The 926,491-nt window shown below is 40.1% G+C and overlaps 3 protein-coding genes, 3 long non-coding RNA genes, 4 other non-coding genes and 2 pseudogenes across 20 annotated transcripts; 6 read left to right on the forward strand and 6 right to left on the reverse strand.

Moving 5' to 3' along the window:
* Positions 1-50,708: 50,708 nt before the first annotated feature.
* On the reverse strand, positions 50,709-51,226 carry LOC126931291 (platelet-activating factor acetylhydrolase IB subunit alpha2-like). The gene has a single exon (XM_050749354.1). It carries the CDS (start codon positions 51,147-51,149, stop codon positions 50,715-50,717), a length of 435 nt encoding a protein of 144 aa, XP_050605311.1. The 5' UTR covers positions 51,150-51,226; the 3' UTR covers positions 50,709-50,714.
* A 28,862-nt stretch (positions 51,227-80,088) lies between these two features.
* Positions 80,089-144,493, reverse strand: LOC126931296 (uncharacterized). Its single transcript, XR_007717823.1, has 3 exons — positions 144,427-144,493; positions 135,363-135,428; positions 80,089-80,165 (listed from the first exon to the last, which is right to left on the reverse strand). It is a non-coding gene; the product is annotated as an uncharacterized LOC126931296 (long non-coding RNA).
* Positions 142,063-914,655, forward strand: SLC25A3 (solute carrier family 25 member 3). Of its 5 annotated transcripts, XM_050749349.1 has the most exons (9): positions 142,063-142,066; positions 907,027-907,081; positions 907,359-907,519; positions 908,826-908,950; positions 911,175-911,354; positions 911,849-912,030; positions 912,962-913,134; positions 914,118-914,228; positions 914,315-914,655. In XM_050749349.1, the coding sequence occupies exons 3-9, from the start codon at positions 907,363-907,365 to the stop codon at positions 914,473-914,475; spliced, it is 1,089 nt and encodes a 362-aa protein (XP_050605306.1). In that variant the 5' UTR covers positions 142,063-142,066; positions 907,027-907,081; positions 907,359-907,362; the 3' UTR covers positions 914,476-914,655. The 5 variants fall into 5 exon arrangements, with proteins under 5 accessions (XP_050605306.1, XP_050605304.1, XP_050605307.1 ...); XM_050749347.1 differs by lacking the exon at positions 142,063-142,066 and having other exon boundaries at positions 907,027-907,125; XM_050749350.1 differs by lacking the exons at positions 142,063-142,066; positions 908,826-908,950 and adding an exon at positions 909,123-909,244 and having other exon boundaries at positions 907,027-907,125.
* LOC126931294 (uncharacterized) lies at positions 385,857-593,595 on the reverse strand. The gene is made up of 5 exons (XR_007717821.1): positions 591,811-593,595; positions 589,480-589,654; positions 569,707-569,884; positions 490,272-490,388; positions 385,857-385,950 (listed from the first exon to the last, which is right to left on the reverse strand). It is a non-coding gene; the product is annotated as an uncharacterized LOC126931294 (long non-coding RNA).
* On the forward strand, positions 623,831-624,553 carry LOC126931655 (SIN3-HDAC complex-associated factor-like; annotated as a pseudogene).
* On the reverse strand, positions 628,427-815,306 carry LOC126931293 (uncharacterized). The gene is made up of 6 exons (XR_007717820.1): positions 815,211-815,306; positions 753,167-753,303; positions 750,631-750,731; positions 726,057-726,174; positions 632,249-638,362; positions 628,427-628,684 (listed from the first exon to the last, which is right to left on the reverse strand). It is a non-coding gene; the product is annotated as an uncharacterized LOC126931293 (long non-coding RNA).
* LOC126931952 (U4 spliceosomal RNA) lies at positions 720,437-720,579 on the reverse strand. Its single transcript, XR_007718049.1, has one exon. It is a non-coding gene; the product is annotated as a U4 spliceosomal RNA (small nuclear RNA).
* Positions 762,784-765,840, reverse strand: LOC126931292 (sodium/hydrogen exchanger 7-like; annotated as a pseudogene).
* On the forward strand, positions 814,959-815,030 carry TRNAD-GUC (transfer RNA aspartic acid (anticodon GUC)). The gene has a single exon. It is a non-coding gene; the product is annotated as a tRNA-Asp (tRNA).
* TRNAW-CCA (transfer RNA tryptophan (anticodon CCA)) lies at positions 815,703-815,774 on the forward strand. The gene has a single exon. It is a non-coding gene; the product is annotated as a tRNA-Trp (tRNA).
* TMPO (thymopoietin) lies at positions 821,414-858,391 on the forward strand. 7 transcript variants are annotated; one of them, XM_050749337.1, is made up of 9 exons: positions 821,414-823,302; positions 835,522-835,648; positions 839,612-839,770; positions 845,717-845,814; positions 852,262-852,381; positions 852,480-852,575; positions 852,983-853,093; positions 854,411-854,499; positions 855,621-858,391. In XM_050749337.1, exons 1-9 carry the CDS (start codon positions 823,024-823,026, stop codon positions 855,904-855,906), a joined length of 1,365 nt encoding a protein of 454 aa, XP_050605294.1. In that variant the 5' UTR covers positions 821,414-823,023; the 3' UTR covers positions 855,907-858,391. The 7 variants fall into 7 exon arrangements, with proteins under 7 accessions (XP_050605294.1, XP_050605295.1, XP_050605299.1 ...); XM_050749338.1 differs by lacking the exon at positions 852,262-852,381; XM_050749342.1 differs by lacking the exons at positions 852,262-852,381; positions 852,480-852,575.
* LOC126931910 (small nucleolar RNA SNORA53) lies at positions 912,645-912,890 on the forward strand. Its single transcript, XR_007718018.1, has one exon. It is a non-coding gene; the product is annotated as a small nucleolar RNA SNORA53 (small nucleolar RNA).
* Positions 914,656-926,491: the final 11,836 nt, after the last annotated feature.

A 926,491-nucleotide genomic window follows, 5' to 3' on the forward strand; every position in this document is an offset into this window, starting at 1 on the left:
TTTTTGGCTGTAACATGTACTTAATATTTGAGATTGGTACTTCCAAGAAGAAACCATGGTTAGAATTATAAAAATAAAAGTGACATCTTGTAACCTTGAGACTTGTGCATGAAAACAAGGCTGTGTAATAGAAAGTAGATTCTGAGCCCCTTTTCCTCAAGTCTTAGAGCTGCCCACGGTTTCATCTGTCAGAACATCTGCCATAGGCTGATGAAGAATGATATAAATGTAGCACAATGGTGACATTTTGCTACATTTAGGGTTTGAAATACCTTTTTTTTTTTTTTTTTAATGAAAAAGGACAGATGAAAAGAAGTCCAAGATGAGATTGACAGGTAGACGTATTCCCTGGAGATATACATTGCAATTCCTTGGAGTCAGAAAAATAAGCCAGAATTAATTTGTCTACATAGTTATACTTTCCATTTTTGTGGCATTTTATAATTTATTAAACATTTAGCATGCACTATCTTATTATCTTCACAGCATTCCTAAAGTAGGTCTTTGGGTTTTTGTTTGGGTTTTTGTTTTTTCCTCTCTCTCCATTTGACCAAAGGAAGTCAAAGCTGAATGATTTGCCCAAGGTCACACTACTCTAAGTATCCAACCCATGTCTGTGTACCCAGAGTGCAGTGTTCCATCTAGTGAGCAGCTAGTGGCTTCAGGGAATCCTTGATGGTACAGAGGAAAAAGTGAAAGTTGAAAAGTTAAATATGGTAGAGTGAAATTCCTTATTCATCTCTGCTTGTGCTAGACTGTTGGCAACACAGCACCATTCCCCTTCTGTGTTCCTCCCCTGTGTTCCAGGGACTAGATGCCTGGGAGCACATTCCCCAGAATCCCTTACCAGAGTGTTTCCAGGTTAGGGCAAAGGTAGAAGGGAGGTAGACATGATATTGTTGGTCTTTTGTGCAGAAATGTAGTCTCAGTGGATGTGAGGTTTGCAGCTGCCTCTAGGTGGTTTGCAGTTTTGCACCTGACTCAGTGTCCCAAATGTTATTGACAGTCACTAGTGGTTTCCTGTGATTTCTGCAACTTTCCAACTCTGAGAGCTATCAGTGAACCTGAGAACAAGTAGAGGCTTTGTTTAATCTTTGACCCCTGCCCTTTCCACAGTGTCCTAAACATTTACATTGCCTAAATTAAATTATTTCCTGCTTGAAATACCTTGTGTGGCTTATCATTTTCTGAAAAGTACTAATTGATAAATTTCTCAACCCCACTAAAAGAACACTGAGGCAAGAAAAGTGGCATAAATCTTCAAGGACAAGAATGTGAGTTAAAACAACTGCAGAGACAGCAATATTTTTTTAAGAAGATAGGATTCAGATGACTAATTGATTCAAATGGTAACTGACATATCGGGGAGTAGAACACTGAAACTCAACTGCAGGTAGTGGGGAAATGCTGATAAGAAGGAACCTGATTAATACTGTAACACAGATTCCTGGAAGGTTTCGGGAGTAGAAGGCACCAGATAATTTTGAAGTTGGTAGTGCAGGATAAGTATAGTTTGTGGGCTGACAAAATTTTTCTGTAAAGAGCCATGTATTAGTCTGTTCATGGCACTATAACAAAATACCATTAACTGGGTGGCTTATAAACAACAGAAATCTATTTCTCACAGTTCCAGATGCTGGGAAGTCCAAGATCAAGGCACCAATAGATTTGGTGTCTAGTGAGAGATGTCTTCTTTTGTAATCTCACCTGGTAGAAGAGGGTCAAGGAAGCTCTCTGGGGCCTCTTTTATAAGGACACTAATCCCGTTGATAAGGGTTCTGCCTTCATGATCTAATTATTTCCCAAAGGCCTCTACCTTCTAATACCATCATGTATGTATTAGGTTTTCAACATATGAGTTTTGTGGTGACATAAATATTCATTGTATAGAAGGCCAGATAGTAAATATTTTAGGTATTGTGCATTGTATTAGTCTGTTCTCCTATTACTAATAAAGATATACCCGAGACTGTGTAGTTTATAAAACAAAAAGGTTTAATTGAATCACAGTTCTGCATGGCTGGGGAGGCCTCAGGAAACTTGTGATCATGGCTGAAAGGGAAGCAAACATGTCCTTCTTCACGTGGTAGTAGCAAGGAGAAGAACAAGCGAAGGGGCAGGTGGGGAAAGCCCCTTACAAAACCATCAGATTTCATAAGAACTCACTCACTATCACGGGAATAGCATGGAGGTAATCGTCCTCATGATCCAATTAGCTCCCACCAGATCCCTCCCACAATACCTGGGATTACAGCAACTATAATTCAAGATGAGATTTGGGCGGGGACACAGTCAAACCATATCATTCTGCTCTGGCCCCTCGCAAATTTCATGTCCTCCCATTTCAAAATCAATCATGCCTTCCCAACAGTCCCCCAAAGTCTTAACTCATTCCAGCATTAACTCAAAAGTCCAAGCCTAAAGTCTCACCTGAGAAGAAGCAAGTCCCTTCCACCTTCAGCTTGCAAAATCAAAAGCAAGTTAGTTACTTCCTAGATACAGTGAAGGTATAGGCATTAGGTAAATACAGCCATTCCAAATGGGAGAAATTGGCCAAGGAAAGGGTGCTGCAGGCCACACAAGTCCAAAATCCAGTAGGGCAGTCATTAAACCTTCAAGTTCCCAAATGATCCCCTTTGACTCCATGTCTCAAATCCAGGTCACATTGATGCAAGAGCTAGACTCCCAGGGCCTTGGGCAGCTCTACCTCTGTGGCTTTGCAAGGTACAGCCCCCATCCTGGCTGATTTCGTGGGCTGGCATTGAGTGTCTGTGGCTTTTCCTGGCACATGGTGCAAGCTGTCAGTGGATCTACCATTCTGGGGTCTGGAGGATGGTGGCCTCTTCTCACAACTCTACTAGGCAGTGCCCCGGTGGGGACTTTGTGTAGGGGCTCTGACTCTCCATATCCTTACTGCACTGCCCTAGTAGAGGTTCTCCATGAGGGCTCCACCCCTGCAACCCACCTCTGCCTGTACATCCAGGCATTTTCATACATCCTTTGAAATCTAGGAAGAGGTTCTCAAAACTCAATTCTTGTCCTCTACATATCTGTAGGACCAGTACCACTTTTAAGCTGCCAAGGCTTGGGGCTTGCACCCTCCAAAGCCACTGCCTAAGCTGTACCTTGGCCCCTTTCAGCCACAGCTGCAGTGGCTGGAACACAGGGCATCAAGTCCAAGGCTGCACACAACAGGGAGGCCTTGGACCTGGTCCAGGAAACCATTTTTTTGTCCTCCTAGGCTTCCAGGCCTATGATGGGAGGGGCTGCCTCGAAGGTCTCTGACATGTCCTGGAGACATTTTTCCATTGTCTTGGTGATTAACAATAGGCTCCTCATTAATTATGCAAATTTCTGCAGCTGGCTTGACTTTCTCCCCAGAAAACGGGGTTTTCTTTTCTATGGCATAGTCAGGCTGCAAATTTTCCAAACTTTTATGCTCTACTTCTCCTTGAAAGCTTTGCTGCTTAGAAATTCCTTCCCCCAGATACCCTAAATCATCTCTCTCAAGTTCAAAGCTCCACAGATCTCTAAGGCAGGGTCAAAATGATGCAAGTCTCTTTGCTAAAGCATAACAAGAATCACCTTTAATCCAGTTCCCAATAAGTTCCTCATCTCCATCTGAGACCACCTCAGCCTGGACTTCATTGTCCCTATCACTATCAGCATTTTGGTCAAAACCATTAAACAAGTCTCTAGGAAGCTTCAAACTTTCTTATGTCCTCCTGTCTTCTTCCGAGTCCTCCAAACTGTTCCAACCTTGGCCTGTTACCCAGTTCCAAAGTCACTTCCACATTTTTGAGTATCTTAATAGCAGTACCCCACTCTACTGGTACCAATTTACTGTATTAGTTCATTTTCATACTGCTGTGAAGAACTATTTGAGAGTGAGTAATTTATAAAGAAAAAATGGCTTAGTAGACCAAAGTTCCACATGGCTGGGGAGGTCTCACAATCATGGCAGAAGGCAAAGGAGGAGCAAAGGCAGATCTTACATGGTGGCAGGCTGGAGAGCATGTGCAGGGGAACTGCCCTTTAGAAAACCATCAGATCTCATGAGACTTATTCACTATTTATGAGAACAGCATGGGAAAACCCACCCCTGTGATTCAATTACCTCCTACCAGGTCCCTCCCATGACATGTGGGGATTATAGGAGCTACATTTCAATATGAGATTTAGGTGGAGACACAGACAACCCATATTATGCATCCTATGGTCTCTGTCACAGCTATGTGATTATGTTGTTGCAGTGTGAAAGGAACCATAGACAATATTTAAATGAGTGGGCATAACTGTATTCCAACAAGGTTTTATTTACAAAATAAGAAGCAGATCAGATTGGCCCATAGGTCATAGTTTTACTAACTCCTGTTTGGACTGTTAAAACCTTTCATCAACGTGCATAGGTCTCCCCACTCAGGATAAGACAAAAAGTTTATTCTCTGGAAAGGTTGAAATAAAGATATTATTTAGTTAAGGATGCCAGACATAGCTGGGTTGTGGATATGGAGTGAAAATTTCTACAGAAAATAGAGAAACTATATATAAACCTGAAAACCAAGCCATGTGACCCACAGAGACCAAACTTAGCATGATTTTTACAAAGGATATGTTTTGGAAATATGGAGACAAATAACAAAAGAAACACTAAAGGAAAATTGGAAGTGATTGCCCAAGAGAAGTGAGAATCACAAGGGAATCGCTTTATCAGTATTGAAAACATTGCATATATTATTTGGATAAAATTAAAATTAAAATAAGAAAAAGTAACTGTAGAGGAATTCAAGATATTGCATGCATGTTTCATGAGCCCATGGAGTCATCGAGGTAGATATTACTATCCTGCTTTTCCAAATAAAGAGGCTGAAGAGTCGAACTCCAAAGCTTATTAACATAGAGGAGAAGCTGTTGCTTTGAAGAAGGGAAATATATTGGATTTAGTTGGTATGGGTAGAAAAAGTTATCAGTTAATTTGCGGAAAGTATAGGTAGAAATTCACATATACACAAAGCACTACCGAGTGTTTAAACTTTTGTGAACACAAATGGGAGTCAAGGATATTGTTGGATACCAATAATTCCAATTGAGGTGAAGATTTTGGCTAAGATCAAGTGATGCTGGCATCACTCCTGGTTGCCCCAGCAATGAGTACCCTCCTCATGTTAATGATGCAATAAAAAATGCAAATGGTGCAAAAATAATTAGATGCAGAGTACCATGTGGCTAGTTAGCTCCATCTGAGAGGATGTATTGGAATGAAATTTGTAGGGTTGAGGTGTATGTGCAATAAAGAATGAAATCATTAGGAGATGGGCTTGAGTTATAAATAAATGTGGGCTGGAGACTCTCTTGGTTGCTGACCTGTTCCATTTCTTTCTGATATCATTGAAGTATGTGTATGTTGGTGATTCTTCAATATCTTACCTGTTCCACCTGGAGCCATCACTTCAGGAAAGGAAACTCTAGGACATGTAGATAATAGAGCTCATAACTCACAGCTCATGGCTTTGTAAATTTACTTGGTTTACTAGGCATTATCACAACTTCCTTACCCAATTACCTTTCCCATTTCTTGTCACTATCAAGAAGGATAAAGCCTACTTGAACAGGTATGGATAAGAGAAACGAGGAGCCGATAAGAAATTGGGCTTTAGCAACATAAAACAATTTTTTTTCCTGGTACAATATTATCTTTAATTTGCTGTTGATTTTGCAACCTTTCAACAATAGTATAAGCATAATTTTTATCTGCTTTTACTTTGAACAGTATCATTCTGGATAATGTTTCCTTAGTTTGTGCTTTTGTCTTTCTTTTTTCTGTTTTTTTGTTAACTTCTATTTTAAGTTCAGGGGTACATGTACAGGTTTGTTACATAGGTAAACTTGTGTCATGGGGTATTGTTATACAGATTATTTCATCCCCAAATACTAAGCCTAGTACCCAGTAGTTATTTTTTTTATCCCCCACTTCATCCTACACTTCAACCTCAAGTAGGCCCCAGTGTCTATTGTTCCCCTCTTTGCATCCATGAGTTCTCATCATTTAGCTTCCACTAGTAGGTGAGAACATGCAGTATTGGTTTTCTGTTCCTGAATTAGCTTGCTAAGCATAACGGCCTCCAGCTCCATCCATGCTCCTTCAAAAGACATGATCTCATTCTTTTTTATGGGTGCATAGCATTTCATGATAAGACACAATTCTTAAATATCACGTCTGCCTCTTATAAACTGATGACACTGGACAACCTCTTTAGAGTCTCAGCTTTCTCTTCTCTTAAAAACTATTAGGCGGATTGTGGTGGTTAATTTTACGTGTCAACTTAATTAGGCCACTGGGTGCCCATGTATGTGGTTAAACATTATTTTAGATGTGTCTGTGATGGTGTTTCTGGATGAAATTAATATTCAAATTGGTAGAGTGAGTAAAGTAGATTGCTCTCCCCAATGCAAATGAGCCTTATCCAATCTGTTGAAGGCCTGGATACAACAAAAAGGCTGAGGAATGAAGAATTTGGTCTCTTGCTGCCTGATTTTCTTCAAGTTGGGATATTGGTTTTCCCCTGCTTTTGAACTTCATTTAGAACTTACAACACCAGCTCTCCTGGGTCTCCAGCTTGCCAGCTACAGATCTTGGGACTCAGTTTTCAAAATCATGTGTGCCAAATCCTGATAATAAATATCTTTATTTATATCTATATGTCTCCTGTTGGCTCTGATTCTCTGAAGAACCTTGACTAGTATCTTCTTCATTTGGGTTTCTGAGAAAAGGTTTTATTTAGCACAGCACCTGACCAGTTGTAAGTATATGCACATGGAAAAAAATATAAGTCTTATTATTATGACCATCAGCTGTGAAAAAACATCCCAAATAAAAACCCAGAAGTATAAATGCTTTTTGATTATCCTTTAGGGAGAAGCAGTAGGGAGTAGTAGACTAGGATATAAACATTGGGATTAGATGGAGACCCTGCTCCCCATATATTAAGTGTAGGATTTTGAACCAATTATCTAACCTCATGTCATGTCAGTTTCTTCTTCTATTAGATTAGAGTCAATGACACTTTTTTCATTTGAGGATAAAATGTAATAACATGCACAATCTCTTATTCAGTAAATGGTGATATTATTGTAAGAGGTCAAATGATTACCAAAGACCACACAATTGGTTAGGGGGAATAGGGTCTCAAGCCAAGCCTCCTGACAGTTCAGCCCCAGAACCTCCTGTTTTATCAATACTTTTGTAGCAAGAGAGCCATCCCCTGATTTCACTGAGTGAGAAAGGATTCCTCCGACACTGCCTAAAAGTGAATGCACACTTTTTTATATGATCTTCTTCAACTACACATGTTTAAAGAGGGAAAGAAATCTTCATTTGGCATGAACAGTTCTTTTCTTTCTTCTGCTAACCCCTAAAATAGAACTGTACCTTAAAGAGAGCCTCTGATCTTGTCTTTCTTTTTTCTTTTTTTTTAAATCAAAGCTCTGAACGGTTAATGACCATCCTACCAAGGGTGAGGGCTGGATGAACAAGTCCCTGTTGAACAAGATGCCAGTGGCTGCACAAGCCATCAAATACTAGGCTTCCAAAATATTCATAATTGCTCACAATGATTTCTCAGACTGGCACATATACATTGACCACACACCCATCAAATGCCCTCATCCATCCGAGGCAGCCATGGTGCACTTCCTTTTCAAATAGGAAATGTCTTTCAAGGCTGCATAACTCAAGAAACTGGAACTTCTGCTGGTCAGTGACAAACAAAGATAATTTGTTTCTGGATAAAACCCTAAATCTGTCAGCTTGTTCAGAGTATTGCACATTTCCTGGAATGTAGGCCACAGCTTATCACAGTTCTGTGTAGTTATCAAGAGTGTAGATTTGATATCCTGATACAATGCTCAGGTCACTATTCTACTTTTGATTACAAGAATCTCCTTAAAGCCTCGCCTATGGGTAGATGAGTGCTTTGAAGACTGTAGAAACATTTTAAATGGTTTTTATCTTTTTTCAGGCCTTCGTATTTATTTTATAAAAATAAATTTATCTTTTATATCATAATAAAATAAAGTATCAAAGTTTTTAACTCTTGGAGGATTGGGGAAGGCAGGGCTCAAAGATTCCTTTGGATCCTCTCTTCACACTATGAATGTATGCACACTTACGTGTACACACACACGTGCACACACACATGCATATACACATATGCAGATGTGCACACACAATATGTGCTGGATATTTAGGAATCCAGCTCCCTAGTTAGGAATCATTGATTCTGATAAAGAGATGAAAATAGAGTGAGGAGTAAGATGTTTAGGCAGGTAGAAGAAGGATTCCTGGAAAATGAACAAATCCTGGTATGCATCTTCATGACTCAGTTGCTGAAGAGTTAAAAGTTCCAGATTTAGGTCTTAGAAGGAGGGAGGAAAGGAAGGAAAAAAGGAAGGAAGAAAAAAAAAAGGTGGTAAGGAAGAAAGGAAGGAGGGAAGGAAGGAAGGAAGGAAGGAAGGAAGGAAGGAAGGAAGGAGGGAGGGAAGGAAAAGACTCTGAGAAGCTGGATGGAAAGAAAAGAAGAGGAAAGGAGAGGGGGAGAGATAGAGGATGAGGAAGGCAAGCAGGCAGAGATAATCAGAGAGATTCAACAAATTCATATTGAATATTGCTTTACACAGGCAGGAAGCTAGGAACAGGGCATACCGATATATGTAAACATTGTTTTTATCTTAGAGGGGTTCACAGAATAGAAAAAGCATCAATATGCGATCATTTAGCTCTGTAGAGGGGCACACAAAGTTCTCAGGGAGGACAGTGGGGATGTGCAGGAAAGGCTTCAAAGCAGAGGAGATAATTGAGTTGAGCCTTGAATTATAACAACAATTTTCAGCAGACCACAAGGGTTTTAATAATTTTAGACCTCTTGAATGCCTGTAGATTTGTGCTGGCAACATGCCTAATTCATTGTTTGGAACTCCTTTTTCAACTGGAATGGTTGGACAGATGCATAATGAGCATCTGCTTGAGGTAAGGACTGAGGGAGAGAAAGAAGGAACATCATCTTACATGCCCTGCATTCTGCAGGGACTCAGAATCTAGGGGCCAAGGCAGGTTAACAAGGCTGGTGAGCGCAGAGTGAAGAGGGAGGCCAGGAAGGAGGAAAGTAGGGGGCCAGGGCAGGGGCACACAGGGCAGCCTGAGCAGCTGGGAGGCTTCCTCTGGGTTCAAGTAGTAGCACCAAGAGCAGGAACTGGCAGTTGAATCTAGCAATGGGAGTACACCTGGTTCACTGTCCAGACACCTGGGCTTTTCTAGCAGTGGAAACCTCCAGAAACTTAAATGGGGAGGATTTTCTTCTTGACCTCCTCTTCTCATTTTCTCAATGCTACCATTTAACAAATAAAAGTGGTTACTTTTGGAGTTTTTTTGTAGCAGTTGTTGTTGTTGTTGTTGTTGCTTAATCCTTGGAAAACGCAGGCATGCTCAGAGAAGATCCTTGGAGCCCAGCCTGCTTCTGGTTAGGTTAGCAGAGGGAATTGCAAATATTCTCAAAATACAATGATGGCATTTTTATTTTAAAAAAATAGATTTAAAAAAATTATTTCAGCTGTTAGCCTCATCTTCTAATGTATTTCATTATAAGCAATGTTATCACCTCACACCATTCCTCATTCTCCTCAGTCTTTGGTTTGATTTTGTTACAGGATAGCAGAATAAACTCTTGTCTTGTTCAAAGGGCATCTGAAGCAGAAAGAATAAGAAAGACTAGATCCATTTGGGGACTATTTGAGACTCTTCTAAGAATGTTTTCACTGATCTGTCATTCCACAGAGATTGGTTTTTGAGGCCTACACAATGCCAGCCACAGCTCTAGACACTGAAGATATAGCAGAGGGGGCAAAAAAAATCCAGGTAAAAATCTCTACCCTCATAAAGCTTACATTCTAGCTAGGAGAGATACACTAAGAAAACAGAAAATTAATTAAAATTAATTAAAAATACACAATATTTTAGCTAGATAAGTATTATGAAGGCAAGTAAAGCACGGAAGAGGCATAGGGGATGCTAAGATGGGAGAGGGTGGTAACTTTAAATCAAGTCATCAGGAATGTCTCCCTGAGAATGTGGTTTCTGAGCTACTGACAAAGATCCTGCAAAACCCACAGTCTTCTGTCCTGCCTCAGGAACAAAGTTTTCTGAAAGAGATCTTTTTTTTGGTAGTCAAATATATATAACACAAAATGTGTCATTTAAACTATTCCCCTGTGTACAATTCAGTGGTGTTTATTCCATTCACAATGTTGGGCCCCTAGTAACCTCTAATCCTCTGTCTCTAGGACTCTGCTTATTCTAGATCTTTCATGTAAGTGGGATCATATGATACGTGTCTTTCTGTGTTTAACTTATTTCACTTAGTGGAATGTTTGCAAGGTTTGCCTGTGCTATAGCATGTGTCAGTACTTCATTCCCTTTTATGGATGAATAATATTCTATTGTATGCATATACTATACCATATTTTGTTTATCCATTCATCTGTTGATGAACATATTCATTATTTCCACCTCTGATGTTTATAAAGCATCAGATCTCATGAGACTTACCTGCTATCATGAGAACAGATGGGAAAGACCAGCCCCCATGATTCAATTACCTCCTACCAGGTCTCTCCCACAACACATGGGAATTCAAGATGAGATTTGTGTGGGGACACAGACAAACCAAATCATTATTTTTATTATTGTTAGCTCAATTTCTTTATACTGTTCTAATTTCTGAAACCCCTTTGGCAGTTTCATGGGCACCTTTCCATGGCATGGGGTTTTCAGGCAGAGATAGTTTAGTAGGAGTGTGGAAATGTGTCCTAGGGTTGTGGAGAAGGCTGCAAATTGATACCCATATGAACACACAGGATAACAGCAAGGTGGCATGGCAGACAGCTTCCAGCCTGCCCACATATACTTCTGGAGAAAGGGGCAGTTGGTTTGCAACAAACTGGTTTGACAAGCCTATTGGGTATTTCCTGCTGCTATGATCAAGAATCTCTACTGTGATTACAATGAAGGGATTCCACAAACATGAACACCATCTACTAAACATATGTGATATGGAGGGTCCATTCCAAGATGGCTAAATAGGAACAGCTCTGGTCTGTAGCTCCCAGCATGATCGATGCAGAAGACAGGTGATTTCTGCATTTCCAACTGAGGTACCTGGTTCATCTTACTGGGACTGGTTGGACAATAGGTAGAGCCCACAGAGGGCAAGTCAAAGCAGGGCAGGGCAACACCTCACCCAGGAAGTGCAAGGGGTTGGAGGATTTCCCTTTCCTAGCCAAGGGAAGCCGTGACGACTGTACCTGGAAAAATGGGACACTCCTGCTCAAATACTGCACTTTTCCAATGGTCTTAGCAAACAGCACACCAGGAGATTATATCCCATGCCTGGCTCAGTGGGTCCCATACCCACGGAGCCATGCTCACTGCTAGTGCAGCAGTCTGAGATCGACCTGCGAGGCAGCAGCCAGTGTTTGCCAGTGTTTTTGTTGTGTCCCTCCAGTTCTTTTGCTCTTTGCTTTCCTCTAGGAAGCATTTAGAGTGGCATTTCCATGAATGGCACTCTAGAGAATCAAGTCTTATAATAAAAGCTGAAATATAATGAAATACAAGCACACATATAAACATATGTATGTACATATGTTTATATGTATGTACATTATATGTATATACATTATATGTATGTATATATGTACACTCCCCTGCGAGCAGCAGCCTTGCAGGGGAGTGGTGTCTGCCATTGCTGAGTCTTGAGTAGGTAAACAAAGCAGCTGGGAAGCTCGAACCTGAGCAGAGTCCACCACAGCACAGCAAGGCTTGCTGCCTCTATAGACTCCACCTCTGGGGGAAGGGCATAGCTGAACAAAAGGCAGCAGAAACGTCTGAAGACTTAAATGTCTCTGTCTGACAGCTCTGAAGAGAGCAGTGGCTCTCCCAGCATGGTGTTTGAGCTCTGAGAATGGACAGGCTGCCTCCTCAAGTGGGTCCCTGAACCCCATGTAGCCTAAATGGGAGACACCTCCAAGTAGGGGCTGACTGATACCTCATACAGGTGGGTGCCCCCCTGGGAAAAAACTTCCAGAGGAAGGATCAGGCAGCAATATTTTCTGTTCTGCAATATTTGCTATTCTGCAGCCTCTGCTGGTGATACCCAGGCAAAAAGGGTCTGGAGTGGACCACCTGTAAACTTCAACAGACCTGCAGCTGAGGGACCTGACTGTTAGAAGGAAAACTAACAAACAGAAAGGAATAGCATCAACATTAACAAAAAGGACAGTGCACCTGAAAGTAACAAGGGGAATGAAACCAAGTTGGAAAACACTCTTCAGGGTATTATTTGGGAGAACTTCCCCAACCTAGCAAGGCAGGCCAATATTCAAATTCAGAAAACACAGAGAACACCACAAAGATACTCCTCGAGAAAAGGAACCTCAAGGCACAAAATTGTCAGATTCACCAAGGTTGAAATGAAGGAAAAAATGTTAAGGGCAGCCAGAGAGAAAGGTAGGGTTACCCACAAAGGGAAGCCCATCAGACTAACAGCGGATCTCGTGGCAGAAAATCTGCAAGCCAGAAGAGAGTGGGGTCCAATATCCAATATTTCTAAAGAAAATAATTTTCAACCCAGAATTTCATATCCAACCAAACTAGGCTTCATAAGTTAAGGAGAAATAAAATCCTTTACAGACAAGCAAATGCTGAGAGATTTTGTAACCACCAGGCCTGCCTTACAAGAGCTCCTGAAGGAAGCACTGAACATGGAAAGGAACAACCAGTACCAGCCACTGCAAAAACATGTCAAATTGTAAAGAGTATCAATGTTATGAAGAAACTGCATCAATTAATGGGAAAAATAACCAGCTAACATCATAATGAAAGGACCAAATTCACAAATAACAATATTAACCTTAAATGAAAAATGGGCTAAATGCCCCAATTAAAAGACACAGACTGGCAAATTGGATAAAGAGTCAAGACCCATCAGTGTGCTGTATTCAGGAGACCCATTTCACGTGCAAGACACACAGAGGCTCAAAATAATGGATGGGGGAAGATCTACCAAGCAAATGGAAAGCAAAAAAAGCAGGGGTTGCAATCCTAGTCTCCGATAAAACAGACTTTAAACCAACAAAGATCAAAAGAGACAAAGAAGGACATTACATAATCATAAAGGGATCAATTCAACAAGAAGAACTAACTATCCTAAATATATATGCACCCAATACAGGAGCACCCAGATTCATAAAGAAAGTCCTTAGAGACTGACAAAGAGACCTAGACTCCCACACAATAATAATGGGAGACTTTAACACCCCACTGTCAATATTAGACAGATCAATGAGACAGAAGGTTAACAAGGATATCCAAGACTTGAACTCAGCTCTGCACCAAGTGGACCTAACAGACATCTACAGAACTCTCCACTGCAAATCAACAGAATATACATTCTTCTCAGCACCACATCACACTTATTCCAAAATTGACCACATAGTTGGAAGTAAAGTACTCCTCAGCAAATGTAAAAGAACAGAAATCACAACAAACTTGTCTCTCAGATCACAGTGCAATCAAATTAGAACTCAGGATTAAGAAACTCACTCAAAACCACACAACTGGCCAGGTGTGGTGGCTCACGCCTGTGATCTCAGCACTTTGGGAGGCTGAGGCAGGCTGATCACAAGGTCAGGAGGTCCATACTATCCTGGCTAACACGGTGAAACCCTGTCTCTACTAAAAACACAAAAAAGTTAGCCAGTCGTGGTGGCGGGCACTTGTGTTCCCAGCCACTTGGGAGGCTGAGGCAGGAGAACAGCATGAACCAGGGAAGTGGAGGTTGCAGTGAGCCAAGATTGTGCCACTGCAATCCAGCCTGGGCGACAGAGCAAGACTCCATCTCAAAAAAACAAAACAAAACAAAACTGCACAACTACATGAAAACTGAAAAACAATGATTCAGGAAACTACTGGGTAAATAATGAAATGAAGTTAGAAATAAAGATGTTCTTTGAAACCAATGAGAACAAAGACACAACGTACCAGAATCTCTGGGACACATTTAAAGCAGTGTGTAGAGGGAAATTTATAGCACTAAATGCCCACAAGAGAAAGCAGGAAAGATCTAAAATCAACAACACCCGAACATCACAATTAAAAGAACTAGAGAAGCAAGAGCAAACAAATTCAAAAGCTAGCAGAAGGCAATAAATAACTAAGATCAGAGCAGAACTGAAGGAGAGATAGAGACACAAGAAACCCTTCAAAAAAATCTATGAATCCAGGAGCTGGTTTTTTGAAAAGATCAACAAAACTGATAGACCACTAGCAAGACTAATAAAGAAGAAAAGAGAGAAAAATCAAATAGACACAGTAAGAAATGATAAAGGGGATATTACCACCAACCCCACAGAAATACAAACTACAATCAGAGAATGCTATAAACATCTCTACACAAACAAACTAGAAAATCTAGAAGAAATGGGGGCATGCCTGGACACATGCACCCTCCCAAGACTAAACCAGGAAGACATGGAATCTCCGAATAGACCAATAACAGGTTCTGAAATGGAGGCAATAATTAATAGCCTAACAACCAAAAAATGTCCAGGACCAGACAGATTCACAGCTGAATCTACCAGAGGTACAAAGAGGAGATGGTACCATTCCTTCTGTAACTATTCCAATCAATAGAAAAAGAGGGAATTCTCCCTAACTCATTTTATGAGGCCAGCATCATCCTGATACCAAAGCCTGGCAGAGACACACACAAAGAAGACAATTTTAGAACAATATCCCTGATGAACATCAATGAACATCAATGCAAAAATCCTCAAAAAAACACTGGAAAACCGAATCTACATTAAAAAGCTCATCCACCAGGATCAAGTCGGCTTCATTCCTAGGATGCAAGGCTGGTTCAACATGCGCAAATCAATAAATGTAATCCAGCATATAAACAGAACCAAAGACAAAAACCACAGGACTATCTCAATAGACACAGAAAAGGCCTTTGACAAAATTAAACAGCCCTTCATGGTAAAAATTCTCAATAAACTAGGTATTGATGGAACATATCTCAAAATAATAAGAGCTATTTATGACAGACCCACAGCCAATATCATACTGAATGGGCAAAAACTGGAAGCATTCCCTTTGAAAACGGGCACAAGACAGGGATGCACTCTCTCACCACTCCTATTCAACATAGTTTTGGAAGTTCTGGCCAGAACAATCAGGCAGGAGAAAGAAATAAAGGGTATTCAGTTAGGAAAAGAGGAAGTCAAATTGTCCCTGTTTGCAGATGACATCATTGTATATTTAGAAAACCCCATCATCACAGCCCAAAATCTCCTTGAGCTGATAAGCAACTTCAGCAAAGTCTCAGGATACAAAATCAATGTGCAAGAATCACAAGCATTCCTATACACCAATAACAGACAAACAGAGAACCAAATCATGAGTGAACTCCCATTCACAATTGATATAAAGAGAATAAAATACCTAGGAATCCAACAAACAAGAGATGTGAAGGACCTCTTCAAGGAGAACTACAAACCACTGTTCAATGAAATAAAAGAGGACACAAACAAATGGAAGAATATTCCATGCTCATGGATAGGAAGAACCAATATCGTGAAAATGGCCATACTGCCCAAAGTAATTTATAGATTCAATGTCATTCCCATCAAGCTACCAATGACTTTCTTCACAGAATTGGAAAAAACTACTTTAAAGCTCATATGGAACCAAAAAAGAGCCTGCATTGCCAAGACAATCCTAAGCAAAAAGAACAAAGCTGGAGGCATCACACTACCTGACTTCAAACTATAATACAAGGCTACAGTAACCAAAACAGCATGGTACAGGTACCAAAACAGATATATAGACCAATGGAACAGAACAGAGGCCTCAGAAATAACACCATAGATCTACAACCATCTGATCTTTGACAAACCTGAAAAAAACAAGAAATGGGGAAAGGATTCTCTATTTAATAAATGGTGCTGAGAAAACTGGCTAGCCATACATAGAAAGCTGAAACTGCATCCCTTCCTTACACCTTATACAAAAATTAATTCAAGATGGATTAAAGACTTAAATGTTAGACCTGAAAACATAAAAAATCCTAGAAGAAAACTTAGGCAATACCATTCAGGACATAGGCACGGGCAACGACTTCATGTCTAAAACACCAAAAGCAATGGCAACAAAAGCCAAAATTGACAAATGGGATCTAATTAAACTAAAGAACTTCTGCACAGCAAAAGAAACTACCATCAGAGTGAACAGGCAACCTGCAGAATGGGAGAAAATTTTCGCAATCTACCCATCTGACAAAGGGCTAATATCCAGAACCCACAAAGAACTTAAACAAATTTTCAAGAAAAAGACAAACAACCCCATCAAAAAGTTGGCAAAGGATATGAACAGACACTTCTCAAAAGAAAACATTTATGCAGCCAACAGACAAATGAAACAAGGCTCATCATCACTGGTCATTAGAGAAATGCAAATCAAAACCACAATGAGATATCATCTCACCCCAGTTAGAATGGCCATCATTAAAAAGTCAGGAAAAAAATGGATGCTGGAGAGGATGTGGAGAAATAGGAACACTTTTACACTGTTGGTGGGAGTGTAAATTAGTTCAACCATTGTGGAATACAGTGTGGAAATTCCTCAAGAATCTAGAACTAGAAATACCATTTGACCCAGTGATCCCATTACTGGGTATATACCCAAAGGATTATAAATCATGCTACTATAAAGACACATGCACACATATGTTTATTGTGGCACTATTCACAATAGCAAAGACTTGGAATCAATCCAAATGTCCATCGATCATACTGGATTAAGAAAATGTGGCACATATACACCATGGAATACGATGCAGCCTTAAAAAGGATGAGTTCATGTCCTTTGCAGGGACATGGATGAAGTTGGAAACCATCATTCTGAGCAAACTAACACAAGGACAGAAAACCAAACACCACAGATTCTCACTCATAGGTGGGAATTGAACAATGAGAATACTTGGACACAGGGAGGGGAACATCACACACTGGGGCCTGTTGTGGGGTGGGGGACTGGGGGAGGGATAGCATTAGGAGAAATACCCAATGTAAATGATGAGTTAATGGGTGTGGCAAACCAACATGGCACATATATACATATGTAACAAACCTGCATGTTGTGCACATGTACCCTAGAACTAAAAAGAACCTGGGCTGGGCATGGTGGCTCATGTCTGTCATCTCAGCACTTCAGGAGGTCAAGGCAGGTGGATCACCTGAGGTCAGGAGTTCGAGACCAGCCTGGCCAACGTGGTGAAACCCTGTCTCTACTAAAAATACAAAAAAAAAAAAAAAAAAAAAAAATTAGCTGGGCATGGTGGCAGCCACCTGTAATCCCAGCTACTTTGGAGGCAGAGACAGGAGAATCGCTTGAACCTGGGAGGTGGTAGGTTGCAGTGAGCCAAGATCGTGCCATTGCACTCTGGGCAACCAAAGTGAAACTCCATCTCAAAAAACAACAACAAAAAAAATGTGGCCGAGTGCGGTGGCTCACTTCTGTTAATCCTGGCACTTTGGGAGGCCAAGGGGGTGCAGATCACTTAAGGTCAGGAGTTTGAGACCAGCCTGGCAACATGGTCAACATGGTGAAACCCTATCTCTAATACTAATACAAAAATTAGCTGGGCATGGTGGTGCATGTCTGTAATCCCAGGTACTCGGGAAACTGAGGCACGAGAATCACTTGAACCCAGGAGGCAGAGGTTGCAGTGAGCTGAGATCATGCCTGCACTCCAGCCTAGGCGACAGAGTGAGATTCTGTCTCAAAAAAAAAAAAAAAAAAATTCAAACGTTACATAGTACGTATTCCACTTTTTTAAAAAATTGGAAAACTACTTTTAAAGGCATTAACAAACAAGAAGTTCTGGAGAAATAACGTTTTACAGTCACAACAAACAAACATCAAATGCCTAACCATGTTTTGGCTTGTACTGTAAGTTCACCATGTGGACCTCATGGTTTCCTCTGTTAAGATGGAACTCTTTGGGGGAAACCAGCATGAAGGCAAAAAGAATCACCAGGATCTCTACTGAATCCTTGCCTCGATCCCCAAAGTCACTGTTGAACACGTATGACCGTTCTGGCGACGGGAGGCCATTCTTTTCAACAAGGAGACCAGTCAAAGAATGAATGGGAGGAGGGAAACACTCAGGTAAAACCAACAGGCGTTTGGCAATCACATCATGTCTGACACCAATTCTGTGCTTTTTAGGTTTCCTCCAAACATGAAATGTCAGTAAATGATGGAAATACTTAAAAAAAAAAAAAAAAAAAGGCGATAATGTTTAATAGCACATAGCAGATACCAAAAAAACAACAGAATATTAACAAGCATAAATGTTTTCATGTTTAACAAAGCATAGCACAAAACTTTACGCACTGCCTTTCATTTCAAAAGATGCCAGCAAGTCTGAAACATAAGATGCACATTAGATAACCAACCAAACAAGGAGGAATATCCCAGGAAAAAAAAAAACCTACAAAATATGAATTTGAATTCCAAATTCAAAGGAGCATACTGAGTTTCTATTCTTTGGTCTAGAATCGGAATAACAATGCTATTTATTTAGGTGTAGAAATCAAAATTTAATATAAAAAGGAAGATATTTGATGGGAGAAGATATTCTAGTCTAGAGATATTTAGGGGATAGGGAGAGATTAGACCAAAAACCAGGTCAATATGAAATGGCAGACATCAAATTAAAAAACATGGGTCCCAATGTTGCCACAATAGCAGACCTCCCTAGGGGTCAAAATAAATGAAAAGAGACGAAGATTATAATCTCATTAAGGCAGCAAAATATAGAAAATAGACATGAATGTGCATCTGTGGTAAAATACAGTACTGATGGAAATTTTAGTCATGCTTAAATTTTGCAAGTCAGCCTGTAGCCATTGTTACAAGGGAAGGCAAAGTTTCCATGAGTGGCAAACACTTGACATCTGTGTCATCATTCTCCCCTCCTATAAACATGGTAACCATTGCTAATTCATAGCGAAACTTTCCTTCTTTAATCTTAACAAGTCCTCAGAGGCCTTATCAGCTCAGCATTTTTGGTAGCCACTTTGAGACCATTAGAGTTGGTATGTGTAATGTGACCTATCTGCCACTCTTGAATTGAATTTAATTTGTACTGTAATAGGAAGTGAGAGCCACATTTCCGGGACAAGTTGTACCGTACAAATAACAAGTTTAGATGAAAGAAGGTTCCTGATTTCCAAACCGAATTTAGCACCCACCTAGAGAGGAAAAGAATATGAAGTAATGCCGAGCTGTAAGAAATCCAGCCGGGGTACACAGTAAGTCTTAAAAGAGAAAAGGAGAATAACTACAGCTGATAAAGCGTTTTAATGACCAAATGAATCCCCAAATCAGAGACTAGGTTAAATAAAAGCAGGGCTGATGAAAAGATATTGGATTTGGGTAGTAAGAGATTTTCAAGTAGATCTCTGAGTGCTATTTGTGTGCTGTGACTACCTCAGGAATCCAGGTGGGAGAGGCAATTATGTGTCTGCAGAAAAGGCAGAATGAGTTCTATTTTCAAGGAAACTATGACAAAAATACAAGTGAGGAAATTGGCTCATGCTTAGACAGAAGTTGGTGATCGAGGAAGAATTTTTTTTTAAGTAATAGGAATCACAAAAATATGATTAAAACTCTCCAGAAAGAACCCCAGAGACTAAAGGTCTATTTTATAATAGCAACAGAAAGAGATGGAAAAATCCCAAAGAGAAAACCTGCGGGGACATGGCTGAGCAGCAAGAAATCAGAGGAAATTAATAAGAGACCCGACACAAACCTCACAAACCAAAGACTTCAAGTGGCAGGAGGAAAAATTGCAAACTTTCTGTGAGTTAGGAATGGTGGAGAGGACCAGTGAAAATTAGGGGAAGTGAATTTAAACCGAGCTTTGCAGAGTGAAAGACATACACATCATTTTAGATTAAGATGGGGCTATAACTGAGGAGTTTATGACTTATGAGTAGAGGCCACACATCTATAGTGGCTTTGCCAGGCCATGCTCTGTCATCTCTAGTTTCTCTGTTAACCCTAACATCTTCTTTCCACTCTACTAATTCCTCATGTACTGCCACCCACTCTTTCATGCAACTCAAATGGAGGGAAGAAATGAAGCCGGGTTAATAGTCAGACAGCCCAAGCTTTGAATCTTAACTCCTATGCTTACTTTCTGTTCACAGCCACTGTTCCCTCACTTGTTAAGTGGAAATAGTAATTCATTGCTTTAAATGCCATTATGGGAACAAAATCAGAAAAGATATATAAAGCATCCAGAACCATACTTCATACTGATAGTTTCTTAATAATAACCAGCTATTGTTATTAAAAAGCCAAATAATTCCACTGTACTCTTCTTCTATAGATTAGTGTGATAAATATTTTATTTGACTGACATGCCCAACACTGAAAAATAAATTGAATAACTTCTGCTTCTGGTCATGAGAGAGTAATAGGATCCAGGATCATCCTCCCACCATAAATAATTACAAAAGTAGACAAAATATATAAACAACTGCTTTCAGACTTTGGACCACAGGCAGTACAGGACTGTGATCCTTAATAAAGAAAAACAACAGAGGTGAGTCCTAAAATTGCTCTGGCTTAATTTTTTTTTTCTGGTACAGAGAGGAGGAATCCAAACAGAGCCCCACAGAGTCTGAGAGTTGAAGCAACAGAGATCAAAGATTGGGAAGGCTGAGGCAGCTAAAACGTTCAGGGCAGAATAGCAGAAAAAAATTGAGTGACAAGAGAAAAAGCCCTAAAATTAACATAGGGGTCAATTTGAGTCTTTGACTGAGTACCAGTTTACAGATGAATAAGAAAAAACTCCATGAAATCAAGCACAGAACAACTTTCAGGGAAAGAACAATTCTGGGGGCATATAAGCTAAAGTTTTCAGAGCTCATATGGGGCTAGGAACTATGTATGATTCCGGAAGCCAGAGTGGTGAAACTGTGTTGAGTTCATGGGGCATTCAGTAGAGAGCTCAGAACAGTCACAAATCACTAGTGGGAATAAAGTAATCCCATACTTACTATTAAAAAATGAAAACAATTAAAAGCAAGTCTCAAAAGGATCGAAGTGATCCACAAGTAACTTACTGCCTACCAACACTCAATAAAGGAAAAGCCAAAAAAAGAAAAACCCCAAAAACATTCAACCATTTGAAATTTATAATGCCTATCATCCAATTAAAAATTGCTAGGCATATAAAGAAGCAGTCCTAGAAACATAAAAAAAGAAATAAGTCAATGTAAACAGACCCAGGCGTGACGGAGATGGTACATTGGCAAATGAAGATGTTAAATATGCCCAATAGGCTCAGAAATTTAAGGAAAAATGTTGATGTAACAAAGATAGAAATAAAAGATGTAAAAAAAATAAAATGTATAGAAATAAAATATAAATTATGTGAAAATAAAATTTTACTGGATAGGATTTGTAGCAATTTTACACTACAAAAAAGATCAATAAAATTCGAAACGTAATAATAGAAACTATCCAAAAATTAAATACACGGAATAAAAACATTGAAGAAAAGAGAAAAATTTTAAAGAAAATACCAAGTTGTCTAATACATAGACATCATAGAAGTACAAGTAAAAGGGTGGGTAGGACAGAAAATATTCTTAAATAATAATGGTCAGAAATGTTCCGCATTTCATAAAAATTATAAACTTACAGCTCCAAGGAACTCAAGAAACTTTAAGCAGAAAAAATATCAGAAAGAAAGAAAGGGAGGGGAGGAAAAGAAGGAGAGATGAAGGGAAAGAAAAGTGCAGGAAGACTCATTATAATTGAATTGCTGAAAAACAGAGATAAAGAGAAAATCTTAAAATTAGCCAAAGAAGAAAGGTCAAATAGATCTTAAAGAGCAAAGATAAGAATCACTTCAGACTTTATGAAAATTATGCAAATCAGAGGCAATGGAATGACATATTTAAAGTGTTGAAATTAAAAAATAGCTGTTATCCTAAAATTCTATAACCATGAAAATAGCTTCCAAAAATAAAGCAGAAATAAAGACTTTTTATTTAGACACACAAAAGCTGATGTGAGCAGACCTGCACTACAAGAAATATTAAAAGAAGTTCTTTAGAAAACAGGAACACTGTATCAAATGAAAATCTGAATTTACAAAAACGAATGAAGAGAAAGGAAGTGATAAATATATTGTAAAATTATTTAAATGACACTTGTCTAAAGTAAAAAATATAATTAAATGTATCATGTGGCTTATAATGAATATAAATAACATACATTTGTTAATAGCACAAATTATTGTGCTATTATTATTGGAGGGGACAAATACAAGATACTAACATTATACACGAAGTGATATAATATTGTTTTATATAGATAGTACTTAGTTAAAGATGTAGATTATAAATATCAGAGAAACAACTGAAAACATCCCCACAAACAGATATAGCTAATAAACCAACATGGAGATAAAATGTAACCATAAAAATGTTCAACAAACCCAAAAGAAAGCACAAAAACCAGAAAAATGAACAAAACAAATGGCACAAATAGAAATAACATAGCAAGATACTAGATATAAATTCAACCGTATTGATAATTAGATTAAATATTTTGTTTCATGCTCCAATTAAAAAATAAATATTTGGACAAAATAAGAGAGAAAAACCCACTTTATAAGCTGTCTATAGAAAACTGACTTTAACAGTGGTAGAAAGGAGGCATTTATTTGCACCAAGTAAGGAGGACCAGGTAGCTAACATGTAAATCCTCACCTCCTTGATGGCTTGCAGGTAAGAGTTTTTAAAAGCAGGGTAAATTTCAGGAAAGTGAAAGTTACAGGCAAACTCGTAAATCAGTACATGGAGGTAACACATTGGTTTTGGCTCAAAAGGGCAGGATCCCTTAAAGTGGGGGCATACCGGTCATAGGTACAATAGATTCTAAGATTTTCTGATTTGCAATTGGTTAAGCAAGAGAAGCTTGGTTTAAAATTTGGGGTCAGCAAAAAAGAATGTCAGCTCAGACTCCCTTCAGGCCCCTCAGGAAGAAATTCAGAGCAAAGTATGGTGACCAGAGTTCAGTCCTCAGTTCCCCCTTATCTGAGATCTACATGCCAGCAAATCCATTTGGTGGGAGGTCGGGTTTCTGAAAAACAACTCAGGGACATATGTTAAAATATTATATTTAGTCTCTGATACAGCTTGGATATTTGTCCCCTCCAAATCTTATGTTGAAATGTGATCCCCAGTGTTGGAGGTAGGGCCTAGTGGGAGGTGTGTGGGTCATGGGGCCAGATCCCTCTTGAATGACTTGGTGTCCTCCCCATGGTAATAAGTGAGTTCTTACTCTGTTAGTTCACATGAGAGCTGGTTGTTTAAAAGAACCTGGCACTTCCCCCTCTCTCTCTTGCTCCCTGTCTCTCCATGTGACACATCTGCTCCTCCTCCTTCGCCTTCCACCATAAGTAAAAGCTTCCCAAGGCTTCACAAGAAGCTGAGCCATGATTGTAAAGCCTACAGAACCGTAAGCCAAATAAACCTCTTTTCTTTGTAAAAAAATTAAAAAAACAAAAAAGAAAACTGACTTTAAAAATAAGGATACAGATAGTTTAAAAGGAATGGAAAGATACATGATACAAACTCTATTCATAATATAGCTAGAGTGGCTAAATTAGTATCAAAGAGAGTGGAACAAGGAATGCTATCAAGGATAAAAGTAACATAGCATAATAGAATATTAATTAATCAAGAAGACAGCAAACTTAAATGCATGCGCAGCCAATAACAGCATTTCAAAATACATGAAACAAAAACTGACAGAAGAAGAAAATAAGCAATTTCACAATTATAGTTGGAGATTTTAAAATCCCTTTCTCAACAACTGATAAAACAAATAGACAAAAATTCAGCAAATATATGGAAGATTTGAACATTATCAAACCACTTGACCTAATTTGCAAATATAGAACATTCCATCCAATAAGAGCAGAATATATATTCTTTTTAGATTCACCCAAAATGTTTACTAAGATATTATATTCTGGGTCATAAAAAACATTCAAAAATTTTCAAAAGTAAAATCATAGAAGATATATTTTGTGACCACACAAAATTAAATTAGATGTTAGAATATACATTTTGAAAATATTCAAACATTTGGAAACTAAGTGATAGACTTTTAAATAACTTTTTGGTTAAAGAAAAAGTTATAAGAAATATTAGAAAATATTTTGATCTGGAGGAAAATGTAGATACATCAAACTTTATGGATGCAACTGAAGCAATGATTAAGGAATTGTATAGCTTTAAATACTTACATTTGAAAACCATAAAGGTCTAAAATAAATGACTTAAACTTTCATTTTATTGTGATTGGGGCAGGGAATAAAGGAAAGGAAAGAGACAGAAAAACAAAGAAAGGAGGGAGTGAAAGGGAAGGAAAGAAAGGAAGAAAGAAAGAGAAAAGAAAGAAAGAAGGAAGGAAGAGAAAGAAAGAAAAGAAAGAGAGAGAGAACGAAAGAGGGAGGGAAGGAGGGAGGGAGGAAGGAAGGAAGAGAGAGAGAGAAAGTATGGGAGAAAGAAAGAGAGAGAGAGAAAGAGAAAGAAAGAAAGAAAGAAAGAAAGAAAGAAAGAAAAAGAAAGAAAAAGAAAGAAAGAAAGAAAGAAAGAAAAAGAAAGAAAAAGAAAGAAAGAAAGAAAGAAAGAAAGGAAAGGAAGGAAGGAAGGAAGGAAGGAAGGAAGGAAGGGAAGGAAAGAAAGAAAGAAAGAAAGAAAGAAAGAAAGAAAGAAAGAAAGAAAGAAAGAAAGAAAGAAAGAAAGAAAGAAAGAAAGAAAGAGGAGGGAAGGAAGGAAGGAAAACAGGGAGAGAAGGAAAGAAAGGGGAGAGAGAAGGAGGAAGGAAGGAAGGAAGGAAGGAAGGAAGGAAGGAAGAAGGAAGGAAGGAAGGAAGGAAGGAAGGGAGGGAGGGAGGGAGGGAGGGAGGAAAGAAGGGAGGGAGGGAGGAAGGAAGGAAGGAAGAAAGAAAAACCCACCAAGACTCATTATAATTGAACTGCTGAAAAACAGAGATAAAGAGAAATTCTTAAATGTAGCCAAAGAAAAATGACCAAATGGGTCTAGAAGAACAAATCACTTCTGACTTCACAAAAAGTATGCAAATCAGAGGCAATGGAATGACATATTGAGGATTTAATACAGGACAGGACTTTTGGAAACTTTTCATTCATTTAATCTTCAAGACAATGCTCTGAGGTAGTCTGTGTTTTCCACATTTTACAAAAGAGAAAGCTGAGGCTCACAGAAATAAATCATACATAGTAGTCATTAGCAGTAGGAGCACAACCAGAATGTAATGCAGGTCCACCAGGTGTCCAATACTTGACCTCTTACCTCTTCTCACCATCCCAGTCATTTGTAGCTTTGGTAGACCTGATCATATCAGTGTTATGGTGCTTATTAGGTGAGAAGCACTGTTCTAAGTGCCTTAGAGCAATTCATTTAATCTTAATAACAACTCAATGAGGCATGTCCTACAGTTTTATCACTGTCTTACATGTGAGGAAACTGAGGCACAGAGATGTTAAGTCATTTGCCCAAGGTTAAACTGTCTATAGGCAGAAGGTCCAGAATTTGACATAACCTAAGTAGTTCCAGGGTTGCTGGCCTCAACCACCCTGCTGTACTGCCTCTCACCACAAGCTGTCAAGTACACGTGCATCCTTGCTACCCCCAGGTGAGCAATGCCAAGTAAATCCTGTTCATCAGAGGTCTGATCAGCAGCCACTCCAGAGGCAAGCCAGACATGGATGAATACATCAGCAAAACCTTCTCCAGCTTATTTTTTTCTTAAACTTTTCATAGTTGAGGTAACCACTAGAATAATAGATAATAGACTCCAGTTTTTCACCCTTCAGGAAATGTATTTCCCAGTCCACATGCCAGCACGTATCCCAAGCTGGGATGACAATTGGGTTTTATTTTTCTTAGAAAAGGTGAATTTCACACATGGAGTTGATCTCCATGGGTTGCTTTTGCTTTTGTTTTTATTTTTACTTTTTTTTAGAAAGAAAATATACATTGGGAAGTTGTCCAAAACAGTATAGCAATTATTTACACTGCTTTTGTGCAGACCCTTCTCCCAGCTGCTGCTAAAAAGGCAAGAAGACATTTTACCAAATGTTGTACCTGTGGCAACTCCCTTCTGTTTGTTACCTCTGAAGAAGCAAAGTGAATTTTGCCAAGAAGCAATGTGAAATGTGTTCTCAGAACCGTATCCCTCCTTCTGTTTCCATGGGTAGGTGGGGGTGAATTTTTTCAGACTCCCTTTACTTACTTTGTCCTCATGGAGATGAAATAATTGATCTAATTGCTCAATTTGGGAAGAATTCTGTAACAAGTTCTGTTTCTCTTTTATATTGTCTTGAGCTGCCTTCAGGGCTAAGAGAGGAACTAACCTTAAATTTGTGTGTGGCTCGTTTCACAGCTCAAGAGACAATTTCCCCACAGGATTTCAAGCTTAAGAAGCAAAAACTTTATTTTTACTTCTACTTTACATGAGAAACTGATCCCTCCTGTGATCCCAGCATTTTGGGAGGCCGAGGCAGGAGGATAGCTTAAGGCCAGAAGTTCAAGACCAGCCATGAAACATAGTGAGACCCCATCTCTAGAAAAAACAAAATTAAATATAATTAGCTAGGCATGGTGACACACACCTGTAGTCCCACCTATTGACTACAGGTATGGGCCAAGCGTAGTCAGTCAGTGGGACTACAAATGTGTGCCACCTCTAGAGGCTAAGGTGGGAAGATCGCCTGAGTCCAGGAGTTGGAAGCTGCAGTGAGCTATGATCATGATCATGCTACTGCACTACAACCTGGACAATGGAATGAGACCCTATCTCTAAGAATAATAAAAAGAAGTTAAAATATACTTGAAAGGGAAATCTCTTAGGTCTAAGCAATTCCATGAAGGGAATCAGTGGTAGTGGTCACAGTAACATAAAACCAAAATGCCTGCTCACAAGATTTTGGAGTGCATGGAAGCCAAACTATTGAACAAAGCTCACCCTTCACGAAAGTATCTTCAAAATTCTAGTAACACAAGTCCCTAAGGGGGAATGAGAATTGCGAGGTTCTAAGTACACTTGAAAAAGCAAAGCACTTGAATAAGACCGGTGACTGGAGCTGCCGTCATCTGAATTTCTACACATTGCTAGCAGGTGGAAAGATCTCAAGAGACCGTTTCTGAGAAAGAAGCCAATATGAGGACAAAGACTTTCTCTCACATACATAGTAAATGCAGTGTCCAAAATTAAGCTCTGGTGAGAACATTTCTGCCAACTGTGTCCACATTCATGGATTGTGACTTCAGGACAAACGGCAGCTACTAATCGACATGCTGATGAAGCTAAGACTTCTCTCAAAGGCCATTAAGTTTCTGGGTACCATCTGTGCCAACACTAATTCAGATAATGCAGAAGGCTTGCTAAATGTTGGGGTTTATTTTCTGTTCGAGTTCTGAACAATTTGAGAAAATGTGATACAGAGAACTAAAATACGAGGAGAGACTAAGTTAGGGTGACTAAGTCAAGTCCGGAAGTTAAGTGGACTAACGACTATTGAATTCCAGAATTAGGCAGACCTATCTGCTGGGTCACACCAGTGCTGGGGCCAGCACTTCCAGTCTTCCCTTGCCTCCTTGATGATCTCTAGACCTTTGCTTCTTTTCTAAGGACCCTTAACTGATTCCTCAACTTCTTTATACTGGGCCTGAATGTCAGACACTGGAGAAACAGGACTCAGTTTTCAATCAGGCCCTGGGCTGACTTGCTTCACCAGGCTGCTTTCAGATGAAGAATTATTCGAAGTATTGTGCTTCTCCTCCATCTCCATCCCTGCAGGAACAACAAAGTTAAGCGAAGTATGTTCCCTGCTGGCAGCTCCTCTCAAGAGGAAGAAGAGTGAGCCAGCATGCACACACCCAGTGATGATTCTTCTCCAATGTTCAAGGTGAAGAAACCAGAGAAGAATTCCCTTCTTCATGGAAACTAAGAGTGGCAAAATGGTGTTTCCATCTAGCAAAGTCCAAAGGAAATATTCCTTTTCTTCTCCTACTTTCTGCTTCAGATCAGTTTGTAAAATATTTTATCATAACTTAAGGAACTTGGTTCTTATACTTCAGTCTTTTGTATTTTTGCAACTCTTGTGGTTGTACAGTGCAGTGATTTAGAATAACATTAGCCCTTTACAAGTTTGTAACAGTAACAAAAGGACTATGGTAAAAAGTCATCTTGCTTTTACAGTTCATGGCTGACCTCAAATAATATGTACACCATTTTCTGTTAACATTTCAGTGTAGACCATTATAACTTTTCTGTCAGAAAAGGTGAAAAACACTTTTTCCTATTAATCAGTGGGCCAACAAAATTTTTAAATTTTTAAAGATTTTGGTTTTTTTCCCCAGTGGCCATCAACTCCAGGGATATGAGCAAGGAAGCAAGCATATCACTTTTGCCCTTTGGCACCTAGAAGAGGGATTTCCAAATTATTTTGCTCCATCTATATCACCCAGGTCTCTCCATATATATTGATCTCCCTTTCCATAATCATACATGATTCTGGCTTCTCCACCCCACAAAGTCTTTTCTATCACAAATAGATTTATTCCACTTTTCAATTCTCTAGTATGCTTTCATTGATGAGTAGATAAAATAAAATAAGCTATAACTTTTTCAAAAATACAATTGACATGGTGGGCTTAAACTCAGTGGAGTGTGTCTGCAGAGCTGTGAAAGAATGACCCTCGTTTCTCTTCATTGAAGTGATGGGTCAGTGACAGATATGACCATTAACTGTTGTCCCATCTGGACACCTTAACCATCACGTATGACATCAGCCATAGAATTTCCTAACCTGATCTGCCAATGTTGAAAAGGTTAACGAATGTGATTGCTTAAATTTTACCCCTAAGCTACATTTTTTCAGGTATGTCACATCAACGGAGCTTGAGGAGGATTAACACATGAAAGTTTGAATTTCTGAAAGAATGTCCATTTTTCTCAAGTTCTTCAAGACTTTGAAAAAATTACTGTTTTAAAGACTTATTTTATTTTTTGCAAGACATCAACTCTCAGTAAATGTTTATCTTTAATTTTAACCTGAAACTAAGTTTGAGAAATTCCAGTCCACATGGATTTTATTTTCACAAAACTCATCAAAAAGGCTTACAGAAGACTGCGTCTGGTGGAAAAAAAAAAAGATGAAATTGCTACTTCAACTTCAAGAAAGTCTCGAGTGCTTTATTATTACTGTATGACTCAATTTACTCACAAATCTCCAATTGGTTGAAATCCAATTTAAATAGATGAAGAAATTTCAACACTTTCCAAAAAAGAAAGAAAAAGGAAGAGAGAAAGAAAGAAAGAAAGAAAGAAAGAAAAGAAAGAAAGAAAGAAAGAAAGAAAGAAAGAAAGAAAGAAAGAAAGAAAGAAAGAAAGAAAGAAAGAAAGAAAGAAAAGAAAGAAAGACAAACAGCAAACAAGCAAGAAAGAGAGAGAAAGAAAGCAGGCAGGGAGGGAGGAAGGGAGGGAGGAAGAGAGGGAGAGAGGGAGGGTTACAGAAGATACACTGACTTTCTGAATATCCACAACACTCAAACTATTAGAATTGGAGTAGGGTAGGTCACTGAACTGGAATTCTTTGATAATGCCTTGAAGAAATCCCTCCATTTGGTGGACTCTCAATAAGGACTCACTGTGGTCAGTACCACCAACCACTTTAGCACTTCCCTCTTCATTTCCCTACATTCTCTCCTCAACCCATATTTGTAACAAGGCCAAGGGGCTCACCATCTGCCTGTGAGCATTTCTGCTTTCTACTGAAAGAAAATGAGCCCTACAGCTGACAACAAATACAAATAATGCCTTCCAGCCTTCCCTTGCCTTCTTGATGATCTCTAGACCTTTGCTTCTTTTCTAAGGACCCTTAACTGATTCCTCAACTTCTTTATACTGGGCCTGAATGTCAGACACTGGAGAAACAGAACTCAGTTTTCAACCAGGCCCTGGGCTGACTTGCTTCACCAGGCTGCTTTCAGATGAAGAATTCGTCTAAGCATTGTGCTTTGTCTGCAGGAATCAGCCTGGACCAATGGAGACAGCCTGGGCTTTAGCACCAGAGCGGTCTGAATTTGAATCTTTGCTATTAATTTTATCAGCTGTATGACCCACACTGCAGCCAGGGTGTTCTTTCCAAGATGCAGTTCTGATAAAGTCCCTGTCTTCCTTAGAACACTTCAGTAGCTTACTATTGCTTTTTGGATAAAGGCTGCGATGGTTAGTTTTATGTATCAACTTGACTGGGCCACGGAGTGCCCAGATATTTAACTAAATATTTTTTGGGGTGTTTCTGTGAGGATGATTCTAGATGAGGTTAACAGTTGAATTGGTCGATTGAGTAAATAAGATTGCCTTCCCCAATGCGGGTGGGCCTCATTCAGCTCATTGAAGGCCGGAATAGAGTAAAAAGGCTGAGTAAAGGAGAATTCACTCTCTCTGCCTGTCTTTGAGCTGGAAAATCAGTCTTAATCTGCCTTCAGACCCAGACTCGGACTGAAGATTACACCCTCAGCTCTTCTGCTTCTCAGGGCTTTGGACTTGGACTGGCATGACACCATCGCTCTCAGAGTCTACAGCTTGCTGATTGCAGATGTTGTGGCTTAGCCTCCATAACTATGTTACTATTCTCCTTATAATACATTTACAATTTCTGTTTCTCTGGAGAACTCTGACTAAAACAAAGACCAGACCTTGCATTCTGGCTTGCAGGCTCTGCAGATTCTCTGTCTCAACTCTTCCTTGAGCTTCTACCCATACTACTCTCTCATTCACACTCTAACTCTAGCCCTATTGCATCTCTCTCAGTATAATGAGCTCTTTTGCTTGATTCGAAAGCAGGGGACAACACACTTTTCCTGTAAATGGCCAAATGATAGGAATTTTGTTTAGGCTTTGCAGGCCAAATAGTCTCTATTGAAACTGTTCCCCTCTGCCATTGTGGTGCCAGTGCAGCTGTAGACAACACATACATGAATGGGTGTGGCTGCATGACAATTCAACTAACACATGGGAGATTGGGGCCAATTGGTGGGAATGCAGATTGGGCTGGGCCTTAGTTTGCTGACTCCTACTGTACACCTTCATCCATGCTGTTTATTCTCTCTGCCTGGGACACCTTCCGTCTTCCCTTCAAATGGCAAACCCATTTTTAGCTGTTTTTTTTTTCCTTGCCCTAGTTAGATGCCACTTTCTCCAGAAGTTTTCCTTTATGCCAACTCTAGATTATGTACCCTCTCCCCATGAACTTTTAATGTGCCTTATACTTTCTGCACTATTGGCTCATCACTCTGTATTGCAATTGCCTATTTATGCATTTTTTTTTTAATCTCTCCCTAAACTGTAAAGTTCCCTAGGTCAGGGATTTTTTTTTTTTTTTTTTTTTTTTTTTTTTTTTTTTTTTTTTTTTTTTGAGACAGAGCCTTGCTCTGTCACCAGGCTGGAGTGCAGTGACGTGATCTCAGCTCACTGCAACCTTCGCCTCCTGGGTTCAAGCTATTCTCCTGCCTCAACCTCCCAAGTAGCTGGGATTACAGGCACGTGCCATCACACCTGGCGGATTTTTTGTATTTTAGTAGAGACGGGGTTTCACCACGTTGGCCAAGATGGTCTCGATTTCCTGACCTCGTGATCCACCCGCCTCAGCCTCCCAAAGTGCTGGGATTACAGGTGTGAGCCACTGTGCCTGGCCCAACAGGGACCATTTTATCACTTTATACCCAGTACCTGAACCTAGTAGGCACCCAGTGAATAGTAGTTCTTATTGTTATTATTGCTACGGCATGATTATATTAAGTGAAATATTGTGGGCAAGTCCAAAGATCTAGCTATTCTTCTATCAGAAGAATCAAAATGACAATCATATAGCCAAAAAAATTCTCAAAATAGGGCTTCCTCGAGATCTAGATGGAAGAAATTTTAATATAAACCAAGGCAATAGCCTAAGCCCCAAATCGGTGGTTCCTAGCCTTCCTGTACATTGGAATCACCTCAGAGGGCTTTAAAAATTACTGATGTCCAGATCCTATCTGTAGAAAGCTTTATTTAATTGTTCTGGAGTGCAACCTTGACATGGCATCTTTACAGTCTTCACAGGTGTATTGGTTTGCTAGGGCTGCCTCAACAAATTATTACAAACTAGGTGACTTGAAACAACAGAAATATATTCTCTCACAATTCTGGAGGCCAGGAATCTGAAATTAACTTCTTGACAGTGCTATGTTCCTCTGGAGGCTCTAGGGGAGAATCCATCCTTGCCTCTTCTATGTTCTGGTTCCTGTCACATTTCTCGGTATTCCTTGGCTTGTGGCCACATGACTCCAATCTCTGTCTCCTGTTCACATCTCTGTCTCCTGTGCATGTATTCTCCTCTATGTCTCTTAGCAGGATACTGGGCTTTGGATTTAGGGCTAACTTGGAGAATCCAGCATGATCAAATCTTCAAGACCTTAACTTAGTTACATCTACAGAGACTTTTTTTTCCAAATAAGGTAACATTCGCAGGTTCCAGAAATTAGGATATGGATCTATCTTTTTATGGGCCACCATTCAATCCAATGCAGCAGTTAATTCTGATTTACAGCCACACCCTAAGTAGTATGTACACAGTTGTGGGTGTGCCTGTCATATCTGAGCCTGGGAATTGTGCTGGAATTGACCATTTCTTTTGCCAGGTGTGAATGATTGTTTTGGAGCATTCTTTGCCCCATGGAAAGAGGAACGAGGGTTAAGGATGGGAACGAGGGTTAAGGATGGATGATGAGGAAATTTCAGGCAAGTGTGGCAGAGGGGATGCAAAGCATGCACTTGATAACTAATATATACCTATTCTGCCCTTTATTCCTCTCTCTTTCAGAAGGATTTTTCTCTCTATAGGGGAATCTGTAATATCCATACTTTTCTTTCCTTTAAAAACAAAACAAAACAAAACTTTCCTTGGTTGAAGCATTCTGTCTTAGATTAAGTACCTACAGTCTTTATTATTTCATAATCTTCCAAAGACAACCATGCCCTTCATTTGAGTAAGACTTTTAGACAAAACCCTGAGAAGGCTTTTGGTATGTTTCTGTAGGTATTTGAGACGTTCACAATAATGATACAGGTGAGGCTGCTCTTCTAGGAAGCAAGATCTCTTCTTATATTTTAGTAAAACTAAAACTGCCTTACACTGAGTTTGAATCCTTTAAAAACTTAAAAGGGAAAGAAATGAAATGTGTTTTTTCTCATGAAAATAAGAACCCCTTCATGCCTCTCTGCTGTTTAATTTTCCAAAGTCATTTTCTTTAGCTCTTAATAGAAATAAGTTTGAAAATCTAACAATGTTAATTGTGTTCTGTAAGGAGGTCATGAGGTTGCAGATAGAACGCTCGGTTACCTTTTGAGTTTTCCTTTCTGCCGTCTTTTGGGAACCAAACACCATTAGAAGTTCCAATAATCACAGTACAAGCAGTACTTTCATGGCAGTCCTTCAGCAACCTCCTTGAAGGGAAATGTCTAGTCCTTATTTATAATAACATAATAATGTGATTTTGAAAGAGACAGCATGATTGTGGATTTTGTTTTGACTAAAAAAAAAAAACAGACTCTACATTTTTGTTTTTTAAGGGAGAGAGTAGAAAGTTGTTGGATGCTGTTTAGATAAGTAGTAAAGAGAATATCTTCATTAATGCATCCTGCCTTCTGAGATGCACGCTAATACCCCCCGCGTGCTGGCACCAACTCGCCTCTGCTGTTTTGTTAGAAAAAAAAGAAAAAAAAGAGGAAACACTCATTCTGCTCATTTTAACTTTATTGTCTCATTCTGATTCTAATCCCCAAATAAAAAGGGCAAGGTCTTTCTGCTGAGTCAAGACTTTCAGCAATTTGGCAAAAAGTCCCATTTTTTTTTTCTTCCCAGTTTGGATGAGAAGCTGAGCAACCCCGGTAGATTAATTTAGGTAACTTTTCAGGTGTTCTTACTGAAGTGAGAATTGCCACAAAAAAAAAAAAAAAAAAATACAGAAATGCTAGCACTTAGCAGAAATGCAAATGTGGCATTTGTTCAGCTTAATATGAATAGCCTTGCCCAGGCAACAACAGAAGAGACAATTAGAATGCAGTCATGGTTCCAAAAATTCACCCTTTTATCCAACTAATATGACATTCTTTTTTTTCTTAAAAAAAGCAAAATAAAAAGAAAGGAATGAAAGAAAAAGGAGAAATATATGTGGTTTTGCTTCAGTTACTAACACAAAAATACCAATTTGGTATGGGCTTTATTTTAACTTAAAAAATCTGTATTGTGCAAGTTTTGTCAGAACAAAGTAGCAATAAAAGAATTTCATGCCTGCACTGATTTCATTATGGCTGGATTTTAACAGCAATGGAACATGGGTCAACCTATGTTAGGAATGACAGTGGGTGTTATCCACTGAGGACTGCGGGAGAATAGCCATGTTTATTGCCCATCATTTCTCAATGATTTTATGCCATCATTTGGGAGATGAATAAAATAACTCTGTAGCAGGCATGCATGTAAATAAATTAAGCATTAAGAACCAGCGAGTTGTAATCATCTTTCTTTGAGAATATACTAAATAGTTGTAATCAATGAAAAGGACAAGAAATTGCATTAAATTGCCTTTTCCAGCTACAATAGCACACCAGCTAAAACAAGACTCAGGTTGGAGGGATGTCTGAGGGGAGAGAAGAATGCAGTTGTGTTCTGGGTGTTTCAAGCTATAAAACCACACTGGGCAAATAATGCATAGGTCATTTTACCTTCCTAAATGAAAGTATCTATTGTTGATAAACAATGAGTGAACTCTTTAGCAATATATTACCATCTCCCTCACTTAAGCATTCAAGTCTTCTAGTCCTGAGAACCATGGCAAATATAAAACTCTGGCATCATCATGCCTCTTTCCACAATGATCTGACGAAGATCCTTTGCTTGGCCAAACTTTAATCAGGCTTCTGAACCATTTCCTAAGCTCATCTATGCATTTCCTTGTAAAATCTCATTGTAGCCAAAAAACCTGCTAAGTGAGTTTAGCATGAAACCCCCACCGCTGACATCTGATCACCCTCCTTATCTAAGTTTCCTCATTCGTTAATATCATGCATGAGATGTGTGGTCAACCTGACCGGTCTTCAGCAAGAATCCTGTTAGGTCAGTTTAGCCAGAATTTCCATTACCTCTGAATCTCCCTCTTAGTGACTTTGACCACTCCCCCTGCCTCCTTGACGATAAATTCTTACTTGCCTTTGCTGTATTCAGAGTTGAACCCAGTCTCTTTCCCCCACTGCAAGATCCCATCACAGTGACTCCTATACCTATCACAATGTTTCTAAATAAAGTCTCCCTTACAGTGATTTAAGAAGTATCACTGAATAACATTTTTCTTTAACAGATCATCTTAATTTTTGAAAGATTCCTTTTAAGAATTAAGGTTGAATGAGAATAAGAGGAGGATTTGATAAAGAGATGTAGATCTCTTCCCTTTTTCTTGAGAAGGAAAACAGGAGCTGTATATAGGGAAGCCTTTTCTAATTGCAGGCTAGGCCTCCTCTCCCTCCAACGTGACTTCACCCACATGTGCCAGCAAAATTAGGGGGCTTGAAGCTTTGTACTAGGCACTTTTACATTCCTTGTTTGTTGTTCTGCAAATACATATTGAATCTCTAGTACTATGACCAGAAACTCTTCTAGGAACTAGGGCTACAAACATGAACAAAAACAACAAAAAGTCCTTCCTCTAACGAGTTTTTATTGTAGGGGAATAAATAAATAAATAGATAAAATATCAAGTAAAGATGTGTGCTTATAAAAAACTTATGGCAGGGTAGGCTCTATGGATTCAGAGCATCAGGAGGGGTATATGTTCTGTCATGCAGATTAGAAAAGGCTTTGCATATAAGGTGACATTTGCCATGCTTGACTGAAGTAAGGAGGTGGATTAGGGAAAGTTAACAGTACATGCAAATCCTCTCGGGCAGTGATAAACGTTGCATGTTCTTATTCTAGAAAAAGCAAGGAAGCCAGTATGGATGAAACCAATAAGAGAGGAGGGGAATGTGAGGCAGTGAGATAAGAGAGAAATTAGGAGGACAGATCACGTAGGGTCATTGGCCATGGTGAGGATCTCACATTTATTCTGGAAAAGGTAGGATGCCACCAGAAGATTTGATTGAGCAGAGGAGCAATATGATCCACTAGACACCTTTCATGGTTCCCATTTTTACTTAGAGCAAAAAACAAGCACTCATTAGTGAGGTTGTGCTGGAGAAGCTTGCTGGAAAATGGCAAGTAAGGTGTAATTCCAATAATGTTACTTCATAGGGTTAGGCAGACAAATTGTACTTGAAGGAGGTACTGTGAGCAAATGGCATCTGATTCCTGTAAGGGCAATAACAATGACATTGCCACAAAACAGTTGCAGATTGTTTTACATTTTTCAACATGCCATTATGTGTATGTTCTCCCTTTCTTTCTGTGCATTAGTCAAGGAAGGTAAAGACCTATGTTAAATTTAGGGAAACTGAGGCATAGTAATTTTTAAATGTTAGCCAACTGCAACATTTAATGAATAGTACAATTATATGTGGTAAACATTTTTCTAGACCTATATATACATGGTTTAAACCCGTTCAGTCTTTCCCCAGATTCTATGAGTTGTGCCATTTTACAGATGAAGAAACTGAAGTATAGAGAGATAACATATCCTGCTCAAAGTCATACAGCTAAGAAATGACAGAGAAAAAATTCATCCAGACTGTTTTCACCAAAGCCCTAATTCTTAGAAGATATTTAATTGGTTCAAGGTCACATAGTTTGTAGATAAGTGACTTGATTCTGAGTAGTTGTTTTCCCAGAAGAGTGACTATAATTTGACTCACTCACATTAATTCCAGATCATTATGTAAATGGATGAATGGCAGAGGGTGGGAGACAGGTTTCTCACTGCTGGAGTGAGAGTTTACAAAAAAGCAAGGGGAGGAAGCTGGAGTGAGACATGTAGTAATGATTGAAATTGGAGACATCAGTATGAACTCATACTTAACTAAATATACATGCAGATGATTACATATAGAAATATCTAGGCCAGACATGGTGGCTCACACCTGTAATCCCAGCACATTGGGAGGCCAAGGCAGGTGGATCGCTTGAATTCAGAAGTTCAAGACCAGCCTAGGCAACATTGCAGAAATATGTCTCTACAAAAATTACAAAAATTAGCTGGGTATGGTAGCACACCTGTAGTCCCAGCTACCTGGGGGACAGAGGTGGGAGAATCGTTTGAGCCCGAGAGGTTGAGGCTGCAGTGAACCTTGATTGTGCCACTGCAGTACAGCGTGGGTGACAGAGTGAGACCCTGTCTCAAAAAAAAAAAAAAAAAAAAAAGAAAAAAGAAAAAAAGAAAAAGAAATATCTATAGACACCTGTGTATCTTTAAATCTACATACATATGTATTTCCTTGCTCTTTAAACTCAGAGGGCATAGAGGAGCCAACACTCGAGTAACATGAGCAGAGATCTTGGTTTTCATTCTCCAGTAAAAGAAGCAAGGATTCTATCTTAGTTGTTTGTGTTGCTATAACAAGATACCTTAGAATAGGTAATTTATACACAACAGATTTTGTTTCCTTATAGTTCTTGAAGCTGGGAAGTCCAAGATTGAAGCACCAGCCTTGGCGTCTGATGAGGGCTGCTCTCTGCCTCCCAGATGGCACCTTGTTGTTGTGTCCTCACATGGCAGAAGGTGAAAGGGCAAGAGAGTGCTTCCATTGACCTCCAGCACTTTTGAAGGTTGTCACCTCCCAGAGGCCACACCTCTTAATACTGCTGCACTGGGGATTAAGTTTCAACATAAATGTTGAAGGGGACACCATTACTTAAACCATATCAGGCTCCTTGAAGAACTGGCTTAAAACGGCAGATGTACGTCTGGGGCATGAAATATACGAGAATAGCCTGAAGCATCTTATAGTGCCATAAAATAAGTAAGTGCTCAAAGGACAAACAAAAATAACACACAATGAAAGAAAGAATGCCAAAGGAATACAACTGAAAGAGCTCTAAGTAGCCAGAGTTGAAACAATTTGACAATAAATAAACAAATAAATAAAGTATTGGATGATAACTTTAAATATAAGATAAATATCCACGAGCCCTACTGATATAAGTAAGGATTGATTAAACAAATGAGGGACAATAGACAACTCCTCCATGCAGAAGAATTCCAAATAATTTATGTAAATCTCCACTCTCAAAGATATAGAGCCTAACACCTCATTCTTTAGTGTTGCTGCACACAACACCTCATCCAGGTGATCAAGGGTCAACAACAGTGACGTCATGTTGATAGTACGTATCCATGATATGATGTAGTGAAAAATAGTATTTTTCCTCTGTGGTTTTCCTCCCCTAAACCCATAGCCCCAATCTAATCATGAGAAGAACTTTGGACAAATCCCCAAAGAGACATTGTGTGGAATATCCCACCAGTACTCCTCAAAACTGTCACGGTCATCAAAAACAAAGATAGCCTGAGAAATTGTCACAGTCGAGAAGAACTAAAGGAAGTATGATGATTAAATGTGATATGGTATCTTGGATGGGGTCAGAAGAATGACATTAGGTAAAGACTGAGGAAATCTGAATAAAGTATGGACTTTAGTTAATAAGAAGAAGGAGGTATAAATATTGTTCCATTAATTGTGACAAATGCTAATGTAAAATGTTAATAGGGAAAATTGAAATCAGGGTATATGGGAATTCTATTATATTTGCAATTTTTCTGTAAATCTAACACTGTTCTAAAATAAGAAATTTACATGTATAAGAAAAAGTAACTGAAGACAGAATTCCTAGGTAAAGTACTCAGAGAATAAGGGGTGGGCAACAGGAGAAAGAGAGTTGAAGAAGAAGATAAAGGTAGTTATTTTCTGAGACTTTAACTTGAACTAATTAACAGGTTCGCCTACTTCATTCATCTGTTTACCTAACACATATCATTTGCCTGTCTGTCTGTACCAGGACCTCTGCCAAGAGATAGAGACACAATGGTCAACCAGGAAATGGCATATCCCCTGTCCTCAGGGAACCAAATGAGTAGAGAAGACAAAATTTACTAAAATAAACATTTGAGTAAATGTAGAATTTCAAGGGTCGTTAGAGTTACAAAGGAGAGGTACACACTACCATGAGAACACAAAAGGGGCATTTGTGTCCATCAGAGAAGCTAAGAAACATGTCACAGAACCAACATGAAACCCACAGTGGTAACATATGGACCACTGTGAGAATGTAGGGAAATACTTGAGCTCTTTACCAAATATAACGGCAGCATTTGAGATTTCTTCGCTTCATTTTGTTTGTTGCAGTTAGCCCAGATTGACTGTTGTGCAAACAACTTCCATTGGTTTAGTTTTTGATAACTCATTTTATGATAGGCAGCTGCTTCTTATTTGAAGTGAGAGACGAGGTAAGAAAGAATTCAGAAGATTTGAAAGCTACCTGACAGGGTCGCTTCATGATAACAAACAGCCATTCTCAATGTTTGAAGTGGAGGGCATTACTTCCTCAGGGTCTTGCCAGTTTTTTCTCTTTTGTTTTTTGTTTTTTTCAACTGTGTGCTCCCCCTCCCTATTCCAATGATTTCTCCTATAGATAAGAAATAATTGCTTGTTTCTTGAAGAATTTTTTTAAAAGGGCTATCCTAAGGCTGCATTTCTCATATTTGGTATGAATATGACTAATGTCTATTCTAATCCTTGAGGCATTCTTAAGAAGAGGCAGCAAACGAATTTTAAAAAGGCTTTAACCTTTTTCCTTTGCTCATTATGTAAATTCTATTTTTCAGCTTCCCTTTTCCCCCCACCATCCACCCTTCATGCTTACTCCTCTCCTGTTTATTTTTCTGAATGAGTTTTCTTCTCTTTTGTCTTTTTTCAGGATAGATGTTATCCTTCACATTCTTTCTGGGTGGAGGGGGATATACTAAGCCTATTAATATGTTTACCTTTTTAGCTATTTAGAATATGGTGAAGGACAAGGAAAATAAAATGAGTAAGCGGTACCTTCTGAATAATGCCATGGAGCTTATGGTAATGGCGGAGCCTTTTCTGAGCATTAAAGTGGTAATCTGGCTGCATTGTTAGAGTAAATAGAGTATTCAGCCTTCTCATCTTTCATATGTAACAACAGCCCAAGTATATTAATTATAACTTCAGAAATCAATGTGAGCTTCTAACACACAGGTACCATTTTCCTAAAGGCAGGAAGAAACAGTGTTAGCATAGAAATAAAATAATCCTCATAGTCACTGCTCACCTTTGCCCTCATTTTCATTCCTGGTTTTATTCAGGAGTAACTAAGCAGGTTAATGTCACAGAACTGCCTGTGATTATCTTTAGTTTAAACAACAGTGTCTGCCCAAGATAAATGCACGTGTGAGATAGATTTCACCCCTGAGAGCAGTTCATCTTTCCTTCTGCATGCCATTTTCCCTGTACTGCCCCTCAAATGGATTCTGAACATATAGATTACATTATCACATTAAATGAGGATGAGTAAACTTCAAAGGGTTCAGAGTTAAGATGCACCTGGACGTTTAGATTCTGACTTGAAAGTGAGCTCACATTAACTGATCCATAAAGCTGTGATGGAGACACCTAATGTCGTTGTCAAATTCCTCTGAGTAGTTTTGAAATGAGCCAAACCAAATGCAGGACTTCAGGGCTTGTGAGTTATTCTCTCTAAAGTGATGCTGCAAAGGAACATAACATAATGATTGACAATTTTACTAAAATCATATATTATAAAAGTGTATTTGTATCAGTACTCACAGCCAATTGTATACCTACCCAGTTGTAACCATTTAGTTATTACACAAGAAAAAAATGTGTATAAATCGCAGTTTGGGGGCACATAGAAACAACACTATATACAAATTAAAATTTGTATTCATTGGTTTATTCCTTTGTTTATTCATTCAACAAATACAGATGGGGCTTCCACTGCATCCAACCACCATGCAATCAGGTGAGTCCATGAGGATATCTTTAGCCACCAGGCTGTGAGCTGAAATGACATGTGTCATTTCTGGGCCAAAGATTTTAATTGCTGGTGCAAGACTCTCCAGAGCTCTCTTCCTCTGCTGGGTGACTGAAAGGTTCACACATCTCAGATGGTTCAGTTATAATACCAGGGGGACTATTAGCCTGGGTTCTGAGCGTAGCCCTCACTAACCCACAATGGATGTGTAGTATGGGTGAAAAACAAATCCTTGTTGTGTTAAGCCATGGGATTTTGAGATTGATTTGTTATTGCAGCATAACCTCGTTTTATTTTTGGCTAGCTAGTGGAGTAGTTAATGCCTAAGTGGTAATCATGATTATAAACATTTCCATGTATTAAGTTCATAGCAAAAATCCTGGAATATAGCCATTATTATCTGCATTGCAGAGATGAGGAAACTGAAGCTCAGAAAGTTAAGTTACTCAAGGTTTCAGGGTTTATAAGCAGCAGAGAAAGGCACTGAACCAAAAGCTGTGTCCATAAATGTTTCTCCTATACTCTAAGTATCATAATCAGAAGCTACACATAAGAAGGAAAAAGATCTTTTCCAATATTAGAAAGATAATTGCTAATTCATCTATGTAGTTCAAACCTGTACGGTATCCATAAAACAGAAATACCCCTGTAAACAGTGTGTCCCACAATGCATTCTACAAAATCTTCAAGATATTAATAGAACTTGTTCTATGGTCAAATAATTTTGTGGGGCTATCTATACTATTCGTATAAATAGTATACATCCATTCAGATTCACTTAACTTCCCCTGTCTCCCAGCTGCTACTGTTGTCTTTTTGGCTATAGCTGCTACTACCTCATCTACCAGCATTACCAGCTCTCTTGGCAAGTATCAGACTACAGCAAGGCCCCCATTACTCCTGTTGCTGTGGAGTTAAGACACAGTTCACTGATGTGTCAGCAAGACATACTGGTGCTTGCTAGAAATGGATTGCTACTGCATGGCAGCCACCACATGGGTGAGCCTGAAGCCCTCCCAATGGGCAAAGATGCAGGTAGTATACAACAATTGGCCACAGACTTGATGTAGAGAAGTACCTGTGATATGGATATGCATTGACTTCTCGGCAGCACAAATGGGCTACCTAGTTGGCTCATTAACTAGAATAAACGAAACTAAAGGATCAATAACTAGAGTGTCTGGGATGGAGCTAGGTAAAGGGATCTGTGGAAATGGGTAAAAACAAGCCAGCTTTGATAGGTTTAGAGATCAAAGAAGAATATCTCTAAAAAGATCAGATTTGAGGGAAATACAGTAAGACTTTCCTTGATACTCAATGCCCTCCAGTTGCTCACGACTGTAGCTTTTACCATAGAACCCTATTTCTTCTGATCTCAATATGGAACTAATCTATATTTATATGAAAAGCATCACCCTGCCAAAATTACATGTCTATTGTGTGCCCTTCAAAGGTGTAATGTAAATGAATAGGTGTTGGGGACAGATATCCACTACAGCAGCAAAATGGTAGAGGAACTAGCTCTGAGCAAGACAGCCCTTTGGTGCTTCCTGGATCAGAGTCATCAGTTCTGCCTGGGGAGTCTAATTCTTCAGTAGTATCAGCATCTCTCATGAATTTGCCCATTCTGCCCAGTATACAGGCTTCTAAAAGCCTAAGGACACACTGGGAACTCTTGAGACAGCACAGAGCTATGTAAGGGTATAGCAGGACTGAAATGTTTGATGGGAGAAAGAAGGGCAAGGATAGTAACATTTGTGCTACTAGCAGTGTTTCCTGAAGCATTATTCCTTACAGTTATTTTTCTAGGAAGTAGGGGTCCCTGAAAATGTGATAGTAATGCTGAAGATAAAGTAGTGAAGTCCCCTCAGATGACATGGACTTGAATCCTGGCTATGCAACTTACTCAGTAGGTAACTCTGGGGAAATAGTTTAACCTGTCTCAGTTCTCTCACCTGCAAATTGGGTGTAATAGACAATATCCACTCTGCACGTAAAGTTATCACGAGTTTTAATAAGACCGTGGTTCTTTCATTATTTGTATAATCTTGGGCAAGTCAATTAAATCTTCTGAGTCCCCTTTTCTTCATGTCATCTCTATATTAGAGGCTTAGTTCCAATAATCACCATGATCCTTCCAGCTCTGATATTTGATGTCTATGCAAATGGAAGTGTTCACTGGGAAATGTCAGAGAAATATAAATCTGATTATCCTTATAGTTTATAATATTTGTATTAATATTACTATTTTGAATGCAGCAGTCCTTAGGAACCAACTTCCTCTAAGGAAAGAAAAAGTATGATCTTTGATATTCTCCACCTGGGACTGTTGTCCATGGCAGGGATGTGTCTCTGTAAAGGCCATTGCTAAGAAGCATGGAGCCCCTTTGCTCCTCCTGCTTGAAATTGATGCCCTTTCCTGCTCTAACCACCAGAGGGGAGACATCATCTGTTTCATGTTCTGATTTACACACAGGCGCTACCAGAGGCAGGTTTGAAATTAATGAATCCACGCCCTCAGAAGTCAGAAGCAGCAGAATCATCTATTTCTCATTGATTTCTAGGCAAGAAGAGGAATGAAGACTCTGCCCTCTCACCTTCTCTCCTCTGCTCTCCTTGGAGGATGAATGGGGTACTGCAAAGGAAACCTGGTTTCCAAAGGGTCATAAAAGTGCTCCTGAAAGTCACCATGTTTTCATTCCTTTACAATGATGATAAACTACTTATTAAGTTTGACTGAGGAGTTGGCACTGAGCTCTGTTCTTTGCTAGTATTTTCTTGTTTAATTCTCACAACAACTCCATGAGGTAAATATTCATCTTATACCCAGGACATGAGGGCATATAAAAGGTAAATAACTGAGAAATCAGTAAAATGGGGATTTCAATCTATGTTTGACCCGAAAGAATGAATTCTAAGCCAGCAGTTCTCAACTTTTTTGGTTGCAGGACTGCCTTACCTTATCAAAAATGACTAAGGGTCCCCGAAAGCTTTTGTTTGTGTGTGTTACATCTACGAATATTTATTGTATTAGAAATTCAAGCTGTGAACAATGTAAAGCACAAGAATATACAAGCAAACATTCCACTAGTCATTGGGTGATACCATCACATGTTATTTAGCCTCTGGAAAACTCCACTGTACATTCAAGAAAGAATGAGAGTAAAAGAGGCAAATGACATCTCAGTATAATTATGAAAATACTTTTGACTTTGTGGATCCCTTAAAAGAGTTTGGGAGACCAACACAGGTTCCTAAGCCATACTCAGTAAACCACTGCTATAAACTTCTGCATTTTGCTGTATCCTACTGCACACTATGCTAACATGCTTTGAATGTCTAATGTAATGTTCAAGTTGACATAAGTATCTTCTACAAATCAGACAGTATCTATAATTCTCAAATGTGTTCTCTATAGTAAAGAATGCCCCCTCTCTCTCCTTTGTATTTATTTATGCATTTATATTTTATATTTTTATTTTTTGAAACAGGGTCTTGCTCTGTCACCTGGTCTGGAGTGCAGTGGTGCAGTCATGGCCCACTGAGGCCCCCATCTCCTAGGCTCAAGTGATCCTCCTACCTCAGTCTCCCAAGTAGCTGGAACAACACGAACCCATCACCATACCTGGCTAATTTTTTATTTTTTGTAGAGTCAGGGTCTCACCATGTTGCCCAGGCTGGTCTCCAACTCCTGGCCTCAAGCAATTTTTCCACCTCAGCCACCCAAATCACCATGAGCCACCATGACTGACCCTCTCTGTCTCTTTTAAATGTAAGAGTTAAAGTCTTTATATTTTTCTCCTCAAACAATAATTATGAAAAACCTATACAAATGAAAGATGGTATTACTATTATTGCCAACTCTTCATAATCCTTCCTCTTTACTTATAGAGTTCTGAAAATCTACATGTTACCAGATAATTTTGCATCATTGCATTCTGTACAAAAAGATGCTATTGGAAGTAGTTCATTTTTATCTTCAGGAAGTATTTATCCAGTGCCTCTCATGTGCTCATCACTGAGGTGGACCCCAGGTTTACGATGAACGTAACCCAGTCTCTGTGTTCAAGAAGCTCAAAGTCTGGAGGGAAGGATAAACAAATCAAATGTAATGTATAAAAACAATGTGACAAGATAGAGATATAGGAGCACATCGGAAGGATACCTAATTAAGCTTTCAGTGATTCAAGAAGATTAAAAGATATACTAGTAATTTCACTGCTGTATTTAAAAGTTTCCATTTTTAATTTTCATTCCATTATCTAACTTGATGTCACTTTAAACATTGACTTCCAGTTTCTCCCTGCTATTTAAATGTTGAAGATTTCCTTTTTTACACTCTGACATATCACTTTGCATTTTCAAAGTCAAGTCTCATTGTTATTCCTTCTCTAGGTCCTTTTGTATCATTTCTCTGATATCCCTGGTATTCATAATATCTCCCAAATGAGTACCATCTGTGAATTTCATCAGTGCGCTGTCTGTTCCCTATTCTGGCTTATGAATGAAGATGTTAAATCAGAACAGACATTGTAGGGCAGCTGCTTTCTGCCGCACCCCACCAGGAATCGTCTTAACGTTTATGACACCTCTTCGCTTGCATTCATTACCTTTTGTTTATAGTCCTTCAGGTAGCTTTGAATCCCAAGTGATAAGGATGATGTTCAAGTGAATTTAAAGTTTTGTGATTAAAATTTGAATTGAGACATGGCTTGCTTTCTGTTCAGTTCTGAGTTCTGAAAAGCAGTTATCTAACTTCCTCCCCTCTCTGCCTCTATCCCAAAATGACTCTAGTATTTGCTAATAAACTTAAAATCTGCATGTGGGGACTACTTTATCTCAGTGTACAGGATGATAAAATGGAAATTGGTGTCACATTCTGATGTGAGATGAGAAACCATGATGTGGAATTTGAAAGGAATGTTACTTTTAAAATCTGTTAAAAGATTCTTAGCATGTGCAAGAGGTGAGACCCTATTTCTACACACACACACACACACACACACACACATACACACAAAATAGTCAGGCATGCTGGTGCCTACTTGTGGTCCTAACTACTCAAGAGACTGAGGCAGGAGAATCACATGAAATCCAGGTGTTCAAGGTTGCAATTAGCTAAGATCTCATCACCAGAGTCCAGCATGGGTGACAGAGTGAGACCTTGTCTCTTAAAAAACATGATTCTTAGCCCAGCACCCCAAGAAGGGTAGCAGTAGTTGGATTATTGGAGATTGCAGAGGAGTTTTGGAGGCAGCTGGTGTGTCGTGAGTCTCACTCATTTACTAAAGTGTAGGAGGGGTACTTCCACCTCCACCTCAAGCCAATGGAGAGGGAATTTAGGATGATTCAGAGAACTTGATAACTATCCTCTAAGTTTGTGGGATACTATATTGGGATCTTTCACCCACAACAACATCTGAAGAGAAGAAGGGGTGACTGTGCTAGGCAGCTTGCTCCTCCAGAATTAATCTGAGCTAAAAATGTGAGGTCATGTGTAGGACATACCCAAGAGAAAGCTGCTTGGGCTCATTGTTGGGTTGTCCAAAGGACTCCTTGCTGCTGAAAGGAGTTCAGCAGAAAGAAGCCAACAGCTCCACTCAATTTCTACTAATGAAGAATGAGAGGTAAGCATTCAGCCAGAATAGAAATGCATTCCTTTAGGTCAAGGAAACTGCAGGTGCAGATGGGGTGGGAATTGTGCAATTCTGAAGAGCCCATGTGTATTAGTAAACTTTTGCTGCGTAAAAACACACTTCAAGACTTAGCAGCTTAAAACTCACAATTATTTAGGTCACCAAATTAGGTGGAGCTCAGCTGGGCAGCGCTTACAGTCTTGGCTGGCTCACACATGTGTTGTGGTGAGATGTGGGTCAGTTGAGGGGTCACCAGTCTAATGTAGCCTCATCTGGAATAGTCAGTCTCTGCCTCACATGGCTTCTCATCCTCTAGCAGGCTGTTTTGGTGGCACCAAAGCAGATTTTAAAACTCTTCTTGTGGCTGGAATATCTTTGATTCCTTCACATTCTGTTGGTCATGGCAAGTCACAAGGCCAAACCAGACTCAATGGGTAAGGAAACAGATTCCACTACTTCGTGAGAGGATTGTAGTCTTTTTCTGCATCATTCTGCATGTAACATGAACATGAGCCTGGAGGTACAGCATCCATTTTGTGACCATGAGATTATACACATGCTGAAGAAGGACTCGTGCAGAGGGGGAAATATTGGGGAAACACATGGAGTTTTAATCACATCTTGAGCCCTTACTAACCTGCCCTTACTACCTACCCCCATGCTTTTATTGCATGAGACAAGCAAATCCCTTTCCTGTTTAAGAAATTATGTGTTAGGGTTTTCTGTTACTTGCAGTCAAATATATTCTTGACTGATGCAATACATTTTTATAGAAGATGAGCTAAACTGAGCTGTACAACTAAAGAGGGATCAAATTAAAAGAAGAATCATAAAAGATGAATTAAGAATTACGTGACAAAACATCAAAGCAAATAGAATTTTTCTGGTCAGAAAAGAAAATGCAGAACTTGGAGAGAGAGTTTAGCAAAATTGTGTGAATAGTTAGGTGCAAAAACTTATGAACAGGTTGATCTTTATTTTTTTTTTATAGAAAGAACAAAACAAGAACAAAGATTACTCTGTAAGATGGTTAGATGAATGAATTTATCTTTGATGAGAACAATGTAAGTATTGAAATTCTGTCTTAGCATGGTTCTGAATCTCCTTTTCTAGAGATATTGAAGAATGGAAAAACGTCTTTTCTCCCTAGGATTAGACCTATTTTTATCTTTGTTTTTTTGCACATTAGTAATGAGGCAGATTTTTGTTTAAAGGCTGGCTATTAGAATACTGTTGCCTGAATAGCTATGGTAGATATGAATGTAGTGATATTTGAAGTTTACATACATAAGCAAAGAAGCGGAAGCCCAGCTCACAAAGGGATATTTGATCCTCCGTCAAGAGAAAAGCTAAAATCGCATGCTCAGTTGGGTTTATTTGGACCGTGCTCTCACTCTCTGACAAACAGAAAAAGATCTGGATAGGAAATTGTCTTTGCACACACAAAATTCTGGCTTAATTCTCCTTCCTATACAACTGTACCTCAGTTAAAACAACAACAACAACAATCTGTCTTGAAAAACTCAAGAACCTGGACTACTAAAAATAAAAAGGAAATTTTAACGTAGTAAACAAATTTAGTGAGCACCACGTGTATTTTCTGTTATTAATGAAGACATGATACATTTTTAAAGTATGTATTTTTTAGAAACAAAAAAAAAAACAAAAACAAAACAAATCTAGAGGGAGTCTTGACTAGAAAAAATTCAGCCCAACTTTTATCCCTCTCAATCAGAAGTGGGTTTTAGCACCAATCAGCAACCCCTCCTCCAGCACACAAAGGCACTGCCATTTGCCTTGTGAGCAGAACATAAAACATACACCTTAGCTATTGAATTTGAACATTAAGCAGAATCACTGCAGAGCACATTTTGATGGGTTACTTCAATACCCACCTGGTCTAGTTCACAATATCTGTCTGTACATCCAGTTTATACATATTCTGCAGGCATATTGAACAATATACCGTCTATTGTCCCATTATTTATTTTTACATGGCAGTTCTTGTAGCTCAAGCAAACGTTAAGATCATAAAGAGCTCTCTTGAAGGAAATTCTCAGGTGAAGGTACGTTAATGAGAAACCTTAAAAGTTAAACAAATCTGGTTCTTTTTTACTAAACTGGCGGGATAAAAGCAGAATGGCTATTATGAAGAGCAGTTTCATTTGTTTCCTCATGGGAAAAGACCAAACTTTTCTGGACTGCTTTAATTTAAAAACAAAGTCAATTAAAAAAATAAAATATACACCTTGAGATATTACAAAACTTGAAATAATGGCAGGTATTATGGAATGGGAAGCAGAGTTTTTTTTGTTTTGTTTTTTGTTTTTTTCCAAAAAAGGAAACTATAACAGATTTTAAGGGAAAAACAAACAAAACATACCAGAACTCTGAATACGGGCAGCACTACGCAGACTCTATAGTGCAGAACACCACAAAAGAATCAGTTCTACATTGGTAATAGCATAAGAGTGACGTGGGGGCTAATAGAGAAGAGGAAAGACTGCAGGCATAGGTTTATTATAGACATGATATTTAGCAACATAAAAATGATACCTTCCAGCTGGGCGCAGTGGCTCACGCCTGTAATCCCAGCACTTTGGGAGGCTGAGCGGGTGGATCACCTGAGGTCAGGAGTTTGAGACCAGCCTGACTAACATAGTGAAACCCCGTCTCTACTAAAAACACAAAAAAATTAGCCAGGCGTGGTGGTGGGTGCCTGTAATCCTAGCTATTCCGGAGGCTGAGGCAGGAGAATCGCCTGAACCAAGGAGGCAGAGGTTGCAGTGAGCTGAGATCATGCTGTTGCACTCCACCCTGGGTGACAGAATGAGACTCCGTCTAAACAAAAAACAAACAAACAGAAACAAAAAACCTTCCAAAGGATTCCCCGCATGGGGCAAAATTTGTTTTTCACTGCTAAGCATAGGAAGGATTAAGAAAGTGGAACAAATTCCCTTGTAACTATAGTATCTCTCATATTTGAATCGCAAGCATGTTCAATCTGTTGCTACATGTTAAGAAAATATTGAGGATACATATGAATAAAGCAAAATAAGAAAAAAGGCTAAATTATGATCTTTAAAAATGAGAATAAAAATCTGTTTTTAAGCCAAGTAGGTGTGATTCTGATAATTATTATATATGATATAACCCATAGAAAGCGAGGCCAAGAAATAAATCGTATTGTTCAGTACTTGGACTTGATATTATCCTAGAAAAAACAGTGATAAGTCAACAAATGCATCACACATACAACTAAAAAGTCTCCTTCTGGTTTCATATAAATTTAAACAACAATCTTCCTAGGCTAATTTTTTTTCCTAGGCTAAACCTTCTACATGCAGGACCAGTGTAAATCCCTCTACCCTTTCAAACACTAGATCCGAACATCCAGGAACATTCTGCAATGCAACGTGCCTTGAGAAAGAGATGAATTCTGTAGTACCAATGACATAACTGATCGAGGAAGCTGGGAAGAGATTAACACTGATGGGAGCCAGTCAGGCAATGGTGGTTTGTTTCTCCTTGGGTGTTTCCTCCATCTGCTGCACGATCAGTTCATAGAGGGCTCTGCAGAGCTTTGCATAGCCCTCTCCTGTAAGATGCAGAAAATCAAATATCTCATGGCAGGAGATGGCAGTGTCAGGGTGCATGAAGCCCCCATCTGTATGCAGGACCTACACATGGGCAAGCTTCAGCAAGGAAACCTTGAGAAGCTAGTTCACCTTTTGCCTCAAAGGGTTGGGCTTCTTACCTCAAGGTAACACTTCCAATACAAGAATTTTGCCTTGTGGTTGCCTTATATTGATAAATTGATAGAGTGAATGATGGCCTTGATCCCACCTTCTAACTCTACTGCTGTATTTTCATGGTTGTTTGTTCCTACCCAGACAACAATGACCTTAGGTTTAATATTCTCCAGTTCTCTACTCTTTCGTTTCCATAAAACATGTCTTGTATCTTCCTCAGTTCCAAAATTCAGTGCGTGAAATGGGGAAAAAAGCTCTCGCCATATCTCATGTTGCTGCATTAACTGCACCATGGGGTCTCCAACAAACAGAACATTAGGCTTTTTGTCTTTACCATCCAGGACAAATCTGTTGTGCTGAGATATCCATCTGTCATCTCCTTGAATATCTTCCACTGCATGTGGAATAGCTGCTGTGTTTGAGTCTGCTTGGCTCATTCTACACTCACGTAGAGGGTCCATGGAGGCCCTACAAGGTTGCAGCATTGATGGCTGGTGCGTCTGTCACTCGCTCAGTTCTTGCGGCCCTCCTCCGGCGCGGACCTCCTCGGGCCCCAGCACCAGCAGCGGCCTAGAGATATTTTTATCCCAAAGAAAAAGAATTTAGGTAACTTCTTTATGGGATTTGTCAGCCCTAGATTTCTTTAACAAATTCTTAATTATGCACATAAGAAATAGATACGTATATAAAGCAAACATGATTCCTTCAATAACTCGAGGTAAGCATTCGAGAAGCAAGAGCATATCCTCTGGAATGCTGTGGTAGTAGCTTATGCTTCTATTTCTTTACACTCAGAGTCAGGATCTTGACTTCATGACTCCCCATATGTCTCACACTTAGCTTTATTCAATAAGGGAATCTCTTTTTCTTACAGTGATTTGGTGTTTTTGTGTATCTCCTTCATAATAGAAAAGTAATTCATTTCACTATCAACCATCATAGATTTTATAATTAACATTTTAAATCTTGTTTAAATTTTGTCATAGAGCATATTCATCAGTTTATGGGATCTATTGTCATCATTTCCTTAATTTGCTCTAGTTTCTATGTACCACCTGAAGAGCCCACTATACTTTTAAGCTTTCAGTTCAGAATGTCTAGTTTTAGTTATTGCAAATAGTGTACTCATAATACAGGTGATTCTTTCAGTCTTTGAAATATGTTATCTTTCTGTAACTTGCAGCATACCCAGCAAAAAAGTCTTATTAAGACAGAATACTATATAGGGGCTATTTACCCTCATTTAGCCCAACTTGAACATCAAAATCAGGACTGAAGACTATACTAGTGATGTAGTGTCCATAAAGCTCAGTCACTTGCCCAGAGGATTTACAGACAACAGCAGAATTTGAGAATGACTGAAATCTATACTAAAGGATAAAAACTATAAATGTTTTAAGGTATATTCTTTTTTCCCTTCTTCTTTTCTTTTCTTTTCTTTTTCTTTTTTTTTTTCAAGAGACAGGGTCTTTCACTTTGTTGTCCAGTTTGAACTGTAGTGGTATGATCATAGCTCACTGCAGCCTCAAACTCTTGGGCTCAAGTGATCCTCCTGCCTCAGTTCACCGAGTAGTTGGGACTATAGGAGCATGCCACCATCCCTGGTTAATTTTTGTGTTTTTTTGTAGAAATGGGATTTTGCTATGTTGCCCAAGCTGATCTCAAACTCCTGGGCTCAGCAATCCTCCCGCCTCAACCTCCCAAAGGGCTGGGATTACAGACATGAACCACCATGCCTGTTTGGCAAGTTCTTATATTTAAAAGAAAACCGTTTGTCTGCTCACAACACTTTTGATACCAAAGGCATGGGAATTTTTCTTCTTGTACCAACCAGTTCTCTAACTTTCCAGACACAAACTGAGGGTCCTATAGCTTAATTCAATTCTGACACTGACTATGCATAGTTAAGACAGATCTCATAGGTTAAGGGTTCAGTCCCAAAAGACTGCCCTACTGCCAGTCACAAGTACTGGTTGTCCAGGGTATCCACACTTCTGTCCAACTTAGCTACAAATCAGGGGTTCCCATAATCCTCCCCTCAGGTTCAATAATTTGTTATAACAGCTCACAGAACTCAGGGAAACACTTTACTTAACATTTTTATTACAAAGTATTTTATAAAGGCTATAAATCAACAGCCAGATGAAGAGGTATATGGGGTCATGTCCAGAAGGGTCCTGAACAGAAACTTCTGTTCCCATGGATTGGGGTATGCTACCCGTCTGACACATGGGTGCATTCGCCAACCTAGAAACTCTCCAAATTCCAGCGTTTAGGGATTTTTCTGGAGGCTTTATCATATCGGTATGATTGACCATTAACTCAATCTTCAGTTCCTCTTTCCTCCCCATATGATAGGGAATGGGGATGACAGTTTCAAATTTCTAATCATGGTTTGGTCTTTCTGATGACCAGCTCTTCTCCTGAAGCTATTTATGAGCACACTAAGAGTCATCTCATTAGAACAAGAGATTCTAATGTCACCCAAAAATTTCCAAAGGATTTAGGAGCTCTGTGTGAGACATTTTTGTCAACCCCATCACTCAGGAAATTGCAGGGGTTTTAGAAGCTTTGTGTCAGAACAAGAGACAGAGACCAAATATATATTTCTTATTGTGTCATAATATTCAATAAATTATAAATAAGACACTTTGTGTCTGACAGTAAAATACTGTTTCTTCCCAATAAGAAATTAGATCTGTGGGAATACTAACATACCCATTTGGATTTTTCTTGTAGTGTGTTCTATGACATTCCCATCAGTTGACATGAGAAATGTCTGTATGGTACCTTGCTTTGGGACCCTAATTACTAAGTATGATTTATCTCTAGTCTTTGATAATGCTTTTTCTCAAAGAATAGTCTCTAAATGCTAAGTCATCATCAATAGCATTTTATGGGGGAGCTTAGCTTCCCATCTTTCCTAAGCACTCAGGAAGATACCGGCTTGAAGAGAGTTGGATTTACCATGAAGCTAAGAAACTGAAACTTTGGAAATCTTCAATTGCACTACCCCTTTTCCAAGATTCTGTAAATGTGTAAAATTTGCAAAAATGAAATAACTACCACAATTACTGAAGGCCATGGTTTCTTTCCACTCCACTCTCCGCTGTGTCATACTTTCCTTCAAGTCAGATATTGTTGATGTAGCTGCAGGTAATTTGGGAATCTGACTAAGGGAAAATGGGATTAATCATACACTAATTTGTGTTTAGTGGATGTATTTGTGTAGCTCGGTTCCCTCTGTGTGAAGTCAAGTTATTGCTCGTCTTTCTGTTGATGAAATGGCTTCCAGGCACACTTCTACCATTCATTGCACTAACTCATTTAGCTTCATGATATCAAGGTGCAGGGCCAAGGGCCATATCACCATGATATGAGCATGTCCAGTGGCACAGGAAGAATGTGGGATCCTGGAGGGGAAACAGGTTGCAACTGTGTGGAACCAGGAGCTAGTCTGTGGAAAATTTATTAGCAGACATGTAAAATTGAAAAGGGGGCAATTACTTCTCATTAATGTCTATCAGAACAGAATTTCTCTCCCGTCAGAAATATATTCATTATAATATGGTATTTGCAATCACAAACATTACAAAGATTTTTTTTTTGATGGTGACAGTAAAAAAGAGAATTTATCACATACCAGTATTATAAATAGTGTGTACATCTGTAATAGCTCATATATAACAGAACATGATAATAATTTTCTTAAATTTGTGAGATAGTGCCAGTAATTAGTGTTAAAATTTCTAAATTATTAACAATAAAAACAGATATTAATCAATATTGCTGAAATGATGATTGTTTTTTATTTTCCCTAGAAATAACTACATTTCAAAACTATAGTCATTTGAAGAAACAATTAGAGAATATGCAGCTAAAAATATTATAGAGTTGTGTCAGGCAGTTGAGTAATATAAACTGTTATTTTTCGTGATGTTTGTGGTATTTGTCAGCTTTTAAAAATCTACTGTTTGTTGGATTTCTATTGTAATTCTAAATAGTCATTCTAATTATTAAGTTATTATTTATAACTTTAGGTGCTTTTTTTTTTTTTAAAAAAAAAAAGCCTCCCTAAATTGTAAAAGTTTCAGGATGACAGAAATTTAAATCCATTCGAACAGGAGTTTTTTTTCTCTCTTTCTTTTTCTGCTATTTGCTCTGTGCCACCCTCTTGTTCCCAAGAAGAGCAACCCTACCTGGAATGCAGGTTGACCTCTTGTGTCTGAAAGCACTCCTTCTGATGCATTCATTTTCCTTATCTCTTTCTCTTTGGTAAAATGAAAATTAAATGTATAAGTTACATTTATACATTGGCAAGTTCTTATATTTAAAAGAAAACTGTTTCTCTGCTCACAACACTTTTGATACCAAAGGCATGGGAATTTTTCTTCTTGTACCAACCAGTTCTCTAACTTTCCAGACACAAACTGAGGGTCCTATAGCTTAATTCAATTCTGACACTGACTATGCATAGTTAAGACAGATCTCATAGGTTAAGGGTTCAGTCCCAAAAGACTGCCCTACTGCCAGTCAGAAGTACCGGTTGTCCAGGGTATCCACACTTCTGTCCAACTTAGCTACAAATCAGGGGTTCCCATAATCCTCCCCTCAGGTTCAATAATTTGTTATAACAGCTCACAGAACTGTTGGAACATCTTTCTCACACACACACACATGCACACACACACATAGTTTAGTGCACTAGACCTCTGTGCTCTTTGCAATATGTACAATGTATATATTGCAGGGATGTAAAATATATATATATATAAAATATATGCTGCAAAGGACTATATATAGATTAATAGATCTCTATATGATATATCTATATGATACAGATATGTGGATGTAGATAGATATAGTTAGACACAGATATACACATAGAAGCACTGTGTGTGTGTGTGTGTGTGTGTGTGTGTGTGTGTGTGTGTGTGTGTAGAGAGAGAGAGAAAGAGAGTCAAATCTGGCTTCTTGATATTTTAGTTTAGAAAGGGACATTTCAAAACTCTTTCTGATGTAATAGTCACTTATTGGGGGAAGAGGAAGTGGTGTCTGAGCTGATAAGAGAAAAATAGACTCTTCCATCAGCTTCCATTTTAGCAAGAGGTGTTAACCATTTCACATGAATTATGAATTATTATGTTAGTGACATTGAAAGCAATCTCCTCCTGTATGATTTTTTCTTCTTCCTCCTCCTCGCCTATCACTGCCACCACCTTTAATAAATCTTGTACATTTAATTTTCATTTTACCAAAGAGAAAGAGATCAGGAAAATGAATGCAACAGAAGGAGTGCTTTCAGACACAAGAGGTCAACCTGCATTCCAGGTAGGGTTGCTCTTCTTGTGAACAATAGGGTGGCACAGAGCAAATAGCAGATGTAGAACCCACGATTCAGATTAGAAGAATGTTGATGTCAAATGGCAGGTGGTTGGTTAGGGGTTGGAGGAAGTTCTTTTACCAGGGAAGAATATAGACAGACATAAAGTTTTGATAGGCCTAAGGACAGAGCCAGGGTACTTGAGACACAACTAGAGTCTAAATTAGAGACTGCCGAAGGGATGTGGGATAAGCCCATTGCAAACACTCAGAGACATGGGTTCAGGGAGTCCTACATCCAAACCAGAAATTGATGCAGGATCATGGATGTAAAGCCAATGTCAAGCATTTCTAGGGCATGAATGGCTTTCAGAGCAAGGTTACCAGTCAGTGCCCTGGAAATGGTGGAGCAACTCCTCCAAACTCAATGTTCCCTATTATGAAGGATTGGATTTTGCTGTTGACTGGCCATAACAGCATGAACTCTAGGGAATCAGGTTCTTAATGGTTCCAGGATTAGATACAGATGACATCCTCATCAAGGAAAAATTCCAATTTCACATAGGTATCACTACAACTTTCTTCTCAAACTTTAAGGAGGCAGGTGGCACATTTGTAAGGATATGAAAGATTTGAGGCTTCAGGTTGCAATCTTCTTTCCCAGGATGAAGTCCTTCAACCCCATGCCTCTCTCCACTAACTGATAGCAGCAACTTTTCATTATCCTGCAAGTAGTTGCTAAAATCATTCATTGATATTAGTGAGGTGAATTTTAAAAAATTATTCATTATATTAATAGTATTGGCCTGCTTCAGAGGTTTTTTCATTTTTCTTCTTCATTAAAGAAACATGGCATGTATCCTAGATATTAGAGTTGCTATTATTGGAAGGAATAGTAGCACCATCACTTAATTCTACTTACACATTTTATTATGTTTGTCCAACTGAGTATTATTATGTCCCAGAATAATGGAAGATATTCATAACCTTCAATCTCAAAATAAACCAAAGACTTACAGTTTTCCCCAGATACCTCTAGTCTTGAATTCAAGTATTATTCCTTCTTGCACATTCTTCCATTTTGTTCTATGAGAATTTTAAATATTGCTTCAAACCCCTGAAGGTTTCATGAACTTAATCACAGGCTATATTTGAACAGACTTCACTGATAATTAATGAGTTGAATGTGTTTAACTATTACTCATTGTCCAAATAAATGCAAAATAAAGTACCTTAATTTAAATGTACAAAATACTCATCTATAAATTCATAAGCAATAAAGTTATATAGTTGGATTTGTTCCATTTCTTTGACTAAGATAAAAATAGAATGTTAGCCCCTTGATAATATTTTCTCATACTAAAGAAAGATATCACACTTTTGATTATCTATCAACTTTAATATTTACTGATATGGACAAGCACTAGTGTCTGCTAAATGCGGAGAAGCCTTGACCTACTTTATTTGGTTTTGACATTTTGTATTTTAAAATGCAAGATCAAGAATTGTAGATTTTTATCATCTCTCCTTAGCCTTCTTTATAATAAAGAGAACACAAGGACATTTTGGAAAGAGAAATAATACAGGGCTCGTGAGGCCAATTTGGTAGAAAGTATTATTTTAAATAAATTCGAAAATGAGACACATTGAGACTTGTGCAGGGAGAGACATGGAATTTTCTTCAAATCATGTAAAAAATCAGGTGTATTCACAATGAATGCTTGACTTGCAAAGGTTATTTTATAAGCCAGTGCCTTCCATTCATCCGTCTCTCATAAATCTGCCAGACACTGAGGGACATGAGATATTGGGAATTATCCTTTGGAGTTAATTGGACAAAGGGCTGTGCTTGTCTATAGGGAAAAATCTACTGTTATGTGTCAGATTTGGGGGTTACTGGTAGAGTATTCAACAGACATGGTTAACTGAGGAAATCAAGCAAATCTAAACCACAGAAGAGAAAGACAATAGCATTACCTTCAGGAGACACAGTTAGGTGACAAGACGGAAAAGGAAATAGTTTTGCAGCTATCAGCATCCTGAACAAGAGATTGCATGAAAAAACTCAAGAAGATACTGTCACAGGGAGCTAGAGCAAGAAAGGAGGAGAGCTAATGAAAGGAATGAGGTGTATGGGGCAACTATTGAGCATATGTGATTGCTAGCATACTTCTATAAATAGATATCTGGAAGGGAGAATTAGATTAAGAGGGAAGTTGGAGTTCCTGCAATCATGGATAGCTGCAAAGTCAGAGAAATATGGTTTAATAAAACTGGTGTTATCTATTCCTACCACCCATCGTAGCATGAACTAATACAACATAACTCCAAAAAGAATTTTGGAAGAAATCATGGAATTCCAGACATAGCTTCCTTGTAATTTATTGTTACCAAGGACAGACCTGTTATTCAATTATTAAGCAGTCTGAACATTTTCTGATTTGGGTCTGAATAACTACAGCATTCAAATAAACATATTTTATGCTTACTTGTCTTAGTTAGAACTTCCTCCAAAGTAGATCCTGATTGCCTTTCAAGCACATACCTCTTCATCCCCTACCACTCATGATAAACGTTGCAAATGGATTGTGGGAAAGATATTACAGTGTGATGTTATTGGCATGCTCTTGAGTCAAACTACTGGGTATGTGGTCTGATGTTGCCATTTAATAGTCATGTGGCCTTTGAGTAGTTGCTGGTCCATGTCTTGACATTCTTATAAAAAAATGCTCATATTAATTCACCTCTTAGAGTTGTGGCAAGTATAAAGTAAATTAAAACAAATACCAGGTTAGAATAGGACCTGGTACATGACAAGTGTCCAATAAATATTAGCTCTTTCTATGATGGATTTTTTTCCTTATAGCTTCAAAACCCTTCTCAAAACAGTGTTCCAGGCAGCCACTGCCAAGTAATCAGAGTTGACACAAGAGACAAAACCAATTTGTCAAGTCTCCATCCTCCTTAAAGTGAGAAGATGGCAATACAAGCAGAGGATTGAAGGCTTGGAAATTATAGAATCTCAGAGGCGAAAGAAACCATAAAAGTCAGCCACTCCAACCTCTAACTCGCTCTGGAAATTCCTTCTATAGTGTGCCCTAACACATGTGCATCTAGGGCCCTGCTCATTCAATGCTCATTACATCATTCAATTTTAGCTTTTAGACATTGCCTTAGGCAGCTTGGGCTGCCATAACAAAATAACATAGACTTGGTGGCTAAAACAGCAAAACTTATTTTCTCACAGTTCTGAAGGCTGGGAAGTCCAAGATGAAGACGCCAGCTGATTCAGTTCCCGGTGAGGGTCCTCTTCCTGGCTTGTAAATTCTCATCTCACTATGTCCTCACATGGACTTTTCTTGAGAGAGATGTTTTCCTTTTCTTATAAGGCCACCAATTCTATTTGATTATGATCCTACCCTTATGATCTCCTTTAACCTTAATTACCTTTAAAAAGCACTAGCTCCAAACATACTCACATCGAGAGTTAGAGCTTCATCATATAAATCTGGTTGAGTGGGAGTGAGGAGCTACAATTCAGTCCATAGCAGAAATTTTTAGTTTTTCTTAATTGAATTACGCCTCACTATTAGTTGCAGTTTTGTTACCAGGAGCAACAGAAATGAGACCTTCCAAGTGAACGAATTTGAAGAATTTAAAACACTTAAAATACTCTCCCTAGGTTTTACCTTCTGATGCATTGTCCCCATTTATTTAAATAATTTTTTATCTAGACTTCTCACCATCCAGTGAACACGATATCCTTTGTAAGTTCATATATTTAAAAAGAGTGTCCACAATTGAAAAGTTTCAAATGTGATCTCTGATCAATATAAAATGCCAGGGAATCAAGATCTTCCCTCTTCTTATACCTATTCTGGCTTTGCTGCAAGTTGAGATTGCCTTTATTGTATTAGTTGTTTGGTGACAGTTTATAGGAAGTAGCTTACTGCCTGCACATTAGGTACTCAGTAGACCCTGGCTGAATGAAACTGGAGCCCATTCTGATGGAATTTTTGTTGTCGTTCTTACAGTAAGACATATTTTTCTGAATCATCTCCAGTCGAAAGAACTTATAGAAGACGTCAAGCTAGGCCATTTTAGAGTTCTCTTGAAATTTTTCATTTACATGAAAATGGTAGTAAGGGTCTGGACCAGGATGAAGAACAATTATAATGAACCAATATAGAGAATGCCTGCACTGAAGAAAAACTGAGAATATGTTTTTCATCTCTTTCTAGGACTGCATGGACATAGAGAAAGAGTGAACAAGGGGCAAGCTTCTGTTATGTGTCTTCAGTAATTACTTGAACATGTGACTTGCTGTTTAAGGAATAAATGACATTTACTAAGGATTTAATATATGTCAGCTACTGTGCCAGGCACTTTCACATTATCTCATTAATCCTCTCAACAGCCCTGTAAGGTAGAGGTTATTAGATCCACTTTACAGGGAAGTTATGGGGCTTGCCTAATTTTGCATGCTAAAGGTAATTCTTGCTTTGGCTGCCAAATCCCAAGAGCTTTCCATAACACCCACACTAGTAAAACTGGAGCATACCAGGGGATACTGGAAAGCACAGACAGAAAATGGCACACCATCCTGGGATATTAATATTACTGATGGCAGGTGTATTGGTTTACTAAGACAGCCATAACAAATAACACAGATCAGGTGGCTTAAACAACAGGAATGTACTTCCTCACAGTCCTGGAGGCTAGAAGTTCAAGACCAAGATGTTGGAAGTGTTTTTTCTGCCTTTCCCTCCATTTGGTTTGTAAATGGCCATTATCTTCCAGTGTCTTCACATGGGCTTCCCTGTTTGTGTGTGTCTGTGTCCTAATCTCTTCTTCTTAGAAGGTCTCTAGTCTTATTTGATTAGGACTCACCCCCGATGACCTTATTTAACCTTAATTAGCTCTTTAAAAGCTTTTCTGCAAGTATAATCACATTCTGAGGTACTAGAGATTAGGACTTCTATATATGAATTTCAGGAGCACACAATCCAGCCCATAACGGCAGGTAATTCAAAACACTCTAGAAAGGAAGTAAAATATAATACATAATAACCTGGACTTTGGACTTTGATTGCTTTGGCTGAATCCTGATTCTTTCATTAACTAGGTGAGTAACCTTGAGCAACTCATTGAACCTATCTTCCCCTCAGTCTCCCAGTCTTTAAAATGGAGATGATCTTTTGTAGAATTTTGTGTGTGTGAGAAAATAAAACAAGTTAATACATATTAAGAACTCAGAAGAACCCCTGGAATGTAATAAGTACAGTATATGTAGTAGCTTTTATAGGATAGATGAAAATGAAAAATTCTTTAATTTTTATTGTGTATATTTAAGATGCACATGTTTTGTTATACATAGGCATAGTGAAATGACTACTACAGTCAAGCTACTTAACATACTCATCATCTCACATAGATACCTTTGCATGTGTGCATGTGGTAAAAGTACCTGGTGTCTATTCTATCAGTGAATTTGCAGTATACAATAAAATATTTTTAATTAGAGTCATGTGCCATGCATTAGGTTGCTAGACTTATTCATTCCACATAACTGCAACTTTATAACCTTTGAGCTACATCTCTCCATTACCCCCTTCCTTAACACCTCTGCCCTTGGTAGCCACCATTCTACTCTCTGTATAAGGGAAATCATACAGTATTTTTACTTCTGTGTCTGGCTTATTTCACTTTCACATAATATCCTTAGGTTTCATCCATGTTGTTGGATAAGGCAAGATCCCCTTCCTTTTGAAGGCTGAATAATATTCCAATGTATATATATTGATGTGTGTGTGTGTGTGTGTGTGTATCACAATTTCTTTATCCATTTATCTGTCAATGAATGTTTTGGCTGATTCCATATCTTGGCTACTGTGAATAACACTGCAGTGAACATGGGAGCACAGCTGTCTCTATGAGCTGCTCATCTCATACCCTTTGGATATATCCTAAGAAGAGGGATTGCTGAGAACAGAATACAGACCCAGAAATAAATCCAAGCACATACAGTAAATTAATTTTTAACACGGGAACCAAGAAGACACATGGGTAAAGGGTGGCTTCTTCAATAATGGTGCTGGGAAAACTGGATATCCACATGTAAAAGAATGAAACTGGACCCTTATATTAGAACATACAAAAAGATCAACTAGAAATGAGTTAAAGACCTAAATGTAAGACCCAAAACTATAAAACTCCTAGAAGAAAACATAGAGAAAACATTGGCAATTATTTTTGGATATCCCACCAAAAAATCAGTTGAGAAAAAAAATAAACAAGTGGCACTACCACGAAATAAAAAGGTTCTACACAGAAAAGAAAACAATCAACAAAATAAAAAGGCAGCCTACAAATTGGGAAAAACATATTTGTAAGCCATGAATCTGATAAGGGGCTAATATCCAAAATATATTAGGAGCTTACACAACTCGATAGCAAAAAATACAGTAAATTAAAATAATCTGATTTTAAAATGGGAAATCAATCTGAATAGACATTTCTCCAAAAAAGACATAAAAATAGCCAACAAATATAGGCAAAGGTGCTCAACTTCAGTAATTATCAGGGAAATACAAATTAAAAGTACAATGAGATATCACTTCACACCAACTAGGATGGTTATTATAAAAAATACAGGAAGAGTCAGGCATGGAGGCTCAAGCCTCTAATCCCAGCACTTTGAGAGGCCAAGATAGGTGGATCACCTGAGGTCAGGAGTCTGAGACCAGCCTGGCTAACATGGTGAAACCCCATCTCTACCAAAAATACAAAAAAAAATTAGCCATAGTGGTGGTGCACGCCTGTAATTCCAGCTACTCAGGATACTGAGGCAGGAGTATTGCTTGAATCCAGAAGGTAGAAGTTGCAGTGAGCTGAGATCGCGCCATTGCACTCCAGATCGGGCGACAGAGTGAGACTCTGTCTCAAAAATAAATAAATAAATAAATAAATAAATAACAAGTGTTGGCAAAGACGTGGAGTAAAGGAAACCTTTGCACACTGTTGGTGGGAAGGTAATCGAGTACAGCCATTATGGAAAACAATAAGGAGGTTCCTTAAAAGATTAAAAGTAGGATTGCCATATAACCCAGAAATCCTTCTTCTGGGTATATGTGTGTGTGTGTGTGTGTGTGTGTGTGTGTGTGTGTGTGTGTGTGTGTGTATATATATTCTTTAATTTTTAAGTTAAAACATATCAAAGAATTTTCTTCATTTCAGAAAGCTGCCTCAATCATACATATCTGTTTATTCTCCTGTTTGTTGTTGTTGTTTTTGATTGTTTGTTTTTTGAGGAGGAGTCTCGAGTCTTGCTTCTTCTCCCAGGCTGGAGTGCAATGGTGCGATCTCAGCTCACTGCAACCTTCACTTCCAAGGTTCAAGCAATTCTTCTGCCTCAGCCTCCCAAGTAGATGGTACTACAGGTACCCGCCACCACGCCTGGCTAATTTTTGTATTTTTAGTAGAGACAGGGTTCCACCATGTTGGCCAGGCTGGTCTCGAACTCCTAACCTCAAGTGATCCACTTGCCTCGGCCTCCCGAAGTGCTGGGAATACAGGCCCGAGCCACGGAGCCCGGCCTCATTCTCCTCTTCTAATGAGCTGTAGTAAAGGAAAAAGTCTAAGAAGTGCTTTCTGCTAGCACACATTTGCTCTTCATGCCAGGCCGACTTCTAAGGTGGCTTCCAATGATTCTACTTGATGGTATTCATGTCCCATGAAATCCACTTCCTGTGAATATAGGCTGAACCTAGTGACTCACTTCTAATGAGTAAAATATAACAAAAGTGGTGGAATAGCACTTCCAAAATTTGGTTATAAAAATTAGTGACTTCCATCTTGCTCTTGCTCTTTCTCTCCAGCTCTCTCTCTCGCTCTCACTCTCATTTTCTCTTCTGGCTCCTTTTTCTTGCTTGCTCTGATGAAGCAATTCATCATGTTTTGAGCTGCCCTATGAATATGTCTATGTTTTATGGAACTTGGGGTTGTTTCTGCCCAACAGCCCTCAAAGAACTGAAACCTCTCAATTCAATAGCCCGCAAGAAGCTGAATCTCGCCAACAACTACATGATTGAGTTTGAAAGTAGATTCTTCCCTAAGCAGATTTCCTTTCATGTCTTAGGGTGACTGCAGCCCCAGTTGGCCCCTTTATAGCAGACTGTGGGAGACACTGAAGCAGACGATTCCTGACCCACGGAGACTATGAGAAAATAAATGTTTAAGCCACTAAATTTTGGAGTAATTTGTTATGCAGCAATAGATAACTAATACAGCCTTCCGAAAAGTGGAGAATATTGTGGGAATAGATGGGGACCATCATGATTCAAGTGGACAATGAAATTTGTGTGAGCACAGCAGAAGGACCCAAAGAACAGAGGGCAAGAGAGGAGCTTGGAAGATCCCAACTATTTTCCAAGAATCACCCGCTCAAGCAGTTTTTCCTCATCAGCATGACTGGAAATAACTGTTAATTAGCTAGCTTGCAATACTCTTACTTTGCACTAGTTGCATTTCAAAGTATTTAAATTGTTCAACCTGCTCCAATACATTTACTCCTACTGTTTTCACCATTAATGAGGCATTCAGCTTTTAGAATCTGGGAGATGACCTAAAGATCAAAGTTAATTTAATTTAAAATCAATGTACCAGAAAAGAAAGACCCTGCCTCCAGTATTGACGTTAGGCTGTGGGCTTTTGTAAATGCAGAAGCAAAGGCACATAACAGCATATGCCATGCTATTATTTCTAACCAGGTGAGAATATATTCATGCAGTCACAAAGGTCTACTGAAAAAAGATCCTGATAATTGGTCTCCACCTGATTTAATACCACTTATTGGGCAGACTTTGTTTGATCAAGTGAATTGCAAACCACTTCCTGGATTCATTATTGAGTTTTAAATCCCACTGAGTAGCTAAGACCAATATCAATGAATCCTACCTTCCTGATATTTTAGAGAAAGTCATTCATAAGTGAGATAATCAAAGTGCTTAGATTTATGAGCAAAGTTTCTTATAAAAGACTTATGTTTTTAACTGAGTTCTATTGGCAAAGTTACTTACTCCTGCTGCAAGAAATAAGAAGACTTTGTAATGCAATGTCTGGAGGCATCTATTTCACTTATTATATTTTTAATCCTCAAAGTCTGTTTTCTGATTTGCAATGGTCTGCACTTACATGTTTTCACAGTTAATTATTTTCTATTCATTCACTCATGCGTTTTCTTATTCAACAAATGCTTGATATCTCCTCTGTGCCAAGTACCATGCTATGCCGTGGAGGTTCAAAGAAGTACAAAATAGTACGTCAGTCAAAATAAACTGGTTTTGCTAGTATAACTAACAATATTAAACTTACCTGAATGGCTTATCCCAACCAAGGTCTATTTCTTGCTCACACAGTCTGGGAGGTCCATATGATACCTCCATGCTGGCTTGGGCTTCTAAATTTGCTCAGACAGGGGAAGAACAGACTGGGAAGCATGCCAGTAATTAAATACCTCCATCAGAGAGAGACCCAAACTCTTCGGTTTGCTTGGCCATATCTGCCTCTAAGTAGAAGTGCATTCCCCACAACAGTTTCTTTAGGGAAAGAAGCAGAAACAGAACACACTATTGTCTATCATATACAGACTACACCTTCTGCCCCTTCTTATTTTATTAGCCTATGCAGTCTTGTCGTGGGCATTTATATGATTTCTATAAGACACTTAAAATGTTAAACATATGTTTGTGACTCCCATTATTGCTTTCATGGACAGTTAAGAGAACAGGGACTCCATTTTAGAAATGATCCCCCTGCCTTCTCTAAAGATACCATGGCCCTTACATCCCTCTCTTCTCCTCTGCCTCTGATAGGAAGGCCTGGTCACTCCTAGAGAGTGAAAAAACCAACAAAGGAGGACATGGCTAAGACCGAGTTAGACCCTGAGAATTACCGTGAAGTTTTTCATCATTTCTGTCATCATTAGACCATTTAGCCAGCAGGCCTTGAGCATTCCTACTATGTGATGTGTGCTAGAAATGAAATGTTGATTAAAATAGACATGGTTCAAACTGTATAATGAGGAAGATTGTCAAGTAAACGGACAATCGCAATGCAGTGCGGTAAAAGCTATGCTAGAGAGGCACAGGGAGCTCTGGGAGCACATGACTGGGGAGACCCCGTGGATAAGGGAAAGTCTCTGGAGAAAATGATGTCCAGGCAAAGGCCTCATGCCTGCGTAGGAATAAGCTAGGTAAAATAACTGGGGAAGGAGTGATCATTCTAGAAGAACAATGACTGGAGGAAGGAAAGACAGAGGAAGAGGGACACCAAGAAAGAGAAGAGAGAGCAGGTGGAGCTGTTGGCCTAATCAGGGAGCTGCAAGGAGCCAAAGCATATATTCCAGGTGGGGGGATTTTAAGACATGAGATTAGAGAAATGAGGAGAATCCAAGTTTCAAAGGACCTTGTAAGCTATGAACACAGCTTTGGACTTTTTCCTAAGAGGAGAGGGAAGGCGTTGAAAGGTTTCAAACAGGAAAGAGACTGATATGATAAATACTTCAGATTTGAGGTAACAACTGCCCTTTACAAAAGCCTGGCAGTTATTATGCTGGTAAAGTAAACAACCCAATGCCTGTTTATAGCAGTCCTGGTCTTTGGCTGATTTCCCTAGCAGGATGATTTATGAGGAAGTAGATGGAGGATTTGTGTGTTTGGTATGATTCGGAATACCAGGAGAGCCCTTAACACAAAACTATATATGTTTTCTATTCCCTTCCATAAACACTGAAACCCCATTCTTTATTTCTTTTTTTTCATTTTTCTGGTCAAATATGCATTGAGCACCAGAAATGTAAATGGAATAAAGCTCATGCACTAAAGAAAATGAGATAAGGACATGATTCTTGATTCCAAAAGGCTAAAAGATCTCGTAGCAGGGATAAGATGAGTTTAAGAGTGTGGTGTGTGGGAGGAGAGCAGAGCAATAGGGATCCAGAGGGAGAAACGAACCTTTCAGACCTGGGAGCCCTGGGAAGGCTTTGTGGAGAAAATACCACTATGACTGGGCCTTAAAAGATGAATAAGATTTTCTCAGTGCTGAGCCGTGTTTTTATCAGAAGTCTTTCAGCTATCCACGAGAGAAACTTAACTCAAATGAGCTTAAACAAAAAGAGGGCAGTTATTGGTTCACACACAGAGACACAACCGACTTCAAGCCTAGCTGGATCCATGGCCCCAGTGTTATGATTCAAGCTTGCTCTTTCTCTCTCCATTCCTAGGACAGATCCTCCCTGGTGGACAAAATGGTGTGAAAGGAAAATAAATCCTGGGACCCCAAAATCACTAAGCCAAAGGGAAAAGTCAGGCTGGGAATTGTAGGGCAAGCCTGCCTCCCATTCTATTCCTAATTAAGATAGAGCAAAGATTTAAAAAAAAAAAAAGCTACCTCCCTCCCTCCCTCACAATTTGCTCATAAGGAAATCCCCTGTGGACAAAGGACAGATAGAACTCAAAGTCATCCCTTTGCTCATGTGAGGCAAAAGCATATCTGAGTGCTTCCTTTCCCCTATTGTTTCACTAAGGCTGGCTAAGGTGTAAGTGACTATTCCTCTAGATTGTGTATTCAGTGAAAGGCTAATCAGAAACTCACAAGAATGCAACTGTTTGTCTCTTATCTATGACCTAGAACACCTCCTCCCCACGTCAAGTTGTCCCAGCTTTCCAGACTGAACCAATGTACATTTTACACAAACTAATTGATGTCTTATATCTCCCTAAAATGTATAAAACCAAGCTGTGACCCTGCCACCTTGGGCACGTGTCATGAGGACCTCCTGAGGTGATGTCACAGGAATGTCCTTAACCTTGGCAAAATAAACTTTCTACATTTATTGAGACCTATGTCAGATACTTTTTGGTTCACAATGGCTCTCAACAAACCCAGTGCATTAGTTTCTTAGGGCCACTATAACAAATCACCATGAGCAGAGTATAATAGCTTCAAACAACAGAAATGCATTTTCTCACAATTCAGGAGGCCAGAACTCAGACACTGGAAACCAAGGCATTGGCTGATTGGTTCCTTCTGTGGGTTCCTAGAAGGACTCCATTGCGTGCCTCTCTTCTAGCTTTTAGTGTTTGCCGGAAGTCCTTGGCATTTTTTTTTTTTAATGCATCCCTCCAATCCCTCCCTCCACCTTCGCATTGCCTTTTTTGTGTTTCTCTTCTGTGTCTCTCAGAAGATCTAAAATCTCCCTCTCTTTTATGTTTTGAGGATACCAGTCACTGGACTGAGGGTCCACCATAAATCTAAGATGATCTTTCTGGAGATCCTCAACTCAGTGACCTCTCTATGAATATTTTATTCCAAACAAGGTCAAATTCTGAGGTTCCAATTGTACTTCAATTTTCAGAGGGTACTCTTTAACCTACTACACTCAACAAAACCATTCCACTGTCTATAGCACTGGTACCCAATCTTTTTGGCACCAGGTATCGGTTTCATGGAAGATAATTTTTCCATGGACCGGGTACGGGGGAGGATGTTTTGGGATGATTCAAGCACATTACATTTATTCTGCACTTTATTTCTATTACTATTGCATTGTAATATTTAATAAAATAATTATACAACTCACCATAATGTAGAATCAGTGGGAGCCCTGAGCTTGTTTTCCTGCAACTAGACGGTTCCATCTGGGGGTGATGGGGACAGTGACAGATCATCAGGCATTAGGTTCTTGTAAGGAGTGCATAATCTGGATCCCTCGCATGCGCAGTTCACAAGAGGGCTCATGCTCCTATAAGAATCTAGTGCCACCACTGATCTGACAGGAGATGGAGCTTAGGCAGCAATGCAAGCAATGGGGAGAGTAAATACAGATGAAGCTTCGCTCACTGGTCTGCCACTCACTTCCTGCTGTGTGGCTGGTTCCTAACAGGCCATGGACTGGTGGCCCAGTGGTTGGGGATCCCTGGTCTATAGCACAAAAATCCCACTACCATCAGCCCCTCACGGATCAAGGGTCAAAGCTTTGGTGGAGGTTGGGCTGTGGAGTTCAGCCTCATCAAAACTACATTGATTAGATTCTTAAGAAAAAAAAGCCTTCTGATATCAGAACATAAGGCGTGCTGCAGAAACGTCACTGATAGGATCTTGGAACAATCACTGGAAAAGCCTTCTGGGGGATATATGTATAGCAAGACATTTGGAATTATTATGCCTCCCAACCAAATAGATTCTAGAGGGAAGTTATTCTGTTGGTTTCCATTCTTTTTATAGATGAGGAGCCCAGAAGCACATGGAGAAAGTGATTGAGGGCCCCTCTATCCGACAGCCAGTGGAAGGCATTCTGATGGAGGACAGGTGCCACCTGGCCTACATATGGGGAGCAGGAGGCACCCAGAGAGCTGGGCAAACAGAAAGGGAGAGGAGCAATGCCAGGGACATGAACAGATCTTCAAAACACTTTCTGCATTTATTGCTACAGTTATCCTTGCCTTAGTTTACTTAAGCATTTTACCTATACAGCTAAAAGTTAGACAATTGGTTAGTGATGGTTAATACTGAGGATCAACTTGATTGGATTGAAGGATGCAAAGTATTGTTCCCGGGTGTGTCTGTGGGAGTGTTGTCAAAGGAGATTAACATTCGAGTCAGTGGACTGGGAGAAGCAGACCCACCCTCAATCTGCGGGGGGCACAATCTAATCAGCTGTCAATACTGCCAGAATAAACCAGACAGGAGAATATGGGCGGACTTGACTTGCTGAGTCTTCCTGGCTTCATCTTTCTCCTGTGCTGGATGCTTCCTGCCCTCAAACCTCCAACTTCAGGTTCTTCAGCTTTTAGACTCTTAGACTTACACCAGTGGTTTGCCAGGGGCTCTCAGGCCTTTGGCCACAGACTGAAGGCTGCTCTGTCGGCTTCTCTAGTTTTTGGGTATGGGAAGAGGGGTTCATAGGAGAAGGGCAATGGAGAAGGCTAGGGTGGGTGCGGTAATGTAGAGAATAGTGGTAGATGTTGAAGGTTTTAAGGGTTCTTTGGTGAAGAGCTTTATTGCATCAGCGAAGGGTTGTAGTAATCCGTAGGGACCTACAACATTGGGTCCTTTACGTAGTTGTATATAACCTAGTAATTTTCGTTCAACAAGTGTAAGGAATGCTAAGTTTTGTGACTGGGACTGGCTTCCCTGTTCCTCAGCTTGCAGAAGGCCTATTGTGAGATTTCACCTTGTGATCGTGTGAGTCAATACTCCTTAACAAACTCCCTTTCATCTATAAATCTATCCTATTAGTTCTATCCCTTTAGAGAACCCTGACTAACACAGGTTTTCAGAGGTTACTCTGAAGACCTGTGTGGGAGTCATGTTTGCATTCATCTTCAGTAATATGAGAAAAAGTAAAATAACATAGAACTTTTTAAAACATCAAATTAATTCAAGGTAAAGAAATGTGTTTTATTCCTAATTATATCCTTTCTACCTTTTTGGTATTTGTTAAGCTTTTATTGTATTTAATCATGGTCACAGTAGAAGGTAATTTTGTCTTGTTTGATCTAGTTTTGTGGCCTATATTTAGCAAATGAAAATGATGATGACTCAATATTGGCTTTCCACAGTTTTGGGTGGAGAAAATATTTACTGACTCATGACATCCAAAGGCCTGGGATCCCTAATTTGACTAACTGCTATGTCTCATTAGGTAGCCCCCAAGCTGAGCAATCACAATGAGAAATCAAAGGGACTTCCCTAACCATTTATTTTCTTAAGAGGAGAGTGGCTTTGATTCTGAATGGACTTTTACTACATTTGGCATGTTTTAAGAAAGCTGTTTTGCTGAGGATGAGATGAAGTTTGTTAATTGCATTATGGGTTGCTAAGGGACGTGCCGCTCTGAAGTGCCGCATGCATGTGGCAACTCTTTAGCACCTGTGGCCTAGGGACCTTACCGCCATTATCCTGCATGTTCAAAAACACAAGACCCACTTGTTAGTCAAAGCAGCTGACCTACGAATACCTTCTAAGTCAGTTGAAAAGCTTTGACGATTTTTCAGACAGGAAAATTAGCCAGGTATTGTTCAGAATGGTTGACCTGTGAATTTGATTTTTATTTGTTTACCTACACAGCCATGACACCAAATTAGCAATAAGCGGACTTCAGCCAGACATCATGGCTGGTGACATCTGAGCTGCACATCATCTACCACATTCCAAGCATGTGTGACTTCCCCTCCCCACGATTCCTGCTATTCAGAATAAGTGGAGGCAGGGAGGTCATGGTGAAGGCTTATTAAAAAAAACAGTCAGACATAAAACAATTGTTTCCTTGGACTTAGAAGGACAAATTTTCTTTGCCTAAGCAGGAAGCAAGGAAATATTCAGGAGAGGCTATTGGCCATTGATCATGTCCCTATGGAGACCTGAGTTTATGTGAGTGATACTATTGGATCTACTTTCTCCACCTCTCCCAGACTATTTAAGTTTTGGTCAATTGCAGCAGAATGAAAGGGAGAAGTGTTGAAACTCCAGCAAAGAAAATATATGAGGGTAAACTAGTAGATGAATGCCCTCACCCTCCAGGCCTTAGAACAGAGAAGACAGTAAACATCTCCTACTCTTCTCATTCGTTGATTGGTTCAGTCACTGATGGGCTGACCTCATCATTCATTGATCATTTGCAAATCAAAAATTTTAATAGTGACTGTTATATGCAAATTATTCTTAGGACCATGGGATGAAGAGGTAATAAAAATGAGTCCAAAAGGAAAATGCTTTTAGGAAACTTGTTTTAGGCTAGTGTTGAGAATGTTGGTTTCTTAAGAGCCCTTGGGTATCTTTTTGGCCTCAAAAGAGCTGAGTAGGTTGGAGGTTTCTATTTTGGAAGAGATGAAACAGTCCATCTGGCTGATGAGGGCTCACTCCAGTCTTCATATCTTAAGGGAGAAAAATAAATACATCATTCATGTTTCTTCCTCAGGGCCAGTCAGTTCCCCAGGGAAGAAAAACAGATAAATATTTAGGGCATAAGCTTATCTAGGAAGAGTGGGTATGTCCCCTGGAATTTAAACTCACTGGGAAAGAGAGAAAAAGACCAATCGCTAGCCACCCTGATTCATTATTAACAGAGTTATTGATATTAATAATTATTATTGCTTGTTGGATATTAACAATTTAAGCACATGTTTAGTGTCTACTCATCATCATCACTGGGCTGAAGATACAGAAAGTCAAAGCATAGCTCTTACCCTACCAAAAGTTGCTCATTATCTAGTCAGGGAGGAAGCTTGGTCAAGAAAAAGAAGGCAGAGTCCTGCTTTCAATTGAGCTTTATAAAACACATGAGATGATATAAAATCTTTTCATTCTTCTGGTATGTAATTGGAGGGCTGGTCTATCACAATGAAGATTATAACTGCCATGTGTATTGCATACTTACTATTTGCCAGAGACTATTCTAACTACTTTGCATACATTATCCCATTTACAACCACGTGAAATAGGCAATGTTATTCTAGATTTGCAGATGAGGAAACTGAATCACAGCTAAATGATTTGCATGAGGTTATATGGCTAGTAAATAGTAGAGCTAACATTCATATTCATGTAGAGTGCACCAAAGTTTCCATGCATAACCAATGTGCTATATTGCTTTGCATCTGAGAGATTATTACATCAGAACTATGGCTTAGGAGGCACCAAAGACTGGGCAGAGCAAGCACTTCAGGACAGGTTCTATCAGCCATATCAGCCATAGATGGTTGTGGGCATCACATAATCCAAGAAATCAGCCATGTTGAGGGAGATGAGCCCTGGATACCAGACGAAGAGAGATAAAAAATGGACTGAGGAGATGTGATGTGTCTTTGGAGGGAACAAATGTAGCCACATTGACAGATCACAGAAGAAGGAACTAGGTAGTCCTCTAAGCAGGTGAATAATAACAAAATTAACATATGGATGACTTGCAAATGACTGTGCTCATCAAGTGTTTATTTGGCTCCAAACAAAATAAACTAAATATAAACCATCTCAAATAAACAAGGGCACCTATTAGATAATGAAACTGAAGTGTCTATGGGTACGTTAGCTTCAGGAATAGCTCAATCCAGCTGTTCACATCAAGAATCTGTTTCTTTACCTCTGAGACCTGCTTTTTTTGTTGGCTTTATTCTCAGTTTTTCTTTATGTAGTAGTGTCTTGTTGCTTAGGAACCACAGAGGAAAAAAGTTTCTTTTTTCCAATAGTTTATTATTTAATTAGAGTGCTTCAGGAAAAGGGAAGAGCAAACAAACTTCTAGGATCTGTTTGGTTGGAGAACACAAGCATTAAATTCTGTGCTTTGTAAATAAAGATGTGCAACACTTGGACCATGCATTCAAGGAGTTAATAGTCAAATTGGGGTAATTGACAGGTTTAAAAATAGAAACAGTGTAAGTTGATTGACACTGTGTTTGTTTGTTTGTTTGTTTGTTTGTCAGGGTATCTCTGTTTCCTAGGCTGGAGTGTAGTAGTGCAATCACAGCTCACTGCAGCCTCGATCTCCCGGGCTCAAGCTATCCTCCCACCTCAGCCTCCCAAGTAACTGAGACTACGGGCATACCATTGCACCCGGATAATTTTTTTCTAATTTATTTTTTGTAGAGACAGGGTCTCACTATGTTGCTCATGGCTGGTCTTTAATTCCTGGGCTCAAGCAATCCTCCTGCCTCAGCCTCCCGAAGTGTTGGGATTACATTGTGATGTACCTGATAATAAATTTTAGGGTACACTTGGTACTTAAAAACATGAATCAGAGAAGGCCTCAGTTGGGAATCAAACCTTTTCTTCTGGGATAAAAAAATGTGGAGCTTTCGTCATCACACACAGTAAACAAAATTATGGTTGTGATTTCCGTAACAGGGTCTTTGGTAATTGTTTTGTTTTACTCACAATAAAACTTGTTGAGAATAGCAGGTTATATTTACATCTGCATATCTGCTCAATGATCTGTAGCATCACTCATTGATGTGGTGATGAATCTGAAATCCATCAAGAAAGAATGGAAGAATAAGATTTACTTCACAAAGGTTAACCTTAAAATCCAGCACTGTCTTGTTGCTGTGAATAAAGGAACACTTGCTAAGAATCCCCAACTAAAACCACCAACCAAGCTCACTGTCTCTTTCTGGCTTGCTCTCTTTCTCCCTTATGCACTAAAAAAAAAAGGATTTATCTTTTAATTTAGCTTTAATTCACAATTTCACAATTAATTAAACATCAGCCTAATCATTATACCCACAAAGCATTTAAACTGATGTTAGGAGAATGATGGGGAAATGAATAATGCTTTGAAGGTCCATTTCAAATTAGTTATTTGATTAATGAATATTTCACAAGGGCATTTGGGAGATGACCTCTGTTGATGACTTAAAGAAAGACAAGTCTGTTTAGGTAATGAGACGACAAAGCGAGTTTGAGTTATCTCTGGGTGTACGTTGTGTAGAATTACAAGGATTAATCCATACAAAATGTATTACTTTTCCCGTGGCTCGTTGGAGATAACATAGAATTGTAAGATCAATAAATAAAGTTTGGCATTTTGAAGATGCTGCTTGATGATAAACTGCAATGTGCACCCCAGACCGCCAGCCATGAGCACAAGCCGCCCACCAGAGGCTTATGAAAGAAAGCTGGGCTTGTTCCTGATAAGGCCTGTGGTGGGGCGGGCTGTTTGCCTCATAAACTCTCCATAATCCCTCCTAGCACCTGACCTTTCGATTTCTTAGATGTAGAGGAAGAAAATTGGCTGTCACCAGCTTCCTATATATTCAAACAAATAAGAAACAGCTTACCTTGTTTTGTGGTTTAGAAGGAGCCTTTTCCCAGCAGTTTCATGATCAAAAGCACATATTGCAAGAGGGAATCAAATATAGGTCAAAGACGCTGACTGCAGCACACGATAAGAATAGGACAATGAGGAGGAGGTGGTGTAATCACAACCAGCCTGCCTTCTTTGGCAAGGAACACTTATGGCAATCTCGCTGTCCTCATCTTGGACAGTTAAGTCACTTTTCATTCTTAATTATGTTAAATCTTAGAACAGTCAAAGCTGAATCAAACATGGAGGTCATCAGGGTCCCAAAAGGATTGGAGTTATTTGAACATGAAGCAAATACTAGAAAGGGTTTAATTTTTATGGTAAGCAACATAGCACTGTTTTCCTCCTGAGTTTTTCTTTTTGTCTTGAAACTATGGAAGTGACTCTCCAAAGGCAGAGTTTCTGTTCATTCCACAAATAATAATCCAAAGCCTTCTAGTGCTAAATCACTTCCTCATAGCAAGTTGAGAACTTGAACTCTTATGGACCCTGGGGGACGCCTGGACACCCAGTACAGAGGGTGAAAGCAGAGCCTCTGGTTGCAATACACAGGGCAGGTGAGTGGGGCCAGGATCCAGTGCCCACCTTCGCCCGAAGTATAAAGGATGAGTTAACATCTTCTAAAACCATCTATTAAGCCATTCTAAATGACTCTAACTCTAAGGAAAGACAGACAAATACCCCTTTAGAAACAGGAGACTTTATGACATGGCTTGGAATTTAAGACTAGTTTGGGGTAGTAGAAATTTTTGAAATTATAAGATTAACTGTTCAGCTTTAGGCAAGTCACTTAGTGTCTCTCCTCTAAAAATGCAAGCACTTTTGCAGCTTAGAATTTCCTTTGAGTTCAAAACCTCTCTTCTCCTAAGGTTTATTCCTCGACATGGGAGAAAAACAATTCAGGAATTATGGCATTAAAATTGTGTGTAGTCATTGCCATGTGACCATTAGGCAAACAGATTTTTAGCCTTTTGAGTGGTTGTTTCTTCGAATCTGAGTTCTCAATTTTTGATTTTCATATGTACTTTAACATAAATCATCCAACAGGAAGTTATTTGTTACAGCTTGCATTTATCTGCACTCACTTCCAAATATTATTTGAGACCCAAGTTTCTCATATCATTTCCAGCATTGCGTCATGATTTCAGTGCTTTTTGGCATATTTCGTTTTGGGCTTGAAATATTCTAGCTCATGCATTTCTAAGGTTATTGGCTAGGGAAAATCCTTGCTTTCATTTAGCCTTATAAAGAATCATCTCATGCTGAATATCTCCCAGATAACCTTCCTCCAGGAGATGATTTAAAAGTCAAATGACACGACAAGACTGGCTCTCATTTTCCCTTTTCAAGTCCAGAAAGGCTTTCTCGAAATATTTGGCATCCTACTCTCTGGCAAAGCAGCATCTGGGAATTGCTCAGGATGTCAAGCACTTCTTGGTTTCTTTTCTCTTGCTCTTTCTTCCCTCAAATGGAGACATCCTTGCCCTTGGAATTGATTCAGGCTTGGGACTAAGGGATTTGAGTAAGTCTAGTACCTCTCTCTGGACCTCATTGTGTCTTCCTCAACATGCCTTTAGTTTGGACTTTGTGTCCTGCTCTAATGGTTGATTATATACCATTGTCCTTTCACATTTGTGTCTTCCTGAGAGCGATGGTGTCCTGCTCCTTGAACTGATGGCTAATGACTAGAAATCTCATATTATGACCTGAAACTTTCCTGATGGCAGCCACTTGCCTGGCTTTGTATTAAAAAAAAAAAAAAAAAAAAAAAAAAAAAAAAAAAAAAAAAAAAAAAGATCTTGTTCTGGTTCAGAAGCAGGTTAGATCTCTTCAAGAGTGCCCTCAGGGATGGCAGGTCACCAAGACTCCAGAGATCTGATCACTTCCTCATTTGTAGCTGACTTTACACTTCTAACTTTGGCTGCCCCTGGAATTCATTTCTTGACACTAGTCCAAATCAGAATTGGTGCCTGGCTTTAACATCCTAGTTGATTCCATCCTCACCATCATGCATTACAATTTCAACAAAGGGCACCACTCTCTTATACAAATAGCGTAAGTATTTTCCTTGTTATAAATTGATCAACATGTAAATTCTTTTAGTTTTACTGTTTGTTGATACCTACACCACCTTTGAGGGTCTGTATGGGGACCGAGATTTAACATCACAGATATAATTGGACAGTGACAATCTCAGGTTACGTTCTTATAAATATAGCTGTTGTGCTGCCAGATTAGCCATCATCATATCTGGATGCTTCCACTTCTTGCTGAAAAGAACTACTCCCTCTATCAGCAAGCTCACTGTTAGGAATGTCTGGTTTCTTGTTTTAGGGCCTCTCTTTCTGGCCCCAGTCCAACCAGCTACACCCTACTTGTCCACATGCAAATAATGCCAAGGAACCTGATGGAAAAACAGATTGACATAGGACAGCTTTGCTAGCAAGAAATGTCCTATTGCTCAAAAATTTGAATGCTGCCAGAATCATTCCCCTTCCCCACTTATGCCCATTCTATACCATATTTTCCTTTCATATCTGGTGCTACCTTCTCATTAGTATCCCAGTAGGAAAGAGCCTTCATGGAGAAAGGATGCCGACCGAAGTTGTCCTTGTAGAAACCTCTTCCCCTACTTGCATTTTCATGACTCAAACCTGTGGTTATATTTGCTACCTACCTTTATCACCTGGGCTTTCATGAGAAAGATGCATTTGAGAAGCAAATAAGATTGGAATCTAAAAAGACCAGAAAGTGTACTTCAGGACTGAATCTCCAGCAGAGAGAAGGTGTTTGGGAGAGTAGTTGCAATCTTTATTCAGAAATGGACCCAATTCAGAGGGCTTTTAGTGCAGTAAATCACACACTTGATAATCATCAGACATGATTTTTACAGTGAACTATCATTGTGAAGTCCTATTTTAAGACACTAAACTTATTGTCCCCACTCTGTAAAAGTTCAAAATCAGGGCTATTGTGAGTTTATCATACCTTTAAAATTGGTGAGTCCTCCCCGCCTCTCCTATGCCCAATCCCTAAAACAAAACACATTTTTGCACATACAGATAGAATACACATAAAGAATCCTTAAGATTTTGGCATATGGCAAATGTTAAATTTGGCCTGTGGAGTAACACCTCCTAAGGAAAAGAGAAGTGAGGAAGCTTTGCTGCATAGTCTTCAGTGCAAACCTGCAAAAGTCCTGGGGTCGTGGGTGATTGTGTGAAGTAATCTGAGCTTGTCTAGCTTCAGATCTATTTTTCTTGGACTATCCAAAGTCAGGTACTTATTGGGGTTTAGATGTAAAGAAAGACAGTCTGTAGCATCCCTGGGATCTTTGGCTGTGAGTATTGTGATTTTGGATGAAGAAACTAATCTATTTCTAGCAATTCTTTTTCTTCTTGGACAGGTTCTTAGGATTTGGGTGCAAAAATGAAAGTGGAAGTAGGGGGAGGGTACAATACAGTGATTTATACCTTATGTTTGTGGGTTATCTTCAAGCCATTATTTTTGCTCCTTTTTAAGTAACTGAGATCCTCCCGGAGAAGAAAGAATATAGATAACCTCTTACATTATGGTGCCACTGAAAGAACTTGTTTAAGCACATTTCATTGCAAAGCAGAAAAACCTTCCTAATTAAAAACACAGAAGGGGTCCTAGGACCTACTTCTGTGTAGGAAGTTCAACTATGCTTTATACTTGCTGGCTCTGGGAACATAAAAAGTCAAGATGTTCTTTCTGCAAACTATCTTTCTCTACTTGCCCATGGTCCAACAAGATTTTAATCTTCCCATATTCCTATTACAGTTTGCTTGGCTCAAATTTAGAAGTGTTTCCAGTATCAACGAGGTCTGGCCAGGAGGGACAGATTCTTGTATGCCCAAACCCTAGCACAATGCTGAGCACACAGTGAGTATGCCATATACTTATATCAAATGAATTAATGAATCAAATGATCTTTAAATAAATTAGAGAGATAGCCCTGCAAAATCTCTTCACTCAAAATATCAAGAAAGCAATGATCTCAAGGAAAATAAAAACAGACTTAAATGAGGAACAGGCACAAAAGTTCACTAATGCGAAGACCTCTGACATACTCGGGATGGTGCTACAGAGGGAGGCAGAACAGAAATAGACCAAAAGATGCTGGATGTAAAGTTATTCCTCAGAGAGGAATATGATATTGCAAGAGACCCCCAAAAGCCGTCTAACATACTGGCTTCATGTTTTAGTCAGAAGTATCATGTCTTAAAAGAAGATACTCAAAAGAGGACTACAAAAGATAACATAAAGCTTGATTAGTGTAGAAAACATTTTTGCAGTTAGACTTCCAAACATACTCCATGGAGATGTCCCCAAATAAAGACTCCCTGTTTGGCCAAGTTTAGTCAGATTCCTCTGAGTCCTCTTCTTGAGTAAGCTTCAATTTTTAGCAAGAATCCTGCTAAGTCATGTTAGCTATAATCTCTAGCCTTTGATATCAAATTCCTCACCCACTCCTCTTGATACCTAAGCTATTGGCCCACCTTTAGCAAGCATACTGTTAGGCCAGTTTAGCAATAATCCATCCTGCCATCCTTGATGTCTTGTCTTGGTAATTTTCCATCTACTGATCCCCTCACTCTGGCTATCAATCCTCAGGTGTCTTTGCTGTATTTGGCATTGAGTTCAATCCCTTTATCTTACTGCAATATTTTTCCCCCCATTATGATAGCCTTAAATAAAATCTTTCTTATCTTCTTTTTTTTAAGTGTCAGAACAACTTTTTCTTTGACATCCCCTCTTTACTTACTAGCCATTCTTCCTCCCAGGCTCCCTTTTCTGACCTCTGAAAAAAGAGGGACAATGACTGCTTCTTCCTGTAGCAACATCCAGAATATTATACAGAGGTTCTCAAACTAGTGAGTTTTCTGGCTACTCCTCATTCAAGGGAGACTTGGTTTTCTTGGAGACCATGGCTTCCCTGATATTTTGTGAAATGATATTTTGTGATATTTTTCTAATTCATTTATAGATTATTTGACTCATTTATTCATTCATGTGACAAAAATAACTTGAGTGCCTAGTATTTTCTCATCATCATGCTAGAAATTGGCATACAAAAATTTGTAAAACTCATAGTCATGTATTTTTTAAGTTAATTTTAAATTAACTTTTAAATTGTTTAAAATAATTTAAGCAATATATTAGTAAAAATCTAATACCCTCATGAACACCCCTGCTCTCTCACCTCTAATCTCCCTCCCTGGAGAGATTCTTGTGATTTTTCTCCAAATTCAAACATAAGGGAACACGTTCAGGAGGGTCAACCAGATTTTCTCTCCTGCAATTTGAAATTGAGACCTCATGGCTATTTCATCTTCATGTCTTTCACTGAAAGTTTTAACCTAATCCTGATGTCTGTGAAAGGAAAATAAAAACTCAGGACTCCAATTCACTATGCCAAAAGAAAAAATTGGGTTGAAAATGGAGTCAGGCAAGAAGCTACCTTGCCTTTTGTTCCTTAGCAGACAATTACAGATAAGAGGTTAAATACCTCCCACAAGTAGTATTCTTGTGTTCCCCTTATCTTACATGAAGTACTGGTTTACTGAGCATTAGATGAATACACAATTAACTATTCCCCTTCTCCCTCCTTTTCTCTTGCAACATGTGGATTACCACACCATCCTTCTTTTCCCTCCAGCCCATTTCCCCTCTAAATATTGAAGCCCTCAAAATCATCTCTGAAGAAACAGATCCCAGACTATTTCTGTGATTCTATGTTTATTTCTTCCTTAAACTTGGCAAAATAAACTTCTAAATTAATTGACACTTGTCTCAGACAGTTTTTGGTTTACATGCCAAAGGAGTCAACCTTTACATACAGTGTCTAGTATGCTGTAGGTGCTCCATAAACATTTGTTGAGTGAGTCATCCTCCATATAGACACCTTGGCTAATCCAAGAGCACCTGCTACTCACATAGAACCTTCTATATCTACTTTGCTATAAATGACAGTTCTCTCATCTGACTGACTCTCGTATAATAAATATACCCTTGTCTGTATATTTTCCATATTATTTTGTTAATCTTGTCTTATATGTATACCATGTCTTTCAACTAGAATAAAACCTTCTTGAGTGTTCAAGGGTGCACCTCACATTGACAATGTGCCAGACTTTGGACCAGGTCCTGGGGAAGTGATAATAGTCACTAATACTTATGAGTACACATACTTCATTGAGAACTTCAAGTGAACTAACTCATTTAATTATCCTTACAACTCTCTAAGGCAAGTACTATTATTAGCAACATTTTGCTGCAAGAAAACTGAGACACATCGAGGTAACTTGCCTAACCCTATCCAGCCAGTAAGTGGTGACACACAAAGTAACATGCCTAAGCCTATCCTGCCAGTAAGTGGTGCAGCCAGGTTTCAAACCCATAGGGTTCAACTTCAGATTCCATGCTACTGGTGAGGTCTCTGTTTTAAAGTCTGACTCATGGTAAGTAATAAACACTTTCTGGTAAATTAATTAGAATATATGGAAAGATCACATTTTCCCACCATTCACTCAATCTGAAAAGAACTGTGTTGGAGAACATAGGTTGGCAAGTTTGACATCTTTTTAGCTGGTTTGCTTGAAGAGACGCCTGCTGTTCTGGAAATAACTTCAGCATGACATTGTGTTTTGCCAGCCTCCCAGCTAATTTAAACCGTGTGGGTCACAACTATAAATGCTCTGTCCTTTTTCTTGTTGGGATTCTGAATTTGCAGGGCTTACATAAGTAGATGTTGTTAAGGCAAGGATGAGAGATGATTTGATTCGGATATATTTGCTCAGGAAGGGAGTGCAATAGAGAATTAGCCCTGAGAGGAAGGACATCGGATATCAGTTTTTCATTTTCCAGAGAATTCACTGTGCCTCTAAGCAAGTCATTTTACTTCTGTCGGCCTATGCGCCCTTCTCTAAAATGTGTGAGATAATTCCTATGCCTCCCGGAAGCAGATCAAGAGGCTAGATTATTTAAATACCAGAAAAAATAGGATAAAAAATTCTATTGTTACATGCTCTTATGACACTACGCAACAGCAGATTTACAAGAAGTTTGAAAGACTCAATACCTTGAAGCAGCAGGTGGCACATCCACAAGATTAAGCTCTGTTAAGGCACCATTGGATAAGAGGGGCTGCTTACCTACTTACAGGCACCCACTCTGGATCCCTGAAGTTCAGCTGAAATAGGCTTTGAGAGTCTCTTCTAGAGGTACCAATATAAAGTATTAGGAGGAGCTTTATTTCAGAATCTCATGAATACAAAAGAAATTGTTTAGAACGACATGAATACACATTACAAACAGGCTAGAATGTTATTACATATACATAAAAATGACAAATTCAGCCAGGCGCGGTGGCTCATGCCTGTAATCCCAGCCCTTTGGGAGGCCAAGGCGGGCAGATCACGAGGTCAGGAGACTGAGACCATCCTGGCCAACATGGTGAAACCCCATCTCTACTAAAACTACAAAAGTTAGCTGGGTGTGGTGGCGCGTGCCTGTAATCCCAGCTACTCAGGAGGCTGAGGCAGGAGAATCACTTGAACCAGGGAGTCAGAGGTTGCAGTGAGCCGAGATCGTGCCACAGCACTCCAGCCTGGTGACAGAGCCAGGTTCCGTCTCAAAAAAAAAAAAAAGTTAAAGTCTGTGCACATGAGGTTCTAAAAAACCTCAAGAAATAAACTACCAATTTTTCCTCAGTTAGAAACTGATGACAATGCTTAACTAAAGGGGTAAAAAAAAGAGGCTCTGTTCTCATTTATTATGGATTTGTTTTTTCTTTCTTTTTTTTTTTTTTTTTTTCAGAGTCTCAAAGACTGGTGTCTCCAGGCTGAAATGCAGTGGCGAGATCTTGGCTCACTGCAACCTCTGCCTCCTGGGTTCAAGCAATTCTCCTGCCTCAGCCTCCTGAGTAGCTGGGATTACAGGCATGCGCCACCATACTTGTTTAATTTTTTATGTTTTTATTAGAGACGAGGGTTCACCATGTCGGCCAGGCTGGTCTCGAACTCCTGGCCTCAAGTGATCCGCCTGCCTAGACCTCCAAAGTGCTGGAATTATAGGCGTGAGTGACCACAGCTGGCCTTTTATGGTATGGATTCTTTATTCAGATTCTCCTGGTTGTGTATGTGTGTTTCTCATAACCTGTGCTGAGGTTGGTAGTTTCTTAGTTTCTTTGCATTATTCCTTAATACTTTTTGTAGATGGTTTTTGGTCTCTGTTGATGTGTTGGTAGAAAGTTCATTCTAAGTGACATTTATCCGTTGATAGGGAATTCAATGCCCTCCAACAGGCTCCCCAAGAAGCCTGTAGTCATAATGTTCTACTCCCAGACTCCTACGTCTATTCCCCTCTCTTTGCTCTCTATTGTGCAGTGTCATAGGGAGACATATTTACTCGCCTAGTTGGGGGCCAAGTTGAAGACAAAGCCTCATCATTCAGGACCTTCAAAATGCCATTATTCAACATAGCCCTGAAGTTGCAAACAAAAGCAAAACCAAACATCTTTATGACTAATATTATCATACCTTTTATCATTTTCTTTATTGCCTTAATATCAATATGCCTAGGGGATCTTGACTTTCATCTGGATAATGAAATATAAAACCTGTTGCATGTGTAAGAAAGTGATGAAGTAGAGGGAGGAATGGAGAGACAACTTCAGGAAGTGAAGGAGAACAAACTATGAGTTGAATATCATATCTGGTTTTGCATTAGGATTGTGGCTGTTTTCTTTTCTTTTCTTTTCTTCTTTTTTCTTTTCTTTTTTCGTGTGTGTGTGTGTGTGTGTGTGTGTGTGTGTGTGTGTGTGTGTGTGTGTTGAGAGGGAGTCTTGCTCTGTCGCCCAGGCCTGTCACGCCATCTGGCTCACTGCAACTTCCATCACCTGGGTTCAAGCGGTTCTCCTGCCTCAGCCTCCTGAGTAGCTGGGATTATAGGCACCCAAATTGTGTGCTGTTTTCCAGTTTCCTTCCATCTGAGGAAACAGATATGTGTGATGTACCTTTGATGCAGGGAATTATTTTTGTTTACTTCTATCCCATTCCAATGATTCAACATTTTTCACAATCATCAGGAGTTATTTGGAATGTGAGAAAAAAGAATAATTTCACACTTGAAATTCTGTGGAATAAGAGGGATGGATTAGGTAAGGAAGAGACCCAAATACACTCACCACATAGCTTTCAGACTGGGCTGTTATATTTCAAAGTATACACAGGTATGCTAGTATATGTTATAAATGATGAAGGTTGTCTCAATGCAAGGTAGCTCTTTTGATGTAAGAAGAAGCTGGATCTTGGCATACCCTTTGGCATTTGGATACATTAGCAGTGGACAATGAAACTTAGAAATATAGGCATGGAGCAAAATGAGTCTTCTCCTAGTCAATACGCAATACAAGCCTATTTTACATTTGATTTGGATCAGTGCCTCTAATTTACGTGTTAGTCGGGATCAGGATGGTTTGCCCAGCAGCATTTCCATGACATCACACCTGAGAAAATGCACTTGATGAACTGTTATCTGTGTACATGATGATGGTACTTGTGTGCAGAGGTGAGAAAATTAGTTTTATGCTGTTTGTGGAGTGGTGAGGACAAGACAGTCCTGAAATGCAGTGAACTCGTCTGTGCCACTATTGTTTCATTCTTCCCACAGGTGGGAGGCCAAAATGTCTTGGAAAAGGGTGGGTTCCTAATCCCAGCTTAGTTGACAATATTCCACAGAGCAGTGATGGGTCCTACAGAGTTTGTTGGCCGGGCTGAAACTGGAGTTTTCCATCTGTTTGGGTATAGCATTAGCCGTAGCAGGATTCCTTCTTTTTATGCAACTGTTGGCTATGAATGGAGCAAGAATCTGCCTCAGGGCCAGGTGGTGTGGACAGGCCATTGGAGGGGAGAAACAGAGTTGTCTTCAGAGGTGAATTTTGACTCCTCTGCTTCCCAGCTATGTGAAGAACAGGTCACTTAAATTCCCATAACTTTAGTCTTCTTGTCTCCCAAACACCAATAATAACGCTCACTTTATAAGACTGTTTTGAGGATTTTTATGAGATAAAATCAGCATAGAGGGTGTTTAGGAACTGCAAATTTCCTTCCAAATACTATACTCAAATAATGTTTATTCACTCCAATAGCACACAACTATATATGTGTGTGTATATATGAGGGTACATATACATACATATATGTACATTGATATATATGTATGCATTTGTTTTCCCTTAGAATATGTGTGTGTGTGTATATATATATACATACACACGCTCACAAGACACTAGTGCATTGTCAACAAAGAAGGGGAAGGGGGAGGAAATTTGCCATTCCTAAACACAATTCCTAAACACATATATACACACACATATATAGTTGTGTGCTACTCAAGTGAATAAACATTATTTCAGTATAGTATCTGGTGCCATCCCTTGGATCTAATTTTTTGCTTACCAAAAGCAGACAGTTTTTATCCAGTCTGGCTGCAGAATTAAGTATCACATATTTTAAAATAAGAAAACAATTAAGGAACAGCCATTTATCCTAATTATTATAATAAAACTTTTGTTTTAAAGCAGTTAGTGAAATTTTAAGCATATAAATGTCTTACACACAATAAAAATAGGTTAGGCTTGCTACCAATAATTTCAACCTGAAAACCAAACATTTCACTTAGCCCTCATTGTACAGTATGTTCATTTAGTGGGCTGCTTGAAAGTTATTTTTAAACTCAGCCATTTAAATCATCATGTCTAGCATACTGTCTAGAAGACGCAATGTTTCATTATCAAACAGAAACATTATGTACTGTGGCATATGAGTCATTAAAGGAACAGCAGATATGTTGTCACTTCCAAATAATAAGGCTTGTTACCATTATTGATTATATGTCTTTATAGAACCTCTTATCTGAGAATCTCAAATAACATTATAATTGAACTATATAAAATTCCAATAATGCAGGGATTCTAAAGGATTTTTGTATTCACAGTTCATGCTTTTATTTACTTAACAAAAATGTACTGAGCATCTACTATGTGCTAGATAGAGTCCTCAGCCCTGGGAACTCAAATAAAGAAGACCAAGACAAAGCCTTATGCAAATCAACTAGTATTTACACAAATCTAATTAGACACTGTTTTACTGTCTGGTTTACTTTAACCTCTGGAGTAATCTCTGTACACTAAAAACCCTCCCTCTCTTGTAGAATTAAAAATAGAAGCTGTTGGGATGCAGATTTCAAAATAAAAAAGCAAAGATGATTTCTGAAAACTATGTCATTTGGAAGAAACCAAGAGACCATTCAAAATCTTGCTATATTCTGCTTAAATATATTTTTGGTTTAAGGTAAAAATGGGAGAAAGTTGGAGAAAATCCAAATTGGATTTTCGGGGAAGGGTTCTCCTAAAAAGCTGTCAAGAATATTATGCTTGCTGGAGAGGATGTGGAGAAATAGGAACACTTTTACACTGTTGGTGGGATTGTAAACTAGTTCAACCATTATGGAAAACAGTATGGCGATTCCTCAAGGATCTAGAACTAGATGTACCATATGACCCAGCCATCCCATTACTGGGTATATACCCAAAGGATTATAAATTATGCTGCTATAAAGACACATGCACACGTATGTTTATTGCAGCACTATTCACAATAGCAAAGACTTGGAATCAACCCAAATGTCCATCAGTGACAGATTGGATTAAGAAAATGTGGCACATATACACCATGGAATACTATGCAGCCATAAAAAAGGATGAGTTTGAGTCCTTTGTAGGGACTTGGATGCAGCTGGAATCCATCATTCTTAGCAAACTATCACAAGAACAGAAAACCAAACACCGCATGTTCTCACTCATAGGTGGGAACTGAACAATGAGATCACTCGGACTCAGGAAGGGGAACATCACACACCGGGGCCTATCATGGGGAGGGGGGAGGGGGGAGGGATTGCATTGGGAGTTATATCTGATGTAAATGACGAGTTGATGGGTGCAGCACAGCAACATGGCACAAGTATACATATGTAACAAACCTGCACGTTATGCACATGTACCCTACAACTTAAAGTATAATAATAATAAATAAATAAATAAATAAATAACAAAAAAAAAAAAAAGAATATTATGCTAAAAAAACAAAGACCAACATGAGGTTTATATTTGGACTAGTGATTTAAACCATATATGTTGTCGTTTATTTCAGCTCAGAGGAAAGGGAACATAGTCGAAAGACTATTAAAACATGTAATCTTTTTTTCTGATAAATATATAAGTAATTAGGTTTCTACTGCCAGACAGAGAGAGAAACTCTTTAAAAGTTTTTACTCCCATAAAGCTCTGAGACCCCAAAGTACTAGAAACACATGTACATACATACATACATACATACATATCAGGGGGTATGCATGTAACTGTGTGTGTATAGGTATTGTGTGTGTGTGTGTGTGTGTGTGCGTGCGCGTGTGTACTTCCTCAAGACTTTTGGACTTTTATCATTAATTCACAGCACTGTGAAAAGGTTGCTCTCTATGACTCAGGAGGCCTAAATTAAATTAAGAAAATGTTGAAACAATGATCAATAAATAAAAACCTATTTTTAATAGATTTTGTATTGTTTTACATTTCTATTTTTAAAACGTTTCTCTGAAATGTCTATAACAATTCAAAATGGTAATTTATTTTAAGTTAATATATCTTGTTCATAGATACTGTATTATAGGTCTAATAGGCAATAATGAAAAGATGAAAAACGAATAGAAAATTATAATGTCTAATGTGTCTTCATCACTAATCACACCTTCAGAATAGCTAGCAATAAAGATCACGACAACAAAGTTGAGACTCTATTGTTTTTAACGGACGCTTTATCAAAATTTAGTTCTAGTACTAGGGAGAAAATGAACATTCTTACAGTCATCTTGATGAATAGAAGCATTTTATATATTCACTTAGGAAACATCTATTGAAAGCCCATATTATGCAGGCCCTGTTCCAAGGGATGGAAGTATCACAGCAACTAAGACATGACACACTGCCCTTTTGGGTACACTGTCCAGGAAGACACTCAAAAGCACAGTATGATCAAAACCAATGGAGCATTTACAGCTCCATGAGACTTTGTACCAACTCTTACCTATCCGTTTAGGGAGCGCCAGAACATTCTCTCCCTGGAGTGCCTGTTCCCTTGTTTTCTGAACCAGCATTAATCCTGCTTTCAATCTCAGTTTAAACAATACTTTTCTTTTTTTTTCTTTTTTTTTTTTTTTTGAGACGGAGTCTCGCTCTGTCGCCCAGGCTGGAGTGCAGTGGCGCGCTCTTGGCTCACTGCAAACTCTGCCTCCCAGGTTCACGCTATTCTCCTGCCTCAGCCTCCCGAGTAGCTGGGACTACAGGCGCCCGCCACCATGCCCTGCTAATTTTTTTTCATATATATATATATATATATTTTTTTTTTTTTTTAGTAGAAATGGGGTTTCTCCGTGTTAGCCAGGATGAACAATACTTTTCTTAAGACACTTTCTGTAACCCTGCAGCCAATTCTAGGTCTACCCGTTTGGTCTCCATAGCCCCCCTACTTTCTGTTTTTTTTAAATCACAGTGCCTTAGATTTTTTTTTTTTTTTTTTTTTTTTTTTTTTTCCTGCTTGTGCAGAAATACCACAAAGGCAGAGTCTGTGTGTCTTCCATTTCATGCTGTACCCGACATCGACAGCAGAAGATTCCCATAGCTGTAGGCCCTGGGAGGAGAGCATTAGAAGAAATCTGCGCAATTGGGAACTTCCTGTTTCCTATGAACTTACTCATTTTTATTGGATTCCGGACTTCGCCCAGAGCCTGCTCAGCTCCCTGTCTACTCATCTCTTCTTATCTAGAAACCGGTCCCAAACTGCTAGCCTGTGGGGTGCAACGAATTCGTTCTCTTGACCTCAGAGGGGCACTTGGAGTCTAAACGAATCTTCTCAATTTGGAACGCAGACTCTATTTCCAATGGTCTCCCAGTTATTCCCCCATGTGTGTATCACACTATCCCCCAGAGTCCTATGTTGAATTTTAGTTGAAGGCTTTCTGGTCAGAATTGATGGTTTTGTCAAGTTACAGCGCTGACAGCAGGCCTGGCAAGCACAGATCTACAAAGAGACACCCCACATCAAAGGCTTTGTGTTTGGAATTTTGTTTCTTTTAATATTTAGGTTTAAATATTGATGAAATTTGTATCTGTACAAATTAGATGAGAAAACAAGGAGAGAAAAGGGCTTCCTACATCCCATGAGAAAAATCAAGTAAGAGAGTGTGTTTGCTTCCACAACAGGACACATTTTGCATTTCTGCCCTCATAAATATTAAAATTTGCAGTCTAGCAGCAGTTATTTCTGAACAAGAATAACCAGATTTTTATAATGGGGTAAAAAGACTACATTGGCAATGCAACCAGATTTCTTGGTCTACTGGAAAAATACCAAAAATATGATAATTTCACCAAAATGAAAAAACCAGGACAATGCTTTTAGGAAGTACACACACTAGCTCTCTAACACTATGTTTGTACACAGAGGTATAACAAACACAATTTATAATATAAGTTCCTTTTACTTGCTATCGATAATTTTTCAAAGTATCTATGAAGTGTACATTTCAAGGTATATATTATAATTCCAGTTCTCAAAGGGTTCAAGGGGTTCTTCCCTGAAGAAGGGACTTTTCTACCCAGTCTTCCCTTACAGCTAGGTTTGGGCCAATGTTGCGCAAAGAACAAAATTAATGAATGTGGAAAGTTAGACCACAGCTTAAATTATTTCTTCTTCGAGTCCTTGAGAGTTACATGAGATTAAAGAGATAATTTGATATCTGAAATAAGTTAATTTGCTGACTCTTACAGTTATTTAAAATAAGTTATCTTGTTACCTTTCTTTGAATCAATTAGTAAATATTAAAGAAGAAACACGATATAATTGTCTTCAAATATCTAATGAGAACACAACCAGCTGTTTTTATCTCAACGCCATAGAAAACAAATAAGACAATGCATACTTACCCTGAGATAAGACAGTGAAAAAGAAAAGATCTCAGGAGTGATTGAAATACTAGCAACAAGCACTTTGGGAGGCCAAGGCGGGCGGATCATGAGGTCAGGAGATCAAGACCACGGTGAAACCCTGTCTCTACTAAAAATACAAAAAATTGGCTGAGCATGGTTGCGGGCGCCTGTAGTCCCAGCTAATTGGAGAGGCTGAGGCAGAAGAATGGCGTGAACCCAGGAGGCAGAGCTTGCAGTGCGCCAAGATAGCGCCACTGTGCTCCAGCCTGGGCGACACAGCAAGACTCCGTCTCAAAAAATAATAATAATAATAGGAACAGTAATAATAATAATAAGCTAGAAATCATTTTTGTTGTTTTTATTATCATTATATACTTTTTTCAGATCACAGATGCTGCATAGTTTTATAAAATTACACGTTGCAGAACTAATACCATGAAAAGTGAATGTAACTCCAAAAGATAACTACTCTCAAAGCCTGGGTAGTTCTGCAACTTAATTTTATATATATTAATTATCTTAAATGTCTTTTTATACTGATAATATTTCTTTTTTCTCCATTTTCATTTCTCAACTTTTCCTTTTTTTAATTGCTGTATATTAGTAGTCCATTATAATAGTGTTCTTATATTTTTTAAAACATTTTCCTAGTGATTTTTTTTATTATTTCCATTTATGTTAATACAAGCAATACTGCAATGGATATTTTTGTATGCATTTATATGTATAAATTCTGGGAGTATTTCTGTAGAAAAAAGTTTCTTAAATGCTTGATCTCTTTAAAAAATTATCAGTTACTCTACTACTGCTTTCTGAAATTATATGCCCATTTCCACACACCCTTGCAAGTATGGTATTGTAAATTTTTATAAAAATTCTACTAATTATAAGAATGAAACATCTTGTTTTTGGCTTCCTTTTTTATTTCTTTGCTTATTAGAGATGTTGAGTAATTTGCAAATAATTTTTTCTTTTTTACCAAAAACACTTGTCCTTTTTCTGTCTTTTCTCTCTTTTTTTTTTTTTTTTTTTTTTGGTTTGTTCATGTTTTCTCCTATTGATTTATAGAAGTCCTTTACATAGCTAGTCAAAACCCTCTCCCATTAAATATTTTGTAATGTTTTCTAACAGTATCACATGTATTTTAACTTCAACCAATTATGCTACTTAAAGTTTGCTTGCTCAAAGTCAATGGAACACCAAAGCATGTATTCAGACTTCTTTTTTTCCTTTTGGCTACTAACAGACATATTCATATTATTTTAAGTCTAAGGGTGGAATTAATATATTTTCAGGCATGAATTCTATCCAAAAAATTTCACCTCTGCCGGGTACAGTGGCTTACGCCTGCAATCCCAGCACTTTGGGAGGCCGAGGTGGGTGGATTTCAAGGTCAGGAGATAAGACCATCCTGGCCAGCCTGCAATCCCAGCACTTTGGGAGGCCGAGGTGGGTGGATTTCAAGGTCAGGAAATCAAGACTATCCTGGCCAACATGGTGAAATCTTGTCTCTACTAACAATACAAAAATTAGCTGGGCATGGTGCCATGTGCCTGTAGTCCCAGCTACTCAGGAGGCTGAGGCAGGAGAATCACTTGAACCCCGGAGGCAGAGGCTACAGTGAGCTGAGATTGTGCCAATGTACTCCAGTCTAGGTGACAGAGCAAGATTCTGTCTCAAAAAAGAAAAGAAAAAGAAGAAAAAAATGTACCTCTAAGTCCCCTACTTTTAGGAAGCTACCAGAAAATATTCTCCAAATATTGCAATAAGAAATCTTCCCTGACCCCTTTGCTGGCCTTGCAACAGGGGTACCTTGCTTATTCATCCTGCAGCTCTCAACCCCTTGCAGGAGGGGCAGCATGCAGATGAGCAGGTGCAGGAGCCAGAATGAGTGTATCTGGGTGCCAGCAGGAGCAAAACTCTGTGCAGGCTCCACATTAGTGTCTAGTGGGGGAGTACCCACAGCCCCCAAAGCCCCAGAGGGTGTGTGTTACAGGGCGCTCTTTTAGCTTTGCTGTCCATGGATGGCTTAAGTGTTAAGCAACTCAGTGGGCCCTCTGCTTTTTTGCAAGAGGTGGTTATTCTCTACCAGCGAGGGCAAAGGCGAAGGGTCAGTGTGACAGCCTTTAACATCTGCACTTGTGGCACCTAAGCTCTTGTTCAGTGTCCAGGAAAATTCAGGTCTCACAAAAGAATTGAAGAGTGTGAATGCAGAGGATTTTATTGGTGATGGAAGTGGCTCTCAGCGGGAAGGGGAGCTGGAAAGGGGATGTAGTGGGAAGGTATTCTTCCCCTGAAGTGTTGCCATCAAGCCATCCCTCTGAAGTCATATTGCTTCTTTCTGATATACAGCTATTTCTTCTCTTCTCCCCTTCTCTGCTGTCTGCCAGTGAAGCCTGTTTTTATGGGTACAGGATTGGAGGGGGCGGCGCAGAGTGGGCCATGGGTGGTTTTGAAAAACCATTCAAGTGGGAAACATTCAAGTGGGAAAACAGGAATGCATGTTCTCACTTTGGGCCACAGTTCCAGGCTTGAGGGTGGGGCTTCAACAGGGACCCTGCCCTTTTCTGCCTAGAATTCCCCTGCCTCCTGTCCCTATGAACTTGAATAAGTAAACAAATAAAAAAATAATATGTGGAATCCAAGCCAAAATGAGTTCAGCATGGAGAGGTGTGATGAGCACTCCTAAGATGATGAGTGTGTGGGAAAACCAACTCAAACTGTTTTTTCCTTGGCTCTCACACCACAACAATCAATGCAGAAGACTTCTGTGACCAAATGTGGGAGAGTTTCTTCCCACACCACCAAGCAAGCAATCAATTTTGTGGGGGACAACATCTGGGTATCCCTCAATTCAATTCAATCCTGATGCTATCTACCTGGAGATAGCTTCAAAAACCACAAGCTGAGGGCTCAGTCACATAAAACCACCCTCTCCTTCCCATCAGACCTGTCATGGTCTTTCCAGGGGACCAGCCTCATCCCAAGCTACCTAGGGGCTGCAAATCATCATCAACTCATTGGCATACAAAGACATCATTTGGAAGTTTCTACGGATTTTAGGAGTTGTTTACCAGGAAAGAGAATCAAAGACCAAATATATATTTCACAGTGTCACAGTAGGGAATGGGATTACCAGAATAAGGGTAGGCAACAATTCGAACAGTCAACTGATCCATACTGCAGTATATAGAGGCCTAGGAGAAGAATTTCCAAGGCAAAAAAAAAAAAAAATGGAATTAATGGATTACCTGAAGTATTTTACCATATTGAAGAGAATTTTACATTTCTTATCAGAGTTTGGGGAAAGAATTTGTGATAATTACATTTCAAAATTAAGCAAGCAAAATGAAACAATTTTTAACAGAGTCATACAGTAAAGGTAAACATACAATAAAGCCAAAGTTATAATTTTGTAAATATTAATGAAACTTATAACCCCCCCAATACGAGTAATTAAGGGGAAAGAAAATGAAAAATCGAATTGCCAGCAATGAAATAGGAAGTATCTGTCTACATATACACCAATTAAAAAGAAAATAAAGAAATACTACCATTTAAAAAATAAAAATTGAAAATTTAAATGTAATGTACAAATTCCTTAGAAAATACAACTTATCAAAGTGGATAAAAGAGAAATTTTAAACATTCCAATAGCTATTGAATAAATTAGACCCATCATTAAAGGTTTTCCCACAGAAAAACTAAATAAACCAAAGAACTGATAGCTTCACCAATTAATTATTTCACCAGATAACTTCACCAATTAATTATTTCAAACAATTAAGGAAAAATAACAATCTTATTAAAAACTCTTCTATTCAGAGAATAGCATAAAGAAAAAAATTTCTCAAGTCATTTTATGAGGCCAGCATAACCTTGACACAGGAAAGGAGGAGAGAATACCAGCCCATTATGTCTATGAATATCAGTAAAAAATGGTAAACAAATATTTGCAAATTAAATCTAGTAATATATAAAAAGGAAAATGCATCATGACCAAGAGGCACTTATCTCAGATATGCAAGAGATGTTTAAAATTAAAAAACTAATTAGTATAATTGACTACATTAACAGTAAAAAGAGAAAGTGTATATGATTGTGTCAGTAGACACAAACGAATCAATCTATATAACTCAACATTAATCAGCTATTGCCAAATTAGGAATAAAAGGGTACTATCAAGCCCATCACCAGACCCTCCCCTTTGGGTTGCCCTCAGGATAACCCTCCAGAGAACTGCCAATCAGTATGGGAATCTAGGCCACTGGAAGGCAAACTGCCTCAATGGGCTAAATGGGAAAAGCCTCAAGAGACGTGCCCCCTCTACCATAAGCTTGCTATTGGAAAAAGGACTGTCCCCAGAGCTAAAAAGGCCCCCAGGCCAAACCCCAATCCAATAAAGGCCTTGAGCTGAAGGGGTCCCTGTTGAATTAGTTAGTTTAGATGACAAATCTAAACTTATATTTGCTCCCAGATCATCAATAAGACAAAGCCAAGGACAACTCTGGAGGCTGTGAGTAAAATTATAAATTTCCCTTTTGGGTTCAACAGCTGCCTACTCTGTGCTAATCTTCTCTGAGCAACTTTCCTTCAAATCCTGTAATGGGGGCAAAAGTCTGATAAATAGTATCTACAACACATCATCACTAAACATGGTATTTAATGAATTCTTGAAAATTTTTCCCTGCTAACTGAAAAAAGACAAGAGTATCATTTCTTTTCAACATTGTGTTAGATGTTTTAGCTGATAGGATAAGGCAAGAAAGAGCAATAACATGCATAAGAATTGAAAAGAAAAATAAAATTATATAATATTTGCAAGCGATATAATTATATATATGGAGAAAAACCTTAAGAATCTATAGATAAGCCACTGGAATTTAAAAAGTAAACTTAGCAAGGTCACTGGGTGCAGGAAAATAAACTATGCAAAACTCCTATTCTGAAAATGACAAAACAAAGTTGAGAGAAACTTTTAAAGACCAAAGAAATGGAAATATATATACTATATTCATCATAAATGGGATGACTCAGTATTTTAAAGATATTAATTATCAGATCGCTCTGTCAAATAAGTTAATGCCAAGTGAAATGCAGGAAGGTATTTGTGTGTGTGTGAAAGTTGACAGGCTGATCTTAAAATTTTTATAGTAATGCAGAGTTAAGAATAGCCAAAGCAATCTTGAAGAAGAAAAACAGAGCAGAAGAACTTACATTAGCTGAAATTATACCTTCCCCTGAAGTTACAGTAATTAATATAGTGTAGACTGGTGAAAGGATACTAATAGAGAAGAGAATCCAAAAACAGATCAGCAAAGATAAGGTCATTTGATTAATGAGAAGGTTAACACCATAATGCAGTGGAGACCGGATGATTTTTTTAGTAACTGAGGCTGGATCAATTGAATATCCACAAAGAAAAAAAATGAATCTTTATCCCTATTTCATACCATGCACACAAAAGCAGTTCTAGATGGAGTACAGATCTAAATGTGAGAGGTAAGATGAAGCTTGTAAAATAAAACATAGAAGAACATCTTTCATGACCTTGAAATCAGCAAAAGGCAGGACACAAAATGCAACTAATCTAAACTTATATTTGCCAAAGGACATCATGAAGACAGTAAAAAGGCAAGCCCAAAGTGGAAGAATGTATTTGCAATTCATAAACTCAATTAAGAACTAGCACCAAAAATGTGTAAATAAGTCCCTTGAATCCGTAAAAGGCAGAGTTCTACAGATTTTACTTTCAACCATCCTGGTTTGTTCCTTTTTGCACTTTTTCTTCCTGAGCATTTATTTCACAGGATTTTACTGTTTAGTTTTTTCGTTTCTTTTGGTACTGGTGGGCTTGGGGAGGCCCCCAAAAGCCAGTGGGACCTCCACCCCAGCCAGTGTCCAGGTTCTTGGCAGCATCGCAAGAAGGAATTCAAGGATGAGTCAGAAAATAGTGAAAGAGATTTATTGTAAAGTGGGCAGACTCAAGAGTCATGTGCAAGGTGGATGGGGATTGCTACTTTTATACGCTTCTTTAACCAAGGCGTGGAATATTCATAGAAAAAGGTGGAGATTTCTCAGAATTGTTGTGCTATCCATTTTTATACTAACTATAGGTGTTCTTGGAACTGTCATGGCATCAGTGGGTGTGGGGTTTCTATGTTAATGAGCATATAATGAAGTCCTAGCTGAAACCTAGGTCAAATCCAGCACCATGTTGGGTCCAATTGATCTTAGCCAGCTTGATCCACACTTGGTTTTCAGGGTCTTATTAAAGTAGGTAACTAGACCAACATAAGCAGGGCAGGAGAGCACCCCCCACCCACCTTAGGAATGTCAGGTGACCAACAGCTGATGGTCAGGTGGTTGTTAAACTGTCTCTCTAAAATAATAATTGCTCACAGCTGGTGCCAGGAAAAGGCAGTCTCTCAAATAGATAAAACACCTGAAGCTGGTGATGAGCAGCTTCCTGATAAGGTCTCAGGAGTTGGGTGAGTGGGCTCAAGCACATACACTAAGAGGCAAAAAGCAGAGTTTAACTGGTATATGACCTTCCTCTAGGAACTCTTCACTAATAAGGGAAAAACACCTCATGTGAGCATGCGCGTGACTTCAGTAAACACCTTGCCTGTGCCGCCCCTCCCAAGTGCTGTCGGGCCACTGCACATGTGAACAGTTCACCCCAAGAAAAATCAAGCTACGAGAGACACAAAACCCCAAAAGCATGCCAGGATATAAAACTCCAAGTCAAAGGTTAAACTGGACCCTTGGATCTCTCAAGTCATCTACTTGACCCTCCTCCAAGAGTACTTTACTTCCTTTCATTCCTGCTCTAAAACTTTCTAATACACTTTCACTCCTGTTCTAAAACTTGCCTCAGTCTCTCACTCTGCCTTATGCCCCTGAGACAAATTATTTCCTCTGAGGAGGCAATAATTGAGTTGCTGAAGACCCATATGGATTCGCTGCTGTTAACATCATCAGACCACAGCTGCTAGACATGTGAAACTGCTGTCTGGAATTCTTTATTCTGCTGTGACCACCCTGTGTTATTCCGGTCCCACTTTTCTTTCTTTATTTCTGTTTTTCTCTTTCTTTCTTTCTTTTCTTTTTATTTCTGTTTTTCTCTTTCTTTCTTTTTATTTCTGTTTTTCTTTCTTTTTTTTCTTTCTTTCTCTCTTTTTCTTTCTTTCCTTTCTTTCTTCTTCCATTTTCTTCTTTCTTTTCCTCCTTCCTTCTTTCTTTTCCTCCCTTTCATCCTCTCTCCATCTCTACTTGTTTTCTTCTTTCCTTCTTTCTTCCTTCCCTTTCTTTCCACTGCCTTGGTTCAAATCTCAGCTTTGCCACTTACTAGCCATTCAACTTCAGAAAAATTTATTTACTTTTTGTTAAAAGAAAAACCTTCAACAAATTAAATTTAATAGAGTTGAACTGAGCAAAAGAGTCAAAAATTGGGCAGCCCCCAGTATCCCAGCAGATTCAAAGAGAACCAGCACAGCTACATAATGGAGGATGTATGGACAGACAAAGGCAAGTGACATACAGAAAACAGAAGTGAGGCACAGAAACAGCTGGATTGGTTGTAGCTCAGTATTTGCCTTATTTGAACCCAGTTTGAACAGTTGGCCACCTTTGATTGGTCAAAACTCAGTGATTGGCACAAGTGTAGATTACAGTCTGTTTACATAGCCAATTAGGTTACAGTTCACTGTGCACAAAGAAACTTTTAGGCTGAACTTAGAATATGTAAGGAGGCAGCTTTAGGCTAAACTTGTTAACACCTTTTATGCCCTCATTTTGTCCCTGTTGCCTTTCTTGGAAATTGGGGATTATATATTTCCCTCAAAGGGGCATGATTAGAATTAAATGTGTTCAACAATTGTGCTGTATTTCTATAGATGTAAAAACCCCAGATAATATACTAGTAAATAGAGCCCAGCAGTATAATAAACAAATAATTCCCTATGAAGTAGGGTTTGCTCCCAAACCGCAGGGATACTTCATTATTAGAAGTTTAGGTCTATAATGTGGATACAATCACTATAATTTGGGCATTATAATAGTACTTACCTAATCGAGTTCTTGTAAGGATTAAATGAGATATTTTATGTAATGATTAGCTCAGTACTTGACAAATAGTAACTTTTTATATATTTTAGCTCTTTTTGTTCATAACATTATTATATCATAGATAACATATGAACATCCAGAGAATGGTGATTTTTTGATAAAACATAAGAACTCTTCTTGAATTAAATGTAGAAATTTGTTATAAATTAAGTAGAGAAAAATTTAATAAGATAAAAAATAGTTGCATAGGAATAGCAGTCAATATCATATTCAATGATGAGACATTAACCAGATTATCATTAATCACAAGGATACTTGCTGTGATAGCTGTAATTTAACATTATTCTAGGAACTGTTGCTAATTTAATAAGTCAAGAAATGTATATAAGATAAAAATAGCCAAAAAGAGTGAAACAATTCATTTTTGCCTGTGATACATTTTTCCACCAAAAAAGTCAACTAGTAAGTAAACTTCATAAGTTCGTTGCTGATAAAATAAATAAACATTCAATAGTTTTTCCTATCTTTCAGCAATGACCACTTTGAAATTAGAATAGAGTAAGTTTTCTCTATGGAGCAAGGAAAAACCCTAGCAATGAACTGTGAGAAACAAAGGACACATTGCAATTGAGATTCAAAAAGAAGATTTAAATAGATGAAGAAAAATATTATCTGCCTTCAGAGGAATAAGGTACCTTATGAAGATGTTAGTTTTATGCAAATAACTCATTAACTTTAATAAAATTCTAACAAAATTTCTGAGGAACTTATATACCAAATAAAATTATAATTAAAGGAATATGATATTGTGTGAGGAAATTTTCCAAATACAATATGAAGTGAGGAAAGTAAGTTGGAAAATTACATGCTTATGTCTTTCCATTTTATAAATTAACATCTAGGGGCAATCATTATAAAACACCTGGAAAAAATACTCCCAAAGTGACTGGTGCAGTGGCTCATGTCTGTAATACCAGCACTTTGGGAGGCAGAGGTGGGCAGATCAGGCCAGGAGTTCGGGACCAGCCTGGGCGACACAGCAAGACTCTGTCTCTACTAAAAATACAAAAATTAGCTGGGTGTGGTGGTGCGCACCTATAATCCCAGTTACTTGGGAGGCTGAGGTGGAAGAATCACTTTAACCCAGGAGGCAGAGGCTGTAGTGAGCCGAGATTGAGCTACTGCACTCTAGCTTGGATGACAGAGTGAGACTCTGTCCTGAAAAAAAAAAACAAAAAAACTCCCAAATTATGAGTTAGTAAGGACTGGGATTCTTGGTACTAATTTGCTGTATTTTTTTTCAATTTTACACAATGAGAATGTATTACTTTCTGTATTTTTTAAAAAGGTATGCAACAGAAGTAAATCTAGTAATTTTATCAGTGTGAAACAGGCACACTGTTGATGATGACATTGACATTGTTTTCTGTCAGTCACACTAGGGCCCAGCAAAAACATCATTATCCACACTGTTTTTTGTGCAATGGATAATATATTTAATAATTAACTCTCCACAGCATGTGGAAATTATGCTTCAATACTAAGTTTTATTTCACATAATAGATTTCAGTAATGTGTTTCAGCGCCCACTATAATTAGTTGATGGGGTTATATTCATAAAGACATGGTCCAACATAGAATTGTGTTCCCTTTAAGACCTTTTCCATTTGAATGTATCCACTCTGCCGTGCCTGGATCAATCACACACTCATATACACGCACACAGACATATACACAGGCACCTTTTTATTCAGATGATCATAATTTGTAGCTTTCAGAGAGTGCTTTTCATTTTAATTTTTATTTCTACCTTGAAGTAGAAAAATGTCAAAAGATTGAAAGTCAGGTAAGGTTTAGAAATATTGGCAGTCAGGTGAGGTTTAGAAATTTAAGAAATTAAATGAAAAGAAATGCACTTTTACATATTCTGATATATCTTTTGTTTATATAGATATATTATGATATTCTTATAGAGAATCTATCAAAACCTTTTCACAATACAAAAAAATGATGTTATTACTATCACTTGGGTTTCAATGAGTGCTTTATTTCATAATGCTAGGCATTAAGGTTGACAGTCTTTTGATAGAAAAAGGTGGAAAAATCCATGTTGGTCATTTATACAAAAGCTTCCTTTATATGTTGACATAATAAAATATTCATATTTGGAAGCCAAGTAAACATCTTAAGATATTTTAATAAAGCTTGTTTCTCTATTAGTTCTCAATCTCCATGTTACACTTTCATATATAGTGTTATAGGAATTTTACAATAGTTTAGTGAGTTTGATGTTATTATTGCAATATTACAGAAAAAGAAATTTTAACACAAAGATAATTACACAAAGTAATTTGTCAAGCAACAAAGAAAATAGTAGAAGGATCTAGCCTCAATGCCTGCTCATTATAATGCACAGTACTTTTGTTTTCCATCATATATCATATTCGTATCTGTGATATTTCCTCTGAATTTTTCAATATTTCTTCCGAAGTTATCAGTGTGTTAGTTATCTCGACATTTCCAGGCATTTACATTCAACAAACAAGAATGTCACATAATTTATATCCCTGGGAAGGGAAAGTTTATTTTTCTCCTATGCAAGTGAAACCTGGGGATTGTCTTTGTGGCATCCTAGTGCTCTTAAAATAAGATAGTCACATCCAAGCTCTTTGCCCTGCTTGCAATGCCCTGTATGAACAGGCCCCAAGCTAGCTTTTTCAACCTTCTTTTGTGCTGCCTGCCTGCTCCTCACCCTCCACTCTTCAGCCACGTGGTCTTCTGCTGATGCTCAGAATACCACAAGCTCTTGGCTGCCTCAGGAATATCTTACTTGGTGTTCCTTGGATATGGTTTGGTTTTGTTTCTCCACCCAAATTTCATCTCGAATTGTACTCCCATAATTCCCACGTGTTGTGGGAGGGACCGGTGGGAGAAAATTGAATCATGGATGCAGTTTTCCCCATACTGTTCTCATGGTAATGAATAAGTCTCACGAGATCTGATGGTTTTATCGTGGGTTTCCACTTTTTCGTCTTCCTCATTCTCTCTTTGCCTGCTGCCATCCATGTAAGATGGGACTTGCTGCTCCTTGCCTTCCGCCATGATTGTGAGGTTTCCCCAGCCACATGGAACTGTAAGTCTAATTAAACCTCTTTCTTTTGCAAATTGCCCAGTCTCGGGTATGTCTTTATCAGCAGCATGAAATCTTACTAATACATCCTTCCACCTGGCTCATTTCTCAGCAACCAGCTTCTCATGCTTCAAGTTTCATCTTAACTGCTATAACTGACCACACACGGTGGCTCACACCTGTAATGCCAGTACTTTTGGAGGCCAAGACAGGAAGATTGCTTGAGCTCCTGGGTTTGAGACCAGCCTAGGCAACATATCAAGGCCCTGTCTCTACCAAAAGTAAAAATAAAGAATTAGCCAGGCATGGGTAATGGTGTGCCTGTGGTCCTAGCTACTCAGGAGGCTGAGGTGAGAGGATTGCTTGAGCCCAGGAGGTCGAAGCTGCAGTGAGCCATGATTCCATCACTGCAGTCCAGAGTGGGCCACAGAGTGAGACCTTGTCTCAATAAAAAAATAAACAAAAATTAAAAATTAACTGCCATAACTTAGAGAGGCCTTCCTTAAGCACTAAATTTGAGTAGGGCCCAGCCTTTCATTGTTTCCCAAGGTACCCTGTTTATTTCCTTTCTCAAATATAATACAACCAGTAATACTTTTATGCCTTTGTTTACTCATTTGCTGTCTCTCTTCCACCTTAGAACTTACGCTCAGTAGGAGTAAGAAATTGCCAACTCACTAATCATGGTAAACCATGTTCCAGGCACATTATATGGACCACAGTGGGCCCTCACTAAAACCCGAGGGAATTAATACTTTTTTTTTTTTTTTTTGCGTGATAAACACATGACTGCTGGACAGAAAATTTCAGATACCCATTCTTTCACATAGTCCTAATTTCTCTTGCGAGTTTCAGTAATACAAAAGGCAAATTACGAGCCTTAAGCTAAGGTAGTATTCCATTGTCCTCTAAAACCAGGCTTATGAACACAGACTTATGAAATATTCAAAGAAAAACAAAATTGTGGTCAATCTCATTCACCAGCAAATCTGATATTCGTTCAATTGCTATAATTTTAGTGAATACCACTTTTAAAAAGATACCTTGCTTAAAAGGATATTGTTAGTATTCATATAATGATTTTTTTCTTTTTCTTTTCAGAGTTTCTAGAAGCCTGTGGTGAGGAAATCTTTCAGTTTTCTAATTAGTTTTGTTTTTTGTTTATTATTGGTTTGTTTGCTTTTTCTGAAGAGTTGATTACATTTCAGAGTACATAAGGCAGACAGTACACAATCTCTTGTATCTTCCTCTAAATTTAACTTTGCAGTCAAGGGTCTTTGTTACCCTGTGTTAACTACTTCTGCTTTGGGTTGTTTCAAATTGTGATTTACACTATGGATAAAAATCCAGCTATCAGACTATGTAAACTCTTTAAGAAAGAAAATACAACACGTTGGAAGTTTAGTACTTTATTCTCAGCAGCAGGCATTTATCCTGCTCCTACTATATGCACAGTTCTAGCAAAGAGCAAAAATAATGCAAACGGCTGTAGGGAAATAGTGCCTGGTATATCCTGCTATTTTTTAATAGGCATCTTCAAAGAGATAACCCCCAAAGAAGTGCTTATCTAATTTGAATTGAAAATATACAGGGGTTTCTTATAAATGGACTGACTTGCATTGAAGTTGAAATGCCAGGATTAATTATTAAAATAACCTTTTATTTATGAAATTTTCTAAGTTACATTACTCTAAGACAAACGAAAATAAGAAATAAAATTAGCCAGGAAGCGTGCCATGATTAAAAAACAAAACCCCCAAATCCACTAAATTGCATGCAGCATCTTTCCTTTACATCATTATTCAGAAAACTGGGACTAGGACTTTTTTCATAGGCCAGCAGTAAATACATTGGCTATGACGTCAAGGATCTTTAAAGCAAGCTCAATACAATAAGACTCATTATTCTTTGAGGCACATCGTTATTGGCGTATGGTACATTCATTCCATGACTTTCTTGAGTCAGTGGATTACATTTCTCAAAATAATCCCATTTTTTTAATGCCTAAGCAAGCATGCATTTTAATTTACTGCAGGTCTGAGAAAGTTTGTGTAGAGTGACATGTCTTTAAGTAAATATAAATTTATCTTCGGTGACAAGCTAATACACATCACACCAGAGAATTTGGTATGGATTGATTTCTGTTTGTGGGAGAGAATAATTCTGGCATGTTTATTCTTCTATAAAGTTCATGGGGGAAGGGGATAAAGAAAAGATGGATTTTTTTAGTGGTCTTAATTACAAACAGATTACAACATTGATATTGTATGACAGTAATGGAGAAGAATATGCTTCGATTATGCAATGACAAAGAACGGTGGATTAGGGACCAGTGAGCTGGTGAATAAGTCGGAGGCTAGAGTAATTTGCAGGAAGATCACTTAAAGTCGAGTTTTCCTAGGCTAGGAATAGCCTGAAATTAGGGCAATCATCTGAATAATTCTCTGCCTGACTCAGGACCTGGGGTTGATCAGAATCAACAAATCATCTCAGTGGGAACAGAATGGAAGCATATTTGCTCCATAGGGAATATATACTTCTGCAAGACAATAACAGCTGGAAAGCCCCATTTTTGGTCTTAGGAAATACATAAAACATATAGAAACATCATTTCTCCATTCATCTTTGAACCAGGTCATCAACAAACATATGGTTTTTATCTTTTGTCTATTCTACACACAATGTTGTAAAAATTCAAAATGAATATAATCAAAGAGCATCCAGCATAAAAGTGTGATTATAGGGAGAAGGTAAGAAGATAGCACAAACAAATGCACGTTTTTCCACATTTAGTTTCTGATGTTTGGATATCATGCATTCGTTTTCCCTGTAGAGATATTAAGCTACCAAATGAGAATATGAGGGAAGTCTATGTAAAACATCTCTCTCTTTTTATTACATTTTAAAAGGCTGTCTGTTTTTCTATTTCGAAATTACTTATTACATAAGTTATGCCAAATCTTTTCATTGCCCCTCAAATGGCCCAAATGTAATCCTATAAAGTACAGAGAGATACGATTTAGTGCCCCAGATTTCTACTTCAATTCATTTTTAAAAATTGCTTATATTTAATGCTTCTCATTAAGCCCATGACTACTCAGTAATCCATTTATCACCTGCATTGGGCTCACACTGGGGGCTCAGCATTTGACCCAGATTCCTGTTTTGTTTTTGTTTGCCTGAATGTGTTATGGCCAAACCTAATTTAGCAAAACAAGAGATTAAACTTAGGGACAAAGCTTCAAATTCTTAACTTCTCAAGAAGTCTTTGTCTCTCCCCCTAAGAAAGTAAATAAATGAAGACATAAGCTAGGAAGACATGTTAAAATGAAATAATGGCTGCATTTAAGTATCAAGGTCAGCTCTTGGTTTACAGTGACAATGTGCATACACATGTACATACTGTTTCCACAGTCCTCTTCCTGGGGGAGATTTATGGTCTCTGATGGCTGTTCTGAATTAAGCAAATTGTCCGAACACATCAAATATTAAAAAATTCAATATCCACAATTTTTCATGGATCATAAATGTGCTAAAGTTAATTCTCCCAAGCTCAATGATTATATTTTAGCAGATCTATGTATGTGAAAACTTCCATAATAGAAAAAAGTAAATCATTTCATAATTTTTCCCTATGATAAGGTAATGATAATGGTTTGTCCTAATATTTGTTGCACTGATCATGTGGCAGGCCATTTTATACTCATTATCTCGTCTGATTTTCTTAACTACCTTATGAAGTGGGTTGAATGAATAGGACTTTGGGATACAATCATGAGCACCTTTATTTGTCTCCCCATGTTCCTTTAAAATTTGTGCAGTGTCTCAGTCTATTTGTGCTGCTATAAAAATACTTGAGACAGGCTAATTTATAAGCAACAGATTTTTTTTTTTTTTTTGTCACAGTTCTGGAGGCTGGGAAGTCCAAGTTCAAGGCCTGAGCAGGTTTGGTGTCTGATAAGGGTTGCTTTCTGTTTCCAAGATGTGACTTGTTGCTGCATCCTCTGAGGGGATAACTGCTGTGTTCTCACATGGCAGAAGTATGGAAGGGCACAAGGGCCTACCTATCCTCCTCCAGCCCTTTTATGACTCTCATCCATGAGAGCAGAGCCCTTATGACCTAATCACCTCCTAAAAACCCACCTCTTAATATTGTTGCATTGGGGATTAAGTTTTAACGTAAATTTTGGAGAGGTTGAAACATTCAAACTGTAGCATAGTGAGAAAGTTCTTAGGATTCTTCATGGAAATATAATCAGGCCCCATATTTTTATTCTGACTTCTCTCAAGGAAGCAAAACTCCTACAGTCACTTTAAGCCACAAAATATAAGCTCAATTTTAGTATCTAGTTTATGAGGAATACTTGAAGTAAAAACTACTTTCTTCTGAGTCTAAAAAATCTCATAATTCACATTTAGCATTCCAACCCAGAGCTACTTGCCCATCTGGTCATTCTTATAGGATAGGATCTGAGTAAACCACCATTCCTGAAAACATTCATAACTTCTTATAACAAGCAGCTTAGATCCAATATTTATTAGATACAAAAAGTGTATTTATAAGGTAAGTTAAGGTATAATGACTAATAGGACAAAAATCTCCTATGTATACAACATTAGTATAAGAAATAGAACATTCTGTGTGCCCTTCCTAGTGCCATTATGGTAATGCATCATTGTGCTGGGTATCTGTGGTTCATGCATTATCTCTATATTTTATTGTATGAACTTATTATAATTTATCTTTCTATTTTACTACTAATGGACATTGTACTCTTACATTGCATTTTCATGATTCTTGATGAGATTGAGCATCTTTTCATATATTTATTTTTCATTCTTATTACCTCCTCCTCTGTCTTTTGTGTATTTTTTTATCAGATTGATTTTTTATTCTCTCTCTCTCTTTCTCTCTCTCTCTCTCTCTCTGTGTGTGTGTGTGTGTGTGTGTGTGTGTGTGTGTGTATTTCCTGGTCCTTAACCCATTGACAATTATGGCTATTGATATTTTATGTCAATGCATAGCTTGTCTTTTTATTTTCCTTATGATCGTTTTTAATAAAGAGGTCTTAAACCTAATGCAATCAGATGTACCAATAATTTTCTTTCTGCTTTGCATTTTTTGTTTTAACAATTCTTTATCGCAAGATTGTAAATATATTTTCTTATATTGCCGTCTAAAAGTTTTATAGTTTTGCCTTTCATATTTAAGTCTATAATCCCACTACAATTGATTTTTGTGTGTGGTGTGATATAAAAGCTCAGTGTCATTTTATCCATATGAATGACTCTCCCAACACCATTTATTGCAAGATCCATCCTTTCCTCACTGTTCTGTAAAGCCAGATCTGTTATTAGATTTCCACATATTTGTGAGTCAGCTTGGGGAGTTCTATATTCTGCTCCATTGATCAATTTGTCTGTCCTTGCAATAATGATACATTGTCATAATTACCATAGCTTAAAAATAAGTTTAGATATTTTATATGCCATTCAGCCACAAGGAGTTTCTCCTTCAGGAATATTTTGGACATTCCTGGATCTTTGCTTTTCCATCTAAATTTTAGAACCAATGTGTCACAGTTCGCACATACACAGAATGAAACTAAACAAAATAAAATACCTTGTCGGGACTGTGATTGTGATTATTTTAAATCTGTAGATTCCATTATGCAATCTATCCATCTTATTGATTAATAGTAAAATTATTAATATTATCACAGAATTATTAATTCCATGATTAAATCATGGGATCTCTGGATTTAAGATGACTGCAATCACAGTTCCGACAGAGTGGTGTCCTCATCTTGCCTTTATGACATGTCTTCATGTCAATATCAATGGGGCAAGTCCTTCTTTCTTAACTATGGTTTTTAGTGTTGGCTTGATTAGTTGGGGTTATTAATTTTTCCATAATATTCCATTGTGAAAAAATTTCAATTAATTCCAAATTTTAGAGTGTTAATTGAGTTCCTGGAAAAAAAAATTCAGCTAAGATTGTATTGGGATTGCAAAATTGTGGGTAAATTTAGGGGAGAATTTACACCTTTATAGTAGGTGGTACCATCCAAGAGCATAAATGTCTCTTTATTTACTTAGACTATCTTTTTATTTTTAATTTAAGATCTAAGGCCTTCTCCATAAGTTTTATATCTTCCTGTTTAAGGAATGCTTGTTGCTGTTGATGGTATTTTTTAAAATTATACTTTAAGATCTGGGATAGACAGATTGCCCTCATAGACAATATGAGGGCTGTAATTTATAAAGTCATATTATATTTGGGACTTTTGTTAAATAAGCAGATTTAAAAATATTATTATACTTTAAGTTCTGGGATACATGTGCAGAACATGCAGGTTTGTTACATAGGTATACACATGCCATGGTGGTTTGCTGCACCCATCAACCTGTCATCTACGTTAGGTATTTCTCCTATTGCTATCCCTCCGCTAGCCCCTTACGCCCCAACAGGCCCCAGTATGTGATGTTCCCCTCCCTGTGTCCTTGTGTTCTCATTGTTCAACTCCCACTTATGAGAAAGAACATGCGGTGTTTGGTTTTCTGTTCTTGCATCAGTTTGCTGAGAATGATGGGTTCCAGCTTCCATCCATGTGCCTGCAAAGGACATGAACTCATCCTTTTGTATAGCTACATAGTATTCCATGGTGTGTATGTACCACATTTTCTTTATCCAGTCTATCACTGATGGGCATTTGGGTTGATTCCAAGTCTTTGCTATTGTGAACAGTGCTGCAATGAACATATGTGTGCATGTGTCTTTATAGTAGAATGATTTATAATCCTTTGGGTATATACCCAGTAATGGGATTGTTGGGTCAAATGGTATTTCTAGTTCTAGATCCTTGAGGAATCACCACACTGTCTTCCACAATGATTGAACTAATTTATACTCCCACCAACAGTGTAAAAGCATTCCTATTTCTCAGCATCTGTTGTTTCCTGACTTTTAATGATCGCCGTTCTAACTGGCACAAGATGGTATCCCATTGTGGTTTTGATTTGCATTTCTCTAATGACTAGTGATGATGAGATTTTTTTTTTCATATGTTTGTTGGCCACATATATGTCTTCTTTTTGAGAAGTGTCTGTTCATATCCTTTCCCCACTTTTTGATGGGGTTGTTTTTTCTTGTAAATTTGTTTAAGTTCTTTGTAAATCCTGGATATTAGCCCTTTGCCAGATGGATAGATTGCAAAAATTTTATCCCATTTTGTAGGTTGCCTGTTCACTCTGATGATACTTTCTTTTGCTGTGCAGAAGCTCTTTAGTTTAATCAGATCCCATTTGTCAATTTTGGCTTTTGTTGCCATTGCTTTTGGTGTTTTAGTCATGAAGTCTTTGCCCATGTCTATGTCCTGAATGGTATTGCCTAGGTGTTTGTCTAGGTTTTTTATGGTTTTAGGTCTTACATTTAAGTCTTTAATCCATCTTGAGTTAATTTTTGTATAAGGTGTAAGGAGGGGATCCAGGTTCAGCTTTCTGCATATGGCTAGCCAGTTTTCCCAACAGATGGTATTTAATTTTTATTAAATTTTCTGGTTACTTTTTTTTTTTTGTAGAAACAGCTATTAATTTTTGCCTTTTGGTCCTATATTTAGCCACCTTGTAAAAATATCATATTAGTTCTAATAGTTTTTCACGTTATTTTACTTTATTGTCTTTCTTTTCTTCTAATCTCTATTTCTTTTTCTTTCCTCACACATCGAGAAGAACTCCAGTACCATGTTAATTAGTAGCAACAATATTAGCATCACATCAAGCACTCCTACTCCTATCAAAACCCTTTTTTCTGAGCTTTAGTTATAGGAGAAGGAGTAGAAATACACACAGAACATCAGCAGGTCTCTTTAGGATCATATAGCTTGCAGTAGTTCGAGCTGTGACACAAGCCTGCATCGTTTCATCCCAAAGACTTTGCTTGATCTTCATGCAGATGTATTGTATTTACTACAATAAACACTAGACTTAATTCACTTCAATAAATATTTGTTGATTATTTACTGATAAAAATAAATATTATTCTAGGTCACTTTTGGTTTATGTCTAAAATTTGTATTATAATTTCATGTAATTATACAATTTTGTTGTAGTATGATTACATTCATAAAAATGAGAATAATATAATATAGTACTTCATCTCATCAATTCCTCAAAGAAAATTTAAAAATCGAAATTCTTGAAATATTCTCAGCTAGGAAACTCCTCAAACAGATTAGTTAACCAGAAGATGAACAAGAACACGGCCAGTTTTCAAAGTATTAAATTACCCAAGTAAAAGCGTAACATCAGTTTTATAAAAGGAATATTTTACTTTTCACTTGAATAATAGACCTTAAAAGCTGAAAGTTAGTCATTTCAAGTTTGCTCATCTTTCAGGGTTGTATTTGATTATTCATAATGAGAAGGCAGAGCCTTTGAAAGTGGACTATTAGAGGAAATACAACTTTAAAAAATTTTTCTAGTGACTGCGTGAATAAAGAACCTCATTAATCAAGATGACTCCATTAAAAAGTTGGCTTTAGACACACATCACCATGCAGTTGTCATTTCTACCCCCTTGGGATCTATTTCATTTTCAGATACTTGCAAAACAAGTTTTATCCTCTTTCACTCAATCAAGATTCTAATCCCTTTGTCATCAAGTATTTGGACAGTATTACAGGAGAGAAATGTATTCAACAAACATTTATGAGGTACCAACTGGGCCATAGGTGTTGTGCAAGACCTCACGATATAGAGAAAAATGCAATCATCTCCCGCACTTATCTCCAAAGCCAGAGAAGAGACGTGAATTGAGCAGAGCCTTCCAACAGCAAGAGATAAGTACTGTAATCAAGGCCCGTTGGATGGTTAGAAAGTACAGGTAGAGAATGTATTAGATATCTATTACTGCATACTGATATTACTACAAATTTAGCAACTTAAAAGCAACACAGATATTTTATATTTCAATACCAAGGGATCAGGTTTGGGGGCATGTTTTGACTTTGTCCTCTCCAAAATCTTACAGGGCTACAATCAAGGTGTTGACTTGAGCTGTGCTCTCCTCTGAGGTTTGACTGGGGAAGTATCCATTTCCAAGTTCACATAGTTGTTGGTAGCATCAGTCCTTTGAAGGTGCAATAATTATGGCCTCATTCTCTTGCCAGGGGATAACTGAAGGATATCTCCAGTTCCTTACTATGTGGCACTTTCCGACATTACAGCTTGCTTCTTCAAAGTCAGCAAGGAAGAGAGAGACCCCAGCAAGATAGGGACTGCAATCTTGTGTGACATAATTGAGTGCATATAACCACTTGTTCTGTATGTCTAGAAGCAATTCACAGATTCCACCCATACTCAGGTATTGGTGGAGGATCACATCAGAGCATGAACACTACATAATGGGGGCAAGTTTAAGATTCTGTCTGACATAGATCTCCTAATCTGGCCCTGGGTGCTAACTGATGCCTGAAAACGTGGATGAGCAGGACAAACATTCCAAACAGAATGCATATACTCAGAGTAAGAGAGCAAAGTCTAGTTAGAGAAATTTAAATAGTCCTTGGACTGTTACATGATGGGGAGGGGGTGAGGCTGGGTTGAAAATGGACGGTAATCATAATGACTAGCGTTGAAGAACATTTACCATGGTCAAGTTCCTTTCAGAGAAATTTACATACCATGTTTTCCCTTAATTCTCATAGTAACCCCATAAGGTTACTTCTATTATAATCCCCATTTTGGAGATAAATTGAAGTAGAAAGAAGTTAAGACATGTTTCCCCAGGGAGGTAAACAGAGACCAGGTTATAAATAACCTCATATCACTTGTCAAAGAATTTTTATTTTATCTTGATGATACTTATATATTTATTGAAGATTTATTGGAGATTATGGGGAGTGTGCATGTGTTTGGGAGTTGTCAGTGAATTAGGATCAGGAAACAGTGCAACTCGATTTTTAAGATATTGCAGTAATCTAAATAAATGCTGAGGGACTGGTCTGAGTCAGAGGCAATGAGCTTGGAGGAGATGGGCTAGAATTAAGAGATATTTAGAAGGTTCGGTACCAAGGCACTAGTCTGATATGGGTGTAGAAGGAATTGGGGATGATTCCTAGGATTCTGATGGAGCAATTGAGTGAATGATTGTGCCACTCACAAAGACAGGTTAACAGATGGAGGAATGAGTTTGGAAGAAAGAGGAGATAGTGGGTTCAGTTAAGGAAATTTTAGTGAATTCAATTCTTGTTAAGGTAGGAAGTAAGGTCATCAACTAATGTGGGGTGATTAGGGGACAGTGGCCAAGAATGGAGGACATCTGGAACTGTCACTGTGATGCACACTATAGTAATTTAATCAAAGGTAAATAAAGTCATGGCTGTATATGTAGAGTCTAGGGAGGTTGGAGAGGTTGATTATGGCATCTTGGCTGAATGGGAGAAAAACAAAGCCAGAACAGAGAAGGGACTAGAAGAACTGGCAAAGCATTGACAGAGAATGGAAAGTTCACATAGAAAAAAAATCTAAAGCCCTCACCACGACCTACAGGTTCTACACAATTTTGGCCGTGGTCAACTCTCCAAAAGTCCCAGCTTATTCCTTGACTAGTGTAATAAGTATGTTCCTGCCTTATGGTGTTTGCAACAACTGCTCCCTCTACCCAGATTACTCTTTCCCAAGATATCTCCATGCCCCCCTCTGAATTCCTTCAGAATTCTCTTTCTATGTTGCCTCCTCAAAGTGTCCTTGCTTGACCCCTTATTTAAAATAGCACCTCTTTTCACTACCCATCCCCTTGTTGAATTTTATTTTTTATTTTTAGCAATGATCACTATTAGCTACTATGTGTAATTGCCCAGTGGGTTCTTTCTGCCCATTGCACAGATAAAATCAATCCACTGAGACTACAGCATTAGTTGGCTTGAGGCCAGCCCATGTGAGAGAACTGGAATTATCACTTAAATCAATCTCCCTGAAGGATTGGAGGTTAGGGGTCTTTATGCAAAATTGGTGGGCAGAGGGCTAGGGAATGGGTGCTGCCGATTGGTTGGGAAATGAATCATCTGGGTGTATAAATGGTCCTCATATGCTGAGTTCATCTCTGGGTGGGGCCAAGTGATCAGCTGAGTCATGGGTCATGAGTCCAGATGGGATCAGTTTGAAAAACATCTCAAGCAAACCAATCTTAGATTCTACAATAGTGATGTTATCTATGAGATCACTTGGGCAAGTCACAAATCTTGTGATCTCTGGCCACATGACCCCTGAACAGTAAGGGATTATAGAAACTGCGCCTATGGTTTATCAGAGTTTAGGCCCTGCTCATAATCCTAGCCTTGTGGCCTTTCATTAGTTTTACAATGGTAGTTTAGTTTTGGGAAGAGTAGTATCATCTTTGCTTTAAGGTTAAGTTATGAACTAAATTCCTCCCAAAGTTAATTAGGCCTATGCCCAGGAATGACCAAGGAAAGCTTGGAGGTCAGAAGCAAGATGAAGTCAACTGTCAGATTTCTCTTACTGTTGTGATTTTGCAAAAGTGGCTTCACATATTATGTACTTATTGTCTCTTTATTTTCAATCTCTCCCACTAGGCTATTAGAGCAAAGATAATAACAACTTTACAATACCTTTGATTAAGTAAGTCTTACATATAATTAAAAAACCAAATGATTTTAATGTACAGTGAAAAGTCTTGTAGTAACTCATCTGTTCAGTCCCTCTTCCCTAGAAGATAGCCACATTTATTAAATTCTTGTCTGTCTTTTCAGTTTCCCTATAGAAGTGTAAGCAAATATGAGTAGATGCTCTTAGATTTATTCTTCATTTTTTGCAGAATAGAGAATTCATTAACCATATCACTGGGCTACTGGCTTTCTCCATATTGCAGTTTTCTCCCATCAGTACATACAGAGAGTCTTCAGTTTATTTTTGTTTTGGGGATTTGGAGGTTGTGGATTGTTCAATTTACAGTGGCATAATGTTTCACTATATACCATAGTTTGTTTAACTAGACCCCCACTAATGAGCATTTGGGTATTTTCTAATTTATAAATTTATATCTCTTTATTCAATGAATAACTTTATGTATACATTATTTTGGCTATGTACAAATATAGCTGCAGAAGAAATTCCCTAAAGTGAGAAAAAGGCTACATACATGTGTAATTTTGATAGATAATGCCAAATTGTTCCCCATCGGAATTGTACCAATTTATACTCCCACCAGCCATGTGTAAAAGTTCCTATTTCCTCACAGTCTTGCTAAACAAAGCTGCAAAACAAGAGTCTTGTCAATCAGTGAATTTTTGCCAGTCTGAAAGTTAAAAAAAAAAAAAAATGACATCTTAGTATAGTGTTTTGTTTGTATTTTGCTAAGTATGAGTGAGGCAGAGATTTCTTCCTTATGTGAAGAGCTTTTATATATTTACATGCCCTTTTCATTTCTAGAAATTGTCTGTTCTTTTATTTTATGAAAAAGACTGTCTATTTTCCCCACTGTATTCTCAGCATTTAGGATGGTACATAATCTATAGTGAGCTTGTTAAATATTTGCTGAATAAATGAATAAATGGGTATGACAAGGGTGAAATGCTAGGCTAAAGAAGTGAAGGAAAGAAGAGGTGGAAGCAGGAGGGGAAAATTTTAAGACCATGGTTGTGCTGGTGGAGTGGTTTGAAATAATGATGTGCTTTTTTAGGTGTTACCATGGCAGCAGGGGTCATAGCCACAAAGATCCTTATAACAGAGAAACATGACACCAAGGGATGAGACAGGTCATCAGCATAGATGAGAACATGAAATAAAACATCACACTGTGAGCTGTTCTGGGAAGAATGTGTATCTCTGAGCCCGCTAAAGGATGCAGGTAAAAACGACGTTGTTATTATAATCGGGTGTCCCATTGACTTCACCCAAGATGATCCCCTGGGCACCCAGTCCTTCCTGCTTTTGGTCTAACTGCACTCCTCATTCTCTCACTCTCCTGTTATTTTTCATTCTGTCTCTGACTTGGCTACCTTGGTTTATTAACTCTTCTGCCCTTGGATGCACTCCCTCACCTGTCTCTCTGCTCCTTCTCCTTGTTGTTCAGATTCACCCTCTCTCCTTCCCTCTTGGACCCAGAATTCTGGAACCTGCCCCTCTCCCTGCTTTTTGCCCAGAGGGTTAGCTCTTGGATACAGAAAATAAATTTTATTTTCTTCCCTGCTCTTGTCTTTCATTAGCAAATGGAATCATTTGTAATTACCAAAGCTGCATGTTGGCAAATTCCTCTCTCGCAAAAATGTGGACAACTGTCATAGAAAATGACTTTCTAAAGTAAGATTACTCTTTAACAAATTGGGGTATGACAATCATGAAAATGAAAGTGTACCCTTCCAGTCTTTGTGAAGCAACTTATCTATTCTGAAGTCTTTTTATAGTGTCACTGTGTTTTTAGTAAATATTTCTTTTGTTCACTCTTTATAATAGGAAAAACAATCCTATTACTGCAAATTCAATTGAATTTAGTAAGAATTTATTGAGCACCTAGTAATGTTCCTAGCATTGTGCTAGAAGTTGTGGGGAAAACAGATGAAGTATATGATATACCCTTGCCCTCGAGGAGTGTAGGATTCTAGCAAGAAACAATATGTATGCAAATAATCCAATTAGCCTGGAAACCCACAGAGTTCAAATATGAAAAAGTCTAGAATAAAATAAATCAACTGCATATAAGTTATGCTCCAAACACACTGAAGCATTCATTTTTACTGGACAAACTAAACTTGTCCCTTCTTTAGGACTTTTGTGCAGAAAGCACCACGTCTAAACCCACCAGACGTCTTCTCCTATTTCTGATCACTCATGCCTCTGTAAGACGCTCCATAATGACCAATCTAAATTGTCCAGCCCTCTCCAGCCCCAATCACACTTTCTCTTTTTATTTTCTTTGTAGCATTTCAGTCTCAGATTTTCTGGAGATTTTTCATTTCCTTACTCATTGTCTGCCTTCTGTCACCAAATGAAACTTCCAGAGGCAGAAACTCTTTGTTCTATTCTCTGTTACGTTCCTAGGGACTATACCAGTGCCTGGTTCATGGTAGGACCTCAATAAATCATTTGATTAGTGCAAAAAATGGACAAAATGGGTGGGACCAACTCCTACTAAAAAGATGAAGAGGAATCAAAAGCTGCTGGAATTTCTGGTGTCGCTTCAAGGATGTGGTAAGATGTTAGGTAATATCATATCTGAAGATTACATTTCAGATACTATGAAAGTGATAAATGAAGGTGACATTTCAGTGGAGAAAAAAAAGGAAGGACACTGACTGATTATCCAGTTAGCTGGTAGGTGTCTTACAGGAGAGAAGATTTAGTAAGCTTTTAGAATTATTTCTTTTCACTCACTGTAGAGATGTGTCAAAACCAACGTGATTCACTTCTAAAAGGGAGAGCTGTGCTTTTCAAACACCATTGTATTAGTCTTTTCTCACACTGCTATAAAGGAATACCCAAGACTGGGTAATTTAAAAAGGAAAGAGGTTTAATTGACTCACAGTTCTGTATTGCTGGGGAGGCCTCAGGAAACTTACAGTCATGACAGAAGGTGCTGCTTCACAAGGTGGCAGGAGAGAGAATGAGTGTCAAGCAAAGGGGGAAATCCCTTTTAAAACCATCAGATCTTGTGAGAACTCACTTACTATCATGAGATCAGCATGAGGGAAACCACTTCCATAATCCAATTATCTCCACCTGGTCTTGGCCTTGACACATGGGGATTATTACAATTTAATGTGAGATTTGGGTGAGGACACAGAGCCAAACCATACCAACTGTACACTGAAGAGTTTCCCAAACTGGGAGAGAAGAAGGGCTCCTGTGGCCACTGATAATTTGTAAATACCCATAAGGACACTTGATATTTTTAGCCAATGACAGAACCTCCTTCAGGACTCAAAGATAGACAATATTATTAGAGGACATTTCTTTAAAAAAAAAAAAACTTCATGACTTCAAAACAAGGAGTTTGGGGGAAACTAAATTTAGTGCCTCAGGAGATAACATGGCAGTGTATGGTTGAGTGTATTTCATTGAAATTATTTTCAAATAGAAGGTCAAGCTGTCTTGCTCAAGAAACAACATAGAGACACTGTTTTTCTTCTTTTTTCCTTTCAATCCAGTCAGTCACCAAATATCATCAAATCTGTCTTCTGATAAATCCCTTGAATCTTCTCACTCTCCACCCTTCTCATTCCTATTTCCTCTGTATAATTCTCCGTAGTTCTTACCTGTCCAGCTGCCATGGCTCCTAAGTGGATTCCCTGTCTTCAGTTAGAATATTTCCATCTAACCTCCACATTGCAGCAGAATAAATTCTAAGGAGCAAATCTGACACATCATATCCCTGCTTAAACCTGTTCAGATCTACTATCTTGTAGATAAATTTCACACTATAAATGGTGATAGTTAAGGCCACTAATGATTTATCTCTTTGCCCCACCTCCAGTACCATCTTTCAACATACCCCCAAACCTTTCCCTTATAGGCATATGGAACTGCTTGTTGATCCCTTAACCAGCTGTGCTTCCTCCTAATTCTGAACGTAAGTTATCTTCCACTATTGGCTCTGACCCACAAGTCCTCTGATGCTCTTACCCAAGAAACTCTTCCTTGTCATTGAGGACTCATTGTATCAGTTGCTCTGAGGAGCTTGTTTTGGCAGAATCCCCACTGCCGAACCAATATTGGCTATTCATAGTGCCTACTACCTCCAGGATCCCACTGTACTCTGTACTTCCCTCTGTGGCATATATCATACTCTGTCTTAATTGTTGTTTATCACTCTATTGCCCCAACAGCCAGAGAGGTTCTTAAGACCAGGATAGCCTCGTTCATCTTTGTACCCACAGAATCTCATGTATATCTGGCACAGTACTAATGGACACTCAATAAACAGTTATCTTTCAAAATAGGATACCCATCACAAAAGGCAAAGTGAAAAAATTCACTAGAAAACTCATGTTTGCCAAAAACTGATAGTTGCAACCCTGTGGTATCATTCAAGAAAGTGCAGGTGGGTGCACAGGGTGGGGTTGGGTATAAAAAGTCTATGAGTGCAAAGCTGCCAAGGAGCTGAAGACTCAGCCAAGAACAATTTTAGGTTCTTATTTTCCCAGCAAGGCAGCAGCTGGTGCCTGGCAGAAGGGGAATGGTGTTGCCATGTCACTGAACAGCAATCGTGGAGTGGCCACAGAGCCAGCAGCCTAAATACTCTTCCCTGAGCCAGAACAGTGCTGTAGGGAAAAGGTGGTAGCTCAGTGAGCATCAGCTGGAGAAAGCAGCAGAGGCTATGGTGGCTCCTGGCAGGGAATTGCTTACCCAGGCGAACACTGTAATTAAGACTAATAGGGCACGAGGCCAATCTGAGAGGCTAAATACCCAAAATTTAGAATGTAGCTAAACAAACACACTGTTTATAAAATATCCCAGGCAAGAAACCTGAAAAACATCTTTCCTTTGCTTCCCACCACCTACATCCAGCCAGTCACCAAACCTTGATGATAACATCTAATATATGTCTAAAGATTTCCCCTCTTTCCATCATTCTTTTCGGCATCCTTTATCACTTGAATCTAGACTATCCTTAACAGCCTACTAATGGGTTTCCATGCACCAATAAAATTCCTTCAATCTATCCTCCATACTCCTGGAATTTATATTTCTGTAGAAGTTAAACAGGGTCATGTCACCCTCCTTTTTAAGGATAATTTTGCATCCCTAATTGTCTATAAATAAAGGCCAATCGTTTAGCATTCTTAAGAAATTGAATGCTGGTTTTCTCATTTTTAAAATAGGAAAACAATAGAACTCTTTAAGATTAAAGGGTTTAATATATATGAAGCTTAAAAAATTGTGTCCAGCATGGAGCAAGAACTATAAGAAGTTAGTTATTATCAGTAATAGTATTTTTTTTAATCACGATGGCCTCCAAGATTTCTTATGATCTGGTTCAATCTCATTGGATAAACAAGAAAATGTGTATCAATGCAGACACAGGACTCACTGGTCTGGATTCAAATCTAGAAAGACACTAGCTGTGTGATATTAGGCAAGATACCTAAGTCTCAATTTTCTCATATGTAAGACAGGAATTGTAGTAGTTTCTACCTTAATGGATTTTCTGTTTTGTTTTGTTTTCTTGTTTTGAGATGGAGTCTCTCTCTGTCACCCAGGCTGGAGTGCAGTGGTGCAATCTCAACTCACTGCTACCTCTGCCTCCCGGGTTCACACTATTCTCTGCCTCAGCCTCCCAAGTAACTGGGATTACAGGCGCCCGTCACCAGGCCTGGCTAATTTTTCTGTATTTTTAGTAGAGATGGGGTTTCACCATCTTGGCCGGGCTGGTCTTGTAACTCCTGACCTCGTGATCCACCCGCCTTGGCCTCCCAAAGTGCTGGAATTACAGGCATGAGCCACTGCACTCAGCCAATGAATTATTTTGATAAGTTTAATGCAGAAGGAAAGGCTGGCAAAGATGATCAAGAAGGATATGCCTAAGAATTAGGAGGAGAAAACATGAAGGAATATTCTTCCAAATGCCAAATAAAAATAACTTGAAGAAGAATATGGTTGAAAGCTTTAAATGTTCCAGAAGAATCCAGCTGAGTGAAATTTCAAAGGAAGTCTTAGATTTGAAATAGGGAGAGTAAGGACCTCAAAAAGAACAGTGTTGGAAAATTAATGCAGAGGAAAAGTAATTTCAACGGCTCAGGGAAATGGAAGTATCACAGTAATGTGTTAGAAAAAAGTTGCTTGGAATTCAGGTTTCCCTGAGATTCTTTTGAGCGTCTACAACTTCTGGAAAAACAGGTGTATATAAAAGTTGAGTCCTCAAATCTCAGGCTCAAGATTTGCCACTGACTAAGAAATGAGCAATATGAATCCTAACAAATACATGCCAGGTATAGCATTACTGTGTGTCAGCCTTTGGTTTAAGTGCTTTCGGTATATTCTAATAATCTAATCTTCACAAGCCTGGTATTCCTGTTTTGTGTGTGTATGTGTGTGTGGTTTTTTGTTTGTTTGTTTGTTTTGAGATGGAGTCCTGCTCTGTCACCCAGGCTTGAGTGCAATGGTGTGATCTCACTCACTGAAACCTCCACCTCCTGGGTTCAAGTAATTCTCCTGCCTCAGCCTCTTGAGTAGCTGGGATTATAGGCTTGTGCCACCATGCCCAGCTAATTTTTGTATTTTTAGTAGAGATTGGGTTTCGCCATGTTGATCAGGCTGGACTTGAACTCCTGACCTCAGGTGATCCTCCCAAAGTGTTGGGATTACAGGCGTTAAGACACAGGAATATGGCCAGGCATGAGCCACTGCCTGGTCATATTCCTGTTTAAAAGGGGAGAAAACTGAGGTTGGTAGGTGATAGAGTTAGGATCTAGAACCAGTTAATCTGACTCCAGACATACCGTGTCTGTTCATATGTTACAGCCCTTAATTCAATTCAACTTAAAAAATAAGTTTTGAATGTCTGTATAGTGCCAGGTACTGCTAAAGGCTCTTGGGGATGCATTAGAAAATAAAAAAGACAGCCAGGTGCGGTGGCTCACGCCTGTAATCCCAGCACTTTGGGAGGCTGAGGTGGACAGATCACGAGGTCAAGAGTTCGAGACAAGCCTGGCCAACATGGTGAAACCCCATCTCTACTAAAAATACAAAAGTTAGCCAGGCGTGGTGGTGGGCACCTGTATTCTCAGCTACTTGGGAGGCTGAGGCAGGAGAATTGCTTGAATCTGGGAGGCGGAGGTTTCAGTGAGTTGAGATCGCACCACTGCATTCCAGCCTGGGCAATAGAGTGAGACTCGATTTCAAAAAATAAAAAGAAAAGAAAAAAGACAATGACATATCTTGCAGACACCAAAACTTTAAAAATGTACCTGACTTAAAGGCCTTGATCTACGCTTTTTTACTTTTTATGTCACCAAGTGTGGGCAACATGTCAAGAACATGCCATAATGTCAAGAATATGCCATCATGTCCAAGGATGGCCAACCTTCCTATTTAAGGAAGCTGTTTTTCATTCTTTTTCACCTGTCGAAAAACATTTTAAGTGGTGGAATTCTCCAAAGAAGCTGTATTGGGGTGGTAGTTGATTTGGTATGAGAGTGGTTTCCAGATGCCATAGGCTATTGGCAACTTTGCTAACTTATTTGTTACCTTAGACAAGAGTATGTATTCTCAGTGGTTCCCAGCTATGTGGGGAGAGTCACAGGCAGTTGTGACTAGGGTCAACCCTCAGAAAACTTGCTTCCCTGACCATGCCTGGAGATAGATTCTCTCTCTGTATTGCACCACTTCCTGTACCTTTTATCTAATAACACTTCCGCTCCAGCAAATGGCTTCAGTTTTCTATTGCAATAAAAGCTTAGTTGCTCAAGGACAAGTTCTCTTTGAGCTTTTGATCCTCCCCTGCTAAAGTCTTAAACCTTAGTTTTTCTTAGTTATCAGAAGTGAAATCAACACCTAATCCTCTCAAAACTCCTTTATGAAACCTGCCCTAGTATTTTTCCACACTCCAGGAATTATGCTGTCTGCTTCCGTTTTGAAGTTTGCACTGTATTCTTTATTCAACTTACTTCTTCTTCCCCTATGAACTTGTTCTTCCCCTTTCCCAGGGTGGTCTTTTCATCCTTAGAATCTAGAACAGCAACTGGCACATAGTAGTTTCTTAATGTTTAATAAATTATAAAGAAACTGATATAGTACCCATCATGTCATAGTTCTCACTAAGTAGTGTCTCTTGAGTGTATGAATAAATGAATGAACAAATGAACGAATAAACAAACATAGATGCTAGATGTTTCCATCAGGGACTAAAATGCAAGAGCTGCTAGTATGTCCAAGGAAGACCTGGTGGGTGGTATGCTTTAAAATCAATAGAAGAAACTGGGTTTTTTTTTTTGTTTTTTTTTTAATGTTTAAAAGAAAAGAGAAAATGATCAGTCGACTTGAAAAGCAACTACTTTGCATAATAGTGTTATTAATGTTGTAAGGAATACTGGGCCCATTTGTTGTAAAATGACAACCATTTCACAGAAATTGCTTGGGGCAAGTTTGGGGGATGAAAAGTGTTCATTTTCCCTGTGTGCTTTCATGTGCCATCCCCAGGGACAAAGCGGAGACAGAGCTAACTCAGAGCCTGTTTGGAAGGACTGGTACATTATTAGATACTCCAGTTTCTTTCCTTAAAAGCCTTGAGGCTTGGAATTGACCTCACGAAAGACACACTTCCACAATGTATCACCTGCAACTGGCCAAAACTTAGAATGCGTCAGAAAGAGGAATCTGTGGAAGAAGCCACAGGAAGACAAGAGAAGCCTCACTCACAGGAGAATATAGCAGAGCCGCATGCTGTCACCAGTTGCCCATGAGAACCCAAGAAATAGGAAAAGGCGGGCCTCTGTAATAAAGGGGAACTGGAAGTCAAAATGTAGGCAGCTACAGCCATCCAGGTCCCAGAAAATCTTGCCTTTGCCTTTCTCACGCTTTCTCTCTGACGCTCAGGGTCTTCCCTTTAGAATTCATTTTCTTTATTTTTTCACTCTTTACCCAATTTGACTACCTGACTCTCAATTTTGCAATTCCCGTCTTGACCTATGACTCTAGCCCCCAGCCAGTTTCTGGCTAATTGGTCCTTGCTCTTAGAAATCAGATGCTGTGTTCACCTCTCCAGTCTTTGCCTGTTTCGGGCAATCAGCTCTCCCACACTGCTCTTTTCCCAACTTACATTTCAGCTGGAGCTTGACACCAAAGGCAAGTCATTTAAGCATTTTCTTTCTCTCAGCCCCTAATTGTTTACTTTCTGTCAAGAAAAATAATCTTCAGGCCTGAGAAGGCAGAACTTATACGGAGAAGAGGGAAATGACTGAGCCCAGAATAGATAAAAGAATATAAGGGAGGCAGTAAGATATATAAAAATAATATTTTAATTTATTTATACTCTATTTTTAAAAAATAGACTTAAGGTCATTTTCAGACACAAAAAGAGCATTTCTAACAAGGTTGGAAAAACAGGCAGAAAAAAAAAAGGCCTGTTAGAAAACTTGGATCAGGTTATCACTTAGAATGATATGCAAAGGGTATATCATAAAATCCAATACACTTGTCGGAAGTTAAGAACAAATACAGGCTTAAGCTTTTCCTACTATACATACGGGTTTTTTTTTCTCACTTTAATTTACATCATTAAAAATTTAGCATTTTACTACATTGCCACCATAATAAAATTGTTAAATGACCCACCATGTTCCAGTTTATGGTGTTACTGGCCAAAAAAAAGTGACATCTCTCAGTTTTTATTGCTTACTTTTTCTTGCTCTTAGTTATCCAGGGGATAATACAAAAGAGATTGTTCAACTGGAATAATCTTAGGCCCTTGGTATCAAGGTAATGTCCAGTTCAAGCCTGATTCAAAGAAACATTCACCAAGGCTGTGTAAGCACCAAGAATACAGTCTTCCATAGTTTCTTCCCTGCTTATTCCCTTTCCATTACCATGCAAATCCATGCAATTAAATGGAGGAAAGACACCATCTTGTTCTGGCACCCTAGCCCTTTCTTTGTGATTCCAAAATGTATAATGCGATTGATATGTTCAGCTTTATGTCTTGAGCATCTCAAATTATGTACAATTTATAAGCCACTGAGAATGTTTAATGAGAAAAAAATGAGAATGGGAAAATAGCTGAGTCAACTGAAGTAACAAAAGTAAGAGCAGAAAGATATTATAAAAACTGGATCCCCGTTGGCTGCTCTGCCTTGAGAAGATTTTGCCAGGTACCTGCAGACGCTAGTGCTGGGGAAATGGGGTCATTGCTATTGGGGTTTCTAATGGTTATTGATCTTCCTCAAGATTTTAGTGCACTCACATTTTCTTAGCATCCTCCTAAGTCAGACATTTTGGTGACTTCCAACTTCCTGCTGCCATAAACACATCTACAGAGAACATCCTTACTCATGAAAGGTTTTCCACATTAAGATACTTTCTTTGGCAGAGATTCCCGGTAGAATGAAGAACTTCACCTCTGGACTCAGATTTCCTGCTTTCACATTTTAGCTCCACCATTCACTAGCTGTGTAGCCATAGACAAGTCAGTTGACTCCCCTCTGTCGCAGGTTTCCTCCTTTACAAAACTGGGCTAATGTTGGTGGCTATGCCATGGGGTAGGCTGTAAAACTTAGGTAACGTAATACCTAAAAAGGGCTTAGGAAAATGCCTGCTATGTATATGTATAAGGCATTTTACATAATAAATACCCAATAAACACTATTACTATTTCCTACTTGTGGAGGTTAAATTATGAGCTTTCAGTCGTTTGTAAACTCCATGTGCAGATGCTAAGCCTTGGTTGTCTCTGTACCTTCACACCCCAGAACAGTGCCAGGTAGATTAACAGGTGGGCAGGTAGGCTTCTTCAGGGCAGGGACTGACAGTTTTGTGGACTGTTCAATATCTAGCACCTTTGCAGCATTGGACACCCAATTAGCACTCATTATATTTTTGTTGAATGTATAACTTTTAATAGGACTACAGAAAGTCATTTGAAACCCATTAGGGCAAGAGCAGGAAATAGTTCTGTATGTTTGCTATTGTTGCCTGTGTTAAAAAAAAAAAAAAAAAAAAAAAACTTCAGCCAAATTAAATTTAAAGGAGTTTAATTGAGCAATGAATTATTCACAAATCGGGCAGCCCCCAGAATCACAGCAGATTCACAGAGACTCCAATGCAGTCACATGATGGAAGAAGATTTATAGGCAACAAAAAGTGAAATGATGTACAGAAATTGGAAGTGAGGTACAGAATGGCTGGGTTGGTTACAGCTAAGCATTTGCCTTATTTGAACACAGTTGGAACTCTCAGGAGTGTATGAATGATCAAAGTACAGCCGCTGGGACTGGCCAAGACTCAGCTATTGTTATAGGTGCATACTCCGAAGTTGGGTTTTCAGTCTTGTCTACATATTAAGCTAGGTTGCAGCTCATCCACAAGGACTCGAATATAGAAGTACTGAGTCCTTCTCAGGCCATATTTAGTTCGCTTTAACACCTGGAATGCTCAGACTACGAGACAGGCAAGCATTCAGTGACTCAAGGAGGTGGCCAGAACATGGCCAGAACATGCCCAGAGCAGAAGGGCTGCAGGCTGCCTGGTATTGGACAACACAGTGGGAGCCCAGGAGACACCAAACTTCTGGGGACAGAGAGTGTGTGGCACCAGGAGGAGGATTAGAAAAGGGGGAGGTAGAGTTGCCAACAAAACAGACTTTGCCTCCTTCCTCTAAGGCAGCCATAAGAAAGGAATAAAATTCTTCTCCAGAAGAGTTTCTGAAATTGTCAAACTGTGAAAAGGACTAATTAAGTAGTTTGTATTAAAATAAAGGACTGTCCCATCGTGGAAAGAATAGGGGGAGGGGGCTATGGATCAAACAGGGCCTATTTGCAATTTCACCTCCACCACTCATCAAAATGTGACTTGAAGCTGAGCCTCAGTTTCCTGATCTGCAAAATAGGGCCAATATTGCCTCACTTACGTGGTTGTTGTGAGGGTTAAAACTTCAACCGCAACAGAGAGTCCAAGTTTCACAGTATAATGCCTGGCACCTAGTGGGCCCTAAATAAATGGTAACTAGTAATATTAAAATTAATCAGAGTAATCAGGCCTCACAATAAAAACGAACATAGGGCTTATCAAACGAATTCTCTCTACCGCATGAAAGAAACATGAGAACAAGCCCAAATTAGCTTGCTATTTTCCAGCAGCGAGCCGAGGAGACTGCCGAAGGTCACAGCAGCCATCTCGTAGGGAAAGAAAATGACATGGAACGCTGGGTCCCTGCTCATCGGCAGTGAATACCCACCCAATTAAGCCGATTAAACATTCACTCCTTGTGATGAAAAAGCCCCGTGCAGCTGAGCTAGGCCGCCTTCCCTGCTTCCTCGTCCAGAGCCTCTGTTTGTTAAATCACCCTTCCTTTCCCTTCTACATTCAGAAAATAATTGGCACTTGTTTAATGCCAAATTTACATTTGTTTTGCATGGGAACAAAATTTGCTTGCAAACAGCTATGTGTGTGAGCAAATGGGCATTTGTGCTGGTAAATAAAATAGACATGCAGTTTTCCAGTTTGAAGATGCATTATTCAACAAAACAAGCAGCAATAGCCTTTAATTTTCACTTATTCCTAAGTACTTAAGCACAAACTGTAGCCAGAAAAGCACTTTTTTTTGTCATTTATGCTTGTTCTGAGGTTTTCTTTCACATATGTCCCAAATGCATATATTATCAGAACTGACTGGACTTTTAGCACTTTTGGATTAAATCTTCTCAATGAAACAATTTATAGATTCAACGCATATTTGCTGAGCGCCTACTATGTGCTGGTTTATGGAGATTCACAGATGAATTCATGGTTCCTGCCTTTGGGGGATATTACAAATCATGGAGATTGATTTGTAAGTGGAATATGACCTTGGTGCTAAAATAAGTAATACAAGAATTACCCTAAAAAGGCTCTAGGTGACCAGTTAGGAAGCAAAAACACAGAATAATTATTTCTGCCTGCACAACTGGAAGAGATGATATTTGATTTTGGCAGTGAAAACAAAGAAATAAAGAAATAGGCTTCTCAAGCTAAGGAAAAAACCCAGGGAAGCTTTAAAACAGAATTATTAGAAGGTATTTAGTGAGGGGTGTCAATGCAACTAGGGAGGGATGGTGGGAAGATATGAAGTTGAATTTTAAGGGGCCGTGAATGCTATGTCAAGAGTTTGAACTTTATCAATGTGTATCTAACTTTAATATACATATTGGTCATCTTAGGATCTCATCAAATTTTTATTTTGGGTGGCTGGCAAGATGGCCAAATAGGAACCACTCTGGTCTGCAGATCCCAGTGAGATCAACACAGAAGGCGGGTGATTTCTGCATATTAACTGAGGTACCCAGGTCATCTCACTGAGACTGGTTAGACAGTGGGTGCAGCCCATCGAGGGCAAGCAGAAGCACGGTGGGGCACTGCCTCACCCAGGAAGGGAAAGGAGTCAGGGAACTCCCTCCCCTAGCCAAGGGAAGCCCTGAGGGACTGTGCCACAAGGAACAGTGCACTCCGGCCCAGATAGTACGCTTTTCCCATGGTCTTTGCAACCCACAGAGCAGGAGATTCCCTTGAGTGCCTACACCAGCAGGGCCCTGGGTTTCAAGCACAAAACTGGGCGGCCATTTGGGCAGACGTCAAGCTAGCTGCAGGAGTTTTTTTGCATACCCCAGTGGTGCCTGGAACACCAGCGAGACAGAACCGTTCTGGAAAGGGGGCTGAAGCCAGGGAGCCAAGTGGTCTAGCTCAGCAGATCCCACCCACATGGCATCCACCAAGTTAAGATCCACTGACTTGAAATTCTCGCTGCCAGCACAGCAGTCTGAAATTGACCTGGGATGCTCCAGCTTGGTGCAGGGAGGGACGACTGCCATTACTGAGGCTTGAGTAGGTGGTTTTCCCCTTACAGTGTAAATAAAGCCACAGGGAAGTTCAAACTGGGCAGAGCCCACTGCAACTCCGCAAAGCCGCTGTAGCCAGAATGCCTCTCTAGATTCCTCCTCTCTGGGCAGGGCATCTCTGAAAGAAAGACAGCAGCACGAGTCTGGGGCATATAGATAAAATGCCAATCTCCCTGGAACAGAGCACCTAGGGGAAGAGGTAGCTGTGGGCACAGCTTCAGCAGACTCAAACATTCCTGCTGGCTGGCTATGAAGAGAGCAGCGGATCTCCCAGCAGAGTGCTCGAGCTCTGCTGAGGGACAGACTGCCTCATCAGGTGGGTCCCTGACCCCTTTGCCTCCTAAATGGAGACACCCCCAACCAGGGGTCAACAGACACCTCATACAGGAGAGCTCCAGCTAGCATCTGGCAGGTGCCCCTCTGGGACAAAGCTTGCAGAGGAAAGAACAGGCAGCAATCTTTGCTGTTCTGCAGCTCCGCTGCTGATACCCAGGCAAACAGGGTCTGGAGTGGACCTCTAGCTAACTCCAGCAGACCTGCAGCAGAGATGCCTGACTGTTAGAGAAACAAAAACAAAAAACTAACAAAACAGAAAGCAACAGCATCAACATCAACAAAAAAGACGTCCACACAGAAACTCCATCTGAAAGTCACCAACATCAAAGACCAAAGGTAGATAAATCCACGAAGATGCAGAAAAACCAACACAAAAAGGCTGAGAATTCCAAAAACCAGAACGCCTCTTCTCCTCCAAAGGATCACGACTCCTTGCCAGCAAGGGAACAAAACTGGACGGAGAATGAGTTTGATGAATTGACAGAAGTAGGCTTCAGAAGATGGGTAATAACAAACTCCTCCCAGCTAAAGGAGCATGTTCTAACCCAATGAAAGGAAGCTAAGAACCTTGAAAAAAGGTTAGAGGAATCACTAACTAGAATAACCAGTTTAGAGAAGAACATAAATGACCTGATGGAGCTGAATAACACAGCATGAGAACTTCGTGAAGCATTCACAAGTATCAGTAGCTAAATCGATCAAGCAGAAGAAAGGATATCAGAGATTGAAGATCAACTTAATGAAATAAAGTGTGAAGACAGATTACAGAAAAAAGAATGAAAAGTAATGAACAAAGTCTCCAAGAAATATGGGACTATGAGAAAAGACCAAACCTACATTTGATTGGTGTACCTGAAAGTGATGGGGAGAATGGAACCAAGATGAAAAACACTCTTCAGGATATTATCCAAGAGAACTTCCTCAACCTAGCATGAAAGAGAACATTACAAAGATACTCCTCGAGAAGAGCAACCCCAATAATCGTCAGATTCACCAAGGTTGAAATGAAGGAAAAAAATCTTAAGGCAGCCAGAGAGAAAGGTCAGGTTACCCACTAAGGGAAGCCCATCAGACTAACAGCAGATCTCTCTGCAGAAACCCTGCAAGCCAGAATACAGTGGGGGCCAATATTCAACATTCTTAAAGAAAAGAATTTTCAACCCAGAATTTCATATCCAGCCAAAATAAGCTTCATAAATGAAGGAGAAATAAAATCCTTTATAGACAAGTAAATGCTGAGAGATTTTGCCACCACCAGGCCTGCCTTATAAGAGTTCCTGAAGGAAGCACTAAATATAGAAAGGAAAAACCAGTACCAGCCACTGCAAAAACATACCAAACTGTAAAGACCATCAACACTATGAAGAAACTGCATCAATTAACGGGCAAAATAACTAGCTAGCATCATAATGACAGGATCCAATTCACACATAACAATATTAACCTTAAATGTAAATGGGCTAAATGCCCCAATTAAAAGACACAGACTGGCGGATTGGATAAAGAGTCAAGACCCATTGGTGTGGTATATTCAGGAGACCCATCTCACGTGCAAAGACACATATAGGCTCAAAATAAAGGGATGGAGGAAGATTCACCAAGCAAATGGAAAACCAGAAAAAGCAGGGGTTACAATTCTAGTCTCCGATAAAACAGACTTTAAACCAACAAAGATCAAAAAAGACAAAGAAGGGCATTACATAATGATAAAGGGATCAATGCAACAAAAGAGCTAACCATCCTAAATATATATGCACCTAATACAGGAGCACCCAGATTCATAAAGCAAGTTCTTAGAGACATACAAGGAGACTCAGACTCCCACACAATACTAGTGAGAGACTTTAACACCCCATTGTCAGTATTAGACAGGTCGAGACAGACAACTAACAAGGATATTCAGGACTTGAACTCAGTTCTGGACCAAGTGGATCTAATAGACATCTACAGAACTCTCCACCCCAAATTAACAGAATACACATTCTCAGCACCTCATCTCACTTATTCTAAAATTGACCACATACTTGAAAGTAAAACACTCCTCAGCAAATGCAAAAGAGCAGAAATCATAACAAACAGTCTCTCAGACCACAGTGCAATCAAATTAGAACTCAGGATTAAGAAACTCACTCAAAACCACACAGCTGCATGGAAACTGAACAACTGCTCCTGAATGACTACTGGGTACGAAATTAAGGCAAAAACAAACAAGTTCTTTAATTCCAATGAGAACAAAGACACGAGGTACCAGAATCTCTGGGACAGCTAAAGCAATGTCAAGAGGGAAATTTATAGCATTAAATGCCCACAGGAGAAAGTGGGAAAGATCTAAAATCAAAACCCTAACATCACAATTGAAAGAACTAGAGAAGCAAAAGCAAACAAATTCAAAAGCTAGGAGAAGACAAAAAATAACTAAGATCAGAGCAGAACTAAAGGACATACAGACACAAAAAACCCTTCAAAAAAAAGAAAGAAAGAGAGAAAGAGAGAAAGAGAGAAAGAGAGAAAGAAAGAAAGAAAGAGAGAGAGAGAAAGAGAGAAAAGAGAGAAAGAGAGAAGAGAGAAAGAGAGAAAGAGAGAAAGAAAGAAAGAAAGAAAGAAAGAAAGAAAGAAAGAAAGAAAGAAAGAAAGAAAGAAAGAAAGAAAGAAAGAAAGAAATCAGTGAATCCAGGAGTTGGTTTTCTGAAAAGATTAACAAAAAACGTAGAATGCTAGCCAGACCAGTAAAAAAGAAAAAAAAAAAAAAAAAAAAAAAAAAAAAAAAAAAAAACAGAAGAATCAAATAGACACAACAAAAAGTGATAAACAGGATATCACCACTGATCCCACAGAAATACAAACTACCATCAGAAAATACTATAAACACCTCTACACAAATAAACTAGAGAATCTAGAAGAAATGGACAAATTCCTGGACACATACACCCTCCCAAGACTAAATCAGGAAGAAATTGAATCCCTTAATAGACCAATAACAAGTCCTGAAACTGAGGCAATAATTAATAGCCTACCAACTAAAAAAATCCCAGAACTAGAGGGAGTCACAGCTGAATTCTATAGGAGGTATAAAGAAGAGGTGGTACCATTCCTTCTGAAACTATTCCAAATGATAGAAAAAGAAGGATTCCTTCCTAACTCATTTTATGAGACCAGCATCATCCTGATACCAAATCCTGGCAGAGAAACAACAAAAAAAGAAAATTTCAGGCCAATATCCCTGATGAACATTGATGTGAAAATCCTAAATAAAATACTGGTAAACCAAATCCAGAAGTACATCAAAAAGCCTATCCACTATGATCAAGTTGACTTCATCCTTGCGATGCAAGGGTGGTTCGACATACGCAAATCAATAACGGAATCCATCATATAAACAAAACCAATGACAAAAACCACATGATTATCTCAATAGATGCAGAAAAGGCGTTTGAAAAAATTCAACACCCCTTCATGCTAAAAACTCTCAATAAACTAGGCATTGATGGAACGTATCGCAAAATAATGAGAGCTATTTATGAGAAATCCACAGCTAATATTATACTGAATGATCAAAAGCTGAAAGCATTCTCTTTGAAAACCGACACAAGACAAGGATGCCCTCTCTCACTCCTCCTATTCAACTTAGTATTGGAAGTTCTGGCCAGAGCAATCAGGCAAGGTAAAGAAATAAAAGGTATTCAATTAGGAAGAGAGGTAGTCAAATTGTCTCTGTTTGCAGATGACATGGTTGTATATTTAGAAAACCCCATCATCTCAGCTGAAAATCTCCTTAAGCTGATAAGCAACTTAAGCAAAGTCTCAGGATACAAAAATCACAAATATTCCTATACACCAATAATAGACAAACACAGAGCCAAATAGTAAGTGAACTACCATTCATAGGTGCTACAAAGAGAATAAAATACCTATGAATACAACTTGCAAGGGATGTGAAGGACCTGTTCAAGGAGAGCTACAAACCACTGCTCAAGGAAATCAGAGAGGACACAAACAAATGGGAAAACATTCCATGATTATGGATAGGAAGAATCAATATCATGAAAATGGCCATATTGACCAAAGTAATTTATAGATCCAATGCTATCCCCAGCAAGCTACCACTGGTTTTCTTCACAGTGTTAGAAAAAACTACTTTAAATTTTATATAGAACAAAAAAAGAGCCCATATAGCCAAGACAATCCTAAGCAAAAAGAATAAAGCTGGAGGCACCACACTAACTACCTCACTTCAATCTATACTACAAGGCTACAGTAACCAAAAGAGCATGGTACTGGTACCAAAACAGATATATAGACCAATGGAACAGAACAGAGTCCGCATAAATAATGCCACGCATCCTACAACCATCTGATCTTTGACAAACCAGAGAAAAACAAGCAATGGGGAAAGGATTTCCTATTTAATAAATGGTGTTTGGAAAACTGGCCAGCCATATGCCAGGAACTGAAACTGGACCCCTTCCTTACACCTTGTACAAAAACTAACTCAAGATGGATTAAAGACTTAAATGTAAAACCTAAAACCACAAAACCCCTAGAAGAAAACCTAGGCAATACCATTCAGGACATAGGCATGGGCAAAGACTTCATGACTAAAACACCAAAAGCAATGGCAACAAAAGCCAGTTGACAAATGGGATCTAATTAAACTAAAGAGCTTCTGCTCAGCAAAAGAAACTATCATCAGAGTGAACAGGCAACCTACAGAATGGGAGAAAATTGCTGCAATCTATCCATCTGACAAAGGACTAATATCCAGAATTTACGAAGAACTTAAACAAATTTACAAGAAAAAAATCAAACAATGCCATCAAAAAGTGGGCAAAGGATATGAACAGACACTTCTCAAAAGAAGACACTTATGTGGCCAACAAATAGGAAAAAAAGCTCATTATGACTGGTCATTAGAGAAATGCAAATCAAAACCACAATGAGATACCATCTCACGCCAGTTAGAATGTCAATCATTAAAAAGTCAGGAAACAACACATGCTGGAGAGGATGTGGAGATAGGAACACTTTTACACTGTTGGTGATAGTGTAAATTAGTTCAATTGTTGTGAAAGACAGTGTGGTGATTCCTCAAGGATCTAGTACTAGAACTACCATTTGACCCAACAATCCCATTACTGGGTATATACCCAAAGGACTATCAATCATTCTACTATAGAGACACATGCACACCTATGTTTATTATGGCAGCATTCACAATAGCAAAGACTTGGAACCAACCCAAATGTCCATCAATGATAGACTGGATAAAGAAAATGTGGCACATATACACCATGGAATATGATGCAGTCATAAAAAAGAATGAGTTCGTGTCCTTTGCAGGGACGTGGATGAAGCTAGAAATCATGATTCTCAGCAAACTAACAGAGGAACAGAAAACCAGACACTGAATGTTCTCACCCATAAGTGGGAGCTGAACAATGAGAACACATGGACACAGGGAGAACATCACACACTGGGGCCTGTCAAGGGATGAGGGGATAGGGGAGGGAGAGCATTAGGAGAAATACCTAATGTAGATGACGGTTGATAAGTGCAGAAAACCACCATGGCACGTGTATACCTGTGTAACAAACCTGCATATTCTGCATATGTATTCCAGAACTTAAAGTATAATTTTTTTAAAAAATTTGATTTTGACCTTGTTAAAATCCACCCAGTAGATTTCGGTGGAGCCTGAGATGCTGCATTTCTAAGAAGCCCCTAATTAGATGTATGTTGGCAAATATTTGACAAGAGTTTTGGACCAGTGGTCGGAAGGGCATTTAACAGTTCCATTGTTATAAATACTCCCTCCTCAGCCTATTTCAAGTGATCAATACAATGCCAGTAAACATGGATTTGGACAAAGATGTGCACAATCAGCTCTTTCAGATCAGTTCAAGCTGGCTCCAGGACACCAGATCTCCTAGGTGTTGTCCAATCCTGTTGCTTTAAGGACCTTTGAATAGGCAGTGTCTAGTGCAGTGGTTCTCAACCTTGACTGCACATGAGAGTTACCTGCAGGTGTTTTATTTAAAAGGAAGGAGAAATGAAGAAAACTTCCTCCCAACCCCATTCATATATTCAACAAGTATTTTAAGACACAGTAGTAAAATGGTCAGAATTGATCTACATTTTCCACCCCTTTTTGCTATATTCTTCTTGTATTTCCACTCTCACTCCAAGTGACTAGAATTCTCCATCCAGCTCATTTTGCTGACAAATATTGGTTGTTCCACTTTTTCCAGTAATCCATACATTCTATTTTCCTTAAACCTTTCTGTTTCTAGTTTCCCTAAGAAAAAAGAAAACCTTTTGTCTCAAGAACACAGATTTGGGTTCCATGTAAAGAATAAGTTAACAAAATTTCAATCTTTGCCTGAATGATAAAGGGGTTGCCTTGGGAAATCAAGACATGCATGTCGTTTGAAGGGTTCAAGGAAAAGGTACATGATCACTTGCTGTGAGTGTTATAAGGAATACTCATGCAATAGATGACAGTGGGGCAACATGATATTTAGTGTCATTTCTTTTTTTATTTTATTTTATTTTTTTGAGACGGAGTCTCACTCTGTTGCCAGGCTGGAGTGCAGTGGCACGATCTCAGCTCAGTGCAACCTCTGCCTCAGCCTCCTGAGTAGCTGGGACTACATGCACGTGCCATCACGTCCGGCTAATTTTTGTATTTTTAGTAAAGATGGGGTTTCACCATGTTGGCCAGGACGGTCTCGATCTCTCAACTTCATGATTCGCCTGCCTCAGCCTCCCTCCCAAAGTGCTGGGATTACAGGCATGACCCACCATGCCCAGCCTAATATTATTTCTTAATCTGAGATTATCTGAGCTATAACATGCACAAAATACTGATTCACTTAGTTACCAGGACTAGATCTAGTCAAAACTACAGATAAGCTGGGAGCTTTTTCTCAAAATCTCTACATCTTCCTTACTCCATAATAGTTCTCTTATTTCAATATCCCCTTTCCTCTCTGTACCAGTTCTCACAATAATCATTGTCTCTAAAGCAACAAAGAAAATAAATCTTATTAATTCATTGACTTTATGGGCTTGGGACTCAAACCAGTGATTTCCCCCACTAGATTCTAAAAGGACCATAGAGGAAATACAGTGCTTAAAGCAAAGGAATGAAGGATGCACTGAGAATGGCCTGCCGGAGATGTTCCTCTGCTTTCAAGATACCGCCCTTCTACCACTCAAGGCTTGTGGTTGCTCATCCCCAGTTGAAATCTGCCTTGTCAATAACTAAAGAATATGTGGCAGTCATAGGGAAGCTACTGCGGATGAGAACTTTGAATTTGCTTTTGCAGATGGGGTATACAGCATGATTACCTCTTCTGCTTCTTATTTCAGTTAAATAATTACGACTCCAGTATCCACTGGCATAAGCAGTTTGTTCTTGGTTCATATTTGTTAGTCAGTTGATGTGGTTTGGCTCTGTGTTCCCACCCAAATCTCATCTCAAATTGTAATCCCCATGTGTTGAGGGAGGTACCTGGTGGGAGGTGACTGGATCATGGGAGCGGTGTGCCTCATGCTGTTCTCATGATAGTGAGGGAGTTCTCACGAGATCTGATGCTTTAAAAGTGTTTGGCAGTTCCCCTCGCTCTCTCTCTCTCCTGTCATCATGTAAGACGTGCCTTATTTCCCCCTCACCTTCTGCCATGACTGCAAGTTTCCTGAGACCTCCTCAGCCATGAGGAGTTGTGGGTCAATTAAAACTTTTTTCTTCATAAATTATCCAGTCTCAGGTAGTTCTGTATAGCTGTATGAAAGCAGACTAGTACTTCAATTTTTAAAATATTTATTAGGCACAACTAACAAATACTATAAAAATTGACTAACAAGAGTGATGCAAAAGCTACCCAGCTTCTTGGAAAAAAGAGCATTTATTTAAATTATTTGTAAATCATCTGTCCTAGCCATACAGAAATGTCAAGATTTTCAAAGACATCATGATCACATGTGAAAAGAATACACATTATATCACAAAAATGTAAATGAAAGTTTCCCCAGTGTCTTGATTCAGATCTCATCATCTCTTGCCTGGATGCCTAAAGTAACCTCCAAACAACAGGCTCCTCCTCTGATACCCATTTTCCTCAGTGCCACCAGTCACCTTGCTAGATCACATCAGATCAGGCCACTCTGCCACTTATAAACCTCCAGTGTCTCCCAGTGACCAACAGAATCAAGTCCAGACACTGTGTCTTGCTATGTATCTTTATGATACATAAAGCTATCATAGAAGCTGTACCTTGCCATGTATCTTTATGATACATAAAGACCCTGTATCATGCTATGTATCTTTATGATACATAAAGCTGTCATATTTTCTCAGCAATCCCAATTTAAACTTACCTTTCTTATTTTCTATCCTGTAGAATCTCCCAGAAATGTCAACATCTACCAAGTGGACTCTCATTCCTACAGCAGCAGCAAAAAAAAAAAAAAAAAAGTTTTTGTAAATCTTTTCTTAAACCATGGATCCCCTTTGTTTTTGGAAAGTATTACCACAGGTTTTTAAAAATCCTTTTATAATTGATTTGTTTCTCATTTCCTGACAAACATCACTTCTTTCATCTACACATATACCTAATGGTGAAACTACAGTTAGGTTTCATTCTTCCTTGGATAAGCCGTGTAGTTTTTGCTTCTATGACTTTATGCATTATGTTCCTTCTCTATGGAATGAGGCTTGCTTTTATCCCATCTGGCACACTTCTACTCATCCTTAAGAGCCCAGTTCGAATATTACCTTCCATTTGAGACCTTTCAAAGGCAGAATTCTTTTCTTCTCCTGCTATACTTCCAGGACATTTTGATACCTCCTTGGTAGTATTCATCACATGACATGTTGAGTCTTTACACATTTGTTTTCTGCCCTGGCTTATAACTTCCTTAAGTATTTCCATCACAGAAAAGGTGGTTGTGATATAATGACAGAGCACTGAACTTGGGGACTTGGACTCAATTCACAGCTCTGCTATTTGTGCACAGTTTGAATTGCACTTTAAGCTTATAATATGTAGAATGATTGTGTGAGTTAATATATATTAAAGTGGCACACAATTGCACTTGCTCAATGTTTAAGTAATGTAAGGGCAGATAAAGAAAAATGTCCAGTTGTAGAACTATGAACTATTTTCTGAACTTTACACTTAATCAGGTACATATGGCAGGTACTCAACAAACCTTTGTGAATTAATATTAAATAATAATAATGAACAAGGACATAAAGAGATTAAAGAATAGCCAGACGGTGAATAATTTAGGCTTTGTGGGCAATAGGATCTCACAGTTACTGAACTTTGCTGTTGCAGTGCAGAAGCATTGGGGTGCAGCTCTGTTCCCATAAAACTTTATTTTTAAAAGTAGACTTGGCTCATGGCCCATGACTTGCTGACTTCTGGTAATATGTGTTACAAATCTTTTTACCCAGTCTCCATCTGCTTGGATTGTCTATTGAGATTATTTGTAGGTATTTTGTTATGTGAAAGGCTTTCTTTTTGATGTAGCTAAGTTTATCAAGATTTTTCTGTTGTGTTATGTTTTTCTTTCTTTAAAAAATACACATTATTCTGTCATCCACATAACTTAATGATTGTCTCTTATTTTTTAAAAATAAATTTTAAAATTTGCCTTTCACATTTAAAACTTTGATACTTATAGAAACAATTGTTGTGACTGTGAGTTACAGATACAATTGACTGATTGATTGATTGATTGATTGATTGACAAGGCAATTGTTCCAACATTTTAAAAGACTAGTCCATCTTTCCTCAACTGATTTGTAGTACCACCACTCTTCTGTTGCAAGAATATATCAGTTTCTGGGTTCTCTCTTTAGTTGCATTGGTATATTTGTCTGTTACTGCATCAATTCCACATTGTCTAGTAACACCAATCTACCCTTATTTTTAATTTTTCTGTTATTTTCACATGTATTTTAGAGCCAATTTACTTCTGTACTAGGGGAAAAAATCTGGTAAAATTTTGATTGCAATGGCTTTGACTGTTTATATTAATTGTGGAGAATTTATATCTACATAAAATTAGAAAGTCCCATCTATACGGCTGTTATATATCTCCATTTGTTCCATTTTATGGTCTTTATTAATGTTTCTAATTTTCTTCATTTAAATCTTGAACATTTTTGTTACATTTACTCTTAGATACCCTACTGATCTATTACGAATGGTGTCTTTTTCTAATGTTTATGGCTAGTGTTGAGGAACTTATTGAATTAGACCTTACAGCCTTTCCGCATTCTGAGCCCTCTTGTTAATTTGAACAGTTTTTAGATTTTTCAATACAGACAAGTATTTTATATGCCAATAAAATTAATTTTATCTTTTTTCTATTACTTGCTTTCTTCTTGTCTTCCTCTTACTCCTCTCCCTCTTCCTCTCCCACTGTCTTTCTTTTTAGTCTTATATATTTCCAAGGACTCTGGTATAATGCTAAACAAGTTAATGAGAAATAGTTTTGCTATAGAGATGCTTCTAAAATGTTATCATTAGAAATAATGTTTGCTGTGGGTTTTCAGTAAACAGCCTTTATCAGAATAAGGAAGCCACTTTTTATTCCTGCGTACTAAGATGTTTTCTATCATAAATACCTTCTACCCCCAAGCTCTTGCACTTTCAATCTACATTCTCTGTTAAATGGTATCTCAGATACCTCAGTTGTTCATGACATAGGTATCTCCTTTGCAAACACCTTCCAACTCAACTCCTATACCAAGCCATCTTGATGTTTACTTCCAGTATATATCTTGAATCAATACACACAGGTTTTGTTTCTCATCTCTCTGACCTTAATCCAAGACACCATTATAACATACTATATTATTTCCTCATATCCTAACTGGCTCTCTCCAGCTGCTTTTTTCTCCATCTGGTCCTTCTGCTTACAGTAGCCAAATACAACTTTTTAAGTGTAAATAGGATCATATCACCCTTTTGTTAAAAAAAAAAAAAAAAATCATGATTTCTCATCGCACTTAGAATAAAATCCAAAAAATGTTAACGTCCTTCAGGGTCTTGCATCCTCGATTTCCTCTCCAACTCTTCGTTTCATCCCCAACCAAACCTGGGTTCCCACCACACTGGTTTTTTCAGTTCCTCAAAGCACCCACACTCTTTCCGGCTTTAGGATCTTTCCCTAGAATACCTTCTCCCTATAATAGACCAGGCTATTTCTAATGTATCCTTCAAATCTCGAGCTAAACCCCACTTCCTCAGAGCTATCTTCTCCACCACTTGTTTAGGTCTTCCTGGAATTTTTCTTGAAAGTATTTATTGCAATTTAAAATTCCAAAGGAATTTGTTGGATTGTTGGGGTTTATCTCCTCCTCTACAATGGCAAGTTTCAATTTTCAACTACTATTAAGAACCAATTATATTTTTGAATAAAAAAATTAGATGCTGAAGAGTCACCCATAATTCAAAACCAACATTGTGAATCCATTTTTGTTTGTTTGTTTTTTCACATTTCTTTGTTTAAATAATCCTCTTTCTTACCATTGGAATATGCCATAAAAATCTTCCTTAAAACTGAGGAGAAATTTCTTAGGGAAGTTATGGACCTAAATAGCCTAGTTACACCTAAATAGTCTAATTGCCTAATGACTTTACTAAGTGACAGTTCTCAGAGAGGTCATCCATTAAATCATCTGTCTTTATGAAATAGGTTCAACAATAATGTTTTTGAAGTCAATTAGCGCAGTTAGATATGAACAGAATGCAAATTGTTTTTATTTTAGATGTATTAGTGTTAAGCAGTTAAATAAGTCACATAGCAAGTCCCAAATGTAGCCTTAGACAATGTCTGGAATTTTCATTGTAGTTAGTTGTGTTCCTTGTGTTAGTTCTCTATTAGATAGAATCAGGCAAGAGGAATGATGAGCATTTGACACTCCTAAACTTTAAGCTATGCTGCAGAGATTATAATATCTAATAGTGTTGTGAGAATTAATTAAAATAATATTGGAACTACCCAGACAATGGTACACAGGAGGCATTTAATAAATGGCAGCTACTATTGCTATTTGTTATCATACTATCATTATGATCATACTTCTTACAACAATATGTGAATAGTGTTATTACAGAGCTAATAATCAAAGAGCAATGAATGATGTTACTTAGATTATCATTTTTATGCAACTGCAAAAACCTTAAAGTTTCAGTAACTCTCCATTGCCAATTGGTTAAAGTCCAAGTTCTCTAGCAGAGTTTTCAGAATCCCTTACAATGGTCAAAGAAAATGAAGACAGAAGAGTAATAGCAAAAGGTCAATAAACATCAAATTAATATTTGGCATCACTTAACTAAGACATAGAAAATACAACAATGGCATGTTATGTTTTACTATGTAATTAGCAAAAGTATTTTTGTGCTAATGTATACTGTGGGTGACAAAACAATGAAAGAGGGACTGTCATGTTATCTCTTGCAGAAGTAGAAATCATTAAAACGATTCAGAAAAAAATTAATAATCTATTATCAGGAACTTTAAAGTTATTCTTACTTTTTACCCAATGTTTCAACTTCTAACAATAACAATTGGTAATATTTGGATCAAGTACTGTGCTGAGCACATGATGTACATTATCTGATAAATACAACCCAGGAAATAATCCAAACACTGGAAAAATACTCAGGCAGACAATGGCCATGATAGCATTGTTTGTAATGTCAAATACTTAAAAATAATATAAAAATTCATCAACTAAAAATGGTTGCATTTATTGACAGATTATGATGCAAACATCATTATAATTATGAAGAAGAGATAACACAGAATCATGTACTAGTTACAATTTTTTTTAAGAAAAGCAACAGGCAGAATTTGATTTAATTTCAATTATATGAAGAAAAAAGAAAGCATACAGGAAAGGCTGGAAAGAAATATACTGAAATATTAGCAATGATTTCCACTACATTATGGGATTATGGATTATTTTTTAATGTTTTCCTTTATGTTTTTCTAAAATTTCAATGTTTTACAGTAAGTATGTATTATTACTTTTACAAATAGAAAAAAAAATTGTTAAACTCCCTAACCAAACTGAATACATCCCTCAACAGCAGTCCTTCACCATTCATCCCAGACTCTTTTTTCAGACTCATCTCACGCCAAGCCTCTATGCCAACCCATCCTGAATTAGATGCTGTGCTCTTATATGCCGCTGTGCATTTGTAAGTATAAAATTTCTTTTGTGACGTTCCCTTTGTCCCATTCCCTCCATGACTCATCTTTTGAATTCCAGCTTGAATATCTCCTTCTCAAAGAAACCTTCCTTAAAGACAAGGAGGCTAGGCTCTTCCTCTGAGAGCTCATTGCTCCTTGAATACACCTCCAGAATAACACTCTTCACTCCATCCTATGCTATAATTTGTTAAATTATCCACCTCACAATAGTCTGCAATCTTCTTATGATTCTAGCATGCAGCACAACACTAGACATGATAGATGATAGATAGATAGATGATAGATAATAGATAGAAGACAGATAGTAGATAGATAGATGAAAGACAGATAGATGATAGAGACATAGATGATAAAGAGGCAGATAGATAATAGAGAGATATAGATAGATGATAGATAGATAGATAGATAGATAGATGATAGAGATAGATGATAGATAGATAGATAGATAGATAGATAGATAGATAGATAGATAGATAGATAGATAGATAGATTAGATGAAAGGACATATGGACAAGAACATTATATTAAATAGCCCAAAGCCACTCTACAGTGCAGATGCTGAGTGAAATAAAAGTCAAGGGGGTCTTTGAAATAAGAATGAGGGCTGTACAAAGTATCTAACACTCCTTCATTAAATAATATCAATACTACATTTGTCACACTAAAAAAGACACAAATTTCTCCCATTAAAAATATAGGATTAAAAAATCACGGAAATAGAACATAACCACCAAGTTTTTTGCATTAGTAAGTTTGAGTTGAAAGTCCAATTTCTCGTGTTGGCTCTTTGGGTAGGACACAGCATTGCACTAAGTTGTTTTTTTTTTTTTTGAGTTTTGAAACTAATTAAGGGGTTTCAAGCAGAAGCTGATCTTGAAATGACTTCTGACTAGAGAACTGGGAGATAAACCATTTCTCTGAGTGTGATGCAGACAGCAATACCTTTTCATAGTGTCCAAACATTATTTTTCATCAAACCTGTAGAAAAGTTTTCAACCTGCCCTAATTTTTACCAATGAATCTAATAGACCTGGATTAAACTGCAGGGAAGATGAGAACATAAATTTCATTCCTTTCATTCCTTGTAATATTAGGGTTTGTATTCTTTCCAGTTGTAATAACCTCTAGACTTCAACAAAATTGAAAACCTTTAAATAGCCTTTCACAACCTTTCGGTGGAGTAATGAAGTTTTAAGTGCTCACTGGGGATTTTTCAGTTCAGAAAAATCTAAGCAGCAGTAGATATTAAAATCTAATGTTTACTTCAACTCTTTTACAGCCTAATGGGTTTTTCTGACAGTGTAATTTTTAAAAGGTTGGGTTTCATTTATTAATATAGTGTACTCATGCTGAAAACCTTTCTTCTTTAAGGACTCTGATGGGAGTCTTATGGTTAAACCTCGGTTGAAAGCCAGAGGGATCAGCAGGAATAGGAAAACAGAAACCTGCAATAGGGCTCACAGAGGCTGGAGCCAAGCAGGTTGTTTGGGTTTAGAAAATGGAGAAAAGTCCTCTTTTTATTACTTAAGCACTACAGGAGGTGAAAAGACAAACACGGGATGTGAAGCCCCTATGTGCACGTTAATTATGAGTGTGTGAGTCACTGGGGTCCACACGGTTGCCCACCAACCAAAAGGTCTGCCGAGGAAATCCAGCTGTTTGCTTGGCTGATGGGACTGATACTATTCTCCTGGAGCTGCTCCACCAGGGGCCAGAGGACAGGTATTTGGAAACCAAGGAGAAATTGCAGGGTGAGCAACAGGCAAGCACACACTTACGCAGAGATAGGATGTGATTTGGAAAAATTCCATTTTATATATTGTGCCGCTGAAACCAAAATGCAGGGGAAACCTGAGTGAGCACCCACCAAGTAGTTAAAAAAAAAAAATTGCTACTTCTCATATGCATAATGCCACAATGTAGTTAACAGAGATTTGCAAGATTAAGTACACTAGAGTGGAAAGGGGCAGGATTTATTTCCATTGACTATGATGTAGTGAAGCTGCTCTCAGGTATATATATTATTGAGCATGTTATTTTAAATTATAAAATAAAAGTGCCACTTGAGAGTGTAATTGAAAATCATATTGTAAAGTAAAGGAACTTGATGGTCATAAAGGATGGATAGTTCGGCATGTTTCTCATCTTCACATTTCACAAATAGATGGTTTTGTTCTCATGTGTAACTCCAAAATTGGAATCTTGCCCTAATAGATAAGGCAATTTCAGAAAATGTAGATCACATACTAAATTATCCCTTTAACAATTTTATAATAGTATCAGGATTCATTATTATCACTTGAGAGATGTTCATACTTTTTTAGAGAACTTAAAAAATTCAGATAAGTAAAACCAAAGCCAAAATCTCCTACAATCCCAATAGTCATTTAAAAATCTCAGTATTTGAGATCTGACCTCTCAGTAGATTTTGTTTTCTTTTTTTTTTTTTTTTTTTTTTTTTTTGAAACAGGGTCCTGCTCCATCACCCAGGCTGGAATGCAATGATGTGATTCGGAACTCACCACACCTCCACCCTGCAGACTCAAGCAATCCTCCCACCTCAGCCTCCCAAATAGTGGCAGCAAAGGTGCATGCCACCACAGCCAGCTAATTTTTGTATTTTTTAGAGAGATGGAGTTTCACCATGTTGCCCAAGCTGCTCTTTCTTTTTTTTTTTTTTTTTTTTTTGAGACAGAGTCTCGCTCTGTCGCACAGGCTGGAGTGCAGTGGCACGATCTCAGCTCACTACAAACTCCGCCTCACAGGTTCACACCATTCTCCTGGCTTAGCCTCCCAAGTAGCTGGGACTACAGGTGCCCACCACCACATCTGGCTAATTTTTTTGTATTTTTTTAGTAGAGACAGGGTTTCACCGTGTTAGCCAGGATGGTCTCGATCTCCTGACCTCGTGATCCACCTGCCTTGGTCTCCCAGAGTGCTGGGATTACAGGCGTGAGTCACTGCTGCGCTGAAACTCCTGAGATAATGAGATCCACCAGCCTTGGCCTCCCAAGTGTTAGGATTGCAGACATGAGCCAGAGTGCCTGCCTGGTAGATTTTATTTAACATTACGACATGAAGATTTTTAAATATATTCTCTTCTACAACATAATGATTCTATAATATTGCTTTATTTTGCTTCAAAATTTTGATAAGGGTCCAAATAAAAGTCATTATAAAATGTTTTTCATTCTGTTTGCAAAGCACCTATTTGAATGATTAACTGTAATCCTGATTTTGTCCAGTTTCTTCAGTTGGTCATTCAACAAATGTATTGCATGCCCACTATGGGCCATGCACTGGGGATATAAAACAAAATTGCATCCTTCCCTACCCAAGGAAGTTACAGTCTAATGGTAAGAATACAGATCCAACAATAATAAAATGATCACTATTTGCTACAATGGAGGTATATACAATTACACTAGGAACATAGAACAAGGAACACCTAGACGTTTATGAAAGACTCAGGAAAGGTTCCATCCATCTAAAATAACAATATTTCTATGTCACATTTATATCAGGAAAATTTCTAACTTGTTTCTATAGCATAAAATACAAAACTCTCAGTTTGGCTTCATGGGCCTATAAAATTAACCTAATCCTGTTTCTAACTTTTATACACAAACCCTCCACTCCAGCTAACTCATCTCCCACCTCTGACTCTATTATTGATCATGTTATTTCCCACTCCCTTCTGATTTTCCAATCCTAACTTTTCATCAGGACCCATCTTTTTCATCCAGACCCCCTTGACATACCAGCCAATCTTGATCTTCCTCTCTCCCAGCTTCTAAGGCCATAATGACCATAATGCTTTCCGTTTTGCTTAACTATTCTGTGTGTATGTCTTAAACCCCTAAGTAGATTGTTGGAACCCGGAGAAATGATTTTTTTGTATCTCTGGTACATGGCATAACATTACATATGTCATATAATCTAGACATATTATATTTATTAACTTCTTTTACTGGAAGAGTGAATAAGTAATTATAGGAACTATTTAACTATGCTTTACATAGCTCTTCATTATTCATTTAGCATTTTGTAACTGATTCGTGGTGCATACCACTTGATAATGTTCGCATAATTATTATATATCTACTACTCAGTTATATACCCATCTACTAAGAGAGACTCAGGGAGACTCACTGGCAAGAAACATGCCTTGAATTCATTTAACATTTAAGAAATACAAAATGAGTACCTTCTGTGGAGTGTCAGGCATTGCACTAAGCATTGAGTAGTCTCTGTTGGATAGGACTGCCATGGTGTCTGACCTCCTTGGGCATACACATAGTCTCTGTTGGATAGGACTGCCATGGTGTCTGACCTCCTTGTGATGTAATAAATACTCTGTCTAAGAAACATGTTGTGCTAAAGCAATACACCATGACAAACAGAATCTAACGTAGCCTAGACGATAAGGAAAGGCTTCCTAGAGGCAGTGACATTTAAAATAAGTCCTAAGGGCTAATAGGAGTCAGCAAAGTAGAGGGAAATTGGTAGGTGGCAGAAAGAACAGCAAGCACAAAGACTGGTGGGTGTGATGAGCATATAATTATTGAGGACCCAGGAAAAGTTTAATATGCCTGGAACATAAAATTAGGAAAATGAAAGATGAATCTGGGGAGGTGAATTAAACAGGTAAGTGTCAGATCATGTTAAAGGCTTTGGACTTGACCCAAAGTCTACTTACTTAAGAGCCTTTTGAGAGGCTTAAAGCAAGTGGATCTGTATTTAGAATGTTTGCTTAAGCGAAGTGGAGAACGGAATAGAAGAGAGGAAGACAAGAGTCAAGCAGATTAGTTAGGAGGCTTTTGCTATAGTCCAGGAGGAAGATGATGATGGTCTAAAGTGAATTACTGTGGATGAAATTGAAGTGGAAATTAAAGAACATTTTAGGAGAAAGAGTGGAGAGAACATGGTGTCAGGACACAAACACCACATAACTGGACTTAGAAAACACAAGCGTTCTGCAACCAGGCAGACTTGCTTCAAGTTTTTACTCTTGCTTGCTGGTCCATTTGGCAAAGTTATTCACTCCTTTCTAGGCCAGTTTCCTTATCTATAAAATGGTGATTTTAGCTGGATCTCAGAAGCTGGTACTACGGTCTGAATGTTTGTGTTTTAGTTCCAAAATTCATATATTGAAATCATAACCCTGAAGGTGATGGCACTAGGAGGTGAGGGTTTTGAGAAATGATTAGGTTATAAGGGGGGAGCCTTCATGAATGGTATTAGATCCTTATAAAGAGGCCCCAGAGAGATCCCTCTCTCCTTCTGCCATGTGAGGTTATAGAAAAAAGAAATGGCTGCCTATGAACCAAGAAGTGGGCTCTCACCAGACACTGAATCTGCCAGCACCTTGATCTTGGTCTTCCTAGTCTTCAGAACTATGAGAAATAAAAAAATGTCTGTTGTTTATAAGCCATCTGTCTATTAGAGTTTGTTGACAGACAGCCTGAACAGACTAACACAGATGGGGAAAGGGTGCACTTTAGTAAGTGAATGTAGGCAAATCTACTTCACACAGTATTTAGTACATGGAAGATGCTCAGAAATTATTAGTCTTTTTCCTTTCTTCTCTCCTTCATGTGTGAGCAAACTTTGTCATCAGGACTGGTACCAATTCTCCAGAAAAATCATACATTGTTATGACCTTTTATTGGAAGTCTTTCAGGGCAATTCTTTAGCTCTATTCAACACAATATATACCTGCACAATGGCAGGGCCTTATGCAGATCAAGTGCTATTGATGGATACATTGACATTAGGTGGGAGAGGAGAGTGGAAGAAACTGAAGCAAAGACAAGGGGATATGGAAAAATAGAGAAATAAAAGAAAAATCCATAAGCATAGAGGATGCATAAAATTTATCGCTCAGATGCTTTCTTCAATTTGATCATAAATTTATACAAGAAGAGGATTTTCTTTGGGGAAGACTCAAAATTTACAAGGGAACAAGTTTCTAGCAACTAGCAAAAAAAAAAAAAAAAAAAAAGGTTCTCTAGTAGAACTGTTTTATGGCCTAACCTAGAGAGAGCATATGTTTACATTTGAAGGATTATTTCCAGCATTTATTTATCACTCTAATGAAATGTGAATCCCACATAAATTTTTTAGTTTTACATTTCAGATGACTAATTTAAACCGTGTGGCAAAATGGCAGCATAGTGAAATTTACCATAGTGACCACATTAATCTTTGATTCCAGTGATTAACTGTGGCTTTCGTTTGTTGAACTTCATTGGACTTTTTGTCACCCATTTCTTGCTCTCCGTCATGTGTTTTGAGCTTTCCTAGTTATATTGGATTTATGTGTTTCCAGCATTCCTTTTGAGGATGTCTAGAAATCTAGCTTTCCATAAAAATGCAACATGGCCCATAAGGTTCAAGTACATGCATGATTTGGAATCAGAGTGCTCCATCCACTCTAGACTTGGTAGACACATGACCCAAGCTGGTTTAAGAGCTTTCCCAGAGCCATAAGAAAAGAGGCTTTCATTTCTATGAGATTATGAGATGAAATAACAAGTCAAGCACAAGAAGAGTTTTCTGACCGAGGAAAGCAGAGTAGAGAAATAGAGAAGATAAGACAAAGTCCTGTTTATATTCTTTGAGCACCTGATCCAGACATTCCTGAATCCACTAAGCCCTCCAACGGTTGGGTTATATGAACCAATATGGTTGCTTTTTTTTTGCTTAAGCGTCTTTGCACAGGCTTTCAATCATAACCAAAAGCAACCTGACATGATGACACAATTTTTGTATTCAATAATACAAAAATGTTTGTGTATTGATAAAATATTTGTCCAGAGGTATTTAGAAATGTCTTATTGGAATTCTATCCAGATTAGCCCTTTAGTCATGTTTATATCATATCTTTTTCAGAAGTGTCAATTTGACAGAACTTTAAATATTGGAGCTTTTACTCAATATAAGCTATAGCCATTTACAAAAAAAAAGGAAAATACTTGGTCCATTATAGGTTCAAAATGTTGAGGAAACAGCATAGTTTATTATAAAGGATACACACTTAAAAGTTAGTCTTGGAGTAATATCACATATCAACCACCTAAGAGTTACATAAATTTTCATCAGTTACTAGCTAGACTGCACCTCAGACTTTGCATCAATAAATTGGGAGTGATAATGCTTCCTCATTTATATGAAGATTGAACGGAATCATATTTATAAAGTTCTACCTCCTTAAGGGTAAATAATCTAGTTTTTTTTCCACTTTTCTATCCCTAGGATCTACAACAGTGCCTGGAACATATTAGTTTTTTATTAACTATTTGTGTCAAACAGAAATGTCTAGTACACAATAAGTGTTCAATACAGAGTAACTAGTATGGTGGTGGTGATGATGATGATGATGCCATACACACGGCTGGTGAGCGTTTGTCACCTTTGGGAAACAAAGCTCGTGGGAAAATGGTTTGAGCTATTTCCCCATCTAAAGTAGACTCCTGACATCATGGAGATAGACAAATATATGGCTTACTAGGATATTTCTTTATAACCCCAGCACATGAATAAAAGCCATATGTTATTCATTAGTATTATTGAGCAATAGTGAGCATGTGCTGAGTACAATGCTAGATGCTAGGAACACCATGAGGATCAGCAATGATAACTAACATTAATAGTAATAGCTAAGATTTCCGGAGCATTTTCTTTCTGCCAGGTATTTCTTGGAGCACTTTGTTTTTTAGCTCATTCATTCTCAAAAACGTTCCATGTGGTTGGTAAAACTATTGTCATCATAATTTTACAAAGGAGGAGACTCAAGCGTAGAGCATTTAGAGAACTTGTCCAAGGACAGCAACTGAGTGGAGCCAGATTTTTTAACCCAGTTGGTCTGGCTCCAAGACCCACAGTCTGCTACATTATAAATATTATCAAAGAACCACAAGAATATGAGAACCAGGTTTTAGAAGATGTGGTTTAATAGTAGATACAAGGGTGCTAGTATGCTGTAGAATGGTAGTTTCTTTGTCCTAATGAATGAACAAGATATGGAAAAGTATCCCGAACTCAGATTAGATTTTCAGCTTAATGTCAGGGCCAGATCTAAAAACAATGTGAAGCTGTTTCCAAGGTCACCTCTTCCTCTCCTAAGGCCCCAGGACCCGAATGTTTCTCAGCCCAAGCAAGGCCTTTCCAACCATGTCTGACCTCCTTGGACTTAAAGGTCTTAGAATCTTTCTTCCTTCCTCCCTTTATCCTTATTCCCATCACAAGTTTTTTAATTAATGAATACTATTCCTTGAATAGTTTTTATGTAAACAACTAATTCACACAAGTGTGGAGGATTATTCATGGTACCATGGTCTTTCATCAAAGGGATGAATCTCATTTCTTCCCACCTAAACTATTAATCAGCGCAACAATAACCCACAACACTCAGACCAACTACCACCTAAACTGTTGAAGTAGTTCCCTACCTAATCTTCCAAACTGCAGCTTCTTCTCCCTTTTCCTTGGACATAGCTGAAAGGGTAAGCTTTTCTAATGCTGCTTTTGAGTGAGTCTTCTATTCCGAAATCTGTGGCTGCATACTCAACAACAAAAAAAAGTCCAAATTTTGTAAACCGGCATTTGACACCTCAAAATTTGCCTCTATTAATCTTTTGGAATGCATTTCCCTCCATGAGCTTACACGTGTTTTACTGTTTCCTAGGCATGTCCACGTGATCCCACCTCCTCACCATTTTGTATATTCTTCGCTATACCTGGAATCTCCTTTCCCTCCTTTCATTCAATTTATTCTCCTACATTTTTTGAGTACTTGCTGTAGGCCAGTCAATAGTCTAGGTCCTGGGAGTGCAGCACTAATCTACAGGACAAAGTATCTACTTTTACAGAACTTTTATTCTAATGAGTAAAAAGAGTAGGTAAATAAACAGGAATTTCAGAGAGCAGTAAGTGCTATGAATACAATAAAGCAGGGTATTGGGCTGGAGAGTGAGTTTGGGAGCTGTCATTCCATTGAGTGTCCAGGGAAGAGATTTCTGAGTGGATAATTTTGATCTCAAACTAGAAATCAAGACAGACTCAGCCATGTAAAGATCAGAAAGTTCCAGGGAGAAAACTGAGCAAGTACCCCTGATATTCAAATACTATCTACTCTCAAAGGCCTAGTTCAGATGCAACCTCAGCTTCAAACCTTCTTTTATCCTTCCAGCTTAATTCCAGCCCATAATGTTTTATTGTTGTTGTGGTGTTACTACTTTCTGTCTTGGATTTTAGCTATGTATGCACACTTTTTGACCCTAGTAGAATTTCCAATCTTGAAGATCTATCCTTTTACCACTTACAATGCTTAGCCCAATATTGACATAGACACTCAAATATTTCTTGAGTGAGAAAACAAAGGAATGAATTAATGAACAAAGGAAACATGAGGGAATTTTATTTCACTTGTAGCTGAATGTGGAAGACAGATATTGGTGAAAAGGAGTCATGGAGTGCCTCAAAGCCTGTGGATGATGCTGGTTCTCTTATGGAGAATCAGAACTCTTAAATTTCCAGTTGTCCCTCTTTGGAGGAGAAAGTCCTAAATAAAATCTTTCCATGGTGTTTTTAAGCTTCCATCTTTCACCAGACATGTTAAGTTGCTATATTGGGGCAGACTCTGAAACCACAGGGACATTCTTCAAAGATCTGGCACAGTCTGAAGCCTGGGCATGCTTTGATGAATTTAATCATATAGAGCTGGAGGTAATTGTAGTACCAGTTTCTTAGTAAAGTTGGTATTCAATGAAAGTGACAAGTCTGACAACTTCATTAACAGCATTGACATTAAGCAATGTTGACTGTCTTACAGTTAAATAGGGAAGGAAAAATTATACTTTTGGAAATTTTTTTTTTTTTTTTTTTTTTTTTTTTTTTTGAGACGGAGTCTCGCTCTGTCACCCAGGCTGGAGTGCGGATCTCAGCTCACTGCAAGCTCCGCCTCCCGGGTTCACGCCATTCTCCTGCCTCAGCCTCCCGAGTAGCTGGGACTATAGGCGCCCGCCACCTCGCCCGGCTAGTTTTTTGTATTTTTTAGTAGAGACAGGGTTTCACCGTGTTAGCCAGGATGGTCTCGATCTCCTGACCTCGTGATCCGCCCGTCTCGGCCTCCCAAAGTGCTGGGATTACAGGCGTGAGCCACCGCGCCCGGCACTTTTGGAACATTTTAATCAAATTCTACTGGTAGTCTGTGTCAGATCTGCCCTTGTGTTTTTTTTTTTTTTTTTTTTTGTTGTTGTTGTTGTTGTTGTTGTTGTTTCGAGACAGAGTCTCGCTCTGTTGCCCAGGCTGGAGTGCACTGGCGCAATCTCACCTCACTGCAACCTCCGCCTCCTGGGTTCAAGCAATTCTCTGCCTCAGTCTACTAAGTAGCTGGGACTACAGGCACCTGCCACCACACCTGGCTAATTTTTGTATTTTTAGTAGAGACAGGGTTTTATCATCTTGGCAAGGCTGGTCTTGAACTCCTGATCTCGTGATCCACCCGCCTTGGCCTCCCAAAGTGCTGGGATTACAGGCGTGAGCCACCATCCCCAGCCTGCTCTTGTTATTTTGTGTGCTGTTTTTTCAGTTTGCTCCTCCTTCAAGTGTTACTGGGGAGATGCTCCTCCCCTGCCCCCTCTCTGCATAGTAACCGAAGGAGGTTCAGGAGGAGCTGCTGCATATTGTTCACAACAGATTAGCTGTGAGCTCTCTCTCTCGTATGCAACCTGCCACTCATCGTACCCGACAGACAGTTGCTGACTTTCATCTGTGGAATGCTCGCAGCCAGGAAAGATGGCCTGTCGCAGTGTTTATTACCTTTCTAAAACCGCTTCTGCCTTCAGATTACTTTACTGCAGATGAAATGCCTTTCTTCTTGACTTAGAAGGAATTATAAATAAAGAATTAATTTTACTTCCCCAATTAACCCAAGAAAATAAATATAGAGAATATAGCAGAGAATATTCTATAAGACAGTGAGATGACATGTTTATAGCATCATGTTTCAACAATAAATGCAGTTCATAGTTTAGGAATAATAGTTGAATTTGATTCAAATGAAATCAGGTCTTTTTGAAGTGGTGTGAATGCAAGTATTTTAAGATGCTATAAGGGATTTTTCAAATTTTTCAGTTCCTATATTTATGTTATGTTTGTGACAATAATGCATTTAGTAAGAAATCACCATTTTGACAACATCCCTTTGAAATGTCTTTATTTCATACATTTAATATTTTTGTCAATGCCTTGAATAAGTTATCTCTTTAAATGTATTCTCTGAGTGTGTATGTGTGTGATATTTAATAAAGAACTCCTAAAAGGATATTGTAAAATAATTTGAAATTCATTGTTAATTTTTAAAGTTGCTCAATAAGATTCATATAGAGAGTTTTAAGTTCTATTCTTTCTTTACTATCCTTTAGCAACCCAACATTTTCTCTTTTCAACACAGAAGTAAACTTTGACATGAAATTCTGTCTGAGCCGGATCACATGCCCAAGATTGGTAGTAATGAATCTATTCTCAGGTACAGCTGAGCTGTCACCTCATTTCCCCAAGACATGGTGTCAGAGGGATAATGCCAACATGTCCGCAATGACATAGTTGGGTCTGCTCTATTGGGATATGGTACATTTTTGAGAGTGTTCATGTCAAAAGGACAGTGACTGCCTTCCATCAGGGAAAGGTGTACTCCTACAAAAAATATAAATTTGATGTTCAAATAAAACATGGAAGAGGAAAATGACTGTGTGAAATCTCTTACTGCTTTTGTGCATTTTTTGTCTTACCTTCTGAAGAGATCCCACAGGACCAGCACTAAGCTTCTCTTCATTAGAACCCAGATTTCAATTTAAATTTTAATTAGAATAGACGACTAGAATACTTACCACTCTCTGTAGTTTCTGCATGGAGCTAATCAGCAACTAGAAGCATGTCCTATGTTTTCATAAAAAGATTAAGAACTTATTCCACAAAGATTTACTGCTATCCATAAAATTATTTTATATCCTACCAGACCACTTTTGTTTTTTGTGGATGGGTCATTTCTGGAAGAAAGTGTCTTTTTTTCCACCCCCATTTATACAGTAAGAGAACCAGGTAGGAAACTTCATTTTAAATACATACAAATCTTCAATTTTTGTAGGACCATGGTTTTACTAATAAACATCCCATAGAACCCTGGACTTTTCCCCAGCATTCAAGTGTAATTTTGAATATTATAATCATATATACAAACCAAAGTAAATGTCAGTGATCATATTACACAGGCCATTCTATAACCCAGACTGGTTCCACATTATTCAAGTGATCATTTCAGGGCAACATAATCAACACCTACATGATGATTAAACTATGACTATGTAATCTGCACCTGAATTTTTGACACTTCAGAGTTTACAAAGCAATTGCAGTTGACCAGTTATTCATTCAATCAGCAAATATCTATGGAATTTCTACTCTGTGTCAGGAGCTGTTCTAGATTAGGAGAGTAGGAGATGGATTTAGCAGTGAATAAGGTTGACAGGGCCTGATTACACACAGCTTATATTTTCTCAAGTACTTTGGAATAGAAGTAGAAAAGGTACTATTACCCAAATTTTATAGAGAGAAGGAAGTCAGGCTCAGAAAAGTTATGTGGTTACCTAACAACGCCGCATAGCTGATGAGTGGCCAAGCTATGACTCACACCTACTGTGTCTTTACTCCAACATCAAGCTATTGGATGGCAATAAAAATAGGCAAGAAATAAAAGATTTTCTTTAGGACAGTTCTTTTTTCCTCCATGCTTACTATAAGACAAATCTGTCCTAAGATTACCACAACAAATACAGGACTTAAATGGAAAAGAAAGTTAATACAAACCATGACCATTCTCTGTCACATATAATGCCCCACTCTCTCTTAGTTTTGTTCCCCCAGAATGAAAGTAGATTCGTCATTTCTTTTCATTATGAAAGTTATTCATACTATTGTAAAATAAAGATCAAACATACTAAAAAGAATGAAAAAGAAGTAATTGTCACTATCCAGTCACTGTCTCACTACCCAGACAGCCAATATTGTTCTGTCTCAATACATATATATAATACACATGTATTTATCAAAATTATGAAATATGATACTATACATGCTATTCTATAATGCAAGTGCATTCCTTATTAATAAATATAGATCCAAGTGATCGTTTTTAAAGATTGTGTAGCATTCCATTCTGAGTATGTATCATACTTTATTGAATCAACCTTCTTTTAATGGACATTTCAATAGTTTCCATTTTAATAGTGAAAAGCAAAGCTAAAATTAACATCCCTGCATAAAGATATTTATATACTTGTCTATTTGTTGCCTCGGGATAAATTCTTAGCAGTGGGCTTGCTTGAATATAAAGGTAGACATATTTAATAATTAGGTGTCTCAATTTACACCTTTCAATGTTTACAAATTTACAAACTTCAATGTTGTAATTTTTAAATTTTAATTTTTCATGATTAAAAAATATACATTATAGAGAATAAAGAAAAGTATGTAAATTCACAAAAATAGAACTCAATAATTCTACAACTATCAATGTTCTTCTATATGTCTTCACATCATTTTCCTTAGTCTATAATATTTTTTAATAAAATTGGGATCATACCGTAAACATGTTTTTATGTTCTTTCTTTTTCCAAGTAAACTTCTTAATTGTAGAGCTTACATACACAGACAAAAGTACACAAATTATGATCAATGAATTTTTAAACACACCTACGTAACTACTACCCAGGTTTAAAAAAAACAAAAACAAAAAAACAGAACATTACCAGCCACCCCTAGTTCTACTACTCTGCCAGAAATGCCCCTTGATCTCCGTATCAGTCACCACATTTTCCTCATCAAAATACCGGTTATAATCACTTATATTACCATAAATTAATTTTGCCTGATTTTGGAGGTTACATATATGAAATCATACAGTAAGTATTCTTTTGTCTCTGCTTTCTTCACTCAACAGAATCATTCATGTTGTTGCATGCAGCAGTGCTCTGTTCCTTTTCATTGTTATATTGCTATATTGTGTTAAAGAAAAAAAGTGATTCAGTGATACTTGTTAAACTACAGTGAGGAAGGCTTTATGCAGTTCTTAGCAATAGGTATAGGCAATGCTGCAATGAGATTTTGCAGTGTGGGGAGAGATTGGGTTCGACCCTGAATACCGTCCGGGCAAGTGGGAATTTATAGCCAAGGAGCAAGGTAGGGATCAGTGGGTGGAAAATTACTAAAAGGAAACATCAGGGATAAGGGAGATTCTGACTAAACTGATTTAACTGGATTCTTGCTGAAAACAACCCAGGGTGATGAGACATCACCTGGGGGATGGTGGAGGATGAGAAACCTGATCAGGTATCAAGGGTGGGGGCGTTCTTGCTAAACTGACTTAGCAGGGTTCGTGCAAAAACTGAATTTTACAAGGAAGTGCACAGATGGGCCAAGGAGAAGGTTCAGTAGCCTGACTCCAGGTCAAGCAAAAAATTTTTGTCAGTTGTTGCACGCTTATACCATTTAAAATAAACGCTCTTTTCTGCTTGTGATGAACATTTGGGTTGTTTTCAATTTGGGTTATTACTAATAATGCTAAAATAACACTCTTTCTATTATTATTTTGGTGCACACAGTTATGCTTCTGTATTGGCCTGTGCCTTTCAGTGGGATTGCTAAATACACATATTTTCAGCTTCAGGAGAAACTGACAATTATATTTCCATGAGCAGTGAGAGTACTCAGGTGCTCCAATCTCACCAACACTTGGAATTCTCAATTTTTGGAATTTGTTTTGCCTTTGACATTCAAATGTATATATTAATATATCACTGAAGTTTTAATTTGCATTTCTCTGATGATGTTGATCATCTTTTCATCAATTTATTGACCATCTGGATATATTGTTTATATAAGCTGTTTTTGAGTCTTTTTCCTCAAAAACCTTTGGACACTAACTTCATTTACTCCCCTTTCCACTTTTTGTGCTAATATGTATTTGCAGTCTACATATGTTTGAATCTGTGAATCCTCCATGACTTATCATTTTACATATTCAGTATTTATTTAGATTTGCCCCCACATATTCACTCAAAAAAAGTGATAAAATTCACTCAAAAAGAGTGATGAAAAAAGCAACAAAAAATTGCTTATTGCTCTTCCTTCCTTCCTGTTTTCTTCTTTCCATAAATACAATTTCCCTTCTGTTTGTGTTTCTTTTAGGTTGGAACTGCTTGCAACAAATTCTGCCAGTTTAATGGACTTAAAACATTTTCCTTTTGTCTCATAAATAAAGCTTTTTTAAAAAAAAAATAGAGAATACTTGGTTGGTAGGTTTTTGTTTCATTTCAAAAATGTTATTCTACTGTCTTTTGGTATCCATCATTTCCTCGAATCATTCTGCTATCATTATTTTATTGTTCTTTTGAAGGTAAGGTATTTTTTTCAGAAATGTTAATGTGTGCTATCATCTGTGATTTCCTTTGTATTTTTTTCTTCTTGAGGTTCATAGTGCATCTTGAACCTCATAAGCCATCATTACCTTTGGAAAACTTGTTAGTATTATTAACTGGGAAATTTCTAGCCATTACCTTGTTAAATGTTCACTTCTGCAACTTACTGCTTCTCTTTTTCTTGTGGAACTTCAATTACATGTGTATTAGCTTCAGTCATACATTAGAATATCTCACTATATCTTATTTATCTTTTATGCTTGTTTATATGTTTTCCATCGTGTTTTTCTTTTTCTCCTTCAATCCCTCAGTTTGAAAATTTTCCATTGATTTATATCCCAGTTGAATGATCCCCTCTTCTTATGTATTTAAACTGTATTTAAATCTAAATATTGAGTTCTTAATTTTGTTATCTTAGTCTATAATGTCAATATGATTCTTTATAGATGTCAGCTTTCTGGTAAAATGTTTACGTTGTCATCCATTTTTTTAAAAACATACTAAAATAAATGTTGTAATATTTATTTTAAACTCTGTGTTGTGTTAAACTCCAGTATCTAGATCAACTGGATATTGGTCAATTTCTATTGTTGGTATTTGTGTTGGGTTTTGATCATTTTTGGTCCTACCTTTGGCATTGCTGGTAAATTTTTACATGAATGCCAGATATCATATAAGAAACATTATAGAGGCTATGAATAGTGTTTTTCTTTAGAGAAAATGTATGATTTTTCTAGTAGGTATTTACAGGAGTTGGACATCTTGATGCAGTCATAGATCGAGATGATTTCAGGCCAGGTATCAGTCTCTGTGACGGCTGACCTATTATTCTGGCTGTCTTTAATCCAAGGGCTTAACCTTTTAGATGTTTCAAGAGGAAGCCCAAGTTTTCAACAAAAGCTTTTTTTTCTTGGTAGGCCCTGGACTCCAATGTTTAACCTTTTTTTTTTTTTTTTTTTTTTGAGACGGAGTCTGGCTCTGTCGCCCAGGCTGGAGTGCAGTGGCCGGATCTCAGCTCACTGCAAGCTCTGCCTCCCGGGTTTACGCCATTCTCCTGCCTCAGCCTCCCTGGTAGCTGGGACTACAGGTGCCCGCCACCTCACCAGGCTAGTTTTTTGTATTTTTCAGTAGAGACGGGGTTTCACCGTGTTCGCCAGGATGGTCTCGATCTCCTGACCTCGTGATCCGCCCATCTCGGCCTCCCAAAGTGCCGGGATTACCGGCTTGAGCCACCGCGCCCGGCCAATGTTTAACTTTTTAACCTTTTCAGAATTGTAAAAACGCCAAAAGCTTGGCATCATACTTTAGCCTCTTAGTTCCCACTTTCTATCTGGCTTCTTGGCCTTACTGTGTGTAACTTGCAGATCAACAAGTATCTCGAGGGAAAAACAGCAGAGAATTCCAGGCCTACCCAAATGTGTCTCTTCTGTGGACTCTTGACTGCCTTCAGCACTCTCTATTGTTTTTACACAGGTTTATTTTGAATTCTATCAGTAAAGAGTTGATCTGATACATGCCATTCTATTACAGCTTCAAACAAGTCTCTCATTTTGGCTATAGTTTAAATCTTTTTGTCTATTAATAAAGAAAATATTTTATTAGTTTACTGGTCACTAGGTATTTTTTTAAATTTAATTTTAGTTTTTCTAAATAACACATATAAATAACTTAAAAGTCAAATGATTCTACATTATCTATAATAGAAACTATCATTTTCCTGCCTCATCTCTTTCAACCCTGTAGTATGGTTTTCCAGAGACAATAGTTGACCTTTTAAAGTTTATTATTTTTAAGTATTATTATCTTTTGTGTTACTATATCCTTATTTAAATTGTAATTTTATATGGAACTTTCATGATTTTTTATTTTAGACATCGTTTAGTGACTTTCTAATTAGAAAGAGGAAGGTTTATTTCTATTATACCATTGCCAAAACAACACATACTTTATTCCCCCATATTTTCAATAGTTATATAGCAATTTCTAAGAAGTCAATACTTCTTACATTGTTTTCTACATGAAAATTGTTTAAGATAAGACAAGGCAATCTATATATTTTTTTCTTTTTAACACAATTTTCCCCCTGGAGTTAATTATTTTTATTTTTATTTTGGGCTAGTTTTCTATGGATTTATCAAAAATTCTTCCCTCAAACACTCTGACATAGCAGAAAGTTTAATAAAACATATCAAGTAAACCATCTGTAATATATAAGTGTATAACCTGGAGAAATTCTTCCCAAAATTTCCTCCACCTTCTTTTTCTGGACCAGTTGGTCTCTGGGTCTACTGCACAAGTATTATCCTGGAAATCCCATTTGTCCCTCTCCTGGGTTGGATTCCCACTTCACTAGATCCCATAGCTTCCTCCTTCTTGATTTGCTCTCTTATTATTGTGGATATATGAATATCTCCAGTAACTTCTTGAAAAAGGAAGTATAGGAGGTATATTTTTTGAGATCTTACAGGTTGGAAAACATTTTCTCTGAATCATGAAGGTGCTGCTCTGCTCTTTTTAGCCTAAAATGTTGCTGTGGTGAAGTTCAACTCTATTATTGTTCCTGATCTTCTTAATTCCCAGTGTTCTGAAATTCATGTTTTGTTTTGTTTTCCATTCTGTGAGCTCAGCGTTTATTTGGCTCTTTCAGTAGGTATACCCATGTCCTTCTATATACAAACAAGTTTCTCGAAATTTCATCATTATTATTTCCTCTATAATGTCTTCCCTTGCGTTTCTGTTCTCTCATTCTAGTACTCCTATTGACAAAAAGTTGAACATCTTAGTTTGTGTTCTGTTTTACATCTTGAAAAATTTCCTGAACTTTGTCTCCAACCTTGATTTATGATTGTTTTTCTTCTGGGGAAATTTTCTTAACTTTATCTTCATTTTTCTATTTATTTTTAAAAGTGTTTCTATTTATTTTAAAAGTGTTTCTATTTATTTTTAAAAAGTGTTGTGTTATTTCTAATGTGCAAGCCCCCTTCTGGTTTTCTAATTTTCAAAATAGCATCCTGTTCTTCTTTTATTATTTAAGGCAATAATTTATAGTTTTTAATTTGATTTTTATGTTGCTCCCTTCATTGTCTTTGTTTCCTTCAAATCTTCTTTTAATCTGTTGTTTTTATCTCTATAATTTAGAGAACTCTCTTAAAATGTGGTAATCATAGTCTGTATTTTATACCCAAGTGTGAAGCAAGGCAGGGAGTGGTGACTCGTGCCTGTAATTGCAGATCTTTGGGAGGCTGAGGAAAAAGAGTCTCTTCAGGCCAGAGGTTTGCCAAGATGACAAAACCCTGTCTCTACTAAAAATACAAAAATTAGCCAGGTGTGGTGGCATGGAAATTCCAAGGTACAATTACTAAGAATTTTGAGATGGTGATCACAGAACATTAAGCCCAAAGAGTGGGGAACCCATCGGAGTATGGGACTTGTGTGACTGCACTGGTCACGCACTCTCCATAAAGCTGGCTCTGCCATCCCTGAAAACTTGATCACTTGCTGAAGGGAAAAGGCCTAGAAGTCCCCACTTAAAGATGCCTCATAAGGGTCAAACTCTTGGTCAGAAGCCCAGAGCCCTATCTGCCTGCTCTTGCCCAGCATTTTCCAACCTTTTTCACCAAAAAAGACATGGCCCTAAACTGCTGTAAAACTTAAGCGAAGATTGAATTGGTCTTCAACAAGACAACCCTTAGCTCTGGATCATCTATATTATTGCATATTAAGGAAATACTACTGGGCTCGATCCTCCAATATTGAATTATTCTACTATTTTTCACATGCAACATTTATTCCTTTTTAAAAAGCTGTATAGGTGAATTTCAAAAAGTTAACCACCCATTCATGGTTTATTCGGTGCTACTAATACTGTGAAAGGCAATGCAAAGTGTTCTGATTAATTGATTTTCAATCCCAGTCTCTAAACTTATTAGCTTTATAGCCTTGGACAAGACACCACCTTTCCACGAGCCTCCATTTCATCATCTGTAAAATGGGTGTGATAATATCCAACTCGAAGTACTGAGGTGAGAATGGCAAAGAGATAAGGTGTGTATAGAGCATGGCACATAGCAAGCATTTAAAACATGGAAGCCATTATTTGTGCACTGGTGATAATACCAGTCATTATTATTGGGAGGTGGAGGAAAAATCTTCAGATATGATCTCTAATCTCTGCAAGATTATGAGTTGAAATGGAGAACGAGGTCTAAACAAAAATTGCAAAACCAGACAGGAAAAACTTAGATCCCCACTAGCAGGACAGATCAGGTGGGTTATAGGAGTAATAATGGTTCTGTAGCATTTGGGGCAGAGACACTTCTCAGAGAGTATTTCCAGGCTGTTCGTGAGTTTGCTGACTTTGGAGGTGGACCCTTGTACATATTTTTTGGGGAGAGAGCTACAAAATTTAAATGTACAGCTTTGATGGCCATATATTTGGTGGCTTAGGAACTTACAATGGTGCAATTGTCTATGAAATGTGGATGCAAGAAATAATGTGGTGCATGTACCCACAGTAAATAATAAAAATCAGGAAATGTGAATGGCTTCTGGATATTGCCTTTAGTGCTCAATTCAGCCAGCATTAGTTATATGCTATAGACTCAATGGGGGAAGAAGAAGCATCCTCATAAAATAAACACTTGTCTGCAGATTTTCCAGTTGAAGGCGAGGCTGACTCTTAGTACTGCTGTCACCACTGCATATGATGATTGGACATTAGTGAATCACACAACCTGGGTCAGCCTAAAATTGTCCTATAATGAAATTGAGATATAATGGGAAGTTGTGCTATTTTTGTATTTCCAAAGAAAGAGGGCTCTCACAAAGTTATGCTCCTGTGTTAAAAAGTGACCCTCAAAACAAGAAAATGATACAGGACAATCTAAGCTCTGAGATTAAAAGAGGCAGCAAGACAATCTCGTTTCAGCTCTATAAAAGGATGTTCTTGCAATAGAAATAGCTGTATGGTTACCAGTAATAAGAAAAGATTAAATCAGTCAACTTTCTGTGAACTTTAGTGATCTTATACATAATTTTAAAGCTAGGAGCCCTACTTACATCATCAGGCTGATTTTATGTTTTACTTCAGAAATCTAACTATTTTCGGAGGATCCATGTATAAAAATACAGAAGTCTGCTTAGTTCTATAATGTTCCAGCTGAGTACTGGAATTTTATTTAAATTTAGAAGATTGAAAAGAACAAAACTTGTAGATCTCTTAGTGAATCACAGGACCTGCTATATGTTTGAGTATACAGTTACAAAATACATTTACATTTGACCATGCAGTGTATATGTTTGCCCTATATTGTCTCTAGAAACATACCTAAACTTGACTGCTTGCTCTGCAAGAGAAGAGGCCATTTGCATATTTAAAATGTGTATGCCAAGTTATATTTGTAGACTTCAGGAATTTATTTCTATGACTGTATTGATATGTTATGGTTGCCATACGAAATTATCATAAACTTATTGGCTTAAAGCAACACATTTTTATTATCTTATAGTTCTGGAGGCCAGAAATCTAAAAATAGGTCTACTTGAAGACTCTTCCGAGGATTCTCAAGGAAAATCTCTTCCATCACCTCTTCCAGCTTCTGGAGGCCATCTGCATTCTTTGGCTCACGGCTTCATCTTCAAAGCCAGAATGCAGCATCTTTTCTCTTTTCCATCTCCAGCTCCCTCTTATAATAATCGCGTGATTACATGGGACTCTCCCAGACTATCCAAGATAATATCCCCACCATAGGATCCATAGCTCAATTGCATCTACAAAGTCTCTTTTTCTACATAAGCTAGCATACTCACAGGCTCCAGAAATTAGAACAGCGATATTCTTATGGGAGGAGGGAATTATTCAGCCACCATAATGGCTCTCATCACAATTATTTTCTGCACTTTATGTGCAAGTGCCTATGTTAACTTTATATATCAGCATATAAACAACTTTGAGTCTCATCCATGGTTTAAATAAATAAAAGCCCTATTGATGTTGAATCTCCCTCTAACTACTGTTCCTTACTGCTCTTCCATTCAGTGTCCAGTGACTAGACACACTAACCATATTGACTGTCTCCAAGACATCTTTCTTTTTTCCAGTCTTAAAATCTTAATTTGCTGCTGCCTGATATCTGCCCCCACCATCACTCCATCATAGTTTGGCAAAAGTCAGCCATGACATCCTCATTGTCAAAATCCTATCTTTCTTTAACTTATTGGTAGCATTCCTTACTGTTGATTAGCCTTTTATTCTTGGAACTCCCTCTTTCCTTGGATTTTGTGGTGAACATTTGCCATTTTGTCACCCAAAATTGTATTCTCTCTTTTTCTAGTAAGAGCACCTGACTTTGCCTGAGGGAGCTACACCTCCATCACTTTCAGTCATGCTGAATTTACCCCCCAGTGGCTGGACTGGGCACATGACTCAGGCCTCACCAATTAGAGTATCCCTGTCCTTGGCCACAGTGATTGGTTCAGGGATGAGCAAATGACCCAACCAAAGCCAGTGAATAGCAATCCCAGGATTTTAACTGGGACAATTAAGACACACTTTTTTCAGCAGAATTATAGAAGTTGGCAACTGCTTAACACTGACTAGAGTCTATCAATGAAGCCAACATGGAGGAAAGTCAAAATGAGAGGAGAAAGACTGTGTTGCAATCATTTTATCTCTGTATTTAGCCTTGCCTCAGTTATATCTCTGGGATTTTTGATTATGTAAGCCAACATATTCCTTTCATTTGCTTAAACCAACTTGAGCATCTTTATGATCACTTTAAAGAGAAAGAGTTTCACCTGACATTGTTTCCATCATGACCCTCTTGCCTCTCCAGGCTTTCCTCCTCAGGATTTTTTGTTCTCTCATTTTTCTGCTCTGCTTTAAGATCTCCTTTGTTCTTTCTTGTCCGTCACACCGTCTCCTCTACATTTTCTGTCTGAACCCTGTGCACATTGTCAATTATCATGAAGCTCATGCGTATGTCTACAACCTGTACCCACTCTTGAACTCCATTTCCATTTAATCAACTATGTTCTAACAATGCCTCTTAGACACCCCACTGGTAACTTACATTTAATGTGTCCAAAGGCAAACACATTCTCCTTCTCCCATTACTACTCTGAACCAATCAACTCCCTCTTCTGCATTCCTTATCTTGGTAACCACCTGTTACAGGTTGAATTGTATTCCACCAAAAGTTATGCTGCCCTCCAACACCTCAGAATGTGGCCTTATTTGGAAAGAGGATCATTAGGATCATTGCAGATATAACTAGTTAAGATAAGTTTATACTAGAATAGGATGGACCCTTTAATCCAATAGACTAGTCTCCTTATAAGAAGAGGAGAAAGACCCAGAGAAGAGACAGCCATGTGAAGAGAGAGACACATTTGGAAAGTGCCTTGTGACAACAGAGGCAGGAACTTGAGTAATCCAGATGCAAGTCCAAGAATTCCAAAGATCAACACCTACCATAAGAAACTAGGAAGAAGCAAAGAAGAATTCTCCTCTATAGATGTCGGAGGGATCATTCGCCTCCTGACACTTTGATTTTACATACGTAGCCTCCAGAAATGTGATAAAATAAATTTTTGTTGTTTGAGTCACCCAGCATGGCACTTTGTTCAGGCAACCAAAGAAACTAAAATACCACCCAAATTTCCAAAGTAAGAGAGCTGGAAATCAGACAAGCTATCTTTTCATCTATTATACTTTCCAGGCTATATTTAATCATTAATTCTTTTTTATTTTGTTTTCAGAATAGCACTCATAAGTCTTTATTTCGGTCATAGATGGACTATCAAAGTTATCTCCTGACTCACAGGTCTCCTAATCTTATTGACCCCTTCCAATCCAACCTCCTCATCACTGTCAGAATAACCTTTTCAAGCACACAAATCTGATCTCCTCTGCTCAGAATCCAGCAGTGCCTGCTTATTGCCCTGAGGATAAAATACAAAATTCTCAATATAAATATTTTTATGTATTGAAAATATATAAATACTTATATATTATATATTTATATATTTTATATATTATACATGTATGTAAATATTTTTATATATTTATATATATTGAAAATATTATATATGAAAAGTGGCAAGAGGTAAGGCTTAAGCTGGTGCAGGTAAGATCATGAGGAGCTTATATCAAGCTCCCAAACACAACATCTTGTAGCTGCACAATACTCCTTGCTGTCTAAGGCTCTATGTTTTATGTTCATTGCTCTCTGTGTATAAATGGTCCCTCCCGCTTATATGTCAAACTCTTATGCCATCTTCACATCTCACTAAAGAGACCATTTCCTTGGAGGTACCTTCCCCAATCCCTCCCAGAATCCTCAAGCCTTCTTCCTTTGCTCTCACCACCTTTAGTACATTTTCCATCATAACAACTGCAGTACTGTCCTGAAGATGTTGGTTTGCATGTCTGGGTTCTCGCAGGAATGTGTTCTGTCTGAGGAAAGTAGCTCTGTCCTTAACTTTGCATGCCTTACATCTATCACAATGACAGGGCAGAGTGAGAATTCAGTAAATATCTGTGGATGGTAGGCGAATTTATTTAATTAAGTAAACCAGAACTGTAAGAAATAGTTGGAAGCAATTGAATATATTAGGATTTGGCTTTAATTGGTTTGAAGATAACAGAAGGGAGTCCTCATTTATTATGTTAATGTTTGCCATTCCCATTCATTCATTTACTTATTCCTTCATTTATCAGACATGTATTGTGGATGTAGGATGTATCAGACCCTTGGCTGGCCTGAAGACATGACGACAAAGAAGACACAACACTGCCTGTAAGGAGCTCACAATCACAAAGGCAAACAAATAATTGTTATTCAGTGTTATAAGTACATAGACAATAGCCAGTAGGATACTTTGGAGGCAATAGTTATGGAGCAGGGTGAAGTGGTGGAGAAAAAGTTGAGCAGAATAATTTAATCCTCATTACCACCTTCTTGCAGAAATTATCTCCAATTTGCATACAGAAAAACCTATCCAAAGTAATTAAATAGGAATTCCAATCATTGCTCTCTCTCAAAGAGAATGTAAAAGATTCTAATTGTAATCCAGAGTCCTAGGTGTTAAAATATTTCCTTTTTTATTTTCTCTCCTCTCTTACATCTTTCATACACCATAAGAGCTTGAAGTCTCCCTCTCTCCAGACTCCTCTCTCCAGACTCCTCACTCCCAACCTCTCTCCTCCAACTGCTTCCCATCTCCTGGCTTCCAGCCTCTTGTGATGATTTCTTCCCTACTTCTTCCTTAAGCTCTTTCATCTCCAGGCCAAGGAAGATAACTGGCCCTCTGCTATCCTGCCATGCAGTCAGTGATTCTCTAGGAAAGACAGAAACAGGAGGTTATCTACACCATCAGTTTCCCACACTGTTCCCCAACTCCTTTACATGGTGCCAGGGAACTTCTAAAATGTGAATTGGTTTTCCAGTTCTAACTACTCTGCTAAAAAGAAAACTCGTTCTTATATTAAATTGGACAAAAATTTTCTGAGTATGTTTGGAAAAAAATGTGTGTACATTAATCTACTTTTTCAACTGTTAGTTTTATGAAATCTAAACACAAATCAAGTATTTCACATGAACAGTGCTTAGTACAAGCACTCAGAAAATAAATGAGAACACATGGACACACGGGGAGGAACAACACACACCAAGGCCAGTCGAGAGGTGGCAGGTAGGGGGGAAGGGGAGGGAGATCATTAGGACAAATAGCTAATGCATGGAAAGCTTAAAACCTAGATGATGGGTTGATAGGTACAGCAAACCACCATGGCACAAGTATACCCATTTAACAAACCTACACATTCTGCACTTGTATCTGTGACTTAAAGTAAAATTTAAAAAAAAAAAAAAAAAAGGAAGGAAAGGAGAAAGGAAACCTCCGCTCAGGCAGCAGGGAGGGTTGGTTTATGCACTGTCTTAACTGAGATATTTTATTTTGACATAGACAATATAAGGCTACCATCGTAGTGTGTTCTGCCACACTTTTTCAGCCTTTTCTGTTTTTTTTTTCTAGTCAAAGAGATGTTTCACTTCACAAACTGAGTATTAGAATGTGTGAAATAAAGTTATTTGAGAATCCTTTAAAAAATAACTGTTCTGTAGAGCTTACATTTTAGTTGAGCAATAGATTAAAAAAATAAGAAACATAATAAATATGTAAATTATATACCACACTAGAAAGTGAAGTGTACTATAGAAAAAATTTGAGAGGAACATTTTGGAAAAATAAATGTAAAATGTAAGAAAAGAGTTTCAGAGAGATCGCCCAATTAGAAACTGATAGAATATAATCTCCTTTCCCTACACTCTGCTGCCCTAATTAAAACAGATTATAAAGTCATTATGTATTAATGGCAATATATGAGGGCTTTTAAATGGCAATCAGATTTCTAGACTACATATTCAGAATAACTTGGAAATTTATAGGAAATTTTCCGTAAACACAAATTTCAAATTTGTTCTGGTAGTAATCTTGGCTTTTGATCTATCTTTAAATGTGTACGTTACCACATTTAATTGTAGAAAGCACAAGTTTTCTCTATTGGGAAAAGCATGGGATAAATAAGAGGCAGAGAAGACCTGAATTCTAGTTCCAGCTCTTCCATTAGGTATATGTTTGGCCTTGGGCAAATCACTGAACCCTGTCTGTACCTCAGACAGGCATTGAGCCAAGACCAACTTTAGCATTTAAGAAAAAGGTCTACCTAAAATGATAGAAGTCTATGAAAGCTTATATAAACTTACATATTCAAAGCAGAAACAAATTATTTACATATTTAACTACGTGTTTTCTCAAGTTACCATAAAAATGCCAAAGGGGAGAATTCTAACTTGATCTCTGATGTTGCTTATATGCAGTGGACTATATTCTGTGTACTCTTCTATGCATAGAGCTGGTATATGTCTTTCTATTTTAATTTTAGGGGATCAATGGATGGGACTACCATTCTTTCCTTTTGTCCGTGAAACCTCATTATGTACTATAAAAGTTTATTAACATTAGGCCTTTTGGAGGTCAGACGAAAACATTGACTATTATTACTCCAAACCACATATCTCTTCTATGTCAAGTATTTACATTTCTGCCCCATAATTAAACCTATCTTGTATTTGTGCAGGATTAGTATGACCTCTTTAGGCTCTAAGTTGCAGATCTTTTCATTTATCCCAGCTAGACACTTTCTAAGTATCTTTCTCTTCTGATTCCACCCACCGGTTAGTATAAGAAGGGATAAAGACTGATTAGGATTTCAAGTAACATCTCACCACTGTCCTAGAGAACAACTTCTGCTGCCTTCCCTGAATTAGCTGTTTTTCCATATGTCTCCAAAGCTCTCTTGATTTTTTTCTATCTAAAAATAAGATTTAAAAAACTCATAGTTTATTCCCAATTTTTATTTTATGTTTCAGGACTATGGCCATTCCCGTATTTCTTACCAACCAAATATTTGGGAAACAGTCCAACAGATGAACTTCAGCCTTCTATACAGCAGTCCACTTGGCTAAATGACAGACTGCATCTGGTTCCGAATCTCTTGAATTTTGGTTAGGCCTCATCCAGCCTAAAGATTTCTTCTTGTTAACACTAATCCAGTGAGATCAGGGACTACTTCCAACATTAGCTCTAGTCTCAAGATTCTCATAAAAATAGGCATTTTATTCCATGTTCCACCTTTAATAGTTCCAGTGACATGTACAGCTCTCAACTTGAACTAAGAAAGCTAATCCAGAGGTTCCTTGGAATCAGAGGGAGCAGATAGTTCCTATTGTACTCCTTTTCTTAGCTAATTATATACGGAGGTACAGATCTGCCCCATCTAATAGGGTTGCCACTAGTGACACATAGTTATCATGCACTTGAAACACGGTTACTATAACTGGGAAGCTAGAATTTTTACTTTTATTAGGAAAAAAAGTTAAATTTAAGAACTGACATTCAATTTGGTATTGAAAAACTTTAAAGGAACAACTTGGGTATGTGACTTTTCATGGTCAACTGTTAATTTTATGAAATCTAAACACAGATCAAGTACTCCAGATGGAAATTTAGTGTCTAAATTGAGATGTGCTGTAAGTGTAGAATACGTCCCAGATTTCAAAAACTTAGCAACACAAATATAAAATATTTCATCAATGATTTTATATTTATTTAATATTGAAATATTATTTTGTGCTGGGCACAGTGGCTCACGCCTGTAATCCCAGCACTTTGGGAGGCCGAGGCGGGTGGATCACGAGGTCAGGAGATCGAGAGCAGCCTGGCTAACGCGGTGAAATGCAGTCTCTACTAAAAATACAAAAAATTAGCCAGGCATGGTGGTGGGCATCTCTAGTCCCTCCTACTCAGGAGGCTGAGGCAGGATAATGACGTGAACCCAGGAGGCAGAGCTTGCAGTGAGCCAAGATCATGCCACTGCACTCCAGCCTGCGAGTCTCCGTCTCACAAAAAAAAAAAAAAAAAAAAAAAATTATTTTGTATAAATTAAAATATACTACTCAAATTAATTGTATTTGCTTATTTTTGCTTTTTACATGTGGCCACTAAAAATTTTAAATTATATATGTGGCTCAAATTATATTTCTGTCAGACAGCACTGCTCTTGATCAAGCTTGAGACTATGGAAAATAAAATAAATTCTTCTCTAGTCCATCGCGTTCATATTTATGCTGGAGAATCTGACTTCTGTTAAGCACCTTCCCTACTCCAGAAAGTATTCTAGTTTCTTTACCTGTGTCAGTTTGTTTAGTAGTCATGAGAACTTTGTGATGGAACTATAACTGAAACTTACAAAGATTAGGCATCTGGCTCTCAAAATCACAGCTAAGAAATGGCCGGCCTGGGTTTAAGCAGAGTTCCACAAATACACAATAGAAACTATTCAAAGACAAGATTTCACTCTAAATTCACCAGAGCTCAGGGGGAAAACAGAGAAACTCACTGGGTCCACAGAATCAAGAGAAGCCATGATTCATAAAAGAAATAGTGATTTCAGACTGCACTGCCTCCACCCTAAGCTGGCATAATGCCACTCACAGAGAACTTCCCTAGATCCACAGTTTCTGAGATGAGAGGAGAAAATTGGAGGCAGACACTTGATTTCCACACTGGTCTAAGAACCTTCATGAGAAGCCCACTCCTGTACCATTCCATGGAAACTGGGAGTGCCAAGATGGTTGAGCCATGAGAGTTGAGTTGGAAACATAGAGCAGGGCACTAATCATATTGTCTGGCATGCAGATCTTGGCCACTACTCTGCACTTTGATCAGCTGGGAAGCCATGTTGAAGAGGCTGGCTGGTGCCAAGTGCTGCAGGGGGCACAATCCATGGGAAGACGCCAAATCCTTGGCCCAGTTTTTCACAAAGTCCAGTATTCCTGTGAAGCCTTCTCATGATAGAGAAGAATAACAAAGAGTAAAGAAGGCCTATAAGAACTATGGAACAGCATAAAGCAAACTAACCTCTGCATAACATGAATTCCTGAAAAAATATGAGACAGAAAAAGACTTTGCAAGCATATTTAAGAAAATAATAGCTGAAAATTTCCCAAATCTGGAAGAAGACAATACCATCCAGGTACAGGAAGCTCAAGAGATTACCAATCAAATTCAACTCAAAGAGAAAATCCCCAAGGCACATCACAATCAAATTAGCAAAAATCAAAGACAAACAACAAATGCTCAAAGCAGCAAGAGAAAATAAACATATCACATTTAACAGATTCCCAATATGGCTTCCAGCAGATTTCTCAACAGAAACCCTGCAGGCTAGGACAAAGTGCAATTCAACGTCTCCCTTTAGGTCTACGAATACTTGCTAATATTTAATATTTGCTAATATTTAATATTAATATTTGCTAAATATAGCTGTAGTAGGGGATGTCAACGCCCTGCATTCAACAATGGACGTATTATCAAGAAAGAAAATCAACAAAGAAGCACTGGCGTTAAAATGCACTCAAGATAAAAATGAGCATAACAGACACAGAACATTCCATCCAACAGCTACGGAACAACATTTTTGTTTTTTCAAGAGCCATAGTACATTATCCAGCATAGATCATGTTAGTTCACAAAGCAAGTATGAACAAATTTTTTTAAAATCCAAATCATATCAAGTATTTTTTCTGACCACAATGGAATAAAGCTAAAATCAATAACAGAAGGAACATTGGAGACTGTACAAATCAATAGAGATTCAACAACATACTCCTGAACAATAAATGGTTCAATAAAAAACGTAAAAGGAAATTTAAAAATTCCTTGAAACAAACGAAAATGGAAACATACTAAAAGCTATCAAAGTAAATGCAGTACTGAGAGAAGTTTATAGGAATAAATGCCTACATCAAAAAAGCAGAAAGATTTCAAATAAACAACCTAACAATGCACCTTAAGAAACTAGTAAAGCAAGAACAAGAAAAAACTAAAATTAGTAGAAGAAAATAAAAAATAAAAATCAGAGCAAAATTAAATTGCAACTAAAAATATTACAAAGAGCCAACAAAATGAAAGCTGTTTTTTTTTTAAAGATAAGCAAAACTGGCAAACCTGTAGCTACATTAACTATATAAAAAGAAAGAAGATACAAATAAATAAAATTTTAAAACCCACATTACAACTGATACCACAGAAATACGAAGGATCAGTAGAGATTATTAAGAACAACTATACATCAGCACACTTGGAAACCTAGAAGAAATGGGTAAATTCCTGGACACATACAACCTGTCAATATGGAATCATGAAGAAATAGCAAACCTGAACAGAGCAGTAACATGTAACAAGATTGAAGCAGTAATAATAAGAGCCTCACTGCCAGGGGCAGTGGCTCCCACCTGTGGTCCCAGCACCTTGGGAGGCCAAGGCAGGGAGAACACAAGGTCAGGAGTTTGAGACCAGCCTGGCCAATATGGTGAAATCCCATCTCTACTAAAAATACAAAAATTAGCCAGGCGTGGTGGCGGGCACCTATAGTCCCAGCTACTCGGGAGGCTGAGACAGGAGAATCACTTGAACCCGGGAGGCAGAGTTTGCAGTAAGCTGAGATCACACCACTGCATTCCAGCCTGGGTGACAGAGACTGTGTCTCAAAAAACAAAACAAAACAAAAAAAGAGTCTCATAAAAGAAAAGCCCAGGACCTGACAGCTTCACTGCTGAATTCTGCCAAACATTTAAAGAAGAACAAATAACAATTCTACTCAAACTCTTCAAAAAAATTTGAAGAAGAGGGCTATTTTCAAACTCATTCAACAAGGCCAGTATTATCCTGATACCAAAACAAGAAAAGGACACACAAAAAAGGAAAACTGTAGACCAATATCCCTAATTAACTACAGATCAATATCCCTTGATGATAGATACAAAAAAACTCAATAAATGCTAGCAAACTAAATTCGACAACACAATAAAAAGATCATTCATCATGATCAAGTGAAATTCATCACAGGGATGCAAGGATAGTTCAACATATCCAAATCAATCAATGTGATACATCACATGAACAGAATCAAGAATAAAAACTATATGATCATTCCAATTGATGTTGAAAAAGCATTCAATAAAACTCAACATCATTTCAGGACAAAAATTCTTAACAAACTGGGTGTAGAAGGAACATACCTCAAAACATTAAAGGCCATATATGACAAACCCACAGCTAACATTACACTGAATGGGGAAATTTTGAGAACCTTTCTTCTGAGATCTGGGACAGGGCAAGGGTGTTCACTTTCACCACTTGTATGCAATATAGTAATAGAAATCCTAGCCAGCTCAATTAGGCAAGAGAAAGAAGTAAAGGGCATCCCAACTGGAAAGGAAAAAGTCAAATTACCCTTGTTCAGAGGCAACATGATTCTATATTTAGAAAAACCTAAAAACTCCACTAAAAACTGTTAGAATTCATACACAACTTCAGTAAAGTTACAGGACATAAAATCAAAATATAAAAATCAGTAGGATTTATATATGACAACAATAAACAATCTGAAAAAGAAACCAATAAAACAATTGCATTTATAATAGCTACAAAAAATAAAATATATATGAATAAGTAACCAAAGAAGTGAAAGATCTCTGTAACTATAAAACACTAATGAGAGAAATTGAAGAGAACACGCAAATGGAAATAAATCTCATGTTCACTGATTAGAAGAGTTAATATTGTTAAAATGCCTATTCTGTCCAAAGCAATCTACCTATTTAATGCAATTCCTACTGAAATTCCAATGACATTCTTCATGGAAATAGAACAAATAATACTAGAATTCATATGGAACCACAAGAGACCCTGAAGAGTCAAAGAAATCCTAAACAATAAGAACAAAGCCAGAGGCATCGAACTATCTGACTTTAAAATATACACAAAGCTATATAAACCAAAGAAGCATGGTACTGGCATAAAACAGATACATAAACCAACGGAACAGGATAGAGAACCCAGAAATAAATCCACAGTTACAGACAATTCATTTTTTATAAAAGTACAAAGGACATACATTGGGAAAAGGACAGTCTCTTCAATAAATGGTGCTGGGGAAATTGGATATCCATATTCAGAAGAATGAAACTAAAACCCTATTTCTCACCATATATAAAAGTCAACTCAAATGGATTAAAGACTTCAATGTAGACCTGGAACTATGAAACTACTAGAAGAAAACATTGAGGAAATACTTCAGGACATTGATCTGTGCAAAGATATTTTTGCAGTAAGACCTCAAAAGCTCAGGAAACAAAAGCGAAAATAAACAAATGGCATTATAACAAGCTAAAAACAAACAATCTTTTGTACAGCAAAAGAAACAATCAACAGAGTGAAGAAACAACTTACAGAGTGGAAGAAAATATTTTCAAACTATCTATCTGATAGGGGATTGATAACTGGAATACATAAGGAACTCAAACAACTCAACAGCAAAATAATAATAATAATATCATTAAAAAGTGGGCAAAGGATCCAAGTAGACATTTCTCAAAAGAAGACCTACAAATGGTCAACAGGTATATGAAAAATTACTCAACATCGCTAATCATCAATGAAATGCAAATTAAAAACTCAATGATATATCAGTTAAAATGGTTATTATAAAAAAGATAAAAAATAATGAATGCTAGCAAGAATATGCAAAAAGGAGAATGTTGGTACACGGGTGCTAGTAATGTAAATTAGTACAGCCAATATGGAAAACAATATGGCAGTTTCTCAAGAACTAAAAATAGATCTACCATCTGATACAGCAATCCCACTGCTGGGTATTTATCCAAAAGAAAGGAAATCAGTATATGAAAGAGATATCTGCACTCTATTGCAGCACTATTCACAATAGCCAAGACATGAATCAACCTAAGGGCCTATCAATAGATGATAAAGAAAACATGGCATATATTATAATATTCCTATATATATATATATATATATGTGTGTGTGTGTGTGTATGTGTGTGTGTGTGTGTGTATGTATGTGTATATATGTGTATATATGTGTACAATGTATATATCTCCAGCCATAAAAAAGAATGGAATGCTATCATTTTCAGCAACATGGATGAACTGGAGGATATTATGTTAGGTGAACTAAGCCAGACATAGAAAGGCAAATACTGCATGTTCTCACTCATATATGGGAGCAAAAAAAAAAAAAAAAAAAAAAAAGTCTTATGGACATAGAGAGTAGAATGATTGTTACCAAAGGCTGGAAATGGAGAGAAGGGGAGGATCAAGAAAGGCTGGCTAATGGGTACAAAAATATTGTTACATAGAAGAAACAAGTTCTAGTGTTTTATAGCATAGTACAGTGACTATTGTTACAATAGTTTATTCACTGTTTCAAAATAGCTAAAAGAGAAGACATGGCTTGTTCTCAACACAAAGAAATGATAAATGTTTGAGGTGATGTATATCCCAATTACCCTGATTTGACCATTACACATTGTTTGCATGTATCAAAAAATCACATGTACTTCGTAACTAAATACAAGCTTACAATGTGCTTTTATAGAAGCTTTTGTGTATCTTTTCTCATTTAATCATAAAATTAATTTTATGCTTTGCAAATTGTACCTACCTCATAGAGGGGCTGTGAGTTTGAACCAAGTGGATGAATGTGAAGTACTAAGCATGGTGTCTAGTGCATGTCAATTACTATTAGTTTTCAAATAAAGAAATTACAATGCTCTTTGTCTGATTCCATAGGCAAACTATTTCCATTCTATCATGCTGACTCCAATTTCAGGGTACTTATGATATAAATTGGCATGAACGCATATGCATGTTTTCCAACTCAGTGTCTAACTTTTTTGTTATTGTTTTGTTTTACTTATTGTATTTACTACTCTGATTTTTCTTGACCTTCCTGGTTATTTTGTACGTACAGCCAGTGCCCCCTCAAATTTTAATCCCCAAATTAATCTTCAGCCAAGATTATTTCCCTTTAATGTTGTATATGGGAGAATGTAACCTATGCATTTTATCCCCATTGTCTTATCATCAAGAAAATGGAAGTACCCATAAATTAATGCCTATAAATTTTTAGCTACACTTCAGTCCTCATAGGCAATGCAAAACAAAAATCTCTTGGTGACTCTTCTATGTTTCAAATTGTGTCATATTCTGACTAAGGTAAGCAGGTATTAAAATAGAAACCGAAACTTTCTTTTTTATTATTATTATACTTTAAGTTCTAGGGTACATGTGCACAACATTCAGGTTTGTTACATATGTATACATGTGTCATGTTGGTGTGCAGCACCCATTAACTCCTCATTTACATTAGGTATATCTCCTAATGCTATGCTTCCCCCTCTCCCCACCCCATGACAGGCCCCAGTGTGTGATGTTCCCCTTCCTGTGTCCATGTGTTCTCATTGTTCAGTTCCCAACTAGAAGTGAGAACATGTGGTGTTTGGGTTTTTGTCCTTGTGATAGATTGCTGAGAATGATGGTTTCCAGCTTCATCCATGTCCTTACAAAGGACATGAACTCATCCTTTTTTATGGCTGCATCATATTCCATGGTGTATATGTGCCACATTTTCTTAATCCAGTCTATCATTGATGGACATTTGGGTTGGTTCCAAGTCTTTGCTATTGTGAACAATGCCACAATAAACATATGCATGCATGTGTCTTTATAGCAGCATGATTTATAATCCTTTGAGTATATGCCCAGTAATGGGATGGCTGGGTCAGATGGTATTTCTAGTTCTAGATCTTTAAGGAAATGCCACACTGTCTTCCACAATGGTTGAAATAGTTTACAGTCCAACCAACAATGTAAAAGTGTTCCTATTTCTCCACATCCTCTCCAGCATCTGTTGTTTCCTGACTTTTTAATGATCGCCATTCTAACTGGTGTGAGATGGTATCTCATTGTGGTTTTGATTTGCATTTATCTGATGGCCAGTGATGATGAGCATTTTTTCATGTGTCTGTTGACTGCATAAATGTCTTCTTTTGAGAAGTGTCTGTTCATATCCCTTGCCCACTTTTTGATGGGGTTGTTTGTTTTTTCTTGCAAATTTGTTTGAGTTCTTTGTGGGTTTTGGATATTAGCCCTTTGTCGGATGAGTAGAATGCAAAAACTTTCTCCCATTCTGTAGACATAGTGTTTAAATAATATTTAATGGTGTAAACAAAATCTAGAGTCAAAAAGCAGTTTTTCTTCCCAAGAGACTTATTTCAGAATGGTATCAAACATGACAACTGGAATGCTAAATTCTCAAATTAAGAAGACAAAAAAAATACATAAAATACCATAAAATATAAACCAATGATAATAGTCCTTATTACAGGGACTCAAGCACAGAAACTACAGATGCCAAATACATCCTCCTATTAGAAACAGAATTCCATAAAGCCCAAGTAAAATTGTTAAGGAAGAAAAGCAGATGTTTGGGTTGAGATTCTCTCCTTCTGTCCTTATGACCCCTTATAAATCACTAATAACTTCATTTTGAAAGAAGCCTAGTGGGCTACTGATATCTGAAGAGGGGAAGGAAAATAGTCAGTACTTTTTAAAATACTTTTTACACTGTACAAAGCACATGCACATACATTATCTTATCTTAGCCAAACAGCTACATGGGAGAAAGAGTGTAAAGCCTCATCATCTCCACTATGGCAGTCGTATTCCTTTGCCACCTGCTTTCACTAGAAGTAAACTCCGTAAGAGAAGGGACTTTTTTCTCTGCTCACTTCTGTGACCTCAGCACTTAATCTTGTGTCTGCTCATCTAGTAGGTGCTCAGTGAATACTGAATGAGTTTTGCAGATGATCTAGAAAACCAAGTGGCAGCCTAAGCACAGCCTGCAGTGAAATTGGCAAACCACAGGCAGAACTGAAAGAGGATGCTGTGCCTCTTCACCTCCTGCTCTCCTCCTGATGAACAATGGCATGCTTCTTTACACATGGGGTACTTTCAGTTGTCTCCTCTTCTCTGTGTCTGGCTTTTCAAATGGTTAAAAATGAGGTTCCAGAAAGCATCAAATCTAAGCAAATACCACAGTTGGTAAGTTAGAGCTAATTTGAGTCAACAGGTGAGGAACCTAATTACAAAACCTCATGGCTGGGCTCTCAGGGTGTGGGTCCAAGGTCCCTTCACTCATCATGCAGTGATAATGTCACACAACTGGAAAAACACATTCGAGTGAGCATGTATCCATCTCTACACTGAGTCAGTGCCAGAACTGAACATTTGCATTCAGCTTTAAAGCAAAAGAAGGTGAAGTAGAGGGGAAAGTGGGGAGAAGCCCAGCATAGCTGTCTGGACCTTGGTCTCCTGTGGTGCAGAATACAGCACTTTTAGGGTGCATGTAGGCACTGCCTTGCTGTGAAGCCAGGAAGGACTTACTGGAAAAGGAAGGTTAAACCCCAGGAAGCAAGGAAAGGCATGCACATCTAATTTCCTTTGATTTGGTATGATGTTAAATAAAACGCAGCAAGAGCCAGTGTACTCAGGGTGACACTGACACAGAGGGGGAAGGAGTGATCCATTGTTTATAAACAAGCATATTTCAGAAAAATCCAATCTTTTTTAACACTTTGTAGTCAAGACACTGAAATGTTTAGTTCTTTATGTATTCCTCCTTTCTTTATTTAACAAGTAAAAACTACCATATGCTGATCTAGGTATAGGATGTAAAAGGTAACAAAGACATGTCTCCTCAAGGAGCTTCACCCTGTTACACAGGAGAGACACTGCGATGGGTTGAATGTTTTTGTCCCCCAAATTCATGTGTTGAAATCTTAATGCCCAGGGTATTAGTACACGCTGAGTATCCCTTATACAAAATGCTTGAGACCAGAGTGTTTCAGATTTGGGACTTTTTTTTTTTAATGTTGAGATATTTGCATTATGCTTGCCATTTGAGCAACCCAAATGCAAAAATTCCAAACTGAAAATTCTCCAATGAGTACTTCCTTCCTTTGAGCATCATGTTGACTTTCAAAAAGTTTTGGGTTTTGGCACATTTTGGATTTTGGATTTTCAGATTAGGGATGCTCAATTTGTATTAACAGATGGAACTTTGGGGGAGGTGATTAGGTCATGAGGATAGAACCCTCATGAATGAAATACATGCCCTTATAAAAGAAACCTTAGAAATCTTCCTTGCCCTTTCACTATGTGATATTACAGCAAGAACGCACCATCTATAAACCTGAAAGCCCTTACTAGATACAGAGACTGTAAGCACATTGATCTTGGATTTCCCAGCCTCTAGAACTGTGAAAAGTAAACTCTATTGTTTAGAAGCCACCCAGTTTATGATATTTTGTTATAGAAGCTTGAATGAACTAAGACAGATAGCCATAAGCAAGTACTTGGATTGTAGAGCAATGTCTCTTACATAATTCTAAAATCCTAGTTTCCTAGGGCTGCTGTAACAAATTACAAAAAAATTGCTGTCTTAAAACAAAATACACTTATTCCCTCACAATTCTGAAGCTTAGAAGCCTGAAATCAAGGTGCCAGCAGAGATGTGCTTTTTCCAAAGCTGTAGGAGAGAATCTTTTGCTTTTCCAGCTTCTGGCAGCTCCAGATGTTTCTTGGCTTATGGCAGCATCACTCCAATCTCTGTCTCCCTCTTCACATGGCCTTCTCTTTCTGTCTGTTTCTTTTCTGTGAGTCTCTTATAAGAACATTTTATCATTGGATTGGGATGGGCACCAGATAATCCAGTATGATCTCATGTCAAGATCCATAACTTAGTTACAAGTTATAGTCTTGACATGAGATCATACTGCAAAGACTCTTTATCTGAATAAAATCATGTTGACAGGTACTAGGATGTAGTACCTGTCAACATGACAGTATATGTTGATAGTATATGTTAGAGGCCTCCATTCAATCCACTACAGGTAATATGGATGAATAGTAAAATTAAAGTAAAGTTGTAATAAGAGAGCCTACTTGGAGGGGGAGATTTTTGAGTTACATATGAAATGATATGTAGAAAATAGAGGTGTTTTAGAGGCAACATTGGGACAGTGGTCTTCATTTTAGGCAGAATGCTAGCATGAGCTAAAGCATAAAGACAATAATTGAATATACAACAACGTCAACATCTCAATGTGCCTGGAGAGCAGTGTGAGCAGGGAGGAGCATGAAAGAAGAAGCTGAAAACCAAGGAGGTGACCAACCTGCAAAGGGTTTAAATGCCATGCCACAGAGTAGCCTTCGATCCTGCTGGTCAACAGTTCTTAGCTAGTTTGCCATGGTGATTTGGTGGACCACCAGTGTATAGGTCAGCATATACTTGACTTGTAGGTCAAGTGCAAGACTCGTATTTGTCAACATTGAGGGTGTTAAGGGCATATGTTCCGTAAAAGTTTGAACTAGATGGAGGGTGTGACATGAAGAGTGAAGTCAAACAGTCTCTCTGACATAAGAGGGGTAACATAATGTTGTGCCATGATGTCATGCTGGCCACCAGCATGATGGTATGTTTACCAAGACCTATGAGTATTAGGAGGATATGATGAGGGCAGTGAAAGCTTCTATTTGGAGAGCAACATGGTGCTGAAAAGAAAATCTGTGGGGTTTTTGTAGATACTGTAAGACATTGTGTAGTTGAGTAGTGAGTGTTTTGTTGTTATCATTGATTTATTTAATTATGCTTTGAGTTACCTGATCCTGTCAAGCATGCCTCCCAGACATCTAGTACTCAAAATTAGATCATGTTTAAGTGTCAGAACCAAATTTTATTTTTTATTTTTTCCTCCTTCCCTTCCTTCCTTCCTTCTTTCTTTCTTTCTTTTTCCTTCTTTCTTTCTCTTTCTTTCTCTCTTTCTTTCCTTATTTTAAAAAAAATTCCTTTGGTTATTTATATATTTGTGATGGAGAGGGGAAGATAGCAAGAGTAGAGAGGCAAGGGGATCAGTCAGGAACACTTTGCATTGACATTGAAAGTGATATCCACTCAACCAGTATAACAGGAGTTAAGATATAAAGAGGGGGACAGATGTGAGAAATAATTGGGGAAGTAAAATCAGTAGGGTTTACCAGTTGATGTAAATTAAGTGAAGATAAAGAAAAGAAAGGGACTGTAATTTAGGCAAAAGTTCAGTAAGTGATTGTCTCCCCAAGCCCATGGGAATATTCTCCCCTCCTCAATCTATCCCCCCAGGTGCGCTGAACTACTTTTGCCTCTTCAAACTGGGCATGCTCACATGCACCTCTAGGTCTTGCTACTTATTCTTTTTCCTACCAGGAATGTTGAGTATTATTATTCTCATGTTATAAACAGGAAAATGAGGTTCAGAATGCACCTCAGGACACAGCCCAGGTATTTTGCTTCCAAAATCACTTAGTTGTCCAAACATACTATACTATCAGCCTCAGATAAAACATTCCAGGGATAAATGTTAGGTCTTGTACCTGCATGCTGTATTTGATAAAATGAGATTTCACTGAAAGCAATAAAAGCTCCAAATAATAGTGACTTAAACAAGAATGAAGTTTATTTCTCTCTCAAGTATATGAGATGAGTGGTTCAGAGTTAGCATGGTGACTCTGCTGTCTAAAGTTGTCCTGTTCCCTGGAGTATGGTTTTGTCCTCATGATCTGAGGTGGCTCCTGTTATCAGATCTCTATTCGAAGCATAAGGATAAAGGAAAAGAAAAAATAAAGGACAAAGTGCATCCATCAGATGTGGATTAAGGCAAGTGTGTGGAAGTTGCCTACTAACACCTGGACAAGAATGCCCGCCTTCCCCTGCCACTCAAGCCTGTAGTAGGCAGAGTCAGGGAGAATTATAATGTGTTCCAAATGACTCTGCTCCTGCCTCCGCCTCATGCAACTGTTGGCAGGAGTAAAGAGAGGGTGGTCCAGAATGCGATGCTTCTAGCTAAACCTCTCCCTTGCCCTTTTGTCAACGCTGTGTCACCACCACTATCTGCTCTGCCGTTATCTGAGTATACCTTTATCCCTGTTTACATTAGTCGCCACAAAAACCCTTGAATTCCAGGCCAGTCTTCATCCTCAGGACTCTAATTTCTGCACAACTTTACAAAGAGTAAGGCAATGTCCATCTCTTCATCACTCTTCTATCCTGCTATCGTCCTTCATTTTTCTCCTTAGCATTTGTCATCACCTGAAATAAAGTATTTTCAACTTGTCTATTTCCTCCCGGTAGATTATAAATTCCATGGGGTTGACAAGGGGCAGAGACTATTAAATTTTTTAAAATTCTATTTACTGCTATATATCCCTAAAGACCAGATTATTTTTTAATTTTTATTTAATTTTTATTTTTTATTTTTTGTAGGCACAAGGTCTTGCTATGTTGCCCAGGCTTGTATCAAGCTCTGGCCTCAAGAGATCCTCCTGCCTCCGCCTCCCAAAGTGCTGGGTTTACAGGCGTGGGCCACTGTGCTCAGACTGAGATTATTAAGTACCTTTTTGTTGAATGAAAGAAGGACTCTCATTTGTCAGCATTTATACACATGGTAAGATCTACCTGGGAAGCTGGGAAATGTCACATACACCAGACTAGAACTTGGAAGGAGGGAAGTAAAGATATTGTGAGACAATTGACAGCCTCCACTAGAGAAGGCACTCACTAACTGAGCTCATGTAAACCTTATAAACATGTTTACTCTCAATAAGATAAAACTATAAAGACAGCCTAAAACTACAAAGACAGCATGCATTGTGTCTTCTGAAAAACACGATGGAAAATATGTGACTTAGGGGTTTTGGTTACAGAAAGCCGGGCAGGGAAAAAATTATATATATATTTCATATATACATATAATTATATATAATTTTATAAACATATACATATATTTCATATATAATATATACAATATATTTACATATAATTTAGATACATAAAATATCTATAGTTTATATATAATTTATATCTATACTATATATAGATATAAAATGACACTGTGCTATGCATATGAGCAAACTAATGGTCAAGAAAGTGACACTTGCTCTAGGGCACAAAGCCCATTAACCCTTTTATGCCTGAGGTTGCAATTTTTTGAATTTTTGCCATCAGACCTTGGCGATGACCTCGAGCTGTGGGATATAAATAACTCTCACATGCTTAGCATTCCAGTAATGGAACACTAGGCATAAATGGGTTTTCCATTATTGGAATACTAGGCATGTGGGAGTTATTTAAGTGTCAAAATGAAGGCCAAAACTTTTGGTTTTGTGTTCTACCAGGTATGCCATGAAACGTTTTGCCATACTGTTGCGTTGTTGTTGATTTTCCATAGAAGTCATGTGTGGGGAGGGAAAATGAGTATATACATGGTCAGAACATCCATGTCGTTCACACAGGGTTAAAGAGTAAGAAGTAGAGACAGCTCAGAAGTAATGAGAAGCCAGGGCATTCTGTGTTCGTAAACTGAGGTGTTTTTGGCCAAAGGACTTCTAAAAGACTCCATTAACAACTGTTGGAGTCCCACTAGTTCTAGACAGACATCTTTGTGCTAATCCAATAGCTTATGTGCTGTATTATTTGCTTATCAGTAAGCAAATTGCATATGTGCATCTACATGTAACCCATTTTACTGGATTCAAAGGTAAATTTTCAGGTGAAGTTGCATTAGCAGATTGCCTTCTACATTGCTCAAAAGAGATTAAATTATTTTTTTAAAAAGGAGTTAACTTTCCATTTTTTCCAGCTTCCCTCATAGGGGAGGGTTGCAGGATGAGTGTTACAGGATGTTGATAATTTTGTTGGTGATGTATGAGACTAAGCCAAACTCAGTTTTCTCCCCTTCAGATGTTGAGTTAAAAGAAGTGCTGTCATGCAGGAATAATACTTTTTTGGCAGGCTATTTGACATGCGGGACCATGATCGTTTTAGAAAGCAAGATGGCTTCCTGCAACAGCCCATTCTCTCTACCCCACTTTACCATCCCCTGCACATAAACACACAAGATCAACTTGTTTAAGGTCCTGAAGCCAATTAATAAGTAAGAACAGGGTCCAGAACTGCTCGTGTCTTCATGCTGTGGTTTTAAAGTAAGAAGGGAGGAAGTTCTTCTTACTGGGATCTTCATGCTGTGGTTTTAAAGTAAGAAGGGAGGAAGTTCTTCATGCTGGGATCACAGCCGTCTGATCCCATCTCATCAGAGAAGCAGGACTTGAGAGGTAGTCCCATAACGTAGCACTGTGTTTTCCCCTGCCAGACCCTGTGTATTAGTTCACTCTCACGTTGCTATAAAGAGAAACCTGAGACTGGATAATTTTGTTAAAATTTTTTTTTTTTTTTTTTTTTTTTTTTTTTTTTTTTTAGAAAAAAGAGGTTCAATTGACTTATCATTTTGCATGAAGCATACAAGCTTCTGCTTGTGAGGAGGTCTCAGAAAGCTTCCAATCATGGCAGAAGGCAAAGGATGAAGTTTCACATGGTGGAAGCAGGTGCAAGACAGAGGCAGAGGGGAGATGCTACGCACTTTTAAACAACCAGATATCATGAGAACTCACTCATGATCTGAGAACTGCACCAGAAGGATGGTGCTAAACTAGCCATGAGAAATCCACCCCGGTGATCCGATCACCTCCCACCAGGTCTGCAATTCAACAAGAGATTTGGTGGAATCACATCACCCTGTTACCTGTAATTCCTCTTTTATTAGTCCTCACCTACCTATTATGTGCCCTGTGATGGCAGAAATGGTTTCTGTCTTTTCACACAGACATCTCCAAAACCTCTATAGAGCTTAGTGCATAATAGATACTCAATAACTATTATCAAATTGAATCAATTCAGCTTACACAGCTTAAAGGGAATTTATAAGGGTTGAAATGTAGAGGCATAGAAAGGGTCAAAATTAAAGAAGAAATAAATTAACATAGAGAAAACTCATTGAATAAAAACCCAATAAAATGTATATATCCTCCCATTGAAATTTTTGTCTTCATAATCAGGTGACCTCAGTTTATGAACTATTTTTTTAACTTTTCATATTTTTATTTTATTTATTTATTTGAGATGGAGTCTCGCTCCATTGCCCAGGTTGGAGTACAGTTGCGTGATCTCGGCTCACTGCAGTCTCTGCCTCCCAGGTTCAAGCAATTCTCTTGTCTCAGCCTCCCGAGTAGCTGGGACTACAGGCACCTGCCTCCATGCCCGGCTACTTTTTGTATTTTTAGTAGAGATGGGGTTTCAAGTTGTTGGTCAGGCTGGTCTCGATTTCCTGATTTCGGGTGATCTACCTGCCTTGGCCTCCCAAAGTGCTAGGGTTACAAGCGTAAGCTCTGCATCTGGCTATTTTTTTTTTTAACTTTTTAAGACACAGATTAACACTTAAACTACAAGAGGGAGTGTGAACAACTTAAGTTATTGTTCTTGAAGATGGCACTGGCTTGGGTCAGTGTCATTTCAAGCCTCACAAGAAATAGAAGCAAAAGTTGGTTGTCATAGAAATTAAGAAATGATTCATATTCTTAAAGAAGCTTAATTGGAATTTGGACTTGATTTGCAATTTAATATATTTTTAGTTGATGTTGAGGCCAAACTCAAAATAAAATCTTCTATCAATTAAGTGTGTGGAAGAGTTTTCTTTTTTCTTTTCTTCCTTTTTTTTTTTTTTTTTTTTTTTTTGAGACAGTGTCTCACTCTATCACCGAGGCTGAAATGCAGTGGCGCAATCATAACTCACTGTAGCCTTAATCTCCAGGCTTAAAAGATAACTCTTCTCAGTTTCTCCAGTAGCTGGGACCACAGGTGTGCACCACCACACCTAGCCTTTTTTTTTTTTTTTTTTTTTTGTAGAGACAAGGTCTTGCTATGTTGCCCAGGCTGGTCTCGAAGCACAAGGGATCCTCCACCTCAGCCTCCTCAAGTGTTGAGATCACAGGAGTAAGCCACTGCTCTTGACTGGAAGAGTTTTTAATTAGATTTCATCAAAAATTTATTGTGACGAACTAATGGTAACCTATTTAATATATTTGCTCCAGATTTGCTTCCCCTTCCCCAATTCTACTCTAACTTTTCCTAATTACTCAACCATACACACACACACACACACACACACATTATTGTAGATCTGTAAAGTCTTGCCTTTTATCTTCTAGGGCACTAGAGATCCATTTCAAAAGGTGGTGTTTTGCAAAATGCTCTTAGGTCCTTCAAGTGTGTAAGTTTCCTCCAACTATCAGAGTTATCATCCTGAAATTCTAAGTGGTAAGCAAAATGATAGCTGTATACCTAAACATTTATATTTCCACACATACGTAAATTATGATGACATACGGTTGACCGTTGAACAACACAAGTGCAGACTGCATGGGTTCGCTTATATGTGAATTTTCTTCTGCCTCCGCCACTCTTGAGACAGCAAGACCAACTTTTCCTCTTTCCCCTTCTCCTCAGCCTACTCAATGTAAAGACCATGACGATGAAGACCTTTATGGTGATCTGCTTCCACTTAATAAATAGGAAACATATTGTCTTTATGATTTTCTTCTCTAGCTCACTTTATTATAAGAATACAGTATAGAATGTGTATAACATACAGAATATGTGTTAATCAGCTTTATGTTATTGGTAAGGCTTCCAGTCAACAGTAAACTATTAGAAGTGAAGTTGGCAGGAAGTCGCAAGTCACACATGGATTTTTGACCACACAGAGATTGGCACTCCTAATACTCACGTTGTTCAAGCGTCAACTTTATATTTCTATAAATATAGTACTAAGAGGAAATGTCAGGAGATCTTATGTAAACCTACTGATGCAGGATTTTTTGCTCCTCAGCTCAGCTAAAATCCAGGTTCTTGTGTCACAACCAGGAAAATTAGGCATGCAGACACATTAAGAGGTGAGGAGAGCAGAATTTATTAAAAGAAAGCTCTCAGCAAAATAGAGGGGGTCTTGCCAACAGGATCCCACCTCGCAGATTGAATACCAGGCCACCAACATGAGCTCCACATTTAAGCTCAAGAGGCCTGGCTCCTCCCACTGCATAAGGCACGAACTCCTGGTGGCCCCACCCCCATTCTTCCAGTGTGCATGCGGGCCTATAGTCTGAGCTATTCCACCTTGACTTATTTTCTTTACTGCACATGTGTTAAGGGATGGAATTTTTCACTGCAGGCATGTTTAGGCAAGCCCCCTGTATGACCTGGGTGGCATTTGGCTGTCTTCTGTCTCTATCATTATTATATAAGTATCTTACCAATATTTACCTTTTAAATACTTTTACCTTCTTTAAAAGGAAACTATAAAGGCAGTACAATTAATAAAGAGACTATCTCGACATTTTACATTTTATACATGTTAGACGGGTCATTACAGATATTTTGCATTTCATTTACATCTATAGTTCCTTCTTAACTAAATACTTTTTAAGTGTAATAATGGCTAATATCTATTAAGCTCTTACTAGGCTCAGAGCAACACACTAAGTGTTTATGTACATTACTGCATTCAATCCTTTCATCAACCCTATGAATAGATACTTTTATCACCTTCATTTTACCCATAACGAAATTCAACACAAAGAGGTTAAATAACTTGCTAAGTAAATGGCAAAGTCTTATCTCAGACTCCAAATCTCTCTTTCCCTCTTAGTTTTAGAAAATAACTATAAGTTTGATTCATGCATAATAAAGCACCTTCTGTCTATTTTCAATGACCACTTGATTTGTGATTTTATGGCTTTTAGACTGGTTTTCACTAGACCCTGAATCCCACTTCTGTCACTTTCACTTTCTCCCACTTTAATGGGTAATAGCTTTTTTTTTCTGGTTTGAAGAAATTTATTAAAATTGAAAGACGTGTTTAATCTTCTATCCCATAAGCATCCATCAAGCTGCCTACAACAAAGACCACTCTTAACATTTCCAGATTTCAATTTAAATGATACTTGAGGAACATGGGATATCAGATATTTTATTGTCATCAAGTAATCAGTGATTCCTGGATAATAGTTCTAAAGGCCTATTTTATCTGCTCATAACTTTCTGGTAAAGAAAAAAAAAAAAAGTTCAGTTTCTGCTCTCCCGTCCATTTTGCTTTTTTTTTTCCCATTGCCATTAGAACAAGTATCCCCCAAGGAAAGATTCATCATGACTGTAAACAAGGACAGCTATCCCTAAGAACAACAGAATCAGATAAGATGAAAGATAGGGATCCAAGTTGGACATTGAATGATTGCATCTGTCCTTCACAAAAAGGAAGCCTACATTCGAACTTATATGAACTCCTATTTTGAATTAAGCATCATTTTGAAAAAATGTGCAAATCATTTGATATTGGCAGCTGAATGTAAGGAAAACAGTGTGTGGATCCAGGTTATCTCTTATTTTGGTTGAGTCACTGGATCTTCTGCACAGTGTCACGAGTTGCATGATGTTCCCTAATCCCTGGCTGATTTTTTTTATCCCAGTTTATCTATGGACTGGGGAAAAAAATTAGAGAGCAATAAGAGAATTGTAATTATGAGATACAACCCCCCCCCAAAAAATGTACAAGAAGTATTGAGAAACAAACCACTTGCCAATGTTTCTTTTGATTGTGCTGGATTTCAATGTATTTGAAGGACAGACAACATTTCCTCTCAGCACAAGACATAAGAAATAGGAAGAATTATTCTCCAACTAATCCTCCCCGAAGCTGAAAACTCACTTTTTGGAGAAATTGACAAACTTTGCCTAACAGCAAATTGAGCTAGAATAATTCGAAGAGGATGGGAATGGATTTGGAGATATTACAACTGGGTAACTAGCCAATTGGAAAAAACTAATCTGTCATATTCCGAAAGAATTCACAAGAGGATTTCAAATTCCTGTGGACTCTCTAACCCGTGTTAAAAACTCTCACCAACAGCAAATGGTGCCTTCTATTCAACTGAAGACCTCCATGTTGTAATTTCATAGATTCTTTATATTCTTAAAGTTCTAAAGTATTATTGGAGTTAAATGATGTGTCTCCATCCTCTTGGTCAAAACTTTTTAAAATGCAAGAATTTTAACTAAATTTTTCCTTAATTTTCCTTCCTTCAAGCTGAAAACTTCTAGCCCCTTTAATTTTTTGCTCTTATATTTCTTTTGCTTTGTGTATTAGAACATGTAGATCTGGAAGTGAAATACAGATTTAAATGCTTTAGGCTGAAATAGTTTCACTAAAATGTTCTCCGTTTCAAAAAACACTTTTGGCTTTCATTTTCATTTAAACACCCTTGTAAACTGGAGATTTTTTTTTCTAAAATGGCTTAAAACTTTTCCATCATAAAATGTAGATCACTTGATTAGACGATATTCAATCCAGTGTATTTTAAAAGAGCTTCCAATAAAAGCAGTTTCAAAGCAGCTTCTAGACTATAACTATAAAAACGTCCATTTGCCTATTTAGTCTGCCATTGCTGAATGAAAAAGAGATATAAATGTCATTGAAAGACAGATAATTTATTATATTTTCCCAGCTGCTTGCTAGATTCGTTATTTGAGTCTCTTCTAGGTGTAAAATGCTTTATATTAATAAATTCAAATGATGTCTGTTGTCTTGTACAAACACAGATGTCATTTTTGCAGCTAGAACTTGTTTAAGTATACAAAATTTTTAAAAATATGAATTTTGAATTGACAGAGAGAAACATTGTAGTAAGAATGAAAAGCCTATGCCCAACTCTCATACATTCATCTTTCAGTCCACAGTATAATATTTCAACTTATCACAACCTCCACTAAATAAAGTACTTTACTTTTTTGATATGTTGGCATCTGATGTAATTATTTACATGTCCTATAGACCCTTATAATTACAGTGACTTTTTCTACAGAGGACTGGATTCATAACCTGGTGAAATTTGTTTTTTCTATTGGTCTTTATAAAAATGGAAACAAGCTACGGTATTGGTACATAGGCCAATTGGTCATCTCTCTATTCTCAGCCTTTTGCCTCACGATGATTAAAACAATGGTTCCATCAGAAAATGAGAAGATTAGCTGGACCAATCAACATAACCTAAAAGGTACTTTGAGGACACAGGTCTCAGCTTTTGTTTCCAAAGCAATATAAAGTAATAATACTTCTATATGACTGGAGGGAAACGTTAATATCAGACATTGGCCTGGCTTGGGAATCTAGCTCGAAGCAGTTCTCTACCTATTTCTGCAAGATTTATATTTGCCACCTTTCAGCTTATTTTCAGGAGCCTTGTCCAGCAGCCAGAAATGGGAAGCATATTCTAAAACTGCACTTCTTTTCTCAGAAGCATGTTTGCACACTTTAGGATCACGTTGTTATCACCATATCCTCCTGGAAGGTAAAGTTTATCATGATGATGATGATGGTGGTGGTGATGATCATTTGTGAGCACTGATTTATCATTTATTGAGCCAGTCATTAGATTAAAAACTTTTTATTATTTAACCTATATGACAACCCTATGTGATAGATACTATTATTATCTTTATTTGAAAGATGAGGATAAATAGAAGCTGGGAAGCCTAAGCCTTGCCTGAAATCAGATTCCTATAAATGGGGAAAGTCAGTACTCCAATACAGACTTGGCTGAGTCCAGAAAGCATACTCCTAATCACTATGCTATATTGATTTTATTTGTTAAAGGAACACAAAGTAATTGAGTTGAAGGTTCAAGGACACTATTTTTGTTTCTTTTGAGTCTCCTCTATCACTTCTTGACACCACTGACAAAAGCAATGAAGTCAAAACCTCCATGGTTGCTAAACTCTTTGGAGCTATGTGTTTGAAATTAAAGGAAAGATAAATCCTAGTTGTCTCTTGGGTTCACTATAGAACTTGATAGAGAGTCATCAACCTTCCTGCCAGGATATTTATCATCTTTGTAATTCTAGAGAAGGAGATGATTTTTGCCTTGGACAAATATTTTCCTCAAAGGCATATATTAGGTAAACACTAAATGTCCTCAGTATCATTGAGATCTATTTCAGTACAGCTGTGCTTATGTAAGGGAGCAGAGGAAAGTTCTGACATTATCTTCAACACTGGCCGATTCTCTAGACAAAATGAGAACCCACTCTCACTTCACCTCCTCAGTTTTCAGGTATTCCATGTCTTCATTTTATGCCCAGATATTCACAGCTGTCCTCCACGGCAGCCCCATAAACACAAGTGTCTCCTGTTGTAGTCTTAGCCAACCATTTTTGCCTTGGAAATATAATTTATACTACATCCTCTTACAGCTCTGCTTCATATTAATAGTTGTGGAATTCCAAATTTCAGAGCTGAGTTGGATCATAAATATCATCTGTCATAAATATTATCTATTATCTCCTGATGCCAACAAGAGACCGAAGGCTTAAACACATGCATGTCCTAGATTACCCAACTGATGAGTGGTAAGAGTGGAAGATGCCACACCCTGTCTACTGACTCCCAGTCCAGTGTTCTTTGCACTGCACCGTGCCTTTTTCTTCCTATACCATACTGTTAGCCAGTTAATGTAAAAAGTTCATTTGCCACATTGGCCCTCATGAACAACACTCTCCTTTCCTTTCCAGTTACCATATGCATTTCAGCAGGGAATGCTTTTAGAGACAGGAGCACTGATTAACTTTAGTGATTTAAGGGGCTCCAGGCCTAAGCAGTCCAGTTAGAAAGAGGGCCTCCTAGGCAAGCAATACTTGTATTCATTGTTGAGACACATTCATCATAGCTGTCTTTGGTTAAGTCCAACCTCAGCTCTAGAAAGGTCTTGAAAAGCCACAGACAATTCATAGAATGTCTCCTTTTGGGGGAGTCTTTAGGGTTTTCTATGTATAGAATCATATCATCAGCAAAGAGATCATTTGACTTCTTCTTTTTTATTAGATGACTTTTGTTTCTTTATCTTGCCTGATTGCTCTGGCTAGGATTCCCAGTACTATGTTGAATAAGAGTGGTGAGAGTGAGCATCCTTGTCTTGTTCCAGTTCTTAGGATGCTTCCAGCTTTTGCCCATTTAGTATGATGTTGGCTGTGGGTCTGTCATAGATGCTTCTTATTATTTTGTGGTATGTTCCTAATTTGTTGAGGGTGTTTATCATGAAGGGATGCTGGATTTTATTGAAAGCTTTTTTCTGTGTCTATTTAGATGATCATAGAGTTTTTGTTTTAAATTCTGTTTATGTAGTGAATCACATTATCGATTTGTCTGTGTTGAAGCAACCTTGCATCCCAAGAATAAAGCTTACTTGATTATGGTGAATTAACCTTTTAATGTGCTGCTGGATTCAGTATGAAAGTATTTTGTTGAGGATTTTTGTGCCTATGTTCTTCAGAGATATTGGCCTATAGTTTTCCTTTTTCATTGTGTCTTTGCTTGATTTTGGCATCTGGCTGATGTTGGTTTCATAGAATGTGTTCTCAATTTTTTGGAATCATTTTAGTAAAATTGGTACCAGCTCTTCTTTGTAGACCTGGTTTTCTGCCTTGATGATCTATCTAACACTGTCAGTGAGGTGTTGAAGTCTCCCACTATTATTATGTGACAATCTAAGTCTTTTTCATAGGTCTAGAAGTACTTGTTTCATGAACCTGGGTGCTCCGGTGTCAGATGCATAATTTAAGACAGTTAATTCTTCTTGTTAAATTGAATCCTTTATTATTATGTAATGACCTTATTTTCCCTTTTTTACCGTTGTTGGTTTAAAGTCTGTTTTATCTGTTACAATAATAGTGACCCTTGCTCTTTTTTGTTTGCCTTCTGTGTTATAGGTCTTTCTCCATCCCTTTACTTTGAGCCTATGGGTGTCATTAAATATGACATGGGTCTCTTGAAGACAGCAGAAGGTTAGGTCTTGTTTTTTATTCAACTTGCCACTCTGTACCTTTTAAGTGGGGTATTAGGCTGTTTGTATTCAAGGTAGAAAGCAGGGTCCATGAGAAGAAAGCTTACAGAATTTAGAATCACTAAGCCTGATAAAGAAGAAAAAACAATGAAAGCTATTTTCAGAATTGCCTTCCGGTCAAGGGGATTTATAATACAGAAAAAGTTACTTGTCTTCCACACTAAAGAAAGAGAAATTGGGCTTAAATTGCAACAAGATAAATGGGTGGCCCCATTGAGAGTCTGTGTGGTCAATTAGATGGCCTCTGGAAGCTTTCTGTAGCTCTGCTATAAGGAATGAGCTTGACCTGCACAACGTGGAAAGTCATCTTATTAGAGGCATTGGAGGAGAGGTGTATTTCTATGATGGTCAAGTCAGGCTCTTTACTGAAGGCAGAGGAGTGCAGAGCAGATGGTCTTGAGTCTCCCCATAATCACATTACCTGAGAGTTGATTTTGTTTGCTTTAAAGCTGCTGAGAAATTTTGAGGAATCACCTACCACACACAAGCTTCTATTGTGTGAGCAATGAACACACTATTGTCATTGACAAACGGATCAAATTTCATCCTGTCTCAAAAAGAGCATACAATTTTGGACCATAATATGGTTAAAATAGCATTCTGCAAACAGGTCTCTAAATCAGTTTCTTTACTAGCACAATAAGCTAAGATCTGCAATTCTCCTCTTTGAGTTACTCCAACTGTGCTATGAGAAGCACAAAGTCAATCTTCACTGCTATCAAAATCTGAAGGTTAAGTTTCCAGGAAAGAAGTGGTTCCGAAGCCATGCTCAATCAGTGATGTCACCTGTCAGAAGTAATTTAGCATGGTAGAGGCACTGGACATTTTAGTTGAAGCCTTCTTTTTATTCCTCACTCCAGAGAATCTGACATTCAGTCACTGATTTAAAAAAATCATAGGAAGAAAGATGCAGTGAAAGATAATTTATAATCTGCAGACAATGAAATACCTTTTTTATTGCCATCACTGCTGATTTCTTATACATCAGACCTGCTGGCATTTTCTCATGCCCTTTTGAAAACTTACAATTGTTCTGAGGCTAATGAGTGAGGGGCACTGGGATACATGTAAATCACCAATCAAATTTTTTATTGAGAGATAAATTTTACATTCAAAGTAGGAGAAGATTATTTCATTATTGATTTCAAAGGCAAAATGAATATTAGATCTATTTTTGTTGTCATTTCGATTTTAAAATTAAAGCCATCTTTTCAACACCTAATTCCTTATAGGTAGTCGGGAAAGCCTCCTGTGTAGGGGTAAGGAGGTCATTAGGTATTCAGACTTAGTAGGTCTCATGTTTAAAAATATTCTTTCTTACTGAAAATCCAAAATTAGCAAATCTGAACTATGTAGAGTGGATTATATTTGCAGTGAAAAAGAGGACAGAGAAAGGAATTGAACAGCAGGGGAGATTCCATTTAAGAGATGATCCTAAGTGCAAGAGAGATAAGTTCATATTTGTCAAGTTTTCATACAAGTGGTTGTCTTCCACTGCATATCTGCCATATTTGGGAACAAATACAGTGCTTGACTTGATTATATTCTGCAAAATTTACCTAACTTTTGTGACAGTGTCTTAGTCCACTCAGACTGCCATAACAAAATGCCAGAGACTGAGTGGCTTGAACAGAAATGCATTCCCTCTTGGTTCTGGAGGCTGGAAGTCCAAGACATGGTACCAGCATGGCTAGCTTCTGGTGAAATCTCTCTTCTTGGCTGGTAGACCATGACCTTTTTACTGTGTCCTTACATAGAAGAGACAGAAAGAAAAAGAGAGAGAGGGAGGACCCCGATATATCTTCCTATATGGGCACAAAACTCATCATTAAGATTCCACCCTCATGACTTTATCCAACCCTAATCACCTCCCAAAGGCCCTATCTCCAAATACCATTACACTGAAGGTTAGGACTTCATACAACAGTCAGTTCATAACAGACAGTAAAATCAAAGTTTAATTAAATTATGTATCACAATACAAACTCTGTCTAGGCAAATCTTCCTTTTGTACCTTCAGACTCTTTTAAACATCCTTCAAAAATCCACCTCCTTCATCCCTGGAGCTAAACCTCCCCTGGCTCCTCTCAGCCACACCTGCATCAATCTAAGTGGTTCCAGTTCTCTGCCCCCACTTTCTCCTCTCAACAAACTGCCAGTTCTCACCCAGGAAGCTAGAAAAGGGACGGTGTGTGGTGTCAGAGGAGTGACTGAGCTGCATTTTGTGTTGTTCGAGGGAAATATGACTTTTTATTCTTCTTGTATACCTGTCTTATGTATCTCTCATCTACTTTCTATGACTCAGTAAGGACATGAATCTACACTGTTCCCAATGCCTCAGACCTAATGGGAAAAAGAATCAGATCGAGACTTACATGAGTAAAGTGCCTTATGTCCTAACCATACTTTCAGATACACTGATTTGTGTGGCCCTCACTATTACCTCCATTTCACAGATGAGGAAATTCAGAACAAAGAAATTGAATCTCTTGTTCGAGGGTCATGAAACGTAAGTAGCAGATCCAGGATGAATCCAAGTCCTTTGAACAATAGTCTAGGCCTTCCCATGATTTGCAGTTACCCACCATAGAACAACTTCATGTGGTCGGCAAGACCAGCCAATGTGGTTTGAAAATGTTTTCTTCATAATCTCTGCAATTGTGATACAACAAACTTCCTGTTGCCCCATTATTCTGAAATGCTTTTCAACATAAAAATTGTAAATTTTAATAACTGAAATGATAAACAGGAATGCATACATATGCATATATTCTTTAAAAGTGGAGAACACAAATTACCCTAATGAGCTGCTGTCACATGCTTCTCTTAATTATGGTCTTTCTATCCAGTTGCCTCTGAGCAGAGACTCTTCATTTTTTTGAGCTCTTAACTAGGTACCTGGCACAAAGCTGTATCCCAAGTGAGAACCACAGGTTGCCTACCAACCAACAGCATGTACTTCAAAGCTGGACAAACCTTGGTCCCAAACCTGACTCTGCCAATTAGCCATGTGACTGATCTTGAGCTTTTTTTTTTTTTTTTTTTTCAGGCTCAGCTTTCCCATCTGTTAAACTGAAGTAAAAGTAACAGCTAGTCTTATTGCACATGTTAAATAAGATAATGCACAGAAAGAACTCAGCACAATATCTGACATGCAGTAAATATTACCTGTTGTCATTATTATGGTTACCATTTATTATTAAAGGATAAACAAAGCATAGTTCCCTCAGAAGACTCACAGGATAATGAGAAAACTAAAGTAGAGGACAGGCATAGTGATTCATACCTGTAATCTCAGCACTTTGGGAGGTCGAGGCAGGTGGATCACTTGAGGTCAGAAGTTCGAAACCAGCCTGGCCAACATGGTGAAACACTGACTCTACTAAAAAGAAAAAAAAATTACACAAATTAGCTGGGCATGGTGGTGCACTCCTGTAATTCCAACTACTAGGGAGGCTAAGGCAGGAGAATTGCTTGAACCCCGGGGGCAGAGGTTACAGTGAGCCCAGATCCCACCACTGCACTCCAGCCTAGGTGACAGAGTGAGACTCTGTCTCAAAAAATAAAATAAATTAAATTAAAATTAAATAAAAATAGGCTAAAATAATGCTGCTACAAGCAGATTTCAGATATGGAATGGAGCAAAGAGAAACATAGATTTTCTTCCTGCAGCTCTCACCCTGTTAATTCCCAAATGCCATAACACACTTGCCCTAAGACAGCAAAATCCTGACTGACTTAAACCTTGGTAATTTTTTTTCCCTGGGAAATAGGAATCTCAATGCATGAAAGTACATCTGCAGAAATGGTAAGCATATGGGGTAAAAACCCAAAGCAAAAAAAAAATAAAAATGTATAACAGCTTAGGACTCCAGCTTGATGTAGTGTTGCAATTCACAGCCTTGTCAGTCTGTTTTATAACACCACTGCTCAAATTTGTGACAAAGTCCCAGCCCCAGAATCCTAGAATGAAGAAATTTGGCAAGGGGCAGCCTCGTTTACATTTTCTTCTTCAGAACATTTTCATTTAGAAGTTTCTTTAATTGGCGTTTCTGGAGTAGACACCCTTGGTTACAAGCAGGGAGGTAAAAATATCAAGGCTAAGTGGGACAGAAGTTAAGTTAGGTCCAAGATTATGTTCCCCAACCCCCTGCATGTGCTGGGTTTCCTAAGATGTTCATTAACAGAGGCCCTGCAGGCTGACCAGGCACAGTGATATTTTTCTTTGTTTATCACATACTCCTCATGAGTCAAGAATTGTTTACAGAACTCACAACTATTAATTCATTAACTCTTTTTTTTTTTTTTTTTAAGATGGAGTTTTACTCTTGTTGCCCAGGCTGCTGTGCCATGCATGATCTTGGCTCACTGCAGCTTCTGCCTCCTGGGTTCAAGCAATTCTCTTTACTTAGCCTCCAGGGTGGCTGGGATTACAGGCATGCGCCACCATGCGCAGCTAATTTTGTATTTTTATTAGAGACGGGGTTTCTCCATGTTGGTCAGGCTGGTCTTGAACTCCTAACCTTAGGTGATCTACCCACCTCAGTCTCCCAAAGTGCTGGGATAACGGGCGTGAGCCACTGTACCCGGCCTAATTCTTTAACTCTTATACAATCCTGTGAGGTGGATACTTTCATTATTCTCAGTTTTCAGAGGTAAAAACTAAGGCACAAAGAGATTAATTTACCCAAGGGTGCAGAGATAGTAAATGATGGGGCTTGCACTCCAAAACCAGGCAGGCTCTGGAATCCATACTTTAACCACGTTGCTATGTTTCCTTATGGGGAATGGGGAGTGCTGGTTTTTCACTTCATTACAGCATGTCTGATGTGGTTTTAGTGTCCCAATCCAAATCTCATCTTAAATTGTAGCTCCCATAATCCCCACAGAGGTGATTGAATCATGGAGGCAGGTTTTCCCAAGCTGTTCTTATGATAGTGAATAAGTCTCACAAGAACTGATGGTTTTATAAAAGGGCAGTTCCCCTGCACAGGCCTCTTGCCTGCCATCATGTAAGACACGACTTTGCTCGTCATTCACCTTCAGCCATGATTATGAGGCCTCCCCATCCATGTGGAACTGTGAGTCAATTAAACCTCTTTCCTTTAAAAATTACCCAGTGTTGGGTATGTCCTTATTAGCACCATGAGAACAGACTTACACAATGTCATTTATGAAACAGAGGTTATGGGTACAGACAGTGACTCTGAATGTGAGTTGGGCATCTTTAGGGCCATCTAGCCTGTAGAATTGGAAAGAGTTCATGTTCCATCTCAAGGGTTAAACTTGATTTTTGCACACTGGCTTATAAGGATTAGACTTCCCCTACCTGAACACTGATAGGTTTATATACCTAAACTTTGCCAAAGGTAAATTCCACTAGGTTTATGATTTATGATTATAAATCTTAAGGATGTGGGAATTATTATGGTCTTAAGGAGGTGGGAGGGAGCAGTGAGCATCAAATATAGAACATATGGCTTCTTTTTAAAACAATTTAAGTTGGACTTTATGTAATTTTTCATTTCTCAAATTCCCCTTTCACTCTCAAATTGCAGAGCCAAATTCCACTTTAAACCAGATGATGAGTGGACAGATATTACAGTATAGTCTTTCATTATTTAAAACTGTTGTTAGAGGGGCAAGTAGTATATTCATTCAATAACTTTGTTCTGCTACCATCGAATAACATATCTGAATTCATTCAGCAATTCAGAAGCATTGAGGATCTATTACATACTGGAAAATATGCCCACTGTGTGACCAGTGACTAGCACTTTATAGGTACTCAACAACGTGTTGACAAATAAATGATCCCAGAGTGGAAAAGATAAATATGAGTTGCCCTGCCTTCCCAGGGATCACAGTCTAGTAAGAGTCAGTCATGAAAACCAACGAAAATAAGATGCAATGGATTTGCAGAGCAATGTAGATACATAAGCACTATAAATGACTACTTGTAGTAGTAATATTAAAAATAGAAGTCCTGATAAAGCAGTTCCAAGATGGTCAAATAGGAACAGCTCCAGGCTATAGCTCCCAGAGTGAGTGACACAAAAGACAGGTGATTTCCACATTTCCAGCTGAGGTACTGGGTTCATCTCCCTGGGGTGTGTTGGACAGTGGATGCAGGACAGTGGGTGCAGGCCACCGAGCGAGAGCCGAAGCAGGGTGAGGCTTCACCTCACCCAGGAAGCACAAGGGGTAAGGGAATTCCCTTTCCTAGTCAAGGGAAACCATGACACATAGAAAATCAAGTCACTCCCACCCTAATACTTTTCCTAGGGTCTTAGCAAAGGGCACACCAGGAGATTTAGAGGTGTGCCTGACTTAGAGGGTCCCACACACATGGGGCCTCCCTCATTGCTAGCACAGCAGTCTGAGATCAAACTGCAAGGCGGCAGTGAGGCTGGGGGAGGGGCACCCACCATTGCTGGGGCTTGAGTAGGTAAACAAAGCTGCCAGGAAGCTCGAACTGGATGGAGCCCACCACAGCTCAAGGAGGCCTGTCTGCCTCTGTAGACTCCACCTCTGGGGACAGGGCATAGCCAAACAAAAGGCAGCAGAAACCTCTGCAGATTTAAACGTCCCTGTCCGACAGCTTTGAAGAGAGTAGTGGTTCTCCCAGTACTGAGTTTGAGATCTGAGAACGGACAGACTGCCTCCTCAAGTTGGTCCCTGACCCTCGAGTAGCTTAACCAGGAGGCACCCCCCAGTAGGGGCAGACTGACACCTCACACGGCCGGGTACCCCTCTGAGACGAAGCTTCCAGAGGAACGATCAGGCAGCAACGTTTGCTGTTCGGCAATATCCACTTTTCTGCAGCCTCTGCTGCTGATACCCAGGCAAACAGGGTCTGGAGTGGACCTCCAGCAAACTCCAACTGACCTGCAGCTGAGGGTCCTGACTGTTAGAGGGAAAACTAACAAACAGAAAGGACATCCACACCAAAACCCCATCAGCACATCACCATCATCAAAGACCAAAGGTAGATAAAACCACAAAGATGGGGGAAAAAGAGAATAGAAAAGCTGAAAATTCTAAAAATCAAAGAGCCTCTCCCCCTCCAAAGGAACGCAGCTCCTCAGCAGCAATGGAACAAAGCTGGATGGAGAATGACTTTGACGAGTTGAGAGAAGAAGGCTTCAGACGATCAAACTTCTCCGAGCTAAAGGAGGAAGTTCGAACCCATGGCAAAGAAGTTAAAAACCTTGAAAAAAGATTAGAAGAATGGCTAACTAGAAAAACCAATGTAGAGAAGTCCTTAAATGACCTGATAGAGCTGAAAACCATGGCATGAGAACTACGTGACAAATGCACAAGCTTCAGTAACCGATTCAATCAACTGGAAGAAAGGGTATCAGTGATTGAAGATCAAATGAATGAATAAAGCAAAAAGAGTTTAGAGAAAAAAGAGTAAAAAGAAACAAACAAAGCCTCCAAGAAATATGGGACCATGTGAAAAGACCAAATCTATGTCTGATTGGTGTACCTGAAACTGACGAGGTGAATGGAACCCAGTTGGAAAACACTCTGCAGGATATCATCCAGGAGAACTTCCCCAACCTAGCAAAGCAGGCCAACATTTAAATTCACGAAATACAGAGAATGCCACAAAGATACTCCCCGAGAAGAGCAACTCCAAGACACATAATTGTCAGATTCACCAAAGTTGAAATGAAGGAAAAAATGTTAAGGGCAGTCAGAGAGAAAGGTCGGGTTACCCACAAAGGAAAGCCCATCAGACTAACAGCGGGTCTCTTGGCAGAAACTCTACAAGCCAGAAGAGAGTGGGGGCCAATATTCAACATTCTTAAAGAAATGAATTTTCAACCCAGAATTTCATATCCAGTCAAAGTAAGTTTCATAAGTGAAGGAGAAATAAAATCCTTTACAGACAAGAAAATGTTGAGAGATTTTGTCACCACCAGGCCTGTCCAAAAGAGCTCCTGAAGGAAGCACTAAACATGGAAAGGAACAGCCGGTACCAGCCACTGCAAAAACATGCCAAAATGTAAAGACCATCAATGCTAGAAAGAAACTGCATCAACTAACGAGCAAAATAACCAGCTAACATCATAATGACAGCTTCAAATTCACACATAACAATATTAACCTTAAATGTAAATGGGCTAAATGCTCCAATTAAAAGACACAGACTGGCAAATTGGATAAAGAGTCAAGACCCATCAGTGTTCTGTATTCAGGAGACCCATCTCACTGCAGAGACACACGTAGGCTCAAAATAAAGGGATGGAAGAAGATCTACTGAGCAAATGGAAAACAAAAAAAGGCAGGGGTTGAAATCCTAGTCTCTGATAAAACAGACTTTAAACCAACAAAGATCAAAAGAGACAAAGAAGGCCATTAAATAATGGTAAAGGGATCAATTCAACAAGAAGAGCTAACTATCCTAAATATATATGCACCCAATACAGGAGCACTCAGATTCATAAAGCAAGTTCTTAGAGACCTACAAAGAGACTTAGACTCCCAAACAATAATAGTGGTAGACTTTAACACCTCACTGTCAACATTAGACAGATCAACGAGAGAGAAAGTTAACAAGGATATCCAGGAATTAAACTCAGCTCTGGACCAAGTGAACTGAATAGGCATCTACAGAACTCTCCACCCCAAATCAACAGAATATACATTCTTCTCAGCACCACATCGTACTTATTCCAAAATTGGCCACATAGTTGGAAGTAAAGCACTCCTCAGCAAATGTAAAAGAACAGAAATTATAACAAACTGTCTCTCAGACCACAGTGCAATCAAACTACAACTCAGGATTAAGAAACTCACTCAAAACCAATCAACTACATGGAAACTGAACAACCTGCTCCTGAGTGACTACTGGATAAATAATGAAATGAAGGCAGAAATAAAGATGTTCTTTGAAACCAATGAGAACAAAGACACAACATACCAGAATCTCTGGAACACATTTAAAGCAGTGTGTAGATGGAAATTTATAGCACTAAATGCCCACGAAAAAAAGCAGGAAAGATCTAAAATTGACACCCTAACATCACAATTAAAAGAACTAGAGAAGCAAAAGCAAACACGTTCAAAAGCTAGCAGAAGGCAAGAAATAACTAAGATCAGGCAGAACTGAAGGAGATAGAGACACAAAAAACCCTTCAAAAATCAATGAATCCAGGAGTTGGTTTTTTGAAAATATCAACAAAGTTGATAGACCACTAGCAAGATTAATAAAGAAGAAAAGAGAGAAGAATCAAATAGATGCAATAAAAAATGATAAAGGGGATATCTCTACCGACCCCACAGAAATACAAACTACCATCAGAGAATACTATAAACACCTCTATGCAAATAAACTAGGAAACCTAGAAGAAATGGATAAATTCCTGGACAAATACACTCTCCCAAGACTAAACCAGGAAGAAGTTGAATCCCTGAATAGACCAATAACAGGCTCTGAAATTGAGGCAATAATTAATACCCTACCAACCAAAAAAAGTCCAGGAGTAGATGGATTCACAGCCGAATTCTACCAGAGGTACAAGGAGGAGCTGGTACCATTCCTTCTGAAACTATTCCAATAAATAGAAAAAGAGGGAATCCTCCCTAACTCATTTTATGAGGCCAACATCATCCTGATACCAAAGCCTGGCAGAGACACAACAAAAAAAAACAGAATTTTAGACCAATATCCCTGATGAACATTGATGCAAAAATTCTCAATAAAATACTTGCAAACCAAACCCAGCAGCACATCAAAAAGCTTATCCACCATGATCAAGTGGGCTTCATCCCTGGGATGCAAGGCTGGTTCAACATATGCAAATCAATAAATGTAATCCAGCATATAAACAGAGCCAAAGACAAAAACCACATAATTATTTCAATAGATGCAGAAAAGGCCTTTAACAAAATTCAACCAGTCCTTCATGCTAAAAACTCTCAATAAATTTGTTATTGATTTAACGTATCTCAAAATAATAAGAGCTATTTATGACAAACCCACAGCCAATATCATACTGAATGGGCAAAAACTGGAAGCATTCCCTTTGAAAACGGGCACAAGACAGGGATGCCCTCTCTCACCACTCCAAGTCAACATAGTGTTGGAAGTTCTGGCCAGGGCAATCAGGCAAGAGAAAGAAATAAAGGGTATTCAGTTAGGAAAAGAGCAAGACAAATTGTCCCTGTTTGCAGATGACATGATTGTATATTTAGAAAACCCCATCATCTCAGCCCAAAATCTCCTTAAGCTGATAAGCAGCTTCAGCAAAGTCTCAGGATACAAAATCAATATGCAAAAATCACAAGCATTCTTATACACCAATAACAAACAAACAGAGAGCCAAATCATGAGTGAACTCCCATTCACAATTGCTTCAAAGAGAATAAAATACCTAGGAATCCAACTTACAAGGGATGTGAAGGACCTCTTCAAGAACTACAAACCACTGCTCAATGAAATAAAAAAGGACACAAACAAATAGAAGAACATTCCATGCTCATGGATAGGAAGAATCAATATCGTGAAAATAGCCATACTGCCCAAGGTAATTTATATATTCAATGCCATCCCCATTAAGCTACTAATGACTTTCTTCACAGAATTGGAAAAAACTACTTTAAAGTTCATATGGAACCAAAAAAGAGCCCACACTGCCAAGAGAATCCTAAGCCAAAAGAACAAAGCTGGAGGCATCATGCTACCTGACTTCAAACTACACTACAAGCCTACAGTAACCAAAACAGCATGGTACTGGTACCAAAACAGAGATATAGACTAATGGAACAGAACAGAGCCCTCAGAAATAATACCACACATCTACAACCATCTGATCTTTGACAAACCTGAGAAAAACAAGCAATGGGGAAAGGATTCCCTATTAAATAAATGGTCCTGGGAAACTGGCTAGCCATATGTAGAAAACTGAAACTGGATCCCTTCCTTACACCTTATACACAAATTAATTCAAGATGGATTAGAGACTTAAATGTTAGACCTAAAACCATAAAAACCCTAGAAGAATACCTAGGCAATGCCATTCAGGACATAGGCATGGGCAGGGACTTCATGGCTAAAACACCAAAAGCAATGGCAACAAAAGTCAAAATTGACAAATGGGATCTAATTAAACTAAAGAGCTTTTGAACAGCAAAAGAAACTACCATCAGAGTGAACAGGTAACCTACAGAATAGGAGAAAATTCTTGCAATCTACTCATCTGACAAAGGGCTAATATCCAGAACCTACAAAGAACTCAAATAAGTTTACAAGAAAAAAAAATCCCATCAAAAAGTGGGCAAAGGATATGAACAGATACTTCTCAAAAGAAGACATTTATGCAGCCAACAGACACACGAAAAAATGCTCATCATCACTCGCCAACAGAGAAATGCAAATCAAAACCACAATGAGATACCATCTCACACCAGTTAGAATGGTAATCATTAAAAAGTCAGGAAACAACAGGTGCTGGAGAGGATGTGGAGAAATAGGAACACTTTTACACTGTTGGTGGAACTGCAAACTAGTTCAACCATTGTGGAAGACAGTGTGGCAATTCCTGAAGGATCTAGAACTAGAAATACCATTTGACCCAGCCATCCTATTACTGGGTATATACCCAAAGGATTATAAATCATGCTGCTATAAAGACACATGCACACATACGTTTATTGCGGCACTATTCACAATAGCAAAGACTTGGAACCAACCCAAATGTCCATCAATGACAGATTGGATTAAGAAAATGTGGCACATATATACCATGGAATACGATGCAGCCATAAAAAAGGATGAGTTCATGTCCTTTGTAGGGACATGGATGCAGCTGGAAACCATCATTCTCAGCAAACTGTCGCAAGAACAGAAAACCAAACACCGCGTGTTCTCACTCATAGGTGGGAATTGAACAATGAGAACACATGGACACAGGTAGGAGAACATCACACACCGGGGCCTGTTGTGCGGTAGGGAGAGAGGGGAGGGATAGTATTAGGAGATATACCTAATGTAAATGATGAGTTAATGGGTGCAGCACACCAACATGGCACATGTATACCTATATAACCAACCTGCATGTTGTGCACATGTACCCTAGAACTTAAAGTAAAATTAAAAATATATATATGTATTCCAAGTCAAAAAGAAAAATAGAAGTCCTTCAGAAAGAGGTAAGTTTTTTACTTTTCTTTCTTAATTTTATTAAAATGTTCTGAATTGTAAGGTAATATATGATTTTGTAAAAAAAAAAAAAAAAATGCACAAATGCATGAATTAAAATCGTAATAACCTCCCCTGTTCTCTACCATTAGTCTCAGCATTCCGAAGTAATAAACATTAACTATGTTTCTATATAGAGAGTTGATTTATTCCAAAAATAAATCACATATCACTTTGAATTTCCATAAAAATATCATAAATTAATCTCAAGACCAATATTATGGCTGTAAAAAAGCTACATAATGTTACATGTATTTAATGTACTGTAATGTATTCAATGATCTATTACAGAGGAACAATCAGATTATAGCCTTAATTTTATGTTTTTTGTTTTGTTTTGTTTTTACCTTTAAAAATCACCATATATCTCTCCTTAGATAAAAGTGCTTTTTGTTTGTTTTAGTAAATTTTATTGAGGCATAGTTTATAGTCAATGAAATCCACCCATTTTAAGTGCACAGTTTGATACGTTTTAACAATAATGTATACAAAATATATACAGTCATATAAATACCATCCCAATAAAATTACAGACCATATCCACCACCCTCAAAAGGGTTCCTTGTATCTCTTTGCATCCTAGGCCTCAGCAACCACTGACCTGTTTTTATGACTATAGTTTGTGCCATTTCTAAAATTCCAAATAAATAAAAGCATATAGCTCATAGTTTTTGTGTATAGCTTATTACACTTCACTTTTTAAAAACACAAACAGGTTGTTTACTAGAAATATTCTCTTAATCTGTGGTTTGCCTTTTCATTCTCTTAACAGGTGGCTTTTGAAGAGTAGAAGTTTACAATTTTGAAGAAATACAGCGTAGTAACTTTTCTTTTAGGGCTCGTGCTTTTTGTGTCCTACTTTGTTCTATTCCAAGGTTGTCTCTGCTATTCTAAGTCCTTTGCACTTCCATATAATTTTGAAATTAATTTTATAGAAGCACCCACTGGGAATTGATTTTGATAGCATCAAATCCATAGATATTTGAGGAGAAATGACATCCTGATATATTCCCATATTGTTGATTTCATTCTGTTGATTGGAAGAGTCTGTTGATTAGAATTTTGCAATCGGCAGTATCTCTCTCAATTTATTTAAATTGTCTTTTTAAATTCTTTTTAGCAAGGTTTTGCAGTTTTCAGTGTACAGGCCAGGAACACTGATATTATTAAATTTATCTGATAATTTTATGTTTTTATGCTATTAAAAGTATGTTCAAATTTCAATTTTTAATTATATGTTGCTTATATAGAGAAATACAATTTATTTCTGTATATTGACCTTGTATCCTGTAACCATGTGACCTCAGTTAATCTTTTTATAGATACCTTAGTATTTTCCATTTTCACACTTATTATATAAGAGAAAAAAAAAGTTACTTTTTCCTTTCCAATCAATATGCATTTTTTGTCTTGCTTTATTGTACTGACTAGGCCCCCTAGCACCATGTTGAACAGAATTAGTGAGTATGATATCCTTGCCTTGTACCTGATCTTAGAGGGAAAATATTGAGTCCTTCACCAGTAAGTATTATGCTACTTGCAGTTTTTTCATAGATATCTTCCATTAGGTTGAGAAAGTTTCTTCTAATTTCTAATTTGCTGAAGTTTTTAAAGAATTTTGTCAATACCATTTTCTTCTATTGAAATTGGCACATTTTTAAAAATTTTATTTTTAATTCATTAATTTGGTGAATTTTACTAATTGGTACCCAAATATTATACCAACCTAGAATTTTTAGAATAAACCTTAGTTGATCATGATAACTTATTTTATATATTCTTGGATTTTATTATATTGGTCAGTGCTGTTCTTATCTTACAATGACTTGGTCCGGTTTTGATATCATGGTTATACTGACCTCATAAAGTAAATTGGGAAGTTTCCCCACCTCTTTGCTTTCTGAAAGAGCATACAAAATTGCTATTCTTTTTTTTTTTTCTTTAAATGCTGAGAGAATTGACTAGTGAAGCCATCTGGACCTGGAGTTACCTTTGTGGAAAGAATGTAAATGTAAATATAATTTTATAAATAACAATAGGGTTATTCAGGTTAACTATATTTAACCTTTGTAAGCTTGGCACTTTGTCTTTTTTAAGGAATTTGTCCATCTTATATAAGTTGTCAAATGTATTGACATGAAGATTTTTGTAATTTTTATTTATTGTTCTTTAATGTTTATAGAATCTGTAGTGACATCCCTTCCTTCAATGCTTGATGTTGGTAATTTGTGTCTTCTCTGTTTTTTTTGTTTTCTGAATTAGTCTAAATAAAGTTTTATCAATTGTTTTGCTTTTTTCAATAAACCAGCTTTCAGTTTCACTTATCTTCTCTATTGTTTGTCTAATTTTCCTTGCTTTCACTCATCTTTATTACTTCTTTTATTCTATTTAGGGTTTTTTGGTTGTTGTTGTTTGTTTCTTCTGGTGAAAGCTTAGATAATTTTTTGAGATCTTTTAAATTTTCTCTAATGCAGGTTTTTCATGTTATAAATATCACAAAAATTTTGGTACCTACATCAATGAAATCTAATATTATGTTTTTGTCTCCATTCAGTTCAACATGTCAACCAAACGTGGTGGCTCACACCAGTAATCCTAGCACCTTGGGAGGCCAAGGCAGGTGGATTACTTGAGGTCAGGAGTTTGAGACCAACCGGCCAACATGGTGAAACCCTGTATCTACTAAAAACTACAAAAACAAGCCAGGTGTGGTGGCAGACACCTGAAATCCCCGCTACTTAGGAGGCAGGAGAATAGCTTGAGGGAGGGAGGTTGCAGTGAGCCAAGATCATGCCACTGCACTCCAGTCTGGGTGACAGCGTGAGACTCCATCTCAAAAAAAAATATATATATATATATATATTTATTTATTTATTTATATTTATATATCTCTCTCTTCTAATCTTTCTTGTGATTTTACTTTTGATCAGTTATTTAGAAGTGTGTGAGTTAATTTTTAAATATGTAGTTATATTCTTGATATTTTTCTTTTGTTGATTTAGAATTTATGTTTGTCATAGAATATATTATGTGATTGCAATCCTTTTAAATGTATTAAAAGAGTTGTTTTATGGTCGAGAATGTCATCTTCTGCTGTTTTTTTAAAGTTTATAGAATTGATCACCAAAGTGAGATTGCTATGTCAAAGTGTATGTTTACTTTTTATCTTTAATACATATTGCCTAATTACTTTCCATAAAACATAAAAATTTACACTGCATATTCTCATATTGCCTTTATTGTAAAAAGGTATCAAATAATTTTATTTTTCCCATATATTTAGGGAAAAATAGTGTTTTATTTTTTAATTTTCCCTCTCCCAGGCAACAAGTGAGGTTAAAGGATTCTTCGTAAGTATATTGTCCATTTACATTTCTTCTTTCATGCTTTGCTTACTACTATTCTTTGCCCAACACTTTAAGCATATAAACTTTCAGAACTTCCTATTTTTTTATTTTATATTATTTATTATTTATGTATTTTTTTTTTTACTTTAAGTTCTGGGATACATGTGCAGGACGTGCAGGCTTGTTACATAGGTACACACATGCCATGGTTTGCTGCACCCATCAACCCACCATCTACATTAGGTATTTCTCCTAATGCTATCCCTCCCCTAGCCCCCTACCCCCCGACAGGCCCCCATGTGTGATATTCCCCTACCTGTGTCCACATGTTCTCATTGTTCAACTCCCACTTATGAGTGAGAAAATGCGGTGTGAGGTTTTCTGTCCCTGTGTTACTTTGCTGAGAATGATGGTTTCCAGCTTCATCCATGTCCCTGCAAAGGACATGAACTCATCCTTTTTTATGGCTACATAGTATTCCATGGTGGATATGTACCATATTTTCTTTATCCAGTCTATCACTGATGGGCATTTGGGTTGGTTTCAAGTCTTTGCTATTGTGAACAGTGCTGCAATAAACATATGTGTGCATGCATCTTTATAGTAGAATGATTTATAGTCCTTTAGGTATATACTCAGTAATGGGATTGCTGGGTCAAATGGTATTTCTGGTTCCAGATCCTTGAGGAATTGCCACACAGTCTTCCACAATGGTTGACCTAATTTACACTCCCACCAACGTTGTAATAGCATTCCTATTTCTCCACATACTCTCCAGCCTCTGTTGTTTCCTGACTTTTTAATGATCACCATTCTAACTGGCATGAGATGGTATCTTATTGTAGCTCTGATTTGCATTTCTCTAATGACCAGTGATGATGAGCTGTTTTTTCGTATGTCTTTCAAATGTCTTCTTTTGAGAAGTGTCTGTTCATATCCTTTGCCCACTTTTTGATGGGGTTGTTTGTTATTTTCTTGTAAATTTGCTTAAGTTCCTTGAAGATTCTGGATATTAGCCCTTTGTCAGATGGATAGATTTCAAAAATTTTCTCCCATTCTGTAGGTTGCCTATTCACTCTATTGATAGTTTCTTTTGCTGTGCAGAAGCTCTTTAATTTAATTAGATCCCATTTGTCAATTTTGGCTTATGTTGCCATTGCTTTTGGTGTTTTAGTAATGTAGTCTTTGCCCATGCCTATGTCCTAAATGATATTGCCTAGATATTCTTCTAGGGTTTTTAATGGTTGTACGTCTTATGTTTAAGTCTTTAATCCATCTTGAGTTAATTTTTGTATAAGGAGTAAGTAAGGGGTCCAGTTTCAGTTTCCAGCATATGGCCTGCCTGTTTTCCCAACATCATTTATTAAACAGGGAATCCTTTCCCCATTGCCTTTTCTTCTCAGGTTTGTCAAAGGTCAGATGGTTGTAGATGTGTGGCATTATGTCTGAGGCCTCTGTGCTGTTCCATTGGTCTATATATTTGTTTTGGTGCCAGTGCTATCCTGTTTTGGTTACTGTAGCCTCATAGTGTAGTTTGAAGTCAGATAGCTTGATGCCTCCAACTTTGTTCTTTTTGCTGAGAATTGTCTTGGCTATACAAGCTCTTTTTTGGTTCCATATGAAATTTAAAGTAGTTTTTTCTCATTCTGTGAAGAAAATCAACGGTAGCTTGATGGAGATCGCATTGAATCTATAAATTACTTTGGGCAGTATGGCCATTTTCATGATATTGATTCTTCCTGTCCATGAACATGGACTATTTTTCCATTTGTTTGTGTCCTCTCTTATTTCCTTGAGCAGTGGTTAGTTCTCCTTGAAGAAGTCCTTCACATCCTTGTAAGCTGTGTTCCTAGGTATTTTATTCTCTTTGTAGCCATTGTGAATGGGAGTTCGCTTATGATCTGACTCTCTGTTTGTCTATTATTGGTGTGTAGGAATGCTTGTGATTTTTGCACACTGACTTTGTATTCTGAGACTTTGCTGAAGTTGCTAACTAGCTTAAGGAGATTTAGGGCTGAGATGATGGGTTTTCTAAATATACAATCATGTCATCTGCAAACAGAGACAATTTGCCTTCCTCTCTTCCTATCTGAAAACCCTTAATCTCTGTTGTACGGTTATTTTTGAGTGAGAAGCCTATAAGAATAATATTTTTTTAAAAATTTCATACAAAAGTGGAGAAAGGAAGACCTACCTGCCAGGGTTAGTAGGAAGAAAATTGGAAAATATACGTAGGACACTCAACATGATGGCTAGGAGGTAGTAGGTTACTAATCCAAGATGTTCCTGTACTTCCCCGACCTTGAAATCATAGAGTATGATCCTCATGATGTTAAAAAAAATCATATAAAAGTAAAAATAAGCTATCTTTAAAATAAACTACCATTGGGAGAGAAGGTGAATGAGCACAGAAACAAAACTAATCTCTGGGTGGTGGGATTATAGGTACATTTAGTTCATCCTTCAATTTGAGAAGCAACATAAGGTAGTGGTTTGACTTATGGCTTTTCTTGGCATTGAATCTTGGTTCTGAAACCAACTGTGTGACTTTGGACAAGTTTTACAACCTCTCTGTAATTGAAGGTGGTAATAATACTTATTTGCTTACTAGGAAATTAGTTTACACGTGAGAGGCACATATTAAGCACTATATAAGTGTTTCCAAGTCTCTAATAATGGACTGTACACTTTTATAATGGGAAGGAATAAACCTTCTTTGATAAAATTTAAAAAGTATTACCCTGAATTTAGTAAGTTTTTGCTACACCAGACCCTGTTCTAAGCATTTTATATGGGCCAACTAACTCTCATAACAACCCCAGCAGACAGACACCATTATCATCAGAGGTGGAAACACTCAGAGGGCAGCTGTCACCCATGGAGTTTCTGCAGCCTCACTGTGACACAGGCGGGCAATTTTGCTCATCCCTAGGAGCCTCCCCTATTTTGCCAGGCTCTACAGAGAGCATACCTTGACTCTCATTTGCCCAGAGACTGAGCTGCTCAGGCGGAACACAGATAAAGTGGACTGGCTTCATCTTCTTGTCCTTTACTCTTCTGGCAACTCCTTAGGGACCCAGTATGCATACTCCTTTTACACATCCTGTTATCAAAACTAACTCTCATTTCAGGCTTTTACATAGGGAAAGGGAATGGGTTGATGGTCAAAAGACTTGGTTTGAGTGCTTTCTCTATCTTAAATGCTATGTAACTTTGAATAAGTTACTTATTACAGTCTTAAATTAATATATAAAATTTAGTCCATTGAGAGTTTCTGAGAATATTTTTCAGAGACAGGAAGAGAGAGAGGGAGACCATTATCCATTAAGATGCCAAATGCTTGTTTGTGAAAACTTAAAAGAGGATGATGGTTAAAACGCCAACATCTACTATAGACTTTTGTGCTAGACTTGAAGTGACAAAGATCACTGTGAACTACCCGCCTCTCCCCAACTTCCCACCCCTCCCCATGGTGCTATTATAGAGCAATATAGGAAAACATACTTTCGAGGGTCACAAGAGATTCTAAAATTCAAGGTTAGAGTGTTTGACCTGTTTGATTTCCTATAGTTGCATGGTGCAATGATTTTCATTAGGCATAGTCTCCAGTGATTTAAAACTCAATAAAAGCCCGCAGCTGAAATTTTCAATGTCTTCTGCATATTTGTTGCTACTAAGGAGTAACAGGAGAGAAAGAGAAGATACCTACAAGGTGATGTTTGTTTGCTTTCACTTATTTTTATTATTCAGAATAATCCCAATTTGAGTCTTCAGCCAGAGCACTATCAAATGCTAAAAAAAATGCTCACAACATTTCTTCTCTGCTTTTTCAGAAATTGCCCATTTTGACACTACTTAGAGCAATATTAGTGTTTTCAGAAAAAAATGCTTCTAGGTAGCATACATACAATTTGGTCTACCACTTTAAAAATTACTCTAACTTATATTTTAGGACCTGGTAAATTTATGGCATAAATTTTTTAAAGCAAATGAATAAAAAGGCTCAGGAAAAAACTCCAACTTTATTTTCACCCTAAGCATTTTAAGCCCAAGGGAAAAAAAAAAAAGGAATACATTTGTTATTTCAACATTTTACAGACTTATTTGCCTTGCAGGTTGCTAGTAGTTATGTGTGTGAAGAAACCATTTATCATCCATTTCTTCTCCATAAGATCTTTTATGAAGGTGACATTTCTAATTTTCTGGTTCAAAACATTAGCATCAATTGGTGTAACTGTTTTCAGGGTCACCAGGTAAATATCCACTCAGTATGACAAGCAACAACAACAACAACATAAAACATCTACTGCCTTTTGTTGAACAGTTCACCAGACATGCTACTGGATGAGTTGCATCTATTATTTACAAATTCACAATGACCCTGCAATGGCAGATATTGTTATCCCCACTTTACAGATAAGAAAATTGAGGATTCGAGCATCTACAGATGCTTGATTGAGATCACATAGCTAGCAAGTTTCAGAGTCTGAATTACAAAAACAGGTTGATGTTCTTTCTAATTAATCAAAAATTACCAAGTCATTTTATTAGGTTGGTGCAAAAGCAATTGTGGTTTTTGCCATTCGAAGTAATGGCAATTACTTTTGCACCAACCTAATTAAAAAAAAAAAAAATAGAGAGCTGTGCAGAAAACTATGATTGATATAGAAGTTTACACCGCAAATTTGATACTGCCTCCAGGTTTCTATAGTTAGAGATAGTTAGCAAAATATATCAAAAATAATTTGGGCTTTGAAATTTAGTGGACCTGGATTCAAAATGAGCTCCACCACCTGGCAAGTACATGGCTTTGGAGAAGTTTATTAATAGCTACAACACTACCTTATAAAATTGGGAAGATTAAATTAGATAAATTTCATAAGTATACGGAGCTTATTACCTATACCGGGTCTGAACTTAAGAAGTGGTGTAATCCTAGGAGGTGTCGCCGAAGTAACCGCTGAGCTAAAGCCAGCCCTGGATTAAGAAAATGTGGCACATATACACCATGGAATACTATGCAGCCATAAAAAAGGATGAGTTTGAGTCCTTTGTAGGGACTTGGAAGCAGCTGGAATCCATCATTCTTAGCAAACTATCACAAGAACAGAAAACCAAACACCTCATGTTCTCACTCATAGGTGGGAACTGAACAATGAGATCACTCGGACTCAGGAAGGGGAACATCACACACCGGGGCCTATCATGGGGAGGGAGGGGGGAGGGATTGCATTGGGAGTTATACCTGATGTAAATGACGAGTTGATGGGTGCAGCACAGCAACATGGCACAAGTATACATATGTAACAAACCTGCACGTTATGCACATGTACCCTACAACTTAAAGTATAATAATAATAAATTAATTAAAAAAAAAAGAAGTGGTGTATTTCTTTAACCTGTTATTTTTTTAAAAAACAGAACATACATTTTAAATTGCCTAAAAAATAGTCAAAAGTAGTTGTCTCATGACTTCTTAATGCCACAGTTATTATATTTGTTTTGTTTGTCACTTATCAGCATGGACATAAACCACTTTCTTATAGAGAATTTGCAGGATTTTTAAGAGGAGCTGCCTTCCCTGATGCATGTATGAGAATGAATAACTCTTTTTTTACCACCAGGAAAATAAAGACTACTTTCCTTCTTTAGATGCACAGGTTTCCAGTAGGTGAAAGCAGATTGAATGTGGGTCTGACAAAGTTTGCCATGGGGTCTAATAGGAAATGAAATGGAACTGGAACTCAACATGATTTATCACAGTAATTTTTATAAATACCAAAATGAAAAACTTTTTAGATGTTAGAATAAAAAGATGAATTTACTGTCTCATTAAAGTTCAGTCAGTACTGGCCGGGCGTGGTGGCTCACACCTGTAATCCCAGCACTTTGGGAGGTTGAGGCGGGCAGATCACGAGGTCAGGAAATCCAGACCATCCTGGCTAACACAGTGAAACCCCGTCTCTACTAAAAATACAAAAAATTAGCCAGGTGTGGTGGCGGGCGCCTGTAGTCCAGCTTCTCAAGAGGCTGAGGCAGGAGAACGGCGTGAACCTGGGAGGCAGAGCTTGCAGTGAGCCACTGCACTCCAGCCTGGGCGACAGAGCGAGACTCCGTCTCTAAAAAAAAAAAAAAAAAAAAAAAAAAATTAGTCTACTTTTCACAGGTCATTTGAACTGAACCAAAAGGAAATTAAAAGGAATCAAAATACTGATGTCTGTTAGCGACTAGGTGAAGTCTGGCCAACACCCATATATGTCATGGGGTTAGGCCGAAGCTGCTTTGAATGGTGGACAGATTTGCTTTCCTGAAAGATCATGGAGAACTGTGTTTACTGGGTCCAGGAAGAAGGGGTAGTTGACTTAACACAAAGTGTTCTTGAACAAGGAGTTCAAGAGGGAGAAAGATTGGTGGGGCAGAGGGGATACACAGGCACGCCCAGCTAATTTTTGCATTTTTAGTAGAGACAGGGTTTCACCGTGTTAGCCAGGATGGTCTCTATCTCCTGACCTCGTGATCCACCGCCTCGGCCTCCCAAAGTGCTGGGATTACAGGCATGAGCCACCACGCCCGGCCCAGGCTGAGACCAAAGTGTTGTCTGCAGGGAGGGCTTTGCAGGCATGCCACTGGTCTCACCCAGGGGAAAAGCCCATGGAAAACCTGTCCTCTGCACAATTCTTTTTTTTTTTTTCTGACTATACTTTCCTGACAAATTGCAATATTCCATATGATGGAATTTTTAATCTCTGTTCCATACCTTTTGTCATAATTACATTTTGTAATGGCATCATTCTCATGTGTATTCTGCTGGAGTAGTTTTTTGCTCATGGTTGACTTTAAGAAACTCAATACCAGTAGGAAGTGAAATTTATCTGCGTTCTACCCAGGCATTTGTGTATACAGTGTCTGTGAAGCTGCATAAAGACAGGGGTCCTCACGCCAGCTGCTCTTTCAGAATAATAGTGACATAAAACCCTTCCAAATGTCTCACAGTTTACAGAGGACTTTTCATATAAGCAAAGAAGGAGAGTTGCATACGATGTATAGGGCTCTATGCCAAGTGTTTCATTCAGCCCTCACCATTACAAAGATCACTATCTACATTATTCAGTTAAGAAAAACCAAGGTTTTAGAGAGGTTCAATGGCCTGTTCAAACCACATAGTTAATAAATGCTAAATTCTGGGCAAAACCTCATTTCTTTTAAGTCTAAGCTCAGACTACTAGAGAAAGATAAAGTTAGAAAAGTACATTGGGGTGGGAATATATAGGACACTGGCATCCAGCTAAGGAATTTACACCTTAAAATTTATTTTATATGTGAGAGAAAATCATTCAAGACTATGACCAATGAAATTGAGTCTCTTTTTTTTCTTCATTCTATTCATCCCTATCTACATTTTCTCTATGAACCAGCCATTTCATTCATTTATACTCTTCCAATTCCATTAACTCTATTTTGTGAGTCAGCAAACAGGCTCAGGTAAGGAAGGATGGCCGTGTCTAGAGCCAGGCAGAGACAAGATTAGAACTCAGATCTCGCTGACCTCAATCAAATGCAGTGGATAGCTCCATGTATCCATGCACATAAATATGTTATGGTAATAAGTATTTGAATATATAAGGTCATATAAAATTTCACCTGAGTATAAATTCCACTGCTAAAAGAGAAATTTCTAAATTTTATACATTTCATGGGGAGAATATCCCAAATGCAACCACAGCCTATAATACAAAGAAAACAGTAAAAACTAAGGAATACAAATAATTGCTGCAATAACCAAGCCGAAGTCATGGGATGTTAAAGGTTACTGAACTTCTTCACAAATATCTTGAAAGGAGTGATCCTGTGTTGATGCTGCCTAGTCATCATTTTTCTCAGCTAATATCATTGTTGCACAGAATATCATAAAGTTTAGGAACAAAGAAAATAATTCTAGAATCCTCTACAGGAATTCAAGGAGAAGTGAATTTTTTCCCACTTGTTTTTGCTTTATCATGGCACATTAATTTGATGAAAATTTCCCTTGTGGATATGAGGAATTGTTTTGACCCTATGTACTTGTATGTTTATTTTGATGATTCTAAATTTGGCAAAGCATTATTGTCACCATGGATCCTAGGGAATGATTCACCTGTTAGTGAGTCAATAGCTACATGGGTTTATGATATCATAAGGAATGCTGGCTGTCAAGTTTATTTATAGTAATTGATGATTTTTTAATTGTTCTGTGTTCCTGTTCCTAAAATAACTATGCAGTAAGGATCACTTCAGTGGATGAAGAAAAGGGTTGTCAAAGGGGAAAGGGCTTCAGGTTGTGTATAGCTGAGGAGAAACAGAAACAGGGCATGCCTAAAGAGCCCTTAGAATTGGTCTAATGCTGGCAAAAGCCTAAGCATCCCTCAGGAGCCAAATGAACTTTCATCTCCCATGAGAAATGTCCCTTGCTTTTCCTGCATGAAGTGGTTCTCTCCTTCCTCTGCATCTCTATCGTTACTTGCCCTTTACTGTCTTTTACAATAGATGACCCTCTTCCTCCTACAACAGTGTCTGAGACACAGTGTGTACTCAAAAAGTATGTCAGATTACTGAGTTGGTTTATGAGACTGCTCCTACTGTTATACTGTTCTTAAGTATAAGAACTGTGTGTTTTTATTGACTTTGCATCCCCAGAGCCTGGCTTTGTTCCTGAACTTTCATACCTGCTCAGCAGAAATTTGTTGAGACTTGGTATGGGCAATGGTAAAACTTAGGTCCCATCAGCCAGTGTTCAAATCCTGGCTCTGCTATTGACTAGCCCTGTAACTTTGGGCAAATTACTGACCGCCTGATGCCTCAGTTTCCTCATCTGTGACAGAGAACTTATAAGGGATAACAGAGAACTTACAAGGTAGCAATGAGGGTTAAATGAGTTTCTATATGAAAAGTGCTTAAAACAGAATAATATCAAGAATATCGGTGATGTCACTTACTTCTAGCGGTTGTAACAAGCAATCCTCAATTTCAGTGGCTGAACTAAATGAAGGTTATTTCTCCATTGAAAATGGTTCTTGCCAGGTGGCTATTCTCCAGGTAGTCACTCAAGGACCTAGTTCTTTCTATCTGGTAATGCCATCATCTTTAATGCATGATATCCAAGATTCCATGGATGATGAAAAGAGAGAAAAATTGCATCTGGAAGATTTTCTCAGAGGCCAGGCTTGGTAATGGCATGTGTCACTTACCCTCCGAACAAATCATAAACCCCACCTAGACACAAGAGGACTGGCACACATATTATGTGTGCTGACATAACATGAGTCAAACTGGTGACTGCATAGCATTCTATCTGCACTATTAAGGGTTAAACAGATGTTAGCTTTATATATAGGATCAAAAGCTCTACAAACATATAAACAGGTATAGTTAGCTGGGTAGTTTAGTTTCAATTGCTGAAGTACTACTGTTCTAACTTTAAATTAAATCATTTTCTGCACATCTCTCTACATAATCCTGGCACCAGTCCACTGTTCTTGATGCTACCAGCCCATCTGGACTTTTAAATGAGGAATCACAAAGGCCTACAAAGGTAAGGCAGGTGACATAAATGAGCAATGCAGTGGGGGTAGGTGGGGACTATAGGGCTCTGGGAAGCAGCCCCTGCCCTGCAAAAAGAGCAACTGCTCAACCAGATGCCATGATGGTCATCAGCAGGAACACCATTCTGAACTTACTCAAGTCCTGAAATTTCTCAAGAAAAGCCAGAAGTCAGGATTCTTATGTGAAGTCTCCCAAATTTAAAATGTTGACAACTATTTCCAGTGTTTTAAAAAAACACTGGTTTGGTAAAATATTTGTTTGCCAAAGAAAACAAAGCCTTTTCAAAGAAATGTTAAAGTAACATATTGGACATATTATCTTAAAATAACTGTGAAGGTAATATGTTGATGACAGTTAACACAGTGAAAAAACGATGCTGAGAAAACAGTGTGAAAACAGGACTATGACATGCATAAAGAAGGCAGTCAAAGGGTGGAACCTTTTGTATGAGTTGCCTCCTTCACCAGACAGAGTATGGGCTTATTCTGTCACCAAGCCCTGTGTGTGTTCTCCCTAATATAGGACATGGCCCCTATTCTTCGATGGTGGTGAAGTGCATCAACTCTGGAACCAGTCTACCTAGGCTTAAAGACTGATGCTATAACTTAACCAGCTGTTATCCCGGTCTTCCTGTTTGTAAACTGAGGCTATAAGTAGTATCCATCTCAAAGGATTGCTGAGTGATTGCGATGAGCTAATACATGTGAAATATTTGGAGCATGGCTCATGTGTAGTAAGTTTTCAGTAAATGTTAGCCATTACCTTATTATTATCTCTGACTTGTGAGCTGAATTTGACCTGTGTGCCTTCATGTTGCAATTTAAACCATGGCATCTGAATCTCAACTCAGAAAGCACTTAGCATCCAATAAAACCAAGCTTAGATAATAGTTACTGCTTTTTGGGAATGCCCGGCTTCTCTTGCTTTGCTTTGTCCTGCCCTCACTCTTTGCTCCCTCCTTAATTCTGCTTCTACCTGGCTCTCAAATTCTGTGGCAACATCTCCAATTTTCTTTTTCTTTTCTTTGTTTTTTTGTTTTTTGTTTTTTGTTTTTTGTTTGTTTGTTTTGAGAGACGATCTGGCTCTGTCACCTAGGCTGCCATGCAGTGGCATGATCTCGGCTCACTGCAACCTCTGTCTCCTGAGCTCAAGCAATCCTCCCATCTCAGCCTCCTGAATAGCTGGCACTACAGGCACATGCCCACCATGCCCAGCTAATTTAAAAAAAAAATTTTTAAAGATACAGTCTTGTTCTTGTTACCCAAACTGGAGTGCAATGGTGCAATCTCAGCTCACTGCTACCTCCACCTCCCAGGTTCAAGCAATTCTCCTGCCCCAGCCTCCCAAGTAGCTGAAATTATAGGTGCCTGCCACCATGTCCAGCTAATTTTTGTAATTTTAGTAGAGACAGGGTTTTACCATGTTGATCAGGCTGGTCTTGAACTGCTGACCTCAGTTGATTCACCTGCCTTGGCCTCCCAAAATGCTGGGATTACAGGCATGAGTTACAGACAGTGTCTCACATATTGCCCAGGCTGGTCTCAAACTTCTGGACCCAAGCCATCCACCTTCCTCAGTCTCCAGAAGTGCTGGGATTATAGGCATGAGCCACCACGCCCGGCCGACATCTCCAATTTTCAACTTTGTTCTTGCTTTTTGCATCAACAGCTTTACTTTTCTTGGTTTGAACTCAATTTCCCCTAGATAAGGCTTACTGCTCATCCTGACCTCTCACTCCACTAACCATTAGCACTAATCACTGGCCTGGCCAAGCTGAAACTCCCAAAAGAAATAAGGCTTAGAGACCTTAGGCAATTCAACCAAATTGACACAGCCAATAAGGAAAGGAGCTAGGGCCTGAACCAGGTCATATGACTGCAGCTAGGGATCTCAAACTTTCAGCCATACTACAGTAAATCTTTATTTTGCTGAAACAGAAATCTGAGTCCCAGGTGATTTGGAAGGTAGCTTCCAAGAACAAACCACTTAGCTTGAAAGTCAGACTAACCCAGGAGTCATATCTCAATGGGCATTTTCTGTTCCCAGCTCATTATTGAGGTGTGCAGAATTCCCATGAGGTCATAAAGCTTTGTTTCCTTATTACAAATAGCCATACCACGAGAGATCAAATTTTAGTGCAAGTTAAAAATGCAGTTAGCTATGAGCCACAGAGCTACTTTAGAAAGTTGGTGAATCAAAACAGAATTAAGAAAGCATTCATAAAGATCTGGACATTTCTATAAATGAAACCAAGGGTCTACATAGAGAGTCACAGAATGATGGCCCACCAGCTACACCTGGTGATTTGGGGGAAAGGAGGAGAAAGTTGTTAAAAAGAGTCTGAATGCCGTTAAATGGAACATGGACTCTCCAATATGTGTCAGTTACCAGCACTCATTATTGAAACTTTCACTCACTAACCTATTATATAGGATAAATAAGTGCAATGAATTAAGTTTCTATATATAATCTTTTGTATTTCCTCTAGAGAGACCTGCTAATTTTGCTCCCTTATTACTTAAACAACACATAATAGTCAGTTGAAATAATTTAACCAAATGCCTCCTTTTATGAATTTGTTAACTGATTCAAAAGTATGGCCCTGGAATAATGTCATATGAGGATCGGTGAACCACCTAGTCAGTTCAGGTTTAGTTTTATCTCATGGGATGTACCCAGCATATGCCAGACACAGTGCTAAGAACTTCTCCATCTATTTAAATTACACTACACTAAAACCCAGTGCATTTTAGTAGTATTGTTTCTATTTTACAGTCTGGGAAACTTTGGTTTAAAGAGGATTAGTAACTTATCCAATATCACATTACTAGGAAACGCACTGGGGCTTCTGACTTACCTTCAGTGGTCTTCACCATTTTATGCTGTCTCCTATTTAGCCCTTGGAGATGATTCAGCCCTTGGAGATAATTTTCAGAAAAAAACAAGTAGTCTAGAAAAGTATCCATCCATTAAAAATTATTCCATTGTCCTCTCCTGTTCCTTGTCATGGCTATGATGGAGTTGAGCATCAGTTGTTTGAAATATTCAATAACAATTCCTTGGATGGTAGTTCTAATTTTAGCTTTCTGTGGACCTGGTTTCTTCAGGCAATGAATAATTTGCATGGCAAGTTTTCTTCTGTGCAAGACATTAGAGTTGAAACCAAGGACACTTTGAATAGTTTCATAAGAAAAGTTGGTTTCAGAATTGCATTAAAACTTTCTAAAGATTCAACATTGATAGTATTACTGATTATGCACTTAATGTTTTTATACTTTTTAAGTATCTATTAAATTCTACTTCAACACAATGACCGTTTATATTTCCATAATGATAGTAGTATGACAGTGACTTTTTATGCTCATTTGAAACTCTATTTTTATTCCTGGCAATAACCTTGTCATTCGGAGGCCATTCTCTTTCCAGGATTTTAAAAAATATTTTAAAAGAGTGGTAGGGGACGGGTGCGGTGGCTTACACTTGTAATCCCAGCATTTTGGGAGGCCAAAGCAGGCAGAACGCCTGAGGTCAGGAGATGGAGACCATCCTGGCCAGCCTGGTGAAACCTCATCGCTACTAAAAAAAAATACAAAAAATGAGCTGGGCATGGTGGCATGTGCCTATAGTCCTAGCTACTGGGGAGGCTGAGGCAGGGGAACTGTTTGAACCTGGGAGGCAGAGGTTGCAGTGAGCCAAGGTCACGCTACTGCACTCCAGCCTGGCAAGAGCGCAAGACTCCGTCTAAAAAAAAAAAAAGAGTGATGGGCGTCAGCCAGGACCCAGGTTTTAATCTCATGTCATCAGACTATTTCATATACTACCCAACTTAGTAGTATCAATGACTAACCCTTACTTTACTTCTGTAATTATTGAAAAATTTTTTTTCTTATCTCACAGTCACTCATTTCAATGCTATTTCATCACAATTCTTGGTAAATTCTGTAGATCAGCGTCTGGCCAGGTAATAAATATTCTAGGCTTTGCTGGCACAACAATAAGGATGTCATGAGGTAGTTACATAACAGCAGAAAACTTTTGCCCCCACCCTACCCATCCCATTTGCCCAGAGTGCCACCATTGTCGATTTCATCGTCTGCCCCAGTGACCCAGATTCCAGAACACTCTTTCCTCCTGGAGAGCTCAGCCATCTCAGCTTGGGCAGCTGACCAGAGGACGTGAAGTAACTCACTGAATCCCTGACTCTGGGGATGAGATTTCACAGCTTCATGCCCAGTAGTTGACAGAAGTTTCTGATGGGTAGGTGATGACCAGCATGAGTCTTCAGGAGTGGTGAATTATGGCCACCAGCCAGGAGGCTGGCACTAAGAGAGGAAGTGGGCATGGGATTTGGAGATTCACTGGCTTGTCTCTGCTTCACAATGCTAGGCAGCTTTAGCAGGGCCAAGGCCCATATAAAACCAGTCGGTGGGCCAGTTTGGGCTGTGGTTTGACATCCCTTGGTGTAAATTATCATCTCAGTATCTCCATCTCTTAATCTGTAACCTCTTTCTTCCAACCATCTTGTGCCCACCCAACCTCAGATACTCATTACCATGATTATGTGTTAGCCCTACCAAAAACTGCAACCACTCCCCATAAATCCAATTGTAAGTTTCCACTATCTTACACCACCCCCCATCTTTCCAGAGCATTCCCTTTAGTACTTCAACAATTCTTCAACCCACTGATTCTGACAATCCACTGACTGTACTTTGTTTTCCCTGTTTTCCACCATCTACAGTTTTTCCATATCTGGCTTAAAATTCATAGAAATCACAAGCATCACTCCCTTCTATACAACTCTAATTCTCTTGCCATTTTCTGACTTCATTATCCCACCTGGCACAATCCCAGCCCTGCCTAAATACAATTCTCTGACTGTTCCATACTGTACCCACACAGCTGAACAGAACTGAAGAAAAACACAACCGTACTGGCTGGCTTCACTTTATTATTATTATTTTGAGACAGAGTTTTGCTCTTGTTGCCCAGGCTGGAGTGCAATGGCACAATCTCAGCTCACTGCAAACTCCTCCTGGGTTCAAGTGATTCTCCTGCCTCAGCCTCCCGAGTAGCTGGAATTAGAGGTGCCCACCACCATGCCTGGCTACGTTTTGTATTTTTAGTAGAGATGAGGCTTTGCCATGTTGGTCTCAAACTCCTGACCTCAAGTGATCCGCCCACCTCGGCCTCCCAAAGTGCTGGGATTATAGGCATGAGCAACAGTGCCTGGCCAGTTTAAATTCATATCCCCTACCCACTAGTGGCCGTAGTGCTGCCTGGTCACCCCACATTCACTCATTCTCCTAGATTAACATTACATGTTGCCTCTTCTGCCCTACAAGATCTAATATCATTTTGTTCTCAGCTGATGAATGTGCTACCTATTTCACTGAATAAAGAAATCAGAAGATATAATTCCCATAAGTTCATACCACTGTATCTACCCATCCACTCACATCTGAGCCCAGAGAGTTTCCCTTTACTCCTGGGCATGCTCTGTCCATGTTCCTCCCTAAAGCCAACTTGGGCATTAAATCTCTTCCACACTGCTTATTCAAGAACATGTTGCTGAAATTCTTTTCTCTCTGCTGCCTCACCAACTTTTGCTCTTTATTGGGTCAAATGTACAAACGTACAAGAATGCTGCAATTTCTGTTAGCTCCAAAATATTTCTTAATATCACATGTGCTTAAACTACTTTCTCATTTCTCCATTCCTTATTGATTAATACAGATACTAATGGACACTTACTGGTTCCCAATTTCTGTCTTCCTATTCTGCCATCTATTTAAATCAGGCTTTGCACCCTACACTCCACCAATACTGCTTTAGTCAAGGTCACTTGCTTCCAGTTATTGAAGCCAATAAATTACTCATTTTAGTTTCTCATCTTAGTTAAACTTTCAGTAGCATTTGACACCGTTGATCATTTTGTTCTTCTTGAAGCTTTCTGCACTTATCTTCCAAGAGGCCACACCCATATAGTTTCCTCCCACCTCACTGAGGTCTCTTTCTTCGGAGAGACCGAAGTCTCCTTCCTTTGAAGGAGACTTCAAAGTTTCCTCATCTCCCCACCCTCTAAACCTTTCAGTGCCCAAGAGTCCTTACACTGCTTCTCCATTTGTATTCATTGTTTTGGGGACCTCATCCAGGCTTATGACTTTAAACAGTATCTCCACACCAACATTTAATTTCTATCTTTAGTCCAGATTCTTTCTTTGACTGCAGACTCATAGTACCAATTTTCTGTTCAGTGTCTATTCTTGGGTTTCTAAAAAGTATTTCAAACTTCACATGTTCCGGAGAATTTTATTTCTGATAATAAGATTACCTGGGTACCTGAATCAATCTTTTGCTGAAAAATAAAACTCCTGGATTAAATTTTTCTTAAAAATATAAATAATCAGGTAATAAAGTAACTCTTAGGACTTAAAGGAAGCAGAGATTTTGAATGATTAAGAGTATTGAAGCTTACTTTCACACCCAGGTACATTGCCCCATAGAATAACTATGAGGTTCAATTTCCATGGTTCATATGGTACACGGAAAAGTTGGGGGAAAAAACCCAGCCTGCCAAAGATCAGAAATCGAATAGGCAATGCTCTCCTTATAAAACTGGGACCCCAAAATGGCTACACCATTTATAAGTGACCTAGAAATAAAACCCCTCCCAGCCACTAGACAACTAGTATTGAATGGAAGAGGGAAAATAATCTAAAAATTTCTAACAACAAATCAGTTCTTTCATGATTTTCAGTCTGAATTGATAGTACCTGTATGGGCTGAGAATTTAATTTAGGATGACTGTAGATTTACTGGTAGTACTTCTAGGCATCTAGTAGAAGCAAATGCAAATCTTCTCAGGAAGAACCCGCATTTATCCTAGGCTTTAAAGAATTCCCACAAGCAAAATTCCAAGGTAAATGAAAATATCACAGTTAGAACCAAACAAAAAACAAAACAAAACAACAAAAACCTCTAAATGTGTAAAGAAACAAGTTACCGTGAACAAGAATCAGCAGAAACAACAGTCACTAGAAATTTTATTTCCATTCAGAAAATGGAATTTATTCAACAAACTATGAACTGACTGTGTTAGCTACTTTTAAATAACATTTTTTAAAGATAGCCTTGAAAATATATTCCAGGAACAAGAAACTACGAAGAATATAGAAGAAGTTTTAAAAAGAGTCAAATAAGAATAGAAATAAAAATATTGAAGTTGAAAATGTAATGGATTTATTTATGAGAAGATTAGACAGAGTGTTTCAAAGAGAATCTAAAAAATCTGAAGGATACATTTAAATACATTATGATAAATAAAACGCAAAGGACAAGAAGAAGGAAAATACAAGAGAATATTAACATATATGAAGAATTGAGTAAAATGGTGTAACATTTATTCAGTCAAAGTAACAAAAGGAGAAAAGAAAGAGAATGGAGAAAACATAGGTGATATTTAAAAAATAACAACTCTCTTCCAGAACTTATGAAGGATTCCCATTCAGAGTCCAGTGAATTCCAAGCAGAATAAATGAAAATAATTTCACACTTAATCATATTACATGCAATACACTCAAGACAGATCTTAAAGGCAGAGAGACAAGACAGATTCCCTTGAAAGGAGTGACAGCTGGTTTTACAACTGAGTTCTCAATTGCAGCACGACAAGTCAGAAGACAAAAGAATGATATCCTCAGTGTACTGAAATAAACTTACAATGTCTAAAGCTGAACTCCTGATCTTGCCCCTTTCACAAATCTTATGCCAAATCCACATTTACCACTCTGCTCTAAGTCAATAGATAGAAGACTATAATCACCATGATCTCCTAACTGGTGTCATTGCTTCGACCCTTGCTTACCCACAGCTATTCTCAACACAACATTGGAGTGAATCTTTAAAATAAGCAAATTATATCTTGGCACAAAACCTATCTCTCTCAAAGCAAAGGCTAATGTCCTCCTAATCACCTAAGTGTTATGACCTATGATTTCCCTGTTAGCATCGGACCTTAAACTCTACTTCTGCCCCACTGGCCTCTTTGCCATTCAGCAAACCATCCAGGCATGCCCCCATTTGATTCTATGCAGCTATGTTGCCTCTCCCTGTAATGCTCTTTCCCCTATATCTACATGGCTCACTCTCTCACCTCCTTCAAACTTCAAATCTCTGCTCAAATATTACCTTCTCACTGGAGACTTCTTTAACTACTATTTAAAATTACACTCTTCTCCCCTTTTAGAGCATTCTCTATCCTCTTTACATGCTTATTATTTTAGTAGCAGAATTGCCATCTCATGAACTTTTCATTTTACTTTAAAAAAATTATTTGTCTCTACCATTACCACCACTATCCTGCAACCCAAATAAAACCTCCATAAAGTGCAAGAATTTTTATCTGTTTTGTTCACTGCTATATCCTCAACACTGAGAACAGTAACCAGAACATGGTAAGTGCTTAATGAATATTTTATCTGGATAAATGAATGGATCACTCCATTTGTCTTTTTTCTTGTTTTTTATAGAATCTTGCATTTGCAAACAAATCTCAAGTACACAGATTGATGAAGTTTTAGACAAATATATGTCCATGTAACCACCACCCTGATAAAAATATAGAACATTTTCATGACTCCAGAAAATTCCCCTATGTTCTTTTGTAGTCAGTACCTTGCCCAGAGGTATTCTATCACCACAGATGAATTTTACTTGTTCTTAAATTTCATATATATATATATATATATGGCATTGTATGACATATACCTGATGTCTTTCATTCAGCATAATGTTTTTCTTTTATTAAATTGACATACAATTCACATACCATAACATTTGCCTTTTTAAAATAGACAATTCAGTAGGTTTTAGTGTGTTCACAAAGTTGTGTAACCTTTTGTGCCTAATTTCTTTCACTGAGCACAATGTATTCAAGTCTCATACATGTTTTAGCATGTTTAAGTACTTCATTTATTTTAATAGCTGAATTAGTACACCACATTTTTTTGTACATTCTTCAGTTGGTAGGCATTTGTATTTTTCCACTTCTGACTATTATGAATAATGTTGCTATGATTTGTGTACAAGTTTTTGGGTGACCATATTTTTTTTCTCTCAGGTATAAACCTAAAAGAGAAATTATTAGGGTTTAGAGTACTCCTATCTTTAACATTTTGAGAAATTGCCAAACTGTTTTCCAAAGTGGCTGTATCATTTTACATTACCACTAGCAGTGTCTGAAGATTCCAATTTCTCCACATCTTTGCCAAAATTTTTTATGTCTGTCTTTTTGATTATTGTCCTCCTAGTGGGTATGAAGTGGCATCTCATTGTTGTTTGATTTGCATTTCCCTAATGACTAATGATGTTGATTTCATGTGTTTATTTAACATTTTTATATCTTCTTTGGAGAAATGTCTTTTCAAATACTTCACCTATTTTTAAAATTGAGTAATTTCCTTATTATTGTTGAGTTATATAAGAGTTATGTATAGATTATGGAAAGTAGTTCCTTATCAGATATATGATTTGCTAATATTTTCTCCCATTCTGTAGATGTCTTTTCATTTTCTTGATAGCATCTTTTGAAGCACAAATATTTTTTGTTTTAATGAAGTCACATTTATTTTTCTTTCTTTGCTTGTGCCTTTTTTGTTATAGTTTTAAAATGAGCCAAGCGCTGTGACTCATGCCTATAATCCCAGTCCTTTGAGAGGCTGAGGCAAGAGGATTGCTTGAGGCCAGGAGTTCGAGACCAGCTTGGGCAACATAGCAGGACCCAATCTCTATAAAATATTTTTTAAAAATTAGCTGAGTGTGATGGCCCTTGCCTGTCATCCCAGGCCGAGGCAAGAGGATCGCTTGAGCCCAGCGGTTCAAGATTGCAGTGAGCTGCAGTTATGCCACTGCACTCCACCCTGGGCGAGAGTGAGACTTCATCTCTTTAAAAAGTGAAAAATAAACGCATTAACATTAAAAAATTGAAAACCATTGTCTCATTCACGGCCATGAAGATTTACATGTATGTTTTCTTCTCAGTTTTGTAGTTTTGGCACTTACATTTAAGTATTTCATATGTTTTGAGTTAATTTTTGTATATAGTATAAGGTCAGGGTTCAACTTTATTGTTGTGAATAAAGCTGCAATAAAAGTTCTTAAACAGGTCTTTTCTAGATAAATGTGCTAATTTCTCTTACTATACATCTAAGAGTGAAATTGCTGGGTTATAAGTAGGTATATGTTTAACCTTAGTAGAAACTGCCAAACAATTTTCCGTAATGATTAATGATGTTGAGTGCATTTTTACATGTTTAAAGGGCATTTTGATAACTTCTTTTATCAAATGATAAAAGTCATTGCCCATTTTTATTCAGTCTTTTGATTTTTGGTTTGTAGGAGTTCTTTATTCTGAATACAAGATCTTTGTCAGATAAATGCATTGTGAACATTTTATCTCAGTCTGTGGCAAGGCTTTTTATGTTTTTAATGGTATGTTTTTTGAGCTGAAGGTTTTTTTAATTTGATAAAGTCCATTTTTTCTTTATTGTTAATGCTGTTTGTGTCCTGTTTAAGAAATATTTTCCTGCATTCAGGTCATGAAAATATTCTTTTCCATGTCATTCTAAATGCTTCATACATTTTGCTTTCATATTTAGATTCATGATCCGTTTCTAATAATTTTTGTGTGTGGTACTTCATAAGATTTACTTTTTCCACAGAAATACTCACTAATCTCAACACCATTTATTGAAATGGTTCTATTTTCCTATTGAAATGCATTAGAGTTTTTGTCAAAAAATTTATTGGTTGTGTAAGAGTTTCTATTTCTAGACTTTCTTCAGTTCTGTTGCCCTCTTTGTCTAGCTTTACACCAATACCACACTGCCTTAATTACTGTAACTTTATTATAAGTCTTGATTCTGGTAGTATAAGCAGTCTAACTTTGTTCTTGGCTATCTTAGGTTCTTTGCATTTCCATATAAATTTTAGGATCAGCTTGTCAATTTCTACCAAAATAAATAAACAAACAAATAAATAAATAAATAAATAAAACCTGCTGGGTTTTAATTGAGAATCAATGGAATCTAAAGATCAATTTGAGGAGAGCTGATACTTTAACAATATTATCCATAATGATCTCTTTATTTATTTAACACAGTTTTAATTTCTCTCAGCTATGTGGTAGTTTTCAAGTTTTTATTGTAGAAGTATTGCACTTCTTTTGGTAAAAGTATTCTTATGTATTTGATGCTTTCAAAAACTAATGTAAATGATAACCTTTAGGCTTATTTTTAATGCGTTTATTGCCCTAAGATAAAAAATGTAATGGGTTTTTTTATGTTAATCTTTTATCTAGTAACTTTGCTAAATTTAGTAGTTTTAGTAATTTGTTTGAACATCCCTTTAGGTTCTCGGATTACATTTTCTTTTAACTTTACTGGTAGTAGTCCTACCGATTTGACATTATGTCTATAAGTCAATCTCTACTTCTTACTTTTAATTTGCTGGGAGGAATTGGAATAAGGTGAGAAAGTAATCTAAATGAAGACGCACAGGACCCAAAGATAAAAATAGACAAAATATTATTCTTGTTGACCTTTCTTTTTCTCATCTTATCTTTTTTATTTTTCATTATGAATATACTTCCAGGCTGGAAAATCTCTGGCATTTTCTAGAGGAAAGCAAGAATTTACCAGTGGCATCTCTGGAAATTATTCCCAAATTCTCTCTTTTCTATCTGTTCCCTTGATTGTCTATTATTCTTGAATTCTGAGGACTAGAATATTATACCATATTTTCAAACTTTTCCATCCTTGCCAAAATTGGGAATTACCGTGATGGCAACAGAGATATAATAAAAGGCTAAATCTATAAAATGATTTGAAGGTCTTATTGAGAGATAACATAAAGAAGTTAAAAGAGCCCAGGTTTGGCAAGAACTTAGATTCAAATCTCCTCTCTTCCACTTGCTACATGAATAACTTTGAATACATCACTTTTGTAAATTTTATTTTCTGCAACTCAACAATGGAGATATTAGTTATCTTCACTCAGGGAGACTGTGAGGGCTCGATAAGATGACACCCCAAAACACCTGGCCCCAAGTCAGGTGTGCCATAGACAATCAGTTCTAGTTCCTCCATCCCTGTTTAGAGACATACCACACAAACTCTTCCTACGAACACTTGGAATGTGAGTCACTGGAAATTAATCTGGTATTTTATTTTATTTATATTTTTAAACTCCAACCATATCTCAAAATGTTATTTTATTTCAGAAGAATTTAAAATGTGAAGAATTTGCTATCATCTCTTATAATAGTGGTGATTGAGGGGGCCACTACAGGTTCACATCACTCCAGTTCTGTCAGACCCTGGTGCTTCACTCCTTTCCTAAATATCCCTTTCCCATTCCTTTTAGCAGCTTTCAAATCTTCTCTATTCTTTTCAAGACCTCAAGGATTTCTCATTTCTGTAATTATCAACAAAAGATTTTTTTTTTTTTTTTTTTTTTTTTTTTGAGACGGAGTCTCACTCTGTCACCCAGGCTGGAGTGCAGTGGCGCGATTTCCACTCACTGCAAGCTCCACCGCCTCCTGGGTTCACACCATTCTGCCTCAGCCTCCCAAGAAGCTGGGACTACAGGCGCCTGCCACCACGCCCGGCTAACTTTTTTGTATTTTTAGTAGAGACGGGGTTTCACCGTGTTTGCCAGGATGGTCTCGATCTCCTGACCTCGTGATCCACCCACCTCGGCCTCCCAAGGGATTTTTTAAAAATAAAAACTATCAGCCATAAAACTACCTAGACCCCTTCTCACCTCTTTATCTCTCGGGCTCTTCACTTCTTATTTATTTGCCTTCTCATTTCAAAGTTATTTTCCCCATTCTTTCTACAGAAAATCCCTTTGGTTATCTGCTTTACTTCATACTCTTCAATCTCCCCACAATCTCACTCAATTATGCCTTCCCTCTGTATTTCTTTACACCTTGATTCCTCAATCTGAACAATCTCCTCCCTCTGGTTGTCAACTAGGCTGAGAGTTTGGGTCTAGCCTGTCTTCTCATCCTATGCTAGGTCTTTGAAATTCTCTTGTACTCTGTCCACTCTTCTTTGCTAGTGACTCAAATTCTCAGCTCTGGCTCTGACTTCATGCATGAGCTCAAGACCAATGTCTCCTACTGCTGCCTGCTTGGTGTTCTCACGGGGGTATTCCCATAATTCAAATTTAGTGAGGCCAGAATGGAAATGTTATAATGTTATAAACTCTTCTATGTACCCACCCTCCTTTGCACTTCACCCTGAGGAATGCCAGGGCCTCTATGCTAGTCTAGCAGGGAAAGGCAGGAATTGGAACTAGCAGTCTAGAGCTACAAAAAAAAAAACAAAATAAAACAAAAAACAAAACTCAATGATCAAGCTAATAAGGCTAATTACCACAGGAATGACATATACAAGAGAAACTAACATAGTGGAAGCAGAGATCAGGAGCCTAGAACAATGTGGAAGTTAGGCAGATGGGAGTATATGAGTCATCCCTTGGTCAGGAATATGGTTCCATTTAATGGTTGAGGATGCAAAAGGAGAGCTCCCAGGAATACCAAGCTGACAAATGCTTGTCACAGTTTCCAAGCCCAGCTCAATGAAAGGAGTGGAAAAAAACATAGTTTTCCTTGCCTCAGTGATGGAATTTAGTACACATTGATAGAATTTAGTGCAAGGCTAGGGTTAAGTAACAATAGGACAAATACAGAAAGTATGAGGTGAAGGTTCCCTACAGATTAATTGGGTCAAATGTATTCTCTCAACAGATGTTTACTGGGCACTGTGTACAGAATGATGCTAACCTGGGAACTGGGAATACAATTGGGAATTTAAAAAAATTCAGCCAGACATGGTGGCTCATGCCTGTAATCCCAGCACTTTGGGAGGCCGAGGCAGGTGGATCACCTGAAGTCAGGAGTTTGAGACCAGCCTGATGAACATGGTGAAACCCAATCTCTATTAAAAATACAAAATTAGCTGGGTGTGGTGGCACATGCCTGTAATCCAAGCTACTCAGGAAGCTGGAGGCAGGAGAATTGCTTGAACCCAGGAGGTAGAAGTTGTAGTGAGCCGAGATCGTACCACTGCACTCCAGCCTGGACAACAAGAGTGAAACTCCATCTCAAAAAAAAAAAATCATACTACACAGTACTTTTTCTTATAAGCAGTATGGGGAAAACTATAAAACAGTTAACAGACAATTACAACATGGGGAGTGGGGTATGACACCCAGATGGGGAAGCACAGTGGGTTGGGGGGACAGTTAATCCAAAGTCATAATAAAATATTTTATATAGGAAAAGATTTTAGGAATCTACGAAAAGTTGGTGAGCATTTTTCGTGCTATCTGGTGGTCCAGCATGTTTGAGTCCTGTTTGAATCCAGGGGAAATGTCAAGCCTTATACATTTTACCTCCCCAGTTTATAACCCAGAAAACTTGCCACCCCAGCCTCCTTTACAGCTGAGGCACAGGTGCTTTCCCTAAATTACACCATTTAGCCTCAGCTATGAGAGATTTGAATTTAGAATTAAGAGAGTCAAATACAAAGGCCCCACATGGAACAGTTTGGCCTTCAAGGCACCCAGCTTCTATGTCTATGTCTACACTAGTGGGAAAGCCAGGTGCTTGGCTCAGGCTTCCCATCTATGCTGATGGCAGTGGAAATTCCAGTCAAGTCAGGTTCCTGGCTGTGGTTCATGTCTAGCACCCAAGGCTAGGTGACATTAGTGGTGACAGTTTCCTCATTAGGTGAGTCCTGCAGTATGGCTTGGGGCACTGTCCATGTAAGTGAGACTCGAGCTTGATTAGCCAGCTTGCTCCAAAATTTGACAAGCTGTGTAAGATCCTTTTCTGCTTACTAAGCCAGGTTTAGTTTCTACCAGCTGAAACTAAAAAAATCTCAACAGACACAAAAGGCTTTCTGTAGGAAGTGATGTCTAAACTGAGATGTAAAAGAGAAATAGAGTTTAGCTAGGGAAAGGACAAAGGGAAAGTGTTTGGAGCAGAAGAAACAATAGGAGCCAGTGGGGTGGTAAGGAGAGCATTGTGTATTTAAGGGACTGAATCTCACAGATCACTTTAAGAAGTCCTTCAGCAAGACTGACTCAGCAAATGAGCAGGATTGAGGCTGTGGTTGGAGATCTCAGTGCCAAAACTAAGAGACTGGGACAGGCTTATACCGACTTCATTATTCTCCTAGTCCTGTTTGCTGCTTACAGGAATGATGTTTTCCCAAAACCCTTTAGCCAAGGTTAAGTCTTAATCACCTTCATCTCTGAATGAGTCATTGGCAAAGAGAACATGGAGAGCAAGTTGTCAATCAGGAAATACTTCCCAAAACGGACCGGAAAATGACCTGTGGGAGGTTCATGCAACAGAGGTGTCCAGTGGACAGACCTTCAACACAGCACAAAAGTGTAAGAAAAACCTTTAATCATGTCATTGGCTCAATTTCTCCGTCTCCATGCTTTTACCCAGCTATCCTAGTTCATATTCCATCCACCCCATCCACCACACCTGAAGACCCACTGTTCATTCCAGGTTAGCGAGCACCAGCCACCCAAGTGTCAACTTCTGAGACAGATATAAAAGATTTTATTATAAATTCGGCAACACTGGCCTCAATGGACCGATGACTATTTGGTACTTGAAGACCTTAGAGCAGCATGCTCCCAGGATATTAATATATATGGTTATAAAAGTGGTTCTAAAATCAAACAAAACTGACAAACGCTTATTAAAGCATAGCTTATGTGTTGAGGGACATCTCTGAATTTTTAATGTTCACTGAAACCTCGAAGATGAGGAGAAAGTGTGCAGCATGTTCCAAATGTATTTAACGACTACCGTGCAGGGCTAGTGTCAAGGCAGGTGACCCACAGAATCCATCTCAGGTCATTCTTTCTCCCTGACATGACCCTGAGTCATGTTAAACTGAGTCTCAGGTCAGAATGTACCAGACAAAGAAAGAAACTAACGAACAGAAACATAACTCAGGACGTGTCACTACTCAAATGACTTCTGATTTCACTAAGATGTTGTTTTCCATTTTATGAGAAAGACCTAGCTCCACATATCTAATATTTTCCTTTTTCGCCAGGGCCTTTTACTTCCTTTGTTTTTATTACTAACTTCTTCCCTGTGGTGGTGGTCTTCCTCTGTCTTGTGGAGAGAGTTTCTTCATTAAATTCACCGGGGAAGTCTATACTTCCACAGATCCCATCAGATTTTCACATTCTAACTGTAGGTCTGACACATTTTTCAGTAAAGATACATACATCTAATATAAACAAAATCAGTGCTTTGAGGGGCGTAGGGAAAGTTTAATGAGATAATCTGTTCTTAAAAAGGCAGAGGGTACACATCAAAAATAAAAGTTCAGGAACCAAAGATCAGTTATAAATCAGCATGGAGTAGGTAGCGGAGAGAGAAATCCCAGCCCCTCAAAATGCTATGAATCTGCAGCATGCATGGGGAACCTACTTCCTGATTTGTTGTCTCAACATAGGGAAATGAATCATATTTACCTTGTCATCTGAGACTAGCACACACCAAACAAACAGAGCCTTCCATATTTGCCTGTAACAGCAGTTCTCAAACTTTTACCGGCATCATAACCACTGCAAAAGCTTGGTAAAACTGATTGCTGGGTCCCGCCCCAAGAGTTTCAGATTCTGTAATGCAGGCATTTCTATCAAGTGCCCTGGTGATGCTAACAGTGTTGTTCTGGGAACCACACTTGGAGAATCAGGCCTAGACAATAGCAAACTAGACCCTGGGGCCAACTCATAGTGACAGGCACTTTTTCTTTTTCTTCTTCTTTTTAAGAACATGTGAAAGGCCTTATAGCAAAATGCTAGAACTGCAGATATTTATATGGTCAGAGAGATACAACTGGGTTCAATATGAAATATTCCACTGTCTGAGGTCCTAAAACAATTTACTTACCCTATCCAAACTTCAAGCATCCTATCTGCAAAATTAGATAAAAACAATCTGTTGTGAGGATTAAGTAGGGCAACACCTATGAAGCTCTCAACAGAGATCTTGGCACTCAGTAAAGGGTGATCACAGTGAGTGCTGTTTTGTCAATTTTCAAAGAACCTTGGTGATATCCTAAGCTTCAAGTTCTGAGCAAACAGAGCCTGGGTGTTTTGAATATCATTTATCAAAAATCCAATGGGCAAAATGTATTAAATCTCCAGCCTTCCAGGACACGAACCAAGAATTATTATAGAATTCATCTCAAAATCACTGAAATTATTTTTTGTTGTTGTTGTTTTGTTTTTTTGTTTTTTGTTTTAAAAAAGGTTCCTCTTTGATTGGGGAATGTTTTCTCCAACAGCTTTTGCCTTTAGATTGTTCCCATCAGCAGCAACAGGAGTTAGAATTTGGAGCCTGCAGGCAAAAAAAAAAAAAAAAATGCAGAAGTGTTTCTTTACTCATTACTAATTGAGCCTCCTTAATCTGAAAATTCGAAATCTGAAATGCACCAATGAGCATTTTCTTTGAGTGTTGGGTCAGTGCTCTAAAAGCTTCAGATTTTCGAGCATTTCAGATTTTGGGTTTTCAGATCTGGGATATTCGAACTATACTAATGTTAAAATACTTGCCAAATAAGTAGGTCTCTGACCGAGAACAGTCCTGTATTTTTTGGGCATCCTTGGGTCTCACTGTAAATAAAATTCTTCAGGGTCTTTCCCCCTGATCTGGCCCTCTCTCTCTCATTAGGCTACATTCATGCATGGTACTTCTTAACATTTTGCACAATTGTTATCATTTCTCGAATTATTTGTAAAAATTTGTTTAATGTCTGTTTTCTCCCATCTAACCTGCTTTTCGTGAGAGGACCATGTCTCTAAGTTTTCAACTGTACCCGCTAGAACAAAACCCGGAACGTAGATGGCACATAGTAAATATTTGATGAATGTCAGACCAAATGCCCAAATTCCCATTTTGAATAGCAGAATAAGAAAAGCAATATATTTTTCTTGTGGATATTTCAAGAATACATGTATTTGACAAGAAAAAATTAAGATATAACTCTTCTAACATGTGTTTGATGATTGGATTTTGGAATTTCCCACCAAATTCAGAACTTTATTAATCCAATTTAAGAGACAAAAACAAAAGCTCCTAATACAGGAATTTTTACTTAATAAGAAGGAATGAGCTATTTGGAAATGTTTTATGCACATTGGAAAGTTAAATAGCGGTAAAACATCCACAAAGGATTTGGCAAAATTCGTTTGAGTCAGTTGTATTATTTTCTCTTGAAAACACTGACCTTTTTCCTTATTACTTTGTTTATGCCCTCCAATATGGATATAAATGTAAATGTATTTCTGAGCCTTTGCTTTTCTTTTCTTATTTTAAATTACCTCTCCACTTCACTACAAATTGTATACTTGGAGTTCCATTTGTGGCCAAAATGCAATTGTTTAATTGCGCAATATGCAATTTGTAATATAATTATGCTGGTCAAATTATTTCCTGGGCTTCTCAATTACTGTGATTACATTTGTTAAGTTTACAAGCCACATGCTATTATTCTCCTTTCCCTCTGGCTGGTAAATAGTTTTATTTTGCTTTTAGTTCTAGGGTTCAGGGCTTTGAGTGGGTGTCTTAAGGGGGAGTAAAATTTGATATCTTGTTTCTACCATTACAGCCCCACTTGTGTTAATGAAGATGGGAGCTGAAGCTGAAAAACCACAAATGACTTTTACTGTTATGCATCCACTCAACACTTAGGAAGAGAGATTGATGATAGCACATTTCAAATTCATCTTCCAGAACATTCCATTTCAGATAAAGAAAATGGCCAACATTTATTGGATGCTTTCTATGTGTCAGGCACTAGACTAAGCAAGCACTTTACACACATTTAAATATTTATCTTCAGAACAAACCTGTGAGGTCAATACCATATTTGTCATGGTGTCTCGATTTAAGTCCCCCAAAAAGCAGACAAAGCACTTGTACGCAGGTCATTTATTTTAGGGATCAATCACAAGGGAAAAGAGTGGGGACTGGGAAGAGTGAAACAGGAAAGAATGGAAAGCCAGCCCAAGGGTGTGCTGTTTGGTTAATTTACTGTGTGGTCAACTGGAGTTCTAGCTGGTGAGGGCAGCTCTGAGGAATGGTGCGGAAAGTGCTCCAGAATTATGTGTCTGAGGCTCTGAAGAGGAGAATATTTTTCTCTTGTATCCTGCCATTCTTGGTCAAGATTTTTCCCATAGACTATTAAGGCCGTAACAGTGACAGGGTTGCAATGAGTGGGAGGAAGGAGTCCTGCAGGTAACCTACGTGGCTGCAGCAGAGAAGCCATGGGAAAGAAAGTCAGGTGTTTGAAGGGCAGCTGAGGGGAACTGCCATCAACTATACCTAGAGTAATAAAATGGTGGGCCAAGATGACATGAAGTGAGGCACAAGAGGTGTCCTGTAAGTACTGTTTTTATTTTTCTGACATTAGTATTTCTTTTATTCACCAGCATTTTTACAGCCTTATTGATGTATAACTGATAAACAAAAATGCACATATTTAATATATACAATTTGATGAGTTTGGACACATGCACACACCCAGGACACCATCATCACAATCAAGGTAATAAACATATCCATCCCTCCAAAAGTTTCCTTATGTTCCTTAGCTTGTGTGTGTTGGGGGTGGGGGGCATGGTAGGAACACTTAACAAAATTTTTAATGCATAATGACATCTTGTTATTAACTATAGGCACTATGTTGCACATCAGATCTCCAGAACTTGTTCATCTTGAATAACTATATCTTTATACCCATTGAAAAACTCCTCACTTCCCCTTGTCCCCTTCCCATGGCAACCACCATTCTATTTTTTGCATCTATAAGTTTGACTATCTTAGATACTTCCTATAAGTGGAATCATGCAGTTATTTGTCCTTCTGTGACTGACTTACTTCACTTAGCAGAATATCTTCAAGGATTATTCATGTTGCATAAATGATAGGATTTCCTCATTTTTTAAGGCTAAATCATATTCCAGTGTAGTATATACCACATTTTCTTTATCCATTTGTCTGTATATAGACATTTAGGTAGTTTTCATATCTTGGCTATTGTGAATAATGCTGTAATGAACATGGAAGTATAGATATCTCTTTGAAATCTTGATTTCAATTATTGTGGATCTATACCCAGCATGGAATTGCTGGATCTTATGACAATTCTGTTTTGACTTTTGAAGAGCCTCTATACTGTTTTCTATAGCAGCCACACAATTTTACATTCCAACCAACAATGTACAAGAATTTCAGTTTCTCCACATTCTTGCCAATACTTACTACCTTTTTTTTCTTTTTGATAATAGGCATTCTCACAGGTATGAGGTAATATCTCATTGTGGTTTTGATTTGCATTTCCCTAATGTACCTTTTCATATTTGTGAAGCACTTTTTCATGTACTTGTTGGCCATTTGTATGTCTCCTTTGTATACAAATGTCTGTTCAGGTTCTTTGTCCCTTTTTTAATTGGGTTATTTGTTTTCTCGTTATTATACTGTTTGAGTTCCTTATATATTTATATATTAATTCCTTAACACGTATATGGCTTGCAAATATTTTCTTCCATTCCATGGGTTATCTTTTCACTCTGTTGACTGTTTCCTTTGCCGTGCAGAAGCCTTTTGGTTTCATGTGGTCCCACTTGTCCATTTCTTGTTTTTGTTGCTAGTGCTTTGGGTGTCATATCTATGAAATCATTGCACAAGAACAATGTCATGAAACTTTTCCCTAAAGTTTTCTTATAGGAGTTTTATATTTTTAGGTCTTCCATTTAAGTATTTAACCCATTTCGAGTAGATTTTTGGTATGGTTTAAGATAAGGTTCCAACTTCATCCTGCATGTGGACATCCAGTTTTCTCAACACCCTCTGTTTAAGAAGCTATTCTTTCCCCATTGTGTATTCTTTGCACCCTTGTCAAATGTCAGTTAACCAGCTATGCATGGGTTTATTTCTGGGCTCTCTATTCTTTTCACTGGTCTGTATGTCTGTCTTTATGCCAGTACCATATGTTTTAATTACTGTAGCTTTTTGATGTATTTTGAAATCAGGTAGTATAATCCCTCCAGCTTTTTTCTTCTTTCTCAAGATTGTTATGGCCATTCAGGGCCTTTGTTGTTTCATATGACTTTTAGAATTTTTTTCCTATTTTTTTACATAATACTATTTGGGATTCTGATGGAAATAGCACTGAATCTATAGATCACTTTGTGGAAAATTGACTTTTTAACAATATTAAATCTTCCAATTCATAAACCCAGGATGTCTTTCCATTTGTTTGTGTCATCTTTAATTTCTTTCATCAGTGTTTTTCAGTTTTTAGCATGTATCTTTTACCTCCTTGGCTACATTTATTTCTATTTTATTATTTTAATGTGATTCTAAGTAGAATTATTTTCTGAATTTTCTTTTCAGATACTTCATTGTTAAAATACAGAAAAATGTATGTATATTTCTAACTATGAGATCATGCCATTTGTGAACATAATCTTTTTCTTCCTTTCCAATTCGGATGCCTTTTATTTATTTTGCTTCCCTAGTTGCTCTGACTAGGACTTTCAGTGTTACGTTGATAGAAGAGACAAGTGTAGGCATTATTTACTTGTTCCTGATCTTAGAGGAAAAGCTTTTAGTTTTTCATTGTTGAATTTGATGTTAGCTTCAGGTTTGTCATATATGGCCTTTTTTATGTTGAGGTATATTCTTTCCATACTTTATTTGTTGAGTGTTTTCAACATGAAAGGGTGTTAAACTTTGTTAAAGACTTTATCTACTGAGATGCTTATGTGATTTTTACCCTGCATTCTATTAATGTGGTATATCACATTCACTGATTTGCTTATGTTGAACCATCCTGGAATCCCTGGGATAAATTCCACATGATCATGGTATATGATCCCTTTAATGTGCTTTGAATTCAGTTTGCTAGTAATTTTTTGAGGATTTTTACATCTATATTTATCAGGGAAATTGGTCTGTAATATTTTTCTTGTATTTTCCTTATCTGACTTTGAAATAAAACTTTTTTAAATAAGAAAATTGAGGCTTGGAGAGCTTGTTCAAAGATACAAAATTGGTATCCAGCAGAGTTCACAGTCCTATACTCAGATTTCAGCCTGTATTAGATTACTAGGGCTGCTGTAACAAATCTCCTCAAACGAGATAACTTACAACAGAAATGTATTCTCTCACAGTTCCTTTTTGTAATTATTTTCAAAAGTTTTGGGGGTACAGGTGTTTTTTGGTTACCTGGATAAGTTCTTTAGTGGTAATTGCTGAGATGTTGGTGTACCTGTCACCCAAGTAGTGTACACTGTACCCAATATGTAGTCTTTTATCCCTTACCACCCTTCCACCCAAGTCCCTAAAATCTGTTATGTCTATTATATAATTCTTATGCCTTTGCATCTTCATAGCTTAGCTACCACTTATAAGTGAGAACATACGATGTTTGGTTTTCCATTCCTGAGTTACCTCACTTAGGATAATGGCCACCAGCTGCATCCAAGTTGCTGCAAAGGCCATTATTTCATTCTGTTTTATGGTTGAGTAGTATTCCATGGTGTATATATACCACATTTTCTTTATCCACTCATTGGTTGATGGACATTTAGATTGGTTCCATGTGTTTGCAATTGTGAATTGTGCTGCTATAAACATACATGTGTGTGTGTGTCTTTTTCACATAATGACTTCTTTGTGATAGTTACCCAGTAGTGGGATTGCTGGATTGAATAGTAGTTCTACTTATAGTTCTTTAAGGAATCTTCATACTTTTTTTCATAGTGGTTATGCTAGTTTACATTCCCACCAGAAAAGTAAAAGTGTTTCCTTTTTACCACATCCACACCAACATCTATTATTTTTTAACTCTTTAATTATGGCCATTCTTGCAGGAGTAAGGTGGTATCTCATTATCTCTCACAGTTCTTGAGGACACACATTGAAATCAAAGGGCCAACAGGGCCATGCTCCCACTGAAGGCACTAGGGAAGAATCCTCTTCTAGCTTCTGGTGGTTGCTGGCAATGCTTGGCATTCCTTGTCTTGTGGCAACACCTCTCTGATCTCTGCCTTTATCTTCACATGACCATCCTCCCATTATGTCTGTGTGCCTGTTTTCAAATTTCTCTTTTCTTATAAAGAAGCAGTCATATTGGACTTCAGATCTACCTTCATCCAGTATGCTCTGATCATAACTTGATTATGTCTGCAAAGACTAGGGTCCAAATAAGATTCTAAATAAGGTTTCAAATAAAATTATATTCACAGGTTTTGGGTAGACATGACTTATGGGGGAACACTATTCAAGCCAATCAAAGTTCTTCTTAGGAAATATGTGAAAACTGTGTATTAATATTTTTATGCATGTGTTTCTTTCCTTAATTGAACACTGGGAATGTTTGAATACCATTCCCTAGAGGAGTAAGTTTTTTATTGTTCTCATTTAAAGAAAGCTTTGTGTTCTATATGCCTTCAGCTTTCACAGATGTCTCTCCAAGAAAACAATTCGCCCAGCTGATTAGGAACCATTGCAGCACTCTATTTTATTGCTAATTCAGTCCCAGCCAGAGTTCACCTTGAACCCACAGTTATTGCAAGGGTGACTGAGGCGACTACCTAGAACAGATGGGCAGACACTGGAGAAGCGCCCAGACCTTTACACTGGATTCATCAATTTGAGAAAATTCTTTATTGTCAAATTTTGGTAAAATTGGCTGCTTTAAGAAATTGACAGGAGTTCTGCTAGCATCATTAGGCACGTCAGATTTGATCATGTTTATTTTGCTAGATTTCTGTCGTGGTTGAGTGAAATAGATCAAGTGTTAAAGGTATTTTATGCAGCTATGATTAGACATTGTTCCCTAACCTTTGTATATGTTATATTTAATCTTCACAACACCCCTTGTGAAGTTAGTTGTAAGATAGTTAGCATCACTCCTATTATTTAAGAAAGCTAAACTTCCAAAAGATAATAAATTTACACAAGGTCAGAGTCAATTAATAGTAAAGCTAGGGATTGATACAAGATTTTTATGACTCCAGAACCTGGGATATTCTTTAATATCAAGCTGCTTTTCACCTGATCTACAGATATGAAATGCCTTCAGTAATGCTGTTTAATGCTCAATGCTCACTATTCTTGCTTTCAAAATGTTTACATAAAGATATATGAAAATTATAAACCAATGTAATAGCAGCCATCAACCATCAATAAGTCTCCTTCCATGTACCAAGCACCTTATACAAATAAAGTTGAAAATATTTTTCCTAGTATAACAGAATCAAAACTCAGAGAGTTTAAGTTACTTGCTCAAGTAGATCATAAAGGTGATAAATGCTATACAAAGATTCAACCCAAGTTTTGCTTACTCTTAAGCTTGCCCTCTCAACTACTTCATATATTGCTTCTTAACATCAAAGCTTTAAACAAACAACACGGGAGCTCAAAGTAAACCTTCGTTTTGAATAGGGGAATTGGAACCTTTATGCAGAGGTGACATTTGAGGAAAGTATTAAAGCATGAGAGAGATTATGATCACTAATGAATTGTAAGAAGAGTCCAAATATTCACTCATTCATCCACTCATTCAATACATATTTTATAGAGCACATGCTTTGTACCAGGCACTGTGCTAGTGACTGAATGCACATCATAGCCATGATCTCTGTCTTTGTGGAGCTGACAGGCCCGCTTGGAGAGTAGACAATAGCCAACTGAACAATATCTGAATTCATGACAAATGCTGTGAGCATTGTGTAGGAAACAAAATAAGTTGTGGAAAGGGAACCTTCCTTAGTGAGGGTCAGGTAAGGCCTCTCTGAAAAAGTTACATAGAAACTGATCCCTACCTACATATGAGAAGTAAACAATCCTTCAAGAGCAGAGGGAAGACTGTTCCAATCAAAGGAATCTGTGCAAAACTTGGAGTGAAGAAAGAAACTTGATTCTGAGGAGCCTGGTGAATGAGGGAGAGAGAACAACAGGATGAGCTAGGAAGCAGTCAGGCTAGCACAGGGTCTCAGAGGCATGATCAGGCATTTCAATTTGTTCAAAGGATAGTGGGAAGCTGTTAAAATGTTTCACTAGAGAAGTGAAATTTCCCAAAGATGTTTCTATTATTATTATTAATATTAATATTGTTATTCTTTTTTGAGACAGAGTCTCGCTCTATTACCCAGGCTGCAGTGCAGTGGCAGGATCTGAGCTCACTGCAACCTTCACCTCCCAGGTTCATGTGATTCTTCTGCCTCAGCCTCCTGAGTAGCTGGGACCACAGGCATATGCCACCATGTCCAGGTAATCTTTGTATTTTTAGTAGAGACAGGTTTCACCATATTGGCCAGGCTGGTCTTGAACTCCTGACCTCATGATCCACTTGCCTCGGTCTCCCAAAGTGCTGGGATTACAGGCGTGAACCACCACGCCCAGTTATATTATTCTTATTTTTATATTTTAGAGACAGGGTCTTGCTCTGCTGTCCAGGCTGGAATGTGGTGGTACAATCATAGCTCCCCATTACCTCAAAATCCTAACTCAAGCAATCCTCCCACCTCAGCCTCCTGAGTACCTAGAACTACAGGGACACACCACCATGCCTGGCTAATTTTTTAATTTTTCTCTAGAGCTGGGGTTTTACTATATTTTCCAGGCTGGTCTCAAACCCCTGGCCTCAAGCAATCTTTCTGCCTCAGCTTCCCAAAGTGCTGAAACTACAGGTGTGAGCCACCATGCCCAGTCCCAACTACGTTTCTAAACTATCAGTCTGGTCATCCAGTCGAGAGCAGACATGGAAGACCAGTTAAGAGTCAATAGCTGTAACTCACGCAAAAGATACTGGTATGTGGCCAAGATATGGTTGTGGAGAGGGTGAGAAGGAGTCATTATTTGAGGATAGTGTTGATTATTTGTGCTGACGGATTGGGTATGAGAAGAGGAAACATAAAGACAGAGGAGCAAAATTAAGGATCATACTCAGATTTCTGGCTTGAAATTAAGCAGAGTGGGGTTCCACTAAGACTGCAATAGAGATGGGCAGATCAAATAACTGAGGCAATGCATGTTGAGGGGTGAGGGGAATGAAGGGATCTCTTCTCATCTTATGATGAGTAATTTATTTGGATATACAATGACATGCCACCTCTAAGTCATAAACCAATTAAGACAATGGCTGAAGTTGGGCACCAACTTCCCATTCATCTTCCAAGTCAACCTTGCCCAGCTGACATCTCCTTTAGGCCTGGTTTCTTTGAGTGTCCACTGAGGACAGTGCAGGAATAAATTTTGCAGATGAAAAATAAAGAAAATAATAACAATGCAACTAGCTCAGATTCTGCATGGTAAATGAGAGTGATTGACAGTAGTGAGGGAAAACCAGAAGAGGCAATAACATCTTCTGAAGGGAGAGGAGGACGATGGAAGAAAGCTTTCTACAGGCGGTGAACTATGTGCTGGCTTTGTAAATGTGGAATTGCCACAGGAAGAAGACAAGACATAGCATCCAAGCAGAGTAAAGAGTATGGACAAAGGTGAAGGCACAGTTGTACATGACATTCTTAGGGGGAAAGCTAGCTGTTTTAAGGGAAGGATTTAGGATTAAAGGGATGATACATTTGGGGTCTATTCATAATATCTGTAACCAACCAAATTCTCTATGACACTTATATGTGTATATCCCATTGTTCTCTCGCTCTGTCTCTCATACACACACAAACACACACTCACTCACACACACATACTCACCCACACACTCTCACACACACAATCCTGTAATGCTGTTTCTCATCTTAATGTTGCAAATTCCTCCTCATCTGTGCCTGGAGGGAAGAGAAGTAAGGGAGAAAAAGGTTATGTAGATAAATTGTTCCCAAATGCAGCTAAAGATAGCTCTGAACAGGTGGATCTTAGTGACGACAGCTTTTGCAATTCAGAGCATAATTTCTTTCCCGTTTCCATCAAGACCACCCAGCCGCCGATCTTTACCCCTTCAAATCATCCTAACATCAAGCCAGATTCACCTTCTGGGGAAAATATATCTCACCTGTGTATATCACATCACTCCCCTGTTAAAAATCTTTCCTTAGTTTTCCAATCAAGGAGCTCCTGCTGTTCTCAATAACCATGAAGCCCACCTGAGGGTATATTGCATAAGGTGGGGGTGGTGATCCCTCTAAAAATTTTTAAAGGAAACAGAATTATACAAGGAAGGGCATTGAGTAAATATATTCACCTGAGTATGACTCACCTAGCATTCATAGATAACAGCAACGTATTTGATAGCTTCTATCCTAATGATTTGGGATGTTGGCATGGGAGATAACTGTCTATCAATACCCCCATTTAATATGTTTGTTGTTTTGGAAGACGGTGTGTGGGAGGAAACCTGAGACAGGTGGTTGCACTATATTTACATCTAGCTGCTGTTGTTCCTTCATAATCAAAAGTGACTACCAGCGATAACTGCTATCTTCTGGTGCAGGTGTGAGTGAAAAGACAGATTTGAGCCAATGGTCCCCATGCATGCTGCTTGCCCATAAAGATGGAACCTTGATTTGTGGGTTTTACAGCAATTACTGTCTAGAGCAGCACAATCCAGGGGAACTTTCTGCAGTGACGGGAATGTTCTCTATCTGCGCTGACCCATGTGGTAACTGTGAGCCACATGTGGCTGTGAGCACTATTATTGTGGCCAGCGCAACTGAGGAATTGAATTTTTAATTTTATGTAACCAAAACTAGTTTAAATTAGTATAGCCCTATGTGGTGGCTAATGCTGCCATATTCTAGACCTACCAAGGTTCCCTCTCCTAGTCCTGGGTCGTGTGTGTGTGTGTGTGTGTGTGTGTGTGTGTGTGTGTGTGTTTGTAGGTGGTTGTACTAGTTTAAAGTGAGACTGCCCTAACAAATTACCACCAACCGGGTTGCACACAGCAACAGAAGTGCATCCTCTAATATTTGCAGAGGCCAAAAATCCAAACTCAAGTCATCAGAGTTGGTTCCTTCTGGAGATTCTGAAAGAGAAGCTATTCATGCCTGGCTCCTAGTTTCTGACAGTTACCAGTAAATCTTAGTGTTCTTTGACTTGTAGACACTTCACTCCAATCTCTGCCTCTGTCTTCACAACACCTATTTCTTTGTGTCTCTGTGTTTTTATGTCTCAAATATCTCTCTCCTTTCTACTAGTGGGACACCAGTCTTGGATTTAGGGTCCACCTACATCCACAATGATCTTATCTTCACATCTTTAATTACATCTGCAAAGATCATATTTCCAAATAAGGACACTTTCACAGGTACCAGTGGTTAGCACTTGAATATGTCTTTGAGGGAGACACAATTTAATCCACTCCAGTGGTTTTCCATCCCCTTCTTCCACAAGCAGCCCTTCTCTCAGATCTAGTGCTAATCAGATGCAGGCTTGCACAAGGACTCAAATCACCTTCCTAAGCAGGGATTCGCTTGCTTATCTCCATGATATCCCAAACTACACATGCCTCTTTTACCCAACCCAATTGCTTCTTCCTGTTATAATGTGACTATGATGTTTTTTCTTTTCTCAGATGTGTGAGGACCTATGGATGCTTCCTGCCACCTTTTGTGGAAAGGGGCAGCTACAGACACTGGGAAACTGTGGTTCAAGGGAAGAAAGATGCCCTAATCCCACTCCCAACTCACTATGGGTAGAAGAATTTGATGGGGTAAGATCCAGCATAACGTAACTCCATTATCTCACTCGAGGTGGGTTTAACGGGCAGGTTGGCTCTGTTCTTTGTAGCAACTCTATATTTAGCAAGCTGGCACAATTTTTAGACAGATTTCTCACAAGAACTTGGCAAACATTCCATGTTTCCTTTACTGCAATATGCAGAATTTATATTTATGACAAAATTGCTCACACATCTTAGTGTAACTTGCTTAGTAGTCACACTTTGTCAGTTTCATTTTTTTCCCCAAACAAAAGGAGAAATGATTAATATGAAGTTGAGGGCTGGGAAAGGGAATTTGACCCTAGGTCTCTCAGAATATCAAAGCCTGTCAAGTTTTCCTTTAAGGGGTCACACCCACACCTTCTCAGCCAGTCTCCCATCCATCTTTGAATCATAGCCACATTACCTCCCAGTAATTCTAGAATTAAAATACCCCAACTGCCCTCCCTGTTCTAGGATTCTACCTTTCATTCTGCACCACTCTACTGGGTTCATCTTCTAAAACATAAAGGTGGTTATAAATATTAGCAAGGGGAAGGGGGAATGGTTCTTAGTGACAAATATATCATTTTTTCTGTACTTTGCTTTATACTTGAAATATTCCTAAATATTTATAAATGAAGTTAATGAATATCATAGTGTGTCTGAAACGTAATTTTAGAAGGCTAATGCCACTCTCACACATAATTAGAAGATTAAATTGATAAACAAGAACCTATTTATTTGAAATTTAAAAAATAAAAAACTTATAGTTTCCCCACATTTTAAACTCCTTTGCTCAATATTTAAGGTTCTATAACTTTACTTCCTCCTTTCATTATGATTTCATTTCTCACCTCTTCCTTATACACACCATATTATTCCTGGGTTATCAAAATGACAGCTACTTATTGGGGAAACTGAGACTCAGAAATGTAAATAAGCTTTTTGCTCAAAATCACTCAACTGAGCAAAAAGCCTGTTTTCATTTCTTAGACTCGGTTTTCTCATCTGTAAAATGAGAAAAAATCACCCATCACATAGAATAGTTTTGAAGATTAAATAAGATACAGTATATAATTGAATGCTATTGGCACCCGACAAGTATCAGAATAGACATTTGAACCCGTGTTTGTTTGACATCAGTCCACATTCTTAACCTAACCATAGTGCCTAGCACAACGGTAGCATTCAAAAACTGGTCGTCTTTATTAGACATCATCAGATATAATCACAATCTGTTCTGTTATGTCCTGCCTCCCTGCTTTGGAAGGTCCTCTCTTGAGAAGTTTAATGATTTTTTTTTTTTTTTTTTTGACAGAGTCTTGCTCTGTCACCCAAGCTGGAGTACAGTGGCATGATCTTGGCTCACTACAACCTCCACTTCCCAGGCTCAAGCAATTGTCATGCCTCAGCCTCCTGAGTAGCAGGGATTACAGACGTGCACCACCATACCTGGCTAGTTTTTGTATTTTCAGTAGAGACAGGGTTTTCCCATGTTGACCAGGCTGGTCTCGAACTCCTGGCCTCATGTGATCCTCCCACCTCAGCCTCCCAAAGTGGTAGGATTACAGGCATGAGCCACTGTGCCTCGCCCAGTGGTTCTGATGGCTGTCACTGCATGACAAATTATCTCAAGCCTTAATAACTTAAAACAACCATCTTATTACATTCACAAATTCTGTGCCAGAATTTCAGACAGAGCACAGTGGGTATGGTTTTCCTCTGCTCCATGATATTTAAGGCCTCAGCTGAAAAGACTTAAAAGCTGTGGGTGACTCAATGACTAGGGGATGGAATCATCTGAAAGTACAACTAAATGTCCAGAATGGCTTCCTAACAAGGCTGTCCACCGATGATGCTCTCTGTCAGCTGGGGCTTAGCTGGAACTGTTGACTATAGCACCCACTCAAGGCCTCCTCAATATGGCTGTCTGAGAGTAGTTGGGCTTCATGCATGGAGACTAGCTTCCCACCAAATGAGCACCCCAAAGAGAACCAGGCAGAACCTGCATAGATTTTCTAACCTAGCCTCAAATGTCATAAAGCATCATCCCCACTGTATTTTGTTGATTAATAGGGAGTCACTCAAGCCAGTCCAGTGCAAAGATGGGGGATATAAATCTGTGCTCTTGATTGGTGAGGTGTCCAAGAATTTGCTGACATGTTTTAAATTACTGTATTAGTACTGTACATAATGAAAGGACTATTTCAGTGAGAAGCTGAACACGTGTCCTGGAACCTAAATATTGGAAAGGTCATCTATATTGATGTCAAAGTCACCCATGGTAATGGGAGTATTTGGAGAAAAAAAAAAAAAGGAAGCCTGCAAACCAGGTGCTGGAGACTTCAGAAAAGAGATGTGAAGGAGTTACTCAGGAGGATGGGGAATGTGGCAACAACATTCAGGGGTAGAGGATGTCTTAGCCAGATGGTACTTATTATTAGGCATAATCAGGTATAATCACAATCTGTTTCCTCCTGCCTTCTCAAAGGAGGAGGGATTTTTTCTCATAATAGTAGAGAATTAATGGTCTACCAGGCAATAGGCATCTAGGATAATGACATCCTTACCTTTGATCCCTGTGACATTTGGAGAGCAGAGAATGATATGATTCTCTGAAAGGGCTACAAAAGAATCAGTGCCCTCTGAGGAGAGCCGGGGTGTAGGTTAGGCAAAGAGATGAGAGGTTTTTTTGTGATGACTTCAGAATTATTTACAATGGAAGCCACATTCCAGAAATTCCAGTAAAGTGAGTAAGAAGGGAAGACAGCAATAGGAGGAAGAGTTACAGAAGATTAAAAAAAAAAAAAGAAGTAAGCAATATTTCTGGTCACAAATAAAGTAAAGCACACATAGAGTTAAACCAAAAGGACATTTATCATTATCTAACAAGAAATCTAGACAGAGGTTGGTCCTGGACTCCCCTGATTCTACCAATCTGTCATTTACCATGGTCAGCAATATCTCCCCTCATGGCACAAATATATCTGTCCCAGCTCCAAGTTTCACATCTTCAGACATCAGCATTTACCTTTGAAATGAAGTGAAAAAAAAGCAATAAAGCTTTCTCATTTACCTATCTTTTTAAATCAGGAATGAAAACTTTCTCAGAAGCCTTAAGCTGACTCCCTTAGATCTCATCGTCTAAGACACCATCTCACACCAGTCAAAATGGCTATTATTAGAAAGTCAAAAAATAACAGATGCTGAGAAGGTTGTGGAGAAAAGGGAACACTTATACACTGCTGGTGGGAATGTAAATTAGTTCAGCCATTGTGGAAAGCAGTTTGATGATTTCTCAAAGAACTTAAAACAGAATTACCATTTGACCCAGCAATCCCTTTATTGGGCATATACTCAAAGGAATAGAAATCATTTTACCACAAACACAGGCACTTATATGTTTATCACAGCACTAGTCACAATAGCAAAGACATGGACTCAACCTAAATGCCCATCAATGGCATTTAGGATATCAATGGATAAATAAAATGTGATACATATAAACAATGGAATACTATGCAGCCATAAAAAAGAATGAGATCATGTCCTTCACAGCAACATTAATGGAGCTGGAGGCCATTATCCTAAGTGAACTAATGCAGAAACAGAAAAACAAATACTGCATGTTCTCACTTATAAGTGGCAGCTAAACTTTAAGTGCACAGGGACACAAAGAAGGGAACAACAGACAATGGGGCCTATTTAAGAGTCAGATGGTGGGAGGAGGGTGAGGATGAAAAAACTATTTATCAGGTAATATGCTCACTACCTGTGTGATGAAATAATCTGTACAGCAAACCCCAGTGACATGGAATTTGCCCCTGTAGCAAATCTGCACATGTACCCCAAGCCTAAAATAAAAGTTAAAAAAAAAAAAAGAAAGAAAACTTCATTGTCACTCTCTCATCTCTATATCAATCATTGACAAAGAAAAATGGGATACTTATGCCTTAAACCAATTATAACTCATAACTTGGGCTCGGTACATTGCTACACAAACAACAAAATCATGTCAGCAAGCAGAAACAAATGGCTGCTAGGAAGGCCAGCAACAATGTCAGTCATGTGGAGGGATGGAACATCAAGCAATCGGGAGATGGAAGTACTCAAGAGGGCAGGAGACTTGAAGAGACCTCAGTTTACCTAACTATAAAAAGAAGAGTATTTTGGGAGGCTGAGGTAGGTAGATCACCTGAGGTCAGGATTTCGAGACCAGCCTGGCCAACATGGCAAAACCCTATCTCTACTAAAAATACAAAAAACAATTAGCCAAGTGTGGTAGCAGACATCTGTAATGCCAGCTACTCGGGAGGCTGAGGCAGGAGAATCACTTGAACCCAGAAGACAGAGGTTGCAGTGAGCTGAAATTGTGCCACTGCACTCCAGCCTATGCGAGAAAAGCGAAACTCCATCCTTAAAAAGAGGAAGAGGAAGAAGAGGAAGAGGAAGAGGAGGAAGAGGAAGAAGAGGATGAAGAAGAAGGAGGAGGAGGAGGAGGAGTATGACCTCATGAATCCTTAATGTCCCTCTACTGCTGAGGTCCTAATCTTCTACCCACAATATTTATCTCACTCATACTTTTTTAAAATTATGGCTATTTGTCCATAATTTATCTCCCTAACTAGATTACTGACCTGGTAATGGCAGGGATGTTATGTGGTTTGTCTTTATAATCCACATGGTCAGTAAATATTTGAAGATGAAAGCAATGCCCAACACTCTTAAAACCTGTGATCTTTGCAAAACCAATCTGGTTCTCTCTCAGTAGCTCCCCAAAGTGAGAGATGAAAAGAAGAGGCAATCACTGTTTCTCTGTTCATTGAGCACCCACCATGTGCTCCCCACTGTTGTGGAATCTGAGAAAAATGTAAGAGCCATTGGCATAAACAACTCTTAAAAAGAACAAGTGAGCACATGAAACCCCATGCAGCATCTTTAGCCAGGAGCAGCTGTGCTTTCTCTGCTGTATTCCAGAAAGATGTACCCAGACAATGGCCTGGACACACTGAATAAAGATTTATTTTTCTCTCTGTGGGTTGAGTTGCAAAGAGCTAGTGGATAACTGGGAGAGGGTGACTGACAGAGAGAGCAGCAAAGGAAGTGGAGGGAAGCTGGGGAGTTTCTTGTTTGTGGTACAAAACAAGCCATAAATTTAATTATCATTTAGACATAGCCATACTGTCATTATTCAAGGGATTTTTTAGTTATGGGTTTCATGTTATTTAAAACCTGCTAGAGTTTCTTTCCAGTTGGCCAGCTTCCTATGAGACTCAAATAGACAGAAATGATCAGAGAGAGTAGATGCTTGTTACATAAGAGATTATATGTACTTTTAAATTTAACTCAGTGTTTGAAACTTAATATTACAGTTTCTAAAATGTATAAGCACAGTTGGACATAGAGATTATAGAACACCATGATCTTAAAGTTGGAAAGGACCTTAAAGATCATCAACTCAACCTTCCTCCTAGTGTTCAGATCTTGTCTATAAACAACCTTAACACATCATCCAGTGAAACTTGAGCATCTCCAATGATGCAGAGTTCACCACCTTTCAAGGCAGCCCATTCTATCTGTGGGGACCCAGGATAACTAAAGAAGTCTTCCTTAAATTAAATATAGGATGCTCTAAAACTCCCACTTAGTTGATCTGTGAGACTACTGAGCAAAGTTAATCTTTCTACCCCATGACAGTCCTTCAGCTTGAGAAAATAGTAACATAACTTTTCTGAATCTCTTTATGGTTCTGTTGATGAAAATGAATCCTTTCTGTATTCCTCTTAGTGTACAATGCCCACAAATTGTTAAAATTTTTATATGAGGAAATAAGAGCAAATTTTCTCTTTTTCCTCTGAAATACTGCATACTTGTCATTGGTACATTGATGAAGTACAATTTGTGGCACGACTAAAATGCAACACTATTTTGTCTCCTATATTCCCTTTAAAATGTGATCAGAGAGGGTAAACTTTCTCTATATATAATAAAAAACCATGATAGTTTTCTTGCTCTTAGATAATAGATGTCCCTAAGATCAATTTTAGTCACATAGTTTAGTTCAGCAATTGAAATGCTCCATCCAATTTATTAATTAAAACTGTCAGTTTGATATAACATTATATCTATCTTCTCCACTTCCTCAGCTCAAAGTTGAAGGCCACAGTAGGAAAAAGGTAGTGGTTGCATGTATGGGGAAGGTGGTGGTAGTGGTGGTAGTGGTGGTGTCGGTGGTAGTTGGCTTCTGATCTGTTTCTTTGCTTGCTAGCTAATTTCTGACCTTTTCAGAGTTGGAGTGAGTAAGAGGAAAGAAAAAGCCTTGAATCATAACTTGGCTTTATTCCGTCTGTGTTTGGTAGATGTTTAATGGTTTTTTTGTTTTGTTTTGTTTTTTTCTTATGTGGGTACATTTGTGTGCTTTTGTTGAGAATTTCATCCCTGGAGACTTCTTTTCTGAAAATCTTTTGACCCTATCACCTCTCTCTAATTCAGTTTGTTGTCTTGACCGTTGTTGCCTGAGACCCTTCCACAGCCCTTAGAAATCAGCATTCTCCATGTTCCTGAGCTAAGGCCCTTTCTGTCTTCTAGGTAGACAGATTCAAGATAACCTCGCATCAACTCTCTCTCCTCTGTATGTCCCACCATTGTCTTAATAAACTTTGGGTGTATCAAATGGTCTTATGCAGCCACCTCTAGCCCCAGGTATTAGTCAGACACCCACTTTCCTGACTCACAGTTGTAATGAGCACACACTGAAGCTCTCCAAATGGCTTTATGGAAGCTCTGCATGGTAGGCTGAAAATGAAGGTTATAGTTTTTGCCCAAGAAATTTTCTTCCCACTGTCTGCATTCTGATCTAGTTTGTAGTCATCTCTTTTGCAGTTATACATATAGTGATTTGTGTGATCCTGACTTTGGTCTATAACATCTATTATGTTGGAGTCCAACATGAAATGGAGGGAGGAAGACTTCATCCTTTTCTGCTGCTTTAGACTCGTAAATATGTAACACAAGATATTATTAGCCTTCATATTATTTCAAGCCAAATTGAATGTATTCTTCACTTATACCCTGTGTCAGACTGCCAGAGTCCTCCAAAATCTGTTCTTCCTTCATTCCTAGTAAAAGAATTTTAGCTTGTACCATCACCTGCAGCTGGAAGATGCATTTTCCAGCCTCCCTTGCTGTTAAGTGTGACCCTGTTAATAAGTTCTCACCAGTAGAAGTGAGTTGAAGAGTGTCACTCCATGCATTTAAGGGGAAATCATGAGGTTTGATTCTAGTTAAGATGCAGTAAGCACACCCCATACCCCATATTCCCCTACTTATTACAACTAAAAAGCCTGGACAAAATGCATAAGACAACTATCAGAGAACTCTGAAAACTGCATAAAAACAGAAGGACTGGATAGGAAGCTCAGGACTTAAAAGTAACCCAGCAATTTTGTTATTGTTGTTTTTGACGTGTTGGTACCTCTGTTATGTGATGGCTTGGGTTCTAGGGCAGCTCAAAAATGGAACCACAAAGAGGAAACTCCAAGAGAAGCCTGTGTTCTCTGGCCAGATAACCAAGAGTGGTCATTTCTAAAATTTACTCATGTGTTGAAAGCTCATAGGACTTTACACTCCAAAAAGTGAATTTTACTATATAGTAAAATTTAAAATAATTTTTAAAAGGAAAAAAGATTCTCCCTTTTTTTGTACGTTCTTCTTCCTACACCCTAGGACACTGACATGAAACTGAGTCATTTTTCCATGCAAGCAAAGATAATATCCTAGTGGGTGGCCGAGAAATGGCACACGGAATACAACTGTCCCAGTAGTCTGATCTGCCATCTGTGGGGTCTACTTTTTGTAGCAACTTTACCTCCACCTTCCTTAATGAAACTTGTAATGTTTTTCACATGGGCTTCTGCTAAGCTATGTCTTTGCCATCTAACATGGGTGTAGGCAGCTGTTTAAACTTGGCAGGATCCTGCATACTCAGTCTTGTTAAAGGCAGCTTGTCTTCCAAACCAATCTGAATTGTATTGGATTCAGATTGTGCCAACCAATATACTTGCTATTCTTCCCAACCAAATGTCATCTGAAAATTTAATATTGATAAAGTCATTGGTAAACAATTTGTTAAGACCAAGGGGAGGTCCACAGAGTACCACCGATCCCTGCTTCGAAAAGGGAAAAATGGAGAATGCTCACCAAAATATGGAGAACTCATTAAAACTTTTTGAGGGAAATTTTTACCTAGGATGATATCAGTTATTTTAATAGTTAAACAAGTCATTAATTCATCTAATTATGTCAAGTCTAGCTTATTTTTCCCCCATTTTATCCATGAGAAAATAATGGGAGGTTTTTCATCAGCAACTTGCTAAAATGCAAATATACTCTGTCTCTCACATTTCTCTGGCATTCTAGTTTTCAACAAGGCAAATAAGAAATTAATTTAGTTTAACACAACTTGTACCTAGTATATTTATATTTGATATTGGTGATAAACTTTCTCTAGCAGAGACAGACTGTAATGATCAATTCTAAAATTGTGTTCAGGAGCAAGTGTACCTATCTGAGGTTTTCTGAATCTATACTTTACCCTGTTTTTTAAATCAGAATGACTTCTTTAAAATGTCCATAATGCTCTAGAACATCTTTTCTTCTCCTTGATTCCTCAACAATATGCAATAGAGTTTGGTGAGCTGACTTACAAATTCTCAACAACCACAAGAAATAATCTGCATTCATGTGCAAAAAAAAAAAAAAATTGTCATTTGTGGTACCTCAGTTGTCTGCCTTTCAAACTCTTGTCCAGTATCCAACTGAGGTTTCAGTTCCTTTATACCAGAGTTTATTTATTTCTTACCTCATTCGTTCAATACTTACATACTAACAGCCTCCTATGCACCAAGTATTGATGGAAATGTTGAAGATTCATCAGAAAACAGGAAAAAAATTCTTCAAGGAGTTTACATTTAATTAAATAAAAATGTAGCATTATAGAGTGCCAGAGAGTGATAAGTTGTATGAAGGTAAATATTTTAGGGAAGAAAGAAAAAGAGGCTGGTTTGAGTGTGGATTAAAATTTTAAAAAGAAAGGTCATGAAGGAATTTGCTAATTCATCTGAACAAAGGATTGAAAGAGGTGAAGGAGCAAGCCATGCAGGTATTTATCGTAAGGAGGTTTCAGGCAAAGGGAGCAATAAGTACAAAAGTCCCAAGACAGGAATGTGCCTGACATGTTGAATAAACAGTAAGGACAGTGTTCCCAGAGTGGAATGAATGAGGGGAAGAGGACTAGGAGATGAGGACAGAAGGTAATAAGCAGAAGACAAAATAGAAGAGGGTCTGTTGGAAGTTCTACATATACTTTAACCTCACTGGCAGCTTCTGAGCAAATTTAAGAAATTATTGACAAAAAGTATTACTCTGTCTCCCTTCTTGAGAAGTCTATGTTTTAATTTATTGATTTAGCAAATATTTATTGATCACCTACAATGTGCTAGATGCCATTGTAAGCAACTATATTAAAACTCCGAGGAACCTTACAGTCTATTAGGAAATAAAGCCTTTAGTGTTCATTGTGGGGACTTTCGTTTTTACCCCGAGAGAGAGGGCAAGCACTATTTTGAGCAAAGGGGTGACTTTAGCTAACTTGGATTTTAAAAGGATCACACTGGGTGCCATGCTAAAAATAAATTATAATAGGACAGGAAGGAAAAAGGGAAAACAATTAGAAGGATGATACTGAAGTAATCCAGGCAAAAGATAAGCCAAGATAATAGTGAAGAGACATTTTTAGATTCTGGGTGTATTTTAAAAGCAGAGCCCACAGGAGGGATGTGGGAGTTGAAAGAAACAAGAGTACAGGATAGATCCCAGATTCCAAGTTTTGCCCCCAGCCCACCCTGGAGGGATTGCAGAGTCACCGATTTTTAGCTGAAGGCAGCAGTAGAGGGGAAGATTTGAAATTTAAAAAACAAACAAACAAACAAAAAACAGAAGTTTTGTTTTGAACATTTTAATTTTGAGTGGTTTATTATGTATCCAAGTGCAGATGATGAACAGGCAAGATTTGAGAAATGTCCACACTGGAGATAAAAAATCTGGGCATTGTAAATACATAGATGGAAGCTAAAACCATGATGCTTTATGAAGTCACTTTAATCACCCAGCAGGTTCTTCTTGCCCACTGCACAGATAAAACCAATTCACCGAGACAGTGGTATTGAAGTAGAGAAAGAGTTTAATGATCACAGGGCTAGCCAGGCAGAAGAACAACAGTTTATTATCCAAATCAGCCTCCCTGCAAACTCAGAGGCTAGGGTTTTTATGGATAATTTCGCAAGCAGGGGGTTAGGGAATAGATGATGTTGATTGCTTAGAAATGAAATAAAAGAGATGTGGAAAATGGTGGTCCGGGGCTAAGTCAGCCTCTGGGTGGCGGCCACAGGACTGATTAAATCATGACTCATGGGTCTAGGTGGAGTCAATCAGTTGTCAGAATGCAAAAGTCTGAAAAACATTTCAAAAGACTAATCTTAAATTCTACAATAGTGATTTTTCTTTAGAAGCAATTGGGGAAGTCACCAATCTTGTGACCTCTGGCTACATGTCTCCCCAGCAACAAGGAATTATAGAAAAGCAAGCTAGGGAACAATGGCTGGTTATCATTTAACAATGCCTACATCTTCACAGAATTCAGGCCCCTTCCAAAATCCTAAGTCTCATGGTCTGTCATTTGCTTAGCAAAGGCAGTTTCAGTCCCTGAGAAAGGAGGGGGTTAGTTTTAGGGAGGGACTCTTATTACCTTGCTTCAAGGGTAAACTACAAACTAAGTTCCTTGCATGGTTAGTTTGGCCTCCTCCCAGGAAGGAATGAGGACAGTCAGCCTGTGAGACTAGAAGCAAGATGGAGTCAGCCATGCTAGACTTCTCTCACTGTCATCATCTTTGCAAAGGTGGTTTCATTACCAAGGAAGTGAATGAAGATAGGAATGAAAAGAGACCCAAACTCTGAGTCCTGGGAGACTTGAACACTTCGAGTTTAAGGAAAAGGGGAAACCAGCAAAGAGGGCTGAGAAGAAGTTGTCAGGGAGGTAACAAAAAGAAGTAACCAGGAGAATAAGGAGTATTAGTAGCCAAGTAAAAAGGCATATGAAGTAGGACAGAGAGTTACCAAGAGTAACTCATAGGAAATTCAGACAAGAACCAAAGACTCAGTAACTGGAGGTCACATGTGGTCCTCAACAGTAGTTATGGCGCTGTGATGGTTGTGAAATTCTGATTGAAAGGAATTCCAAAAAGAAATGAAAGAGAGGGATTGGAGCAGCAAGAATAGACATCCCTTTCTGTCAACTTTGTTCTAAAGGGAGCAGAGAAATACAGGGAGATATGGGGCAAGCTAGGCTATTTGTTTCTTTGTTTTTCAGCTTTTTAAGAAGAGAAAAATCATATCTTTGCATGATAATGAAAACGATCCTGTAGAGCATGAAAAATGTATGATTTTGGAGAGAAAACAAAACTTCCAGAATGGTGTCCTTGAGTCGGTGAAGTAATGGAATCTCATGGACAACTGAAGGGCTTCACTTTAGATATCAACAGAGTGAGGCTGTGTGCAGCTTCCAGTCCCTATTTTTTCAAAGTCAATCACTAAGCTCCTCCTCTTGTATTTTTGTTATTCTTTCAAGTCATATATGCTGCTGCTCTCTGTAAACAAGATTCATGGTTTTATTCCTTGCTCCTCCCCTCATATATTGATTATGTGATCAGGTCACCTGACTTTTGGATAATTGTGTAATCATTTTTATTTAATAAGCCTCTTTATTATTCCAGGACTGTTCTAAGCTAAAAAAAAAAAAAAAAAGGCACCTGTACTCATGGAGCTTATACTAACAGGCAAGGAGATATGCAAACAGAGATGATTTCAGATGGTGATGAGGGAGTGACTAAACTACCTTGGGGAGAGAGAAGGTGGGGGACCATTTAGAGTGAGGTGAGGGGTCAAGGAAAGCCTTAATCACTTAAACTGCAATCTTAATTTTGAAAAGGGACTCATTGTGAGTGGGAAACAGGGGTGAGGGATGGAAGAAAGGCGATGCAGGGGGAGAAATGTAAAGAACAAAGAGAAATCCAGTTTACTTGGAATGTAGTGAGCAAGGAATAGGGTGAGGCTGGAGGAGGTCAGATTGTAAAAGGCTTGAGCTTTGTACTCCATGGAAGGAGATTAGATTTTATGCTAAATGTCCTGGTATGGCATTCTTGAGCCATAAGCCTGACCCTTATTCACATTTTAAAGTGATAGCTCTGATCACAATGTGGAGAATGGATCATAATGAAGAATGGAAGCAAAAGAAACAAGGAAAAGTTAGGAGGCTGAGGTGGGTGGATCGCTTGAGGTCAGGAGCTCGAGGCCAGGCCGGCCAGCATGGTGACCATCTCTACTAAAAGTACAAAAAAAAAAAAAAAAAAAATCCAAGTGTCGTGGCGCATGCCTGTAATCCCAGCTACTTAGGAGGCTGAGGAAGGAGAATCGCTTGAACCCAAGAGGCTAAAGTTGCAGTGAGCTGAGATTGCACCATTGCACTCCAGCCTGGGCAATAGAGCAAGACTTTGTCTAAAAAAAAAAAAAAAACAAACAAACAAAGAAAGAGAGAAAGAGAAAGAAAAAGAAAGGAAGGAAGGAAGGAGAGGAGAGGAGAGGAGAGGAGGAAAAGAAAAGAAAAGAAAAGAAAAGAAAAGAAAAGAAAAGAAAAGAAAAGAAAAGGCCATGGCAGTCCTCCAGGCAAAAAAAAAAAATGGTAGGGCCTTGTTCTAGGACAGAGACAGTGAAGATGGAGAGAAGTGGATGGATTTGTTTTCTATTTTAGAGGTTTGACTAGAATGACTTGTTGATGAATTGCATGTGAAGAATAAGAGAAAAAGGGGAATCAACAATGATTCCTAAGCTATTGGCCTGAGTCATTAGGTCAAGTTGCTATTATAAGGATAGAAAAACAACACAGGGGAGATTGGCTTGAGGGAACAGTAAAACCTTCAATTCCATTTTGGACTTAATTTGGAAATACCTGTCAAACATTCAAGTGGAAATTGTAACTGGGAATTGGCCATACTAAGGATAAATGACACTTTTGTGTCATTAACAATGAACTAGGCATGGTTCTAAGCATTTTACAAACATCTCAGCCTAGAATACACTTAAATGATTGGGACTAGGTGAGCTCACTTATGGAGAAGAGACAGATAGAGAAGGAAGCTCATGAATAAGCCTTGAACACACCAGCATTTAAAGGTCAGTTAGATGCCCTTCTTCTCCAAATCCCTAGGTAAAAGTCTCTGGTTACAGGCTTTCACATAATAGATCAGAATTCTAAATTTTATTTGTTGACAACATCTGCACAGACAGCTGCTTACCTCCCATCTCTTAGTTTGCCTTCCAAAGTCCCAGGCATCAGTGAGAGGAATTCACGTAAATACCAGCTGTATATATAAGCCTTTCTGTTTTCTGTCTTAAAAATGATTGTCTCGAAGGATGCCTTCCCCTTAGAAGCAACCTTAGTCTTAGGTTGCTATTTATCTCTATATAAACCTCCATCAAAACTCTTTCTAGTAAGCAACTTGCTCAATTGAATCCTAGTACTGATATATATAATTCGTGTTTCCTCCACTTGGGAAGTACAGGGAGGAGGTTGTGAATTCCCCTGAGAGGCAAAGTCTATAACCAGCACCATCGGTCCCAAAGGAGACTGAGTTAGGGAGGGTTAGTGGCCAGCTCTGGGCATGCAATCGCTATTCTGGGGAAAACAACCATAGTTTCCTTATTACTGATGGATCAGCAGTTGCATCTAAATAGAAAAACATCCTCTACAAATTTCAGCGAATTGCATTCTTAGGACTCATTTAATAGCACTTACTTGAACCATTCTTAATGATGTGGTCCAAGTGCTTCATTGGTAGGGTGCATTACCTTTTCTTCACTATTTTATTATTTGGAGAGATCAGGCTTGGATTGTATTTATGATCAGCTCCAAGAAGCTTAAAAGGGGTTTTGATTCCAAACTATGTACATAAATCATGTTGTTGTGTTTTTTTGGAGATGATGAAAAGCCAATATTTTTCTTTTATGTTTCAACACTTTACAAAAGTCCTTCTGAAATTTCTTAAATAGCAGTTCTTATTAATTACAAGTCAAGTCTTAAAGAAGGTTTAAATAGGAGGAACCAAAACAATTGTGTTGGTGGCAATACTCTATGTCTTATTTCTTATTTTGTGTTCCCTTGCGTTGCATGTGAACCCTCTATCTTTATCTCTCTCTCTCTCTTCTCTCTCATTGTTTCCAATTTACAATCCTTGTTTTATGACATTTCTCTCTCTGATAGCATCATTTCTAACCTCTTCCCTGGGGTTGTCCTGCTGGCTTCTTACCATGGTATCCAGGATGTATCCAACAGGGAAATCAGACTGAAAATGAATCTGCAAGTAAGCCTTTGGTTCATCAAGGAGATAATATGAGTCAGAAAATGTCTCATCTAATTCTCTAGATTCTGCCTTATAATCTGCCCTAAAATATCGAACCCCTGATTTTAAACCAGAACCTGAAATGAATACAAGATGTAGATATTTAAATGGAAATCTTTAGGGGCTTTTCTCTTCCATATAAAATTAATATCTTGATTTTCTGCCAGTTTGTATAGAGATTTCAGATATGCTGATGAATTGGCTTTTTATAAAAGGACTACAGGAATAAACTACTATGGTATGTTTTTATTTGGGGAAACAGCTTCCAATTAGAAAACTGCTTTATTATTATATATATAATATGTCATAAATTAGGTTTGTACAATGGTCTCTTACTCTAAATATTTTACAAACCCTTCTCTGTAGTTTTAGGTAGAAATATAATATGCAGAGCTACAACATTTCATGGAAAAGCAAATGATTCTCGTGGGTCAAGTATTTTAACATCTGAAGTAAATGTAAATTTTTTAAAGAGATGTAGAAGGATATGCTGGTATAGTTGCATGTTGGTAACTATGAAAGCCCTCAAGGATATAAACCCTCTGTTTTGAAGGAACTATCCAGAATTTGTGAACAGCTGGAGGCAAAGGTCTATGGATGAACATGGACTGTTTTCACCAACACTCAAACTTATCAGGACAGGGCAAATACAGGGCAGATTGGATGCAATTTCATATGAATGGGGGGAGAGGACTGGTGCTGATGAAGAAGGAAACACCTATAGAGAAAACTACTAGGAAACTTTATAATATTCTCATTTTCAACCTAGTTCATTAATTCCATTTTCCTAATAGTCTGCCACATGATTTCTAAAATCCATGTGCTGGGTTTTTTAAATAAGAAATTTAACATAAAAATAGCTCTGAGAGCCTGTTCTGAATCTCCTAAGAAAAACACTGGTGTCCTTCTTTGCAGCTTCTCAGGAAGGGGAAGAGAATTATTCTGACCCCAAAGGTCTTCCTGGTCCCTGACATTCCCTTCAAGGATAGAGCTTTTCTAGGTCTCTCAACTTCTCCTTTATCATACTTGCAATGGATTCGTCATTTACCACTTTTTGTTCAGTAGACATCTTCTCCAATAAACTATTTCAGGAATTCAGGAACCATATCTGTCTTCTTCACTTCCCTTATATGAGAATACTGTATGGCATCTAGTCAGTTTTCAAGAAATACTTGCTGAATGAGAAAAAGGAGCTTGCCTTGAATAGCCATGGACACCAAAAGCTGGGAAGCTGAGAATGGAGTCAGGTGAGAAATGAGCCATGGGAGAATAGAGCCTTTTGAGAATGGATCCTTGTGAGAATTGAGCCAGGTGAGAAGGGAGCCGTGTGAGAATGGAGCCGTGTGAGAATGGAGCCACGTGAGAATGGAGCCACATGAGAATGGAGTTATGTGAGAATGGAGCCAGGTGAGAATGGAACTTTGTGAGCATGGAGCCATGTGAGAATGGAGCCTTGTGAGAATGGAGCCACGTGAGAATGGAGCCTTGTGAGAATGGAGCCATGTGAGAATGGAGCCCTGTGAGAGTGAGAATGGAGTCATGTGAGAATGGAACCTTGTGAGAATGGAGCCAGTTGAGAATGCAGCATTGTGAGAATGGAGTCATGTGAGAATGGAGCCTTATGAGAATGGAGTCATGTGAGAATGGAGCCTTATGAGAATGGAGTCATGTGAGAATGGAACCTTGTGAGAATGGAGCCAGGTGAGAATGCAGCCTTGTGAGAATGGAACCTTGTGAGAATGGAGCCAAGTGAGAATGCAGCCTTGTGAGAATGGAGCCATGTGAGAATGGAGCCTTGTGAGAATGGAGCCTTGTGAGAATGGAGCCATGTGAGAATGGAGCCAGGTAAGAATGGAGCCCTGTGAGAATGGAGTCATGTGAGAATGGAACCTTGTGAGAATGGAGCCCTGTGAGAATGGAGTCATGTGAGAATGGAGCCCTGTGAGAATGGAGTCATGTGAGAATGGAGCCAGGTGAGAATGGAGCCAGGTAAGAATGGAATCTTGTGATAATGGAGCCTTGTGAGAATGTAGCCAGGTGAGAATGGAGCGTTGTGAGGAATGAAGCCAGGTAAGAATAGAGCCTTGTGAGAATGGATCCTTATGAGAATGGAGCCATGTGAGAATGGAGCCATATGAGAATGGAGCCATATGAGAATGGAGCCATATGAGAATGGAGCCACGTGAGAATAGAGCCTTGTGAGAATGGATCGTTGTGAGAATGAAGCCTTGTGAGAATAGAGCTTGGTGAGAATGGATCCAGGTGAGAATAGAGCCTTGTGAGAATGGAGCCAGGTGAGAATGTTGTTTCGTGAGAATACAGCCTTGTTAGAATGGAGCCACATGAGAATGGAGCCACATTATTAACAACATCAATAACACCAGTGACCTTCTATTAAATGCTCACTATGAGCTCTGTTGCATAACAATGAGGACCACAGCCCCTGCAGTTCATCTACCTAAGTGTGAAACTGATTACTACCTGGCCATGTGATCTTGAGCATATTCTTTAAACTCTGTGTGTATGTGAGTATGTCTGTTTTCCTATTAATAAAATGAGGATTCTAAATGTAATTGTACTTCTTAGCGTCATTGTGAGAGTTAACTGAAGGAATCTCAAGGAAGAGTTTAGCACAGCATTGGGCCTTCAGTGGGCAGAGCATGTTAAACACTGGGCTGGAGCTCAGAGAACTCCTTACAGAAATGCTGTAGAGCAGGTGGTATTATCCCCACGTTGCAGAAAACAGAGTTGAAGCTCGACAGGCCCAGTCTCTTGCCCTAGGTCACTCAGTGGTAGATCATGGAGCTGGGATTACACTAGAGTGTGCCTGTCTCTCAAAGTAGAATCTTTGCATTATGCTTCACTGACTCAGAGACAGATGCTCACCAACTCCTAACTACTACCATAGTTCAGCCACATTAAAAAGCCAGATCAGATCCTTCAGCTGGTGAGAGTGAGGCATAGCCGCACAGCAGGAATGGATCCAGCGTTGAAAGGGAAAATCTGTCATGAGGCTGTCTCACCAGCAAATAGGGGATAAGGCAACAGAAACCTTTCTTTGCTGCTAAGGTGGTCAGTAGGAGCTCTTCATCCAGCCAGGGAGAGCTCTTCCAAAAAATTTTGCCCCCTTCTTTCCAGCCTCTAGAACTGGCTAGGGACCAAAAAGGTGCCAATAAATAAGTGACTTAAAAATCAATAAGCTTTAGTCGAAGTAATTAAAATAGGTACAGAAAAGTCTGAAAGGCCATTATCTCCCCCTCAGGGGAAAGGCTGGAGTAAATTAGTTAAAAGTTTTAGAAATATAGAATATACATTTACATACAGTTGAAACATTTGGCAAGATATCTCATAGTTCAAAGGTGTATGAAAAATAAGGGACCAACAAAAGATAATAAAACACTCAGAGACATGCAACAGCAAGAAGCCAGACCACGATGGCTTATAGGGGTGGGAAGATGGGAGTGGGAAACAGTGGCATAATAAAAACTAAGAGACATAAGAGAGGGGATAAAAGGAGCTTGGCTGCAGAGGAGCAAAACCACCAACACCTGCACAGCAATACAGATAGGAGCAAGGGAGAAATATCCAGACCTCTCCAACCTCCTCCCTTCAATATCCCACCAGTGTCTCCCGTTGGCCCAATCCAACCAGAAGCCAAAGGGCAAGACAGCCTGGGTGATGCAATCTATAGAGGTGAACTTCTGTAAATTTAGAGAAAAGGTTAAGAATGGATCCAGGGGTGGAGAGGGACTATAAGAGTAATCAGCCTAAGATGTTGTGATAACACATGTTAAAGGAAAACAAAACAGGATAATGTAAGAGGGAGTTCTGAAGTTGGGGGAGGAAGAATAGCTATTATTTTGTAGAGGTGATAAGAAAGGGCCTCAAGCCAGGAGGATAGCTTGAGCCCAGGAGTTCAGGAGTTCAAGACCAGCCTGGGCAACATAGTGAGATTCCATCTCTACAAAAAAGGGGGTCCCTCAATGATAATATGGCATTTGAGCAGACACTTCATGAAAAGGAGCAAATCAGACTGGAATATTCCTGGGACAGAAGCAAGACACTCTGCTTCTCAATCACCAGCTTTCTTGCTATGTCTACCGAACAGCTATATGGCTATTGATTGAGAAGCAAGGTACACAAAGGAAAAAATAGGAGGAGATGAAATTAGGGAGTAGAGGGTCAGAGCTTCAAAAAATTATAGGACATTACACTTTTCCTTTGATAACTTTTCTTCTAACTCAGTTGGGAAACCTTTGAGAGTTTTGAACAGAAGAGTTACAAAATCTCATTTGCATTTAAAAAATCCCTATGGCTGCTGTCTTAAGGTTAGACCATTGATGAGAGAGGGCAGAAGCAAGGAAACCAGGCAGGATGATAGTGCAATGAGCCAAGTGAGAAATGATGTTGGCACTAAACAGGTGAACAGTGATGGAACTGAAAGGACTAGAACGTGGGATGTATTTGAAGCTAATTTGACAAGCCTTAGATGAATTGGATGTAGAGTGATATAGAGAAGATTAAAAGAAGAATCTGAGATTCTTAAAAGAGTACTGGAAGAATGGCAGTGCTACACTAGGGGTGGGTGATCAAGAAGCAGGAGTCTAGTTTTGAACATGTTAAGATTGAGGTTACTCTTGGACAATCAATGTTATATAAGCAGTTAGATATAAGGAGTCTGTAATACATGGGAAAGTCTGGCTAGTAATGTAAATTTGGGAGTAAACAGTGAACAATGGTGGGATGGATTGCAAAATGTGGCCACAAGTTCTCTGTATTTTCTCGCATTAATAGATAGGGTCAATTTCCATATACTTTGAATCTGAGCTAGACTTGTGACTTGCTGTGACCAATAGAATGCAATAGAATGGAACTGAATTACGCAAGTTCCAAGACCAAGCTTCAAGAGGCCTGGCTGTTTCTATTTCTGTGATGGGAATTCTTGCAACACCATGAAAACAGGTTTGGGTTAGCCTGCTAAAGAATGAGAAATCAGATGGAGAGGTCTCCAGCCACTCAGTGATCCTAGCTGAGGCTCAAGACATGTGAGCAAGGCCAGCTGAGAAGAGCTGAGCTTGAACAAACCAGAAAACCACCAGCTGAGTTCAACCTAAATGGCAACCCACAGAATTGTCAACTAAATAAAATGATAGTTATTTTATGCTATTAAGTCTGGGGATGGTTTGCTACCAGCAACAGATCACCAATACAATTGATATTTAATGTCTTGAGACTGGATGAAATACACCATCCAGTGGTATTCAACCTTGTGTGCTATATAAGCTTTTTATTGCACAGTAACAACTACCAATAATTTGGTGACTTAAAACAACACATATTTATTAACTCATAGTTTGTGTGAGTTGGAAGTTCAGGCATAGCTTAGCTGGGTTCTCTGCTCAGAACCTCATAAAACTAGAATCAAGGTGTCAACCGGGCTGTGTTCTCATCTGGAGGCTTGATTGGGAAAGAACCTATTTTCAAGCTCAATTGGGGTGTTGGCAGAATCTATTTCCTCATGGCTGCTGTAGGCCCTGACATTTTGCCACCTGTCAGCTGGAAGTTGCTCAGGTCTTCAAGGTTGTTTACAGTTTCTAGAAACCATCCACAGTTTCTAAAGAACACCCCCACCTCATTGGACTCCCTGACATGACCACTTACTTCAACATGCCAACAAAGACAGCCTCTTGCTCTAGTTTGCTAAGATGGTGTCATATATAACATAATGCAGTCATAGGAGTGAAAGAGTAACATCCTGTCACCCTTACCATATAATGCAATCTAATCATGGGAATGGTATCTCACTATCTTTGCCTTATCCTATTGGATATAAGTAAGTCACATGTATCTTCTGCAATCAGGGAGAGGGTATAAGGATGTGGATACCAGATTTGGTATTTGGGGGGACCCCAGAGTCCATTTGTCACAGTTTTGCATTGAAGTCACCTGGGGAGTTTTAAAACATACTAATACTGGGTTCTGATTTAATTCATTGTTTTAGATGGAGCCTAGATATGATTTTTCAAAGCTCTCTAGGGAATAGGTCAGTTAATGTGCATGTGAATCACCCAGTGATCTTATTAAAAGTCATATTCAGGTTCAGTAGGTTTGGGATAGGGCCTGAGATCCTGTGTTTACAACAAGCTCCCATCTGATGCTGAGACTGCAGTTTCCATAAACTGCACTTTGAGTAGCAAAAGATATGAAATAGACATCCAAGGACTGAGCTGTAGAGCACCCTACTGTTATGAAGTTGGGGAAATAAGAGAGACTTAGCAAAGGAGACTGAAAAGAGATAATTAGTAAGACAGGAGGAGAAGCAGGAGAGTGGCATCCTGAAACCTACGTGAAGAATATGTTTGTCAAATGATTCTCATGGTCAAGTAAGATGAGAACTGAAAAATAACCACTGGATTGGGAACTATGGTGGTCATTAGTGATTCTGAAAAGAGTAGTTATAGTGGAGTGGTGAAAGCAAATCTGGTAGGATTGGGTTCAGAAGGGAATCAAAAGATGGAAACTGAAGAAGTGAATGTAATTAATTTTTTCAAGAAACTGTTGTATAAAAGGGAACAGAGAAATAGTAATAGCTGGAGAGCAAACAGGCTCAAGGGAGGATTTTGTTTTGTTTTTCTTTGTTTTTTTTTTTAAGAGGTAAAACAGATAATTTGTATGCTGATGGAAATTATCTAGTAGAAATGAGAAAATAGTGGTGCTGAGAGGAAGCAGATTATGACTGGAACAATGAGGTTTGGTGAACGAAAGAGAATGTGATTTTGTGCATAGGAAGAGAGTCAGACTTAGATGGGAGCATTGACTATTCATCCATGATATCCAAAAGGAAGGCAGGGTTTCTGGATATAGATGTGGTTGTGTGGGAAGCTTAGATGGTGGAAGCATGTGCAAGGTATCTTCTGAATGCTTCTGTTTTCTCAGTGCCATAGCAAGCCTCAGGAGATAGTGAAGGGAGGGAAAGTGTACTGTAAGTATAAGGGATGAGAGATGGGGTAAAAGGGCGCTTTCAAGCTGCAATGTGCTTATAAATCCCCTGGGGATCTTGTTAAAATGCAGATTCTGATTTAGGAAGTCTAGGGCAGAGCCTGAGATTCTGCATTTCAATAAGACTCCAGGTAATGCAGATGCTATTGGTCCATGGACCACACTTTGAGTAGCAAAGCTCTTGAACAGGGTTTCTCAACCTTGACACCCTTGTTATTTTAAACTGGATGAGTACGTACTGTGTCCTGCACATTGTAGGATGTTTAGCAGAATTCCTGGTCTCTACCCACTAGATGCCAGTAGCACCCTTTTTCCAGTTGCGACAATCCAAAATGTTCCATTTCTTGTCAAATATCCTCTGGGGAAGAAAAATTAGCCTTGGGAGAGACACTTCTTTAGAAAGATATGAAAGTAAATCGATTAGGGAAATGTAGTCAGGGCAATGGGCAGCACAGCAGACCTACTCAAAGCTTATGAATTTATGTCATTGTGGTGCATTTTTTCCAGTGACATTCACCTATGCAGGTGCAGGCATGGAGCAGGATGACAGCAAGATTTGACTAGAAGTGGATGTACTTCAGTTGAGTATGGCAGTGGGAACTGTAAGATAGGAGCTAAGAGTATAACTACTGGAGGATTTCAGGAAGCATTATAGTGAATGACTATGGTGAAGAGGAAAGTTAGTATATAAGGGTATGAGGATTACTGAAAATATGAGACCAACTGAGCATAGATCCTAGTTGGCTTGAAGAATTGTTGGAGTTGGGATCCTAACAGGAGAGAGCTAGAACAATGGCGGGCGGCAGTCAAGAATGAATGTCAGAAATAAAGATTAAGGAGTAGATGCCACGATTGGGAATGAAAAAACCGGGGCATGGCCATGATGATTGAGGTATGTTAGAAGACAAGACCACTAGGGAAGAAGTGAAAGAGTTAAAAGGCCAAAAATTGGGGATTATCTTCTATATAAATATTGAAAGCTCCAAAAATGTTGTCAGAAGAAGTATTTTTCCATAAAAAGTAATGATAAGTTAAAATCTTCAAGGAACAAATGAGAGTGTTTGGGGAATCTATTGATCCCAACAATTAGGAGAAGCAGGTGATATAGTGTGATGATATGCGTTGGGTCAAAGTTGGGTGTTTCTAGGGAGTAGGGAAGGCCAGTGGTGGTCTGGAAGCAGCAATGTGGAGCAGAAAGGCTACTACCAGCACCACTCCCAGGCTTAGACAAGAAGCGATTCCTCAGAGGAGAGTCAGATCTCACTTAGGACAAAGGGTTGAAAAGAGCATTCAGGATATACATTTTGGACTTCAGGGGTATGATGAGCTTCAAATGGCACAAATAATAGATTTTGGATATTGAGAAAGAATGGGAGATGCAATCAGACACAGAGATATGTGAGGTTGATAATTTAAGGGGCAGGGGCTGGGCAGCCTGGGAGTCTTGAGTTTTATAATGCCTGATGCAAATCACACAAATTATCATCCAAACTGGGGCATTCTGAGGTGAAATGGAATGCCAATATTAGGTAAACCTGCACCTGTCATTTCCTTTTGGATAAAGATTATAATAGGGTTGATTCTGACAATCTCTTTGGCAGATTGTGATGGTGAGAATGTGAGCATTGGGTGAAAATGTTGCCAAAGAAATGGGGGCATTCCAGGAACACAAAGTTTTCTGCAACCGTAACTTTACTTTTGCCAGCTGCAGAGGGAAGCCAGGAAAGGGTTGTATACTGCTGAGGACACCAGAGCTCTGAGCTGCCCACTTCAGCTGTAAATTAGGAAAGACTATAGAAGATATTCTTATTTTTGATTAACTGTTTTCAATGTAAAACTACTCAATGATGAGAGAAATATTTTAAGAACATTTTCAGTAAAATATTCTAAGTGCTCACACAGGTCACACAATCCAAAAGCAACAGGGACAGGTGAAAGTTTGTGGTTCCTATCTACTATTTCAAGGGGGGAAAAAACAGAATGAGGCCTTCTACTGGCCAGAATGTTTCCAGGTAGCCAGTTACAGTATCACAGCATGACGGTACTGGAAAAGAGATGTGAGCCATCATCTCATCCCGATGCTTGTTGGTTAAGTAAATGCATGCATAAGGGTCAGGACTATACACACCATGGGTGCACAATAAAAGCTGCACTTAACTCTAAGTCTAGGGGTTGACTCTTACCCAAGAGATACTCTTACTCTGGACACTGCCACTAGAGACCATCCCTCCCCACAAGCCCAGCACACAACAACCTCTCTCCAAACCCGTGTGCAAAGTTTGGAAAGGAATATCTGGGGCCCGGGCCATTTAAAATCTTGTAGGTTAGGTTAAAGATCGTGGTCTTTATCTAAGAGCAATGGCAAGCTATTGAACTATTTCAAGCTGAGAGATGGGGAGAGAGGGGGCTTACTGTTATGTTCAAGTATGCAATTAAGAAATATTGCTGTGTCTTCAGGGTACAGATGAGTCTTTAGGGTCCAGGGAGAATTCATAAGTAGCTGTTATGAGGTTATTGTAGTAGTAAAGTTGAAAGGTAGGACTGGTATGAACTAGGGTAATGGAGGTGGTGGAAGTAGCAAGAAATAAACAGATTCGATGATATTAAAGAGTATATTCAGCAGGAGATGGCAGTGTATGAAGGATGAAGGAGTGGGAAATGTCTAGAAAGACACTAGGTTTGCAATGTGCAGTGTTCACAGAAATAACCCATCAAGAAGACACAGGCTGGGGTGGGGTGGAGGTAGAGCATGAGTTTGACTGTGTATATATTTTGTTGGCATTGCTTTGATTCACACTCTTAGAGATACTGAGTGCGAAATTGACTACACTGATTAGGAGCACAGAAGAGAGGCCTGGACTGGAGGTTGAATATAGTGAGTCATTTGCTGGTGACTGTGTATTTAATGTCTCCTTGGGGAATACAGATGCTTCTCAACCTACAATGAGGTTATATCCCCAAAAACCCATCATAAGTTGAAAATATAATACATCTAACCTACTGAACATCATAGCTTACCCTGGCCTACCTTAAATGTGATCAGAACACTTTCATTAGCCTACAGTTGGGCAAAATCATCTAACACAAAGCATATTAAAATAAAGTGATGAATATCGTATGCAATTTACCGAATACTGAAACTGAAAAACAGAATGGTTGTACAAGTACTCAAAGCACAGTTTCTACTGAATTTACTTTCACACCATTGTAAAGTCAAAAAATCATAAGCTGAACCATCGTAAGTCAGGGATCATCTGTATTTATTTATTTTTTTATTCATTTACTCACTCGCTGATTTATTTTTGGCTCTCCTCAATAGACTCCCCTTCCTGATTGCAACCCGATCCCTTTTTGAGAACCTTGTTGAGATTTCTGCTATGGAAACCAAAGGGCTCAACCAGTTTCCCTCAGCTCAACACTGCCATGGGACCTTCTGTGGGAACTGCCATAGGACTGACCGTGACTTAAGCTTAGCCAGTGGGATACTCTGTGTCAGAGCTCACCCGGGACTCAAGATGGTAGATAAGGCCAGGTGGCAGTCACTCATTAGCTCAGCAGCAGCTCAGGTGGCCTTGAGTCCAGCCTGTTCCTACTTCACAGCGTTTGCTGCAGTTCCTGATGCCCAGTCCCTGCTTCCTGCCCACTATCCAAGCCTCCCATTGAGCCTCTGAGCCTCCCATGTCTTCACATAATTACTTCTTTCTTTTTGGCTTAAATTGAACAGTGTCAGTTTCTTGAAATTAAAAACCCTAACTGATAGCTTTTCTATTTTCTATTTGTTTTTCTTTCTCTTCAATTTCCCTAACTTTCCCCTTTTTCTCTCCTGAGTCCTTATTTCTGATGGGTTGTCACTCTACCACTGCCCTCTTTTCTGTGTTCTTTCTCTTTACCTTTTTCCTCCATATGTCTCTGCTTCCCCAGTTGGTCATAATATCAAACTATTAATGCAGGGTGAAGAAGTAAAGTAAACACACCAACTTCATAAAATCAATGGTTTAAATTTCTGACAAGTTGGAAGGAGAAACTGAAACTGATGGGATGGAATTTAATTTAGATAAATGTAGATTTCTGAGCTTAGGTTCTAAAATGCAGTATAGAAGATGAATGAGCAATGGTTTAACGGAAAATTCTAGTTAAAAAATAAAAAAGAAAACCTTAAGTAGGATCTATGCCGACAAAATACAAGGGACATACTTAGGCTAAGTATCATTGTTTATTTGGAATTTAAATTTAACTGGGTGTCCTATTTCTTTAGTGAATCTAGCAGCCCTCAAGGGAAGGCCCTTGAGGTTCTTTCGAGTTGGTTGAAAGCTCAGTGTAGGCCTGGAGACATGGTTGACCTGAGAGCAAATCAATTGCATAATATATAAATGGAAGGATGGTAACCAGGGGAAAGGAAAAGATCCCAGGATCCACTGATCTCAGTAGGGCATGTCTGATCGTTTTATCCCTTTCCAGGTCCCACTCTTGGAGAGATACTGGTAAACTTGAACCCTCTCCACAATGGAAATTGAAAATAGAAACCACATCTTAGGAGGGATAGCTGAAATTACCTGAGGTGAGAAGGCCTGAGTGGATCATGTAGCCAGAACCCCAGAACGACCATGATTCCTGTGTTTTCTACTGAGCCTTGTGTTCCAGCCTTCTCTTCAATTATGTGAGCAGCCTAATATCTTACCAAGAAACTCCTTTTCTTCTTAGGGTGACTAGAGTCCATTTCTATTGCTTGTGATCCAAAGATTTCAAATAATCTAATGGTTTTTTGCCAATATGTAAATTCCTATCTTAGGTTCTAAGATGCAGTATAGAAGATGAATGAGCAATGGTTTAACAGAAATTTCTAGTCAAAAAGACAAAACAAACAAACAAAAAATAACTTTAAGTAGTATTGCCAGACAAAATACGTGAGACATATTTAGGCTAAGTATCATTGCTTATTTTGGATTTAAAAAGGGGATCTTTTGCAGAAGAGGATTCAGTCATATTTAGACAGCAAAGCTAAGATCTGAGAATGAAAATCAGATTTTCAGTCAACATGGAAAAGAACTTTTTAATAATCTGAACAACCCTGACTTGCAAAAGGAACGTGGATTGGTAGGAGCCCAGTATTTGAAGAGGTTGAAGAAGAGACAGGATGACCAACAAATAAGAGCAAGATTCCTGACCTAGCTGGGAAAAACGATTGAATCAGATGCTTTATAATGGGTTTATTGTTGATGATGGTGATGTTGTTTTTTACGTTAAAGAACTTTCTTCAAATAAAATCTTAAACAGAAATTAAAAACAAAATATTCAAAAGCTGAGCAGCTATGGTGGATGCAGATGGAGACCAAGCTTCTCCTGTTCATTCTTTCCCTAAGCTAACAGTTGTTCCAGAATGGAAGCTAGGACTACTGAAGCACAGTTTTAAAATCAGTGGACAAAAATAGCTAATATATGAGAATTTTCAGTCTCAGACACTGCTAAGCCCCTCTTATGTATTATCTTACTGAGTCATCCCAAAACTCTAAGAAGTGCCATCATTAATCTCATTTTACAGATGAGGCAATGGAGGCACAGAGAGAATAATTGACTTATTCAAGGTCACACAGCTAGTAGACGTTAGATCTAAGATTTAAATACAGGGGTCTGATTACCGAGCCTGTCCCCTAACTGCTATGCAATTTTGCCTGTAAGACCTTAGGACTAAATGAAGTTTGATTTCCAGTGTTTGTCATTCCTATTGGTGTCCGTGTTCCCCATCGTTTATTTATCATCAGGTTAATTTAAGTTTTTCTAGGCTTTTCTAAAATAGCACCAACTCACATGAATTTAGTTTGTTTTTCATGACCCTCAGTTCACAGCTTCCTCCTTTAACTGGTTTTTCTCAATTAGGATTCTTCTCTAAAAAAATAAACAACAGGCCAGGCTCACACCTGTAATCCCAGCACTTTGGGAGGCCAAGGAGGGTGGATCACGAGGTCAGGAGTTTGAGACCAGCCTGGCCAACATAGTGAAACCCCGTCTCCACTAAAAATACAAAAATTAGCCAGGCGTGGTGGCAGGCGCCTGTAATCCCAGCTACTCGGGAGGCTAAGGCAGGAGAATCACTCGAATCTGGGAGGCAGAGGTCACAGTGAGCCGAGATTGTGCCATTGCACTCCAGCCTGGGCAACAAAGCAAAAGTCAGTCTCAAAAAATAAATAAATAAATAAAATAAAATAATAAAAAAACCCCATAGATTCACATTTCCCTGTAAACCAGTTACTTTAAGGTATCAGCTCTTACAGTTGGCTGTAAAGACTGTGTTAGCTGCTGGAGTCAATCTTCATTCCATCAGTTTGCTTCTCATTGTGTTTCTTCTATTTTTTCACAGCAAAACAAAGGGAGGAAAGGGGACTTGGTTTGTTTGTGAGGCTTTATTCGACCAAATGAAGATGGAGATTTCTCTGGCAATGGCAGCCTAGGGAGGCAGGCAGTGGAACAAAGCACCGGCATCCATAATTGCCTTGGTGTTCGCTGTGACCTTTCTTCCCTTCTGTCGCCAAGCGTCAGACAGGTAGGTCGGAGCCAGCAGGAGCAGTCTGACCTAATCAAGTGCTGTCCCAGGCATCCCTAGGAACATCACCAGCTGTGGTTCATGGGAGTCAGTGGCCAGCGTGAGCAGTGTTACTATGACCCGTTCTCCTTGGTTCAGTGTGATCCTTGACTCTTTCATTCTGTCAGCTCTAACCCACTGTTCTCTGTCTCTACGGACAGGCTTATAGAGGCATAAGCCACTAGGACCAGGCTCTGAGTTGGGGGCCTGGGTTCAGGATGGAGAGGTACGGGGGTAGCCTCCCCACCCCCACACTTCTGTGGCTCCCCTGCGGCCCTGCAAATCACCCATATCCATCCACGACTCACCTCCTCACCAGCTCATCATCATCTCAGCTCTCTGTGAGGTGCTCACAAATACTGTTTGTCTAACATCACCTGTGAACTCCTGAAGCATAAGCCTTTATTTCATATTTTATAAAAAGCTGTGTAAGTTCAGCACTCCATAAACATAAACATAAAATGGTGAATAGCAAATTTCCCCCATACCGAAGCCATTTCATTTTCTTCAACAAAACAGCTCCTTTTACTTCCATACAGAAAGCCCAAAGAGGGAAATTTCTTCATTGCTCAGACAGCTACAAAATGTGATCACATTATTTCCCCACAGCTAATGGGCTCTTATGGATAAAATTTAAATTTGAAAGTCTGAGCAGATGGCCTATAAAGCTCTTGTTTTCCCTCTGAATTTAATTTCTTCCTGCTTATAGTGGGATTTTTTAAAAAATCATTTGGAAAGGAACAATAAAATGTTTCTATAAATTGTAATAATCATTATCGTGGTAATTGTTCTCTCCTAAAGTTACCCCAGAAGAAAGATTAGAAGCTTGACACTGGGCCTGGACTCTTACCTGTCCTGTTGTATGAATCTATTCTCACACTGCTACAAAGAAATACCCAAGACTGGGTAATTTATAGAGAAAAGAGGTTTAATTGACTCACAGTTCTGCATGGCTGGGAGGCTTCAGGAAATTTACAGTCATAGCGGAAGGCACGTCTTCACAGGGCGGCAAGAGAGAGAGTGAGTGCCGAATGAAGAAGCCCCTTATAAAACTATCAGATCATGTGAAAACTCACTCACTATCATAAGAACAGTATGGGGAAACCTGGTCCCATGATTCAGTTATCGCCACCTGGTCCCACCATTGACACATAGGGATTATTACAATTCAAGGTGAGATTTGGGTGGGGACACAGAGCCAAACTATATCATCCCACCCCTGGTCCCTCCCAAATCGCATGTCCTCACATTTCAAAACAAAATCATGCCCTTCCAACAGTCCCTCAAAGTCTTAACTCATTCCAGCATTAATCCATAAGTTCAAGTCCAAAGTCTCATCTGAGACAAGGCAAGTCCCTTCCACCTATGAGCCTGTAAAATCAAAAGCAAGTTAGTCACTTCCTAGATACAATGGGGTACAGGCGTTGGGTAAATACACCCATTCCAAATGGAAAAAAGTGGTCAAAACAAAGGGGCTACAGGCCCCATGCAAGTCCAAAATCCAATAGGGCAGTCATTAAAACTTAAAGTTCCAAAATGATCTCCTTTGACTTCATGTCTCACATCAAGGTCACACTGATGCAAGAGGTGGGCTCTCACAGCATTGAGCAGCTTTGTCCCTGTGGTTTTGCAGGGTATAGTCCCCCCTCCCAGCTGCTTTCATGGTTAGCATTGAGTGTCTGCAGCTTTTCCAGGTACATGATGCAAGCTGTTGGTAGATCTACCATTCTGGGATCTGGAGAATGGTGGCCCTCTTCTCACAGCTCCACTAGGTGGTGCCCCAGTGGAGACTGTGTGGGAGCTCTGACCCCACATTTCCCTTCCACACTGCCCTAGCAGAGGTTCTCCATGAGGGCTCCACTCCTGCAGCAAATGTCTGCCTAGACATCCAGGTATTTCCATAAATCCTCTGAAATCTAGGCAGAGGTTCCCAAACCTCAATTCTTGACTTCTGTACACCTGCAGGCTCAACATCATGTGGAAGCCACCAAGGCTTGGGGCTTGCCCCCTCTGAAGTGATGGTCCAAGCTGTACATTGACCCCTTTTAGCAATGGATGGAGCTGAAGCAACTGGGAAACAAAGCACCATGTCCCAAGGTTACACAGAGTAGTGGGACCCTGGGCCCACCCAGGAAACCATTTTTCCCTCCTAGGCCTCTGGGCTTGTGATGGGAGGGGCTGCCATGAAGGTCTCTGATATGCTTTGGAGATATTTTCCCCATTGTCTTAGTGATTAACATTCAGCTCCTCGTTACTTATGCAAATTTATGCAGTTGGCTTGAATTTCTCCCCAGAAAATGGGTTTTTCCTTTTTATCACATGGTTAGGCTGCAAATTTCCCAAACTTCTATGCTCTGCTTCCTCTTGAATGCTTTGCCACTTAGAAATTTCTTCCAGCAGATACCCTAAATTATATCTCTCAAGTTGAAAGTTCCACAGATCTCTAGGGCAGGGGCAAAATGTCACCAGTCTCTTTGCTAAAGCATAGCAAGATTCACCTTTGTTCCAGTTCCCAACAAGTTCCTCATCTCCATCTGAGACCACATCAGCCTGGACTTCATTGTCCATATCACTATCAGCATTGTGGTCAAAGCCATTCAACAGTTCTAGAAAGTTCCAAGCTTTTCCACATCTTCCTGTCTTATGAGTCTTCCAAGTCACTAGGAATTTCCAAACTTGCCCACATTTCCCACATTTGGAGGCCTTTTTCTGAACCCTCCAAACTGCCCCAACCTCTGCCTGTTACTCACTTCCAAGTCACTTCCCCATTTTTGAGTATCTTTATAGCAGTGCCCCACTCTCTGTGGTAGCAATTTACTCTATTAATCTGTTCTCAAACTACTGTGAAGAAATACTCAAGACTGGGTAATTTATAAAGAAAAGAGATTTAACTGACTCACATTTCTGCATGGCCTGGGATACCTCAGGAAACTTACAATCATGGTGGAAGATACCTCTTCACAGGGCGGCAGGAGAGACAATAAGAGCTAAGTGAATGGGGAATACCCTTATGAAACCATTAGATCTTGTGAGAGCTCACTATCATGAGAACAGCATGGGGGAAACATGCCCCCATGATTCATTCTTCACCTGGTCCTGCCCTTGACACATGGGGATTATTATAATTGAAGGTGAGATTTGGGTGGGGACACAGAGCCAAACCATATCACCTGTTGTGTTCATCAGCAACAATTAATACCACCAAATCTTGCCAATTGGGCCCTGATCATTTTGGAATCCATATTCATTCTTACCTAAACTCTGCTGAAATTCGCCTTCTATTAAAAAACAAAAGATCCAGGGATGAAATGACCTAAGCAAATTAGCTGTACACAAGAATATAGATGAAATGTTAGGCTCTTTTAGAAAATATTTTCAAGGACTGTAAAAGCCATTTCATATCATCTCATTCAGATTCATTAATGAGCTAATTATCTTTTTACTAAAGGAGGCTCATAGGACTTCAACTTAGAAATATTTAGTTGATCATCAGTTCGGGTGATTACATGTAACAAAATTATGCTGTTTTCCAGACTACTTTGTAATTCAAATTCTTTCCTAACTTAGCTAACACTTCTTAATATGAAGGAATCAAGATTGACTCAATGTAGTTTCTAATTTATATAAGGCAAATATCCCTGGTAAGACATATATATAGTGTTTTACCTCCTTTTTTTCAATCAGTTACTCCATTCAAAGGTATGTATCTATAAGAAGGCTAAATAAGTTCATAAAATATAGATTGGTATCACCTTTTAATCCCAATGCTATTCGCAAGTTGAATTCATTGACATCAGCCTGCTCTTAAAATGTGCAGGGCTCAGAGGTGAGAATATAAACGCACTACCGCCAACTGTATGTTCATATATTTAAAAGTTATGTTTACTTTGAAAAATATACCTTGTCATATAGTCTTACTTTGGTCTGGAAAATTGAAGGTCAGGTTCAAATTTAAAGTCCTTGGCTCATCAGAGTACTATCCCTGAACATGGCTGCACAGGGTGCATTAGCACCCAGCATGCTACACACTCACCTTCCCTTCCCACCCCCAGCTCCATCCCACACTGCAAGGGACATCAGACATTCACAGAGCATGTCCCTCTTGGCTTACATTTCCAAGCTTCATCGCCACCCCGTCCCTCCCGTCTCTGGAAACAGCTGCCTCTTGGCCACCCTCCAAGTCTAAGAAAGCAAATGCTTGCCCCATAGTCTTTGGTTGGGTGAACAGGGAAGAAGCCCTTCCCTTGACAGAGACTCATTCAGCCTCTGGGAGTGAGCTTATTGTCATTATAATAGGAAATTCTAGGGTCACAGATATGAGATGTATGATCTAGAAAGTACAAAACAGGAAGAGGTTTGGGTAGAATCTTACCTATGTGTCATGTCATGTTCATGGCCTTCTATTGAGTTAACAAAACTTTGAACTCTTTCCCCAAAAGCAGTGCTATAGCCACAAGTGGGCCAGGGGAGGGACTCCTCTAGGGGCAGAACTAGCTGTTTTCCTAGCATTATGAACCAGCCCAGCAGTACTTGTTCTACCTACATTTACTAGGCACTGATAAGTAGCACAATCTATACGCCATACTAAGTGCCACAGGAAGACAAACATCTATGAGATGCATTGCCTGTGCCCACAGAGTTTACAGTCTATTTGGGAAGATCAAAAACACAAAAATAACTTTGCTACAGAGATAAAGTCCTAAGGGACAAAGAAGGGGTACAAATCAAGTCAATGGTTTATTCTTCCCAAAAAGTAGTTAGGGACTAAGAAATATTAAGTGAAGAAGTCTTCTTTAAACACTTGAATGAAATATTGTGCTACCTTTCTAAATCGGCCTTCATGATACTCCTTGGAGGAAGGTTAGTATTATCCTATGGAACACTGTGGAAATGAACAGGTTAAGATGTTGGCTTCCATCCCTGAGCAAATCTGATGCAGGCAGGATTCGAAGTAGAAAGGTTTAGCTCCCAGATCAGCACATTGTGTGCCAACCCATCTGCCTACATCAATGTCTATTTAAAAGTGAAGCAAATCAGACTAGCTCCATCTTCACCTGTCTTACTGATCACCCATAGCAAGGGAGGGATGGAAAGCCCCCAAGTTAGTCTGGAAAATTGAGCCTCCGTGCAATTTCTAGTCGTGTGTCTGCTTGGAGGCATGCAGCCAACAAGGCCATCAATCTGGCAGTTTCTTAACATTGACCCAGTATATATTTGCTGGGCTATTTGAGCCATCTGCCATGCAAATGTCCGTTATGGAAACAGCATAAAGTTGTGGTAATACGTTGTGGGAATACCGGGTTAGAATGCCATTTAGCAGGAAAGCACCACTTTCAGCAGCAATTGTCCACAGGAGAACAAAGAGCTGGGAGAGCCAGGGCAATAAAAAGAGAATAGAGGAGTAGGAGACCAAGGCTCCTAACCTTTGCCTTCACTCCAGGCTTGTTTCTCTATGGCACCTTCAGAGGCACAGGTCTTACTGACAAAGATGCCTTGTATGGCTTCACTGAGTTAAAATATGCACATATACATGTGTATGTGAACTTAGATATATACACACATACACATGTATATGTGTGTACACATATATGTAAAAATGTATATTATACATGTGGGTAAAGAAGCTATGTTAGGGAGATAAAACTATAGGTATTATTTTCCTTCTTGAAAATATGTACACACACACATATATATATAGCTATACTATATATAAATTATATATAAAATTTGTTACATGCAATGTAATTATATGTTATATATCAAAATACAAAATTTTAAGGAGAAAAACAGTATTCATAATTCCATCCCCCTAACATAGCTCCCCAACCCTCCTAAATATTATCTTCTGATGTTGGTCTATATATGAGTAATATTTGTGACTATCTAGTGAGCCCTTACTATAATATGTTGGATACTATATTACTTACTAATTGCAGATTTCTCTAATATTTACATCAACACTAAAAGATTGATATTTCTAATTTTATAGATGCAACAAATAAGGCTCAAATAAATAGTATTTTGATGGTTTCAAGGACATCCAGCTCATAAATGAAAGACCCAGACTTAAATCAGTTCATCTGCTTCTAATACCCATGTCTATTGCATTGTAGCCACCACCGCATGTGTATGCACTCTTTTATTCATGATTAACACAAAAATAAAAACTATTTTGTGCTTAGCTTTGCTTAGTTAACACAACATCATAAATGTTTATGTTTTTATATAGCCTTCATGCTTATCACTTTTATTAGCTGGATAATAATCCATCTAATAATTTATATTAATTTATTAAACACTGTATTATTTTTTAACTTTTATTTTAAGTGTAGGGGTACATGTGCAGGTTTGTTACATAGGTAAACTTGTATCATGGGGGTTTGTTGTACAGATTATCTCATCACCCAGGAGTTAAGCCTAGTACCCATTAGTTACTTTTTTTATCCTCTCCCTCCTACCGCCTTCCACCCCCCGATAGGCCTCTGTGTGTGTTGTACCCCTCTATAGGTCCATGTTAAACACTGTATTTAAATTTTCTCTATCTCCCCATCTTTCTCTTTCTCTCTCGTTCTCATCTTTGTTATTTCTCTCTATGGTTAATACTACAATGAACATGTTGGCATGTACAGTTTTTTGGCTTCTGTTGTACTATTTCCATAAGATAAATTTCCAGGAGCAGACTACTGGATCAAGAGGTATGACCATGTTTATGGCACTTGGTACATATTTTCATATTGATTTTTTAAATTATTCCATTCGAAGCATATGAGTGTTTCAACTAGGACAACCACACCAACACTGCATGTTTCGTTAACATTTCTTGTTGCTGATTTATTAAACTATAAATGGCACCTCAAGCTTCCTTTGATTTGTGACTTTTACTCCAAAGTGGTGATGGCTATTTTCTCATCTACCTGTTTACTGCTGTGATGTCTCATATAACTGTTCTCTTTCCCTAGACCATCCCTTCAAAGGTGCTTTGTGTAAATACATTTATACTCTTCATGCGGAGGAAATATTAACCCTTTTCCTTATTCTCCTATTCTTGAGGAAATGCCAGGAAAAAAAAGTTAACTTGACATATAAAATTTTAGTGACAAATCCTTCTACAGAATGAAGCCTAAAACTGAAATAATCAAGAGATTGAAGCATGAGCAAGCTATTTGGAAACATATAGATAAATATCAAAAGAAACAGCTGAATAATTTTTAAAGTAGTAGCTTCTGGGGGGCATGCATGGTGGGGGACAGGGCAGAGAGCTGCTCTTTTTTGTAAGTCTGACATAACTATTTGACTTTCTATGTGGCAATTACAACTGATGAGAAAGATCAAATTAAATTTATAAATTTTCTCAACAAATGAATTAGCAACTAACATAATCCTCTGTGTGTCTGCTTGAGAAAATATTCCAATTAAGCTTTCTTTTCTCAAAAATTAATTTATGTTTTTCATCTCCTTCCCATTGCTCACAGCCATAGGATGCTAAAAGGAAGGGATAAAATCTGGCCACATTGTGTTCAAGGTTACTGTTACAGTCATGTCTTTCTGAATTCCAGATTCTCTTTATTTCCCTGTTTTAATGTATTTTGCATAGATTTAATTAGAGATCCTACATTGCAGTGGGAATCCATAACAGGAGGGGGGCTCTCTCTCTAGAGAAAAACTGATGCTCATTAACAAAGAAATGGATCTCGAAATTAATTTTATTTATGAAACCCAAGATTCAAATACACAAGAGCTGGGGACTGTCACCCTATTCTCCTATAAGAGCAAATAAAAATGATTGAGATGAATCACATCCACTAAAACCAAGCTTATTTACAATCTGAGACCACCTACATTGAATCTTCACTCTGTCACTTTTCAGGTGCCTCACTTTGGGTAAGTTATTTAACCTTTTTTATCTCCATTTTCTTATCTGTAAAATGGAAATAATAACATTTGCCTCTTGTAGTTTTTGTAAAAATATTATGAGCAAATAACATTTAAAGGGCTTAGAACAATGCCTGTCATACAATAAGAACTCAATAAATGTTTCTGATAAGTATTGTCTTTGTTGTTATTCTCATTTTGGCAGCCTAAGTGTATAGGAAACATTGTCCATGATCGTGCAGCATGGCATAATTATGACTAAGGATCTTTACGGAATTAGAAGTCAAATGTATTTAGATACTAACATTGGCTGTGCTGCTTATCAGCTAAACAACTCTGGGTAAGACACTAATTTCCTCATTTGTACATTGAATCCTGATATCTGGTTCTTAAGGTTGACTGTGAAGATCAAAGATGACAATGTGTCTGAAATCTGCTCTTCCATTTTTGGCACATATATATATATATACACACACACACACACACACACACACACACACACACACACACACATCAGAGATGAATGAAGCAGGGCCATGGGAAGAATTAGAACAGTTACCTGAGATGGTTGGAGCTGAACCATCTTCTCTTGTCTTAATGGCGCCAACTGCAGGTGATTAGTGGAAGAGCAGTGGAGCAGAGAGGATATTGAATATGTTTGTTACTTAACCCACAGTCATTGTTGAGCTGTGCTGTGCTAGGAGGTAAATCAGGTCACTTCCCTCAATGATATTAATGTGGAACAAGAAACAAAGATAAACATAATTAGAATACTGTGTTCTAAGTACTAGAATAGAACTACGCAGATGGCTGCAGAGAGGAGAGGTACCTAGGATGTGGGGAGGCTGCTTGGAAGGGAGGTATATATCTATTGCTGTATAACAAATTGGTCCAAAACTTAGTAGTTTAAAACAGCACATATATATTATCATATTGTTTCTGTGTGTCAGGAATCTGGGCACAGGTTAGCTCGGTCCTTGTTCCACAGTTTCTCGTAAGGCTGCAACCACGATGTGAGCATAAGTATGCAGTCTCATCTGAAAGTTCAAATGGGGATGTATCCACTTTCAAGTTCTCATAGTCATTGGCAGAATACATTTTTTGGTGTGCTACTGGACTGAGAGTTTTAATTTCTCCCTGTGGGATGAAGGCTGCCCTTTGTTCCTTGCCATGTGAACCTATCCGGCATGGCAGCTTGCTTCATCAAAGCATGCAAACCTAGAAGGCAGAAAAGGGAATCTGCTCATGGAATGAACAAAATTGTTTGTAACCTTACCATGGAAGTGACATCCCATCACTTTAGCCAGTGCTTGAAAAATCACTAGGTTTAGCCTACTCTCAATGGGAGGGGACTACCAAAGGGCATGAATACTAGGAGCAGGGACCATTAGGGGTCATCTTAGAAGTCAGTGGACTCCAAAAGAACTCATGAGCTGATTTTTAAAGCAGGAGAACATCATGTCAGTCTACAGGGATGGAAAGTAGGAGGTCATGGAGGAGACAGGGCAAGCAAACAAGAAATGAAAAAAAGATGAATAAGTTGTCTCAAATCTTAAGATATGTTATCTCTTGTGGAAAAAAATGGAAAAATGATAAGCTTCAAATAATCGAATGAAAAGGAGACAATTGATATAGATAAGGGAGAATAGGGGTGAAGTTTGAAGGGAAAAACAAAGACCATTATATTCTTACCTGTGGAGCGGTTTAAAAGCCACATGCTGATGAGGGTTATTTTCCTAAATTCATTTTGAATTGGTGAGTGAAAGAGAGGTCAGTGTGACAGAACTGGGCAGCGCTCATATGGGGATGGCTGATGGCAACATAGCTGTCACAGTCTGTTTCCCTGGCTTTTTATTTTTAACTTATTTATTCAATAAATAGGCCCCCTCTTTAAACTGCATGGCCATTTAATTAATTAATTAATCACAATGTCAGTTATTATACTTTCCTGTATTTTTTTAGTTTTTATCATACCCCATCTTCTCACTTTGTTGTTTCCCTAATGTGATTATAAAGAAAAAGATTGCAAAGATTACTGCCATTATATTGAATATTTCAGGCTAGAACTTGACATTCTCACTGGTCCCCATTATGCCAGCCAAACAAACCGTCAAAACATATTTGAAGTTACAATAATGAGGAAAAATGATTGATAAGTACTCTCCACTGAATTTTTAGATTCAATTTGGTCACTCTCCTTTGCCTCAACGTCTGTAGCTATAAAACGGGAATAACATAACCTACCACCTCTATCTGTTAAAAGAGATAATGTAGTACAGGTGGTTTGAAAATTATGAATTTTATATATAATATACAAAAAAAGTTATTCATTCCAAAAATGGTCATGAGTGCACTGTACTAGTGTCTAATAGAACTGAGTCTGTCTGCTTGAGTGGTTCAAGGGTGGCAGGAATGAAAGACATTTCAACACTTCCTTAGAATACAGTTTCTCAAGTACAATAATGAAGATTTATACAAAAGTGATTAAGGCTATTACTAAATTTATCACATCATATTTTAAATAGTTGCCCTATCATAGTAAAGTCACACATTAGCATTTTAAAATATTATTGAGTACCTTATTATTGAGTACCTAGTTTTGTTTGATGTGTAGTGTGGTGGTTAAACACATGAACTCTGGAGACAGCCTGCCTGAGTTAAAACTCTGGCTCTGATAATAACTGTGTGAGGTTGGGCAAGCTGCTTAACCATGCTGTACCTCAGTAGCTTCTTTTGTAAAATATAGATAATAATAGTTCCTATGTCATAGAGGTGTTGTGAGGATGAAACAAGTTAATACAAGTGAAGTTCTTAGAACAGTAGTTGGCATATAGTAAGCAAAAGTATAAATGTTTGCTTTTATAATATGGTCAAAGCACTATGTCCAGCCCAAAGGATGAAGCAATGAACAAGAATATAGTCCCTTCCATCCAGTACCTTGGAGCTTGATGAATGAGTATCAAGATCCACTACACATCAAATCATCTAGACCAGAAACCTGGAAGTTATCTTAGATACATCCCTTTTCCTGAATTCTACCGCTGTACTCCCAGCCCTCACAGTCAGTCACTGGGTCAGATCATGTACACTTTCCTGTCTGTTCCTTTGTCCCTGACCCCACAGTCCCAGGATTCATCCAGTAATTCATCTTCTGTCATTTTCATCAGTGTCCTTGGTCCCAATGTATCCTCCATGATGCTGGTGGTATGTCTGAGCACCCATACCTCTGATTCCAACCCCTCCAGTGTTTCCTCACTGCCTCCTGGAACAACTACAAATTCCTTAGCAAGATCCTTTATGATCTGTTCCTTGCAGACCTCAACTTGCTTACAGGCTGTATATATAATGGTTAAGGATAGACTCAAAAGTCAGACAATTTGAATCCAGTTCTACCATTGATAAGCTCTAGAATTTTGATCAAGTTACCTAACTTTGCTGGGCACTTTTTCCTCATCTATTAATGGGGATAATATCTACCTTATAACACGTTTGTAAGAATTAAATGATTAGACATATATGAAGTACTCTGGCATGGAGTAAGCACTATATGAATGTTAACAACAATTATTATCTACCCAGTTTCAAATTCTTTTCCCTTAATTCTGCCATCTATTACAGCTATATAGAACATTGTTCATTCCCTACATACTCTCTTATTTATCTGTTGCTCTCTTTCCTCATATCATCCTATGTAGTGGACAGACCTAAGGGGACCTTCAGTCAGTCCTTTATCCTGGTGTTCATACCTTTGTGTAGTCCCCTCCCCTTGGGTACAGGTGAGACCTGTGATTGCTTCTAACCAATAGAATATGTTAAAGGTGATGAGATGTCACTTACATGCTTTTGTTACATTATAAAAAACTCTGTCTTGTCAGGCTAGAGATTCTCCTTGATGGCTTGATAAAATAAGAAACCATGTTGGGAAAGACCACATGGCAAGAAACTGGGCAGCCTCTAGGGAGTGTGGCTGGCCTCTAGGACTGGAGAATTGACTCCATCTCATTGCCTGAAAAAATCTGAGGGCCTCAGACATACAACCACAAGGAAGCAAAAGCTGCCAACAACTGAAATGGGCTTATAAATAGGTTCTTGCCCAGTCAAACTTCCAGATGAGAATGCAGCCCACTTGACATGTTAAATGTACCCTTGTGTGACCTTGAGCAGAGAATCCAAGTAACCCATGCTCAGACTCTTGACCCACAGAAACTATAAAATATAGGTGTTTGTTGTTTAGCCTTCCACATTTGTGGTAATTTGTTACCACCCTCAGCCATCTTCACTTGGTGAACTCCTACTCAAACTTCTGTTTGTGTTATCTCCTCTGTGAAGCCTACCCTAATGCTCCCAGGCACAGATGGGCTCTCCCTCCTGACACCACAATTGCACCTCTTACACCTTTCCATAACAGAACTAGTTGCACTGCATTGTTATTGTTTAAGTTTTAAGTCCATAAAAATAAAGCTGTATTTTATGTATCTTTGATTTCTTAGTTTCTAAAACATAGTGACAATTTTGTAGAGAAAAGAAAAGAGAGAAATTTAACAAAAAAGTAGGAGATCACGGCAACTAGAACTGCTCAATAAATGTTTGTTGATAAGTGAGTGAAAGTATTTTGATTATTTTATTCTCTGGTCTATTGAATTCTACAGAAATGCTTTCATTTCACCCTGATAGGCATCTCAGATATTGAGGCTATCATCGTAATAGAAGAGTGAATTATCACTAACTTGGATTGCCAGCAAAAAATGAAAATAGCATTGAGAAAAGAACTACTACACTAATAAAAATATTTTTATTTAATTGTATGACTAAAAGAAAGCTTTGGTAAAATAAGGTCTAACTATTAGATTAAGAAGTGATGGGGACAATTTTTCAGTACGCCAAGTACTGGAAATGCATATTTTAAAAGATCAGTTGATAGGAAGCATGGTAAAATTTAACCAACTTTGAAAACATCTCATTTAACTTTATTTGATAGAAATAAATAATAGAAGAACTGACAGTTTCCCAATTTCTCAAAATTTTTATAAAAAATAATTTTTAAATATTTAATCTCTTTGAAGGAAAAGTAAAATAGTTAACTTGCCAGTTCTTTTTTTCTAGGGTAATTGTCACTTTGGATTACATAGGTTAATTCATGAGAGGGCTTAAGTTGATTATGCTTATTGTGAAATTATTGTTTACTGTGTGTGTGTTATATTGCATCCGAGAAGAAATAAAAACAGAAGAGGTCCACTATAAAGAAAAAAAAAGGATTAACCCTTGCCAAAGCATAATTTAACCACAGATAAAGTCTGAATTTTTTCCTAGTGTCTGCTTTCTGCAGGTCAGGGCCACTGCAGGCAGGCAGATGATGAACAATCCAGCTGCTGAGATTGGAATGATGGATGGATATATGGATGGACACATGCTGATAACTTTCAGTGACAGCAGCTGCCCTACAGTGTTAGGTTAGTTGCTGAGAGGAATAAAGTAAGTATTAACTTCTAACAATAATAGCTATTTCACATTGCATGTGTGTCCAGCAACTTCTCAGTTAATCCACTGTTGCTTGAGGAGATATTTCAAATGTCAAACATGTAATGCCCAGTGCCCAGCACATGGTAAGGATACATTAATATTACTCGAACATAAATCTGAATTGCTGCTCTAAAACTGTTGCCTGCCTTTGGGAACTGAATGCTTGCCATTGGAACCAGCATTACCTACACTTACATTAATTTGGATGGCATGTCAGCCTGGTAGGCTAAACACTGAAAGTTTAATGATGAGAGTTGAAAGGAAATCTGTTTTAAAACTTATGCTTGCACAATTCCAGTGAGAAAAGCACAAACATTGGATTTTATTATGGTCTTTTGGATTGAAGAAAAAAAAAGACAGTAAGTTGGTGAGGGAGAGGTGAAGTAACTAACAGTTTTAGCTGAGTAGCCAATGCACTATATTGCTCCAAGCTTTGGTTAGCCTCAGGGCTCTTCGATCTTGGGCCACCCTGTGTCTACTGCATAAGAATAGAGATTGCATTACTTTTCTGTTGCTGCTGTAACAAATAACCACAAATATAGTGACTTAAAATGAAACACAGGAAGGGCATCAAGATGGCTGATTAGAGGCAGCTGGTACTCACCTCGTCCACAAAAAAGAATCAAAATAGCAATTAGATAATCACACTTTGAATAGATCATCTAAGAGAGATCACTGGAATTCAACAGAGAAGTGACAGGAAACACCTAAGGCAAGGAATGAAAGGGAAGGAGGCAGCCTACTCTCCCAGGATCAGCTGAGAGCCTGGTGAGGCTTCCCGGTGTGGGGAAAGGGAAGGTGAGAGAACTCTAGCAGCAGTCCATATTCCCACCATGGACTCTTGCAATTCTAGCCACAAGAAAGCTCTTTGAACCTCATAGACCCTGAGACTAACATAAGGAACTGCCTAGAGACCATGCAATAGTACTGTTCCAGAGAGGGAGCTCACGCTGGGTCCCACACACCTCCTGAGTCTTAAGCAACTCTAACATGGCATCATTTTGAGAACACAGCCCCCCACCAGACTGCATCCTGCCCTGGGATCCAATAGGCCCTTCATCTCCACATTCCTGGTGCCCCATGGATATCTGCCACCTGCAGCTACTGCTGCTCCTGGCTGCTGGGACCAGGGCCAACGTGCTTAACTTTGCTGTCCCCAGCAGTGGGGTTGGCATGCATTTACAAGTGCCCTGAGGACAGGCTATGCCACCTGCAGCTGACACATGGAACCAAAGCATACACACTCCCCAACCACCTGCCTACAGCTGCTACCACTGAAAGCAATCCCACCCCCACTATCATCAGGGCCAGAGTGCAGCTGCTGCAGAGCCCCCAGTCTGAGTATTCCTCTAGGGCCTGGGAATCACTGTGCCCCTATCTACCACAGTCAGCACCTCCACACACCAACTGAGGCCCTGAGAACTGGGCCACCTGGCCCAGTTTCACCCACCCCAGTGCCCAAGCACACCACTCAGGGACCTGGGTATGGTCCTGCCCTGTCCACCACTGTTGGCACCTGAACACTCATTTTTGGGGCCTGAGGATGGGCCCACACAATCTGCCACTACCACTACAGCTGGCACGCATATGCTACCTGTGGGTCTGGGGACTGGCCTGCCCAGCTTGTTATAGCCACTCCCAATACCAGTGCAGAGTGCTTGGAAGCCAGACGGTTGTCCTGACACTGCTACTGCCATTATGCATGTCATGCCCACTGCTGAAGAGCATGAGGACCCATCCACCTGCCCTGTCTACCACTGCCACTGTCAACACACATGCGAGCCACCTAGAGGCCCAGGAATCAGCCTGCCTGGACCTGCCAACACCAATGGCAGTGTATGACACCCAACAGCTATAAAATACACCTTTTTCTCATCAGTAGATGAAACATTCTCTGGGATATACCACATGTCAGGACACAAAACAAGCCTCGACAAATTTTTAAAATTTGAAATTATATCAAGTATCTTCTCAAGCCCCAATGGAAGAAAACTAGAAAAATAAAGAAAACTAGAATAAAACTAGAAAATAAAAATAAAAACTTGGGAAACTATGAATACATGGAAATTAAACAACAAGCTTCTTAGTGACCATTGGATCAAGAAAGGAATTAAGGAGAGAATCAAAAAATTTCCTGAGACAAATGAAATTTGAAACACAACATACAAAAACCTATGGGATACAGCAAAAACAGTGCTAAGAGTGAAATTAATAGCAATAAATACCTACATCAAAAAAATTGAAAGACTTCAAATAAACAATCTATCATTGAAGTAGACAAGCAAGAAAAACCAAAACTCAAATTATTAGGAGGAAAGAAATAATAATGATCAGAGCAGAACTAAATGAAATAGAGACTAAAAATAAAAATACAAAGCAACAATGAAATGAAAAGTCGATTTTATGAAACGATAAGCTACATCTGTAAATCACTGGCTAGATTAACCAAGAAGAAAAGAAAGAACACCCAGATAAGTCAAATCAGAAATAAAAAAGGAGTCATTACAATTGATACCACAGAAATACAAAGATAATCAGAGACTATTATAAGTAACCATTAACAAATTGGAAAACCTAGAGGAAATTGATAAAGTCCTGTATACATACAACATACTATGATCAAGTCTGGAAGAAACAGAAAACCTAAACAGACCAATAACTACAATAACTAGTAATGAAATTGAATCAGTAATTTAAGTCTCCCAACAAAGAAAAATCCACGATCTTATGGCATCACTGCCACTGCCACTGCCAAATTCTACCAAACAATTAAAGAACTAACACTAATTCTCCTCAAACATGCAAAAACAATTGAAGAGGAGAGGATTTTTCCTAACTCATTCTACAAGGCCAGCATTACCCAGAAACCAAAACCAGACAAGAACACAACAGCAACAAAAATAAAGCTATGGGTAAATATCCCTGATGAACATATATGCAAAAATCTTCAACAAAATACTAGCAAACAGCACATGTAAAAGATGATACACCATGATCAAGTGAGATTTATTCCAGGGATGCAAGAATGGTTCAACATACTCAAGTCAATAATGTGATATTTCACATCCAAAGAATAAAAGACAAAAACCATATGGTCATCTCAACAGACACAGAAAAAACATTGGATAAAATTCTACATAACATCATGATAAAAGCTCTCAACAAACTAGGCATAAAAGGAATATACCTCAACATAGTAAAGGCCATATATTCCAAACCCACAGCAAACATCATACTGAATAAGGAAATGTTGAAAGCCTTTCATTTAAGAACTAGAAGAAGACAAGAATGTACACTTTCACCTCTCCTATTCGACATAGTACTGGAAGTTCTAACCAGAGCAATTAAACAGGAGAAGAAAATGAAAGCCATTCACCTTGGGAAAGAGGAAGTCAAATCATTCCTCTTTGAAGATGACGTGATTTTACATCTTGAAAGCCCTCCATCAAAAATCTCTTAGATCTAATAACAAAATTCAGTAAAGTTGCAGAATGCAAAAATCAACAAATAAAAATCAGTAGCATTTCTGTGCTGTAATAATGAACTGGCTGAGAAAGAAACCAAGAAGGCAATCCCAATTTATAATAGCTGCCAAAAAACACCTAGGAACAAATTTAAATTTCATTTAAGGAGATGAAAGGCCTCTACAGGAAAAAAAAAAAAAGACCAAACATGGGTAAAATAAATTGAGGAGAACCCACACAAAGGGAAAGATACCCCATGCTCATGAATCAGAAGATCAGTATTGTTAAAATGACCATACTACCCAAAGCAATCTACAGGTTGAATGCAATCCTTATCAAAATACCAATGTCACTTTTTAACAGAAATGGAAAAAACAATCCTAAAACTTGTATGGAACCAAAAAAAGAGACCAAATAGCCAATGAAATTCTGAGTAAAAAGAATAAAGTTGGAAGCACCATACTGCCTGATTTCAAAATATATTATAAGGCTATTGTAACCAAAACAGCATGGTATTGGGAGAAAAACAGACACATAAACCAATGGAACAGAATATAGAATCCAGCAATAAATCCACATATTTACAGTCAACTGATATTTGACAAAGACACCAAGAACATATATTGGGGAAAGAATACCTTCTTCAATAAAAGGTGCTAAAAAATTGGATTACTTATGCAGAAGAATGAAAATGGGATGTCTATCTCTCACCATATATAAAAATCAACTCAAGATGAATTAAAGACGTGAATATAAGACCTAACACCATAAAACTATTAGAAGAAACCATATGAGAAACATTTCAGGACAATAGTCAACGCAAAGATTTTATGACTAAGATATCAAAAGCACAGACAAAATAAAACATAGGCAAGTGGGACTGTATAAAACTAAAATGCTTCTGTACAGCAAAGGAAACAATTAACACAGTAAAGAGACAACCTGTTGAATGGGAGAAAACATTTCCAAATTATTCATCAGACAAGTCTAATATCCAGAATATACAAAGAACTCAAACAATTCAACAGTTTTTTTAAAATCCCATTAAAGAGTGAGCAAAGGGCATGAATAGACAATTCTCAAAAGAAGACATACAAATGGCCAATAGGCATATGAAAAAATGTTCAACATCACTAACCTTCAGGGAAATGCAAATCAAAATCACAATGAGATATCATCTTACTCCAGTTAGAATGAATCTTATTAAAAGGACAAGAAATCACAAATGCTGTCAAGGCTGCTGAGGAAAGGGAACTCATTCACTATTGGCAGGAATAGAAATCATTACTGCCAATATGGAAAACGGTATCGAGATTTCTCAAAAAACTAAAAATAGAACTACTATATCATTCAACAATTCCACTACTGGGGATATATCCAAAGGAGAGAAAGTCAGTATATCAGAAGGATACCTGCACCTCCACATTTATTGTGGCACTATTCACAATAGCAAAGATATGGAATCAACCTAAGTGTCCATCAACAGACAAATGGATAAAGAAAATATGGTATATATACACAATGAAATACTATGCAGTACTAAAAGATGAAATCATGTCATTTGCAGCAACATGATGGGACTTGAGGACATTATGTTAATAGAAATAAGCCAGACACAGAAAGACAAATATTGCTTGTTTTCATTCATATGTGGGAGCTAAAAGTTGATTTCATGGAAGTAGAAAGCAGAACTATAGTTCTCAGAGGCTGGGAAGGATTGCAGTGGGGAATGAAGAGAAGTTGGTTAATAGATACAAACATGCAGTTAGAAGGAATAAGTTTTAATTTTCCACAGTAGAATAGGGTGCTATAGTTAACAAAAATATATCATATATTTCAAAATAGCTCAAAGACACGATTTGAAATGTTCCCAGCACATAAACGTAAAATGATAAGTAAGGTTATGGATACCCTAAATACCCTAACTTGATTATTACACATTCTATGAATATAACAAAATTTCATATGTACCCCATTAATATGTACAAGAATAAATAAAGAAACAAACACATTTAATCTCTTACAACCTTGGAGGAATTTTAAGAACTTCAAAATCAGTCTCACTAGACTGAAGTTAAGGTGTCAGCAGGGCTAGCTCCCTCTGGAAGCTCTGAGAGGAGAATCTTTTCTACACCTTTTTTCAGCTTGTAGAGGCCTCTGCATTCTTTGACTTTTGACCCTTTCTTCCATCTTCAAGACACATTACCCAGTCACTGCTTCCCTCGTCACATTGTCTTCTGCTCTGATAAGGACCCTCGTGAATGCATCAGGCCCACACAGATTATCCAGGACAATCTGCTCCTCAGGATGCTTAAAGTGCAAAGCCTTTTTTGTCATGTAAACTAACATCCCCAGGATCTGGGGGTTAGCACTTGGAAATCTTGGGAGACCACTGTTCAAACTTTTACTGGGATTTGGCCACAAGTCTAGTTGACAGAATATTCAGCGTTAAATAAAATGATGTAAATTTAGGATCAGGACCAAATGTTGAACTAACAAAATGCCCTTTCAAGTATAAATATAGTACATTGCTTTGATGCTTTCAGCCGGTAGTTTCTCAACCTATCTTCCCTCCAGAGGGAAAGGTAGCATGCCAGAACTTATTACAATAAAGATTGCATACTACCTATCCCCATGGTATGACATGGCTGAGACCACTGCTTAAGCCCTCTTAGGGGCCCACAGAGGTCCCTGGAATCAGTAATTTACTAACTTTATCCATGAGGATTATTTTCAGGTACCGTAGTGATCCGAGCACATGAACTTATTTCTGATTGTGCTTGACAAACTCAGAGGGAACTTACATTTATCAGCATAAAAATGTCCCCACATCATGCTTTCTCCTGACTAGCTTCATTTCCTTTCTCAAGCTCAGCCAACACAAAATACAATCAACTCCTGGGCTTTACATTTTGTGATTGTGCATATCGGACCTTATTGTTTCCAGTAGGTGAGTAAAAATTGGGAGCCAGGGGATACTGCATTGCACTGAATATGATTCATTTCCCCCTGGTTTATTTGGCTCCCGATATTGTCAAAGACCAGTGTTCTGTTATACTTCCTATACTATTCAGGAACAGATTTACCAGCTGGGAGCAGTTTGCCCTCCACCCCTGTGATAAATCCAAGTAAAGTTTGACCTGCCAATCTTGTGCCCCATCAGGATATCCATGGGCAGAGTTTCTCAACTTAATTAGAATCTGTCTTAATGGGCTCGCCAGGCCCTGGGAGCCCAAAGATGCTCCTACACAGCAGTTTTCTTTCTCTCCCTCTTCTTCTAGTTTGGCACAGCCTTGTCAACAGGTGTGATCAACAGTAAGGAAGCCTGCAGTGCCAGTGCTCCCATTCTGGTCCAGGATGAGAACCCACGACTGAAAAGATGGTACTCACAGCCTCAGGCAAGCTGCCATGAGATCGTCATTCCTTGGCACTGGTGCCTGTGGCGAGCATCTAGGCAACTTTTGATTGGGCACCATGCCCTCCAAACAGATGGGCATGAATGTAGGCAGGCAAGAGACCATTTATTTATATCAACCGTATTTGCTGAGGGCAGGGTTCCCAGCTGGGAACATCAAAACTGCTCTTTGTCCTGGCCGTCTGCAGCTCTGATGGAGGTGATGCTGCCTTGCAAATTCAGCTGGATTAATTTTGAAAAATAAGAACAATGTTTCTATGAACACCAGGGGACATTCTTGGCTCCCTTCAATGGTTCAGAGCACAGAGCAGGTTGGGCCCAAGTCATTTTAATAAAATCTCCCGTCCCTGTTTGGATTGGATGGGAAAGAGCCAAGAAAGCTTTCCAAATCGGGCCAAATTTAGGTGAACAGAGTTAGCCCCACATGGAAGCCGGTTTTGTGAGTTCTTTTATGCACAAGGCCAAGTAGCTTCCAAAGAAAATTAAGCTGAAGTCACCTGGACTCAAGAGCTAGGAAAGGCATTCTGATACTGCCCTGTTTTTCTAGGCATCCATTAACCTTCATGTTGTCCCTCCTGTAAATGATGAATGGGATCAAGTGTGAGCTGAAAGTGCAAGAGTAGACATTACGGCTGGCTTCAAGAGTTTCAATTGGCTTTAAGGATAAATAGATAAATTTTAAAAAAGAATTATTACCTACATTTAGACATCCAAGCAATTGTAGGGGTCTCTAAAGAGTACAACTTTATTATTAATATCAGTATTAACTACTAAAATATATTGCTTGCTTACATGTCCAGCGTTGTCTTAAGCACGTTACATGCAATCTGTTAATGTTTGCAATAGCTCTATCATCTAATAATAGCTCCATAAAGGTGCTATTATTAGTATCATTACACAGATGAGCAATCTGAAGCTTAGAGAGACTTATTCAAAGTCCTGCAGCTAATGCCTGGGATAGCCAGGGTACAAACCCAGGACTGCTTGACAACAAAGCCTGACACTATGTTCCACTTCCTCCGGAAACACAGGAAGCTGCCAGTCTGTTTGGTAATTGGCTTGCCTAACTCGAGGGTGTTTCGTATAATAGTAGTTTAGGCTGATGCTTGTCAAACTTTCATGTGCCTACAAATTATCCCAGGGGGGAAAGTGCTAAGGTGCAGATTCTGATGCAGTAGACTTGGGAGGATGTCTGAGATTTCTGCATTCCTAACAAGCCCATGATGCTGGCACCCAGCTACACTGAGAGTAGCAAGGTTTCAATTTAGAATGAACATTGGATCTCAACCTGAGCAGCATGTTGAAATGTTCTGGGGAAAGAATTGTGATGCCCAAATAGTACTTTCAGAGATTCTGATTTAATTGCTCAACAACCTTTGGATTAGCAATTCTCTTACCTACCAGCGTTTTGTCATTTGTTTGAAATGGGAATGCTGAATTTTAAAAGTTGCCCTTGGTTACATTCTGTACAGATGGAAAATAAGACAATGAATGAAGATGTGTTGTTGTAGGACCCTCCCAATTCCTAGTCAGTTCATTTTCCTGATGCTGACTATTTATAACAATGCTGGAGGCAGGTGATGGGATAGACCCTGCTACTCACACAGTCATCCTTAATGTGAACAGCTGGGAGCAGGAGCAGACTGAGATCAGCACCACCGTTGCAATTGTTTAAGAGCCAAGTGTTGACAAACTGTATGTTGATGGAAGGGATGAGAAATTACAATTAGAGACATCATCTTTCTATGATAGGGGTTTTTTATTGTTATTTTTGGTTGAGAAGATCTAAATAGGAAAACCTAAGGCCATTCAAATCTAAACCATATCAAACCTTTCTTTAATCAGTTGCACATAACAAGCAATAGGATGGATCAGATGTTCAATGATTGTATTTATTAGAGAAGAACAATTGATTCCATGTTGGCAGATATGTGACCATGGCTCTTTTTAGGGTTTCCTGCTAAGTGTGATCAAACCAAAAGGACTACAGATTATTAAATTCAAATCAATATTTTTGCTGGCAAAAGCAAAGCATTCAGTGAGAAAAAAAAGTATCTGCTTTTCAGAAGATCTCAGCCTCATGTATTATTGATGCAAAGATGATCAGATAAAAACTGGAACTTGGCAAGCTGTCAAATAAAAAATGCAGAGTGAATCAAAAATTTATAAAACAGTATTGAGTTATTACAATTCTATTATAGATACCAGTAATCATTTTTACTGAAACAAACCCCTTATATGACTGTACAGCTGGGACGTTAGGGTATGAGGATTTAAAACTCAACCTCATTTTGAGTGGAGGATACCACAAAATTAAAAATTAAGTGTAAAGAGTAAATTATTTAGGTACTGTTCAGTAGCAGATTGAATAAAAACAATACAGTTTTGTTGTTGTTTTTTTTTTTTTTTAATGGCAATGTTTTCCTTCTTGGGCCACATTTTGCTGACTTCCTTGAAAAATTACTGGCATTAGATTCAGAGCAGGATGAATTGCTTTACAGGATCTGTAAACCTAATCTGAGCATGTGCCAAGCACATGCACGATGCAAGATGCTGGGGAGGAAAAATGACTTGGTGAAATATTTTGTCACTTACGGATTTTCTTTCATAGAAAAAAGATTCCAACTCTATAGTTTTATTAGCTGTCTCATCTTGTGTAGGGCCCTTCTCTCCCGCTTGCTGGAACTAACGTCTGACAATGCCAGAAACATATTCAAGAATGGAAAGATGACTGTCACCATACTTAAATATTCAGAAGATAATTGCCAAAGTTAGAGCACCTTGACATAAAACATCCCTTTGGCCCCCAAGCCAATTTGCCTATCCAAGATCAAATAAATAGCTATAATGATAAAATCATGCAAGTCTGGATACATAATCAGCATTAGAAAAACAGCACTAAGAAAGTTTAACAGCGCCACGCATGATGACTCATATCTATAATACCAGTACTTTGGGAGGCCGAGGCAAGTGGATCACTTGAGATCAGGAGTTTGAGACCAGCCTGGACAACATGATGAAACCCCATCTCTACTAAAAACAATTACAAAACATAGCCAGGCATGGTGGGGTGAGCCTGTAGTCCCAGCTACTAGGGAGGCTGAGGCAGGATAATTGTTTGAACCTGGAAGGTGGAGGTTGCAGTGAGCCAAAATCATGCCACTGCACTCCAGCCTGAGTGACAGAGTGAGACTCCATTAATAAAAAAAAGAGAGAGAGAGAAAGAAAAGAAAAAAAAAAGACGAGGAAAGACAAGAAAAGAAGGTTTAACAGTGAGGCCTGCATTCTGTCCTTGGCTTTTTCTCTCTGCCTAGGCAAAGAACAAAGAGGGTCTCTTGGAGCTGAAAACAATTCCAAAGCAAGGTAAGTATAGAACACAACCGGAAACATTGGCCCTGGTCACTTTGTCTTTTAGAAACAGAATTGACTCCACTTAAATGGATCTTATAAAGAGGCAGAAAGGGAGAAATGCTTTGCTTAATCAGACCCAGAGCCAAATTACCCCATATTATGACCAAGATAAGAAAGTGTGATAAACTTTCATCAGACTTCAATAGGCAAAACTTCCATGTAAATTACATGTTTGCCAATTAGCCTTAATATTGCACATAGAACATTTTACCTAGAATTCTGATGCCAAGAAACCTGCAGGATTCATCAATCACTATCATGAACTAGCACAAAAAAACTCAGATTCTCTGCTGTGATATATGAATTATGTTGAATCATTATTTTTTGACTTAATGTTTCATTCATGTCACCGTGACTGTTTTCAAGAACATAAGGAAAAAAGCGAATACAAGGAGAATTTTAATTTCCTACCTAGAACCAACTTTAAAATGTTCCCATGGCACTTGCATTTGTCTTGGGTAACTGGTTATGTGCTCTGCTGTCTTCCCAATATTAAGAGTTAATTATTCAGTGTTGATTATCCCAATTACTAGGCTAGTGAACTCAACAAGAGCCAGATGAGGGCTGGAGATCAAGTGAGCCATGAGATCTCAAGTAAGAACAAACTCAGTGTTTGAAATGGGTCTGCTATTGCACGCTCTACCTCTGTCAGAATCCAGTGAGGAAAACAGAAGCCACACTAAGTATTTCACACAGAAGAGATTTAGTACGAGGAGTTGATTATATATGTGTGAATAGAGGGCACAGCCTTTTGGACAAAGTATAAATAAAAATCCCTAGGGTGAAATGCTCTCTAACTGCACACAGGAGTTTGGTAGGCTTAGCCAACCACCCTGCTTCGAATTGCATTTCAGCCATTTGGATCTCCTGACTTGCTTCAACTGGGAAGAATAAACTCTATCCTCATTTCCTATCATCTATTGCAGCATGGAGTGACTGAAAATTGTTCAAGCAATTACTAGGTTTCACCAACCGGGTGCCTTTGGCCATAAGGGGCCTTTTGGGTTTGCAATAGCTCTACTGTCATTTCCCTTCTTTGGCTGATTCTGATACAAATTGCTAATGGCTTCCAAAGTATGGTCCTCTATCTCACTAGAAGGGAAGTCAGATTCCTTCAAAAATGCATTTGCTCTTAAGGTATGTGTAGCGATGATGGGAGTGGAAGGGAAGCAGAGGATAGGGACAGAGGAGACACTCACCTGTAACACTAATCAACACCACTGATGAGTCCTGTTGGTTCTGCCTCCTAATTATCTCTCATATTCATCCCTTTCACTACTCCCACAGCCACTGTATTCCTCCAGGTCATTTTCTCTCTTAGCTTAAATATCACAACATCCTCCTAACTGATCCCTCTGCCTTCTATCCAGCTGTCTCCCTATTCATAATTCTCCATAGCAGTGGTTCTTTACCAGGGGTGTACTGCCACACCTATTCCCACCCCCGACCAGCAGATATTTGAAAATGTGTGAGAGTGTTTGGGGTTGTTGTGATAATGGGGGTGGGACATGCTGGTTGACATTAAAAGGCAAGATCAAGGACACTGAAATGGCTACTTGCGTTCATTTCCTATTGCTGTGCTAAAAAAGAAAAAAAGTACAGCAAACTTCACAGCATAAAACACTCATTTACCATCTTTTTTTTTTTTTCTTTTTCTTTTTTGAGACGGAGTCTCGCTCTGTCGCCCAGACTGGAGTGCAGTGGCCAGATCTCAGCTCACTGCAAGCTCCGCCTCCCGGGTTTACGCCATTCTCCTGCCTCAGCCTCCAGAGTAGCTGGGACTACAGGCGCCCACCTCGCCCGGCTAGTTTTTTTGTATTTTTAGTAGAGACGGGGTTTCACCGTGTTAGCCAGGATGGTCTCGATCTCCTGACCTCGTGATCCGCCCGTCTTGGCCTCCCAAAGTGCTGGGATTACAGGCTTGAGCTACCACACCCGGCCTTATTTACCATCTTACAGTTCTACAGGTCAGTGGTCTGACCATGGCATGACTGGTCTAAGATCAAACTTTCAGCAGGGCTGCATTTCTTAACTAGAAGCCCAGGGGGAAGAATCCCCTTCTCAGGTCATTCAGGTTGTTAGCAGAATTCAGTTCCATGTGGGTGTAGGACTGTGGTTCCAATTTTCTTGCTGGCTCTCAGCAGGATTATTCTCAGCTTCCAGGGGACTCCCACATGTGTTGGCTCATGGTCTCCTTCATCTTCAAAACTAGTGATGGATTGAATCTTTCTCATGCCTTGTGCCTCCTGTCCTCTCTTCTGCCATTCCTTTTTCTGGCTTATCTGTCTTCCTCTTCCACTTGTAAAGGCCCATGATTAGACTGGGTCCATCTAATCTAGGTACTCCAGGATAGTTTTCCTAACTTAAGGTTTATAACTCTAATTGTGTCTGTAAAGTTCCTTTAGCCATGTAATGTAACATGTTTACAGATTCTGGGAATTAAGACATGGACATGTTTGGGGAATCATGAATCTGCCAGCTACACCTGGAATGACTGATCTTCATAAAAAAGAATTGTTTCATCCTAAATTCTAATAGCAGCCCTGTTGACAAATACTGAGTGGGTGGTCTTTCTAAAATGCAAATCTGATTGTGCCTCTTTTTTGCTTTAAAATCCTCTAGGAAAATTCCCATTGCCCTGAAGACAAAATCCAGGGCTTACCATGTTTTCAAGAAAGTTCTTTATAATAAGCATCTCTGCTAATCTCTAACTCACATCTCACCATTCTGCCTCTGTGTCTGTCTCCTGGCTCCTGCCACACTGGATGATTTTCTGACCATCCCATGGAATCTCTTACCTTTTAATGTTTACCAAGTCTATTTCTTCCACCTGGGGCACTCCTTCCCCAAACTCTTACCCACCTCCCTTAACGCAGCTAATTCCAACTCAACTTTCAGGTTTCAATTTAATACCTTAGTTCCATGTGAAAACCTGCCACAATCCTATAAGTTAGAGTTAGAAGTCATTCCTATATGTTCTCATAGCATCCACATGGCCACACACACATCATTTATCATACTGCTTTGTAATTTTTTTTTTTTTACCTGTCTTTGAGTCCCCATAAGCTCTAAGTTGTAAGAAGGCAGTGATGGTGTCTTATTTGCTATTTTATCTATAGCACTCAGCTCATACCTAGCATATGTTTACCATCAATAAATGCTTATTCATTAAATAAATTATTTCACCATGTAGACTTTTATACAAAGGGTGCAATAAATTTGGTTTCGACTGCTCTAGAGACATAATTATAACAAGAGTCACACAACAAATTTTGTCATTCAGGAGCATTTCATTTGAACTCTCTATCTGTATTGAAGTAGAAATTATTATTGAGCCAATGTTATGGAGAAAATTGAAACTCAAAAAGGATAGCCAGATGTGGTGGCTTACGCCTGTAATCTCAGCACTTTGGGAGGCAGAGGTGGTCAGATCACGAGGCCAAGAGATCAAGACCATCCTGGTCAACATGGTGAAACCCTGTCTCTACTAAAAATACAAAAAATATTAGCTGGGCATGGTGGCACGTGCCTATAATCCCAGCTACTTGGGAGGCTGAGGCAGGAGAATCGCTTAAACCCAGGAGGCAGAGGTTGCAATGAGCTGAGTCATGCTATTGTACTTCAGCCTGGCAACAAAGCAAGATTCCATCTCAAAAAAAAAAAAAAAAAAAAAAAAACCACAAAACAAAAAAAGGATAAATATCTGCAAGAGCACTTGGTCCTCAGGTGGCAAAGCTAAGATCCAAGGCTAGTTTCTGATTCCAAGCCAATACTATGGTACCTTTCTGAACCAAAAATAGTACCTTATAGTTTATAAAACATTATGCCACAGAGTCCTCATAACCTCACTCTTAAGATTAAAATGTTGATCTCTTTTTTGGACATGAAGAAAGATACTCATCAAAGTTAAGTGACTTGGCCAAAAACACACAGCTAATATGTGGCAAATTCAGACTAAAAGTCAGATATTTTAATTATATTCTTCTTGTTCTAACTACACCATCTACAAACTGGGAAGAGGCTAGAACTTGGAGAGTGGAATAAACTACCTTGGCAGTGTGTTCTCAAAATATTTGTGTCATCATCTCATACCTCCCTGTACACACACAGCCAGTAAAGAACTTAGACCAATGAAAAATCTATTTCGAGAAAAAAAGAACTCCTCTATTCATGAATCACTAATATATTATGCAGGTGGCAAAAAGAGAGAAAATGTTATGTGAATTTAACCTCCAAAAAGATGATAGGTGGTGAACAATGGCAGTTAGTTAGCTTGAGAACAAATGTTGATTATCATAGTTGTCAGAATACATACAAGGTACAGAATCCAACCTTGAGATAAGAAATCTGTCACTACAGTATATGGGTCAGGACTCTGTTGGCTCCACTGTAGCCAGCCTCCAACAGGGCCTCTAGCAGTCTTTCCCTCTTGGTATTCATATCCTTGTGTATTCCCCTCCCATACTGAATCAAGATTGTCCTAGTAAACAACAGAATACTAAAAATGTGATGGTATGTCACTTTCAAGGTTAAGTCATAAAAGACATTTTCATCTTCCACCTTGGTCTCCGGGATCACTTAACTTAGGGAAAGCCATCCACCATATCATGAGAGCCCAAGCGACGTTGGGGAGAGGTTTCTGTGTGAAGAACTGAAACCCCCTACCAATAGTCAGTACAGGCTTATCACCACGTGGCTAAGCTACCTCGGAAGCAGATCTTCTAGCCCCAGTCAAGCCTTTAAGTGGCTGTAGCTCCAGCAAACATCAAAATGAACATTGAGATCTCCCAAGTCAAAATCACCCAACCAAGCAGCTTCTGAATCCCTGACCCATAGAAACTGAGAGATAATAAATGTATAATGCTGTCTTTACCCACTAATTTATTACACAGAGATAACAATACAGGCAGCAAGTGACACAACTCCTATTTGAACTAGCTTTAAACAAAATTGGACCTCTTAACCTCTATAAGTAAGGAAAGTCTCAGGAGACATGGCCTTAGGGAGAGTGGAACTAGGTACTCCAAAGGGGCCAGGCTCCTTTTTCTTTCTCTCATCTCTGCTTCTCTCAGCACATATCTTGCATTCTCTTAGTCTTCCTCCACCTGGCAGAAAACATGGCCACCAACACAATCAGGCATTACATCTGACTTTCTCCCATCCCAAGTTCTAAAAGCATGGAAAGTACTCCAGTTGGCCTAAAAATGGATCACTTGCTTATCCTAGACCAATCAATGGAGGCCTAACTGGTGGAATCAGTAAAAATACCTGTTTCCATCCAAACCACATTATTAGGGTGAGGAAAAGAATGTTTCTTAGAAACAGCATGGGGTGGGCAGTTTCCTTGGAAGAGAAACAAGCAGTCTACTACTCACTGTTTGTTCACATAGGAGAATGAGGACACATACATATGCATGCACAAGGGGTTTCTCTATGCTAATCCTGGGGTGACAGTTAACATCATTATTTTCATGAATTATTTTATCATCTGGCCCTAAGGACAAGCTTCTCTCTAGCCAGGAGACCACATCAGCCAGATTTCCAATGAGAAGTAAATCTTATCTTTCAAAGAGAAAGGAGAAAAAATAGCCTAAAGCAGCCCCAAAGTAGAAAATATTTCTGAGATTTCTTTCCTGAGAACCTAGGGTCTAGATGATGAGAGAGGAATAACAATAATAATGATAATAGATGTCATCTATCATGCACGTGTCAGGTACATTAAGCCACTGGATATCATTTTGACTCATATCACACAACTGATAAATGCCAGAGCCAATGTGACTCCTGAGTCTGTCTGTTGCCAAAGTCTAAACTCTTAATCACTATGCAAAATACCAGAGAAGGAATTACACAAGCCCAAGACTCAACCAAGACCATGGTTAGGTCCTAAGCTAAAGAAAAGCAGAGCAAGCTACCCCCAGCTCAGAAGCTATTTTCTGTAAATTTCATGTCAACCAAGACCTCACCTCAGCATTCCCCTGAGAGCCAGGTGGAAGAACCGAACTCCAGCTCACTCCTGCTGCTCTTGTCTGTGAAACAGAGCAAGACCCAATGCAAAAGTTTTCAGAATTTTGTTATAACAAAATCTCTATTTTTCATTGTCTTCAGAAATAAGTTCTGCAAATCAATTCCAGCTTTGGGTGGCTCTCAGAGGCAGTTACATAAAAAGAAAGCCCATGTGACTCATTCCTGCTGCGAGTGGGCCACTTTCCTCTCTTGGAAAAAGGGGATTTAAGTGTTCATCAAGGCAGGCATGACATCATCACTGACATGTCAGGCCAACCTTCAGATGAGGACCATGTCTGTTTTTGTTAACTGTGTCTTGGGGAAGTTAATACTTCCATGTCGAGGTTTCTTTATCTGAAAAAAAAGTGTGCCTCTATCTCATATTTCACAGGGTGATTGTGAAGATCAAATGAGAAAACACATGTGGAAACACCTAGCAAAGTACTTAATGCTATAGTTTGAATGTCCCCTTCAAACCTTCCATTGAAATTTGATCCCATGTTGGAGGTGGGGCTTAATGAAGGGTGTTTGGGTCCCCGTTGTGGATCCCTCATGAATAGAGTAATGCCCTTCCTTGGGGGTGAGTGAGTTCTCACTCTATGAGTTCCTGCTAGAGTTGGTTTCAAAAAGAGCCTGGTACCTAGTCCACTATTGTTTTTTTTCTCACCATGTGATTTCCGCACACACTGGATTCCCTCACTTTCTGCCATGGGTGGAAGCAGCCTGAGGACTTCACCAGATGCCCAACTTTGAACTTTTTCAAACATCAGAAATAATGTGAAATGACTGAAATAAACCTTTTTTCTTTATAAATTACCCACTCCCACATATTCCTTTATAGCAACACAAAAGGGACTAAGAGACACTTGATAAACATTTGTGGCATTTGTCTTTCATCATCATGGCTTTGTTTAGCTCTATGTTACAGTGCATGCAGCTTTTCTCCTCAAGGGGGTTCTAAGTTCCACTTGGCAGCATCACTGTCTTATTCCCACTCTGTATCCTACACATCAGTCCTGAGCAGGTAGGGCTTGATGTGCTAATAGTGGGTTGTGCTGGACTCCACAGAAAGCAAATTTTCAAAACCAGCAAGCAGGATGTTTTCTGTCATGCCACAATATGCCATCATCTCAACTAGACAATAATAATATAGATGAACACTTGAAAATTTGAACAGATATCTAACCTAATTGACTCAGTGGCTATAAGAAACAATTCTATGGATACATATAAACACTTTAATCCTACATGACAAAAACTGTGTCAATGGGTGTAAGTAGTTAGTTATAGCCTCCACTCTCATCTGGGCAACTATGCCCTTTCTCCAACCCCTGTTGACAAGGCAACCCCAAGGTGGCCACATTGCAAACTAAATGATTTCCTGAAGTTTAATGCAGTTGCACAGTTGGCTAGACCAGAGACATCAAAATATAATGCAACTAGGAATCAGATGAAGATTTGGACTAATCAGATCCTTTCCCTTGAGAACATGAACTTAGAAATACCATGGAACAAGGCAGTGCCAGATGGGCATTCAAACTGAAAGAATACCATTGGAAGACAAATAAGAGCAGGGGATAAAGACTGGAGTCAGTCAGCCTGGATCCATGTGTTAGCTCTGTCAGTTCCTGCCTATGTGATCTTGGGAAAGGTACTTTCTCCAAGTGTTCTCATCTGTAATATGGAGATGATAATAGGACTTCCCTCGTGGAGTTAGCATGAGGATTAAAGAGTAAATGTATATGAAAAGTACTTGGATGGCTGACATATAGTTAAGAGCTATGTAAGCAATGGCTGTCAGTATCAGGTAGACTCCAAGATCAAGGAAAGCCCATACCATGTGCAGACCACGATGAGAAAGTAGAAACTATGAGAATGCCTAGGAAGCTCTGAGGTCAACACTGACAGAAGAGTAGGGTATGTGCATGGGGAACCCATGAGTCACACAGACCTTCTAAAGCATGAGAAAGACACACAGAGCATAAGATATCTTCGAGCTGACCCCTCTTGAATGTCCTTCAGCTCCTTGGAGGAGGGGTCAACCTGCCTGTTCTCTGAGCTGGGAAACCTAAAGAACCTAATATTTGGTGCAAGATGGAGCCTGAACAAACAGAATTGTGTTTTTACTGCAAGTCCACAAAGGCTTCATGAAGATGATGTATCCCAATTTTTTTCAGTGAAGAGATAAAAATGAGGCCATGAAAAAACCACACTGACATGCCCCTTACCTCATCATAAATTGCTGGTGAAAGCCCCAGGTTGGCACATCTGAGCTTTCTCCATCTAGCAAGTGATAACCCTTATCAAAGGAGCAGAGTCTGAAGCAAAGAATGTCTTGCAGCCCCGATAAGCTCCAAGGCGCTGGGCCAGGGTAATGGACCATAGGTGATGGAGCGGGGTCTGCCAAGCTCAATAATACGGCATTGTGGCTGCATTGGAAAATGTTTTAATTTACATTTTCAAGCGCAAAATATTTTCCCCTCATGCTTTAGCTAAATTAGGTAGTTAAAGTCTGTGAAGTGGCAGTAATTGGAAACAATGGATTTTATATTTGACATTTATTATTTTAGTGGAATCTGTTTTACATTTACATCAAACATCTAAGGACCCCTGCAGAAGTTTCCTTTGCTATTGCATTATCATTTGGCTCTAATAATGCACTTTGAATTCCCAGTTCTCAATTATAATTATATCATTTCAGATAGAGTAAGAGATGGAGTAGAGAGAAACCTTCATTGGAAATTGTACCCCTGTGCTTTCCCTTCCTTGTGTTGAACTTTGATACGTTAATAATTTGCTCGATATATTTTTATCCTAATTCTTTACAGTTTCATATTGTTCTCTAATTACTTTATATATTTTGATCTTACTTCTCCAAACACCTACTTAGGGAAAAAGATCATGTTTTGTCCATATATTTGCTTGAATACAAGCACATAATGAGAATCAAGAAATGTTTCTCTACTCAAAATAGATCAGTGTTATCTTATGGGAAGTGGAGAGTAGAATCCAAGGGAGGACAAAATTCCATTTTGTTTAAGGAAAGATTTTCTTACATAGCTGCTCGAGATGGATTAGGCTGATTCAGAAAGTAGTGAATTCTTAGTCCCCAGAAATGTTCAAAGGAAACTTTAAATAATCACTCTTCCTATTCTCTAATTTGACTCAAAGTAAAAATTGTAAAATACATTTGGGTCAGAAGTTCTATAGATAAGTTTGGGCTTTACCTAAAGCTCTGCTGTAATGGATGTCCCATCTGAGACCACTTTGTAACAAGGAAATGGGCCAAGAATGAAAAGGTTTGGAGTCAGAAAGAATTGGGTTTGACTCATAGTTTCATATCTTAATTCCGTGTGATCATGGGCAAAATGACCTAATCTCTCTAAGCTCAAGTTTCCTAATCTTGCAATGGCATTAATAATGTAACTATTAATGAAAATTGAGAATAGGTATCCCTGTAATGAACTGGATGTCCTGAAGAGCCCCCAGTACTTAAGAGAGCCCACTTCTTTTGTGGTGAGGGAAAGTCAACAAGTACCATTTAATTCTTGACTTTCATAATTACAGAAATACAAACTGAGCAAACTTTTGAAGCAGAACTCAAAGACAGCCACCAGAAATTTAAAAAAGAATGGGTACCCTTCAAATCACGGGGAAAACTGAAAGTGACAGAGAACAAAGAAAAAGAAAGGAAACCTAAGACAACAGAAACTATAAAGCAAAATGACATTACAAAAATAACCTATATTTGTTAATGCAAATTAAAGTATTAATGCCAGGAACTAATACTTTAATACTAAAGTAAAGTATTAGTTCCTTATTAAGCATTAGTTCCTGACTAAAGCATTAGTTCCTGGTACTAATACTTTAATTTGCATTATAAAGTCCTTACTTTGTTGGTAAGGACTTTACAAACTTCATCTCCTTTAGTTCTTACAGTGTCCTAGAGACTGGCATTATTTTTAGGCCCACTTTACAGGTGAGAAAACTGAGGCTTAGAAAAGTAGAATTTCTTGAATTTACCCAAGGACAAATATATTTGAAGCCAAACAACCTAGCTGCAGAGTGAATACTCCTAAATATTATACCACCCTGTGGAAGCAAAAGAAAGGAATATAATATATGTGTATGTCTAAATATTATCACATATTTATATGTACAGGAAATAATTGATCATAAAATATGAAACAGTATTTATCTCTAGGTAGTAGGATTATGAGTACTCTTAATTTTTTCGTTTATAGTTCTGCATTTTTCAAATTTTCTGCAATGAACATGTATTTATGTAGTCAGGGGAAATGCCATGAAATTTACAATAGATTGCCCTGCTTCTTGTTATATTAGGAAGCCTAATCATGGTATAAATTCTTGAGATTTTCCTGGGATGTATGCTTTCTGAGGGAAAATGTTTTCAAAATGTTCTCATCATTTCTTCCAGGGGAGCCAGCATTAAAACTAGGAGATGAAGCATTTTGGTTTGTTGTTTCTAGTGTTTTCTATACAGATTTTTAAAAAACTAAAAAGTTTTCAGTCTAAGGCAAATTTATATAACCACTCATCTTATGCTCTCATTTGACTCAAAGTAAAAATTGTAAAATACAGTTGTCAGAAGCTCTATAGGTAAGTTTGGCCTTTACCTGAAGGTCTGGGGCAATGGATGTCCCATCTGAGGAATTCCAAAAGAACTCCCCAATCCAGGGAAGGGTCTCACCTCAGAGGCAATGTGTGAGAGTTGTAGCTACACACATTAATGCAGCAAACAGCAGTCACATGGTCACACAGCAACACATTCTCTTCCAAACTATTTCCATTTCGTTAAATCACAGAAATTGCCAGAAAGGATTGTAGTGTTGAGTCCCACCTTTCCCTCTGTAAGAAACGGAGATCCTGAAATACTGCATCACTCTGTTTCCATCATGACCTTCCTAGACCAAGCTACAGCCATCCTGTCTTCACCTGACTCACACCCAGTTCAGCGCCCTTCAACTCCAGTTACCACCATGATGCTCCCCCGACTCTCCCACTCACGGATTTTTATTGTTCTTAAAACAGAGAAGAATGCTCTTAACATATTTTACAAGGTCTCTCCTAATCTGACCCTTCCCCTCCCACATTTACCTAAATCACTTTTTTTTTTTTTTTTTTTTTTTTTTTTTTTTTGAGACAGAGTCCCCCTCTGTCGCCCAGGCTGGAGTGCAGTGGCGCGATCTTGGCTCACTGCAACCTCAGCCTCCTGGGTTCAAGCAATTCTCCTGTCACAGCCTCCCAAGTAGCTGGGATTACAGGTACGTACCACCACACCTGGCTCCTTTTTGTATTTTTAGTAGAAATGGGGTTTCACCATGTTGGTCAGGCTGGTCTCAAATTCCTGACCTCAGGTGATCCACCCGCCTCGGCCTCCCAAAGTGCTGGGATTACAGGCATGAGCCACTGCCACCAGCCAATCACTCTCTTCTTTAGTTCTCTAAGCCCCAGCTGCACTGTCCAATTTTTCAAACTAGCTGTTCTCTGCCCCGCACCCCACCCGCATCCCCGCACACACACACACACAAAGGTTCCTCTACTGGCCATGCACTTAGATAATTTCCAGTGAGAGGTTTCCTAGACTCCAGTCCAAGTTAGATCCTTCTCTCTTACCGTGTAAGTATCCTTCCTAGCTCTTATCACAGCTGTAGCTTTACACTTCTTGCCTGTATTCCTCCCACTGGATTGTGAATCCAAGAGGCAAGGACATGTCAGTTTCACCCAGCATTTCATCATCAGCACTAACCCAGTGCCTGCCACATAGGATGCTGCATGGACACTTGTTGGATGAATAAATGGGTGGTGCACAGAGAGCCAATGACAGAGCAGGGTCAATGTTTCATTCCACACTATTTCTTTAACACTCTGGGGGAGAAGAAAGGCATGCCTCACGCCCCAGGGATTTGCCTGCTCTGTGTTGTCTAAAATTATTTCTTTCCCATCCTAGAAATATATAGTTTTAGAATCATTTAGCATCCGATGTCATCTAACCCAAGCTTCTTATCTAACAGTCAAAGAAACACAGGCCCAGAGAGGTTATGCAATTCTCTCAAAGGCACATAACCAGTTAGTGATAGAGTCAAGTCTCAAATCCAGGTCTCCAGCATCGTTTTCTGTAGAGCCCCTGTCTCTTTCACACAGAGCTGCCTTTGTCCAATTATAGTTCTAGCCCAGCTCTTGTTTTTCTCCCAGATTTAAACTGTCAGACCTGGTCCTTCTGACTTCTCTCAATGTCGTCCTTCTCCACCTTCAACCCTGCGTCCCTGCTGAATTCCTTCGTCTTACTTAGAGTTGCAAAATTACTTGTTTGTGTTTGTCTCAACACGTTTCCCTGACATTCTGAACTCTCCATAAATCAACCAGTGACAAAAATGTATTCAATCCCTCTTGTATTCTCAGAATGAAGCTGGCTGCTACAGGGAGTAAAAGGAAGACACAAATGTCCTTTTGACCCTTAAGAAACAAAATATCTATTTGAAGAAATAAGGCTCACACATCTAATGCTACTAGGGGAAAAAAACAGTAATAATAGTAATCAAGTTTGTGTAATACAGACTCTGAGTGTTACAGAAATTCAGCCAAGGAAAGATGAAGAATGCTACACATGGAAGGTGGAAATTGATCTGCAGCTTGAAGGAAGTTAAGAACTTAGATCTGCAGAAAGGAGAGAGGAAAAAAAAGCAATTTAAATTGTCATTTTCCAACAAGGGAAAAGGATGGAAGCACCATCAATGATGCTTGATGTTGGGAAGTATCATCAATACATTTTGTAAAGGATCAACTCGAATGGAGAATAAGCCCAGACATGGGGGTGTAAAGAAAGACAAGGGCATAAGGTCTTGTTCCAAATCCTAAAGGGACTGCCAGCAGACAAGTTGGGGAAGCTTGAGGGACAGTGTGACTCTCAAACACTGCTATGGCCTCTCCACTATTCAGATGTCAATGTTAATAGTTAATGGTAAAGTTAATCCTTATTGAACTCTATATGTCAGACATTATATTAAGTGCTTTGCATATGTTATTTCATTTATTCTTACTTAATCCTCTCAATATTCCTGTAACAGCAGGTAGTAGTATTATCCTCGTCTTACATATGAGGAAGCTGAGGCTTTGTCAGAGTAAATAACTTACCAAAGAAGATTATATAAATGGATTACATAGAGCCAGAGTCTCAACCCACGCTCTATACTTGGGAGCCTGAGCAAAAATAAAAACGACTCAAAAATTTCCAATGCAGTTTCTAAAAACCAAAATAATAGCACAGAGTATGAACCCAGAAGTCTACCCATTCTACCTAGTATGTGTAAATCTTAAGGAATTTTACTGAATTGCACAGGCATAGAGAGATGTAAAGGGGTCAGTTCTCACAACTTTATGATATTAAAATTTCATTAGTTTAGAACCATTAAGTCAAAAGGTAAACGAAATATTTTTTTCTAAATGCATCTGAGTTGCTGACTCAGAAATCACATGAATTGCTCTCCATTCTTTCTCTACCCGTGAATATTCTTCTTGATGTCAGTAACAGCATTTTAACATGCCTATTATAGGTAACAGAAAAGGTGATCTAAGTTTCAGGAATGGAAGGAGGGAAGGAAGAGGGAAGGAGGGAGGGAAGGAGGGAGGGAAGGAGGGAGGAAAGGAGGGAAGAAAGGAGGGAGGAAAGGAGGGAAGGAAGGAAGGAAGAAGGGAAGGAAGGAGAGAAGGGAAGGAAGGAGAGAAGGAGAGAAGGAAAGAAGGAAAGAAGGGAGGGAGGAGCAGAAAAATTATCTCCTCTTATTGTCAAATGATGCTTGCCACCGCCTCTTATCTTCCCTCCATCTCCAGTAATGTATGTTGACAATAGTGACACCTCCTGGCGAAAACAAACTTGACCTCCTGCAGGATTTCATTTTGCTCACTCACTGCAAATTACTCTTGACTCTTCTTGTTGCCTCCAGGTGCAATTTTCTTTTGCTTATCTGGAAGACTGTACACTAGAATGGCCATCCTCAGCCTCAGAAACTCAATAACCCAGTGCTGACCTAACTGCAGAACTCTGTCTGACATGCGAAGCCCTGGAGTTTCATCCTAAAAACGTCAGCATGATTAGCCCAGAGACCCAGTTCACAGCCTTCCTACTTACAGCTACATTAAATATAAATAAAGCAAACTAAATACCAGCTACTGAGAAATAGTTCAATTAAATCCTACAGTGAGAGTGCCTCTTGATTTTAATGTGTTTAATCCCCTGGGAAACATAGTTGTTGTATGCCCTTCTTGTAGAATTTTTTTTTTTTTTTTTTTTTTTTGTCTCATACTTGTGCAAATCATACAGCCACCAAAAAGGCTAAAAGCTGTTAGTATTGTTGTTATCTAAAACAGTTTTAAAAAACTGACTGTGAAAGGTTTTGTTTCATCTCATTTCCCAGACATTCTAGGGCATGATCCACATGGTTACTCACCTTGGAAAATATAGTAAAGTATTTTGTACCTACTTTGAAAGCAATCCAGCATTTTGTTTGTTAAACTAGACCCCTAAGCAAGTATAATTAAAGGTGAAAGTAGCTGACTGATCAGAGAGGAAAATGGAGACCTCAAGCCCTATGGCATTTTCCTTTCGTCAATTTCATAAAATAGCTTAGGCCCATCTGTTTTTCTCTCTCTCTCTGAATCATTCAGTGGTTCAGAGTATAAAGAGTTTACCTTGAAACTTGTTTGCTTCTATTCCATTCATAGTCTGCACAAAGAAACCCCTTCATTTGGCCAACTAAACCTTGTAAGTTCACTGGTTGAAAAATGTCTATGAACTTTCCCTTAGTTAAGCTTTTATTTTGAAAAGACTCCTATGAGATACCTGCATATTAAATCTCAGGTGAACTTGCATCCCAAATTAATAAAAATTCAAACCCTTGCTCCTTTCCAGATCTAGTGATTCTTTTGACACATAAACCTTGGAGATTAGATTATATCTTTGTTATTCAAGAACAGAAAAACACTGATTTTTTAAAAAACAAAAGTTCTTCTTGCTGATCAAAAAGAAAATGGTGGATGAGTTGCAGCAGTTATATTTTTGTCTCTGTGTTGTTTTACAGTGAAAATCGTGGTTAAAATTTCAACTGCCTTCTGATACAATAAAGATTCCAAACCTGGGCATTTCAAAACTTCATGCAAAGACAAATTGTGGTGGGGGTGATCAATTTATAAAAGAAAAAAAAATCTCTCTGCTTGCCTTAAAAGAACACACATGAGAGATAGACACTGGAACTAGAAGAATAGCTTCGTGATTAGCACAGCACCAAAACGATAGCTCTGGAACATGTCAGCATATAACACACAAATAACAAATATATATTTGGACTTTACCACATAAGCTTATTCATTTACTCAACAGTGAATAAAGTATTTGCAGTGGGTTAAGCAAAATGGTAGGTGTTAGAAAACAATGGTGAACCCTGCCCTCGAGTGACAGCAGTCTAGTATGAGGTGGTAGGATTGTATGAGACATACTGAAAGATTAGTCATTGTTTACCTGAAATTCAAATTTAACTCAGTGCACTGCATTTTTATCTATTAAATTTGGTAACCTTAACAGAAGGTAAATGGGCAATTTCTTCTTTTTTATTGTTATTTTTCAGAGACAGGGTCTTGCTCTGCTGCCCAGGCTGGAATGAAGGGGTGCAATCATAGCTCACTGCAGCCTCTAACTCCTGGGCTCAAGTGATCCTCCCACCTCAGTCTCCCAAGTAGCTGGGATTACAGGCCAGAGCTACCACACCCAGCAGCAATTTCAATATAGTATGATATATTGAAGTGATAAGAGTGATCTGAACATTAAAGAAGTACATGAGGATATCTCTTTGAAATATTTATTTTATTTCCTTTGGATACATACCCAGAAGTGAGACTGCTGGATAATATGGTAGTTCTATTTTCAATTTTTTGAGGCATCTTCATATTGTTTTTGATAATCTACCAATTTACATTCCTACCAACAGTTCTCTTTTTGCCACATTCTTGCCAACATTTGAGAAGAGCCATCCTAACAGGTATGAGGTAATATCTCATTGTAGTTTTGATTTGCATTTCCCTGATGATTCGTGATGTTGAGTACCCCTTTTCATATACCTGTTGGCGATTTGTCTTCTTTAGAAAAATGTCTCTTCGCCTCCTTTGCTCATTTTGTAATCAGGTTACTTGTTTTTGTTTGTTTTGTTTTGTTGTTTGTTGCTATTGAGTTTTATGAGTTTCTTATACATTTTGGATATTAACCCCTTATCATATATATGATTTGTAAATATTTCCTCCCATTCCATAGACTGCCTTTTCATTTTTTTATTGTTTCCTTTGCTATGCAGAGGCTTTATAATTTAATGTAGTCCTACTTGTTTATTTTTATTTGTGTTGCCATGTTTTTGATTTCATAGTCAAAAGATCACTGCCATGTTCATTGTGGCATTATTTGCAATAGCCAAGATATGAAAACAACCTAAGTGTCCATCAATAGATAAAATGATAAAGAAAATGTGGTGTATAAATACACAATGGAATATTATTCAATCATAAAAAAGAAGGCAGTCCTGCCTTTTGCAACAACATGGATGAACCTGGGGAACATTAAACTACATGAGAGAATCCAGGCTCAAAATACAAATACAGCAGGATCTCACTTCTAAGTGAAATCTAAGTAATTCGGGTTCATACAAGTAGAGAGTTCAATAATAGTTGCCAGGGAAAGGAGGGCGGGGGAAATGGGTAGATGTTGCTCAAAGGGTACAAACTTTCAGTTATAAGATGAGTAAGTTCTGAGGATCTAATGTATAGTATCGTGACTGTATTTTACAATACTATGTTATTCACTTGAAATTTGCTGAAAGAACAGATCTTAAGTGTCCTCATGCCACTCCCCCACCACACACACAAAATGGTAACTATGTGTGGTGATGGGCATGTTGATCAACTTGATTGTGTTTATCATTACACAATGTATATAGATATCAAATCATCATGTTGTCACCTTAAATATATACAATTTTTATTTGTCAATCACACCTCAATAAAGCTGGGGGAAAAAAAAAGAAGTGCATAAGGAGGTACAGGTAACCCTGACTTTGAAATTGGGATCTGAAAGATAAATAGGAGTTAACCAAGAAAAGAGAAAGAGGTAAGTGATTCCAAGAGGAAAGGCAAGTGCAACGTACGGGAGGAGAGAAAGAGACTGACACATGTCTATCATCGTTGTTCAAAATAAATGGGCATAAGGTGATGAAGCAGGAGAGATTAGCAGATGCCAGACCACAGGGAACCTCTAAAGACATTTGGATGTTGTATTTAGGACAAAGGAAAGTTTTAAAGGTTTCCAGGCAGAGGCATTTTATGATCAGATGTGTCATGTAGGAAGATTATTCTGGATGAATGCTGGAAAATAGATAGACATCTGGCAAGACTGGAGGCAAGGAAACCAGTTGAAATAATATGCTTAAGGGACACTAAAGGAGCTAAAATCCTAACCAAACTATGAACTAAAATCTTAGCAGTAAGAAGTGTACATCTTAGTCTAAATATAGATATATAAAGACCCAACAAGTCTATGAATAGGTATTATTATTCCTGTTTTATAAATGAGGAATATGAGATTTAGAGAAAAATAAATAAATAATTGGCCTGTAAAGCTAGTAACTGGTGTAGTAAGGATGATATCCAGGTCTGGAGGATAAGCCATGGGCTGTGAGATGGTGCCACTGACCATGACTGGAAATACAGAAGAGGGTACACATTTGTGAGAAAAGTGCTGGGCTCCTTTTACACTTATTGAATTTCAAGTGCCTATGATACCTGAGGGCAACTGGATAGATGGATTTAGAGCTCATCTCGAGATGAGGATTGGCAAGATGAGCTCATCTGGAGACAGGGATTGGGGAGATGAATCATCAGCCACGCAATTATAATGGAAACTCTAAGAGTATAGATAAGGTGGATTACAGAGTGAAACTAGAAATAGCCCTAGGGAAGAATCTTGAGAAACCCAACATTTAAGGATCAAGTGTGGCCAGGACAGTAGAAAAAAGCCCCAAGAGTATGGTGTCAAACAAGTCAAGTGCTATGGACTGAATGTTTGTGTTCATCCAGCCAAATTCATGTACTGAAATCCTAACCCCCAAGTTGATGATGTTAGGAAATGGGGCTTCTGCAAAATGACTAGGTCATGAGGGTAGAGCCCTCATGAATGGGACTAGGGTCCTTACAAAAGAGGCCCAAGAGAGCTACCTTGCCCCTCCACAAATGAGAATACAGTAAGAAGACACATGTATAAGAAAGTATGCCCTTATTAGACACCAGATCTGCTGGTCATATATTCCTAAGCCTCAAGAACTGTGAGAAATAAATTTCTGTTGCTTATAATCTACCCAGCCCATGGTAGTCTGTTACAGCAGCTCAGATGGACTAAGACAAAATTGGTACTAAGAAGTAGAAGCACTGGCTGGAGGCCATGGTTCATGCCTGCAATCCCAGAACTCTGGGAGGCCGAGACAGGTGGATCACTTGAGGTCAGGAGTTTGAGGTCAGCCTGGCCAACATGGTGAAATCCCGTCTCCACAAAAAATACAAAGATTAGCTGGGCGTGTCGGTGCATACCTGTAATCCCAGCTACTTGGGAGGCTGAGGCAGGAGAATTGCTTGAACCAGGGAGGTGGAGGTTGCAGTGAGCAGAGATCACACCACTGCCATACTCCAGCCTGGGTGAAACAGTGAGGGAGACTCAGTCTCAAAAAAAAAAAAAAAAAGAAAGAAAGAAAAAGAAGAAAGAAGAAGAAAAAGAAAGAAGAAGAAGAAGAACTGCTATACAAATACCTAAAAATGTAGATCTGGCTTTGAAACTGGGTAATGAGTAGAAGGTGGAAGAGTGTTGAGCTGAATGCTAGAAAAAACCTGTATTGCCATAAACAGACTACTAAGGACAATTCTGGTTAGGGCTTAGGAAGGTTATAGAGAAAGCCTCAGTCTTCTTAGAGAATATCTGCGTGGTTGTAAACAGAATGTTGGTAGAAATATGGATGATAAAGTTTATTTTGATAAGGTCTCAGATGGAAATACAACCACTTAGGTATTCACTATTTGAAACTGGAGGAAAGGTGATTCTTATAAAGTGACAAGAAGTGCATCATGTTCATGTCCTAGTTTTTTGTGAAGGTAAACTTGTAAGTAATAAAACTCACAAGATATTTGGCTGAGGAAAAGTCTAAGCACAGTGTTGAAAGAGTAGCTTGGTTTCTCTTGAACGTTTGTAGTCAAATGCAAGAAAAGAAAAATTATTTAAAGATGGATTTTTTTTAATTAATAGGAAGCCAATCTTAAAGATTTGGAAAATTCACAACCTGGCCACACTCTAAGGAATGAGGGAGTATGTTTAGGAGACAACACCAAGGATGTTGTGAAACAACCTTTTGATAAGATTAAAATTGTACTGGTGGAAACCAGGCACTATTCATCAACACAATGGAAGAATGACCCCAAGAGCATTTAAAGACTGTGGGGGTTGTCCTTCTCATCACAGGCCCAGAATATCAGGGCATTGGAGGCAAAATGATTTCAAGGCTCTGCTTCTCTCATCCTTGCCCAGTGATCCTAGGCAGTTCACCCAGATGCAGCATGGACCAAGGTGGCTGCCCCCTCAAGAGGGCACAGACGATAAACCTTGGTGACAATCATGTATTGCCATTTCTACTGACCTATAGATTGTACAAAATATGAGGGTATGGCTATCTCCATCTAGATTGTGAAGGATGGAGCCACCAAGGAGAGTGTTAACTTCAGGGTAGGGCTATCAGAATCCCCACTAGGGCAATACTTAGTGGCACCATAGGGTTAAGACCACCATGGTAACTTCAGACCATTAGAGCCACCAGCCTGAAATTCCAGCATGGGAGAACCACTGGCACAAAATTCCCACCTATGAGGGGCTGCAGCATAGGCTGCACCTATCATAGCTGTGGGTGGGACCACCCAGAGCTCTGAGGGCCCAATCCTTACTGCAGTGTGTTTGGAAGGTTACATATCAATTCAAAAAACATTATTCTGGAGCCTTAAGATTTTTTAACATATTTTTAAATTTCTTTGGCTTTTGGGATATAAGTGATTTTTGGTTACATGGATGAATTGTATAGTAATAAATTCTGAGATTTTAGTGTACCCACCACCCAAGCAGTGTACATTGTACTCTGTGTGTAGTTTTTATTCCTCATCCACCTTCACCCTCCCTCTTCTGAGTTTTAAAAGTCCATCACTCTGTATGCCTTTGTGTACTCATAGATTAGCTCCCACTTATAAGTGAGAATACATGATATTTGGTTTTCCATTCCTGAGTTACTTCACTTAGAATAATGGTCTCCAGCTCCATCCAGTTTGCTGCAAAATATATTATTTTATTCCTTTTTATGGCTGAATAGTATTCCATGGTGTTTATATACCACATTTTATTTATCCACTTATTAGTTAATGGGCACTTAGGTTGGTTCCATATCTTTGCAATTATAAGTTAGGCTGCAATAAGCATATGTGTGCATGTGCCTTTTTCATACAGTAACTTATTTTCCTTTGGGTAGATACCCAGTAGTCGTATTGCTTAATCGAATGGTAGATCTACTTTTAGTTCTTTAAGAAACTGGAGCCTTAAGATTTAATATTGTTTGCTCTGTTGGGTTTTGGACTTGCTTAGGACCTGTCAACTCCTTCCTTCTTCCTGTTTGTCTCTTTTGGAGTGGGAATGTCTATCCTATGTCTGCCCTGTCATTGTGTTTTGGAAGCACATAACATGTTTGATTTCATAGATTAACAGCTAGAGCTATTTGACTTAGAATAACTCATACCTTGAGATTCACCTATATCTGATTCAGATTATATTTAGATAAAACTCTAGACTTTAGACTTTTGAGAAAATGCTGGAACAAGTTAAGACTCTGGGGGCTACTGGGATGGAATGAATGTATTTGGATATTAAAAGGACTCCAATTTGGGGAGGCCAAGGGCAAAATGCTATGGTCTGAATGTTTGTAGCCCTCCAAAATCCATATGTTGAAATCCTAATCCCCGAGGTGATAGTATTAAGAGATAAGGCCTTTGGGAGGTGATTGTGTCATGAGGGTGTAATCTTTATGAATGGAATTAGTGTCCTTTTAGGTGAGGCCCCAGAGAGCTACCTTGTTCCTTCCTTGATGTGAGGATTCAGCAAGAAGTTGCCCTTTATGAAGCAGAGAGTAAGACCTCACTAGACATTAGAGCTGCTGGTGCCTTAATCTTGGACTCCTTAACCTCAAGAGTATGAGAAATAAATTTCTGTTGTTCATAAGCTACCTACGTCATGGTATTTTCTCATATTAGTCTGAACGGAACATTCCAAGATGTAGGTAGTGTCAGCATTATAATACGAATTATGTGAGATGTGCTAATCGGAGAGGAAATTCCAAAGGTCAATCTGTTGTATATAGCAGAAGACAAAAATGTTAAAGCTAGTTGAAAGAAAAAGAGTTAACTTAGTAAACTTAGGGCTAGAATATACTGGTGCACTGGAAAAGACAATTAAAACAGGAGAAAGAGGATGGTAGAAATGTGAACTGCTGTGCCTTCTTGCCAGCCCAGCAATAAGGCAAGTCTAGAACACAGTGGGAGTGTGATCCAGGAGGGTTAAGGTTAATTTTAATAAAGACTAAATTTTACATGTTAATAAAGTTCAATAAAGATCAAACTCACTTCTGGTTGACCTAGTCATGGGGGTCTCCACTACATGCTGTTGGTATTATTATGAAAAATAAACACAGACATGGAGCTATTTTCAGCCAAGTTTGTTCTGCCTTAAGGGAAAGTTTGGGAAGGTGCTGAAAGGAGGGAGGAGAGGACTGTGTGCTACAAACTAAAGGTGTCATCAGGACAGAAAAAATTTAAGCTCTCCCTAAAGAAATTAAATTGAGCCTACCTGCTGGAGAGCTTCTGGGTACAGACTAATCTGTTGTTCTCCTATTGTCTTTGAACAAACTATGCACAATTGTAAAATGTACTGTTAAGAGAGGAAGAGCACCCCTACAAAGAGCTGGAAGACAAAAGGGCTACATCCTCAGTGTAAGAGTAAATGAGAAATAAACTCACAACACAGAAAGGGACGGTGAAGAAGTGTCTCCATCTTGGCAATTTGTGAAGAGGAGATTAAAAACCCTCCCCTAGGTATATAAGCCAAAGCACAGGCTTTGGTCCGAATTCATACCATCAGTGTAGCCAAAAAAGACCTCAAGCAGAAAATGTAGTTTAAAGTGATTTCAGGTTAGTGGACGCAGTGACTGGCAGAAAGAAGGAAACTCAAATCCTTCGGGGAAGTTGGTATCAACCCAGGCTTACAGTGATTTGAAATGCCATGAATTATAAAATATGCTAAAATGTGAAAAAAAAAAAATCTTAAAGTGTATGCAATAATGTAGTTATTTCACCCTTATACCAGTTGGCCTGGAAGGAACTGTGGGTTTCACCTGATGACCTGTGAAGTTAGCTTAGGATCAGAACTTTTAATGGGCTGCCCTAGGATCAGAGCTTAGACTGTTTTTACTGTCTTAGTCTCATTTAGCAGCATTGGGACTACCCAAAGGGAATACTGAGAACAGATCAGGAAGTCAACAACTTGAGTCAATAATCAGGGTAACTGGCACCTTTAGGCCATACTTGTTTCAGTTCACAAGAATTCTCAGGACAGGTGTGTGTCGCTGGGTTCACTGCAGAAACCAGATCACACACTTCTTCCAAGAAGTCTATAAAATAAGAACTAAAGAAATCCAATGGGTTTAACAACTACGTCACTACTCCTCTTTCCAAGAACAATTTTGATGGAGTTGGAAAGAAAGAAGAAAAAATGCATTGGGTTGAAGTTGTAAAGGAGGTTAATAATCAGGTAACATGTAGAACAAAGTAATAATCATCTCCGTTCTAAAGGAGAGGACAGAAATTTTAATTCCCAAACATGGTATCTGTCCATTTTCTCTATTACTTAAGGTCAAGATAATGCATTCCTATAAAACTTTTGGGGATTTCACTGGTGAAGGAACCTAGTCTAAAATCATTTGCTGTTTCCAACCAAAGGCTCTTGAAATGAGGGATTTATTCATGAATGTGTAATTTAGGTGTTTTAAATTGGACCACTGAAGAGGCATAATAAATTCTTGAATGTTAAGTGATGTTTACCTTTTTGGTTCACTGTGAAAGAATGTTTAAATTAATTCAATTTGCTTTATTCCACTGACCAACATTCATGTATATCTTAGTGTCTAGTATGTATGTAGTTAACATCAAAGTGCTCTTTAAAAATTTTCTTCAATCACATTCTCAACTGTCACTGTCCTCTACCACCCTCACATTATTATTCTAAATTAGTGAAGTCTTGTTGCCCATGTAATAACTGTGTTTAGACACACACAGAATATTTCTTAAAGTTCTAAACTCTAAGATTTCCAAACCTGAAGAAGATAACATAAAATAGGTGTTATCCTTGCTACAGGAGTTGCCCGGCAAAAGATCCTATTTCCCTCTTCTCCATAGAAGCAAAAGTCATACAGATATGTCAGAGTTAGCGGTTCATATTTTTTGTGTAGAGGATATATTTTATTCTGGTTTTGCCACTCTAGCCAGAGAAATGTTTTGAACTTGTCTCCCTAAGTAAAATAAAACTGGTAGAGCTAATAGTAGGAGGTCTTAGGAGAAAGTTGGCCAATAAAAACCTCATCTCCCACTTCTGATATAACAGCCCTAGTAGAGAGGACCTTAAAAAGTCAAGACTGGGTTAGTGCATCAATAAGATAGCAGAATATTTTCAGTGTTCATCCTCTTGCAGAAATATCAATTTAAATAACCATCCATGCAGAAAACTTCCTCAAAGGGCTAAGAGATATAGCATCTGGATGGGGTGCAGAAATAAGAAAAAAAACATTGAAGAGTGTAGGACAGGTTCACATTATTTACCTCACCTTTCCACCAATCCCAGGAAGCACAGCATGAAGAGAGGTACTCTCCACATGGAGGAAAGAAAGTGAACATTCAACTTTGCTGCAGATCCAAGCACTAGGCCTGCTCTAGTAAACAATAGTACCAAGCCAGCCTCCATAGAATCAGGACTCAAGCCTGCCACAGTGTCAGTCTGGCCTCCACTGCCCCAGGCTCCAGGTTGCACCCATGGTTTGAGGCACCAAGCCCACCCCTGCAGACCTAGATTCAAGGACCCTCCTCACAGACCCAGTCACCAGGCCCACCCACGTGGACCCAGACTACAGTCCTGCTCCAGTAGACCCAGGTTCCATACCCACCCCCATAAACTCAGGCACCAGGCCAGTCCCTGTGGATCTAGGCACCAGTCCAACCTGCCCAAGGACTCCAGCAGCAAGTCTGCCCATGAACCCCATTAGCCAATCGGCCGAGAATCTCTAGAAGGGTTTTTCCTGTCAAAGGCAGCTTACAAAATTGGGGAGAGGGGTTTGCTTCTTCAGATGTGCAGAAACCAACACAAGACTACAAAGATTACAAATAATCAAGGAAACACGACACCACCATAGGAACAAAATTAAGTACCAGGAGCTGATCCTAAAGAAATGGCAATTTGTGAACTCCCTGAAAAGAATTAAAATAATTATCTTAAAGAAGTTCAGTGAATTCTAAGAGAACACAGACAACTACAAGAAATCAGGAAAACAATACACAAACAAATGAAAAGTTCAACAGAGATTCAAACCATAAAAAAGAACCAACAAGTTCTGGAGATAAAGAACACAATGACTGAACTGAAAATTTTCATTGAGAGCCTCAACAGCATACTCTATCAAGCAGAAGAAATAATTAATGGGCTGAAAGACAGGTTATATGAGACAACTTTAGCCAGTCAGAAGACAAAATGAAAAAAAAAAAAATGAGGAAAGCCTAGGGGACCTGAGACAATGTCAAGTGAACCAAGATTTGGATTATAGAGATCTCAGAAGAAGCAGAGAAAAAGACAGGGACAGAAAGCTTATTTAAAGAAATAATGACAGAAAATGTTCCAATTTGAAGAGGGAAATAATCACTTATATCCATGAATCCCGAAGAACTCCAACACATTAAACATATAGAGGGGGTTCACCAAAACATATTATAATCAAATTCTTCAAAGTCAAAGAGCAAGAGAGATTTTTGAAAGCAGCAAGAGTGAATTGCTTATACAAGGGGTGATTTCCAAGTGACTGTAAGTGGATTTCTCAGCAGAAATCTTGCAGGCTTGGAGAGAGCGGATGATATATTCAAAGTGCAGAAAGAACACACAAAAAAGAACATTCAAGCAAGAATACTATACTCTGCAAATCCGTTCTTCAGAAACAAAAAAGATAAGGACTTTCCTAGACAAACAAAAGCTGAAAGAGTTCATCTCCACTATGTCTGCCTTAGAAGAAATGCTAAAAGGAGTTCTTAAAGTTGGAAATAAAAAGGTTCTAACTAATAACATGATAGGTCGTGAAAGTAAAACTCACTGTAAAAGGTAAGAATATAGTTATATTTAGAATATGTTAATACTGTAATGTTAATAAATCACATTTAACTAGTATAAACATGAAAGACAAAATTACTTTTAAAGTGTAACTACAATAATTTATTAATGGATACACAATATAAAAATATGTAAATTGTGACATCAATAACATAAAATGTGGAAGCAGAAGTTACCACGTAGAGTTTTTGTATGCAGTAGAAATTAAGTTGTTATCAGGTTAAAATACACTGTTACAACTGTAAGACTTTATGTAAGCCTCCTGATAACCACAAAGAAAATATCTGTAGTAGATATACAAAAGTAAAGATAAAGAATTCAAAAACATAATACTAAAAAAAAAGCCTAAATTATTAAATCACAAATTAAAACAAGAGGGGAAGAAAGAAAAAAGGAACTATAAAACAGTCAGAAAAAAATTAACAAAATGATAAAAATAAGTTCTTATTTATCAATAATTATTTAAATTTAAATGGATTAAAGTTGGCTATATGGATGAAATAATAATAAGATCCAACTATATGCTGTCTACAGGAAACTTACTTTAAGGACACACATGGACTGAAAGTGAAAGGATAGAAAAGATATTCCATGCAAATGATAACCCAAAGAGAGCAAGAACAGCTATATTTATCAAACAAAACCAACTTTAAACCAAAATCTGTTACAAGAGACAAGGTCATAATAAAATGATAATGGAGTCAATTCATCAATAGACTATAATGATTGTAAAAATATATGCACCCACCATTAGACACCTAAACACATAAAGCAAATGTTAACAGAACTAAAGGGAAAAATAGACAGCACAACAATAATAGTAGGGGACTTCAACACCTCATTTTCAACAACAGATAGATCATCCAGACAGAAAATCAATAAGGAAACAGTGGACTTGAACAACATTATACATCAAATGGACCTAATAGACATGCACAGCACATTCAATCCAACAACAGCAGGCTGTACATTCTAAAGTTCACATAAAACATTCCCATGACAGATCATATGTTGGACCACAAAGTAAGTCTTAACAAATTTAAGAAGATTGAAATCATATCAGGTATCTTTTCTGACCATAGTGCTTTGAAACTAAAATCAATAACAGGAAGAAAATTGGAAAACTCAAATATGTTGAAGTTATACAACACACTCCTAAACTCCTAGGTCAAAGAAGAAACAAAAAGAAAAAAAAAAAAAACTTAAGACAAATAAAAATGTAAATACACCTCAACAAACTAGAGAAAGACAAATAAACTAAACCTGAGTTAGCAGAAGGAAGGGAATGATAAAATTCAGAGCAGAAATAAATAAAATAGACAATAGAAAAAAATAGGAGGACCAATGAAACTATAAGTTTTTTTTTAAAAAGATAAAATGGACAAACTCTTAGCTAGACTAAATAAGAAAAAATGAAAGAAGACTCAAAGAAATAAACTACAAATAAAAGAGCAAACATTACAAATGATACCACAGGAAAAAAAAATTACACTTGTTCATGTTGTCTGATCTTTGTAAGATCATAAGAGATTACTGTAAGCAATCATATGGCAAAAAATTGGATAACCTAGAAGGAGTGAATACATTTAGAAAAAAGAGCCTATCAATATAGAATAATGAATAAAAGGAAAATATTAACAAACCAAAAATGAGTAAGATTAAGTCAGTAATCAAAACCCTCACCACAAAGAAAAGCTCAGGACTTGACGGCTTCAGTGGTGAATTCTACCAGACATTTAAATAAGACTTAGCAGCTATGCTTCTCAAACTTTCCAAAAATGATTAGGGAACCCTTTCAAAATCTTCATACAAGGCCAGCATTACCTTGATACCAAAGCTAGATAAGGACACTGTATGAAAAAGAAAGTTACAGGCCAACATCTATGATAAATATAGCAGCAAAAATCCTCTACAAAATACTAACAAACAAAATTCAATAGTACAACAAGATTAGACAACATGAACAAGTGGGATTTATCCCTGAGATATAAGGATGGTTCAACATACAAAAATAAATATACCAAATTAACCAAAGGGAAGGACAAAAGCCATATGGTAATCTCAATAGATGCAGAAAAAGCATTTGGTAAAACTCAACACTCTTTCATGATGAAATCTCTCAACAAATTAGGAAGAGAAGGAATATACCTCAACATAATAAAGGCCATATATGACAAGCTCACAGCTAACATTATACTCAATGGTGAAAAGCTTAAACCTTTTTCTCTAAGATCAGAAACAAGAAAAGTATACCTACTCTTGTCACTTCTACTCAACACAGAACTGGAAGTCCTAGCTAGAGCAATTAGTCAAGAAAAAGAAATAAAACACATCAAAATTGTAAATGAAGAAGTAAAATTATTTCTGTTTACAGGTTACATTGTCTTCTTTATAGCAAAACCTAAAAGCTTCACCAAAAAGAAACCTATCAGAAATAATAAACAAAATTCAATAAAGTTGCAGGGCACAACAAAATCAACATATAAAAATTCATTGTCTATACACTAGCAAGAGCAATTAGAAAAATCAAGAAAACAATCCCATTTACAATAACTATAATACATCCTTTAAGGGGTTAATATCTAAAATATATACAGAGCTCAAACAACTCAATGGTAATAAAATAACTCAATTTTAAAATGGACAAAGAATCTGAATAGACATTTTTCTAAAGAAGACATAAAAGTGGACAACAGGTATTTGAAAAATACTCATCACTAATCATTAGGGAGATGCAAATTAAAACCACAGTGAGATATCACCTCACACCTGTTAGAATGGCTGTTATCAAAAAAATAAATAAAAGATAAGTGTTGGTGAGGATGTGGAGAAAGGGGCACCCTTGTACACTGTTGGTGGGAATGTAAATTAGTACAGTCATTATGAAAAATAGTATGGAGGTTTCTCAAAAAACTAAACTCAAACTACCATATCATTCAGACATCCCACTACTGAGTAAATATATTCAATGGAAATAAAATTGGTATCTTGAAGATGTATCTGCATTCTCATGTTTATTGCAGCATTATTCACAATATCCAAGATATAGAATCAGCCTAAGTGTTCATCAAAGGATGACTGGATTAAAAAATATATAGTATATATCATATATACAATTAAATATTATTCAGTCTTAAAGAAGAAAAAAACTTGCCATTTACAACAATATGGATAACCTGGAGGACATTATTCTAAGTGAAATAAGCCAGGCACAGAAAGACAAATATCACATGATTTCACTTATATGTGGAATGTAAAAAAGTAGAACTCATAGAGGCAGAGAGCAGAATGGTGGTTGGTAGGGTTTGGGGAGCATGGGGACAATAAAAAGATGTTGGTCAAAGTGTACAATGTTTACATTAAACATAATAACTTCTGGAGATCTAATGTATAGCATGATGACTATGGTTAATAAGACTTTATCAGATACCTAAAATTTCCTAAGAGTAGATCTTAAAAGTTCTCACCACAAAAAAGGTAACTAGGTGAGGTGGTGAATATGTTAATTAGCTTGATAGTGATTATAATTTCTCAGCATATATATATATATATATATATATATATCTCAAAGCATCATGTTGTATATCTTAAATATATACATTTGCATTTGTCAATTATACCTCAATATAGCTGGAAAATAAAGAAGGAAATAAATCAATTTTTTTAAAAAAATCAGAGCTGCTTTTATTCACTGGGGACCAAAGGTCAGAGGTCAGAGTCCCAGGCAGAGATAGGAATGTGGTGATGTGCATCTTACTGGAGTCACCTGATACTCTGAGACTCAAGTTGACTTCTCATGACTTCCTGTATAAGAATGTGGCAACCAACTGAAAATGGGAACACAGCAGCAGCCAAATCCCGGTCCAAAAAAGATCCATTTGTATCACATCCATTGCTATCTACTTTCTTTCTGAGAAAAACATCTAGGTTGTAAGAAGTGGTACTTTCAGGTCAGAAATAAGAGGAACAAATGAGTTAATGAGTACCTTGTCTCTATTTTCCTTTCGTTGTATAGCCATCAAATCAGTAGGCTTCTTTTCCCTTTTAAATTTTTTGCTTGATAAACACTGAATTGAAATGGATACGTTGGGCTATGCTTCAACTACTTGATCATTTGCAAAAATAGAATTTTTAAACATTGTGTAGTTTCATTTGCCTGGCTGGTGAGCCCCAAAGTTAGAATATTATGAGTGCCTTATTGTATTAATTTCCTATTGCCACCATAACAAATTACTACACTCTTGGTGGTTTAAAACAGCACAAACTTATTCTTTCATAGTTCTGGAGGTCACAAATCCAAAGTCAGTATCACTGGACCAAAATCAAGGTGTCATCAGGGCCACACTTCCTTCAGAAGTTCTAGGAGAGAATTTGTTCCTTGACTCTTGCAACTTCTGGTTGCAAGCATTCCTTGGTTTGTGGCTACATCATCCCAAATCTTCAAGGCCAGTGTCTTCAAATCTTTCTCTGTTCCATCGTCATATCACCATCTTCATTGTATGTGATCACCATCTTCATTGTATGTGTCAAATTTCCCACTGCCTTCGTGTTATAGACACCTAGGATTGTATGTATCCTTATAAGGCTCCTTGGAACCCCAGAGACTAATCCAGGACAATCTCTCCATCTCGAGTCTTAATTTAATCATATTCACAAGGGCCTTTTTTGCCCATATAAGGTAACATTCACAGGATCTAGTGATTAGGACATGAAGATCTTTGAAGGCACGTTTTTCAATCTACCATACTCACTTCTTACCTATTATCTCACAAATACAAAGTCAGGTAGATAGGTAGGTAGACTTTAAACCCAAAACAAAGTAACAAGCTATTGGTTTATTCTTCTTCAAACCTTGCCATGAAAGTGGTAATATTCAATTATCTGGAAAATTCACCTGAGAGGAATTCTTTATTCACACAATGCTGAATGTATAAGATGTATTGAAAAATTTAAAAAAAAAAACTCTCCAGTAGTTTGATTTCAAAGTACAGGATTTACTTTGGGTCAATATTTTGCCATCAGGCTTTAGAAAGAATGTAATAAAGAAAGATGCAAACAGAGAACTGGAATTATGCCGCAATCTCTAGTTGTGGTACACTTACCCTCACTATCTGTCAATTTAGGTAGGTGTGTGAGAAGAGGAGAAACAAAGGAATTGTCCAGCCTTGGATTTAAATTTCCTAAAGAATTTTATCCTTAAATTTATCCTTAAATTCCCTATAGAAACGATATGACAAAGCAAATGCCATTTGCTTTTATACTGGAAGAGGACACGAGTCCCTGGGGTAATAAAACTCAATTCAATTCAATTCGCAACCCAAGAGAGTATACAGAATTGGATTCAAAGTTAATCCATTCAGAATTTAAATACATTTTAATATCTTAAAATGTTTTGGTGAGTCATTCACACAAGATGGTGTGGTGGACAAGATTAAGGGGTAGAGATAGATCCGGGACAATATTATGCCCTTAGAGCCTACAACTCAAGAGGAACCCAAAGTGACCCTGAACCTCAAAGACAGGGAGGAGGAGAAATATTGCCCATAAGGCCCTCAAAAGGAAATCTTTGCTTTTTGTTTCTACCTTTTATTTCTATTCCCATTGAATATTTTCTAGTCCTATAATAAATTTGATGTTCTGAGTGGGTGAGGGTAAGAGGCACTCTGAGATTTAGACCAGAAAGCACTAAACAGAACAACAAATTCTCTCTCTCTCTCTCTCTCTCTCACACACACACACACACACACACACACACACACACACACACACACAGCTTGGGAGGACTGTGTGAGGACATCCATGTACTACGCCTAGGGTAAAGTGACTCATGAAGCTAAATCATGCCGACGTTTCTAATTCCAGATCACCAGGGATTTAAATTGTACAATGAGGAAATGACTTATTGGATAACTTCCAGAGTTTTTCTTAAAATTTAATTGCAGCATACCTAACACTTTTATAAAATATATACATTTTACTTACGTTTTTTAGTCAAAATATTCCTCTAACCTTTTTTTCTTTTTTTAGTAAGTGACGAAAGTGTTCTTGTTGTAATTAATGAAGAACAAAAATATTGGGGAAACATGCCTAAAGGCTTAAACTATAATTCTATTACTAATATGTTCCCTTGGCTTGCCTTTTGAACTCTGCTGCCTCTTGCCTTGCAGCTGTGTTTAATGAGTAGAGAGATTATTCAAATGAGCCCACAGCAGAGCATTATTTCTGAGGCTCTAGCTATCTTGAGCAGGCATCTTCTCCTACAATCAGGCAGTAAAAGCAGACCATCACTCTTCAGTTCCCTGGCCATGTAAAATAATTCCATAGACACCAGATCACATCCCTAGATTGGGAGAGAAGCTACTAATGATGCCGTGGTCTGACAAAAGGACAGCAGAAATAGCCTTCAAGGTGAAAAATGAGAAGGCACCTGCGCTAGGCTCTACCGTGCGTCAGCTTTCAATTTGTCACTACCTGTCAGTGATGGAGACTGTTAGCGGCTAATAATGAAAACATGCAGCCTTACAAAATAGTCTCTTTAAAAATCACTGTTTGTGGGCATATGGCCTTTGTCCCAATAACATCACAATGGGACTCACTGCAAATGGGCAGGCCAATGTTTAATAATTTTTAAGATGTTACAATGAGTTCCTACTCATGTAAGATTTAAAAGTCAGAACAACTCTCTAGGGGAGAAACCCCTGAGACAGTTACAAAGTTGCCAAGAAAATTTAATAAGAACTAATTTTGAGCTGATAAGCATTCAATCCAATATGGTGGGATTAAGCAATAAGAATTCTTCCTGGGAATTTACAGAGAGATAAGCATCTCATGAATAAGTAAATTCTGAAACAGGAGGCTACCGGGTGTTTATTGATTTTGAAATCATTTGTTTGAGAAATTGCCCTTGAGGAAAAACTATTATGGCTGATAATATAATAGTTATATTCAGAGACAACCTATTTCTTTGGCTGATGGCAGAATAGAAAGATTATCCACCCAATACAAAATTCATAAGCAAAACTTTAATCCACAAAATTCACTCATTATTCTAATCTTCCATTTCCTAATTCCTATAAATGTCCAGATATAATTTTTAGAGTCAAAAATAAGTAAAGGCCTAAATAAAACAGAGTATCCAATTTACTAAATACTTTTGCTACAACTGGAATTGAAATGTTTTGCAAAAAGGCTGTGTCCAGAGACATTCAAAGGTTCATACGCATTTATACCAATCCTTTACACTATCTGAATCTACCTCTGCAACTGGGGATAATAATTAAAATTTAGAGGGAACTTCTGTGTCATTTAAATATTTTCAAAACAATTTTTTTCAGTTTATCATTCTCACTAAAGTAAAAAAGCAAGAAAAATTCAATCACTTTTAACAATGGTGGAAGCATAAGTTTTATGGTAAGTTCTGAGTTAGGCAGAAAATTTCATCACAAAAATCTTTTGTTTACTAATAATTGGGTAGTCATTTTTTTCCTGAACATTCCTCATAAAGGATAGCTCCCAGTTGCCCCCTTTTTTGACTGCTATCCAACATAAAGCAAGCTAACAGGATTCAATTTGGTTATCAATAAAGACGCAGTGGCTAGAACAATATTATCTTCCATGACAGTATCATGATGCATCAGTACCTGTATTGGGTTCCACATGAAAGTGAGCTTCCCATCCTCTCCTGCTTACATCTAGTCTCTGGGGAAGAATGAGTTCTCTTCATGGCAAACTCTCCCTCTCTCTGTCCTCTTAATTCCCTCCCTTCCTGTATCTTCCAGGACCATACTGCATCAGTTGTGCCCTCTTCTAGATTTATCCTTGCCCCTTCTGTTTGCTCTTTCTCCTTAGTCTATTAAGAAGTGACCTGACTTCATTAAAAAATAAAACCAACCTCTCTCAATTTGCTAACTCATCTTCATCCACACATGACTTGCCAGATTCTTGAGTAACTAGATTCTAGTCTCCACTTGTGACTCAGCAGGCTGCTTCATTCTTTGATCCATTTTCCACTAGCACCAACACATGGAAATGTCTCCCAAGCCTCAATCATGCTTGACTGCCTCAGGTTCTCATCAACGTTTGATGCTATTCGTCACTGTATCAATCCTTCTCTCTGTCTTCCATGACCTGGTTCTCCTGCTCCTGCCAGGTTTGTTGGGCACTGAGGCCAAATGCCTCCCCAACTTCTCCTCCTATATTAGTCTGTTCTCACACTGCTATAAGGACATACCCGAGACTGGGTGATTTATAAAGGAAAGAGGTTTAATTGACTTACATTTCCACAGGGCTGGAGAGGCCTCAGGAAACTTACAATCATGGCAAAAGGAGAAGCGAACATATCCTTCTTCACATGGCACCAGGAAGAAGAACGAGAGCTGAGCGAAGAGGGAAGCCCCTTATAAAACAATCAGATCTCATGAGCAGTTACTATCACGAGAACAAGATCAGGGAGCCACTCCTGTGATTCAATTATCTCCACCTGGTCCCTCCCATGATGGATGGGAATTATGGGAACTACAATTCAAGATGAGAATTAGGTGGGGACACAGCCAAACCATATCACCCCCTAAAGAAACAGTACACATCCTTCAAAGTCAACCTATAATGCCACATTGTCTGGAACGTTTCTTGACTCCATCCAAGAAAAGAGTCATCCACACCTTGCACATATCTCTATAATACCTCTTCACACATCAAATGGAACTTCTGTTTATTAATTCACCAAATATTGTTGCATTTCTTCTTGATGTGAGGTTCTGGTTTTGGCATTTGGGATGTTTTTGCAGAAAATGATCCCACTACTTAAAATGCCCTCCCCTCCAGCTTCTCAGGTACCCTCCTCCAAGATACAATTCAAAGCCACTTTTCCCATGAACACCCAGTGAATGCCCCAACCAAAGCAATGCCTTACATTTTTAAATGCTCACAACCATTAATTTGCATCTCCAACTCTTATCTGCTTTTTTCTATTTGTCAAGATTATCTGTATGCAGAATTTTTAACCTCTGTCTTCCTGTCTGACCTCGTCTCTGACTTTCCACCTCATCTGAGGACTTTGGCTTCTTTCTGCTCCTGGCAGTTGTTCACTCGTACTGCCCAGGACTTACTCCCTCAAGATCTTCACTTGACTTTTGCATTATTTACTTCCTTTGCATTATTCAGATTCAGGGCTCAGAGAAGCATCCCAGAACTCCTTTCCTGTCCCAGCTACTCTCAATCACATTACTTCTGTATTCATGTTTTTATAACACGCATCATCAGTACCTATCTTATTTGTGGTTTATTAAATTTGTTTACTTGACTGTAAGCTCAATGACAGCAGGGAACTTGTCTGTCTTGTTCACTGCTGACTCCTCAGTGCTCACAGCACTTAGTAGGACTCAATAAATATGTGCAGAGTGAACGAAAACCTTGTGGCCTCTATTAACTTGACAGTTACTTTGAGAACATAGAAGTTCCTTTCTATAGCTTTTAATCCCCCATGGTGTATGGTCCCTTTCCTGAAGGATAATACTCATTTAAATATTTATTGAAGGAATGAATGAGTACATAAATAAGAAAAGAATTCTTTGGATATATTCTGATAAAAAGAACCTTGTAAACCACTGGCTTTCAACCTTCACTGCCCATTAGAATCACCTGGGGGGGCTGTTTAAAAATGTCAATGCCCTGGTCCCACCCCCAGAGATTCTGCTTTAATTAGGCTGGAAAAGCACTTGGGCATCAATAGATTCTTAAGCTCCTCAGATGATTCTAATAGGAAACCAAAGTTAAGAACCACTGCTCTAAACCCTACAGAAGAATGTCAAATCCAAATAAAATGTTGAATTCTGAACAAGACTTAGGCCATTGATTTGATTCTTGAATTGCTCTTCATGAGGAATTGTGAGCAAGTGCCCTCTTTTGCAAAGGCCTACTGAAAGAGAACACTTTGAAGCAAAAAAAAAAAAAGAGAGAGATACTACTTTGGTGCTATATACTAAAGGAGGTGGCCTTTCAAAGCAAACACTACATAGACCCATCTACTCTTCACAAGTTCTTTGGGAAAATCATTGTCTATAGCACATGCAGGTCCCCACAAGCCAGAGCAGAAAATGTATGCTATGTCATAAAGGCATTTAGTATGACTTTGGAGAGATTTGGAGCCTATATGCAGAGGAATGGATTATACCTTCCTATCATGGTATTAATATGAATGGTGTAAGCCTATTGTGTTCAAGATTCAATAAACCTGCAATGATTTAGGCAGAGAGGGTGTTTGTAAAGCAGAAGAAAGCCTGCCTAATTAGAAAAACAAGGAATGGGAAAATAAATAAAGGGGTTGAACGAAGTCAGATCTGGCTTTAATTTGCCTGGAGACATCCTAACATTTGCTGCAAAATAAATCGAATTTTTGCTGTATACATTCAATATTTGTTAATAAGCTGACAGCTAGCGATTTTCTGTATTTCCTGCACAAGCAGGGAGTGGTGTATGTATTGTCAGGTTGGTGCATGCAATGAACCACATGGAGGCAACTTTCAGTCTGCAAAAGCACAGCCTGGTCTCCAGAGAAGACTGCCCCCAACTTGTACATCAAGAGGAAAAAAGACAGCATAGGTGAGATCCATGCGCTTCATATATTGTCTTGGGAAGGAAAATAATAATTTTTAGAGGCCATTTGACAAGGAATTTCTACCCTGCTAGTCTGGGTTAGCATTTCTGAATGTGACAAATAACAGGGCTCTTGGACAGCCCATTTTTTTCTTTATTTTGATACCCTTACAGCAGTAATCATGCCTCTTGTCAGGTGTTATAAAGATAAAGACAAATGTTCCCTATTGCTATTCTGTCAATGCAGCTCAACCAAGCCAAAGAAAGACGCCCCTGCCGGATGTGGGGAATGCACCATTTGTCTTGTTTCCATTACAGATGGAAGCACATCCTGTCCCACCAGGATCCTCAGGTCAGAAAAATAGAAATCTGCTACTGACAGTGTCAAGGCTTGCTTTGCCTGCTCCAGAAACTAGTGCACCTTGCGCATTCCCTCCATGCTGACACCAAGATTTATTTTCCTTTTCTGGGACTATTGATTAGACTGTACAATATATTCATAAGGTCAAATAGCAAAACAACTCCTTTATCAAATAAGGTGGGCTTTGGCACTAGTTTTTTGTTTTTTTTTTTTTAAACAGAAAGACTCCATGCTGTCATTTATTGATGGTAGCAATATTTGAGAAACATAAAATAATTTTCAAAGATGTGGTTCAGGAACCCATCTGAAAAATTGTTGATGCCAAAACAGATGGAGTTTGGCTTAATTGTTGAAATAAATTGCCATATGGAACAAAACACAGCTGATTATTGCATTAACACTAATGTTAATATGTTTCATCATTCTGTTGTCATTGTAGCTACAGTTGTCACCATACTCTAATCAATATGCTTATAAGGAAATACAAATTGTGGAATTTGGGACCCAAAGGAGATTTCAGAGATTACCTAGTTATTTTATAGATAAGGAAACTGAGGCCTGCAGAGGATGAGTGCTTTGTATAAAGGCATGTGCCCTATAACCTAGAAATGAAAGATAGTCTAAAAACATATGGCACATATCAGCAAGGCATTCATTAAAAGCAAGACGATTATAACTCAAGGTGAAGTATCACTACTGGAAATGAGCATGATAGGAGACTTGGTGCAATGAGATGAAATAGACAGGACTTCCCAATTCGAAAAGCTTCTTTTTCATGCTTAGCATCTCTTTGTTAAGACCCAAGATACTCTGTAATGATTTCTTGAACTTTTGTAATGATTTCTCAGTTAGCATCTTCTTCTGAGTATATTCTCCATACAAAATGAAAGCATTTCTGGATGACAGAAAACACACACACACACACACACACACACACACACACACACACAAATAAGCCACCGGAGATGGTGGGGAAAGAAAACGGGACACGAGAACAGAGAGTTCAGTTCCATTTCCAGGTGTGGTGAGTGAAGTTTTTTCCTCTTAGTTTTTCTCATAACTGTTGATCCTTCTGTGGTCCTCTCTTCTCTGTAAAGTGGGAAATGAATGGGAATTGATCTGAAAAGCTATTTCAAAAGTTATTACAGGATTGTCAGTAATCCTTCTAAACCTAACCTCCATCTCAGCTGCCACCCCTACACCTGACACACAAAACCCTTTGAAAAGCTAGTGTTGGAAGTCTGAAGTGTCTGAAGTGTGAAACAGTAAGCCAGTGGCCACCCCTTACCCCAGCCCCAGCTCGAGGTCAGTGACCCAGAAACAAGTGAGAGGAGGCTTCCAAATTCTGTGAAAGTAATTGTACAGGTGCATTGAATGGATGCTCTGTTTCATGATTTGTGTTTCATCCCACTGCAGCAAACTTTTAAGAGATGTCCAAATCCTTTCATTATCTCTGGCTACCACCCCTGACAGAGTCCTCTGTTACAGTACTTTCCACCTTTAATTTCCCTTTATTATTTCTTTTTCTATCTTTTTCAGCTAGTTTGTCAGCTCCTGGCCAAAAAAAAAGAGAGGAAAAAATATGTAATTGTCTATGCAACTCTGTGCTTAAGACAATAGGCAGTAACTGGTACTGAATATATGCATGGATCTAGAATTTGTTGAGCTCCTGAGTTGTAAGTGCTGTATTAGGCAGTGGGTGTTTATATGCTTGTGTCTGCTGTGTATTTGCTAACTATGAGTCAGGGTAAGAGTCAAGCTGCTACAACAAAGAGACCTGAAGATATAGTGACATACTTAACATAGAAGTTTGTTTTTCTCTCACATAACAGACCAGTAGTAGGTGAGTGGTCCAAAGTGGATAAGTGGCTCTGGTCTGCAAAGTTACTTTGGGGCCTGAGCTGGTGGGTTATTTCCGCCATCTTCAACATATGGTTTCCATGTCTGGGCCTCACATGGCTCCATTTCCCAGCCTGTAAAAATGGGGAGGGAAAACGAGAGAGGGAAAGAGTGGAGAGCCAGCAACTTTCTTAGCACACATTTCTTCCACTCACATCCCATTGGCCAAACTTTGTCACATGGGCACACCTTAGTTGCAAGAGAAGCTGGAAAATTTAATCTCAAGCTGGACAGCCATGTGCCTAAATAAAATTCAAATGTGGGAGATGGGGAACAGTATCGGTTAATAAAAGGAAAGAAGAGAAAATGGATACTGAAGAACTAGTTGCCTCCACCACAGTGTTTGTTTTGGAAGAAGAAAATGCAAGAAAAGAAATATAGTTTAGATTTAACAAAATACAATTAATAGAGTTATGAGCTGTATCTACTACATTTTGCTATCCCAAAGTTAGCACTGAAAACACTTATTTGCTCACAATCCTGTGGATTAGCAATTTGGGTTAGGCTCAGCTGGAATGGCTCCTCTAGTCCACAGGGTGTTGGCTGGACCCAATCATGCATGGTCAGCTGGCTGTTTATATGTCTCGGGGTTGACTGGCTTTTGGCAAGGGCAGTTGTCCCAAGAAGTAACTGGTCTTATGCTGCTCATCATCCAGCAGGTAGCCCAAGTTCATTGGACACAAGATTACCAAGAGCAGCAAGGGAGAACAAGGTCCTGAGAGTAAGTACTTTCCAAGGCTCTACTTGCATCAGATGTGCTAATGTTCCACTGGCCAAAGCAAGTCATGTAGTCAAGCCCAAAGTCAAAGAGTAAAGAGATAGATTCACTTCTGAATGGGAGTCGCTGCCAACTTACATAGAAAAAGGGGCATGCATATAAGAAGAAGAAAAATTTCTGACCACATGTGCAAACAATCTACCATGGAAGCTAGACTCAGAATATATCAATAGAAAGTATCAGAGCACTTTCTACAATGCTTTATAAGAGACGGCACTTTCTAAACTTGTTAGCCAAACTTTTTGAAAGGAATAACTAAATGGATATTATCTGTAGTATCAGAAAAGGTACAAATCTCAGTAGAATAAACCATTTTATTCTCTAATTTAAGAAATAAACTTTTTTTTCAAGTATCACAGGAACATTATGAAGACAAAAATAATTCACTTTCTGGGGGAAAAAAGGGTTATGCTCTCCAGAAAGGGGATCTTTTGAACTGAATGAATAAGATTATATTAGCCCTAAAAAAAGTTGGAGAACATTTTACATCTCCCCACCATTTTATCTTTCTAATCCAATTCCATAAGTCTGTGTTGAGTACATACCACATGCTAAGCTCTGTGGCAATTTTGTAATGACAAGGGATATTAAAGTATCATGAATTTGGAAATGCTCTTATTGGATTACTTATAAAGTGAGTTTGGTGAAAGTACTCCCAGTTTTTGGTAAAGAAACTGAATAAGAAGAGTGATTTAGTAAAGCTATCCAAGGATACAGTGGTGGGACCCAGGGCAGAATCCAGAGCCACCTTTGCCATGGACCAGGGCACAGGTGATGAGAATAAAGGCACAGAAGACAGGAGGGGGCTAGATTGGGATATCTCTTATTTTAGGAATTTAGAAATGCAAAATTAGGATCACGAAGAACTAGATGCAAATTATTAAATTAACCCAATGTACTCAGCATAGAAACATTAATAATATGCTTTTGAGGTTTCCCAGCAGAAAAAAATCCAAGTTCTTACATACCCTATAAGGCTCTGCAAAACCTAAATGGTCTATCTCCTACCATATCCTTCTCCCTCTCTCTGTTTCTGCCACCCTGCCTCATTGCTGTTCCTCAAAAACACCAAGATATCCCTTCTCAGAGCTGTGTACCTCCTCTCCCCTCTAGTTGGACCACTTTTCCTTCCCAGAGCTCTGCAAGCCTCCTCCCAAGTTTTAGCTCAGATATCACCTTACTGGAGATTCCCTTCCTAAACGTACTGTATGAAACACAACTTTCCCTCTGTCTTTCATACTCTGTCTCCTTAACATGCTATCTTTTTTTTCTCGCTCTGTCGTCAGGCTGGAGTGCAGTGGCGTGATCTCGGCTCACTGCAACCTCCAACTCCCTGGTTCAAGCGATTCTCCTGCCTCAGCCTCCCAAGTAGCTGGGATTACAGGTAAATACCATCATGCCCAGCTAATTTTTTTTTTTTTGTATTTTTAGTAGAGACAGGGTTTCGCCATGTCGGCCAGGATGGTCTCGATCTCCTGACCTCATGATCTGCCCGTCTCAGCCTCCCAAAGTGCTGGGATTACAGGCATGACCCACCACATCTGGCCCATGCTATCCATTTTTATTCTTAGCATTTCTCATCTCCTGAGTTGATAGATAGTTATTGTCTGTCTTTCCTACTAGAACACAAGCTCTTCAAGATTTGGTCTATTTTGTTCACCATTTTATTCCTAGCACCCAGGATAGTGTTCAGCCTATAGTAAGTGTTCAATAAACATTTGTTGAAAGAAGTATTCTTCACTGATATATATATATAAAATGGATATACATATATGGATATGAAAATTATGGAAATACATATATGCATAGATGTATAGATGTATATATACATATAGGCTCTTCTGTGCCAATGAAGAACAACTGCTACAGTGTGCACCTGAGCTTAATTAACAATCTCTTCTCGTCAGGGCATGATTATCACTCTAAAATTTGTTAACTTTATGTTTTTGATCTCCTTTTGTTACTCTGTTGCATCAGTGTTCACTGATTGTTTGCAATTTGGATTTCACACAGATTCATGAACTTCACTTTTTTGTGAGACCAGGTAGAACTCATTAAAGAGAATCCTCATGACCTAAAATTGCTTAAAATGCACTCTTTCATATAAAGAGAATTTCTGCCTTGAAATACATAGATATTATCTATAAACGTCATTTCTATTGATTTAGATGGTCACTTTCCTATTTGCTATTACGCAGGTATAGACAATAGCGAAAAACAATGCTCCCTGTACCTCAGATGGTGCATAATAAAATGCCGCCACACCCCTGCTACACAATATCAATTACAGATATATAATAAAAATGTTTAAAGCACCTTCCAATGTATTTGTTTCCTGTAAGAAAAGTCTTTCAGATTAATTACTATTTGGAGGCTTCTCCCCATTAAAGAAAAGCTATTGTTTGTTGTGCGATTATTTTCTGCCTCTAAAATATCTCCCACTTAACACAAGTGAGAATAAAAGCTTTCAGCTTCCAAGCTCACTGATGATTGGCATTTAACCCTTTCATGCCTAGACACATGTGGGTTACTGAGTACAGGTGGATCACCACGAAGGAACTCCACGGAGCCTGGGAAAGTCAACAGAAGGGGCCATAGCGGGGAGAAAAGGCACAATGCTCTGGTAACACGATTTCTAAGACAGCATCTACCATCCCAGTTCTCAATTCTGAGCCCTTCTCTCCTTCTGCATAACTACTTCTCCAGTTCAGACCCTTATAATCTCTTACCTAGACTATTCCAAAGCCCCTTAACTAACTTCTTTCCCTGACTCTAGTTTCTCTCTTCTCTAATTTCTCCATGATGAAATCACCTGAGTCTTCTTCCTAACGCACACATAGGATCATATCAGGATCAAACACGGAAACCTTCCGTGTTTCCTCTTGCTGAGTCAACTCCATATTCCTGAGCAAACCCCTAAACCTCCTCATGATTTAATCCAAGACCATGCTCCCAACTTCATCTCCCACTGCACACCCTCACTTAGTCTCAACACTCCATCAAAAGGAGAGCTACGCATCAGTGACCTTTTGTGTTTTCTCACCTTGCCTCTTTTTGTTTCTTTTAGCAAGAATCCATTCCCTTGATACCAGCTCACTTCTCAATGTACAGACCACAGTCAACCTAATTCACGAAAACTTCCCTATTCCTTTCAGTTTGAATTAACCGTTCCTTTCTCTGTGCTCCACAGATTTTGCAAATTTCCCTCTATTGCATGTGTCTCATACTCTGCTTTGTTTTGGGTACAGAATATCTCCTCCACTACAGTGCCAGTGCTTTAGAAATGCATTTATTTCTGTATCCCTTATGGGGCTTTTTACTATATGTTAGAGACGATTTCAAACACGGCAGGTGCCCAGCTAATTTTTTTTTTTTTTTTTTTTTTTTTTTTTTTTTTTTTTGTATTTTTAGTAGAGACATGGTTTCACCATGTCGGCCAGGATGGTCTCAATCCTGGATTGAGGATGGTCTAGTAATTTTTTAACCCTTGTAACAACTCTAGGGAGTAGTTACTCTTATCCCCGTTTTACAAATAAGTAGACCAAGGTACAGGCAGGTTAGGCAACATGTCTACCACAATGGTAAGTGCTGGAGTTAGTCAATCCGACTCCAGAGTCCTTATCTTTAATATGCGAAGTAGATATTTAAGCTTATCTGAACAAAGGCATTTAGATAGTTCCAAAGACTGATAGAAAATACTATAAAATCAGGCAACAGCAATATTAATGAGTAACAGACTAAAGCCCAGAAAAAGTGAGCTGCTTGCCTAAGTTCCCACAGTGAGTTACTGGCAAAGACAAAATAAGATCTGGGTCTCCAGAGGCTGGCCTAGCACTCTTTAAACTAGATAGATCATGGCTCCTGTGTGGTGCCTATGAAGCAAAAGGGCAAGAAAAAGAAATGAGAAATCTAGTCAAGTCTTGTTTAATTGTAAAAGGTAATGAGGAATTCAGGCAAGGATGGGTCTCAAGACACTGCAAGCTCACTCCCTAATAAACACATCTCTGCAGATGAATTTTCTTAAACTATAAAATGCAAAAACCTAAATCCATGGATCCAAGGAAAAACGTGGGCAAAATGCAAATGGACAGAACCTAAAAAACAACAGCTAACTCTTTCTTCAGTACTTAGCATAGGCTGGGAGCTGTATTAGCACTTGATCTAATTTAATCCTCAAAATCAACCCTTCTTTTTTATAATTAGCCTCATTTTATAGAGAAACAAATAGTCACAGAGAAGTGAAGTAAGTTTTCCAAGGTCAACAAGCAGGTAAGAAGTAGCACTGGATGCATATTTCAAATCAGTGAGTTTTTCAGATAATAGAAGCTTATTCCTTGAAGTTCTAAAACCATTTTGAATTTCAGCACTCTCCCACATAGTACACACTTCCCTGTCCTCCAAAAAAGGAGAGATTGGAATAATTTTAATCTATTACTTGGTCCCCAAAGTCATCATTATGCATGTCCCTATGCAGCAGCTCCTTCCAAAATGGTTGTAAAGAAACAATTATCAGACAACAATGCCTTGTTGATTGAGGTATGTCTAGTGTACAGTGTCCGACAATAAATGACCTTTCTTTTTTTTGAGACACAGTTTCACTCTGTCGCCCAGGCTGGAGTGCAGTGGCACGATCTTGGCTCGCTGCAACCTCCACTTCCTGGGTTCAAGAGATTCTCATGCCTCAGCCTCCCAAGTAGCAGGGGCTACAGGCATGTACCACCAAGCCCAGCTAATTTTTGTATTTTTAGTTGAGACAGGGTTTTGCCACGTTGGCCAGGCTGATCTCGAACTCTTGACCTCAGGTGATCTGCCTGCCTCGGCCTCCAAAAGTGCTGGGATTACAGGTGCGAGCCACTACATCCAGCTAGCAATGACCTCTTATATATTTTCTTGGTCCCTTTTCCTGCCTTTATGGTTTTCCCATCCTTTCTCTCATCAAAACATAGCAGCTGCTATTTCTTACAGTTAGGTCTTTCTCATATTCTCCCCTTTTTGTCATGGGCTGGGAAACCACATGGCATGGTTAGAATTTGGTCACAACTTTAGTTATCAGCATTTGAGTGAGAGTCTGAGATACTACACCCCAAGTAAACTGCTTGAGCAGAAGCAAAGCAATGCCTTTTCGTTTGACTCATTAGAACCTCTTTCTTTAGCTGAGTTTCTGATCATTTAAATGTTAAACAAATGCTGGGAGGGGTGTGGCACTGGAAGGAATTGGGGATTGGACGGTAACATTATCTTATAATGATAGATTTTTTAGGGTAAATAAAAAAGCAACCATTTAAAAAAACAGAATATTTTAATAGGATCAGATTATAAAAATTGAAATATTGCTTTTAATCTTTATTAAATATTTAAAGAGGTGCTATGGTGAGATGAAAAAGCCTAGATTTTATACCTAGAAATACCTAAGCTATAATCTCTCTCCACTGTTTTCTTATAATTGACTTTGCACGTTACTTAATTTATCCAAGCTCCCATTTTTTTATTTTTATATCTTAAATTGTGGATAAAGATAAAATATATCTCATAAAGTATGTAAAGTACCTGACACATAACAGTTAGATTGAAAATCCCATATAATAGAGTTGAGATCGTATTTTTATTACTCCAACTTAAAATATGTTTAGCTTCAAATTTATACTTATGGTGTAGAATATATAACTCATAATTTTATAGCAAAAAAGATAAAGAGCTCATGCTGTCTTCTGAAGCTAGCAGAGTTTCATATTCAGAGAATTTGTATGATTTGAACTTGCCAATCATCATTTAAGCATGATGGCTTAAATTTAGAAGTTTCTTGCTAAATATCTGTTGGATGGATGGATGGATGGATGGATGGATGGATGGATGGATGGATGGAAGGAAATACTTATATTTGGGAACAAAGTTAATATTTAAACAGGATAAATTTTTAGATGGATATATACATGTATTAGTCTATTCTCATGCTGCTGATAAAGACACACACAAGACTGGGCAATTTACAAAAGCAAGAGGTTTAATGGACTCACAGTTCCATGTGGTTGGGGAGACCTCACAATCACAGTAGAAGGTGAAAGGCATGTCTCACATGGTGGCAGACAAGAGAAGAGAACTTGCACAGGGAAACTCCCCTTTATAAAACCATCAGATCTTATTCACTATCAAGAGAACAGTATGGGAAAGACCCACCCCCATGATTCAATTACCTCCCACCAAGTCCCTCCCACGACAGGTGGGAATTGTGGGAGCTACAATTCAAGATGATATTAGGGTGGGGACACAGCCAAACCATATCTATCTACCTATCTATCTATGGAAACTCATCTTTGGTAGGAAAACGATTCTGACTGGATTAGAATCATCATTTAATACAAGATCAATTTGGCAATACCTATCTGGACTTGAGTTTAAAGTATGCAGGAGCTCAGCAACATGGAGCTGGAAGAAAGAAATGAGAAGCCAGGTGGGATAAGAATGGAGGTAAGGGTAGCATAGAATCTGGACTACCTCCAGCTACAGAGCTAGGGAAGTTCAGCTAGAGAGTCTAAAGCTTAGAATCCAAGGGGTACAAGCAAACTTGGCACAATTCAGTATAACTATTACTCTTGAGTAAACTAGTCTGACAGATGAAGTGCACAACAAAGGAAAATTCAAAAAGGAGGACAGCAAGAACTCTCAAGATGTGGGAGGAGAACTGCAAAGATGGTCCTAGGGGATCTATTCATTTCCTATAGAGCTGGGGCCTGCAGCCTCAGATTCCAGGATAATGCCCTAGCCCTCAGAGAAAGGAATTAGAAGGAACAAAACAAGCTGATGTTGGGGCCAGAGGAAATAGGCAGAGAAGTATGACTGACAAAATATTGGGGACCAAGGCAAAGGCCCAGGGGAAGGAAGGTGCCAGGCCAGATGAAAGCAATGGAGTAGTCATGTGACAAAACAGTGCTCAGCTCTCGTTTAACTATTAAGGGAAAATTCGAGGACGCAACATGGCCCAGCACCCATGGCTAGCCCCTAGTTTCTGGGTCCCAGGTCTGGGTTTGAGACTCATTTTCAAATCCTCCTGAATACTAAAAGTGAGGCTATGTTTCTGCCTCACTTGGGATTACCTTCAGAATCAGAACATACTTGATGCTGGGTAGGGAGAGTCAACAACACTAGTAATGAGAAATTGAAAAGACAGAAGCAAGAGAAATAATGTTGATAATATGTTTCTAAGATAAATGTATTTTGAAAAGATGCTTGAGATCAGAAACTAAATCTTCTTTATTCATTGAAACTTCATAATGATGCCCTGCACAGGTGGGCACTACAGTCAATCCTCAGCAAAGGTTAAATGGAATCTATTCTCATGAGTACAAATTAACTACTCCAGTCACTAATTGTTACAAGTGCCACTTACCTTCTTTCCCCTGTATATCTATAAACAAAAATATCCTGCCATATCCCCCTTGCTACTCAAAAATATTTTTATAACTTCTGACCTTATCTCCATCTGTGCCCTGATGCTTTTCAAAGAAAAGTGTTAATTATTTCCCCAGCAATTATCTGTTCATCTTAAATCCTCTTATCAAAGATATTTTGACCTATATAGATTAGAGCTCTGAGCTCCTGCATAATCTTCTCATCACAGCATGCTAAATTTAATTAAACAAACATTTGTTTAGCAACTATAATGGGTATTAAGTGCAAAAGAATAGCAAGTATTTGGAGCAAATATGATTATGACAAGTTCCCTGTCCTCAAGAAGCTTTAAAACTAGTCAGATGAGCAAAAATGAAAAAATGAAATAAGCTAAAACCAAATGAAACAAATAATACAACGAAGATACAAAGAATATGGATGAATAGCAATTAATTCCTGCACAAAGTATGTATATTATTAATATCAATATCACCTCCCTTGTGCATTTCCAGGAACCTCAAACAAATTGCATTTATTCTCTGCTCTGGTATTTATTCCAAACTCTCGGAAGCAACTTTGTTAGACTTCCTACCAGCTTAGTCACATGTCATTCGCCTCCAAGTAGACCAAAAGCTGATGCAATCTCTGGCCCAGAGACAGGTTTTTGAACACAGGGGCACCTAATCTCTATTTTTTGAGTTGAACAGAAATATACGTACACATGCAATGAATATCTACTGTTTGAGGAGATAATAATTATTCTTAATACTTTTTGATTCTGAAATATTTCCCCCAAGCATCCAGGATTAACATGTTGATTTAGATAGTTCATTTCCCACTGGTTTCAAAACAACTGCTTCAGCTATTTTTAATAAAGAAAATTTAAAAATTATTATTCAATTTTCTGATGTAGCAGCACAAATAATTTGTGGGGGGATAGCTAAACAAATCATTAATGTAAGATATGCAATGTATAAAATCTATAAAATGAAATTTTAGCTATATCTAGGCACAGGAAATATTAAAGAAAGTTATAAACAACAAAAACTCACTCTTTGTAAAAGGCAATAATTATAATCACTTGGTTATTAGTTTAGGCTAATATTGAAATGTATTAAAAGAAAATTCAATAATGTTTATCATCTATATTAATTTAAAATAATTAAAATCTTGAAATTGAGGCCAAATCCAGAATGTGAAAAGCTAAAACCAATAAGTGCATAATTTCCACTAAGTTATCCTCCTCCGTGGCACTGAATACAGAAGATTTTTGAGGTAAACACTTCATTATTTAAAAACTTCATCTGACCCTTACCAATGTAAACCTCTCCCCCAAGTCATACCTCACACTAGGAATCCAAGGACTGGCTGGTGGTTTCCACATTCAAAGTTCCTGGATCTCCAAACTTTACAAGTTATTTCCCTCAAGAATTTTATAAGCAAGAATGGCTGGATAAATTATTTACCTCGTTATGTGACTGTGGTGAGGCTAGAGTCCATAATAAACAAGAATGAAAGAAAGAAGGAAGGAAAGAAGGAAGGAAGGAAGGAAGGAAGGAAGGAAGGAAGGAAGGAAGGAAGGAAGGGAAGGAGGGAGGGAGGGAGGGAAGGAAGGAGGGAAGGAAGGAAGGAAGGAAGGAAGGAAGGAAGGAAGGAAGGAAGGAAGGAAGGGAGGGAGGGAGGGAGGGAGGGAGGGAGGGAGGGAGGGAGGGAGGGAGGGAGGGAGGGAAGGAAGGAAGTGAGGGAAGGAGGATGGATTCCATTTTATCCAATGGATTTACAATTTCAAAATCTCTAGAAATTATCCTAATGGCATATAGCAAATAAGGAAACATTTATTAAGAAAATCTAATAGATCTTGATAGGAACAGCAAGAATCTGTGGCACTCGAGCTATGGCCCACTTTCTCACTCCATACTCCATCTTAGCACAATGGAAGTTCTACTCTGGGAAGGTGCATCCAAGAAGATAGGCCAAGAAGGAAAAGAGGAAGAGAGGGAGGATGTATTCTATTTTATTCATTGGAGGTGTTCTTGAAAAGTAGTCTATATTAGTTGGTTAGGGCTGCTTTAACAAAATACCACAGATTGAGTAGCTTAAATAACAGAAATTTATTTCTTCACAATTCCAGAGAATAAAGGTCTGAGATAAAGGTTTCAGCAGGATTGGTTTCTTCTGAGCTCTTTCTCCTTAGCTTATGGGTGGCCACCTCTTCTCTGTGTTTTCACATGGTCTTTTCCTCTGTACCTATCTGTGTTCTGATCTCCTCTTCTTGTAAAGATACCAGTCATATTAGATTAGGGTCCACCCCAATAACCTCGTTTAACCTTAATTACCTCTTTGAAGACCCTATAATCATATACAGTCACATTCTGAGGTCTGGGAGTTAATACTTCAACATATGAATTTGCGGGGGCTGGGGGAACAGAGTGCAGCTCATAGCATTGTCCAACATTTTTTAATTAAATGTTTTATATTTATAGAAATAGTTTGACTTGTAACGGCATTTTGTGATAAGTTCTTAGTGAACAGAAAATTACCCACTGCTTTATCCTCTATGTTAGTTGGGGGTTTATATAGTATAATGAACTTGAGAGTTATGCTCAAATGGTTAAGTAACATTTCAATAACTGGAACATAATTTTTTCATATTTGTTAAACTTGGTACTAAAGTTATAATTTATTTTATAATAACATATCTATCCTTTCTATTCCATTGATTTTAAGAACGAGATTTGATTTAATTCTATACTACTAAAATCTTCTTAACTCTAGTACCAAATTAAAACTAAGTTCTGTTTAAAACTGTTGGGAGTCTTTTTAAACATCCAATAGTGCAGCCCTACCAAAAGAGAGAATACAGATGGGATTCTTGGGAATGGGGTATATATAATTTAAAAATCATGAAAGAAATTTAAAAGATAAACTAGAGAATATCAACTTAATGCAAGGAAAGCAATAAAGGAGAAATGGAAGGAAAAAAAAGACATGATATTTACAGAAAACAAACAGTTAAATATAAGACATAAATTCAAACAAATGACAATAATATTAAATATGAATGAATTAAACAATTCAATCAATAGACAGAGATAGTAAGATAGGATAAAAACAAGTTCCAACTTTGTGCTTCCTCCAGGAGACACTCTTTAGAACTGAAAATACAAATGGGTTTAAAATAAAAAATGTGGGAAAGTATAGCAAGCAAACAGGAACAATAAGAGAGTTAGAGTGACTATATAATACCAGACAAAATAGACTTTAAAACAAAAATATGTTACTGAAAATAATGTAGATAATTTTACAATGGTAAATGGGTCAATTCACTAGGAAGATATGATAAATAGAAACACATATGCACCTAACAACAGAGATTTCAAAGTACATAAAGCAAAAACTGATAGACTGACGGGAGAAATAGACAATTCAACAATAATGGTTGAAATCTTCAATATGCCACTTTCAATAATAAAGGGAACAACTGAGGGGAAAAGGGAGCAAAGTAAACTTAAAGCAAGCAGAAGAAAGAAAATAATAATTATAATATATATAAATGAAAGAAAATAGAAAAACAATAGTGAAAAATCAACAAAACCAAAAGTTACTTTTTAAAAAGGATCAACACAATTGTCAAACATGTAGTTAGACCGAGCAAGAAAAAGAAAAAATACTCAAATTACTAGAATCAGAAATAATAGACGTAACTAATTAACCTTCCAGAAATAAAGAAGATTATGAGGAAATAGTATGAAAAACAGTATGCAACAAGTTAGATCATTTAGATGAAACAAACTCCTAGAAAGACATAAACTATTAAAACTGACTCAAGAATAAGCAAAAATCTAATAGACTTACAACAAATAAAGAGATTAAATTAGTAATTTTAAATCTTCCCACAAGGGAAAGCCCAGGACAAGATGGCTTCACTGATAAATTCTACCTCACTTTTAAATAAGAAATAATAGCAATTCTCCACAAACTCTTCCCCAAAAATAGAATAGCAGAAAGCATTTTCTAAGCCTATTCTGTGGGGTCAACAATATCCTGATACTAAAACCAGACACAAACATCACAAGAAAAGAAAACTGCAGACAAATAGCTCTTATAAACACAGATGAAAAAAACCTCCATAAAATACTAGCAAACCACATCTAGACATTAAAAGGATTATTCATCATAATCAAGTGAGATTTGTCTTGGGAATTCAAGGATACTTTAATATTAGCAAAGTATTTAATATAATGTACCCTATTAACAAAATGAAGGAGGAAAGCCACATAATCATCCTAATAAACACAGAAAAAAAAATTGGCAAAATTCAACATCTTTTCATGATTAAAAAAAAACACTTAAGAAAAACACTTACAGCTAATATCATACTTAATGTGAAAGACCAAATGCCTTCCTCCTAAGAACAGAAACAAGACACAGATGTCTACACTCACCACTTTTACTAAACATTTTACTTGAAATTCTAATTGGGGCAATTGGGCAAGTGAAGTAAATAAAAAGCATCAAGATTGGCAAGGAAGGAGTAGAAATATCTCTATCTGCAAATGGCATGATTTTTTATTTAGAAAATTTTAGTAAATCCACCGGAAAATGATTCCAACTAATGTCTGAGTTCAGTAAGGTTTCGGGACACAAGACAAACATACAAAGAAAATAATTATATTTTAATAAGCAAGTTATGAACAATCTGAAAATAAAATTGAGAAAATAACTCCATTTAAAATAGCATTGAAAATAATGTTTAAATCACTTGAGAATAAATTTAACAAAAGAAGCACAAAAGTTATACTCTGGAAACTACAAAACATAAAAAGAACTTAAATAAATGTAAAGATATCCTATGTTCATGAAAGAAGTAAAAGAAGACCTAAATAAATGGAAAGACATCCTATGTTCATGGATTGGAAGAATTAAGACAGCCACACTCCCAAAGCTAATCTACGCATTGAGTGCAATCTCTATAAAAATCTGAGCTGGCTTCTTTACAGAAATGAACAAGCTTAGCTTAAAATTCATATGAAAATACAAGGGACACAGAACAGCCAGACAATCTTGAAAAAGAACAAAGTTGGCAGACTCACACTTACTAATTTTAAAACCTACTACAAAGCTGTATCGATCAGGAAATGTAGTACTCTTACAAGAACATAGAGGTCAAGGGACTAGAACCGACAGTATGGAAATAAACCCTTAATTTGTAATCTACTGATTCTGACAAGGAAGCCAAGACAAATAAATGGGAAAAGAACAGTCTTCTCAATAAATGGTGCTAATACAACTGGATACCCACATGCAAAACAATAAAGTCATACCACATGCTTATACTACACACAAAAATTACTATTGATGACAAATCTAAACATAAGAGGTGAAACTGTAGAACTCTTAGAAAAACAATAGGAGGAAATTTTCATGACCTTGAGTTAGACAAAAGCTTCTTAAATAAAACACCAAAAACGCAAATAACAAAATAAAAAAAGTAAAGTGGACTTCATCTAAATAAAAACCTTTATGCTTCAGGAAAGGTCAAGCATGGTGGCTCACACCTGTAATTCCAGAGTGTTGGGAGATCAAAGCAGGAGGATCACTCGAGGCCAGGAGTTCAAAGCCAGCTTGGAAAACATAACAAGACTTCATGTCTACAAAAAATGTTTTAAAAATTAGCTGAGCATGGTGGCACATGCCAGTAGTCCAGCTACTTGGGAAGCTGAGATGAGAGGATCCCTTGAGCTCAGAAGCTCGAGGCTGCAGTGGGCTACGATCATGCCACTGCACACTGCACTCCAGCCTAGGTGACAAAATGAGACCCTGTCTCAAAAAGAAAAAAAAACCATCAAGAAAATGAAAAGACAACTGACAGAGGATAATATCTGCAAACTATATATATATATATATATATATATACACACACACACACACACACACACCCCTGATAAGGGACTTGTATTCAGCATATATAAAGAACACTTACAACTCAATAATAAAAACATGTTTTTAAATGGACAAAGATTCTAAAGGAGACACATAGATGGCTAACAAGCACATGAAAAGATGTTTGACTCCATTAAACATCAGGGAAATGCAAATCAAAACCACAAGGACATACCACTTCACACCCACTAAGAAGACAAAGAACACCACAAGAGTTAGTAAGGATGTGGAGAAGTCAGAAGCTGCGTACACTGCTGATGATAATATAAAATGGTGCAGCCACTTTGGAGTATAATACCATTTGACACTACAATTATTTTAGGTATATATCCAAGAGAAATGAAAACATACATCCACACAAACACTTGTCCATGAGTATTCATAGCAAACAACTCAAATGTCCATCAACTGAAAAATGACAAGATACAATGTAGTGTATTCATACATGGATTTTATTTGGCAATGAGAAGAAATGAAGTACTGATGCATGCTATGACCTGGATGAACTCTGAAAATATGTTTAGTGAAAGAGGCCACCAAAAAAACACATATTATTCCATGTATACGAAATGTACAGAATAATCAAATCAAGAGAGACAGAAAGTAGATTAGTGGTTGTTTAGTGCTTGGGAGACTAAGGAATGATGGTTAATGGGTACAGGGTTTCTTTTTAGAGTGATGAAACATTCTAAAATAAGATTGTGATGATTGTGACATAATTCTATGAATACACTAAAAACCATTGAAGTGCATATTTTCAATAGATGAATTGTATGCTATGTGAATTATGTCTCTATAAATCTGTTAAAAGCATTTTTAAATCAAGTTTGAGATTGGAGTTTTAAACCAAACTATGCTTTTAACAACTGAAAATGCCTTGAAGGTGATAGAATATCAGGAGACATGGATATAGCAATAAAAGGAATTGTTACATAGCATCCCCTGGGTGCACTCCAGCTTTTTACCCTCACAGGCTAAGAAACCTCTTGTGCTCCAGTGTCTTCCTCTGTCAAATGAGGCTAATAAGAATATTTCTATCATAAAGTTGTGATTATTAACAATATAAATACAGAAAAAGTAATTACAATAGTTCAATATATACTAATTTTTAAGGAACTAAAAAATAAGTTTCACTATAGCCCGTTTGGGGTTGTAATTGGGACAAAATTTTTAAAACTTTTTTCTTTTTTTTTCTTTTTTTTTTTTTTTTTGGAGGTAGAATCTTGCTCTGTCTTCCAGGCTGGAGTGCAGTGCTGCGATCTCAGCTCACTACAACCTCTGCCTCCTGGGTTCAAGCGATTCTCCTGCCTCAGCTTCCCGAGTAGCTGGGATAACAGGTGTGTATCACTACACCTGGCTAATTTTTGTATTTTTTAGTAGAGAAGAGTTTTCACCATGTTGGCCAGGCTGGTCTTGAACTCCTGACCTCAGATGATCCACCCATCTCAGCTTTCCGAAGTGCTGGGATTACAGGCATGAGCCATCATGCCCAGGCAAATTTTTAAAACATTTTATATTTATACCCCTTCCAAGGTAAGGCTCTTTAATAATCTAGTTACAGATATAAAAGTCATGACACACAAAATTAAACCTTAAAGTAGAGAAATATGAGACACAAAAGAAGATCAGCAAACAAGAAAAATTCTTGAAAAATTGGATCTGGAATATGTTGGAGTAGAGACAGATGTCGCTGAGGGTTTCCTGATTTCTTCACCTGGATATTAACAGCAGCGACTCATTTATAACTAATTAGAGTTTTCTCTACAGTTGTGCAACTAGTGATAGCAATTGTTTTAATAAGCTGTATACAGTAATTCCACACCTCCTCCACAAGTGAACTCATTATATTATCAAATAATCTATTTTCATATTAGTAAAATATAAACTATTTCCTTATACTCCCACCTTCTAAAAATAATTTAGAGTTTCTTGCAAGACTACATGAATAATCACAAGATAACATGAAAGTGAGTTAAAAAAAAAAACAGAAATGTAACTGTAAATACATAAATGCCAAGAAATGCAAAGGATTCAAATGTAGTTGTTCAAGATAAAACACTATGGTTCTAATCTGTCTTTTGGTAGCTACTGGGAAGGCAGAACTTTTGATTTTTCACACATATCTGTTTCCCAGCTCTTTTACATTATCACTTAAACCAAACTCTTCTTTCAGCCATAGTATATTGGCAAGATCACAGCCCCTGAAAACATATTCCCCGATGTGATCACTCTTCCATGATACACTAGCTATATGACCTCGGGCAAGTAACTTAACTTCTCTGAACCTATCTCTCCACCTGTAAGGTGTAGATAATGCACCTCTCCCAAAGTTCTTTCACAGAATCTCTGAGATAATGTACATTGATTGTAGTTCCCACTCCCTCCCAGCCCAAAACAGCTGCTCAGTACTTGCTACAACTCATCTTTCTCCCTCCTTTCTTCATTCCCTTCCTTACCTCTCCTAGTTCAATGTGGATGAAATATAAATAGATTCCCAAACACAGCCATCCCTCATATTCATGGGAAATTGGTTCCAGAACCCCCGTGAACACTGAAATTGTGGATGCTTAAGTCTTTTATATAAAATGGCATAGTATTTGCATACAATCTATGCACATCCTCCCACAAACTTTAAATCTTCTCTGAATTACTTATAATACCTAAAACAATGTAAATGGTATGTAAATAGTTGTTTTACTATATTATTTTTCTTTGTATTATTTTTATTGTTGTATTGTTATTTTTAATATTTTTGATCCATAGTTGGTTGAATCCTTGGATGCAGACCCCACAGATACAGAGGGCTAACTGCATTTCCATTCTTTAGATATTTTTATTATTAAGACTGGAATAAAGGGCAGTAGGTCAAGTTATTTTTTTTCATTGCCAACCTTAAAGGACAGCAAAGTAGGAAACACACCCAATGGATTTCCATTTTTGCACCAATTTTGAATTGCGTTGTATCTTCCCGAAACACTTGGAAGCCACATCCAAGTCTATCAAAAAAAAAAATACTTTATGACTTGGTTTCCCATCTGTCAAGTGGGAATAGTTATAATCAAACTTCTTGTCAAATAATATTTTTGTAAGAATCAGATGAGTTAGAAAATGTAAAATATTTAGAAAAATATAAGGATATTGTACTGAAGGTCTTTTTTCAACTATTAATATGGTTCATTCAGTGAGAATTCAAATTTAAAACAATAAGTCCACCCACCCACCCCCATAACTCCCACTCACACCTTCCCCAACCCAAGCCAAAAGGTTATCACCCATTCTTAAATTGAATAAAGATTTTGTTTATTTTTAAGGGGAGCATGCTGTGTTAAATCAAGAGTAATAATTCATAGGCATCTCCCTATTAGCATTTCTAAAATCTTCCAAGTTAGAATTAGAGAATTTATTGCCGCTTTAGGCTATGCTGAAGGTATACCCACAATAATTGATGCCTCTGAAAGCACACACAGAGAAAAAAATAATCTGAATTATTTCAAGCTGTTTCTCTTCAAATTTATGAAATACTGATAGAAAATATAAATAGATATTAATGCTGTTTTAGTAAATATTCGGTCTGGTGGAAAAAGAGCATAATTTATCTCCAACCTGCAGGATTAGCACTAGAGTTGCCACTGATTCTGCATTAATAGCCAGAGGCATGTTTCATAAAATCTCTATGCTCCAGGTTCCTCAGGCAGGAAACGAGTGCTGAACTCTTAAGGTATCACTGTGGAGAACACAGCTTAAAGTCTTCAACTCCTATAGAGTTGCTCTGCCCACAAAACCATGAACCCGACACTCAATCATGTTCTGTTTCCACTGCTTTCCCAGTGTCTGCCTATACTACTCAGGGGTTCCATTCTGTTGCAAGTCTTAGATAACCCAAGTGACAGAATTTAAACACAAGTTCTGAGAGGTAGTTGCCAATGTTAATTTTTTGGGTGATGGATATTAGAGCCATAGTGTCTAATTCTCTTGGCTTTACTGCATGATCATGTCTTGGCTGCTAAAGCTCCAGCCATCATATCTTTATTCTAGGCAGAAAAAGGTAAGAAAGACTGTAGAATAAAGGCATGGAGTTATCCATTGTATCACAAAAGCAAAGGCCTTCTCAGAAATCTCAAGGAAAGCTTCCTATAAATGTTTCCTTGGTCTAAATGATATTTCATAGACACCCATAGCATCTAGGCAGTCTGAAAATGTGATCTTTGCAACTTCTATGAAAGGAGCAAGGGGGAAAAGGTTGGAATGAGTATTTAGAGAGCTATCAAAATATCTGGCTCAGAAGCTCTCAATTAATATTTGACAGAACAAGGTCATCAGAACTGATTCTTGCTCCACTGGAAACTGGTATGGGTCAGATTTTGGGACTTCAACATAGAGTTCCCTCAAACAAACTATAATGGTGAGCCAGTAATACAGACAGTATCTCAGCAGAAAACGTAGATGGATAGATAAATAGAAGATAGATAGATAGATAGATAGATAGATAGATAGATAGATAGATAATATAAATATCCTTTATTCAATGGAATAAAATGTTTTGTTATCAAGCTCAGGTCCCCTAAACAGCTCATCCTCTCCCCACCCACCTCTCCTTCCCAAACACACAAACATCCACACATATACAACAAATATACATTACATTAAGACAGGCACAGTGGCTCATGCCTGTAATCCCAGCACTTTAGAAGGCCAAGGTGGGAGGACTACTTAAGGCCAGGAGTTCAAGACCACTCTGGTCTACATAGCAAGACTCCACTTCTGTAAGAGTATAAAATAATTTTTTAATAAATAGGAAAATAGAGGAAATAAAAGTAAAGAAATGTTAAAGAAAGCCAACATACACACCCAAATCATTGTACACATCTGTATACTTGGGGAAAGGGTACAAAATGGATATGATAAAAACAGTTGTGAATCATACATTTCTGCTCCAGAATGTGGAAGATATTTTGCACCCACAGAAAGGGGAAAAGTAAGTACCCTGTCCCAGCAGCATGAACTGCGGGTCTTGGTTCCTTTCCCACTGCCCACCTTTGTTCTCTTTTTCCCTGTTCCAACTCACCTCTTCTCACTGAAGGGGAGAGGGATGGAGAGAGGGTCAGGCAGAGAAGGTATGTGAGGGCTTAGGGCATCACTCAGACTGTGTTTGGGAGCACCTAGGCTTGCTCCTTCTACCTCTTTAGCATCTCTCAGATCACCAGATTCTATTCCCAGTGACACTTGCTAGGTTCAGGCCTGAGTCTTCTCTAGCCCCAAATCATTGCAAGGGTCACCAGCTGTTAACTGGTCTCCCTGTTCCAGTGCAGATCCACAGTTCTCAGGGTTATTTTCCCCTCATTCTTTAAGAAGCACATATATATATATATATATATGGGTGTGTGTGTGTGTGTGTGTGCTCACATGCACATGTGTATTAGTCTGTTTTCATGCTGCTGATAAAGGCATACCTGAGACTGAGGGAAAAAAGAGGTTTAATGGGCTTACAGTTCCACGTGGCTGGGGAGGCCTCACAACCATGAGACCTCCCTCATGGTGGAAGGCAAGGAGGAGCAAGTCCCATCTTACATGGATGCTGGCAGGCAAAGAGAGAGCTTGTGCAGGGAAATTCCCATTTTTAAAACCATCAGATCTTGTGAGACTTATTCACTACCATGAGAACAGCACAGGAAAGATCCACCCTCATAATCCAATCACCTCCCACCAGGTTCCTCTCATGACACATAGGAATTGTGGGAGTTACAATTTAAGATGAGATTTGGGTGGGGACACAGCCAAACCATATCAGCATGTTCATATATACATGCACACACATCCATGCATGTACATCCATAGACATACATGCATGCCTATAGAGAGAGAGAATTGTTTATATATGCACATACATTTGAATTATAAAAATCAAGTAACAACACAAGGCTTAAAATGACAAATGAACATGGTCTCTCCCTCAACCCACCTCCCAATTCCAGTCCCACTTTCTAGAAGCAACCTTTTCAGACTCTTAGCTCCTTTTTTAGGTAGTTGCCTCCATATTGCTAAGTAACGTATTTCCAACATTCTTCCTTTTCTTTTTTTTTTTTTCTTTTTTTCTTTTTTTTTGAAAAGGGATCTTGCTCTGTCACCCAGGCTGGAGTGCAGTGGTGTGATCTTGGCTCACTGCAGCCTCAACCTCCCAGGCTCAAGCAATCCTCCCACTTCATCCTCTCAAGCAGCTGGGAATATAGGTGTGTACCACCATGCCCGACTTATTTTTTTTTTTAATTCTTGTAGACACAAGGTTTCACTGTGTTGTCCAGGCTGGTCTTGAACTCCTGGCAAGTGATCCTCCCACATCAATTTCTCAAAATGTTGGGATTACAGGTGCGAGCCACCGCACCTGGCTGTTCTTTCTTAATGTATCAATCAGCATCATCTATTTCTGTTGTGATCTTCCTTCGGCACAATTCTGATGGCAGCATCTGTCACTACATATGGCTGTGCAAACTGAGCATTGCTAGTCACCAGGAGGTACCCTTCACTTCCTGGAGACATGCCACATGGTGGCCCTATCTTCCCCTTAGAGGGAAGTTTTGAAAGCTGCATGTGGCCTGGGCCAGAACTGCCATACTCAGTCTCTCCAAGGCCACAGTCAGTAGCCATACACAGTTTCAAAGTAACTGTGATGGTTAACTTATGTATCACCTTGACTGGGCCATGAGATGCCCAGATATCTGATAAAACATTATTTCTGGATATGTCTGTAAAAGTATTTCCATAAGAGACTGGCATTAGAATTGGTAGACTGAGTAAAGCAGATGGCCCTCCCCAGTATGGATGGGCATCATCCAATTCACTGATGACTTGAACAAAAAGTGGAGGAAGGCTGGGTTCTCTCTCTCTCTCTCTCTCTCTCTCTCTCTCTCTCTCTCTCCCTCTCTCTGACTGAATGTTGAACTGGGACATGGATCTTCTGCTCTCCATATTTCTGGTTCTCAAGACTTTAGATTCAGACTAAAATCTATGCCATTGCCCTTCACCTCTCAGGCCTTTGAACTACACTGCCAGCTTTCCTAAGTCTCCAGCTTGCAGATGGCAGGTGACAAATCATAGGACTTCTCAGGCTTAATAATTGCATGAACGAATTATTGTTCGTGTGTGTGCATGCCTGTGTGCATATGTGTGTGTGTGCATGTGCATGTGTATCTCCTATTGGTTCTGTTTCTTTGGAGAACCCTGATACATTTCGCATGTGTCATGCATGAGATGACTATCAGACATGACTCTGGTAGGGTAGTAAGAAATTACTCTAGAACTTGGATATTAGATGAGGTTGCATACAGGTGGTACAAGAGACTTAAAAAGTCTCTTCTCAGGACTTACCAATACCCAATGGTCTCCAGTCTCAACAGGCAAACAATCATCACTACCACACCATTAAATCACTCACAATGAAGCTGGAGGGACTCTGCTCACCCACAGCCCACAATCTGGAAGCCATCTCCTATTCTTTGTGGAAAAAATCCTCCGGTTTGCACTTAGTTCAGGAGGGCATAACTTGTAGAAGGGGTATGTCAAAAGGTGAGACATCTTTAAGCACAGGAGCTACGTCTGTCTTTTTGACTGAAGCAGATCTAGCTCTGAGCCAGGGCCTGGTGGATATGAAGGGAGTGGGCATGCATTCCATGAAGAAGTCATGAAAGTTTGTTTTCTGCTTCTATCTTTTAGCAAGAGCCTTGTCTATTCCCTGAGAGGCTATATCCACTTCCAGGAGGCAAGATAAGAATCTAGGGGTACACAGAGCTCCTTTCCCTCCTCCCTCCCTCTCTTCCTCCCTTCCTCCCTTTATTCCTACCTTCCTTATTTCCTTCCTCTCCTTCTTCCTTTCTTCTTTCTTTCTTTTCTTACTTTCTTTCAAGTTTATGTTTGTTTTGCATACCCATGAAAATTGTGAACTGGGCCTGATCTGAGGCTTGAAATATGGGATACTCTGATTTAAGCAAATAAGAAAAAAAAACCAAGAAATCAAAATACACAAGGCAGTATCTAGTCGGTATAAAATAATTAAAATATAGACTACTTTTTACCCATAAAATAAATCCTAGTGGGTTACAATTTTGAAGCAGCTACAATCTCCTCCATGAGGGAAGGTTCTTTCTCTTTCTAAAAGGTAACTCATTGCTGTAAGAACTCTGGTCGCAAACATAATGTCAGCAAGGTCTCCAGTTAGGAGGATGTTAGTTAGGTCATAAAGGCAGTAGTGACAGGACGTACATAACAGAGAAAGATAGTATACCTATCTTCAAGCACAGATCAAGGAAGTGGTGCCCATATGGCTAGATTTGAAAGAAAATGTATGTATATGATCTGGTTAAATTTATCTTTCCTGGCTGGGGGTGGGGGCTCACACCTGTAATCACAGCACTTTGGGAGGCCAAGGCCAGTGTATCACTTAAGGTCGGGAGTTCAAGACCAGCCTGGACAACATAATGAAACTCTGTCTCTATCAAAAATACAAAATTTATCTGGGCATGGTGGCCCATGCCTGTAATACCAGCTACTCAGGAGGCTGAGGCAGGAGAATCACTTAAACCCAGGAGGCAGAGGTTGCAGTGAGCCAAGATTGCACCACTGTACTCCAGCCTGGGTGACAGAGCGAGACTCTTTCATAAATAAATAAATAAATCCTTCTTCTCGTGCTCTGAAATTTCACCATTAGACATGTAGTCCTTTGTTATTCATATTGCTCACTCCCTGCCGTTAACATGTAGATGTTTCTGAAAGAATTAACACATCTGATGGCTATAAAAACATAAGTATACAAGAGATAGAAACAGGAGGTAAAGTACAACAAAGGCCCATCCTCAAAAGTTTACCCTAGGGTGTTTTTTAATTACATGGCATTTTTTGCAAATGAAACATAATTAAAGTAGAGATCTAGTAAAGGCTTCCATCAAACATTTTTTTAAATGAGCATTCACAATGATATTTGATTAGCATTTTCATTACCAAGTTTCCTTTATCCTTGTCTATAAATGCCAGCCTATAAGCTGGGCCTGTTTGGTTTTGCTTTCCTTCATAGCTTCATGTTTTAAGCCCAGAAAATCTGGCCATCAGAAATTTATTTGTAAATGGATTAAGTGCTCTCCCAGGAGCAATCTTTAAACTTTTCTATCTATATTTTGATAAAACTTCACATGAAGTCAATAACAAATTAGAACATAAATATTTAAGCAGCTCAAAGATAAAATGAGAGCTTCTCTCTTTCTCTCTTTTTAATGTTGCTGGTAATGTGCCAAATAGAGAGGAATTAAGGGTCTTGGGGAATATGTCAAAAGCCTTTGCTTGTGCAAACAAGAAAAACCAAGCAAAAGGTCACTAAACTGAGAGAGAAGTGGGTGTCACCTTGAAGTTGATTTCATTCACTTTAGGAATCTCTAATACTCTCAAACTACTTCTCTCCATCTTTTTCTAGAAGTCTTTAATGCAGGAGGAAAAGCACTAATAATTTTTCCACGGACCTTTTGCCCTTAATGAAGGCATGCTATTAGCACTCTGCTACATTTTTTTAATGTACAGGAAATTTTACTCATTTTCAACGGATATAAAGAAGAAAAGGGCTCTTCGTTTCTAAAGCAATCAGAGGAAATGAGGAGCAGAGCATCCCCCATTAAAAGAAACAAATAATTGGTGAAATAAAACTGAACTGACATGCTAATATATGCAAAGATGATTTCAGAAAGTGATGAACTTAAACAAATAAACCCCAGCATAAGCCACCCATTTGCTAAGAGTCACTCTGAAAAGACTTTACTAAGATCATTTGTGCATGGAGATGGTCTGTCAAGGAATAAATCTTGTCTATTCCATATGCCGAGATAAGATCTCATGCCAGGGAGGATTTTTATCAGGCTTTCATGGTAATTTTAGATATTTGATTGTAAATCAGAATGTTTGTTCTACCTAATGAACAAAAGCGCTGGATTAGTCATAGCTTGTATTAAAAGTTGTTTTTGTTTACAGCATGGTTGAGATTTTAATGTTCTCTGAGTACCCAAAGAACATTCTCAAATGTCATATTTGTCTGACACACAAATAGTTCCCCCTTTAAATGAGCTAGAAACTAACAAATTAAGTCTCTGCCTGCTTTTGACTAACAGGAGCATCTACACTACACATTGTGCTCTCCTTAATAAGCAGGTACAAGGGGCAGTCTGGGAGGCAGTGGTTTGCTCTGATTTGCTTCCATTTCATTAAGGATGAAAGAAGGCATTTGGTGTCATTCCACTGAAGGTGTACTTCCAGGGGTAACTTAACATTGTTTTCATCTAGCCTAAGTGTAATACCACAAGGGATATTGAAGGGGGAGCCAGCCCTGCCAATACCTTCAATCCATGTCCACAGGAAGGCACGACTTGAACTCATTTATTCATTCACTCACTCACTCAACAAATATAATTTAAGCACATGCCAGGCACTGGGTCTGATGTTGCAAATATAACAATGAGCTATAGAAACACACTCCCTTACCACTTGCTCCCTACACATATCTGGGCTTACATTATCCCATCGTATGAAACTTGAGCAAAAATGAACATGAAGGCAACAGTTTTTCTATCCAACTGACAGTTATTAGCAAAGGAGGGAGCTAGTATCTTCCTCACAGAAATCAGAATGTCAGCACTACTGGAAGTGTTGAAATAAGATTAGAAAGAAAGACCTTACTTGGCTTACTTCAGTGGTAAAGTCAAGACTAGAACTCAGCCTTTCTACACCTCCCCACGGGGCCTCCTTCCCCATCCAAGTTTGCTTCAGAGAAAGAGGTCTAATTTTTTTTAATGATGGATGCGCAGCTTACATCATGATGTAGTTAATGATAAAAGCAAGACTTCAATGCACGCGTACTTTAAATAACACATGAGGCTTATCACTGATGATATCTTTAATTATACCAAGGCAAAACTGGAGACCATCTAAGGGGAAATACAGATTACTTGTTAAAATTATTAACAGAGTTAATGTGCTTACATTTGTTTATGTGTACTGGAATCAGCTCAAATATTTGACTGCAATGATAATAAGTGTAAAGATCAATTAAAAGTCATAGAGATGAGATATTAGATTTCCAGACCTTAATAGGATTTCATCTGCACTTGCTATATTATGTTATACAATTATAATTGAGCTTCCGTCAAATCACAGAATCTGTCACCTCACCAATTTATTTTCCAAGCACTAATGAAACTTATTTCCTGTTGAGAATGCTTTTAAAAGCATAACCCTGAGGAAGGGAGGTGCACATGGGCCAACTGGCTTCTATTTACTTAGCAAACTTAAGTAAAAGCTTGGACATAAGTAAAATGAATTTGACAGCGTTAGGAGGGTCCTTAGTAGCCATTTGTTCTTATTATAAAAAGCATGTAAGTGCTCTCAAAAGGAATTGTAAACAACATATATAACTCACGCTCACTTTGAGTCACACATCAGATTAATTCTCTGCCTCTTTATTGTTAGGTAGTCTAGCTAGAGGCAGGGTTAATATAATATTTTCCTCTGAATTTTCCTTATTTTTTCCCCAAATTGCAATCATGCATTGAATTATAAAACAAATTTCTCTGAAAAAAAAAATATAGTGAGGTAGCTTTCACTTGATAAAATGTGAATTCTCATTCCACTTTTGTTTAGAAAAGTAAAAACAGTATCTAGAGACTGCAGTGTAATGCAGCGATAAGATGGCAAATTCCAGAATGACAGAAGCAATGATACTCTTCAGAAACACTCTCAAAGCTCCTGTAATAATAATCTTATGCACTTCATACTGGCTTGAGATAGTATAGCCACGAGTGAGAAACGGATGCTTGGCCTGGGGAGTAAGGAATGGAATTCCTTAGAATCCTTTATTTATGGACAATCCCAAGGGATCCTAGAGATCCTGTGACTTGGCCCTCAACCGGAAACCCTTACAGGACAGATATATGGCTAGATGCACTTGAACATATCCACAAGTAAGGAGCTCACCTTATTAAAACAGTTGCCAGACAACTGTCAGAAGTTCTTTGGGCCTTGCTCATGTCTGCCTCCTTGTATAATAATTTTAATCCTACTATCTGAAGCCATGCAGTCACTTCTGTTCAGTCTAGAAGCATATACGCTGCACCCCTCTGTGCCCAACAGAAACGTTGAATAGGTGGAGCTCAGCGGCTCTCCTAACTCTCACCTCCAGGTTGTGGTGGAGAATAACTGGGCTGATAAACACTCTCAGGCCTCTTCAAACCCCATAATGCAAGGCATGTATTTCATAGAATGTCTTTACTTACTATATTTTGTCAACATAATGTTTTAATTGATGGACTCCTAGCTGGTCACTCTTTCAAATGGAGACAATAAAACTAATCAAAACATTTTAACAGCTATGCTGCACTAAATATTTGAAAATCTCTCTCATGCTTTCCCTTCCCTCTATCCCTTCAAACTAAATGTGCTCAATTCTCTTAATGCTCCTCTTAAAGAGTGTTTCCTGAGGGATACTAGTCACCCTTCACATCCAATCATCACTGAATCTTGTTGAGCATCCCTCCTAAATATCTCTTCATCCCATAGGCCTGCCCTGGTCCAGGCCATGGTCATCTGCCATCTGCTGACTGCAGAAACTTCCTTATGCCTCTCTGTGCCTCCATCCTTGCTGCCCTCCAATTATTACTGTAGACTGTCACCAGAATGGTCTTTCCAAAATGTGATTCTCACCATGCCACACCCCTGCTGAAAACCCTCAATAGCTCCCCGTTGCTCTGAGCATGAAGTTCAAACCCTTTATCACCTCTACCATAAACTCTTCATAATCTCATCTCTCCTTAACTTCTTCCTTCTCAGCTCTCTCCAGTCTGCCCTGGAAATATTAACCCTTAGGCATAGAACTCTCTATCTTGCCTCTAGGCCTCTGCCCATGCTATTCCCTTTGCCTGAAACATTGTCTCCTAAGGCTTCACGCACAAGTCCATCACCTGGCTAGCACATGCTTCCAGTCTTGGCTTAGATGACACTTCCTCAAGGTCATCTTTCTGACCCTTAGGATGCCCAGCCCTGCACTCCAAGGCACACCCTGCATTTCCCCAGGCCTCATGCTTATCACACATATTTGTCAATTACTTATTACGCTGCCTCTCTTCCTCACTAGAACATTAGTTTTCCAAAGGCAAAACCCATGTCATCTTGTTTACTGCTGAACATGCAGAGCTTAGCATGATGCCTGTCATAGAGCAAATACTCAGTAAATAACTTTGGAGGAAAAAAGGAGGGAGAAAGAGAGGGAGAAAAATGGAGAGAAGGGGAAATGCCATCTGCCATTCGAAATCTTACCCACAGCTAAGCACAGTATTCTACCTAGGATCCGCTAAGAAAAGTGAGAAGGGAGGCCAGGCAGTTATCTGGATCTGAGGATGCTGTCCCCTGAAGACACAAAGTTCTAAGGAAGTTTACATCATTTATCTTACAAATATTTATTAGGCATTATGTTATTTTAAAATTTTCATATCATCCCAGCACTTTGCGAGGTCAAGACAGGCAAATCACTTGAGGTCAGGAGTTCGAGACCAGTCTGGCCAACATGGTGAAACACCATCTCTACTAAAAATACAAAAACTAGCTGGGCGTCGTGGTGGGCCTGTAATCCTAGCTACTCAGGAGGCTGAGGCAGGAGAATTGCTTGAACCTAGGAGGCAGAAGTAGCAGTGAGCCAAGATTGCACCACTGCACTCCAGCCTGGGTGACAGAGTGAGACTGCCTCAAAAAAAAAAAAAAAAAAAAAAAAAAAAAATCCCATCATAAATACAGTTTAGAATGGTAGCTTAGGATTAATTATAGAGCCAGAATGTCTACATTTCAATCATAGTTCCAGCACTTAATGTGTGACGTGAGGCATGTTATTTAACTTTTCTGAGTCTCATTTTTCTCATCTGTAAAATGGCAGTTATAGTAAGGACACTTCAGTAGTTGTGATGACTAAAGTAACTCATACATGTAAAGCCCTTAGAACTGGACCTGCCTCATAGTAAGTGCTTTCCTCTCTTCATATCCAGACACCAAGGAAAGGCCACGTGAGCACACAGGGTGAAGGTAGCCGTAAACAATCCAGGAGCAAGGCCCTCGCCAGACACCTAATCTACCAGCACCTTCATCTTGACCTTCCCAGCCTCCAGAACTGTGAGAAATAAATGTCTGTTGTTAACCCACCTACCCTAGGGTATTTTGTTATGGCAGCCCAAGTGACAGTCATGAACTGCTCTGCCTCCATTTCTGGATCTGTGAAATGGTACTAGCAGTGGCTGTGTCTCAAGATGATTGTGAGAGTTGAGCCCAGTATGTCATCTGTGTCATGACTCGGAGGGGAAGGCGCATGAAATAGAACCTGGAGCCACTTACTGGTGCTAGAGTCCTGGGCGCCTCCAGTTTGAGACCGAGTTTCTTCATTTATAAAATGAGAAAGATAACCCCTGCTGATCCTGTTTCTAAAAATTGTTCCAAGGAATCAATGAGATAGCACTAGTGACTCAAATGACACCTTATATTTGTTTTAAAAAATTTAATAAAAACAGAAGCTACAGTTTTGATATCTCAAGGCTAACCACTCACGGCCATGTAGCCAAAACTTCAGTCATCATGATTTCCCAGAAACAATAGTTTTAATTAGAAGCAAAACACAAAATGTGAGCTTTTTATCTTTGTTAGCATAATTCAGTGAAATTAAACCAATCACCTATGGACGAATCAGCTTAAACTGCTCTATTTGACTTTAAAAGAACATTAATGTATAAGAATGAATCACAAAGAAGTCCAAAATACTTCCTCCTTTATGCTTTATAGGCTGTGCTGTAACTACTGTAAGCCAGGCTTCTTACCAGTTTTGGTTCAAAGTCTCCCAGTGCTTAAACTGTTCGTTTGTATGCATAACAAACTTTTAAAAAGTTTAACTTGCTTTGATTTCACTTTTGGCATATTAAATAAATATATAAATATTATACATAATGTCAACATAAATTTTATAATATAAATTATTATATATACATTTAAGAATACAATAATATTAATGGTAAGTGTAATTTTGTGAACACAGACCATATAAATAGCACTATGTTTACTATTTTTGGTTTGTGATATTGCTTCTTAAAAGAGAACATCTACTGTTTATTGAGGTCTCTCGTTGGCTGGGCTCTGTGCGAGGTGCTCCCTTGCTCTAAAAGTAAACCCTGGAGAGCTCTCCTGTGTCGTCGTCTTCTTCTTCTTATAAGGGCACTGATCCCATCATGAGGGTCCACTGTTGTGATCTAATCTAAACCTAATTATTTGCCAAAAACTTTACCCCCAACACTATCACCTTAGGGGTCAAGGCTTCAATATATGAGTCTTAGGAGACACATACATTCGTTCATAACGACAACTTTGCCCGAGGTTGCCTTGCGGGCCAACTGCAATGCTTATGCTCTCAACACACTCACTTCACCAGTGGTCCCAAGAGCCAGTAGAGCATCAGACTTCCTTAGGAAGCACAGGGAGCTTCTCAACTCTCAAGACTCCAATTCAGGTCTAGAATGTGATCCAGAAATCCAATTTTACAAAGCTCCTCAGTAACCCTAAGTCAGTGATTAGGAACCACTGAACACCCACTTCAATGTGATGGGCCTGCTTCTGTAGAACCCCAAGCATCCAAAGGATAGAAGGCTGGGATCAGGGCCACACCAAAGACAAACTCTGCCCTCCTCACCATTTTTCCCAGGGCTGACTCAGCTATTTCCTACACGTTTATTGAGCTCCAATTCTTTAGAGTTGAATCGTCAGCAAAAATTTAGTGTTATCTATTGAATTTCAGCAGAGCTCGATTCCCCTGACATGCACTGTTTGTTTAGAGTTGTTCATCTCTCTTTTGATCTATTAGTGAAAACATTGTTTGAAAAGGAACATTGCTGATCACTGAGGGTGCTATTTGCTTTAAAATTTTCCCTCCAAGCCATGGACATGGGTATGCTTTAGTGTTGTTGAAAGCATCATAATGTGCACAATTCTTGGGGAGGATGAGAATACCTGTTACCATATTTCTATGCTGCACTTAAAATGCTGGAGTGGTATCGGATACACTGTCACAGAAACTGCTCTCCAGCCTCCAGTGACTTGCATGGAATATGGACAAATGAGGACTGCAAGCGAGCCTTAGGAACACCATGGTTACAACTGTAGTTTAAACCCATAAACCACAAATGCATGTCTGACCAGAATTAAAAAGGATCTGAGCATTACATCCTCCTAAGTGGATTCCTCCATAGAAAAATGTTGGAGAAGAGTCTAGCCCCGAGTACTTAACTTTGCAATTCAAAAGAGTTGTGACTTAGCTTCCCTTATATAACATGGGCAGCTTTTCATTATGTTTATTTGATGCAGTGTTATTGAGGCAATATTTCATATGAATAATTCATTTCTACTCCAACTTTATCTAGCAAAGTCAAAAGCAAAATCCTAAATTTCAAAATAGATCAAAGAGTTTTTTAAATAAAAGAAATGCCTTGAGTTGCCCTCTCTCTGTATCTCCCTGTCTTGTCTAGGCATTAAGCAAGCACTTACTATGGGCGACTAGGTACTGAAGTTCTTAAACGTTCACAGCTCTTCCTGCATTTTCTTTGGCGAAGATGAATCTTAGTGCCCCAGTTTTGCACTGTTTCCTCTTGTTCTTATCCAGAAATTGGGTTCTATGAGAGCAAATTACAGCTGAGTAATTTGTTTTTTACATATTTTTAACTTTGGTTGTGCGTGCCTGACTTTCTGAGATCGTCGTAGCCCTGATTACCTTCTGTTCCACTGGGCAGTCTGATGAACACAGCAGGCAAGCTGTGGTGAATAAAACAGAGCAATTACATTTGGATGCTCAAGACTGCCAGCTGCCTGGGGATGCCTCACCACAGCCTCTCCATTGTGGTTATCCTCCTTTCAGATCTTACCAAGTCATGCAAGAAAGTCGCCCTTCAAAATGATTGACATCCAAAGAATTGCCTTGGCTTTATCCAGACACAGGAGCTGCAAACAAGAGTGGAGCAGAGAGAAAAATTAAACATGGAAGAAAAAGAAAGAAAGTATTCAGGATCACTGAATCATACTTAAGCATACTTTTTCATAAAAATAGTTTTAGGCCAATGGGAGAAAAATAAAAATAACTAAAAGATCATTAAAGTCATCAAAGAAAGCTCACTTCATACATGACAGTGTTGGAAAGAACCCCTGGGGCAGTAATTTGGCCATATCACTGCTTCTGAGAGGGAGATCATCTTTTCTGGCTGGGGCAGGTAGACATTTGGGGAAGAATATAGAGACAAGAGTATCAACACAGGGGTCAGAAAAATCTAGCTTTAATTTCTACCTGGGCCACTTACTAAGTAGGGGACTGCTGTGGTTTAGATATAGTTTGTTTGTCCTACCAAAGTTTATATGAAAATTTGATCCCTAGCGTTGGGAGATGGGGCCTAGTGGGGAGGTGTTTGGGCCATTCAGATAGATCCCTCATGAAGGATTTGGTGCTGTTCTATGGCAGTGAGAGCTCTGGCTCTGAGGAAACTGGATTAGTTCCATCAGGAATAAATTAGTACCCATGAGAGTGGGTGGTTATAAAGCCAGGATGCCCTTGGATTTTACCTCTTTCCACCACATGTCCACTTCCGCTTTGACCTTCTCTGCTGTGTTATGACACAGCATAAAAGCACTCGCTAGGCCGGGCGCTGTGGCTCAAGCCTGTAATCCCAGTACTTTGGGAGGCCGAGACGGGCGGATCACGAGGTCAGGAGATTGAGACCATCCTGGCTAACATGGTGAAACCCCGTCTCTACTAAAAAATACAAAAAACTAGCCGGGCGAGGTGGCGGGCACTTGTAGTCCCAGCTACTCGGGAGGCTGAGGCAGGAGAATGGCGTAAACCCAGGAGGCGGAGCTTGCAGTGAGCTGAGATCACACCACTGCACTCCAGCCTGGGCGACACAGCGAGACTCCGTCTCAAAAAAAAAAAAAAAAAAAAAAGCACTCGCCAAATGCCAGGGCCATGCCCTTGAACTTTCCAGCCTACCTGCAAAACCATGATCTAAATAAACCTCTCTTCTTTATAAGTTACCTAGTCTCAGGTATTCTGTTATAGCAACACAAAATGAACTAAGACAAGCTGCTGGGGCAAATTCATATGCATTTCTGGATCTCTATATTAGGAAAATAATGCTATGCACTTTTTGAGATGTTGGAAAAATGTAAATATGTTTAAGTGTCTAGTACATAGTAGGAACTTGTAACTCTTATTCAGCAACCTTGATTATTAACAGTTTACTCTTCAGAATTATGTTAAGATGTTCTAGTGTGCTCTACTGTTGCCTAGTCAACACTACATGTTGAAGATGAATGAAAATATCCACTCCAAAAACATATTCCTTTAGCTGGTTGATTTGTGAAGTAAATATTCCATAGTTATCCAACCTATAGGCAGAGCCTGGTTCCATGATGGTGGCTTGAAATAATATATACTAATTTTCCATAGTCCCTTTCAGCTAAGCATAAACAAAAGTTGTTGGAGACTTCCTGGGAGAAATTATTTTCCTGATAAATTAAAGAGAAATGTGAGGAGAAAACTCTTTTCTACTCTCTCTTCTTTCTGTCATCTAAGGATATCCTTCAAACTGCTGTAGCCATCTTAAATCTTGAGGAAAAAGCCAAAACAGATTCTGACTTTGCTCACTAACATTGTTGAGCTACTGAACTAACCCTGCAGTGACCTAGTGCCAGCTTCTTGTCATGTGAGATAATGAAGTGCTTTTACTATTTAAACCATTCATTATTTATAACTGAACAAGCACAGCCCTTGTTTCCTTGTCTTCCCAGAACATCAAGAGACTCTTTCCATTTTGTACTTGAGTAACTGAGCAGGCATATGCAGGTATTATTTATGAATAACACTAATTCATTTTCAGGGAAGTTGGGTAGCTCATCCAATGTCACAACCATGAAGTGGCAGAAAAGGGAACCTAGGCCAGTCTGCCTCCAAGGCCCATCTCTCCAGCATACTATAGCTACACAAGTAGCTATTAGCTGGTCTGATAGGAAAGATGTTAAGTTGGTGAATGTGATTTTCTATCTTTCTTTTCAGTTTATATACTGAGCTGTGTAACTGCACATCTCCACACTTTGACCTCTCTGAGCAACCTCATGTTCTGAACCTTTCCCTTCTTCTTCCTCCTTCCCATCAAAATGTGCCTTTTCTGGATTCCACTTTCTGAGGAAGCCAATACACTTTATAAGGTTAAAACTAGATAGTTAGTTAAGGGCATTATTTTAATGGGATCCTAGGTGGAGAATGCCTTCAATGTAAGTTCTCAATACTCTAGTGGACCAGAAGAGGAGATGGTCCTTTTCTATCACAAGGTCAGATACTTCCTCATGCACAAAGGTCTGGTTCTTCCATAAAAGCTAGCTGAGATTCGGAGCATGCCTAGAATTCATGTATTACTTAAGCAGGTGCTTATTAAGTGCCTCGCTTACTATACCAGCAATATTCTAGATGCTAGGAATATAGCACTAAATAAAGCACACAAATTTCCTCCTTTCATGACATTTAAATTCTAGTTGGTGGGGGGGGGAGATAATTAACAAATAAATATCTAGTATTCAAGTGGTAAAAATGTTATAAAGAAAAATAAAGTCAGGTAAAGAGGATAGATTGGTGAAAGTGGACTGTCTCATCAAGAGTGATCAGGACACACTATATAAGGAACAGAAGTAAATGTTAACAGCATGACAATAGAACAGTCATGGGAGAAGAAAAGTCAATGGGAAAGGAGAGACAAAGGAAACTACAAAAAGGCTAATACTCTCTTCTTACAAAGTGGGAAATCAAGAAATGCTGCTAAAACTGAACCAAACAAAAAAGAGGACTTTACTGTATTACTTAACGTTCTAAAGTAGAAAATGAAGTCTTGAGAGAAGAAAGCGTAGGAGAAGGAACACTGTAAGGGACTAAATCTTCTTTTTCACTTCTAGGAGTCAGTAGAAACTGTGAAATTGGCAAAATAGGTTTTATCTCACATATTCATTTTCACTGATCATTGGTGGCTGCCTGGGGCCCTCTTGAGTAGAACTTCATATACAAGGCCCAACTCATTGAGACAGTGTGCTGTGATCAGTTAGTGCTATCTGCCCAGGTACAGAAAGGATCAACGACATCATGTATGTCATCTCCACTTGCAGCAACACTGGGTCATCTGAGTACAGAGGGCGAAGAGAAAGCATTAGCAGCAGGAAGAATGGGATATATCAGATTATAGAGAAACACAACGGTGAGGGGCTTAGTAATACAATAAATTCCTATGTGAGGCTTTTTGTTTAAATTGACAACATTCTGAAATATACAAAGGAGATAAGCCATAGAGAAGACTGACCAAAAAATAGAGGTTTATATCTGTATTGTGTAAGAGTTGGGTGTCTTAGTTTTCGAATCCTGCCTTTCCCACATCTTACAGAAGAATTTAAGCAACAGAGTTTTGAAGACAAGTGCCTCCCTTGGCTGGATTGTATCCAGTGACTCATTTAAAGTCAGTGAAATGTATTTTGGGTATTGGAAACCTTCGATGGAAAAAACTTACCATTGCTCCAATAAAGCCCTCCCTGCTGTACCAATTACCTAAACAGAGGAAGCCGAGATAGCACGGTCCCAGCTGTACCATCACGCCAAATCCTGGGAACACAAGCAAAGCTTGAAATCTTACCTCTACTTAAATCATGTGGAGTCTGGTGACTTTGCTGGTCTCCTGCTCAGCTGCAAACCATGTGAAACCCTGAGCAGTCTCCCTTGGTGGCTAATGTCTCTAATAAAAACACAACCCCCAGCCTGTGTCAGTGCTCCCAAGGACTGGCATTAAATAAAGAGGATAGGAACCCTCGCGGTTATCAGAAGGGCACAGTTAGAGAGCTGTCTGCTCACTAAATGAAGCAAGAATAAAGCTTCATATTCTTTATGAAGTACAAGTACCCTAAGTACTTCCTCACCTTTTCATGAAGCAGTATCCAAAGAGGTGACTATTGCAAAGAGTCCTATGCTAGAGTTCTCATTCACACCCCAGCTCTGAAACCTTTATGTATTCGTCCAACCAATATTCACCCTAACCCTGTGCTGAATGATGAATGACCCAGTCACCCCCATCCCTGTACACCAGGCTCCACCAGTAACCAGAGCACCACACTCTGCAGTGTCAATTTCAACAGGCATGGATTGTTTCTGAAGGGCCAGGCAGGTCTCCCTCTGCTGAGGATTTCATTGCACATGTAGGATGATCAGAGGATATTTGACTCCAACCAACTCTCCCACCTGGTCAAGGAATCCTGAATTAAAGACTCATTTCTTAGGTTCCTTATTAAATGCCCCTTTAGAAATGGCTCAGCACAGTTATCAGCCATTAACACCTTAGCATGACATGTTTCCAGATGAGAGCCTACTGTGCGCCAAGAGCTGTGGCAGGTGACTTATTTAGACTCTATAATCCTCAAAAACATTCCAGTAAGGTCTAATCAGTTAATATAAATATATACACATGCACATACATGCACATTTTTGAGGACCTACTATGTACATTGTACTCAGCTGCTGAGCAGGTGAAGAATGGTTTGGTGTGCAGTAAGGGTAAACCATGTACAGCCCTGAGCACCACGTAGTAATAGTGATAAGATGCATATATTAAGCAAATACAATATACAGTGAATGTATTGCCATGACCAAGGCACAAAGTACTATGTTTGGGATTTAGATGTGCTACAGAAAGAACAGGAGGGGTGTTCCAGGCTGGGACGTAGCCATTCATTCACCATGTATTTATTCAGCATAAACAGACTCACTTATACTAGAAACTATGCTGGACCAAAGAGTTTAAGCTGAGAAAAAACAGGATACGTGTGGAATATGTGTGCAGGTGAGAGGTAAAAAAAAAGAAAGAAAGAGGGAGAGAGAGAGAGAGAGAGAGAGAAAGCATGTGTAGAGATCTGTAAGTAATTCTATCAGGATGGGAAGCATAAAAGGGAGAAATGGGATATAAAATTAAAAAGATCTAGTGGAACCAGATCATGAAAGGTTTTGTATGTTATATTAGACAGTTTAGAGCTTATTCTACAGTCAACAAGGAGCCATAGAAGGTTTAGAGCTGGAAATTGATGTAACCAGGACTCTGTTTAATAAAGACTAACTTGACAATATATGGAAGAAATTAACTAAAGATAAATATGGTGGGAGACCATCAAGGAAATTACTGAGTGCCCTAAGACAGATAAGAGCATGAGCTCTTATCAGTGGAAACACAGGAAACAGAGAGAGAAGGGTAAATGCTGGCACCATTGGATTCTGAAATTGGCAACATGAGCAATAAGCCCAAGTTCTGGGTCATATTGCTACCAAGTAGACTGTACAGGGCCTGGCATAGAGTAGCCTCAGGATAAGTGTCAGAGTATAAATAAATGGATGAAGGCAGGACAGGGAGGAATGAAAGATGACTGATGTTTGAGGCTGGATGTCTGTGAATGCTTTTTGGAACAGGTTTGAGAAAACAAACCATCATGGATCAATGCCATTGACCGAGAAAGATGGGAGATAAGAAAATATCTAGATCTAGATCACAGGGCTTGGTGAAAACACACAAGGGGTCTGTGACTTTAACAAGAGAAGGCAGTAAAGGAGAAGAGCAAGGAGCTGCTGCTCAGCTGCCTCCTAGAAAAGGGTGTACAGAGTTGAGAACCTGTGGTTTTGGGGGGTACCTGACCCCCTGAGGACTATCAGGGGCAAAGGAGGTTGATAATCACTGCATCAGGACAAGTCCTGGCATGAGGCACTGGTTACAAAGATGGATTTTGCAGTCAGAGAAAATTCAGACAAGCCTGTACAGGAATTCTGATTATGCCACTTAGTAATCAGGTCACACTATTAGAACATTCCGGGCCTTGATTTGCTCACCATTAAATAGAGATAATGTTACCAAATGAGAGTTCTTTAGAGACTGGATGAGATGGCATATGTCCACCAAAAACTCACTCTCCCCCAAAACTTGCAGAGTGTGAGTTGTTACTGGGAGGAAACTGCTTAGCCAGGCATTGCATTTCTCAGTCCCCTTTGTGGTCAGGTATGACCATATTCCGAGTCTTAGGAGAAGATGGGATTTTTAAAGAGCAGGAGAACCTTCTCCACATACTTTTCTCCAATCACTTGACTGTATGCAGAGGCATCTGGGGACCTGGGGGAGAGTGGGCAGCACCACAGACAAAGCCTGAGTTGCCAGCCATCCTGTAGAAGAAAGCCAGCCTGAGATCATAGCTCTGGCATCAGACAGTCATGTGAACAAGAAATAAGCCTCTATGGGGTCAAACCACTGTAATTTTGTGATTTATTTGTTACGGCAGGAGGGCTCATGCTAACAAATGCAGCAAGGATTACAACTTAAATAACAGATAAAGCATGTAGCTCTTTATCTCCTCCTGGTAAGTACTCAATAAACGTCAGCCAGAAGGAAAAAGAAAGAAGAAAGAAACAGAACTTGTGATGATGAGCAGAGACCCTGGCTCATAGCCTTCCAGGGAGCTCTAAGATCCAGGACATCCAGCTCCTCTTTCTTTCCTTTGACACGTGAGACGTATATTTTGACCTAGTAGAAGTAGAGATATATTTTCTCGTCTAAAGACAAGAATATTTTATAGGAATAAAGGAATTAATGACTCACTGTATGTGAGAGAGTTCATGGGCCTCCTGAACCCTATCTTTGTACAACCTGTACATGTGCATATGTGTGCCAGTGTGTGTGCACGTGTGCATGCGTGCGTGCGCGCGCACACACACACACACTCACCCATCTCATCTCCCCATTTCCAGTCCAGGTAAAGAATCTTTGGCTTGGCATTTGGAGCTGCTGACAGTCTCCCGTATCTGGCCCTACAGTTCACCATCCAGGCCTCTTCCCTGCGGTAGGTAGAATAATGGCCCTCAAAAGATGTCCATATCCCAGTCCCCAGAACCTGTGAATATGTTGCCTTATGTAGCAAAATGGACCTGGCAGGTGTGATTAAGTTAAAGATTAGCCTGGATTAGCCAGGTGGGCCCAGTGTCATCATAGTGTCCTTATAAGTGAAAGTGGGAAGGAGGTGGGTCAGAGTGAGAGGAGATGCAATGATGGAAGCAAAGATCAGAGAATCAGAAAGAGATTGGAAGATGCTATCCTTCGACTTTGAATATGGAGGAAGAAGCCAACAGCCAAAGAATGAAGGTGACCTCTAGAAGTTGGAAAAGGTAAAGAAATCGATTTTCTCATAGCTTCCAAAAGGAACAAGCCCTGATGACACCTTGACTTTAGATCCACAAGACTGATTTGAGACTTCTGAACTCTAGAATTGTAAGATAGTAAATAGGCACTATTTTTAAGCTACTATGTATATGGCAATTCATTACAACAGCAATCAGAAACTAATACACCTCCCCAGAACCAGCAGAGGTACAGCTGCTGGTCTCTTCCTTGCTGTGACTTGCCACACTTGCCACACAGAGATAAGATGCCACTCTGGGCTTACAAGCCTTAGTCCCTAGAGCTGAGAATCAAGTCCCAATTCTGATGTGCAGAGCCCCTTCACAGCACAGCTGTCCAACCCCGTGATCCAGCCATTATCCATCACGGGCCAAACCAACCATGACAGTGCAGTAGATAACTACCAGCTCTATTAAGCTGGGAAATGACTTCTCAGCAACCTAAAGGATTTCACAGTCATCAGATTACTAGTCCATTACCGGGAAGAATTGACATTTTTTCTTTAATTCTTCACCAGGTAGCCAATTAGGCAGAGGACATCATCAGATAATACTATTTTTATTGCAATTTCTATGTCCATTAAAATTGTTTCTTGTGTTCAACAATATAATGGGTGAGTTTCCAAATTTACTTCGTGTTTTAAAAGATTATAATAAGCACATAATGGCTCAAGAAGTAGGATCAGGCTGTTCTTATCCTCCTTCCATTGCTGAAACAGGTGTGTCAGGCAGGGGGTTGTTACGGGCTGAATTGTGTCCTCGCCACAAAATTCATTTGTTGAAGTCCTAACCCCCAGTATTTTAGAATGTGACAGTACTTGGAGACAGGGTCTTTAAAGAGGTAATTAAGATTAAATAAGCTCATTGCGGTGAGCTCTGATCCAATATGACTAGTGTCCTAATAGGAAGAGGAAATCAGGCCATTAACACACAGAGAGAGGGAGGACCATGTGAGGGCACAGTGAGATGGTCATCTAAAACCAAGGAGAGAGCCCTCAGAAGAAACGAAGCCTGCCCAAACATTGATCTCAGGTCTCTAACCTCCAAAATTGTGAGATAATAAATTTTTGCTGTTTAAGTCACTGAGTGTCTGGTACTTTGTTATGGCAGCCCTAGCTAACTAATACAGGGGGCTATCTTTATCAGCACTCGAGAAGTTGCACTAAAGATTTCTCTACTAGGAAAATAGCCAGAATTAATACACTAAGACTTTGTTTCCAATATAGTCAACTCTTTTATAAAAGCAGCAAATCATATCTTATATTTTGTTCATTGCATCAACTAATTAGGTGAATGGAACCAACATTTTTCAAGTGCTTGCTATACACCAGACACTGTAATAAGCTGTTTAGGTCTGTTATCTCATTTAATATTCACAAGAGACATTGTTGTTTCTTTAAAAATAAATAAATAAATAAAAACACAGATAAGGAAATGAAGTCTCAAAGCAGTTAAATAACTTGCCCAAGTCTGCATAGATACTTTGTGGAATTTATATCCGGGTCTATGGGTTCACGGGTTCATGCCATTCCCCCCCAGATTTTCCACAATCCTTTCCAGACAGCTGCATCTTTGTGCTGAAAGTGGTAAGGGCTCCAAAGGTAATACGAAGATTAAGAGGAGCCTTATTTGGTGTCCTTCGAGGTGGCAAGCTATTTCTAGGAAGGGGTTACAGAGTCGTCACAGGAGAAGGAAAAGAAAAGTGTGCTTCTTTTTTATGTACACATAGGAAACAAAAATCTAGCTGCCTATTGAGAGGGTATGCACATCATTTCCCCTCCCTTGGTAATGCGGCTGCTGCTAGTGCTTCGGGAGTGCGATAAACAAGTTGTAATGTATTAGCGCAAGTGGTTGCAGCAGCATGCTTCTATAGCTGGCAGAATTCCTGAGAAATGGCTTTTATGGCACCAATCTCCTTGGAGACCTTAAATAACAGCCTAAAATGTATGGTACAAAGATCACAGGGTTTATTACTTTAGTTTCAGCTGGTGTTCTACAATTTGTAGTTTTCCTGATAAATTGGGATCCATTCGGCTGGTACATATTATGTAGGATGGTAGAATTTTCTCTTCTGCATTGAAGGATTAGAAATGGGCAGATGCCTTGATTGGGTAATAACAGCACCAGCCCAAGTCGTGCGTGTCAGACAGGGCTCGAGTTGAATGTTTGGGCTCATTTTAAAGAGGAATGGGTTCCCGCAGTAGGACTGCAGCCCTTCCTCCATCTCCCAGATACTTTCTAGGCTCAGAGGACCCAGGCACTGAAGTTAGTTATCTCACGCTTTCATCAGGACCTGGCTAAGGGTAAACAAATGCCACATGTCATGGTCCCTTTTCGGGGGTGGGCAGGTACGTGGGGTCCTTACTGAAATATGCAAATTAAAATCCTACTTCAGAATCCAGCAATGAAGGAATGACTTTTTATACAGAACCTATAAATACATTGTTTCCTATTTTCCATGAATTAAATTACACTGAAATCTGCTTTCAGTGGCAGTGGCTGTGGCTATGTCTGCTTTCTATATACTTAATTAATCTGATCTTGTTCAAAATCAGATTTTACAGGCTGTGAAGAAAGAATATTTGAGAGAAAGCTGTGAGTTTGTGCTCATGATTTTCACCCAGTTAATCAGAGTCTGTCAGTTCTTAAAAAAAAAATTTTTGTAAGAAAGAAAAGGGACAGCAATTGCATCTTGTTATTGTTGTCCTTATTGCTGTTGTTCCATTAAAAAAAAAAAAATCAAACTATGATGCAGGAACAGTAACTTTCTCTCAGCTGAAAATCTGGTATAGATTTTAGCATTGGACTTTGGAGCCCTTCCAAGTCTTGTCTGGCTATTAATCTGCAAAGGATGAAGGATTTACACAAAGGGCCTCAACTCTGAAGTGTCATTAAGTTCTATTGGGTCAATAATTCCTGAAAATGAATTAAAACAACAAAGTTCAATAATTTTATAGACATTGTTAGCCTGTATCTTTGGAGAGGAAAAAAAAGGAAAAGAAAATAAATGGGCCTGGGTGTGAGGAATTGGAAAAATGGTTAGGAGAGAAGAACTCTGCCCCTAATAGATTCCAGATATTCCTTTGAGCTCACAAGCCACCCAGTTTTCTGTGGTGAGAAACACTTTCCAACGTGTGATTGCAACTGTGGCTTACTCCTAGGTAGCTAACTTACTTTCTAATGGATCTTTCTAAGATAAGGAAACACCCCCCTTGATATCACTGGATTCCCTAGAAAGAAGATGGGGCAGATGATTAAATGGGCATCCAGTTGCTGGAACTCATGCCTCAATAACATCATTTGCTGCTGTAGACCCATTGAGAGCTGGTTCAGTTAAAGGCTCATATCTAGTCAAATACAAGGTCATGAGCAGCCTCACAGTGAGTTGTATCTAAGACCAAGCTAACTATTCTTGATAAATGAAAAGACAACCCAGGTTGTTTACTGTTTTATAACCTATGGTAAGATTCTCAATGGTCTTGTCTCCTGGGAAAGATGCATTCTGGAAATTAGTCCTCTAAATACAAAGGTTCTGAGTGCAGTGACCACTCAAACAGAGATGGAGGAAAGGGGGAGTGGGGAAGGCAGGAGCAGACAGATGCAGTGATTGGCCCAAGGGGGCTGTCTTAAGTGCCAGGCAGGAAGCATTTCTCCTGGATCTCACAACAACCCCATGAGGTAAGAATTGATACTATTATTCCAATTTTACCCATGAAGAAACTGACACTCTGACAAAATAAATGACTCATTCTAAGGTTCACGAGCACTAAGTGATGGAAGCAGAGTTTGAAATCCGGGAATCTTTCTCCACAGTGCCCCTTTTTTGCATTAGAGTATAACCCTTGGTGGAGAAACCTGAGTTGATTAAGCTCACCAACCAACCTGAGACTGAAATTTGGGAGCACAGTTCATTCATCATTAGGAACTGCTTGTAGAGTCCACATAATTAAAGACGAATTCACACATCAAGACCTACTGATGCATCTACACACAGGAAAAGACCCACTGGGAACTCAAGCATCTTATGGCCGACAGCTAAATGATTGACCATGGCCATTTAAACTATGCTACGGAATCATCAAAAGTGGAGTTGCTTCTTTAAAAACCTCCTCTGTGATATTTTAATAACCTTCCCTCATCTTCTGGTCCTGATTCCCAGTTATCCCTCAATGGCTAATCCCTTTCTCTTGTCACTGGCTCCTTGTACTCTGAACACTTTCAATTACTAGGTTGTTAACTGAAAAAAACACAGCCTCACAGACCCTTTGGGATAACCCAAGAAAAATGGCAATCATCTCTGTAAGCAAGAAATGGCCTCACCTTAAAAGAGAACCAATCAAAAACATGCAGACCTCATACCCTGATGACTTCTCAGAAGAGAGCCAGTCATCCATTGAAGTAAGCTTATTCTTTTTCTCTTTCTTTCTTTCAAGTAAAACTTCCAGCAGCCATGCTCCTAAAGACAGTTAAGCACAGCCAGAAACCTATTAAAATTACAACCAACTACTTGAAGGACTGAGGTCCTTCCAGCTCTCACAATGATGTAAAGTAGCCACTTCCTGAAGAATAAACACTAAGGGGCCTTCTGTGACCACAGGATGAGAAAATGCAACCCAACTTCATTAGCAGCTGTGTCTGGCCTTCCATTCCAAAGCCAAGCCTGCCTGTCCATGGAGAAACTGGGGGAGAAGATTATATATCAAGGCCTTTGTAGCTGACAGCTCTCTCACAGTCAAGGTTCTCCCATACCCATCTTCCTAGTGAGGAATTAGATGGAGAGAGGGTTGAGGGAAAGGTTGAGAAGCCCGTTATCTCTTCTTCATGTTGGAATGGGAGAGAGGACCAGAGACTTATCCACCAGAAGGCTTCCCCGCTTGACATTCTTCCATCAGTTGCTCTGACACTTTCTTGGGGTTTCTTTGAAGAGGGTGTATTAGTGTGTTCTCACACTGCTACCAAGAAATATCTGAGACTGGGTAATTTACAAAGAAAAGAGGTTTGATTGGCTCACAGTTCCACAGGCTACACAGTAAGCATGATGCTGGCCATCTTCTTGGCTTCTGAGGAGGCCTCAGGAAACTTACAATCGTGGCAGAAGATGAAGTGGAAGCAGGCTCGTCTTATGTGGCTGGAGCAGGAGGAAGAGAGAGAAGTTCTGCACACTTTTAAACAACCAGATCTCATGAGAACTCGCTCACTATCCAGTACCAAGGTGAATGGTACTAAACCATTAATGAGACTCTGCCTCCATGACCCAGTCACCTCCCACCAGGCCCCACTTCCAATACTAGGGATTACATATCCAAACTGTATCAGGGGCTATGTTGGATGACCCTCCTAGCCTCCAAAGACAACTCTGGTATGGATTCAGATTATTTCCAAACTCCTTCAGCCAAGCTCTATATCAAGTACCCGTGATATACAAGGCAATGGTAGGAGGCAACACCTAAGACCCAATCCCTGCCATAGCAAGGAGTGCACAGAAGACTTGGGAAAAGAGGTCAATAGACAAAGTATTATACTAAATACAATAAGGGCCATGACAGAGCCAGATGTGATTTCACAGGCACAGGTGGGGATTTGGGGAATTAGCAAATTGGATTGGGGTTAAGAACTAGCAACTGAAGGTGAGGACTAAGCTGAATCCTAAATAACAAATAGGGAGTTTGAAAAGAAGAAGGGGGTGCCATGGACAGATGGTTCAATTACTGTTCTTAACTTAGACATAACATTATCTTCTAAGAGAGAAACTAATGAAAGTTAGTATATCATGAGGATGTCCCCATAAGAGCAGTGATCTTGCCCCCCATGTTAACCATTTTACTCTAGCACCTAAGAATGGGCGCAGACAATAACAAAGATGTGAAGTCAACCCAAATGGCCATCAACGATAGACTGGATTTAAAAAATGTGGTACATATACATCATGGAATACTATGCAGCCGTAAAAAGGGAAAAGATTATGTCCTTTTCAGGGACATGGATGGAGCTGGAAGCCACTATCCTCAGCAAACTGATGCAAGAACAGAAAACCAAACACCACATGTTCTCACTTACAAGTGGGAGCTGAACAATGAGAACACATTGACACATAGGGAAGAACAACACACAATTGGGCCTGTTGGCAGGGATTGGGGGAGGGAGAGCATCAGGAGGAATAGCTAATGGATGCTGGGCTTGATACCTAGGTGATGGGAATCACCATGGCACATGTTTACTTATGCAACAAACTTGTGCATCCTGCACATGTGCCCCAGAACTTAAAAGTTGAAGAGGAAAAAAAATGGGTGCAGAAAAGGTGTGCCATAAATATTTTCTCTGAACATGCGAAGCACACTTGGCCTCAGGACATTTGCACTCCTTCAATGTTCCCACTCCCATCTGCATGGCTCACTGTCTCTCTTCCTTCCCATTATTCTAAATGCCTTTTCCCTACTTGAGCTTTTCTCATAGCACCTACCAACTGATATCACATACGGTTGGTTGTTTATTGTCTGTCCCTCCTACTGGAATATAAGCTCCATAAGAGTAGGAACTTAATCATTTTTGCTCAGTCGATATCTTCATCAACTATTAAGTGCCTGGCACATAGCAAGCACTCAATAAATACTTGCTGAACAAGGGAATGCAGTTGACTACTCCCTTAAAGCCATTCTAATTCCTCCAATTTTCTGTTCACCAAATGACTATAGTTCCTCATTCAGTTCCTCCTGAATGCCAGGAAGAGAACACTCTGAAAAGTGCTCTGGTTTTTTTCACTTTCACATGAAGGCCCAGGCAGTTTTACATAGATTCTAACAAACACGGAAGGGTTTCTCATTGTCAATAAGGTCAGGTCCAAATCTGCTGGAATGTCATACTAAGCTCTCCATGACTGGGCTTCTGTTTTCTCCTCCAGCCTCACTTCCTCCACTTTCTACTTTCTACTTTAGACTTTGATGCACTGAGCCACTGGCTCTAGCGGATGGCTTCATTCACTCATCCAACATTGAATGGGATGACCTACGAGCCCAACACAGTAGTTCCTGCAACTTGAGTGTATTGTTTTCTCTTCCTTACCAGCCTTCCCCTGGCTTTACCAAGTTAATACACACCTGTTCTTTAATGTGCAGATTATCAGAGCTGGGATTCAGTCATAGAGGACCAAGCCACAGGAAGATCAGAGAAGAGAACAAGGCAGGCTTATCTCTGGGTTACCCAGGAGCATTCAGATCATGAAGCCTATCCACAAATGAGGCAGAGGAGACCAAAGACAGCTACCTTCTTTATTTGATATGGTCACCTGATGTTAGCTTTTGGCCTGCATTATCCTTCATATTTGTCACTATCAATGTTTGAAGTAGCAAATTTGTAAAAATGGCCAGGATCATGCAGATCTGATGTGCAGAGGTATGGTCCCAGTGTCTGTGCTGGAGGGGATCTGGTGACCCTCAATTATGCCTCTTATGTTCCAAATCATTTATTGTGGTGCTTAAGGCTAAAAGTCCAAGTATTTTCAGCTAAAGAAGTTAGAAGATAAGTCCCCCAGATACCTGGACATCTGCAGCAATAGGACTCCCTAGGTCACCGGGTTCTTTGAAGGAATGGTAGTATTTATGGTAGCTGGTTCACTACAAGAAGATAAGTGATGGATACATGAATGGGGAGAGCAAGTTTCTGAAGCTGGTGGCCACTATCAAAGCTGGCTTGGCTCAAGGCCAACATGGCCTGAAGGCAAAGTCCAAGGACCTTGGCCCAGCTGTCTTTGCAGAAAGAACTGAAATGCCTCCTAGACACCTGGTCTTTTCTTGGTATTCCTGCAGCCCCTGGGGCATGGGCACAGATAGATATCCCTGGTCTTTGCCTCTGTGAGAGTGTGTGTGTGTGTGTATGTGTGCACATGTATATATCTCAGGAATCTGGCTTTGCACACTAGCTCTGCTTCCCTCCTATTCCCTACCCTTCACCATCTCTCCCTACAGTCTCTCATGTCTCCTTGTCTACCCACTGGAGTTTGGGACAGGTCCTGCTTCAGGCTTCCTTCTCAAGGTGGAGCCAAGAAAGGGAGCAGACTATGTGGGTGAGTGACTGTCTTAGCGTGCCATACATTTGAAATGGTTCTCAATTCAATAAACATTGGATGAGTTGAACAAATAATAATGATGTCACTAATAATAATGGGTCATAGTGATTTAACTCAGTCTATACATTTCTCCCAAAACAGTGAATAGACGGGCATTTTATAAAAATTTGATTTATATTAAATAACAGCAAAACATCATTTTTATTCATGACATGGATGAAATGCATGAAATTGAGATGACATCAAGCATTTCCAAGGATGTGCAGAAGTGAGTCCTCTTTTACATGCTGCTGGAAGTGCTGGAATTTCCTTGGAGGGCACATGATTCAGCAGTTCTGCCCCTTGGCATCTATCCTAGAGAGATACACATAGGTGCCCAAGGAACCTTACAAAGGTGCTAGTATTGTTTTTCATAGCAGAACACTGGAAATGATCTAAATGTCCATCAATACAGAAATAGCTACATAAATTCTATCATACCCATATTATGGAGTGTTACACAGTCATTGAAAAGCATGAAATGTATCTATTTGTACCATATGAATAGATTGCCCATGTAAACTCCATGAACTCAGGTGGTTTGGTTTTCTTTCTCTTGGTTGTCCAATGTATTCTCTGTAATTTGGAACAGTGCCTGGCACCTAGTAGCCACCCAATAAATTATGTGTTCAATAAATGGAAGATGAGTAAAATGCATGTCATGCATAACAGAATGATTCTTTTATATGTGATAATTGTTATTTAAAACAGAAAAAAAAATAGTTTCTATTTTCTACTAATAAATATATGTGTGTTAAGGCTTAGAAAATATCTGGAAGGATGTAAACAAATATAATTCACTGGGAGCAGGTAGGGAGGTCAATAGGGACTTCAGCCTTAACAATAATGTTTTAATTCTCATGAGGAGAATATTCACATATTACTTGGCTAATAAAAAATTAATTTAAAGATTTTTAAAATTCATAATTAAAACTATGGCGTTTGTTTTTGAGGGAGAGAAAAACAATTAGCCCAGTGCTTTTTAATTTTTTCCTTGTCTAGAAGTGGAATGAGTTTCAAGACTTGAAGATAGAATCCAGTTTGCAGGTGCACGAAAATTGGGGTGTGTGAGAGTAGGAGCCAGGCAGGCCATTGCAGGGCTAGGGTGGTGTTCATGGAGATTGGGATGAGGAAATGGGTCCCAGAAATTTTACCTAGGAAAAAGAGAATGGCAGAACTTGCAAAGGGATAAAGAAGAGAGAGACATTATAAAAGACTACAAAGCCAGGGTGACTAACATTGTTGAGTTACCAGCAGGGGGACTGTTCAGAAGAAACAGCTTGCTTTGAAGGGAAACAGTTAGTTTGGTTTGGGAAATTTGGGGCTTGTAGTGACTATGGCATGTCCAATTAAAATCCCTTTTAATCGGGATATTGTACTGGATATTGGCAAGGGATACTGTAGAAATAGTATGGGTGATGCTGATTTGAAAATTATTTGCATAGAGAGGGTAGTGGGTAATGGAGCAATCTAATTAGAATGAGTTCTCCATTGGAGTGCATGTAAGGACTAAAGGAGAGGGAGCAGCTCTCTAGTCTACAACCACCCCCAGTTAGGGTAATGCCCAGGTATGGTGCTTCTCCGTCAGTACCCCTGCATGTCACTCAAAAGGATGTCAACAACTGAACCTGGACCAATGTGAGTAACAGGAAGTATCTATTACCAAGTTCATTAACAAGAGTCCTGTTTATATCTCAGTCGTCAATTGCAGTCAATTGCCTGGACAAAGATGTCCTTAATTGGTAAGTCATTATTGCCCACAAGAGTTACAGCTTGTGTGAAATGCAACAATCTCATATTTCCTGGGAGGGTCCCCTTCCCTTTATGTAATATAGGACTAGTTATTGTACTGTGTCACAAGGGATGATCATCCACAAGAACACTAAATCACTTCATCTATGACATAATTTCAGGATGAGAGTCCTCAAAAGTAGTATTGCATTGATGCTCAAATCTCTACTAAAAGGCCAGGTCCCTTCTGTTTAACATCTGGTTCTCAATTAAAGTGTACATAATCCCCATAGTGATGGCACCATGGAAGCTACTCTAACACTGGAATCAACCCAACTGAGAATCAAATCCCAATTTTACCACTTCAGCTCTTTGAACTTGCCTCTCTAAGCCTCTGTTTGGACAGCTGTAAAATGGAGTGATAATGTGTGTCTCAGAGTTGTTACATAAAATAAAGGAAATGATATATGTGGATCACATAACACATGATAGCCCCAAAATAAATATCCATCCCCCTTTCACTTGTCTACTTTCTGAGGAGACAAAAGGAGACAATTCCTGAAGGACAGGGATGAGAAAGGCACACCTGGCCTGTCACACGGATTTGGTTCATCGTAGAACTACACACTACTCTAAATGATGAGTTTGCTGATAGCTAAACTTTGATGAGATAGGTCTATGATCAACTTGATTTTGAACATAACCAAAGTTTATCCCATGTAAAAAAAATTCAACCTGCACACACTAAGAAAGGAATACATAAAATGAGCAAATGACATAACTCTTGTTTCCAGAATCCCAGGTAAGAGAAGAGGATAAAAGTGGAAGAGTTCTTTCATTTAAAAGGACAGTCCCAAAGCATTCACCATTTCACATTTAAATGCCACCCCACTTAGCTTATCCTGTTGCTCTCCACGACAGAGCCAGTCAGGGCATGTGCTAGAAGTAAAAGGGATATAGGAAGACAAGAGGAGAGGCAAGAACAGTGATCAGAGTGGAGCCAAGATCCCAGGGCCTGCTGTCTTACTGCACCTGCATGGAGCCAGAGCACCTGGCTGCATGGGAGAACAGTTTGGCCATCAGTATGTTCCATCCTTATGGTGCTCGTGGCTTGGGTAGCTCCTGAACTTTTCATGCTGTGTTTGCATTCTTGGCTGTCAAATGGACCTAATCATTCCAGAGGGTTGGAAATAAATTAACAACAGGAAAGAAAAGAATTGCCTCTTCATGTACCTTTCCCAATAACCCCTAGCCAGAAGATAAAACACACATTATTATTACCATGTGCACTATTTCAGACCATTTTAACCAATCCTCCCAGCCTTCCTTAAATTTCATTAAATTATTAATGTATTTAGCCAAATATATGGTGAAATTTAAGTAAATTTTGATAACATAAAGGAAAACAGGTTTGTGAGCGGCCTTAATTCCACAGTCCAATCCTCTCTGTGCCATTTATTAGCTGTGTAACATTAGGCACATGCCCATTTTTTCTGTGCCTCAGTTTCCTCACCTGTAAAGTGGTAAATGGATAATATTACTGCCGTCTTTATTATTAGCACCTATTTCATAGGTTAATTTAAAGGACTAAATAAGTGAACAGACACAAAGCTCTTAGGCCAATAGATTCTACTAAAGCAAAAGCATACAGTTAGAGTTCAGTAATATTAGCTATTATTATTGTTGCTGTTATTAACAACAGTTTAATATCATAAGATTGTGAGGCATCGTAAGAAACCATCTAACTCCTGCACTCTGAGTATTATTTTCAGCTCTATCTCATCAATTACTCCATGACTCTGTTAATTCTATCATTTAACCCATTTTTAGGATTTTCTTGAGTATGTGTATAAATATTATTTACATGTGGCTTTTAGCAACCCTGATAAAGCATGGCACAGTGACCACATGTCCTAGATTTTCTTGGATAACCCAATTTTATTCTTTTTGCATTAAAAGACTTAATTTGTTAAATGCATACCTAAATCGGATTTAACTTTATATCACTGCAAGATTTCCAAATATATAATTTTACAAATCAAGCATAAATCTTTGCTCTTGACTTTACATCCAAAAATGATTATAACGAGTATACGTAATTTTAAAAGAATAGTTTCTAATAATTCCCATGTTAGTAACAACACATCTAAGAATTACAAATAAAATGTGTTGAGGGCTTTTGACCTAGAGATTCACTTTGTCGCTAAGGAAAATTGCTTGCACCTTGACCAGCATAGTGCTTTACACAGGGAGTAAGCAATTAGAGTAAAACCTTTCTGATTCACCCTAATGACCACAAGACCCAAAGAACACATGATCTACTGACTTTTGCTTATTAGTAAGAATGTGAAAAGATGAGATTAAAAACTAAACAGGCTATTTTATACATATGTTTTTTAACTGAGAGATAACATGTGTTTTTATCACATGCAACATGATGTTTTGAAGTATATATACATTAGGGAATAATTCAGTCTAGCTAATTAACAAATGCATTACCTCACATAGCATTCCACTGTGTAGATGTGCATATATTTTCTTTATCCATTTATTTATTGATAGACACTTCTTAGGTTGGTTCCCTATCTTGGCCATTGTGAAGAGGGCTGCAATAAAGAACATGAGCAACAAAAACAAAAATGTAGAATTACATCAAACTAAAAAGCTTCTGCACAGCAAGAGAAACGATAAAGAGACAACCTACTGAATGGGAGAAAATATCTGCAAACTATACATCTGAAAAAGGGTTAATATCCAAAATATATACAAAACTCAAACAACTCAGGAGCAAAAAATAATAATAACCTGATTTGAAAATGGCCAAAAGACTTGAATAGACATTCTCAAAAGAAGACATACAAATGGCCAACAGATATATTTTAAAAATTAATATCGCTAATCATCAGGGAAATGCGAATCAAAACCACAATGAGGTATCCCCTCACCCCAGTTGGAAAGGCTATTATCAAAAAGACAAAAAGATAACAAGTGCTGGCAAAGATGTGGAAAAAAGGAAACTCATCTATACAGTTGGTGGGAATGTAAACTAGTACAGCCATTATAGAAAACAGTGTGGGGGCACTTCAAAAATTAAAAATACAACTGCCATATGATGCAGGAATCCCACTACAAGGTATACATCCAAAGGAAATGAAATCAGCATGTTGAAGAGCTAACTGCAAACAGGCTATTTTATATATTAGAAATACATCTCAGTGTTATTTGCACTTGTTTATTTTCCAATTTAGGATATTTATGCTAAAGGCACTCAGGAATCCAAAACTTCTCTTTTTTTTTTTTATTATTATTATACCTTAAGTTCTAGGGTACATGTGCATAACGTGCAGGTTTGTTACATATACTTGTGCCATGTTGCTGTGCTGCACCCATCAACTCATCAGCACCCATCAACTGGTCATTTACATCAGGTATAACTCCCAATGCAATCCCTCCTCCCTCCCCCCTCCTCACAATAGGCCCCAGTGTGTGATATTCCCCTTCCCGAGTCCAAGTGACCTCATTGTTCAGTTCCCACCTATGAGTGAGAACATGCGGTGTTTGGTTTTCTGTTCTTGCGATAGTTTGCTGAGAATGATGGTTTCCAGCTGCATCCATGTCCCTACAAAGGACACAAACTCATCCTTTTTTATGGCTGCATAGTATTCCATGGTGTATATGTGCCACATTTTCTTAATCCAGTCTGTCACTGATGGACATTTGGGTTGATTCCAAGTCTTTGCTATTGTGAATAGTGCCGCAATGAACATACGTGTGCATGTGTCTTTATAGCAGAATGATTTATAATCCTTTGGGTATATACAGAATCCAAAACTTCTTTAAAACAAAGTAAAGTTTGTCATCCTTGCTATTAATTAGGGTGTGGTGGGGAGACAGTTCTCAAAAGAAGATTAAATTGGCTATGGCTCAACAGAAAAATACTAGAAGAAACTACTCCTTAGGTTTTGAATGAGAAGGCTTAGACTCTCCATTCCTGGCTCTGCCATGGACGACTTGTATGGTTTTGGGCAAATCACACATTCACTCAGCTTTATGATTGGAGTGAAACAGCACTAGGCCCTCTTTTAGAGTTTAGCAGCCTATAAATTATATGACTACTCAGTTTTGTTTTATTAAAAAAAAAAAAAAAAAAAAAAAGCTTGGTACTGGTTGCAGATGTTTCAAAAGGATCCTTCTTTTGACAGTTTATCTTTGCCTTCAAGATTTAATGGGGGTTGCTTAATTGCTTTATCTTGTTTAAATTGTACCCCTATCTCCAAATCCTATCTGGACAGGGCAAAAGAGACCACAGCCCCTATCAACCCATAGAAATTCTCACTGCCACCCATGGACATGAAATCTGTCATAGTAGACCCATGACTTTGTAGTCCATTCAATTCAGCTAATGCATAAATAATTCCAACTTGGAAATCTCCAGTGGGGGCTACAAAGGTCATGTTGTTCTCAGAAAGTAAAAGTCTCCTGGAGAAGAAAAAGAGATAGGTTTATAAATACTTCTACCTCAAAGGACTTTATATGAAATTCTATTGGAGAGGTGCAATGTACTCCAGGAGTTTGAAAAAGACAATAATTCTGGAAGACTCAGGGAAAACCCCATGGAGAAGTTGGGATTTTGGCTAGTTTCCAAACTGGGTTGGATTTAGACCAGTCAAAATGGCAATCCTTCAGGAGGAAGGATTGTTATTATAAAGAAACAGAATCAGAAGAGGAACATATAGTGGGTTCAGTTGTGTACCCCAGAAAATATGTCTAAGTCCTAACCTCTGGTACCTGTAAATGTGACCTTCAGAAATAAGATCTTTACAAATGCAATTAAGTTAAGGATCTCAAAATGAGATCATCCTGGGTTTCAGGTGGGCCCTAAATCCTAAGGAAGTATTCTCAGACAGAAAGGAGAAGGCACACAAAGACACAGAGAAGTCCATGTGAACACTGGAGTGCTGCTGCCATAAGCCATGGAATACAGGACCCATAATGCACAATTTTCCTGAAAGTTCAGAAGCTGGAAGAGGCAAGAAAGGATTCTCCACTAGAGCCTTCAGAGGGAGTGTAGCCCTGTCAACAGCTGGATTTTGGACTTGGAGCCTCCAGAATTGTCAGAGAGTATGATTCTGTTGTTTTATGCCACCAGTTTGTGGTCATTTGTGGCAGCCATCTTGGGGAACTAATACTGGAGGTGTTTCCAGGAATGAAAAGTGAGGGGCCCACCTGGTTCTCTCTTGAGTGGTGTTAATTAAAGGAGTGGAGACTGTGGGGAGAAGGGCAAGAGAATAATGAAGGGATAAGACTTCAAAGACAGTTACAAATGGTGTAGCAAGCTCTTTGAATAGGAATAGAGACACACAAAGGCATTTGAGGCATAGTGAGAGTATCAAGACCAGGTGACTCAAGTTGTGTATAAGACAGACGTGTAGGGGAAGAGATTAGAGACAGGAAACAGAAAGTTCAAGGAAAAGCAACAAGGGATTAAATCAAAGCAACAGCCACAGTGTTTAGACTTGGCAGATGTTGGGCTGAGGATTTCGTGTTTAGCTCAATGGGTTAGGGAGTGGGAGAGAGAAGTCCAAGTGATTCTTATGGAAGCTCCAGTCATAAGGGTTTAGACAAAGGAAAAGAAAACAGTTACTGAGACAAAGAATTCATCAGAGAAGAAGAAAAAGAACCAGTGGAATACCAAAAGAGGCTAGAGACTCAAGTAGGAGGCAGCATCTAATGATACAGACAGATCACACGGGCTTAATATAGAAAGCTTGGTGATTAAGTGGTTTCTGGTGATTTTTGAGAGCCCACTAGCCATGGAATAGCAGAAATGAAATATAATTTATAAGGGTGTAAAAAAAGAAATAAACATACCAAGTTTAGTGTACCCATTTATTTTTGGTAGAATAGAATAATGTGTGAAATGTAACTTAATTAATTAGAGTGGGGTGGGGAGGTAGTTCTCAAAAGAAGACTAAATTGGCTATGCCTCAACAGAAAAATTCTAGAAGAAACTACTCTTCAGGTTTTGAGTAAGAAGACGTAGACTCTCCATTCCTGTCTCTACCACACATCAGTTGTATGGCTTAGAAGTGTCAAGAAAAGGTCCTTTAGTCCTTACTTGGGCTTCAGTATGTTAACATGCTATCTCCAGTGAGCCCCTGCTAACCTGCAAATGACATGCGAAACATTAATTCAATAGCAAAGATACATTTGCCAGATGAGCTAATTGTCACTCAAAAAGAACTGTCATTCAAGGAGGATGCCTGAGAAACTGGAATATTGCACAAATCTGTGTTTACTCAGAAAGAGATCAGGACAAGACCAGAATTTGCTTTAGTAGGGTGTGCAGCAGATGGTCCTAGAGAGCTGGAGTTGGGGAGGGAGGTAGCGTAAAGCCATAGGAAAACTAGAGGTGGGAAGCAGGGATGGAGCAGGGTGAAACAAATGCATCAAATGACAACTTTGCCTACATTGCTTTTCTGTCTAGGGACAGCCTTTGGCTTGCGGGTCCTGCAGTCACTCAGTGATTTGTTCTGGTAATTATCTAGCAAGTATCCCCCAAAGAGAATTCAAGGAATGGGTAATAATCTGAAAGTACACACTGCCTCTGATTTCTGGGCCTTTTTCATATCCTCAAGAGTATTTTTCAAGACTTTTCAAGAAAGTACAAGACAATTGCTGCCAATCTGAGAAGATTTTACCAAAGATCCTCCTGGAGCATCAGAAACAGAGAATTTCTAAGTGGAAGACACCAGAGGTCACCCAGCCCTGCTCTCTGCATAATGCCGCATAGAGCTGATCATTAGCCAATATGCATTCCATAGAACAAGTCCTCAGCTCCTCATTTTCTCCTGCTGTTTACCATCCCAAATATGGAGGACCCATAAAGCACAATTTTCCTGATAGCAGATAATATTCAGAAACACTATTCTCATTTACAGAGAAACATAAATAAGGTTAGAAAATCCAGATACTGGAAAGAAACCCCAGCCTCTTTTCTTCCTATCCCAGGGACTCTGCCTAAACCCTCAAAGACTAGTAAGAACTTACCATAGCTTTAAAATATTTTCTTCAAAATTCCACAGTCATTTTTAGTAGCTGAGGATTAGGTAGAGGAGGTATGAAAAATAGAAATTTTCTATTTTGTAGAATATTAGACAATTCATAATAATAGTTGGCTTGGTTATTGTACACTTTGAAAGGAGGGCATAACTTGAATGACCACCTGTGAACTCTGGGCTTTCAAGGGCTCTGGGAAGTGCCTCAATTTCCTGGGAGCCTCATTGAAGATGACATTAGGGTAGACAGTGGAAATCCTGTGGCTATAATGTGAGGATCTGAACGAAGAAGGGGAACAAATATGTATCCCAACCTCAGAAGTCATTCATTCAACACATATTTACTGACTTCCTTCCAGATATTGGGCTAGAAAGGCAAGGAACTCATTATGGGTTAGGAAGAAAGTAGATGATCCAACTCTTATCGTCATGAATTGTTTTTAATGTGACACTGCACAGTGTTCCTCAAAAGTGGAAAGAATTGTTCTCAAGTTTCAGAATTGGTGAAGTATGAGAGCAATGGCACAGGCTATGGAACAGATGGTAGCAATGGCCCATCTCTGCCACAATTACGAATTGCTTGGAGTGCCTGGAGATGAGGGATGCTCCAGCTTCCCTTAGCAGTAGGAGCCTTCATTGGAAGAATAGGGCCTGGAACTTACTTGGTAGGGAGTAGACTCTGAGACGCTGTCAATGAAAACTCTGGTTGACTGATTGTCTGGCTGTCCAAAGCCTGGGTTCTGCATGGGTGGTCTGATGGATAGCTCTTGTTTTTCCTGTACAGTATTGCTTCTCCCTATTTTGCTAACAGAACCCTTATTTCCTCTAGGAAAGCCATTCCATGCCACTCAGGTGAGGCTAACCCTGCCATAGGTTTAACCTTTCAAAATACTCATCTTCCTGGTTCCTGTGACCAGATATGATTCCTGTGGACAAAATCCTCAAAGAACTTTTCTAGCAGAGCTCTTTTTCTGCTTGGCTAGGGAAAACGCTTATCCATGAGGTAAAGAGAAATATGGAACCATGAAGACATTGAAACACCTGGATCCAGCCTTACCTGAAGGTAAGGTCTATCTCTGGATGTTTTCATTACTTGAGGGTTGGCTGCTTGGAATTGACAAAATAGAACCCTATTGACAAAATTTTAGGTTGTTTCTAGTTTTGTGCTGGTATACATAACATTATAAGCATTCAACATTTTTACAACAAAGCTTCATCCTTAAGACAAATTCTAGGAAGCATAATTGCTTGTCAAAGGGTATGACGTTTTCAAGTTTTTGATAAATGGCAATGAGATTTTTTAAAGACACCCAAAGAAGTTCTCTTTGTCCTTTTTGCACCAGTGGGAAGGAAGATTCACTACTAAGCGACATCTCTAACACAGATGTTTTGGAGTATGTATTGGTTTCCTATTGCTGTAGTAACAAATGTGCCACAAACCTGGCAGTTTGCAGCACCCATTCACTATCTCACGATTCTCTAGGTCGGAAGTCCAGAGGGCTTGGCTGGGTACTCTGCTTAGGATCTCAAAAGGCCAAAATCAAGGTGGTTGACCTGGCTCTTATCACCCATGGAAGCTATGGTGGGAATTCCAGGCTCATTCCAGGTTCATTTAGGTTGTTGAAACAATTCATTTTCATCTCATAGTTTCCATGTGACCACTTCTATCTTCAAGCCATCAACTGTGAGTTGAGTCCTTCTCACCTAGAATGTCTCTAACATCTCTCTCTGCCACATATCTATGACTCCAGTCAAAAAAAGTTCTCTGCTTTTAAGGGCTCACATGATTAAATTGGCCCCAAATAGATAATCCAGAACAATCTCCCTATTTTAATGTCCATAACCTTAATTCCATCTGCAAAATCCCTTTAGCCATGTAATATGATATATTCACAGGTTTCAGGGATCAGTGTGGACACTTTTAGGGTAGCCATCCTGCCTGCCAAAGGGTAGAACCATGAAACCGCATTAAATAACTCTACCATGCACAGTCACCTGACTTACCATCTTTCATCCCAAGGCAATGTTTGGAGGGACTAGTTCAGTCTTTTCAAAGTGGTATGGGGAATTGTTCTCTTCACACCTACTGCTCAAACCCCAGCAAGTTCCCAACTGGACAAAAGGATTGTCTTGTGAAACTTTCTATTATATCTTGTTGCCAGGAAACAGTGTTTCTGGGTTCCTCAGGGGCAGGCTTCCCTTCAGATTTATATTCAGTGCTGTACCATTGTAATAAACTACATTTTGTCATATGCTCAGGCTGTTACCAGTCAAAAAGAATGCAAAAATTCAAGTGATTTTACATACAAATATAAGTCTATGCATAACTGTGTCCCACACATGTGTCTAGGTGTCTACATACATGTGAATATTTTTGTGACTAAGTTGTGTTTTTTTTTCTCCCTTGAATCTTACTCATTTATTTCTTATTAGTTTTCTGCAAAGGTTTTCTTCTTCATGGCTAATTTCGAAGGAAATAGTGTGAGAGTTTTCAGCAAAAGCAGTTTCCATGGTTACACTGAAGTCTTACTAAAAATAGTACATGATGTAATCAGCAAAACTTTAGCTACTTAAGGAACTAGACAAAATGGATCTACATTACTGTATGAAGTTTGTTCTGTCCTTCAAGCTGTGTCTATGACACATGAAGAGAATACTCTGTGAATTATTTTTATTGCCCTGAGATTCCAGCTCCTTAAACACTTTTGTGGGCAGCTCACAAGCTGTTCAGTCTCTGGAATTATTTCTAACACTGTGTGAAGGAAAGGCAGACAGAGACAGGGAAGAGGAGGGATGAAGAGAGAAGGGAAGGACATAAATACTTACCTTATCTTGGGGTAAATACTATACATTGCCTCATTTCTCTCTCTGAGATAACATCTCCCTTTTTTCAAACAGATCCTTTAAATTCACTATCAAGGCTGCATAGTAGAAGGAAAAGGTATTACTCTAATTTGATTAGTCTACACCCTCTAAATTCTACAGCTAGCGACCTACTCCATTTTCTTCACTTTATCTTGTGCACTTTCTTCTCTTGAGTGATTGATTCAAGGTTTGGTACCAGAAGGAATGACAAGAGGGAGACCCATTCATTGTATTATTTCTCTTCTATTATTTCTGCTCGCTCTCTTTTATATAGTGATAGAAGAGTGCAGGCACCTGAGATTAAAACAGCTTCCCTTTTGCGTTTGGAGTTCTTTGTCCTCATTGTGTTTGAACTGTCACTGGGCACAGCTGGGTCTCTGTTTCCAATATCCTTTTTCCACACTTCATATAATTAGAAAGGAGAATCAAGAATGGCAGTCCCACCTGCTTCCAAGGCCATTCTGCTCCCACCACCAATGGTTGAAGCTGGAAGCCAAAGAAGTGGCCACATGGATCATTGTCCCCCTCCTGAGCACCTCACTCACGGTCATCTGTCTAACAACAAAGCCAGCCCAGCCCCCGAGATGACCTGTTTAATTTTTTATGGCATTCCCTCTCTCCTCTTCCTACAGTTGTCAAGGGGCAGGGGGCACTTTCCAAGCAAAATCCAATCTCAAAACCAAGTTTTTACTTGGTTTTTACTTATTCTAGAAAAGCCTTAGAAATATTCCTGGTTTCCTTTCGGAGCCAAAATAACAGTGTTTGTTTCTTGTCCACTTGGGGACTCAGCAGGTACCTCTCAAAAGAACACCATCATTTTATTTAGAATCTATAGTACTGGAGAGAGAGGTGTGGAAACGTTTTTTGAAACACCACAGCTATTGCATATATTGGCAATTTTTAAAATGTATTTCTATATCAGGAATATTAACAATCATAAGGTCAGAGCAATTTAAAAATCTATAGACTATTGCTAGCCTGGACTAACTCTACAGTGTTTCTTTAAAAACACCATCTGCTTAAGTATCTGGCTTTAGAAGGGCACTTGATGCTAATGTTTTTAAATAGCTTTTTATGACATACCTTTAAGATTAATTTGTTCCTCATTACCTTCTATGGAACACTAACTCCTGAATATAGTCTCAGGGATGGTACCATATCTGGCCCAGGAACACTCAAAGCAATACGCACAGGCAATATAATTCAAACATAAAGCACATCAAGTGAGGATGAGATGTGGTGAGTTGAATGTATTAAGTTCCTACAGCTTTTTTTTATTGATGTAGCTACTTGAATGGAGACGTTCAGTAGAAGGTTCTCATTTGAAGCCTAATTAAAGAAATCTATTTTAAAGCGAGATGGAGGTAAGAGGAGAAAAGATAAATGAGGGCTGGAGGCTGATGTTACACAGTAATGGCCATCCAGGTGGGTGGATTGGAAGATGGAAAGAACTACTTCCTACAGGAGTTATTTGTATTGAGAGCAGGTGTTCAGTAGAGAAGTCCCAAAACAGGCAATGTGCCAGATCTTTTTACCAAGTTACTGAGTCCCTCCAAGTGCACTCTGCATCCTCCCCTATGCTGCTCCCTGCCTGGGATAGTGTCAGCCTCCTCTGGGATGAACCACATCAGTGAACTCCTGCACCCACTGGCTTCTGCTTGGGTCAGCCAGTGGGGCTTCCTGAAAGGAGATGTGGGGCATGGGACTGGGAGGAGAGTGAGGTCAGAAGAATTATTTCCCTGGTTCCTTGACTGTGGGGTTTTCTTGGGATAAAACCAATAATTAATTGCTTTTTCTCCGGATCTTTCTTCAAACCTGGGGATCTTACCAGTGACAGCTAGTAGGCCTGAGTTACTATACTATCTCTTGTGGTCCTCACTTCTTTGTTTTTCTTTTTAAAGAAAGCAAAACAAAACACAAAATCTTCTTTACATCATTTTAATCTGAGTGTTTCATCCATTTCTTGTTGGTACTCTAATACCAGAATCTTTAGCAAATGAACTCCTGATCATCTCATATTTAGAGGATCTCTTCTATGAAAGTTGAGTATTAAAAAATAAAACTGTTTCAACATATAACATAAGGAGTTATATGGGATGATCTAAAAGTGATCTTGAAAGAGGGACACTAAAGATAACTACCATTATAGGAAATAAGTTGTTGAGGGCAGGATAGAAATGAGGGTTCATTGAAATGGGATGTGAAATACATAGAAGTGCTTAAAGAATCAAAATAAAAAAGCATGAGGACTTCTGCATGTTGAAAAATGTTACTTTGTGAGTGATTGATTTATTATCCATATTAAGCTCAATTACTCACCTCACATTATTGTTTGACATTTTGGAGACAGATTTTCTAAGCATATTATTCCTTAAAATAAGTTCAATGCTCTGGAACACTATGATGCAATGTTGCTTATCTTGATGTTGATGACGATAGTAAATACCACAACTATGATCCCAGCTGCCAACCACTAAACTCTTATTCTGCTCAAGATGCTAGGCTAAGCCCTTTGTACTCCTTTGTCCTCTCTCACAAGAGTCCTTAGAAATAAGCCTTGCTATTTCTTCCATTGTCAGGAAAATAGAATTGAGAAAGGCTACTAGGCATAGCATGGAAGTGAGGAATTGGCATTCCAATCCAAAGCACCTGGATCCTTGTTTCAGTCATCTTCCAACCTCCTCATTCACTACCCAATGCATGCAAAGTGCATGTGGCCCAAGAAAACACACAGCTATGCTAACCTGTACTATCTTAAGTGACCACAAAGCTTAGAGGTTCCTTGGCACCACCCAGTGAGCAATTCACTCTCCCATTCTCCAATGTTTTTGCCTGACCTCCATGCATAAACTTCCATAAGCTGATCCCTTCTAAATTTCTATCTCTAAGCCTGATTTCTTCCTAAAATTCCAGTCTCAGATATCCAACTCCCTTCAAAACATCTCAGTTTGGATCCCTAATAGACAAATCCAACATGTCCAAAATTTCTGTCAATTTCACCACTCCTCAAAATCTATTCCTTCTCGTGTTTACCATCCCTGTTAGAATGTAGGAGCATTTATCCAGTTGCTCAAACTGAAACATAAGATACGGTCTTGACTCCTCTCTTTTCTCTGTACCCTCCTACAACCCAAGTTAAGTTCTGCCTTGAATCTGACATCTCGCCACTATGACTCACTAGCATAATTCAAAGCAGCATTACATTTTGTTTAGATTACTGCAGGTGCCTTTTCCCTGGTTGTCTTACTTCCATTCTCATGTTTTCAAAGGTACTAAACTACACATCAGGCAGCATGAGCTTTTCAAAATGCAAGTCAGATCATTATTCCTTTGATCAAAACTTCTATATCTCCCAGAATCAATTTCATGGCCCACAGGCCCTAGAGGACATGGCTATTGAGCCATGCTATCCCATTTCTCACCAATTCCTGCCCCATTCACTTTATTCTAGACATGCTGACCTCGTTGTTTCTCCAAAATGACCATCTTTCTCATGCCACAGTCTTTGTACTGACTATTTCTTCTGCCTGGAATGCTCACCTCTGAGACTCCTCACTTCATGCAGGTTTGTACTCAACAGTTGTCTTCTTAGAATGGCCCTCCCTAATGTCTACCAAAAATCGTCACACATTCCCGGCCTTTGTCATTCTCCACCTTCTCTCCTTACTTTCCTTATCTTCGGACACTTTCTATGACCTGATGTTTGTCATATATGTATTTGTTTATTGTTCATCTCCTTCTCTGGAATGTAAGCTCCATGAGGGTAGGGACTTGATTTGTTAAGTTCTCTGCTATATCCTTAGACACTAGAACCATGTTTCAACTATAGAGGCACTCATAAGTGTTTTTTAATAGATTAAAAAAATGAAGGAAGGAAATAAGAAAAAAAGAAAGGAGGGAGGGAGGATGGAAGGAGGGAAGAAGGGAAGGAAGGAAGAAGGGAGGAAGGGAGGGATGGAAGGAAAGAAGAAGGGAGGAGGGAAGGAAGGAAGGAAGGAAGGGAGGGAGGGAGAGAGGGAGGGAGGCAGGGATGGAGGGGTAGGGAGGAAGGAAGGAAAGAAGGAAACAAGAAGGGAGGGAGGAGTCTGGAGCCTATGAGAGGACTTCAGAAAGTTCATGGAAAAAATAGACAAGATAAAACATAAATAAAAATTTTACTTCTCAACATAAGTTCCAGCCACTTTTGTAAGCAATGATACCAGCCATTTAGTCTATCCCTGTATTCGTTAGTTCTCACACTGCTATAAGGAAATACCTGAGACTGAGTAATTTATAAAGGAAAGAAGTTTAATTGACTCACAGTTCCATATGCCTGGGGAGTCCTCAGGAAACTTACAATCATGGTGGAAGGGTAACAGGCATGTCTTATATGGCAGCAGGCAAGAGAAAGCGAGTATATGAGGGAAGAACTGTTATACACTTACAAAACCATCAGATCTCATGAGAATTCACTATCACAAGAACGACATGGAGGACATTGCCCCATGATCCAACACAAGGTCTCTCCCTTGACACATGGGGATTATGGGGATTATATCTCAAGATGAGATTTGAGTGGGAAGACAAAGCCTAAACATATCAATCCCTAAAAAAACTGGGGGTTCTTGGAATTTAATCATGTCAGGGTAGTCTTTTTTACATTATTAACTAAAGAAAAATGGGAGCCCTTTAAAGATTGTTTTAGATTAGGAAACGGAAAGTCAGAAGGAGCCAAATCAAAACTGTAAGGTGGATGCCTAATGGTTTTCCACTGAAACTCTCACAAAACTGCCATTCTTTGATGAGAGGAGTGAGCAGGAGCATTGTTGTGGTGGAGAAGGACTCTCTGGTGAAGCTTTCCCTGGCAGTTTTCTGCTAAAGCTTTGGCTTTCTCGAAACACTCTCATAATAAGCAGATGTTATTGCTCTTTGGCCCTCCAGAAAGTCAATAAGCAAAGTGCTGTGAGCATCCCAAATAACTGTTTCTATGACCTTTCCTCTTCACCAGTCTGCTTTTATTTTGACTGAACCACTTCCACCTCTTGGCACTCATTGCTTTCATTGTGCTTTGTCTTCGGGATTGTACTGGTAAAGCCATGGTCTATCTCCTCCTGTTAACAATTCTTTGAAGAAATGCCTCAGGATCTTGATGGCACTTGTTTAAAATTTCTTTTGAAATCTCTGCTCTTGCCTGCAGCTGATCTGGGTTCAATGGTTGCAGTACCAATCAAGAAGAAAGTTTGCTCAACTTTAATTTTTCAGTCAGAATTGTGTAAGCTGAACCAATTGAGATATGTTTGATGTTGCCTATTGTTTCTGTTGTTAATTGTTGGTTCTCTTCAATTAGAGCATGAACAAGGTTAATATTTCTTCCCAAATTGATATGCATGGTTTGCCACTATGGGATTCATCTTTGACATTGTCTCATCCCTTTTTAAAAGGAGTTATCTGCTTGTAAACTGCTGATTTCTTTGATGCATTGTCCCTATAAACTTTTTGTAGGGCATCAATGATTTCACCAATCTGCCATCCAAGCTTCACCATAAATTTAATGTCATTCTTGCTTCAATTTCAGCAGACTTATGTTTCTCTGATGGGGGCTCTTTTCAAACTGATGTCTTATCCTTCTTAGTGCCTCAAACTAGATCCTGTTCCGACATGTTATAACAAATTAGTAGGAGTTTATTTTGGTTCAAAAAATAAAGTCATGTATTGTTTTTTCATAATATCCATTTTCCATGAACTTTTTGAAGACCACTTATATTGTGGTAAGCAGAATTATTGCTCCTCAAAGATGTACACATCCTATCCTTGGATCCTGTGAATATGTTAGAGATAGAATTAAGTTCGTAAGTAAGATGACCTTAAAATAGGGAGCTTATCCTGGGTCATCTAGGGGGTGGGGGCAATGAAATCACAAAGTTCTTAAAAGTAGAAGATGGCAGAAAAGGAGTACAGAATGGTGTGATGTGAAAAAGGAAGAAAACTCAATCATAGCTTGCTTTGACGATGGAGGAAGGAATGAGCCGAGGAATGTGGGTGGCTTCCAAAAGGTGCAAAAGGCAAGGAAACAGATGTCCCCCTAGAACCTCCAGAAGGAGACATAACCCTGACAACACCTTGATTTTAACCAGTGAGATCTATATTGGACTTTAACCCTTGGAACTGTAAAGATAAAAATGTGTGTTGTTTCCAGCCATTAAATTTACAGAATTTGTTACAATGGCAATAGAAAACTAATAAAATATATGCTCTTATGCTTAGATCTATACCATCCCTCCTGACCTTTCCTGTTACTCTCTTGGTGATTTGGGGATATTCCTTTGTCAGTATAATTGTATAATTATATTCCTCTTTTTCCTAGCACAAGAAAAGGCACAGCCTCCATCTCTTGTCTTTATGTTAGCTATTAATAATGATAACCATATTTTTTAACCAAAAATGTGACGTAAAATGAAAAATTTATGTGTTTCCTAGCTATATGACTTTGGACAAGTTACTTAACCTTTCTGTGCCTCAGTTTCCTCACTTGTAAAATGTGTATTATAAGAATAATTGTTTCTCACACATCTAGAAGTAGATTAAAAATGCTCAATAAATGTTAGTTACTATTATTATTAATGCATCCACTAGGATAAAATACTGAAGTCAAGTCCCTTCCAGAAAATCCAAGACACATAGACTCTACACTATTAAGCCATGTTAACACCAAATTCTATAATTTTCAGAGATGACTGTAAACAGTTTTGCAGGTGATAGTTTTCTTGTGCTTTCAATAATGATTTAAATTATCACTCAATCAAGATTTGACATTACTCAGTATAGGCAAAGGCATACAGGGAAATGAGCACTCTCACACTCTTTGGGCCTCAGTAACCTTCTATCTTAGTTTTGCTTCTCTGTATTGCTCAAATTTTACACAGTAAGTATAAATTGTATTTAACATTAAAATTAAAAAGCTGTTTTTATTTTGAAAAAAACTAAAACAATTTAGCCTTGCCGATTACAATTTGGTAATTGTCTCCTAACCTTCTCTGGGTATATTTGTTGCAGAAAAGCTATAATGGCATATTCAGTGTTCTTGTCCTCAACCCTGATGAAAGATTAGTCCTTTCAATTTCCAAGAAGCACAAAGAAAACAAAAGTTCCATCCTGAGCCATAGGTTGTGAATATGTATAAAGAAGTAATAAAATCTATTGTATTTTTCCTACACAGAATAAGGTTGATGTGAAACTCAGTAATGTGGTTCTTTCTTGAGACATACAAAGTGCATGGGTTATACTGTCAAAAAAAAAAAAAACCACCAAAACAAAAATAAGCCAGACATTTTTTCCAACTGTTTGCATGAACTCACCTCTTTTGAGTAAACAAAATTAATCACCATGTATTATGAGAATATGTGAATTCTACAGCTGCTTCCCACATTTCGTATTTGACACTGAATAGTGCTCATGACAGGTTTCTGATGAGTTATTTCAAATTTGGGAAATTAAAAAATCATCTTCCATGGCTATTCTAATTAGGGAGAATGAAACTAAGGGTGTTGAAATGATCCATAGGAAGATTTTTATTTTTATAGATTCAAGGAGTACAAGTGAAGCATAGTGGTAAATTCTGGGCCTTTAGTGTAGCCATCATCCTAATAGTGTACATTGTACCCACTAAATAATATCTCATCCTTCCCACCCTCCCACTGATTCTCCAGTGCTTACTATACCACTCTCTATGTCCATGTGTACAAATTATTTAGCTCCTACTTATGAGACTGTGTGTTGACTTTCTAATTCACTTAAAATGATGACCTCCAGTTCCATTCACGTTGCTACAAAAAATGTAACTTTATTATTTTTTGTGACTGAGTAGTATGCCACATTTCCTTTCTTCAATCATCTATTAATGTGGTTCTACATCTTTGCTATTGTGAATAGTGCTGCAATAAACATACAAGTGCAGACATCTTTTTGATATAATAATTTATTTTCCTTTGGGTAGATAATAAGTAGTAGGGTTGCTGGGTCAAATGGTAATTTTACTTTTAGTTCTTTGAAAAATCTCCACACTGTTTTCCATAGAGGTTGTACTAATTTACATTCCCACCAACAGTGTGTAAGTATTCCCTTTTCTTTGCATCAGCAGGAAGACTTTTTTTAAACAGTGATGCTTTTCTATTTGTTGATTTATTATTTTATTCACAACTTTATGCATTTATTCAACTATTATTTGTGGACCTAACATTTGCTAGATGCTGGCAATACATCAGTGGACATTCAGATATGGTGGCTTTCTTATCCTTCATGTAAAAATGGAAAAGAAGAGTCAAAACTACAATTTCCCTGGAAACCTGTTGACAAAGACTAGTAAAAACTCACAATCCACATCCTTCGATTCTTCATATTTTGTCAACTTCATTAAAAACAAAGAGGACCTATATATGTCTGCCAAAAAGGACATGATGGATATCTGACAAAATGCATTAAAAAGAGACCAAAGGCAAGCATTTTGTCCATTTATTAATTATTGCTTTGATATGGTTTGGCTGTGTCCCCACCCAAATCTCATCTTGAATTGTAAGTCCCACAGTTCCCATGTATTGTGAGAGGAACGTGGTGGGAGGCAATTGAATCATGGAGGTGGGTCTTTACCATGCTGTTCTCACGATAGTGAGTAAGTCTCATGAGATATGATGGTTTTAAAAATGGGAGGTTCTCTGCAGAAGCTCTCTCTTTGCCTTCTGCCACCCATGTAAGATGTGACTTGCTCCTCCTTGCCTTCCACCATGATTGTGAGGCCTCCCCAGCCGTGTGGGACTCTATGTCCATTAAACCTTTTTCTTTTGTAAATTGCCCAGTCTCAGGTATGTCTTTATCAGCAGCATGAAAACATACTAACACAGTAAATTATTATAACGCCCCAGTAGAATGGTACATTGCTGAAAAGATACCTGAAAATGTGGAAGCAACTCTGGAACTGAGTATCAGGCAGAAGTTGAAACAGTTTGGAGGACTCAGAAGAAGACAGGAAAATGTAGGAAAGTTTAGAACTTCCTAGACACTTGTTGAATGGCTTTGACCAAAATGCTGATAGTGATATGAACAAAAAGGCCCAGGCTGAGGTGGTCTCAGATGGAGATGAGGAACTTGTTGGCAAATGGAGCAAAGGCGACTCTTGTTATGTTTTAGCAAAGAGACTGGAGGCATTTTGCCCCTGCCCTACAGATTTGTGGAACTTTGAACTTGAGAGAGACAATTTAGGGTATCTGGCAGAAAAATCTTCTAAGCAGCAGAGCATTAAAGAGGTAACCCGAGTGCTGTTAAAGGCATTCAGTTTTATAAGGGAAGCAGAGAATAAAAGTTCAGAAAATTTGCAGCCTGACAATGCAGAAGAAAACAAAATCCCATTTTCTGAGGAGAAATTCAAGCTGACTGCAGAAATTTACATATGTAATGAAAAGCCAAATGTTAATCCCCAAAACAATGGAGAAAATGTCTCCAGGGCATATCAGAGGTCTTCACAGCAGCCCCTCTCATCACAGGCCCAGAGGCCTAGGAAGAAAAAATGGTTTCTTGGGCTGGGCCCAGGGTCTCTGTGCTGTGTGCAGCCTAGGGCCTTGGTGCCCTGCATCCCAGCCACCCCAGCTATGACTAAAAGGGGCCAAGGTACAGCTTGGGCTGTGGCTTCAGAGAGTGCAAGCCGCAAGCCTTGGCAGCCTCCATGTGGTGTTGATCCTGCAGGTGCACAGAAGTCAATAATTGAAGTTTGGAAACTTCTACCTAGATTTCAGAAGATGTATGGAAACACCTGGATGTCCAGGCAGAAGTTTGCCACAGGGACAGGGCTGTCATGGAGAACCTCTGCTACAGCAATGCAGAAGAAAAATTTGGGGTCAAACCCCCATACAGAGTCGCTACTGGGGAATGGCCTAGTGAAGCTGTGAGAAGAGATCCACTGTCCTCCAGACCCCACAATGGTAGATCCACCTACCACTGGCACTATGTGCCTGGAAAAGTCACAGACACTCAATGCCAGCTGGTGAAAACAGCTTGGAGGGAGACTATTACCTACAAAGCCACAGGAACAGAGCTGCCCAAGACCATGGGAACCCACCTTTTGGTTGAACATGACCTGGATGTGAGACATGGAGTCAAAGGAGATCATTTTGGAGCTTTAAGATTTGATTGCCCCACTGGATTTCAGACTTGCATGGCACCTGTAGCCCCTTTGTTTTGGCCAATTTCTCCCATTTGGAATGGCTGTATTTACCCAACACCTATACTTCCATCGTATTTAGGAAGTAATTAGCTTGCTTTTACTAGCTTGGTTTTACAGGCTCATAGTCAAAAGGGACCTGCGTTGTCTCAGATAAGACTTTGGATTTTTGAGTTAATGCTGAAATGAGTTAAGACTCTGGGGGACAGTTAGGAAAGCATGATTGGTCTTGAAACATGAGAACATGAAATTTGGGAAGGGCCAGGGAAGGAATGATATGGTTTGGCTGTGTCTCCACCCAAATCTCATCTTGAATTTTAAGTCCCACAATTCCCACGTGTCATTGGAGGAACCTAATGGAGGTAATTGAATCACAGGGGCAGGTCTTTCCCATGCTGTTCTCATGATGGTGAATAAGTCTCATGAGATCTGATGGTTTTAACAATGGGAGTTCCCTGCACAAGCTCTCTCTTTGCCTGCTGCCATCCATGTAAGATGTGACTTGTTCCTCCTTGCCTTCCAGCATGATTGTGAGGCCTCTCCAGCCAGGTGGAACCGTAAGTCCATTAAACCTCTTCCTTTTGTAAATTCCCCACTCTCAGGTATGTCTTTATCAGCAGCCTGAAAACAAACTAATACATTCTTCCTTCATTAAAACTTTTTTGAACATCTACTCTGTGTTTGGTACTTTTCTAGGTGGTAGGGATACAGCAGTGAACAAAACAGATTTCAGGTCCATTGTTTTGGAGCATAACATTCTGAAGAATAACATTAACTGTAGTCTGCCCCCTGAATCTGTGGGCTTTGCATCTACGGATTCATGCAACTCTGAATCAAAAATGTTGTTTTTAATTTCATTTGTGCTGAACATGCACAAAGTTTTTCTTGTCATTATCACCTAAATAATACAGTATAGCAACTATTTATATAGCATTTACATTGTATTAGTTACTATAAGGAATCTGGAAATGATTTAAAGTATATGGGAAGATATGCATAGGTTAGATGCAAATATTACAACATTTTATATCAGAGATTCGAGGATGTGAGGATTTTGGTATCAGGGAATAGTCCTAGAAACAATCCCCCATGGATACCAAGTGGAGACTGTACTTGCATTTAGTAAGATTAAATATTAACATTTAGTAAGAGAGTCAAAAATTTAGGAAAATGGGTTTCTGACTGCCCTTCCCCCTCCATTTTTGCCTGCTGAAACATTGCGCTTTCATGGACATCCAGCTCAAATGCCAAGTTCACCATTTCCCCTCCTCTATGTCTCCTTTATATCTTGCTGTTTCCAAGTTCTTCATGCCTTCATGTTGTTTTGAGTTCACTGTAGATTACAAACCCCTTGCCTTGTTCATCTAATACAGCGCCTAGTATATAGCATGACCTCAATAAATTATTCTTCAATTAAGCAATGTAAATGAAAGGATAAATAAATATCAAAGTGGTTAAGCATATTTATTTCTTTCCAAAAGGAAAACTAGATTCAGTTAATGTTCCTCCAGTCCTTAAATAAATTTTTTTTTTTTGAGACGGAGTCTGGCTCTGTCGCCCAGGCTGCAGTGCAGTGGCGCGACCTCAGCTCACTGCAAGCTCCGCCTCCTGGGTTCACGCCTTTCTCCTGCCTCAGCCTCCCGAGTAGCTGGGACCACAGGGGCCTGCCACCACACCCAGCTAATTTTTTGTATTTTTAGTAGAGACGGGGTTTCACCATATTAGCCAGGATGGTCTCAATCTCCTGACCTCATGATCCGCCGGCCTTGGCTGTCCAAAGTGCTGGGATTACAGGCGTGAGCCACCGTGCCCGGCCAAATAAAATTATTTTTACGATAGAGGTTTTCATCTGCTTTCTGTGTAATATTAGTGTCAATTATATTTGACAAGTCTGTCTAAACAGAGCCAAAACTAAACTTTTTTCTTTGATTTCCAAAACCTACTTCTCCTGTTGTTTTCCTTACATAATTTAATGGCACTGATATCTTCCTGGTTGCTCAAGTTAAAAATGTCAGTTCCTGTTTGTTCATCAGGCTTTTTGTTCATTTACTCTCCAGTACTCACCAATTCCTTTTTATTCTCCTTTGCAAATATTAATTCCATTACTTGAAACTTTCTCTTCCTTTCAGTCTTCACTACTACCCCCTTAGCAAGTCTAAATTGTCTCTTGCCTGAACTGTTGAAGTAACATCCAACAATCTCCCATCAAGATTGCCATCTTCAATCTCACCTAAAGTTGTCTTTCAAATGACACATTTTAGGTCACTCAGTTATAAACATCTTCAGTGAATTTCAAATCACATTGTTGGAAGGTGTTTCACTGCGGAAGTGTCCTCTGGTTAAATAATTTAAGGTAACATTGGCTTACGCACATTTAAACAGATTTCTTTGCTGTAAGACTCCTCAGAAACTGATACTCTACTGTGCATAATGAGTCTCCAAGAAGTAGTAAGTATTTCACAAAATATTCAATTTGAGACTGAGAAGAACTGAGTTATGGGAAGCTGAATGTGATATTGAAGACTCACTCGTCATCCATGGTGACCCCTTTTTTAATCTTTCTCAATTATGGAAGTGGGAAAAATACAAATACTCATGTCCTAGCCTTCCTGGCTGCCAGGTGAGGCTAAGTGACAATTCTGGTCAATATCATGTAGACAGAAGTCACGGAAAGCACTTCCTTTTCACCCTTTTCAATTCTTGTTCTTCCTTCCTGGAATAAAGATGTAATGCTGGAGTTAAGGCAGACACCATATACTTCTACTAAGGATGGGAGAGCAGGAGGTGAGAGTAACCTATTTCCCTAATGGCATTATTGACTTGTAAACCAACCCTGAACTTCCCATAAGAAAGCTAAATTCCTGCATCATTTTAAGCTACTCCAGGTTTTCTGTTGCTTGTGGCTGAATGCAATCCTTGAATAGGATTGCAATCCTAACGAATAGTATCTCACAGACATTGAGCACAGTTTTGGAAATAATAAAATACAAAATAAAGTTTAGATTTCTAAGCATGGCATACAACCCACATTTCTCATCCATCTCCTTTGCTTCTAACTCTTCAATGATACTAAAATGCTTAATATTTCCAAGTATCTCTATGGCTTTATATAATGTGTATGATATGTATGGCCATTACCAGGTCTGTTCACTGTGGGTAGCAGACTCTTGATTGCCATTATTAGTTGTCTTCTTCTGGTTCAGATGGCTTTCTTTAGTAACACTTGTAAGTACTGCTTATTGAACTAGCTATAGCCATATCTGATGCTGTTAGTGACTGAACAGATCAGTGCACATTTGGAAACTTCAGGGAATAGATCTTTCTTTTCCCGCTCACTGTGAACACTAAACCTGCTAACCCAGCAGAGAAATGCCTTCTATTCCTTCCTGAGTTGGAAGTTTTTTTGTTCACTCAGACTGTGTGGCGATGGACCTTTCTGGACAGAACACTGTCTAAGACTGTTGTTCTGTCATTGTCCCCAAGGACACATCTCTGTGCTGCACCATCAAACCACCCCACTGGCTATAGCAGCTAGATTTTACTTTACAGTTATTTTACACCCACTAGCTCTGTCCCTCAGTCTGACCTGCCCTTTTCTTCATCCACCTGGTAAACAACTTCTCATCCTGGAAAAAAAAGAAACTAAGCTGAAATTTTACCTCCCCTGTGAAGCTCTTCCCATAACATCCAGTGTTTGTTTCTCAGGCCTATTTCTTCCCACAGCACGTTGAACGTGCCTCTATTGAAGCACCGATCACTAGGTAATGTAATTTGTTATTTAGATGACTCTCCATACCAATGATCTATAAGTTCTTTAAGAAAATGTATCACATCACCTTTATATTTGAAGCTCCAGAATCCTACAGTGTTTGATATATGCTTAGTGTTCAGTAAGAGTCTGATCAGTGAATAACTGACTCAACCAACGAACGATACATAGTTGGTAAGAATATAATGCTTATAAACAGTTCATCTTGGCCAAGGTTGAATTTCTTCTCTTGCCAATATCATCTTAGTCACCAAGAAGACTAATGAAAGGACAGAACCCAATTCTAAACTGACTACAGTCATTGCTTTATTATACATTAAGCAACACGTTATTTTAATGAAATATCTACAATATGAATTACAGTATGATTGTCATAAAGATATTAAAAACTTTCTGCCTACCTGAAAGAACATATAAGTTATAACTTGTAATGTTAAATGTCACTGGTAAGAAGTGCTCCAAAAGATAACAGTACAAGTAAAATCACATTTCTTTCATTGTTGCCAATAATATAATCGTTTGAGTTATCCCTACCACACAGGAACGAAGGTCAGTATTTTCCTGTCCAGGTGTCCTTGCCAATTGTCCAGGAACTCCCTAGAGCTTTGAAAAGTAAATCACTTCTCTTCCTACTTCAGGGACGCAGAGGACTCTGTGGGTCAGCATCACCCAATGCTGCTGTTTGTCACACCACAGGTGTCAATGCTCATGCTCATCCTCATGAAGTCCCACAAGCCACGGGCTCATGTCTGTTCCAAGTGACACCATGGCCAGTTTCTGTGGTCCTATTCCCTCAATACTCCAAGGTTGTAACTGTAGTGAACAGCTTTTTAAGTTCACATAATTCCCTCTTCCTAGGGCACAAGTTAGTGTAAGAACACCTAAATTCATCTCTCTCCCACAAGGGGATGAGACCTAACCCATTCCTACAACTCCCAAGGAATGAGACCTCCTCCCTACCACTCAAAATACAAAAAGTCTCTTTATCTTCTTTCCTGATCATTCAGGCAACTTTTCCTATATGACTCCACCAAGAGAAGCTCCCAGTGTTTCTCAGGTGCCCAAAGCTACCTTTCTGAAAAGAGCTAAAATTAGTAATTACAATGTGATGTTCAACATTTGCATCCAGATCCCCCAGCTAAATTGCAGTTTAGTACCAGAAGAGCTAGCAGCCCCGTCCTAACAGGAAATATAGGGGAGCTGGATATGTATCTACAGTGTGCCTTTCACGGGATACTTCTGGTATACATGGCGGACGGCTTAATGCCTAATTGTCCAACCTGTGGCCAGAGGTCTTTCAAATGGGAAACTTGTTTATAGTGGCAGATGCTCTTGCGGCTCTTTTCTGACCGTTGATCTGGTGCTGGGAGCCTGGCCTTATATTCTGTCCAGAGTCCCAGGGAAAACCTGTCCTGAGGCAGCTTCTGGTTCTTCAGATGCAAAATGCAAATGCATTAAAACATCACAATAGGGAATATGTTCAAAGATTTGTTAGTCACAGATCCTGGGCAGAGAGGGCACCATGAGTCAGAAGGGCAGTCCTCTGTCCCCAGGTCACATGAGGTAGGAAGGAAGAATCAAGGAGAGAGAGAGAGACAGACAACTAGCAGTACATATAATCACATGGGTGATTTTAAGTTTATGAGCAAATGCCTGAATGGTCCTTTTAAAGGATGAAATGGTAAAAGTGAGGAGCCCAGCCTGCTAGGCAGGAAAGATAGACCTCTAAGTTCTTACCTCTGGCAACTGGCTTGAGCTACTTGGAGTGTGGTATAGTACTGGAAACTGTCAAGACTGACTGAGACATGTTTCTGGTATAAGAAAGTTAAACCTATATTTAGAATGGATGCTGAGGCAACATAAAAGTATAAGAATTCACTACGGCGCCTAGCAGGCAACTTGTATAGCTGCAGGGGTGGTCACACATTTAATCTCAGGCACGACATCCCCGTGTAAGACATTCTGCTACATAAGAAGGAACATCAGGACTTTAAAGCAACAAGAATGGCCATACCCAAACAATAAAAAAATAAATAAAAGAACTAAAAGTAGAACTATGATTTGATCCAACAATCACACTACTGGGTATCTACCCAACGGAAAAGAAGTCATTATACGAAAAAGATACTTGCTCACGCACGTTTATAGCAGCACAATTCACATTTGCAAAAATGTGGAACCAACCCAAATGCCCATCAATCAAGTGAATAAAGAAACTGTGGTGTATATATACATATATATGTGTGTGTGTGTGTGTATGTATATATACACACATATATATGTATCTATATACATGCATATATATATACACACACACACACACACATATACAATGGAATACTACTTAGCCATAAAAAGGAATGAAGTGATGGCATTCACAGCAACCTGGATGGGATTGGAGATGATTATTCTAAGTGAACTAACTCAGGAATGGAAAACCAAATATCATATGTTCTCACTCATAAGTGGGAGCTAAGCTATGAGGATCCAAAGGCATAAGAATGACACAGTGGACTTTGGGGACTCCCTGGGAAATGGTGGGAAGGGGGTGAGGGGTAAAAGACTACAAATTGGGTTCAGTGTATACTGCTCAAGTGATGAGTGCACCAAAATCTCACAAATCACCTCTAAAGAACTTACTCATGTCACCAAATACCTGTTTCCCAAAAACCTATGGATATAAAAAAATTAATAAATTTTAAAAACAATAAATAAATAAAGCAACTTTTATTTCTGCAGAGGACAAGAAATAGAGATGGAAGCCTATCAAGAGATGGTATCCAGACCAAGCAGATGGCTCTTGTCAACAGTGCAATATACATAGATGTGCATACTTGAAGCAATGCATTAACTTTGGACAATGTTCCTGGCTAACTGTGCTTTAATAACTATGTACCTTTGGAGACATGAAGTCAAGCCCATTGTTTAAAAACACTGACTTATATATTCTCATCAGCATGTAGTTTCCCTGCTCAAATCTGATTTAAATTGTCTAGAAACAGAGACTGTGCAGTGATACTGATATATGTCATTATATGCGATTTGCTTGTCAGACATTTTTGCTTGAAAAATAGAAATTTTTCAGATAGTAAGATACAGAATGGACTTGCTAATATTCTACTCCCTGATAAACATTGATAATTTCACTATCTACAAATAGAGTCATCAAGACAGATGCCCTTGGGTGATTGAAATCTCTCTGTGTGAAATGTTATTTACTGGCTGAAGGGTCTTGAAAATGATGCTATTTTTTAAGTCTTTCATAGGTGAGCCATCACCCAGAAGCTACAGCCTGAATGGGGAATCTCGTTCATTCCTCTGATAATTCTCTTTGCAGGTGGCAAAATGTGTCTGTCAAAGGCAGCCTTTTTCCTATAAATCTTCACAAAATAATTTCAGAACCAAAAATAAAAAGCACATGTACATTCTTTTTTAAATAACGTTATTAAAATCCTTTTCAAGTCCATGTATCTCTGAAATCCTATAGAAACTGACTGTGGAAGTAAGAAAGGTAAGAGAAGAGTTTTAAAGTTGATACTTGTAGAACTAATTCTGGCGAACTAAGTTTTCAGCTTAACTAGAACATCTCTAGATTTATTGTATACTCCTTGAGGACCGTGACTGTGTTTGTAGCATACTTTTCTTTGCTATGCCAAAACTATTTCCCACTTCTGGTACTAATTTCCTTGTCTGATCAGGTTATTTAGTCACAATAAACAAAAACAAATTCTGTTACCTTAAGCAAAAATGATTTGATTTGAAAGTAAGAGAGTAACTCCCAGATGAACGACTTGGCTTGAAAAAGCCAGAAACCAGGGAAGCTCTGGGAGTCCAGTTCCAGCACCTGAGAACTAACCCTTCAGGCTGCCGTCACTGGGAAAAATCAGCATTTTGGGCCTTTTTCTATTTTGCTCAGGATTCAAATTCCAAAGATAAATCATACAATTGCCTGTTCTTTGGCCTGTGTCCACTCTGTAAGGGAAATCAGGAACTTGATGAACAATCCTTCCATATTGTATCTGATAAGTAAATTGTAATTACTCAAAGTTAAAAAGGGTACTGTTAAAAAAAAAAAAAAAAAAAAAAAAAACAGAAAAGCAGAGCTGGGAAGCAAAGAAAGGGAAAAAAAGTAAATGAGACAAATTCTAGGTAACCTGAATGCCTCTCAAGAGGCTTTACATGTTTCTGTGGCATTCCCCAGAGGACTAGGCACAAAGTCAGGGCAGAATGCAGATGTACTTGTTATACTCGATATACACTTTATTGATTGGTTCCTATCACCACTCACTAGACTATTACCTCCATGAGTGTGGGGACTGTGTCTTTTATGTATTATAATATCCTCAATGTCTACCAGAGTATCTGGAAGAGTGGGCCCTTAATAAGTATTTCTAAAATAAATAAATAAATTTTAAAAGCTATCTCAATTATTTACATCATTTTTCTTTCCTTCCTCTTTGCACTTTTTTCCATCTCTTTCTATTCATTTTTCTCATTTATTCATTTTTTTGGTTCTTCTTAGCTTTAGCCTGAGGCTAGTTTTTAGATCACAGACATGAACACTCTTGAGTGTCCAAATTTTTAGAAACAAGAAAATCCACAGAGCCAAAGAGATTTACATGAATACCATGTTGGTGGCGGTATGGATTATTTGATCAAATTTCCTATCATCTGAGTGAGAAAGTCTCTAGAATAATACATTTTTTAAAAATCAGCTTGTAAGCAAATTAGAGGCTCTTAACAAAAATTTACTCTCAGCAACTCACCACAGGCACACCACATTCTCCATATGCTTATAATAATCTCAGGGTTCAGAAAATCTGTTTGTTATAGGAGATAGCAACTTGGAAAACCCCTTTTATTGGAGAAACCCCAAGCCAGAAATACCGTATAGATCTGATTTCTGAATTTGGCCTTTAATGCAGCTCAACTTGCTACATTAAAGAGAGCCAGAGGGAGAGAGAAATAATTATGTTCTTGACAGTTCATCTAATAGTTCAAATTTTAATTATATGTTCTTATTTGGAAAGATACACATTCCAAGGAACATTCCTGCCACATAGCTGTTCACCAGCCTTCCAGTCACAATGATTCTAACTAGCCTTTTGTACAATTAACAGAATTCCACGGACCATTGCTGACACTTGGTATGGCCTCTGTGTCTTGACAATGCAACTATTATGTCTAGATTTACTAACACATAGGGTGAAATCCTAGAAGGAAGGCCAAGGGAAAACTTCTTAAGATAGCCTAATTCTTTGTCTTCCATCTTTACTATTTGCCAGATAATATGGGCCTTAGTTCCCTTTGCAATTTTACTGTGTGGTGGATTGGGAAAACAAATCATGAGCGGAAATGGTGAAAAAATTCAACAACTTTAACAGGCAGCACTAGGCTACATCAGTACTTCTCAAGCTTTAATGTGCACACAAGTCACCTCGAGATGTTGTTAAAAATGCAGATTCTGATTCTGTGGAGCTGGCCCAAGAAGCTGCATTTCTAACAAGCTCTTTTGTGGAACAGCTGCCACTGGTCCAAAGACCTCAATTTGAACAGCAGGAACCTGACTAATAAGTTCTGATCTATCCAAAGAATTATAAATTCATCTGCTTAAAACCTCCTTCTCTTTCTGCTAAAACTTTTGACACATACTCCTTGCACACCCCGATTTTCCTTCAGACTTCAGACTGTGAAAATTAGCAGATACAAATAATTTCCTCTTCAATCCATCATCCCGACATGTTTTTGTCCCCGAGTTTCACATCCCACCCTCATTTTGCATGAGCTATGAACCTGATGTTACAGAATTCTAATTGGCCTCATACCTCAAATGTAATACGAATTTGCAATTCTTCATGAAAGTGTAGTGATACTTTGTTCTCTTTATGATATCTTTCTTAATAGAGTTACCTTCACTTTTTATAGGGATAAGGAGCACCCTCAGGTATACATAGGGCATTAAAGTATTTCCTCTATTTGCATATATATATATATATGCAAGAACAGTTAGCATGCCCCACAAGAAGAGCCGTGATAGTTAGTCTGATAATTTTTAAATTTCAACCCACACTCACTGAGGGCAACAGAATCTCTGCTTAACTTTCAATTCTCCCATCTTTTACACCTATTATGCAGCAGTGCTTTTTCATCTCTATTCAGAAATGGAGATGACATTCCATCCACCAGTAAACTTTCCACAATGCAAAGAAATCATTTCAAAGAGGCTCATTAGCTACTGCCTGGCTTTGTACTAACACTGGGCTGAGACAAAAAAGAAAGAAAACAACTCTGCCCGAGCTGCTGCCTTATCAGCTCACAGCACGTCCTTAGGAGATTTCCCTGAGTCCTTCTGGGACCAGAACAGTTAAGTTCACGACTCCTCCTGCCCTCTCTCCCAGACTTGATTGATGGCATGCTGCTTTCTTCCCCTCCAAAGATGACGTTTGTCACCAGACAGGGGGATCAGAATTGTAATCCTTCTTAGATTCTGTTGAATTGGAGTTTACTGCTTTGACCTTTGCAATGATACATATTTTTTGAATGACTCTATGTTCTATTTCTCCAGGGAATTTGAAGTGGTGGGGGCCAAGGAGCCGGCATGGCCGGGGAGCAGTGCTGGAGGAGCGATCTGGAGTGATGGTGATGTGGTTTTTGACCTTCTAGACCAGAGATTTGTACTCTTGTGACTGAAGATATCCTGTGGCTATACAGATTAACATTGCAGAGGTTAAATGGCAAACCTGAATTGCATGTAGCAAGAAACTAGGGAATTTTTCAAGTCCAACCCATACTCTACTGAGGACAATGATCTCATCTATAATGGCTGTCTGGCACACCATATCTGCCTAGATTATTTTTCTCTATTTTATACCCTCTGCCATAAGAGCCACACTGGGCTTCTCCAAATGCTAGGATGGGACATTATTTCATCCAACAAAAAGCCACCCAATACCAGCAGAGGTTCAGCAATGGGTAGACATGGTGACACACAGATGCTCTTGTCATTATCACTGAGTAACGTAAGCCAAACTGGAGAACATAAAGTCACAACATGGCACTACTAATTGCATGCTCTTCTTGTTTCCTAGGTCTGACCTTGCAGGGCAAAACATCCAGAATCAGAGTCTAAACATTTGTCAGGTGCCACTCTGTACCTAGCACTGTCCTGGGCCTGAAAAGGTCTCACAGGCTCCAGAGCCAGCTGGCCTGGGAGCTCACAGATCTTTCTCACCACAAGATCTTCATTAATTCTGTTAATTGTCTCTCCCGTTAAAGGTATAAAATAATTTCTACCTCACAGGATGTTGTGAGGGTTATAATTAGAAGATAGATAGATAGATAGATAGATAGATAGATAGATAGATAGATAGATAGATACTATATCTTGGAATAATATGAGCTATTTTTATCATGGATGTTACATTTCATTTTTATAACACTGAAGATAGACTTTGCTGTACCCATTTCACAAATGAGCAATCTGAGTCTCAGAGAGACATTGAGAGGAATTGCATTAATTTCCTCAAGTCGTTTAATGCCCTGGCGTTAATAAATCCAAAGTAAGATCTCCAGAAGGAATAAAGGACTTTGCAATAGTTCCAGAAGTTGCTGAATATTTCAGAATCCCAGCCTAGGCGGTATTCTGTAAAACTATCCTGTCATTGGCTATGTGCAGCTTTTGCTACTCACCAAGGCTTGATTAATTTGAGGATGCTAGCAAGTTAAAGAAAATTTTTGTGCATTAATACCCAGGGTAAGCATTAATACCTAGCAATCTTAATATCTTACTCCGTTCTCTAACAGACAAAATCTCCCAGATAGAAGTTAACCAGGGAAACACGCAAAACATTGACAACGATTATTGTGTGTGGCCTGAATAGGATCAGGTCTGAGCTTTGTTTTTCCTATTTGTTTATTTTTTTTTACCCTGCTCAGCACCAACTCAGAATATAAGTACCAGCTTCACTGAGGATTCCCATACTTGCAAGGTAAGTCCAAAATTGCAAAATAAGTCTTGGGTGAATAGTAACATAAATGCACCTGTAGAAACTTGGAAAAGTTAGGAAGGAGAAAGAAATAATTTTGTGCCTAAAAAGTACTTATTGGAATTTTGGCAGCAAAGTGAGAATTAGAATTAGGAGTAGGGGCCCACTTCAAAGCCTGGGGTAACAGAATCTTCACTGGGCTGGAGTTTGCAGTCCAGCCTCCTGGGTTCATATTCAATAGGTGATGATTGAGCTCCTGCTCTCTGAAACCCTGTGCTGGGAGTATCCTGGGGATAAGGAAATGAATAAGACACTGCCCCTTTCTCCTTGAGAGAGGAGTACCTGTTAGCCACGTACCTATTATAAAATAGGGTCCTACCTTTCCAGTTCACCTCCCAGTCCTAGCCCACTATTTCTCAATGCTACTCTAAGCTTTTGCCACATAAACCAAGCCACCTGCTCTACTCCATGCTTCAGTTCAATCACATAGCATGGAATTTGGAATGGTTTGGGCTGGACTGCTGGTTTTGTCATTCAGCAGTTGTATTACTTTGGGCAACCTGCTTAAACTCACTGAATTTCAGTTTCCTCATCTGAAAAGTGGGGTTTATAATACTTGCTTCTTTAGAAAATTATTGTGAGTATTAAAAATGGATTATGGCTGGGTGCTGTGACTCAAGACTGTTATCGCAACATTTTGGGAGGCTGAGACAGGAAAATTACTTGAAGGCAGAAGTTCAAGGCCAGCCTAAGCCACAATGCAAGACCCTATCTCTCCAAAAAGTTTAAAAAATTAATTGGGCATGGTGGTATGTGCCTGTAGTCCCAGCTACTCAGGAGGCTGAGACAGGAGGATCACTTGAGCCCAGGAGTTATAGAGGCTGCAGTGAGCTATTTTACTGTGTGGTGGATTGGGAAAACAAATCATGGGAGGAAATGGTGAAAAATTCAACACTTTAACAGACAGCACTAGGCTACATCAGTACTTCTCAAGCTTTAATGTGCACACAAGTCACCTCGAGATGTTGTTAAAAATGCAGATTCTGATTCTGTGGAGCTGGCCCAAGAAGCTGCATTTCTAACAAGCTCTTTTGTGGAACAGCTGCCACTGGTCCAAAGACCTCAATTTGAACAGCAGGAACCTGACTAATAAGTTCTGATCTATCCAAAGAATTATAAATTCATCTGCTTAAAACCTCCTTCTCTTTCTGCTAAAACTTTTGACACATACTCCTTGCACACCCCGATTTTCCTTCAGACTTCAGACTGTGAAAATTAGCACTACATTTACTACATTACTACATTAAAACTACATTTACACCACTGCACTGCAGCCTGGGCAACAGAGCAAAATCTTGTCTCAAAAAAAAAAAAAAAAAGTGTTTGCATTAATACAGTATCCAGTACATATTAAAACGTCAATACATGGTATACTTATCAATATATCTGCTGTAGTCAGGCTTTTAAGTAATTAATAATAAAACCAGTAACATGTACTAGAAAAAACAGATCGTCTTAAGGAAATGAGGTTTATTTGAAAGATACGGCTGTATCCATGTCTGCACCCTGTCAACCCCAAGCTCACATAAGCATCTTGTTACACAAATGACAGCATGCAAGATGGTTATAAGCTCTGAGCCCAGGGTCGGGATTTGATTCTTTGCTGCTTGACTCACAAGCTGGAGGACTTTGAACACATGGCAGAACATCTCTCTGCCTCAGTTTCAACTGTAAGATAAGGTCAATAATAGACCTGGTCTCCTATGAGTGTCGTGAAGATAAAACGACATCACTGTACAGAGGGCTTCTCACCTAGCACCTAGCACAGAGCCTATTTCCCATCAATGTTAACCATGTCCAAGTGTACAAAGTTGCATTGCCTGGGATAATACTTGCTTGGAAGTGGAAAGTTCCAGAATGGAAGTATAAATCAAGTGCCCCTCAGAGTCAAGGTGGCTTTGATTATGCGTGGCCAGAGAGACCCAAAAAGGCTCAGTCATTTCTCCTGCTTTAGTCCCACCCCCTGTGAATTAACAGAGCAGCTGGACGAGGTGGTCTCCTAAGGCAGACGGCATGCCAGGTTTCCTTTGATGTTAGGAAATGGCCTGGAGAATATACTTTTCAGACTCAGTTGTGGGAAAATCCTGTTTGGGTGAATGGGGAGGAGGGTTGTGATGAGGATCAGAAAGAGGGGCCATGTGAGTGACTCCTCCCTTAAACCATCCAACCCCCTCCCCTGGCCAACACAGCTCACATCATCAGCACCCTTATTGCAGTTCTGCTTATTACTTTGCAGAAGTAAGTTGAAACACCTTTCAGCCAAAATGCAGAGTCTGTGACATTATCAAAAAGATAATATATTACCTGTACATTAAACTGTGTGGCCAGATTCTGGCCTAGTTTGTAGTTATGATGCAGGGGAAAAAAAGGCCAAGTAGAAATCAGATTATAAGCCAGTCTGTAGTAACATAAAAACAAATGTCTAAGAGTGTAGACTGAGCCACTCTTGAAGAACAAGGCCCTCACAGAAACAGAAACACAGGTCCTTCTCCACAGTCTTCCCCAGGGCCACAGAGTCAGCTCATAATCTCTGCCTCCATTACCTTTTCAGGTGTTTCGGGTGGTTTCACTTTAATTGTGATTCAAATGATTCCATGGTTCAATTCTACTGTTGTTCTGTGGACTGTAATGACACATTTTGAATAGCATCTTTTGGGCGCCTTTTCCTTTGATTTTTCCAGCTTAATGACATTATTGGGAGGGCTTTGGGGACTGTTATGCAGATGTACTTCCTGGCAAAGTTGCTGCTTCAGGAGAAGTCATTACTTTTTGGGCCCCCCATAGGCCCTCAAGAGGCTGCTCCTACCAACGGCTTCCTGCGACAGTTACCTCATGAAAAATATGTTATGTGTCAAATTAACTTCATAGTGCAGACCTCAGCTAAGCAGACCCAGGACATCTCCCTAACGGAACTTGAAAGGTACCCAGAGTTTTAATTAAAATAAAAAACGTAATTGTGCTTAGTTTACTCCTCAGAGATTATCCACAAAATAATACAAAGCTCTTGCCTTCCATTTCTGACAGAATAAATGAAACTTGATTTCTTCCTCCCTGTAACATTCATTACCAGGAAAACTACATTTTAATTGTTGTTGACAAATATTCTGATTTATGGGGTGCGTAAAATGGAACGCGGTCTAGACAGCGTATGTCTACTTAACTTTTTCTTTGCAAAATTTTGCTTCAGGAAGCTGTGCTAGTTGTCTGTCATGGGTTTTCTTTAGGCCAAAGCAAATTAAAGTAAATCACCAGATTGGATCTCGACTAGTAAAAAGAACCATCTGTTAGGGAAAGATGTGAGTGGTAGGCAACAGAGTCAGTACTTGCCAACACAACGAGGGCGAAAAGATCAACTGGAAGAATGGCAGTGTCCAGGGGTTTCCAGCCAAAAACTGGTTCTCTTTCCAGCATCCAAATCATGCATTTTTAATTCATTGCATGGCAAAAAGACAAGTCAGACACTAATTGGTGCCATAAAAGCAAATTCGCACCATACCAGGAACTGTTCAGCCGGAGAGACTTTGCATCACTTTCTACACGGAGCATTTCGCATTCTGTTTAAAGTTTACAACTGAAACCTGAGGACGTAGAGGTGGTTAAAGAATCCATTGAAATTGCAGGGGCCATTCATAATGCAAGTTTCACTAGAAACTCATTAGGAGGTAAACATGTAGGTGACCTGTTTCCAAAGTTAGAATATAGTAAGTAACTGGCATATATGGAGGGTTTCAATTCACATACATACACATACACACAATGTATACACACACACATATATACAGTGTGTATATATATACACACACACAAATATACACAAACACATAGTTTTTTTATATATGTGTATAATCTTTCAGACATTAATGATGTAAAATATTTATTACCATATCAATAATGTATTGATTCTGACGGTGGGCTTTTTTTTATTATTATTATACTTTAAGTTCTAGGATACATGTGCACAATGTGCAGGTTTGTTACATATGTATACATGTGCCATGTTGGTGTGCTGCACCCATTAACTCATCATTTACATTAGGTATATCTCCTAATGCTATCCCTCCTCCCTCCCCCCACCCCCCAACAGGCCCCAGAATCATGGGCATTTTTAATGTATGTGACTTTAAGGAAACCAGAATAACTACTGATTGCTCATAACACTATATGTTCACATATACATTAATATCTTCGAGAATCATTAAGTGTAAGAATCTTAAGACCCAATGTGTTTCTTTCCACTAGAGGTTGTTAAGTTGCAATAATACATAAAATTACTGTTCTGTTCTCCCAGCTTCTCCTCCTAGAAAAGGCAAAATGGATGTTAATAGAGGGTCCCCAATGCCCCTAGTATGAAGGTGGCTGATTACACACTTTGCATACTTCGGTTTCAAGATTTTTTTCCCATGGCTGCTTTCTCAAACTTACATCCTGACACACTTTGCTTTTTTGCATTTTTAGTTCAAAAAAGCTTTCAGGCATAATTAAATCATTTAATGTTCCTGAGTGTTATTTCCCTTTTTAAGAAATGCAATTTCATATCATTTCTTTAATTGGAACTCCTATTAGTGTTTCTGCCTTAGAATGTACCTGTCTTTATGAAGTTCCTGCAGGTATATTTCCAATGCTCGGGATTTTAAGAAGTTAACTCACTACTGCCCCCTGTGAAGACAGGGACAGACCATCAGATCTCACTACTGTACTTTCTTTAGTGTGTTCTGAGATTTGAACATCACTGTGGGGACTCCCCATTACCTCTCAGGCCCGTTCCCCATCCCTGCATCCTGGGGAGAGAACAATATGATAATCAAACCTTTTCTTACAGTTGCCATTTGCAAGGTCCAAGTAGAAAAATGGAATTCCTCTGCTTCTATGGCCTTAAATTTTTTCAAATCTTATGGCAAGGCTGGGGGAAAAGTTTTAAAATATTGGTTATAGAGACCGAAAGAGTGGTTGGGGGCCAGGAGGTACCATGTGCAGAATCTGGAGGAAAATTTGGTGATAACTGCTCAATATGGCATCTTTACCAAAGATAAAGCACAATAGCTGTTGTATTCGTCTTCTTGGGCTTGATGTGGTTTGGTTCTGTATCCCCACTCAAATTTCATCTTGAATCGTAAACCCCATGATCCCCACGTGTCAAGGAAGAGACTTGGTGGGAGGTGATTGGATCGGGGGGGAAGGTTTCCCCAGGTTGTTCTCATGATAGTGAGTGAGTTCTCACAAGATCTGATGGTTTTATAAGGCAGTTTTCCCTGTTCTCTCTTGCATACCCTCTCTCATCTGACACCACGTGCCTGCTTTCCCTTCTGCCACAATTGTAAGTTACCTGAGGCCTCCCCAGCTATGTGGAACTCTGTGTCAATTCAACCTCTTTTCTTTGTAAATTACCTAGTCTCAGGCAGTTCTTTACAGCACTGTGAGAATGAACTAATACAGGCTGCTATAACAAAATACCACAGATGGGTGGCTTAAACAACAGAAATTTATTTTCTCAGAGTCCTGGATGCTGAAAGTCCAAGATCAAGGTATTGGCAGGTTTGATTTCTCCTGAGGCCTCTTTCTTAGGCTTGCAGGTGACCATCTTCTGCGTCTTCACCGGCTTTTTCTCTGTGCACATACATCCCTGATGTCTCTTTCTCTTCTTATAAGGACACGAGTCCTTATAAGAATAATAGCCCACTCTTATGACCTCATTTAGCCTTAATTACCTCTTTAAACACTCTATCTCCAAACACTGATATTCTAAGTTTCTATGGGTTAAGACTTCAGCAAGTGAGTTTTTAAGCGACACAATTCAATCCTTAGCAGCTGCAAATGTTTTTAAATATGGAGGGAACACTCAGTGAGAAGAAAATCAATACATATACCCAAGATGCAGAGCATCCCACTGGGAAACATGAATAAAGGAAGGCTCATCTTTGGACTTCAAGTGCTTTTTCTGTGCCCAAATGAGCTCCATAAAAATCTATGGGATTCACAGTCCAAGACAATATATTCAAGAAAGAGAAACATTCAAGAAATGGATAATCAAAGTTAAGTAACTGTTCACAGGATGTTCCTGATTAATCTACCCTGAAATTCTTTCTAAGCCCAGAATTAAGGCTTCAGATAAATCTCTCAGCATTTCTAGACTGTGAGCTCCTCCAAGGCAAGGCTTCAGTGTCATTCATACCTTCGCATCCCTCATGCCCAGCAAAGAACTCGACCACATTCTGGGGGAATATGAGTGCTTCCTGAACAACAGCAAAGCCTTTGTTAGCAGAGCAAATGAGGAGACTGTGGAGAGCCTTGAGTCCTGCTGATTTCATTATATTAGGTGGAACTATCTGGTGTTTCTCTCAAATTAGAGCTTTGTCTGCCAGAGTGGTATTTGAAATAGCATGCGTGACAACTGTGAATAAAATGAAGAATTTGCTTTAAAATTCAATTTATTCATTCCTAATGTTTACTCAGAAAGTATTTGCAGAACATATTAAGGCATTAAAAGTTTCAGAGGGATTAACAGCCCCTTGGAACATCAGGGGCTCCATGGAAATGATCTAAATATTTCCTCAAAACGCTCATCAAATTTCAGCACACTACTTCTTTTAAATGGACATCCTTCATTAGAGAAATATATGACATGCTCTTATTCTTCTGCTTCTATATCTCATTAAAATTGTGCCAGATGGAAATTTCCACTAAATTTCCAATTTTGTCCTTTATTCATTTTTATTAAATACCAGCCATTCAACCAACTCACCCTCAGACAAATAATTGTTTTTTAGTAACAAGCTCTGATTTCACAGAGCATAGCGATGAAAGGAATCCTAGAGATTTTCAGTCTACCACATTAACTTTTTACTTGAAGACTGAACTGACGGGCTGGGCGCGGTGGCTCACGTCTGTAATCCCAGCACTTTGGGAGGCCAAGGCAGGCAGATCACCTGAGGTCAAGAGTTTGAAACCAGCCTGGCCAACATGGTGAAACCCTGTGTCTACTAAAATTACAAAAATTAGCCAGGCATGGTGGTGCATGCTTGTAGTACCAGCTACTCAGAAGGCTGAGGCAGGATAATCTCTTGAACTCGGGAGACGGAGGTTGCAGTGAGCTGAGATCGCACCACGGCACTCCAGTCTGGGCAACAGAGTGAGGCTCCATCTCAAATAGACTGAGCTGATGAGCATGATAAGCCCAGGAAAGAATCAGCTCTACCCTCAGACTCCAAGTATTTTCTTAAAGGGATCCCTGATGATGGCTCTACTGTCCAAGGTTCCTTTTACATTTTTCTAAAAACTTGAGCCAATTTCCCACATGTTCTCTTCTATCTTTATAATACGTCTCAGAAAAATCAATTGTGGTGCCCCTGTTTTGCCAATGGAAATGCTCGCATAAGCAGATGTGAAGCATTTTCTTACCAGCTGTGTGGTGCACAGAGGTAGACTCACACTCCAGGTCTTCAATGACTGCAGCACTTTAACAGCTTGGAATGGAATCTTCTTGCAGGCGTCTGTAATCAGCAGAGCTCCTGGCATTTTGTGAGCACACAGTACAACACAACTTGATGTGGCAATAGACTTCAAATCAGCCAAGTTTCAGTGTAAAATTCTCTGCAATGGTTCAAGACCACTTGTTTTTAAAAGCCCTTCTGTAAATATTGTTTTCATGATAGAAAATTACCAGGCAGAGTCACATTTAACAACTTGGAGATGACAGTGGAAGATGTTAATAATCCCTGACCCATAAGGCACAGAATCATGGCAATTATTTGAAAGATAGAAGTGACTTTTTCTCTCCCTATAGACAAGTCATGCATGGCCCACCACAGGACTCTGTGTTAAATGCCTTTGTTAACACTATCTCTAAATGAGGTTTAAGTTGGAACCTTGTGAGCACAAGTCATAGGGCTATAAGGAGTCTTAAGAAGCATCTTATCCAGTATTCCATCCAGTGCTTGAATCCCCTCTATAGTAGCCCCAACTGATGGTCATTCACTCTTTGCTTAAACATTTACAATGCTACAAGGGGCCACTTCTCCATTGGATAAACTGATGAGCGACTTCCATATGTTCCAAAGCCGTAATAATGAACAGAAATGTCTTAGTGTAACTTCGGTCTATTTGTTCTAGTTTTACCTTGTGGGGTCCCAGAGAACTGATCCAATCCTTTTTCCAAAAACTGGTTCCTAAAATAGTTTGTGATACCTATCCTGTCTCTTTGGATCCCAGCTAGATAATCCCAGTTTCTCCAGCCACACTTAATAGGACCTGGATTCATGCTACCATCTCTCGTGTGGTCATTCCACTCAACCTATCCATGTCAATGTTTACTCACTTGACAGATATTTATTAAGTGCTGACTATATGCCAAGAACTCCCCCAGTGTGTCCAGTTCTTCTTGTGTGAAGCCAAAAACTAAATATGCTATAGATGTGGCCTACACTTCTGCTAACAGGCTACGAAACTTTGGTCAAGTCATTTATCATCTTCCTGGATGAGTGTCTTCTGGAATACTATTTCTTATTAATCTGGGCAACATAGTTCTATTAATATAACTGAAGACTTTTTTGTTGTTGTTTTTACTTTTAGTGGTTGTTTTTAGCTAGGAATAATTATAGTCACCATGGTAACAATCCCCAAATTTCCAGGACTTAGTGCATTAATGATTTCTTTTTTGCTCGTTTATCAGTTGACTGAGGTCACAGGTCAAGAGGGAAAGGCTGGAGAGGGACTCTGCTCCACAGAGTCTTTCATGAATCCAGATGTTGGCACCTCCTAGAGACTCAGTGTTCCCTACTGGTTCCAGCCCCAAGTCAAGGGAAAAGTAAGAGTATAAAGAAGGCTTAGAGCTCTTAACTACCTTGACCCAGATGTAACTCATTTCACTTCTTTTCATAATCCACTAGGGAAACAGTCACACGGGAGGGTTGGTAAATAGAGTCTGGTTCCCAAAAAGAAGAGAGATACATGGATTATGTTGGTTACATGCTTGTCTGCCACAGCTTTTTTGGCAGCGATCTCTCACCATGGCTTTATATTGAAATGACAGTTCAGTTAAACTCTAAATCTCTTACAAAAAGTTGCATGAATTGCATGGTGATTAATTTGTGAAAGTGGTTTCACTCAAGAGTAGAACTGTGTCCTTACATTTGTTAAATTTTTATCTGATCATATTCAGACCATTTGTTTTTGTTTTCACTCTTTATTCTGTCATGGGCTATATTTACTATCACTTCCATGTTCATATCATCTTATCTATACACTTCATAAAATTTTTGTTATATTCTCATCAAAGACATTAACGGAAAAGTTAAAGTACCTGAAGCAGAGGACAGAACTCTATGTCACACTATTAGAAACTCCCTTTTAAGGTGACAGAAATGAGCATCTTTTGCAGTCATTCATCCAATTATGAAACTGTTCATGTATATATGTGTACATATTTACATATTTATATGTATTTTTATCTATACATATACATAGTCGTCCTGCTAAAATCCATATTTCTTCATCATTTCCTTACTTGAAGTAATTTATTTACTGGTTGAACAATTTTTATTAACCTTTACTATGGTCCAGGTACTTTTCTAGAATTTTGATATATTTCTCTTTAATCACAACTACCTGTACCTTTGTCTTATACATAAAGAAAGGAAAATGATGAGAGTTAAAGATATCCACTCAAGCTATCTAGTGTGAGTCAGAATTTCAACGTGGTGTCTGCCTCCAAAGCCTGCTTTTGCATGGACTTTGCTGCTTTTCATGCCACTGGATCATCTCTGTAATCTTCCCTCTCTGGGATCTGAGGGGACAGGTTCACGGGGAGAGGAAACCTCAACAGTACACATCTAGCTTATTCTCCAGGGACCATTATATCATTATTTCCCCAAGATCCAATGTCAGATTAACTAAACCATGGATTTCGCAACATCTGGTTGGCTTTTTATTGGCCTCATCTCTAGGCATACTTTTGACACTGTTGGCCACTCCTGCTTTTTTGAAATATTTTCTTTCATTGGCTTCAGTGATATTTCACTTTCCTGGTTTCCTTTTTTCCCTCTGACCATTTCTTCCTTGGTTTCTCTTCTACTTAGCACTAAATGTTATTGATCCTTAAAGTTGGATTCTAGGCCCTCATCTTCTCATTCATGCCTGTGGCTACCTCACCACATTTATGTATATTCCAGACTTTCCTCTGAGCCCCAGGCCCACATATTAAGCTCCTTCCTTGGCTCATCACATGCAATAGCGCAAAAGCAGACATGAGCTTCTCCAGCAAACCCAGTTCTTTCCCAGGGTTTCTTCACCTTCATGAATAGCACCCCCATGTACACCAAAATCTGAGGACCATCTCTCTGCCCCTTACCTGTCAGCATCCTATCATTTTTATGTTGTAACTGTCTTTACATTTATTCCTTCTCTCCACCTCCACTACTCCTGCCCTAATCTAGCCCCTTCCTACTATCTTTTCCGACATAGCCTATTTGCTGATGTCCCCTGGTCTCCTAACAATCCACACTCCACATTGCAACCAGAATGATCTTGCCAAAAGTCTATTTACTTCTTCCCCTGCTTGAAACTCCTCAGTGGCTCTCCATTGTTCCCCAACCTCAAGTCACACTGACCTTTCCTTAGACCCCTCAGGTACCATGCTCCCTCCTGCCATAGGACATTTGCAAATGTAGCTCTTTTTGCCTGAAATGTCCTTCTCTTTTCATCCCACCCCTTGCCTGACTTACATCGTATTCCCACTTCACCTCAGGGCAAACACCACTTCTCAGGGAAGACTATGTTGGTTTCCTTGTCATGTGTTCGCACTTGCATATCTGTCTTCTTTCCTTTGTAAGAGCTACCAGAGTTGTTGTTTTACATTTATTCAGGAGATTTTGTGATTAATAAATATCCATCTGCCCTCCCAGACTGTAAGCTCCATAGGAGCAAGGTCCATGTCTTCTTTTATACCCTGTTGTATTCCCAGTGCCTAACACATACGTGGTGCCTGGCGATTTTTTTGTCTGTTTGTCTTTGAGACAGGGTCTCACTCTGTCACCCAGGCTGGAGTGCAGTGGCACGATCACATCTCACTGCAACCTCAACCTCCTGGGCTCAGGCAATTCTCTCACCTCAGCCTCCAAAGTAGCATATGTCTGTTGAAAAAAAATGAATGATCCAATCCATGCTCTATATCTCATCATTTGATTTCCAGGAAACTGTCCTGATTGCATTAAAACTAAAATATCTACTTCATTATTAATTTGGTCTTAACAAAAATTCATTGTGGATAGGCTGGAGTGGAAGCCAACATTACACCCAACCAGTAGAAGCATATCCATTTGCATGCATGAAATCTACCCAATTGCTGCACAGTGCATGATGAAACATAAACTCCAATGCTGAATGTTTTCCGATCATGAGCTATTAATAATTTAACCAAATTAATTCAGAACACTTCACTCAACAGTGAAACAGAGATGAGGAGCAAATGATGCGTGCACCAGGCTTCCAGGATTGAATTAAATATGGCAAACAAGAAAGGGAAAATCTACTGATGCTTGTTTAGAGTGCAAGTCCCCACTTAGAGTTGAATACAAATTTTATGTCTTTCTAAAGATATTAAAGAACAAACATCAGAGATATAAATAAAAATCTTTGCTTTACACAGGTGAATGATTGAACATGGTAATAGTCATTCGTCGGGTCTCAGAAAAGGAAAGAAAAATTGAAGGGATTTCTTTTTTCCTTTAACATGAAGCAGTAATCAAGTCAAAGAAAAGCTTTCCATAATTATTATTATCAGGAGTAATCATTAGGCATATAAAGTGGGGCAGACAAACCACCAAGCATAGAATTCGCCCCTTCCCAGAGGATCCTACAATTTTCACAACCACAGCATGGGGAAGCAGGACACATTCGAAAAACAGGTGAGCCAGCACTGGAGCAAAGTCTCCAGTAGAAATCTTACTTTGAATAAAGAAAGCAGAGTTCTGCACCCGAGACAAGAGTGAGAGAGAATAATGCTAGGCAAGCAGCCATGATCATTATCCAGAAGGAGGAAGATGAAGGGGAAACGAGAAGTGTAGCCATCACAGCGTAACTCTCACGTCAATGGGAAATATGGGCATGCAGTCTAGTGCTTCCCCAACATCAGAACGTTGCATCACCTGAGAGCTTGTTAAAATGCAGAGGACTGGGACCTACACCTGGAATCTCTGGTTCAGCAGGTCAGGGATGGGCCCAGGAATCTGCATGTCTAACACGTTCCCAGGTGATACTGCTGTTGCCCCTGCTGCCCCTGCTGCTCTGAGGACCTTTCTCTAAAAATCACATGCAAAACTTCTGATAGTAATGTCTACTGTGTGCCTGCCACTGTGCTAAGGGTTTTACATAAGTCATCTATCTCATTTCATCTTTATAGCAACACTGTGGAGGAGGAAGAATAAATGAGGAAACTAAGGCATTAGGTAGCTGGACAGCCCAATAGTGGAAAGTTCTAATTCCCTTTTTTTTTTGTTTTGTTTTTTGTTTTTTTTGAGACAGAGTCTCTCTCACTGGAGTCTGATAGAATGATCATGGCTCACTGCAGCCTCAATCTCCCCGGCTCATGTAATTCTCCCACCTCAGCCTCTGGAGTAGCTGGGGCTACATGCACCTGCCACCATGCCCAGTTAATTTTCTCATATTTTTCATAGAGACAAGTTTTCGCCATATTGCCCAGGCTGGTCTCAGACTCCTGGACTCAAACAATCCACCTGCCTGGACTCCTAGAGTGCTGGGGTTACAGGCATGAGCCAACCGTGACCAACCAGTTCTAATTCCAAAGCCCAGTGATCTTTACTGCTGTGCTGTAGTCTTCTCAGCATCAGACCCAGTTCTGAGAACCTACCTTCAAACTACGGTATTATCAACTCCAAAGAAGTCATCATTAACTAACCCCCCCCTCAAAAAAACTTAAAAATTACTAAATTGGCTTCCAAAGTCTACAGCAGCAGTAAGTCCATAAACACACCTTAAGGTGGCTGTGGTTGAATGTGCAGCAATATCACACTGCAAAGGGGGAGTTAAAGATGCTGTGGACATCCACACCTAACAGTAAGTGAGAAAGAGATGGAATAAGAGAATGGAAAACTCCAGTGGGGTCCCATGAGGGACTGAGAGCTGACTAGAGCAGTATGGACTCCAACACAAATGATTAATACTGAAGACAACCAGGAGACATCAAGGAATCTAAAGATAAGATGGGGACAATCAAAATAGAAATTAGCATTGGTTATAAAAGTTCAGGACAGGAAGAAAACAGCCATGGTAAAACAACGACCCAAGCAAGAGCCAGGGACCAGCAATAGGGTGGTGGAGGAGGAGCTGGTATCTCATATAAATTAATTCTTCTCCCAGTACCCTGTATTGCCCTCCAAAGCAGCACACAGCCTAGAGAATAGGGAGAGGTTAGGAGAATAGCTTTGGAGTTTAAGAGACTCTACCTGGTTGACATTGATTACAAAACCCCTCTATACCTCAATTCCTCATCTGTTTAATGGAACTAATAATTCCTACATGAAAGAGTTGTAAGAATTAAATGAGATAATGTATATAAAGCACTTGGCATCATACTAGCTCAGAATATGTTGGCTTTTTTATTATTGCTATTGTTGCTTTGTTATTATCATTGTTAATATTATCATTCTCAAGGGAAGAACAATTATTTCAAAGGAAAAATACAATGGCCTAGATAATCATCAGTGAAAAGTCCGCGTGAACTCTCCCTGTTAATCAATAGGTTGGCAGTTTGGGTCATGCAGTTTCTTATGAAACAGGTGCTCCTAATAGAATTACCAAAAAAAAAAAAAAAAGTAAAATAAAATAAATAAAGCAGCATTTGGTGCCCTACTTTTCTCCAGTACAGTTTACATGTTCTTCTAATTAAATTTTTCAGTAAACTCAGTTCCACAGCCGTGCTGGGCTCACTCAGATGCACTATAGAATGATTCACAGCATCGATATAAACTTCTCCGCTCCAAGTGCCAAATTCCTTGCTGTAGGTGCAATATCAAAATTCATTTATTATTTCACCCTCGCTTAATTAATTCCATTGCCAGCTACCTGTTGATGATGGAGTTCTGTTGATAATGCTGAACAAAGTTTTAAGGCAAATAGTTTTAATAACTTGTTTACTGCTGGGTGTTCTGCCACTTTTGATTAAACTTCATGAGGATTTATAACCATCTTCTCCCCCACATGCCTGTAACCTTTAAGCAATGTCTAATAAAAAGCAAAGGTCGTGAGTTCCAAAAGCCCTTGTTCTAATAAATATGATAGACAGCTGACCCCGAACATGCAGCTATTTCTCATCCTTTCTCCACTCCCCCATCCCATATACTTATTTTTTACAGCGATTCTCAACAAGGATAAAATTAACACGAATAGAATTAATGGTTTAATTTCACAAGAGGAAGGAGAGAGTTTACGATGTCTCACTGGGGAAGGGGGCTTCTGTCTTTGCTGATGACCCAAACATGTCTGCCAAGGAGAAATATGGTGTCCAGTCTCCCATTGAACTGCCACTGGAATGGATTGGCCATGGCTGCTGGCTTGACAGGTGCAATACATATTAATTAGTGTGCTTGGCTACAGAGGGAGTAATGATATACACTGCTTCTCCGAAGCGTTAAATTGTAGTGTTAGTCTTGATGATGCCTCATCTTCTCCATCACGGCAGGAAAACATTTTGAGTTACACGTATCCCTGTATAGGCAAAGGAATAAGGGCCTGTCTGTTGTCAGGAATTACAGGTGCAAAAAGTGAAGGCTAAGACGGATCATGAGTCAGGCACTAAGCATCCCCTATGTGACTAGGTTTTTTAAAATCAGTATTTCAGGTAGCACAAACCAATTCTAAAATGTTTGCCATTATTAACAGATAAAGTGGAAACATTTTCTTATTGACAAGATATTTGATTACATTGGAAATAGATTTGAAAACCTCCTTGTCTGTAACAACCCCAGAAATATGTATTAAATATTAGAAAAATTGTGCTTGTTACCCAGTATTGATGGATAAGCACCTACAACAGCTTGGGAATGAGATGGTTGTTTGGGGGAACTGAAGATAAATTGCTGTTAAAATTTAGCTCTGATCAGAAACAAACAAAAATATACAAGGAAGCCGCAATAAGCAAATTAACATTAGCACTGATTCTAGGCTTTCGACAAAACGCATTTTGAAATGGGTATGTTTAGTTGTTTACACCTGAAGTTACAGCAAAACAATAGCATTTCACCAAGAAAAGAGGCTCTAATTAAATACTGATTTTTCCAAATCCTTAATTATAATGGCTTACAGTTCTGCCTAAGGGCTTCTCTAGAAGCTAATTTGCTGGAATATCACCACTTACACTTTTCATTTGTTGAAGATCTTGCTCCCTCGCGAATTGCCTTTTTTAGTTTGTTGTTACTGCATTTGGCATTCTCTTTCTGGGAATGCTTCCTGCCCCCTGTATAGAAAAGACTAGCAAGAAACTTGGCAAACAAAGTTTCATCCTGGGTGGAATTCTTTCCCCTCCTGCATGGCTTAAATGTGTTGATATCTGTTTCTGTACTGCAGCTGCAAAGCAATGGTTTTTGGCAATGTGAATACAAACACATTTCTTATTCTCTCCTGGAGCTCTGGGTTCTAGCAACACATCCCCAAGCAAATGTTTCTGAAGCTACAGCTAGCACAGGGAGGCAGCACCCAATGGGCATGAAATATAAACTAATTATGAGTTTCACTAAATCAGCAGGTATCTGGGGACTGGGCTTGACCATTTCTGCAAAGTGCTCCAGGTAATCTTGCAGGACACAGGCAGCTCTTGTCAGTAGGCCATGCTGTTTCCCTATTCTCTCCTCCCCTACAGTACTTCCACCTGCTTTCCTAGAGAAGCACAGAGCCCGCCTTTCACCAGGCCCATAGAAAAATTTGTCTACTCTCTGGAGGTGGGCTCTACAATTATAGTCCTCTCTATCGCCTGCCTACAAGATCCTTAAACACACAGACCACAGCGTGTAGGCAGCTGGCAGGAAGTAGTGACTAATATGTAAAGAGTCACCTCTTCTCCCCAACATGGAGTCAGATCTCTAGAACTTTACCCTTGGTAGAGTGGACCAAGAAGTGAATGGCTGGCCAATGGGATGTGGCTAAATGCTACTCTCTAGCCTCAAGTAAAAATGTGCTCCTCTATGATCACCTAGACTAGAAACTCTGTCTAGTTGTTATAAAACAATTCATAGAGGCAGCTGCCTTTCTGTCATTAAACTGTGGATAGTTAATGAGATCCCTAAAAAAGCCTAACATGTGGATGTTTTTACCCCATTATTAAACACTGCCTTACTAGTGTGCAGTTCCTAGCTACTTTGAAAGATTTCAAAGTTCAATGCCTTCAACAATAATTAAGGTATATCCAAAGGCAAGCCAGGAGATAGGATTCAGGAACATACTGGTCCCATGAAAATTAAAAGTTCACCAACTAAATATTGAGAAAAGTATATCAAAAACTGAGCAAGCTTTGATTCTTCTCTATGAGCTCCAGAGAGTCTTTAAAACTCTACTTTACATACGAAGTTCCATATCTGCCCTAGACCTTGGCTGTGACCTAATAATTGGAATTACAAAGCTTCCCCTAGGCACAGTTAAGGGTCAAACAGAAAAACATTATTTGTATGTAATTATGCTTTTGCCCAGAAAAACAGAAAAGTCCCTATTGAAACCTCTGAAAATATATATCTTGAAAGCATATCTAAATAAGGGAGATTTAAAACAAAAATGCTCATGCAATTTGGAACCAGAAAGATCTGACTTTCCATATGGATTTACCAAGGAGATGTGTGGTCTTGGGTAAGTCCCTTGAACTCTTGGGCCTCAGTTTCCTCAACTGTAAATGGAGGATAGTAGTACCTCTCTAAAACGGCTATTAGGAGGATAAAATAAGATTATGTTTACAATGTCGGCAGAGTGCTTAGTGCTACTAAATAGATATTATACAAGGTAGTTACATGATAATATTAATTGCTATAATTATTGCCATTAAATTCTAAAATCTACCATGACCCATAAAAGCTCTATATCATCGGAATCATCTCCACAATCATCATAGCATGTGGTTGGCTGAATTATGGCTATCAAGAAGATTCATTCCATGCCCCAATCCCCAATCTGAGGAGCTCTCCCCCCCATGAATGTGTCACAGCGAGTAGGTTTAAAGGGCTAATTGACATTAAAATAGGGAGATAATCCTCAATTACCTATGTGGGCCCAATATAACCACATGAGCCCTCAAAAGCAGAGGCAGGTAGGGCAATCAGAGCAATCCAAAACCTGAGGACTTCACTTGCTGTGGCTAGCTTGAAGATGGAGGGTGCCCCAGGGATAGTATGAAAAAGAAATGAATTCTGTCGATGACCACTGAGGAGCCCCAGCCTCAGGTAGAAACTGCAGCCTGAGTCAACATCTTGATTTCAGCCTTGGGAGACCCCAAGCAGAGAATCGAACTGTGCCCAGGCTTCTGACCCACAAAAACTGTGAAATAATAAATGGGTATTGTTTTAGGTAACTAAGTTTGTGGCAGTTATGGCAGCAATACAGCCATCTACCCCTTACCAAAACACACTTTTTGACCATGCCATGTTCTCTCTACCCCAGGGCCTTTGCACAAGCTGCTCCCTCTGTGATCTCTTTCTCAACTCTTCATCTGGCTAACACCAATTCATCCTTTTGGTGTTAGATCAAATTTCACCTCTTGATAAAATTAGTCGTTACCTAAAGTGGGTCCCTCCATTAAGACTCTATTCCAAGACCCTGTTGGTCTCTTTCTAAGTTTTTGCCAGAGTTTGTAATTTTCTTTTTTCTTATTTTTCCTTACTTGGCTATAAGTGCAGAATATACCATGACTCAATAAGTAACTGTTGAATGAATATGAATTCATGCCTTACCCCATTCAATCCTCATAACCAATTTGCAAGGTAGATACTATTATTAGCTCCATTTTACAGATGAGAAACTGAGAAGTAAAGAGATTAAGTAGCATTCCAAGATCACACAGCCCTCATTGATGGAGACCAAGTATGACCCTAAAAGTTCATGGTCTCAGTCTCTGAGCTCTCATGCCCCCAGAGAACTGTAAGTTCTACAAGTGGGAAAACACTAATATCACAGTGAGCCACCAGATTTTATTCTCTAAGTCAGACATCTGGAGCACTCTAAGATTTAACAAATTCTTACATCCGAAATTGTGCCTTATGCACATCGGCTGTAACATAGTGTCTGTAGTAGTGTCCTAGAATTGCCACAAAGTACCACAAATTTACAATTCTGGCATCTAGAAATCCAAAATCCAAATTCAAGTTGGCATCCAAGCCATTATCCTTCTTAGCTCCTTTTAGCCTCTTGTGGGCTGCTGCAATCCTTGCTACTTCTTGGCTGATAGATGTACCATTTTGATCACTGCCTCCACCACAAATGGCCTTCTTCCTTCTGTGTCTATGTCTTTTCCACTCTTCTTATAAAAACACCAGTCATGGCTGAGCACGGTGGCTTACGCCTGTAATCCCAGCACTTTGGGAGGCCAAGGAGGGCGGATCATGAGGTTAGGAGATTGAGACCATCCCGGCTAACATGGTGAAACCCCATCTCTACTAAAAAATACAAAAAATTAGCAAGGCATTGTGGCACGCGCCTGTAGTCCCAGCTGCTCAGGAGGCTGAGGCAGGAGAATCACTTGAACCCAGGAGGTGGAGGATGCAGTGAGCTGAGATTGAGCCACTGCACTCCAGCCTAAGTGACAGAGTGACACTCTGTCTCAAAAAAAAAAAAAAAGCACCAGTCATGTTGGACCAAGAACCCACTCTACTCCAGCATGACCTCAACTTCACTTTACTAATCATATCTGCAATGACCCTATTTCCAAATAAGGTCACCTGCTCAGGCACTGGGTGTTAGGACTTCAATATATCTTTTGGAGGGGTACACAATTCAGCCACTAACAGTCCCCAAACTATAATTTGTGATTTTGATGTTTATCAGAATGAGGTCTGTTCTCTGTGTTCATGTTGATCTATTCCCTCCTCTGCTGATATGTGACTTCTTGTTACCCAGGTAGACCACGGCGGCTAAGGTCAGAGGCTGCCGCTGCTGTGGTGAAGGCTGCGACAGGAGGGAGCAATTAGAGAAAAGGCTTGTTTGTGAAATCTGAACTCTGCGTCCTCATTACTTTCTCCCTGACTTCCTGCTTCATCCTTGCTCTCTGCCCAGGCTCTCGGGTGGTCATTTACGGGAAGGCATGTGACCACATGTGGAAGTGTGATCCCCTTCTTGAACATTTGATTTTGCAAATGACACTTTTACAAAAGCATCTGCAGAAATCTGGTTAACTCCTTTCTTGACGGTTACAACTGGAGACAAAAATAGAAACACGTATAGCAACCACCAAAATTAATGGAGCCAGATTATTAAAACACTAAAATACCCGCTCCTGACTCTGCAGCCAGTCACGACTCATATATGTTTTATCGTACTAGCAAGAGACCACTGCACAGCTTGAAGTGTGACTCTGAGGTCACTAAACACAGGAAATTCTCCAATTGTTTGACAGCTACCACCGGGTATGTGTGTGGAACCTGCGTATCAGCAGGGGGAAAAAAATCTGTGCTTTAAAATTAGCTAGTCAAAATGTTCTAATAATAGAATGTATAAGACAAAATCCATGGAATATGCTATAAGGGCATTGTTATGATCTGGATACGGTTTGTCCCCACCAAAACTCATGTTGAAATTTGATCCCCAGTGTAGCAGCACTGGGAGGTGAGGCCTGGTGGGAGGTGTTTGGGTCATGAGGTCATGGGTCATGAATGGCGTGGTGCTGTTTTTGCAGTACTGAGTGAGTTCTCACAGGAAGGAGAGAGAGTTGCTACAAAGCGAGGCTACTCCTCCTATTTGGTTCTCTCTTCACCCTCTTTGACTTTCCAGCATGCTTTGATGCAGCTCAAAATCTTCACCAGAAGCTGAGCAGATGCTGGTGCCATGTCTCTTGACTTTCCCAGCCTGTAGAACCATGAACTAAATAAACTTCTTTTCTCTATAAATTGCCCAGTCTCGGGTATTCTGTTAAAACAACACAAAATGGATTAAAACAGGTATCTACTATATATTGGGACTGGAATAAAAAACTTCTGGCTTTTTAGTACAATAAATAAGTTCCTTGAGCTGTTTGTTCCCACTCGTCTCAGCCTTCCCTCTAGCCCATTACCATCGAAAGGAAAACAGCGAGAATAAAATCCTCTAATACGTGAACCATGTTGTCTTTTGTGGAGTTACTGGCATTCTGGTATGAGTGTTCCAAAATAATAATTAGACCATAAGATAATGAAAACTGGTATAGCTTGCACACTGGCAAATGTGAATGAACTCTGCCCTTAGCAGTGGGACACAGGCATTAACCCTTTAGTTCCTGGATCTTGGAGGTGGTCTCAGGAGTCCAGGGGAGGGATCAGGATGGCCAGTGCAGCCAGAAGGCTCTCTGGGACACTGGGTCATGGTTACTATGTACCAACAGATCAATTATATCAGTTTGAAGCAGGTAAAGACAGCATTGTCTTTATTTATACCCCAAAGTTCACCTTTAATGTTACAATCCAGAAACACGGTATATTATGAAGGATGTGGGTAGAGATTTTCTTTGGGGTAAGATGTGAGTCCTCCAGCTTTTCCTTGCTACAGCTCCCCAAGGTGCTTTATGTCACTGAGCTGTGGCACAGTTTTACCTGGACCTCAGCCGTCCATGCTAGGAAGGTCTCACTGAGACAGAGGAAACCTGTGTCACAAGAAAATCATCCCCCAACTCACAAAAGGTGGCATTTTCCCAGCCATTTCCAACATAATTTGTAGCATTTTTATAGGAAGCAATACTTTTATAAGAAATAAATATATTCAAAAACATTCAAATTAATATACATTCTACTTGATAATGCTTGCTTGGAATTTAGGTGTCCTTGGGGACACCTGAAGTACGTGTAGGTGTAATGTCTCATTACACCCTGTGATGTAGTTGTCAGAGGTCAAAACAAAATAATAGTTTACTCCTATAGTGAGGAAGGAACAATGAGAAAATCCATAAACTGTTTTTGTTTAGCTCAGAGGAAACAAACTGATAGTCACATGAAAAATCCATATTCTTGAATTAGTTGACAATTAAACTCAAATTTCACATTGAAATACAGTCTGAATTTCCAGATTTTCTTAAAAATTTTCATGATCTGGCCATCCTGCACCTGCCTTCCCACATTACAACAGTCAGAGGAGGAGGGGCTGGCCCAGTGGCCAATCCCCATGCACCGCAATCTCCACCCACTTGACTCAGTTCTATTACCTGTCTGGCTCTGGTGGGCTTTGAGTTTTTGACCCCTGATTTTCATCTCTCCATTACCAAGGCCAATTTTTTTCTGCAAGGAAAGTCTTTTGTATTGATTAAAAGTTTTCAGGACATCAACCAAATTTCCTTTGGTCACTGCATGTGAAATTCAATACTCAAAGTATCCAAAAACATCTTCAATTGGAAATCAAGTCAGATACATTTACTTAAACAAGCAATTAGCTTTGGCAATAGGAGGCTGAAAAGAAATGAAGTTCATGAACATACTTGTTCCTCTCTAGATGATGCCATTAGTTAGTGTCCAAGTATCGACATATAGCAAATATTGTGCCAATTCTGGTACTAAGGAGATTGGAAATAGGAATGTCTAATGTTTCAGAAAACTCAAAGGAGCAGAAGGGGGTTGGCTGAGAAATGGTAAGTGAATTTACTAAACATCTCCTGTGCACACTGTATTCTACCAGGCAAGCTATAAATCAATATCTGGTACAGGCATACCTTAGAAATACTGCAGGTTTGGTTCCAGACAACTACAAGAAAGCAAATATCATAATAAAGCATGTCACATGTAATTTCTGGTTTCCGAGTGCAAATAAAACTTACGTTTACACTATATTGCAGTCTATTAAGTGTGTAATAGCATTATGTCTAAAAAAGTGTACATAAATTAAATTAAAAATATTTCATTGTTATGAAATGCTAACGATCATCTGAGCCTTCGGCAAGTCATAAACTTCTTGCTGGTGGAGGGTCTTGCCCCAATGTTGATGGCTTCTGACTGATCAGGGTGGTGGTTGCTGAAAGCTGGGGTGGCTGTGACAATTTCTTAAAATAAGACAACAATAAAGTTTGCCACAATGATTGACTCGTTCTTTCAAGAAAGATGTCCCTGTAGCATGCAATACTGTTTTATAGCACTTTCCCCTCAGTAGAACTTCTTTCAAATTTGGAGTCAATCCTCTCAGACCCTGCTGCTGCTTTATCAGCTAAGTTTATGTCATATTCTCAATCCTTTGTTGTAATTTCAACAGTATTCACAGCATCTTTACCAGGAGTAGATTCCATCTCAAGAAACCACTTTCCTTGTTCATCCATAAGAAGCAACTCTTCATCCATTCAAGTTTTACCATGAGATTGCAGCAATTCAGTCAAATACTCAGGCGCCACTTCTAATTCTGGTTCCGTTGCTGTTTTCACCACATCTCCAGTTCCTTCCTCCACTGAAGTCTTGAACCCCTCAAATTCATCCATGAAGGCTGGAATCAGCTCCTTCCAGACTCTTGTAAATGTTAATATTTTGGCCTACTCCCATGAATCACAAGTGTTCTTAATGGCATCTAGAATGGCAAGCCCTTTCTAGAAGGTTTTCAATTGACTTTGCCCAAATCCATCAGAAGACTCACTATCTATGGCAGCTATCACCTTACAAAATGTATTTCTTAAATAATAAGATTCGAAAGTCTAAATTACTACTTGATCCATGGGGTGCAGAATGCATGTTGTATTGGCAGGCATGAAAAGAACATTAATCTACTTGTACATTTCCATCAGAGACCTTGGGTGACCATGTATATTGTCAGTAAGTAGTAATATTTGGAAAGGAATCTTTTTTCTGAGCAGTAGGAGGTCTCAATAGTGCAACCTGTTAACCACGATGTAAACAGATGTGCTGTCATCCAGGCTTTGTTCTTCCATTAATATAGCACAGACAGAGTCGATTTAACATAACTCTTAAAAGCCTTAGGATGTGCAGAATAGTAAATGAGCACTGGCTTCAACTTAGTCACCAGTGGCACTAGTCCCTAACTAGAGACCCAGCGTGTCCTTTGAAGCCAGAAATTGACTTTTCCTCTCTAGCTATGAAAGTCCTACCTGGAATCTTCTTCCACTTCAAGGCTGTTTCATCTACACTGAAAATCTGTTATTTAGCGTAACCATCTTCATCATTGATCTTAGGCAGATCTTCTGTATAACCTGCTGCAGCTTCTTCTATGCAAGAACTTGCTGGTGCTTCATCTTGCACTTTTTTTTTTTTTTTTTTTTTTTTTTTTTTTTTGAGATGGAGCCTCACTCTGTGCCCAGGCTGGAGTGCAGTTGCCTGATCTCAGCTTACTGCAAATAAACAAAGCCTGGATAACAGCACATCTGTTTATATCGTGGTTATCAGGTCCCACTACTGAGACCTACTACTGCTCAGAAAAAAAAAAAGATTCCTTTCCAAATATTACTGCTCACTGACAATATACATGGTCACTCAAGGTCTCTGATGGAAATGTACAAGGAGATTAATGTTGTGTTCAACTGGAGTGCAGTTGCATGATCTTGGCTCCAGGATTCAAGCAATTCTCCTGCCTCAGCCTCCTGAGTAGCTGGGATTATTACATGTGTGCACCACCATGCCTGGCTAATTTTTGTATTTTTAGTAGAGACAGGGTTTCACCATGTTGGCCAGGCTGGTCTCGAACTCCTGACATCATGCAAACCTCCTGCCTTGGCCTCCCAAAGTGCTGGGATTACAGGCATGAGCCACCACACCTGGCCCAACTTGCACGTTTTTATTATGAAAACAGCTTCTTTCCTTAAACTTCATGAACCAACCTCTGCTAGCTTCAGACTTTTCATCTGAAGCTTCCTCACCTCTCGCAGCCTTCATGGAATTGAAGAGAGTTAAGTTGTTGCTCTGGATTAGGCTTTGGTTTAAAGGAATGTTGTGGTTGCTTTGATCTTCTATCCAGAACAATATAACTTTCTCCATATCAGCAATAAGGCTGATTTGCTTTCTTATCATTCATGTGTTCACTAGAGAAGCACTTTCATTTCCTTCAAGAATTTTTCTTGTGCATTCACAACGTAGCCAACTATTTGGCATAAGAGGCCTAGCTTTAAGCCTATCTCAGCTTTCAACATGCCTCCCTCACTAAGTTTAACCATTTCTAGCTTTCTATTTAAAATAAGAGACATGTGACTGTTTCTTTCACTTGAACACTTAGAGGCCATTGGAGGGTTATTAATTAGTCTAATTTCAATATTGTTGTGTCTCAGGGAATAGGAGGGCCCATGAAGCAAGAGTGAGATAGAGGAATAGCCAATTGGTGGAGCAGTCAGAAAACACACATTTATCAATTAAGTTCACCATCTCATGAGCACAGTTCATGGTACCCCAAAACGATTATAATAATCATCAAAACTCACAGATCCCAGATGACTATAACAGATAATATTAATAATAAAGTTTGAAATGTTGCAAGAATTACCAAAATATGACACAGAAACACAAAGTGAGCACACGCTGTTGGAAAAATGATACTGATAGATTTGTTCGACACAGTTGTTGCCACAAACCTTCAATTTGTAACATATGCAATATCTGCAAAGTGCAAGAAAGCAAAGTACGATAAAACAAGTTATGTCTGTATTTAAGGTACAGGCATAATTTAAATATTTTATAAATAAGAAAAACAAATTCATTGTGCTACACAAAGAGTGTTTTAGGGAAGATTTATAGATTGTCAAATATATGCACGTATTTCTGCAAAAATAATCAAAACTATCTAGTCGTTTTCACTTCTCTACACGGAAACAACAGCCAGTGTTGCCTGTAGAGTTTTCTCTGTGAAACCTGATTTGGGTTTTCCGAGAGGAAAAAGATGATTCCATTAAATTGCCTATAGATTTTGCCATTGTCTACAGTGAAGGGGAAGGCAGACTTTGCAATAATTGCTCAAAAATCTCTCAGCTCCCTCCTTCCTTTCTCTAAATCTCTATACTGTCTCTATCCTGGAACAAAGACATTCTCTCCAAATCCAAGATCCAATACATGTCCTTTCCTTGGACTGTTATAAGCCATGAACTGGAGCTTCAGCTTACAAAGGTACTTAATCTTCAAAGATAAGGTTTGAAAGAAAGAAACATTTATAAATACACATTAATTTTTGAACATTTACAGATGTTTATTTCACAGTTAAACACATAGTCTTGAGTAAAACAGTCTTGCTAAACCCGAGGAATAAAGTGGAAAAAAAATAGAATAAAATGGGAAAAAAGAATTTTGACTCAATTGCTTTGTAATAGATTAGAGAGGGATGAGTTGGTGTACATTTAACTTATTAAGTAAACATGTTTTAAGTACTTACTCTACGCCTATGTGCTCTAGGCTACGTGCTAAATACTGGGTATACAAAAATTTAGCGCCCAACTTAAAGAAATTTAGTATTACAGGAGAATAGAACACAATAAATGTTACAATAATAATATATGTGAAATGCCATGGGAACAATTCAGAAAGAAGCATAGTGGAAGCATCAGCCATTGCTGCATAAGGTAGCACCCCCAAACTTGGACTCAGAGCATCAACCACTTATTATTTCTCAAAGGTCTAAGGGTCAGCTGAATGATTCTGTTGATTGCAGCTTGGCTCAATTATATATGCGGTCAGGTGGTGGATGGCCAGCCCAGGATGGCTTTGGCTGCATCACTTGGGCTGAGCTGTTCTGTGTCTCATTTTCCAGCAGAATTCCCCACATGTGTCCTCAGAGAAAATTCAGAGGATCAAGAAGGGGGAAAAAAATCAGAAATTGACATGTGCTTTTTTTTCTTCCAGGCCTCTGCTTGCTTCAATTTTGTTACTATTCTATTAGTCAAAGCAAATCAAAGACTAAATTTGATGTCAATTTGGAAAGGTGCCACCAAGTAACAGGACTTAGGTGGCAAAGGCCATGGGAGACCACCTCTTGCATCAGTGTGACCTGGATGTGAGACATGGAGTCAAAGGAGATCATTTTGGAACTTTAAGGTTTAATGGCTGCCTTATTGAATTTTGGACTTGCATGGGTCCTGTAGTTCTTTGTTTTGGCCAATTTCTCCCATTTGGAATGGGTGTATTTACTCAATGCCTGTACCCTCATTTTGTCTAGGAAGTAACTAACTGGTTTTTGATTTTATAGGCCAATAGTCAGAAGAAACTTGCCTTGTCTCCAATGAGACTTTGGACTTGGACTTTTTGGTTAATGCTGAAATAAGTTAAGACTTTGGGGGCTATTGGAAAGGCATGATTGTGTTTTGAGATATGAGGATATGAGATCTGGGAGGAGCTAGGGCAGAATGATATGGTTGGGCTGTGTCCCCACCCAAAATCTCATCTTGAATCACAATCCCCATAATCCCCACGTGTTGAGGGTGGGACCAGGTGGAGGTAATTGGATCACAAGAGCAGTTTCTCCCATGCTATTCTCATAATAGTGAGTGAGTCTCATGGGATCTGATGGTTTTATAAGCATCTGGCATTTCCTCTGCTTACACTCATTCTCCTGCCGCCCTGTGAAGAGGTGCCTTCTGCCATGATTGTAACCTTTCGGGACCTCCCCCACCATGCGGAACTATGAGTCAGTTAAACCTCTTCTTTATAAATTACCCAGTCTCAGATATTTCTTCATAGCAGCATTAAAATGGACTAACACAATAGGACATAGACACAAAGAGTCCATTTAATTGGGGTCATTGACTCAATTACTATACCACAGTGGAGAAAGAAGAAAGGATATGTTGGGCTGTCTTCATAGGATGAATAAATTTTTACATGGTACAGACAGGGAAAGGATACTCCAGGTATAAGAGGAACAGAAATACAGTTTCTCTGTTTTAAAGAATAGATTGGAAGAAAGTGAAGAACTGGAAGCTGAGAGAGCAACTAGGAACTGTTACAGTTGTGTAAGTAAAAAGAAATGAAAACCTGAACCAATGTGACTGAAGCAGGAAAGAAAAGAAGAGGAGAAACTGAGAGGCATCATGACAGCAGAATCCATAAGAATGAATGGATGTCATAGTAGGGAAGAAAGAAGAGTCAAATATGACCCAAAGTAGATATGTTGAGTATCTGAGTTGAAGACAATGCTAGTAACCAGGCCATAAAAGAGAAGCAAGTTTGAAGTCAAAGAGAAAGAATGGTTCTGTTTTTGACATCTGTGTTTAGAGATACCTGTGATAGTAGTGAGGTCTAGTAGTCATAAAGAAGAAAATGTTCAAAGATTAATGAACACTGTTGACAGCAGTTGTAGTAAATTGCAAAGAGATGTGAATATGGAGCTAGAACTGCTGGAGTCCCAGCTCTTCCCCTTATTAGCTGTGTGAAAATATGAGGACAAAGCAGAGAAGAAAATATGGCAACACAGGGGGCTACCAATTGTTAATTTACTGAAGGTTTCAAATTCTTGTGTTTGCTTTTACTTTAATGCTGCCCCTACCCTCAGCCCACACCACCTTGTTCATTTTATAAAAACCAGTTGTGCCTACAAAATTCTAGCATGGTGGGGGAAGGAAAAGATCTCTGTATCCACAGAAACATGCATTTCACCTACAGGTTTCTTAAACCATTTGGTATTTTTTTTATATCAACGAATGCTGTTCAGATAAGCTACTGCTATAATTTTTTTCCTTAAACCTTTAAGTTACTATAATTTTTAAAATAACCTTAGCTCTTTTGCATTTATATTAAGACTTATTTTTGCATTATTTCATCAGGAAAAACTTGACTCAAATAACTTTTAGATATGATTTCTAAAAGGTGACTGAGTTGGTAAACATGATTTTATTGGATTTGTATGCTAAAAAGTGTTCCAGAGAAAGACACGGACAATTTTATGTTGAAAGTGTATGGAAAAGCAGAGAGGGTCAGTGTACCAAACATTGCCTTCACAAATCACCTTCAGTAATGTACCTACCACAGAAATTTAGGTTAACTCTGCAGGGGAGAGAGTGCAGAATTACTAAGGAGTCTTTGGGGTAACCAAATCTAGGCAGGCCAGTCATATTCCTGAACAGGACTAAAATTCAGTTAGGTTTGAGGGAGCAGAGAGATGTAGATTGAATGAGAGAGAGAAAGCAATGCAGAAGAAGGACTGGCAAAGGAGATGGTTCATGATGATGACCAGCAGGTGTTTGCAACTGGAATCAAGAGTGGATGGAGGGCAAAATCCTGAAACCATACATAGCTCCCTGAACTAACCTATGAAGATCACACTCATTAGTTCAGCCTTTACAGCCTTCCTGGGTTTGTTCCTTACCACTCCAAGCTTCTCCTCCCTACTCCAGCCAGATAGGACTACCTGTTATCCTACCAGCCCACTACACCTCAGAACTAGAGTTGACATCAGCCAAAATGTAGGGGGCAGACAATGGAGAATTCAGTCCTCAACACTGGCTGTGCAGTAGTGTCTCCTGTGAAGTTTTGTCAGCCTTGTTGTTTGTTTTTAATATATCTGTCCTCCTGCTCCCAAAGAGAGAAGACAGATATATTAATTTCCTTAGCATCAGACTCTAAGTCTAATGCAAGTTTGTGGAGAAAATAGTGAAGAAAATCAACATTTGTTTTGAGGATAATTTTAGTAAGTCCAATAATGATTGACACTTCCCTACAGAAACATGACACACAGGTCACAGAAAGGGTCACACGTTTCTCCTGCAGGTGGCAAATTAATGACTTTTTGAAAGCTGCCATCTTCAAGAGGCTGCAAAAAGTATCCTAGCCAGACATCACAAAAGAAGAAAAGTCAATGATCCTCTCCCAATCTTTTATCTTTTAGCATCAGCAGAGGCATGCTTGCTCTGTGACTCAGGTATATTTGCTGTGAGGCTGTGCTCTAAAGAAGGAACGTTAGGCTCCTGTTCTCTTTTTTCAAGGTATTAACATGAGAATGGCCTTGTAAGCAGGACAAAACAACAGACCAAATTTGGTTTCCAAATAATCTGCATGTAGGTACCAGCAGCTTCTTATAGGAATTGCTCAGAAAACAAGTTGCAAAGATGAATGCAAGGGAAGCCCTTTATACTGGAAGAAAGATGTTGCTGAGTGTCCTGAAGACCACCCTCAGGTTCAAGGAATTGCTAGAAGGACTCACAGAATTCAGAAAAGCTGTTATCCTCACTGTTACAGTTGATTACAGCAAAAGGATACAGATTATAAGGTTGATTATAGCAAAAGGATACAGATTATAGGGCTGAGTCTAGGGGAAACCAGACACAAGCTTCCAGTGGTCCTCTCCCAGTGGAGTTGTATGGATGGCACTTAGTTCTCTCAGTAATAATGTGTGACGTGTGTACAGAGAATTGCCAAGCAGAGAGGTTCATCAAGACTTAGTGTCAGAGTTTTACTGGGGGTCAGTCACGTAAACATGGAGCACCAGTGTGGCTGAGCTTAGTTACTCAACCTCCAGCACCTCTAGAGGTTAAATTGATACTGCATGGCCCAAGGCCCCCATCATAAATCACACTGTGAATATAAACCATCTCGTGTGGTTCAAGGCCACAGGTGAACAAAGATATTCATGTCAAGCAGGATATTCCAAGGGCTTAGAGGTTATCTCCCAAGAGCTGGACAAGGGCAGAGCCTTTTTTGAAACATGCAGGGTTTGGACATCCTAGTCCAGCTGAGTCCAAACTTTACTGCACAGAAGGGAGCAACTTGGGGTATACCTTCAGGATCATTTACTGGAAAATTCTACTTTTCTTTCCACAAAGGGAAGAGAGCTCAGCTCTGGGGACTCTCACATTCCTTACTCTTATAGTGAAGGTCAAAAGTGAAATCCAATCATACATAGCTTTGAGTTTCCCACTTTATGTCTAATGAAGCACAATACTTTGCAATCTCACATATTATAGTAAAATATAATATATACACTACAAAACAAGAATGAAAACCCGCCTTTCTGTATTTTCTACACTAATTAACCTTCTACTAAACATTTTGAAAAGTTAAGAAATAATGTTTAGCCTTGAAATACTCTTTAGCTTTTGTATTTTCCTTCCTTCTTCTGTGCAGTTGGTTATCAAATACTTGTTAAAATATATAGGAATATTGTGTTGAACTATTATGAGTAATGAAATGCAAGCCAAAACATCTTAATTCTCCCAAAGAGAGATTCATATAATATATACATGAGGATCCTGCCCCTCGGATTACACTCTGTGAAATCTCTGTTATTTTTTAACACAAAACTCTGAAGACATTTATCTGTCTTTTTTCCTGCCTACTTTAAAATAGTTGCAAATTAGATCTGTGCTCTTTGATTCCGCTTGATTTCTGGGTATCTGTATTTAATTCTTTCACAAAAGGGCAAAGGCAGCTTCTGGATATGCTAAGAATCCTTTCTTTTTATGGGTTGAGAGAAAAACAATCCGCAACACTAGGAGAACTAAATAAGGATGGGAGGTTTGCATGGAACCTGGACTCTCCCACACTGTACCCAAGCCCATGCCAAATTTGTACAGGTGTGCACCACATGAACAGATGAGCAAGTGAGATGAGAATAGCTCTCAGGATCTGGCTGAGCCCATAATGATTAATTTCTCCCAAAGTGGACCTAAGCATCTGTTACGTACTTCAAGTATTTGTTTGCTTGATAGCAAAAGGGTACTTAAACTGCTAAGCTTATACCCTATTAGGGATTATGGGGATTTTTTTGTAGTTGTTGCAGTTGTTGTCTTCTTCTTAAAGAAAGAAAAAGGACACAATGAGATGACACATCAGGGGTGTCAATGTAAAGGGAGTACTGAGCCCACTAGAAGGGAGCACAGGATTTGAGGTGTTCTAACACTTAGAATATTACAGTGGTTCTATCACCACCATTTTGTTCTGGGAACACCTTGTTACTTGGGAGGAGTGTTAAATTGTAAAGGTTATTTAATGTGGCTTTTACAATAAGATTTTTTGAGAGAAAAAATGTTTATTTGGAGAATAAGTTTATGAAGGTTGTTCCCTACTCCAGATCCTGGATATTCTTAAAGATATTTCCTCAGGAATCCTCATGCTGTAGATTTTTGCTCTCCTACCAACTTTGCAGGCTCCTGAATCTGATTTTTTTTCCTGTCTAATTTTCCACTCATTTGACAAATGGCTTTTAGTGCCAGACACTCAATTAATCCCTGCCCCCAAGGAGCTTAAATTCAGATGGGCAAAACAGACCATTAATATAATGTATATACAAATTCAGTATGTTAGAATGAGATGAGGGTTGTAGAGAAAACTAAAACAAGATGAAGGCACTGAGAAAGTGCCAAGGGCTTGAACCAAAACTCTTCTTTCTCGTGTTCCTTCTGTTATTCTTTGTACTTCCCAGCTATTCTGATGTGCTGATTCAGCTTGATTTGTTACCAGGATGGATAAGTACATCCTACCTCTTTCTCCTTTGCCTTCTTACTGTGTGTACAATGTGCCCGTAATAAATAATATTTGAATAAAGTTTTCATATCCATTTTGCTTTTAATCCCCAAAACAACATATTTGAAGAAAAACCTCAGAAAAGTGAATGACTTAGTTAAAGTCAAATAGATACTAAATAAGAAAACAGGACAACATCCACTACTTCCTTTTTCAAAAAAACTTAATGAAAACTGTACATCAAATATACCTTTATTGCTCTGAAAAATGAATCAGAATATTATAATATAAATAGTGTAAGATGACTACCCCTATTTTTTCCTTTTCAAAAAGGAAAGACATGTCTATAGGGTTTTCAATGTTTTGAAAAAAAAATGAGAAATTGTCTAATTGTCACTCTTACTGAGGCAGAAATAGTTTGGGCTTAATGTTACAACTAGAATCCCTTACCATACTTACCCTGGTGTGATTATTATGCATTGTATACCTGTATCAAAACATCTCATGTACGCTATAAATGTATACACTACTATGTACCCATAAAAATGTTTTTAAAAACTACAAAAAAAAAAAAGAAAACAGGACTGTTGCACTCAGGTTCTCTGAAACTAACTTGCATGGACATATTTACAGATCGTCGCTCCCATTGTTAGACACCCAAAAGAAAAACTAAATATGAATAATGGGCCAGGTGAAGGAGAGAAATGGTTCAGGCCAAATGGCAAAAGAATCATTCCTGAGGGCAACAGGTAAATTGCTTGGTTCACACAATGGGCACTCAAGAAATTATTCAACAAATGCTTTTTGAGTGTCTATTATGTGCTAGACACTGTGTTAGGTGCTAAAAGTCATCCTCTACTTTGCCTGCAAATCAGATATATTAGAGTCAAATCAATTCAGTGGCAGGCTGAGGAATAGTGTTTTAAATTGAGAAGAGGATATCATATTAATAATTGTCTTTTAAGTCTATTAACTTTAATAGGGGTCTAGAAAAAAAGTTACTCATATATGGAGAGGAAGAAGAAATAAAGGACATAGGAAGTGTAAATAAACTAAATTTAGAACCAAGGGCAGAGTTAAGTGTTAAATTAGAGAAAGTGCTCACCATTACCTTAATAGTAAGTTCAGTAGGGTTCAGTAAGGCAATAGCATTCATCACTGAAAATTCCTCCTAAAAAACCTTAAAGAGGCATGTCATGGGAAGAAGTTACGGTGTAATGGATCAAGCACAAGACTTAATAGTTTCCATCCTGACTCTGGCACTTAGCAGTTTTGTGATCTTTGTCTATAAAAGGAGGTTAATAATCCTCTTCCAGAGGGATTGGGATTGCATAAGGTCACACATGAGAATGTGGCACCAAGTGGGTGTTTTTGTCAGGGCTCCTGAAACTGCGTGGAGAAGAAATGTATCTCAAAACGGTATTTACTGGCTTGTGAAGAAAAAAACAAATGCAGGGCCAGTGCTTTAGATATGTCTAATGGCAAAAACTCAGCTGAGGTCACCAGGATGCCAGCTCTCTCCATCACTCAGTTACGCTCTCATTTGTGTTAACTTCATCCTCAACTGGTGCTTTTCTTGACAGAATGAACTGGAGGTTTACAGCTCCAGACTCAAATCTTCACAGTTACAGAGCTCTTCGATATAATTCCAACCAAATCCCTAATTGAGCCTTCTTTGGCCTAGATTGGATCACAGGATTACCTCTGAACCAGTAGGTGTGGACAAGGAAATTTAGTGCTCTGATTATCCTGCTTTGGGTCATCAGGCTTCTTTGAAGCCAAAGATAAAGTCATCCTCAATCAATCTACACATACTGAAGGACAGAAGGGTGATGTCCCAGAGGAAACCCAGAAAGCTGTTGTGAGATGCGAGAAGATATAGTGGCAAACTAAAGCCACCAATATTGGGTTCAATTAATATGTGTTACTTCTCAATATGTGGGATTTGGGTATTGTGTCTCTGAATAGATCAAAAATTATATATAGAACTTAGCTCCTGAACTAAGCATATTTTCTAAATAATGTTTCTTCTGCAGGAAAATGTAATAATAACCGTACTTGCTTTCTCTGAGCACAGAGAGCCCATTCAAATAGCCTTGTGCTTCAGAAAAAAAAAAAATCATTGCTATGAAAAATGCATTTCTGCTTGGCTCATGAGCTGGAAAGAGAATATTGGAATATTAATATTTAGTGCATGTACCTAGGGATGACCCTGTGTGCATAAATATGCCTTAGCATCTCCATTTATACCTACATCAAGGGGAAAAATTAAATTATGATATACTGCTGTGAAGAGATGAAATGAAACATGAGACATATATTAAACTTAAAGAACAGAAATGAACCCACAACACAAGAAAATTTGGAATCTCACATACTCTGCTTTCCTGTCTGTTTCTATTGACTAGTTGTGAACTTGGTGATATATAAAATTAATAGCTTTTTACCTTTAGCTTGGCCCAAAGTACTTGATAAAGCCAAGTCTCTCCCATATTAACAATAATACTCTCCTTTTCCTAGCACCTGATTCCTCTGTTTCATCACAGCCACAATTCTAGAAAGGGAAGTGTACACTAGCTGTTTCTACTCTCTCAACACCAGCCCCCATTCACACGAGTCCATTGCTATAATTTGCTTTGTCTCCACAAAAACCCATGTTGAAATTTGATCCCCAATGTGGCAGTGTTGAAAGGTGAAGTCTAGTAAGAGATGTTTGGGTCATGGAAGCGGATCCTTCATGAATAGATTAATGCTGTCCCACCAGGGTGAGTGAATTCTCCCTCTGGTTCTAGTGGGAATTGATTAGTTTCTGAGAGAGCATGTTGTTAAAAAAGTCTAGCTTCCTTGGATTCACTCTCTGGCTTCTTTTCTTGCCCTGTGATCTCTTTGCACATGTCAGCTCCCCTTCCTCTTTCTGCCATGAGTGGAAACAGTCTAAGGCCTTCACCAGATGCAGCTGCCCAATCCTGGACTTTCCAACCACCAGTATTGTGAGCCAAATAAACCTCTTTTCTTTGTAAATTACTCAGTATCACATATTCAGCACAAAACAGCAACATAAAACAAACTAAGATGCTCATGAACACCTAATTTCTATGACTATCACATGAACACTGCCCGCACTAGTGAGCTTTTCCTAAGTTTAACAGTTCCTTCCAATTCTGACTCTATTTGTCTGTGACATTCTCTACTTCTGGAAACTCTCCTTGCTGGAGTTCCACTTCTCCAGTCCCTCCCAGGTTTCCCTCAACTCCCTTGGGTGCTCCATTTTCACCTCCTTCACAGCCTGTTCTTCTTCCTCCTCCTCTATCAATGTTATTTCTCTAGGTTGAGGTTCTTGGTCTACATATTATCCCCTAATCCCATGCCTTCACTTACCCCTTACATGTTGATGGAACCCACATTTTTATCACAAGCTAAGACCTCTCACCACTGACTCTCCCACAGTTGCATGGACCATAAAGAAAGAGAAAAGGATCAGGAAAAGAGTTCTGGAAAATAGCAATATGTAAAAGCCACGTGGAGAAAGAACCCTGAGTGAGGTTAGCATTGTATAATGAAAACCAGGAGAGAGTGGCATGCTGACAACCACAGCAAGAGAGACTTTTTGAAAGAAAAGAAAGCACAGAAGGGATTGTGCACTACAACAAGATCAAGTGAAATAAGGACTGAATACTGTCCCTTTAAATCAACAGCTAGAAGCTCCTTAGTGGCCTTGACAAGAGATATTTCAGTGGTTACGATAGAAACTAGACTGTGGTAGATGAAGGAATAAATACAAAGTAGGAAAATTAATACAGAGAACATGAGCCATTCTTCCAGGAACTTGACTGAAGGTGGAACATAGTTAAATGGAGATGAGGAGTGCCAGCGTGTTTGCTGATTTGGTTGGCTGAGTGGGTGGTGGTTTTTAAGCTGGGAAAAAGTTGAGACTGTTTGTTAAAGGGGAAAAAACACCATGAAATTAGAAACTGTAAATCTAGGAATCAGAGAGGGTGGAGGGGATACTCGTGAGTAAACATCCCACTACTGCCACTGTGTTCTATAAGAAACACAGAATTGGATGAGGTCCAGCTGTTTCTCATGCCTTCAATCATTTTTTATCAGGCACAGGTTAAAACTTCATCCTCAGCCTTGCATTCAATGTTCTCCTTAAAGTCTGATTTCATCTCTCCCACATTGCATGCTACAAGTCCTACTCAAAACGATGCTGGGGGTCTTTCTTTACCTCATTCTCTGCTCTCTGCAGGTTTAAACTCTATTTTTTAAGACATAGTCCAAGTTTTATTTCCTCTTGGTTTTCCCAACTACATCCTTGGTTCTCAGCAATCATTTCAGTTACAGAACTTCTGTAGCACTTCTTTTTTTTTTTTTTTTTTTTTTTGAGATGAAGTCTTGCTCTATTGCCCAGGCTGGAGTGCAGTGGCAAGATCTCGGTTCACTGCAACCTCTGCCTCCCAAGCTCAAGCGATTCTCCTGCCTCAGCCTCCCAAGTAGCTGGGACTACAGGTGCATGCCACCATGCCTAATTTTGTTTGTTTGTTTGTTTGTTTTGGACTTTTAGTAGAGATGGGGTTTCACCATGTTAGTCAGGATGGTCTCGATCTCCTGACCTCGTGATCCGCCCACCTCATCCTCCCAAAGTGCTGGGATTACAGGCATGAGCGACCGTGCCCAGCCATTCTGTAGCATTTCTATGGTTATTAATTTTTCCTGACTCATATAGTTATTTATCTAATCAGGTATATATTCTTGCTCCCTAAATCAGCCATAAGCCCACAAAGGGCTTTACCCTCCAACATCTAGTAGAATCTCTAGCTTAAATTGTGGGGCTCTTGTACAAGGGCCAACTGCAAGAGAGTGGTCTTGTAAGCAGTAGCAAAAGCTGAAACTGACTCTGGTCACTGGCACCCTTGTGAGATTAATTGACTGGTAGGGTAGGGAGCAGCAGGAACCAAATAAGACATAAGATGCAGAAGATACCATCCTAACAGGGTCCGAGTTAGACAGTAAATATTTATAGAGCAACTACTATGCACAGAGCACAGCCCCAGACACGAAACATACAACAGTAAACAAAGTAGACCAGGTCCCTGCCCTCATGGAGCTTACAGTCTAGAAAAGCAGATAGACATTAAACACACAATTTCAAATGTGACAAATGAAAGAAAAAGGAAAAAGTACTTTAAAAGAGTATTGTATCCTGTATATTCCTGGTGGCTTGAGCACAACTCAGTACATAATAAGTACTGAAGTGGGAAAACAGACATAATTCCTGCCTCAAGAAGCCTATGGTCTAATAATGGTATTTATTTTCTGTTTATTGCAACTGGTATACCTAAATAAGATTTTAGATTGTAATGAAAACAAAAAGAGGCTTTTGAGCTAGATGAATTCTAGAATGTCTTCATGCTTCTCTAAAATCCAAGACCTCACACATTAGATGTGCACAGATGTTTGTCGAATTGAACTGCCTACATTAAGGTGAGTTTTTTCAGAGCCATAAATGAAGTAGATTAATTGGAGCCACTCACTAATTTCAAATTTTCTGTTTGCAAAGCAAAGGGATATACTTCTCTCATTTCTAAAAAAAGACCAGAATTTGGGATACTTACTGACTTCCAATCCTGGGAAAGGAAAGCAAGATGAGGGAGAGAGAGACCTTCAATTGAGCAGCTGTTGGTAAACAGTCAACTTTCCATATCCACACAGGAAACTGCATCATGTGTCACACTGTCATTTTAATGCAGTAATACAACCACAAGATTACAAAGTTAAATTTATGTAAATTATGTTTTGGAAATTACTGGAGCAGACTGTGGGGGCTGTTTGTACTCAATCTGCTAATGAAAGGGCCCGTTTCACCAACAGAAAATCAAAAGAAGAAAATATTTTGCTGCATTTCCTTTGGTCTATTTCAAAGATATAAATGATTCCATTAAGAATTTTCTCCCCAAAGCTTTAATGTGGAAGAGATGGGGAGCAGAGAGAAGTCTGTGTTCATCTATTGTTAAAGAGGCCACTGTGGGAGCTGGGGAATGCTCCCTTTGGTTTATTGTCTATTCAGCAAGGCTGGTGGTATTTTTGCTGCCAACTGATTAATCTATCAAATCCCCAATGTTTCAAGGAACCATACACTACTCAGGCAGTGCTTATGAGAATGATGTTCCCGCATTATGAATCTAACATTCAGTTTCATAGATGGCAGCATGACTAATGATGATGCCTCATATTTCTATAACAATTTACAGTTTCCAGACCACTTTCACATTCATCATCTCATTTGATTCTCGTGACAATCTTGGGAGGTCTGGAGGGCAGGAATTATTGTCCTTATATTTCAAATAAGGAAGAGGAACTCAAGGCTCAGAAGGGATGTCACTTCCCCAACCAAGTAAAAGGCAAACCCATGACTCTAATATAGACCTTCTGATACTGGTTTCAGTGTTCTTTCCACAGAAAATTTCCCAAAATTTGTTCTGAAGAACATTGGTCTTGAGAATTATGCCATGAAACCAAAATCATTTTACATTATGTATCTCTTGTATCAGTTGTGTCTCAGCATAGGAGACAGAAACCTCTCTAAGTGCTTCAAGCAGAAAAGGAATTTGACATGAGAAATGTGGTGATTACAAAATTGTTGGAAGGGCCAGAGGAACAGAAATCAGGGGTTGCCCCAGTCTATTTATCTCACGGGCCCATCATTATACTGTCACATGACAAAGCCAAAACCGCCTATAAACAATGACTTCGCTTAGCAGCATCAACAACAGTAGGAAAATTGCCTGCATCTCCCTTTCACTTCGCAAATTTTGTGAAAATGCATGTAATCAGCCGACCAGAATTCTCATCCAGAAGCCTAGTTGCAAGGGAGTCTGGGAAATGTAGTTTGTAGGTGGAATGGGCTTGAGAGTGCCAATCACAGTCTCTTAATCATACCCCTTTTAAAAATGCATGGTGTTCATTAACATTTTAAGGCTACAAAAAAAAAAATCCTGCAGTAATGGAAACTATTAAACTTTAACCTTGCTAAATTCAGCTTTTCCCAAAATTGTTTGACCATGGAACTCTATCTGGCAGCCCCTCATTAAGCAGAACACACTCAGGGAAAAGCTGCACTGCAGCAAGCTGGACATAGCCACAATACAGCACACACACGTACGCCAATATGTCCATCAGACAACTAATCAACATAAAATCAGTGAGCATCTGCTGCAGGCCTATAGTAGAAGGCGGACAGCTCCACAGACCAATTCCACTCAAACATGTGAGGCAAAATCCTTTCCTTTGGGGTGATTACAGTAAGAAAACCACCTACAGGCATAGGGCCCAGAAATTTAAGATGCCAGAATCAATTCTAAGTAGCAAATGGGTTTGGTCTAGTAACTGCTATAGAATAGAAATCATCGTCTATCACTGAAGATCAACCAGCCAGCCATTCGAGTTTTTGGAAGCAACTGAGTATTGTTGGATGAGTCAAGCACTCTGCTACAGTACCCACCACTCACTACTGTCTCATATCTATCCAAATCACAAAATTATGTTTCTTCCTCATGCCTGTGGGCATTTGAGTTTGACACACACAGGTAGACACAAACTGTTAGAGAAGTCTTTGTGGAAAACGTGGGAGTTGAATTGAGCCTTAAAGGCTGAGGGGGGCAGCATCTGCAGCAGTATTTCTCCTGGGATTCAAGAGAATATTCCTGTTATCTAGGTTAGTAGGCATGGTGTGGTTAAAGATTAAGCCCTAAATCAGCTACCTAGGCCTCGCTGAGTGCTCTAGCAACATGCCTCTTTGTAGTGGAGAAGTTTTAATGAGAAAGGAAGCCTATTAAAGGGAATATTGAGTAATTAGGAGACTATGTGAGGCTGGTCTCAACTGTGATTCTGGGGAGAAAGTGTACCTTTTCCTAAAGCAAAGAGAGTGCAGAAGGAAGAACCACCCAAAATAACTCTTTTAGTCTATAGGAGAGAAAGAACACATGATATGTAATGGTTATTCCATCTCATCATTATAATGGATTATATATATTCCTTCCTTCCTTTCTTCCATCTATCTTCCAATATATTCCATCTCATCATTTATCCACCATGAATAAAGCAATCTATTCTGCATTCAGACTTAGCTTTTAATCAGCTTAAGTAAAATACTTAAAATATTATTTCCCATGCACCCATATTTGGAAATTGTACCCTATAACAATTTGGGATTTTTCTTTCTGAGTTTTCTTACACTGAGGAAACCCTACACTTGTAGTCTATGTTTTTAAAAACAAAAATCCTTTCAAAAAGAAATGCATTTTCAGGGGAAGTTTTAAAAATCCTAAAGAATATTGGCTGGGCATACTGGCATAGTGGCTTATGCCTATAATCCCAGCACTTTGGGAGGCTGAGGCAGGTGGATCATGAGGTCGGGAGATAGAGACCATCCTGGCAAACATGGTGAAACCCCGTCTCTACTAAAAATTCAAAAATTAGCCGGGCGTGGTGGCGTGTGCCTGTAATCCCAGCTACTCAGGAGGCTGAGGCAGGAGAATCACTTGAACCAGGGAGTCAGAGGTTGCAGTGAGCCAAAATCACACCACTGCACTCCAGCCTGGTGACAGAGAGTCTGTCTCAAAAAAAAAAAAAAAAAATCCTAAAGAGTATTAATTAGGAAATATAAAAATTAATTTTTTTAAAGACAGAAGCATTATTACCCAAGGCCATAAGAACTGGCTTTGTGAAACTGAAGAGAGATCAGGATGAGTGAAAAACTCTTCAATACTATCTTATCAGACCACATTGTCAGAATTATTTTCAAGGAGATCAGCATGGAATAGGAAACTACCCGCTGTAAACATTATCTAACTAGTTTTCTACCATAGGCATCACTGGTAACTTGACTGAACTATTTGAAAACAACCCATACCATTCACTGCTTGGAGACTTAGTGTGTGTTCTAAAGAAAACCATACATTTCATTTGTTACCAGCTTCCTGAAAGTGTAAACCCTTGTCAATAGCAAAGCTTATCCTCAAGGCTCTCAGCAAGCAAAGGGAAGAACTGGGTGCAGGATGTGGAGCTCTGGCTTTTTAGGCCTATATGCGATACAGCAAAAACCAATTCTCCTCAGACGTCAGCTTTTTGTTCACTCAATAAGTATATGTTGATCATCTGCTATGCACCAGGCAGTGAGGCAGCTACTGGGGATAGAGTGGTGTATAAAAGAGATATGTCCCTGCCATCATGGAGTTTACAATCTAGTGTAGAAGTCAGACAAGAAGCCATCAACCAAAGGAATATATCGTTTAATATAATGAATCATGAGAAGAGCTGGAATTCTACTAAAAAAGGGTTTTTCAGGGATAGCCTGTCTGAGGATCTAACATTTAAGCTAAGATCTAAAGGACTGAATAGTCCTAAAAGAGGTCACAACAAAAGTGACGGCTGCACTGAGAAAGAGCTTGGCATGTTTGGAGACCTAACATAAAGCCAGTGGGAGTGAAGCAACGAGGAAAAGGAGATGATAAGGCCAGGGAAGGGAACTATAATAAAGAGCCCCGATTTCATTCTGAAAGTGACAGGAGGCCACAGAACGGCTTTGTGTTACTCTGCTTGGGCTTCCATAACAAAATACCATGGTCTGGGTGACTTAAACAACAGGTATTTATTTCTCCCAGTTCTGGAGGCTGAGAAATTTGGGACAAATTCCATCCCTTCAGTTCCAGGTGAGGGCCATCTTCCCGGCTTGTAGGAAGCATAGAAAGCGCCCTCTCACTGTGTGTTCATAGGGCTTTTCCTTGGTGCACACACATCGAGAGAGTGCAAACTCTTCAGTATCTCTCCTTATAAGGACATTGATATTATCAGATAAGGCCCTACCCTTATAAGCCTATTTAACCTTAACTATTTCCATACGGACCTTATCTCTAAATATGGTCACATTTAGAGTTATGACTTCCACATATGAATTTGGGGGGAACACAAACATTCAGACCACAACAGGCTTACAGCAGGGAAATGGCATGGCCTGATCAACTGATTTCATTTTTTAAAGGTCACTTTGACTAATTTGTGGAGGGTGACTAATAAGGAAAAAGAAAAGAAGCAGAGAGAACAGGAGTTCTGAACAGAGAGAACATGACAGACCAAGGTGGTAAAAGTATTGCATCAGAGAAAAATGTGGGAAAGAATTGAGTAACAGGTATTTTTGTAAAAGCTTGTTTAATATTTAAAGAAAAGGAATAAATAAGATTTGATTATTATAAAGGAAAATTAAAACAATGCCTCTTCTAAGTGACTTTTTAAAACAGTATCTGTAGGCCACCCAAGAGGGACAACCTGTGTGGGTCCCTGTATGGCAATGTTACAGAATTGTTTTGATCATTAGCCTTCTTTCTTGTAGTGTCATTGCGATTCATGGTTATGGGGAAATTCAGGAAGGTTCCAAGGTTCAGTTAAGATAGGCCATGAAACATAAAAATACTTATCAGAATGTACATTAGGTTCCTATTTCTGAGTAACAAATTTCCACACAATTAACAGCTTAAAACAACACCTGTTTATTGCACCAGCATTTCTGTAGATCAGAAGTCCAGGCATGGCTCAGCTGGGTCCTTCACTCAGAGTCTCATAAGGCAGAAATCAAGGTGTCAGCTGGGCTGAGTTCCTTTCTGGAGCTAGGGGTTCTCATTCAAACTCACGTGGTTGTTGGCAGAATTCAGTTCCTCGTAGATGTGTGACTTAGCCCCCTGTTCTTTTATTGGCTTCCAGATGGGGTCCACTTTCATCTCCTAGAAGCCACCTGCAGCCCTCTTTTAAACACTCAGCCCATTAGGTCAGATCTGCCTGATAATGGCCCTTTTGATTAACTCAGCTAATTAGGGACCTTGATTACATCTGCGAAGTTCTTTATGCCATACAACAGGACAATCATAAGAGTGATCTCTCATCGTGTCTCAGGTTCCAGTCACACTCAACAGGAGGGAACCCTTGATAACAAGGGTTATCAGGGGATCTTTTTATTCTGGCTACCATAGAATATCATTGAATCCTTGAACCTTGTATAGAGACTTCACATTATTACAATCTCTTGCTATGCAATGCTTCATAATATACCCCATAATTGTTGAAAATCATGAAGGTTGAAATTTTTGTTAAAAAAAAAAAATCAGTCAACACATTGGCTGGAAAATGAATCTGTTTTAAAATGTTCATGTTTTTAAAGGGTTAACTTCTCAGCTAAACCTTCAGGGCTGTTTCAGATCATCTCAATGTCTTAGATATTGTTTTTTGCAGAAGCTGTCTTTTGGAGTTTGTCTTAAGTGGAGCTCTTTTCTAGAGACTTCGGCTCTCTAAGTTCTATTTTTCCTTCAGTAAGTCATAAGAAATCTATTCAGTAGAATCCAGTTGAACATCTGGCTCTTTGCTTCCTCCCAGTCTCTAGAAGAGCAGTTTCCAAAGTCTGGTTTTGGCCAATCCCGACACCCTGTCAGAAGGTCTTTGAGGTCCTCCTTGTCCAACTATTGGATACATAGCCATGTGCAGCTAGATTTCCTCCACAGACTTCAACCAAAGCAACATATCACAACAAATGGAATGCAGTGTCCTCAGTAAGCCAGACATGAAGATATGCAAAAATTTAAAACAATGCCACTCGTCTCATTCAGTATTTTTGTTTTGAAAATGCCAAATAGAAACAATACCAGACTTAGATAAGGAGTAACTTTATTTGAAAAGACAATTGCAATAAGGACAATGCTTTGACCCCAGGATGGGCAAGTGTCTTAAAATCAAACAGAAAAAGGCTTTTCTTATATAGGGAAGGGTAAGCAGAGATGGCAGGGACTGTATGGGTAAGGAGGACAAGCAGGTGGGTGAACAGGTGGCAAAATCAGGTACTTCAACAAGAAATGTTTCTTTTGTGGTTAGTTCTCAGAAGGAGCTGTTAGGGGAGGATGTTTCATGGCTTAGTGCTTTAGGACTTGCTCAAACTTGGGGGGTTGCCAAAGTTTGGGGGTCCATGGGAAGGAGAGAAGACTGATTAAAATTTGGTTAAGCAGAAGTTCTGTAGATAAGTAATAGATAATCGTGGGTACTTGGTCAAAAACTATAGTCATTTTTCATGAAAATAATTATGTGTTTATAAGCAATGAGTCTGTTATTTTGTGGATTAATATTTTTTAAATGTCTCAGGTTTAAATTTTATGCAGTAAATGTCAAGAGATACAACCCCCATAAACAAAAGCTCTTTGGAGGCCTAGACAATATCTAAGAGTATAAAGGGATCCTGAGACCAAAATGTTCAAAAACTACCGCTCTAGATTATTCCAGATAACTGTGCCCATTAATCCTATAACAATGACAGGACTTAGAGGTTTTTTCATCACTCCTTTCATATTGTAAATAAATTGAAACTTAGGGTGACCATGTGACTTGCCCAAGATCAGTTAGTGAAAAGCATCACTAAGTTTTAAATAGTGATCTCCTTATTCCTAACCCTATGTTTACCCTACTATTGCTATACATTTTCAGATGTGTCTATTTTGTATCCAACCTTTGAAACCAAGTCTCTGTCTTATACTTCTTTCATTTACTTCAGAGAAGCTGGCATACGTCCCAAATAATCAAATGATGGGTGCTCAAAATTCTTCTTGGATGAATGTATACAGGAATAAAGGAAAGAAGGAAAAACAAAAGGGAGAGAAGGAAAGATGGATGGATGGATGGATGGATGGATGGATGGATGGATGGATGGATGGATGGATGGATGGAAGGGAGGGAGGGAGGGAGGGAGGGAGAGGGGGAGGGGGAGGGGAGGAAGGAAAGTCTTTTATGAACCCATAGGCCTTGAAACCATTGCACTCTCTCAGCAACACCCACATACAATAATCTCTTATTTATTTCCAGGCTCCAGGGACACAAAAATCTGGTCTATAAGAAACTCAATATCTTCCTTAAAAGTTTACACTGAACGCTTACATATCCCAAGAAAGGTTCATAGAAGCAGCAAGGCTTGGACCATCCTCATGTGCACAACCTCCCCAGAAACCACAGCAGGAACGTCACTGCTGCTTTGCTCTGTTCCCCACACACCTATGGCTTCACATACTCCTGAAACCTATGGGGGCTCAACTGGACAAAGGGAAAAGGCAGATGGAGCAGTGTGTCAACACAAACAAGAGGTCCAGTCATGGTGTGATGGAGCAGAGGTACCGGGAGAAGCCAGGGTCAGAAAAACAGATGGTAACTCCTCCAACAGTCCGCTTTTAAAAAGCCAAAGAAACAAGAAAGGCTATTGATCTTTTAAGAAAAAGGAAATAAAAGCTAGGAAATAGTTGGGTAAAATCACTTCTTAACAAAGAAACACTGGAGCGCCTGGCTAACTCAGTTAGTAGAGCATGAGATTCTCGACAAAGAGAGAGCATCCCTTCTTGTGTTAAGGCCATACTATTGCACAGGGTTTCATTCAAACTTTGCACAGGATTTTATTCAAACTTTTTCTGCTGTCCCAGAATTATTATTCAGACCTCAGCTCTGGAGATTAGAATGTAAAGGTGGGAGTCTGTGGGTGGTGTGATATTAGCTTGACTCCAATTGCTGACTTCATGACCACTGCTGAGGGCTTCAGGGCAGGTCCATGATGTTCATTTGTTTTCCTTAGTCAAGTTAATGCCTGCTAACTTTGGCCAGAAATTAATTAATCCTGCTCAGGATGCTAGGAAATTCTAGATGTAGCTTGCAGATCTATCTCATTTCTCCACTGTCTTCACTCAGTTCACACAGAATTTCAAAAACTATCTCAAATCCATATATTTGCTTTTCCTACACTGCTAGGGCTCAAATTGCCATTGTTGCTCATCATGTCGGTCAAGATCCAGTTAGGAAAATAAAATCCAAGCTCTGAGTGGAGGAAATTAAATAGAGAGAGCACATCACAAAGGTGTTGGGAGAGCTGCAAAGACAATCAAGGAATGAGGATGTCACCCAAAGATCAGTAGGGAGCCCCTGTCACCTCCAGGGCTGGGGGAATCTTGGAAGGAGATGGTATTGCTGAAATTCAAGAACTGGGGAAGCCAGATAGAAATAGAAACCATGTAGAAGACTGCCCTGCAGGATCTGGGGCCACAGACAACGGAACTATCCAGTGGGTCTACGTGGAAGCAGCTGACACCAAAGAGGACCAGCATTGCTGGGGTTGCCCCATGAAACAAGCATGGGCAATGGAAAATACCCTGGCTTCTCCCTTTTTCTAGGTCTCAAATCTCCCTCCACAGCCTCCTATCGGTACAACCCACACAAAAGCAGGTTGGCTGAGGAGTTTGGGAAATATACTTTGTTTGGTATGAGAAGGGTGGAGAATGGATTTGAAAACAAGCAGGCAAGTGACCAGCACATTCACCAACCCCATGAAAGTTTCCTCCCAAATGGTCTCTTGGTTTTAATTCTTGCTCGCCTCCCATCTTTTCTCTAAGCTGAGATCTCTTTAAATGGATTGTTATCACTTCCCTGCTTCTACCTTTCAGAGGCTTTCTATCACTTTGAGGATAAAATCTAAACTCTACCACGGTATACCAGCCCCTGTGAGGTCCTGCATCTGCCCATCTTCCCAGCCTCATTTCAGTCACTCTCCCCCTCACTCACCAAGCTCCAACCCCACGAGCTATCTTCCACTCCCTCCAACATATCAAACTGCAGGCCTTTCACACCTATCCTTCCATCTGTCTGGAAAGATCTATTCCTGCTTTGGCTAAATGCTACTTTGTCCTGTGGCTTTCAGCTTACATGTCATTTCTTGGGAGAGGTTTTCCCAGACCTTCCCCATTTCAGTTAGATGCAAATTTTGTGGTCTCAATCCCTGTATTATTCCTTCATGGTACTTAACAATATTGATAGGAATATATTTGCTTGTGTCTCTATTTTTTTTTTTTTTTAAACATCGGCTTGCCACTTGTCTGGAACCTAAACAGTGGGGATCTCACCGGGTCTTGTCCCTGAGGTGGCTGTTGCATCTAGCACCATGCCTGGCATAGATAGATGCCCATTAAAGAATGGTAGAGGATAAACACAGAGGGACAGTGTGATGAAAGCATGTTATTTAATTCATAAGCTTTTCCAAAGTCCATCTAGTCCCCGTTCTACCCCTTTGTTGAGAAATCCCGGAACTAACCATCTTTGAATAAAGTCTCCCCAATGGTAAATAGATTTGCAAAGCTGCTATTGCTAAATAGAGCTTCAAGGATACATTTTTTTTACTTCTGTGTTTGTAAGGACAAAAAGTTCATCATGTCCTTTAGAGAATAACTCTTGCTGAGGAAACAGGAGAATTCTGAAGCTGCTGGTTACCTTTGCACAACAACATGGTAAAAAGCTTCCCCCTTTTTATTTCCAATCAACTCTGTAGCTTGTCCTTATTTTTTTGTGTGTGACTATGATTCTGTTACGCTTTGTAATGTTCATTTAGTAACATAAGGATATCACAGTATGTTTATATTATTCACAAAAGACCATACCATTCTCTCTGGATGTGAGCACATTTTAAAAAAGAAAGAAAGAAACAAAACAAACAACAACAACAACAAAGCTCTTTTAAGTAGGTTTCATTTTTCAAACAGGAAAGGCTACTCGTTTAATACAAGTCAAGGATACATCCAGGGTTGTAACCACGGCCCCTCCTTGTGGCAAATCACATGCAATGACTCCAAATACCATCTCTATTATATTCGCTCTATCTAACCTTTATCAGCAAACCAACAGAGAAGCACCCTACCCAGGCAATCTTTGTCTGGAATTTCAGCCATGGCTTTGAGACATTTCTCATCATTTCTTTACCACACTCCCTAAAGCATTTTCTTAGTGGGGCAGCTCTCAGGTCTTTAATTCCAGCTCGTTATTTCTCTTCTTACAGAGCTAAGCATGTTATTAATAACAGCAACAAAAAAAATAAGTATGGTGTGCACACTAATCTAAAATTTTGAGCTGGCAATTAGTTGGAGTGAAATGCAATTAGATGTTTTCCTTCAAGTCCTAATTTACATGCTGGAAAACATGGGCAGCCTTCGCAAGTAATTGCAAAAATAAGCCCTGCTTTTTGTGTTTGTGTACAAATACGAAGCTCCCCAGCACACCTGCCTTTGCCTAAATAGAATAGAGTCCCAGGGGTCTCCTTGCTTTATGATCACTGAGATATACAGCAGAAAAGGAACTGATCAGCCTTTAGGTGAAAATGTGTTTTCTCCCACTGCAGAAGTTTAGTATTAATTGATATGAACGTTACCCATGGAGAACTGGGGTGCATAAATAAGCCTGACAGTTTCTCCATGTAACCCCATGAGGTGAATTGAGGCTCTTCAGAGCTGCAGCACCCCTTTTTGTGCACTCGGAGTAATAGCTAATACAATTCAATCCGTTAAACACTTCATGAGCATCTGCCCTATACAGCACTGCTAGGAGCCCTGGAGGGAACATATCAAATGAGATACTGTTGACATCTTCAAGAGGGTACAGTCTAGTAGACCAGACAAGACACAGATGCAAATACCACCAAGGGATGGGCTCCGTGGGTGTAGAAAGGTTACACCCTGGCAGCTGCACCTCAGTGTCTCCTGAGGAACAAGAGGTGGAGGTGTTTCAGCGAATGTATCAGCACCCTCAAGAAAAAATCTAGTTTCAGCTCAAAGCTCAATCAAGAAGTTATTCTTGTAATACAAGGATATGGAGGGGGAATTTCCTACCATTGCAGAAAAGCAAAGTACAGAAAGAGGAAAGAAAGTAGGGTGATTTTGCAGAATATAAAAGCAAAGGAAAAATCCAGGACTATGTGTTTTCTGCAGAAAGCATTAGGGCTCTGATAGAAGAAAGCAACATCTTAGTACAGATATATGTTCAAAACAAGGAGTTACACATAGAATCCAAGATCCAGTAGAACTTGGGTGATACAAAGAGGAAAAAATAAAGAAGCCAGCACAGAACAGAAAGCCACACTACTGAGAATTTTATTAATTCCTTAGCAAGGAGAAAACTAGCAAACATTGGAATCCTCCCCATATGTAATGTATAAGTCCTTATTTACAAGTAATTTTGCCTTCTAACTCCACATGGTCCTCATTTCATTGCATGGGTTCAGTTATTATTTACTTATCTATACCCCATATTGTTTCAAAAATAATTTAAAGCAGCTAACACTTTTATTATCTTCATAAAGTCCAAAGATAAAGATCTCCTTTTAGATATTGTCATATACACAAAAATCTAAACTGGGGAACCCCATCTGATGGCAGTGATTATGAGAGCTTGTAAATGACACAGTGTCAGGACTTTGTTGTGCCTGAGTGCACGATAGATTACAAAAACGCAGTGCTGTAGTCAGGATACAAACAAAGAAAAGAAGTAATCGCAGCTGGAGAGACCAGGAAGAGCTTCATGTGGGAAGTACCGCTTGCAGGATGGATGGGAGTATAGGAAGAGAGGCATTCCTGACATGGAGAATGGTATGTGCAAAGACATGGAGGTAGGAAAGGACCTGACTGTACACACTGTAGAAAAGAAGAAAACAGAAATGCTTTGTCATTTATGTTCTCAATTTTTTTTTAAAGCCCTTGCTCTTGTTCCATATCAGGAATACTCAGGAGATGAAAGATAGCACAGAACCTTTTTCCCTATGACAGGCAATGAGAAGCTAACGGAGCCAGCCTCACACTAGGTGAAGGTCCACTGCATAGGGTTACGCGTTATGATGGGAATTCAGAGTGAATATTCTTCTTAAAAATATTCTCACTTCCTTATATTCGGCTCACCTTAAATTTCTCTACAGGAGCAAAATGTTTCATTTTATAACTGGCAATAGTGTTTTAAAGGCAAATACTCTTAGAAAAGGCCACAGAGGCCAGGGGTGGTGCCTCATACGTGTAATCCCAGCACTTTGGGAGACCAAGGTGGGCGGATCACCTGAGGTCAGGAGTTCGAGACCAGCCTGGCCAACATGGTGAAACCCTGTCTCTACTAAAAATACGAAAATTAGCCAGGCGTGGTGGCAGGCACCTGTAATCCCAGCTACTCGGGAGGCTGAGGCAGGAGAATGGCTTGAACCCAGGAGGCGGAGGTTGCAGTGAGCTGAGATCGTGCCACTGCACTCCAGACTGGGCAGCAAAAGCAAAGCTCTGTCTCAAAAAAAAAAAAAAGAAAGAAAGAAAAAGAAAAGGCAAGAGAATGACTGTTATTCCCATAACATAGCTATCTATCTGTCATGTCTGGCCAGTTTAGCTAAAGAAGGAAGCTTCAGGCCTGAAACAGGGACCAGGGACCAAGTTAAGGTCCAGGTTTGAGTTAGGATGCAAGCAGGGAAAAAAGGTCCAGAAGAAGGTTGGTAGTCAGAATGACTACTGTGGCCAACTTCCTATGTATGTGGGAATCAGTTCTTGGTACAGAAATGTCCCCTAGATGCCTGAGTCAGGCAAGGAAAATTCAGTCACTAAACATTGGTGTAGCTCTCTAATAACAGCAAGCCTTCCTATAAAACTCAGCACAAAGTTATCCAAAGTCCTCAAAATTGCTTTTCCATTATTTGCTGCCTCCAGGTTTTCATGAGATCTTTTTAGTCTTCAAGGAAAGACCAAAGCTGTGAACTGCTGAACAATTATTTAAAGAAAAACTCATTTTAAAACATGGGCTTATTTTAATTTATTAAAATATGCAAGGTAATGCATGCTGGTTTGGAGGAGGGAGAGGTGCCATAGAAATGAAGAAATCGAAGGACCCCTGCTTAATACCATCCCAGAAGGTGTTTCTAAACAAGAGTGGCATTTTGTGGGAAAAGAAATATAGGTTGGTAAAAATGAGAGCTGCTTTTATAAAGGGAGCATTGCTAAATGGAAAGAGGAGTGTGAGGGCTGTCATCTACCGTCTCACACTCTGCAGGATATGTGAAGAGGGATCACAGGTGATTAGAAGTGTTTTGAGCTAGCTAACTCTCCCACATAAGGTTAAGCTTAGCAAGAAGACCCCTGCCAGACTATGGCTCCAGCTTTGATCTACACTCAGTAAGCAGTTGGCCTTCTGACCTTTATCAAAAGCATGTTTGAATGGTTGAAAACATGATGTGGAAGATAGTAGTTAAGAAGTATCCAGGTATCCATGGTTAATTGCATTAACCCTCACTGGTCTATCTGTACATTGTGTGAAGGTCCTTTCGTTCTTCGTATATGGGTCCTATAGGCACAGAGTATAGTCCAGGGAGCTCCCCACTTTCTTCATCAGTGATCTGGAAATTTACTTATTTCTGGACACCAACTGTATTGTTACAGTGTTAATGTATTTTTTTATGTTCCCTGCTGGGAATGGCTTTCAATAATGACCAACTATCCTAATAGGATAATTTCCTGGTTTAAGTTGACTCATGTCAATAGGCAGGTAAGAAATAGCAGGATCCTGTATCAGGGTAACGATTTTTTTAAAAAAATACATAATTCCTAGAAAAAATATGGATGTTAAAATCCACAGGGCTTGGTTATTCATTGGATTTGGTTGATACCAGGGTAATGATTTTTTTAAAATACATAATTCCTAGAAAAAATATGGATGTTAAAATCTACAGGGCTTGGTTACTCATTGGATTTGGTTGAAGACTACGGGACTGTGAACTGCGGGACCGAACAGAGGATGGTGACATGGGTTGAAGTAGAAAATAGACTTATATGCAAAACTCAAGGTACCTGAGAGTCATTACATTGGTAAAGAAAGGTCAAGCTTTTCTGTGGCAACAAATCGCCTCAAATCTCTGTGACTTAAACTTTTATTTCTTGCTCCTATTATAGCCCAGTGCAGTTTAGACAGCTCTCCTGAAAAACTCTCCTTAAAGGAATGGCTCAGGAATCCAGGCTCCTCCCACGTTATGAATCTACCATCTTGCAGAGCACTGCTTCCAGTCATGAGGACGGGAGAGAGAGATGTGTAGAATCGGTGCATATTACTCCCACTCACATCAATACAAGACCTAGTGTTCATTCATTTGGTCCCAAACTAAATGCAGGAGAGGCTAGAATTTAGTCTTCCTGTGTGCCCAGGAAGAGGAACAGGGTTAGATAAGCATCAAGCCTGTCTCTGCTACAGATACCCAAATGACAATAGCTAGCAGGTAGCCGAATAGACCCATCTAGGGTTCAGGGAGAGGAGGACATGAATCAGAGCTGGAGGTGTAAATGTAGACATGGTCAACCACTTAAACCTAGAAAAATACATGAGATCAACCAAGAAGAATATATATGAGAAGAAAAGCAGGGAAACCTAAGGATCACCAAATTTTAGAGTCAGAGAAGGAACACTGAAAAAGATGGCCAATGTGGAACTTCACAGGGACGAGATGAGGAACACTGAAAGTACAACAAAGAAATTCTCTTCTAGGAATTGAGATAAATTCGGCATTCACTGAAGTGAAGCTAGTGAAGTGACCATATTTACAGACCCAGAAATGTTAGCTCATTCTGACAAGAAATTTTCATTCTTTTTGGGTAATAGAGGAGTTCTGGGATTTGTGGTTTGGATGCTGGGACAATAGCATTTCTAGGAATTTGTAATGGAGTCATAGAAATTATATTAGGATAACAAGAAAACACCTCCAGAACAGTTGGTATCTCTAAAAGGGAAGGTGAACTGAGCTGGGAGCCATAAGAAGTGAGTTCTAGTTCTGGTTCTATGTGGCCATGCTGAGGTCATTTTGTCTCTCTGGATGTCAATCTCTAAATCTCTGAATGTGGGGATGGCCCTTCCAGTAATAAGGGTGACATTCACTCAGTACTCATGGTGTGCCAGAGATTACTCTAAATTCTTTTCAAAGATTATCTCATTTATTCAATTCTATTCATTTCAATCCTGTGAAGGAGAAACTATAAGGATCTCCATTTTACAAATGTGGAAACTGAGGCTGACAGAAGTTAAGTAAGTTACTCATGATCACATGGGAAATTCTGGCACGGGCAGATAGAAACCCAGGCTAATGGTGCTCTCAAACTTTCACTCATTTATTCAGTAAATATATAATGAGTGCTTCACAGACATAGCCCCTGCTCTTAGGGAGCATTTTTCCAAGAAACAGAATGGTAAGCACAGAAGTCTTTGCCCTCCAAGGGGGCAAAGGGGTCTAATCCTCCAGGATTCGCCTGGGCTAATTCTCCAGGCTGGGGGGCTAATCAAGAGCCATGCTCTCCTAAGCACACACCTCCTCATCTGGGTTTTAAATAGAAGAAATGTTAAGCCCAGAAATTGATGGGCCCTCAGTACCCGTGAAAAGGTGCTTTTCCATTTTTTAGAAGACGACTCTCCCATCTTTGTTAGCTGAGTAGTTTGGTAATTAGGTTCTTTATCACTTTGTCAAAATGGAGTAAGAAGAGCTAAACAAAGCTAGACTTCAATGACCTGTATTCCATCAATATGAAGAAAATGAATAAGGTGACCCAATTTCTAAGCTCTTTTGAAGGTAAAGAGTTTAATCTTCTCGCATACAAAGAAAAGGTGTTTTTCTTTTAAATCTATTTATCAATTTATATAGTGTAATATTCTTATTATAATAAACCATAGAATTTAATGCATTCTACAAGATTATCAATATGACCATGTAATGCAAAGTACCAGAAAAAAGCTACAATATCACAATAAATTAAACTGGTTTACTATTTTACTTTTTAATTTCAATTTAAGTGCACTTGTTGTTCCCCTGTAATTGTCAGTAAAATTAAATTCTCATTTCCAATTAGAATAAAATCAAATGTTTAGCTGCTGAGCCTCTCTTAGCTCTCCATAAATCCCATTTAACAGGTAAAATAAAAGCCATGTCTGGCACCCTATCAGTCTCCAACAGTGTTATTATATACACATCACACACAACAAAAAGATGGTGACTTTTTTAAATTTTGAAAACCCAACTCCAAAGAAGATGCCTTGTTAGTGGTGATGTTTTTCTGTATTACCGAGTCTTTTCACTACTATATCCCTAGGGCCTAGTCCAGTGCTGGGTCATGGTACATATGCACTATTTAGTTGTTGAATGATTTGAATAGATAAGGGTATATTATTTACTAAGTAAACAGCAGTAAACAAGGCACATAAGGTCCTTGAAATCAAGAAGTTTACATTTGTATAGTGAGGGGCAAGAAATGTAAAAAAAATAAGATAACTTATTCTGGCAAGAGATTATAGTTACTAGTATGCTCTTGCTTATTAAAAAAAATTCTTATTTATACCATTGGAAGTCATCTTCTTTAACTGAATAAATAAAACTTCTGGAAGAATGAACATGGTATGATAGAAGTAGGCATCCCACCAGCCCATTCTGTCTACTCAAGTCTGGTAATCCACCTTGACCAGCCTTGCATTCTGTTCCTTTAATAAACAGATGTCCACATCACCCCAGCTCCAACAAAACAACTACTAAAATTAGCCTGAAATGTCCAGATGTTGCTAGTCTTTCACACAAGGACAAAAAAAGCAGTTATTCTGTACTGCAGGAACTAAAAATTAATGTTATCTGGATCTATAGATATACAATTGCAATGGTACACATAAGTATGAGTTGTGTTAGCTAGACGCATACCCATCTTAAATGTTTTACTCACATAGTTTTAACTTGTCCCCATCTGGCTGAAAGTAAATACAGTAACCCCAAGCAAAATTAAACCCGAGAAAAGTCTGTCTTAGGTGCCCAGCCTTCTCTTTCTGTACCCGGCTATCTTATGCTCACATAATCACTACATCAGTCAGGGTTTGTGAGGAAAATGGAAACCATTCTAGGTATTTCAAGCAGATTATAGTTTAATTCAGGGAATTAGGTACTTCCAAAATTGTTGGAAGGGCTTGAGAATAGCAAACAATGAACTCAACTAGAACACCAAAGAAAACTATTTGAAGAGAAAAAAAAAAAAAGGCTCAGCTTTTGAAGTTCAATTTTCACATTTAGGCTAAATAAAGTAGCCCTGACTTTCTCAAAGAACAAAAATTGCCCATCAAAAAATCTATTCACATGCTCTGTGCCTTTCTAAGGAATTCTGGCTTCAAAAGCCACTTTCTAAAATTTAAGCCCTTCTTGATAGTCACATCTTTACAATTCCATGGAAAATAGCTATTTACTCTAAAAATGTCATTTGTAATTTGAAAACAGAAAACGAAAAGTTCATCCCCCATTGAGAGAGCTGTTTTCAGCAAAAGAAACCATCCAACAGTCAAAGATAATACAATCATTAATCCCAAACTTTGTCTTTGTCACCATTTTGTGTAGGTTAAAATATTTTGAAAATGCCCCCGGCCCTGCCCTGTACCCTTTTTAAGTCCCAGGAACGTGTAATTTGCTTAAGAATCACAGGTAGTAATATTACTCACTATAATAACACTAGATACAATCTACCTTCTCATTTTCAACAATTTGACAAAATCATTCCCTAAAGCAATTTATGCTGTATCACTCTATTCCCTTTAAAGTAAAATTAAACTGTAAAGAGAAAAAAAAATAACTAAAATAAAAATGCAATTTAGAGCCTACATTACTTCTAGCACCAAAGCCTGTTCTATTTCTCTATTTGTATTTCTAATAAGGACCCGTGGTTTCCAATTCTCTTTGAAGCTCTGCACATGCTGGCATTCCCTGCCATGACAAACACCTATGTCAGTCCTTTGCTTCCAGAGCTGCAAATATCTGCTCTCTTTTCAGATGGTACTTGGCCCCAACTGGCTAAGACTGTGGCCATAATCACAGCTGTGGAAGCAATGCCTCTGTGGGGGATTTTATAATCTCTATGCCTTTTCCTAAGTCCGAAGAAAGAAGATGACATCTGCGCAGCTCCTCTTCTTAGTGCCTTCACTACTCGTTATCCCCATAAGGATTGGTTACTCATTAAGCAGAAGATTGGCTTTACACCTGTCACTTGGCTTCTTCTGTTTTCCTTGCTTTATACTTGGATACAAAAGGGTGCATTCCTTTGCCGCTTAAATATATTCAAGGTTAATTTCCAAAGGACAGGAATATAGTAGACCATCCCTCCAGGGAGCTGGTATTCAGATATTTTGATCCAGATTCTACTTTGGCAAAGAAAAAGACCCCATGACCTTCCTTATCTTTACCATGTCCACAAAAGAACAATGAAAATTAAAAAATAGAGCAGAACCAAAACCCATGAAAAATGATAACAGTACAGGAATTTTCCAAAATGACTAGTCAAAGTACAACCTAAAAAAGTCTTCCTATTTATTCACTTATGTAACTGCAGCAACTGAATACCGTGACTCATCCAAGATCATACTGGAGAAGCACTGATAACGAAATATCTCGTCCCTAATTTCAAAAATTCCACCCAACTACTTGTATATATGGAAGACTATGGTTTTGTAACAATAGTCAGCATCATGTAACTACCAGAGAGTATTGTTATTGTTATTATTTCAAGCAACAAAAACACATTCTGGACAACTTCAGTTAAAACTGCCCTGAGGGAGGGAAGAAATTGGTTGAAAGAGGAATGAAAGAGAAGCCAATGTGTTTTGGAAAGAACGGGAACCCAGCATCTATGGAGATAAACAGCAGGAAGGCATAGGCAGGCTGTTTAGTGAGCCACCATGCAGGGAATAAGAGGAAGCCATTTCCATTTTGGCCCATTACACTGAAGAGTGGAATTTCAGGAAGACATCCTCTAACCAGCTCTGAACTGTTTTTACAACACCACTTCTGGCACCAAATGTGTGGGTTTTCCCTTACACCAACCAATTCTCCATTCTCCAGATACCCACTGGGTATTGTATAATTCAATTCCATTCTGACACTAACTACCCAGGGTTAGCATAGACCCCACAGATTAAAGGCGCAGTCCCACAAGTCTGGGCCACTTGAACTTCTGATCGACCACTCTAAAGCCAGAGGGGTCCCACAACCCACTCCTTGGGTTTGATAATTTGTTAGAATGGCTCCCAGACCTCAAGAAAACACTTTACTTGCTATTACCAGCTTATTAGAAAGGATACAACCCAGGAACGATTACATGGAAGAGATGCACAGGGCAAGGAGTGAGAAGCGTGGATAGGGAAAGACACAGAGCCTCCATACCCTCTCCAGGCTCATCACCCACTCAGCACCAAGATGTGCTTACCCACCCAGGAGCTCTCCAAACCCTGTCATTTAGGGTTTTTTGTTTTGGTTTGGTTTGTTTTTTTAGCAGAGGTTCCATTATACAGACATGATTGACCTAATCATTGGCCATTGATGATTCAGTCAATCTCCAGTCCCCTCCCTCTAGGTCAGTTCTACCTCTAACCACATGGTTGTTTCCTCCGGCAACCAGTCCCCATCCAGAAGCTATCTAGGGGACCACCGAGAATCAATCATTAGCATAAATTCAGGTATGGTCAAAAGGGGCTCACTATGAATAACAAAAGATGTTCTTTTTACCCTATCACTCAGAAATTTCAAGGGTTTTAGAAGCTCTTGTGCCAGGATCCAGGGATAAGCAAATATATATTTCTCATTATATCACAACATCACATCAGCCTTGCTGAAGTCACATACTTACCCCTTGGCTAGTGGAGGACTGGGCACTGTGATTGGCATTGTCACCAAGAACAAGGGGAACTGAGGCTGTGCTGGAGAAAACACAGATGTCACAGGAGCACAGATACACAGGCTTCCAGGTTTCATAATAGGGTGCAGATCAAACTCTGAGAAATCTCAAGTCATGTGATAACCTTTAACAGCCCAATTCATAGCTTAAATGTAAATAATTCTTAGCAACCCTTTGTTATGGACTGGACTGTATCCCTTAAAATTTATATGTTGAAGGCCTAACCTCCAGTGTGACTGTATACAGAGATAGGCCTTTATGAACGTAATTAAGGTTAAATGGGGTCAAAAATGTAGTGCCCTAACCCTATAGGACTGGTGTCCTTATAAGGAGAGGAAGCAACATCAGGGGTGCACAGAGGAAAGCCCATGTGAGGACACAGTGGGAAGACAGCCATCTGAAAGACACAGAGAGGCCTCCAGAGAAACCAAACCTGCCAACACCTGGATTTTGGACTTCCAGCTTCCAGAACTGTAAGAAAAATTAATTTGTGATGTTTAAGCGACCCAGTCTGTGATATCTTGCTATGACAGGTCTAGCAGACTAATACACCTTTGGGATTTTTTTAAACAAAGTCTAGAGAATTGTGTGTCGTTTTCAATAAAAGTTGAAGAGAGACAAGCCTCTTCCGATGCATCACGGCCCCCACAGTCATCCAGATGATCACATAACAAGCCTTGAGAACTCCTCCAAGAGAACATATTCAGTTAAGCAACTGTTCTAATCTTGCTTCCATTTAAACCTCAGCACATCTTATAAACTCAACAAGATGGGCTGTTGAACAATTATCACCAAAATCATTTTCCTCAAAGATGCTATCAGCCTGACTAAACCTTTCACAGTCCAAGTGTAAGATACATACTAATTTAATTCTGTTTAGCAAAGAAGTACCAAATGCTACTGCTTGCTGAGCACTAAACTAGCCTCTGATAATGCAGAGAAAAATCAGATTTAGTCCCTGACCTCGAGGAATCAGAGAGTAATGGAGAAAACAATGTGAAAACAAATCATTAAAAGTCACTCTTACAATATTTATATAAGGTATAACGGCATCACGTTTTTTCAAACTCAAGTGTTATTATTCTACATGGGCACAAAAAATGATGTCAGAGAATACAATACCGAAATTCATAGGGTAAATATGGTTCATTATCCTGCAACCTCAATTGTATTAGAAAACATGGGGACTAAAATTATGCCATTTAACTAGTAAAGAATAGTATTTCTATAATTTAGTCTACAATGAAAAATTCAAGTTGGAATGGCAGACCTCAGGAACTACCATCATTCACTCTGTCTTGTACTGGGGCTATTTGGATAGAAATTTTTGAAAATCACTAAAAGGAATCCAAAGTCATCATTCACTTCTCCCCTTGATTCCCTCTCCTTACTGATAATATAAAGTGGGTGATTTATTCTTGTAATTATTAATAGTTTGTGCTTTTTAATCTTTGTGGAATTCATGTGTATAATACTCAGTTGTTTTCCTCAATCAACATTTTTTTTACTGTGATTCAATGTCCCTTGAAATTAAAAAAAAATTCCACTTGCCCTACTACAATGTTTCCAAAAGAATATTAAAATACATATGCAAATGAATATTTAAATCCCATTAAAATATGCAAACTCCTTTGCAGAGTTTAGTTGTTAATTGAGAAAAATCCTCTCAATAGAAGAGATGTCTGTTTTATATATAAAGATATATATCTAGGAAGCATCTCACCCACCAAGATAAAATGAATTTGGCTAGCATCTAAATACATCCAGATATCTTCACAGGCCAAAGTCAAGTAGAAAATTATTTAAATGACTAACAGAATTTACTATCTGAAGTCCATACTTTTATCAGACTTATAAAACATTTTTTCAAGATACATATTAAACTAGATCGAAATTTGAGTAGTTTCTTCTGGAACAAAGAACTTACCAAAAATAAAAGACACCAAACTGAACAAGGAAAAACTCTCTTTTTTGAGCTGTTTCTCCCATTGTGCATAATCCCTTGTTGATCTCATGATGTTCTACATTTCTAAGTCTTAAAGTCAGTCAATAGACAGGTATTTATTAAGTACCTGTTGGGTACAGCAGCTGGTTCTGAGAACTGTGGGGAAATAAGAAAAGCAATAGAAAACATGCTTCCCCCTGATACGAGGTTTATTTGCAGGGATAAAACCTACCCTCTGCTGCTTAGTATCTCTAGAGGCAAAAGTCTTTTAAAACTGCTTCAGCATCCAATCATATCTTTGACTCTCAATGGAAAGTCAGTTAATGGAGTTTCTAAGAGCCAATCAAGTAACTTAGATAACCTGTAAACCTAAGTAAACCAACAGGGCTTCAGGTGACATAATCTCAACCTCCAACTTCCTTCCAAAGATAGTTTTATTAACTAACTTAAGGAAAAAGCTATATCATACAGTTTATATTTTTATAAACTGCACATTATTTATTAAATTAACCAGAAAATTGTTCCAGGAACTTTCCATTGTTCATGGATATAAAACAGCAATGAGAGTAACTTCTATCTTTATATTATTTTTATTTGCAATACTTGTTTTCATTTTCATTTGCTAACTCCTCATCTTAATGTTCTGGCATTATTAACATTGTTTTATTTTCTACTTTTGAGATTTAGAAATACCAAAGGACATAAATAATCTGCAAAACACAAAAGAAAAACAGAAGTTGAAAGTCTGAGACACTCCTTAAAAATGAACACAAAACACTTGGGTATGTTTGAGCAATATGACATGGACTATGGAAAATGTTTGCTATGATATGCACCAATGACGATGAATTGGTTCTTTTTTCAGAAAAAAATACTGGTACAAACCTCCCTAAACAAATTAATATTCCAATCTTTATTGACTCATTTGATGGGAAAAAATAAGTTATTGTACAAGGGTTTCTTGGTATTTGTGTGTTATGTTGTGTTGTTTATTTGTTTTGCACAAAACTGAGATTATAGGGTTGAACCAAGATTTATTACTGTGAGACTAGGGAAGATGAGGAGACTAAGAGAAGAGAAATAAGAAAAGAGTCATGATTTAAGAAAAGAAGTTTATATTTGAGCTAGTGCATTCTTACAACATATGACTATGTGAAAGATTCTCCTAGGAGGCAAGACATATGAGAAAAAGGGATATTATAACCTCAAGCTAACAATAAACTGTAATATGGCAAAGTTCTCTCATTGAACAACATGGTTCTCCTCACCTATACATACTTTTAAGTCATTTTTGCACAATATGAGAATAAATACAGTGAATCCCTTTGAAGGTGCCCCTACTAACAGACCCACAAATCACAACTGGTCACAGGAGTAGAAGGAACATCAAGAATCTAGTTGAGCAAAACTGTGATTTTTTTTTTTTTTTTTTTGAGAATTCACTCTTTCTCTATAAACATCTACTTCCTCCCTGTTACTTGGATCACTTGTAGCAGTAAGTATCATGGGGCCTATCTTTCTGGATTGAATTCTCGGTTTAGCCAAGATTGCTGCTGAAGATTATTTTGTGAAGACTGAATACGATATGATATGCAAAGTATTTAACATACAGTGATGGCTCAATAAATGTCAGGGAGAGACAAGGACAGGTAAGAGGTGGGTAGGTAGGGAAGAAAGAGGGAGAGAGAAAGTTTTCTCTTCTTTCATTATTTAACTTTCACTTTTGAAATAAAAGTTTATATTACATGGAATCCCAAAGGTGTTACCACATGTGTGAAGTCATAGTTTAAATTTAGGGAGTTTAATTTAAAAACACAGAGGTGTTGGGTAATTTACTGATTGTAATTGAAAATTCTGTTGAGTAGTAATGCTGTCTGGCAGTCTTTTTGTTCTCGGATGAAGGCAACCTCATTCAATAGCAGTCAAACGTTACAATTTGAAATCAGCATCTTTCATTGTTCTGAGCCATTTATTCTTCTAATCAAATTCACTTTTTGGTTAGATAGGATCTTAGTAATAATATTAGGCAAAGTCTCAGTATATGAAAACTGTTAAGAATAAATAATGTGTGTACAATTAAAGCTAAGGTATGTAGATAGGCTTCTGCTTCCAGCCATTACAGAATGGTACAGGCTAGTACCACATTTGCCTCCTGCTAAAGACAACTCTAAAACTGGACAAAGTGCATACATCAACTGTTTAAGACATTGAATAGCAGACAGTACAGAGCTAGTTTCCTTATGAGTAGGAATCTCATTAAGTGGAGACTGGTGGACTCACTGAGCTGAGGAAACAACGGTTGGAATTCTAGGTGATCAAAGTGATTGGAGCAGGGTACTGGAAAGAGAAAGCTGCACAGATAAAATCAGGCTCAGAATGAAGGCAGGGATTCAGAGTGGGTTCTTGGCCAAGGTCTAGATTGTATAAGGTAAAATGGAAGAGACTGCCTGCTTAGGGGCCGAGCCACAATTTTTAAGAAGGTATTTAAGGAGACTTCTAGAAGAAGATAACGGAGGTCATGCAAGGCTGGCCCAGCCAGAACAGAATACTTTGCTGAGTGCCTTGTGCAATTCATTAAACTCTAGAAAGATCATGCATTTGAAGTAAGCATCAGACCATAGAATAAGTCCCACACCCTAGGACAGAGTGTAAAACTAAAATAGACTCAACCTAACAAAAAATAAAACCAAGCCTAGTTGGACTAAAAGAACCAGCCAGTAATTTAACTGCTTGCCACAATAAAACTCAACACCTTCTAAAGGAAGACATTATAATCCAGACTCCCTAAATATATCAACTTTAATGCCTAGAATAAAATCAACACTTACTAGATATGTGATTAAGCAGGAAAACATGACTCAAAATCAAGAAAAAAAAATATGCAGTCAATGGGAATAGACCCCAAGATGACCCAGTTGTTAGAATTAGCAGATTAGAACTTTAAAGCAGCTACAGAAATAAATTCAAAGACTTTTTTAAAAGATTGATATAAGGAGTAAGAAGATGAAGAAACTTGATAGAAAAATGTAACCTATTGTTTAAACCCAGACAATAATTATAAAAGTAAAAAGTAAAATATCTACAATGAAAATTTTACTAGATGGTCCCAAGAGGGAATTGGAGCTTGCAGAAGACAGGGTTAATGAAGTTAAAGGCAAATCAATATGATTTATCTAATCTGAAGGACAGAGATGGGGGTAGGGAAATTAAGGAGACCCAGTTTTTTGTTAAGCATCATCAATCACGTCAGCATACACGTAATTTGAGTCCCAGAATGAGAAGAGAGAGCAAAACAAAACAGCTTTGAAGAAATCCTAGTCCAGAATTTCCCAAATGAGTTTTTTAAAAAAATCTATTTACAAATGCAAATAGCTCAGGTTTTACAGTTGAATATATTTTGGACCTCTATTTCTGGTCCCACTAAGATTCAATTATTTTTATTTAAATTTTTATCTTAGTGTCTAATGCCTTTTTTACACTATGGGTGGTTATAGTAGAAAAACTTCAGGGTGTTTTAAAACTTTTCTTTGCTGTTATTTCTCAGTAAAGATCTAAAACAAAGCTTTTTTTTGTAAAATATAAATTACTATGCAAATATAAAAGAGTAGAGTCTCTATGGCATCTACCCCATTTTCCAAATGCAGATACCACCCTACTGTCACTGTGAAATGCAAAGTCATTTGAAAGTTGAAGTGTTGCCTTCTTCAAGGTACCACAGTGAGAAATACAACTTTTTTTGTGCCACACATTTTCAGCAAGATGGGGAGGAAAAAACTCCCTCTAGTCTTCCTACCATTAATTCACTTCAAGAGATCTCTCTCCCACCTAAAAATAAAATGAATCGGCAAAATTCTTCTTGTTTTCTCTGCCCCCACAAAAATAAAACTTACTCATAAGTGTCTTTTTAAATTTCATGTACAGTTGGAGGCACAGAGAATCTAGTGAATCTTAGAATTGTGAAAACTCTACTTCAATCTTGCAAAAGCCCTGAAGCAAAAATTTAATTCATTATTATTCAATAGCAAAGCAGACCCCATCTGACCTGAAAACCTGGCTCTGACCGCTATAGACACTGCCTGCCTCTACAAAAACACTAACATGCCGGCCGGGCACGATGGCCCACGCCTATAATCCCAGCACTTTGGGAGGCTGAGGCGGGCAGATCACGAGGTCAGGAGATGGAGCTCATCCTGGCTAACACGGTGAAACCCCATCTCTGCTAAAAAAAAAAATATATATATATATATGTGTGTGTGTATATATATATACACACACACACACACACACATATATATACAAAAAAATTAGCCAGGCGTGGTGGCAGGCACCTATAGTCTGGGCAACAGAGCAAGACTCCGTCTCAGGAAAAAAAAAAAAAAAAAGAAACACTAACATGCCTCTTCACTCTAATTATAAAATTTACTTTATCATCAAATTGTTATGTATTAAAGCTAAGTTCTGATGACTTTTTAAAAACCTATCCCACTCAAATATTATTGTGCCATCAAACTTAAAAGAATCTTCTGAAGATATTTAGGCAAAATGAAAGTTCACAAAGCCAGTGAGATCTGAAACTATTATTCTGGGCAGAATATATAAACATTCAGACTTATATTATCCCCCTCTCAAATTAAAAGACAGGAAGAGGCCTGATGTGCCTGCAGCAGCCTGAGCTCCTCCATAACAAAGCACATGGGAGGGTGGGAGTACGCTCCAGTGATACCGCATCTCTTAAACTCACCATTGTATGTCTTCATAACACCATATTTCTCTCCTCTGTTGCATTTACCACAGTTTCCATTTTATGTTTATTTCTGGTAATATGATGAAGTCTTTCTCAGTTACTAAACTATAAGCTCTGTGCTTGATTTTTCTCAACATTGTACCTCCAGCATTGAAGCATGGTGCCTGGTACCTGGTAAGCACTCAAGAAATATTTGCAGAATAAATGACTGCAACCCACCCAGCATGTTCTCCAGAGCTCTTCCTTCATGGAACCCGTCCATAAAGTTCTTGAGGACTCCTCTACTCAGAGATAAATCTATTCCAGGCCAGTAAACTATCCAGGGACTACAGAAGGTAAACAATTTAGAAAGCACTTTCAGTGCTGTTTTACCTTAAAATAGCATCATTGTGACCCCCATGCTATGGTTTGAATGATAGTGTTCCCTCCAAAAGTAAAACTTAAACCCCATCATGGTGGTATTAAGAGGTGAGGTCTTTTTGGAAAGTGATTGAGAGGACTCTGCCCTCCTGAAATGATTAGTGCCTGTAAATAGGCTAGAAGGAACTGGCTTAGGCCCTTTTTGCCCTTCCACCATGTGATGATACAGAATTCAAGATGCCGTCTTGGAAGCAGAGACCAAGGCCCTCAGCAGATACCAAACCTGCCTATGCCTTGATCTTGAATTTCCCAGCCTCCCAAACTGTGACAAGTAAATTTCTGTGATTTATAAATTACCCAGTCTCTGGTACTTTGTATCACAAACAGATTAAGAAAACTCATTTTAGGGATGAGGTTTGAGGCTGAGATTTTAAAGTCTTCTGATACAGTCACACCGAGAACTCCAGTCTCATATTCCAATTTTTGTGGTCCCAATTTACGGTCCTAATCATCTCCTCATGACACCACAGCCATAGGTCAAGGAAAAACAATGCGATTAGTGACCAGGACTGATAGAAGGAGAAGGAATTTTTCTTGTGACAGATCACAAAAATGCAGCCATGAGTGACTGCTGGGTTTGCCCACACGGGTTGTGTTGGGGATGAGAACAACTTAGTATTTCAGATACATAAAAGGGTCTTGAACCTCAGACCAAAGGGTCCCTTTTCTGGCAAAATTTATTTAAACTTTTCTACTTACTAACAACTTAGCTTTCAAAGCAGTTATATACGTTCATCTGTTTTTTAGCTTTCATAAATTAGAGGAAAACCTTACAATATTCTTCCTCTTGAGCTCCATCCGACACTATCCAAAACCAGGGCAAAGTACATGAAACTTCATCATATCTGGCTGAATTTTAAAGATTTCAAGAGCATATTCCCCGGGATTTGCTTGACTATGCACTACCATGCTTCCCTAATACGCTTGTGTAATTATTGTATGAATTATTGATTTTGAAAGATTCATATTCTCTGCAATTTCTCATTGATTAGTCCAGGGTTGATTTTATTGAAGGCTAAACAAGGACCTCCAGGAATTGAAGAAGCACAAAAACGAATGCAATTCTGAATTTCATTGTATCTACTGAACCTTGTGTGATAACTTTGCAAGCATTCGTGAGTGAAGCTTCCTAAGTATCAGCACAAAGCTGGGAAGCTTCTGGCAATTTTAAGAAAGATTTTTAAGTTCCATAATAAAAGTTTATTGAAAGCACCTCTGATTTTCTTTTGCTGCCCTTTTTTTATGGGTTTGGTTGTTTTGCTAAATTAGGTTTGAGGTTTGCTCGCTTTGTTATAGCACCACATTAATGAGGCCAAAATGTCAGGCTCCCATCTCTGTAGTGACAAACTGCGCCCTTAACCTCAGGGAGCTTCTCTGGTTGATGGAAGCAGAGAGGATATTTGAATTCACACAAATCCATTCCACAATACTGTATGAACAATTTTAGGGCCTGAGCAACTGAGATCAACATCACCTTCATTTATACAAAATAGCAAATTGTTCCCCTCTGTTATAAAGCAAAATCCCAGAGGAAATTATTAATGTCATAGAAGAAATGAGGTTGAAAAAAAAAAATTAGAAGGTCCAAAAATGATTAACAGAGAACCATACGATGGTTTAGAAAATGGAAATTTTTAGCCATTTAGATTGAGATGCCCCAGTGATTACTCACATAGATGTGCTAAACAGTCCAGGTTGCACAACGAGTAATTAAAATCTGATTAATTCTTATCAGGTTAGCAAAGGGTGCTGCTTTTTAGCCCCCAAACAAATTGGCAATGCACCTGAACATTAAATTTAATTTGTCATTTTGCACATTTCACTGGTTCTATTGTAATATACTTAGAAGCACATTTGCCACTCTGTCCTCTTCTGACATCGACCCTCCCTATACCATGTACACTAGGTAAATACTAAAATACAGACAGGACAAAGTACTTTTAAAATTCTTTCATTTAAAAAATCGCAATGAAATAATTATGATTCAAGATATCAACATTGACTCTTGGCAGTTGCTACCAGTAGAAAATAATCAAATGTGGATATACAAATCACTATTTAAACAGCAAAAATTTTGATAATTAGCAAATACATTGAGGGAAAAATATGGGGAAAAATCTGAAAGGGGAAAGGGATTTAAATTTAAATAGGATTTCTTTAATGTTTCCCCCATTATGCAAAAGTCAATCTTTAATTCATATTATAGTAATTTGTAATGCTGTGTCAAAATAGATATGCAAAAAGGAGATGCATTTGAATTGTAAATATGATCCCTAAGTTTGAATTTAATATAGTGCCCTAACTGAGTCCTGTATATGGAATAGGAATTTTGAATCTGTTTTGAATGTCACAGGATCAGCAATCATGCATAGTGTTATCATTGTTCATTATCCACCATGACTTGTGAAAAAAACATGAAATGGCATTAATCATTATTTTCTACTAATAATATATTTTCAATGCAAATTTCACCATTTTCCAAATATCTAGAAATAAATTCTTCTCCTTCACCACCCTGGCAAACCACCCCCTCTCCTTTATTCTTGATTTGCCTCTGGGAGCCTTGGTGACTGATGTCCGTTATAACATGAATTGCCCCAAAGGGAAGATTTAGACCTTTAAAGAAAAATTGAACTCTTGACCCCACATTCAAATACCTAGAATCATAAAAACACTGGGCCCCAAGAGACCTTAGAATCATTTAATCCAGTCCCTCATTTGTCAGATAGGGAAATAAAAGTTCGTTTGGTAAATTGACTTGCCCAAGGTCATCCAGCCCGTTAAGGGCATATGGGGAAATGGAAACCAGAGCTCCTGACTTCAGGTCGAATGTTCACTCCCATGCATAGAATGAGCAGCACAACATTACCCTTAGAAATAAGGGCTTTGGGCCAGGCACTGTGGCTCACGCCTGTAATCCCAACACTTTGGGAGGCCAAAGTGGCCAGGTGTGGTGGTACACACCTGTAGTCCAGCTGCTTAGGAGGCTGAGATGAGAGGATTACCTTTGCCTGGGGAGGTCGAGGCTACAGTGAGCTGTGATAGCGCTACTGGACTCCAGCCTGGGAAACACAGTGAGATCCCGTCTCAAAAAAAAAAAAAAGAAAAGAAAAGAAACAAGGGCTTTGGGATCAAGAAGACCTGGGTTTGACTCTTGTTTCTGTCAACTGTTTCATTTAATTTTTTAAATGTGTAAACTAAGGGCGCATACTTTCATAGTATAATTTTGAGGAATATTTTATATGAAAATATACGTACACACACATAGATACACACACACTCACTTATAAAGGCAGGGACCCAGAGTGGAATACTTGCTACTCACATGTGTGAGTAGTCATGGGATGAGAGGGTGTGTGTGTGTGTGTGTGTGTGTGTGTGTGTGAAGCAGACAGAGGAAGCTAATTGCTTAACTAGAAACATTAAGCTTAACTTAGGACATACCAGGATAAGAAAGGGTCCTAAGTACTGTTAAGGCCTGATCAGAGCTGAAATGAGAGAATCGTTGCAGCAGCTGCCAATCTAAAGGGTCCCTAAACCATCACTAGATATGAAAAGAAGTGGAGACAAGTGTATTTACTAGAACTCTCATCAGTGAGAACATAACATGTGCTGAACGATTTGTGAGGCTGTTGGGAAATGCATCTCCACAAAGGTCTTGCTCTAGTATTGCTCTATTAGTCTGGACTTTTTGGTTTTAAATAAGATGGTCATACAATTTATCCTCTCAATCAGACACTTCTGAGCGTGAAATAGGACTTTATTAATAACTATGCTAAGACAATAGGTGTAAACTAGAACAGTCCCAAACAAATGAGGAGTCACCTCACAAGCTTTAAGTGCTGGAAATCAAATTAAATTGGATCAAACAAAAAGCACCATCCATTGGTGCCAATGTTTGAAAAGTCTAGAGGTGTGTCTGGCTTGAAGGATGCTGGGAACTAGTGATATCTCCAAGATTCATCTCCCACTCCATCTCCCTGCTCTGCTTTCCCCTATTCTGGCTTCTTTTTCAGGCAGGCTTGGCCCACGTGATGGTCCCTATCCCCTCCAGGCTTACTTCTTGTATCCTAGCCACCTTGTTTCTTCCCAACACTCTACCAAAGTGTCAGGACAGTTATTTCATTGATCCAGCCTGGCCACAAGCTCATCCTTGACCCAGTCACTGCAGTCAAGAGAGATTGGAATAGGCTGCTTGGTCAAACCTGGATTACAAGGCCACTTCTGGATTTTGGAGAAGAGGAGCAGAAAAGCCATCTACCCAAATGACATGGACAAAGCTTGGGCAATGGATGCTTCCCCAAAGGAAAGGCAAGGCATACATTTGTAAGAAGGGGAATTATGCTGGGCAGGTGGGACCAATATTCACTAATGACAGGACTTTTGTTTGGTGCATAATAATAGACAATATCTTTTATAGGGTACCTATATGCCAGAAAGCATCCTAATGGCTTTATATGGATTATCTCGCCTACATGTCAAAACAACCCTATAAGTTAGATACTATTATTTCATGCATATGGATGACGTATCTGAGATATACAGTGAAGAGTGGTAGAATATGCCAGCCCAGAAATATGCTACTTTGGCATAAGGATTATTTTAAGCCAGAGGCACTTGGAAGACAAGAGATACAAAAGTAACACTCTGCCCTCCATGTATCAGGAGAAAAGAAACACTCTTTTCACCAAATATGGAAAGTGGAGGCTGAGAAAAGTCTGTACAAACAGAAATTGTTAAAATAACTCTTATCTTCCTTTCACTTCCTTCACATTTCAGTCACTTCTCCACAATTGCCACTCTTAGTTCAACCTACTACATAAGCAGTTAGGTTTTGCCACTTATTTGAGTCTTTCTTTTTTTACAAAGGCTCCCAGGCACAACATAAAAATCTGTATGCTTTCCTCCTGTTGATCTATTTTGTGTCAATTGAATTCTCAGGCCCCGCCGGAGGCCCTAAGAGGGTGGAGGTAAAGTTGTTCCTCCCCTACAACAGAAATTAAGGAACTTGTCCAAGGTCACAAGTGCGTGAAAGAACCAAGATCTGAAGCCAGTGAGCAGAATTCCTGGAGTCCCTGCTCTTATATCTAACCAGTGATGCCATCCCATGCAGAGTGTGGCATCCATGTTTGGGGTCAGAGTTCTGTCACTTAGAACAGTACAGGTGAGGATCAGAGCTGCTGCCTGTGGTCTTGCATTTCCAGAGTTCCCATAGCTCTAAATAAACATTGAACAAAAATTTTATTACCAGTGGGAAGCTATGCCCCCAAATTTTCCTGCCCTTTATTGCCGTGCCCAGGATACTAGTGTGTCTTGGTCCAACTCAGAGTGAGTGATACAGTTTGGATGCTTGTCCCCTCTAAATCTCATGTTGAAGTTTGATCCCCAGTGTTGGGGGTAAGGTCTGATGTTTGGGTCATAGGAACAGATAGCTCATGAATGGCTTGCTGCTGTCCATGTGGCAATGAGTGAGTTCTTGCTCTATTAGTTCCCTCAAGAATTGATTGTTAAAAAGAGCCTGGCCCCTCCCCACTCTCTATCTCTTGCTTCCTTTCTTGCTATGTGACATGCTGGCTTCCCTTAGCCTTCCACCATGAGAGGAAGCAGCCTGAAGCCCTCACCAGAAGCAGATGTTGGCACCATGCTTCTTGTATAGTCTGTAGAACCGTGAGCCAAATAAACCTCTTTTCTTTATAAATTACCCAGCCTGCAGTATTCCCTTAGAGCAATGCAAACACACAAAAACAGTGTGTTAGAAGAACCTAGAGCTAGTAAAAAAATAATAATAATAATAAATAATAAATAAATAAATAACCATTCTCTGTATTCATTTACAGCCCCAAAGTCCTGATAGAAATTACCTGAGCACCTGACAGAGTACATAGGCCGAGTAGTCAGCCAACTTCTTAGGATACTGGAAGCCAAAAGCAGCTTTACGTGTCTGGTTTCATCTGTATCTCTAAAATCTCAGGAAGTCACTTAACACACTGGGAGGAAATCCTTCAACAGTGCGACCGATGAATTCAAAAAGTCTTCCATTAACCAACAACAGCAAAAAAAAATTAACCTAAGAGAATGGGGGGAAGAAAATATGGGGGTATCCTTGTAGACTATGTTTTTATAGCAAAGAATTTCTCATTACAGTTATGAAAAAGACACTTAAAAGCTTCCAGAAATAATCTGGTTGTATTGATGCAGAGCACTACTTGGCAACTTTTAATGCCAGTGTATTTAAATACATTTAGCCATGTTTACTTGCACATTCCTAAATTAGACCTGAATAACTGGCTGATAGATACGTAGTACAAAACAGCTTGTTTGTAACAGGAAAATTGTTCAATCTATCTTCCTTTATAACTGAGCCTCAACAGTCTTGATTTATTGGTATGGTTCAGGAAATTTGTCCCACATAGAGTTATAGGGAATCACTTTCATTTGTATGCTAACTGCTTTTGATTTTTTTTTTTTTTAAGCATCGTCAGTGACCTTGGTGATTGATTTTCAGTCTAGCTATAACCAGTTCTCGTTATACATATTCCCCAGTAGGAAAGAGATTAGCTTAGCAGACAGTACATGTCATGGCACAAAGAAAGTTCTGGTCACTCCATTGGCATTTGAAAGTTTCCAAGGAAGATATAACACATGAGCACAGCTTCTGAGCTTTGGAAGAAAAGATTATAACAATGACAAAGACAGGTGATAATTCTTTAATGAAATTATATACATATTCACAATAAAGCATATACCAGCTAAACAATTAGTCAAGAATTTAGATTCTGGGGTCAAGACTCAGGGTTCAAATCCTGGTACCACCACTTAGTTATGTGGCCCTATGCAAGTTGCTTAGCCAGCCTAAATCTCCATTTCCTTACCCCAAAATCATAGCCACTAACAATATCAACAACATTGAGTTGTTTATGGATTAAATAAGGTGGTTTATGCGTAACACATTAGCACAGTTGTTTGTTCATAGGAAGCCCTCAATAAATATTAGTTGTTGCTGTTGTTGTTGTTGTTGTTGCCATTAGATTTACAATGGAAATAAATACACATATACCACTCTGGCCACCAAATACCTAAGAACTTAAGGGGACTCACCCAGACGAGATCTACAATTTCCACTTACCCTGTCATGATCTCTCTACATGTGGGCTACCTCTTTTGGTGATGTGCAACCTACATTTGTCACAATGTCTCAGTCAGGTATGAGGTTGGGCTCATGATTCCCAGCTGCTTTTAACTAGTACAACAATTTACAATAGTAAGTTTGCATTCATTTCAGAGTCTTGCTTCCAGACCCATATGAACAAGGTCTTTGTCCTATACATTGTCTTCTGGTATCTTTTGCCAACCACTACACCACGAAGTCTCCCCCAAAAGACTTGTAGTATTACTAGTTATAACTTGGGACATCTGAGGATGGGCTTCAAATCTCACCTGAGGCAAGTGCAAGACACAGCCTATGTCCTATCCTCATCTCCCAGCATCCCAGAAAAATAAATGAATGCAATGAAAACTGTATGAGTCTCAATAGGTAGTAGGCATTCCTGTGGTTTCTGCCCACAGTCTTTGATGACAACCACTGTATTTTCTTTTGAGCAGTCCCTCTACCCTACTGCATTCTGTTACAGTGAAGTTGTTAGTTAAGGTATGCTGCCTCTCCTGAACCAAGAATGGACCTGACCTGTATTAGTTTCCTAGGGGCACTGAAACAAATCACCACAACCTTAGTGGCTTATGATAACAAAAACTTATCCTCTCACAGTTCAGATGGACATAAGCCCAAAATTAAGCTTTTGGTAGGGTTGGTTCTTTCTAGAGGCTCTCAGGGAGAAACCATCCCGTGCCTCTCTTCCAATTTATGGTGATTGCTGGCAATCCTTAGTGTTCCTTGTAGTGTTCCTTGTGATTTGTAGACAAATCACTCCAATATCTGCCTCTGTTCTACAACATCTTCTTTCCTGTGTCTCTGTGTCTTCTCTTTGTCACTTATAAGGACACTCTCATCATATGTAGGGCCTCCCCTGATCCAATGTGGTCTCATCACCACCTAATGACATCTACAAAGACCCTATTCTAAATAAGGTCACATTCTGAGGTTCTGGGTGGACATGAATTTTAGTGGGACACTTTTCAACCCATTTAATGACCCAACATAGACCAACTCAAATCTCTTCTGAAAACCAAAAGAACTGAAACTATTTGCAACACATTCATTCCACCAGAAAAACTTCTGGTCCCCAACTTTGCATGGCTTAGCTAAGAATTTTCTTCAATTCTGTGCATTATCTGATGTCCTGCTAATAAATTCCCATGTAGCTTAACCAGTTGGAATCAGGTACCACTACTAGAAACTAAAGAAATCTAAATCAGAGACTACAACATTTGAACTCCCTACATCCTGAAATGTACAGGTAAGAACAACAGGATGTCAGGGCCTGTTTTTCCACTTTCCGCTGACTACATATTCCTTTGGTCACAATACATCCACCTATCTAACTCAAAAGATTTTTACTTCTGGAAACCTCCCTTGCTCTGTATAGTAATTTTTCTAAAAGGGCTTAAAAGTTGATACAAGTATGTAGGTGATAGTTCCTGGCATCTTTCCAAATCCTAAAAATGCTGACAGACTGACTAAACTAAGAAGATATCTTATAATCCTAGGGCAGACTAATTAAATCCTACACATTGACATTTTTGGCTAAAATATGATAACTACACTAATTAGCCCGTTAGAAAATGTTCGTATCTCATTGTGCCAAATGAGAGGGGATTCCTTATAATTGTTCCTATAGGATTGCAAGCAACTGCTGTGGGCCTGATTTAATTGCTGGAAACGACGTTCCCTCCCAAGTTCCATCACCTACTTCACTACCACAAAGGTCCTACCCGAACAGTGAGGAGTCATCGAAGCTGGACTGGCTTCCCAAAATCATGGCTCATTACCACTGCACTCTGAAGTTTTTAGGAACATAATGAGTTTTTGAAAGTGAAATGAATCTGGCCTCTGACTTCCTACTGGATCCCACACTGTCTTGAGACACGAGGAAGCCAAAATGCCAACAAACTCGTACAAAGAACAAACAATTAAAACATTATGAACTTTTGAAGACACCATGGAAGCTACACCATATGTTTATGAAGAACATTTGGAGCTTTCCGAAAAGCATTTATTTAGATAGAATCCCTACGGATTTGCTAAATGTCAGGCAGCAAAATTAAAATGTCAGCATATGGCAGAGAGGTCAAAATGGAATTAATAACATGGAGACTTGTTACTCGATTCAATACAATTTAACAAATCTTTATGGACACCTACTGTGTGTCAGGCACTGTAGTAGCCCCTACAAGGGATGCAAAATATAAGCAAAAAGAGCGTCTATGCCCCCAAAAGTTTATAATTTGGAAAGGAGGGTAAGAGAATAATGGAAATTCCAGAAACACAAGAAAACAAATCTAAGTGCTGTAAGAACACAACAAATAAAACACCAGAGAGAAGAGGATTACAACAGCTGCAGGGATGGGGGAGGCTCTCACAGAGTAAGTAAAGCAGGGATCGCCTTCGACTGGCAGACGTAGAAAATATCGACCAGTCAGAGGGTCAACCCAAGCAAAAGGAGACAGATAGAAAAACCCAAGGTGCATTCAGAGACGAGAGATTCTTTTAGTTTTTCTAAGATACAGGGCTCAGTCAAGAGGGCGATACGGCTGGAAAAGTAGGTTGGAGCAACCCCAAAGAGGACAAAGGGTGAAGTGCAAGGTCTTTTTTTTAACTCCTGGAGTACATGAGGAGTCACTGAAGGTTTTTGTAAAAAAGCAGTCCCTACAGGACTCGCCTTAGAAAGATTAATCTTGAGGCAATTTGAATGATAAACAGGAGCCAGAGAGAGCCATCAGTTGGGAGTCTAACTGAAATTTAAACAGAAGAGTTTGGAAAGAAAGCAGAAAGGAAGGTAGGAGGACATACATGCAAGGGGTATGGGAATGTGCAAACCCAGAGTAGAAATTCTCAACCCTGGCTGCGTGTTAGAATCCTGAGGACACCTTCATTCAAATACTGAATCCCAGCGCCCACCCCAGACCAGTTAAATCAGAAGCTTTTGGGGGATGGGGGGCAAGGGATTAGGATATTTGAAAAACAGTTGAGGCCGGGCACGGTACCTCATACCTGTAATGGCACTTTGGGAGGCTAAGGCAGGCGGATCACTTGAGGTCAGGAGTTTGAGACCAGCTTGGCCAATATGGCAAAACCCCATCTCTGCTAAAAAGACAAAAATTAGCCAGGCGTGGTGGTGCACACCTGTAGTCCCAGCTACTTGGGAGGCTGAGGCAGGAGAATTGCTTGAACCCAGGAGGCAGAGGTTGCAGTGAGCCAAGATCACACCACTGCGCTCCAGCCTGGGGGATAGAGCAAGACTTCATCTCAAAAAAAAAAAAAAAAAAAAAAAAAAGAGAGAGAGAGAAGAAAAAGAAGAATGAAAAACAGGTGATTCCAATATGCAGAAAGCTTTACAACTCACTCTTCCAACTGTGGATCCAGGGACTAAAAGGCTTGGCATCACCTGGGAGCACATAAGCAATGTGGACTCTCAGAACAATCCACTCAGAATATGCATATTAACTAGATGCCTGGGTTCCAGTCCCATGCACGTTTAAGTTAGAGCGGCACAAGCAAGTGCTCCTGGGGCAGGCCCTGAGATGTTGCAGTTATAACCAGCACCCAAGTGAAGCCAAATGCAGGTCCACAGGCCACATGTGAGAAAATATTAGAAGTCCAAATCTTGAGATGCTACCCCAGACTTACCAAACTATCAGCTCCAGGGATGGGTTTCAACAATCTGTGGTTCAACAAGCCTTCCAGATGATTCTGATATAAATTCAAGTTTGAGAACCACTGGTCTAAAGCCGTTCTCAGGTGACTCTGATAAAAGAATATTTTAAAAATTAATGATCTGGAGGAATTGACTGGTAAAAGAACCACATTTTAAGAATTAATGATCTAGAGGAATTGACACTTGTGGGAGTGTGTGAGGAAAAGAAGAGAAAGTCACCCTAGATGATCACAGTTAAACTCCCTCTTAAACTCTTTTACCGGGCAGTAAAGCTAAGCTGTGGTTTTTTCCTTGCAAAACACCAGAAAGAATCCTTGTCATTTTGAGGCTCTGCCCTAGGGCTGATCAAGCTTTCTGTTCTCCAGTTTCCTTTTCACTGAGAAAGGACCCCAGCTGAGCATAATAGTAGCTTATCTTGTTTGGACATGTGCCCAGAAGACAAGCACAGTATTCAATACTCTCCCACAAAAGTCCCTAATGTGGAAGGAAGAGAAAGGCAGTGAGAGCGTGAAAGCAGGTTTGGTATGTGGAGATAGGACAAGGGACCTCAGACACAGGAGACACAGACACGGCCCGTAGAGGTTCTCATTCTTCACCTCCGACAGTGCCCTGCAGAAGCTGATTCCAACATTGGTACATGTTTTGGCTGGCTACGGCCAATGGGAGCAAGAGAACTAAGTGCCTGGTCAACAGTAGGCTCTCCATAAGCCTTAGCTCCCTCCTTCCCCATCTTTGGCTAACATCTGAAGATAATCCTAGAGAAGCAGCCATTAAAGGAGGATGAGTTTTAGCAGTAGACACATGTGGGTTCTAATCCTAACACTGCAACTCACTAGTTGTGATGTTAGGCAAGCTGCTTATAACTTTTGTAAGCCTCAGTTTCCCCATCTGTAAACTAATAGTATCCGTATCTGTAAAATAGGTAATATCTGCTAATATGAGAATTGCAGATTAGATAAGCAGTGTATATGGAGTGTCTGGTAAGTCATACTTATGGCTAATACATTGCTCCCTATACTTAAAAAAGCACTAATCTAAGCTTCTTATAACTCACTTAGTCCACACAAAGTATTTTATGATGTGGACTGCTATTATTTAACTCACTGTACAGAAGAGGAAATGAGGTATAAAGAGTCAAGGAACTTGCCCCAGGACACACAGAAAATGGTGGAGCCAGAGTTTGAAATCAGGCAGTCAGGCTCCTTGTCTTTTTTTTTACTGTCTTCACAAAATACAGCTATTTTTTTTCATGTGTTTAAAGAAATAGCATCTTGACTCCTTGCCTAACTGAACAGATGACTTCATCTTGGCATTTACTTGGCTTTCCCAGTAAAGGTCCAACCCCTCCTCTCTTTCCCTAAGAGGGAAATTCCAAAGGCCACTTCCATGTGAGTCAGTGCAGGTTCTACAAACAGAGAAGTGAAGGTCCCAGGGAAGGTGATAAAGAACAATCAGGTATACGAATCCCCATCACTTATATTAAATCATCAAAAGAGGTGAACTCGCAGAGACAGCAAGTAGATGAGAGATCATCAAGGGCTAATGGGAGAAGAGAATGAAGAGTGATGTCTTAATGGTTACCAAGTTTCTGTTTGAGGTGATGAAAAAGTTTTAGAAGTAGATAGTGATGATGGTTGTGCAGCATCATGAATGGAATTAATGCCACTGACTTGCACACTTAAAAATTGTTAAAATGGCAAATTTTATGTTACATGTACTTTTCCACAATTTAAAAAAATGAAAACCTCCGTCTCTACCATTTAGCTAGGTGTCCCAAGCCTCCTGCTCCAGTTCCTAGCCCTGCACCTTATTTTTGGACTCCTCTCATCACCTCAAATGGTGTTCCCTGAGCTCCAACCTAAATTCACACTGACACCGAGAAGATCAGGGTCTTTACTATACCTGGATACCTCAAATCTGAACACTTGGCCTTTGATCCCAGTCCTCAGAGCATTCAGGTTGTCACATTCCTTTCTACTTATTATGAAATCATTGGTCTATCTGTCAAGGACAGGAGCCAAAAGTCTTTTTCAGACAGTTTTAGGACATTCTTAATGCCCAGAATCCATGAGACCTAAAATGACCAATATGAATTGAATAAAAATATAAGTCCTCTCTTGCATTGTATGGACTCTCTCCCTGAAATGAAGAGGGTCCGGCTTGATGCTTGGTACAACAGCAAATTGTTCTGGGCAAATTTTCCAGAGCAGGCCAAGATCCCTGCATCCCTCTACGTGAATTGTCTACTGTGGTGACTTAATTTCATGTTCTTAGTTTTAAGGAGAAGGGATTTGGACAAATGTTCTAATGCAGTAATTAGCGGTTACATTAATAGCATTGATTTCCCATTATGTTGTCCCATTATTCTAATTATATTTCTCTTTAAACAATTTTCAAACTGTAATCTTCTACTCAGATGAGCCTAATACCCTGAATAACCTCCCCTCTCCATTGTGCACCCTAACTTGTTAATGAGTGCTATTTAACCTCACATCACACAATTGTAAGAACCACTCCAGAAGGCCCTGGGTAAATGTCCTCTCTGGGGCAATTACCACCAGGACCCAGAACCAACATTGAAGTAATCAAAACAAGTAGTCATTTGAAAGGGCTCTCTAAACAAACAGCTCCTTGACATCCCATTAAGATGCTTGAAATCTCATCCCTGAAGAGCCCTTTGGGGAGATCTTTTGTGGGTAAGGGGGGATTCAGTCTACGAGGATACTGAAAAGAATAATGTTTTAAATCATACCAATCAATGACCCGGAGAAAATACCACTTATCCAGAGCTAAATATGTACCAGATACTCTGGGATTAGCGCTGACACTTGTATATCATTTATTCTATGTTTCTGGCACTATTCTAAGTGCCTTAGATATACCAACTCATTTAATTTCCCTGCAAAACCTCTCTGATGTAGGTAATATTAGGATGCCCATTTTACAGATAAGAAAACAGAAGCTCATTCAAGATCATTTAGCAACAGGAGACACAACCAGTATTCAAACCCAAGCAGCCTGGCTCCAGGATCCATGCTCTTCACCTCTGTCTGATACATTTCTCTTTAAGTCATTTCATGAGGCAGGTATTTTATACCTGCTTTGACAGACAAAGAAGCTGATGGTCTGAGGGGTTAAATAACTCACTCAAAGGCACGTCGGGAATACATGCCCCAGTTATGATATAAACCCAAGTGTGTCTTATTCCAAGAGATTCACCCCTTCCCTTCTGCTGCCCATCCAAGAAGAATGTATCATAACCTCAAACTATGATGGCTATTTAGGAACAAGAGATAAACAACTGGGAAATGAGAAATCATGTAACAGGACACATGGTCTAATAACTAAGGGAATTAATGACAAATAGGTATTGCAGTGCCTACTAGCTGATCAACAAACTATTTTCTTTCCTCCTCAGCATACAGACTGCATTTCCCAGCACCCCTTATTGTCAGGTGTGATCAAGTGACTGAGTTTTGGCCAGTGGAATGTAGGCAGACAGATCTTGTAGTACAATTCTCTTTCTTTCTTTCCTCTACTTCCTGGCTGAATAGGGAGTCCCCAAAAATTTAGATGAGGGAGGAATCTAAATTTCCCGGAGTGAAGGAGCCTGGGTTCCTATTGACCACATGGAATGCTGTCCAACCACAAACAGGTTCAAGGGACCATGGCAACAAGAAGTAAACGTGTACTGTTTTAGGTCACAGAGATTTTATGTTTATCTTATAGCAACCACTACTACCTTAACCAATATACAAGTTGAATGCCATCGTATAAAAACTTAAAATATATTATTGATTTACAGTTGGGTTGTAGGTAGAAGAGAAATTAATAACTTGAGCTGGAAAGCTGGAGACATGGGATCTGTATCCACAACACTTTTGGTAAAATTGTCCCCGCAATAACAGCTCCCATGCCTGCAGGCTTTTACTCCAAATAACATGGGCTGCCACTGGAGATGTTAAGAAGCAAAGTGACATGATTGGACCTTATTCGAAGGATAAGTCTGGCTGTTGTGTTCGGTCAAGAGCAGAAGCAGCACAACCATTAGTGAGTCTACCGCCACTGACCACAAAGAGAAAATTCTCGGGTTGAAGATTTTCCTGTTATAGCCAAATGACGCTTGGCTCCCCTAAAGAATATGTCTGAGCCACCAGGCCAGGCAAAGGTATTACCATCGGTTCTGAGAATATCACTCTTTCCAATCAGTGACTGATTCCAAAAACAAATTGAATATGGAGAAATGACCTGTATCACAATATTCAAATTTTTCTCTTTGTTAAAACTTTCTTGCATATGGTCTTAACATTATGTTTACAATAAAAAGAAATTCCGCAGATGTCCAATTTATGTAAAGGATTCTTAAATACCTAGTTTTATTGCCTACAGAATTGTGACTTCTCTAAATTTTGGATGCATGAAAATATAAATGATCCTTAGGAATCTGCCAACAGCAACAGGGGCTGAATGATTTACACTTAGCCACCCAGAGATAGACATACACAGTTCACTTCTACCACTGAAACTCCCCAGTTCATAAGCATGGAGCCCATAAAGCCAGATAGTATAAACATCATCTTTAATGCTTCTTGGGATCATTTCTCTACCCCACTCCTCAAGGAAGCCCAGAAAAGATGTTCCTGTGTGGATACACTGCACCTGTTTGCCAATTACAAATGGCTGAATCAAGTTTATTTTATCTCTGCCTAGAACTATTATCATATACTAGTAAATTCTAACAGACTCACAGGGCCAACAGTAGGGTATTTGGAAGACTATGAACAAGTAAGAACTTGAGCAAACAGTGTTTCTCCTTCCCTTGTACCCAAATTCCAATTTAGTTAGTAGTTAACAGAGAAACCACAAGACTTCGAGTACCTGCCTTATCCCAAAGGGTAGGCATGTTTGTCCATAACTTGTTCCAATCCATGTCATCACTGACATGTTCATTTTAGAAGCTCAAGCTTTTGTGGTAGGGATTATTTTTAAAACTTTTAAAAACTAGGTGGATGACCAGAGAGCCATGGATTTCCTCAGAGAGGAGAGAAAGGACTCTTATCCAAGTCAGTATTCAGACAACACACACACCTGTCAAGGATGAAATGATCCCTTGAAGGTGCTGAGAAGGAAAAGCTAAAATGGGACACCCACTGTTTTCCTGTTTGTTGGACATCATTCAAAGGTAGAGTTAGCCATTATTGAAATAACTTACACTGTGGAGAAAATATCAAAATAAGCCTATTACACTAGGACCCAACCATTACAGCCAAGGAAGTAATACAATAAATCCTTTGAAATGAAGAAATATAGCAAGAGGCACTTGAAAACTGAGAGATGTTTTGTCACTAAATTGCAGCATTAATAGTGCTTTGATGCTCCTTGCTAAATTGTATATTTCTGACACTCAAAATGAATATTAAGAAAATCATACTTATTTTATAAGACTCATTAGAAAGGAAGAAAATAACATGATATTTTAAAACCATAAATCTCCTTTATAACTAACTGTGAATCTGACGCTATTGGGAGAGGGAAGCAAATTGAAGGGGAAAGAATGATGCTAAACTGCGTTTATAATCTTGGGTGTAAATGAACTATTATCTCATCAGTAGAGGAGAAGGCCTATTTAGAAGACTAACTACAATGCTGAAGGCTGGCAACGTTTCTTCCCTGATAATGATAGGAAACTAGGAGTCACTGAAGAAATTATCTCTTTTCTTCATTATCAGCAGGACCCTGGTATCATTTTTACATACCTGCGGTCTTTTTTTTTTTAACCAATTTTTCTTCACTATAGATACACACATTTATCTCAACTAATGAAATACCACTTGAATTTACTCTATTTAATAATAACCATAAATTCAAATAATCCAAAGGAAACTGGATGCTCACAGGCTCTCAGCTTCATAGACGAGGCCTAGCTGATCACTTAGACCATTTTCAGACTCTCCTTAATGTCTGCCTGGCATTCTCGATGTCTGTTTACCCAATCTCATTTTAATATGTCAAAGGAAGTGGAAGTCATGACTCAGCTCTAATGTGGCAGCATCTAAGTATTAAACAAAAATGCAAATCTAACAGGACGTTCCGTAATGAGATGTAGCAAGCTTATTTTTCTTCATATCATTACTAATTCAGTCTCGTTCATTTGGGGGAGCATTTGTGTGGCACACAGTCATGCTTAAACTTTATTTTATTACTCCTAAGCTACTCTGACATCATCAGTCAACGTGAAGGCCCGATTCTGAAATGTGTTGGCTGAGACACGTGTAAACACTTGGGAAGATATTTTTTCCCACACAGCCACTGTACTAAAAGTGGGGAAAGGTCTGTGCATAAAAGCAGCACATGAATTTCAGAGTTCCCAGAGTATTCAGACATACGCAATGATGCTTTCTTATCTGTCTTAGTTGTTCATTCTAAATTCCACATAATTCTGTCATCAGTTAACATAAGGAAGTTGTCCCAAAGGGTATGTGGTCGTCCTTGAGTTCTCCAGAGCCTAACACAAGCTCTTGGGTGAAGGTAGTATTTGTGAGGTGATCTCAGAAACACCAAGAGCAAATGGGGAGAGCAAGAGGGAAGGAAGGAAGACCAGTATAGGGTGGATTAGTAAGTGACTACACAGTGGGCAACTGCAGCTCTGTCCCACTGGGGGCCCTCTGAGAGGCTGAGTAGACAACACCTCAGAATTGTTGAAATACGAAGAAATGAGGTGTTAGTTTTTCCCTTTCCAACTTCAGTGGCTGCGAGTTACTCTTTTGGGGGGCTCAGTAGCCAGAGAACACCTGAGGGCAGAGCAAGGCAAAAGCCATCAGTAAGTAAAGGAATTTTATGCTGATGACATCCAAGAGGGCCAAAGGAATATGGCAGCAATGGTGAGCAAGTGCTATGGTGCTGGGATTTGGCAGGAAGATGCCAGATGTGGGTTTGAAATCTGGCTACCCTCTTACCCACTGCATGACTTACACAAGTTACCACAGCAGGTCGTGCAACAGAGAAACAATTCCATCTCTCTCTCTTTCTCTTTCTGTCTCCATCTTAACTCATCAGAATCCCTTGTTACATCCAAAACAGAAATGTCATGTGATAAAGTCTGTGGGCCACGGATGTTGACATTATCTAAGGGAGAAACTGACTCTGATTTCTATTATCCTTAAAGGTAAAACTCTCTTCTCTAATCCTCCAGCAAAGATACAATCCTCTTAGGCCAATGGTAACACCAGCTCTAATTGTACCAGTCACCTTTGTCCCAGCTTCCAGACCATTGTCTCTATAAGGTGAAAAAGAACAGTAGCTATCATCAGGTAGTCCTGTCTGTTAAATAAAAGGAACACTGCTTCTAAGTTCTAGTGAGCGTTTGCTGATTTTTTGATAATGCCTAGCTTTTCATATTTTGCTCTTACTTTGTTTCTTCTGTTAAAAAAAAAAAAAAAAGTCAACAATCTATGCTCCCAAGGCTACTCTTTAGCCAGTGTCTCCTTATATCTGGGTTCTGCTACCATTTGCAGAGTGTCAAGAAAGCCCTCGTTTCCATAGGCCATCAGAAAATATGACCCTCACTTCTATTTGTATATGTAGGTAAATATTTCTAAACTGTTCCTTCCAACTCTGTACTTGCAAACTAATACTTCAGAGAAGAATTATAAATGAAAGCAACGTGCTGTCTTCTTCCCTTGCACGAGCTGTACTCCTGACATTTCAGAGGAATGGTAGGATTGGAGGAAGAAGAGAAAATAGGGCAGGCAATGGAAAATCACGTCATCCATGAATTTATCATTTCATACATTTATTTGCATTGGTGACACCCGTCTTTCTATCACATTGGGCACCTACCTAGTATACTTACTCATATTTACTACTTTACATAGGAAGACCAAGGTGAAAGAATTGTTTGTATGGCCCTCAACTTTACAAAAAGAAATGAATGGTTAATGAGAATCTACCCACTTGGTGAATTTTCATATTCCATTCTGATGTGGCTGCATGTCTGAATGGCAGGCTGAATTATAAATAGTTGATGCTCTGGTCTGATGCTGCAATATCTAATGAATTGTTGCCACTATAAACTTTTTATGTGTTGCACTGCAGAAGTGAACCAATTAAAAAGTTTTGCCAATTTGGGTCCTCTGCATAAAGTATCTTCTGCAAGAAGATAAATGTCTTTGATGTCTTTAAATGTTTGGTGAGCTAAGACTTTATTCAAATTGGCTGTGTAATATCTTTAAATACACTTTCCTGTGATGTTTTGCTCTTGCATTTGTACTAAATGAATATTTGGACATCATTAAACAGGAACAACTTACTGAATTTTTTTACCCCCCTTTTGTAAAATAAAATTCCAAGACAGACTTTTTAATTTGTTTTGAGTCTCCCTTTTATTAAATTTGTTTGTATCTCTAACTATTTCATTCTGACCTCCCTGGCATCATTGTGAAGAAATGCTTTCAGAAAAAGCTGATAGTTATGTTTCATGGAAGCCAAAGTTCTTCTTGCAAATTAAAATTACATTCCACTTTGCTGAACACTAAGAAAATCGGCTTTGGAAAATTACCTCGGCTCTAAAGATTGAACTGCCACTTACCAGTCAAACTCTGTTCCACTAATGCACATCTATGAGCAAATATGCTTGGCTCTGACTCACACTGGACTAAACAAAATCTCATTAATAGACTTGGCCTAAAGAAGCACTTGAAAAGACAGCTAATCATGTTCTACATGATGGAAAATGTCACACAAAATCAGAATGGAGGTGAATTTTTGGACAAGTACTTCTATCACAGGACTGTACCATCTTCAAAAAAAGAGGTTAAGATGTGTCGAAGCTGATCTTCCAAGTCTTCCCAGCACTTGACTCAGGTTGTTTTAACAAGCCATTCTTAAGATGAGGACAAGTAGAAAAAAGAAAGTGGGGAAGGTGGCAGCATGCATGCAACAGAGAGAAAAGTACTGTAACAATGGCCCAGGCACTAGAGTGGGCACTGAAGTTACAGATGTGAATGGGAAACCAACTCTGCCCTCCAGGGGGGCTTGCAGTTTAGAGGAGACAGAACAACAAATGACCCAAAACAAAAGAGCTATTATAAAACCATGAAAGCATTGTTTGCATTGGGACTTAAACAAATGAAGAATCTCTAAAGTCAGTTTAGGGGAATCAAAATCTTACAGAAGAGTAATATTTGAGATGAAGCTTCAAGATTAAGTGATTCCTGAAGACAAATACAGGAAGGGCATGGTAAGCTTAGGGAGCAGCGTGTGTATATCTAGTGTTGCGAAAGCAGAGGTTTGGAAGGCTAAAAGGAAGACGTAAAGCTAGGCAGGTGACATGAGGCTGCCTCAAGAAGGACCTTGAATGCCTTGAAAAAACTTGAATTTGGCTCTGCAGCTAATCTAAAGCCAGTTAAGATTGCTGTGTAGAGAAACAGCATAATTATACTTAGTTATTTGAAAAATCTCTCTGTTCACAGTATAGAGCAAAGATGTGATAGTCGCAAAAATACAGTCAGGCAGACCTCTGGGAAGGACAGGGTCCCTACCACAGATATAACAATGTGCTTCATGGGACCATGTCTATTAGCATTCCCCAGCAGAGGGTGATGACAAGAAACAGCCTAGATAACTAAAAGCAAATGCTATGAGCAAGCCAATTGGTCTATATTCAGGCTTTCTAATGGTGCAGTTTAAATCAGAGAATAAACTGTAGAACTGGAACTCTCAGTCAATTATCACAAACATTATTTCTTAAGTCAAGCTTTTGGTAAGTTTTAGGCAGCTGTGAGTCAAAGGTTCTACTCCCTGACACTTTCCTGGCACACATGGATTCCTTGTAGGTGATTAAGAACATCCACATGCTTCAACTTCCGTGCCATGCTATCTCTGACAGATCTAACCTCCCCAGCCATTTTAGACTGTAACTCAGTAGTCCTCAACATGCTTCAGTTGTGAACTCTAGATTTCCTTCACTGTCAAATCCTGATCATCCAGGTGCTATCTTGCCTTTATCCAACATCGACTTCTCAATAACTGTATCAGTCCAATTTGCTTTCCCTGAGCACCTTTGGCAGGAAAAAGCAAGAAAAACATAAAGAGATAATGCTTAAACGATACATGTCCCTATTTATCTGTGCTGAAAGCAGGTTAGGTGAGGGAAAATGTAGAACTTCCATGAATGTCACCTTAACTAGGTCTTTATTACTCAGATTATATTGTTGGTCCGTCTAGTAATATCATACCTAGGACAGTGGGTGGTTTATGAGCAGGAGCTTCAAAGAAATAGAAGCTCAGAGAGGTTGATTAGCACCTGGTAAGCAGCAGAGTTAGAATTCTATCCCAGGTTTTCTTGAAGCTAAAGTCTGGGATGTTTCTTTAGGACATTCCACCATCTGGGAAGTACTGCTCCTTCCTAATTATGTTTTGGCTTTCACTCAGGAATATAAATAGATTTCATAAAAAAGAGGATGTGAGCAAAGAGTGGGTTCAAACTGCCCAGGTGTGTCCCTACACCCAAGTTCCCAAAGTTTAAGAACATACCAAGCAGTGTGGTGTTCATAGTTTTTCATTGTCTTTCCCCCAGTCTTTTTCTGTTTTTCTAGGTAACAAGCCAATTTCTATACCACTTTCTTATTTCAAGAGTTGGGCTTTGTATGTGTTATGCCAGTTAAATATTCCATCTTCTTATAACTAGATATAAAAACCAGTAAATGGAGGTATGAATTTCCACAATTTCACATAAGAATGCATCTGCCTTTGGTTCCATCAATTTAGATGTGGTTATTTCTTATCCTAAATAGGCTTTCAACTGTCAGGATGATCCTTTTCTCACACATTTCCCAGACAAAAATTTTGTACAGAGCTATCTGTACCCCCAAGAAGCACGAAAAATATAGGTTTCCTGACAAGGAAGAAAACATGATAATTGATGACTGAGATAGGCTGCCCTTCTCTAGAGGTTTTTAATTACCACCTTTCATTTACATAACACTTGAAGCTCCTCCAAGAGCTTTCAGGTACATTATCACACTTGTTCTTCAGCAAAACCCTGCAAGGAGAGAGTGCAAATATCACAATCATCACTTTCAAGAATAAGTCACTAAGATTGAGAGAGGTAAAGTGATTTGATGAAGTCACACAATTTGTTAGGGATGGAGCTAGGGCTAAGACTCCAGACACCTAACTTCTACCCCAATATTCTTTCTACCACTCCTCCTATAGAGCTAACTAGAAAGATCTGTGTATGGCATCTCTTAGAGGTCTGAGGCATATGAGTTGATGGCCAAATTAGTATGTTAATTTCTTTTATGAGCATTTCTCTTCTTTCCACAAGACACATCAAAAAACTATGGTTTTACTAGAAAGAGACATGGAGTGGGGTTGTGGGCCTCTCTTCAAGAAAAGCCTGTTGGCCTTGAAGTCAGACAGTCTTGGAGTCAACTCAATCACTTGCTAGCCATGAGACTTTTGAGCTTCATTTTCCTTAGCTATATACATGACACTAGTACCTATCTCATGGAGTTATTGTGAGGACAAGAATGATGCATGTAGAGCACTTAGCACCATGCCTGGCACATAGTAAGTGCACAATAAATGATTGCCGCTCTGCAGAAGGTTGCTGTTGTCATCATCAGCATCGTTATTATTTGTATTATAGATCACGCTGAGTGTAATTCTGAACTCTGTGGGTAATAAGCTCCACATACTGCTAACATGTCATCTGGGGGTCCTGTGGGCCTGTACTTTCCTGGCCCTAACTCAAATAATGAGGTTTGCAATTTCATTGACTGGGTGTGCTAATTAGAAGCTTTTAAAAGATTTCTCTTGTCCATTGAGGCTACTAAATAATCTCCACATGGGTCAAGCTCTGTAATCACCCCGTTGCCTCATTGATTGTATAAGTCAGCAGTTGGAGCCATGATAGAAGATCTATGGTGAACAGAACAAAAAGCGTCCAAAGACCCGAAATTGAGCTTGTCTGTGGGCTGTTTCATTCTTTCATTATACCCGAAACTCAACTTTCATCTACATGATGATTAAATAATAGTACATTTTCTTAACCAGCATCCTGTCCATTTTTAAATACATCTTTTATTAGATGGTAGAGCTTATAAAATATTCATCAACACAAGCTACTGCAGTTTTTTGTTTTTTTTTTTTTCTGCTGACCTAACCTCAGAGCTGCTCAAGTGGAAATTAGATTCTTTTTTTTTTTTTTTTTTGTTAACTCGCTGAAACTGTCTGCATTTGCTAGATTTCCTAAGGATCAGGAAAAAAGTAATTCCATAGGATTAATAAGGGCAACGTACATTCTATTCCAAAGAGACGTACAAAAAGGAGGCAGAAATGCTATTCAGTGAGGATAATTGATATTGTAGGATGATGTTCTGCCTCAGCTCATTGTGTTTTGAATGAGTACACAGGTTTTTTGAATCCCTATGGAGAATACCTTCTGTGTGTCTCACATCTTACCTTGAATTAAGGAAGACTTTTAGGGACCTTGTGAAATACAAGATGCTTGTGATGTTGATCGGCAAAAACAGACATCTGATAGCATTTTCAAAAAGAACAAGAGAGATTTTGTGGTTTCGTCGATTTTGCTCCTAAGGTAAAGGTAGGAAGACCTAATAACTGTTCTTTATCTGAACTCAACTTCTGCATATCGTCTGTATTCTTTCCATTCTCTCTTCTCCCTTCTGTCCCCTTTTCTCCTTTATTTCTCCCTCTTAATTAAAAAGTTCAAAGTTCCAGAAAGTTATTGGATTGATGCTGAAAGTCTTGCTCATTTTTTTTTTTTTTTTTTTTTTTTTGAGACGGAATCTTGCACTGTCGCCTGGGTTGGAGTGCAGTGGCATGATCTTGGCTCACTGCAACTGCTGCCTCCTGGGTTCAAGCAATTATCCTGCCTCAGCCTCCTGAGTAGCTGGGATTGCAGGCACCTGCCACCACGCCCAGCTAATATTTTGTATTTTTAGTAGAGACGGGGTTTCACTACATTGGTCAGGCTGGTCTCAAACTCCTGACCTCATGATCCACCCACCTTGGCCTCCCAAAGTGCTGGGATTACAGGCATGAGCCATTGCGTCTGACCCATTTTTCTCATTCTTTTGTGGCCACTACAATGCCAGGACCTCAAAGAACACTCTCGATAATCCCATGTCTTAACCTCATCATCCTGGTTTTGAGAAAAACTTTGCTGCGGATACATGGAGACCCTTTTGATAAGAATGCTTCTCAAAACACTAAAAATAAACTAGAATGCTCAACTTCATCAAACAAGTCTCTGGCTCCTCCACATTAAAAAAGTGACCAGGCGCCCCTCACCCATGTCTAGTGTCTCAACCATGACATGAGCTTAAGTTTAGTTTCCCTATTTTAATAAGATTAATTGGTTTTGTTTTTTGTTTTTGTTTGAGATGGAGTGTCATGCAGGCTGGAATGCAGTGGCGCAATCTCGGCTCACTGCAACCTCCGGGGTTCAAGCCATTCTCCCACCTCAGTCTCAGCCTCCAAGTAGCTGGGATTACAGGAGCCCACCACCAGGCCTGGCTAATTTTTTGTAATTAGCAGTGATTGGGTTTCACCATGTTAGTCAGGCTGGTTTTGAACTCCTGACCTCAGGTCATCCACCCCCCCTTGGCCTCCCTAAATGCTGGGATTACAGGCATCAGCCATCATGCCTGGCCTTTAATAAGTTTTGTTTGTTTGTTTGTTTGTTTGTTTTTTGAGACAGAGTTTCGCTCTTGTCAGCCAGGCTGGAGTGCAGTGGAGTGATCTTGGCTCACTGCAACCGCTGCCTCCCAGGTTCAAGCAATTCTCCTGCCTCAGCCTCCCAAGTAGCTGGGATTACAAGCGCCCACCACCACACCCAGCTAAGTTTTGTATTTTTAGTAGAGACAGGGTTTCGCCATGTTGGCCAGGCTTGTCTTGAGCTCCTGACCTCAGGTGATCCACCCACCTCAGCCTCCCAAAGTGCTGGGATTACAGGCGTGAGCCACCGCACCCAGCCGATAAGGTTTAATAAGAAAATCCACTCAGCATTTACATCTCTGAAAGGAAGGTAACTTGGAGTGACACAGAAGAGCTTGAAACCCTCCTTCATGTTAGCAAGCATTGCACCAACATTTTCTTGCAAAGAGATATGTTTCCTGCCCACTCAAACACTAATTTTAAGATAATTGAGATTTATGCCATTGATTATTAAGAAAATTAAACTCTGTAAAATGACAATGTAACACAGTACTATCCTAATGGTTAAGTTTTCTGTTTGTAGTTTATGGTCCTCAGGGACACATACCACTAATTTGCCTGAATTTTTTCTATCTCTGAAGTAACCTTAGCAACAGGATAGTGCCAAAGAGTGGTATTTCCACTGACACATTTTTTTCCATTTGATTAGAATGTTTATTTTAGGTTCACGATAAAATGGAAGTGGTGGTAATGGTCATGCCCTCTTGGGAAAGCTTGACTTTTTCATTTTAGTCTCCTGTCTTCATGTCACTTTCTCTGCCTCTCCTCTTTGGAACCCTCAGAAATGGAGAATTTGTGTCACTGACTTCTACTCAGTGAGCTACAAGCTTTTGGGAGACCTTCAGAGTTGCTACAATGGGTTGAAAATCCAGATACCTTGCTAGCATTAGCCCAGTTTTGTCATCATAAGCACCTAAAGTGACTGAGCCTGCAGTGACTATACCCTCCAATTTCCTGAGTAGGGCTGAGGAGATAACCCCACTTCTGAATAGAGCTCAGAACTTGGCGGGGTGGGGGGGGCTGTTCTTCTCCGTAAGACCTCTAAACTTGACCACATCCATCTGGCTCAGGTGATATGTCTGAAGACCCAACCCAGGACCCAAGGCTGTGAAGCTCAGTGCTCAATTCTACCACCTTGTCCATCAGACATCTGCCCCAGAAAGAAGAATGTCCTGGCTGGAGATGGAAGTGGAACAATGAAAGGGGTGAGTTGGTGCCAGCTGCTTATTTTTTCCACAATATTCAATAAACGGGCTTCTCCTCGCCCCACTTTTGTTTTTAAAGTTCTTGTCTTAATCATTCACTATGGAGCTGGGTTAAAATTCTATTTACTACAATATCTACTATACTTTTTTTCTTTTCATATTTCAACATTTCTGAATTCTTGAAGTACTTAAAAATGAACATGATCATTGATTATAGTATTTCTTTCCTAAAAGGCTGCTATTAAATCAAGGAGTGCCTTATAATCTGTCATCTTAAAATGGCTGAAGGCATATCTTCTTCTGACTAACCTCAGAGCCATCTGGATCAACACCCAAAGGTCTGCTTATCTCCGAGGATGTTTATGCCTTCCACAATCCTATGAGAAAGTCACTCGACTCTGTAAATTCAATCTGACAGCTGGACTCTGTGCCCAATCCAGCTCCCTCCATCCTGCAAAATCTCAGCAAACACAGGCCATTTCAACACCCCATTAGGGTGGCTTACAGTCCTAAATTCTTGTCATATCTTGTTTCCTCTGGCAATGTTCCCCTACCCCCACCTGTTTGTTCTGGGGTTCCTGCAAGTCAGTAAATGCACTTCATCTCTGCTGAATATCCATTAGCTGTCAGATGTTCTGCTGAGTATTTCTAGGCATGGAGAAAGAAGAACTTCATTGAACTTTTTTAAACTTATTTTTGATGTTTTCTCTTGATTTTAAATTGACATGACTGGCGTATTATAATCTCTGCAGCATGTATGACCTCTTAAGAACACCCCTTAAGTCTTACCCTCTGTCTTTTGCCTGTTGGCAAATTTTCACAACATCCCCAGTTACTAACCTCTTGGGGCACTCACCGTTAGCCACATCTTGACCTCATAGCCTTTGCTGCCCTCCTGCTTGGCTTTCCCCTGCCTCCTACTGATGGGTCACCACAGCCCCATCCTTGGCTTTGTGCTGTTGGATTTCCAGAATCCACACCGGCCATCTCACCTTGGGCAGCCTTGTTTATAAGGCTTACTCATTGTCTCATGAGTTAGCTGAGGTAGGGTGGCCTCAGTATAGGGGATCAAAAGCACAGATATAATTCACAAGAATGGGGTCATGTTTGGGTAGGCTATTATTTCTCTGAACTTTAGTTTCATCTGTAAAATGAGGATAACGGTAGTAACTACCATTAGCATTATAGGAGAATAAGAATATGTAAATAGTTGAACACATTTTCTTTTTCATTGTTATTATTATACTTTAAGTTCTAGGGTGCATGTGCACAACGTGTAGGTTTGATACATAGGTATATATGTGCCATGTTGGTTTGCCGCACCCATCAACTCATCATTTACTTTAAGTATTTCTCCTAATGCTATTCCCTCCCCCAGCCCCCCAGCCGCCAGCAGGCCCGGGTGTGTGATGTTTCCTGCCCTGTGTCCAAGTGATCTCATTGTTCAATTCCCACCTATGAGTGAGAACATGTGGTGTTTGGTTTTCTGTCCTTGTGATAGTTTGCTGAGAATGATGGTTTCCAGCTTCATCCATGTCCCTGCAAAGGACATCAACTCATCCTTTTTCATGGCTGCATAGTATTCCATTGTGTATATGTGCCACATTTTCTTAATCCAGTCTATCATTGGTGGACATTTGGGTTGGTTCCAAGTCTTTACTATTGTGAATAGTGCCATAATAAACATACACGTGCATGTGACATTATTGTAGTATGATTTATAATCCTTTGGGTATATACCCAGTAATGGGATTGCTGGATCAAATGGTAATTCTAGTTCTAGATCCTTGAGGAATTGCCACACTGTCTTCCACAATGGTTGAACTAATTTACACTCCCACCAACAGTGTAAAAGCAAATAGCTGAACACGTTTTCTATCATACTAAATACTCTATGTTTTAATCAGTAGCAATGATTAGCAGTTATTATTAGGTGATTTGCGCAAACACAGAGAGCAAGCAGATAAAATTCTAAGCCACCAACTTTCCCTGGTTCATTTTCAGAACTGATCCAGTAGTGTTGATCTGTTGCCCAACTAGGCAGCTCTCAGTCTTGGAACCCTCTGATCACTGTGGCACAACATGGATTTTTCAAGGGCAAACTCTGGGTCTCCTTTCCCTTTCTCAGGAGAAAAGTTGTCATGAGAAAGAGTAATAAAACTTACCTTGTATTGGTCATACTGAGGACAACTTGGATCTATTGAAGGAAAACAGAAATTGGCTTAAGAAAACAAGAAAGTTCTAATCATCTGTGCTAAAAGACAAAGGAACAGATTGTTGTGGAAGATGAGTCCTCCATCATTCAAGGTGTTCAAGCTAGACTACATGCTCTAGAAGGATTGAGAACTGACCACCCAATCCTTATGCTTCTTTCTAACTCTGAGTTTCTAATGTGTAGAAAAAGGCAACCTCTCAGGATTCATTCATTCATTCAATCTTAACTATCAAAAAATACATGACTCCAAGGGGTGGTTTGGTTTGGAGATGTCAAAAACACTTTTTTTTCAAACCACTGTAGATGGTCTCTGTCTCAAACACCAGAAATTAAACTATGGTTTGTACAGTGTTAGAGAATAAAAGGACTTTTCTCTGAATGGCCAGAGTATAAAAGCCTAGTGAGTTCATTCTTCATTTATTTATTTCTGGTGTGATTGACAATAAGTTCAATTTATGACTATAACTGTTTTCTGCATTAGCCTTGTTTTATGCCTTTTTATCATTATCAGAGTCAGACATGCCTCACAAAACTTGATATCTATACAAATTCCTCAGATGGGTAAAGACAGACTATCATAAAACAGCTTAACAAAAGAACTCGCATATTTTACATTACATAGAAATAGATATATTATAAAAGAAAATTATTACTTATGATAGAGTAAATAAATGATTAAACTTAATTCTATCTGGATTTTTCTCTTTGGTTCATGGGTCAGTCCAATAAGGCTTTTTGTTTAGTTCATTGGATCATAAACAGAGCTTCCACAATGGAACAAGAAAAGATTTTCAGCACATTTCCCAAAACTAAAGTATTTTCATGGCTAAAAGATTGGCATTGTGGCTTCCTTTCACTGAAAGCTGATTCCATTATTAAAGGATAATCAGATTTCTAATTTCAAGGGTTTTTTTTTCAAAGAACAGGTTTGTTGGCAGATGCTGTTACTGTCCTTCAAGATCCCTCTCCCTTTCTTTCATAAATACTAGAATCTCTGATTTTTATCTGTACTCTTGGTCCCCAATAATGAGACAAACTGCCAAGCCTCCTTGCAGCTAGGCATGACTGTGTGACTAATTCCTTCTGAAGTGATGGGAGAGGCAATGATGGATTCAACTTCCAGCTTGTGCCTTGAAGGAAAGGCTCATACCCACCCTCTCTTCTTCTCCTTTGCTGCTGGATAGAATGCCAGGAGCTAGGGCAACCGTCTTAGACTGCAAGGTGCAAGTCATGAGTAAGAAGAGCAAAGCAACAAGCCAAAGTCCCGAAGAAGACCTCCAAAGCCCTACACAACCTTGCATAACCTCTCTTACTTCCGCTCCCCCATCTTCCCATTGATCACTCCACTATAGCCACACTGGCCTCTCTGCTGTTCCTGTACAAGCCAGACATGATTTTACCACAGGGCCTTTGCACTTGCTAGACACTCTTTCCCCCCAGGTAACCACATGGCTCACTCTCTCTCTCTCCAGGTCTTTACTCAAACACCATCATTCCAGTAAGATATTCTCTAACAGTGGTGACTGGCAAGATGGCCAAATAAGAACAGCTCCAGTCTGCAGCTCCCAGCGAGATCAATGCAGAAGGCAGATGATTTCTGCATTTCCAACTGAGGTACCCCGCTCATCTCACTAGGACTGGTTAAACAGTAGGTGACAGCCCACAGAGGGCAACCAGAAGCAGGGTAGGGCGTCGCCTCACCCGGGAAGTGCAAGGGGTCGGGGAACTCCCTCCCCTAGCCAAGGGAAGCCCTCAGGGACTGTGCCGTGAGGAATGGTGCATTCCAGCCCAGATACTATGCTTTTCCCATGGTCTTCGCAACCTGCAGACCAGGAGATTCCCTCGGGTGCCTATAATACCAGGACCCTGGGTTTCAAGCACAAAACTGGGTGGCCATTTGGGCAGACACCTAACTAGCTGCAGGAGGATTTTTTCATACCTCAGTGGCACCTGGAACACCAGCGAGACAGAACCATTCACTCTCCCGGGAAGGGGGCTGAAGCCAGGGAGCCAAGTAGTCTAGCTCAGGGGATCCCACCCCTACAGAGCCCAGCAAGCTATGATCCACTGGCTTGAAATTCTCGCTGCCAGCACAGCAGTCTGAAGTCAACCTGGAACACTTGAGCTTGGTGTGGGGAGGGGTGTCCACCATTACTGAGGCTTCAGTAGGCAGTTTTCTCCTTACAGTATAAACAAAGCCACTGGGAAGTTCGGACTGGGCAGAGCCCACTGCAGTGCCACAAAGCCACCATAGCCAGACTGCCTCTCTAGATTCCTCCTTCTGGGCAGAGCATCTCTGAAAGAAAGGCAGCAGACCCAGTCAGGGGCTTATAGATAAAACTCCCATCTCCCTGGGGCAGAGTGCCTAGGGGAAGGGGCGGCTGTGGGCTCAGCTTCAGCAGACTTAAACATTCCTGCCTGCTGACTCTGAAGAAAGCAGTGGATCTCCCAGCACAGTGCTCGAGCTCTGCTAAGGGACAGACTGCCTCCTCAAGTGGGTCCCTGACCCCCGTACCCTCTTACTGGGAGACACCCCCCAGCAGTGGCTGACAAACACCTCATAAAAGAGAGCTCTGGCTGGCATCTGGCAGTAATCTTTGCTGTTCTGCAGCCTCTGCTGCTGATACCCAGGCAAACAGGGTCTGAAGTGTACCTCCATCAAACTCCAACAGACCTGCATCAGACGGGCCTGACTGTTAGAAAGAAAACTAATAAACAGCAATGAATAGCATCAAGATAAAAAAAAAAAAAAAAAAAAAAAAAAAAAAAAAAAAAAAAAAAAAAAAAAAACAAAGGACGTCCACATAGAAACTTTGTCCGAAGGTCACCAACATCAAAGAACAAAGTAGATAAATCCATGAAGATGAGGAAAAACCAGTGCAAAAAGGCTGAAAATTCCAAAAACCAGAACACCTCTTCTCCTCCAAAGGATCACAACTCCTCGCCACCAAGGGAACAAAATTGGATGGAGAACGAGTTTGACAAATTGACAGAAGTAGGCTTCAGAAGATGGGTAATAACAAACTCCTCTAAGCTGAAGGAGCATGTTCTAACCCAATGCAAGGAAGCTAAGAACCTTGGAAAAAAGTTAGAGGAATTGCTAACCAGAAAAACCAGTTTAGAGAGGAACATAAATGACCTGATGGATCTGAATAACACAGCATGAGAACTTTGTGAAGCAAGCACAAGTATCAATAGCCAAATCGATCAAGTGGAAGAAAGAATATCGGAGACTGAGGATCAACTTAATGAAATAAAGCGTGAACACCAGATGAGAGAAAAAAGAATGAAAAGAAATGAACAAAGCCTCCAAGAATTATGGGACTATGTGAAAAGACCAAACCTACGTTTGATTGGGGTACCTGAAAGTGATGGGGAGAATGGAACCAAATTGGAAAACACTCTTCAGAATATTATCCAAGAGAACTTCCCCAGTCTAGTAAGATAGGCCAACATTCAAATACAGGAAATACAGAAAACACCACAAAGATACTCCTCAAGGAGAGCAAACCCAAGACACATAATCATCAGATTCACCAAGGTTGAAATGAAGGAAAAAATGTTAAGGGCATCCAGAGAGAAAGGTCGGGTTACCCACAAAGGGCACTCCATCAGACTAACAGTGGATCTCTCAGCAGAAGCCCCACAAGACAGAAGAGAGTGGGGACCAATATTCAACATTCTTAAAGAAAAGAATTTTCAACCCAGAATTTCGTATCCAGCCAAACTAAGCTTCATAAGTGAAGGAGAAATAAAATTCTTTACAGACAAGGAAACGCTGAGAGATTTTTGTCACCATAGGCCTGCCTTATAAGAGCTCCCGAAGGAAGCACTAAATATGAAAAGGAAAAACCAATATCAGCCACTGCAAAAACATACCAAATTGTAAAGACCATCAACACTATGAAGAAACTGCATCAACTAACAGGCAAAATAACGAGCTAGCATCATAATGACAGGATCAAATTCACACATAATATCAACCTTAAATGTAAATAGGCTAAATGCCCCAATTAAAAGACACAGACTGGCAAAATTGGATAAAAGAGTCAAGACCCATCAGTGTGCTGTATTCAGGAGACCAATCTCACATGCAAAGACATACACAGGCTCAAAATAAAGGGATGGAGGAAGATTTACCAAGCAAATGGAAAGCAAAAAAAAAAAAAAAAAGTAGGGGTTGCAATCCTAGTCTCTGATAAAACAAACTTTAAACCAACAAAGATCAAAAAAGACAAAGAAGAGCATTACAATGCAACAAGAAGAGCTAACTATCCTAAATATACATGCACCCAATACAGGAACACCCAGATTCATAAAGCAAGTCCTTAGAGACCTACAAAGAGACTTAGACTCCCACACAGTAATAGTGGGAGACTTTAACACCCCATTGTCCATATTAGACAGATCAATGAGACAGAAAATTAACAAGGATATTCAGGGCTTGAACTCAGCTCTAAACCAAGCAGACCTAATAGACATCTACAGAACTTTCCACCCCAAATCAACATAATATACATTCTGCTCAGCACCACATCACACTTATTCTAAAATCGACCACATAACTAGAAGTAAAAACTCCTAGGCAAATGGAAAAGAACAGAAATTATAACAGTCTCTCAGACCACAGTGCAATCAAATTAGAACTCAGGATTAAGAAACTCACTCAAAACTGCACAACTACGTGAAAACTGAACAACCTGCTCCTGAATGACTACTGGGTAAATAACAAAATTAAAGCAGAAATAAAAAGTTCTTTGAAACCAATGAGAACAAAGATACAATGTACCAGAATCCCTGGGACACAGCTAAAGCAATGTTTAGAGGGAAATTTATAGCACTAAGTTGCCCACAGGAGAAAACGGGAAAGATCTAAAATCAATACCCTAAGATCACAATTAAAAGAACTAGAGAAGCAAGACCAAACAAACTCAAAAGCTGGCAGAAGACAAGAAATAACTAAGATCAGAGCAGAACTGAAGGAGACAGAGATACAAAAAAACCCTTCAAAAAATCAGTGAGTCCAGGAGCTGGCTTTTTGAAAAGATTAACAAAATAGACCACTAGCCAGACTAATAAAGAAGAGAAAAGAATCAAATAAACACAATGAAAAATGATAAAGGGGATATCACCACTCATCCCACAGAAATACAAGCTACCATCAGAGAATACTATAAACACCTCTACACAAATAAACCAGAAAATCTAGAAGAAATGGATAAAATTCCAAGACACATACACCCTCCCAAGTCTAAACCAGGAAGAAGTCAAATCCCTGAACAGACCAATAACAAGTGTGAAATTGAAGCACTAATAGCCTACCAACCAAAAAAAGGCCAGGACCAGACGGATTCACAGCCAAATTCTTCCAGAGGTACAAAGAGGAGCTGATATCATTCCTTCTGAAACTATTCCAAACAATAGAAAAAGAGGGACTTCTCCCTAACTCATTTTAAGAAGCCAGCATCATCCTGATATCAAAACCTGGTAGAGACACAACAAAAATATAAAATTTCAGGCCAATATCCCTGATTAACATTGATGCGAAAATCCTCAATAAAATACTGGCAAACCGAATCCAGCAGCACATCAAAAAGCTTATCCACCACGATCAAGTCAGCTTCAGCCCTGTGATGCAAGGATGGTTCAACATACACAAATCAATAAACATAATCCATCATATAAACAGAACCAATGACAAAAAACACACGATTATCTCAATAGATGCAGAAAAGGCCTTTGATAAAATTCAACACCCCTTCACACTAAAAACTCAATAAACTAGGTATTGATGGAACATATCTCAAAATAATAAGAGCTATTTATGACAAACCCAAAACCAGTATCATACTGAATGGGCAAAAGCTGGAAGCATTCCCTTTGAAAACCGGCACAAGACAAGGATGTCCTCTCTCACTACTCCTATTCATCATAGTACTGGAAGTTCTGGCCAGGGCAATCAGGCAAAAGAAAGAAATAAAGCATATTCAAATAGGAAGACAGGAAGTCAAATTGTCTCTGTCTACAGATGACATGATTGTATATTTAGAAAACTCCAGCATCTCAGCCCAAAATCTCCTTAAGCTAATAAGCAACTTCAGCAAAGTTTCAGGATACAAAATCAGTGAGTAAAAATTACAAGCATTCCTATACACCAATAATAGACAAAGAGCCAAATCATGAGTAAAGTCCCAGTCACAATTGCTACAAAAGAATAAAATACCTAGGAATCTGACTTACAAGGGACGTGAAGGACCTCTTCAAGAACTACAAACCACTGCTCAAGGAGATAAGAAAGGACACAACCAAATGGATACATTCCATGCTCATGGATAGGAAGAATCAATATTGTAAAAATGGCCATACTGCCCAAAGTAATTTATAGATTCAATGTTATACCCATAAAGCTACCACTGACTTTCTTCACAGAATTAGAAAAAACTACTTTAAATTTCATATGGAACTTAAAAAGCGCTTGTATAGCCAAGACAATTCTAAGCAAAAAGAACAAAGTTGGAGGCATCATGCTATCTGACTTCAAACTATGCTACAAGGTTACAGTAACCAAAACAGCATGGTACTGACACCAAAACAGATATACAGACAAATGGAACAGAACAGAGGCCTCAGAAATAATGCTACACATCTACAACCATCTGATCTTTGACAAACCTGACAAAAACAAGCAATGGGGAAAGGATTCCCTGTTTAATAAATGATGTTGGGAAAACTGGCTAGCCATATGCAGAAAAATGAAACTGGACCCCTTCCTTACATCTTATACAAAACTTAACTCAAGATGGATTAAAGACGTACACATAAGACCTAAAACTATAAAAACCCTAGAAGAAAACCTAGGCAATACCATTCAGGACATAGGCATGGCGAAAGACTTCATGACTAAAACACCAACAGCAATGGCAATAAAAGCAAAGCTTGACAAATGGGATCTAATTAAACTAAAGAGCTTCCGCACAGCACAAGAAACTATCATCAGAGTGAACAGGCAACCTATAGAATGGGAGAAAAATGGCTGCAATCTATCCATCTGTCAAAGGGCTAATATCCAGAATCCACAAGGAACTTATTCACACACACACACACACACATACACACACACATACACAAAACAACCCCATCAAAAAGTGGGCAAAGGATATCAGATACTTCTCAAAAGAAGATATTTATGCAGCCAACAAACATGAAAAAGAGCTCATCATCACTGGTCATTAGAGAAATGCAAATTAAAACCACAATGAGATACCATCTCACACCAGTTAGAATGGTGATCATTAAAAAGTCAGGAAACAACAGATGCTGGAGAAGATGTAGAGAAATAGGAACGCTTTTACACTGTTGGTGGGAGTGTAAATGAGTTCAACCATTGTGGAAGACAGTGTGGCGATTCCTCAAGGATCTAGAACCAGAAATACCATTTGACCCAGCAATCCCATTATTTGGTATATACCCAAAGGATTATAAATCATTCTACTATAAAGACACATGCACACATATGTTTATTGCAGCACTGTTCACAATAGCAAAGACTTGTAACCAACCCAAATGCCCATCAATGATAGACTGGATAAAAAAAATGTGGCACATATACACCATGGAATACTATGCAGCCATAAAAAAGGATGAGTTGATGTCATTTGCAGGGACATGGATGAAGCTGGAAACCATCATTCTCAGCAAACTAACTCAGGAACAGAAAACCAAAACCGCATGTTCTCACTCATAAGTGGGAGGTGAACAATGAGAACACAGGGACACAGGGAGGGGAACATCACACCTCAGGGCCTGTCAGGGAGTGGGAGGCTAGGGGAAGGATAACTTTAGGAGAAATACCTAATGTAGATGGGTTGATGGATGCAGCAAACCAACATGGCACATGTATACTTATGTAACAAACCTGCATGTTCTGCATATGTATCCCAGAACTTAAAGTGTAAATTAAAAAAGAAAAAGAAAAAGTGAGGAAGCCTTACCTAGGGAAGGAGACAGAACACTCTTCCAGACTGAGGGAACGGTACATGTCAAATCCCTGTGCCGGAGGAAGATTGGCATATAGAATAGCCCAAGGGAGGTCCATCAGCTGGAGCAGACAGTGGGAGTGCACGTCCTGAGGAGCTGCAAAACTAGAGCTAAGGAGTTTTGACTTTTTCTCACAAACAACACGAGCCGGAGAAGTGGGTTTTTTTGTTTTTGTTTTTGTTTTTGTTTCTGTTTTTGAGACAGAGTCTCACTCTGTCACCCAGGCTGGAGTGCAGTGGCACAATCTCAGCTCACTGCAACCTCTGCCTCCCGGGTTCAAGTGATTCTCCTGCCTCAGTCTCCTGAGTAGCTGACAAGAAATGTTTCAAGCAGGAGAGTGACATGAAAGGTATCTGTCTCCTGGCTTTCAGAAACATCTCTGGAACCTTAGCACCTCTCTTCAATAGAGATGCTCCCCGGAGACAAGGAAAGACTGGAAGCTTTCAGGATGGGATCTCACTCCATTATGAGTCTTTTATTCATTGCCTCACAAATTAGTTGCAAGAACTTGCCCTGCAGACAAGGGGATGCAAATGCAAGTGACATGGAATTGTAATAACATAAACATTAGGAAACAATGCAAACCAGTTGGGCCTCCCGCAGAGAAATAATTTCCCCCGCACTCCTTTTCAAATTGTCTTCATGGAAATTTCATAAAATTTGCCATTATTAAAACTGAGTAGCAATTATTTCTTTCTTTGGTTCATCAGTTGTGGGAGAAAAATTAATTGTGTTCTCCTTCTTTTCTGGAGTTCATCAGACAGCAATAAGGCAACAAGGATTGACAGGACCGGAGGCAGGAGAACTTGGGGGGCGTTATCACAGATGTGGCGTGAGAGGCAGGAGCGGGTATGAGAGTGGTGGCGGCAGATGCGGCCCTGGCTAACAAGTGTGCTCAGGAAGCCCAAGTCATTACGGTGTGTTGACATAACATTTGCCAGCTTCACGGGGGCCATCATTGTAAATTAGATTTAATATTGATCAGGCCCTTCACAATCAGGGCCAGGAGAAAATTGGACACAGAGTTCTTAGTCAAAATTGGCTCTTAAGATTCTGCTTTCTAATTAACATAGAAGAACAGAAATCCAGGGCCTGTCTCTCTGACCCAGCGTGGCATAACCACTTTCTTGGTCTCTGAGGGCAGTGGAGAGGTGACAGCGATTCCCACTGTCTTTCTATTTCCCCTCCCAGGTTGGTTCTGCTGTGCTGCAGCCGAGGAGGAAGACAGCGTGAGAGGCGAGCTGTGGCGAAGTGGATGAAGGGTTGCAGAGCGCAGACGGCTGTGATTCTCCTCTTAGTCTTCATCTCGGAAAACCAAAAACCTTCATTGAAAGAAATCTGGTTTGCCTTTAGTTTTTTTCTTTTTTAAAAAAAAAAAAAGAAAGAAAAGAAAAAAGAAAGAAAGAAAAAATTTTTAAGAGTTCGTTCATTCAGGGTCAGGAGTTTAAAGAAGTTACCAGTAAAACTCCCACCAATACTGGCTTCCATTGACCCCTCATGAAGCTTTGCGGTAGAGGGGCATGAGTGTGAAATCCTGGCTTTGGTACCTGAGGCTGTCTGACCTTGGGCCAATGACTTGGTATCTCTGAACTTCAGTTTCTTCCTCTACAAAATAGAAATAATAATATTACCTCCCTCAAACAGTTTCTGTGGAGGGTAAACAGAATAATGCATTTATGGCTGGGTGCAGTGGCTCATGTCTGTAATCCCAGCACTTTGGGAGGCTGAGGTGGGTGGATCACTTGAGGTCAGAAGTTCAAGACCAGCCTGGCCAACATGGTAAAACCCCGTTTCTACTAAAAATACAAAACGTATGTGTGGTGGTACACACCTATTATCCCAGCTACTCAGGAGGCTGAGGCAGGAGAATCATTTGAACCCAGGAGGCAGAGGTTACAGTGAGCTGAGAACACACCACTGCACTCCAGCCTGGGGAACAGAGCGAGACTGTCTCAAAAATAATAAATAAATAAAAGAATAATGCATTTAGGATACATTGAGCAAATAAGAGCCATATTTATCATTATTATATGTGTATTCTTACCATTGTTATCATGCTTTGTTCTATTAGATGATAATATTACCAACACTAATAATAACAATAGGATCATCACATCTAGTTTTTTACTTTAGAAACAATGACTGGCCAGGACAATTTCAAAGCAAGTATCAGAAAGTGGCACCTCAGTACATTTTAGCCATTCATGCTTCTCTCTACCAACTTCAGTCCCAATCTGGGGGCCTTGAACTTCAAGTTTCCCTTTTTTTTTTTTTTTTTTTTAACATTTCTGTGAGCTTCAGTCAGACCTAATACTTCCCAACGCTTACTGTGACCTTTCATGGACTTCCCAGGCAGGGAAGTTACTAGAGGCAGAGATGATGTCTCATTTATCTTTAGACCTCTGACACCTTACATAGAACTTGGCCCATAAAAGCAGGCCCCAAACGAGGGTAAGACAAGTGAGGCTCCCTAGGCATAAAATCGAGGGAGGCAATCACTCTCAGGCACCGACTTGATACTTTCATAACCCTGAGAGTAAGCATTTCCTTAAATCTTGTTCCCCAGGAGCCTCGCCTGCCTTGCCTAGTCCTGACTTTGCTTAGAACAGATGCTTCATCAAAATGACATGAATAAGTGAATGAAGGAAGCATAGAATCCCCCAGGTGTTCTCTTATCCAAACTTCCAGCCCTGGACCCACAGACAAGACTGCAACCTTTGCCAGCCTCGGTACTCATGGGAAGATTCTGAGACCAGAAAAATCTTAGGAATCTGCTTTATCAAAAGTCAATGCCAAAAGTAGCTATTTTTGAACATCTAAACAGCAGTTCAGGTTTATCTTACCTGCGAAAAGTTCTTCCTCCAAGTTTCATGGAGTTATTGGTTTTCAGAATTAATTGCAAAACTCAAATTCAGCCAGAAACATCTGCTGCCCTTACATATAAGGCTAACCAGGGAACTGAAAGAAACAGGTCCCAGGGCTCAGCTTCCCATTTATTAATTTATAAACCCTGCTTCCGCCTGCTCCCTTGAATGATTTCCAGGAAGAGTCAGTCAGCCCTATGCTCCTGTGGGGTTTTATTCTCTGTCCCCCAGGAGCATTTCTTGCACAACAGACATCTTTCTGTAAGAAAAAAAAAAAATTGTATTTCCCTTTGACTGTAACCCTTGATTCAATTCCAGCCTCCTCCTTCAAGTCCATTAGATTTCTTCCCTTGGAGACATGGGCCTCCAATCCATCCCTCTTGTTTCCCATTTTAGTGGAATTATCTGCCCTGGGACACAAAACTGCAACTATGAAATTTGTTTCCAGAGTAATCATGTGTTAAAATTTTTTACTATTTTATCAGAAGTACAATGCATGTGATTAAATGTGCATATATGAAAAAACATCTGGATGATGATAAACCACAAAAAAATCTCAACCATTTATTGTGCATTTACTATGCGCCAGACCTTATTTCAGTTTGTCCTGCCACCGATGAACTCAGTTTTCGCTCCTATAAAATGTGCTGTGTGTTAGGTTCGTGACTACACCAAATGTCATGCTCAGGGTCGGGTTTGAGCCCATGCTGCGGTCCCAGGGGAGTGGGTGGATGGACAATAGCTGAAAGAACACTCAGGGGGCTGCAGGCAGGTGAAATGTGGTTTTATTCAGCAGCTCTCTCATCAGCAGCTCTCTCATTAGCAGCTTTCTCACTGTCTGCCTCTGTCTCAGCAGCCAGCTCCCACACACCGCTGCACGGCTGGCCATAGTGTTAGCAGCTTAACTCTTCCCCTCTCTGTGCACGAGCCAGTTCCTGGCTCCCCACTGTATGTCTGCCAGTCGGTCACTCTCCCTTACAGGGGTCAGTAGCTCCGTTCTCTCTGTGTGCCAGCACCTGCACAAGAGCCATGCCAACTCATGCTATGCTGAACCGAGCCAAGCCATGCCCAAGAGCCCTGTGCACAGTGTCAGCAGGGCAGTTATACCTTCTACAGACAATAGTGGCATAGAGCCAAGTATGAGCTCACACAAACAGATTATATAACAAGTGGAGTATGTGTCTGTGCCCTAAACTCACTGAGTCACTCTGGCCCGGATGTCTGCCTCGGCCTATCCTTGACCAAAGCATATCCATGTACCTTACACTGTGTGATAAACCTTCTCTAAATTTGAAGGCATGCATTGCAGGGCTACTCCAATGCTCTTAGGTGCTAGGGGCCTGACTTAGTTATACATTCGAGTGGATATCTTATTTTTTCCTAGTTGGCATCCATTCCCCTGTTTTTGAAAACAATGCCACAATTTTCCTTCAGAAACCACCTCTCTCAGGCCATGCACACTGGGTGAAACAAAGCCTTCTGTGGTGTCAGAGGTGAATATGGGCCTTAAGTCTGGCCAATCAGAATGGTGCCACATCTTCCTACCCCCTGTAATTGTCCCAGCATGGGCATGCAATTGGAGCCAGAATGGTGGCAATGCAGTCCCAGCCCACTAGCTGAAATGACCAGAGAAGAGATTCTTTTTCTGCACAGGATGGCAACAAGCTGGGTGCTGCTGTGTGGCCACTTTGCCAACATGCCGAAAGACCCTGCCTGCAGAAAGCAGACCCGGAGCTGGGAGAGAAAGATTCCTAAACACCTTCTGTGCACTTCTGGAGCCATCTGTGCCAGAAATTGGACTTTTAAATTACATAAACCAATTTATTTTTACATAAGCCAATATCTGACCTAGGAGACACTCATTCACAATAGTCACTGAAGCAGTGATTTAAATCAGTTAAAGAGCGGTGACTTCCATAACAACCCAACACCTTGGCCCAGACCAGTTACTGCCACTGTCTTCACTATCAGATTTGTTGGTCATACACCCATGTGATCAGTCCAAACTGACCCTAAAACAAGCTGTTGCCTATTTCTTCATTAACTATCCTTAAGTATGTGGAGGTGGGGTCAGGTGGATCCCATCTTCTTCCACAGAGAGAAACTTCAGCACAGAGAACATCACGTGATTGATTATTACCTCCTGCTGGGATTGACCTGCATCTAGAAACCAAGATTTTTCCACCTCCAGTTAAATACTCAAGTGGCAAGAGCAGGGGTGTTCTATTTTGCACTCCAGAATGGTTGAGATTAGGTGAGCTGCACCTTCACACCCAGGAGCTGCAGAGGCTAATGAAAGCCGAAATGAGCCAGGGGCCAGCATGCTGAGCAAGAGGAAATGGATGGACTGGAGAGAGTGGCTGCTGCAGGGAGCCCCTCCCAGGCAGCCATCGCTAATTGTATGAGCAATAGCTGACACCACGGGAGGCTGGAGGCTTGGCAGAAGTCGAATGTTGCCTAAATGAGACCACCTCAAGTTTTTAAACTTCACACTTGGTCAATAAGACCTGATCGGCCCATGGACAGGGGGCAATGATAAAATGGCATTTACATAAATATTCAACCCATAGAGCAGATTCCACTAGAAAGTTCTAGAAGCCCATGATAGCTAAGGGCACAAGGGCACTCCTAAAGGACCTGAAAGCAGACTTAGTTGAACCTTTTATAAGGTTTCTATGAGATTTCTGGTTCTATTTAGGTCCTCCTCTACATGTATGTCTTTTCTTTCTCTTTGCTTCTTTGAACTGAGGCATCGCTGCTGAACAGTGTTAGTAAGAAGCAATGTTGGATCGAGTAACACATTTTTAATGTGAAACAAAGCTTTAATCACCATAGTTTTTTTGCAAGATAATGTCTTCCTTGCATTTGGTTTAATAGCACTTTGTCCACAGCTTTCATCAAAACAACTGCCCATGTGACTGACTGGGAAATTGTACTAAATGTCAGAAGATCTCCCCAGACTCATAAAGTGCTTCCTCGTCAATCAGGATTTTAATTTTGGATGGGGAAATAATAAATACAATAATTATTGAACACTATGACATTAACTGATAAAGATACCTGCTTTCCTTGAATTATCAATTTCACATTGGCATAAAAAATAGATTAGTGACAATTTAATCCTACATCTGGTGACCTTTAAATAACGCTGTTAACACTCCTCAGCTTTGTCACTAGAATGTCATCAGCCTTCTCTCTAAAAGTAATGCTACCTAAATATTTCATTTTAGAACTGTCTCCAAAGTTTGCTAATGTTCAGTATCTAATAACAAATCTAGACGAGTATAAAAGACCCAGACATACCAGGCGACTTTGCCAGCAGCAATTTTTAAAATAATTCTATCATAACTTACCACACAAGAGAGAAGATTAGCTAGAGTCAAAAACACCTAGAACCATAATGTACTTGGTGTCCACAGAGACATCTGCTCACTGTCATGCCCTTTTGCAGGGCAGGTATATTGGTACCAGCACTGAGAGGCCGATTGGCCAAATCCATCAAGATTTCAAATGCATACCCCTTTCAACTCCGTGATTCTACTTCTAGAACCCTTCTCCTATGGGTATATTTATTTATACATGGGCACAAAAGACTGTCCATTGCAGCAGCATTACTTGTAACATCAAACATATTTTAAAATTCTAAATAGCCTTAATTTCCATTAAAAGAAGAATTATTAAAAACATTGATATATCTGTAAAATTGTGTTTTATGCAGCCTCTAACAAAGAATGAGCTTCTCAATGCACTGACATGGTAAATTCTTCATGCTATATTGTAAGCGGAAGAAAGCATGCTGCAGAGTGGCACTTAGATTTCTGTCTGGAAATTGAGAGGGTCATAACATCACCCTCCACACAGAGGTGTTAGAAGGAGGGAATGGGCTCCTGATGCCGAGTATTCAGAACCAGGCTTGCTCCAGCAATTCTGTCACATCATCAAAGATTCTCTCTCTACTGGATTATTTTCAACAGATGAAAATGCTGCTTTTCCTTCCATGTAATAAGCAAACAAACATTCTCCTAACCCCACTTTCCCCACTGCCTGTTCTCTTACTCTATTTTCCTCAGAAGCAAACTACTTGAACCCTCTGTTTCTATTCACTACTATCTTTGATTCCTCCCTAAAGCCCACTCTGACCCAGATTTCAGTTCATACTCTTCCATGTCTGCTCTCTCAACACCTCTGTTGGCCTGCTGGGCAGTTCTCGGTCCTCCTCTCATTTGACCTGTCAGGGTCTGACCCAGCCATCACCCTTCCTGCTCTACTCACTGTGTTCACTTGGCAACTAGGACCCCACACCTTCTGAGCTCCTCTCTTACCTCACTGCTTGCTCCTTCTGTTTCCATTGCTAGTTCCTCTTCTTCTAACTGTTTGAGATTGGAGTGCCCTGAAATGCAGTTCTCAGACCTCTTCTCTCACTGCACTCACTCCCCTGGCGATCCCAGTCCATCTTAAAGTCTTGACATGCCACATATATGCCCTCAGCTCCCAGCCCAGGTCTCTCTCCTGAACTTCTGACTCAAACTCTCAACTTGCCTTGGATGTTCAATTGACATCTTAATCTCAGCATGTTCAAAAACATGTACAGATGCAATCCCCATCCAGACGCTCTCCACTTCAGCTCATCTCTTCTCAGCTGATGCTGATTCCATACTTCCAGTTACTCAAGCAAAACCTTTGGTTAGTTGTCCATGATGCCCTCATTTCTTTAGTACCCCACATCCAACCTATTAGGAAATATTATTGGGCTACTTCTAAAATACTAGGACCAGAATCCAACTACTTATCACTACCGCCTATGCTACCACTGTGATTCAAGCCACCACCATCTCTCACCTAAATGACTGCAATTGCCTTCAACAGTCTACCTTTTCTCCAAAAGGACTATTCTCAATACAGCAACAAAAGTGATCTTGTGACTTCCAATTTTACTTAGCTTTAAAAACCAAAGTCTTCACAATAGTGTACAAGGCCTTATATGATCAACTCACTCTTCCTGAGTCAACAATTACCTCTCTGACTTCATATTCCTCTACCTGCTCCCCCATCCCACCCCGTGCTCACTCTGCTTTCACCCAGCTGGCTTTCCTGTTATTCCTCAGTCATGCAGAGTCCTCAGGGTCTTTGCATTGGCCATTCCCTCTGCCTGGAACTCTCTTCCCCAGAAACCCACAGCCCATTTCCTCACCTCCTTCAAATCTTTGTTCAAGTACCACCTTCTCAGTAAGGCCCACCTTGATCACCATATGCAAAATTACAACATGTCATCCTCCTGACGCTCCTGATCCCATTTGCCTTCCTTTTTCCCTTCTCCCATAGCACTTGTTCTCTTTAATCCACTGCATCATTTACTTATCTTCTGTATCAGTTGCTTATTGGCTATATCCCCTCTCTCCACTAAAACATAAACACCTAAGAGCAGGGATCTTTGTGACCTTTTGCTCACTGATGTATCCCAAGAACATCGAACAATATATGGCACATAGTAGGCACTCAATAAATATTTACTAAGGGCCAGATGCAGTGGCTCCTGCCTGTAATCTCAGCACTTTGGGAGGCTGAGGGAGGCGGATCCCTTGAGCCCAGTAGTTCAAGACCAACCCGGGCAATGTGGTAAAACCCCATCTCTACAAAAAACAAACAAAAAAAAATACAAAAATTTAGCCAGATGTGGTGATACATGCCTGTAGTCCCACCTACTCAACAGGCTGAGATGGGAGAATTTCTTGAGCCCAGGAAGAGGAGGTTACAGTGAGCCATGATTATGCCACTGCACTCCAGCCTGGGCAATAGAGTAAGACTCTGTCTAAAAAAAAAAGACATGATAAAATTAGCTAGGATTTATTAAGCACAGATATTCTTATAAGCACTCAACTAAGTACTTTGCATATATGATCTCATTTCATCCATGGTAGGAAGAGTAGGAAAGGCAGGTGATAGGGTGGGGAGCGAGGTACTATAGTTCCCATTCTCATGCTGAAGAAAACTGAAAAACCAGAAGATTAATAACTCACCAAGGTCACATTCTAGCATGCAGCAGAATGAATGAAGGGAAGGAAAGGAAGTTGAATGCAAGTCTGCCAACCTGCTAAAAAGGAGATCTTTTCCCTACTGCTCCTCTTAACAGAACCCAACCAGTCAAAAGCTACATATCCACGCAACATCTTGCTGTATCCTTTTTTTTTTTTTTTTTTAATCTTTAGACGGAGTCTTGCTCTGTCGCCCAGGCTGGAGTGCAGTGGCACAATCTCAGCTCATTGCAACCTCCCCTCCTGGGTTCAAGCAATTCTCCTGCCTCAGCCTCCTGAGTAGCTGGGATTACAGGTGCGCACCACCGCGCCCATCTAATTTTTGTATTTTTTAAGTAAAGACGGGGTTTCACCAGTCCAGGCTGGACTTGAATTCCTGACCTCGTGATCCACCCACCCCGGACTCTGAGGTGCTGGGATTACAGGTGTCAGCCACTGCGCCCAGCCACTCTATCCTTTTTTAGATTTCCACAATGCAAACTATTCAGATGAAGGTCACTCAATCGAATAGTGCTTTAACTTTATATACATAAAAATTAAGTGTGGTCCTAGGTAAAACGACAGATAAGGTCATAAGTCTTTATGTTTCTTTCAAGTTTTGTGACCTTATTATTAAGTTCCAAATAACCTTTTGCCTCTAGGAGTGGTAATTTGGTTTGTTTGTTTATGCTGTGAGAATCTGTATCTCTCCCTTTGGCCCACCTTATTAGTTTTAGTCATAAACAGCAATCAGTGAAACATGAGGTTTTTTAATGAGATAGTTAATTCCAGTTTGGAACTCGCTGGCATTTTGGGAAATTTTTTTAATGCCAGCACATTTGCTTTTGGGTCTATGAATATTATTTTGTTCTGGAAGCTCCTATTTAATGTGTGAGATTAATATTAGGGCACTGCCAAAAAAGAACACACTATCTTAATAGGTAAAAAAAAAAAAAAAAAAAAAAAAAAAAACAATAATTTCTCCTCCATACACTGAACAAGCTCTGATTTTTTTAATTAACTGGTAAAACATCTAGGATCTAAGTGGCAAAATTAAGTTGGAATGTTTTAAGGAGGAAATGCACAGATTTCTGTAGAATTTTTCTAGGATCAGTCATGCTAACATTAAGTACGAACTCATAATGCTGATTTGGAGACCTCACTGCATTAAAATGTTGGGTGACAAGGCAGATTCTGTGGATGCTCCACCCATATCCTTCCACACCATACCTTCTCCTTAAATACCAGCTCAATTTCTAAAGGCTGGCATCTGCATCCCCTGCCTGAGAATTTTCTTTGGCTTTCTGAACCTTTTCTCCCCAAGCACACAGAAGTGTCAGGAAATTTACACCTCTGGGAGCAGTCTTCAACTAAGGATTGATAGGAATTAGTACATAAATACCCCAGCTCCAAAACCCCACAGGATGACTCTGAGGTGCCTGTCTTATACTGGCTTCTACCATGGCCCAGGGATGTTCCAGGTTCTCACAGTGGTAACTTGCCTGACAATCTATTATTTATTAGCTGTGTCTCAATTCTCTACTCTCTAACCAGTGTACCCTGGGATCACCTTCCAAGTAATCTACTTGTATTTCCAGGAGCCCAGAAATATGCCACTCCAAAGTATGCCTCTTCTGGTGTAAGGATTACTATCTGAGACCATTAGAAGAAACAAATACAGGAAAGCTCTCTATTCTCCTCTATTTGCATAAAAGCAGGACACAGATTTACAAAGACAAAAGATGTCCCGGCCCCCGTTTCTACCAGGGAGAACAAAGGTTGGCCACTGAAGAACTTTAGACCCTTATCAGCCTAGAGATGGTACCAGAGGAATCTACATTAACCAGCTTTATTAACAAGACTTTATCTGCCAGTTATTTGCCTTCCCCAAGTTGCTGCCCCCCAGAAACTCAAAATCCTTTCCTTTGTGTTGTTCCTACTGTGCTTTGTTGAAGATGTTACCTAAGCTGGAATTCAAAGCCACCTCTTTGAGAACTACCCATTTCCTGAGTGCCTCCCATCTACATAAAATATGTATGTTAATAAACTGTTTGTTTTTCTCTTATCTGTTACAGGGGTCTGTTCCAACCAAGAAATTATGAAGGTTGAAGAAAAAAATCATTTTTCTTCCCTACACATTTGAACCCTTATATCAGAATCTGCTTCAACGAGAACCCAAACTAAGACACCTGCCTTCATTTGGGGCTTAGCCGTAAGTCAGCCACGGCTGTTATTCATTCCTTTTTCAGGGAATATTTTTCAAGCACCCATGACATTCCAAGCATTGTTCTTGTCATTAGAAATCCAGCAGTGACCAACTAAACAAAAATCTTTGCCTTCATGGAGTTTACATTCTCATGCAAGGAGACAATAAACTATGTAAAATATATCGTAAGGCAGATTTTGATAAGTAGAGGAAAATAAAGCCAGGCTAGATAGGGAATGCCAGTGGGTAAAGTGTGCAATTGTAAATAGGTAGCCAGTGAAGGCCCAAACAAGAGGGTAAAATGTGAACAAAGACTTGAAGGGGTTGAGGAGTGATCTGGGAAGGAAGAGCATTAGTCTAGGTGGGAGGAAACAAGTGCAGAAGGGACTGGAATATTCCAAACCAGTAAGGTCACTGGGGCTGGAGCAGAGTGAAGGAGAGGGAAAGTGACAGGATGAGTCATATCTACTATTGTTAGGATTTACTGTTGTTATTTTTGTCAATATTACTATTTAATAGCCTTCATTTGTTTTAGCATTTTCTTATGAACATTACAGAAAAGTTAACAATTTTTTACAGTGAACACCCATCTACTCACCACCTGGATTCTACCATTTTGCAATACTTCCTTTTCATGCATCTATCCCTCTATCCATCTCACTATCCATTTACCAAGCCATCGTTTTTAACGCATTTCAAAGTAAATTGCAGACATTTAGCAAATGCAGCCATTATGGAGATACAGTTTCTAAACCTGACAGCATTGCAAGGTGGATACTATCTCCCCATTTTACAGAGGAGGAAACGGAGATGCAGACAGGCTGAATAACTCTGCTAAGGCAGTAACACAAACACATGGCTGCGTGGGGATTCCAGTGCAGGTCTATTTGATGGCAGTGCTCATATTCTTTCCACGGTGAACCAACTGCCACCCTCGACCAGTGGATTAATGTGGAAGAACAGACAAGGAGTTGGGAGTAGCTATACTTGTCTCTAAAGGAAGCTAATTCCTCTCACTATTTCCTCTGCGTCTGAAAGGCAAAAATTCAGTGATGTGCTGGTAAATGTTTACCACACAGCTCTTTGGATAGAGGTGCAGAGATGAGGAAAGCCTTGTTTGCAACATTCGCCAATTTCTGTGGCATTAACATTCCTACCATGGCAGATTTCAACCTACCAGCCTGATGTCAGGTTGCAAGCTGGTATGAGCTGGCTCCAGCACACCACTGTGGATTTTTTAGTGTCATACTGTAGTTAACAAGTATCACTTGTAACAAGTAACAAGCACCAGATTCAGGATCAACATCCGGTGTCTATACCCAGTGAATGCTCAGTAAATTTCAGTGGTGGTGAGGACAAAGATTGGCAGCCTCCTACCCACACCCAGCATCAGATATCTGGGCACATGCATACACGCGCACACACACACACACACACACGCTCACCCTTTCTTCCCAAGGTGGATAGTAGTATATTTGAATAATGAATACAGGACACTATGTATAGCACATTTGTGTAAAGCAAACTTCTCCACAAAAAAGCAAATAAACCTCTTTCTCCGTGTAAATCCCAGTTCTTGATCCACTACTCTGGTTCTTTTTTTTTTCTTTCTTTTTTTTTTTCTGCTCACCACTTCTACAGTTCCTTGCACATTAACAATGTTTTTCTTTGGCAAGAACAGCCTTGTTGTTCCCTGGCACCAGAGAACATCATATTTTTGCATGGGTTGAAGTCATAAATCACTTAGAAAGCAGACAACCTGTTGGAGAAGTTAGCCGTTCTTTTTCTTTTTTGAGCTTCCTTTGATTGAGATGTTCTTTCACCTTTGGAACATGTCCCAGGGCTGCCCCTGACTCATGCTGCCTGTTCCTTTTCATCATGCCAGCTGAGGACCCCCTGAAAGCCTGATTCCTTTTATCCCTCAACCCTAAATGTTCTCTGCATTCTTCACTCAGATTTCCCTCTGCAGCCTTTCTTCAGGGGTCTCACACACCTCAGATCACATTCCTGACACCATTACCTAAATCCCTTTCAGTATTGACTTTCAGTCTTTCAGTATTGACTAAAGCCATGTGTATTGACCTTGCTAGGTGATTCTAGGTTCGACTTTGCAAAGACAGGCTTTTCTGAGTTGACTCTTGGGTTATTTTCTCCTTCCCTATGACATCCCATCTTCACCCCAGTTCCCTCCTATCCCATATTCTTACTCAATGCAGGGCACATCCCCAGCAGTCTGTAGTGCAAATAACAATCATCTCTAACAGAATCAGCGCGAACAAAGTCTGACACTTATGACTTTAAAGCATTTTTTATAGTACGGCAAATCTGGTTACCATGCAACAAAGAACAGCTAATTGTTAAGAATTAATAATGAGAAATAAGTATAGATAATGGTTTAGCTGACACTGTCATATTTTAGTACAATATGTTCTGAAATATTTGCTCCTTTGGGTTGTGAATGTGCTATTTTTGTCACTAATAAGCCTATAGAAGCCTAGTGGAAATGAGAAGTTTTCTCAAGGAAAGTGAGGCATTCTGAGATTTCTCTGATAAGGGGAAAGGGTCAATGTGCCTGTAGTTTCTGTGCTTCATTAAAATTCTGCTTCCGTACTGTATAATGTGAGTAATATTAATTTTCTAAACATTCATGTACAGCAGCTGCTAACTAATTTCCATAACAGTGTTCCTATTCTACAGGCATTTTAAAAAGGGGAAAGAAGATGACTGCTGACTGTCTGCCAAAAAGAAAGGCTCAATCTAACCCAGTTCTGAATCATTCCAGACCGAAAGAAGGAAATCATTAGGGACACTGACTTCCCAGTCAGGGGACTGTCTGGAATTGAACAAACTGCCTTAGCCTCTGGGGATGACGCACCTGGTATAAGCTGGGGGCTCATTCACTGGGCAGTCCCCTTCCTCTAAATGCCTTCATGGTGGCCCAGTTCATGTGCTCCGGACCGCCAATGATCAGAGCATTTCTGCAGCCCCTGTCATACTGGGTTCAGCTACTTCCCCTTTCTTCCTGATCCATGCCACTGAAGTCCCAGCAAAACAAGTGTAGTTAAACCTGTCTAAGGTGCTTCAGGGATGGCAACATACCTGGGAAACTTTGGGCCCCTTGTATTTCAGAAGCTTGCTCTCAGGGTATCCTCTACCCACTCTTCTCCAGAAAACACTGGGATGCCAGCCTCACAGTCAGGATATAATTCCTAGTGTTATATACTTTCTCAGGCTGAACTTTTCCTCCCCTTCTATCCTGTACTAAGATGAAGAACAACTAGTCTCATGAATTTGAATACTATTAAATCTTCCTCTAATTCTCTCCAGCAGTCCTGTCCTTTGGGGGATATTTTCTAACTCTGCATCCATTCACCACATTTGCAATCCATTGTCTTTCTCTTCAGACTCTGGCCCAATTTGTCTCTCTAACCTTACCTCCCGCTACTCCTTCCCAAGTGTCCAGCAATCCCACCACACCAGTCTACTGGCCACTCCTCCAGTGTAAACTACATCAAGTTAGTCCTCCAAGTCTTAACTGAACCTGGAATCTCTGAATAGATAACCCACCCTCCTTCAACCCTAGTAAATTTTTACTCTTCGTGTCCTCCCGACTTCCACAGACAAAGTTAATCACCTCCATTTTCAAGCTTGCCTAGTCTTTTATTCAAACCAACCAACTTAACATTTGTCTTATTGTTGGCTACTTGGTTGGTTGGTTGGTTGGTTGGTTGGTTGGTTGGTTGGTTGGTTGGATAGTCAGTTGGTTGGGTCAGTTGGTTATATGCAAATCTGCTTCCTTTGCTTATTTGTGGCTGTTAGAATGCATGAGCCTGTGTTTTACCCATGTTTATATGCACTGTGCTTGTAACAATGTAGGTACTCTATAGATCCTTGTTGAAAGGAATTTGCCATCAAAATACACCTACACAAGGATACGTAAAAATAGGTGATCATAAATTTTGTCAACTCACATACACCCATAATTAGAGTCACCTCAGGTAAAACTAAATTACCTTTGCTTCTCTTTTATAGGTCTCCTTATCTTAAAAATGGCTGCTGTTTACTGATTATTTGCCATTTACATAGATTAGTAAGTGTTTTAATCAAGGTCCTCCAGAGAAACAGAACCATCAGAATGTGTGTGCGCATGTGTGTGTTTAAAGGGATTTATTGTAAGGAATTGGTTCATGCTCAATTCCATTATGGAGGATGAAAAGCCCCACAATCAGCCATCTGCAAACTAGAGACCCAGAAAAGCCAGTGATGTAGTTCCAGTATGAGTCTGAAGTCCTGAGAACCAGGAGCACTAATGGCATAAATCCTGGTCCCAGGCAGGGAGATGACTGATGCCCCATCTCTAGCAGTCAGGCAGAAAAAAGCAAATTCTCCCTTCCTCTGCCTTTTTGTTCTCTTGAGGCCCTCAACAGATTCAACGATGCCCACCCACATTGGGGAAGACCACCCACTTTACTCAGTCTACCAAGTCCAATGCTAATCTCTTCTGGAAACACCCAGAGTAAGGTTTAATCAAATATCTGGGCACCCTGTGGTTCAGTGAAGTCGACACATAAAATTAACCGCCACAGCAATAAGTCAATGCTAATATTCACTGACAGTCCTACAAGATGTTTATTATTACCTCCATTTTACAGATTTTGAACTGAAGAGTCAGGGAAGTGAAGCCACTTGGCCTAAGTGGCACAGCCAGTGAGTGGCAGAAATGGAACTCCAACCTGGGTCTGCTTGGCTCCAAAGTCTATGCATCTCCCATTCCACCTACTACCACTCAGCACAAAAAGGCTACCTCTGCCACCTCACTTCACAAAGCAGTCCCAAGACAGAATCAGGAAATAGCCAAGAGAGGAATTGCTCCTTAAAACATTTTTCTCCCCTACCCACGCTCCATGTGATCTGCTTTTCTGGAGTACGTGACCAGGGCTATGTAAACCCAAACACCATAAATAAATGTTGAATGAGCACTGTTGCTGCAGAAAGGCTATAACAGAGTATCATAGGAGCTTCGGCCAGGCCCTGGAAGAAGTGACATCTATTTTCATACTTGGCATTTTTCCCCATGCTGTCCTCTCCTCTGCCTTTCTGTCTCCTCCTGTATCCTCCCACATTGGCCCCACTACTCTCATTCTGCTCTCTGTTATCATGCATTCATCCCTTCCCCCTTTTCATATTTTAAAGCTCACACAGCTGGTCCCCAGAGTCAATGCCTTCTCAAACTGTCAAAATTGTCCAACACGAAAAATTGAAACAATAAACTAAAATGAATGCAACTGAAAGTGAAAACTACATGTGTGAAAATGGTCAAAATGCAAAGTTATTGTTCTCTGGTCTACTATGACTGAAAATTCAGTGACTAACGTTTTCTTCATTCTTTACTCCAAATGTAGTACTGGCCTCAACACACACTAACACAGTTGGGGGGGGGGGACATTCTGCACACAATCTCCTTTGGAAGCCAGCTAAGTGACCGAGGATGAGTTATTTATTAACATCAGAGCTGCAAGTTCACCAGGAGTCACAGCAATACTAGGTTCTAAATAATAAAAGTAAGAGATGGACTCCATAATTCATTTGGTGAAATCTCCATCAGATTTAACTGTTACCTGAGGGTTGGTGGATTATTTTATTTTTTAATGACTTCCTTTTTTGAATACATAGAATATAAACACCCTTCCAAGGTACACTTACAGTGAGACTAGCAAAGAGTCAGGAGCTTAAGAAAGGGGATGCCTGAACAGCTAGATCCAAAAAACTAGGCATTTACATGGTGAAGAAAGGGCTAAAAAAGAGATGGCCCAACTTCAAGAAGACTAGGAAGAAAACCAGCCCAAAGATTCTGGAAAGAAGATCCTCAACCCAAAATGTTTCCTCCAGCAACTGGCACAGAATAGATACTCCATATACATTTGCTGAATGAACACATGTAAAAAAAAATGAACACAGAGTAAAAAAGTTAAAATGATTAAGGGTATAAAATGTAATCACTTACTTCACTAATTGTTTTAACATTTCAAAACCTTGCAGTGAAGTTTATTAAGCATTCAGGAATATCTCAACAGAAGCAACATTAAGATGACAACTAAATATGTTCTGTAAATTTTGCTCAATAAAACGCTTTTGAGAATTTACTGTGCCCCCATGGCCAAACACAAGACTTGGGAGGATTCTAAGATAAATTGGAGGTGGTCCTCGCCATGCAGATGACCATCTGGTGGCAGTCCCTTGAGCAGGTAAGGCAGCAATTCCATTTCAAATGACCAAAGGAAAACGCCTCCGCCCAATGCTATTTTTCCATTATCCCTCACAGGGCCTTAAATTATATCATTACAGATTAATTCTTTCAGGTCTTGAAGGTTAATTGAATCTCTTAAAAAAGGTCAAATACTCCTAGGACAGGTACCTTCTTAAGCCATTATTACCTGAGATCGGACCCAAGCATTCAATCATAGCTGGCAGACAGCATACTAGACAGAAAGGATGGGGGAGCAATGGAGGGAGGGGTTTCAAGAAGGAGGAATTTGGGAAAGGAGGCACATAAGAGCCTCATTGATTAACTTTATTTGCAGGTTTCCTCATTTTTCCCATGTCCTAACCTATTGAGACTGGCATAGAAACTTCATACAAGCCTGCACCAGCATCCCCCATACATCTTTCTGAAATATCTTTTCCAGTTCGTCACAGCTGGGTTTCTAAGCTCGACACCTGCATTTCCTATCCTGCTTCTGGTTCCTGAGACAGTACTAATGCTAACAGGAAATGCTTACTAGTTACTTAGTTTGAACCAGCCAGTATCCTACGAGCTTCACAAGAATTATCTCATTTAAGCGTCCCAGCCATTCTTTTCTCATTGTACAGGTGAGAAAACTGAGGGTCAGTGATATGGTTTGGCTCTGACCCACCCAAATCTCATCTTGAATTGTAGCTCCCATAATTCCCAGGTGTTGTGGGAGGGACCCAGTAGGAGATAATTGAATCATGGGGAAGGTTTCCCCCATACTGTTCTCGTGGTAGTCAATAAGTCTCATGAGAACTGATGGTTTTATAAGGGGAAACCCTTTTACTTGGTTCTCACTTCTTTCTTGTCTGCCGCCATGGAAAATGTGCCTTTCACCTTCCACCTTCCACCGTGATTGTGAGGCCTCCCCAGACATGTAGAACTGTGAGCCCATTAAACCTCTTTTTCTTTATAAATTAGCCAGTCTCAGGTATGTGTCTATCAGCAGCATGAAAACGGACTAATGCAGTCAGAGAAGTAATTTGTCCCGATCACCTAGCTTTAAATTGCAAAGCCAGAATTTGAATATATTTAAGTCTGATTCTAGAGCCCAAACTCTTAACCTATAACTCAGGTTGAAATCATTACAATAACCGTATTAATCAGGCAGATCAAGGAAGCAATGGTCCCATCCTAACTTGGGTTCAAGGTCCAGTTCGACTGTGGGACCTTGGTCTTTAGCATTCTCATCTCTAAAATAGCATTAGTAAAATCTACTTTGTAGGGTCATATGAAATCAGATGAGTTCATAAAGAAAGTGTTTGGCACAGAGTCAGTATTTCATAAATAGTAGCTGTAAGCTATGACCTTGCCACGAGCGCTTCTGTTCTGGTAATGTTCCTGTTGGCCTCCAGGGGATGCTCAAACTTCTAATTCCTCCTCTTGCAACATCCAATAGTCAGCAGTTCTTGACCTGACTATGCATTCAAATCTCCTAGGGGTAAATACATACCTTTGTGCGTCTGCATTATATTTATAAAATATGTATCTGTGTCTACATACACGTATATATGAACACATACATGTCCAGGGAAGAAGACAGGACATCTCTCTTTTATAGGTTCCCTAGCGTAATGCACAGCAGTGCAACCCTAACTCACAGCAGGGTTGAAAGCCGCTGCAGTTGAAGAACGGCTAGGAAGGGTCAAGGCCAAGGACTTTGGAGATGATGCAACTAGGAAATGGATGTCTCTGAAGGAGATGTGAAGTAGTTAAAAGTTCTAGTGCCCAAGTTTGGAGTCTGTTCCTCAGGAATCCTTCATTTTAGATTCTGTCTCTTTGTAGGAGCCCTCTCTTGGCTTATTAAAATCCTAGCCATACCCCAGCTCCTGGACTCTGAGCTTGCCTCTGCCACTTTCTTGCTGCCTGGATTCCCTGATGAGAGGCCCTGACTCCCTGCAGGGACCCAACTTGTCACTGGTGCTGTCTTTAGCTAGTCCTGGGTAGAGGCTGTGGATGGCCACAGAAGCCAGGCCTGCACCTCATGGCTGACCTTCCAGTAGCAATACCAAAGTACAGAATAGATGTCCTGCCTTTTTTTCTTTTTTTTAGACAGGGTCTTGCTCTGTCACCCAGGCTGCAGTAGAGTGGTGTGACCATAGCTCACTGTAACATTAACTTAGACTCAAGCAATCCTCCTATCTCAGCTTCTGAGTAGATAGGAATATAGGTGCATGTCACTATGCTCAACCAATTTTTCAATTTTCTGTAGAAATGGGGTCTCACTATGCTGCCCAGGCTGGTCTCAAACTTCTGGGCTCAAGTGACCCTCCCACCTTGACCTTCCAGCATGCTAGGATTACAGGCATGAGCTACCACACCCAGCCTAGATGGCCCACTTCTATCCACCCAAAAACATGACAAGGACCAGATTGGTCTTGTTTCAGGTAAAGACCCCTTTAAGTCCCAGGCTGAGATAAGACCGCTAGAAGCACAATCTCTTTCCCCAAAATGAAAAATAAACATGTATTAGACAGAGTTATTGACTACTACAGGCTGATCACACACTCACAGTTGAAAATCTTGTCCTTGTCCACCCTCAGTTCAGCTGACAAGGCCATTAGCCTACCCCAGATGGGCCTGCTGCCCTCATAATGAGCAAAATGTAAATATTCTTTCCCCTCCCCCTTCCGCTCCAGATTCTTCAGCTCCTCGTTTATTATTTTCCCAAACTATGAAAGACCCGCAGAGAAAAGCATGCTCACTACCCTCCCCCTGCCCTGAATTAGGAATCCAAGCAGTTAATAAATTATCTGCATGCATATAAGAGCCTTACAGGTTTTTTTTTCATGAGAGGTAAAATGTCCCCATTTATTCACTCACTTGTCACTCAAACGGGGCTGAGTACATATTCACCAAACTTGGCAGCATTTCACTCTGAGACTGAAAACAAACATGATAAATTTCTCCTCCAGAGATAATTCTGGTGATGTGTATAGGCCACTGAAAATGAGAATGTTATGACTTTAGTGCTGTGATAATATATGGTAGTAATTATATTAACAAGGGAAATTACATCTCTCTTCAGCAATTTCAGCTCATACCACCCACATGAATAGTGGGCAGCAGCAAAAGTGCTGAAACGGTGCTAGTAAAATAGGAGGAGCAATATTTGCTGAATTTAGAACCTACTTTAATCACTTTTTTAAAGTGTATTGAGCTCCTACTATGTGCCAAGCACCCAGTGAGCACAGTGGGAAACATGAAGATGAATCAGACATGGTCCATGACCTTAAGATGCTTACCACATATCAGGAAAATAAGAGAGGCACATACATGATTGTAATGCCAGGTAGGAAGTGAGAGATGGTGAAAGGGGAGGTGCAGATAGAGTTCTATGAGGACTGAAAAGAGGAAGCTGTCGCTTCTAGATGAAAGTATGATGAGGCTCTGACTTGCCTGGAAAGCAATCAGGCACCCCAGAGGTGATGGACAAGCAACACCTTGCAGTTTTCCAGCATCAAGATAGGACGCAGACAATTAACACTGGAAATTCTGCCCCCCGACGTAGCCCCAGAGAATATCCACCAGAATGCTCCACAGTTGGATGGCAATGAAAGCAAACCCCATATTCCATAGCTTCAAAAATCCTTCTGAAAAGCCTTTCACCAAGAACTTATAAATGTGTGGATTAATGGACTATAAATAGGGATTAAATGCACGAGCAAAATTCCATAATTCATTCTGAAGTTTTATTGGAACAAAATTTGAGATACTCACTCTGTTCACTTCTAGTAATTTGATCAGCTTTTGTTTTCTTCCTCCCATGTGCAAGAACACATAGGGAATTCCAGAAGAAATGAGACACAGTCCAGACCCAGGGGCTTGGAATCTCATAGAGGAGAAAGAAGCATGCCCAAAATGATCATAAAGATAATCTTCTATTTTAACAACATGATCTAGTGAAAACAGTATATGGTTTGGAATCAGACAGAATTGGGCTACATTCCTGCTTTGAAGCCTATCAGCTTTGTAACCTAAAAAAAAAAAAAAAAAATTATTGACTCTCTCTAGGTTGACATTCCTTTATCTGGAAGGCGTTCAAATCTTAGGACTGCGGGAAGGATTAAGTAGTATAGCATTATGGGAGCATTTTGTCTAATGTCTACAGATGTCTAATGAATCTGTTGAAAAATATGTCAAAAATGGGATGTGTCATAAAAAAATTATAAAGAAAATCAGACAATTATCCTCAAAGAAAGAGACCACCTTAGAGTTGGAAGAACAGGGAAGGCTTCATGAAGGTGTCATTTATTTGAACAGGACCTTGGAGGACTGGTAGGGATTTGTCAATATGTGGTCCATTTTGGCTTAGGAGGATAGAGCAAGCATGGCTGTGCCGAGATATGACATTGTATTTTCAAGCGGCTAAAAATGTTGTATGGCAAAATATTTGCCTGAGTGATTCACTCTAGGCAAATCAGTAATTAAACACGTATTGACCCCAAAATATCATACCCTAAATAATCAAAAATCCAATCATGGCCAGGGCAAAGAACACCAGACAAGACAAAGAATGACAATTCTTCCAGAACATAGAAAAAAAGAGCTTCAAGATCTAACATAACATTTATGCCACAATTTTTAAAAATTCAAACAAAAGACCAATCCTTCTTATAAATATTAATGTAAAAATACTATAACACATGGAGAAACAGAATTCAGAAAGCATTATAAAAGGATAAAATATCATAACCAAAGGGAGTTTACTCCAGAATTGAAGGAAGGCTAGGGTTAAATATTAGGAAATCTATTTATAAAATTCAAATTTAAAAATTAAAAATTGTTTAAACAGATGAGAGGAGAAACATATTACCATCTCCATGGGTACTAAAAGGTCATGTGATAAAATATAATCTCTATTCTTTAAAAAAACTGATAAAATATTAATAGACACCCCATTAATATGATAAATACGTAAACATATATATTAACACAAAAGTTAATATCACAATTAATAGAGAAATACTAGAAGATTCCCACTAAATCTGGAACAAGTTCACTTGTGCCATAGTATTTCATATTACCCTGGAGCATCTACCTAGGCAATGAAATTAGGTAAATGAAATAAATGACAGAAAAAAAATGATTTGCAAAGAAAATGATTGCCTAGAAACCCAAGAAAATAAACTGAGGAATTATTATAAACACTAAGAGAATTCAGTATGGTACTGCTAAAAAAATTAATATATAAAAATCAATAGCCTTCATGTATACACATAACCATTAGAAGAAATAATGGGAAAGACCCTTATTTTACAAAAGCAAAAATATATGTAATATACTTATGAGTAAACTTTATAACAAATGTGCAGGAGCTATATAAAATAGTGTTAAAATGTCTTTAAGGGTGGGCATGGTGGCTCACACCTGTAATCCCAGCACTTTGGGAGGCCGAGGCGGGTAGATCACCCGAAGTCTGGAGTTCGAGACCAGCCTGGCCAACATGGCAAAACTCCATTTCTACTAAATATACAAAAATTAGCCGGGTGTAGTGGCGGGCACCTGTAATCCCAACTACTCAGGAGGATGAGGCAGGGAGAATTGCTTGAACCCAGGAGGCAGAGGTTGCAATGAGCCAAGATAGCACCACTGCACTCCAGCATGGGCAACAGAGCGAGACTCCTTTAAAAAAAAAAAAAAAAAAAAAAAAAGTCTTTAAAAAGGCCCAAACAAAAATGATTTAAACTAATGGAAACTCTTACCATCATAAGATGTTAATTCTCATTCCGATTAGTAGTTTACACAAACCCAAAAATCTACCAAGGGGATTTTTTTTGAAATAACTGATAAAAAGTTTATAAGGGAGAAAGAAGGAAGAATAGTAGAAGATTCTGGGGGGGGAAAGGAGAATTAAGATATAAGATTAGCCCTACCAAATTTTAAAATGTAAAATAAAGCTACAATAAGTAATATGGCACAAAAACATAAAACAAATACACAGATAAATAAGACTAGAAAAGACCTGAGAAACACTCAAAAGCAGATTGAAATGTATATATACTAAAGATATTTTTGAATCAGTGGTAAAGATTAAGGATAAGTGAAACCTGGGGATGGTTTCACTTCCCAATACTAATGGGACAACAAAATATCCATCAGAGAAAAACATTACATTGGATACCTACTTCACAATTTCCACAAAAGTACCTCCCAAACTGATAAAAGATTTGAAGGTGAAAATGAAACCTTAAAAGAATTATAAGAAACAATGAAGAGGCATTTTATTTTTATTTTTTATTATCTTCAAGTGCAGAAAGGCATTTCTAAGGATTATTTTAAAAACCCAAAAGTTATTAATACATTTGCTACATAAGAAGATTTAAAGTCTCCATACAAAACAAAAAACAAGTTATGAAACCAACCTGAGAAAAATTTTTGCAACTCATAACAAAAGGATTTTTCTAATATATGAAGAGCATCTACAAATAAATAAGTAAATGATGAATAATCCAATAGAAAACAATTAGCAAAAAATATGAACAATTTACTAGACAAAATATAAATAGCAACGTAAATACATGAAAAACTGCTCACCTTATCCATGATAAGAGAAATGTAAATTCAAACTGCAGCTCTATATTATTTTTCACCTAACAGATGGGCAAAGATCTGTAATGTTTGACAAAGCACTCTTAACAAGGATGTGGGGAAATAGCCATTCTCTAACATTTCTAATGAAATTGTAAATTGCCACAACCACTAAGGCGAACAATCTGGTAATATCTATCAGCACTTAAAATATCTATACAGTTTAACACAATTGGATTTTTAAGAAATCGATCCTGCAACCACCATAAATTAAATGCTGTATGCTCAGAGATATTCACCACAGTACCATCCCTTTGACAGGGGCAAAAAGTGTCCTTTTGGACTGTTTGAGAAGGCCCTATTTATCACACACACAGTAAGTCAATTAAAGAGCACAAGGCACCTTTGTCACACAAAATCTGGCACTTAGCACAACATGGCACAAATTGTAATCCTATTCACACGCCAAACACCATTCAGGTCCCAAGGAAAAACTTCTCCACATTTTTTGCACTATATCCTCAAAACAAAAGGTAACTGTGTACAAATACTATGGAAATTTGTGGGTTTCGCCACTACAGGGAAGAAATAACCACTGCTTTGAAGAGCAGGAAAAATGTAAGCTATGGAAACATTCAGGCAGGAGCAAAGACAAATTAATTAACTTGTCCAACCTTCTCAGCAGGAACGCAATAGATTTTTCCGCGCCCCAACTTGAGATGGAGTCTCACTCTGTCGCCCAGCCTGGAGTGCAGTGGTGCAATCTTGGCTCACTGCAACTTCCGCCTCCAGGGTTCAAGTGATTCTCCTGCCTCAGCCTCCCAAGTAGCTGGAATTATAGGCACGCACTGCCACGCCTGGCTAATTTTTGTATTTTCAGTAGAGACAGGGTTTCACCATACTGGCCAGGCTGGTCTCAAACTCCTGACCTCAGCTGATCCACCCACCTCAGTCTCCCAAAGTGCTGGGATTACAGGTGTGAGCCATTGCACCCGGCCTGCAATAGAGTCTTGCATTCTTTCTTTACAGCTGATCACACATTTTCTTGCTTTCTGTTTTTGAGGTTTTCTTCAAATTACGATAGTATCCACAGCAGCTGCTGAGTAACAATTGGTTGAGGAACATTTTCCAACGTAAACAGTGAATGTTACTTATTACTTCTAATTGTAACATGATGTGGATTCTTTACAACTGGGCCACTGAATGAACATTGAACACCAGAACTAAACAGTTTTATTTTTACACTAAATGAGATTTCATTTAAATTAAAACATTTTAGTAATGTAATATTAATATTTTAACTAAAATATTAAATGAGATTTAATTACATTTTAAAAATAAATATCTAAGGCATTCAACTAATTTAAATTTTTATTTTTTATACTTCATCATTAAAATTTTCTTTTTTTTTTGAGATGGACTCTCACTCTCTCACCCACGCTGGAGTGCAGTGGCATAGTCTTGGCTTACTGCAACCTTTGCCTCCCAGGTTCAAGCCATTCTCCTGCCTCAGCCTCCCGAGTACCTGGGATTACAGGCACCTGCCACCACACCTGGCTAATTTTTGTATTTTTGGTAGAGACGGGGTTTCACCATACTGGCCAGGCTGGTCTTGAACTCCTGACCTCAAGTGGTCCACCTGTCTTGGCCTTTCAAAGTGCTGGGATTACAGATGTGAGCCACCGAGCCCAGCCTAAAATTTTCCTTTTTAAAATTAAAAGTTTTTATTTAGATGGTTATTGTAAAAGAAAAATAACTCTTTGAAGACATACAAAGATTAATTTTAATCAATGTTTACATTATTTAATATTTACATTTTGATGACAATGTATACAAATTTTGTACACTATTTTTTTTTTTCTGGAAACAGGATCTTGCTCTGTCACCCAAGCTGGAGTACAGTGGCACTACCATGGTTCACCACAGCCTCAACCTCTCAGGCTCAAGCAATTCTCCCACCTCAGCCTCCTGAGCAACTGGGACCACAGGTGCACATCAGCACACTCAGCTAACTTTTTTTTTTTTTTTTTTTTTGGTAGAGATGAGGTCCCCCTATGCTGTCCAGGCTGGTCTTGAACTCCTGGGCCCAAGCAGTTTTCCTGCCTCAGCCTCCCAAAGTGCTGAGATTACAGAACTGAGCCACTGTGTGGGCCTCAATTACATTTTTTATCCAAAAATCATTATTGTCAATAGAACACAAGTATATTAAAATCTCGACTATAATAATGTAATAATTTTCTTAAAATTAAGTTGAGAAGTTTTATAGAATATATAATAAATTGTTAATTACACGCTTTATTGTTAATCCAAATACTGGTAGTTCATTGCCAGAATACCCAGACATCTACAGTAACAATTAAGCTTAGTCGTCTATATTTTGACAATGTTCAGTTGTGTAAAATTATAGCTCTATGCACATTTTTTCATTTCCATTTTGACAAATATATTTGTCAATGTAAAGGGATAGGACATATTTTAGTTTCCAGTTTGTGAGCTTGATTCCTAACTTTGAGCTTGATTCATAGCTCAGACACCTTGTGTGGGGGCTCCATTTATACTCTTGCCCTGAGCACCACAACTGTTAGGGGAGGCTCTGAGTACAACACTGATTTTTTTCTGAGTAGAAAAAATCCCACTGGATACTAAATGTCGACTATCATAGCACTTGCTAAATATACTATATGTAAAATGTTTTGTTTAGTTCTGGCTACTATAACAAATTACCATAGACTGGGTGGCTTCAACAACAAACATTTATTTCTCGCAGTCTAGAGGCTAAGAAGTTCAAGGGCAAGGTGCAGGCAGATCCAGTATCTTGTTAAGCAGGGCCCACTTCCTGGTTTACAGATGGCCATCTTCTGGTTACATGCTTCCATGGCAAAGCAGAGAGAGTGCAAGCTCTCATGTGTCTCGTTATAAGGGCACTAATTCCATTCTTGAGGGCCCCACCTGCATGACCTAATTGCCTTCTAAAGGCCCTGCCTCCTAATATCATCACATTGGAGGTTAGGATTTCAACATATAAATTTGGGAGAGACACAAGCATTCAGTGCATAACATTTTTTAGAGGATGTATGTGTTTGTGTATGGGCAGATATATGCAATATCTAGAATGATACACAAGAAACAGGTATCAACAGTTGCCTATGGGAAATGAAACCTTCCAGAGTAAGGACTGCAGTGCCCCTAACACCAGATGAGTTGCCATACACATGGTAGATGCAATAAATAAATGTGTCAAATGACTCAATCAATCAATCAAAAAGGGGAAAATTGGCAAGGCATGGTGGCTCACACTAGTAATCCCAGTCCTTTGGGAGGCCAAGGCAGGTGGATCACTTGAGGTCAGAAGTCTGACACCAGCCTGGCCAACATGATGAAACCCCATCTCTACTAAAAACACAAAAACCTTAGCCAAGCATTGTGGCAGGCACCTGTAATCCCACCTACTTGGAAGGCTAAGGCAGGAGAATTGCTTGAGCCCAGGAGGCGGAGGTTGCAGTGAGCCGAGATCACGCCACTGCACTCCAGCCTGGGTGATGGAGTGAAACTCCATCTTAAAAATAAAAAAAAAAAAGGGTGGTGGGGAAATCAGCTCATGAACATTTTACTAATTATCCTTTTGCATATGTTGAATTTTGAACCATATACGTGTTTCCCTAATTCAAGGGAGGAAAATTCCAATGACTGATAAATTTCAACATTCCAAGTAGTTCTGATATTATCATCTCACAACCAAATTCCATCAGACTTTCCTAACCATAAATTCTACTATTCAGTGTCCAGAAATTGGAATTACCAGTGGACTTATGCATACCACCTTACATATGTCTGGTTCTTTATAGCTAATCACTTTCTATTATAAGCACAGTATGGTTCATACATGGAGATTTCGAGAAAATGTCAATATCTCTAATCACAGATTAAAAACCTGCTAAAGTTTATACGACTTCAGTGCTAAGTTCTGTTCACTTTCCATAACCCACATGGTTGTTATAAAACACATTCATGGTCGATCGTTTACATTGCTCTGGGAAGACAGCTTTGTTCTGTGGAACAGACAGTAGATTCACTTCTTCACTAAATGGTCAGCGTCCATTAATGTTACAGCATCCGCTAAAGCTGAGTTGGGAGCTAGTTCCAAATTCACAGTTTATGAAGAGAAAAGAGAAAATGTGTTTTGCCTTCTCTATTGTTTATTTTATAGTGTCTTGGTTTAGTTATAAACTTTGTCTCATAATTATAGTAAAATGTAATAGGTTTGCCTGAAAATTCTTCTTAGGTGATGAAACTTGCTTTTACAAAAATCCTCCTTTCCTCGCCAATAATTTTTTTCCTTTGTAATCTACTTCCCTCTGACTTTTTATTGAAAACATTTCTTTTTCTAGGGTTACATTATCACATTTTCCTTAATTCCATAATCCTTTCAACTCGCTCATCCTTTATGCACTGTGTTTTTGTATCCTTTTATTTTTAAGTCCTTTTCATGTTGTCTCCTTTTTGTTTTATTTCCACTGGAGCTTTTATTGTCATCTTAGTCTTTATTTTTCAGCCTGACCTAGCAGCAAGGAATGAAAAGGGAAAGTACTGCAGCCACACTTCCATGGAAGTGGCAGACAGGTGTCAAAGAAGAGCACATCTGGAAAAAAAAAAAAAAAAGGCTGGATCAGGTCCTGATTTTTTTTTTTTCTTTCTGGTCTCCAAAGTGTAATACCTTTGAAGATGAAAAATAATGACATTTACACAGGAACATATATAAAAATGTGTCTTGGTGAACATAGAAATGCCAAGAAAACAGGTTCCTTTAATTAGAATCTAGGTTCAATGTCCAATAGACCGAGTCAAATTTACTCTGAAGGCATGAGAGCATCACCCTGTAGGAAGCCAAACTTGACAAATTAACTCTGTCTCTATCTCAAAACCAGCTCACTAGTAAGTGAACTCCAGAATTGCACCTGAAGTTTGTTAATGTTGATTTAGATGAAGCAAGCCCAAACTCCTTAAAGATCTCTAAAGCAAGATACCTCTTCGATAAATCAGTAAAAGTGGTCACAGTATGATTCTCAGGCAGGAAGATCAACAATCAATATTAGAAATTTTGACAAATAGTTGTTCGCATCTCTATTTAATAGGCATTTTTGTGTTTCAGATCCAGCCGCTTACTCACACTCTTTCCCTGGAGTTCATACTCATTTAATTTATCTTTCACCTGCCTGTCTTCCCACAGGCAGTGCCTGCCTCTTGCATTCATCTATAATGCTACCCCGACTACCTCAGAACTTCTAGAGCAGCCACAGATCAAGAATGAACAATTAAAAGAAGAAATGATCTCTCTTGAATGGGAACACCTACATTTTATAAAGTTTTTGTTGCCTTTGCAGTGAACCAAACTAAATCTGAAAATTTATCTCACAAAATCATGATGAGGAAAAGCAAGGCAGTTGTGTGTATGTGTGTCCGTGTATGCATGTGTGTGTGTTCATAAGTGTGTGTGTCTCTGTGTGAATGTATGCCTTTGTGTCTATATTCGTACATGTGCCACAAAAAGGTAAAAAGGAAGAAAACCAGTAAATCAGACAGTGTTTTAACTACCCGGTCCTAAATTTCTAGTTATTTACATATATGTAGGATTGAACTTTTTATTTAAAAAATGAAAATCTGGATGTTAAGCATACATAGTAAATTGAATGGCTTTCCCTTTGCCCTAAACTCTTTTTTTCATTTACTTTTCCTTCCCTCGCCTGCCAACTTTCACCCTCATTTTCCTTTTCCTATCTGGTATTTCCTAGATGTTCTGTTCAGTTTAATTTATCCAAATGTCATACCCAATAAGTTCCTGAATCTCCACTCCATTCCGGCTGAATTATTGTATTACTTTTAAATAACTTACATCTGCTCCTGATTCTCCCATCTGCTTCTCTTCCTCTTTACTTTCTCATCATGAAGACTGGCTCTAGTTAGGGACAGTGGCCAAGCACTAACTCAAGCAGTTACTTCATCAGGCCGGACTTCACCGATTTTTCATTTCTGAGCTGCTGACACCAAGTTAGTCATCCTTCCTGAATCTCTCTGAAAAAGCTGGCCCTAGGCAAATTTGTAAAGTAGGTCAGATATATATGAGTGCTGCCATACACACTTTCAGTGCTTTCTCACTCGCTTTTGTCACCCTTCTGCAGGGGTACCCCCCACACATTGGACTTTGCAATTTTCTCCCTTTACTCCCATCCTTCAGGAAGTCCATGTCCAGTGTCCTTTTTTCCATTGCGTCATTTCTAGGAGAAATCTGGTAGAAAAATTCTAGCAAAATGTTACTCATAGACAATAAACATTTAGTATTTCATCCTCTATGGAATGAGTTTCAAGATTTATGTTTCTGTGTTCTGTTGCTAATATAGGCACGTGGGACAGCCCCAGCAAAGTCATCAGCTGAAACTGTGAGTTGAGGCACTTGTAAGTAGAGTTGGCTGCTCTCTTAAATGCTAGAATTTGAAGGAATTTGATGGCATTTTTTAAAAAGAAAGGAAACTAACATTTCTCAAGTTTTTGCTACATGCCAGGAGAAAATTAAGATTTTACCCTCATTTTAACCAATGAAAAGGTAGTATACTTGCCCATGCTGGAAAAAAAATCATATGGCTATAAGAAAAAGAGATGAGATTTGGACCTGGGTAAAACCCATCAGGAGAGACCACCCTCCAAAAATCATATGGTTATAAGAAAAAGAGAAGAGATTTGGACCTGGGTATAACCCAGTAGCATAATCCCCCAAAAAAAATCATATGGCTATAAGAAAAAGAGATGAAACATGGACCTGGGTATAACCCGGCAGCAGAGACCCCAAAAAATCATATGGCTATAAGAAAAAGAGATGAGATTTGGACCTGGGTAAAACCCATCAGCAGAGACCACCCTCCAAAAATCATATGGTTATAAGAAAAAGAGAAGAGATTTGGACCTGGGTATAACCCAGTAGCATAATCCCCCCAAAAAAATCATATGGCTATAAGAAAAAGAGATGAGATTTGGACCTGGGTAAAACCCATCAGCAGAGACCACCCTCCAAAAATCATATGGTTATAAGAAAAAGAGAAGAGATTTGGACCTGGGTATAACCCAGTAGCATAATCCCCCCAAAAAAATCATATGGCTATAAGAAAAAGAGATGAGATTTGGACCTGAGTACCCAGCACCATAGCCCCCCCCCAAAAAAAATCATATGGCTGTAAGAAGAAGAGACGGGATTTGGACTTGGGTATAACCCAGCAGCAAAGCACAGTGTTCTGTCTGCGTCACCATTCTGCTCCTTGGGTTCAGGACCGTAGAATGTTAACTTTCCTCTGTTTGGAGTTTCCAAGCACCCAACACACATGAAGTGAGCACAATTTTATGCGTCAAGATAAATGAATGGAAGTGAGTAAAATATTGAGGTGAGTAGGGAATGGCTGCTGGAGCGTAAAGTCTGGATCAGAGATATGACCCAGGAAGTGCTCTGCTAGGACACTTTCTTGAAGTCTTTGTAGCACATGAAATGGATCTCAGACTTTACACAAAAGACATGGGGGAGCTGGTCATTCTATAAGCTATAAAGCCTATAAGATACAGGCTTTGAGAGGGACGAACCTAAAGTAGTGTGGCCAGCTGGGGAGCTACATCGCTGTTAGCCAGGCAAGAGTTGACAATGGGCTCCAATGAGGCAATGAAGAGAAAGGGAAACAGCATTGAGGAGGCAACATAGGTAGGACTTGGTAGTCACTTGGATTTATAAGGAGCAGAGCAGAGAAAGAAATCAAAGATGTACATTTTTATTTTGTGTATTCCCAAGTTCCACATCCTTTTTCTAACTCAAGGGAAACTATTGTAATAAACTTAGATGCCTTAGAGCAGATTCCCAAGCTAAATTTATAATTATTTGGGACTGGCAAAATTCTGCCTAACTTAACCAGTCATGCATTCATCAAGCATAATTTTTGACCAGAAAAAATACTGCACTCACACAATTAAGGTATGATTTAACCCTAAGAAAAGGTGAGAATTCTCTTACTTGGAACCTTGTCTTTTCCTACCTCAAGAGGTGTTCCTGACAGAGACAGTCTTTATAATTCTCAGTTATGTTTATGGCACTTTGATTTTAGAAATCATTCTAAACACAGATATTTCCATAGTAAATATTCCCAACTGCTATCCTTGGAAGAGGTAATTTGATTAGTGGTATTGTATTGAATTGCATTATAATTGCTTTCTTCAAATAAAGCCTATTACTACATTTTTAAAAAAAGAAATCAAGAACTAATGTCTAGGTAATCTGCTTTGCACAAAAGTGATAGCAGGATGGGGTTAACAAGTGTTTATGGAGAGATAACTGGGAATGATGAGCTCTCAAGTTTTGATGTTTATTAAAGAGTTTATTGGAATCTCATAGAGCAGTAACAAATGATCTAATAAAACAAATGAGATTAAGCAGTTCCAGTAAACAAAATTACACTAAAACTCCAGAAGAGTAGAAGCAAACCATTTTTATTTCTTTAATTCTCACAAAACTCATATTAATATTTCCAAATCTTATAAAGAGTTCTGGAATTAGGAATTTGTTTAAGCATGGGCAAAAGTGTTCAAATCATGATTCATGTTATTCATGAATTCATTTAATTGACTATTTAGCAATGTTAGCAAACTTTTAAAAGGAAAATAACTTTTGCAGGCATAATATAAGGGAAAAACCTCTGAAAACTCAGCCACAAATAAGTGGTGTAGGCTGGCACTGTTTTCTTAGAAAATGAAAACTAAATAAACAAACTTGAATTAAAGAGAGGAGGTGGGGTTGGTTAAGTTAGAAAAAATCAACTTCCTGAAGAAAGAAAGGCTTCCTGAAGGAAGTTGTGAGACCTTAGGAGATGTTACCAGCAGGCTCCTTTGCTGATCTTTTTAATGGAAGTTAATGGCTGCAGAGCAAATACAGGCAGACAGGACCATGAGCAGCTTCCAGGAATTCCCAAATCTAACATGGCCCAGCAGCAGAAAAATGACTGTTGTGTCCAAACAAGGTTCTAGCTAACAGAGCAAGCAGCCTGAAAGAGTCAGATGGACAGAAACAAGGGACATCTCAGCAGCAAAGGAATGGACCATGTCTTCAACCAACAACAGACATCCAAGTGGGCTCTTTTGTCTACAGATAAAATTAAAAGACCAAAGACTCACTAGATATGGTGCTGTTATGTGATACACCCCAGAATCCAGGCAGTGATGATGTATTCACTGACACTGTGTTTCTACCACCTTGTCCGTGGGAACTTGCACTATAATTAAGTTGTTCTAGGGAAATAAAAACAGTTCTCTTTCTTGCCCACCTGAACAGTGGACTGGGATTTATACCTGCTGCATGCAGGAATTTTTGTGCAAAATATTTACACCAAGAATTTAGGGCCTAATTATTTTGAGATGCTTGGCCAGATATGCAGGATAAGGTGGGCTCTTAGAAGCCACTATTAATTTTAGAACAATTGAGAGACTCTGATGAGACAGAGTTTAAAAGAATATAACATAGTGCTTTAAATCTCCTAAGCAGATGTGGTCAGCTTGGTAGAAAGAAAAGAAGGTAAATGCAGTCTAGTAAGAAATCAGGAAAATTTACTGGAATCCAAGAAGGTGCCCAGAAAGGCCTATTGCTGGTAATTTTTAAGGACCCCATTTGTGGTTCTGCATTTCTGAACCTCTTTCTGGACAGGGAAGTGTAATTATGAGATGCATGGGTATGTCCTCCCAAAATTTAATATGTTGAAACTCTAACCTCCCACTCCATTGGGATGGTATTAGGAGGGTGGGCCTTTGGGAGATAATTAGGTTAATATGAGGTGATGAAGGTGAAGACCCATAATGAGTTTAGTGTCATCTGCCATGTGAAGAGACAGCAAGAAAACAACCGTCTGTAAACCAGGAAGAGGGTCCTCACCAATAACCGAACCATGCTGGCACCCTGATCTCTGGAGGCTTCTAGCCTCCAGAACTGTGAGAAATAAATGTTTGTTGTTTAAACTACCAAGCCTATGGTAATCTGTTACAGCAGCCCAAATTGATAAAGACAAAGGGCTGTTCCAGGGGGACATATGAGGTTTGCAATTAGTGCAAGACTTACTTAGGTTCCTAACTGTAAATCAGACATTGAGCTTTGATTTTTATCTCTGGGCTGTTTGGCACTCAAAAGAAATGAGAAATATTAATATAAATAAATTATGTGACTCACAGCTTTTTTGAAAAAAAAAAAAGCAATATATGCCAGTTCTTCCAGACGCCAATTTAAAAAATTAAAGAAATACATTATTTTTGCCCTTATTCCATGGATACCGCTCATTATAAAACACCATGTTTCCTATAATGGAAATGCTTCCTTTTATTCAAAAAATAAAGGTAAAAGTTTTATAACTTTTTTCTTGCTTCAACTTTTAATAAAATCTTAAATCTTAATAGTGTCATCCATCTTTGCTATGTTTATAAAACCATCTTTTCTCTTGTTTTCTGCTAGAATAGGGTCTGTAACTTATGACAGAAACCAAGTTCCCAGCACGGTGGCACATATAAGTGCTTCCCAAATGTGTTAAGTTTTATCAACAGTAAGTGATACAGTGGAATTACTTTGATGAAGAGGGGTTGCTAACCTATACTAATAAACTCCAGCTATATAAACTGTAGGGATCTGTCTTAGTTCAGGCTGTTATAACAAAATACCATAGATTGGGTAGCTTAGTTCTCACAGTTCTGGGGACTTAGTTCTCACAGTTCTGGGGACCAGGAAGGTCCAAGATCAAGGTGTCAGCAGATTCCATTCTTGGTGAGGGCACACTTTCTGACTGGTAGATGGCTGCCCACTTGGTGTATCCTCACATGGTGGGGAGAGGAGGGTCTGGTGTCTCTTCTTCTTTTTATAAGGGCACTAATCCCATCACGGGGGCTCCACCATCATGACCTCCTCTACACCTAACTACCTTTCAAAGGCCTCACCCCTAACACATCGAGTGTTTTAGGGCTTCACCATATGAATTTGGAGAACACAAACATGCAATTCACAATAGGATCTAACTTGAACTATCAATAAAACCTAAAACACCAAAAGTCTTTTAAGTAGATATCTTTGCTAATACACATCAAACGGAGCTTATTATATCTACAATTTCATTTCTAGATACATAGAAATGTTTTCTTATTCTGCACTAAGGCAACAGCAGTCTTCCCATATTCACAGATTTTTATTTTTAATGGTGGATCTTTGGTTCATTTACAAAGTAAAATTTGCGGAGTCAACGTAAAAGCATCTAAATGTCTTAGAAATATAGCCCAATCACTAAACCAATATAAAAGAATCTATTTCCATACCTTTGTTAATTACACAACATGGACACCAGCTAATCAGAATGGATACCAGCTATAAACAAGTGCTATGATCATCTGGGTATGCGTCAGGAAATACCTGTGGGTTACCAATGGGTTTAAAACCCAAAGCGCTCAATAGCTATTTGTTGGATGACATTGAACTGAACACTCCCTGCCATGCTATAAGGCAAAAACTGGGTTAAAGGCAAAAACTGACTTTTAGTCATTAGGTATCACTTCTACTGCCTAGTACTGTACCTGATAAAGAGTAGACAGGGAATAAATAAATAAATAATTGTGATTTTATTCATACAGAGCTTTCTAGAAGTAACAGCTATAAGAGCATTCCTATCAGAATTTAAAGTCTTTGCTCAGGTAGAAATTGATTTCTTTTTTTAACCATTGAACCACATAGACAACAAAGTTATAGATGTAATTTGAACCTCAAAAGGGCATTCAGATTTTCCCAATACAACTAAATGTTGGGGCTAATGAGGCAGAGACAATATTTTCTTATACAAACAATTTTTCAATTATACAGGACAGTAGCATCTAATGACTGCTACCAACACAAAATCACTGGGTGGCCAGCTTCTATTTTATGCAGTGAGGTTAGCAATTATTCTGTAACACTTAATTTCCTGTTACTAATGCTTTCCCAGAAGCACTTAAGCATGATGGCCTTATGAATATAGTTATTAGTGGAACCTCACCCAGTGTTTGGATTCTTTTAGAAATTTGATAGAGATAATATTCTCCCAAAGGTTACTGTCCAGGTAACAAGTCATTTTATCAGCAGGCCTGAGCTTCAGCCAGCTGTCATTAAGAGTGTCTCGTTAACCAGTGAAGGACTTTGTAGCTGGGTCAGGGCCGTTGAAGTCTGGGGCAAGGTTGCTAAGGTAACGAATCTGTCCAAAGACTTCTCTCAGCATCAGCCTTTCATCTTGTTAAATTTATATAAGCAAAGCACTGTGAGAAGAATGCTAATATACCAAATGACAGAAACAATTGCACAAAGATATTTTTTAAACTTGCTAGGTGTGTGTTTAAGCTCCTTTCTAAAGATACAATATGTGTGGGTTTGGAGAAGTTCATGGAAATGAGCTAAATTACCCTGGGTTCATATATTGTTTACATTAGCATGTGAAACACATGGCTCTACAAAGCACAATTTAATTCAACTATACACATTGATTGAGTGCCTGCTTGGTACCTGAATTCATTTTTCAGTGTTACATTTGAGTCTGAGAAGAATTAAATTCTAAGGAAAGTGAAGCTTAGCACCCTTCCAAAGTGTCCTGATTCAGTGACATAGAATAGCTTCAGTTCTTACATTAGGGAGTAATGGTGATGTTAACTTGAGGTTGTTATATTAAAAATATACAGGACATCAAAAACTAATGGGGTCATGTGAGAAGGATATGAGAACCGATTTGAACCGCCCCTTCTGGCTTGAGGTGGGACAATGTGAACATCAAAAAGAATAATGATAGCAATGAACTTAAACATATCAAATACATAAAAATCCGTGAGTTCATACTGGTACTAAAAAAGAAAGACTCACTGGTCACTACTAGAGGTTGCTAAAGCCATCAACTCATTACTGAAAATTGACAAATAATGAGAAAGAAAGAAGCATATATCTTGCCTTTCCTGCATGAACTGTATTCCTACATAACCAAATAGCTGATAAGTTCTTTAAAAATAATTTCATCTAATAATTGCATACGAAATAATGGGATTAAAAAATCACTGTTTTGCAACACTTAATGAAGTAATGAATTTCGACAACATATATCAAGGAGTGCCAAAACAATTAGATGAAAAGACTGTGGGGAACTTAATGATGGAGGGATTATGTTGACAACTCCTGAACTCACTAATCAATCACAATGACATTAAAGATGGGACAATCAGACATGAGGCGTCTCATTATGTAATGCAAAGAGAAGTGCACACATCACCTAAGAAATAGTCTTGCCTAAAAATATTGAACCTAAATCTAATCAACCCTCTAGTTCTAGCTACAAGGAATAGAGGAGGAAGTTAAATATCACAATCTAAAAATTGGGACATTCCAAAGACAAATGACCCAGTTTCCCAAAAAAATCAATAGCATGAAAAGAAACCAGGGAGGGGAGCTGCTTTAGAATAAAAAAAGCTGTAAGAGACACAACAGGCAATACAGTGAGTGGGTCTTTTATGAAATCTGAGTTGAATAAATCAAATGTAAAACAACATCTTTGAGAAAACTGAAAAAAAATGGATATAACAGATTTAAATGATATAAAGTTATTATGTGTGTTAGGTATAATATTTGCTGGTTACATTTTGAAAGGTTCCTATCAGTTAAAGATGCACACTAAAGTATCTACAGGTGAGATAAAATGGTGTCAGCCATTTACTTTGTATAAGGTAAAGAAGTTGGATAAAACAAAGTTGGCAAAATGTTTATAATCATCAAAATTCTGGGAAAAGAAACAACTGTGGAAAACTGGGTGCCTCAATTACACTGTTGGAACTGCCTGACTAGCATGTTTAAAACCTTTAATATTGGGAGAACCAGTAGGGCCTATTGCTTATATGAAATATTTTTACTTCTAGCAAGAATCTGTGCTGAATAGAATCAGCCAACCTGCAGAGTTGAAAAGTTTATATTTGTCCTGGCCTTTATTCTGAAAGAAGACAACATGTCAGTTCCTAAGGATAGTCTGAACTCTAAAACTTGTCCTTATCAGAAAATATGAACAAAGGAAGAATTTGATACATTGGAAAAGCACTGTCCCAGGATAAGGTTAAATGATTTGGCAACCAGAAAAGCATACCATCTAATCACTGTCAGTTACCTCTGAGGAACCTAAGCTTTCTGCTACTTCAGGCTGCTGCAAAGCAAATGAAGCAGCTTCCTCACCATGCCAGATATTCAGGTTGCTGACCTCAACACAAAAAAGCTAAAGGTTAAAAACCAAAACCACATTGCCACTCTTCCTATTAAGATAAACTGAAATTACAAAACAAGTATTGATGTGATATTATTTAAGATCTTCCAAAGAATTAAGTTATTTAGAATGTGACAGTGATACTATATAAAGAGCTCTTACAAGTCAATAAAAAAGATGAACATCCCAAAAGAAAAGTAGGCAAAGGACACAAAATCAATAGAAATATAAGTGGCCAATAATAAACATTTTATAAATGATTTTTTTCAACATTTAAAAAATCAACCTCAATGAAAATCAATGAATGCAAATTAAGACAAGGAAATACCATTTTGTCTATCAAGCTGGCAAATGTTTTCAATGATAAATAATATTGACTTTTTTCTAGGAAGCAGTTATAAAAATTGGTTCAACATTTCTAAAGGTCAATTTGACCAAATGTATCAAAATCATTACCTTTGAACCAAAACTTCCATTTTCTGAAATTAATCCAAAGTAAATAATCATGAAAATGCAAGAGGAGTTAAGTAGAAGAAAGTCCATTCCAGTATTGTTTATAATAGTAAAAATTAAAAATAACATAGATATTCAATAACAGGAACTGGTTAAATAAATTATGATGCATACATGAAATAGAACACTAGCCTGCATTAAAACTATCCAAATATTGAATGATTCAGAAACATGTCTATACTGTTAAACTGAAAAATAGGATTATTAAAAATAGTATGTATTATGTGTACATATGTAAATATATGCAAAATAGCTATCAAAAAATATTTACTTCCAAATGGGAACTCTCTTTAATGTGATTGTAATTATTTTACCTAGAGTGTTTACAGTGAACACGTAAGTATGAGAGCCGTGTTTTTAAGACTGGAGAGACAGAACTTTCCAAGCACTAGCTTCACTGCTGCAACTGTGCTCAATTGTTCTGTTACTCAATCTGGGTTTATTGTACCCTACTTCCTCACTGATGGAACATAGGAGGGAAGCCACAGCCTGCCATTTTACCTGCTGGCCCCACCAAGAGCCCTAGGGAAGAGACTTACTGGTAGTTGGCCACTAAGTGTGAAAAGCCTTTATCATCCAAGTTGCTATACTTAGCATTTCATTTTGCCTCTCAACTGTTGCAGCAGTATCAACCCCTCTATATTAACTCCCTGGCTGAGGCTAAAATTCAACCAAAATGGAGCCCCCATGTCCTTTTCTTCCCTGTCAATGGTTGTCTATCAGAAATATCCTGCCATGGAAACATTCATCCATCTAGCCTGACTTCCATTCCAATAAATGCTTAATCTACTGGTTACAATTTTTCCATAACCTTGGGCTCCTATTTCCAGGGCAAACCTATATTACCTCTTAGCTGTATCCATTTGGGGCTCTTAAACAGATAATGTCTTTTTTCTTCTCTGGTAAATTTGTTCAAAATGTTGGAACTCAATAAACAGTTTTTAAACACAGGAAATAATTGTTTTCTCATTGAAAGTTACTCTATTTCCAAATTAAGACATAGTTTTTAAGCCCTTATCCTTAAAATTAAAAAAAAAATTAAGGTCATAAAAATAAGTTAAGTTGGACATTGTACAAAGTAGTTTAAGGATGTTTAATCAATGCCTTCTGGGATCTTCACATTTCAGGCAAATCACTCCCATTTGTACAGTATGACTGTATAATTCTATACGTTCATTCAACAAGCATTTGTTGAATGCCTACTAATGGCCAGGAACACCCCTTCCACCCAAGTCCTACAGGTACAAATGTGAATAGGCACAGATACTATCTGAGGTGCCCACGGATTAGTCAGGAACATACTGACATGTAAGCAAGCAACGTAATCCAATGGATGAGTACAATAATGGAAGTGTGTACAAGGTGTTATGGGGACAACTAAATATTCACTTAATATTCACTAACAGAGAGTTTCTCAAGTGAGGTTTTACTTCAGGTATTAGCAGGTGATGCACAATTTAAAAAAAACAAAATGTTTCTTTAAGCCCTGAACAGATTAGGCTAAAGAGTTAAACGTGCTTCTATACTGTAAGACTTAATAGAGCTTTTTATATCTAATGTTCATTGTGAATTTCCAAGGATGTTTCTGAAGATAGTGTGCACAGCATTTCCCAAACTTATTTGACCACAGAAAGCTTTCTTCACAGATCATCTTGACCAAGAACTTTAGATTTTACAAAGTGCTTTTCTATGATATGCAATTTTATGTGCCCAAGACTACGAACATCTTATGAGGAAGAACTGGAACTACTTTTCAGGTCAGGGAATTGGAATGTATCTTATTCATCTTGTATCTCCAGAGTCCAGCACAGTGTTCAACACATAAAAGATGCTCAATAAAAGGCTGAAAAATTCACAACTGAGTGCATATTGTCATTTGCACCACCACAACCTGGGGGAATAGTTCAAACATGGATTATCCTCATTTCACAGAATAAAGAATGAAGGTCAGGGACATTAAGTGACCCAGCTGAGATCTTAGAATGAGCTAGTGATACAATGAAGATTGGAAACAGGATCCCCTCCCAGGTCCAGTACTCCTCTTCTATTTGTATGACTATACAACCCTCACATTTCCTAGCTAGTCATAATTTCAGATATTCTGTTCTACATTTAAATCAGGCCAGGTAACATTCCAGTTTTTCATTTGGAAAAGAGTTGCAGGTAGAGAGACTATTTACGTTTTACAGACATAAAAAAGATGACTACCTAATAAATAAAGGAACCTGAAACACAATCATGATATAAGTGAAATTCACATAACATTGAGTATAAGTGATTAAACATTAACGTCCTTGAGCTACAATTAGCTTATTTTGGAAGACAGGGGTGTTTACAATGATGGGAAGATCTGATTTCTGTTAAGATTTTATGCAAGAAGAGCCACAGCCTGGCAAAGAAGCTGGAAGGTTTCTTCCACATAAACAACACTCAGAAAGAGAAGGTGCCCATGAGAGCTTGATGCAGGTCCCTCCGAAATACCACAAATACAAGCACTATCCAGATATTTCTCAGCTAACAAGCCTGGTGACACCCTAAGACTGCATGTGAGGAAAGCATAAAAACAAAGAAGAGACCAGAACAGAGTCATGAATGTACTGAAGCAAGAAAGCACCTGAGCAGTACCAGTTTCAAAGGATTATGACAGGAGGAGCCTCCTAGAAGATACTCCATATCAGACCAGCACTAGGGTTATTTGCTTAGCTACACATGTTGAGGGTTATCACTGGTCGCTTAGTGAGAAGAACAGTGGTGGACATCAGAACATTCTCTTTTCTGTAGTCAGAGTCTCACTGAGTTAGAACCCTACCTCTGCTGTGATACTTGGGCCAAGTGACTTTCATCTATTACATGGGAATAATGATTTTAGCTTCCTCACAGGATTATTGTGGTATACATGAGATAAAAGCACAAACATTTACCAGAAGGCCTAGAACACAATGGATGCTCAATATTTTTACCATAGCAAAGTGTTATTTTGATAAGTAAATAATTCTAGTATCTTAAAACATAAGACACATTCAGCCATGCAATCATTCTCACTACTGAAGGTAACTTGGTCATTCTTAATAAATGCATTCATATCCTCCATAAAGCTCCTAGTTCCAGGACCTTTCCGGGAATTGATAAAGAAATTAAAGTAAGTTGACACTGTCTAAATGGTAGAGTCATCACTGGGTACCCACAGTGGGTAGAAACATGGAAGTAACCTCCTTACAGAATGCTATCTCAACAAGTCAGCTCTGTTTGGGAATTCCAAGTAATAAGCACTGGTCCAAACAACCAAGCCCTCAAATAGATCAGGGACAGCATATTTATTCAACTATGAGCTTTAGCAAAAGGCCTCTCTCTGGTAATTCTTCTCAGCAAAGATCATCTTGCTCTTCAAACACAACCACAATACATGGAATTGTGGCATTTCTAGGGCTAGGATCACTACTCAGGTTTCTTGAGCCACAAGGTTTTGTCTTACTTACACAGTGTTTCTTTATTTTAGTTTCCTTATCTAAATAGAAATCCCTGATAAAATAATGTTTTTAAAATAATGAAGGTAACAGGTTGATGAGCACAGCCTTGATCAGCCAGCATATAATTCCAGCTGGGTCTCTTACATCTAAGCCATGTATTGACTAATAAGCACCCTCTCCTGTCACATGCAATGGCTTGCATGCATCACAGAGTTATTTGCAAGTTAATATATATTAAAATCACATATGCCCACACACATTACTTCTGTGCATCAGGGGACCTCAAGAGATAATACATCCATCTTCATTTGTGACAGTGTATGCACCCATAGTTCATAAATGGTGATAAATGAATTGTCATGCCATCCCAATGGCATAATACACTTATCCCCTATTCTTTCCATATTAATACATGTTCATTTCGGCACCAGTCAAACCTTTAAAATGAGGGATCTAACATTTGCCTCCTATTGGTAACCACAGAAGAATGCTAATTTCACCTCTCAACACCCAGTATAATTTGTTTGGTATGCAAATTGTCAGAAGAATAGAGGAACCAAAAAGTAATAATAATTTCAACTAATTATGCCTTTCGGATATGCCCAGACAAATCTAGATGAAAAATACTTACATGGTTTATATTTCAGTAAGTCCAAGAAAAGGTAGGCATCAGCATCTACCCCGTTCTAACACAGGCACCAACACAACAGGGAAGGGAATCGAGGCAGGCGGAACTGTTCAGGCTGATGAATGTGCCTGTGAACTGTTTTCTTGTTGTTGTTGTTGTTGTTGTTGTTATTGTTTTTGTTTTTGTTTTGAGACAGAGTTTCGTTCCTGTTGCCCAGGCTGGAGTGCAATGACATGATCTCGGCTCACTGCAACCTCTGCCTCCTGGGTTCAAGCGACTCTCCTGCCTCAGCCTCCCAAGTAGCTGGGATTACAGGTACCCACCACCACGCCCAGCTAATTTTTGTATTTTTAGTAGAGATGGGGTTTTGCCATGTTGGCCAGGCTGTTCTTGAACTCCTGACCTCAGGTGATCCACCCCCGACTCAGCCTCCCAGTGAACTGTTTTTAAAACAGCCTAATTGGTGTGTTTATAACTTTAGCATCTGCCTCGTACTAAGTGGTTACTCACTAAAAATTGTCATCCTTACCTTATTTTTTACAGCCAACTCTCTATTTTGGGGGAGCTAATGGTGGTTTGGAGCTTAACCCTGTCCAGAGCCTTTGAAGAGTGTGTAATACCTTTCGGCCTTTATTTTTTGAGATGGAGTTTCGCTCTTGTTGCCCAGGCTGGAGTGCAATGGCGCAATCTCAGCTCACTGCAACCTCCGCCTCCCGGGTTCAAGCCATTCTCCTGCCTCAGCACCCCCCCAAGTAGCTGGGATTACAGGCATGCGCCACCATGCCCTGTTAATTTTGTATTTTTAGTAGAGACAGGGCTTCGCCATGTAGGCCAGGCTGGTCTCAAACTCCTGACCTCAAGTGATCTGCTGGCCTCCACCTCCCAAAGTGCTGGGATTGCAGGCGTGAGCCATGCCATGCCCGGCCCTTTCAGCCACTTCACACTTTTGGCACCTGCACCCAGTGAGGGCTGGCAAAGGAGATAAAACCTGGGGTCACTGAACCACAAGGCTGAAAGGGAACGTAGGCATCATGGGCTCCATGCTGCCTGCCCACAGTCTCCTCCACTTCTCTTTCCACTCTCTCTACCTCCCTCCCTCATGTCCCAGCCTCACCCTCCCTTCTATCCCTCAAAGCTTTCAGTCTGTTTAGCTGGTAAAATAATATTTAGGACTAAAGATAAAAAACAAATGGCTAAAATGAGGAGTTGCATTAAGAGTGAATCTTGTAAACTAATTCTCATGAAGAAAGACGACCCAGCACTAATTAGTTGTTTCCAAAATTTTCTGATTATGCATCCTATGGGCAAAAAATAAATAAATAAATAAATAAAAATTAAAGCACACACTATATATATAAATACATTTCATATATATAGGACTGTCCTAAAACATGGTGTACATTTAAACAGATACCAAAAGGAGATAAAAGTGGGAATAGAGCCTGTAATCCCAGCACTTTGGGAAGCCAAGGTGGGTGGATCACAAGGTCAGGAGATTGAGACCATCCTGGCTAACACGGTGAAACCCCATCTGTACTAAAAATACAAAAAATTAGCCAGGCGTGGTGGCGCGTGCCTGTAGTCCCCAGCTACTCGGGAGGCTAAGGCAGGAAAATCGTTTGAACCCAGGAAGCGGAAGTTCCAGTGAACGGAGATCGCACCACTGCACTCCAGCCTGGGCGACAAAGTGAGATTCCATCTCAAAAAAAAAAAAAAAAGTAGAAATATAATTTTTTTTTTTTTCACAAGCACCCAGCTTGGAGAACACAGACCCTTATGAGCCACTCACTTTCATGAGTGTCTCCCAGATCCGGGGTGGTTCAGTTTGCCACTTCAGGCGACATCCTTGTGACGGTGTCTTGTGAAGGAGACCTTTGGACACACTCCTCCTCAGTCAGAGTGCTACAGACCCTGCAACGCATCTTTTCGTAATCCTTTGTTTACCAGGGGGTTTGTATTTCAAAGCAATATTCTGTTTTTGGTGAGCATAGAAGCAACACTTAGGAAACATAAGTCAAACCTTCTTAAACTACATTCGCATTAAAAAACGAATGCTTTCTCTCAATCACCTCTCTATGTGGGACTAACAGGTGGCCCTGGGAAGCAGCCAGGACCAAATAGAGGCTTCCATCAAAACCAAACAAAGAACAGGTGAGGCTTCTCAAAGGGGTGGTCTCCAGGGTTGCTGAATGCACAACTCTCCGAGAAAAGAACGCTGGAGGAAAACACTGAACTGACAAAGTCGGTGATTTATAATCTCTCATTCCCATAAAATGACTCTCGTTATTCTTGGGAGCTTTGACTCTGAAGCGAGCTGTAATGGGCCACTGGGCTAAAAATGAAGTGCAGATTTATTTCTATAATCACCACCAGTCAAACCCTTCCTGGGAAATCACTAACTTGGCTTTTAAAGTGCTGGGATACCTTTAGAATGCTCGAGATTTGTCTTTGGGATTGAGTGCTTGTGTTGTTCTGGGAAATTCTAACTGAGTTGTAGATGCCTCCATCAGTGGACTGGGGAGTTTTGGAAAGACAACAGAGAAATAGGGCTTCACTTCCCTTTCACACTCAGTTCTGAGAAAATTCCTATGCCGAAGAGATGGTAAGTAAACAGCAACTACAGATACATCAAATACTGGGCTGAGACTCCCTGATTCAGCTGCTATCCAGAAGGCCAAATAAGTTCAACCTCAAAGTAAATTTAAATTCTGAAATTGAATTTGATTCATGACAGTTTCCTACATTCACAGCTCTTGGCCATCAACAAGCTGAAGGTGGGGTGCTTCCCTTGCTGTGCAAAGAATCGTTGGACCTAGAAAATATTCTGATATACTCGTATAGCAATAAATCTCAAGAGTTAAGGTACAAGATACTTACAAAAAAAGTAAAACAACTAAATAAATAAGAACCACAGGATCCTTAGTGTAATTCGAGCTCACAGCACATTATATAACACTGCCCTTACTCCAGCACACAGGTGATCAAGCAGCCACTGGCATTCTCACTAATGCCTCTTGGCAGATGTCTTAACTCATAATAAGTTCATTTATTGCCTGCATGCATGCAGTGTCCTTTCCCTGACTTTTGCTTCATCTTTAATGAACCTTCCCAACTTTCGACTTCCTATGATAGTGAAGGAAACTCCAGGCAGTCTCCAGAACTGCAAACTACAAGTCTCTACTGTGGACCTACCATTATATTCAGAGAGGAATTCAAAAATCAAAGAAATTGAGAACTGGGAAGAATATGGGGGCGCACTTACACCACTTTTTGACAACAACTTTGAAGCCCGGTAGGAAAAAGTCAGTTGCCCAAGGTCACCCAAGCAATCAGTGGCAGTGTTGGGAGTAAAATCTGGTTCTTCCAGCTCTGCCATAACTCCTTAAAACATACTAGAGGATGAAAGACCCTGAGGAATGAGAGAAAAAAGACATGTCTTTGCTTTGAATGGGTCAAAGGTCTGAGCAGGTCAGAAACTGTTCCCAACATCTAGAGCTTTAGCCCATAACAAGGCAAGACTGCCAGGATTTGCTCTAACATGGCCTCTTCTCTAACTGGCCAATTAATTTTTTAAATGATTTATGATGATTCTCAAAGAAAATGCTTTTCCTGCAAGAGGAATTAATATGCTGAACTTAAAATATTTGCACTAATTACTAAAGGTCAAAATGGGATTGTGCAGAAACATTAATCAGGGGGCCCAAGGGAATAGGAATACATTGGACAAATAGTGTAAAGCTCTAATCAAAATATTGAGAAAGGTGCACTGTGTTGCTTATGCAATTGCAAACTGGAGCAAGGACATTCTCTCTTAAATCTAGACCATGGAACCAATGATGACTAGCAAATACCCATATTTCAGTGGCTCCTAAGGCCCTTAAGAGAAACTCCAAAGTCAGTTATTAATGTAGTAAAGCTCTCCCTCCTCATCAATTTCTACCATTGTTTTCTTTCTATCCATCCACCCTGACCTACTTGCAGTCCCTCAAACCTGCCACTCCTCTAGAGCTACCCACTTACTGTTTCTCCTGCTTAGAATACTTCTCCCCTGACTATCCCAGCCACTCCCTTTCAGATGGATGAATCCTATTCATCCTTTAGGTCTCCTTAAATGCACATCCTCTATGTAGTGAGGTCACATTGCTCACCCCAATTCGTCATACTTCACTGTATTCACATACTTTTTTTGGATGACTTTGAAATTTCTTCCAATAGTGGGTTAGAGAATATTTCCCCAGACTTTACATTTCAGTTCAGCCCCATGACTTTCTTTAGCCAATAGACTGAGGCAGAAGTAATAATGTCCCAGTTCTGAGCCTAAGTCTTAAAAGGTGTCATGTATTTCCGCTTGCCTTCTTTGATTCTGCCATAGCCGTGAGAACATACCTGGGCTAACCTGCTGATCCCAGGAGGAATATAAAATCATCTGGAGTAGAACCATCCAGGCAAGCCTCATCAGCCAAGCCTAGACCAGATCAGCTATTCCACAGATGACCATGGACACATAAGTGAGTCCAGAGAAGATCTGCAAAGTTCCTTGGCCTCGGCCACCCAACGCGCAGATACCTGAGAAATTACAAATGATCGCTGTTTCAAGCCTTTAAATCTGGGGCTGACTTATTACACAGCAAGAATACTTTTTCCCATCATAGAAGTCATTACACCTTATTAAAATCCTTGGATTAATTTCCTTTCTCTTGAGGATTGCATATTCCAATACAATTGAAACTGTGCCTACCTGGCTCCCCATATTATTTCATGTTTTAGCACAGTCTATTGGTACACAGTGGAAACCCATTAAATAAGTGGTTGTTGAATGAATACCTTATCTTTGTGGAACATTTTCTTTAGAGTCTCTCTCTAGCCCTGATAGCAAACTGCCCACCTACACTTTTCAAAGCCCTCCCACACTCGGTACTGCATTTTAACCTGACAACAATCCGCAAACTAGATTATGCTTATTTGATCACATGCTAGACAAAATGCTTGTGAATACAAGGTGCTTTTTTGCTCATCTCTTATTGTTTAATCTCATTGTGGTTTTATAGTCAGTACTAAACAGATGGATGAGCATTTACAAATAAAGCTTATTCTTACATTTGGCATCAGATTCTCTGTTCCTCCAAATCTCTCCAACCTGTATAAATTACATTCAAAGTCAGTCTTTGAATACATGCAAACCTGTTAGGAATTAAGATCCCGTTCTGCTGTAAATGATTATTGGAAACCTGAATACAGGAGTGAAAATTGCACTTACATAGTCATCAAAGAGCCCATGTCATGCACCTGTTTCTTCATGGTGCTTTGGAAAAGGGGGAGATACAGGGAATTTAACAATCCCTTGTGCCTTTATATCACATTCCAACTCTTCACTTGCACTGAACATTCATAATTCTAAGAGTTTAGCATTGTCAAGGACTCAGCTACCATGAACTAAGAGAAAATGGAGATTCGATTCATTTACTTTTTTTTTTTTTACTCTTTATTATTGTGGCAACAATGTGAGTGTACATAAAGCCACTGGACTGTACATTCATTTGACCCACCTTGCTGCTGTAGAATCACCAAATCCTTCACCTCTATGCCACTTAAGGTAAGAGATTTTCTCACCTTCACCTCTATGCCATTTAAGGTAAGAGATTATGTTTGAGAGGAACAGTGCCTGTCTCCCTGGTGGACAGCCACACTTTCTCTTCTTCCATAATCTCTGCTCTACAGTCTGCCCAACACAGGAGAGGGGAGTGAACAAAAAATAGCCTTTGTGCTAGAACATTCCAATCAACCATGAAGAATAAAATCCTCTGGATACAGCCACCAGGACCAAATGTGTGCTGAAGAGAAAAATCATGACCAGATTATTCCATCAGCCGGCTCTCTTCTTAAGAGATCAACACATCCTTAGCACTTGTTGAAAGAGGCCTAATTCCTGAAAATTATTGTTTCAAGGCTTAGAATCTTACCAAAAAAATAAATAAATAACTTCTTAGAATATGCATGTGGGGCTAAAGAGGAAAGAAACACTCCACCTCCTGGAGAAATGTAGGCCCCTCTAGAAATGCCTGGTCTGGCTCTGCTAGCAAGTGGCCATTGAGATCATAGAAAACTTCATGAACCGGGAACAAATTTGCCCCACATGCTCAGTGCTCACCAACAGGGAGGGGGGTACTTCCACATTTGGGGTGCTGCAGAGTCACCTTTGGCATCTCAGAATGAGTTTTAGAGATCATTCAGATTCTATTGCATTAGACCCGACATCTATATTTTAAACAAGCCCCCTGGTAGTTCAGATGGAGGTGATCTGTGGACACTTTAGAAACATCTCTATCCCTGTCTTTGAAGCAAAACAAACTAGATGCAAAAGGAAACATCCCCTCCGTGAGGCTCCCCATGAGACTTACGTGGAACCCGGAAATAATAACGACATGTATGTCCTAGTACGAGCGTGAGGATTAGACTAGATAACACACGCAACAACTCAGAAATTTGCCTGGCCCATTGAAGGCATTCAATAAACGTCGGCTATTATTTTTATGCAACCTTTTATGAATGGTTGATTCCTGAGGCACAAACAAGCCACTAACTTCTTCCAACCCTTCACGTGAGAAGGTGAAAACCTTGACTTCAATTGAGGTCTGTTTTTCTTGGTAGATTAAATGCCTTTCCTCCCTCCTTTATCTTGTGAACTCCTTGTGGATCTTGTCTTTTCAAGATTCTTTTCCAAACAATGCCTCTTCCAAGGAGTGTCCTCACCTTCCACAGGGCCAGCTCCTACTCTCTCAAAGGTGACCTGCGGACTCACACATACCTCCTTTTTAGGGCCTGTTGCGTGGCGCTAGAACACTTTGCAGACTTGTCTTGCCACTTGATTGTGACTGGCTCAGAGTAGAGTTCATTATTTCTCTAAATAAATGCTTCTGGTTATCTACTTGTACCTCCCAGTCGCCCAGTACAGCACCTGGGACCCACAGGTCTTTAGAAAATGTTTGGGGAACAGTGAAGGAAGAGAAAAGGAAATAGACTAAAAGATTGGATGTGACGATGGCTCTAGAAATGCCAAAGTCTGTGTCCAGAACCTAAAGTAGAGCATAAACCAACGCAGGGTCTCAGCATCCAGGTGATGAGGCTGGTTAAGAGCAGGGCTCCAGAGCCAGCCTACCTGAGCTTGGATCTAGACCCTCCCCCTTACCAGCTGGGTGACTTTGGACACTTAGTCACATCTCTGATCCTCAATTTCCTCATTTGTAAAATGGGATAAAAACCACTGATACCCTCACATGAGGCTTATGTGAGGGATGTATGTGAGGGTTAAACAAAATAAATAATAGGAATTATGTACACACAGGTAAGTGTTCAATAAATGTTAACGACTGTTGTTGTTACTAATGATGTAAATTGCAGGCTATGGAATCAGACAGACTTGAATTTAAATCCAAGTTCTACCACTTACTAGTTTGTGTGACCTTGGGAAAGTTTGTTACATTACATTTTGTAAACATCAGCTTCCTCATCTATAATGTGACAATAATACCTGTATCAAGAAAAGAATACACTTTAAAAAATGGTTAGCAGCCTGACGCCTGACACCCACCAAGTGCTCCACGAAGAGTCATTATCATCAAGGCAGTCACTACAAAAAGGGCAAACTGAGGCAGGGACTGAGAATGGAATCCAGATAGAACGTAGACCAGTGTCATGAGATCCAGCCAAAGAAATAGTGTCCTGGGTCTACTGAAAGTGGCCTGATTGTCTTCTACTCCACTTAATGCTTGTGGACAAGTACGTGTAGGGATTGCCACCTCCCAGAGCAGGGCAGAATGCTTCGAGGACCTGATATCCTGCCCCCTACCCCAGATTGGGCATCCTCTGCACTCCCACAGCTGTGTTTCCTCCATGTTGTTCTCAACTTAAATGTATCTATCTGGGCGTCAGTGTCATGCCTCACATCCTTGGCTTCCACACTGCCAGGCGTATTTAAGGAACTCAATAATGTTCATGGACTTGGCCTGGACACTTGAACAGCACGGATAGAAGATGTGTTGACATAAAAGAGTCTCAATCCCAACACAGGTTCTTCAGCCATCAATTTAATGCTGATGTCTACATGAGCTTGTGTCATTTATTTTGCTTTAAGAATTTTGAAATTATCTCCCCCACAGTTACCAAGCAAATAGGTTTCAACTCCTCGACCTTAGACTGCATAAGATTTCTGAGGTTCACAAACCTAAGGGAAAAGTCAAATTTCCTTCTGTTACTTTCTCACCTCCACACCTTGCTCCCAAAACATGAAGTTTCTAAAAAGTCTTTCTGGTGGCAAATCAGCTGTTTAAAAGTAGCTATTTTTAATCAAGTTTTCAAATCAATCTTCCCCCAAGAAGATGGGGAGAAGAAAGCAAACACATTGTTTCACCATCATATATACATACACACACGAAGAAAACTTAGTTCCTGTTAGTGAAGTCTATCTCTGTGTGTTTGCGAAAACTCAATTTGCAGCCAGGTAAAGTGATATTTATTTGAAGGAGCTTATTGCTGAAAGTGAATCATAAATCTGCTGGCTGTTGAGACTTCAAGGCAGGAAGAACAGAGGCAATTATTAGTCTGAATGTTCCACTGACGATATGAAATCTTTGTCTTTCAAAGCATTTGTTTAAGTAAGAAAAAGTTTGCCCAGCCTGGAGAACATTCTATTGTGGGAAATGAAACTTCTGAAACCTCCAAAGCTTATTTATATATTTGCTAGGCTTCTCTCTGCCAACTTTCTCCTCTCCCAGAGCGTCCGTTAATGCTAAGAAAAGCCTCCGAAAAGCACACATTATAAGCAGGGAAAAATCTTAATGAATGTAATATATTTGGCAAATCTGTTTTATCTACTGAGGAGATTTCCTTCCTCTCTTCATCACTCTTCTCTTTTGTTTCTTCTTTTTCTAATGTTGTTCCCCTTGATTTGTCCTTCTTCCTGTGGAATTCATTTTTCTCTCCTCCCAAAAATAAAAAATAGAATCCCAAACAATATCTTGACATTCATTCTCTTGCCATTGTGTTCTGTTTCTTTCTACCTACTCAATTTTCTTCCTTGGGAGAAGAGGGAGACCTTAAGAGCACAGCGTTATCTTCCCCTCTCTAGCCCAACCAGAGGAGACATATCCAGGGCAAAGCCAGCTCCCAACTATGCACAGGTAAGCTGTACACTTCATAGGTGGTCCTTGGCCAAGGAACACGGCAAGCTCACCTCCCGTGCCACTCAGCATGCCCCTCCCCTGAGCTGGTGTGTACTCAATAAGTACTAAGCCATCTTAGGGCCAGGCGCAGTGGCTTATGCCTGTAATCCCAGCAGTCTGGGAGGCCGAGGTGGGCAGATCACTTCAGGCCAGGAGTTCAAGACCAGCCTGGCCAACATGGAAAAACCCTATCTCTACTAAAAATACAAAAATTAGCCGGACATGGTAGCACATGCCTGTAATTCCAGCCACTCAGGATGCTGAGACACAAGAATCGCTTGAACCCGGGAGGCAGAGGTTGCAGTGAGCCGAGATCACACCACTGCACTCCAGCCTGGGTGACAGAGTGAGAATCCGTCTCAAAAAAAAAAGTTACTAAACCATCTTAATATAGGCCTGAACACCCCAGCATCAGCTGTCAGCCATAGAAAGCAAGTGTTTACTCATATAAGGCATTCCAAATCCAAAGTCAAAAGATTGGGAGTTATCTGGACAATTTCTCTCTGACACTAATAAGCTTAAGTGACAGCAGAATGTGTTTGTATATCTTTGTACACAATTTGATTCTCCTTTCTATTGAAGCTGTGCAACCTAAGAATACAGCTGTGACCTGAGATTCTCTTAACACCTTGCTAATCAGAGCATAGTACCCAGGCCAGCAGCAGCAACATCACCTGGGGAGCCCTAGCCTCAGGCTTACTGAATCAGAAACTTTATTTTAACAAGATCTCCAGGTGGCTTGCTTGCACATCAGGGTCTGAGAAGCTCGGTTAACACCAAGCATAAAAGTGGCACCTGAAGATTGGGTTTGAGAAGTGAGGGGCTGCACCTGCTAAGCCTGCTGCTTCTGCTTTGTGAACCCTCTGCAGGGTGGTTGGTACCTCTTAGGTGTCACCATGCTCCCCATCCCCTTCCCTGACTCTAGTTGTTGTCACCTCTCCATCTGTTGGCTACACCAGACTACGAGGGCCTTGGTCTTGGTAACTGCAGGTGACACTTGTGCATGGACCAGCCATGCTCTTTCCTTCCTCCCGGGTCTGCCTGTACCTGTGTGAGCTGTTATCACAGAGACTGATAACTTGACATTTACAGTTTCTTTCCCAGAGAGGAACACAAGGCATTTCATGAAAGCTGCACATAATCCTTCTCAATCCTCTGTAGAATGGGGAGGGAAAGTGCATTTTAAATTCCATTTTGGTTATCCCACCTCAATGCTATTCTCTCCCCTTCTAGAATAAAAGAAAATAACTAAAGAGGCATTGCCCCCGGAGAAGTGTGTGTGTGTGTGTGTGTGTGTGCGCGCGCACGCAATAATTCTGAGTTTCAGGGAAGGCTTCTAGGTTGAAGTAACTTCTGAAACAACTCCAGATTCTTCACGGGATTTCTTCTGACTCTCAGATGACAGGCACTTATTTAGGTACTCCTCTTCCCCACACCTCAAGCCCTGGCTGCCCCCAGGAGCCCATATTCCCACGGGCACAAAGACTGGAGACAGTAACAAACTGGTCCCTTGAGCTTTGCCTCAGCTTCACCCTAAAACACAAACCCAAGCCACATCTTTAGCCTTTCTGCCAACAATTTCCCCACTCAGGTGTTCTAAGCACTTCTCCGAAGGCATTCTCATGCATTTTAGTTTTTTTTTTCTCTCTCTCATCATCCCAAGCAGCCTCCCTTATTAGGTGATTATCTTGGAATTACAACCTCTTTATTTCTTTTCTTTTAGGCCCATGAGGACATCGCAGGGCAGGGACTGACTGGTTCAAACAGTGAACTTCTCCCAGACAGCAAGGAGTCCAATCAGTTCACTGTGGTTTTCCCCATGAGTAAACACAGTCCCTGGAGGCCACAGCTCCTCTTCTGGACACCCAGCACCTTGGCCAGCCCAGTGAGGAAAGCAAGGTCTGGAAGCCTCCCAAGGGGTCACATCTCCTGTTGGGTCACTAAGTATTCACACCTCCTCCTAGCGACACCTATAAGTGCTGTCAGAGTGTGTACTCCCATACAGGCCTAAGATTTTTAATGCCTCCAAAAACAAAAATAAAGAGAGACACTCTTCTACCTCAACATGGCCACAAACAGAGTTCCACGTTAGCCTCCTAGAAGGGCAGGAATAAGGGAGGTGAAAATGGAATAGGTAAGGAGTAGGACTAGACAACTCAATGTCACACAGAGGTACTCACCATTTGTAGTTCATTGAATGAAGCATCTGGGTCTCCAAAGTCCTCTGGCATAGCCTCTTTAAGAACACAACAGTGACTTCCTGAACTCAGCACTGAGCCATCTAATATTCGCAGAGCTCTTCCTGCTTCTTTCTGAAGCCCCCATCCTATCACCAGATGATAGAAGCGCCTTCTCTCCCTGCCACCAAAATGAAAGTTGCCTCTCTGAAATAAAATCTTTCACCTGAGATTCCATTTAATTTAAATCCCGTTAATTCAGCTGATACAGAGATGTGTTACCAACAAGAAGGAATGCCTTTGTTTGACTGAGCCCCAGCTGGGAGGCATAACTTCGACTCTGGCCTTGTGGGCGATTTTTCTGTGAGCCTCGGGGGCTTGAAGAAAGAAATTCCAATTTGAATATCTTAAAATTCTTGGAAGGATCTGGCTAGCAATAGGGAGTGCCTTGCTTCCCACAGATTAACTCAAATGGACAATAAGATCAGTCCAAATGGTTCCTATGCATATTTCTGGAATAGTTCAAAATGGAATGTCCTTTTCCACAATGCATGTTTTAACACATTCTTTAAACCTACTAAAGAACAAAACCTAAGAATGTACTTCATTTTAGTCTTAATTCATTCCATAGTTAGAAGCTATAAGATTGGATGGAACACGATCTTAGATGATTATTATTTCAGTTATGTGCAAGAAATATTTGCTGTTTCCACTAAGTGCTTGGAGGCATCATGTAGGACACCAAAGTGTGAAACTCAGTCTGCTACATGTGGTTGTAACCCACATAAAGCCAGGCTGGTCTTTTCTCACCTAGAAGTCAGCCTCAAAGAAATACAGTCAAAAATAGCCAAGAAGCAATTTAAATCTTTATTGAAATCTATTGAAATTTACCCAAAGAGATCGCACTCATAACACACAGCAAAATGTATTGAAACCATTCCTCCTGCCACTTTCTCTCTACATTAATATCTTATTTGTGCATGTGTGTGTGCATTCATTTGCCACTGCACCTGCCCCTAAAGCCTCTCCTCTCCCTCCTATGCTCCCCAAATCTCTCAAATTTAACTCACACAAGACTTTTTTCTCTGCCTCTCTTCCCTGTGTCTGTATCTGTTACTTTTCTCCTGTCCGTAGCTCTCTGATATTTTCCATGTAAACCTGGGTGGTCTCTCTCAACTTCTCCAAGTCTCTTCAACAGCCACAATCATATACAATTGACCCTGGAACCCACCTGGCAAGGCCCTCTCCCTAGGAGAGGTCAGAGGGAGGCAGACTGCTTCTCCTCTGCAAGCAGAGGAAGGGAAATACTGTGACTATTTGAATTACAGTCTTTCTCTGCCAGAAGGGAACTATTTAATAAAAATTAATTGAATACTTATTTTTAAATCCTACCCAATATGAACTTTATCATGAAAATGGACATGGGCCCTGTCATCAAAGAGCTTACTCTCTAAGTAGGAAGGCAATGACCCAATAATTGAATAATTACTATTATGATGAGTGCTGCGGCCACCAGCAGAGTATGACTCTAATCCAGATGTCCCCTTAAGATGTCAGTTAAAATGGTCAAACACCATTGTGTATCTAGTGGAAAGTCCAGAGCCCTCTTCAAGATCTCTGCAAAATTTCTGCAGAGAGGCAGATAGGGGAATGGGACATGCTTTCCTGCCTCTGCTGAATTCTCTCCCATTTCCTGCCTCTGCTGAATGCTTGTTTTGTGTTCCATGCCTTGAGGTCAATCTTTTATCTTCCTGTCTTCTCACTCAAGCAACCGGGGAACAAAGCTTGTGATGTGTAGCAAAACTTGCACATTTCTACAAAACTTTTCTAGGTCACTGCCAGAAAGTTACATTTCTGCATGATACAGCAAATACTTAAAACTACATATCGGTCATGTCTCATCTTGGAACTCATCATCACGTAGGGGATTTCTCACTGGTCTTTCTAGTCTAGCACTCAGTCCTTGACTTGCCGTTTCTCTGTCTTCTGTCTTTCACACACACACACACACACACACACACACACACACACACAGAGAGAGAGAGAGAGAGAGAGATTGTCCAAGTCATTGCACATTCCTCTCACCCTATTTTGCACAAAAATTTAGCACTCTACAACCCTTATGTCTAAACTCAGTTCCAAGCCTAACCTTGAATAGCCAACACTTTCAAGTAACCAGATGAGCAAAAGAGCTAGCTGTGTGTTCAAAAGCAAAAAGAATGGCAAACTTATAGGATCCACCCTCCTATATTAAGTGACTAAAATAATTATACTAACACTGAGAGAGATAAAAGCTATCCCTACCTGTCCAAATAAGAAGATTAGACCAAATACTTTCTAAGGCCCACTAGATGATATGTTCTAAAAGATCAGGGACAGTGTCTTGTTATCTGCTATACCCACTATCTAGCACAGTGCTATCTTTCTCAACAAACAAGTGCTTTTTGAATAGTATATTAACATCGTTTTCAGTGCTTACGTTCTGTGAGTTCTTTAATATTTGCAGTTCTTTTACATTGGTTAGGATTATGTCAGCTATGAGTAACTGATGCAACAACTCGAAATGGGTTAAATGATAAGGGAATTATTATCACACAAAACGCAAAGTCTAAACATTAAGTTGTTTTAGTGTTAATCAAATCAGCATTTGGTAATATTTTCAATACCCAGGTTCTTTTTGTCTTTCTTCTTCTTTTTTTTTTTTTTTTTTGAGATACAGTCTCCCTCTGTCACCCAGGCTGGAGTGTAGTGGCACAATCTCTGCTCACTGCAACCTCTGCCTCCTGGGTTCAAGCAATTCTCCTGCCTCAGCCTCCTGAGTATCTGGGATTATAGGCATGTGCCACCACACCCAGGTAATTTTTTGTATTTTTAGTAGAGACGGGGTTTCACCATGTTAGCCAGGATGGCCTGAGTCTCCTGACCTCATTATCTACCCACCTCGGCCTCCCAAAGTGCTGGGATTACAGGCGTGAGCCACTGCGCCCAGCCTGTCTTTCTAATCTACCATCCTCAGTGAGGTCCTCAAGAATATTCCCTCATGACTGCAAATAGTTTTAGCTCTTTCAAATGTCATACCCACACACAACAATGCCGGTTTCCAGTCCTTCATCATGAGCAAAGATAACTTTCTCAGAAGCCACTTTGTAGACTTTACCTCATCTTACATTTCACTGGCCAAAATTACATTACATGCTCAGTCCTAAATCAATCAATGGCAAGAGACAAAACCTAAGACTTATCAGGATTCAGCTCTTGGAGATAAAACTCCAAAGTCCTTGAGGAGCACAAAGCCCCTGAAGAATTTAGCCACTCTTTTCATGAACAAAACCTGGGTTCTGTTAGCAAAGATAAAGAAATTAGTATCTGCTAGGTAGTCAACAAACAGCATATGTCATAATTATGATCTCATCAAAAAAAGCCATTCCAAATGTGATAAGAATTGTTCTGAATACAGTACTGATTCCAAGTAAATGAGTGAGCCACTGAGATGCAGTATAGAGACTTCTGATTCCAAAATGGTGGTATACACACAAGCTGGCTTCCATCCCTATCCTCACACCCTACAGAAAAATAAAACCCAATATGCAGCACTGAGATTATCACCAGTGATATCCCAGAACTCAAACATAAGGATGAGTCCATTCCTGAGGACACAGAGAAGTTTAAAACAAAACTCTGAGCAGATAGAAAATCAGATTCTCATATCCTTCACTCCCCTCCCCAAATTTGCTCTACCCCAAACACATGGCAAATGTCCTTTGACTTATGGTTTCTACACTAGAAAAAGTAAGATAGAGGTAGACAACCAATTTCTCCACCATCTCAGGCTCTTTGGCAGGAGACCTGTCTATGCCTTAACCCACAGGAAGCAGTCTAACTACCTGAAGGGAGACATATCCCTGAGGACAGGCAACAAAAAAAGGGGGCAAAGTTGGACCACCATCTCTAGCCTTGAAAGCTCTGCTCTATAACTCAGCCAAAGGAGACACCAGAGGAGAGTGGCTGTTCAGCAGCACTATGCTGTAGGAAGTATGTTTCATAGGTCCCCTGAAAATGAACCCTTAGCCAGCCTTTCCATACTGTCAGGATAGGCTTTTTTGGGGACATTCCACATTCTGAACAGGCAGCACTCTAATTATTTGCTAGAGCCAAGACAAACCTGAGCTTTAGGCACCATCTAGTACCAAAAAGAAGACAGCGGCCTAACAGAAAAAACATATATAAGAAATCCAACAGGTAAATTACAAGGAATCTCTAAGCAACATAACCAATAAAAAACAAAACAAGCCAGACAGAGAAAACTATAATAAATAACTAATTCTTCAATACAAAGATATAGACATCCACACGAAACAACAGGAAACCATGACCTCACCAAATGGACAAAGCAAGGAACCAGTGACAGATCCTAACAAGATGGTGATATGTGAGCTCTCTGATCAAGAATTCAAAATAGCAGTTTTAAGGAAACTCAGTGATCTCCAAAATAATACAGAAAATCAATTCAGAAATGTATCAGAGAAATTTAACTAAGAGATTTAAATAATTTTTTAAATCAAACAGAAATTTTGGAACTGAGAAATACATTCACTGACTTGGAAAATTCACTGGAGGCTCTCAACAACAGAATGAATGAAGCAGAGGGAAGAATCAGTGAACTTGAAGACAGGCAATTTGAAACTATACTTTCAGAAGAGAAAAAAGAATGAAAAGGAAAAAAGATTGCCTACAAGATATAGAAAATAACCTCGAAAGATCAAATCTAAGAATTATTGGTGTTCAAGAGGGAATAGAACAAGACAAATGGTTAGAAAGATTATTTGAAGATGTAATAACATAAAACTTTTTTTTAAAGACAGAGTCTCATTCTGTCACACAGGCTGGAGTACAGTGGTGTGATCTTTGCTCACTGCAAGCTCCGCCTCCTGGGTTCACGCCATTCTCCTGCCTCAAACTCCCAAGTAACTGAGACTACAGGCACCTGCCACCATGCCCAGCTACTTTTTTGTATTTTTAGTGGAGATGGGGTTTCACCGTGTTATCCAGAATAGTCTTGATCTCCTGACCTCATGATCCGCCCACCTTGGCCTCCCAAAGTGCTGGGATTACAGGCATGAGCCACTGCACCCAGCCAATAACAGAAAACTTTCTAAACTTTGAGAAAGATGTAAGTATCCAGGTTCAAGAAGTTCAGAGATCTCCAGATTCAACCCAAATAAGACTACTCCAAAGCATGTAATAATCAAACTCTCAAATGTTGAGAACAAAGAGAGGATACTAAAAGCAGCAAGAAAAGGGAGCAAATAACACATAAAGGCACTCCAATTTGTCTGGCAACTGACTTCTCAATGGAAACCATACACACCAGGAGGGAGTGGAACAACATTTTCAAAATACTGAAAGAAAAAACCACCAACAAAGAATACTTTATTCAATGAAGCTATCCTTCAAGTATGAAGGATAGTCCTTCCCAGACAAACAAAAGCTAAGAAATTCACCACCAGACCTGTCTTACAAGAAATGCTAAGAGCAATTCTTCAATCTGAAAGAAAAATCCACTAATGTACAAAACAATTTGAAGTTATAAAACCCACAGGTAAAATTCAGAACAGAGAAAACCCCAGAATACTCCAATACTATAATAGTGGTGTGCGATCCACTTATAACTCTAGTATAAAACTGAAAAGACAAATTTATCAGAAACAATAATGGCTGTAACAACCTGTCAAGGGCTAAGCAATATAATAATATGTAAATTGACACAACCAAAACTCAAAATGTGAAAAGGTGTTAGAGTTCAGTGGTTTTTGGGTTTCTTTTTTTTACTTTTTTCTTTGTTTGTTTTTATTCTCTTTTTATGATCTAAAATAAATTATTATCTCTTTAAAGTAACTTCTTGTGTCTCTAAGATCTTTTTGTAAGCCTCACAGTAACCACAATGAAAAAACCTATAATAAATACACTAAAAATAAGAATAACAAAGTAAAACATATTACCAGAGAAAATCACTTAACCACAAAGTATGACAGTAAGAAAGGAAGAGAGAAGACCTATAAAACAAACAGAAAACAAGCAATAAAATGGCAGTAGTAAGTCCTTACTTGTTAATAATAACACTGAATTTAAACGTACTAAATTCTCCAATTTAAAGATATGGAGTGGCTGAATGGATAAAGAAATAAGATCCAACTATATGCTGCCTACAAGAAAGCCACCTCACCCATAAAGACACACACAGACTGAAAATGAAAGGATAGAAAAAATATTCCATTCAAGTAGAAACTAAAAAAAAAAAAAAGGTCAGAGTAGCTACAGTTCTATCTGATGAAAAGGACTATAAGTCAAAGGCTGTAAAAAGAGACAAAGAAAGTCACTATTTAATAATGAAGGGGTCAGTACAGCAAAAGGATATAACAGTTATAAATATGCACCAAACACTAGATCTCCCAAATATATAAAGCAAACATTAATGGATCTAAAGGGAGGTACAGCCTGCAATAAAATAATAGTAGGGGACTTCAACACCCCACTCTCAATAATGGACAGATCATCTAGACAGAAAATCAACAAACATTAAAGTTAAACTACACACCAGATCAAATAGGCCTAACATTTATAGAACATTTTACCCAATTGCTACAAAATACACATTATTTTCATCAGTACATGGAACATTCTCCATAATAGACTATACTTTAGGCCACAAAACAAGCTTCAACAATTTCAAAAGAGTGAAAACCATACAAAGTACCTTTTCTGACCACAATGGAATAAAATTAGCAATGATAACAAGAGGAACCTCAGAAACTACACAAACACATGGAAATTAAACAACATGTTCCTGAATGACCAATTGGTCAATTAAGAAATTAAGAAGAAAACGTTAAAATTTCTTGAAACAAATGAAAATGTAAATATGCCATACCAAAATCTATGGGATACAGAAAAAGAAGTACTAAGGGAGAAGTTTATAGCAATGAACACCTATATAAAAAAAGTTGAAAGACTTCAAATTTAAAAACCTAATAATATACCTCAAGGAACTATAAAAACAAAAACAAACCAAACTCAAAATTACCAGAAGGAAATAAATAATAAAGATCAGAGCAGAAATAAATAAAATTGAGACTAAAAAATGCAGATCGAAAACATAAAAAGTTGGTTTTTTGAAAAGATAAAATTGGCAAATCATTAGCTAGACTAAGAAAAAAGGGGAAAAGACACAAAGAAAATATGAAACAAAAAGAGAAGATGTAATAACTGAGACCATAGAAATCTAAAAAATAATCAGAGATAATTACAATTACATGACAAAAAATTTGAAAACCTACAAGGAATGGATAAATTTCCAGACAGATACAAGCTACCAAAATTGAACTATGAAGAAATAAAAAATCTCAACAAACCAATAATGAGTAACAAGATTGAAGCCATAATAAAGGTCTCCCATCAAATAAAAGCCAGGATCTGATGGCTTTACTGGTGAATTCCACCAAACATTTAAAGAAAAATGAATATCAAACCACCATGGCACACATTTACCTATGTAGCAAATCTGCAATCCTGCACATGTACCCCTGAACTTAAAAATTGAAGAAAAAATAAAATAAATTAAATGATAATATTTTGCATATATTGGGTTAAATGAATATCTATTAAAATTAATTTCACCTGAAAAAAAATGAATACCAATTCTAGCAACACTCTTCAAAAACTGAAGAAGAGGAAGTACTTCCAAACTCATTCTATGAAGCTCTGATACCAAAACCAGACAAGGACACACACATACACAAAAAATAAACTACTAAGCAATATCATTGATGAACATACATGTAAAAATCCTCAACAAGATGTTAGCAAACCAAATTCAACAACATATTTAAAACATCATTCACCATGATTATGTGGGATTCATCCCACATAATTATATTGATTATTGATACACAAATCAATAAGCATAATATATCACATTAACAGAATCAAGAACAAAAACCATATGATCATTTTAATAGGAGCTGATAAAGCACTTGATAAAATTCAACATCCCTTTATGATTAAAAAAATCAACAAACTGGGTGTAGAAGGAACATACTTCAAAATAATAAGGGCCATATATGACAAAGCCACAGTCAACATCATAATGAATAGGGAAAACTTCAGAGCCTTTTCTCTAAGATCTAGAACAAGACAAGTATGCTCATTTCCACCACTTTTATTCAACATAATACTGGAAGTCCTGACCAGAGCAATTAGGCAAGAGAAAGAATAAAAGCCATCCAAATTGGAAAGGAGGAAGTCAAATTAAGTCTTGTACACAGACAATATGATCTTATATTTAGACAAACCTAAAGACCCCACTTAAAAAAAATTAGATCTGATAAATATGATAGAGTTTTGACTTATAAAATCAACATACAAAAATCAGTAACATTTATATACACCAGTAGTGAACAATCTAAAAAGAAACCAAGAAAGCAATCACATTTATGATAGCTACAAAGAATATTAAATACCTAGGAATCAATGTAACCAAAGATGTGAAAAATCTATTCAAGGAAAACTATAAAACAATGATGAAAACACTGAAACAAATTGAAGAGGACACAAAAAAATTGAAGAATATTCCATGCTCATGGATTAGAGGAATTAATATTGTTAAAAATGACAATATCATCCAAAACAATTTACAAAGTCAATGTAATCCCTATCAAAATACCAATAACATTCTTCACAGAAATAGAAAAAAATCCAAAATTGATATGAAACCACAGAAGACTCCAAAAAGCCAAAGGAATCCTGAGCAAAAAGAACAAAGCTGGACTACCTGACTTCAAAATATACTACAAACCTAAAGTACCAAATCAGCATGGTCTTGGAATAAAACAGACACACAGACTAATGAGACAGAATAGAGGGCCTAGATATATATCCATGCATTCACAACAAACTCATTTTTTATAAAGATGCTAAGAACATACAATGGGGAAAGGAGAGTTTCTTCAATAAATGGTGCTAAGAAAATGGGATAACCATATTCAGAAGAATGAAACTGTACCTTCATCCCCCTATCTCTCACCATATGCAAAAATCAAATCAGAATGGATTAAAGACTTTAAGACCTAAAAACTGTGAAAATACTAAAAGAAAACACTGGGGAAATGCTCCAAGTCATTGGTCTGGGCAAAGAGTTTTTATGTAAGACTTCAAAAGCACAGGCAACTAAAGCAAAAATAGACTAACGAGATTACATCGAGTTAAAAGGTTCTGCACAGAAAAGAGAACAATCAAAAAAGTGAAGAGACAACGTACAGAAAGGAAGAAAATATTTGCAAACTATCCATGTGACAAGGTATCAATAACCAAAGTATATAAGAAACTCAAACTTAATAGCAAAAAATAATAATAATAATAATCTGATTTTAAAATGGGCAAAAGATCTGAATACACACTTCTCAAAAGAAGAAACTCAACAGCCAACAGATACATGAAAAAAATGTTCAGCATCACTAATCATCAGAGAAATGCAAGTCAAAACCACAATCAGATATCATCTTACCCCAGTTAGAAAGGCTTTTATCAAAAAGACAGGGAAAAACAGATGCTGGCAAGGATATGGAGAAAGGGGAACCCTAGTAAAATGTTGGTGGGAATGTAAACTAATATAGCCACTATGGAAAATAGTATGGAGCTTCCTCAAAGAAAGGAAATCAGTATATTGAAGAGTGTCTGCACTCTCATGTTTATTGCAGCACTATTCACAATGGCCAAAATATGAAATCAACTTAAGTGTCCATCAGTGAGTGAAGGATAAAGAAAATGTGATACAGCCAGGTGTGGTGGCTCATGCCTCTTCTCCCAGCACTTTGGGAGGCCAAGTACTATCCTGACCATAGTAACCTAAGGTCAGGAGTTCAAGACCACCCTGAATAACATGGCAAAACCCTGTCTCTACTGAAAATACAAAAATTAGCCGGGTGTTGTGGCGGGCCCCTGTAATCCCAGTTACTGAGGAGACTGAGGCAGGAGAATCACTTGAACCCAGGAGGCGAAGGTTGCAGTGAGCTGAGATTGTGCCACTGCACTCCAGCCTGGGCGACAGAGTGAGACTCCATCTCAAAAAAAAAAAAAAAAAAAAAAAAAAGAAAGTGTGATTATATACACAATGGAATATTATTCAGCCATAAAAAAGAATGAAATCCTGTCATTTGTAGCAACATGGGTGCAACGAGAGGTCATTATGTTAAGTGAAACAGGCAAAGCACAGAAAGATAAATATCCCACATTCTCCACTCATATATGGGAACTTAAAAAGTGGATCTCATGAAGGTAGAGAAGAGATTGGTGGTTACCACAGGCCAGGAAGGGCAGTGGGGAGGAATATATAAAAAGAGTTTGATTGATGGTTACAGATATACAGTTATATAGAAGAAATGGGACCTAGTGTTCAACAGATCAGTAGGGTGACTATAGTTAATATTACTTGATTGTACATTTCAAAATAGCTGAAGAGAATAATTTGAATGTTCCTAGCATAAAGAAAAGATAAATATTTAAGATAATGAATATCCCATTTACCCTTATTTGCTCACATGAATGTATCAAATTATCACATGTATACCAAAAATATTTTTAGGTAGCAATATAAATAAATAAACAGAGTGAACCACCGAATAACCTAAACATGTCAAATATTGATGCATTCATCTCTTTTACTACAAGCCTTTAATAATGTTCTGCATGCAAAATAATTGAGTTTTAAGAGAGTTAAAGATTGTCAATGTCTGTCTCTTTTACTTTATTTAGGACTTCTGTTTTAATTGAAAACTTTTCAGAGGAATCTATTCCCATGCCTTATACCAATGGCACTGAGACAAACAAAAACCACATACAATGGATTATACCAAATTCTAAGCTTTTGTGTTTTTGTTTTTGTTTGTTTGTTTGTTTGTTTTTTGAGATGGAGTCTCACTCTGTTGCCAGACTGGAGTACAGTGGCACTATCTCGGCTCACTGCAACCTCCGCCTCCTGGGTTCAAGCGATTCTCCTGCCTCAGCCTCCAGAGTAGCTGGGACTAAAGGCAGGCGCCACCACGCCTGGCTAATTTCTGTATTTTTAGTAGAGGTGGGGTTTCACCACATTGGCTAGGATGGTCTTGATCTCTTGACCTTGTGATCCGCCTGCCTCAGCCTCCCAAAGTGCTGATATTACAGGTATAAGCCACCCCACCTGGCCTTTAAGTTGTTTTTCATTTCAAATACTATATAACGTCGTACCTTAGAAGAAGTCATTATCTTTTGGAAGTTTTTCTTCTGGATATTAAAAGAGAACTCCTAAGAGCTAGTCATTAACAGCAGTGAATACAACAAACATGGACAGGCACTGAGGCTACAAGTATAAAGTGCCAAGCCACATAGTGGAGTTCCAACAGGGAAGACAATCCATTTCCACCAGACTTCATGAATCAAAGACTCCAATCTAATTGGACCAAAGCAGGACTTTTATTGACTTATCAGAACATTCTTTGTGATTCCCCATAAACAGGAAACTTCTTTCTGATTGAAATTTTGGTATCATCTTCTTTCTGAATTTTTATTTTTTCAGAAACAGCAAAAAGTTTAAAGGCTTCCTACTTGCTTGCCAAATAGCACAACATGATAAATATGACAGCACCCAAATTACCATTAGCAGAGTCCCAGTAGCTCACATCTGCTTGCGGAGTTCCCTTTACAATCAATCAGGTGTATTGAAAAGGTCTTTGTGATGCAGAAGGGAACAAAAGTCACCTGTGTTTTTCAGTTTACTCTAATTTGTACACCAGATATAATTTGCTACTCCGCAGGTCTCTCGCTCAAAGAGGTTCAAAACAACAAAAGTAAAAATAATCACTGCTCTTCTGAGAATGAGATAAGTGATAGAGAATCTAGCTGTGATCAGCTGGGAATTACATTAAAGCTAAACCAGATGCAGGAGCGAAGACTTTCAGTGGAGGAAAATGCCTTTAAGTTTACCCACTGTAACCCCTCATTTCACAGACAAAGAAATGAGACCAGTGGCCTTGTGGTTAACAGGGCTAATTGGAGACAGAGGGTGATTTCATTTCCTCCTCAGATGAAACTAGACTGTCAGTAAAGGGATATGAAAGGTATAAATCCTCCAAGCGTATAAGAACAGGAGAGGAGACAATAGATGCCAGACCAGAGAGGGACACGTGGCTGTCACAGACTTAGCAGACAGAAATCTGGGAACTGCCTCCAGAAGGAAAGGCCACTGGCAAGAAAGTCTGCTTGTACCTCTGAACTTCAGAAAGACATAGGAATTGGCGATACCAGGTACGTCTGAAGGGGTGAGAGGTGGGGATGAAGACCTAGAAGATTGATTAAAAGTCAGACTGAGGAGCTGGGAAGTCCCCTAGGTCCCCTTCGCAATTCAACTCACAAGGAGATTGTTCATTCTCCACTTTGGCAGAAGGTTGGAAACGGTGAACCAGAGAAGCTTCCACACTAAGGCAATAGAGGGAGGCACGAGGCACGGCAGGCGAACTGGACTGAAACAGTAATTACGACGATGATTACAGTAAAACATGTACTTTATTGAGCTCTCATGACATTTCACATTGTAAGTAGTTTATATGTATAAACTCATTTAACCTTAACAATAGTCCTATAACGTGGGTACCATTAGTATCCTAACGAGGCAGGAAACAAGTTCCACAGCGAGTCACAAGTGACGCAGCACAACGCTGGAAACAGCCAGCCTGATTTTAGTCTGATTGTTAACAATGGACTCTTATGCCTTATGGTTTCCAGAAAGCCATCTTTCAGTTGCACCAATCCAAAGTAATCAATTAGATTATCCATTCTTAGAGAAGTCAGGAAACCACTGAGGAAAGATCTATAGGCCCCTGCCTGACCAAAGCCACCAGTCAGCCAGACCAACCAAGCACCCAGAGCTTTTACTCAACTCTGTAGAAGCTTAACATTAAATATGAACAGACAGCCAAGGAAACAATAGGCTTGAAGAAAGTCTCTAATGTGAAAAAGAAGAACCTAAGCAAATGGGAAAAAGGAAGTTCAGAGAAAACAGAAACAATGATTGTAGAGAAGAAAAACTAAAATGAAACTAGTATATCCTCAGTGAAATAAGATATCGTATCCAAGAAACAAGTGCAGAGTGCTATTTTAAAATTAATAAGTATATATGTAATGAGAAAAATATTTTAATTTTAAAAAAACAAATTTAAAACTCTAATGAGAGAATTAGCAGTTAAAGTTGAAGAAATTAGAAAATAAAAAAACAGATGATAGAAAAGATAAGAAAATTATATAATCTATCTAGGACCCCAATATCTTATTAATAAAAGTCCCATACAGAAAAGGGAAGGAAAGAAATTATCAAAGAAATAACACACGATGCTGGGTGCTATGGCTCATGCCTGTAATCCCAGCACTTTGGGAGGATCCCAGGAGTTTAAGACCAGCCTAGGCAACATAGTAAGACTCGGTCTCTAAAAAAAAGTAAATAAATAAAAAATAAATAAATAAATTAGCCAGGTATGGTGGTATGTACCTGTAGTCCCAGCTATTCCAGAGGCTAAGGAGGGAGGATTGCATAAGCCTGGGAGGTCCAGGTTGCAGTGAGTCGTGATTCTGCCACTACCCTCCAGCCTGGGTGACAAAAAGAGACTCTGTCTCAAAAAAAAATTAACAAATAAATAAAATAATAATAATACTTTAAATTGCACAGAACTGAAAAAAAGAAAGGGCCTATTGAGTGTCCAGCATAGAATGACAAAAACAACTCCAGTGTATATTTTTACAAATTTTCAGAATATCAGGGATTAAAGAGAAGATCCCAAACACTTCAGAGAGAAAAAGAAAAAACGTACAAAGGATTTAAAATCAGAATGACATTGGACTTCTCAAGAGGAACTCTAGAAGTTGGCAGACCAGAGAGAAATATCTTCAAAATTCTGGAGAAAAACTATTTCCAGACTAACTCTTGCTATTTATTTCTGCAACCTCTGCTCTGCCTGACCCTGCCCTGCCAAATCTAACTTGTACTCAGCTTCAAATCAGGATGAAATTAAGCCTATTCCTGGGGGGTCAATGAACTGCCCACCCTGACTTAGTTAGGATGGCAGCTCCAACCAATCCCCTAATTCCACCACTGCCACTGTCACCATCCCAGGGAATCCAACCCGTGTAACTTTTCGGTGGCATCCTTTCTGGGGATTTTCATAGTCTGTAGCAGACCCAGGCTATTCCACGTTCTTTTGTTTTGTTTTGTTTGTTTTGTTTTGTTTTGTTTTGTGACAGGGTCTTGTTCTGTTGCCCAAGCTGGAGTGCAGTGGTGTGATCTTAGCTCACTGCAACCTCCGCCTCCCAGATTCAAGCGATTCTCATGCCTCAGCCTCCCAGAGTAGCTGGGATTACAGGTGTGCACCACCATACCTGGCTAGTTGTATTTTTAGTAGAGACGGGGTGTCACCATGCTAGCCAGGCTAGTTTCGAACTCCTGGGCTCAAGTGATCTGCCCCTTGGCCTCCCAAAGTGCTGGAATTACAGACGTGAGCCACTGCACCCAGCCTATTCCACCTTTTATAAGTTTCTAAAAACTAGTCTTTTGGAACTAGTAAATTAATTTATGTATCTGTATTCTATTGCTGCGGCAACCAATTACCATAAACTTAATGGTATATAACAACCCAAGTGTATTATCTCACTATTCTGTAGATAGAAGTCCAGGTTGACTAGACTGTTTTTTTGGCTATGCGTCTCCTAAGGCTGAAGTCAAGTTGTCAGCCAACTGGAGAGCTTACCTAGAGCTTCGGGAGAAGAATCTGCTTTCAAGCCTGTTCACATTGTTAGTAGAATTTGGTTCCTAGCAGATGTAGGGCTGATGTTCCTGCTTCCTTACTAACTGTCAGCCAGGAACCCCTCTCAGCTCCTTGAGGTCCCTCTCCGTCCTGCATACATAGCCACCTACTTCTCATGGCTGGCAACAACACATCAAGTCCTTCTCACACTTTGAACCTCAGTGCTTCTGCTGCCGCATCTCTTCTGCTTCCAGCCAGAGAAAGCGATCTGTTTCTGAGGGCTTATGTGATTAGGTTGTGCCCAACCAGATAATCCAGGATGATCTCTCTATTTTAAGATCTGTAACCTTAAATACATCTGTAGAGTTCCTTTTGTCATGTTACATAATATAGTCACAGATTCTAGTATAAGACATCTTGGAGAAACCATTCTGTCTACCACAATTTCTAAAGGAAAACCCAATTTCTTATAGCAACAGATAAATCTAGCCAGTCCCTGGCCCCTCACGTTGGAATGGAAACATTTACACTTTTGTATTTTTTGATAAGAACAGTGATTAGTAATGTAACAAAATTTTCTGAGTGCCTACAATGTGGCCAACACTGTCTAGGCCGTGGGAATTCAAACATGATTAAGAAACAAAGTCCACTCTCAAGATACTCACAATCTAGCAAAGGAGACAGAAAAATAAACATAAGATATGTTGAAAAGGTACCTGAAGATAAACTCAAAATTTTTTTTAAAGCACAGTAGTATGGACCAATCTGGCCTTGGGCACGGGGCAAGTGTCTTAAAGGAGATAACACTGAATTGAATGTTCAAGGATAATCGGGAAGAACTAAGGGGTTTGGGAAGAGGGAGAAGAAGGAAAAAGGCAGAAAAATATAAATATTTACATATATATAAACACATATATTTTAAAATACAAAATATACAACTGAAAGCAGCAATTCTTCTCTTAAACGTTGTAGGATTTTCTGGACAGGACAAGTTCCTAGAGAATGGTATGAATATTAAAGAAAAGTGTAACTTCTCTAATAATTTGACAGCATATTGTATTCACACATGCTTCGAACGTTTTCTAGATACTTGCATACATGACATGTTATATTTCATCAGTCCTGTGAGATTAGAACAGCAGATATTGTTATTTCCATTTTATGGATGTGAAATATAGAGTTCAGAGGAATTAGGGGTTTTATCGGAGATGACCCACTTGTCACCTGATGGGACTCAGCCAAAAACCAGGCCTTCCAGACTCAGGAAGTCCAGTACTTATTTCATTGCAGTGTGAAAGTTCTGTCCAAATTTATTAAGCTCTTTGCTTCATTTTTAAATGCATGTGATATAATTATGGATTTATGAAATCCCAGAAAAGAGACCAATTGATTCTTACTTTTTGCCTTTGAGCTTATTGCACAAAGAGGAAGCAAAATTATATTCTCACTCAGACATTATTGCTTTGTTGATTTTCATGTTTCCCAAAATGAATAATTTTTGTTGTTTTAACACCCCATCATTAAAGAAAGAGAAGATCTGATCTGTGGAAGCATCGTGATTGTCGCAGGGAAGCCTCCTAGAGGAACATGCGGGCTATTGATATTCTCTCCTCAAGCCGGAAGCTGTCTCTAGAGATCCATGAGAAACACGGAATCACAACAAAGACTGGAAAACAAATTGATAGAATCAGAGATGGCTGCAGACCCGTGAATAGCTTTTCACGCTGTCGCTGTTTCAGTTTAGATTCAGACTTAAGTTTTGCAAATTGATGGGGGAAAAAAATCTAGTTTTATCTCAGCATTTTACTTTCCAGTTAAAGACCAAAGTGTAGGCTTCTACATTCAAAATGGTTCCTTTTTGTTGCTTTGTTAAAGAAAATCACAAAGCGCCTTTAAATTTTTCCCCCTAAAGAGGCCCATATATTACATTGCAAGATTGGGAGCAAGCTCAAAAAAGAATATGACTTTCTTTGTACAGAGGTTTTAATATTTTCATAAAGATCCTCTCTTCAACTCCTCAAGCATTTGCCTTTCATTTTGTTTTATTGAATTAGGCTGCAAAGCACTCGAGCGTGAAGCTCTTTGTCATCTCTAACCAGGCTTACATTGATTCCACGTATCCGTGTGCCTAGTCGGGGTTTATTAATCTATACATCTATTCCACTGAAAAAGAGAACTCTCTAACTTATTATGTAAAAGGATAAACCACCTCCACAGCCCATTTGCATGCAGGTATGCTTAAAAGTAGATTTGTTTCCTCAGACTGAGAGCTGGCTTCTTTAACAGCATTAAACCAAGGGAAAAATGAAATTATATTATGATTTCTCATGGTGGATTATAGTACAACCATGACAAAAGCAGGCCAATAATTCCTTTTCTATTTCCTTAAATATAAACACATTTTAATATCAAGAGCTCCAGACAAGTATAAGCAAGACTCTGCACACACATGCCCTCAAAAATGCAAATCACACCGTTAATTCACCACCTGCTACTCATTCAGGTCAGAGTGCCCACAGCCAAAGCAGAGGATTTGCTGAGGTGGCCAATGGCTTTATCCAAGTGGCCAAACAACTTGTTTTCCTCCTAAATATTACTCCTCCCAAACACTGAAGAGAGAAATGTATAAAATGGGCAGCAAAATAAGCAAGAATTTCAGAGTCAGAAGACCGTGGCTGTTGTTTATAACAGGTTGTCAGCTTAACTTCTCTTCAATGTTTTTGCACTTGAAGCAGGATAACTAAATAATATGTGCTGATAGCCCTTCCCTTAGTCAAAGAAAGTTTTTAGGTATTTCTTAAGCTTCTCCTTCACCTGATTTTGATTCAGAGGCAACTTCTCTACTACAAAGGACAGGTATCTGGCTCATCCATTCTATAGATATGTGTTTAAATGAACTTAATGTTTGTGATTCCCAAAAATTCATATGTTGTAATCCTGACCCCCAGTGTGAAGGCATCAGAGATGGGGCCTGTGGAGGTCACTTGGTCATGAGGGTGGAGCCCTCATAAATAGGATGAGTGCACTTACAAAAGTGATTCCAGAGAGCCAGCTTGTCATCTTTCCATCATGTGAGACTATAATGAGAAGACAGCCCTCTCTGAACCAGGAAGTAGCCCTCAGCAGACACCAAATCTTCCAGCACCTAGACCTTGAACTTCCCAACTCCAAGAACTGTGAGAAATAAAGGTCTGTTGTTTAAGCCACCCAGTCTATGATGACTTGTTACAGCAGCCTGAACTGATGAAGACATTTATTGAATGCCTCCTCTGTGCCAGGTCCTAGTCTGGGTGCTCAGAGTATGGTGATGAGCAAGCCAGATGAGATCCCTGTTGCCATGGAAGATGGACTGCAAACACATGAATGACTTAGAAAACTTTAACACAGTAAATTCTATGAAGAAAATTCACCATCACAAGGTGAAGACAATGACTGACGGAGCAACATTACATGGGGTAGTCAGCAAAAAATCTAAGCTGAGATCTGAATGAAACAAGTCAATCAAAGAGGGGAAGTTGTCTAGGCAAGACAACAGCAACAGCCTCAATGGTGTCTTCACTGCTTGCATATGTTGTGTATATGAACTTTCTTTTGCGCCTCCTTCCCTGCATAACACATTTCTCAGATTTTTCTGAATGTGTACATTGGGATTCCACCTCTCCATGGACTCTTCATCTCTAACTCTTCCTTCATCCTTCCCACCAGGAGGAAATGCCTTTCCACAAAGACTATTTTGAACCCTTTTCTTATCCTATTATCAGTCCTTCTCTAGGTTGTTTTAATCTAACTTTGAAGAATATATTGGTTAAAATCAAGAATTTTATTATTACTTGAATTTTTTTTTTAAAAAAAGCAAGCTTCAGTAACAACTACGTATTCCTGTCCCACAGTCCCGAACTGGATAACTTGATTTTTTTGCCCTTTACCCACAGCATGTGTAAATGAGGGATTGCTTCACCTACCCTATGTAGCTACCATTTCTCCACCTCAAAGATACAAAACTGTGGGCCTCTAATCATAGAAAATCTTGTGAATCAGTCTCTTCTCACACTGCTATAAAGAACTGCCTGAGACTGGGTAATTTAGAAAGGAAAGAGGTTCAATTGACTTATAGTTTTGCATGGCTGGGGAGGCCTCAGGAAACTTACAATCATGGCAGAAGGCAAAGGGGAAGCAAGGCATCTTCTTCACAAGGCCGCAGGAAGGAGAATGAACTCGAGGAACTCCCAAGCACATAAAACCATCAGATCTCATGAGAATTCACTCACTATCATGAGAACGGCATGGGAGAAACTGCCCCCATGATTCAATTACTTTCACCTGGTCTCTCCCTTCATATGTGGGGATTATGGGTATTACGTATGGGGACTACAATTCAAGATGAGATTTTGGGTGGTGACACAGTCAAACTATATCACCTTGTTTACATTTTACACATAATTAAAATTTTTCTGCTTTTTGCAAATGTGTTCCATCTCTCAGTTTGATTTATTTCATTGGCCCCATATCTTAAAGGGGCTCTGTTCAACATTTGGTATTTGATAGATCCCATGGGTCTTTGTTGCCGACAATGATGCTGCCAGCTCCAAGGCTTTTTATAGACAGATGCATATGTGTCCCTAATTGCTTTTCTTCTTAATGGGAATTCGATGAGAAAAGTTCTTAGATATTCTAAAACATTAATCATAAAATAAGTCCCTGTCCCAGAATTGTGCTCAAAACCTTAAGTCATTTTAAGATGTGTCGGCTGGGGTGTGAGTTTTGTCCATCCTTATATTTGTTGAATATAAAAATCAATAACACCACTACTCTGCACATTTATCTAATGTAATAATCAATATCAATACCTTTCCTGATATTTACTTAATATAATAATCAATAACAATACTGTTTGTTTATTTGATGCCATTGACCAGGGTAGAAGACCAAATGTATGTGCCTTATCTACCCTATTTACCTTCACACTGGGCCATCCACTGCTAACATCTCTTCTTTGTCCTGCTTCCCACTCTCCAGACCTGAGCAGAACATCATCCTACTTCTCTTTGCTCTGGAAGGTGACAGTCAGTACATTGACATTTTGGAGGAGGCAGCCAGCATTGATGGAACCTCTGTCTACATTATTCTAGGTACTGTGAAGGAAACAAATATAATATAATTCACCTCTATATTTGTTAAAGTAACACTAGCTACTACCCTGAGAAGCCCTAAGACCCTGGAGGCTTAATACGTGGTAAGTTGGTAAGTTGGTTGCTTATCCTCTAACAGCATAATGTAGTTATTCCTTGTTGGTGGAATATTTTCCTATAATACTTCAGAGACCTAAGCCCCTTCCATCGCAGATTTGCCCTCCCCTAAATCCCTCAATCCTCTACATTCAGCCAGTATATAGGAAAAGAACATAGAGGACCATGTGTAGGATATTTTATGTCAGACCTGAAAGTAGTGTTCATCACCTCTGCTTATATTGCTTCAGTTAGAACTCAGCCTCATGGTCACATCTAACTGCAAGGCAAAGCAATCTGAGGACATGGTCTAACTATATGCCCAAAAAGAGGAATGGATTTGAACAGTTAGTCAGTCTCTGCCACTATCCCACCCTTGAGTTGCTTATAATTCAAAGAGGAAGACAAGATGAAGGATTATACATATAATATGTGAGGGATCACTAGAGGCAGAATTAGTCAGTGAAAAGTTTCTAAGGAAAGAATTTTAAAATGGGTAGAATAAGGAGATAAACATAAAGAGTCATCCCATGAAGTAAAACAATGCAGTATGAGCAAAACTAGAGGTAGAAATAGGCACACATCGGCAGGGGAATGTGAAGCAGTCATTTTGACAGGTGCACAGAGTCAATGCCAGGAAGCAGAGAGCAACATATCTGGCTAAGGAGAATAGGATGAAACCACCCCAACTAAGACCACTGACTCCTCCACCTCGAACCTGTGTTTGCCTTGCACTAGAATTCTGCTGGTCCACTCAAAGGTACTTTACTACCTTTTTATAAGTAATCTCTAAATCTCAGCTGACATTTCACGTCTGACTGGAAAATGTAAGCATTACCCAGAGAATGTCCCTCACTAATTTTGAATTTTTCAAAGAACAAATGAAAAGTAATTGGCAGATTAGAAGAAACTGGTATAACCTAAATAACCATTACACTTATGAATCAAACTACAAGTCTTTGTGATACAACAAAGCTAATAAGTCACGGAGAACCACATGCTCCAGTCAAAGATATACATAGGAGTAGATAATTAAATGTCTTGACCAGGGACATGGAGTTACAGCAAAAGCAAAGTAGAAATAAGATGCAATAGTTCTTTCCTTGGTTCAACCTCTAAATACCTAAAGAATTAGGAGGACCACAGCTACAATCCAATCCACCCAACAAATTCAGAAGTTCCTAAAGATTAATTCAAATGTGGTCACAAGGAAAGCCCTTATAGGTGTGTATTTCTGAACCTACTTATAAGGACTCTTTTTGCCATGGGAACATATCTCTCTCCCACCTGTACTGATGTTCCAATGTGCTCAAATACTCACCTTATTGAAATGAGAACTACATCAACTCCAATATATTTTGTATACAAATTAGGACTGTCCTGTCCCCTTGTAGAAATTTTAGGATAAATCCCTTTTGGTGATTTTGAATAATTTTGAAAATCCAAAGAAAGCTATGGCTCCTGTCACTCCCTTAATCCCCTAGATAAATTCACATACGCATATAAAAGGTATTTCAATTATATGTAAGGGAAGCATTCCTGAGAACCTCTTATAACTTAAAATCCCTATTTTTCAGCACCAATTTCCCTTAGGAACACCATAGACTCCTATGAGGCAGCACAACACTCTACAAAGACTATTTGCTTCCTATAACAACTCAAATTTCCCAATTTTGCAATTAAGGAAAATAATGCATAGAGAATTTAAGCAACTTCTTACCATCACCCACCTCGAACTGACAGAGTAGACCTGGAAGTCATGCTGTCTATGTCTAAAGACCTTGGAAATACATATAACCAAAGTGAGACGCTGCCCCCACTCCCATCCCTCTTCTAGTAATATATCCTTTCTACCAAAAAAGAAAAAAGGAAAAGGAAAAGGAAAAGAACCTATTCTATCTTACTTCCAAAAACTTCAGAGTGGGATCAAATACTGTGCCTCCTCTCTCCCAAACTCAATCCAGGCTACTTATTTTTATTCTTGTGCTATTTAATTATTAAACTAACAATCTGGATATCCCATTGTTTCTTCATTTTTAACCTCCTTGAATTTCAGGTCTTACATTCAAGACAAAGCCCTCCTGGACCTAGTATTGTTTTACACTCTCCAAACACTGTCACAGGAACAGCAGCATTCTTCTCTTAATTTGTTGCAACTCTGGAGTCCCTAAGGTTTGCTGTCAGACATCTCACTGATTGGAGAAAGAAAGACTATAATCAAAGCTCTTTCTGTCCAAGTTAATAAAGATCTTCTTTCGTTTTTAATTTAAATTTCCTCTTCTTGGTATTATATGAGGCAAAAGCTCAGGGTCATATCAAATTAAATTGAGAAACTTAAATGTTTTGATTGATTTTAGTCTATTTTCTGAAATCTTAAGCAATCCAATATCCCACACTTGATTAGGTCAACTGTCATGTAATTCAAAATAAACCTAAACATTATTTAACACATTTTAAATTTAATCCAGATGCAGAGGTGTTAAAAGATATGTTTATCAAGAGTTCCTTTCCCCCACCTCTTAAGAGAGGCACTGTGGCTGATCAGTACCTTTATATATTATTCCAGACTGCATATTTAGCTCCAACCACAAGAGGAGGTTTGAGATGATTTTCCCCCACCATTATTTCTGTCAGCACTTCTCAATATACTCCAAATAAACACATATTCTAAGTAAAAACACTGTTATGACTGTTAACCACAATTTAAAGACCATATCATATTTCCATCAGCCTATCTCCAAGCTCTTCCAAATAAACATGCAAATAAAGTAAAAGTACTATGTTTGCTATACAAATTGCAGTTACAACTTTAAGACAGATTCTTTAACAGGCTCTACCCTCCTTCCAGATAGAAATTTTAAAGTTCTCATTAGTGCCAAACACTCTCAATAGCAACTCTATGGCTTACTTTCACATTTTTCTTAACTAAAAGTATTGAATGTGTGACCTGAATTAACATTACTTAAGTGGCATGAGAATGTTTGTAGCCAAGAAACTAACATTACAACAGATTCAGAGCCATGGGAAAACACAGAGCCCTAGGAAGGACTTAGGCAACAGTCCCTAATAGAGGTGCCTCTTCAACTCCAGGCACAAACAAGGCTTCCCAAGGAGACAAAGCCAACTGATGATGAGCTCATAATCCAAAATTGTAAAACACACAGGGAAACCCAAAGCCCTGAGAAAGCAAGCATGATAAAGGGGGAATTTATAGCTGGGAAAAATTAAGATAATTGAACAATCTAAAATGAAATCTTGAAAATAAGTACATTAATAATGTCCCACAAGATAAAGAAAGAAAAAGTATTAATAAGACAAGACCAAGGTGCTTTGGAAAAAGAACAGGCAGACTCGAGAAAGAAAAATCTAAACAAAACAAAATTTTTAGAAATGAAGACTGCTATGTCTCCGCAAAATCCAATGTTGAAATCCCAACCTCCAAGGTGATAGTATTAGTGGGTAGAGCATTTGGGAAGTGATTAGGTCATGAGGGCTCTGCCCCCATGAATGGGATTATTTCCTTATAAAACAGATCTGAGAAAGCTCCCTTGCCCCTTCGGCCATGTGGGGACACAGCAAAAAGGTAGCAGTCTTTGAACTAGGCATTGAGTCCTCACCAATCACTAAATCTGCCTCCTTCTTGATCTTAGACATCTCAGTCTCCAGAAGTGTAAGAAATAAATTTCTGTTGTTTAGAAACCACCCAGTTTATGATATTGTATTACAGCAGCTCAGTCAGATTAAGACAAAAACCGTAGTCATTCAAATAATCTATTGATGAGTTAAACTATACACTAGACATAACAGAAAAGGAAATTAGTGATCCGGAAGGTAAAGAGATAAGGCAATCACCAAAAATTTGGGGAAGAAAATAGTTAAGAAACAGAAAGGATAGAATAAGAAGCTTTAGTATACATATAATAGGGTTTTGTAAAGAGAGATAATGTCTTTAGAAAGAGACAATATTCAAAGGGATGACAATGAAATGTTTCCTGAAATGAATAAAGGCATAAATCATTAGATTTTAAAGGGCATAGTGAGTTCTTAGCAGAACTTTTTAAAAAAATATGCATCATAGTGAAACGGTAGAGAAACAAAAGTAAAGACAATTTTTAAAACTACCTGGGAGAAATGACTGTTTACCTACAAATAAACTACAATCAGACCAACAGCACACTTGTAATCAGCAGAAACACCTGTCAGGAGACAAAGCAAAATTATTTTAAATGTGCTCAGTAAAATAACTGTCAACCTAGAATTCTCTACCCTGTGAAACTAATACTCAAAAGGTGAGAGTAAAAAAAAAAAAAAAAAAAAAAAAAGACATTTTTAGGCATATAAAGAATAAGGAAATTTGTGATTTATAGACAAGTCCCCTGCCCTACCACACTATGAAAGAATCACAAAAAACTGAATTTGAGCAAAAAGCAAAAAAGCAACAATGGAGTGGGATACAAGAAGCAACTGTGGGAAAAAAATCTATTTTTATTTGCAAATCTGAATAAATAGAGGCTCCATAAAATAATAACCACAGTGACTAATTTTGAAAGGTAATCTAATAACACAGTAGAGCTAAAACATGAGAACAATATATAGAAGATGGCATTTTCTTCCGAGAAAAATTACAGCATTCTAAGTTTCTTGCCTTTTTTCAGGAAAACTATCGAGGGGAAATAAGCCAAGTTGGGTTATAGACGGGGAAATGTACTTAAGATTTATTTTTTTCTAAAGCTTCTGACAATAAAATCATACTCTTCTCAAACAAGATTAATATCAATTGCTTGAAGGGCATTTTTCAAATAATATTCTTCCCATTGGAACAGATTAGCATTTTTCAAGAAATTGAAAGAGAATTGCTTATGTCCAGAAATGAAGAAAGTTAATCTGTTTCCTCCTTACCTGTTTGTGAGCCAGTTCCAACAGAATTAATTGTGCTATTCAGTTTCCAAGATTAATATTTATCAGTGACCCAAACTCTAAAATTCTTTATCAAAATAAAATAATCTCAGTATTTTCATGTACTTTACAAATTCAAAACATGTATATATATGTTTCTCCTAAGAATTGCAAGTCCTAAAAGCCCTCAAGAATGGCATCTCTCATATTCATCTAAAAACCTCCTCAGGTGCTCCTTTCACTTTTCGTGGGGGAAAATCTACAGAAATAGTAATTATTGACTATTATTTATGAATTAAATAATTAGTCAGAATCAGCACTGCCCTAACACCAAGGAAGTCTACTCTCACCTGAGAAAAATAGGTGCAACTGTAAAATGATATTCTAGGGGCTTATTGCACTAACTACCACTGCCTTAAAGAATCATTTGTATGTAAACACAAGTTACGAAAAATTTAATTTTGCTTTTTCTTTTGGTGCTTTTGAGAGACTAAGTTGCAACTCACAAAGACAGTTGTTAAGGTCTGAATAAAAAAGGTTTAGATTAAAAATACCATGTTCACATTCAAGAATCATTGTAATCAGTCCATTAAACAGCAGCATTGCCTATATTTTTACTTGCTTCATTACTTAAAACGAGATAGCAGTTATTAGCTATGTTACAGTGGTTAAAGATTTTATTGTTTGTTGATGCTGAAAGTTAGCTTTCTATCAATTTGTTGAAAATTTATTCTATTCATTTAATATTGATTAACTGATAGATGATAGTTTGAATTGTTTGCTTTTATATCAAGTTTTTTAAAAAGGAAAGTTAGAAATATTCCGATGAGAAGGGTGATTGTATTCATCAAGATAGAATGGGTTATGAACAAGAACAAATAATCTGAACCTCTCAACAACAAGGGTTTTTCTCTTCCTTGTAGAAGCATCAATTGTTGCTTGGCTGTGGATCTGCTGCCCATCAGCTTCACTCTAAGATCTAGAATGATGAAACAACCTTTAACTCAAACAAAACAGGTTTCCATAGCAGGGAGGGAAAAAAGCATACGGCAAACCATGAGATGGCTCTATAAGCTTATGTTGAAAGTGCCACATATCACCTCTGTTCTTATTTTATTGGCCAAAGCAAGTCACATGGGCCAAGCCTAAGCTCAACAGGAAAGAAATGTATCATCCTCCCACAGGGAGGGAATCACAAGGAGAAGCATCAAAATATATGGTGCACAGAACACACCATAGTGAGCATGCCAACATTTTTCACAAAAATTATGAAGGAATCACTGCAATACACCACTTGTTTTCCAGGGCAAAATTTGTCCTGTTTCTTTGTTGAAGAGAAAAAGTGATTATCATTTAACAAAAAAAATTGTTCAAATAAGTCAAACTTATTAAGTTGAGACATTAGACAATGTAACAAAGAATGAAAAATGTTATCCTCTACTAAAAAGTAAAATTTTTGGTTCAAGATTACAAAGACTCAATTGTCCCGTGACTTCCTACTCAATATGGAATGAGAGGAAATAGAATGTCCACTGTAAGGCCGGGCGCGGTGGCTCACGCCTGTAATCCCAGCACTTTGGAAGGCCGAGGCGGGCGGATCACAAGGTCAGGAGATCGAGACCATGGTGAAACCCCGTCTCTATTAAAAATAGAAAAAAATTAGCCGGGCGCAGTGGCGGGCACCTGTAGTCCCAGCTACTCGGGAGGCTGAGGCCGGAGAATGGCGTGAACCCGGGAAGCGGAGCTTGCAGTGAGCCGAGATTGCGCCATTGCACTCCAGCCTGGGCGACAGAGCGAGACTCCGTCTCAAAAAAAAAAAAAAAAAAAAAAAAAAAAAAAAAAAAAAAGAATGTCCACTGTAGCAGAAGACTTTAAAGATATGATCATTTATAAAAAAGAAATTTTCCAGAGAAATCTTCTAAGCGCATTTCAGCAAAAGAAGCATATATTTTAATTTCATTTTGCATAAGCAATGGAGAATTGGCTTAAGAGGCAGAGGTTAAAAAAGTGAAGTTTAAACTAATTTTGACAATTGAGCACTGCCAAAATCAACTGCCATACCAAGCATCCTTATGATTTGTACTTCAAAATCTTGGAAGTGTTTAGAAAACTAAGAGTATTCATCTTAAGTCTCAAAAATATTGTCGTGTTGTGGGCAATGGTAAGAAACCCCCTAATTCTAGAACAAATTATCAATATTTAAGCCTGATCTCTTTTGTTTTTATTTGAGGAAATAAATTTTATCACAGCAGTTACTTGGGACAATTAGAGCAGGGTCACAAATTAGAAACTATATCTTTGGTTTGTTTAAATGCCAATAGTCCCTTGCCTTACATAGCTTTAGGAAGTTGATGACTATTGAGACCCTGTCTATTTTATGACTATATAACAAATTCAAAATTAAATCAATGTGAGATTCCTAATGTTCAGATTCAGAAAACGATATAGAAACTTTTAGCACTGTAATCACAATAAACCTCAGGAACACAAATAAGTTCAAAAGTGTAACTCACCCTCAAGTTACACATTTCAACATTTAACATTCAAGTCAGCATTAAATGAACTTCAGTGTTCATTCATTCAATAAACATTGGTTGAATCCCATTAATAAGCAATTCTGTTTTATTTTTCTAAGAAATTTAACTTCAGCCACATCAGCTTTTCTCAGAGCACATTTTGTAAACTGATAGTCCCATAGGATTTAATTGATGGTTATACGGCAAATAGATAATCAAATAAGTTTGGGAAACACCAAATTAAACCAAGTAAGTTCATTTATTGAAAAGTTCTCAAAGCTATTAAAAAACCAATGTGAATCAAGAATCTCCAGGACAGAGCTGCAGCATGCAGTACTTCCAAAACTTATTTGACCACTGAATCTTTTTTTTTTTTTTTTTTTTTTTGAGAACACCAAACACCAACATGTTCCATGGAATACACTTTGAAAAGTGCTGAATTAGACTTTTCTAGATAATGCTTACATCAGGTGATTCTTGGAAATATTATCTAGAGTTGACACTGTCAATTTGTTCAAAATTATTAAATCGCTTCATTTAAACAGAAAATGACTAATTAGACAGTAAAGACCATCACATAGCTGATTCAACCCTCATCGCCTTGAGACCAAATTTAAAGAACAATTTGACAATGTGCTCAAATGCTCCATTATCAGGAATTTATAAACAGAGGGGAAAGCAAGAAGAAAAAATTAATTGATGAATGTTTTCGTTACCCATATTGTATCATATAGACGCAGGCAATGCTAACCCAATCAATCAATGCTAACCCACAATGATCCTGTAACAATATCTATAAATGACAAGAAGTCGCAGTTTCCCCAGAAAACCAGTTCAGCTAGAGCAGGAGCTGCTCACATTTTGTGAGAAGGAGCTAATCTTTATCTTCCTCCAAGGCTCTAAGGAGTCAACAGGATTCAGACTCTGACAGGGAAGAACATAAACTGAGCTCAGCAGCAGCAGCCCTCTCCACTCAGCGGTAGAGAAGGAAGAGATGTCAGCCGACTTACCTTCCTTACCAGCAGGGGGCACAATATAAAAGAAAAGGTGATGGCACAGTGTCTCTAGTTAATGACGGTGTGACATTATCAAGTCCTGTTGGCCACCAAACCAGAATACCTTCTCAATGAAGCCTACCCTGACCACCCCATTAATACAGCAACCTACCCCTTCCCCACCCAGAGAACTCTCACCTACCTTGTCTTACATTTTTCTACAACTTGGGTTTCATCCTAACACATTGTATAATTTGCATATTTATCATGCCTAATGTTTATTGTCAGTTTCCCCCACTAATGTAAGCTACACAATGGCTGCATAAATATTCATTGAATTAATGAAGAAAAATAAATGCTCAAAACTTCGGTCCCGGGAAAGTTTCTCTTATAGGCTTTCTGGAGATGTCCATCCCGACAGTGCCTGCCTCTGCCTGTACATTTCCCTAAGAGAGAAAAGAAAAATGGAGAAGGCAGCTGAGATTTCTGCTCCTCCACCACCACCACCATCCCCAGGCCCTGACCCACTTCCATGTGCTGAAGCCATTGTCTGCTATTACCTTTACCGTTTTGTTATTTACCCCCTTAATCAAAACACATTAAAAGGACGAGAAGGACAGAAGTCCCTTTTCTGACAGTGTTCTCTAACCAACTGTGAAGCAGAACACAGTTGCAGCCTAACTGTGTTCAGTCCTCACTGGACGCCCCGCATCTATACCTCCCTTCAGTCTATTCTCCACACATCAGCCAGAGTGGTCCTCTGAAACGTAAGTCAGATCACATCACTTCTCAGCTCAAATGGCCCCTATTTCTCTCAAACCAAAAACCGAACTCTTCACAGTTGTCTACAAGACCCTATATAATCTGGCCTTCTGTTTCCTCTCAAATCTCTTTTCCAGTTACTATCCACTCCCACCCCCTCACTCCACTCCAATCTCCTCACTGTCTCTCAAACATGCTAGTGTGCTCTCAGCCCAGGGCCTTTGCACCAGCTGTTTCTTTGGCCTCAAATGTTCTCCTCTCAGCAAATATCCACCTGGCTCATACCATCACATCCTTCAAAGTTTTGCTCAGGTGCCACCTCATCAGAGAGGCCTTCCCTAACCTCCCTACTGAATACACAACCTTGTCCCTGGCTGTCCCCACCATGTGCTCACTGTATCTTACCCTGCTCCATCGTCTTCTTACCTATCACACATAATTTACTTACAGCACATAACTTAATATGTTTATTGCCTATCTTCCCCATTAAATTATTATTATTATTATTACTATCATTATTTTTTAGAGATGGGGTCTTACTCTCTCAACCAGGCTGGAGTGCAGTGGTGCAATCATAGCTCACTACAGCCTTGATCTCCTGGGTTTAAGCCATCCTACTGCCTTTGGTTCCCAAGTAGCTAAGACTACAGTCACAAGCCTAACATTTAAAAAGAGAGAGAGAAAGAAACATCATCTTCAGGACAGCAGGGAATGTTTGTAATTTTTGTTCACTTTTTCATCCCTAAGGCCTGAAATATTATCTAGCACACAGTGAAAGCTCAATACTTGTTGAATGAATAAAGAGTGGTTAAAACAATGGATTTTGGTTACACAGTTCTGGATTTTGATCCCAGCTCTACCATGATCTTTGGTAAATTTTGAAAAATTCTCGCAACCCCAATTTCCTCATCTGTGAGACAAGGATAACAATACCCAACTCATAGAGTGCAGTGCCTTGTATATCAAATAAGTGGAGGCCACTATTAACGCAATGCGGACCTGCTGGAAGCAGAATATGAGAGCAAATACATGTTGGGATGGATTTTTGTTATGTTGGGAGATAGAAAATGGAGAGAGAATGTACTGAAGTTCCCATGCAGCTCTAAGTGTGTACCTGTAAAATCAACATGGATTAAGGATAAAAATGGACATAATGTAACCAAAGTGATCTTCTACATAGTTGATCTGATGAATAATGCAGGCAACAGTAATTAAAGCAGCTGACCAATATGATGGTTTGAAGATAAAATAGTTGCTTTATGGACTTCATAAAATATGGTCAGTACACACTATAAGGTATTTTTCTTTTAAACACTTCAGAATCAATACTTCTATAGTATCTCAAGGTTATTCAGGATTCCATTTCATGCATTCTAGAATGTCATTATTGACTTTGCACTTGACATTCTTCCCTGTGTCTGTTAGACTGGCCTTGGCAGCAAAGAAAGGCCATATGGTGCCCATCCATATGGATAGGCTGGCTGGATTTTAGAATCTTATTCCCTACTGATGTTCCTGTTGTGTGAACAGAATAACTTCTATTTAAGAGTAAAACATGTGGGATTCCAGCCCTGCATATTGTATCAGTTAGAAAATGTGCTCAATTGTGAAGAGCAGAGACCTGAAAACAGGGCTTAAACACACTAGGTGTGGTACGGGGGCTCCGCAACCTCATCGTAGACTTTCCATCCCTCTTCTCTGCCATCTTTGAGTTGTGACTTCTTTCCTCAAGGCTGCCTCATACATACAAAGTGGCTACTAGAACTCCAAACAGCATTTTCTCATTCCTGGTAGGAAGAAGGGAAAACACAAGGAACAAAAGGAGCATGCTGGCTGAGTCATTGCCTATTTTTAAGGAGCATTACCAGAAGACACATCCAATAACTTCTGTTTGCATCTCATTGGCTAGGATTTAGTCTGATGTACCTCTCATCTTCTAGGAATCCTGGGAAATCTAGTATATTTCAGGTAAGCAAACTACTTCTCCAATAAAATCAACATTGTATACAAGAAAAAAGGTGATAGTCAATATTGAGTAGGTATCTAGCAGTCTCTTCTCCAGATAAATACTTAATTTCTGCAATAGAGGAATCAAAAAATTATGAGCTATGGTCATAGCTCACTAATGACTTTCTAGTTACCTTTGCACGAACCTAGAAATTAAAATCTTTCTATTAATTCTCCAAGTGGTGACTTAAAGAAATTATTTTCTATTAAAGAAATCTTTTTTAGGAAAAGATTTGGTGTCTACACTGCTAGTACCCCAGTTCAGCTTTCGCTGAACATGACTCTATTTGGCTAACTGCATAGGTAATCTCAATTGTTCCTCACTAGGCTGGGTGTGGTGGCTCATTCCCGTAATCCTAGCACTTTGGGAGGCCGAGGTGGGTGAATCACTTGAGGTCAGGAGTTTGAGACCAGCCTGGCCAACATGGTGAAATCTGTCTCTACTAAAACTACAAAAATTAGTTGGGCATGATGGCACATGCCTGTAATCCCAGCTACTCGGGAGGCTGAGGAATAAGAATCACTTGAACCCAGGAGGCAGAGGTTGCAGTGAGCAGAGATTGTGCCACTGCACTCCAGCCTGGGTGACAGACCAAGACTCAGTCTAAAAAAATTTTTTAAAACTTTAAAAAAAAATTCTCACTGAGCTCTGTAGAAAGAAATAGCTCTCAGAACTTCATTAGAATCATCATTGCTGCTGCAATGCTCCACAATCAAAAGCCCTTCGTGTGATCAAGAAGCTTGCCTGCCTCTTACCCCTACACAATACATGCTGTAGAATTCATATTAGAGGAGTCATATTTGTTTTTGCACGTAGGAAACTCTAAGAATACTTTAAGAACTCACTGGTTCTTTCAGGTCACCAGGGAACGATTTTGGTAATTTCACCCTAGCTAACAACTTCTCTGAGTACCATTTCAAGGACTAATTTACTAAATGGTCCCTCTGTTGCTTGAAAGAGTTACAAAGTTTCACAAAGTGTCTCACTTACTCCCTTGCAGTAGCCCATGTACTAAGAAGATCTGGCTTCAAAAACTCATTATAGAATTCCTGTGGTTGCTAGTTATTTTCTAATACTACTCGAGGAATGGGAAAGTATGCAAGTCAACAACTTGTTCAAAAGACCAAGTGCATAGCCACTTGAGACAAAGCAATGAAAAACACATTCATGTACACACACCCCCACATTTTTCCTCTCTTCCAAGTTCAATGCTTTCCTTTTGTTCTCTAAGCAAAATAGACCCCACACCCACACGATAAGCCTTCGATTTTTGGTCTGACTTTTTTTCCTCCTTCATGGAGATGGCTCTATGGGGCTTTCAACTTGTCAGATATAATCTATTCTGGCCACACAGTCTTGAGAGGACGACAGCCACAGAATCTGTGGTGTCAGATGAAAATGGCGTAGAATTCAAGTGCAAAGCATCGCAGAGGTGAGGAATATGAGGTTCTCCCTCCCTGAGAAGGAATGAACAAGATCCAGACCTGGAAGAGCAGTTGCAACAAATGACAGGGGCCTCTGTGGACAGAGTGTAGCCCAGAGCCTCAGCTGGCCAAGTGGACAATTCCCAAAGGCTGCAAGTCCTCACATCTCTCTGTCACTCCCACTGAGACATTTTGAAAAGAAGGCCAAATTGCCCTTCATCAGGATATGCTGATTCAGACAGACAGCTAAGCCAAAGTGGCTTTGGTGAACACACTCTATGGGATGAAATGAGTTCCCCTGTGGTCTGCTGCCCTGTTGCTGTTAAACTGAAACTAGAGAAGCTCAGAGTTGCTAAGAGATTGTCACATTGCTATGGGAAGAATTTACACAATTGGCGCCCTCAGGCAAGTAGTGCTGAATCTGTCAGTATTCAAGACTGTGTAATTTTTTCAGCTATTTCTTTATTCCAGTCTATGTGGAGCACAGCCTTTTCTCTGCACCTTCAGAGTGAGCATTTATAGCACTGCCAGTTCTGAGGAAGAATGAAGATTGGCTACCAGAAGTGTGGGTTCACGAACTGACCCCAGGGGCAAAACTGGGAAGAAGGCAAACTGTCAGCACTAGGACTGTGGACAGCTCCAAGAACAGAGAAGGGGAAAAAACCTGCAAGGTGAGCCAGGGCAATGGTAGAAGTAAGGAACTCTCCCTAAATATTAGGAGTCATGACACAGCTAGGGTCTGAAACTTGCTGAGCAGTTCAACTGCTGAGTTTGCACTAGGAATAAAGATCAGGATTAAATAGCAGGGCGACACCAAGGTGTAACATCAATGTTACTCAATTTGCCCTTCCCCTTCTCTGGTAATCAGAGAATCAATATCCATAGCCCCAACTGAGGGATCAGGGTGATCATGTGAGTTACATACCTTTGCCACAGATCATTGGATCAGAAGAACATCTGACTCAAATGCAATCAATTCATTAGCTGACTGGAGATGCATCTGATCCACTCTCTCAAGAAGTTAATATAAACGATATACCAATTGTAGCTAGTCAAGTAGTGCTGGACACTAGATCTCAAAAGCCACAGAGATTAAGCACCAGTCGACACCACAACAACTCAAAGTCACATGCAATCCAGGGTCATGAAGGAGCAGAAACTGAAAGCCTTCGAAAGAAGCTGGTATGGGAAAGAACAAAGAAGATATGCAGAGAGTGGCAAAGATGAGACACCATGTGATCCAAGAAGGAAGGGAAAATGGGCAGATTAGCTGTCTGACAGCTTTCAGGTTCTCAAGAGATCTTGTGGTTATTCCTTCACTCGGGATCTCTGAGATCTCCTACGTCTTTATAATCTAACCAGGAAATCCTAATCCTGCAAGGTCCCCCACAGTCAGCATACATCTCATTGTTGTATTTGGCCAGTTGTTCCAGATTCTTTGGATTGCAAAGGTCAGGAGACTCACTTCAGGGGAAACACTGGGAAGAAGACCAACTGTCAGCACTAGGACTATGGATAGCTCCAAGAATAGAGAGGGAAAACATCTATCCTAATAATGAGTGAGTTATCATAAAGATACTCATGAACTGGGTTCAAGGCCAGAGAAATGTCTAGGAACCAAGACAGGTTAAGAACAAGCTGCTCTTTATCTCCCTGTCTTGCTCAGAGCCTTCACAGTCTCTCTCTGACAATGTCTCTGCTCCTCGCTGTGCTGCTCCTCTATACCAATTGGTTTATTCTTTCCCCCCATTCTGTGTAGCTTTCCTCAACTTCAAAGATTCTGCTCTCTCATAGCTTTTACTTTTTCATTACTTCAGCCTGTTGTGACCCCTCATGGTCCTACCTTACCTCATAGCTTCTCGTTATAGATTCCTTCTGTTTCAGATCCCACTGCTAACTGTATTTTCAAGTTCAGCTTCAAAAAAGGGAATATGATCAGCCCTGCTCATCCTTTTGCACCAGATCATGGGCTGCTGGCCAGTCTCTGATCTGAGTATTCTTAGATCATTGCTCACCCCTTATACAACCAGCTCCAGCCAGTAGGGCAGGGTCACATAGTACAAAACATAGCAATTTAAGACTATCCATTCAGAAGAGGCTATGAGCGTGACAGACAATTTGACCAACACGTTTGATATTCCAACCTCTCCTTATCACAAGTATTGTTAAGATATTGTCCTCTGTTTTCAAAAAAATTATGTAATAAGGCAATCTATCTTGTAATATTGGTAATTATGTTGTAATTTTTTATCTTCTTCTTTTACTTTCTGGAAGTTTCCAAATTTTCCATAAGTAATATGTTCCAATTTTACAAATATATTCAGAAATATTACATTCACTATTAAGAAAATAGATATAGCATCATTTATACAACAAATGTATGGTGTGCATCAACCATGTATCATGCTAGATGTCATAAATACAGCAGTTAACAATAAAGGGTCTCTTGTCATGGAACACAGGTGATCACATAATTTGTCAGCCAAGTCAGGACACTTTTGAGAGTGAAAGCATTGCTATTAATAATCAGACCAAGACAAAACTAGGACTATGCTGAGTAAACCTGGGCAGCTAATGAATGTTCCCATTTAAGTATGCCAGCTAACATTTTAACATTTTGAGCAGAGGACTAGCAGATATAGAGCCTTAACTCTCCTCTCACAAATTAATTTCTAAAGTAAGGAAATTCTGAGAATATGCCAGGCAAGCATTTGGGGATAGGAAGTCCTTTAAATCTCAAGATCCTCATTCTACACTTTGGAAAACCTCCATGGTCCTACCTCAACAAAGAAGGACAGGGTAAGGGAAGAGTTGGTAAGAGGGGGAGCACACATTGATTGATCACATACCATGAGCCAGCTGCGGGGTTGGGTGCTCTCCATAAGTCATCAAAATTAATCTCATGACAACTCTGTATTGTAGATATTGTTATATACCCATTCTGCTGATGAAGAAACGAAGACTCAGAGAGTTTACTTAACCAAGATAGCACATCTAACATCAAGACTAAAATTGGATTCCAGCTCTAGCTAACCCCACTATATCAAGCCACCTTTCAAAAGTTAAATTTGAAGTATTAAGACACTGAACCATTATAACCTCTAGTTTCCCCTAACAAAAATGTGATTAGTTATGAGTTTGTCATAAGAAGTCAAGTTATAGTGGTCATTTCTTTCATATTACCAGCTTCTCAGCTTACCCAAAGCAGAAATGTAGAAAATGAGCTTAACTGGATGCTGCTTCTTGGAGCATTTCTCATGGTCCTTATGTAGGTGGTATCTGAATTTGCCATGTAACTTGAAAATGAGATTTTTGAAAGCTATTAAAAGAAAAATTCCAAAGAGTATGGTTAGCCCAGGGGAAAACACCCAAAATGCTAAAAAGCATTTGCAACTAATTTCCTATCAATTGAACCAAAAGAGAGTAATTCTATTGATACCAGATTGGTTAATTAAAGAGATATGTCAAATCTGTTTTGACAAATACCAACAGAACTCAAGTCTCTATTCACTTTAATGGGATTTGGCCTGCATCAACTCTTTCAAAGCATGAAAGTGGAGTAAAGTAGATTTTGCTGGGATGGTTTTACTATCTTTGTTTTGGTTTTTCCAATAAGTATAGCCTATATGTACATATAGTTTATTTGTCAAAAAAAAAAAAAAAGGTATTCTGATCAAACACAAGTGGGGAATAAAAGTCTCTTGAAATAAAATCACCTGTGAGATGTTTTTCACCGCCCCATTAGCAAAATGCATTTACAGACTAACAGTCAAAGAATGTCAAAAACATAAAAACTTCATGGAAAATCGTATTGTCTCTGTGATTTGTTTTATCGCTGCTTCAGATCACAATCGTACATTTTGGACTAAATGTCTTTGGAGAAGCCGCATTGAAGATATTGCAATTGGAAGACCCCTCTGAAACAGAAAATCTCTTTTTATCCTAAGGTCTCTCTTGGAACAAAAGAGCTTCCTAGCAACATATTTTGGAAATGCTGAAACTGAAGTTCAGGCTTATGTCCTTATGTACTTAAAATATGAGAGATGAGAAGATAAAAGAATAGAGTGCTAAGGAATGAAAATTTCTTTAAGATGTGAATGTTTGGGCTAGGTACATAAATAGAAAGGGTAATTTCATTTAAAGCAAAAGAAAAATGAAATCCCTTTGTCTCACATAAGTAAACGATGTATCTGTTCCAGAACTTACACTGCTCTTTACCTTTAGAGCTCAAGCTGCAATTTAAACCAGTATTTTAAAATACTCAGGGTCTTTATTCTCCCCTTCAGTTTCTTCCTTTAGCAGGGAAGTACAATCTTCTTTCGTGTGGAGTAGCTGATAACAAAAAGTGGCTAGCACAAGAATGCCCCCACCGAATTCACAGTTGGCTTTGCAGAGCTGAATTACATAGAAATAAAGGCGACTACTTACTGTCTCACTGAATTATGGATTTTAGAAAACTGTTTAATAAGGAGGAAAACACTTAAGACAGCTTCTATTGAATTTGGCACACACAGAAAACTAACGAAACCAGAACTGATAACAGATTTTGTAGGGAAAGTAAAATTCTAATTTTATGATAGTGTAGAAGCCAAGATATCTTCACAAGGACAGATCCCACAATAACCTTTATGTTAGTAAACTCGGAGGTGTGTGAAATTATATTTTTAAGTGTTCGATCTTTCTTTACCTGCAACTTTAGATTAAAAACTTTTGCTACGTCTCTGTCCTTTATTAGGCTGCCAGATTTATAGAAAATAATAAACCCTTCAAATCTTTGCCAATTCCTCTCCTTCAATTGTTCAATTGTTCAGGAGACTGGATTATCATCAGAATCAGATTGTAAATCCCTCACCAGATGGTAAGCTTCTTAAGACTTGTGTCTTAAAATGTATTCATCTTTACAGAGCACTTAGTTAGTTACAGGCGCAAAGCAGGGTCTTAGAAAGTGTTTTTTAACTGATTTGAATTTATACAACAGATTCAAAAACTCACAAGAATGTTTGTGTTTGTCATTTTTTAGTTGTGCATTCATTTAGGTTTGCTGATAGCTCACCAGATATCGGCTACTCTGCTAAATGAACAGAGTGAACCAGACACAGTCTTCATGCTGTAGTAGCTCTCAGTCTAATGTAAGAGAGGCAATAAGTGAACCAGACAGAACAATACTGTGTGATGCACATCAAACATGTTGAAAGAACATGACAGAAGCATCTTCTTATTCAAAGGAGGAGCCAGAGCTTCTAGTAAAAGGTGATATCTAAACTGAAACTGTAAGCACATCGTGGAACAAAGAGGAGGAAGGAGGTTCTAGGCAAAGGGAAAAGCATACTGCCAAGGTCAAGACATAAGAGGAAAACCACGTGTTGGGAAACTGCAAACAGTTCAGTGAGAGGGGAGTCTACAGTGCTCTGTAGGCAGGGATGGGATTTTGGAGGGCTTCGGGTACCATGCTAACTCAGTCTTTGTAGGCAACTTTGGAATACTAATAATGGTGGTACTTCTGTGTGCTTGTTCATTGCCAAATGTTTGGACTTATCCAAGCTCTCATGATGGAGCTATTACTAGGGACAAAGAAAAAAGAGAATATGCTTTTAAATAAGGTAAAATAATTCAAAATAATGCTTTTAGTTTAATGGTTTTCGCATATAGACACAAGTGCATTATATACTTCTTTTCCTACTTCCACTCTTTCTTCTTTCCCCTCCCTTAATCTTTGCTAGATTCTGATCCCAAGCCTATGAAGTCATCCTATGAAAGTGAGTAGTGAGGGGAGGGATGTGGCAGTTGAGCAGGAATAGGTATAAGAGGATATCAATTTTGAAGACAGTTGTGCACAGGAGTCTTCCCTGATGAGCCCCCAAGTTATTAAAAATAATTAAACCTTTCTGTTCTATATGTTGAATCGACACAGAAGTAACCTTTCAGTAAGCTTCTGACAAATCGTGAAACATTTTAACAGTATTGCTTTTTTATCAAACTGAATATATTCAGAATAGGCCTTTGCTGTGAACTAAATAAAATGAAATCACCTTTCTAGTGAGCAACTGAACAAAATATAGCAAAACTTTAAAACTTTGTATACCTTGTATCCCAAAATCTTACTTCTAGGAAGCTACCTTAAGAAATAAACAAAAGACATGCACAAAGATTTGACTAAACATTATCATGTTTTGATGATCATCATGGTGATGACTAAACATCATCAAAAAATATTCCCATCACGACCAGCTTCAGTCTACCAACATAAAGTCACTGAACGCTGAGTTGAGAAGAGATACACATATTGGCTCCAGCACACCAGCGAAAAGGAAACACACAGAGCTCTCGCTCCCTGATTTCTGTTTTAGAAACAACACACACACACACACACACACACACACACACACACACACACACCCCACTTCATTCACAGCTCATTGGCCAGAATTACTGGCGTGGCTTTGCCAAATTACAATGGGATCCAGAAGGAAGAAACTGAATATTGGTGAGCACGGCAACGTTCTCCACAAAGCCCAATCCTTGGGCTTCCTCTTTCATGCCTGACAAGTCCATCATAGAATTCTTTTAAACAAAAATTACCCTCTCCCTAAAATAAATTCTACAACTAGCTTCAAAATAATGATTCATTTTTACCTGTTATGTATATGATGATACACACATATGAAGAAAAAAATTAAATTATTTCTGGATGGATGGGTTTAGAAATTTTATTTTCTTTTTATTAGGCTGTATTTCCTAATTTAACCATAATAAATATGGATTGCTTTTATAGTAACAACTTTTTTATGTTTAATTTGTGTGTATATTTATATACACATATTATGTATACATGATAAACAAACCTATATAAATATGTTCTCCTTGCATAGTTCCTGCAAATTCTTCTTATTTTAACTCTAAGAAGAACCAGAAGGCAGAATACAGAAACATTTGGTTATCAGTTTTCTGGTCATTCCCAGAACCCGGGGCAATCTACCTTTATGGTTTCTCTCCCATTTTGTCTTAAAAACCTCGTTTGGCATTGAATGACACAGTTAGTTCAAATCTAGATAATATTATATATTTCCCTTTACTCCAGTCAAATACTACAGTCTCCTCTCAATCACTGTGCCTCAGGCAAACCTGACCAGTGTCCTCTAAACTCCTCCCATACCCACCGGTTAATGTCAAAAAATGGAAATATGAAAATTATTCAAGGAAAAATTTTTCTGACTTCTTCCATTAAATTGTCTGAAGAAAAAAAAATACTGTAATGAAAAAAAAATTTGAGAGCCAATTCTTTGATTTTCATTTTCTATCTCATTTCCATGGTCTAAAATTTAATCCTCAGGGTACACAAGGGAGGTTTTCTCCATCTCTGAAAACCCAAGTGCTGAGAGGATTGCTCAACTGGAAAAATTTACCCTAAATGAGCAAAGTGTAGAAGTGTACTTATAAAATCTAAAGTTACAAATAAATAGGAGGTATTATTACTACATTTCAATACATCCAATGCTGCAGTTTGTACACAGTATACATGAGTTTTCTAGAAAGAAGTGTTACTTGTGCACACACACACACACATCTATTTATTTTAATATCATCCTTCCACATAGTGCCTTTGCTATTTATTGTCTGCAGTATTGGAATAATTGGAAGAATAAAGATTTGCACCTTTATCTTTAATCTGGAATAAGTTAATTGTCATCTCTCTTAATTGTTGACTTGTAACAAGTTTATTATCAAAGTGGATGCTAAAATAAATACATAAATTCATTTTTTTATTGAAGGTAAAAATAAAGCATGGCCAAAAAAATTTATAAACACTTTAGAAGATGTTTGACACAATTTTATTACCTCTGCAACGTTCCCCTACATGTCAGGTACCCATATCCCAGCACTGGGTGTTTTGTCAGATAATGAAGGAATATTCATTGAATTGAAAAGAGCTGGAGTACGACATTAGATTACAACTTTTATATCCAAGAGAAGTACATAAGAGCAATGCCTTTTCTTCTTTTTATCTGCTTCCCCTTTCCCTTCAGGCAAAAATATAAATGAAAAATACCTTCTACCTTCAATCAAATACCAAAGATAAAATGCCCGATTGCTTGCTTGACTGCTTACAATGGAGGTCTAACAAATGTTAATCTATTTCTGCAGCCAACAGAGAGGGGCAGCTGCAAAGAGGAGAAGAGGATTAGAAGAGCTTTTCCTCAGTGGCATTTTTGAGACTTCAAAACGCTCTTAGAAGCTACTTAACAACAAAATCAGTTGATCCTATTGTTGCAGCTCAGAATTCTGTTTCAGTATATCGCAGCTAAGTAAGGAAGCTAAGGTGCTGGAGTGGTATTAATGCATCGCCCATGGATATATCCAAAAGCTCTTAATTATAGCACCTTAAAGAAGTCTTACAAAAATCCTCCAGCCTTCCACAAGACCTGGGTCTCCTGGGGCCAGGCCCACCAAAGAGAAAATAAAATCCCAGATCTCTGAGGGTCCCACCAAGTTGTATTTCCGGAACTTCATCTCACTCCACTTCCACCCACCCACCCCTATTCTAATTTCAAGCCCCCTTTATGGTGAGAGTGTGTGTAGAGATCCTATTCCCGTCCTCATGGGGTGTGGATGGCTGCCTGTTGTGCTGCTACAGTTTCTGGTCTCATTCCTTTGATGCAACCACAAGTGCCCAGCTTTGAACATTAACACCTGTGACCCACCACTGCCTCCACTGAGGTGTCAGATGCTGCCCAGCGGCTGAGGAAGAGGAGGGAAAAGAGGGGGCATGTGAGAGGAAGCAACCTTTCTCCCTCCCTCCTGCTATGGTTAATTGTATATGTCAAGTTGTCTAGGTCATGGCACTTAGTTGTTTGTCCCCTCCAAATCACGTGTTGAAATGTAACGCACTGGTGGGAGGCATTCTGATCACGGGGGCAGATCCCTCATGAATGGCTCAGAACCATCCCCTTGGTGATGAGTGAGTTCTCACTCTGGTAGTTCACAAGAGATCTGGTTGTTTAAAAGAGTGTGTCACCTCCCCCAGCCTTTGCTCCCTCTCTTGCCTTATGATACACTGGCTCCTTTTCACCTTCCACCGTGATTGGAAGCTTCCTGAGGCCCCTATCAGAAGCAGATGCCAGCACCATTCTTCCTTACAGCCTGCAGAACTATGAGCCAAAATAAACCTTCTTTTCTTATAAATTACCCAGCCTCAGGTATTTCTTTATAGTAACACAAGAATGGACTAACACAGTATTATTCAAAGGTGATTAACATTTAAATCAGTCCTTTTTGAGTAAAGCAGGTTACCCATCACAATGTGGGTAGTCTTTATCCAATCAGTTCAAGGCATTAAGAAAAAAGACTGAGGTTCCCCCAAAGAGGAAGGAATTCTGCATCCACATGGCCTTAAGATTGCAATAGGCAACACGGACTCTTGCTGGAATGTCCAGCCTGCCGGCTTGCCCTACAAATTTCACCGTGAACAGTCCTACAGTTGGATAAGCCAATTCCTTAACATAAATCTCTCTCTCCTCTATTTCTCTCTCTCTCTCAGTCTCACTCAAAGATAGATAGATAGATAGATAGATAGGTAGATAGATAGATAGATAGGTAGTCATGTGTCATTTAATGACAGGAATACGTTATGAGAAGTGTTTTTGTTAGGCAATTTCATCATTGTGTGAACATCATACAGTATTATATTTACACAAACCTAGATTGGTCCAGCCTACTACATTCTGAGGCTACATGTATAACCTATTACTCCTAGGCTACAAACCTGTACAGCATGTGACTGTACTGAATACTGTAGCCATTGTAACACAGTGATTGGTGTTTGTATATCTAAACATAGAAAAGGATACAGTAAAAAGATGGTATAGAGATTGTTTTAAATGGTATACCTGTATAGGGCACTTACCATGAATGGAGCTTGCAGGCCTGGAAGTTGCTCTGGTTGAGTCAGTGAGTAGTGAGTGAATGTGAAGGCCTAGGACACAACTGTATACTACTGCACTGTAGAATTTATAAACATTGTATACTTAGGCAACACTAAATTTATGTTTTTAATTTTTCTTTCTTCAATAGTAAATTAATATTAGTTTACTGTAACTTTTTTACTTTATAAACTTTTTTAACTTTTTGATCTTTCATAATAACACTTGAAACACAAACACATTGTACAGCTATACAACATTTTTTGTATCCTTATTCTATATGCTTTCTTATTTTCAATTTTTTTCTTTACTTTTTAATTTTTTAAAAAAAACTAAGACACAAACACATACATTTGCCTAGGCCTACACAAGGTCAGGGTCATCAATAGTCTTCTCTTCCACCTCCAAATCTCATTCCACCAGAAGGTCTTCAGGGGCAGTAACACTCATGGAGCTGTCATCGCCTATGACAAAAATGCCTTCTCCTGAAATACCTCCTAAAGGGCTTGCCTGAGGCTGTTTTACAGTTAACTTTTATGTTATATAAGTAGAAGGAGTACTCTAAAATAACAAAAGAAATATAGTATAATAGTACATAAATCAGTAACATAGTCATTTTATTATCATTATCAAGTATTATGTACTGTATATAACCATAAGCGCTATGCTTTTTATATGACTGGCAGCTCAGTAGTTTCTTTACACAAGCAACACCACAAACATACGGGTAACGCATTGTGCTCTGACATTACAATGGCTACAGCATCACGAAGTGATAGGAATTTTTCAGCTCCATGATAAGCCAATAATAGGACCACCAACAATATGCAGCCTATTGTTGACTGAAACATCGTTCTACAGAACGTGTGTTTCTGTGTGTGTGTGTGTGTGTGTGTGTGTGTACACCACTGGTTCTGACTCTCTAGAAAACCCTTACTAACACAATTCCCCAGCAGTCAAAACTTTCCTCTCCTCATGGGACAGCCCATAGGGCCTAAAAGGTGGAGTTGTATGCTCAAGATCCCAACCCCTTCAATGAAGGCATCATCCAACCCTTCACAGGTACAGGTTGTGAAGCCTAATCTTGTGGCTGGACTCTGAGTAACCTTCAGGGCTTTTTACACTGGCCCACACCCTAAAGTTTGAAAGAAAATCAGGTTTGAAAGAAAATAAGTAGCTAAAGAGCATTCTCTTCCTCCCACATTCTGCCTCAGAGCCAAAAGGGACCAGGGGAGCTTGCCTGGTCTCCCAACCCAAGAGGATACTTTCCTTCTCTCTCTCCCCTCGGTCATGGCTGCTGAGGAGAAATAACTTTCTGGTTAGCGAGAATTTGGAAGTCAGCAGACATATGTCTGTATCCACCCTACACTTCATGGTGATTGAGCCTTGACACAGGCAGGGGTTTTCTTCAAGATTACAAAGAGGATAGAGATCTTCTGTGGACATTATAAGACCAAAATGAGCATCATTCCATTTCTCTGTTTGCCACTGATCTGGAGTTTGGACAGGAGAACAGTCTCAAATTCTACCTTGAGCCTTTCCATTGTTGCTGGCTCCTTAGTATGAAAGCCAAGTCTTTCTTTGTGAGCATAAATCAAACTCTAGTGTTATCTTTCAAATTGTTCATTAGTAATTCAGAGGCATGGCTCTCCAAACAAAGATGAATCTTCCTGGCCTATCCCCTTTCCATGTGAATTTAATGTGCTTTATTGCCCTTCATCTTGTATGGGTCAAAACCAGTGTCTCATATTTCTTACCTTTCCCATTCTCTCTTGGATATTTTGTTATTGTTGTTTAGTCTCTCCAATATGCAATTGACCTGAATTATTTCAAAAACTGCATTTTCCTTCAACTTCACATTTGCTCTAGAAACCAAACCTCAACATATTTCATCTCCATTCACTATATTTTAGGGATTTCTTCTCTTATATCATGAGTTCGTGGACAATCTGAGGAAGCTTGAATTACAAGTAGCCAAATGGCCTATCTACCTCATTTATATTTATTATCTTTATTCACATACACAGGGCACCAAATTTCTCTGGGAAATCAGCTGTGCTACTTTTAAGGTACAAAAAAAATGTGTAAGATTGTCTGAGAGATTTAAAGCTGTCGTCTTAGTAACTGCGAAATTACCACCTAAAACCACTCCACTGAGGCCTGAAACTCAGTTAATTATCACTGCTTAATTAATCCAAGAGGCTCTCTCACTGAATGCCCAGCTGGGTTGTGAAAATAATCACTAAATAACCCAAAGGTCTTCCAGAAGCCAGGAGAACAGCACTTTGGCCTGCCTGTAGAGGCAGAGATTTAATTCATCCCTCTGGTCTCCTTCTGGTTCACTGGAAAGCTGGTTACCACTAAGGAGAAAGGAAAGGTTCAAGATCTCTGAACAAAAGAAATTCACACAGAAAGGAGGCACTCTCTAGAATGTGAGCCACATTTCCTGGAGAAAGTGCAACATCCCATGACCATGAAGCAGAAAGAAAGATCTGCAGACAACTAGCAAGTACCTTGGCTCCAGAAAGAAAAGATAGCCTAAAAAATTACCCTAGTGATATGTATGGAGGTGCCCCAATAAGCTAAAAGTATAGTTTCTGCCCAGCAAGGCGAACAATTTTTAAGAATGCAAGGTACAGAGATAGGCTGAGTTCAAATTCTAACTTGTCATTCACCTGATGGGTCATCTTCCTGAGCTTAACTAAGCTTCAGTGTCTTTATCCGTTAAGTGGGAGTCATCCTAGAATTGTGTTGAGGATTAAATGTGCTCATCTAAATTAAGTACTTAACTAAACATCTACCACATAGTAAATTCTTCATAAATGTTATAACTGATTATTATATACGAAGAATCCCATTATCTCATGCTCCAACCACTCCTAACAGTTGCTGAATAATTTGGAAGCAATTGTGACTTCAGAAAAAGTCTTGGATTTTGAGATACTGGACAAAAAAAAAACTGAAGGAACTGGGGATAGCATTCTTATATTTAATCCCAGGGAAAGGTAAGAAATTTGAAAGATAAAAGAGGAATGAATAGCAGGAAATGAATAGCAAGTATTATTAGATGGGGACAGAGAATGCAGTTTGGCATCCTGAATGATTGTTCAAATTCTCAAAACAACAGACCCACCTAGCTAGGGAAATGGTTGATCTATAGAAGAACCCACTGTCTGTCAACAGGAGAAAGAGTAAAGAAATGTTATAGTCACATAATGAAATACTACTCATAATTTTCTTTAATTAAGTACTAAACACACAACACGTGGATGAATTGCAAAAACATTGTGAGTAAAAGAAGTCAAATACAAGAGTACATATATATACAAACGTATACATATATGAAGAAGTTCTGTAAAAGACAAAACTAATCTAATAGTGATGGAAAACAGAACAGTGGGCCGAGCATGGTGACTCACACCTGTAATCCCAGAACTTTGGGAGGCCAAGGATCACAAGGTCAGGAGTTCGAGACCAGCCTGGCCAACATAGTGAAACCTCATCTCTACTAAAAATACAAAAATTAGCCAAGTGTGGTGGTGGATGCCTGCAGTCCCATCTACTCAGGAGGCTGAGGCAGGAGAACCACTTGAACTTGGGAGGCAGAGGTTGCAGTAAGCCTAGATTGTGCCACTGCACTCCAACCTAGATGACAGAGTGAGACTCCATCTCAAAAGAAAAAAAGAAAAGAAAAGAGAACCGTGGTTGTCTCTGGAATGGAGCAGGGCAGGAAACTGACTGGAAGGAGGCCCAAGGGAATTTCTTAGGATGATAGAAATATCATCTTAATATCTTGCTTTGGTAGTAGTTTGTCAGAACATATGGAACTGAACTCTATGTATTTTATTATATCTTAATTATAACTTAATTTTCTAAAATAGTGAGAGCAAGCTAAGACATTTCAGATTAACAATGACTGATACTGAAAAAAAGTTACCATACACAGGATCTTCTTGAAAAAAATACTAAAGGATGTTTCTTAAGAAGAAAGAAATTAAACCTACAATGAAGAAATGAAAGTAAAGAAAGTGAAGAAATAGTTGAAGCACTGACTGTATAAAACAATGCCAAAGGTATTGACTGATCTTGTGCATGTGTGTTTTTAAAGACGGAATTAAATAATATACAATAATAACATGAAAGGAAAGAGCTACTGCTTTTTTATGTAAAGAATAGACATATTGATTACATTTAGATTTTTTAGGTCAACTATGCATGCAAAAAAGGAAGGTAGCACCTAAAAAGATAGAATAGTATGCAGTGTCTGAAGGAGAAGGTTATATGGGTAGCTACACAGGAATAAAGAAAACTCAATCAATCTAATAGACCCCATCTCCCCCATACACACACACATGAGAAAGTGAGAGAAGAATCCAAGGGCTATGCAGTAGTTATAAACTATAAAATGAAATGGTAGAAATAGAGACATCAGCAATCACAATAAATATGCACATACTAAACTCACCAGTCTTACACTGGTTTTTTGGCACATACACTTTCCAATTATATGCTATTCATAAGAGACACACCTAAAACCTAATTCCAAAAATGTTGAAAGTAAAGATGTGAAAAATTACATAATGCAGTAATACTTACCAAAATAAAATAAATACAGTCAGAGCCAAGACGGCCAAACAGGAACAGCTCCAATCTGCAGCTCCCAGCGTGATCCACGCAGAAGATAGGTGATATCTGCATTTCCATCTGAGGTACCTGGTTCATCTCATTGGGACTGGTTGGACAGTGGGTGCAGCCCACAGAGGGCAAGCTGAAGCAAGGCAGGGCATCACCTTACCTGGGAAGCACAAGGGGTTGGGGGATTTCCCTTTCCTAGCCAAGGGAAGCCGTGACAGACTACCTGGAAAAATGGGACACTCCTACCCAAATACTGTGCTTTTCCCAAGGTCTTAGCAACCAGCAGACAAGATGATTCTCTCCCATGCCTGGCTGGGTGGCTACCACACCCGTGGAGCCTTGCTTACTGCTAGCACAGCAGTCCAAGATCGAAATGCAAGATCGTAGCCTGGCTGGGGGAGGAGCGTCCACCATTGCTGAGGCTTGAGTAGGTAAACAAAGCAGCCGGGAAGCTCAAACTGGGTGGAGCTCACCACAGCTCAACAAGGCCTACTGCCTCTAGACTCCATCTCTGTGGGCAGGGCATAGCTGAACAAAGGCAGCAGAAAACTTCTGCAGACTTAAACGTCCCTGTCTGACAGCTCTGAAGAGAGCAGTGGTTCTCCCAGCACAGTGTATGAGCTCTGAGAACGGACAGCCTGCCTCCTCAAGTGGGTCCCTGACCCCCGTGTAGCCTAACTGGGAGACATCTCCCAGTAGGGGCCGACAGACACCTCATATAGGCAGCTGCCCCTCTGGGACAAAGCTTCCAGAGGAAGGATCAGGCAGCAATATTTGCTGTTTTGTGACATTTGTTGTTCTGCAGCCTCCGCTGGTGATACCCAAGCAAACAGGGTCTGGAGTGGACCTCCAGCAAACTCCAACAGACCTGCAGCTGAGGGACCTGACTGTTAGAAGGAGAACTAACAAACAGAAAGGAATAGCATCAACATCAACAAAAAGGTCATCTACACCAAAATCCCATCTGTAGGTCACCAATATCAAAGACCAAAGGTAGATAAAACCACAAAAGTGTGGAGAAACCAGAGCAGAAAAGCTGAAAATTCTAAAAATCTGAGCGCCTCTTCTCCTCCAAAGGATCGCAGCTCCTCACCAGCAACAGAACAAAGCTGGACAGAGAATGACTTTGATGAGTTGACAGAAGTAGGCTTCAGAAGGTTGGTAATAACAAACATCTCCAAGCTAAAGGAGGATGTTCGAACCCATCGCAAGGAAGTTAAAAACCTTGAAAAAAGATTAGACAAATGGCTAACTAGAATAAACAGTGTAGAGAAGACCTTAAATGACCTGATGGAGCTGAAAACCACGGCACAAGAACTTCATGACACGTGCACAAGCTTCAATAGCCTATTCGATCAAGTGGAAGAAAGGGTATCAGTGATTGAAGATCAAATTAATGAAATAAAGTGAGAAAACAAGGTTAGAGAAAAAAGAGTAAAAAGAAACAAACAAAGCCTCTAAGAAATATGGGACTATGTGAAAAGACCAAATATATGTTTGACTGGTGTACCTGAAAGTGATGAGGAGAATGGAACCAAGTTGGAAAACACTCTTCAGGATATTAACCAGGAGAACTTCCCCAACACAGCAAGGCAGGCCAACATTCAGATTCAGGAAATACAGAGAAGACCACAAAGATACTCCTCAAGAAGAGCAACCCCAAGACACACAATTGTCAGATTCACCAAGGTTGAAATGAAGGAAAAAGTGTTAAGTGCAGCCAGAGAGCAAGGTTGAATTACCCACAAAGGGAAGCCCATCAGACTAACAGCAGATCTCTCAGCAGAAACCCTACAAGCCAGAAGAGAGTGGGGGCCAATATTCAACATTCTTAAAGAGAAGAATTTTCAACCCAGAATTTCATATCCAGCCAAACTAAGCTTCATAAGTGAAGAAGAAATAAAATCCTTTACAGACAAGCAAATGCTGAGAGATTTTGTCACCACCAGGCCTGCCTTACAAGAGCTCCCAAAGAAAGCACTGAACATGGAAAGAAACAACTGGTACCAGCCACTGCAAAAACAGGCCAAATTGTAAAGACCATCGATGCTATGAAGAAACTGCATCAATTAACGAGCAAAATAACCAGCTAACATCATAATCACAGGATCAAATTCACACATAACAATATTAACCTTAAATGTAAATGGACTAAATGCCCCAATTAAAAGACATAAACTGGAAAATTGGATAAAGAGTCAAGACCCATCAGTGTGCTGTATTCAGGAGACCCATCTCACATGCGAACATGCACATAGACTCAAAATAAAGGGATGGAGGAAGATTTACCAAGCAAATGGGAAGCAAAAAAAAGCAGGGGTTGCAATTCTAGTCTCTGATAAAACAAACTTTAAACCAATAAAGATCAAAAGAGACAAAGAAGGCCATTACATGCTGGTAAAGGGATCAATGCAAGAAGAAGAGCTAACTATCCTCAATATATATGCACCCAATACAGGAGCACCCAGATTCATAAAGCAAGTCCTTAGAGACCTACAAAGAGACTTAGACTCCCACACAATAATAATGGGAGACTTTAACACCCCACTGGCAATATTAGATATATCAACGAGACAGAAAGTTAACAAGGATATCCAGGACTTGAACTCAGCTCTGCAACAAGCAGACCTAATAGACATCTACAGAACTCTCCACCCTATATCAACAGAATATACATTCTTCTCAGCACCACATTGCACTTATTCTAAAATTGACCACATAATTGGAAGTAAAACACTTCTCAACGAAAGTAAAAGAACAGGAATCACAACAAACTTCCTCTCAGACCACAGTGCAATCAAATTAGAACTCAGGATTAAGAAACTCATTCAAAACTGCACAACTACTTGGAAACTGAACAACTTGCTCCTGAATGACTACTGGGTAAATAATGAAATGAAGGCAGAAATAAAGATGTTCTTTGAAACCAATGAGAACAAACATACAACATACCAGAATCTCTGGGACACATTTAAAGCAGTGTGTGGAGGGAAATTTATAGCACTAAATGCCCACAAGAGAAAAAAGGAAAGATCTAAAATCGACACCCTAACATCACAATTAAAGAACTAGAGAAGCAAGAGCAAACAAATTCAAAAGCTAGCAGAAGGCAAGAAATAACTAAGATCAGAGCAGAACTGAAAGACATAGAGACACAAAAAACCCTTCAAAAAAATCAATGAATCTAGGAGCTGATTTTTTGAAAAGATCGACAAAATTGATAGACTACTAGCAAAACTAATAAAGAAGAAAAGAAAGAAGAATCAAATAGACACAATAAAAAATGATAAAGGGGATATCACCACCAATCCTACAGAAATACAAACTACCATCAGAGAATCCTATAAATACCTCTAAGCAAATAAACTAGACAATCTAGAAAAAATGGATAAATTCCTGGACACAGGATTCAATTTCAGAGCCTGTTATTGGTCTGTTCAGAGATTCCACTTCTTCCTGGTTTAGTCTTGGGACTAAATCTGAATAGACCAATAACAGGCTCTGAAATTGAGGCAATAATTAATAGCCTACGCACCAAAGAAAGTCCAGGACCAGATGGATTCACAGCCAAATCTTACCAGAGGTACAAAGAGGAGCTAGTACCATTCCTTCTGAAACTATTCCAATAAATAGAAAAGGGGGAATCCTCCTTAATGCATTTTATGAGGCCCACATCATCCTGATACCAAAGCCTGGCAGAGACACAACAAAAAAAGAGAATTTTAGACCAATATCCCTGATGAACATCAGTGCTAAAATCCTCAATAAAATACTGGCAAACTGAATCCAGCAGCACATCAAAATGCTTATCCACCACGATAAGTTGGCTTCATCCCTGGGATGCAAGGATGTTTCAACATATGCAAATCAATAAATGTAATCTATCACATAAACAGAATCAATGACAAAACCACATGATTATCTCAATAGATGCAGAAAAGGCCTTCGACAAACTTCAACAGCCCTTCACGCTAAAAACTCTCAATAAACTAGGTATTGATGGAACGTATCTCAAAATAATAAGAGCTATTTATGACAAACCCACAGCCAATATCATAATGAATGGGCAAAAAGTGGAAGTATTCCCTTTGAAAACTGGCACAAGACAGAGATTCCCTCTCTCACCACTCCTAGTCAATATAGTGTTGGAAGTTCTGGCCAGGGCAATCAGGCAAGAGAAAGAAATCAAGGGTATTCAGTTAGGAAAAGAGGAAGTCAAATTGTCCCTGTTTGCAGATGACATGATTGTATATTTAGAAAACTCCATCATCTCAGCCCAAAATCTCCTTAAGCTGATAAACAATTTCAGCAAAGTCTCAGGATACAAAATAAATGTGCAAAAATCACAAGCATTCCTATACACCATTAACAGACAGAGAGCCAAATCATGAGTGAACTCCCATTCACAATTGCTATAAAGAGAATAAAATACCTAGGAATCCAACAAAAAAGAGATGTGAAGGATCTCTTCAAGGAGAACTACAAACCACTGCTCAATGAAATAAAAGAGGACACAAACAAATGGAAGAATATTCCATGCTCATGGATAGGAAGAATCAATATCGTGAAAATGGCCATACTGCCCAAGGTAATTTATAGATTCAATGTCATCCTCATCAAGCTACCAATGACTTTCTTCACAGAATTGGAAAAAACTACTTTAAAGCTCATATGGAACCAAAAAAGAGCCTGCATTGCCAACACAATCCTAAGCAAAAAGAACAAAGCTGGAGGCATCACGCTACTTGACTTCAAACTATACTACAAGGCTACAGTAACCAAAACAGCACGGTACTGGTACCAAAACAGAGAGATAGACGAATAGAACAGAACAGAGACCTCAGAAATAACACCACACATCTACAACCATCTGATCTTTGACAAATCTGACAAAAACAAGAAATGGGGAATATAAATGGTGCTGAGAAAACTGACTAGCCATATGTAGAAAGCTGAAACTGGATCCCTTCCTTACACTTTATACAAAAATTAATTCAAGACGGATTAAAGACTTAAGTGTTAGACCTAAAACCATAAAAATCCTAGAAGAAAACCTAGGCAATACCATTCAGGACATAGGCATGGGCAAGGACTTCACGACTAAAACACCAAAAGCAATGGCAACAAAAGCCAAAATAGACAAATGGGATCTAATTAAACTAAAGAGCTTCTGCATGGCAAAAGAAACTACCATCAGAGTGAACAGGTAATGTTCAACCTACAGAATGGGAGAAAATTTTTGCAATCTACTCACTGAGAAAGGGCTAAAATCCAGAATTTACTAAGAATCAAACAAATTTACAAGAAAAAACAAACAACCCCATCAAAAAGTGGGTGAAGGATATGAACAGACACTTCTCAAAAGAAGACATCTATGCAGCCAACAAACACATGAAAAAATGCTCATCATCACTGGTCATTAGAGAAATGCAAATCAAAACCACAATGAGATACCATCTCACCCCAGTTAGAATGCAATCATTAAAAAGTCAGGAAACAACAGATGCTGGAGAGGATGTGGAGAAATAGGAATGCTTTTATGCTGTTGGTGGGAGTGTAAATTAGTTCAACCATTGTGGAAGACAGTGTGGCAATTCCTCAAGGATCTAGAACTAGAATTACCATTTGATCCAGCAATCCCATTACTGGGTATATACCCAAAGGATTATAAATCATGCTACTATAAAGACACATGCACACATATGTTTACTGCAGCACTGTTCACAACAGCAAAGACTTGGAACCAACCCAAATGCCCATCAATGATAGATGAATTAAGAAAATGTGGCACATATACACAATGGAATACTATGCAGCCATCAAAAAGGATGAATTCATGTTCTTTGCAGGGACATGGATGAAGCTGGAAACCATCATTCTCAGCAAACTATTACAAGGACAGAAAACCAAACACTGCATGTTCTCACTCATAGGTGGGAATTGAATAATGAGATCACTTGGACAGGGAACATCACGCATCAGGGCCTGTTGGGGAGTGGGGGGCTGGGGGAGGGATAGCATTAGGAGAAATACCTAATGTAAATGATAAGTTGATGGGTGCAGCAAATCAACATGGCACATGTATACCTGTGTGTCAAATCTGCACTTTGTGCTCATATACCCCAGAACTTAAAGTATAATAAATAAATAAATAAATAAATAAATAAATAAATAAATAAAAACAGTCATATTAAATCAGACAAAAATAAATTTAAGGGAGAAAACATGATGTAATGATAAAATGAATAATTTGTAAAAAAGATATAATAGTCTTATAACAGTCTCTAATAACATGGCCTTAAAATATATAAAGTAAAACCAAAGACTCACAAGGAGAAATGAACATATCCATAATCCTGGAAGGAAGATTTTAACATCTTACAATACTGAATAAAAGCCAGAAAGAAAATAGACACTTAAGTAGTACAATTAATAAACTTTACCAAACAGATTGCAACTTATATTCTACACCAAAAATTAAAGATTGCACTTTATTTTCAAGGACACATGAATAAATTTACTAGAGACTCTTCCTCACAAAGCAAGATTCAACAAATTCAAAACATTGTGCAGCAGACCACATTTTGTGATCAAAGTACTATAAAATTAGAAACCAATAGTAGAGAAATAGACTTTAAAACCATATATCTTAGAGAAATCTTTAATGTCAATGTCATGTAAATAATTTATAGGACCACAAATAAATCATAAAGGAAATTATCAATATTCAGACTTGAATAACAATAAAAATATTGCATATCTAAATTGATGGATGCAACTCAGTCAGCACTTATGGGCAATTTAGCCTGAAATGCATTTATTAGATAAGAAGAAAGGTCAAAAGGTAATGGGCCAATCTTTGTAGACAAGGCAGTTGAAGAGGGAGGGCTTAGAAAGGGACTGGCCTGGCGTGCACTCTGCACCTCCGGCATGTTGTTTCGTATGGAATGGATGCTTCTGGAAGATTTGGAAGACTATTGCCCAGAAGAAAAGATGTTTGGTTTTTCCCAAGCCAAAGATGTACCAAAGTATAGAGGGCTGCTGTGTTTGCAGAGTTAAGTCCTCCAGTTCTCGCTTCACTGACAGTAAACGCTATGGAAAGGACTTCCAGAGCTCTCTGGGGCTGCATGAGACATCTGCAATGCCTGTGTCCTGTTTGTGAAAAGATGGAAGACGTTGCCAGCAGGATCCAAAAACCCTGGATTCACGTGGCAGATGCAGGGCTGGACCCAGTCTAAAGACTACATTGAAACCAAAGAGAGTGAAAACTGTATCTGGGAAGAGGATAAAAAGCAACCAGACCAATAAACTGCAGAAGGAAGGTAAAGATCACAATGATGATGCTCACAGTACCACCTCAAGTGCCTCCTTGTAACAGCAACCAGTCAGACGATGGCTCAGTTATGGAGATGGCTTCTGGTTCTACCAGAACACCAGGTGTTTTCCTTTTTAGATCTCACGGACTGAAAAAGACAGAAGATATGTAGTGGGTCTGTTTATAAAGGCCATTTTGGGGAAGTCCTCATCAACTCACATCTGTTCAAGCCTTGCCGCAGGAATACGAAAGCAACTACCGAGAAATCCTAAGGGCAGGGGCCAGAATCTCTGCCCACCTCACTCAGGAGTAGAAACGGGGAACAAAAAGCAATTTAAACTTTGAAAAGACCACAAAACAACTAACTGTTCCTCCTATTTTTAACTTGGATACCTGCTACTCTGCCAAAAAAGAAATTCTAGAATAGTTTTGAATGGGTTATTTTCCCACCAGTCTCACAAATTCTGAAGTCAGTTTCCAGCTTCACAAAAAAAGAATTGTAAATAATATTTAAGATGCTGGATATTTCACAAGAAAGCCAAAGGCTGCTATAGGTCTTTTTTAAATACCCCTCTAAGGAATGAAACTAGGGGAATTTCAGGGGACAGAGATGGGATTTGTCATATGCTAAACGGTATGTGGTTTTAGTCCTTCTATATTGAGAAGCAGTGGTTGGGCATTTTTTAAGGTAGCCGGCTACACTTGTTTTCCCTCATGATAATAATTTGTCATAACTCAGTAACATGGACTTACCCCTAGAGGTAGTTGTTAATAATTTTGAAATATTAAGGTCTTGCCAAGGTTCCAACGATTGAAACCTGTACTACTGATTATTAAGCAGGACAGACTGTGCTTTCTGTTGCAAATACCTTAAAGGAAAAAGTAATTTCTAAATATACAGAAAGGAAAGATGACTGTATATGTTGCATCCTGTGCCACCTCTCTTGATATTAATATTTGATAAAGATTTCAATTTTTATGAAACTTCTAAAGCAGAATCAATGCTCCTCTTGGGGAAATAACAAGTCTTTAGGGTAGCCAAGACCCTATATGAACAGTACCAAAGCATTAACACATAATAGAGAACACATTCTATTAAAAATGTTGAACTATCGGCCGGGTGCGGTGGCTCCCGCCTATAATCCCAGCACTTTGGGAGGGCAAGGCGGGTGGATCAAGAGGTCAGGAGATCGAGACCATCCTGTCTAACACAGTGAAACCCCATATCTACTAAAAATACAAAAAATTAGCTGGGTGTAGAGGCGGGTGCCTGTATTCCCAGCTATTCGGGAGGCTGAGGCAGGAGAATGGCGTGAACCCGGGAGGCAGAGCTTGCAGTGAGTCGAGATCGGGCCTCCAGCCTGGGTGACAGAGCAAGACTCTGTCTCAAAAAAAAAAAAAAAAAAAAAAGTTGAACTATCGGAGTCCAGGTGTGGTGGCTCACACCCATAATCCCAAAACTTTGGGAGGCCAAGGTGGGTGGATCACTCGAGGTCAGTAGTTTGAGGCCAGCCTGGCCATGGTGAAACCTGTCTCTACTAAAAATATAAAAATTAGGCGGGCATGGTGGCGCATGCCTGTAATCCCAGCTACTCAGGAGGCTGAGGCAGGAGAATCGCTTGAATCCGGGAGAGGGAGGTTGCAGTGAGCCAAGACTGCACCACTGCACTCCAGCCTGGGCGACAGAGAGAGACTCTGCCTCAATTAAACAAACAAACACAAAAGTTAAACTATCTCAAAACTAAAATGTGTAGTCTTCAGGATGGCACAAAACAAAAACTAATGCTTCTTGGGGCACATTTCTTAGAGGAATTGCTGAGTGTGTAAATAATTGACTTCTGTTTGTGTTACATAACTGATGACTTCCTTGAAAATCTGCACAGGTCAGTTTTAGGTCTGGATTACTTCAGCTAACTTTTGTGAAGGTTTTGTCTGTGAAGAGTGGGTGTTTGACTTGGTTCAGCCTATTAGGGTTTTTTCCCACTCTATATTTAAAGTAAAATTTACTAGAAGAAAAGAGGGGTGGTATTAATGACAAGTGGGTTGGGTTTGGTTTGGCTTCTTTTAGTCAGGCTTTCTGAACATTGAGACATCCTGAACTCAGGGCTCTTCAATTCTAAAATGTTCATTAAAAGCCTCTCACTTGAACCCAAACCAAAGTACTCTTATTGCAAGAAAAAAAACATATCACCAGTTCAGATTTCATAATGAGGAAGAAGCATTTGCCTGCCCTATAGTAACATAACTCAGTGCTTATTTTTTAAACAGGATTTTTAAAATTGGATAGTGTAACAATAAGGAGTTAGTCACCTTTTATAGGCACCCTGTAGTTTTACAGTTAATCTAAACACATTTTATATTTCCTCCTTTCAGAAAAAACTACATGCTACAAGCCACCGTATGCACAGACCGCACAATGACTTGGGTTGGCTCTCCCACAGTCTTTGAGGTGAATTATAAGAGTCCAGCCGTTATTATCCTCCAGAGTTATTCTGAAAAAATTTGTTTGTAATTTTGGCTGTAGTATCGGTGGTAGGATATCCTCTAGTGTGAATCATCTCTGCTTCTGTATTTATTTATTTTTCACTAGCCCTCAACCACAGTCTTCTTTTTCCCCTTCCACCTCTCTTTACCTGTAGGATGTACCGCATGCAGTCATGCACTTTTTATTAATATATTCAAACTCCACAGGTCTGTTTTGTACTTTTTGTATTATTGGATACTTACAATCACAACTTTCATGAGGATATTGAATGCATTTAGTCTTAGAAAATTTTTAAAAAGTAATGAACTTCATCTGATTCAAAAAAAATAGAAAAAATCAGTAAACTCAAATGAAGGAGTAGGAGAAAGGAAATAAGACATTTAAGGGTAGAAATTCATCATATAATAACAGAAATAAATAAATAAAAGAGGATCAACAGAGCAAAACGCTGAATATTTGCAGTGACCAGAAACAAGCTAATCCTCTGGTAAGATTGAATAAGAAAAAGAACTAAGGTACAAAGTATCCATATTAGACATGAGAAAAGATACATAATTACAGACACATCAGAAATTTAAAACATCTTAGGAATACTATAAACAACTTGATGCCAATAAATTTGAAACCCAGACAGGCATACATTTTTTAAAAAATTAATTACCAAAATTTTCTCACAAGAAATATAAAAACCTGAATAGACATGCTGATATAAAAAATTGAATCCACTAATTAACAATCTATGCTCTTCCTCACGGCCAAATAAGGGCTGAAATGATTATTCAAGTATATTTCAAACCTTCAAGGAATAGTGTTTCCTAACTTATTCAAACTGTTACTAAGCATATAGAAAAGAAAAACTCCTTGGTTTATTATATAAAGTTAATGTACTTAGTGCCCAAAACTGGAGAGGGATCATATAAAAAGAGAAAATTACAGGCCAAGTTCACTCATAAACATAGATGTAAAAGACTTAAATAATTTATTAGCAAATAAATGCAGTGAGGCATTTAAAAATGGATACCCCATGACTGACTAAGGCCTATCTCAGGAATGCAAAGATTATTTAATGTTAGAAAATCAATAAAGGTAATACACAACCCTATTGATAAAAGAAAAAAAAAGCCTATATGATAATCTCAAAAATGCAGGAGAATAGATAAAATTCAATATCCACTTATTATAAAAACTCTTAGACACCAGCACTCAGGGGAACTTTCTTTACTTGATAAAGGTATTTACCAAAAACCTTTGGCAAATATCATGCTAAATAGTAAAATGTTTAAAACATTGCATTTTAAAGAACAAGGATGTCCATTAGTGCCACTTGTATTCAGCACTATCCTGGATGTCTTAGCTAAAGCAAAGACCAGAGGGAGGAAAAAAGAGATGTAAAGATTGGACATGAAGAATCAAAACTGTCATTATTCACAGATAATAGTATTGTCCGTGTAGAAAAATCTATGAGAATATATAAACTATTAAAAGCAGTAAGAGCTTATTGGATATAAAATCATATACAAAAATCAATAACATCTCTATACACCTGCAACATCCAATTAGAAAATGTAATTTTAAAACTGTATCAGTCACAGCAGCAACAAAAATATAAGGTACATAGGAATATAACTGGCAAAAGAGATATATTAATATTATGAAAACAGTATAAAATTTTATTGAAGGATGTAAATTTTTAAAATCTGAAAAATAATGGAAAAATGCAGCATGTTCATGAGTAAGAAAGAAGCAATATTTTTAAGTTGGCAATTCTCTTCAAATTAATCAATAAAGTCAATGCATTGCAGTCAAATCCTCCTGGGTTTTTCACAGACTTGGTCAAGCAGATGCTGAAATTCCTATAGAATAAGAAAGGGCAAAGAGAATAACCAAGACAATGCTGAAGAAGAAAAATGTAGGAAAACTTACACTCAAAGATGTCAGGATTCATTGTAAAGTCATACCACAGAGCAAGGCGACACAGTGACAACTGGAACAGAATAGACAGACAGGAAACAGACTTGGGTTTACGTATTGCAACTTCATTTATGACAAAAACAAAAAAAAAGCCTTAAAAATTAGTGGGGGAAGTATGGTCTATTTTTTCACAATGTCTTTCACAAAAACTTTTTAAAATAAGTTTATTAATACAAATTGTTGGCAAGGATGTGAGAAATGGAAATTCGCATGTGCCTAGTAGGAGGACGAATTGTTGTAGCTCTTTGGGGAGCAATTCTGCTCTACCTAGTAAGCTGCTAAGCTGATGCATCCCACTATCAGTGGAGCAGTTCCCCCTTTGGGTAGCTACCCTAGAGCGGCTACGTGCTTATCAGGATGGATAAAAAAAATGTGGTCTGCTCCTAAAATGGAACACTTTAAGCTATTACAATAAACTAAATCTTTTTTGGTTTTTTTTTTTTTTTGATACATTATACTTGTACATATTTAGGGTTACATAAGAAATTTTGTTACATGCATGAATATGTAATGGTCAAGTCAAGATATTTAGTATGTATCTTTTCTATGTGTGTTGGGTACATTTCAGGTTTACTCTTCTATTTTGAAAAATACATTGTTGTTGACTACAGTGGCCCTACTCTGCTATCAAACTTTAGAAAGTGTTTCTTCTATCTAATTGTATTTTTGTACCCATTAACCAGCCTTTCTCCATCCTCCCTCAACGCCCACACATACACCCTTCCCAGTCTCTGGGATTTATTATTCCACTCTATACCTCCATGTTATCAATTTTTTTAACTCTCACATATGAGTGAGAACATGTGGTATTTGTCTTGCCTGGTTTATTTCACTTAACCTAACAGCCTCCAGTTCCATCCAGCTATCCATTTGTTGCTGCAGTTGACAGGATTCCATTCTTTTTCATGGCTGAATAATATTTTATTGTGTGTTTATACCACATTTTCTTTATCCATTCATCCATTGGTAGGCAATTAAGTTGATTCCATATTTTGGCTATTGTGAATAGTGCTGCAATAAGCATAACAGTGTAGATATCTCTTCAATATATTGATTTCTTTTTCTGTTTTTATGATAAATACCTAGTATTTGGATGATGGGATCATATGGTAGTTCTTTTTCCAGGGTTTTAATTTTTACTTTAGATTGAAGGGATACATGCACAGGGTTATTTCCTAGGTATATTGTATGATGCTGAGGCTTGGGTACAAATGATCCTGTCACCAAGGTAATGAGTATAGTACCCAATAGTAAGTTTTACAACCATTGCCCCCTTCCTCTTTGTCCCTCTAGTGGTCCCCAGTTTCTATTGTTGCCATTTTTATGTCCCTGAGTACCCAATATCTAGCTCCCACTTGCAAGTGAGAATATGCAGTATTTGGTTTTCTGTTCCTGTGTTATTTCACTTAGGATAATGGCCTCCAGATGAATCCATGTTGCTGTAAAGGGCATGATTTTTTCTTTTTTATGGCTTTGTAGTACTGTAGTATGTATAGGTATACCGCATTTTCTTTACCCAATCCACCATTGATGGGCAACTAGGTGAATTCCATGTCTTTGCTATTGTGAATAGTGCACAATGAACATAGCAGTGCATGTGTCTTCTTGGTATAATTTTTTTTTTCATTATTGATATGGTTTGGCCCTGTGTCCCTACCCAAATCTCACCTTGAATTGTAATAATCCCCAAATGTCAAGGGCAGGACCAGGTGGAGATAAATAAATCATGGGGGTGGTTTCCCCCATAGTGCTCTCGTGATAGTGAGTTCTCACAAGATCTGACAGTTTTATAAGGGGATTCCCTCTTTGCTCAGCACTTATTCTCTCTCCTCCCGCCCTGTGAAGAGGTGCCTTCTGCCATGATTGTAAGTTTCCTGAGGCCTCCCCAGTCATTGGAACTGTGAGTCAATTAAACCTCTTTTATTTATAAATTACCCAATCTCAGGTATTTCCTTATAGCAATGTAAGAACGAACTAATCCAGATATACACCTAGTAATGGGAACGCAGTGTCAAACAGTAGTTCTGTTTTAAGTTCTTTGAGAAATCTCCTAACTGCTTTCTAAGTGGCTGAACTAATTTACATTCCCACCAAGAGTGTACGTGTTCCCTTTTCTCCACAGCCTCACCAGCATCTGTTGTTTTTTGACTTTTTAATAATAGCTATTCTGACTGGTATGAGACGGTATCTCATTGTGGTTTTGATTTACATTTCTCTGATGATTATTTTTAGTTGTTTGAGGAACCTCCATACTGTTTTCCACAGTGGTTGTACTAATTTACATTCCTTCCAACAGTGTATAAGTGTTCCCTTTTCTCCACATCCTTGCCAATTTAAGGGGTATTTTTTTTGTCTGTTTAATGATAGCCATTCTAACTAGGGTAAGATGATGATATCTCATTATGATTTTAATTTGCATTTCTCTGATGATTAGTCTTTGTAGGATTTCTTTGGCTATAAACAGCACTGGTGGTATCTGTGATTTCCTCAACGACAGGATGCAGTTTGCTAGTGGAGACTGTGAAGAAGTTTTGCTGGGGTCTGGGACACCAGGTAGGCCAGTCTTCAGGCCCCAGCGGTGGCAGCAGTGGGTGAGCATGCCTGTCCTAGGGCCCTAGAGCATCATACATACTGGTGTTAGCTGGTCCAGGTAGGCTGATTCTTGGGCCTCTGGGAGGCTTGTTCCCAGGAATGGCAGCTGTGGGCCAGGCATGTGAGCAGGTTCCCAAGGCCCTGGGCAGTGGATGTGGTATGGGTGATGGCAGTAGCAGCAATGGACATCCCTCTGGGATGCAAGTGGTCCACACTGGTGTTGGCAGTGGCTGTGACAGGTCAGGCTGGCCAGTCCCCAGACCCACATGTGGCACCTGCAGGTCAGTGGCAGTTGTGGTGGTAGCAGTAGGTTGAGTGGGCCCAAACTTAGACCCCAGGAGGAGTGCTCAGGTGCCACTGGTGGTGGAGAGGGCTGGGCAATCCCCAGGCCTCTGGATGCTGTGCTCGGTACTGGAGAAGGTGGAGCCAGGCTGGACACCCTACTGGTTCGTATAGACGCTGGCTGTCGTATGCAAAGGTAGGGTGAGCCGTAGCCAGCAAAATGCTCTGGTGGAGGCAGCAGAGGCCCTGCTACTAGGGAGGATGGGTTGCTTTCCCTGGAATCTGCCGTAGGCAGGCAGCCAGGGAGCATGGACTTCCCCCTGTGCCTCGATCACCTGCAGTCCGCAGCCACAGCAGCTGTCGGCAGTGGAATTTGCCCATGGGGCATGTAAGAATGCACAGCTGCCCCTCTGCATGGGGCCAGGGCAGGTGTTGGGGGGAGGGTGCGAAATTGCTGCCTCATCCTGGTTGCCAGGCAAAACACAGTCCAGTGGGGGCTGGGCTCTTAACATGGCACCGTCAGACCACTGCTTAGGGATGTGTGAGACCCAGGATGAGCTCCGTCTCTAGAGCAGTGCCTTCCCACAGTTTCCAGGGAGCCCCCTATGTTAGTCTTGAGTCCACTGGGGTTGAGAGGCTCTCCTGTTGTAGGATTGCAGGAGTTCATGGTGAGAATGTGGACCACTAGGGATCTCTCATTTACCTTGTCCTCACACTGGGGAGTCTCTCCCAGCTCCCAGCTGATCTTGGCCAAACAGGCTTCCTCTCTTCCCTCTCCCTCCTTGCTTTAGGTGTTTCCTGTCATTTCTCTGTTGAATTCCAGTGCTCTCTCTTAGATAATCTATTTGAAGTGCGATTATCTGCTCACTATTTTGGTTCTTCTTAGAAGAGGCGAGTAAGAGATGCCTCTACTCAGCCATCTTGAAGTCCCTCCACAATAAACTAAAACGAGAGAAAATGTCGATGGATAAAAACAAAGTACAAGATAATCTGTACGGTATACACAGGTTTGCTATTTACATAAATGTTTAAAGACACAAAACAATACTACATGTTTACTTAAAAAAAAAAGAAAGAAAGGAAAAACAACCATGGAAACAACACCCACTCACTTTAAGACTTCTTTTTCTGTCGAGGGCTATTATCATCCTTGCTCTAAAGTTAAACAATAAACTAAATTTCTTCCATAGTTAGGTTAGCCTATATATAGGAATGAACAAAGACAGTTAACTTGTGAGGTTAGAAGCAAGGTAGAGTCAGTTATGTTAGATTCCTCATTGTTATAATTTTGCAAAGGCAGTTTAAAGGCCCCTATAACAACAACAACAAAAAAAGATTAACAAGAGAAAAGCATACAAATTTATTTAATATAAATTTTAGGTTACACAGGCACCTACAGAAATGAAGACCTATAGAAGCAGGGAAGACTGTATTTTTGTGGGCAGTTGGGCTGCAAAAGGATGACTGGGAAACAGAAGGGTGTGATACAATGGTAATAAAGCGGGGTAACTCACCAAAACCTATTTGTTCAGATTCTTCTTGGTGTCTCTGTGTCTTCAGAGAGGAGGACATTTCTTTATTTTGTTTTGGGTATAGGGAGAGAAGCCCTTTATCTGAAACGAGGATTTTCTGACCTACTTTCAGAGGAAGGTCAGCTAGGTTTTATGGCCTGCTTCAGGGAGGAAGCGGAAAGAAAGTGAGAGAGAGAGACCTTCCTGCTTCTGTTGTTTTCTGAAATGCCATGTGCCATTTTTCAGAATAGCATGCCCTGAAACTCATCTCTCTCTTAACAACAAAAAGCTCCTTCTCTAGAAGCCCCTAGTAAACTTTTTCTGCTGTCTTACTAAACCAACCAGGCAAGGCGGAGGGTCTGACATCATGACTGGATGAAACCAGAGGTTCTCTGCATGGTTCCTAAACCAGCAACATCAACATCACCTGGGCATTTACTGGAAAACATTCTCAACCTCACCTTATACCTACTAGAGAAGTGGTCCAGGAAAAAAAAAAAAATAGGGGTGTGTGTGTGTGTGTGTGTGTGTGTGTGTAACAATCCCTTCAGATTATTCTGATGACACAACAGTTTGAGAAGGACTGGGTTTGAATAATCAGGACCTCCCTTACAGCTCAGATCAATTAGCCTCTCTTGAGGCACATGGGCTTCATGGAGGAGGGGTGGAAACATGAACAAAATTAACATGATTTTAAGAAAAAGGAAGGGAGCTGCCAGGTAATCAGTTGAATGTGCATTGACATTGCTTAAGCATCGGCTGGGTGCAGTGGCTCATGCCTGTAATCCCAGCACTTTTTTTTTTTTTTTTTTTTGAGACAGAGTTTCACTCTTGTTGCCCAGGCTGGAGTGCAATGGCATGATCTCAGCTCACGGCAACCTCCGCCTCCTGGGTTCAAGCGATTCTCCTGCTTCAGCCTCTCCAGTAGCTGGGATTACAGGCATGTACCACCGCACTCAGCTAATTTATGTATTTTTAGTAGGCATGAGCAAACCCAGCACTTTGGCAGGTCGAGGCAGTTGGATCGCCTAAGGTCAGGAGTTTGAGACCAGCCTGGCCAACATGGTGAAACCCCATCTCTACTAAAAATACAAAAATTAGCCAGGCGTGGTGGCACACGCCTGTAATCCCAGCTACTCGGGAGGCTGAGGAAAGAGAATTGCTTGAAGCCAGGAGGCGGAGGTTGTGGTGAGTCAAGATCAGGCCTGGGTGACATAGCAAGATTCCACCTCCAAAAAAAATTCCTTCAGCACCTATTATAAACCAACCTTGGGTTAACCATTTTGCATACATTATGTAACAACTCTATAAGGTAGGTACTATTTTTATACATATGATACATGTAGAAATGGAAGCACAGAGGGTTTATGTAACTGATTGAAGGTCACACAACTAATTAGTGGTGGAGCCTGGATTCCCATCAAACAGTCTGACTCTAAAGATTACCTTCAAAACCATGCTACTACATGTATTTGTTTTGGTTTGTTTGTGTTTCCAACATTTCTCTACTTGCAAAATGGAAGACCAACCCCTTGTCTATGATGAGCACCTGCTCTCCCACAAAGGAAGCCAACCACCTTAAGTAACATCTGCAGCTTGCCTCTCTCACTTTACAGAAAAGTAAACTGCAGCTAAAAGAATCGAAAATACTTCCCAAAGCCACTGAGTCAGTCAGCACCATGGTCAGAACTTGACATTTTATTCTCTTAGAGTAAAAAGGTTTATGATATCTGGTTAAGGTACAACTGTCTTACCATCTAGGGAAGTTTACTTTCTTTTTGTATTCATTTTATTTGCTTTTAACCTAAAGTTTTCAACAATTGAGATGCTAGCAGTTTCTTGAGTAGAGTAGAAGCTGTTGAGGAGAAATGATCTTAAATGAGCAGCTTTTATTTAGAGAGAAAAGATCCCCTTCTTTCTTCATAAGTCCTCTATAAAAAATTGCCATCTGTGCTGAGGTAGCAGCTGTTCTATTGTCATATTTGACTCCACAGGGACTAACTTTGGACTCCTTTTTTAAAATTGGAAATCAATGTCAAATCAGGTGATGGAGAAAGCCAACGAAGTTCTTTTGTTCGTATTCCCTTGGTGGGGCACAAACACTCTTCTCTTCGCTAGCATTGATCTGATAGCAGACAGCTCTGTGTGTTTCTGCTTTGGGCAACCAAGATCCTTCAAGCACTCTTAGCCTGGCATAGGCTGGTCTTCCTTTGGACTAGAAAAAGAAAATCTATATATCTCTTTCTAAAACTTTTACTTGAAACAGTATTCAAAAGACTTGTACTGCTTCGGTCAAATTGGAAGACTCAGTGTAAGACATCCACTCTATTTTCTGAATTACTGCCCATAAATTCCCAAGTTGACCAAGGAGCAGAAAAGAGTCAGGACAATCAGTCAGCTGACGAAAAGGCCAGCAGAATGACCACTGCTCCAATTATCACTGCAAGAGATTGGTTTTTCCTTCTCTCACATGCTCACTCAATGCAGCACAGAAGGTGTACTAGTATGTTCTCACACTGCTATGAAAAATACTACCTGAGACTGGGTAATTAACAAGCAAAGAAGTTTAATCAACTCACAGCTCTGTAGGCTTGACAGGAAGCATGGATGGCTAAGACGCCTCAGGAAACACAATCACGGAGGAAGGCAAAGGGGAAGCAGGCACCTTCTTCACAAGGTGACAGAAGGGAGTGTGAGAGTGCAGGAAAAAAAAAAAAAAAAAAACTTCCACTTTTAAAACTATGAGAACTTGTGAGAATTTACTCACTATCCCAAGAACAGCATGGGGGAACCGCCCCCATGACCCAATCACCTCCCTCCCTCGACACATGGGGATTACAATTAGAGATGAGATTTGGGTGGGGACACAGAACCAAACCATATCAGAAGGTTTCTGTGACCAGGCATCTGTTGGGTTTACCACACACCAAGCAATTCTCCAGCAGACACCAACTGGGTATCCTATAACTTCACTCAGTTCTTCTACTATCTACCTGGGGATAGCATCAGACTCTGCAGGTTAAAGTCACAGTCCCACAAGACTTCCCCCAACTTCAGATGCCAATGGCAAGCCCCAGGTTGTGACCTGTGCTTCTGACTGACCAGCCATAAACCTGGGTTCCCACATCCACCTCCTCATGTTCAATTAATTTGCTAGAGAGGATTACAGAACTCGGGGAAACTCTTTACTTGTTTTACCCATGTATTATAAAGGATATTACAATAGATACAGATAAACAGCCAGATGGAAGAGATGCACAGGAAAAGGTACGAGGAAAGGGGCATGGAGCTTCCATGCCTCCCTGGACACAGCCCCCACCAGACGCCTCCAAGTGTTCAGCAACCTGAAAGCTCCCTGTACCCTGTCCTTTGATTTTTATGGAGGCTTCATTACATAGGTATGGTTGATTATATCATTGGCCATTGATGCTTGCCCCTCTCTTCTCCCATCGCTAGACTTTGCTGGGGGAGAGAATAAAACTCTCTATCAAGCTAATATTTTTGAGTCTCTGTTAATCACAATTGGTCCTACTCCTGACTGTTGGGAGAGAGCACAGACTTTACCCAGAAGCCAGTCTCAGTTAAAGTCAAAGAAGAAGATGACCTCGGATGATATCTGGGTCACACCTATTTCAAAGATGAAGAAACAGAGGATCAAAGAGGTTAAGTGACCTGCCCAAGCTAGCTAAGTGGCCGAACTGGAATTTCAGCCAAGGTCTACCTGACTACATTTCTGCATTTTTTTGTCACCCCAAATTCTAATTTATCTCTTCCTTCTTCCATCTTTCCTGATTTCTGCCTCTCCCTTGGAGCTGACATTAACACTGCTTTTCAGATATTAAACTCAGTTCCCTTCTCAGATACAATCTGCAGTTTCACTCTTCTCTTCCTCTAATCATGGTCAGCCTCCAGACCCCTGAGAACACTGTCCCCTCCCCAGTCCAGTCAAGACTAGCTCCTTTGGCTCTATCCCAGGGTATATGCATATGACCAGTATTCCTGCTGGATTTCCCCAGCACAGGGAATTAGACATTAATTCAGCTACATGTTCCATAAGACTTATTAAAAGTTAGGCACAAGTGCATTTTTGCCTTTGAGTTGAATCACAGTGCGATTGAAGAGAATTTCTAAATATAGGAGGATAATACATTCAAATCAGTTATTAAAGGAAGCTAGAGGTGTTTAGGGTATGTCCTTCAACCTCCTGAGATTGATATCAGGGGAAAACATGCCCTTTCAAAAAAAATTCTAGAATGCCACTGTGAGAGAGAAAATGCCAAGTGGCTTGACCCTTTTGCATTTCTTTGGTTCAAGTTTAATAAATTCCTTCTTAAAATATTTTTTTCCTATTATAAAAGTAGTTCATGTTCATTTAGAATAATTATAAAATAAAGAATAATTCTAACTCAGTAAGAATCACTGTTAATATTTTGGTATTTTCTACTTGCAGTCTCTTTGCTTCATACATTTTTTATATCCTTGCGATCATATGTCACATAAAATACTTACATAGAGTGATTATTCACAGCAACTATTTTATTTTTGAAGCTATGAATACAGATTGTAAAATATATGGAAAATAGAAAGAAGTATGAAAAAATAAAATCATCCAGAATGTCAATGCCCAGAGAAAATTAAAAATAAACATTTCAGTGTTTGTCCCAGGAGTCTTCTTGCTATATATTTTTACATGATAGAGATCAAACTGTAGAGTCTAAATCTTAAGTAAATTCAATACAGAAACACCTAGGGTATATATAGAAGATGTTGCAAAGAGTCTTTCCCTTAGAAACCTGGTATCTATGATCATTAATATGAATTTTAAAGAAGGAGAAAATCGTAGCTAAAGTTCTTTGGCAAAGAAAATGCCTAATATATTGCTCTTTGCAACTCTGATTTTATAGAAGGAAAAAATACTATTTGTTTAGCAATTTTTCTAGCATGCTATCCCCAGCATGTAAATAGTTTTGTCATCCTTGGTAAGTATAGCAGAATAACAACAATTATTGTTTCAAGTGGTCTTCAAACCTGGCAACAGCGTCCTTCTAAATTTTGGTGGGAAGAATGCAGCCCCCAAAAATACATTTCTTGGCACTGGGAAAAGGGGAAAAACAAGAAGGGAAGAGCTGAGAGACCCACTTTCTTCCTTGTCACATCAGCCATGTGGCTTTTCTTCCCACCTTTTCTCTTCATCCTGTCTACTAATAGATCTGCTGTCTCCATGCACAGAGGACATAGCTTCTTACTTCATCTTTGTTTCTGCCTTCCTCTTTTCTGCTTCCATGGTTTTCTTGGAATGGCATCTCCTGAAGAAAGGAAGACAGAAGGAGGAGGCAGTGGCTCCCATGGTGGACCTACACAGAGGTACAGCTGAAACCCTGACACAAGGGTCCTCCAAGTTCCAGAGCTCTGGAATTACATTTGTGATTAAATGAACCCCACAGAAAGCCCCAGGACCACTGCATGCCCTGTAGAGTCAGCCCATTATAATCATAATGCATATAAAGTCCCTATACTACAGCTTCAGAGCAGTCTCATGTGTAAAGAAGCAGAGCCCAGGAGTTTTTAATCTTCTTTCTTGTCTCTTTCAAATACTAAAGAGTATCCACAGCAGCTCATTATAACTCCCAAGACTGCCTCTTTCTACTTCCCCATAAGATCCCTTTGTCTCTCTTTCATTTATACCTCCCATCCCTACCAGCCTGGTGCCTCAATGGCCTCTTTCTTTCTAGGTCTCTAGGAACAAGCTGTTGACACTCTCGTCTGCCACTTGACCTCAGGGAAATTGATGTTCTTCTAGGCTTCTGGCTTGTTTTCTCCTGAGAAGCCCCTTAGTGTGTCTGGGCCTCTCTTGGAAGAGGAAGGGGTAGGAAGCTAAGAGAACAAAGGGCAGGTGAAAGAAAAATGTGGTTTCCATCCCATCATACAGTATGAAAGTGGTCTTGGAAAAATGAGATGTTGATGGTGTAAGGTAGGAAACTCATGAGATCAGAGCACAAAGCATCACTACTCAAGGAACACTGTGGAGTACAAAGCATTCTTGTGAGGCTTGTCCGTCCTTCTCAAGTTCCAAAACTCTTGCACAGAAGTCTGGATTGGGGACACTGGGAAACAAGTCTAGACTGGGGGACATTAGTAGACAAGCCTGTGGAGGAGCTGGCATGAAGAAAAAAGGTAAGAGCAACTCATTCCATTCCTCTCCACCAGTATTTGACTTATGTGTTTATCTTTAACTATATTTGTTTGATTTCTCTTATCAGAATCTGACATTGGGGGACATTCATGTGCAAAGTTCACACAGAGAGTAATAAAAGCATATATTACACTGGAGATGTAGCACTAACGACCTCCACCAACCCTGCACACCTCCACCTCTTCTTCAGCTACCTCCAGCTGCCACCAATGACACCACCTACATCACTAACAGTGTGCACATTACTAGTTTTTTTGTTGTTGTTGTTGTTGTTTGTTTGTTTTGTTTTGTTTTGTTTTGAGATGGAGTCTCGCTCTGTCACCCAGGCTGGAATGCAATGGCAACATCTCGGCTCACTGCAACCTCCACCTCCCTGGTTCAAGCCATTCTCCTGCCTCAGGCTCCCAAGTAGCTGGGACTACAGTCATGCACCACCACACTCAGCTAATTTTTGTATTTTTAATAGAGATGGGGATTCACCATGTTGGCCAAACTGGTCTCAAACTCCTGACCTCAAGTGATCCATCTGCCTCGGCCTCCCAAAGTGCTGGGATTACAGGTGTGAGCCACTGCACCAAACCTAGTTTTTTTCTTTCTTTAAAGATAATTTTTTTTAACGGATTCTCACTCTGTCACCAGGCAGGAGTGCATTGGCGCGATCTCGGCTCACTGCAGCCTCCACCTCCCAGGTTCAAGCGGTTCTCCTGCCTCAGCCTCCTGAGTAGCTGGGACTACAGGCTCGTACCACGCCCGGCTAATTTTTGTATTTTTAGTAGAAAAGGGCTTTCACCATGTTGGCCAGGATGATCTTGATCTCATGACCTTGTGATCTGCCTGCCTGGGCCTCCCAAAGTGCTGGGATTACAGGCATGAGCCACTGCACCCGGCCTAAAGATAATTTTTTAATATGAAATATATAGAGAATAAAAGTACCAGTGAAAATAGATTATTGTTAACATACTGTTATGCATTTTAGAGTCTTTTTATGGTTTTATTTATGTTGAGTCAGTGAGACAATTTGCATGATTTGGATTATAAAAAGTATGAAAGGATTTAGAGTGAAACTCTCCCCCTTCACCGCTGTTGCCCCAACATCCAGTTCTCTGCCCCCAGAGCCTACCATGTTTCAAATATTTTCAAAATGAAAGAAATTAAACACTGTAGATACAGTTAATGTCTCCTTTTCCTCATTCTTCTTCCATGCTCCCTAGAGGCAGCCATTATCATAAATTTGATGAATCTTTTCAATGCCTTTTTATAGTTTTTGCATACATATGCATGTACTTATGAACAGTAGAGAGTATTGTACTGTGTGCTCTTTTTTTGTGTGTAATTTACATCAATGTTATCATACCTTTTAGCACTACCCTATGCTGCCAGCTCATTCTTTTTAACTGCTGTATGATATTCTGTTGTATGACTATATTATGTTTTATTCATCTATTTTCCTATTGCTGGGAAGTTCTTTCCTATTTTCCAATGGTATAAACAATGCTGCCACTTTGCTGTTTTCTAAATTAGAAGAACTGTTAGGTCCATTTCTCCCCAGATGAATTGATAAATCCCAAATAACCCAATCGACGCTTAATAAGATATTTTATAAAAATTGATAAGCTAATTCTGAAGTTCATCTGGAGGCAAAAACAAACAAAATTGGCAAATATTTCTTGGAAAAAAAAAGTGGGGAAATTTGCCCTGTGGTTTCATAATCTGCTTTTTTTTCACTTCGTGTATTATTCACAGGAGAGGAAGGAGCAGTTGGAGTTTCTAGGGAGGAGGCGTGGCTCTTTCTCCCTGGAGGTTGTTTTGTCTAGACAGGATGCTAGAAATGCAGCAGCCATCTTGCTACCAGACTGAGGATAATGCCAACACATCAAGGTCCAAGCAAGAAGCACCAAGAAACTGAGATATACTTTGAAATTCCATATCCGGAGCCAGTTCTACCTCTGTATTTGTTTAGGTAATAAATGTTGTATCACCTAATAACCTAATTTAAAGAGATAAGGAGGAAGGAAGGATTGTCTCATTTGCAGCAAAAAGCATGCTGACTGATATGTTTTATAATAAGGTCTGATTTCATCAATCCTGGACTGTTGGATTTTTAAGCAATTTCCAATTTTCTTTTATTCCCTTCAAACAAAATGCTCCATGGAATACCCTTGTTACTCAGTCTCTGTGCAAATCTATGATTTTTTTCATAGTATAGATTCCTAAGTAATTCCTACTTAAGTGGAATTACTCAACCCAGAATATGGGGAAGAAAGAGATTTGTCTCATAAAATACAATGTAACAAATTCTAATTCAGTAGAGGAAAATATGGAAATTCTAAATAATCTCTGAGTCCTAACCCGAGGCTCACTGTATCCTGTTTTACCATCTTGGGAAGGTTAGAATGTCTTCTTCCCCTTTCAGATCTCAGGGCCTCTATTATATTTGCTGCCTGTAGAATAACAGTAACAACAATAGTAATAACAATCGTTAAGACGTTTAAGCATCTTTTCTGTGCAACCAAGTATTCATACATATCTCATTTAATGTTTATAACAATCCTTTTGAGGAGATACAGTTACTAGTCCCACTTTACAAATGAGGAAATGAGGCTCAGAGTGAGTTAGTGACTCATCCACAATCCTGCTGCTACATGAAGGGGCTGAGATTCCAAACTGGGTCTCTTACTGTTCATGATCCTGTTTCTCAAATCTCTCCCAAGGTCTTTGCTGAGAGCCTCACTTCCAGATCTTTCCATCCAGTTTCCTTCCTCTGTTATGTGGTCTTTTAATCGATATTAAAAGAACATTCCAAGAAGAAAGGAGGCAAGTCAACAGATATTTTCCCAGCAGGGTAGCCTGCTCCGTAAGTTACTCTGCAGATGTGCAGACTCACCTGAAGTAAAGCTTTGGTCTTCGTGGATTTGGACAACAGAAAACATTTTTCAGGAATTTGCTTATGTTATCACTATCATGATCCTTCCTTCTCTCTCAGAACTAAGTCAAAACCCTCAGCAAGTGCTACCAAAGGTCACACACAAAAATCTTCTGTAACAGACACTGTTGTCTTCCTAGCCTCTCTTCCTCCCTTTCTCCTTCCCCAGAGCCCCTTAGCTTAAAAATTCTCCCACTTTTTTTTCAACGGAGTTGAATTCAATCTCTCTACCCTACTGCAATGTATCTTTGGCATTCTCAGCATTTTTCCTAGAACTGCTAAGACAAAGATAATATCTCACTAGATGTGAACGAGGAAGCATAGCATCCTGGTGGCCACTAACAGACACCCTGGGATCCAGAGGGAAGCCAGCCTTGGGATGAAGCTGGCATCACAACGTATGGAAGATAGAGTGAAAATATCAGCAACAAAAGTAGCCTGATTTATTCATGATGCACTGGATCAAGTCTTACCCCAAACCCTCTCTCCCTCCCACTTTTCAGATACATGAGCTAATACATTCCCTCTACTGTGTAGGCAAATCTGGTCGGGTTTTTGTTCATTGCAACCAAAAGTGTCCGGGCTGGTCCCTTTTCTCTGTGGCGCTTTCTAGCACAAAACTTGGATCACAGCCTCCCAATACAAGCAATGTTAACATTTATGTAGCACCTAATGTATGCCACACACTATCCTAAGCACTTTATTTTATATTTTGGCTCATTTAACCCTGACAACAGCCCTATGAGCTAGTTTGGGGGGGATTTTTAAGCCCATTTTTAAAATGAGGAAAATAAGGTACCAAAAAAGGTTAAATAACTTTGCCAGAGCTAACAGATGGTTGAGCCAGGATTTAAACCCAGTCAGATCTTTTGATCCAGAATTCTTGCTCTTAACCAGTTGGCTAGCAGCTCTCAAGTGCTGTCCTGGGCTCCCTTGCTGCAGGAGTCTAAGAGCATGCATATTGGACTGGGGGAGTTGGGAGTGGGGTGTGGGTGGGGAAGATGCAAATGTTCATTTTCCACTTATATTTTAGAGAACCCGAAGGTACACGTGTCAGTTTTCATTATCCCAAAATCAGGACAGAGAATTTGACTGTGTCACTCCCCCCAGTCGCTGATGAAACTTCTTCTGCCAGGTTATTTCTCAGCTGCTGACAGTTGCTGTCTACAGCTGGGTCGATATTTTCATGTCTACTCATAATCCTGTGTGTCAAGATCCCTGAAAAATAAATGCCAGGATATTTTCTTCATGTTCTAGCCTCTGTTTTGATTTTAGACACCATATCTAAAGTCTACCTCTCAGGTATTATATGTGCAGAATTCAAGAGGTATAAATTCATATAGGATTTATTCACATAAACGTGAGTGAGGTCTAAACCATGATGCCTTTTTTTGTCTTTGTTTTTTAATTTTTTGAAATAATGGGCTCTTGTTATATTGTCTGGGGTGGTCTCAAATTCCTGGGCTCAAGAGATCCCTCCACCTTGGCCTCCCAAAGTGCTGGAATTACAGGCATGAGCCACCACACTGAGACCTATTGTGCTTTTGAAGCAAAACTGTCTGCGCAGCATCTTCATTTTTGCTAAGGTGGCTGCAGAAGCTTCAATCAATGATAGTTGGACTTCAAACTCTGCCTTTGTCTTCATGCCAAATTCTCTTAAAATTGTCATTAAATAGGAATTAAACACAGAGTGCCGCAAAAATTTGCCTTGCCATCAGGAGCTTGTGATGTTTTAGATTAATAATAATCCGCTTACCATAACTGAACAGGTACCATTTTATTACTTCATCTCCCCCCTCTTTGGTTGGTTGTTTGCTTGCTATTTAATTTCTATTTATTATTAGTTCAACCATGAAAAGGGCCTAATAAGCAAAAGAAGAAAAAAAAGTAGGCAATACTTTCAAGTTCAAAAGACTAGCTGATGGGAGATCACAGTTCATCACAACTGCAAGTCTGAGATGGAATGTTTAAATATGTACATTTCAAAGTGAACCAGAAACCTTTCCCTGAGAGCCAGTAGAGGTGAAAGGAGGTTTTCAATATTCTTGCCCTATGTAAATGATTCTCAGAGTGGTCTGTGGGATTAATCTAAGTCCTTCTTTGCAACCAGATCTTGGATGGAGACACCTGAGTAGCCCTTCTAACAATTTAGGATTAACCTTGTTTGTCTGAACAACATAATTGGGTTCAGACATTATCCCATCTTGTTTCCAAGGCCGCTAGCCAAAAGCAGAACCAAACATGTCATTTCTGGAAGCCAGAAGAAAAGCATTGACCTCCAAAAACCTATAATTTGGCCACAAGTACACAGTGTAATCCTTTTTTTGTTTGTTTGTTTGTTTAATAATAGACGGCTATGATGGCTAATTTTATGCATCAACTTAATTGAGCTAAGAAATGCCCAGACAGCTGGTAAAAGATTATTTCTGGGTGTGTCTGTGAGTGTTCCCAGCAGAGATTAACATTTGAATCAGTAACTGAGTGAAGAAAGTCTCCCTCACTAATTCAGGTGGGCATTATTCAATCCATTCAGGGCCTGGATAGAACAAAAAAGCAGAGGAAAGGCGAACTTACCCTCCGCTTGAGCTGGGACATCCATCTCCTCCTGTCCTCAGACACTGCTACTCCCTATTGTTAGGCCTTCTAGCTCAGATGGAGATTGTCGCCATTGGCTCCCCTGGCTCTCTGGCCTTCAGGTTTGGGCTGGATCTCCACCACTGGCTTTACTGCTGTATTAGTCTGTTTTCACGCTGCTGATAAAGACATACCCGAGACTGGGAAGAAATAGAAGTTTAATTGGACTTACAGTTCCACATGGCTGGGGAGGCCTCAGAATCATGACAGGAGGTGAAAGGCACCTCTAACATGGCAGCGGCAAGAGAAAAATGAGGAAGAAGCAAAAAACGGAAACCCCTGATAAACCCATCAGATCTCGTTAGACTTACTCGCGATCAAGAGAATAGCCCAGGAAAGACCGGCTCCCATGATTCAATTACCTCCCCCTGGGTCCCTCCCACAGCTTGTGGGAATTCTGGGAGATACAATTCAAGTTAAGATTCGGGTGGGGACACAGCAAAACCATATCACCTGCTGTTGCAGACAACTGACTGTGGAAATTCTCAGCCTCCATATCTTCATGTGCCAATCCCTCAGAATGAGAGAGGAGAAAGGAAAAAACCCATCAGGCAGGCAGTTAGGGCGGGTCCTCGGTTGAATCCTTTCAAACCAAAGAATAGCCTGCAGGCACAGATAAGGGAACTTGCACAGAGGGGCTTGCCGAAGACATGGCCACAGCTGCACAGATAAGAAAGGCTAGGGCTGGGCGCGGTGGCTCAAGCCTGTAATCCCAGCACTTTGGGAGGCCGAGGCGGGCGGATTAGGAGGTCAGGAGATGGAGACCATCCTGGCTAACACGGTGAAACCCCGTCTCTACTAAAAAAAAAAAATACAAAAACTAGCCGGGCGAGGTGGCGGGCACCTGTAGTCCCAGCCACTCGGGAGGCTGAGGTAGGAGAACGGCGTAAACCCGGGAGGCGGAGGAGCTTGCAGCGAGCTGAGATCTGGCCACTGCACTCCAGCCTGGGCGGCAGAGCGAGACTCTGTCTCAAAAAAAAAAAAGAAAAAAGAAAGAAAAGCTATACAGGTGACTTGCCCAGACATGCTCACAATGGAAAATTTCATCCCCTGACACATGTGCAGTAAGGGAAACGAAGCAATAGGGAAGAACTCAAGCTAAGGGCCCGCATGTACACTAGGAGGACAGGGTGAAGCTACCAGAAAGGTGCACCTTATGCAAATGAGATGCCCAGCCCTCATGGGTTTCTTATAGAAGCTTTGCATTCAGCTGTAAAAACGGCGGCTGTCTTCTGGGTCCCCTCTCTGCAGCAAAGAGCCTTCTTCATTCAATTATTAAACTTTCGCTACAACCTCACCCTTGATGTCTGTGCTCCTTAACTTCCTTGGTTGTGAGACAAAGGACCCAGATACTACTTCAGGCAATGAGACTACTACATTGTGGTGCATTAGTGAGGCTGTAACAATAGTAAATCTCTTTCTATATATCTATGTATAGCCTATTGGTTCCTCTGCAAACTGTTTTATCAGCAAGGCCTTTAGGTCTTGTGCCGACCTTCTATCTCATCCTATGACTAAGAATGCTTTAACTTGCTGAGAATTCAGCTGAGCAGGTCTCAGCCTTATTTTACCCAGCCCCTGTTCAAGATGGAGTTGCTCTTGTTTAAACACCTCTGACATTTCCCCCCCCCCCCTTTTATAAGAGAATCCTTAATCCTAACGCTTCTAGAGGGATCAAGACCCATCTTCTGAAACTTCTTCAGGCTGAATAAGGGGAGACGATATGCCTGCCTAACTATTAGGTCTCTTGCATTCAGGGTAGAGCAGAGCTCAGTCAGAAAGTGCTGGTATGGCAAGGGCCATTAATAACTCCGAGTTCCAACGAAAGGTGATATCAAAAGTCAGCCAATCAGTGCTGCAGTCTATTTCCTTTGGGTCGGGGGTCTCCTCGGTGTCCTCCTTTCCACGGTTTGCCAGAAAGATGTTACTGGAAAGGAGTCCTGATCCAGACCCCAAGAGAGGGATTTTAGATCTTGCACAAGCAATAATTCGAGGCAAGTCCATAGAGTAAAGTGAAAGCAAGTTTATTAAGTAAAGGAATAAAAGAACAGTTACTCCATAGGCAGTGCAGCCTAAATGCTAAGTTGTAAACAAGATATTTTCACCCTCATTATCTCATTTGAAATAGAACTTGAAAAAATGAAAGCTTGTGAATTGGTAGTCATCTCACTGTAAAGAGGAGGGAGCTGAAGAAACAAGTTCTATTGCAGTGAGTAACATATAGGATTGATGGACTTTTTGTCACCACGCTGCTTTACTGCAACAATCCAAAAACACACGTAGCCCTCCTGCGGTGGCTCATGCCTGTAATCCCAACACTTTGGGAGGTAGAGGCAGACGGATCACCTGAGGTCAGGAGTTCGAGGCCAGCCTGGCCAACATGGTGAAACCCTGTCTCTACTAAAAATACAAAAATTAGTTGGGCATGGTGGTGGATGCCTGTAATCCCAGCTACTCGGGAGTCTGAGGCAGGAGAATCATTTGAACCTGGGAGGCGGAGGTTGCAGTGAGCCAAGATCTGCCACCGCACTCCAGCCTGGGCGACAGAGTGACACCCTGTCTCAAGAAAAAAATAAATAAAGCAAATATGTATCCTATGGATGTTTGATATCAAGACATACAGAGCCAATGACTTCAGCACAAGAGACAAGCCAGTATGAGATAGGTCTCAGCATGGAAGTTATTTTCTCCCATCCTCAGACAGCCACAGAAGGCAGACATATTTGCAGAAATTGAATTACCTGTATCTAAAGTTCCAGCACTACATAAATTAATGCAGTAACTAATAAAAATAGGACTACAGTGTTACAGAAAGACAGCTGATCGTGATCCCATGCTTTAAATATAATTATTAAAAATGTATAGGCTGATGACTGACCAGTCTGCACACGGTACAGCAGCCTTGGATATGTGCATCACAGGCCAGCATGGGGCCTGAAAACTGAAAACACAGACCCAAGATGCCAACAGAAGGAAAGGATCCAAGCAGGACCAGGATGTTTCCCTTAGGTAGATTAATTATATTACATTATATTATATTAATATATTAGTCTAGCAGATTGGTAGGAAATACTAGCTTTAGTGCTACGCTTTGATCAGTATAATTTGTTTGCAGCTTAATGTTATGTAAACGATGCCATTCTTTCCTTGGCGTAGACGCTCAAATAAACATTGAGCATCTTTTATTTGAGACATTCTCAAATAAACATTGATGATCTTTTATTTCACTTTTTATAATTTCAACTTTTATTTTTGATTCAGGGGGTCCATGTGCAGGTTTGTTACATGGGTATATCTGTGACATGGAGGTCTCGTGATCTTCTAGAATTCCATGTTAAAAGAATTCAAATAAGAAGAAGATATAATAAGAAGAATTCAAAGAATTCGAATACTCCAAATAAGAGAGGAATTCCATAAATAAGGCTGCCATTTCTACTGCTGTTGCTAAGACTGGTCAGATCCAATTTACAAGTGCACTGAAAATTTTGGTGCCTAGAGGAGAGATCATATAAACAGCATGAACTCTTCCTGACCAAGTTTCATTTCTGTTTGACCTTCTGAACAAGTTCTATTACATATAAAATAAGCAGTATTTTTAAACCTCCAGTGCTAAAAGCAAGATTTCAGGAAACTATCACTAACTTACTAAGAGTTACGCTTGAAAGTCTAATGCTTCCATAGATAAATCAGAGATTTAAATGTGTTCTTTCTATTACTCTTCCATCGCTTTCTAAACTCTGGAAGGAAAAATACAGGAACGTATAGATGCCGGGGACCATTTTGTACCATGAATGATTGATGGCCAAAGGAGATCCCAGATTTTTCTTAAACATACTTCATCTTAGAAAAGTTTGTATAGTTTGTACATATATATTCCTGGTTTTCCTTTATAAAAAATGTGTCCTTTCCAAGGCCAACTCCAGGCATATTAGTCCCACACCTCTCGTTGATTTCTTTAACACATTCTCATAAGTTCCTGGCACACTTTCAGAGTGTAAGCCTTGGAGAAAGAGGCTTTGTTTTGTTTTATGCAAAACCTTTGACTCCTGTAATGTGGAGTTTACACCTTTAGTGTCAGATAAATGACAAATAATCATTGTTAGAGGCAATAACACATTCAGATGTGAAGTTTTACAATAATCTCTGTTTTCCCTGAGCTGCTAAAATCATTAGATGTATGACATTGGTGGATTAGTGGAACTGTATGCCTCTGCTCTGTTTACTTAATTTTTGAATGGACTGGAACGTGCTTTTAATGTGGAAATCGTATTACAGTGTTCAAATAATCTTGTACTCTGAACAAGATTATTAGCTGTAGAAACCAAATGGGATTTTATCCATTGTCATCATCCTCTATTTCCTTGACATGCTCATCCCATCTATTGACAAACCAAATTTGATGTCAGAATCTGCTCCAAAATCCTAACAACATGATTTGTAATTACAGAGCTAACACCTATGAATAATAAAATTGCAAACAAGCAGAGCACCATCAAAAATTCAACATGATAATTTTTTAATGATAATATTACTTCCCGTGTGTGATAGTATACAAAGCATGGAGCATTGTCTTTCTCAAGATGGAATTCTAGTGAATTTCTGAGCCTGAGCACCATGAGGACAGAGGCAATACGTTTCCCATCAATCTCATGGTAACACGGGTCTTCAAAAGCAGCAAGTCAGTTAAGAGAAAAATATTCTTCCCTCATTCTTCATCTTCCCTCAAACACTAAAGTTAATTACATGAAGAATGCATGAGGAATTAAATGCCCTTAGCCTCCAGCACGATAGCACTGTTCAGAACTCCAACTCTAGTCCTGTCATTGATCTTCTGGATTTATTTACATGCCCTTTAAAATCTATCTCAATTTCAGTTTGCCCTAGAACCACGAAATGTTAGAGACCACCTAATAGTCTAACACTTTCATTTTTAAGTGAAAAAACCAAGGCCTCCTTAGCTTAAAGGACCAGGCTAGAGTCATCCTCCTTGATTCTATACAGCTTATTCCAAGTTCAGACCCATCCAATGCTACATAGCAAGTCTCCAAACCCTTCTTAGACTTGTTCCCAAACTGCTCGCCTTGACCCTATTTGAGCTCCACAATCCAACTCTCTTTCAACCCATTGCCCTGTCCTCTTATCTCCCTAACTTCAACTCCAACAGCAGGTCCGTTTTCCTTTAAGTTACTCTGTTAAATTGCAAATACTCTGGAAGGTGAAAGTGCCTTATTATCCAACAATATCTACCATTTATTGAATACTACTTATGCCCCAGACACTGTATCAGGCATACCACAAACACTCTTCCACTTAATCCTCACAACACTCTGAGATTGGTGTCATTATACAGATTGGAAAACCAAGGTCCAGGGAACATAATTAACTTGCCTAAGGTTACACAACCTTCAGCAACCAGAATCTGTAAGTGGTAACAACCAGAATTCGAACCTACCTCTGTCTGGTACTCTTAAGCACTGTGCTTACTGCCTGTAATTTCCTACTAAAGAATTCGGCCATTCATTCATTAAAAACACACATGTCAACCATCAAATATATGCCAGGTGCAGTCCTGGAAGAACAGGGAGTACAGAGATTAAAGAACAAGGGGCAGCAGTAAGGGGCAGACACATGAGACCCAAACAATTATTCCCCAGAGCAGTGATGAGGGTGGATGACCCTCATCACACCACGGGGTTTACCAAAGGCAGAGCCTAGGATTATTTCAGGCAATGCTAAATTAGGCCTGGTCCGAAGAGGACATTCTTCTAAGCCTCCGTATACTCAGGAGGCTCTACAAATTCCAAATATTTTTTACTAAATTTCCTTCAAGCCCTATTTGATATTCCCCTGCAGGCTCGTTTTGCCTGAGTCTCTAAGTGTAAGGAAACATGTGTTTTCCCCCTGCATACCTAGACAGGATGTTCAGTCATTCACTCTTCTCTGTTTTTATTTGCTATGCACTCACACTCTGTGGATGTTTTATAAGTTGCTAATGTTTGCAAAATTTGGTTCTCAGACTGCTTCTCCGCCCCTTCACTCATTCCCCAACTGCCGATGGAGTGACAGTTCTTCCTCCTGTATTTGAACACTGGGTTCAAGCTTTCCTTTTTAAAAGTACTTCTCCTGGGCCGGGCGCGGTGGCTCATGCCTGTAATCCCAGCACTTTGGGAGGCCGAGGCAGGCGGATCACGCGGTCAAGAGATTTGAGACCATCCTGGCTAATATGGTGAAACTCCATCTCCACTAAAAATACAAAAAAAATTAGCGGGGCGTGGTGGCGGGCGCCTGTAGTCCCAGCTACTTGGGAGGCTGAGGCAGGAGAATCGCGTGAACCCGGGAGGCGGAGCTTGCAATGAGCCGAGATTGCGCCACTGCACTCCGGCCTGGGCGACAGAGCGAGACTCCGTCTCAAAAAAAAAAAAAAGTACTTCTGCTGTCAGGTCATTTAGCAGCATCATTTATCTATAGGTTTGGGCTCTGCTTTTATAAAAAAAAAAGTTTCTTCCTTCCACATAGCTTTCGAAGATAGGGTTCAGGGCTTATCACACTGTGCTCTGGTCATTCAGAACTTGCATCTCAAATATATTTCCCTTACTGCATGTTTTTTTCTGCTGCCTCTTCCACGACTCAGATTTGTGAAGTGTTTTGTAACTGTTTATGCAAGACAGGGTTGGGGGAGGTGAATTGCCTGTGTTTCTGATTTCTCATTTGAGTCTCCATGTTTGTCTTAAATGGTTTCCTTGAGCTTGGGAAAAACAGCAATCAAAGCCACAAAGTGTCCATGAGACAAGCAAAGCTAAACAGTTAAACCCTACAAAGATGAATTATGAAAAAGGAACTATGATTTACTCATAGCAAGAAATTAAAAAGTCAAACAGAAAAGGGACAGTGAAGTGTGAGAAGGAAATGCTGACAGCTAAATTGCCCTTCAAGTAAAGGAAGACAATTCTCCTGCCTAGATGAGGGGGCATTCATGCCAGAGCTCAAATATAAATTCCAACAGCCTGTATGGGCCTTCAGACCATTATTTGCTTTCTTGTATTCAGTTATCAGCTCTTTCTTCATTGCTTAAATGTTTGGATACATTCAGCCAGAGGCTTTTTGGATGATGAGCACATTTCCACAAAGCAGAAAAAATAAACATGATATGGTTGCTGCCTACTTCAAGAACCCCATATGGCCACTTTTAGACAGGGGTGTCCACCTCTGGAGGCCAGCTTCCCATATGAAAGGTTGTTTGTCTCATTCTGAGATCAGCTTTATAAATCAATTACAAAATTCAAATCTCATTCTGTCACTCACTTCAGCCAAGTAAGAAAGGAAGGGGAGACAATTTTAATGACTCTGGAAATTTCCATATGCGTAAAAGCTGTAACTAGCAAATATTCATTTTCTTTCTTGGCAGATGACTCTGGTAATTAAGGTAAACTACTAATAACCCTTTCCAGAGTGTAGGATAGATTGTTCCCAAACATATTGAGAGGAATCATATTGAGCAGCTTGAAGCCCAGACAGATCCTTAGAGAGAGCCCTGCCAAGAACAGAATCTCCCACAAGGAAAAGAAAAAAAAAAAAAAACCTGGAGAAATCAAAACCCCCGAGTCTGTACCAAGGTTTTAATCTGCCTAACAACTTCTATGCTGCACCCTTTTATGATCATTTGCTGCAAGTCAATTTATCTCAAAAGTTGATGTACATATTATCCTTTCTTAAAGCAGGCATTTTAGTGGCTGTGTTTGCCAGTCTTGAGCTGTGGTTGGCAATTTTGGGCTGTAAAGGGTCAGATAATCAATATTTTCAGCTTTGCCGGCCATACAGTCTTTGCAGCAACTGTCAACTTGGCCATTGTGGGGAGAAGCAGCCATAGACAACAGCAAATAAGTGAGCGTGGCCGTGTTCTAATAAAACTTTATAAACATAAAAGGTGGGCCATATTTGGCACGGGGGCTGTAGCTACCTGATCCCTGCTCTTGAGGATAAGGTAACAGAGAGTGTGACACAGAGTAAGCCAGTGGCTTTCCCTCCCCAGGGCCCAAACTTCCTGGCACCTGACACAAGCTATATCACCCAGAGAAGATGAGCTCAGCCTATGGGGAAAACAACCCATTTTGAAAGTCTAGACTTCCTGAGCCCTCTGACAACTATGACACATCACAGCATTATTTAGTCTCTCGCGCATTTACAATGAGTCACTACTTGATTTGCAAGACTCCCCACTTCAGTGATAATATTGAAAGCCCACTAATATTAGTCACAGCAAGAAGCTGCCCCTAAAACTGGGAGAGGAAATTACTTTACAGTTTTAATTTCAGACTTTGAACTAAAATGACTATATATCAAATGGTTTTTAATGCTGCCTTTGGTACTAACACAAACAAGAATGATCACTTTCAAGTCATGCTGTTCTCCACAGCAGAACACTGTCTGAAGTCTTGAATTAAGAGATTTGCCCAGATATGCCATGCAATGTAGAAACAGGGCAGGGACTTTTGACTCAGACACATCTGGATTCTGGTGCCTGCTGGGCTGTTTACTACCCACGGAACCTGGACGAGTTGTTCAGCCTCTCTGAGTTTGTTTCCCTGTTGGCAGAATAATGCAATAAGCCCTGCCCTGACTGTCTCTCTGCTTCACGGGGTTGTTGGCCATGAATTAGGGGGTTGAGAGCAGAGGGCTATGAAATGAGATCACAGTTAAGGAATCACTTTGTCCATTGTGCAGTGTTCCTCACATAGGAAAGAATTATAATTTTTAAGACTGGAACTAGCCACTAGACACAAGAGCACTGATTAATCACTGCCCCCTACTTATACTGCATCCATTTGTGCCTCTGATGTGATCCTCAAAGTAGATTTACCTGTTGAAAATCTGTCTGATCTCACGGATTAAGTTCCTTGAGGAGCATCCTGATGACCACATATTGAGACTGAAATATATTGGAGCTCAGTCCTCCCGCACCATTTCCCATCTTCAGAACTTAGAGCAAAAATGACTAAATAAATCTAAAGATAGAAAGGCAGGCAGGCAGATAACACAGGCTCAAGAAGGAAGTCACTTTCCCCCCATTCTGAACTCCCTCCTGTCTATTTCCCCTGGAAATATGCAGAAAGATGGTGAACCCTATTGTTCTCTTGGGGACTGACTTTTCCTTAGACCAACCATTTTTCCCCTAGGAAAATTTTTCTCCTCAACTTCAGATGTCTCATGTCTTGATTTTTTCCATTTCTCCTGAATATATCAGTGCTCAAAAAAACTTTTAATTTATTTTCTGCCATGGTATTGTGCCTTCACAGTGGTGAGAGGCAATGGGTCAGTCTGAGATAGGTCCAGGGATAAAATAGCATTTATCAAGAACTTGCTTTAGAAGAGAGAATGCAATTTAAATGGCATGAGAAGTAAGGATGCCCATTTTGTTTCTGGTTGATAAAACTAAATATTGTCAAAGTATCCATTTCCTACCTAGTTTCATTTCTATTTTTTACATAATTCTCAATCAAAATTCCAATTTGAGGCGGGGCACGGTGGCTCATGCCTGTAATCCCAGCACTTTGGGAGGCTGAGGTGGGTGGATCATCTGAGGTCAGGAGTTCGAGACCAGCCTGGCCAATGTGATGAAACCATGACTCTACTAAAAATACAAAAAATTATCCAGGCGTGATGGCGGGCAACTGTAATTACAGCTACTCATAGGCTGAGGCAGGAGAATCGCTTGAACCCAGGAGGCGGAGGTTGCAGTTTGCTGAAATTGCACCACTGCACTCCAGCCTGGGCAACAAGAGTGAAATTCAGTCTCAAAAAACAAAACAAAACAAAACCAAAAAAAAACCAATTTGAGGAATTCTAAAGTTCATATGATGAATAAACAGATGAAACCAGCTAAGGAAGGTACAGGCATTACCTAACATCTTTGGTTTTAAAACTGTGATACTCACATACAAAATAAAAATTGAAAGCCAGCTCAGTGGAAATAATTTCACACTGAAACAGATTCCAGTGTAGTTGTGGTAAAGGACAAAGGATGTATGGTAAAGGTAAAAGGATAAAAGTGAGGGATAGAGAAGGTAAAGGATAAAGATGAAGAGCTACCTCCTACAGGAAGCCCTCCTCAGTTTCTCAGTTCTGAATTAAAAGTTTCTCTTTGGTAATCATATATTATTTTGTGAATGCTTATTTTTCTTTCTATATTAAAGCATGCCATACATACAATTGGGTGCAAAGCATAAGGGTATATCTCAGTGAATTCTCACACAATAAACACATCTATGTAGCCAGCACCTAGGTCAAGAAACAAAACATTACCCAGAATCCCAGAGGCCTCCTCATTTCACTCCTGGGGAAAAATCCCCACCCCTAGTATCAAGGTTTTTTGGGGGTTTCTTGTTTTTTGTTTTTGAGACAGAGTTTCACTCTTGTTGCCCAGGCTGGAGTGCAGTGGTGCAATCTCAGCTCACCACAACCTCCACCTCCCAGGCTCAAACGATTCTCCTGCCTCAGTCTCCCGAGTAGCTGGGATTACAGGGGCCCGCCACCACACAGGGCTAATTTTTTGGATTTTTAGTAGAGATGGGGTTTCACCATGTTGACCAGGCTGGTCTCAAACTCCTGACCTCAGGTGATCTGCTCTCCTTGGCCTTTTTTGATGGTCACAATTATCTTGACTGCTAACACAGAGCTTAGTTTTACATATTCTTGAGCCTTCGACGAATGCACTCAAATAGTTCATATTCTTTTATGCCTGGCTTCTTCAGCTCAACATTATTTTTCTATGATTCATCTGTGATGTTGGAGCTCATTTTTCCTCATTGTTGTATAGTATTTCATTATGTGAATATACCATGCTATATTTTTCAATCTGTGGTAGATGGATATTAGTCTTGTTTCCCTTTGGGGGCTACGTGCTACTATGACTGTTCTTGTGCATATCTTTTGGATGATACAAATGCACATTTCTTTTGGTATGAGCCAGGTAGTGGAAGTCATAAGGTCATTAGGTATGTGTTCATTTGGCTTTAGTAGGCAATGCCAAACAGCTTCTCAAAATGTCTGTACCAAAAGGAAACCCACCTCACATCTTTGTTTTTAAAAACACCAGAGTTTCCTTTTGCTATAGACAATGTTTTCATCCCCTCAAAATTCACGTGTTGAAACCTCATTCCCAATGTGATGGTACCAGAAGATGGAGCCTTTTGGAGATGATTAGGTCACCTCCCAAATAGGATTAGTGCCCTTATTTAAAAAAAAAAAAAAAAAAAAAGACCCCAGGGAGCTCCCTTCAGCCTTTCCATGAGGACATAGTGAGAAGACCGCCATATACAAACCAGGGAGTGGAAACCTCTCCAGACAGCAAATCTGCTGGCAGCTTGCTGTTGGACTTCCAGCCTCCAGAACAGTGAGAAATAAACTTCTGTAAGCCATTCAGTCTCTGATACTTTGTTATAGTCCCACAAACAGACTAAGAGACCTTCACTTCACATCCTCAACAACACTGGTATTGTCTGTTTCGTCTTAGTCATTCTGGTCATTGTTCTGGGAATACAACTAAAATAACACTATCATCCTTTATCTGTTTATTTGGATATCTCCATCACAAGTTTGCAGGCATCCATTCTACAACCTAAGAAACTAAGACCCAGAGAGACTGGGCGAATGCCCAAGGTCTGTAAGTATTCTTTACAACACAGAAGTCTCTGATGGGTAATGTTCTTATAGCCTGAGGACAGGCTGCCTTCTTTTAAAAGAGTTGGAAACTTGCTTCCAGATAACTAATGCAACTTGCTCATATAGCCAGAGATTTACTCAGGCACACACATGTGTGAGCACACACACACAGATATGCACATTCAACATTTCTAACTGGAAGGTTTAATTTGGAAGCACACCGCTGTTAGCTAAATGATCCTGCAACCAACAGCTACACATCTCTCCCTTATCTCCCTTTGGTTAATGTTTGGAAATAACTTTCAAATGGGGTTGGCACAAATGACAGCTCTTCATTTTACCTTGTTTCTGTGGATGCCATTTGTGTGAATGTTTTATGGTTCTGTTAATTACCTACATCAAGAGGTTATTCTTGCTAGCCTACAAAATAAGCTAAAAATAAAATAAAAAACAAAGAGGTTATTTTATTGTTTCTAGAGAAGTAAAGTCATAAATGTAAATATTCTGAGGCAGCAAATTTCTTCAGCAAACTAAAATTAGGAGTTCTTGATTCTGTATGAATCAATGCATATATTTAAAATGTTGTGTTATTTCAGTTACTATCAATATCTCAAAATATTTTTCAGGCACAGGTCTATGCATGAAAAAAACGGAGGCAGATGCTATGCTTTAAAAGCAGACTGGAAGTTCAAAAGATGTGAGCTCTGGTATTTCGACAATGCCTTTAACTTCTCTGGGCCTTAATTTGCTCATCTCCAAAATGGGAAGTTATAACACTGTCTATTAGTATTGTTATGAGGTTACATAGAATATTGCATCAAAAGATCTGACAGTAATAAATGCACAAGGATTGCTAAGTGATGACTGAGAGCTAAGGAATTCTGTCACGATGAGGAACTGCATAAAGAGCTTATGGCATATGGCTAAGAGTTTAAGTCCTGGGGCAGTATCACCTAGGTGTATGTTCTAGCATAAAGTGTTCATAAGGTATGGCTAAGTGTTTGAGTCCTGGAGCAGTACTGCCCAGGGGTATGTTCTGACTTCACCAGTTACTAGCTGTGCAGCTTTGAGTAAGTCACTTACACCCTCTGTGTCTCAGCTTCTGTGTCTCCAAAATGGGTAGCAACAGCAACAGTTTCATGGTGTTGTGAAGATGAAGGAGATAATCCAAGAGACCTGCTTAGAACAGACCCTGACACATAGTTGCCTAGAGAATAATAAATGTTAGCTGCAGACAGGTGTGGATTGCCCCAGGATGATCAGGGATGATGCCGATGACCTGACAGTGTGGAAATAGGCTGATTTCCTTTGTTGCATTTCACCTGTCCCAACCTGGCCAGCGCCCTTCCCATCTAATTTTTCTTCCACCGCGGTCACCCAAATAGAAGATAAATGCCTTAATTACGAATAAAAATGGAATGTTTCTCTCCTGGGTGTCAACAAAAATGATTATTTTTTTCCTGAGGAAATAAAATATTCTTTAGCCCTCCTGGCAAATCCCAGCTCCAGAGTCTTGCTGTGCTCAGCATGAGGGCTCGGCACTTGCTAAGAAGCTCAACATGCATGTGCCTCCGCGGCTCTCGGTGCAGCAAGGGGCTTCCGCAATGACAGCCGTCAATATTCCAACACAGACCAGTATCTCACCTCAGAGTCCTTACAAAATGAGTGCCAGCAGGGATGGCCTCTCCGGGCAGGGCCGCCAAGACACTGCTTTGATGGCAACACGTCTCCACCTTACCACTGCCTCGCTGTGGGTGGGACAACTCAATTCCAGGATGGGAGGAGAAGCCCAGATTTGGGAACCAGTAGGACCTGGGTTCAAATCCCAGCTACACCATTTAGAATAGCATGACTCAGGGCTGGTTATTTACCCCCTCTGGACTTACCTCAACATCTCTCATGGAGGGGTGAGAATACTTACCTCAATGACTATAGTTAGCAATAATATACGGTTTCAAGTAGCTAGAGGATATTGAATGCCCCCGAAACAAAGAAATAATCAGTGTTTGAGATGATGGATCTGCTAATTACCTTGATCTGATTATTATATATTATATGAATCAAAACATCACTGTGTACCCCCATGAATACATAGTTATTATTTGTCAATTTAAAAAATTTAAATAAATAAATATTTTAAAAAGAATACTTCAGAGGTCATTGTGAAAGAATAAATGAGATAAAGTAGGTCCAGCACTTCTGCCAGGAGCAGGCACTTGGGAGTTATGATTATAATTTTCCAGCCCTCAGCACTAATATATCTGGATCATTCCACATACCAATTGTCCAAGAACAGTGAAAGAAATGGAGGTTCCTAGGAAGAGCTGGGATGGCATCTTTCCTCCTGCTTGGTGGAGCATAGAAGAAATTGGGTTTTTTAGTCCCAAAAGACCCCACATTATCAGATCCTCATCAGTTTAGGCTGGACGCCTTGGACAGAGGCAGTAGAGCCTGCCTTAGCACAGCTCAATCACCTTTCATCTTTGCTTACAAACTAGCTAGATTTCCTTCTCATAGAAGTGTGCTAAAAACGTCAAGAAGCAGCCAACACACATCATTGTTCTGATCTTTTTCAACCACTTCCCCTAGAGGTACAGGCTCAGGAGACCCACGGTCTCACTTCCACGGTTGTTGCAGGCAACGGTTTACAAATGTTTCACCACATCAGAAGAAAGGTAACCAACTTCCCAGCCTGCAGTCTCTTCATCCCCATTGTCCAACACTCAACACTTGCCTGGAAAGCCAAGAACACACATTTGGGGGCCAGTGGTGAGGTATGTTACAACAGTGTTTCATTTCTGCCTCCAAGTCCACATTAGAAAGGATTCAGGTTTCCACTATTGTCACATATCAGAAACTGAAATGGGATAAAGGCTCTGGAGTCGATAGTCGGGTTTCATCCAGATTCCACCGTTTACTACCACATGACCTTAGACATTTTACTTAAGTGCTCTGAGCCTCAGTTTCTTCATCTGTAAAATGGAAACCCTCCTTATGAGGTTGTTGTGAGTTTTAAATGAGTTGATGTAAAGCACTTGGTGCCAGGAATGTGATATGCTCTTTGTAAATGTTAGATCTCGTTATTACTAAACACTTATTATGTGCTAGGCATTGTGCTATTTGTTGGAAAGATCATGGTTCACAGGCTATCCATTGTCCATGTCCTCATGGAGTATACGGTATAGAAGCACAAATATTAAACACATAATTACACAGATAATTATTAATACAGCAAGAATGCTTAATGCTATGAAGGAGATGTTCCAGATCGTTCACATCCTTGGTAAACTACGTCCTCTAAGTGGAAAGAAGTATTGCTGAGGTTATATAATGATACAAAACCAACATTTGTAACATTTTCCATGGAAATAAATCTAGAAAATTCAACTCTTTTCTCATTCCATTTTACATAATGCTTTAAAGTAGTTTGCATGCATTTTCACATCTGTACAGAAGCAGGGTGATGTTGTGACTAATAGCCTCACCTATCAGACTGCCTGAGTTCAAATTCAAGCTCTACCACTGACCAGCTCTGTGACCTTAGTCAGTTTCTATACTTCTCTGTGCTTCAGTTTCCTCATCTGTAAAATAGAAATAATAGCTCCACCATGTTACTGGGAAGGTTAAGTTAATTAATACCCCTAAACTACTTAGAACAGTGCTTAACACATAGTAGGTGCTCAATAAATAGTACCTCTCATTATTTTCTCTTTTGAACTTCTGAACACAGAGAAAGGTAAGGTATTAGGTTGGTGCAAATGTAGTTGGCAGTTTTTGCCATTGAAAGTAATGGCCAAAACAGCAATTACTTTTGCACCAACCTAATAATTATTGTCTTCATTTTATGGATGAGAAAGCTCAGACTCCAAGAAATAAACGAGTGAAAAAGATCAGACCAAATCCAGGTCTCCCAGCTCCCCACATATTGTTCTTTCCCTACCACCAATGGCCTCTCAATTGACAAAATGATGTTATCTTTGAAAAAGTCAATACATAAAGAGTGTAGGCTAACGTGTTTCATGAGGAGAGAGGGTGTCATGACATATAACTGGAACTGAGTAAAGTAGCAAAAGAAAGATAAGACAAGCCAAAGGTTTTGTTTTTAAAGATAAATGAGTAGCAAACAAGCTGGCTTAGAATGAGAGAGGTTAAGAATATTTTCCTGCATAATTAAATCTCTAAAGATTTGGTTAGAGCATCATAGTTTAGATCAGGTTAAAACAAAAGATCATATTAGCAATCACACAAGCTTATATGCAGTGCCTTATCCACACAGCAACATTAATAAGTCAGTTTTAGAGAGTCTAATCAAACTGTTCCTGTAAGATAAAAGAAGCAGACATTTAGAGGGCAAAATTTTGAATGCAGTACACACACAAAACTGCATTTATTCTATCGCCAGTACTTATGTAGGAATTATCATTTTTTATTTATTTTTTCAATTTTGGTGATATATCCATAACATCAAATTTACCAGCTTAACCATTTTAAGCGTGCAGCCCAGCAGCATTGAGGACATCCTCTTGTTGTGCAACCATCACCACCATCCATTTCCAGAACTCTTTTCTTGCAAAACTGAAACTTTGTCCCCATTAAACAATAGCTCCTCAATTCCTCCCTCAGAATTACAATTCTTAAATCAAGTAAGTTTTTGAATCAAGATCATTTTCTTTCAACTACTTAGTTTTTGTTTGTTAAAACAACATTTAGTACAATTTAAAAGCTTTTTGAGAATTCCAGTATGATGCAGTTTATCCTAATCAGAAAGGCATCCTTACTCACTTCAAAGCATTTGGAGACTGATCCCTGTCTAAGGCTATGCCATCATTTTTATGGCTACAACCAACCATAATTTCTACTTTAGAAAGTTGAACAACAGAAGAGAGTTGTCTGTAAATCCAGACCAGATGACAAGAACAGAAGTTTTTGGAATCCATTACAGAAACGGCTTATCGCCTGATGTCAGTCCCATTTCCATTCAAATAGGATAAAGAAGGGGAAGTTTCCTGAATACACAAAACCCATCGACTATCTGGTCTGGCTGGGAGAATGTACTGGTCACCCCAACCCACACCCCATAATTATGCCTTCAAACATGTCTGCCACACGAGGCAGAATATTCTAGCTGCTATCAGAGCCCTCAGACAGACTTCATAACATCCAGTTCAACAGATAACAAGTCACAAAGAGACACTATTCTTTGCAAATGACAAAGAATTTTTCATCTCAGGCTTTTAATGTGTAAGGGCATATATCTTGAAGGGAAAGCTTTTATTACTGCTAATCAAAGAAAAGAGGCTTTTTTTAAAAGCAAAATTTATCAGGAGTTTCTACAGGACAAACGGTGTGACCCAGAGCTTTGTTCCTGGAGAAGATGTGTCTTTGAGGACAATAGAAACTGCAACAGGATTGTCTGATGGTCCTCCTCCCCATAGGCACAAGACAGCCCCTTACAAACGGGCTCCCACCCTGCTGCGGAGGTAGTGATGAAAATAGTCAATCACCTCACATTTATTTGGCATTGTGTGGTTCCCCCGGGTATCATTTCTCTGCTCTGAGCTTTGTAGGCACTGCTGTTCTGCTTGCTAACGACATTAACAGGAGTATGATGTCTCATCTATGGGCAGTGACCATTTTTAGCAAACGCACTTGGGTGTGGAAAGCTCCAAATTCACCAAATGATACACATTCAAAGGGTTCCTTTAGAGCAAACTGTATTCCCACCATTTGTTACTTTAAAAAGAACTGAGGTAGAAATATCCTTCTGTGCGTGTTTGTGTGTGTGTGTGTGTGTGTGTGTGTGTGTGTGTGTCTGTTTCATCCTATGTGCCCTGTTTATTGATTACACATCGAGCACTTTGACTCTTTACCCTTTTCTTAAGGAAACCGGGTCAGGGCTCACTGTAGCCTGACCACCCTGCCTCTCTGGTGAAGCCCACCTCCTTAAGCTCTGGCCACAATAATTTTTTTCCATCTGCTGGCCTCAAAGATTTGATGAAAATAAAAACATCAGAAGCATCTCGTTCAGGCAGCACTCACTTGTGAAATATTCACTTTAATGATACTGTAATGCCGCGCCCCTTGGTGTGCCATTTATTGTGAGACTTAATCAAAGGCAAAAGGAAAGAAAGACGCCTGGCTTAGGGGCAGGTGCTTTTTTCTGTGTGTTCCTGTGGGAGGGGAGGGGGCCCTCAGGAGTAGGGTGTTATGCACAAAGCCTTAGCTGCCCAGATTGTTGGCAGTTGTTTTTCCGTGAGTCCAGAGGTTTGCTGTTTCTGTGTGTGTGCTTTGTATAGTCTTTTATATATACACCCCAGGACTAAGAGAGAAAAGGAGAGGGATGGAGACAGAGATTAAGAGTGGGAGAGAGGCCGGGCGCGGTGGCTCAAGCCTGTAATCCCAGCACTTTGGGAGGCCGAGACGGGCGGATCACAAGGTCAGGAGATCGAGACCATCCTGGCTAACACGGTGAAACCCCGTCTCTACTAAAAACACAAAAATTAGCCGGGCGAGGTGGCGGCGCCTGTGGTCCCAGCTACTCGGGAGGCTGAGGCAGGAGAATGGCGGGAACCCGGGAGGCGGAGCTTGCAGTGAGCTGAGATCTGGCCACTGCACTCCAGCCTGGGCGACAGAGCGAGACTCCGTCTCAAAAAAAAAAAAAAAAAAGAGTGGGAGAGAGAATGTGTCTTGGAGCTTTCCACAGCTCTCTGCAGAGGCCCTGGGGTTACACCCATATGCTTGTGGTATGTGCATGTGCACATGTGTGTAAGATGGAGTAGGGAGAGTTTGTGTAAATGGTCTGTACGTGTGTAGTTTATGTGTTGTGTGTGTATGCATAGTGTCTAGTTGTGTTGGGGAGTGTGTGATGTAGTGGTGCATGTATGATGCATGTGTGTCTGTGTTTGTGTGTGTCTGTGTGTAGTGTATGAGTATATATGGTGTGTGTTTGTGCATGTGGTGGGGGTGTGCATGGTTTGTATGTGTGATAGCTGTGCATGCATATGGTAGTGTATGCCTGTGGTGTTTCTGTGTGTTGTCTGTATGTGGTGTATGAGTATATATGGTGTGTGTTCACACATGTGGTGGGGAGGTATGCATGGTTCGTATGTGTGCATGCATACATACATGTATGGTTGGTAGGTGTACATGCATATGGTAGTGTGTGCACGTGTTTGTGTGTGGTCGTGTGCTGTCTGTGTGTGGTGTATAAGTATATAGGGTGTGTGTTCATGCAAGTGGTAGGGGTGTGCATGGTTTGTATGTGTGGTAGGTGTGCATGCATGTGGTAGTGTGTGCATGTGGTAGGTGTGTGTATGCATGAACACACACTCATATGACCATATATTGCTATGATCTACAGAGTTATTCACAGACCCTGGAATTCAAGTGTGTTCTAGAAGTGTCTTATATATCTGTGGCACATGTGTCCATGTGAGCTGCCTGTGGCTAGACACTGCCTATACTACTGCATTAGGGCCAATCATAGCTATTTAAGAGAAAAGACAAAACACTTAACCTAAGTGCCAAACGCACAGTGGTCATTCCATTTGGTAAATGTATTTGAAAAAGAAAGGCAAGAAGAAGAAAAGAAGATTCCAAAGAATCTCAAAAGTAGGATTTCTCCTCAACAAGAATGTTAGAATTTAAGGGATAATGCTAATTAGTCACACCTCTTCCCTTACGGGTTCTGAATCCATTGAGGAGATAGACTCAGATCTACGGAGCTGAAATGATCAGTTATGTTTCCAAAAAGGCTGACTTGGAGAACTTGCCTTGACCCATGACCAGAACCGACTTGCCAACCAGGAGGCCAGGCCTCCCCTAGCTCCAAAGAGCAGAGTAGCCCTACTGAGTCTAAGAGACAAGGAGGTAAGAAGGGGACAAGTGCTGAGGACAGGTTGCTGGGAAAGAGAGACCCAGAGGGGCTGACCTCCACACCCCATGACCTTCTTCCCAGCCAGGGTAGGGACAGGAAAAAAGGACAGGGGCTTTCTTCCCAAGTCTTCCATTCTTCCATAAGGTGGAAATTCTTACTTCAAGAATCAAGGCAGGAAAAACAAAACAAAAGAGAAAGAAAATGATTTTTTTTATGACTCCAAAGATACTGTTTTCTCAATTCACCAGGCTGAAGCATCCAGGCTGTGGCCAACTAAGACTGAGTGTAGGGTGTGGAGTCCCCATGGTGGAGTTGCCCGTGGTTAACCCAGACACCCTCATGAGGCCACTTCTTCAACACCAGTCACCAATCCTCTGTTTCCTCCCGGGATTGCTGGTGAGTAATTTAGCTTCTGCCTCCAAAGGAACAAAACCTGTTCATTAAATAACCCACAGGGTTATTTATTTAATGAGCCCACACATTTCATTTCCAATTCTATTCTCACCTTTAATCATGTCCAGCAATGTAAAGTTAAGTTCGTTTCCTTCTTGTACTTCTGCATGTTACTGTGTCCTTCTCATAGAGTAAAACTCCTGACCCCTCCTGCCCCTTGCTTACTTCCCAAACGTGGAGAATCCAGACATCTGCTTGAATGAGTGGGAGGAATCCACATTTACTCCCCAGATGGCTTACATCACATGTCTCCTTCATGTGTAGCCTCTCCGTCCACACCATTGGGGACACCACAGCTGGCCAGAGCAGTCACTGACCCAGACTCTCCCCACGGTGGGTTGTCCCAACACCTCAGCTTAAGAAAAAAGGATAGAAACCCTGTGTGGCAATGGTCCAAAGCTATCTCCTCCAGTCCACTGCTAGCAGCAAAAAAATCCAATATTTTGCCTTCATCTAAGTTCTACATTTTTTTCCTCAATTGATTTTTAACTAAGAGGAGAATCAGAAGTAGGATATTAATGATTCCCTTGAACCTCGATAAAAGATGCCAATTACATAGACTAGGGAAAGAGAGAGAGGGGAGTCTGCATTTCCATCAGAGTTGGTGTGATGTTGATATCATTTTTCCCAGTGGCTTTCAGGCTCATGAAGCCCACCGATTCTTCATAACACCTCTCTTTGTGCTCATTCCCCTTCATTTTCATCATCATTTCCAGCCTTTTATTGCGTCTCAACAGACTTTTGCCACCAGCTCTGTATTAGTCACATTGCTAAAAAGAAATACCTGAGACTGTGTAATTTATAAGAACAGAAGTTTAATTGGCTCACAGTTCCACAGACTGTAGAGGAAGCATGGCAGCATGTGCTTTGGGAGAGGCCTCAGGAAGCTTCCAATTACAGCAGAAGGTAAAGAAAGAGCCAGTAATTTACATGGCCAGAGCAGGAGGAAGAGAGAGGGTGGGGAGAGGCACCACACACTTTGAACCAACCAGATCTCATGAGAACTCACTCACTATCACCAGAAGAGCACTGAGGGGATGGTGCTAAACCATTCACGAGGACTCTGCCTCCATGATCCAATCACCTCCTACCAGGCTCCACCTCCAAACATTGGGGATGATGCATATTAAAATCATATCAACCTCCAACTGGGGTCCCAGAATCTAGTGTTAAGCCCCCCTCCAAACTAGCATACACATAATTGTCATATTTAATCTCCCTAAAACTTTTCTCTTTAAAGGAGAATCCCCTGGTCAGGCATATGCAAAGACACCTGTCACCCTAGAAGACTGAGCCCCAAATCCTATCCTACTTATCACAATTCTCCACCACCAGGTCTCTTCCAAATGCACCTATCTTTCTGCAAATCCTCTCCTCCCAACAAACCCAGACATACTCATGTGAGTTCCTATCTCTCTACTTTTACACTAATGTCACATATTAAATAAGTTAAACCAATTAGAATTCAGCATTATGCAATCTTCCCACCACTCCAATCATTCCTCCATTCCACTGTTTGGCCCATGAGACAAACATAGACGATGTCGCCTTGTGAATAATCTTCATTCTGCTGCTGACTGTTCTCCTCCTCTAACTCAACACCAGCACCTCATCCTCGCTCTTCAATATTTGACATGCATTGAGATCAGCATAGCTAGAAGCATCTGAATGTAGTAGACATGATCACTCCTCCAGCCTCCAGCTCACTTGGGCTTGTCCTCAGCAAACTGAGAACTCAGTGATGCCAAAGTACAGTCCACAGAGGTGAAGGCCCACCTTCCTTGCTCTTCCACCAGCCTTGAGTTGCCTCATGGATGTGGTAGTACAAATATCTTGCCCTGCTGATTTGACTCCAGTGACTAAAGCAAGGCTATTTTTGTTCAATGCCATTCCAAACACAGACCAACTATAGAAATGTGAAAGCTAGAAGGGGCAATGTAGTTCAAAGAAGTAGCAATCTATACTAACTCTGCAGGGAAGAGTGACCGTGCTGAACTTGAAGACAGAAGCCACATGCACATCACAGAATTGATATGAGAGCTTATACTTTGTGGTGTACTTCAAGGAATTTTAAGAGTAAACTCTGACTTTCCATAAATTGATAGTAATGTGCTCCCCTTTTGAATGTAACCCTTACATTTCCTATGACACTACTGTGCCTGCTCCAAGTGCCCAACCTGATCTCCCCATTTCAATGCCCAGTTGCAGTCCCACCTACTTCTCAGTCCTCACACTGACCACTGAGCCCACGGTGATCTCTCTCTCCTCTGAACTCACTTGATACCAGTAGCATTTCCCTGGCATGTAACTTATGCAACCTTGTATCATTATCCATCTGATTACGGGGGGTGTATGTGTATGTAGTCAATCTCTCTGAAGACATTATAAAGCCCTGAAAGACAGAGACCTTATCTCTTAGTCTTTGCACTTCTACTATCCAGCTGCAGTAAGTTCTGGGTAAACATGTGTGACGATAATGAATAAATTTAAAAATCCAGTTCTTTGGAAAGACCCCAAAGTCAAGGTGCCAAGAAAAATGTTTGCATATTCTGTCTACCTGAAAAATGCCTGCTCATTCTTCATGATCCAGACCAAATGCCAGCTCCTTTTTGGTGTCATTGAAACAAATACAGACTTTGCAATCAGCTAGACAGGGATTCAAATTTTCTGCACAATGACTGGATAAGTGACTTCGAATGGAAGTTGTCACTGAGCATTGGTTTCTAGTTCTGTTAAATAGAAATAGTGAATCCACCTGAGAGAGTCTGAAAAAATAAAATAATATATAGAGAGTATCTAGAACAAGGTAGGCATGAAATCAATGGCAATTAGTAATATTCACTGTCTTTCTCCTGTGCTCCCATGCACTTTGCCCATGTTGCACCACTTTACACACTGCATTGTGAATATCTGCATCTGCGTCTAGCTCCTCCACTCTTCTGGGAGCTTTCCAAGGAGAGGGATTATCCTACCTCTGTGAGAGTTTATTTCATGTCAGGCTCTGTGTTAGGCTCTCTACATACACTATCTCATTGAATCTTCACAATAAACAATTATTCCCGTTTTATACATAAGAAAATTGAGCCTTGGAGCATTTAAGGAACTTGACCCTGTTCACACAGGTACAAGCAACAGATCTGACCTCTGCACCAATGTTACCCCAAATCCAAACCCTTATCATCTTACTATGCTGGGAGCAAGTATGCCTTAGCTATGCCATGTCAGCCTTCCAATACTAGCACATGAGTGCACAAATAAATATAAACAAAGTGATTATTTCATAAATAACAGGATTCTGATTTCATTTAAATGAATATCTTTGTTTCACTTTGAGATGATCCAACATCTGGAACAGTGCCTGAAACATGACTGTTATGGCATAAGTCACTTTTTAAAAAAAAATTGTTCTACATTTACCAGCCTCCTGTTTCATAAAAGGCACACATTTAGTTCATGAAGAAAAACCATGGTTTAGATCCCAAAGAGATTCTCCCACAAGTCCTGAGGGAGGATGTTCATTGCAGCATTATTTGTGGAGGCAGGAAATTGGAGTATCATCCCCGGGAGAGTGGAGAGGGAAAATGTGATAGATGTTCACCCCGGGGTACAGCAATCAGCTGAACGGATCACAAGTGGACACAGCGACATGGATGCTTCTTAAAGGCAAAGTGCCGAGTGGAAAAGTAAGAAACAAAGCAAGATTTATGACAATGTTATTTATACACTACCATTTACAGAAGTTAAAAATCCATACACACAAAGAACAGGATACATTTCAGTAGTTGCTGATTAAGAGCATGGATTTCAGCCGGGCGCAGTGGCTCACACCTGCAATCCCAGCACTTTGGGAGGTCGAGGTGGGTGGATCACCTGAGGTCAGGAGTTTGAGACCAGCCTGACCAATATGATGAAATCCCATCTCTACTAAAAATACAAAAATTAGCTGAATATGGTGGCATGTGCCTGTAATCCCAGCTACTCGGGAGGCTGAGACAGGAGAATCTCTTGAACCTGGGAGGCGGAGGTTGCAGTGAGCCGAGTACAGTTGCAGGTTGCCATTGTACTCCAGCCTGGGCAACAAGAGCGAAACTCCATCTCAAAAAAAAAAAGCATAAGAGCATGGACTTCAGGGCTCAGTTGCCTAGGTTCAAATTCCAACTTCGTTGCTTAGTAGCTATGTGACCTTAGGCAAGTTACTTAACCTTTCTATGCCTCAGTTCCTTCATCAATTAAATGGGAATAATAAAGGTAAGTAATTCATAAGGTTGTTAGGATAATTAAATGAAAGATTACATATAAAGGACTTAGAACAAAGCCTGGCACAAAGTAAGGTCTATATAAGTATTTACTATCATTCATATTTTGCAAACACCACACAAGGAAAAAATGCATATTAAAAACATTAGATGACTGGTCATACGGAATGTGGACGGGACAAAAAAGAATAAGCAGACAAATAAAAGGAACTGTGCACACAACAGTGATGTTAATTTACCATTAACTGAGAAGTATGATTAATTTAATCCTCTTCAGTTAATTTTTTTTTTTTTTTTTTTTTTTTTTTTTTTTTTGAGACAGAGTTTCGCTCTTGTTGCTCAGGCTGGAGTGCAATGGTGCAATGGTGCAATCTCGGCTCACCGCAACCTCTGCCTCCCAGGTTCAAGCAATTCTCCTGCCTCAGCCTCCCAAGTAGCTGGGATTATAGGCACATGCCACCACACCCGGCTACTTTTGTATTTTTAGTAGAGACGGAGTTTCTCCATGTTGGTCAGGCTGGTCTCAAACACCCGACTTCAGGTGATCCACCCGCCTTGGCCTCCCAAAGTACTGGGATTACAGGCATGAGCCACCGCGCCTGGTCAACATTTTTTTTAAATCACTAGCATTTACTAGTCAAGCTGTTACAAACCACGTACCTTACTGGGAGTGATCTGCAAGTGGCATTTGTGACAAGTTAACTTTCCAGAGTTCAAAAAACTCACCGTATACTTAGAACCAACATTATACTTAAGATATGACCACAGCTAAGCCCACTTTGCCTCAACATCCCTTCTCAGCCAATCCTGGCCCTGGGTGAAAAATTAACAAGCATTTATTCATTGGCTACAATCAAGAGAAATAAAGCCATTGAAGTGCACTTTTAAAATATAAAATACTAAATTGAAGGGCAAGTTGAGTGGTACCTACTATATCTGTTGAAATCCATTCAAAAGTCCTTCCAGCTGGAATACTGGGGAACCCTTTGCAGAGACAGTGGGAAGCAGGGCTAGCCCCAGCAGTTGCTTGAATGACTCCTAATGGGTCTCCTTATTAATGGAAGACCAAGAGATACATAGGAAAGGAAGACTCATAACAAAATAATTCCAACTGACTTTAGCCTCCAGGTTAACTAATACCTCGTGAAATCTAATTACTACAATTAAGCTGGGCCCCTTCCCTAGAGGGTGAGCCAGCAGCATCCGCACCATGGACAGCAGGTAAACGTGAAGTTATTATTTCAGAAACTGAGGGAAAAAAATAGTTTTTAGACCAGTTACTTTTTAATGTTATCAAATCATTAAAAATTACTAAATTGTCAGCAATAAGATGCAAATGCTCAGTGATATGATTATGCTGTGAGTACAGTCCTGATTTTTAAAATGTGTTAGTACAAATATCAAATCCATAGGTATGGTTTTTGCAATACCACACAGCATTCCAAAATCCAGTCCAAAGAGAAGTCCCATTATTTCACCATCCTCTTATGATTCTCAGCAATTTCAGACTGCAATGGCCAAATTGATGCCGAAGTTTAGAATATAGAAACCTGTGCATGCTGGCACTATCTATGTCTCTTTCATAGGTAAATTATGTGAAATCAAAGCTTTGACTTGGCCAGCCTTCATATTGGAACCCAATAGAATAGAAGTGGTTGTTTTCCTCCCTTATTTTGATTGAATGGCATTTTTAAAAATAAGTTATTGTAAGGAACCCACATTCCTCTTGGGCCTTGATTTGTGTCTTAAAATGTTGAAGTCCTTTTAAAGCCATATCTTTCCATGACTGTATCCATGATGAAATAATGATTACGATCAAGTTTTGTGGCAAGTGACTAAAGCCCACTTGGCTTTGGAAAGACAGGTGTATGTTCTCCCTCCAATAAGCATTGGATGTCCAGTGCTGGCAGCTCCACAGTCCTCAGAAACTCAGGCTCCTCCATCCTTAAACAAGGCCTTCACCTTGGGGTCCAGATGACTGCTCCACGCAGTACCAGGCATCACATCAACACTCCAGGCAGCAGAGAAGGAAAGGGGAGGAAGAGAGTACGCAATCTTTCTTCAAAGAAACATCTGATGGGTTGCACACACTATTTCCTCTTACAGCCCATTGTCTATGGCTACATCTAGCTTCAAAAAAAAGACTGGGAAATGGAGTTGTTATTCCAAGCAGACGTGGCCCATCTAAAATGAAAGATTCTATTGCAACAAAAAAGAGGAGAATGATTTTAGAGGAAAATTAGCAGACTCAGCCACACTGTTTCCGAATAAAATAGTGATTTTTTATACATTCATTTCCCATCTTATATATGCCCTAGTATACTGCACAATTCCCAGTGTTACTATTTCTATCACCAAAAGAATGAAAAAGAAAAATAATATTAGACTATTTCTAGTATTCAAGAAATATTAGGCATTGTACTGGTACATTCACATTTGTTAACCCATTCAATTCTCACATAGCCTTAGCCTCATTTGGGGAAACTGAGATTCACAGCATTGATATGTGAAATGGGAGCATTTAAGCTTAGAGCCCCTCCCAGTTTTCTCTCCCTATAACATGTATTTAACTAAATTCTTTTCTTCCTTAGAATCCATCAACTTCTTTATTCAACTCTCCCCACAACCAAGACCTTTCTTCTGAAGCACCAATAAATAAATCAGGATTCTGCCATGCATCTGTGGATGGATGAATTGCCAGTATTCTCGATGTGGAATGGGGGTGCCCAAATGTTTCCATTCCTATTTTAAGTGACGAATTCATGTTCTTCATGCCCCCATCATTTAGCAAGAGCTTTTATTTTACCGTGTGCCATTCAGAACATTCAGAAGTACTGCATAACATTAAGGCTTGTGCTCGTGCCATATAACATTGGAATGGGTTCATTTGGCTTCCACCCTAGAATAACACCCAATTTTCAGGATGTGATTTAGCAGTCCTTCCTTCCTCTCAACTCTAAGTATGTGGCATCTGTATCACTGGAATTTCAAGGTAATTGAATTCATAATTATAGCAGAAGATATTGAGTGTGTAATATGTGCCAATGATGTGGAAATGATCTATGAGATAGAGTGGGTTGCAGTAATTATTATTGTCCCCATTTTACAGATGAAAACACAGGACCTTAGAAAAGCTAACTTGCCCTAGTTCTCATAATTAATATGTAAAAGAGCTGTGACTTGAACTTCTTTTTGACCAAATAGTTCATACTGTCAACCTGCCTACTATGAATTAGGTACCAGTTAGATTGTTGGCAACACAGCAGGTACACAAGAGTCAGTCCTTGTTCTCAAGGGATCACAGTTCAGTGGGTTAAATAGAAATGTGCCTTCAACTGCACTGCACTACACTGAAACAAGTGCTAGTACTGGATAAGACCCAGTTGTTGGCACTAACAAGAGAAGTAGCTAATGTCACATTCAGAGTAGAAGACCTTGTGTTATAGCCTTTTATGCGTATGGCCTGTCTCTCTACCTAGGAAGCAGAGTCTCATACATCTTTGTTTCCTTATTCCCTTATACAATTCCTGACACACAATAAGTGTCCATGAAATACAACCAGCTCTTGCATAACCCAGAGTGAAAACCAACTACCCTGACAAATCATACTATTTAGGACTGAATCCACACTTTCTAGCTGAGATGCAATCTGCACAGAATTATACTAACTTCATTTTTCAACCCATGGTATTTGAAGACACATGAACTAGTTGGACATGAAAACCCCAGACTGAACAGCAGCTGGACTGTTTTTAATTTCTGGGGCAGGATAGTAGGGACAGGCTTTAGTCATGTGATAAGGGAAGCAGCCACAATACAGAAGGCTTCTGAGCAGTGGGGAAGATGTGCTGTGCTCAGGACTGAAATTGCTTTCTTTCTTAAAAATGCCTGTCAGATGTCTAAAAATCCTCTCTCTAGCAGCAGAGGTGAAGGCATTATCTAATGACCAAAGTAGACACTGAATCAAAGTGGACATTTGAGAGTAGCAGTGGACAGGCAACTGTAATAGCAAATTGGAACAGAAGTAGCTAAAGCTATAGAAACACAATTCATCAGTTGATGAAGTCATCGTGATTTAAGTTTGTACTATGAGCAATTTTAGACAGAGAGACTGAGAATTCTCTGCAGTTGAAATGTCAACTCAAATACAGAAAAAAAAAATGACTATTCCAACATGTAAACCATATAAATCAGCATAGTAAGTAGATTGATGTGGGACATGAAAGAGATTCAGCATAGACCAAAGAAAATACATGGTGACCAATGTGGCAACAAATGAAAACCAACAAAACAAGAACAAGCAAAGACTCCTTATTCATTCAGAGCTTGTTATATAGCAAGGGAGCAAGCCACTGTCACTTGCATTTGGCAAAGACTCGAAGGCAGAGGAGTGAGAAAGCTTCATCGTGGAGAAAAGGGAAGGTTTCAGGTGTGCCCTGACTGGAGGCTTGTTGGCCTGGGGAAGGTGGAGACAGGCTAACTACAAGTGGAGCTTCCTACCTGATGGGTTTGGGACATATTTGGCTTACTCTGGTTATTTCTATACTGGAAACAAGGACAACAATTAGAGATACTGTCAGTTGTTAATCAAGCTTGGCAGTTTGGGGCCAATGGTTACGGGGTTATTGTTTCGCTTCCTGGACCAGTTTCTAGAAACAGTGGTTAGACTTCCTGCAAGTTGATTTAGAGATAGCAGGCTGACTTCCTGGGCTAGTTACTAAAAATAACAGATTAGTTTCCAAGGCTGGTTGCTGCAGATTGTGGGACAGAGTTCTGTTTTTGCATATTCAGTTTCTCACCAGGGAAACACATTTTAGGAAAATCTAGTGTAGGGCTGAAGTCAATGTACCATGAGCAGGACCAGCTTCACCTGCCACTTTCTAGTTGTGTGATTTGTGCCAAGGTGCCAGACTTCTTTCACCCTCAGTTTCCTCATCTGTAAAACTGAGATACTGCATAAGAGTTTGATGAGGATTAAATAAAACAATATACATAAAGTCCTAAGCATAGTGGCTGAACATGGAAAGCAGCAAATTAATGTCATCTGCTGTTAATGTAATCTTACTACTATCTTTTTTTACCTGACTTACTCCAGGAACTTTACCGGAGAAAGGGGATAAAATTCCAAGGGATAGCATTTCAGGGAAAATCCACTGGAGAGGTTTCATAGGCCATGAAGCATATATTGAGTGCTCTGTGTGATAATAAAAAGACTAATTGGGAAAAGTCTGTATATACCTCACCCCAAGAGAAGGATACCATCAGAGAGTTGCCTTTAAATATTTAATATCTTATGTTTGATTGATAACTAATCTGCCTGAGAATAAATTTACTCTAGAGACAGTTACATGGCAGCATTGTGGAAAAAAAAAAAAGTACAGGAGAGGTTAAAACAGTCTGCAAACTTTTGAGAAGAGACAACAAAAGAATGCACAATAATAAATAAAAATCTCATGAGGGCCTCAGAGATAGGCACTATGATTATGCCTGTTTTACACACAAGAAAACTGAAGCAGGGAGGGCTCAGTAACGTGATAGTCATAGTCAAGATTTAAGGAGAAAGCTTCACAACTAAGTAGGAAGTTGCAGCCAAAAAAAAAAAAAAAAATTGTTTGGGTGGCCTGGATGGTTCTGTTAAGAACACACCACAGAGAGATGATGCTTAAGTACAAATGGACTGAGAGAATGGGACAAAAAGTGTATAATCACTAAGTTCCCCAGTCAAACTTTCTCCATATTATAAAACACTGGCATCTTCCATTTTAACACATAGGGAATTATTGTATTTCATTTTCCACCTGCATTTTGTATGAAGTTTCTCTGACATATTATTCACTCCCTAACGGAAGAAGATGTCTGAAAGAAGCAAATTATTCTGTTTTTAACAGGACCAAACCTGCAGCCTTGGCCCCCAAGGTTCTAAGGACATCGTGTAAGCAGCCAACAGTAGGGCAGGCTTTGGTTCAAAGAGCCTGAGTTTGTAAGAAAACAAGAGGAGTATCCGCTAAAAATGTTTGGTTGATTTAACAAAGCAGTTTGTACCTTCTGAAATGTACAAGTTGCTAAGAAATTGCATTGTTTTCCTCTTTTTGTAGAGTACATTCTTAATGTGGTATTTTGGTTTGTGTTTTATGAGAGGTGCTATAGTTTCAGGGTTTGAATATGGGTTTCATTAATCCCATAATTTGTGCCTCCACTGGAAGGAACTGAATATTCTAGACTTGGTGCATAGTGCCCTCTCCTGGATGAAGTGAAATCTCCTTACCTAATATGCAAACCTAGAGATAACAAAATGGATGCGAAAAGACAAGGGAAGGCTCCAGAGGCACATGGTGAGAACTGCTATCTCCCCTGGGGATACAGAAAGAATTTGCCCATCCCCAAGATGGTCTGCAAGATCCAGTCTCAGTCCTATCCTATTGAAGGATGAGAGAGTGCAAGACATCTATGACTTAAAAGGAAAAAAAAAAAAAAAAAAACAGGCATGAGAGGATATGGTCACTGTCTGGATTCAGAAGTCTAACCAGAAATCTACACACCTGAGAATGAGTTGGATGGATGAAACTAATCTCACCAGATCAGTTCAGGGACCCAAACAGAATCTTGGTGGTCTGAAAAAAAGAAATGTCATGGCTGGGTGCGGTGGCTTACGCCTATAATCTCAGCACTTTGGGAGGCTGAAGCGAGTGGATCACCTGAGGTCAGGAGTTTGAGACCAGTCTGAGCAACTTGGTGAAACCCCGTCTCTACTAAAAACACAAAAATTAGCCGGCCGTGGTGGAACGCGCCTGTAATCCCAGCTACTCCAGAGGCTGAGGCAGGAGAATTGCTTAGAACCCAGGAGGCAGAGGTTACAGTGAACCAAGATCGCACCACTGCACTCCAGCATGAGCGACAGAGTGACACTCTGTCAAAAAAAGTCACATACTCACTATTTAGAATGACTCCCGGAAATTTGATCCTGTTCATCTCCTACATTTGTTTAGTTCTGATCACAGCAATTGAGTTGCAAAACATGTGGACTGCAGTTAATGGATGCTTTTTGAAGAAGTGCTGATCTAGAAATACCAGACTTTTCTAAAAAGAATAGGAAATGGGTGTGTCATCAATGGTGCTGTCCACCGATGTTTCTGGTTCTCTTTCTGGGCACAAATGAGGACTGCACTTTCTGTACCTCCAGGAAGTTAGGTGTGGCCCTATGGCTTGCTGTGGCCAATGAAATCTGAGTGGAAGTTAAGCCTTAAAGAGGTGCTGCAATATTCGCCACATTTCCTTCCCCTCGCCACCGCAAGGTGGGCAAACTACACTCCCTGCAGACCAAATCCAGTCCACTGTCAGTTTTTATAAATAAAGTTTTATTGGAACACAGTCATGCCCATCTCGTCACACATTGCAGCTGTTTCCATGCTATAATGGCAGTTAAACAGCTGCAATAGAAACCACATGATCGGCAAAGCTGTGTATTGTACTGTCTGACCCTTTACAGAAAAAGTTTGCCAACCCCTGCTCTTGGTGGTGGGGTCCCGGAGAGCAAACATCATAGAGGGTAGCCATGCGGAATGTGACGGACATGTAAAAGAATGAAATAAACCTTTATTGTCTTCGAATAGTGAGATTTCAAAGTATTTTTGCTACTGCAGCATAGCCGAGTCCATCCTGACCCTACACGGGATAAAGAAAAATCTCTGATAAAAATACAAAAAGAGAAAGTATAGAATTGAAAACACCTTGAAAGAGATTCCCCAAACATTAATGATAGAAAATATGTAAATTCAATGGCATTGACTTTATCTTTTAACCAGGTGGGGAATAAGCATGATCCCCACATACCAATGAGGCTATTTTTCAGTTAAGCCAGACAAAGACACGATGTTTTTCCCCAAGATTCTAAATGAATTCATTTCTATATCCAAGGAAGGCCAGCCAGCTTTAATCAGACACTGGTTTGTTTTATGAGAGGAGTGAAGAGGCTCATTACAGCAAATCCCAGGCACACGTTGATAAATTCCTAAAGTTGTACTCTCATAAAACTCAGGAACACACTTCCCATTCCACTCTTCTTCTGAATCACTGAGCCAGAGGCAGTGCCTGATTTGTGACCTTCAGCTGTCCGCCATCCCTCGTAGATCACTTCCACCTAATAGAGCCTTAAAATTGTCATCATTTTCTTTCCTTCCACATTTGAAAGAAATGCTAAAGATTGATCCACCACTGGGTTAGCTATTTTGCAACTTCTCCCACCTGGTTAAGAAGGAAGCCATTGTAAATAAATGCAGCTTTCCAGGACATTTTAAATGGTAGCAATCACGGCAATTTCAGCAACACAGAGGGGAGGGGAGCAGAGAGGAGCGAAAGTGGATATAATGGGCTATAGGTAACATATTTCACCTCTAGGGAGCCAGGGTAAGCCTTTTCCCAGTTCCCTCAGATTGAAAGTTGTAACCACCTAATAGCTAGTCAGGAGCTTGGAGGAAAAGAAGTGTTCCCTGCCTTGTTTCCCATCAGCCTTGACATCACATCTGGCTAACTCTAATCACCCCTTTGTGTACCAAGGCAGGATGCAGAGGAATGAAGAGACACGGCTTCTTGTAGACTGGACCCTAGTGGAGAGAGATAACAGGTACCAACATAAGATCATTGCAGATAAACAGGGGACTTTCATCAGAAAGGCCTCTGCGCACCTAAGAATTAATTCAACTGAAACTGGGGTGGGGACAGAAAGAGTGGCAGGAGGGTGTGCTCAGTCTCAGGGGTCAGCCTCCAGGCATTCTGTAAAGCAGCTCCATCTTCCCAATGCTATGGATGTGTGATGCTCAAAACTGCTTCATCCAAATTCAACTCAGAATGGAAATTCTTCTAACACAGAGCTCTCCCTCAGGCTGTGACAAGTGTTCTCTACAGGCCCAAAGACTAAGGAGAAAGAAGGGAAGGGTTTTTTCCTTCTGTCGCTAGTGCCAGCCTTCTCTGCGAGCCTGTCTGATTCCTTCCAATCTATTCCAGAATAATAAGTAGAAATGAGCTCCCCCATCCCTACAAGGCAGGTAGGAGCCACAAGAATGAAAATAGAACTAGGAGCCCCAGTTGAGGAGTTAAACAAGGTCCAACATTTTGGTTTTATCAATTGCCTGGGCTTACTTGTTAAGTGCACAGATGACTTCTAACTAGGACAGCTGCTGAACACACTGGAAAAACAAAAGTTCAAAACAGCCTCACTAAATTAAAGGTGAGATCCAAAGCCACCAGCAAATGCAGGTTAATAGAGAGCCCCTACCGCAGCTTAGGTTAAGGGGAGAACAATAAAACTACCCAGGTACAAACAACATACAAAAGTGCTGGGCATGTGTGTATGAAAGAAGATCTGGAGATCTTAGTGGACAAGTTCATTGAGTCAGCAATATCATAGAAGTGTTAATAAGAATATAAAAGACAAGCTATAGAAATACCTTCATAGATGCATGCATTCTTTTATTCAGCAAACTTTATCAAATGCCTTCTATGCTCCAGGTATTGTGCTAAAATCTAAGGCAAAGCTCAGTAATCTACAGCAGCCCACCGGTCATACTATTTTTGCATGGCCCTCGAGCTAAGAATGATTCATACATTTTTAATATAAAATATAAAACAGAGTATTAGCCTTTTGGAGAGAATAGTTGCTCAAAGAATACATTGCCTCTCAGCCCACAAAGCCTAAAATATTTACTATCTAGCTCTCCTCAGAAAAAAAAAAAAATTTTTGCCGACCTCTGATCTAGGAATACAAAGTTGAATAGGAAGTGGCCCCCACCCTCAAAGAACTCACAGTTTGGTGTGAACTATATAATCAGTATCATAGTACTTTGTTCTCCTGGCTTCACAAGATAGAAAATTTGAAGAAAGCTCATAGAAAGTGATAAAGATTAATAAAAGAATGGGAAGAAGAATTTATGAGAAAAGTTTAAAGGAATTTAGATTATTTACTCTAGAGAAAAGGAGTCTCTGGGGAGACTTAAGAATAGTCTTCAAATATTTGAGGGAATATTATTAAGCAAAAGGCTTTCCGTCATGAACAGAAAGATTAATAGAACATAGGCTAAAAAAAATTTTTATTATAGAGATGGAAGAATTTCCTGAAAAGCTTTTAAACTTCTACAATGAATTAGAATTAGATGAGATCTAAATTCAATGAATTGAGAAATCCATTTTCTTTAAGTCTCTAAACCTAGAGTATTTTCTCATCTGTCTGGGAGTTTTAAGGGCTGTTTGAGCGTTGTCCAAGCTGACAGTGAAGGGTAGACTAGATGCCCTCTGTCTGGGTCTAGCTCTCCAATTCTTCTCTTCAGAACCTGGGGCTTTTCAGAAGCAGCAAATCTTTTTACCTCTCTGGGCCTCAGTTTCCCCCTCTTGCAAAATGAGAGACTCACGTGCTCTGAGTCTGATTTCTTAAGCCAAAACCTTGAAATGGTTCAGCAGCCAAAGAAAGTAAAGGAGGTTAAATTATCTCATCTCTCAAGGGAAGAGGCAATAGATGCTGTTTTATTCCTGATGTGAATAAGGAAATTTAGACTTAATATTTGTTTAAGTTAAAGGTAGCTACTAGTTGGAAAAAGCAGAATATGTTCACTGGAGGGAAAAGACCAAAAGAAACTTGAAAAAGTGACTCAAGATTGTAAAAGAAAAAGGGGGAAATGTCAAGGAGGCATATACAAAGAAAGACATAAAGTAGGATAGCAGTAAGAACAACATTCCATAATCACAATCAATGTGATGGGATTCTATGCTTCTCTTTAAAAGACATACATTCTTAGATAAGATCTAAATTCAAAATTCAACTGCATGTTGTTTGCAAGAGAGGGTACCAAGGGACACACATGTGTAAAACATAAAGGGTTCAATATGGAACTTGGTTAATCATATGCACACTGCGGTCTTTAGGAATGAAGTTGTCTTATTTGGATGTGACCTGTGCCTCTGTCCCAATGTGACCATCCCTTGCTTTTTAGGGAAGGTCACAGAGAAGCATGGTTTAAAGACAGTTATTAGGAACTGATGGTATTTGAAGGTATGGTATTCTTTCCATATACTGACTGATATCTAGAATTCTCCATCAGTAGAAGGACATTGGTGTTGGAATCGCATAAAGTATTATTTCACCCCAGTTCCATCATGGTCATGTTAATTAAATGTTGGCTTTTGATCAAAGAGAGATATGCTATAACGTTGGAGATGCTATACGCCATGCAATAGAACTCAACATCTCCACCAATATCTAATAAGCACCTTACACTAATGCATTTAAACAGAATTCCTGATGCTGCACATCAAATCTGCTTCTCCCACAGACTCACCATCTCAAATGGGAAAATTGCTCAGGCCAAAATCCTGGGAGCCATCTCTTTCCCCTCTCTTTATCTCATACTTCGAATATGCTGCAAATCCTGTTGGCTCAACCATCAAAATATACCCACTTCCAATGCTACATCTCTGGTTTCAACCACTATTGTTTCTTCTTTGGATTGATAAAGTAGCCGTGGAACTGGTTTCCTGACTGTAAACCTAGGCTCCTCTAGTTTGTTCTCATCACAGCAGCCAGACTGATCTACTATGTGCAATCAAGGCACTATGGTTGATCATTGTCATTCCGCTGCTCACAACTCTTCCATAGCTCCCCATTTCAATCAGAGTTAAACCCAAAGTTCCCCAGTGGCTTTGAGGTCCATCTGTTGCTAGCTCTGTGGCCCCTCTCCTCCCACTCGCCCCCTTGCCCACTTCACTTCAACCACAGTCTCTTTGCTGTTCCTTAAACTGGCACTCAAGCACATACCAATCCCAGAGCTTTTGCTATTCTTTCTTCCCAGAACTCTCCTCCCCCTGATATCCAGATGATTCCCTACCTCCTGTTCTCACTTCTCTGCAAAAATACTGTTAGACGTTTCCTGCCCACCTATGTGAAATGGCAACACCATACTCCCTAGTTTCCTTCTTCTGCTTTATTGTTTTCTATAGCACTTACTTTCCCTGGTATCTTGATACTTACTTGTTGTTTTATTGTCTATATTTTCTGCCTCTCATAAAAAAACTCCAAAAAGTAAGGCGCTTTATCTCCATCACTACTGAATGCTCAGAACTGGAACAGAACCTGGCACTTTTTTTCTCCTCAACAAATATTTGCTGAAGGAATATGAACGTGCTTTGAAAATAATAAAGCACTATATATATGGATAATTATTATTTACATGGGTGGGCAAAATGAGATTTTTTCTTAATTTCCAGTTCATTTTTCACTGCAAGATATCCTCTTGGCTCCATCATAAGGAGATTCTTCATCTAACTACCTAAAGATCACATACTGCCAATTTTGGTCATGAGACACCCAGAAGTGACATTCAGAATAGCCTACAACCTGTTCTGAAGGAAACCATGGGAGTGGACCCAACAACCCATCAAAATGATTTCAGCTGAAACCAGCATATACTGCCAGAGCAACAGCAGCCTGGAGAAACTTAAGACTACTGATAGCAGTTCTACTGCACCATCATCTTGTAAAACTTGTAGAGAAATAAGCACTGAACTAGGAATCAAAAAACCTGGTTTGCTGCCACTTCCCCAACTCAGGGTTTCTTAACCTCAGCACTACTGAAGCCACATGATTCTTCGATATAGGAGATATCAGCAGCATTCCTGGCCTTTGCCCACTAGATTCCACTAGTATCTCCTCCCCACTCCTACCCCACCACCAGCTGTGGCAGCCAAAGTTGTCTTCAGACATTCCCAAGTGTCCCTTCAGGTTGAGAACCACTACTCCAACTCCTAGCTATGAAAACTGAGATAAATCAGTAAACCTCATGAGTGTTAATTTCTTCACTTGTAAAATAGGAACAGTAACACCTATCACATGCAGTAGCTTTAAAGACTCAAGAGATAATATATATAACAAGCACTTCACAAATTTTACTATATTATTATTATACCTATTAGTTTTCACGCCTGACAAATGACTGGAACAAATTATCTTGCTCTGATAAATGACTGCTTACGTAGGCTACACTGACGATGGGCATATTGCCTTTCTACAGTCATAAAGTTGAGCTTTTGTGTGCCTTATCTGGCCACACCTGCAAGACACAAATTATCTCCAAATCCATTCCCTGGTTGGTTTCTCCCCTTAAAGAGCATGCCCTTTAAAGAGTACATTTAGAGCCAGCCTGCTCACCCATGGTTAATTCTGTGGGCTGTTTATCTACAGTAGGATTTATTTGAGTCTATCTTGGTAAATGTAATGAAGCCTGGGTGTGCTTTTATGGGGATGTGAGGTGAAGCTAGGGACAGCAGAGAAAAGTCTTAGGTTAGTTTTGGAAATGTCATTTCAGAATCACTTAAATTGGAAAAGTTCTAGACAGTTCTAAAAGGAAAACTCCAATAAACAAACCCATCACAACAAATAAGACAGAAAACCCACGTCTGCTTTTTGGAGCAGAGAATAGTAGAGCATTTGATGTGGATTCTATCTTGGAAACTATTAATAACCTGTTCTGCCAATTTTTCAGTCCTCTGCCCCCAAGGACTAGACAACTGAATTGTGTGGTAGACTGTATCTATTGTGATATTAATTTGGTCTTTCTCTGGTGAAAAGACATAAATGAATGAATGGTAGAAATCTAGGAAGATGGATATAATTACCCCATTTTGCAAACGAAGAGACTAAAAGAGGTTTCATAGCCTGTTCAAGGTCACACAGATAATTGATGGAGCCAAGAGATGAACTCAAGTCAGCTAGCTTCAGATCCCAGCTCTTTTCATTAAACGGTGCTAAAATACCTTAACATTCTTGTAGTTCATTTACCTGCCCCATTATTTCACCACCTGCCCTAGAGAAAGGAATGGCAGAAAATATAAGCAGTTTTTAAGAGGATTGGCACATTTACAAAGGGCAAAGCCCAAAAAAAGATGTTGGGTTGATGTTGTTGCTACTGAAAAACAATCAGGTCTTCCCTGAAGCTACCACTGGTGAACCAGCACCAGGCAGGAGCTTCTTCATCTAAACCCTCAGGAGGATTCACATCTTCTCTTACAGAAAGTTTGAACTGGCCAGGCGTGGTGGCTCATGCCTGTAATCCCAGCACTTTGGGAGGCCAAGGTTGGTGGATCACCTGAGGTCAGGAGTTCAAGATCAGCCTAGCCAATGTGGTGAAACCCCGTCTCTACTAAAAATACAAAAATTAGCTGGGCATGGTAGCAGGCACCTGTAACCCCAGCTACTCCAGAGGCTGAGGCAGGAGAATTGCTTGAACCCGGGAAGTGGAGGTTGTGCTGAGCTGAGATCAAGCCACTGCACTCCAGCTTGGGCGACAAGTGCAAAACTCTGTCTCAAAAAAAAAAAAAAAAAAGAAAAGAAAGTTTGAGCTTATTGAACCTTAGCCTGCCAGGTAGGATGCATACCATGATGAAAGCTGCCTCCACCTAAGAGTGAGATTCAAAGTGTGCACAGAGTGTCAGGGGAGATAACTGATACAAAATTTCAGGGAGAATAAATTCAGGAGATCTACTGTACATCATGGTAACTATAGTTAATAACAACATATTGTATAATTGAAAATTGCTAAGAGAGGAGATTTTAAGTGTTCCCACTATGAAAAAAATAAGTATGTGAAACCCACAGCCAACATCATATTGAACGGGCAAAAGCTGGAAGCATTCCCCTTGAAAACCAGCAGAAGACAAGGATGCCCTCTCTCACTACTCTTATTCAACATGGTATTGGAAGTTCTGGCCAGGGCAATCAGGCAAGAGAAAGAAATAAAGGGTATTCAGATAGGAAAAGAGGAAGTCAAATTGTCTTTGTTTGAAGATGACATGATCCTATATCTAGAAAACCCCATCGTCTCAACCAAAAGCTTCTTAAGCTGATAAGCAACTTCAGCAAAGTCTCAGGATACAAAATCAATGTGCAAAAATAACAAGCATTCCTATATAGCAACAACAGAGAAGCAGAGAGCCAAATCATGAATGAACTCCCATTCACAATTGCTACAAAAAGAATAAAATACCCAGGAATGCAGCTAACAAGGGAAGTGAAGGACCTCTTCAAGAAGAACTACAAACCACTGCTCAAGGAAATCAGAGAGGACACAAGCAAATGGAAAAACATTAGATGCTCATGGATAGGAAGAATCAATATCCTGAAAATGGCCATACTGCCCAAAGTAATTTATAGATTCAATACTATTCCCATCAAACTACCATTAACATTCTTCACAGAATTAGAAAAAACTATTTTAAAATTCATATGGAACCAAAAAAGAGCCTGTATACCCAAGACAATTCTAAGCAAAAAGAACAAAGCTGGAGGCATCATGCTACCTGACTTCAAACTATACTAGAAGGCTACAGTAACCAAAACAGCATGGTACTGGTACAAAAACAGACACATAGACCAACGGAACAAAATAGAGAACTCAGAAATAAGACAACACATCTATAGCCATCTAATCTTTAACAAACTCAACAAAAACAAGCAATGGGGAAAGGAGTCCCTATTTAATAAATGGTGCTGGGAGAACTGGTTAGCCATATGCAGAAAACTGAAACTGGACCCCTTCCTTACACCTTATACAAAAATTAACTGAAGATGGATTAAAGACTTAAATGTAAAACCCAAAACTGTAACAACCCTAGACAACAATCTAAGCAATACCATTTAAGACATAGGCATGGGCAAACATTTCATGATGAAACCATCAAAAGCAATTGCAACAAAAGCAAAAATTGACAAATAGGATCTAATTAAACTAAAGAGCTTCTGCATGGCAAAAGAAACTATCATCAGAGTGAACAGACAACCTACAGAACAGGAGAAAAAGTTTCCATCTTATCTATCCTAACCTGACAAATGTCTAATATCCAGAGTCTACAAGGAACTTAAACAAATGTACAAGAAAAAAAACAACCCCATTAACAATGGACAAAGAACATTAAGACACTTCTCAAAAGAAGACATAAATGCAACCAACAAACATATGAGAAAAAGCTCAGTGTCACTGATCATAGAGAAATGCAAATCAAAACCACAATTTACCATCTCACGCCAATCAGAATGGTGATTATTAAAAAGTCAAGAAACAACAGATGCTGGGCAAGGGTGCAGGGAGATAGGAACACTTTTACACTGTTGGTGAGAATGTAAATTAGTTCAACCATTGTGGAAGACAGTGTGGCAATTCCTCAAAGACCTGAAATCAGAAATACCATTTGACCCAGCAATCCCATTACTGGGTATATACACAAGGGAATATAAATCATTCTTTTATAAAGATACATGCATGCATAAGTTCATTGCAGCACTATTCACAACAGCAAAGACGTGGAATCAACCCAAATGCCCATCAGTGAAAGACTGCATTTAAAAAATGTGGTACATATACACCATGGAATACTATGCAGCCATAAGAAGAAATGAGATCATGTCCTTTAAAGGGACATGAATGGAGCTGGAAGCCATTATTCTCAGCAAACTAACACAGGAATAGAAAACCAAACACCAGATGTTCTCACACATAAGCAGGAGCTGAAGAATGAAAACACCTGGACACAGGGAGGGGAACAACACACACTGGGGCCTGTGGGTAGGGGGATGAGGGGAGAGGGAGGGGATCAGGAAAAATAACTAATTCATGCTGGGCTTAATACCTAAGTGATGGGTTGATAGGTGCAGCAAACCACCATGGCACACGCGTACCTAGGTAACAAACCTGTACATCTTGCACATGTACCTCAGAACTTAAAATAAATTTTTTTTGAGACACGGTTCACTCTGTCGCCCAGGTTGGTGTGCAGTGGCACGATCTCGCCTCACTGCAACCTCTGCCTCCCAGGTTCAAGTGATTCTCCTGCCTCAGCCTCCTGAGTAGCTGGGATTACAGGCACATGCCACCAGGTCTGCTCATTTTTGTATTTTTAGTAGAGACGGGGTTTCACCACGTTGGTCAGGCTGGTCTCGAACTCCTGACCTCGTGATCTGCTCTCCTTGGCCTCTCAAAGTGCTGGGATTACAGGCATGAGCCACTGCACCCAGCTCAAAATAATTTTTTTTAATTAAGCATATGAGACAATAGATAAGCTAATTAGCTTGATTTAGCCACTCCACAGTGTTTATATATATGCCAAAACATCATGTTGTACATCACACATATATCCAATTTGTCAATTAAATTTTTTTTATTTTTTTATTTTTAAACAAAATATGTACACCTAGTTCAAGAGAGTAGATGCTGGCCCCAGAGACTTTCTGCTATACTCACCCCTTCCTTACACTTTACACAAAAATTAACTCAGGACCTCCACACTTCTTAGATTCGTGACCTTACATAAATGACTTAACCCTTCCAAGCCTTCATTTCACTTATTTATAACATGGAGATGATAACATTGCCTATCACCCTGAATTGTTGCAAGGATTAAATGAGATGCAAGCAAAGTGTCATGCACTGCTGCCAACCCATATTAGATGCACAATAAACATAAGCTATTGTTACTATTAAAGGAGAAAGATTAAAATAGGCAATATTTCAATTAACTTTAGCAAAAATGAACATGATTCTCCTGTACTTAATGTGACTATTTCCTCAGGTCAGACAAACATGAGATAGGCTACCCCTCACTGAATCATAGCTTCCAAACCTGGTAACTGAGTCAACATGATTCCCTTTAGGTTCAATTCCAGGCCCTCGTACTAAATTTGTCCCCAGTTAAGACAAATAGGTTGACCTGTCAACAGAGAGACTTATGGAGTCCATCTTGATTAATTCTGTTTCCACCAGGGGCTGAGCCCCATGGCTTACATGTTTAGTTTTTCCACTGTAAAGCCTCAACCTTCCCAGTCCCTGAAAGCAGAGTTCTATGCCCCAGCCACTGTGGCTACCTTTCCTGTCTCTCAACACCTATCACCAGCTCCCTGACTACTTTTTCCTGGCTTTGCCAATGCTAGTGCCAGTTTGATTTGAACTCAGCCTCTTCAAAGCTGTGGTAGTCTCATCTCAACAATTTTCAGATCTTGCATCCCTAGTAGACCCTGGTTAAAAGGTTCAGGAATCCTACAGATTCTTTCCCGGACAAAACTCCTTGAGAGGGATCTTCGAAACTCACATCCCTACGTGCTAACCCTGGATGTACTACATTTGGCTCCCATCTTTGACTGACCTAGCCTCCAGACAGTAAAGCATGGCATTTATGAACCCAAAGGCTGCAGTCATACAAGGAGCATTTGAGTCCCAGGTCTGCCACCTACTAGCTGTATGATCTTGATCAATCACTTATGATGCTTTCTGAGCCAAACTATAAAATAGCGATAAAAACTCATACCTCTCAGAGTTGTTGTAAAGACTGAAAGAGGTAAATTAGATTTAGTTCCGTAGTTGTCACAGAGAAGCTTTCAATAAGTCAGTGTTATTCTTGATGGAAGGGATCTTCCTCTGTAGCATATCCCCCCTCCACTGCAACTTGATGTCTAGCCATTTTTCACCTATCTAAACTAGACCCTTAACGAAACTACTTAGAAATTACTCAAAAGCCTAGATCATGACAATACTGATACAGGAGCTAAAAAGAAATTATTTAGGCAAATAGGGAGGGTAAGATAGTTCCTCGGTAAGGTATCCTTTAAAAAAAAAAAAGCAGCCCCAAAATCATTTCTTTTCTAACAAAAAGCAGCCTGAAAAATCAAGCTGCAAGCATAGATAAGCAAGCTAAAAGCTTGCATGGGTAAATAACCTGCAGCTATGCCAATAGAAAAAGGCTACCTGTGGGCCAGGCATGTTCAACATGGCGGCTCCCTCGTCCCTTTTCTTTGTCAACCAGGTTCAGTAAGGAACAGAAAACTTGGAGCCGCCAGCTAGAGAACGCATCTGCATAATAAAAGACTAGGGTGGGGTGGCCAGCTTCTTCACAGGCTATGTAAATGGCACACCTGGTCCAACCATCTTTGGGCCCTATGTTAATCAGACACTGCCTTGTCAAGCTCGTCTGTAAAACCCTGTGTTTGACTGGAACTCAGCCTCTTCAAAGCTGTGGGAGTCTCATCCCAACAGTTTTCAGATCTTGGATCCCTAGTAGACCCTGGTTAAAAGGTTCAGGAATCCTACATATTCTTTCCCTGGACACAACTTCACCATGAAACCAGAAGACCCACTCAGGCACCCCTCTCTCTCTGCAGAGAGCTATTCTCTTTTCTCTTTCTTTGGTCTATTAAACCTCCGCTCTTAACCTCATTCCATGTGTGTCCGTGTCTTTGATTTCCTTGGCATAGAACAACAAGCCTCGGGTATTACCCCAGACGAACAACGCTGCTTCAATACTTCTAGGTCCTTCAAACCAAAGTTATCCAAAATCAAATTTGGACATACACGGTTGTTTAATATTTATTTAGAACTTCATTCCTTCAACAAACATATAATGAGCACCTACCCTATGCCAAGCATTGGGCCATGTGAGTATCAGACAGACATGGTACCTGCCCTCATGGAGGTTACAGTCCCTGTTTCCCAAATCAGAATTAAAGAGATCCTTTTTTGTGGAAAATTTTTTACTAATCCAGATTTGTGTCTAGCAGAGTGCTAGCTGGTAAAATCATTCTTTTGCTAGTAATTCCCTGTTTTCCAATATTTTAAATGTATTTTTGTTCTCATTTTAAAACTTTATTAAAATTGAAAAATGTGGCCAGGCTCTGTGACTCCTGCCTGTAATACCAGCACTTTGGGAGGCCCAGGTGGGCGGATCACCTGAGGTCAGGAGTTCAAGACCAGCCTGGCCAACATGGTGAAACCCCGTCTCTACTAAAAATACAAAAATTAGCCGGGCACGGTGGCAGGTGCCTGTAATCCCAGCTACTCAGGAGGCTGAGGCAGGAGAATCGCTTGAACCTGGGAGGCGGAGATTGCAGTGAGCCGAGATCATGCCACTGCACTCCAGCCTGGGAGACAGACCGAGACTCCACCTCAAGAAAAAAAAAAAAGGAAAAATGCTTGCTGACTGTCTGCATGAAGGTAACCTTTGGAAGCAGGGAGGTCTGGCCATCTCGTTTTACTACCCTCATGTTTCTCCCAAGTAAACCTGAGCAAATGGCCACCACTGGCTCCTGATCTGTGGCCCAACATCTACTCTCCTCCCTCGAGGTCCTTTGCCATTTTCTCTCTTCTGGAACCTTCCAGTATTCCAAAATAAATACTGTATTTTTAAATCTGAAAATTTAGAACACATACCAGTTACTTATCTGGATTTTTTTAAACAAGAAAGGACTCCCAATTGCTGCAGTCTTTTATAAAAGCAAAGAAATTTCTCTCTTGGGGAGTTGCTACATATGACGCTGCTCTGTTTTGAAGGGTCTTAGATAAGTCTTCAATTTTGTAAAGTTTCAAGATTAATAATACCTTAGGGGGAAAAAATGCTGAAAGGTAGGCAGGTCTTGTCACAGTAAAAGAAAAGATTCTTTCCTGCTTTGCTGTGATTAGCTGCATAAATTGTGGTGCGAGTTCCAGTGCTAAATGAATTAGTATGCATCCCACCCAGAGTACTGTATTTGTTGAAGTAAAATGCTTACAATCTTTGCTTGGGGGAGGAAAAAAAAAAGGGTATGTCATTGAGTGAATATGAATTAATCAGTACTTTATAGACAGAACCCATAATTTTAAAGCAGGGAAAAAAAGCCGAGGCATTTATCAGGGTCCCACTCAGCAATCTCCCACTGTCATTGCTAATAAATCTTTTATGAAATGGAGTTTTGCAATCTTTGCAGGAACATTACCCACCCCCACACACACACTTTTCCTTTGCAGGAAAAAAATAAGTTAGCGTCCATCTCTAATATTTTACCCTCCCTTCCTTATTTGAGTGTCCTGTACTCAGAAAACATCTCTGAAGCTCTTTAATTTTAAAGCTTTTTTCTCCCCCAATTTATAATGTTAAGACCTCTTTCATCAGAAGAAATAATTCATATAAGTCTTCTCCCGGGAGATTTAAGGAAAGAAGCCGAGTTTCAGGTGAGGAATGCAATATTTTTAATAGGTATAATATCCCAGACCTGCTAAACAATCAATATTTATAGATGGAGTGATAAAGTCCATCGGGAACTAGAGTTTGGAGATGGGTAAGAGGATAATTAAAGGATACAACCTTCCAATTCAAATGTTTTATAATTTTCCTATCTCTACTCACAGAAGCAAGATTCTGCTGAATTATAGACAGCCTGCCAATAACCTCATGATGCCCTGATTTAATTAGGATTTTGTGTTCCCACCTGAAGGTTAGGTTCATTAGCTGTAAAATAAGCCACTGGATGTCTGGATTAAGAATTAAAGGGAACCCTAAATGTAGAGTGGCACATAGCCAGTTTCTAGCCACTTAAACCGTGCAAATGGACGTGTGATCATTCTCCCCGAGGTTGGTAACTTTTTATTTTTAGTCACAAATCCACAGGCCATTTCTCTTGGTTAGGGCTGGGACCTGATGGCTGGTCGAAAGCTTAAAAAGGTACACAACTGAGGAACAAGTTGTTAAGAGGCTATTATGAAGGATTGACAGGAGGGGGTGGGAGGCGCATAATGATTTTGCCATTAAGCTTTCGTTCCATTTTACAGCTTGGATTTATTTATAACAACAGGTGGTGGTATTTGTGGGGAATTGCTTGTTTTTTCATTTGAGAAGGGCAGCTCCATACATCTGCTGGGAGGTGAAACAAAACCTTTTCCAAACACCCGTTTCCTCGCTTTGTGCATCACCATTAGGAAGGAAGAATTTGTAGCAAAAGGCCACCCTGCCATTATTTCTTCCTGATGACACTCATTTAGCAGCCATTAAAATGCAAATAGAACTATGATTTTTAGATCACAAAATTAACATTAACGGTTGGATGATTGATTAAAGGTCATGGCAACGGTATAACTTAATTTCTTAGATAATTGTGTTCGGTTTTCTGCAGACTGTTTGGGTTTCCGAATTAATTTTATCTGTTGTTGAACACTGACAGGTGCAGTAATTGGCACTATCTCCTTTGGGCTCATTTCTTCCTGTGCACCTCGCCCTCTTCTCTTCCCCGAAGCCATTGCCTACAACACAGAAGAGAAGGCCAAACTGGCCAGCTTGCATCAGCAGACTTATGCATCCGGGTGAGGTCACTGGAGGGGTTATTACAGAGCTGCAAAGCCCCAGATAGAATTTCATTCGGTGGCTAACGAGTTTTCCCTCTAAGAACTCCCTGCATCAGGCTCACTGTGGTAAAGAATGACCCCTGCCCCTCCCCTGGGCCTGAGGCTAGCCTCTTCAGATCCCTGACCAAAGGATCCCATCTCAGACCCATTTTTCTTTAATGGAGGCAATAAGCCATGGGATAGAGGTAATAATAACCCCACCGACTTTTCGTGTCACCTTTCTATGTGAGAGTTCAGGCAGTGACCCAGGAAACTGAGATGGGAAGTGGACGGAGATTGGGTCTATCTGCAGTGCTTCTCAAATGTCAAAAAATAAAATACAGATGATGCTTACCTGGCAGGCTACATACCTTCCTCAATCCCAATAAATACGGAACCCTGTATTGTAAAGCCAAGAATTCACAGGAGCAGCACCATAGTGCTGAGAGAATTAAGTTAAACTTTATTATAATTATTATTATTACTATTAACTCTCAAAATGATTTTTCCTAGAAGTTTCAAAAGACTTCATTTTATCATGATGGATTCTATTTTGCAAACTTCTGTCCATCAGCTAAATTCTAACTCAAATCATATCCTCTCCTTATAAAGTCTTAGACTAATGCTTCACAGCCAATTCCTAACTGACTAGTCCTGCCCTCTGAGAGCTTACAGTCTGGTAGGACAGGAATTGCACATGAAGCAATTAAAGAATAATGCAGAGTAGTATGCTAAGCCGTTTCCAGATGTAAGATCCTTAAGGTCACAAGCATGTCTCATCAGGCTTTAATTCAACACACGTATTCATTCAATAAACATATGTCAAACACCTTCTATGTGCCAGGCTATGTCCCCCAGTATCTAGGATACTCTAGAACACAGTCCCTTCAGAATGTAACTTATAGCCTCTGATGGGGTTCATGGAAGGGGTAATAAGCAATAGACAATATTTAAAAGTGAGCTGAGGCCAGGTGCAGTGGCTCACACCTGCAATCTCAGCACTTGGGAGGCCAAGGTAGGAGGATCATTTGAGCCCAAGGGTTGAGACCAGCCTGGGCAACATGGTGAAACCCCCTGTCTACAAAAAATATAAAAATTAGCTGGACATGGGAGTATGCACCTGTAATTCCAGCTATTAAGGAAGCTGAGGTGGGATGATCACTTGAGCCCGGGAGGTTGAGGCTGCAATGAGCTGTAACTGCAACACTGCACTCCAGCCTGAGTGACAGAGCAACATCACATTTCTAAAAAAATAAAATAAAATAATAAAATAAAAGTGGCCTGAGCATAAAGGGAAAGGAAGAAGTACTGTGGGCACTTGTAGCAGTCTTTGTATTCTCTGTGCCTCGCACAGTTCACAATAGGTCCCAAACTATTGCTTGTTGAAGCCATCAATCTCTTTACGAATGAATCAATAAGAGGCTATAAGGCGCCAGGCACAGTGGCTCACGTCTGTAATCCCAGAACTTTGGGAGGCCCAGGCGGGCAGATCATGAGGTCAGGAGTTCAAGACCAGCCTGGCCAACATGGTGAAACCCCATCACTATTAAAGATACAAAAAATTAGCCGGGTGTTGTGGCATGCTCCTGTAATCCCACTACTTGGGAGGCTGAGGCAGGAGAATCACTTGAACCCGGGAGGCGGAGGTTGTAGTGAATCGAGATCACACCATTGCACTCCAGCCTGGGTGACAGGGCGAGACTCAGTCTCAAAAAAAATAAAAAAGGCTATAAGGATATAATTCTAAGTTCTAGAAGAGTCCATGGGAGAAATGGGACTTCTAGGCCACCACACTGGCTACTGTCAATTCCTGAAATGCACAATACTTCTCTTACCCAAGGGACTTTATTCATGGCACTCCTGCTGCATGACACTCCCTCTCCTCCTATAGGCCTAGTTAACATCTACTCAGACCTCAGCCCAAAGGCCAGGACTGCAGGGAAAGCTTCTCTGACCTCCCCGTCCCCATCCGCAGAGCAGGTCCAGGGCCCAGGTGCAAAGTCCCAGCCAGACACTGAGGTGAGAGTTCCCACAGACCCCACCACCCTAACACCCTGCTACCACTCCCCCAGGGTACTGCCTGCATGGCCCACACCACACAACTTATGCTGATTTACATGATTGTTTGATGTAACTTCTTTCCTCGATCTGAACTCTAGGCTCCATGAAAGTCTGGCGATGTCTGTTTTGTACCACTGGGCCCGTTTGGTAGGCCTTCAATAAATCATCATTAACTGCATAGATAACATTTGCTGCATTCGATCTTGAAAAACGGAAAGCACCTAAACAAGCACAGAAGAAGAGGAGCAAGCAGGGAAGGTGGAAAGAGTGCAGACAGAGTGTGTTCCCTGGGTCTGTGCACAGTGTACACAAAGTGTTTCACTAGCTGTCTGGCTGGGGCTCAGATTGAGCAGAGCAGACAGTGATAAGGCTGGTGCTTCCTGGTTGCCAGCTGTTAACCCTTGTTTAGTTGCTAGGTTGCGGACAGATGGATGAGTCCCAGGCAAAAGCACACCTTGGTTTGTGGGGGTGACAGTGCTTCTGGGACAGCAGCTATCTACCAGTGGTTTAGCAATCTGAAGACTATGAGAGGGTACCAGCGGATGAGAGCAATCTTGAGACAAAATCTGCACCCCAGGGGGCTATACCCATGTGGCCAGAAAGGAAGATAAGCTAAATTATGAGCAGACTTAAAACTCAGGCATAGGCTTTTGAGCTCGAGTGCAACAGGCAACATAGGAAGTCACTGTAGATCCCTAAGAAACGGGAAAATGAAGAAAGGCGTATTTTTAGAAGGACTGATTTCAAAGTGCAAGCCAGATAATATGCTGGGCACCAGAGAACAACAGGTGATACACAGATTTAGGCTTTTCCAGAACTAAGTTTCCCATTTAACAAAGTTTCTGGGAGATTCTGAATTTCCCGAGTTCAAGTCTCCACGCTCAGCTGCTAAGAAGGTGGTTTCGTTGGTTTCCTCTTCTGGTTTGTAAGCTCCCTAAAAGCAACTCCCCACACCCTGAATGATGAAGACAGTGTCTAGCCCTTAGTAAATGTCTGTTGGATAGATGAATGAGTGAATTGTTCTATTAAAACACAAACATAAAAAGCAGCCCTAACTCTGTGCTGTAATGCAAATCCTCCCTCCTCTCCAATTATTTCCTTTTTTTCTTTTCTTTTCTTTCTTTTTTCTTTTTTTCTTTTTTTTTTTTTTTTTTTTTTTTTTTTTTTTTTTTGAGACAAAGTCTCACTCTGTCCCCAAGGCTAGAGGGCTAGAGTGCAGTGGTATAATCTCAGCTCACTGCAACCTCCGCCTCCCGGGTTCAAGCAATTCTCCTGCCTCAGCCTCCCAAGTAGCTGGGATTACAGGCATGTGTCACCACGCCCAGCTAATTTTTGTATTTTTAGTAGAGATGGGGTTTCACCATGTTGGCCAGGATAGTCTCAAACTCCTGACCTCAGATGATCCACCTGCCTCAGCCTCCCAAAGTGCTGCAATTATAGGTATGAGCCACCACGCCCGGCCCTCCCTAATGATTTCTTAAACAAGTTTCCCCAACGAAGACTTGTCTTTTATCAATGTTGCCAGGACCAAAGGCAGCCTAAGCTTTCCCCTCCCTCGACTGCAATTTAATACAGCTCCTTCCTGAATTGAGACCAGTCCCTCTCTGAATTCAACACAGTCCTCCTCCTTGGCAAACACTAACTTGGTAAGTTGTATTTCATGAAGTTAACCAGGCTCATTACAGAGAACATATTTCCAGGAGGAAGGATGTTAATTTCTTCCACATACAAAGAACAAAAATCAATATCGTAAATCCAGGAAATCTCCCCTAAATGTCTCCCCCATCATCACTCTCTCCTGCGCTCTGTGTAAATATCATTATGACAGGTTAGCTATATTTCTACTCAGGCAATATGATATTGAGGTGACTGCAAGACAAGTCATGCTGCCGAAGTGAGGAGTATTGGCCAAGATGTTATTCCTCAAGGAATTTTGTGACATTGGAATTCCGTCAAATGGAGCTGAATGTACGTTCATCTTTTAAACTAGCCCCAGTTCTGATCCTCAGCCTGCTTAGAACACGCTGTACTTGAAGAGTGACCTATAGATTTTCATCGTGAGTTAGAGGTGGATAAAAAGGAAGCGGTTTTCTAGGGCATGTTTGGATCTCAATATATGCATTTACTGGAATATGTAATAAACACAAACTACACACACTGTGTGAGTGATACATTAAAAGGAGGGATGCAAGCATCAATTTTGCAGGAACTGACAGTCTAAGTAAGCAAATAGAGTTGAAACTAAGACTTAGTTTTAATTTGAAAACACACACATCAGAGCCTAGTAAATTCCTATGCAGAAATGTGAAATCTCCAAGTAATGTTTTTTCTACCACCTTTTGAGAGCCCCTTAACCTCATGTAGCCCCAGAGGGAAGAACACAGCTTCATTTTAGAAGTAAATAAGAATCTAATTTTAGAAATCCTCCAAGATGTTGACCTTTGTATTGGGATCTGTCAGTCTAAGACCCTGGGTCTTGGATGGGTTATTATAAATTAAAATCTAATACGTCTTCCTTCTCTCTGGATCTATAATGCCTCATTCCATCAGCAACGTCCAGCTTAGGTGTGCAATACAGCCCCATGAGATAGATTGCAAAACCTGGTGACTTCAGCATCCCAAGGGCATAGACAAAATTAATTAAGGCGCTGCCACAAATATTAGCCCTCCTTGAATCCTCCCTCCCAAGTTTATTTCTAATTATCTCCCATTGAGTCGGGTCTCCGATGAGTCAAAATTTTTATTAGATTCTAGAAGCCTATCTCCTGACAGCTTCAAAGGATTTTTATATTTTAGCGTAGTTGATTCCCTCTAATATGCTTCCATCTCTTAACTAATCTCTGTCTTGAATCATATGATAAAACCGTAGAGTAGAAAGAGTCATTTGAGGTCACCTAGCCCAATTCCATCTGATTATAGACAAGGAAACTGAGGCCTAAGGAAGTCTGGTATCTTAAAGAATATGAGTAAATCACCAAGGCAGAAACTATGCTACAGAGATCCACTGTTGGGTAGTACCAAGACCAAGTTGGAAATGGTCTAGAGTAAAGGCCTACATACTTCGACATTTTGGACTATTTCATCCGAAGGTTAGCCTATGCCCAATCATCCTACATAAGGCCCTCCTGTCAACAAACCCAATCCACACACTCAGAGCCTCCAACTGACATTTGGTGCCTGCTTCATGAATGTGGACAGACCAATGTCTTCAGGCTTCTTTTGTTTTGCTTGTTTTTAGTATGCTTTTCTTTCTCTTAGGACAGGAAAACATACTGAAAACAAAGCAAAACAAAAGGAACCTAGAGACAACAGAAAATTCAAGAAACTGAAGAAAATCTCAAAAAACATAAATCCTCAAGGCAATATTTCATACATAAAATATGATGCTGCAAAAGGGAATCTATTAAAGAACAAAAATGAGCTCTTAGGAAGACCATGAAAGCAAATAAACAACTGGAGTTTGGACAATCAAGCCAAAAATCTCACAAATAGTAAAACAAAGAGATAAAGAGAGGAAAACTTGGCCAAAAAATGATGAGTGCTAGGGGGTTAATCCAGGAAGTCGACCATGCAACCAACAGGAGTTCCAGGAATTTGACACAAAGAAAAATGGAGGGAAGGGAATTACTCTAGGCATAAAACAAGCACATTACCCAGGACTGTAGGTAGAAGGCTCTGCTGAGAGAGCTCCATGTGGGCTCAACACCACAGTACAGCCCTGTGGATTCCGGAAGGCCAGAGATAAAGAGAATTGGAGAGCTTTTGAGAATAGAAGTAGGGGTGTTCAACAAAGGATCTGGAATCTAGATGACTGTGGACTTCTAGACTTTGGAAATAAGAAAATAATGGAGCAATGCCTCCAAAATTGAGAGAGAAGATTACCTGGGCTGGGCGAAGTGGCTCACATCTGTAATCCCAGCACTTTGGGAGGCCAAGGCAGGTGGATCACATGAGGCCAGGAGTTTGAGACCAGTCTGGCAAATATGGCAAAACCCTGTCTCTACTAAAAATACAAAACTTAGGCTGGGTGTGGTGGTGTGTGCCTGTAATCCCAGCTACTTGGGAAGCTGAGCCAGGAGAATAGCTTGAATGGGGCTGTGGAGGTTGCAGTGAGCCAAGATCGCGCCACTGCACTCCAGCCTGGGGGACAGAGCGAGACTCCATCTCAAAAAAAAAAAAAAAAAAATTACAAAAATACAAAATTTGGCCAGGTGTGGTGGCACATGTCTGTAGTACCAGCTACTTAGGAGGCTGAGGCAGGAGAATTGCTTGAACCCGGGAGGCAGAGGTTGCAGAAAGCCGAGATCGCACCACTGCACTCTAGCCTGGGCAGCAGAATGAGACTCGGTCTCAAAAAAAAAAAAAATTATTTGAAGCCTAGCATTCTATTCCAACCAAATGATGAGTCTAATGTGAGGATGGAATATTGACATTCTCACACAAGGAAGGTTCAGCTTGTATCTCCTACGCATTATCTCTTAGGAAGTTACTGAAGGATTAGGCTTTTGCAAAAGGAGAGAGAGAAAGCAAAAAGAGGAAGACAGGGCTTTCAGAAAAGTGACCCACCAAAGAAGGGTGGTGGAGGGAAGTCCAAGGGAGAGAGCTGTGAAGCAGGCCATGGAGGAAATAGCAGGACAGAGGACTCATTATCATATTATTTTTGATTTCGGGAGAGGGAGGCACAGTTGACTGCCTACCCACAGCCATTTCCCACCTTTGTCCATGCCACTGGATTTTGTCTGGGCAGCAATCTGCCCAGCTCCCATGGATGAACTGAGACTGGCCTAAACCTTACACTAAGACTTAGTTTTAATTTGAAAACACACACATCAGAGCCTAGTAAATTCCTATGCAGAAATGTGAAATCTCCAAGTAATGTTTTTTCTACCACCTTTTGAGAGCCCCTTAACCTCATGTAGCCCTAGAGGGAAGAACACAGCTACATTTTAGGAGTAAACAAGAATCTAATTTTAGAAATCCTCCAAGATGTTGACCTTTGTATTGGGATCTGTCAGTCTAAGACCCTGGGTCTTGGATGGGTTATTATAAATTAAAATCTAATACGTCTTCCTTCTTTCTGGATCTATCATGCCTCATTCCGTCAGCAACATCCAGCTTCGGTGTGCAATACAGCCCCATGAGGTAGATTGTTGTGGTTGCCAACAATTCATCTAATAAAGGCATGTGACCAATTCTGGCTTATGAGGGCAAGACTTCAAGAGGATTCTAAGAAAGAATGTGATCCCTAGTCAAAGAACAACAGAAGGCAAAAGCTCCGTTTTGGCTCCTGCCATCCTCTTTCCTGCTTCCTGCTTATGTAGAATAAGAACACGCTCCTTGGAAGTGCAGCAGGGGTCTTGGGACCACCAGAAGAGATCTTGCCAACATACTGAGGATGGAGGAAAAAAAAAAGACAGGGACAGCCAGGTCTTTACCTATCCCAGAACCACCTACAGCCATGATTCTTATTTTATGAGATGATTCTATGTCTTTGTTTTTGGTGGTGGTGGTTGTTTGGGGGTTTGGGGGGTTTATTTGTTTTGTTTCTGTTTTTGGTTTTGAGACGGAGTCTTGCTCTGCTCTATGGCCCAGCCTGGAGTGCAGTGGTGCAATATCGGCTCACTGCAACCCCCGCCTCCCAGGTTCAAGTGATTCTCCCACCTCAGCCTCCCGAGTAGCTGGGATTACAGGTGCGCACCACCACATCTGGCTAATTTTTTGTATTCTTAGTAGAAACAGGGTTTCACCATGTTGGCCAGGCTGGTCTCAAACTCCTGACCTCAGGTGATCCACCCGCCTTGGTCTCCCAAAGTTCTGGGATTACAGGCATGAGCTACTGAGCCTGGCCATCTTTGTTATTTAAGCTATTGTTAGTTGGGTGTTCTGTAACTTGAGGCCAAAAGCATCTTAGCTGCTATTAAAAATATCATGGGCAGGCTTTGTTATGTGAGAACACTTATTTAAAAAAAAAAAAACTAACAATGGGTACACTGAAATCTGAGCAGATAAAAATGAGCCCATCATTTACTCCACAAGGAATGGCCAATGAACTTGTGGAAAGATGTTCAGCCTCACAGGTAAAATGGAAACACAAAATTGAAATCACATTTAGATACCATTTTATGCCGATGATACTGGAAAAAAACGAATAATAAAAATCTGATCGTTCCAGAAAAACCCTCAGGCAGGTAGGCAGGGAAGGGAACCTCGGGGCTGTGGCTGTCAGTGGCCCGGGAAGCCAAATTTGCAGAGTTTCCTTTTGATGCCACCTGCCGCTGGGTCTGAGGCTTCCCTCGGCTTCCTCTCCACTCATTCCTGACTGAGCCCCAGGCAGAAGCTGCGAACGCGAACTGGCTTTGGAAACATACACATGTAACCACATTCTCACCCTTTTGAATTTAATTCCACAGTATAATTAAGCACATATACTGCACACGCACGGCTATAATACCAGCTGTCGGTTCAATTTGAAAGTGTACATTAAACAAATCCAAGTAAGAGGCAACAATCTCTGAGCCTTAGGCCTGGGGGAGGAGCCACTCGGCAGCCCCACGGAATGAACATTCCGTGTGACACACTGCCACCCAGTGGCCACAATGGAGACTGTCAGAACCAGGAAACTGATCCGCGCTTTGGTTGTCCTTGGACCTGAAGCGCCTTGCAAATGCTCAGAAATATTCTGAACTAAATTGAGTTGAATTAAATGTAATTGGGCCAGGCGTGGTGGCTCACGCTTGTAATACCAACACTTCGGGAGGGCGAGGCGGGCGGATTATGTGAGGTCAGGAGTTCAAGACCAGGCTAGCAACATGGTGAAACCCTGTCTCTACTAAAAATATAAAAAATTAGCCGGGTGTGATGGCGCACACCTGTAGTCCCAGCTACTCGGGAGGCTGAGGCGGGAGAATCTCTTAAACCTGGGAGGCGGAGGTTGACTCCATCGCAAAAAAAAAAATGTAATTGAGTTGCAGTAAAGTGAAGTGAATTGAATTAGCATAAAATGAACAGGGGTATTTTGGGACAAAGACCAGGCTTTGGTGAGCTATTCCTAAACCGATGCAAGCACTGTATACTTTAGGGCAAACGGAAGCAGCCTCCCTGCATCTTGCACCAAGGAGAGGGTTTCGTCAGAAAATATCTCAAAAAGTCAGGTGTCGGTGTATGTTCTGGCAAAATGATGGTCAGATGGGGTCCACCAGGTCTACAGTATAAAGCCAGTTTCTAACACTTTACAAATAAATACTGAATAAACAAATACAGGCCAAGAGCGGTGGCTCGTACCTATAATGCCAGCACTTTGGGAAGCCGAGGAGGGCAGATCACCTGACGACAGAAGTTTGAGACCAGCCTGGCCAACATGGTGAAACCCCATCTCTAATAAAAATACAAAAATTAGCTGGATATGGTGGTGCATGCCTGTAATCCCAGCTGCTCAAGAGGCTGAGGCAGGAGAATCCCTTGAACCCGGGAGGCCAAGGTTGCAGTAAGCGGAGATCACGCCAATGTGCACTCCAGCCTGAACAACACAGTGAGACTCCGTCTCAAAAAAAATAAATACAGAAATAAACAAACACGTGCAAACAAAATACAAACTCAAACCTTAATAAATAGGCTAAAATAAAATCAGCTGCCACCATCAGTCTTGGGAGCCCCTTCCTTGGTGTCCAGCTGCACCTAGAACCCTTGACTCCCATTCCAGCTATTTCTGCTTTGTGTTATGGTAGCGGGTTTAAAGACCTCTCCCCACTTGGGTTATGAACTCCCACATTTTCTTAGCACCATGCCGATAATATAACAGACAAGAAATGGGAGGGAGGAAGGGAGGAAGGGAGGAAGGGAGGATGGGAGGATGGGAGGCAGGCATGCTTACTGTAGCACTGATATATAATTTCAACAGAAACCATTTCTTCTGTCTGTTTTGACACAGGCCTGTGATTCCCTAAACAGAACTTCTGCCATTTTCCTGAGGCTTTCTGGCTGTAGGGGTGATCACAATTACAAGCTCTCCAAGTTCTTATTTGGCTTCAAAAAGATCCCCTAGTTTTTCTTTTGCTTTTTGTTTAATTTGGCCTAGTTTCTTCCTGTTTTCAGGTAGCTTCCGAACATGCTGCATGGTGTGGAGTAAATCTATAATGAGGTGGAAAAATAACACCCAAAGTTCTTGACAATTTACAAACATCTCATTTGGGACTGCAGCGAGACAGGGACACCGTTTCACAGATATGGAGACGGAGACCCGAGAAATTAGAGGGCTTGCCCTAAGTCACAGGCAAAGTCCGCAGCAGAACAGGGACAAAACTGAGGTCTCCTCACTAGCTGAGGCCACCTTCATACCTAGCAAACTTCTGCAGGTTCAGTGCAGTAGGGCCCTCTCACTAGTTTTACTCATAGACACAGGGTTTCAGCAGAGATGTTATTCTAAGTCCTAATCTGGGACCTATTTTTGAGGCATTTCTTCTTTGTCTTTTCAAAAAATCTACACCACAGAAGCCAAAGGCCTGCCTTTGAAGCTGTGATTGACCTCCTGTTGAGGGCTCAGCTGCTCACACCGGGCCTCTCTCTCTGCTGAGTCATCCTTCTTTCCTTCCCACTTCCCCCCATGGCATCTACACTCAGAGAACTTCAAAGTCAGCTGGGGCTTCTCAGATCTTTATGCCTTCATGGTCCTCTAGAAAACTATTTACCAGAGATAAACTCCCACGGAGAAATTTTGTTAAATCAGACATGAATCACAAGTAAGGATGGTTTTAAAGGAAATAAAGGCATTCTAGGGAGAAAAGAAGGGCAGGGGAGTCTTTGTTGGGAAGAGTATTTAAATTAAGATTTTCATTTACAGCGCCGATGAGTCCGAAATGAAAGCAATCACCACCATGAGAAGAAGCTATAGCTGCATATTAATATTTTTTAATTCCTCTTTTCTTAAAAGAGTCATTACACACACACATACATACACACACATTGCGTGCACACACACACACATACACACACACTGCACCTACACGTCTGCCATGGAAACTCTCCTCTTACTTTAGGTAGTTTAACTCCTCTGTGAGGTTCTCCCTGTTGGCTAAAGTACCCCCTCTCCTGCCCACATCCCTACCCCTTGCACACCCTGCTTAATCCTTGCCTATATTTTGGGCGCCTCACTAGCCTATAAGCTTCCTGAGGTCAAACATGCCGTGACAGAATAAATCATCCCCCTTCGGAGTTCAGAGAACAATCAAAATGATTCTAGACAATTACTAATCCAGTCACACGCTCACACCTCTGCCTGAACACTGCACTGGGCCTGATTTATTGGGCTGAAAATCAAATCTCTTACAAATACATCATCCTCTCAGACACAAGCTTGCAGCGATTGTCTAGGGAAGGAGAATACCCATCCATGCGCCCTTGGAGGATGTTACAAAGACAGGATAAAAGAGTCTTCTTTTAATGAGAGGGGTTCATCTGTTACTGGCTGAGCCTAAAGGATTTAGTTTTTAACTCTTATAAAGTTCTTATCCCCCGTTACCCCAGAGTGTCAGTTTTTAGGTTATGAATTTACAAGCTCCTTGAGGGCAGGGACAGACTCTTCTTTAAAAACCTAACAGTGTAGCTGGGCATGGTGACTCACGCCTGTAGTCCCAGCTACTTAGGAGGCTGAGGCAGGAGAATCGCTTGAACCCAGGAGGCGGAGGCTGCAATGAGCCAAGATCATGCCACTGCACTCCAGCCTGGGCAACAGAGTGAGAACCTGTCTCGAATCAAACAAACAAACAAACAAAAACTAACTGCAGTTCTTAATCTTTTTCAAGACACAGGGTCTGCTGAGGTTTTAGAGAGCCCCATAAGTGACTCCCTGTCTTCCCTTCTGAATTCTAAATCAAGTAAGGAGTAAGGTACAGGAGTCCTGGTGATAAAATTATAATAGCTATCATTAATAACATTGTGTTCTAGGAACCATGAGTACTTAGATATGTTAAGTCATTTAACAGTGTTACCCAAGCTTTACAGGATAGGAAACTGAGGCACATGAAGTTGAATCATTTGCCCAAGGTCGTACACCTAGTAGGTGGCAGAACTGGAATTTGTACCCAGCAGTGGCCCACACTTACAACCACCATGCAACGCTGCCTCTCAAACACCGGCCATGCCAATGGAGCTAGGGGGAGAGCAAACCTTGGTTCTATAGTCAAAGGGGCTTCCTAAAACATCCCTTGTAAATTGAAATTTACTCCTCCAAAACTTCAGGCCTCCCCTTGCAAGGGCAGAGCCTTCCCCTTATTGGAGAGCAGATGACAACGTGCCCTCTCAGGCAGGACTGGCTGCACAATTTTCAAGGATCAGTGCCAAATGAAAACATGGGGCCCCTTGTTCAAATGTTGTTAATAATTTCAAAAGGGCAACAGCAGGACATTAAACCAAGCATAAGGCCCTTCTGAACAGAGTGCCCTGTGCAGCCACACAGATCACACACCCATGCAGCTGGAGAGGAGCCAAGCAGGCACTCAGAAACGCACTCTCAGTTCCTTCCCTAACCAGAGAAATGGCCCTCCAGGAGGAGTGAGCCAGGTGGCCGAGGGAATGAAGGAGGGAATGTTCCCATGCTTTGTGCTTCTGGGGAGTAAAATAAAAATTCCTCTCCCCAACAGTAAATAAACAATGGGGAAGAAAAAAAGAAAACAGAAAAGAAAAAAATAAAGAATGGGGAAGAAACGATCACCATACAGGGACCTATTGTGAGAAGATGGTGAAAATTGTACATACGCACACTTCATTTTGCACACAATTTCATGGGTTTCACAAATCCCTTGAGTATATCTCTGCAAATCCTTCTATGCTTAAATGCCTTAAGCATAGAGGGGATGAGATGGCAATACACACACAAACACACACACATACACACATATATATATATACACACACAATATACGTATGTATATGTACATATAATACACCACGCACACACACGCACACACACATATATATACACACACAAGAGATCTCTCAAGGTCCCTTCTGGCTCTTGGATTCTTTGGCTCTGACCATCACAACTTAATCACTAGCTGATCTTCCTGAAACTTTAATCCCAGCAGAGTTCTATCTAGCTCAGAATGAGTCAGCTCATTTGCTTCAACAGGTAAAGGTCAAACTGTATCCATTATTTGTGCATAGGCATCTCCAGTCTCTGTCACCCATGGCTGTCAATCCAAAGACTGGATTTATACTCAATGTGGTCTGGGTTCTCATTAACCTTGAATCGTCTCCTCCTCCACAGAGCTGTGACATTTAACATCTTATCAGAGTACTCTAAAACAACCATCAGATTGAACCTTCGGGGGATAAAATAAATGATCCATAAGCCCAGGATGAGAATGAAATAAAAACAGACCTTAAAGAAGTAAGGTCTCCATCAAACGCATCACTCACAACACATCATTTTGTGTTGGTCTCTGTTTGTGCTCTACCTGGAATTAAATGATATTCATCTAATTTAGCCCTTCAGATGTAATTCTGGTTCTGAACGCCACCTTGAAAACAGTGACCAACCAAAATTCCCAAGAAGAAGGATTGTCATTTTTAATGGGTTTCAAAAAAAAAATGTTATACAAGTTTCAAAGACCGAGGTCTTATTTTTTTTAATGATGATTCATGTAGGCCATCTCAAAATGGATTGATTTCCCAATATTTTTATACCACATCAAATATATCTCTTTGCCCAGCCAGGTTGATGGGCAATGTGCATCATTTATACACATTTCACTGGTTGAAAATTTATGGAGAACCTACTGCATGTCAGATGATGTGACAGGAACTAGGAATGGAAAGATAAATAAAAACTGGGTTCTGTCTTACAGGGTTGCCCCATGCAGTGAAGGGGACAGCCATAGGGGATGAAACGCAGTGATAGCAGCATGTGCACAGTACATGCTCTCAAAGCCTGGAAGAGGCACTGATAGAATCTGGCAAGGTACATTTTGATGGGGAGAATGTTCTAGGCAGAGGAAAGAGGATGACCAGAAACACAGCGGTACAGACCTGAATGCCAGTTCAGGGAACCTTAAATGCACTCTAGTATTGTGTTGGACAGATGGGTCTTGATTCCGCCATTTTGTAACCTCATGACCTTGAGTCAATCAATTCAAGTCGATCACTTGACTTTTCTGACCCTCAGTTTCCTTGTCTGTAAATTAGAGTCATTACCACTAGTCACTGAATTGCTATGAGGTTCTAATGAAAATATATATAAAAGTGACTTGCAAGCCTGATGTACTATTCAAATGTCAATCATGCTTGTCTTTTATTTTAAACCTACCATGTCTTGTTCCTCTTCAACATGAAAGTGTGGACTCTCAGAAGGGATTTCATGGACTGCCTGGTCCAAGTCGCTCATAAATAACAAAACCAAAGCCCCAAGAGGTGGTTGCCAGCATCACCATTATCAACAGCAACAGCACCAGCATGACATCATGATTGTGATAGACACCATTTTTGAGTCCTTGCTGCCTCCCAGGCTTTTTGCTCTCATCTCATTTACAACTCTTTGTGACCAATAATGATCTCCACTTGATAGAGGAAGAAACTGAAGCTTGGGGAGGTTAAATAGCGGGTCCAGCAACTCAAAGCTGGTAAATGACAAAGTCAGAATTTGAACCCAGGTTGGACCCCTTGACCCAAGCCCTTAACGTTCTGTTATAATGCCTCTTTCTGCTTTTCCTTTACCACCATTCTCCTCTCTCTCCCTCTCTCTTACTTTCTTCCTTGACATGAAAGTAGGCCACTTCTAAATACCCATCATTTCCAAGGACAAACTTTTCTGGAAGGAAGTGAAAGGAACGAACTGGTAGAGAGGCCCTCAGCTGCAAGTATCTGAGCCCCACGTGACCTGTCAACAGAAGAACACCACAGGACACAGGAGAAGTGCTGGCCTCTTGCCGGCATAGGAAGCAGGAGCTACACAGTGGGAACTCAGAGCAGATAGTAGACAGAGTTGCCTGTGTAGTAACTTTCCCTAACCCATTAGCCTTAGCATATTGTCTCATCTGCAGGGAGGAGGCAGGCAAAGGAGGCTCAGCAGCAGTGCTTGCTTTCCTGCTTTTTTTTTTTTTTTTTTTTTTTTTTTTTTTTTTTTTTTTGAGACGGAGTCTTGCTCTCTGGCCAAGGCTGGAGTGCAGAACGACACCCTTACCTAACCGGCAAGAAGAAACAAGACAAGACAGAACCACAAACAAGGTAGAACCAGGACAAAAGACGCAAAACAATAACAATAAAATATGAGAGGAAAACATGCGCCAAACAACTAAAACACCACCTAACTAGCTGAAAGAACAAGGACCGAAAAAGAACTTCGCGAGTCCACACCCACCGCACAAGGGCACAAAAATCCTTACGTATGTAGGACCACCCTACACGCCCAAACGCGACGAAAATCCAGAACTCCAGGAATGATTCGCCCCGCCAAATGAGACACAGGTGGCGCAATCTCGGCTCACCGCAAGCTCCGCCTCCTGGGTTCATGTCATTCTCCTGCCTCAGTCTCCCAAGTAGCTGGGACTACAGGCGCCCACCAGCACGCCCGGCTAATTTTTTTGTACTTTTAGTAGAGACGGGGTTTCACTGTGTTAGCCAAGATGGTCTCAATCTCCTGACCTCGTGATCTGTCCACCTCGGCCTCCCAAAGTGCTGGGATTACAGGCATGAGCCACCGCGCCACTTTCTTGCTATTTTTAACCCACTCAGTTGGTCCTCCCCTTCCAACAGGCTCTGTTCCTTCTAGGTTATTCACTTCCTCCTAAGGGATTTTGTTTGTTTGTTGGTTTGTTTGTTTGTTGTCCTACTACTTTTTGACTTGTGGAATGGACTCATCGCTTCCTCTCCTTATTATAATACATTATAACAGACATTTATTGGGATATTGGGAGAATATGTAAACACCTTTGCTTCTGTGGTTTTCTTTGGAAGGCAAGGGGACATGTGATTGTCACTTCGTTAAAAGCCTTGTGTTCCAGGAACCAAGTTCAGGTACCAAGTTCAGGCACCATTGCATAGTTTTATAAATAAGAATGGGCCCCCTGGGGACACAACTCAAAGGAGAATATAAAATTTATAATCTGAAAGGAACTCATCTGTAATGGGTTTGAATGCCAGAGTTTCAAAGGACAAGCCATACCTTGAGGAAAACAGGTGCCTGCCTCTGGGGGAGCACTGGAGTCCAGTATGGACTCTGCAGTGGATCTGCTTCAAGTTCCTATTTTAAGAACCATTCCTAGGTTCTGGCCTCTCAACCCTAAGCCTCAGGAAGGCAGTGTTCATCAGTAAGACCCAGCACCTGGCACTGAATAGCTCCCCATAGATATTCACGGAATGAATAAATGAAGACATTGACGGTCCTAGTAAAATGGTAATTATCTCATGGAAGTGGTACATGAAAGGCAGTCATGCTCCCCACCAAGAATTTGGACTTGCCCTCTGGGAATAAAACTGAACATCAGTATGTAAGTCATCGTAAGCAAGGATAGACTTTAACCAAACTTGTGACCCAGGGAGAGAAGTCTTTTACATTCAACATGCCAATTCCAGTCAAATGACTGGTTCCCTGGAGTGCTGCATAGAGAAGGATTTTTGCGACTTCTTCTGAGTCTAGCAGGAAAGAGAGCTACAATTGATTAGTAATGTCTGCCATGCACACAAGAGGGGGAATTATGGCAAGGATAGCATATAAATGCATCCCTTTGTTGACACATCCAGAAAACTGTGACTCAGAAGTGAGATTGACTGACCCCAGGAGTATGGAAAAGGGGAGCCACTGAGGCAGATGGGGGCACTGCCCAAGGAGCCCTAGAGCAAGTATTTTTCCAGCTAGGAAGAGCCCAAAGCAGAAACTATGTCATTAAGCACAGTACTTACACCCTGATACTGATTCCAAGTTTACCAAGCAATGTCTTCTGTGCCTTCCCCTGTAGCATGCCTTTAGGGAAAGAATGTTCTGGGTCAGGACACACCTAGAGTCCAGTGGCCAGTTCGCTTGAAATTAATAGTTCTTGATGGAGGTTATGAAGAGTCTTTCTGGTTTCATTGATGACTCTCTGTGGACTTGGTTCATGTGTGCCCATCCCAGAAAGATGAATCTGCTCTCAGGTACCCTTGGTCAATCAGGTCTCTGCGACCACAAGGCTAAGGACTAAATCTTGGACTCTGGTAAATTCACCAACATAAGGTCCCCCTACCAAGTCTTTTCCTGGGCTTGTAATTGCATTCCCTTCTGCATGCCATGTTCATTTGACAATCACCATATGCTAAGAGGACTATGGAGTGGAATTAAATCGCTAGTGTATTTTTAGAAACGTGGCTAGCAGGTCAGTTGAGTTCTGAAGGTGGGGACACAGGATTAGTCATTTTAATAAGGACAGAAAGGAAGTAAACTGTCTAAAACCTGGAGATTGGCAGACCCAGATGGAGCCTGTAAGCTCTTCAAGGTCAGAGACCATGTCTTAGTTATGTACATATCTATTCTCAGTGCACAACACCACTCTGAGACATGGCAAGTACTCCATAAATATGTGTCGAGTGAATGAGTTTATTGAATGAGCGGCAGAAGTTTCCAGAAGTGTTGGGGAAGGAGCGGTTTGGGTAAGAGAATGAGCTGAAAGGGCCAACAGGAAATACCAACAATAAACCACAGGCTTTACAACGTCGCCTTAAGCCTACCCACCCAGTTTAGGAAGTTTTCACCTTCAAGTCAGCAATATCGCTGTTTATACAATAACCTTGAACCTTTGCGTACGCTGTTCCCTCTGCTTGGAGTATTCTTGCTACCCTGACTATACACATGAATTTGCGCACATGTGCACGCACACACAGACACATACATTCACAGAACTGCTTCTTTAGTTGTCACCTCTTCAGAGACATGTTTTCCAATTGTTCTAAGTTCTCCTCCTCCCACTGCCTTGTATCCTCTAGCTCAACCCCTTTCATATGTTCTTCATAATATTTGTCACCATCTGTAATTATCTTAAGTGTTTTTCACTTATTTCCCATTTGCTTCCTCCCCTAGGGCATAAGCTCCATGATTCAAGGACTGTATTCTTTTATTAACTGTTGTATCTCCAAGCGCTGAGCTTGGTATCTGGTCATAGCAGATACTCAAAAAGTATCTATTGAATAAATATGAATGAACAGTGCTTTTACACTTATCGCCTCACTGGTACAGCACAATAGGCTTTTATGAGTTAGACTTCAGTAAAAGGAGACTGAAGATAGCACTCCAGTTATTTTAATCAGAAAAATTTTAATCCAAAAAATTCATCTTTTTTTTTTTTTTGAGACGGAGTCTCGCTCTGTCATCCAGGCTGGAATGCAGTGGCATGATCTCGGCTCACTGCAAGCTCCACCTCCCGGGTTCACGCCATTCTCCTGCCTCAGCCTCCCGAGTAGCTGGGACTACAGGCGCCTGCCACCATGTCTGGCTAATTTTTTGTATTTTTAGTAGAGACAGGGTTTCACCGTGTTTGCCAGGATGGTCTCGATCTCCTGACCTCGTGATCCACCCCTCTCGGCCTCCCAAAGTGCTGGGATTACAGGCGTAAGCCACCGCACCTGGCCCAAAAAATTCATCTCTTACAAAATTATTGGAGGGCTAGAAGAATGGGTTCTAAACTGGGCCTCCAGGAATGACCACCTAAACAACACTGTTGAACTGGTACCCACTTTGCCAGAATCAGTTACAAGGGGCAGTGGAGAGGCCACTCCTGGAACTATTGAGTTCAAGGACATACCACGGAGCTTGCAAAACAAGGACAGGGAAGTCATTGGTGCTGCAAATACCTCTCAGCACCCTCAGAACTAGGTAGTAAGCACTGGAACATTACTGCAGGGGGGAAATGCCTCTGTGACCAGGCTCACCAGCCCAAACAGTCAAAGCAGCAAAGCAACAAGAAGATGGCTTCCACCTAACGTCCATCTTTCACATGATGAGTTATTGGAACTAGGAGAAACCTAAACCACGGTTGTAACCCTAGCTGCAAGAGAGCCTTGGAAATGTAGTGCCTACCTTTCCAGTTTCTGTGGTTCTGGAAGGTGCCCTGTGGAGGTTGGAAAGGATGATGATGAGTTCCGATACCAAACCACCACAAGCACTGTGAGGCAGGCAGGGAAAACTCCATCATTGCCTGGTGGTGTGGTGGCTCATACCTGCAATCCAAGCACTTTGGGAGGCCAAGATGGGAGGATTGCTTGAGCCCAGGAGTTCAAGACCAGCCTGGGTAACATACAGATACCTTATCTCTACAAAAAAAATAAAAATTTGCTGGGCATGGTAGCTCATTCCTGTAGTCCCAGTGACTCAGGAGACTGAGGAAGGAGGATCTGCTTGAGCCTGGGAAGTCAAGGCTGCAATGAGCCATGATCACGCCACTGCACTCTAGTGTGAACAGAGGGAGACGCTGTCTCAAAAAATATTGCATCATTGCCACTTTCCAGATGAAAAACCTGAGTCTTCAAAAAATTAAATGATAATCCCTATTAATTGGTTCTCAAAATTATTTGTGGAATGAGTGAGGATGAATTATTTTCCCAGAGTCAAAAAGCAAACTCCTATTGTCCTTAAAGACCCAAGTGAAAGGGGTCTCCTCTATGATGCCTGACCTAACTACCCAAGCTAAAGTAAATGCTACTGTTTATGCATACACACCTACACACACACACATCATGACATGGATATGTTCATCATGGTACCTACCACAATGTATTTTAAGGACCAATTTGTGTTTCTGTTTCCCTAAGCAGACAATTAAGACCTCAAGGGCAAAGATGGCATCTTAGTCTTCTCACCAACCTGGGTATCCACTGTGTGTAGCTCATAAGAGGTCAAATTAATACTTGGTTTATTGACTTAGTAAGTGTAGTGCTCTGGGCTCTTGACATTAGGCCAGTGCTCTTTCCACCATGCCACACTGCTTCTACCCAACGTTTTCTGAAATCTACTGGCTTTGTTATTCATTTGCTCATTCACGCAAGAAATATCTATTAAGCACCCGTAATGAATCTGTGTTTGACACAGGAGATGTAATAGTGAGTGAAAAGAGACAGTCTCATGGCCCATAAAGACTACAGTCTAGTGGGGGAGATGGATATGAATTAGCTGATCACACAAATAAATGTGTAACTACAGCAATGGTGACGACACCATAAAAGGAGGTGCATTGTGGTCTGGGAGTATGTAATAGGTTTGAACTGTACAGGGACATCAGAAAAGGTTTGTATAAAGTGATGATAGCTGAGATCTAAATGATAATAAGAGTTATACAACGCAAAGAGGTCAGAAAGTCAATTCCATGAGAAAGGAAATGGTCATGCAGAGGCCCTGTGGTAGGAGGAAGGTGAAGAAACAGAAGAATGAGGATGGTATTAGGTAGGGCTGGAAAGTGAGGAAAGGGTCAGACCCTGCAGAACCTATAGGTCAAATGTAGGATCTTTTTCTTTATTCACCTGGGGAAGGGGATGACATGCTTATAGGTGTGCCTTAGAAAACTTCAATGTGTGGCCAGGCGTGGTGACTCACGCTTGTAATCCCAGCACTTTGGGAGGCTGAGGCGGGTGGATCACTTGAGGTCAAGAGTTCGAAACCAGCCTGAACAACATGGTGAAACCCCGTCTCTACCAGTAATACAAAAATTAGCCAGGTGTGGTGGCATGCACCTGTAATGCCAGTTACTCAGGAGGGTGCTTGAGCTCAGGAGGTGGAAGTTGTAGTGTACTGTGCTCCAGCCTGGGTGATAAAGCGAGACTCTATCAAGAAAAGAAAAGAAAATTTCAGTGTGGCTGGGCGCAATGGCTCATGCCTATAATCCCAGCACTTCGGGAGGCTGACACAGGAGGATCGCTTGAGCCCAGGAATTCGAGACCAGCCTGGGAAACATAGGTAGACCTCATCTCTAACTAAAAGAAAAAAAATTAAAAAGAAATTTAAAAAATAAGAAGACTTCAATGTGAAGAATAAAGTATGGCATAGCATACAATCATTCAGCCTCCCACAGTGCCCCACTTTGAGCCAAGCACAAAACTGTGAGCTAAGCCATCTGCAGCAGAAGCCCCCTCTTCTTGGTCCGTCTTTCCAAGATTGCATCATGTGTTGAACATCATGTAAATGTATGCTATGCACAAGAAAAACATGCATTTCCAAAGAATACTCTGGAGAGAAACAACTTGCTTATGTCATTCACATACAGAGGCACAGGGAGGTTTATATTGGCTTTTGGCTTTTTAGCATTTAATTTATTTTGCAGGAAGAAATTTAAAAGTCTTTGGGACTGGAGGTTTCCTTTGAACTAACATCAAACTACCAGACCTGCTAAGGAAGGTTCAGCCAGGCTTTGATATGCCTCAGCACACACTGCTTCTGCTTTGGACATGCAAAGGGAGAAAAAAATAGTACTCTGCCTCATGAATCCCTCCTTATTAAAAATAATTATTAGAGATAGTGCATAAGTCACTTTTAAACCCCTCCCTTTCTTTAATTATCCTTCTAAATACATACCAAGACCTAGTCACCAAAGACTGCCCTGGATATTTTAGAAAACGTCTTTTTACTCTACCCAACAAAAGTTTAAGCAAGAAGTTATTTTCGCTCAGGATAAGTGAAATAAATAATAATTAAACTGACTGCTATGGTTTACATGTGTCTCCCAAATTTCATTTGCTGGAAACTTAATCCTCAAGTTCATATGTTGATGGAATTTGGAGGAGGGATCTCTCAGAAGTAATTAGGATTAGACATGCTCATGAGGGTAGGACCCCTGTGATGGGACTGCTGGCTTTATAAAAAGAGGAAAAGAGACCTGAGCTGGCACACTCTTGCCCTTCACCATGTGATGCCCTCTGCCATGTTATGACACAGCAAGAAGGCTTCCTGATGCCAGCACCACGCTTTTGGACTTCCCAGCCTCCAGAACTGTGAACTAAATAAATTTTCTTTAAAATTACCTAGTCTGTGGCATTCTGTCATAGCAACAGAAAATGGACCAAGACACTGACTTTTTTCCTTGTTTTTCAATCTCACTCCTTTTCACTATTAAGTTTTGTCGGCCATGTTTTAGCTGAGAATTGATCCTCCTCAAAATTAAAATTTTATTAGAAAGTGCAGTTAAATCCACAGCCACCATCAAAGTTTCATGGGATTTTGTGTACTTTTCTGAAGATTCTGCAGAAATTTTGCACAAAACAAGAATGTGTACTTTGTGGGATACATTTTTTAAAACCTATCTAACCCCTGACTTTCTATATACTCTAATAGCAATACCAGTAAGATCATTTTACATTCATGGTCATTCTAACCTGGCTGTTCTGCTTATCAACCATGTGACCTGGACGAGGCACTTCACCTGTTTGAGATTTGGTTTGTTTGCCTTTAAAATGAAAATAATTATTAAGCTTCCATTTAAGGACAAGTTCAAAGCAAAAGGTGAATTGGGCCTATGTTTCTGAGTAATGCTGAAACTGCTCTAGTTTTCCAGAACCTTGATACCTTGGCCGTACTCTCTCCTTAGCATACCCCACTTCTGCTCCACTTGTTTTAAAACAAGTCGTCATGCTTTTTATTGTTTTTTGATGCTTATTCCCCTCTGCCTGAAAATCCCCAACTTCTCTATCTCAAGTTGATCACTCCTTACTCTGTTTCATGACAGCTTATCAGCTTATCTCATCATATTATAGTTATTTATTTATGTCACTGGTCCTCCTAAATAGATAGTTTGTTCCTTGGGGTGGCAAGAAGGTCTTATTCATCACTATATCCTTAGTCTCTAGCAAATTTTCTGACATAAAATATGCATTGACTGAATAAATGAATGTATGACAGTGCGTCAAATGTCTAGTAGAAACATGCCAATTATGGGGAGACTAAAAATTCTAATAGTATATATCAAGGAATCACTATATGTATTAACTATTGGTTTTGTATCTATTCAAATATCATGAGCAATTTTAATTAATGGTAGAATGTGCAAAGATGAGAACTTCTTTTAACCAGATTCATTCTATGTAAAGTCACCCTCTGTCTCTTATTCTTCACTTCTCTTATTTCCATCACAGGAATAATCACAATTTATAACAATTTCTTCTTATTGTTGCTATCTTTCTCCTCTAGAAGTTCTTGATTTTGTCTGTCTTGATCATGGCTGAGGCATAGTCCCAATACACTGTAAGTGTCCAGAAAATATTTGTTCAGGGCCGGGCACAGTGGCTCACACCTGTAATCCCAGTATTTTGGGAGGCAGAGGTGGGTGAATTGCTTGAGCTCAGGAGTTCAAGAGCAGCCTAGGCATCACAGTGAAACTACATCTCTACAAAAAACGCAAAAATTAGCTGGGTGTGGTGGTGTGTGCCTGCAGTCCCAGCTAGTCAGGAGGCTGAGGTGGGAGGATTGCTTGAGCCCAGGAGGTGTAGGTTGCAGTGAGCCGAGATCACACAACTGCACTCCAGCCTGGGTGATAGAACCCGACCCTATATTTAAAAAAAAAAAATATTCAGGAAATGAGTGAAGCCACCAAGTATGGAACAAAGTGTCTTATCGAATCTCTCCATGCCATCAACTACTTGTATTAAATTCCCAAGATGATTAAGGGAAGTCAGAATTTCAGCCTTTTGGGGGAGTCTAAAGAGACACAATAAATAACACTCTCTTCTCTTTTCTGAACCAGTTGAGTACTGAAGCAAAGGAGCTGTAGTTAGAGGATCAAATTTTTACCTTTATTAACAATCAAGCTGAAATAAAAAAACTTGGTAAGTGACCCCATCATACTCAATCTCACAATTGTATAAACTCGACCTCAAATCTCAGCAGTCTCTGTTTGAGGTTGGAGGAGCTAATTTTTTCCTTAAAAATTATGGTGTAGGAGAGCAGAGGAGAATGCAGGTTTCCTGGACAGCTCATCCCAAGAACAAGGGCAGCAAAGTGTGGGTCCTAAATGCACAGTTTGTGAGTCCACGCTCGCTGATCAAAGGCAGCACTTCACCTTCCACAGGCAGAGGGAGGGAAGAAATCAAAAGACCAGTAAACTAATGGGGCTCCCAGTCTCTCCAATGAAATAAAACATCAAGACTGGAGTTTCCCCTCTCCTACTCCCACCTTGCCTTGACTTCAGATACACCTATTTTCAGATGCTGTCTGTAGAGAGCCTGAATTTGGCTGTGTGCATTAAGCCCATCAGGCCAATGTTAATGATTACAGGAGAAAGCATCATTCTCATGTCAACAAAATAAACAGAGGTTCAGGCAGCCTAAATGATTTAGCCTTTTTTCATCAGTATTGGAATGCACAATACTATTGGCCAGTAATATAACTATAAAAAAAAAAAGCCCTCTGAAATATACTTTCTATCACTTCCATTGATGCATCTTTGGTTGCATGGCTTGCTCTACAGCTTCCCAGCCAGCTTGCTCCCTGATTTGGCCCAAATCACTCCCAAGCCACTGAGCTCCTGGTGAAGGTAGTAGGAACCTTGCCTTGGTCAGCAGAGGCCACACAGAATAGCCCTTTCTTAAATACTCAAGATCCTCTGTCTTGAAGTTGTTCTTTTCCTGGATGGCCAAAGATCCTGAGGAATTCTCTGACAGCATTTCTCTCTGGCTGACAAAGCAAGATAGAGGAAGACAGGAGAAGAGCAAGGAAGAGACCCTTAACAGTCTTCAAAAATACTTCTTCAAGATGCCATGAGGAGAGGCATTTTCCCCAGATCTCCCAGCCTACCAGCAGGCAGAACTTCTATGGAGGGGTTAAAAAGAATTTTATCACTTGGATAAAACAGACAGAAAAACCCATATGTAAATGTGTGAAGACTTGGTCTTTTCAGGTGCCTTCCCTTTGAACTCGAAGGGGAAAGAGTAAAGGGGGAGAAAGGCCCTTAAAACTACCATGGAGCTTTGGGGTTTTTTTCTACTTTGCTTTTCCCTTGTGTAGAGCAAACTCTTAGGTTACATCCTAGCCTAGAATAAATCTTCTGGGCTGAATGATAAATCAGGGATTGTAATGGAAATCACTATTGACCTTTAAAAGGGCACTGTCTTTATATTTTCACACTATCCTGTTTGAAATGTCGACTCAGAATCAGGAAAATAATATGCCATCGATTTCTCTCCATACTTCTTATAACAGAGCTTGAAATTGACCTAGAAAGCGTTGGTATGGGTTTTCTCATTACGGTTTTCAACATCATCGGAAATGGTGATTAATGATTCAGTCTTGGGAACAGCATTGTTAGACCTTGTAATTACTGTGTGAATCATGTCCAAGCAGCAACTAGCTTACCCTATTTATACCACCCCCTAGAAGTGGGGGTATTTTAACCTTCATGTGGTAAAACTTCATGGTTCTCGATTAAAAGCCTCTACTAAATGGGAGTATTATTTCCTCACATTATTGTTTACCATGGTTACCATCTTCTCCTTGTCCATTACTCCGTTTTTTCTTTCCATTTCTCAATGTGCCACATTTCTCTGCCAATTCATTATAGTTTTTAATTCTCCTTTTTCTTTTTTCTCTCTTTTCTTTTTTTTTTTTTCCTGAGATGGAGCCTGGCTCTGTCACCCAGGCTGGAGTGCAGCGGCGCCATCTCAGCTCACTGCAGCCTCCGCCTCCTGCATTCAAGCAATTCTCCTGCCTCTGCCTCCCGAGTAGCTGGGATTACAGGCGCCGCCACCACACCCGGCTAATTTTTCGTATTTTTAGTAGAGACAGGGTTTCACCGTGTTAGCCAGGATGGTCTCAATCTCCTGACCTCATGATCCGCCCGCCTTGGCCTCCCAAAGTGCTGGGAGCACAGGCGTGAGCCACTGTGCCTGGCCTCTTCTTTTTCTTTCTAATTTCCCTATTTTCCCTCCAATTTCAAAATCTCTCCCCCTCTAATTTATCTTTTTTGTATTTTTTCCTTTTTCTGTCTGATTTTATATATCCCATCTCTCGTTCACTCAAGAAGGACCTTTTAAAGCCATGCAGATTCTCTTAGCCTTGCCTCTTCTGACGGACTATATGGAAGGTCTTTTCCTTTCTGGCCTTTATCCTCACATGTGCTGGCCCGTGCAGGATGACCAAGTCACTCTCTGCCGTCCTTCCCACCAGCTCTCCTTTGGATCTTTTGAGGAAAGCACAGTGAAGTACCACTGAGAGGTGTCCACAGACTTTCAATTAAACATGGAAACTGACAGCACGACCTCTCTTCATTTTAAAAATAGCTAGGAAGGAAGACATGGTTAATATTTTCTCTGTTTAAAGAATTTTAAATGGCTTTTAGGGACCAGTTGTAACCACTCTGCAGAAGCAGGAAGGACCCCCACTCGAAATTTGGTCTGGACGTCAAGATTGATAAAGCCATACATATACCAACAGAACATGAAAAGGTTTATCATCTACATAATTGAGGCTTTTCTGGGGAGAATATGGCAGGCCTTGCAAACAGGTCCCAAATGGCTTGAAAACACAAGCAAAGGGACTGGCTAGGTTATGTGTCATGTAGGGACTGGGGCCAGGGTGAGGGTTCCCACAAGCTGGTAGGGGCCAACAAAGAAGAAAAACTCACCTGCATTCAGATGAGGTAGTTGGCCACCCACAAGATGTAATTTGAACAGCACAGGTAGTACTCCCTTGCCCAAAAAGTGTTCTGCCTCAGGAGTGCCAATGAGCCAGACACACTCAGTAAGCTCTCCTTCAAATTCAGAGATCAAACATACCCATAACATTTGGAATAACTCTAAAGAAAAAGCATATTTTGTGGACCTAGATCCAAGTCCCTTTTTTGCCAATTTTGAGACTTTGAGAAATGCACTTATTTCAGAGGCTCAGGTTCTGCATCTGTACAATGGGGATAAATAATACCTATTCCATTTCATCAATTCTAAAATGCTTTCTTCCTCTCGTTTTAGTGTCTCTGAAAACTGGATACAATTCAAGGACTTCTTATAAATGTAATTAGTGGGTTTTTTTCTTGATGGCACATAAAATCACAATGGTGTTTCTTATAACTGATGGCATCTTAGATTATATCAAATACAATACTTCATAGGGCTGTTGTGAAGAAAGAAAAAGAAAATACGAAAGCATTTTATTCATTTTAAGTGCTAAATAAATGTTTTATATACCCCTTTGGGCCTTAGTTTTTCTTATATGTAAATTGGGAGTAATAATAATACTGACTGCATGGGGTTGTTGTGAGGGTCAAGTGAGTGAATACATGTCAAGTGTTCAAAACTATGCCTGAACCAGAGTAGGAGGACTTAGTCTTATTATTAGTCCAGGACCTTCTGTGACTCATCTGAAGACAAGCTGGCCATTGATTTATCCCCCAAACACTGAATGTTTGGTGGGTGCCAGCAGGGCTCTAGAGTCATCCTGGCTCTGCCACTTAATAACTCTGAGCAATTTCTGTAGTTTTATACAAATGCCTCCTCTGCATCCAGATATGAGAAGAATAATTGCACCTACTTTGCAAAGTGCAGATGAGCATTAAATGGGTCAATCCACGGAGACAGCCTAGTGCAGTGCCTGGCAAGTAAGAAGCCTCAAAAAATGCTAGTTATTTTTAGTACGAGATTAGCCCAGAAACAGAAAATTATAATACCACAAGCTAGGGGTGGCCCCTCTTCACATACACTACCTTTATGTAAGACCCATCAATGCCCTCAAGTCAAAGACCCTCCAAGAACGCATCTGATGTCAAACAGAATTGGGTTTGCTCTTGATGGTGAGATCAGCTCACACCATGAGGATCCATGAAGCGTCTCAGAAAGAGGGTGTTAGAAAGGGCTTGTTATGAGAGTGTTTCAGATTTCAGCTGAATCAGTGTGTTAGCTGATTTCAGGGAGCACTCAAGGAAGTGGGGGATCTGTGCGGGATGGAAGCTGTCAGATACAACGTAGGGAAATTTAATGATTATCTTCATTTTGATTTAGTGGGTAGGAGAGAAGTAGGGCTAGAGCTGGCCAGGCGAGGTGGTTCATGCCGGTAATCTCATGTAATCCCAGCACTGTGGGAGGCTGAGGCAGGCGATCACAAAGTCAGGAGTTCGAGACCAGCCTGGCCAACATGATGAAACCCTGTCTCTACTAAAAAAGAAAAATACAAAAATTAGCCAGGCATGGGGGCATGCGCCTGTATTCCTAGCTACTCAGGAGGCTGAGGCAGGAGAATCACTTGAACCCGGGAGGCAGAAGTTGCAGTGAGCCGAGATCGCGCCACTGCACTCCAGCCTGGGTAACAGAGCAAGACTCCGTCTTAAAAGAAAAGAAAAGAAGTAGGGCTAGAGTTGTGATCGAAGAAGAAGCAGTAGTCACTCCCGTTAGCCAGAAGAGGGGGGTGTTTAGTCATTTTTGCAGCTGTACAGTGTGTTTTTATCTCTGTTCAGGCGTAATTACAGAGTTGTCTTGTTTCTGTCTTGTTCCATCACATCCTTGAAAGTCCTCATCTGATATCAATATTCTGCCTGTGTTCACCAAGGCAACAGCATGACCCAACTGGCAGCAAATAAGCCGGCAATTAGCTATTAGCTGTAGGGTGACCAACCATCCCAGATTGCCGAGGACTGAGAGGCTTCCCAGGATACAGGACTTTTCACTCTAAAATGGGGAAAGTCCCAGGCAAACAGGACTGAAGTCAGTCCCCAAGCTGCCAGGGCTTTCTTCTTCTCTCTCAGCCTTCACCTTTTTAATAACACATCCTATGAATTACCCAATTTATATTTTTCTTTATTGACTCATTTGTCTGCATATGAAGATGTGCTTTGGAGGCAGACAAGTCCCATCTCTATCACTTACTGGCCATGTGACCTTGAGCAAGTTGCTCCATGTCTCTGAGTCTTGGTTTCCTCCTCCCTAAAATGAGGCTGGTGCGTACTCTATGCAAAGGCTTACTCAAGATAATGGCATCTTCAGCAATGCCTTGGACATCGTAGATGCTCCATTAATGTTACTCCTGTCCTCCCCAACTCCCATCTCTACCCTATTCCATATCAGCTTTACACCATTTCGTGCAAAGGCCTTGAATCTACAGTGGTATCTCTGAACCTTATTTTTATAGTTCTTAGCATGGCTCCAGGTGCCTAAAAACACTTAAAAATTTAATTTAAAGGATGTTATTTCTGCTCCTTTTTCTGTTCTTCAGTTCCTCCCCTTATTTCCTTCTTTTTTTTTTTTTTTTTTTTCAGTTCAGTTTCAATACAGACTGCAAAAATTGCCCATGCTGACTATATTTTAAATCATCATGGCAGGGTATTGGGAAACGTTTTCAACTAGCCATAATCAGGCCTCGGATAAACCTCATGGGCTACCATACTGCCACTGTGCAAAGCTACCATTATTTCTTATACTTCTCTATCCCCTTTTCCTGCAGGAAATTCAGACCTGTAAGTAACAATAATTGTAATAAACTACATTTCTAGACCCCTTTGCAGCTTATAAAATGCTTTTGACCAAAGGAAAAAAAAACTGAGAGGCAAGTACTATTACTCTCCTGTTTACAGATTAGCAAACTGAGGCTTAGAGAAGCCATGTGCCTGATTCAAAATCACAAGACTAGTAATGAATGAGAACCAATGCTCTGAGTCTCTGCTGTGCTCTAAAACAACTTTCCTCAGATACTCCAACCTGGATGTCAATGCATCCCCATGCTTCACATACCAAGGGCCATGGATCAGGACTCTTGACCAGATGTTGCTATTGAGACAAGCAGCTGTCATTTGTAATATCCTGCGCTGTCCCCCAGGGTTCATGGCTCAATTTCGCTTAAATCCAGCCATGGCTCTTGCCAGACCAATGAGAAACTCCCATTTGAGGTGGAACCACTGAAATCTGATTCAGAGCTCTCTGCTAGTTCTTCCTCTGACTGTCGATTCAGCTTAAGCCCTGGCAGCTGGAGTTAGTCGGGGCTGAATAACCCTAACTTCCCTTGACTTGCCATCTCCTTCCCCACTGCCCCAAGAAGGAATGACAAATGGACTCACACTTGTCGCCCTTTGGAATCCTTTACGTGTCATAGCCTAAGCAGAATTACAAATAAGGCTTTGGTATTTAATTCAGACCAGTACCAAAATATTTCCGTGTCTGGAGTTCATCCATGAAGAAAGCATTTATAGTATCCAGATGGTGGGGGCGTGGGCCTGCAGGCGGCCCAGGAATGCAAGTCAACAGCCTTGAGTCCTACTAGAAGAGGGGTGTGGACACAGGGCGCCTTTCCAGGGTAACCCAAGCAGGTGGAGTTTGTGGTAAGGCAGAAAAAGGCTAGGACTTGGGGCCAGCAGAGCCAGGTTTAAATAACAGTTCCTGTGTTGACAGGGTAAGTCGCCGCATGCTAAGCGTTCAGTCTCTCCTAAGCTCTCCAGCAACGCCTGTCCCACCCTTCTCTTTAGGGTGGTCTCAAGGTAATGGACATAAAAGCCCTTTAGAACCTGGAAATCGCCAGACAAGCGTAGGCTGTTAATATTACAGTGCAACGTCTAAAGTCTGTAATACATTTTTCAGGCAGATTCACTATGCATTCCAATTCTCTTTGGTCTTTGTTTTTCTTCCAGTTCCCTTAATCTGTCTTCCTGCACAAGCTCAAAGTTGCCGAAGAATAGGTCTGCGTTTGTTTCATATTTCATACACTTATTCAAGAAATATTCCAACCCAAAAAGATAGTCTGAGGAAGCTTAAGTGATCGAAAGGAGAAGAAAAACACGTGGCTCAAAATATGATTTTTGGTTTTTGTTTCTCTAGTCTAGAGAGAAATTTTAGATTTTGATTTGGAGGAGAAAAAACAGAAAAGTAAGAGAAATTGAGGCCAGGCATGGTGGCTGATGCATGCAATCCCAGCACTTTGGAGATGTAAGGAACACGGCTGTGCTGCAGCCAAGCAGGCATATGGCAGCAGGTATAGACCGAGGAAAACAGCCTAGAAGACTCAGCGGGATTGGGGCGCACGCACACGCTCCCATGTCTCATATAATCATACCCATGTAGATACAACATAGAGAAGCTCCCCGCCTGGCTCTCAGCCCCTATTGTCTGTGTAGGCATAAATGTAACACTGACCCTGTGAGGGGCTGCTGAGTAAAACCATGTCTCCTCTACCTGCTGTCTCTCCAGTGTTCTTCCAGCTCCCTGCCCCACGTCCACTCACTCCCTTCAGCCCTCAGCTGCGGCTGGAACCTGACCCTGAGCATGAAAATTGGCAAAGTCGGCAGGATGAGGTGAGAGGATCTTCAGCTCTTGGGGCTCCCGGCTTGGCTATGTGGCCACAGCGTGGGCTGTGATGTCCGGTGGCAGAGGTGCTGCTTGCATGGGCCCTAGTGGAAATGTGGGAGGCAGTGGACGGGTCTCCCGCGAGTGTGGAGACGGCACTGAAGCAGTTGGAAACTCACAACACCATGAAGGAATGCACCTTCGCTGGCAGAGTCGGATGGGTGTTTCTGACTGCACTAGGCAGAGTACATGCTCAGTCCCACAGGTGAGGGACCTCCTGGCGCAAGCCACGTGCCTGGGGGCCCAAGTGCACAGCTTGGAGCAGGACCTGGGGGTGGGGGACCTGCAGGCATAAGCAGGGTGCTTGGAGGCCCAGATAACAGCCTGGAACAGGAGTTAGCAATGGCTGTTAGTGCGATCTTCAGCCAGTCCTCCCAGTCAGACACTTCCGTTGGGTCTGATGCTAAGGAGGAGGGGGCTATTCCGCTGCGGGCTCGCCCTGTGATCCGTCAGAAGGTAGAACATGAGGAGCCGATGGGACCCCAGGGGAGAGCCCAGGGCTCCCTCCTCCCCAACAGTGGTGAAACACACCTCTTATAGTGCTTATACCCCCACTGAGTTGCAAGAGTTGGGTAAACAGTGTCGGAGGTGCCCAGGGGAGCCCCTGCCAGCCTGGCTACTCCGTCTTTGGGATGAGGGTCTGACAGCATTTCTTGCTCTGCCTCCAGGAAGGAGAAGCCGGCCTCTATTGCAACTCACTCTTCCCTTCATCAGCGGCTGCAACTGTGCCAACGGTTGGCACACAGGCAAGGTGTGGACATTAATAGAGTGGCTGATGGCAGCCATACGGACTGTTTGGAATGATGCCAGAGAGATACCAAAAATTGTGAGTAAATGGCAATCATCTGATTTGATGCAGGTACTCTGGGAGATGGGCAGGTGGCAGGCTATGTTTGATCTGAATATCCAGGGGCCAGATGATGAGTGTTTTACCTCCCACACGAGGGATCTTGTGCTGGGCTCAGTACCCCCGAGTGCTTTTGGCTAGAGTGCTTTTGGCTAGAGTGCTTTTAGCACCCCCACATATGGGGCGCCGCATACATGAAGTGACTACTGACTGAGGTAGTAGACACAACACAGCGGAGCTCCCCACCTGGCTCTCAGCTACTATTGTTTGTGTAGGATATAAATGTAACACTGACCCTGTGAGGGGCTGCTGAATTGGCTTGTAGGCCATCGGCCCATTTGGTGCCAAGCGATGTGGCAAGACCTCTGGAAAATACGTCATCAGAAAGATTTAACTATCATGTGTCAGGTCATGTGCCTTTGGCCACCCCCTGTAATGATGAGGCAGATGCCTTAGCCAAGGTCCGATGGTTAGAGTCGGCACCTACACAAGATGTAGCTTTGTGGCTACACAGGAAACTGGGACAAGCAGGGAGTGAACTGATGCAACAGGTCAGTAGGCACTGGGGCCTGTCTTTGCCTTTGCAGGACATTTTGGAGGCCTGACAGAAGTGCCCGGTGTGTGCCCAGGCATACCCCAGACGGAGACAGCTTCCCAGTGTAACACAGCAAGTGATGGTAGGACGGATGCCCTTTAGCAGATGGCAAATAGATTACACTGGGCCACTGCCAAAATCACAGGGCTACACATATGCACTGACAGCTGTAGACACAGCCTCTGGCTTGTTGTTCGCCTACTCTTGCAAGATGGCCGACCAGCAACATACCATTCAAACCCTGCAACACTTACGTGCTCTATAAGGCCATCCCCTGGCCATTGAAAGTGATAGGGGAACACATTTCACTGGACAGCAGGTAAAACAGTGGGCACTACAGATAGACATACGATGGGGGTTTCATATTCCTTATAACCCACAAGCTGCTGGCATGATTGAGCGATATAGTGGACTCTTGAAGAATGGGTTACGGTTGCATCTTACTCCCCCATCTTTGCGGAGCTGGAGTTCCAGGTTGGACCTGGTGCTTCAAATTTTGAATGAGTGGCCATGGAAAGGTGGCCCAGCCCTGGTGGAGGCACTGTTATACTGGACCACTGCCCCCATCCAGCTACAGATACACATCTAGGATGACCTCCTCCACAGACCCATAAACTCCCATCCAGTGCTGCATCCAGCTTCTGTGAAGAATTGGACATAGCTAGAGACTTGGGTCCCACAGAAATGCATGGGATGCAACACAGTGGGCTTTGGATGGGGGCATCGCAAACCTCATGGTGAGCCTTCCCCCGGCTGACTCGCAGTGTCCATGATGGATCGGGCTGGCTAATGGGAGAACACAGGTGGCCATTAGCCAGCACCAAGGTAAAGTCACTGTAGGATGGTTGTCTGCTGAGGTTTGTGCAAATATAACATGTGTCACCACACCAAGGGTGTGGAGGAGCAAGCGATCTTACCAAGGCTGGGCCCCCATAGACTTCATGCGCCCTGGGAGTTTATGGGTCTGTGGGGACACAGGATGGCCATATCTACCAGCCAATTGGACTGGACGTTGTACCTGGGGGTGGCCTTATGTGCCTGCCATTGTGCTTCCCACATTGCCTAGTCACCCACATAATTTGGAGGCACTGCATTTCCGCTTTTTCTGAGTGCGGGGCGCCCCCTGGTGGTTTTATCTCTTAGCAATCCCTATCCCTGGAGCAGGTGTCATTACCGTGATAAAGCAAATTACAGCCTTTGCAGAGCACACAGCTGGGGCCCTGAATTACACCCAAGTTCTCTCCTTTTGTTAACTAATGAAGTTGACAAGGTCAGGAAGGTGGTGCTGCAAAACAGGATGGCCTTAGACATAGCCTTAGACATGCAAGGACATAGGTGGCCCCTGTGCCTTGTAGGGACACAATGTTGTACATTTATCCCTGAAAACCACCCGAATGTAATGGCAGCTTTGCAAGGGGTGTCATAGGAGATTAAGGCAATTGAGCACCTTACTGACGACCCCCTGCAGAGATGGTGGGCGTCTTTTGGGCTCTGGCCTACATTGGGCTCTCATAATCATAAGTAGCACAGCAGGATATTCCTGGTAGGTTGTTGCTCTCTGTATGGTTGCTGTGGCCTATGGGTCCAGGATGCTGCCGTATGTGCACACGTCTCCACCAAGAGGATCCCCTCGGCCTAGGGGATGGAGTGTAAGGAACATGGCTGTGCTGCAGCCAAGCAGGCATAGGGCAGCCGGCATAGGCCAAGGTAAATAACCTAAATGACTCAGAGGTGTTAGGGTACACGCGCACACTCCCATGTCTCATACAGTCATAGCCATGTAGACACAACATAGAGAAGCTCCCCACCTGGCTCTTGGCCACTATTATCTGTGTAGGTATAAATGTAACAGTGACCCTGTGAGGTGCTGCTGAATAAAGCCATGTCTCATCTACCTGCTATCTCTCGAGTGTTGTTCCACTTCCCTGCCCCACATCCACCCGCACCCCTCAGCCCTCAGCTGGGGTTGGAACCTGGCCCTGAGCATGACAGAGAGGCTAAGGCAGGATTACTTTAACCAAGGAGATGGAGACCAGCCTGTGCAACATAGTGAGACCCCGCCTTTGCAAATAATAAAGAAAATTAGCCAGGCATGGTGGCACATACCTGTGGTCCCAGCTATTCAAGAGGCTGAGGTAGAAGAATTGCTTGAGTCCAGGAGGCCAAGGCTGCAGTGAGCCATGGTCGTGCCATTGCACTGCAGCCTGGGCAACAGAGTGAGACCCTGTCTCAAAAAGAAACAGACAAGTTGAGAATTAAAAAGGAAAATTACATCTCACATTTAGGAACGATTGAAAAGAGGTTACATTTATAAAGTTAATTGACAGAGTCAAGTAGGAGTTGTGAATTTGCAGCACGAAGAGATAAAATTGTTAAGGCAATAGTCCAAGTACTTATGTATCTTTGTTAAGCAAAGATACATTTACTTATCACTACTCAAGTCATAATTACACAACTCAAGTACATTATCATCTCTAGGGCTTGGGTCCAGGGAAAAAGAGATTCTTAGAAAACAGGACTCACCTCTGCTTCACCACATCTTAACATTATTTTACCCACATAGGGCTTAATATGTGTTCTGGAAACTGACCATATTCTTTACAAGTAATCCACAAAAGACTGAGACAAGGAAGGTTCAGAAATATCTTTCTGAATATTGCCCTTCCAATATGGCCCTGCTTCGGTTCATATAGCTCCATGTTATACGCTTCCAGCAGAATTGTTTTAAGACCTTCCACTGCAACAAGGGAATTTATAGACAAGCCTGTCTGTCAACAGGTGATGGGCTGGACATGGACTAGCCATATAGTATGAAACCCTTCTGCAACACTAACCACCTCACATATATGGAATTTGGATTTTGCAGTTAAATCTTGGACTCATTCCAGAAGATTTAGTTCAGGAAATACCACAGGTTCTCACCGCCATGCAGCAGCTTCACTTTCAAGGCCAGACGGGGTTTAGTGTCAGGAATGCAGACACTGGGAGTCAGAAACTTTCCAGATGGCCACCAGATGGCCTCACTGTTCAGAACCACATTATACTGCATGTTTAAGTTACAGTTTTAGTCCTTGAAGCCAGATGATAGGCCCAGAGGTTTTAAAGGTTGCCACGAAAATCATAATCATCAAGTGACAGATTTTTTCATTATTCACTAGATTTTTAACCTAGTTTACCAATAACAATGCCGGTGTCTAATATCTAGACTCTCCAGGGGAAATAAATAGAATATTAGACATTTTTTACTGTAATCTTAAAGTCAAAATATTTTCTGTACAACGTTATGTACTTTTGTTGAGTTTCCCTGGAATCTTGATGACATTATTGACCATAATGATCAATCTACTATTTAATGAGTATATATTTTTAAAAAGTGATATGCTGAAGGCCCTTTAAACATATTATAAATTGCTTCTGCAAAAGGTTGCAATTAGTTTTAGACTAACAGACAAGATGAGAATATCCATCACCTGTACTTCATCATCATTCAGTATATCATTTTTTTTTTGAGATGGAGTCTCACTGTGTCGCCAAGGCTGGAGGGCAGTGGCACGATCCCAACTCACTGCAACCTCTGCCTCCTGGGTTCAAGCGATTCTCCTGCCTCAGCCTCCCAAGTAGCTGAGATTACAGGCACCTGCCAACACACCCAGCTAAGTTTTCTATTTTCAGTAGAGACAGGGTTTCACCATGTTGACCAGGCTGGTCTCGACCTCCTGACCTCAGGTGATCTTCCCGCCTCGGCCTCCCAAAATGCTGGGATTACAAGCGTGAGCCACCGCGCCTGGCCCAGCATATCATTTTTTAAATATTTCTTTTGTGTACAATATTCCCTAGGGTTTGGGTGAAATCTCATATCACGTGCTATGAGCTAGGGAATCAGCTTAATTGGAAAAAGAAGAAATTTTCAAGGCCAGGTTCAGCTCGACAAAAGCCCCCCGCAGCGGGTCCTGTAACCTATAGAGGCATATCAAGGATGTTGGCTGGCTCTTCCTTCTTCTATAAGCATGCAAGGACGGCCTTATCAGTAGACCAAGAGGTGTGGTTTAGGGTTGCCTGCTATTTACAAGAGTTATTTAGAATGTCAGACACTCGGCACCTAGGGACTCTGGAGCCTGTAGGATGTTTCAGCCCATTGCCAACACGCCGTCAGCAGGGAATGAAAGCACCAGTTACATGAGAAGCCGAGCTTGGGCACTGCCCCTCCAACCGAAAGAAGGGCAAGACCCTGAGTCTTAATTACCCTTTGGCCAGGCCACCCAGATAAGCTCACTGGGTTATGTGGGACAATTATACTCCCTGCATAAAATGTAGCCATTTGATTAAGCAAAAAGCACAAATAATCATTTTTACTTGCATTTCTTTGATTACTAACTTATATGTGCTTTTTTACATTTTTATCGGCCAGTTGTATTCTTTCAGTGATCGATTTATGCACTTTGCCCACTTTTCTTTGGGGATATTCATATTTTACTCTTTAATTTGTAAAATAATTAATATATAGTAAGCCTTTTAATCCAATAAGATCATCATGTAGTTTTTCTTATTAGATCAATTGATAACATGTTTTGCATTAATATAGAGGATATTGTGGATTATTTCCTCAGTATCCACACTCGCCCCTTCTCTGTAGTATCCTAACGCTTGTTTGGGGATCCAAGTGGTACCAGAAAAGCTGACTAGACCCCCAACTCCAGGTGGGGCATAAACCTTGACCAACCAAGTCATGGCCCTCACCAACATGGTTGGTACAAGGCTAGGCATGTGACCCAAATCATTCTAATCAGGGGAAATCTCAAAATTCTTGCTATAAACGCTGACACAAAGAGACAATCCCTACTTCTTGCTAAATAAACAATTGATGCACACAACCTCAGAAGCCACCGGCAGCCAACCTGGGGACTCAGTTTAGGATGAAAATCATAGGAAGGAAAACAGAGCAGAGAATAAATAGTTTTTGGCATAATATTATTGATCTACCAGATCAAGCCTCACCTGAGGAGCCCCTACTTCTGGATATTTTAGTTCCATAAACCCAAGAAGATATACTGAGCAGTGCACACTGGAATAGCCATCCTGGTTGGACATGGGTGACATCATTCTTTTTTTATTTTAAGTTCTGGGATACATGTGCAGGATGTGCAGGTTAGATACACAGGTAAACGTCTGCCATGGTGGTTTGCTGCACCTATCAACCCATCCCCTAGGTATTAATCCCGGCATGCATTAGCTATTTTTCCTGATGCCCTCCTCTCACCCCTCACCCGCCCCCCACAGGCCCCAGTGTCCATGTATTCTCATTGTTCAGCTCCCACTTATAAGTGAGAACATGCAGTATTTGGTTTTCTATTCCTGCATTAGTTTCTGAGGATAATGGCTTCCAGCTTCACCCATGTCCCTGCAAAGGACATAATCTCGTTCCTTTTTATGGTTGCATAGTATTCCATGGTGTACATGTACCACATTTTCTTTATCCAGTCTATTATTGATGGGCATTTGGGCTGATTCCATGTCTTTGCTATTGTGAATAGTGCTGCAATGAACATACATGTGCATGTATCTTTATAACAGAATGATTTATATTCACATCATTCTTATTACTCAGATGCCTACTCTAATTGGTTAATACCTATGCTGTAGTGGTTGTTAAATATTTTTAATATCATCCTTATATGTGCCAGGAATTCTCTTTATTATTAAGTTAGTTTGAGTAAGGTTTGGCTTTTAGTTTTTGTTGTGTTTTTTCTTTTTCATCTACAGCATATTCAGCAATACCTCTAAGACACCAATTTTTTCAAAGTCTAATAGAAGCTTTCATTAGGCTGGGGCTGGTGGCTCACACTTGTAATCCCAGCACTTTGGGAGGCTGAAGTGAGAGAATTGCTTGAAGCCAGGAATTCAAGACAAACCTGGGCAACATAATAAGACCCCATCTCTACAAAAAAATTTTAAAATTATCCAGGCATGGTAGTGTGCACCTGTAGTCCTAGCTACTTCAGAGGCTGAAGGAGGAGAATCACTTGAACCCAAGAGTTGTAGGTTACAGAGGGCTATGATTGTGCCACTGCACTACAGCCTGGGCAACAGAGTGAGACCTTGCCTCAAAAAATAAAAATAGTAACAATAGCGGCCGGGCGCGGTGGCTCACACCTGTAATCCTAGCACTTTGGGAGGCCGAGGCGGGCGGATCACGAGGTCAGGAGTTCAAGAACAGCCTGGCCAATATGGTGAAACCCCATCTCTACTAAAAATACAAAAACTAGCTGGGCGAGGTGGCGCATGCCTGTAATCCCAGCTACTCAGGAGGCTGAGGCAGAAGAATCGCTTGAACCCGGGAGGTGGAGGCTGCAGTGAGCCGAGATCATGCCACTGCACTCCAGCCTGGGTGACCGAGTGAGACTCCATCTCAAAAAAAGAATAGTAATAATAACAATAGCTAACATTTTTACTGGGTAATTACCATGTGTCTAGACACTATTCTAAGTTTTATAGATGTTAACACCCCTAAAACTATTACCATCCCCATTTTAGAGATAAGAAAATTAAAGCACAGAAAGGTTAAATAATTTGTTCAAAGCTTAACATCTAGAAGAGATGGGATTTGAACTCAAGAATTCTGGCTCCAGAAGCCATGCTTTTATTCACTATACTATAACACTCTGCTCTGAAAGACGCTTGACAAAGTGAGGAATCATTAAAAATACACATACTTTAAAAATTCTGTTCTAACTTAAAACATGTAAGACAACATTAATTTGCCAATTTGGGGGAAGGATTACTGCAGACTGAGTATCTCTTACCCAAAATGCTTGGGACCAAAATTCCAAAATTTTGGATTTTGGAACTTTTTGGATATTGGAATATCTGCAAACACATAATGGCATATTTTGGTGATGGGACCCAAGTCTAAACACAAGCTTAATTTATATTTCTTGCATAAGTACTGACACAAAGACAATCCTTATTTCTTGCTAAATGAAAATATTGAAGCACATGACCTCCTTCTTTTAATCTATACGTATACTTTACACACATAACCTGAAGGTAATTTTATACAATATTTTTAATAATTTTGTGCATGAAACAAAGTTTATGTTAAGTACTTATGCATGGAGTTTTCCATTTGTATCATCATGTTGACAGGCAAAAATTTCAAATTTTGGAGCATTTCAAATTTCAAATTTTCAGACTAGAAATGCTCAACCTGACTGAGCACGGTGGCTATGCCTCTATCCCAGCACTTTGGGAGGCCAAGGTGGGCAGATTACCTGAGGTCAGGAGTTCGAGTCCAGCCTGGCCAACATGGTGAAACCCTGTCTCTACTAAAAATACAAAAATTAGCCAGACATGGTGGCAGGCGCCTGTAATCCCAGCTACTTGGGAGACTGAGGCAGGAGAATTGCTTGAACCTCAGAGGCAGAGGTTGCAGTGAGCCAAGACTGCACCATTGCACTACAGCTTGGGCAACACGAGTAAAATTCTGTCTCAAAAAAAATTAATAATAATAAAGGAATGCTCAACCTGTATTCTTCTTTGTTTCCACTTCTTCCTGGGCACATGGCGAAATCACATTTCTCATCTTGCCTGCAGTTAATATAACCATGTGCCTGAGTTATAGCCCTTGAAATATGAACCCAAGTGATGTGATCACTTCCCAGGCTTCACCCACCCATGAGAACTTCTACATGGTAGCCTTCGTGCTTTCTTTCCTCCTGTGGCTTAATGCATTAGAGCATGGCCACCTTGGAAGCCAATATGTTGAAAATGTCAGAGCCAAAAGGTAGAAGTAGCCTGATGCCTATCCACCAGGAACCCATTTTAGACTTGACGTAACTAACAAAAGTGCTAATTGTATTAAGCCATTGAGATTTAGGGGTTTGTCTAGTATAACCAAAACTAGCATTGCCCTAACTAGTTTTGAAACTAACTAACTAATAACTTTTCTTTAAGTATCAGTTTCCTAATTAGAATTCTATATCATCTTTCTTACCTAAATCAAACCCCTAATGCATTGTTATTTCTGATTTAGCTTCTTCAAAGAAAATCATTTCAAATTGCTCTTAAAATAAATACAGGATTCTCCAGGCGCGGTGGCTCATGCCTGTAATCGCAGCTCTTTGGGAGACAGAGGTGGGCAGATCACAAGGTCAAGAGATCGAGACCATCCTGGCTAACATTGTGAAACCCCGTCTCTACTAAAAATACAAAAAATTAGTCATGTGTGGTGGTGGGCGCCTGTAGTCTCAGTTACTCAGGAGGCTGAGGCAGGAGAATCATTTGAACCCGGGAGGCGGAGGTTGCAGTGAGCCAAGATTGCGCCACTGCACTCCAGCCTGGGTGACAGAGCGAGACTCCGTCTCAAAAAAAAAAAAAAAAAAAGTACAGGATTCCAGAGTTTTGTGACTTGTTCCCAAATTTTACAGTTGTCTCATTCTCACCTAATTTAATTTTTAATGGATCACTTGTATTGAGTTCATCTGAAACATTCAATTTAGTTTTCATAGGAAAAATTCTTTTTCCATGCTCATATTTCATCAGTTTACAGAAATATTTAATTAGATTCCATAAATATATTAACAAGTACAATTGACATAAACTTGTTTGGAAACCTGTTATTACAGGAACTGAACTGCCAGGGAACATGAGGGCAAATTAGCCATAAGGATTCATCCTTCTGTGGACAGAAGTCAATGTTTCATAGACAAAATGATGAACTTTTCTTAATCTGGTGAATCAGTTAAGTAGAGACTGATCAAATGAATATAATTGAGTTTAATTTTCCTATTTTTTTCATTACAAATTTCTCATATGTATTTGCCCATAAAATTATTCTATAGTTTGATATTTTTGTTGTTTATATATCAGGTCCAAATGGTGAGGCTGTGCGAACTGTATAGAATGAATTTGTTGGTATCATTTATTTCTATGTAATTAACAGAGCATAAGATTTATATGTTTCTTGAAGAAACAAATAAAATAATCAGATCTGAGAATCTCTCTGTGGGGTAATTATTTTATAATTTCTTTCCGGGTTGTTTTTCCATTCAGATTGTCACTTCTTGAGTCAATTTTATTAATATGTGTTCTCAGAAAACCATCTACTTCATTAGGGAGATTTTCAAATGTATTAGCATTAAGTCAAGCATAACATTCTCTTCTAAATTGTTTAATTATGGAAATTGTCTTAATCTGTTTGTGTTGCTATAATGAAATACTTGAGAGTGGGTAACTTGAAAAGAGGTTTATTTTGCTCATGGTTCTGCAGGCTGGAAAGTTCAAGGGCATAGCTTCTGGTAAGGCTTTCAGTGCTGCATCACAACATGATGAAGAAGGTCAAAGGGGAAGCAAACGTGTGAAGACACAAACCTGAGGGACATCCCAGCTTTATAACAACCCACTCTCTCAGGAACTAATCCATTCCAGTGGGAACTAAAAGCTAATCAGTCTCACCAGTGTGAGAACTCACTCACTACCTTGAAAAGGAAACCAAGCCATTCATGAGGGAGCCACTCCATGAATCACTTTCCAATAGGCCCACCTCCAAACATTGCCACCCAAGTGACCAAATTTCAACATGAGTTTTGGTGACGACAAACAAACCATATTCAAACCATAGCAGAAATGCTTAAGCATACATATAAGTGGTTAGAATAGTATAATGAACACCCAAGCACCCATTACCAGCTTCAAGAGTAATCATTTTTGCCAATACTCCTTTGCCTATTTCCCTATTACTTTTTCAAGTGGAGCACTGTGATTTAAAACAAATCCCAGACTTCCTATTACTTACCCATATACGTTTCAATAATTCTCACAGAAAAGAACTTTTTTATATAAAAGTTTAACCTCTTCTTTGTCTAAAATTTTACCTCATTTTTAATTTTTTGTTTTTTCTCTTCTATTTTTCCCAAGATTTTCTTAAAGACATTGGTTTCTCAGAGTCATCTCTTGCATTAATATCAACTCTGTAGTGCTTCTGTTTTCAGTGATTTCTGTTAAGTTTATTTAATACTTCATTCTTACTACTGCTCTCTTTGAGTTGGTTCAGTTTGTTTTTCTCAGGTTGAATGCTTGCTTGTTAAATAATGAATTCCAGTTGGGCACAGTAGCTCAGGCCTGTAATCCCAGCACTTTGGGAGGCCAAGCTGGGTGGATCACTTGAGGTCAGGAGTTCGAGACCAGCCTGGCCAACATGGTGAAACCCTGTGTCTACTAAAAATTTATAAATTATCTGGGCATGGTGGCACACACTTGTAATCCCAGCTACTAAGGACACTGAGGCAGGAGAATCGCTTGAACCCAGGACATGGAGGCTGCAGTAAGCCAAGAATGTGCCACTGCACTCCAGCCTGGGTGACAGAGCGAGACTTCATGTCAGAAAAAAATAAATATAATAATAATCAATTTGCTTCTGAACACACCTTCAGCCTCATCCCTTATGATGTTCTCATCTTCCATGTTTTTCAAATACTCTATAATTGTGGTTTTTAATTTCTACTTTAAACTATAAATTATTTAAATTGTTGCTTCTCTTTCCTTTTTTCTTATTTCTAAGTGCATGTAAGTTTTTTAAATGTTTATGTTAATTTTGTAGTATTTATTTCCCTTTTCCCACTCCCATGTCCTAGCATTTATTATTATATCACATATAATAATGCCACATTATTATAAAAATATATATTTTTGAAACAGGTTTTTACTCTGTCACCCAGGCTGGGATGCAGTGATGTGATTGCAGCTCACAGTAGCCTCAACCTCCTGGGCTCAAAATATCCTCCCACTTCAGCCCCCTGAGTAGCTGGGACTGTAGATACATGCCACCATGCCCAGCTAATTTCTTAATTTTTTTTCTAAAGATGGGGTCTTATTATGTTGCCCAGGCTGGTCTCAAACTTGTGGCCTTAAGCGATCCTCCTGCCTCAGCTTCCCAAAGTGCTAGGATTACAGAAGTGAGCCATCACACCCAGCCAAAAATTATTTTATTTATTTACTTATTTATTGAGATGGAGTCTTGCTCATCGCCCAGGCTAGAGTGCAGTGGCACGATCTCAGCTCACTGCAACCTCCACCTCCCAGGTTCAAGTGATTCTCCTGCCTCAGCCTCCCAAGTCGGGGGGGATTACAGGCACGTGCCACCATGTTCAGCTAATTTTTTGTATTTTTAGTAGAGACAGGGTTTCACCATGTTGGCCAACCTGGTCTCAAACTCCTGACCTCAAGTTATTCGCCCACCTCAGCCTTCCAAAGTGCTGGGATTACAGGCATGAGCCACCGTGCCTGACCTATTATTTGCTAAATCAGCAGGAGAACTAAAGCAATAGAATCCAGATCTGTGCTGTTCAATACAGGAGCCAAATGTAATTACTGAATACCGCTTACCCTTGAACAACACAGGTTTAAACTGTGCAGGTCCATCTATACATGGATTTTTTTCCGCCTCTGCCACCTCTGAGACAGCAAGACCAACCTCTCCTCTTTCTCCTCCTCCTCAGCCTCCTCAACATGAAGAGGATGAGGATGAAGACCTTTATGATGATGTACTTCCACTTATGAAGAATACATATAATTTATCTTCCTTATAATTTTTAATAACATTTTCTTTTCTTTTTTCCCTAGCTTTTCCTATTGTAAGAATTACGGTATATAATACATATAACATACAAAATATGTGTGAATCAACAGTATGTTAGCAGTAAGGCTTCTGGTCAACAGCAGGCAATTAGTAGTTAGGTTTGGGACAGTCAAAAGTTATACATGAATATTCAACTATGTGAGAGGTCAGCACCCCTGGCCCCATATTGTTCAAGGGTCAACTTGAAATGTCTCTAGTCTCAAATGAGATATGGTTTAGTATAAAACAAAAAAGAAGGTGATATATCTCAATAATACTTTAATATTGACTACATTTGGAAATGATAATATTTTAGATATAATAGGTTAAATAAAATATATTATTGAAATTAAAGTCAAACAAGGGCACTACAAAAAAAGAAAATTACAGGCCAATATTCCTGATGAACATAGTTGCAAAAATTTTCAACAAAATATTAGCAAACCAAATTCAACAACACATTACAAGAATCATTCACCATGACAAATGGGATTTATCCCTAGGATAATTAAACATATGCAAATTAATAAAAATGATATTCTATATTAACAAAATAAAGGATATATAACATATGATCATTTTAATAGACGTGGAAAAAAGGCATTTGGCAAATTTCAAAACTCTTTTATGATAAAAACTCTCAGCAAATTAGGTATAGAGAAAATATACCTCAACTCTATAAAGGCCATATGGGAGAACCTATAGCTAACATCACATTTAGTTGTTAGGAAACTTCTTTTTAAAAAATAAAAAATAATAATAAAATTAAATTTAATTTGAAAACAGTGAAAAATTGAAAGCTTTTTCCTCCAAGATCAGGGACAAGAAAAGAATGCTCATTTCCACCACTTCTTTTCAACGGTGGAAGTCCTAACCAGCACAATTAGGCAAGAAAAAGAAATAAAAGGCATCCTAATAGGAAAGGAAGAAGTGAAATTGTATTTGTTTGCTGGTGATATAATAGTATATATAGAAAATCCTAAAGATGCCATTAAAAAAGCTGTTAGAACTGATAAATAAATTTAATAAAGTTGTAAGATACAAACTCAACACACAAAAATCAGTAGTGTTTCTATACACTAATAACTAACTACCCAAAAATTAAATTAAGAAAACATTCCCATTTACAATAGCAACAGAAAAATAAAATACTTGGGTATAAATTTAACCAAGGAGTTTTGAAAGACCTATGTGCTGAAAACTAAAACACACTGATGAAAAAAAAAATTGAAGAAAACACGAATAAATTGAAAGATAATCCATGTTCACAGATTGGAAGAATCAACATTAAAATGTCTCTACTGCCCAAAGCATTCTACAGATTCAGTGCAATCCTTATCAAAATTCCATTACATTTTCACAGAAATAGAAAAAAGCAATCCTTTAAATCCATATGGAATCACAAAAAACTGAACAGCCAAAACAATCTGGAACAAAAAGAACAAATCTAGAGGCATCCCACTCCCCGATTTTAAAATATATTATAAAGTGATTCTAATTAAAACAACATGGTACTGATATAAAAAAAAAAAAGATACATCAAACAATGGAACAGAATAGAAAGCCCAGAAATAAACCCCACACTTGATAGCCAATTGATCTTTGACAAAGTTGTCAAGAGCACACAATGGGAAAAGGACAGTCTCTTCAAGAAATGGTGTTGGAAAAACTGGATATCCGCATACAGAAGAATAAAATTGGAATCTTATCTCACACTAAATACAAAAATCAACTCTAAATGAAATAAAGGCTTATATATAAGACATGAAACTGTAAAACTACTGGAAGAAAACCCAGGGGGAAATCTCCGTGGTATCAGTCTGGGCAATGACTTTTTGGATATGATGCCAAAAGCACAGGTAACAAAAGCAAAAATAGACAAATGAGGTTGCACAAAATTAAAAAGCTTCTGCACAGCAAAGAACACAACTAACAAAGTGAAGAGACAACCCACAGAGTGGGAGAAAATATTTGCAAATTATACATCTGATAAGGGGTTAATATCCAAAATATAGAAAGAACTCAAATACCTCAATAGCAAAAAAAAACCAATAACCCAATTTAAAAATGGGCAAAAGACCTGAACAGACATTTCTCAAAAGAAAACTTAAAAACAGCTAACAGGTTCATGAAACATTGCTCAACATCATTATCATTAGGAAAATGCAAATTAAAACTTCAATGAGACAGCACCTTTTAGAGTGGCTATTAACAAAAAGCTGAAAGATAACAAGTCTCGGTGAGAAGAGAGAGAAAAGGAATCCTTCTACACTCCACACAACCTGTAGCACATTGAACAAGTTGGATGTATTACCAGTTGCAGTGGGAGAGAATGCAGGCTGTTGGGAACCATGGGGAATGTCAGCATGAAAGTGACAGAAAGGACTTGCTATAGGATATGGATTTTTGGATTCTCTCTGGATTTGGCAGTGTCAAAAAGCAGGGGCAATTCTATAATTGTGTATCTCATTAAGTCCTATTTATAGGAGGGCAGGCTAGATCAAGGCTAGAGATTTTTTCTGCCTCTGTCATCCCTGAAACAGCAAGACCAATCTCTCTTCTCCTCCTCCTCAGCCTACTCAATGTGAAGATGACAAGAATAAAGACTTTTATGATGATCCACTTCCACTTGATGAATAGTAAATATATTTTCTCTTCCTTATGAGTTTTCTTTGTTTTTTTTGTTTGTTTGTTTGTTTTTTGAGATGGAGTCTCACTCTATTGCCCAGGCTGGAGTGCAATGATGTGATCTTGGCTCACTGCCACCTCCACCTCCCAGATTCAAGCAATTCTCCTGCCTCAGCCTCCCAAGCAGCTGGGATTACAGGCATGCACCACTATGCCCAGCTAATTTTTGTATTTTTACTAGAGACAGGATTTCACTATGTTGGCCAGGCTGGTCTTGAACTCCTGACCTCAAGTGATCTGCCCGCCTCGGCCTCCCAAAGTGCTGGGATACAGGCATGAGCCATCACACTCAGCCCTTACAAGTTGCTTAATAACATTTTCTTTTCTCTATCTTACTTTATTTTAAGAATTCAGTATGTAATATAGATATATCACACAAAATATGTGTGAATCAACTGTTTATGTCATCAGTAAGGCTTCTGGTAAACAGTGGGCTATTCGTAGTTAAGTTTTGGAGAAGGCAAAAGTAATTTAAAAATTTTCAACTCTCCAGGGTCAGCAACCCTAACTCCCACATTGTTCAAGGGTCAGCTGTAGACAGACCAACATCTACATCTATGTATACGAACTGGAGCTAGTTCAGGGTACAATGGCCCAAACTAGTTTGAAGCTATTTTAGGGCAAAGTCCATAGTTTTAAGCAGAAAGACTTAAATCCATGACATATGGGGAACAGCTGATGGAATTAAAGATGCCCATTGTAAAAAAGAAAGGATTTGGTGGCAGGACTGGAGGGTGGGGTTCCAGTGGTAGTAGAAATATAATGGTCTTCATATATTTGAAAGCTATCATATAGAAGGGAAATTGGCCTTGTTCTAAATGGCAAGTATAAGGTAAAAACCAGAACTAACAGGTGGGAGCTTTAAGAAAGCAAATGTGGACCTTCTAATAGAGGTGGCCCCATTTAGGACAGACCACCACTGGCAGTGTCTTCGTGCAAATAATGAACAGCAGGGATTTTGAGAATCCACAGGATGATTCATGTAGAAGACCTTTAATGTCCTTCCCAATCTTAAAATTAATGATGCAAAGAAAGATTTAGAAAGAAACTATGAAAACATGACAACTAAATGTAATGTGGGACCAAGGGTTGGATTGTGACCACAAAAAGAATGTTCATTAGGAAAATTGAGGAACCTCAACATTTGAATAAGGTCTATAGACCTTATTGGTTAATAATATTGTATTGCCAGGCACAGTGGCTCACGCCTGTAATCCTAGCACTTTGGGAGGCTGAGGAGGGTGGATCACATGAGGTCAGGAGTTTGAGACCAGCCCAGGCCAACACAGTGAAACCCTGTCTCTACTAAGACTACAAAAATTAGCCTGGCATGATGGTGAGAGCATGTAATCCCGGCTACTAGGGAGGCTGAGGCAGGAGAACTGCTTGAACTTGGGAGGCGGAGGTTACAGTGAGCTAAGATCGCGCTACTATACTCCAACCTGGGTAACAGAGCAAGACTCTGTCTCGGAAAAAAAAAATAAAAAATGTATCAATGTTACTTTCCTAGTTTTAATAGTTATAATATGGTTATGTAAGAAGTTAACACTAGGAGTAGCTAAAGGAAGAATATATGGGATTCACTGTACTATTTTTGCAACTTTTCTGTAATTGTAAAATTATTTCAAAATAAAAACTTTTTAAACCCTATCTCTGCTATTCATTAGCATCATTGTATTGTACAAGTTGGTTAACTTCTCTGACATACAATTTCCTTATTTTTGTAGAATAAAGATAAAATTCCTATATTGCAGAATTGGTGAAATTAAATGAAAGAACATTGCAATGCATTTTGTCAGAGTGCCTGCACATAGTAACTGGTCAACAAAGGTTATTATTACCTTAAAAAATTAAATAACAATATCAAAAACTTTAAAACAAGTCTATAATACCAAAGTTCTAGAGAATAGTGTGTTGCCCAGCTATTCCTTGGGACTAGCCTCTCTAGAATGTACCTAAAATTATTGTTCACTTATTAAGTTTATCAGATGAGCTAAGCTCATTAGTGTACAAACAGAAAACAGTTTCATGTTTCTCTGATAGCCCCTTCAGAATATGATCCATCACAGCATCCTTCCCCACCTCTGGGAAATATCTCAGGCTTCTCTCATAGATTTTGAAATTACTTTCAAAAATGAAAACTCATTAAACATTTCTATTAAAAACTTCAGACCAGGCACCATGGCTCATGTGTGTATTCCCAGGGCTTTGGGAGGCCAAGGTAGGGGGATTGCTTAAGGCCAGGAGTCCAACACCAGCCTGGGCAACATAGCAAGACCCCATCACTACAAAAAATTTAAAATTAGCTAGGTATGGTGGTACATTCTTGTAGTCCTAGCCACTAAGCAGGCAGAGGCAGAAGGATCTCTTGAGCCTAGGAGTTTGAGGTTACAGTGAGCTATGATCAGATCACTGCACTCCAGCCTGGGCAATTGAATGAGACCCTGCCCCTGAAAAAAATAAAAAGAAAGAAGAAAAAATACTTCAATCGTGTACTCAGTACAGTCTCAGCCTGGTGTGGTGACCTACAGCATGGGAAGGAGGAACTATCTGCTCTTCTTCCATCTCCTTCACATGCCTCCCTCTCACTCTGCTGTGTCTGGGCTCTCCAGGGTCCAGTCAGGGAGCAGGGGGATTAAGGGAAGAAGGGCAAATATATCTTTGTGGCAGATGCTCTTGTAATACAGTATGCCATGGCCTTGGGGTAGGAGGAGCCCACATGCTGGCTCTCTCCAGTGGGAAGAATTTGTGGGACTTTTGAAGGCTCTCTGTGGGGACCACCTGGCTGAAAAACTCCCTTCAAAGCCAGTACACTCTCCCACTTCTCCCAGAAATTTCTTTTTTTTTTTTTTTTTCTTTTCGAGACAGAGTCTCTTTTTGTTGACCAGGCTGGAGTGCAGTGGTGCAATCTCAGCTCACTGCAACCTCCTCCTCCCAGGTTCAAGAGGTTCTCCTGCCTCAGCCTCCCGAGTAGCTGGGATTACAGACATGCACCATCACACCCAGCTAACTTTTGTAGTTTTAGTAGAGATGGGGTTTCGTCATGTTGGCCAGGCTGGTCTCAAACTCCTGACCTCAAGTGATCCACCCATCTTGGCCTCCCAAAGTGCTAGGATTACAGGCATGAGTCACCATGCCCTGCCTTCTCCCAGAAGTTTCTTGCAAATTTCTCAGCTCCTGCTCAGAGGTACAGCATGTAACAGCTCATTGCTGGGGTCTCTTCACCCCATAGGCAACACTTCTGATTCAAAGCCAGCTGTTTTCCATTGTAGCTCCTCGGAAACGCATGCCCTCACCATTACAAATTCTGGCAGTGTAAACAGGTTCCACTACAACCTGTTCAGGATTCCCTGAATCCCCCACAAATCCCCCACAAATCCCCAACTCACCAGGCAGGAAGCAAACCCTAGTTTCCATTCATTTATGTCCCTAACTGCCGGAAGACACATACCCACTCCATAATCTCTCCTCCTCCACTCGAATCCCAGGACACCACAGGAGCCCTGAACTCTCTCAAGAGTTTCCCCAGAGGAAGAGAACAGGAAATGCCATGACACTATCCCTATCCCAAAGCCACTTTCTAATCCCCTTCCTCCTTTTCAGCTGGAGGATATGACTGAGGTTGATAATCACCATACTAGTTTTGCTGCCGTTTCATAATTTCTACATGGATATGTCTGTGCTAATATCCTATTCAGAAATCTGGGGATAATTATCACCTTTTGCTTTCAACGTTGGGGATTCAGATAAAATTTCAAGACACCATGAAAAGTCCCATTGGATATTCTGTTACACTTAAAACACACCATGACACTTTCCATACGAGCTCTCAGCCCTCGTCAGGGCTGTCTGCAGATGACACAATGGGAAACAGAGAAGCTGTGACTATTGGCAGAGTACTGCGTCTGAGCTGCTGAGATAAGACTTTTGGAAAGATTCAAACCACAGGCTTTTGCAATAGTTACACAATCACTTCCACCCCACCCTCAAGCTGAATGCCTTCCAGAAAGCTGAACATTCTTTAGGAGGTGATTATATAACTAAAACAGAAAAGGTTGTAACTGATGTGTGGGAATATCATTTAAGGGTTTGAAAATATATCAAATGAGAATGAAACACTTAATTAGGACAGGATAGCTTCTTACAGTTAAAGGTCATGCTGTAGAGAGGGGATTTAAATCATTCTGAATTACCCAAGGACTACCTTATGGAAACTACAGGGAAGCCAGTTTGGGACTCAAAAATACGCATTCATTCATTCACTCATTCATTCACTGAGTTCCTGTGAGGCTTCAGGCTCTGAGCTGGCGTTGATGTTGACGCAATGGTTAAGATTTGTTCCCTGCCCTCAAAAGAACTCAGAGAAAATCTCCATAACAGAATAAGGTGCCACCAGAGAATAAATCATTATTTGAAAAAGATACTTGCACATGCATGTTTATAGCAGCACAATTTACAATTGCAAAATCGTGGAACCACCCCAAATGCCCATCAATCAATGAGTGTATAAAGAAACTGTGGTATATACATATGATGGAATACTATGCAGCCATAAAAAGGAATGAGTTAACAGCATTTGCAGTGACCTGGATGAGACTGGAGACTATTACTCTAAGTAAAGTAACTTGGGAATGGAAAAGCAAGCATCATATGTTCTCACCGATATGTGGGAGCTAAGCTATGAGGACGCAGAGGCATAAGAATGATACAGTGGACTTTGATGACTTGTTGAAAGACTGAGAGAGGGGTGAAGGATAAAAGACTACCAGTATGGTGCAGTGTATACTGCTTGGGTGATGGGTGCACCAAAATCACACAAATCACCACTAAAGAACTTACTCATGGCTGGGTGCAGTGGTTCACACCTGTAATCCCAGCACTTTGGGAGGCCAAGGTGGGCAGATCACCTGAGGTCAAGAGTTGGAGACCAGCCTGGCCAACATGGTAAAACCCTGTCTCTACTAAAAATACAAAAATTAGCCAGGTGTGGTGGTGGGTGTCTGTAATCCCAGCTACTCAGGAGGCCAAGGCAGGAGAATCACTTGAACCCGGGAGGCAGAGATTGCAGTGAGGTGAGACCGCATCATTACATTCTGTCCTGGGCAATAAGAATGAAATTCCATCTCAAAAAATATTAAAAAAGAGAATTTATTCATGTAAGCAAATACCGCCTGTATTCCAATAAATGGAAAATTTTTGAAAATTAAAAAAGAAAAAGAAAAAAAATTTTTAATCATTAAAAAAAAATTAATTTATATATTTTTTTAAAAAATAAGTACTGAGATCCCCTACGGATATATGCCATATATGTATCCTGGAAGACCAATGAAGAGGGAGGATTCAAGTCCAAAGAGTGGGAGAAGAGAAGCAGTGAAACAGCTGATCTTTAGGGTGCCTTCTATCCTTGCAAACCTGAGGCTCTGTTTGTGCTCTGGAAGGCTCAGGCATGAGCCATGATGTCCTGCTGGCTATGTGCTGAAAGAGCTGACTTGGTCAGCTGGACATTTGCTACACAGGAGGTTTTTGCAGAGTAGGACTGGCTAGGTCAAAAAAAAAAAATAGCTCTCAACTTCTAGCTCCTCCCACCTGTCTAATCCCAGAGCATCTAGCAAGTGAGACAAGAGGTAGAGAGTGGGGCTGGGCATGATGGCTCATGCCTGTATCCCAGCACTTTAGGAGGCTGAGGCAGGTGGATCACCTGAGGTCAGGAGTTCACAACTAGCCTGGCCAACATCATGAAACCCTGTCTCTACTAAAAATACAAAAAATTAGCCAGGCGTGGTGGCAGGCGCCTGTAATCCCAGCTACTAGGGAGACGAGGCAGGAGAATCACTTGAACCCAGGAGGCAGATGTTGCAGTGAGCCAAGATCGCACCATTGCACTCCAGCCTGGGCAATAAGAGCAAAACTCAGTCTCAAAAACAAACAAACAAAGATGGAGAGTGAAAGAAAAAGCAGATCTTACCTACTCCTTTCCTACTTCAAGCCTGTGGGAGAACATGGGAGGAGAGGTTTTTAATTAGAGATATGATTAAAGATTTTATTTTGATTAAATAAAATTAATTTCAGACAGGCAATAGAACCAACAGTGCATAGTCCAACATCAGAGGTATGTTCATTAAAATGCAGAGGACAATCAGTAACAGTATTTCCATGAAGTAGACCTCATGCAGGCAGAGGGAATTCAGGTAGCTGGTGAGGAATAGAAATGCTTAAAAATGGTCTACATGTGCTTGCACTGAAACATATAACAAGGGACAAAGATTTGTGAAATGTGTCCAACAATGCTATATGAGACTTTTCCTGCCTCTACATTGTGAATAAGACAGTAAGATCTGGACACATCAAGAAATCCACCTCCAGCCTACAGCCTATATATAAGAGTGAGGACAACAAAGTTGTCAATCCATGGTATAGAGAAACGTGCTGTTGGCCAGGGGCAGTGGCTCACACCTATAGGCATGATTACAATCCCAGCACTTTGGAAGGCAGGCAGGTGGCTCACCTCAGGTCAAGAGTTTGAAACTAGCCTAGCCAATATGGTGAAACCCCATCTCTACTAAAAATACAAAAATTAGTTGGCGTGGTGGCGCATGACTGTAATCCCAGCTACTCAGGAGGCTGAGGCAGGAGAATCACTTGAACCCAGGAGGCGGAGGTTGCAGTGAGCCGAAGTCGCGCCACTGCACTCCAGCCTGGGCGACAAGAGTGAGACTCCATCTCAAAAAAAAAGAAAAGAAAAAGAAAAACATTCTGTTGCCTTCCCAAACCATGCAGGAGGAGTCACAAGAGAAGCAATGGTAGAGAATGGAAGCAGACAGTCCCTGCCAAAAAAAAGAACACCATCTCACCATCTTCTTACCTGCCTGCTTACTAAAAGGCAGAACTGGTAGACCCAGCGAGAAAATCTGCGAGTACATTAGTTTTTATTGCTGCCATTAAAAAAATTGCCACAAATTTAGTGGCTTAAAACAACACAAATGTATTATCTTATAGTCTGTAAAACAGAAATCTAGTAGGAATCTCAGGCTAAAATCAAGGTGTCAGCAAACTGAGCAGACTTCTAGAAGCTCTATGGAATAATCTGTCTCCTGATCAGTTAGGTTGTTGGCAAAATTCAATTACTTGCAGTTGTGGGATTGAGATACACGTTTTCTCTTTTTTTTTTTTTTTAAGACGGAGTCTCACTCTGTTGCCCAGGCTGGAGTGCAGTGGCGCAATCTTGGCTCATTGCAAACTTCACCTCCCAGGTTCAAGCGATTTTCCTGCCTCAGTCTCCCAAGTAGCTGAGATTACAGGCGCCCGCCACCTCGCCCGGCTAATTTTTGTATTTTTAGTTGAGACAGAGTTTCACCATGTTGGTCAGCTGGTCTCGAACTCCTGACCTCAAGGGATCCACCCGCCTAGGCCTCTCAAAGTGCTGGGATTACAGACATGAGCCACCATGCCCAGCCGAGACACATGCTTTCTTGTTGGCTGTAGCTGAGGGCCTTTATCAGCTCCTGGAGGTTATTCACTGACTTGGCCTGTGGCTGTTTCCTCCATCTTCAAGTCAGCAATGGCAAGCAACATTTTTCTCATGTCATATGTCTCTGCCCTTTTTCTGTAGTCACATCTCTCTCCCTGACTATAGCCACCTAAAAAGGTTCTCCACTTTGAAGGATTCCTGTGGTGAATTAATTAGACTGGGCCCACATGGATAACCCAGGATAATCTCTCCTACTCAAGGTCCATAACCTCAATCACATCTGCAAAGCTCGTTTTGCCAGGTAAGGTAACATATTCACAGGTTCCAGAGATTAGGGTGTGGACATCCGTGAGACACTCTTATTCTGCCTACCACAGAGGACTGACCTGTGTTCCCTGGAGTTTGGGAAGTACAGAGACGGGTGCCTGATTCTCCCCTAGAAAAGTCCAAGCGGGAGAGGCTGGCTGGCGCTGTCTGTAATGAAGAAGAGAGAGCATCACACTTTCAGAGCTTAGTGAGGCAAAATGCAGAGCAGATGCTGCAGAGACTCCACCCAAGAAGGCTGCTGACCAGCGTCCAGCCAGAAAGACGTGACGTGCTGTAAATTGCTGAAGTAGGGACGAGGGCATGTCATAAGAGGGCACCATATCAGGAAATTTTGCACTATCAGAGGTCTCCAATGGAGAGTCTCCAAAGAACCCACAAAAGCCCCTTATTGAAAAATTATCAGTATTTAGATGTTTGCTACTAAGGAGGTTTTTGCAGACTAGGACTGGCTAGGTTAAAAAATATACCTATATATAGCTCTCAACTTCTAGCCCTTCCTACCTGGCTAACCCCAGAGCATCTAGCAAGTGAGACAAGAGGTAGAGAGTGGAAGAAAAAGGCAGATCTTACCTCCTCCTTTCCTACTTCAAGCTTCTGGGAGAATAAGGAAGGACAGACTTTTAATTCGAGATGTGATTAAAGTTTTTATTCAGATCAGTCTGAAATTTATAATAGCTGAAACTATTCTGATCCCTAATGTCCAGAAAAACAAACGGCTCTGCCTGAGACACCATCCAAGATGCTGGAATGAAGTTTATTTGAGGATTTTATTTGAAGGCAATGGTGACAAAGAATACAATGGTTTCCTGCTGGAATAGTACCTGTGATGGTTAATTTTGTTTTTTGTTTGTTTGTTTTTTGAGACGGAGTTTTGCTCTTGTTGCCCAGGCTTGAATGCAATTGCGCAATCTCAGCTCACTGCAACCTCTGCCTCTCAGATTCAAGTGATTCTCCTGCCTCAGCCTCCTGAGTAGCTGGGATTACAGGCATGCACCACCATACCCGGCTAATTTTGTATTTTTAGGAGAAATGGGGTTTTATCATGTTGGCCAGGCTGGTCTCAAACTCCTGACCTCAGGTGTTCCACCCACCTCGTCCTCACAAAGTACTGGGATTACAGGCGTGAGTCACCACACTCAGCCAATGTGATGGTTAATTTTGTGTCAACACGACTGGGCCATGGATTGCCCAGATTAAACATTATTTTTGGTGTGTCTGTGAGAGTGTTTTGAGGTGAAATTAACATTTGAATTAGGCTGGGTGCAGTGGCTCATGCCTATAATCCCAGAACTTTGGGAGGCCGAAGCAGGTGGATCACCTGATGTCAGGAATTTGATATCAGCCTGGCCAACATGGTGAAACCTTGTCTCTACTAAAATTACAAAAATTAGCCTGGTGTGGTGGTGCACACCTGTAATCCCAGCTACTCGGGAGGCTGAGGCAGGAGAATCAATTGAACCCGGGAGGAGGAAGTTGTGAGCAGAGAGAGATTGTGCCACTGCACTCCAGCCTGGGTGACAGAGCAATACTCCATCTCAAAAAAACAAACAAAAAAATATTTAAATTAGTAGGGTAGTAGGGTAGAAGAGCAGATTGCTTTGGTTGGGCCTCATCCAATCTGTTGAAGACCTTAAGATAGAATAAAAAGTCGAGAAAAAAATAATAATTAGTTCTCTGCCTGTCTTCAAGCTGCAAAGTCAGTCTTCTCCTGCCTTTGGACTTGGACTCAAACTAGAACTTATACTATCAGTGCTCCTGGTACTCAGGTCTTCACACTTGGACTGGAAATACATTACCATCTCTTCTGGGTCTCCAGCTTGCTGACGGCAGATCCTGGGACTTCTCTGCCTCCATAATCATGTGAGCTAATTCTTTATAGTAAGTCTCTTTATAGAACTCCTTTTGGTCTGTTTCTCTGGAGAATGCAGACTAACACAGCATCCAAGGCCAGTACATTCAATATACTGATCACATTCGCAGTGGCTCATCTAGGATCCTTTAAGAACAAAGATATTCTGTTCTCTATGAGCTCTACACTGTGCTTTGTTTTGCTTGATGTCAGACTCAAGCTAAAATTTTACAAGTGAGTTTAGTTCTAATAAGTAAAGAAAGGAGGAAAGCATCCCAGGAGAGAAGCTTAGACATAGAAAGAAGCAAAGGCATAGCAGATAGGAATGAATAAGGCAGTTGCAGGGAAAAGAGAACAGAGCTACTTGATTGACACAAAAGGTGGGTGTCCAGGAAGCAGGAGAAAGAAAGTTACCTAAGTAAGACGAACTCTCTAATGCTAGAAAAAAAAACTCTGGGCTTGTTGCAATGTATAATAGAGAACCATCAAAGTTTCTATAACTTACAGAGTTTCTGTAAGCATTGGCACATATAAGCGTTTTGTTTTGTTTAAACAAAAATAAATGATAATATCTAATAGATAACATCTTCTAATAGAAGAGAGGAGTAGGGTTGAGAACACCAGCTAGGAATCTGCTACTGAATTCCTATGCCGACTCTACCTTCTGAACAGAACTTGGGAGCTGCAATCTGACAAGTAGGAATGTACATGAGTCAACATAACAGAATATTTGAATTGAGGACATCCCAGAAAATCTCTAGTTATTGTAAGTACACCAGACATGTGGCAATGAGGTGGAATGATTTCTTAACCCTTCCTTCTCTGTCATAACATGTTGTAAGATGAAATCTCTCCCAATCCTTCTGCAATTGGTCCATTTGGGGACAAGCAGGAAATTACTAAGCAATGGTTGCACCATTGTGAGATTTCATTCTTTCCTGGAGTTGTGTTTTATTTAGACTTCTATTTAAAACTAATTTATAGGCCGGGCGCGGTGGCTCAAGCCTGTAATCCCAGCACTTTGGGAGGCCGAGGCGGGCGGATCACAAGGTCAGGAGATCAAGACCACAGTGAAACCCCGTCTCTACTAAAAATACAAAAAATTAGCCCGGCGCGGTGGCGGGCGCCTGTAGTCCCAGCTACTCAGGAGGCTGAGGCAGGAGAATGGCGGGAACCCGGGAGGCGGAGCTTGCAGTGAGCCGAGATCGGGCCACTGCACTCCAGCCTGGGCAAGAGCGTGAGACCCCGTCTCAAAAAAAAAAAAAAAAAAAAACTAATTTATTTCAAGCAAAACAAAAACAAAAAATAACATTTTGAACAGGAATAAACTAGTTGGCTTAATTTCCTACAATGCACCAGGCTCCCTACTTCATTCTTACTGCACAGTCGGGTCTCCTGGTACCAGTCACACTGAAGGTATTAGTACCTCCCAGGAAGGGCAGTATAGTTCCTCTGTGGGAAGATATTTCTCTCTCTTTCACACACACACACACACACACACACACATAACAATACGACTATTGTATGTGGCAATACAATATTTCTCCTAATTTTCTCAAAGAAATATTCCAAGCTCTTGTCTCCCATCAATCCCCAACTCCTCACCTGAGAAAATCTGAAGTGCCCTCGGGGACTTGGGGATACAGGAGAATGACTGAGAGAAAACCCCCACGTGGTTGAAGGCACAGAAAGTGAGCAGCCCATGGGGGCTCCTGTCCCACAGACACCACGTTTCCTCACTCACCAGTCACATCCTGGCTCAGCATATCCTGCATCTAGGGACCCTCCCCTCTCCCCTGGCTCCAACCTTTCCTCACTTTTCACTCAGCTGATTTCACCTCCCAGAAGCTCTTCTTTGCAAGGACCTGCCTATCTGTGTTGCCTCTTCTCCCTTCCCATCCTCTCCCAGCCTCTGGGTGGCCGTCTCATTCCAGAAAATCCTTTTTGCTCAATCATTCTCTTCATGCCTTTTTTTTTTTTTTTAGACAGAGTCTCGCTCAGTTGCCCAGGCCAAAGTGCAGTGGTGTGATCTCAGCTCACTGCAACCTCCGCCTCTAAGGTTCAAGCGATTCCCCGCTTCAGCCTCCGGAGTAGCTGGGACTACAAGCATGTGCCACCACACTCAGCTAATTTTTATATTTTTAGTAGATGTGGGGTTTTACCATGTTGGCCAGGCTTGTCTCAAACTCCTGACAGCAAGTGATCTGCCTGCCTTGGCCTCCCAAAGTGCTGGGATTACAGGCGTGAACCACCGTGCCCGGCCCCTCATGCCATTTTTGAACTGAGACCAAACTCACTACCTCCAATTAAAAGACCTTAATCCCGACCAATATGCTCAGCAAACAGTAAATGTGGCCATCTCCCTCCTCATTGTCTAAGTGCTTACTTTTCCTCAAGCATCAACATTCATCTATTTTTACACCCTTTTCTCAGTTTATGTTTCTATTCTTTACATGTATTCCTTTTGTAAAACTATTATTGGAAATGTTTCTAATTATTTCTAATGACAGTAAAACATTTCTGCTATATTATGGGCTTCAGTGGGCTGGTCTAGGAGTCTTAAACACCATTTTATAGCAGTTTCTACAAGAAAATGTATTTCAAATTCAAATAGCTGAGTTGTAAACTTCAAAAACACAAACCTTTTAAAATCAGAGAATGCTGATCAATAAGACATTCTGAGACCGTGAGACTTAAGGTAATTGCCTGTTACAAAATAAACAAGATGCATAATTACCTCTTTTAATGGATCTTCTTCTTTCATTCAATGAAGGCCTCCAACGGGTATCTAAACAGGAGTTGGAGCCAGCTGCTGTCTTTGCCATTGTGAAGAGAAAGCTTTAAAAATACACGCAGGGACAAAGAAGAAACAAGACAAGGATGCTAAGGAAAGTGACTGTGCAAAGAATTTCAAATATGGGAAACAATAACTGACAGAACACAATGAACAGTGAAACAATTCTTGAGGATTTCTTTTTAATGGAAAGTTCATTGTTATGCAAATGCACATCCACATGTTATCGTTTTGTTTGTTTGTTTGAGACAGGGTCTCCCTCTGTCACCCAGGCTGGAGTGCAGTGGCGCAGTATCAGCTCATTGCCTCCCAAGCTCAAGCGATCCTTCCACTACAGCCTCCTGAGTAACTGGGACTACAGGCGCCCACCACCACACCCAGCTAATTTTTGTTTTTTGTTTTTTGTTTAATAGAGACAGGGTTTCGCCATGTTGCCTAAGCTGGTCTCAAACTCCTGAGCTCAAGTGATCCACCCACCTCGGCTTCCCAAAGTGCTGGGATGATAGGCGTGAGCCACCATGCCTGGCAACATTTTATCATCTTTCTTTTTTTTTTTTTTTTTTGGTAGAAAGAGCCTTACTCTGTCTCCCAGGCTGAAGTGCAGTGGCAGGCTCACTGCAGCCTCTGCCTTCCGGGTTCAAGTGATTCTCCTATCAGCTTCCCTAGTAGCTGGGATTACAGGCGTGCATTACCGTCCCCAACTAATTTTTGTAGTTTTAGTAGAAATGGGGTTTCACCATGTCGGCCAGGCTGGTTTCCAATTTCTGACCTCAAGTGATCTGCCGGCCTCAGCCTCCCAAAGTGCTGGGATTATAGCTGTGAGCCACCACGCCTGGCTTTATCATCTTTTTAAAGACATAGCCACATGAGGCCGGGCGCGGTGGCTCACGCCTGTAATCCCAGCACTTTGGGAGGCCGAGGAGGGTGGATCACGAGGTCAGAAGATCAAGACCATCCTGGCTAACATGGTGAAACCCCATCTCTACTAAAAATACAAAAAATTAGCCGGGCGTGGCAGCGGGCGCCTGTAGTCCCAGCTACTCGGGAGGCTGAGGCAGGAGAATGGCGTGAACCCAGGAGGCGGAGCTTGCAGTGAGCCGAGATCGGGCCACTGCACTCCAGCCTGGGTGACAGAGCCAGACTCCATCTCAAAAAAAAAAAAAAAAGAAAAAAATATACAGTCATCCCACTCTGCTAGCAAACATTAAACTTACTTCCTTTATCTTTCTGTATATTTGCACCCTTGAACTCACTTGTCTTCATCCTCTCCCCTCCTCCCCACTCTCCCTTCCCAGTCTCTGTTATCTGTTTTTCTACTTTCTACCTCCATGTGTTCAAATGTTTTAGCTCCTACATGTAGTGAGAATGTGCAATATTTGTCTTCTTGTGCCTGGCTTATTTCACTTAAGATAAGGTCCTCCATTTCCATCCATGGTGCCTCAAATAATTTAATTATTTCTTTTTTATGGTAGAATAGTATTTCATTTTGTATACATAGTACATTTTTATTTTTATTTTATTTATTTAGAAACAGAGTCTCGCTCTGTCGCCCAAGCTGGAGTGCAGTGGCACGATCTCAGCTCACTGCAACCTCCGCCTCCTGGGCTCAAGTGATTCTCCTGTCTCAGCCTCCTAGTGGCTGGGACTACAGGCACCCGCCACCACACTCAGCTAATTTTTTCTTTTTAGTAGAGATGGGATTTCACCATGTTGGCCAGGCTGGTCTCCAACTCCTGACCTCAAGTGATGTACCCGCCTCAGCCTCCCAAAGTGCTGGGATTATAGGCATGAGCCACCACACCTGGCCCATACTACATTTTTTAATGTATTCATCTGTAGACAGACACTTAAGTTAATTTCATATCTTTGTTATTGTGAACAGTGCTGCAAATAAAAATGCAAGTACAATTTCATTGGCCGCTAGAGTCATATAGCAAAGTAGGAATGAAGTGAGATCTTTCCATGTGCCATGAAAGAGCAAAGCAGGAAATACTTAGTTTGCACAGAGCTGATAATTCTCACAGAAAACGACATTCATTCCAGTGGAAGACAGCCAAAGCTGACAATGCTAAAGAACTTGACTCTACCCTGGGTCTGAATGAGACCCCCTGAGATTAAGCAGAATGACAAACTGGTAAGAGCTGTAATTTTTTTGCACTTTAATTGATAAAAGAAATTTTAATTCTTGGACTTTGATTTCTTCCTGGGAATTTAGTAATGGGAAAGCTTCAAATGTTTATTGTTTTAAAGTGGGATGATTTTATTTTGCTGATGTTATATTACTTAAGGTGTTTTTATGTCATCATCTGGGCTCTGATATTCTACATCAGCTACCACAGCTAGGCATAAATTGAAATGTAAAACAGCATAGCGATTTACTTTCAGCCAAGAGTGCAGAACAGCCTTGTTGGTAATTTAATTCATGTTCCTTTTCCATCCCATTTCAGATCCTTCCATTAGCAGAAGATAAACCTCCTACCTGTGGTCACAGGAGAACACTCAGAGGAGCCATGGTTATATTAGGAATGTGTTCTTAGGAAGGCAGAAACGGGAACATCTGGAGAAACTGATGGTCTCCTCCACTGAGGGAAGTCGCCACACTGGACATGGAAAACCCTAAGGATGAATAAAGGAACAAAAAGTTGGGGAATAGCAAGGAAAGGCACTACTTACTCCCTTGGGTGAGTCGTACCAAGGTCTAGGCTTGGAGGGATGTTACTGAGAAGCCCAATGGCTGCCATAGGTCCAGGCTATAATCCCTAGTGGGGGTTTATCATTAATAAAGCTAATTTACAATCTCCATCTGCATGGAATAAACGCTGCATTTGCTTCTCAAATGATTTGAAAGTTGGAAGTCAGAGAAAAGCTGTAATTTAAACCACAACAGAGACCTTTAGGAAAACTTAAAGCAGGATACTTATTTCAAATATAATCTTAGAAACTCAAACTATAAAACAGATCAAAGTGGAGTTCTTTTAGTGAAAGGGGAGAACCGCGAGTTGTGGAATCCATCCACTCAGCATCCCCCTTGCCTCCTTTGGGGTCTCTTGAGTGCTCCTCTGAGCACAGCTTGAAAATCACTGCCTTAAGGAATCAGAACCACTGGCCACTTTCCATGACAAAGAGGCAGTCACAAGAGCCTAACTCCTTCATTATCCCAGAAAAAAATACTCCCAACTTCTCCTTTCAGAGCATTACAAGAATGAGGACTCTCCATTTCCTCGCGGTCAATATTGCGCACTCTTTAAGTTCAATATGCAGAAGAATCACTTGGCATTCCTGTTTGCCATATAGATTCCTAGGCCCCACCTGCAGAGGTAATAGTCACTGTTTCTAGGGATGATTTTCTTTTTCTGTTTTTTCTTTTTTTGAGATGGTACCTCCCTCTGTCGCCCAGGCTGGAGGGCAGTGGTGCAATCTTGGCTCACTGAAACCTCCGCCACCTGGGATGAACTGATTCTCCTGCCTCAGCCTCCCAAGTAGCTGGGGGTTCTGCAGGTTCAGGAGGAACCTGCACTTTCAAAAGCACTCAGGTAAATCTAGGTTTGTCATCCTGAGGACTACACTTTGAGAAATACAAGAGTCAAAAAGAAAACTAATGGAGAATATATTGAAAGTATCCAGTGGGCCTGGATTATAAAGAGACTTGAATGCCAAGCAAAGACATTCAGACTTTATTCCATGAACAGCAGAAAGCTACTGAAGTTATTTGAGCAATAGGGTAGTATCAGCAAAGGTGAACTTCAAGAAAGTCAACCTGGGCCCCGCACGGTGGCTTATGCCTGTAATCCCAGAACATTGGGAGGCCAAGGAGGGTGGATCACTTGAGGTCAGGAGTTTGACATCATCCTAGCCAACATGGTGAAATCCCTTTCTACTAGAAATTTTTAAATTAGCCTGGTGTGGTGGCGGGCACCTGTAATCCCAGCTACTCGGGAGGCTAAGGCAGGAGAATCACTTGAGCCCGGGAGGTGGAGGTTGCAGGGAGCCGAGATCGCTCCACTGCACTCCAGCCTGGGTGACAGAGGGAGATTCCATCCCCACCTCCACCCCCAAAAAAAAGAAAGAAAAGAAAAAAGAAAGTCAATCTGAAAGTAGGATGTGAAAATAATAGGAGAAGGAAAAATAAGGTAAGAGGCTGTCGTGTGGGTCTGAGAAAGAAATGAGGAGTTTCCAGATTTGGACAGTGAAGGTGAAAATCAAAAGAAGAGAATAGGTTATAGTCTTTCTTCTATGGAACTGTAAGAAATAAATTTCTGTTGTTGAAGCCACCCAACCTATGGTATTTTCTTATAGCAGCCTGAGCTTACTAAGATAGTCTGCAAAGAATCAATATGATTTGGCAGAGGTTGGAACTGAATATTAAGAGGAAAGATAGATTCAAATATGAGGCCAGGGTTTCTTATCCAAACAGAAGGCGAGATGGTTGTTCCTTTAACAGAAATGGGAAGGAAAGAGATTGGACTTTGGGACTGTATTGGGCATGCCAGCCATTGTGCTGCTCAGCCGCTGGCCCTGCTGAAGTAGTAAGGGCAGTTCTCAGGAGCCACATAATCCCTCCAACCACAACTGGTCAAGCAAGTGTGGACCCCGACCTAAAGGCAACCAACCTATAGATTGACCAGAAACCTCGGCATTTCCCTAGTTCAAAAACATAGCACAGCCAATCAGATTACCTGTCTCAGGAACTTGAGGGGAATAAAAGCAAGGAAATGAAGCTGTCAAGTGTAGATAACCCTGAAAAGATATTGAGAAGGATCATGGGCTGAGTGCAGTGGCTCACGTCTGTATTCCCAGCACTTTGGGAGGCTGAGGTGGGAGGATACTTGAAGTCAGGAGTTCAAGACCAGCCTGGTCAACATGGTAAAACCCTGTCTACTACAAAAAAAAAAAAAAAAAAAAAAGTAGCCAGGCGTAGCAGTGCATGACTGTAGTCCCAGCTACTCAGGACTCAGGAGTCTGAGGCAAGAGAATCACTTGAACTTAGGAGGTGGAGGTTGGAGTGAGCCAAGATCCTACCACTGCACTCCAGCCTGGGTGACAGATTGAAACTCCATCTCCAAAAAAAAAAAAAAGGGTCATGAACTTAAGAACCATAAGCATAAGTAAAATGAAGATGCAGAAACTGTGAGAGAAAGGGAAGACCTAAGCTAGCAGCTAAGACATGAGGAAGCAGACGTGCAGAAAGTGAGTCTCACCAACAGCACTAGAGTAGAACTGAGGTCCCATAACTGGGTGTTTTGGGATTCCCTCCTTACCTGGCACATAGTAAGCACTCAAGAAGCAGGTACTTTTAGAATTTAAAATAGAGGCCATTTGAGTCCTGCTCCATTCCCCAGTTCCTGCTCTTCTTAAATGCTTGATGTCCACTTTCACCAGGTTCCCAGGCACATTCATTTCACAACATACCGCCTCATTGCTTGGCAACTTGAATGAAAATTTGGTCATAGTCAAGCAAGTGTGTAAGGCAAGGACATACGGTATGTAGGGAACTTTCAGAAAATCAAGGTATAGAAGAAAAGACTGCTGGAAACAGAACTGGAGCTCAGGAGAGAGTCAAGGCAAAATGTTGATTTGAAGGTCATGTCCACAAAGCATTAAGTAAGGGCCAGATAATGACAAAGCAGATCACATATATCGCAACAAGAAGAAAGACAAGCATAAATCCTGAAGAAACTCTTCACTTAGAGGGTGGGAAGAGAAAGGAGGCAAAAGAGACAGAACATTTCTTAATGGCTTAAACAGCAAACATTTATTTCTCACAGTTCTAGAGACTAGGAAGTCCATAACCAAGTCAGTTCCTGATGAGGGTCCCCTTCCTGGATTGCAGAGGCCAGCTTCTCACTAGATCCTCACATGGCAGAGAAAGAATATCGCTCTCAGGCCAGGCACGGTGGCTCATGCCTGTGATCCCAGTACTTTGGGAGGCCAGAGAGGACAGATCACCTGAGATCAGGAGTTTGAGACCAGCCTGGCCAACACAGTAAAACACTGTCTCTACCTAAAATACAAAAAGAAAACAGGCATGGTGGCGCATGCCTGTAATCCCAGCTACTCAGGAGGCTGAGGTGGGAAAATCACTTGGATCCAGGAGGCAGAGGTTGCAGTGAGCTGAGATGGCACCATTGCACTCCAGCCTGGGCAACAGAGTGAGACTCCATCTCAAAAACAAAAAAAAGAAAGAAAAGAATATTACTCTCTCCTTCTCTTTTTATAAAGACACTATTCCCATCATTAGGGGCCCACCCTCACAACCCCATCTAAACCTAATTACCTCCTCAAAGACCCCCACTTCCCAATACCATCACATTAGGGGTTAGGACTTCCATCAGTGAAATTTGGGAGGACACAATTCAACCCATAGCACAGAGGAAGAGGGGAGGCTGCAATGCAAACACAGCAAAGCTTCACAGGACTGCCAGATTTAGCAAATAAATATACAGGATGCTCACTTAAATCTGTAAGGTGGGGCAAAGTAGTTCATGCCTATAATCCCAGCACTTTGGGAGGCGGAGGTGAGCAGATAACTTGAGCCCAGGAGTTTGAGACCAGCCTGGGCAACATGATAAAACTCCATCTCTCCAAAAAATTAGCCACGCATGGTGGCGTGCACCTGTTGTCCCAGCTTCACAGGAGGCTGAGTTGGGAGGATCACTTGAGCCCTGGGAGGTCAAGGCTGCAGTGAGCTGTGATTGTGCCACTGTACTCCAGCCTGAGTGACAGGGTGAGACCTTGTCTCAAAAAAAAAAAAAAAAAAGACCAGGCGCAGTGGCTCATGCCTGTAATCCCAGCACTTTGGGAGGCCGAGGTTGGCAGATCACGAGGTCAGGAGATCAAGACCATCCTGGCCAACATGGTGAAACCTCGTCTCTACTAAAAATACAAAAATTAGCTGGGTGTGGTGGCACATGCCTGTAATCCCAGCAACTCGAGAGGCTGATGCATGAGAATCGCTTGAACCCAGGGGCAGAGGTTGCAGTGAGCTGAAATAGTGCCACTGCACTCCAACCTGGAGACAAAGTGAGACTCTGTCTAAAAAAAAAAAAGAATGTTAGATAAACAGCAAAAATAATAATAAATGTCCCATGCAATATTTAGAATCTATAAATACCAAAACAATTATTTGTAGTTTACCTGAAATTCAAATGTAACTGAGCATCCTGTATTTATTTTATCTGGAACCCCTAAGGCCTCAGCCACCCCACAGGGCACTCTGAAGCTGGGCTAGTTCTTTTTTTTTGTTTTTTTTTTGAGATGGAGTCTTGCTCTGTCGCCCAGGCTGGAGTACAGTGGTGTGATCTCGGCTCACTGCAAGCTCCGCCTCCCAGGTTCATGTCATTCTCCTGCCTCAGTCCCCCAAGTAGCTGGGACTACAGGCGCCCGCCACCATGCCCGGCTAACTTTTTTGTATTTTTTAGTAGAGACGGGTTTTTATTGTGTTAGCCAGGATGGTCTCGATCTCCTGACCTCGTGATCCACCCGCCTCGGCCTCCCAAAGTGCTGGGATTACAGGTGTGAGCCATCGCACCCAGCCAAGCTGGGCTAGTTCTTTTAGCCTATCCTGAGTTGGGTATGGGCACAGAATCTTTAAGTATGAATATCGTAAATTATGTAAATAAGTATGAATATTGGCAAGGTGGATTTATACCTCCACATAGACCAGTCATTGGATGCAGCTGCCCCTAGGAGGAGGGCAGAACTTTGAGTAAGGTGGTTCTCGTCGGCCACAGACAGTTCCTGGGAAGTGCCAGCTGCTGGAGAGTGTCAGCCAACTATAATCCCAGCAGCTGGAGGGGTAAGTCCTTCAGTCCTGGAGGGAGGATCTGTGTGGTGTAACAGTTACCTACAGCTCTCTCCCCAATTAAAACCTCCGACGATACATAATTTATTTATTCCCTTCTGTGTTTTCAGCAATATGCTAGGCCCTAGAGTCACCTCTCCTCTAATTGTAAACTGTCAGTTAATGAAAAGAAAGAGAGAGAAGCAAATCTAAATATTTGGTCATTTTTAATATTGAAAGTGTCATTTATTTTCCTTGGTTTTCTGAGATGGATGGCTCCTGTGATACCTTTTCTTTTAAAAGATATTTTTCTGATGATACAATTAATTCTCCATCCATTTCTAATAAAATAATTTACAATAAACTAGGAAAAGATATTTTCTTTTTCTTTTCTTTTTTTTTCCAGATAGAGTCTCACCTCTGTCACCCAGGCTGGAGTGCAATGGTGCGATCTCAGCTCACTGCAACTTCCACCTTCCGGGTGCAAGCAATTCTCCTGCCTTAGCCTCCCAAGTAGCTGGGATTACAGATGCCCACCACCACACCCAGTTAACTTTTGTATTTTCAGTAGAGACAAGGTTTCACCATGTTGGCCAGGCTGGTCTCGAACTACTGACTTCAGGTGATCTGCCCGCCTCCCCCTCCCTAAGTACTGGGTTTACAGGTGTGAGCCACCACACCCGGCCTGAAAAGGGGTTTCTAACAAAAACCTAAAATAAGTCTTGTTCTTTTTTTTAATTTGACTCTTTATAGAATTTAACTCTTTTATTATGGAAATTTTCAAACATACACAAGCATAGAGAAAATAGATTAATGGTTGCTATGGACCTGTCATTATCTTCAACAATAATCAACATTTTGCCAATCTCCAAACATCATTCTAAAGAACAAAACATTAGACCACATCTCCACAGAACTCAGAAACAACACATAATGATGCCTACTTTTATCATCGATAGTAGACATTGTCCTAGAGTTACCAAGCAATGCAAAAATACCAGAAAAAAAAAGAAATAAGTATGAATATTGGCAAGGTAGATTTATACCTAGAAAATCCAGTGAATCACAGGTAATCTATATGGACTAATTAAAACTTTCAGAAAGGAAACAAGATTAACATATAAAAATCTACAGCTTTTCTAAAATCAGAAAATATCTATTTAAATATGTAATAGAAAAGAAAGCTATATTCAATTTCAGTAGACCTTGGGTTATTTAGGAAAAAAACTTAAAAATATGAAAGCTGTTGCCAGGCATGGTAGCTTATGCCTGTAACCCTATCACTTTGGGAGGCTGACGTGGGTGGATAACCTGAGTACAGGAGTTCAAGAACAGCCTGGGCAACGTAGCGAAACCCAGTCTCTACAAAAAATCAGCCAGGTGTGGTGGCACATGCCTGTAGTCCCAGCTACTTCGGAGGCTGAAGTGCGAGGATCACCTGGGCCTGGGCAGTTGAGTGAGCAGAAATTGTGCCACTCCACTCCAGCCTGGATGACAGAGTGAGACCCTGTCTCAAAAAAAAAGAAAAGAATATTGTTGAGGATAACCATATAATTTTAATGAAGGCCATAAAAGATATTTCTAAATGAAAAGACTCAATAGTATGCAGATATTATACCCCCAAATTAAATAACAAATGTAACATAATTTTTATCAAAATTACAACAGGATACTTTATAGAAGTAGCAAGTTAATTTTAAAGTTCATCTATGAGTTGTGCCAAAAGAGTTAAGGTTCATTAGAAAAAGAACTTTACCAGATGTCAACTATGTTGTAAAGTCACAATAATTGAAATAGCACTGGGAAAAAATAGACCTATAGATCAATATGAATAGAATAAAAAGTACAGAAAATATATATATATATATACACACACACACATATATATGTGTGTGTGTCCATTTGTGTGTGTGTGTGTAATCTTAGTATATGTTAAAGGAGACACTTAAATTACTTGGGAAATGACAGACTAATAGATAGTGTTGGGACAAGGAGCTATCCATTTGGAAGAAAAAAAACAAATTAAATCCCTTTCTAAGACTGGGCACAGTGGCTCATGCCTGTGATCCCAGCACTTTGGGAGGCCAAGTGGGGCAGAACGCCTGAGGTCAGGAGTTTGAGACCAGCCTGGCCAACATGGTGAAACCCTGTCTCTACTAAAAATACAAAAAATAGCTGGGTGTGGTGGCCGGTGCCTGTAATTCCAGCTACTCAGGAGGCTGAGACAAGAGAATCGCTTGAACAAAGGAAGCAGAGGTTGCAGTGAGCCAAGATGGTGCCACTGAACTCCAGCCTGGGAACAGAGCAAGACTCCATTTCAAAAACAAAACAAAAAAAATCCCTTTCTCATACCATACATAAAAATAAATTTGTCTGTTTGTTTGTTTGTTTGTTTTTTGAGACAGGTTCTCACTCTGTTGCCCAGACTGGTTACCAGTGGCATGATCTTGGCTCACTGCAACCTTTGCCTCTTGGGCTCAAGCGATCCTCCCACCTCAGCCTCCCAAGTACCTAGAACTGAACTAAAGGTATGTGCTACCATGCCTGTCTCATCTTTGTGTTTTTGTAGAGACAGGGTTTTGCCATGTTGCCCAGTCTGGTCTCAAACTCCTGAGCTCAAGCGATCATCCTGCTTCAGCCTCCCGAAGTGTTGGGATTATGGGTGTAAGCCACTGTGCCCGGCCTCAATTTTATTTTATTGAACCATATGAAATTGCCACTCCTGTTTTTACAAAATGGTTGAATATCAGCAAATTCATATGGCTCGAATTAATTAAATAGTTTCCTGATTTGCACACATCATCAATTCGAACACAAAGTTGTGAAGCAGGCCGGGTGTGGTGGCTCATGCCTGTAATCCTAGCACTTTGGGAGGCCAAGGCAGGTGGATCACCTGAAGGCAGGAGTTCAAGACCAGCCTGGCCAACATGGCAAAACCCCATCTCTACTGAAAATACAAAATTAGCCAGGCGTGGTGGCAGGTGCCTGCAATCCCAGCTACTAGGGAGGCTGAGGCAGGAGAATCACGTGAACCCGGGCGTGCAGAGATTGCAGCGAGCCAAGGTCACACCACTACACTCCAGCCTGGGTGACAGAGCAAGACTCCATCTCAAAAAAATAAAAATAAAAAATGAAAACGTTGTGAAGCAATGTCTTATTTAAAAATTAACCATTAAACATGCTAATTGAGAAGATTAAATGGCTGATTTCATTATGGGTGGACTAGACTGGGACACTATTTTTTCTGCCATAATAAGAAAATGCCCACGTTATTGAAAGCATTTTTTAGAAACTGGGTTGCTAAAAAAAAAATGCTACTGCTGAAGCACAGAAACATGGGGAGAAACTCAAACTTTTCCCAAAAGGTCTTTCAGTATTTCAGCACTACAGGTGTGGGTGGACAGAATAGCTCATACAGGAAGAACCCAAACTGAAAACCTAACTTTCAAATCACACCCACATGTTAAGCTGGTGCAGCAGCCTCCCCAGATAAAGGGAAAATGACCCTTCTCTGCACAGCACTCAATGGCATAAAGATACTCGGATTCTTAAACTTACAGAAGACAGGACCTTCTAGTGGGTTGAAAATACTTAACGTTCCATTGACTCGCCTCTGATTCCTCATGTGGCCACTGAAATCTCATGCATTTGTCAGCTCAAAGTTCGGAATTCTACCCAGTTTTGAGACTACTATCTTGTATTTCTTTGCAGTTAATTTTTTGCATAGAGATTTATTTCCCTCTGAATTCTAGCCTGTTGCCTTGCAGGTTTCTTGCTGCCTTCCCTTCCCCAGATAATAGCATCCTACAAAGTTTGGTGCTATTTCTAAATCCACTGTAGATACCTCAGTCTTACAATTTCCTAGGCTGTCAGCTCATATGGTAGCCCTCAAAGTTTAATGCTTTTTGCAGTGATACCATCGTCAGTTTCTAAATACCTCCTTTCTTCAGATTAACTAAAAAATAACAGTGTAACGCTATTTGCCTTTGGTTATTTAATTTTATTAATTTTATTTATTTATTTATTTAAGAGAAGTCTCACTCTTGTCCCCCAGGTTTGAGTGCAATGGCTTTATCTAGGCTCACTGCAACCTCAGCCTCCCGGGTTCAAATGATTCTCCTGCCTCTGCCTCCCAAGTAGCTGGGATTAAGGCACCTGCCACGTTGCCCGGCTAATTTTTGTATTTTTTAGTAGAGATGCGGTTTCACCATGTTGGCCAGCTGGTCTCGAACTCCTGACCTCAGATGATCCGCCTGCCTCGACCTCCCAAAGTGTTGGGATTACAGGTGTGAGCCACCGCGCCTGGTCTGGTTTCAAACATATTATAACTACTTCTTTATGGACATCTCCAGAGAAGGAACTATAATTCTTTTTTACATGTTGAAATGTTTGTGGATGTATTTTCAAATCTTCAGTCTAGAAGAAACACAGGTAGCATAAAAGTCAGGAATCCTGATATGAGGTTGCAGTCACACAGCCTTCATTGCCAGAGCCTCCACTCATATTATTTTTTCATGTTTTCTGTTCCATTTAACAACAGTTTCCCATAATCTCTGGAGGTCCAATCTCAATTGCCTTCCTTCTCGATCTTTCTTCCAGCCTGTTCTCCCCTAACTTGATATTTCTGTGGTCACCTTGACTTGCACCACTGTGTACTGACATGCAGCCTCTCGAAAGAGGAAGCCCTCCACACAGCACCTGCCCTGCCTTGTTCAGATACTGACCATTAAAGTATGCTATTTTTTTGTTTGCTTAACTGAAACAGTGCACTACTATCTGAAAAAAAAAAGGTAGAAATAGGTCTACGTTTGTCTGAATTTAGAGACACTTTTGCCTCACCATCTGCATCGTGAGTTAAATTTTAAGTGTTACAATAGCTTCAGACCCCAACAAAATAGAAAAGTTAGTTCAATCTAGTCACTGCCCCACCTCAAGCAACACTAGGGTTTGAAGCTATCCTCACCCCTTTGGAAGCCTCCTCCATCGTGCCAGGGTTTGGGGGGAAAGTCAAACATTATCTTCCAGAGGAAACACTAGGTGGGCACCCCGGCTCGAAACCTTCTGGTTTCCCATTCCCAGGTCCCGCTCCAGCACTTCCTCTGAGCTGCTCTTCATTCTCCAGCTGCCCTCCAGACCCGTGGAGGCAGTATGGGAACCTGAGGAGCCATTTGCAGTCACTGTGCTGTCCCCGTAGGTCAATGTGAGGTCGCCTTCAGTCAGAATAAAATCAGAGTTTCCCTCTCTCAGTGGCTTTTGGTTATCGTACACCTCCATGACTGGTCAGACATCGAGCTAGCAAGCTACACCAGGCGGGAGAGTGGCGGTTAGGAGAGCCGCTGTGTCTACACCAGGCGGGAGAGTGGCGGTTAGCGGGGAGCCGCTGTGTCTACACCAGGCGGGAGAGTGGCGGTTAGCGGGGAGCCGCTGTGTCTACACCAGGCGGGAGAGTGGCGGTTAGCGGGGAGCCGCTGTGTCTACACCAGGCGGGAGAGTGGCGGTTAGCGGGGAGCCGCTGTGTCTACACCAGGCGGGAGAGTGGCGGTTAGCGGGGAGCCGCTGTGTCTACACCAGGCGGGAGAGTGGCGGTTAGCGGGGAGCCGCTGTGTGTGAGGATGGGCTTCAGGTAATTACGATCAAAGCTGTACCACAGCCTGAATATCAACGTACTCTCCTGTTTTGTCCGATTTCCTCTGGCAGAATCTGGGCTGTCCCCTTGTAAGACTTGAAAGCTGTGGTTGTTGGCTGGTGGATCTTGATCGGGGTCAACACCAACTCTGAAGTACTGCCAGTGGTGTTCATTGTGGTCCTCTTTGGAGGGCTCCTCGAGGCCAACTCTGATATTAAGCCATGACAACATGGGTGTCGTGCCTCCTCCAATGATCCAGATGGTGAAGAACACGATGAAAGGCATGGTGGTGAACATCATGTGGCGAGCATAGGATGCCGTGTCACGGATGGCCAACGCAAACGCCATTGCTCCTGAGGCCTGAAAACATCATCATGTGTTGGAAATTCCAGCCAATCTTATGCCTTCTGCCCAAGTTGAGGAAGAGGGAGAGCAGGTCGATATGGGCAGCTCTGCCCAGGAAAACGGCAACGAAACCTCCAATGATGAAAATGGGGCTGAAAACACGCTTCTGGAAGGTAAATAGCACCAGGACCATGCAGAAGAAGATGAAGTTTTCTGCCAGGAAATGTAACACCTCAAAGAGCTGCTTGGTTTGACTTCTTGATTCCACGGACAGATTGTTGTAGGTGTAATGAGCTTGTGTGATTCCACAGAAAAGGACAGCTACAACGCCTGTAAATTCGTAGGCTTCTGCCAAGAGAAACGTGCTCCAGGACACGAGGAAGAAGAGCGCCCTCTCCAGCAGGGGGAAGCAGTCCAGTTTGGTAAACTTGGTCACCAGTCACAGCTCCCATGGTAAAACAGCCACTAAATATGCCTAGAAAAATGCCAACTGACTTTAAAAAGACAGCAGCATCAAAGGCGTGAGTTGAAGTTCAGTCCTGCTGACTGGTAGGCAACAATAGATGAGGAAAGTACAAGGGCAACAACGTCATTTAGGATGCTCTCTCCAAACAGAAGTACATAAAGATCCATGTCTGCATGCAATTCATTAAATATCGCCAGCACAATCACTGGGTCAGTGGCAGAGATGATTGCTCCTAAAAAGAGACAATGTGCGTAGTAAAATTTATCTGAGAGCTGTCCCATAATCTTCATGAGCTTCACCATACCATACATGAGATTTCCAATAAGGAAGCATGAAACAACAGTCCCCAAGAAGGTGTGACCCGAGATTTCCAAAAAAGTGTCTCTTTAAGCTGTATCCAACATGGAAAATAACTGGAGGCAGAAGAATGTTGAAAAATACCTCTGGGTTGAATGTTACCTTCCATAGCGTGTCATTCTGCTCTACGCTGTTGATCTTGCCAGGGCTGATCTCTCCTTTCAGAGTGTATTGGAAGAACTTACCTCTGACATTCACTACTAAAGTGCTGAAGGCCCGATCTTCCTGAGTGCAGTTCAATGATTTGCGGCCACTGGTGGAAGGGGTACCATACCTCAGGATCACCCCAACGATAAGCCCACAGATCATGGCCAGCCCGGTCTCATGCAGTAAGTGCTCCAGGCAGTGCTTGAAGAGCCATATGGTGAGGATGGTGAGCGTGAGCAGCAGGACGAAGGTGAGCAGGCTCACACTGTCTGGCCGGTGGCTCTCCTCCGCCTCCTTCCCAGAGGAGGAGGCCGAGGCCGAGGCCATGACTCGAAGTCCCCGACCCAGCAGCAGCTGCAGCAGCATCTGCCGCCGCGGCAGCGCCTAGGCAACCCGACCCGGGCCTGGGCGCGCCGCGTCACCGGGCTCCATGGTCCCGGAGCCGCCCGCGCCTCCTCTGCCCGGGGACCGGCAGCACCACCGCAGCTCCTCCTCCTACTCGCGCCGAGTCGGAGCTGGGCCCAGAGCAGCGCCTCCATTCGTATTTAAAATGTAGCTTTTAGAAGAATAACCAAGGCCGGGCGCAGTGGCTCACGCCTGTAATCCTAGCACTTTGGGAGGGTGAGGCGGGTGGATCACTTGAGGTCAGGAGATCAAGACCAGCCTGGCCAACATGAAGAAACTCCCGTCTCCACTAAAAAACACACACACACACACACACACACACACACACACACACACACACAAATTAGCCGGGCGTGGTGACAGGCGCCTGTAATCCTAGCTACTTGGGAGGCTGAAGCAGGAGAATCGCTTGAACCCAGGAAGCAAAGGTTGTGGTGAGCCGAGATGGCGCCATTGCACTGCAGCCTGGGCAGAAAGAGCGAAACTCTGTCTCGAAAAAATAAAAAAAAGAATAACAGAAAAAATGGGAAAATTTATTTAAAACCTTGGAGGGAGAAAGCTATCTTTACAAAACAGAGAGCCAAATTCATTCACGGATGACAGAAGGTACATAAAGTCGAGAAGTATCTGAATTATTACATAAAATATTTGCAACTGGTATAACAAAAATGTATACCTCACTTTATTTTTTATTTTTTTATTTTAGTTATGGAGATAAGAGTTTCGCTCTTGTTGCCCAGGCTGGAGTGCAATGGCGCGATCTTGGTTCACTGCAACCTCTGCCTCCTAGGTTCAAGTAATTCTCCCGCTTCAGCCTCCCAAGTAGCTGTGCTTACAGGCACACGCCACCACGCCCAGCTAATTTTTGTATTTTTAGTAGAGATGGGGTTTCACCATGTTGGCCAGGCTGGTCTTGAACTCCTGCCTTCAGGTGATCCACCTGCCTTGGCCTCCCAAAGTGCTGGGATTACAGGCGTGAGCCACCACACCCGGCCTATTTTATTGTTTATACATATAATATATTTAACATTTTATCTGAATTATCTAAATTTAGCTAAATATTTTAGATATATGTTTATATAAAGAACCTATTGATCAGGCCAGGCACATGGCTCATACCTGTAATCCCAGCACTTTGGGAAGTTGAGGCAGGCAGATCACCTGACGTCAGGAGTTCGAGACCACCTGGCCAACATGGCGAAACCCTGTCTCTACTAAAAATACAGAAAAATTAGCTGGGTGTAGTGGTGCACACCTGTAGTCCCAGCTACTCGGGAGGCTGAGGCAGGAGAATTGCTTGAATCCGGGAAGCAGAGGCTGCAGTGAGCTAAAATTGCTCCACTGCACTCCAGCCTGGGCAACAGAGCGGGACTCTGTCTCAAAGAAAAAAAAAGAACATACTGATCAATAAAAAACAACCAAGTAGAAATCTACTATTCAATTAAAAATAACCCGGCCAGGCACAGTAATCCCAGCACTTTGGGAGGCCAAGACCGGAGGATCACGAGGTCAGGAGATCGAGACCATCTTGGCTAACACGGTGAAACCCTGTCTCTACTAAAAATACAAAAAATTAGCTGGGCGTGGTGGTGAGCACCTGTAGTCCCAGCTACTGGGGAGGCTGAGGCAGGAGAATGGTGTGAACCCGGGAGGCGGAGTTCGCAGTGAGCCGAGATCACGCCACTGCACTCCAGCCTGGGTGACAAAGCGAGACTCTGTCTCAAAAATAAAATAAAATAAAATAAATAAAAAACATAAAATAACCCAGTTAAAAAATGGGTAAAGAATATAAACAATTTGCAGATTTGTTTATATTTGTTTATACTGCAGATTTGACAAGACACAAATGTTCAAAACCACATATAAAATGTTCATATGAATAAAACAAATTAATAAAATAATGAGAAATAAATCAAGTTAATAAAATCAGTGAATGAAATATGAGATATCAATTTTTGATCATGACTTTAAATCAGAAATTGAGACGAGTCTGCAGTTTTACCCTACCTGCAAGCTAACAACTTTTAGCCTACCACAGTTTTTGGGTTTTGTTTTGTTTTTTTCTTTTTTGAGATGGAGTCTCACTCTGTTGCCCAGCAAGGAGCACAGTGGTGTGATCTCGGCTCACTGCAACCTTTGCCCACCTCCCGGCTAGGATTATAGGCATCTGCCGCCATACCCAGCTAAGTTTTGTATTTTTAGTAGAGACGGGGTTTCACCATGTTGGCCAGGCTGGTCTTGAACTCCTGACCTCTGGTGATCCACCCGCCTCGGCCTCCCAAAGTACTGGGATTACAGGCGTGAGCCACTGTGCCCGGCCCACAGTTTTTATATCTATTTGCTGATAGAAGATAAAACTCCTAGAAAAACAAGATGCTCTGATCAGCAAATACATGTATAAAATCTGTTTGGTGCTTATGTTCCTAATTTTAAGTTAATTAATTGGCATTCTGGTATATGCAACGGTCTCTTATAAGTTTGGTTAGAGTGAGTCAGTTGCCAAGAGCATAGTATGATCAACTCTGAATATTAATTAACTGATAAAGTGAAATCCTTGCACCTGCAAGACTGAAAACAGCGAGGACTCAAGGTACTGTCAACCTATCTGGACAGCCTTTCCCAAAGACATCTACCTCTCTGACCCCTTGCATGCCTTCATGAAACCAAAACATTTTCAGCTGTTTCTCTCTTGAGATTATTTCTCTCATCATCATAGTTATTTCCATTTTGTCAGTATCTCTGTTGAAAGGTATCATCCGAGGCCGGGCGCAGTGGCTCACACCGGTAATCCCAGTACTTTGGGAGGCCAAGACAGGCAGATCACGAGGTCAGGAAATCCAGACCATCCTGGCTAACATGGCAAGACCCCGTCTCTACTAAAAAATACAAAAAACTAGCCGGGCAAGGTGGCAGGCGCCTGTAGTCCCAGCTACACAGGAGGCTGAGGCAAGAGAATGGCATGAACCTGGGAGGCGGAGCTTGCAGTGAGCTGAGATCGGGCCACTGCACTCCAGCCTGGGTGACAGAGGAAGACTCTGTCTCAAAAAAAAAAAAAAAAAGAAAAAGGTATCATCCGGGCTGGGCACGGTGGCTCACACCTGTAATCCCAGTACTTTGGGAGGCCAAGGCAGGTGGATTACCTGAGGTCAGGAGTTTGAGATCAGCCTGGCCAACATAGTGAAACCTCGTCTCTGCTAAAAATACAAAAAATTAGCCAGGCGTGGTGGTGGGCGCCTGTAATCCCACTACTAGGGAGGCTGAGGCAGTAGAATCGCTTGAACCCAGGATGCAGAGGTTGCAGTGAGCCAAAATTGTGCCATTGCACTCCAGCCTGGTCAACAAGAGTGAAACTCCATCTCAGAAAAACGTAAAAAATAAAAGGTATCATACAAATTTGAACACAATACTGCAGATGCAACCAAAACAGCACAGAATGTATGCACTGGATGCCATTTTTGTATAAATGTACCCTAAATCTGAATTGAGGGCTTTTTGCAAGCTGCTATACTTGTAGAATCCTATCAAGCTTGTATATAACTCCAACTTCCAAGTCTTTTTCACACAGGAAGGTAACACAGTAAAAGTAGATGAGAGCTTATACTCTGGATTCATACTTCCTGAGTTTGAATTCCTGCTCTGCCATGTGCTGACTGTGTAACCATGGACAAGTCACTTAATCCTCTTAGTTTTCTCATCTGTAAAATAGGAATGATGAGCATACCTGCCTCAAAGCATTGTTGTAAAGATTAAGTAAATTGCCTCAATTAAAATACTCTGTACAGGGCTGGGTGTGGTGGCTCATACCTGTAATCCCAGCACTTTGTGAGGCCGAGGTGGGAGGATCACTTGAGCCCAGGAGTTCGAGAACAGCTTGGGCAATATAGCAAGACCCCATCTTTACAAAAAAAGCAAAAAAATTAGCTGGGCATGGTGGCACATGCCTGTAGTCTCAGCTACTTGGGAGGCTGAGGTGGGAGGATTGCTTGAGTTCAAGAGGTCGAGGCTGCAGTCACCGATGTTCAGGTCACTGCACTCCAGCCTGGGTGACAGAGCAAGACCCTGTCTCAAAAATAAAATAAAACAAGTAAAATACTTGGTACAATGCTGGCCATATCCCATGAACCCTCATTGTATGGATATATTTCATCATACTTAATCCTCCCAGGAATTCTATGGGGTACATACTACTGCATTCACTTTACAGATGAGAAATCTGAGATGTGTAGAGTTTAAGTACTTTGCCTTAGGTCAACTAACTGCTAAATGGCAGAGCCAGCCAAAGTTGTAATAAGACCTGCCTGACACAAAAGACCAAGTTCTTTTTCTTGTACCATTTAGTAACCTTCTTCCCCTTCCTGTGTTTCTACTTTTTTTTTTTTTTTTTTTTTTTTTTTTGACAGTCTTTCGACCTCCTAGACTCAAGCGATCCTCCCACCACAGCCTCTGAGTAGCTAGGACCACAGGAGCATGCCACCATACTTAGCTAATTTTTGTTTTGTTTTCTGGTTTGGGGAATTTTTTTGGTAGAGATAGGGTTTTGTCATGTTGCCCAGGCCAGTCTCAAACTCCTGAACTCAAGCAATCCACCTGCCTTGGCCTCCCCAAGTGCTGGGATTAAAGGCAGGAGCCACTTCTCCTGGTCTATACATTTTTTAAGCTTTCACATAGCACAATACAGAGGTTAAGAACAAAAGCTCAGCTGGGCTTGGTGGCTCACACCTGGCTCACGCCTGTAATCCCAGCACTTTGGGAGGCCGAGGCCGGTTGATTACCTGAAGTCAAGAGTTCAAGATTGGCCTGACCAACATGGCAAAACCCCTTCTCTACTAAAAAATAAAAAAATTAGCCAGGCGTGGTGTACACGCCTGTAATCCCAGCTACTAGGGAGGCCGAGGCCGGAAGAATTGCTTGAACCTAGGAGGCGGAGGTTTTAGTGAGCTAAGATTGCACCACTGCACTCCAGCCTGGGGGACAGAGCAAGACTCCATCTCAAAAAAAAAAAAAAAAAAAAAAAAAAAAAGAACAAAAATTCCAGACTGGGTGCAGTGGCTCACACCTGTAATCCCAGAACTTTGGGAGGCCGAGACAGGAGCACCACTTGAGCCCAGGGGTTCGAGGGCAGCCCGGGCAGCATAGGGAGACTCTATGTCTACAAAAAATTTAAATATTTGCCAGGTGTTGTGGCATGCACCTGTAGTCCCAGCTCCCAGTTACTTGGGAGGCTGAGGTGGGAGGATCTGCTTGAGCCTGAGAGGTCAAGGCTATAGTGAGCCATGATCATGCCACTGCACTCCAGTCTGGGTGACAGAGTGAGACCTTGTCCAAAAAAAAAAAAAAAAAAAAAAAAAAGAGAAAAGTATGCCCGCTCTAGGGATAGACTGCCTTGTTCAATGATCTTGAATGAATTATTTAATTTCTATTTACAAAATCTGGGACAAGTCACTTAACTTCATCAAGTCAGTTTCCCCATCTGTAAAATAAGAATTTTAATAGTAATATCAGCCGGGTGCAGTGGCTCACGCCTGTAATTCCAGCACTTTGGGAAGCCGAGGTGGGTGAATCACCTGAGGTCAGGAGTTCAAGACCAGCCTGGCCAACATGGTGAAACCCCATCTCTACTAAAAATACAAAAATTAGCCGGGCGTGGTGGCAGGTGCCTGTAATCCCAGCTACTCAGGAGGCTGAGACAGGAGAATTGCTGGAACCCAGGAGGTGGAGGTTGCAGTGAGCCAAGATTATGCCACTGCCCTCTAGCCTGGGCGACAGAGTCAGACTTCATCTCAAAAAAAAAAAAAGCATTTTAATAGCAATATCTACATTCAGGAGTTTCAGCACTGATTAAATGAGATAACATTTAACACAGTGCCCACCCATTTGCTAGCGAACAATAGATTTTACCTCTATTATTCCCTCTCCATTTTATATTGCTGGTTTCAGACAAGTACTTTGAGTGGTCAAAGTAATTCTGAATCCCAGAAAATCCATGCAACTCCTGATTATCAAAATATTCTCCTTTAAGTGCTCACATATCATCTGCTTAGTAAACCATCCTAGAGCATTCCTAGAAATTAACATTGAATTCACAAAGGTTTTCCTACATCTAAGATAGAAGTCAGATTGCATCTAGAGTTCTTTCCCTCACTTTTATGAACTGTGACATGATCATATTGAAAAGAGAAATGAAGGACATTGTAACTCATTAAATGCATGATAAGACCCAGAAATAATAGAAAGTTGACTTCAGCTGTGATTCATCAGAGGTTCTTTGCATCAGTTCCTACCACTTTACCACAATTCACTTCCCATATTGCTCAGCCCTATATATTTATCACTGGCAACCCACATTTGAGGCCAAAGATTACAAAATGTTCTTTTGTACATCAACTCAGCTGCCAGGAGCCCACCCCCACCCCTACACTCAGCAGAGTTGGTTCAGATAACTAAGCTTTTGATATTTCAAGGCTGAAGGAAAATAACTCAATCCCCACATAAGTCCTGTGAGATATTTATTACTGTTCCCATTTTTACTGCTGAGGAAGATGGGGCTTCTCAAGGCCATTATTCGTATTTTACCCAAAGTCACAGAGTTATTAGGAATGCAGATAAATGTTGACCTAGATCTCCCACCATGCCACTACAGGTTGAAGGAGCCACAGGCTGCAAACAGCAGTGTTTTTCCAAACTGCTTATCCATCCATGAACCACTCACAGCATTTTTGCAATATCTCCCTACCTCCTATGAAATTAAGTTTTTTAATCAATGCACTTTTTGCTGCCTAAATAAATTTAGGGACTATTAGTCTAAACATTAACAGCTGAGAAATCACAAGTTTTATAATACCATCATGTTTATTTTGTGTAATATATTTTTAAATGGCCAGGCACAATAGCTCACGCCTGTAATCCCAGCAATCTGGGATACCGAGGCAGGAGGATCACTTGAGCCCAGGAGTTCAAGACCAGCTTGGGCAACATAGAGAGACCCCTGTCTCTACAAAAAATATATATATATATATATTGTTTAAATTATCTGGGCATGGTGGTTCATGTCCATAGTCCCAGTTACTTGGGAGACTGAGGTGGGAGGATTTCTTGAGCCTGGAAGGTTGAAGCTACAGTGAGCCATGATCTTGCCACTGCACTCCAGCCTGGGCGACAGAGTGAGACCATGTCTCAAAAATAAATGAATGAATGAATGAATGAATGAATAAATGCATTAGATTCCTAGGGCTACCATAACAAATCATTACAAACCTAAGTGGCTTAAAACAACAGAAATGTATTCTCTCACAGTTCAGGGGGCCAGAAGTCCAAAATCAAGGTGTTGATTTTCTGGAGGTTCTCAGGGAAAAATTGTCTGATGCCTTTTTCCTGGCTTCTTGGTGTTCTCGGCTAGCAGACATCATTCCAATCTCTATCTCCATAGTCACATGACCTTTTTCTCCCTGTGTGTCTTTGTGTCCAAATATCCCTCTTCTTTCTTTTATAAAGATACCAGAGATCAAGATCCTTGTTTAATTACATCTGCAAAGGCCCTGTTTCCAAATGAGGTCATGTTCTGAGGTTCTGGTTAGACATAAATTCTGAAAGGGAGATTATTCAGTCCAGGATAAGTAAACGATGATTAAATCATTTGAAAGTGTATCCATGCACCACCTAAAATCATCTTGCATCTTGCCAGCGGTTTGCAAACCACACTAGAGAGATGTCAGTGAACATGACATTTCAAGGTGCTTGAGTCCCTCTCCAGTTTTACAGTTAAGATGGTTGCAGTTCCTTTACTGCATTTGAACCAATATATTTTTGATAAATCAAGAAGCTGATCCCCTAGATAGGCTCAATTCTCTAGTTTTGAAAACTCAGGACATGTTGTTTTGTTTTGTTTTGTTTTTTGAGATGGAGTTTCACTCTGTCACCCAGGCTGCAGTGCAGTGGCACAGTCTTTTTTTTTTTTTTTTTTTTTTTTTAATTTATTTATTATTAAAGTGGCACAGTCTTAACTCACTGCAACCACTACCTCCCAGGTTCAAGCAATTCTCCTACCTCAGCCTCCCAAAGTGTTGGGATTACAGGTGTGAGCCACTGTGCCCAGCAGGAAATGTTATTAATAATAAATTACTTCAAGTGCTATTTTAAGAAGATAGATGAACACTAGTTGATTGCATGACTCACTGTTTTCCGAATTCAGCACATGTGCATGTATAGGTCTCTGTGGGGTTGTATTTGGGGATTTACTAAGTTTTCTCTCCATAGAGACAACCAAGGATGGTAAGGTGAATTTGCAATTTAAAGAAGCCATTAGGTAACACCGGACATTGTAAAACTCCATCTTGTGCAGCAAGGCAGGATGCCTAGGAACACTGTAAACAGGAACTCAGAGTACATTTATAGGAACCCAAAGCCCGAATGTTCAGTCCATAGAAAAAGGATGAAGAGGAGGATTTTATTTTCAGCAGTCTCTATGAGACCTAGACCTCTGTGTGAATCACAGGTTGAGTAAACTTGGGCTTTTCCATTTGAGATAATATTCAGAAAATCTTATTCTTCTAAATGCACAGACTTCAGCTCTTTCTAAACAGCATGCACTGCATAATGGAAATTAAATAACTCAGAAGACATTTTATTGATCATTCTTATTTTTAATTCAGATGCTTTTTTCTTCCCAAATATTAAACATTATCATTTATCAAGAACATAAGAAGGGAAACTGTCTGAAAAAGAAAACTATCAGATGGTGGAGATCAATTATTGTATAGGCTCCATGCAAAATAATATAAAAGATGCACAAGAGCAGATGCTGTGCTTGGAAACGACATCTCAATAAGCACATTTCCATAAACACATATGGTGTAGACTCTTTCACATACACACCACCTCAGTGTTTACTCTGAGTTAAATAATTCAAGATGGTATAACCAGCTCACAGAAATATGATAAAACACTTTAAATAAACTGAGTTGCTGCCATGACAAATAACCTACACAAAAGAAATAACAACAAAGTCACACTGATGAGAGGAGATGGGGTAAGTCCTAAAACTGGAAGGTCTCGTATTTGTTGGCAAAAACCGAAAGTATAAGATGTTACTAACCTGTACCTTGTTTCCCCCACACAAACATATCTTAAAGAAGCAGCCCAAACTCTCACGTGTGAATGATTATTGGCCTGCAAATAATATTCATGACTCAGTATCATCCAGCACCATGGCCAATATAGAGAGCTTTGTAAAATTTCTCTTGCAGAACTTCCTCAGAATGACTACCCACCTTCATGAGACAATGTGTTCCTTTCCTTTTTAATCACTCCTAGGTTTTCATGATGTGTACTGAACAAATGGACAAGAAGGCTTTGGAGGGTCAAGAATGACCAACTCCAGATGAAACTGTATTGCTTTACCAGAAGCTTATTTTTCTTTTTCTTTGTTTTGTTTTGTTTTGTTGAGATAGAGTTTCACTCTTGTTGCCCAGACTGGAGTGCAATGGTGCAATGTTGGCTCACTGCAACCTCCGCTTCCCGGGTTCAAGCGATTCTCCTGACTCAGCCTTCCATGTAGCTGGGATTACAGGCATGCACCACCACGCCTGGCTAATTTTGTGTTTTTAGTAGAGACGGGATTTCTCCATGTTGGTCAGGCTGGTCTCGAATTCCCGGCCTTAGGTGATCCACCCACCTTGGCCTCCCAAAGTGCTGGGATTACAGGTGTGAGCCACCGCACCCAGCCTTTTTTTTTTTTTTTTTTAACGGGGTCTCATTCTGTCACTCAGGCTGGAGAGAGGTGGCATGATCATGACTCACTGCAGCCTCAACCTTCTGGGTGCAAGTGATCCTCCCATCTCAGTCTCCTGAGAAGCTGGGACTATGAATATCCACCACCATGCCCAGCTAATTTTTTTATTTTGTTTGTAGAGACAGGGGTCTCACTATGTGGCCCAGGCTGGTCTAAAATTCCTCAACTCAAGTAATCCTCCCACCTCAGCCTTCTAAAGTGCTGGCCTTATAGGTGTGAGACAACACACCTGGCCAGAAGCTTATATTTTTAACAGGAGACAGGCAGCAGTCTGATATGCTTCTAGAGGGAAGGAAAGAGAGATGGCAGAGGGGAGAAAGGCCCACTAGAGGAAAAGCTGGAGAATGAGAAAGAAGCTATGCTGGCTGGGCGCAGTGGCTCACACTTGTAATCCCAGCACTCTGGGAGGCCGAGGCAGGTGGATTGCTTGAGACCAGGAGTTTAAGACTAACCTGGCCAAAATGGTGAAACCCCGTCTCTACCAAAAATACAAAAATTAGCAAGACGTGGTGGTGCACACCTGTAGCCCCAGCTACTTGGAAGGCTGAGGCATGAGAATTGTTTGAACCCGGGAGGCAGAGCTTGCAGTGAGCCGAGATCATGCCACTGCACTCCAGCTGGATGACAGAGACTCTACCTCTAAAAAGAAAAAAGAAAAAAAGAAGGAAGCTGTGCTATGGTTATTTATTCTATCCCTCTTTCAGAAATTCAAAGTGAGGCCGGGTGCAGTGGCTCACACCTGTAATCCCAGCACTTTGGGAGGCTGAGGCAGGCAGATCACTTGAGGTCAGGAGTTCGAGACCAGCCTGGCCAACATGGTGAAACCCCATGAAATCCCATCTCTACTAAATACAAAAATTAGCCAGGCGTGGCAGCATGCACCTGTAATTCCAGCTACTCGGGTGGCTGAGGCAGAAGGATCCCCTGAACCCGGGAGGAGGAGGTTGCAGTGAGCTGAAATCATGCCACTGCACTCCAGCCTGGGTGACAGAGCAAGACTCCTTCTCAAAAAAAAAAAAAAAAAAAAAAAAAAGATGTTGTGGCTTTCACCTTGCACTCTCTTGGCTTGTTCACCCTGAGAGAAGGCAGCCACCATGTCATGAGAACACTCAAGCTGCCTGTGGAGAAACCCACATAGGGAGGAACTGAGTGAGCTCACTCTTGTGTGCCATCTTAGAACTGGATCCACCAGCCCCGGTCAAGCCTTCAGATGACTGTAGCCCCAGCCAACACCTTGACTGCAATATCATGAAAGACCCTGAGGCAGACCCACCCAGCTAAGTCAGTCCTAAATTTCAAACCACAGAGACTATGTGAAATCATAAATATTTATTGTTGTTTTAAGCCACGAAGTTTGGGGTAATTAATTACGCAGCAATAGATAACTAGTACAGGACTATTAACCTAAAGTACTTGATGTTAATCGTTTTGGTTTGTCATTAAATCATCATACAGCTTTAGTGTGGCATATGGTTTTGCATTATTCTACTTCTCCAGGAACACTCCATTGATGCAGGGATGGACTCATATCTCTTTTTTATTTTTTATTTTTTGAGACAAAGTCTTACTCTTGTCCCCTAGGCTAAAGTGCAATGGCGTGATCTCAGCTCACTGCAACCTCTGCCTCCCAGGTTCAAACAATTCTCCTGCCTCAGCACCCCGAGTAGCTGGGATTACAGGTGCCTGCCACCACACCCGGCTAATTTTTGTTTTTTTTGTAGAGAAAGGGTTTTACCATGTTGGCCAGGCTGGTCTAGAACTCCTGACCTCAGGTGATCCACCCACCTCAGCCTCCCAAAGTGCTGGGATTACAGGCATGAGCCACTGCGCCTGGCCGGATGGACTCATATGTAAAGCCAATCAATCTTTGTCATTCCCTAGGATTTTTGTAACTGAAGCTGAACAAAGATTTATTTATTCTCTGTTGGTGAGGCCAGGAGATGGTGAGATTTCAGGAATTGCCAGTGACCACATTTCTTGCTATGTAAAAAAAGTTTTTCTAAGAGAAAGAAGTTAACAACACAGAGAGAGAAGCAGAATTGAGAGACTGAGAAAAGAAGACCTAGCAGCACTCAAATCGCCTGTTCCAATGACCTTGATACCACCTGCCACTCATCCTTCTCAGTGTGAGCCTTCTAATAAGTCTCCTTTTTTTGCCTAAGTTGGTTTAAGTGGGGCTTCTAGAGGGTCGGGGGTGGGAGGAAGGAGAGCATCAGGAAGAATAGCTAATGGATGCTGGGGCTTAGTACCTAGGTGATGTGATGATCTGTGCAGCAAACTGCCATGGCAGATGTTTACCTATGTAACAAGCGTGCACATCCTGCACATGTACCCCTGAACTTAAATAAAAGTTGGAAGAAAAGAAAACTTGCAACAACCCCTAAAACATAAGTTGGGTTTCTAAACCTTGCCTCCAAATGGGTCTTGACTGATGTATTCTCACACAACTCTATGCTTCCCCTAGCACAGCACTGATGACTGAGCTGTAATTGCTGGGTGCTTGTCTACCTGTCTACCTCTCTGTCCAGAGGACAGTGGCTTTCAGGTTCATGCATTCTGCCCATCTCTGGGGCACTCAACTTAGAGGGAAGGAAGTGGGGATACACTCAATACACACAGGTAGGATTGCAACAACCAAGTGCAACCTTAACCCCGAACCACAGATGATTTACTCCAGCTGGGTCACAGTCTCCCCATAGCAATTTGGGACTGGTCATACAAAGACTGGACACTGAAACTCCTTCACACAAATAATATCACTCTTCAGAGGATGTTATTAACCTCTGGCTAGTAAGGGGCCCCAAGCTGTCTTCTGCAAATTCTCTAAGAACCTCTAATATTCTTCCAACAAGCCTGCAAGGTCATTTCTGCTTCCTAAAGCCAAAAGAAACTGAAGTAATACACACCCCCACCTATTGTAGTTTCTATGTGAGCAGGAACAAAGTGTTCCTCATTATAGCTCCAAGGCCAGCACAGTCCCTAATCAGAACTCACTGAACATCTGATGAATGCCTGAAGCTCACTGCACTGAGTGGGAGATGCTCTTCCCACTTAGATTTTTTTTTAACTGTCTTGCCTTCAAGGTCCTGCACACATCTGCCTGGTCCTGGTCTCCCTGTGTTGTCAAGCTACAGGGGCCAGTATGTCCTCTGTAGGGTACATCACACCCCTACTCAAGAATGCATGTTAGAGACTAGAAGTACCAGGCCTCTCATCATCTAAGAAACTTAACGCTTGACTACCTGCCCAAGGTAATCAGGCCTATCCTACTGGTTTTCCTATACACCTTGTGTGTGCTGAACTAGAGTCGTAATGATGAGTCCATTTCCATGGCCAGTGTTGGGTTTTTTGTTTGTTTGTTTTTTGTTTTTGAGATGGAGTCTCACTCTGTCGCCCAGGCTGCAGTGCAGTGGCGTGATCTTGGCTCACTGCAACCTTCACCTCCCAGGTTCTAGCGATTCTCCTGCCTCAGCCTCCTGGGTAGATGGAACTACAGGCATGCGCCACCACACCCAGCTAATTTTTGTATTTTTAGTAGAGACGGGGTTTCACCCTGTTGGCCAGGATGGTCTCTATCTCTTGACCTCGTGATCCGCCCGCCTCGGTCTCCCAAAGTGCTGGGATTACAGGTGTGAGCCACCGCGCCGGCCAAGTGTTGGTTTTAAACTGGCCATGTTGGCCGGGCGCGGTGGCTCAAGCCTGTAATCCCAGCACTTTGGGAGGCCCAGACGGGCGGATCACGAGGTCAGGAAATCGAGACCATCCTGGCTAACACGGTGAAACCCCGTCTCTACTAAAAAATACAAAAAAATAGCCGGGCGAGGTGGCGGGCGCCTGTAGTCCCAGCTACTCGGGAGGCTGAGGCAGGAGAATGGTCTAAACCCGGGAGGCGGAGCTTGCAGTGAGCTGAGATCCGGCCACTGCACCCCAGCCTGGGCGACAGAGCAAGACTCTGTCTCAAAAAAAAAAAAAAAAAAAAAAAAAAACTGGCCATGTTTCTGGGATGCTCTGACCCTCAGATCGTATTGTTCCTCTGGTCCTTGCTGTCAGCATTCTAGGAGGGGCTTTTTGTCCCGGGCTTACTGCTTTGGGCAGGGAAGAATGGGTTCCAGGGAAATTTCCACCTTTCTACAGAACGATACTTGTATTTAGTAAGAAGAGCCGGGCGCGGTGGCTCATGCCTATAATCCCAGCACTTTGCAGGGCCGAGGCGGGCGGATCATGAGGTCAGGAGATAGAGACCATCCTGGCTAACACAGTGAAACCCAGTCTCTACTAAAAATACAAAAAAATTAGCCGGGCATGGTGGCGGGTGCCTGTAGTCCCAGCTACTCGGGAGGCTGAGGCAGGAGAATGGCGTGAACCCGGGAGGCGAAGCTTGCATTCAGCCGCACCACTTAACTCCAGCCTGGGCGACAGAGCGAGACTCCGTCTCTAACTAAAAAAAAATAAATAAATAAGAACAGACCTCTTATGTGAATAGAATGAGAAGAGTTAGTAGGGAATGGGACAGGGCATGGGGATTATAAATCAAGTTCAAGAGGTTCCAATTGCAGGAGAAGCTAAGAAATCATGATTAGCAGAGGATAAAGAAGCAAGTATAGTGGACAATTGTAGGCTTGACCATGCAAAATTCATTCCCCATTTTCTCCCGCTTCTAAAAGTATTCCAGAGTTTCCTTGAAGAAAACGCCTCTTTGTGCTTAGCCATGGGTGGAATTTATACCATTTTAGCTGCTCCAGGCCCTTAATGACCTGAGCCAATTATGTGGCATCTCACAGATCCTAGCAATTGCTGAGCACATCACCTAAACTCATATAATCAGAGTGAAGCCCAGCATTTCCTTTGATAGTTGGAGAAGAAAGTATAATTTTCTCTTACATGGAGAAGTATGTAGACCCAAGAGCTGTTGACAGCCATCTTGCCCCCATGAGGGTAGGTAGCCTTTGGATAAAGCTGGTACCATCGAAGACAGAATTGAAAATATAAACTAAGCTCTGGATGACATCACTGAGCTCCTAGATCGAACTCCTAGACTGCAGTGGCATACGCCAACAAACTCTAATAAATTACATAAGTTTGAGTTCAAAAGCATATATATAAGCTTGAGTTCAGTTTTCTGGTACTTAATGTCTAAAGGATGAACCAATACACAAAGGCTAACTAGGAAGCACCACATGCTAGAGTCTACACAGAATTGTAATAGGGATGATTTTCTACTCTAGAAAGGACTTTTTGGCAGGGCACAGAGGCTCACATCTATAATTCCAGCACTTTGGGAGTCCGAGGCAGGCAGATGACTTGAGCCTAGGAGCTTGAGACAAGCCTGGGCAACATGGTGAAACTCCATCTCTACAAAAAAATACAAAAATTAGCCTGGCATGGTGGCGCACACCTGTAGGGAGGCTGAGACAGGAGGATCACTTGAGCCCAGAAGTGGAGGTTGCAGTGAGCCAAGATTGTGCCACTGTACTCCATCCTGGGCAACAGAGTGAGATCCTGTCTCAAAAAATAAAAATAAAATATAATAAAAAATAGAAAGGACTTTTCCACAGTCTTTCAGATCTGCCCCCTCAGTGAACATACACCTATTGGTTTTAAAAGTGTGGATTTAGAACCACAAAGTTAACAGAAATTTGTAGAATTGTTGAGATATATGTAATAATTCCAAAGGTTAACAGCATAAAATATCTTATAATTTGGGCTGCATTTAAAATTGCCATATCTGGCCGGGCGCAGTGGCTTATGACTGTAATCACAGCACTTTGGGAGGTCAAGGTAGACAGATCACCTGAGGTCAGGAGTTCGAGACCAGCCTGGCCAACATGATGAAACACCGTCTCTACTAAAAATACAAAATTAGCTAGGCACGGTGGAGCACGCCTGTAATCCCAGCTACTCAGGAGGTTGAAGCAGGAGAATCACATGAATCTGAGAGGTGGAGGTTGCAGTGAGCCGAGATCACACCACTGCACTCCAGCCTGGGCAACAAAGGGAGACTTTGTCTCAAAAAGATAAATAAATAAAAATTTAAAATATAATAAAATAAAATTCCATATCTGATGTACTTGATTAAACATGTAGCTTCTTCACAAGCAAATAAAAACATACTAGCTACATTTGCTTCCAAGTTTAAGTGTTGGGAACTGACAGAGGCTACTACCTACTATTGAACTACACAGAATATAGGAATTTCTTGGGTTTTTCCAGTTTATAAGATACAGGCAAAACTTGAAGCGGGGAGGAAGATGACCAACATCACAGGAAAACATAAAAATATCATTATGATCATTATGTTTTCCTGAAATCCCAGAGAGGAGGTAGAGGGTAGGATGCAAGCATCCTTCCAGTCGGCTCTCTCCCAGAGCCCTGCATTTGATCCCATTTGGGGCATGTTCCACTTCCCTCCCATCACACCCTTTGCTAAGCCTGACCCATGAAAGGCTGTACCTAGGGAGGATGCTCTTGAGGAGAGTGATTCTGCATCAGGCTGGGAGTCAGAGACCAGGCAAGGCTGTGTGACCCAGGCAGGCCCCAGGTCCATCCCCTTCCCCAGTGCTCTCCAACCCATCTCTCCATTCTCTGCTGAGACTCTGATCTATCAAGTATCTAAGATTTATCTCCAACCTCTTCTTTTCTTCTAACTCTTTCACTTCATCTATAAACATGCTCATGCTTCCCCTCATCCTTTGAGAGACAGAGAGGGAGAGAGAGAAAAAGGGAGGAGGGGAGAGGGGAAAATAATATACTAGCTAGGCGCAGTGGCTCATGCCTATAATCCCAGCACTTTGGGAGGCCAAGGTGGGCAGATTGCTTAAGCCCACGAGTTTGAGACCAGCCTGGGCAACTTGCCAAAACTCTGTCTCTACCAAAAAGATATATATATAAAAAATTAGCCTGGCATGGTAAAACATACTAGTGGTCCCAGCTACTCAGGAGACTGAGGTGAGAAGATAGCTTAAGCCTCAAAGGTGAGATTATAGTGAGCCAAGATGGCACCACTGCACTCCTCAGCCTGGGTGACAGAGTGAGACCTGTGTCAAGAAAGAAAAGAAAAGAAAAGAAAAGAAAAGAAAAGAAAAGAAAAATGAAAAGAAACAAAGGAAAGAAAAAGGAAAGAAAGGAAAAAGAAATACTAGGTCAAATAGTGTTCCCCAATAATTCATGTCTACCTGGAACCTCAGAATGTGACCACATTTGGAAAGAGGGTCTTTGCTGATATAATTAGTTAAATTAAGATGAGGTCTTGGTAGGGTGCAGTGGCTCACACCTGTAATCCCAGCACTTTGGGATGCCAGGGTGGGAGGATCACCGGAGGTCAGGAGTTTGAGACCAGTCTGGCCAACATGGTGAAACCCCATCTCTACTAAAAATACAAAAATTAGCCAGGTGTGGTGGCACATGCCTGTAATCCCAGCTACTTGGGAGGCTGAGGCAGGAGAATCACTTGAACCCAGGAGGCGGAGGTTGCAGTGAGCCAAGATCACGCCACTGCACTGCAGCCTGGGCGACGGAGTGAGACTCCGTCTCAAAAAAAAAAAAAAAAAAGATGATATCCTTTTAGATTAGGATGAGTCCTCATCTAATGATTGGTGTCCTTATAAGAGAAAACAGACCCGGAGGAGACACACAGGAAGAACACCCTGTGATGATGGAGGCAGAGATTGGAGGGACGTGGCTACAAGCCAAGGAACATCAACAATTGCCAGCAACCACCAGAAACTAGGAAGAGGCAAGGGAGGGTACTCCCGTAGGGCCTTCAGAGGGAGCACAGCCATATTGACACTCTGATTTCAGACTTCTAGCCTCCAGAATGATGTGAACAGAAACAAAAACAACATTTGTGTAGTTTTCAAGGTACCCAGTTTGTGGTAATTTGTTACGGTAGCCCTAAGAAGTGAATACACTTTCCATTTTGTTATTTTCTTTCTGCTCATCTGAATTTCCTAATTTTTCTACATTGAACATGGATTATTCAGAAAACAAAAGCTTAAAAATTCCAAGTTCTTCCTTGATTCTGCATCCTCTTGCTCCTTCCCTGCGTGGTCCAGCTTCCCTCACAGGCTGAATGCATTCAATGTCTAACTTGCTCTCCTCCCAAACAGGCCCCTGCTTGGTGCAGTCTGGCTTCTACCCCCACGACCCCAAGAACCTGCTCCACCAAACATTGCCACTGGCCTCCACACTACTAAATCTTCCAATGTGCAACCCTTCTTATTGACCATCTCTGCCACATTTGTCAAATTCTCTTGCCTTCTTAAAAAGCTCTCCTCCTAATGATGCACACCATGGAGCATTCACAGCAATTAAAAACTATGAGTTGGGGCTAGGCATGGTGGCTCACACCTGTAACCCCAACATTTTGGGAGGCCAAGGCAGGTGGATTTCTTGAGCCAGGAGTTCAAGACCAGCCTGAGCAACATGGTGAAACACAGAATAATTAAAAAATTAGCCAGGCGTGGTGGTAAGTGCCTATAATCCCAGCTACCCAAGAGGCTGAGGTGGGAGAATCGCTTGGGTCAGGGAGGTGGAGGCTTCAGTGAGCTATGATCAAGCCACTGCACTCCAGCCTGGGCAACAGATTGAGACCCTGTCTCAAAAAAAAAAAAAAAAGAAGGAAGGAAAGAAAAAGAAACCTCAATGAAATTTTCCAGCAGGGACCTACACTGTAAATACAGACACTAGGACAATTGTCTTATTCAACTTTAGGTTCCCAATAAGGCTACACACTTAAGAATTGCAGGAATATTTAAAATAATTGAATTATTTCCATCTCAAACCATTTCATTTTATAGTATCAAAGCCATAGAACTCTATATAAAATCAGTAGATTTATTCAGAACACTTTATTATTTCAACAAGAAAAACTGAAAGATTGTGTTCTTATATTTCCAGGAATTTAAAGTGGGAAAAATCTTAAACTTTAAGGACATTGTTTTAATATGATTTCTTGCAATTGATATTTATAATAATAAATTTTTTTCACTTTCCTCATTATTAAAACTTTAGAAACAATGAACATAAACCTTTAGAAATCAAAATGCTATTAAGGTTTTGTTTACACAAGCAGGTCTTGAGTTCCTAGAAAAAAAAAAAAACAGAAAACAAAAAACAAACAAAAAAAATCAGAATCAATAAATCAACAGGTCTATTCAAGAAAAACACATCACCTCTTTTTCTATCTAAAAAGTTCATTCCTAGATTATCTCCGTGGCTTAAATCATGATATTATACAGATTTCAGCAGCTTGGAAGCTTCCTCTGATCCTCCCTTGATATAAGTTTTCCTCTGATTTCCCATCAAGTTTTTCAATTTGTTTTAAAACACAAAATCAAAACCACACACACACAAATTGCACATCCTCCTCTCCCAGGGCTCTCCTAATAATCTTATTTTTCTTGTTCTTTCTTTCTTTTTGTTTTGTTTTTTGTTTTTGAGCCAGAGTCTGGCTGTCACCCAGGCTGATGTGTGCAGTGGCGCAATCTTGGCTGACTGCAGCCTCTGCCTCCCAGGCTCAAGTGATCCTTACACCTCAGTCTCCCAAGTAGCTGGGACTCCAGGCGCATGCCACCACATCCAGCTAACTTTTGTAGTTTTTGTAGAGACGGGGTTTAACCATGTTGCCCAGGTTGAAATCTGATTTATTTTCAAGGAGATTGGCACCTCTTAGGGAATCTTCATTTTCTCTCCGTGCTTCATTGTCCAGGAATGCCAAGCATTCTCTCTCATAGACAGGCGTGTCTTCCTGGCAGCAACAGCGCACTCCAGGCTGAAGCAACTGCAGAGACTGCCAAGAAAAACAGCACCCCCATATCCCCTCCCTCAGGGACTATATGAGCCTTAACCAAATTTGTAATCTGACTAGGATCCAAATTTTTACCCTAGAGCAAACCAACAGCTCCAGGCCAAGAGCCTAGGATTCTTCTGTCCTGGGAATGACCCACTAGGTGAGTTAAAACCTACCAATCTAAGCTAACCTAAACTAGGAGCTGCCCCTAAACTATATCAGCATTTACTCTTCCTCGATTGACTTCATCCTCTTCTGATAAAACTAATCAAAGAAGGCCGGGCGCGGTGGCTCAAGCCTGTAATCCCAGCACTTTGGGAGGCCGAGACGGGTGGATCACGAGGTCAGGAGATCGAGACCATCCTGGCTAACACGGTGAAACCCCGGCTCTACTAAAAAATACAAAAAACTAGCCGGGCGAGGTGGCGGGCGCCTGTAGTCCCAGCTACTCCGGAGGCTGAGGCAGAAGAATGGCGTGAACCTGGGAGGCGGAGCTTGCAGTGAGCTGAGATCTGGCCACTGCACTCCAGCCTGGGCGACAGAGCGAGACTCCGTCTCAAAAAAAAAAAAAAAAAAACTAATCAAAGAGGTTCAACTGGGTTATAACTCTACTCTTTTAAACATACTTCTTAAATTTCCCATTGGCAATAATACACTAATGATTAATTGAATACTATTGTATTATAGTAATTAGATTCATATCCTGGGATTATTTGATATTAAAAAATATTGATCGATCCTGATTATGTGGATTGAAAAATTAATCCTATAAGTAAACAGCATATAAATAGTATATAACATAGTGTGTATATATACACATAAATAATATATGTCCTTATAGTATAAAAGTTAGAAATACAGATAAAAAGAAATGGGGGAAAAGTCCCATATTTTCTTATAATCCAGAATGTACATTTGTAGCATTCCTATGCACATGTTGCAAGCTGATATATAAAATGTTAACTAGGCCAGGTACAGTGACTTACGCCTGTAATCCCAGCACCTTGGGAGGCCAAGGCAGGCAGAGCACCTGAGGTCAGGAGTTTGAGACCAGCCTGACCAACATGGCAAAACCTCGTATCTACTAAAAATACAAAAATTAGCCTGGCATGGTGGTTTGTGCCTGTAATTACAGCTACACGGGAGGCTGAGGCAGGAGAGTCGCTTGAACCTGGGAGGCAGAGGTTGCAGTGAGCCAAGATTACACCATTGCACTCCAGCCTGGGTGACAAGAGCGAAACTCCATCTCAAAAAAAAAAAAAAAAAAAAAATTAACTGCTTTGGTTTCTAAGACTATGTGTTGCCTTACCCCTCACCAGCTCTCCCCACTTCCCCACCCCCGAAAAGAAGCTATTCTAAAGTGTTAGGGCTTTAAGTGACTAAGAAACCACTTAAGTCAATTGTGATTATCTGGAAGCAACTAAGTGTCATTTTCTGTATCAGAATGAATGGGCAGGAGATGGACTCTGGAGGTAGAAATACAGGGAAGGAAATCACAAACTGAGGCCAGATGCAGTGGCTCACACCTGTAATCCCAGCACTTTGGGAGGCTGAGGCGGGTGGATCACTTGAAGTCCAGAGTTCGACACCAGCCTGACCAACATGGTGAAACCCCGTCTCTACTAAAAATACAAAAATTAGCCAAGCGTGGTGGTGCATGCCTGTAATCCCAGCTACTCAGGAGGCTGATGCAGGAGAACTGCTTGAACCAGGAGGCAGAGGTTGCAGTGAGCCGAGATCATGCCACTGCACTCCTGCACTCCAGCCTGGGTGACAGAGTGACACTTCATATCGGAAAAAAAAAGAAAAGAAATCACAAATCGAGTTTTAGAAAATAATTAAGTTACATTTCTAGCACACTGATATGGTTTGGCTCTGTGTTCCCACCCAAATCTCATGTGGAACTGTAATCCCCACATGTCAGGGGAGGGACCTGGTGGGAGGTGATCGGATCATGGGGTTGATTTCCCCCATGCTGTTCTCATGATAGTGAGTGAGTTCTCACAAGATCTGATGGTTTTAAAAGTGTTTAACAGTTCCCCACTTGCTCTCTCTCTCCTACTGCCATGTAAGACGTGCCTTACTTCCCCTTTGCCTTCCACCATGAATGTAAGTTTCCTGAGGCCTCCTAGCCATGCAGAATGGTGAGTCAACTAAACCTCTTTCCTTTATAAATTACCCAGTCTCAGTTCTTTATAACAGTGTGAAACTGGACTAACACACCCATTTTTTGTCCTTGATACATCATACCCACTACCCACATGCACACACACACACACACACACACACACACACATACACATATGACTTTGCATATTTGTAAGCAAAAATGGAGTCATACCATACGTGTTGTTCTATAACCTGCCTTTCTCATGTAATAACATACCAAGCTTTCAATGCCAGGCTGAAATAGGCTCAATCACCCTCACCCTATCAGGTTATGGGAGATTGCATTTTCCAAAGAAGCCTCAACAATATCTTCTTTCCCATATGTTCTTCAGCAATGTGACTTTGTCACTCTCCTCTCAAGAAGTGTAGTCTAATTCACCTTCCCTCAAATTTGGTTTGGTTTTAGTGACTCCCTTATACCAATAGATGGTGATAGAAGTGACTACATTGTGATTTCTTTTTCTTTTTTTCTTAGAGACAGGGTCTCATTCTGTTGCCATGGCTGGAGTGCAATGGTGCAATCATAGCTCACTGCAGACTCGAACTCCTGAGCTCGAGAGATCCTCCTGTTATGGCATCCCTTTGTGAGGATTACCAGCATGAGACACTGCATGCAGCCAAGAACATATGTTGACCTAAAACTGGCATTCTGTGATTGTAATCGAAAACAGATAAAGCAGGAGGAAGATGTAGGAAGATGGTGAGTTGAGAGAGGCATTTATAAATTATCAGAATATTAGTACTAATCCTTCTTGGCTTTTTTAAACCAGAAAAGGGAGCTCTGAATTTAATTCCCAAACTGTAATTCCTGGGACAGAAACTACCTAATGTGCTATAATGGTTAAATTTTATATCATCAGCTTTGATTGTCCTACATAAACACCAGTAACAATACCAACAAGAAGATCAATAATAATAGTAATATAAGCTTGTAATCAGTGACTTATTCACCATGCACTAGGTACTAGGTTAAGTGCTTTATGCTTTATCTCATTTAAACTTTTTTTTTTTTTTTTTTTTTTTTTAACACAGGGTCTCTATCACCCAGATTGGAGTGTGGTGGCACAACCATTCCTCACTGAAGCTTCAAACTCATGGCCTTAAGTGATCCTCCTGCCTCAGCCTCCCAAGTAGCTGGGACTACAGGTGCATGCCACCACACCCAGCTAATTTTTTTATTTTATTTATTTATTTATTTATTTTTGAGACGGAGTCTTCTCTGTTGCCCAGACTGGAGTGCAGTGGCGCAATCTCTGCTCACTGCAAGCTCCCCCTCCCAGGTTCATGCCATTCTCCTGCCTCAGCCTCCCGATTAGCTGGGACCACAGGCACCTGCCACCACGCCTGGCTAATTTTTTGTATTTTTAGTAGAGACGGGGTTTCACCATGTTAGCCGGGATGGTCTTGATCTCCTGACCTCGTGATCCTCCCGCCTACGCCTCCCAAGGTGCTGAGATTACAGGCGTGAGCCAATTTTTTTATTTTTTGTAGATACAGGGTCACACCATGTTGCTCAGACTGGTCTTAAACTCCTGGACTCAAGGGATCCACCTGCCTTGGTCTCCCAAAGTGCTGAGATTATAGACGTGAGCCACCGTGCCCATCCTTTCTCATTTAATTTTAATAGCACCTCTGTGATGTAGCCACTATTATCATACATATTTTACAAACGATGAAACAAGCTTACAAAGGTAAAGAAGTTACCCAGAATGACTCAGGCGGGAAGCTGTGGGGCTGGACTTGAACTAAGGTATACCTGACTGCATGCTCTTAAGCCTGTTACTCAATTTGACATGTGTTCTATTCACAGATGCTGTATTAGTCTGTTCCATTCTCACATTGCTATAAAGAACTACCTGATCACCCACTACCCACACACACTTTGGGAGACCAAGGTGAGAGACTGCTTGAGCCCAGGAGTTCAAGACCAGCCTGGGCAACACAGCACAACCCCATCTCTACAAAAAATACAAAAATTAGCAGGGCATAGTGGTGCATGCCTGTAGTCCCAATTACTCAGGAGGCTGAGACAAGAGGACTGCGTGAGTCCTGGAGGTAGAGGCCGCAGTGTGCCAAGATCTCATCACTGCATTCCAGCCTGGGTGACAGAGTGAGACCCTATCTCAAAAAAAAAAAAAAAAAAAAAAAAAAAAAAAAAAAAAGAACTGAGACTGGGTAATTTATGAAGAAAAGAGGTTTAATTGACTCACAGTTCCACAGGCTGTATGGAAGCATGACTAGGCCTCAGGAAACTTACAATCATGGCAGAAGGGAAAGGGGAAGCAAGCACATCTTACTATGGCAGAGAAGGAGAGAGAGAGAAGGGGGAAGTGTTACACACTGTTAAATCATCAAATCTTGTGAGAACTCACCCACTATGATGAGAACAGCAAGGGGGAAACTGCCTCCATGATCCAATCACCTCCCAACAGGTCCCTCCCCCAACACTGGGAATTACAATTCAACATGAGATTTGGGTGAGGACATACAGCCAAATCATATCAGCATCTTTTGCTCAGAATTCCTATGTCTGGAGAATTCTCCACATTATAAGTCTCACCTTCAAAGGTGGAAATCAGAAACTGGACTTCTCAGCCCTTCTTGCAGCCGGCATGCTGACTTGTGGCACAGGCCTTACTAGCCAGATACACCCATATGAAGATTCAATTTGCAGAACAGTACAAGAAAACAGACGGTGCACAGAACCCATGCTTCCAGGGAGGGCTCCAGTGGAGGTGCCATTCCCATGAAGGTCTTCACAACAGACAGCAGTGGAAGGGAGGGTGCTCTAACAGGGTCTTCAGTGACAGACACTGTCATGAAATCTTTGCTGTATCCACCAAGTCATTTGTTTCTGACTGTCAAGCTGCCAAGTCTAACTCTGGCCCTCCCAGAGTTTCTGTGAGCTCTAAGTTAGACCTCAATAATTTCTTTTTTTTTTTTTTTTTTTTTTTTTTGACATGGAGTCTCACTCGGTCACCCAGGCTGGAGTCCAGTGGCGCGATCTCGACTCACTGCAAGCTCCACCTCCCAGGTTCAAGTGATTCTCCTGCCTCAGCGTCCCGAGTAGCTGGGACTATAGGCACGCGCCACCATGCCTGGCTAACTTTTTGTATTTTTAGTAGAGATGGGATTGCACCGTGTTAGCCAGGACGGCCTTGATCTCCTGACCTCGTGATCCACTCACCTCAACCTCTCGAAGTGCTGGGATTATAGGCATGAGTCACTGCACCTGGCCTATTTCTGCTTTAACTAGCAGATGTTATTAGTAACATGTTTTGTTACATGGGACTAATAACCTGACTAGCATAATCTCTTCAAAACTCAAGAACTAATATTTCAAGCAGAAGTACAGATATCTGTTTGTTCTGTTTTTCACAAGTTACTATCAATTTCATTATTAATGATTTGTTTTAAATGCACACAGCTTTTTCTAAGTGGGTGAGTCTTCTAATAATTCATCAAAAGTAGCAGGACTAGCTAACCTCGTCAGCTACATAGAGAAGTCTGCTGACTTTTCCCCTAACTGAGAAGCATTTCTTTCATGAGTAGAAATCCCAAAACACTTCAAATATACTTTTTACGCTTTGGATATATCTTCTTTCTTTGCTTCTTTTGCTATTAACATTAATGTAATATATCTGGTTCTAACTGTGAATTTAATCAAATTCTTATTCTTTTGTCTTCACTTTATTCCTAAGGCCAACTCTGAAACTTTTGCTAATTCCTGTCAGATATTTCATTCTTATAAAATGTTACCTTCATCGTCTCTCCTACTGATGGATTAAATGACATTACATAATTGTGAGGAATTTAGAACACTTTTTAAAATCTGGTTTTTCCTACTGGTTGTCCACTGATCAACAGTCTGCAATGTTACATGCAGTATCCTTACATGAGGAACATGGCAGACAGAGTTAGTTGCCTTCTTAACAGCCATTTCCCCTTATTTCTTGCTCGAAGAGCTTCAATTTGTGCAGGCATAGGCAGAAATATGCTCTCCCCCCAGCCCCAGCTAATTAATCCTGATGGTTTCCCTTTCCTTTTGCTGTGATTTAGGGGTAGGCATGAGGTAGGTATACAAATTTGCCCAATCACTGCGGTCTAACTTTGAAACAATTTATGCTCCTGATAAAATAAGACGAATGCATGAAGAAGAGCATCTGTACTCTCTTTTTCCTATTTTAGACGTCATGCACGGATGTGATGTTTGCAGTTGCAGCAGGCATTTTGTAACCATGAAGAATTTAAAAAAAATAAAAAAATAAAAAAATAATGGCCGGACACAAGGCTCACACCTGTAATCCCAGCACTTTGGGAGGCTGAGGCGGGCGGATCACCAGGTCAGAAGTTCGAGACCAGCCTGGCCAACATGGTGAAACCGCGTCTCTACAAAAAATATAAAAATTAGCTAGGCATGGTGGCATGTGCCTACAATCCCAGCTACTGAGGGGGCTGAGGCGGGAGAATCACTTGAACCTGGGAGACAGAGGTTGCAGTAAGCCGAGATCGCACCACTGCACTCCAGCCTGGGCAACAGAGTGAGACTCCATCTCAAAAAAAAAAAAAAAAAAAAGAGCTAAGTGTTGAGGATGTGAAGGTCAGCAGAGCAGCCAGTAGAAGTAAGTGATTCACAGAACTTCACCTGCAAGCCATGGAAAAATCTCAACAATCTAAGGCAAGCCACTGCCTTCAATCCCAGCTGCTTATAGCACCCAAACAGGAAACTCTCAAGATCTTGCCTTCAGTCCACGTGTCTGCCTTCAACTGCCTCTGTTGAACAATGGTTTTTCTTTTCTGCCTTGCTTCTCACGCAAGTGCATCTCACTGGCAAACTCCAACTTGGAATCAAATGAAGGAGGGGATTCTGGCACATGTAACTACAGGTTTCTCTTTAATGCAGAGTGAACTCTAGAAGGAATAATGGAGATATATAGCTGGACAACAGACAATCTAGCACAATGAAAGTGAAATGATGCCTTCAAAATTTTGAGGGCCAATAACTTCCAACTAGAATTATATTCTCAGCTAAGCTATCAATCAAGTATAAACATAAAATTGAATCCAGTCATGGTGGCTCACACCTGTCATCCTAGCTGCTTGGGAGGCTAAGGCAGGAGGATCCCTTGAGCCTAGGAGCTCAAGGTTACCATGAACTATGATCACGTCACTGCATCCCATCCTGGGTGACAGAGCAAGATCCTATATCTAAAAATAAAAATATAAAGGTTTTTTTGGCCAGGCACAGTGGCCCACACCTGTAACCCCAGCACTTTGGGAGGCCAAGGTAGGCAGATTGCCTGAGGTCAGGAGTTCAAAACCAGCCTGGTCAACATGGCAAAACCCCATCTCTACTAAAAATACAAAAAAATTAGCCAGGCATGGTGGTGGGCGACTGTAATTCCAACTACTCGGGAGGCTGAGGCAGGAGAATCACTTGAACTCAGGAGGTGGAGGTTGCTGTGAGCCAAGATCACACCACTGCACTCCAACCAGGTGGCAGAGAGAGACTCCAGCTCAAAAAAAAAAAAAAAAAAAAGAGTTTTTTAGACATAAAAGGTCTGAAAAAATTTAACTTCTGTGTATCCATTATCAAGAAATTTCAAGAAGATTGACTCCACCAGAATAAGAGGAAAGCAAGAGAGAGTGTGAATTAAGAGTGAAAAGGAAGAAATTGCTGCAAGAAAGAAGCAATCCAACATGAGAGAAATAAAAAGGATCCTCAGGAGGATGATAAAAAGAGGTCCTTGAATGACAGCTATGTGTCAGATGCAGAGGACAGTCAATCCAGATTGGAGCAATGTGACACAAGATGCAGACATCACAGGAGCCATCTCGAAGATACCCTTTGCCATTGGACCTCTTTTTGAGGCCTGGTGAGTCTGACCTAGATTTTGTCTGTGCTTGGCACATCTTGACTATGTACCAGTGGAGTTTCTGCTCTCCTCACTGTGACAAGCAGAATTCTAAAATGGCCTCTATAATCTCCACCCCCTAGTTATGAGTAGGGTTATGTCACCTTGCATGACACAAAGTTTTGCAGATGTAATTAAGGTGACTAATCAGTTGACTTTAAGACAGAGGATTATCCTGGTAAACCTGACTTAATCATGTGAGCCCTTTAAAGGCATTTTAAGAGCATTTTCTCTGGCTGGTAGCAGAAGAGAAAGCCAGAGAGATTCTAAGCACAAGGGAGACTTAACATAAGGGAGACTCATCATAAGGGAGAGTCTCCATTGCTGAGTGGAGAAGGCCACCTGAGAGCAGCCTCTAGGAGCTGGCAGCAGTCCCCACTGACAGCCAGAAAGAAAGTGAAGGCCAGGCGCAGTGGCTCACGCCTGTAATCCCAACACTTTGGGAGGCCAAGCAGGCAGATCCCTTGAAGTCAGGAGTTCAAGACCAGCCTGGCCAACATGGTGAAACCCCGTCTCTATTAAAAATACAAACATTAGCCAGGCATAGTGGCAGATGCCTGTAATCCCAGCTACTTGGGAGGCTGAGGCAGGAGAATCGCTTGAACCCAGGAGGTGGAGGTTGCCATGAGCCCAGACTGTGCCATTGCATTCTAGCCTGGGCAACAGAGAGAGACTCTGTCAAAAAAGAAAGAAAGAAAGAGAAAAAGAGGGACAGAGAGAGGAAGGAAGGAAGGAAGGCAGGCAGACAAGACAAGACAAGACAAGCCTAGCCTAGCCTAGCCTCCGGTGCTACACCTGCAAGGAAATGAACTCTGCTAACAACCTGAGCTATCTTGGAAAGAAATATTTCCCTAGTGGAGCCTCCAGAGGAGGAGGCAGCCAACCAATGTCTTGATTTCAGCCTAATGAGACCCTGAGGAGAGGAACCAGCTAAAATATGCCAGGCTCCTCACCTGTAGAAACTATGAGACAATAAATGTGTGTTGTTTTAAGCTGCTGCATTGGTGATAATTTGTTATGTGGCAATAGAATACTAACACACCCACCATGACCAGCTGTCTTCCTAAACTGAAGAAATTCACCTTACCCCATAGAACGGGTTTTCTTTGATTTCTTCTTGAAAGTAGGTAAGAAACCATGGAGAGCTTGGGAGTTGCAGACAGAGCTCCCACTTCTTGACTATGTTTCTGCAGATATCCATTACCTGACCCCAACTGCAGCCCTGCCAGATGTCCCAGCTGTGATATATCCTGTGTTTCCCAGAACTCACTCTTGACCCTGACCACAGACTTCCCAAAAGGAGCTCTTGCATTCTCTCAGGAACGCTACCACTGAACTTGACCCAGAGCTTATCTTTTGAGAGCCTGCCGCAATGGTTGGGCTTGCCACTCAGTTGTCAAAAATAAGCAATATAAGGCCAGGAGCCATGGCTCACGCCTGTAATCCTAGCACTTTGGGAGGCTGAGGCAGGCAGATCACTTGAGTCCAGGAGTTCAAGACTAGCCTGGACAACATGGTGAAACCCTGTCTCTACAAAAAAAAGAAACTACAAAAATTAGCCAGGCATGATGGTGCATGCCTGTAGTGCCAGCTAACTGAGGGGCTGAGGTGGGAGGATTGTTGAAGCCTGGGAGGGGTCAAGGCTGCAGTGAGATGTGACTGTGCCACTACACTCCAGACTGAGCAACAGATCAAGACCCTGTCTCAAAATAACAACAAAGATATTTTTTGTTCTCATCAAATACAAAAAATAAATAACATTTAAGAATAGCCACATAGGTGGTAAAACTATAAAGCAAAGCAAGAAATAATTATCAAAAAATCAGGATAGTGGTTACCTCCTGAGGAGGAAGAAGATGATTAAAGTAGAGCAAACAGGATTTTCAAGTCACTGGCAAAGTTTTACATGTTCATCTGGATAACAGGTACACAGGTGTTCGTTTTACCATTATTCCATAAACTCTCTGTATTTTTATACAGTCTTTTGTAGTATTATACTTAACACATAAATACTTAATAAAAGATAGCATTATTATAAATTGAGGAAATGGAAGACATGAAACTACAAATTAAAATTCCATCCGGCTGGGCGCAGTGGCTCACACCTGTAATCCCAGCACTTTGGGGGGCCAAGGCAGGTGGATCACGAAGTCAAGAGATGGAGACCATCCTGGCCAACATGGTGAAACCCCGTCTCTACTAAAAATACAAAAAAAAATAAAATAAAATAAAATTAGCCAGGGGTGGTGGCAGGCGCCTGTAATTCCAGCTACTTGGGAGGCTGAAGCAGGAGAATTGCTTGAACCCGGGAGGTGGAGGTTGCAGTGAGCCAAGATCGCGCCATTGCACTCCAGCCTGGGCAAAAAGAGCAAAACTCTGTCTCAACAACAACAAAATAACAATAAAATAAAATAACAAAAAATAATAATAAAATAAAATTCCATCCTGACTGATTTGTCCTTGAGTTTCTTTCCCTAGAATTTACTAGAGTGTTAAAAGTTTCATAGGAAATAGTCTCTGTATATCACGAACCCTTTAGAGTTTCCACCAGTGGGGAAAAGATGAGCTATTCAATAACAATATTAGATTTTATTCATATCTCAAATCATATCACCAAAATAAATTTCAGATAGATCAAGACTTATATGTGAAAAAAATGAAAACTTGGAAGTAAGACAAGAAAATATGGGAGATTTATTTTACAATCTGGGAAAGCCTTTCTAAGCATGATGCAAAATATAGATGCAATAAAAGGAAAGAAGCTAAATATAAATACGTTTTAAATTCTGCTTAGTAACAACACCAGAAACAAACTCAAAAGGCATGAAAACCTTGGAACAACTATTTGTATTCCTATAGATTGATAAGAAAAAGACCAGTAATTCACTGAAAAAAAAAATGGGCAGAGGATATGAACAGACAGTTCTTAGAAATTTCAAATGGCTTTTAAACATATGAAAGTATGCTCTATCTTTCCATAATAAGGAAAATGTAAATTTAAACTACCAGATTGGCACAGATAAAAATTTTGATAACACCATGTGGGTGAAGGTTAGAGAAACAGATGCTCTCACATATTGCTGGTGGGAGTGTAAACTGGCTCAACCCCTGTGGAGAACAACTTGACGATATCTATCAAAATCTAAAACGCATGTTTTGGCAGGCACCATGAGTTGTATACCCCAAAATCATAGCTCCATACTCCTTGTTAATAGAATCCATTTGTTCAAGTGGCAATGTGCCAAGCCCCAAGAAATGAATTTATGTGCAGATGCATTCATATTCATTAAGCACTTACTAGGTGCTGGGCACTGTTCTGAGCTCTGGAGATACAACAGAGAAGGAAGCAGAACAAACCTCACCCTTCATAACAATCCTGAACCCACTGATGAAGATACCAGAGCAAAATGGCAATAGTGGTATTTTGATGTGTATTTCAGATAATAAATGACCACCATATAATTTTTCAACAAAACTCACACACTTTTGAGATTGAACACAATGCATATACTAGGGCCAGGCGTGGTGACTCACGCCTGTAATCCCATCACTGTGGGAGGCCAAGCCGGGGGATCACTTGAGGTCAGGAGTTTGATACCAGACTGGCCAACATGGCAAAAGTCTGTCTCTACTAAAAATACAAAAATTTGCCAGGAGTGGTGGTGCATGCCTGTAATACCAGCTACTCAGGAGGCTGAGGCAGGAGAATCACTTGAACCCAGGAGGTGGGGGTTGCAGTGAGCTGAGATCACGCCACTGCACTCCAGCCTGGGTGACAGAGTGAGAGTCTGTCTCAAAAAAAAAAAAAAAAAATGCTAGGGCAAGAGGTACAAACAGGCCTTGTCCCAAGCAAACTGGGAAATATGGTTACCTGTCATCCTAAAATATTGATGATGTCAACACTGCCTCAGTTGCTATGATGCCCTTCAATTCTAAAATGACTCCATCAGGAAAGTGAAGAAAATCAAAACCCAAACCAGCTCTAGAGAAAAGATACTCAACCTCTTTAATAATGAGGAAAATATAGAAACAAATCAATAATAAGATGCCTTGGAAGGATTTGAAAGACAGGAATGATAGGTTCAGAATGGTTTCAAAACTTATCCAACTTTTCTAACATGGTGATGTCTGTGTAAAAAAAAAAAAAACTTGTACAGCTTTGATTTGAAATTGTAATGCAGTTTTCTGGATGTATCTCCTGAAATAGAAATGATGAAAACATTATTGCTGAATTGAGGAAAAATGGTGTTATACTAATAGATTTCAGTTCTTACACCCAGCACAGAAAACTAGAATACAAAAATAAAAAACCAATATTAGAATCACTATTCATACCCTTTTGCCTGACAGTCACTTTCCCAGCCTCTGTGTGGCCCAATAGTGGTTAATGAAACAGGAAAACAACTGTCAGGGTTTCCCTGGAAAGGTTTCTCCCAGTTAAAAGGGACATTCAAAAGGAAAGGGTGCTGGAGTTGCCTCTTCCCTCATGTTCCAGCCTTGAAACTGGCCATGATGGCTGCAGCAGCTACTTTGCAGACATGAAGTGACAATCATGAAAAAGAAATGTCCTTTTGCTAAAGGTAGCAGACAAAAAAGACCCAGAACAAGAAGAGAATACTCAAAGCCTATGATGGCCTTGTTGAGCTGCCAGGCCAACCCCAACATCACTCAAGAGAATTGCTGTGAGTTAGAAATGGGAGAGAAGCTGGGCCTGATGGCTCATGCCTATAATCCCAGCACTTTGGGAGGCCAAGGCAGGCAGATCACTAGAGGCCAGGAGTTCGACACCAGCCTGGCCAACCTGGTGAAACCCCGTCTCTACTAAAAAATACAAAACTTGCCCGGGCATGGTGGCGTGCCTATAATCCCAGCTACTCTGAAGGCTGAGGCAGAAGAATCGCTTGAACCCAAGAGGCAGAGATTGCAACAAGCTGGGATCACGCCATTGCACTCCAGCCTGGGCGACAGAAAGAAGCTTGTCTCAAAAAAAAAAAAAAAAAAGGAAAGAAAAGAAAAAATGGGAGACTTTCGTCTGTATACCTTATACCTTCTGGCATCTGGTACTTTTTGAACTTTGTTCTGTGTGCATGAATTGCCTATTCAAATAAAATTGTAATGCCTGAGGTTTGCTGCTGTTGTTTCTTTTTTGAGATGGAGTTTCACTCTTGTTGCCCAGGCTGGAGTACAATGGCACGATCTTGGCTTACCACAACCTCCACCTTCCAGGTTCAAGCAATTCTCCTGCCTCAGCCTCTCAAGCTGGGATTACAGGCGCATGCCACTATGCCCAGCTAATTTTGTATTTTTAGTAGAGATGGTGTTTCACCATGTTGGTCAGGCTGGTCTTGAACTCCTGACCTCAGGTGATCCACCCACCTCAGCCTCCCAAAGTGCTGGGATTGCAGGCATGAGCCACCGCGCCCAGCCTAATGCCTGAGATCTTATCAATCAAATATTTAAACTAAAAATATTTTACATCTACATTTTTTAGTGGAAATATAATTTTAAAAAGCACAGTTTAGCCAGGGGCAGTGGCTCACACTTGTAATCCCAGCACTTTGGGAGGCTGAGGCAGGCAGATCACCTGAGGTCAGGAGTTGGAGACCAGTCTGGACAACATGGCGAAAAGCTGTCTCTACTAAAAATACAAAACAAACAAAAAAAATTAGCCAAGCGTGGTGGCAGACACCTGTAATCCCAGCTACTCGGGAGGCTGAGGTAGGGAGAAATGCTTGAACCCGGGAGGTGGAGGTTGCAGTGAGCCGAGATCGTGGCACTATACTCCAGCCTGGGTGACAGAGGAAGACTCGGGCTCAAAAAAAAAAAAAAAAAAAAAAAAAAAAAAAAAGCACAGTTTAAGACCGGGGCTCGCACATGTAATCTCAGCACTTTAGAAGGCTGAGGAGGGAGGATCTCTTAAGCCCAAGAGACCAGGCTGGGCAACAAAGTGAGATCTCATCTCTATAAAAACCAAACAAAACACCTTGGTGAAAAATGTGATAGAATGAAGTATATTACAGACAAAAGGGGCCTTCAGTATCAACTCTCACATATTGATTGTCGATGAAGAAAAGAGTCAAACTCTGTAAAATATTTGAAGAGACTTATTCTGAGTCAAACATGAGTGACCATGGCCAGTGACACAGCCCCAGGAGATCCTGAGAACATGTGCTCGAAGTGGTCGGGCTACAGCTTTTTATTACACATTTTAGAGAAACATAATACATCTAAGATGTACATCAGTTCCCTGCAGGAAGGCGGGACAAGTCCACGTTGAGTGAGGGTGCATGGGGCACTTCCAGGTCATGGGTGGATTCAAAGATTTTCTGATTGGGAGTTAGTTGAAAGAGTTTGTCTAAAGACCTGAAATCTACAGAAGGGAGTGCCTGAGTTAAGATAAGGGGTTGCGAAAATCAAAGTTCTTGTTATGCAGATAAAGCTTCCAGGTAGCAGGCTTCAGAGAGAACAGATTGTAAATATTTCTCAGTCTCCCTCCACCACCCAGGCTGGAGTGCAGTGGTGCAATCTCAGCTCACTGCAGCCTCAACCTCCCAGGTTCAAGCCATCATCCCACCTCTCAGCCTCTGGAGTAGCTGGGATTACAGGTGTGCACCACTACGTCCTGGTAATTTTTGTATTTTTAGTAGAGACAGGGTTTCACCATGTTGCCCAGGCTTATCTCGAACTCCTGGGCTCAAGCAAGCCACCTGCCTCGGCCTCCTGAAGTGCTGGGATAAAAGGGGTGGGCCACTGCACCAGGTCAGATTGTAAAACTTCTATTTTTTATTTTTATTTATTTATTTTATTATTTTTATTTATTTTTGAGACGAAGTTTCGCTCTTGTTGCCCAGGCTGGAGGGCAATGGTGTGATCTCGGCTCACTGCAACCTCCACCTCCCAGGTTCAAGCGATTCTCCTGCATCTGCCTCCCAAGTAGCTGGGATTACAGGTGCCCGCCCCCATGCCTGGCTACATTTTGTATTTTTAGTAGAGATGGGGTTTCACCATGTTGGCCAGGCTGGTCTCAAACTCCTGACCTTCAGGTGGTCCACCCACTTTGGCCTCCCAAAGTGCTGGGATTACAGGTGTGAGCCACCATGCCCAGCCAAAAATTTTATTTTTTACCTTTTTAAGGTGCAAGACTCTTAGTTAATTCTCTCCTGGTTAAGGAAAAATATCTGGAAAGGGAAGGGGATTCTCTACTGAAAGTAGATTTTCCCCACAAGAGACACCTTTGCAGGGCCATTTCAAAATGTGTCAAAAATATATACATATTTTTTTTGGGGGGGGGCGTAAACTACTTCAATTTACTTAAGGGCCTGCTGTCTGTCATGTTCGTATCTTATTGCTACAAAAAGCCTGCTTTGTCAGACTTCAGGTTTAATGTTAATGCTGGTCAGATGTGCCTGAATCCCAAAGGGACTCTCTCCCAAAGGGAGGAGAGTATAATGAGGCTTGTCTGACCACTGTTCCCATCATGACATGAACTAGTATTTCAGGTAACTTTGGAATGCCCTTGGACAAAGAGGCATCCATTCAACTGATTGGAGAACTTAGAATTTTACTTTTGGTCAACATGGTAAAGCTTAAAGTTGCAGAAATCATTATCCTCAGTCAAGCTAAAGTCTAGGTATCCAGACCTCTCTTTCACCTAATTTATTTGCATTTAATCCAAAGTACTAGGCCAGGCACATTGGCTCATACCTGTAAACCCAGCCCTTTGGGAAGTGTGGAGGATCACCTGAGGTCAGGAATTCAAGGCTGCAGTGGGCTACGGTTGCACCACTGCTCTCCTGCCTGGGTGACAGGACAAGACTCTGTCTCTAAAGTACTGGTTTATGCTGTATTTATAAAACAACATATGTAGTACGATTTTCTTAGTTTTAGAACCCAGAAAGCTGTGCCAAATGCTTTGAGAATTGACATTTCCTATTAGGTTTTTTAAATACTTGCAGCCCAGATACTGCTTTTAATTTTTTAAAAACCAGTAACCATACTTACAGACTTTGATTAAGTTTCAAAGATTAAGCCTGCCGTGCTTGTCGGTGTGTGATTCCTTCCTCTAAGATTCCCGACATTCCCGTCCCCAGGCATCACTGTGTCGGGGGAGCGCTGTGTGAAAATGGCTGTGATCTTTGTGGGGTTTGTCCGGTTATACCTCATTGGGACACCAGAGGGCGCAAGGAGGGCCAGCACTTGTTTTTCTTTAAATCTCGAATCAAAGTCGGTGCAGAGAACAACAAAAGACCCGGAACACAGGGGCCTTGAGACAAAGGGACTCAGGGCAAAAGGCTGCACGCCCTGTTTTACTGAAATGGAATTTGCTTCTTCACTCTCCTCACCTCCTCACCACCTTAAGGAACTAGAAATAAACAACTTAAGCTGCAAAATAATGAAATCTTTGGCTAACAAGGAAAATCAAACTAGAATACATTACTCAACATGTAATAGGCTAAGAGGACTATCACAAATGTACATTTGAGCTATTTGCTTTGCCTAATATTAGTAACTTTAAAGAAAATTTTATTGTTTGCTTTTCTGAGTTCAATATATGCACATAGTAGAAAATTCAGAAAAGGTGAAAAGCAAAAAGAACAGAGATCATCAACACACTGTTACCCAGATATAACTACTTCTAATATTTTCAGCTACTTCTTTCCAGATGTTTTCTTCTTTATTTTTTTATTTTTATTATTTTTTTCTTTGAGACGGGGTATCACTCTGTCCCCAGGCTGGAGTATAATGGCGCGATCTAGGCTCACTACAACCTCCACCTCCCGGGTTCAAGTGATTCTCCTGCCTCAGCCTCCCGAGTAGCTAGGATTATAGCCACCACACCCAGCTAATTTTTGTATTTTTAGTAGAGACGGGGTTTCACTATGTTGGCCAGGCTGGTCTCGAACCCCTTACCTCAAGTGGTCCTCCCGCCTCGGCCTCCCAAAGTGCTGGGATTACAGGCATGAGCCACCGCGCCCGGCCACCAGATGTTTCCAATACTTACAAATGCATAGAAAAAAAAATGGGATTCTGCGTGCTATTTTGTGCAGGTTCTCTTCTTATTTACTAGATCACTAACTTCATTTTATTGATAAATTCTGATAATAAAACTTTGCTAATCACATGAGTTAATCACAGGTAGGAGAATAAGAAATTTCAAAAGCACTACAGGCAGCTTTTTTCCAAAATAGCAGCAACTTGAATGCCAGACCTGAGTCATGCATTTGAAGCAGGAGTTTTTCTGTTGCTTTGTGTTTAGAAAGCAGGGAAAGACTAAAGAAAAGGCCTGGCGCAGTGGTTTACACCTGTAATCCCAGCACTTTGGAAGTCTAGGGCGAATCACAAGGTCAGGAATTTGAGACCAGCCTGGTCAACATGGTGAAACCCTGTCTCTATTAAAAATACAAAATTAGCCAGGCGTGGTGGGCCGCACCTGTAGTCCCGGCTAATCAGGAGGCTGAGGCACGAGAATTGCTTGAACTTGGGAGACACAGGTTGCAGTGAGCCGAGGTCACACCACTGCACTCCAGCCAGGGCAACAGAGCAAAATGGGTCTCAAAAAAAAAAAAAAAAAAAAAACCCCAAAGAAAAGAAGTAGAAACTGTTTCACCCCACCCCAAATAGGCTGAATAATGTGTCCTTCCGGGTAGCCTGAGGACTGAATGCCAAAGGGCCAGGGGGTGTGGGTCACCAGGCCCCTTTGTTCCTCACACTGGGGCTAGTGCTTGCCTTAAGGCTAGACAGATCAGTAAAGCTATTAACACGGATAGGTCAGCAGGTGGTCAGTAGGTCAGGAAAAAAGTCAGGAACAAGGAGGTCACTGATCTCCTGTTGGGTTGGGGCCAATGATGGCAGGCAGGTTCCTCAAAGGACAGGAAGCTTAGGCCAGCCCAGGAACAGATAACCCTAAGGAAAGTGATGGCAAGATATGAGGCCCTGGAAACCTCTGAGGGACACCTAATCAATAAGCCCACAGATTCCTTAATTTACAGCAACAGATAAACGTGATGCTCTTGGCCACAAGAACTTAGTTAAATCACTGGAGCTGTCTGGCCTCAGTTTCCTTATCTGTATAACAACAGGATCAAGAAGATCGGTAAGGTTCCTGTCAGTTCCTCAAAGACTGTGATGTTTAATTCTCCCCAATCGTGCATTACAAATGAAAGGTTCCTGCCCCATGCCACGCCAGTTCCCTAAGCAGCAGCCCCTCCACCATACACTCTTTACCACATTGCCACATTTCCCACATTGCCACAGGCTCTGAGCCTTTGTATGAATGTTTCTCTGATCACTAAGTGCTGGAAAACATTTCCCCATTCTTTTTCTAAGTTCATCATCATTCTTTGGAGGCCCAGCTAAAAATAGGTCTTTCTTTGACTACTCCAGCCCTTCCCTCTCTGTAATCGGTAGTATTCTGCACATACTTTCATCACTTTCTACCTCTGTAGCCTTCATCTTCCAGTGCCTCAGTTTCCTCACTGTAAAAAGGAGAAAATTATTATAGCAAACTCATAGGATTTAAATAAGGATTAAATGGTATTAAATAAAATATATAGTAAATCATTGGTTTGAATTGAGTTCCTACACTTGCCCAACAGACAAACCAAAATAGTCACTCATGCTGGAGTTCCACACAACCAAGCTGAAAATAAGTTGCTTATCTGACCTTCCAAGAAATCAGGAGGGGGCGGAGCATGGTGGCTCACACCTGTAATCCCAGCACTTTGGGATGCCAAGGCAGGTGCTGAGCTTGAGCTCAGGAGTTCAAGACCAACCTGGGCAACATGGTGAGCCCCCGCCCCCCAACACCACCACCATCCCTCTACAAAAAATACAAAATCTTAGTGGCACAACGGCACATGCCTGTGGTCCCAGCTACTCCAGAGGCTGAGGTGGGAATATCGGTTCAGGCAGGGATTGCAGTGAGCTATGATCATCCCAGCCTGGGTGACAGAGCAAGACCCTGTGTCTAAAAAAGGAGAGAAAAAAAAAAGAGAGAAAGAAATCAGGAGAGAGATATAATAGTCAAATCCCCAAGTAGGTCAGTTTTCACTGGAATAAGAAGTTCCCTCTGCTTTAACCTTTAAACAGAAAATAACTTTAAACACCAATCCACTTTGTGTTTTCCATTTCTGCTTGCTCAACCCTTTTTTGTCTATAAAGCCAACCTTGGCCGGTCAAGGTGGCTTATGCCTGTAATCTCTGCATTTTGGGAGGCCAAGGCAGGTGGATCACCTGAGGTTAGGAGTTTGAGACCAGCCTGGCCAACATGGTGAAACCCTGTCTCTACTAAAAGTACAAAAAATTAGTTGAGCGTGATGGCAGGCACCTGTAATCCCAGCTACTCGAGAGGCTCAGGCAGGAGAATCCCTTGAACCCAGGAGGTAGAAGTTGCAGTGGGCTGAGGTTGTGCCATTGCACTCGAGCCTGGGCGACAAGAGCAGACAGAACTCTGTCTCAAAAAAAAAAAAAAGCCAACCTCTTCTGTTCAACTCACTGAAATACTCATTCTATTTTATGGAATGAGATGTTGCCTGATTTTAGAATCACAAATGGAAGCCAATTAAGATCTTTATATCTGTTATAACTTTGTCTTTGGACAATGGTTAATATTATATAAGGCACTTGAAGCCTAAGGCATAGCAGGCTCTCCATCAGCATGAGCTATGCCTCCACCACAGCACTTACAAAATTGTATTGTTGTAACTATCAGTTAAAAGTCCACCTCCCTCAAGAAATTTGAGTTCCTTGAGGGCAAGAAGTGAGTCTTACTAATTTTTTGTGCCCAATGCCTATCTCCATGCTTGGCACAAAGGATAAATCAATAAAGATTTATTTTTTTAAAATAGGGAGGGAAAGGAAAGACTAAGTGTTGGTCGAGCTGAAGGGAGACAGACTTTTGCCTCTCAGTTTTTTGTTTTTTGTTTTTTTTGAGACAGAGTCTCACTCTGTCGCCCAGGCTGGAGTGCAGTGGCGTGATCTCGGCTCACCGCAACCTCCACCTCCCAGGTCCCAGTTCAAGCAATTCTCCAGTAGCTGGGATTACAGGCATGTGCTACCAGGCCCAGATAACTTTTGTATTTTTAGTAGAAACAGGTTTCACCATGTTGGCCAAGCTGGTCTTGAACTCCTGACCTCGAGATCTGCCCGCCTCCTCTCGGTTTTAACTTTAAATTATTGTTTAAATAAATTAGAGGCTGGGCCCGGTGTCTCATGCCTGTAATCCCAGAACTTTGGGAGGCCAAGGCAGGCAGATTATTTGACGTCAAGAGTTTGAGACCAGCTGACCAACATGGTGAAACCCTGTCTCTAATAAAAATACAAACAACTTAGCTGCTCGTGGTGGTGCACACCTGTAATCCCAACTACTCAGGAGACTGAAGCAGAAGAATCACTTGAACCCTGGAGGTGGAGGATGCAGAGCCGATACGGCGCCACTGCACTCCAGGCAGGGCAACAGAGTGAGACTCCGTCTCAAAAAATAATAAGTAAATAAATAAATAAATAAATAAATAAGGCTAGGGAATAGTGACATATGAGCATCTCCAATATCTCCCCCACCCCTCACTTTAATAATCTAAACATGTATCCATCTAAGTTGCCCTCCAGGCCCAAAAGTCATAAACATCCGCCTTTCAATTTGAACGTTTATGGACAGCAAGTTCTCGTAATTTCCCATGATGTATTAAACCCAAATTTCCAAAATTTGGGTAGTTTCCGGTTTTTGATTATTATAAATATAGCCATTATAAACATAACTGTGCAGGTTTCTTTGTGGACATAGGTCTTCATTTCTCTTGGGTCAATATCCACGAGTGGTGTTGCTGGGTCTTAGGATAAATGTATGTATGTTTGTTTGTTTGGAGACAGTGTCTGGCTCTGTCACCTAGGCTAGAGCGCAATGGCTCGATCTCAGCTCACTGCAATGTCCACCTCTCGGGCTCTAGTTCTCCTACCTCAGCCTCTTGAGTAGCTCAGACCACAGGCACACGCCACCACAACTGGATAATTTTTGTATTTTTGTAAAGATGAAGGGGTCTTACCATGTTGCCCAGGCTGGTCTCAAACTCCTGGACTCAAGTGATCCTCCCACCTCAGCTTCCCAAAGTGCTGAGATTGCAGGTTCGAGTCACTTTGCCCAGCCTACATCTTAATTATGATCAAAATTAATAGACTAGTACCCTTAAAAAGAGTAAATTTTACCCTAATAAATTATAAATTATACCTCAATAAACCCTAAAAATAGTAAATAGGTAAGTGGAGATACATACATACATATATACATACATACATACATACATACATAGTAGATAGATGATAGATAAGATAGATAGACAGATAGATAGATAGAAATAAGAGGCCCCCCAAAAGTTCTCAACACAGCCTGGAAGACTCTGCATTGTCCTACTCCCATCAGCCTTTTCAGCCTCATCTCCCCATGATCCTGCCCACCCTCTCTGCTCCTCTCTAGTCACTTCTGCCTTCTTTCACACCCTCTACCCACCACATTTCCTCTGTTCCTACAACCTTAGTACATCCAGTTCCATCTACCAAAGAAGCTCTTTCTTTTGCTCTTCCCCATCATCTTAGTGACTGTCACAGTTGTAATTTTACTTTTTTTGGTTTGTTTGTGTGTTTTGGATACATAGTCTTGCTCTGTCGCCCAAGCTGGAATGCAGTGACATGATCTGCGCTCGCTGCAACCTCCCCATCCCAGGTTCAAGCAATTCTCCTGCCTCAGCCTCCTGAGTAGCTGGGAGTACAGGGGCCTGCCTCCATGCCCAGCTAATTTTTTGTATTTTAGTAGAGACGGGGTTTCACCGTGTTGCCCAGGCTGGTCTCAAACTCCTGAGCGCAGGCAATCTGCCCGCCTCGGCCTCCCAAAGTGCAAGGATTACAGGCGTAAGCCACTGCACCCGGCCTGTAATTCTACTTTTTTTGTTTTTGTTATTCTTTTACTAGTGATATGCATCTCCTCCACTAAAATGAAAGCTCCTTGAGACTAGGGTCTTTGTTCATCACTGTATCTCCAGAACCTACTACTGTGTTTTACCTACCCAATGAGTGCTTAACCATTATATTCAACTGTGACTACTTTATGTCTCAACCTTAACACATCCAAAACTAAAATGTTGACCATCCACCTGCTCCTACCAGGGTCATTACTCCACATGCAGGGCTGCCATAGTGCACAAGTCCAAGGAGTGCCATCCACAACGCAGTCTATGGATGGCACCTTGCCTCTGTAAAGCGAACTAAATATAGCCAGAGAAGGACTCCGTACTTATATATTTGAGTCCTTGTGGACAACTGTAACCTAACTTAATGGGTAGACAAGATTGAAAACCTAATTTAAGGCCGGGCGCGGTGGCTCACGCCTGTAATCCCAGCACTTTGGGAGGCCGAGGTGGGCGGATCACAAGGTCAGGAGATCGAGACGACGGTGAAACCCCGTCTCTACTAAAAATACAAAAAATTAGCCGGGCGCGGTGGCGGGCGCCTGTAGTCCCAGCTACTCAGGAGGCTGAGGCAGGAGAATGGCGTAAACCCAGGAGGCAGAGCTTGCAGTAAGCCGAGATCGCGCCACTGTACTCCAGCCTGGGCGACAGAGCGAGACTCCGTCTCAAAAAAAAAAAAAAAAAAAAAGAAAACCTAATTTAGGAGTATGCAACTCTAACAATAGCTGAGTCTTGGCCAATCACAGCAGCCATACTTCAACCACTCATACACTGCTGAGTGTTCAAACTGTGTTCAAATAAGGCAAACGACAACCTGAAACCAATCCAACTGTTTCTGTACTTCACTTCCGATTTCTGTACCTCACTTCCCTTTTTTTGCCTGTAAATTTGTTCTGACTACCAGGCATCCCTGGAGTCTCTCTGAATCTGCTGTGATTCTGGGAGCTGCCCGATTCGTGAATAGTTTATTGCTCAGATAAACTACTTTATATTTAGTTATTTATTTTTATTTATTTATTAAGATGGAGTCTTGCTCTGTCGCCCAGGCTGGAGTGCAGTGGCTTGATCTTGGTTGACTGCAACCTCCACCTCCCGGGTTCAAGTGATTCTCCCACCTCAGCCTCCCAAGTAGCTGGGATTACCAGCACATGGCACCATGCCCAGCTCATTTTTGCCTTTTTAGTAGAGACAGGGTTTCACCATGTTGGCCAGGCTGGTCTCAAACTCCTGACCTCAAGTGATCCTCCCACTTTGGCCTCCCGAAGTGCTGGAATTACAGGCATGAGCCACTGCACCTGGCCAAACTCCTTTACATTGGATTCAGCTGAAGTTTTTCTTTTAACAACTTCTTCCCAGTTATGCCCTTCACATGACTGCCGGTACGAATGGTGCCCTCTGGAGTTGTGAATTACTCTTCTCAACCTCAGTGATGGCAACTCCATCCTTCCAGTTGCTCAGGCCAAAAATTTTGGAGGCATCCTTGACTCTTCTTTTTAACTCATATCTCACATTTACTCTACCAATAAATTCTATTGACTCAACGTTCAAAATACATAGCACTTGGGGCCAGGCACAGTGGCCCAGGCCTGTAATCCTAGCACTTTGGGAGGCCAAGGTAGGAGGACCCTTTGAGCCCAGAAGTTCGAGACCACCCTGGGCAACATTATGAAACAGTCTCTACAAAAAATACAAAAATTAGTCGGGCGTGGTGGCATGTGCCTGTGGTCTCAGGTACTCAGGAAGCTGAGGTGGGAGGATCTCTTGAGCCCAGGAGGTTGAGGCTGCAGTGAGCCCTGATTATGCCACTACACTCCAGCTTGGGTGACAGAGTGAGATCCTGTCTCAAAAAAATAAACAAAATACATTGGCACCTCTCACCTTCTCCATTACTTTCACTGAAGCCTGAACCACCCACCAATATCTCCTATATGGATTATTGCAATATACTTCATATTTCTTGCTTCTGCTCTTGCCCTCCTACAATCTACTCTCAACCCAGTAGCCAAAGATCCTTTTTTTTCTTGAGACAGAGTCTCACTCTGTTGCCCAGGCTTAAGTGCAGTGGATCATAGCTCACTGCAGCCTCGAACTCCTGGGCTCAAGTGATCCTCCCATCTCAGCTCCCCAAGTAGCTGTGACTACAAGTGTGAGTCACATCACCCAGTTATTTTTTTTTTATTTTTAACAGAGACAGGGTCTTGCTATGTTGCCCAGCCAAAGACCCTTTAAAACATAAATCAGACCATATCAGTACTCTGTTCAAAACCCTGCAGTTCGGCCGGGTGCGGTGGCTCAAGCCTGTAATCCCAGCACTTTGGGAGGCCGAGACGGGTGGATCACGAGGTCAGGAGATCGAGACCATCCTGGCTAACACGGTGAAACCCCGTCTCTACCAAAAAATACAAAAAACTAGCTGGGCGAGGTGGCGGGCGCCTGTAGTCCCAGCTACTCGGGAGGCCGAGGCAGGAGAATAGCGTAAACCCAGGAGGTGGAGCTTGCAGTGAGCTGAGATCCGGCCACTGCACTCCAGCCTGGGCGACAGAGCGAGACTCCGTCTCAAAAAAAAACAAACAAACAACAACAAAAAAAAAAACCCTGCAGTTCTCATGAAGTTAGGGTGGAATGACACTTACCAGAGGCTGGGAAAGGGCAAGGTGAGGGAGATGAAGACAGGTGAGTCAATGGGTATAAACATACAATCAGATAGAAAGAATATATTCTAGGCCAGGCACGGTGGCTCATGCCTACAATCTCAGTACTTCGGAAGGTGGAGGCGAGTGGATCACCTGAGGTCAGGAGTTTGAGACCAGTCTGGCCAACATGGTGAAACCCCATCTCTACTAAAAATACAAAAATTAGCCAAGCGTGGTGGTACATGCCTATAATCCCAGGTACTCGAGGGGGCTGAGGCAGAAAAATTGCTTGAATCCGGGAGGCGGAGGTTGCAGTGAGCCAAGATCAAGCCACTGCACTGCAGCCTGGGCAACAGAGCAAGACTCCGTCTCAAAAAAAAAAAAAAAGAAAGAATAAGTTATAATGTTGAATAGCACAGTAGGGTGACTACAGTTAACAATAATTTATTGTATATTTCAAAATAGCTACAAGACGGGATTTGAAATACTCCCAGCACAAAGAAATAATAAATGTTGGAGGTGATGGGTATGCTGAATATCCTGATTTAATCATTACACATTATATGCATGTAGTGAAATATCACATGCACTTCATAAATATGTATAATTATTATGTATCAATTTTTTTTAATGTTAAAAAAATCCAACAACCCTGAAGTGAGTCCCCATTTCCGTAATAATAAAAGCCAAAGTCTTTCCAATGACGTCTAAGGCCCTCAGGCCTCCCAGACAGCTGCATGACTACATCTCTTACTTCCTTCAACTATGTTCAAATTATCTTTGGCCAGGCGCGGTGGCTCATGCCTGTAATCCCAGCACTTTTGAGAGGCCAAGGCGGGTAGATTACCTGAGGCCAGGAGTTTGATACTAGCCTGGCCAACATGGTGAAACCCCATCTCTACCAGAAATTAGCCGGGTGTGGTGGCACAGCTACTCAGGAGGCTGTGGCACAAGATCACTTGAACCCGGGAGGCCAAGGTTGCCGTGAGCCAAGTTCTCACCACTGCACTCCAGCCTGGGTGACAGAGCGAAACTCCCTCTCATGAGGCTTACCTTGACCTATTTAACTGGCTACTCTCCAACCCCCCTTACTCTGCTATTTTTATTTCTGCTCTTATAACTGTCTAACATACCTATGTATGATGTATGTATCCATTTATTGTATTAATTGTTTATTATCTGTATATCTTCTGTAGGATAAAAGATCTAGAAGAACAAGATGTATTTATGAAAACCTCCCCATGCATCTAAAACAATGTCTGGCACATTGCAGGTTCAATAAGTTAGTGAATAACTACAGTGTCTGCCAACTAATTAAAGATCAGCAGGGGCCGGGCGCGGTGGCTCAAGCCTGTAATCCCAGCACTTTGGGAGGCCGAGACGGGCGGATCACGAGGTCAGGAGATCGAGACCATCCTGGCTAACACGGTGAAACCCCGTCTCTACTAAAAAATACAAAAAAACTAGCCGGGCGAGGGGGTGGGCGCCTGTAGTCCCAGCTACTCGGGAGGCTAAGGCAGGAGAATGGCGTAAATCCGGGAGGCGGAGCTTGCAGTAAGCTGAGATCCGGCCACTGCACTCCAGCCTGGGCAACACAGCGAGACTCCGTCTCAAAAAAAAAAAAAAAAAGGTTAGCAAATATTAATATAGGAACAAGAGTGACACATATGTTGATACTAGCTATAAAGTTTTTCTCTCCATTGCATGTACTTATTTGTTAAAATACATGTATATGGAACTGTGCAGCAGGGTGAAAATTGCAGATTTTGCAGTCAGAGCTTGGGTGATTCCTGGCCTTTCACCACCTCCTATCCGTGTGATCTTGCAGAAGATTCCCAAATAGGAATAAAAACACTTGTCCCATTGACCTAACAGGCTGTTGAGAAAATAAAATGAATGTGAATCATTTAGCAAGGGGAGATACACAGCATAGTTCTTTAGGAAGAGCAGGATATGAAACTTTCAGTAACACTCATTGCCTTCATGCCATTTATTCCCAAAGAGAGTTCCATGCCCACTGTACTGCCAGTCAGATTTTAACCTTTATTTTTGCCCAGTGCTGACAGGGAGGAATCTCTGAGCTCCCTCACCCTGTTCAGGTTAATTGCCCTCTCTTTTCCTTTCCATTTTCGGAAGATGGACAGCAGGTGCTGTGTTCCCTGCTCCCTGATCTCGCTGACTCAGGCTGCCTCTTACTTTCACCAGGGATGAAAAAGGAGCACTAACAACACGTGTGTGAGCACTAGCAGAGCTTTACGACAGCTTCGGTGGACAGGATGTCTCTTCTAAAGGAGGAGATGAAGCTGCTTCTCCCAAGAATGCAGAACACAGGGCAAACAGTTGATTCAGGAGAACTGGGTTCACTGCCCCATAGCTCTACCCACTGAGAGACTTGGGGAAGTCCCTTCGATTTTACCAGGAAAAGGACATCATCATCGCTATCACAGTGCCCTTTGGCCCTGGCAAAAGTTTTTGGAGGGTCAAAGTGGAAGGAGGCCCCGGCACACTGAGTTTGTTTTGAGGCTTTTGGTGTAGTTAACAGTGAAACAGGGGCCAGGCCCAGTGGCTCACGCCTGTAATCCTAGCACTTTGGGAGGCCAACGCGGGTGAATCACCTGAGGTCAGGAGTTCTAGACCAGCCTGACCAACATGGTGAAACCCCATCTCTGCCAGAAATACAAAATTAGCTAGGTGTGGTGGCGCATGCCTGTAATCCAGCTACTTGGGAGATTGAGGCAGGAGAATCGCTTGAACCCAGGAGGTGGAAGTCGCAGTGAGCCAAGATTGTGCCATTGCACTCCAACCTGGGCAAGAGAGCGAAACTGTGTCTCAAAAAAAAAAAAAAGAGAGAGAGAGAGAGAGTGAAAAAGGGTTGAGCGCGGCCGCTCGAGGCCGAGGCGGGTGGATCACTTGAGGTCAGGAGTTTGAGACCAGCCTGACCAACATGGTGAAACCCCCGTCTCTACTGAAAATACAAAAGGAAGTGGTGGCGTGCGCCTGTAGTTCCACCTACTCGGGAGGCTGAGGCAGGAGAATCACTGGAACCCAGAAGGTGGAGGTTGCAGTGAGCCGAGATCGTGCCACTGCACTCCTGCCTGGGCGACAGAGCAAGACTCTGTCTCAAACAATAATAATAATAATAATAATAATAATAATAACGGCAAAAAAGAAAGCCAAAACATGCCTCAGAAACTGCCATTTGTTTAATATCTGCATTAAAAACGTATCCCTTCCATCAGATGAAAAATACCTTATAATTTATTATTGATAATACATTAATTCATAGCATACTAGAAACAAGGGATTCCTTAAAACACATATGTAAGTTTGTTGTTGTTGTTGTTATTTTTATTTTATTATCTTTAAGGTTAATTTGTTGGGTAGGGGTCAGTGAGTACTGATCGGTTGGGTTGGAGACAAGACACATAAGTTTAAGTTCTATAATGAAACGCTTTCAATCATGTCAGTTTATCTGTGCCTATAAACACACTCCTTTAGAGAATAGTCAAGTTTACGGCCGGGCGTGGTGCCTCACGCCCGTAATCCCAGCACTTTGGGAGGCCGAGGTGCGTGGATCACCGGAGGTCTGGAGTTCGAGACCAGCTTGACCAACATGGTGAATTCCCATCTCTACTAGATATACAAATTGGCCTGGCGTGTTGGCGGGTGCCTGTAATCCCAGCTACTCGGGAGGCTGAGACAGGAGAATCCCTTGAACCCAGGGGGCGGAGGTTGCAGTGAGCCAAGATCGTGCCACTGCACTCCAGCCTGGGCAACAAGAGTGAAACTCTGTCTCAAAAAAAAGTTTACATATAAGGCTCTCCCAGTATCCCTGCGAAGAGGGTGGATCCTGTCTATGAACGGGTTTAGATTAGTGCACTTTCCTAACCGTGTTTAATCAGTGGCACATCCTGGTTTTGAATTATTTAAACGTATTATTACTTAGCCATTTACATACTTATGTTGTTCACTTCCAGGTAAACTGTAGCCGCCTACAGAGACCGAAACAGAAGTCGGCTGATAACATTTTGATAAAATTTCATTTGACCCCAGCTGGTCATTTCATTGAGCGCTTTTGTATTACAAAAGTGTGTGAATTGGCCGGGCGTGGTGATTCACGCCTGTAAATCCCAGCACTTTAGGAGGCCGAGGCGGGTGGATCACTAGAGGTCAAGAGTTCGAGACCAGCCTGGCCAAAACGGTGAAACCCCCGTCTCTAGTAAAATACAAAAATTAGCCAGGCATGATGGTGCGTGCCTGTAATCCCAACTACTTGAGAGGTTGAGGCGGGAGAATGACTTGAGCCTTGGAGGTGCGGGTTGTAGTAAGGCGAGATCGCACCACTGCACTCTAGCCTAGTCGACAGAGCAAGACTCCCTCTTAAAAAAAAAAAAAAAAAAAAAAAAAAAAAAAAAAAAAGGCTTACGAATTGTTGTTTGAAGAGACAGGAGACCGCGGTGACCCTAAGTGTTCCAGACATCTGGCAGCCATATGCTATCCTTGAACTTGAACTTCAGAGTGAAAGTATAAATTTGTAAGGGGAAGGCTCTGCCGCAAGTCACATACCACTGGTCAATTTAAAAAAAACAAAAACAAAAAACAAAAAACCTCAGGTCAGCAACCTAAATCATTTAGAAAGCGTCAAGAGCCTGGGAAAAACCATTTTCACACACTTCTCCAGCACTAACATGGCAAGCGCGTTTGCTTCACATATTCCAAACCTTTTATTCTTCCCACCAACATCAAGAGTACAAGGCGCCCTGGGAGGACAATAAGCCTAGCAACGGCTCCAAGAGACCAGACCTTCCTACTTTCCGGGGGCAGGCGACAGGTGACGGAGCGCTAGAAGGGTCTTACCGCTCCTTGAAGATACCTCCCAAAAAATCTTCACGCAACCACTCCTCGTTAGTATAGTGGTTAGTATCCCCGCCTGTCACGCGGGAGACCGGGGTTCAATTCCCCGACGGGGAGATACGACTTTTTTGTCAACCGTTATTATTTTCTGTATCGTTCAATGACAGAACGCTCCTGTTAAAGATAATGTGCTAAACTAGTTCCCTTAAGTGCACGACCATGTCTTTTCAAAATGGTGACTTTTAAGCTTAATGCCCACCATGAAATGAAAGCCTCCCCTGAGAGAAAATGCCTTACATTGTTTGCAGGAAGAGAGGAAAGGGAAAAAGAAAACGCTCTGAAAGCCTCCGCCCTTGCCTCCAGCCGCCATCTTGCGAAGACCTGCGCCGGCGTACTGGCGCCTCTCCAGATTACAACTCGAGGTCGCGAACTCAGCGCGAGGAACCTGTTGGGGGAGGGGAGAGAGGGAGGAGTCTCGCGCCTAACGGGGCGGGGGCGGGGCGGGTAAGAACGGAAATCATTTGGTAAAGAAGAGGAAGGGCCAATTTCCTTTGATCCTGGAGACCCGACTAAACGGGAAGCCCGGTTCTCCCGCCTCCGCTGGTTACGTCCCAGCCTTGGTTAGAGGACTAGCAGTCAGGAAAGTTTGGACGCTGAAGGAATCGGGCTCCTGGTTCCACAGATACTGGGTAGAGGGGCAGAGAGTAAATGGAAGAGAAAGACGGGTACTCTTGGAAGGAAAGCCATTTATCGGTGTCCTAAGAAACTGCGTGAGCCACAGCCCAGCAGGACCTCGTGGCGCAACGGTAGCGCGTCTGACTCCAGATCAGAAGGCTGCGTGTTCGAATCACGTCGGGGTCAAGTGGTGTTTTTGTTTCCCATTTCTCTTACGTTATTTTAAACTACCGACTCCTAGAAGCTGAGGTGTATTCCCGCCGCCAGTTTTCTTGAATGTTAGAATTTTGTCCTCTTTCAGGTGTTATGGTACTAATCCTTGGTTTGCAGGAAGATACGATTTACTCTATATCGAAGAGCCTCAAGGCTGATGTTTTTATCATTTGGCCTTTTAAAGTGAGTTTTTTTTTTTGTCACTTAACATGCATAATGTTTAAAGAGGTGGACTATTACTGCTGTGCATTAGTGGGTGTTATCAGTCCACTAGTCTATCACAGGAAGTGTACAATATACCGTACAAGCTGTTTTTTCCAAAGTTTTAGGCTGTTTGCCTTTCGAGAGTACAATAGTGTACAATTTCTAATTTTGAATGTTATACTAATCAAATGTCTTAGCCCTTACCGTGTGCCAACACTGTGAACAACCTCACAATGTGTGACTATTATCCCACTTTAACAAATGTGGCTGTGGCTCACAGGGTTAGTGACCTGCTAAGGGTCACCCAAGATTCTGAACCAGGTGAACAACTCTGGATCCCTCTTTATAAATACTTTATAATAAAGGTAGAAACAAGCAGTTGAAAGAATGTGTGACGGCTGGGCTTGGTGGCTCACGCCTGTGATACCAGCACTTTGGAAGGCCGAAGTGGGTGGATCACGAGGTCTGGAGTTCAAGACCAGCCTGGCCAACATGGTGAAACCCCATTTCTACTGAAAATACAAAAATTAGCCAGGCATGCTGGCAGGTGCCTGTAATCCCAACTACTCAGGAGGCTGAAGCAGGAGAATTGCTTGAACCCAGGAGGCAGAGGTTGCAGTGAGCCAAGATGGCGCCACTGCACTCTGGCTTGGGTAACACAGTGAGACTCTATCTAAAAAAAAAAGACATGATTAAGTAAAAATGAAGCCATTAGGGTGGGTCCTAATCCAGTCTGACTGGTGTCATACTTATGAGAGGAAATTTGGACACACAGACACCAAGGACGTGTGCACACAGGGGAAAGGCCATGTGAGGACACAGCAAGAGAGAAGCCATCTACAAGCCAAGGTCTAGGAAGAAGCCAACCCTGCTGGCCTCTTGATCTTAGACTGCTGGCCTCAAGATCTCTAAGAAAATAAGTATCTGTTTACTTTTATTGTGGTAGCCCTTGACAGCTTCCGTCAAGAACTACTAGTTCTGCAGAATGGCTGGAGAGGTAAATAGGAATCAGCATACAGGACCAGTGTGCCATTCCAACTAATTTAGATTTTATTCCGAGGGCAATGCAGAACTATAATTCATGACTGAGACAATCCAACCAGCTTCACAAAGACTAAAAAATGGCCAAGAACTGTTCCTGGACCAGCATTCTGGGAATAAGTTAGAAATGCAAATTTTCAGGCCTTACGTCAGACCTACAGACTCAGAAAATTGGGTGTGGGGCACAGCAACAAACCTTCCAGGCCATTTTGATGCAAGCCAAAGTTTGAAGACCTCTGGCCTATAAAGCAAGGCAAGACTACAGGTCCTACTTACCCCACAGGTTAAAAGGATCAAATAAGATAAAATACATCAAAATGTTTTCGAAGCTGTTATACATGTCATTATTAATACTGTTATGGCTCTATAACTGTCACTTCCCAGGTCCCAGAGTCTTTCCCAAGGCTGGGCATCTGTAGTTTTTTAGAATGCTCCATCTGATGACTTTCTATAACTTTGAAAAGACTGCAAATCCAACACTTTTTAACTTAATTTTCTACACTCATGATATAGGGATGATATACGGAAAGAGTTTTATAGTAAAGGTAGAAACAAAGAGCTATCAAGAGCTATGAAGTGTCAGGATTTAAACTGAAACATGGACCTGTCTAGAAAAGACAGCTTTGTGGATTTGTTCTATTTCACTAAGAAATGTCTATTTATTCTTATTTATTTATTCTTCTTCCAAGAGGACTTCTTTATTCTTCCAAGAGGACTTATCCACTACTACAGAATGCTCTGCTCATTTATTTCACCTGTTTAATAGCCTAGCTTTTTTTTTTCCTGAGATTATTTTAGTTACTTAAGTCCTGTGAAAGAAAAATAAATCTCGGTATTACCAGGGTCCCGATCCAGACCACAAGAGAGGGTTCTTGAACCTCACACAAGAAAGAATTCAAGGCGAGTCCATAAAATGAAAGCAAGTTTATTACGTAAAGGAATAAAGAATGGCTACTCCATAGGCAGAGCAGCCCAGAGGGCTGCTGATTGCCCATTTTTGTGGTTATTTCTTTATTATATGCTAAACAAGGGGTGGATTATTCATGCCTCCCCTTTTTAGACCATATAGTGTAACCTCCTAACATTGCCATGGCATTTGTAAACTGTCATGGTGCTGGTGGGAGTGTAGCAGTGAGGACAACCAGAGGTCACTCTCATTGCCATCTTGGTTTTGGTGGGTTTTGGCAGGCTACTGCAACCTGTTTTACCAGCAAGGTCTTTATGATCTGTGTCTTTTTTTTTTTTTTTTTTTTTTTTTTTTTTTGAGACAGTCTCACTCTCGCCCAGGCTGGAGTGCAGTGGTGCAATCTCGGCTCACTGCAACCTCCACCTCCCGCGTTCAAGCAATTCTCCTGCCTCAGCCTCCCAAGTAGCTGGGACTACAGGAACGCGCCACCATGCCCGGCTAATTTTTGTATTTTTGGTAGAGACGGGTTCATCATGTTGGTCAGGCTGGTCTCGAACTCCTGAACTCATGATCTGCCTGCCTCGGCCCCCCCAAAGTGCTGGGATTACAGGCGTAAGCAACCGCGCCCAGCCTATGACCTGTATCTTGTGCTGACCTCCTATCTCATCTTGTGGCTTAGGATGCCTTAACTGTCTGGGAATGCAGCCCAGTAGGTCTCAGCCTCATTTTACCCACCCTCTTTTTTTTTTTTTTGAGATGGAGTTTTGCTCTTGTTGCCCTGGCTGGAGTGCAATGGCACAATCTTGGCTCACTGCAACCTCCGCCTCCCAGGTTCAAGTGATTCTCCTGCCTCAGCCTCCTGTGTAGCTGGGATTATAGGCATGCACCACCACGCCCGGCTAATTTTGTATTTTTAGTAGAGACAGAGTTTCCCCATGTTGGTCAGGCTGGTCTCAAACTCCCGACCTCAGGTGATCCGCCCGTCTCAGCCTCCCAAAGTGTTGGGATTACAGGCGTGAGCCACCGGGCCCAGCTCCAGATGATTTTTTTTTTTTTAAGTCATAGGAAAGATTTCTGATTACAAAAAAAAAAAAAAAAAATTGCATCAGGCCAGACGCAGTGGCTTATGCCTGTAATCCCAGCAATTTGGGAGGCCGAGGCAGGCGGATTGCCTGAGGTCAGGAGTTCGAGACCAACCTGGTCAACATAGTGAAACTCTGTCTCTACTAAATTACAAAAAAATTAGCTGGGCATGGCAGCAGGCGCCTGTAATCCCAGCTACTCAGGAGGCTAAAGCAGAAGAATTGCTTGAATTGGGAGGCAGAGGTTACAGTGAGCTGAGATTGTGCCACTGCACTCTAGGCTGAGCAACAGAGGGAGACTCTGTCTCCCCCTCTCTCTAAAAATTGCATCCTCCGTGCACAGTGGCTCACGCCTGTAATCCCAGAACTTTGGGAGGCTGAGGCAGGTGTATCACCTGAGGTCAGGAGTTCGAGACCAGCCTGGTCAACATGGCGAAACCCAGCCTCTAAAATGCAAAAAAATTAGCTGGGGGGTTAGTAGGCTTCTGTAATTCCAGCTACTCAGGAGGCTGGGGCAGGGAGAAATGCTTGAACCCAGGAGGCAGAGGTTGCAGTGATCCAAGACTATGCCACTGTACTCCAGCCTAGTCTCTGTTGGACATTCTGACCAGTCAGAATATTAAGATTTCTCAAAACTCTCATTTCCCTGTGAAATTTTCTGAATTAAAACGACTTGGTATTTTATTTATTCAGAGACAGGGTCTCACTCTGTTGCCCAGGCTGGAGTGCAGTGATGGGATTATGGCTCACTGCAGCCTCAGCCTCCCTAGTAGCTAGAACTACAGGTGGGCACCATGCTGGCTAAATTTTGTATTTCTTTTGTAGAGATGGGGTTTTACTGTGTTGCCTAGGCTGGTCTTAAACTCCTAGGCTCAAGGGATCTGCCTGCCTCAGCTTCCCAAAGTGCTGGGATTACAGGCGTGAGCCACCATGCTTAGCCTTTGTGTTTTGTGTGTTACATTGATCAAACACTTTAAAAATTATCTTTTATGTTGAAACAAGTATTAAGGAGGTGATGGAAAGAGTCAATTCCTTGAGGAGGGCAAGAGCCAGAGTACAAGTGGTAGAATTTGCTTCTGACAGGACACATCTTTCACTGAAAAAAAAAATGCAAGAGAAAATGAATGCAGATTGGAAAGTCTGACGTTGAAGCATTCCCCACAGGTGGTTTTTATTTTCTGAAGTTGAGGCAAGGTCACCAGCTAAAAATGAGAGGTGGGGAAAAAGGATGTGAAATTTGAGGAGATGTGAACACATGAATGGTTAATCCAGAGACTGGAATAGCATTGCCAGCCAGTGTTGAGTGCTCCTGAGAGGACTGAGGTCATGAATTAAAACCAGTTAGCTTGTTATATGACTGACTGACTTTTCTCCAGCAGCTTTTGCTGTTTGGATTCAAGAAATGAGAAAGTTCAGCTGGAGCATGGTTTAGTCCAAGCAAGGCTGAGATTCTTTCAAGCAAAAAAGGAGACATTGAGATCAGAGTTGAAAATGTTTGTAAAAGAGGATGAAAAGGACTGATCAGGGAATTTAAGTCAGGTGACTTGCAAAATGATTATATGATCACAGAAGCAGAAGAGTTGAGTTTTTTTAAGTGTTGGGGTTAATAGAGTGGAGGTCTTAATTAGGTAATTGAGAGTACAATAAATTAGCTGGGAAAAAAGGGCTAGTGATTGACAAATTGGGAAGCTTGAAACTGAGATTTCAACTGATGACAAGGTTCAGAATCTGAGTGACACCGAAGTGGTTAAGACGCAACAGAGGAACAAATTCTTGGAGATGAAGAGGTCAGAGGTCTAAGAGGCCAAGTGTTGGTGTTGCATGGGTCACCTACAAGGATGTTGAATTCAGATAGAATGTAGACAAGAGGGATGGTGAGGAAAACCTACGACAAGCAGCTCTATAATTTCTGGGAAGTGGCCAGGAGGCTCGTGGATGATGGCAGTAAGGAGAGTAGAAGGTGATTTGGCCAGAAGATATGAACTTCAAGTATTTTTGAAGGAGAAAAGAGCAGAAATAGTTTGGAAGTAGCAATCAGGACCAAAGAGACCACCCAATCTCAATAGCCTAACCTCTTTGTGTTAGGGTATGCTGAATCTGTTAAGTGTAATCTCAATTTTGGAGCTCTACAGCAGTAAATCCGCAAGTATAACCACCTGTAGCTAATGTCCAGGGATAAGAAAAAGATAATGAAAATGTTTTTGCCCAGGAAACATTAATTGCAGGCATCTAGAACGCAGTTCTTGCATTATACGTACTGGGTTACCAGTCATTGCAAAATCATGGTCCTTTGCCTCTCAGCTCAGTTCCCCTTCTGAAGATAAAAACATTTGCCTATGTGTCCAGGGAAGCCGTAGGGGCAAAAAACCAAGCAACTTTTACAAGGGATCATAAAAATCTACCTAACAACTTGCTAATTAAAACCTGATTTTTAATTTGCATTATTGAGCTTAATACCATTGCTTATATATGGATACTGAGATTTTTATAAACTAGTTACCTCTAGGAAAATATCACTAAAAGAAACATCTCCTCAATTTGAACAAAAGTAAGTCGCTTAAATCATAGGAAACATTTTTAGTGAAAGCGTTTGTTTTAAATATATTCTAACCTAACAGTGTAGAAAGCAGGCAAACCAAAAAAAATGTAATCAGTTTCTAAAATATAGTTTGGAGCTCAGATTCTGGGGAAATTATTAACACATTCTTGATCCAAGGTCTCCTTTCTTTTCTAGAATCTTTAATCATACATATTCATCAGAAATACAAATATTTGTCATTAGTGATACTAATTTTCAGGCAAACATTTTAATTGCAGTCACTACCAGGTTTTAATTTGGATTAGTAATACGGGTTTGATTAGGGTTCTAGGCCTAATTATAGGTCACTAGGCTTCCTTTAGGACTATGCAACATCCGCTATTTTAAATTGACCATTGAGGGGGTTCCCAAGGGTTCGGCTTCGTTTTGTTATCAAACGTTAGTGGGATCCAAAGCCAGGATCGGTTTCAACAAAAATGCAAGCGCGAATTTGTCTTGAGTCTCAACGCACTGTTCAAATTAAACAATTTAGACATGCCCCAACTACGAGACTAAGAAGTGAACGGTATAGTACACTTTTGTCACAAATTCAAGGGTAAAGTGCCCGATGGTAGAGGTCTGGCTTCTCCCGGGTTTCTGGAACAAAAGAAGCGTTCGCGAGTAGACAGAGGGGTAACTCCCTGCCCTCCCCCTCCCAAAGTAAATCAAATCAAGGAATATGAGTGCCTGCAGACAAGTCTCGCTTCTTTTCTTCCCCTTCATGGCTAGCGTTTGGGGAAGGCAAGGCTGCGGCTACTCTTCGGTGCTTCAGTGTCCCGGGAGGAAGAAAGGCCCAGACAAGGGTCCTCACAGCCGGCGTGGAATTCGGCCGGTTCGTAGGCGATCGACCCCAGAGACGAAAGCTGCTTCTCAAGCTGGGGGAGGGAGAGGAAACGGCGCACAAAAGCAGTACGACCTGTCCCTTATCGGCGTCTAAGGGGAAGGGTGGAGAAAATGAAAACAGAAGCGGGCCGGGCGCCTCGGCTCCCGCCCCAGCGCCTTTTAAACTGCGTTTCTACCTCCTCTCGCTCAGCGCGGCGGCTAATGGAACCCGCGCGGGCCGTCCCGCCAATCACCGCCGCGCTTCCTCCCGTCGCCCGCCAATGGCGCCGCGCGTTCTTGGGGCGTGGGCGAAGCAGGCTGCTCGCCTCCTGCCTGTAGTGTGTAGGCTGGGGTTGGTGCGGGCTTCCAGCTTGGCTGCACTTCGTCCGTAGTTCGGCTCTGGGGTCTTTTGTGTCCGGGTCTGGCTTGGCTTTGTGTCCGCGAGTTTTTGCTCCGCTCCGCAGCGCTCCTACTGGGCAGGAGCCGTGAGGCTCGGAGGCGGCAGCGCGGCCCCCGGCCAGGAGCGAGCGCGCCGGCGTGAGCGGCGGCGGCGAAGGCTGCGGGGAGGGGGCTTCGCAGATCCCCGAGATGCCGGAGTTCCTGGAAGACCCCTCGGTCCTGACGAAGGACAAGTTGAAGAGTGAGTTGGTCGCCAACAACGTGACGCTGCCGGCTGGGGAGCAGCGCAAAGACGTGTACGTCCAGCTCTACCTGCAGCACCTCACGGCGCGCAACCGGCCGCCGCTCGCCGCCGGCGCCAACAGCAAGGGGCCCCCGGACTTCTCCAGTGACGAGGAACGCGAGCCCACGCCGATTCTCGGCTCTGTGGCCGCCGCCGCGGGCCGGAGCCGAGCAGCCGTCGGCAGGGTAAGGACGCGGGGCCGGGGCCACAAAGGCGGGCGTTTGGCGGTTGCCGCGCGCGCTCGCCGCCGTTTGCAGCCCCTCCCTCCCGGGCGCCCCCTTGGGCCTCCCAGGTGCGGGGCTGTCCCTGCGCCCCCTCGCGTTGCCCCTTCCCCGCGGGGCTGCAGGCGCTGGAGCGGAGAGGCCAGAAGTTGGGGCACCGGGATTCGCCTTCTTTGACGTGTGTGTCTGGGAGGTGTGGAGTTGCGTTGGTGGCGGTTGTTTTGCACGCGGGCGACGCGGCTTCCCTGGACCACCAGCTGCCGGCAGCGGGCGTTTAGACGGGGACTTCCGTGGCCTTTCGAAAGCTCTGGAGGGGTGGCCCCAAAATGCTATAGGTTAAGTTCGAGCGTTTTCCCGCTTTATTAACTGAAATGACTCGCAGCAGAGTCTCACAGCGCTCCCTGGAGGGCAACTGATGACACACTAATTTCTAACCAAAATTTGAATTAAGGAAATTCCCGCCTTTTTATACTTTTGCGTATGGAGGGCTTTTTGAACCGTTTATGTTTTCTAGTTTAATTTTTCCCACCAACAGGACATCTTTTGGCGGGACGGCTTCACGCAGAATTGAAAGGAACAGTTTAAACTACATTTTAAAGCGCCTATTATAATTTTTAAATATTTATTTATTTTTGAGATGGAGTTTCGCTCCTGTTGCCCAGGCTGGCGTGCAATGGCGTGATGTCGGCTCACTGCCACTTCCGCCTCCCGGGTTCAAGCGATTCTCCTGCCTCAGCCTCCCGAGTAGCTAGGATTACCGGCATGCGTCGCCACGCCCGGGTAATTTTTGTATTTTAGTAGAAACCGGGTTTCTCCATGTTGGTTAGGCCGGTCTCGAACTCCTGACCTCAGGTGGTCCACTCACCTCGGCCTCCCAAGTTCTGGGATAACAGGCCTGAGCCACCGGACCCGGCCCTATAAACAAATATTTGAAAATTACTCACAGTTTGGATTGCGTTTTTCTCCCTTACTGGTAAATTTTGCTTGAGGAAAGGAAAGACTTAGGATTCAGGAAAAATTTATTGCATGACATTCTGGTGCAACAGTATTGCAATTTGGAATGTCTGATCCTGGTTAAATCTCAAATCGGCTCCAGCAAAGCATGTTTTGTTTGAGAATAGTTTGCTTTTTTTCCTGTGGATTTTAATATGCTTTTTGTGTGTTTGCTTATGCCTGCCGAGTTACCAGGCTTCAAGTCGTAGTAGGATGAAGCTAAAACTAGTAATTGGTGTAACATAAAATGCCTTGTAAGAGACAGTGAATGTGGTGTTTGGGGTTGTTGCGAGTTATCACTAGTGTAAACCGAAATTACTCCTTCCTTCAAAGTTTACTTTAGTTTTTAAGGAACCTGTCTAATGTGTTTTCCCAGCTACTCAGGCAAAAATGAAAGACAAATGTAATAGACACATGTAAATTTAATTGAAAATCTTATCCTAAGTTTTAGAGAAGTTGAACGTCTTAACAAACGTCTTAAGTCCGGTGTGTGACACATAGTAGTGCAAAATATTTGTACAATAAATAAAAGACCTATCACACCTTATTGTTTCAACGTCTTGTTTTGTGGAAAGCTACTTTAATTTATTAATAAACAAATTTACTTTTGAAGTAAAGTGTGCCCTTTTACCCATTATGTTCCCCTGTTCTGAAAAAGAAGGTAGTATTTAAACTCTTTCAGTAGACGTTGGTTGAGGCCGGGCGCGGAGGCTCACTCCTGTAATCCCAGCGCCTTGGGAGGCCCAGGCGGGTGGATCACCCGAGGTCAGGAGTTCTAGACCAGTGTGGCCCACATGGTGAAACTACTAAAGAAAAAAAAAATACAAAAATTAGCCGGGCCTGGTGGCAGGGGCCGAGGCAGGAGAATCGCTTGAACCCGGGAGGCGGAGGTTGCAGTGAACCGAGATCACGCCATCGCAGTCCAGCCTGGCGGACAGAGCGAGACTCCGTCTCAAAAAAAAAAAAAAAAAACAAAAACAGTTGTTTGAAAATGAAATATTCAAATCCGCACACTTTATTAAAAAACCTAGTTGTTCTATAGAACCCTTTATCGGTCCTCTGTGCAAATGTATTAAACTGTGAAGTTTTTGGTTGTATGTTTATAATATAATTACTGGTTATTATTTTTAGGCAGGATCTCGCTCTGTCACCCACACCAGAGTGCAGGAGTGTGATCATAGCTTACTGCAGCCTCAAGCTCCTTGGCTCATGAGAGCCTCCTGCCTCAGCTTCCCTGAGTAGCAAGGGCAATGGGGCATACGCCACTATGCCCGGCTAGTTTTTTTTTTATCTTTTTTTCTTTGTTTTTGTTTTGTTTTGTTTGTTTTTACACAGGCTTTCTGTGTTGTCCAGGCTGGTCTAGAACTCTTGGCCTCGAGCAATCCTGCCTCAGCCTTGGTTCCTATTTGTTTTGAGGATGATTTCTTTTACACAGAAACAACCGTCTCAGTTTTAATGTTTCCTATCAGTCACTTGGTAAAAGAGAGTTTATGTCCCAATCTACCTTGTGTTCTTTGGGGGTAAGAAGACCTAAATGTAAAAATTTTTTGATTAAGATTATCCAGCAATTTTGAGTTCCTACCAAGTGTTTTTAACTACTGGGTTTAAAACTTTGGGGATTTAAAAATGAATTGTGTTTATTTACTCGTATGTGCAACTCATGTGCTAATTGAAGTTGGTCAGCATCATGTAAATGTTGAGTAAAATGAAATAATTTTTTTTTTTTTTTTTTGAGACGGAGTCTCGCTCTGTCGCCCAGGCTGGAGTGCAGTGGCATGATCTCGGCTGACTGCAAGCTCACACCATTCTCCTGCCTCAGCCTCCTGAGTAGCTGGGACTACAGGCGCCCGCCACCATGCCCAGCTAAGTTTTTTGTATTTTTAATAGAGATGGGTTTTCACTGTGTTAGCCAAGATGGTCTCGATCTCCTGACCTCGTGATCTGCCCGCCTCGGCTTCCCGAAGTGCTGGGATTACAGGCATGAGCTACCACGCCCAGACAAAATGAAGTAATTTTTGTTGTTGTTGTTTTGTTTGTTTGTTCTGAGATGGAGTCTCCATCGCCTAGGTTGGAGTACAATGGCCTGATTTCAGCTTACTGCAACCTCCGCCTCCTGGGTTCAAATGATCCCAAGTAGCTGGAATTACAGGTGTGCGCTACCACACCCGGCTAACTTTTGTATTTTTAATAGAGACGGGGTATTGCCTCCCGAGTAGCTGGAATTACAGGTGTGCACTACCACACCCGGCTAACTTTTGTATTTTTAATAGAGACGGGGTATTATTGCCATGTTGGCCAGGCTGGTCTCGAACTCCTGACCTCAGGTAATATGTCCCCCTGGACTTCCCAAAGTGCTGGGAATGCAGGGATGAGCCACGGCACCCAGCCTAGAAGTAATGTTTTTTAGAGTACTTAGTAGGTCTATTGGCATGGTAATTAAGCTTTTTATATTTCATTTATTTCGTCCATACAAAGAAAACTTACTTCATAATTACAGGTTTAAATGTCTTCTACCTGGAGTATTTAAAACTCAAGAGGTGTTTACCCTTGACTGGTCTTAATAGCCGTGCCAACAACTTGAAGAAAAATATCGATAGTCAGTAGCATCATTTTCTGTTTTAAAGTACGTTAAGTACAAGTGAGTTAGGAGTCTGGTCAATGTTTTTATCAGCCATAGGAAAAAATAATTTTGAATTTACAGGAAAAGAGTCTTAGGACATTTATAATAATTGATGTATAAAGTTATTCATGTCAGATTCCTTTTATATGTACTATATTTTATGTTTTGGTCATTTTTAGCCCCATATAAAAATAATACTAGGTCATATTTCTTTTCTTTTTCTTTCTTTTTTTTTTTTTTTGAGACGGAGTCTCGCTGTGTCGCCCATGCTGGAGTGCAGTGGCGCGATCTCTGCTCACTGCAAGCTCCATCTCCCGGGTTTACGCCATTCTCCCGCCTCAGCCTCCAAGTAGCTGGGACTACAGGCGCCCGCCACCTCGCCCGGCTAGTTTTTTGTATTTTTTTTAGTAGAGACGGGGTTTCACCATGTTAGCCAGGATGGTCTCGATCTTCTGACCTCATGATCCACCCGCCTCGGCCTCCCAAAGTGCTGGGATTACAGGCTTGAGCCACCGCGCCCGGCCTTTTTCTTTCTTTCTTTTTTTTTTTTTTTTTTTTTTTTTGTGAGATGGAGTCTCAGTCTGTCACCCAGGCTGGAGTGCAGTGGCATGATCTTGGCTGTCTGCAACCTCCGCCTCTCATGTTCAAGCAATTCTCCTGCCTCAGCCTCCTCAGTAGCTGGGATTACTTACAGGCACACACCACTACACCTGGCTTAATTTTTTTATTTTTAGTAGAGACAGGGTTTCACCATGTTGGTCAGGCTGGTCTGGAACTCCTGACCTCGTGATCCACCTGCAAGCTCCGCCTCCCGGGTTCACGCCATTCTCCTGCCTCAGCCTCCTGAGTAGCTGGGACTACAGGTGCCCGCCACCACACCTGGCTAATTTTATGTATTTTTAGTAGAGATGGGGTTTCACCGTGTTAGCCAGGATGGTGTTGATCTCCTGACCTCGTGATCTGCCCACCTTGTCCTCCCAGAGTGCTGGGATTACAGGCATAAGCCACCGCACCCAGCCTCAGGTCATATTTCTTAAAGAATATTTACAATCTTCTACATAATGGGGTGGTAAAAAAGGAATAAAAGAATATTTATTGGCCGGGCGCGGTGGCTCAAGCCTGTAATCCCAGCAGTTTGGGAGGCCGAGACGGGCGGATCACGAGGTCAGGAGATCGAGACCATCCTGGCTAACACGGTGAAACCCTGTCTCTACTAAAAAATACAAAAAACTAGCCGGGCGAGGTGGCGGGCGCCTGTAGTCCCAGCTACTCGGGAGGCTGAGGCAGGAGAATGGCGTGAACCCGGGAGGCGGAGCTTGCAGTGAGCTGAGATCCGGCCACAGCACTCCAGCCTGGGTGACAGAGCCAGACTCCGTCTCAAAAAAAAAAAAAAAAAAGAATATTTATTTATTTAGAATATAGGAGAAAGCCAAATTACGTTTGAGAGTTGCAGATAAGGGAGATTTTTAACATTTTAAGACAAATCAAGTGTTAATGTGGATTTGGCCAAGATGAACTATTTGCATGCATATACCTTCTATTTAATCATGAGTTTATTTTTTTTTTTTTTTTTTTTTTTTTTTTTTTTTTTGAGACGGAGTCTCGCTCTGTCGCCCAGGCTGGAGTGCAGTGGCCGGATCTCAGCTCACTGCAAGCTCCGCCTCCCGGGTTCACGCCATTCTCCTGCCTCAGCCTCCCGAGTAGCTGGGACTACAGGCGCCCGCCACCTCGCCCGGCTAGTTTTTTTTGTAGTTTTAGTAGAGACGGGGTTTCACCATGTTAGCCAGGATGGTCTCGATCTCCTGACCTCGTGATCCACCCGTCTCGGCCTCCCAAAGTGCTGGGATTACAGGCTTGAGCCACCGCGCCCGGCCCTTAATCATGAGTTTATAAGGATTTGTTGTTGTTTTTTTTTTTTGTTTGTTTGTTTTTGAGACGGAGTCTCGCTCTGTCGCCCAGGCTGGACTGCGGTGGCGTGATCTCCACTCACTGCAAGCTCCGCCTCCTGGGTTTATGGCATTCTCCTGCCTCAGCCTCCTGAGTAGCTGGGACTACAGGTACCTGCCACCACGCCCAGCTAATTTTTTGTGTTTTTAGTAGAGACGGGGTTTCACCATGTTAGCCAGGATGGTCTCGATCTCCTGACCTTGTGATCCTCCTGCCTCGGCCTCCCAAAGTGCTGGGATTACAGATGTGAGCCACTGTGCCCAGCCTATGGGGAATAGTTTTAATTAAAAAAGAAGTTGTTTCATTTCAGCCTCTACCATAGTCTCTTGGATTCACTTGGTGTAATGTGACAGAACTTTACATGTTAAAAGTTTTGTTTTGATTTTGTTTTCTTATTTCTAAGCTTTTTATGTGTCTTGCTACCAATATTTTTATGTGTTGAAGTTATCTAGATTGTGTACACAAAAATAAACATGTACAGAGTTGGCCGTCTGCCTTTTTGTTCTAAGAGGCAGAACATGAAGGTGTAGCTATTTGGATCTAGTGGAGCATAATATTCTTGAATGATCTGGTCTGGTGAATTATGAGTGTTTATTTGTTTGAGAAGGAGTCTTGCTCTGTCATCCAGGCTGGAGTGCAGTGGCGTGATCTCGGCTCACTGCAACCTCTGCCTCCCGCGTTCAAGTGATTCTCCTGCCTCAGCCTCCTGAGTAGCTGGGATTACAGGCGTGCACCACCACGCCTAGCTAATTTTTGTGTTTTTGGTAGAGACTGTTTCACCACGTTGGTCAGGCTGGTCTCAAACTCCTTTCTGACTTTGTGATCTGCCTTCCTGAGCCTCCTGAAGTGCTGGGATTACAGGCGTAAGACACCGCGCCCATCTGTGTGGTGTGATCGTAGCTCACTGCAGCCTCGAACTCCTGGGCTCAAGCCTCCGGAATAGCTGGGACTACAGGTGTGTGCCACCATGCCTAACTATTTTTAAAAATTTTATAGAGATAGTCTCACTATGTTGACCAGCCCGATCTTGAACTCCTGGCCTCAAGTGATCCTCCCGCTTAGGCCTCCCAAAGTGTTGGGATTGTAGGTGTGAGCTACTGCTCCTGGCCAAATTACGAATTATCAATAGGAAATATTTGAAGACTTGGGAAAGAACAATAAAAAGTATGCTACCAATAGGAAATGTTAATTATATCTCAAATTGACCACCAGTGTATAATAAGGTGTTAAGTTTACAGACTTGTGACTCATAGAGTTATAGATTCAAATTCCGGGTCTGCCCCTTATTCATGACACTGAACAGTGTCTTAATCTAAGATCCTCTCTTTTCACCTGAAATAGAGGAATAATCTAATAGCTGCTTAATCAGATTGAGGAGTACATGCCGTTGCATATGTGAAGTGTCTAGTGCTTAGTAATTAATACCTATTACAAGAAATGATTTCTGAATTTTTGTCTTTAATGTTAGGGCAATACAATGCAAAGTTACTAAAATATAATTTCAGGAAACAAGGTAGATACGTGAAAGTGACGTGTATATCATAGCATGCAGATTTCCTGAATTAGTGAAGTGCATACTTGAACCTCAGTTTTCTGAGTTGTCAGATGGAGATATTAGTATCTTATTCCATAAATTTTTTGGATTCGGTAAGTTAATGCAAAGACATTTGGAACACAACTCAGTACATGATATATAATAAGTGCCCGATATAATCTGTTATAATGTTATGGTTCAGCATCTTTATACTAGAAGTAGAGATTAAAGGTATTACAGTAGCTCATAGGTGATATCATAGAACTGTTGGGTTTTAAAGTTGAAAAATACATTAGAGATCATCGGGTGGCATAGTAGGTACTCACTATTTTTGAGTGAAACTCTTAAGTGATCTACTTAAAGGAACAAAGTTTTCTGGAGGCAGAATTTAATGCAACTAATGCTTCCTTTTTCCTGACTGAAACTACTAATCATGTATAGCACACTGCCTCCTAATTTTTTATCCTTATTAAATCTGGGATTTATAAAATGACATCACTTTTCTGGAACTTTTTTCCTGACAGATTAAAAATCACATGTTTGGCCGTGCGTAGTGGCTCACACCTGTAATCCCAGGACTTTGGGAGGCCGAGGCAGGTGGATCACCTGAGGTCAGGAGTTTGAGACCAGCCTGGCCAACGTAGTGAAACCCTGTCTCTTCTAAAAATACAAAAATTAGCTGGGCGTGGTGTGCGCTTGTAATTCCAGCTGCTTGGGAGGCTGAGGCAGGAGAATCGCTTGAACCTGGGAGGCCATGGAGGCCATGCCACTGCAGTCTAGCCTGGGCAACAGAGTGAGACTACATCTCAGAAAAAAAAAATCACATTTTTGGTTTTCATCTGTCTGACTTACCTTGTGTAGGTTTGTTGGTCGCTTATTTAAGATATGTTTGTTCAGTTAAAGTTTTTCATTGTGTTTGAGGGAAATAATAAGATAATTGATTTTCTTTCTCTTTTTCGTTCGTTCGTTCGTTCTTGCTTGCTTGCTTTTCTTGCTTTGCTTTCTTTCTCTTTCTTTCTCTGCAAAGTCTGGCCTTATCACCCAGGCTGGAGTGCAGTGATGCAATCTTGGCTCACTGCACTCTCTGCTTCCCCAGTTCAAGTGATTCTCCAGCCTCAGCCTCCCAAGTAGCTAGGACTATAGGCGTGTGCCGTCACACCTGACTAATTTTTCTATTTTTATTAGAGATGGGGTTTCACCATGTTGGCCAGGCTGGTTTCAAACTCCTGACCTCAAATGATCCTCATTCGTCGGCCTCCCAAAGTTCTGGAATTGCAGACGTGAGCTGCTGCACCCAACGGAGAATTGGTTTTCTACTTAGATTTGATAGGCCTGCTATTTCTAATAAGAAATGGATTTTCAAAAATAAATTACATTTTCCTTCCCCGGATTTGACAAAACATTTATTGGGGACTATTCCTGTATCAATCTTCTTAGAAATTTTTAGATGCTTGGAATAAAATATAAGGATGATAGTGCTCCTGCTTTCTGTTGCTTGCCTCAATGCTGCATCCAGATCACCTGGGCTACACATTACAAACAGATTCTCTGGCCCGAGGTAAAGAATCAGAAATGGGTAAGACCTTTCCAAAATAGTGGTTAATAAGAGTTAAGATTTTGGGCTGGGTGCTGTGGCTCAGGCATGTAATCCCAGCACTTTGGAAGGCTGAGGTGGGCAAATCACGAGCTCAGGAGTTTGAAACCAGCCTGGCCAAAATGATGAAACCCTGTCTCTGCTAAAAGTACAAAAATTAGCTGGGCGTGGTGGCATGCACCTGTAGTCCCAGGTACTCAGGAGGCTGAGGCAGGAGAGTTGCTTGAACCTGGGAGGTGGAAGGTTGCAGCGAGGCGAGATGGTGCTACTGCACTCCAGCCTGAGCAACAGACTCCACTTTGAAAAAAAAAAAAAAGAGTTAAGATTTTTTTTGAGACAGTCTTGCTCTATCACCTACGCTGGAGTGCAGTGGCACAATATCAACTCACTGCAACCTCCGCCTCCCAGGTTCAAGCAATTCTCCTGCCTCAGCTTCCCAAGTAGCTGGGATTACAGGCGTGTGCCACCATACCCAGCTAATTTTTGTATTTTTAATAGAGACAGAATTTTGCCATGTTGGCCAGGCTGATCTCGAACTCCTGACCTCAAGTGATCCACCTGCCTTGGTCCCCCAAAGTGCTGGGATTACAGGCATGAGCCACTGCACCTGGCCCAGAGAGATTTCTTGAAAACCTCTCGGGCAGGTTTGAAAAGTTGGAATTTCCTGGATGTTTTATTGATAGTAAATTGAACATTCTCATGGTAGCGGGGATTGTGTACAAATAATTTGAACCTGATTGATTGTTTTTCCATATTTTATTTTTATTTTAAGCATTATTTTAGTTTTTCCCTACTACCTGACTGCACTTTTTGGAAAATTTGAGTAAGTCAATAACATAGGATTAAGTTTGATTAAATCTTTTCTTGAAAGAAATAAGTCTTAGAACTCTTAGACTCTAGGCAACTATTTGGATATTACGGGTGTGGGTTGCTTCCAGATTTGAGCCTGACAGGTCTAGGTCAGTGTAGTATATGTGAAAGTTGACATAATTGTTCTTATGAGCAGCTATCTTTTTGGTGAGGGTTTTTGGCTTCTGATTATAGAATGATTAGCGATTAGCAGCTTTAAGAAGAATTTCTTGTATCTTGCTTTATTTGAAGTATTTCAGGCCAGGCTCCATGGTTCACGCCTGTAATCCTAACACTTTGGGAGGCTCAGGGGGGCATAACATTTGAGGTCAGGAGTTAAAGACCAGCCTGGCCAGCATGCTGAAACCCCATCTCTACTCAAAATACAAAAGTTAGCCAGGCATGGTGGTGTACACCTGTAATCCCAGCTACTCAGGAGGCTGAGGCACTTGGACCTGGGATGCAGAGGTTGTGGTGAGCCAAGATTGCGCCACTGCACTCCAGCTTGGATAAGAGTAAGACACGGTCTCCAAAAAAAAAAAAATTGAGCCTGACAATTCTAGGTCAGAACATTTTTATTTATTTATTTATTTTGTTGTTGTTGTTGAGACAGAGTCTCGCTTTGTCGCCCAGACTGGAGTGCAGTGGCCGGATCTCAGCTCACTGCAAGCTCCGCCTCCCGGGTTCACGCCATTCTCCTGCCTCAGCCTCCCGAGTAGCTGGGACTACAGACGCCCACCACCTCGCCCGGCTAGGTTTTTGTATTTTTTAGTAGAGACGGGGTTTCACCGTGTTAGCCAGGATGGCCTCGATCTCCTGACGTCTTGGCCTCCCAAAGTGCTGGGATTACAGGCTTGAGCCACCACACCTGGCCCATTTTTATTTTTAAAAACAGGAATTCCAGTACATAGCCAAATAATGCCTGATTTTTTTCCCCCTAATATGTTTGGAAAGTGAACATTCCATACAACTTGATAATTTTAGCCTTTTTCGTAAAATTTACTTTGATGTTGCCATTGTTTAGCCATTTTTTTTGTTTGGCACTCTGATGTTTTTTCTGTGATCACTGAGGCATTTGTCAGGGTGTTTGCCACAGCCTTAAAAGGTATCCATTCTTTTGCTTCCTTTTTATTTGTTCAACCTTGGAAATTTATAGTTTTTCCAGTAAATATTGCCTTTGTATAAATTAATTTTAAAACTTTTAAATTTTCCCTCAAAGTTTGTTTCAAGTTATTTTGACTATTTTTAGTAAACTGGTGGTACAGAAGTTAATCTGGTGACTAAACTGTGTCAAAGGTGATAATGTAACCATGAAGTCTGTCAGATTTCCTTCCTAAGTCATAAACTAGCTACTAAAATAACTATGTTACAAGGAGTTTACAGTCCTGTCTCCTATCCTTGGGGTGGAAATTGGTTCCGGGACCCAGCCATGGATATCAAACTCGGGATGCTTTAGTATGTCCCTTAATATAAAGTGGTGTAGTAAGCTACATACATCCTCCCTTATACTTCAGATCATCTCTAGGTTACTTATAACGCCTAATACAATGTAAGTGCTATGTAAATAATTGTTATACTGTATTTTTATTTGTATTTTTATTGCTGTATTGTCATTTTTTTCCCCCAAGTATTTTTGGTCTGTGGTTGGTTGAATTCACAAATGTAGAACCCAACTGTATTCATTTGGGAGAATGGAGAGCCAGCTGTATTCATTTGGCCTTCTTAAGTTCTCATATGCTGTTTAAAGAAAATCATTTCTGTATATATATCCAAGTGTAAGCCTGTATGGTAAAGTCTTAAACTTTCCTGGATTAATTTAAACTTTGAAGGATTATCAAAAAGTTAGTAAGTAGCGTTCATGATCATTTAGATGAAAATTTTTAAGCCCAGCCTGGCTTTACTTTGCAAGTTTCATGCTGATCTGTTTCCCTTGCCATTGGAGTATATGCTTTAAGAAATGAAATATAATTTGTGGTTATTTAGGCTATGTGCAGTGGCTTACACCTGTAATCCTAACACTTGTGGGAGGCTAAGGTGGACTGATCACTTGAGTCCAGGAGTTTGAGACCAGCCTGGGCAACATGGCAAAAGCCCCATCTCTACAAAAAAAAAAAAAAAAAACATGCAAAAAGCCAGGGGTGGTGGTGCGCACCTGTAATCCCAGCTATTTGGGAGACTGAGGTGGGAGGATCACTTCAGCCTGGGAGGTGGGGGTTGCAGTGAGCGGAGATAGTGCCACTGTACTCTAGCCCGGGTAACAGAGCTAGACCCTGTATCATTTAAAAAAAAAAAAAAAAAAAGGTTATTTAAAAGAAAGTGTTAGCCAAAGTCAGTTTTACTCTTATTTGTTCTTTTGCATTTTTGATGCTATTACTACCTCTTTTAGATAGTCCAAAATGGACTATTTTAACAACAGTATCTTTAAAATTTAAGTTACTTGCTTGGCTATGCGGTTTGTATGATTACAGTTCAACTTAGGAAATGTTCTCCAATAATGAGTTGCTCTTAATTTAATCAAATTGCTAAGGCCTAATAGTACTATAAACCAACTTGGTGGTGAGTTTGCATGTTTATTTTATTCAGATTATTATCTAGTAAGTGAACACTTTAATTCATATAGAAATGATTACTGGACTTTGTTTACAGAAAGCCACCAAAAAAACTGATAAACCCAGACAAGATGATAAAGATGATCTAGATGTAACAGAGCTCACTAATGAAGATCTTTTGGATCAGCTTGTGAAATATGGAGTGAATCCTGGTCCTATTGTAGGTAAGTTGATAAAATTTCAAATACAGTATCTTTTCTCTGAAGCAGGACCCCAAATTATTTTTTCCTTTTGCTTAGCAGTTAGTTTAGGTTCTAAGGACTGGTTTGTCATTAATCATTTGTATCAGCAAAACCTATGTTTCTTTGACTCCAAATGAGTGAAATAAAATGAGAGGATTGAATTAGATAATCTCCAAAATTACCTCTATTGTTGAGATTGTTTTATACAGTGCTTATATCGTTCTTCTTTTTGTTTTGTTTTTTGGTTTTTTGAGACGTAGTCTTGCTCTGTCACCCAGGCTGTGGAGTTCAGTGGCGCGATCTCGGCTCCCTGTAAGCTCTGCCTCCCGGGTTCACGCCATTCTCCTGCCTCAGCCTGCCGAGGAGCTGGGACTATAGGCGCCCACTGCCACGCCTGGCTAATTTTTTGCATTTTTCAGTAGAGACAGGGTTTCACTGTGTTAGCTAGGACGGTCTCCATCTCCTGACCTCGTGATCTGCCCGCCTCGGCCTCCCAAAGTGCTGGGATTACAGGCGTGAGCTACCGTGCCCGGCCACTTACATCGTACTTCTGCTGAGACATGGGTCTTATATGACAATTGAGGAAAATCTGAGGTAACATAGCTGGGCAGAATTGCCCAAATAAATGAGTTAGTGGCCGGGTACAGTAGCTCACTCCTGTAATCCCAATACTTTGGGAGGCCAAGATGGGAGGATTGCTTGTGCCCAGGCGTTTAAGACCAGCATGAGCATCGTAGGGAGATCCCATCTCTGCAGAAAATTTTAAAATTAGCACGGTGTGGTGTCACAAGTCTGTTGTCCCAGCGACTTAGGAGGCTGAGGCAGGAGGATTGCTTGAGGTGGTAGGGGGTTCAAGGTTGCAGTGAGCCATGATGGCTACTGTACTTTGGCCAGAGGCAGTGGAGGAAGACCCTGTCTCAAAAAAATAAATAAATAAAGGAAAAAAGAAAAAGTGAGTTAGTGACAGACTTCTTAATGAGGTTATTAAATTCCTAGCATAGTACCTTTCTTTTTTTTTTTTTTGAGACAGGGTTTCACTCTTGTCGCCCAGGCTAGAGTGCAATGGCATGATCTTGGCTCTCTGCAACCTCTGCCTCCCAGGTTCAAGCAGTTCTCTAGCCTCAGCTTCCCGAATAGCTGTGATTACAGGTACCCGCCACCACGCCTGGCTAATTTTTATATTTTTAGTAGAGATGGGGTTTCGCTGTGTTGGCCAGGCTGGTCTCAAACTCCTGACCTCAGGTGATCCGCCCACCTCAGGCTCCCAAAGTGTTGGGATTACAGGCGTGAGCCACTGCGCCCAGCCCCTTTTTCATGTATCATTAAAAGTACCCTTTTGAAAATCCTGTCTTGATTGGAATTGAATAATTATACCCTTAAAAAACAAAAACCTAGAACTAAATACACTGGATTTCCATTGTTGGATTACTTTTAGGTGATGAAGATTTTGCAGTGATTATTATGCCTTAGTTTTGGAGTGTCTTAGCAATAACCGCAGGATGAGAAAATTCCATTTTGATGGTTTTTTTTTTTTTTTGAGAAAAGGTCTTGCTCTGTTGCCCACACTAGAGTGTAGTGACGCAGTCGTGGCTTACTGCAGCCTCAACCTCCTGGGCTCAAGCAGTCCCACCTCAGCCTCTCAAGTAGCTGGGAACACAGGCATGTGCCACCATTCCTGGCTAAATTTTGTATTTTTTGTAGGGATGGGGTCACACTATATTGCCTAGGCTAGTCTTGAACTCCTGGGCTCAAGCAGTCCTGCCACCTAGGCCTCCCTAAGTCCTAGGATTACAGGCATGAGCCATTGCATCTGGTCTTGATCTTCTAAGTTACATAAAATTGTGGACACTAGAGATTTGGTAGGTTTTGCTGTAGGTATAGTTGCAAATAAGGATTTGGAATATTTTGTTTTAATGTATAAGCTGCTTCCAAATAATCATAAGCTTATTCATATACAATTACCAACAGATATATAACACTTTTAAAAAATTTTTTGTTTAAAGTTCTAAAAGGCCTGGGCATGGTAGTTCATGCCTATAAATAATCCCAACATTTTGGGAGGCCAAGGTGGTGGAATTGCTTGAGCTCAGGAGTTGAAGAGCAGCCAGGGCAACATAGTGAACCTTGTCTCTATTTTTTAAAAAAATTAGCCAGGCATGGTGGTGCACATTTGTAGTCCCAGCTACTCAGGAGGCAAAGGTGGGAGGATTGCTTGAGCCTACAAGTTGAAGGTTGCAGTGAACTACGATCACACCACTGCACTGCAGCCTGGGCAACAGAGCAAGACCTTGTCTCGAAAAAAAAAAAAAAAAGAAATTCCAAAAGGGAGACACTGAAAAATGTGTGTTATAATGTCAGCCTACATTAAATGATATGTTGATATATGACCTGTTCATCTTAAAGCTATTTCTATAACACTTCTGGACACATGTTGCTTCTAAAAAATATCCATTGTCATTTTGCTCATCTTACAGAAGTTAAGGAAAGATACACAGTTAGTGTAAGACAAAATCTATTTTGGTTTTAAACTGCCACTGATGTTCCAATGTGTTAAGAATTTGTAATCAGTTTTGCTTTGTGATATGTGTTTTCCATAAAAGGTCATTTTAACTGCAAAGTTGTTATATTTAAATCTGATTTGTAGAACTTTTCTTTTCCCCATAACTGAATACAGGCATATTAATGCCTTAGATTTGTGGAAGTTTAATCATAGTTATTTTTCATAGAGGTACAATCTGCTTATATGTGATTTTTCTATGTTGGCAAGTACTATTATGTGGTAGTAGAGAAAATACACAAGTGCAAGACTTCAGTCAAAAATAGTCATACATGGCTTTTCAGTAGATGGTCTACAGTAAGGCCTATATTAATTTACTATGTATTTCATGCTATTAAAAGAAATGTCGTTTCCAAAAAAACCCACCTATTATAAAAACAGTGCATTATATAGTTCTGTGGAATGCAGTGGTGCGATACCAGCTCACTGCAGCCTCTACCTCCTGGGTTCAAGCAATTCTCCTGCCTCAGCCTCCTGAGTGGCTGAGATTACAGGCGCCCACCACCAGGCCCAGCTAATTTTTTGTATTTTTGGTGGAGATGGGGTTTCACCATGTTAGGCTGTCTTGTCTTGAACTGCTGACCTCAGGTGATCCACCCACCTTGGCCTCTGAAAGTGCTGGGATTACAGGCATCAGCCACCACGTCTGTCCTTTTGTTTGTTTGTTTGAGATGGTGTCTCACTTCGTCGCTGGACAGTGGTATGATCTTGGCTCACTGCAACCTCTGCCTCCCAATTTCAAGTGATTCTCCTGTCTCAGCCTCCCAAATAGCTGGGATCACAGGCATGTGCCACCACTCCCGGCTAATTTTTGCATTTTTAGTGGAGATGCAGTTTCACTGTGTTGGCCAGGCTGGTCTCGAACTCCTGACCTCAAGTGATGCACCCGCCTCGGCCTCCCAAAGTGGTGGGTTTACAGTCGTGAGCCACTATGTCCGGCCGCATTATATAGTATTTTTAAGAACTTGAGTTTAGCCGGGTGCGGTGGCTCAAGCCTGTAATCCCAGCACTTTGGGAGGCCGAGACGGGCGGATCACGAGGTCAGGAGATCGAGACCATCCTGGCTAACACGGTGAAACCCCGTCTCTACTAAAAATACAAAAAAACTAGCCGGGCGAGGTGGCGGGCGTCTGTAGTCCCAGCTACTTGGGAGGCTGAGGCAGGAGAATGGCGTGAACCCGGGAGGTGGAGCTTGCAGTGAGCTGAGATCTGGCCACTGCACTCCAGCCTGGGTGACAGAGCAAGACTCCATCTCAAAAAAAAAAAAAAGAACTTGAGTTTAAAAAAAGAAAGAGTGAAAATAGCTTAAAATGTTGCTGAATATAGTGTCTGAGCTGCACCCTAAATGAAGCAATACAAGTACTAAAGCAAATTCTGCCTTAATCCAGGAACAACCAGGAAGCTGTATGAGAAAAAGCTTTTGAAACTGAGGGAACAAGGAACAGAATCAAGATCTTCTACTCCTCTGCCAACAATTTCTTCTTCAGCAGAAAATACAAGGCAGAATGGAAGTAATGATTCTGACAGATATAGTGACAATGAAGAAGGTAAAATTTTAAATGATGTTAATCAAATGTACGTAATTTTTTCACACTCAAAATACAGTGACCATGAAGAAAGTAAAATTTAAAACAATATTGACAAGATATACAAATTTTATTCATGTCATTAGAGTAATTCTGTAATTTGATTTAAATACTTTTTATTGAAAATTATAAGAAACAACATAGTACAAATTTATAATTTTCTGTCACCTGAAATTGCAAGTTAACTTTGTCTTTTTTGCTTCAAACCCATTTTTCTGAGAGAATAAAGTATTACAAGTAAAGGCAAAGTTCCTTGTACTTATCTGTACCTGTCACCTCCACAGAAGTAACTACTAATTCAATGCCCATCTTTCAAGTTTGTTTTTATATTTCACATACACATCTGTCTAATACATGGTATTATTTTATACTTTAAGAATACAAAATTTATATAAACAATATGCTAAATCTTATCACTTGCTTTTTCTTACTCCTTTATTTTTGAAATATAATCTGATTAGTTACATATCTGTTTATTCCGCATAATACATAGTAGCATTTAAATATGGCATATTTTCTCTATTCTCTATTGATAGGCATTTAAATTGTTTACAGTTTTTGTTGATCTGACCTGAAGGCAACTTTAAAGCAAATATTTTGACTACAGTTTTAGTAGACTAGATAGTATCTTAAAATTTGATTATGATGTTGAAATATTTTTTGAGGATAGGACGTGAAATAAATGTCCTTTAAAAATTGTAAGTACAACTTGATTTTTGTAAACTTTTAATTCATATGACTTGTGGTTATTTATTTTGATCCAGATTGTTTATATCTCAATAAGCTGTGTCTACCAGGGCAAATCTGGCAGATTAGTTCAGAATATTAAATTATAGAGTCTTTTCCTTTGACAGCACTATTTTTAGCAAAGAGGCAAAGAATAAAATCAGCTCAAACACAGGTAATGCTTAAACTTCCTGCCTCTTTTGCCTCTACAGGAAAGAAGAAAGAACACAAGAAAGTGAAGTCCACTAGGGATTTTGTTCCTTTTTCTGAACTTGGAACTACTGCCTCTGGTGGTGGATTTTTTCAGGGTATTTCTTTTCCTGAAATCTCCACCCGTCCTCCTTTGGGCAGTACTGAACTACAGGCAGCTAAGAAAGTACATACTTCTAAGGGAGACCTACCTAGGGAGCCTCTTGTTGCCACAAACTTGCCTGGCAGGGGACAATTGCAGAAGTTAGCCTCTGAAAGGAATTTGTTTATTTCATGCAAGTCTAGCCATAATAGGTGCTTAGAGAAAAGTTCTTCGTCATCTTCTCAGCCTGAACACAGTGCCATGTTGGTCTCTGCTGCAGCTTCTCCTTCACTGATTAAAGAAACCACCACTGCTTGCTATAAAGACATAGTAGAAAATATTTGCGGTAGAGAAAAAAGTGGAATTCAACCGTTATGTCCTGAGAGGTCCCATATTTCAGATCAGTCGCCTCTCTCCAGTAAAAGGAAAGCACTAGAAGAGTCTGAGAGCTCAAAACTAATTTCTCCGCCACTTGCCCAGGCAATCAGAGATTATGTCAATTCTCTGTTGGTCCAGGGTGGGACAGGTAGTTTGCCTGGAACTTCTAACTCTACACCCCCACTGGATGTAGAAAACATACAGAAGAGAATTGATCAATCTAAGTTTCAAGAAACTGAATTCCTGTCTCCTCCACGAAAAGTCCCTAGACTGAGTGAGAAGTCAGTGGAGGAAAGGGATTCAGGTTCCGTTGTGGCATTTCAGAACATACCTGGATCCGAACTTTTGCCGTCTTCTTTTGCCAAAACTGTTGTCTCTCATTCACTCACTACCTTAGGTCTAGAAGTGTCTAAGCAGTCACAGCATGATAAAATAGATGCCTCAGAACTATCTTTTCCCTTCCATGAATCTATTTTAAAAGTAATTGAAGAAGAATGGCAGCAAGTTGACAGGCAGCTGCCTTCACTGGCATGCAGATATCCAGTTTCTTCCAAGGAGGCAACACGGTTATTATCAGTTCCAAAAGTAGATGATGAAATCCTAGGGTTTATTTCTGAAGCCACTCCACCAGCAGGTATTCAAGCAACCTCCACTGAGTCTTGCGATAAACAGTTGGACTTAGCACTCTGTAGAGCATATGAAGCCGCAGCATCAGCATTGCAGATTGCAACCCACACTGCCTTTGTTGCTAAGGCTATGCAGGCAGACATTAGTCAAGCTGCACAGATTCTTAGCTCAGATCCTAGTCGTACCCATCAAGCACTTGGGATTCTGAGCAAAACATATGATGCAGCCTCATATATTTGTGAAGCTGCATTTGATGAAGTGAAGATGGCTGCCCATACCATGGGAAATTCCACTGTAGGTCGTCGATACCTCTGGCTGAAAGATTGCAAAATTAATTTAGCTTCTAAGAGTAAGCTGGCTTCCACTCCCTTTAAAGGTGGAACATTATTTGGAGGAGAAGTATGCAAAGTAATTAAAAAGCGTGGAAATAAACACTAGTAACATTAAGAACAAAAAGACACCTATCTTATATTTCAAACTTTTATGCCAACATTTTCTTTTCTGTTAAGGTTGTTTTAGTTTCCAGATAGGGCTAATTACAAAATGTTAAGCTTCTACCCATCAAATTATAGTATAAAAGTAATTGCCTGTGTAGAACTGCTTTTCTTTTTTAAAGATTTGCATAGGTAGGAAACCTGGTACAAACAATTTAAAGCTTTCTAGATCACATATTAGTCTCCAAATTGTTTTCTATTTCCTGCTTTACGTATGCTTTTACAATTCTCCAAAACTAAGAAAATTCTAATTAGGATATAAGGAGTCTTTACTGTTTAATAGAGTAATATGCATCCTCCTTTATACCTAGGACAGGTTTAAACGTTTGTTACACATTCAGAACAGTGATTTTGTTCTTTTTGATATTTTTATCTCAGTATCTTTTCACATTCCATAACTTGTCCATATTTTTGCTCATATTTTGTTGCTTTTGTTTTTTTACTCATGTCTGCAACAGCAATCATAGTAGTCTAGATCAGTGCAACTCAAACTACCAGTCTACGAACTGTTACTTATCCACAGGCAAGATAAGCATGCACAATAATTTAAATCTAGAGATACTTTTTAAGTCAATGACAGGATTTATTTTTTAGCAAAATTGTATTAATAGCTAAAGCAATGTATTGATTTACACTCTGATGCAAGTAATGTATCTCTTCATTGACTGGTAGCAACCAATTCATGGACCAGTACCATGGACCACACTTTGAGAAACACTTCTTTGGATAATAATAGATATCCTGGGATAGTGCATGTTCACCATCTATTTTATCAGATAATGGGGCTTTTTAAAAAATACTACTTTGCTTTCATGATATATTGTATTTTGTGGAAAGTTAAGTTTAACAATATAGACTCTAAAAGCAAATTTAATTTGTTTAAAGCCATAAGAAATTATACTATATCCCAGTATCTGTGTGTCTGTATAAAGCAGTGTATTATCATCTTTTCATTTCTATGATTGTAAGATAAGAATCTAACTGCAGAGGTATTGTGGAAAATAGTAGCCTTAAGCATAATAAAATATGGTCTCTTGGGTACTCCCTCTGGCCATTACCACATTCTTAGATTATACATGTCCCTCTTTGCAACTTTCTGAGAGTAATTTTATTTGTTGTCTTCTGAAATGTACATGTATACATGTACCTATTGAGTGCTGTGTGATTTTTAAAAATGTATTACTGTAGAATGCTTCTGCAAATTCAATAAAAGTTGTTAAATTTGAACAGTGTTGTGTGGTCTCCAGAAACATGTTGTTATGTGTGCTTTATTCTTGGAGTTGCAACAAGTTAAACATTTGTATATGAACACCCTTTTTCCATTTCATCATTGAAACTCACTCTGACATTTCAGCAGTATGATTGAAAATACTCTGATTATTGTATGGTTTTTCTTCTGTTTGAGGACCATGTTTTTATTGACTGTTGGAATTTAAATTTATAAGAGGAATTGATCTGTAACCAGATACTTTATTTGTTTAATTGATTTCTACTCCACTACTGATGGTTTTTTTTTACTTTGTGCTTTCTAGTTCTTAAAATCTGAGTTAACAAAGCCTAAAGTAAATTTTATATTGCTGGGGGTTGTATCAAACGTAGATATATTGATAGGGCCATTGATAGAAGTGTTGGGAGATAGACTTGAAATCTTAGTCCTAAATATTGAACTGTTTAACATGATAAAAATCACTGGTTTTTTTTTTTGGGAAACCTGCAACTATTAAATAGATTCTGGACTAACTAATATTAACAATGGAAAGTTAGCAAGACACATATAGATGTCTAACACTTTTTTGCACAGGTTCATCATGGAGTTCATGTAAAACTTTAGAATTGACTTCCTTTCTGTCTCTTTGATAAAGTAATCTAATTTTTTTTTTTTTTTTTTTTTTTGAGACAGAGTCTCGCTCTGTCGCCTAGGCTGGAGTGCAGTGACTGGATCTCAGCTCACTGCAAGCTCCACCTCCCAGATTTACGCCATTCTCCTGCCTCAGCCTCTCGAGTAGCTGGGACTACAGGTGCCCGCCACCTCGCTAGTTTTTTTGTATTTTTTAGTAGAGAAGGGGTTTCACCGTGTTCGCCAGGATGGTCTCAATCTCCTGACCTTGTGATCTGCCCGTCTCGGCCTCCCAAAGTGCTGGGATTACAGGCCTGAGCCACCACGCCCAGCCTTAAATTTTTGGTAGTAGAAGTTTTAGAAGTAATCACTGACTTGACTTACTAATTTTGCTATACCATGATAAATGTCTACAAAAAGGAGGAAATTTTTTTTTTTTTTAAGAGGAAGTCTCGCTCTTGTCCGCAAAGCTGGAGTGCAATGGCGTGATCTCGGCTCACTGCAACCTCCACCTCCCGGGTTCAAGCGATTCTCCTGCCTCAGCCTCCCGAGTAACTGGGATTACAGGTGCCTGCCACCACGCCTGGCTGATGTTTATATTTTTAGTAGAAACGGGGTTTCACCATGTTGGCCAGGATGGTCTTGAGCTCCTGACCTCAGGTGATCCGCCGGCCTCAGCCTTCCAAAGTGCTGGGATTACAGGCGTGAGCCACCACGCCGGGCCAGGGATGTTAACCTAAAATCAGTCTTTTCAAAACCTAGATTTTCAAATGATAATGAATTTAAGACTAGGAGACTGGAATATTGAAGCCTATTAAAAAATACATATCCTTGCATTGTTAGGTTAATAATAACTATCATGGTGACAAGTCAAGTAATATATAAATATTGGCTTCTCTTCAAAGAAATGTTATTTTTATTTGAAGGAATGGGACGAGACCTGTGATTGGTCGTATTCTGTGAACAAGATTCATTACCTGAGTTGTACCTAGGTTTTTTGTAACTACATCAAAAAAACTTTTATACTGTACTTACTAATGTTATGGCAGTTATCATTTATTGTTATAGAAGCTTGGTATACTATATGGGTTTTTTCATTTTTAAAATTTCCCTTCTGTGTTCCAAATTTTAATTTAGTAAGCCAACCTTTGCTGTACAGTAGTAGTATACTGTATGGACAAAACAATGGTAACAACTATGTATTTTAAGTGGCCTTTTTCCACATCTAAATTGTTCTTAGTGAAAAGCTTTCGTGGGAGCATTTTGAATTCACTTCATGTTCAAAGCTATTAGTCCCAGATAAAGGAAAGGAGAATAGGAGGAAGTGGTTGTCAGATGAAAGGGTAAGGGAGATAAGCAAAAATGGGATAAATAATGAAACAGTTTTCAAGACAAATTGCAGTTAAACAATTTTGGACTAGTGAGGTATTACCAGTAGACTCGTTTTTTACCTTTTAATGTGCCTAAAACCAGGGTTCCTGATTAATATTAGGATAACATCGTCATTTATTGGGTGTTTCAGAGAGTAACGGTTTCTCTAATGTTATTTCCAGACTCTAAAATAGAGCTCAAGCTTGAGAAGAGAGAACCACTAAAGGGCAGAGCAAAGACTCCGGTAACACTCAAGCAAAGAAGAGTTGAGCACAACCAGGTATCTTTAGTTTTATTTTAATCACCGTGTACAGGTATAAATAACCTCCTGACAACACTAATCCGTGTTTTAGTCTTTAATTGTTGACACCCAGATTCCAGCACGTTCAATAAATTTAATTCTGTTGTTAAATGATACTAAAAATCTAAACTTTATGGGTTTTGTCAGTAGTGTAGCCTGCAATTACGGCAAAAGCAACTTTTTAATAAATGTCTCATTTGTGTTTGAGTCTGTGCTAAACGTAGTTCAAAACCAGTTATACAGCATTTTGAAAGAAATATTTTAAAAGTTGGAAATATCTAGACACTTTTGATACAATTTCTTTAAAAAGCAATAGAAGGGTTTTATATTTGTGTCTTTGTCTCTAGATTTTTGACTTTGATTTTGTGTTTGCCTGTCTTGTCTTCTGTGATTCTTCCCTAAACTCAGATGCTAGTCTGGTCCTAAGACTACAGTTTTCTTTCCTTATGTCAGATGAAAATTTACCTTTTCTATTGTGGGAGAGGCATTTCAGTTTTTCAAAAGGGAAATGTAGGAAACTAAGGAGAAAATAAGCATAGGTGTAAATGAACAGAGAACAAATTATTGACTAACCTAGTATTGTTTACAGAGAACAAATTATTGACTAACGTAGCATTGATTTGGCTGATGCTTTATAAGACAGCTATTCCTAGAGTCATTTTCCTTACCCTTACTATGTCTAGCTGGAAGATTTGTCTAGTTGGTTATCTTTTCCATCTCCTGTTTGTCACTTTTTTTGTTTGTTTGTGATGAAGTTTTGTTCTTGTCATCCAGGCTGGAGTGCAGTGGCGTGATCCCAGCTCACTGCAACCTCCAACCCTGCCGGGCTCAAGCGATTCTCCTGCCACAGCCTCCCAAGTAGCTGAGATTACAGGCACGTGCCACCACGCCCAGCTAATTTTTGTATTTTTAGTAGAGGCGGGGTTTCACTGTGTTGGCCAGGCTGGCCTCGAACTCCTGACCTCAGGTGAGCCACCTGCATCAGCCTCCCAAAGTGCTGGGATTACAGGCGTGAGCCACTGCTCCCGGCCTGTTTGTTGTTTTAAAATTAAATCCTTAGAGGAGTTATTCTTGATTCCTTAAGCCAAGTCTCTCTCTTCATTTGATGTAGTTGATAAGTTGAATTTCAGAACCGTTTGTTAGAAATGAGCTTTGTTACAAAAACGTACAGAGCATTGAATAAATGAAGATTTTGTTAACATAGAACCAAATACTGGAATACATATTTTATTGCCCTTTTATGTAGTAGTCCTAACAAATAGCTTCAGGAGCATGCTGAAGAATAAGGAAATAACAGGAGAACTTAGGAAAATTTGGTGAAGCACACTGAAACCGACAAGCATGGAGAATTTTGGTCCAGAGTTTGAAGTGAAGATGATGTGGTGCCAGCAAGAGCATGTGACTGATCAGATACTAGGTTAAAAGAAGGGGAGGAGACATAGTATTAAAGATGGTCTAAGGGATAATTGAGTTGACTAATCTAAACTGAGGGGCAGAATAGTCAAAGGAGTGTAAGTTTAGATGACAGGCAGAGTTAGACAGTGGCTTTATTGCAGAAAATTTAAAACATGTAGAAGAGTGGAGGAAGAGTTTAATGACCCTCCAGTCATAGATGTGCCGCAGTTGTCAGGGTTTTACCAGTCTGGTTTCATCACCCCACACTCTCCAGCTTTTTAAATTACTTTTTTTTTGAGACGGAGTCTCACTGTATCGCCCAGGCTGGAGTGCAATGGCACAATCTCGGCTTACTTGCAACCTCCGCCTCCTGGGTTCAAGCAGTTTTCCTGGTTCAGCCTCCTGAGTAGCTGGGATTACAGGCTCCCGCCACCATGCCTGGCTAGTTTTTGTATTTTTAGTAGAGAACAGGTTTTCACCATGTTGGCCAAGCTGGTCTCGAACTCCTGACCTCAAGTGAGCCACCTGCCTTGGCCTCCCAGATTGCTGGGATTACAAGCATGAGCCACTGCGCCCGGCCTTAAATTGCTTTTGATTTTTTTTGTTTTGCTTTGTCCTGGAGTATATTAAAGCAATCTTTGACATGTTTCACACATTAAAAAGTCAGCATTGTAGCATATATCTCTGAAAGATAAGTGCCGTTCCAGTGACAATGCCAATATCACACGTAATAAGATTAATAATTTATTCGTGTCTAATTCATGTTTAAATTCCTCTAGTTTCAGTAATGTTTCATTTATGATTATGTTGTTCAAATCAGGATCCAAACAGGATCCACATATCTGGTTTGATTTTTGGTTGTTTTTCTCTCTCAAGTCTGTAGCTATTACCACTGTAACTGTTTCTCTTCCCTCCATTTATTTGGTGAAGAAACTAGGTCATTACAGAATTTCCCAACATTCTGGATTTGTTAGGTTGCTTCTTTATGTCATTTAATTAGCTTCTGTATTCGCTGCATTTCCTGTAGAGTGGGTTAGATCTGTAGTGAGGGTATGTAGTAAACCTTTCTGTGATAGAAATTTTTTATATCTGTGCTATCCATTACAGTAGCCACTAGCTATTGAATACTTGAATGGTGACTGGTGGGGCTGAGAAACTCTCAGTTTTTCTTTGTTGTTGTTTTTGTTGTTTTGAGATGGAGTTTCACTCTTTTGCCCAGGCTGGTATGATCTCAGCTCACCACAACCTCTGCCTCCCAGGTTCAAGCGATTCTCCTGCCTCAGCCTCCTGAGTAGCTGGGATTACAGGCATGTGCCACCACACCCGGCTAATTTTGTGTTTTTAGTAGAGACGGGGTTTCTCCATGTTGGTCAGGCTGGTCTCAAACTCCCGACCTCAGGTGATCCATCCGCCTCAGCCTCCCAAAGTGCTAGGATTACAGGCGTGAGCCACTGTGCCCGACTGAAACGATGTTTTAATTTTAATTAAATTTAAATGGCCTCATGTGGCTAGTGGCCTACCATATTGGACGGCACAGATCCAGGGGGTTGGTCAGATCCACATTCAGTTTCTTTCACAAGAATACTTAATAAATGATATTGTGGCCTTCCTGTTACATCGTTTCAGGAGGTATAGAATGTCTTTCTGACGATGCTAAAATTAGTAATTGATTTAGGTGTTGAAAGCTTAATCCATCTGTTACAAAGTTCCACATTGCCCTTTCATTTAATGTTTCTAACAGTCATTGATGATGATTGCCTAGGTCTATTATTTTGAGGTTTTTTATGTATTGGATTTATGATCAGTTACAGTCATCATTCTTTTTTGATGTTCACATTGCGCCATCTCTAGCCATTAGGAATTACTAAGTTGGTTCCTGTATTTTTTAATTTCTTCCCCCATTTATCTTTGATATTTGATAGTTCCTTGTTTTCTGGAACAGTAAGACATCCCAGGCTCGTGTATGCTTCCTGCGTCATACCTGGAATCAGCCATGTTTCCAAGGAACCCTGATCCTTTTAATAGAAAATACTATTTGGAAGCAACAATTTGGATGCTGACATGTTCATTCCTAGTGGCTGTCATTGTTTCTGGGTCTTTTCAGTAGGTAGTGCTAGGTAAATCATGAATTAATGTAAATCATGAATAAATGGTGAAATTTCAAATTTTTAAATACAGGCTAATTTTGGGCATTATACTTGTATCTTTTTTATCTTATGCTGAATATCTTGGTTCTTCAAATGATATTATTACTTACGTAAGTATCACATGTATGTGTTTCTAAATAATACGGTATTACTAGTAACAATAAGGCTGTTAAATGCAATTTGGGATTTTGTTTTTCTTGTCTTTAGGACATATCCCACTAGAATGTAAAGTCAAAATACTGTACTTAAAGTCACTTGAAGTAATTTTTGTCTTTGTGTCATGCAGCCACCAACTTAATAGATTTTTTTTGTTCTCTAATACTAGGATTTTTTTTATTATTATTATTTAATTGTGTTGAGAGTATAATATAGTTTTATATAGACAAAATAAGGTAGAGTTGGAATTCTGGCTTCTGTCCTTTTCCCTTCCATCTATAGATAACCATTTTTATTAAGTTTTGATTATATTTTGTTTCTTTTTGAAAATACAAGTAAATATATAGATTTTTATATGCTCCCCTTTTACATAAAATGCAGCCTGCTTTGTACATTTCCATTTTTAACCTAAACACGTATCCTTGAGATCACTCCATATAAGAATGTAGCCATTTTCCTCATTGCTTTGTACAACTGCATTTTATGTGTTGCATTTTATGGATGTACTGTAATTTATTTAACCACTCTCCATTTGGTGAATATTTGAGTTGTTTTCAGCTGTATGTTATTATGAATAATGCGAGGATGAACCATAGAGCAACATTTTGCATGTGTCATTGCATATTTTTTGCCAGTTTATCTTGGGGAAGCCTACAAGTGAAATTGCTAGGTAATTTCACCATTACATTTCTCTGCATATGAGTTGAAGCATTTTGCATTCCCACCCGCAATGTTTGAAAGTACTGTTCTCAAATGGAGGAATATGAGGCTGGTGTTTTTTGTTGTTGTTGTTGTTGTTTTTTAATAAAGTTAGTATGAGTAACCATATTGGTCATGTTTTACTTAAATTGATAGTGAGGCCTTTAAGATGGCTTTTACTTATCTCAGGAGCTTTAGAAATTATATATTCCCAGACCCTGATGATATTCGATCTAATTGGTTATGGTAGTTGGGGGCATTTGCTTTTTTTTTTTTCTCTCCTTGATGGTACTGTGCCACAAGGATTGAGAATCTCAGATTATAATACTACCTTTCCTTCTATTCAAATAGTAGGGAATTTGACTATTAAAAAGCACATACTCTGGTCAGGCACAGTGGCTCACGCCTATAATCCCAGCACTTCGGGAGGCCCAGGTGGGTGGATCACCTGAGGTCAGGAGACCAGCCTGGCCAACATGGCGAAACCCCGTCTCTACTAAAAATACGAAAAATTCAGATAAGCATGCTGGTGCGTGCCTGTAATCCCAGCTACTCAGGAGGGTGAGGCAGGAGAATCGCTTGAACCTCGCAGGTGGAGGTTGCCGTGAGCCGAGATTGCGCCACTGTACTCTGGCCTGGGCAACAGAGCGAGATTCTGTCTCAAAAAATAAAAATAAGAAAGCAGTTACTCTGTGTATGTCTGTAATTTGTTTACAGATTTCTCTTTTGACAATAATTTTGCATTCAGCAAATATTTCCTAGTTGATAGGATAAGGAACCCAGAGATTCAGATTGTAACTTAAAACTCTTATAATGTCAATTCTAAATATAGATAAATACAAAACAATGATTTATGAGACTATGTCTGTAACTTTTGGGGTTTTGGAAGTATTACTTCTAGCCATTTAGGCGTATTTATTGGATGACCACTCCTGTCACAGGATTAAAGTTTGAAAAAAAAATCTGTCTTTAAATTTAATAGACACTGACTTGGACATAAAACCATCAGTAATCTAGGTTAAATATTAGCGTGAAAGCAGAAGTGACAACAGAAGCACACTCTACTATAATACTGATCATTGACCAATGTTCTCTAGTTAAAAGAATTTAAAAGAATCATCTGGTAATAGCGGCTTCAAAACTGAAAACCTTGCTACTTGGAATGTGGAATTTCGGGCCCTACCCAAGAGCTACAGAATCAGAATCTGCATTTAACAAAAGCTTCAAGTGATTGATAGGCACATTACAATTTAAGAAGAACTGATCTAATGGGTTTTAAACTAGTATGTAAGAAATGCTGGATTTTTAAAAATGAGGAATGGTCAGTGAAACGTAGAAATTAATCTGAGACTGAGAATCTGAGACAGCTGTTTTCTATCTTTCTGTAGTGACATGGATAGCGTTGAGATTTGAAAGTGACATTAGGCTTACATGTTCATTAAAGAGTGACCACAGGGTTTTTGTGGCTACCTAATTTTGTATCTGTTTCCAAGAAAAGTTTGACACTTGAGAATTTTTTAGTTCAAGTAAGCTATGTGTGGGATTATAATTTAAACTGAGTCTACAAAAATGATTCTAACCATATGAAAATAATGTTTAGTCTATGCTAACAATTACAAAAGTTTGTATTTTTGTTCTAAAAGGAAACTGACTTATAATAGATGACTTTCTTGTAAGTCATGATCAGTCTGCTTTTTGTTTAGTCAGAGATGTATCTCCAATACTAGAACCAAATAGAGAGTCAAAAAGGGAACTGGTGATAGTTGATGTGCTTTTTTTTCCCATCATTTTTATAATTTGTGAGCTACTATAGGTGGATTCTTTAGTGTATTTTACCACTTTTTAAGTGTTTTCTGATGCCTAAATATCAGTTCAATTAATACATTTAGGAATATTTTGAGGGCATAGCATCGTTTGTAAATGCTGGCATTTGGAGACTTATTTCCTGGCTTCTCAGTGTGCCAGTATGGCCGTTATAAAAGTATTTGGTGTTAGAATATGACTTTTTAATGTGTTGATGCTTGAATAGAGCTATTCTCAAGCTGGAGTAACTGAAACTGAATGGACAAGTGGATCTTCAAAAGGCGGACCTCTGCAGGCATTAACTAGGGAATCTACAAGAGGGTCAAGAAGAACTCCAAGGAAAAGGGTGATGCAAGGCTTATTCCTTAGAATTGGGTTTTCAGATTGGTAGGGTTTTAGTATTATTTTATATTTATTGTTTTTGTTTTGTTTTCAAACTAACAGGTGGAAACTTCAGAACATTTTCGTATAGATGGTCCAGTAATTTCAGAGAGTACTCCCATAGCTGAAACTATAATGGCTTCAAGCAACGAATCCTTAGTAAATATGTTTAATAAACTATACAAGTGGTATTCTTTGTAAATTACCCTTTAATTGGAAATGGGGAGGTGGTGAATTTTCGCAAATCTCAAATTTACATTTTTTTTAACAATTTTAAACGGATTTTCCCCATGTAGTTCTGAATTTTAGGATTTTCCTATAATATCCAATTTATGTAAAGAAATCTAATTCATTGTACAAGAAAGTATAAGGATATTTTTTGTTAAAATATTTGAAGAATGAGGCTTCACATGTGAGGCACTAAGTTGTGTTTGTAGGCTCTGTTGCTTAAATCTTTACTAAGGGAAAATTTCTAATATTACAGAGATAAAATATCTTTCTTTTCTTTTTAAGTGTCTGTGTTATGTTTGGATAATTCTGAGTCTGAATAATTTGAATCTTGGCAGGTTGTCAATAGGGTGACTGGAAATTTCAAGCATGCATCTCCTATTCTGCCAATCACTGAATTCTCAGACATACCCAGAAGAGCACCAAAGAAACCATTGACAAGAGCTGAAGTAAATGAATACAATTTAGATCGATGCTATCATTGATCTTTCAAAGAGGAAATATTTCTATTTGTTTTTTTTTTTTTTTTTTTTTTTTTGGAGTGGGAGGGAGCAGAGCTTTCTTTGTTGGGTGGAGTGTGTAAATATGCATAAATTATTTTAAGGACACTTTTATTAGTGAAAACAGAAATTAACTAATATAGTATGACATGCTAATACTATCCTCTTGCCACTGTATCCCTCTTAAGTTCCAGTTTTCAAGGGAGTGGTCATTTGTGTTCTGCTTATAATATGTTCTGTTTGTCGTGGATGCAAGTTTGAAAGTGCTGCTGGGCTGTGAGGGAGGCTACACTTTATTTTGTTGACGGGTCAAATAAGATACTTTAAGATAACTTTATATGGTGCTGGAATGGGTTAACTCTTGTATAAGCTTGAAAGTACTAACTGCATGATGCATTTTAATTTGAATGAATCTTTACAAAAGGAGCTGAAACATTATTTTGTTCTGGACATAAAGGTAAACAGCAAAACAAGCTAAACATTATTTTATATTTTTTTAATTTGGGCATATTTCATTGACTATAATTTTAAAACATAAAATTTGCTAAAGGTTCATGTTAATTATCTTCTGTATTTTATCTTTTACTACAGAATTCTTAATAAATGAAGAAACAATATACTTTTTGTTATTATTGGAAACAGAGTCTTGCTCTGTTACCCAGGCTGGAGTGCAGTGGCGTGATCTCAGCTCACTGCAACCTCTGCCTCCTGGGTTCAAGCGATTCTCCTGCCTCAGCTTCCTGAGTAGCTGGGATTACAGGTGCCCGCCACCACGCCCAGCTAATTTTTGTATTTTTAGTAGAGACAGGGTTTCACCATGTTGGTCAGGCTGGTCTCAAACTCCTGACCTCAGGTCCACCCGCCTCAGCCTCCGAAAGTACTGGGATTACAGGTGTGAGCCACCGTGCCTGGCCCAACGATATACTTTAATAGTAAAAAACAGAAAATCAGTGAGGGAATTAGCATTGCCATGTTAGATTACTGAATTTTTTCCCCCCAGTTATTTGAATGTGTAGCAGTTTTTCCACTCCAATAACCACATATATAAGGTATCTTCAAGAAATTTGAAGTTTTTCAAATTTGAAATTTGAAATTCCAAGAGCCTTGGAAGCATGTGGATACCTAGGTATTAATTTAAAAATGGCAGTTGTAAAATCTGTGATAGATGTAAGGGCATTTTGTTCTCTAAAACTTACTATTTATGTTTTAATTATTGCACGTTTACACTAAATTTTAACTTGTGGTTGTTTGTTTGTTTCTTATTAGGTGGGAGAAAAAACAGAGGAAAGAAGAGTAGAAAGGGATATTCTTAAGGAAATGTTCCCCTATGAAGCATCTACACCAACAGGAATTAGGTATTCAGATACATTGAAACAAGTACTAGCGTATTCTAGTAGGGAATCTTTATTTTTAATTATTCATCGCAAAGTTACTGTACCTCTGCTCAGAATTAAGCTGTTCTTTTGGAGCCAGGTGCAGTGGTACATGCCTATAGTCCCAGCTACTCAAGAGACTAAGGCAGGTGGATCGCTTGAGCCCAGAGTTCAAGACCGGTCTGGGCAACATAATGAGATTCTGTCTACTCCCTGACTCTTAAATAAATAAGAGAATGAACTGTTCTTTTGGGAGCAGTTTAATTCCCCTAAGCCCACCAGTAAATATTCTTGGAAGTTGAATGAGTTTCAAAATTGCAGTTGGTAAATGGAGGATTTTAAATAAATCATTTACTTACTACTTAATTTATATGTTAAAATCTAAATGGAAATCTAGTGAGAAATACTTTTTCCCCCTGAATTTCTCTTTAATAATTGAAAAGACTGTGTATATATATCTTAATTTTTAACTGAAAGAAACACAACCAAAACTATGTTTTGTTTTTCCTCTTTACTCCTAAACATTAGCTTTGAAGAGCCTTTCAGAAGGCAGTTTAGTGACTATTTATCAGTGTTCTGAATATTCTTTTCTAATAAAGGATGCATCTAACTTTTTTTTTTTTTTTTTGAGACATTGTCTCACTCTTGTTGCCCAGGCTGGAGTGCAGTGACACTATCTCAGCTCACTATAACCTCCACCTCCCAGGTTCAAGCAGTCCTCCCCGCTCAGCCTCCCGAGTAGCTGGAATTGCACCTACCATCATGCCTGGCTAATTTTTGTATTTTTGTAGAGACAGGGTTTCACCATGTTGGCCAGGCTGGTCTTGAACTCCTGACTTCAGGTGATCCGCCCACCTCAGCCTCCCAAAGTGCTGGGATTAACAGGCGTGAGCCACCACACCTGGCCCATCTTTTAAAATAGAAAATGTGTAGAAGTTTTAAATAGGCTGACTGACCTCACTGCTTTGTATGTATCAATTTTCTCTACTGTTATCTCAGGGAATGTGCTTGGAATTAGGAGTGGCAATGACATTTTATGTTATTTCTCTAAATCATGCCTTTATCTAAAATTATTTTTCTCTTCCTCCTTTCACTCCCAACAGTGCTAGTTGCCGCAGACCAATCAAAGGGGCTGCAGGCCGGCCATTAGAACTCAGTGATTTCAGGATGGAGGAGTCTTTTTCATCTAAATATGTTCCTAAGTATGTTCCCTTGGCAGATGTCAAGTCAGAAAAGACAAAAAAGGGACGCTCCATTCCCGTATGGATAAAAATTTTGCTGTTTGTTATTGTGGCAGTTTTTTTGTTTTTGGTCTATCAAGCTATGGAAACCAACCAAGTAAATCCCTTCTCTAATTTTCTTCATGTTGACCCTAGAAAATCCAACTGAATGGTATCTCTTTGGCACATTCAACTTGGTCTCCTATTTTTAATAACTGTGTTGAAAAACATTTGTGTACACTTGTTGACTCCAAGAACTAAAAATAATGTGATTTTGCCTCAATAAATGTAGTATTTCATTGAAAAGCAAACAAAATATATAGGAATGGACTTCATTAAAATGTTTTTGAACTTTGGACTAGTAGGAGATCACTTTGTGCCATATGAATAATCTTTTTTAGCTCTGGAACTTTTTGTAGGCTTTATTTTTTTAATGTGAGCATCTTATTTCATTTTTGAAAAAATGTATATGTTTTTTGTGTATTTGGGAAACAAGAAGGGCGAAACATGGTAGTGTAATGTGAAGCTACACATTTAAATACTTAGAATTCTTACAGAAAAGATTTTAAGAATTATTCTCTGCTGAATAAAAACTACAAATATGTGAAACATAATGAAATTCAGTAAGAGGAAAAGTAACTTGGTTGTACTTTTTGTAACTGCAACAAAGTTTGATGGTGTTTATGAGGAAAAGTACAGCAATAATCTCTTCTGTAACCTTTATTAATAGTAATATTCTTGTAGCCCTGTCATACTCACTTTTTAAGACACAGTATCATGAAAGTCCTACTTCAGTGAGACCCATTTACATACAGTAGATTTTTAGCAGAGATCCTTTAGTGTAACATACATATTTTAGAGAATTGTTAGCTGGCTATACATGTTTTGAAAAGCTGTTTGGCTAGCTATAAGGCTATAATTGGAAATTTGTATTTTTTATTTACAGCAAAACATTTATTCAGTCATCCAGTTTGCTACCAAAATACCTTTTAGATAAGTGTGTGTATGTTTGTTTAGAAGTTAGAAATTGTAAACACTGGTCTTATGTTTCATTTGGATTCATTATTGCATTGTCTTGTTACCAGAAACAAATTTTGCCAGGCTTTTTTTGCCTTATATTTCCCAGCATAATTTGATTAGAAAGTACAAAATGGGCTGGGCGCGGTGGCTCACGCCTGTAATCCCAGCACTTTGGGAGGCCAAGGCGGGTGGATCACGAGGTCAAGAGATCAAGACCATCCTGGCCAACATGGTGAAACCCCGTCTCTACTAAAAATACAAAAAAAATAGTTGGGTGTGGTGGTGCACGCCTGTAGTCCCATCTACTAGGGAGACTGAGGCAGGAGAATCATGTGAACCCAGGAGACGGAGGTTGCAGTGAGCCAAGATTACATCACTGCGTTCCAGCCTGGCGACAGAGCGAGACTCCATCTCAAAAAAAAAGAAAGTACAAAAAGGACTTGCTTTTATATTATATCATAAGCAGTAGTTAATAAAGTTGTATACTCTGAATAAGAGATGGGCATTATGTTTTTTTTGTTTTGTTTTGTTTTTTGTTTTTTTTTTTTTGAGATGGAGTCTTGCTCTTGTCACCCAGGCTGTAGTGCAGTGGCACGATCTGGACTCAGTGCAACCTCTGCCTCCCAGGTTCAAGCAAGTTTCCTGCCTCGGCAGAGTGGGGGTTTCACAATGTTGGCCAGGCTGGTCTCGAACTCCTGGCCTCAAGTGATCTGCCTGCCTCAGCTTCCCAAAGTGCTGGGATTACAGGTGTGAGCCACTGCACCCGACCGGCATTATGATTTTGTGTACTCTTGAAATGGTTATCTTTGTGGTTTTTTTTTTTTTTTTTTTTTTTTGCTGAAACTTACCTCATGAATAACTTGGTTACGTAAAGTAGTAAGTAGGTGATTAAAATTTCAATAGAATCAAATAAGACAAAAATTTTAAACTGACTTGAGTTTCAACTTTACAGTCATTGGCCATAAAGCACACTAAAAATGTAAGTTATTTTTAAATACATCTGAAATAAAAATACTTAATAAAAAGGAAGAAGCTGAAGATGTATATTTAGACCAGCACACAATTTTGATTTCAATTAGCCTTATTCTGATATTTAGCTTTTAGATCTTTCGTACACATTTTCATGTACTTTGCAGTTGAGACCAGAAAGACTTGTAGGTCTTTCTGCAGAATGAGTGGGTCCTTCTGCAAAGTGAGTGGGAAACTTACTCCTAGATCAGAAATGTTTGCCTGTCTGAGTAAAAGTGTTTCTTTGAGATGAGCCATAGAAGGGGCATCTTTTACCCAACTCTTCTTTGTTTTTAAACTTTGTTTCCCATACTGTTTTCAGCCTTTTGTTTATAATTAGAAATTGTGAGAAGCTTCATTTAGTGTTTAAAAATGTGGGAAGGTAAATCAGACTTAACATGTATGTAAGATCAATTCACTTAAAAGTATGGTCCAAATAGCAAAAATAGGACCAGGTGAAACATGTAGTCATTTTTTAAAAACATGTACTTGGTCTTTTGTGTGTGTCTGTTTTATTCCATTAGAATAAATGTGTCCTTGATGTAAATGCAAAGCATTTCTTCCTGATTCAATTGTAGATGTAGACTTTACAATATAATTCAATAATAAAAAGTAATTAACCTCTAGTTTTGTCGTTGCAATAAATGGTTTTCAGATAGCATAAACTGTGATTTCTGGATAACATTTCTTATGTGGTATTATGGATTATTGTGTTTTATTTCAGTCTGTTCATATGTCTTACTTCTTATCATTATAATCAGGTTCTCATTTATTCAAAGGTAAGCAATGTGTCACAATTGTACTCACAGAATGACATTAAGAAGTGCTCCAAGGCACCTCTCCCACACTTGGTTCCTTTTCCCCACCAGTTTTACCGCCTTTAGTATTTACCTATGACCCTTAGGATTGTTAGTCTTGCTTTGAGACTAAGCCAGTGTCACTGTGATATGTCATGGAGCTGTGCTCACAAGATGAAAGTGCCATTATGTCTTCGTCATTCATGTGTCCCAGAGGTGTTTCTCAAGGTAGTATAGACACCATAATTAATAAGAAAGCAAATCACATCAAAGACTTAAAACAACAAGTTTTATTCATGCTTACCATGTGCCTGGGTACTTTTCTGTGTGCTTAATATGTATTCCCTCAATCCTCACGATAATCATATGGAGTAGGCATTTTCGTAATCTCATTACAAATGAGGAAATTGATGGTTAGAGGTGTTAAGAAACTTCGTCATGTTTGCATACAGCTGAGAAGTGATGGATCTGGTTGCATGTGATATGGCAGGAGGGAACCTAAAAGACCAAACAATTCTGTTTACATGCTTTAAACCAGTTCTTCTGTGTTCAGCCCTGCTCCTTTCACAACTTTGGTGGTGCCTTTTAAGTTTCAAACTTCTGAAGCGTTCTTTTGGGTAAAGTAGCTCACCCCTAGGTTTTTTTGTTTTTGTTTTCTTTGAGACAAGGTCTCACTTAATCTTTCTCTGTGGCTATTTAAATTTAAACCTGGCCGAGTGTGGTGGCTCACGCCTGCAATCCTAGCACTTTGGGAGGCTGAGGCAGGCAGATCAGCTGAGGTCAGGAGTTGGAGACCAGCCTGGCCAAGATGGCAAGACAATTTTTAATCTCTACTAAAAATACAAAAATTAGCAGGGTTGGTGGTGGGTGCCTGCAATCCCAGCTACTCGGTAGGCTGAGGCAGAAAAATCACCTGAACCTGGGAGACGGAGGTAGCACTCCAGCCTGGGTGACAGAGTGAGACTCCATCTCAAAAAAATAATAATTAATAATAAATTTAAGCCTTTAATTTTGTTAATTCTTTTTCTGTTTCTTAATCTCTTTTTTGACGGAGTCTAGCTCTGTTGCCCAGGCTGGAGTGCAGTGGCACCATCTTGGCTCCCTGCACCCTCTGCCTCCTGGGTTCAAGTGACTCTCCTGTCTCTGCCTCCCGAGTAGCTGGGACTACAAGTGCGCCAACATGCCCAGTTAATTTTTGTATTTTTAGTAGAGACGGGGTTTCGCCATGTTGGCCAGGCTGGTCTTGAATGCCTGACCTCAGGTGATCTCCTAAAGTGCTGGGATTACAGGCGTGGGCCACCACACCTGACTTTTTTTTTTTTTTTTTTTTTTTTTTTTTTTTTTTTTTTGAGACGGAGTCTAGCTCTGTTGCCCAGGCTGGAGTGCAGTGGCCGGATCTCAGCTCACTGCAAGCCCCGCCTCCCGGGTTCACGCCATTCTCCTGCCTCAGCCTCCCGAGTAGCTGGGAGTACAGGCGCCCGCCACCTCGCCCGGCTAATTTTTTTTTGTATTTTAGTAGAGACGGGGTTTCACCGTGTTAGCCAGGATGGTCTCGATCTCCTGAACTCGTGATCCGCCCGTCTCGGCCTCCCAAAGTGCTGGGATTACAGGCTTGAACCACCGCGCCCGGCCTTTTTTTTTTTTTTTAAATCTTCCAAGCAGCTTTTTGAAGTATCTTTTGCTATCTCACTCTACCTTTTTGTCATTGTGTTAAACACTTTTTTATTCCCTTGCCAGTATTCAAGTCTCAGTAGAAAGAGGCTGTAAGCCTGTCACCTTGAATTGATGGTCACTGAGAGCTTTTCAGAATTCACGTATCATCCTTTCCACCAACGATTTGTGGAGAAAGTAGAGGAACAGACATAGGGTTTGAGTGCAAGGGGACTCCATGTGTTCTGTTAAGTTCTCCTGATTATGGAATCATTAGTTGAACTGACAACATTTATACTATATTTACAGTGTTTTTAAATGGATTGAAATTTATTGGTTACCAAATTTTGACACTTAATGCAACAGCCATTTGATGCTTCCTCTGTGGTAAATACAATGTGTAGTTGATGGTGCATGGGTGCAGTTTTAGAATTTTCTTTGAACTTACGTTGAGGCATTCTTTGGGGAAGTTGTTTATTTTAAAAGCATTTGATGTGTGGTAGCGCATGCGTGTAATCCCAGCACTTTGGGAGGTGGGAGGCAGAGGTGGGCGGGTCACCTGAGGTCAGGAGTTTCAAGACCAGCCTGACCATGGTGAAACCTTGTCTCTACTAAAAATACAAAATTAGCTGGGCATGGCCGGGCGCGGTGGCTCACGCCTGTAATCCCAGCACTTTGGGAGGCCGAGGCGGGCGGATCACAAGGTTAGGAGATCGAGACCACGGTGAAACCCCGTCTCTACTAAAAATACAAAAAATTAGCCGGGCGCGGTGGCGGGCGCCTGTAGTCCCAGCTACTCAGGAGGCTGAGGCAGGAGAATGGCGTAAACCCAGGAGACGGAGCTTGCAGTGAGCCGAGATCGCGCCACTGCACTCCAGCCTGGGCGACAGAGCGAGACTCCGTCTCAAAAAAAAAAAAAAAAAAAAAAAAATTAGCTGGGCATGGTGGCACATCCCTGCAGCCCCAACTACTCAGAAGACTGAGGCAGGAGAATCGCTTGAACCTAGGAGGCAAAGGTTGCAGTGAGCCAAGATCGTGCCATTGCACTCTAGTCTGGGTGACAAGAGCAAAACTCCATCTCAAAAATAATAGGCTGGGCGCGTTGGCTCATACCTGTAATCCCGGCACTTGGGGAGGCCGAGACTGGCGGATAACCTGAGGTCAGTTCGAGACCAACCTGACCAATATGATGAAACCCCATCTCTACTAAAAATACAAAAATTAGCCGGGCCTGGTAATTAGTCGGGCGTGGTGGCATGTGCCTGTGATCCCAGCTACCCAGGAGGCTGAGACAGGAGAATTGCTTGAACCCAGGAGGCAGAGGTTTTAGTGAGCCGAAATCTTGCCATTGCACTCCAGCCTGGGCAGAAAGGGCAAAACTCCATCTCAAAAAATAATAATAAACATAATAAAATTGAAGCATATTGTCTATTAACTAATAACTTATTTAAATATTGCCATTGTATTATATTGAGAGAAACTAATAATCACCTTATAGTCAAAGAACTAAAAATTTGCTTATTTGGAATAAATAAAAGCTGAGTATGAAAATTCAGTCCTGACAATAGACCACTAATGACTTTATTGTCCAGAAATTAACACATTGGTCTTGTGACAGTGAATACATTTTCCTTCCTTTTGGAGGAAGGGGATGTAAGCCTTTAGCAGCTATAAATGCATTTCCAACTTATGTTTATGGTGAGTTTATTGGGACATATACCCCATCATAAGTTGAGGAACATCTGTACATGTCACATCATGATGGACCCAACAGACAATGTTGAATGGAGCTAGCCGGGAAAAAGTAGGGCATTATTCCATTCAAAATTCTTTTTTTTTTTTTTGAGACGGAGTCTCGCTCTGTCGCCCAGGCTAGAGTGCAGTGGCCGGATCTCAGCTCACTGCAAGCTCCGCCTCCCGGGTTCACGCCATTCTCCTGCCTCAGCCTCCCGAGTAGCTGGGACTACAGGCGCCCGCCACCTCGCCCGGCTAGTTTTTTTTGTATTTTTTAGTGGAGACGGGGTTTCACCATGTTAGCCCATGTTGGGATGGTCTCGATCTCCTGACCTCGTGATCCGCCCGTCTCGGCCTCCCAAAGTGCTGGGATTACAGGCTTGAGCCACCGCGCCCGGCCTCCATTCAAAATTCTTTATGTAGAAAAGCAAAAATAGTCCATGGCAATAGAAGTCAGAATACTACTTACCTTTAGGGAGGAGTATGAGAGATTCTTGCAAGGTGATAGAAATGTTTCGTGTCTTGGCCAGGCGTGGTGGCTTTTGCCTGTATTCCCAGCTCCTGGGAGGCCAAGGCAGGAGGATCACATAAGCCCAGGAATACAAAACCAGGCTGGGCAACATAATGAGACCCTATTTCTTTTCCTTTTTTTTTTTTTTTTGTAGGAAAAATACAGGTGTGGTGGCGCATGTCTGTAGTCCCAGCTACTCGGGAAACGACCCTATCTTAAAAAAATATATATATATATCCAAACTGAAGCAGAGAGGACAAGGCTAAAAGGAACCTCAACAAAGCCTCAGTAACCTGTGTGTGAGACAGTATCTAGCAGTCTTTTTTTTTTTTTTTTTTTTTTGAGATGAAGTTTTCACTCTTGTCGCCCAGGCTGGGCGTGATCTCGGCTCACGTCAACTTCCGCCTCCCAGGTTCAAGCGATTCTCCTGCCGCAGCCTCCCGAGTAACTGGGACTGCAGGCATGCGCCTCCACTCCCGGCTAATTTTGTATTTTTAGTAGAGACGGGGTTTGTCCATGTTGGTCAGGCTAGTCTCGAACTCCTGACCCCAGGTGATCTGCCCACCTTGGCCTCCCAAAGTGCTAGGATTACAGGCGTGAGCCACTGCGCCCGGCCAATATCTAGCAGTCTTTCATAGATGTAATGGTAATACCAGGGGAGGAGAGAGAGTGCAGGGAGAAAAAGTTTCTTAAGAAATGGCTGAAAATTGGCCGGGCGCGGTGGCTCAAGCCTGTAATCCCAGCACTTTGGGAGGCCGAGATGGGCGGATCACGAGGTCAGGAGATCGAGACCATCCTGGCTAACACGGTGAAACCCCGTCTCTACTAAAAATACAAAAAACTAGCCGGGCAAGGTGGCGGGCGCCTGTAGTCCCAGCTACTCGGAGGCTGAGGCGGGAGAATGGCGTGAACCCGGGAGGCGGAGCTTGCAGTGAGCTGAGATCCGGCCACTGCACTCCAGCCTGGGCGACAGAGCGAGACTCCGTCTCAAAAAAAAAAAAAAAAGAAAAGAAAAAAAAAAGAAATGGCTGAAAATTTACTAACTTCGTAGAAACGATATAAGCCCAAGTATAGGACATTCAGGTGACCCCAAAACAAAGTCAAACAAGGCAATTTTAGTGAAGCTTTTCAAACAATGAAAGACAACTTAGCAACTGGAGAAAACTATATAAATGACATGGGTAAACAACAATTAGTTACTACTAATTAGTAATAGTGCGAGTCAGAGAGTAATGAAACATCTTTAAAGTGATGAAAGAAATACCACTGTAGATACCCAGCAAAAATATCCTTCAAAATAAAGGTATCTTCAGGTAAAACTACAAATGGAAAAGAATACTAGATTTAAAACTGGAATTACACAAAGGGATGAAGAGTGCCAGAAATGGTAAATTCATGGCTAAAGACTTAATTGTTTTTATTTCTTTAAAAGGTAGTTTACTGTTCAATACAAAATTGTAATCTTGTATTGTGGGATATGAAATGTAAAATACATGTCAATAAAGACAATGAATATTGTTATCAAGTTCTTGTATGTAGATTAATATTATTTGAAGATAGACTGTAGTAGGTTAAAGATGCATATTGTAAACCCTAAGGTAGCCATTAATAACAAAACAGGTAAAGCTAGTAAACCAATGGAGTACATAAAATGTAATACTAAGAAAAAGACTCAATCCAAAATAAAATGGGAAAAGAGGAAAAAACACTGGAGGGATGGGAAAAGTAGAAGACAAGTAATAAGATGGTAGTCTTAAATCCAACAATAGATGCTCCTTGATTTACATTGGGTTTATCCAGATGTTACACCATCATAAGTCAAGGGGTATACTCAACTTGTGTTGCTTTAGCAGCATCATAAAATCGAAAAATGGTAAATCGAACTATCTTTTTCTTTTTTTTTTTTTTTTTTTTTTGAGGAGGAATCTTGCTCTGTTGCCAGGCTAGAGTGCAGTGGCACAATCTTGGCTCACTGCAACCTCCCTGTCCCGGGTTCAAGCGATTCTGCCTCAGCCTCCCGAGTAGCTGGGACTACAGGCATGCGCCACTATGCGCAGCTAATTTTTTGTATTTTAGTAGAGGGGGTTTCACCATGTTGGCCAGGATGGTCTCGATCTCCTGACCTCGTGATCCATCCGCCTCAGACTCCCAAAGAGGTGGGATTACAGCCACCGCACCCTGCCTCGAACTATCTTAAATTAGGGACTGTCTGTATATCATTGTATTAGAAGTGATTTAGGAAAGTTTATGGATTTGTGTTGGGCCACATGAAGCCGTGGGCTGCAGGTTGGACAACTTTGGTCTAAATTAAAAGGTGGAGATTGTCAGATGGGATTTTTTAAAGTAAGATCCAACTATATGCTGTCTACAAGAAACATTTAAAATATAGAGTTACAGGTTTAAAATGAATGAAAGAGTACACCATGAAAAAAACTATAATAAATCCAGAATGGTTACATTAATACCGAAGTAGACTTTAAGAAAAGGATTATTACTGTAGATTTTTAAAAAGACACTCGGGCCAGGCATGGTGGCTCATGCATGTAATCCCAGCACTTTGGGAGGCCGAGGTGGGCAGATTACGAGGTCGGGAGATGGAGACCATCCTGACTAACATGGTGAAACCCCGTCTCTACTAAAAATACAAAAAAATTAGCTGGATGTGGTCGTGGGCGCCTGCAGTCCCAGCTACTTGGGAGGCTGAGGCAGGAGAATAGCGTGAACCCAGGAGGTGGAGCTTGCAGTGAGCTGAGATGCCACTGCCCTCCAGCCTGGATGACAGAGCGAGATTCTGTCTCAAAAATTAAAAATGAAAAGACATTCATAAAGGGTCAGTTTATTAAAAAGACAAAATCCTAAATGTGTACGCACCCAGTAACAAAACTTCCAAATACATGAAGCAAAACGTGACAGAATCAAAAGGAGAAATAGACAAATACCAAGTCTAATTGGAGATTTTGACACTCTTCTTTCAGTAACTGTTATAACAAAAATTCAGCAAGTTTATAAAAGACATTAACAATACCTTCAACTAGGCCGGGCTCGGTGGCTCAAGCCTGTAATCCCAGCACTTTGGGAGGCCGAGGCGGGTGGATCACGAGGTCAGGAGATCGAGACCATCCTGGCTAACATGGTGAAACCCCGTCTCTACTAAAAATACAAAAAACTAGCCAGGCGAGGTGGCGGGTGCCTGTAGTCCCAGCTACTCGGAGGCTGAGGCGGGAGAATGGCGTGAACCCGGGAGGTGGAGCTTGCAGTGAGCTGAGATCGCGCCACTGCACTCCAGCCTGGGAGACACAGCGAGACTCCGTCTCAAAAACAAACAAACAAACAAAAAATACCTTCAACTAATTTGACGTAATTGACATTTATAGAATGCTACATCCAATGACAGCAGAATACACATTCTTCTCAAAGGCACATGGAGCATTCATAAAGATACAATTTTTGTTGGGTAATACCTCTCAATGAAGTCTCAAAAAATTGAAACAAACTATACTTTCTCATCAGGATAGAATTAAAAGTCAACAAAAAGATACCTGGAAAATCCTCAAATATTTGGAAGTTAAATACCATAATTAAATCCATGGGCCAAAGAAATCACAAGGGAAAGTATTTTGAACCAAATGATAATGCAAATAATCAAATTTAATATAATTACATGTATCTGCATACACAGAAAATATTTGCATTATATAAATCTGACAACTTGTATTCAGAATATATAAAGAAAACCTAAAGAATTGGCCAGGCATGGTGGCTCACGCCTGTAATCCTACCACTTTGGGAGGCCGAGGCGAGTGGATCACGAGGTCAGGAGTTTCAGACCAGCCTGGCCAATATGATGAAACAATCTCTACTAAAAATACAAAAGTTAGCCGAGCATGGTGGCGCGCGCCTATAGTCCCAGCTACTTGGGAGGCTGAGGCAGAAGAATCACTTGAACCCGGGAGGCAGAGGTTGTAGTGGGCCGAGATTGCACCACTGCACTCCAGCCTGGGTGACAGAGCAAGACTCCATCTCAAAAAAAAAAAAAGAAAGTCGAAAGAATTGCAAGTTTCAGCAGATATTTAACAAAATATAGGAATGGCTAATAACTACTGGTGCAACATTATTAGTATTCAGAGGAATGCAAATTAAAATTACAGTGAACTACGTACCCATTGGAATGGCTGAAATTAAAAAGCTTGACAACAAAATATTGATGAGGATGTGGAGAAGCTGGAACTCATACGTTGCTGGTGGGAGTGTAAAACCTTTGAAAAACAGTTTGGCAATTTTTGTATATTGTTAAGCATACACTTACCGTAAGATGCAATAATTCCACTCCTAAGTGGAAACGTCTACAGATCTTTTATTCGTAATAGCAAAAGAACTAGAAACAATCCAAATATCTAACGAAGCAAAATGGTTAAATTCTAGTATATGCATTCAGCCAGATTTAAAAAAGAAGTATTGATACACACAACAACATATGTGAATCTCAAAAATGCTGAGAAAAAGAAGCAAGGTGTTGCCGGGCACAGTGGCTCACGCCTGTAATCCCAACACTTTGGGAGTCCGAGGCGGGCCAATCACCTGAGGTCAGGGGTTTGAGACCAGCCTGGCCAACATGGTGAAACCCCGTCTCTACTAAAAATACAAAAATTAGCTGGGCATGGTGGTGTGTGCCTCTAATTCCATCTACTTGGGGGACTGAGGCAGGAGAATCACTTGAACTCTTGAGGCTGAGATTGCAGTGAGCCAAGATCACACTACTGCACTCCAGCCTGGGTGAAAGAGCGAGACTCCTGTCTCAGAAAAAAAGAATAAAAAGGGGCTGGGCACAGTGGTTCACGCCTGTAACCCCAGAACTTTAGAAGGCTGAGGCAGGAGGATTGCCTGAATCCAGGAGTTCAAGACCAGCCTGGTCAACATAGTGAAACCTCATTTCTATTTAAAATATATATACTTTTAAAATATATGAAGTTATACATACATACATATATATGTAATTTTTTTCTTTTGAGACAGAGTCTCACTCTGTTGCCCAGGCTTGAGTGCAGTGACCGGATCTCGGCTCACTGCAACCTCTGCTTTCCAGGTTCAAGTGATTCTCTTACCTCAGCCTCCCGAGTAGCTGGGATTACAGGCGCATGCCACCACGCCCAGCTAATTTTTGTATTTTTTAGGAGAGATGGGGTTTTGCCATGTTGGCCAGGCTGGTCTTGAACTCCTGATCTCAGGTGATCCGTCCTCCTATGTGTGTGTGTGTCTGTGTGTATATGTATATGTGTATATATATAGAGAGAGAGAGAATCAAGAGAAGTGGAAACGTGCGTGCGTGTGTGTGTGTGTGTGTATATATATATATATATTTTTTTTTTTTAGTATAAAAGGAGAGGAGACGTCCATTAGTTCACTAGACAGTGACACCTCCCCAATGTTGTAGGAAGTAATTTTGCATGGGGGTATTTGGTTATTGTATAGCAATCGATAACATATATACAGAACACATAACAAAGAGAGGATGCATGTTGTTTTAGTTTTCTATTGCTACCATTGAAAGTCTAGCAGCTTGAAACAATGCCTACTTAATATCTCAGAAGTTCTGGCTCTGTGTGGCCCCTCTAGGTTCCTTGCTTAGGGCCTGGTAGGACCAAAATCAATGATCCAGCAGAGCTGCATTGTTTACTAGCGACTCTGGGGAAGAATTCCCATACAAACTCATTCAGGATGTTGGCAGAATTCAATTCCTCCTTGGGGTTTCCACCTGGTCCCCTCTGTCTCCAAGCTAGCAAAGGAGGATTGAGTCTTCATGCTTTTTTGAATCTCTCTGACTTTCCCTTCTGTCTCCTTCTTCTGCTTTTCAGGGTTCATGTGATTATACTAGGCCTATCTGGGTAACTCAGAATAATTTCCTGATTTTAACAATCACATCTATGATATAAAGTCCTTTTGTCATATAATGTAAAGCATTCACAGGATTAACACCAGCGGCTGAAGGTCATGGGAGTAAAAATTCTGCCTACTGCACATGTTCCTGGAAACATTAATCGGAATTGACCATATGCTGAGCCATAAAGCAAGATCCCAAAGTTTCAAAAGAGTGCAGTAATTCATAATATGTTCTCTCAGTACAGTGGAACTGAACTGGAAATCAATAAAGAACGATATTGATAAAATCCCCAACTGCTTGGAAATTAAGCACTGCACTTTCAAATAACTCATGATTCAAATAAACAATCGCAAAAGAAACTAGAAAATATTTTGATCTGAATGATAATAAAGATACACGGGGTGTAATCAGTGATTAGAGTGAACATTGTGTGGTAAAATTTGGAAAGCTTTCCATTTGAGATCAAGGATAAGACAAGGATGTCCACCATCACCAGTTTTATTCAAGATTGTATTGGAATTGATAAAATAACAATGAGGCAAAAAAAAAAAAAAAATAGTCCTGAGTCGCTTAACAATGGGGATTCTGAGAAATGAATCATTGTCCAAACACTGTAGAGTATATTACACAAACTTAGATGGTATAGCCTACTACACACCTAGCTGATATATAGCCTATTGCTCCGAGGCTGCAAACTTGTACAGCATGTTATGGTACTGAATACTATAAGCAAATGTAACATAGTGGTAAGTATATGTGTATCATATTTAAACAGAAAAAGCATAGTAAAAATACTGTATGAAAGATTTAAAAAAAAAAAAAAAAAGGTACACCTATGTAGGGCAGTTACCGTGAATGGAGCTTGCAGGACTGGAAGTTGGTCTGGGTGAGTCAGTGAGTCAATGGTGAGTGGATGTGAAGGCCTAGGGCAGTTCTGTATGCTACTGTAGACTTTATAAACACTGTGCACTTAGGCCACATTCAATTTATTTTTAAATTTTTAAATTTTTAAAATTTTCTTTCTTCAATAGTAAATTAACAGCTTACCAAAACTTTTTTTTTTTTGAGACTCATAATCTTGGCTCACTGCAACCTCCACCTCTTGGGTTCAAGTGATTCTTCTACCTCAAAGCCTCCTGAGTAGCTGGGACTACAGGCATGCGCCACCACACCCAGCTAATTTTTGTATTTTTCATAGAGACGGGGTTTCACCATTTTGGCCAGGCTGGTCTTGAACACCTGACTTCAGGTGATCCGCCTGCCCCAGCCTCCCAAAGTACTGGGATTACAGGTGTGAGCCACTGCCCCCAGCCAACTTACCAAAACTGTTCTACTTCATAAATGTTTATTTTTTTAAACTTTTTTACTTTTTTGCGATAACACTTAAAACACAAATACATTGTACAACTGTACAGAAATATTTTCTTTCTTTGTATCTTTATCCTATAAGCTTTATTTCCTTTTCTTTTTAAAATTATGGTATGGGTTTGCTTTTCCTGTTATAAGCTTTTTTCACTTTTTAAACTTCTTTGTTGAAAATGAATACATGAACACATACATTATCCTAGGCCTACACAAGGTCAACATCAATATCACTGTCTTTCACCTGCACATCTTGTCCCACTGGAAGGTCTTCAGGAGTCATAACACACATGGAGCTGTCATTTCCCATGATAACAATGCCTTCTTCTAGATACCTCTTGAAGGACCTGTCTGAGAATGTTTTACAATTATCTTTTTTTTTTTTTTTTTTTTTGAGACGGAGTCTCGCTCTGTCGCCAGGCTAGTGCAGTGGTGCGATCTCGGCTCACTGCAACCTCTGCCTCCCGGGTTCAAGCAGTTCTCCTGTCTCAGCCTCCCGAGTAGTGGGACTACAGGCATGCACCACCATGCCCAGCTAATTTTTGTATTTTTAGCAGAGACGAAATTTCGCCATGTTGGCCAGGATGGTCTCGATCTCTTGACCTCGTGATCCGCCCGCCTCTGCCTCCCAAAGTGCTGGGATTACAGGCGTGAGCCACTGCACCTGGTCTTAATTTTCTTTTAATAAGTAGAAGGAATATACTCTAATGATAAAAATTACAGTAAACACATAAACCAGTAACAGTCATTTATTATTATCAAATATTAAGTACTGTACATGATTTTGCTATACTCTTATATGACTGACCACACAGTAAGTTTGTTTACACCAGCATTGCCAGAAATATGTGAGTACTGAATTGTGCTACAACATTATGATGGCTACAGTATTGCTAGGCAATAAGAATTTTTCAGCCTCTTTATAATCTTATGGGACCGCTGTTGTGTATGCGGTTCATCATTGACCAAAACATCGTTAAGCAGTATATAACTATAAAAAGAAAGCCTGGAAAGAACGCCTCCTGGGTTCATGTCATTACTCACAGATGACATGATCGTAATGCAAAAAAGCTGAAAGAATCTGTAGAAGAACTATTCTAATTAATAGGTTTAATTAGAAAGGTCTCTAAATATAAGATTATTACACTAAAACCAGTTGTGTTGCTGTGTCAACAAGAAACAAATAGAAAATGAAATTTTGAAAAGTATCACTTATAATAACACCAAAATATATCAAAAAACATTAAATCTAACGATGTCAAAGACCTTTGCACTAGAAACTACAAACCATTGAGAAAAAAATAAAATAAATACCACATTTATAGATTGGAAGAGTTAATGTTGTAAAGATCTTATTTCTTCCCAAATTGATCTACAAATCCAATGTAATCCCAGTTAAAATTCCAGCAGATTTTTGGTGTGGAAATTAACACAACATTTTGACTTAGTTGATTCTAAAATTTAGATGGCAATGCAAAGACCAAAGAATAACTAAGGCAAACCTAAAGAACAAACCTGTAAAATGACACTGACTGCTTGATAGCATGCCCTATTATAAAGCTGTGGCAATTTAGACACTGTGGTTTTGTTCCAACAATAGACAAAGGGGCCAGTGGAACACAACAAAGAATCCACAGACAGGCTGAAGGGTCACCTGACAGATGACAAAGTCAACACTACACAGCAGTGGAGAAAGGCTGGTCTTTTTTGGGATGGGTCAATTGACTATCCCTGTGGAAAAACATTAAACTTGATCCCTACCTCACAATCATTTAAAAGTTACTTTTATTATTTATTTATTTATTTATTTATTTATATATTTATTTATTTATTTATTGTTGAGATGGACTCTCGCTCTGTCAACCAAGCTGGAGTGCAATAGCATAATCTCGGCTCACTGCAACATCTGCCTCCTGGGTTCAAGTGATTCTCCTGCCTTAGCCTCCCGAGTAGCTGCGAGTACAGGCACCTGCCACCACGCCCAGCTAAGTTTTATGTTTTTAGTAGATACAGGATTTCACCATGTTGGTCAGGCTGGTCTTAAACTCCTGACCTCCTCAAGTGATCCCCAACCTCGGTCTCCTGAAGTACTGGGATTACAGGCGTGAGCCACCATGCCTTGCCTAAAAATTACTTTTAAAAAAAAGTTAGTTTCAGAAGTATTATCCTTAAAATTGGAAAGGTAAAGCAATAAATATTTTAGAAGAGAGCATAGGAGAATATTTTCATAAATTTTGAGTAGGTAAAACTTGCTTAAATGTTTTTGAAAAGCAGTAATCATAATTAAAATAATTCATACATGGGACTATAGTAAAATTAAAAAACTTCTGTTCACCAAAAGACATCACTGAAAGAGTGGAAAAGCAAACCAAAGAGTGGAAGAAAATATTTGCTATACATGGGTCTGATAAAGCAGTCATATCGGAAATACATGAAGAACTTCTACAAACTGATCTAAAAAAAAAAAAAAACTAATATAAAAGTCATCCAAAACTGAGGGATTTCACAAAACTGGATGCCTAAATGTTTGATAAATATTCAAAACATATAAAGAACTTCTACCAATAGGCTGGGCATAATGGCTTCTGCCTGTAATCCCAGTACTTTGAGAAGGCAGAGGCAGGAGTATCACTTGAGCCCAGAAGTTTGAGACCAGCCTGGGCAACATACTGAGACCCCATCTGTATTTAAAAAAAAAAAAAAAAATTCCAACAAATAAATGAAGAGACAATCTTTTGCCAAAAATGGGCAAAAGTCTTTAACAAGCAGTTCACACATAGCTAATAAACATTCAAAAGTGCATGGCATGACTGGTAAATAAACCACAGAGAGATATCGTTACACACCCATCAGCCTGCTAAAAATTAAATCATACAATAGCAAAAGAGTATGTGGGGCCAGGAACGTTGGCTCACCCCTGTAATCCCAGTACTTTGGGCGGCTGAGGCGGATGGATCATTCGAGGTTAGGAGTTTGAGATCAGCCTAGCCAACATGTCGAAACCCCGCCTCTACCAAAAACACCCCAAAAATCAGCCGGACGCTGTGGCGGGTGCCTGTAGTCCCAGCTACTCTGGAGGCCGCAACAGGAGAATCACTTGAACCTGGGAGGCGGAGATTTCAGTGAGCTGAGATCGCGCCACTGCACTCCAGCCTAGGCGACAGAGCAAGACTCCGTCTCAAAAAAAAAAAAAAAAAAAAAAAAAAATTAAAAAACATAGAAATTAGCTGGATGTGGTGGCACGCACCTGTAATCCCAGCTACTGAGGCAGGAGAATCACTTGAACCTGGGAGGCGGAGATTTCAGTGAACTGAGATCACGCCACTGCACTCCAGCCTGGGCCACAGAGTGAGATTCCATCTCAAAAACCAATAAACAAACAAACAAAACCAAAAGAGCATGTGGAATGATGGAACAAAAATAATAAGCGATTACAGGCGTGAACTACCATTCCTGGCCCCACATACTCTTTTGCTATTGCATGGTTTAATTTTTAGCAGGCTGATGGGTGTGTAATGATATCTCTCTGTGGTTTATTTACCAGTCATGCCATACACTTTTGAATGTTTATTAGCTATGTGTGAACTGCTTGTTAAAGACTTTTGCCCATTTTTGGCAAAAGATTGTCTCTTCATTTATTTGTTGGAATTTTTTTTTTTTTTTAAATACAGATGGGGTCTCAGTATGTTGCCCAGGCTGGTCTCAAACTTCTGGGCTCAAGTGATCCTGGGGGCATACCCAGGTGCACTGGTGGAAGTATACATTGGAACAACTCTGAAAAGTGGTTTGACATATATATTGAGTATAGTGTATCCAACAATTGAGTAATACCACGATTAGGCACACACCCTATGTAAACTTTTTTTTTCTTTTTTTTAAACAGTCTTGCTCTTTTGCCCAGACTGGAGTGCAGTGGTGCCATTTCAGCTCATTGCAACCTCCACCTCCCAGGTTTAAGCGATTCTCCTGCCTCAGCCTCTCAAATAGCTGAGACTACAGGCACACCACCACCACACCTGGCTAATTTGTTGTATTTTTAGTAGAGACAGGGTTTCGCCATGTTGGCCATACTAGTCTCAAATTCCTGGACTCAAGTGATCAGCCCACCTCGGCCTCCTGAAGTGTTGGGATTACAGGCATGAGCCACCATGCCTGGACACACTTTCTGATTTTCAAACATATCACAAAGCTATAGTAATCAAAGCAGTGTGGTACTGGCATAAAGACAGACATATAGACCAATGGAATAGAATAGAGAACCCAGAAATAAACCCTAGCATATATGGTCAAGTAATTTTCATTAAGTGCACCAAGACTGCTCATGGGGAAAGAACAGTCTCTTCAACTAATAGTATTGGGAAACTGAATATCCATCTGTAAAAGAATGAAGGTAGACCCTTTTCTTGCACCATGTACAAAATTTAATTCAAAATAGATTAAGGAGGCCAGGCAAAGTGACTCATGCCTGTAATCCCAGTGCTTTGGGAGGCCAAGGCAGAAGGATCTCTTGAGCCCAGGAGTTCAAGACCAGCTTGGGCAACATAGTGAAACCCCATCTCTACAAAAAATAAAGAAAATTAGCCAGGCCTGGTGACACGTGTCTGTAGTCACAGCTACTTGGGATGTTGAAGTAGGAGGATCAAGTGATCACATCCAGGAGGTCAAGGCTGCACTCCAGCCTCCATAACAGAGCAAGACCCTCCCTCAAAACAAACAAACAAAAACAAACAAACAAACAAAAACCCAAAAGATTAAGGACCTAAACATAACACCTAAAACAATAAAACTCTTAGAAGAAAACATAAGGGGAGGCCGGGCGTGGTGGCTCAAGCCTGTAATCCCAGCACTTTGGGAGGCCGAGATGGGCGGATCACGAGGTCAGGAGATCGAGACCATCCTGGCTAATATGGTGAAACCCCGTCTCTACTAAAAATACAAAAAACTAGCCGGGAGAGGTGGTGGGCGCCTGTAGTCCCAGCTACTCGGGAGGCTGAGGCAGGAGAATGGCGTAAACCCGGGAGGCGGAGCTTGCAGTGAGCTGAGATCCGGCCACTGCACTCCAGCCTGGGCGACAAAGCGAGACTCTGTCTCAAGAAAAAAAAAAAAGAAAGAAAACATAAGGGGAAAGCATCATGACATTGAGTTTGGCAATGATTTTTTTTTTATATGGCACCAAAAGCATAGGCAACAAAAGCTAAAATATGCAAATGGAGCTACATGAAACTTAAGAACATCAGTGCATCAAAAGACAACCTATGGAATGGGAGATACATATCCAGAATATATAAAGAATTCCTGCAATTCAACAACAAAAAACCCAAATAATCTAATTTAGAAATAGGCCAAAGACATGAATAAACATTTCTCTGAAGAAAATAGACAAAGAGGCCAGGCGTGGTGGCTCACGCCTGTAATCCCAGCGCTTTGGGAGGTCAAGGCGGGCGGATCACCTGAGGTTGGGAGTTCAAGACCAGCCTGACTAATATGGAGAAACCCCGTCTCTACTAAAAGTACAAAATTAGCCAGGCATGGTGGTCAATGCCTGTAATCCCAGCTACTCAGGAGGCTGAGTCAGGAGAATCACAGGTGGAGGTTGCAGTGAGCTGAGAGCATGCTGTTGCACTCCAGCCTGGGCAACGAGAGCAAAACACCATCTAAAAAAAAAAAAAAAAGAAAACAGAAAATAGGCAAAGGGCCAATAAGCGTATGAAAATCATCATTAATCATTGGAGAAATGATTAGAGAAATGCAAATCAAAATACAATGAGGTATCACCTCATACCTATTAGAACTATTGAAAAAACAGAAAATAACCAGTATTGGCAAGTGTGTGAGAAATTAGAACTCTTATGCACTGCCGGTGGGAATGTAAAATGGAATAGCCATTATGGAAAACAGTATGGAGGTTCCTTAAAAAATTAAAAATAGTACTGCCATATGATACAGCAAAAACACTTTTGGGTGTATATCCAAAAGAATTTAAATCAGGTTGGGCGCGATGGCTCACGCCTGTAATCCCAGCATTTTGGGAAGCCAAGGCGGGCAGATCACGAGGTCAGGCGATCGAGACCATCCTGACTAACACGGTGAAACCCAGTCTCTACTAAAAATACAAAAAAAATTAGCCTGGCGTGATGGCGGGCGCCTGCAGTCCAAGCTACTCGGGAGGCTGAGCCAGGAGAATGGCATGAACCTAGAGGCAGAGCAGTGAGCCGAGATCACGCCGCTGCCCTCCCTCCCTCCCTCCCTCCCTCCCTCCCTCCCTTCCTTCCTTCCTTCCTTCTCTTCTTTCTGACGGAGTCTCGCTCTGTCGCCCAGCCTGGAGTGCAGCGGCGCAATCTTGGCTCACTGCAACCTCTGCCTCCTGTGTTCAAGCGATTCTCCTGCCCCAGCCTCCTGAGTAGCTGGGATTACAAGCGTGCACCACCACACCCAGCTAATTTTTGTATTTTCAGTAGAGACTCGGTTTCACCATGTTGACCAGGCTGGTCTTGAACTGACCTCAAGTGATCCGCCTGCCTCAGCCTCCCAAAGTCCTGCGATTATAGCGTGAGCCACTGCGCCCAACCAGAGTTAAGTGATTTTCATGAGGCTACACATCTAGTTGACAGAGACTAAAGTTTTGAATCCAGATTTGCCCCAAGGGTTTACATTTCTTTTTTTTTTTTTTTTTTTTTTTTTTTTTGAGAGAGAGTCTGGCTCTGTTGCCCACGCTGGAAGGCAGTGGCGTGATCTCAGCTCAGTGCAACCTCTGCCTGCCTCCCAGGTTTACATTCTTTCTTGTGACAACAGCAAAGAAATATCCAACCAGGCAAACTAATGAAGATAAACAACTCCAAACATTCAGACTCTACTCTTTAGTTAAGTATGCATTTGGTGGGTAGCTCTTTTTTTTTTTTTAGAGGCAGGGTCTCACGATGTTGCCCAGGCTGGTCTAGAACTCCTGACCTCAGGTGATCTGCTGGTCTCGGCCTCCCAAAGTGCTGGAATTACAGGCATGAGCCATCACACTAGGCTCTGGATATCTTTGATTAATGGAATGAAGGCTGCCACCATCAGATAACAGAACATGTGGAAGTTTTTCTTTGATTAAAGGACCAGAAGAGATTCAATCAAGTGAGGTTTATTCAGGTATGTTTTCAGGTATCATAACAGTGACAGTTTTTTTGTTTTGTTTTGTTTTTTGGAAATGGTCTGTTGTTATGTTGCCTAAGCTGGATCTCAAGCTCCTGGCCTCAAGTGATCCTCCTGCCTCAGCCCTCCAAGTATCTGGGATTACTGGCATGAGTCACCACAATCAGTTCCTTAAGGCTATTTAAAGTAGACATAATAGCCAGGCACCGTGGCTCACGCCTGTAATCCCAGCACTTTGGAGGCTGAGGTGGGCGGATCACCTGAGATCAGGAGTTCCAGACCAGCCTGGCCAACATGGCGAAACCCCATCTCTATTAAAAATGCAAAAATTAGCAGGGCGTGGTAGTGCGTGCCTGTAGTCCCAGCTACTCTGAAGGCCGAGGCAGGAGAATCGCTTGAACCTAGGAGGCGGAGGTTGCAGTGAGCTGAGATTGCACCACTGCACTCCAGCCTGGGCAACAGAGCACGATTCCATCTCTAAATAAATAAATAAAAATAAAGTAGATGTAATAGAACTGGGTTCAGTGGTGTGTATCTGTAGCCCCAGCTACTCAGCGGGCTGAGGCCAAAGGATCCCTTGAGTCCAGGAGTTTGAAGCTCCTGTGTGCTATGATCACATCTGTGACTAGCTCTACTGCACTCCAGCCTGGGCAATATAGTGAAACCCTGTCTCAAAAAAAGTCACAACAATTATTTTAAATAAAGTAGATATAACAGAAAAACATTATATGTTATTATCAATAAATGTTTACATATAGATTGTTTTGTTTTTATAAATAAGTCACTTTGGGGCTATTGTACATTTTTAACCATACCAAAGAGAATGTCTGATAGCAGTTCCAAGGTATTTGCTTATTATTGTCTGGTACTCTTTTGTTAGTCAAGAATGTCGCTAATATTTTTACTTGGGTAATTTCTAACTTCCCAATATTCTACAAATAGAATTTTAGTTTTGTGTACAGAGATCCTTCTATACTATTTTCATACTATACTACCCTGTATTAGGCAGCTTTGAATCGAGGAAAGAATTGCAGATGAATTCATAACATTCCTGATCTTTTTCTCATTACAAACTGTGAATTTTACGGTAAAATTTTAAAGCAACCAAAAGTAACTATTTTTAGACTGCAAAGTCAAGTGCTGTAGTAAATTCTAATCCAGCTAAAACATGGACAGTGAGAACCCCAAACATTTTGCACAATAAGAATTAATAAGCAGGTTTTGGTTAGGCCATTTACATCAGGATTTTAAAAATAATGCCTAGACGACAGGGCGCGGTGGCTCACGCCTGTAATCCCAGCACTTTGGGAGGCCGAGGCGGGTGGATCACGAGGTCAGGAGATTGAGAACATCCTGGCTAACACGGTGAAACCCCGTCTCTACTAAAAACACACACACAAAAAATTATCTAGGTGTGGTGGCGGGCACCTGTAGTCCCAGCTACTGGGGAGGCTGAGGCAGGAGAATGGCGTGAACCCGGGAGGCAGAGCTTGCAGTGAGCCGGGGTCGCGCCACTGGACTCCAGCCTGGGCGACAGAGCGAAACTCCGTCTCAAAAAAAAAAATAATAATAATAATAATAATAATAATGCCTAGTCATATAGCCTCAAACTGGTATTCCAGTCATTGAGTTTAAACGATTTTACAAAAAGGGCACACTAGATGTCGCTGTGAAACTCACTGTAGTTTGTAATATTTCTACTATAGAAGAGCTCTGTCAAGTAGTCTGTCATTTGTCATTAAAATGTGAGTTGCTGGCTGTGCGAGGTGACTCGCTCCTGTAATTCCAGCACTTTAGGAGGCTGAAGTGGGCGGATCGCTTGAGCTCGGGAGTTTGAGATCAGCCTGGGCAACAGAGTGAAACCATGTCTCAAAAAAAAAAAAAAAAAAAAAAAAAAAAAAAAAGTGGGCCGGGTGCAGTGGCTCACACCTGTTATCCCAGCACTTTGGGAGGCTGAGGCGGGTGGGATTGCCTGAGGTCAGGAGTTCGAGACTAGCCTGGCCAACATGGTGACTCCTCATCTCTACCAAAAGTACAAAAATTAGCTGGGCGTGGTGGCGGGCGCCTGTAATCTCAGCTACTTCGGAGGCTGAAGCAGGAGAATCGCTTGAACCCAGGAGGCGGAGGTTGCAGTGAGCTGAGATTGCACCATTGCACTCCAGCCTGGGCAACAGCAGTGAAACACCATCTCAAAAAAAAAAAAAAAAAGAAAGAAAAGAAAAGAAAATGTGAATTGCTGTTAGTTTTGGTCTTCTTTTATTATTATTTTATTATTATTTTTTTTTAATTTGGAGACAGAATCTCGCTCTGTCGCCCAGGCTGGACTGCAGTGGTGCGATCTGGGCTCTCTGCAACCTCTGCCACCCAGGTTCAAGCGATCCTCCTGCTTCACTCTCCAGAGTAACTGGGATTACAGGCGTAAGCCATTGTGCCTGGCCGACAAAATATTTAAAAATTAGTCAGGTGGCCGGGCGCGGTGGCTCACGCCTGTAATCCCAGCACTTTGGGAGGCCAAGGCGGGTGGATCACAAGGTCAGGAGATCGAGACCATCTTGGCTAACACGGTGAAACCCCGTCTCTACTAAAAATACAAAAAAATTAGCCAGGCATTGTGGCGGGCGCCTGTAGTCCCAGCCACTAGAGAGGCTGAGGCAGGAGAATGGTGTGAACCCAGGAGGCGGGGCTTGCCCTGAGCCAAGATCGTGCCATTGCACTCCAGCCTGGGCGACAGAGCTAGACTCCGTGTCAAAAAAAAAAGAAAAATTAGCCAGGTGTAGTGGCGTGTGCCTGTAGTCCCAGCTACTTGGGAGACTGAGGCAGGAGGACGGCTTGAGGCCGGGAGGTCAGGGCTGCAGTGAGCTGTGATTATACTACTGCACTCTAGACTGGGTGACAGAGTGAGACCCTGTCTCAAAAACAGAAAAAGAAAAAAGAAACAATGAAAAGTCTCCCTTTCACCTCTGATCCCCACTCTCCAGTTCCCCACCCCATAGGCAATCAATGTTATTAGTTTTTGTGTGTGTATCTTTCCAGAGATACCACATGCACACACACACACACATACACACACAAATTTTACTTTTCTCTTTCATAGGTGGTATACTCTACCTACTATTTAATACCTTAAATTTTTCAGTTAACAGTGTTTGGAGACCTTTTGACGTCAGTACAAAAGGTGTCATTTTATTTATTTATATTTATTTGCAGTTCCATAGTGTTCCATGTGTGGCTGTATCATAATTTATTTAACCCTATTGATCGATTACTATATTGTTTCCAATCTGTTGTAGTTATAAGTAGTGCTACAATGAATCATCTTGTACCCATATCATTTTGCACATGTGCTGTAATTGTAAGAATAGTTCCCCGAAATTAAGTAAATGGACCAATTAGCATATGAGTTTTTTCTTTTAAGAGATAGGGTCTTGGTCACTCGTGGTGGCTCGCATCTGTAATCCCAGCACTTTGGGAGGCCGAGGGGGTGGATTGCTCGAGCCCAAGAGTTTGAGACCAGCCTGAGAAAAACGGCGAAATGCCGTCGCTATAAAAAAAAAATACAAAAATTAGCCGGGCATGGTTGCGTGCACCTGTGCTCCCAGCTACTTGGGAGACTGAGGTGGGAGGATCACTTCAGCCCAGGAGGCAGAGGCTGCAGTGAGCCATAATGATGCCACTGCACTTCAGCCTGGGTGACAGAGTGACACTCTACCTCAGAAAGAGAGGGAAAGAGAGAGAGAGATGAAGTCTCACTACGTTGCCCAGGTGATCTTCCCACCTCAGCCCCTGGAATAGCTGGAACCACAAGAAAACACCACCGTGGCTGGCTTGTGATTTTTGATAGACAGATGTTGTCTGCATAATACGTCTTGACAGCCAGGATGCTCTTGCTGTCACTTTCTCTGCCCTCTCCACTTATAGGGGTGCGTGCGCGTGTGTGTTGTTGTTATAAACAAAAGCATCTATAACCATGTAAAGTTGTTGATGTAGTTTGGCTGTGTCCCCACCCAAATCTCTTCTCGAATTGTAGCTCCCACCATTCCCACCTGTCGTGGGAGGGACCCGGTGGGAGTAACTGAATCCTGGGGGTGGGTCTTTCCCATGCTGTTCTTGTAATAGTGAATAAGTCTCATGAGATCTAATAGTTTTATAAGGGGGAGTTTCCTTGCACAAGTTCTCTTTTGTCTGCCACCACGTGAGACATACCTTTCACCTTCCACCATGACTGTGAGGCCTCCCCAGCCATGTGGAGCTGTGAGTCCATTAAACATATTTTTCTTCATAAATCATCCAGCCTCAGGTATGTCTTTATCAGCATCGTGAAAACAGATTAATAGCTGTTTAATCCTAAATGGGACTAGAGCCAGCTGTATTTTTTTTAACTTATGAGGTTTTTAAATTCTGGTTCTTCTCATTTTTATCTGTTATCTATCCCTCCTTTTAGCTGCCAACTGACTCGGTATCTAATAACCTCTCCTTTGATCCCTATTAATTTTTATCTTCTAAACTTTCAGTGGTTTAAAATGCTGATCTCCAAGCTTACTAGGTTTCAGTCAAGAAAAGATCAGGCCGGGCGCGGTGGCTCAAGCCTGTAATCCCAGCACTTTGGGAGGCTGAGACGGGCGGATCACAAGGTCAGGAGATCGAGACCATCCTGGCTAACAAGGTGAAATCCTGTCTCTACTAAAAATACGAAAAAAAAAACTAGCCGGGTGAGGTGGTGGGTGCCTGCAGTCCCAGCTACTCGGGAGGCTGAGGCAGGAGAATGGCGTAAACCCGGGAGGCGGAGCTTGCAGTGAGCCGAGATGGCGCTACTGCACTCCAGCCTGGGCGACAGACAGAGCGAGACTTCGTCTCACAAAAAAAAAAAAAAAAAGAAAAGATCAAACTATACTCACTAACATTATGATTTGTTTCTCAAAACTAGAGATCAGAATTCTACTTTTGTTTCAAATTTGTAATCTGAGTTATTAAGTCTTTTTTTTTTTTTTTTTTTGAGAGGGAGTCTCCCTCTGTCCCCCCAGCTGGAGTGCAGTGGCATGATCTCAGCTGGCTGCAACCTCCCCCTCCCAGGTTCAAGTGATTCTCCTGCCTCAGCTTCCTGAGTAGCTGGGATTACAGGTGTCCACCACAACATCTGACTAATTTTTATATTTTAGTAAAGACAGGGTTTCACCATGTTGGTCAGGCTGGTCTCAACCTCCTGACTTCATGATCCGCCTACCTCAGCCTCCCAAAGTGCTGGGATTACAGGCATGAGCCACTGTGCCTGGCCTATTCACAGTCTTTGTATGTGTTTTCTTCCCAGTGAGGCTTTAATGTTGTTTTGTTAATTAACCATATAAATCGTGATGTAAGAGGACTTTAACAAAGCTGAACATAAAGAATTGAGTTTATGTATGCATTAAATCCATCAAGTGAGCATTCAAATATTCTCTCTATAGTATGTTATTTCAGGGTCTAAATGTGTTGCTATAACATATTGCTTTCAGTTAGAACTCCTATATTGCTGTGCTGGTTAAGCTATTGTTTCTCAGCTCCAAACCCACTCCTCTGTAGTTTCTGACAGTTGGGCTGAGACAATGCCAAAGACTATTATAGGTTCACCAACAGGGGGTACTAAAGGAGATTGGACAGCAGGAAGATGGGACTTGGCTGCTGCTCCTGTCCCAACCCTTTACATCTTCCTCCCTTCACTCTGGCAGCAACAGTTGGTTTGTGCTTTTTTTTTTAGATGGAGTCTAGCTCTGTCATCCAGGCTGGAGTGCAGTGGTACGATCTCGGCTCACTGCAACCTCTGCCTCCCGGGTTCAAGCGATTCTCTTGCCTCAGCCTTCCCAAGTAGCTGTGAGTACAGGTGCCCACCACCATGCACAGCTAGTTTTTGTATTTTTAGTAGAGATGGGGTTTCACTGTGTTGGCCAGGCTGGTCTCGAACTTCTGACCTCATGATCCGCCCACCTCAGTCTCCTAAAGGGCTGCGATTAAAAGCGTGAGTCACTACGCCTGGCTTTTTTTTTTTTTTTTTTTTTTTTTTTTTTTTGAGACAGGGTCTCACTCTGTCACCCAGGTTGGAGTGCCGTGGCGCAATCTCAGCTCACCATAGCCTCTGCCTCCTGGGTTCAAGGGATTCTCCTGCCTCAGCCACCAGAGTAGCTGGAATTACAGGCACATGCCACCACGACTGAATAACTTTTTTTTTTTTTTTTGAGATGGAGAGTTTCACTCTTCTTGCCCAGGCTAGAGTGCAATGGCATGACCTCGGCTCACTGCAACCTCCATCTCCCGGGTTGAAGCAATTCTCCTGCCTCAACCTCCCAAGTAGTTGGGATTACAGGCATGTGCCACCATACCTAGCTAATTTTGTATTTTTAATAGAGACGGGGTCATGTTCCCCAGGCTGATCTCAAACTCGTGGCCTCAGGTTATCCACCCACCTCGGCCTCCCAAAGTGCTGGGATTGCAGGCGTGAGCCACTGCACCCGGCCTATGCCATTAGATCTCAATAGAAGGGAGAAGGTTGAAATTGTGGTGTCTTGAAATAGCCCAGCTGCTAAACGACTAGAAGAGTTCTGTGATACAGCCAGTATGTTTGGGTTATTTTTATACTAGATAACCTGGAAGGGTACTTTGATATGAGCAAAAATGATAAAAGGACATTTTGGCTAGCATACCCAGCTTTTTCTAGCATTTCCAGAATCAGCCTCATTGAGTTCCTTTGGAGACAAGCTCCAGCCAGGCAGTGCCTTCTCAGAGGCTTGGGTCCTAGTTCCATAGGCAACTACGCTGCTAAATTCTAATAACTCCAACCTTTGTGCCTCCACCACTAGGGGTGGTAGCTCTTTCTGCAGTTATTATGTGTGCAGACTCAGTCTTCTCTTGGTGCCTTTAAGCTTCTCCAATGCCCATTTAACCTATTCCCATAGGCAACACTCCGTTAAAATAATGATGTGGTTTATTTTTTTCCTGATAGAAGGATTATAGTCACAGTTTTATCAAGGAAAATAGCATAAAATGCTCTGCTTAACTATATACAGTGTATTTTGAGTTAATACCTTGTTCAGAAAAATTATAATTGTGTTTTTCCCATTGTCTCGCTCAACAACACAACAATCAACACAGCAGACTTTTGTGACCAAATGTGGAGGATTTCTCCCCACCAAGAAACGAGCAATCAATTCTGCAGCAGACACCAGCCGAATATCCTCTAATTCAATTCCAACGTCATTGACCTGGAGATAGTGCCAGGTCCCGTAGGTTGAGGGTTCAGTCTCCCAACCTGCCCCCATTTCAGACACCGTAGCAAGTCTGGGTCTCTGGAACTTCTGACCAACTGGCTTTAAGTTGGGGTTCCCAGAATTCCCTCTTTGGGTTCAATTAATTTGCATGTGTGACTCACAGAACTCAAGGAAACATTTATTTACATTTACTGGTTTATTATAAAGGATATTACAGATAATACAGATGAAGAGCTGCATAGGGCAAGTTATGGGGGATGGGGCATAGTGCTTCCATGCTCTCCCCAAGCACGCCGCTCTCCAGGAAACCACGTATTCACCTGTCCAAAAGCTCTCACACCCTGCCCTCTTGGGACTTTTTATGGAGACTTCATTGGATAGATGTGATTGAAGCATGCACAACCATGTGATTGGACAAAAGGGGTATGCTCTAAACCCAGAAAGATTATTAATATTATTTTTTGAGACAAGGTGTTACTCCCATTGCCTAGGCTGGAGTGCAGTGTCGCCATCTTGGCTCACTGCAACCTCTCCCTCCCAGGTTCAAGCAATTCTCCTGCTACAGCTTGCCAAGTAACTGGGATTACAGGTGCACACCACTATACTCGGCTAATTTTTGTATTTTTTGTAGAGACAGCGTTTTACCATGTTGACCAGGCTGATCTGGAACTCCAGAGCTCAAGTGATCCATGCACCTCGGCCTCCCAAAGTGTTGGTCCAGCAAGATTCTTCTTGGTCACTCTGTCACTCTGTGCAACATTCCTTCCTCCAGATTAGGGGACAAGATCCTCTCTGGAGTGATGAGATTAGAGTCCCGCCATGGGCAGGCAAAGGGAGGGCAGGAGATCAGAGAGATTCTCTTTATTGTAACAGGGGCTATGGGAGTGATGAGCCAGGAACCATAGATGAAAACCTATATATATGTCACATGCCTCAGATTTTATAGGTTAGTTCTGTCACAGTTTTAGTAAAAGTAACCACATTTGCTAAAATTGCCTTTTTTTTTTTTTTTCTGGAGTCTCACTCTGTCGCCCAGGCTGGAGTGCAGTGGCATGATCTCCGCTCACTGAAACCTCCGCCTCCGGGGTTCACGCCATTCTCCTGCCTCAGCCTCCCGAGTAGCTGGTCCTACAGGCACCCGCCACCACGCCCGGGTAATTTTTGGATTTTTAGTAGAGACGGGGTTTCATTGTGTTAGCCAGGATGGTCTTGATTTCCTGACCTCGTGATCCGCCTGCCTCGGCCTTCCAAAGTGCTAGGATTACAGGCGTGAGCCACTGCGCCTGGCCACTTTTTTTTTTTTTTTTTTTTGAGACAAAGTCTCACTGTGTCGCTCAGGCTGGAGTGCAGTGCCCTGATCTCGGCTCACTGCAGCCTCCACCTCCTGGGTTCAAGCTATTCTCCTGCCTCAGCCTCCCGAGTAGCTGGGATTACAGGCATGCGCCACCACATCTAGCTAATTTTTGTTTTGTTTTTGAAACGGAATTTTGCTCTTGTTGCCCAGGCTGGAGTACAATGGCATGATCTCAGCTCACTGCAACCTCCGCCTCCAGGGTTCAAGCAATCTGCCTGCCTCAGCCTCCTGAGCAGCTGGGATTACAGGCGTGCATGCCACCATGCCCAGCTAATTTTTGTATTTTTACTAGAGACGGGTTTCACCATGTTGGCCAGGCTGGTCTCAAACTTCTGACCTCCCAAAGTGCTGGGGTTACAGGCATGAGCCATCGCACCTGGCCTGTAATTGCTTCTTAACCTTTTAGAAAATCTTGAAAACAAGGCATTTTGGAAAAGGGCCCCTAAAAAACAATTTTTGTAGACTAAGCTGTTGGCTTCTACAGGTTTCGAATGCAATATAAATACTAAGGGAAACTGTAGGACAGATAAGTCTATTTTAGGCTATGACTCTGTAACATGGTGAGTGCAAAGAATGTAACTGCTCTGTAGTGACCCTTGAACTTCGAATTGGAACCATATCTCAAGTAGATTTCTCTAAGGTAGGCTTGGCAGCATTAAATCATTCAGAAAATATTTATAGAACACTTTGGATATACATGGCTGGCACCGTAGGGGTAAAGAGTCCACTAATGAGCAAACCAGACTCTTGTAGAACTTAGGATCTTATGACTAATGTAAAGGAACTAAATGCTTTCTCAGCCTGAGTAAATGGGGCCAATTCAACCCTGCAGTTCAGAATGCCTGAAATGAATAGATTCAATAAGGTGAGTTATTCCTGAAGAAAGGATTCCTAAATTAGGAACCTAGTGCCCAGGTTCCTAAATACCATCACCCTATAAAAGGTACCAGGGCTTCTTGGAGAAATGACATGCCAGGGTTAGAACATGAAAAGCACAGATGAGCCAGAAATATGTTGCATCAGAAAGGAAGGAAGGCCAGGAGCCATGGCTCACACCTGTAATCCAAGCACTTTGGGAGGCTGAGGCAGGAGGATCCCTTGAGCCCAGGAGTGTGAGACCAGCCTGGGCAACATAGTGAGACTCTTGTCTCTATAAACAATTTTAAAAATTAAAATTAAAAATAAATATATAAATATTTTTTAAAAGAAAGTAAAGATCTGCTCAAAAAGTGATGGGACATGTTAAAAGTACACAGGAGCCAGCTGGCAGGGGCTCCCAAATGGGATAATTTGAACATCAGGCCGGGCGCGGTGGCTCAAGCCTGTAATCCCAGCACTTTGGGAGGCCGAGACGGGCGGATCACAAGGTCAGGAGATCGAGACCATCCTGGCTAACACAGTGAAACCCCGTCTCTACTAAAAATACAAAAAATTAGCCGGGCGTGGTGGCGGCGCCTGTAGTCCCAGCTACGCGGGAGGCTGAGGCAGGAGAATGGCGGGAACCCGGGAGGCGGAGCTTGCAGTGAGCCGAGATGGCGCCACTGCACTCCAGCCTGGGCGACAGAGCGAGACTCCGCCTCAAAAAAAAAAAAAAAAAAAAATTTGAACATCAAAACAAAAGTAGGCTGGGTGCACTGGTTCACACCTGTAGTCCAAACACTTTGGAAGGCTGAGGAGGGCAGATCACTTGAACCCAGAAGTTCAAGACTAGCCTGGGCAACATGATGAAACCCCATCTCTACAAAAAATACAAAAATAAACTAGGTGTTGTGCCATGCGCCTGTAGTCCCAGCTATTTGGGAGGCTGTGATGAGAGGTTCACTTGAGCCCAGGAGTTTGAGGCTGCAGTGAGCTATGATTCCACCAGTCTGCAGCACTGCACTCCAGCCCAGGTAAGACCCTCTGTCCAAAAAAAAAAAAAAAAAAAAAAAAAAAGCCAACAAAACACCTAACTAGTAATGTGTTATAATCTAGATTCCAGAGTCCATATCTATACTGATAACAAATGAATGAATGAATAAAAAGGAAAGCTCATTCTTTTTGTTTTGTTTTGAGACAGAGTCTTGCTCTGTCACCCAGGCTGGAATGCACTGGTGTGATCTTGGCTCGCTGCAACCTCTGCCTCCCAAGTTCAAGTGATCCTCCCCACTTCAGCCTCCTGAGTACCTGGGACTACAGGTGCGTGCCACCATGCCTGGATAATTTTTGTATATTTAGTAGAGATGGGGTTTTGCCATGTTGGCCAGGCTGGTCTCGAACTCCTGGTCTTAAGTGATCTGCCTGCCTTGGCCTCCCAAAGTGCTGGGATTATAGGCATGAGCTACTGTGCCCAGTGAAAGCTCATTCTTTTTTTTTTTTTTTTTTTTTGAGACGGAGTCTCGCACTGTCACCCAGGCTGGAGTGCAGTGGCCAGATCTCAGCTCACTGCAAGCTCCGCCTCCCGGGTTCCCGCCATTCTCCTGCCTCAGCCTCCCGAGTAGCTGGGATTACAGGCGTCCACCACCTCGCCCGGCTAGTTTTTTGTATTTTTTAGTAGAGACGGGGTTTCACCATGTTAATCAGGATGGTCTCGATCTCCTGACCTCGTGATCCGCCCGTCTCGGCCTCCCAAAGTGCTGGGATTACAGGCTTGAGCCACCGCGCCCGGCTGAAAGCTCATTCTTATAGTAGAATGGTCAGCTAAAAAAAAAAAATGTAGAAGAAACAAAGATTTATTTTTTGTTGTTGTTGTTTTTGTTTTTGAGACAAAGTCTCACTCTGTTGCCCAGGCTGGAATGCAGTGGCGTGATCTCGGCTCACTGCAACCTCTGCCTCCTGAGTTCAAGTGATTCTCCTGCCTCAGCCTCCTAGGTAACTGGGATTACAGGTGCCCGCCACCACGGTGTGGTACGAGGCTAATTTTTGTATATTTAATAGAGATGGGGTTTCACCGTGTTGACCAGGCTGATCTCAAACTCCAGACCTCAGGTGATCCATTTCAGTCTCCCAAAGTGCTGGGATTACAGGTATGAGCCACTGCACTTGGCCTGAAACAAGGATTTAGAAAATCATTATTTTATAAGCATCATGGTAATTGTTGATTCAGGCAAGAATAATCAATAGATGTGAAAATTAGTGGGTACGTGATTTTTGAAAAACAGCATATTTACATAGTCTCAAAAGTATCTCTTTGTAAATTACTGATTAATTACAAAGAGAAAAATAATACTTTAGAGTGAAGAAATTTGATAGACACCACCTTAAACCAAGTGATCAAAGTTAATCTCACCCTAGGAATGGAATAAATCACCAAGTGTTTCCTGAGGGGTGCACTGAGCAGAATACATCACTCACGCACTATCCCTTCTCTAAATGCACAACCTGAATGGAATCAAAAGAAAACTTCAGACAACTCTCAGTTAAGGAAAATTTTACACAAATCGCTGGCCTATACTCCTAAAAAATATCAGGCCATTCTAACAGGCAAGATATGGTATCTCATTGTGGTTTTGATTTACATTTCTCTAATGACCAGTGATGATGAGCTTTTTTTCATATGTTTGTTGGTTGCATAAATGTCTTCTTTTGAGAAGTGTCTGTTCATATCCTACACCCACTTTTTGATGGGGTTTTTTTCTTGTAAATTTGTCTAAGTTCCTTGTAGATTCTGGCGATCATTAAAAAGTTAGGAAACAACAGATGCTGGAGAGGATGTGGAGAAATAGGAACACTTTTATACTGTTGGTGGGAGTGTAAATTAGTTCAACCATTGTAGAAGACAGTGTGGCGATTCCTCAAGGATCTAGAACCAGAAATACCATTTGACCCAGCAATCCCATTACTGGACATATACCCAAAAGATTCTAAATCATTCTATTATAAAGACACATGCACACATATGTTTATTGCAGCACTATTCACAATAGCAATGACTTGGAACCAACCCAAACGCCCATTAGTGATAGACTGGATAAAGAAAATGTGGCACATATGCACCATGGAATACTATACAGTCATAAAAAAGGATGAGTTCATGTCCTTTGCAGGGACATGGATGAAGCTGGAAACCCTTATTCTCAGCAAACTAACACAGGAACAGAAAACCAAAAGCCACATGTTCTCACTCATAAGGGGGAGTTGAATATGAGAACACATGGACACAGGGAGGGGAACATCACACACTGGAGTCTGTTAGGGAATGGGGGGATAGGGGAGGAGGGATAGCATTAGGAGAAATACCTAATGTAGATGACAGGATGATGGGTGCAGCAAACCACCATGGCACGTGTATACCTATGTAACAAACCTGCATATTCTGCACATGTATGCCAGAACTTAAAGTATTTAAAAAGAAAAATTAGCTGGGGGTGGCAGTGGGCAAAAAAAAAAGTCAGGCCAGGTGCCGTGGCTCATGCCTGTAATCCTAGCACTTTGGGAGGCCCATGCTGGCGGATCACTTTGAGCTTAGGAGTTTGAGACCAGCCTGGCCAACATGGTGAAACTTCATCTCCACTAAAAATAGAAAAATTAGCCAGGCATGGTGGCTCACACCTGTAACCCCAGCTACTTGGGAGGCTGAGATTGTAGGATTGCTTGAGCCAGGGAAACAGAGGTTGCAGTGAGCTGAGGTGGCACTGCCACCACAGTCCAGTTTTAGCAAAGGGAGCTAAAGAGGTATGTGTACTAAATGCAATATGACATCCAGGATTGCATACGGACCAGAAAAAAAAGCATTGTTATAAATAAAGGACATTGTTGGGACAATTAGCAAATTTCTAATGTAGATTATAGGTTAGATTATTACTGTTAAATTTCCTGATTTTGATAATTATACTGTGCTTATGTAAGAGAATATCCTTGTTCTTAAGAAATGCACTCTGAGGCCGGGCGTGGTGGCTCACACCTGTAATTCCAGCACTTTGGGAGGCTGAGGTGGACAGATCACTTGAGGTCAGGAGTTTGAGACCAGCCTGACCAACATGGCAAAACCCCATCTCTACTAAAAATACAAAAACTAGCCAGGTGTGGCGGCACACGCCTATAGTCCCAGCTACTCAGGAGGCTGAGGCACGAGAATCACTTGAACCTCGGAGGTGGAGGTTGCAGGGAGCTGGGATCGTGCTGCTGCACTCCAGCCTGGGTGTCAGAGCAAGACTCTCCTCCCACCGCCCCCCCACAAAAAAAAATGCACCTGAAGTATTTTTTTTTTTTTTTTTTTTTTTGAGACGGAGTCTCCCGCTGTGTCACCCAGGCTGGAGTGCAGTGGCGCGATCTCGGCTCACTGCAAGCTCCGCAAGCTCCGCCTCCCAGGTTCACGCCATTCTCCTGCCTCAGCCTCCGAGTAGCTGGGACTACAGGCGCCCGCCACCACGCCCGGCTAGTTTTTTGTATTTTTAGTAGAGGCGGGGTTTCACCCTGTTAGCCAGGATGGTCTCGATCTCCTGACCTCGTGATCCACCCGCCTCAGCCTCCCAAAGTGCTGGGATTACAGGCTTGAGCCACCGCGCCCGGCCGCACCTGAAGTATTTAGGGGCTAAACAGTATACTCTGCAGTTTACTCTCAAATGGTGCAAATTATATGGATAGATGAATGGGTGGAGGGATAATAGGTAAGTAGGTAGATAGATAAATAAATAGCCAGACATAGAGATAGATGGGAAAAAAAACTATTAAAGCAGTTGTGACAAAATATTAAAAACTGGTAAATCTGGATGAAGTATATATGAGTTATTTGTACTATTCTTACATCTTTTCTGTAAGTTTGAAATTATTTAAAAATTTAAAAACAATTATAATTAGAGGAGGAAGCACGAGGCTGTACTTTATACTGTAGTTTCTGAATGAACTCTGAATGATTACATCCAGATACTTACTAGGGCCACCAGGAAAAAACATGCTAGCCTTTGGACTAGGTGTGGCTGTGATAGGCATGATCCTGCTAACTACTTCTAGAAGAAACGGCTTTAACTCAACTAATCCAAAACCAAAATCCTATTTTATGGATGACTGTTGCATTTCACCACCTTATAACTCAAAGTTGGATAAAATAGTTTTGCTCATTTTTTCCTGGTCAACCCCATTGTTACCTTTTAAGAATGTCCACCAGGAAGCTACACATAGCTTATGTTATCTAGATACAAAATCCATTCCAATGTATCTACTGGGTGTGGAGGAAACTGTTAGTGCTGTCTGAAAATCCATGTGCTCTTCCTTATTTTCTCAGTCCTGTGCAGCTGGGTGGTGTCATGGAATTAATTCTTGCCAAAAGAATATAAACCGAAGTGATGTGTCACTTTTACTCTGAGGCAGTTGAGGGCAGATGTGCCTTCTTGTTCCACCTCTTCCCCTTTAGCTGAACCTGTGGAGGTCATGGGATGAGGTGGCAGAACCATAAAATGAAAGCAGCTTGAATCCCTGAATCACCACTTCCAGGATAGTTCTCTGGAAAACCACCTGATCAGCACCAAACCTTACAGGAGCAAGAAATGTTATTGCATTATTTATTGGGTTATATTGTTAAGATTTTAGGTTAATTTGTTCATTCAAGATAGCCATATCGACTTACTATTCTTCTTTCTCTTCCCTCTTGTTCCTTTTTCTAGTCTTTAAAAAATATTATTATTACTATCATTATTATTATTTTATTACAATTTTCTTCTCTTCATGCAGGGCAGGGCCAGTGAGACCTATAAGGTTGGTGCCAAGGAGGCACCCAGCAGGGTTAGGAAGTTGGTTACATACGGGGGTAATAAGCAAGTAAGTAAACGTATTGAAGATAATGAAAGCCAGGTTTATTATCTCTGTCAGAGAAGGGGGTTACAAATGTGGAAAGAAAAATAGACTGGAATAAACCCTGTGGTGTTGTGATTCAAAGATTTGAAATTGGAGATATCAGTGTGAACTCATCTTTTTTGTTGTTGTTGTTTTTTTCGTTTTTTTCTTAGACAGAGTCTCACTCTGTCGCTCAGCCTGGAGTGCAGTGGCATGATCTCTGCTTGCTGCAACCTCTGCCTCCAGGGTTCAAGCGACTCTGCTGCCTCAGCCTCCCAAGAAGCTGGCATTACAGGCGCTTACCACCACACCCAGCTAATTTTTGTATTCTTGGTAGAGTCAGGGTTTCACCATGTTGGCCAGGCTGGTCTCGAGCTCCTGACCTCAAGTGATCCCCCTGCCTCGGGTTCCCAGAGTGCTGGGATTACAGGCGTGAGCCACTGTGCCCGTTCAGAACTCATGGTTTTTAAAAGAAAAGTTAGATGATAGACAGAGATAGATAGATAGATAGATAGATAGATAGATAGATAGATAGATGATATGATAGAGATGGATAGAGATAAATGGATGACAGATAAAGAGATACAGATTGATGGATGATAGAGATAGATCAGATAGACAGATAGAGATGAATGATAGAGATGGATAGAGATAAGTGGATGACAGAGATATAGATCAATGGATGACAGAAATAGATGATAGATAGACAGACAGACAGATAGATAGATAGGTAGGTAGGTAGGTAGGTAGATAGATAGATAAAGATGCATGATAGAGATGCACAGACAGAAGTAAATGGATGAGGCTGGGCGTAGTGGCTCATGCCTGTAATCCCAGCACTTTGAGAGGCCCAGGTGGGCAGATCACCTGAGGTCAGGAGTTAGAGACCAGCCTGGCCAACATGGTGAAACCTCGTCTCTACCAAAAATACAAAAATTAGCCAGGTGTAGAGGCAGGTGCCTGTAATCCCAGCTACTTGGGAGGCTGGGGCAAGAGAATTGCTTGAACCCAGAAGGTGGAGGTTGCAGTGAGCCGAGATTGTGCCATTGCACTCCAACCTGGGCGACAAGAGCAAGACTCCGTCTCCCCCCACAAAAAAAAAAAAAAAAAAAAGAAAAGAAAAGAAAAGAAAAGAAAAAAAGAAAAGAAATAGGCCAGGCACAGTGGCTCACGCCTCTAATCTCAGCACTTTGGGAGGCCAAGGCAGGCAGATCACCTGAGGTCAGGAGTTTGAGACCAGACTGACCAACATGGAGAAACCCCACCTTTACTAAAAATACAAAATTAGTCCAGCATATTGGCACATGCCTATAATCATAGCTACTCTGGAGGCTGAGGCAGGAGAATCGCTTGGACCCAGGAGGCAGAGGTTGCGGTGAGCAGAGATTGTGCCATTGCACTCCAGTCTGGGGAACAAGAGCAAAACTTTGTCTCAAAAAAAAAAAAAATGGATGACAGAGATTGATGATAGATATAGAGAGATGGATGATAGATAGACAGAGACGATAGAGAAATAGATGGCAATAGACAGAGATAGATAAGTAGATAGATAGATAGATAGGATAGAAAGATAGGATAGATAGGTAGATGTAGAAGTAGATATGCACATTAGACAGTTGGCCCTCCACATCCATGGGTTCTGCATCCATGGGTTCAGCCAGCCACGGATCAAACATATTAGGAATAAAAAATAACAATACAACAATAAAGAAAACACAAAAAATACAGTATAACAACTATTTACATAGCATTTACATTGTAGTGCATATTATAAGCGATCTAGAGATGATTAAAATATACCAGAGGATGTGTGTAGGTTATATGCAAATGCTATACCATTTTATGTAAGGCTCTTCTTGAACATATGCAAATTTTGGTATCTGTGGGGCAGGAGGGTGGTGGGGGACAGTCGTGGAACCAATCCCCCACTGATACGGGGGACAACTGTAGTGCATTATGTATATGTGTGTGTGTGTACATATATATCTCCCCTGAAAGAGCCTAGAGGCAACAGCTTTGCAAAAGCAATGAGCATACTTTGGTCCCAGATCTTGGTTTATAGATGCTATTCTCTAAAAGAGACAAGAGCACTTTGGAGAAATGGCTGATTCCAAGGCTGAGGGGAGTAGAAAAAAGTATAAGCTTAGCTAGGAACCTCTTGCTGTGCTAGGAAGTGAGGAAGTAGCTAAAAAGTGATGAGGGCCAGATGCAACAGCTCACCTCAGTAATCCCAGTGCTTTGGGAGGCCAAGGCAGGAGGATAGCTTGAGCCCAGGAGTTCAAGGCTTCTGTAGTGAGTTATGATCACACTCAGCCTGGGCAACAGAGCAAGATTCTGTCTCCTAAAAAAAAAAAAAGAAGAAGAAAAAAAAAAAGAAAAGAAAAGAAAAGAAAGATTTGTCAAAAAAAGAAAGGATCAGGGCCGGGCGCGGTGGCTCAAGCCTGTAATCCCAGCACTTTGGGAGGCCAAGACGGGCGGATCACGAGGTCAGGAGATCGAGACCATCCTGGCTAACCCGGTGAAACCCCGTCTCTAATAAAAAATACAAAAATTAGCCGGACGTGGTGGCGGCGCCTGTAGTCCCAGCTACTCAGGAGGCTGAGGCAGGAGAATGGCGGGAACCCGGGAGGCGGAGCTTGCAGTGAGCTGAGATCGCGCCACTCACTCCAGCCTGGGCGACAGAGCGAGACTCCGCCTCAAAAAAAAAAAAAAAAGAAAAGAAAGGATCAGATTAAAGGGGTATCCACTGGCCAAATATGGAACAATATGAGCATCAAAATAAATAATATTAGTGTTAGCTAATAACAATTGAATTAAATTGAGATTCATCAATCAATACTGATAAAAATAAATGAAAAATGAACTAAATAAATGTGGAGAAAGAAAGGCACTTCCTTACAGTGGAATACCAACTTCTAAATGTAGAAGGACTGATGGAGTAAAAAAATTACCACCTGGCAATCATCACAGTACTAGTTGATTCAGGTAAGAATCATTGATGGATGTAAAAATTAGTGGGTGAAAATTTGCTGAACAGAACACCTACATGGTCTCACAGTATCTCCCCATAAATTATAAACAACACAGACAAATAGTAACTTTACATTGAAGGAACCTGGCTGCCAACCCCTTGATCAAATGATCAATGTTCATCTCACCAGTAATAGAACAAATCAGTATCATGTACTTCCTGACGTGATATGCCAAGAAGAACAAAGCATCCCTTCTATGATATTCTTGCCTAATGCATAACCTAAATCTGATCATGGGAAAACATCAGAGAAACCCAAATTGAGTAACATTCTCCCAAATAAATGTCCCGTGCTCTTCAAAAATGCCAAGGTCGCGAGTGGCAAAGAAAGATTAGAAGAACTGCTTCAGACTGAAGAAGGGTAAAGGGACATGAAAATCAACACTACGTGTGTTCCTGGACTGGATAGTAGACTAAAATAAGTAATTTTGTCTTGTTCTGATTTGTTTTGTTTTATTTTGCTATAAAGGACATTATTGGGAAATGTGGAGGATTTAGTAGCGTTATATCCATGTTAATCTTGATGTTGATGGCTGTGCTTGGTCCTTTAGGAAAGTATTTAAGGGTTAAGCTGCATCATGTATTTAACTTAACTCTCAAATGGTTCAGGAAAAATATGTATGTGTGTGTGTGTAGGTATACAGTTTTTATATGTGTACAATCTGTATATCTATATATGGGTATATATATGTGTCTATGTGTATATGTGTATATATTATAAATATGTCTATAAATGGAAAATAGAAGAGAGAGAGGGAAAGACAGAGAGACAGAGAATGGTAAAGCAAATATAGTAAAATGTTAACATCAGGAAACCTGGGTGAAGGGTTACAGAAATCCTTTGTACTATTCCTGCATCTTTTCTGTAGCACTGAAATTACTTCTAGCCAGGTGTGGTGGTGGATGCCTGTAATCCTAGCCATCAGGAGGCTGAGGTTTGAACCCAGGAGGCGGAGGTTGTCGTGAGCCAAGATCACGCCACTTTACTCCAGCCTGGATGACAGAGTGAGACTCCGCGTCAAAAAAATAAAAATAAAAACATAAATAAATGAAACCCAAAAATATAAAAAATAAAAGATTGAGAATTTTCCCATTAAGGATGAAAGCTGATCCTATGGGAGTAAAGGAGATTACTGGGAAGACAACATGAAAAAAGAGAAGTCAAAGAGAACTTTGAAAATATTCACAGTACTATCAACTAGATGTTCAGTAAATATTAAGTAATTTTAAATAGATAGCCCAGGTTAACCTGGCTAATACATTGGGTTTTTAATTATTGAAATCTAAAGACTGGCTTGCTTCTATTTTTCCTAGACATATTTACATATTTTAATAATCATGTAACAATAAATATCTTAACAATCAAAACATGTCTCTAACTTCTTTTCCAATTACCCTGGAACCACTGTCATAAAGCAAACTCCCAAATCTTCCATCAAAAAAAATTTTTTTTTGGCCGGGCGCGGTGGCTCAAGCCTGTAATCCCAGCACTTTGGGAGGCCGAGTCGGGCGGATCACGAGGTCAGGAGATTGAGACCATCCTGGCGAACACGGTGAAACCCGGTCTCTACTAAAAAATACAAAAAACTAGCCGGGCGAGGTGGCGGGCGCCTGTAGTCCTAGCTACTCGGGAGGCTGAGGCAGAAGAATGGCGTAATCCTGGAGGCGGAGCTTGCAGTGAGCTGAGATCCGGCCACTGCACTCCAGCCTGGGCGACAGAGCGAGACTCCATTTGAGACAGAGTCTCGCTCTGTCGCCCAGGCTGCAGTGCAGTGGTACTATCTTGGCTCACGGCAACCTCTGCCTCCTGAGTTCAAGCAATTCTCCTGCCTCAGCCTCCCGAGTAGCTGGGACTATAGGCACGTGCCACCACGCCTGGCTAATCTTTTGTGTTTTTAGTAGAGATGGGGTTTCACCGTGTTAGCCAGGATGGTCTCGATCTCCTGACCTCATGATCTGCCCGCCTCAGCCTCCTAACGTGCCAGGATTACAGGTGTGAGTCACCGCGCCTGGCCCTCATCAAATTTTTCAAGATATGTGGCATTACCTTGCCTCGTTTCTGATTTACTTTTTTCAATGATATTTCTTTTCTTTTCTTTTTATTTGTTAGATTGAGTTTCATTCTTGTTGTCCAGGCTGGAGTGCAGTGGCATGGTCTTGGCTCACTGCAACTTCTGCTTCCCAGGCTCAAGGGATTCTCCTGCCTCAGCCTTGTGAGTTGCTTGGATTACAGGCACCTGCCACCACACCGGGCTAATTTTTGTATTTTCAGTAGAGACAGCATTTCACCATGTTGGCCAGGCTGGTCTCAAACTTCTGACTTCAGGTGATCCACCCACCTCGGCCTCCCAAAGTGCTGGGATTACAGGCATGAGCCACTGTGCCGGGCCAGATATTTCTTTTCTTTTTTTTTTTTTTTGAGATGGAATCTCACTGTTGCCCAGGCAGGAGTACAGTAGTAAGATCTTGGCTCACTGCAACCTCCACCTCCCGGGCTCAAGTAATTCTCCTTCCTCAGCCACCCAAGTGGCTGGGACCACAAACATGTATCACCACGCCCGGCTAATTTTTTTTTTTTTTTGTATTTTTGTGGTGGAGACGGGGTTTCACCATGTTGGCCAGGCTGGTCTCAAGCTCCTGACCTCAAGGGCTTACAAAGTGCTGGGATTATAGGCGTGAGCCACTGCACCCGGTCAATTTCTTTTTTCTTTTTTTTTTTTTTTAACTGAGCACCTTTTATATTTATGGCAAACTGGGTAATTTAAACTGCTATCTCGTTTTACAGGAGAGACACCCCTCTCAAGCTCGTTCCACATGCTATGTCACTCATGCCGATCTTGGAATTCCTTGGATCATTGGTTTCAAAACATGGTTGATTATCAGATCTGGGATCTTTTGCCTGGAGATTCTTTTTTTTTTTTTTTTTTTTTTTTTTTTTTTTCCTGAGATGGAGTATGGAGTCTTGCTCTTGTCGCGAAGGCTGGAGTGCAATGATGTGATCTCGGCTCACCTCAACCTCCGCCTCCCAGGTTCAAGTGATTTTTCTGCCTCAGCCTCCCAAGTAGCTGGGATTACATGCGTGCACCACCGTGCCTGGCTAATTTTTGAATTTTTAGTAAAGACAGGGTTTCACCATGTTGGCCAGGCTGGTCTTGAACTCCTGACCTCAGATGATCCACCTGCCTCAGCCTCCCAAAGAGCTGGGATTACAGGCGTAAGCCACCACGTCCAGCTTTGCCTGGGGATCTTTTAAAAATGGGAGATTCCAGGACACTTCATCAACCTTAGTAAAATAGAATCTTTTGAAGACTAAAACCATCTGTGTCTTGGCAGGCGCTTTAATGGGAAATCAGATTTGGGAACCTTTACTTGTGATGGCCAGGCCTCACTCAAAAGCTCTCTTAAGCTTATGGATTATAATCACTGAGTGACTAAAGTTGCCACATATGCATCTACCTTCTGTAGGGACTATTTTAGGGTCTGTCATATCTAGATATGCTTCCCCACTAGTGGACAAACACTATTTTATGATTGCGATGGCAGAAAGAAGATTTCAAGATATTAAGAAGGAAGAAACTGGGCAAAAGAATTCACATGACTATGATTTCCTATAAAATACAATGTCCGCTGGGTGCTGTGGCTCATTCCTATAATCCAGCACTTTGGGAAGCCGAGGCGGGTGGATCACCTGAGGTCAGGTGTTCAAGACCAATTTGGCCAACAAGGTGAAACCCTGTCTCTACTAAAAATACAAAAAATTAGCCCAGTGTGGCGGTGGGTGCCTGTAATCCCAGCTACTCAGGAGGCTGAGGCAGGAAAATCGCTTGAACCTGGGAGGCGGAGGTTGCAGTGAGCCGAGATCATACCATTGCACTCCATTCTGGGCAAAAGGAGCGAAACTCCGTCTCAAAACAAAACAAAACAAAAAATAAAATAAATAAAAAATACAATGTCCCTGAATATGCAAGAATAACTTCATTGCTTTCAACCCCTTGCACAAACGTGGATGAATTCAAGAGTCTAAACCTCAGCCCCAGAGCTGGATCTGCTCTCAAGACTGAACTTAGGATGCCCTTCAGAAAAAGGATAGGAGCATTTTGTCTTTCTAACATTGTCTAAAATGGAAATTATGGCCCCATTAAAAAAAAAAAAAAAAAAAAAGGCTGGGTTCAGTGGCTTACGCCTATAATCCCAGCATTTTGGGAGGCCAAGGCAGTCGGATCACCTGAAGTCAGGAGTTCAAGACCAGCGTGGCCAACATGGTGAAACCCTGTCTCTACTAAAAATACAATAATTAGCCAGGCATGGTGGCGCGTGCCTATAATCCCAGCTACTCGGGAGGCTGAGGCAGGAGAATTGCTTGAACCCAGGGGCAGAGGTTGCAGTGAGCCAAGATCGTGCCATGTCACTGCAGCCTCGGCGAAAGAGCAAAATTCCATCTCAAAAACAAACAGACAAACAAACAGGCTGAATATGGTCGCTCATGACTGTAATCCCAGCACTTTTGAAGGCCGAGGTGAGTGGATCACTTGAGCTCAGGAGTTTGAGACCAGCCTGGCAAACATGGGGAAACCCCATCTCTACTAGAAATACAAAAAATTAGCTGAGTGTGGTAGCCCACACTTGTAATCCCAGTTATTTGGGAGGCTGAGGCAGGAGAATCCCTTGAACCTAAGAGGCAGAGGTTGCAGTGAGCTGAGATCACCCCATTGCATTCCAGCCTGGGTGACAGAGTGAGAGTTGGTCTAAAAAAACAAAACAAAACAAAACAAAACAAAACAAACAAGATTCATAATCAAAAAAGACAATAACCAAGGTGTTAGTGGATATTTCTCTTTTTTTCCCTCAGGGTAGATATGCAAAGGGTTATCATGAGGGGCTTTGGTCTACCTTGCATAATTTACTAGAGCTATACTAGGAAGTATTTAAGGATTTTCTTGTTATTCTCCATGTTAGAAATGATCCTTAAATCTACAAGTGTGGCCGGGCACAGTGGCTCACGCTTGTAATCCCAGCACTTTGGGAGGTGGAGGCGGGTGGATCACTTGACGTCAGGAGTTCAAGACCCACCTGGCCAAAATGGCGAAACCCTGTCTCTACTAAAAATACAAAAATTAGCCAAGCGTGGTGGTGCATGCCTGTAATCCCAGCTACTCGGGAGGCTGACACAGGAGAATCGCTTGAACCCGGGAGGCAGAGGTTGCAGTGAGCTGAGATTACACCATTGCACTCCAGCCTGGGAAACAAGAGTGGGAACTCCATCTGAAAAAAAAAAAAAAAATCTACAAGCGCATCCTTGACCTCTAGTTCTAAGTTTATACATGTCTGTTGGCAAAGTTCCATCTCAAATTGTAACAACCTTGATTTTACCTCTCAAATATGGTTCTGGGTTAGGACTGGCCACAAGGGAAATCTGTGAAGACAGGGAAGGCAGAAGTGAGGCAGCAGCCACTGCAGTCTGAAGGTCAGTCTAGGACACTAGGCACATCTGACGTACGTTGTTGCTTATCTGCTGGCTCACCCTGGTTGGGGACAGCAGCTGAGTCTAGAGTTCTTGCAACTCCTACTTGATCTTCTTCAGTTTCTGCAAGTCTGGGTGAGATGCAGGTGCAGTGCATGGCTCCTATAAGCACCTGCACCAGGCTCCTGCAGGCACCTGCCTCATTGAGATGTAGGTGGTAAGAGACAGATGCTCAGTCTAGTTTATCCCCATGGGATCCAGATTCTCTTTGTGGGCTCCAGTTTGTTCCCGTCCACGTGAAATCTGTAATGGCCTCACCTGAGGTGGTTGCCTGGCGGGATCTGCTAATTCTTTTTAAAACCTACTGTCCATTTTGGGAGGCCGAGGCAGGTGGATCACCTGAGGTTGGGAGTTCGAGACCAGCCTGACCAATATGGAGAAATCCTGTCTCTACTGAAAATGCAAAATTAGCTGGGCATGGTAGCGCATGCCTGTAATCCCAACTACTCGGGAGGCTGAGGCAGGATAATTGCTTGAACCCAGGAGGCAGAGATTGTGGTGAGCTGAGATCGTGCCATTGTACTCCAGCCTGGGCAACAAGAGAGAAACTCTATCTCAAAATAAACAAACAAACAAACAAACAAAACCTACTGTCATCACCTCTTATTACTTCTCGACTCCATTACAGAAGAAGACCCTAGAGGGTAAGATAAAAAGTGTGGGCCGGGCATGGTGGGTCACACCTATAATCCCAGCACTTAGGGAGGTCGAAGGAGGCTGATCCCCTGAGATCAGGAGTTTGATACTAGCCTGGCCAACATGGCAAAACCCTGTCTCTACTAAAAATACAATAATTAGCCAGGCATGGTGGCATGCACCTGTAATCCCAGCTACTAGGGAGGCTAAGGCAGAAGAATCACTTGAACCTGGGAGCAGAGGTTGCAGTGAGCCAAGATCGCGTCACTGCACTCCAGCCTGGGCAACAGAGTGCGACTCTGTCTCAAAAAAATAAAAACAAAAACAAAGTGTGCAAGATTTCTACTGATAGAAACCTGGGCAACATGTGTGGGGATGGAGACTAAGAATGTTGGGTGGGTTGTGTGGTAGTCAGCCTCTAGGATGGCCCCACAGATCCCCACCTCTTCTCACACACTGTATCTGGATTGGTTTCTGTGACCAATAGAATACAGCAGAAGTGATGGTGTGTCATTTCTGAGATTTGGTTATAAAGGATGCTGCAGCTTCTGCCTTGGTTGCTCTCCTTCTTTCATGATTTACCCAATCTGAGGAAGCAATGTCATGAGCAGATCTATGGTGAGGACCACTTGTCTAGGAACTGAAGTTTTCTGCCAATAGTCCAGTCTTAAAAGCTTGGAAGCAGATCCTCCAGCCCCAGTCAATTCTTTAAAGACCCCAGTCCCAGCTGATGAGTGATCCTGAGCCAGGACCACTCAACGAAGCCACACTCACTTTCTTGACCCTCAGAAAATGTGAGCTGATAAGTGTTTGTTGCTGTATGCCTATTAGTTTTGGGATAATTTAAAGCTTGTTTGGAGGTTCTACCCGGGGATCACAGCTACTCATATACCCTTGACTGAAGAATGGTCCTTCTCTGTTGGGGAAGGTTGTCTTCTTCAACCCAGCCACAGCTTTGGGAGGGATGCACATGGAGCAGCGAGGGAAGAAGGGGACATGAGCTTAGGCAGCCACATCAGCCGAATCAACCCTCGCCATTGATGGGGTGACAGACGTCACAGCCAGATCGCCCTCATATCATTTTGGGGTAATTTGATAGGCAGGGATAACTAAAATAGAAGGAATATAATAGTAGATCAAGCCAAATTTATTAATTTGGGTACAGTACACAGAATGTCTCAATTCATTGTTTTAGTTCAAATGGCTGGGAGTGACTCTAATGGTCTGGCTAAAATTTAAGTCAATGGTGGCCTCTACTAAATGAAATTAAAAAGCCAGACTTTCTTGGTATATCAAATAGGAAGGTATTGACAAAGACTGTCCTTGATCTAACTTTAGTCAGGCTTCTCTGAAACTTTTTTTGACTAGGCCCCATCTTGGGGAATGTCTAAAAGCCCAGTCATAGCAAGACTCTCCCACCCTTGATATCTGATCACCCTCCATATTTGATCAAATTCTTCATCTTCCACTTTCCCCCAGGTGCTATCTGATCACTCTGGCTTGCTTTCAGCAAGAATCTTATTAGATTTCTTTAGCACAAATTATCCTACCCTTTTAGTAATTTCGTGTTTCTTTTTGAGACAGAGTCTTGCTCTGTCACCCAGGCGAGAGTGCAGTGGAGCAATCTCAGCTCACTGCAAACTCCACCTCCTGGGTTCAAGTGATTCTCCTGCCTCAGCTGGGATTACAAGTGCGTGTCACCTGGCCTGGCTCATTTTTTGTATTTTTAGAAGAGACGGGGTTTCACTGTGTTAGCCAGGATGGTCTCAATCTCTTGACTTTGTGATCCGTCTGCCTCGGCCTCCCAAAATGCTGGGATTACAGGGGTGAGCCACCACGCTGGGCCCCTTTTACTAATTTTCTATACGTCGGCACTCTCCCTGCATCCTGCTCCTTGACGATAAATTCCTGCTTATTTTTGTTGCATTTGGAGTGGAGCCCAATCTCTCTCGCCTACTGCAAAACCCTATTGCAGCTGTTCCTACATCTATCGTAATAGTCCTGAATAAAATCTGCCAACTGTCTTTAACAAGTGTCAGAATAATTGTTTTTATTAATAGTGTCCAAAAGCTTAGAGCGATTACAATGCTAGAATAGATTTATTATTTTAAGATATGCTCATCCACCTCCTAGTTATCTTAAGAGTCCAGAGGAAAATCCCTTATCAAGGGCATGAGAAATACATTTGTAAGAAAAGCCCCAGCATTCTATGTGGTAGCCATTCACTGTAAACCAGGAATGATGATGGGAATTGCTATCATCAAACTGGGGCTCCCTAAATTCAATGAGATTCTGGGACGGAGGGTGATCTTTCTCACCAAAGACCAGTCAGGTATAGTTACTATAATGGACAAAGAAGCAATAGAACGGTTTGATCTGTAGAGATCTTTGGCATTGCCTAATGGATCGTGGTATCCTTAGAACTAAAATAAATAAGCAGCCTAATAAGTTAGTTATGTATAAGTGAAAAGACTCCTGATCCGGTGAACAGAGGTCTGATTTGAATCTCCACAGTGAAGAGTTATGGTCCTTCAGGCAATTTCCCTACTTGTGTCACTTGTGTCCGGTTAGAGGCCCAGAGCCTCTTGAATGTTAAGGAGGCCAAGCCCCTTGTTTTAGTCCATACCTGCTGCAACAACATCACCCACAGATGGATAAAAGGATTTTGTATACTCTTTTCGGTAGAATTAGCTTGCTCACAATTGTCCAAGGGACAGCTGCATCATGTTAGGTAGAAGCCTGATTTAGCTCTTTAGTTTTTTATCTGGAAGTTAAATATGATTACAAGAAGTGTTCATTGATGCTGTGTTGACAACAGATAGACTCTGGTACTTTTTTTGTTGCTGCTGTTATTTAGTTTTTATTTCATAATCATAAATTTAACTCTGCAATCTAGCTAGGTATGGAAGGGAACAAGGAAAACATAGAACCCAAAAGAAACTGCAGCGAGAGCACAAAGATTCTAGGATACTGCGGGCAAATGGGGTCGGGGGGTGGTGCTCTCCTGAGCTACAGAAGGAATGGTCTGGGGTTTAAGATAAAACACAAGTCAAACTTTTTAGAGTTGTCCACAGTCAGCAATGGTGATCTTCTTGCTGGTCTTGTCATCCTGGACCCAAAGGACTCCATGGCCTCCACAATCTTCATGCCTTCTTTCACCTTGCCAAAGACCACACGCTTACCATCCAATCACTCAGTCTTGGCAGTACAGATAAAAAATTGGGAACCGTTTGTGTTGGGTCTAGCATTTGCCATGCATAACATGCCAGGACCTGTATGCTTCAGGATGAAGTTCTTGTCATCAAATTTCTCCCCGTAGATGGACTTGCCACCAGTGCCATCATGGCGTGTATAGTCACCACCCTGACACATAAACCCTGGAACAATTTTGTGAAAGCAGGAACCCTTATAGCCAAATCCTGTCTCTCCACTGCTCAAAGCATAGCATGAAAGTTTCCTGCTGTCTTTGGAAACTTGTCTGCAAACAGCTCAAAGGAGACGCGGTCCAAGGGCTCGCTGTCAAAGAACACAGCGGGGTTGACCATGGCTGATAGTACAGGGCTCCTGGCGGCAGCGGTGTCTGCAAAGCCCGGTGGTGCTTTTTTACTGTGTCAATTTAGCTAGGCTAGAACCATATTTCCTAGATTCCTTTCCCTGCATAGTTTTGGGTTAGAGTTAGCTATAAGAGAAATTTGTGCAGTTTGCAAGGCAAAAGTGGAGCAACAGTCATTACATTCTGAAGGTCGCTAGCTGCTACATGGCGTAGGAGTTGGGCCTGCAGCTCCTTCAGTTACCACTGGATCTTCTAGATCAACTTCTCTGCGTTCTGGGCCACAAGCACGTGCAGTCCCACGGTGAAGGGTACCAGTTGATCCAGCTGAAAAAATGTGCGGCAAAGGGCAGTATTATCCGGTGCTGGGGGAAGGGAATAGGAAGATTCACCACAGTCATATATTTTTACATAATATTTGATTTTTTTCATGACAAAAGATTTTTAAATTAGAAAAGCACTATAAAGTTGAATTAACCAAAAAATAGACAAAGAAAGTCCAGACCCTTCACTGACTGCCTATCTATATAAGATTAGACTCCTCAGTCTGGTATGTGAGGCCCTGGACAATCAGGTGCTAGTGTACTTTTTTAACTTTATCTGTCACTACTTCCCTTCCTGTGCCCTCCACTCTGGAATTCTTCCTGGGACTTTAGTTGAGCCAGAAGGGCTGGTTCTGGGATAGTGTTGCTAAGAGAGTGCCATGATGCTGCAGCCTCAGAGCTGACTTTTTTTAGGGAACATCTTCTGTAGACTTTTAGACATTATCTCATTGAGTTCTCATAGACTTTGCAAGGTAAGTATTACTCCAGTCCAGAACCAGCCACCTAATTTTCAGGGTCCGGTGCAAACTAAAAAATGTGTGGCCCCTTGTTCATACATATATTAAGAATTTCAAGCCGGGCATGGTGGCTCAGGCCTGTAATCCCAGCACATTGGGAGGCCGAGGTGGGTGGATCACCTGAGGTCAGGAGTTCGAGACCAGACTAGCCAACATGATGAAATCCCGTCTCTGCAAAAAATACAAAAATTAGCCAAGTGTGGTCGTGCACGCCTGTAGTCCCAGCTACTCCAGAGGCCGAGGCAGGAGAATAGGGTGAACCTGGGAGGCAGAGCTTGCAGTGAGCCGAGATCACGTCACTGCACTTCAGCCTGGGTGACAGAGTGAAACTCCGTCTCAAAAAAAAAAAAAAAAAAAAACAAAAAGAAAAGAAAAATTTCAAAATCAGCAGAGCATTAAACTAAGTGTAAGGCCATGTGTGATTGTACCAGTGTGAACCTGTGAGGCCAGTCCCACCCCAATCTTACATCTAAGGAACAGGTTCACAGAGATGAAGTAAATTCCCAAGGTTACTTTGTCAAGAGCTGGGAAAATATAAGAGCCAGAAGTCTAACAGGTTGAATCCCTATTAAACTCTCCCCAACTAAACTGCGCCCCTCCCTGTTGAGCTGAATCTAATGAAAGCTTCCTAAATGTTTTAACCAGACACACGCACAATCTGCTATCAGTCACTTTCACTAGTTCATCGCTGTAACACCTCAGGTGTTCAATGTTTCAACGTGTTCTATAGATTATTGTGATAACGCGGCAAGCTGTCGTAAGACTTCTTGCTGCACATTTCTTTTTTAAAATATTCTCCAGAAGTCTGATGAAAAATGCAGACATACCTATATTTAATGTCAATGGATGGAACTTATTTTAAAAAGTACTGTAATGGCAGAAGTTGTGACACATAATACTGCAGTGATGTTCTCTAACTCCAACACCTAAATATATCATCAAGCATTCATGTTTTGTTTTTTAAGTGACTACTAGATACTGTGATTCACTTAAGTGAAGCGAACTGAAGCCTGTGGTCAAGAAGAGACACCTGAAGGTGAAGGGACAAAGCGAGCAGGTTAAGACCCCGAACCCGACCCCTCTCAAAAAATATACAGCCGGAACGCGCGTCTGCGCAGAACGAATCCTCCTGCGCACACGCCGGGCCGGAAGAGCAGGAGTGGGCAGGGGCGGGGATAAGGTTGCTAGGAGAACGCGATGACGCTACGGGCTCGGAGCTCTTCTCCACCAATGGGCGACGCATGCTTGTAGTGACGCGCTGTGTGCGTCACGCTGACGACGCGCGAAGGGCACACATCTTAGGGCTGGGAGGACGTTCGGCCTCTGTGAGCGGTAACCTTTCCAAGGGAGTGGTTGGGTGATCGCCATCTTAGGGAGTGAGTGTGACCGGGCCTTCCCCTGTGGCGGGTGTGGGGAGCGGAGCCCAGAGACCCTGTGGGGCCGCTGCTTTGGCGGTGGGCCCAGCCGGGAGCAGCCTCCTTCGAAGGCCGCCGTGACCTCTTCAAGGGCGCGCAGGCGGGAAGGAAAAGGCCCGGTTGGGGTTCCAGGGCGCCGGTAACATTAACCGGCGCCTTGCCTGCCATCTCACCGCCGCTCCCTCTTCCCCTAGAAAGATGTTCTCGTCCGTGGCGCACCTGGCGCGGGCGAACCCCTTCAACACGCCACATCTGCAGCTGCTGCACGATGGCCTCGGGGACCTCCGCAGCAACCCACCCGGGCCCACTGGCCAGCCCCGCCGCCCTCGCAACCTGGCAGCCGCCGCCGTGGAAGGTGAGATCAGACCTTGCCTGATACAGTCGTGGTCTATTCGTGGTCTGCCCAGCGTTTGAGGCCTGGACCCGGCTTGGAGGACAGGGAAGGACGAGTCCAGCCCGCTGCACCGTAGGACGGCGCCCAGTTGCTTGCCCTGGGATATCGGCTTTTTCCACCCTAGGCGGGTGTCAGATCCTTGGCCCTCCCTCAAGGGCGTGGAAGGGCTGAGGCCCTGTGTCCCTTCGTGACCTCCATGTCCCCGAGGGAAAAAAGGCCGCGACTAGCTCCTTATCTTCTCTGCCGTGAGCCCGCTTGGTCAGCCAACTAAGTATTGGGTAAAGTCTCTTCCCCAAACTACTGACCACCCACAGTTCTACTAACTGTATCACCTGTCCTTTGATTTGCCCTTAGTTTTCTTGAACAGTCCTTTCCTAAGTTTTATATTCGTCGACGCCAGGTCCGTCATTTTAGCACTTAATTATATATGAGATAACTGGATCTCCTGTTTTCATGCGACTGGAGGAGGCAGCTTGCAGCACTACATAGGCAATAAAAAGGAGATAATTGGTGGGCATCCCTTTGGTGTGATTATCTCTTGCGATTCTTTGTGGTTGGGCCCAGCTTTAACTTAGTTGTGTGTGTTTTAAATCCTAGTGAAGTGTGTACATACAGAGAAACCTGAAAATCGAATTGTAGGAGTCCTGAGAATGTTATCTACCTTATGCCTGTAAAATCGAAAGATTTTTTTCTTTAAATCACTCATGTGCTTCTGTTATGTCTTTAGTATGGATAAAGAATCTTTACTTACACTATCTGTCATTCAGTTTAAAATTAAAGCTAACATTATTTGTGTATTAAATGTATTTGACTGCAGGAATTTATGTGTATCTGTTTTTATGTTATAGGAGTTCATAAGTGGGGATAGTATTGGTTAGTGGCTAGGATAAACTTTGAAGTTGTTTGCAAGCCTTTTACACGTCGGGTGATCTTTCTGAGTTTCATTTGTACTCTGAAGTGTGCTCTTACCAGTGGTTAATAATTTGAAGTTTGACTTTAATTGTAAAAGCCGTTAATGTAGAAAACTTTTTAAAAAATGAATATGGCAGAATCCAAGCTGTTAATAGTATCAGATACAGAACCCTCATAATTTTTAAATGATCTGATTTTGGCAGTGAATTTTTTTTTAAGCCACTTAATTGGCCAAAGCTATTAAGCTGTGATAATACTATTTAACAGGGAAACAGTTTTCTTTCATTCCAGTGGCCTTAGTCATCTCTGAAGAAATACTTACTTCATTTTTTTTTTTTTTTTTCCAATCAAACAGAGCAGTATAGCTGTGACTATGGATCTGGCAGATTCTTTATCCTTTGTGGACTTGGAGGAATTATTAGCTGTGGCACAACACATACAGCATTGGTTCCTCTAGATCTGGTTAAATGCAGAATGCAGGTTTGTTTTGCATGCTGGACTAGAGCACATTGAAGCATGACTGACTGTTAAGTTATAAGATGTAGTCATCTACTAACAAGCTGTGTGGAAACCTAACTGTCCAGGAGGTAAGTTTATGACCAGTAACATGAGTTTTATATTAAAATGCATGGTGTGTCTTCTCTTACTACAGAGTACAGTTGTGAATTTGGCTCCGCGAAGTATTATGCACTGTGTGGCTTTGGTGGGGTCTTAAGTTGTGGTCTGACACACACTGCTGTCGTTCCCCTGGATTTAGTGAAATGCCGTATGCAGGTTTGTATTGAGATGACAACATTGAAAGTATCTTTCATGTGACTTAACTTTAAATAAAATCTTAAAGCGCTTCCCAAATGAGAATTTGAAGACATCACAACTGCTAGAAACTTCAGTAGGAAACCAAACTAAAATTTCTTTAAATCGTGGGCTTTATTTTAACTAGTGTTTTAAATCCAATAAATGCCTCTCTTGTTGGAGTAAATTATTCACTCTTAGACTCTGGCTGTAGATGGCTCTTTGCTGCTGCTCTTCACTTTCTGGCCAGAGTTCTTCAAGCTTACTTGTGCCCCAAATAGTCGTTTTATAAGCACCTGTGTGTTGGAGTGGGTAAACAAGTCTGTGTATTATGTGAGGTAACGATGTCCTTTATCTACTAATAAGACCAAGGCAAAGAGCACATGTAGATTTATTTAAAATGCTCTAATGCCTTAGTATGAAAATTTTGTCAGATTAGCCTTTTGTATATTTACATAACATTTTAAAATAATTTCAATATCTTTTAATTAAGATTATTGAAACAAAAACAAGACATCAAAAATTTATTTGTTCCAAACAGGATTAGAAGTCTATTTACCTAAAAGAGAAATGAATTTGAAATATTAGGAGGGAGAGGAAGGTGATGTATACCACCCCTTCTAGTACTGGCAGAAATAGTGAGATAAGCTTTTTTTCCTCCCCATTAGTTAATATAATGGATATGAAATGTACTTTTGCTAAAACATGTTATGCATGTCTCTTGAAGTGAATTTAGTTTATGTGCTTTTTTTTTTAACTTGGGTTTAGTTTGTTTAGTGTTCACAAAACTTTATGCTATAAGCTACTTAAAGAACTAGCATATGTTAGGAATACAGATATATCTATTATCTAGACAGTAGCTTTTAAAAAGTAGGAGGTGGGCCAGGCATGGTTGCCCACGTCTGGAATGCCAGCACTTTGGGTGGCTGAAGCGGGTGGGTCACTTGAGGTCAGGAGTTTGAGATCAGAACTCAATCTAGCCAACATGGTGAAACCCCGTCTCTACTAAAAATACAAAAATTAGCTGGGCATGGTGGCGTGCCTGTAGTTGCAGCTACTAGTCACAGCTACCCGGGAGGCTGAGGCAGGAGAATCGCTTGAACCTGGGAGGTGGAGGTTGCAGTGAGCTGAGATCACACCATGACACTCCCATCCTGGGCTACAAAGCAAGACAAAAAAAAAAAAAAATAGTAGTAGGAGTTGGGCGGTAAGAAATCTCTTAAGAATCAGCTTTGTTATGTATTTTTGTGGAAATTTTACCCTCTTAACTATCACTCCAAGACTTAAGTTTAACACAGAAAGCTAGACCTTAATGTACAAAAGTTTCCGTTTATAAAAGTAATCAAATGAACGATAATAAACAGTTATAAGCATAAACTAATAAAAGTTATGTGAATGTAGTTCCTCACTCAAAATATCTTAATATGACCGTGGATAACTGAAGCCACAGAAAATGAACCCTTGGATAAGGGAGAGCTACTGTATTTTTTTTTTTTTTTGAGATGGAGTCTTGCTCTGCTGCTCAGGCTGGAGTGTAGTGGTACGATCGTGGCTCACTGCAACCTCTGCCTCCCAGGCTCAAGTGATGCTTCTGTGTCAGCCTCCCGAGTAGCTGGGATTACAGGCACACGCTGCCATGCCCCACTACTTTTTTGTATTTCAGTAGAGATGGGGTTTCACTGTGTTGCCCAGGCTGGTCTCGAACTCTTGAGCTCAGGTAATCCACCTGCCTTGGCCTCCCAAAGTGCTGGAATTACAGGCGTGAGCCAACGCGCCTGGCAGGAACTAATGTATTTACCTTTTGTGTAGTTGCTGAAGTTTATTATGGAACCCAAACAAAAATAATCATGAGATTAAATTTTTACGTTAACTGTTTGGTGCATTTAATTTTTTTTTCTTGTTTTAAATAAAGGTGGACCCCCAAAAGTACAAGGGCATATTTAATGGATTCTCAGTTACACTTAAAGAGGATGGTGTTCGTGGTTTGGCTAAAGGATGGGCTCCGACTTTCATTGGCTACTCCATGCAGGGACTCTGCAAGTTTGGCTTTTATGAAGTCTTTAAAGTCTTGTATAGCAACATGCTTGGAGAGGTATGTAATTAACTTTGAAATTGAACGTTCCGAGTGTTTAAGACCAAAAAGGTTCTTAGATTTTTCTGTCCTGCCTTATTTTAGCACTGAAGAAAATGGTCCTACAAAGTGAGCAACATGTCTTAAATCATAAGCCTGTGTCAGCAGAGACAGGTTGAGAAATAAAATGTATTTCATTAAGTTACAATTCTCCTTTTAATATACTATCTTGTTTTCTAAGTAAGTTGGATTTTGAGTTTTTTAGAGAAGGGCTCTGGGACTCCTTTGCGTAGTTCCAGGGCTAACTGTACGTGACATCTAGATATTTTTTAAACATTCACATTGTTCACATAGTTACGTATTTTGTTAATGAGGTTATGAGAGACCACATATATATTACATATCGTGTGTTACTTTATAAAATATCTGAAGCTTAGTTGTTTCCTAGAACTGTCACTTCAGTTGAATACCAGCACAACAGCAATTCACGTCCTTCCTTGTGTTTTGGATTTTAGGAGAATACTTATCTCTGGCGCACATCACTATATTTGGCTGCCTCTGCCAGTGCTGAATTCTTTGCTGACATTGCCCTGGCTCCTATGGAAGCTGCTAAGGTTCGAATTCAAACCCAGCCAGGTTATGCCAACACTTTGAGGGATGCAGCTCCCAAAATGTATAAGGAAGAAGGCCTAAAAGCGTAAGTAAACACTTAAAAATTTATATTATGAAAGTACTTATTTTAAGTGAACTTCATTTTTTTTGAGACAGAGTTTTGCCCTTGTCCAGGCTGGAGTGCAGTGGCACTGTCTGGGCTCACCGCAACCTCTGCCCCCCAGATTCAAGTGATGCTCCTGCCTCAGCCTCCTGAATAGCTGGGATTACAGGCATGCACCACCACGCCTGGCTAATTTTAGAGACTCCATGTTGGTCAGGTTGATGTCAAACTCCTGACCTCAGGTGATCCACCCACTTCGGCCTCCCAAAGTACTGGGATTACAGGCGTGAGCCACTGCGTCCAGCTGTGAACTTCATTTTTTAGTATTAAGTCTACCAGACTTTTAAAAAAGACTATTATAACATTTAATGTCTATTTACCTGTATGTAGAACATAAACTTGAGAGGTAAAGATAAGTTAATACATGGTTTGACCCCTGGACTGGGTTTTTTTTTTTTTTCCCCCCCCCTAAAGTAAGGACCATTTGTCATTCTGCAAATGACTTGATATTTGGCCTAAACATTTACTATTAACTTTTAGGGAGGGCTTGTTAGTATCCTTGTGATCTATTCACAGTTAAGAATTTCCATGACTACAACATGCTTCCTTAGATCCACCTTTGTGGATGAATCTTGAACTGAGTTCCACTTGTAAACTTCTTGTTTCTTGTGGTTCCAGTCAAAGAAACATCCAGCAACTTTTTTGGTTGTATAGTCAAAGGTGCTTGAGTCATTGGCATGTAAGAGAAATATACCTGCATGTTAGTCTAACGTTCTGATAGAAATGACATGCATTTTTGCTGCCATTTGTTACTATCAGGACTCGACTCGTGTGCGGACACTTGTGTTAATAATGACAATCTCTGATTGATGAGTATATGCAACTCTGTAAAACAAGTCTCTTGATTTCCTAGATTCTACAAGGGGGTTGCTCCTCTCTGGATGAGACAAATACCATACACCATGATGAAGTTCGCCTGCTTTGAACGTACTGTTGAAGCACTGTACAAGTTTGTGGTTCCTAAGCCCCGCAGTGAATGTTCAAAGCCAGAGCAGCTGGTTGTAACATTTATAGCAGGTTACATAGGTATGAATTACTTAGAACACACTTGTCTGAAATTATGAACAAATAATCATTTCCATTATTGGCGTTTTTTGAGAGGGAAAAGTATTCCAAAGGTTATAAAGCAGTGTTTTTGTTTTCTTGTTTTCCCTGAGGCATAGTCTTGCTCTGTTGCCCAGGCTGGAGTGCAGTGGCGTGATCATACCTCACTGCAACCTCCTCTTCCTAGGTTCAAGTGATTCTCCTGCCTTAGCCTCCCAAGTAGCTGGGACAGGCATGCACTGCCACGCCCAGCTCATTTTTTGTATTTTTGTTTTTGTTTTTTTTTTTTTTTTTTGAGACGGAGTTTTACCCTTGTTTCCCAGGCTGGAGTGCAATGGCGCAATCTCGGCTCACTGCAACCTCCGCCTCCCAGGTTCAAACGATTCTCCTGTCTCAGCCTCCTGAGTAGCTGGGATTACAGGCGTCCGCCACTATACCCGGCTAATTTTTGGTATTTTTAGTAGAGACAGGGTTTCACCGTGTTGGCCAGGCTGGTCTTGAACTCCTGACCTCTAGTGATCCACCCACCTCGACCTCTTAAAGTGCTGGGATTACAGGCGTGAGCTGCTGTGCCCGGCCTATAAAGCAGTTTTATCTTCCTGTAACATTTTATATGCTTTTTAGGATTCATAAATACTTGCTAACTAGTTCCTAAAAGGGTCGTTTTATGGGATATCATTATTAGGCTTGGGAATGTATTGATCTTACTGTTGCACCATTTTTTTTGTTGTTGTTTAGGTTATTAAGAATTTTATACAGAAAGTGTTGAATAAAATCTGAAAAACTTAAATGATTGTTCTGTTTTATATCGGATAGACAGTTTGATAACTGTACCTGTCTCACCCTGAGTCTGATTTTTATTTTAGAACTAGAAAAATATTATTTTAAAGTCATAAAAATGATTATTGGCTATGTGAAGTTTTATTTTTAACCGGCACTGTATGGGATCCTTTATTTTTTTTCAGCTGGAGTCTTTTGTGCAATTGTTTCTCACCCTGCTGATTCTGTGGTATCTGTGTTGAATAAAGAAAAAGGTAGCAGTGCTTCTCAGGTCCTCAAGAGACTTGGATTTAAAGGTAGGATGATGTTTTTTTCTTGAAAGAAAGAACAACAGTTTTGGATATGTTGCATTTTTTTCATTTGCGTTTCCTGTTTGAACCAGGTGTATGGAAGGGACTGTTTGCCCGTATCATCATGATTGGTACTCTGACTGCACTACAGTGGTTTATCTATGATTCCGTGAAGGTCTACTTCAGGCTCCCTCGCCCTCCTCCACCGGAGATGCCAGAGTCTCTGAAGAAGAAGCTTGGGTTAACTCAATAGATAGATCAAAGCAAATGTGGACTGAATCTGCTTGTTGATCAGTGTTGAAGAAAGTGCAAAAGGAACTTTTATATATTTGACAGTCTAGGAAATTGTCTATTCCTGGTATAATTACTGTAGTACTCTTGCTTAAGGCAAGAGTTTCAAATTTACTGTCGAAATAAACCCAACTCTTCATGATTTGCCTGTGACTTATTTTAAAAACTTTAAAAAAAAAAAAGATTTAGCTTTAAAATAGTTGGAAAGAATGAAGTATAAGTTAAGGAAAAAAGACAAAACTGACCATTGTTGGTTGAATATTCCAGTTGGTATTCACAAATTGTCATATGTCTCAAGTTTTATCACACAAAGTTCCTGTATTTTTAGGGAAACAGACTTTAGATTTCTAAAAACTTGATTTAATTATAGTTAAATATGTATAGTCATTTGTGGTTATTTTGGCAAGGAAATGTCAGTGTATACTTAAATTTTTGCAGCATGTACTAAACCTTTTTTTTATGTTGATGAGTTTGCTAATCCTTATTTGTAAGACAAGGTAACCCAAGTTAGGCTGATTCTTGGAATGATAGTAAAGGACCAAAGTGATTGACAGCTGAAAATGATTTTCAGGTACCCTAATTCTCTTCACACAGATCTGACTTTTTTTTTTTTTGAGACGGAGTTTCACTCTTGTTGCCCAGACTAGAGTGCAGTGGCGCAATCTCGCCTCACTGCAACCTCTGCCTCCCAGGTTCAAGCGATTGTTCTGCCTCAGCCTCCTGAGTAGCTGGGATTTCAGGCATGCGCCACCACACTCAGCTAATTTTGTATTTTTAGTAGAGGCGGGGTTTCCCTGTGTTGGTCAGGCTGGTCTCTGACTTCCAACCTCAGGTGATCCGCCCGCCTCAGCCTCCCAAAGTGCTGGGATTATAGGCGTGAGCCACCGCGCCTAGCTCTGACTCTAAATTACAGAAAATTAAACTATTTCAGTCTGGTATTTTAAGAGGTACTGCTTGACAGCTGAACTACATGAATGCCACTGGGCAAAAAGCATTCTATCATACTCAGATATGAGATAGATTGTAGTTTTAAGCCCATTTTTAAAGAGCTTCTAGAAAGTGAATGAGTTTTTGTGTTTAGATTCCCCTTCAGTTTGGTTAGGAAGTATAAAAGTTCAATCTTTTGTAATGACAGCCCACCACTGGGAAAAAACCCAAAAACCTAGTGTAATATATAACATGCTGTTTTTCAAACACTGCATTTTACCTAGAGTTGTTATGCGTAATACATGGGTGGGGTTAACAATCCCTACATAAAGCATACAGATGGCCTGGAGAGAAAAACTTTTTCAGAGATTGGAGAGAAATGTTACTACAAACTCATAGTAAGATCAGAGAACTCAATTTAGAAGCCAGTGCAGCTAGTTGCATGTTAACTTCTTTATATCATCATTGCCTGAACTTGTTAAAGATTCACCATTTTACCTGTCCTGCAGGAAAAAAGGAAGAGTTGTAGGTAGACATTTGGACTAAACTTTAAAAAGATAAGAGTAGGGCGCGGTGACTCAAGCCTGTAATCCCAGCACTTTGGGAGGCTGAGACGGGCGGATCACGAGGTCAGGAGGAGATCAAGACCATCCTGGCTAACACGGTGAAACCCCGTCTCTACTAAAAAAAATACAAAAAACTAGCCGGGCGAGGTGGCGGGCGCCTGTAGTCCCAGCTACTCGGGAGGCTGAGGCAGGAGAATGGCAGTGAGCTGAGATCCGGCCACTGCACTCCAGCCTGGGCGACAGAGCGAGACTCCGTCTCAAAAAAAAAAAAAAGAGTAGGGTGTCTTCTGAACCCAACCAAGTGGTGGCTGTGGTGCTTAGCAGTATCAACTGTATGTTAGTTCTTACTATGTTAGCAAAGCACACAAAAATTAATGTCATGATAAGCTTTTCTGTGGGTGAAGAACTCAGGAGTATCAGACTTCTGGTTCTGAGTCTCATGAAGCTTTTCACTTCTGAGCTGAAAGGATGCTGTTTGTGCATTTCCCTGTCAGTGGTATAGTCTTTCCCCAAAGTCTCTAGCATGGTGGCTTCAGGGCAGCTGGACATAGGTGGAATTTCAGGGCTCCAATAGAGCTTGGCAGAGTTGGCTTTTTAGGACTTACCCTTCAATGTCACATAACATCACTTTTACCATACTCTTGGTTACAACAGTGATGTCTCAGAGACCAAATCCCAGATTCAGGTAAAAAGGAACATAGTCTCCACCTCTTGCTGAGAGGAACGTCAGTCAAAGTGTAAGAGGAGCAAATGGAAATGCGTTAGCGCAGCCAACATGAAAGTGGACCGTAGATCTAAAACATTTTGGGTATGCAGTTCAGCCAGCCCTCACTGAGGCAGTTGTGCCAATCAGGATTCAAGTTTTATTTCCTAAGAGTTATAATAGGTTTTATTTGTGGGCATTGATATAAAATATGCTGTGTTCAAGCTGTGGAGTCTGCCGTCTGTAGTTACTAGAGTTACAGTTCAAAGCTATTTCTGAGAGAAAGCCACTTCATCCTCAAAACCCAAGTAAGAGGCCCACTTACAGTGATGTGAATTCTCATTTCAGGTTTTTAAATTATACTAAAAGATCATAGTAAGAAAATTTTTATATGTATGTATTGGTGTTCTTTTAACATTTCATTTAATGAAATGTCTGCTGTCAATATTATAAAGCAGAACCCAGTGGAGTAAGAATATATGAAACTGCCGGGTGTGGTGGCTCACGCCTGTAATCCCAGCACTTTGGGAGGCCGAGGTGGGCGGATCACCTGAGGTCGGGAGTTCAAGACCAGCCTGACCAACATGGTGAAACCCCATCTGTAGTAAAAATATAAAATTAGCCAGGGTAGTGGCGCACGCCTGTAATCCCAGCTACTCGGGAGGCTGAGGCAGGAGAATCACTTGAACCTGGGAGGCGGAGGTTGTGGTGAGCTGAGATTGCTCCATTGCACTCCAGCCTGGGCAACAACAGTGAAACTCTGTCTCAAAAAAAAAAAAAAAAAAAAAAAAAAAAAAAATGTATATATATATATATATATATATATATATATATATATGAAACTGATAGTGGAATTATGTTGATTCAGGGACAAGATAGCATTGCATAGTAACTTCCAGTAGGATCAAATATTTTGAGAGTGGTTAAAGCGCCAAGGAATCCTGATTTTATGAAATTATGCCTTCTGATAGGTGCAACAAAATTGAACAGAAGAGTAACAGCTTAACTAAACATTGTGTGAAAGTTTTATGAAATGTTTTGACTTTTTTTTTCCCCCTAGAGAACAGGATTCTTTGTCACCCAGGCTGGAGTACAGCCTTGAACTCCTGGACTCAAGTGATCTTCCTGCCTCAGCCTCCCAGTTAACTGACACAACTGGGATGTGCCACTACTTGCTCCTGTTTTTTCATAGATGGGTCCTGCTGTGTTGCTCAGGCTGGTCTCAGATTCCTGACCTCAAGCAAGTTTCCTGCCCCAGACTCCCAAAGTGGCCAGGATTACAGGTAGCTGCCTTGTCTGGCCCGTTTTGACCTTATTTTATTTTTGAGAAGGTCTCGCTCTGTCACCCAGACTGGAGTGCAGTGGCATGATGATAGCTCACTGCAGCCTCGATCTCCCAAACTCAAGTAATCCTCTTACTTCAGCCTCTTGAATAACAGGGACTGCAAGTGTGGACCACCGTGTCTGGCTAATATTTTTTATTTTTAGCAGAGATGAGGTCTTGCTATGTTGCCAACGCTGGTCTTGAACTCCTGAGCTCAAGCAAGCCTTCTGCCTTGGCCTCCCAAAGCGCTGGGATTAGAGGGCTGAGCCACCACACTTGGCCAACCATATTTAATATTTTAATTTTTTATTTCATTTAATCCTTGTTCTGGAACCATAAAGTGAGTTTAACATTTCTGGTTGGGCACAGTGGCTCATGCCTGTAATTCTAACACTTTAGGAGACTGAGGCAGAGGGATGCCTTGAGTCCAGGAGTTTGAGACTAGCCTGGACAACATAGTGACACAAAAAAATACAAAAATTAGGGGGTGTGGTAACATTTGCCTGTAGTCTCAACTATTTGGGAGGCTGAGGCAGGAGGATCGCTTGAGCCTGAGAGGTTGAGGCTACAGTGAGCCATGTTTACGCCATTGCACTGCAGCCTGGGTGACAGAGTGAAACCCTTCTCAAAAGTAACATTTCTGGCCGGGCGTGGTGGCTCACACCTGTAATCCCAGCACTTTGAGAGGCTGAGGCGGGCAGATCACGAGGTCAGGAGATCGAGACCATCCTGGCTAACATGGTGAAACCCCGTCTCTATTAAAAATACAAAAAATTAGCCAGGCATGGTGGTGGGTGCCTGTAGTCCCAGCTACTCAGGAGGCTGAGGCAGGAGAATGGGGTGAACCCAGGAGGCGGAGCTTTCAGTGAGCTGAGATTGTGCCACTGCGCCACTGCACTCCATCCTGGGCCACAGAGTGAGATTACGTCTCAAAAACAAATAAACAAAAGTAACATTTCTATATGATTTTTGGGATAGAAATGTCCATAATGTTAATGAAGTGCATAGCAGTCAGTGGTAAATTAGGAGTTATACATTGCTTCTTTAGCATAAGAAATTGTATATCAGGCCAGGTGCAAAAGCTCACTCCTGAAATCCCAGCACATTGGGGAGGCTGAGGTGGGCAGACTGAGGTCAGGAGTTTGAGACCAGCCTGGCCAACATGACAAAACCCCGGGTCTCTACTAAAAATACAAAAATTGGCCAGGCGTGGTGGTGCATGCCTGTAATTCCAGCTACTTGGGAGGCTGAGGCAGGAGAATCGCTTGAGAATCGCTGGGAGGCGGAGGTTGCAGTGAGCCAAGACTGCGCCAGTGCGCTCCAGCCTGGGCGACAGAGCGAGACTCTGTCTCAGAAAGAAATTGTATATCAGGCTGGGCACAGTGGCTCATACTTTTCTTTTTCACCATAGCCCTCTATGGGCTTCCAAATATCACTTTGCAAATTCCACAAGAACAGTCTTAGCGAACAGCTTCTTGAGGGGAAAGCTGTAACTCTGTGAGATGAATTAACAGAACACAAAGCAGTTTCTCAGAAAGCTTCTTTCCAGTTTTTATCTGAGGATATTTTCTTTTTCACCATAGCCCTCCAAGGGCTTCCAAATATCACTTTGCAAATTCCACAAGAACAGTCTTAGCGAAAGGCTTCTTGAGTGCAAAGCTGTAACTCTGTGAGATGAATTCACAGATCACAAAGTGCTGTAATCCCAGCACTTTGGGAGGCCCAGGCCAGGGATCACTTGAGCTCAGGAGTTGAAGACCAGCCTGGTCAACAAAGTGAGACCCCTCCTCTTCAAAAAATAAATTAGCCAGGCATGGTGGCATGTGCCTGTAATCTCAGCTACTTAGGAAGCTGAAGGAGGATCATCTGAGCCCAAGAGTTTGAGGCTGCAGTGAGCTACAGTCACAACCTTGCACTCCAGCCTGGTGACAGAGTGATAACCTGTCTCCAAAAAAAAAAAAAAAAAAGTATAATACTGCAATTTTCTTTGCATTACTGATGAGGAAAAATCTCAAAGTAATTGTAAAATATCCTGGATATCACATAGTTGAGAAACAAACTGATTTTAAACTTACAGGACTCTGTAGTTTATAGTTGAACACTGTGCCTTCCTGAAATGTCAAAGAATAGTGTACATTAATAAGCCAGCTACTATCGGCATCTTGTAAAAATTAAACATAAATAAAAGTTTAAACTATCTGTGGAATCATTTGTCTTTTAGAAGCCATCCCTGACTTCACATTCTCAGAGGTGTTCATAGAAGTGCATGAGATGTTAACCTCACCACTGATAAGGTTTATGAATCTCCTGGTTATTAAGGTGTGACCTGACAAGTTTTCTAGAAAGCAGCTATTCCAAAGTTTTCATGTGTGTTTTTATAGACACTGAGTGCAGTATGCAATAGTCACTTAATAAGTATTGCTATGCTGAATGAAAGAGCCTTGGGGATGTGTCTCTTACACAAGATATAATTCCTACCTAGTACTGTGAATAATAATTTGATGTTCAAATTATTGCCAGCTTGCTTTGCAGAATACAGCCAGCTTGCTTTGCAGAATACAGTGTATTGCAAAATTTGAAGATGGAAAATAATTCATATGACAGGTCATATCATTATTCCAAGACCCATGATCTTAACACTAGAGGGCTACGTTAGCCAAGGTTAAAACTGCTAAATCTCAAGGAAGCATTAACTTCTGAAAATATGGTATGCCCAACTTTTACTCATGTATAAGTTTGATGGTAAAATGTTATTTTACTTAATAGGTTATTGGAAACTGTTACATTAAGTGAAATCACAAATAATGAAACTATTTTTACCACAGGCTAGTTGATATAAATGAGTTAAGTTCTTAAAACATATTTCCGGTCACAAAAATATAACCAAACTAATAAAGACCAAAACAATTCTAATATTAAGCATTAAATGAATATGAACTATACATGCATTTAAGAAAGATTATGGCTGGGCGTGGTGGCTCACACTTGTAATCCCAGCACTTTGGGAGGTTGTGGCAGGTAGATCATGAGGTCAGTAGTTTGAGACAAGCCCGGCCAACACAGTGAAACTCCATCTCTACTAAAAATACAAAAATTAGCTTAGGTATGGTGGTGGGCGTCTGTAATCCCAGCTACTCGGGAGGCTGAGGCAGGAGAATTGCTTGAACACGGGAGGCAGAGGTTGCAGTGAGCAGAGATTGTGCCACTGCACTCCAGCCTGGGCAACAGAGCTAGACTTTGTCTCAAAAAAAAAAAAAAAAAAAAAAAAAAAAAAAAAAAAAAAGACTTCCTCTCTTGAATTTCACTTTGGTTGCCCAGGCTGGAGTGCAATGGTGCAATCTCGGCTCACCACAAGCTCCACCTCCCGGGTTCAAGCGATTCTCCTGCCTCAGCCTCTCTAGTAGCTGAGATTACAGGCATGCGCCACCATGCCTGGCTAATTTTGTATTTTTAGTAGAGATGGGGTTTCTCCATGTTGGTCAGGCTGGTCTTGAATTCCTGATCTTAGGTGATCCGCCCGCCTCAGCCTCCCAAAGTGCTGGGATAACAGGCCTGAGCCACCTAGCCCGGCCTAAGACTTCCTCTCAAGCTTGGCATTTGGTCGATGGGGACCCACAGAGGAAGCAAGTTGGCAGAGTGAGGTGTGTCTACAGAGAAACAGGAACAACTCCCGAGACCACATGGCCCCTGAGGAAGAGAAAGTGCCTCTACTGACGCTGGCCGTCCGTTCCATATCCCAGGAAGACGCGTTATACCACAATACTTTTGGGGGGATGCTGGTGAGATGCTCATAAGAAATCCTTTTTTCTTTCCTTTTCTTTTTTTTTTTTTTAATTTATTTTTATTTTTATTTTTTTAGATGCAGTCTTGCTTTGTCACTCAGGCTGGAGTGCAATGACGCAATCTTGACTCCCTGCAACCTCTGCCTCCCGGGTTCAAGTGATTCTCCTGCCTCAGCCTCCTGAGTAGCTGGGATTGCAGGCATTTGCCACGGCACCTGGCTAGTTTTTGTATTTTTAGTAGAGAGAGGGTTTCGCCATGTTGGCAAGGCTGGTCTTGAACTCCTGAACTCAAGTGATCTGCTCACCTCTGCCTCCCAAAATGCTGGGATTACAGGCGTGAGCCACTGCGCCCCACCTGTTTTTTTTTTTTTTTTTTTTTTTTTTTTTTTTTTTTTTTTTTGAGACGGAGTCTCGCTCTGTCGCCCAGGCTGGAGTGCAGTGGCCCGATCTCAGCTCACTGCAAGCTCCGCCTCCCGGGTTCACGTCATTCTCCTGCCTCAGCCTCCCGAGTAGCTGGGACTACAGGTGCCCACCCCCTCGCCCGGCTGGTTTTTTTGTATTTTTTAGTAGAGACGGGGTTTCACCGGGTTAGCCAGGATGGTCTCGATCTCCTGACCTCATGATCCGCCCGTCTCGGCCTCCCAAAGTGCTGGGATTAGAGGCTTGAGCCACCGCGCCCGGCCCTGTTTTTTCTTTCTTTTGTTTTTTCATGAGATGATTCTTAAAACCAGAGCCCTTGGCTGGGTGCGGTGGCTCACGCCTGTAATCCCAATGCTTTGGGAGGCCAAGGCGGGTGGATTGCCTGAGTTCAGGAGTTCCAGACCAGCCAGATCAACACAGTGAAATCCCATCTCTACTAAAATACAAAAAATTAGCTGGGCGTGGCAGTGTGTGCCTGTAATCCCAGCTACTAGGGAGGCTGAGGCAGGAAAATTGCTTGAACCTGGGAGGTGGAGGTTGCAGTGAGCCGAGATCGCACCACTGCACTCCAGCCTGGGCAACAGAGCGAGACTCCATCTCAACAACAACAACAATAACAACAACAAACAGAGCCCTAACTAACCTATTATGGCTGACTGTAAGTTCTGTGAGATTAGGGAACACTTGATGATAGCTACTAGTCACTCACTATGTATCCACTGACGCACCTACCCTGGTGTTCTACACATATTCATAAATGGTTTTGAACAAATGAATGAAACAACCAAGGGTAAAACTATCTGCTACTTATCCAGAGGCAGAACCAGAGCCATGGGCCCATGTAGTGGGCGCGAGTAGTGGGACACGGAACATTGTTCAACCTGTTCTAGATGTACCTGTAACCTCAGTGTCTGAATACTAGACAGAGGTGGAACTGAGACAGACCATAGGTGAGATAACTATTTCACAAGTAAGCTATATCCCATAGCCTCCTTTAAAAGGATGAGACAATGATAAGATGTGAGAGTTAATTTTATGCATCAATTGGCTGGGCCATGATGTCCAGACGTTTGGTTTAACATTATATTGGATGTTCCTATGAGGGTGTTTTTTTGGATGAGATTAACATTCTAATCAGTGGACCTCGATTGCCCTCCATAATGTGAGTGGCAATTCACGTTCAATCAGTTGAAGGCCTGAATAGAACAAAAGAGTAGCTCCCCCCACTCCCACCCAAGCAAGAAGGAATTCTGCCTTCAGACTTGAACTGCAACACCAGCTCTTCCCTGAGGATCCAGACTAATGGCCCACCTTGCTGATTTTAGATTTGCCATCTCTGTAATCCATGTAAACCAATTCCTTAAACCTCTCTCTTTCTCCCTCTACATCCTGTTGCTTCTGTTTCTCTGGAGAATCCTGATACTACACAAGTTTCTGGTAATAATGACTCAATCTTTCTTTGCTTTTTTTGACACAGGGTCTCACTGTTGCCCACGCTGGAGTGCAGATCATAGCTCACTGCAGACTCTACCTCCTGGGCTCAAGTGATTCTCCCACCTCAGCCTCCCCATTAACTGAGACTACAGGTGCACACCACACTGACCAATTTTTTTGTATTTTTTTGTAGAGATGGGATTCACCATGTTGGCCAGGCTGGTCTCAAACCCCTGAACTCAAGTGATCTGCCTGCCTCAGCCTCACCAAAATGCTGGGATTACAGGTGTGAGTCACTGTTCCTGGATATCAATTTTTCAAATAAGACAGAACATTTCCTGTCAATAGCTTGGAGAAAGTGAACCAAGTTTGAGTACATAGTTAACTTTTCCATGGCAAAAAGCCCAAGGATTGGTGATGAGCCATTCTGGTATAAGAATTCATAAACTCGGCCAGGCATGGTGGCTCATGCCTGTAATCTCAGCATTCTGGGAGGCCGAGGCGGGCGGATCATGAGGTCAGGAGATAGAGACCATCCTGGCTAACATAGTGAAACCCCGTCTCCACTAAAAATGCCAAAAAAAAAAAAAAAAAAAAAAAAAATTAGCCGGGCGTGGTGGCGGGCGCCTGTAGTCTCAGCTACTCAGGAGGCTGAGGCAGAAGAATGGCTTGAACCCAGGCGCAGAGCTTGTAGTGAGCCGAGATCGCACCACTGCACTCCAGCCTGGGCAACAGAGGAAGGCTCGGTCTCAAAAAAAAAAAAAAAAAGAATTCATAAACTCGCCAGGCACAGCGGCTGACACTTGTGATCCCAGCATTTTGGGAGGCCAAGGCAGGAGGATTGCTTGACCTTAGGAGTTCGAGACCACTCTGGGCAGTATAGGCAGACTTCATCTCTACAAAAAAAAAAAAAAAAAAAAAAAAATCAAAAAAGTAGTTGGGGTTGGTGGTGAATTCATGTAGTCCTAGCTACTCAGGAGGCTGAGTGTGAGGAATGCTTGAGGTCAGGAGGCAAGAGGCTGCAGTGAGGCATGATCATGCCACTGCACTCCAGCTTGGGCGACAAAATGAGACCCTGTCTCAAAACAACAAGAACAAACACACAGAATTTATAAACTCTTATTTTTGAGGTGACCAGCTCTGTGGATCTGGGTATCCTTCATGGTAGGCATTTGAAACTGGGGCTAATGCTGTGTGGGTTTACTTTAGGTTATTATATTGTACTTAACAACATTTATTGATGAGCTATTACACATATAAACACAAATATTTCAAGTGTATACTGTAATGCCAGAACTCTGGGAGGCCAAAGCAGAAGAATCACTTGAACCCAGGAGTTCAAGACCAGCCTGGGCAACATAAGGAGATCCCATCTCCACCAAAAAAAAAAAAAAAAGAAATTAGCTAGGCATGGTGGCTTGCGACTGTAGTCCCAGCTACTCAGGAAGCTGAGGTGGAAGGATCATTTGAGTCCAGGAGGTCGAGGCTGCTGTGAGCCATGATCAAACCACTGTACTCCAGCCTGGGTGACAGAGTGAAAACCTGTCTCAAAAATAAAAGTAAATAAAAATTTAAAAAATGTACACTTTGATGAGTTTTGACATATATCTATCATAATGAAGATAATAAACATCCTTCACTCCTTTTCCTTGTGGCTCTTTGTAATCTATACCTGTCTCCATCTCTATCTCCAATTGTGATGGATAATTTTATGTTTCAACCTGCCTGGGCTAAGGGATGCCCAGATAGCCTGTAAAACATTATTTCTGGGTGTGTCTGTGACAGTGTTTCCAGAAGAGCTTAGCATTTGACTTGGTAGACTGCATAAAGATCACTCTCATTAATGTGGGTGAGCATCATCCCATCCATTTAGGGCCTGGATAGAACAAAAAGGCAGAAGGGTGAATTTGCTACTCTTTGAGCTGGGACATCCATCTTCTCCTGCCCTCAGACATCAGTGTTCCTGGTTTTGGGCCTTTGGTCTTGCACCAGGACTTACGCCATTACTTCCTTTGGTTGTCAGGGCTTCAGACTCTGAATTAAACCACTGACTGTCCTAGTTTTCCAGTTTGCAGATGAAAGATTGTTGGATTCTTGGCCTCCATAATCATGTGAGCCAATTCCTAGAATCTATCTATCTCTTATCTATTTATCTATCTATCCATCCATCCATCATCTATCTTATCTGTCATCTATCATCTATCTATCTATCTATCTATCTATCTATCTATCTATCTATCAATCTATCATCATCTATCTATCTATCATCATCAATCCACCCATCCATCATCCACCACTCACCTACCTACCTATCAATCATCTGTCTATCCATCCATCCTATTGATTCTGTTTCTCTGCAGAATCCTAATGCAACAGGCAACCACTGATCTACTTTCTGTCACTTTAGATTACTTTGTATTTTCTAAAGTTTTATGTAATTGGAATTGCCAATGCTGTTAGAGCCTCCTTTTTTTTTTTTTTTTTTTTTTTTTTTTTTTTTTGAGATGTAGTCTTGCTCTGTCTCCCAGTCTCCCTGGCTGGAGTGCAATGGCACAATCTCTGATCACTGCAACATTTGCCTCCCGAGTTCAAGCGATTCTCCTGCCTCAGCTTCCCAAGTAACTGAGATTACAGGTGCCCATCACCTTGCCCGGCTAATTTTGTATTTTTAATAGAGACGTGGTTTCACCATGTTGGCCAGGCTGGTCTCAAACTCCTGACCTCAGGTGATACACCTGCCTCGGCCTCCCAAAGTGCTAGGATTACAGGTGTGAGGCACAGAGCCCGGACTTATAGCCTCCTTCTCTAGTTGCTTTGGCTAC

The sequence above is a fragment of the Macaca thibetana genome, chromosome 11 (genome assembly GCF_024542745.1).
Source record: "Macaca thibetana thibetana isolate TM-01 chromosome 11, ASM2454274v1, whole genome shotgun sequence".
Lineage (NCBI taxonomy): Eukaryota > Metazoa > Chordata > Mammalia > Primates > Cercopithecidae > Macaca > Macaca thibetana.

What these genes read in the sequence shown, in the direction of transcription:
- LOC126931291 (XM_050749354.1), bottom strand. Translation starts at nt 51,149, where the DNA reads ATGCTGCAACCTTGTAGGGCCTCCATGGACCCTCTACGTGAGTGTAGA.
- SLC25A3 (XM_050749349.1), top strand. Translation starts at nt 907,363, where the DNA reads ATGTTCTCGTCCGTGGCGCACCTGGCGCGGGCGAACCCCTTCAACACG. An exon ending in AAGGAAGAAGGCCTAAAAGC is followed by an intron (nt 912,031 to 912,961) that starts GTAAGTAAACAC and finishes TTGATTTCCTAG; the next exon opens with ATTCTACAAGGGGGTTGCTC. An exon ending in CAAGAGACTTGGATTTAAAG is followed by an intron (nt 914,229 to 914,314) that starts GTAGGATGATGT and finishes TGTTTGAACCAG; the next exon opens with GTGTATGGAAGGGACTGTTT.
- TMPO (XM_050749336.1), top strand. Translation starts at nt 823,024, where the DNA reads ATGCCGGAGTTCCTGGAAGACCCCTCGGTCCTGACGAAGGACAAGTTG. An exon ending in GAATCCTGGTCCTATTGTAG is followed by an intron (nt 835,649 to 839,611) that starts GTAAGTTGATAA and finishes GCCTTAATCCAG; the next exon opens with GAACAACCAGGAAGCTGTAT. An exon ending in ATATAGTGACAATGAAGAAG is followed by an intron (nt 839,771 to 840,747) that starts GTAAAATTTTAA and finishes TTGCCTCTACAG; the next exon opens with GAAAGAAGAAAGAACACAAG.